At 31.8% G+C, this 1,074,529-nt stretch overlaps 12 protein-coding genes, 1 non-coding gene and 1 pseudogene across 23 annotated transcripts in view; 7 read left to right on the forward strand and 7 right to left on the reverse strand.

Moving 5' to 3' along the window:
• The first annotated feature begins 7,076 nt into the window (after positions 1-7,076).
• On the forward strand, positions 7,077-10,603 carry LOC103580571 (uncharacterized). Its single transcript, XM_008562376.3, has 3 exons — positions 7,077-7,290; positions 9,006-9,211; positions 9,287-10,603. Exons 1-3 carry the CDS (start codon positions 7,271-7,273, stop codon positions 9,448-9,450), a joined length of 390 nt encoding a protein of 129 aa, XP_008560598.1. The 5' UTR covers positions 7,077-7,270; the 3' UTR covers positions 9,451-10,603.
• A 99-nt stretch (positions 10,604-10,702) lies between these two features.
• LOC103580572 (lysosomal aspartic protease) lies at positions 10,703-16,204 on the forward strand. Of its 3 annotated transcripts, none has more exons than XM_008562379.3 (9): positions 10,703-11,100; positions 11,292-11,397; positions 11,459-11,582; positions 11,630-11,760; positions 11,836-12,035; positions 14,013-14,117; positions 14,194-14,353; positions 15,730-15,822; positions 15,902-16,204. In XM_008562379.3, exons 1-9 carry the CDS (start codon positions 11,036-11,038, stop codon positions 16,052-16,054), a joined length of 1,137 nt encoding a protein of 378 aa, XP_008560601.1. In that variant the 5' UTR covers positions 10,703-11,035; the 3' UTR covers positions 16,055-16,204. The 3 variants fall into 3 exon arrangements, with proteins under 3 accessions (XP_008560601.1, XP_008560599.1, XP_008560600.1); XM_008562377.3 differs by having other exon boundaries at positions 10,728-11,100; positions 13,995-14,117; XM_008562378.3 differs by having other exon boundaries at positions 10,783-11,100; positions 11,642-11,760; positions 13,995-14,117.
• Positions 16,205-16,353: 149 nt separating this feature from the next.
• On the forward strand, positions 16,354-24,354 carry LOC103580574 (lysosomal aspartic protease). Its single transcript, XM_014440165.2, has 9 exons — positions 16,354-16,463; positions 16,563-16,624; positions 17,475-17,731; positions 17,816-17,934; positions 18,397-18,596; positions 18,717-18,839; positions 20,342-20,489; positions 22,001-22,093; positions 23,949-24,354. Exons 2-9 carry the CDS (start codon positions 16,563-16,565, stop codon positions 24,108-24,110), a joined length of 1,164 nt encoding a protein of 387 aa, XP_014295651.1. The 5' UTR covers positions 16,354-16,463; the 3' UTR covers positions 24,111-24,354.
• A 10,481-nt stretch (positions 24,355-34,835) lies between these two features.
• LOC128668179 (p21-activated protein kinase-interacting protein 1-like) lies at positions 34,836-37,752 on the reverse strand (annotated as a pseudogene).
• A 2,005-nt stretch (positions 37,753-39,757) lies between these two features.
• Positions 39,758-43,274, forward strand: LOC103578722 (snurportin-1). Of its 3 annotated transcripts, XM_008559885.3 has the most exons (7): positions 39,758-40,383; positions 40,501-40,632; positions 40,717-40,780; positions 41,626-41,863; positions 42,450-42,638; positions 42,712-43,086; positions 43,146-43,274. In XM_008559885.3, the coding sequence occupies exons 2-7, from the start codon at positions 40,614-40,616 to the stop codon at positions 43,182-43,184; spliced, it is 924 nt and encodes a 307-aa protein (XP_008558107.1). In that variant the 5' UTR covers positions 39,758-40,383; positions 40,501-40,613; the 3' UTR covers positions 43,185-43,274. The 3 variants fall into 3 exon arrangements, with proteins under 3 accessions (XP_008558107.1, XP_008558106.1, XP_014295661.1); XM_008559884.3 differs by having other exon boundaries at positions 39,759-40,383; positions 40,501-40,780; XM_014440175.2 differs by lacking the exon at positions 40,717-40,780 and having other exon boundaries at positions 39,759-40,383.
• On the reverse strand, positions 43,235-49,721 carry LOC103578723 (uncharacterized). 2 transcript variants are annotated; one of them, XM_053740714.1, is made up of 6 exons: positions 49,681-49,721; positions 48,430-48,569; positions 48,152-48,363; positions 45,341-45,717; positions 45,091-45,262; positions 43,235-43,450 (listed from the first exon to the last, which is right to left on the reverse strand). In XM_053740714.1, the coding sequence occupies exons 2-6, from the start codon at positions 48,539-48,541 to the stop codon at positions 43,331-43,333; spliced, it is 993 nt and encodes a 330-aa protein (XP_053596689.1). In that variant the 5' UTR covers positions 48,542-48,569; positions 49,681-49,721; the 3' UTR covers positions 43,235-43,330. The 2 variants fall into 2 exon arrangements, with proteins under 2 accessions (XP_053596689.1, XP_053596688.1); XM_053740713.1 differs by lacking the exon at positions 49,681-49,721 and adding an exon at positions 48,735-48,879.
• A 1,989-nt stretch (positions 49,722-51,710) lies between these two features.
• LOC103572908 (RNA polymerase II subunit A C-terminal domain phosphatase) lies at positions 51,711-77,519 on the forward strand. Of its 2 annotated transcripts, none has more exons than XM_014440166.2 (7): positions 51,711-52,294; positions 52,418-52,721; positions 58,351-58,595; positions 58,679-59,465; positions 59,560-59,727; positions 67,889-68,144; positions 76,986-77,519. In XM_014440166.2, exons 1-7 carry the CDS (start codon positions 52,068-52,070, stop codon positions 77,273-77,275), a joined length of 2,277 nt encoding a protein of 758 aa, XP_014295652.1. In that variant the 5' UTR covers positions 51,711-52,067; the 3' UTR covers positions 77,276-77,519. The 2 variants fall into 2 exon arrangements, with proteins under 2 accessions (XP_014295652.1, XP_014295653.1); XM_014440167.2 differs by having other exon boundaries at positions 52,216-52,294; positions 52,410-52,721; positions 76,986-77,518.
• A 13-nt stretch (positions 77,520-77,532) lies between these two features.
• LOC103572905 (28S ribosomal protein S17, mitochondrial) lies at positions 77,533-82,231 on the reverse strand. The gene is made up of 4 exons (XM_008551717.3): positions 81,885-82,231; positions 81,609-81,785; positions 81,313-81,506; positions 77,533-77,748 (listed from the first exon to the last, which is right to left on the reverse strand). The coding sequence occupies exons 2-4, from the start codon at positions 81,753-81,755 to the stop codon at positions 77,580-77,582; spliced, it is 510 nt and encodes a 169-aa protein (XP_008549939.1). The 5' UTR covers positions 81,756-81,785; positions 81,885-82,231; the 3' UTR covers positions 77,533-77,579.
• Positions 82,232-82,992: 761 nt separating this feature from the next.
• On the reverse strand, positions 82,993-89,032 carry LOC128667270 (glycosyltransferase-like protein gnt13). Of its 5 annotated transcripts, none has more exons than XM_053740978.1 (11): positions 88,797-89,032; positions 88,081-88,656; positions 87,869-87,999; positions 87,590-87,795; positions 87,346-87,518; positions 86,493-86,953; positions 86,309-86,412; positions 85,263-85,333; positions 84,877-85,159; positions 84,334-84,605; positions 82,993-84,242 (listed from the first exon to the last, which is right to left on the reverse strand). In XM_053740978.1, exons 10-11 carry the CDS (start codon positions 84,364-84,366, stop codon positions 83,322-83,324), a joined length of 954 nt encoding a protein of 317 aa, XP_053596953.1. In that variant the 5' UTR covers positions 84,367-84,605; positions 84,877-85,159; positions 85,263-85,333; positions 86,309-86,412; positions 86,493-86,953; positions 87,346-87,518; positions 87,590-87,795; positions 87,869-87,999; positions 88,081-88,656; positions 88,797-89,032; the 3' UTR covers positions 82,993-83,321. The 5 variants fall into 5 exon arrangements, 4 of the variants coding, with proteins under 4 accessions (XP_053596953.1, XP_053596952.1, XP_053596955.1 ...); XM_053740977.1 differs by having other exon boundaries at positions 86,287-86,412; XM_053740980.1 differs by having other exon boundaries at positions 85,263-86,412; positions 87,342-87,518.
• A 9,636-nt stretch (positions 89,033-98,668) lies between these two features.
• Positions 98,669-99,941, forward strand: LOC103572909 (uncharacterized). Its single transcript, XM_014440155.1, has 2 exons — positions 98,669-99,826; positions 99,912-99,941. Exons 1-2 carry the CDS (start codon positions 98,669-98,671, stop codon positions 99,939-99,941), a joined length of 1,188 nt encoding a protein of 395 aa, XP_014295641.1.
• Positions 99,942-134,230: 34,289 nt separating this feature from the next.
• Positions 134,231-973,065, forward strand: LOC103569172 (hemicentin-2). The gene is made up of 9 exons (XM_053740875.1): positions 134,231-135,117; positions 459,987-460,025; positions 713,061-713,397; positions 739,000-739,250; positions 827,555-827,896; positions 920,076-920,198; positions 970,586-970,732; positions 972,609-972,878; positions 972,984-973,065. The coding sequence occupies exons 1-9, from the start codon at positions 135,024-135,026 to the stop codon at positions 973,049-973,051; spliced, it is 1,671 nt and encodes a 556-aa protein (XP_053596850.1). The 5' UTR covers positions 134,231-135,023; the 3' UTR covers positions 973,052-973,065.
• Positions 973,066-1,047,571: 74,506 nt separating this feature from the next.
• Trnak-cuu (transfer RNA lysine (anticodon CUU)) lies at positions 1,047,572-1,047,644 on the reverse strand. The gene has a single exon. It is a non-coding gene; the product is annotated as a tRNA-Lys (tRNA).
• Positions 1,047,645-1,070,429: 22,785 nt separating this feature from the next.
• On the reverse strand, positions 1,070,430-1,070,876 carry LOC128668181 (uncharacterized). Its single transcript, XM_053740499.1, has one exon. It carries the CDS (start codon positions 1,070,874-1,070,876, stop codon positions 1,070,430-1,070,432), a length of 447 nt encoding a protein of 148 aa, XP_053596474.1.
• Positions 1,070,877-1,073,758: 2,882 nt separating this feature from the next.
• LOC128668183 (putative uncharacterized protein DDB_G0282133) overlaps positions 1,073,759-1,074,529 on the reverse strand; it is a gene marked incomplete at its 5' end in the record, with an annotated part of 4,374 nt that continues 3,603 nt past the window's right edge. The window contains one exon of the mRNA XM_053740501.1: positions 1,073,759-1,074,529. This exon is cut by the window's right edge and continues 1,749 nt beyond it. Coding sequence (XP_053596476.1) covers positions 1,073,759-1,074,529 — 771 coding nt within the window.

The raw sequence follows: 1,074,529 nt of genomic DNA on the forward strand, positions 1-1,074,529 counted from the left end.
ATCGAAAGAGCTTGTTGGCCTTCAACTTTCCTGAAAATTTCAGATTATTTGATCGAATAGACTCGAAAATATTGGCGAATTACGAAAAAAAAAAAAAATTTTTTTTTTAGTTTTTTATTGATTTCTGAAAAACGACTTATACGATCGACTTCAAAATCTAATCAGCTCTAGTACTCAATAAAACGCGTCGATTGCCACCTCAAACATCGAAATCGATTGATTAGTTCAAAAGATATCGGCGTTGAAAAGTTAAAAAAATAACATTTTATGTTATTTTTTCCGGATAAATCATAATATAACGTACTAAAATGTGCCTGATATCATACCAACTCATCTTTTTTATGGTTTCTTCCGATCATATAATGTCATCGAACTTGGTTTTTAGTTTAAATCATATTATCAACAAAAAAATCGATAAAACGTAGTTTTTAATATTTTTATCGGATATTTCATATTTTATTGTTTCTTACATGAGTCAAAATTTATTTAAATCTTGATTTTGATCCCCGACATTGATTTCTGCCTCAATACACTTATTTTACTGAACAAAATCAGGAACTAAATTTTAAAAACCGCTTCATTGATGATTTTCGATTCTTAAATTTTCAAACTTCAGCATAACAGGTAACTTGTTAGAGCTTGAAAAGATCATAAAAAAACAATTGCATGTGATAGCATTTTCGAGCTCGAAGAGCTCGAAAATATATCTACACTAATGTTTTCGAGCTCTTTGAGGTCGAAAACAGTGGGAAGTTTTGGGGCTGGCCCGCAGGGTCAACCGTCAGACCGATTTTTTTTTCTGTGCACACACATACACACAGACTCTCGGACATCATTCTGAAAATACTCAGAATAGCTCCCAAGGACCTCAAAACGTCAAGATCTGATAGAAATTCGATTTTCGAAAATCGGGGTGAAAAAATACCATCCCGAATTTTTCGAAAATAATCGATTTTCTTAGCGGGAAGTCAAAAAAAAAAGGATAAGTACAATAGTTCAATTTGTCACGAGAATAAAATCAAAATCTAATAATTCTAAAATGATATAAAAGAGAAAAGTTAACAAAAATAAACAATAACGTTGACAATATTGAATAGTTTTAGGTATTTTTTGTAGAGTTTTAACACAGTACAAAAGTCGTATGACATTTTTCTAGAAAATCGATAGCTGGAATAATAATAGCCATTAATTATGATTTTTTGGGGAAAATAAAAATTTTCGAAGTTTGAAGTCTCATAACTTTTGAACCGTTGTAAATGCATCGATTTCACCAAAAGCAATTTTAAAGAGGACTACGGGCCTTATAAATCAGCTCGAAAACGATTCGATTTCTCAAAAACTGCCTGATTAAGAATTTAAAAAAAAAATGTGATATCGTTCCCACACTGAAGGTGCTTAATAATTCCTTGATGGAAGATGTTTTTAAAGTAATGAAAAAAAATTTTGTTTTAAAAAAAAATTTCTACTTTAACGTATCTGAAGTAAATGAATGCAGTCCTAAAAAATCACTTTAAAATTTTTTATTTTTAAAATAAAAAATAAGTTTTTTTTCAAGCTGAGTAAATTGATATCTTGATTTAAAAATCGCGCCATTCTCGGAACAAGTTAGTAATGTCTTAAACCTACATTTTGCCTATCTTAATCCAAGAGCAAGAAATTCTTAAGCGAAATATGTCAGAATTTTGTTTCAAAAAAAAAAAAGGCTTTATCGAAGAATAAAATTCTCAAACGAAAAATTTTTTTTCTTTATCCAAGAATTTCAATTTTTTGGTTCAAAGAATTATTTCTTGAATTAAAACAATTATAAATTTGGAAACAAAAACCACATTTTGAAGAAAAAATTTTTCTTGAATCAAGATAGTTTTTCTATCAAGGTGCTTTTTCATGCTGACGCTTGACGCTGCTTTTTAGCGTCAAATTCGGTCACGTCATGAGAATTTAACATTTGCGCCACTCAGAAAAAATGTAGCGATAAGGCTAAATTTAGTTTAGCTTTTCTTGCCCGGTTATTAAGCGTCAAAGTCACTCAAACAATCACATCGATAATCATCGATCTTTTCAAAACAACAATCTGTTACTTTATGATTTCATAAATGTAGCGAGTCCCAAAATAAGTATTGAGAAATATCGGATAGGTTTTTGTTTTACGTTACCATTTATAATATCGATTGTCATACTTTGATTCTTTGACCCCTGATAGCCAAATTGGCTGCAACCGTTGACTGCAAGGTGACGACAAGTTTCTCAGAAAGTTTTCGACAGATTGCAGCAGTAGATTATCGCCAAATATCTGGAAGACTTGGAGACAATTTGCAGTCAACAGTTACAAAAGCTGAAAGTTGTCGACAACTTATCTTCAAGTTGGTCGAAACTCATGTACACCAACTTTCTGATCAGAAATTCCGGTTATCGGGGAAAATGCTTATAATGAGTCTTGAGGTAAATATCAATTATAAGGTACAAAGATAATACGTCAACTTTGTATGTATATGAAAGACTTGACAGCGATACATCGACTTTCGATACTCGTGTATTATTTGTCACTTAAATTTGACGCTAAACGCTATAATTTATCGCTACATTTTTTCTGGGTGGCGTACATGTTAAATTCTCATCACGTAATCGTATTTGACGCTAAAAAGCAGCATCAATCGTCAGTATGAAAAAGCACCTTTAATAATTCCTTGATGGAAGATATTTTTAAAGTAATGAAAAAAAAATTTTTTTTTAATTTAATACGACATTTTTAGTTGAAAAGACGGGACAGATACAACACCATTCTAAAAATCTACTCAAATGGTACGCAGACATCTTTATTCGTCGACATGTAAATTCAACAACAACTTTATTCATCAGTATAAACTTCTAGCGACATCTATGTTGATAAAAATATGAATTCACCTCGTGCTTATTCAGAATCACCTGAATTCATAAATGAAATACTATTGTAAATTACATTAAGTAAATTTGAATAAATAAAATATAATTGATTTAACCGAAATGAAATTTTTTTAATTAATTTATTACGATAAATATTATTTAAATATGATCTAATAGATAATAAATAACTATAAGCAATGATTATAAATTTATTTTATATTGTAATTTTTAAATTGAACCAATTAAATATCCGTAATATGATAGCTATAATACAAAATTTTTCAGAACAAATAATCTGCACAGAATATAAAATAGTTTACCAATTCAAATGAGTAAAAATACGATTAATTGATTGATTAACTCTAGTCTCTAGCAATTATCAAAATTACACCAGTACATGAACAAATATGTATTCGAGTAACTTTACTTTTATAATAAATTGTATCTTAACATTCGAAAATGCTGGAGATTATTGTTAAATCAATTAATTGATCCTAACATATATATATATATATATATATATATATATATATATATATATATATATATATATATATATATATACATCAATTTCAAAGTTATCGCTATTGATTTTATTTTATTTTCATATTTTGTTCATTTTTTATTTCGTCCATACAAAATAATGGAATAAAGATGATTATGAATTCAGGTGATTCTGAATAAGCATGAGGTGAATTCATATTTTTATCAACATAGATGTCGCTAGAAGTACATACTGATGAATAAAGTTGTGTTGAATTTACATGTCGACGAATAAAGATGTCTGCGTACCATTTGAGTAGAGATGTTTAGAATGGTGTTGTATATCTGTCCCGAAGAGACAAGTGGTCTTGCTTGAAGAATTCAATAGTATCGATTGAAGATAATCTAGTTTAAAATCAAGACACGAGAGTTATCCATCAAAGATACAAAATCTTTAGAGCCAAGAAAAATCAAGACAAGAATTTCTTGAAGCAAGACAATTAGTTTTCTTCAGAAATAAATTCTTGACTCAAGAAAATATTTCTTGAGTCAATATAAAATTTCTATCAGTGCATGGTTTTTAAATGGGAAAACTTTGAAAATAGATCGCGACCTCTTAAAATTTAAATTAAGGGCTAAAATTTTCAGGAAATTTTTTTTTTGTCGTCTTCAATAAAATTTTCATATAGGCTAAGAAAAAAAAAAAGTTCGAAAAATTAAAAGCACCCTAATTCACATATAGTAATAGAATCAACGATGTCGGCGAGCTCTTATAACTTTAGATTAAATCGAGCTACTAGAAATAAAAAAAGACATACTGAGAGAAGAAATATGATCTGTGAAAGTGGTTAAGATTGAATTTAGATAGAGAATAACGAACTGTTGCTATTACAATAGACGATATAGTCACGTTTATAAAATCAACGGATGGATTATATTTAAACTACACGTGAACTGATTAAATATTTTATTTCAAAATAAAATAAAATGTCTTCTATTATTAGTTTTAATTATTGATTTAAAATATAATTTAAAAAAAAATCATTAAATTTCTCGCGTACATGGACTTTTGAAACCAACTGTGTATATATTTTATCAAAGTTTCGTTCTACTTCCTCTTTATATTTTAATTACGTACATTTAAAATAGCTGCAAGTATATATAATTCAAAGTAACTAAGCAGAACGTTGACAAATTATTTTATGACCATCTTTTCAAATAAAAAAAAATTACTGTAGATCAATGAACTATAAATTCCTAGGGAATTGATGCACATACACAATCTAGATAAATACGTATAATATGTGTGTTATCGTATGTGTTTAGAATTGAAAGCGATCTCAATGAAGTACTGGAAATAAAGAAAAATTGATAAGCAGCCAAGAAGAGTAAAAAATTTGTCGCATGCACAAAGTTATATTTAGTTAAATACTATTAGTAAAAGACGAAGACGTAGGTTGAATTAGTACCGTCGAAATAACGTCCGGCTTCATATGTGACTCTTATGATATCATGAAAACAAATTGCTCTTCATACAGATAGAAAATTTTTTTTATACAATATTATTTCAATTTTATATTTTTTAAATCAATCGATCACACAATCTATAATATATAGATATCGGTATAAAAACTATAGTTATGATTAAAATTTTAATTTACTCTCTATATTTGACCTCGATTATTTTCATCGTGACAACGGGGACAAATCGATTTTCAATAACAACGTCATAGAGCTTCTCCATTCTCATTAAAAGACAAAAAAAAAGCTTCTTAATTTTTTTTTAAATTATTTTTTTTTATTATCTATTTGAAATTTCTCAGTATTAGATTAATTTGATCTAACTCATTAGACTAAATTCATTTATTACAAATTGAACTAATGTGTACTCAATAACATTTTTTATGTGTACATAGCTGTACTCAATAACATTTTTTATCACATTTTAACGGCTTTGAAAAAAAAAAAAAAAAAATATTTATAACTTTTATTAATCTTAAATATAATTTTTCAGTACATATAAATCTAATAGTTTTTTATTTTCATACGAAAAGCTTGAAAATAAATAACCAACCATTAAAATTTTCCATTACTTTTACCTACACTGATCTAATGTTTAGTACGTGAAGTAACTTGTGGTTATCCCTAAAAACGGTACATCTGCCCGGCATATTTTCACCTGCGACGGTTTTGCCAGCAGCTGTTCCCGCTCGAGTAAAACATGCTAGTGTATTACACGATGACTGTCGGCGCGTGCTCCGTAAAATAAAAAAAAGTACTTATACGAAAAACAAAAAAAAACCTCAGCCATTCAATGAAACCATCACCTTCCATACACAACGAAAGTAGATAAAAAAATAAATCAAGTATTTTATTAGTATGTAAAGTATAAACTATCCGCAAATATTTTTTATATTTTTTTTATAATGATTCTCAAATGGTTCATTAGAGTAGTCGATCTATGACCGATTGATTACACGCATGCGCCAATATATGTAAAAAATAATATGGCAGAATTCTGATAGAATCTAAGATTATTCAGAGCACCCTTATAGAAAATTAATGAAGAAGCCCTACGTAATTTATGGATCTATGTCAAAAGTAAAAATTTTTGTGAGAATTATTTTAGTTCTGATAGTTTCGAACAAGTCTATTAATTTTTTATCTTCAATGAATTGATGATAAAGAACTTTATGAGCTAATAGTTTATTAATTTTTGTTAAATACATGTCAAATATATGTGATAGAAGACTCATGTTGCACACCTTTTATTATATCCATGCGCCAGAAACGAGGCCAAACGCAAAGGTTCTAGAACATTCTAAATGTACTACCTAGATTGCATACTTTATCTCAAAAAATATTGCATGGACAGTTTTAAGTTGATGTAATTTATATGCATTTATTATATTTTCAATATCAATAAAAAATTTTTAACTAAGACATTTTTTTTATCTTTTGAATCAAACTTTATACTTTGAAATTTAAATTTATAAATTAATAACAATGGTAAGTGTAAAAAATAAACCCATACTCTACATTATTTTTAAAAATGCTGACGTTGCTTATTCGTAAAACAAAAGTGAGATGAGAAAGGAGTAATAAATTCAAGATACGGACCTGCTCACATTACTACCGGCCTCGGCGACAATATCAAGCAGTTTCTTAGTATTTTAAGAGATACACATCTACAAATGAGTTAAAAAATTTTAAAGAAAAAGCGCGAATACAAATATGTATTTTTTTTTAGAGAGAAATATTAAACTTAGTTATTGTTCGGATAATTTTTTTTTATTTTTTAAACTAAAAATTATGATCCTAAAGTTGACCGGCAATAAAATTTTTAGAATTTTTTGATTTCAACAATTTAATTTAAAAAGTAAAAAAAAAAAAAGCTAAAAATATACACAGATAAAAAATCTAAAAAACCATAGGTGTGATTTTTTTTTATAATTTATTGTTTTTTAAATAATAAAAAAATTATTAAACGTCAACGAACTTGAGTGTCATATATAAATAATTTTTATTGTTGGCTGAGTAAGTGGCTTTGAACATTATGTGTGCGTACGATGCATATCTATATATATTTCTATACACAACAATGATGAATTTCAACGCCATCTGTAAAGGAGCGGGAAAGAAAAGCGTTTGAAGGCCGCTGCCGGCCGGCTAGGTGAATTATGAGAGGGGGAATCGAAGCGATCCGAGAGTCGACAGTGGTTGAGAACAAGTCTCTCTGCCATTTGCGCGTTGGTACGTTACGTTAGTGTTTCTCTGGTGCTTCGCTTCTCTTGTGTCTCACTCGTTTATATCTGTTAGTATATTTTATATTAAAACTAAAAAAAAATATTTAATTCCAAGGATTTCAAGTGTACCTAAGTGCTTCCTCATAAATTAATCAACAATCATGGCTGATGTCGATTCTAAGTGAGTATTAAAAAAATGTACATTTATTTTGGTTTAATAAAAAACAAATTATATATGGCAACTGTCTTGCGTAAAATCCACGCTACGATAGCAACGCCGTTCAAGCTTCAATTATAGCTCATTTATGCTTTATTAATCAATTATTAATTATTCTTTCAATTATTTAATATATTTATATTCATTGTCGTCATTTGTTTTTATTCAAAATAAAAAAGAATAAATAATTAAAAATTCGCGGGAAACGCGTTATGACGGCGCAGCGATTTTTTCTCTCAATAAATTCTAAAAATATAATAATTATTTATAAATTAAAATTTTTTTTAAGTGATATATGAAATACCGATAGTTGTGTCGATTTTTTAAAATAATTTATGACAAATGGTGATGAAAAATTAGGTAACATCGGATGACGCTATAAAAAATTATACTTCGCGAAGGAGGGCTAGGGGACGCCGGCCGTTTGAGTTATTTTTTGTCATCGTCTCACGCATCTTTCAAATTGTCTACTTGACAATATTTAAATATTTATCAAATTATCATGGCTGGAAAAGAAATTTTTTTTTTTTTTGCTACGCCATTACCTGAAATTAAAAACTAGATCGTATTTGTATTAGATGCCGGGTCTCACTAGTATTCCCTTGTATTGTGAAAGTTGATTAACTTAAAGCGCATAAGTTATATATATATATATATATATATATATATATTTCCAACACGCTCCTGCAAGTACACAGTCAACTGTAGGATTTAGGTCGTGTATAAACACATCTTTGAGTACAATCGTATACAGTATGTTTTTACATACTATACATATTTTACATTTTTGTAGAATTGATATAGTCAAGCGAAACATAAACTGGCTTTTTGATGATGACTGTACGCGCGTCACTTCCAAAAGAGAACGGCCGGAATATCGATCCACTGGCTCTGCAACTAAACTGTGGAAGCATCAAACAATTCTACGGCTGTTGTAAACTCAACTACACATGTACACACTAGTAGAGTAGCCGGCGTCTCGCTTTCATAGTCACCGGAATTGTCTTGATTTTTTTTTATTTTTATTTATTTTCCATTTTACTGTTGCTATTATAAATGGTAATACTTGTATAAAAGTATCATATGTGTAGAAAAGTACATGTCTTACCGAGTAAAAAGAAAGAAACGATGCATGAAGTTAAGGAAATTGAGGGAGCCAAGGACTTGCCGCGTTGAAATGCCATGAGTTTGTCGGTGTCAGCGGGAAAAGAAGGGATGAGGTTGTTTAACTTAGAGGGCACCACATGTTTTCTTTAAGACACGTTTTCATTTGTTTCTCTATTCGCACTCAACTGGATAAACGATACTATCTCTGTTGCACTTGTACATTAAATAGGAACTTTGTCCAAGCTTTTCTCGTAAACAAATGGAAGTTATAAAAAAATTCAAGTGCACTTCGCTAGTTTATAGAGTAAAGCATCGGGCCTGTGTCTTTATTTTGCGTTTAGAGCTTTTATTTCAGAGAAAAGCTGGGACAAAATTATCTGAAAACCGTTCTTAAAGATGAGATTTGTGTCTGGCGGGATATCAGTATCGTAAAATAAATAAAAAAAAAAAAAATAGAATAAATATAACACGTGACTAACAAAATAATCATCGACTATTAATATTCGCGGGAAATTTATGTGATTTATTGCTTTTAATTTTAAAAATTAATTATCCATTAATGAATTTTATAGAGAAAGCAAAGTTGTTGCTTCCCCAGAGAAAAAAATAGTGGAGGAAGAAAAGAAAAAGGAGGGCACCGAGGAAGAAGTAAATGAAAACTCAAGATCATCAGAGACTGAGAACGGAGGTGACAGTGATGCCAAAAAAAATGGCTCAACAGAAGACAAAGAAACCGATGAGAACGAAGTTGCGTCGACGGAAAATGGTGACTCACCAGGTAAAATTATCTTTATGAAAAAATTATTAAATTCTATGCATATAAATTAATTTTTTATGTTATTTTTAAATATAGTAACACCTGTCAAGGAAGACGTATGTAGCATAAAGAGAAAATCCACTGCTGGATCAGAAGCTGTGGATGCTACTGATGGCGTAGCTCCTGAAAAGAAAGCTAAAGTTGATGACAAACCCGTTGTTGAAGCTGAAAGCAACGGTGATGCTAAGACTGCAGCCTAATATTTTATTTATGTCATCTGTACACCGTAATTCATGGACATTATCAACATCTAAGCGTTAATTCAGATTTAAACAGAATCATCAGTGTGCAGTAGGAGAAGACAAAAAAAGGATTGCATTGTTATATTTTTTTTTTTATTCAATCAACAATATCAAAGTTAAATCACTGTAAAACATCTCATCTTTCATGGATTATCATATATTAAGTTGAATAGTATTATAGTATCCCACCTAAATATGTATTATATTACCGTTCTTCATACTCGTCCTCTCCTACATGCAAATCAATGCACATTAACCTGTTATATTGTTACGATAAGAAATAAGTACGCAAATAATGTTATAAGTACTATATTTGTAATTCGGAAATATTTTAACGCGATACTGTGAGATATTCAATTCTCGCTAAAGATATTACCGAATTTTAACAAATGTTAAATTGTATTTAGCATATTCAGAGAACTTGACGGTATCAACCACAAAAAAAATCATATTTTTCTGTTAACTAATACATTCCTGTATCACAATTTGGTAAAAAGAAAGATAAACCAAATATCGATGTAAGACTAGCATCGTTGACTTCCGGTTAACTTTTTTTTTTTTTTTCATTTAAAAATTCCAATCCGCCGTAGAATCATATCTATATTTATTCCTTCAACAAATTTTCGTGTTGACTTTTATTGTTAATGTCCAAAAATATTCTACGGTGTATTGAGTAATAAAAAATAATAATAATGAAAAATATATATCGACTTTCCTTACAAGTCACTTGTTTGACTCGTAGTTGTTTGTCGTGTTTAATGTGAAATGTGTAGGTTCAAAACTTAGACAATTTAAAAAGAAAAAAAAATTATTTAAAATTCGTTTAATTAATGATTTTTTCAGATTTACTTTTTTTTTTTTTTTTTTTTTTTTTTTTTCTTTTTTTAAATATATATATTTATTGATAATTCAGTTATACATAATGACTTTGGTACAAACAAAATTATGATTTTAATAATTATAACGTAACAGTGCAATGTGCAGCTATAACTTGATTACAGACTTAATATTATTTTTCGACTTACAACAAGAATATAAATAAATATTATAATATTACAGGAGTATAAAAATGTGTAATAAAAGTATCGTATAAATTTGATGATTAAATATACTTTTTTTTTGTGTTTATTTTTACATAAAATACTTGTATTTGTACAATTTAGTAAAAGCGTTCAAATACTAATGTATGTAATTTTATAATTAAATAAGTACATATTACAATTAATTTATTAATTATGATTAATTAAGTTAATATAAATTTAATATTAACTCAATTGTTTTATTTTCGCGCTGCATAATTATCACTTCACATAAAATGATAACAGAGTTCGTTTTTGGTTCGGTGATGTCGCTCTGTTCTGTAAATTCGTTGGCTTTTATTCGTAAATTCTCCTTGACGGGAATCCTGAATTTGTGAGCAAATTGAGTCGTTTGTGAATTTCGTTCTTATTGTCTTATTAATAATTAGTTAAGCAACAACAGACAATCAACTTATAAATAATAGTTAAAAGTTAACGAAAAAAATCAAACAATATTTATCGCTATGTATAACTTCATAAAGATTTTATTAGTTATAATATTTTTTGGCTACATAAACACGGCAATAGTGTAAGTACTATACATATAATTAATTGAATTGAAACAAAATATCTTTTTTTAAACATTTTTCATATTGAAATTTACTTGAAGTTATGATTTTTTATATACTTTAATACCTATTTTACAATTCATTTATCTTTCATGATTCATTGTCACCAGTAACATGAGTATAATTTTTTTTTTTTTATTTTTATCTTTAGAATTGATTTATTCAATGATAACACTCTTCGTCAACCTCAAGTTTCGAGTGATATTAAAACTCCAAACCGAACTTATGAAGACGTCGCTCTATATAAATTTTTAAATGTATGAACTAATTTATTTATTATTTTTTGAAGAGAATATTATTTGCTTCGTACCTTTATAGGCTGAATATTATGGAATTATTGGAATTGGAAGACCAGCTCAAAAATTTAAAGTTATTTTTGACACAACATGGTCTGATTCATGGATACCATCTCAACATTGTGGATTATTTGAAATTGCTTGCAGTAAATTATTTATTTTTCTTTAATTTTTACATGCAAAATTTTATTAGAAATATTTTCAGTGATTCACAATCGATACGACAGTTCTAAATCTTCGACGTATAAAGAAAATGGAACTGATTGTAACATTGAAAGTAAATCTGAAAATTTGAGCGGCATAGTTTCAATTGATCATTTTCATGTATGTTATATTTATTATATCAATTATTATAATACAACACATAAGAATATTAAGTTAATATATTAAATATTTCAGCTTGCTCATTTAAAAGTTGCTAATCAATCATTTGTAGAGATGACTCATATGTCAACAATTCCATTTTTGATGACAAAAGCCGATGGAATTATTGGTCTTGGTTTTTCGACTTTAAGTCATTGTACCCAAAAACCATTTTTTTATAACATGCTTACACAAAAAATTATTAAAAAACCAGTGTTTACATTCTATATGAATCGGTAGAAATACTATAATTGCATTTTTTAAAATTTCGTTTAAAAAGGTGGCCACAAACAGGGAATATCGAGAATTATCAGGGAATTTAATGTATCCGGGAAATATCAGGATATTTCAAAAAGTATCCGAAAATTTAATTGCAACAGTTGAAAAAGAAATTTTCAATAATATACTAGTCAAAAAAATTAAAATTGAAAATTTTCAAGTGATTTTCAACAGACTGTAACTCGAAGGAAAATGGTCGTGCAACAAAAACAAAAAAAGACAAATTGTAGCTTTAAGTGTTCAGCTCCCTGTTCTGATCTTTAAATTTTCTTATTAAGCACGGCCCCGGAGTAATCCTAAAAAACCATAAAAAAATTTTCCAAATTTTTACTCTTTAAAAGCGCTTTTCGAGCTTCAATAAATTTTTTCGATAATTATTATGGATTTTTTATTACTCCGGAACCGTGAAAAAAAAATTTCAAGACCAGACCAGAAAACTAGACACTTGAAACTACAATTTACCTCTTTTATTTTTGTTGTACGACCATTTTCCTTCGAGTTGCAACCTGTTGAAAATCACTTAAAAATTTGGAATTTTTTTTATATCCCTGAATTTTTTTGACTAGTGTATTTTGAATTTATTCTAATCATAAAATTTCTCATCAAAAATTTTAACTTACATATCACTAACATCGAATAATCAAATCTAGGCCATATTGATTTATTTTATTGTCTTTTTTTTTATTTTTCGCATGATTTAATCATCAAATTAAATTATTGATTATGTAAATATAATGAAAACTTTGAATATCTTAATGATACGAATAAAATTCTAAATCAGGGAAAAATGTGAAATATTTTACTGAAAGACTGGGAAATGTCAGAGAATTTTGAAATCATTTATTTGTGGCCACCCTGTTTAATATTACACGGAGAAAAAATTATAGTAACTGTTCCTAGTACGTTTATGAAATATCACTGCATACCGTTATGGTAATGATTACTTGGGATTATGGGATATAGACCCATACTTTCTGGGAAGGTTTCCATAAATATGGTAACAATTCCTATCATTATGGTAACAGTTCCCATATCGCATGTGAAAGAATCATGGTAATGATTACCATACTCATAGGAATAGTTCCCATAAGCAAATAGGAACCAATCCTATAACCACATTGTAACGGTTCCTAAAGCGTATATGGTAATGGTTACCATAATATTATGGGAATGGTTACCATAATATTATGGGAATGGTTACCATAATTTTATGGGAATGGTTACCATAATTTTATGGGAATGGTTACCATAATATTATGGTAATGGTTACCATAATATTTAGAAATTATAATATTTTTTTTTGTAATAAGCGTTTTTTTTTGTATACTTAATCTTTTTGTGAAACTATATTACAATAAAATATTATTTTTGGTCAGATAAAAATTAATTTGTAAATAATAATAATAATAAATAACTTCATAATAATTTACACTGCAAAATTCTATAGAAAAAAAAATTATTATAATTTCTAAATATTATGGTAACAATTACCATAACATTATGGTAACCATTCCCATAATATTATGGTAACTATTCCCATAATATTATAGTAACCATTACCATAATATTATGGTAACCATTCCCATAATATTATGACAACCATTACCATAATATTATGGTAACTATTCCCATAATATTATGGTAACGATTACCATAATATTAAAGTAACCATTACCATAGGTACATAGTAACGATTACCATAATTCCATAGGAACTATTCCGATACCATATGGGAATTATATCCATAATTATAGGAATGGTTACCATAATATATATGGGTGCCGTTCCTATAATCAACATTTCAAAAAAACCGGTTACCATGCAGTATGGGAACCATTCCCATAATATATTGTAACTGTTACTATAATTTTCTCTCCGTGTAGTTTTATTTAAAAGCAATTTTGCAATTTTCGTAGTGATGAAACTACTGATAGAGCAGGTAATTTAGTTCTTGGAGAAGTAGATCGAGATCATGTTGATGGAGAATTAACATGGTTACCAGTTATCGCTAAAAAATACTGGATGTTTAGAATTGACCGGTATTTCATTCATTTCATTATTATTATTATTTTATTTTCATTATAATAAATAATCTACTCAGCTGCATTATTTTAGACTGGCAGTTAATAAAACTCATTCATTTTGTACAACGTCATGTAAAGCTGTGTTTGATACCAGTGTAAATACGATATCAGGACCACAGAACGACATTATGAAAATAAATAATTTATTAGGAGCAAAAGAAATTGTGAAAGTTTGGCCTCATAGATTCATGGTAATAATTTAACAATAACTAAGGTAGGGGTACCGTTTTTGGCCACGTTAGGGCCAGTTTTGGACACCTGAAAATTGAAAATAAAATAATATGTAAAAAAACGTAATGACATAATTAATTTTTAAAATATGTAAAAAAAATACTTTTATCCCACTGTTCAAATAGTAATTTTACTTTGCACTTTTTCTTTAATTAAAATAAAGTATGAAAAGTCCAAAAATGGAGTAGTGGCTACAAATGGTACCTCTACCCAATTTAAAATGAAGTGATTTGCCAAATTTTCTTTGTATAATTGCAATGACCCTTTTTGCACTCATGAGTAAATGATGATTCAAAAAGAGCCATTTTTTAAAATAAATTAAAATTTTTGAACACCTAAAATGATTCGATAAATTTTAACTTCATGCATTGAATGATATATTTTATTTAATAAGTTACCGATATATCTGTGAAAAACAGTTTATTTGAAAATTACATTTTATTCTTTCAAATTAATTTTTATTAAAGTAAATTACTTTTATAAAGATTATTCAATAATCCCAAACGGTACAATAAAAATTGTTGACTTTTGTTGAATTTAAGTCAATAATCTTCAGGGGGCTATTAGTGACAGCCTGAAAAAAAAAAATGATTTTTGAGAATTTTTCTAAAGAAAACTACTGAATGGAATATTTTAAGGATATATTTTTGGGTATATAATCAATACAAGATAAAATTTTTGAACCAAAAAATTCAAAAATCAGCGAGTTATTCACAATCTCCCAAGGCTCAAAAAAAATCCCTCTACTGCTGCAGTGATAGCGATCTTCACGGTGCATGAAATAAAAAAAAAAAAAAACAAGAAATTTATTAAACTAGAGTGTATTTCCTGAAATATGACCCTCCGGCTAAGAAAAAGACTGAAATTTAACAAAATGGTGAAGTTTTTAAGAAAAATTTCAAATTTTGCGCGAAAATTTGATAATTTTTGGCCTGTCAAAATAACATTTTTGATTCGATCGAAAAACTGGAGATTTGCGGTACGGAGAAAGATATATAGAAATGAAGCTGAAATTCGAATCAAGTCGATCGGATGATTTGTCTTTGAGTTATAACTGCAGCAATTTTGAAAAATGTATTTTCGAGAACTGGCTGATCTTCAGATGGCTGTAACTAAAAAAAAAAAAAAACTATTCGAAATATGCACTAGAAATTTTAGTATGTTATTTTTGAATGTATACAAATCGAAATATGCAAAAAAAAAAAAAATGATTTTTTCAAAATTTCACACTAGTGGTCTCCCTTAAATTTAACAAAAAGTCAACAGTTTTTTTTTGTATCGCTTGGGATACTCAGTAGTTTATTCATTATTTTAACGTAAATGTATATTATTTAAGGTTGATTGTCGAACATTTGCAAAATTACCTCGCATTTCATTTGTTCTTGGTGGAACTGAATTTGAAATCGACTCAAAGTATTATATTCAGCACGTACGTTCATTATTTATTATTTAACACACAAAAAAAATTATACTGTACTTTTTTTTTACTTTTGTTCTTTATCTTTTAGTTGGTTTACTATGGAATGCAAATATGTTTATCACCATTTATACCAAATACTGACGACTTCGACTTTTGGTCAATCGGCGGAGCATTTTTAATGCAATTTTATACTGAATTTCATTTGAATGGAACGATTGCTTTGGGCAAAACAAAATTTTAAATTGAAAAAAAGAAAAAAAAACTTAAATTTTAGATTTTTAAATAAACAAATAATTTTTGTATACAAATAAATAATTTTTTTATAATTACTAAAAATATATTTACTCATAAAATGTCTAAATAATAATTACTTTTAGTAATTTTTATTTATATTCAATACATTGTAATGTAAATTATTTTATACAAGGATAAGAAAAGACGATAAGGCATTTGAAAAGTATGATGTGGTTGGTTATTGACTGAGTCATATGATCAGACAGTGATTCAACGAAAAGCGTAAATAAATCTTTGACCATTTTACTTCACAACAGTACTTGCGCTTCAGTCGTTATAATATCCACGACTAAACGTTCATTCTGTTCTTAAACATTTTATTACGTTCTACTGAATAATAAAAACTATCTTACATTGTAATAATTTTATATTATTTATCAAAGATTTAAATAAACAATTTATTCCGATCGCGTAAATAATTTTAAGAAATAATTTATTATATTTTTTTTTTAAAGATGTGGCGTTTTTTGCCATGGCTTGCCGTTATTTTAACGTTTACAAATGCGACATTAGTGAGGTAAGCCTATTTTTATTAATTATATTTTTTTAATTTTGTAATACTGTTAATTTAATATTAATTGCATAAAATGATCTTGGGGTTGACTGACAATTAATATTTTTCTGATTCTTTTTTTTCAACAAATCAATTACACAAAAAAATTTTAAATATGCATTTGTAGAAAATTAAAAAATCTTTAGGTGGAATTAAAAGAAATAATTTATCGTTTTAAAAAAAATCAAAAAATTATTAGAAGTCGAATAACTTCAGTATCATGAAATTTTAATTATATATTAATAACAAAATTAAACTATTTGTAAGCAGTTCAGTTTTAAACATTTTGTTATTTTAAAATAAAAATTGATAAATATTTCCTAATACTGATAATAATAATATTAAACCTGTATTATTTTTATATATATATAATTATTAATGACTGATAATTGAATAATGCGCATGAAATGAAATCTAAAACATAGTATCACACTATTATAAGTTGACCTTTGTGTTAATTAAAGGGGAACTTTCTTCACTTATCATTTATAATTTTCCATTTATTTGAATTAATCAATTAAATAAATAAGTAATAGCACTGCTACTTTATAAAAAAAAAAGTAATCATTATTTTTAAATGTTCAAAATTTATTGTAATGCTTATAAATTACTTATAAGGATATAGACGGTCTTTGTTGACATTAAATACTTATAATTAAATCAATCGATTTTTGAATAAACGAACTCTTGTTCAATTTCATTATAAAATTTTCATTATTTAAATTTAATTTTTGCTGTAGAATGTATTTATAGTGACTCTTATTATCATCACTTGTTGTTTGTTATTTGCATTAATAATTTATTTATTATATAGAATCCCGGTGCATAAAATTCCAAGTGTACGACATACTTTAAAGGAAGTTGGAACAGATGTTCATCAAATACGTATAAGATACAGCAATCAATTTTACGATGGAAGTCCAGAGCCGTTATCAAATTACATGGATGCTCAATATTATGGAGAAATAACAATCGGTCAACCACCACAGAAATTCAATGTTGTGTTCGATACTGGATCATCAAATCTGTGGATTCCATCAAAGAAGTGTCATTACACAAATATTGCTTGTTGTAAGAAAAAAATAATTAATTATTTTGTCGATAAAATATTTGGTTTACTTTTTTCGTTATTTATTAAAATGTTTATTTTTTTAGTGTTACATAACAAATATGATAGTAGAAAATCACAAACTTACAAAGTAAATGGCACCGAGTTTGCTATCAGATATGGATCAGGCAGCCTTTCTGGATTTTTATCAACGGATGTTGTTACCGTAGGAAAATTTGTTTTCTATTATATTTTATATTCCATTGTATTATTACTCTGTAAAAAATTTGCGGAGTGGATAACTTTTTATTTATTTAATCCCCTCGGAGTGAATTTTACTCCGAAGAGCAGTTTCGGAAAACATTCATTATAAAAAAAATTATTAATACATAGTGAACTTAGGTTTTTGATATTTTTACATTTATATCAAGTACGGAAATAATGACAAGCTCCCTGTCCACATATTCACGCGAAATGATTTTTAAAAATTAAAAACAGCTAATAATGAAATTCACAAATATGATTCCACTGAGTCACAAACTGTCATATAATTTACATTGATCATATCAGGAAATAACATTTCATATTGTACCGATGTATAAAATATTCCCATAAAAACTATGTCACTATAGTTATTCAACAATTTAATAGTGTATTGTTATAAGTAATCAAATATAATTTATAATAGTTGGCTGGAATGGATATAAAAGATCAAACATTTGCTGAAGCAATAAGTGAACCAGGACTCGCATTCGTTGCTGCTAAATTCGATGGTATATTAGGTATGGCTTATGACCGAATTGCTGTTGATGGTGTTAAACCTCCTTTCTACAGTATGTATGACCAAGGATTAATATCGAAAAAAATCTTTAGTTTTTATTTGAACAGGTAATAAATTGAAAAAAAAAAAAAAAAAAAAAAAAAAAAAAACACACACACACACACACATTACTTTAATCATTAGTTTAAAAAATAGGTTAAATAAATTTAATAATTTTTTCATTTTAGAGATCCACAAGCTCAAGTTGGAGGTGAAATGATTCTTGGTGGCTCTGATCCTGATCACTATGATGGTGATTTTACATATGTATCCGTTGATCGTCAAGCTTACTGGCAATTTAAAATGGACAGGTATGTTTATTACTAAATAATTATTTATTATTAAAATATAATGAGTACAAATCAAATTTAAGATCTCGGGTACTTACGCTAAATAAGCAGCAAAAACTAAATTATTAAAACAATGCAACGTTTCGTTGACTGTTTATTAAATTTCTTGGGCAAACTAAAATAAAGTATGAAACTTTTTTACAAACATTATAATAACCCGTCAATGCAAATACAATATTAAGTAATTATTATCTCAAATACGTAATTATTGTTTATATTTTACTTGTTCATTTAAAATAAAGTTGAAATAACAATTGTTTAATATTATATTTACATTGACGTATTATTTTAATGCTTGTAAAAATATTTCATATTTTATTTTAGTTTGCCTAAAAAATTTGATAAATAGTCAATTATACGTTGCATTTTTTTACAATTTTGTATTTGCTATTTATTTAGTTCTAAATTTGATTCGAATACAATGAATAAAGTCAATCAGTATATATATATATATATATATAAGAGTGGCGCAAAAAAACCGAGTATTTTTTTTTTCGAGTCTCTTATGAAAATTTGTTGATTTACGATGTTTTAAGAAGATTTTCCAAAAATCAGCTCGACAAAAAATTTTCAAGAGGTCGCTCACGAATTTTGAAAATATCAAAAATGATCGAAATTCGAACTTTTTATTTCAAATTTTTTTCTTTCTCATGGCAGCAATAGTTTATATTTGTGAAATCATGACTACGTTGAAAATTCAAGCCTAAAATTAAAATTTTTAATCTTCGCTCAAAAATTTTGAATGTTTCCGAGTGCTGTCTTTTGAACGTTTTCGAGCGACCCTTAAATATTAATAATAAAGCTTCTCGATTTTTTCACCATCAATTGGCATCACATTAAACGGAAATATAACCCGAGAAATAGAAATAATAAATTATTTACTTATTTTTTAATTTTTTAATTCAATTTGTAGGTTTTTTCGCTTATTCAAAACTTACCAAATCTATTGTTTAAAACTGTCCTGTATATTTTTGGTTATGAAAAAGTTATATTTTACTGAAATGACAATAATTGAGTCATAAAAAAATACTACAACTAGCTCAAACTATTAGTTACGGATTATCAGTTAATATTCAAAATTCTTGAACGCCGTTTAAATATTTAAATTTTGGGCTGAAATTTTTAGCATAGTCATCAATTTACAAGTATAAACTATTGCTGCCACGAGAAGGAAAAAATTTAGAAATTAGAAATTCGAATTTCAATCATTTTTGATATTTTCAAAATTCGTGAGCGACCTCTTGAAAATTTTTTATCGAGCTAATTTTTAGAGAAGCTTCTTAAAACATCGTAAACCAACAAATTTTCATGCGAGATCGAAAAAAAAAATAGTCGGTTTTTTTGCGCCACCCTCATATATATATATATATATATATATATATATATATATATATATATATATATATATATATATATATATATATATATATATCAATTAATACTGTATGTATACAAAATTATAGAATAAAAGTTGGGGATCAAGTAGTTTGTGAAAATGGTTGTGAAGCTATTGCGGACACTGGTACTTCCTTAATCGCTGGTCCAGTTAAAGAAATTGAAGCAATTAATAAAGCACTTGGTACTCTTCCACTTCCCGGTGGTGAAGCTGTTGTAAGTAGATAAATAAACTTACACTAACGCAAAAAATTAAAGGAACAGAAAAATTGTATAAATTTTTTAGTGATTTTTGTAAGGCTGGAATTTCGTAAGAAAATTATCGTATCGAAATTTTTAAAAAAGCACTTGATAGCTTGAAATCTCTAGTTTCGGTACATTTTTATCAAATTTTTTTAAAAGCTACAGCTACTGCGCAATCATGAGAAATATTGTGAGACAGAAATTTTCGAAATTCTTTTTCTTCTTTGAGAGAGTCCACGGGCCGTGGAAATTTTTTTCAGCTAAACTAATGTATAGGTCGTTTAGCAAATTTATTCGGCTTTAATTTAGCTTTTTTTTTTTTAACCTTGTAGGACAATTTGTCCCAGAGAAATCAGCCTACAAACGAAAAAGGATCCTTTTTGGTTTGATTATCGATATCTCAGCTACCAATAATCGCACGGTAAATCGAAGGGCGGCGTTAAAAACTTGAATAAACTCCCTACAAGACTCTTTCATCATTTTTCGGAGAAAAAAAACACGAATTCCCAAAAATGTCAAAAAATAAAGTTTCAATTTTTTTTTTTTTTTTTTTTTTACTCTTTCGACATTTTTAGAAATTTTTGTTTTTTTTTCTCTCTCCCTCACATTAACTGAGTAACCAACGCAAAAATGCAATAAAAATAAAAAAATTATTTTTTCATTTTGATGATCAATACATAATTAAAAGAACAAAACTTGTTCCTTTCATTGTTTAACAAAACTTTGATCGATCACCCCCAAAAAACGGTTTCATAGATCGATTTAAAAATTTACAGGGTTTTTGAGGGTACATTAAGCTAAAAAATTACCTTGCAAAATTAGTCTTTTCATAGATATTTTCAAAGTAGTGGTTGATTTACTGAAAAACTAAAAAATGTCATTTTTTGTACTTACTTCTAATCGATGTAAAAAATAAAAATAAAAAACGTTTTTTCCGAAAAATGATGAAAGAGTCTTGTAGGGAATTTAATCAAGTTTTTAACGCCGCCCTTCGATTTACCGTGCGATTATTGGTAGCTGAGATATCGATGATCAAACCAAAAAGGATCCTTTTTCGTTTGTAGGCTGATTTCTCTGGGACAAATTGTCCTACAAGGTTAAAAAAAAAAAGCTACATTAAAGCTGAATAAATTTGCTAAACGACCTATGCATTAGTTTAGCTGAAAAAAATTTCCATGGCCCGTGGACTCTCTCAAAGAAGAAAAAGAATTTCGAAAATTTCTGTCTCACAATATTTCTCATGGTTGCGCAATAGCTGTAGCTTTTAAAAAAATTTGATAAAAATGCACCGAAACTAGAGATTTCAAGCTATCAAGTGCTTTTTCAAAAATCTCAATACGATAATTTTCTCACGAAATTCCAGCCTTACAAAAATCACTAAAAAATTTGTACAATTTTCCTGTTCCTTTAATTTTTTGCGTTAGTGTATATAATAATAAATAATTCTGATCATTATTTATCAATTAATTTCTCTTTTTAAATAGATTAACTGCAGTATGATTTCATCATTACCTAAAATTGATTTTGTTTTTGGCGGTCGAGCATTTTCATTATCTGGTGATGATTACATACTCAAGGTAATATTTTTATTTTTTAATAATTGATACTACCCTAGTAGCTGCTTTAATCAAGATCTCGAAATCACGGTATATATAGGGAGCATTCCACGTCAAATTGACTACTTTTGACCCCGACCCCTTTCGATTTGGTTTAAAATTTTTTTTCCTTTTCTACCCCATTAAAATCATTTTTCAGGAAATTTTCAAATTTTTACCTAACCCAAAAAAAGTTATGAGTTTTTCAAAAATAAGACTTTTATTTTTTTAAATAGCTATAACTTCTTCAAAAATTGACCAATTGGGACGTTTTTTTTTTAAATTTTTGTCTGTGAATGTACTTTTCAGAAAAAAATACGGAAAATTTTAAGATGATAAACTCTATGAAATTTTTAGCTCTTTTGAGAAAAATCATCGTTTTCTTAAAGTTCGCAATTTTTTATTTTTTTTTTTTTTTAATTTCTCAAAAAAAACTTCAATTCTGCAATTTCTCCCGCCAATCCCAGAGTGGGTGGATTTTTCCTTCTATTTTTTTTTATCAATTGAAAAAAAAATTTTCGCCCAGTTGGGCTTATCTTACAAAACAAAACTCTGGAAATTTTTGAGAATTTATCGACGACTTCAGAGTTTGAAAAATTGAGACGAAAAAATTAATTGAAACTGGTAGTCCTCGAAAAGATTTGGATTTTTTCTAAAAAAGTGATAAAAAAAAAAAAAATAGAAGATACTTATAAATAATTTTATTGTAATTTTTTTTTAAAACTACACCTGAAAACAAAAAAAATAAAAAAAAAACTTCCATTTGGTTTATTTTTGACCACGTCACAGGCTTTTGAAATAGCGATGTGCGTTCGATTTATTTTCCGAAAGGTACATTCAAAGACCAAAATTTTGAAAAAAAAACCTCCAAATTAGTCAATTTTTGAAGAAGTTATAGCTATTTAAAAAAATAAAAGCCTTATTTTTGAAAAACTCATAACTTTTTTTGGGTTGGGTAAAAAATTTGAAAATTTCCTGAAAAATGATTTTAATGGGGTAGAAAAGGAAAAAAAATTTTCAACCAAATCGAAAGGCTCAAGATTTGCTCCAGAATTGATCAATATTGCCATGAGGGTACACTCTTTCTTTATGAGACATACGTTAATTTGAACCAAAACAATTTTGAACTCTTGCCATAACGCAACAGTTGAGTTTTTTAAGCTGCAAAAAAAAACAAAAAAAAAAATATATATTTTTTGGAAACATTTAATATAATAATTAAAATGAATAAAAATTTAAGGATTGATGTATTTATTCAATATCAAGTAACTTGCGTAGTTTTGAATGTTATTGCTTGAAAATTTAACTAAATATTCTCTAGATAATGTATTAGAAGGAAAAACATAATCTTAATACTGGCCATTTTTATGGATATTTATTCAAACAATAGAAAACGTATTTTTTTTTTTTTTACAAAAAGTTTGAATGATACTGAAGTTAGCCGACATCTAATAATTTTTGGAATTTTTTTGAAATGATAAATTATAAAAAAAAAAAAAAAAAAAAAAAAAAAAAAAAAAAAAAAACATTTAAAAAAAATGTACCTATAGCTTTTTTAATTTTCTACGTTTGCATATGTTTAGTTATTCTTTTTTTTTTTTGTAATTAATTTGCTGAAAGAAAATTCAAAAATTTATAATTGTCTGCGAACTTCAGGACCATAAAGTTTGAAAGTATTTTTATCAATTATTCATTACATTCAGCGTAATTAAGGCAAAAAAATTCACGGCCATCATTTTAAAAACTACTTATTTAAAATCAAAAATGTGCCTTGATCATCTAAACTTACAGTTGATTTAACTCTGATTACTATGGCTTATTCATTATCTTATTTTAGGTAACTTCATTTGGTAAAACTATCTGTCTCAGTGGATTCATGGGTATTGATATTCCTCCGCCAAACGGTCCACTGTGGATCCTTGGTGACGTTTTTATTGGACGTTTTTACACTGAGTTTGATATGGAGAATAATCGTGTAGGGTTTGCCATTGCTAAATAAAATATCAAAGTTTCTATATTCTGAAAATACTATAGAAAAAAAATTTTTTCAACCATGGGTGTATTTGTAAAAATCAATTCAATTCAATATACCAAATAAGATTAATTAAACTATTTATTTTCATTTACTCTCCGTTACTTTTATATTGATAAAATTTCATTTATCTATTGATTATGATCATAAAAATAGCAATTGATTTCTGTACGTTCAGTTATAAATTTTTAATAAAAATTGATCAAGTCAACATGTTTTATTCATTTGCTTTGTTAAGTGTAAAAACAAAAAAGTAGGAATAAGGTAAAGGTACCGTTTTTGGTAACTTGATGGTCAGCTTTCGACACTTGAAAAATTTTAATAAAATAATTTGTAAAAGACTCAATGGCAAATAATTAATTTTTAAAATTTATCCAAAAATTATTTTACAAGTATTCGATATAGCATCAGACCACAAATATGCTATTCAATCCTATTACATCGTAAATTATTATTAACTCTTTTACTATTAAATAGTATACTGTACAATAAATTGTCCATCGCCCATGAGAACAGAGTTGGGCCCAAGAACTAAATGAGTCCATCCGTTCAGTAGGCAGTTGACAACACCGCACGAATTACACATATTATTTTTTATTTATTATTAGTAAGGTATAAGTACTATCTCAGCGCTCCCTTTTTTTAGCAAATAGATATTTATCAAACAAAAAATCTAGCCCTTAAATAGTATACTTATACCGTATAAGTAATAAAAAACGACATCTCAAAATCAAGAACCGAAATCAGTAGGATTTGAACAGGAAACTAAAAGCTAACAAAAAGCGAGCCTGCACGCAGAGAAATTATTAGTAAAAATTATCCAAAAAATATGATACCGTGAGGACATATGGAAAACACCTAAACTTTTCCCATGCACATTTGTTTTTTCCTTATTGGCTATCGTACCACGTGCTATATACTTAGTGCTGTGTTTGCTGTTTGTTTATTTCTCTTATAATGATAGTTTTCTCCCTGCTTTCTTGTTGCTGTTCTTTTTTTTATGTTAGTTTTTTGTTTGTTGTTTTTTAGTGTTTTCTTTTAGTTTATTTTGTTTTATTTTAATATTTTTTTTTCTTTTCCCATACATGAATAAATGTTTAGGAGTATGAGTGGTTCTATGTGTGATTAGGTACGATTATTATGAGATGTGTATTTGTTATTTAATGCAGGGTGTTATATGTACAAAGGATAGTTTATATGTTGATTGTGATGTTTTTTATGAATTGATTTAGGGGATAAATCACTGTTGGTGGAGATGCGAGGACCAGTGACTGGACCGCACAATTTGAAGTATAAGAACAGTTTATATTATTAAGCCTGTTAATTAATTTTTTCCTATCTTTCTTATCAACTAAGTCACATTTCCATAGAACATGTTCTACTGTTTGAAGATGCTCCCCGCATTCGCAGTTCACATCTCCTACAATCTGCATTCCGTATAAATTTGTTTTAATCTGGGTGTGTCTACTCCTGAGTCTACCCTAGCAGATCCGAATGATAGTAAATTACCGTAGTTTACCATAAATAACCGTAAAGTACCGTAATTTACGGCACTCGGAATAATTGCCGTAATTTACAGTAATTTGCGGTAAACACGGTAAAATACCGTACTTCGCGGCAAATTTACGGTCATCGTGCGGCAATGCTGCGGTATTTTTACGGCAAAATTGCGGCATTTCACGGCAAAAGTGCCGTAATTTACGATGTTCAGAGGAATTACCATAAATACGGTATTTTACCGCAAATTGCGGTAATTTACGATAATGTAGCGCAACCTACCGTAAATTGCAGTAAGATTGCCGTAAATACGGTATTTTGCGGTAAATACGGTATTTTTTCATAAAATCCGGTAATTTCCCGTAATTCGGATCCACTAGGATATTTATTACTGTTATCTGATCTTTAAAGTCAACCCTAGCCCATGGAACCACGGTTTAAAACTAAACTTCTTAATATGTAGAAAATACTCCCTGCTCTTGGGGTATTTAGTCATATCCTCACATGCTTTATTGCTTAGCTTTGTTTTAAATGTCTTGTTACAGTGTTCTGTTTCCAAGCCTTCTATTCTGTATTGAAGACTCTTGTCATCGGGAGCTGGTTTCGCCAGTTCGTCAGCCTCCTCAATGTCCTTGATGCCCTTGTGTGCAAATGTCCATATCATTACTACATTGATCCCAATGTCTTTAGCTTCTATTACACTTTGTCTGATTTCCATCGTTCTGATGGTATCATTCTTGGGACTACCAGTTCTCTCGAGTCCCTCCAGGGTGGATTGAGAATCCGAACATATCAACGTATTTTTGCTTTCCTCTCTTATGGCCATCCTGATCGCCATTTTAATAGCCTGAATTTCAGCTGCTGATATAGGCACCCGCTTGTCCATCACTACGCTCACAGCCAGTTTTCTCTCCAGGCAGATTGCCGCTGCTGCTACTCCGTTTTTTGTTTTCGACCCATCAGCATATATGGTGGTATGTTCCGGGTATGCCCGTTCCACCAGTTGCTTCCACATCCCTTTCAGGTCCTGTTGCTTGGTAGATTCTCGTCCGATGTCTAGGTCTATTTAAGTTGTATTAAACCTGTTTTTGTAGTTGACCATTGTCATTGCTGGTTTGTGGTATTTAGTTATGCTGTCCATAACTTGTCGGGTTCCGATTCCCACAGTTTAAACAGTGAAGAACTTTATAAACTTGTAGGACTGTGGATAGTTGCGCCTCCACTTCCAACTTGCTATATACCACTTTGATGATGGTGTTACACTGTTTTGCTTTACTTTTGATTGCTTATGTATGGCTATTACAGTCCAATTTATTATTGATTATGATACCTAAAAGTTTTGTTTCCTCAGCCTCTTTAATGTAGTTTTCTTGTAGATTCATCCTGATCGCTTCTCTCTTTTTTTTTCTAGAGAATACCATGAGTATCGTTTTTTCCGGAGATATTTCTAACTCTCTCGTTTCAGCCACTTATTTATATTTTCCAATAAGTTCTCACGAATTTTCCCGATCATTTCCATGTCTTCCAGCGTGATGTACAAAACGAAATCATCTGCAAACGATAGCGGATTACACCAAAGATGTAAATATCTTTCGATCAAGACCATATATATATTAAATAATATATATCTGAGGATGCTACCTTGTGGCAGTCCTTTTCTGGTTATACCAGACTTGATCTCCCTTTCATTAAGCTCAAAACGTAATATTCTTTCCTGAAGAAGCTTTTCAATCAATGTTATAATTTTGTTCGGGATTCTCAGTCTTCTCAGCTCTGATTAGTGTAGGACTTCTTTTATATCCAGGTATAAAGCTCCCATACAGATTTTTTAGCATGGCTAAATTTGCTTCAGTTATTAAAGTAGCAACATTGTCTACACATGATCTGCTCCTTCTAAATCCGTAAAATTCATTAAGTAGAATTTTGTTGGATTCAATCCACCACGTGATCCTATCATTGATGATCCTCTCCAAGATTTTCATCAAGCAGTTAGACATGGCAATTGACCTGTATCCCTTTGATGTCTTCGGGATTAGGCACACCCTATATTCCTTCCAGCTTTTTGGAATTTCTGCCTCCTGGATTATATACATGGAAAAAAAAATATTGCGCTTATCGCTCACCAACGGAGAGCGACAGTTGTATCGTGATTAGTACTAAATTGTTTCTTGATTTTCACGATAATAAATACCGATATGCTAGATACGTAAGATCCTTATATCAGCTATTCGAGTTATTGCTACTACCACAATATATATACCGATATGAATGATACACTAGATACTTATTATAATGATTCTACGGATTGTGAATATACTTAAATGTATAGTGATCGTCAAATAACGTATCCATATTGTACCAAAACGGATCGTGATTATCGCGATCTACTTCTCAAGCGCCACCACTCATAATATCGTTAACGGAATGATTTAAAAGATAGTTATTTTAACAAAACGGATCGCTACTATACCAAAACGATCTTATGATTTCGAAATCCGCCTAGATCGCGATAATCACGATCCGATAAACCAAGACTTTCCGTATACAATGTATAATCAACCGAGGAGAGTGAATATCACGATACCGTTGAGTGGTGAGCGCAATATTTTTTTTTCCGTAATAGTTGTGAATTCTAGTGAGTAGTATTATTGCGTCATTTAGTAGTTTTCTCAAAATTTCATAGCTATTGTCATCCGTACCTGGCGATGATTTTTTCTTCTTGTTTCCCCTTTTGGCCGTTCTGACCTCTTCTGCCGTAATATACTGTTCCATCAACTCCTTATTTCTCACGTTGGTGCATTGTGATTCCAGTTGCGCATACTCATTTTATCACATATTAGATTCTCCAGTAAGTTTATTTATCACTTCCTGGATTGCTGGATCATTGGGTGTGTAAATGAGTCAATTGACGTACGAATTTCAAAGCTTCTCTTGAACCCCTTTACCACTCCTCAAATCTTTTTAATGTCCATATTTGGGTTGATGTTATCACAGAACGATCTCCACGCTATTCTCTTAGCCATGTATTTTAAATTTCTTTTCGCGTATTTTTGACTTTCTTCATCCACTGCTTTTCTAAAGCTATAATTTTGAAACTAAATCTTCAACTAGTTCTCTCATAAATATATATTAATATAAATTGATAAAATTTATTTATTCATATCATTGTTAGATACTCTACTCGTGCATTTTTTTTTTAATCAATAAAATTATCAGAACACATATTTATTAAACCATAAGAATTACCAAAATGAAGAAAATGAAAAAAAAAAAAAAAAAAAAAACTTATTTATAGTAACAAAATATACATGTGCATCTTCTTATTTTTTTTAATTTTCGAATTGTATCCGTAAGTATTAATTATTTTCTCATCAGACAAATTTTTACATTGGCATATACTTATAAAAAAAAATTTTAATAAAAAAAAAATCGTCAGGCACATGTTTGTATTCCTCAATACTACATGTGCATTTTTTTATTTTTTCATTTTTCAAATTACACTCGTAAATATTAATTATTTTTCCATCAGGAAAACTTATCTATTAGCATATAGCTTGGAACATCAATGCCTGGTCATTAGAATATCTTTTAGATTAGATCCAAAGACCAGGCATTAATGCTCCAAACTGTACATTTATGAAAATAAATTATATAAATAAAAAAATTAAATTTAAAGTTTTAAGTTGTCTGATGTCAGGTACATTCACACTCATCTGAAAACATAATATTCGAAAATCAGACCGAAAACAATATCTTTTGAATTGTTTGAAGATTTCAAATTTTCTTAGTGGGAAAAAGGATAAAACACTTTCTATCTAATACAAAAAAAATAAGAAATTTAATGAAATAAAAAACAAATATTTCATTTTTAATAAAGATTTTGTGGTACAAGTTTTTCGTTTTTATTTTTTTTTTAAATTTTTTTTTCAAAAATTACTACTATTATCAAAGTAAAGGTCCAAAAGTATGTAAGAGAATAGGCCTTTTTATTTCACTACGTTTATACGCCTATGAGCAGTGTATGTGTATGTTTTCAGTAATTTGTATGAAAAGTGTCTAAAACTTTTGAATTGCCGCCTTCAAAACATGGCAGTGCGCTTGCGCTGGCGTCGTGAAAAGGCCTAACAGGCTTAAAAGTATGGAGGGTAGAGGTACAATACTGGCTAATAATTCTTGAGCGGTAGCATAGAATCGGTAAAAAAAAATCGGTCTGACGGTTGACCCTGCGGGCCAGCCCCAAAACTTCCCACTGTTTTCGACCTCAAAGAGCTCGAAAACATTAGTGTAGATATATTTTCGAGCTCTTCGAGCTCGAAAATGCTATCACATGCAATTGTTTTTTTATGATCTTTTCAAGCTCTAACAAGTTACCTGTTATGCTGAAGTTTGAAAATTTAAGAATCGAAAATCATCAATGAAGCGGTTTTTGTAATTTAGTTCCTGATTTTGTTCAGTAAAATAAGTGTATTGAGGCAGAAATCAATGTCGGGGATCAAAATCAAGATTTAAATAAATTTTGACTCATGTAAGAAACAATAAAATATGAAATATCCGATAAAAATATTAAAAACTACGTTTTATCGATTTTTTTGTTGATAATATGATTTAAACTAAAAACCAAGTTCGATGACATTATATGATCGGAAGAAACCATAAAAAAGATGAGTTGGTATGATATCAGGCACATTTTAGTACGTTATATTATGATTTATCCGGAAAAAATAACATAAAATGTTATTTTTTTAACTTTTCAACGCCGATAACTCTCGAACGAATTATCCGATTTTGATGTTTGAGATGGCAATCGACGCGTTTTATTGAGTACTAGAGCTGATTAGATTTTGAAGTCGATCGTATAAGTCGTTTTTGAGAAATCAATAAAAAACTAAAAAAAAAATTTTTTTTTTTCGTAATTCGCCAATATTTTCGAGTCTATTCGATCAAATAATCTGAAATTTTTAGGAAAGTTGAAGGCCAACAAGCTCTTTCGATTTCCACCTCAACCATCCAAATCGATTCATTAGTTCAAAAGTTACAAAGAGTTTACATACATACACGCACGCACGCACGCACGCACGCACGCACGCACGCACGCACGCACGCACACACACACATACACACACACACACACACACACACACTCGGACATCATTCTGAAAATAGTCAGAATAGCTTCCTAGGACCTCAAAAAGTCGACATCTGATGAAAACTCGATTTTCGAAAATCGGGGTGAAAACAATAACTTCCCGAAATTTTTGAAAATCGTCGATACTCTTAGCGGGAAGTTAAAAATGTATATGACTACTTTCATACAAATGTAAAAATATAAAAATAAAAAGTTGCAAAAAAAACATTCAATAATTAAAAATATATGTATATTAATAAAAAATAAATATGTATTGTAAAATAAGTGAACAAAAAAAAATCCCTATAAAAAATGTCTCTATATTTGAAAATCACTAATAAAAATATTGTTATGTCCTGGGAGGTTACTAGGATCAGAGCTGACGCCACCTCCTGGACAGTGGGCAGTTCGTTGTCACGCGGGACCAATTTTGAATTTGAAACAGTAGATAAATTTATTGTTTACTACGATGATGATGATTATGATTGTTATTTAATGAAATAATTAAACTATGATTAAGGATAGATATAATTGATAAAATAACTTTTATCTAAAGACTGAGTTTTATTAATAAGTATGGATAAAACTTGACCAGTAATAACAGTTGTATTCGTCAAAAGTTCTCGGAGAGAAGTGAAGTTATATCAGACGACAGAGAGATCTCTGACCTCCACTCTCCAACTTCTCCCCACTACTCTTATGTTCACACTTATGCTCATACAAAATATATATATATATATATTAGTTCTTTAGCTAATAGACTTATACATTTATACTTTCTACTAATACGAATTTGAGATATAAGCTTGAGATATATATATATATATATATTAATAATAATGATAAAACAACAATAATAATAATAAAAATTATAGTTATTATTATAGAAAAATATTAAGGAAAACAATAAATAAATAAATAATTGTAAACTTATAATAAGAGGCTTGGAGTAAATGTGAAAAATCGAAATCTGATTACTCCAAAGCACAGAGCTTGTCATAACTTAAATATTTTTGATTATATGTACTCTGTACTCCAACTATACACTTAAATTAATTAATATGATTAAATAATTATAATTTAATCACTTCTTAATATAATTATATAATTAATATAATATTTAATTAAATTATTAATTAATTTAATTAAAATTATTTAAATTATGACATAAATACAGTTTGAGTGGTCTTGGAACGTTTCCTGTCACCTGATACTTAAAACCTAAACAAAACACACGCATAAAAATCATGAATAGGCCCTTGTTCTATAGTTAACAGTAAATATGGTTATAAACAAATACATACTCTATAAGCAAACAAGAAAAGGAAATATATAATAAATAAATCTTATTTATAAATGAAAACCATATCACAGGAACTTAACTATTATTGTTAATATATATATTTTTATATTAAATAAAGAGTGATTCATATAATAAATGAATTAATAGAAATATTGAAATATAGCATTAGAATAATTATAATGATGTTTCACGATAAATGATAATATCAATTGTAACGAATAACTAAATATAGAATAATTATAGAACACACCTCTGATAGTCTAGAATATTTAACTGAATGATTGTATCCAAGTATGGGAAAATAGAATATAAATAATATAAGTAATAAGAAGACGTAGAATGGATAAAGTAAAGAACGTAAATGTATAAGCTTATATCTCAAATTCGTATTAGTAGAAAGTATAAATGTATAAGTCTATTAGCTAAAGAACTAATATATATATATATATTTTGTATGAGCATAAGTGTGAACATGAGAGTAGTGGGGAGAAGTTGGAGAGTGGAGGTCAGAGATCTCTCTGTCGTCTGATATAACTTCACTTCTCTCCGAGAACTTTTGACGAATACAACTGTTATTACTGGTCAAGTTTTATCCATACTTATTAATAAAACTCAGTCTTTAGATAAAAGTTATTTTATCAATTATATCTATCCTTAATCATAGTTTAATTATTTCATTAAATAACAATCATCATCATCATCATCGTGGTAAACAATAAATTTATCTACTGTTTCAAATTCAAAATTGGTCCCGCGTGACAACGAACTGCCCACTGTCCAGGAGGTGGCGTCAGCTCTGATCCTAGTAACCTCCCAGGACATAACAATATTGGCACATTTACATCTCTACCGTACCCTGATAACACGAGTTGATCGAGAAAAAGTTGGTCATTCATTAGTTTCCGACCAACTTGACGACAAGTTATCGACCACTTCAGCTTTTGCAACTTTTGGCTACAAGTTACCGCCAACTTTCTCAGAAAGTTGGCGGCAGTATGGAGCCGCAACTGGAATGCAAGTTTATGAGGAAATTGAAAGTAAACTTACCGTCAACTTATGATCACCAACTTTTGCAAGCAACTTTTGCCACCAACTTTCTCAGAAAGTGTCCATCAACTATTGGAGGTACCAACTGTTGGCGATCAACTTGGTTCCAGTTGCGGCTGCAAGTTTCTCGTCAGTTTCTCGCCAGTTTCTCGCCAACTTGGCTATCAGGGTAAAAGTCTCTACCTCAAATGTAACTCTACCAAGAACAAGTCCACCCTAACTTTCTTACCATTTGCTGATCATACCGCATTAAAATCCTACCAATATATTACTATATGAAATAGTACCCTGATAGCCAAGTTGGCGAGAAACTGACGAGAAACTTGCAGCCGCAACTGGAACCAAGTTGATCGCCAACAGTTGGTACTTCCAATAGTTGATGGACATTTTCTGAGAAAGTTGGTGGCAAAAGTTGTAAATCCAAAAAGTTGACGATCACTTTCTGAGAAAGTTGGTGGCAAAAGTTGCTTGCAAAAGTTGGTGATCATAAGTTGACGGTAAGTTTACTTTCAATTTCCTCAGAAACTTGCATTCCAGTTGCGGCTCCATACTGCCGCCAACTTTCTGAGAAAGTTGGCGGTAACTTGTAGCCAAAAGTTGCAAAAGCTGAAGTTGTCGATAACTTGTCGTCAAGTTGGTCGGAAACTAATGAATGACCAACTTTTTCTCGATCAACTCGTGTTATCAGGGTAATTATGCCAAATTTTTTTCTTTATCATGAAATATCCCTGCAATTTAATAACTTTCCCATTTGAAAACACTGCCACAACCAGTTCTGCCATGAAAATCTGGTACATTTTCATCTCTACCATAAAAATCCCTACTCCAACTATAATTCTATTAAGATCAGTTCTACCCTAACTTTTCTACCATTAGACAATTATACCATATGAAAATCCTACCAAAATATTACTGTATCAATTATTTTTTATACAAAATTTTTTCATTACCACGAAACATCCCTTCAATTTTGTAACTTTACCATCTGAAAACTCTACCACAACCATTTCAGCCATGAAAATCTGATCCAAATCTATGTATACCTGAAATATCTATGCCATTTAACAGTTGAACCAAATAAAGTCTACCATAAATATTTCTACCCCTTATTAAATTTACCACAACACAAATTTACAAAAAAAATGCTTAACCAATTAACAAATTTGCCTAATAATATTTCTATCTCATGATAACTCTAACACTTTTTTAACTCAACCAGTTTAAAACACTACCATAATAATCCCTACCATGAGAATTAAACTTCTTTACCTCATAAATGTGTTATCATATGATAAAAAGTACAGAAAATATCAATTAACTTCCGTCGGTAAGATAGACATTGTGGTTACATAGCTATTATCTAGATTAAAATTTAAATATTATCTTTTGATAAAGCTATGTAAGAGCATTATACTTTTGGAATTGGTTGTAATAAATTTGATACAATTATTAATTTGGTGCAAAATATTAATAGTCTTTATAATTGCGAAATATTAAATTTTTTTTTTTTAATTTATTACTGCACAGTTAACAATTCTATAATTATAGATTAATATATTTTTTATTGATATATTTATGGATAATTAAAGTTACTTTTATTATTTACAATGGATGAAATATTCGTTTTATCAATTAATCATTAAGAAAAAAATGACTCGTTGAAATAATCTTAAGTTATAAATTTTTATTTAATTTTCAATGACATTAAGAGTACATTAAAATAAAAAGGAATTTGTTACACGAACGGCGCTTTGAAGTCTAAGCTTATTGAGGGGGCACATGCACCCAATCATTTTTATATGATTGGGATACTCTGTCGAATAATTTAAACTTTTCAAAAGCATAGAAATGTCCTCTAGGAAGTCCGACAAATCCTCCACACAAGTGTATACACTCTGATAATTCTACTCTATAAATTATTGATCATAAAGACCAATTGTACATAAACCTAAAATTATAAATATTTTATGATTAATAAATAATGTAGATAAACATTTTTAGAAATAAATTTGTATTGTATTAGTAATGTCGTACATTTACGGTGTAAAATTATTATGTAATAAAGTAATTATTATAATTATGTCAGTGTCGAAGCTGAGACAATATATTTCCCTTTATGGCCAAGAAACTTGACACGCGTGTCGTGACCAACAGTTGACAAAAGTTCCGACACTTGTTCTGTGTCTCAAATTTTCAGTGTACCATTTTCCAGTCCAATAACGATAACATTGTCGCTGATAAATTCAACACAAACGATTTTAGAGTCCAGTGTAATTTCAGCACAAAGACCAGCATTTTCCACCGTGTAAGCGTCCAGCTGATTGTTTGCCACCATCAAATATTTTAAACCGTCTGGACTCCACCGTAAGACGGTTATATTTTTAGCATTAAGTTTCAACATCGGTACTAAATTCGTCGCGTAAGCTTGTTGTCCTTTTACCAGGATCCATGTCTGAATTACTCCGTCAGTATTAACTGATAATGCTCATTTACCAGTGAGATGAACTGCTAATGTATTTAATTTTGAATTTTCGTGAGCTGACGTCCAATGTTTTTTCAACTGCCAATTTCCACATCTTACTAATCCTATGCTGCCATCGCTGCTACAACTAAGGAGATGAGTTGCGTCTGGTATAAATGTTACAGAATTTACTGTACCTACAAATGGAGTTTAAATAAATATTAATTGGTCAATATATGATTAATAAGTTATGAGCAACCTACAGTCACTACGTACTGCAAAATTTTGTAATATGATTTGAATTTAACTATTTATTAAAAACTCTACTCTAAAATTTATTCAGAATCTCTTGCTTATTTTTATTTCCATTGAAATTTAATAAGAAAAATCTGATCATTAATTCGCAAACTTATTAATTTCGGCGATTGTAATATCAGGAGATTCTATAAGTGGGGGGGAGCACTGAGAATGTCCTGAATTTCAGAAAAAAAAAAAAAAAATAAATAAAAAAATGCATATGTAGAAAACTTAAAAAACTAATGGTGCAATTTTTTCAAATAGATATTTTTTAATTTATCATTTTTCAAAAATCAAAGAATTATTAGATGTCAGCTAATTTCATTATGTCTGAATTTGAATGCAGCAGACATGAGACAATTTATAAATTTTAAATAATTAAATTCAAAATAATGCGCGTACTGATTTTTCATTAATTTAAATATTCATTTTTTAATTTTTATTCTACTAACATTTTATTTATTTATTCAAAAATTTAAAAAATTGCCACTTGTCAGACATTCGCACTCATAGTAATATAGATAATCAAATATATAGATATATAAATATGAATGTGAATATAGCAGACATCAGAATTTATAATTATTAATAAATAGAGTAAATAATTAATAAAATAAAATTTTTATAATATACGCATTTCAAAAATTTTGAAATTAATAAGGGCATGTTTTATGAATATTATTTTTTAAATTATTTACTCTATTTATTTTTTATGTATAATTTTAAATTCTGATGTCTGCTACATTTAAACTCAATAAATTGATTAATTACCATTGTGATGGATCAATTTTCAAGATTCCGTACGACGTTTTATATCATAAAGATTTATACAATCATCAGCAGCTCCTGATATGCCAAATAATTTTTCCTAGATAATACTGTTCTGATACTGGCAGATGATCTTTTGTAGCTAAACTTTGTTCTAGATTATATTTCTGCCAATAAAAACAATTTTTTAAATTTTATTCACTTAATATCACTGACATAAATAATTAATAAACTTAACCTATTAAGTACTATATAATTACTATTATAAAATAAAACATACCTTTTCCTTCTTGTGACTCAAATACAATAATTCTTTTTTTTTTTAATGATAATCAAAGTAAATAAAAAAAATTTTGAGTTGCCGTTGAAAAAAAAAAAAAATTCTTAATTTTAAATGAATTTAATAGAATTAAATTTTTTAAGAAGAAATTTAAATATAGTATCCCTCAATTTTCCACAACATCTAATAATCATAAACCGTCATAATCGTATTAAAATTTTCTTAATTTATTTATTTTTCTTGTAACCTATTTCTTTATTATCTTAAAAGTTAATTAATTAAAATTAATTAATTCAAGATCTAAAAGTAGGTCCGAAAGAAAAATTAATAAATAAAAAAAATTTCTATTACGTTTATGACAATTGAAAATCATTAGACTTGTTTAAAACGTGGAGATACATAGTTTTATAAATCCCTTAGTTATTTAAAGTACTGAAGTACATATTATTTCTCACAATTTTTTAAAAGTATTACGCATATGCTATAAATAGAAAAAGAAAAATTGTTTACAAATAATTAAACATACAGATTATTAATAAGTCAATTTATTTAAATTTTCATGCTATTTGCAGACTACAAGTATTAAATAAAATAAACTTTTTTTTTATTCTTACTACTAATTAGTTATTTTAAAATTCAAAAATTATATATATATATATCTGAAAATTTGAGACACAGAACAAGTGTCGGAACTTTTGTCAACTGTTGGTCACGACACGCGTGTCAAGTTTCTTGGCCATAAAGGGAAATATATTGTCTCAGCTTCGACACTGACATAATTATAATAATTACTTTATTACATAATAATTTTACACCGTAAATGTACGACATTACTAATACAATACAAATTTATTTCTAAAAATGTTTATCTACATTATTTATTAATCATAAAATATTTATAATTTTAGGTTTATGTACAATTGGTCTTTATGATCAATAATTTATAGAGTAGAATTATCAGAGTGTATACACTTGTGTGGAGGATTTGTCGGACTTCCTAGAGGACATTTCTATGCTTTTGAAAAGTTTAAATTATTCGACAGAGTATCCCAATCATATAAAAATGATTGGGTGCATGTGCCCCCTCAATAAGCTTAGACTTCAAAGCGCCGTTCGTGTAACAAATTCCTTTTTATTTTAATGTACTCTTAATGTCATTGAAAATTAAATAAAAATTTATAACTTAAGATTATTTCAACGAGTCATTTTTTTCTTAATGATTAATTGATAAAACGAATATTTCATCCATTGTAAATAATAAAAGTAACTTTAATTATCCATAAATATATCAATAAAAAATATATTAATCTATAATTATAGAATTGTTAACTGTGCAGTAATAAATTAAAAAAAAAAAATTTAATATTTCGCAATTATAAAGACTATTAATATTTTGCACCAAATTAATAATTGTATCAAATTTATTACAACCAATTCCAAAAGTATAATGCTCTTACATAGCTTTATCAAAAGATAATATTTAAATTTTAATCTAGATAATAGCTATGTAACCACAATGTCTATCTTACCGACGGAAGTTAATTGATATTTTCTGTACTTTTTATCATATGATAACACATTTATGAGGTAAAGAAGTTTAATTCTCATGGTAGGGATTATTATGGTAGTGTTTTAAACTGGTTGAGTTAAAAAAGTGTTAGAGTTATCATGAGATAGAAATATTATTAGGCAAATTTGTTAATTGGTTAAGCATTTTTTTTGTAAATTTGTGTTGTGGTAAATTTAATAAGGGGTAGAAATATTTATGGTAGACTTTATTTGGTTCAACTGTTAAATGGCATAGATATTTCAGGTATACATAGATTTGGATCAGATTTTCATGGCTGAAATGGTTGTGGTAGAGTTTTCAGATGGTAAAGTTACAAAATTGAAGGGATGTTTCGTGGTAATGAAAAAATTTTGTATAAAAAATAATTGATACAGTAATATTTTGGTAGGATTTTCATATGGTATAATTGTCTAATGGTAGAAAAGTTAGGGTAGAACTGATCTTAATAGAATTATAGTTGGAGTAGGGATTTTTATGGTAGAGATGAAAATGTACCAGATTTTCATGGCAGAACTGGTTGTGGCAGTGTTTTCAAATGGGAAAGTTATTAAATTGCAGGGATATTTCATGATAAAGAAAAAAATTTGGCATAATTACTATTTCATATAGTAATATATTGGTAGGATTTTAATGCGGTATGATCAGCAAATGGTAAGAAAGTTAGGGTGGACTTGTTCTTGGTAGAGTTACATTTGAGGTAGAGACTTTTACCCTGATAGCCAAGTTGGCGAGAAACTGGCGAGAAACTGACGAGAAACTTGCAGCCGCAACTGGAACCAAGTTGATCGCCAACAGTTGGTACCTCCAATAGTTGATGGACACTTTCTGAGAAAGTTGGTGGCAAAAGTTGCTTGCAAAAGTTGGTGATCATAAGTTGACGGTAAGTTTACTTTCAATTTCCTCATAAACTTGCATTCCAGTTGCGGCTCCATACTGCCGCCAACTTTCTGAGAAAGTTGGCGGTAACTTGTAGCCAAAAGTTGCAAAAGCTGAAGTGGTCGATAACTTGTCGTCAAGTTGGTCGGAAACTAATGAATGACCAACTTTTTCTCGATCAACTCGTGTTATCAGGGTATATTGGTAGGATTTTAATGCAGTATGATCAGCAAATGGTAAAAAAGTTAAGGTGGACTTGTTCTTGGTAGAGTTACATTTGAGGTAGAGACTTTTACGGTAGAGATGTAAATGTGCCACAATATTTTTATTAGTGATTTTCAAATATAGAGACATTTTTTATAGGGATTTTTTTTTGTTCACTTATTTTACAATACATATTTATATTTTATTAATATACATATATTTTTAATTATTGAATGTTTTTTTTGCAACTTTTTATTTTTATATTTTTACATTTGTATGAAAGTAGTCATATCCATTTTTATTTTGAGACATTTTTTTTTACCGATTCTATGCTACCGCTCAAGAATTATTAGCCAGTATTGTACCTTTACCCTCCATACTTAAAAGTATCAATATCAATTAACCCGTATATAACAAACGTTCATCTACATTCATTATTGCAATTAATCAAAAAAACATTTTAAAATGAATACTTAAAATAGTTTCATTTTATAATCATTTAAAGCTAATGAGAATTGACGGAAGTCAATATTCACAGTGTACTTACTTTGGAAAATATTGTGACCAATACAAAATTACGAATACAATCAAAATTATCAATAAAATTTGATTTTTTCATATGAATTTCTAAATCATTTAATTTAAAAGTATATCAGTATTAATTCATTTTGTCTTAAGAATTGTGGTATATATATATATATAAATATATTTATAAAAACAACCCACGCTTATTTCTTTAACTCGAAGAAGTGAATTTATCAGTAAAAAATTTATGAGCAAGATTAAAGTACAATCGATACTTTGCGCTTCAGGTGAGTTACTTTTATTATATTTTTTTTTTTCTTAAATTTGAATAATGAGTTTAGTTAAGTTATATTTCATGCACAAAAATATTTTAGTTGAATTATTTATTTATTTTTTTTTTTCAGCCGAGCATATCTAACCTCTGATACACTTAATGTGTAAACACTTGTTAACGATAATATTTATGAAATATTATTTTACTTAATAAAATAATTGTTTATTATATTTCATTATTAACATGATTCAACCAGTTGCAAGTGAGTTATTAGAGGACATTAATGAAAAAAATATCCGTTCGGTATTTTACAAAAAACCAATTAAAAAAAATAATTATAATTTAGACGTTGATTACAATGACTCGCCTCAAGAAATTAGACGACAGGATTTATTAAAACGCCAGAAAGAGTAAGATTTAAAATATAAGTTTAATCATAAAAAAAAAAAAAATCTGAAAACCGCCTGACTCTGCGGGCCAGTCCCAAAACTTCCCGTTGTTTCCGAGCTCTCTGAGCTCGGAAACATTATCTGGGAATTTTTAAGTTCTTCGAGCTCAAAAATTTGTTAGGCCGGTAAAACATACCTTCACTGAAAAATTATAATTTTTGTCCGACGATATCTTTGGAACGAATGAACCGATTTGAACGTCCTTGGTGGCAATCGAGAGGGCTCAACAAGGCTTAAAACTGATTACATTTTGAGGCGAATCGGGCAAGTGGTTTATGAGATAAATGCAAAAAACCAAAAACAAAAAAAAATTTTGTTTCGATTGCCGTCAAGTACGTTGAAATCAGTTCATTCGTTCCAAAGACATCGTCGGACAAAAAAAAGTTCACACACACACGGACACGGACACACACGGACGTTCATCCTGGAATAGTCAGAATAGCTTCCTAGGACCTCAAAACGTCGACATCTGATGAAAACTCGATTTTCAAAAATCGGACCAAAACCAATAACTCCCCTTTTTTTAAAAATTTGCAATTTTCTTAGCGGGAAGTTAAAAAAAGAAACAAGAGAAATGAATAACATAATCGATGTAAAATTAAAATATAAAGTCGAGTTAATAAGAGCTAGCACTCAAATAAATTAGTATGTATTTATGAATTAAAACCTTATAAAAATTTTTATTAATAATTGAACTCTCATTAAAAACTAATTGAACATCGTTTATTTAAAGTATTTAATTAGCTGAAAAGAAAATTTACTTTACGGAAAAAATGTGAATGAATGTTTCCCAATTATTATTTTAGAAGCAGAAACGCTATTGTAAATTCAGCTCGTGCAATACTAGAAGACGTTTTATTATCAGAAGATGAGCATAAAGAGTCAATGGTAATTGATAATAAAAGTAATTCAAAGAAACGTAAACTTTATATAAATACATTGATGTTGTCAGAATGGATGATTGATGTACCTGAAGATTTTATTGATAAATGGTTTATGTTACCTTGTCCAAAAGGACGACGTGCTTTGATTGTTGCTTGTAAAGTATGTATTATTTAAGGCTGTACATCTAAACCGCGGTTAAAAGAGGTTAATTAGCTGGCTTACTCATCAGCTTAGCTGATTTAGCCGGTTAACTCAAAATAGATTAGCTAATTAGCTAAGGGTTAAAACGGTTAATTAAATTTTTTATTAATTCGCCATTAAATGCTAGGAGACAAGTAGAGATAATAAAATTTTAAGCTGAAGAAACAAATGTAATACACCTAGATACATAAAAAAATTTTAAAATAAAATAATTAAAATTTATAAGATTGTGAAGTTCAAATTATAAATTTGTTTATAATTTTAACATTGAATAGCAAGTTAATAAAAAATTAAATTAACCGTTTCAGCCCTAAGCTAACTAGCTAAGCTAATTTGAGTTAACCAGTTAAACCTTTGGCTAATTAGCCAAGCTAATTAAGTTAACCTGTTAAATCGGCTAAGTTAACGAGCTAGCCAGCTAATTAACCTGATTAACTTTTTCAGTCAGTTAAGCCGGTTTAGATGTATAGCCCTACTATTATTACTTAATAAAAATTTTGAAAATTATAAGCTTTAAATTTTAATTGTAATTCAAAAATTACAGGGTAAAACTCAAGTATTTACAAGACGAGGTAATAAAATTATTGAATTTAATTCAGTATTACCAGGAGGAAATTATGGAGAACACAATAAGAATTGTACTATTTTAGATTGTATATGGGTTAGAAAAGAACAATCATATTATGTTCTTGATGTTTTAAGTTGGTCCAATCAAACATTTCTTGATTGTGATGTATGTTGCTATTTTTAGTAAATCATTTACTGATTAGGTATCTTATAATTATTTAACTGTTAATGTTTTTTAGGCTGAATTTCGTCATTTTTGGCTAAATTCTAAACTCGAAGAGACTGTAGGATTAAGTACACAAAGTAAATTAAATCAATATCCAATTTTATCATTACCAAATATTTTTTGTAATGGAAATTTAACAAATTTTTTACAAAATTTGTCACCTAGTCTTCCATTAGATGGAATTTTATTTTACCATCGAGAAGGATTTTATATGAATGGGCGCTCACCGCTTGTAACTTGGCTGAAACCGTTTATGATGTCTGAAGTGCTGGGTATTTCGGTTCCGTTCGAACTAGATGAAAAACCAGATGGATATATTGATTTTAGGCAGTACATTCTTTCGAAAAATTGTAGGAAAAAAAATTCAGATGACTTGAAAGAATTTCTGGTAATAAGATTATTATAATTGCTTAATAAAGAAATGTTATTAATTTTTTTTTCTTACAGGTAGATGTGATGGATGTTAATACTTGTGACGAAAATTGATGTAAATAAAAATATTTAATCTAATTTATTTAAATAATTTATAATTTTCATAACTAATATTTTATAAAATGAAAACAATCTTTACACATATTTATTCACTTGCAAAAATTGTGTCATTTAGTTTTCAAAAGTTTTTACTTTAATCTTTACGTTAACTCAGAACTTGAATTTGTTACTGAATCAAAATTCGTGTATAATATTTGAAAAGCTTTTTCATTGAAATACAATAAAATTTTATGAAGAACATCTGTTGTCTTGGCATAAATCTGCAATTATATTTAAATTAATTTATTTACAAAAGATAAACATTAGTAGTTAAATTAAGGGGACCACCAGTGAAATTTTGAAAAATCATTTTTTTTGCCTACTTCGATGTCTATACATTGAAAAATAACATACTAAAATTTCTAGTGCATATTTCGAATAATTTTTTTTTTTTTTTTTTTTTTTTTTTTTTTTTTTTTGAGTTACAGCCGGCTGAAGAGCAGCCGCTTATCGATTCTCGAAAATACATTTTTAAAAATTGCTGCAGTTATAACTCAAAAACAAATCCGGTCGATTTGATTCGAATTACAGCTTCTTTGGTAATTTTCTATATTCAGGCTTCACACATTTTTCAACACGGTGAATTGAATTTTCTGTATGTGTTTATGTCTCTAACACTAGATATCTATCTGAACTTTGTAATTAAAGTGTACAAAATTGATAGAAATAACATAAAATCATGCTAATTTTCAAAAATTAAATTAAATTTTTCTAATACATTTAAGTAATTTTATATAATACCGTAAGAAGGACGGTGGCGATAGAAAGGTCTAACGAAGAGTATAAAAAAAAAGTTTTTAAACTCTTGCAATAATGGAAAATCGGCATATTTTGTGTTATTTCAATACTTTTACGGTGTACAACAGCTCACCTAACATTTTGATGCAAGTAGTTTGGACGGTATCCGCCTCCTTTTGCTAGTATAGTATCTTGCTGAAGCCTACAATACTGTTTTACGCCGGCGCGTGCTAGTAAGAGATGTAGTCTAAGACAAGAGTGCGTTAACATAGCCTTACTGACGAGTGCGTTAACGTACTCAGGACGAAACCATACACAATATGGCAAACAGGCATATATCTTAAGTTTTGGTGTTTGACTTAAGAGTCAGTACATAGAATAATAAGAAAATTATTCCATTTAATGCAGTGCAGCACGGAACTAAAGAATATCAAAGAAAAATCCAAAATATGAGCATTTTTACATCTTAGGTATAAACTTATAGCTTTTTGACGCTTAATGAACATCTAATTAAGCAAATGTAATTTCAATTCGCCGACAAATGCTCGCAGTTGAAATTGGTCTCATAGCAATTGGTCTATTTTAGGATTTTTGCTTCTAAAAAACAGGTGGAGCCGTGATTCTAAACAATTACCGCTTCTTTTATATATGTTTCTCCGTACCGCGAACCTCCAGTTTTTCGATCGAATCAAAAATGTTATTTGGACAGGCCGAAAATCATTAGATTGTTGCGCAAAATTTGAAATTTTTTTTAAAAGCTCCGCCATTTGTTAAATTTTGTTAAATTTCAATTTTTTTTAGCTCAAGGGTCATGGTACGGTAAAAAATACCTTCTAGTTTAATAAACTTTTTGGTTTTTTTTGATTTCATGGACTGCGAAGGTCGCTACCACTGTAGCGGTGGAGGGGGAGGGGGCGGTTGAGCGTTAAGAGATTGTGAATAATTCGCTGAATTTTGAATTTCTTAGTCCCAAAGTTTTATCTTGTATTGATTATATATCCACTAATGTATCCTTAATACATTCCATGCAATAGTTATCTTTAAAAAAAATTCCTCGAAAATCATTATTTTTTCAGGCAGTCACACTAGTGGTCCCCTTAAACAAAAAAAGAAAAACACTTACTTTATTATCCATTATTTTAAAAGTTGGAAAAGTCATCCTAAATAATTTTGAAAGACCGAGTTGTAATCCAGCGCCAACCAAAGTTTGTCTTAATAATACTTCATGAAATAGTTGGACTGGTTTTAATAAAACTTCTGAATCATTATCATTATCATCTGAAGAATCGCTAATTCTACAATTAAAGGTAAAATAGATTATAGTAATAAATTAATCAATTCCAAGATTAAATAATAGTCTATATAAATCTTACGCATTCCATAAATCACTGAGAGTTGATACATCACACGTAAAGCCAATACTATCTGTAATTGAAGTATTTGGAAGTTTATATTCTAGTTTAACTTGTCCTTTTGTAGGGTTATTTTTATTATGTTGTAATATTGCAGGTAAAAGCCACTGCAAATCTTCTTCTGTTGCTAAAAGTGGAATAATTGTACAATCGAACATAATATTCAGAGTTTTATTAACTGCTCTTATCGCAGTTTTGTTGCCGCGACACAACAAAAGTGGTAGATTAGCTGATTTGTCATTCTCTGTATCATTAATAGTAGACCCCCAGGATGTTATAAGACCAGTATAAATGCAATTCGATACTTCCTCAGTTAATTTTCTTGCGAAGACTTCAATCTGAAATAGTAAAATAAAATATAATTCTTGTTTAGATTAGTACTTAAAAATTCAAAAAGTTTCTTCAGAAAAAATAGAACGTAGATCAATAGTTGTTGTTTATTTTCAACTTTTACAACGTATCGTCTGAAAAATTATCACTTTTTTAAGCTCTCGAGTTGACCCAACTCCTTATTTAAAAAAGGCCATTCAGCAGCCGAAATGGAAATAAATTTCATGATATCTATGTGTATAAATAGATATATATATAAAAAATGTATAGCCAGAATTGGAGGCGTTGGGAAAGCCACAAAAAAGTTTTTTTGAAAATCATCAAAAACGAATGCAATAGCAAAAGTGAATGCTATCGTCGTGTCAAGTGGCGTTCTATCGTATAAAATACATATGGGTCATTCCACCAAATAAAGTTATTTTTACGGGGCGACCCTTGTCGATTTAGTTAAAACTTTGTGGAGCCGTGCTATTTATTAAAAAAAAAAAATTCTCTGAAAATTTGAGACCTCAATATAAAGCTGTTTCAAAGTTATGATTTTTTGAATATTCAAAAAATTTTTTGTTGTTCTTAACTTTTTTATTAATTTTTTTGAGACAGACAAATTTTTTCAAAAAATGAGCACATCACAATTTTTTGTAAGAAAAATTCTCAGCTTTTTAATGAAAATATCCATTTTTTTTTTAAGTTACAAAATTCCCTTTAAAATTCGATTAAAGTAGAAAAAACGATTTTTATGACTGTGCGGTGCTTGATACATCAAATTTGATAGTTTTTTCTGAAGGCTGAGGCTTCTTCCACAAGATATGTAATTTTCACGGTGTGCAAATTTTTTGTTTAAACAAATAAAATAAAACGTAGACTCTCTATGATTAAGAAACTTTAATTTTCAACTTTTTTGAGAATATTAATAGATTTTTAACACCCCTGATTAAACGAAACGATTTGTGGTGATTAAAACTGTTTTAATCGTGTTAAATCATCATGAATCGTCAATTAATGATTAAAAAGGATTAAAAACGATTAAAATTTCAAATCGTCATAAATCGTTTTTAATCTTCATGCAGGACCAGAAATCATGATGACTTGAAATTTTTAATCATCATGAATCGTCTTTAATCGTAAAATAATAAATCGTCTTTTGACGATTAGAGACGATTAAATCTGAAAAACCATGACAATTATGACGATTAAAGATGATTACATTTTTAATCGTTTTTAATCGTCACGAATCGTTTTGTTTAATCAGGGACAAACATATCCCAGGCTATTAATAATAGTTGAGAAAGTGTGCAATGCTTGTGTGCCTTACACCGTATTTGACTCAGGGTCAAAAATCCAAAATAGAAACAAAGAATTTAAAAAACAAATTAAAAAAATTACAAATTTTTAAGTGATTTTCAACAGGTCGTAACTCGAAGGAAAATGGTCGTACAACAAAAATAAAAGAGGCGAATTGTAGCTTCAAGTGTCTAGTTTTCTAATCTGGTCTTGAAGTTTTTTTTTCACGGTTCCAAAGTAATCAAAAGTCCATGATAGTTATCGAAAAAAATTTATTGATGCTCGAAGACCGTTTTTAAAAAGAATAAAAATTTGGAAATTTTTTTTTTCGATGGTTTTCTTAGGATTACTCCGGGATCGTGCATAATAAAAAAATTTTAAATTAATTTCTTAATTTTTGTGAATAGTGTATTATTGAAATTTTTTTTACATTTTTTACTGTCGCAATTAAAGTCCCGGATACTTTTTGAAATTCCCTGACATTTCCCGGTTGCATTGAATTCCCTCATAATTCTCGGTTTGTGGCCACCCTGCGCTAGACAATAAACGATAATCATTAATTTCTTACATTCGATTCCCCTTATTAAAGTAAAGTAGAATATTTTTTAAAAATAAACATTAATTTAATGCAGAAATGGGACTCTTATTTCGGCCTATTAAAAACTTTATTGTGGCTTCAGAAGTTTATTTATCTTTCGATAATTTATTTAACTCGACCGCTTGAATAATAAAAATAAATTATCAATTAATTTTGATTTTCACGTGAATTTGCGGATTAAAAAATTGAAAAATGTTTCCTTAAAGTCTCAAACTGACACTGCATTTATTTTTTCCAACTTTTCAAATCCTTGCAACTAACTCTAAATTAAGATATTTTACAGTTTTATATTTATTTCTTATCGGCTTGAATTAAATAGGTGATTAAATAAAAAGAAAACAAAATACAAATTTGATTAAATTACAGATTTAAAAAGCAGGAAAAATGTTGCCGGATTTCTGTATATTTGCCTTTTGTTTAAAACCTCCGGTTCAATTTTATAGAATTAAAACTTAAATTTTACTGCTTCCTACATGATTTAGTTAGTTTTTAATCAGTCATTCAAATAATTTATGATACCATTAAAAAAATATTCATTTTAAGCAGAAAGAATAATAAAATACTTTTATTGCCGGCGAATCAGTTTCATTAGACTTTGTAATGTTATTTTCCTCAACTGTAACTTTAGCTTCATATGCAACGTCATGATGAGGTAAAATTGATGCTATTTCCTCTCTCAATCTTTTACCATATAATTTCAAAACTCGTTCATTATCCCACGTGAAATTAAATAATGTTGATACACTCCACATATACCAGGTCTTCTTGATAAGATCTATAAATAAATATTAACCGTTTATTTACTAAAACAAAAAAAACTTTTTATGTTAACAAAATTTACCTTGCAAAATATTAGAGCGTTCATCATTTTCATCAGTGTCAATTGCGGCTAAAGGTATTAAATTAAATTGTTGTCTAATTTTTTGTCTCGCCGATGAATGAGGTGTGTACATTATTTTTGATATTTCACTATAACTTTCTCTGTACATAATAACAAAATGAAATAGTAAATAAATTAATTTACTTATTCAAGACATAACACCAGCAGTCTAAGGAATTGTTTTTACAAATAATTAACACAACTACTGAAAGTTATTTTTTAATTTAATCTCTTTACTAATAAATTAAATTTAACATTATATTTACAATGTATTCATTAAAGGAAAAAAAATTCAATTTATCTATAATAAAAATAATAGTCTAAAAAAAAATTATTTGATTTGAGTAATTTTTTAAAATAAGAAACAACAACTGACAGCCAGTGCTGCCAGAACGTGCGATATTTTTACCCCCTTCTGAGGTGAAATAGCATTGAGTGTAATGGCAGGAGGGGGTAAAAATATCGCACGTTCTGGCAGCACTGCTGACAGCATTGGATATAGATACATATTTGGGTACTATCAGGAAAGCCTACTAATGAAAGTGGCTAAAGAGCAATGTGGCTAAATGTAAACCGGCTAAAAGAGAAGTTGGCAGAAGTTTAGCTGTTCTGATAAAGTGCCTTAATGACTATGAAACCAATTGTAAGTGCACCTATCGTAATATCCACTTTAGCTTGAAATTGACGGTAATTTGATGTTGAAATTACCTGAAATCTGCTGCCCGAATTAGCCGTCAATTTGACAGCAATTTTTTTTCAATTTAAAGGTAAACTTTTACGAAAAAAAAAGCCAGTAATGATCTTTCTTACCATTTCAGAAGGTAAGCAAATTTACACATAAAATTGTCTGTAATTGACGATAAAAAATACCTAACAATTTTTCAAGTCAAATTAATAATAAATTGACATCCAATTTGTCTAAAAATTAAAGACAATTTTTTTCTAGTCAACTGTTGAAATGAATTTGTATTATAATTCGGGCAGTAAATTTACGTCAAATTCAATAGCAAGTTGCATACAAATTGTCGTAAAGAATGGAACAATCCGAAGTTGACGGAATTTTACGAAAATTCATCGAAACTTTTGTAAGTTAACTTTTGCTCAAGCAAACTGTGATATTACCCTGATAGCCACCCTAACTGTAAGTTAACTACAAGCTACTGCTGCAATCTAAAAGTAACTTAAAGGAAAGTATTATCCAGCCAAGCTTACCAGAAACTTTCTCGTTAAGTTAGCCGTAAACTCTTTAGGTAAGGAAGCCGGGTTGGCTCACTGTTGACTGGTAGACTAGTGGCACTGCACACGGCCACTTCCAACATGTTCAGCGTGCTTTAGCCACTTTCATTAGCAGGCTTTCTTGATGGTATCCCATATTTACAACCGGCAACAAAAAAATGGCGCCCACAAGCGGGATTTTCAACGTACAATTTTGCCGCGGGAATTAAAAATTCAAATTTAAATAATAAATATAATTTATAATTATTACCGTACCATTTCTCAGTTTCTGACCTTTTCATCTTTTTTGTTTAATTATAAAATGGAAATTTTACGTAAGCGCAGATATACTTTAGTAATATTATATGTATAATATCATAAGAAAAGCTCTGTGAATTATTTATAATACGTGAAAATGAAAAATACATAAATAAAGAACAAAATAAACATTGAATGAAATTATTTTTACTACCCAGCGTATCCGAAATACGATAAACCGTAATTTGTTGTAATTTACGGTATTCGGAAGAATTACGGTTTTTTACGGCAGAAGTACGATATTTTTATTGAAAAATTGTGGCAAGCCTGCGGTATTTTACCGTAAAATGAAGTATTGCACTTTAAAGATAAAAAAAACATACGGCGCTTATGGTAAAAATGTAGTAAATTACCGTAATTCGGATTTCTCAGGGTATAAGATAAGATTATTTGTAGTTACAAATTTTTCAATTAATACAAGTACGTATAGTGAAACATTTATTGTGCTTAGAAATTCTTTTTAATGACAGCATATCGTTCGTCACTATAACAAAACTGTTCTGTGAAATACAATTAAATTGAATTAAATAAAAACATGTCTGTTTGCATGATTTTTTCTTAACATAAAATATTGAATGATGTAAATTTGTACCATTTAAGTATGCAAGTATATATGTTTAAAATCGATTACATTTCGGTTTGAAATTGTGTAATTAAATGAATAAAAATGAATTTCAACATTACATAAACAAATGCTACTGTAACCACATTAGACAAGCTGGGAAATTAGTAAAAAAAGAGGGTAATGAGGAAGACGAGAAAATAACTAGTGAGGAAGAGAAACTATAATAGTCAGATAACACCAAAGCAGAAATACGAGCGAGTCAGAGTGTCAGGTGTTATCAAAAAAATAAATAATAAATTTAAAAAAAATAAAATAAGTGGCAACATTAATTATCTAGTATATTACTAGATCATACATATACTTTTATATAAACTGTAAAAATTGAAAAGTTCTACATTTAGGAATAATAAAATTTAATTAATTATACGTATTTATATATATATATACCCAAATTTGTTCGAGGAAAATTAATAATTTAATCAAAATATTGTAACTATCGATTATTTTGCTTTGTTTAATTGTCTTTACTGTTATAATAACTTGCATTAAAAAATATAAAAGCGATAAACAAAAGAATCAATTAAGGGTCACTGACAGTTGAGAAAATATTTTTTATAAATAAATTGAAATGATTCATATGTTTTTAACAATCAAAAATTTAATAGAAATTTATCGTAAAATTCTAAACTACGTAATAAAACATTTGACTTTTCAAAATAAATTATATTATATTACATATTTTTATGATAATTTATCATTATTAATCTTCAAAAGCTCAGAAACTGCTGCCACTTATTTTGTATCTATTTTCATTCACATTTGCAATTATGAACTTTTAGAACTTTGTGAGTCTAAATAGTAATAATAAGTGTGCATTTTTTAAATGTAATCAATAAACTTCACTTTTTAAATTTCATGGTAAGTTGGCGCTACGCTGCGCTACGCTGCGCTACGCTGCGCTACGCTGCGCTACGCTGCGCTGCATTCTGCGCATTTTTTGTAATGTACTCATTGTATGCGATAATTGTTGAAAATCAATCTTAAGTAGTTTATTAATTTTCATTGGTCAATGAAAATAACTTTAAGTATTTTAAATCAGCTGATTGGTTGTTTTATTTAGGTCTGTTTATTTTTTGTAGCATTCTAGCGTTGGCTGAAAAAGCTGAAAAACAATTCATACATACACATATATATACATTTACATGCCGACAAGCAGTAAGAATTACAACAATCGGTTGTTAGTGTGCATTTATATATATGTATACCTATATAATTATCTGTATATAAATATCTATAAGTGTTGTACACAAACATGAGGATTCTCACAAAACTCGAGTAAATCGATGCTCGTAAATGTGTGTTTATATCATCTCCCGCGTAAAAACGCAAAACGATAATAATATAGTACATAAAAGTTATCAAGGTTATATTAGAGTAAATAATAAATAAAATTTAGAATAAATTATTTAAATTGTAAAGATAAAAATATATAAGATAAATAATGGCTAATATCGAAGTGGCATTTCCAACAAATGAACAACCTGGAAAAATAAAAAAGTGGCGCGTATCTGCAGGTTCTATGATATCTGCTGGACGTGTATTGTTTTTATACTGTACTGTTAATTCTAATGGTGATGATACGAAAAATCATGAAAAAAAATACCGTTCAACACAATTTGGTCGTATTACACAAATTTTGGCTAAAGACGGCGATACAATACAACCCGGGTAATTAATATTATACTATCTTAATAATAATAATAATGATAATTTTAATAATAATTGCTTATATTAGTTAATTATTATTTAGTTGAAGTAGTTCAGCGTCAACATAATTTATTAGTGTTACAGGCAGGTGATACTTTTAATGACAGGATGTAAACATCCTACGGTTATGAAAGACTTATGTGCTGAATGTGGAGCTGATTTACGACAAGAGGCATTAAGTAAAGATGGAAAGGAAACAATAATATCTGAAGCAAGTGTACCGATGGTTCATAGTATTCCTGAACTAAAAGTTTGTCCAGAATTAGCTGAGAAAATAGGCAAAGAAGATGAGCAAAGATTATTAAAAGATAAAAAATTAGCTCTTCTTGTTGATTTAGATCAAACTATTGTTCATACTACTAATGATACTGTTCCAGTGAAAATGAAGGTACTCTATTATAATTTTTCAATAACCCGAATTAAAAGAAATAATTTAAATCGATTCAAAACAATTAAAAAAAAATTTTTTTTAATCGTTTTAACTACTTTCGAATCGACTTAATCGACATTGTTTTTTAAGTGTGAATGAAAATGAATCGTTTTGAATCGACGTACACAAAACGATCAAAAAAGATTGAAAACAATTTAGTTTTTCAAATATTTCCAAATACTTTTGAATCGACAAAAAATAGTTGAATTTCTGGTTCGTTGAGGTGATCTAAAAAGATTCAATCCGATTTAATTTTTTAAATTGTTTTGAATACATTTTAATCGACAAATATTAAACTACTTTCCGATTCGTAGGCAGATTCAAAACAATTCATAATGATTTAATATTTCGAATAGTTTCAAATACTTTTGAATCGACATTTAATATTTTAATTTCTGATTCATACGGAGATTTAGAACAATTAAAAACGATTCAGTATTTCGAGTTGTTTTGAATACTGTCGAATCGACAAATAATATTGTGTTTCCATTTTGGATGGAGATTCGAAATGATAAGAAACGACTTATTTTTTTCGAATTGTTTTAAATAATTTTGAATCGACATAAAATAGTTGAATTTCTGATTCATAAGGAGATTTAGAACAATTAAAAACTATTTAATTTTTCTAATTGTTACGAATACTTTTAAAATTATACTTTTTAGTGATTTGCAAAATCAAAATTTTTTGTCCTTAAGTTAACATATATTTTGATACTTAGTAGGAAAATTTTTATTTGTTTCAAGAATAAAGATGTGTTAGTTTTTTGTGGTAATATTGCATTTTCTTGTTTAAAGAAATTTAAATTTCTCGGAACTAGCACTATTCGCCCCATGAAAAAAATTCATTAAAAAAATATAAAAAATATATCTTACAAATGTATAAAAAGTATATTATTAATAGCTAGCTTTTCGCCGATTTTGGTATATATTTCATATATTTTAAGTGTAATTTAAATACACTCATGCAAAAATTGAAGGGACAGGAAAATTATAGATTTTCTTAAGTGATTGTTGCAAAGCTATAACATTGTGAAAAAAACTCTTATCGAGATTTGAAAAAAAGCATTTAAAAGCCTGAAATCTCTAGTTTCAATATATTTCTATCAAAATTTATTTAAAGCTACGACTATCGCGCAAACATGAGAAATGCCGCGAGACAAAAATCTTCCTTTTTTTTTTTTTTTTTTTTTTTTTTTTTTTTTTTTTCTTAAAGAGTTTATAGGCAGTGAAATTTTTTTTTTAGCTAAACCGATCGAAATTAGAGATTTCAAGCTTTTAGATACTTTTTCAAAATCTTGATACGATTTATTTTCACAAAGTTACAGCCTTGCAATCATTACTAAAAAAAAAAATTCTAAAAATTTTTTTTTCCTTCAATTTTTTGCATGAGTGAATATTAAAAATATATCTTAGAATATAAAAAATAAATGTATGAAAATATAATTAAAATGTATCAAATATGTGTCAAAAATTATAAGAAAGTATCGATATGATGATATAAAAAAAATATATTGCCATAAAATTTCAAATACACTAACGCAAAAAATTAAAGGAACGGAAAAATTTTATAAATTTTTTAGTAATTTTTGGAAGGCTGTAACTTTGTGAAAAATAATCGTATCGAGACTTTAAAAAAAGCATTTTATAGCTTGAAATCTCTAGTTTCGGTGCATTTTTATCAAAATTTTTCAAAAGGTCTGGTTATTACGCTAACATGAGAAATACCGCGAGACAAAAAATTTCTAAATTTTTTTTTTTTTCCAAAGAGCCCACGGACCGTGGAAATATTTTGTCAACTAAACCAATGCATAGGCAATTTGGCAAATTTGTTCAGCTTCAATTTGGCTTTTTTTTTAACCTCGTAGGACAATTTGTTGCAGAGATATCAGCCTTGAAACAAAAAATGATCCTTTTGGCTTTGATCATCGATATTTTAGGTACCAATGATTGCACAGTAAATTAGAGGGCGGCGTTAAAAACTTGAATAAATTCCCTACAAGACCCGTTCATCATTTTTTGGAAAAAACAATTTTTTTTATTTTTAACATCCTTTAGAAGTAAGTACAACAAAATGACTTTTTTTTGGTTTTTTAGTAAATCAACCGCTACTCTGCAAATATCGATAAAAAAAATATTGTTTGTCTCGCGGTATTTCTCATGTTAGCGTAATAACCAGACCTTTTGAAAAATTTTCGATAAAAATGCACCAAAACTAGAGATTTCAAGCTATAAAATGCTTTTTTAAAAATCTCGATACGATTATTTTTCACAAAGTTACAGCCTTCCAAAAATTACTAAAAAATTTATGAAATTTTTCTGTTCCTTTAATTTTTTGCGTTAGTGTATATATATATTATATTATATTATGGTGATTCAAAAAATATCAAATTTTTTTGTTTCTTCTTGAAAACATGTTCAAAAGTTTCATTTAGGTATAAAAAGACGCCTGTGAGAATTAGAGCTCTTAATATTAACATTACTAGTTTCCTCGTTGCACTTTTATGTAGATGTTTTTAAAAATCTAACTTTTGTATTTGTCTTTATGATCGATTTTTCAAGGAATTTTATCATAAACTATCACAATTAGTTGAGTAGAGTTCAAAAATACCATTCGTTAAAAAATGTATATATATATATATATATATATATATATATATATATATATATATATATATATATATATATATATATATATGGAATAGAATCGACTTTTGAGGACACGATTGCGTCTCCAAATCTTATCCGATCTTGATTCAATTTCTTACACTTATTCTATGTGTGATTACCACAGTTAACTTTGAAGATGGGCTAAGTCGCGTCGATTAGTTTAGAATCGTGGCTGTTTGAAATTTTAACGATTTTTCGAAAAAACCAGTTTTCAATCACTTTCAAGTCCATATAACTTTAAAACTAAAACTCAGAGATAATTTCTGTAGAAAGTATCTTAAAGCTTGACTAATAAGCTTTAATTTATGACCTTAAACTTTATATTTAGACCATTTCTTCCAAGAATTTGATAGCCTTGAAAATTTTAATGGAATTAAAAAATGTTGAAAATATGGTTTTTATTCCACATAACTTATGCTTGTCCCATTATGATCCAGTTTCGTCAGTTGTATTTTTTGTGCACAAAAGAACCTGTAAATTTCACTGCTATTTTATATTTTAAAAGTATTTCTTTTATTATTTATGATGTATCACATGTACCTCTAATCCCAATGATTATCACTGATCTTGTCATTACGAAAGCGCACACAGTTCTAATCGGATCTTAATGAGAGTTTTTACACTTATTCTATAGGCGATTACCTTGATCAAGTTTAAAGATGGGCTGATTCGTTCAAAACCGTTTTGATATTATGGCTGTTTGAAATTTTCATGATTTTTCCTAAAAATCAGTTTTTAATCACTACTAAAGCTTATATAACTTCAAAACTAATATTCATAGACAATTTCCGTAAAGAGTATCTGAAAGCTTGTCTAATAATCTTTAATTTATGACTTTAAGCTTCATGTTTTGACCATTTCTTCCAATAATTTGATAGTCTTGAAATTTTTAATGAAATAAAAAAATGTTGAAAATATGGTTTTCATACCACCTAACTTATGCATTTCCCATAATAATACAATTTTGTCACGTGTATTTTATTGTGAACAAAATAAACTGTAAATTTCACGGCTACTTTATATTTTAAAAGTATTTCTCTTATTATTTATGATGTTTCAATCGTACCTATACGTCCTATAGTTATAATTGGTCTTGCCATTGTAACAGCGATTACAATTATGATCTCATACTAATTAAATTTTTAATACTTTATTTATGTGAAGGTTAGTTTGGTAGATTACCGATATAATGTTATGTCCAATCAACTATCTGAAGTTCTCTATCGAAAATAATCGTTGTCCTTTTTTACCCTCACTCTTAGAAAATAAATTTAATTTCATGTCATGACTATACACTAACATATATCACAAGGTATGTATGTATAAAAGTAACTTTTTATATCGATTAATTGAAAAATCTACTTTCGATTTCGGCTGCCGAATGGCCTTTTCTCAATACATTTTCAAATTTCGCGGGAATAAGCACGTATACAAGTTTTATTTAGGTGTGTTAGCGAATGCAGGTTATTGCTGGCTATTCGTAACAAAATCGTTTGTCACGTCTCTCAAGATCCGCTTTGAAAAGTTACACTAACCCTGAGAGTGTAAACTTTATTGAGTATCTACTGTATCTTTCTTACCAGGGAAAATACAAGTGGCTGGGCGCGATCTCGTGGCGAGCACCGAACTACTCCCACTGCTGTTACCTAGCAATGGTGACTTTCCCCTTCTCCATATCTTTCTTTTCTCCCAAGAACCCAGAAGAGGTTTTGGCCCAGAAGAGGTTTTAGCGCCCTCTAGGGGATGCAAAGCTAGCAAGTACCGTCCTTTCCGTGGGTTCTGGGACCTACCTAACCGGGAATGGCTACCAGGGGAATACCAATTGGATTACCGTAAGTGTGGTCTCCCATATACGATTGGGCAAGCTAACAGGTACCGCTGCGACGGACCGAGCGAATCCATGCTGACTGTCTAAAAACCAGGTGGACACGCCCACATGGTCCGTAGAATATTTTTGATCACTATGTTGGTGATAAAGTGCTTGGTGGGCCTTGTACGGAGGTAACTTGTTATCGTTCCTTTGATGCCGCAAGTGCTGATAATAGTGGAAGAAACCCTTTTTGGGGTAAAGAGTGGAGGCTGCGACTCACCACTAATCTGCAGCATCTCCACCAATACATGGAATTGGTACCATGGGGGACCCATTCCAAGCCCCACTTTGACCAGAGTTTCTCTATTTCCTGAGATGGGACAAGTGTTGGGTCCAAATGAGGTCGGACTCGTGGTGGTTGTCGGTGAGGCACCCACATGTATTGCATGTCTAATGGGTAAACTAATGTGAGCTTATGCTCATATTTCGCTTCTATTATATATGGTGGAATCATAATATACAAATAGGGTTACGCAACGCGAGTGTGCCCAGAAGGGTGTGGTATCGGCCTCCCGTCAAACGGAGGTGGACTTAACTGTCCCGTTACATTAATTTTTTTTTTCTCCCAAGAAATTTTTTCTCTTGGCTTAAGCAACTTTTTTTTTTTTGGTCGGAGTATACAAAAATACTTGCATGAAAAGTATAATACTTGTTACGAGGAATTTTATTTTCTTTAAACAAGAAAATGCAAAATTGCTGCAAAAAAATAATGCATCTTGCTTAAAAAAAATATCTTTTACTTAAAGTAATATAAACTCTTGAAACAAGTGAAAATTTTTTGATTTAAGCGTAAAAATATGTTGACATGAGAAAATAAATTTTGATTCAAGATAAAAATTTGAAGATAATTGTTTACTTGGTGCAAGTATATTTTTATTTTCCGAATCGATAAAAAATAAAAATCTTAAATCAAGTATATTTTTCTTGATTGAAGTTAACTGTTTTTTTTTGTGTAATTATGAATTAAAATTTTCCCGGGCATATAGCAGACGCCTAAGTGCGCCAGGCGGAAGATCCGAACACACCAACAATTAAAAATATATATTTCAGGATGTATTTCATTATCAACTATATGGACCTAATTCACCGTGGTATCATACAAGATTACGACCTGGTACAAATCATTTTCTTGAAGAAATGAGTAAATTGTATGAATTACATATTTGTACATTTGGGGCTAGAAATTATGCTCATACTGTTGCTGCATTATTGGATAAAGAAGGAAAATTATTTTCTCATCGAATACTTTCTAGAGATGAGTGTTTTAATCCAGCATCAAAAACTGCTAATTTAAAGTAAAAATAATTTTTCGAGCTATAATTTAAGTATTTAAAAATATAAAAACGATTTCATTTATTATTTATATTTTTTGTTACAGAGCACTTTTTCCTTGTGGAGATGATTTAGTTTGCATCATTGATGATCGAGAAGATGTATGGCAAGGTTGTGGTAATTTAGTACAAGTAAAACCTTATCATTTTTTTCGTCATACAGGAGATATTCATGCACCACCTGGTCTTGAAAAACGTGACGTAATAGATCAGTCGTCAAGTACAGAAGAAGAATCAGTAAAGATTGATACAAATAAACACAATGTTGATACTAAAGAAAATAATGTCATTGGAAATGGTATCAATGATAATTTACCTGAAGAAAATGCTCAAATTAATAAAGAAATTGATAAAGTAATCAGTAAATCAACGGGTGACAGTAAAGAATCAGATAGAACGTGTGAGATTTCAAAGTCTTTCGAACCTCCGATTGATGAAAAATTGAATGAAAAAAATACTGAAGAAAAAATTGATGAGAATATTGGTAATAAAAATGAAACAATATGTGACGACAAAATAAATGATAATAAAATTAAACCATTGGACGTACCATTGACTGACATAAAGAAGAATGAAGAAACTGACGTTGACGATAACGATCATGATGATTATTTGTTGTATTTGGAAGATATTTTACGAAGAATACATAATGAATTTTATAAACATATAGAAAATAATGATCGTAAACCGCTTAGAGAAATAATACCCCAAGTGAGAATTCGTGTACTTGAAGGTTTATGTTTAACGTTCAGTGGATTAGTTCCAACAAATCATAAATTAGAACAAAGTCGTGCTTATAAAGTTGCAATGGCATTTGGAGCTAAAGTAACACAGGTAATATTTTTTGTTACTTTCTTTCGATCTACTACATTATTTTGAAGATAAAATAAATTTACATAAACTATTTCATTGACATTTACAATTTTAGGATTTAACAGAGTCTACAACTCACTTGGTTGCTATTAAGCCTGGAACTGCAAAAGCTAATACAGCTAAAAAAAATCCTTCTATTAAAATTGTTAATCCAGATTGGTTGTGGTCGTGCGCTGAACGATGGGAGCACGTTGACGAGAGATTATTCCCTCTTACAGCTAAGGTATTTACAGATTTAATGTAAATTAATTATTACAATTATAGTTATAAATAATCAAGTAACCATCTAATGCGTAGTTCATTAGTTTTCGTTTTTTAAAATGAAAATTATTAACTCGCATGAAAATGCTATATATTGTTAAAAATATGTAAATAATTATAGGGTGAATATGTGATAAATACATGTCGGTAAAAATATCTATATTAATAAATAATAAGTATATGTTTTCACTTATGTTGAATTATGTATTTATAACAATATATTTATTTTTATATCATATTTTATTTTTTTCTATATATATTATCTCATATAATGCTCAATACATTTTTGCCATATATCGGTGGTATACAACATAATATAATAAACTTTATATATTTTTCCATATATTTTGATTCTTATTGTTAGTGATAGATTGTCTCTATATAGTTTATTATAATATTAAATATATGATTGAGTGAATATATGAATGAAGAATATATGAATATAATATTGAAATATATGGTTGAGTAGGACTTTGCACAACCTTGCATGATTCATGCATGCCAGTGCCTGATTCATGCACGATCATACATGATTCGTGTATGATCATGTCTGGTTCATGCTCGATCAAGCATGATCTTGCATGCTGATTTTTTCCCGTGTATAAATGGAAAAATTTACACGTTTAAATCGATGAATTGCGGCATACTACCATTATATTAAAAATTATATTTTTCTTGGTATATTGAAAACTATATTTTTTATATACATCTATATTATTAAGAAACTGTACGATAACATAAAAATGAAGATTACAAGCTAAAGAGTATCGTTTTTATAATGTAACACACCATAGGACGAAAAATATGCAAAATATTATTATAATTATTTTGCAACATATTGTAAAATATATATAAAAAATATAGGGGAGAGTGGGTTCAATTGAACCAGTAAGCTTAAAAAATCGAAAAAAATATATAATGAGTCGTCCTTTTGGAATTATATTTTAATACACTAAACCTTAGTCTGACCAAAATTTGGAACCAATATAATGATTTAATTTAAAAAAATTCAAGTTTTTGTGTTTTCAGGCATCTAAACTTTTTTTTCAGCTCTTGACAAATTGTTTAATAATTTTTTATTTTTTAAATGTAATCTTAAAATTTTTTTTTGTAATACCTTCATACATATATTAGTTATAAATTTCTACCTTTACTTCTAGTAAAATAGTTCTTGAATATTTTTTTTTAAACTGATTATTTCAATAAAATCATATGGGGTCAATTGAACCAGTACTCTCGGGGGTGGTTGAGCCACACGAATCACACTGTGAGCATCAGACATGCGCGCGCATCTTGACTAAATGTCAAAAAAAGTTAAACTAACCAAGAAAAAAAATCGGTCTGTCGGTTGACCCTGCGGGCCAGCCCCGAAACTTCCCGCTGTTCTCTTCGAGCTCGAAAATGCTATCACATGCAATTGTTTTTTAATGATCTTTTCAAGCTCTAACAAGTTACCTGTTATGCTGAAGTTTGAAAATTTAAGAATCGAAAATCATCAATGAAGCGGTTTTTAAAATTTAGTTCCTGATTTTGTTCAGTAAAATAAGTGCATTGAGGCAGAAATCAATGTCGGGGATCAAAATCAAGATTTAAATAAATTTTGACTCATGTAAGAAACAATAAAATATGAAATATCCGATAAAAATATTAAAAACTATGTTTTATCAATTTTTTTGTTGATAATATGATTTAAACTAAAAACCAAGTTCGATGACATTATATGATCGAAAAAAACCATAAAAAAGATGAGTTGGTATGATATGAGGCACATTTTAGTACGTTATATTCTGATTTATCCGAAACAAATAACATAAAATGTTATTATTTTAACTTTTCAACGCCGATATCTTTTGAACTAATCAATCGATTTTGATAGTTGACGTGGCAATCGGCGCGTTTTATTGAGTTCTAGAGCTGATTAAAATTTGAAATCGATCGCGTCAGTTGTTTCGAAAATATTTAGAAAAAACCGTTTTTCACCATTTCTTTCTCCCGCGATAACTCTCGAACGAATTATCCGATTTTGATGTTTGAGGTGGCAATCGATGCGTTTTATTGAGTACTAGCGCTGATTAGATTTTGAAGTCGATCGTATGAGTCGTTTTTGAGAAATCAATAAAAAACTAAAAAATAAATTTTTTTTTTTCGTAATTCGCCAATATTTTCGAGTCTATTCGATCAAATAATCTGTAATTTTCAGGAAAGTTGAAGGCCAACAAGCTCTTTTGATTGCCACCTCAACCATCCAAATCGATTCATTAGTTCAAAAGTTACAAAGAGTTTACACACACACACACACACACACACACACACACACACACACACACACACACACACACACACACACACACACACACACACACACACACACACACACACACACATACATACACACATACATACACACATACATACACACATGCATACACACATACATACACACATACATACACACATACATACATACATACATACATACACTCGGACATCATTCTGAAAATAGTCAGAATAGCTTCCTAGGACCTCAAAACGTCGACATCTGATGAAAACTCGATTTTCTTAGCGGGAAGTTAAAAATAGTTATATTGGCAGAAGTTTTAAAAGTGATTGTTATAACATATAATATTATAAAAGATGATAAATATTATTAGAAATGTTGTAATTTTAGTTTTAAGCTGTAATGAATAGTAAATTATTCATTAAAGTCATTTGTTTGTGGTTCTAATACTCTTGGTTCAATTGTCCCCGACTAGTGGTTCAATTGCCCCCGCAAAGGGGACGATTGAACCATTTGATGCAGTTGTACAATTTCGTATTTATTGAAAATTTTCATCATTTGTTAAATTATGTGCTTATGAGAAATGGTAGTCTATATAATAAATTATAATTTCGTAAAAAAAAAAGTTATCATTTTGCTTTTATTCATATAAAAAAAAAATTTCAAAGTATTTTTGGTTCAATTGACCCCACTCTCCTCTACATAATACTATATATTAATTAATATACTACTTTCATTATAATATATCAATATAACAAAAGTATACCAAGATATATATGTTAAAAATGCATAAAAAAGGTTATATAATATTTTATAATATATTTTTCATAACCGGTGGGCCTGGCTGGGCTAGCTCTTGTCCTGGTCACGGTTACTTATAATTATAATTAACTTAAATTAATTTATTTTGTGAGTTTGAAGGGATCGCCTCGTTTCCCTGAAATCGGCGCTTATAAATTATAAAAGGAAAAGAATGCCTGGTGATTTATTCAGTAAATATTTGATTTGATTTTATTTTCAAGGAATGTATTTTATAAATCAAATTTTCCCCAATTTGTTACATATAATAATTTACCAATTTTATTTTATTGAATTAATATAGATCAATTTTAGTATATAAGTTGTAACAGGGTATTTCTCAACCATGCCAAGTTTGGCCCCTTTATTAATTGATCTTAATAAGTGCGCCACTGAAAGATAATGCTCGACCTTCCAGAAGCGGAGATGTTAATTTTAAAAATCAGGGTCGTTGAAACATATAAAAGTGAGGATAATTGAGGGATTAAATTTATTACACACACTATTTTAAATAATATAATTATGAAACTTTATTTATTACTTAACAACTTTGCCTACCAGGCTTTTATTTTTACTTATAATTAATTTATAACACAATTGTCTACCGGACTTTTTATTCTTACAACTACGAGTCCTTTTATTTAAAATTTTGGCCACCGGCCTGATCCCCTGGATCTATTACTTTTAAAACAAATTAAAATACAATGGCAACTTGTCAGATCCCCTGGATCTATTTATTTAAAATAATTACTTAAAAATTTAATTACCCTAGAATTATTTTATCACACACACACACACACACACACACACACACACACACACACACACACACACACACACACACACACACACACACACACACACAATTTTATTTCTTAGATTGTCCACCGGACTTAACTCAACACACACGTATTAATTAATTAATTATTTGTCCCCAGGACTCAATTCATATACGCAACTAAATTTTATAAATTTACTGACTATACAAATTTACTCTTTTTTCCATAATAATAATTTACTTTCCGACATGACAAATTTCATTTTTACAATTTTTCAACCACCAACTTTTGGGTAAAAGAGATTTTGTTGGTGTTGAAATCACGCCACACGCTCGCGCTATCTCTCTCTACTTCACGCGTCTCATTCTGTCTCTCTCTAATTCACGTACTTGTTATCTTCGCATATTAATTTATAACTAGTAATAATTTATAACTCGAACTGACATTAATTTATCAATAATTTTAATTAATTAAATATTTTTTTAATCACTATTACCTTCACAGCATTGAGTTTCTTATTAATTTTTAAATTATCAGTCTTATAATTATACTTAATTTTAATTGTATGAATTTTACTTTAATTTTCTTTAATTAAATTCTTAATTAATAAGTTATGATTTCTGGCTTACCCGCTGAGAAATTTTATTTACTTAATTTAATAATTTATAATTAATAATTTCTGGCTTTCCTGCCGAGAACTTCCTTATTAGATTTTAACCCGGAAATGGCGTCTGCCCACGAATTAACTAATTAATAATTGTGAACCTCCTTAATTAATAATAAATTATAGTTTCCCGCCGACAATTTATTTACCTCAGGATTAATGTTTTCCAGGTCCAATGTCGTGGCTTCTCCTGAATCCCAGTGTTACTGTCGATTTCCGAATTAATCTCCGTCTCTCTTTACTCTCCAAATTTTTATTTTATTTTGTTTATTAATCTGTGGAAATTCAGTACAAATTAGTTATATATATTTGGTTGTATCGGCTTTCTGCCGGATAAAAGAAATTATTTATTACGAAGAGACTTATAGCTTCAGGAAGGTTCCACTCATAACCTCTCCCAAGCTTTTATATTTACCTGTATATTTCCACGTGCGGTCACTCGTCTGATGGCTATGCCGGCCTGTTCGACTGTGTGTCGTTTCACCTTCGTCACTCACTTATAAAATTGTAAGTTCGCGATCCTTCGGCAATTATCGTAAATTAACCACTCCTATTTGAATTCTAATTGGGTCTGGAAGACGAACCTCTTCAATTAGAACACGTGTGTTTGTCAACTCAGGGGACTAACCAACCGCGGGAAAATCAAATATTTAAATTAGAATAATTAAAATTTTACCCTGTTACAAAGTTTTAATACTTTAATTTACGCGGGAGGAGACCAAGTATAAGTTTGATTGGGGAAAACGGAATCCTACTTACGATATACCTTACTGCATGCTCCATCCTTGTAAGCATGGGTGAAAATGACCCTCAGCAGGAGTGGCAGCAACGATGTAGGCCCAATCTTCAGTGATAGAAAATTTCAGGAAACGAACAGCAATGATCTAGTAACACTCACAAATTTTATCGGCACAAATCAAATTAATTTTATCTTTATTGAATGACCACGTGTAGAAATTTGACTCGAAGTATATTTATATGACTAATTCTACGTTCTTCAAATAAATATTTTATAATAATTACTGCGGCTATTACACGGAAAGATTAGAACCCGAGTGGTTACTGTTCTGCACCCGACTCAGTACGGTTCTAAAAAATAATGAATGAAAATTGAGTGAAAAAAAAATGAATGAATATTAAGTGAAATGATTTTGTGTAATATATTAAGTGAAATGATTTTGTGTTCGTGAAATACTTAATACTTAACCTCACAAAGTCAACACAGCATACCATACATAAACGACTATTAACAACATTTGTAATATATATATACTTACCTAAATATTTATAAATCCAATCGGTATTGAACACTGAATGTAGATAAATATTAAATAATAATTAAGATAACTAAATTTACGTATTCTTTTCACACACACTTGCTAAGCATCTGAAAGAAATTTTACAATCTCAGACCATACTGACTCGCGTGCAGCACCCGAATGGTTACGGTACGGAACCGTAACTATTCGTGTGACACACATTAGTCAGTAGTGTGCTCGAAAATCTTCGGCTGAGAATTCTCAAGACATTACTTATTCGTGTGCTGCACCCGAGCCATTCATGTGCGGCACCAGACTGGTTACTGTGCTCCGATTGTGGTGCAGCACCACACTGGTTACTGTGCAGAACCTGACTGAGTCGTGTGCGCACATTACTCAGTCGGGTGCTAACTCAATTTTCATTCATTTTTTTCTAGAACCGTACTGAGTCGGGTGCAGAACAGTAACCACTCGGGTTCTAATCTTTCCGTGTAGTACCGGGCGACCGAACTCAAAGATATAAAATAAATTAAATAAAACTGATCACTGGACTCCATGACTAGATATGACTAGACTTATCGTTAGGTTGGGTCATATAAATTGTGTTGAGCTCTGGTTGTAGAGTAGGGACCTCGCCAAGCGTCATCAGTCCACTACCCTACCGGTCCACTCTGGGTGGTAGTCAGGGCCTGTCCTTGAGTCACTGCTTGCTGGCCCTTTTAAAGGAAAATTCTGAGGGCGTGGAACTACCCCACTGTCGTCTCGATTCAAGTAAAATTTGATCTTGGAGGCCCTGACATGGCCCCGAGTGATTGATGAGTGTAAATTAACATATAATTATTCAAATAGATGGCCGTAAAGTAAATTGGACTTTTCGCGATCGATTTTCAAGTCGACAATCAAAAACGCACTGTTACATTTTTGACATGTAAAGTTTTTTCATACGGGGAATTATTGATATTTGCACTTATTTGAAAGGGTTTGACGTGAATTAGAATTTTTTTTATGATACCAAGTGTCTTTTAATGATTTATAATAGGAAGAATTAGATTGACTTACAATTCATGTGATTTATACAAAGTATAAATTGTTTTTTTTTTTTCTAATCGAGTGAATTTAGCTTCATATTACTCATTAAATTTATTTATTTTCTAAATTACTAACATTAAAATTTACTTTCAAATGAAAGTAAAATGAGTTTTTCTTCACTAGACAATATTTTTTTCCAAAAACTCAAAAAATATTAATCATTTTTCATACATTTCATCATTTTCAAGATATTTAAAAAAAAAAGGAAATTTTTAAGAGAAACTATAGTCAATCCTACCACTTCAAACTATCTGAATCGAACAAATACCCCACTCCAGGGTTAAGCACACCCAATATTTTGAATCAGCGTAATTTATTTAATTGTCGTGATATAAATTAAAATTTTTTTCACCCCACAGAAAAATATTAAAAAAGACTCCTGTTATCTTATTTTTATTGAAAAAAATATTTTCTTTAATGACAATTTCGATGGATTAAAATAACCAAAATATTCGTAACGATTTTCTGTTCAAACGATGAAAATTTAACTATTTTTTAAACCTTCCGTTAAGAAAATTAAAAATCTTTTTAAAAAAGAAGAATTATTGGTTTCGCCAAAATTTAAAAAAAACGAGTTCTGAACAAACCTCGACGTTTTGAGGTCCTAGGAATCTATTCTGACTATTTGCGGATGGACGTTCGTCCGCGTGCGTATGTATAGGTAAACTTTTATTGTTTTGTTTTTGGCGGCAATCGAAAGGGCTCACCAAGACTTGAAACTGATTAGATTTCGAAGTCGATTGGTCGAGTAGTTGACAGGAAGTTTCGGGGTTGGCCCACAGGGTCAACCTTTTTTCAGCTTCTTTTTCCTGACAATCGCTTAATAATCTATTTAATAAAAAATTTAATTTCAAACTGATAATTAATAAATTTAGTATTTATACTCGAATAGTTATGTAGTGAGTGCAGGCTGTCAAACAAAAGTTCAGCATATTCAATATTGCATGTAAATTTTGTGATTGAAATTAATGAAGCTTATAAATATTTTATGAAACATATTAGTCTAATAAAGTAAAAATTTTTAATTAATTAAATTATAAGTTACTGATACAATTATACATTATTAATTTTTTAAATAATTAATAAAATTGAATTTAAAATTAAATTAGCAATTATTATTGAATAACTTTGTAAGTTGATAGTGGGAAACAGCAAATGAAATTAATTATTACTTAAATTAATTTATAGAAGCAACTATTATCGTTGAAATATTATTAAATGAAAAATAATGATAAATAAAATATTTATAATAACAGGCACGAGGATCCAGAGTACCACCTCCCCACTGTAGTAGTCCAGAACGTGTAGAAGTTAAAGAAAATGAAGTTGTTGATAGTTTCGCAAGTAGTATAAATCCTTTGATGTCGTTTACACAAGAAGAAATTGATAATATGGACAAAGAGGTTGATGAAGATATGTCAGATATTGAAATGGATAGTTCTGTATTAGAAGGAAAAGAAGAATTAGGTTCAATTGTAGGCAATGAAAGTGAAAATTCATCTGATTTAAATGGTAATTATTATTATTATCATTATCATCTATATTATTAAGAGAATGAAGAAAATTTTGTTCAGTCATATCTATATGATAGAATAAGTTAATGTTATTAAATTTGGTTTCGTTAAAAAGGTTTTGACTTGGATTTGTGCCTTTTTATGGTTTAAACTTTTTTTTATTGCCAAGTATCGAGATAAATCAATTTGTCTGTATCATTTGAATCGCATTTAAATTACGCAGGAAAAAAAGACGATCGTATTTATTTTCCTCAAATAAATTAATATTTTAATTATTCTATCACTGGATATGACTGAATATATACAACTATTATATATATTGATAATTAAAAGAAACTAAAAAAAATTTAGTCTACGTCATGTCTTCTATGATCATGGTGGCTACATTTCTGGAAAACCTGGAAATATCAGGGAAAAGTTAGGAAATTTTGTTGCAAAGCTGAAAAATTTTTTTATCTCCTGCGTTTAAAGTTCAATATTTAAGCGTCGTGTGGCGCGAGTAAAATAGGTCTTTCTCTCGATAACTCGACGAAACTATAGAACGATGCCTAAAAATCAGCTGTTTCATTTTTTAGCATGATTTTACTGTGCTGAAAGATAATTTGCTATAGGAATTATATACAAATCAGGGAGTGACCATCGTTCACTCTAGACAGAAAAAGAAGGAGAACATCGTCGCTCTGTATACTCGTATCCTACGTCTTGTTTATTTACCCGCGTACATGTAACTCAAAAATAAACTAAAATAAAAATATTGCTTTAAATGTATTGATTAATATTTCAAAAAATTGATGTTATTAAATTTCTAATTAAATGTGATTCATAAATAAATAAACAAATGTGACACTGAATGAAAAAACAAAACATGTGAATAAGTTGTTGCACAGATACATTCATATGTTCCATTGTAAAATTTTACAGTTTTTTGTAAAATAATAATTTTTTTTTTTTTTTTAAGTATTTAAATTCCTCTCAACTGAACTTTAAACACAGTCGTTATACAAAAAATTGTTCGACACGTATGATCCAAACGAGATATCCGGTATACTTCTTGTGTCAACACTCGTCTTAGGTTATGTTACATTATCACCTAGAACTCGTACCTACATCTATATATCTCGAGAAAGATGTATATACTCGTTCTCGTTGAGAATGCGTCATACCCAAGACTTGTGCCAATACAAGCATACCGCAAACCCTCGTTTTAAGCCTATGTATCGAAAATAGCTATTACTTTTTTTTTTTTAACGGAAAAAATCCGTTAAATTTTTTTTTCTATCAAAACTGTTCAAAAAGTGGCGCGGCGCGAATGCAATTGTAATATGGTTTTGAAAAAAAATTAGTAGAAATTAATTCCAATAGCGAAAAAATGAAGCAGTTATAGTTAAAAAGGCTGTTAGAAAAAAAAATCTTAGTAGAAACCAATCGTCAGGATCTTAAAGCTATTAACATGCATATTGGCAAGTTAAACAACCAAAAACATTAAAAGTATACATAAATATTGAACTAATAAGTTTCACTATATTTATTATTCGCGTACTTGATTAATATTTTATAAAACGTTCTTATTTATGAAATTTATTCTAGTGCAAATGAAAAATTTATTTATATCTTATCGTAAAGCAAGTTATATAAAAACATAGATTTAAAATTACAAATAAAAAATTATTCATTTAATTCATAAAAAAAAACCTATGATTTTTGACAATTAATAAAATGAAGTTTTATTTAACGACAATGATGGATTATTTATTGAACTGACTTGTACCATTTTATCTTGAATTAAAAAAATATTTCCAATAATTTAATATTACTCCATATGGTTAGGAAATTTTTTAATAATTTGACTGGAATACCTGAAACAGTCAGGAAATTTCAGTTTCGAAAACCTGTGGTCACCATGAATGATAAGAAAAATTTAAAAATTTAATTTGGTATCAGTGAAAATAATCAAGAGACGTGGTCGAGTCTCGCGCCAAGTATGCATCGAACAATGTGAGAGCGCGAGAATTTTGACCGTGTATCTATACCCGAACTAACTATCAATTTGTTGACATATAAGTTTATTTATTAAATTAAAAAAAAAACTGTTGAATTTCGATCTAAAATGACCTTAGATACATCATATAAATAAATCACTCGCTTTCGATTGCAACTTGAATCGAATCATTCGGTCCAGTACTTAAGAAGTTATACCTCATAACAACGTCTCATGCGCCAAATACAAGTATTTTTCATATTTTATAATTTTATTATCGACATTTGTGCTATATATATATTGTAGAAAGAGACAGAAATAGCCGTAAACGTATATTAAACCGAGAAAGAAAACGCGGCAAACAAATGAATTTTAAAAATAAAAAGCATCTTTTTTAATTATAATAGCCATAGTTATATGCATATAAAATAAAAAATCTGTCTTTTAATTTTTGTTTAGATATGGTTATTTTAATGAATATATTTATGAACGTTAATAAATTTTGAACGAATAATTTTCTCAAAATATCAATACAGCTTCTCAATAAAAAGTTAACGACATGCTATATTTTCTTGCTGTCAAGTGAACTTAATTTAATTTTCTCATAACCCTGATGGAAATTTTTCGAACTTTTGTCTGAAAAACTCAGTTCTAGAGTTCTAAAAACTTTTTCAGAGTTTTAAAGACTTTTTCAGACGAAAATCCAAAAAATTTCCACCAGGGGAGGTAAGAAAAAAACAATATACAAATCTATTTTTTTCTACTTCTTAAATTTACGTAGATCTAAACCATTTTTTTCACTGGTTCTAACAAATTTTAGTCTACGAAAATAATTTTTATGCTAATATATTTCATTTCAAGTAGATTCTGTGGTGATTTTAATAACCTAGATCTTGTTAATGCTTATTTTATGATTCTTTACAAGACTGTTAAGAATTCATTTTCAATTTGATGTATATTGAAAAATTCGATCTGAAACAATCTATTCATCCCGTGGATAGAGAAATTTTGCTCAAAGTCGCAACTTTCAGTGACCGAATTAGGATTAAAAAGTCATAATAGAGTTACCAGAGATTTATCACGCTATATGGGCGTAGAATATCGTAATATTTTTACGGTATTTTTACTTTATGAATTGGAGATTTATCTTTGACTTTGTTTAGAAAAAAAAACAAGTGAAATCAACCAAAAAACAGATTTCATCTGTAAAAAAGTGTGCTAAGTATGCATCTGTCGCGATGAAGATTATTGAAATTAAAATAATCACCAAGTACCTAAGCGGCACATAATAAAAAGTTCAAATTTTTTTTTCCTCCGATTAGGTATAATTTTTATATAAAATAAAAAAAAAACAGTTATATTTAAAAACTATACGAATAAACTTGACGAATCAGTATCAACTGAAATAAGTCATAAATTAATATTGTACTGGCTTGGCGAGTTTAACCGTATAGTTTTCAAATTTAACTGTTTTTTTGTATTATATAAAAATTATACCTAATCGGCGGAAAAAAAAATTTGAACTTTTTATTATGTGCCGCTAAAAGATCAGGTCAGCTATTTGTCGTCGATATTTCAATTCATTTAGTTTGTGTATTCTTCGCACCTCATCAACTGTGACAGTGTCATTTATATACCTGTTGCGATATAATAAGGTTCTGCAGAACTTATATTGCACTCTTTTCAGCGTATTGATCATTAAATCTTTAGATGGAGACCAGATTACTGATCCATATTTTAGTATGGGTAACACCCAACACCAGCGCAAAGAACAGGCTGGTTAGAGGGTTGGTATTTTTGAAAACCCTGCATGTTCGGGTGATTAGTCTAAGAACTTTATACGCCTGTATACTTATTTTCCCAATGTGTTGGTGGAAAGTTAATTTGTTATCCACAATGATCCCCAAATCTTTGATGTCCTCTACTTCCACAATGATCTGGCCATTTAGTTTGTAATTATTTGGTGATTGCACATGTGCACGGGAGAAAGACATGACAGTGCATTTTTTGATATTGAGATCAAGGTTGTTTTTCCGACACCAGTCGCAGAGATTGTCCAAATCGTTCTATAGGATGTAAGAATCAAGTATGCTGATTATCATCCTGAAGATTTTTAGGTCACCAGCATATAACAGATATTCTGATTGGAATCTCATTTCAATGTCGTTAACAAAGATGTTAAATAGTATGGGACCTACGTAGGATCCCTGAAGAACACCAGATGTAGCATAATATTCTTCAGATATGTGTCCATTTATCCTAACTTGCAGTCGTCTTCCAGATAAATATGATCGAATCCAGTTGAATGCGTTATCAGCCACTCTGTAATCTCTGAGTTTTTTTGGGAAGAATTTCGTGGTCCACTTTTTCGAAAGCTTTATTGAAATCGGTATATATCGCATGTACCTTAGTACCATTGTTCACGGCATTGAAGATGTAATCCATATGAGCGTATAGATTTGTTGTTGTAGACCTTCCACCCACGAATCCATGTTGTTTAGATGAAATGATGCTACTGAATGATGAAGTTATCTGGAGTGGCACTACCTTTTCAAACAGCTTTGCTAATGCTGATTGGATACACACACTGGCCTGTAGTTTGCATCTTCAGACCGAGATAGCTTCCACGCAGTTCGAAAAATGCCATGTTGCAGTGATTTATCAAATGTGTAATTGGTTCACAGAGACTAACAGCACAATTACGTAGAAATAGGTTAGGTAGGTCATCTGGCCCATCCCTGATTAAAAACTCCGATTGAAACTGATTGAAAACGTCCTATCAGATTTAATCGGAAATTTCTGATTGACATTCAATCAGTTTCAATCGGATTCAATCGGAAACTTCCGAATGATTCTGATTGAAAGTTAATCAGAAATTTCCGATTGACTTTTAATCAGTTTTTATCGGAATCATTCGGAAGTTTCCGATTGAATCCGATTGAAACTGATTAAAAGTCAATCGGAAATTTCTGATTGACTTTCAATTAGTTTCAATCGGATTTAATCAGATATTTCCGGAAGGTTTCGATTGTAAATTAATCAAAAATTATCGATTCCCGGGAAAAAATAATTTTATATATTATTAAATGGTAAAAAATTAAAAAATCAAATATATTAAAATCTACGTTGAATCTATATTAACAATTAGATTTCATGTCATGAAGTAATATAGGATATACTATATTACCACCAAAAATGGCACTTGTCACTCTGTCAAAGAACAGAGGAGTGCTCGTGTCAGAATTGCTTCCAAGTCTGGAATACAATACGTCTGAACTACGTTTCTTACCAGGGACACTTCACAAGTGGTAGGCGCTATCTAGTGGCGAGCACCGAACTACTCCCAATGCTATTACCTAGGACTGGTGAATTTCCTCTCCTCTACATATATCTTTTCTCCTCAGAAATTTTTCTCTTGGTTCAAGCAACTTTTTTTTCTATTAGTTGGAGCATACGAAAATCCTTGCGTTAAAAACCCCCCACGAAAAAAATTTATTTAAAAAATATAAGTTAAAATACAAAAAATATATTTTCGAATTTATAAGAAATCAATCAGAAAACTATTTTTTTAAGAGCTTGACATAGAAATGAAAATAACTAGAAAAAAAAAAGCGAAATTTTAAAAAACTTTATTCATAATAATTTTTGAGAAATGAAATTACCTACAAAAAAGTTTCTATGAGATTTTCTGATAAAACTGATAGTTTCGCCGGAAAAGTAAGAAGATCTAAAAATTTTCTATAAATTTGACTTTAAGCTCAAATAACTTTTGAACAGTTAGATTTATCAAAAAATGATTAGACTTTTGTTGTAGAGCATTCAATATCCTACAAAAATATCTATCGTGCATAATAATTCGTTGATTGGCTTGTAAGTTAGAAAATTCTAAAAAATAAAAAGTTTTTTTCCCGTGTTATTTAAATAGAAAATAGAAAAATTGATTGACGCAAACTGTAGTATTATTATTAAGAGCTTGGATTGGTACCGAAATTTTTATTTTTAGGTAGACTGTCAATTTTGGGATACCAAAAAAAAAAATTTTTTTTTTTAACTATCTTAATATATATATAATTTTTTATTGATGTTTCCTTTTATTTTTGTGATAGTTTTAAACTCAATCAATACAGTTTTTTAAAAAAAGTTTTTATATAATCCTGAAAAGTGCTTGTTTTAACTTTTTATAAAATTGATTAAATTGGAAGGACAGATAAAATTCTATACTCGGATATTTTAAAAATTGCTGAATTAATGATAAATGGAATTCATATCTGCCCAAATTTTAATAATTATCAATACTATCTGAATTGTTATTTTCCGATTGAATCCGATTGAAACTGATTGAAAATTGTCTGTCGAATTTAATCAGAAAATATTCGATAAATGAATTATTATTTTCTGATTGAATCTGATTAAAACTGATTGAAAATTTTCTATCAGATTTAATCGGATTCAATCGGAAAATAATCGATAGATAAATTATTATTTTCTAATTGAATCCGCTTCGTTTGAAACGAAATTTTTTTTTTCTAGCCGATACAAGAAAATTTTGTTGTTTATATTGAGAAAAAAATTCCCTGAAAATTTCAGCTCTTAAATTTAATTTAAAGTACTTTTTCTTGAGTATCAAATTTTTCCATTTAAAAAGTATATTAATTGAATAACATTTTTTTTAAATTGCTATAACTTAGCCAGATTTTAAGCTATCGTTTTGAAACCAGTTTTAATTTGCAGAGAATTTGTTGAATTTGAAAGTCTATAAAACAAATTGCTCTAACTCGATCTATGTCGATTCTATCTGCTCCGAAAGTCTATTTTTCACTTGTTTCATATAATTTTGTTAATAGTGAAAAAAAAAACGGCTCATCGTACGAAAAAGATGCATAGCACCCATCTTTTAGAAAATTTCGTCCTCTACAGAATTGTTTATTATACTTCCCTGCTAAAAAAATCCGAGAGATTCTTATAGCTGTATGTATAAGGCCCTATACTTAACCATACAGCACTTCTCATAGAACTCATTCATTCTCATAAAATCTCTATGGAAACGTATGAGAATCTATGAGATTTTCTAAACAGGGTGATATCGCTAAAGTGCACTGTTTATAAGATACAATCAGTAGAACATTCTACAGTAAAAAGGATTTATACTATATTAAGCTTACAATTTTTATACTGTCTAATGTTAAACTACTCGTATCTCATAGATAATACGCATACCCCTATTAAAAATAAACGAGGGCCGCCTCGTCTGTCATCTACCGTTAGCATTGATTCTAGCGACGCTAGCCTCAATTCAGTGCCTCGTTTCATTTTTACTAAGGACTTTAGCTATATCTAGCTCATCAGGAAGATAGTTTAAAATCAAGTAGAACATTCTACACGGAGAAATAAAAAATTGATCAATCGGGATAAAATCGAGAAATAAATTATTTTTTTCTGATTGAACCTGATTGAAACTGATAGAAAAAAATCCAATCAGTTTCAATCAGAAAATACTAAATATTTTTTTCTGATAGAATCTGATTGAAACTGATAGAAAGTCAATCAGGACGCTCGAACGCTCCCGAACATTTCTGATTGAAAATTCGTTTCTGATTGAAACTGATAGAATTCTGATTGAGTTTCAATCAGATTCAATCAGTTTCAATCAGAGTTTTTAATCAGGGCAGCTCCTTTATTGGTATTAAGGTATATCTATATTATGGTGGCGCAAAAAAACCGACTATTTTTTCTTTTTTCGAGTCTCTTATGAAAATTTGTTGGTTTACGATGTTTTAAGAAGCCTCTCCAAAAATCAGCTCGATAAAAAATTTTCAAGAGGTCGCTCACGAATTTCGAAAATACCAAAAATGATCGAAATTCGAACCTATTATTTCAAATTTTTTTCTTTTTCATGGCAGCAATAGTTTATATTTGTGAAATCATGACTACGTTGAAAATTTAAGCCCAAAATTAAAATTTTTAAACCTCGCTCAAGAACTTTGAATGTTTCCGAGTGCTGTCTTTTGAACGCTTTCGAGCGACCTTTAAATATTAGTAATAAAGCTGCTCGATTTTTTCACCATCAATTGGCATTACAGTGAACGAAAATATAACCCGAGAAATGGAAATAATAAGTTATTTACTTATTTTTTTATTTTTTAATTCAATTTGTAGGTTTTTTTCGCTTATTCAAAACTTACCAAATCTATTGTTTAAAACTGTCCTGTATATTTTTGATTATGCAAAAGTTATATTTTACTGAAATGACAATAATTAAGTCATAAAAAAATATAACAACTAATTCAAACTATCAATTACGAATTATCAATTAATATTCAAAATTCTTGAGTGATTCTTTAAATATTTAAATTTTGGGCTGAAATTTTCAGCATAGTCATCAATTTACAAGTATAAACTATTGCTGTCACGAGAAAGAACAAATTTAGAAATGAAAAACTCGAATTTCAATCATTTTTAATATTTTCAAAATTCGTAAGCGACCTCTTGAAAATTTTTTATCGAGCTAATTTTTGGAGAGGTTTCTTAAAACATCGTAAACTAACAAATTTTCATGCGAGATCGAAAAAAAAAATAGTCGGTTTTTTTGCGCCACCCTAATCTATATACTAGTCGATTCGAATTGCTATGAATTATTCCAAGTCATTTTTCTTAATCAGGGGTTAGTAACTTTATTGGTATTTAGTGGTGTTAGTAACTAGTTAGTTAGATTTTAATAAACAGTTCAATTCGAATCATATTTAATAAATTTGGTAGTAATATTTGGGAAGTCACGTAGTGACTGTAGGTTGCTCGTTATTATTTTTATAACAATAATAATTATGATTAATAATACTTGAATATATTTTTTATTATTGACAGATGGACTTTTTGAATCACCTAAAAAACGTCGAAAAATTGATGAAAATAGTTCTAGCGATTCTTCTGAGGACAAAGTAAAAGATTATGACATCAATGATGATAATGAAGATGATGACGATGACGATCCAGCTACTCGTTTTAGAAGAGGAGGACCGTTGCCAGATGATTTGGACCTTGGGGAACATGGATCGCAAGATTCAACAGAAATTGATGATCCAGTTGAAGAGGACGATGACAGAGAATGGAATGCCATGGGAGCGGCATTAGAAAGAGAGTTTTTATCAGAATGATAATGTAATGTTTTTTTTCTTTCTTTTTTTTTCGATTTAAATTTTTTCATGTACCATTTCTATAAATATTTTTCGTTTGTTAAAGTTTAATGACATATATTGTAGATTTTGAAAAACAAGAGTTAATATAATCATTAATCATCTATGTAATATTGTATTGATTAGTTAAACTAATCGATACAAGACTGAGACATTGTGTTACTAATAAGGATTTTCACCCAATGCATTCGCTAATAAATTTTTGTAATAATTGCAAATACTGTTACTATTTTTTATTTATTGGTTAATAATATTTATTATAAATTTAAACTGCATAATGTTGAGGATCATTTGGATCATCATAATACTTGATATAACTTTCTTTGTGCGAAAAGTCACGAATAGCTTCCATGCTACCTCGAGGTGGAGCTTCTTCATACTTGAAATTACTGTCTAATTTACCGTACAATTCGATTTCTTGCTGCACTTGATCTCTGTAAAAAAAAAAAAAAAATGTAATAATTTCATAATAAATAAAAATTATTTTTTTCTTAGATCTGTATGATGTTAGGGTGATCCGTTTGGAACGACTGTTTCTTTTTTTACCTACCACTTCAAAATGTTGTTGTAAACATTGAAACAAAATTCCCTGCAAGTTTCAGCCCTTAATTTTGATTTCAAGTACTTTACATTTAATTTTGAAGTTTTCCCATTCAAAATACAAAGGAGGTTTGAAATTTTTTTTTAATTCTCTAGAGTTCAGCCGCATTTCAAGTTATCGGGTCGCCATTTGTGTCATTTTGTAGGTCATTTAATACTTTTCAAAAGTCTCTTCAGTAATTTTACTTAGACATTTTTTTTTAAATAATTTGAGTTTTCAGTTGATATCGACTAAATAAAAAAATTTACAGTAAAAATGCAGATAATGATTTTTTAGGAAATTAAATTCTCTACAAAAAAGGTTCTCTTAGTTAAGGAGGTTCGACCGAAACTAGTGTCAAAATAGTGTTTGAATCTTTTTGTTTGCTAAATTCTCCTAATAATTATAAAAATTCATTATTTTAATTTATAATAACATAACAAATTCATAAATTAATATTTATTACTTCTTTCATTAAAGAAAGAAATGAAATTACTTGGTTATTTTTGACTCATATGATTTAATAAAAAGATTTGGCAACAGCGTGTTCTAATTTCTTACACATGAACATTCAAATTAAAGCGGGAAAAATTTATTGCTAATCTCGTCTCTCTTATTAATGTATTTCTATCTTTGTTTTGTCTCTCAGTTGCTTCCGCGATGTTGCCAAACCCTCAATAATATGAATCTCTTTCGATGAACGAAATTAAATAATAAAGTTTTACTTCAATTATTTAAATAATTACAGCGGTAACACTATATTGTTAAAATCTTATCATATTCTAAAAATATTCAAGCTTATGGCATGTGGTTTTTTATTTCTCAAACTTGAGAGGTTAATAATGAAAAAAATCGAATAAGTCATGTCGGGAGCTTGTCCGCCATAAGAGCCTGTGTACAAGAACTTTAAAAACGTCATTTTTAAATCTTTTTATCTAAAAAACTAGACGGTGGATCATATTCAAATTTTGAGAACACATAGATAAAGTACTTCTTTACATGTATACTAAGTTTTGAATCTTAAAGTTGTAAAATTCTTTTTACATTAGATTCGGTTGAACCTCCTTAAGTGGCTCAAGTTCTTCTTTCACGTGATATAGGGATTTTATTAATTTTCTAAATAAAATATTTTTCGAAAAAATTCGACCAAATGTCTTTTAATTTCAATTTTATAGAAGTAAATAATCTTCTTTTTATTAACTTCACCCATTAATGAAAATACGAAAGATTAAATTCGATAAGCTTCGGAAAAATTTTGGGCAAATATTTTATTTTGTAACGGGGTAAAATTTAATTTATCATCAAGGAAAATCGTGGTTTCCCACGGCTGGTCAGTTACCCGAGCCGAAACCCCAAATAAGTAACCGTTAGAGTTTTTCGACTTGTCGCCGGGTGCGCTAATTGAAGAGGCTCGGACTTCTGTCCCAAAATTAATTAAGTGGGGAGACCATTTTCCGGAAGTTTCCGAAAATGGCCGAGCTGAAAATATATAACAACAGGACAGCAGCAAAATCAGGGAGAGAGTCGGTCGAGCCGACAAGCCTAACGGACGTCCATCTGCCGTGAGTCTTATCCAGAAAACCGGAAACTAAGGAAAGACCAAGGGAAGCTAGAGAGACGCCAACAGTATCATCCGGTGAATAAGTGCAAAGTTTGATGTTAATATCGAAGTGCTGTGCGTAAATTAATTCTCGGCAGGTAAGCCAGAATTATTAAATTAACTAACATCGAGAATAAAGTCATCAGAAGTATTAACAACTTTGCGTCTTCAATAGAGTAAATTCTCGGCGGGGGAAGCCAGAATTTATTAATCATTAATTGTAAATTAAGGAGAAGAATTTCTCGGCAGGAGGCCAGAAATTATAATAGTTATTTAGTCTTTGTTATGTAATAAATTAATCGGTAAATTAATAAGATAAAACTTACAAGACTGAAAATCAAGTGCTGTGAAAATCGCGATAAAAGATTGAGATTTTAATTAATTAAAATTGAGAATAATAAGTTGATGTCCGAAAATTGTTAAAAGAAAATCTAAAGTTTAACGCGAAGAGCAAAAGACACGGAATCGAGAGAGATAGCGTCAGTTATTCGAGAAAGAAATCTAATACTTGATGGAAAATTTTACTGGTAAGATTTGGTGAATTAAAATAAATGATTATATAAAAGAGGAAATTGAATTTAACTAAATTAAGAAAATTTTAAATGTTTGTGAGAAATTATAAGAAAATTAAATTCTGTGTGTGTGTGTGTGTGTGTGTGTGTGAATTAAGTTCAGTAGACGGAAAGTAGATTAATCAACGTGTGTGTGTGTGTGATAGGAAATAATTCCAGGGGAATTTTTTTATTAATAATTTCGAATTAATTAGATCCAGGGGATCTGGCAAGTTGCCTATTTTGTTTAATATAAAGTCCAGGGGACTAAATTTTATTTAAGATCCAGGGGATCAGGCCGGTGGCCAAGTTTATTATAATAAGTCCAGGGGACTCAGTTTTATTAAGATCCAGGGGATCAGGCCGGTGGCCAAGTTATTATAGTAAGTCCAGGGGACTAAAATTTAATTAGATCCAGGGGATCAGGCCAGGGGCCAATCAAATATTTTAATTTATAAAGTCCAGGGGACTAAGTAATTATTGTAATAACGTCCGGTGGACTCCGATGTAATAAAATAATTATAAGTAAAGTGAAACCCGGTGGGGTAAAATTGGTTGTGATAAATAAATTGTCAATTATAGTAATAAAATTATTGTGTAATAAATTTAATTCCTCATCCTATCTCACTCTTATAAAATTCAACGACCCTGAAATTTTCTAAACTTAACATCTCCGGTTCTGGAAGGCCGAGTCTTATCTTCCAGTGGCGCCCTTATTAAAATCAATTAACAAAGGGGCCAAATTTGACAAGGTTGAAAATTACCCTGTTACAATTTACAAATTAATAAAATTCCTATATCACGTGAACGAAGAACTTGAGCCACTTAAATATGAGGACCTTTTTTGTAGAGAATCTAATTTCTCAAGACGTTATCTGCATTTTTACTATAAATTTCGTTATTTAATCAATATCAACTAAAAGTCCAAATTATTTAAAAAAAATGATTTTCAGAACTAATGTACAAAAACAATTAGAATCTTAGTAAAATTACTAAGGAGATTTTTGAAGAGTATTAAACTACCTAGAAAATGCCGGAATGGTGACTCGATGACTTGAAATGCGGCTGAGCTATAAAGAATTTAAAAAAAATCCAAACTTTCCTACGTATTATAAATGGGAAAACTTCAAAATCGAATGTAAATTAAAATTAAGGGCGAAAACTTGCAGGAATTTTTTTTTTCAATGTCTACAACAATATTTTGAAGTGGGAGTAAAAAAAAAATAGTCGTTCTAAACGGACCACCCTAATATATGTATTAACTTACCTGTATTTTCCAGCAACAATCTTTCTACCTGTTATCGGGTCCGTCATATCTCCTAGAGGGTAAATTACTTCAATTACTTTGTGGGTAATTAGACGTGTCATTTTCTGTGGTAAATTTTGTATTAAAACGGTATCGCCAGTTTTGCAAAGGTTGTACGGATCATAGGCGTGTACAAATTCATATTCGTTAAAATACTGCAATAAATTAAGTCAAGCATTTAATAACAAATGTAGAAAAATATAACCTACAAACTAAACTTATTTTAGTTTATGAATTTATTGAATAAAGTATCATACCATAAGAAGATTTTTGTCTAGTCCTAATCTTTTGATTCTTATTTTAACAGCATTTTCTTTTATTGATGGCATACATGTCCCGAGAATATATCTTAAGACTTTTTTTCCACCTTGTTTAGCGGCGACTGCTGCTGTGGCCGTAGCCATTTTGTTACTTGGATTGGAAACTGCTGGGAACTATAATTTTGCACAGTAATTATGATATACATAGGTATATAAAAGACCCGGGAATTATTTTGGTGATTCAATAAATTTAATTGTTATCTACAAGTTTACCTTCAATTATTGTTGTAGCCATACAATAAGTGAAGTTAAGGGTTTTATTATTTTTAATTTATATTACTCGTTGGAACAATTTACATGTTTTATTTTATCTACTAGCGTACATGTTTCGCACGCGTGTCGTTTTTCATATATTTATTTTAATGTATATTTTCGTGTCGTTTGTATATATTTTTTTGCTTTCGACCAATCACGTTATGAATAAATTGATGCCACATACGTTTCATCTCAAATTTATTATGGGAATTTACTTATATAAACACTGATAGCCACATTCTAAATATAATTGCTTAGAAAGTTCTGCAGTGAAGCATCTACGGCTAACTTAACGACAAGTTTCTGGTAAGCCTCGGCTGGATAATACTTGCGCGTGCAAATTGATGCAAATTTGCTACCATCATTTGAATGTACCCTCCGCACAAAAAAACCCCTGAGAGAGTGGAGGCTGGTCAATGTTAACTGCACCTATGTATTCAGGTTTAGATACCCACCCTGATGGCCACCCTAACCATAAGTTAACTACAAGTTACTGCCGTAATCTAGGTAACTTAAAGGAAAGTGTTGGAGAGCAAGCAGTTACCTTTAAGTTGACAGTAAATTGCCTGCAATTTTCTATTTAATTTGACTACAAGTATTAACGTCAGACAATGACGTTAAGTTGATTAAAAGTTTCACTTCAAATTGATGGCAAGTTTTTCTGGCAAGTTACATTCAAGCCACTGCCGTATTCTGAAGCCAATTGAAAGGAAAGTATTGTCTAGCCAAGCTTACCTGAAACCACGAAGGCTAGATAGAAGGAGGACGCTCGCTGTAGTATTGTCACGGCTTGAAAATTGGATACAGACATCAGAGCGCGCTACTGTTGCAAAGGTCCCCATAGATTTAAAATTCAAATAAAATCTGTAATGATCGATATTTAAAAACCAAATTTAAATCATCACAATTAAAATAAACATCGTTGACGCAAAAAATTAAAAATGATTTCTTAAATAGAATAGCAACTATTAGAAGTGATAAATTAATTGTTTTATTTGTAATTTTCCAGAATGGTCACTTTCTTGAGTTTTTAGAGGTTTTTGTGCTAAAAAAAATATGCAAATAATTTTAAATAGAAAAATATTTATTGTTATAAATATAAACAAATATTCATTATTATTTATGTAAAAATTATTAATAGGGACATCGAAACAAGCAACAATTAAGTTTAATTAAAGATAAGTACAGAGTTAGGGACAAATATTATTTTTTCGCAAATTTGCGCATACGTTCAGTCATTATTTGACGATTGTTTACATTGCGATTGAAAGAATCGGTCAAAAAATGGCCTCTCATCACAATAAAATTATTTATAATATTAATCATAAATTCTTTGCGGTGTTTTTCACATCCAAGAATTGGTAAATCATCAAGTTGTGAAACTTTTTCAAGAATTTAAAACATTGCATCCGATGTAAAATTTTTTGTTGCAACAACTATTAATACTTGAATTTCTAATTGTCTTATGAGTAAAAATAAAGCCTCACTTGGATAAATTAAATTTCCATCGCTCATTTTTTCAATTAATTTGTCACGTTCCGTTGGAAATGAAGCAGTTAACATTTCTTTACAGTCTAAACACTTCGTAAAACGAGAAACTTTTCTGGCCATGAATCCTGCAATGTATGAAACGACATGATCACTAGTATGCGTTATGTCATAACCATGATCCAAATGAACGTAATCATCATTTGAAATATTAGACCTATCTCCATTGTCAGAGGTATTATTAACTAAGGGTGTCTCCGGCGACTTATCGTTATAATTATCATTAGCATTAGCCGAACTATTATCACCATTATCATTATTATTATTATTAGTAGAAACATAACAAGCACTATTACTATCATTATTAGTATCAGCATCACAATAGTTAGATTTTTCAACATCACTTAAATTATTATTATTATCATCACAGTTATTTTCTCTATGAGTAGAGTTCACATTTCTTTTATTAAAATCACAGACATCAGTAGTTTCATTGTCATCACTTTCATCACTAGTTTCATCGACCCAATGCTCAAAAGGTAAACGTTCACCATCATTATTATTAAAAAATCTTGGGTTCTCATTTGCTATTCCTGTTTTAACAATAGAATCAATTTTATCGAGCCAAATTTTTTTATTTTGACTAGATGCAGTTAATGATTCTTTAGTGTGCATTAATGATTTTAGTAATTCCCCACCGGTGACGTTGGAACCCCTCGGTGGTGTTGCTAGAGAATAGCTGCAGAGAAGACGGAAAACTTGGCCAAAAAGTATTGGATCCGGGTGGTCGTTACATCCACAAGCTGACCGCATAATTCCGAAGAATTTCTAAAATTTAAAACGGTTAAAAATAAAACACTACAATTTTCGATATGAATATTAATAATAATTAATTCATAAATGAACTTGTATATCTTACTTCCAAAGCATCTTGATTCAATCGCGATGTCATGAGGTAATCATAATTACACTTATCATGTAAAAATTCAAGTAATTCCAAAGTAGTTCCGAGAGTTACTTTAAAGCCAGTTAAAGTACTGGTTGTGATTAAAAACTCAAAATCCTCCTCAAAATTATCGAAATCATCAGCTTTATTTGCCTTCTTCTTTTTTTTTCTGCTTTTTGTTTTGTTATCTCCTCTTTAGCTTTTTTCTCCCAATCGCGGAGATATTGATCAAAGTCAACAATAGCCTAGCAATTAAATAGATTATGACATGATAGTTTACAAATAAAAGCAATATTTTAGCGTTATTACGGAAAAATAAGAAAGTTACAAGTTTTTTATGTTAATGATATAGAAAATATTTAAATATCAAATAATGCAAATTAGAATAACAGATTCTGGCTTAAATAAGGTTTTATTGCGTCATCGCACATAGATAATAAATTAAGTATTAGACATAATGATGTAATAGGATCCAGGTTATAGATTTTTACAAATTAATTTTTTAAATTTACTCACACTTAATTAACTGCGGTATCGTTTTATTGGCTGAAGCCTTAGAATATTGATGTCAAAAGACTGAAATTATGTAATCAATATGTTATTTTAATACTCATTGAAATACCTTTCTCATTGAATAGTTAGTGTCTGGACGTAAAGCGTTTTCTGGGGTTTGAGAGTTCATAGCTGTGATTACATTATCTACTTTTTCCATAAAAGATATTGTAGGTTCACAGTCGTGCAGCTCATAACATTCATCTTTATACATTGACATAGCTACTCTTAATTGACGTGAAAATAACTGAAAACAAATACATTCAACATTGTAATTTTGAGAGAAAAGCTACAAACATTCATTATTTTATGAATAAATAATTTGAAGTATATAACAACATGAAAAACACCTGCGTAGCGAGCAAGACATTCATTTTTTGAAAGCCTTCAGGCTTTAAATGATGAGGTGATAATTTGAAACCTATTTTCAAGTTCATTTTACCATCCCTCGCGGACTTAGAATCACTGTGAAATCACAGTGAATTCACTTTCACCGTAATTTGACGGTGTATTTACGGTGATTTTATAGTGAATTCACAGTGATTTTGTGCCATTTTGTCATTGTGATTTAGTAGTGATTTCATCATGATTTCACAGTAAATTAATGCTGATTTCACAATGATTTCACAGTAAAGTAATGGTGATTTCACAGTAAATCAATAGTGTTTTCACCATGATTTTCGCAGTGAATTAATGACGATTTCACCATGATTTCGCAGTAAATTAATGGTGATTTCCCCATGATTCTACAGCAAATTAATGGTGATTTGCCTATAGTTTTATGGTGATTTTAGAATAGCAAAAAAAATGTTGTTCAAACATTCTTCAACTTTTTTATGTACTTTTTTTAAATAAACTGAATATTTGTGTCATGATGGCCATTTTTAAATTTTGTTTGTATTCTTTTTTTTTATTTCAAAGTTCTCTGAACACTTAAAAATTTTCAAGATGTATTTTGAGAAATAAGTTTAATGGAAAAAATTGCAAAAAGCTTCAAAGTTTGATATTATAGAATGACAAAAAAAATAAAAAATGGTAGTCATTGAAAATTTTTGTTTTTTTTTTATTTGAAAAAAAATGATGGTAGGTTTTAATAATTTTTTTGTATTTTTTTTCCACAGTGAATTTCCAGTAAACTTACAGTAAATTCACAGTGAATTTACTGTAAGTTCATTGGAAATTCACTGTGAATTGGCTGTGGTACCACACTAAAATCACTGCAATACCACTGTGAGGTAACTATGAATCGACTGTGATAACATAATAAGATCACTGTGAAACCACTATTGAATCACTGTGAGATAACCATAAAACTACAGTGACCGAATGGCACAAAATCACGGTGATTTCACTGTAATTTCATCATGGTCTCACAATGTTTTTACTATAATCTCACTGTGATTTCACTGTGATTTTACAGTGATTCCAGGTCCGCGAGGGATATGCCTCAAGCTTCAAAAGTGCTTCCCAATGAAGCATTTTGATAATACCATCCGGAGTCTAAAAAATAAACTGTTTATCAGTACTACGCAGCTTTCACACATACATAAATAAATGTTAATAACAAATAAAAATATTACCCAGAAAGAAGGGAGTTTAATTATTCCATTTCTGAAGTTTTTCAGCAAGTGGCAAAAATCAGAAGCAAACCATAGTCGTCTCTCAGTATCATAAGGATGCTTACAGATAAATTTTCTATCTTCTATACCAAATAACTTCCATGCACCCCGATTCCATTGGGCTGCGTCGGTCGTAACACAATCCACATGAAACCCAGCTTTTTCAATTAATACTATACATTCTATTATCAGTTTAGACAATATTTCACTAGTAACAGAACTTTTGCTGAGAAAACTTCCAACCACTTGTACCCAATCACCTTGAAATGGCTGATACATAAATACGAGAGCATGATCTGCTCTTGTATTTGAAAATTTTCCTGGCGTATAATCTCCCAAATCAACGAATCCATCTATCTTCATTGTTCTTGTGTTTAACTTGATTCCTTCACTCAACGCTACTTCGTCAATAAGAAGTGTACCTAAAGAAAAAAATATCAAAATTTTATATTTTGTCTGTTGCAATTAATGAATATTATCATAACGCATAAAAGAAGCAAGTTCATCAAGCGAATCAAGAATTTAGTATTTATTTTATTGTTAATAACTACAGATACTATTAAGTTGTTAATGTTGCAGCTGAAGCTTCATAACAATTCTGATCATAATACCCCTTTTGGAATGTGCTCCCATACGTGAAGCTTTATAACCGAGTGTATTAAAAATAGCATTAGGAAAACCGAATGCGCTATCCAATTTTTTTATGTAGGAATTTAGCGTGTCTTTACAAGGGAGGGGTAAAATTTCCCTTTCTCTGAGACGATCATATACCGCGAAACTTTTTATGCGCATTAACAGACATTCATATACCCACTCAATATCGTATCTCCTCTGTTTGGAATTTTTTACTTTAGCTGCATCGAAACATGCTCGAACAGCTTTTTGTTGGATTTCAGGTAGATCAGCGATGGCCTTTTCTAGAGTCTCAGCCTCAACAGCAGCACATTTCATTTTTTGATCATCAATCAATTTCGATAGTTCATTATTCTGCAAAATTAAGAAAATACACATAAAACAAAACTATTTAGCTGCTTCATAAATTACGTATGAGAGCTTACTATCCTTCGCTGTAAGCGTAGTCTTCCTCTTCTGGGAAATTAATTGACGTTTGAGCTTATTACATTGCAGTTTTAAATTTTGGGTACTTTTATTATCACGGTTTTGGAGTTGACGCCGAAGAGTTCGGCAAGGTTGACATCGGGTGATACCATGATAATATCGTTGATTTTCATTTGTCAACAAATTTTTACAACTTACTGAACACCTGTTGAAGAGTTGTTTTATCACTATATTCATTACTATTATTGAATAACAACAATTATATATTTAAATAGTACCTGTTGCTATCGAATCCTGTGCCATCACAAAAATTAATAGTTTCTAGTTCTTTTAATAAATCCCAAAAATCTTCTTTATTTAAAAGAGTAAATGTTACTGCCGTCGACTTATTGGTTTTTAAGTTAGTCACCTGCATAAGAAATAAAATGTTTCAAAGTAAACTTTAATCTACTACAAACAAAAGAAAATTAAAAATATTAAAATATTTTACCATAATATTTAATGCTTCATCTATCTTAACGTGAAATTTTAATGATAAAGATTTGGGATCAGCATAAAACAAAAATATTTTTTGATTATCCGTTACATCACTAGCCCAGCTCCATTTTTGGGGCAACATATTAGTTTTCAAAGCTTCCAATAATCTATCACTGTTAAAATTTGTTTCTCTTAGACTTAAATTTTCATGTTGAGTATTTTCAGACTGCTATTAAATAAAATATAAAAGAAATGTATAATTCGCTTCAGTCTAAGAAAAAAAATTTATTTTGATAACTCAAGAAACAACTTATTTCATTAAGATCCGGAGTACTATTAGAAGTTTCAACTTCGGGAGATCTAGCGGCCGGAAGTACATTATCAGAATCTATTTGCAAATAAGCAGCTTCCACGACATTTGGAATTCTATCAACTCTCGGAATGGCATTCGGCTTTAAAGTATATTTCTTTCGATTTGAAATATAAGTATCTTGATTAAATATTGGTAGCATATCTTTTTTAATTATGTCATCGTCCGAAAAACGTAACTCGCAAATGCTAAGCTCTATTTGCGCAATTTATCGACATCCTGTATGAAATTTTATATTAAAGATAATATAGCGACATTGTCCATAACAAACATATATAATTATTTCAATTAAATAGCGCTACTATAGTTCTAATAAGTCAATTAATTAAATAATACAAAATATATTATTTGTAGGTTACTTGTGGAATTTGAAATAGAGAAGTCTGTCGAAGATTGGAGTCATTATTTTTCTTTCGCTCTTTTTTTTCCCACTCAAACAATTTAAAACAGTACAACAGTTCACCATTTTTATTAAAATTTAATCCTAAAATAGCTGAAAATTACATAAAATAATCCTCCTAAATTATTCTTGACTTTATAAAGATAAACACTACTTAATGCGTGTCATGCGCAATAGTAACCAAAAGGGGACCTCCGCTATCTAGCTGCAGTCTAGTGGCCAATAGCGAACTAAAATCTTTACGGTATTTTCTGTACGCCACAACGTTGGAAACCCAATAGCGAGCGTCCTCCTTCTATCTAGCCTTCGTGCCTGAAACTTTCTCGTTAAGTTAGCCGAAAATGTTTCACGACAGAACTTGTGGAGCAAGGTCTGGCTATCAGGGTAGCGATCAGAAAGTGGGTGTACATGAGTTGCGACCAACTTGATGAAAACTTTCAGCTTGTATACCTGTTAACTACAAGTTGGCTACAAGATGCTCGGAAACTTGGCGACAGTCTACTGCCGCGATCTGTCATCAAATTTCTGAGCATCTTGTAGCCAACTTGTAGTTAACAGGTATATAAGCTGAAAGTTGTCGTCAAGTTGGGCGCAACTAATGTACACCAACTTTCTGATCAGAAACTCTACGTATCAGGGTGGCAATCAGGGAAGATATTTTGATTGCTGATAAAATAAAAAATTGACTTTCTCTTAGAAAAAAAATGCAAATACCCTGATAGCCACCCTAACTGTAAGTTAACTATACAAGCTACTATCGTATTCTAAAGGTAACTTAGAGGAAAGTGATAGAGAGCAGGCAATTACCTTTAAATTGACAGGAAATCGTTTGTAAACTTGAATTCAATTTAACTACAAGTGTTCCCTAATAGCCACTTTAGCTTGAAATTGACAGTAATTAAATGTTGAAATAACCTGAAATATACGGCCCGAAGTTGCCGTCAATTTGACAGCAAAAGTTGAAAACAATAACTTGCGGTTAACTTTTCTTCATTTTAAAGGTAAACTTTAACGAAAAAAACGTCGGTAATGTTCATTCTTACTTAGAGATGCGGAATGACCGTCATTTTTATTATTGGTCAGGGAACGGTCATAGTACCGTCTTGCGACCGTCACATAATTTCAAAAAAATTCTGTGATGCTGGAATGACCGTCACGTTTCAAACGGTCACAAATTTCGTCACTTGCATCTATAGAGACGTTTTTGACAGAATTTTTTAATAAAGCATTTTTTGAGATTTGATGCAAAATTTACGGTCAAATAAAAAATCGTCATGAATTTGGTCATTTGTATCTATATAGGCGTTTCTCTTATTAAAAGAAACGATTTAAAACCATTCGAAAAAAAAAATTTTAAATACTTTTTAATGCTTTTAAATACGTTGAATACTTTTGAATCGCTATTCTTATGGAAGTTTAAGGTAGTTTGGCACTCGCATCCCAAGTCAAAAAAATGACTTTTTATTATTTTTTTTTTTTACAAGTCATGAAAAAACTGTTTTCATTAATTATTATTATAATTGATATTAGTAATAATTAAGACAAAATCAATGTGCAATAAAATTAAATAATTATAATTACAAAATTTACATAAATTACATTGACTAGAACTAGAATAGTTCGAGGTTATACCAACTGTCATAAATTTTTTACAGTTGGTACCATAATCTCTCTAACATGTTATGTGTTATGTCCTCAACAGCCTCAGGTGCCTCCACCTGTTAATTAATTAGTAAACTTGAGATGTATAAGAAGCGCGCATTTAAATTCCATTTGAAATTATATATTAATTTCTTACAACACTTATTGCGTCTTAACAATATTGAGTCAATAATTTAAATGATAAATCGTCGTGGCACATACTCATTAAATTATATATTTTTATTATAAGAAAGTTTAAATAAATAGATAGATAAACCTTTATTTTGTATTCAGAGAAATATAAATACAGGTTGAGTGGTCTTGGAACGTTTCCTGTCATCCGATACTTAAAACCTAAACAAAACATACGCATAAAAATCATGAATAGGTTCTTGTTCTAAAGTTAACCGTCAATATGGTTATAAACAAATACATATTCTATCAACAAGTAAGAAAAGAAAATATATAATTAATAAATGTTACTTACTAATGAAAACCATGTCTCACCAGAATTTAACTATTACTGTTAATATTAAATAAAGAGTGACGCGTATAATAAATAAATTAAAGAAAATATAGAAATATAGCATTATATTAATTATAATAATGTTTCACAATAAATAGTAATGTCAATCGTACTAAATAATTAAATATAGAATAATTATGGAGGAATACACCTCTGATAGCCTAGAATATTTAACTGGAAGATTGTATCTAAGTACATATAAATAGAATAAGTAATAAGAAGTTGTAGAATGGATAAAGTGAAGAACGTATATGTGTAAGCTTATATCCCAAATTTGAATTAGTAGAAAGTATAAATGTATAAGTATAATATTTAGTAAAGAACATAGATATATAAGAATATATACATATAAGCATGAGTGTGAACATGAGAGTAGTGGGGAGAAGTTGGAGAGTGAAGGTCCGAGATCTCTCTGCCGTCTGATGTAACTTCACTTCTCTCCGAGAACTCTTTACGAATACAACTGTTATTACTGATCAAGTTTTATCCATACTTTATAATAAAATTCAGTCTTCAGATAAAAGTTATTTTATCAATTACATCTATCCTTAATCATAGTTTAATTATTTCATTAAATAACAATCATAATCATCATCATCTTAGTAAACAATAAATTTATCCACTGTTTTCAAATTCAAAATTTGGTCCCGCGTGACAACGAACTGCCCACTGTCCAGGAGGTGGCGTCAGCTCCGATCCTAGTAACCTCCCAGGACATAACATATGTGTTATGCCCTGGGAGGTCACTAGAGTCGGAGCTGACGCTACCTCCTGGACAGTGGACAGTTCGTTGTCACGCGGGACCAATTTTGAATTTAAAATAGTGAATAAATTTATTGTTGACTACGATGCTGATAATTATGATTATTATTTAAAGAAATAATGAAGTTATGATTAAGGATAGATATAATTGATAAAATAACTTTTATCTGAAGATTGAGTTTTATTATAAAGTATCGATAAAATTAGATCAGTAATAACAGTATTCTTCCCACTACTCCAATGTTCACACTCATGCTCATACAATAATCATATATATATATATATATATATTAGTTCCTTATCAAATAGCTTTATACATTTATACTTTCTACTAATACAAATTTGAGATATAAGCTTATACATTTACGTTCTTTACTTTATCCATTCTACGTCTTCATATTACTTATATTATTTATATTTTATTTTCCTGTACTTGGACACAATCTTCCAGTTAGATATTGTAGACTATTAGAGGCGTGTTCTTCTATAATTATTCTATATTTAGTTATCCGTTACAATTGACGTTATCATTTATTATACGAATCACTCTTTGTTTAATATAGAACTATATATTAACAATAATAGTTAAGTTCCTGTGATATGGATTTCATTTATAAATCACATTTATTTATTATATATTTCCTTTTCTTATTTGTTTATAGAGTATGCATTTGTTTATAACCATATTTACTGTTAACTACAGAACAAGGGCCTATTCATGATTTTTATGCGTGTGTTTTGTTTAGGTTTTAAGTATCGGGTGACAGGAAACGTTCCAAGACCACTCAAACTGTATTTATATTTCTCTGAATATAAAATAAAGATTTGCTTATCTATTCGTTCAATTTTTATAATCTAAGTATATAATTCATTAAGTATGTGCCACGACGATTTATCTAAATTATTGACCAAATGTTGATAAAACGCAATAAGTATTAATATATAAATTTCAAATGGAGTTTAAATGCGCGTCTATTTATGTATCTCAAGTTCACTAATCAATTAACAGGTGGAGGCACCTAAGGACATAACACATATGCATAACACTTACCTTTAAGTTACCTTTAAAATACGGCAGTAGCTTGTAGTTAACTTATGGTTAGGGTGGATATCAGGGTAAACTTTTACGACAAAAAAAAGTCGGTAATGTTCAATCTTAACATTTCAGAAGGTAAAAAAATTTATACATAAAATTTTCTACAATTTGACGATAAAAAAAAAACTTAACAATTTTTCAAATTTTTAGCATAAGTTAACTTACAAAAGTTTCGTTGAATTTTTCGTCAAATTTCCATTAACCTCGGACTTTCCCATTTTTTACGACAATTTGTATGCAACTTGCTGTTGAATTTGACGTAAATGTATTGCCCGAATTATAATGCAAATTCACTTAAAAAGTTGACTAGAAAAAAGTTGTCGTTTATTTTCAGGGAAATTTTATGTCAATTTGTTGTTAGTTTTATTTGAAAAATTATTAAGTTTTTTTTTTATCGTCAAATTGTTGACAATTTTGTGTATAAATTTGCTTACCTTCTGAAATAGTAAGAATAGTGATGTACAGCTGACGGTCAGGTCATTTTTTGATCGTCACGTCATGGTCACAAGACTATCAGCGAACGGTTCATAAAATAACGGACCGTCACAACTGTGGCGACATCTTACAAACGACTTTCTAACTTTAATACAAATTCAAATTTTGAAACCGCCATTTTCTTAAAAATACCACGAGATAAGAATATGAAGGGAAAAATAAATTTTTTAACCATTTGCGAAAAAAGATAGAGTCTGATCATCTAGCTGGTTGTGACTAACAAAATTCATGACCAAGCCCAAATTTGTGACCAAAAATTTAATGACGGTCACAAATTATTTAGCTAGACGTGACTGACCAAATTTGTGACAAAAAAAATTTTTTACGGTCATTGTGCATTAGAACAGGCTCGTCATTTAGGTCCGTCGGTCACAAGACCGTCAGCGGACCGTCTTGTGGCGAAAACTCAAAATGACGGTCATTCAGCATCACAGTATGACTCATGCTTTACATTAATATGATGTCACAAGTTTTTACATCATACTAAAGTCATAAAGAACGTCAGATTGACGTCCAATTTGCATAAGATGCCGTGACATTTCTATGACTTACGTCTGACGTATGACGTCGAATGAAGGTCATGTGTTTACTGGGTTCACAATGAATTTATGTTAGTTTCACCATGATTTTGTTGTAATTCTATGGTGATCTGATAGTGACAACAGAGTGAGTTTGGAACTATTCCGCAGTAAATTTATGGTGATTTGACTATAGTTTGGATAATTTTTTTGTGTTTTTTTTTAAATCTGTATTTTAGAACAAAAATCTAATATAGATAAAAACATCTAAATGAGTGCAATTTTTAAAAGTTTATACTTCTAAAATAAAAAGCTATTATATTCTGAAGAATGTCTTTTATCAGGTGTAATTAAAATATTTTTCTTAATTTATCTATAACTTGTCTTATTGAGAAGGTTAATTGTAACCTTCACTATATTTAAAAATTGGTAAGAAAAAAAAAGGTCAAAATAATTTTAAATTATCGTAAAGTAATTCATATTTCGTTATTATTATTATTATTATCATACTGGGCAGTCGCATGTTAGATGCGGTCTCCATTTAGAAGAATTAATACAAGTTAAAGTGTTTTTTAAATTGTGATATGTTAGTAATAAAGTCAGTTTAATTCTGTTTTTTGCTGAAATTAATTGTCGAATTAATTGAGCCTTTAAAAAATATATATTTCCTCTGTCACGATCGGAGAGAGTGAAGGCGACGGGCGAAGGGTTATTATTAATTAATTATTTAGTAAAACTACCCACAATATTTATTCTATTACTCAACCAAGGAGCCTAATAGGACCGTCACGTGGCTAGTGTGAGAATGTTTAATATTTGGCAAGTTTTGATTACTAAATAAGTCTATTTCGTACCGAGCGGAAGTACGATAGACAATCCCGATCGTTGACCTGCGTGGCTTTAGGGTAGGTCAGGGATTTTAAAGCGAGAGGGAAGCAGGTAGGTGAATATGGGCCCTCGAGAAGTCCCTGTTCTTTTACGTCTGTCTCTTTCTGTACCCGTTGACTTAGGAATGTTAGAGTAAGAGGTATAAATCAGAGAAAGATGATTTTTTAAAAAAAGAAAAGAATGTGTACATTCTTATAAAATTATAATGTTGTTTCACATGTGTGTACTAAAATTAACAATTATAATTAACTTACCACTCAGCTTGAGGTGGTTTACAATCTCGCTGATCACACTCTCTCACAATTCACCACTTTGAATTTATGATCGCGGAATCGTTTTTGTTTGATTCGCTGGGACCCTGCCTGTGGCTTAGGGATTTTAATCAGCGGAATTTGATGCACTTTTGGGACTCGAGCTACTGGGGTGCCAAGCGGATGCACTCCCCTATCTGTCGAGTACGAGTATGAGTATTTAATTTTATTTAGGATTTCGATCTAGGAGTCTGATTTCCTAGGCTATAGACCGTCACGAGACCGATGATCCTGGTGAGTCGAATCGACTGCGATTTTTGCAAGATTAAAATCTAGGTATTTGGCCAAGGAGCCCGATTGCCTAGGCGGTGGACCGTCACGTGGACAACGATTAAGATTTTATCTCTGATTCGCGGTACTAGTCGGAGTTGGGCCGATAGAACTAATCGGAGATTTGAAACTTATAGAACTTCGGAGCGAGTGACTCGAGATCCGACAGAGGTTAGTTCAGATTAGCGATTGACTGCTTTCGTTAGGTTTTCGGCACTTTATATACTCTAGTTTTGATGGGAAAGTCATGTGTTTTCTGATGCAATCGTTGGGTCCAGCTCATCATTTTCGACAAACAAATGACTAAGTACGCAGTTCCGGGTATAGCTTTCTAAAAATTTAGAAAAGTTCATAAATGGAAATTGGATGATATCGTTTTTGTAAACAACAAAGAATGTGTAAGTGCTCTAATACAAAACGAATGATCACGTACAGAGGTCCGAGTTTAGTCATATCATTAGAACATACGCGGCGATTTCGAAATATGGAAATTGGATGGTCGTAAAATTTTTATGACCGTTGAGTTAATTAGAGGTCCGGTGTACACGTGCAGGTGTCCCGCTGAGTCGCAGCTATACATATTTTTCGGTACTACGCCTGTACACGCATACACATTCTCTTGTGAATATATTGTAAGTAGATGTACGCAGGTAATGTGGATGCAAGATGAGTATACAGCTAGATGACGTAGTTAGGTTTGAGAAAGGGGCTCTGCCCTTTTTGATGGAAAGAGAGTGAGACAGGTATATTGTCTTATCTATCGATCTTTGTCTATTCTTACTCATCGTGCATGCACTTACATAGGTACCTGCAAAAAGTGAGAGGATCTTAATACGAAGATTTTGGGTGCGGCTAGTATACCTTTTCATAAAAGAAAATAAAAAAAAAGGAATAATGTTATTTCAGAAGTTAAATCGCAATTCGTATGTATCAATCGTTACACCTCATTGAAAATTAAATTTCTAAAACATTGAGGTTAGCTAAAATAAATTAAGGCTTATATACATCTCTACAGTTCTGTTTATACTTGTACATACTATAGTATATGTGATTTTGGTACCATTTAAAAACAATAACATGGCTAATTTAAAATACAATTGTGCTCGTTGTAATAAAAACATAACCCGTATAGTTGAAACGTGTAAAAGATGCTTAAAAGACTTTCATCCTAGTTGCACAAAAGTCACAAAATATTGAACTCAGATAATAAACTAATTTTATGCGATGGTCTTTTTGAATTATTCAATTATAATACAGCTGGTAAGAAAGAATTTAAACGTAGGAGAACATTGAGCGCAGAGTATGAGAAAGAGGAACTTGAAACAGTCCAAGTTGAAACCGATAATAGCAATGCAGACCTACTTGTCAAAAATTCTAACACCAATGATCATTTTATTGATTCCCTAGAAAATATCTCGAATAAAATTGAAGGATTAAAATCCGATAATATTGTGGAAATTAATAAAAATCTTAAAAAGTGCATTAAAGAAGAGTTCACAAATTTGAAAACTGCAGTTGAAGCCACGATTTGTGAACACATCAAAAAAATATCACTTGAATGGTGTAATGAATTTAGGGAATTAACAAAACTAATTAAGCAAGATAAGGCTCACAATCGCCAAAGTCAGCATAAAAATAATAATAATGAAACTGATCGGAGTATTATAAACTCAAACATAAAACCTGTTGAAACTGTGATTATTAAACCAAATAAAGAACAAGAAAGTAGTGTGACATTAAATCAGTTAAAACAAAGTATAGATGTTGCTAATCTGGGAGTAGGATTAAATAAAGTAAAAAATAAAGCAGGTGGTAAAATTATACTCGAAGTGGAGAAAGAAAAAGATAAAACAATTCTTCTAAATGAAATTCAAAATAAATTAGGCCAATTTTATAATGTTTCATCAGTTAATAAAAAACGTCCTAAACTAAAAATTGTAGGCTTAGAAGAGCAACTTATACAACAAAATGAAAATATTTTTATCAAGAATTTAGTTAGACAGAATGATCTAACCACTTCAAGTACATCTACAGAACGTATAAAAATTATAAAAAGATATAAAACGAAGGGAGACTATGGATCAGCTATTTTGGAAGTTGACCCTATTATACATAAACTTTTATTGGAAAAAAATTTTGTGAAGATTGGTTGGAAGACATATAAAATCTTTAATTACATTAATGTGATCCGCTGCTTCAAATGCTGGAGTTTCAATCATTTTGCTAAGCAGTGTAATAGAGATGTGGTTTGTAGAATTTGTGCTGGAAAACATCGTGAATCAGAATGTCAAAGTGGAATTAAAAAATGTATAAATTGTATAGAATGGGTCAATAAATCGAAACAGTTAAACTGGAATTCAGATCATATGGCTACGGATTCAAATTGTGGTTGCTATATCAAGATGAGAGAAAAAGAACAAATAAAAATAGTTAACAACAATAAGTAGCTATCGAAGTTGAGCTTCAAGAAGAACTCAAACTCAGCTAGTTTGAGCTTAGTAGTACTTAATATATGTGGTTTATTATATCACAAAGATGAGTTTGAAAATTGGGCATTTTCTAAAAAGCCTGACATAATGTGTCTTACTGAAACTCATGTAATAGAATCTATAGCTGACTACCCTGCTTAAAAAATCCGATAGATTCTTATAGCCAAGGTATAAGGCCCTATACTTAACTATAGCACTTCTCATAGAACTTATTCATTCTTATAAAATGTCTATGGGAATTTATAAGAAACTATTGTATTCTATAAGATTTTCTAAACAGGGTACGAAATAAAAATACAAAACTACAAATTAATCAGAACTGACACGAAAAATTTCAAGAACCGGAGGTGTCATAACGTATGTGAGAAGGGATATAAAATTCAAAACAATATTAAATAATGACAACATGATACACGGATCATGGATACATATTATTGAAGTAAATTTAGGTAGAAAAATAAATATATGTAACATATACCGTTCGCCGAATAGTAATATAAGAAAATTTTGTGACGATTTTATTACATTAATGGATGATTTTCAGAATGTAAATAATTTAATTATTGCAGGAGATTTTAATATTAATGTGAATAGTAATAATTATTATAGCTGTAAACTAGTGAATGAAATGTTACTGTTAGGATTTAATCAGAGAGTAAATTCTCCAACAAGATCAACGATAAAATCTGAGACAATAATAGATCTAGTTTTCTCAAATTTTACATTTCAAATTGAGGTTTTGGATAAACCAAAAATTTCAGATCATAATATTATCGAAATATTAATTGACAAATATAAAAAATCTTATAATATTGACACATATTCTACGAGGGATATGAGGAATTTTGACAAGGTTGCATTCCAAACAAATATAAAAAATAAATTGAATAAGTTAGCTTTTAAACATGGTGGAAATAATATCTGTGATAAAGAAAGTTTTAATGTACTAGTTGATAAGATAATTTGTGATATTACTGATAGTTTAAACATAGTCGCGCCGATTGTAACGAAAATTAGTAAATTAGAGTGGAAATCTAAGCCGTGGATCAGTAAAAATATTGTAAATAAAATTAAAATAAGAGACAACGCTTTTTTCAAAGCTAAAGTATCGAAAATTGAATCAGATATTGTTTTATACAAAAAATTGAGAAATGATGTAGTCAATGAATTAAGACTGACTAAAAAATTACACTACCAACAACATATAGATGATAATAAATCAAAACCCGATGAACTATGGAAATCATTAAAGGAATTAATAGGAGATAAGAGAAAAAACGATTCTATGTTATCAAATGAAGTAAATTTTGATGGCAACATTGTATCGGATGCAAATACCGTTGCAAATAGATTGAACAAATATTTCATAGATAATGTTAGACGGATAGTTATGGATATAAACTGTAATAAAATTATGGAAAATAATAGAAATTATAATAACTCAAACCACTTTGTTTTGTGGGAGAAATTCCAGGAGGTTACAGTTGCTCAAGTTGATATGATTATTAAAAACTTAGATATTAAAAAAGGGTCTAATATGGATATTAACGTATTTATAGTAAAGTTATTATGGGAGATAGAAAAAGATTCAATACTTTTCATGCTGAACAACTCATTAAAACATGGAATTGTACCCGACCAATGGAAAACTTCTACAATTATCCCAATTCAAAAAATACTAGGTAGTACAAAGGCAGAAGATCTTAGACCAATTAACACACTTCCCATATTTGAACAGATATTAGAACAAACTGTAAAAAATCAACTTGACAGGTTTATACAAGAAAATAATATACTAAACGAAGAGCAATCAGGCTTTAGAGAAAAGTTTTCATGTGAGACTGCCTTACAGAGTTCTTTTATAGACTGGAGAAATTATATCGATGCAGGTATGTTGGTTGGTGTTACATATATCGATCTTACAAAAGCCTTTGAAACTATCAATAGAAATCAGTTACTTGAATTATTAAAAGAACTAGGTGTAAGTGGAACGGTATTTAATTGGTTTACATCTTATTTAATAGAAAGAAAACAAAAAGTGAAATTTAAAAATCTTATATCTGATGAGTTAATTATAGAAGATGGCGTACCGCAAGGTTCAAAACTAGGCCCAGTATTGTTTATTATTAATATCAACAAAGTTGTTGAAATTTTTAAATCTATTGGAGTTCAATGTAAATTATTTACGGACATTATATTGAAGTAAAATTAAACAAAACGTTAAAAATACTAAATGAATGGTTAAGTGATAGGCAATTAAAAATAAATATAAAAAAAACTGTTTTTATGATCCTGCATGATCAGCGAATATTGAATATTAGAGGCAAATGCAAAATAAATATTAACGGTAATGAGATTAAAGAAGTGCAGACGACTAAATACTTAGGGATAGTGATCGATGACAATTTATCATTTAAGTTTAATGCTAACAGCACTACAAAAAAAGTAGCTACAAAAATCAATGTGATAGCACGATTAAAAAATACACTCAGTCATTATACGAAATGTAATATCTATAAAATTATAGTAGCACCACACTTAGATTATTGTAGTACAGTTATGATTAATTATGATAAGAAGAGTATGAGTGCCCTACAAAAATTACAAAATCGTGCAATCCGATTGATCCTAAATTTAAATTAATATACAGGAATTAGTGTCATGTTACAAACGTTATGCTGGTTACCTGTAAAGCAGAGAATGATATACAATACGTGTATATTAATTTATAAAATGATTCATGAACTTGTATCATCGTATTTATGCAATCAAATAGAAATTATAAATGAAAGACATAATTACCATACACGTCATAGCTCACTCATAAATATTAATCGAACAAAAACACACACAGCGGAAAAATCTCTAATATATAAAGGCTTCAAGTGGTACAATCAATTACCGAATATAATAAAAAATGAAAGAAAAATATCATGCTTTAAAAGATCATTGAAAAATTATGTAATGTTGAATATTGATATAAATTAACCATATATATGTACAGAAAGATGATATTATTGTAAATTATGATGAAAATTAATGTAGCATTATGCTAAAATAAATAAATTATAATTATTATTATTATTATAATTATTATTATTATTATAATAATTATTATTATTATTATAATTATTATAATTATTACTCTTATTATTATTATTATTATTATTATTATTATTATTATTATTATTATTATTATTATAATTATTATAATTATGATAATAATAATAATAATAATAATTATTATTATTATTTTCAGTTTCAAAGCTTACGAATAAAATAGTAAGAAATTCACATAGCGGCTGACTGCAGAGGCAGCCGGTCGGTTCTCGTGTGGCCCGGGCTATCACCCAAGTTAAGCAACATCGAACATGATTGCTACTTGGCTGGGTGACCGTTTAGCCACGTGTTGAGCTTGAGCGGAGGTCTCTGACCGTTAGGCGCGGGATGAGGATCTAGTGATCGGTAAAATTGGAATTTTATTGATCCCTAGAGCCTCACCCAAACCGAACTGTGCTGGCAATGGTTTTCTCTATGGCTTCCCTTGTCGCTATACTCTCACAGCAAAAAGGTGGGGGGGGGGTATCACCGTAATGATACAAGTACAGTATAAGTACAAGTTGGGCTACAGTCGCACAATGAAGGTAGTAAAAAGTAAGCAGTTGCGATATAAAAGCGAAAAGTGTAAACAGTCGTGAATGCGGCTATACACTGGAGCAATTAAAAAAAAAAAACAAAATAGTAAGAACTTGACAGAAAATCCACTGCTAATTTACTGTATATTTACTGCAAATTTGCCAAAAATTCACGGTATATTCACTGTGAATTTGCTGCTGTACCACTCTAAACTCACAGCGATACCACTGTAAGGCCCTGTTTAAAAATATTGATTGAAAAGAATTAAAAATGATGAAATTCGAATTCTTTTCAATAATTTCAATTCTTTTGTTTGTATATATAGATATACAATTTGCATGGAGTGACCACTTCTCAACTTTTTTCAATCAGTATTTTCAACCAGGGGATAACGCTCTCACTATATATAGTTATAGAGACAGCCGTTCGAAAAAAATTGACCTTGAGTTTTGAGCAGATCTTGAGCACGCCATATTCAACTATTTTCTTCCCCCAGAATTGAGTTATAATCTAGCACGAATTTTTTATGTAAGGCTTGCAAATTCAATCTGGTCACAAGTATCTGCAGCAAGACACATAGGCAGGAAAAATCTATCGAATTTGAGGCCAGGCTTGCTCAAGCCTTGAACAGGATTCTTATATGGGTCAGTAATATCACGGATATTCAGATTTTTCATTAATTATTTTAAAATTTTATATTTTTTCTAATTCATCGAATTGCAGAAATCGAGTGAGTATATAAAAGTGCAGAGAATTAGATTGAGCCGGAAAAATTGATGTGTTGCAGTGAAAGTAAGTTTTTAATATTTTTATAGTTCAATAAATATAAAAACACCTCAATTAAACCATGTGAGATTAAAACGGCTGAAAAGTTATTTAAAAACGCGTGTGGCTCGGGCAATCACCGAAGTTAAGTAGCATCGAACAGAATCACTACTTGGCTGGGTGACCGTTTAGCCACGCGTCGGGCTCGAACGAAGGTCTCTGATCGTTTAGAAATGCGAGCGGTCCCGTCATTGACATTTTTTTTGGGCATCGGACGGTCACAGGAACGTCACATGACTATTTGTTAAATGACGGACCAAGCAAGCGAAAATGCTGTTATCTAGTGAATATATCAATACTAATATTTAATGCTTAAAAACTAAATGAAAATATATTTTATGCAATGGTTTAAATAATTAAAATGAATAAAAATATTCCCGACAAGATACAAAATATTCTTTATTTAAAAAAAAGATATCGTTATTAACCTTAAATATGAAGCTATATGAAATCTTAAAAATAAAGATGTGATAATAACTATTAAATAAAGAAACTTTTATGATAATAAGAATATGATTTATGTCATTTCATATTTATTGCATCATTTAATGGTTGAAAGTTATTTTAAAAGACAATTTTAAAATGCTACATGAAAAAATTATCTTTATTCGTCTTTAAAATGATTACCTGTACAAGCTAAAACTTAAATATCTCGGTAAATTTTGGTAATACAATGATCGATTTCTTTGATAGTTTTTATTTGAGAATAAATTATAATTGAAAATTTTCGTCACAAACGCCTATATAGATGCAAATGACCAAATTCATGACGGTTCTTAATGTGACCATAAATTTTGCATCGATTCTCAAAAAATGCTTCATTTAAAAAGAAAGAGTGCGTGTATCAGTGTGTACACGCGGAAGAAGTGAAACTTCTTCGGCTTATATTTAGTAAATACTATAATAAAGTGTTATTTTAAATTAATTTTATGGTAATCTTTGAGTAACACGTTTATTATTAATATTATAATTATTATTTTGAACAGTAAATTAAAATGTTATTAAAACGAAAAAGGGATCAGTACACTGTAAAAAATTTGCAGACTAAACGTGGAGTGAATCCAGAGTGAACGTGGAATTAATGACTTTTCATTTATTCACTCCTCTTTGGGGTGAAATATACTCCGAAGCAGGCTTTCGAAAAATATTAATTATAAAAAAAAAATTACTAATACATAGTGAGCTCAGTTCTTTGAGATTTTTACATTTGTATTGAGTACGGAAATAATTACGAGCTCCCTTTCCATATATTCACGCGAAATGATCTTTATAAATTATAAGCAGCTGATAATAAAACTTGCACAAATATAATTCTACTGAGTTGCAAACTGTCGCATGATTTACATCACCATACCTCGAGATAAAATTTCATATTGCACCGAAATATCAAATATTCCCATAAAAACTATGTCATTATAGCTATTCAATAACTTAATATTTTCACTACGTATTATATGTATGAAATTATAATTTAGTGAGTTACTAAAATATTTTATGAATTAAAAACGTAATATTCTAAGTTTAATTATTAATATATGAATGAATTATTGATTTAAATAATTATTTTTCTAATTAACAGCTGTTTCTATTCAATATAAATTTATTTAAGTATTAAAACTCCGGGCCGGAGTGAAGGCGGATTGAATTAAAATCCGCGACACTCCGAAATCACTCCATTCATAAAAAAAGTCCTTATTCACTCCAAATGCGAAGTGTTTTTTTTAAGCTCCGAAACTTCGATTGACTAGCCTAATAATTGACTAGCCTAATAATTTTAAAATACAAACGTATAAATCGCTATACCACACTTTGACTATGATCAAAATCAATTTTGTAAACACGCTAATTTGACCAAGGCGTCCATATGATTTAAATACACATAAACAAACTAAATGCCTGATATATACTGTAATATATATATATATATATGCATGTATGTATGTATATATATATATATATATATATATATATATATATATTATTTGAGACTATTTATAAACTATATACTATACGAAGTCCCAGACTATATATACTCAACTATACATTTACTCATTTTGATATACTACTAGACCCACACAGGCACTCATACATACTTACACATACACACAAATTTATACCTTCACGTATATGAGTTACAAGATTCACGCTAGATAAGATTAACGTTACAAGATAAGTAGTTACAAAAATTTTTCCCTACCGCGCCTAAAGAAGTTTCACTTCAAAAATTCTGTCAAAAACGTCTATATAGATGCAAATGACGAAATTTGTGACCGTTTGAAACGTGACGGTCATTGCAGCATCACAGAATTTTTTTCAAATCATGTGACGGTCTCAAGACGGTCTTATGACCGTGTCCTGACCAAAAATAAAAATGACGGTCATTCCGCATCTCTATGACTGCCTACGGTAACTGGACGACGAGGGATAAATTGACATCTTTTTATACCTACTAGAATTGCCACAAGGCAAAGTTATAGGACGCATGCGCTAACCTGGAGTACGAGGTAGTAACCAACTCGCAGAGGGGCAGGCAGGGTTACCATAGTGGGCTATTTATCGCGAATTTGGCGATTATCTCGATTCATTCACTGCTAAATTAAAATTTAAGCTACAAGTCGCAATTTGGACGATTCTTAATGTTTCATGGTTGGGAATAACCTTAATCATTATTTTTGAATGTTATTTTTAATTTCCATTTGCCACCCTGCTTAAATAATCCGATAGATTCTTATAACTGTATGTATAAAGGGCCCTATACTTAACTATAGCACTTCTCATAGAATTCATTTATTCTTATAAAATCTCTATGGGAATTTATAAAAAATTATTGGATTCCATGAGATTTTCTAATCAGGGCAATGAATTGGATCAAACTTTATTTCAATTCATTATGTGCATATAACAAAATTGTGTTTATTATGAACACTTACATTCAAACATTTCATTTCTTTCATCTCAGTTCAGTTCCCCGATGAAAAAAGTTTTTGTCTAATTATATATAATTATATATGTTCATATATATAATCATATATGATTATATATAATCATATATGAAGTTATATATAATCATGCATGATTATATATAATTATATATGACCCTATACATAATTAGATCTGATCATACCTGGCTGTTATTAGCCCATATATAAGTCTATATATGATCAGATCTAATTATATAGAAGTCTATATATAATTAGATCTGATCAGATCTGATTATATATGAGTCTATATATAATTAGATATGTTCATACTTGGCTGGTATAACTCCATATATAACCATATAAAAGTCTATATATGATCAGATCTAATTATATATGACTATATATAATTAGACATGATAATACTTGGCTGTCAACTCCATTTACTACCATATATAAGTCTATATATGATCAGATCTAAGTATATATAAGTCTATACATAATTAGATCTGTTTAGACATGACTGATACAAATCCATATACAATTAGATCTGATCAGACATGGCTACTATAAATTCATGTATGCTCGTGCATAAGTTTATATATAATTGGATCTGATCAGACATGACTGATATAAAGTTATATGTAGTTATATATATATATATATATTACATAATATGACAATTTTTTAATATAAATGTTATTAAATTTTTATTTTGTCAACTATCAAATAAACTTAAATTCCCAATACTTAAAAAATGTTCAAAGGTTTCGGCGGCAATTTGAAAGTATTAATCGATATCGATTTATATACGAATATTTATAAGTTTATAGATAAATAGATTTGATTATATGTATCTATTGAATTCTATTGTAATTTATGTACAAAATCAAATTCATTATTAGGTGCATTATTTACGTATGATGTATCGACTTGATTATTTGAGTGAAGTAATGCCATAAACTTTTCTTTATTGTAAGTTGATAACAGACTAGAGGATCAGAGTACAATCCAGCGATCACTAAAGTTAAGCAGCATCGGCGTAGGTCATTGATTGGATGAGTGACCTCGTAGTAAAGTGGTGGTCAACGAATAGTAATTTTTTTTTTTTTAATTTAAATTTAATCGATATTTATATTGATGAAATCAATAAATCCTAATTAAATTATTTAATTAATAATTTAAAGGTATTCTAAATGAGATTCTAAAAATGACTATATTCATTTATGCATGATCATGTATAAACAGATCTGATTATATATAATTAGACCTGGCCAATTTTTGGATCCAATCATATATAGACGATTATGCATAATTATATATGATTAGACAAAAACTTTTTACATCGGGTCGTTAGGATCTTAGTTTTAAATAGTAATTTTATTTTTTATAAAAAATTATAAATTTAAGCGCGGGTGATAATTTCATCATAACTGTTGAAAGTAAATTGTTATTTCATTTTCCCTGATTAGATAATGCGATTAATGACGATTAAGTAGTAGTTTATCTATAGAGCACGATCATGTTTAAGATGCGAGGTGTGAAGATTGGTGACCGAGCCGAAGGTGTGGGTACCAATACACGAGCGTCTTAGACTCAATTGTACTAGATAAATACATTAGTTTTTGTGACAGGAATTTGAAATTTACTAAATTTAGTGCCTATAAATGGCAGGTTATAAATCGGCGTTTATTTATTTGGTAAGATTGTCTTAAGCATTTGTTGAAAATGAGAGAGAAGTCGGTACTTGTACGAATTAATATGATTAATTTTGTCACAAGATGGCTCGTTAAGTTACTTCGATATTTTTTGGTCGTTTGCTATCACACATGTAACCAAAAAATATTTTTTGATCCGTTGATGACGTCACTATTAGAACGATTAAGTATCTTTTTAGTGGATTTCATAGAACTCTATTTTTTGCATTTGTCCTCATGGTGGAATTTTCAAAGAATTTCGCCATAATCTATCATAATTCATCGAGTAGGTTCCAAAAATACTGTTGGTTCAAAAGTTTAGATATATATATATATATGTAATATAACACGCCATGTTGCGACGATAGCGGTCACAATTTTTAAAGGATCTGAATGAAACTTGGCACACTTATTCTATGAACGATTATCACGGTTAAGTTCAAAGATGAGCAAAATCGGTGAACTAGTTTAGAAATGGTGGATATTTGAAATTCCGAAAATAACGAAAAATCATCCTTTTTCGGCTTTTTTTCGTAAACAACTTTTTAACGAGTATATTTATCCTTATTATGTGAAGAAGACTTGATAGCCGATAGAAGAAGCAATATTTTCTTAACTGTTCCTCTTTTAATAAGGGTTGAAAGTCACATAATTGATTCATGTGTTATGGTGATAGTGCTATTGTTTATATCTTTGAAAGTTTTTGATGTGTGATTATAAAATTATGTATGCTTAATAAAAGTAGAATAATTATCGTAAGAAATCTACTTCCATTTCGGATACCGAATGGCCTTTTATACCAGCTGTATCTCATCTAATATTTTTAGCTACCGGTTATAGGCATAGTTTTAACCGTTTTAAATCATCACGAATCGTCAATTGATGATTAAAGAGGATTAAAAACAATTAAATTTTTAATCGTTTCCAATCATCATGAATCGTCTTTAATCATCATACGAAACCCGAAATTGTAATTTTATTTTACGATTAAAGACGATTCATGACGATTAAAAATTTTAAATTGTCATGAATTGTCTTTAATCGTAAAATAATATTACAATTTCTGGTTCCGCATGAAGATTAAAAACGATTGATGACGATTTAACATTTTAATCGTTATTAATCGTTTTTAATCATAAAATAATAACCGGTCTTTTGACGATTACACACGATTAAATGTAAAAAACTATGACGATTAGGACGATTAATGATGATTAAATTTTTAATCGTTTTTAATCGTCACAAATTGTATTTTCTAATCAGGGTTTAGCAATTAGATAAAGAAATATATATACATTTAATGTAAATTAAAACCTGCATCACGATATACTGCTTTTTGCATAAAAAAAAATTAATAATTTGCAAAACATTAATAAAAATTTTAATTAAGATTATTTTTCCATCAAATTTATCCTAAAAATATCTTACAATTTTTCACTACATGAAAAATAATTACAACCCGGGAAAAAAAGTTTTTATATGATCATATATAAACATATATCTTCATATAGAATTTATATATGATCATGTAAGAAATATATAAAAATCATATTTGATTACATAAAAGCTTATATGATCTTATAAAAATCTTATAAGAATTTATATAGTTTTACGAGGATTTTATAAAAATTGATGTAATTTTATATAAACCCGGTAAAAAGTTTTTATATAATTTAATATAAACATATATGTTTATACATGATTTATATATGGTCTGTAAGAAATATATAAAAATCATATATGATTACATGGAAGCTTACATAATCTTATAAAATTCTTATAAGGATTCATATACTCTTATAAAGATTTTATAAACATTGATGTGATTTTATATAAAATTATATACTATTTTATAACATTACAAAAAAAGTTTCATATGCTTATATATAATCATATATGATCATATAAGAGCTCATATGATCTTATAAAACTCTTGTAAGAATTTATATAATTTTATAAAAGTTAATGTGATTTTTTATAAAGTTATATATGAGTTTATAACATTACCAGATCAAATTTTATAACATATATAAAACTTTATAATCATGTAACTTTATAATCATATAACTATACATGATTATATAAAAACTCATATGATCTTATAAGAATTCGTATAATCTTATAAAATTTTATGTAACCATATATTAAGTTATATATAACATTATGAAATTACAAGAGCACGTTTTCGATGGTTATACTATGACAGGGATAATTTAAAATAAATTAATTTTATTTGTAAATTAGTAATTAAATTTGAATTTGATTCGACTGCGCTCTCGGCTCACGCATTTCCGTTGTCCCCACGCCGTCGACGATCGATAATATGGGACTCTATTAATTCATTGGTACGCTTGGCCGTGCGACGAATGGGTATCCTACGGGGCCCCGAGTCCCGCCGTTTCTAGAAATTTAAATTCGAAAAAGATCTGGATGGTACGAGCCTGACATAAGTTTGAGAGTGGGGAGCTGCCGGCTTCGCAGCGCGCCGAGAGGCACAGGAGACTCACTCACTGCCGAGAGCTGCGAATAACCAGTCGCCATAGTAGTTCGTTATTTCTCTCTCTCTACACAAAACCTATAAAACTAAATTACAATTTATGGTGAGTCGTGAGACCCCGTGAAAAATAAATTAATTGCTGTCACAAGTGAGTTTTGGCATTTTTTCAAAAAGTCATCATACGACGAAGATTCACGGCGAGTCGAAAAGATCCCGTGCTTTGGTACGTCTTCAGTAACCGGTGAGTCTAAGTTTGATCCCGGACGCCATTTTAAAATCCTCGTTGTGGTTTTCGAAAAGTTTCGTTGAGAAATTTTTACTAATTGCGCTGAGTTTGGCAACTGCGTAATTAATTAAAAATATTAACTGATTAGCAGCAGGAGGAAAGAAGCGGAAGCCGACAGCACCCGGCGTCAGTCTACAAGAGCGGCGTCCTCCTCCCACCTTATGACGTTGTCATATTCACCGGCAACTATTTCGGTAAATTTGGAAGCCATCTTGGTTAATGAATTCTTTTAGACTTTTCTTGATAAAATTTAATGAGACAACGTACATTATTAAATATATATATATAATTTTATAAGATAAAATTTATCGGTTTTCGTGGCGTGGGTTCGAGAGCGTTCGGTCGCCATTTTGTGTAAGTGTCTGGGTTTGTCATTATCAGGTAGCGTCATATTAGAAAATTTTTCAGTTGAGTCTAGCGACCACTGATTAATTAGTTAATAATTAAAAATTGTAATATTTAAATTTAATTAAATTTAGCCGGTATTCTTCTGAGATACTGAGTCCCACCGACCGTTCTCTAGAAGGTGCTGGAACTTTAGTTTTGAAAGTAACCTTGGTGCTGTGTCTCACCGACCGCATCACTGGGAACTTTGTGAAGAAAAATTCATAAGGACAAAATTTAAATAAAATAAAATCCAGGGAATAAAGACAGCCCAGAATTTCAGGCATTATTAAGATTTTATAATTGCGGACAGTGTGTATGCGAGCGTGAACTGAAATAATTTTTTTCCTCGTCAGCAAAATTGTATATTAAGAAGATGAAAATTGTTATTATAATTAAAGAAATTGTATGTTAAATTTAAAACCAAGTCAAATTTTAAAATACGTAAATATTGTCGGGAAATCAAAATTTTATATTAAACTAGAAAGTATATCCGTTGCCACAGAAATATTATAAATAAACTTTGGATATTTTATTAAAATTATATTTACTAAAATAATTATTCTCAATCGATTAATGACGCTGAGTCTTACCGACCGCTCATTAAGTGATTGATTCTGTAATAATAAGAACCTAACTCTGCAGCTGTGTGGTCCAGCCACGATAAGGAAATATCCGAACTCGTCCTTGAGATTTTCATTTTTCTCTGCTTTATTTTGCCTTGCACACGATACTAAGAGATCGTGCAACTTACTCTCAGTGGCACCCTTAGAACTTTTGAGTTCAAAAGGTGTCCAAATTGTGACCTCGTAAGCCTCGTCGTCAAGACCACGGAAGTCGAGGGGTACCCGGTTATAATACATAACCATGTATGATCGTAAGAAATCTTATATGACTTTATAAAATTCTTATAAGAATTCCGATAATTCATAAAAATTTATGTGATTTTATATAAACTTATCAATAAATTTGTATAATTACAAAAGAACTTAATAAGGTTATATAAAATCATATATGACTACATAAAAGTTTATATAGTTTGATAATTTACATATATATAAATTTCTATGGTCTTATGAGCAGGTTATCTTATAAAAAATTATAATTTTATATAAAACACAAATGTGATGAAATTTGATCATATTTGGTGCATTATTTATGTAGGATGTATCAATTTGATTATTTGATTTAAGTAATATACTATGGATTGCAAATACTTATAAGTGTAAAGCAGACTAGAGAAGCGGACGACGGACACGCGATATTCAAAGTTGAACAGCATTGAGGTAGTACATTACTTGGATGGGTGACCCCTTAGCCAAAATAACAGTCAACCAATACTATATTTTTTTTTTTTTTAAATTCGTTCATGCATGATTATATATATAATTACATATCATCAGATCCTGTCAATTTTTAGATATAATCATATACAGGTTATTATATGTGTAATAAGACAAAATCATTTTTTTCCGGGTATACATATCTTTATATGATTATATAAAACTTTATATGATATTATAAGATTCTATATGATTATATAAAATTTTATATGGTCATATAAGTTTTTATAGGACTAATTTTCCTATAAAACTTTATATGATTTTATATGAGTCACTTTTATATGATTTATATATGATCATATAAGAACTTTTTCTCCCGAGAATACTTTTTAAAACGTTATTTTCAATTTATGCGATAAATTATAGTTTACTCTTATTGGCTAATAGAGAATAAATTCTAATAAGTCAATAGAATTATTTAAAATTTGAAAATGATTGGGTGACTTGTTGAAATATTTTGCTACTTCTGATCATAGATGGGGCGACTCGGACAAAAATTTTCTGGCAACACTGGGGGCAGGACGGGAATTCAGTATTAGCCGTTATACGACTCACTTCGTTTTCGTGCATTTACACAACCATCAATTCTGCGTCAGCTATCGTCAGACTCACTTCGCTTTGATTATTTTTATTCAACCATCATTTGTACATCATAACCCGTCCGGCAAAAAGATGACATACAGAGCTCTTAAAGATAAAATTTTGCTGATCTGACATATGAATTAGTTATCCCGAAGATAACAGAAAGATATCAGAAAAGCCTCTTACGCGCCATCTGAGGATATCTTTAAGAGCTCATCGGTTAGAAGTCAGAAAGATAACATTTTTTAGAGATCTTAAAGAAATCAGTTTACGGAGATCACAATGTCAACACTTTTCGGCTTTTCATATACATGATATATCCCAATTAGAAATAGCTGAGAAACTTTGGGATGAATTTGCGCAAGGATGGGATAAAGTTGACTCGTCGAACTTTTAGCAATCGGCAGCCCATCGATGTGAATATTAATGACAATCAAGTCTGGTAGAGTATAATAATCAATAATTCTCAATTGATCAGTCAAGGCATTTTTAATCCGTAATGGAAATATTGACCAGAAAGAACTTCACGAGTTACTATCGGTGTTTCTGGTGTACCAAGTAAGGTCCGAGAATCAAGAGGTAGATTACTGATTTCTTCTTGATTCGATGTTTTTAATATTTTCAGAAGTTTATTCGCTACTTCACGTGATATATTGAAATCAGTCACCCATTGAGCTAGTTTCGATGATAAACTTGTTTCATTGATAGCTACCAAAACATTCTTTTTTAATTGATTACAGATCGATGATATACGCGAGTCAGAATTGCCACTAGTTTCACTGTCAGAACTGTAATTACTTATTTCATTTTCATTAAGTTTTTCGCCATCAATATTATTGTTTGTATTAATATTTCTTTCATTATTAACAGCATCCCATTAATCACAAGATATATTATTACTCACAAACCATGAATTATTTTCTACTGTTTCACTTTCATCACTAGATGAATTTTCAAAATTATGTAATTTATTTAAAAAACAACGTATTTGTTTATTTTTTTGACCTTTACACAAATTTTAAAAATTTTTTCTTTTCGACATTTTACTATTGTATTTATAATAACTAATTATATATAATTACTTTAGAGCAGAATCAATAAATAATGTTTATAATCATTAGTACTTATAGGTTACAATGACATTAGCTGACGAAAGTTGAGGTTATAATAGTCTCAAAAGAAAGTTATTTTTTTGATGTTCTTTGAGATATCCATAAATAGTTATCATTTTGCTAACTTTCAGATTTCTTTTAAATGACCTCAACATAAAGTTATCAAAACGATAAATTTTTCTGAGCTCTTAAAGGTAACATTTTTTGGGTAACATTATGTCATCGTTTTGACATTGATGCCAGACGGCAACCATTTAGGAGATAATAGTATTATAAATTACTGTGGAGATTAGACCAGTTCATTGAGACCTGCTGTCTAAGTTAATCATTAATATTGAAAAACCTTGATCGAGTGAAGAAGGTGGCGAACTTTGGTTACGGAGTCCAGGAAGATGCTGGTCAATTGAATTACCTGAATTACCCGTGTCAAGGATGTGGACCTGGGCTGATTTGGACGCTAAGCGAGCAAAGATGGCCGAGTCAAGAGACGTAGGTGTTTCATTATACTAAGTCTGAGTAAATTAATTGATATCTCGGTAACAAATTATTATTATTATCAAAATATTCAAAACACAATAAGTTAATTTATTACAAAAATAGTCTCAGTTGAGAACTAGTTAATTAACTAACTATTGCATAATGTTCAGTCACGAGCTTGACTAATTTGAATCAAGCTTCGTGTATTTCCACTAAGACTGGGAGTTGCCGAGCTCGCTACTGACTGAAGGTCAGAATAGTGCAGGGTCACTTGCTATTTGGGCCCGGCACATACAATTTCTAACTCAGGACCGTGCCGAGACGCTTTGAGAACCTGCTGCAAGCCGGCCAATCACGTAATTCGTTTTATATTGGCCAGCCAATGAGAGACTTCGCTATCAATTACTTCCCGTTGGCGCGCTTTTAAGCCAATGGGAAAATTCGTTATATGCTCGACGACACAACGACGCTACCATCTTCGTGATTCTACAACGTGCTTCTCTAGTAGTCACCTCGTGCTCTTGAAACCGCTTTGCTATTATTATTTCTTTTATGATATTAAACTAAACCGCTACTCTAATTTCTCTCAATATTTAGTCAGTAAATTAAGGCTGCTATTTATTGAGAATAAATAAGTTGTTATTCTCGTGTAATTAGTATCTATATTAATTTCCGTGAATTTAACTGCTCTTAGCCACGTGTCTTTCATATACGTGAATCTTATCACCAAACTTGCATTCGCTATCGCGTGTCTGTTATTATTGAGTTTGCATTCGCTATCGCTCATCTGTTTTAGTTGCATTTGCTATTAAATATAATTTCTTACAATTTTTCAGTGTAAATAGTGTAAATAAATCTCCAATTTATTTATTGATAAAACCTGTGTAACTTTTAATTGTTTAATTCCTCACGCCTAAACCAGATCCATTTTAGTTTATTCGCTCATTTTACACATAAAGTCATTACGATAAAATAATGTGGAATAGTAAATTACAAATAATGAAAGTGAATCGTCGAGTCTGTATTCCTGAGCCCGCCATTTTGGCGTCGTCGCGAGCATATAAATATTACGTAGAAGCTTTGGATAAATTCAACATCATTAACTTCACTGGCTCGTGCCGTATTTATTGTCGCGATTTTGTTATTTAATTGTAAAGTGAGATCTGTTGTCTGGGTAACTTCACTGATTAAACAAGACGATTTGTGACGATTAAAAATTAAATCATCATTAACCGTCTTCAATCGTCATAATCGTCATCGATTTTCAGATTTAATCGTCCCAAATTGTCAAAAGACGATTCATTATTTTACGATTAAAAACGATTAATGACGATTAAAATTTAAAATCGTCGTGAATCGTCTTTAATCTTCATTCGAAAAATTTAATCGTTTTTAATCATCAATTGACGATTTATGACGATTCAAAACGATTAAAACAGTTTTAATCGTCACAAATCGTTTTGTTTAATCAGGGTTGGTTAAATGAAATCTTCATTAATTTTTATATTTATATCACCTGTAAAAATCTTTTATTTAACTAATCTCCTGTATTCTTAGGACTTCTATACATATATTCCTTGTGACCAGGATCGGGTATTCCCCGCCCTGCAGAAGAACTAGTCACATAAAATAGTTGATTTATCAACTGAATCTAATCTTGGCTTCCTGGATAGGGGGTCGCACACTGGACGGAGTCTTGGTTATAAGATGTCCGTTAAAAACTTATTCATGAAAATGATAAAAAAAGTTGCATTTTTCGTTATTTTAAGAATTTCAGATGTCTATCATTTCTAAACTGATCGATCGATTTTGCTCATCTTCGAATTTAACCGAGCTAATCGTTCATAGATTAAGTGGGCCAATTTTCATTAAGATCCTTTAAAAATTGTGGCCGCTATCGTCGCAACATGGCGCGTTATATTATATATATTAGGGTGCTCCATTTGAAACGAACTTTTTTTTTTTTTTAGCGGGCACAAGAAAATTTTGTTATTAATGTTGAGAGAAAAATTCCCTGAAAATTTCAGCTCTTAAATCAAAGTTTTTCCATTTAAAAAGCATGTGAATCAAGTACCTTTTTTTTTAAAATTACTATAACTTAGCCCGGTTTTGAGCTATCGTTTCGAAACTAGTTCTTATTTGTAGAGTAATTGTTGCTTTTTAGGTGTATAGAACGGTTTTGGTCCAATTCCATCCATATCGATTGTATCAGCTCCGAAAATCAATTTTTCACTTTTTTTTCGTTTATTTTTGTTAATAATGAAGAAACGGCTCATCTTACAAAAAATATGCATAGGACCAACCTTTTAGAAAATTTTGTCCTCTACAAAATTGCTCATGACACTTATATTGCTAAAGTGCGCTGTTTACAAGATACATGCATTTTAACATTTTACAGTAAAAAAAATTGTAAGCTTACTATCGTAGTAATCTTCTTTACTGTAAAATGTTAAAAAGCATGTATCTTGTAAACAGCGCACTTTAGCAATATAAGTGTGATGAGCAATTTTGTAGAGGACAAAATTTCCTAAAAGATTGCTGCTATGCATACTTTTTGTAGGATGAGCCGTTTCTTTACTATTAACAAAAATAAACGAAAAAAAATGAAAAATTGACTTTGGGAGCTGATACAATCGATATGGATGGAATTGGACCGAACCCGTTTTATACACTTTTAACGAGCAATTATAACTCTACACGGAGAAAAAATTCCAGTAATTATTACTGCGCAGAACAGTAATCCAGTCAATCGAATAAATTTAAGTATAGTAAAATGTGCTTTTACTATACAATCTTTCGCCCAAACACGCTCATTGACTGGATTACTGTTCCGCGCAGCAATGGTTCCTGTTTTTTTCTCCGTGTACAAATAAGAAATGGTTTCAAAACGATAGCTCCAAACCAGGCTAAGTTATAGTAATATAAAAAAAAAGTTATTCGATTCACATGCTTTTTATATGGGAGAACTTTGATGTTCGAGAGTAAGTACGTAAAATTAAAATTAAGAGCTGAAATTTTCAGGAAATTTTTCTCTTAACATAAATAACAAAATTTTCTTGTGTCCGTTAAAAAAAAAATCGGTCTATCGGTTGACCCTGCGGGCCAGCCCTAAAACTTCCCGCAGTTTTCGAGCTCCTTAAGCAAACATTGTCGTGAACAAACATTGTCGTGAATACATTTTCGAGCTCAAAGAGCTTGAAAATACTGTTGTATGCTAATGTTTTAGGAAAAAACCGTTTTTTAGCATTTCTTTCTCCCACGATATCTTACGAACGAATTAACCGATTGAGATAATTGAGGCGGCAATCGACGCGTTTTATTGAGTTCTAGATCTGATCAAATTTTGAAAATGATCGATCGAGCAGTTTCTGAAAAATTTGAAAAAAACTGAAAAAAATAAATTTTTTTTTGTTTTTCTTCCATATCTTAGAGTCTATTTGATCGATCGATTTGAAATTTTCGAAAAGGTTGACGGCCAAAAAACTCTTTTGATTGCTACCTCAAACATGTTAATCAGTCAGTTCATTAAAAAGATAATAAAAGTTTACATCCCCCCACACACACACATATATACATACAGACACTCGGACATCCTTCCGAAAATAGTCATAATGGCTTCCTAGGACCTCAAAACGTCGACATCTGATGAAAACTTGATTTTTGAAAATCGGGGTGAAACCAATAACTTCCCGAATTTTTGAAAATTAATAATTTTCTTAGCAGGAAGTTAAAAATGTTCGTTTCAAATGGAGCACCCTAATATATATATATATATATATATATATATATATATATATAGAGTGGTTAAGTGTAAAAATTAATTATATTAAAATAAATTATTCAAACCAACAAATAATGTTAAATAAACGTTTTATTTAACCAACGTAATTAACACTGTAAAAAAAGAAGGTATACAAAATGAATAATGTGTGAATGCGTGTACGCAGTTCAGCGATGTATCTTGTAATTTCTTAGTGTCTTTACGAATGAGGTAGAGACAGAATATGTAAAAATTGATGTTTGGCGTCGATTGCCGAAATTGATCGATCATAATTACTGTAGCAACGCTACAGAACTCTGGTGACCCCGACTTGATTTGAGCTGATGATGTAGATGTTCGACGAGACCATTGGCTTGTGGGTGATACTGTGTAGTATGTAGATATTTTATTCCATACATTTTTAGTGACGACTGGAATAATGACGATTCGAATTGCGGACCTTGGTCCGAGGTAATGCGTTTAAGTACTCCGTGGCGAGAAATCCAGTGCAGCGATAGTGTATGTGTTACCGTCTCTGCAATTCTATTGGATAACGGGACAGCCTCAGGAAACCTCGTGAGTCGGTCGATGATCGTTAAACACTGGTTAAAACCTCTTGAAGATTTTAAAGACACTAAGTCGACGTGTATGTGCTCGAATCGTTCAGTTGGAAGTTGAAAACTGGCGATCAGCGATGACACGTGCCTTTGAACTTTATTTTTCTGGCAATCGATGCAAGATTTTGCCCATTCACGGCAATCTTTATTAATCGACGGCCAGACGTATCTTTTAGAGACCATTTTTAGCGATCCTTTTTGATTCCAGGGTGAGCGAGCGCATGTAGCGAGTCGAACACTTTTTTCCACAGCGGTCCTGGAACGTATGGACGCACTGTACCTGACGTAGTGTCACAATACAGTGCAGGTCCATTATCGAGTTGAATCGTTTTTAAATTCAAAGCAGTTGTTTGACGTAACAACTGCTGAAGTTCATCGTCGGTTTGTTGAGCGTCGGCAAGTTCTTGCGACGTTATAGCAGTGGATACTGCTTCGACACGTGACAATGTGTCAGCGACAATATTGTCGGTACCCGACACATGTCGAATATCGGTGGTAAATTTATAACCGGGCAGCATTGGTACGACGTGAGAGTGTGGCTCTCTCGCTGTCCTTGTTGTTTTTGGTCTTTCTCTCTCTCTCTCTCGTTACAGTCTGATTGCTGAGTTCGGCTGAGTTAGGTGCTAGACCACAGGGGATGATCTCGCGCAGCAGGTGACCGTAAATTGGTCCTTTGCGCATAATTAAGTAGGGGTCATCAAAGGTTGGGACCTAAGGCAATTGAAACGGAATCGACACTCAAGTCGAAGCAGTGACAACGACATCCTCGCGATTAGCCATTCGGTTCACTCGATTTCCTTATTTGTGAAAACTGTAAATTTTAAAATTAATTTTATTATCTATATAAACTGGTTTACAAAACCAAATTTTATTAAGTTATTATCTAAGTGATTTGTGAATATATCCAGCATCAAGTCATATACCACAGTCAGGATCAAGAAGAGGAGGTCTATGATGCAGCGGCGTCCAGTTCCGTCGGTACGTCGAATACAACAAACCAGATAAGATTTACAATTAAAATTCTATATATATAATTTATACACTCTCTCTCTTCAGCGGAAAACTTTTATCTTAAATAAGTATTAAATTTATCATTAAATAAAACCACCATTAAATTTCTAAACTAAACGTAAACAACCAAACTTAATCGAAATTAATTTATTAAATTAAACTGGTTGCCTTGTCGTTAGACAATTATAAAATTATAAATAAAGGGGAAATTTGTAAATATTGGGGAACTTGTTAAATAAATTATTATATATATTTATAAGGCAATTGAGTTTTTTTAAATAAATTTCTTTTATCACCAGCGTTCGTTAGAATAAGTAATTTTTCAGCAGCCGCGTGTCCGGTCGAAACGAGTCGACCCAGCTCTGAGATCCATTTTCCCGCGCTCAGAACCAACGACAGCATTACTAAACTTACAATTATTATTAATAATTAATCAATTAAGCGGGAGACTAATTAACTGTGGTTCGTGGCTACTGGACACGAAGTAGCCAGGGCCCACCGTTATAAATTGACCGATGAAATCGAGGAGACGAAATTGCCAAGGCGACGCTCTTTCGGTGCGCTGTTGGTAAGCGTGCTGAAGTGGCTTGTGATCGGTGTAGATCGTAACATGCCGGACTTCGAAAATATGCCGAAAGTATTTTACAGCCTCGTAGATGGCGTTCAACTCGCGGTCGTACGTCGACAATTTTTGAATCGACGGGGACACTTTTCGACTGAAAAATGCCAGTGGTTGCCAGTTGTTATACACTTTTTGTTGTAAAACGGCTCCAATACTGATTGCGGATGCGTCGGTGAATATTGCCCTGTCAGCATCGATTTTAGGGTGAACCAGCAGAGTAGTATCCGCGAGAGCGCGTTTAGCTGACTTAAAAGACTCTTGAAGTTCAGTTGTCCAGTTGACTGGTTGAGAGCCTTTGACTTTGGGTCCTTCCAAAATTTTGTTTAACGGTGCTAGAATTTCTGCAGCGTTCTTGATGAACTTTCTGTAGAAATTCACTGTGCCGAGAAATCGACGAAGAGCTTTTAAGAGCTCCGACGGTGGTAGGAGGCTCGAAACTGACGATAGCCTCGACTTTTTCCGGTAACGGCTTGATTCCATCTTTGGTGATGCCATGGCCGAGAAATTTACTTCCGGTAGACTGAACTGGCATTTCGGTACGTTAATTACCAGTCCGTATTCACGGAGACGCTCGGATAAAATTTTCAGAAGCTCCATGTGTTGCTTCTCGTCGTTAGATGCGATTAAAATATCGACAACATATGGAAAGATGAAGTCCAGGTCACGAGTGACCTTGTCGATGAATCTTTGAAACGTTTATATGGCGTTTTTAATCCCAAACGTCATGAATCGGAACTCGAATAATCCGAACGGTGTGATGATCGCCGTTTTCGGCACATCTTCCGGTGCAACGGGTATTTGCAAAAATGCCTTTGCAAAATCAACGACTGAAAATAGATTTTTACGGTGTAAAAATGTGGCAAACTCGTCAAGATAACGCATCGAATATTTATCGATGAGCGTTCGATCGTTAGGTGGGTGGTAATCACCGCACGGCCTCCATTCTCCAGACTTCTTCTGTGCTAGATGAAGTGGTGAAGCCCAGGCGCTGTTATAAGGTCTGCAAATACCTTCTTCGGTCATTTTGCGAAACTCGGCTTGTGCAATTTTCAGCTTATCTGGAGCCAGGCGTCTTGCTTTGCACGAAACTGGCGGTCCAGGTAACGTTCGAATGTGATGTACCGTTGAATGCTTTTTCGTTCGACGCTGAGTAGCGTCAGGTCGTGTAACATCAGAAAATTCTCTTAATAATTCCATATATGCAGAATTACCATCGATTGCTTTTATGTTTGTTTCTGCCGATGTTGTGTGAGAATTTCCGGGTGTCAGTAAACCAGTGATGCTATCACGAAGGCATTTTCGTTTTAGGTCGACTAGTAAGTCATAATGGCTAAAAAAGTTTGCACCTATAATTGGTTTAGTGACGTCAGCAATTATAAAATTCCATGAAAATTCACGGCGAAGTCTAAAGTTTAATTTTAACGACTTTAAACCATAGGTTTGAATTATCGGGCCGTTTGCGGCATACAATTGATAACTTATGGGTGTACTGATTGATTTTAGCCAGCCACGCAGAAAGACGGATAAATCGGAGCTGGAATCGACAAAAATATTCCGTTTCTGTAGTTTGGTCTCGGATAAACAGGCGGCGAGAAATCGATTGAGAATCATTGGCCGCCTCTACTGATTCTCGTTTAAGTTTCCCTGCCATTTACAGCCGGGAGCGCATGATCGGGCATTATTATCATGCTTGAAGTGATACCAGCAATAATAAAATTTTTTTAACTTTCCGAGGACGATGGTGTCGGTGTACTCTGGATCGTGTGTTTGGAAGTTGCTCCTAAGTAAGCATTTCGCTATACTTGGCAGCTAACAGTGCAAGTTGCTTACGCAAAGCAGCGATTTCCCCTGCGGCGGATGCGTACATTTTGAAATATATAATATAAAAATAATATTTCAAATAATAATAATATCACCTGCACTTGAAATTTATAACGGTAGGTCCCGGCTACTTCGTGTCCAGTAGCCACGAACCGCAGTTAGAAAATTTTCCCGGATAAATTAATTAATTAATAATAAATTATTAAATATAAATATAAATTTTAATTATTTTGTTGCTGGTTCTTAAACGGGAAAAGATCTCAGGAGTAGGTCGACTCGTTTTGACCGGACACGCGGCTGAAATTAAAACTTATTCTAGACGACGCTGGTGATGAAAGAAGTTTGATAAGAGACTCAAATTTAATTATATAAAATAAAGTTTATTTAACCAAGACCCAAATATGTACAAAGATTTCCCTTAACTTATAAATTAATTTCTTTTAGAAATAAGTAAGTGTCCAGTGACAATGAAATAAATTTATTTCATGCGCAAATATTTAATGGACACGAGAAAATAAAATCTAATAATTATTTACGCTAAGGTCGCGTTGAAGAGAGAGAATATATCATCAGGTGTAAATACATGTATATCAAATTAATTAGAAATCTTATCTGGTTTAATTATATACGATGTACTGAAGGAATAGGTATTTGATGCATCGTTGAACACCCTGGGCTCGATGGCAAACTTTTCCCCGTAGACTGATCAGGTTCCTTTGAGCTGTTGGCAGACGAACACTCCTCACAACACCGCACTTAAAAAATTTCACTTATGGTTTTACAAACCAATTTACAAAGACTAGGATATTCTCCAAAGAAATTTATCACAAGAAAACCTTTCAATCGAATTTAAAATTATAAATGTAGAGTAATTCAATTAGTTAGCTTAATGCGTGGGTAATGTCCCGATCCCTTGAACTCAAGTGTCGTCTCTCATCGAGACATCTTAGGTCCCAACCTCCGATGACCCCTACCTAATTATGCGCACATGACCGATTTACGGTCACTTGCTGCGCAAAATCATCCCTTGTGGTCTAGCGCCTAACTCAGCCGAACTCAGTAATCAGGCTGTAATGAGAGAGAGAGAGAAAGACCAAATCCAGACAGAGACAGCGAGAGAGCCGCACTCTCACGTCGTAAACCAACGCTGCCCGGTTATAAATTATTTTATTTTCTTGTCACTCTCAGTTTCAGAGTCTGACATCACCCGTCAACAATGTCTTTAATTCGGTATAGTGCTACCGAAAGATTATCGATGACGCAGGGCTCAGGAATGTGCAGCCGGTGTATCGGCTTAATCCTCGAAGGTATTTCCGGTAACGGAAAGAAAATTATACGAGGCTGCACGAAAAATTAATTAGAATTTTTTATCACAGCTTGCGAAAACTTTTATCACTATTCGATTCACACTAAAGGTCTCTCGAATCAACACTAACGCGGCATAACGTCCATAAGATGCCCAGCAATGCACCAGCGGTGATAAAAGATAAAAACTGCACAATGATAAAAAATCACTGCACTCATTAACTCAAAAATAAATTCACACAAAAATAACTGTGAATAAAAAATCACGGTCTTGCCGATTAAACGGCAACGCGACAAAATATTCGCGACAAAAACGACACGAGAACTCGCGAGATTTTATAAACTTTGTAACGCACGTGTTCGACGCTTCCCTTAAAAAGAGATCACGTCGGGGTCACCAATTTAGTTGTTTAGGGTAGAAATCAATTGTATTAAAATAAATAATCCAAACCAACTAATAATGTTAAATGAATGTTTAATTTAACCAACGTAATTAACAAGGTAAAATATATATATATATATATATATATATATATATATATATATATATATATATATATATATATATATATATATATATATATATATATTGAGATGAATCGTTTTTTCTCTTTGCGATTTTTACTAGCAGCCACCAGAATTCGCGGGTTGAACTCGGGCTTAGGCTGGCCTCTAACAAATTTTTATTTTACTTGGACAGAGCAGTGGGTTGTGGTTCTTGCAAAGCCAAGACCCACACTTATTCAAACTCGGCAACGTATATTAACCCTTAACGGCCACACCTCACCAAGGCCACATAACGGCCACACGGGGTAACTCCCTTTTTTTGAAAGTTTTTTGACCAATTTATTTGAAAGGTGGAATAAGACCTCTAATTCCACTTTTTTTGAGCCTAGGGTGACTAGTCTCCCCATGTGGCCGTTAAGGGTTAAATTTTACTAACTTACTTAACGGCTTGATACTTATAAATTAATTTCTTATTGATAATTGACTTATCAATTATGACTTAATTAATAATACTTTTATAAAATTATTTAAAAATCTTACTAGTAAAATAGGATATGAATAGGATGAATAGTGGTAGATAAAGTGAAGGATTAACAATTGCGGTGATTGTTTATTGCCAATAATAATAATAAAAATTACTTAAAATAGTACGTAGTATTATTTATGTATTTATTGATTGATTCACCTTGCGGTTATTACAAATTGTAATTTACAATCTAGCTTCAATACTTTTATTTGTTAACCTTCCGACTTGTGCTTATACTGTATTGCATTATTACGGTGATGCCCTACTACCTCCCTAGTGCCATGGAGGTGTAGTGGCGTAGAAAAACCACTGAGAAAACCTAGTCAGTACAGTTTTCAGTTTGGCTGAGGCTCTAGTGATCCATAAAATTCCCATTTTACCGATCACTAGCTCCTCATCCCGCACCTGACGGTCAGAGACCTTCGTTTGAACCCCACGCGTGGTTAAATGGTCACCCAGCCAAGCAGCAATCCTGCTCGATTCTGCTTAACTTTGGTGATCGCCCGAGCCACGTGCGAGCTGAACGGCTGCCTCAGCCGCTTTCAATAGTACGTAGTATTAATTTACAATAATATGGATCGGCTGCTCTTTGGCGGCAACGACTCCAGCGAAGTTGAGTGGGCGCGCGGCAAAATTTTAACTTACACTTAATATTATTATTCATAATAATACGCAATATTTAATATAAACTTTAGTAAATGAGAGGTTTACTCAGTTAAATCTTAACTATACTTTTAATTATAAGAAATGAAATAGCAAGTAAATCGCTTATGAATATTTAATTATACGTAGCAAGTAGTCGCCTAGAGAAAAGGAGATATCTTAAAATTATTTAGCACGTGTGCGCTGTAGGATCTAAGATCGAAGTGATTGACCGATAAATTTGGCGCAGGACTAGCCTCGGGACTCTGCCCTCACTTCACCCTTACGGACATGCGTCGACGTGATAATTAGTTATGTGACTATGGCACTATGACTTGTGTAGTTTCAGACGGCAATGAAACAGGGAAAACGGAAACCGCAAGGCTGAGGACGAAAAGAACAATTCCCATTATCTCAATATACGTATATAAACTTTTGAACCAATGGTATTTTTGGAACCTACTCGATGAATTATGATAGATTATGGCAAAATTCTTTGAAAATTCCACCATGAGGACAAATGCAAAAGATAGATTTCTATGAAATCTACTAAAAATTATATTCACATGTTACAATTACCGATTGTAAATTTAAATAATTTATAAATTGTTACAATGTATAGTTTTTTTAGCCTTTTACACTTTTGCCTTTATATCGCAACTTATTTCTTTTCCTTTTTACCTGCCTTCATTGTGCGGCTGTGAACCGACTTGTGTTTCTGCACTATACCATTACTGTGATGCCCTATACCCCAATTTTTTGCCGTAGGAGTATAGTGGCCAGGGGGAACCACAGACAAAACCTTTGCCAGTACAGTTTTTTTGGAGCAGGCAAAGTTCCAGTGATCGATAAAATTGCCATTTTACCGATCACGGGTTCTTCAGTCCGCGCCTAGCGCACAGAGGCCTTCGTTCAAGCTCAATGCGTAGCTAAGCGGTCACCCAACCAAGTAACAACCATGCTCGATGTTGCTTCACTTAAATGATTGCTCAAACCACACGCGAACCGATCGGCTGCCTCTGCCCAATTACCGATTATACATGATATCTATTTTTTTATTTTAAAAATTTATATAAAGCACACATTTGTTGGAAGCTAACATTAAACTCATAGATAAAAGAAGAATCATATTTTACAACAGAACATATACATTAAAGTGATTAAAAAAATCGATCATTGATGATTATTATTATTTTTAGCTTCCAGCTAAGAAAATTGGAAATTTTCGAAAAAAAATAGAAGTTATTGGTTTCGGTCCGAGTTTTCATCAGATGTCGACGTTATTAGGTCCTAGGAAGCTATTCTGATTATTTTTAGGATGATGTCCGATTACCTGTGTGTGCGCGTGTGTGTGCGCGTGTGTGTGCGCGTGTGCGTGCGCATATGTGTGTGTGTGTGTGCGTGTGTGTGTGCGTGTGTAAGCTCTCTATCTCTTTAATGAATTACCCGATGAAAATGGTGTTTGCGGCAATCAAACGGGCTTATTAGCTGTTAACTTTCTTGAGAATTTTAAATCATTCGATCAAATAGACTCCGAGAAAATTAAAAAATACGAAAAAAATACTTTTTTTTAAATATTTTTTAAAATTGCTCATAAACGATTTGGTGAATTGATTCCAAAATCTAATCAGCTTTTGAACTTAATAACACGCATCGAAATCTTATGAATTATTCGAAAATTTCAAATTATTTGTTTCGAAGTTCAAATCGCATAATTCATAAGTTCGAATTATCCACCAATCCATAATATATGTATATATATATACTTGTTGTTACCCGCCCGCTTCGCCGGACATTTCGTAATGTTGGATGACCCGAGAAAAAATGTTCAGACATGACCAGACCGATCATACCTGTTCATGTCTCTTCATGTATGAACCGTTAAATACGCTCAGGCCTGATCATACCTGTCCATGCCTGTTCATGTTTGAAGCGTTAAATACGCTTAGGCCTGATCATACCTGGCCATGCCTGTTCATGTCTGATCCAGCCTGATATGTGGGATTAAATTTAAAATCTTAGTTATAATTAAATATAACTAACTTAGTTATAATTATATATAGCTTATAATTATATATGTAATTTCATGCAACTATAAATCAATAATTAATAAATTAGATGTAAACTTTTGTTGTCTAAAAATCAATCATGTATAAGATTTTTATTACTTGAATCTCATACGAAACTTAGTTTTCATATCAATCTCTTAGGCCAATGGGTAGCCGGTTAAATTTCAAGCGCGAGATCCACGGTTAAAATATAGACCTGCCCGAATTTGATTTTTTATTTTTATAGAAATATTTATATATAATTATACATGACTAATTATATATAGCGATACATCATTTTTTATAATTATATAGGGTCATTTTTTATCTATAATTTTTTTACTCGAATGGGCATGAACAGACATAAACAGGCCTGATCATGTCCGGCCATTTTTCTTGTTTGATCAGACCTGAAGACTCAAATCTGCTCATGACTGATAATTTTTTCCCGGGTAGCCTGATAACAGCCGAATTATAAAAAAAAGACCACTACTGATTCGGGAGTAAATTTTCAATGGAAAATGTTTAATTGTATCGTTGTTAATGTTCTTGTATCTTAACTAACATTCAATCCAAATTTCAAGACTAAATGTCAGTTTTTTTATTAAAAACGTTAAAATTTTCATTACTTACGCCCCTTTACAGCTTTACCAGTGTCAGTTTAAAAAAACAAATTTAAACCTTTTATTTTCTGGTATCCAAGGTAATTTTCGTTTGGAATTCCTAGTTTGTAACTCTCTAGGTCAAAAAACGTGAAAATTTTAAATTCCTACGCCCCCGCAGACCCCACCAAAGTCCGGTATTTACGAAAAAATTTACACCATTTATTTTGTAGTATTCGAGGTAATGTTCATTTAAAATTTTGGTTTGTAGGTCTTTTTTCCTAAAAACGTGAAAATTTTTATTTCTCACGCCTCCGCAAGTACCTACAACAATCGATCTTATAGAAAAAAATTGAGCCATCGATTTTTTCGTATCGTTGGTAATATTCATTCCAACCCGGGGAAAAAAGTTTAGATCTGACCACATATAACGATATCTGATCAGATATGTCAAAGTAGATCTGGCCAAATCTTTAAATTGTCTCTATCTGGCGAGATCTGGCCAGATCTGATCAGATATAATTATATGTGGTCAGTTCTGAACCTTTTTTCTTGGGGATCCCTATTAAAAAAAATATCGATTTGCGAAAAATAAAAGAAAATTTCAATTCAATCCGAAGTGTAATCTGATATATTACGAACGTTACTTAGAAGAATTATAAATGATTTTAATTAATGAAAAAATCCCGGTCACTGCTGGGCTCGAACCTGCATCCTTCCGATTCAAAGTCTTTGATGCTATTCACTGCGCTGACCCACGTATGTGATCGCGTGGGTGTAAATAACGAGATATGAACAATTTTCAATAATAGTACAATGTATACATGACTATATCTGAGCAGATATAATAAGATCTGATTATGTTAAGTGTTGTATTTAGCTCAGATGTAGTTCCATCTGATCAGATCTTACCAGATATACGCAGATCTGACCAGATATAAACGATTTTCTATAAAAATAAGACGTTTACATGGCTATATCTGAGCAGATATAATGAGATCTGATTATGTCAAATGATGTATTTAGTTCAGATATAGTTATATCTGATCAGATCTTACGAGATATACGCAGATCTGACTAGATATAATCATGTCTGATATTGCATCTAGCCTAGATCTAATTATATCTGACTAGATCTGACCGGATATGAACGGAGGTTGGCCAGATGCGATGATTCCTGATCATGTCTAAATATTAGATCTGATCAGATATAAATAGATCTGCCAAGATATAATTTGACTTGATCAGATATAATTATATCTGATCAGATCTTAATCATTTTCCCCGGGTTAAATTTCAAGTCTGTAGGTCTCTTGGCCAAAAAACGTAAAAATTTATATTTCTTATGCCCCCGAACATCGCTATAACAGTGTATTTTACAAAAAAAATTGAGCCATCTACTTTCTCGTATCGTTGGTGATTTTCATTTCAAATCACCAATCTGTAGGTCTCTTGGTCAAAGGACGTAAATATTTACATTTTCTACGCCCCCGCACAGCCCCACCAGTGTCGATTTAAAAATCTGATATTAGTCAATCAAAAAAGCGTGTTGGGTAGGTAGCCAATGAGAAGAGAGAATTCGTTAAATTGCTAAAAAGAAAACTTTGAGAAGGAGTTTCATAAAATCCGTTTTTAGTGAGCGTCTACGTTAAGAAAGGAATATGTATGACAAATTTCAAGACGATGGGATCCATAGTTTCGGGGTTCTCGTCATGAGTGAGTGAGTGAGTGGTATTTCGCTCATATATATGTATAGGAGGCGTTCCACGCGAAATCGGACATCATTTAGCTTTTGCATCTCGGAATTTTTTGAAACTTTTTTATCTTTCAGTATAGTTTGAAAGAGGCCCTCATGATTTTTTTCAAATTTTTTCCTCTAACCGTTTTCGAGATATCAAATTTTGAAAAATATAGAGAATTTTTTTTCAAATGCCTACAACTTCGCGAAAAGTGCTTTAAATAAAATTTTCACAAAGACAAAATATGTTTGTTTTTAGACATCTTTTCAGTAAAAAATAAAAAAAAAATTTTTTCAACCACGCTACTATTGCAATTTTATATTTTAAGTATAAATTGTCGATTTACAAAAAACACGTACTGATTGATTTTCCGCATAATTTTTCACAGCAAACTGTCACATTTCTACATCTTTTTCAGCTATGCTCATAATGGGATAACGATGGGATCTATTTTTTTTCGATTTTTTAAATTTCACATTCCGGTATTTTTAAAGAAATAGGTGTAAAAAAAATATCATGCTCAGGATATACTATCAATAATTATCTGACTCACAATTATCATCAAAATTTTCAAATTTAATTTCCACAGAAAAATTATTATTAATTCACATCTATTTCCTTACACGTTTAATAGTTTTTCTGTGGAAATAAAATTTGAAAATTTTGATGATAATTGTGTGTCAGATAATTATTAATTGTAAATCCTGAGCATGATATTTTTTTACACATTTTTTCTTAAAAAAAAACCAGAATGTGAAATTTAAAAAATCGAAAAAACATAGATCCCATCGTTATGCCATTATGAGCATCGCTGAAAAAGTTGTAGAAATGTGACAGTTTGCTGTGAAAAATTATGAGGAAAATCGATCAGTATTTGTTTTTTGTAAATCGACAATTTATACTTAAAATTTAAAATTTCAATAGTAGCGTGGTTGAAAAAATTTTTTTTTTTATTTTTTACTGAAAAGATGTCTAAAAACAAACATATTTTGTGTCTATGAAAATTTGATTTAAACCACTTTTCGCGAAGTTGTAGGCATTTGAAAAAAAATTCTCTATATTTTTCAAAATTTGATATCTCGAAAATGGTTGGAGGAAAAAATTTGAAAAAAATCATGAGGGCCTTTTTCAACCTATACTGAAAGATAAAAAGTTTCAAAAAAAATCCGAAACTCAAAAGCTAAATGGTGTCCGATTTGGCGTGGAACGCCTCATAGATATACTCACAGAACTAATATGTTTAGAGGTTTTAATGAATAAAGATAAATTAATGATGGTAAAACGAGACCGGAAAAATAATTAAATATGCTATCTTATATAAATCGCTGAAACTAATTTTCGCGCTATTCGATAATAAATTTAAATAAAATAAATGAATATTTAATATTGTAATATTAATAAAAAATAGAAAAATATTGTGAAATACTATAATAATTAAAAACTAAACAGACATGGCCTTCTGAAGGTTCATTAAAAAAATTTGCATATTTTTCTGCAAAAAAAAAAAAAAAAGAAAATAAACTAATCCACATGATAGTTTACTGTAAATATTTTACCGTGAATTCTATATAAAGTCTTCTATAGCGAATGAAATCTATACTCTCGTACACTCGACGTGAATCTTATGAGACTCGGAAGTGTCGATGGAAGGCGATCCTGTTTCTAGGTATCTCTTGTCGTCGAACCGAAATGAAAGCGTTTCCCGCGGAAACGTAGTACTCTAGTGAATTTTCTCTGTTTGATATGTTTGCATGTATATAGATAAACATTAAAATAAAGCTTGCTATACCAAAGTAACTAAATATATAAAAAAATTAAAACTAGTATAATAAAAAAATAATTTTTTGTCTTCACTTAAAAGAATCATAAAAATTATTATTATTTTCAAAGTCAAATATTTTTAAATGTCATAATAATACGACACATCTGCATTTTAAAACTTGGTAAAATAGAGTTTGCGAATGCTCACATATAAATGTAGAGATCTAACCGCAAGGGGAATCGTTTGGAATGAACACACGAAGTTTGTATGGATAGGATTATATGTAACACATACGCATGGTACAGTAGTGGGAATGATGCGTCTGTTTCCATGACAACGGTCAGAGTAAATGTAGCAGTTGGGGTAGCATGCCTTACTATGACTACTTGCGCATCCTCTTGGTTTACAGACGGATGGAAGTTGCGTGGTCCATCAAGGGGACTTGGGAGTGTGGATCCGGCCACAAGCAAGTCAAGGGTTTCAAATCTACCTTTTTCATCGTATCATTTCAACCTACATTCTCTTGTCACCTTTCCTATTCATGTCATTTTAGCAATTATTAGTTATTACATTTCATTTTTATAACATAAATTTTTTCTACCATTCAGTTATTATAGTTTTTCATTATCACTCATAAATCATTATCAATTTATTTTAACAAATATCAATTTAGTTTATTTTCTTTTTTTTTATTCATTCAATTTTTCGATATTCTTGACAGTCGTGTATAATTATGTATAATTGAAGGTTTTTTTTCTAATTTGGTTCTGTTAAAATTGTTCATTGAATACATTTGTCATATTTATTTGTTAACGCGTGAAAACAATTTTTATTTTTTTATTTCCAATGAATTATGAGAGAGATTAAATAAATATTGTGGCCTCTGATGAAGAATACTATCGTCAATTACTATTATTATTATTATTATTATTATTATTATTATTATTATTATTATTATTATTATTGTATCAAACAACTGTACTATTTATTTAATTTCGAAATATATGTTTGCTATTTTTTTTTTTTTTTAGAATAATCAACTATTGCTGAATTATTGCAAAAAAATTGTAATATAAAACATGAAAATAATTAAAACTTTTTATGTATACTAAACAATGCCAAAAAATTTTTATGTAAACTTTAGTTTAAATTTTCAGATAAGGAATTTTTTATGATTGATTTCAATTTAAGAGGCGAAAAATAAACTTTTTAGTTAAATTTAACTGATAAGGAAATGATTAAAATATTAAGTGAAGCGTGATCTGATTCGTATTAATCTATAAGCAGGATAATTGAAACATATTATTTGTATTAATTTTTTTTTTAAATAATAATTCTGGTTTACTTTTGAAAAAAAAAAAAACCGTTATAAAATTTTCATTTGATAAGCACAATAATAAAAAATGTTAGAAAATCCAAAAGTGCACACCTCATTTTATTTTTAATCATTAATTTTTTTAACTTCCCGCTAAGAAAATTGAAAATTTTTAAAAAAAGGGAAGTTATTGTTTTTGGTCCGACTTTTGAAAACCGAGTTTTCAACAGATCTTCACATTTTAGGGTCCTAGGAAGCCATCCTGACCAGAATATATAAATATTCTGTAACTTTTGAACGGATGAATCGATTTGATCTTCAAGGTGGCATTCGACGCGGCTTATTAATTCCTACAAAATGTTAAAAATTGAGCTTGTTCGTCGGTACGGTGCGTTCGGAGATATTCCAAACATAAAAATTTTTCAAAAATGTTTTTTTTTTGATAACTTGTAATGTGCTGGATCGATTGATTCCAAAATCTAATCAGCTCTAAAACTTTATAAGTCGCGTCGAATGCCACCTCAACCATAAAAATCGGTATATTCTTCGGTCGGTACAACCGTTGTCGAAAGAATTAAAAAAATTTTTTTTTTTTAGTTTTTTTGAATTTTTCAAAAACAACTACATGAATCAATTCCAAAATCTGATCAGCTCTGGAACTCAATAAAACACGTCGATTACCACCTCAACCGTCTCAATCGCATAACTCGTTCTAGAAATATCGTCGGAGATAGAAATGGTAAAAAAAGGTTTTTCTCTAATATCTTTAAAATGACTGCACTAATCATTTCCAAAATTTAATTAGCTCTGAAAATTAATAAAACGTGTTGATTGCTACAATGAACATCGAAATCCGTCAATTAGTCTAAAAGATATCGACGACGAACAGTTGAAAAAATAACATTTTATGTCATTTTTCCCGGATAAATCATGATATAATGTACTATAATGTGTTTGAGTTTGAAAAGCTCATAAGAAAACAATGGCATCCACAAGTATTTTCGAGCTCGAGGAGCTCAAAAACAGTGGGAAGTTTTGGGGCTGGCCCGCAGGGTCAACCGATATACAGATTTTTTATTATCATTTCATATTAATTTTTTTTTTTTAGTATGAATTTTTATTTAACTTTTAAAATACTAATAAATTTTTTTATTTTTTATTTTCAGTTTAAATGTTTTTTTGAAATATCCCGCCTTTTTGTCTTAGATGTTACTGAGTTTTTTCAATCCTACTGCCACGCTAGTGCTGTTGCCAGTAGTTGATGAAGCAAAAAAATGATAACAGTCAAAATAAAAATGGCAGCTAAATTTTTCGTGAATAATAAGTTTTTACGTTTATTACTAATTACAATTAAACAAAAAGAATTCAGATAGTGATTTTTAGAAAAGTTTTTGGGATCAAAAATACAAAGATATTAAAAAAAAAATTAAGTCAATAAGTCGTATTTTTCGAAAGTTATCGTGTTTAGACGAGTCCGAACATCACAATTGACGCACTAGTGGCTTTAGACTAAATCAATTTTTTAAAATTATTTTTATTATGAATCAACTAAACATTATATTGAAAAATGTTTTTTAATAAATTTTCTTTAAGATGGTGTATACTTTTAACAAATTTGGTGTACTATAAAGAAGGTAGAGAGGATTTAAAGTCAGTAAAGGAGCCGAAAGCGAAAGAGTGACAGTAAAGCACACTCAACGCTTTTGCAATTGAGGTGTGCAATATTTAATATGTTATAGTTTGAGTGTAGAAGGAAGATAAATTTTGTTATGTCTTAATAACCATAAATGAAAGAAAGTGTTATTATACAGATCTTGTACAAATCTTGATTGATATTAGTATCAAGAGTCTCACGATGGTTTTAAGTGACTGAATTGATCGAAGAGGTCAATGATCGTATTGTAAGAAAGTATTTATCATCATACAGTATCGCTTATTATATATATATATATATATATATATATATATATGTATATATACCTATAGTACAATTTATTTATTGATAATAATAAAACTAATAGTAGTATTTCTTTTGCCATGATTTATATAATAATACGACATATGAAATAACTGACATACTAGCAATGTTTTTCGTGAACAAAGCACACTGCGCGTGACCGTGAGTTGGATATCAAAGCGAATTGTGGGTGCGCAGAACCTAGACCGGTGAGGGGTGTCGGTGTGGAGTGTGCGGAGATCGTAGAATAAGGCAAGGGTGTGTAGTGAGGTAAGGGGTAATATTGTGAGGGGTTGTATGGCGGGTAGTTGTAAAAGTAGTGGTAGTGATGATGGTGGTGGCTCGTGGTGGCCCTCGAAAGTCCGTCCGTACTGGATTCAGTTGCTAAAGCCGACTCGGCGTCGACATCGGTGTAGCTCGTGAACACGCGGTTATTTGTTTTTCACAGCTGTGCATTTTACTCTTCTCTATACTTTTTAAATACTTGTTAGTTTTTATAAAAAGGAAGATAATTAATGTGCTGTAATATTTAATAGCTACATTAAATATTTTTTTAACAGAAAGTAATAGTATTATCATGAAATATTTTTTTTTTTAGTGATACCATATGTTTGGAAAATTTAACATGTTTTCTCATGTGCCGTTTATTCTATAAATGTTTGCAGGCCTCGTGGACCATATATTCTGATAATATACATCGATAATTATTTTTTACAATTAACTGTTAATTAATTTATTGTTTTTTTACTTTTTCAATAAATATTATTAGTAATAAAATTACTCGATGCATTACATTACAATATAAATTAATTTACCATAATAAAATTGCATTATCTACCCATTGTTTGTTTGCAAAATAACTTTTTGAAATTATAAATTGATATAATTTGAGTTGCAAAATAAAATTTGGTTACTCGCAGTGAGTTAATTTATTTTCTATAAAATAAACATAAATATAATTAAATTAAAACAAAAAGTGTTATCAGTGGAACAAAATTTTTTGTTAGTTTTTTGACATCAAGATGCATACATCTTACTGATGCGGATAAGCTTAGGGAAATGTGGTGAATGATAGTAACACAGTGGGCACTAATGGTATTATCCATTTGTCATTAAACTGGAAAGCAGTAAGGAGTTTGGTCAACTTAGTGGAACGAGGAAACTACTGCAAAGCGGTGGAAGTTGGTAGTGATGCCGTGATGGGGTGCGGCTCAAGCTCGTTCTTCCTGACCACAACCCTCGTGGGCGCACTTCTCTCGATCTTCTTGCTGCTACAGACATCCGGCGCGACGCGTAAGTCTACTATCTAAACCATCTGTCACACTATTATTTATGGTTAATTTCTCTCTCAACAAGTTTGTACATTACCTGTAAGTTTAATTAACCCGTATTTCCTCACTCTCGGTCTAAGATTAGTATTTCAACAACACTAAATAAATGTAAACAGGGATGTATATAGATGTATAATTGTATGTACAAATTATCTCCCTGAGGCAATAGTAAACAGTTAATTTTTTTACTTTGTTATATTATTGTATGATCGAAAAAAAATATTTAAAAATAAGAGAATTCTTTTTGACAGTTTACGAGGAAACGCTAAAACGGTCTTTTAAAATAGTTTAGTAGTACCGCGTAGAGTCCTGGATCCTGGAAGAAAAACGATGACAGTATGTATTATAGCTGATTCTTTGCATTCGTGAAAACGCTAGGGTGTGACGGTACAGTACATCTAAAAACGCTTCGGTAAATACGTTCAAAGAACGTGCCAGCTATAATTGCTGCTGTGTGGCCAAAGAAACTGCCATGGATTCTCTTTTGTTATTATTAAAAACCCGCTTTTTTTTATTTTCTCCCTCTGCCTTTCGTCTTTTCATGCTAGACGGTATTATCGCCTCCTCGACTCCACCACTTGCTTCTTTATGTACTTGAAAAAGTATTCATTGTTATCATCATGATAATTATCTTTGCTATTGTACTTTTGAATTTTTTTTTTTCAGTTTTTTTTTCGCAAATACATACAGAATTTTACGTCTTTTTTTGCTCAAACATTTTTCTCTTTAGTTTTTTTTCTTTAATAATAATAAAAATTTTAGTTTTTTTGTATGTCTTGTTTCCACAAAGAGTAGACAGTGCTGTAAAATGAATTTTCATTCATTTTTAATACTTTCTTTTATTGTTATTATTATCATTATTTTTTTTTTATATTCACAAACGTCAGTAAATTGTCATTTTTATCTTGCAAAATTTTACTTTATCTAGACAAACAAAAAAATCGAGCGACAACAGAGCATCCTCAGCGCTTTCGCGCTTGAAGTGTACAATATTTAATTTTGTAATCATTCTGACAGTTGATTAAATTATATTATTTGTAAAATGCATTATTAGTTTAAAACCTAATGTAAATATTTTGGTTATATTTTAATATTATCGTTGTTATTATATAAGAAGTAGAATAAAATAATAAAGTTCAATTGTGTAGGTGTTTATAAATCCGAAATGCGCATGCTATTATCAAATCGCATTTAAAGTAACGTCCGCTTATCTCTTGCCCGGCAGTTTATTCTTGCTCACTGAGTTTGAATAATGTTTGTTATGGAAACGAACGATATGTCATTCACAATTCCATTGGTCGAGAATCACACGATAATTATATGGAGAAATTTATTAATTCTCTTCGAATACAATATTATTTAATTAAATTATAGCCAGCATGATTAAAGTCATATGAGTACAGATAAATAATTATAATTGAATATTGGATTCATTTTTTAAAAAAAATAATAATAATAATAAATAATTAGATGATTTAAATCGTATGTATGAGGACCAAAGAAGGAAAAACAGTTCAATGTTAGATTATGTCAGTGTATGACGTTTCGTCTATTTCTTTAGACTTTTTCAAGTACTGTAAACAATAATTATAATTAATATCAAAATAATAGTTTATTAAAGACTATGTAATGCGCTGTTATCGTCTCACTCATTAGAAAATTAACCTTACCCTATCAAAAAAATCCATATGGAAATCCAGCCTAGATTCCTATGTGGATTCCCATATTGCGTTTTCGGCTGGATTCCCATATGATTTTCTATAGGAATATTGATCTGTTCATTTATTTACATACGCCTATCAATAGAAGATAGTCATAGAAATTCAGATTCTATGGAATTCCACAGTGTCCTACGTAGTAATCCAGGTACTCACAGTTTCCCATGGGGATTTCCCTTATGGGGAACCTAATACCTATGATTTCCTACATGGATTCTTAAACAAATCCATACACTACTATATAAATTCCTATATAAATCCATACTTTTGTATACAAATTCCTACGGATTTCCATGCAATCCCACATGGATTTTTTTGACAGAGTAGTATTTAACATCACATGTTGACTTTTTCTACAGTATTCTCAACCATTATTGTTGGCATCAATACCCTAACTATTATATAATTTTTCAAATTTTTCTAATAAATAAATATAAATATATGAAAATTGTAAATTCTAACAAATATAAATAAATAAAATATTGTAATAAATAAATAAATATAATTTTTCTGCATTGCACGTTATCGGTCATTAAAATAACATAAATAGACGAAACGTCGTACACTGGTATAATATAGCATCTAACTATTTTTCCTTCTTTGGTCCTCATACCTATGATTTAAATCATCTAATAAAAAGTATTTTACCATTGAGTAATCTTGCAGCCAAACAAAATTTAATATTAAAGTATTTAAATTGATTGCTGAAATAAAAATTATAATGACATCTACATGAACGTAAAGCTTTAAAAAATGTGGTTACTATTTTTATGAGACTTACAGTCTTTAAAATTTTAGTATTCAAATAATTTGTCATAAAACTTTAAAATGCTTCGTTTTTTTAATTTTATTGCTTCGTGCTTTCCGTGCAATTGACTGTTTGAAACATCAGTTCAGTGATACACTTCAATGACTTAGATGAGTTGCGATTAATGTGAAAACTTGGGAGCAGAGACATACATAAAATGAAGTAAACTTGAGTTTATACATTGAACAATACATTAAAGATTTACCTCTTGAATATACAAGAAAAACGCTCAACTATATTGTATTTTATATTTACATTAAATCAACTGAAAAATGAGCAAACAAACAAAAAACATAAAATTTACATATATAAATTCAAGTAAATATACAAATAAATAACGAAAATTTTGATCTGTCTATATATAACGTTAGGAACAAGAGAAATTTCGTTCTCGGCGAACATTGAATAGTGGACAGTTGATGTAATGGGACTGGTTAGTTTAAGAATCGATGATCTGGACGTTTCGGACACTATCGTTACATTTATGCCTGGATGAACTCGTTCAATCGTCATGAGCAATAGTTATAGTGGTGTCTGAATTTGTGGTAGCGATACAGACTGTGGGATATGAGGATTTCAAACGTTTATTCAGTTCTGTAAATATATATACATGTATATATATGCTAGTTGATCGTGTATTCTCAGTTTTTTTTATAACGAACTACGCGAATGCCCAAACCACTTCAACTATTCTATGTCACGCACGACGAATTACCGTTTAATCGTCGAATGTTGCATGCTTGTATGCGTAATAACGTTGACCTGTATGCATTCTGTGATGTGTATGGTGACGCGGTCAAACAATTTTGCGTTCGCGTCCTCTGATATTGCATCCCGCAGACCAAATACACCTCTCAGCCATTAGTTTACCTGCATTATATAAATTACCCAACATATATTTTACTTTATAATATAAACTTATGTACATTTGATATTTTTATAATATTTAAAACAAATATGAATATTTATAGTATGATATATTGTATCATTATAATTATTATTATGTATATGAAAGAAATTTGAACTGAAAAAAAAAATTCAATCACGTGTTTTTGAAAGTTTTTCTATTTATGAAACTAATCATCAGCAGGCATTTGATCGAGCAAATGAAATTTTGAAATTATCCGCTTGAGTAAATTGAACGTTGATGAATCGTAAAATTGTGGAATGTATACCACAGAAAAAGAAATTGATGAATTCATATTGAATTTAAATGAGATATTTATAAACAAGTATTGATAAAACATAATACTTGCATATTAAATTTTATTTTATATTATTTTAAAATTAACTATCCGTATATTTTATTCTTCAAATCACACATCTGTAATTATCTCGTGAAATTGGTAATTGTAATTTAATTGATAATTGTTACAATTAAATTTAATCCCTTAATGTTATTAGTATTGTAAAACAAGTTGTTATAACGTCTTTTTAAATTCTACGAGTTTTAATTTTGATAAATTTTTTTAATAAAAAAAATCTTTTTATTCAAATAATTCATTTAAACCACTGAATCCGATTAATTTAAAAATTACTTCAAATCTATGGCTCAATTAACCCTTTCAATTGCCGTATAATTTATTCAGCTCAATTGATTCAATTAAGAAATACCGTATGAAAATAATCACTTAATTTTTAGTTCTCTCGTAATCATACCTTTTAAATGAATTAACCGATTTAGATGAACATTATGCTAATTGAAACACTTCAAAGATATAGTTAATTATTTTTGAGGTCAATTGAAGATTTATAAAATATATAACGATTATTTTTCTTTTCTAATAATTGACCAATGACTTATTTAATTCATTCAAAAAATGTAACGCATTTTAATTGCCATTAATTATTTAGACGCGGGTTAATTAAAAATTGTATAATTTTGGCGTGACTAAAAGAAATTTTATTACGCATGCAAATAGTATATATATATATATATATATATAGAAAAACGTTTATATTTTTTATTTATTTGATTTCACTTGTATCACCTATCGTGTTTTACAAGACTCTACATTCAAATTCTCCCTTGTTACATACTTTTTCTCGCCTCTCTTATTGTTTGTTTTGCCTATTTTACAAACTAAGTCTCTGTCACTTACTGATCGATCCTTACTTAAACTTTCAATTTTTTCCGAAAGTAGGTGCGCAATTTTTTTTTTTGCTACTTTGACTCTACCACTTAATTTTTTTAACTTCCCGCTAAGAAAATTGCAAATTTTCAAAAATTCAGGAAGTTATTGGTTTCGGTCCGATTTTCGAAAATCGAATTTCTAAGAGATCGACGTTTTAAGGTTCTAAGGAAACTATTCTGACTAATTTCAAGATGATGTCCGAGTGTATGTATGTATGAATGTACGTACGTACGTACGTATGTAAATATCTATAATTTTTAAATGGATGAACCGATTTTGATCGTCAAGGTGTCATTCAACGCAGCTCATCAATATCTGAAAGCTGAAAAAAATTGAGCTTGATCGGTAGGGCTCGTTCAGAGATGTTCCAAAAATAAACATTTTTCAAAAATGTTTTTTTTTTATAAATTGTAATGTGATGGATTGATTCCAAAATTAACTGGTCTCTGAAACTTCATAAGCCATGTCGAATGCCACCTCAACCATCAAAATTGGTCCATTCTTTCAAAAGAAACCGTTGTCGAAAAAATTAAAAAATTTTTTTTTTTTTAGTATTTTCGAAATTTTTCGAAAACGACTAGATAAATAAATTTCTAAATCTGATCAGCTGTAATACTCAATAAAACGCGTCGATTGCCACCTTAACCGTCTCAATCGGTCAATTCGTTCGAGAGATATCGTTTGAGAAAAAATGGTAAAAAACGTTTTTTTTTTTTTTAAACAAAGGCATACAAAAGTATTTTCGAGCTCGAAGAGCGGTCGCCCAGCTAAGTAGTAATCATGCTCGATGCTACTTAACTTTGGTGATCGCCCGAGCCACGTGCGTGCCGAACGGCTGCCTCAGCCGCTACGTTTATATTTTTTTATTAAAAATAGAAAAAAAGCAAACTCTATAGTGAATAGACCATCACACCAAAAATAGCACAGCTGTAATAGATTGCGCCAAGTACACGTTCAAATTGCAATAATATATTTACTATTCTACAAAAATATTTGAAATCACTAAATAATGCCAAGTTAAGATGTAACATTCTGCAATAAAACAGTTGATAGATTGGTTCAATAGATATAGACGTACTTAATACAAAAAAGAAATTGGTAAAAAAGACAGAAATCATTAAAATATCAAGTATTTGGAATTTTTTTTAATTAAAAAAGAATAAAAAATTTTTTAGAAAATATACAAATGAAAAAAAAATTTGTTGAACGTACTTGGTGTGCGTTAACGCAAAAAACTTGTTATGTCATAATTTATAAATGTTTTACAATCAGATGATATACTTATTTTGCTTTAATAACGCACACCAAGTACGTTCAACTTATTTTTTTTTCATTTCTATATTTTCTAAAAAATTTTTTTTTCTTTTTTAATTAAAAAAAGTTTCAAATACTTGATATTTTAATGATTTCCGTCTTTTTTACCAATTTATTTTTTGTATTAAGTACATCTATATCAATTGAACCGATCTATCAACTGTTTTATTGCAGAATGTTACATCCTAATTTGACATTATTTAGTGATTTCAAATATTTTTGTAGAATAGTAAATATATTATTGCAATTTGAACGTGTACTTGGCGCAATCTATTACAGCTGTGCTGTTTTTGGTGTGATTTCAAATTTTTTTGTAAAGGCATTATTATATATATATATATATATATATATATATATATATATATATATATATATATATATATATATATATATATATATATATATAAGGGTGTTTCAAAATAAACATTTCTTTTTTTTTTAAAGTCTTATAGTCTTAAAAGTTAGTCTTAGGTATTAGAAAAATCCTCTCAAAAGAGTAGCTTGAAAGCTCAATCCTGCTAAGAGCTCAATCAATATTAATTTTCTCATTTGAATTACGCGTAAAAAAATTTTTTTTTTGTTTTTTATAGATAAAGTATTTCAAAAATTTTTTTCGAAAATCAAAGTACGTGGTCTTGTAGCAAATTAAATTCTCTACAAAAAAGCCTTTTAGTGTTTTCTTCGTACAACTAACAGAAAGAAAGTTATGAAGCTTGAAACAATAGTGAATTGAAAAACTTAACGTAAAGATAATTTCCGGATTTCATTACGTGTACATGTTCATATGGTGAATCTATATGCTACGTATAATCAGTAAGGTGTTTTAAAAAGATTTCTGAAATCTTACTTATTTTTCGTAATAATTTTGAAAGAAAAATTTTTTTTTTAAGAAATAAAAATTTTTTTCTTTCTGTATTTTTAATTTAAAAAAAAAGTTCTGTTTTGAAAGTAAGGAAAATTTTTCCCATGTGTTCAAAAAAAAAATTGACAGACAACATTAGTTCAGAAGAAAAAACCTAAATTTCTATTAAAAAAAACTGTTTAATATAATGGAAACATGAAGTTATACTATTTAATATAGTTTAAAGCTTCATAACTTTTTTCTGCTAGTTCTCCGGAGAAAACAATCAGAAGCTTTTTTGAATTTAATTTCCTACAGAACTGTGTGCTTCGATTTTTGAAAGAAAAATTTTTTAATACTTTTATTTTTAAAAAACAAAAAACAAATTTTTTTATTTGCAATTTGAATGGGAAAATAAGTATTCGTTGAGCTCTTAGTAGAATTGAGATTTCGAGCTGCTCTCTTGGGCGGATTTTTTTTATACCTAAGACTAACTTTTGAGACTGAAAGAAAAAAAATTTTTTTTTCTGAAACACCCTAATATTTATACATACAATCGAGGACATTAATTCGAGTTGGTTTCTCGAGCAAAGTAAATTTTACTTATCTCTAAAAATAATTTCAAGTTCAATCATTTTTATGCCCAATGAAAGATAATGAAATTCTTTTATTATTTGAAACCGCCAAATTTAAGGTTATCAATAAATCTCGAAACTCAGAAACCGACTCGAATTAATGTCCCCTATTGTAGGTGTATGCGATGTCAATTTTATAATTATAAGTGGCGAACAATTTTAAGTACTTCCTCAATTTTTCGCTAGATAGCGCCTAGCTTAAATCGAAGACAGTGCTTGTTTATTCTTATAGGGTAAACGCCAATTTTTTAAGGCCAGCTTTTTAATCCGAGATTCTTAATCTGCGACTTAATTATTGCTAGTATACTTGTATATTTTCATATGAATGTATGAGCAATAATAATCTGATCACGTATTAATAAAATTTCGTATTGAGAAATTACCCTTGAGTAAATGTGATTATATGTATAGACCGAGTTACTGATATTACATTTCGGATCAGTTTTTCAAACCGAGTTTATTATTAATCCGGGTTTAAATTATTATTACTGGCATCTCTATATATTATTAATACCAGCACTTTAATTCAAACTCGGATTAAAACGAACCCAGTTTGAAAAAACTGGTCCTTAATAAAGTCTGCTTAACAAATGCTAAGAACAAATTAATTATACGTATATTCTAAAATATATATTGATGAAAATGTTTACAATTTATTGTGTATACTCATGTGCTAATACACGAAAATATACATACATACTTAAATATATATTGATGAAAATATACACAATTCATCAAAAATTAGAGATTTATAAATTTATTAAAATTATCAAAAACGGCGCAAGCAAAAATTTAGAAATTTAAAAATGATAACTCAAATATTAAGCTCAAAGATTTCTCATGGAATCGGTAGAGAATGATGAAAGATTAATAAAGAAATAGGTAAATAACAGATATAGTTTATATTTATCTGTTATTAATCAATTTAAATACGAGAGAGGTTAAACAGGCATAAGACATCGGTATAGAGACACGGTCGACTCGCGTCGCCACGTTCACACATATGTATATTGTAAACGTGCGTTTTGATTTTACGATTTGAAAATCGAGCGCAAAGTCTAACTGATTCTACGGCCATCTATTAGAATAATTTGTATATTAATTAACACTTCTTTAGTCACTTGGGGGCCATGTCAGAGGCCACCTAGATCGAATTTGAACTTAGACGACAATGGGGTAGCTCCACCCCTCCAAAGTTAAGATATAAAAGGGCCAGCAAACACTTGCTTGAGGACTTAGGCCCTGGCCATCAGCTAGAGTGGACTGAGGACGCTTAGCGAGGTCCCACTCTAGCACTAGGACTCATAACAATTTATTTGAGTCGGCCTAACGATATTTACTCTATTAGTTTGTTCTATTTAGTCATTGAGTCCAACATTCAAGTGCAGGCGATCGATTCAAGCGACACTCAAGTTCAAGGATCGACTGAACATTGATTCAAGTTCAAGCGCTGGAACCTACCGCCACGCCTAAGAGTGTTCATTGTTTAAAATTAAATTAATTCTTGTGAATAATTATTTCTATAAACTGGTTCACAAAACCAAATTTTGTGAAGTTTTTGCCTGAGTGATTTGCCAGAGTGTCCAGCACCAAGCAGCCCAGGAACCTGAAGAGAATCTCCGCTGAGGATCCGTCATGCAGCGACGCCCGATACCAGCAGTACGTCGTACTCAATAAATCCAGATAAGATTTATGATAAATCTATATTTATATTTATATCTCTCTTCAACGCGAATTTAGCGTGAATAATTATTAGATTTTATTTTCCCCGTGTCCATTGAATAATTACGTGTTAAATAAATTTACCTTATCGTTACTGGACACTTAAATTCATTTCGAAAAGAAATTAAAAATATATAAAGGGGAATTTTGTACATATTTGGGGATTTGGTTAAATAAAATTGATTATATATAATAATTGAATTAAGTCTCTAAATAAAATTACCTTCGCCACCAGTGTCTTATAAAATAAGTTTAATTTCAGCCGCGTGTCCGGTCAAAACGAGTCGACCCATCTCTGAGATCTATTTCCCGCGTTCCAGAACCAACAATATAACAATTATAATTTATATTTATGTTTAATAATTTATTATTAATTAATTATTTAATCGGGAAATTTTGTAACTGTGGTTCATGGCTACTGGACACGGAGTAGCCAGGGCCTACCGTTATAATATATGTGTGTTTGAACGTGTTCTTGGCGCGAGACACGACCGTGTCTCCGGATTTTAAGATTTATTGTATTATTTAAATAAAAAAGAAAAAAACAATAATCAAATCCAGAAAATAAATAACATAGTTAGAAATTTGTTATTAGTAACTCTTGTTACCCCTCTTCTTTTTAATTGCACACCTCAAGCGCTAAAGCGCTGAAGGTGCTTTATGATTGAACTAATTTTTTTTATATTCAAACCAATGTCACTGTATAATGTACGTTGGAATACCTAAATTCAATTAAATAATTAATAAAAGATGGATAAATAATGAAAAAAAAATTCAATACTGCACACCTCAAGCGCGGAAGAACTGAGGGTACTTTATGATCGATCTATTATTTTCGACTCATTCACTTACATTAAATTACCTCTACTCTCTTTTTATTAAACTAAAATGGGTTAAATTGTATACAAAGACAATTTATTTAAGAATAATTTCGACCCAATATTAAGTCGATTGATTACTGCATTCATTAAATATAAGTTTTTATTGTATCAGAGTCACGAGTTGTCAATTGTCGTGTATATGCTCGAGAAAAAATGGTTGGATCTGATTATATATAACTATATCTGAACGGTTCGATATAAATATACACTATTATTGGTGGGATCTAGCTGTATATGACTACATATATGATTATACATAACTATATATAATTTTGCATAGTTATATATGATCAGATCCAATTATTTTTTCTCAGATAAATTGAAATAATAAAATAAATTAAATCAAATAATTTATTTATATTACCGCAGTTATACATATGTCGTAATGATCAATTATTGGAATTTTCCTTAACAATTTAAGTTTTTTTGTCAATGAAAATAATTATATTGTCATGCACAAATATGTATGATTATATTTGATTAGATATGGTTATACTTAATCCAATATAATAGATATTACAACGCATAGCTCGATATAATATTATTGAAATTATACAGGAATTTCAGATATAATTATATATTGCTATCTAAAATCATATCTAATTACATATAGTTCGATATAATCATTTTTTATCTCGGGTGAAACTTAGTAAACACGGTAACCCTCGATAGACACAATTAATAGGCCTAATTTTTTTTATATTATTCTAGTATTATTTATCACAACAATCCTTTTCAAAATTATTATCTAAACTCTTTTAGTTTAATTGTAATTAATTCAAAACGAAAAACTGATTATTCGCGAAAAATTTAGCTGCGATTTTTATTTTTACACGGAAAAAAAAAACAGGAATAATTGCTGTTCGAACGAGTATTTATAACATTTTCAAATAGTAACGCAGCGCTTCATAAACGAAACTTTAAAAGTTACAGTTTGGCGGCACGCAGTAAGTTTTACATTTTAACTATGAAATATTACAGTTTGAAAATGTATCAAGTTTAATTTCTCACACTGTAATATTTGATGAAAATTATTAAAGTATCATTCGATAAGCTTTAAAATTTACAGTTTTTCTCAACAAGTTTTACGTAAAAATTATTAAAACTTGTTTCTTAAAATAACGATATTGCCACTATAAACTGTAAATCTTACATTTTCAATTAATAATATTGGTGCTTAGTCTTTTTAATAATCTAGTTTAAACAGTGATAGAACCCACTGCGAATTATAAAATTTTTTTATTTCTTTTTCATCTAAAGGTAATTTCTCGTTTTTTTATTTCGAGAAAATTATTCAAGCAAAAATTAATATTATATATTAAAGTCATGATGTATTACAGGATATACTATAGTACATTCCAAAAAGGTTTTTGTTACTCTGTCAGGTGACAGAAGAATACTGGAACAAAATTGTATTGAAATTTGGAATATAACAATTCTAGAATATCTTTCTTACCAGAGAAAATACAAGTGGCTGGGCGCGATCTCGTGGTGAGCACCGAACTACTCCTACTGCTGCTGCCAAGCACTCGTGACTTTCCCCTTCTCCATATCTATCTATTCTCCCAGGAAATTTTTTTTCTTGGCTTAAGCAACTTTCGTTTTCTTGGTCGGAGCAAATAAAAATACTTGCATGAAAAGTATAGTACTTGTTCCGAGAAATTTTGTTTTCTTTAAACAAGAAAATGCAATATTGCTGCAAAAAAATTATGTATCTTGCTTAAAAAAAAAATATCTCTTGCTTTAAGTAATATAAGCTCTTGAAGCAAGTGAAAATTTTTTTATTTAAGCGTAAAAATATGTTGACATGAGAAAAAAAATTTTGATTCAAGATAAATATTTGAAGATAATTGTTTACTTGGTGCAAGTATATTTTTATTTTCCGAATCGATAAAAAAAATCCTGAATCAAGAATATTTTCCTTGATTCAAGTTAACTGTTTTTTCTGTCGATAATCGCTAATATTGGAGCATGGGTCTTGGCTTAGTGAAACGTGCACTCACATATACTATTTCCAAAATATTTACTGACAATTGAATAGAGTTAGTATTTTCGTACATCCAGCTAATTGCCGTGATACGGTCCTAAATTTTAATATCTAAAATGTAAAACTTACAAATTCAAATGCAAGTGATTTCATGGAATTGAAACACAAATTTTCAATTTTCAAGCTTTAATGAATGGTTGTCAAACTGCAAAAGTTTAAAAAGTAAGTTTTTAATTTTCTGAAACTTATTAACGACATTTTAAAATGTAGTTTTACTATTTTTACATTTTAAATAGTAAAAGTTCGTGATTGATAAGGCATTGATGATACTTGACATAGAAATTTTAAAAATTACAGTGTGAGATGTAATAGTTCCATTTTCTACATTAAGGTTCATAATTGAATGCCCATACTGTAAATCTTCTCGAACCACTCAACAAATTTTCTTATTTGATACTTTAATTTTGACACAACGACTAAACTGTAATTTTTACAGTTTTAAAGAGGATTAAATGATTGTAAAAGAAACAAACTTTCTGTGAGAAAAAGGTAATAATTATTTTACATTTTGTTGTGTGCGATTTACACATTCAAACTGTGAATATTACTGCTTAATTTGCATTTAATTTTTTACAGGATAAAATTTAAAAATTATGGTATACATTTTAACTTTTGTAATTTTTAATATGACGGGCTGGTTTTTACATTTTATTCTGTAACTATTCGAGTCTTCTTTTTTCCGTGTACTATTGTTATTATTTTTTTCCTTTTTTCCCTCCATTAACTACTGGCAGCGGCACTAGCATACCCGTAAGATTGAAAGAAATAGTGACATCTAAAGACAAAAAGGTGGGATATTAAAAAGAAAAAAACTTAACTGGAAACAAGAAATAAAAAAAATCAAATTAACAATTAAAAACTTGAATAAGAATTCATAATTAAAAAAAAAAAAAAAATTAATTAATATGATAAAAATAAAATAAAAGTAATGATTAAAAATAAACGAGCAATTGAGGTGTGCACTTTTGGATTTTCCAAAATTGTTTTTTGTTTTCTATTAATCATTCTTTTTATGGTCTTATGCGGCAACTTGAACTACAAAATACTTTAACATTTTGAAATTTTTTTTCTTTTCTACACCCTCGCGGACCTGGAATCACTGTAAAATCACAGTTAAATCACAGTGAGATTATAGTAAAAACATTGTGAGTCCACGATGAAATTACAGTGAAATCACCGTGATTTTGTGCCATTCGGTCACTGTAGTTTTATGGTTATCTCACAGTGATTCGATAGTAATTTCATAGTCATCTTATTATGTTATCACAGTCGATTCATAGTTACCTCACAGTGGTATTGCAGTGAATTTCCAGTAAACTTACAGTAAATTCACAGTGAATATACAGTAAATTTACAGTGAATATATAATATAGTGAATTCACTGTGAATTTACTGTAAGTTTACTGGAAATTCACTGCGGAAAAAAAATACAAAAAAATTATTAAAACCTATCATCAATTTTTTTTTCAAATAAAAAAAAAAACAAAAATTTTCAATGACTACCATTTTTTATTTTTTTTGTCATTCTATAATATCAAACTTTGAAGCTTTTTGCAATTTTTTCCATTAAACTTATTTCTCAAAACACATCTTGAACATTTTTAAGTGTTCAGAGAACTTTGAAATAAAAAAAGAAGAATACAAAAAAAATTTTAAAATGGCCATCATGACACAAATATTCAGTTTATTCAAAAAAAGTACATAAAAAAGTTGAAGAATGTTTGAACAACTTTTTTTTTGCTATTCTAAAATCACCATAAAACTATAGGCAAATCATCATGAATTTTCTGTCGAATCATGGTGGAATCACCATTACTTTACTGTGAAATCATGGTGAAATCACCATTACTTTACTGTGAAATCATTGTGAAATCAGCATTAATTTACTGTGAAATCATGATGAAATCACCATAAATTTACTGTAAACTCACAGTAAAATCACAATGACAAAATGGCACAAAATCACTGTGAATTCACTATGAAATCACCGTAAATACACCGTCAAATAACGGTGAAAGTGAATTCACTGTGAATTCACCGTGATTTCACAGTGATTCCAAGTCCGCAAGGGCATTTAATATAAAGTATGCAAATTAGTCTTACTCTCTAAATCTGAAACAGTAAAAACCGCTGAAAAATAGTGTATATACACTGTTTCACAGTTATAAGTATACCAAGTGGTATCCTCATAACCGTGAAACAGTGAAAAGTCACTGTTTCAGATTTAGAGAATAAGCAGCAGCATATTCGATTTTAACTGAGAATAAAAAAGTTTTATTAAAAAAAAGTCGAAGAAACAAATAAATTTAACTTTTTTGACTTAAATTTAAGTAAACTAAGCCAAAAACAAGTCAAATTTGACTTTTCTTATTTAGATGGATACTAAAGTAAATTAGCCTAGCCAAAAGCAAGTTAAAATCAAACGTGTCTTTTTACTTGCTTTTGGCTAAGTTGACTTACTTGCATGACAAAACTGGCGGTCTTTGAAAAAACTTAGTAAGACAATATATATATATATATATATATATATATATATATATATATATATATATATATATATATATATATAGTGATCCAGAATTACTTTCACAGCGAGAAAATTTAGATAGAGGAAGTGATTCTAAGCATGAAGACTTTTTTTTGTAGAGCGTTCAATTCCCTACAAAAATGTATGCTGGGCTTATCCGTACATTGAGCCATTGTCGAGGTAGAACATTCTAAACTAAAAAAAAAAAATTTTTTCCTATGTTATTTAAATGGGAAATCAAATTTTTCGATGAGTGAAGCCCCTAATTGACTTAGAATTTTTTTTCAAGCGGGAATATTATATTTGCTTTATAAATTGTAAGTTTTTCAGGTAGGACTGAAAAAAACAAAATATCGCCTAAATATGAAACACCCTAATATATATATATATATATAATATATATATATATATATATATATATATATATTGTAGATATAGCGATTTATAAATCGAAACTGAGATCAATGTTTTTTTTTCTCCTGTTAACAGGTTTCTTGAGAAATGTTGCGTGTTTATTAAGTAAAACATGATTAAAGTAAAAAGTTAGAACCCTCACGGTTTTAATATAAAAATTTTTTATTGTTACATGAGTGGTTGAGGTTGATGTTGTTTGAATTAGAAGATTTTTCACATACCAATTTTTTCTGCATAATTACCAAATTTTGTATCGAAAAATTGATTAATTAACTTTTCATCATTATACGTGCTATGAACGGTTGCATAGCACTATTCAACCAATAGAAGGGTGGTAGAAAGTAAGTGAGAAACACGGGAGGAAAGTTCTTACCATTATCACGATCTACCGTTCTGTCAAACACATTCGGTTAAGAGAGCGAATAGAGTGATCTCATTTAGCTGTCCGTATATATACAGAAACTATCTATTTGCCACCGCTCGTAGTTAGATAGCTGTCTTCACTATATGGTGTTCCTCAACTATTAATTAACCTCTAAATTAGATGCAGCATATAATGTGTTAGTAAGGAAATTATTTCGTTACGGGGAAAAAAATTCCAGTTAAATTTATGATGCTAACATCGTGATTTTTCCTATTGATTATTGTAGTGGTAGACTATTTCTTTAAAATCATAATTTTTGAGAAGTAGCGTTGTAAATTTCACTCAAGAAATAATACTTCAGACAAATAACACAAAGTCTTAAGCACTTTAGTATAAATTACGATGTGAACTTCATAAAATTTGAGAATTTGATGTAATGGAAATTTCGAATAAAAGTGCAAAACAATAATAATCGCTCGAACGGGTGTTGGATTTGAACATGAAACATTTGAGTGCGAAGTGACTGACGCCTTCGACCACTCGGCCACAGAACGTCGCATAAAATCCGATAGTTTTTAAGATCTATTTAAATGATATAAACAAATAGACATAAATCACGAGAACGCCTCTGTACAGTACTGTAAAATCTATTTTATTCAAAAGTAAATAGAATGATGATTATAGGTGTTACGTCTAACATGCAGTTAAAAACAATTATTATGTACAGTGTTACGTTCTGGCTCTAATTAAATTTAAATAAAATTTTTTTTGGAAATTTTTTTTTTGAAGTCTCGAATTATTTATTCGCCACGGTGGGCGAATAAACGGTTCGACACTTCTTAGAATTATAATTAAATAATAAATTAATAAATCGTTACTTTGTTGGCGATATTATTTTATTCATCACCAACAATGTAACGGAAATCTCTTGCGATAAGAAAGTCGCCGTGGCTCGCGGATAGTCTAAACAGATGACGACGCATGAGACCCGGACCACGACGATTCTCTCATAGGAAACCTGAGATGCAACGTTAGCACTTTTGATAATGTATAATACCAAGGAGAGACAGAATCAAGGCAGTCGATCACAAGATCTAGAAGAGCTAAGAACTCTACATAACACTGCTGGTTTGATCCTGTCACTCGGACTTTAAGGCAAAAATATATATCCGTACTTTACCAAATACGCACTCCTTATTTTAAACTTTGGGCGCTGTCACCGGCAGCCTAATAATCTCATACCTCATATTGGGCGCTGCTACCGGCAGCCTAATCTTCTCATCTGTTTTGGGCGCTGATACCGGCAGCCTAAGCACTTCCCTTCCGCATCCCAAAAATTCATGCCGAGAAGCCGAAGGTCAGGCAAAAAGGCCCAGTTCCGCCGGATCGTTCGAACGATCCACGAGGATCTCGGTCGTTCAGTTCACCAACGTTCCTGCCTAGAGATCGTTGCCGAGGAAGTCCTCCTCGATCCGGTAACGTTGGTCATTCCAAACCCGGTTAATAAGTTACCAAGTTCTGGTATCGCGTCGAGTGAAGTTCGTGACCCGTCGGGTTCTGGTGGTATTATTCAGCAGCTGGAGTCACTCGCCCTTAAGGAGGAACCGGGCCCTCCAGGCTCGTCTTGTCCAGAGGAAGCATCAAGGGAGAACACAGTCTTCTGGACTGGTATCAGTGAGGGTTGGCAGTTGATTCCAGTGGACGTTCCATCCGTCCGTCCGCCTAGTGGGAGCATCCCTTTCCATGACCCTCGTTACGGGTATTATTCTGAGGCCTATTTCAAGGCGACCGGCAAGGACGAGTGCGCACCGGCGGAGGAGAAGAAACTACGTAAGAAAGGGATTATTTGGGCCGACTTATGGGGCCCATAATCTCTACCATGGTAAGTCATCAAAACATTTTCGCATAAAATAAAGAAAGGTCAACAGCTGGCGCACCTGGGGTCTATTGACACCCTAACGACGTCAACCTGGTCAATTTAAAATTATTCTGTCTAATTAATAGATAAGCCAGAATGTAACAACAGTCTCTTATTTTGAGTCAAGATACTTAAGTCCTTTACTCGGGCGACTAAGACCTCGTCGTTATGGTAACGAGTATGAAATAGTAATCAGTATGGAGAATTGTTTTAAAATAATAAACAAAACTAGAGAACTTACAGTTGATTATATGAATTTTATTCAGCTTCAGTCGTACAATTAAGTTGTTGTTGGTTGGAAAATCGTTCAGTTGTTGCAAATCGAATGATGAACAAGGTAGAGTTTCCACGTTCAATTTCTATTTGATTAGTACTTCGAGACTGACTGCGTAGGTGAATAATATTTGGATCGTTGTGATGTTCACCGAATAACTTTTAAAAGAGACGAACGAAGATGTTAAATCGCGACTGAGGCTTAGACTCGACTGAACCGGGCGGTCCGGGCTAGACTGGACTGGACAATTAGACCGAAAAACTGCGGGTTTATACAGTCCGAAATCGAGGGGAAATGTAAATCATGGACCGTGCCCTTTGGTCTTGTATAATAAAAAATGTGCTAGCTGTTCTAGCGTTCTCCTTCTGCGGTTTTATTCTGCACGTGCGATAGCCAAGGTTAAGTAAAAAAAAAAAAAAGAGAAGAAAAATAATTAACAATTAAATTATTTCTTCTAATTTTTCGAGTTGGTCTTTTATAAAATATTTTCAATACGGATGCAGGTTATCCGAAAAATTATTAATAATTAGATTATTTCTCCTAATTATTCGATATTCGAGTTGGTCTTTTATAAAATATTTTCAACACGGATGCAGGCTATCCGAAAAAGCATCCTCTTAGAAGATTGAGAATTAATGCATCTTTAGTTTGAGAAGGTTCTAGAAGCGTAAACATAGACTTGTTCTTGGTGGCACGCGTCATCCCGGCTTGGCCTCCAAGTTAACGGATGGAGGGGTGCCATCTAAGAGTTGTCGCCCAGCACCAGAGCGGCTACTGGGTGACTGCTGTTACTGGGTAATTAAAACGAGAGCTCTTGAGGGACAGCTAGAATCATCGGGCAACAAGCATGATGTCAAGGCCGAGGTCTTATAGCTCATAAATCACGCGACTGCAGTCTCGAGTGGAAATAAAGAAATTAGAGAACTAACACGAGTGTGTTTTAGCTTTACTCGTGAAATTAGGGGTCTTATTTTGCTCTTCCCTTCTCAACGTTAAAAGAGGCACACTGAATTCGAGAGTGAGTGTACTTAGTATATATGTTGAGTAATATAAGTTATTACTCTGTACCCATGTAGGCTACGTCAACTATCTTTTATGTTTTTATGTTCTCCTATTTCAGATTACTGTGAGGATGTGAGTATGAGCCCCCTTACGTGTATGAGTACGCGCTCCGGCACTATTTTTTTTATTATGCTATGTATACGCGTTACATATGAAGACATTGCCAAGAGTTTTTAATATTAGGTATACAAAAAAGTTCTACCCGTTTTTTGTCAAAAAAAAATATATTTAAAAATTTTAAATAAAATACAAATTTTAATCAAAATAACCACCATCAGCATCTACTACCCTTTGCCAATGCTCAGGCAACTGATGGATCCCACGGCGATAAAAGGCTTGATCTTTTGTCGAAATGAAATCATCTATTGTTTTTTGCATTTCGTTTTCATTTTGTAAGTGTTTGTCAGCCAAGTAATTTTGCAATGAACGGAATAGGTGAAAATCACACGGTGCAAGGTCTGGTGAATACGCCGGGTGCGGTAAAACTTCCCACTGTAAATCATTTATAGTGTGGTGGACGATTGAACTTCTATGAGGCCTGGCGTTATCATGCTGCAGTATCACTGGTCGAGGTTTTTGTCCCGCAAATCGTCTTTTACTGTTGATTTCATCTGCTAATTTTTTTAATTGACAACTGTAGCGTTCTCCAGTAACGGTTTCTCCTGGTTTGAGTAACTCATAATATAGCACGCCCCACTCATCCCACCACATACAAAGCAATATTTTTTTCCCAAAAACATTACGTTTTGGTGTTGATGTCGTTGGTTGTCCTGGGTCTACCCAATGTTTTCGACGTTTAGGATTCTCATAGTAAACCCACTTTTCGTCCCCTGTTACAAGTTTCCACAAAAAACTTTTTTTTTTTATGTCGTGAAAGCAACGACAGGCAGGTGTCAACTCGTCTCTCTCGTTGTTCTGGAGTTAATTCATGAGGTACCCATTTTCCTTCTTTTTGAATCTTACCTAAAGCATGTAATCTTTCAGAAATAGATTGTTGAGTAACGTTTAACTTTTTCGCAAGTTCTTGTTGTGTTTGTGCAGAATCTTGATTCAGTAATTCTTCCAATTTCTCGTCACTGATTGTTGAAGGTCTTCCAGAGCGTGATTTATCATTTAAATTAAAATCTCCGTTTGTGAATTTCCGAAACCATCTTCGACAAGTACTGTCATCAATAACACTGTCACCATAAGTTGCACAGATTATTCTTTGAGCTTCAGCAGCACTTTTTCCTTGATGAAATTCATATAAAAGACAATGGCGGATATGCTCATTACTTACTTCCATTTTTAACTTAATAAAAAAATATATATATCGAAGATTAATATATTAAAAGTTTGATGAATTTAAAGAGTACAAACAGCTGTGCATGTATATATACGTATTCATAGCTAACCTATAAATAGCTGTTAGATAACTCCATCTTTGAAAAACGGGTAGAACTTTTTTGTACACCTAATATATCAGTGGTATTAGCTATTGGAACTACAGTTTAGTTACGATCACGGTTTAGCTTTTGTACAAGTGATGAATGTGTTTACGGGAAATCAATTTTTTGTGAAGCGTGTTCAAGGGTTACCTCGTCAGGTAAGTGTATTCAATGAAATTCTATTTTAAATAACGCCTGGCGTAACCGATCCTTGTTTTTAGGTAATACGTATGGTAGCGGAGATTCTACAGAAGCTGACGAATGTTTCCAGCTATCAGCTCCTGGAAGTTGTAGACATGCTCGATGAAATTACAACGGTTACCGGCCTCCGATTACCCTGCGTTTTGGAGGATATTTATAATACCACCGAAAGGATGAATGCCGTTCGGCTTATTCGCCACGTCAATGCCCGAATTTCTTTTGAAGATTATAATGCCCCATATTCATACACAGGGAATGTGAAGGGCATCAGAGACATGGCTAATATATTAACTCGGTTTCTCGATTAAATAAAAGAAATACAAGTTATTTTTTTGTGTTTTAATGTGTCTGTTTAACACAATAAAATCGCTTACTTTTAGTAATAAAATCTTAACTCGGTTACGAGGGGACGCGCACAGTTCTAACCGCTCTAGTTCCCACCACCACGCTTATTTTCCGCTCCGACTTGGAGGAGAGCTTCTATAGCGAGAATACCTCTTCTTATGTTCAGAGATTTTTGTCTTACCAGGGTACGATAGGATTTCAATATATAAATTTTTTCTTGTAATTTTTGTGTAATCTACCCTGATCGTAACAATAGGAATAAATATAGTTTTTGAATTGTAATTTTTATTTTGTTTTTTTTATGACGTTAACATTGTGATTTTTGAAATAATTTTTAATCCAAAAAGTATTTGTTAAAATTACGATGTTCAATAGTTAAAAAAATGTAGCCTACATAGTAAATTTTAAAATAAGACATTTGAAAATTGATATTAATAAAAAGTATAGTCAACGATTACGATGCACTGAGAGAAAAAATACGTTTTCAGAACTAGGGAAACGTAGTAAAAGAACATCTCAGCTATTGACTGTAGTGCCCGTAACTAAAGTGTTATAGTAAATAGTACTACAAAAAAGTAGTCGATTACACTATTATGCAGTTGAATACACTACTATAATATTAGTGAACATGACTGTTCTGAGTTGGGTAATTTAAATTAAAAATTTCTAGTCAGCGCAACTATATGACATGGTAATAATTTAATATTTATATCAAGTAAGATTAACCAATTGAACATAATTTTCTTAACTACAAATTTTAAGTCAGCGTAACTACAATATTTTGTTGCGGCTTATCATTTATATTCAGTTAGATGAAGTATGTTACGCTGGGTTGTTTGAACTAAAAAGTTTATAGTATATTTTCCTAAGAAACCATAGTCATTCAGACTTTTCATACATACTATCCTCCGAGATTTTGTTTTGAGTTTAAAACGTTTTTTTTTTTGGTTAGCAGGAAAGTATTTTTTATTTTTTGATGTCAAGAAATTATTCAAGGAATTATTAATGTCATTATGTAGTTAAGCATCTACTATATGATTACCAAAACAGGCACTTGTCACTCTGTCAAATAACAGAGGAGTATCGGTGCCAGAATTGTTCTCAAGTATGGAATATAAAAACTCTAAAATATCGATCCAACCAGGAACAGCACAAGAAATTGAGTGTCATCTAGTGGCGAGCACTGAACTACTTCCGCTGCTGTCTAGCACCTATGACTTTCTCCTCTTCCACATATATATTTTCCCAACAAATATTTCTCTTAAGTCTTCTACATTAAAAATCAAAGAAAATAAAAAAAAAAAAAAAAAAAAAGACAAAATGTCGATACCACCAATCTGGCGATTTATTTATAACATTAGTTAACAAAAAAAAGTATCTGGACGATAAATAGGACTGCAAAAATCTATTTGTTTATAACATTAGTTAACAAAAAAAAAGTTCTCGGTACGATACGACAGCAATTCGATTCAGAAAAAATCCTGTCGACTGGTGGTATCAACATTTTTTCGATTTTTTCAATTTAATCCGGACTTTGAAAAAATCCATTTGTTTATAACTTTTATAGTTAACAAAAACAAAAAAAATGGTCTTTGGACGATACGATAGAAACTTACTTCGGAAAAAATGCTGGCTATATGTGGAAGCGGAGAAAGTCATCGGCGCTAGGCGTCAGCGGAAGTAGTTCAGTGCTCGCCACTAGATGACACTCAACTTCTTGTGCTGCTCCTGGTTAGATAGATATTTTAGAGTTTTTATATTCCATACTTGAGAATAATTCTGGCACCGATACTTCTCTGTTATTTGACAGAGTGTCAAGTGCCTGTTTTGGTAGTCATATAGTAGATCCTTAACTACATAATGACATTAATAATTCCTTGAATTATTTCTCGATATTAAAAAATAAAAAACGTTGTTAAATCAAAAACGTGACTGATTCTATTAACTTTTAGTGAAGCAAATAATAGAAATATTATTGTCAGTACTGCACTAGCTTGTCACAAGAACTTTATTTTTTTTTTTATAGTTATATCAACTATTCGAAATCTACTATGTAGACGTAGTTACTGATACTATTTTAATTTATTCAAATAAACTATGAATAAATTATCGTAACTACTGCGAAGGATTACGTTACAAAAACTAATTTTTCATAGTTATATCAACTACTTACGATCAATTAGATTAAAACGATTACTAATACTATTCTAATTTATTACAGCAAACTATTCAAACACTATTTTTCTTCACTGCTAAAATTCAAATTTTGATAACTTAATCATTATAATTATATCTACTAATTCATTCCCGCTGGGCTGAAATAGTTACTAACACTACTTTTATTTATTGAAGCTAACTACAAAATTATTATTGTCAGTACTGCCCAAGCTTCAGCTCAAATAACTTTTTTTTTCAAGTTACGTCAACTACTCAACATTAACTAAGCCGAAGTAGTTACTGATACTATTTTAATTGGTTGACGCAAACTATAAATCGTAGTTATTATTACTATTAAATCTTAAGTTTCGAAGACTATTTTTTTATAATCGTTATAACCAGGTAAAAATTGTTTATAAAGAATAGTTAGTGCTACTATTTTGCATAGTTTCGTGAACTACCGTGTAGCACCAGTGACTACGAAAACTAGTTCACAGAACTAATATTTAATATCTGAGTTGTCGTAATTCAGGCTACTATGCATTTTTCTCTCAGTGTGTTAATGCCGTAAATTTTAGTGGAATTTAATTTCCATGTACGATCAAAAGAATTTCTTAAAATAAAAATATACCTATTTTAAATTTAAGTGTGTAACAAGGATAGAGTTTAAGCGTGTAACTTTGAGTTGATGTAAAAATGTGCTTGTTCAGAAGTCTTTTAGATTTCCGTCACCGATGAATTTACTCAACTAACTCAATTACTAGACTTTGACACGAGCCGACTTGGGGGAAGCTTCTAATAATTTTATTTTGTAGCAAAAACGTTTAGTACAGCATATAGCCGTAAAGATGAAGAGTGAAGAAGTAGTATAGTCATTGAGAAGCAAGAGAGGATAAATAACCCCGGAGAGAACTTGGGAGTTGAGTGGGCAAGTAAAAGTAGAGAAAAAGAGACTTTAATAGCTCAGTGTGCAGGTGTTATCTTAAGCTTACAATATACGTCGTTTTGATGTATTTAACATTTGATTATATATATTTTTAGTAATTATTATTAAATTTATACTAAGAGACAAGAAAGTTATATAAATTGTGGAAGCGAATACGAATAGTAGATTGACCTTATTAAAAAAAAAACTACTTTATTATATCGAATTCTAAATTTGTATAGTTGTTGAAAGATCCCAAGTTCAGATACCGTAGTTGGAGAAATTACAATAATATATTTTTTCTTTGGAAAATACAATAATAGCTTTCAGAGATTTATTTAAATGTCTATCAAAAAAATTTTTACTATTCTATTTGACATCGAAGTTGAAAATTTTAAATAAACAGTATTTTTAAATTACTTAAAAGCTAGAAAGATTTAGAGAAAAATTAAACTAATAATTTTTGTTTTTCTATAAATATTTTTATGATTAATTATAAAAGATTTGAATACAAATTTTTAAGTTTTATATTTAATGTTTTTGATGAATAATGAAATGAGTAGCTTTCGCTGTTTTTTATTTTTTTGTACTTAGAATTATTGATAAGTATAAAATTTTAATATCGGCCGAGTGCGCATGCACTGTAAAAAATAAGGTATTGACATCAAACTCCCTAAGAGTTTGACAAATTTCTTCTTCAGTAAAACCAAATTCGTTTGAACCAACGAGAACTAGTTTGTCTCAGGAAAATCATTCTTATTGAATTAAAATCTCTACTCGATTATGAGAAATTGCATAAGCGTTTATGTTAAAGTTTTTAAGTTTGACCGTAACTAAACTAACATTTGATTGAATAGTAAAATATATTTTAATTTAAATTTGAATATACTTGATTTAAAAATAAAAACTCGTTGAAGCAAACTTTTCAATTTTTAGAAATTTAATTGAAACTCTTGAAACGTTTGGTTTGACAATTTTATATGTTTCAATGAAACAAAAGTAGTTTCTTATAATACCGAACGTGTCGTGTCAACCGACGAATTTCTTGGGGAGAGAATCCAATGAGGCTGTAGAAATAATTTCACGCACTTATATTAAAACTGAAAAATGTTCGACATGAATTCAAATGTATTTGTTACAAAATGTCTAACTATACTTGAATGAAAGTCTTTATATTTTCGAATCGATAAACAATAGCTATTTTCGATACATAGATTTAAACGAGGGTTTGCGGTATGCTTGTGTTGGTGACACAAGTCTTGGGATACGATAAGTATACCGAATTGTTCGTTTGAATCACACGTGTCGAACAATAGTTTTTACAACGACTATGTTTAAAGTTTAATTGAGAGAATTTTAAATAAATAAATAAAAAAAAAAAAAAAAATTATTACTATACTCAAAAATATAAAATTTTACAATAGAATAAATAAATATACATGGCAAGCATTCGGATTGGGATTCCCTACTTTCCTCCATGGTCTTTATACGATTTTTCACCAGACCTGCACCTGAAAGTTTAAATTTTTGCCTCTGTTTGTGAGGGGAATGGCGCATGCGCTAAGTTTTGTCATTTGTTTCCTCCTAAAAGAAAAGAACGACTTTCTTCCCTCTAAACAGAGCAGGAATGTAGACTTTTGGTGCAGGTATTGTTAAAAAGCAATTGATTGTATACATTTTTTCAATATGAAAATAAATCACTTGGAGTACAATCAAACTGATATATATATATTTAGGGTGTGCCAAAAGAAATCGATATTTTTTTTTTACTCTCACCCAATATCATTGGATATAACGAAATAAAAATTCTGTCCAAAGGACAGCTCTTAATTTCAATTTCAAGAGGTTCTCCATGGAACTTTAAGATTTGCCATTTAAATAACATGGAAAAAAAGTTTTTTAACAGTATTCTCTCCTGCAAGCAGGGAAGAAATTTTTTTTCGATAAAATGAATGCATAGATCTTTTTTAGCATTAACTTTTTGACAAAAAATTTCATTGAGTCAAATGTCAATCAACAATATCTGAGTTTCTACGGATCTTTAAAATTAAAATTTTCTAATATTTCGCGTTTTCTGCATTTTGCAGCTAAGCTATTGGAGACAGAACAGAAAGTTAAATGCTAATTTTGTAGTTCGTTCGATGCCCTATTAAAAAGTCCTTAATGAATTTTTCATATCATTAACAACAACAAAGTTACCGACTCAAAAAATTTCCTTTTTCTAATTTTTTACTTTTATCAATTGAACTATTGATGATAGAACAAAAAAATTCGTACAAATATTTTAGTGTAACAAATTTGCAACAAAGTTTCAGAGGTGAAATTTTCCGTATTATCAATAGTTGAAAGTTACAGACCCGCTAGTTCTTAATTTTATGAATTTTCAACTACCCAGGTTAAAAAATTAGATCTGTTTCAAAATAAATGATAAATTCAAATATTTTTTCATGAATTTGAATTTATAAATCGTATTTATTTTATTTAAGAAGTTAATCTGTTTTTTTAGAAAAATTATTATTAATTCACATCTATTTCCTTACACGTTTAATAATTTTTCTATGGAAATAAAATTTGAAAATTTTGATGATAATTGTGTGTCAGATAATTATTAATAATTAATCCTCAGCATGATATTTTTTATACACATTTTTCTTAAAAAAAAAACTGGAATGTGAAATTTAAAAAATAAAAAAAAAATAGATCCCATCGTTATCCCATTATGAGCATCGCTGAAAAAGTTGTAGAAAAGGTGACAGTTTGCTGTGAAAAATTATGCGGAAAATCAATCAGTACGTGTTTTTTGTAAATCGACAATTTATACTTAAAATATAAAATTGCAATAGTAGCGTGGTTGAAAAAAATTTTTTTTTTATTTTTTACTGAAAAGATGTCTAAAAACAAACATATTTTGTCTTTGTGAAAATTTTATTTAAACTACTTTTCGCGAAGTTGTAGGCATTTGAAAAAAAAATCTCTATATTTTTCAAAATTTGATATCTCGAAAATGGTTGGAGGAAAAAATTTCAAAAAAATTCGAGATGCAAAAGCTAAATGGTGTCCGATTTGGCGTGGAACGCCATATATATATATATATATATATATATATATATATATATATATTAGACTGTGTCAAAATAAGTTTTTTTTTTTTTTTCAATTAAACATATCTTAAAAGTTTCCTCAATATGAAAAAAAAATTCTCCTAAAGTTTGAGCTCAATATCTCAAACATTGAGCTGGCGGAAAGGGGGGTCTCCTTTCCCGTTTAAATAACATTGTAAAATTTTATTTTTTTATTTTTAAAATAACTACACAAAGAAATTTTTTTTTCAATTTTGTTTTCTATCTTATAGGAGATTTAATTTTCCACAAAATTATCTATGTCTATATGCTTTCTAAACTCAACAGAAACGAAGTTACAGAGGGCCGAATCGGAGGAAAAAAATAATTAATGAATTAATAACAGAAAAAAATTCATTATTTTAACTTATCAATTAATTAACTCAATATACTTCATTGCCCGAGTCAGAATTAAAACAGTAGTTTGAGCCTCCGAAGCCTCAGTTCTTTTGATTTTAGACTTGCCGCTGAATGTATATGATATTTAAGTCCTCGATGTCCTAAAAGAAGCATGTGGAGGAGTACATTACCTTTTTAATATAGTATTTTAACCCTCCATGGCCTACCATATATTTTAAAATTCTATTCAAGTCCTCAATACCCTAAACGAAGCGCATGGAGGACTTAATCACTTTTTTAAAAAGATGTTTTAACCCTCCAAGGCCTACCATACTTTTAATCTGTAACTTCGAATGAGCTCAATTTTTTAGCATGATATTAGTGTTATAATATCTACGTTCTAAATACATAAAGATATTTCCAACTGATCATGGGCGTCCGAGTAGCAGTGCGGCAGTGGTTGTGCTTTATATTCGTTAGGTCCTAGTTTCGAATCCCAGCAGCAGCAGATTATTTTTCAGCAGTTTTTTCCAATTTCCTTGGCAGTTTCCGTTATCCAATACATCATTCGTATTTATTGTTCACATAAAATAATTAAAATTGTTAATCATATACTAATAAACTAAAGATTCTATTCATTCAAGTCAAATTTCGAATCACTTAGTACTATTTTATTCGAACGCCTACTTCTATAACTTTAGCTATTATTATTAACATTTTAAATTTTATTATTTTTTAACTCACAACAAAACATTTATTACTAAGAAATTATTTTTGGAATTTTTAAATTTCAAATTTTTTTCTAATTTCTATTGTGGCGCCCTTTCCCCTTCTTACTCGATATATAAATTTAAGCTCTGAAGGTTTATTTTACCTTTTTAAAAAGATGAGTTAAACCTAAATTTGGTAAAAGCGGACAAAGTTACCACATTTAAGTTCAAATTACCTTTTTAATCCATGGATCTTCATATTCTAAAAAGATGATTTGAACCTCATGTAAGATTTGAAGGCTCAAATCACCTTTTTAACTTTGACTCATATATTCATCAAAAATTTTTGAATTCAATATTATTCCAAATTAATAACAAAACAAAATTTACAATAAAACAGAAATTAATTATAATTAAAATTACTTACTGTTTTAATTATAATTATAATTAATTTCTGTTTTATTGTAAATTTTTTTTGTTATTAATTTGAAATAATGTTAAATTCACAAACTTTTGATGTTAATTAATTGATAGGTTAAAATAATAAATTTTTTTCTGTTATTAATTCATTAATTATTTTTTTTCTCCTATTCGGCCCTTTATAACTTCGTTTCTGTTGAGTTTAGAAAAAATGAACATAGACAATTTTGTAGAAAATTAAATTTCCTATAAAATAGTCGAGAATAAAATTAAAAAAAAAAATTTCTTCGTGTAGTTATTTTAAAAATAAAAAAAAAATTTGCAATCTTATTTAAACGGGAAAGGAGACTCCCCTTTGCGCCAGCTCTATGTTTGAGATATTGAGCTCAAACTTTAGGAGAATTTTTTTTCCATATCGAAAAAACTCATAAGATACGTTCAATCGAAAAACAAAAAATTTTTTTTGACACAGCCTAATATATATATTAGGGTGTGCCAATTTGCGGTGACTTTTTTATTCCACAAAAAAACAACCTAAAAATTAGGTGCCTATTTCTAATTTTTCATTTCCCGTTTAAATAACATGGGAAAAGAATATTTTTTATTTTTTTAGCTCGGCATTTGCACCTTATAAGATATATTTATGGCATATCCTTATAGAGAATTTAACGCTCTACAAAAAATGTCTCTTATCATTTTTTGATAAATCCATCCATTCAAAAGTTATTAGAGCTGGAATTCAAATCTATAATAAATTTCCAGATCTTTTTATTTTTCCAGCAAAACTATCAGACTTATGAAAAAATGTCATGGAATCTTTTTTATAGACAATTTTTTTTCCTATAAATTATTTTCAATGAATTTTTTTTTAAATTCCGTATGGTTTTCTAGTTATTTTCATTTTAATGTTAACTTCTCAGAATATATTAGAAAACTATTATTTTTACTATAATTTTCAAGCTCTTAAAAAAATAGACTTCTGATTAATTTTAAGAGCCTGACATTGAAATCCAAATAACTTGTTAACAATGCGGAATTTCGAAAAACTTTATTTAATACAATTTGTAAGGAATAAAATTGTCTACAAAAACGTTCCCATGATATTTTTTGCTAAGACTGATACATTCGCCGGAAAAGTAAAAAAAAATCTCAAAATTTACTATAAATTTGACTTGAAGCTTAAATAACTTTTGAACAGTGGGAGTTATCAAAAAATAATAAGAGACTTTTTTTTGTAGAGTGTTCAATTTCCTACAAAAACATGAACTGGACATAAAAATCGGTCGATTGGTTTGTGAGCTAGAAAATTAAAAAAAAAAAAAATTTTTTTCCCGTGTTATTTAAATGGAAAATAGAAAAATGGATTGAGGCAAACCTTGATATCACTAGTAAGAGTCCGGATTGGTATCAAAATTTTTATTTTTAGTTATACTTTCAATTTTTGGATACCATTAAAAAAAAAAATTGTTGTTTTTTTTGAAACACCCTAATATATATATATATATATATATATATATATATATATATATATATATATATGTATTGACGAGGTTAGTCAAATATATATATATATATATATATATATATTTGACTAACCTCGTTTTTAACCCCTTCTTTTCTGGTGCTCGAAGTGATTTGCCGCAATTACGGACTTTTTATTTTCCACAGTGACCACTGGTGGCGACGGCTCTTATTCTTCTGTAGCGGTAAAAGAACAATAAAGTTCTTGATAACGAGCTTCTGGATAAATCCTCGCGGAGGTAGCGTAAAAGTAGGGGGTACAGAAAAGGTATTCTCGTGGTTTCTTATCGCCTTATCGCAAAATGAGTAAAAGAAACGTGTACTTTCATAGGTACTTAAAATTTCTTTTAATATAAAAAATTAATTAAAAGAAAAACATAGACAAATTGTGAGAAATAAATCATTTAAAATCTCTTGATTCTTATGAATATTCGAAAAGTAAAAAGTAATTTTTGCTCAACAATAATTTAATATGAACACGTAAAATATATCCAAGTCAGACGTCGTGATTGATATATTCATCACACAATTTTAGTAACGTCAAAATTCGATTCTACCATGTTCCCCGACTTGGATATATTTTACGTGTTTATCTTATATTATTATTGATCAAAAATTATTTTTTACTTTTTAAATATTCATAGCAGTTGGGATTTTTAAATGATTTCTCACCATACCTGCACTGAAAGTTTAAATTCCTGCCCTGTTGAGAGAGAAGACAGTCGTTCTTTTCTTTAAAGAGGTTCGACCGAATCTAATATAAAAAGGATTTTCTAACCTTAAGATTTGAAACTTAGTATAGATGTAAAAAAGTACTTTAGAAAAAAGGAATTTTTCTTTTTAGAAAAAAAGATTTAAAAATGACGTTTTTAAAGTTCTTATACACAGGCTCTTATGGCGGACAAGCTCCCGTCATGACTTATTCGATTTTTTTCATTATTAATCTCTCAAGTTTAAGAAATAAAAAACCACATGCCGCGAATTTTTTACAGTGTAGTAAAATTTTTTTTAATTAATTTTTTTTTAATAATAATTGAAATAAATAATTATAATTACGTCAGAAGTATTAATTGAAATCTTTCCTTGCTATTGGTGCACTTTTTCTTATTAAATAAGCGCAATATGAAGCTGGTGAAAGTGATTTAAAGTGAGCGGATCGCGATTTTTCGATTGGGTGACAATGGAGCACTACCTTTCCGCTTCACGTTCGAGGTGTGCAAAATCATGGTTTTTCGTTTTAGCACTCGATATTTGACCAATCAATTTTTTAATTGATTATTTTTTCAAGACTATTATTTTGTAAATAAAAAATTATAGCCTATAACCATTAGCACTGCAATCTGATTATTTTAAATAGTTGACCAATTTTTAAAGTAAATTAGATTATGAGACACATGGAATATATCAATAAGAGTTGCTAGAACTTTTTAGGCAAATACATATATCCCTTCCTTTTCACCACGTGCAGTTGGGAGTAAAAATAAGGATATACTTTCCAAACTTTTTTTATTTTATTCTAGATTCAATTGAACCTTTATTCAATGCATTGAAGACAATAGATTTTTGTCATCATAAAATTGAACTTGCAATGGGATAATACTATAGTATGTATAATTGATGTATCATTAATGTTGTTAGAAACAAGAAACTCTGGTTAATAAACAGAAGGGTAGCAAAATAGACTAGACTCTTAGAGTCTCGGTAAAGTTAAGGAAAGCTGATTAACTCATCGATCAATAGCGAAGTGTTTACTCCTTCGGCGTCCAATCAATTACTAGCTGATCCACAACGTACCGGCTACCCTTCCGATTTCACTGTTGTCCTCAATGATGATCCGTCGTGTGGTCAGAAGAGACTTCCTAATTCTCTACTGTCATGTGGTTAATGATTGATCTATTTTTTCACTAATTCCCTTTAAAAAAAATAAAATAAAATGAATAAAACTTAAGTAATTCAATTCAAGTTTCGAAGACACTTCAATAATAACTATTTCAATTATGATGATCGGTCTTTTTCGTAACTTCTTTATTTTGCAGAGTTTTAATCACAACTTGTATATACATTGTATATCATTTTTCTTGTGTAATACGATGTGGAAACAGAAAATTTTCTTGATTGATTATATTTCAGAGAAAATTGAAACTGCCATATCGGTTGCTTTCTGAAAATCGATCTTTTTAGATCAACTATCGCTGACTTGTTCATAGTCTTCTCACGTTTCCATTATTCTGAAAATAGCAGAAAAATTTATACTATACTAGGGATGCTCACGTGTAATAAAACTTGGAATTCAAAAAATAGAGTAAAAAATAAAAATTGAGGTTAGTTTGTTTAAAATTTTTTAGATTTTTTAAAATTGACTTACAAATTAACACTGAGGGATATTTCATCTCAAGTCTCAATCATAAGGTCCATTTTTTATTTGATTTTAAAAAAATATTTTTTATCAAAATAAGTTTTGTTTAATGGAATAGAATACTAACCCAATAAACCTAGTTTTATTAACCTAGTATAAAAGAACGTTCAGCTAGTCAATGAACATTAATATTTTTAGGGTTTCGTACACTATTACTATAGGGTTCTTGAGGGATTCTTTTGTATGCATTCATCATACCATTGTAAAATGCAAGTATACGTTGATATCTACTATACAAATTTTTATGAAACGCACTACAATTGCACACAAATTCTATATTATAGTTTTTTTCGGAACTCGAAAGAATTTAAATAGTAATCCAACATAATTTCTCAATTTCAGTTGAGATGTACTAAAATATTGTAGAGAGACGTACTAAAATATTGTAAGGGAGAAAAACTAATGCTAAATTTAAAATATTACACTCAGTGTTGTAATTTTTATGGTTTATAAAAGTTTTTATTTCAAAATTTGCATTACACGTTCGGATTTCTAATTACAGAAGTCGATCTATAGCCTGTGTTCTCGATGTTCATGATTGCGGTTTCCATTTACGACTCGTAATGGGCAAGCACGTACGGACTCGTCCGCGCATGTAAATAGTACCATAGATTTCTAGCAATTAGCCCTTGCTAGACCCCGCACATCCCCTAGAGTATATACAGATAACATAGATGATATGTACTGAAGGTTCAATGTGAATATCCGCGACAAACTCTTCGCACTATAAGAAGCTCTGTCCTAGACCAGAGGCCGTTCACTCAATGGTTTTAGATGGGACCGAATTTCGTCAGCGAGTCGACTCAGTACTAATTTGATAATATGAAACCTATGGTTTCTGGATTTTTATAGTAATTTCGTTTTGGTATAGTAGTAAGATCAGCAATGACTTAAGACACTAACAGAACTGAGCCTCTCAATTAAATTACTTGGCTAATTTTATTTGGAGTTTTTTTTCAAAACTTATTACATTAATAGGATAAATTTTCCTACACGGAAAGAAAATTATGAGAATTGTTCCTATAATTTTGTGAAATTTCATCCTATACCAGTGTAGGAATGACGACCATAAATTATGGGAACAGTTCCTATGATTATAGGAATGTTATCCATAATTATAGGAATAGTTCCTATAATTATGGGAATGATACCAATACCATTATGGGAATGGTTCCTATAATTATAGGAATCATTCCTATAAATTATAGGAACTATTCCTACAATATTATAGGAATGGTTCCCATAATAGTATAGGAATGATTCACATAATGGTATAGGGATGGTTCTTATAATGTATAGAAACCATTCCTATAATAGTATGGGGACAATTCCTATACCATTGTGGGAACCATTTCCATAATACATAGGAATACTTCCTATAATTTTCTTTCCGTGTACGTCTTCTAAGAAGATTTCAGAACTGCTAAATGTGATGAGCCAATAGTGTGCAGGTCGTACAAATTACTATTAGTATAGTTATTTTTCAAATTTTTTATGAGCGAAGTGTTATGTGGATGTTACAAGAATGATACGCAAGAAATCAAGGTTCAATACCCAGCAGCGATAGAAATAAATTCATTAAAAAAAAAAAAAAGAATAGAATGAAAAAGAAGAATAAGTAAACAATACCAACTCCTGTCGGAGAATATAACAAAGTTCATAAAATTGTAAAGAGATAAAATAAAAAATAATAAAGAACACGCGTATTACTGAGTTCTTAAATGAAAACCAATGAGAAAAACAATAAAGAGAACCAAACAAAAGATTTGAATGAGAACGCTAAAGAGGAATAAACAATGTGAATGCTGTAGCGTTATATCAAATGCAATCTCTCTCGTTCTTTTTCTCTTCCGTTCAGCTCAAGAATACCACCATACATAAGTAAAATTTACAAAAGAATTCATATAAATGTTACGATAATCAATAGCATTATTTATTTGATGAATCGTGATTTTTGTTATATACCATGTATTATATGCCAACAAGCTCGTTTGATTGCCGCCTTAAACATCCAAATCGATTCATAAGTTAAAAAGTTATAGACCATTTACACACACACACACACACACACACACACACACACACACACACACACACACACACACACACACACACACACACACACACACACACGCGCGCGCGCGCACACGCACACTCGGACATCATTCTGAAAATAGTCAGAATAGCTTCTTAGGACCTCGAAACGTCGACATCTGATGAAAACTCGATTTTCGAAAATCGGGGTGAAAACAATAACTTCCCGGAATTCTTGAAAATCATCGATTTTCTAAGCGGGAAGTTAAAAAAATAAAATACTTTTAATTAGATCCGAAATGTAATCTAATGTATTAAGAGCGTTACTTAGAGGAATTATACATGACTATGATTGATGAAAAAATCCCGGTGACTGCTCGGCTTAAACCTGCATTCTTCCGATTTAAAGTCTTTGATACTATCCACTGCACTGACCCACGTATGCGATCGCGTAAGTGTAAATAGTATATCTACCATAATACCAAAGAATAACTGATGGAGTAATAAAAAATCCGTGATGCAATGATCAACGTACTTTTATGAATATATTATTGTTCTGTACTTTATTTAATTTTTAGCCAGTAAACGAAATTAGAAATGTGGGAATATAGCAGTCTTATTGATTATGAGGGCGTATATTGTTAATTCTTAATTTTATTTAAATTGAACATAAACATGAAGTACATAAAATACTTATGCAACCTTCTCAGTCGACCACAACTTACGGACTAACTACATTTTATATTTTGTTAAGAGCCAATACCTAGCAATCGCTTCTCTCACACTTTTTTTTCTTTGGGACCCTTGGCTCTTTTCTTGCACTGCAATAAAACAACAGATGTTGAGGGTTTACTCATAAACACAAAATTGTAAAACCTTAATCCTTAAGCACCATAAATCATACTTTTACATTTATTACTCAAGTGTCCTTTAGTAAAAGTTTCTAAAATAACATAAAATAAACCAATACTTAGAATCTATGAAAAAAACACACATACGCGTATACTTAAAATATTCTACGATCCTACAGAAATTTTTACGATCAAATGGATTATCAAATTATAACCTCACCAATATCTCGTGAGTGAACAATATTTTTATGTACAGATGGCAATGTATAAGAATTCAATCTTGACTCGCCATTGCCTCTCAGCTGGCTCAAAATAATTGACTATAGATGGCGCTGTTTTCAAATAAAAAAATAGCTCACTATAAACTAATAGCTGGCCATTATCTATTATTTACAGATGGCGCTATACAAGAATGAAATCTTGACTCATTATTACATCATAGTTGGCTTGGAATAATTATTTATAGGTAGCGTTGTTTTTAAGTCAAAAGACGACTTACTACAAGCTATAGCTGGCCATTATTTATTATTTACAGATGGCACTGTATTGAAATAAAACGCTGGCCCACCATTACTTCACAGCTGGCTCCAAATAATTATTTAAAGACAGTGCAGTTTTGAATTCAAAAAAGGACTCACTGTAAACTCATTGCTGACCACTATTTATTATTTACGGATAGTGCTATATAAAAAGAATTTGCTAACTCATTATTGATTCTTTACCAGATAATATTTTTTGTTCAAAATAATCAATTTATAATCAGCTTAATAAGCATCAACTGTATGAAAACAATACATCAACCTAACCTCAAATAAGTATAGACAACGCAACATAAAAATATAATTGTAACTCATTAGCATCTCATGGTTGTCCAGTTAACATTAGTTACAGATGGAGCTGTGTAAAAAATGAAATCCACCTTACCAGTATATCATGGTTATTTCTTCGCTAATATTTACAGATGGAGCTATATAAAAATATAATTTTGACTATAGATGGGAGCGGTCCCGTAATTTACATTTTTTTTGGTCATCGGACGGTCACAGGACCGTCTATTATTTATTCAAAAAAAAGATATCGTTATTAACCTTAAATATGAAGCTATTGAAAATCTTAAAGATGAAGATGTAATAATAACAACTAAATAAAGAAACTTTTGTGATAATAATAATATGATTTTTGTCATTTCATATTTATTGCATCATTTAATGGTTGAAAGTTATTTAAGAGGGGTTTGAACTTTCTTCTCTGTCACACTCAAGCCGACGAACGGTACTATCCTTGTTGCACTTGTGCAGTAAATGGAAACTTTGTCCACGTTTTTCTCTTAACCAAATAATCATTTTTGAAAAATGGAAACGTAGGTTGCTAGATTATAGAGCAATGCATCGAGCCTCGTTCTTTTTTTTGTGTTTAGAGGTTTTGCTTAAGAGAAAAGCTTGGACAAAAATTGCTATAGACCCTACTTAAAAAGATAATTTTAAAATGGTACATGGCAAACTTATATTTATTCGACTTTAAAATGATTACCTGTACAAGCTAAAACTAAAATATCTCGGTAAATTTCGGTAATGCAGTGATCGATTTGTTTTATAGTTTTTATAGTTTTTATTTGAGAACAAATCATAAATGAAAATTTTCGTCACAAATGCTTATATAGATGCAAATGACCAAATTCATGACGGTTTTGAGTGTGACCGTTAATTTTGCATCAATTCTTCAAAAATGCTCTATTAAAAAATTCTGTCGAAAACGTCTATATAGATGCAAATGACGAAATTTGTGACCGTTTGAGACTTGACGGTCATTCCGGCATTACAGAATTTTTTTAAATTCATTTCCCTGACCGAAAATAAAAATGACGGTCATTCCGCATCTCTAAACTCACCAGTATTTAATAGATGTCTAGTAATTATTAGTTATCGATGGAGCTGCTTAAAAAATATATTTCACCTCATCAATATCTTATAGTTGTTTAGTCACTATTAGTTACAAATAGCACGACATCAAACATATATGGATCATCGAATAGAAGTCGACTCCAACCCGCTGTAGCAGCCCAGTGGATATCAAGCGAGACTTGCAGTGCTATGGATCCAGGTTTAACTCCCGTCGCCGCCTAACTGGATATTACGGTTAATTCGGTAATAGGCTCACCAAATAAAAAAAATACGAATTGTAGACTGAAAAACGGACAAGTAAAGCCAGTGTAAAATAATAAAAAACACAGTGAGGTTATGGCTGGCCAATTCTATTAGACAGTGATGAGGTATGACTCAAATCTGTTAGCCACGAGCTGGCTACCTATGAGTTCCAATTCTACTCGGGTATATTATATTATTTATATATTAAATAGTTTGTTGAACATTTCAATTTAGGGTAAGAGGGGACGGGTAAAATGGGCCCCCAAAATTTTTAACATGAAAAGTGTTCGGAGCGGGGGGAGGGGCAAAATGGGGCATTGAGGCAAAATGTGCTACTGAGGAAAAATGGTCCCCCAAAAGTTTTAAACACATAAAGTATTTGGGGGGGGGGGTGGTAAAATTGGCTTCCTAGACTTTGACAGAAACAATTAAAGAATTATGATAAGGGACAAGAGCAATACTAACTATATTTTTTTTCAAAAACAATTTATTCTATGTAAACGAAAATAATTAAAATATAAGTGACAAAGTAATGAAATTATTAGTTGTTACAATGAGTGATTAAAAACTTTGAATTAAGATATTTCAAGGTCCAAATCGTCACTATCAACTCTTTTTATACTCAATACATAGCAAAAAGTTTCAAAACATAAAATAAGTGAGAAACATACATTGAGTTTTGTTGGGGGCCCGTTTTACCCAACTTTTAAGAATATTTTAATTTTGATAGACACAGCAATTTAACACCAAAAACTCAGCAGAAGGAAAAAAAAAGTGTGTTCAGTCACGAACTTAGACAATTTGAAAAGCTTCGTGCATTTGCGCTACATCCAGGAGTTGCCGAACTCGCTACTGATCTCAAAGTCAGAATAGTGCTGGGTCACTCACTATTTGGGCGCGACACATACAATTTCTTGCTCATGACCGTATCAAGACGACATGAGAACCCGCTACCAGCCGGCCAATCAGACAAATTGGCGGCTAACTATTTCCTGTCTGCGCACTTTTAAACCAATGGGAAAATTGGTTTTATACATCAAAGCTGCCACATCACCACCAAGCGGCCACGTCGCTTTCAACAACATTTTCTCCGGCGTCCTTCGCTCAATTCAAGAGTGCAACCTCGTGCTCGAAAACCGCTCTGCTTTACTATAATTATTCTTGTTTGCACTCGCTATCGCGTATACATTTTGTTGCATTCGCTGTTTCCTATTATCTTCTCGCAGTTTTAAGTGTACATAGTGTAAATAAATATCCAATTTATTTCTTATTAAAAGTTGTGTAATTTTTTATTGTTAAAATTCCATTACACCTAAACCAGATCCCTTTTGCGCATTCGCTCACTTTACAAAGTGAAACAAGCTGAAAAACTCACATTTTAAAAATTTTTTTGAGGGGGGCCTATTTTGCCCCACTTTTTCTAATTTTTTTATTTTTAATGGACAGAACAAATTAAGGTCAAATGCTTGGCAAGGAAGTAAAAAAAAAGTAAAATAAGTAAAAAAACTGAGGATTCGAAACTTTTTTTTCTTGAGGGGGCCATTTCCCCCCTTCCCTTCCCCTATTTATTTTAAACAATTTTATGATTCTTAATTTTAATTATATATATTCTCATAAGTCATTATAATATTTTTAAAGTAATTATATATATATATATATATATATATATATATATATATATATATATATATATATATATATATATGTAGCGGCAAGGTCACTACTTATATTATTTGATATTCATAATTTCGGATAAGTCCGTCAACCATCGATCGTCATCGATCGCCGAATATTTCCCCCACGCGGATACGATATTCGGAAGCAACAGTACACACAAGTATACAGTACAGTACTCGCGTACAGTTAGAGAATTACACGGCAACTAGCTAACACGTATCTAATGCGACCAGCATTATTTTGTATCATATAGTTAATTAAATAAAACTAATTATTTATTATTTTGTTAACACTAATAATTATAGCCAGATAATTTGTTTACCGTAGTGATTAAGATCCTATAAACCACATCCCAGTCACATATATGTATATATATATATATATATATATATATATATATATATATATATTGTGACGTTATTTTTCGTACGGGGGTCAAATCAAAGTGAACGTCACAAACACCAACTGATTTTACTGTATTTACGAGCATGGTAACTCAAGGCTTAGAATTTAGTGTACAGGTATTAACAATTTTGATACAGATTTTTGATTTAAGTTATAGTTTAAGAATTAAATATGGAGTAACGTTTAGCTACAGTTATGGGTTTTGTTAAGAAAAATTATAGTAAAGATTTAGAATCAGAATTATGGAAATTGAATGTGGAATATGGTCTGAGATTTAAAGGTTGAGATAATGAAAAAGTTTGAGTTGTAGTTTACAGTTTTGGAATTTTGAGTATGTGGAGAAGTCAGTGTTATCGAGGAGCGGGACTTTAATTAGTCACCCGGTATCATCTGATAATAGAACCTAGTTCTATCCCTATGAAACTTCTTGATAGATTGCAGAGGTCTAGCTGAAATGCTAGCGCTCCAGTATATAAGGAATCTGATGGATGCAGATTGGGATCAGTTTTTGAGTTTTGGTTTGGCAGGCCTCAACAGTAATTTTGTGACCGTTGCTGTTGTGGAAGCCGTTTGGTCATTTTTTATTGTTTCGTCTGACAGGCCTCAGAGGATAGGTCATGACCACTTGTACCGCTGAGGAAGTCATAGGTCACTTAGTTTTAAGTTTTACGATCCCAGCTGAAGTCTGTTCCAGGAGAGCAACTACCAAGGATATCCATACTCAAAGTCAGGTTTAGTGAGTACGTTTGGTGAGGTATAAGCCTCCAGTTACCGACATAGTAGAGTTTTAAAATTGATTTATGGATTTAGAATATACAGGTCAGTTATTGATATTGATAAGATTTAGTTTGAGGTTTTGGATTGTGATGATTGAGAAAAGAGAAGTCGAAGGGAGACCTTCGAAGAGGACGGACGTGAGCATTCAGCTCTGGTCGCTCGAAGCGAGCAGACGTGTCCAGAAATGGCGTTACAGTTCATGGCATTGCGGAAAGCTACAGATTAAGATTATCGTTACAGAAGTATTATTTAAAACAGTGTAAGACGTTACTCGATATTTTATTCAGCAGTAATCAGGTATGAAATAATTATTATAATTATCAATAATTAATTGAGTTCGAGTCAGAGTCTTGAGATATTATGCTGTTTTGATTAAAGAAAATATTTAAGAACTGAGAGAATTATGAGAATATTGTTACAGTTAGAGTCGTGTTCCTGATTTATTGTTAATATTATTTTATACAATAATTATAAGAAATATGTTTAATTATTAAACCAATTGTCGTCTAATTGACGTCAATATTAGACCCATGAACGTTAGTTTTACTAGTTTTGTTAAAGAGAATGTTCTAGAATATCAGTTTTCATAATTTATTGTTCTAAGTTACTGAATATTAGTTGATTGTTAATTAGCTCTAGTAATTAATTAATTTATTTTTAATGTATCGATACATATCCTTTAAATGTCAATTTACCTTTTTGTTAAGATTAACTTCATTATTATTAGATTCAGTAATTTGTTAATAAGAAGAATTGTTTGTACGAAGCTACAGTATTTTGTTAATTGTTAAATGGAGATTTGAGATTATTTGTTGTTTAATAAAAATTGCAAATTCACTAATAATCTACATGAATTTGGAATGATGTAACCCGGACCACTCCCTCTCTCCATAAACCTACACACTGAGCGACACCATGGCATACCGTCACTCTATTTTTAGTTTTTCATTCTCTGTTTTTGTTTTTGCTTATAAGTTCTGAGCACTTTGTTAAGTTTTAGTTATAGTTTTTTTTTATTTAGTTGCGTGATTTTGGTAATAATTCCATAGATCAAAAATTATCCAGTTTTTATTTATGCGTGGTTTTGAGATAGTTCCACAGATCAAAAATTTATCTAATTCTTAAGATTTACTGGTTTGGTGATTCCAGTGATAAAAATTACCTGGCGCCCTGTTAGTATTGAGACTGGAGGCTAAAGATAGAGAACGAAATTTGTAGCGCAAAAGTCTTGGCGTATTAACGTATGCTTGGATAGATTTTGTGTTATAATATATATTAGGGTGCTTCGTTTCCGGCGAAAGTATTTTTTTCGTTGCTCATCAAGCAAAATATTGTGTTTTATGCTGAAACCAAAATTCCTCCCAAGTTTGAGCTCTTAATTCCAATCCTCAGTACTTTTCATTTGATTTCAAAGATTTCCCATTTAAAATACACGTAAATTAAATTACTTTTTTTTGAACTTTCTAATAGTCAGCTGCGTTTTATGATATCAACGCGGTTTTGGTCGCAAATTGTAGGGCATTTGGTGTTCTTCAAAAGTGCCTGAAGTAACTTAGCTGTACCTCCAGCTGTTTCACTTGCGTCCGTTGCAGAAGTCATATTTCCTATGAAATTGACCTTTATTGGCTTTCAGAACGTATACCAATGAATGCACACCAAAAATGTTAATAGGAATTTTATAGGAAATTTTATTCCCTTCAAAAAAAGTCTTATAAGTCAAGCCGCTAAAATCCATAGTTTCTGAGTTATAGTGATTTTAATAATTTGAACAATAAAATATCAATGGTCTTTTTTTTTGATATTATAATTTTCAAATTATTAAAATTACTATAACTCGGAAACTATGGACTTTAGCGACTTGACTCATAGGACTTTTTTTGAAGGAAATAAAATTTCCTATAAAATTTTCATTAACATTTTCATTGGTTTACGTTCTGCAAGCCAATAAAGGTCAATTTCATAGGAAAAATGACTCCCGCAATGGATGCAAGTGAAACAGCTGGAAGTACAGCTAAGTTACTATGGGCACTTTTGATGAATACCAAATACCCTACAACTTGCGACCAAAACCGCGTCGATATCTTAAAACGCAGCTGAGTATTAGAATGTTAGAAAAAAAGTAATTTTATTTACGTGTATTTTAAATGGGAAATCTTTGAAATCAAATGGAAAGTACTTAGGATTGGAATGAAGAGCTCAGACTTGGCTGGAATTTTAGTTTCAGCATAAAAAAAAATATTTTGCTTGATGAACAACGAAAAAAATACTTGCGCCGGAAACGAAGCATCCTAATATGTATATATATTGTAGCATCCATGGACTTATTTATCTTCATCAACTTAATTAACTTTATTACTTATATTAAAATAAGTCCACACTTATACTAGAAATAACAACACCACAATTAACAGCGGTAAAAGAAAGATATAGTTTATTGAATATAAGATATATGCTGTTAAGCTGTCAAATTATGACTAACTGAATCTAGTTACGCCTTTTAAAATCAAGAGAAGAAGGCATTTGTTTTCTAGCTATACCCTACGACGCATACATACATTGATGAACAGATGGATACTGCTCGGACACGATCCGGAAGGCGCATTTTTTAATGCTAGATGTTTTGAACCTACTTAATCATCCATCTTAAAGCTAAAAAATTTTCAATTCCAGATGTGGAATATTAATTGCAGATGTAATATATAAAAAAAGATATATCAGGACAAAATGAAGCTAAATATTTTATGACAGAGAGACTAATCTTGCCAAGTCTGGTCGCACCTAGTATTATGGTCGAATATTAGGGCGCCACTGGAAGATGGACTCGGCCTTCCAGAACCGGATGTTGGAGGATTTTATTTTTATTAATTTAAATTAATTTGTTACTCAGGGTCGTTCGTAATATTTTGTGAGTGAGAAGAGGAATCGTAGAGTAGGCTGAAATAATGTTGATTCAATTTTTATTTAGTTTAAGCACCTTGCTTTATTCATTACCTTTTGACAATAATTATTTCCTTATACTTATGACAAACTAATATTTTTCTATGACAAACTAATTTCCTTATGACAAACTAAATTCCTTATGACAAACTAAAATTCTTATGACAAACTAATTTCCTCGTCCCCTGGACGGATTCTTATGACAAACTAAATTTCCTCGTCCCCTGGACGGATTCTTATGACAAACTAAATTTTCCTCGTCCCCTGGACGGATTCTTATGACAAACTAAATTCCTTATGACAAACTAAAATTCTTATGACAAACTAAATTTTCCTCGTCCCCTGGACGGATTTCCACACCCACACACCCACTGAATTTATCTCGTCCCCTGGACGGTAAGCCTTAACTTTAATTTAAAAACATCCCCTGGATGTGTAATTATTTAAAATAACCTTATCATGTCCACCGGACCTAAATCACAGACACAGTTTTCTTTACTTAAAATTATTGACTCTACTTTGCTTTATTCAATTCATGACTTCACTTTCTTTTACTCAATTTCTAAACTCGACATAAAAATTTCACCAATAAAATTTCCAGTATAAAAATTTCACAACTATTTAATTCTTATTTATTTTCCCTGATTTATTTAATTCATTTATTAATTTTCACTGTCTTATTTAATTCAATTATATTTATTAATTAATTAATTTTGGTTTTATTTTAATTATTAATTAATTAATTTTCCACTGATAATTTTCCCATTAATATCTAATTCCAAAATTTATATATAATTAATTTACTCCAAATTTCTGATAATTATTTTCATTATGTATTTTAACACTCAACTTAATTCACTGACAAAATAATCCATCCTTAACTTTACTCGAGACAACTTTATCGTAATTTTCTAGCGTCTTACTTTTGATTTTATAATTTTAATTAGAATTAATTTAACATTATTTTATAAATATTTTATAACTAAATTTTACGACTAGAATTACGGTTAAAATTGACTAGAACATTCGGCCGGTGAGTTGACGTCGCAAGGCCTTAATTTACGATCTTACACGCGGACAATTATTGTCTCGAGCGGCCGACAGGCCTGAATACTTTTATTAAGTTATTGAATTTAATTGAATTTAATTATCAAATAATTTACGCGGAAAAATTTATTTTATTCCAGCCGAGAGGCCTCGAATAGAATAAATTTAGAGTTATGACAGAACAACGAGTACCCGGCAAAGATTTTACGGAAATTTCGAGGGCGTATTCAACTGGCCGACGGGCCTTGAGATACCGATCTAATTTACGTAACCAGTAGAAAGATGCTAAGTAATTAATTTATAATTAATTCGGCCCTCTATTAATCAAATTAGAGGCCTTAATCAATTATAAATTTTACCTTGTGAAATCCAGACGCGCTAAGAAATTTTCTGTTGTTGCTGTCTTGGTTCTGCTGGTGATGTCTGGGGGCCTCTCGAGTTTTCCGCCTCTCTCTCTCTCCCAAATCAAATTTTCAATTTATAACCTGAGGGTTTTCTTCCTGGTGTACTCGTCGTCTCGACAACTCTCTTTCTGCTTTCTTCTAGTTCCGCAGTCCATTATATTATTTCACTCCCGTTCACCATTCCGGAAACTTATTCCCACTACCTTAGACTAAGGAAATGACGAACGGACGGGCCTTAGTGATCTATGCGACGCCCGGTGACTAGTCGCAATACTACTCGTAACTTACGAGGTCATCGGCCGGTCATTGGCGGGAACGAAATTCAAATTCAAATTTATTTACTATTTTGTTTATTAAAATTACCCTGTCACACTCCCCCCTGCCAGACTGTCACCCGGGTTTCGAATGATCACGAAGGCCTGGGCGTCCTAAGGATAGGAAACGGCCGTGTGTTCCAAACTAATAAGATCTTAATTTTTGTGGACAATGAAATAAAATTTCATTAACATCCTTCCCCAGTCGATTTAATTATAATTTATTATTATGTTTTATTATTAGTCTTAGCAATTAATCGTTCGCTTCTGCGAGGGAGTTTTAAATCGGGAGTATAATGGGTACCGAGTATTTTACCGTTATCATTTTTCAACTCGACTACCAACGGACTGACAATTTTTGATACGATAGCCGGACCGAGATATTTATTGCCTAAAGTCGCACTATAACCTTGGCTTTTATTACTAAGTTTACGATTTGTGTAGAAGACTTTGTCACCCAAATTAACTGTAGGAATTTGTGTGTTTTTATTATGATATGTTTCTTGTCTTTCACTGCCAGTGTCCAATAATCCATTAATTTTGACTCCAAAAATCCACAGCGATACAGGAATCCTGGCCGTAATGATAGGAGGCCTCGGACCTGATCCTGGAATGAAGATTTTCTTTCTGCCAGACGATGTTTAATTGCCGAAGATAATGGTTTCTTCTGAAGTAATTCTGGAACGAATGTTTCTCTAGATGACGTCGATGGTATAGGTGTAGAGGCCTTAGACTCCAAGGATTGGCCTAAAGAGCCTAATTCTTGAGGTAACGGCCGAGACTGGACTGAATGATGGGCCTGGGATTCTGAAAGTTGGCCGAGAGGACCTAATTTCAAAGAAGACGGCCGGACCGTGTCGTGTACATCCTCCACTGGTTCAAAACCTGGATCAAATTCTTCCTCATACGGAATCTCAAGCTCTTCATCTTCTAAATTTGTAGATGATGTTAACAAATTACAACTGGAGTTCATTTCAATATCTCTTATACCTTCTGGGATACAACTTGGATCTTCAAGTATCCTTACTGATTGAATAACAACTTCCTGAATACTCGTAGACTGGTCAGCTTTGCTCCAAGAAATTATTTTATGTATGTCTATGGTGTCTGTTGACCTTTCCACTGTTGATGTTGATGTTGGAATTGAAGCTGGAGGGCTTGAAATAGAGTGGGACGGCCGGGGCGAGGCCTTACCCGACTCCAAACAGCCAAAATCATTTATTAACCCCTTATTTGCTTCTTGGATAACCTGTGCCGACGGGGAATTCGGGACAGGCTTTACTGGTTTTTTCGTTCATCTTCAGTATTAATTATATTGTCTTGACGACCCGTATCCCGATTGTCTTGTTGTACATTTTGTGGTGAACTATTATTATTACCTCGAACCAACAAACTACAATTATTTCTAAGATGACCAATTTCAAAACAGTAGTTGCAAACATCTTGTCTCGGGTTCTCACATACTTCAAACATGTGTCCATGAATCCCACAATTAAAGCATGGCCGATTAATTCTCGGTGGTGATGAAGGATATCGATTATAATTACTTGAAAAACCCGCAGGTTGGTTCATACGTGGCCGATAATAGTTCTGTTGTCTTTGATTGTAAGATGATGAATAATTATTGTTCGTTGGTCTAGTCTGAACGCCATATTTGTTGTTATAAGATGATGGACTAGACGACTCCATTACGTTACAATTTGTTAACTCATATTCATCCTCTTCATGGCTGAGATTCTCTGGTGTAGATTGTAATAAACCAAATCGTGGTTTATCCTGGAATTTCACTGTTTTTACTGTTGGAGCTGGTTGTTGAGCTTCGTCAATACATCTGGTTGCTTCGTGTAAGGCGTTAAACAGGTGCTCATAGGTAAATACTGGCCTCGCAAATACAAGTAATCTCAATTCATCAGTAAGATGGTTTCTGATGCATGCCACTTGATCATCAACAGGAGGTGGAATCTGCATGCTCTGATATTTCTGTTGTATTTTTAGTACAAATTCTGTTGGGCTTTCCCCAGGTTTCATACGGAGCTTACTGATTTCCATTATGATTTGATGGTCTGTTGTAGATGTTCCACAAGCTTTAATGAACTCAGACTTGAAGTGTTCAAAATCCGTCCAACCTTTGTAATTTGCATCGTACCATCTTGCTGCAGTGCCATGTAAAATGTAGCTCATAGCTTTCAGTAATTCATCTTGTGTCCAACCCTCTCTGCGTGCTCTGGACTCTACTGCGAACAAGAACTCGTTGACAGACATTCCTTCTTGTGGATAAAATAAATTACCCATTTTAAGACTTTGCATGATTCCTTTCCACCTTCTGTCATCTGTGTACAACCCAGATGGACTTTGTTGTAAATTTTGGATCGGAGCGGCCGACCTCGGCCTTATGTTAGAAAAGGCCTGGGGTACCGGGCCTCCACTCGGTCCCAAATTATTTTGAGGACCACTCGACTGACGTTGTTGTGTTGACCGTAGCTGTTGTAATTGATTTTGAAGAAAATTTATTCTTTCAGCCAATGGAATATCTTGACTTGGTTCGGCTCTTTCTTGATGATTATCAGGTTGAGGCCTTGATGCAGCTGGATGGTCTCTCCCCCCTGCCAAACCTTGACCCATCGGGGCAAAGGTTGAACCTCCTAGTTGGAATTCAGCTGCCTGCCAATTCACAGGGGAACTTCCTCGTAAAGAATTATCACGAGAGGTTATCCGGTCTAATAGCTCTCTCTGTGTATTCATCATATCACCCAGCATGCGTGTCAGTTGATTAATTGACCGCGAATTGTCCTCATTAATTGCACGTTGTTCCAATGACATCTGTCGAACCTGATGAGATGCTAGATCCATTCTATTAAAGATCACCCGAAATTCTTGTGGTATATCACCTCCCACAGCTTCATCCACATCCTCAAAACGATCATCGACCATGTGTGCTGGCAATGTGTTCTGTCTATCCAATGGATTTGGATTGTTCAAGTTTTGTAGTTGAGATGGATGACTTATTCTAGTACTCATAGTAGTTGTTACTGATGACGTAGTTGATGTTGTTGACGAAACGGTTGGTATTTGTGGTAAACCCGGATTGATAATTGGTAATTGTTGTTGTACACGACCACGACCATTTGACGATCTTCTTGTTTCTTCATCGATAAGTCCGTGTTGTTGTAGTAGATTATCCATTTTGTATCGTATTTTGTTGATTGAAATATATTGAATGATAAAGTTTTCTTTTGTATCGGGATTATAAAACTACTAAATATATTGTAAACTATTGTTTCTCTATTGTCGACGGATTATTTTGTTATTGTAAATTAAATTTAATTTTGTAAAGTTTAAAATTTATTTTATTTTAAGTTACTATATAAATTATGATAAGCTTCTTAATGACTCATCGATAATTTATTTTATCTATTTCCGGTTAATTTTAATCTAATAAAATAAATGAATTAAATAATTAAGTAATTATAATGTAAAATCAACTGTTGTCTGTTTGAAATATTTCTAACACTAAATTTTATTTGATATTTCGATAGTTTTATTTTAAGTTTTAATCTCTTGAATTCTTTTATTAGTGAGAATTTAGTATGAGTAATTTTATTTGATTTTAATCCTCAAGTAATATTTCAATATTTCTATCACTCTTATTTATTTTATTTTTGTCATAATAATATTTCAAAATTTCTATCTATTAATATATTTAATCCCACACTTTATTTCAATTTCAAAATTTTCCTCCTTACTAATTTATTTTATTTATTTCAAGATTTTATGTCCCACATTTTTCAAAAATTTTGTTGCAATACCTCAGCAAATCTCAACTCCTCAACACTCTCACAAAATTTTACGGGGGGTTTTTATACTTAAAAGTTGGGCGCCAAATATGACAGAGAGACTAATCTTGCCAAGTCTGGTCGCACCTAGTATTATGGTCGAATATTAGGGCGCCACTGGAAGATGGACTCGGCCTTCCAGAACCGGATGTTGGAGGATTTTATTTTTATTAATTTAAATTAATTTGTTACTCAGGGTCGTTCGTAATATTTTGTGAGTGAGAAGAGGAATCGTAGAGTAGGCTGAAATAATGTTGATTCAATTTTTATTTAGTTTAAGCACCTTGCTTTATTCATTACCTTTTGACAATAATTATTTCCTTATACTTATGACAAACTAATATTTTTCTATGACAAACTAATTTCCTTATGACAAACTAAATTCCTTATGACAAACTAAAATTCTTATGACAAACTAATTTCCTCGTCCCCTGGACGGATTCTTATGACAAACTAAATTTCCTCGTCCCCTGGACGGATTCTTATGACAAACTAAATTTTCCTCGTCCCCTGGACGGATTCTTATGACAAACTAAATTCCTTATGACAAACTAAAATTCTTATGACAAACTAAATTTTCCTCGTCCCCTGGACGGATTTCCACACCCACACACCCACTGAATTTATCTCGTCCCCTGGACGGTAAGCCTTAACTTTAATTTAAAAACATCCCCTGGATGTGTAATTATTTAAAATAACCTTATCATGTCCACCGGACCTAAATCACAGACACAGTTTTCTTTACTTAAAATTATTGACTCTACTTTGCTTTATTCAATTCATGACTTCACTTTCTTTTACTCAATTTCTAAACTCGACATAAAAATTTCACCAATAAAATTTCCAGTATAAAAATTTCACAACTATTTAATTCTTATTTATTTTCCCTGATTTATTTAATTCATTTATTAATTTTCACTGTCTTATTTAATTCAATTATATTTATTAATTAATTAATTTTGGTTTTATTTTAATTATTAATTAATTAATTTTCCACTGATAATTTTCCCATTAATATCTAATTCCAAAATTTATATATAATTAATTTACTCCAAATTTCTGATAATTATTTTCATTATGTATTTTAACACTCAACTTAATTCACTGACAAAATAATCCATCCTTAACTTTACTCGAGACAACTTTATCGTAATTTTCTAGCGTCTTACTTTTGATTTTATAATTTTAATTAGAATTAATTTAACATTATTTTATAAATATTTTATAACTAAATTTTACGACTAGAATTACGGTTAAAATTGACTAGAACATTCGGCCGGTGAGTTGACGTCGCAAGGCCTTAATTTACGATCTTACACGCGGACAATTATTGTCTCGAGCGGCCGACAGGCCTGAATACTTTTATTAAGTTATTGAATTTAATTGAATTTAATTATCAAATAATTTACGCGGAAAAATTTATTTTATTCCAGCCGAGAGGCCTCGAATAGAATAAATTTAGAGTTATGACAGAACAACGAGTACCCGGCAAAGATTTTACGGAAATTTCGAGGGCGTATTCAACTGGCCGACGGGCCTTGAGATACCGATCTAATTTACGTAACCAGTAGAAAGATGCTAAGTAATTAATTTATAATTAATTCGGCCCTCTATTAATCAAATTAGAGGCCTTAATCAATTATAAATTTTACCTTGTGAAATCCAGACGCGCTAAGAAATTTTCTGTTGTTGCTGTCTTGGTTCTGCTGGTGATGTCTGGGGGCCTCTCGAGTTTTCCGCCTCTCTCTCTCTCCCAAATCAAATTTTCAATTTATAACCTGAGGGTTTTCTTCCTGGTGTACTCGTCGTCTCGACAACTCTCTTTCTGCTTTCTTCTAGTTCCGCAGTCCATTATATTATTTCACTCCCGTTCACCATTCCGGAAACTTATTCCCACTACCTTAGACTAAGGAAATGACGAACGGACGGGCCTTAGTGATCTATGCGACGCCCGGTGACTAGTCGCAATACTACTCGTAACTTACGAGGTCATCGGCCGGTCATTGGCGGGAACGAAATTCAAATTCAAATTTATTTACTATTTTGTTTATTAAAATTACCCTGTCACAATTTTTTAATAGTTTATTTAATTTGCAGCAAATAAAACATAATGTCTTAGCCTGAAAATAAAAAAATTTTTGGTATTCTTCGAATCAATAAACCGATTTTGATGTTTAAAGTAGCATTCAACACAGTTTTTCAGCTTTTAACGTTAAAATATCAGAATCAACCAGTTTTGTGAGTTTTAAATTAATAAGAAAAAAAACACTTTTTTGAAATTTGTTCAACAACGATATCTCCTTGAACAATTTGTAACGGGGTAAAATTTAATTTATCATCAAGGAAAATCGTGGTTTCCCACGGCTGGTCAGTTACCCGAGCCGAAACCCCAAATAAGTACCCGTTAGAGTTTTTCGACTTGTCGCCGGGTGCGCTAATTAAAGAAGCTCGGACTTCTGTCCCAAAATTAATTAAGTGGGGAGGCCATTTTCCGGAAGTGTCCGAAAATGGCCGAGCTGAAAATATATAACAACAGGACAGCCGCAAAATCGAGAGAAAGTCGGTCGAGCCGACAAGCCTAACGGACGTCCATCTGCCGTGAGCCTTCTCCAGAAGACCGGAAACCAAGGAAAGACCAAGGGAAGCTAGTGAGACGCCAACAGTATCATCCGGTGAATAAGTGTTAAGTTTAATGTTAATATCGAAGGGCTGTGCATATATTAATTCTCGGCAGGTAAGCCAGAATTATTAAATTAACTTACATTGAGAGTAAAATTATTAGAAGTATTAACAACTTTGTGTCTTGAATAGAGCAAATCCTCGGCGAGGAAGCCAGAATTTATTGTAAAGAAATAAAATAATAATTAACCAGGTGTTTGGTAAAATAATTCTCGGCAGCGAGGCCAGAATTTTGAATTATTCTTATTATTTAAAATATTTATTATTATTTAACAATTAAAAACGACGGGATAAATTAATTAATTACAATTAACTAATAACAGCCCAAAATTAATAATTTTATAACTAATTTATAATTACTAATAATTAAGATTGGAAAAATTTCTCGGCGTGGAGCCAGAAATTAAATTGGTTATAAGCCAAAATTTATTATAGTTTAATTAATAATAATTAATAAGAAAATATATACATAAGAATTAGTGAGACTAAGAAAATTCAATAATCAAGTGCTGTGAAAAGTAGTGAGAAAATATTGAGAATTTAAATAAACAAAAGTTGAAGAGAATAAATTGATGTCAGTAAAATCAGTAAAATTTTGTAATGAAAAATCTAAAGTTTAACGCAAAGAAAAGACGCGAAATAGAGAGAGGTAGCGTCAGTTACTCGGGTTAGAAAATTTACGGGAAATTATTAAAAATTAATTAAATGATTATATATAAGAGAAAAATAAAAAGTAATTAAATTAAGTAACCTAAAATGTTAGTGAGAAAAGAAATAAATTAAATTCTGTGTGTGTGAGAATTAAGTCCAGTGGACAGAAACGAGATTTGATTAAATAAAACGTGTGTGTGTGTGTATGAAATGAAATAATTCCAGGGGAATTTTTAATTAAATATTTTGGGAAGTAATTAGATCCAGGGGATCTGGCAAGTTGCCTAGTTGTTTAATATAAAGTCCAGGGGACAAGATTTAATTAAGATCCAGGGGATCAGGCCGGTGGCCAAAGTTAGTATAATAAGTCCAGGGGACTAAATTTAATTAGATCCAGGGGATCAGGCCAGGGGCCAATTTTATATAAAGTCCAGGGGACTAAAGTTAATTAGATCCAGGGGATCAGGCCAGGGGCCAATTTTATAATTTAATTTATAAAGTCCAGGGGACTGAGTATTGTAATAAAGTAAATATAAGTGAAATAAAACCCGGTGGGTAAAATTGTTTTGAGATAAATAAAATTTGTAAATTATATTAACAAAATATTGTGCAATAATTTTAATTCCTCATCCTATCTTACTCTCATAAAATTCAACGACCCTGAAATTAATTTAATATAACATCTCCGGTTCTGGAAGGCCGAGTCTTATCTTCCAGTGGCGCCCTTATTAACAACTATTAATAAAGGGGCCAAACTTGGCAAGGTTGAAAATTACCCTGTTACAAATTAATCCGATTTTGATGGTACAGGTGGTATTCAATGTAGCTTATAGAACTTTAGAGCTGATTAGATTTTGAAACAGATCAATTCCGTAATTTCCAAAATATTCGAGAAAAACGAAAAAAAAAAAAACAGTTTTTTTTATTCTTTTGTCAACGATATCTCACGACCCGAGTAAAAACGTAAAATAGCCGCGACACCGCTGCAACAGCGCCGCACGGGCTCTTAATGCCCGCAACACCGCAGCAACAAATTTGTAACGAAATAATAAAATTATAATTTCCGCAACACTGCCGCAACACCGCTGCAACACGATAGCACTATATTAATATTCTCTGAAAAACTTCTCAAATTCCGCAACACCGCTGCAACAAGTTTATGATGAAATAAAATTATGATTGCCGTAACACCGCCGCACCATAGCCGCAACACTCGACAAACGAATCATATATTTTATCATTTTTTAGACAATTTTCTAAGTCAGATACCATCATGTAACTTATTTTGAAGTTCAGATTAAAAATGATCAGTGAGCTCCAGGTGAAACTATTTGGTCGAAAATAGGCCGAAACACTTTAATTTGGCCGAAATCACGCCGAAACTGTAAAACTATATTGAAAGAGGCCGAAAATCACCCGAAAAATTTTTTTTCTGCTTAAAGAGGCCGATATTTTGCCAACAAATGAATTGGCCTTTTTTTGGTCTGTTTTCGGCCAGATTATATATTGTTTTTTAATAAAATTATCGCGAGTAAAAATCTTTGGCCGAAAACAGGCCTAAAGTTGAATCAGCCTTTTTTCGGCCATAGTATTTTTTTTTAAATAAAATTATGGTACTGAAAAAAAATTGCATGCAACTCAAAATAGAACATAAAAGAATTTCAAGTTGTGGAACTTAAAAACATATTTCAAAATTTTGAAAAAAATCATGTTTCCAATTTATAAAATGTTTTAGTAACTCACGAAGTTATAATTTTATATAAGACATAGTGAAAACATTTGATTATTTAATAGTTATAGTGACATAATTTTCATGGGAATTGTTTATATTTTGGTACAATATACAATTTTCTTTCGTGGTATCATTGATGGAAGTTGTAGGACAGTTCGTGGCAGAGTGAAAACATATTGATGAGCGAAAATGAAAAATCGATTTCTTGAACTTCATACGAGCAAAATTTTTTATTATTAACAGATTATAATTTTAAACAATTATTTCTTATGAATATACGTAAAGGGAGCTCGTAATTATTCCGTAGTCAATATAAAGGTCTAAATATATAAGACCTAACTTCACTATGTATTAGTAATTTTTTTTATAATTCATATATTTTAAAACTTTCCTTCGGAATGCAATTCACTCCGGGGAGACAAAAGAAATAGAAAATCATTCACTCCACGTTCACTCCGTATTTATTCCGCATTTACGCCGAAAATTTTTTACAGTGTAAGCATAGTAGTTAATCGAATAGGAAAACCGAGTTACATATGTCCATACATGGCGATATATAGAGCCAATATACTTTTTAAACAATTTTATACATAACTATATAACCAAAATTACACATATTACAATTACTTACATACCGTATTTTATAGCACACGAAAAAAAAAAAATAAGAAATTTTTTTGTTATTAATAATAATAGATTTTCAATTATATTTTGCTGTTTTAAAAATGGTGCATACTTTCAATCTCATATACCAAAAGTAATCTTAGTAATCACTGTCGATAGCGTAGCCTAGTCGTTAATGCGTCGGTCTTTCGTTCGTTAGGTCCCGGGTTCGAATCCCACTAAAGCGTGTGCGGTTAGTTGATAATTCTAGCGTTTTTTCGCGAAATAAAAAATTTCTACTAGATTAGAAATTTAATTAATCACATATCTGATGATTCCGGCATCACCAAGATGATTGAACAAAAAAAAAAAAATACTGTAATTGAGTAAGTCTTTTTTTTTTTAATTTATTTGAATTTTCTATACATAGCTATGAATATTTAGGAAAATTTTAATATATGGCCATATATAATTCTATTTTTCCGGACAATTAAATAAGTAGTTGATAATTACAATTATTTCTATTCTATTCATTCAAATGGAATAATAATAATAATAAAAATAATCGTAATAATAAATATTTTCACCCGGAGCCGCTGTGTTGCGGTGGTGTTGCGGCGACGGTTCAGATTCAAATAAACAGCGTGCAGCTGTGTTGCGGCTATGATGACAGAAAATAAGAATTTAGCGTGCGGCGGTTATGTCCTTCAAACGGCTGTGTTACAGCGGTTTTGCGGCAGAAGATGAAAATTTAATTTTTTAAAGGTCAAATTTTATTTTTACTCGGGGAACGGATTATTAAATTAAGACGTTTTTGGCTTTTATCAAATTCTAGAGCTAATTAGATATGGGAATCAATCGAACTAACGGTTTTCAAAATATTCGAGAAGAACAAAAAACAAAAATTTTTTTTCTGTACTTCTTAAATATCTCAGAATTTATTTGATTAAATGATCTCGAATTTGCATGAAATCTAAATTCAAACAAACTCTTTTGAATGCCGCACAAACCATCTAGATCGGTTAATTTATTAAAGAGATATGAGAAATTTACACCCTCACTCACGTGAGCGCGTGCGTGTACAGAAAAACACTTAAGCATCATTCTGAAAATAGTCAGAATAGCTTCCTAGGACCTCAAATGAAAACTTGGTTTTTGGAAATCGGGGTGAAAACAATAACTTCCCAAATTTTCCGAAAATCGTCGATTTCCTTAGCGGAAATTTAAAACCAAAAAGTATTAAATATGATATTATAAAATTGCTTGTGGTTGTCTTTCTTTCTCTTGTATAGAGCTAGTAGATTTTAGAACTGCAGTTCATTGAGCGATATAACTAGAGATTTGCATAAACGAAATGTTCAATCTATTTTATCCGATTTCTGTGTAGCAAAAATTCAGTCCGAAATCCAGATTCGCAATTCTATGTCAACAATCATCATTTTTCCTGATATTCATCTCTACGTTTCAACTAAAAGGGTCAATCCTATAATTGAAGATTGATCACATTTTAAAATACTTTATACTGCATCTTTAAATAGGAATCGAAATTATTTAGTACAATCTTACATGTCAAGTATCGTGAATTAAGCAAAAAAAATCTTTGATAAGTATCTTCACAACAAGATGAATTGATGCTATCACTTGTCTACTCGACCATGTTCTTTTACTCCTAGTTATATTTTGGAAATACTTTATTTTGCGGCAGATTGTACCTATAGAAATAAATTCAACCGGTTGAGCAGATAGTTGCTGCGATAACTCACCTAACTCTTCGAAACCCACGATCTAGGATCCCAGTACGTATGGCTGCAAGCTTATTCTCGTCGGTTCAAACTCCTATATTTTCCCTTCTATACTGAAGAGAAACAGAGAAAGAGAGCGAGAGGGACATTGTGAACTCGATCTTACGAACGAACCATCGTACCGGGGCAAACGACTACGATGGCAACTCTCCTTCTTAACTTATGTCCCCTCCTACCAACTGAAGTATACGTTTTTATTTTATTTCATTTTTTTTTGTTACTATGACGTTTTTCTTCTTGTTCTCTCTTTCTTCATTGCTTTACTATTCTAAGTTTTTTTTGTATTCCATGGCCATTAGTCAATACACATTTTTCTGGTTCCTTCACTTTAACCAGTTTACGATCTTACTTTAGCTATTTCCTCACAAACTTTTTGTAAGTTATGGAAATTATATTGGTCATTCTATGATCACGGGTTGTGAGACTATAATTTTGAATTTTTAAATTTCGCATGAAATAAATCAATACACGCACTCGCAAATACAAAACAATAGTAGCATTTATTAATATTTTCACATTCATTTGAATGATGTAAAAAAAACTTTCGGTATTAAATTAAACAATTAATGTCATTAATTCATTTTTTAAGCAAATAAAAATTCACCGCAGGATTTATATTAAAAATTTTAATTATAATTTCTTGTTGAATCCGATTTGCGATAAAATTTACCGTACATTCCCAGAAATTCACTCTAATTCACAATGGATTATCGTAGTTTACGGTCGATTTTTCCATTTTACGACATATTTTAGATGAATTTATCGCATTTTGCGATAAGCATTTCCGCATTGCACAGCAGATATTTCTCGTAAACTACGGTAAATATACTGTAAAATACAATGCTTTTGTTAAAATTGACGACAAACGCACGGAGAGAAATGTACTGTAAATATTCCTATCGCGATAAAAACAGTATAGGTGATGTACCTTTAACAGTCTAGTAATAATTGCGATGTGGTATAGTAATGAAAATTCTTGTTTAATGTTGTTTCGAATGCACTGTGCAAATGTCTATACGAGCACAGTGAATATTATCGTGCTACATAGAGTATATAGGCATTTTAAAAAGTATCAGTGTCTGTTGAGATAATCTCTAAGTTTTATTTTATTGAGTAATAGTTTATAATATTCGCAATCTAGAAACTCAATAAAAATGTATGATAAATTGTTAATATCATTTATAAACAATAAATGAGAAAGTAAAATTAAACATCAAAAATAGAATTAGTATGATATAAAGGTTAAAGGATTATGTGTTCTATGGAAAAGTATTTTTTTTCTTTTTTATTAGAAGCGTTGTTAAACAGTAGTCCCCACTTTTTAAATATGACTACTGACTTTCAATTGTCGTAAGTGTATTAAAATTGTATTAATTTTTATAAAGAAATGAAAACATTAATTAAAAAAATCGGTCTATCAGTTGACCCTGCGGGCCAGCCCCAAAACTTCCCGCTCATTTCGAGCTCTTTAAGCTCGAAAATATAGTCAGGAAAACATTTTCGAGCTCTTCGAGCTTGAAAATACTTTTGTATGCCGTTGTTTTCGAAAAAAAAGTTTTTTACAATTTTTTTTTCCCACGATATTTCATTGACAAATGATTCGATTTTTATGTTTGAAGTGGCAATCGACCCGTTTTGATAAAGTCTAAAGCTGATCAGATTTTGAAATCGTTTGGTTCAGTTATTTTAAAGATATTTGCAAAAAACCGTTTTTTACAATTTCTTTTTTCCACGATGCTTCTTAGAAAAATGACCCGATTTTGATAGTTGAGATGAAAATCGACGCATTTTGATAAATTCTGAAGCTGATCAGATTTTAGAATTTTTTACTTCAGGTCTTTTAAAGATATTCGCAAAAAACTTTTTTATCGTTTCTTTCTCCCGCGATATCTCTTAGACACATGACCCGATTTTGATGGTTGAGGTGGCAATCAACGCGTTTCAATAAACTCTAAAGCCAATTAGATTTTGGAATTGCTTAGTTCAGTCGTTTTAAATATATTCACAAAAAATCGTTTTTTCCCATTTCTATTTCCCGGGATAACTCTCGAATGAATTATCCGATTGAGATGGCTAAGGCGGCAATCGACGCGTTTTATTAAGTTCTAGAGCTGTTTTGATTTTGAAGTCGATCGTATAAGTCATTTCTGAGAAATCAATAAAAAACTAAAAAAAAAATTTTTTTTTTCGTAATTCACCAATATTTTTGAGTCTACTTGATCAAATGGTCTGAAATTTTCAGAAAAGTTGATGGCCAACAAGCCCCTCCGATTGCCGTCTTAACCATCTAAATCGGTTCATTAGTTAAAAAGTTATAGGACCGTCACACATACATACACACACACATACATACATACAGACACTCGGACATCATTCTAAAAATAGTCAGAATAGTTTCCTAAGACCTCAATATGTTGACATCTGATAAAATTTTGATTTTCGCAAATCGAGATAAAAACAATAACTTCCCGAATTTTTTGAAAATCATCGATTTTCTTAGCGGGAAGTTAAAAAAAAGATATCTACAATTTCGTCAGGATGTATAGATCCGAAAAAAAAAAAAATCACTCACAGTCGTTTTGAATCACTTGTTTCACGAAATTAAATAAATCAATTTTAGCCTTCAAAATTTGACATATCGAATTATAATCTTGACATGAAAATTTTGTTGAATTTTATTTAACGAATTTTGTTAAACAGATAATGTAAGAAAAAAAACTATAAGTAATTTTTTCAAAATGAATATCCTGGCGAAATTAAAGTGACATTTTCCTTATTTAAATTATCACTCTAATTTTCTTTTTTAATTAATTAATGAAGTCTTAATATAGTAATTCAAGATTATTCAAAATTTTCAAAAAGTGGGAGTATCCTCGAAGAATTGAGTTGAGTAATTCAAATTTCCGAAAATAAATTATGACAGAGAGACTAATCTTGCCAAGTCTGGTTGCACCTAGTATTATAGTCGAATATTAGGGCGCCACTGGAAGATGGACTCGGCCTTCCAGAACCGGTTGTTGGAGGATTTTATTTTAATTAAATTAAATTAATTTATTACTCAGGGTCGTTTGTAATATTTTGTGAGTGTGAGGAGGAATCGTAGAGTAGGCTGAAATAATGTTAATTCAAATTTTATTATTTTAAGCACCTTGCTTTATTTCTTTACCTTGTGACAATAATTATTTCTTATGGCAAACTAATATACTTATGACAAACTACTGTGTCCCCTGGACATTTCTTATGACAAACTAATTTTCCTTATGACAAACTAAAATTTCCTTCTGACAAACTAATATTTTCTCGTCCCCTGGACGGTATCCACACCCACACACCCACGTTAAAATATCTCGTCCCCTGGACGGTAAACCTTATTATTGTCCCCTGGACATTAACCTTAACCTAATAACTCGTCCCCTGGACGGTAAACCTTAATGTTAATTTAAAAACCATCCCCTGGATGTACAATTATTTAAAATAAACTTAACATGTCCACCGGACCTAAATCACAGACACAGTTTTTCCTTACTCTAAAATTTACTGACTCTACTTTACTTTATTTAATTCCATGACATTACTTTCTTATACTCAATTAATAAACTTGATTTTCCAATACAAAAATTTCACTAATAAAATCTCCAGTATAAAATTTTCACAATCCTTTAATTAATTTTCACTGACTTATTTAATTCATTTTATTTTATTAATTAATTAATTCTGGCTTTAATTTAATTATTAATTAATTAATTTTCACTGATAATTTTCCTTAATTTTGCTTTCAAAATCTACATATTTAATTTCCTCAATATTTCTGATAATTATTCTTACTCAACTTAATTTACTGACAAAATAATCCGTTCTTAAATTTCACTCGACACAATTTTGCCGTAATTTTCTAGCGTCTTAAGTAAATTTATTTATAATTAATTCGGCCCTCCAATATTTAAATTAGAGGCCTTAATCAATTATAAATTTTACCTCGAGAAAACCCCAATAACCAAAGATGAGTCGTGGTTGGAATCCGGTCGTTTATTTCTCTAGTCTTTTTCTTACTGCTTAAAATTTTCCCGTACTCTCTCGTCTCTCAGCTCGTAATTGTAATCTGGAGGATATTAAAATTGCGACCGTAGTCCTCGTCGTCTGGACAACTCTCCTCTTCTTTTTGTTCCGCAGTCCATTATATCATTTCACTCCCGTTCACTACTTCGGAAACCTATTCCCACTTTCTTAGACTAAGGAAATGACGAACGGACGGGCCTTAGTGATCCATGCGACACCCGGTGACTAGTCGCATCACTACTCGTAACTTACGAGGTCGTTGGCCGGTTATTGGCGGGAACGAAATTCAAATTCAAATTAATTTAATTATTTATGTTTGTTAAAATTACCCTGTTACAAAATTTAATAATAAAAATGTAATCTGTAACATAGCGTAATATTTTTAAACTTCCATGTTTGTTACTAGTTTTACACATTATTGAAATAATAAACAACGAGCAGCCTGCAGTCACTACGTGACTGCCCAAATATCACTACTAAATTTATAAAATACGCAGAAAAAAAGGATTTCTTGCCGCAAACATTTTTACTTGCACCATGAAGTTTTATGCATGATGAATTGAACACAAAAATTTTTTTGGGGCAAGAAAATATTTTTTTGGGCAAGAAATAATTTCTTGCGCCAAGTAATTTTTTCTAGTTCTAAGTAAATGTTTGTTTTCAATTCACAATGTAAAAAATTTCTTGGGGTAACTAAAAATTTTTTTTAGGCGAGTAAAAATTTTTGTGTCAATGAATCCTTTTTTTTATGTGTACGCTCTTTTGGCTTTGAGAATTTTCCTAAAACTAAAAGGGAGTATAAAAATATGTAATTTTGGAATTAGTAACACGATACAAATGATATAGTTATATATTCGGTAACATTCAATCATATTTAGTGACAGAGTAATTAAAATTTGAACGTGTTCTTGGCGCGAGATTCTACTGTGTCTAATGATATTAATTTATTTAAAGACAATAATTACGATCGTCGTTTTTTCCTGCGTAATTTAAATGTAATCCGAATATATATATATATATATATATATATATATATATATATATATATATATATATATTATAACGACAAAATCCATCTTGATTCAAGCATACGTTAATATGCCAAGATTTCCTTTGCGCTACAAACTTCGTTCTCTATCCTTAGCCTCCAGTCTCAATACTATCAGGGCGCCAGGTAATTTTTATCACTGGAATCACCAAACCAGTAAATCTTAAGAATTAGATAAATTTTTGATCTGTGGATCTATCTCAAAACCACGCATAAATAAAACTGGATAATTTTTGATCTGTGGAATTATCACCAAAACCACGCAACTAAATAAAAAAACTAAAACTTAACAAAATTGCTCAGAACTTATAGGCAAAACAAAAACAGAGACTGGAAAACTAAAAACAGAGTTACGGTATGCCATGGTGTCGCTCAGTGTGTAGGTTTATGGAGAGAGGGAGTGGTCCGGGTTACATCATTCCAAATTCATGTAGATTATTGGTGAATTTGCAATTTTTATTAAACAACAAATAATCTAAAATCTCTATTTAATAATTAACAAAATACTGTAGCTTCGTACAAACAATTCAAAATAATGAATCTAATAACAATGAACTTAATCTTAACAAAAAGGTAAATTGACATCTAAATAAATTAATTAATTACTAAAGCTAATTAACAATCAACTAATATCCAATAACCTGGAACAATAATTTATAAAACCAATATTCTAGAACATTCTCTTTTAACAAAGCTCATAAAACTAACGTACATGGATCTAATATTGACGTCAATTAGACGACAAGTGGTTTAATAATTAAACATATTTCGTATAATTATTTTGTAAAATAATATTAACAATAAATCGTGAACATGACTCTAAACTGTACCGATATTCTCATAATTCTCTCAGTTCTTAAATATTTTCTTTAATTAAAACAGTAGCATCGTATCTCAAGACTCTGACTCGAACTCAATTAATTATTGATAATTATAATAATTATTTCATACCTGATTACTGATGAATAAAATATCGAGTAACGTCTTACACTGTTTTAAATAATACTTCTGTAACAATACTCAATCTGTAGCTTTCCGCAATGCCATGAACTGTAACGCCATTTCTGGACACGTCTGCTCGCTTCGAGCGACCAGAGCTGAATGCTCACGTCCGTACTCTTCGAAGGTCTCCCTTCGACTCTCTTTTTCTCAATAACCAAAATCCGAAACCTCAAACTAAATCTTATCAATATCAATAACTGACCTCTATATTCACAAATCCATAATCAATTCCCAAACTCTACCATATCGATAACTGGAGGCTTATACCTCACCAAACGTAGTCACTAAACCTAACTTTGAGTATGGATATCCTTGGTAGTTGCTCTCCTGGAACCGACTTCAGCTGGGATCATAAAACTTAAGACTAAGTGACCTATGACTTCCTCAGCGGTACAAGTGGTCATGGCTTGTCCTCTGAGGCCTGTCAGACAAAAACAATTAAAAATGACCAAACGGCTTCCACAACAGCAACGGTCACAATATTACTGTTGAGGCCTGCCAAACCAAAACTCAAAAACTGATCCCAATCTGCATCCATCAGATTCCTTTTATACTGGAGCGCTAGCATTTCAGCTAGACCTCTGCAATCTACCAAGAAGTCTCATAGGGATAGAACTGGGTTCTATCATCAGATGATACCGGGTGACTAACTCAAGTCCCGCTCCACGGTAACACTGACTTCTCCACATACTCAAAATTCCAAACTGTACACCAAACTCAACTTTATCTCAAACATTAATCTCAAACAATATTCCCTATTAAATTCCCATAATTCTGATTCTAAATCTTTACTATAATTTTCCTTAACAAAACCCATAACTGTAGCTAAACGTTACTCCATATTTAATTCTTAACTATAACTTAAATCAAAAATCTGTATCAAAATCGTTAATACCTGTACGCTAAATTCTAAGTCTTGAGTTACCATGCTCGTAAATACAGTAAAAATCAGTTGGTGCTTGTGACGTTCACTTTGATTTGACCCCCATACGAAAAATAACGTCACAACTCCCGTCCTCCTGGGGAAGATTTTACGGTACGGTGAATGTACGTCGTCTTGGACTGTATCCTGAAGTCTGAAGCTGATCTCTGCATGCGTTTGTTTTATTGACTCTGGAACTATACTGCTGATTCTTTCTAGCATGATCGTGGTTCGAATTCTCTCATCCTCGAAACTTCTAATACTGTTTACTCGAACCCACGACCTGAAACATATAACTGTAGCGATATCGCGTATGTCCTGAGACATACTTTTAATCAAACCTATGCAGGTTTTTGCAAATTTGCCTGTAACTTTCGGTTCCACAACCTCTCATAACTCCACTCGGCTAAAGCCACTGTAAGTACGACGCCGTAGCGAGGTACAAAAATACTTTTTTTTTCTTTGAACTGTAGCGTAAATCTTAAATCATTTAATCGTAGTCCGATAGCGCAAATGTCGTTGCCTTTTCTGTAGCTTGGAGACGGAATCTTAATATGGTCGACCACGGTTAGGTGACCGCTCGTCCTCTCGGTGTCTGGGAGCCTTCCTCAACTGCTCCCGAGGAACATTTCCTCCGTACTCCTTCTTGTACGGTCCCATCGCCTTCCACTTTTCTCCACAACTGGGACACGTACGGGCTGTATAATTTGCCCTGCCGCACATCTGGCAAAAAGTCTTTCGGGCCTCTGGGCACGCGCTGAAAGGATGCCCTTCTTTACGGCAGTTCCAGCAAAGACGTGGCTTGCCCATCCACGTGAACTGCTTCCTCTTGATCTCTTCTGCTGGAGCCGCATTCTCTCGACCTGGAGCTGAGGTCGTGCTGTGTGCCGGTTCTCGGGCACGCTGGAGCCTGTCTTGCACCGATGTTTTCCCCAGTGGTGTCTTTGGTGGGGTTGGTGCAGCTGATCGCGCCGCCTCTCTCTCCCGAATCTTCTTATTCCAATCCAGTAAGGATTGAGATGGTGGTCTTGGTGGTGACTTGGGTCGACCCTTACTGGATCCAGAGGTTTGAGCGGGTGGTACCTCCTTGATGACTGGAGCAGTACTCGGTGGTGTCGAGGTGGACGACACTACCTTCCTTCCGGTTCCTAGGGTGGCTGAAACCGCTTCCTGGACCACCTCCATAGGTGTCTGTAGCGTCATGGTCTCAAGTTCAGTCTGAGTGCTGGAACTAACTAATGTTAGCGGCTGAACCTGCACTCCCATATCACGAGTGGCATCCACGTCTCGGATGTCACTTGCAGTGGACCGCTTGAATTTCACTCCAGATAGCTCCTGGAGTGGACAACCTATATCCCTGGGGTGGCTCATACGAACGGCCACTTTCCCCAGTGCCTTGAGCAGACCGGGCTTGAAGTAGTCAAGCCACCTCAAATGCTTGACGTATGGGCGGATGGGGTCCCATAAGGTGTTCTCATCAAGCCTCATCGGCAGCTCTCCTGGTAGACCTTCATACAAGCTGTCGGTCTCCGTACCTGTATCGCTGGCATAATCCTCCTGATTAGCCTCCCACTCCTTGCTGTAGCCTGATGCCCCCTGGTTTTCTGGCATCTCTCTCTGGGAGGGATTACTCGCTTCCTCGTCTCCCAGTTGATTGTTAATCCGGCTTGCTGTAACTTGTCTAATACTTTCTGTAGCCATAACAGGTGTTCTTCGTATGTCTCCGTCACGATAATAATGTCATCGAGATATACGAACACGTATGGATACATTTCTGGACCAATTAGTTGGTCAATCATACGCTGGAATGTTGCTGGAGCGTTTGTTAGGCCAAAAGGCATTCTTTTAAACTGGAACAGTCCACGACCAGGCACTACAAAAGCAGTTTTGGTCTTGCTCGTTCGGTAAGCAGTATCTGGAAATAAGCTTGACTTAAATCGAGAGTTGTGATGTATCTGGCTCGTCTTAGTTGATCCAGTATGCTCGTCATATTAGGGATCGGGTAGGCATCTTTTACTGTAACTGCATTTAATTTTCGGTAGTCAATGCAGAACCGCCATTTCCCATTTGGCTTCTTCACCATAACTACTGGACTAGACCACTCACTGTGGGATACCTCAATGATATCCTCATCTAGCATCTTGTCGACTTCTTTCCATATAGCTTCCAGGAGTATTGGCGTGACGTTGTACGGTTTCTGTTTGACTGGTAGATTGTCTCCGACGTCAATGTCATGCTCTGCCAATTTGGTAGCTCCTAGTTTTCCTGGAGGACGAATATTTTTATCCAGGAACGTCTGTAGCGTGTCTCGCTCTGCGGGGCTTAATGACTGGATTCCACAACAGATAATTGCACACGATGAAGTTGTCTCTGCTGTGAACTGGAACTTGCTGTCAGGTTGTGTTCGAGTGTACCACTTGTTGCCAGCAAAATCAATTATCATCTCCATCTTCTTGAGAAAATCCAACCCTAGTACACATGGTTGGGATAGTGATGGCATTAAATATAATTGTGCTGTAGCTGTCTGATTTCCTATCTGTAACTCAACCGCCGTCATCTGATTAACTCGCTGTACATCTCCGTTCGCGAGTATCACTCGTCGTGTTGGTACGGTCTCAGGCGATAAACGTAGTTGAGTAACTAGAGCAATTCCCTCAGGTCCTAGAAATGATTTTGAGGCTCCTGAGTCTATCAAAGCTTTCAGTGGATATCCTGCTATCCAAACTGTGATAAAGAAAGCTGTAGGTGACTTCTTGATGTTGCTCTCAAGGGTGTTCTGTAACTGATTACTATAATACATCTCGTCGGGTAACGGTGGCTCGTTATCTTTTCCTTCGATTGACTGAGTGAAGTCAATCACATCCTGACCGAATCTTATAGTACCATAACTATCTGTAGCGGTGCCGGTCATACCTTGGCAAGTCCTGTCCGACTCTGTACAATCACCTAGTGAGTCTAGAGTCGGTGAATGACTCACTACTTCCCGTTTCCCGGATTGCAAAAAGGACAACTCACTGTTGTCACTCCGGATGCTCGACACTTGAAGCAAAAGCGTCGTCGAGGGTCAGGACAGTTCCTATGACGATGTCCTGTCTTATCGCAGTTCCAACATCGGAACTCGTTAGCTGGTGTTGCAAAAACTGGAGCTGGAATCTCAGTTTTTGACTTCTCTGAATCTGTAACAATACTGGATGCTAGGGGTTCAAGCAAATCTTTGGTAGCCCTAGTATCGTTTCCTTTAACTGGCCGTTTTGTTCTCTCTGAGAACCTCTGATGTTTATTGGCTTGACGGCCATGTCTCCTTAGCTGGAGCGCGTCGAGGTGTTCAGCGACGACCTCATCTTCTGAGTAGTCGTTCTCTTCATCTTCTACTCCATCATCTTGAGCTGCTCTCACTTGAACGATTCGATGACGACGTCGATCGCGATCGCGGGATTCTGGAGCTCTATCTCCTATAGAATCTCGTTGCTGTAGGTGTCTCGGTTGCGCTTGGTATGCAAACGAGGGACACATTGAGTTGCGAGGTAATGGTGGTGGTCGATAATTACTCGCCCGCTGTATTATACGCTCTTGGCGTATAGCACGACTCTCTAACTCGTCCATAGAATGACAGTCATGCACTGAAATGACTAACTGGAGCGACGGTAGCATGTTACGATGCGTGTATCTAATCCGTTCTACCTCTGGCCATGGCGGATCAGTACGTGAAAATAAGCCATTCATGCAGGCAATATACTGACTTATTGGCTCTTCGCGGGCCTGCGTGCGATTTGAGATCTCTTCACGTAACGACATTTGATAGTCTGGATCTGCAAATCTGGATCTCATAGCTTGCTTTACATCAGACCATCCTCTGAAGCTATGTACGCGACCTCGATACCATATCAAAGCCGCACCACGTAGAGAGAAGGGGATGGCTTTAATTAAATCCTCATCTCTTACTGTAACCATACTTAAACCTTCATCGAATCTCATGATGAAGTTCTCGACGTCCTCGTCGAGTGCGCCACTAAACTGTACATGCCACTTATGCATCATGTTCAGCAGAGTGGTTGCTCGTATGGGTGCTGGAGCTCGTGGATCGTAGTCCATGTCATTCTCACCCGGAAATTCATAATCTTCAGGTCTTGGCCGTACTGAATGTCTCCCGAATCGACCTCGTGGTGATTGGTGATAATCTGTAGCGTTTACATGCAACGTATGCTGCGTGTGTTCGGTTTGTTGACCAACGTCACGACTGTAGCGTTTATTCTTGGGTATCGTCCCGGTGAATCCTACTGGTGGATCGGTGTTATTTTCGTTGGTATCTCGTTTTTCTGTATCGTCACCACCGGCTGCATTTTCTGTGTCAAACAGCAGGTTCAACGGTGATTGAAAATGAAATCTCGAATCCTCATCATCTTCACTGGAGTTCGCCCGTTCACCAGGTCTTTTCTGTTTACCTGGATCACTAGACTTTCCTCGTCCGCCCGTCATTTTAGCAGGCACTTTTACCGTGTGTAATAAACTACCTTTTCTTATTTAGACAGAGAAATGATAGAAAAATAAGGAAGGACGAAAATACTGTAGCGTTGTCTTATGAGACAAAGAAATTTACACTGTAACTACGGGTTCAGGGTACCCGGTACTCGAGAGGTAGTAGGCTTAAGCCACCTTTTTTTTTCTCTCTCACTTTTATTACTGTAGCGTTGCTGTATACTTGGTATTTACAGCTTTTACCTTTTTTTTTTTTTTTTTTTTTTTTTTTTTTTTTTTTAGCTGGGTACAAAGAGTGTGGAGGGTAGAGAAAGTTGTAGACAGCAGATAGAAAAGTATTTTTATAATATTCAGCGAGAAATATTTTTAGGTATAATTATTTGGTCTCAAGACTTACCAAAGCTGATGAAATGTCTTTCTGTAATACTTGCTGTTTTACTATAGGCACTCTTTGATTTATTAAACTGAATCTACCGTACAATATTTTCTGTAGCGTTGACTTAATTGATTTTATTTATTAATTATTAAAAAATAATTAATAAATTAGACTGTAACTATTTAACAGTGACTGTTAAATTATTTTGATTAAATGATTTAATAATTGTAAAACAATTAGTAAATCACACTGTAGCTTTTCAACAATTAAACTAATAATTATTGAAGAATAATTATTAACCTAAACTGTAACTGTATGGAATCGGTATAATAAATGAAGAACTCAATTTATTATACTGAACAATTATTCGTAATTAATTAATATTACTATTAATTAATTAATAATTAATTTATTTAATTATCTGTAGCTGAATTGAATATTTAATAACTGTATTAAACGTAATTGACTGGAAAATGGACGCTATTTAAGCACAAAGAACTTTGATAAAATTTTGAAAACTGCAGACACGTCTGAAGCGCACGAAAAATCACCAAGGAATGATGGACCATGGATGACTCTATCGGGTGGTGTCGATATGTTCGTTGTACCCCCAATTATTCTTTTGGGTGTCTGTAATTGGTTATCAGTTTCTACCCGAGCGTCTTAGCCAATTAGGGACTCTCTAAGGCCCTAGTACCCACTACTAGTGTTACCCCACCTAAGGGTAAGTGTGGCTGGCTTGCGTTTCCCCGCCAACTTCCGAGATTTTCTGGAATTGCGAGCCTCTCGCTCTAACTGTAGCGGCACGTGTCGATGTCTTCGACTCTGCACCTCAACCCATAGGGGGTGAGAGGTTTACATGCCTCAACTTGTTGTTTACACTACAACACTGTAACTTATAGACGCAGTAACGTCTTAATCCTCTGTAACTCGAGAACTTAACAAAGACTCTTTGTAGTTCTTCGAACTGTAGACGAATATTTCCATCGGCATTCTTTAGAGGATTATTTGAGTGTATTACAATGAGAATTTTGTTTTTACACTCGATACTGAGAATTATGACAGAATCGTTCACTTATGTTTGTCTCTTCGAGACTTTACGATGTACGAAATATGATTCCTTTTATAATTTTATATCCCACGTATGTTATTTTTTCCTCGGCTAACTTAAATAATATTTTAAGCTAGAGATAAAATAAAATAAAATAAAATGAAACAAAATAAAATAATATTTTACGATCGGTATTTTTCTTCATATGGACACTAAGAATTAGACAAAGGATATAAGCTAAAAATAAACTGGAATTTATAGTTTTATTTGTACGATTAATAATAGCTAATATTCTGTAGCGGAAATTATTTTTCTTAATAATTCCTTAATTCAAAAATCAAATAATTCAAATACTTAAGTCACGAATTCTAATCGAAAATCTAAAACTAAAAACTGCAAATAAATCTACACAAAATTGGATGAATGATGCAAGGCTTTTAGGTGTTATGGGCCTTTTGTTTTATGGGGCCCCACGTTGGGCGCCAATTTTTATAACGACAAAATCCATCTTGATTCAAGCATACGTTAATATGCCAAGATTTCCTTTGCGCTACAAACTTCGTTCTCTATCCTTAGCCTCCAGTCTCAATACTATCAGGGCGCCAGGTAATTTTTATCACTGGAATCACCAAACCAGTAAATCTTAAGAATTAGATAAATTTTTGATCTGTGGATCTATCTCAAAACCACGCATAAATAAAACTGGATAATTTTTGATCTGTGGAATTATCACCAAAACCACGCAACTAAATAAAAAAACTAAAACTTAACAAAATTGCTCAGAACTTATAGGCAAAACAAAAACAGAGACTGGAAAACTAAAAACAGAGTTACGGTATGCCATGGTGTCGCTCAGTGTGTAGGTTTATGGAGAGAGGGAGTGGTCCGGGTTACATCATTCCAAATTCATGTAGATTATTGGTGAATTTGCAATTTTTATTAAACAACAAATAATCTAAAATCTCTATTTAATAATTAACAAAATACTGTAGCTTCGTACAAACAATTCAAAATAATGAATCTAATAACAATGAACTTAATCTTAACAAAAAGGTAAATTGACATCTAAATAAATTAATTAATTACTAAAGCTAATTAACAATCAACTAATATCCAATAACCTGGAACAATAATTTATAAAACCAATATTCTAGAACATTCTCTTTTAACAAAGCTCATAAAACTAACGTACATGGATCTAATATTGACGTCAATTAGACGACAAGTGGTTTAATAATTAAACATATTTCGTATAATTATTTTGTAAAATAATATTAACAATAAATCGTGAACATGACTCTAAACTGTACCGATATTCTCATAATTCTCTCAGTTCTTAAATATTTTCTTTAATTAAAACAGTAGCATCGTATCTCAAGACTCTGACTCGAACTCAATTAATTATTGATAATTATAATAATTATTTCATACCTGATTACTGATGAATAAAATATCGAGTAACGTCTTACACTGTTTTAAATAATACTTCTGTAACAATACTCAATCTGTAGCTTTCCGCAATGCCATGAACTGTAACGCCATTTCTGGACACGTCTGCTCGCTTCGAGCGACCAGAGCTGAATGCTCACGTCCGTACTCTTCGAAGGTCTCCCTTCGACTCTCTTTTTCTCAATAACCAAAATCCGAAACCTCAAACTAAATCTTATCAATATCAATAACTGACCTCTATATTCACAAATCCATAATCAATTCCCAAACTCTACCATATCGATAACTGGAGGCTTATACCTCACCAAACGTAGTCACTAAACCTAACTTTGAGTATGGATATCCTTGGTAGTTGCTCTCCTGGAACCGACTTCAGCTGGGATCATAAAACTTAAGACTAAGTGACCTATGACTTCCTCAGCGGTACAAGTGGTCATGGCTTGTCCTCTGAGGCCTGTCAGACAAAAACAATTAAAAATGACCAAACGGCTTCCACAACAGCAACGGTCACAATATTACTGTTGAGGCCTGCCAAACCAAAACTCAAAAACTGATCCCAATCTGCATCCATCAGATTCCTTTTATACTGGAGCGCTAGCATTTCAGCTAGACCTCTGCAATCTACCAAGAAGTCTCATAGGGATAGAACTGGGTTCTATCATCAGATGATACCGGGTGACTAACTCAAGTCCCGCTCCACGGTAACACTGACTTCTCCACATACTCAAAATTCCAAACTGTACACCAAACTCAACTTTATCTCAAACATTAATCTCAAACAATATTCCCTATTAAATTCCCATAATTCTGATTCTAAATCTTTACTATAATTTTCCTTAACAAAACCCATAACTGTAGCTAAACGTTACTCCATATTTAATTCTTAACTATAACTTAAATCAAAAATCTGTATCAAAATCGTTAATACCTGTACGCTAAATTCTAAGTCTTGAGTTACCATGCTCGTAAATACAGTAAAAATCAGTTGGTGCTTGTGACGTTCACTTTGATTTGACCCCCATACGAAAAATAACGTCACAATATATATATATATATATATATATATATATAAATCGCTTTATCTCAATACTTGGCTATAAAAATGAGTTTAAACTATTAAAAGGCAAAAATTCTAGTCAAGACCTTTTTAACGATCCCATATTTAATGACATTATCCAATTCTACCATGCAGATATGGTGGAAACAAAATTTTCCTTACTCTCTTAATAATATAGAAGATAGATATTAAAAAATTTTTGATAAAAATACATTTTTATATCGGTCTTAACAATATATATGTTTATAAAATAATTGGTGATTTATTAAAAAACATTACCGCAGTCGCAGGTTAAGTGATGCACCGCTATTGGCAGGGAGCGCGACGAAAACGACATCTGATGGTTACAAAAAATCATGCTCGAGAATTATAAAAGATATATAAAATCAGTGTAAAAAATAAAAATTCGTTATAAAATCATAATATAAAAATTTATCATGATATAAATAAAAAAGTGCAGTTGTATTTTTGATAGAGAAAATTAAATTAAATATATGTCGATATAGAAAGTCAGTATAAAAAATGTTAATAAATTATAAATACTATTATTTCAGAACAGAATAAGGTTAACCGATAAAATCAAAGCAAATAATGCATGATAACTACAATAATAAAAGTTTAAAAAATAGTAGAATAGTATATTGAATTTTAACAAAAGTGAAGTAAATAGTTTTATTTTAATTCATGATAATTTGCTTGTGAATCGTAACTAAGAAAGCACTAACTTATTATTTTTTTTTTAAATATATTTTAGGCAAAGATAAAACGATCAACATAGAGCAAAATAAACTTTACTTGAAAATAATCTCTTGACAACAGAAGACCCCTTCCTATACGTGACGTGAATCTCACCATACAATATAGTAAAATTTCAAATTCTTTTTTTTTCGAGGACTAAGTACGAAGTAGCAAAGTAATATTTACTAAACTTTCTTATCGCAATAGGAATATTTACGATACATTTCTTTCCGTGCACCTTATTTTACAGCGGATTGACTATCATTTTTAGTAAATCCTTATAAAATTGTAATTTATAGCAATTTAACGTTTTTTATGTTATTTTAGAGTTTAAAAATGTAATAAAATGCACGGAGAAAAATTCATGGTAATAATTGCAAAATATTATGGGAATGGTTCCCATAATGCATGGTAACTGGTTTTTTCCAAATATCGATTATAGGAACGGCACCCATTCATATTATGGTAATCATTACAAAATATGGGTATAATTCCTATATAATATCGAAATAGTTCTTATGGAATTGTGGTAATCGTTACTATGCCACTATGGTAATTGTTCCTGTAATAGTATGGTAATAATTTCTATAATATTATGTTAACCATTATTATGAAATTATGGTAATAGCTACTATACTCTTTAAACATGAATTAGTGATTTTTATCTAATTTCAAGTGCATATTCACTTTTTGTCAATGCTACAATCGTATCACGCAGAATGAGTGAATATTCACTAGGGTAAGTGTGGATATTACTGCGGGTGTGGGTATTACTGCGGATTTTTTTGTTTCAATTATAAATAAACGATAACTGAGTTTTGTTGATTTTAAAAAATTATTACCAATATTGAAATCTGGAATAAATCAACTGTACAGTAGTTTTATATGTACAATAAATTTTGAATTTGTTATTAATTAATTAAAATTGACAGGTTATAGAGGTTGAATATTATGCTTTTTTTGTGAGTTCTTGCGTAGAGCTGCACTCAAGATCGAGATTATATTGATTTTGACTCGATCTCGTCTCGACTTATCAAGCCAAGACCATAACGATACTATAGATTGCAATATCGAGACCAAGACTAATACTATCGAAAATCTTGTAATGTCTTGACAAGAACCAATACAATGTAATAAATATATAGGAAATAGTTTTATCGCTCGAAGAGCTCGGCGCGCTCGAAAACATTATTGGTGATGCACTTTTGAACTCATCAAGGTCAACAATAGTAATGCCGCACGTTCTATTGCGAAAATTCAAGTTATAAACAATAACAAAAAAGAAAAAAATCTGTCTATCGGTTGACCCTGCGGGCCAGCCCTAAAGCTTCCCGCTGTTTCGGGCTCAAGGAGCTCAAAAACATTGTTGTGAATACATTTTCGAGCTCTTCGAGCGATTGATCGATCGATTTGAAATTTTCAGAAAAGTTGACGGCCAATAAACTCTTTTGATTGCAACCTCAAACATTTTAATCGGTCTGTTCATTAAAAAGATTTTAAGAGTTTACATCCATACACACACACACACACACACACACACACACACACACACACACACACACACACACACACACACACACACACACACACACACACACACACACACACACACACACACACACACACACATACAGACACTCGGACATCCTTCTGAAAATAGTCAGAATAGCTTCCTAAGACCTCAAAACATCAATATCTGATGAAAACTCGATTTTCGAAAATTGGGGTGAAACCAATAACTTCCCGAATTTTTGAAAATTAATAATTTTCTTAGCGGGAAGTTAAAAAATAATGAAGTAAATCGTTGTTTTTTTTAATTTATATCAGCAATATTTTTGGAAATAATGAATCAATTTTGACGTTCAAGGTGACATTCGACGAAATTTTTGAATCACTAACGTTCACAGTGAAAAAGTCATCAATTAGTTTAAAAATTTAGATTAAAAAAAAAAAACACTTTTTTGAAATTCATTCGACAACGATTTCTTTTGAACGAAAGAACCGATTTCGCTCAATACACATGTACATATAACATGGAGAATAGAGACAGAGAATAGCGTCTCTATTCTCCATGACACATACATACACTCGGACACCATCTTGAAATTAGTCAGAATCACTTTCTAGAACTTGAAAACGTCAAGATCTGTCAGAAATTTGATTGTCGAAAATAGGACCAAAACCAATAACTTCCCTACTTTTTTTAAATTTTTAATTTTTTTCGAAAGTAATGTTCATTGAGATTTTCAACAGTGAGTACATGATAAGCACGTTAGCTAAGATAATATGATTATAAAATTATTGTTTACAATCATTTCACATTATTAATTTTATTACATGGAATTAAAATAATATTTTAAAAATACTATTGAAGCTTGTTTATTCTAAGAAAGAATGAAGAATTTGATAACAAATTCAAGACATTTTTTAAAATTATTCCAATTTAAAATACAAACCAATGAAAAATAATTGTGTAAAATATTTAAAATCAACTTAATAAAGATTCAGAGTAATTCAAGACCTCGACAAGATCTCGACAAGACAATATATAAGACAAGATGGTATAACGAATTGACTGATTTTCGAGATTAATACGAGGCTTACATTTTGAGTTCGAGATCGAGACGAAAAGGAAAGTGTCAAGATCGAGACAAGATCGTTCTAATCTTGTCTTGTCTCGGCTCGAATGCAACTCTATTCTTGCGGGAAAAGACATGGAACTAAAAGTTCTTCTTTTCTGAAATAAATGACTCAATCCGTTAATTTATTGCTTACAGAAGTAAGATAACCTTTTATTTATACAAAAGATTCAGTTAAAATGGAATTTTGATCAATTAATATTGCCGGAGAAAAAATCGTCATGCACGATCATGCTTGATCATGCATGATTCAGGCATGGTCCAGGCATGGCTTTGCACGATTCAGGCAAAGGCATGCATAATCGTGCAAAGTCATGTTCAATCGTGCATGATCATGCAAGGCGAGAAAAGAATAGTCATACATGATCCGGGCAACGCCATAAATGACCAAGTAAAATCATGTTCAATCATGCATGACGAGGAAGTAATAGTCGCGTAAGATTCATGCAATGTCATGCATGACCAAGCTCAATCATGAATGATCATTCATGACACTGCACGAATTATGCAACGTCATACATGACCATATAAAATCGGGTTTTATCATGTGTGATCATGAATGAGAATGTATGATACAGAGAGAATGGTTATGCACGATTGAGAGTAACTTGGCATGAGCATACATGACCCTGTATAACTTATGTGAAGTCATGCTTCGTCATTCATCACTACCCTAATCAAAAAATCTACGAGGGATTGTATAGAAATCTATATGAATCCTATAAAAAAGTATGGATTTATATAAGAATCCTTAGGAATTAATATGGAAGAGTATGGTTTTATATAAGAATTCATGTAGGAAACTACACGGAAAAAAAATTCGACGAAAAATTCCAATATTACTATCGTAATCCTGGACTATACTTTTATTATCTGTAACTTTCAAATATATGATACAAAAATTTACAGTTTCTAAAAGATTTTTTACTATTCACTATCGTAATTTCATTAAGAGTTTGTTGTATAAAATGCAATACGAAATATTACAATCTTACTATCGTAAATAGTAAAAGAATAAAAAATAAGATTTAATTATAATATTTATTCCTTTATTCTTCCTCTTAATTTACAGTGCTGCTGTGTTTTTACAATACAAGCCACAAAAATTACGATAGTTGGATTGTAAATTTTCTGAAATGGTATAGTATATGCCATCTGAAGCATTTACGTATGAAAGGCAAATGTTGTCACAATACCATGATGTGATGCTTGTGTGAGAGTATATATGTATATACAAATGACAACATCTATTTCGTTCGTATTATGCGTAGTTCAACGATATATATTTATAAATCAGTGCATCTTTACCTCCACTTTAGTGCAGAAATAGACGTTATTTTTCATGACATTCTTCGGACAATGATAAATAAAAAATTACAATAAAAATTGTGCTTTCTTCATGACAAACCTACATAAATTAAGGAATATAATAATTTGGTGGTGTAAGTATATTTATTACTATTCATTTCTTATTAAACTAAATATTCTGTGGGTATTTCGTTCGTTTTAAAATTATTTATCTGGGCATGAAGTTTATTTTTATAAACAAGTAGTATCATTGTCATAGAATGAATGAGTCTAAAAGAATGAATTTTTTTTTTTTTTTAATATATTCAATTCTCCTAATTTTGTTACAGAATATTAATTATTTGTCGACAATGAATAATTTTATCCGACTTGGCGATGAGGTAAACATTTCAATAACCTCAAATTATGGACATTTAATGTTTCTTTCTGAAGTTAGCTGACGCCTAATAATTTTTGGATTTGTTTAAAAATAATAAATTATGAAAAAAAAATCGGTCTGTCGGTTGACCCTGCGGGCCAGCCCCAACACTTCCCGCCTATTTCGAGCTCCTTGAGCTCAGAAAATTGTTGTAGATACATTTTCTCTTCGAGCTCGAAAATACTTTTGTATGTCTTTGTTTTCGAAAGAAAACGTTTTTTACGATTTTTTTTCAAACGATATCTCTCGAACGAATAAACCGATTAAGACGTTCAAGGCGACAATCAACATGTTTGATTGAGTTCTATAACTGATCAGATTTTTGAATTGATTCATCAAGTCGTTTTTGAAATACTTTCAAAATACTAAAAGAAAAAATTTGGAATTAATCGCGTCAGTCGTTTCAAAAATATTTAGAAAAAACCATTTTTCACCATTTCTTTCTCCCGCGATAACTCTCGAACGAATTATCCGATTTTGATGTTTGAGGTGGCAATCGACTCGTTTTATTGAGTACTAGAGCTGATTAGATTTTGAAGTCGATCGTATGAGTCGCTTCTGAGAAATCAATAAAAAACTAAAAAAAAAAATTTTTTTTTTTTTTCGTAATTCGCAAATATTTTCGAGTCTATTCGATCAAATGATCTGAAATTTTCAGGAAAGTTGACGGCCAACAAGCTCTTTCGATTGCCACCTCAACCATCCAAATCGATTTATTAGTTAAAAAGTTACAAAGAGTTTACACACACACACACACACACACACACACACACACACACACACACACACACACACACACACACACACACACACATACACACACTCGGACATCATTCCGAAAATAGTCAGAATAGCTTCCTAGGACCTCAAAACGTCGACATCTGATGAAAACTCGATTTTCAAAAATCGGGGTGAAAACAATAACTTCCCGAAATTTTTGAAAATCGTCGATTTTCTTAGCGGGAAGTTAAAAAATTTTCGAAAAAATTGCACCTATGGTTTTTTTTAATTTCCTACATGTGCATATTTAGATATAAAGGAATGAGTTATTCTTATTCAAAAAGAAACAAGTATAATACTTTTTGAAACTGATGTGATATTATAACTTATAAGTTAAATTAATGAATAATTAATAAATTTCATATACCAAAAAAGTATATTTTTAAAAAAATATTGAATAAATGTTTTGTTATTATTACTTCAACATGTTTTATTTTTATTTCGACATTGTATTTACCTTCTCAATTTAATTATTAAAAAAAAAAAAATACGAAATGATAAATTTTCTTTTTTTTTTATTGTAAGTTCTACTTTGTTAAGAAAATAAATTTTACTCCGTTGACTTGTAATTATACTTTTATATTTTAAAGAAATTCTACATTACCGACTCATTCATTCATTTTACGATAGTTGCATTGTAATTTTTATTAACACAACTTGTATAATTTACTCTATAGTATCTGATTTTTTCTATCTTGTAGTAGTATTAATTATAAAACAAAACTTACGATAGTCTATTGTAAAAATTATGATTTAAATTTTATAGTCCACCGTTACGATACTATATAATAAAAATTACGATAGTTAAATCGTAAAAAATCCGGGAATTTTTTTTCCGTGTATGAGTATCTGGAGTCTTATATGGGAAATCCATATAGTAAACTGTGGGTACTTAGATTTTCATTTTGACATAGTGCACATTCCCATGGGAAATTGACGTAAAATTCCACATGATATTCCATACAGATTTTATATGGCTTTGGCATGGTGTGGATTCCCATAGGAGTCCATATAAGTATATGTGCTGGATTACTGTATAAGAAATCATATGGGAATCCATCTGAAAACGCCTTGTGGAAACTTACATAGAAATCTAGGCTGGATTCCCATATGAACTTTGTGATAGCCCGGGACAAACTCAGCATGCATGATCATGCTTGATTCAAGTAAGATCAGGCATGGTCGTGCATGGCTCATACATTACATGTTTGATCATGCAAAAAAATACGATCGATATCCGATCGAGCTTCATTCGGATTTAATCAAAGTTTTTAATCAAGAATAAACAAATATTTTATGAAAAATTTTCCATAATTAAACATTCATTTTTATTTTGACGTTAGTAGTTAAAGCAATTTTTTTAACTTCCCGCTAAGAAAATCGACGATTTTCAAAAATTTCGGGAAGTTATTGTTTTCACCCCGATTTTCGAAAATCGAGTTTTCATCAGATGTCGACGTTTTGAGGTCCTAGGAAGCTATTCTGACTATTTTCAGAATGATGTCCGAGTGTGTGTATGTATGTGTGTGTATGTGTGTGTGTGTGTGTGTGTGTGTGTGTGTGTGTGTGTGTGTGTGTATGTATGTATGTATGTATGTAAACTCTTTGTAACTTTTTAACTAATAAATCGATTTGGATGGTTGAGGTGGCAATCGGAACAGCTTGTTGGCCGTCAACTTTCCTGAAAATTTCAGATCATTTGATCGAATAGACTCGAAAATATTTGCGAATTACGAAAAAGAAAAAAAATTTTTTTTTTTAGTTTTTTATTGATTTCTCAAAAACGACTTATACGATCGACTTCAAAATCTAATCAGCTCTAGTACTCAATAAAACGCGTCGATTGCCACCTCAAACATCAAAATCGGATAATTCGTTCGAAAGTTATCGCGGGAGAAAGAAATGGTGAAAAACCGTTTTTCTAAATATTTTCGAAACAAATGACGCGATCAATTTCAAATTTTAATCAGCTCTAGAACTCAATAAAACGCGCCGATTGCCACGTCAACTATCAATATCGATTGATTAGTTCAAAAGATATCGGCGTTGAAAAGTTAAAAAAATAACATTTTATGTTATTTTTTCCGGATAAATCAGAATATAACGTACTAAAATGTGCCTGATATCATACCAACTCATCTTTTTTATGGTTTCTTTCGATTATATAATGTCATCGAACTTGGTTTTTAGTTTAAATCATATTATCAACAAAAAAATCGATAAAACGTAGTTTTTAATATTTTTATCGGATATTTCATATTTTATTGTTTCTTACATGAGTCAAAATTCATTTAAATCTTGATTTTGATCCCCGACATTGAGTTCTGCCTCAATACACTTATTTTACTGAACAAAATCAGGAACTAAATTTTAAAAATTGCTTCATTGATGATTTTCGATTCTTAAATTTTCAAACTTCAGCATAACAGGTAACTTGTTAGAGCTTGAAAAGATCATAAAAAAACAATTGCATGTGATAGCATTTTCGAGCTCGAAAATATGTCTACACTAATGTTTTCGAGCTCTTTGAGGTCGAAAACAGCGGGAAGTTTTGGGGCTGGCCCGCAGGGTCAACCGACAGACCGATTTTTTTTTTATCGATGATTACAATAAATTTAATTTATAATTTCTGGTTCAATTAATAATTCAAATTAATCTTCTTTCCAAAAAATAATTAAAATAGAATTAATTATAAATTTTTTTTTTTTTCATTGATTGAAGAATTTAATTAATAAATTCCTGCGAAATTGATGATGATAGTCAATACAAATGCATTTATTTTTTTTTCGATATATAGATAAGATTAATTTAATTTATAATTTGCTTGTAATTTATAACTAGAATTCTTTCCATTTATTATTAATAAAATACCTAATAACCAAATCAAGATTAAATTCAAATAACGTTTTATTTTTTACAACCCTGAGTTTTAGGTAAAATTTGAATAATACTTTTCAGCCACACTGATAAAAATCGTGTTTTCTTCCGAAATACGCTGCGTACTTGGCCTATCCGCACTTGAGTCAACTGAATTTCAATTGATTTAAAAACATGGAAATTAAAACAAGTTCATAGGGAGATTTGAATGAAAGACATTACGGTTTTAGGCTTACTATAGAAATATTTCTGTCAAAAACGATGTATTTGATGAAATGAAATGTGAGATTACAGTAAAAGAAATGAGATGGAGCTGAAGTCGTCTATGAATGTGATAAAAACAACTATGAATTTGAAAAAATACTGTTTTGAGTTGATGGAAATTATTGATTTCTTTCAATCAATTTTGCAAATGTTGATGATGAAAAGTTTTATGCGATCATCTTAACTTACTTTATATTTTCCTCAATATATTATAGTGGTGTGTCAATCATATGATTTATTCGATAATAATACAAATGACTTTGAAATAATTGGATACTTTCTAGCTACAAGGAACTAGTACCGCTGATTAAGCTTTATTTCATTTTTATATGACTACTTATTTACTACCTGCAATGTACTTTTGTAATTGGAGAAGTTAAATATGTCATTGATAGTGTGTATCCAGAGTAAATGAATATAATAAAAAAAAAAATTTACAGAAGGTTATTATTTTTAGAATATTTAAGAGCATGAATGGAATACAAAAATCACTGTTTCTTTTATCTAAAACATCCCTCGTGAAAAACGTTTATAAAAAAAATATAGAAAATATATATTTTTGGTATAAAAAAAATATAGTAAAAATACATAAAAATTATATAAATATACCTAAATTATGTGTAAAAAATGCATTTCTAATAGCTAAATTTTGGCCGATTTTCGTATATATTTTACATATTTTAAATGTAACTCAAATATACTAAAAAAAGGATGGGAGGAGCAAAACGGGGTACTGAAGGAAATTATAAGATTTTGAGAATTCCAATACAGTTAATTTTTTTTTTTTCAATGATATCCAAAGTAAATATTAGAAACAATTTTCAGAGACCATTAAAAAAAAAATTCATTTTTGCGGGCAAAATAGGGTTCCTTCCAAAAAAAGTAAAAAGAAAAAAAAATTTCTGAATATTAAATAAATTCGATTACATTAATTTTTTTTGTAATTTTTATAAAGAAAAATTACATTTTTTTATGAGATTTTGGGGGTACCCTATTTTGCCTTCCTTTTTTTTATATCTTATAATATATAAAAAATACATGCATGAAAATATAAAGTTAAGATATTTCAAATACATAAAAAATATATAATTTTATTGTATATTTTTTTTTCTTATGTTGTTGGTTAAATTAAAAATATATTTTTCATATTTTCATAATTATGTTTGAAATATATTATTAATATAATTTTTATATATTTTCAAACATGTATTTCTTATACACCTTGAAATCTATTTTAAAAATATTTAAATAACATTTAAAATATATACAAAAACCGGCCAAAAGTTAGCTATTAAAAATTTACTTTTAATACATATTTTATATACACTTATGTACTTTTTATGTATTCTTTCAGTCAAAGTCGTAGCGTGTTTCGCCGTATTTACAGTCTTGGCGTATTTGGCTCAACTCAAACCAAGTTGACTCAAAGGTTTCTTTTTATCAGTGTTAATATACCTTGAAAGTTACAAAGCCTTTAACACTATTATGTACGAAAAGTAACATTCCAATAATTGTTTGAGTGAGATCAATTTTTCTAACATAAAAACGGTTTGAAGTTTCCAGACATTTAATTTTTTGCTTAAATATTCATAAACATAAATTAATTTGAAAGTTTGTCATCTGTAATTGGATTTATTGAAAAAAATACTAAGCGAACATAATCTAAAAGTAAACTTTAATTACCTTCACTTTACTTTTTCATTATCGAGTTTAAGAATTTATACTGAAAACTATTTTTGTAAAATCGAACTTTTTCCGGACATTTTTATTGGAGTTTTTTTTTTTTTGTAGAGTGAGTTGTATTAATGTAACTCGCATTGAAACATAAATTTTTACATGAAATAGACTTACAACATTTGTAACTTTTCAAGTATTATATACGGGCTTCACTCTTCAAACTTTTTAGTCGAGAATTTAAATTTCTTTAAAATTATCTTTTTGCAGTATTTTGTTTTCTAGTTTTATTGTAGGTCCTTTAATTATTTTTTACAACTAGTACAAAAACATTTTTGCTCTATTCTACGGATAAATTAAATATTTCACAAAGTTTATTTAAATTTATATCCAATGAAACATTGTGATATATTTTTTCCATTGTGATTACGTTTTATTGACTTGTTATCGAAAACTTATTTACATTATATTAAATATTCGCTTTTTTTTATAGTAAGGACCAACATTATTGCTGCATTTTTCATTTTTCGACATTCGATAAAAAAAAATAAAAATTATTACAATTTTCAAACAAATATTTATCACTTTTGATAAAGTATATTTTTATAAAATCGCTAAACTTTTTTTAATATGATAAAAAAAATTATTGTTTTTCGTAAGCATTTAAGACTTAGCAACTAACCTCGTAGCAGAAAAGAGTTGCCTAGTAATTATGTGTCAAGTTTCCGATGGTTATAATGAAGCAGATGAAGAAATATTGGCTCTTAACGTTAATAGAAATAAAACAGCACAATTAAATTATTTTTGTTTATAATGAATTCTTATTAATTGCAAAAAAAAATTTCATCTCATAACAAATAAAAAAAAAAGTGTTTATAATGAAACATCAGTTTCTTTCGTAATTACTTTTTCAATAAGCTACAATTACTCAATAATAAAGTGCCATCGAAATGCTGTACATAGAGTGCGATGAAACATTAGAGAATGCAGATTATCAGTTGCTTTAATATTGGTGGTATATAACCAAGCCCTGAATATGAATGAAAAATTCGTATATAGATATTAACATAATATATATTCTTAATTGATGATATAAATAAAAAATTTAATTATATAATAATTAGTTAATTATCAAACGTTAAAACACCCTCTGTTTATTTACTGAATGATGGTACCTCACATGAAATGAAATTTATTGGAACCGTTCTTATTACGTTTATGAAATATCATCATACACCATTATGGTAATAATTACTTGGAATTATGGGATATAGGACTATACTTTCTAGGGACTATACTTTCTAGGGAAAAATTCCATAACTATGGGAACGATTCCCATCATTATGGTAACATTTTCTATATCGCATGGTAATAGAACTCGTGTAATGATCATGCACACCAAAAATGTTAATAGGAATTTTATGCGTTAATCTCATGCATGATCATGCCTGAATATTTGCCAGCCATGAGCATGCGTGATTATGCTCGGTCAGGCATGATTATGCTTTCTCATGCAGGATCACGCATGCTTATGGCTGGCGAATATATGGGCATGATCGTGCTTGAGCAAGCATAATCATGTTTGACCAAGCATGATCAGTACTGATCAAGCACAATCCCTAGAATTATTAAAAAAAAAAAAAAAAATAATGATAATTCAATTTTAAATTAACTTATTCTGTTAGTATTGATGTATAGTTAATGTTTACTGCACTGATAAAAAGAAACCTTTGAGTCAACTTGGTTTGAGTTGAGCCAAATATGCCAAGACTTTAAATTTGGCGAAACACGCTACGACTTTGGCTGAAAAGCCACACGTATTTGGAGGGAATTATCTACTCAAATACATGGCGTACTTGTGAGCATATCATTTGCATTTTCGACGAATTTTACGCACTCAATTAAAAAATATATGTAATTGAGTCAACCTACTAGAGACTTTATTCCGCCAACTTTTGCATTTGTTTCTACAATACTTAAATTTGATGTAAAAAATGATGATATTCTATCTATTTTTTTTTAATTTGAGTAAATTTACATTTAGTCCGAAGAATATAATTTTCTTTCAACTCGATTGCTTTATATCTTTCTTCTATAACACCGTAAATTATACGAATTTCATATAAGGTTACTGCAATTTATTTAAGTTGTCGAGTCATTAATGATCGATCTTGCATCAAAACAATACTTTGTAGAATAGAATGGAACCAGAGTGTATCCAGAAAAAATGAATATTGAAAAAGAAAAAAAAAAAAAAAATTACCGAAATGTATTATTTTTAGATTATTCAAGAGCATTTATTGAAAACAAAATTTTTTTTTGTTTTATTACCTGAAACATACTTTATATTTCTGGATTATAAAAAAAAATTATCCAAGGAAACAAAAATAGACATTGATGTCGCAATGTAATATAGAATATACTATATTACCATCAAAAGAGGCATTTGTCACTAGGTCGGACGACAGATAGTCTAAGAGCCGGTGGGAGATCGACCTTCACCCATCGGATAACCAGATGAGACATATTTTTTATCAAATATAATTTATTAACAAACATGCCTATGATGGCTTGGCTATCAAAAAGTGTTCATGGCTATTTTTAATTAAATTAATTTTAATCAATTTTTTTTCATCACCTTAACACTTTTGATAACCGAATGAATTTCATTTCAACTGATAGTTTTTAATACACAGAATATGCCTTCGTAGGCTTGTCTATTTATTTCTGTGCATGGCTACCTGCCAAGCAGATGTAAACAGGTAAATCAATATAGGAAACTGTAGTGTTCTGATAACCAATCGAAATTGGTATCATAAGTAATATATTTTAATTACAAAACTAATTGTATAGGCTTGTCTGCAAAAAATCGTTCATTAAATATTATTGTCAGGCTATAAAATTTTAAAATTGGAGCTATTTGATAGGTGCGAGAGAGAAAGTAGAGCGGCCGAGGTCCGTGAAGTAGAACAAGACACAACATAGTAGCTGCACGCTACCTGACCGTTGAATGTGTCCGAGTGCGCATGCTCGTGTACAGTCGAAAATAATTTATTAGTGACAAAACAACACGTGCTAAATAATATTTATTAAGATGTCAAAAATTAGTAAAAAGTGTTTTTTGTGTGAAACGAAAGAGGATAAATTGACTTTAAAGAAAATTCTTTTAAAATATGTCATTTAAAATTGGCTTTCTGTAACCAGCAACCTGCAGTCACTACGTGACTACCTAAATATCAGTACGAAATTTATAAAGTACACAGAAAAAAAAGATTCCTTGCCAGAAAATTAAAATATTAATTTAAATAAAGAAAATAAATACGACCGTCTTTTTTTCCCGCGTAATTTTAATGTAATTCGAATGATATGGATAAATCGCTTTATCTCAATATTTGTCAATAAAAAAGAGTTTAAACTATAAAAAGACACAAATTCAAGTCAAGATCTTTTTAACGATATAAAATTTAATAACATTAACTAATTTTAGCATGTAAATATGGCGGGACCAAAATCTTCCTTATTCTCTTAATAATATAGATTATTCTCTATAATATATTTTAAATAATGAATATAAATTTTTTTATAATTTTAAAATTTTATAATTTAGCTGCAAAATGAAAAAAAATTTAGTTGAATTAATTTTTTTTTATTATTAATATATTTAATAATTTATTTTTCATTATTTTACAGCCGTAAGTATTTCTAATATAATTAAATTAGAGTTATAATAAATTAGAGTTTAAAATTACTGTCGACTGTGATAAATAAATGCTGTCTCTGTCACTCACATGTATGCGAGCATGCGCACTCGGATACATTCAACGGTCAGGTAGCGTGCAGCTGCTATGTTGTGTCTTGTTCTACTTCACGGACCTCGGCCGCTCTACTTTCTCTCTCGCACCTATCAAATAGCTCCAATTTTAAAATTTTATAGCCTGACAATAATATTTAATGAACGATTTTTTGCAGACAAGCCTATACAATTAGTTTTGTAATTAAAATATATTACTTATGATACCAATTTCGATTGGTTATCAGAACACTACAGTTTCCTATATTGACTTACCTGTTTACATCTGCTTGGCAGGTAGCCATGCACAGAAATAAATAGACAAGCCTACGAAGGCATATTCTGTGTATTAAAAACTATCAGTTGAAATGAAATTCATTCGGTTATCAAAAGTGTTAAGGTGATGAAAAAAAATTGATTAAAATTAATTTAATTAAAAATAGCCATGAACACTTTTTGATAGCCAAGCCATCATAGGCATGTTTGTTAATAAATTATATTTGATAAAAAATATGTCTCATCTGGTTATCCGATGGGTGAAGGTCGATCTCCCACGGTCTCCTCTACTAAGAGAAGTAGCCGTGCCGGAATTGTTTTCAAGTATAGAATATAACAACTCTGAAATATATATCTAACCAGGAACAGCACAAGAGGTTGCGTGCGATCTAGTGGTGAGCACTGAACTACTCCTTCTGCTGCTTATTCGAGTTCGGTGTCTTATGATGAATATTTATAAAAAAAAAAATATTAAAAATACATAAACAGTACATAAATATATAAAAAATATGTATTAAAAGTAAATTTTTAATAGCTAACTTTTGGCCGGTTTTTGTATATATTTTAAATGTTATTTAAATATTTTTAAAATAGATTTCAAGGTGTATAAGAAATACATGTTTGAAAATATATAAAAATTATATTAATAATATATTTCAAACATAATTATGAAAATATGAAAAATATATTTTTAATTTAACCAACAACATAAGAAAAAAAAATATACAATAAAATTATATATTTTTTATGTATTTGAAATATCTTAACTTTATATTTTCATGCATGTATTTTTTATATATTATAAGATATAAAAAAAAGGAAGGCAAAATAGGGTACCCCCAAAATCTCATAAAAAAATGTAATTTTTCTTTATAAAAATTACAAAAAAAATTAATGTAATCGAATTTATTTAATATTCAGAAATTTTTTTTTCTTTTTACTTTTTTTGGAAGGAACCCTATTTTGCCCGCAAAAATGAATTTTTTTTTTAATGGTCTCTGAAAATTGTTTCTAATATTTACTTTGGATATCATTGAAAAAAAAAAAATTAACTGTATTGGAATTCTCAAAATCTTATAATTTCCTTCAGTACCCCGTTTTGCTCCTCCCATCCTTTTTTTAGTATATTTGAGTTACATTTAAAATATGTAAAATATATACGAAAATCGGCCAAAATTTAGCTATTAGAAATGCATTTTTTACACATAATTTAGGTATATTTATATAATTTTTATGTATTTTTACTATATTTTTTTTATACCAAAAATATATATTTTCTATATTTTTTTTATAAACGTTTTTCACGAGGGATGTTTTAGATAAAAGAAACAGTGATTTTTGTATTCCATTCATGCTCTTAAATATTCTAAAAATAATAACCTTCTGTAAATTTTTTTTTTTATTATATTCATTTACTCTGGATACACACTATCAATGACATATTTAACTTCTCCAATTACAAAAGTACATTGCAGGTAGTAAATAAGTAGTCATATAAAAATGAAATAAAGCTTAATCAGCGGTACTAGTTCCTTGTAGCTAGAAAGTATCCAATTATTTCAAAGTCATTTGTATTATTATCGAATAAATCATATGATTGACACACCACTATAATATATTGAGGAAAATATAAAGTAAGTTAAGATGATCGCATAAAACTTTTCATCATCAACATTTGCAAAATTGATTGAAAGAAATCAATAATTTCCATCAACTCAAAACAGTATTTTTTCAAATTCATAGTTGTTTTTATCACATTCATAGACGACTTCAGCTCCATCTCATTTCTTTTACTGTAATCTCACATTTCATTTCATCAAATACATCGTTTTTGACAGAAATATTTCTATAGTAAGCCTAAAACCGTAATGTCTTTCATTCAAATCTCCCTATGAACTTGTTTTAATTTCCATGTTTTTAAATCAATTGAAATTCAGTTGACTCAAGTGCGGATAGGCCAAGTACGCAGCGTATTTCGGAAGAAAACACGATTTTTATCAGTGTAGTTTATGTAAACCCAGTTTCTCATGTTTAGGAATTTCAATTTTCTTTATAATAATACTTCCTGGGAAAAAATCATCAGACCTGATCATGTAGGATCATGCTTGAGCAAGCATAATAATGTTTGGCCAAGCATGATCAGGCCTGATTAAACGGGATCCCTAGAATTATTAAAAAAAAAAAAAATAACGACAATTCAATTTTAAATTAACTTATTTTGTTAGTATTGATGTCTAGTCAATCCCTGATTAAAAACTTCGATTGAATCCGATTGAATCTGATTGAAACTCAATCAGAATTCTATCAGTTTCAATCGGAAATGAATTTTCAATCAGAAATGTTGGGGAGCGTTTGAGGCCTCCGATTGAATTTCAATCAGATTCAATCGGAAAAAATGTTTTTTATTTTCGATTATTTTCCGATTGAATCTGATTAAATCTGATTGAAATATCTCAAGGGCGTTATACATACAGCTATAAGAATCTCTCGGATTTTTTTAGCAGGGAAGTATAATAAACAATTCCGTAGAGGACGAAATTTTCTAAAAGATGGGTGCTATGCATCTTTTTCGTACGATGAGCCGCTTTTTTTTCACTATTAACAAAATTATATGAAACAAGTGAAAAATAGACTTTCGGAGCAGATAGAATCGACATAGATCGAGTTAAAGCAATTTGTTTTATAGACTTTCAAATTCAACAAATTCTCTGCAAATTAAAACTGGTTTCAAAACGATAACTTAAAATCTGGCTAAGTTATAGCAATTTAGAAAAAATATTATTCAATTAACACACTTTTTAAATGGAAAAATTTGATACTCGAGAGAAAGTACTTTAAATTAAATTTAAGAGCTGAAATTTTCAGGAATTTTTTTTCTCAATATAAACAACAAAATTTTCTTGTGTCGGCTAGAAAAAAAAAATTTCGTTTCAAACGAAGCGGAGTCAATTAGAAAATAATAATTAATTTATCGATTATTTTCCGATTGAATCCGATTAAATCCGACAGAAAATTTTCAATCAGTTTTAATCAGATTCAATCAGAAAATAATAATTCATTTATCGAATCTTTTCTGATTAAATTCGACAGAAAATGTTCAATCAGATTCAATCGGAAAATAACAATTCAGATAGTATTGATAATTATTAAAATTTGGGCAGATATGAATTTTATTTATCATTAATTCAGCAATTTTAAAAATATCCGAGTATAGAATTTTATCTGTCTTTCCAATTTAATTAATTTTATAAAAAGTTAAAACAAGCTTTTTCAGGATTATATAAAAACTTTTTTTAAAAAACTGTATTGATTGAGTTTAAAACTATCAGAAAAATAATGGGAAACATCAATAAAATATATATATATATATATATATATATATATATATATGAAGTAAAAATTGATAGTCTACCTAAAAATAAAAATTTCGGTACCAATCCAAGCTCTTAATAATAATACTATGGTTTGCGTCAATCAATTTTTCTATTTTCTATTTAAATAACACGGGAAAAAAACTTTTTATTTTTTAGAATTTTCTAACTTACAATCCAATCAACGAATTATTATGCACGATAGATATTTTTGTAGGATATTGAATGCTCTACAACAAAAGTCTCATCTTTTTTTGATAAATCTAGCTGTTCAAAAGTTATTTAAGCTTAAAGTCAAATTTATAGCAAATTTTGAGATCTTTTTACTTTTCTGGCGAAACTTTCAGTTTTATCAGAAAATCTCATAGAAACTTTTTTGTAGGTAATTTCATTTCTCAAAAATTATTGTAAATAAAGTTTTTCAAAATTTCGCTTTTTTTTCTAGTTATTTTCATTTCAATGTCAAGCTCTTGAAAAAATACTTTTCTGATTTATTTTTCATAAATTCTAATATATATTTTTTGTATTTGAACTTATATTTTTTAAATAAATTTTTTTCATAAGGGTGTTTAACGCAAGGATTTTCGTATGCTCCAACTAATAGAAAAAAAAGTTGCTGGAACCAAGAGAAAAATTTTTTAGGAGAAAAGATATACGTAGAGGATAGGAAATTCACCAGTCCTAGGCAATAGCGGTGGGAGTAGTTCGGTGCTCGCCACTAGATAGCGCCTACCACTTGTGAAGTGTCCCTGGTAAGAAACGTAGTTCAAACGTATTATATTCCAGACTTGGAAGCAATCCTCTGTCCTTTGACAGAGTGACAAGTGCCATTTTTGGTTGTAATATAGTATATCCTATATTACTTCATGACATGAAATCTAATTGTTAATATAGATTCAACCTAGATTTTAATATGATTGATTTTTTAATTTTTTACCATTTAATAATATATAAAATTATTTTTTCCCGGGAATCGGTAATTTTTGATTAATTCACAATCGAAACCTTCCGGAAATATCTGAATAAATCCGATTGAAAGTCAATCGGAAACTTCCGAATGATTCCGATTAAAACTGATTAAAAGTCAATCGGAAATTTCTGATTAACTTTCAATCAGAATCATTCGGAAAGTTCCGATTGAATCCGATTGAAACTGATTGAATGTCATTCAGAAATTTCCGATTAAATCTGATAGGACGTTTTCAATCGCTTTCAATCGCAGTTTTTAATCAGGGATGTTTACTGGCTGAAAAGTACTATTGAAATTGAACCCGTAACTGGTCTCGAACAGTGCAGCCAGATTGCGGACGAAAAGTTCCCCTTCCCAAGCACCGTTTAAGCTGTGAGTGATGCTAAAATGGTGCGAAAGAAGGGGAACTTTTCGTCCGCGATCTGGCTGCACTGGTCTCGAACCCACGACCGTCGTGTTATGAAGCACGCCCACAAAAAAAAAAATTTAAAAGTTCGTGAAACAGGCGATTCAAAACAACTGTGAGTAAATTTTTTTTTTGAATTTATATGTCCTGACAAAATTGTAAATATCTTGCCTTTTTTTTTTAACTTCCCGCGAAGAAAATTGTAAATTTTGAAAAATTCGGGAAGTTAATGTTTTCACCCCGATTTTCGAAAATCGAATTTTCATCAGATATCAACGTTTTGAAGTTCTAGGAAGCTATTCTGACTATTTCCAGGATGATGTCCGATTATCTGTGTGTGTGTGTGTGTGTGTGTGTGTGTGTGTGTGTGTGTGTGTGTGTGTGTGTGTGTGTGTGTGTGTGTGTGTGTGTGTGTGTGTGTGTGTAATCTCTACAAATCTGTCAATAAATTAATTAACTTTCCTGAAAATTTCAGATTGATCGATAAGAAAGACTCTAAGATATTAAAGAAATAGAAGAAAAAAAAATTTTTTTTCCTCATTTTTTTTAAATTTTTCAGAAACGACTCAATCGATCGATTTCAAAATCTAACCAGCTCTGGAACAAAATAAAGCGCGTCGATTGCCACCTCAACCATCTCAATCAGTAAATTCTTTCGAGAGATATCGTTAGCGAGAGAAATAGGGAAAAACGATTTTTTTGAATTATCGTTGAAGTGATTTATCCGATCAATTCTTAAATCTAGGCAGCTTAAGAACGGTATAAGACGCGTTAATTGCCACATTAGAAGTCGAAATCGGTTAATCAGTATAAAAGATATGAACGTTGAAATATTTAAAAAATAACAACCTGGGAAAAAATCATCAGACCTGATCATGCTTGATCATGCGTTAATCTCATGCATTATCATGGCTGACAAAAAAGTCAAAGAAAACGAAAAGATTGAAACTTTTTTTTGTGATCGAAATTTTTTTTTTTTTCACTTTTTTTGGAAATTTTTCATTTTTTTTTCTCTTTCCCTCACATTTACAAAGTAACCAATGCAAAAATAAAGCAAAAGTGAAAGAAAAAAAATTTTTTCATTTTGATGAAAATGCGCTGAAACTAGAGATTTCAAGCTATAAACCGCTTTTTTAAAAATCCCGATACGATTATTTTTCACGAAATTACAGTCTTGCATAAATCACTATGAAACGTTTCTGTTCCTTTAATTTATGGCATTTTTTAGTACTCATCAAAAAACTCATCCTCCTGAATTTTGAGATTTTTTAAATCATTGGTTCAAAAGATATGGAATTTGAAAAAAAAAAAAAAAAAAAAAAAAAAAAAAAAAAAAACCGCTCTTTTCATAGTTTTTTGCTTATAACTTTTTGAAAAATGGTTTAAATAAAAAAAACTCAAAAAGAATAAAAAAGTTTTGTTTTTTAATGTACTTTTAGAAAAAAAATACGAATAATTTTTTGGAAAAATTTTTCCGCGTTATTTTCGAGTTTTAAAACTTTAAGGTCATTTTCTGAAAATCATGCATATTTTGATTTTCCTGAAAATTTGTGACAGCAAACTACTATCTATTTCATCACTTTTCAGGTGTTTTCGGTCGTGGGACCTCCGTGGCTACTATTTTTTTTTTATTTTTGAAAATTAAAAAAATTTTTTTTTTCTGTTTAAAAATCATTAATGGCTATTTTTGTCATTATATATTATTTTTTACATCATTTTTCAGTATTTTCTCACGATTCTACGCAATCAAAAGATTTTTCGAATAGCTCGTTAAATTTGCTTACTTTTAAAAACGTATTTTTTAGCAAACAAAATTTAGTAAGCTTACAGTTTATTTTTATAGTTTCTTTGTACTATTCTAAAAAGAATAAGCCTGATATAGAAAAGAGTTTTCTTAGACCCAGGATAAAGAATCATATGTTCCGACATGATCGTATAAGAACACTTATGATTCATTTTGACTGAGGCCAGAAATTGTTATTTTTTCGACTCAAAATTAAAAAAGTAGTATGAGCCTCCAAATCCTACACGAGAGCAAGAAGGCCCAAATCGTCTTTCTAGAATATGAAGATCCGTACATCAAAAGGGTGATTTGAACCTAAACTTGATAACTGTCCACTTTTACCAAGTTTGGGTTTAAATCATCTTTTTAAAAAGATAAAAAAAGTCCCCAGTGCCTAAGTTTGTAGAATGAAAAATACTCTCATCGGATCGCTTACAATCGGTAAAGGAAAAGAAGGGAAAAGGGAGGGGGGTATTAACTAGAAATGCCCGCCATGATCGTAAAAAATTTGTAATTTTATAATTCCACAAATAATTTTTTAGTAATAAATGTTTTATTGTATGATTGAAAAAGATGAAATCTAAATTATTAATAATAATAATTAAAGTTACGCGAGTAGTGTTCGAATAGAATAGTACTAAGTGATTCGAAAATCGACTTGAATGAATAGAATCTTTAGTTTATTAATATATGATTAACAATTTTAATTATTTTATTCGAACAACAAATAGGAATGATGGACTGGAAAAGGGAATCTGCCGAAGAATTTGAAATGTACTGCTGAAAAATGATCTGCTGATGTCGGGGTTCGAAACCAAGACCTAACGAATATGAAGCATCCCATGAAAAATGAATCACACATGGCGCGAAAAATTTTTATTTTGTGTTGAACTATGATTTTTTCCATATGCACTTAAAAAAAAATGTTTTTCCGAAATGACGTACCCTAATATACATATATATATATTTACCAAAGAATGTAAGGTGTAAAGAGGATATCAAGTAGCACGAGACAAATCTAAATTCCAATGAGGAAACATATATACCCCGATATGCCAAAACCAATCTCAGCTGTGATGCTTATAGCTTCTGTATTCCTTCCTTCATCTCTTTATTCGAATGGTCTAGTATATTTAGAAGCTTTTGATTTTTATGTATTTCAGAAAAGTACTGCGAAGATAACTATCACTTATATGGATAACTGTATTTTTACAATTGCTGAAATTTTTAAATATATATTTGCTATATTAGATAAAAAATATTTAGATATTAAATATTCCTTCTTTTATATTTCTATAAGTAATAAAATAAATGGAATTGTTCTTCATCAGCAATTTTTCCAAAAGTTTCTTTAGATATATACATCAGTAGAACATAGAAGTAAAATCACCGGAAACACTATTGTGCGTATGCGGAAGATAAAGAGGTATATGGGAATTCATTCGGTACCAAAGTCTAGTGTCAGCTATTTCTTGAAATGTTTTTGCACTATTGTGGAAGCTTTTGTTGCGGATCTTCATGTCTACCAGTATTATAGTGAGCTTATTGTATATGCGCAGTCACTATAGGATTTCTTCGAAATCTCAGTAGCGTTCATACTTGGCACGATTTATGAGAGATTTTACATTTTCAAAAGTTATCTCATTTAAAGTTGTTGTTACTTCAGTAAATATGTTAGCAATTATTTAGATTAATATTTAGCAAGTTATTTTAATACAGCATATATCAGATAATATAGTATTATATTATTCTGAGTACAATTAAAACTTTAATGAGTTGCATCGTATATTTAAGGCTCAATTAAATTATAGATTCTTCATTAAAATTCGAAGTTCGTTAAAAGCTCTTAATTAAAACCTTTAATACTATATATTTAAAATCACGAGTTCATCGTTTACAAGAAAATACACAGTTTCTTGATGATTTTTAATTAAATGAAAAATAATTGGAAGCTCTACCATCCTGAGGGTGAAAAAAAAAAAATAAGCAAATAATTTCAAAAGCACGTTGAAACAAGCAAAACGATCAATAAAATACAGAAGAAATATATTCATAGTGTGATAGACTATAAGGTGGCTTTAAATATATGGAAGAAAATTTTTTTTGAACTTGAGATGTTTCATCGTACTCCAGAAATGTTATTTTTTTCTGCATTACCTTGTGAGCAGTATTTCTAAAGTTCTTGCAAGTATGAACAGAAAAATATATAGAGATAGAGAAATGAAATACGAAGTGATTTATGTATGCAAAATGAATATTTGTGTGATTCTTTATTTATGATTACCAAAGCATAGAACAGAATTATATAGTTATTTAAGTAAAAACCTTGTGTTATATTATTTTTAACTAAGAAAATTTTATCAAAAATTCATTCAAATATTTTTAAGCGAAAATAAATGATGTTAATTGACAATTTGCGTTTGAATAATTTTTTTTTCTATGATCTGATAGCAATAAGTAATTAACTTTAATCAAAAAATCTACAATTTTTAATTTTGTAAATAATCAAAAACACTCAGAACACGAGTTTTTACAACAAATTGATATTTAAATGCAAATAATTGGAGCATTTTAGAATTTTGAAAACTATGTAAAATATAATTTTAGAGAAACAAAATGATCTACAAAAAAGTCCTAAGATATTTTTCATAAAAAATAGTTTTGTCGATGAAGTTAAATAATATCGAAATGAACTATGAACCCAACTTTTCGACCTGGAATAACTTTTAAAGGATGAGATTCATTGTGAAATGATAAGAGACCTTTGTTGTAGTGCGTTCAATTTCTGAAGATTTTCAGCCTACAAGGAAAAAAAATTCTAGTTAAATTTACGATGCTAACATCGTAATTCGTCCTATTGATTATTTTAATGGTGGACTAGACTTTTAAAATCGTAATTTTTACGATGTAACCTTGGAAATTTCATTTAAAAAATAATACTTCAGACAAATAATACAGACTTAAACTCTAATATAAATTACGATGTGAACATCGTAAAATTTGGAGAGATATCTTGAATAAAAGAATAAAATGATAATCAATCGGCAGTTGGATTTGAACCCGAGTTCTTTTAAGTGAGAAGTGTCCGACGCTTTGGACCACTCAGCCACCGAAGGGCCTACACTATAGATTGATTTTAAGATCCATATAAACGATTTGAATCAACAGTCATAAGTCACGAGAGCGCCTCTTGCGGAGGACGCAGTTACTATTTAAAAATTACTATGTAACATCATACTTTTTATAGCTTCCATCGTATTATAACAGAGGAGGCACTGTAATATTTATTTTCTTAAAAAGTAAATAGAAATATTAAATATACGAATAAATATAGTTTTTAAGTGTAATTTTCATTCCTTTTTTTTACGATGTTAAATTGTAATTTTTGAAGTGATTTTTAATCCTAAAAGTATTTGTTGAAATTACGATGTTAAATAGTAAATAACCCACATAGTAAATTTTGAAATAAGACATTTAAACAGTGATGTTAATAAAAGTCTAGTCCACGATTACGATGTTAACATCGTAAATTTTAGTAGAATTTTTTTTTTGTGTAGATCTTTTCAGTACACGGAGAGAAAATTATAGTAACAGTTACAATATATTATGGGAATGGTTACCATACTGCATGGCAACTGGTTTTTTTGAAATGTTGATTATAGGAACGGCACCCATATATATTATGGTAACCATTCCTATAATTATAGATATAATTCCCATACGGTATTGAAATAGCTCCTATGGAATTATGGTAATCGTCACTATGTACCTATAGTAATGGTTACTATAATATTATGTTAATCGTTACCATAATATTATAGGAACAGTTACCATAATATTATGGTAATGGTTACCATAATATTATGGGAATGGTTACCATAATATTATGGGAATGGTTACCATAATATTATAGGAATGGTTACCATAATAATTAGAAATTATAATAATTTTTTTTTCTATTGAATTTTGCAGTGTAAATTATTATGAAGTTATTTATTATTATTATTATTTACAAATTAATTTTTATCTGACCAACAATAATATTTTATTGTAATATAGTTTCACAAAAAGATTAAATATACAAAAAAAACGCTTATTACAAAAAAAAAATTATTATAATTTCTAAATATTATGGTAACCATACCCGGGAAAAAATAAATTTGCCTAACCATATATATTTATATATGATTATATATTAAATATATATAATTATATATGATTATATATTTAATATATATAATTATATATGATTATATATATATTTTTATATAAAATATATATAATCATATATGGACTAATGTATTATATGTATGTTTTATGTATGTCTATATATGATTAGATCTGATTAGATCTGACTTATATAGGTCTATATATGATTATATATAAGTCTATATATAATTAGATCTGATTAGACCTGAGTTATCTAGGTCCATACATGATTATATATAAATTTATATATAATTAGATCTGATTAGACCTGAGTTATCTAGGGCTACATATGATTATATATAAATCTATATATAATTAGATCTGATTAGACCTGAGTTATCTAGAGCTATATATGATTATATATAAATCTATGTATAATCAAATTTAATCAGACCAGAGTTATCTAGGTCCATACATGATTATATATAAATCTATATATGATTATATCTAATCAGATCTAATTTATATAGGACCATATATATAATTAAACGTAAAGCTATGTACATAATTATATCTAATCAAATGTAAATTATAATTTTATTAATAATTGTTGATGTTATGTTCTTTAGTGATTTTAACATAAATATAAGTATCTGAATGTTTTTATTAATTATTACAGATGAAGAGCTAAATTATATTTTATTTTATTTGGCATTATTATTATTTATAATTCAATACTAAATTAATAATACATTTTGCTTACATTTATCGAAGTAATACATTTATTATAAATTATGTGTAATATTTCCTAAATTTTACATGATATATTTATTAGTATTTTAATAAAGTATACTTTGTTAATGTCATTTTTACCACACAGTTTTCAAAGTATTTGGTTTTTTGCATACACAATTTTCGACTCTTATAAGCTGTGTCATTTTTTTTTAACATCAGAATACTTGATCAGCACTGTATCATTATTTTCTTTTATAGGAATAACGTGTTCAATAATACTTTTGATTTTTATGTGATATGTTTATAAGTACTTACAATTTGATAATATTCTAATGACAAATTCATCGTTTGGTGATAAGTTGATTTGTAATCATCATTATATAAATTTACGTGTAATTTTTTAATAAGTCTATGAATATTTTGTGTTGCTCTATTAAAATAAGATTGCCATTTTTCTTAAAAATTTGATGAATATTGAATAAAAATAAGACATAGTGGAAAAATTATTGATTCTAATTTGTATTAGATTATAAGTCAACTGTAATTATAAGACAACAATAACTTCCAAAATGTATGATTTCATCAAAATTTGACTCCAAATATTTGATTCAATTATACATGAATACATATGATTATATTTAACTGATTAAATAAGGCCAATGATTAGGTCTCATTAAATAATCATTGGCCATATATAATTATATAAACCTTATATATAATTTTATATGATTATATATGATTAGACCTGGCCAATTTTCAGGTCTAATTATATATAAGTGGTTATATATAAATATATATGATTAGGCAAATACTTTATATAATTATATATGATTAGATCTGGCCAATTTTCAGATCTAATTATATATAAGTGTTTATATATGATTATATATGATTAGGCAAATTCATCTTTTCCCGGGTACCCATAATATTATGGTAACCATTCCCATAATATTATGGTAACCATTCCCATAATAGTATGGTAACCATTCCCATAATATTATGGTAACCATTACCATAATATTATGGTAATAATACCCCTAATATTATGGTAACCATTACCATATACGCTTAGGAACTGTTACAATGTGGTTATAGGATTGGTTCCTATCTGCTTATGGGAACTATTCCTATGAGTATGGTAATCATTACCATGATTCTTTCACATGCGATATGGGAACTGTTACCATAATGATAGGAATTGTTACCATATTTATAGAAACCTTCCCAAAAAGTATGGGTCTATATCCCATAATCCCAAGTAATCATTACCATAACGGTGTGGGATGATATTTCATAAACGTACTAAGAACAGTTCCTTTACTTTTTTCTCCGTGTACATGTCGGATTTATTGAAACATTGATGAAAATTGTTACAATAGAATAGACAGAATTTCAGATACATTTCATCTGCTAGCTTTATTGATACAATCTGACATACGAGTTATTTAGATTTAATAAAAGTAGCAAAACCTTATTTCAATATTAAAATTTCTAAAATTACTCAGAATTACTTACATTGTTAAAAATTCGGGAGTGAATCTGGAGTGAATAGGGATTTTATTTCAATCTGAATTTACTCCGCCACTCGAAGTTCCGAATTGAAAAAAAAAAAAAAAAAAAAAAAAAAAAACTACCGCGTACAGGGAGAATTCTAGCCGAGCTTCGAGAAACAAAAACGCAAATTTATTCAGCTTCAATTTGGTTTTTTGTTTAACCTCGTAGGACAATTTGTCGCAGAGATATCAGCCTTCAAACAAAAAATGATCCTTTTGGCTTTGATCATCGATATTTCAGGTGCTAATGAGCGCACAGCAAATAGAAGGGCGGCGTTAAAAACTTGAATAAATTCTCCACAAGAGCCTCTTATCATTTTTTGAAAAACAAATTTTTTTTTATTTTTAATATTCATTAGAAGAAAGTACAAAAAAATGAATTTTTTTGGTTTTTTAGTAAATTAACTGCTACTCTGCAAATATCGATAAAAAAAAATAATGTTGCCAGGGACTTTTTTAGCTTATGTACCTTCAACAACCCTGCAAATTTTTAAATTGATCCATCGAGCCGTTCTTCGGGGTGGATTGATCAAAGTTTTGCAAAACAATTAAAGGAACAAAACTTGTCTCTTTAATTGTGTAATCATAAGCGAATTAAGAAAAATATTTTTTTTCGACTTTTCTTACAATTTCAAATCGTCATGAATCGTTTTTAATCTTCATACTGGACCAGAAATTGTAATATTTTTTTACGATTAAAGACGATTCATGACGATTAAAAATTTCAAACCGTCATGAATCGGTTTTTATCCTCATGTGGAATCAGAAATTGTAATATTATTTTACGATTATAAACGGTTCATGACGATTATAAATTTTTAATTCTTCGTGTATACTCATATAAATTTTCCAACGAGTGGTATTTTTGAAATCTACGCAACTAATTTTGATAGGTTATGGCAAAATTCCTTGAAAAATCCATCATGGGGACTAATACAATAGCTAGATTTTAGAAAAACCTACCTAAAATGATCCAAGTCGGTAGATTAATTTAGAAATTGGAGGTGTTTAAATTTTTTTTAATTTAGGAAAAATATTATCTTTTGCTGATTCTTCTTTAAATAATTTTGAAATTAAAACTCATAGTGCATTTTATCATTATATATACTTTAAATCTATTTCTAGTATCTACAATTTATATTATTTTGTCATTTGGACTATTTCTTTGTATAGTTTGATAGCTTTGAAATTAAAAAAAATATGATAAGAAAATCTACTTCTATTCCGGTTGCCGAATGGCCTTTTTTTATACATATAATATTATTTGTTCATTAAGTCAAATAACAATTGTATGCCCTGAACGCGAAGTAGAAAGGTAGTGCTCTATTATCATGATAAAAAGTAGTGATCTTTTCAGCTTAAATTTTTTTAACATATTAAATATACCTACATTTTAACAGAACGGTATCTTTGTAACAGTATGTTTATAATGATTATGTTAATACATGACATATTAAATATATTTTATATGCAAGAAATTATCTTATCCTTTTTATTTATGAATAAATTTAAAATCTATGTTAATATACTGCTGGTATAATAATGTATTTCAATTACAATAATGAGGTTAATATTATAATACATGGAAATTTTCATTTTTAACAATATAGAGTTGATTGTGGATGCAGTTATGAAGATAACCTATGAAATATAGATCAGAATATTAGCTGGAGGGAGTTTAAGAATGAGTGTGAGGTAAATGTAATTATTCCAGAAGGTCAATGAAATGTTTGACCACTGAAAGCTAAAATGCTGATGATAAAGAGCTCAAAATTAAGGTAAAGCTCAGCAGAGTAAGATGAAACCTAGGGTTATTCTCGTTCTTGTTAGGTAGATTTAAATAGATTGTAATTAAGATTCATGTGGTCGACTGATTCACGAGCATTATTTAAATATATGTTTAATTCATTGTATGAAAGAGAAAGTGTATTTTGTATATTCAAAAAATTATTTCATTTACTTTTAAATAAATATATTTTATAAACGATGAAACATTTCCGATTTATTAAATGTAATCTTCCAATTAAATTTCTGATCCCATAACGTCTTTTTAATGAGTGACAAAACTGTTGGAATTTCGGCAACGAGTATGTATTGGCGTCACGAACCGCTGTCCTGAAGGATTGATTTCAACAATAATTAAACACGTCAAATGAATATGAGTTTAATTAATTAAATATAATTTTATCAACAAAAACTCCTACATAATTGTGGCTTTATAACTTAAGGGAGATCACTAGTGTGAAATTTTGAAAAAACCAATTTTTTTTTTTCTGCATATTTCGATAGTCAACACCTTCAAAAACAACATACTAAACTTTCTAGTGCATATCTCAAATAGTTTTTAGGTAGATTTTTTTAAAAATCTAGGTATTGTATTTATCCTCATAGTCGATTTTTTAATGAATTCCGTCATAACCTATCATAATTGGTTGCGTAGAGTTCAAACATATCATTCGAAAAACATTTATATATGTAATATAATCAGCTTTGTCATCATGATAGTGCCTACAATTTTTATTGGATCTTAATAAAATTTTCCATACTTATTCTATGAGTATCAAGTTCGAAGTTAGGCTAAATCGGTTGATTACAACGTGAAAAATTTACATTCAAATTTACTATGGGTGCATATTATTATTATCTGTGAACTATAATGATACTTTGTAGAAATTAACAGTGGATATACACTAAAGTCGTACTGTTCTAGTGAGTATTTGTAATGACCCATAGTAAATTTAGAAATATCATCTATTATTAAATCAAAAATAAAAATTTGTTATAAAGAAACATTAAGAATTATTGGTATTATAAGAAGGACACTTCAATATATTTTACTTGCTAGTGGATAAAACCAAATATTTTTTTAACTTTTGAACATTATTAAGCCCGACAACTAATCGTATAATGTGGACAGTTAATAATAAGTAATATAATAAGAGTAAGGGTGAGAACAGTTCGATGACGTCACGTTGGGTCCTCTCGGAGGGCCCCGTTGGAATGCCTCGTCTTCGTGCGCCTCGATGTCCAACTCGCCCTTCTCTAGTGGGGGTGAACCTTGTCACGGGTTGGGGGTAGCTCCTGACGTCAGAGGCTACAGGTCTCAAGATGCCCACCGAATAAAAGGCTCGGTATTCAGGAAAGAGTAGCTTACAGTATTCTTAGTAATTTTTACATACGAACCATAGTAAAATTAAAAGTTTATTACATTGTAGTATGAGAATTTATTTTCTTTAGCAATGTCTCATAGTAAATTGAAACCCGTGAAAAATGAATCATACATGGCCATGTATGATTGCTCCATGTATGAATGGCCATGCATGAAAATTGGCCAGACATGGCCATATATGACCATGCATAGCTTGCTACAGGCATACATGACTTGATATGACTATGAAAAGAAATTTTAACTAAATTAAAAAAAAAATTTTTATTTTTTTTTCTTATATATTTTGGCGACGCAGAGATTATCAGATATGCGAATAATTAAACTCCTATTTGAAATGGAAATATTTAATTCAGAGAAACAACGTTAGGCTTATTTATGACCACACCCGCTTTAGTAGGATTCGAACCCGGGACTTTTCGTACGAGAGACCGACGCTTTAACGACTAGGCTATGCGACCGATAGTTACAACAAAGTTTAGTTGTGCTACGTAAGGTTCAAAGAATATAATCACTTTCAAAAAAGCAAACTATAATCATCAATATGCTGTTAGTGATATCAAAAAAATTTCCTATTTTTTTAACACTACAACATCCTATTTATAAGTAATTGTAATAGTTATCTCGAATTCTTATATATATACCGGTGAAAAATTAATCATTCATGACCATATATGACCATGCATGACCATACATTGAGCATATATGGCCATACATGGACATACCAACGTTTTTAATACAGTCATGAATGGCCATATATGAACCATACAAGGCCATGTATGACCATGTAGGATTGATTTTCAGTAGGATGAGTCTTCGAGGCGCCTGTGAAAAATGAATCATACATGACCATGCATGGCTGTATATGGCTCATATATGAAGCATATATGGCCATACACGGCCATACATGGAGCATAGATGGCCATATGTGGAGCATGTATGGTCATACATGGACATACCAAATTCTTTAATACAGTCATGCATGGCCATATATGAACCATTTCTCAAGGGAATACATTCTGATAGTAGAAATTCATGCAACTTAATAAATATGGAAGATTCCTTTAACAATTCTATATTTTTTTTTTGTATTGAACCTCAAATTACTATGGCAGCTAGTAAATTTTAAAAGAGACCCATAGTAAACCCATGCGCGTAACCTCGACGCGCGCTTTTCTTTGTTATTCACGAGCTATGGATATAGAGACGCGAGTGAACGTGGTATCAAATTTTGTGGACACATGTAAAAAATGGTTAAACAATAATTGTGTTCTACTTAAATACTCAAAGAATTGTTCAGTTTTTATGTAGAACGTTAATAGCAAATTATTTAAATGAAATTATGCTTCATTTATAGGAGGTTAGACTAATAGTAAATCGACAACTAGGATCCAAATATTATTTACACTTAGGACCAATTTTTCAAACCGAGTTTATTTCTATCCGGGTTCAAATTAATATTGCTAGTACATGGAGAAAAAAAACAGTAACCATTGCTACGCAGAACAGTAATCCAGTCAATGTGCGTGTTTCAGCGAAACATTAAGTATACACGGAGAAAAAAATCTGATAATATTTGATATTTCCCAAATAAAAATTACTATGTCGCCAAGACAAACTAGAAACGGTCCAATAATATCGAAATTTTCCTTTAAATAAGTAAAAACATAATCGCTTAATCCTATGAATTACTAAATTATAAATAAAATTACTATCAGTTTTAAAGTACAAAACACAAGCATTCAATAAAATTTACTATTTGATTTAGTAAAAAATCTATTTTAGAATAAAACTTTCACTGAGACTGCTATCGAATTTTTACTAATCCAGATTGTAAAAATTGTCTCCTTGATTGTAATAATAAAAAATTTTTTTTTTCCAACGATATATATATATATATATATATATATATATATATATATATATATATATAATAACTCAAAAAATTAAAGGAACAGAAAAATTTTATGAAATTTTTAGTAATTTTTGGGAGGCTGTAACTTTGTGAAAAATAATCGTATCGAGATTTTAAAAAAGCATTCTATAGCTTGAAATCTCTAGTTTCGGTGCATTTTTATCAAATTTTTTTAAAAGATCTAGTTATTACGTAAACATGAGAAATACCCCGAGATAAAAAATTTCTAAATTTTTTTTTTTTTCCAAAGAGCCCGAGGACTGTGGAAAAATTTTGTCAACTAAACCAGTGCATAGGTCATTTGGCAAATTCATTCAGCTTCAATTTGGTTTTTTGTTTAACCTCGTAGAACAATTTGTTGCAGAGATATCAGCCTTCAAACAAAAAATGATCTTTTTGGCTTTGATCATCGATATTTCAGGTACCAATGATTGCATAGTAAATTTGAGAGCAACGTTAAAAATTTGAATAAATTCTCTACAAGACCCGTTCATCATTTTTTGGAAAAAAACAATTTTTTTTATTTTTAACATCCTTTTTGAAGTAAGTACAAAGAAATAACTTTTTTTGGTTTTTTAGTAAATCAACCGCTACTCTGCAAATATCGATAAAAAAAATATTGTTGCCAGGGACTTTTTCAGCCTAATGTACCCCCAATATCCCTATAAATTTTTTAATTGATCTATCCAACCGTTTTTTGGGGGCGATCGATCAAAGTTTTGCTAAACAATTAAAGGAACAAGTTTTGTTCCTTTAATTGTGTAATCATAATCAGAATGAAAAAATAATTTTTTGTTTACTTTTCTTTCATTTTTGCATTGGTAACTCAGTAAATGTAAGGGAAAGAGAAAAAAAACTGAAAATTGCCAAAAAATGTCAAAAAAAAATCAAAGAAATCAAAAAAATTGAAACTTGTTTTTTGAAATGAAAATGAAAGAAGAGTAAACAAAAAATTTTTTTTTCATTCTGACTATGATTACACAATTAACGAAACAAAACTTGTTCCTTTTAATTTTTTAGCAAAACTTTGATCGATCACCCCCAAAAAACGGCTGGATAGATCAATTAAAAAATTTATAGGGTTATTGGGGGTACATTAAGCTAAAAAAGTCCCTGGCAACAATATTTTTTTTATCGATATTTGCAGAGTAGCGGTTGATTTACTAAGAAACCAAAAAAAATTTCTTTTTGTACTTACTTCAACAAGGATGTTAAAGATAAAAAAAATTGTTTTTTCCAAAAAATGATGAACGGGTCTTGTAGATAATTTATTCAAGTTTTTAACGCCGCCCTCAAATTTACTATGAAATCATTGGTACCTGAAATATCGGTTATCAAAGCCAAAAGGATCATTTTTTGTTTGAAGGCTGATATCTCTGCGACAAATTGTCCTACGAGGTTAAACAAAAAACCAAATTGAAGCTGAATAAATTTGCCAAATGACCTATGCAGTGGTTTAGTTGACAAAATTTTTCCACGGTCCTCGGACTCTTTGGAAAAAAAAAAAATTTTGAAATTTTTTATCTCGTGGTATTTCTCATGTTAAAGTAATAACCAGATTTTTTAAAAAATTTTGATAAAAATGCACCGAAACTAGAGATTTCAAGCTATAAAATGCTTTTTTGAAATCTCGATACGATTATTTTTCACAAAGTTACAGCCTTCCAAAAATTACTAAAAATTTTATAAAATTCTTCTGTTCCTTTGATTTTTTGCGTTAGTGTATATATATATATATATATATATATATATATATATATATATATATATATATATATATATATGGGTCATTCCACCAAATAAAGTTATTTTTACGGGGTGACCCTCGCATATTTGGTTCAAACTTTGTGGAGTTGTTCTGAGCATTGAAAAAAATATTCTCTGAAAATTTGAGCCTTCAATGTGCAGCTGTTTCGAAGTTATGATTTTTTGAATTTTAAGAAAATTTTTTTTCTTAACTTTTTCTTTGATTTTTTTGGAGAAAAAAACTTTTTTAAAAAAATGAGCACATAACAATATTCGTAGGAAAAATTCTCAGCTTTTCAACAAAAATATCCATTTTTTATTTTAAGTTACAGGAGACCTTTTAAAATTCGATTAAAGAAGAAAAAACGATTTTTATGGCTGTGCGGCGCTTAATACATCTATTTTGATATTTTTTTCTGAAAGCTGAGACTTTTTCCCACAAAATATGTAGTTTTCACGATGTGCATATTTTTTGTTTGAACAAAATTAAATAAAATATAAACTCTCTATAATTGAAAAACTTTAATTCTTAACTTTTTTGAGGATGTTGATACATTTTTAACGCAAATATATCCCTGACTATCAACGATAGGTGAAAAAGGGTGCACTGCTTGTGTTTCTTCAACCGTACTCGGCTTTAAATATCGTACGTCGTAAACATTCATTTTCTATAAAAAGTCCTCATTCTCTGATTAAAAGAAACGATTCAAAACGATTTGTAATGTTAAATGCCTATAAAAAGGATGATTCAAAAGTGTTCGAAGTATTCAAAAGCATTAAAAAGTATTTAAAATTTTTTTTCCCAGTCGTTTTGAATCGTATCTTTTAATAAGGGTTGGTTATAAAAGTGAAAACAACGCCGGTATAATTCTGAATAGCCCGGATGTATAAATCTTGCGGTGTGAGGACTGTTACTGTTATTTTTTCTCTGTGTATATCTATACATTCATAATATATAGATATACTACCCTGGTAGGAAAGGACCACTGGACAAGGCTCGGACCAGGCATTGGCCAGTCGTCATGCCAGAGTTCCGAGCCTTGGCTAAACATCGGGCCAAGGATTGGCCCAGGCCTAGGATGATAATTATGTCGCCAAGCGTTGGCAAACAGAAAAACCAGGCTTGGGCCAAGCCTTAAGAAACCAAAAATCGAGCCTTGGCCAAGGCTTGGGAAACAAAAAATTAAGCCTCGGTCAAACCTCGGGAAGCAAAAAATCTGAAGCTCGCCCAATGCTCGATCTAAAATATTACTATTTAAATTAATAAATATAATTAAAAAAGTTTGATCACATTTTTATCGGCGTTACATCGGAGTGTAATTAACTAATTTCTGAATTAATGGGAAATAACGAATAAAATTATTTGGGCGCTACCGGGGTTTGAACTGAGATCCTTCTGTTTACTAGGCCGGGACGGTATCCATTGTGCTAAATCTGATGTCCAGATAATCATGATTTTTTTGCTTGTTAATTTATTTAAATACAATTTAATTAAAAATATTAGATCGTAAAGATGAGGTGACATGTAGTTTTTTTTAATGAACTAAAAATTGTCTGTTGAGTAATGGAATATATTTATTAATTTGTAATTTTATGATTTGATATAAATGAATAAATTAAGAGTAAGATCAAGTAGCACGATTAGGAAAGGGGGGAGGGGGGCAAAAGGGGGTAGAGTAGGCAAAACGGAGTACTCCCAAAATATACAAAAAAAAAAAATTTTTTTTTTTCGTCTAATTGCTATAAATCCGATATATTTGCGCATTTTTAGCCCTACACATGACACCTGGGGCAAAATGGACCATCCGAAAATTCTGAAAAAATGATTTATATTTTTATCATCAAATTAAAAAAAATTTAACATATTAATCTATTTTTCGGCTGATTCTCTATACCTGGGGCAACTTCAGCCACTAAAAATATTCGAAAATAATATTTTATTTATAAATTGATAATATTTTTGAAATAATGCTCAATAATCTGTAATCTTAAAATAAAAAAATACGTTTTTTGGGTTCGAAATAATGGCAAATAAAAAACATAGAATTGTTTTTTTTTTATTGAATAACAATTAGTAATTAAGCTAATCGAAGAGAAACGATTTATTAAGCCAATGATGTGAAAAAATTTGAATTTAATGAAATTCGATCAACTTTCAGAAATTTTTTTTTCGTCTTTTTTAAAGGATACCCCATTTTGCCCGCCAAAAATAAAAATTTCATGTTTACGAAAGTTTTGTACATAGCAGTAACTAATCAAATGGAAATTATTGATATTAATCGTATACTCGGTAGACCGTTATGCCCTGGTCTTCTCTGTGCACATATAGATATATATATATATATATATATATATATATATATATATATATATATAGAGTTGATAATTTGAATATTAAATAAAAATTTAACCCAGGCTAAGGCATTGGCCAATAGTCAGTTACCAAGGCTCGGCTTGACAAAAATTAAACTATCGGGTGCAAGATCGGCCGATCCTTGGGTCAATGGTCAGCGGCCAAGGTTCGGCTTAATTTAATGAAACCAATTGACCAAGCCTCGGCCTAGACTTGGGCCAATGGTTAGCTGCCAAGGCTTGGCTAAACGTAATCAAACCATCGGGCCAAGCCCTGGCCGAGGCTTAGGACAATGGTCAGCTGCCGAAGCTTGGCAAGTGACAACAGGGCCAAGGCTCGGCCTATAGTCATCCTTTGCGATTCCTACCTGGGTAGCAATAATAATTAAATCCCAGATTAAAAATAAACCCGGTTTAAAAACTAGATCTTGAAAGACAAATTACAATTTCTATTGTACTAAAAGAAAAAGGTGCTACAGTTTATTTTACTATCCCGGGAAAAAATGTTCAGATATGATCATATATGATCATGTATGAATACTCAGATCTGATCAGATCCGAAAAATGGCCCTGCATGATCATACGTGATCATGCAAGATCATACATGAGCAGGTATGATCATGCAGGGCCATTTTTCGGATCTGATCCTGTATGATCATACATAATCATTAGACTGGTTCAAAAAAAGTGACTACTTTTTTTTTGCGAAGCAATTCCATTTATACCTTCGAGGAGGTGTAGATAGATGCCTGTTAAAAGGAGAGCTCTTGATATTAATATTTAGAGGTCGCTCATCGCAGATTTCTATTTCCCATTGAAATAACATTGGAAAAAGAATTTGTAATTTTTGGAAATTTATATTTCGGTCTAAAAGCAAAGTACCGAGATGAGCGATACATATTTTTATAGAAAATTAGTTGTTCTACGAAAAAGGTTTCTCATCATTCTTCGACAAAATTCACTCCTTCAAACGTTATTCAAGGTTAAAGTTTAATTTAGAATCATAAAATCATAAAATCACTTAAAATCATAAAATCATTCATCAAAATTTTATGAATGATTATCTAGGGAAAAGGAGGGCCAGTTAAAAATTCTAGATTTGCGAAGTTAATCGTTTCACGCTCTAGATTTCCTTCAAAAAATAGATGAATAAATAAAAAGATGTCGATAAAAAATTTCCAATCTTAAAAGAAATACTGTTTAAAATCCGTCAATATGTAAAAATTTATTTCTACATAAATATTTCGTTTAACATTACTTTATAACAAAATATTTTCTCTAATTAAAAGCGTATAAATTTTTATCAAAAAGTACGGATGATTATTTCAAAGTTTTTCTGTTGTGATCCGGAAAACGTCGACGATGTTCTTGCACGACTTGTAAAAGATATTGTAATTGCTCCTCGTTCTTCATTATTTTTTTAATAACCTTCAAATGGGAAATTAATAGACTTCAAATGGGGTTATTTATAATTATAACTAGAGATTTCTAAATCTAAAATTTTTAACTGGCACTACTTTTCCATAGTATAAAATTTTCATGAATGATTTTATGATTTTAAGTGATAAGTTTTAAAATTTTGTCAGAAATCAAGACAAAAAACTTAAATTTACACTAAATTAAACTTTAACCTTGAATAACTTTTGAAGGAGTGAATTTGCCGAAAAATAATTGGAAACCTTTTTTGTAGAGCAACTAATTTTCTATGAAAATATGTTTCGCTCATTTCGGCACTTTGCTTTTAGGCCGAAATATAAAATTCCAAAAATTAAAAATTTTTTTTCGAAATTTTTCGATTTAGAAATCTGCGCTGAGCGACCTCTAAATATTAATATTAAGACGCGTTTTCATTTGTTTCTCTCTTCGCACTCAACTGGATAAACGGTACTATCTTTGTTGCACTTGTACAGTAAATGGGAACTTTGTCCAAGCTTTTCTCGTAAACAAATGGAAGTTATCAAAAAATTGAAGTGCACTTTGCTAGTTCATAGAGTAAAGCATCGGGTCTGTGTCTTTATTTTACGTTTAGAGCTTTTATTGCATAGAAAAGCTTGGACAAAATTATCTGATAACCGTTCTTAAGAGCTATCCTTTTAACAGGCATCTATCTACACCTCCTCGAAGGTATAAATGGAATTGTTTCGCAAAAAAAAAAAAAATAGTCACTTTTTTTGATTTAGTCTAATAACCATGTATGATCGTATATGATCATGTATGATAGTATATAACCATGTATGATCGACAGGATTTTTTTCGAATCTTGTCAGATCTGAGTATTCATACTGTGTTTTTTGAAAACATCAAATTCACGCACCCGGGAATATAATGTTTACACATATTTGCAAGAATATTTGTATACATTATCATTAAAATGTATATTATATAACATAGGTGCGTGTACTTATGTTGTAATTGAAATTAAATAGTACCATGAATAGTCATATATATACCATAACAGAACCTTAGGTTGCATGATAAATAAAATTTATTGTAGAGAAATAAATATTAAAAATTAATAATTTAATGAAATATTCAATTTTTATTATTTAATATTTTTTATTTAATTTATTAATCATTCTAAAAATGATTAATATTTTCTAAATTTAATATTTAATTATTTATAAAAAATATTGAATTTATAGAATAATAACTATATATTATATACTTTATACAAAATATCAGATTATTATTAATTTTAAATATTTATTATTTTAATTTAATATTCGATTGTAAATTTTATCACAAATTTTGCATTAAATTATTTATTAAATATTAAATACTCAATAATAATATTTAAAATTAATGATATAATAATATTTAGTATAAATTATATTAAATAATAATATAATAATTTATATCAATTAATAATTCATACGGACAGTTAACCTTAATTATATCAGAGTACTTGGAATAGAATATAAGCACAATTTTTTCACTAATATTTACGAATAGTAAATAATATTCATCAAAATGTTAAATTTATATCACTAGAGTGATTCAGTATATTGAACTCGGGGAAAAAATCATCAGATCTGATCATGCATGATCATGTGTTAATCTCATGCATGATCTTGCATGAATATTCGCCAGCTATCAGCATGCGTGATCATGCTTGGTCATGCATGATTATACTCTCTCATATATGATCACGCATGCTCATGGCTGGAGAATATATGGACATGATCATGCTTGAGCAAGCATAATTATGTTTGACCAAGCATGATCAGGCCTGCTCAAACACAAACATTATTTAAACAAAAAATTGAAATAACGATAATTCAACTTTAAATTAACTTATTTTGCTAGTATTGTCGTATAGTTAATGTTTACTAGCTGAAAAGTAATAGTGAAATTTTACCCGTGACGGGTCTCGAACCCACGACCGTTGTGTTATGAAGCACGTCCGCTGTCCATTAGGCTGACCTGTCTCGTTCAGTTTATAAAAATTTTTAACACCTTTTGAAAACTCAGGTTTGTAAAAAATAAAATATTATTGGAATTCAATTTAGATTTGTTCGTTAGATTTTTTTTTAATAATGAATGAAAAGAATTCTGGTTATAAATTACAAGCAAATCTAACACTTAAATTAATCTTCATTATTAATTGAAAAAAGAAAAAATGTAATTGTATTGATTATTATTATCAATTTAGCAAAACTTTATCGATTTAATTCTTCAATTAATTTAAAAAAAATGTAATTAAATCTATTTTAATTATTTTTTGAAAAAAAAAATTAATTTTAATTATTAACTGAATAAATAATTATAAATTAAATTTATTTTTATCATCGATAAAAAAAAAACATAATAATTCTAACTACTAACGTCAAAATAGAAATAAGTGTTTTATCATTTAAATTTTTTCATCAAAAATATGTGATTATCCCTCATTAAAAACTTTGATTAAATCTGATTGAAGCTCGATCGGATTTTGATTGTATTTTTTTGCATGATCAGACATGAATTTGCATGAATCATGCTTGTTCATGCATAATTCATTCATGATCCATACTTGATTATGCTTGGTCTTGCCTGAATCATGCATGCTGATTTTTTCCCGAAGGGGGTAAGTCGTTGATCATTAATTAGACGATAATGAATTACGTCTATTTGAATAACTCAGTATAGACCCAAAGAGGTTACAAATTTATAGCAGAGCAGAAATTCAACGAAAACTATTTACTTCTGATATTTATAAAACTATAAAAATAAATAGATTTACAGTAAAATTTACTTTAATTAACAATACTGAAAATTATGGATCAATAAAATTTTTTGTAGAAATGAATAAAATTGTGTGTTTCGTTTTAGAGAAATTTGTTATTGAAAAAAAGAAATTCTTTTGTAATTTAGAACACCAAGTTAAAATAGATCATATAATACCTATAATTCCAAGTAAAAAATTAACTTTTTTTTTATTATAAATCAAGTGAAGATGATAAGTCACGTATTGCGTATAAGGAACTTTGTATGTGATAATTTGAAATTATTAAAAAATAACTTTTAGGTGTTTAATATTTTATTTGTAAAGAAATTTTATTTTTTTGTAATTAGTAAGTTAATATATTGGAGATAATTAACGAAATAACATGATTTTACTGTTTTAATGTTCTTGCATGACTATAATTTCGTATGAGTATAAATCCGTATAAATATACCCAACCATTCAAACTCATAAGAACTCTTGTAAGTACATGCATGATCGATTCAGTGACGTAAAAAATGATTGAGCATGACCAGTCTTGATCAAGCATGAATTGTGTACGACCATACAAAATCATACGTAATCACGTAAGCTCATATATGATCGTATAAAGCACGCGAAAAATAATTGTATATGATCAAGCTTGATCAAGTCTTATTATGCATGCTCATATAAAGCTATACACGGTTAGGTAGGCTCGAGCTCGATCATTCTAGCCGCTCGAAAATAGACATGGATGGTCATGTATAATCAAGAATGATCATGGATACCGATTCCGATCCATGCGCAGTCGTGCATGATGGTCTTGACTGAGTTAAGTATTATTATACATGACCAGGCTTGACTAAGCATGAATCGTGCATAATCAGGCTTGATCAAACGAAAATCATAAGTGGTCATGCAAGAACAAGCTTTATTATGCAGGCCCGTGCACAATCTTTGAATTTCTATTGTACATGGTCGTGCACTGTCAAGAATGACTGTGCATGTATCATGCAAGTTCATGCATGATTCATGTATGATCATGTCTGGTTCATGCTCGATCAAGCATGGTCTTGCATGCTGTTTTTTTCCCGGGAATATAATTATTCACATCTGTGTGAATTGTATAATATGCATATACAATTCGCACTTCTATTAAAGCAAAACACGTGTTGCGTATGTAGCAACTTCAACATTTATTTAGTTTTTGTGTCATCCCTGTGCGCGCGCATCGTAAAAATTCACTCTCATCATTTTTCCATAACGCGCTTAGAGAAATATAATTATATATACTTGTCATATATGATCATACATGAAGTCATATATGAGTTCATATATAATCATACATGAACAGATATGATCATGTCTGAAAATTTTTCCTCTATTCGAGGGCAGATATGACCATACATGATCATACATGGCTTCATATATGAGCTCATATATAAACATACATAAACAGGTATGATCATGCATGATCATACATGAGATCATATAAGTTCATACATGAACAGACATGATCATATCTGAGCTCATATATGATCATACATGAACAGATATGATCATATCTAAGCATTTTTTCCCGGGATGATGTATTTTAGTTTATAAATTGGCGTTCTAACTCGTTTTACTGTGGTGCATTTTATTTTCTGTAGTGTTCTATAGTTAACTTCACGCCCAACTTAATTTACTACGAGCTGTTGTGGAACTCAGTAGTGAGTAAATATAGTTTACTGGTAATACATTCCATCCCTGATTAAACAAAACGATTTTTGATGATTAAAAACGATTAAAAATTTAATCATCATTAATCGTCTTTAATCATCATAATCGTCATGGTTTTTCACATTTAATCGTCTCTAATCGTCAAAAGACGATTTATTATTTACGATTGATTAAAGACGACTCATGACGATTTGAAATTTTTAATCATCTTTAACCGTAAATTAATATATAGCATTTTCGGGTCTGGCAGGAGATTAAAAACGACTTAGAACAATTAAAAATTTAATCGTTTTTAATTATCTTTAAACATCAATTGACGATTTATGACGATTTAAAACGATCAAAACAGTTTTAATCGTCACAAATCGTTTTGTTTCATCAGGGATAGTAAAACGCAATCTGTAGGAAAAGTCAAAAGTACAGTAAAATTTTCACCGTCTAGTTCAAAAGTTATGCCCATTCAAAATTTCTACGATTTTTCGAAAAAATCAGTTTTTCACTGTTAAGTTCAAATAACTTATTTTAAAAGTCACAGACAATTTCTGTACAAAGTATCTCAAAGCTTGCTTACGCGCAAAAAAATAAATGATAAATTTTATTTAGATTTTTAATTCATTTTTATTGTTTGAACAATAAACCCGCATCAAAGATGGTACTTCATAAACGATACAATATTGAAAGCAAAAAAGTATAAGAATGATTCTCTAAAATATATTGATATGAATAAAAAAAAAAAAAAATAGTCACTTTTGGTCTTTAAATTTTATTGTTTGAAATTATAAAATACGTCATCTTGCCATATAGATATAGCCGCGCATCAGTAATACTTTAAGTTAATTCTTTCACATACATTAAAAGCTTACAAACACAAGTAAAATTCTATTGTTTCAAACTATAAAAACTGATCCGCTTGATATATACTTTATGACAATTTGAAGAAAGTAATAATTATATAATGTTGTACATAAAATCAATTGTTCGACATTGAAAATTTTATGTATTATACTGAATGTTTTTTTACTTTTTTACTATAAACTTAAATGTTCCAAACATCGAATGTTGAAACTGAAACGTTAAATTATTATAATTTCATTTTTTTATCTACCGAACAATAATTTCTATTACTTGTAACATGATTTATTTACATATAAACTTTAAATTTCAATGTTTAAATTATAAGATTAGTATAGTATGTTATTATAGTATATTCAATAAAACCACGAAATTACTGTTTGAAATGATATTGAATTGTAACCACATTCTAAGTTTTTAGTTATCAATAACTACTTTTTATAATTCATTTTTATGCGTGTAGTAGGCTTTAATTTTTGACCTCAAACTTCATGCTTTGATTATTTCTTCCTATAATTTGATAGTCTTGAAAGTTTGGATAGAATCAAAAAATTTAGAAACAATCGTTTTCATTCTCTATAACTTATGTATTCTCCATTATAATCTACTTCCGTCAGTTTTATTGTCTTGAGAGTACAATAGTTTATAAATTTTACAACGATTTAATAGTTTCAAAGTATGCCGTTCATAACTTTCAATGTTTCAAACGTACCTGTACGCCTTATAATTATAACTGGTCTTGTCATTACGATAGTGCTTACAATTCTTATTGAATCCTAATGAAATTCTCTAAATTTATTCTCTAGGCGATTATCTTGATCCAGTTCGAAGATGGGCTTAATCGGTCGAATAGTTTGGAAGTTATGCCTATTTGCAATTTTTACGATTTTTCGAAAAAATCAGTTTATTCATTCTTAAAGTTCATATAACTTTAGTACTAATATTCATAGACAATTTCGTAATAAGTATCTTAAAGCTTGTTTAATAAGCTTTAATTTTTTACCTTAAACTTTATTTTTTGACTATTTCTTCCAATAATTTGATAGCCTTGAAAGTTTGGACATCATCAAGAAAATTAGAAAATGTGGTTTTCATTCCAGATAACTTATTTATTTCCCATTATAATTTAATTCCGTCAGTTATATTTCGTTGTGAACAAAATAATCTGTAAACTTTACAAATATTTTATATTTTCAAATTCTATATATAAATATATATATGTGAACGTGGCGATGCGAGTCAACCTCGTCTTTATACTTGTGTCATATGCCTCTTTAGACTCTCTCGTATTTAACTTTATTAATAATAGATAAATATAAATTATAACTGGTCTTTACCTATTTGTTTACTAATCTTTCTTCATCCTCTACTAATTCCATAAGAAATCTTCGAGCTTAATATTTAATTTTTCATTTTTAAATATCGAAATATTTGTTTGCGCCGTTTTTGATAATTTTAATCACGCCAAAAACAGCACAGCTGTAATAGATTGCGCCAAGTACACGTTCAAATTGCAATAATATATTTACTATTCTACAAAAATATTTGAAACCTGAAGTTGCTGAAAATTTTCTAAAAATCTACCTTCCATTCTGGCTGCTAGATGGCATTTTTAATTTTTTAGAGTTACAGCCGCTTTTCTGTCCTGAATAATACATTTTTCAAAACTGCTGCAATTATAACTCGAAGACAAATCATCCCATCGATTTGATTCGAATTACAGCTTCTTTTATAATTGTTTTTACGTACCACAAACCTCCAGTTTTCCGATCGAATCAAAAATTCAATTTTAGCAGGCAAAATTTATCAAATTTTAGCGTCAAATTCGAAATTTTTAACGTCCCGCTAAGAAAATCGATGACTTTCAAAAATTTCGGGAAGTTATTGTTTTCACCCCGATTTGCGAAAATCGAAATTCCAACAGATGTCGACGTTTTGAGGTTCTAGGAAGCTATTCTGACTAAATTCAAGATGATGTCCGAGTGTATGTATGTATGGATGTACGTACGTACGTACTTATGTAAATATTCTGTAACTTTTGAACGGATGAACCGATTTTGATCGTCGAGGTGTCATTCAACGTTGTTTGTTATTTACTATAAGAACTGAAAATTAGAGCTTAATCGGTAGAGTACGTTCGGAGATATTTCAAAAATTAAATTTTTTCGAAAATGTTTTTTTTGAATAACTTTTAATTCGGTCGAAGGATTGATTCCAAAATCTAATCAGCTTTAAAACTTCATAAATCGCGTCAAGTGCCACCTCAACTATTAAAATCGGTTCATTCGTTCAAGAGAAACAAAAGAACCGATCGTTAACGAAAGAATTAAAAAAAATTTTTTTTTTTTAGTTTTTTTTTAAATTTCTCAAAAACGACTTGATAAATCAATTTTAAAATATGATCAGCTCTAGAACTCAATAAAACACGTCAATTGCCACCTTAAACGTCTCAATCGGTGAATTCGTTCAAGAGATATCATTGTAGAAAAAATGGTAAAAAAAGTTATTTTTCGAAAACAAAGGCATACGAAAGTATTTTTGAGCTCGAAGAGCTCAAAAATGTATTCTCAACAATGATTTTGAGCTCAAGGGGCTCGAAAGCAGCGGGAAGTTTTGGGGCTGGCCCGCAGGGTCAACTGACAGACCGATTTTTTTAAAAAACTCCACCATTTTGTTAAATTCCAATTTTTTTCCTAGCCCGAGGGTTACGGTATGGGAAATACCGTCGAGTTGAATAAAATTTTTGGTTTTCTTGATTTCATGCTCTGTGAAGGTCACTATCACTGCAGTGGGGGGACTGTTTTTTGGAACGTTGAGAGATTGTGAATAACTCGTTGAATTTTGAATTTTTTGATCCAAAAATTTTATCTTAGACAAACAATAAAAAATTCCATGCAGTAGTGTTCTATAAAAAAATTCCAAAAATCATCTTTTGTTCAGGTGATCTCACTAGTGGTCCCCCTTAAGGTTGCAATGAAAATTGTTCATTAATTTTTATCGAGTAGTTGAATAAAGTGAATTTTTTTTTTGTACAAAGTAATAAAAGGATTCTGTTAGAAAATAGTTCATCCCACTGAGTTTAAGTCAATTCGGCATTTATCCATAAATTTTACTATCCTCATTATTCTACGTAAAATTATTGGTTTGCCACAAAAATAACTGGGGTAAATTGGTACGTCTATACTCATCGTAAAAATAATTTGTGCACTTTTGTACTCACACCCATAAAGCTTGTGCACAAATATACGAATATTTTCCTACGAGGCAAAGTTATGTAATAGTGTTGGTTGCTGATTAACCCGCAAACTCAGAGCATACTAAGCGAGTATAGTTCACTAGGTTCATGAATACTTCGACACAACACAGCAGTGCAAGCTGAATCACAAAGAACTATCTTATTTTCACGTTAGTTACTTTATTTTTTTTTTTTATTCCGAAAGAAAAAAATTTTAAAATTTAATCTGGATAAAAATTTCTCAATTTTGAACTTGTGAATACTTTTATTGATTGTTCTACTTTACATAGTTGGCAAGGGACTTTTTTAATCTTTTTGGCAATTTATTTGGTCTAAGATTGTATTATTCATGCATATTGATGCGAAGATATTGCGATTCTCTGCAAAAGCTCCAGCACAGCTGATAACGACTAACTTGGCCTCAGAGGCTTCTTTACAAACAACAAATCTCTGTTTACATCGATATCATCTCAGCTCCGATTTTAAGGTAGTACTTCAATATGGCTTCACTAACAGCAGTTTCTATTATAAGATAAATCAGTAGCTATGTGTATATAAAATCCTAGAACACTTCATCTTTATGTTGATAATGATTTGATACTGTAAAAAAGTAATTGCTAAAAATGGAAAGAAAAGTACTCCCGACTTGATATCTCAGATATTAACTGTGTTTTTTTATGGCTACTTTGTCATGTTATGTAGATTCTAACTTCCGGGTTACTTGTTAACAAATTTTGCTTATACATTTGATTAAATGGCAAGTGCTATTCACTACCGTTGAGGATGATGCTTTCATAAATAAACTAAGGAAGAAATATAAACTACACAGTTAAGAATAAAAAAATTAAAAAAATTAAGATAACCCGGGAAAAACGAATTATATATGGCCTTATATAAATGCGACATATATGGCCATATATGGAAATTGGCGATATATAATTTTATACGGCCATATATAGCTTGATATGACCATATATAACGACCTGACTATGTATAGAAATTGACAGTATATGGGCATATATAGCTTGATATGGCCATATATGACTTGATATGAATATGTATAGAAATTTTAACTAAAATTAAAAATTTTTTTTTTTTAATTATTTCGGCAACGCAGAGATTATCAGATCTGCGAATTATTGAATTCCTAATCGGAAATTTTTAATTCAGAGAAAAAACGCTAGACTTATGAATAACCGCACCCGCCGGTAGGATTCACACCCGGGACCTTCAGTACGAGAGACCGACGCTCTGACGACTAGGCTATGCGACCGACAGTTACAACGAAGTTAATTGTGCTACGTAACATTCGAAGAAAATAATCACTTTCGAAAAAGCAAAATATAATGATATTGGTTGATTGATTATTGTTATTACAGTAAAAATTGGTTGATTGCTATTCGATGTGCACTGTAAAAAATTTGATGGACCCGGCGTAGTGTAAATGCATCGGTGTGAAAATTACACCGATCCCGTGTGAAATTTCAGAAGTGTGAATTTTTATTTTTTACACCGCCAAACGTGTAAATGTATAAATGTAAAGAAAGGGCGGGGGGGGGGCAAAATGGACCCCTTCAAATTTTTGATGCCTCGAAATGTTTGGGGGCAAATTGGGCCCACCAAAATTTTTAATATGAAAAGTGTTGGGACGGAGAGGGGGAAAATAGGTCTCCGAGACAAAATGGGCCACTGAGGCAAAATGGTCCCCCCAAATTTTTAACATGATAAGTGTTGGGGGGGAGGTGGTAAAATAGGCTGCCCAGACTTTGAAAACCTATGAATATTTCTTAACCAACGGGTTCCTAAAATTTTTTGAACAGAAATGATTAAAGAATTATGGTAAGGGGTTCTTGGAAGGGGGATTATTTGAAGAATTATATGTTTTGGCACGAAAATTCAATTTTTTTGAATTAATCGACTAGTGTTTGAACAGAAAACTTTGAATTTAGTTATTTTAAGGTCCAAATCTTCACTATTAACTCTTGTTTATAGCAAATACATAGCGAAAATTTTCAAAACATAAAACAAGCGAGAAACATACATTGAGGTTTGTTGGCGCCCGTTTTACCCAACTTTTCAGGAATTTTTAATTTTAATAGACTCAGCTAATTAACACAAAAAACTCAGCAGAAGGAAAAAAAAGCAAAACAAGCTGAAAAACTCACATTATAAAAAATTTTTAAGGAGGGCCCATTTTGCCTACATTTTTGAATTTTTTATTTTTAGTGGACAGAAAAAATTAACGTTAAAAACTTAGCAAGATAGTAAAAAAAAGTAAAACAAGTAAAACAAACTGAGGATTTGAAAATTTTGTTCTTAAGGGCCCATTTTGCCTCAGTGACCCATTTGGTCTCGGTGACCCATTTTACCCCTCCCCGTTCCAACACTTTTCATGCTAAGAATTTTGAGGGGATTTTGCCTCAATGGCCTATTTTGCCTCAGTGACCCATTTTTCCCCTCCTCGTCTCAACACTTTTCATATTAAAAATTTTGGTGGGCCCAATTTGCCCCCAAATATTTCGAGGCATCAACAATTTTAGGGGGCCCATTTTGCTCCACCCCATTCCCTTACATTTATACATTTACACGTTTGGTGGTGTAAAAAATAAAAATTCACATTGCTCAAACTTCACACGGGATTCGGTGTAATGTTCGCACCGAAATTTTTACACCGATGCATTTACACTACACCGGGTCCATGGAATTTTTTACAGTGTGTATGATATCGAGATGTATGAAATTTTTATGTTCACTTTTATGCATGACCATGGATTATTATATATACACGGAGAAAACGAGTCTCGAAAATATAGTAATAATTACAATATTTTAGTAAAATTTACTAACAGAAATGAATAAATACATTTCATTTTGTAATTATTCCAAAACGTTTAGTAAAATTTACAGTTCAGTAATTATTACAATATGCAGATTTTAAAAATTCCTATACGTAATAGATTTTTTACTATCATTATTGAATTTTTTTTAAACAGAGTTGTAAATTTTATTACATTAATTTTTAATAAATACAATACAACGGAAAGTATATTTTACAAAGCAATATAGTAAATATTACATTTCTGAGATTTGATAAATTATTGAACGGAATATAAATTTTGCTATTCATGAAATAAAATTTACTACGTGCATTATGAATTTTATTATGCGCATAAGAAATACTACTAAGTACATAGTATACAAAAATTACTAAACGTTTAGTAATTTTGTACTATGTTGAAACCATATCGTTGTAACCCGGCGTGCGCTCCACTCAGTTCTGCCCAAACGGCTTTGGAATAGTGTGTACTGTTAACCTGTCTTCAGGAAGCATAACCTATAAAATTGTATAGTGATTATTTGAGTGAAGGTGAAATATATATGCATAAGCTTGTGATTAAGAAAAGTGAAAATGGAACTGCCGGTTATAGACGCTTCTTTGGTTTATATTTAATATAAATTTGGTTTATATATAATATAAGTTATTATTATTTACTTTTTAATATTTATTATATTATTATATATAATCATAATTAATGTCTTTTCCTACAAATACACAACATATTGTACTATGACAATAACTTTTTAAATTAAATGTTTTGTTATAACAATAATAGCAAATTGAATCATTTATTTATCCTTTATAGACTCACTGAATTTTTTATGATGAATAATTTTTTAATTAGATAAATAGTTATAAATCTAGTTAACACTAAATTGTCAACTAGTGTACAGTCAACTATGCTCGAATCAATGATTTCAAATTAATTAATTATACTTTAAAAATGTAATTGTTTATAAATCTTTATAATAGTCACATATATATACTTGTTTATAAGTATGAAAAGATTCATGTATTAAGATAAAAAAATGCATTATGTATTTATTAATAATTCGTATAAATATATAATTTTTTACAATCAGTTAATTTTAATTCTTACTTTTCAAATTACGGAAGCTTATTGTAATTATTCATTGCAATTATTCCTAAGCAGGTTTTGTACTATTCCATATTTGGGATGTATATTTTACTAAACAGTATAGTAAATATTCCAATATTCGTACTTTAAAAATTACTAAACGACTTACAATTATTACTAATGAGGTTTTATACTATTTCATATTTGAGATGTATATTTTACTAAGCAGTATAGTAAATATTCCTTTATCCGTATTGTAAAAATTACTAACCACGATAAGTAAAATATACTAATGTGATTAATAATATTTCCTATATTTTCAATAGCGGTTCAACATTACAATCTAAATATAGTAATTTTTACCCATATTTTTTAGTAAAAATTACTATATTTTTTTCTCCGTGTACCTATATATAGTTATATATATTCATACATAGAAACAATCGAAAACTATATATTCCAATACATTGTTATATGTCCGAATAAAGTTATATATGGTCATATATAGAATTTGAGATGCATAACATTTTCATGTTCACGTTTATGTATACTAGGGTGCTTTGTTTCCGGTAAAAGTATTTTTTTCGTTGCTCATCAAGTAAAATATTGTTTTTTATGCTAACAAAAAAATTCCTGCCAAGTTTGAGCCCTTAATTCCAATATTAAGTACTTTCCATTTGATTTCAAAGATTTCCCATTTAAAATACACGTAAATTAAATTACTTTTTTTTTAATTTTCTAATACTCAGCTGCGTTTTATGGTATCGACGTGGTTTTGGTCGCAAATTGTAGGGCATTTGGTGTTCTTCGAAAGTGCCCAAAGTTACTTAGCTGTAATTCTAACTGTTTCGCTTGTGCCCGTTGCGGAAGTCATTTTTCTAAGAAATTGATTTTTATTGGCTTGCAGAACGTAATTCAATGAAAGTACACTAAAAATGTTAATAGGAATTTCATATGAAATTTTATTTCCTTCAAAAAAAGTCCTATGAGTCAAGTCGCTAGTTTCCGAGTGATAGTAATTTTAATAATTTAAAAAATATAATATCAATTGTAATTTTTTTTTGTGATATTTTATTTTTCAAATTATTAAAATTACTATAATTCGGAAACTATGGACTTTAGCGACTTGACTCATAGGACTTTTTTTGAAGGGAATAAAATTTCATATGAAATCCCTATTAACATTTTTAGTGTACTTTCATTGGATTACGTTCTGCACGCCAATAAACATCAATTTCATAGGGAAAATGACTTCCGCAACGGGCACAAGTGAAACAGCTGGAATTACAGTTAAGTAACTATGGGCACTTTCGAAGAACACCAAATGCTCTACAATTTGTGACCAAAGCCGCGCCGATATCATAAAACGCAGCTGAGTAATAGAAAATTAAAAAAAAAAAGTAATTTAATTTACGTGTATTTTAAATGGAAAATCTTTGAAATCAAATGGAAAATACTTAAAATTGGAATTAAGAGCTCAAACTTGGCAGGAGTTTTTTGCTTTAGCATAAAAAACAATATTTGCTTGATGAGCAACGAAAAAAATACTTTTGCCGGAAACGAAGCACCCTAATGTATACCTATATATTATTATATATACCTATATATAGTTGTATATATCCATATATAGAAACAATCTAAAATTATATATTTACATGTATCGTCATATATGATCTATATATTACCATATATAATTCATTTTTCCCGGGAATATAAATAAAGTGAAGAATTAATGTAAAAGCTTTGTTAATTTTACTTGTTTGTTAAGTACTTTTTTAAATTTTGTAATCAGTATTATTTTAAAATGTAAATGCTAAATTTAAAATGTATGCTATGCATATTATTTTATTGAGTTTTTAGCTTCCCGCTATGATAATCGACTGTTTAGCGTACAGGCACTTGCATCAAACGAGATAATGCTTGTTTGATTACGTGCAAAGACACTCAGACTAGAGATATTCTCTCTTAATGTGATTGAAATCATTGTGACTGAACGATGAATCTGTTTTGTGTTCTTTATTTCGAAATCGTGTGTGCAGCTCGAAAGCTGAAGGTTCAGTAATTATATCGGGATTACAAAAATTCATACAAGTAGTTGCCAGGTATATTTTTATGAAAGTGGGGATAACTTAGGTAGTGGGTTATTACAAATTTGGTGAGAGTACTTGGGTTAGTAGAGTCTTGAATTGTCAAGTCCTTAACAAAATCGTAGTACATTAGGAGAGTGTCTTTAACATTTAAATCTTTAGATCTCAGAATTCTAAAGAGTCGTTTGCAGTTCAAAATTAAACTCGAATAAGTTGAGAAGGTAGTTGAATTTTGTTTAAATATTGTTAATGGTAAACTATAAAAACATGTAAATGAAAGTGGACAACTAGGGGACTAGATCCTTCTTCAAAGACCCAAGTAATAAACCGTTTTAAGTAAATATTCTTTGAGCAATAAATATTTGTACTTAGGTGAAACTAAACATCTGATGAAAATGTGTTTGGGAATTTCCCACACAGAAAAAAAGGTTGACTTGGCCCAAGATAATTTTTGTCTTCATTTTTTTATTCTTGGGCTGAGTGATTGGATTTTTTTTAATCCGAGAACATTTTTTTCGACTAATATTATAAAAATATTGTATCAAGAATAATTCAATTTTAATTCAAGTTAAATAATCTTGGTTTAAGAATATTTATTTTAAGTCAAATTTATTTTGTTTCTAATCAAGTAAAAAAAACTATCAAAACAAGATACTTTTCTGTCTTGGTTGGTGCGTATAGTAAATTGTCACAATATATATCAACATCTCAAACCAAGAACTTTTTTTGCGTGGCAGAAGAACATTTACTCTCAGTTTGAGAGTAAATGTTCTAACTACATTATCGACTCAAGACAACGGAGAGGATGAGGAATTAACTCTCTCAATTAAATGGCTTATGAACAAATTGAGAAAAATAAATTGTTTGCTCATGGTAGGAATCGAATCCAGACCGATTCAGCATCACGCGAGAGCTTTACCAGTTATGCTACCCGACCATTTCCTGAATGTTCGTTCACTTTACCCATGTCGAGTTAGCACACTGTACATTGTAGAGTCTACACTACCGCCACTTTAGTATAGTACAGTTAGCTTTCCCAAGAGAATTTTCGCGTTGAACCGTGAGCGCAGTTGCTGTTGGTTCAAACGTCTACGCTTACTTGCTGCAACACAACAAATACTTAAGCCAAGATATTTCTTACCATTGAGTTGAGTACTTTTAATTCTTGACTCAAGTCACGAATCATCTCGATTCAAAATAAATTATTCTTCAAGAAAGAATATTTTACTTTTCGGACAGTTGATTATGTATCGGGGCAAAATATTTATTTTTCTCACTTTAAGAAAATATTTCTTACTTCAAGAAACATATATTATATCGGTAGAATAAAAAAAAAGATTATGCCAAGATGACTAAATTTAAGATAATTTTGTTCTTGAACCAAGAAAATTTTCGTTTTCATTCAAAATCGTTTTGCAAAAAATATTCTTGCTGCAATAAAAATTTCTTACGCCAAGATATCCTTTTTTTTGTGCAGATATTTTTCTTAACAAAAAAATGTCTAATGCTTTAATCTATGAATTTATAAATAAATTAGACTCTCTACTTCGACGATTTTCGAAAAATTCGGGAAATTACTATTTTTACCCCGATTTTTGAAAATCGAGTTTTCATCAGATGTCGACGATTTAAGATCCTAGGAAGAATTTCTGACTATTTTTTAGAAAAAAGTCATGTGTGTGTGTGTGTGTGTGTGTGTGTGTGTGTGTGTGTGTGTGTGTGTGTGTGTGTGTGTATGAGGGAAGGAGGGTGCATGTGTGTATCAACTTTTTAAGTAATTAACCTGTTTGAACGGTTTTTGCACTGAAAAAAATTTGTGGAGTGAATCCAGACACTGAGAGCACAATTTATTTGAACCAAATAAGATTTGGTTCAGGCAAATAAACCCCATAAAAATCAAATAAATTGTTCTTTCAGTGGAGTGAACACAGAGTAAATGACTTATTATTTGTTTGAGTCTCTCGGAGTGAGTTTCACTTTAAAGGGGAGTTTTGGAAAATATAAATCATAAAAAATATTGTTCATACATAATGAGGTTAGGTCTACTATAATTCGATATTTATATTGTGAATGGGAACAATAACTAGCTCTTTTTCCATATATTTACGCGAAATAATTTTGAAAAATTGTAAGCAGCTGATTATGAAAACTTTCACGTTTATGACATTAACCCTTCGTTACTCGCATCATTTTTCTATCTTTCACCACTAGCATGGTGAGCGCTACTACGCCGCCGTGTTAAACCAATCACAGTGTTGCCCAGTTGACCCGAAATTAAATGTCAATGAAAGAAAGGACTAATTTTGTTATAGTCGTCCCGGAGAAAGCTTGGGATTTTTTCCCACTATAACTTGTTCCCTCTTTATTGTAATACCCGAGTCGGAAAATTTCAGCTTTATTTCAAACTGCATAAACTGCTAGGTAACCGTTGAAAAAAATAAAAAGTGGCTATTTAAAATACATTATAAAATGAACCTGAACTCAGACTGAATGGTCGTCATATTTCACTTATCAGGCTGAAATTAAGCTTGAAAATAAAATCAATTAGTCAGATTCTTCAGCTTGAAAATAGTTTTAAATTAAGACTTTTCAGGTTGATGTTAGGTTCCCCGGGTAAATAAATAATAAATTTGTTTCCCCGCCGAAATTTGGCCGACATTAAGTTAGAGACGAGGATTTATACTATTATTATTATTATTATTATTATTATTATTATTATTATTATTATTATTATTATAATTATTATTATTATTATTATTATTATTATTATTATTATTATTATTATTATTATTATTATTATTATTATTATTATTATTATTATTATTATTATTATTATTATTATTATTATTATTATTATTATTATTATTATTATTATTATTATTATTATTATTATTATTATTATTATTATTATTATTATTATTATTATTATTATTATTATTATTATTATTATTATTATTATTATTATTATTATTATTATTATTATTATTATTATTATTATTATTATTATTATTATTATTATTATTATTATTATTATTATTATAATTATTATTATTATTATTATTATTATTATTATTATTATTATTATTATTATTATTATTATTATTATTATTATTATTATTATTATTATTATTATTATTATTATTATTATTATTATTATTATTATTATTATTATTATTATTATTATTATTATTATTATTATTATTATTATTATTATTATTATTATTATTATTATTATTATTATTATTATTATTATTATTATTATTATTATTATTATTATTATTATTATTATTATTATTATTATTATTATTATTATTATTATTATTATTATTATTATTATTATTATTATTATTATTATTATTATTATTATTATTATTATTATTATTATTATTATTATTATTATTATTATTATTATTATTATTATTATTATTATTATTATTATTATTATTATTATTATTATTATTATTAATATTATTATTATTATTATTATTATTATTATTATTATTATTATTATTATTATTATTATTATTATTATTATTATTATTATTATTATTATTAATATTATTATTATTATTATTATTATTATTATTATTATTATTATTATTATTATTATTATTATTATTATTATTATTATTATTATTATTATTATTATTATTATTATTATTATTATTATTATTATTATTATTATTATTATTATTATTATTATTATTATTATTATTATTATTATTATTATTATTATTATTATTATTATTATTATTATTATTATTATTATTATTATTATTATTATTATTATTATTATTATTATTATTATTATTATTATTATTATTATTATTATTATTATTATTATTATTATTATTATTATTATTATTATTATTATTATTATTATTATTATTATTATTATTATTATTATTATTATTATTATTATTATTATTATTATTATTATTATTATTATTATTATTATTATTATTATTATTATTATTATTATTATTATTATTATTATTATTATTATTATTATTATTATTATTATTATTATTATTATTATTATTATTATTATTATTATTATTATTATTATTATTATTATTATTATTATTATTATTATTATTATTATTATTATTATTATTATTATTATTATTATTATTATTATTATTATTATTATTATTATTATTATTATTATTATTATTATTATTATTATTATTATTATTATTATTATTATTATTATTATTATTATTATTATTATTATTATTATTATTATTATTATTATTATTATTATTATTATTATTATTATTATTATTATTATTATTATTATTATTATTATTATTATTATTATTATTATTATTATTATTATTATTATTATTATTATTATTATTATTATTATTATTATTATTATTATTATTATTATTATTTTTATTATTATTATTATTATTATTATTATTATTATTATTATTATTATTATTATTATTATTTTTATTATTATTATTATTATTATTATTATTATTATTATTATTATTATTATTATTATTATTATTATTATTATTATTATTATTATTATTATATTATTATTATTATTATTATTATTATTATTATTATTATTATTATTATTATTATTATTATTATTATTATTATTATTATTATTATTATTATTATTATTATTATTATTATTATTATTATTATTATTATTATTATTATTATTATTATTATTATTATTATTATTATTATTATTATTATTATTATTATTATTATTATTATTATTATTATTATTATTATTATTATTATTATTATTATTATTATTATTATTATTATTATTATTATTATTATTATTATTATATTATTATTATTATTATTATTATTATTATTATTATTATTATTATTATTATTATTATTATTATTATTATTATTATTATTATTATTATTATTATTATTATTATTATTATTATTATTATTATTATTATTATTATTATTATTATTATTATTATTATTATTATTATTATTATTATTATTATTATTATTATTATTATTATTATTATTATTATTATTATTATTATTATTATTATTATTATTATTATTATTATTATTATTATTATTATTATTATTATTATTATTATTATTATTATTATTATTATTATTATTATTATTATTATTATTATTATTATTATTATTATTATTATTATTATTATTATTATTATTATTATTATTATTATTATTATTATTATTATTATTATTATTATTATTATTATTATTATTATTATTATTATTATTATTATTATTATTATTATTATTATTATTATTATTATTATTATTATTATTATTATTATTATTATTATTATTATTATTATTATTATTATTATTATTATTATTATTATTATTATTATTATTATTATTATTATTATTATTATTATTATTATTATTATTATTATTATTATTATTATTATTATTATTATTATTATTATTATTATTATTATTATTATTATTATTATTATTATTATTATTATTATTTTTATTATTATTATTATTATTATTATTATTATTATTATTATTATTATTATTATTATTATTATTATTATTATTGATTATTTTTATTGATTATATAAAATAGAAATAATTGTAATTATTTAATATTTTTTTAATTGCCCGGGAAAAATCAATTATCTACAGTCACATATGAAAATCGGCAATATATGGCCGCGTATGACTGAATATGACCATATTTCATTAAATTAAAAAAAAAACAGATTGTTTCGTTTGTTTTTTTTTAATTTTTTGTCTAATCATTTTAGTGATGCAGAAATTATTAGAAATGCGGATAATTGAATTTCTAATTGCATGAGAAATTTTTAATTCAGAGAAAAAACGCTACACTTATCAACGACTGCACACGCATTGGTGGGATTCGAACTCCGGACCCTACGTACGATAGACCAACGCTTTAACGACTAGGCTACGCTACACTAAGAAAAGATTCCTGACATCAAACCAGATTCGTTTGGCTCCAGTACTCCGTGCGTTTGGAAACAGCCAAGCGCGTCAAAAATTATCTACCGCCCCCTACGTTTGACAGTATATTTTGCTCCAACTGAGAGTTTCTTGAGGGAAGGTACCGCATCGTTTGAGCTAACTCTATGGTATTTGATATTACTCAATAACTTTTTTTAGTTAAAAAAAATAGAAATTAGTTCAAGTTATTTATGCCGTTGATACAATAATGATTTTTGTTTTATATGAATAAGTTAAAAATTTCACTCAAAGTAATTTGTAAGGTGATTGAAGATGAATTTTCAGATAAGTCAAAATTCTATTAAAGCAAATGAGTTTTAGTGTTGAAAGTGATATCTGTTTAGATTCGTAGAAACTCTCTTTGCAATTGATTCAATAAAAAATCGAGTTATTTCAAATTTCTGCATTGGATTGATGCAAAAAAACAGTAATCTAAATCAAACGAATATTGCCTTTATTCATCTCACTAATAATTCATTAAAAGAAATTTTTTTTTCTTATGTATTTATTTTTTATCTTATTTTTATTATTATTATTATTTTTTTGAGTTTACTCCTTAAAAATCGATTTTCATACACGAAGCTCGGTATGGAAAAAATATGAGGTGTAAAATCTACTCAACGAATGACTTCGTTACGTTTTTGTACGCAGCTTATTCTGCACACCTTTCACTTTTCAGGCGTGAGTGTATAGAGTATCATACCGGGCAGCGTACGAATGCATTGTATGTATACAACATACTTATATATATAATTAATTATTCCTTACAAATTATTACGAACAAAGTTTTTGAAAATCCGCATTGTTCACAAGTTATTTGTATTTCAATGTCAAGCATTTAAAAAAATAGATTTATGATTAACTTTAAGAGCTTGACATTGAAATACAAATAACTTGTGAACAATGCAGAATTTCAATAAACTTTGTTCATGATAATTTGTAAAGAATAAAATTACCTACAAAAATGTACTTATGACATTTTTTGATAAGACTGATATATTCGCCGGAAAAGTAAAAAAATCTCAAAATTTACTGTAAATTTGGCTTGAAGCTTAAATAACTTTTGAACAGTGGGATTTATCAAAAAATGATAAAAGACTTTTTTTGTAGAGCGTTCAATTTCCTACAAAAATATATACTGGGCATGAAAATTCGTTAATTGGTTTGAGAGTTAGAAAATTAAAAAAAAAAAGAAATATTTTTTCCCGTGTTATTTAGATGGAAAATAGAAAAAAAGATTGAGGCAAACCTTAATATCACTATTAAGAGCCCGGATTGGTACCAAAATTTTTATTTTTAGTTATACTTTCAATTTTTGGACACCATAAGAAAAAAAAAAAATCGTTGTTTTTTTTAAACACCCTGATACTTATATAGGTATGTAGTATATACTCTACGGTGTCTTCAAATTATAATATATATATATATTTAGTATATCAGTCGTACTCTAATGATACGTACAGTGAGCATTATTATTTTGTATTCTCAAGTGTTTTTTTTAATTTTAAGCTATTATTGATTTCATATTTTTGTTAGGCATTATATGAATACTTTTCAAATTTTTTCGTGCCATTTTATAAACTTTATAATCTTTTTATAAACAAATGGATTAATTAAATATTTTTGAAATTTTTTTTTTCACTATATTGTTTGCGTAAGGAAATGATGATTTAAAAAAAAAAAAAAAAACAATTTTTCAAAAACGCATACATAATTTTTATAAATAAATGCGTGTTGTTAGATAACTATAACAGATAAACGTTAGGTTTAAAATTTATAAGAACGCTTAACTCATACTGTATAAAAACGACTCGAAGGTCAAAAACTGTGTCTGCAATAGTTGCAAAGTTACAGCAATTTGTTTGTTGACAAATTGAATCAGTGCTTGGACTTTATCGTACTCCAAAGCCAGATGTTTTTTAAAAAATTGAAAAAATTCTTTTTTGCCATATTGTTGCAGGTTGCTGTTTATGTAATTTTTTATGTTCTGGAAAAAAAATTTAAATAAAAGAAAAATTGATTATAACAACTTGTTTAACAAATAAATAAATAAATTGTTGACCAAAATAATTTTTTTTTACCGTTATATTTAAAAATGCAAATTATGATTTAAAAAAGAAACGATTCCTTCAGTATTTTTTTAAATAATCACACACCTTTTTTTTTTATTAAGTATTGGGACAATTACATTATATTGTTATATTACATCAATTATACTTTACAAATCATCCTAATATACTCACAGTTTTTAGTGAAAAATTAAATAATTTCAATATCACTATCCGGAGGATTCAAACTCAGCACCTTACGCGTGGGAGTCAGACACCTTACCACTATGCTACGGAACCAGCAGGGAAGTTTTAGTTTAGTTGTGCTTCTAGTAGTTTGTTTTCATATTGAATGGATATATACAGTCAACTGCTTATAGATTGATCCAAACGAGATAAATATGTGACTCTTTTTATGAATGAAATTTTTTATCAAATCGATAATATAACGACTTCCATTCAAATATAGTTCGATACTTTGTAACAAATACATTTATATTCTTGTCGAATATTTTTCAGTTTTAATGTGAGTGTGTGAAATTATTCCTTTAACCTCATCGGATTCTCTGTCCGAGAAACTCGTCGGTTGGCACGACACGTTCGGTATTATAGGAAACGACTTTTATTTCATTGAAATATATAGAGTTGATAAACCAAAAGTTTCCAGAGTTTCAGTTAAATTTCTCAAAATTGAAAAGATTGCTTCAAGAAATTTTTATTTTTAAACCAAGTACATCAAAACTTTAATTTAAATATATTTTACTATTCAATCAAATGTTAGTTTAATTACGGTCAAATCTAAAAACTTTAAAATAAACGCTTAAGCAATTTCGCATAATCGAGTAGAGATGTTCATACAATAAAAATGATTTTCCTTGAGACAAACTAGTTTTTTGTTGGTTCGAACGAATTTGGTTTCACTGAAGAAGAAATTCGTCAAACTCTTAGGGAGTTTAATGTCAGTACCTTATTTTTTACAGTGTACCGACAGTGACTACTGAGTTTAGTTGTACTCTACACAACCCGAGTCGAAAAGTTTCAGCATTATTTCAAACTGACTAAGCTGAACTGGACCTTAAATGAAGACGACTGCGCTGCACTGAACCTTAATAAAAAATGACTGCTCTTAATTGAGCCTTAAATTAGACTGTTCGCCTGCTACTGGAATTAACTTGAAGCTGGATTCAACCTCAACAAGCCTAAGCTTCAAACTGACGTAAAATTTTCAGGTCGTTTTAAAACTGAATAGCCTACACGGAAAATAAAAAATAGTAGTTACAACTCTCTGAGATAGTACTGAGTACTTTCTGTAAAAAAAAAAAAATTTCAGAAAGTACTGTATACTATCTAGACTGTATCTACTACTCTCTGGACAGTACTGGATACTATCCCAGACAAAAACCACCAATATCTCATATAGTACACTCTTAAATAGTGGTCAGTGGCATCTGCAAAGTAACGAGTACTCTGCCGGAAAATATAGGCACGTTTCTAAGATATTACAAGATACTGTCTGTAGACAGCACGTGTGTCGATCTGTAGATGACAGTGGTTATTGCGCAAGAAAGGACTGTATACTTTCTGAGATAGTAACCAGTACTTTCTCAAATAGTTTTCAGGAATATCCAAGACAGTAAAAGTGAATTACGACTTTGAATTTATTATTTCATTAAATTAAGCCGAATCAAAATCAATCAACATTAATTCAAGGAATGAAGTCGTAATAGCTAATAATAACCTACAAACAATTAAAAACTAATTGGGTCGAACAAATTTTTTTTAACATTTAATTTTATAAAACGGCATTAACAATAAATTAACTAAATGAATGCAGTTTTTTTTTTGTAACGCAAATCATTTATTATTGTTTTAATTTTCAAAGATTTATTCAGAAATTTTTTTGTTTTATTTTCTACAGGTAAATTTTCTTTTCCAAATAAAAAAATTTTAAACCTGACGATTTTTCAATCTAAATTACAAAATTTGTAATTAATTAAATAAACTATAAAAAAGAACATCGGATGAAGATAGAGCATATAAGTGAGAAAGGAGATTTTTGAAATGAATTTTCCAAGCGAAATTAGTATATTAAAACTTTATTAATAAATTTATTATAAAAAAAACCAAAATTATAAATATGTAAAACAATCGACATGAAATATAAAATATGAGACAGTTGGATATAAAATTAATATTTATAATAACCACAAATATGCCATTCTTTTCTATAAAACTAATGAACACAATTATAAATTCAAAATCGTAATTCACTTTTACTGTCTTGGATATTCCTGAAAACTATTTGAGAAAGTACTGGTTACTATCTCAGAAAGTATACAGTCCTGTCTTGCGCAGTAACCACCGTCATCTACATTTCGACACACGTGCTATCTGCAGATAGTATCTTGAAATATCTTAGAAACGGGCCTATACTTTCCGGCAGAGTACTCGTTACTTTGCAGATACCACTGACCACTATTTAAGAGTGTACTATATGAGATATTGGTGGTTTCTGTCTAGGATAGTATCCAGTACGGTTCAGAGAGTAGTAGATGCAGTCTAGATAGCATACAGTACTTTCTTGAATTTTTTTTTTTACAGAAAGTACTGAGTACTATCTCAGAGAGTTGCCACTACTATTTTATATTTCCGTGTACCATAGCAATAAAAAAGATACTGAATTCAAGGTAAATAACCTGTAGGTTATCTAGTTCAAAATTAGTTTAAGCTTTGAGCTCATTTTCAAGCTGAATAAACTGCTTCTTAAAAAAAATTTGGCTTGAATTGAAACTGAATAGCCTGTTAAAGTATAGAAAAAACACTCAATTCACGCTGAACAAGCTATTAGGCTGTTCAGCTTGAAACTAGCTTGCACTTGGAACTTATTCTGAACCCGAACCACTTGCTACTTAATAATTTTTTAATCATGAATTGAAGCTGAACAGCTTCATATGACTGTAAAAGTGAATGTATTCTTTCGATCTTGTGTAGGGTACAACTAAACTCAGTAGTCACTGTCAATAGCATAGCCTAGTCGTTAAAGCGTCAGTCTTTCGTACGTAGGATCCCGGGTTTGAATCCCACCAATGCGTGTGCAGTCGTTGATAAGTGTAGCGTTTATTCTCTGAATTAAAAATGTCTCATGCAATAATAATAATAATAATAATAATAATAATAATAATAATAATAATAATAATAATAATAATAATAATAATAATAATAATAATAATAATAATAATAATAATAATAATAATAATAATAATAATAATAATAATAATAATAATAATAATAATAATAATAATAATAATAATAATAATAATAATAATAATAATAATAATAATAATAATAATAATAATAATAATAATAATAATAATAATAATAATAATAATAATAATAATAATAATAATAATAATAATAATAATAATAATAATAATAATAATAATAATAATAATAATAATAATAATAATAATAATAATAATAATAATAATAATAATAATAATAATAATAATAATAATAATAATAATAATAATAATAATAATAATAATAATAATAATAATAATAATAATAATAATAATAATAATAATAATAATAATAATAATAATAATAATAATAATAATAATAATAATAATAATAATAATAATAATAATAATAATAATAATAATAATAATAATAATAATAATAATAATAATAATAATAATAATAATAATAATAATAATAATAATAATAATAATAATAATAATAATAATAATAATAATAATAATAATAATAATAATAATAATAATAATAATAATAATAATAATAATAATAATAATAATAATAATAATAATAATAATAATAATAATAATAATAATAATAATAATAATAATAATAATAATAATAATAATAATAATAATAATAATAATAATAATAATAATAATAATAATAATAATAATAATAATAATAATAATAATAATAATAATAATAATAATAATAATAATAATAATAATAATAATAATAATAATAATAATAATAATAATAATAATAATAATAATAATAATAATAATAATAATAATAATAATAATAATAATAATAATAATAATAATAATAATAATAATAATAATAATAATAATAATAATAATAATAATAATAATAATAATAATAATAATAATAATAATAATAATAATAATAATAATAATAATAATAATAATAATAATAATAATAATAATAATAATAATAATAATAATAATAATAATAATAATAATAATAATAATAATAATAATAATAATAATAATAATAATAATAATAATAATAATAATAATAATAATAATAATAATAATAATAATAATAATAATAATAATAATAATAATAATAATAATAATAATAATAATAATAATAATAATAATAATAATAATAATAATAATAATAATAATAATAATAATAATAATAATAATAATAATAATAATAATAATAATAATAATAATAATAATAATAATAATAATAATAATAATAATAATAATAATAATAATAATAATAATAATAATAATAATAATAATAATAATAATAATAATAATAATAATAATAATAATAATAATAATAATAATAATAATAATAATAATAATAATAATAATAATAATAATAATAATAATAATAATAATAATAATAATAATAATAATAATAATAATAATAATAATAATAATAATAATAATAATAATAATAATAATAATAATAATAATAATAATAATAATAATAATAATAATAATAATAATAATAATAATAATAATAATAATAATAATAATAATAATAATAATAATAATAATAATAATAATAATAATAATAATAATAATAATAATAATAATAATAATAATAATAATAATAATAATAATAATAATAATAATAATAATAATAATAATAATAATAATAATAATAATAATAATAATAATAATAATAATAATAATAATAATAATAATAATAATAATAATAATAATAATAATAATAATAATAATAATAATAATAATAATAATAATAATAATAATAATAATAATAATAATAATAATAATAATAATAATAATAATAATAATAATAATAATAATAATAATAATAATAATAATAATAATAATAATAATAATAATAATAATAATAATAATAATAATAATAATAATAATAATAATAATAATAATAATAATAATAATAATAATAATAATAATAATAATAATAATAATAATAATAATAATAATAATAATAATAATAATAATAATAATAATAATAATAATAATAATAATAATAATAATAATAATAATAATAATAATAATAATAATAATAATAATAATAATAATAATAATAATAATAATAATAATAATAATAATAATAATAATAATAATAATAATAATAATAATAATAATAATAATAATAATAATAATAATAATAATAATAATAATAATAATAATAATAATAATAATAATAATAATAATAATAATAATAATAATAATAATAATAATAATAATAATAATAATAATAATAATAATAATAGTATAAATCCTCGTCTCTAACTTAATGACGGCCAAATTTCGGCGGGGAAACAAATTTATTATTTATTTACCCGGGGAACCTAACATCAACCTGAAAAGCCTTAATTTAAAACTATTTTCAAGCTGAAGAACCTGACTAATTGATTTCATTTTCATGCTTAATTTCAGACTGATGGCCCTGAAAAGTGAAATATGATGACCATTCAGTCTGAGTTCAGGCTCATTTTATAATGTATTTTAAATAGCCACTTTTTATTTTTTTCAACTGTTGCCTGGCAGTTTATTCAGTTTCAAATAAAGCTGAAATTTTCCGACTCGGGTATACTAGATCAGATGATCTGAAATGTTCAGGAACGTTGACGGCCAACAACCTCTTTCGATCGCCGCAAGAATGATTTGAATCGGTTAATTAGTTTAAAAGGTATGAACGGTTTACACACACACACACACACACACACACACACACACACACACACACACACACACACACACACACGCGCGGGCGCGCGCGAGCGCGCGTACATCATTCTGAAAATAGTCAGAATAGCTTCCTAGGACCTCAAAACGTTGACATCTGATTAAAACTCGATTTTCGACAATCGGGGTGAAAACAATAACTTCCCGAATTTTTGAAAATTTACAATTTTCTTAGCAGGAAGTTAAAAAAATTACTAAGTATTTTGGGATGAATAAAAAATTATACTTGTTTTTTGTTCTTTCGATAATTATTTATAAAGAATGAACTTGTTTACGTACGATGCTAGCTACTTATATAGCAACAATTACGTTCGTTTATTTTTATAACTATAAATTATGTGACATCATAGCCAAATATGACTTGGCAACTTGGCGCTTTGGTCATCTACCGGTTCCTCTCTCGCACCCGGCGGTGTAGCGCCGCTTTTCAATTCCTTTGCTATTAAAGTAATTTTTCATCAACTTAAAAATTTTTTTTTTACATTTAAATTACATGAAATTTTTCTAAAAAGTTTATGACAGGGATAATTTAAAATAAATTAATTTTATTTGTAAATTAGTAATTAAATTTGAATTTGATTCGACTGCGCTCTCGGCTCACGCATTTCCGTTGGCCCCACCCCGTCGACGATCGATAATATGGGACTCTATTAATTCATTGGTACGTTTGGCCGTGCGACGAATGGGTACCCTACGGGGCCCCGAGTCCCGCCGTTTCTAAAAATTTAAATTCGAAAAAGATCTGGATGGTACGAGCCTGACATAGGATTGAGAGTGGGGAGCTGCCCACAATCACTCGCATCTAAATTTCATCAAAAATTTCAATAAAAACTTATTTTATATTTGTCTTATTTTATATATCTTTCAATCTCTTGAATCTTTTAAAAGATTCATATGGCATTATTTTTTACGTTTCTTTCTTTTCTCTTTGATTTTGCTGGCTCGAGACTTAAAATAATTTTCACTCGGCGCGCATTCATATTATCATACTATACACTCGTAAAAATGTAATATCACACCAAATCTTAATAATAATATAACACAGCCATAGTAAATAAATCAACATAGCTGTAGTAAAAGTTTTAGTATATTTAAAAGAAATTACAGTAGTAATTAATAGAGATAAATAGGAATTAAGGAATAGTTATAATCACAATATAAACATGTAGTAATTAAGTAACGTAGTTATCTAGTCATAGTTAATAAAAAAATCTGGGCGTCGGTTGACCCTGCGGGCCAGCCCCAAAACTTCCCACTGTTTTCGACCTCAAAGAGCATGAAAACATTGGTGTCAATATATTTTCGAGCTCTTCGAGCTCGAAAATGCTATCGCATGCAATTGTTTTTTTACGATCTTTTCAAGCTCTAACAAGTTACCTGTTATGCTGAAGTTTGAAAATTTAAGAATCGAAAATCATCAATGAAGCGGTTTTTAAAATTTAGTTCCTGATTATGTTCAGTAAAATATGTGTATTGAGACAGAAATCAATGTCAGGGATCAAAATCAAGATTTAATTAAGTTTTGACTCATGTAAGAAACAATAAAATATGAAATATCCGATAAAAATATTAAAAACTACGTTTTATCGATTTTTTTGTTGATAATATGATTTAAACTAAAAACCAAGTTCGATGACATTATATGATCGAAAGAAACCATAAAAAAGATGAGTTGGTATGATATCAGCACATTTTAGTACGTTATATTCTGATTTATCCGGAAAAAATAACATAAAATGTTATTTGTTTGACTTTTCAACGCCGATATCTTTTGAACTAATCAATCGATTTTGATAGTTGACGTGGCAATCGGCGCGTTTTATTGAATTCTAGAGCTGATGAAAATTTGAAATCGATCGCGTCAGTCGTTTCGAAAATATTTAGAAAAAACCGTTTTTCACCATTTCTTTCTCCCGCGATAACTCTCGAACGAATTATCCGATTTTGATGTTTGAGGTGGCAATCGACGCGTTTTATTGAGTACTAGAGTTGATTAGATTTTGAAGTCGATCGTATGAGTCGTTTTTGAGAAATCAATAAAAAACTAAAAAAAAAATTTTTTTTTTTTTTCGTAATTCGCAAATATTTTCGAGTCTATTCGATTAAATAATCTGAAATTTTCAGGAAAGTTGATGGCCAACAAGCTCTTTCGATTGCTACCTCAACCATCCAAATCGATTTATTAGTTCAAAAGTTACAAAGAGTTTACATACATACACACACACGCACACACACACACACACACACACACACACACACACACACACACACACACACACACACGGACATCATTCTGAAAATAGTCAAAATAGCTTCCTAGGACCTCAAAACGTCGACATCTGATGAAAACTCGATTTTTGAAAATTGGGGTGAAAACAATAACTTCCCGAAATTTTTGAAAATCGTCGATTTTCTTAGCGGGAAGTTAAAAATAGTTTTTAAATACAAATAGTTAGTAGAATAAGCACCATAGTTTTAGGTTTAGTCATAAGTAATAATAATAATACTAGTTATCAATCACACATAGTAATAAGTAGTAATAATCACAATAGCAATTAAGTCATAATAATAAGAAATAGGAGTAACTTAAGTACAATAGTAATAGTCATAGATATAAAAAATAATACTAGTCATAATACTAGTAGCTTATAGGAAATAGTAATAATACAAAATAATAGCAATAAATAAAGATAGGTAAATCACAAGAAACACAACTGGTCCGCACACCGATTCACCACGACAACTAATTTAATGTTTTCACTATGTATTTATATGAGATGATAATTTAGCGAGTTACTAGAACATTTTATAAATTAAAAACATGACAATTAATGTTTAGTTATTTATTCCTGAATCAATAATTCATTGAAATAATTATGTTTCTCATTAACAGTCATTTTTATTAAATTTGAATTTATTCAAGTATTAAAACTCTGGACCGGAGTGAATGCGGGTTGTAATAAAATTCGCATCACTTTGAAATTACTACTCTTGAAAAAAAAATCCCTATTCCCTTCGTATGCGGAATGTTTTTTTTTTAAGCTCAAGAACTTCGAGTGACGAGGTGAATTCAGATTAAAATAAAATTGCTATTCACTCCGGATTTACTTTCGATGTTTTACAGTGTGCAGCAATCGAAAGAGCTTTCCACCCGTTTCTTGAAAATTGTTGACCATTTACACTGAGAAAAAAAAATACTTTTGTTAAGAACATTTACTTGATACAAGAACATATATTCTTGATAATTTTAAAGAATATATAATTTTGTCTCAAGAATTCGTAGAATTGAAGGAAATAATTTTTATTTAATTCAAGCAAAGCTATTCTTTTGTTTACTCATAATATAATATCAAATTTATATAATAACAAAAATAAATTTGATGCTCTTTTCTCAAGAAATTGATAATTAATAATAATAAAATAAATATTTTGAACGGATTTCTTGTAGCTCCAAGTGTCTACTTTTTGGATTAGAACTTCAAAAGTTTTTTGCGTCAGCGGTTTTTGAGTAATCTTAGAAAAACCAGCGACAAAAAAATTTTCAAATTTTTTTACTTTTTTTTTTGGTCTACGGGCATGGGAAAATTTTTTTCGCTTAACCACTATAAGGATCGGATACCTTCATTATTCAGCTGTAATTCTATTTTTTATAGACCTTGATACGTCCACTTGTCGCCGAGATATCGGACTTCAAATGGAAAAGGATCCTTTTGTCTTTGATTATCGATATCTCAGCAACCAATGATCGCACAGAAAGTTAATGGTGGGTTTCAAAAACTTAAATAAATTCCCTTGAATGATTAGCCATTGTTTTTACGAAAAAAAAATTTTTTCATTTCGTCACATAAATTTGAAAATGCAACAAAATAAGGGCTTTGGTGGTTTTTTGGAAAATCAAGCGCTGAATCGAAAATATTGTGGAAATCAATAATGTTTATTGTGCATTTTACAGTTGAATATGCCAACAAAAACCCTACAAAGAGTCAGATTAATCCAACCAGCCGTTTTTTTGTTTCACTCGATCGAATTTTTAAAAAAAAATTAAGGGATCACGTTTTTTGCTCTGAAAAGCTCATAATATTTAACAAAAAGAAAAAAAAAAATTTTCCGAGCTTCGTCCACATTTTCATTCCAAACAGTGCTGAAATTTTCAAAAAATTAAAAATTTCCAAAAAAAACAAAAGTTTAAAAAAATAACAATTTTTTTTTGAAAGCTTTTTTTTTTGAACACCTTTAAGAAATTCAAAAGTCCACGGAATAGAGCGAAAGAAATGTGTTAAAAATGGTTGAGCGTTGCTCTCTTAAATTTCTTAAAGTTGTTCAAAAAAAAAAATTTTCAAAAAAAATTTTTTTTCTTTAAACTTTTGTTTTCTTTGAAATTTTTTTATTTTTTAAAAATTTCAGCTCTGTTTGGAATGAAAATGTGGAAGAAGCTCGGAAATTCTTTTTTTTTTCATTTTGTTAAAGATTATGAGCTTTTCAGAGCAAAAAACGTGATCCTTTAATTTTTTCAAAAATTCGCTTGAGTGTAACAAAAAAACGGCTTGTTGGATTAATCTGGCTCATTGTAGCGTTTTTGTGAGCATATTCAACTGTAAAATGAACACTTAACATTATTGATTTCCACAATATTTTCGATCCAGCGCTTGATTTTCCAAAAAACGACCAAAAGCCCTTTTTTTGTTGCATTTTTAAATTTATATGTCGAAAGGAAAAAATTTTTTTTTTCGAAAAAACAATGGCTAATCATTCAAGGGAATTTATTTAAGTTTTAAAACCCACCATTAACTTTCTGTGCGATCATTGGTTGCCGAGATGTCGATAATCAAAGACAAAAGGATCCTTTTCTATTTGAAGACCGATATCTCGGCGACCTGTGGACGTATCAAGGTCTACAAAAAATGAAATTGAAGCTGAATAATGAAGGTATCCGATCCTTTTAGTGGTTAAGCAAAAAAAAATTTTCCCACGCCCGTGGACCAAAAAAAAAAGTAAAGAAAATTTTTTTGCCGCTGGTTTTTCTAAGATTACTCAAAAACCGCTGACGCTAAAAATTTTTGAAGTTCTAATCTAAAAAGTAGACACTTGGAGCTACAATTTCCTTTTTTTTCTTCCTTGTTCGACCATTTCTCTCGAAGTTACGGCCTGTTGAAAATCACCCAAAAATTTGGAATTTTTTTTTGATCCTTTAATTTTTTCCAGTAGTGTATATTGTTGAAGAGAGAAATGTTAAAAACCGATTGTTTGTGGAAATGTAACGGGGTAAAATTTAATTTATCATCAAGGAAAATCGTGGTTTCCCACGGCTGGTCAGTTACCCGAGCCGAAACCCAAAATAAGTACCCGTTAGAGTTTTTCGACTTGTCGCCGGGTGCGCTAATTGAAGAAGCTCGGACTTCTGTCCCAAAATTAAGTGGGGAGACCATTTTCCGGAAGTTTCCGAAAATAGCCGGGCTGAAAAGATACAACAACAGGACAGCAGCGAAATTGGAGAGAGTCGGTCTAGCCGACAAGCCTAATGGACGTCCATCTGCCGTGAGCCTTATCCAGAAGACCGGAAACCAAGGAAAGACCAAGGGAAGCTAGATAGACGCCAATGGTATCATCCGGTAAACAAGTGCAAAGTTGAGTGTTAACATCGTAGTGCTGTGAGTAAATCAATTCTCGGCAGGTAAGCCAGAATTAATAAACTAATTAATATCGAGTATAAAACCATCGGAAGTATTAATAAACCAGCATCTCCGATAGAATAAATTCTCGGCGGGGGAAGCCAGAATTTATTGTAAAGAAATAAAATAATAATTAACCACGTGTTTGGTAAAATGATTCTCGGCAGGAAGCCAGAAATTAAAATCGTTATCGAGTCATTGTCACGTTATAATTTAATCGACATTAGTTAATAAGTAAAATATAATAATAGCTAGAAAGACTGCAAATTAATTCCGTAATCAAGTGCTGTGAAAAGTGATAAGAAAATTTTTAAGAATTAATTATTAAACTTGAGTAACGATTGATGTCAGTAAATTAGTAAAATTTTGTTAAGAGAAAATCTAAAGTTTAACGTGAAGAAAGAAGGACACGAAATTGAGAGAGATAGACTGAGACGCGCGAAGTAGAGAGAAATAGCGTCGGTCGCCCAAGTCAGTAGAGTCTATCACTTGATGGAAAATTAATACTGGAAAATTTTTATGAATTAAAGTAAACGGTTATACAAAAGAGAAGATTAAGGAATAACTAAAATTTAATTTTAAGGAAAGTTTTAGAAGAAAATTAAATTGTGTGTGTGAGTTAAATCCAGTGGACAGTAAATAGATTAATTAACGTGTATGTGTGTGTGTGCGATATAAAATGATTCCAGGCGAATTTTTAATCAATTATTTTGAAACAATTGGATCCAGGGGATCTGGCAAGTTGCCGATTTTGTTTTAATATTGATCCAGGGGATCAGGCCGGTGGCCATTATAAATAAAGTCCAGGGGACTAATTTTATTAAGATCCAGGGGATCAGGCCAGTAGCCATTATAAATAAGTCCAGGGGACTCAGTGTTAAATATATCCAGCGGATCAGGCAGGTTGCCAAAATTCTATATGTCCAGGGGACTCAGTGTTAAATAGATCCAGGGGATCAGGCCGGTGGCCAAGTTTATATTAATAAGTCCAGGGGACTCAGTTTTAAATAGATCCAGGGGATCAGTTCAATGGCCAATTAAATATTTTAATTCATAAAGTCCAGGGGACAAATTAATCAATGTAATAAAGTCCGGTGGACTCAGTTAGTTAAAAAAATAATTATAAGTGAAGTAAAACCCGGTGGGTAAAATTGTTTTGTGATAAATAAAATTGCTAATTACATTAATAAAAATATTGTGTAATAAATTTAATTCCTTATCCTTTCTCACTCTTGTAAAATTCAACGACTCTGAATTTTCTAAAGTTAACATCTCCGGTTCTGGAAGGCCGAGTCTTATCTTCCAGTGGCGCCCTTATTAAGATCAATTAATAAAGGGGCCAAATTTGGCAAGGTTGAAAATTACCCTGTTACAAAAATCTTTAAGAAGGCTGAACTAATCGATTTCAAAATCAAGTCAGCTTAAGAACGCAATAAAATACGTCGATAGCTGTATTGATAATCAATATTGATTTATATGTTTTCGAGATATCAATGCCGTAAAATTTCAAAAATGATAATTGATCTATTTCCTCAGATACATCAGTATAAATATACTAAATGTTCCAGAAAGGATACGAGAATCTCATCTCTACGATCTCTTCTGAGGAATTTATAACTTCTTGCAATCGGTTTGTTGGTTCAGGAAAATTCATCGATAAAACGCCTAAAAATTATTGTTTTCTGATTAATTTCAGATATTTCATATTTCGAGGTTATAATCTAATTCCAAGCTTTTTTCACTGGCTGTCTTAATTACTTACATTTAGTTTTGTTTAAATCTATGCATTTCTTTAAGAATAATCGACCACAACAATTAAAAATTCCAGGGTTTTTTTTAACTTCCCGCTAAGAAAATCGACGATTTTCAAAAATTTCGGGAAGTTATTGTTTTCACCCCGATTTTCGAAAATCGAGTTTTCATCAGATGTCGACGTTTTGAGGTCCTAGGAAGCTATTTTGACTATTTTCAGAATGATGTCCGAGTGTGTGTGCGTGTGTGTGTGTATGTATGTAAACTCTTTGTAACTTTTGAACTAATGAATCGATTTGGATGGTTGAGGTAGCAATCGAAAGAGCTTGTTGGCCATCAACTTTCCTGAAAATTTCAGATTATTTGATCGAATAGACTCGAAAATATTTGCGAATTACGAAAAAAAAAAAAAATTTTTTTTTTAGTTTTTTATTGATTTCTCAAAAACGACTCATACGATCGACTTCAAAATCTAATCAGCTCTAGTACTCAATAAAACGCGTCGATTGCCACCTTAAACATCAAAATCGGATAATTCGTTCGAGAGTTATCGCGGGAAAAAGAAATGGTGAAAAACGGTTTTTTCTAAATATTTTCGAAACGACTGACGCGATCGATTTCAAATTTTAATCAGCTCTAGAACTCAATAAAACGCGCCGATTGCCATGTCAACTATCAAAATCGATTAATTAGTTCAAAAGATATCGGCGTTGAAAAGTTAAACAAATAACATTTTATGTTATTTTTTCCGGATAAATCAGAATATAACGTACTAAAATGTGCTGATATCATACCAACTCATCTTTTTTATGGTTTCTTTCGATCATATAATGTCATCGAACTTGGTTTTTAGTTTAAATCATATTATCAACAAAAAAATCGATAAAACGTAGTTTTTAATATTTTTATCGGATATTTCATATTTTATTGTTTCTTACATGAGTCAAAATTTATTTAAATCTTGATTTTGATCCCCGACATTGATTTCTGCCTCAATACACTTATTTTACTGAACAAAATCAGGAACTAAATTTTAAAAACCGCTTCATTGATAATTTTCGATTCTTAAATTTTCAAACTTCAGCATAACAGGTAACTTGTTAGAGCTTGAAAAGATCATAAAAAAACAATTGCATGTGATAGCATGTGAAGAGCTCGAAAATATATCTACACTAATGTTTTCGAGCTCTTTGAGGTCGAAAACAGCGGGAAGTTTTGGGGCTGGCCCGCAGGGTCAACCGACAGACCGATTTTTTTTTTTAACGATTTTTTGAATTTTCGTAGTTTAAAGCAGGGCATAACTCTTTTTAACTTCCCGCTAAGAAAATTGAAAATTTTCAAAAATTCAGGAAGTTATTGGGTTCGGTCCGATTTTCGAAAATTAAATTTCTATTAGACCGTGACGTTTTGACGTTCGAGGAAGCTATTCTGACGAATTTCAAGATGATGTTCGCGTGTATGTATGTATGTATGTATGTTAGGGTGGCAATTTTCTTTTTCGACTTTTTTTTTATTTCGAAGCTTAAAGGAAAAAATGTGAGTTTGAAGTATTTGAAGACTCCTGTTAACGTTTCAACTCGATACAAAATTTTTTCGAGGTCGCTCAAGAATTGTTTAAATTTCTAAAATCATCGAAATTCAATTTTTTTTTTTAAATCGTTACTTTCTTACTAGCTCAAACAATTCTAAGTAGGTCGTAGTGAAACACACTAAAATTTGAAGTCAAAATATTAATATTTACAGGTCGCTTAATTTTTTTGAAAATAAATTTATCGAATTTTTGTATTGTTATGAGCGGCCTTTAAATATTAATATCAAGAGTTGATCTTGTTACAACACTTATTTTATAGTATAGTAGAGAAGTTTTGTCATTGAGCCTTATTGGAATCAAAAAATATAATGGAAAGAATGATTATTCTCAATGAGACATAATGGCCATAAAGTTATCAAAATCAAAGTTCCTGACTTTTCAAATATCTTTGGAATTTCCAGACATATCTAAGTTTCCCAGTAATGTGGTGACCATAATTAGAATATTTTCATACTTTTTCCGTTTTCATACACTAGCCACAGAACTTTTCCGGCAGAAAGATGACATACAGAGCTCTTAAAGATAACATTTAAAAATTTTTTTTTTTATTTTTAAATGCTAATCCACCATGTATGTAGGCAAGCACTGCCTGTCACATGGTATACAATGTTTACTCAGCTCATTTTTTCTATACCCGGTTGTTTTTGTGCGGCTGTGGCCCAACTTGTGCTTGTACTGTACTGCATCATTACGGTGATGCACTGCTACCTCCCTTGTGCAATGGAGGAGTAGTGGCGTAGGGAAACCACAGAGAACACCTAGCCAGTACAGTTTCGGTTTGAATGAAGTTCCAGTGATCGATAAAATTCTCATTTTACCGATCACTGGATCTTCATCCCACACCTAACGGTCAGGGACCTCTGTTCGAACCCGACGAGTGGCTAAACGGTCACCCAGCCAAATAGTAATCCTGCTCGATGCTATTTAACTTCAATGATCGCCCAAGCCACACGCGTGTCAAATGGCTACCTCAGCCGCTTAAAGATAACATTTTTCTGATCTGATCCGAAATAGTTATCCCGAAGATAATAGAAAGATATCAGAAAAGCCTCTTACGTGCCATCTGAGGATATCTTTAGGAGCTCATCGGTTAGACGTCAGAAAGATAACATTTTTTAGAGATTTTAAAGAAATCAGTTAACGGAGATCAAAATGTCAACACTTTTGGGTTTTTCATATCCATGATATATCCCAATTGCAAATGGCTGATTAGGATGCATTTGCGCAAGAATGGGAAAAAGTTGACTCGCCGAACTTTTAGCAATCGGCAGCCTATCGATATTAATAATAATGACAATCAAGTCCGGTAGAGTATAATAATCAATAATTCTCAATTGATCAGTCAAGGCATTTTTTAACCCGTAATGAAAACATTGACGAGGAGGAACTTCACGAGTTACTATCGGTGTTTTCGGTGTACCAAGTAAGGTCCGAGAATCAAGAGGTAGATTAGTGATTTCTTTTTGATTCGATGTTTTTAATAATTTTAGGAGTTTATTCGCTGCTTCACGTGATATATTAAAATCAGTCACCCACTGAGTTAGTTTCGATGATAAACTTGTTTCATTGATAGCTACCAAAGCATTCTTTTTTTTTTTAATCGATTACGTACGATAATGTACGTGAGTCAGAATTGCCACTAGTTTCACTGTCAGAACTGTAATTACTTATTTCATTTTCATTAAGTTTTTCGCTATCAATATTATTGTCTGTATTAATATTTCTTTCATTATCAACATCATCCGATTCATCACAAGGTATATTATTACTCACAAAGCATGAATTATTTTCTACTGTTTCACTTTCATCACTAGATGAATTTTCAAAATTATGTAATTTATTTAAAAAACAACGTATTCATTTTTTTGACCTTTACATAAATTAAAAAAAAAAATTTTTTTTCGACATTTTGCTATTGAATTTATAATAACTAATTATATGTAATTACTTAAGAGCAGAATCAATAAATAATGTTTATAATCATTGGTACTTATAGGTTACAATGACATTAGCTGACGAAAGTTGAGGTTATAATAGTCTCATAAGAAAGTTATTTTTTTGATGTTCTAGAGACATCCATAAATAGTTATCATTTTGCTAACTTCCAGATTTCTTTTAAATGACCTCAACGTAAAGTTATAAAAAAAAAAAAAACATTTTTCTGAGCTCTTAAAGATAACATTTTTTGGATAACATCGTGTCATCTTTTTGACATTGATGCCGGACGGGAAATTAAGGGATATAAAAAGTATTTGAAATTTTTAATGATTTTCAATATGCTGTAACTCGGTAAAAAATAGCCGTAGAATAAAAATCAAAACAGCAAATTGTAGCCTCAAGTTTCTAGTTTTCAGATCTAGACTTAAATTTTTCCGAAAAAATCAATTTTCTCGAAAAAAAATTTTCTTCATTTTCTCCAATAATTAATGTTTTGTCGAATTTTTTTTTCGATATTTTTTTTCCTTATCATCTTCACAATTGATTTTTTTGACATTAAAATCATTTCGAAGATAATGTTTTTGATAAAAGAAATGAAGATTGTCGCTAAAAAAACTTTTTATTATTGAAGAAATGATTGAAAACCAAAGAATCGCTCATTATGCGATTTATGGAAAAATTGATAAATGTAAAGCTTCGGAACACTAAGAAAGAAAAATCGCAGCGTTTTGTAATTTTCAGGGTTTTTCTTAGAACACTTAGAGGTTGATAAAAAAGCGACGGTATCTTTCGTTCATCCTTTATATCTAAAGTTATACCAAGATTTTAGAATATCCTTAAATATGCGAATTTTCACCTGTTTTTCAATCAACATTATCGCTTCAAAAAAAAAATTTTCCATCAAAAACCACTAATTGCGTCTCATAGATAATGTTTTGCAGTTCTCAAAACCCTACTTCCATTCTCTGTACGACCAATATGTCCCGAGTTATTGATTGTTAAAGCCAAAATGGACTTTTTTGCTTTGATCAATGATAACTCGGCGCCAAATCGTCGTAAAGACTTTTTGAGGGCAGTAAATTAAAGGGCATAAAATATCCTAAAATAGTCATAAGGTCATATTATTAATAAAAAATTTAATGAAGCCCATAGACTTTTTTGAAGACGAGCAAAAATTTGGCTCAAGGAGCTCGAAAACAGCAGGAAGTTTTGGGGCTGGCCCGCAAGGTCAACCGATAGACTGATTTTTTTTAGCTCGAATAGCTTAAAAAAAGGTACACAAGAGTATTTTCTAGCACTTAGAGTTCGAAAATGTATTCACAGCATATTTTTCAAGCTCATGGACCTCAAAAATGCTCAGAAATTTTGGGATTGGCCTGCTGGATCAATCGTTTTCCAACTTTTTTTAAGTAAACATTAAAAAAAAAAATAATCATTTGTAAAACTTTAATTCTTATAATGTATCGTATTATTACATTGGAATATATACAAAGTAAAATAGAAAAAAAGGAAGTAGATTAGAATAACGTAAACAAAATAATAATATAAATTAAAAAATTAGATATTCAGATGATTACTTTAAATTCCGTCATCTTTTTCCAACTGGTAGAGAATCATAACTTGCATTAAATAAAGATACATTTATATGCAAAATTTAAGGTTGTATGAAGAGTAGAAGGGAAAGTGTAATATATGAAGCGCAACAACGAGAAGTGTCTTGTTATACCGAGGATCGTAACGACGATAACTACGTCCGGTGTAAACAACTTTGTTCCACTTGGCTCGTTTGCGGATTCGGACGTTCACGCTGACTTCTCTCTCCGGTTGTCGGTGAGTAAGCGTTGCACGTTTTCTTGTTTTCTTAACTTGCAAAAGGCGGTTGAGTTTATACGTGCGTTGTTACATGCAGTACACGAAAATCCCTAGCTACGTGGGTAAACTTAGTGACGCGATAATAATTGTGCTCATATGATACTTAACGTTTTGGATGTTTTCAAATTGTATAAAAATTATTATATGTATGCTGTTAGGATATTCCTACAGAAATAATATTTATATTATAGTTCTAATATAGTAAATTGTATAATACTATGACAATTTCATAAATAGATCTGCAAAACTCATCGTCATATTATTTATTTACTTCGCTTGACTCAGCGCGCTGTAGAAGTTTTCCTGAGTTTGACAAAAGACGACAGGCATTTTTATGCAATCTAAAAGTTTTAATGACACTGTAGTACGGAGATAGTCAATATTCACTTCGTTCCATTACTTAACTTTTTGTCCGGTTACTATTTTTATTCTTTAACCCTTTATTCTCGTTCAATTTCAATTTTCGTGATGAAAAAATTCTCTACTTAACTAGCAAAGCCATTTTATATTTCGATGACCTAGCTCTCACCATAATCCACAAAAAAAAACAAATGTCACAAGAGACATTAAAAACTGACTATCGCTAAATAACAATTCTACTATGAGCTTGATTTTTGAACTAATTTAAAAAATGCTAAGAAATTTTTGTAGATTTCTATATTTCAACATTAGGCACGAAATGAATTAATACATTAATTACTGCAAACAGTTCGAATTACGTGTGAATTACGACGTTTGAGAAATAGATTATCGATAATAAAAAAAAAATTCTGAAGTCAATAATTATTTTATACAACTAATCTAGATAGACCAGTGTGTTTACTAATCAACAAACAACCGATAAAAAGAAGATTTATTTTATTGAGGAAATTTATTTTTATTTAAAATAGCCCAAATTTTTTAAAATTACCAGTTATCCAGAATCTTAACTAGTTTCAGTGATTACATATTTTAATACGAAATGCATAAAAAACTATTGATTAATCGTAATGAATTATGTGATAGTAAATGTGAAAGTTTTATTATCACAGCAAGTTAATTTTACGAAGCTTTACATGCAAAATATTTTTATTTTATTTTGACTCCAAATTCCAGAATATTTTCTAGGTCAAGCGCATTTAAACTTATAAGGGGCTCGAACAAGGGGATTTTATTTTCTTCCACGATGCAGCAATCCACTGAACGGTAGAAGAAATGAAAACAGTAGTTAATATACAAGTTGGCGACAAAAAAAAAAAAAAAAACAGTAAAAATATAGTGCAACAACAAGCAAATTAGTAAAATTAATCATTCACAGCAGAGTGTATACTCGTTCCTTTTATTCAAATGTTATACATAAAACAAGATGACGCAAACAATAGTCTAAAAAATGTATACTACGTCCTTTTTTTTTCATCAACTGTAGCTTACTGTCACACTTTAATTATTTCTTAATTAAATAATTGTTGCTCAAGAACATCTTCATTGTTATTTTCTTTCAATGTCATTTACTCTCATATTTCTTTTGTATCCTTTGTTATCATTACTTTTAGGTAAATTCCATACCATCGAATTTCTTCAATACTAATCACAAACTAAAAGATAACTGTATCTGTTTAGGTTCAGTCTATATTTGCTTCTCTAAAATTGTCATGTACGTTGTAATCAAGGGATTCAACTAATTGTGGAATGGAGGGGATTAATCAGATCTGAGTAGCATACCGATGAAATTAAGCCTGGCCATAATTACTTTACTATTTTTTTTCATGCTAATAAAATAGCGTTAGGTAAATATTTTTCAGTACGGCCCGTGAAAAATGAATCATATTTGGTCATGTATGTAAATTAGCCAGACATGGTCATGTATGACCATACATAGCTTAATACGGCCATATATGACTTGATATGACTATGTATAGGAATTTTAATTAAATTAAAAAAATTTTTTTTTTTTAATTATTTTGACGACGCAGAGATTATCAGATATGCGAATAATTCAATTCCTAATCAAATTGGAAATTTTTAATTTAGAGAAAATACCTTATACTTACTAATGACCGCACCCGCTTCAGTAGGATTCGAACCCAGGACCTTCCGTACGAGAGACCGACGTTTTGACGACTAGGCTATGCAACTGACAGTTACAACGAGGTTTACTTGTGCTACGTAAGATTGAAAGAGTATAATCACTTTCGAAAAAGCAAAATATGATCATTACTATGCTGTTAGTGATATCAAAAAAATTTCCGATTATTCATACACTACAATATCCTGTTTCTAAGTAATTGTAATAGTCAGCTCAAATTTTTTATATAAAAAATCTGTATCTCTATATATAGCCAAATATACTCCATGTATGGCCATTTATGCTCCATGTATGGCATTATATGCTTCATATATGAACTATATATGGCCATAAATGTCCATATATGTTTCATTTTTTACAGGTGGTTTATTAATGAGCATATATAGAGCATGCATGGTCATTTATAGTCACAAATAGGGCATATATGGCCATACATGACAATGTATGACCATATATGCCCTTACATGGAACATATAAGGCCATATATGGCCATATATGTTTAATTAATCACGGGCATACATGGATATATGTAGTCATACATGACTATGCCGATACATGGAACATATATGGCAATATATGTTTAATTACTCATGGGCATACAAGGGCATGTATGGTCATACAAAACTATGTATCACCATACATCCCAGTGAACGCACCAACATAACAGTGATATCACATCTAGAGAACATGTAACGTAACAAAGTCAACGTAAATTTTACATTCTGATTATATACATTGCAATGTAAATGGTACGTAAAATTTGTGACATAAATGTGACATTAACATTACATGCATGTTACTGACCGAGTGATATCACATTGGTGAACTTAATGTGACGTTATATTTATATCGCATACTAACATTAGCTTTACATTCTAGATATTACCTCAAAATTACGTAACAAAATCGACTTATAAGTGATATAATCTTGGTGATTCTATTTTATCGTCACATTTACATCACAATGTAATGTTTCAGATATGTTCATACTGTTACATCACTCTTACATAAAAAATAGTTATATTTTTAACTTCCCGCTAAGAAAATCGACGATTTTCAAAAATCTCGGGAAGATATTGTTTTCACCCCGATTTTCGAAAATCGAGTTTTCATCAGATGTCGACGTTTTGAGGTCCTAGGAAGCTATTTTGACTATTTTCAGAATGATGTCCGTGTGTGTGTGTGTGTGTGTGTGTGTGTGTGTGTGTGTGTGTGTGTGTGTGTGTGTGTGTGTGTGTGTGTGTATGTATGTAAACTCTTTGTAACTTTTAAACTAATGAATCGATTTGGATGGTTGAGGTGGCAATCGAAAGAGCTTGTTGGCCTTCAGCTTTTCTGAAAATTTCAGATTATTTGATCGAATAGACTCGAAAATATTGGCGAATTACGAAAAAAAAAAATTTTTTTTTTTAGTTTTTTATTGATTTCTCAAAAACGACTTATACGATCGACTTTAAAATCTAATCAGCTCTAGTACTCAATAAAACGCGTCGATTGCCACCTCAAACATCAAAATCGGATAATTCGTTCGAGAGTTATCGTGGGAGAAAGAAATGGAGAAAAACGGTTTTTTCTAAATATTTTCAAAACGACTGACTTGATCGATTTCAAATTTTAATCAGCTTTAGAATTCAATAAAACGCGCCGATTGCCACGTCAACTATCAAAATTGATTGATTAGTTCAAAAGATATCGGCGTTGAAACGTTAAAAAAACAACATTTTATGTTATTTTTTCCGGATAAATCATAATATAACGTAACAAAATGTGCCTGATATCATACCAACTCATCTTTTTTATGGTTTCTTTTGATCATATAATGTCATCCAACTTGGTTTTTAGTTTAAATCATATTATCAACAAAAAAATCGATAAAACGTAGTTTTTAATATTTTTATCGGATATTTCATATTTCATTGTTTCTTACATGAGTCAAAATTTATTTAAATCTTGATTTTGATCCCCGACATTGATTTCTGCTTCAATACACTTATTTTACTGAACATAATCAGGAACTAAATTTTAACAACCGCTTCATTGATGATTTTTGATTCTTAAATTTTCAAACTTCAGCATAACAGGTAACTTGTTAGAGCTTGAAAACATCATAAAAAATCAATTGCATGTGATAGCATTTTCGAGCTCGAAGAGCTCGAAAATATATCTACACTAATGTTTTCGAGCTCTTTGACGTCGAAAACAGCGGGAAGTTTTGGGGCTGGCCCGCAGGGTCAACCGACAGACCGATTTTTTTTAAATTAGTCAACCGTTATTTTGTGTTAAATTTGAGTTAACACAAAAAATGTGTTGTATAGATCACTCATAAATTTATTAACACAATAAACTTGTTAACCTCAGACAACACATTTAAATTTAGTTAAATTTACACTCAGCGATGTCAAATAATTGACACAAAATATTCAGCCATTGAATTTCTATACACAAGAACACAAAATTTTCAACTGTATATTAGGATGGCCCAAGAAAACTGACTATTTTTTTTTCGAGTCTCATTTGAAAATTTGTTGGCTTACGATGTTTTAAGAAGCCTCTCCAAAAATCAGCTCGATAAAAAATTTTCAAGAGGTCGCTCACGAATTTTGAAAATATCAAAAATAATTGAAATTCGGATTTTTTACTTCTAAATATTTTCTTTCTCGTGTGAGCAATAGTTTATTTTTATAAAATCATGTCAATGCTGAAAATTTCAGCCCAAAATTTAAATATTTAAACGGCGCTTAAGAATTTTGAATATTAACTGATAATAGGTAACTAATACTTTGAATTGATTTTTGTATTTTTTTATAACTTATGACGTTCACTATTATTTCACACGACCCACAGCGGAGTGTAGTTGGTGTCAAATAGCCGTTATGGCCTTCCGATGGTGAAAATACTGAAAGTAAAAATAATAACGACACAAAATTCTCGCTTGGAGATATTGCAAATCTTTCCTGGATACTCAGCTCTGCTCAGGCTGGGTTAGACAACCTAGTTGGGCGCCAGTTCGTGCACCTCCACGAACAAATCAAACTCAAATAAAATGAAAACGAAAAATGAAATGAAAATAAAAATAAATCAAATTAGCAAGAAAGAGATAGCTATTAATCAAACGAATAAAAGTTAAATAACTACCGGATTGGTGACTATGTGTTGCTCAATTATATTTTAAATAATAAAATAAAATAGTGTATAAAATTACTAGTTTATCCTCGCAATACAATATTCGCCAATTGTATATAATATTTTAATAATCCCAACTCATAAATAAATGTGCTTAATAACACCATAAATGCACATAATAATAATTGTTTACAAATAATTGTGTGCGTATGCCGCACAATCGCAAAAGAAAACCATAATAAATTGTAAATAATACGTATAAATCGCAAAAATAATAATTCCTTGTAAATAAATAATAGTCGCAAATAATAATTATTAATTACTGATGGTATATATCACAAATAATTTATATGTGTGACATTTCTAACGCAATAATAATAATGATAACTGGTAAGTAGTAACAAATGATAATCAAGAATTAATAATAATCAATTAAATATGTAACGCATATCATAATTAATACCAAGAAATAATAAATAAAAATCATAAGTAATTATCGAAATCCCATTGAATATTTATCGCATATACCTTGTCCTACTAATGAAATAATTGATGCGTATAAACAATAATAAAAAATAATCAAATATTTATCACAATCAATATTTGGTAATGATAAAATGATACTGAATAATTTCATATGCTTATGAAAAATATTAATACTCAAAAGTTACTATCTCTCTCACATTTATGAGATCAACAAATGGCCACCAACGCGGGAACAAAATTACACGCCAATGTATTAGCTCAAAAGTACTTACAGTTTGGGTAATTAATCAACTCCCTTGGTTGCACGTTAATACGGTAACTGTATTTTCCTTTATGCTTCTACCATAATACTCAAAATGCCAAATGGTGCGAAAAACAATACGAGAATACCAAATGGCGTCCAATTCATAACATTTCTTAACAACCAGAGCACACACGCTACTCTTACAGAGACTATTTCACGTCTGACCATGGCAGCTCGTGAATTTCATGCCGGCACCTTGGCCGGCGCCATTTTATAATTCTATTTCACTTCAATCAATCGAGATTTATACCTGTCGCATGTTAATTATGACCAGTGCTGACAACAAAATACATGACTTTAGCCCATTCCCGACGTTAAACAGCCAATTGTATCTTTCATACTTAATTATTAATATGATATAAAGATAAATCAATCAGTGATTTATTCACCAAACTAGTGAATTTATTTATAATAAATAAATTTACTGATGCCAACTGTTGCGTTGACGCGCATGCGTGAACCAATAAAAATAATTATAAGCACATAAATGAAATACATAATTATTTCCCCAGCACCCTAAAAATCTAATTATATGCTTATTTTAATCAGTGAACTTTCCTGATTACCACAAAATTTATACCTAAGAAAACGATTGAGTAATAGTAACGCAATAATTAAAACAAAATAATTATAATAATATATGTATGGTGAGACGTGTGAGCAGCGTGTGCTGCCATCTGTTGCTCACCGATCTGATGCGAGACTGCCGCGATATTTAAATATCATGATAAACTCAATTATTGTCATTTTACTAAAATAATTTTTGCATAACCAAACATATACAGGACCGTAACGGCAACCAAAAATATCCCGGAACCCTCCTCGACACCCATAACACTCATCTCAAGTACCTTTCCTGCAATTTTTCCACCTCCTCTCTTTTCCCATCCCCAAACCCTCCTACATACACCTTATACGCAGTCTGAGTCAACATCACCGCCCTATACTCTTTCACTACTCAGCCCTCCCCCTTCTTCACTATTGGTATCATCACTGCCTCCCTCCATCCCTCTGGCCACCCTTCTCCCTTCCACACCTTACTACACAACCCCCATAACGCAACCACTACATCCTCCCCTCTGTAGCTCCATACTTCATTCGGTATACCACCCTCCTCCATTGCTTTCCTATCCTTCAGTCCTTTTACTACTTCCCTAACCTCTTTCAACGTAATGCCCTACTCATCATCTCCGACACTCTCTTCCCCCACTACCTCTTCGACTGACCTTGTCTCCACCCCCCCTAACAAACCCCTAAAGTATCTATCCCATTCTTTCATTTCAATACTATCATTAACTCCCTCCCTTTTCTTTCTAACCTTGTTAACTACCTCCCAGACCTGTCTCTCTGTTCCTATTGCTTTTTATTTCTCCTCCCATCTCTTTCTCTCCTCCTTCTTTTTATCCTCACACAATTTTCTGTACCTTACTTTTTCCTCCTTATATCTCCCCCCATGCCCTTCCTTTTCCCTAATTAACTTCAGCTCATCCCTTAGTCTCTTTTTAGACTCTCTGCATTCGTTATCCCACCAACTATTCACACTTCTTTTACATCTCACCTTCATTGTTTCTCCTATACCCTCTCTTACCCTCTCATTTAATGCCACCCTCCCTTCTTCCACTCCTCTACCCCTAATCCAAACCACTATTGGTAGATGATCTGAATCAGCCCTCTCTACCACCTCAAACTTTTCCACTCTTCCCTTTGTCGCCTCATTCATAACTACATAATCTATAACCGACCTTCCCCTCTCACCTATGAACGTCCAATTCCTCTCCTCGTCCCCTTTCATCGACCCATTTAACATTTCCCACCCTCCTTCATCTATGAAGCTGCACAATCTCCTTCCTTCCTTATTAACTACCTTATCTTTCGACTTTCTCCCCCCACCTGTCTCTTCTCTATTCACTCCTTATACAGCACCCCTCCTCCCCCGTCCTCGCATTAAAATTTCCCCAAATTATCACTTTCCCCTCCACTCCTTCCACCCACTTAGCTAACAGCTCTAACTTCCTATCTAAATCTCCATTCATATATACTCTTACTATCCACCACAATTCCTTTCCTAACTGAACCTCTCTCTCCATCCATCCTTCCTCACATTTTCCCGCTCTACCTAATTCTATCCCCTCCTTTACCCCCATCACCATTCCTCCTTTCGCTCTACCCCTTCCTTTACTCCCCACCGCCTCCTGAGTCTCCCATTTGTATCCATTTTTATATCTGCCAGACACTCCTTTCCACCCTTTTTCATCCAGCCACGTTTCTATCATCACTATCACATCCCAATCTTTTAACCCCACCCAGAAATCCTTATCCTTATTTTTCAATCCTGCCACATTCCAGAAACCAACTTTGTAATATTCTTTTTCCCCCCTCTCCTCTCCCTTTCCAGCCCTCCTCTTCTCCCCACCTTCCTTTCCCTTCTCCTTGTTTTTCCGTGTTTCCCTCCCTCTTTACCCAAATCTCATTCACTTTGTCCCACACTTTCAATTCCTCATTCACCTACATCTTCATGTATCCTATTTTTATCCTATTTCCCTGCATTCTCTCTTTTTGCGCCTCTCACTCAATCATCCACATAGTTCTTCTCTCATCTACCGTTAGATCATCATCAATTCTTTCCCTCTCCCCTTTTAATCTGCTTTTTGCCGTCATAACCTCTTTCTTTTTCTCTATCCCCTCTAGTTCCACCCATACTATTCTTCTCCCATCTCTATCTACACTTCCAACTTTTCTCATTCTTACCCTACCTCCTGCTACCCCCAATTTTCCCCATATTTTGTCTACCTCCTTCACATGATCCTCTCCCGTTCCTACTTTAACTCCTCTAATTACAATATTTTTCTTTCTTGTCCCTCTTTCCTTTTTATCCATTTTCACTTCTAGCTCCCTAACTGTTCTTTCCTCAACCGCCTTTCCCTATCCCCCTCCGTTTTAATTATCTTCTTCTTTCGCTCCCTTACCACTGTTCCTACCTTCCTTCCTATCCCTTTCTAAACATTCTACCTTTTTCTCTAGTTCCTCTATCCTTTTTTCCATTTCCACCCTCTCCTCCTCCCACCACCTCCTTATTTCCTCTCTTTTCTTTCCAGCCTCCGATGCCAACTCTTCTACTCTCACCCCAATCTTACCGCACTCCGACTTCATTATCCCTTCTACCATTTTCAACATCTCCCCCATTTTCACTTCCTTCTTTTCTTTCTCCGGTGTCCTTACAACTATCCTACTCCTTTTAAAAACCACATCGTTTTCCAACTCTTTTGACAGTCTAACTTCCCCTCTTGTTCTCTTTCTTTTCTCTTTCCTCTAAGCACTGTCTCTACTAGCTCCCCTTCACTTTCCCTTCTACTTAGTTTTACTCTTTCTATCACTGGTCTTTTCACGATTCCCTCATCCCCCATTCCACTCACTACTCAGCTCTTCTACCTACTTCCTTCTTTGCCTACTCTCACTACACTTACCCACTTTCACCTTACTTTTCTACGTTATTTTCCTGACTTACTCCCTACCTTACCCGCCCAAGTGCCTCCACCTGTTACTTCCTACTTTACACTCTTGCCTTCCCCCTTTCCCTCACCTCCCGCCGACTTATATCCTTAACCTCACTTTCTTTTTCCCTCACTAACACACCCTAATACCTTCACTTATCCTTTTCGCACCCTTCACTATTTTATTTCCGCACACTCTAGAAAAATTCTCTCTTTTCCACCTACTATTTTCACTATTCTTTATCTCCTATCTTCGCCTAATTCCCAAAATATTTTGCCTACGGTAAAAACCCACTCACACTCACTCTGTCACCGGAAACGGAAGTCCGCTATATGATAAATTAATCAGTATTATTTAATACGATAAAATTTACAAGACTGAAAAATTAAAAGTGCAGTGAAAATAGTGATAAAGATTAAGATTGTATTCAATTAAATTTGAGTAATAAATTAATGCCACTAAATTTATAAATTATTAAAAAAAATTGAAATTGAACGCGAAAAAAATAATATCCGAATTGGAGAGAGATAGCAATAGACGCGTGACGTAGAGAGAGATAGCGTCGGTCGCTGGCGTCAGTAAATTCCATTAACTTCATTACTCAAATACTAATACTGGAAAAATTTGTAAAGTAAAGTCGTGTCGGGTCGGAAAAGAAATAATTATAATTTAAAAAGGTAAAAATTTAGAGAGTCATTAAAAGTTAAATTTTACAATCGTGGAAATTAAAATTGCGAAATAAATTTTGTGTGTGTGTGTGTGTGTGTGTGTGTGTGTGTGTGTGTGTGGGAGATGAAATAATTCCAGGAGAATTAAACTTTAATTTAAGGTCCAGGGAATCTGGCAAGCTGCCATTTTTATTTTAAAATATTTGGAAAGTCCAGGGTACTCAGTTAAAATAATTGATCCAGGGGATCAGACCGGTGACCAATTAATTGTAAAAGTCTACGGGACTCATTTAAATAAGGATCCAGGGGATCAGGCCGGTGGCCAAATTTATTGTAAGTCCAGGGGACTAATTAGTTTTCTTTTAAATAATTTATTGTAATAAAAGACCAGGGGACTAGTTCGGTTGGAATAGTATAAAGTCTGGTGGACAAACTTTGTTTTAATAAATTATAAACTAAGTAAAAACCCGGTGGGTGTAATTGTTATGGGATAAATAAAATTTGATAATTATATTAATTAAAATATTGTGTATAATTAAATTGAATTCCTCATCCTTCCTCACTGTTGTAAAATTCGACGACCCTGATTTCAAAATTACATCTCCGGTTCTGGAAGGCCGAGTCTTATTTTCCAGTGGCGCCTTTATTAAGATCAATCAATAAAGGGGCCAAACTTAGCAAGGTTGAAAAAATACCCTGTTACAAAATAACATATTACATTTAGCGGCAAGCCTAACATCAAAAGAACTGAGGCTTTGGAGGCTCAAACTACTGTTTTAATTCTGATTGGGGCAGGGTCGGTGTAATTTTATTAACTGTAAGAGAAGGAAGAGGAAAGATAATTTATAATTAATTTATTGATTTCACTTTTAACAATGTAATTTTTATTTATTCAACTCTGACAATATTTTAGACCTTTTCAAACCTTATGATCTATGAATCTTATTACCTATAAACCTTATGTGTCAACTACCTTTGACTTATTTTAAAACAATTATTAATTAACCCTTAATTGAGCTAACTACCTTTGGCCACCACACACACACACACACACTTACTTTGAGTCCCCTGAACTATTCTACACACACGTGACTTTCTTAATTTTATCTCCACGTGGTCTCCTGGACCCTCTACGTGACTTTTACAACTACTTCACGCGGTCCCCTGGACCCTCTCTGTAATTTTTACACTAACTCACTACTTTATGATTTTCATTTATTTACAACTTATTTAATTATCAAAATTTTCATAATTACGATTTTCACTTACACACGCTTTTTATCAATACAAAATTCCATTGCACCTATTTCTTTATATAAAATTAATTTCCATCTAATTATTTACCACTTTCAAATCACTTGATAAATTTAACAACAACTAATTGCTTATAAACGTTAATCTTTCCTTTATCAACAATTTTGTTAAGCCGGTTTTATGATTTATTTTATGTGACCGCTTAACAATTTATCACAACCTCGATATCCTAATACTCAAAACTTGAGCATTTATTTTCCACGTTTGACTATACGGCACATTTAACGCTTATAAGTTATTAATTGATTTCATTTGATTTATCAATGTAATTTGCTTATAATTAATTGTATCTTAATATTAATGACTAGATAATTTTGACTAGAACGCAATTGATTTTCCGGCGATGCTTTACACGACCTGCCTGGAAAATTCCAGAAGAATTTTGCGGCGAACAACCTGGCTAGAAATATCAAAACTAATTACTGTCGAGTCCGGCTTTTCAATTATTTTATTGCACGTTTATTGACACGACAATACTCCGCGGACACGACGTTAAATTATGTATTTTAGTTAACAAATATTCCGGCTCCCTGCCTGTAATATTTCACAAATACCTATAACGATTTATGTTGATTTCTTCTCCGTCGCTCGTTCTGTATTAGTTAAATGCTCCTTTGGAGTTGCAGGTAGGGTAATTGACCAACCGAGAAAAATCACGATTTTGGTCGATAATAAAACTCAATTTACCCCGTTACATACTTAAAAGTAAAAGTTTCAATAGAAGCGTAGTTAAAAAAATTTTTTTGATTTTCTTTACTGAAAAGATGTCTAAAAACAAACATTTATAGTCTCTTTGAAAATTTTATTTAAACTACTTTTCGCGAAGTTATAGGCGCTTGAAAATAAAATCTCGACATTTTTCAAATTTAGATATTTTGAAAACGGTTGGAGGAAAAAATTTCAAAAAAATCGTAAATGCCTCTTTTAACCTATACTAAAAAATAAAAAAGTTTAAAAAAATCTGAGGTTCGAAAGCTAAATGGTGTCCGATTTGGCGTGGGACGCCCCATATATATGTAATATAACACGCCACAATGCGACGATAGCGGCCACAATTTTCAATAGAATTTAATAAAACTTGGCACACTTAATTCTATGAGCGATTAGGTCGGTTAAGTTCGAAGATGAGCAAAATCGGTCAATTAGTTTAGAAATGGTAGACATTTGAAATTCTAAAAATAACGAAAAATGCGACTTTTTGGCACTTTCATGAACAACTTCTTAACGAACGTCTCTATCCTTACTATGAAAAAGAAAATTTAATAGCTGATAAAATAAGCTGTATTTGGCATTTTTTATATCTTGTTTTATAATAATTTTTCCAGTTTTAATAAGAGTTCAAAGTCTCATAATCCACTCTTGCGTTATGGTGAAAGTGTCATTAATTCATCATTATATACCTTTGAAAGTATTCAACGAATGATTATGAAATTTCGGATACTGATTCTTCAGACAATTATATTGATCAAGATCAAAAATTTCAAAGATCGGTTGAGTATTTGGGAAATGGTGGCAATTCACAGTTTTCAAATTAATGAAAAATGTTGTTTCGATGGTTTTTAGTAGATTTTATCTAAATCTAACTGTTGTATTTGTCCTCATGTCGCAACTTCACAAAAATTTTAACATTTTCTATCTATTTTAGTCAAGTTATAACTGGGTACCCCTCGACTTCCGTGTTCTTGACGACGAGGCTTACGAGGTCACAACATGGACACCTTTTGAACTCAAAAAGTTCTAAGGGCACCACTGAGAGTAAGTTGCACGATCTCTCAGTATCGTGTGCAAGGCAAAACAAAGCATAGAGAAAAAGAAATCTCAAGGACGAGTTCGAAAATTTTTTTATCTTAGCTGCAGAGTTAGGTTTCCAATTTAACAAATTCAATCACTTAATGAGCGGTCGGTGAGACTTACGGTCATTAATCAATTGAGAATAATTATTTCAGTAAATTTAATTTAATAAAATATATCCAAATTTATTTATAATAATTATGTGACAACAGATATGCTTTCTAATTCAATATTAAATGTTTTGACAGTAACAAAATTTCCATTTCCCGACAATGTTAACGTATTTTAAAATTTGAATTAGTTTTAAATTCAATATAATATCCTTAAATTATAATAACAATTATCATCTCCTTTATATAAAATAATTTTGCTGGCGAGAAAATAATTTACCATAGACTCACACATACACACACACTTGTAAATTATATATTTATTACGGCGTATAGTTCTTGGTCCATTTATTGAAAACCTGATTTCATTTTTATAAAACTAATATAAACAATTTTACTAAACAAAGTTTCCAGTAGTGCGTTCTGTGAAACTCAGCACCAAGGTCACGATACTTTAGTAAGATGCTACCAAGTTAAATTCCAGCACCTTCTAGAAAACGGTCTGTGAGACTCAGTATTTCTAAAAAATACCTGCTATTGTTTCTAAACGAATTTAATGTCATTGAAATTAATTTATTAGCATGTGGTCGTTAGACTCAACTGTACTAATTAATTCATATTACTTTACCAAAAAAAATGCACTAAGAACTTGCGCAAGATGGCGACCGAATGCTCTTGAACCCACGCCGTGAAATTCATTATTTCTTTTATAATATATCTTTTACCCTCAAAAACTTAATTATGAAATTTTCCTGATACCCAAAACTTTCTAATAAAATTTAAAATATAAACTTAAATTTCCCTTTCTTTAACAATAGAACCGGACCGTCATTTATTACCAAAATTTTCTGTTCACCCGTGGGTGACTCGCCTTCGCCATTACATGTCCACTGAACGTTCTGCTGTTGTGCTTGATTCGTCGTCGTACTGCTTAGCTTGTGACGTAGATCTTGCCTTCCTGAGTAAAATGATATCTTAGCAATTAGAAGAATGTTGAATTTATATATGCGGTTGTTACATTCAGCGTAATAATTATTTGAAAAACTGGCTTCCCCTGCAGCCACAGCTTCAAAGACGATATTATAAAGATGATTTATTCGGGGTCAAATAAAGACGCACCGAGACAACGATGTCCAATAAGTTAATATAAAGATGGGGTCTTTCGACTCACCATAAGCAGCAACGTGTTAAGACTCACTCTTATACATACTTGTGTAATGTATGGCTGATCTTAAAGGTGACTGATCACCAGTAGCTCCAGACAGTGACTGTCGCAACTTGCGACCAGTGTTGGCAGAAAAATTTTTCTAAAACCCGCCAATGAGCGGCGTTGCCCAAAAGTAGCCCAATCGCGAAGGAAAAGAAAAAGACCAGATTAAAAAATTTTTTTTTTTTAATACATAAAAAATTTAACTTTTGATGATATAATAACAAAAATATTGCAAGTAATTAATGAAAAAGATAGTTTTATTATAAATTATTGTTTATAAGTACAAAATACATCAACGTTTTTTCTTACATTGAATCAACTATAAAACAAAATATTGTATAGTTAATCATCACACTTGAATAATTTTTTTCTTGAAATCAACATTTATTAAGCTATCACATCCATTTAATTATTATTTTAATGTTTAAAACATCGCAAATAGGTTGGTAAACCCTAATTTAAGTTCGTATATTTTATAACATTTAAATAGTTTATTTCAGCCTTAGACATCTAGCATGAAATTATGCTTAATTATTTATTTTTTGTTCGTGTCACACGCTGGTATGATAGTTACGCATGCACGTCTTAGTGCGCGAAACATGAAAGATGAAATATATTTGATAGTAATAATCGACTGTCATAAATAAAGAATGAAGTAAATTAATAATTTTTCATAATATAGGTTTTTGATCCAAAAAGAAGACTTTATTAAAAAAAAAAAAAAATCATATACCTACAAATTCAAAATAGCCCGAATGACTATTAACCGCCAACAGTAAAATTTAACCGCCAACAGTAAAATTTAACCGCCAACAGTAAAATTTAACCGCCAATTGACAATTCAAATAGGCCAATTGGCGGTAAATACCCCAATCTGGCAATATTGCTTAGGACTCTGAGTAGCTACGAAGCAGCGAAGTCCCCACTCTCGGACGATGTCAGTACCGTATATTTCTTTATAAAATTTTATTGTCAATCTATAACAGGCGGGACTCGGGGCCCCTCATGGTACCCGTTTGTCGCACGGCTAAAAGATTTTAACCAATCCATAACAGTCCTAGTATTGATTTATTTAATGGCGTGGGGGCAACGGTAATGCGTGGGCCAAGAGCGCAGTCGAATAAAAATTCAAATAAAGTAATAAATTTAATTTAAAAAATCCCGGTTCCAAAGTAGGTTCCAAAATTCTATTGATGAAAAAATTTATATACGTATTTATATATATACAATATAACGCGCGGTTCTCCCACGATAGCCTCCTCAATCCTATACCTATCTTGATGAAATTTTTTAACATATTCTTTAGCTAAAGAGCTGGGTTCAGTTCGAAGATGAGCTAAATCGGCCAGAAAGTTTAGAAGTTATAGTCGTTTAAAGATTTTTTAATTTTTCAAAAAATTCAATTTTTCTTGATTTATCTTTAAATAACTTTTGACACTAAAGAGATAATCTATTTTGGTGGTTAAATCTTTATGTTCATTTGATTTTCTTTCATTTAAGCTATAATGCTTACTCTTTTGATATTTTTTTCTAATACTTTGATGAATTTCAAAATTTTCAAAAAAATAATAAAAAACATTTTTTTTACTTTCTCATTTAATAACTTTCAAGTAATACATAATAGTTGAATCTTGTTAATATTTTTATGTAGCTTATCTAATGAGCTTCATAATTCAGTACTATTTTTTCATATTCAACGAAAATTATCGATTTATTTATTAAAATTTAGCTGTCGCATTCGTTTTTCCCCTTTTTAATAAATTCATGTAACTGTTCCAATTCTGATTACTGACGTGTAACACTTTTAAGATCTCAACATTAAAGTATACATAAAGTATTTTTTCAAAATTGACAAGTATAAATATAATTGACCTTATAAGCTTTAGATGAACCTTTAAATGCCACCATATATCTTACGGATTTAAATAATTAAATAAATAATGAAAAATTTACTTCCATTTCGGCTGCCGAATGGCCTGTTTTTTCTTTAGTATCTTTTTAACAGAAACTTATATTTTTATTATGTATCCAGAATGTCGAAGCTGAGTAAAAAAGCTATTTTTTTCCTTTTTATACTTTATGTTTCAGGATAATTTTTCCTGCCGAATGACCTTTTTTAATGATTTCTAATATACTGCTGTAGCGGATCCTAATTACGGCAATTTGTGGTATTTACGGTATTCGGAAAAATTGTGGTATTTTATAGTAAATGTACGGTATTTTAGGCAAAAGTACGGAATTTTAACTGTAACTCTACAGTTAGAAAACGGTAATTTACCGTAAAATTGCGACAAGCCTGCGGTATTTCATCATAAAGTGAAGTGTTGCATCGTAAAAACTAAAAATCTAAAAATACTACGGCGCTAGCGGTAAAATACCGCAAATTACGGTAAATTGCCACCTTCATCCGTAATTCGCCGTGAAATACCGTATACGACTGTAAACTGCCATAAATTACCGTGAGTTGCGACAAATTTGTTGTAGAAATACTGTATTTTAGATAAATTACGGCAAAATGTGGTAAGTTATCGTAATTTGGATCCGCCAGAGTATAATTACCGTAACACAAGCACAAGAGGTAAATTGAACCATCAAAACATATGAGATTTGCACGCGTATTTCAACCTCAGACTAAAAAGACTTGTAGATAGTGATGTGAATCTGACCGTCAGGTCATTTTTTGACTGTCACGTCATGGTCACAAAACCGTAAGCGAACTGTTCATAAAATGACGGACCGTCACAATTGTGGTGACATCTTACAAACGCCTTTCTAACTTTGATACAAATTCAAATTTTGAAACCGCTATTTTCTTAGAAATAACACGAGATAAGAATACGAAAGGAAAAATAAATTTTTCAATCATCTGCAAAAAAAATTGCGTCTTATCATCTAGCTGGTTGTGACTGAGAGAATTCATGACCAAGCTCAAATTTGTGTCTGAAAATTTAATGACGGTCACAAATCATCTAGCTAGATGTGACTGACCAAATTTGAGACAAAAAAATTTTTGACGATCCGAAATGACGGGCTCTGACCGGAAACTTTCTGACGGTCATTTTGCATTAGAACAGGCTCGTAATTTAGGTCCATCACCTGACCCTCAGCGGACTGTCTTGTGAACAAAACTCAAAATGACGGTCACCCCGCATCACTAATTGTAGATTTAAAATATTTTCAATCAATGATTTATTTATTAAAGATAGTTATAATTATTATATAATTGTGGTAAGTAAAGAAAGTTCATAGTAGATTACATAGCGAGTGGACTAGGTGAGTTTTTATACGGGAAGCACTATGTTTTTAGCACGAGACATAAGTACCCACGCACGAGCGTCAGCGAGTGCTTCGTGTGCAGAAACGAGTACTCAGAACATTATTTTTGATTGACAATGACTTAGCTCACGTGCTATGCACTATACTTTATTTAACAAATGTCTGATATTTGCAAACTATTCCATCTGCAAAGTAAACCCTAAATCAGAAGAGGTTATCTTTTTTTCAATAAATGCTTTAATTTTTTTTAATTAATTAATAAAATTTTAATACGGTTATGATAGTTGAGTCATTGAATATATTTTAAATATGGAGGGTACTGCCTGACAATGTCTTTAGAAGGGGTCTGAACTTTTTTCTTCATCACACTCAAATCAACACACGGTACTATCCTTTTCAAACAAATAAATATTTTTCAAAAATTAGAACGTAGACTACTAGTTTATAGAGTAATGCATTGAGCCTCGTTCTTAGTTTCACGTTTAAAGGCTTAGTTTGAGAGAAAAGCTTGGAAAAAAATGACTATTGACCCTACTTAATAACAATAACTAGTGTCTGAAAATAGTGAAGAGAGGTTATAAGTATTATGACGCGCATGGGTTTCTAAAAACATACGCATATACAAATACAGCTGACGTGCACGCTGCATGTCTATACTGCAGTAATGTACCTATACACAGACATACGCTTGTAAATACACACCCAGGTAATGTAGCAAAAGTGTCGTGACGGTCGAAATCTATTACCCTTTTGGCCTATCTCTTATCTGTCAAGTGTCCGGAGTGTGACGTGCGATAAGGAACGTCGTTCCAAAAATCATTAATAAATTTTTGGTTCAATTGATCCCTATTCCTCTGCCTTAAATTTAAACAGTAATAACAAGAATATTGACAATTCTTGTAAAAATGTCCTATCGGCTCTACTATTTTATTATTACATTGGTTTCGATAAAAATTGATATTGTATTACTGTTAGCTTTTAGGAATTCATAAACATGTGAGTTGAGGAATCACCGATTTAAAAGAGAAGTGATGGGCTTGTAGATTAACAAAGCAAAGTAATGAGAACTATCACGTAACGATGAGTACGACAAGCTTGACACGGTAGCCTGGGTAAAGTTTGCCAATTTCGAACAGGAGATCCTGATATATCTTGTGTCTTTGCTCTTCTTTAACTGTGATGTTATATTCAGCTGGAGCTGAAAACTCAATGACATAAATATCACGAACGGTTTTATTGAAGAGCACAATATAAAGTTTATTGTGGTCAATTTTCCGTGTTGTTGCAAATGGCACGTTCCAATAAATACAGCAACGGTCATTCTCAACAACTTGCGGAATATCTCCTGGCAGATAAGGCAGTACTGGTGTTTTATCGATACCGTGCGTATGTCTAAGGTGGTAATAAAGTACTCGCAGAACAGAATTGTGACGCTGAATGTATTCATTTCTTGCCAACACAGGACATGCTAACAAGAGATGCATAAGCGTCTCAGGATGTTGCTTACATACCCTACATAGTGTATCGGGTAGCTGCATCTGGAGCACTTTAGCACGGTATTCGAGAGTGTTGATCTTCATGAAACTTGTCGGTTGACACGACACGTTTGATATTATCGGAAACTATTTTTGTTTCATTGAAACATGTAAAGTTGTCAAACCAAACGTCTTAAGAGTTTCAGTTAAATTTCTAAAAATTGAAAAGTTTGCTTCAACAAGTTTTTATTGTTAAATCAAGTACATCCAAACTTTAATTGAAATATATTTAACTATTCAATCATATGTTATTTTAATTACGGTCAAGTTTAAAAACTTTAACATAAACGCTTAAGCAATTTCTCGTGATCGAGTAGAGATTTTAATTCAATAAAAATGATTTTCTTGAAATAAACTAGTTTTCTTTGGTTCAAACGAATTTGGTTCCACTGAAGAGAAAATTTGTCAAACTCTTAGGGAGTTCAATGTCAGTACCTTATTTTTTACAGTGTAACGTTTTTTATTTTCGTATAGCAACTATTTAATATTATTTCTCAGAACTTATACTTCAGCAATAATAATAACAATACTGTTTTAGTTTACCCCTACAAATAAAGCATGTATCAGTGGCTACTTTAGTTTGATTATCATTCAATAGATCCTGTAACTACTTTTAATAATCAACGCAACTACTCTGACAATGTAGTCACCGTATTTCACTACGCATGAATAGTTTCTCTAACTACTAATAGGTAGATCGATTGAACTGTGATACGTTACTTTAATTAACATTAAAATGGTGATTAATAAAACCATTATCAAATAATTAGCCTAATGTATTAACGATTGTCAAAAGTTTGAAGACAAACGTGTAGTTAAAAACACTAAGATAAAGTTATTATATTACAATAGACAGGATTAAGCGATCATAATTTTTACTTATTGAAAGACAAATTTCTGTATTTTCGGACCGTTTCAAGTTTCCCACGGTGAATTACTAATTTTATTTGGAAAATAAATATTATTAGACTTTATTTCCTGTGTTGCATGTGTCATATCCAACTTAATTATTTACATTAGACTATTGTCACTTGTAAATATATTGAAAAAAATTGTCATGTACAAAATAAATTGTATGTTTTATCAACACTAAACTATTTTAAAAATATTTCCAAGACATATTGTCAATATTTTCTAAATAATTGTATAATATGTCAATGTCAAAAAGGATTTACAAATATTTCCTCGAAAGAATTGCTAAAAAATGAATTTAAAATAATTAAAAAAAATATATTACAAACATTCTAAAATTTTTTTTTTTGATTATTTTAAATATTTTTTTTTAGAATTATTACTAAGGAATTTTTAAAAAAAATTTTTTCACGAATATAGGCATACTTTAAAAATATTCCCGTTCGGAAATATTCGTAAAATATTTTTATCTAATAGGATGTAAAAATTCAATATGGAAATAAAGCATCAGAAGTACAGTCGAACTGAAATTTTTTAACTGGATCCGTAGCGTAGTGGTGTTATTGTCGGTCTCTCACGCGTTTAGTGAGTTAGGTATTAGATTCGAATCGTCCGTAGGGTAGTGGCGAAAATCTAATTCTCAGAGAGAAGAACGAGCATGTAGGTATGATATTAATATGTTAATACAGCATAAAAGAAAAATAATCCTTGTACTTCACTCGAATTGAAAATTAAAAAAAAAAAAATTAATTTTTTGAACTAATCATTATTGAAATAACTAAAGGCGCTAAAAGAATGTATTAGCTTAAACCATAAATTCTTAGTAGTGGTTACTATTTTTATATTGTAATGATTATTATATCGAATTAGGGTTGTTAACTATAGAAGTATGATTGTCATAACAATTTTCTTCTGGGCAGGCTGAATAAAAAAATGTTAAATTTACTACTAAATAGTAACCGTAACTATACTTTTCTGTTACTGTTAACTAATATTATATCAGTTAACGAAATTGCAGTGATCAGTGAACGTCTCATTGAACTATGTTTTTTATAGTTCAGAAAACCATTTTTTTCTCTCAGTGTGTAACATATTTTTTTTTAATTATTTAAAATTTATTTTTTAGCAATACTTTCGAGGAAATATTTTGTTATCCTTTTTGTCACCTTTTTGACATTGACACATTACATAATTATTAAAAAAATGTTAACAATACATCCTGGCGCTATACTTATATAATAGCTAAATCTATAAATTCTTAATAGTGGTTACTATATTTATGTTGTGGTGGTAATTATATCGAATTAGGCTTGCTAACTATAGAAATAGGGTTGTCATCACAATTTTCTTCAGGACATATTGAATAAGAAACTGTTAAATTAACTACTAAATAGTCACCTTTACAGTACATCCCTGTTACTATTAACTAATATTATATCAATTAACAAAACTGCAGTTAATAGTAGAGGTCTCATTCAACTATGTTTTTTATAGTTCAGAAAACCATTTTGTTCTCTCATTGTGGATATTCAGCGTACTCCCTCTCATTTTATTATGTTTATGGATAATTAAGAACAAGTATATTTGATGTTTCAGCGGAATCCAAACAAATTTATAATTTTTATTCCAATAATTCTTCGAACTCTAATAATATTTAAAAAATGAATATAGTACTAAGCGTAGAAAAAAATTAATATAATTTTTTAATAATTTCATTAAAATAAGTTCAACTTCCAGTCGCTGGTTTTAAGAAGAAATTATAATAGGATCTTTAATATAATACGGTTCACACGATTAGCTGCTTTATTAAAAAATCGAGGTATATATTTTTCTAGGAGAAATTAGGTTCTTTCAATATTATTTAAGATCTTGTTGAACATTAATTAGATAATTAGAGCTCTATCGCGATTGTTAAGTTGAGAATCTCTAGAATGGTTGCGTACTATATTTATAAACCAAGAGTTTCTGATAAGGTTTTAGGTGCAGATATTCAATAACAGCATCTAAACACGAGACTTGGAACCTCTAATGGTTATTTGGTGATGTAGTAGGGCTCTTGTAAATGTGAGGTACACTTTGGCATTAGCTTGAGAGAGTGCATGCAGAGCCAAAGGGTGTAACGGGAATGTTCTCATGCCAAACCACAACCTAACGACCTTAGGGGTTTAGCAGTAGAGCTGTTACTACTATAGTAGGCAATACTGGACCTTGTATGCAAGTGTTTGCGTTATACTCTACACCTCAACTGATGCAATGATAAATAACTTTTAACGAAGGTTTAAATTCCAGTTCTATGATACTCTATCAATTTATAAGTCTATTGTCCATACATTTCACTATTATACTATAACATGTATTACGTTCTCACCAATTGGTATTTTTCTCAGTAACATTGATTACTTTCTGACTTAAGTTAAGTCTTTACTTTTTTTTGTGTAAAATATTTGATAATAAAGTTTTCTGTTGTAAATCTAGTTTTGGTTTTTGGAAGCTATTTTAATTATTAAGCACCTGATTAAATAGTGATGATAATAAAAAAATTAAATTGATTAATTTGCTTATAAAAATGTAGTAATTCTTGCCTTATTAGGCTATCTTAGGAAGCCATCCTTTTTATCGTTGATCGATGTGATGAAACTTTCTACGGGTTATTCTATGCAGTGGTTGGCTCATTAGTATGAGTGTGCGACACTCGAGATTTCTTGGGCGGGCTCCCAAAGCAGTTGAGGATTTTGATTTAAGTGAGAGTGTCGTGTTAGGGAAAAGGCTAAGACGAGTGTTACCATACAGAGTAAGAGAGACAGTTCTGGGTCTTGCTTGATTGTACTTGCTGGCTCACTCTGACGAAGTAACACAAGAGCAGGGTGGTTCAGGACTGCATCCTAATTACCTCATTTGGACCGAAACTGCCCGGAAACCCGAATACCACTACTCTACTACTTTTTCCGCTTGGGATTCTTATGCGAAAAGAAGTAAAACACGAGTAAGAGAGACAGATAGAAATAGATAAATGGCATAAGGGTGGCAAGAGGGTTGGAACTGGGCTATTGCAGAGGTGAGCATTGGCGGACGAGAGAGCCAGTGGGGGCGGTAACGCGAAGAGAATAGCTTTCATAAATCTCTGTCGTAAAAATAGAGAATTTATTTGGGGGTAGTTGTACCATTCCGTTTTGCCCGACTCCACTGGTATTGAAGCGCGAAGTAACATGTAGTATCATGCTGCGTTAGTCTTGGTTACCATGTACTAGAGGCATAACGATTATAGTCATCGACGTATAGTTTCCAACGGATACCTCGTTAGTTGGCTGGTAAGGCAGTTATTGACTCATGGGTGTCACTTCCGACAATCATTTGGACGACTGACGAGACTGCGACGTTTTCTCTGTCTCTCATGCTAGCATTGCTATTTCTTCACCTCAGGGTTATGTGTTTTCTATCCGTATTCAGCAATGAAGATTGTATTCGACATTGTTGACAAGAACGATTATCTTGACTTGGATATTACGGCTTAAAGCTGTTTCATTGAGTTTCAAAGTCTTTAATTCTCATAAAACTCTTTATAAAAAATGAATTTTAAGATAGGTGAACGATCCCAATGAACGTTATTTAGAATATTAAGATTATCTACTAAAAAGTTCTTTCATTCAAAAGTCGTTAACGCCCAGTCAATTATCAGAAACGACAGAGTGACTGGACTAAAGTACCTGCGTGATATTGCAATCACTTTCCCTGTCTGCTTTTTTTCATTATTTTTTCTCATCTCTTTTTTATCTCTCTCTTATCCTTAAGCTTTCCATGGCTCGAATTTTTCTCACCGGGTTTCACTACGAACTCGGGATACCGATAGGATCAAATCTAGCTGCCGCGATGAATCGGTATTTCCCAACAAAGGGGAAAGAATATGTCTCATAAATGCGTTACATCTTGACATTTCAATAGAAAATAAAGAAAATAAGTTTGCTTTTAGTTATTCAGCTGCAAAGTTAAATATATATGTTAGGGTGTGTTATTTTAAAGCAATTTTTTTTTTCAATGCACCACTAGCTTTTATACTTGCAAGTAGATAGAATGCCTGTTGAAATTACAGTTCTTAATACTAATTTTAACAAATGGATCATCACGATTTTCTATTTTCCATTTAAATAACATAAGAAAAAAAAATTTTTAAGTTTGGAATTTTATACCTCGGTAATGGCGTATTGTGCAAATAAGGCTATGATATTTTTTTATAGAGAATTAAACGCTCTACAAATAATTATCTCAGAATTAAACGCTCTACAAAAAAAGTAAATTTCAAGATCTGTTTACTTTTCCGGCGAAACTATCAGATTTATTGCAAAACGTAATAGGATTTTTTTTGGAGACAATTTTATTGCTTACAAATTATCTTTGATAAAGTTTTTTGAAATTCCGCATTGTTTTCTAGTTATTTTCAATTAAAATCAACCTTTTGAAATCGATCAAAACACTTTTTTTTACGACGTGGATAAGTGTACATAAATAGGTGGGATTAGTGATGTAAAGCTGACGGTCAAGTCATTTTTTGACCATCACGTCATGGTCACAAGACCATCAGCGGACCGTTCATGAAATGACGGACCGTCACAATTGTGGCGACATCTTACAAATGCCTTTCTACCTATTATACAAATTCAAATTTTGAAACCGCCATTTTCTAGCAAGATGCGACTGACCAAATTCATGACCAAGCCCAAATTTGTGACCGAAAATTTAATGATGGTCATAAATTATTTAGCTAGATGTGACTGACCAAATTTGTGACAAAAAAATTTTTGACCGTCAGCGGACCGTTCTGCGCAGCACGATAGTATGCCACACGATAGGCTATTCCGAACACACGTTATTTTCTGTATCTTTATACAGTACATTTTTTTTAAGAGCTTGACATTAAAATATATATATATATATATATATATATATATATATATATATATATATATATATATATATATATATATATATATATATATATATATATATATATATATATATGTAGTGGTTCGGCTTCACTTCTCGAGATGGTATTTACAACTCGCACCTCTCGCAGTACTGCGTCTCTATGCCTGTTTCGGTATATAAAATATTCCAACATGTAGCTTCCAACACGGCATCTTAGGTGGGGTATACGATAGGCACACCTAACTGAGGAGTCTCAGCTATCGTATACTTAGACGAAACGCCTCTCACCCCACAAAAACCTTTTTCCATCTCTCTTCTACTCGTTACCACTCATAACGTTTCACTCTTTGATATTTGATGACTTAGGCAGTGATTGTTTCAATCTAATCCTAAAGTATCATCAACGAATATATACACTGTAAAAAATCCGGAGTGAATCCGGAGCGAATTCGAATTGAAATTAAATCCGAATTCACTCCGCCACTCGGAGTTCCAGAGTTTTGAAAATAATCACTCCGCATGCGCACCTTGTGTGTGCGTGTGTTTGAATGTGTGCATGTGTTCGAATGTGTGCGTATGTTCAGATGTATGCGGGTGTGTGTGCGAATTTGTAAGTGTACGTGGGTGTGCGTATGTGTTCGAATATGTGTGTGCGTGTGTGTGTGTGCGTATCAGCTGATCAGTGATATAATACGCGAGTTTATACTCCGATTTAATTTAGTGGAGTTATTTTTTACTAATATATAGTCAAAAGTCTTCTCTGGAGTAAATTTCACTCCAGAGCAATTAAATTAATAAAAAAATATTTACTCCGGGAAAACTACCCTTTGGAGTGAATTCCATTTCGAGAGAAGTGAATAATTAAAAATTCATTCACTCCGCCTTCACTTCGGATTTAATCCGCATTTACTCCGCGAATTTTTTACAGTGTATGGGTCGTCCCATGTCAAATCGACCAATAGTTGGAATCGACCCCTTTCGATTTGGACGAATTTTGGTCAGAAGTTTTCTATTACCATATAACGCAATTCTGCCCAAGGAAAAAAATTTGAAAGTTTTTCTTCAAAAGTTATGCAAAATTCAAAATTTCGCAATTTTTCCAGTTTTTCCTCTTTATTTTTTAAATATTTCGAAAACTACGATATTTACAATAATGATCCAAAGCTTGTATTGAAAGGGATACTTGAAGTTATGAAAAAAAAATTTTCCAACAAAAAAAAATTTGGAAAAATGGCTATACTTCCGAATACGGCACATCACCAATTTGTCCGAAAATTTCAGGAAAGTTGTGTATGATGATGTAAACGAAGGTTTCATATGTTTTTTTTGGCGATTCGACCGAAAAAGCCATTTTTTTTTCCAATTTTTATAAAAAAATTTTTTTTTAATATATGTTTCAATACACAATATGTATTATAACACACATGACATATGTGACAGAACAACCCAATGTATTTATATGTAATAATATCGAATAATTTAAAATTCATATCGGAAAAATTCATTATGCCATTAGTGCATTTCGCTTTTTGATCAGGCAATTTATGTGTGATTAATTTATGTTTAAACTAAAAAAATTAAACATAACCTTAAAATATATACGATAATTATTATGGCGCCTAACAAGAAAACTTCTTTTATATCCTTTCTTCTCGTTAAAATAAACTTTTGTGTTACATCGTAATTAATATTAAGTAATGAAATGAATAATTATAAATGTAATTATAAAATAAATAAAGTATTGAAATAAGCAATTATAAAATAACAAAAAAAACTAATCAATAATTTTTTCATAAAACTAGTGGTTAAACATAATCTCGAAATATTCAATTATTGAAAAGAAAATAAATAATTTTATTTTCAAAAATAATCTTGTAATATACATAAAGTGAAATTTAATTTAATAATTAGAATTATATATTTCAATTAATTATTGATTTATCATAAAATAATAGAGAGATTAAATCTTTATAAACTTTCTTCTATTTTTCAAAATGATCATGAAATATTAAACTGGATAAGAAGCGTAAATTTAATACCTACAATAAAATATTGCGACAAACATAAAAAAAATATGGCTTATATAGAAAAACGAGATATTTTCGGTCAATTTCGGTGTATAAAAAAAAATTCTTCCTATAGTATATCTGCAGCTTCTAATTTGTGGTTCGAAAACTCGAGACTTAAACCAACATCTGTTATAATAATAGCGTATTATTTTTCAAGGAATTTTAATCACGAACAAACTATCAGAGAAAGTAGTATATTTGAAAATACAACTTCTAGTGAAACTACTGCTGATCGGTTTTCTTTCTGCAGAGAAATATGTTCTATTATTTTAGACAAAATTTATGAAGAAGAGGGTTTCATTGGAGGTGACGGAATTATCGTTGAAATTGAAGAATGTAAGATCGGTCGACGTAAATACCACGAAGGTCGTTCGACAGAAGGATCCTGGATATTAGGTAAATGTATTTTTAATTTAATAGTATTTACACGGAAAATAATGATTGACAATAATTGTAGTTCAACTTCTAATTATTTATGTTATGATCAATAACTTATGTTATTTCAATCAGTAAAATTATGATTTTAATGTTTAAACTGCTATAATTAACTGTCAATCGTTGAAATATATTCCTTGACTATTTAAAATTACTACTTAAACCTTAAGAAACTACAAGACACTTGTCAATAAAAATGTATCTGTTATTAATTTTTTACGTTCTACTCAGTAAAATTTACTGAGATTCGGTCTAAGCGCGCTGTTGACGCGAATCTCAGTAATATTTACTAATATTGTTTTCCCGTGTATAAAAAAAAAGTTACTTAATTAAAATTTTTACTTTTGTTAGTTTAAAAAAATCGCTCATGACATTGTTTTTTTCATAAAAAATTTATTTTATAAATGATAATTTAAAGCAGATATGATTGAAAGAAACGGAAATAATAAATCCCAGACAGGAAAGTACGACGGGCCCAGGCTTGGCTCAGGCTTGGTTCAACTATGTTGAACTCTGGGCCAAGCTTGTAAGCCAGCCTTGTTCCAGCCTTGGTAGAAGTCTGGAATGATAACTGGGTGCCAAGCCTGGTTGCCAGCCCTGACCCATGCTTGCTTGCCAGACCTGGCCCAACCTTGGTTGTCAGACCTGACCCATGCTTGGTTGCCAGGCCTGGCTCATGCTTGGTTGCCAGACTTGGCCCATGCATCGAAAAAACACATAAATTCAATTTAAAAAAAAATTTATTATTATTAAAGTACTAGAGTTTGTGATCATTAACGTTTAAACTATTTAAGTGAAGTAAATAACGTGAAAAAAACTCGGTGAAAATTCTGCTGGGCTCTGGGCGCGAACTGCCGTCCTTCTGATTGCTGGGTTTGAACGCTGGCTACTGGACGAACCTACTAACGTTCAATTGAAATTTTTATATGTTCTACTTGTTCATTTTACTACAACCACTCGGTTTTATGAAATATAAAGAGCAATTTAATTTATATTTTCGATTAAGAAAGAAAAAAATAATTTCGTATTATTTATATTATAATTACATAATTTTTTAAAATAAAATTTATTAAATTTAATTGATTATTTATCAAGAACCCAGCTTAATTATCTTACTCTACCACCATAATTCCCAAGTTAGGGTGACTCTCGGCTTGGCCAAGGCTAGGTTATCTAGTGTTGGCCGATGTTAGGGTAACCATCCAACGGCCGAGGCTAGGTTATTCAATCTTGGCCCATGTTAGGGTGACTCTAGGGTTGGCCAAAGCTAGGGTATTCAGTCTTGGCCCAAGCCTGGGTAATCATTGGAATGGCCAATACTAATTACCCAGTTATGGCCCAGGCATGGGACAGTATAGGTTTGCCAAGACGGGCTTCCCAATAATGTCCCAGGCATGGCCCCGTCGTTCAACTCGGGGGCTTCCTGTATGGGATATCGACTCGAAATATATCCTGATAATAAACAGGATAAGGCTACTTTAATCGGTTTAATAAAAAAAACACGTAGCTAGAGGCACCGAAATTCATTCAGACTGCTGGAAAGCTTATAATGATTTAGATCAACATGGATACATTCACAAAACAGTAAATCACTCTGAAAATTTCGTCGACCTTATTTAAGGTGCAGACACTAAAAATATCGAGGCATGATGGCGTCCATTACGAAAGACATTAAGACAAGGTGGTATTAGACATGAATATATGTTTCATAATATGTGCGGATTTCTTTGGCGAAAATGGTGCAGAGTTCAAAAATTGATCCTTTTATTAAATTAATTGAAGACATTGTGTATGCATACTCATTGCCGAAAAATGAATAAATAATTATTTTATGTTATTACGATCATTTAATTCGATGACTGTTTATCTAAATTTTGTTTTATTATATTTATTTTATTAAGTTTCAATTATGGTAAATAATTATCATGTTTATTAGTTTTGTACATTAAATAACGTACTAAAAATGAATTAAAATTTATGTATTACAAATGAAATTCAATTCATGTACAAAAATGATATGCTAAATTACTTAAATTTATAATTATGTTTACTCGTAAATTGTTTTTTTCATTTACTTTATTTTAAAGTAAAGAAATTTTTTTTTTTGTTTTTTTTAAGGATATTAATCCAATTTTTGAAATCACAAACAAAATGTTAAAAAAATTAATTACAAAATAATTTTTTTTTTTGAAAATACCAAAAAAAAAAATCGTCGAATGGAAAGAATATTTTTTTTTTTTTTTGTATTTTCAAAGATATTAATTTAATGTTGGAATCACAAAAAATTAAAAAAAAAAAAAATAAATAAAATTTTAATAAAAAAAAAATTTTTTTTGAAAAAAATTTGAAAAAAAATCGCAAAAAAAACGTGTGACACCTTTCTTTACATGACCATACGCAACTTTCCTGAAATTTTCAGACAAATCGGTGGTGTGGCGTATTCGGAAGTATAGTCCATTTTTTTTTTGTATAACAACTTGTACTTATTTTAAATGATCCTGCAATTTTCAGAACTGTGTTTTTTTGCTGTTGCAAAAATAAGAATTTTGGAATTTTATTAAAAAAAATTTTTTTTTTTTAATTTTTTGTTAAGTAAAGTCAAGCAATCACGTAATTTTGTAAAGTTCAGCAGTAAAAATTTCACTTATTGATATAATAATGTGAAAACGACCATTATTGTTGGTTATATTCGTATTTATTTAATAGATATCGAATAAAAAAGAATATAACTGTCACTAATGGTCTTTTTTCACATTATTATATAAAATATAATAATTATTTTTGATAGATATCAAATAAATTAGAATATAGCCGTCAGTAGTGACCTTTTTTTATGTTTTTATGTCAATAAGTAAAATTTTTACTGCTGGAATTCACAAAATTTCTTGATTTCTTAATTTGACTTAACTGGAAATGAAAAAAAAAAAATTCATTTAATAAAGTTCAAAAATTCATATTTTTTAAAAAGCATAAAATACAATCGATACCCCGAGTCAAAAAGTTTCAGCATTACTTCAAACTAAGCTAAACTGGACCTTAAATGAAGCTGACTGCGCTGAACTGAACCTTAATTGAAACTGACTGCTTTTGATTGAGCCTTAAATTAAACTGTTCAGCCTGCTACTGGAATTAAATTGAAGCTGGATTCAACCTGAACAAGCTTAAGTTTCAAACTGACGTAAAATTTTCAGGCTGTTTTAAAACTGAACAGCCTACCATAGCATTAAAAAGACACTGAATTCTAGCTGTATAACCTATAGGTTATCAGTTCAAAACTAGCTTAAGCTTTGAGCTTATTTTCAAGCTGAATAAACTGCTTCTTGATAAAAATTTGGCTTCAATTGAAACCGAATAGTCTGCTAAAGTATAAGAAAAACACTGAATTCAAGCTGAACAAGCTATTAGGCTGTTCAGCTTGAAACTAGCTTGTACTTTGAACTTATTCTGAACCTGAACAACCTGCTTCTTAATAATTTTTTAAGCATGAATTCAAGCTGAACAGCTTGATATGACTTTAAAAGTTAATGTATTCTTTCGATCTTGTGTAGGGTACAGCTTAACTCAGTAGTCACTGTCGGTAGTGTAGCCTAGTTACGCAGCTCCAATTTGGTGGAATACTAGCGCAGCTCTGATGGAAAATTTCAAAGTGTTCGAGCGTAAATGCTTACGAGCATGCATTAGAGTTTATAGATCTGCTGAGTCCAACTTCCAGAAGCGTATCAGCAACGAGGTGTTATATGATCTCGCCGAAATCCTGAGAATTGATAATTTTATCATGAAATTGATCCGAGGTTATTTCAGCAAAATAATCACAATTGACAACGCAGCTATTAAAGAACTTACTGAGTTTTCTGAGGATGATCTCAAAAAAAGGAACGAGCCTGGTCAACCTCCACCCCAAGCATTTCTACCACTCGATCATAAAGGGCTTATCCAAGATGAATATAATGTCCCGATTATATACCACTGGAGGCGCCACAAAGCCAACGAAAAAATACTTCTCACACCTGAGAAAGCTAAGAACAACTGGTTTGATTTCACTTACTCCAGAGCTCTTCCTAAAAGAGACCATCTTGATGCTCATCGGCTAGATTAGAGGTACCGGTGGCTAACCGAAGAATCCTGACATCGCAAAGAGTTACGAAGACGATTACAGAGAAGTCAGAGATAGTGTAATTCCTACTGTAAATAATGTAAATATCTTTTAATTTTTACCTATTTATTATTATCCTAGTCTTAAGTGAGGGTAAGTCTTATTAATCTTGAAACAAGTGGTTTTATAAAGAAATATTTTCCACAACTGTTGACGTTGCATAAGTTGCAATAAAATCTGGTCTGTTACTGTAACTAAATTAACCAGTTCCAAAATCCTACGATAAACAGAATAAGCTAACCCATAACATTATTAGCATCAGCTGCTCCAATTGAGGAGTCTTAATGTTAAAATAAGTTTTTGTGACAGACGCTTGAAATCTACGACATTTAGCGCCTATAGCCGGCAGCCAAAAATATTGGATAAGATACAGCTGGTAAAAAAAATACCTAATCGTTCTAAAAGTGACGTCATCATCGGATCAAAAAATATTTTTTGTTTGCATGTGCGATAGCGAACGACCAAAAAATATCGAAATAACCTAACGAGCCATCTTGTGACAAAATTTATCATCATTTTAATTCGTTCATTTACCGCCTTCTTTCTAATTTTCAACAAATACTCAAAACAATCTTACCAAATAAATAAACGCGGATTTGTAACCTGCCATTTATAGGCACTAAATGTAGTAAATTTCAAATATTTGTCTCAAAAACTAATATATTTATCGAGTACAATCGAGTCTAAGAAGCTCGTGTGTTGATACCTTCGCCTTCAGCTGGCACACCAATCTTCACACTTGCTTCTTAAACACGATCGCACTCGATAGACGAACTACTATTTTCACTTTGTTTCTATAAACAATTAAAAACAAAAATAGATATGGCTAGTTTTTAAGTTAATATTTGCAGCCAATTGATGTAAAACACAAAATGGAATTTTTCAAAGCAAATAAAACTTCTTTAAGACAAAAAAAAAAAAAAAAAAGTAGCCTAGCCTAGTCGTTAAAGCGTCGGTCTTTCGTTCGTAGGGTCCCGGGTTCGAATCCCACTATTCCGTCTGCGGTCGTTGATAAGTGTAGCATTCTTTCTCTGGGTTAAAAATTTCTCATGCAATTAGAAATTCAATTATTCGCATTTCTAATAATCTCTGCATCACAGAAATGATTGAACAAAAAATAATAATAATAATAATAATAATAATAATAATAATAATAATAATAATAATAATAATAATAATAATAATAATAATAATAATAATAATAATAATAATAATAATAATAATAATAATAATAATAATAATAATAATAATAATAATAATAATAATAATAATAATAATAATAATAATAATAATAATAATAATAATAATAATAATAATAATAATAATAATAATAATAATAATAATAATAATAATAATAATAATAATAATAATAATAATAATAATAATAATAATAATAATAATAATAATAATAATAATAATAATAATAATAATAATAATAATAATAATAATAATAATAATAATAATAATAATAATAATAATAATAATAATAATAATAATAATAATAATAATAATAATAATAATAATAATAATAATAATAATAATAATAATAATAATAATAATAATAATAATAATAATAATAATAATAATAATAATAATAATAATAATAATAATAATAATAATAATAATAATAATAATAATAATAATAATAATAATAATAATAATAATAATAATAATAATAATAATAATAATAATAATAATAATAATAATAATAATAATAATAATAATAATAATAATAATAATAATAATAATAATAATAATAATAATAATAATAATAATAATAATAATAATAATAATAATAATAATAATAATAATAATAATAATAATAATAATAATAATAATAATAATAATAATAATAATAATAATAATAATAATAATAATAATAATAATAATAATAATAATAATAATAATAATAATAATAATAATAATAATAATAATAATAATAATAATAATAATAATAATAATAATAATAATAATAATAATAATAATAATAATAATAATAATAATAATAATAATAATAATAATAATAATAATAATAATAATAATAATAATAATAATAATAATAATAATAATAATAATAATAATAATAATAATAATAATAATAATAATAATAATAATAATAATAATAATAATAATAATAATAATAATAATAATAATAATAATAATAATAATAATAATAATAATAATAATAATAATAATAATAATAATAATAATAATAATAATAATAATAATAATAATAATAATAATAATAATAATAATAATAATAATAATAATAATAATAATAATAATAATAATAATAATAATAATAATAATAATAATAATAATAATAATAATAATAATAATAATAATAATAATAATAATAATAATAATAATAATAATAATAATAATAATAATAATAATAATAATAATAATAATAATAATAATAATAATAATAATAATAATAATAATAATAATAATAATGATAATTATCGTCTGTAACTTAATGTCAGCCAAATTTCGGCCAGGAAACAAATTTATTATTTTTCTACTCGGGGAACCTAACATCAACCTGAAATGCCTAAATTTCAAACTGTTTTCAAGCTTAATTTCAGCTTGATGAACCTGAAAAGTGGAATATGACGACTTTTCAGTCTGAGTTCAGACTCATTTTATAATGTACTTTAAATAGCCACTTTTTATTGTCTAACTGGTGCCTAGCAATTTATTCAGCTTAAAATAAAGCTGAAATTTTCCGACTTGGGTAGATATCAAATAAATAAGAATAGAACCGTCAATAATGGTCTTTTTCACATTATTATGTGTTACGTTAGAGCAACGTAAAACATTACCTGCGTGATGAGAAAAAGTTTCACACTTCAGCGCATCGTAAATTTTAAGTTAAATAAAACAAAAATATTATGCACTTTCCCAGTAATGACGTAATTATAATTTATTTGAATATTTCGCTTGTTTTTATACTTAAATTTTCTACAATGTACTTGTTTTTTATTTTTTAATAATGACAGATGTAATGGCTGAAAAAAATAGCAGTGATTCCCGAAAAGATTCGGAACTGTCCGAACTCATCCGAACCGTATTCATTTTTACGCCTTACTTTACTCTCGTGATGAGAAAAAGTCTCATGGCTTTTTAGAATAAATCTTTTAAAAGTATTGATTATGTTCGAAATAATATTTAAATTTCAAAATCATATAATGCATAAAATTTTATGAAGATAGAAAAAATTTCACTAGGTCATTTGAAATTACTTAAAAAAATACATTTAAAGTCAAGTGTGATACAAAAACTCATAGCGCGGGTGCTGAAGGGTTAATCTTACAATATTTTATTAGTGAGTTTCATCGAAAGCAAACTATTGCCTTTGTCCTTATGGTAGGATTTCGAGAAATAAAACCATAATCTATTATAATTCTTCGAATAGAATCCGAAATATCATTGGTTTGAAAGTTCAAATATATGTATAAAGTAAATGTCCCAATACCGGAACGACGAAGGGTATATGACTGATTTTTATCGTTTTAAAAATATTCAAATAAATTATAAAGCAAAATAATTTATTACATCATATAGAATAGACATTTACCAATTCAAAAATAATCAAATTAGGTCATTTTTCTTAAATTTAATATAAAAAAAAAAATTTTTTCCTATGACACCCAAAAGACCCAATATCGGAACGCTGAAATAGCCTTGTCCCAATACGGGAATTCGGTTGTCCTAATACCGGAACAGTAAATATAATAAGTTATTTTTTGCATTTATTCATGGTGAAAATATTAATAATTATTAAATAATATTAATGTAAAATGAGTATGAATGTAGCAGACATCAGAGAACTTTAAAATTATAAATAAATAAGATAAATAATTAAAAAAATAATATTTACAAAAAAAGCACTATTAATTTTAAAATTTTTTGAATTTGCATTTTTTTAAATTTTATATTATTAATTATTTACTCGATTTATTAAAAATTTTAAATTTGTCTGATGTCTGCTATATCACACCCATAACGTAAAATGTATTTAAAATTTTAAAATGATTGAATATTCAATGAAAATAAATATTTTGAACTAAAGAATAGAAACAAAATAAATCATTTGAGGTTATACTAGAAAAATAATTAAAAAAAAAAAAACTAAAAACAAAAATTTATTTTTTATGATTTAAATTAGAGTTTATCTATACTTGATCCATTTTTTATAACAATCATACATACTGCATTAAATATTAGGGCTCCAGTAATAATTAATATTGTACTTGATTTAGCCAGTCAATAAAACTCACCGTTAATGTCTATCGATAACATTAATATGATTGGCTGTTCCAGTACTGGGCACGGGTTCATTTTTGTGTACCAATAGACGAACAGTAAAATTAATATAATAATACTATTTTTTTCATATTTTTAATATAGTTTCTTGAATTTTATGTCATTCAAGATGCATATACAAAAAAAAAATCGGTCTGTCGGTTGACCCTGCGGGCCAGCCCCAAAACTTCCCGCCTATTTCAAGCTCCTTGAGCTCAGAAAATTGTTGTGGATACATTTTCTCTTCGAGCTCGAAAATACTTTTGTATGCCTTTGTTTTCGAAAGAAAACGTTTTTTACGATTTTTTCTCAAACGATATCTCTCGAACGAATAAACCGATTAAGACGTTCAAGGCGACAATCGACATGTTTTATTGAGTTCTATAACTGATCAAACTTTTGAATTGATTCATCAAGTCGTTTTTGAAATACTTTCAAAATACTAAAAAAAATCGGTCTGTCGGTTGACCCTGCGGGCCAGCCCCAAAACTTCCCGCTGTCTTCGACCTCAAAGAGCTCGAAAACATTAGTGTAGATATATTTTCGAGCTCTTCGAGCTCGAAAATGCTATCACATGCAATTGTTTTTTTATGATCTTTTCAAGCTCTAACAAGTTACCTGTTATGCTGAAGTTTGAAAATTTAAGAATCGAAAATCATCAATGAAGCGGTTTTTAAAATTTAGTTCCTGATTTTGTTCAGTAAAATAAGTGTATTGAGGCAGAAATCAATGTCGGGGATCAAAATCAAGATTTAAATAAATTTTGACTCATGTAAGAAACAATAAAATATGAAATATCCGATAAAAATATTAAAAACTACGTTTTATCGATTTTTTTGTTGATAATATGATTTAAACTAAAAACCAAGTTCGATGACATTATATGATCAAAAGAAACCATAAAAAAGATGAGTTGGTATGATATCAGGCACATTTTAGTACGTTATATTATGATTTATCCGGAAAAAATAACAAAAAATGTTATTTTTTTAACATTTCAACGCCGATATCTTTTGAACTAATCAATCGATTTCGATAGTTGACGTGGCAATCGGTGCGTTTTATTGAATTCTAGAGCTGATTAAAATTTGAAATCGATCGCGTCAGTCGTTTCGAAAATATTTAGAAAAAACCGTTTTTCACCATTTCTTTCTCCCGCGATAACTCTCGAACGAATTATCCGATTTTGATGTTTGAGGTGGCAATCGACGCGTTTTATTGAGTACTAGAGCTGATTATATTTTGAAGTTGATCGTATGAATCGTTTTTGAGAAATCAATAAAAAACTAAAAAAAAAATTGTTTTTTTTTCGTAATTCGCAAATATTTTCGACTCTATTCGATCAAATAATCTGAAATTTCCAGGAAAGTTGAAGGCCAACAAGCTCTTTCGATTGCCACCTCAACCATCCAAATCGATTCATTAGTTCAAAAGTTACAAAGAGTTTACATACACACACACACACACACACACGCGCACACACATACACACACTCGGAGATCATTCTGAAAATAGTCAGAATAGCTTCCTAGGACCTCAAAACGTCGACATCTGATGAAAACTCGATTTTCGAAAATCGGGGTGAAAACAATAACTTCCCGAAATTTTTGAAAATCGTCGATTTTCTTAGCGGGAAGTTAAAAAATTATTGAAAAGTAATTCTATGCATTTTCTATAAGCTTAAGACCATTGACTGATTTCTTAGCAAAACCATTAAGAGACATGAAAAAATCATGAATCCGAGACTATTGCTCTAATTAACATTTTTTTTTTTCATATTTTAAATATTTTCTAAAATCTATTTTATATCTTATTTTTTAACTGAAGGATTAAGGTTCCAAATAAAGAAAGTTTTATTTAGTTTTATCGCGTACGAGTTGAAATATAATATAATGATTATCAAATCGTTCCGTAATTAGGTCTTGTTCCGGTATTGGGACATTTACCTTAAGTATTTTTAAATACCTTCAAATCAAAATGATAGTTCATTACTATTAAAAATTTTTCTGAAGCTTATTCAGTTAGCTTCAATTTTTGGCATTACACTTAAAATTTTTACGATTTTTTTTGTTTTATTATCTTGAGAATTTCTAAGAATGTCAAAAATATTATTGTTTCGTAATTAACTTTTATTTGAAAGATGATAATAATCAAATAATCAAAAATCTACTTTTACTACGGTTGTCGAATGGCCTTTTTGAATTTTTCCTAACTTTTGAAGGAAAATTTTCAAATCTTTTCCTTTGGCAGAGTTGCATTATATGGTAATAGAAAACTTCCGACCAAAATTCGTTCAATCCGAAAGGGGTCGATTTCAACTATTGGTCGATTTGACATGGAATGACCTATATATATATATATATATATATATATATATATATATATATATATATATATATATATTGTAAATTATTATTTCGCTTATTACTTTATCACAAAAACTAATTTCATTCGTATGATCATAATTTCTTCTTATCTTTTTTTTTTTTTTTTAATATTAGTTTACTGTTTGAAGAAAAGTTCAGTAATAGCCGGAAGTTGAAAATGACGTTTAAAACGATCAAATTGAAACGAAAGTTAATGATCGACATGTTCCTTTTAAGATCAAGCAAAGGGTCAAAAATTGGCCAAATCATGCAGCGTTCAATTGAACGGAATTTACTAGAGTAAGTTAGTGAAGGAAGCTTTATCAATAGATTGAAAGTTTTAACGGTCATGTCAGACTATAGTCCTGTCGGATGATTGTTTAGCTTCAACATCACAGAAATCGTAAAGCTCAAAGTAGAAACCCAGCTTTTGCCAGATGTTATCGGGAGAATGATTTCTCTTTCTAAATTACAAATACTAAAATATTATCTGTGAAGTCAGCACTAACTCATTGGACCCAAAAATGTAATAATCCTTATTCATTGTTTGACTTAAACCTCTTATTTACTCTACTAAAATTGTACTTTGTGCTTGAATAATCCCTTATATCATGATCCTATATTTTTTCCTCATACACTTTTTATTCATTTGTCTTAGTATATTCAAGAATAATACTACAAATTACAGGATAAAAAACGTTTCCTACACAGAGAAAATTTTATAGTAAAAGTTATTATCGAGTTATAGTACAATTTTTAAGCTGAATTCGATGGTAGTAAATATCATTTAAATTACTAAATATGCAATCTGAATTGTAGTATTTACCAACTATATGTTAAAATCTACAACTATTTATGATAATCAGAAATTATAATTTTTATTATCTTAACTCGTTATAACTATTATCAATATCGTAATTTTTAATAACTTGATGGTAACAGTTACCATCGGCCTAAATAATAATTATTCTCTAAACTAATTAATAATTTAAGAATCGGCGTTATAGTCGGAAGCTTTTGTACGTGTAATTTTCACTTTGTAATAAATTCAACACACACATACACTTACGCACGCACACATACTTACTTACACACACGAGCGCCGATTGCACACACGCACGCACACGATCGCACATTCAGCCTTACGCACACTCGTACATATATTAGGTGTACAAAAAAGTTCTACCCGTTTTTCAAAGATGGAGTTATCTAACAGCTATTTATAGGTTAGCTATGAATACGTATATGTACATGCACAGCTGTTTGTACTCTTTAAATTCATCAAACTTTTAATATATTAATCTTCGATATATATATTTTTTTATTAAGTTAAAAATGGAAGTAAGTAATGAGCATATCTGCCATTGTCTTTTATATGAATTTCATCAAGGAAAAAGTGCTGCTGAAGCTCAAAGAATAATCTGTGCAACTTATGGTGACAGTGTTATTGATGACAGTACTTGTCGAAGATGGTTTCGGAAATTCACAAACGGAGATTTTAATTTAAATGATAAACCACGCTCTGGAAGACCTTCAACAATCAGTGACGAGAAATTGGAAGAATTACTGAATCAAGATTCTGCACAAACACAACAAGAACTTGCGAAAAAGTTAAACGTTACTCAACAAGCTATTTCTGAAAGATTACATGCTTTAGGTAAGATTCAAAAAGAAGGAAAATGGGTACCTCATGAATTAACTCCAGAACAACGAGAGAGACGAGTTGACACCTGCCTGTCGTTGCTTTCACGACATAAAAAAAAAAGTTTTTTGTGGAAACTTGTAACAGGGGACGAAAAGTGGGTTTACTATGAGAATCCTAAACGTCGAAAACATTGGGTAGACCCAGGACAACCAACGACATCAACACCAAAACGTAATGTTTTTGGGAAAAAAATATTGCTTTGTATTTGGCGGGATGAGTGGGGCGTGCTATATTATGAGTTACTCAAACCAGGAGAAACCGTTACTGGAGAACGCTACAGTTGTCAATTAAAAAAATTAGCAGATGAAATCAACAATAAAAGACGATTTGCGGGACAAAAACCTCGACCAGTGATACTGCAGCATGATAACGCCAGGCCTCATAGAAGTTCAATCGTCCACCACACTATAAATGATTTACAGTGGGAAGTTTTACCGCACCCGGCGTATTCACCAGACCTTGCACCGTGTGATTTTCACCTATTCCGTTCATTGCAAAATTACTTGGCTGACAAACACTTACAAAATGAAAACGAAATGCAAAAAACAATAGATGATTTCATTTCGACAAAAGATCAAGCCTTTTATCGCCGTGGGATCCATCAGTTGCCTGAGCGTTGGCAAAGGGTAGTAGATGCTGATGGTGGTTATTTTGATTAAAATTTGTATTTTATTTAAAATTTTTAAATATATTTTTTTTTGACAAAAAACGGGTAGAACTTTTTTGTACACCTAATACACGCACACACAATTTATCCTATTCCTTGTTTTAGAATTTTTACAACCTTGAATGTCAACAGTTACCATGTTCTATTGTAACTGTTATCATTTTTAATGGTACAACTAATTATCATTACCACTGAAAAAATTTATTACTACTACTATTTTAGATAGTTGAAATTAAAAATTTTGTATTGTAGATAGAATAATTAAATTCTCTCCGTGTAGATAAGCAGAATGATAATACGTTTATAGTCTTGTCATAATTCAGAGTCAAGCTGAAATTAAAAAATGGACAGCTTTTTGTCTTGAAAGTTTTTACAAATTATTATCTTCTATTTCCAGTGAGTCTTGGCCACTAGTATTATGTTATACAGTATTATATTTATCTGAAATCTTTAGCATTTTATTACTTTTTGTTAACATTGCAGTAAAAGTATTAAAAAAATGACTCATAATTAATATTTATTATTGATATAAAGTTGTCATGAAAAAGAAACTGTGAGATTTTATTTCACTCGGTTAAGCTAGTAAATGACCTAACAACTTTGTTACCTGACTGTTGGTACTTCGCAGCTAAGCCTTATTTTTAACGTTTACCTTAACTTCTAGACTTAGGTTGCTTTCGTTAAAGTTTATATTTTCGCGCTGCGTTTAGTCGTTATACTTGGTATTTTCTACTATTCGCTTGGCAAGTCTGCAGTTGCGTTTGTTAAACTGTATACTTTAATGTTTTGTATTTGATCTTTGTTATTTGTTTCATTTCGTTTCTGAGTGGAGAAAGTGAGTTTTTTAAAGTATTGATAAGAAACAAAAAAAAAAAACAATAAAATTGAGTAAATTTGTTTTATATACAAAGGAAGAAACAATTAAAAGTAAAAAGTATCTCGCATAAAAAAATGATGCTAATTATTCTCAATTAGCATTTTAGCAATTTTATGATTAAAATAATCAACTATTTCAACAGTGCCAACAATGTCGAGCAAATAACTATTTAGTATAATAACATTTTCAATTTAGGGTGTAAAATATTAATGAAATAGTACATTAAATAAAAATAAAGAATGATTTCATCTTTATTATAGGAACATATATTCAAAAAATACAATGTGTACACTGTGAAAAATCAGAAGTGAATTCGGAGTGAATAGGAATTTTTTTATGGGCGGAGTGATTTCGAAGTGACACGAATTTTATTTTAGTCCAAATTCGCTCCGATCCTGAGTTTAGATACTTCAATAAAATGATATTTAATAGAAGCAGCTGCTAATAGAACCATAATTATTTCGATAAATAATTCACTCAGATATTAATAATTAAAGTTGATATATTATGTTTTGAATTTATGAAATGTTTTAGTAACTTACTAAATTATAACATCATATATTTAATACATAGTCAAAATATTGAATTATTGAATCACTATAGTGACGTAGTTCTTATGGGAATATTTCATATTTCGGTACAATATGAAATGTTATCTCGTAGCATGGTTGATATAAATCATACGACAGTTTGTGACTCAATGGAATGATATTCATGAAAGTTTTATTATCAGCTGTTTATAATTTTTAAAAATCATTTCGTGTAAATATATGGACTGGGAGCTCGTCATCATTTCTGTACTCAATATAAATACCAAAATATCTAAGACCCAAACTTACTATGTATTAGTAATTTTTTTATAATTAATATTTTTCGAAGCTCCCCTTCGGAGTAAAATTCACTCCGAGGGAATTAAATAAATAAAAAGTCATCCACTCCGCGTTCATTCCGCAAATTTTTTACAGTGTAAAGTTTTCTTGAAAGATTTTTAACATTTTTATCTGACTCGTGTTAAAAAAATGTACCTTTATGTACACTTTAGTATGCATAAGATGAAATAACAGAACCATTCCGCTTGCCACGAACAGCATTATCGTCTTTATTATATTATAATTAAAATGGTGTTTGTATATTTGAGTAAAAGAGAATCTTGAAAACTCAATAATGATGTACTGAACTAAGGCCATCAATGCATGTATGGAAACAACATTAAAAAAAAAAAATAAAATCAAGTTTGAATCGAATAGTCAAGTTAAATTGCATTTTAAAACTTAGTAGATCATTGGACGTAGTTATATGAGAACGCGAGTGAATTTACAGAGTCGATATTACACACGTTGCCAGGGACATCGTGGCTCCACTGATGACGTTGGAGATGTGAAGGATGGCGATAGTAGACGCGTGGAAAGAGAATATCACCCTCGCAGAAACAGAGAAAATAGAGAACGAGGACTCTCGTGAAAGCGAAATTGGATTTATCACGTGGTCCACGTGAAGCTTGTTAGTGCGGATTTGCTATTGTGAGGTCGGAATTTCGGAGGATATTGAGAATCAAAATTGGAGAATGGGAAAAAACGCACGAGTAGAACAAAAGAATTTTTCATAAAAATTTAAATTCACATCTCCATGTCTCTTATTCTGTATCATTGAGGGAAACAATTATTTTTATGAAAAAATTACAGTCTTGATCTAAGAAATTAATTTGATGCAGAGTTGCAGTAAAATCCATTTTTGAATAAAGAAATTACTACCTCTTTTGTAGTAACTAGTTTTGAGCAGAAAAGATTTCTTACTACTAAATAGAATAGTTTAACCTATTGTGGTCACATGGGATCTAGTGAACCCCAGCCAAACTCTGGGGCTATTTTACGTTTAGAACGTCCTTTTAAAAATATTTATTGAATTATTATTACTCTAGGAAGCCCTTTCAAAGTCAGTTGTACAATATGAAATTATTATGAATATCAGTATAAAGTACACAGTAAATTTTTCTAAGAATAGTTAGTTTCTACTCTCATTAAATGTTTGTAACAAAGAATATTAAAGATTGATAAACTTTCAGCTCTTATACTGATTGGTAGAACATTTCAGAAATTTATACCCGTTACAAGAAATTAATTTTGACTAAAATTAGAATTATTGAGACATTTGTTGTTCCTCGAATCTAATATGGAACAAGTTTCTGCATGTCTTGATGGTCTCGATGGCGACAGTTGACCTGCAGTGTGATAAAATTTTGAAAATTTTTTGTAAAATAAAATGATTTTGTTTAGTCAGTTAGAATTATTAATATCGAAAGTATAAATACACGATTTAAAATATTATTTTTGACATTAATTAATGGTTATAATATATACACATAGATATAGATGACTTATAATCTTTGGTCTCAAAATATTGTCAGCCGTCTTGATAGAGGAAGATAGTAATGAGCCTGTCGATAAAATGTTTGGAAACAGAAGATCACGTTTCGATAGAGTCCGATTGAATGTCATTCTGTTTCATAATGTAATTGATAAAACAAACAAATTTTTTTAAATAAAAAAACATCTCTCTATACTATTTTTTATGAATAAACAAATCATTCTAATTTCACAAAATTGGGCAAGATGCGTAAGTTTAAATTTCAAAATAAATATACTTTTTCAAAATCCATGAAAGTTCTATTTTGTTTTTGAAAATATATTGTTTTCTGAGTAAAATGGCGTTTTTTTTACTTATTGCTAAAATTTAAATGTATACGAATTTTTGAGGTAGATTTTTCTAAGATCTAACTATTGAATTAGTCCTCATGGTCAATTTTTTAAGGAATTTTGTCATAACCTATCATATTGGTTGAGTAGGATTCAAAAATACGACTCGTTAAAAAATTTAAATGTATATATTCCCGACTAGAAATTGTTCCAATACATATCTTGGGTCCCAATTAGGAATCGCAGTGAAATTCACTCCGGAGAGGAGTTTTAAAGGTAGAATTAATAAAATATAACTCCACTAAATATAATCGAAGTAAAAACTCGCGTATTATATTACTGATTAGCTGATACGCACACACACATATTCGGGGGGACACGCACACACACATTCGCACTCACATTCGCACACACAACCGCACAAATCCAAACAAACGCACGCACACGCGCACACACACATTTGCACACATTCGCACACGCGACACACATACCCGAACGCACACATTTGTACACGTGCACACACACATGCGCACAAACTCGCACACCCACGTAGTCGCACACACACACACACACACACACACACACACACACACACACACACACACACACACACACACACACACACACACACACACTGTTCAGCAGTTTAATATTAATTAATATAAATTAATTTTAATGTTAAAACTCCAGACCGGAGTGAATTGGGAGTGAAATAAAATCCACGTCACTCTGCAATTACTTCGCTAAAAAAAACTCCCAATACACTTTGCATGCGGAGTGATTTTTTTTTAAAACTCCGGAACTCCGAGTAGTGGAGTGAATGCGTATTCAATTTCACTCCGAATTCACTCCGGATTTTTACAGTGTAAATTAATAGTAATAACAAAAATTTAATAAATAAAAAAAAATCGGTCTGTCAGTTAACGCTGCGGGTCAGCTCTAAAATTTCCCGCTATTTTCGAGCTCCCTGAGCTCGAAAACATTGTTGAAAATACATTTTCGAGCTCTTCGCACTTGAAAATATTTTTGTATACCTTTGTTTTCGAAAAATAACTTTTTTTACTTTTTTTTTTTTTTACAACGATATCTCTCGAGCGAATTCACCGATTGCAACGGTTGAAGCAGCAATCGACGCGTTTTATTGATTTCTAGACATCTGTTGGAATTTCGATGTTCGCAAATCGGGGTGAAAACAATAACTTACCGAAATTTTTGAAAATCATCGATTTTCTTAGCGGGAAGTTAAAAATCGTACTGCAATGAAAGGATTTAAATAAAAAATTTATTTAAGCAAATTTTTTTTATGTTGGGATTTTAGTGGGATTCCATTAGGTAGGCTTAAAGTTTCTGTAGGGTGTACCCAATTGAACCCCTATAATGTATGCTTTATTGTATGCCAATCGGATACCAATAGGTCTTACAATTTTTTTTCTAGTTCGTTTATTTCATTAACTAACGTGGTCGTAATAAAATAAGGGACACACATGTGTAAGACTCAAGGTGCCTCACGTACCTGTCCAGCTATGCTCAGTAATCTCAGGACGAGGATAATCCTGTACTGGACCAGTTAGTATCAAAATTAGATAGAGATCTTTTACGAATCAGGACGGCTTACAAGGCTAAATAATTAATTAATATATTTTAGTAAAACTGATAACTTTGGTATTTTTTAAAAACGAAGTCGCTTTACAAATAATTAAATGCTGAAAGATGAATAATAAAATTTGACTGAATTAAATATTGCAATGATTCGACTAATATTATAACAAAATATAAGAACTTGATTGATTTAATTTGGTACTAAACTGACTCGATAAATCATAATAAAACTTTCACAATCGAATAACCCGACATTAGATAACGACTGAACTTACTCCACCAAATCCACCGGTCCTCCATTCCAACGAACCTCCTTCTCGAATCCAATAAACCTCCGATCCTCCAAATAACGAATCCTCAGTCTAATAATTATCCCGGGTCGAAATATTTGGATTGATTTTAGTCTAAGTGCACTGCATTTGGACTAATTGGTCTGTATTTAAACTAGTTGATCTGTTTTTGGTCTTTTATAAAAATTTTAAGCTGTATTGATCTGCTGTTTTAAAAAAACAATTGCGATACAGAAGGATAAAACTAGATTAATTCTGGAACTTAGAAAAATTTTTGTTCTGAAATTGTGCAAGGACAAAACTAGATTAAATCGTGGACTTATAATAATTTCATTTATGTCTAGAAAAAATTTATAAAAAGTATTCTAAGGTCTAGAATGGATTTTTTTTTTGTTTACTATTTATTTAGTGTCTTTTGTTTAAAAATGGCGGCAGTTAATGATTATCTGACGGCTATATTTTTTAGTTGTCTTGATAGAATATTAATAATATTTAACGAAAGTAGTAAAATTGGCGTTAAAATCTCAACAAAAATTTCTTTAATTCACTGAATAAAATCGAAAAATATTCTGACATTAAAAACCGTATCGAAATATTCCTCTGTGACATTGTAATACGAAATAGCAACAGCACGTTTCAAATATCAAGAAAATTTAAATAATCCTCTATATCTAGATAATCCCGAATCACTTTCCATGAGCAGTAAGTTTAATTGAACTTTATTCATTCTTGTTATTTTTAATAAATCATGTAGTAATTAATTTTGTCCATAAATGGAAATGATAATTTTTTTCCTTAATTATTTTTTGAATTCAAATTTATTGCTTTTATATAACGCTTTTAATGAAGCAAAGAATTGAAAAAAAATTTTGACACGTAATTTTTTTTTTTTAATTAAGATTACTCAGTGTCGCACAATCTTTGAGTTCCTTAGAATAATTCATTTTTTAATGGCAAGGTTTTTCACCAATTATTCTTTAAATTAAGATTTTCTTTCATTTTGAATATAAACTTATAATAATAAATTTCTGTATTTATAAAAATATCTAACAGATGATGACAAGGAATTGAATAAGTTGGAGGTAGAAGAAGCCAGAGAAAAATAGTTGATCATTCTCAGAATGTATGTTCAAAGAGAGTCTCAGTTACTAGGGTGCACTATCAGAAGAAAAGAAGGAGGATAAAGTTAAATTTTTTTAAAGTAATATCTATATGTTAATTGAGGCTAATTTATTTATTAAATAAATATTATTTTATTTCAATGTGTAAAAAAATATCAAACTTTCATTAATTTTTTTCTTTATATTATTTATCATTATAATTATAACAAAAAAATTTTAATCTGTTTTTGATCGAATATAGATCAAAATCAGAATAAAAATAATTGACAGAAAAAGTCTGATTTTGATCTAGATTAAAACAAAAACAGACCAAAAATTATTGAAAATAAATCTGAAAATAGTCTAAATAAGGAATAGTAAGGGCAAAACTAGATTAAAATTCACGTATTAATTAAATATAAATAAAAAATAAAATTGAATAAAAATAACTTAAAATTTTTAGTTGATTAAAAACAGATCAAATTTTTCGACCCGGGTAAACTTACCAGGTTCAAATTTCCACGACAATAATTTATAAATTATAATTAAAATAAGCTTCCACTTTAGGCGGGCTTAGATGCTCTTGGTCCTTAATAGAAATAATAATGGCTAGCAGCACGTGTGTAGTAATAGATGGTAGTTGTAGTAAAAACCAAGTTGGTAGTAGTAGTAGTAGTAGTAAAGCACGTCCTTTCACGGCGGTTGCTACGAGCCAAAAGACTGACAGCTCGTCGTCTCTGGCCCTCGTACCTCTCCACTCAGATTGGCCAACCCTAAAACCAAACGTCGAGAAACTTGACCCGGCGACCTCGGCACATTGTGACTATTTTCTTTAATATTGACAGTTGTTGAAGAAGGAGTCCGAGTCTTTTGGCGCGTGTCGAAATTCAAATTCAAACGCAATTTGGAAGCATTCCACCCCGTCACAACAGATAGTAAAATAGTAGTTTATCTATCAAGTGCGATCGTGTTTAAGACGCGAGGTGTGAAGATTCGTGTACGAGCTGAAGGCGAGGGTACCAACACACGAGCGTCTTAGATTCGATTGTACTAGATAAATACATTAGTTTTTGTGACAGATATTTGAGATGTACTACAGTTGGTGCCTATAAATAGCAGGTTATAAATCCGCGTTTATTTATTTTGTAAGATTGTTTTAAGCATTTGTTGAAAATGAGAGAGAAGTTGGTAAGTGTATGAATTAATATAATGATAAATTTTGTCACAAGATGGCTCGTTGAGTTACTTCCATATTTTTTGGTCGTTTGCTATCGCACATGTAACCAAAAAATATTTTTTGATCCGATGATGACGTTACTATTAGAACGATTGGGTATCTTTTTTACCAGCTGTATCTTATTTAATATCTTTAACTGCCGGCTATAGGCGCTGAATGTCGTAGATTTCAAGCGTCTGTCGTAAAAAATTTCATAAAATTTTATAAAATCATATCATTTTCAGCATAAAATTTCATGAAATTGCATTACCCGGGAAAAAATTTATCTTTTTTACCAGCTGTATCTTATCTAATATTTTTAGCTGCCGGTGATAGGCACGAATTGTCGTACATTTCACGTGTCTGTCATAAAAAAATATAATCGTGTTAGTAAAAAATATATTACGCATTATAATTTTTAATATCTTTGTATAGTAGCAAATACTATATTGTAATAGAAAATATACTTTTTTAAATTTTTATTTATTAAAAACACTTATAGTAAGATTTACTGTACAGATCTGGGATGAAACCTAATACTTTTCGGTGTCTACTAAACTCCAAGTTTGGTAAAGATTATAAGTTTGGTGTTTTTACGCAGCAAATTACACATATTAATACGCGATTTCTACTATTTATCAACCAGTTATTAGTTAGATATTTGGGTGTACACGTGTCAAATTAACATCAAAAAATTTGACGGGTTAAGTGTCATCATTCTTACATTTCCTCACAACATCGATTTCTATTTAGTGGTGTAACGCTGAATAAGAGTACAGGATTAAAATAACCGAATGGGTATTCAAGGAGATATTGTCGCGGGGATGTTTTGTCCGGGGACGTTTTGTCTGGGGACGAAAACGCGCGGAACCTGAATACAGAATGTATTTACTAATATCTGTTAGTAAATTTTACTAAAATATTGTAATTGTTACTAAATTTTTTCCTCCGTGTATCTATTTCTAATACAATCATAGATCTCCAGTAATTCAGCGCAATGAAAGATTAAATAAAACGCCGTTTTTTTTTTTTCTGAAACTCCTGTTCTTATTTGATCGTGAAAGATACTTACCAGGAAAATTGTTTAAATATTCTTTGTTTGTAGTCATAGTTTAATGTCAACGACAAATTTGCTTAGTTCTCAAATCTACGGGTCTACCAACCTCTACCGATACGCTCATACACATTATCACGCTCGGTTAACAGGTGTTTGTTTGTGGTATTTTCGGCTCTTTGAGATGATAATTTGCGATTTCATAGCTACAATAACGTTGATTTAACATTCAATGGTTAATGAACATTCAATGAATATATGCATGAATATCATATGTAATATATAAAAATAATAGAAAACAAGTAAACCATCCCAGGAAAAAATGTTTTTATAAAATTTTATACAATTTCATAAAATTTTGTAAGATTTCATAAAATTTCAGAGCAAAATTTTATAAAAATTCATACAATTTTATAGAATTTTATAAAATCTTATAAAATTCAATAAAATTTTATATAATTGTATGAAATTTTATAAAATTGTATAAACTTTTATACAATTTCACAAAATTATATGAAATTTTATAAAGTAAGATCTTCGTGAGGGAAGTAATAATTGAATGAAATTTGATGAAATTGTACGAAGTTTTATAAAGTTATATACGATTTCATAAAATTATATAAAATTTTATACAATTTTATAGAAAAATGTAAAAAAAAAAAGAGTTCTGAATATTGAAAAAGTTTGATTTTATTAAAATGTTTTGTAAGTTTTACAATAAGAAAAATTATATTTTACACAATTATTGGATGCAAAGGAAGATAAAAAAATTTTTAATAGTTTTTATCATAATACAAAAGTCATTAACATTTTGCAACCGATACTCGATTTTAGATAAAGTTTAACGAAAAAAATTCGAAATAATGCTCAATTTTATTTACAAAAGTAATTTTGGAATGGTTAAAATACATTTAAAAAATAAATTTTTTTTTTTATAAAATTTTGGGAGTACCTCGTTTTGCCTACCTCTATATATATATATATATATATATATATATATATATATATATATATATTGTGACGTTACATTGCCGAGGAGATGGAGTAGAAGGGGAGTAAGCGTGAGTCTGGGTGTTAGAGAGTGATAGAGTTAGTACGTGTATTGAGTTGAGTGTAGGAAATAGTGAGTAGAGAGTATGGAGTACGTGTGCGGTGAAGTAAGTGTGGGGAGAGTACGAGTATGTGTACGTTATGTTGTCTGTTTTGGAGTGTTTGTGTGGTTGAGCGTGGATTCAACGAGGGATGTCTAGCTGTGTTGCGGATAGTGGCCAAAATACCGTGCCTCCCGACCAGTGATGACGACTAGGCCTAGGCTTAGCTCTCGGGGTTGACGTGGTGATCACGGAGGAGCGACTGAGATGTCACCGCCCCTGCGAGTTGGTACCCGGAGTTAGCTGGGGTACGTTTACGTTTATTTGGGAATGGCAGGCCTCGTTTGCGATGCTCGAGGAAGCCAAAGATTCGCTAACTCCGGATATCACGGGAGTGATACCGCGGGAAGACCCGCGAGTCCGCGGCTTGTATGCGGTGGGGGAAGAATGGATGGACGGGCGAGAATGTGAGAGTGACTGGGAGTAGTAGAGAGGAGACCTGAATGGAGTAGGAAACGAGAGTACAGGAGTTGAGAACTGACCATGGTGTCCGAGAGTTGGACTTTGGAGTCGCTCGAGTATAAGTCGACCCAGTAGTCGAGTTTAGGGTCTTGGAGCGAGTGTCTGTGAGTCGGAGAGCCAAAAAGATAGGCCTTGACCAAACCCTTGGCTGATGCCGTTTGGAGCTTGTGGCTCTATTTGTTGAGTTTTGGAGCCGTTTGTCGTGATTTTGCCGTCTTGAGTCACCGCATTTTTCATTTCAATTTTATTATTATCTAGAATTGTGTTAAGTTTTGTGATTCGTCGTCCACAAGATGTTCCCGATGTCATACTCAGGTATTTATTTGTCTGAGGGACCGAGAGTACTCGACCGCGAGCCGATTGGGCCCTTCGCATCGCTCTCGCGTCCTCTTTACGATATTTTATGTAGGTTTCTTTACTTTATTTTGTTTAATTTAATTTTAATTAATCGGCTTCTTCCGCGTAAAAAGAACCGCGACCCTCTCTCCACAACCTAGCATACTGAGCGCACCAGGACATGCCGCTACCACCGTTCATTTCTCTCATCTCCGAAGGATTTAGATAATAGATTTTAATTTACGTGTACGTTTAGACCGGTTGCAGATACCGGGGAAATAAAAGTCGGCTGGCGCCCGTCAGGATCTGGAGGAAATGAGAGGAGTGATCGGTGGGCGAAGTGTAACGTAGCCCGATTTGGGTATTTTGAGTTTGAGTATTTGAGGAAATTTATTGAGTATAAGTTACGTGTAAATTTTCGAACGCTTCATCGAGTTATCTAAGCATTAAGTTAAAAAAAATGCGTTACAATATATATTTATATATATATATATATATATATATATATATATATATATATATATATATATATATATATATATATAAGGGTGTTCCGTTTCCGGCGAAAGTATTTTTTTTTGTTGCTCATCAAGCAAAATATTGTTCTTCATGCTTAACAAGGATTCCTGAAAAACTTTATAAAATTTTACCAGGCCATTTTCAGTATAAAATTTTATAAAATGTCAGTACTAAAATTTTATAAAAACATTTTTTCCCGGGATATTATTTTGGTAATACTAGTACGATTTAATAATTCAATGTAAAACAAAGTGAATGCATCTACGATGTTAAAAGAAGTAGATTTGCATTAGACACCTTATGTCAGCCTGTCAGCCATGTAGTGGCTACTGAAAGCCATATAGTATTTCCTGAGTTAGAAGGAAACAAAAACCTTTAATATGTTAATCTTCTACAAGAACACCGCTGTATAGAAATTATGATATTTGCTAATACTTAATATTATACGCATATCTCATTAAAATTTTTTACTTTAACTTTTCGGTTTTCAAAATTAAAAATATCTGAAAAAAATAACGATTATTGTACGATTATTCCGAATATAACAAATTTAGTTCTCAGGAAATGTAATAAATGGAGATTTTACACTATGAAAAATTGGGAGTGAATCCAGATTTTATTTCAATCCGAATTCATTCCGTCACTCGGAGTTCCAGAGTTTTTAAGAAAAAATCACCGCATGCGGAGTGAATAGGGATTTTTTTCATGGACAAAGTGATTTCAGAGTAATGCAGATTTTATTTCAATCAGCATTAACTCAGGTCTGGAATTTTAATACTTGAATAAATTTAATAGAAACAGCTGTTACAAAATTATATCAATAAATAATTAATTGAGACATTAATAATTAAACAAAATATGTTATGTTTTTAATTTTTAAAATGTTTTATACCCGACTAGATATTTTTACACTGAGAGAGAAAACTGGTTTTCTGAACTATGAAAAACATAGTTCAATGAAGCCTCCACTATTACCCTCAGTTTAGATAACTAATATATAGTTGTAAATTGTACTATGTTTCATAGTTGTCTTAACTGTGTTATAGTTCAATAAACAATTACAATAGTGAACATAACTAAGTAAAAAATGGTATTATTATTACAAATAAATAATGAAGAAAAATCCTTAATTATATTTATATAGCTTGATATGACCATATATAACTTGACCTTAAAATTTTTTTTTTTATTATTTTGGCATCGCAGAGATTATCAAATCTGCGAATAATTGAATTTCTAATCGAATTGGCAATTTTTGATTCAGAGAAAAATTGCTAGACTTACTAATGACCGCACCCGCTTCAGTAGGATTTAATCGGGACCTTCCTATGAAAGATCGACGCTTTGACGACTAGGCTATGTGACTGCCACTTACAACGAAGTTTAGTTGTTCTACGTAAGATTGAAAGAATATAATCACTTTCGAAAAAGCAAAATATAATGATATTGGGTGATTGATTTTTGTTATTACAGTAAAAATTGGTTGATTGATATTCGATGTGTATGTGTTCAGTCACGAGCTTAACTAATGTGAAAAGCTTCGTGAATTTCCGCTACGTCCGGGAGCTGCCGAACTCGCTACTGGCTGGGAGTCAGTATACTGCCGGGTCACTCGCTATCTGGGCCCGATACAATTTCTAGCTCATGGCCGTGTCGAGAACCCACTACAAGCCGACGAATCAGATAATTCGTTTTATATTGGCCAGCCAATGAGAGACTTCGCTATAAACTACTTCCTGTTGGCGTGCTTTTAAGCCAATGGAAAAATTCGTCTTATGCAGCAAGAATGCCACGTCACCACCGAGCGGCAACGAAGGAAGAAGCCGCCATCTCATCACCTAGATCTACATCGTGGATTGCTCAGTACAAAAACAGCTATCCGTCTAAATGCTTCGTTCAACATAACTTACTCTTGTAATATAACTCCGCTAACTTTACGCTTTATTATTCTCAATAATTAGACAGTATACTGAACCTGCTATTTACTGAGAATAAATCGGTTGTCATTCGCGTTTAATTAATAACAAATTCATTTCCGCATGCTTAACCGCTATCGACCACGTGTCGAATATAATATACGTGAACTTAAATCCGTTGCATTCCCTATTAAGAATTTTTCTCACAGGTTTTCAGTGTACATATTGTTAATAAAATATCTAATTGATAATCTGTCATTTTTGTGTTAATTTTTAGTTATTAAATTAACCACACCCACACCAGAATCCTTTTGTGCATTCTCTGAATTGAACAGAATGATATTGAGATGTATGAAATTTTCATGTTCAATTTTATGTATGACCATATATTATCATATATACCTATATATAGTTACATATATTCATATACAATAACAATCGAAAACTATATATTTCCATGTATCGTCATGTATGTCCCATACATGATCTATATATGACCATATATAATTCGTTTTTCCCGGGCACTTTTTCATAAATAAAAATAGAAATTTTCTTACGATTGTTTTAAAAATCTGAAAATCATTATTTAAAGATATAACGAATATGTTTCTGTAGAGATAAGAAAAACAAGTGGTATTTATTTTGTTGTAAAAAATGCTAATAGTTAGCTACTCTTAACAGTTTTCGAATTTTCTGTCGTTGCTTAAATCGTGAAAGATAGTGACTTGGCAACGTTACACTGGGCGGGAAGTTTGAAATCTGGAATTTCACGTTGAGCTGTTTCATGAATTTCTTCTTGATTTGTTTTGCTAACGGCTTCCTCTGCCGCTTGTGAATTTAAATTAAAAATTCTCGACAAATTTATCAGCGATTTTTTATAGCATAATATGAGCATAGAATATTACATGATTATGAAAGTTTGGCGAAACAAAAACTAATTTATGAAATTATTAATTTTTTTATTTTTATAAGGCAAGATCTACGATTTCCTAACATCTGGTTTTCATTTTTTAAATTTTTGATTGCGGTACGTTCATTTATCTAATGTATCAACGGTATCTATATATTTGTAAGGTATCGTTAAGATATCTAATACACGCAGAGAAAAATATGGTAGTTTACCATGTCCAAATCGTAATTATTACAATCGCAAAATTTTTAACTGCAACTATCTAAATTTATTAACAATTACGATACGTATAGTGATTCTAATCATATGATCCCGAATCGAAATTTAAATCGTAGATTGAACGTACTAGACATTGAAAACGTAAATTCAAGTAGCTGTGAAGATGTTAATTGTCGTAAAAACGTATTTTAGACGTTGTTGACGTACAAAATCGTAAATAAGACTTGCGTAATCGTAGACAAAACCTTTTAAAACTTGCAATAAAAAAATTAAAACTATACATTGGAAACTTATTTCATTGTCAAAAAAAAACATGTGTATCAGCCAGAAGACGAGAAAAAAACATTTTTTCTTTTGGGTCTTACAGATTACTTAGTAGCTTGGAGACCAATAGTAAAAATTCTCAATAGTTATAGAAAAATAATTTGGACCTTATGAGGCAGGACTCTACTGATGGCTAATTTCTTGTGCTCCGTTGGGTCTTACTGACTACTTAGAAGCTTGTTAAGAAGTAATTAAAATTTTCAGCAGCTTTTGAAAATTATTTTAAGGCCTTGCAAGAGATAACTAGACTCTATTCTCTCTAATCTAGCTCATGAGCAATCAGTGAAGTTATTTCCTGCAAAGCCTAAAATATTTTTCAAAAGCTGCTAAAAATTCTTATTTCTTGTCTATAAGCTTCTCAGTAGTCTGAAAGACCTAACAGAGCACAAAAAATTAGCCGTCAGTAATGTTACTCCTGCAAGGCCTAAAATATTTTTCAAAAACTGCTGAAAATTTTTATTTTTCGTTTTCTAGCTGCTACATATATTTTTTTAGCATAGGAGAGCCTACCATATTCACATAATAGTTTTAAGTATATCAATACAACAGATCATAATACGTTGTGAGAGTGAATATTACAATTTTTTTCTCTCCGTGTGGTGGCAGATTCACCATATTTATCCACCTATACCCATTTACTTTTTCTAGAAGTGTTATTATTAGCCTCTTATATTAGCGAACAATGAGATCAGTCTTTTCCAAGTAGCTCTACAGGCATATAACGCATTTCCGGTTAGTAGATGTATACTCTGGCCCGTAGGACTATTTTTAACGTCAATAAACGCATACTGACTCCGTCTATTACAGAAGTAGCGAGTATTAAAGTCTTTAATGAAAGCCAGGGTTCAGAGCCTTTTACAAAATTTCAGCGTATTAGTTTCATAAGTATTAAAGAAATAATCACAAAACGATGATTTTTTTACATTTATTGCTCGTTTATCGCATATTTTTACAAAGAGTGTTTAAGTGACATTTAGTCCCCGAAATTGATCACTATGCACTGTTCTTAGTTTGAAATTTCAGTTGTACCAAAAAATATGATAAAATTATTATTTTCTAGTTATTTTCTTCTTTTAATTACTATCATATTAAAATTATTTCAAGAACGTTTTAAGGGAGCATCTACATCTTAAAGATAAACTTCACATCAAATTTAACATTTTCATTTTTGGTAGTCTAGGAGAAATTGTGATGACACGATAATAATAGAAATTTCTTTCTCGAGTATCAACCTATAAAATTAAGATTCTTCAAAAATCGTTCTTAACAAGCATCCATGCTTTAAAGGTAAACTTGACATAAAGAATAATGTTTTTAGATTTGGTAGTGTTGTAGAAATCGTTATGCTTATTTGGGAAAACTTTTTAAAAGTTCATTAGTATTTACTGCACCCTTTCCCCCTTGTGAGACGAATGATGAAACAAAAAGATTTCAGGCAAAGTTGCGGTCGACTTGCACCACACCAAGTTTGAAATCATGTTTTTTTCTGTTCTGAATACTATACTTCTCATAATTAACTGCATTTAAACTAGTTAGCAACAAATAAGGAAATTATTCTATATATTTTTTTGACAGTTTATGCCGTCATGGCTGTACTAGCGTGAGAGAGCTTTGAAACTTGAAGTTGAAATGACTGTGGGCCCAGTCAAAATAAATAATTAAAATTCAATAGCATATGTACAAATTTACCTTTCAACTAAGTTAGAATCACATATGATTACTCTAAGGTTTACAATCATCAAATGGCATTCTCTCAGGGATTGATTGAAGTCAGAAACTCACACGGCAGGGAGAAACAAGGTTTTTTCCCCTCGGGATCGTAATTTACTAGAAAAATTTTTCGTAGGTAAAGTTGGTCAATTTTTAACGAGTGATCAATTTCCAGTTAAGTTAAATAACTGCATTCAAAAGCGTTCATATATTTTCGCATAACTAATTGATTAATTGCAGTAAGGAATCCTAATTATTTTCAGAGACACAGATAACTGTGACTTTTTAATTCTAAACAAACTAATGATGAATCAAAATGAAGAGTTTTGTCTTATAAATTTCGTTAAAAAGCTCAAAAATAGTGTTCTAATTCACGATGGTATTCTTTAAACTTTCTACTGTGAGCATTGATAAATTAAAAATGAAAAGAAAATTATTGACTTAAGAACAATTATCACGATCAGAGTGTGTGATAGGTACAGATAAACGGAAATTTTTAATTTATTAATTTTGGATATCACTGCGATCATTCAACTTCTCAATCAAGAACTCCGATGGACTGTCACAAGACTAGTTAAGAATGTTTTGCACAACTTTTATAAACTCCCAATTAATTATGTCTATCCGTATCGACTGGAAGTACGTTTAGATTATCCCGTTCGTTGACCTACGTAGCTTGTTCAATTGGTTTGAGATTTTTAGAGCAAGAAAAAGATAGTAGGCCAATGAATATAAGTCCTCAAAAAAGCCTTGTTCTCTCATTTTTATTTATAGAGCTAACTACCCTTCAGAGTTCTATAACTAACTACCCTTCAGACTTATACAGCTAACTACCCCTCAGTGTTATACAACTACACGGAGAAAAAAAAACAGTAACCATTGCTGCAACGAACACTAACGCAGTCAGTACAGTATACAAAATAATAAAATTTCTTTCAAAACCGTAAGAATTGCTCTAACGACAGCAATGGTTACTCTCTCCAACTGCAGTCAGTATTGAGCACATTACGGGGATAGCAGTAGTAGTTACTCTACAAACATCAATTGTTTACCTCTTGAAAAGTAACTATCACTCTTTATACTCGTTTCTTTACGGTACAACAGAGTTATGAGTAGTTGATACTTTAACATCTTTTGAAACCTTACGGTTATAAAAAATAAAATATTACTTGAACTCGATCTTGATTTGGTTATTAAATCTTTTTTGAATAATGTATGAATATAATTGTAGTTATCAACTATGAGCAAATTTAAAAATTACATTAATCTTAATTAGTAATTTAAAAAAAAAGCAATTATATTGACTTTCATTATCAATTTGGCAAGAATTTTTATTTCAATTCTTTAGTTAATTAAAAAAAAACAATTTTTAATTAAATTTATTTAAATTATTTTTCGGAAAAAAAAGATTGGTTTTCGTTATTAATTGAACCAAAAATTATAAATTAAATATCTTTGATTATCGATTTAAAAATGATGATTTTAACTACTATCGTCAAAATAAAAATAAATGTTTAATTATTCGAAGTTATTCATAAAAAATATATGATTATCCTTAGTTAAAAACCTCAATCAAATCCGATTAAAGCTCAACCGGATTTTAATCGAATTCAATCGGAGATTTTAATCATAGATTTTGATTAAATTATTTACAATGTTTGACCGTGCATGATTCATGCATGATCATGCATGCTGATTTCTTCCCAGCCAATTAATCTAAATTAAATAAATAATAAAATAAAAAGGAAACAATAATTATAAATAATCTAACAGTTTCTATTAACGACTAACTTTCATTCATGAATATGAACGAGTATGCTTAGTCATGTATGATCAAGCCTGAATATTCATAAATATTTTTTACTATTTGCATATAACCGTGAAAGATTAAGGTTGACCATGCATAGCCTTGTACGATCATGGCTGCGCCGTGCATGATCATGGATGATAGAGCATGCTCAACCATGACCTTTCTCGAGGGATTACATCTCTGGATACAATTATTTCTAACGTAAGTCATGAGCAAACCTGATCTAGAATGAGTCATGCATGATCATGCTTGGTCACGAATGAGTTATATAGAATCAAGTATGAACCATATATGGTCATGCATAACAGAGCATGCTCAATCATGACCTTTCATGATAGATCATATCTCTGAATAGAATTATTCCAAACGTAAGTAATGAACAAGTCTGATTTAGAATGAGCCATGCATGATCATGCTTGATCACAAATGAGTCATGTCTGGCCATGAATGAGTTATGCATGATCAAGTATAAACCATGAATGGTCATGCATAATAGAGCATGCTCAAGCATGACCTTTCCTGATGGATCATATCTCTAGATACAACTATTTCAAACTTAATGCATGCGCACGCTCGATCTAGAATGAGCCATGCATGATCATGCTTGATCACGAATGAGTCATGCCTGGTCATGAATGAGTCATGCAGGATCAAGCATAAATTAAGCATGAATTATGCGCGGTCAGGCATGAATCCTGCATGATCATACATGATTATGCATGGTGATTTTTTCCTGGGCATTGCTGCCGTTAGAGTAATCCTTACGGTTTTGAAAGAAATTTTGTTATTTTGTATACTATACTGACTGCATTAGTGTTCAGCGCAGCAATGGTTACTGTTTTTTTTTCTCCGTGTAGAAGCAAAGCTAATAGGGCTACTAAGCGGATGTATTCTCCTATCTTTTGGTTATAGGTCAGAACACGGATAAAAAGGTTCCACGCGTTTAGGTCCCTAGACACAATGTCCCCGGACAAAACATCCCCGTGACAATATCTCCTTGAACTCCATTCGGTTATTTTAACACTGTTCTTCTATTTAGCTTACAACCACTAAACAGGAATTGATGTTGTAAGTAAATGTAAGAGTGATGACACCTAACCCGCCAAATTTGTTGATGTTAATCTGACACGTGTACACTCAAATATCTAACTAATAACTGGTTGATAATTAGTAGATATCGCGTATTAATATGTGTAATTTGCCGCGTAAAATCACCAAACTTATAATCTTTACCAAACTTGGAGTTTAGTAGACACCGAAAAGTATTAGGTTTCATCCCAGATGTGATGGTGGAATCGTCAGTAAGGCACTTCCATCACATCCTGTCTCATACCTAACACTGAAGTGGCTATAAAAATTATAAATGGGTTAGACCTATACGCCACCGTCCATCTTACGGTATTAAATAAAATTAATTATTAAATATTTTAATTTTTATTTAATCCATTATAAGATGGTAAATTCCCGGCTACACATAGGTAGAATAAGCGCCATCTGTGTGTACACGGCTGGCTTTTCACTGTTCAAGTGCCACATCACCCTAAAAACGCGCTTCGAAACCGTGTCTAATGGAAATCCATAGGATCAACCATCCAGGGATCAATTGTCCAGGGGATATTCTGTCCGGGGAACAAAACGCGCGGAACTGGATAAAAAATCAAAAATCGATTGAATTGAAGATCCCGGTTGCTTAAGCGATTAAAATATACTGATCGGTACTCACAGTCTTTGAATTTAGAGTTCTTACAGAGTGGTCTTATATTTTTTTTCATTAACGTCAAAACTACACTTAATTGTTCAAATCAAATAGCCAGCTCTAAAACTGGAAAGCGCTTCAGATTGTCATAAGAGCCATCTTAATTGGTTAATTTGCTGATGAGCTATCGATGTTGAAAGATCTGAAAATAAATCTCGAGTCGAAATTTTTTTTAACTTAAGCTCTGTTTCAGCCTACTATAGTTTTTAGTCTGAACGTCAGGGTAAAATGGTAAAATATTATCAAGTTTTAAACAATGTTGCAAAATTTTATGAAATTTAATAGAATTATCTCATTGTTCCTGATAAAATTTCATAAGTCTTTTTCGAATTTCATAAACTTTATAAAATTTTGTAAAACTTTGTAAAATTTCATAAAAATATATAAAATTTCATACCAATAACTTCTTGGGATCTCAATAAGAATTATGAAAACCTTATAAATTTTTATAAAATTATACATAATTTTATAAAATTTTGGATAATTGTATAAAATTTTATGAAACTTTATAAAATTTCACAGAATTTCAACAGATTTCATTAGTATAATTTCATAAAATTTGACAAATATTTGTGGAATTTTATCAAATTTTATAAAACTTCATGAAATTTTATGAATTTTTATGGAAAATTTTTTTTCCGGGATTTAGAATAAATATGTATTGTTTCGAAGTTAAAAAAAATATATTGAAACCTAATGATTTTTGAATTAAAATGTTATGGTGTTAGGCAGCAGCAGCGAGAGTAGTTTAGTGCTCGCTTCTAGATCACGCCCACTTCTTGTAGTGTCCCTGGCAAGAAACTTATTACAGAGTTATTATATTCCAAACTTGAAGCTTTAGTGGGACGAGTTCTCCGCTGTAAATTAGCAGAATGATGATTTACTAAATTTTTTGTGGTTTCTAATGATTCGTTTCGTTGTTGAATTATAAAATATTTGGTTAAAACAACCAAATAAATAACAGGCAATGGGCAATCAAATCATTTTTTTGTCATAATTAAAATTTAGTTGTCAGAAAAAAATTTTTTTCTCAGTGTAGGATTTTCTTTTCCTAAGACAATATTTCAGATTCTTGATTGTGTTTAGTCAATTCAATAACCAAATAATATGGATATATTAACAATATTTTTATTTTAAATTGACGATTGACGACAGTTAATACCACAATCTAGTATTGCCAATTTAATAGTATATTTTGTTATGATAACCATCTACCACTATAGCAATACTTTATATGGTTACGATACGTTTTTGTTAGTGTACTATATTTAGATTTATTAAAGTGGGTTGCTAAATTTTTTTATGGAATTGCTAAAAGAAAATTAAAAAATCTGGAAATCGGTTGACCCTCCGGGTCAGCCCCGAAGCTTTCTGTTATTTTCGAGTTCAAAGAGCTTGAAAACGTTGTTTTTAATATTTTTAACTTGACAATACCTTTGATTAAATTGGTGTTTTCAAACTTAGTAACAGGCACGTTTTATATTAAACTTGGAAAATTCAAGCATCGAAAATAATTAATAAATAAGCGTTCTTAAAATTTTCATTCATGATTATGTTCAATAAAATCAATTTATTCAGGTAGCAGTCATTATAAGAAATTGAAATAAAATTTAAATGAATTTTGACTTAAATCAAAGCGTTAATACTCAAAATATCCAAAAAGAATGTTAAAAACGGTGTTTTCTGAATTTTTTGTTAATAGTATTATTCAAGCTAAAGAATGAATTGCATTGAACTATTTTTATAGTGATTGAAAGAGACAAAAAAGACGAAGAGTCGGTATGACATAGAACACATTTAAAAAATATTATATTATGATTTATCTGAGAAAAATATAAATTGTTAATTTTTAAACTTGTCGACGTCCTTATCTTTTGAACTAATTAACCGATTTTGATGTTCAATATCATGATCGGCACGTTTTATTGACTTTTAGAGTTGATAAAATTTTGGAAATGATTGGTTTAGTTGTATCACTGATATTCGTGAAAGGCCACTTTTATCATTTCTTTTTCTGACGATATTTCTCAAGCGCATTGAGATTGATGACAATCGACGCAATTTATCGAGCTCTAGAACTAAAATAGATTTTTAAGTGAATAGTTCGAGTTGTTTCTGAGAAATTAAAAAAAAACTAAAAAGAAAAAATTTTTTATTTTATAATTCTCAAATATCATTGAATCTACTCAATTAAAGGATTTGAAGTTTTTAGAAAAGTTGACGACTAGCAAATTCTTTTGATTGCCGCAAGAACCATTCAAATCAGTTAATTACTTCAAAAGTTATAAAAAGTTTACACACACACACACGCACATACACACGGACATTATTCTAAAAATGGTCAGCATCGCTTCTTAGGATTTCAAAACACACCTGATGAAAATTCGATCTTTGAAAGTCGGGGAGTAAACAATAACTTCTCTAATTTATGAAAATTTTCAATTTCAATAGTGGGAAGCTAAAACTTTTGAAATATTGACAACTTGAAAAATATTATTTATTTTACAATCTATAATTTTGTTTATATTGATGAGTTTGTAAATTTGAATACCGCGTACAAGTTAAGTCAAATAAAATCTATAATACGACTAGTCGTCCGGACGTGAAAATTCCCGATGCTCGGACGTCATCCCCCAATTTGAACTAAGTAGTAGTCTGAAGACGCCTGAAGTTGGGTGGGGAGCGAGTAATTAAATACTGGGACCGGAACGAGAATCGACATTAGTGACCGGAATGACCGGACCGAACGGACCTAGTCGAGTCGAGAGGAAAAAGTTCAAAAGCCGAGGAGACGCCATTATAGACACCGACATTTAGACGCTGCGAATTTATATCAGGTAAAATTATTTAATTGAGAGCTCGTGTTTTATTGTGGAACCAAGCGATAATTCGCTAAAATCTTTTATCAGATACCAGGCAGGTAGCCGGTATCCCTTATGAATATTACTGATTACGTCTGATTAAGCAGGTTGAAGGAGAGAACGGTTAGTGGAGAGTTTAGAGATAGAAGAGAGGAGAGATAAGGGACAATTACTGGAACGAGACGGAAAATTTACAATTATCAGACCAGACCAGGACGAGACCAAGACGAACACAACGACGAGAAAGGAACCAGAGAGTTAAATGTTGTAAAGGTATTTATTTAAAATTTTTCCAGGCAGGAAGCCGGAAAATTTCAACTAATACATAGCCATACATCTGGTAGCGTCGCGTCTAATTACTCGTAAATTAAGTAAACTGGTAAATCAAAATTTATAAATTAAATCCGGACTTAACTTATATAAAATAATTAATTAATTAACTCCAGGCAGGTAGCCGGAACCATTGCGTTAGTAAAATATATCCAGGCAGGTAGCCGGAATTATTCTAGAAGTTTCCAGGCGAATCGTGGAACTCACGCACCGGAAACTGTCAAATCTAGTCACGAATTGCTAGTCGATAATATTAATCAATTATAAGTCATTTAAATGATAAAACAAATAAAATAATTATAAATAAAATTAACAGTAAATTGCCTCGATAAAAGTTATAAAAAGGTCAAGGTCACTGATATAATTTAATTAAATAAAATTACGGAAAAATAATTAGTTAAATAAAATAATTAATTAAAGAAATCAAGTAAATGAAATAAGAATAATTATTGTGATAATAAAAGTACCTGGAAGAAGCACGTGATAAGTATATAAATTGAATCGGGTGAACTTTGAGTTTGAATAATTTGGTAACGTGTTGATGAAAATTACTGAGTCATAAGTTTCTAAATTTTGGAGTAAAAATAATTGGTGATAAAAGTGATAAAAGAATAATAATAAATTAAGGAAAATTAAAAGTAAATAATAAATTATTTAATAATTATTTAAACTTCCAAATTAATTAATTTATTTTGTGGGAAAATTATTTTAACTCAGTGTGTGTGAAAAGAATAAAGTCCAGGGAACTGAGTGAGTGTGTGAGTGAATTAAATCAAAACTTTAACGGAAAATTGTAGTAATTAAGTATCGCGAAGGTTAATCGATTTTTAACAATTGTGTGTGTGAGTGTGTGGAAAATGCCAAAGGTAGTTGGCTAATTTTATTAAAGATATTATTGCGGGTAATAAATAAATTAGTAGTTAATGAAAATATCGCGGGTCAATAAATAAAAGGTTAATTAACGTCTAAGGTCTATAAGTTAATAAGGTTTTATAAAGTTATAAGGTATAAAGTTATAAGGTTTATAAAGGTATAAGGTCTATAAAGGTATATAAGGTGTATAAAAGTCACAAGGTTACAAAGTTCATAAAGGTCATAAAGGTCAAGGTTAAGTAAATAAATGAAAGGTTTAATTTGTTAATTGAAATTATTAAATTATTTAAGGACGACCAGAGTAACAGCATAGCCTTGTTAGAAGTTTATCAAAGCAGTGCAAGACCACTTATTGATGCAATGAATTCCAGCGAAATTAACTAAATAGTTTATTCACTGTTTAAAATTTAGTCATCAATTATTTTTTACGATAGAGAAATTAATTAATTACTTGATTACGGCTGATAATTTTGTAGTTGTTCACTCAATTTTCTTTTTACATTTTTTAATTAAATATTATTAAATACACAAAGATCACGTTCAAATATTTGTCAGCATTTGAAGCATACAGTAAATCGACTTTTCCATCCTTTTAGTTACTTCTAACTTTAATTTAATTAGAGTTTTAAAAGTGTGAGTCATTTTAAAGGTATTCTAAAAGTTAAATCGAAATTAAAATTCCGTCGTTTCCATTTCTTTGATTATTTAAAAATTTTAGTTGAAATCTAGTATTAGTTATTGTGAATTGAAATGTCAGAAATATAATTCGTAGTCGACCAATAACTATCTTGGTCATTAAATTATTTCTAAAATGTATCTTGTTTGAATTTTTCATTCAGTTATACATCCTCTGTGTCTAGTTTAGTTAACGCAAATATTTGTATTAGCCTTTACAGAAACTTTATTTTCTTTAATATAATTCAAATTAAGGAACGAAACTTGCAGCTATGTGTATAAGTGTAAGCATTGTAACAGGGTAAATTGAGTTTTATTATTAACCAAAATCGTGATTTTCCACGGTTGGTCAATTACTCTACCTGCAACCTCAAAGGAGCATTTAATTAAGTTTTTTGACTTGTCGCCAGGCACGCTAACTGAAAATTCTAGTACGCGAGGTCCAATCATAATTAGGCAGAGAAGGAGTTTTCCGATCATGGCCGAAAATTATCGAGTGAAATTAATAAAAGTGCAAGACAGAAGCGGAGACCAGCAGAGTCGGCAGGACTGGGTAACCACCCAGATGGACACACGCGGAGAGCCAATAGGACTGGGCAACCATCGAGACGAGATTTGCCACCGGAACGATCCAATTAGACGGACCTAGTGTAGAAGCCAACAACATAGACGCCATTATCATACGCTGTTAATTACTTCAGGTAAATTTAATTAATTGTGACTTGGTTAATTATTGTGGAACCAAGCGATGAAAGAAAGTCAAGAAGGCAGGTAGCCGGTACCTTTTATTATTAAGAACTAATTGCATCTGAATAGCAGGTTGAAAGAGAGTTCGAGTGTTTTGGTGAAAACGAGAATTAGATCCGAGAGAGTTAGCCCGAGGAGGAAAATTTGAGACCACCCGGTTAACCCAGGCATACATGGTCGAGAATCTAATACACGGACTAGAAAAAAGAAGATACGGACGAAGACAACTAATACAGAACGAGCGACGGAAAAGAAATCAACGTGAATCGTAATAGGTATTCTGTCAAATATTCCAGGCAGGGAGCCGGAATATTTGTTAATTAATATACATAATTGAACGTCGTGTTCGCGAAGTATTGTCGTGTCAATTAACGTGTAATAAATTGATCGAAAACCTAGGCTCAACAATAATTAGCTTTGATATTTCCAGGCAGATTGTTAAGTCACTCGCCGGAAAATTCCTCGGGAGTTTTCCAGGCAGGTCGTGGAAAGCATTGTCGGAAAATCAATTGCAATCTAGTCAAAATTATCTAGTTATTAATATTAAAATAAAATTAATTATAAGTAAATTAAATTAATAAATGAAATAAAATCAATTAATAATTTATAAACGTTAAAAGTGTCGTAAAGTAAAACGTGAGATATGGCGTTCGAGTTTTGAGTATTGTGATATCGAGGTTGTGATAAATTGTTAAGTGGTCACATAAAATAACTCATAAAACCGACTTAACAAAATTGTTGATAAGGAAAGTCTAACGCTTATAAGAAATTAGTTGTTGTTGAATTTATTAAGTGATTTTAAAATAGTAAATAATTAGATGGAAATTAATTTAATATGAAGAAATTGGTATATTGAAATTTTATATCGGTAAAAGCGTGTGTGAGTGAAAATCGTAATTATGGAAATGGTGGTGATTAAATAAGTTGTAAATAAATGTCATAAAGTAGTGAGCAGTGTTAAAATCACGTAGAGGGTCCAGGGGACCGCGTGAAATAAGTAAAGTCGCGTAGAGCGTCCAGGGGACCGCACGGAATTAAAATTAAGGTTTTAGCCTCGTAGAGAGTCTGGTTGACCGCGTGGAGTTAAGTGGACTTGATAACTTAAAGTGTGTGTGTAAAATAGTCCAGGAAACTCAGAGTGAGTGTGTGTGTGTGGAATAGCCAAAGAAAGTTGGCGTTAGGTAATAAGGTTTATAAGATAATAAGGTTCATAATGGTTTATGAGGGTTTAATAAAGTTATAAGGTGTATAAGGTTTATAAAGTTTATAAGATAAAAGGTCATAAGAATATAAAATAAAATATTGTCAAGGTTAAATAAATAAATAAAGGTTAAATTGTTAAAAGTGAAATCAATAAATTAATTATAAATTAACCTTCTCTTACAAATTAATTTTACAACGACCCTGATGATCTAAGATCCAGTTCTGGGAGGCCGTTATTACTTCCAGTGGCGCCCTTAAATAAGGACGACCAGAGTAGCAGCATAGCCCTGTTATAGGATACAAAATCTTGACATACTTCTCGACTAAAGGTCAAACATGATAGTTTTGCATCTGCTGTAGTAATGGTCAATCAGTTTGAGTGCAATAAACTAGGTGAATTCTCTGCAGAAGGTTATACGCGTTTAATTTGCCGTATAGCGGAGAAGTTTGGAAAACCAGGCGTCACTAATCTACCGCAGTGAAAGCTGTGGCAGGATTCTGGAGTACTCAAGTGCTACAATACTTCAGACATGACTTAGAGAATCTCTCAGAAGTATAAAGGTAATCGATTAGTGTATGTACGGATAACTTTATTAATTTAATGAAAGCTAGATATTTTTTTTTAGTATCTTATTTATGAGCAAGGGTTCAATAAGTTTAAAATTTTGGAGTGATTGGTTAAATACAATACGTTTTCTCATCAAATATTTGTAATGAAAATGGAATGATCTAATTTAAATGCATGTTGAAATTCAATTATTCTTCGAGATCAGACTTTTTTTAATTTTTTTAATATTGAATTTATCATATATGAAAAATCCGAATTAAGTGAAATCCAAATATTATTCAGAATTTTTATTCTAATATTTTCTGAACAATACGACTGATAAGAAAATGCAATGTAAAAAATTTCTGTTGTGAAAATGACCATCGAGGACTTTACACGGTTAGCTCGGTGTGAATTGACGGTGTAGAATTTTCTTAGTGTGAAATATCAAGCAGTGTACTTCTAACATGGTATGGATGTTTTTTTCACGCTGTTCGGTGTTATTACCTCAAATATTGTCTGATACTATATTCTGCCGTCAAACGGTATCAAATAACATATAGATCGACGTAGATTACTTTAAAATAAAAATTAAATACCTTGTGTCGAAGTAATCAAGAGTTTTAATTAAAGAACTTATACATTTACACCATCGGTGGTGTGAAAGTTTTAATTCACATGGTCAAAAGTTTTTTACAGTGTACTGATCATTATAGCCAAATGACTTGAAACAATATCCCAAACTAAGAGAAAAGTGCATGGTTGTGGTAACTAGAAAGGGATAAGTATGAAAAAATAGTAGTCTCAACTAATATTTCTTTTTTTTTTTTACAATATCATAGTGTCCAGACCTATTTGAAAGTAATAGTATCAATTAAGCATTACTTACATTTTTTGTTTTGTTATGGTAACTACTTAATACTATTGTCACGATATTTAGATATCGCGGCAGTCTCGCATCAGGTCGGTGAGCAACAGAGGGCAGCGCACGCTGCTCACACGTCTCATCCGACATTGCTATTATAATTATTGTTTGTTTACATGTAAGATTTTATTTAATTATTGCGTTAATTATACTTTATTGGTTTCTTAGGTATAAATTGTATTTGAACCAGGAGAGTTCACTGATGAATTTGAGCATATATTTGGATTTTTGTAGCGCTGGGAAAATAGTTGCGCATTTCATTTATATGCTTATGATGATTTTGAATTGGTTGGCGCATGCGTGTCACCGCAACAGTTGGCATCCGTAAATTTATTTATTATAAATAAATTTATTAGTTTTGTGAATAAATCATTGGTTGATTTATCGGTAAATCATATTAACAATTAATTATGACATATACAATTGGTCGTTTAGCGTCGGGAACTTGATAAATTACACGGCCAAACTTATGTATAACGTTGGTGGTACTGTACAATATAACATGCGACAGTTGTATATCTCCATTGGTCAAAGTGAGATATACGACAAAATGGCGTCGGCGAAGGTGCCGGCATGAGATTCACGTGCTGCCGTGGTCAGACGTGGAAAAGTCTCTGTAAGAGTAGCGTGCGTGCTCTGTTACATTAAAATAATTATAAATTTGTCGCCATTTGGTATTTGAGTAGATAATATAAACCCATTGGCATTATTTGAGCATTTTGATAAATCGCGTAAAGGAAAATACATTTACCGTATTAGCGTGCAACCAAGGGAGTTGAATAATACGTAAACGGTAAGTACTTTTTTGGCTAATACATTGGTGTGTAATTTTGGTTCCCGAGTTGGTGATCATTTGTCTATAGCATAAGCGTAAGAGAGATGGTAAATTCTGAGTATTAATAATTTGGCATAGGCATATGATGGAATGCGTGAATATTATAATCAGTAAATACGAATACAATCAGTGAAAATATTCAGTACTATTTTACCAGATATTGAGTGTGATAAATATTTGGTTATTTTTCGTTATCATTTATTATCAATGTAAATTATTACTGGTATAATTATTATTTTCTGCGTTAATATTTTTTATTGGTCACATATGAGTGATACAAGAGTTTTCTAGATATTATTTTACGTAATTATTACAAATTCTAAGTATTATTATTATATTATTATTCTGCGATTATTATTGTGTGAAGATTGTATAGCATTCACCAGTGATCTAATTGTACGAAATATTCACTTAAAATATTTGAAGATTATCTTAAAATTATAGTAGTAGTTTTTGAATATGACGGGCGAGTGATGGTGTTATGTACATGCGATAATAGGTCTTGTGGATAATAGATTTATTGTTTATTCAGTATCATCGTTTTTTTTATTTGTACACGCATACCGTGTTATTGTTGTAAGTGAACTAGTATTATTTTATCTTTGATATTGTTTATTTGTTTATGCGATACCATTAATTAATTTTTAATTTAAAATATATTTGAAACAAATGGTCATCAACCCGGTAGTTATTTAAATTTATTTACTTAAAGTACTGCTATCTATTTCTTGCTTTCCTTTTCCTGAAATCTGAAACTGTTACCCTGTCATTTATTTTTATTTTCATTTTCGTTTTTCTCCGTTATTTTATTTTGAGTTAATTTTGTTCGTCAGGCACACGAACTGGCGCCCAACTAGGTTGTCTAACCCAGCCTGAGCAGAGCTGCGGGTCCAGGGAGATTCAGGATATCTCCAGGTGGGACATTTTGTTTTTTTATTATTTTATTTTCAGTTTTTCAATCAACGGAGAGCCATAACGGCTATTGAGCGAGAACCACACTCCGCCGTGGGACGCGTAAAATAGAGGAGAACGTTATACTATTTCTCAGAACTTATACTTCAGCAATAATAATAACAATCCTTTTTTAGTTCACTTCTACAAATAAAGAATGTACCAGTGACTATTTTACTTTATTCATCATTCAATAGTTTCTCCAACTTCTAATAGGTAGATCGATTGAAGTGTGATACATTACTTTAATTAATATGAAAATGATGATTTATAAAACCAGTATTAAATTATTCATCTAATGTATGAACGATTATCGAATGTTTAAGGATGAACGTGTAGTTAAGAACACTAAGATAAAATAATTATATTGCAATATACAGGATTAAGCAATCATAATTTCTACTTATTTAAAGAAAAATTTCTGTATTTTTGGACTGTTTCAAGTTTGCCTCGGTGAAATAGTAATTTTATTTGAAAAATAACAAATATTATTAGATTTGATTCTCCGTGTTGCATGTGTCATATCCAACTTAATTATTTACATTAGACTATTGTCACTTATAAATATATTAAGAAAAATTATCATGTACAAAATAAATTGAACATTTTATCAACACCAAACTATTTTAAAAATATTTTCAGAATATATTGTCAATATTTTTTAAATAATTATATGACATGTCAATGTCAAAAAAGGATTTACAAATATTTCCTCGAAAGTATTGCTAACCCTCGCGGTTTCGAATCACCCTGGAAACACCCTGGAATCACGGTGGATCCACGGCGGTTAAACGGTGGGTTTTTTTATCATGTTATCACCATGATTCCACGGTGGTTACACGGTGTACCCACTGTGGTTCCACGTACACCACGGAATCACCGTGGATACGCGGTGGAATCTCGGTGAATATACCGTGGAATCATGGTGAGTACACCGTGTAACCATCGTGGAAACACCGTGTATATACGGTGATAAAATGGCACAAACCCACCCTGTAACCACCCTGGATCCACCATGATTCCACCGAGTTTTCACTCCCAAGGTGTTTCCAGGCTGTTTCCGGGCTGATTCAAAACCGTCAGGGAAAAAATAAATTTTAAATAATTTAAAAAAATGTATTACAAACATTCTACACAGAAAAAACAGTTAACTTGGTTCAAGAAAATTATTGTCTCCCGAATTTTGTCTTGATTCAATAAAAATAAAATACTTGATTCAAAACTTTTTTTTTGGTTCAAGACAGTAAATTCTCTTGCTCCAAAAAAAGTTATTTTTGAAGCGAAATTGAAAATTTCTTGGTTTAAGAAAAGAAATTCTTGGCTAAAGAAAATAAGTCATCTCTGGCCAAAAAATCAACTTTTTGATCGAAAAAAAGTTTAACTTCGGCCAAGAAACTTTTTCTCTCCCCAAGAAAAAAAATTTCTCACTCCAAAAAATCAAAGTTTTGAACGAAAAAAAGTGTACTTGAACCAAGATATTTTTCCTTGCCCCAAGGAAAAAAAATTTCCTGCTCCAAAAAATAAACGTCTTTTGATTAAAAAAAAAGAAACCCTTGAGCCAAGGAAAAATCTCTTGGCGCAAGAAAAAAATTCTCTTGCTCCGAAAAATAAATTACTTAAGAGAAAATAAAAGTTGCTTGGGCCAAGAAAAAAAAATTTCTTGCTCTTAAAGTTTGCTTCTTTAATACAGACTTAAATTTTTCTCAATCAAAAATTTTATTCTCTTTACAAAAGATTGACGTGTTAATTCTTTTTGTTTTTTTTTTTTTTTTATCTGAAACGTAATTTTTTGTATTTTTATTTCGCAAAAAATCTTTCAAGTAAACTTTAATATTAAATATTTAAGTCATGATGTATTATAGGATATACTATAGTACAATTCAAAGAGGTACTTGTAGCTCGGTCAAATGACAAAGTGCTCAAATAAAATCGTACTGAAATTTGGAATTTAACAATTGTAGAATATCTTTCGTACCAGGGACACACTACAAATGGTAAGCGAAATCTAGTGGCGAGCACCGAACTACTCCCGCTGCTACTGCCTAGCACCGGTGATTTTCCCCCTCTCCACATCGATCTTTTCTCTCAAGAAATTTTTTCTCTTGGCTTAAGCAACTTTTGTTGTCTTGGTCAGAGAATACAAAAATACTTGCGTGAAAAGAATAAGTACTTGTTCCGACAAATTTTATTTTCTTTAACCAAAAAAATGCAATATTGCTACAAAAAAATAATGTATCTTGCTCCAAAAAATATCTCTTACTTTAAGAAATATAAACTCTTGAAACAAGTGAAAATTTTTTGATTTAAGCGTAAAAATATGTTGACGTGAGAAAAAAATTTTGATTCAAGATAAGAATTTGAAGATAATTGTTTACTTGGGGCAAGTAAATTTTTATTTTCCGAATCGATCAAAAAAAATTTCTTGAATCAAGAATATTTTCCTTGATTCAAGTTAACTGTTTTTTCTGTGTAAATTTAAAAAATTTTTTTTTAATTGTTCTAAACATTTTTGAACTTCTCGCTAAGAAAATTGAAAATTTTCAGAAATTTGGGAAGTTATTGGTTTCAGTCCGATTTTTGAAAATCGAATTTCTAACAGATCTAGACGTTTTGAGGTTCTAGGAATCTATTCTGACTAATATCAGGATGATGTGCGAGTGAATGTACGTATGTATGTATGTATGTATGTATGTATGTATGTATGTATGTATGTATGTATGTATGTATGTATGTTGGTCATTCCATGTCAAATCGACCAATGGTTGGAATTGATCCCTTTCGATTTGGACAAATTTTGATCAAAAGTTTTCTATTACCATATAACGCAATTCTGCCAAAGAAAGAAAATTTAGAAATTTTTCTTCAAAGGTTATGCAAAATTTGAAATCTCGCGATTTTTCCAGTTTTTCAACTTTATTTTTTAAATATCTCAAATACTGTGATAGTTACAATAATGATCCAAAGCTTGTTTTGGAAGGCATACTTGAGGCTATGAGAAAAAAAATATTCCAAAAAATAATTTCGAAAAATGATAAATTTGTCAAATTTTGAATTCTTGAAATTCGTCAAAAATGACGATCGACATAAAATTTTTGGCTCAATTTTTTTTTATCTAACACATTGTACTTATTTTAAAAGATTCTGAAATTTTCAGAACTGTGTTTTTAGTTTTTGCAAAAATATGAATTTTTGAATTTTATAAAAAAAATTTTTTTTTTTTTTTTTTTTTCATTTTTTTGTTAAGTGAAATAAAGCAATCACGTAATTTAGTAAATTTCAGCGGTAAAAATTTCATTTATTGTTATAATGTGAAAAAGACCACCATTGACGGTTATATTCTTATTTATTTAATAGATATCAAATAAATTCAAATATAACCGTCAGTAATGGTCTTTTTTCATATTATTATATCAATAAGTGAAATTTTTAATGCTGAAGTTCACAATTTAGATTGATTTCTTAAGTTGACATAACTAAAAATAAAAAAAAAAGACGTGTGGCACTCGGGGACTGCCACGGTAAAACTATTGCATAACATTTTTTATTAACTTATGCAATTATAATTATTTATTTATTTTTTATTTATGCATTATTTTTTTTTCTTTGATATTAATTTAAGTTACAATTTTTGAGCGTGGTGACCGATAAAAAAACAAGTTTTTTTCATATATTGAATGAATGAGAAGTTGATATCATTTAAAATATGTTTATTATCTTACAATACATGTAGGTTATTCAGGAATTTTAATCACTGAAGCTATAGGTTTATGGTAACTGAAATAAGAAATATAAGTTTGAGACTTTGTCACGGTATTTAAATATCGCGGCAGTCTTGCATCAGGTCGGTGAGCAACAGAGGGCAGCACACGCTGCTCACACGTCTCATCCGATATATTGTTATTATAATTATTTTTTTTACTTAATATACTTAATTGATTTCCTAAGTATAAATTGTGTTGTAATCAAAGAAATTTACTTATTAATTTGAGCATATAATTAGATTTTTTTAATGCTAGGAGAAGTAATTGCACATTTTATTTATGTCCTTATGATTATTTTGATTGGTTGACGCATGCGCGCCAACGCAGCAGTTGGCATTAGTAAATTTATTTATTATAAATAAATCTACTAATTTTGTGAATAAACCACTTGCTGATTTATCATTAAATCGTAGTAATGAGTAATTATGAACGGGACAATTGGTCATTTAGCGTCGGGAACTAGATAAATTACACGGCCATGTTATGTATTATGTTGGTGGTACTGTATAGAAATAACATGCGGCAGTTGTATATCTCCATTGGTTGAAGTGAGATATACGACAAAATGGCGTCGGCCTAGGTGTCGGCATGAGATTCACGTGCTGCCATAGTCAGACGTGGGATAGTCTCTGTAAGAGTAGCGTGTGTGTTTCCGTTGCATTAATAATTGTACATTTGACACCATTTGGTATTTTGAGAGAATAATATAAATCCAATGGCATTATTTGAGTATTTTGGTAAAAAAAAGTAGAATGGAAAATACATTTACCGTATTAACGTGCAACCAAGAGAGTTGATTAATTGAGTAAACTGTAAGTACTTTTTGGCTAATACATTGACGTGTAATTTGGTTCCCGAATTGGTGATCATTTGTAGTCTCATATGAGTAAAAGTGAGATAGTACAGTCTGAGTATTAATATTTTTCATAACCATATGATGGAATGTGTGATTATATTGTGCCCACATTGATAAAAAGAAACCTTTGAGTCAACTTGGTTTGAGTTGAGCCAAATACTCCACGACTTTAAATACGGCGAAACATGCTACGACTTTGGCTGAAAAGCCACACGTATTTGGCGGGAATTCTCTACAACATACTAGAGACTTTATTCCGTCTACTTTTGCTTTTGTTTTGGTTCGGCACCCACATGCAAAGGATCTCTGATCCTAAAGGGTTATAACATCCGCCAATATTGAGCTTGCTCAATGTTTCGATTTAATAATATTATGGTGGAAGATAGGGGATTTGCGCAGCGCGAGTATGCCCAAAAGGGCGGGGAATCGGCCTCCCGTCAAACGGAGGTGGACCTAACTGTCCCGTTACATTAATTAATTAATTTTGCTTTTGTTTCTACAATACTTAAATTTGATGAAAAAAATGATGATATTCTATCTATTTTTTTTTAATTTGAGTAAATTTACATTTAGTCCAAAGAATATAATTTTTTTTCAACTCGATTGCTTTATATCTTTCTTCTAAAACACCGTAAATTGTACGAATTTCATATAACGTTACTGCAATTTATTTAAGTTGTCGAGTCATTAATAATCGATCTTGCATCAAAATAATACTTTGTAGAATAGAATGGAACCAGAGTGTATCCAGAAAAAATGAATATTGAAAAAAAAAAAAATTACCGAAATTTATTATTTTTAGATTATTCAAGAGCATTTATTGAAAACAAATTTTTTTTTGTTTTATTACCTGAAACATACTTTATATTTCTGGATTATAAAAAAAAATTATTCAAGGAAACAAAAATAGACATGGTTGTCGCAATGGAATATAGAATTTACTATATTACCATCAAAAGAGGCATTTGTCACTAGGTCCGACGACAGAGAAGTAGCCGTGCCAGAATTGTTTTCAAGTATAGAATATAATAACTCTTAAATATATATCTAACCAGGAACAGTACAAGAGGTTGCGTGCGATCTAGTGGTGAACACTGAACTACTCCTACCGCTGCTTATTCGAGTTCAGTGTCTTATGATGAACATTTATAAAAAAAAAAATATATTAAAAATACATAAAAAGTACATAAATATATATAAAATATGTATCAAAAGTAAATTTTTAATAGCTAACTTTTGGCCGATTTTTGTATATATTTTAAATGCTATTTAAATATTTTTAAAATAGATGAGATTATCATTATTATTTTTATTTTGGAAATATCACGTGCGAGTGATTCAATACGTTACAAGTATTACATTATCATTTTGTGATTATTATTATTTACCATTATTTATATTGTTTTTTGAATATCACGGGTGAGTGATATCATTATTTACATGCGATACCTATTTTGTGTTTAAGAGATTTATTGTCTATTCGTTATTATTATCTTTTTCATTTGTATACGCATACCAGTAATATTTTGTGTAAGTGATTTATGATTATTTTATATTTGATATTGTTTATTTGATTATGCGATACAATTGAATGTTCAATTTATAATTTAAAATATATATTTGAAACAAATGGTCATTAACCCGGTAGTTAGTTAGATTTATTTATTTAAATTACTGCTATCTATTTCTTGCTTTTCTTTTCCTAAAATCTGAAACTGCTACCCTGTCATTTATTTTCATTTTTATTTTCTCCGTTGTATTTTATTTTGAATTTGTTCGTGGGGCACACGAACTGGCGCCCAACTAGGATTTCTAACCCAGCCTGAGCAGAGCTGCGTGTCCAGGGAGATTCGGGATATCTCCAGGTGGGACTTTTGGTTTGTTATTATTTCTATTTTCAGTTTTTCACCAACGGAGAGCCATAACGGCTATTGAGCCCCATGTTACGTCTAACATGCAATCAAGACAAATATCATGTACAGTCTCTTGTTTCGAGTCAAGACACTTAGGTCCTTTACTCGGGCGACGGAGACCTCGTCGTTACGGTAATGAGTATGAGGAATAAGATCAATATGGAGAATAATTCTAGAGAAATAACAGTTAAAACGACTGGATAACTTACAATTGTTATTTATAAAATTTTTTCAGCTTCCGTTGTACAAATCGATGGTTGTTGTTGGTTGGAAGATCGTTGATTTTTTTTAAATTGTATAGTATACTGGGCAAGGACCCCGTATTCAACGTCTGCTCAGTCAGTACCCCTGGGTGGATGTGGTTTGGCAGTATACTGAGAGTTGAGAACCGTGCGGAATAATTTCTTTAACGCGACGCGTGGTACAACAAATATTACGACGGAGGTTTTAGCTTAGCTGAGATTAGAAGACTGGACAATTAGACCGAAAAACTGCGGGTTTATATAGTCCGAAATCGAGGGGGACCGAGCCGTGCCCCTGGATCTTGTACACTAGAAAAGAGGTGCGTGCTGTGCCAGCGTTTAGTTTTATGGGTTTTCTAGTGAATTATAAATGCGCTCCTCCTCCTGCGGTTTTATTCTGCACGTGCGGTACCCGAGGTCAAGACAAAAGAGAAGAAAAATAATTAGATCATTTCTTTAGTTATTTGATATTCGAGTTGAGGGTTTCTTTTTCATAAAATATTCTAAATTCGGATGCTGGTTATCCGAACAAACTTAGCGTCTCCTTAGAAGAGTGAGAATTAATGCATGTTTAGTTTAGGAAGATTTTGGAAGCGTAAACATGAACTTGTTCTTGGTGGCATGCGTCATCCCGGCTTGGCCTCCAAGTTAACGAATGGAGGGGTGCCATCTAAGAGTTATCGACCAGCACCAGAGCAGCTACTGGGTGGTTCCTGTTACTGGGTAATTAAAACGAGAGCATTTGGGGGACAGCTAGAATCATCGGTTGACAAGCATGATGTCAGGGCCGAAGTCTTATGACTCATAAATCACGTGACTGCGGTCTTGAGTAGAAATAAAGGAATTAGAGAACTAACGCGAGTGTGTTTTAGTTTTAATCGTGAAATTAGGGGTCCTCTCTTGCTCTTCCCTTCTCAGCATTAAAAAGTGGCAAACTGAATTCGAGAGTGAGTGTACCTAGTATGTGTGTTTAGTAATATAAGTTATTACTCTGTACACATGCAGGCTACGTCAGCTATGTTTTCTGTTTTTATGTTCTCCTATTTCAGATGACCGTGAGGATGTGTGTTTGAGCCCCCTTACGTGTATGTGTACGCGCTCCGGCACTATTTCCTTCATTATGCTATGTATACGCATTACATATGAAATCTTGCTAAGAGTTTTAAAATATCAGTGGCATTAGCTATTGGAACTACAGTTAGTTACGATCGCGGTTTAGTTTTTGTACAAGTGATGAATGTGTTTACGGGAGATCAATTTTTTGTGAGATATGTTCAAGGGTTACCTCATCAGGTAAGTTTATTTAATGAAATTCTCTTTTAAATAACACCCGGCGTAATCGATCCTGGTTTTAAGGTAATTCGTATGGTGGCGGAGATTTTAAACAAGCTGACGAGCGTTTCCAGCTATCGGCTCCTGGAAGTGGTAGACATGCTTGACGAAATTGCGACTGTTACCGGCCTCCGATTACCCTGTGTTTTGGAGGATCTTTACAATACTACGGAAGGGATGAATGCCGTCTGGCTAATTCGCCACGTCAATGCCCGAATTTCCTTCGAGGATTATAATGCCCCATATTCATACACGGGGGATGTAGAGGGTATCCGAGAAATGGCTAGTGTATTAACTCGGTTTCTTGATTAAATAAAGAAATACAAGTTATTTTTTGTGTTTTAATGTGTTTGAATATTTTATTACCCTAGTAATAATAAAATCGCTATGTTACTTTAATAATAAAATTTTAACTCGGTTACGAAAGGGACACGCACAGTTCTCACAGCTCTAGTTCCCACCACCACGCGTATTCTCCGCTCTAACTTGGAAGAGAGCTTCTATAGCGAGAATACCTCTTCTTATGTTTAGAGATTTTTGTCTTACCAGGATACGGTAGGATTTCAATATATAAATTTTTTCTTTTAATTTTTGTGTTCTCTACCATACAAAAATTTTCTTGGGTCAAGTAAAAATTTTTTTAGATCATGAACAAATTTTTTGCCCCAAGAAATCCTTTTTTTCTGTGTAAACATATTTTTAACTTTAATATTGAAAGAAAGTATTAGTTAGAATATAGCTTTACGATTGTAGCATTTTTTTAGAGTTTACTCCTTAAAAATCGATTTTCATATAAGGATCCCGATATGGAAAAAATACGAGGTGTAAAATCTACTCAATAAATGACCTCGTTACGTTTTTGTGCGCAGCTTATTCTGCACACCTTTTACTTTTCAGGCGTAAGTGTATAGGGTATTATACAGAGCAGCCTACGAATCCATTATGTATACAACATACTTATATATATTAGGGTGTTTAAAAAAAAAACAACAAATTTTTTTTATGGTATCCAAAATTTAAAGTATGTATGGATGAAAATATGTATAGATCTCTAACTAATACTTTATTGTTGAATATTTAATTAATCCATTTGTTTATAAAACGATTATAAAGTTTATAAAATGGCATGAAAAAATTTGGAAAGTAATTATATAATGCCTAACAAGAATATGAAATCAGTAATAGCTTATAATTCAAAAAAAATTAATTTAACATACATTATTTAAATTTTTAATTTTTTTGTTAGTTCAAAAATTAATAATTAATGAAATAAAAATATTTTCTAAACTTTCATACCGTCATCTTGTTGACTATGCTTATAAAAAGGGCTCAAAAAAAAAAATTTATAGATTAATTATTTAAACTTTTATACCGGCTTCATGACAGCACAAACCCGTAAAAAAAATGTTGATTAACAATTGAATAATTTTTTGAAAAATGGTGATACAACTTTCATTACCGCGGAATCATATTCTTTGAAGTGTCTAGATGACACAGAATGTTTTCAATGTTTTTAATTAATATTTAATTGCATAAAAAAAAAGAGCCATCCGGCCTTACACGCACTGAAAAGGTAGATTTCTTATATATGTAAATACAATAAAGCTACACTAGTGTAATTAATACTTATTTTGTAAGCTTAAACATGAACTTTAAAGAAATGGGTTATACCTTATTATTTATAAATTATTAGAAGACTAAGCTGCAAAAATAAGCTTTTGCTATTTTTTGTGAAATTTTCGATATCATCAAGTTGTTAGAAAAGATGTTTCAAAAAATCAAGTATTTCAGTGAAAATTAAAGCTAATCGTTTAAATTTTGAGATACTTTTTACAGAATTGAGTTATCATTTTCGGTTCAAAAGTTATTTTAGGATAAAGCCAGAAAATTCATTTCTATAAAAATCAGAAAAAATTTCAAACACCCACAACTTCCAAACTAATCGACTGATTGGGCTCATCTTCGAACTTGATTAAGGTAATCGTCCAATAAATAAGTGTATAAAATTTTATTAAGATCCGTTAAGAATTGCGGGCGCTATCGTGATGACAAGGCGCGTTATATTGTATATATATATATATATATATATATATATATATATATATATATATATATATATATATATATATATGTTTGTTTAGTATATACTTTGGGGACACTTTTTCCTTATATCATATGATTTGGGGACAGTTGTATACTTTGGGGACTGTCCCCAAACGAAACATGTGTCTAAGAGATAGTTTGGGGACATGACCCCAAAGTATGCTTTGAATTCATCGCATATTTTGAGGTCAATCGAAAAATTGTCGTCGAACAAAATTTATGTCATTTTTGGGCGTCGTACCATTTAGCGGCCTAGAAGGCTACTCAACCGTTTCTCAGAATATTGTTGTAATGTATACTTTAGGAACATTTTTTCCTTATATCGTATGTTTTGGGGACATTTGTATACGTCATTTTTGGACGTCATGCGATTCAGTGGCAAAGAAGGCCATTTAACCGTATTTCAAAATTTTGCTTGTCTATTTCCATAAAGGCGTGCAAGTTTATTAAAGTGTTAACAATAAGTTACTCTTTAATACACTGAAAAATAGATTTATTTGAGTCGACTGAGATTTATTTGAGCTAAAGATGTTGTATATTTAGATATGGTCAAATAAATATTTAATTGTAAGAAGGATATAATATATTTGAGTAGTTAAATTGCATGAAATAAGTCATTTTGCTTTGAGTTAATTGCATATTTTGCATATGACCTTAATCTGACATATGTAAGATATAGAAATGTCAGTGCATTTTATGTAAATTTGAAGTCAATCTGACTTTCTGTATAACTTTACTATGATTCAAACACATGTAATATCACATTGATACAAGCATGATTTTTGTATGACGTCACAGTTATCACATAAATGACGGTAGCTTGACATAAGATCTGCATCACATTGTTACGTAGTAATAACGTCATTATTGTACCTCATGAGAATTTTCCTAAGATTCTAAAAAATTATTATCCAGTTCCTAGAGCAGTGCTTGTAAAAAATTTTATTCAATATTGAGTATTTACATAATTTTATTAAACTTCATAAAATTTCATATAATTATCATCGAGTCCGACAAATATTGTTGTTATAAACTTTCAAACAAGTTCATGGAGTTTTTTAAAATTTTGTGAAAATCCACCTAAAAAACTTTTAAACGTCACCTTTCCTAGCCTTTGACTCTGATTACATAAATTGAGCACTACTATAAGCTCAAACTTTCGTGATGCGGATCAGTGAGCAGCGTTCAGGAATACCACCTAATAAGAGCCGTGTTTTCTACCGAGAATTTTTTTATTATTTAACGTTATCAAATCTTGTTTCTAAGTTTGTAATGCATTAGCGTGCTTTTAATCAAGTAAAAAACTCAATTTTTCATTGTTTTTTTTTTTTTTTCAAAAAAATTTTTTTTGAATTGATAATTTTGACATCATCCATGTTTCATATTGACGTCCTAAATGTCACATCGACATCACATTTACCCCATGGTTACATCATTAATCTTACGTCATACCTTACGTAAAAGTAAGAAATAATGCGTCACACCTGACTCATTCGTGACTTATTTATATCTTACGTAAACGATTACATAGCTTAACGTATATATTAACGATATGAATTATTCCTGAGTATTCATAATGTATTTTTTAGTGATATTTATACACAGAAAAAATGGTTAACTTGATTCAAGAAAATTATAGTCTTCCGAATTTTCTATCTTGATTCAATAAAAATGAAACACTTGATTTAAAAACTTTCTTTTGGTTTAAGATAGTCAATTCTATTGTTCCAAAAAAAAATTGATTGTTGAAGCGAAATTTAAATTTCCTTGGTTTAAGAAAAAAAATCCTTGGCTAAAGAAAATCAGTCATCTCACACCAACAAACCAACGTTTTGAATAAAAAAAATCGGTCTGTCGGTTGACCCTGCGGGCCAGCCCCGAAACTTCCCGCTGTTTTCGACCTCAAAGAGCTCGAAATCATTAGTGTAGATACATTTTCGAGCTCTTCGAGCTCGAAAATGCTATCACATGCACTTGTTTTTTTACGATCTTTTCAAGCTCTAACAAGTTACCTGTTATGCTGAAGTTTGAAAATTTAAGAATCGAAAATCATCAATGAAGCGGTTTTTAAAATTTAGTTCCTGATTTTGTTCAGTAAAATAAGTGTATTGAGGAAGAAATCAATTTCGGGGATCAAAATCAAGATTTAAATAAATTTTGACTCATGTAAGAAACAATAAAATACAAAATATCCGATAAAAATATTAAAAACTACGTTTTATCGATTTTTTTGTTAATAATATGATTTAAACTAAAAACCAAATTCGATGACATTATATGATCGAAAGAAACCATAAAAAAGATGAGTTGGTATGATATCAGGCACATTTTAGTACGTCATATTCTGATTTATCCGGAAAAAATAACATATAATGTTATTTTTTTAACTTTTCAACGCCGATATCTTTTGAACTAATCAATCGATTTTGATAGTTGACGTTGCAATCGGCGCGTTTTATTGAGTTCTAGAGCTGATTAAAATTTGAAATCGATTGCGTCAGTCGTTTCGAAAATATTTAGAAAAAACCGTTTTTCACCATTTCTTTCTCCCGCGATAACTCTCGAACGAATTATCCGATTTTGATGTTTGAGGTGGCAATCGACGCGTTTTATTGAGTACTAGAGCTGATTAGATTTTGAAGTCGATCGTATAAGTCGTTTTTGAGAAATCAATAAAAAACTAAAAAAAAAAATTTTTTTTTTTTCGTAATTCGCAAATATTTTCGAGTCTATTCGATCAAATAATCTAAAATTTTCAGGAAAGTTGAAGGCCAACAAGCTCTTTTGATTGCCACCTCAACCATCCAAATCGGTGCATTAGTTCAAAAGTTACAGAGAGTTTACACACACACACACACACACACACACACACACACACACACACACACACACACACACACACACACACACACACACACACACACACACACACACACACACACACACACACATACATACACACACTCGGACATCATTCTAAAAATAGTCAGAATAGCTTCCTAGGACCTCAAAACGTCGACATCTGATGAAAACTCGATTTTCGAAAATCGGGGTGAAAACAATAACTTCCCGAAATTTTTGAAAATCGATTTTCTTAGAGGGAAGTTAAAAAGTTTACTTCACTGATTTACTTTTTCTTCTGAATACATGTTCGAGCTCTTCGAAATCAAAAATACTTTGGAATGCCTTTGTTTTAGAAAAAAAAAACGTTTTTTACCATTTTTTAACCAACGATATCTCTCGAACGAATCAATTGATTGAAACGGATAAGGTGACAATCGACGCGCTTTATTGAAATCTACAGCTGATCAAGTTTTGAAATTTATTGAACTAGTCATTTTTGAAAAATTTCGAAAATACTAAGAAAAAAAATTTTTTTTTTCAATTATTTCGACAACGGTTTCTCTTGAACGAATGAACCGATTTTAATGTTTGAGGTAACATTCGATACGGCTTATGAAGTTTCAGAGCCCAGTGGGTTTTGGAATCAATCCATCGAGCACATTACAAGTTATCCAAAAAAAACATTTTTGAAAAAATCTTATTTTTAGAATATCTCTGAACGAGCCACACCGATTTTCAATTTTTGCAGCTTTTAAATATTGACAAGCCACGTTAAATGACACCTTGACGATCTAAATCGGTTTATCCGTTTAAAAGTCACAGATATTTACATACATACATACATACATACATACATACATACATACATACATACATACATACATACATACATACATACATACATACATACATACATACATACATACATACATACATACATACTGTGACGTTATTTTTCGTATGGGGGTCAAATCAAAGTGAACGTCACAAGCACCAACTGATTTTTACTGTATTTACGAGCGTGGTAGCTCAAGACTTAGAATTTAGCGTACAGGTATTAACGATTTTGATACAGATCTTTGATTTAAGCTATAGTTTAAGAATTAAATATGGAGTAACGTTTAGCTACAGTTATGGGTTTTGTTAAGAAAAATTATAGTAAAGATTTAGAATCAGAATTATGGGAATTTAGTATGGAATATTGTTTGAGATTAATGTTTGAGATAATGTTGAGTTTTGGTTTACAGTTTGGAATTTTGAGTATGTGGAAAAGTCAGTGTTACCGCTGAGCGGGACTTGAATTAGTCACCCGGTATCATTTGATGATAGAACCTAGTTCTATCCCTATGAGACTTCTTGGTAGATTGCAGAGGTCTAGCTGAAATGCTAGCGCTCCAGTATAAAAGGAATCTGATGGATGCAGATTGGGATCAATTTTTGAGTTTTGGTTTGGCAGGCCTCAACAGTAATATTGTGACCGTTGCTGTTGTGGAAGCCGTTTGGTCATTTTTAATTGTTTTGTCTGACAGGCCTCAGAGGACAAGTCATGACCACTTGTACCGCTGAGGAAGTCATAGGTCACTTAGTTTTAAGTTTACGATCCCAGCTGAAGTCTGTTCCAGGAGAGCAACTACCAAGGATATCCATACTCAAAGTTAGGTTTAGTGACTACGTTGGTGAGGTATAAGCCTCCAGTTATCGATATGATAGAGTTTGAGAATTGATTTATGGATTGAGAATATAGAGGTCAATTATAGATAATGATAAGATTTAGTTTTGGATTTTGATGATTGAGGAAAGAAGAGTCGAACGGAGACCTTCGAAGAGTACGGACGTGAGCATTCAGCTCTGGTCGCTCGAAGTGAGCAGACGTGTCCAGAAATGGCGTTACAGTTCATGGCATTGCGGAAAGCTACAGATTGAGTATTGTTATAGAAGTATTATTTAAAACAGTGTAAGACGTTACTCGATATTTTATTCATCAGTAATCGGGTATGAAATAATTATTATAATTATCAATAATTAATTGAGTTCGAGTCAGAGTCTTGAGATACGATGCTACTGTTTTAATTAAAGAAAATATTTAAGAACTGAGAGAATTATGAGAATATTGGTACAGTTTAGAGTCATGTTCACGATTTATTGTTGATATCATTTTACAAATAATTATAAGGAATATGTTTAATTATTAAAGCAATTGTCGTCTAATTGATGTCAATATTAGACCCATGTACGCTAGTTTTATGAGTTTTATTGAAGAGAATGTTCTAGAATATCGGTTTTTATAATTTATTGTTCTAGGTTACTGAATATTAGTTAATTGTTGATTAGCTCTAGTAATTAATTAATTTGTTTTAATGTATGGATACATATCCTTCAGATGTCAATTTACCTTTTTGTTAAGATTAGTTTCATTATTATTAGATTCAGTATTTTGTTATAAAGAAGACTTATTTGTACGAAGCTACAGTGTTTTGTTAATTGTTAAATGGAGATCTTAGATTATTTGTTGTTTAAAATAAAAATGGCAAATTCACTGATGGTCTACATGAATTTGGAATGATGTAACCCGGACCACTCCCTCTCTCCATAAACCTACACACTGAGCGACATCATGGCATACCGTAACTTTGTTTTCAGTTTTCCAGTCTCTGTTTTTGTTTTTGCTTATAAGTTCTGAGCATCTTGTTAAGTTTTAGTTTTATTTAGTAGCGTGGTTTTGGTGCTAATTCCACAGATCAAAAATTATCCGGTTTTTATTTACGCGTGGTTTTGAGATAGTTCCACAGATAAAAAATTTATCTAATTCTTAAGATTTACTGGTTTGGTGATTCCAGTGATAAAAAATTACCTGGCGCCCTGATAGTATTGAGACTGGAGGCTAAGGATAGAGAACGAGGTTTGTAGCGCAAAAATCTTGGCATATTAACGTATGCTTGGAATAGATCAAAAACTTTTGTGTTATAATACATACATACATACATACATACATACATACATACATACATACATACATACATACATACATACATACATACATACATACATACATACATACATACATACATACATACATACATACATACATACATACATACATACATACATACATACATACATACATACATACATACATACATACATACATACATACATACATACATACATACATACATACATACATACATACATACATACATACATACATACATACATACATACATACATACATACATACATACATACATACATACATACATACATACATACATACATACATACATACATACATACATACATACATACATACATACATACATACATACATACATACATACATACATACATACATACATACATACATACATACATACATACATACATACATACATACATACATACATACATACATACATACATACATACATACATACATACATACATACATACATACATACATACATACATACATACATACATACATACATACATACATACATACATACATACATACATACATACATACATACATACATACATACATACATACATACATACATACATACATACATACATACATACATACATACATACATACATACATACATACATACATACATACATACATACATACATACATACATACATACATACATACATACATACATACATACATACATACATACATACATACATACATACATACATACATACATACATACATACATACATACATACATACATACATACATACATACATACATACATACATACATACATACATACATACATACATACATACATACATACATACATACATACATACATACATACATACATACATACATACATACATACATACATACATACATACATACATACATACATACATACATACATACATACATACATACATACATACATACATACATACATACATACATACATACATACATACATACATACATACATACATACATACATACATACATACATACATACATACATACATACATACATACATACATACATACATACATACATACATACATACATACATACATACATACATACATACATACATACATACATACATACATACATACATACATACATACATACATACATACATACATACATACATACATACATACATACATACATACATACATACATACATACATACATACATACATACATACATACATACATACATACATACATACATACATACATACATACATACATACATACATACATACATACATACATACATACATACATACATACATACATACATACATACATACATACATACATACATACATACATACATACATACATACATACATACATACATACATACATACATACATACATACATACATACATACATACATACATACATACATACATACATACATACATACATACATACATACATACATACATACATACATACATACATACATACATACATACATACATACATACATACATACATACATACATACATACATACATACATACATACATACATACATACATACATACATACATACATACATACATACATACATACATACATACATACATACATACATACATACATACATACATACATACATACATACATACATACATACATACATACATACATACATACATACATACATACATACATACATACATACATACATACATACATACATACATACATACATACATACATACATACATACATACATACATACATACATACATACATACATACATACATACATACATACATACATACATACATACATACATACATACATACATACATACATACATACATACATACATACATACATACATACATACATACATACATACATACATACATACATACATACATACATACATACATACATACATACATACATACATACATACATACATACATACATACATACATACATACATACATACATACATACATACATACATACATACATACATACATACATACATACATACATACATACATACATACATACATACATACATACATACATACATACATACATACATACATACATACATACATACATACATACATACATACATACATACATACATACATACATACATACATACATACATACATACATACATACATACATACATACATACATACATACATACATACATACATACATACATACATACATACATACATACATACATACATACATACATACATACATACATACATACATACATACATACATACATACATACATACATACATACATACATACATACATACATACATACATACATACATACATACATACATACATACATACATACATACATACATACATACATACATACATACATACATACATACATACATACATACATACATACATACATACATACATACATACATACATACATACATACATACATACATACATACATACATACATACATACATACATACATACATACATACATACATACATACATACATACATACATACATACATACATACATACATACATACATACATACATACATACATACATACATACATACATACATACATACATACATACATACATACATACATACATACATACATACATACATACATACATACATACATACATACATACATACATACATACATACATACATACATACATACATACATACATACATACATACATACATACATACATACATACATACATACATACATACATACATACATACATACATACATACATACATACATACATACATACATACATACATACATACATACATACATACATACATACATACATACATACATACATACATACATACATACATACATACATACATACATACATACATACATACATACATACATACATACATACATACATACATACATACATACATACATACATACATACATACATACATACATACATACATACATACATACATACATACATACATACATACATACATACATACATACATACATACATACATACATACATACATACATACATACATACATACATACATACATACATACATACATACATACATACATACATACATACATACATACATACATACATACATACATACATACATACATACATACATACATACATACATACATACATACATACATACATACATACATACATACATACATACATACATACATACATACATACATACATACATACATACATACATACATACATACATACATACATACATACATACATACATACATACATACATACATACATACATACATACATACATACATACATACATACATACATACATACATACATACATACATACATACATACATACATACATACATACATACATACATACATACATACATACATACATACATACATACATACATACATACATACATACATACATACATACATACATACATACATACATACATACATACATACATACATACATACATACATACATACATACATACATACATACATACATACATACATACATACATACATACATACATACATACATACATACATACATACATACATACATACATACATACATACATACATACATACATACATACATACATACATACATACATACATACATACATACATACATACATACATACATACATACATACATACATACATACATACATACATACATACATACATACATACATACATACATACATACATACATACATACATACATACATACATACATACATACATACATACATACATACATACATACATACATACATACATACATACATACATACATACATACATACATACATACATACATACATACATACATACATACATACATACATACATACATACATACATACATACATACATACATACATACATACATACATACATACATACATACATACATACATACATACATACATACATACATACATACATACAGTTACTCGGATATCTTTCTGAAAATAGTCAGAATAGCTTCCTAGGACCTCAAAACGTAGACATATGATATAAAAAGTTAAAAATAATGTATCTTGCTTGAAAAAAAATATCTCCTACTTTAAGTAATCTAAAATTTTGAAAAAAGTGAAATTTTTTTAATCTAAGCGTAAAAATAGGTTGACATGAGAAAAAAATTTTTGATTGAAAATGATAATTTGGAGATAATTGTTACTTGGTGCAAGTTAATTTTTTGGTCGATAATATTATTTAAACTGGGAAATGAGTTAGATCCTATTACACAGCGATAAAAAGAGACCATAATAAAAACGTAAAATAGGTATGATTTTGAATACATTTTAGTACCCTAACGGACCTAAATCACGGTATCATACCGAAAAATACTGATTTATCTAAATTATAGTGTATTTACCGTAGTTTACAGTGAGTTTACCGTACTTTACAGTGGGATTGCCGTAATATACGATGGTTTCACCGGAACGTTCGGTAATCCGCTGTAGATTACGGTAATTCGGTAATCCTCCCGAATTTTCACGGTAAATTTTCGGTAAACTCACCATTATTTACTGTAAATCCTCTATGATTTACGATAAACCACCGTGATTTATGGTAAACTTACCTTGATTTATAGTAAACCCACCGTGAATCACCCGTTTACCGTAAATGACGGTAAATCCGTCCGAATTTGACGGTATTTTACTGTATTCTACGGTAGATTCACGGCACAAATACCGTAAATTTGCGGTAAATCCGGTCTGCTAGGGTACCATTATATTATAATTTACTTGAAAAAATTACTTAAAATCTTGTTGCTTTAACTTTTCGACGCTGATATGTTTGAGCTAGTTAATCAATTTTGACATTTAATATGGCAATTGACGTGTTTTATTGAATTCTAAAGTTGATTAGAATATATAATTCGTCTATTCGATAATTACCGAAATATTCTCGAAAAAAGAAAAAAAAAAATCTAGGCGTCGGTCGGCCCTGTGGGCCAGCCCCATAACTTCCTGCCGTTTTCAAGCTCAAGTTGCTTGAAAACATTAGTGTGAATGTATTTTCAATCTCTTCGAGCTCAAAAATGGTGTTACATGCTATTGCTTTTTTATAAGCTTTCCAAACTCTAACAATTGATGTTTTATTCTAAAGTTTAAAAAATTAAAAATCTAAAATCATCAATAAAGAAGTAGTTTTTAAATTGTTATTCCCGATTATGTTCAATAAAATAAATGTATTCTCCCGATTATGTTCAATAAAATAAATGTATTCGGGCAGAAATCAATGTCAGTGATCAAAATCAAGATTTAAATGAGTTTTGGTTTAGGTCAGAGCAATAATATATGAAATATCCGAGAAAAATATTCAAAACTGTGTTTTTTTAATTTTTTTATTATAATTAACATTGATCATCATTTTTTTAGTTTTTAAACCAGGTTTAACATGGTAAATTTATGGTTACTCGCAACCAGAAAATTGATTTTTTATCGATAAATTAATGTACCAAATACAATTTCACTAAACAAAAATGAGAGCTTATACTCAGCTTAAAAAATTAAATTCAAAGACTTATCAAAGAGTTTCCCTGAAAACAAGTAAGACTCTGAAATGTGACAAAAATTATGTATTTTGAATGAATTAACCGACTGCGAAAATTATTTGGTAATTCACGTGTGTTATGAAGTTCTAGAGCTGATTAAGTTTGGGAATTGATTTACCAAGTTGTTTCTAAAAAAATGCAAAAAATCCAAAAAAAAAAAAAATTTGTTATAAATATTTTTTGATTTTATCAGCTTCTATCTGATAGAATTATTTGAAATTCTCAATAAAAGTTGCCAACTGATATGCTCTTTCGATTGCTACAAAAACCATCTAAATTGGTTTATACATCAAATAGTTATGAAAAGCTTATCACCTCCGTACACACTGGAGAGTCCGTTATTATCTACGTTAGATCTACTTGGCAATGACATAAATTATTTATCTATGCAATAATATTTATCTCATTAGACTAAATGGAAATTAATCATTACTTAGGCATGGTAGAACGGCCTTGAAGTACTTTTTTATTTTTTAACTTTCCGCTGAGAAAATCGAAAATATTCAAAAATTCGAAAGTTATTGGTTTTGATCCGATTTTCGAAATCCGAGTTTTCATCAGATGCTGACGTTTTGAGGTTCGAGGAAGCTATTCTGACCATCTTTAGAATGATGTGTGTGTGTGTGTGTGTGATTTCACTATTACTTTTTAACAAATGAACCAATAGAAACGGTTCTTGCAACAATCGAAAAAGCGTGTTGGCCGTCAACTTTTCTGAAAATTTTCAAATCAATCGATCAATTAGACTAAGATACAGAAGAAATGCAAAAAAAATTATTGTTTTTGAGTTTTTTAGAAATTTCTCAGAAATGACTTGATCGGTTAATTTTAAAATCTAATCAGCTCTAGAATTAAAGAAAACCCGTCGCCTGTTAAAGAACCATTTCAATCACTTAATTTTTTTGAGAGATATTGTTGGAGAATGAATTGCTAAAAAAAAATTCGAAATTTCATTTAAGAAATAATATTTCAGAAAAATAACACAAAGTCTCAAGCTCTCTAGTATGAATTCCGATGTGAAAATCGTAAAATTTGAAGTAATAGAAATTTAAAATGGAAGTCTAAAACAACAATCGCTCCGCTGTTGGATTCGAAGAGGAGACCTTTTGAATGTGAATTAACCGGTGCTTTGGACTACTAAGCCACAGTAGGGCCTACAAGTTAAGTTAGTTTTTGAGATCGTAATAAACGACATCGTAAAAAAACAGTTATAAGTCACAACAGCGCCTCATACGATGGACACAGTTATTATTTAAAAATTACTATGCAACATCGTGATTTTTATAACTTAAATCGTATAATTTTTGACTCGAAAATACTATTGAAATGGCAATGATAAATGGGAAAAGAGTAACTTGCATAGTAAATTTTAAAATGCGACAATTGAAAATTGATGCTAATGTAAGTATAGTTCACGATTACGATGTAAACATCGTAAATTTTAGCGGAATTTTCTCTCCGTGTGCGTGAAGTATGGAATGTGTTCGAGAAATATTTTGGGTTACTAATAGGTGACATCATAAATCCTTGATGGTTTTTAAGGTATTTTGAAATATAAAACCCATTCGATGAAAAAATAAAAAGTAGTCAACAACTCAAAATCGTACTAACTTTGCAAGACCCCAAAGTATGCTTTTAATTTAACGTATAATTTGAGAACTGTCCCCAAAGTATACAATAAAGTTAACCCATACTTTAGGGTCTCTAGAGTGATATATATCATCAACTCAAAATCGTATAAACTTTGCAAGACCCCAAAGCATGCTCTTAATTGAAAGTATAATTTGAGGACTTGTCCCCAAAGCATACAATAAATTCAACGCATACTTTGGGGTCTATTTTTGAAAATATTGCTCTGTAAACAAAAATTTTTTTTGTAGGGTGCTTAGAATGTTGAATAGCGTAAGAAAAAGAAAAAAAAAATTGTGTCTCACAACATGCGTTAGACAAACATATATATATATTAGGTGTAGAAAAAAGTTCTACCCGTTTTTTGTCAAAAAAAAATATATTTAAAAATTTTAAATAAAATACAAATTTTAATCAAAATAACCACCATCAGCATCTAATACCCTTTGCCAACGCTCAGGCAACTGATGGATCCCACGGCGATAAAAGGCTTGATCTTTTGTCGAAATGAAATCATCTATTGTTTTTTGCATTTCGTTTTCATTTTGTAAGTGTTTGTCAGCCAAGTAATTTTGCAATGAACGGAATAGGTGAAAATCACACGGTGCAAGGTCTGGTGAATACGCCGGGCGCGGTAAAACTTCCCACTGTAAATCATTTATAGTGTGGTGGACGATTGAACTTCTATGAGGCCTGGCGTTATCATGCTGCAGTATCACTGGTCGAGGTTTTTGTCCCCCAAATTGTCTTTTATTGTTGATTTCATCTGCTAATTTTTTTAATTGACAACTGTAGCGTTCTCCAGTAACGGTTTCTCCTGGTTTGAGTAACTCATAATATAGCACGCCCCACTCATCCCACCAAATACAAAGCAATATTTTTTTCCCAAAAACATTACGTTTTGGTGTTGATGTCGTTGGTTGTCCTGGGTCTACCCAATGTTTTCGACGTTTAGGATTCTCATAGTAAACCCACTTTTCGTCCCCTGTTACAAGTTTCCACAAAAAACTTTTTTTTTTATGTCGTGAAAGCAACGACAGGCAGGTGTCAACTCGTCTCTCTCGTTGTTCTGGAGTTAATTCATGAGGTACCCATTTTCCTTCTTTTTGAATCTTACCTAAAGCATGTAATCTTTCAGAAATAGCTTGTTGAGTAACGTTTAACTTTTTCGCAAGTTCTTGTTGTGTTTGTGCAGAATCTTGATTCAGTAATTCTTCCAATTTCTCGTCACTGATTGTTGAAGGTCTTCCAGAGCGTGGTTTATCATTTAAATTAAAATCTCCGTTTGTGAATTTCCGAAACCATCTTCGACAAGTACTGTCATCAATAACACTGTCACCATAAGTTGCACAGATTATTCTTTGAGCTTCAGCAGCACTTTTTCCTTGATGAAATTCATATAAAAGACAATGGCGGATATGCTCATTACTTACTTCCATTTTTAACTTAATAAAAAAATATATGTATCGAAGATTAATATATTAAAAGTTTGATGAATTTAAAGAGTACAAACAGCTGTGCATGTACATATACGTATTCATAGCTAACCTATAAATAGCTGTTAGATAACTCCATCTTTGAAAAACGGGTAGAACTTTTTTGTACACCTAATATATATATATTAGACCGGTTCAAAAAAATCGACTATTTTTTTTTTTACAAACCCGCAGTGAAATATCTTCCTAGTCATAAAAAAAAAGCCTGTGGAAACGAGAGCTCTTAACATCAATTTTGAGAGGTCGCTCATCGCAAGTTTCTATTTTACGTTTCAATAACATGGAAAAAAAATTTTTTAACTTTGGAACTTTACAGCTTATTTTGAAATTAACATGTCGGGGTGTGAGACACATGTTTTTGGAGGAAATTGAACGCTCTAAATATTTTGTTTCTTATGTTTTTTCTCTAAGTCTACTCCTTTAAAAGTTATTCGAGTTTAAAGTTCAACATGTAATCAATTAAACCTTTTTTTCTTAAATTGTGGTATAATAATAAAACTCATCTTCGAAAAAAATTATTTTACAATTTTTAAATGGTATAGATAATAGCTTTAAGCTTGACACGGATATTTTCAGTTTATAAAATTTACGATTTTCACTTCAGCTGTCAAAACTATGAACAATGAAATGCTACTAAGAACAATTAAATATCAATAACCCAGCAAAAATTTAAAAAGTGAAATATCTTTAAATTGTTATACATCAAAATTGTAAATATAACAAACAGCTAGGAACCAGAACAATAATTGAGCAACAGTACCAAAAAAGTAAGTTAATAATGCGGCACGTCTCTATTTCACCAGTCAAAAAGTGCACTACATTTCCAACAAATAACAGTTAGTCGTTTTTCCGAAAAATTATGTACATACAATTCAAATTTTTTTCAAACTTCAAAGAGAGAATTAATTTCAGATTTTTTAAATTGAAAAGTCATTTATTCCTCATATTAGAACAATAAAGATCTAGTTTGTCAACGACGTTAAACTTGATAATTTAATATTTTAAGACAAATTTTTTTTTCAATAATAATTATAAAATATTTAAGAAAAATTAAGAAAAAAAGGTGAAATTAATTACATGTTGAACTTTAAACTCGAATAACTTTTAAAAGATTAGACTTAGAGAAAAAACACAAGAAACAATTAATTTAGAGCGTTCAATTTTCTTCAAAAATATGTATCTCTCACCCCGACATGTTAATTCCAAAATGAGCTGTAAAATTCCAAAGTAAAAAAATTTTTTTTTCCATGTTATTCAAACGTAAAATAGAAATTTACGATGAGCGACCTTTCAAAATCGATATTAAGAGCTTCCGTTTTCACAAGCTTCTTTTTTCATAATAGGAAGATATTTCACTGCGGGTTTTGAAAAAAAAAAAAAAAAATAATCGATTTTTTTGAACCGGTCTAATATATATTTATATATGTATGTATATATATATATATATATATATATATATATATATATATATTGTGACGTTATTTTTCGTATGGGGGTCAAATCAAAGTGAACGTCACAAGCACCAACTGATTTTTACTGTATTTACGAGCATGGTAACTCAAGACTTAGAATTTAGCGTACAGGTATTAACGATTTTGATACAGATTTTTGATTTAAGTTATAGTTAAGAATTAAATATGGAGTAACGTTTAGCTACAGTTATGGGTTTTGTTAAGGAAAATTATAGTAAAGATTTAGAATCAGAATTATGGGAATTTAATAGGGAATATTGGTTGAGATTAATGTTTGAGATAAAGTTGAGTTTGGTGTACAGTTTGGAATTTTGAGTATGTGGAGAAGTCAGTGTTACTGTGGAGCGGGACTTGAATTAGTCACCCGGTATCATCTGATGATAGAACCCAGTTCTATCCCTATGAGACTTCTTGGTAGATTGCAGAGGTCTAGCTGAAACGCTAGCGCTCCAGTATGTAAGGAATCTGATGGATGCAGATTGGGATCAGTTTTTGAGTTTTGGTTTGGCAGGCCTCAACAGTAATATTGTGACCGTTGCTGTTGTGGAAGCCGTTTGGTCATTTTTAATTGCTTTTGTCTGACAGGCCTCAGAGGACAAGTCATGACCACTTGTACCGCTGAGGAAGTCATAGGTCACTTAGTCTTAAGTTTTATGATCCCAGCTGAAGTCGGTTCCAGGAGAGCAACTACCAAGGATATCCATACTCAAAGTTAGGTTTAGTGACTACGTTTGGTGAGGTATAAGCCTCCAGTTATCGATATGGTAGAGTTTGGGAATTGATTATGGATTTGTGAATATAGAGGTCAGTTATTGATATTGATAAGATTTAGTTTGAGGTTTCGGATTTTGGTTATTGAGAAAAAGAGAGTCGAAGGGAGACCTTCGAAGAGTACGGACGTGAGCATTCAGCTCTGGTCGCTCGAAGCGAGCAGACGTGTCCAGAAATGGCGTTACAGTTCATGGCATTGCGGAAAGCTACAGATTGAGTATTGTTACAGAAGTATTATTTAAAACAGTGTAAGACGTTACTCGATATTTTATTCATCAGTAATCAGGTATGAAATAATTATTATAATTATCAATAATTAATTGAGTTCGAGTCAGAGTCTTGAGATACGATGCTACTGTTTTAATGAAAGAAAATATTTAAGAACTGAGAGAATTATGAGAATATCGGTACCGTTTAGAGTCATGTTCACGATTTATTGTTAATATTATTTTACAAAATAATTATACGAAATATGTTTAATTATTAAACCACTTGTCGTCTAATTGACGTCAATACTAGATCCATGTACGTTAGTTTTATGAGCTTTGTTAAAAGAGAATGTTCTAGAATATTGGTTTTATAAATTATTGTTCCAGGTTATTGGATATTAGTTGATTGTTAATTAGCTTTAGTAATTAATTAATTTATTTAGATGCCAATTTACCCTTTTGTTAAGATTAATTTCATTGTTATTAGATTCATTATTTTGAATTGTTTGTACGAAGCTACAGTATTTTGTTAATTATTAAATAGAGATTTTAGATTATTTGTTGTTTAATAAAAATTGCAAATTCACCAATAATCTACATGAATTTGGAATGATGTAACCCGGACCACTCCCTCTCTCCATAAACCTACACACTGAGCGACACCATGGCATACCGTAACTCTGTTTTTAGTTTTCCAGTCTCTGGTTTTGTTTTGCTTATAAGTTCTGAGCAATTTTGTTAAGTTTTAGTTTTTTATTTAGTTGCGTGGTTTTGGTGATAATTCCACAGATCAAAAATTATCCAGTTTTATTTATGCGTGGTTTTGAGATAGTTCCACAGATCAAAAATTTATCTAATTCTTAAGATTTACTGGTTTGGTGATTCCAGTGATAAAAATTACCTGGCGCCCTGATAGTATTGAGACTGGAGGCTAAAGATAGAGAACGAAGTTTGTAGCGCAAAGGAAATCTTGGCATATTAACGTATGCTTGAATCAAGATGGATTTTGTCGTTATAAAAATTGGCGCCCAACGTGGGGCTCGACAAAACAAAAGGCCCACAACACCCAAAAGCCTTGCATCATTCATCCATTTTTGTGTAGATTTATTTGCAGTTTTTAGTTTTAGATTTTTTGATTAGAATTCGTGACTTAAGTATTTGAATTATTTGATTGTTGAATTAAGGAATTATTAAGAAAAATAATTTCCGCTACAGATTATTAGTCGTTATTAATCGTACAAATAAAACTATAAATTCCAGTTTATTTTTAGCTTATATCCTTTGTCTAATTCTTAGTGTCTATATGAAGAAAAATACCGATCATAAAATATTATTTTGTTTCATTTTATTTTATTTTATTTTATCTCTAGCTTAAAATATTATTTAAGTTAGTCGAGTAAAAATAACATACATGGGGTATAAGATTATAAAAGGAATCATATTTCGTACATCGTAAAGTCTCGAAGAGACAAACATAAGTGAACGATTCTGTCATAATTCTCAGTATCGAGTGTAAAAACAAAATTCTCATTGTAATACACTCAAATAATCCGCTAAAGAATGCCGATGAAAATATTCGTCTACAGTTCGAAGAACTACAAAGAGTCTTTGTTAAGTACTCGAGTTACAGAGGATTAAGACGTTACTGCGTCTATAAGTTACAGTGTTGTAGTGTAAACAACAAGTTGAGGCATGTAAACCTCTCACCCCCTATGGGTTGAGGTGCAGAGTCGAAGACATCGACACGTGCCGCTACAGTTAGAGCGAGATGCTCGCAATTCCAGAAAATCTCGGAAGTTGGCGGGGAAACGCAAGCCAGCCACACTTACCCTTAGGTGGGGTAACACTAGTAGTGGGTACTAGGGCCTTAGAGAGTCCCTAATTGGCTAAGACGCTCGGGTAGAAACTGATAACCAATTACAGACACCCAAAAGAATAATTGGGGGTACAACGAACATATCGACACCACCCGATAGAGTCATCCATGGTCCATCATTCCTTGGTGATTTTTTGTGCGCTTCAGACGTGTCTGCAGTTTTTCAAAATTTTATCAAAGTTCTTTGTGCTTAATAGCGTCCATTTTCCAGTCAGCTACATTTAATACAGTCATTAAATATTCAAATCAGCTACAGATAAATAATTAAATAAATTAATTGTTAATTGATTAATAGTAATATTAATTAATTGCGAATAATTGTTCAGTATAATAAATTGCGTTCTTCATTTATTATACCGATTCTATACAGTTACAGTTTAAGTTAATAATTATTCTTTAATAATTATTGGTTTAATTGTTGAAAAGCTACAGTGTGATTTACTAATTGTTTTACAATTATTAAATCATTTAATCAAAATAATTTAACAGTTCTGTTAAATAGTTACAGTCTAATTTATTAATTATTTTTAATAATTAATAAACAAAATCAATTAAGTCAACGCTACAGAAAATATTGTACGGTAGATTCAGTTTAATAAATCAAAGAGTGCCTATAGTAAAACAGCAAGTATTACAGAAAGACATTTCATCAGCTTTGGTAAGTCTTGAGACCAAATAATTATACCTAAAAATATTTCTCGCTGAATATTATAAAAATACTTTTCTATCTGCTGTCTACAACTTTCTCTACCCTTCACACTCTTTGTACCCAGCTACAGAAAAAAAAAGGTAAAAGTTGTAAATACCAAGTATACAGTAACGCTACAGTAATAAAAGTGAGAGAGGAAAAAAAAAAGGTGGCCTAAGCCTACTACCTCTCGAGTACCGGGTACCCTGAACCCGTAGTTACAGTGTAAATTTCTTTGTCTCATAAGACAACGCTACAGTATTTTCGTCCTTCCTTATTTTTCTATCATTTCTCTGTCTAAATAAGAAAAGGTAGTTTATTACACACGGTAAAAGTGCCTGCTAAAATGACGGGCGGACGAGGAAAGTCTAGTGATCCAGGTAAACAGAAAAGACCTGGTGAACGGGCGAACTCCAGTGAAGATGATGAAGATTCGAGATTTCATTTTCAATCACCACTGAACCTGCTGTTTGACACAGAAAATGCAGCCGGTGGTGATGATACAGAAAAACGAGATACCAACGAAAGTGACAACGATCCACCAGCAGGATTCACTGGGACGATACCCAAGAATCAACGCTACAGTCGTGACTTTGGTCAACAAACCGAACACACGCAGCATACGTTGCATGTAAATGCAACAGATTATCGCCAATCACCACGAGGTCGATTCGGGAGACATTCAGTACGGCCAAGACCTGAAGATTATGAATTTCCGGGTGAGAATGACATGGACTACGATCCACGAGCTCCAGCACCCATACGAGCAACCACTCTGCTGAACATGATGCATAAGTGGCATGTACAGTTTAGTGGCGCACTCGACGAGGACGTCGAGAACTTCATCATGAGACTCGATGAAGGTTTAAGTATGGTTACAGTGAGAGATGAGGATTTAATTAAAGCCATCCCCTTCTCTCTACGTGGTGCGGCTTTGATATGGTATCGAGGTCGCGTACATAGCTTCAGAGGATGGTCTGATGTAAAGCAAGCTATGAGATCCAGATTTGCAGATCCAGACTATCAAATGTCGTTACGTGAAGAGATCTCGAATCGCACGCAGGCCCGCGAAGAGCCAATAAGTCAGTATATTGCCTGCATGAATGGCTTATTTTCACGTACTGATCCGCCATGGCCAGAGGTAGAACGGATTAGATACACGCATCGTAACATGCTACCGTCGCTCCAGTTAGTCATTTCAGTGCATGACTGTCATTCTATGGACGAGTTAGAGAGTCGTGCTATACGCCAAGAGCGTATAATACAGCGGGCGAGTAATTATCGACCACCACCATTACCTCGCAACTCAATGTGTCCCTCGTTTGCATACCAAGCGCAACCGAGACACCTACAGCAACGAGATTCTATAGGAGATAGAGCTCCAGAGTCCCGCGATCGCGATCGACGTCGTCATCGAATCGTTCAAGTGAGAGCAGCTCAAGATGATGGAGTAGAAGATGAAGAGAACGACTACTCAGAAGATGAGGTCGTCGCTGAACACCTCGACGCGCTCCAGCTAAGGAGACATGGCCGTCAAGCCAATAAACATCAGAGGTTCTCAGAGAGAACAAAACGGCCAGTTAAAGGAAACGATACTAGGGCTACCAAAGATTTGCTTGAACCCCTAGCATCCAGTATTGTTACAGATTCAGAGAAGTCAAAAACTGAGATTCCAGCTCCAGTTTTTGCAACACCAGCTAACGAGTTCCGATGTTGGAACTGCGATAAGACAGGACACCGTCATAGGAACTGTCCTGACCCTCGACGACGCTTTTGCTTCAAGTGTCGAGCATCCGGAGTGACGACAGCGAGTTGTCCTTTTTGCAATCCGGGAAACGGGAAGTAGTGAGTCATTCACCGACTCTAGACTCACTAGGTGATTGTACAGAGTCGGACATGACTTGCCAAGGTATGACCGGCACCGCTACAGATAGTTATGGTACTATAAGATTCGGTCAGGATGTGATTGACTTCACTCAGTCAATCGAAGGAAAAGATAACGAGCCACCGTTACCCGACGAGATGTATTATAGTAATCAGTTACAGAACACCCTTGAGAGCAACATCAAGAAGTCACCTACAGCTTTCTTTATCACAGTTTGGATAGCAGGATATCCACTGAAAGCTTTGATAGACTCAGGAGCCTCAAAATCATTTCTAGGACCTGAGGGAATTGCTCTAGTTACTCAACTACGTTTATCGCCTGAGACCGTACCAACACGACGAGTGATACTCGCGAACGGAGATGTACAGCGAGTTAATCAGATGACAGCGGTTGAGTTACAGATAGGAAATCAGACAGCTACAGCACAATTATATTTAATGCCATCACTATCCCAACCATGTGTACTAGGGTTGGATTTTCTCAAGAAGATGGAGATGATAATTGATTTTGCTGGCAACAAGTGGTACACTCGAACACAACCTGACAGCAAGTTCCAGTTCACAGCAGAGACAACTTCATCGTGTGCAATTATCTGTTGTGGAATCCAGTCATTAAGCCCCGCAGAGCGAGACACGCTACAGACGTTCCTGGATAAAAATATTCGTCCTCCAGGAAAAGTAGGAGCTACCAAATTGGCAGAGCATGACATTGACGTCGGAGACAATCTACCAGTCAAACAGAAACCGTACAACGTCACGCCAATACTCCTGGAAGCTATATGGAAAGAAGTCGACAAGATGCTAGATGAGGATATCATTGAGGTATCCCACAGTGAGTGGTCTAGTCCAGTAGTTATGGTGAAGAAGCCAAATGGGAAATGGCGGTTCTGCATTGACTACCGAAAATTAAATGCAGTTACAGTAAAAGATGCCTACCCGATCCCTAATATGACGAGCATACTGGATCAACTAAGACGAGCCAGATACATCACAACTCTCGATTTAAGTCAAGCTTATTTCCAGATACCGCTTACCGAACGAGCAAGACCAAAAACTGCTTTTGTAGTGCCTGGTCGTGGACTGTTCCAGTTTAAAAGAATGCCTTTTGGCCTAACAAACGCTCCAGCAACATTCCAGCGTATAATTGACCAACTAATTGGTCCAGAAATGTATCCATACGTGTTCGTATATCTCGATGACATTATTATCGTGACGGAGACATACGAAGAACACCTGTTATGGCTACAGAAAGTATTAGACAAGTTACAGCAAGCCGGATTAACAATCAACCGGGAGAAGAGCGAATTTTGTTGCTCAGAGGTTCGCTACTTAGGATTCATTGTGAATTCAGAAGGACTACAGATCGATCCAGAGAAGACTTCAGCTGTACGAGAATTCCCAGCACCTCGTAACATCAAACAGCTGAGAAGATTCTTGCGAATGGCGTCGTGGTATCGACGATTCATTCCTGAGTTTGCAACTATCGCGTCATCTCTCACAAAGTTGCTGAAGAAAAATCAACTTTGGGAGTGGGATACAGAGCAGGACATGGCTATGATAACTCTGAAGGAGTATCTCACCTCTGCTCCAGTACTAGCATGTCCAGATTTCAAGCTGCCGTTTACGCTACAGACTGATGCGAGTTCAGTAGGACTCGGCGCTGCCTTGACACAAGTCATCGATGGTCAAGAACGCGTCATTGCGTATGCAAGCCGATCACTAACTGACGCCGAGCGTAAGTACACCGTTACAGAGCAAGAATGTCTTGCGGTCATCTGGTCAATTCGTAAGTTCAGGTGTTACTTAGAGGGATATGAGTTTACAGTAGTTACAGATCACAGCAGTCTACGTTGGTTACATAATCTGAAAAACCCAACAGGTAGACTTGCCAGATGGGCATTAGAGTTAATGGAGTATCGGTTTACGATTATTCATCGTAAAGGCGCACTACATCACGTTCCAGACGCGTTATCGAGAATTCCAGAAGATCAGGAAGAAGCTCTAGCTGTCATCGCAGATGACATGGACCGTTGGTACAATAGGAGAATAAGAGACGTACAACGGAGACCCGGTAAATTTCCAGGTTGGCGAGTAGATAGAGAAAATTTATACTATCATAAGCCATCAAATTTGGTGGAAGCCGAATTAGAAGACCGCAACGCATGGAAATTAGTCGTGAGACGGGCGTTCCATCAGCGAGTCATCACCGAGTGTCACGCTACACCCGAGGCCGGACACCTAGGAGTTGACAAGACTTACAGACGACTTGCAGTGAATTATTATTGGCCAAATATGTTCCAGGATGTGGTGAAATTTGTTCGATGCTGTGAAACTTGTCAGCGTACCAAAGTGGAACAAGCACCACCTGCAGGCTTCATGGGTAAAAAGAAAGTGGAGGAGCCATGGTCAATGATCGCTACAGACATTATGGGTCCATTACCAAAGAGTATGAAAGGACATGCCTATCTATTGGTAATACAAGACTTGTATACTAAGTGGATTGAGTTACGACCACTTAGGCGAGCTACAGGTACAGCGATAAGTGAAGCTCTAGAAGAATTAGTCATTTGGAGATGGGGTAAACCTCAAGTTCTTCTGACAGATAACGGTACAGAGTTTGTAAATAGAGACATCAGATCTCTAGCAGAGCGAGTGGGATTTCGGCATATGACAACACCACCATATCACCCACAAGCAGATCCAGTTGAACGAGTTAATCGAGTGCTCAAGACGATGATAACAGCATTCATCGACGAAAATCATCGGGAGTGGGACAAATATTTACCACAATTCCGCTTTGCCCACAATACAGCGCACCACAGTTCCATTCAAACGAGTCCAGCTTTCCTGAACACAGGAAGAGAATTCTCAGCTACAGGTTCACTTCGACAGGAGGTGGAAGGGGAACCAGAATTAATACATGGTCCGATCCAGGAGTGGCAAGCAAGGATGCGACAGCTAAACAACCTGCGGAAAAGCATCGTCCACGCGTTAGATACAGCATTCCAGAAACAAGCTCATTATTACAATCAACGACACCGAGATCGTGAATATCAAGAAGGAGACCTAGTGTGGAAAAGACATTTCTCATTGTCCAGTGGGTCTAAACACGTGTCAGCCAAGCTGAGTGATAAGTTCAGTGGTCCATTCACGGTATCAAGGAAAATATCACGCACGATATATGAGCTGAGTGATTTAGCAGGCCGAGTAATCGGAAGATTTTCTATTCAACACTTAAAACCTTGTATACCTGCTATCTGACTTTCTTTCTGTCTCTTTCTTGCTACAGTTATGATACGTTAAAGGCTACAGAACTTAATAAGTTGTTTGTTTCAGATTTTTGAGTACAGTTACAGTATGTCAGGACAAGACAAAAGGAATTTGCAGGAGGAGATGGATGGCCTCGAAGAGGTCTTGCTCATCGACTTGTCCGCCGACGACGACGAAGTATCGACGGCTACGACAATGCCGGAGATGCCTTTGGGAGACGAGGAAGCGAGTAATCCCTCCCAGAGAGAGATGCCAGAAAACCAGGGGGCATCAGGCTACAGCAAGGAGTGGGAGGCTAATCAGGAGGATTATGCCAGCGATACAGGTACGGAGACCGACAGCTTGTATGAAGGTCTACCAGGAGAGCTGCCGATGAGGCTTGATGAGAACACCTTATGGGACCCCATCCGCCCATACGTCAAGCATTTGAGGTGGCTTGACTACTTCAAGCCCGGTCTGCTCAAGGCACTGGGGAAAGTGGCCGTTCGTATGAGCCACCCCAGGGATATAGGTTGTCCACTCCAGGAGCTATCTGGAGTGAAATTCAAGCGGTCCACTGCAAGTGACATCCGAGACGTGGATGCCACTCGTGATATGGGAGTGCAGGTTCAGCCGCTAACATTAGTTAGTTCCAGCACTCAGACTGAACTTGAGACCATGACGCTACAGACACCTATGGAGGTGGTACAGGAAGCGGTTTCAGCCACCTTAGGAACCGGAAAGAAGGTAGTGTCGTCCACCTCGACACCACCAAGCACTGCTCCAGTCATCAAGGAGGTACCACCCGCTCAAACCTCTGGATCCAGTAAGGGTCGACCCAAGTCACCACCAAGACCACCATCTCAATCCTTACTGGATTGGAATAAGAAGATTCGGGAGAGAGAGGCGGCGCGATCAGCTGCACCAACCCCACCAAAGACACCACTGGGGAAAACATCGGTGCAAGACAGGCTCCAGCGTGCCCGAGAACCGGCACACAGCACGACCTCAGCTCCAGGTCGAGAGAATGCGGCTCCAGCAGAAGAGATCAAGAGGAAGCAGTTCACGTGAATGGGCAAGCCACGTCTTTGTTGGAACTGCCGTAAAGAAGGGCATCCTTTCAGCGCGTGCCCAGAGGCCCGAAAGACCTTTTGCCAGATGTGCGGCAGGGCAAATTATACAGCCCGTACGTGTCCCAGTTGTGGAGAAAAGTGGAAGGCGATGGGACCGTACAAGAAGGAGTACGGAGGAAATGTTCCTCGGGAGCAGTTGAGGAAGGCTCCCAGACACCGAGAGGACGAGCGGTCACCTAACCGTGGTCGACCATATTAAGATTCCGTCTCCAAGCTACAGAAAAGGCAACGACATTGGCGCTATCGGACTACGATTGAATGATTTAAGATTTACGCTACAGTTAAAAGGAAAAGTATTTTTGTACCTCGCTACGGCGTCGTACTTACAGTGGCTTTAGCCGAGTGGAGTTATGAGAGGTTGTGGAACCGAAAGTTACAGGCAAATTTGCAAAAACCTGCATAGGTTTGATTAAAAGTATGTCTCAGGACATACGCGATATCGCTACAGTTATATGTTTCAGGTCGTGGGCTCGAGTAAACAGTATTAGAAGTTTCGAGGATGAGAGAATTCGAACCACGATCATGCTAGAAAGAATCAGCAGTATAGTTCCAGAGTCAATAAAACAAACGCATGCAGAGATCAGCTTCAGACTTCAGGATACAGTCCAAGACGACGTACATTCACCGTACCGTAAAATCTTCCCCAGGAGGACGGGAGTTGTGACGTTATTTTTCGTATGGGGGTCAAATCAAAGTGAACGTCACAAGCACCAACTGATTTTTACTGTATTTACGAGCATGGTAACTCAAGACTTAGAATTTAGCGTACAGGTATTAACGATTTTGATACAGATTTTTGATTTAAGTTATAGTTAAGAATTAAATATGGAGTAACGTTTAGCTACAGTTATGGGTTTTGTTAAGGAAAATTATAGTAAAGATTTAGAATCAGAATTATGGGAATTTAATAGGGAATATTGGTTGAGATTAATGTTTGAGATAAAGTTGAGTTTGGTGTACAGTTTGGAATTTTGAGTATGTGGAGAAGTCAGTGTTACTGTGGAGCGGGACTTGAATTAGTCACCCGGTATCATCTGATGATAGAACCCAGTTCTATCCCTATGAGACTTCTTGGTAGATTGCAGAGGTCTAGCTGAAACGCTAGCGCTCCAGTATGTAAGGAATCTGATGGATGCAGATTGGGATCAGTTTTTGAGTTTTGGTTTGGCAGGCCTCAACAGTAATATTGTGACCGTTGCTGTTGTGGAAGCCGTTTGGTCATTTTTAATTGCTTTTGTCTGACAGGCCTCAGAGGACAAGTCATGACCACTTGTACCGCTGAGGAAGTCATAGGTCACTTAGTCTTAAGTTTTATGATCCCAGCTGAAGTCGGTTCCAGGAGAGCAACTACCAAGGATATCCATACTCAAAGTTAGGTTTAGTGACTACGTTTGGTGAGGTATAAGCCTCCAGTTATCGATATGGTAGAGTTTGGGAATTGATTATGGATTTGTGAATATAGAGGTCAGTTATTGATATTGATAAGATTTAGTTTGAGGTTTCGGATTTTGGTTATTGAGAAAAAGAGAGTCGAAGGGAGACCTTCGAAGAGTACGGACGTGAGCATTCAGCTCTGGTCGCTCGAAGCGAGCAGACGTGTCCAGAAATGGCGTTACAGTTCATGGCATTGCGGAAAGCTACAGATTGAGTATTGTTACAGAAGTATTATTTAAAACAGTGTAAGACGTTACTCGATATTTTATTCATCAGTAATCAGGTATGAAATAATTATTATAATTATCAATAATTAATTGAGTTCGAGTCAGAGTCTTGAGATACGATGCTACTGTTTTAATGAAAGAAAATATTTAAGAACTGAGAGAATTATGAGAATATCGGTACCGTTTAGAGTCATGTTCACGATTTATTGTTAATATTATTTTACAAAATAATTATACGAAATATGTTTAATTATTAAACCACTTGTCGTCTAATTGACGTCAATACTAGATCCATGTACGTTAGTTTTATGAGCTTTGTTAAAAGAGAATGTTCTAGAATATTGGTTTTATAAATTATTGTTCCAGGTTATTGGATATTAGTTGATTGTTAATTAGCTTTAGTAATTAATTAATTTATTTAGATGCCAATTTACCCTTTTGTTAAGATTAATTTCATTGTTATTAGATTCATTATTTTGAATTGTTTGTACGAAGCTACAGTATTTTGTTAATTATTAAATAGAGATTTTAGATTATTTGTTGTTTAATAAAAATTGCAAATTCACCAATAATCTACATGAATTTGGAATGATGTAACCCGGACCACTCCCTCTCTCCATAAACCTACACACTGAGCGACACCATGGCATACCGTAACTCTGTTTTTAGTTTTCCAGTCTCTGGTTTTGTTTTGCCTATAAGTTCTGAGCAATTTTGTTAAGTTTTAGTTTTTTATTTAGTTGCGTGGTTTTGGTGATAATTCCACAGATCAAAAATTATCCAGTTTTATTTATGCGTGGTTTTGAGATAGTTCCACAGATCAAAAATTTATCTAATTCTTAAGATTTACTGGTTTGGTGATTCCAGTGATAAAAATTACCTGGCGCCCTGATAGTATTGAGACTGGAGGCTAAAGATAGAGAACGAAGTTTGTAGCGCAAAGGAAATCTTGGCATATTAACGTATGCTTGAATCAAGATGGATTTTGTCGTTATAATATACATACACATACATACATACATATATAAACTTTTGAGTGTATAGTATTTTTTGACTTTACTAGGTAAAATAAGATCTATGGTGGCAAAGCTCTTTGATAATTCGATCATGAGACCCATTGCAATAGGCCGATTTCTAAAGAAATCTACCTAATTATTCAAAAACTACGCTCAGTAGTGGCGGCGAGCGCATGCCGAAACTGCCGCGCCAAAGCCGATTTTCAATGCTAAATTAAAATTATAAATATTGGAGCTACATTTCGGGGAGTTGAGAACTTTCATACTTAAATTTTCTGCTCTTTCAGAAACTTTTTTAATATTTGAGCTATCACTTATACTTTTCGAGATTTTGTCACAAAGCTGGACGGCTAATTTTTCTAACGGTTTTTTGTTAATAACAATTGTAATTTTATTTTCCCAGAAAAAATCCAAAAAACGTCTTTTTTTAGACGCCGTTCCGGATCCTTTAAGCCATCAACCATATTTTTAGGAGACCTGTAACTATTTTTCGCAGGAAATCAACTTTTCGACTAGACTAAAATAGAATAAAAATACATTATTTAGGTATCTTCATTGATTCGTTTATTTACTATTTGATATGGTATTAATCTTTTTCTTAGGCTAGTAAGCCTTTCTTGTGCCTATTTAGACAGTCAATCTGAAGGAGTAAACTCCAATCGTGCGTCGGAGCTGAGACACACACATTTTTCCTTAAAAATCTTTCCGATTGCAGTGAATCCAACCTAAATTTATCTTAAATAACTACCCGACTAGAAACTCCAATTAGGCTTTCCGAAAGACCAATTCGGACCGAATGAGGCTTTCCGAAATATGGCAAGCTTGATTCGGACCTTATCCGGCCTCACAATAAAAACCAAAATACGGCAAGCCGAATTCGAACCTTATGATATTTGCATGAGGAAAACTAAAGCTCGAAATGCCAAAAACATTCCAAACTTGGTTGTTCTTGGAAAAAGGTGTGGTATGGCGTTAGTTAGGAATACTTTTGGAATTCCGGACTAATATTCAATAGTAATGACCAAATACTTGCCGAATTTCGGTATGCCAAATAAGGTAGTTATTAGTAAAGTGAATGGAAAAGCTAACTTTGGCGTATCTTCGGAAATTAATACGGCTACCTTATGGTGCTTACCAAAGGCTTGCCGAAGTTTGGTATGCCAAATTAGGTAGTAAGTAGGAATGTGAATGGCAAATTCAACTTTGGCGTATCTTCGAAAATTGATACGGCTGCCTGATGGTGGTTACCAAAGGCTTGCTGAAGTCTGGTATGCCAAACCAGCGCCCGACTAGAATTCCAGTGCGGCATGCCAAAATACCAATTCGGGACGAATGAAGCTTTCCGAAATACAATAAGCCTAATTTGAAACTTGACCCGACCTTATGAAGAAAACCGAAACTCGATATACCAAAACTTTTCCAAATTTGTTTGTCATTAGAAGTTTTCGGCAGGGCGTAAATGTTCAGTAAATCTTTGGAATTCCTGAATAAAATCGAATTGGGATGACTGAAGGTTTGCTAAAGTTAGGTATGCCAAATTTGGCTTTGGAATTCCTAACTGGTACCGAATAATATTTTAATACCATAACTAAACTTCTGAGCCACAATCGGTAGAGTAGCGTAGCCCTCGCGGACTTGGAATCACTGTGAAATCACAGTGAAATCACAGTGAATTCACTTTCACCGTAATTTGACGGTGTATTTACGGTGATTTCATAGTGAATTCACAGTGATTTCACTGTGATTTTACTGCGAGTTTACAGTAAATTTATGGTGATTTCATCATGATTTCACAGTAAATCAATGCTGATTTCACAATAATTTTACAGTTAAGTCATGGTGATTTCACCATGAATTAACAGTAAAGTAATAGTGATTTCACAGTAAATCAATAGTGTTTTTACCATGATTTCGCAGTGAATTAATGGTGATTTCCCCATGATTCTACAGTAAATTAATGGTGATTTCAACATGATTTCACAGTAAATTAATGGTGATTTCACTATAATTCCACAGAAAATTTATGATGATTTGCCTATAGTTTTATGGTGATTTTAGAATAGCAAAATAAACATTCCTCAGCTCTTTTATGTACTTTTTTTAAATAAACTGAATACTTGTGTCATGATGGCCATTTTTAATTTTTGTGTGTATTCTTTTTTTCTTATTTCAAAGTTCTCTGAACACTCAAAAATTTTCAGGATGTGTTTTGAGAAATGTTTAATGGTAAAAATTGCAAAAAGCTTCAAAGTTTGATATTATAGAATGACAAAAAAAAATAAAAAATAGTAGTCATTGAAAATTTTTGTTTTTTTTTTTTTTTATTTGAAAAAAAAATGATGGTAGGTTTTAATAATTTTTTTGTATTTTTTTTCCACAGTGAATTTCCAGTAAACTTACAGTAAAGTCGCAGTGGATTTACTATAAGTTCATAGGAAATTCTCTGTGAATTCACTATATATTCACTATAAATTTACTGTATATTCACTGTGAATTCACTATAAGTTTACTGAAAATTCACTGTGGATTCACTGTGAATTGGCTGTGGTACCACACTAAAATCACTGCAATACCACTGTCAGGTAACTATGAATCGACTGTGATAACATAATAAGATCACTGTGAAACCACTATCGAATCACTGTGAGATAACCATAAAACTACAGTGACCGAATGGCACAAAATCACGGTGATTTCACTGTAATTTCATCATGGTCTCACAATGTTTTTACTATAATCTCACTGTGATTTCACTGTGATTTTACAGTGATTCCAGGTCCGCGAGCGAGTAGTTAAAGCGTCGGTCTTTCGTGCGTAAGATCCCGTGTTCGAATCCAACCACAGGACGTTAATGAGTTTCGCTTCTTTCCTTGAATTAAAAATTTCTACTTCGATTAGAAATTAAAGTATCATTAACTTAGAACATCTGATGATAAGCTGCTCTGCAAAAATAATTTTAAACAAAAAAAAAAAAAATTTTTTTTTTAATTTAGTAAAACAAAATTATATTATTACAGTCATACATGACCACATATTGCCAATTTCTGTGTAGAATCATTTTTCACAGATAGATTACGGTTTTTCGGGGTGACTTCGGTTTCTGAATTTGCGCTGAATTCGGCTTTCTCAATTATGCAGAGATCCGGAAGTGCGTTATTTTCGTGATGCGAGCCTTATGCGGTTGCCTCATTTGGCGCAAACTCGGAATTCGGCATGCCTAATCCGGAACTAATAAAAAACGAACTGAAATTTCTAGTCTGAAATTTCTAGCTCTAAAGCTATAACGAATCCCCACATTTGCTCCAAAAATTATTTAAATCAAACAATTTCTTTAAAAAATATGAGTAAATATACACGTAAATGACTTTAAATATAGCAATGCTTTTGAAAGGTTTATAATTTTGAAATTTGTTAAGAATTCAAGCTTTGGGAATTAGATTGTAACTAACGAATATCTGTTTTTTTTTTTAACTTCTTTATTATCAATTCAGGTAGTTACAAATAATAATATTTAAAATAATCATATAAGATAACAAAACTTGTGGTATTGTCAGAATGTCATCATTAGATGCATCTTCTCTAGTTCTTCTATTTATTCTCGATTGCCGTCGTAAGTGGGTTCAAAATAATAACGACTGAATGATAAGTTTGGTGAGAGTTGCTGAAGCTGAATTGTCGTCAGGATGTCATTTGAACTACAGTGAACCTAGACTTTGCTGTACCAGATTGTTTGTTAGGTTGGTTATAACTGTACAAAGACATAGAAGAAACTTACCGAAGTAAGACTCAAACTAGGAGGAAATGAATCTCTGGCTTGCTACAAGGTAGTATCTTGTTGATGGAAAGAAATAAAATGATGAAAATGAAAGCTCGGAAACCACCGAATTGTATATTTGCTGCTTTGTATGGCTCTTCGTTTTAATTGACTTGTTCGTTCGGCAAGAGCTTTATCCGAGAAACAAACAAAACTCTGTCTCACTTCTTTTTTTTTTTACGCACATTAATGTCTTCTCTAGTTACTAGTACCTCGAATAAAATTTCCATTTTTTTTTTAATCTCTGAGAACATTGATAGACACAAGGAATTTTTAATAAAACTTTTATTCTTGAATTTAAAAGTTATATCTTCTCTAGTAAAAATAAACGAGGGCCACCTCGTTTGTCATCTACCGTTAGCAATGATTCCTAGCGACGTTAGCTAGTCGCTAGCCAGTTCCTCGTTTCATTTTTACAAGGATTACTGAAGATCATGGTATAACTAGGTATTGTTGAAAAAATTAATTAAATCGATAAACTATGATTCATCGATTCAAATTTTAGTTGCCGGTCCTTCAGTATCATAAACTTATGAAGACAAACATTTGTAAGAAATATGTTTCATAATTATAAGGTCTATATTTTTAGCTGAAATTGAGTATACTATTCGGAAATTATTTTTTTAAGAAAAAAAAAAAATGTTATTAGCTGTCAATATAGTAAAGCATTTACAACTTCAATGAATAATTTATAATGGTTTTGTTGTGATTTCTGTATTTTTATGTGGTATTTTCCGAAAAAAATGATTTTATATATCTAAATATAATTGGATAGGACCACATATACTTCTATGAAATAATATCACATCATGTCTAGTTATATATAATTATATCTAATTATATATAATCAGATATGACACTTGAAGTGAAAAAAAATCATTATGAATAATTATATATAATCTGATATGATTATATACTGCGGTACATAATTGTATCTAAAGTTCCTGTATGACTTCAACAATTATATCGATATATACGAAGTAATATATAATGACATCGGATTAAGTATAACCATATCTAATCATATATATCTATACACGACAATATAATTATTTTCATTTTTTAATTTTCATCGACAAAAGAAGTAAATGCCTTCTGTGATGGTAGATGGAGTGGCTCTCCCGTATGTTAAGTCAACTAAACGTCTCGGGTTGGTTATTGCAAATAATCTATCTTAGAATTTTCATCAAATATACGTAAATTATTTCTTCCAGCTATTATTCTACCACTTGTTGTTTATTGTATTGTATTTTCAACTGACTCGTCAAGCGATAAAGATATTAAACTCTAACGGGCAGTAAAAAACAGCATTAGATTCAATTACAATCTTAAATAAAAAATGCCACCTGGCAGCCAGAATCCCGACTAGAAATTTTCCCAATGCACACATTGGGCCCCAATTGGAAATTGTTGTGGTATGCCCGATAGGTCAACCCCATTCGGAATCCGGTTGGAAACTTGTTGGGATATTCAAATGCAAAAATTATTATTATTTTAATAACTTCTATGATTCATATTTTTTTTCCTTTTTTACCTTATTACACGGAGAGAAAATTATGGTAACAGTTACAATATATTATGGGAATGGTTCCCATACTGCATGGTAACCGGTTTTTTCAAATGTTGATTATAGGAAACGCACCCATATATATTATGGTAATCATTCCTATAATTATGGGTATAATTCCCATATGGTATCGGAATAGTTCCTATGAAATCATGGTAATCGTTACCATGTAACTATGATAATGGTTACCATAATATTATGGTAATGGTTACCATAATATTATGGTAATAATTCCCATACATTATAGTAATCATTACCATAATATTATGGTAACCATTACCATAATGTTTAGAAATTATAATATATTTTTTTTTTGTAATAAGCGTTTTTTTGTACACTTAAAATTTTGTAATATACAAAAAAAAACGCTTCTTACAAAAAAAAAAAAAAATTATTATAATTTTTAAATATTATGGGAATTATTACCATGATATTATGGTAACCATTCCCATACTATTATGGTAACTATTACCATAATATTATGGTAATCGTTACCATAATTTTATGGTAACGGTTACCATAATATCATGGTAATAATTTCCATACATCATGGGAATGATTACAATAATATTATGGTAACCATTACCATAATATGATAGTTATGTTTACAATTATATTATAGGAATAGTTACCATAATATATAGGGCTTATTCCCATATACACTTAGGAACCATTACAATGTGGTTATAGGATCGGTTACTATTTGCTTGTGGGAACTATTCCTATTAGTATGGTAATCATTACCATGATTCTTTCACATGCGATATGGAAACTGTTACCATAATGATAGGAATTGTTCCCATACTTATGGAAACTTTTCCCAGAAAGTATGGGTCTATCCCATAATCCCAAGTAATCATTACCATAACGGTATGGGATGATATTTCATAAACGTACTAGGAACAGTTACCATAATTTTCTCTCCATGTAAAATCATTTTTCAGGAAATTTTCAAATTTTTTTACCCATCCCAAAAACAGTTATGAGTTTTTCAAAAATAAAGTTTTTATTTTCTCAAATAACTATAACTTCTTCAAAAATTGACTAATTGAGACATTTTTTTTTCTTCTAAAATTTTTGTCTTCGAATGTACTTTTCAGAAAAAAACACAAAACATTTTAATTTAATAAACTCTATGAAATTTTCAGTTTTTTTGAAAAAAAAACCCGTTATTTTCTTAAAGTTCGCCTTTTATTATTATTTTTTTTTTCTCAAAAAAAAAGAAAAAAAAGAAAAAACTTCAATTAATTCTGCAATTTTTTCCGCTGATTCCAGAGTGGGCAGACTTTTCCTTCCCCTCGCGGACCTGGAATTACTGTAAAATCACAGTGAAATCACAGTGAGATTGTAGTAAAAACATTGTGAGACCATGATGAAATTACAGTGAAATCACCGTGATTTTGTGCCATTCAGTCACTGTAGTTTTATGGTTATCTCACAGTGATTCGATAGTGGTTTCACAGTGATCTTATTATGTTATCACAGTCGATTCATAGTTACCTCACAGTGGTATTGCAGTGATTTTAGTGTGGTACCACAGCCAATTCACAGTGAATTTCCAGTAAATTTACAGTAAATTCACAGTGAATATACAGTAAATTCACTGCGGAAAAAAAATACAAAAAAATTATTAAAACCTACCATCAATTTTTTTTTCAAATAAAAAAAAAAAACTAAAATTTTCAATGACTACCATTTTTTATTTTTTTTGTCATTCTATAATATCAAACTTTGAAGCTTTTTGCAATTTTTTCCATTAAACATATTTCTTAAAACACATCTTGAAAATTTTTAAGTATTCAGAGAACTTTGAAATAAAAAAAAAAAGAATACAAACAAAAATTAAAAATGGCCATTATGACACAAATATTCAGTTTATTTAAAAAAAGTACATAAAAGAGTTGAGGAATGTTTATTTTGCTATTCTAAAATCACCATAAAACTATAGGCAAATCATCATAAATTTTCTGTGGAATTATAGTGAAATCACCATTAATTTACTGTGAAATCATGTTGAAATCACCATTAATTTACTGTAGAATCATGGGGAAATCACCATTAATTTACTGCGAAATCATGTTGAAATCGTCATTAATTCTCTGCGAAATCATGGTAAAAACACTATTGATTTACTGTGAAATCACCATTACTTTACTGTGAAATCATGGTGAAATCACTATTACTTAACTGTAAAATCATTGTGAAATCACCATTAATTTACTGTAGAATCATGGGGAAATCACCATTAATTTACTGCGAAATTATGTTGAAATCGTCATTAATTCACTGCGAAATCATGGTAAAAACACTATTGATTTACTGTGAAATCACCATTACTTTACTGTTAATTCATGGTGAAATCACCATGACTTAACTGTAAAATCATTGTGAAATCAGCATTGATTTACTGTGAAATCATGATGAAATCACCATAAATTTACTGTAAACTCGCAGTAAAATCACAGTGAAATCACTTCTAAATCACAATGACAAAATGGCACAAAATCACTGTGAATTCACTATGAAATCCCCGTAAATACACCGTCAAATTATGGTGAAAGTGAATTCACTGTGATTTCACAGTGATTCCAAGTCCGCGAGGGTCTATTTTTTTTTCATCAATTGAAAAAATAATTTTTGCGCAGTTGAACTTATTTTATAAAACATCACTATGGAGTGGTAATCCTCGAAAAAATTTGGATCTTTTTTTAAAAAATGAAAAAAAAAATATTGAAGATACCTATAAATAATTTTATTGTAATTTTTTCACAAGCTACACTTGAAAGCAAAGAAAATGGAAAAAAAAAAAAATTGCCATTTGGTTTATTTTTGACTAAAAGTCACAGGCTTTTGAAATAGCGATGTACGTTAGATTTACTTTTCGAAAGCCTGTGACCGCAAAAATTTTTTTTTCAATCTATAAAAAAAAAATAGAAGGAAAAGTCCGCCTACTCTGGGATTGACGGAAAAAATTGCAGATTTAATTAAAGTTTTTTTTTGAGAAAATAAAAAATGACAAACTTTAAGAAAATAACAGTTTTTCTCAAAAAAGTCGAATATTGCATGGAGTTTATTATTTTAAAATTATTTTGTGGTTTTTTCCGAAAAGTACATTCAAAGACAAAAATTTTAGAATAAAAAAAACATCTCGATTAGTCAATTTTTGAAATAAAAATTCATTACATTATAATGAATCCATCTTATAGTGTAATTCTCTTAATTATAATATAATTTTATTGATTTTATTAATATTTTGATTATTTACAAACGTGATCTACTGAATATATGTACATTTAGATAAGAAAGAAAACCGAAAGAACTATTGTATTAATGCGTAAATATGAGATCCTGGGTCTGATCTCATAAGCAATATATTTGATTTGAAAAATTAATTTTATACAATATTACTATTTCTTGTGATAAAATTTAGCAGCTTAAATAATTTATCTTAATCATTACTTATCGCAAAGTTAAAATTAAATTCTACGATTCATAATGTTCGACAAATTAAAAGAAAATACAATTTAACAAAATTCTCTATATATATAAAACTTCGCGTTTAGCCAACTTATAATTAACGGCATATAGAATTACATTGATGATCTTTTCAATTTCATAGGCCATCCTAAGCGTGGATTGCAACATACTTGATTGACCTTTCGAGCAGACTATTGGTGATAACTCGACATTATGCCACTGACTTTTATTACATAGATTTAAAATACAGTTTATCAACTGACTAGATTTTTATTAAATAAACTAACTAGACTTTTTTAATAATTAAACGGACTTTCCCAGATAGGAAAGTACGACGGGCCCAGGCTTGGCTCAGGCTTGGTTCAACTATGTTGAAGTCTGGACCAAGCTTGTAAGCCAGCCTTGTTCCAGCCTTGGTAGAAGTCTGGAATGATAACTGGGTGCCAAGCCTGGTTGCCAGCCCTGACCCATGCTTGCTTGCCAGACCTGGCCCATGCTTGGTTGCCAGGCTTGGCCCATGCATCGAAAAAACACATAAATTCAATTAAAAAAAAAAAATTATTATTATTAAAGTACTAGAGTTTGTGATCAATAACGTTTAAACTATTTAAGTGAAGTAAATAACGTGAAAAAAACTCGGTGAAAATTCTGCTGGGCTCTGGGCGCGAACTGCCGTCCTTCTGATTGCTGGGTTTGAACGCTGGCTACTGGACGAACCTACTAACGTTCGATTGAAACTTTTATATGTTCTACTTGTTCATTTTACTACAACCACTCGGTTTTATGAAATATAAAGAGCAATTTAATTTATATTTTCGATTAAGAAAGAAAAAAATAATTTCGTATTATTTATATTATAATTACATAATTTTTTAAAATAAAATTTATTAAATTTAATTGATTATTTATCAAGAACCCAGCTTAATTATCTTACTCTACCACCATAATTCCCAAGTTAGGGTGACTCTCGGCTTGGCCAAGGCTAGGTTATCTAGTGTTGGCCGATGTTAGGGTAACCATCCAACGGCCGAGGCTAGGTTATTCAATCTTGGCCCATGTTAGGGTGACTCTAGGGTTGGCCAAAGCTAGGGTATTCAGTCTTGGCCCAAGCCTGGGTAATCATTGGAATGGCCAATACTAATTAACCAGTTATGGGACAGTATAGGTTTGCCAAGACGGGCTTCCCAATAATGTCCCAGGCATGGCCCCGTCGTTCAACTCGGGGGCTTCCTGTATGGGTAGAAGTTATTCATAGCTGGGCCTAGCTAGGGTCTACCGTGGAAACCCAGAGCTCGGTGAACTAGTTCTGGTTCAAGCTTGGGCCAATATTGAAGAGCTAGAGCAGGGTTACCCATGACTGGGTCTCGTTTGGGGCCAACAGCGGAAAGCCAGCGTTAGGTTGCCCACGACTGGGCCTTAGCTAGGGCCGACACTAGGAAGCCAGAGCTGGGCTTACTAGTTCTGGTTTAATCTCGGGCCAAGGATGGAAAGCCAGCGCTAGGTTGCCCACGACTGGACCTAAGCTAGGGCCGACATTGGGAAGCCAGAGCTAGGTTGCCCAGTCCTGGGCCTTAGCTAGGGCCGACACTGGGGAGCCAGAGCTGGGTTACCCAGTCCTGGTCCGTGCTTAGCCCCGTTGTCAGAGCTTGTAAGTTCCTACATGGGTTACTTTACAACAATGTGACTAGACTTGACTAGTACAAAAGATAGAACAGCAATTTGTGCTTAGTGAACTGGAGAGTGTAGAGTAAGGACCTCACTAGGCGTCCTCAGTCCTTCTGTACACCTCCCAGCTAAGTGTGTAGGGATATGTAAGTAAGAACTAAAAGTGAAGTAATTGACAATTGCTCGCCCTTATATACCCGAAAATCTAGGAGAGGTGCGAATGCCGATAGAGATAGTCGTTCTAACGATATTCAAACGTAAGCTTCGAAGTGTATAAAATTTTGACTTTTCAGTTATTAAACTGATACAAATTAATTTATTATTATCTTAAAAATTATTTTGATATGTAAGACTGGTTCTGATGCGCTAATATTTTCTAGCTAACAGGAAAATAACTCGCGTCTTAAATTTATTTCCTCTTCATTTCATTTACTGTAAGAAAATTACGACCCGAGTTAAATGATTTTAATATTTGAAAGTTTCGAGAAATTATCAATTCATTAGTGAAAGAATATAACGTATGTCAAACTAAAAATGGAAAACAATTTCAATTTTTACTACAAGCAGTAAAAGAGCATCGACAAAAATATTCACCCCTATGGAAATAAAATATATTTCATGATGTATGTGAAATATATGTGGCATGTAAATAAAATATAATTAGAATATATGTGAAATATACGCACTTATATTTCACATATATTTTACATATAATATAAATTTCAATTCACATTCAAACAAAAATTCAATACATATAAAATATATTCCAAATACATAACTTTTGGCCGTTTTTCGTATACAAAAAATATATTTTTTATATAGTCCAAATGCATATCACATATATTTTTTTTTTTACAGCAAATATATATGATGGAATGTAATCAACATATTTAGGCAGATCTTTGGTGTGTGTGGAAGTAGGGGAGGGTTAGAGCAGATAAATAATTACTAAAAAATCTAACTGGTTCAGGCTGGAGTACCAAGGGCACTATCTGTCAGGTTGTGAGATGATGAAAGGGCTCAAATTTTTTTGTGAGGGTGGGGGGGGGGAGCAGAAAAATAATGATTAAAAAATCCAACTGGTCCAGACTGGAGTACCGAGGGATCTAGCTGGCAGATTGCTCGATGATGGAAGTGCTCAGATTTTTACGGGCGAGGGGGGGGGGGGGCAAAAACAAATTAGAAAAATATCTGAGCGCCTCCGCATAGAACAATCTGACAGGTAGATCCCTTGGAACTCCGGCCTGAACTAGTTAGATTTTTTAGTCATTATTTTTCCGTTCTCCCCCCCCCCCACAAAATGATATGAGCCCTTCCACCATCAAATAATCTGAGAGCTAGTGTCCTTGGTACTCCGGTCAGAACCAGTTGGCTTTTTTAATCATTATTTTTCTGCCCCAACCCTCCCCTACTCCCACTCACACACACCAAAGATCTGCCTAAATAACGAAAATCTATTTAAAATATATTCCACACATATGTTGATTAGATTTCATCATATATATTTGCTGTACAAAAAATATATATGTGATATACATTTTGACTATATAAGAAATATACTTTTTATATATGAAAAACGGCCAAAAGTTATGTATTTGAAATATATTTATTTTATATGTAAAATATATCTTAAATATATGTGTGTACATTTCACATATATTCTAATTATATTTTATTTATATTCCACACATATTTTACATACATCATGAAATAGATTTTTTATATATATTACTTTTATGGGGGGCAGACTGTAATAAAAGAATACTTTAATCGTTGTAGTTACATTGCTTAACTTTGTTTAAACAGGATAATATCCATTGACTTCCAAAATTTTCATAGAGTAATAAATTGATAATGCCGTGAAACTTTTAAATATTTAATTCATTTAACTCGGGTTATGATTTTCTCAAAGTAAATAAAATAAAGAAGAAAAAAATTTGATACATGAGTAATTTTTCTTTTAGCTTTATGAAAATGTTAGCGCATCAGAACCAGATTTACATATAAAAATATTTCTAAGACAGTCATAAATTAATTCGTAATAGTTTAACAACTGAATGATCACAATTTTATACATTTCGAAGTTTACGTTTGAATATCTTTAGAAGGGCTATCTTTAGAAATCGCATTTCTTTGGAACTTTTTTGTAGAGCGTTGAATTCTCTGCAAGAATATGCTATGGACTTATCTATATGAGGTGCGAAGGCCGAGCTAGAAAAATTAAAAAAAAAAAAATTTTTTTCCATGTTATTTATATAGTAAATGGAAAATCAGAAAGAGGCACCTTTAAATATTAATATTAAGAGCTCCGCTTTGCACACGTTAAAAAATGCTGAAGTTGAATTTACCACACCGAACTAGTAAAAATTGAACTACACTTGGTGGTCACCGCATTGACAATTGTAGTAACATAGGTCACAGTCTGCATGATATTTCTCTACTATAGGAGTTCTGCTTACTACTGTAATGTAGTCAAACTTTGTAGGCTCCACAAGTACTTAATGTGATATAAAATACTTATTTTCTGGTTTTTGGAACCACACAATTTTATATGAATTGATACCTGTAACTATTTTTGGAGTATACAATACCAGATTACTTGTACAATCTACTCGAATGTGTGGTAAAATGATCGAAAGAAGAAAAAAACAGCTCCACCTACAACTATTTTACTCCATTTTGTAGGAAAACCTTGACTGGTGTCAGTGTATTTGATATTATAAATAATAATATAAATTAATATACATAATTAAGAATGAGTGTGTTATGTCGGATCATTCTCATCTCATATATATATATATATATATATATATATATATATATATATATCCAATGATAAAATTTAAAGTTTAAACATTAAAGAAAAAAAATGTTTAGTTTAAAATGTTCTAAGAAAAAGCAAAAATAAATTAGAGAAAATCTATTTCTAGTATTTCGTTATGAGAAAACTGATCGTGGGAGCTGTGCAGGGGTCCTCTAAAGGGGACAGCTGCATAACTCCCGCGATAAGGCCGAACATCACTTTTGAGAGTATTTCTACGAAATCTCATAAAAGTGGTAATAAAATAGAAAATTTATGTTTCCGCTGCATGGGAATGCTCCGACCCAAAGGCGAAACTTTCCAGATCACTTTTGGAAGTAATGGAAGTATTTTATTTAAATAAAATTTTAAATTAAAACAAAAAGAATCAGAACATAAAATAAGAAATAAACAGTACTTGGAAAATGAACTGAACAGAGAAATAAATGGTTAAATAATTGAACAAATAAATAGATAAATAAATAACTAAATAACTAAACGAATGAATAGATAATCAAGTAAATAATTGAAAAAATAAATAAATGAATAAGGAACTGATTAAATAAATAGATAAATGAATAAATGATTAATAAAATAATTAAATAGATAAATGAATGAATAAGTAGATTAATAAAGAATTAAATAAATAAATAAGTAAATAAATAGTCAAATACATAGTAAGTTAAGTCAAAGATAATTTAGAGGAAGGGCAAAAGAGCACGCCTAGGACTAATGCGGAGGGGATGGTGCGATCCTCGAAGCATTGAGCCTTAAAACAAATGGGAGGTAAGTCAAGGCCAAGATGATTTTTTATTGGACCTGATTTTCCCCCGAACAAAATAGCTAAGAAACGCCTTTTCATTTTCTGTGAAACTCCGAATTTTCAACTAGGGTAGTCAGTCGTAAAATTGGGTCCAAAGTGGACGGTTGGATAATAAGCATAATAGTAGAAAATTAGAGTCGGCTGGTAGCCGCTTTACATTAGAAAATTAAAGCTGCAAAAGTTCACCAAAAGGAAAGTTCACAGAAAAGGGAAAGGACCATACTACTATTTAACTGCTCTACACATAACATAAGCTGTAACCGAGTAAGTCAGAAATTTATCTTGCTTATAATTTCTCTTTCAATATAAACCTATAAAATCGAAGAATTAGTATTATAACTCTCATTCAAAATTTCACCGATCCACGGTCTATTAGTCGCAAACTAGGACCGAATATTTAAATACATCCGATTTTGAAGTGGGTAGAGACTTTCGCTCATAATTTGCCATCCTTAACACCGTTGACAAGTCAGAGCTCAAAACCTGCTTCTGCTGTACATCCGACATAACAAGTGATACATTTGTTATAAATAAACACAATTTTTAAAACCATTGCTCATTGAATATTTGCTATTTATGAGAATTATAACTTTTAAGCGATGTTTTTTATATTTTCTATTAATAAGAATTAATAGTTAATTATCCTAAGCTTATGCTTATACAAGAATTCATAGATTATAAATATATTTTTAAAATTATCCTTATCAGGTAATGATAAAAAGTTAGCTTTTAAAATTTGTGCCCTTATTATTTTAAGTTATTCATTAATAAATTCATTTTTATATCATTTCAATTTGATAAACTGTAAGTCCGAAGAATGTAAGATAAATTTTCATATTTTGATAACTTTTTCAATATCATAAAAACTAATGATCGTTATCTAACAGATATTTAATTAATACATTAGAAAAAAAATTTATACAACTATGTTGTGGAGTAAAAAGAACCACAGTGGTTATTTAATGCAAGTTCTTATTACTACTAACTGTAGTAAATGGTACTATAGGTTTTGTACTACAGTATACTAGTAACTGTTACTAAACTTGTAGTTATCATATATATTACTAGTCAGTGTAGTAGATGGAACTCCATTTGTAGTAAATTGAACTACACATTTTTTTACGTGATGATTATATTTGGGTATTTTTTTCCGAAATAAAATTTATTTAGACCCTACAGTCTTAACATGAAAATATTTGTGTTTAAAAGATTGTATTTCCGAGATCAAAGAGTTTGACATTGTAACGGGGTAAATTCGAATTTACCGCGTTCAACTAAGTCCAAAATAAAATCCCTTATGTGTACTGTCGGTCATGTGACATTACCACCTAGGGTATTCCGGGTAGGTAGCGACTAGTCGTCCGGAAGTGGAAATTTCAATTGCTCGACCGTCAACCCCACTTAGACTTAAGTAGGAGAGAAAAGACAACCAAAGTCAAGAAGGGAGCGAGCAATTATAAACTGGGACCGAAACGAGAATCGGGCATTAGTGACCGGAGCGACCAGACCGAACGGACCTAGTCGAGTCGAGAAAGTTCAACAGCTGAGGAGACGCTACGATAAGACTCCATTATAACCGCCGATATTTAGACGCTGCGAGTTTATATTAGGTAAAATTATTTAATTGAGAGCTTGTCTCTTACTGTGGAACCGAGCGATAAATTATTCGAATCTTTTATCAGATTACCAGGCGGTTAGCCGGCATCTATTATGAATATTACTGATTGCGTCTGATTAAGCAGGTTGAATGAGAGAACGGGTAGAGGAGAGTTTAGAGATAAAAGAGAGAGACAAGGGATAAATACTGAAACGAGACGGAAAATTTACAATTACCAGACCAGACCAGGACGAGACCAAGACAAACACAACGACGAGAAAGGAACCAGAGAGTTAATTTGTTGTAAAGGTATTTATTTAAAATTTTTCCAGACAGGAAGCCGGAAAATTTTAATTCATACATCGTCGTACGTCTGGTAGCGTCGCGTCTTAGAGTTCGAAAATTTATTACTCGTAATTCGAATAAGTAAATTCATAAAGCGAAAATTAATAATTTAAACCCGGAATTAAACTATATAAAATAATTAATTAATAAACTCCAGGCAGGTAGCCGGAACCATTGCGTTAGTAAAATATATCCAGGCAGGTAGCCGGAATTATTCTAGAAGTTTCCAGGCGAATGGTGGAACTCACGCACCGGAAACTGTCAAATCTAGTCACGAATTGCTAGTCGATAATATTAATCAATTATAAGTCATTTAAATGATAAAACAAATAAAATAATTATAAATAAAATTAACAGTAAATTGCCTCGATAAAAGTTATAAAAAGGTCATGGTCACTGATATAATTTAATTAAGTAAAACTACGGAAAAATAATTAGTTAAATAAAATAATTAATTAAAGAAATCAAGTAAATGAAATAAGAATAATTATTGTGATAATAAAAGTATCTGGAAGAAGCACGTGATAAGTATATAAATTGAATCGGGTGAACTTTGAGTTTGAATAATTTGGTAACGTGTTGATGAAAATTACTGAGTCATAAGTTTCTAAATTTTGGAGTAAAAATAATTGGTGATAAAAGTGATAAAAGAATAATAATAAATTAAGGAATATTAAAAGTAAATAAATTATTTATATTATATTATAAATTAATTAATAATTATTTAAACTTCCAAATTAATTAATTTATTTTGTGGGAAAATTATTTTAACGCAGTGTGTGTGAAAAGAATAAAGTCCAGGGGACTGAGTGAGTGTGTGAATGAATTAAATCAAAATTTTAGTGGAAAATTTAGTAATTAAGTATCGCGAAGGTTAAGCGATTTTTTAAATTATTGTGCGTGTGAGTCTGTGGAAATGCCAAAGGTAGTTGGCCAATTTTAATAAAGAAATTATTGCGGGTCAATTAGTTAAATTAGATTAAGTGAAATATTGCAGGTTAATAAAAATAAGGTTTTAATAAAGGTATAAGGTTTAAGATTTACAAGGTATAATGTTATAAGGTTTATATAAGGTATAATGTTATAAGGTTTAAAAAAAGGCATAAGGTTATAAGGTTTATAGAAGGTATAATGTATAAGGTTTATAAACGGTTATAAGTGAATAAGTTTTATAAAGGTCAAAAAGGTTAAATAGGTTATTGAATAAATAAAAAGGTTTAAATTGTTAATCGGAGAAATAAATCATTTATAAATTATCCTTCCCCATCCTTCTCTTACAATAAAAGAAATTACACCGACCCTGAAGATCTAAGATCCGGTTCTGGGAGACCGTTATCACTTCCAGTAGCGCCCTTAAAAAGGTAATTTAAGGACGACCAGAGTAACAGCATAGCCCTATTATAACATTGTATACGCTCATCAGGTAATGCTTATAATGTTCATTAAAATTAGAACAGCCGGAAATTTTGGGACTAACTTGTCGGATGTACCCATTATTTTTATCTGATTTTGATTTTTTAAATCTTATAATTTTAACATGGAACATATTAATTATCAGGGTTCGCTTGACGTGTTCAGAAAAGTTTGTAATAATAAACTCATTTTAATTTTAAAACGGTTTCAAAGCGTTATGTATTAATTTGAGAAATGTGAATCGATTATAACGAATGCTTTTTCTTTCAAATTATTTGTCTCTTCGAAAGTAGTTTACATAAACTTTTTTTCTTTTTTTTTGAAGAAGTTACAAAGTTTTAATGATGTATTTAAATTATATGAGCTTGAATGTACCGGATAGTTTTAGGGTTGGTCGGTCGTTTTTGCGTTTTTTTTTTTATACTTTGTATAAATATTTAGTATTATATTTCTCTTAAGTCGATTACAGTTGATTCAATCATTAAAAAAACTATGTGCAATATTAACCGACATCATTGTTTCTGAAAATTTATTCCGGTGCTTCTGAAGATAACCTGTCGATAGTAAATGAAAAATTAATACCAATATCATGTTACAAGTTTTTAAAATTGACAGCAACAAGAATTTTAACGCTGCTACAACTCTATTAAAATGTGGTATGATGAGGTAATTTCTTTAGTATTCGATGGGCTATCAACGCTTTTTTATGTTTTTGCCCATTCTGCATTTTATATACGAACTCACACACAAAAAAAAAAAAAAAAAACGTGTGGCACTCGGGGACTACCGCGGTAAAGCTATTGCATAGCATTTTTTTTCAACTTATGCAATTATAATTATTTATTTCTTTTTTACTTATGCAGTGTTTTTTTTTCTTTGATATTAATTCAAGTTACACTTTTTGAGCGTGGTGACCGATAAGAAAACAAATTTTTTTCTTTTATTGAATAAATGAGAAGTTAATATCGTTTAAAATATTTTAATTATCTTACAATACATGTAGGTTATTTAGGAATTTTTATCAATTGAAACTATAGGTTTATGGTAACTGAAATAAGAAACATAAGTTTGAGACTTGATATCCACTAAATATCTGGAAAATACCGAGTCAATGGTGATCCCATATTTTGTTGTGGATTATTGTGGATCATTATTCATTTTTAAATTTAATTTTTCCGACGAAAAGTTGTCAACCACTCTGATTTTTTATCAGCGAAGTTGATCTATTGATATTTCAATTATCGGTGTTTTTTTTTCTAAAGTATCGATGTTTTCTATCGATATTTTTTGGAGACGATATATCGATACTCGATGATAGAAAACTAAAACTATCGATGTTACGATATCGATGTTTTTTTTCAATATCACCCATCCCTAGCGTGTGGTATTATAAAGATATGTATCTTTACACCTATATCGCGTTTCAAAAGATAAAAGGGCGGATTGCTACAGGTTAGTAGGAAATTATGCTAAAAGGGCGTATGAAAAAATTTTTTTCACCATTAGCTTTGAAATTTTTCAAAACGCCAAGATCTGCAAAAAAAATCGGTCTGTCGGTTGACCCTGCGGGTCAGCCCCAAAACTTCCCGCTGTTTTCGACCTCAAAGAGCTCGAAAACATTAGTGTAGATATATTTTCGAGCTCTTCGAGCTCGAAAATGCTATCACATGCAATTGTTTTTTTATGATCTTTTCAAGCTCTAACAAGTTACCTGTTATGCTGAAGTTTGAAAATTTAAGAATCGAAAATCATCAATGAAGCGGTTTTTAAAATTAAGTTCCTGATTTTGTTCAGTAAAATAAGTGTATTGAGGCAGAAATCAATGTCGGGGATCAAAATCAAGATTTAAATAAATTTTGACTCATGTAAGAAACAATAAAATATGAAATATCCGATAAAAATATTAAAAACTACGTTTTATCGATTTTTTTGTTGATAATATGATTTAAACTAAAAACCAAGTTCGATGACATTATATGATCGAAAGAAACCATAAAAAAGATGAGTTGGTATGATATCAGCACATTTTAGTACGTTATATTCTGATTTATCCGGAAAAAATAACATAAAATGTTATTTTTTTAACTTTTCAACGCCGATATATTTGAACTAATCAATCGATTTTGATAGTTGACGTGGCAATCGGCGCGTTTTATTGAGTTCTAGAGCTGATTAAAATTTGAAATCGATCGCGTCAGTCGTTTCGAAAATATTTAGAAAAAACCGTTTTTCACCATTTCTTTCTCCCACGATAACTCTCGAACGAATTATCCGATTTTGATGTTTGAGGTGGCAATCGACGCGTTTTATTGAGTACTAGAGCTGATTAGATTTTGAAGTTGATCGTATGAATCGTTTTTGAGAAATCAATAAAAAACTAAAAAAAAAATTTTTTTTTTTTCGTAATTCGCAAATATTTTCGAGTCTATTCGATCAAATAATCTGAAATTTCCAGGAAAGTTGAAGGCCAACAAGCTCTTTCGATTGCCACCTCAACCATCCAGATCGATTCATTAGTTCAAAAGTTACAATGAGTTTACATACATACACACACACACACACACACACACACACACACACACACACACACACACACACACACACACACACACACACACACGCGCGCACACACACACACACATACATACACACACTCGGACATCATTCTAAAAATAGTCAGAATAGCTTCCTAGGACCTCAAAACGTCGACATCTGATGAAAACTCGATTTTCGAAAATCGGGGTGAAAACAATAACTTCCCGAAATTTTTGAAAATCGATTTTCTTAGCGGGAAGTTAAAAATTCAAGTTTTAATACAAAATACTGACAAATAGTTTTACAAGACAAGTTAGATGAAAAAAATAGTCTCCTACACTTTTTTTTTTCAAAATGTATTAAAAATAAAATTAGAAAAAAAAAAAAAAAAAATGAAAACATCAAATTTTTAATTAAATAAAAAATTTTTATAACGATTATAAAAGCAAAAATTTACTGACTTTTTCTTCAATTAGTGTTTCGGATTATGGATCCGTCATAAATCAGAATAATATGGAAAAAAAAAAAAAAAAAATCCAGTACTTAATAATAAAGAAATAATTATTTTTCCACACAGAAAAATAGTATATTGTGTACCTGGGGAGGAAAGTAGGACATTTCCTCCTGTGTTGCACATACTATTTTTTCTCGTACCAGGCTGAAAGTTCATAAAACTTACTAAAAAGAAGACAATTTAATATAAGCAATAACATTTAGTGCGTAAAGTCTCGGTAGAGGGCGGAGCCTCCTCAATTGTATATATATGTACATAAAATAGTATACTATTTTTCTTTATGCCCGGTCGAAAGTACGTCAACAAATCAAACTTGTATAGATTATATAACTATGTTCTAGCATGCATTGATGCCTGCCCCGGCATTTGCGGCACGAGCGAAGTGAGTGTTGTTGGCCCGGGGGGCAAGCATCAAATACATCTACGAAACAAGTTACTCTTACACATTCAATTAGTTCATAAAAAAAAAAATTACATTTTCGCGGGCAAAATTGGGCACCTTCTAAATAAAGTGAGAAAAGAAAATTTTTAGACATTAAATAAGTTTGATTCAATTGGTTTGTTTTGTAAGTAATTTATATAAAAAACAATTATATTTTACACGATGCAAAGGAAAAAAATAAAAATTTTTACTAGTTTTTATCATAAATCAAAAGTCATTAATATTTTTCGACTGACATTTGATTTTTGAAAAAATTTAACACCAAAAAATTCAAAATAATGCTCAATCATATTCATCGAAGTGATTTTAGAATATTTAAAAAACATTCAAAAAATAAAATTTTTGGGGATACTCCAGACAGGAAAGTACGACGGGCCCAGACTTGGCTCAGGCTTGGTTCAACTATGTTGAACTCTGGGCCAAGCTTGTAAGCCAGCCTTGTTCCAGCCTTGGTAGAAGTCTGGAATGATAACAGGGTACCAAGCCTGGTTGCCAGCCCTGACCCATGCTTGCTTGCCAGACCCGGCCCAACCTTGATTGTCAGACCTGACCCATGCTTGGTTGCCAGACTTGGCCCATGCATCGAAAAAACAAATAAATTAAATAAAAAAAAAAATTTATTATTATTAAAGTACTAGAGTTTGTGATCATTAACGTTTAAACTATTTAAGTGAAGTAAATAACGTGAAAAAAACTCGGTGAAAATTCTGCTGGGCTCTGGGCGCGAACTGCCATCCTTCTGATTGCTGGGTTTGAACGCTGGCTACTGGATGAACCTACTAACGTTCAATTGAAACTTTCATATGTTCTACTTGTTCATTTTACTACAACTACTCGGTTTTATGAAATATAAAGAGCAATTTAATTAATATTTTCGATTATTTAAAAAAAAAGTAATTTCGTATTATTTATATTATAATTACATAATTTTTTAAAATAAAATTTATTAAATTTAATTGATTATTTATCAAGAACCCAGCTTAATTATCTTACTCTGCCACCATAATTAAAAATAACATTTATTATAAAAATTCATGAGTTATTTTTTAATTAAATTAATTTTTATGAGTAAAATTATAAAATTACACTTGTTGATTACAAATAATAACGAACTAAAAAATATATTAATTATTAGTTGTAAATAATTTTAATCAGAATGTTTAAATATTTATTCATTAAAACTTATTTTAATTCAAAACTAAATAATTATTAATTTAAAAACCATAACAATAAGTTGATTGAATAATTAATAAAAAACTTGGATTAGCCAATTCTGGCCAAAGGATGGGTAACTATAGGTTTACCCGAACTTGGATAATCCTACCTTGGCCTAAGTCTGGGTTGCCATTGAATGATCAAGGCAGAGGAACCTAGTCTTCGCTTAAACTCGGGTAATCATTGGGTCGGTCAAGGCTAGGTTACCCAGTCCTGGGTCAAGCCTGGGTCACCACTGAATGGCCAAAATAGGGGAACCCAGTCCTGGCCCAGACTCGGATAATGATTGGAATGGCTAGAATCGAGTAACCTTTCTTTTCCCAAACATGGGCCAATATAGACGTGCCAAAGCTAGGTTCCCCAGTGCTGAGCCAAGGAGGGCCCTTTTGTTCAACTCAAGCAGCTGCTGTATGGGTTATTCAGTCTAAGCCCGTGTTAGGTTTACCACTCAACGGCCAAGGCTAAGTCATTCAGTCTTGGTCCATGCTAGGAATACCATTCAACGGTCATGGTTAGGTTACGAAACTTGGCCCAAGTTAGGGTGACTCTAGGCTTGGCCGAGGTTAGGTTATTCAGTCTTGGCCCATGTTAGAGTTACCATCCAACGTTCGAGGCTAGGTTATTCAATCTTGGTCCATGTTAGGGTTACCATCCAACGGCCGAGGTTAGGTTACACGAATTTGGCCCAAGTTAGGGTGATTCTAGGCTTGGCCGAGGCTAGGTTATCCAGTCTTGGCCCATGTTAGGGTAATCATTGGAATGGCCAAGACTAATTAACCAGTTATGACCCAGGCATGGGACAGTATAGGTTTGCCAAGATGGGCTTCCCAATAATGTCCCAGGCATGGTCCCGTCATTTAACTCTGGGGCTTCCTGTATGGGACCCCGTTTTGTCCACTCTATCCCGTTTGCCTCCTCCCCTTTCTCTATATATTTATCTCAATATTTATTTTAATATTTTTTTTTTATATTCTTTGTAGATATATTTGTTTACTTCCTTGTTCATATTAATTATACAGTCGAGTCGCGTTATAAGTCCTATTAGTGTCTCTCTCATATTAACGCGAGTCTGGTTAAAAGAAAAAGATACAAGCCGGACTTATAACGCGACTCGACTATATATATATATATATATGTATATATATATATATATATATATATATATATATATATATATATATATATATATATATATATATATATATAGTTTTGTACCCACTTTCATAGCTAGGTAGATGTGATCTGAACCGTTATCAAGAAATTATTTTATTTGAGACCATAATAATACTTTTTATTTTTTAGGTTGATAACTTTTTGATTGATTTTTTATGATAGCTTTAATAAATCGATAAAATATATTGATATCGGTTCCATGTTTGAGGTTAACTAAAGTTTTTAGCATTCACCATTTGCTCCAAAGCGGAGAACTTTAGGATGAACTTATTTTTTTTTTTTATTATTTATCGATTAATTTTAGTTTATTGGTTTTTAATCACAATAATAAGTAGTCATTATAGGTATTGTACGGGTTCCGTCACTTGGTTCGTTATATAAAATTTAATGTGAGTATATACATATAAAGGCGAGCATGAGAGTTGACGTAGATATAATTGCGCATGCACACTTCTGTTTCCTTAGGGAACGAAATGCCACTTTCTTCCCGCTTCAACGGGAGACAAGTTGAACTTTCGGCGTGGGTATGAGAATAAAGAACTTCTTGGCACAAGAAATATTTGGTATTATGAATTGAAGACAAAAATTTTTCTTGGCTCAAGAATTTTTTTTCTCGCCTGAGAAATTTTTTTCTTGTTTCAAGAAAATTTTTTTTCATCCCAAGAAAATTTTCGATTTCACTTGATAATACAAAAAATTTCTTGGGTGAAGTAAAAATTTTGTTAGATCAAGAAAAAATTTTTTACCCCAAGAAATCCTTTTTTTCTGTGTAGACATATTTTTAACTTTAATATTGAAAGAAAGTATTAGTTAGTATATAACTTTACGACTGCAGCATTTTTTTTTTTCATTTTTAGAGTTCGGTTACGATTTTTAATGAATTTTTCAGAAAAAAAATTTATACGCCCTTTTAGCTTTTGGTCACAAAATTTTCAAATTCCTAAAGCTGAAAGTGCATATAATTAAAGACATACGCCTTTTTAGCTTTGGGAAAACAATGTTGGATTTTCAAGCGTAGAAAATGTTTACTAATCAATTGGCGATAAAAAAAATTGATGCGCCCTTTTAGCTTTGCAAAGCTAAAAGGGCGCATACAGTGGTATGCGCCTTCTTACCTTTTGGCACGCGATATAGTTTCTCACAAACAGCTGCTTACGTATTCGTCCAATTTCGGAGAAGCTCGTCCTCGATCCGTGCGAGCTTCGTACAGTCGTACCATATTCGCTATGAGTGTGACTGCAGCGCCAGACAAAATATGAACTACGGGAGGCTGTCAGAGTATGTTTTTATACGTATGTCAATAGCAAGAAACATAAAAATAAATAAATATTATAAATAATAGTAAAAAAAAAAAAGTTGTAAAAAATATATGACAGTTTTATAGTAATTGCAGTTTTGTTTTTTAGCTAAACGAATCAACAATAAGTAAGTATAATGATAAAAAATAAAAAAGAATGCAGTAAGCATTTAGGTTAAGTTGTTTGAAATTCATATCAAAGTCAAAATATGATATTGAGGAAAAAATCAAAATGAAAAATAAATAATTAAATGATAACAAAATAAATACTTTCACGTGTGCTTGCTTACAATTTCAGTAATCATAGCCTCCCGTAACTCCGAAAGTAACCACTGCAAACGCTTCAGTCAATTTGATTTCCCCTACCATGGCTTCACTCCGTGCGAATACATACACGTTAAGCGAACGCTTGGCCGAGCTACATGGTAGGCAGAATGGAAGGTGTTAGGTTTTATTTTCGTTATGGAATTTCTTGATTCGGTCGCCGCGCTCAAAGCCCGCGATAAAAGCTATGCAATAGCTTAAAAAAAATTAATTGATCCCTGTTGGCCCGATACAAAATATATAGATCCTATTATTTTATAGTATAGCAATGAAATTTGTTCTCGTACTTTACGAAAATAACCATGCCACGTCAATTGATGAAGATTAGACAATAATAATTTAGAATATTGTAACTATCATGAGCTTCAATTCTATATCTTATCAGTAGTAAAACATGAAGTGTAAGATTATGATAGTCTGATAACTAGTATACACAAGATCTAGAACGCCAAAGGCTCATCGCAATAAACTATTTAATATCTTTGTTGTATAAACAGAAGCAAGAGGCTCGTCGCAAGAGCCCATACGCGATTTAATATTAAACATGGCACTCTATACTGGCGTTGATTACACACTATTGTATCTTGCACCTTCGGTAATCTATACACCGTTACGATGCTCTCACTCATTTGTGATGTATATACTCTGTATATCGTGCCAACCCAACTAGCCACGGAAGTCAATAGCAAACCAATCCATGAGGGAACTACACCCCGGGTTTCGGTCGATCTGCCTCGATACGCTTGAGATTCCTATCTTCATCGTATCAGTAAATGGAGGGATTCTATGTACTTGAGTACATGATATACAATGGCATCTATCTTAGAAATCTTAGAAATTATTGTTTACTATCGATGATAATTAAAACATTAATTATTTTACTTATAACAATATTCATCATGAAATTAAATTGCTTAATAATAGATAATATTTTTCGATGAGTCAACATTGCGAAGTTGAGGTTTGAGGTTTTTCAGTAAGTGGACGCTTCGGTTATTGACGAGCTCTAACATCTTCCATAGCCCCCGGGAAAGTTAGCATAGTTGAGCAAATTAATATCAAAACTTAACTTACCGGACAAAGGAACATATCGATGTCGTAGCCTAAGGGAGTTGTTGCTCAGCATGAAAGCTGTTGACACTTAATCAGCTAAACACACATACACTATAAAAAATTTTGGATTCAGTGTAAATGACACAGGGTTAAAATTTTGTTATGGAAATTACACCAAATATCATGTTGAATTTAGGCGCTATAAATTAACAATTTTCTCACCGTCAAGCATGTCAATGTGTAATTTATGATAATTTTGGGTTAACCCAGAGAGGAAAGTACGATGGAACCAGGCATGGCCCAGGCTTTGCCCAAGTATGTAGAACCTTTACCCAAGTATGTGGAAGCTTTGCCCAAGCTTGTAAGCCAGCCTTGGCCGAGCCTTGGTTGGACTCTGGAATGATAACACGGGGCCCGACTTGGTTGCTAGACCTGGCCCATGCTTCGTTGCCAGTGCTGGTCCAGACTTTGTTGCCAGACCTTGCCCATGCATCGAGGGAACGGATAAATTTAATTAAAAAAAAATTTTATTATTATTAACCTTGTAGAATTAATGGTCATTAACGTTCAAACTATCTAAAGGAGGTAAATGATGTGAAAAAAACTCGGTGAAAATTCTGCTGGGTTCCGGGCGTGAACTGCCGTCCTTCTGATTGCTGGGTCTGAACGATAGCTACTGGACGAACCTACTAATGTTGAATTGATACATTAATATGATCTACTTATTAAACCATAGGTATAACCAAACTTAGGTTATCCTACCTCGGCCCAAGACTGGCTTGCCATTGGATGGCCAAGGCTAGGTTACCCAATCTTGGGCCAAGCATGGGCCAAGTAGGGCTCCGTCGTTCAACTCTGGCAGCTCCTGCATGGGAAGAAAAATAATCATAAAAATTTTGGGATGCTCAAAATACTATTTAAAATCTAAATAAAATTAATATACTAATTGATTAAGTAGTTAAAAATGTACAATAACATTTATTGCTCATTAAATGGAATTACAACAAGTAACACGGTGTGGTGTAAAAAAAGTCGCTTTCACTATGTTAAAATTACACGGATGGATAATTTACCCCGAAGAGTTCTTTACACTATTATTCCGTATTACACGGCCGTGTAAAGTTCTCGGAGGCCATTTTTACACCAAAATTTTTTACAGTGCATTTACATATATGTATGATTGTCATTGTACTATATTTGTTCAAGCGCTAATTAATAAAGTTATGTTTTCTTTTATATTTATTTTTTAATGTATTTTGTAAATTTACTTTAATTTAAACATACGATTTTTGTGTTAGATTTAAATTCTTAAATTTATTGCCCATCGTTAAATAATCCCTTGGGACTTTTACACTTAAATATTTTAGTTATATTTCTAAATGTTTAATTTTATTCTTAAGAATTTTTGTTTTCTAACACGTTGCTAGCAGATGTTCAAGGCAGTAAAATCTTTCACGAGCCTTAGGTTTATTTTATATACTCATTTTTTTTTTGTACATATTTGGTTGTGAGTTACAAAGCATTTCATCTTAAGCCTCTAGTAGACTCTTTTTTTTATAAATTGTATGTTAGTTATTTGAAAATATTGTACTCGTATTTTTAAGCTCACCCACTTAATTTTATTGCCTATTATTCTCTAAAACCCTACCATACTTGGCGACCCTTGAGTCCGGCATTCGCTATTTCCAAATTTCCTACGTCTAGTGACGTCATTCCCTTTCTCTTTCGTCCTGCTTATGCTACACCCACGCTCAGGCCCATTCTCCGTAATGCCCCTTATCCCTTCTCTTCCTTCCGCATTACCAATCACTTCCGAACTTTTCCTTACTACTGCTAAAATGTACACCCTTTTTCCCACTCTTTTCTCTTATGAAATTTGTACCTAGATTTTTAAGTTAGTAATTCTTAAGTGAGTTATACATCGAATTTTGTACGAGACAGCTCGGTCTCCATGCATTAAATAAAATCAACTCAAGTTTTACTGCAAAACTTTGTACTTTTCTTGTCATTATATTATTGCAATTTTTGACGATATTCTCACGGCAAAACAGTCGTGCGACAAAACAATATTACTTTCTCACTAAATATTTTCAACAAAATGATTCGTTACTGTTGGCAATCAAAGAAAATTCAGAAGAACGCCTCGTTCGTATTTATTGTCAAAATGAAAAAAAAATGGGAAAAAACAGTAATGAATTTGAGCTATTTCTAATATTGCAGTAAATGCAGAATGGACAATTTTCGTATGTATTTTAAATGGGAAAGGGGGCCCCCATTTGTGATAGCTTAATTTTAAAGATATCTGAAATTTAGTGAGAATTTTTTTAGTAATATAAAGTAACTTTTGAGCTCATAAGAAGTAAAAAAAAAACCAATTTTTTTTCTTTATTGGGATCCAAAAATTGAAAGTATAAATAAAAATGAAAATTTTTGTACCAATCCGGGCTCTTAATAATGATATTGAGGTTTGCCTCAATCCATTTTTCTATTTTCCGTTTAAATAACACGGGAAAAAAAAATATTTTTTTTTATTAAATTTTCTAGCTCACAAACCAATCAACGGATTGTTATGCACTATTAATGTTTTCGTAGGAAATTGAACGCTCTACAAAAAAAGTCTCCTATTATTTTTTGATAAATCCCACTGTTCAAAAGTTATTTAAGCTTCAAGTCAAAATCATAGTAAATTTTGAGATTTTTTTACTTTTATGGTGAAAGTATCAGTCTTATCAAAAAATGTGATGGGAACTTTTTTGTTGACAATTTTATTCCTTACAAATTGTATCAAATAAAGTTTTTCGAAATTCCACATTGTTAACAAGTTATTTGCATTTCAATGTCAAGCTCTCAAGAAAATAGATTTCTGATTGATTTTAAGAGCTTGACATTGAAATGAAAATTATTAATATAATTTTTATATATTTTCAAACATGTATTTCTTTTACACCTTAAAACCTATTTTTAAAATATTTAAATAACATTTAAAATATATACAAAAATCGGCCAAAAGTTAGCTATTAAAAATTTACTTTTGATACATATTTTATATATATTTATGTACTTTTTATGTATTTTCAATATATTTTTTTTTTTATAAATGTTCATCATAAGACACCGAACTCGAATAAGCAACGGTAGGAGTAGTTCAGTGCTCAACACTAGATCGCACGCAACCTCTTGTGCTGTTCCTAGTTAGATATATATTTCAGAGTTGTTATATTCTATACTTGAAAACAATTCTGGCACGGCTACTCCTCTGTCGTCCGACCTAGTGCCAAATGCCTTTTTTGATGGTAATATAGTATATTCTATATTACATTGTGACAACAATGTTTATTTTTGTTTCCTTGGATAATTTTTTTTTTATAATCCAGAAATATAAAGTATGTTTCAGGTAATAAAACAAAAAAAATTTGTTTTCAATAAATGCTCTTGAATAATCTAAAAATAATAAATTTCGGTATTTTTTTTTTTTTTTTCAATATTCATTTTTTCTGGATACACTCTGGTTCCATTCTATTCTACAAAGTATTATTTTGATGCAAGATCGATCATTAATGACTCGACAACTTGAATAAATTGCAGTAACGTTATATAAAATTCGTACAATTTACGGTGTTTTAGAAGAAAGATATAAAGCAATCTAGTTGAAAAAAACTATATTCTTACGACTAAATGTAAATTTACTCAAATTAAAAAAAAATCGATAAAATATCATCATTTTTTACATCAAATTTAAGTATTGCAGAAACAAAAGCAAAAGTAGGCGGAATAATGTCTCTCGTATGTTGACTTAATTACATATATTTTTTAGTTAAGTGCGTAAAAGTCGTCGCAAATGCAAATGATATGTTCACAAGTACGCCATGTATTTGAGTAGATAATTTCCTCCAAATACGTTTGGCTTTTCAACCAAAGTCGTAGCATGTTTCGCCGTATTTAAAGTCGTTGCGTATTTGGCTCGACTCAAACCAAGTTGACTCAAAGGTTTCTTTTTATCAGAGTACTACTTCATCGGCTGTTAAAAAATTATTCACTAGTAGAGTAAAATATAGTCTAGTGACGTTAATATTTCAACAAAAGTTATTAAAAATTGAAATAAAAAATACCAATCTTATGAAATGGCCCAAGATTGCTCGGAATTACAGAGTAATTTTCATCAGAAAATTCTCTCCGCGTAGAAACAGAAATTTCACATTTCTAAAGATTATTTTGAGGGTATGATCTTCATTAAAAAGCTTATAGCGCGAAACGAAGTATCATCACCATCCATGGAACAGTATTCACCAGTACGACATTGACGTACGACCCGACGACTTTTGACTAAAGATACTCCCTTCTCAAGCTGGCGGCATCAAGAGATGAATACATGTATAGACATTAAACTGTCGGTACAAACCCGTCGGCTGATTAGCATTTGAAATTGAAGCGTTGCGGTCGGTGACGTTGCCTAACTGACGAGGCAGGGAAAGAGATAGATTGATGAAAGGAGTAGAGGGAGAGAGAGTGAGATACTGAAACCAAGAACAGGATGCAAAGACTAATTTAAAGTAAAGTGGGCTTGCTGCTGCTTCTCACATATCTAACCCTTTTGTTGTCCATTTGATTCTGGACATCAAGCAATACTGAGCTCCATCGTCCAATATGTTAGATATTTGCATTAATCGGCCCACATTGCTCTTCTAATTCAGGTTGCTATATCACCAACCTCACATTCATGTTTTCCCTTTCGATTTCACCCAACATTCTAGGGAACCGATACGTTGCTACGTGCAAGCCAATTACTGAGCACCATGTCCTGTAGCTAAACAGACTTTAGTCCACTTTAACCCATACGAAATACGTTATTTTCAACCAGTTATAAACTTGTTAAAAATTTTTCGAAAATACTATAACAGGGGTACTGTTACCTTGGTCACCCTTATTTAAGGGCACCACTGGGTATATTAAACGGTCTTCCAGAACCGGTTCTTAATATTTAGGTTCGGTGTAAATATTTATTGTAATAGAAGGAAGAGGAAAAATAATTTTATAAATAAATTAGATTTATTTAATACAACAATTTTTCCTTTTATTTATTTTATAAACCTTTTGAACTTATACCTTTTACTTATAAACATTATAATTTTAATAACCTTATGCCTTACAAACTTTATACCTTATAAACCTTATAACCTAATACCTTATAAACCTTATGTCAACTACCTTTGACGACCATAGTTAATTAATTAAACCTTAACTAGCCAACTACCATTGGCATTTCACACACACACTCACTCAACTTTAATGTGCCAACTACTTTTAGACTTTATTTTAAGATCATGATTTTATTTGAAATCGTTTTACCTGACGAGACTTAATTAATTATTACAATATTTTCCACTCAAATCTGATCTACTTGATTTACACACGTACACTCAGTCGAGTCCCCTAGACTTTTCTTGTCACACACACTGAGTTTAAAATGGCCGTTCCCACCACGCTTTACAATAAATTAATCATGATTGCAATTAATTGCAATTAAAATTTTGTAAAATAATTGTTATTAATTAATTAATTTTAAATTTATTCCTCCTCAATTACAATTTAATTGATTTTAATTTTGACAACGATTCGTAATCACAATAATTAATAAATCGAGTTTTTATCCGTAAATATGATCATCACCATACCCGATTCTCACTCAACCCAAAGTTCCGCCATCTTCATCTCTACTTATTTTACTTCTTTCTTTTAATATTTAATTCTACTTATTGTTCATTGATTTACGGTGAATTATTAATTAATTTTGTTTAATAATTTAATTATTTAGCAATTAATTTGCATCAGACAATTTAAAGATTGTTAAATTAACTGTTCATTAACTTATTCTTTAGTTTATCGTATTAATGTATTTTATTTTAGCTGTTATGAATTTAATTAATTTATTTATTTAGTTTAATTAATTTATCTATTTATTTTAATTAATTAATATTTTATTTTACTACGGACTAGAACACGAAATTTCTGGCTTGTGTTGTACACAATAGGTCTAGAAATTTCTACGACGCAATAATTCTGGCAATAGCCTGGAATTATGAACGACGCCTGGGATCCGGCTAACCGGCCCAGATCCAGTTAAACAACGTCTGGCTTAATTTTGATTTAACTAATTAATTAACTAATACCTAGGCGCGGAATAAGACTAAGTACTTATAATTAAATTAAAATTCTGGCTTAGGCGTAGAAAATTAATTTAATTGAATACCTGAACTCTACTTCTGATGCACTTCTTTCCTTTCGTCCCCGTCTTGTCTGGTCAGGTTCCTTTGTCCATCGTTCCCGTTCTTTCTTCAGTCTTCTCCACTATCTCGTACTTCCTCCTTTACTCGCGTACTTTCTCCTGCACCTGCTTTTCTAAAATGATTAGTTAAGTGTTTTAAGGGTACCGGGTAATGGTCTGGTATCCATAATAAATATATAATATAATCGCTTGGCTCCACAATTAGAAGCCAAGTCTGAATTGATTAATTATCTGGTTATTAGAGCGTCCGAGTCGTAGGCCGATCTATCTGGTTTTGTCTCGGTCCCGGTTCAACCTGGACTTATAAAAATGCACCCAATTGTTCGGATTCGGCAACTTCCGAAAATTTAGGTCATTCCTACTTACGACTAAGTGGAACGGACGGACGAGCTCCTACGATTTCCGCTCCTGACGACAAGTTGCGCTCTATCCCGGATAACCCTGGGGTGGTCATAGTTTTTATCGACGGCTCCCATAGAAGAGGATAATAAAATTTTATTTACGTGTATTTTAAATGGGAAGTCTTTGAAATCAAATGGAATCGTATATTACACATCTAGGGAAGTAAAGTAAGAAATGTCTCAGATCACATGTAATTGTTGGCCAAGGCGAAGCCGAGGTCAACAAACATGTGATCTGAGGCTTTCTTATTTACTTCCCGTGGTGTGTATACTATTTTTCGCGTCGATGGAGGCGGAAAGCGTCAACTTTCGTCCCGTTGTGCAAAACGAAGTTACCGCTTTCCACCTCCGTCGACGCTGGGATTATATCACTGGAATATATATATATATATATATATATATATATAACACACCAACATAACAGTGATATCACATCTAGAGAACATGTAACGTAACAAAGTCAACTTAAATCTTACATTCTGATTATATATATAGTAATGGAAATGGTACGTCAAATTTGTGACATAAATGTGATATTAAGAATAAATGCATTTTACTGACCGAGTGATATCACATTGGTGACCTTAATGTGACGTTATATTTACATCGCATACTAACATTAGCTTTACATTCTAGATATTACCTCAAAATTACGTAATAAAATCGACTTATACGTGACATAATCTTGGTGATCCTATTTTATCGTCACATTTACATCAGAATGTAATGTTTCGGATATGTTCATACTGGTACATCACTCTTACATAAAAAATAGTTATATTTATTTTAAATCAAAAAATTTCATCACATTTATGTAAAAAATTTTACTTTAAAATGATGTACGTATTTCGACGGCATTGTGATAGAAAGGATTATGCATAAAAAGTATGTATTTGTAATAATTAATATTTTTGCATTTTATTTATGTAAAAAATAATATTTAACATTGAAACGCGCTGAGGTTTATGTCGAATCGATGGAGCAAACGTCTTTATTAATTTATATGAATTCACATCTGTATTTTCGTTTGCTAATAAATATATTTATTTTATTATTGGACATTTTCTTTAGTTTTTTAATTTTTATTGTTATTATTCTTATTGATTAAATAAAATACAAATAAATAACAATAAAAATAATTTTTAAATAATTATTTACAAGCAGGCGGAAAGAATTAATGAACTGCCTGACGTGAGTACATGCAGTTGCTGCACAATAAATATTTGGGAGTTCAGGAATCCACCGCTAAGATATTCGTAAGTGCGCAAATTGTTCCTCTAAGGATACATGCGATCCACCTTTTATCCTCCAATCGAATGCACATTCGAGGTAACCAGTTCAACGGATACATTTTTGTCGTATCGGCCCATGTGGAACGATACTTAAATAAAAACAACATATTTCAGTATTGATACAAAATGAACAAAAATAAGAACTTGGAGATTTTTAAATATTGATTAAAAAGAAATATACTTTTGTATAAAAGTACGTATGAATGTAAACATTCTGTAACTTGTGAACGGGATAACTGATTTTGATCGTCGAGGTGTCATTCGACGCTGCTTGTTATTTACTATAAGCACTAAAAATTTGAGCTTAATCAGTAGAGTATGTTCGGAAATATTTCAAAAATAAAATTTTTTAAAAAATGTTTTTTTTGAATTACTTTTAATTTGCTCGATAAAATTGAAGCAAATAGTTTTATTTTAGTTCATGATAATTTGCTTGTGAATCGTAACTAAGAAAGTACTAACTTATTATTTTTTTTTTTAATTAATTTTTAGGCAAAGATAAAAATCATTATCGAAACCGGATTTGAATTATTAAATTATAAAATATTGTTTCAATCTCAAACGATGAGTAAAGGCAAACATTAACGACACAATAACTATTATGAACCATTTTTAAGCTCAATTTTCACGTGTTTATTTTCAACGAAAGCATGATTAAACGAAATTGTGCCCACAGCGAGCGTTGTGATCGATTCAGTTGTCCCCACCATATACTAGGCTCCCTGCCAATAGTTATATAACAGACATATTGCTACGTCACGTTAATGCAATGAACAGCTGTGCTTACGTTATTGAGTTATGAAACATTTGACGTAGAAATTTATAGTGCAATTGTCAACTTTAAAATTTAATCTAGTTTGTGAATGCGTTTTTTATTTTTGCATACTTTTCATAGTTCAACTTGATGCATAGAACAAGGTTAAAATAGATCCTGGTAAGCATGAAAAAGCAAGGCTCCATTTTTAAACTGCTTTCTGAAATACTTTTTTATCGATTTTGTTTAGATTTTTTTGTTTAATCACTTATGGTAGTCAAGTTGGTAAAAATAGAAAGTTGTGAAATTCCAATTTTTCAATGGATTACAAGGGTACAAAAGGTTTGGAAAATTGAAAAATATATATTATAGCGTCACCTTCAGCCGTTTTTAGTTAGTTTATTGTTAGAACTTATTTTACTTCTGATTGGCTAAAAACTGTTATGAGCTTAGATGAAGTCAGATGATTAAAAAATTTTTTTTTAATCATTTATAAATTTTTCGTGAAAAGCTTTGAATATAACCTGTAGAATTAATCACATTGTTTATGTCAAAAATGTTAAATGTTGAAAAATTTACAAGTGTAACCTCAATCGTTTATTATAATCATTATTATTTTATATTTGAATCATAGGTTTTATTTCGTAATCTTAATCTTTCTTTTTTTCATTAATAATTTTTATCCAACTTTTGAATTATTAATATTATTTTTCATTTTTAGTTCGATTTTTTTGTTTTCAGTTTAATTTTTTCAGTTTTTTTTCCAGATGAATTTTGATTGTTTGAATTTTTTCTTAAAGTTCTGCCTATTCTTGTTAGATGTCGCTTTTTCTTTCTTGATCCCACTGTCACACATTCATATGAACCAAAAACGAATATTGTCAAAATAAAGTCCTAAAGAGCGGTCATCAAACTTGAGAACACTCATGTGTTGCAACTATAAATCTAACTGACTTAAAACTTGATCGAGAAATATATATTTTCTAATTTTCCTATTGTATCGCCGTAGTTACGGCTTTTACACTTTTTGCCTTTATATCGCAACTGCTTACTTTTCCTGTCTTCATTGTGCGGCTGTGGCCCGACTTGTGCTTATACTGTACTGTACCATTACGGTCATACCCTATCCCCCACCTTGGCTGTCGGAGTATAGGGGCAAGGAAAACCACAGAGAAAATCATTGCCAGTACAGTTCGGTTTGGGAGAGGCTCTAGTGATTGATAAAATTCCCATTTTACCGATCACTAGATCCTCATCCCACGCCTAATGGTCAGAGACCTCCGATCGAGCTCAACGCGTGGTTAAACGGTCACCCAACTGAGCAGCGATCATGCTCGATGCTGATTAACTTGGGTGATCGCTTGAGCCACACAAGAACCGCTTGGCTGCCTCTACCCCCATTTGATCGATATATTTCTTAGATTATATTTTTATCGACTACAATAACATAATGCGAAAATAAATTCCTGAAGGAGTAAGAAAAAAGATCAAACTTAAAAACGCTTATCTTCTGTAACTATACGTCTAACCGACTTACAATTTGGTGAGGATGTTTCTTGGATTACATTTATACCTACAAAGAATAAATATTATAAAAATAAATTCCTGAAAAAACAAGAGGATGTATGAAAAATAGTATAAAAAATCGAAAAATCGAGTACGAGTGGACGTTAACCGGAGGAATTGTTAAATTCCTTATTGCGCGTGGTATCCAACTACATCCACCACGAGTCCAACCTTTTTTGGGCCAAACACTGCTCCCATCTCAGGAAATAAAGAGGCTCTGGTCAAAGTGGGCTTGGAAAGGTCCCCCTGGTATCAGACTCCCAGTGTTGGTCAACATGCTTTCGTAGGATTAGTGGCGGGGCGCAAGTTCTTCCCATACCCTATGTAAAGGGTTTCCTCTACTTGTTTCTTTCGGGTTCCCAACAAGCAATTATCCGCTTGTTCATCCCCTGATAGATTTTCTACTTTCGCGAGCTGAGACGGACTTTAATTATTCAAGCCAAATCACATTTAAGACCAACTCGGGGAGTTGATTTGATGAAAAAAAAATTAATGTAACGAGACGGATAAGTCCACCTCCGTTTGACGGGACCTCCTTCCTCTCGGTGTTGGAACTGGTTGCTGAGCTTGTGATGGAGACAATCTTTGCTGAAACCATTAAAAATTTTAAAGGACTTTAGAGATGCGATAAAAACCCGCCCGATTTGTGGCCACTCCGCGACCCACCCTTCTATGCTCTGGAGCACCTTACGCTGAGGCTCGAACTCGGTACATTTTAGCAGTAAGTGCTGAACGGTATTCCACCCTTTGTTGCATTGGGGGCATTTGCGATCTTTTGCGAGTCCGTACTTGAAGAGTCTATCCTTAAAACATCCGTGATCGGTTAAAATTTGGGTAAGCCAGAAATTAGGGCTGATGTGCTTGCTTGCTAGACATTCAGTAACGTCGGGAAAGAAGGTGAATGTCATTCGTCCTGTGTCCGCTGTGGACCACGATTCTTGCTATCTGCGAATGGTTTCTTTCCTTAGGGAGACAAGGCCTTCTTCGTCATTTGATTGCACGGTCGCGGTTCCAAGGGTTGCCTATTCACCAGTGCGAAGATTGTAACGGGCGGAACGTTCGTCGATCACAAGCTGAATGGGCACTGCCCCGCAACTACACAAAGTCCCTCATACGATGCCGTCTTGTATGAAGAGGTCATCGTAATCAGAGCTCGCCGTTGCAGGGCCCTAAGAACCTTCCAATCCTCAACCCCACATAGGTAACTCCAACCTGCTGCCACATAAGTGACAACAGGCAGGAAGTAACCCCTGTAGATAGTGGGCATAGCCGAAAAGCGCAGTCCCCATTCAGTCTGTGCGAGACAGCGTAGACGACCGAAAGTTTTATCTAATTTCACGCGTCTTCTCTTTATGTGTGTTCTTGGTTTGAGGTCCTGGTCAAAGTGTACCCCTAAGTATCTAACGCTCTTTTTGAATGCTATTTTTGTTTGACCTATTACGATTTTCAGTGGATTTGAATCATACTTGGGCTATTTCTGTCTCTTCGCTTCATAGGGATACGGACATTTGTCCTTGCGTGGACCGTGTCGGGTGTACTCACTCTTGAGGAATATTACCTCGGTCTTGGACTCCGACAATATAAGTTTCGCAGAACGACACTAGTCCAGTATCGAGTCTACCATCCCTCGCTCTTTTCTTTCAATGTCGGCACGTGAGGTGCCTTCTATGATGACGAGGAGGTCGTCAGCATAGGCTACAAATTTACTCCCGTGTTCTGTTGACTCTAATTCTTTAAATAAATCATCGAACATAATGTTCCAAAATAAAGGCCCTAAAACTGGCCCCTGCGGACATCCCCCTGTTGGCTTTTTGTTCTCTTTCCTAAATCCCCATGACAGTGAGACTGTCCTATCTTCAAAGTAACTCTGAACCACCCTGTAAACATTTTTGGGGCACTCCTGTTTCTTCAAACCCTCAAGTACTCGTGGCCACCACACGTTATCAAAGGCGCCGGTAGTTTCTCACGGAACTTCTCCCAATCGGCCAACGCAAGGTTAAATCGCTTGAGGTCAGCCCCATCTAGACCCTCCCGGTCTCTTGGAATTCCGAGGCTGATATCAATCGCATAGTGGTCGGTACTTTACACCCACTCGCGTTTGATGGACCAGTTTTGTACGTACCGTGCAAATTTTGGGGAAGCTAGGGTAACGTCTATGTATGATTTTCCTGCAGTTGATGAGTAAGATGGGCCCTCTTTTTTTATGTTTAAAATCTCCAATCCATGATCGTCTATAAAATCCTCCAATTTCTCTCCCTTCTAACAGACCTAGCACTCGCGTCCATCCCATATAAAACCCTTTTTCCCCTAAATGCCTGAGCTACGTTTTCTAGTTGCGTGATATAAATTTCTATTTCTTCACGACGCTGGAAGTATGACGATACCACGTAGAGAGAAGTACCTGGACCTACAATTTGAGCGCATACGCAATGTGCAGTGCTTAGTTGAAAGACGCGAATCATTTTGTATTTTGAATTCGTTAAACAAATGGTCGCAAATGACCTTTCCCCAGTTGTAGCAGCAATTTGTAGATTGCTGCCAAAACCAGGTATTCTAAAGCATTCGTCACTCACTGCTGCGTACAACTCTTGCAGAAGAAGAGCATCAATACGTTTCTCCTCTCACAAGGCACCTGTCTTCAGTGTTCCCGCCTTATCGTTTCGCAAGTTTACCTGCAAGACTCGAAGACTATTAGTGTTAAAACCTCTTTCTCCTTCTCTTTCTGTTGTTGTCGGATTTGAGGGGGGGGGGAAGAATTTAGTTTCGCGTACCGAGCCCTTCTGCTGCTTCTTTTTCTGTTGCGAGCCCGCCGTGGGCAAAGTTACTCGACCTCGGGCACGTACGTCGGCTTATGCCCCGCAAACAATGTGTAACGTCTACTAATGAATCTTCTTTAAGTGTTTCCTTTTTCGCGTTTCCAAGTTTGCTTAGTCGCGTGATTCTACCCGGGCGCGTACGCGTTTCCCGACTCTCGTGCCGACGATTAACGGGGGTACTAGGGGTCATAGCGATAAAATTAGTAGCAACAACATGGCTTGCCACTCTGGCACTCCTTCGAACGAGCGTGGTGCTGGTCGTCGTTGATGATGATAATGATGCTGTCGCGGTCTCTTCAGGCATGTAATTGCCATGACCCTCTTACCCCTTGAGGACCGATTCCGCACAATCCGAATGCCGGTCCACAGCGTTATACAAGTACAAATTATTACACGTCTACCTCGGATCGGAGCGGCCTTTCAGCCTCCGAAGCGAACGTGCGCCGTTTCTCCTAAGTCACTTCCACCAGAATTATTTGCGTGGGAGTAATAAAGTAGAATGCCTTACCTAACCCTCGTTCCTCCACAAGATGTGGTACTATACGAGGTTTTTAGGCCCCTTTACATTCAATTGAATACTAACTCAGCTCTGTGTAACTTCCTTCAGTCCAGAGAATTGTAGTATTCTTTTGGAGTCTTATGCTCTGCTATCACAAGTGTAGCCACTCTGGCTTGCGTAACTCTTTGGTTCACAAGATCGGATTACACTTTAACTTTTGATAACCAATCAAAGTTTTTTGTTTGAGGAGCATTTAAAGTTTGAAATCACCAATTTTTGAATGAACAAAGTTCATTTATTAATTAATAAATTAATTAATTTATTATTATCTATATGCACGCACGCGCCCACACACACACACCTCAGTGTATTACTTCTCTATCCCCATGGTCTTATTGGGGAGAGTTATTTGCCCTTCGTTAAGAGTTTTAAACCCTTATTATTGTTTCAAGATTTAGCATGAACTCACAATCTCAAGAACCTCGGCTTGTACTCGACCTTTGAAACCTATATCAGCAAGTTTCCTGTCCAGCGTTCATCCCTTGTGTTTTGTACCGCGATTAGTTTACCGCAGTAATGACAATAATTTGATAATGGTTGATGCGATGATTGATAGTAAATACAAAAAAATAAATGCGAGTTTGGTCCGAGCAATGAAAACCAAAAAAAAAGTACAATAATCTTAGGCTACTTTATTTAACTGAGCTTGCTGCTCTTTACAAGTCTGGTGAGTTACTGATCCAAAATAATTATATTTAAAAATAATTGAAGTTTTTTGGAGGCGGAGTTATTTCAGTGGCGAAAAGTGACCAAGGAAAAATGCGAGGAAATTATTGGCAGTTACGGGCAAGAAGGTGGAAAGAGGGATAATGTGTCTTGCCATTGGTAATTGGCTAGGTTTGTAGGTGGGCATTTAACTGGGACCGACGGAGTTTAGGTAGGGAGATCAGAGTTGAGCAATGCGGATACTTGAGGACAAGGAAGTTATGATTTATGAGGGGCTTAAGGGATTAGAGCCATAATATTTTGACCGTAAAGAGAACTTTTTGGAAAGGAAATGGGATTGCAATTATACAAGAAAAAATTAGCTGTACAACAGCCATTTTTATGGAGCAGATGCTTTTAACAATACTTTTAAAATTGTAATATTGGGATGTTTAGGTCTGGGAAACAGAACTAAGTGCTTGGAAATTTCCAAGTGTACTCTAGTAATATAAAAAATCGGCTTAAAATGTATTTACAATCGGTTCCTTAAGATAAGAAATTTCAGTGACAAAAAATGGAAATGTTGTAAAATATGACTTAATAAGATTAAAAATATTTCCCAGAGTAATAAATTATCATTTTTTCTTAAACATAATAAATTTTCTTTGCAGGAGTAAAATTAAAAATATGTAAATGAATCAATATAAAAATAATGTTTTAAAATAAATTATATGAGTAAGGTTGCGACGAAACACTTTGCGAGTATTAATAGCGTGACTATTGAGTCATCTCCTCCTAAGTAGTGAGAACCGAAGCCCTGCCTCGAGGTTAACACCTTCAACTAGGATTTGATGTCTGAGTTTCTCAGACTTTTCTATGCGAGCACAGTTCTCAGCCCATTTGGCCCTACGGTCCACAGGCTTTCGAGATATTCTAGGATATGAAATTATTTGTTCAGCTTTTTTCTTTTGTTGACGAATCCCATTCGTCTGTTCAAGAAATATTGATCGATAACAATAGGCCGTCTACTCAGAGTAAACGTCTTGGCGTCCTTGTTTATTTCTTTCCCTCTGGCTTTCTTAGTAAATTTACTTTACACCGAAATGTGCGCATACGCGCACGCATACACTTATATATATATTTGTTTAGGTATTTTATACCTTTGTATCCTGAACCCTTTTGGATACTTAAGTGGGCTCTGAGAGACTGCCACTCTTTGTCTTCTTTCTCAAACAATAAAATCCCTTAGGGACGGCAGTGACATCTTTGGTTTCCTTTGCGGTACTTATGACGGCACCGCGAAAAGGTCAATGTATACTTGCCCGACCCATTTTAGGCCACTTTTGAGCCAATCCACCATTGATTTGATGAAAAAGCAGCTTCTTCCTTCGTTGCCGTTCAGTGGTGACGTGGCAGAGTAGCTGCAGTAACGAATTTTCCCATTGGCTAAAAAGCGCGTGAACAGGAAGTAGTTAATAGCCGATTTCCCTGATTGGCTGCCGAGCACGCTGGTATAAGAGGAATTCTCTGATTGACCGGCTAGTAGCGGGTTTTCATACCGTTTTGGCACGATCATGCGCAAGAAATTGTATGTGTCGGGCCCAGATAGCGAGTGACCCGGCACTATTCTGACCTTCAAGTCAGTAGCGAGTTCGGTAGCTCCCGGATGTAGCAAAAGTACACGAAGCTTTTCAAAATGATTAAGCTCGTGACTGAACACCCACTGATAGCGGGGCAATAATTTCGTCTTTTGGAAAATTAAAAAAAAAACCAAAAATGAGAACATAAAATCTTTTAAACTAAACAAAAACTTTTCTAATTTTATATCTCAGTTTTTTATAACATGATTCATTGTTAAACCTTAAAAATTTTTTAGATGTAATCCCGCATTCGGTCTTGTTAGTCCACTTCCAATAATTTAAAAAAAGTCGTTCTTTATAACATTTATGAATGCGGTAATGAATTGAAAAATTTTATAGACTTTATTTTATAAATCATTTTGCAGTTTTTATGAATAGTCTTACGTCATTTGGTCGTATCGAAATTATTTCACAAAATATTATGATTCACACACCCGCACAACTTGATATTAACTCAGGAATTGACATTCGATAAAATTTTTTGGAACTCAATTGTATAAAATTATATAAAATTTTGTCGACCGAATAATCCAATATGTATGATTATATATGAAATAACGTAATTATATGTATTTATATGTAAATATATGATTATATATGGGGCGTCCAACGCCGAATCGGACGGTTTTTAAAATGATAATTTTTAATTTCCATCATATTTTGAGATTTTTTAGTCCTCATCAATAAACTCATCCTCCCAAATTTGGAGATTTTTTTTAACATTGGTTCAAGAGCTATAGAATTTTCAAAAAAACCGCTCTTTTTTTGGTTTTTCGCTTATAACTTTTTGAAAAATGGTTTAAATAGAAAAACTCAGAGAATAAAAAAGTTTCGTTATTCCGTTTACTTTAAAAAAAAAAAATACGAATAATTCTTTGAAAAATTTTTCCGCGGTATTTTCGAGTTTTAAAACTTTAAAGTTGTTTTCTGAAAATCATGCACATTTTGATTTTCCTGAAAATTTGTGTCAACAAATTACTATCTATTCTACAACTTTTCAGATGGTTCAAGTCGTGGGATCTCCACGGCTACTATTTTTTTTTTCGATTATTGAAAATTAAAAAAATTTTTTTTTTTCGCAATGAATTATTGTTCGTACCGATTTTTGACGCCGTGCACTTGTTTTTCTTACATAATAAAAATTGACTTCGATATTTTTTTATTCTTTGTAGCGATTTAAAAGCAGTAAGCAAAAGTTAATGCTATTTATGAGCATTTATAATAAATGTTTTGATTTATTAAGAAGTACCTATTGCGAAGCAAAAGAAACATTAGATTTGCTATACAATTCACCTAAGACCATTACCGGAGCTTAAAAATATCATATAATTATTCAAAAAAGCGACGAAACTGTATTACAAACGTTTTTAATTATTTCCGTGTTCTTTTAAAAATTTTACATTAACGATTGTTTTATGAACTAAAATACTCCTTAGTTAATATAGCTCCGTCGCTTTGTCGAATAATTATATGATATTTTAGAGCTCCTGTAATGGTCTTAGCTGAATTGTATAGCAAATTTAATGTTTCTTTTGCTTCGCAATAGGTACTTCTTAATAAATCAAAACATTTATTATAACTGCTCATAAATAGCATTAACTTTTGCTTACTGCTTTTAAATCGCTACAAAGAATAAAAAAATATCGAAGTCAATTTTTATTATGTAAGAAAAACAAGTGCACGGCGTCAAAAATCGGTACGAACAATAATTCATTGCGAAAAAAAAAAATTTTTTTAATTTTCAATAATCGAAAAAAAAAATAGTAGCCGTGGAGATCCCACGACTTGAACCATCTGAAAAGTTGTAGAATAGATAGTAATTTGTTGACACAAATTTTCAGGAAAATCAAAATGTGCATGATTTTCAGAAAACAACTTTAAAGTTTTAAAACTCGAAAATACCGCGGAAAAATTTTTCAAAGAATTATTCGTATTTTTTTTTTTTAAAGTAAACGGAATAACGAAACTTTTTTATTCTCTGAGTTTTTCTATTTAAACCATTTTTCAAAAAGTTATAAGCGAAAAACCAAAAAAAGAGCGGTTTTTTTGAAAATTCTATAGCTCTTGAACCAATGTTAAAAAAAATCTCCAAATTTGGGAGGATGAGTTTATTGATGAATACTAAAAAATATAAAAAAATGACGGAAATTAAAAATTAAAATTCTTAAAACCGTCCGATTTGGCGTGGAATGCCCCATATATATCCGTGAAAAATTAATCATACATGACCATGCATGCCATATATGGCCATACATGGACATACTAACTTTTTTAACACAGTCATGCATGCCCATATATGAACCATACAAGGCCATGTATGGCCATACATGGTTTTGTATGACTGTATATGGCCATGCATGACTGTATTAAAAAAGTTTATATGCCTACGTATGACCATATCTGAGCTATATATGGTCATATATGACTGTATTAAAAAAGTTTGTATACCCATGTATGGCCATACATGCTTCATATATGAGCCATATACGGTCATGCATGACCATGTATAATTCATTTTTCACGGGAACATTTTTAATACCTTCATGCATGACCATACATGAACCATACAAGGCCATGTTTGGCCATGCATGAGTGTATTAAAAAGTTTATATGCCCATCTATGGCCATACATGCTCCATGTATGGCCATATATGCTCCATATATGCTTCATACATGAGCCATATACGGCCATGTATGATTTATCTTTCACGGGTTTAGTAAAATAATAACTTATTTAATTTTAAATATTTTTCAGAAAGTTTGGCAACGCCGCAAATTTTATCACGGTTGCGCATGCGTCAACTGCTTTATTCGTGTTGGTGATGTGTACGTATGCATTATGTTTACAACTAATGCTATTCAGACCGAGTGTTAGTTCATTGCTAAATTTTCGAATAATAAAAAGAAAATGAGTAATAGAAAAAAAAGTTATTTTTGACTACGTGAATATTTATGTTTTGTTTTATAGTAAATAGTAAAAATTTCATAATACTTTCCTTTACCTATATGACTTTTCCGCTAACCTATTTCATTGAAACTTTAAATTTCCCGCGTGATCCACCATTTACGACGTTGCCCCCGGGTCAAAAAATTTCATCTGATTTTAGTCTAACTGGATTGTATTTGGATTACTTGGTCTGTTATTGAACTTCTATCAAAATTTTAATCTGTTTTTAATTTATCCGGACTGGAAAGTTTGATCTGATTTTAGTCTAATTGGACTATTTGATCTGTTTTTGATCTTTTACAATAAGTTTAAGCTGTTTTCGGCCTGTTGTTTAAAAAAAATAGTGAGTTACGGGCAGACCAAACTAGATTAATTCTTGAACTTTAAAAAATTTTAGTTCTGAAAATTTGCAAGGACAAAAGTAGATTAAATTATGGACTTAGAAAATTTTTATTTATGGGCAATATTTATAAAAAAAATAGTAAGTTACAGAAATGATTATATTTTGTTTACTATTTATTTAGTATTTTTTGTTTAAAAATGTCGGCCGTTAATGAAAGTTTGACAGGTTAATTTTTAGTTGTCTTGATTGAATATTTATAGCATTGAATGAAAGTGATAAAATAACTCTTAAAATGTAAAAAAAATTTTTCTTATTTGCCGGATAAAATCGAAAATATTTTGGCATTAGATAACATCAAAATTCTTGTGACATCTTATTGCGGAAGCGCACAAGCGTTTCAAATATTAAGGAAATTAAAATAAATTTATAAATTTAGATTATTATTATTATTTATATTTTTAAAAAGTCCTGTTTTAGATTTAAAAGCAATTAAAAACATACTAAAAATTATAATAAGTAAAGTCTGTTTTTGTCCTCAAAAACAATTGAACACAGACCAATAATTATAATAAAAAAATCTGTTTTTAGTCTAAACCCGACTTAAAACAGACTAAATATCATACCAAAATAAGTCTGATATAGGCCTGGATAAGGAATAGTACGGGCAAAAACAGATTAAATTTATATATAAAATGAATACAATTTATAAACTTGAATTAAAGAAAAAATATTTGTATTTATCATTTATTTTAAAACAGATCTAATTTTTTGACTCGGGAAACTGAATTAATTCTATAACTAAGTACCCTCAACTAGATTTTTTTTTTTTTACACAATGAGTTTTTCAATACTTTCTCATTATTTTTTCATCATAAAATTTATTGAAACAAGAGTACGGCTGTCCAATTTCAAAACATAGTGAGAGACAAATTTTTCAAAATCGATTTTTTAGTATTTTTAATTCCAGTAGAATCTTCTGGACATGATTCAATGCATTTAAAACAAAAAATGTATTTTTGTCAGTTACTGTATTTTGAAATTGGGCAGCCGAGTAGGTGTGAGATCTGGTATATCATTACAATGTTAAATGACCTACATTTTATTTCGTTTAATAAGTAAACTACAAACCCTAGGTCTCTGAAATTTTAACACAGCACGTATTAAATATATTTTTATCGATCCTAAAAATTTTAAATTGATCTTATTATTTCGACTTTACTCCCATACCTCCTTAAAACGTGTAGATCTGATAAAAATTCGATTTTTGAAAATCGGACCGAAAGCATTAAGTTCCTGAATTTTTGCAAATTCTTAATTTTCTTAGAGGGAAGTCAAAATTAAAAGAAAAATCGAAATTATGAAATTTGACGTAATTTCATAAAAAAACTCAATATTAATTAACTATTGCTCTATAACCACGGACATCATTTTTAAGTGTTTTATCTTAACAAAATCACCTAAAAATTCTCTTTCCAATGATACAAAATTTGTACTATTATAAGTTAGTGTATACATCACATAAGAATAATTTCAGTGGACTAAATGTTTTTATAACATTTTAAGAAATTTTGTAGCAAAATCAAATAAAATTGTATGCATACAGTTGTCATATGACAATTTTTATAATATTATAAACTTTATGAAATTTTAAAAAATTGTATGAAATTTTCTACAACTTCACAAAATATTACCTAACACTAGATGCAAGAATGACATCAAATTCTCTAAAGTTGTATGAAATGCTATAAAATTTTATACAATTTCATTTAATTAATACTTCCTTTCTAAGATCTTACATTATAAAATTGTGTAAAGTTGTGGTAGATTGTATGAAATTTTATATAATTTTGTGAAATCGTATAAAACTTTATAAAATTTTATAATATTTTATACAATTTTATAACATTTTATATAATTTTATAAAATTACATTCAGTTATTACGTTTCTTACTCAGATCGTACTTTATAAAATGCCATGGAATTTTACAAGATTTTATGAAATTCTAGAAAATCTTATAAAATCATTTTTTCTCGAGTGAACCACCCTAATATATATTTAGCGATGGACTTTTTGGATTCGATTGAAACAATCACTGCCTAAGTTGCCAAATACCAAAGAGTGAATCGTTGTGAGCGAAAATGAGAAGAGGAGAGATGGAAAAAGGAATTTGTGCGGTGAGAGTCATTTTGTCTAGCTGAGACTCCTTAGTTAGGTGTGTCTATCATATACCCTACCTAAGACGCCGTGTGGGGAGGTACATGTTAGAAAATTTCATACATAGAAACAGGCATAGAGACGAGGTACTGCAAGAAATGCGAGTTGTATATGGTCAACTCGCGGAGTGAAGCTGAACCGCCACTTATGTATAAGTTTAAGAACTATATACGCACAAATAAAATTGTTATTTGATGAACACAGAGAAAAAAAAAATAGCTATTTTTCCAATTTTGACATATGAAATTGTACTATGATGAGATAGGAATTAACTTATGTACACGAAATGAAATTTCTATTTATCATCACATACTGATATTTCTTTTGCTCACATAAATAGGATAAAGAGAAGTATTATAAAAGTTGGATAAAGAGAAGAAAAAATATCGGAACACATAGTGAGTTTAATAATGTTTGAAGATTAACAGTAAGTATGTACAACGCTGATAAAAACTGAAAAGTGAGGGTTGAAGAAACTTGTTTTTTGTTTTGGTGTTTTTTCGTGAAGATAAAAAAAGACGGATGCTAAAGTCGTCAATATCATGGAATATCGAGTTCCGCGGATTCGTTTAATGGGAGTCTCATGTTCAATGCAAGGGTGAATGAAGAAGAAAATGAACAGTCCGACGGAAGATGCAATAGATAAAGTAGCAGATAGTGTTTCGAAGTTATTTCATTAGCGTTCGAAGCGTTTAGCAAAGGTGTTAACGTTGTGTCTGTGTGTTTGGTAAAAAGGCTTATATAAGGTTAAAAAGATAGAAGTCGTGAGAAAAGGATGATTCGAGGACTATATATATATATATATATATATATATATATATATATATATATATATATATATTAGACTGGGCCAAAAAAATCGACTATTTTTATTTTTTTTTCGATACTGTGAAAATATTATTCCTGATGACCAAAAAAATTATTGTGCGTTTGAGCCCTTAACACTGATATTAAGAGGTGTATCGTTACGACTATTTGTTTTTTGACAGAAATTTCATTTTTTACCCAAAACTCGTGAATCATCTATCTAAAAAATTTAAGCAACGTATCAAGTTATTTAAGTCGTTTTGACTCAAATTCAGCCTTGAATAACTTTTGAAGGAGTGAATTTAGCAAAACATGTTAAGAGACCTTTTTTGTAAAGCATTAAATTTTCTTCAATGTATATATCTTAACTAAAAAAAATTTTAATATTTCTAGTAGTTACAAAAATCCAAAATAGAAATAAAGAATTTAAAAAAAAATCAATATTTAAGGCACGGTTACAAGGAAATGGCTCGTTTTACGTCAATTTACTAAGACAGATTTTTTGTAGGGAATTCAATTTTCTTTAAGAATACACGTTGCTTAAATTTTTTAGATAGATGATTCACAAGTTTTGGGTAAAAAATGAAATTTCTGTCAAAAAACAAATAGTCGTAACGATACACTTCTTAATATCAGTATTAAGGGCTCAAACGCACAATAATTTTTTTTGGTCATCAGGAATAATATTATATATATATATAAAGCTTTTAAAGGTGCTTCTTTAGTTTGCAATTATACATGACACGGGAATAATTAATTACCAAATAAAATGAAAAGTTTGCATTGCAGGGAAATTCTCTTTCTTCTTCTTTTTTATCGATTTTCTTTTTATCAAGTATAAGGTGAAAACTTTATAAATTGTTTTTGGAAAATCGATCGATAATAAAGTGGGAAGATTGGTAAGATCGACATCTTGCCCAAGCAGTCGTTTTCTCACTCATTCCACAAGACTTGCCACTTATTTCGCAGTTGCCCTTCAAACTTTTCGCGTTATGCTCAAGAACTTCGGACATTTCCGTCGCAGCTTCGATGCTTATTCGTGGCACGTCGTCGTCTTGCGCTTTGAAAACGTCATGAACATTGAGTATCCTAGTCTGGAAGGCTTCCAATATTCTAGGTAATGATAATAATACACGCGGAAACTTTCTTGTATATACTTTCTGTAATACAATTTATTTTTGTTTTACAACTAATGGACATCCAATCGATATGATTTATTCGAAGATAAATAAAAAATTATTCGGTATCGTTAAGTAAACAATATAGCAGTAAAATAAAATATTTAATTTAAAAAACACACAGTAAAAGTTAATTAATTATTTGAGATAATTAGTGAAATAATGGATCGTGTTATACTATTAAAACAATAGTTTGTATTAATAAATACCACACGTATTACAAAGAAAATAGTTCATAATTAATTTGGTGATTGTAATTTATTGTTTTTCAATCATTTAATAGAAAACTCTATTTACCAGACGCCCACGAAAAGAAATTTATGGTAACCTTTCTTACACTCCCGAGTCGAAATTAAAATAATATTTTGAGCCTCAAAATCCTCACTTTCTTTGTTGTTGTACTTACCGCTGAATGTAAAACAATATTTCGACCCTCAATGTCTTGAAAATAGGTTATAGAGTCATAAATTAGTGTTTTAGAACAGTATTTTGAGCCTCCAGAGCCTACCGTTGCTCACAAAACAATTTTTTTTTGGCTCTATAGCCTTCCGTGAGAATAAGTAGCTCAATTTTACAGTTTTACTTGATAGAACATAGACATATCACAGTCGAAAAAATTTTTAAGTCCATTCTTAGACTTTGAAAAATTTTGAAAGAGTTGAATATTTCTTAAGTCTAAAAGTGGACTTGAAAAATTTTTCCAACCGTGACAAATTATAATTTTCTAAGTTTTATCGAGTAAAATTATAAAATAGATCCACTTAATTTCTAGAAAATTTTTTAAAGCGGTGTAAGTTGAGAAATTGTAAGTTTTTAAATAGAGTTTAAATTTAGACATCTAATGTTACAAAAATTGATTAATGAATCATTAAATATTACATGTGAGTAGCAATAAGCATGTGATTTTTATTAACGTTAGCATATTAAATTGATTCAATATCAAAAGTTCTAATTTTCAATAATTTGGTATAGAGCAAAAATACAGCTTGCACAATAGAAAATTTTGCGTCATTTTATCAAAAAATTTTGTGTTGAAAATTTTTGTGTCAAATATTTGACACTTTTATGTGTCAATTTAACACTTTTGTATATTAATTCTTTTAAAATTATACAAAACGTGTTCAATCATTAACACAAAAAAGGACTTTATGATTCTTTTTAAAATTCATTTCAACAAATGAGAAATAAACATTAGGTAAAAAATATGAGTACATTATAAATGATTTTTAATAAAAAATACGTAATTGAATAAATATTTGAACCATTAAATTTTATAGAATTTTTTATTTATTATTATCTCCAATAATTAAAACTTTAGTTAGAATTCTCAGAAATTTGAATAAAATTTAATGAAAATAATAAACAAAAAATTACTCTAGTGAATATATGATTTGAGTAACTTTCTGCTCTAATTCCTGACAATTCCAATAAATTATTAAAAAAAATGATTTTTTTATTTTTAATTTTTTTCCGCTCCCGGCAGCCATTTTGATTTCAATTCCTTCCCCTTTTCCTTCCTTCCCCTTACCTATTTCGTATCAACCAATAAAAAACTTTCTGACGGTACAAATTTAGGCTCTAGAGGCTAATTTTATGGTTTTAGAACAACAATTTCAACCTAAACATAGTAAAAGCGAACAAAAGTACCAAGTTTAGGCCGAAATTATGGTTCTCATGTATAGGTCATCATAGTCTAAAACAATAATATTAGCCTCCTTGCCTTCCAGTAGGACTTAGAAGCTCAAATTATTTTTTAAATTTCGACTCGGGCTGTTAAAAATTTTTGTAAAACTACAATAGTTTTACGAAGCAATGGTATGGTAAAAATTCAAGCCAATGTATGTCAATACAAAATTATAACACAATTTGGGTAATTTCGTATGATGGATTAGGAAAACTACTAATATGAGTTATGATTGTTCCATCTTTGTGTATAAATCTCACACGAGTTGTAATTTTACAAAACAGTACATTGATTTTGAATAGCAAGCGATAAAAGTTTACAAAGAATTTTAGTGATTCAATTTTTAATAATTCTTAGTAAAATTATAAATAAATATTGTAATTTATATTGCACTGAAATCGTTCAAATTTTACAAACCTTAATTATTTTTTTACAAATTCTATTGTAGAATTACAGAGTGTATTGTAATTTCGCTATGAATTTTTATTTATTGCGACAAGCTGTAGATTTACAAAATAGTACGTTGATTTTAAATAGAAATCGTTCAAAATTTACCGAAAATGCTTCTAATTTAATTTGCTACAATCCTTAGTAAAATTGAAGAAAAGTATTGTAATTAATATTACAATGAAGTCATTGAAATTCTACAAACCTCAACTTTTTTCTTACAAATCATACGGTAGAATTACAGAGCGTATTGTAATTTTACCATATATATTTTTTTATTATACCCGATTTGTAATTTTACAAAACAATACGTTGATTTTAAATGACAATCGTTTAAAGGTTACAAAAGATGTTTGTAATTCTATTTACTACAATTTTTAGTAAAATTAAAAAAATGTATTGTAATTAATATTACAATGAAGTCATTGAAATTTCACAAACTATAATTTTTTTTTCACGAAGTTTATTGTAGAATTTTAAAATGTATTGTAATTTTCCGGGAAAAAATTATCAGACCTGACCATGCCTGTTCATCTATGATCAGGCCTGATCTTACCTGTCCATGCCTGTTCATATCTGAAGCGTTAAACACGCTCAGGCCTGATCATACCTGTCCATGCCTGTCCATTTTTAATCAAGCCTGATTTATGAGATTGAATTTAAAATCTTGGTTATAATTGAATATAACTAACTTAATTATTATATATAGCTAACGTAGTTATAATTATATATAACACATAAAATTTCATATAACTATTAATCAATAATTAATAAATTAGAAATAAAATTTTGTTGACCAAGAACCTGTCACGTGTAAGATTTTTATTACTTGAAGTTCATACGAAACCAACTTTTCAACTCAATGTTTTAGGCCAACGGGTAGCGGGTTAAACTTCCGAGCTCAAGGTCTACGGTTCAAATCCTGCACACGCCCGATTTTTTTTTAATTCTTATAGAAATAATTATATATAATTGTATATAGTTATACATAATTATATATAATTATACAGTGTGATGGAATCGGTGTGTGGACCAGTTTTCGTTTTATTGTGATCTACTTAATACTATGTGTTCGTTTACTTATTTCTACTGTTCGTAATTTCTTATAAACTAGCGTGTCTTATTCTAATTCTCTTATAACTAGTTACTTATATTACTAGGATTTTTCTTATTACTATTGATTTTCTTATGACTATTATAACTAGTATTGTTTCTTATATCTATGACTATACTAAACCTAACTATAACTATTGTACCTAAATTACTCTATTTCTTATTATTATGACTTAGTTGCTAATGCGATTATTACTACTTTTTATTATGTGTTATTTATAACTAGTATTATTATTATTACTTAAAACTATGTTGATTTATTATTTTACTATAGCTGTGTTTATTATTAATAAGATTTTGTGTGATATTATGTTTATACGAGTGTATAGTATGAGTATGTAAGTACGCGCCGAGTCAAAATTATTAAGTCCCGAGCCAGCAAAATCAAAGGGAAAGGAAAAAAATGTGAAAAATAATTCCATATGAATCTTTTAAAAGATTCAACAGATTGAAAGGAATATAAAATAAGACAAAAATATGAGAAATAATGCGTGAGAGTTAAAATTGACTATTCTTTCATTCTCTTTCCATTCGCTCGCGAGTGTGTAAGCCGCACGGCTAATTTCTCCGTATTAAATGTTTACTCAAACTCTTAAAACACATTCTTTTTCTTTCCAAATCACTTTTATATTTCATTTAAATTATTATTTTCAATTCTCGTTGATATTATGGCACAAAACTTAGAAGAAATTCAGTCTCTTGAATATTATTTTGTCGTTTTCTGTTTCCCGTTGATTTATTCGCCCAGGGACTTAAAATAATTTCTCGATCGCCACGCTTAAGCAAGCGACGCTAGAGGGCGATGAAATTTATCCCTTTTCGTATGTGTGGCGGATGGGTCAGGTAATAAAAGCGCTCGTAAAGGCCGTATTGGCAACTTAGTCTCCCGAGGCGTTATTTGGAGGAAGACCATTCCCTGGACAACATCTGGAACTTCGTCTACCCCGAGTCCGACCGGACCAAGGTAAGCGAAATTAGATTCTCGGGGAGATTTGGGTGTCCCCACTCTGAGGCCTCCTGCCAAGGGGTGGTAGGTGAAACAAGCCGATTAGGTGGGGGTTAGACGGAGACCATCCGGTTACCCTCGGGGAAGGGGAATTCGTGCAGGGCCGACGGGGAAGTCGACCAGACACCCCTGAAGCACCCGAGAGAGGGTAGAACCGCGTCACTAGTCTGCGTAACTTTTGTGTGTGTTTTGGAAGGCGTGAATTGACCGCGGAACCGTGATAAACCGTGATTTAAATAATTAAAAACCGTACTTAATTATTGTAGAGGTAGTAGAACAAGGGCTCGAAGCCCATGTAAAAGAGTTGATTTGAATAAAGTTTAAAATTGTTATATTTAATATTGTCTGTCTTTGAAGACCCCTTTTGTTTTCCACCCTGGACTCCGGCGAGCAGTACCCGAGCCAAAAGGGGTAGTTTGTGTTTCTAATTTTGCTTATTAAAAGTTGCTACGATATTTCAGTGAACCAATTTTATTCGCATTGATTTAAAGTAATATTTATTTATTAATACTGGCTAATTATTAAATTCATTATATTCAGATTCTTATCCACTTACTGATTCATCTTTTCTGGTTCTGTGTGGTTCATTTTCGACTTATCAATTAATTAATAACTTTTAATTGGCGATTGAAATTAACCCCAATTTTACCCGTTACAATAAGGCCATCTTTTATCTATAATTTCTTTACCCGGATGGGTATGAACAGACATGAACATACACCATCAGATCTGAACATGCCTGGTCAGGCATGGTCATTTTTCATGTCTGATCATTTTTTCCCGGGTTCGCCATCAATTTTTATGTATTATACATAAAACTTAATTTCACAAAGCAGTGCGTTGATTTTAAATGAAAAACGATAAAAGCTTACAAAATATGTTAATCAAGTTGCTATAATTCTTAGCAAAATAATAAAAAAATATTTTAAATGAAATTGCACAGAAATCACTGAAATTTTACAAACATAAATTTTTTTTTTAACAAATTTAATTGTAGAATTACAGAGTGTATTGTAATTTGACCCTAAAATTTTTAATTATTATACAGGAGTCGTAATTTTACAAAACAGTATGTTGACTTTAGAAAAAACGCGTTCAAAGCGTTAAAACTGATGTATGCACTGATAGAAAATTTATATGGATTCAAGAAATATTTTCTTTAGCCAATAATTTATTTTTGTAGAAAGCTAATTATCTTGCTTCAAGAAATTTTAATCTTGATTTAAATTTTTTTGGCTCCAAAGATTTTATATTTTCGATGTCCTGAGTTATTGACTGTCAGAGTCAAAATGGACTTTTTCGCTTTGATCAATAATGAATCAGCGCAAAATCGTCGTAGGGACTTTTTAAGGGCGGCAAATTAAATTAAACACAAGAGATTCAAGGATAGATTATCAAAAGCAATTTGTTAAAGCTTATAGACCTTTTTTAAGACGAGCAAAAATTTGGAAATTTTTTTTTGCGGTGGTTTTTTTTTTAATACTCCGGAATCGTGCATGATAAAAATTTTTCAAGACCAGATCTGAGACCTAGATAATTGAAGCACAATTCGCTTTTTTTATGTTCACTGTACGATCATTTTCCTCTAAGTTTTTTTTTCTCCTTCTTGGCTATCGTCCCTATTGGGCCACGTGCCACTTTCCTCCAAGTTACCGCACGTTGAAAATCACTTAAAAATTTGGAATTTTTTGTATATCCTTTAAGGACGTTCCCACCAAAATCACGTTTTTTACAATCATCCTGAAATTTTGAATACACATACTTTTGAGTATCCTTTATCCGTTTAATTTTGCAAAATAGCCCTTGCGGTACTAAATTTGTAATTATTGACTATTTAAATTTGAATATATAACATATGAACCCTACTCCGATCAGTGTTGTAGCACACGTTTTCATGAATAAAAATAGAAATTTTCTTACGATTGTTTTAAAAAACTGAAAATCATCAATTGAAGATATAACAAATATGTTTCTCTAAAGATAAAAAAAAACAAGCGGTATTTATTTTGTTGTAAAAAATCCTAAAAGTTAGCTACTCTTAACAGTTTTCGAATTTTCTGCCGTTACTTGAATCGGGAGAGGTAGCGACTTGGCAACATTACACTGGGCAGGAAGTTTGAAATCTAAAATTTTACGTTGAGCTGTTTTATGAATTTTTCTTTTTGATTTTTTTGGTTATTTTAGCACCATTTCTTTTTTTTTATTAAATATTTATTTACAATCAGCAACACAAAAGTAACTTCTAAACGTTTCTCAAAGCATTTAAATTCTACGACACGCGTCTCCACATAAGAATAAACAGAGAAAAGAAAAGCACGTTGCCAGATCTGAGAATCAACGCAATGAGAATATTTTTGGACTTCTGCACATGTGAGAGCAAATGAAAAAGTGCACTGTACCTCAATTAGTTTTCATAATATTAATAGTACTAAACATAGGGAGAATCGTCTTTAAAGTTAAGCACGACTGCTCAGTGGGAACGTCCTTAATTGTTATAACTAATGTATGATACTCAAGTTTTTTCAAATATATCATATATTTATCAGTAATAATTTTTTTCTCTACAAGTAGTTCCACTGAATCGTATTTAAATGTTTTTCTTTTGGCATATTACATATCGAAATAAAAAATCTTAGAAAATGTTAAAAAAACATTCCTAAAAAGTTAAAAAAATCTTATGTAGTGTACAATTAAATTCAGCAGTCACTGTCCGGTGTTTGAATCTTACTGATGCGTGTGCGGTTATTGATAAGTTTAGCGTTTTTTCTCTGAATTTAAAATTTCTAATTTGATTAGAAATTCAATATCGCATATCTAATATTCCCAGCATCGCCAAATTGATTGGACAAGAAATTTAAAAAAAATCTGTTTTTATTTTTCAATGTTTGTAAAATTACAATACTATATTGTAAAATTACTTCAAAGAAAGCCATAATATGTGTTGTAGAACTCAAGTGAGATATTGTAGCTTTTCAAAACCGACTGATCGAAAATTGTTTGTAAAATTACTAAACTGTTTTATAATATCACTAATCTAACAAAGCTTAATCCCGGGGAAAAAAGTTTAGATCTGATCACATATAATTATATTTCATTAGATCTGGCAAAATCTTTGAATTGTCACTATCTGATGAGATCTAGCCAGATCTGATCAGATATAATTATATGTGGTCGGATCCAAACCTTTTTCCCCGGGGATCCCTGTTAAAAAAAATATTACATTGCGAAAAAAAAGAAGATAATTTCAATTCGATCCGAAATGTGATCTAATAAATTAAAAATGTTATGTAGATGAATTATAAATGATTATAATTAATGAAAAAATCCGTGACTGCTGGGCTTGAACCTGCATCCTTCCGATTCAAAGCCTTTGATGCTATTCCCTGCGCTGACCCACGTATGCGATCGCGTGAGTGTAAAGAACTAGATATGAACAATTTCCAATAGAAAATATAATGTATCCATGATTATATCTGAGCAGACATAATAAGATCTAATTATGTTGTGTTGTATTTAGTTCAAATGTAGTTATTTCTGATTAGATCCCACGAGATACACGCAGATCTGACCAGATATAAACAATTTTCTATTAGGATAAGACGTACACATGATTATATCTGAGTAGATATAATAAGATCTGATTATTTAAAATGTATTCAATTTAGATGTAGTTATAAACGGTAGTTGGCCAGATATAATGAGATCTAATCATGTCTGAATATTAGATCTGATTAGATATAAATATGGTAATTTTACAAAAAATGCGTTGAAAGTCAATTGCCAATGCAGTTTTGTAATTTAATAGAACAGGCGTTGTAATTTCACGAAATATTTTTTACTGTTTTCGTTTTGGAAAATTACAAAACAAAAGTATTAATGTTACTAAACATATAATAAAATCAGGCTTGTTAATTTCATATGACGAATATTGTAATTTTCAAAAATAACTCAATCGGAAATTGTTTGTTAAATCAAAATGTGAAGCTGTTTTAATACGAAACTTTCAAGAGATCATACATGTTGTGAAATTGCAATGCTGTTTATTAATTTCTATCGTAATTTTACAAAAAATTTTCCACTGTATTTGCCTTGGAATATTGTAAAGTAGTTATAGTAATATTACAAAACGTTTTTCGAAAGTTAGTCTATTATTTGACATTGTAAGTTTTGTAATTTTACAAAACATATGAAACTGGGGAAAAAAACTTAGATCTGACCACATATAATTATATCTGATCAGATCTGGCCGAACTTCGTCAGATAGAGACAATGTCAAGATCTGGCCGGATCTCGTCATATAGAGACAATGTCAAAATTTGATCAGATCTGCTTTGCCAGATCTGATCAAATATAATTATATGTGTTCAGATCTAAACCTTTTTTTACCGGAATAATACTAAAATTTCTGGTTCTGCATGCAGATTAAAAAGGATTCATGACGATTAGAAATTTTAAATCGTTATGATGAGTCGTCTTTAATCGTACAATAATATTATAATTTCTTGTCCAGTATAGGACTGCACTTGAGCTAAGACAAGGCAAGATTGGAACGATCTTGTCTCGATCTTGACACTTTCCATCTTGTCTGATCTCGAACTCAAAATTTAAGTCGCGTATTGATCTCGAAAATCAGTCAATTCATTATATCGTCTTGTCTTGTCTTGTCAAGATCTTGTCTTGGTCTTGAATTACTCTGAATTTTTCTTAAATTGATTTGAAATATTTTACACAATTATATTTCATAGGTTTGTATTTTATAACTGGGATAATTTTAAAAAATGTCTTGAATTTGTTATTAAATTTTTTCTGAATACAGATTATTTTTTTAAATATTTTCTAACTATCTTTTTTATAAGTTGTAACATGTTAAATATATTTTATAAGTAATAAATAAAATAACTAATATTTTTATAATAAATATTTTTCTCCATCCACATAACAATCTTTCTCAATTTTTTAGCAAGTCTGCTCTCAAGATCGATAGGTGCTAGTGTCTTCTTCTACATATGTGTCTTGCTGCAGATGTTTGTGACCCTGACCAGATTTAAACCAAGCCTTACAAAAGAAATTCGTGCCAGGTTATAATTTGATTCTGGAGAAAGGCTATAGTTGAAAATAGTTGTGCATAGCTTCTGAAGATCTGTTCAAGGCTCAAAATTGACCTGGGGCTTTGAACAGATCTTGAACAAGCCATGCACAAGTACCTACTGCAAGTTACTGGTGCAAGAAATGCGTCAGACACTGATTTATTGCGCGTGTTCAAGATACCGATAATATTCTTGTGTTGTCACGAGCAAGACATACAGAAATCTTCACATAGGTTTTTTGATACATGATCTTGCGTAAGACACATACATAGACAAAAACACTAGCAGCCGGGGGTCTTACTCAGATACTTAATTACTCCAGAATCTTGCTCAAGTACATGTTAATAGAGGTGCACCTCTAGTATATTGTAAGATCAAAATCCTGATTTATTTAATGCGAAAAATTCAGGAATCAAAACTAAAATAGCCATTTAATACTTCGTAATAAAATATGTAAATTGAAATAAATATTACACTACTGGAAAAAATTAAAGGATAAAGAAAAAATTCAAAATTTTTGGGCGATATTCAACAGGCCGTAACTTCGAAAGAAATGATCGTACGGGGGGAAAATGATTAAGATCTGACCCGATATAATTATATCGAATCAGATCAAATTATGTCTTGGCAGATCTATTTATATCTGATCAGATCTAATATTTAGACATGATCAGATCTCATTTTATCTGGCCAACCACCGTTTATATCCGGTCAGATCTAATCAGATATAATTAGAATTGGGCTAGATACAATGTCAGAGATGATTATATCTAGCCAGATCTCCGTATATCTCGTAAGATCTGATCAGATATAACTAAATAAAACATTTGACACAATCAGATCTCATTATATCTGCTCAAATATAATTACGTCTTCGTCTTATTTTCATAGAAAATTGTTTATATCTGGTCAGATCTGCGTATATCTCGCAAGATCTGATCAGATATAACTTCATCTAAACTAAATACAACACTTAAGATAATTAGATTTTATTATGTCTGCTTAGATATAATCATGTATACATTATATTTTTTATTGGAAATTGTTCATGTCTAGTTATTTACACTCACGCGATCACATACGTGGGTCAGCGCAGTGGATAGCATCAAAGACTTTGAATCGGAAGGATGCAGGTTCGAGCCCAGCAGTAACCGGGATTTTTTCATTAATTATGATCATTTATAAATTCTCTAAAGTAACGTTCCTAATATATCAGATGACATTTCGGATTGATTTAACATTATCTTTTTTCTTTTCGCAATTTAATATTTTTTTTTAATAGGGATCCCTGGGGAAAAAGTTCAGATCTGACCACATATAATTATATCTGATCAGATCTAGCCAGATCTCGCCAGATAGAGACAATTTAATGATCTGGCCAGATCTACTTTGTCAGATCTGATCAGATATAATTATATGTGGTCAGATCTAAACCTTTTTCCCCGGGAAGAAATGAAAAATAAGAAAATTGTAGCTCCAAGTGTCTAGTTTTTGAATTAGAACTTAAAAATTTTATAGCGTCAGCGGTTTTTGAGTAATCTTAGAAAAACCAGCGATAAAAAAATTTTCAAATCTAAAAAATTTTTTTTTTTCGTCTACGGGCGTGAAAAAAACTTTATTGCTTAACCACTATGAGGATCGGATACCTCCATTATTCAGCTTTAATTTCGTTCTTTATGGACCTTGATACGTCGACTTCTTCCCGAGATATTGGTCTTCAAATAGAAAAGGATCTTTTTGTCTTTGATTATCGATATTTCTGAAACCAATGATCACGCAGAAAATTAATGGTGGGTTTCAAAAACTTGAGTAAACTTCCTTCAACGATTAGCCATTGCTTATTCGAAAAAAAAATTTTTTCCGATTGTCACATGAATTTAAAAATGAAACAAAAAAATGGGCTTTTGATGGTTTTTTGGAAAATCGAGCGCTGAACCGAAAATATTGTGGAAATCGATAATGTCAAGTGTGCATTTTACAGTTCAATATGTCTACAAAAACCCTACAAAGAGCCAGATCAATCCAACCAGTCGTTTTTTTGTTTCACTCGATCGAATTTTTAAAAAAATTAAAGGATCACGGTTTTTGCTCTGAAAAGCTGATAATTTTCAAAAAATTAAAAAAAAAAAAAATTGAAAAAAATTTTTTTTTTTTTTTTGAATTTAATGAACGAGAGATCAGCAAAATCACGAAATGCAGCGGCGGAAACGTGTTAGGAATGATGGACCTGATTAAAAAAAAGTATCTGACAGGATTTAAAAAAAAATGTTCGATCGTAAAGCACACTCTGATGCTTTGCATCATGAGTCCTGCAATTTGTATCCTCTTGAATGCTATCAAATCCTGAAAGTATAGTTCAGAAGGATTCAGTATGATTTAAATATTTTAATTCTGCTAAATACTATATAATTCTAAAAACATGATTTAACAGGATTTGATTTAAACTGTTAAATAGTGTCAAATCCTTTTATATTCTAAAAAGATAATAAAATAAAAACATTATTTCGGGATTTAAAAGTGTTCAATAGAATCCGAAATTTTAAATATTGATTAAATCCTTTTATATTCTAAAAAGATAATGAAATAAAAACATTATTTCGGGATTTAAAAGTATTCAATAGAATCCGAAATTTTAAATATTGATTAAATTTTTTTATATCCTAAAAAGATAATAAAATAAAAACATTATTTCAGAATTAAAAAGTATTCGGTAGAATCAGAAATTTGAAATACTGGTTAAATCTTTTTATAACCTAAAAATGTGATAAAATGAAAACACTATTTCAGTATTAGAAAGTATTCAGAAGAATTAGAAATTTTAAATGCTACTTTAATTCTGTCATATTCTACTACTTCTTTCGAACATTTTAGTATTAAAAAGTATTTAATATGATTAACTGCGAATTTTGATACTGGATTTACAGTATTTAGCAGGATTTGAAAGTATTAACATTTTTATCCTTTTTAATCCTGTCAAATTCACAGAAAAAAAGGTTGACTTGGCCCAAGATAATTTTCGCCTTCATTTTTTTATTCTTGGGCTGAGGAATTGGGTTTTTTTAATCCGAGAACATTTTCTTTGACTAATATTATAAAAATATTGCACCAATAATAATTAAATTTTAATTCAAGTTCAATAATCTTGGTTTAAGAATATTTATTTCAAGTCAAATATATTTTGTTTCTAACTAAGTAAAAAAAACTATCAAAACAAGATACTTTTCTGTCTTGGTTGGTGAGTATAGTTAATTGTCACAATATATATCAACATCTCAAACCAAGAACTTTTTTTGCGTGACAGAAGAACATTTACTCTCAGTTTGAGAAAACTACATTATCGACTCAACGGTCTATTGTAATGAGAAAATTTTAATTTTGATTTAAATAAATTATATTCTTAGCTTAATAAAATAACTTTTTTTGAATCATGCAAATATTTACTTAACGGAAAACATGAAATTCTCCCATTAACGATTTTTTTTCTTGACTTAAAAAAATTCTAGTCTCGATTCAAGAAAATAAATGACTCTGCTTAAAAAAATATATCGACCTACATTTTTCAGTGAATCTAATCTACTAGAAATATTAAATATTGTCAAGCAGGAAAGTAGTGTATGCGTATATTTAGAACACCGCAATACAGCAGTAGAGAGGATAAGGAATAAACTCTCTCGATTAAATGGCTTATAAACGAATTGAGAAAAATAAATTGTTTGCTCATGGTAGGAATCGAACCTAGACCGATTCGGCATCACGCGAGAGCTTTACCAGCTATGCTACCCGAACATTTCCTGAACATTCGTTCACTTTACCCATATCTAGTTAGCACACTGTACAATGTAGAGTCTAAACTACCGCCACTTTAGTATAGTACAGTTATATTGGTTGAATAAAAAAAAAATCTTATGCCAAGATGACTAAATTTAAGAAAATTTTGCTCTTGAACCAAGAAAATTTTCGTTTTCATTCAAAATTGCAAAAAATATTTTTGCGGCAAGAAAAAATTTCTTACGCCAAGATATCCTTTTTTTCTGTGTAGCTTTTTTTAATCGGGGAAAGATTAAAAATGATTCATGATGATTAGAAATTTTAATCATCGCTAACCGTTTTTAATCGTAAAGTTATAAGTAGTCTTTTGACGATTAGAGACGAATAAATGTGAAAAACCGTGAAGATTATGAGTATTAAAGACTATTAATGATGATTACATTTTTTTACGTTTTCAATCGTCACAAATCGTGTTTTCTAATCAGGGTGCGTTCTTAATTTAATAATTATTAAATAAACTTTTCTTTTGTCTGAGAGATACTTTTGATTTCATTTTCATTCAAATAGGATATTCTAAGAAGAAAATTCTAATTTGGCTTGATCGAGGTATGCTTGCGTATTATACAAAAGTAATTGAAAACAGATTTTTAGGTATTTTTTATTTTTAGGTAAAATTTATTATCTAGCTTCATTTTCAAATCTTTCGACAAAATCTACACTAGTTGATGATTTTTTAATCTTTTCTTAAAGTGAAATTTACTCGATAATTTTTTCATTTTATGAAATGAAAGAAATAGAACATTACGAGCAAATCTTGTTTTTCCAAAGTGATCCACGGGAGCAAAACCACCTGCGGAAGATTTATACAGAGCTTGAAGGCATACCAGAGGCTATTCATAATTTTCAACCAATTCATGAATTTCTGGGTCCTTACATAAAATAAAAAAAAAAGAGTCATTTGAAACTAGAATCGAATTTTTTTTTTAATATTTGATTTTAATGTATATGTTATTGTTCCCTATAAATACAGAGAAAAACATGGAAAATGTTCATCCAAAGCAAACGAAAAAGAGAAAAATTATTAAATCTTAGAATTTATTTGTCAAAATAAATGGTGATTTACACAATATCAAATTCAAAAGAATTATGGAATATCTAGAACTATAAGAAAAAAATTATATTATTACAAGGTTGTATAGGAACCTTTGAAGTTTGTTTTGCCTTTGGGGCTTAATTTTCTTTTTTTTGACGATTTTTGGTTCCAATTAAGATTATTCAACTGAAAATGTCAATATATTTTATTATGAGTCAAGTATTTCTCATAAAATGCAATAGTAAATAAATTGTGTTTTTTAATGTTTCAGGTTTACGACAGCATGGCTCTACCGATTTACCGAAAGGAGGTAAGATGATACTTAACTTAAAATATAATTAAATATTCATGTATTATCTTCATCATATCTTCATCAAGTATACCAACATCATTTACTGAGAAATTAAGTAGCATTGGTATATAATGTTAAAATATTTGCATCCATTAGTAGCTGTGTCAAATGAAAAATAGATGAAACATCAAAACATAAAATATAAACATATGGAAAGAGCAGAAAATGATTAAAGCAGATAGGCAATACGAAAAAAATAGTCAGTGAAAAAATAATTAGTGCACGGAGGTAATTTTGACTTTGTATTCAGTATTCAAATACTAATGAATAAACGCAAGCGCAAGTACGCATGAAAATACGTATTTAGTAACATATGTATTAGTTTTCTTTGCTTTTAGAATTTTCTGTTACATAATTCATCTAGAGCATAGCTAGAGAAAATAAATTCAGTATTACGTATTACTGGCCAACTTCAAAGGACTCGAGAAATCTACACTGATAGAAGGATTTGTTTGGGAGTAATAAATTGATTTATTAAATTTTTCTCAACTGACTTTTTTGGATTTAACAAATATTTAGTAATTATTAACAATATTTATTATAATGAAATAAGTAACTTCTTTATTATTAAGAAATATTTTTAATGCTAACAAAGTCTTATTAACATAAAAGAAATATTTGTTAGCACCAAACAAGGCTTGTTAATATTTAATAAATATTTCTTAGACGAATTTGTCGGTAGAGGGCTACACACGAGCCTGTAGTGGTGTAAACGTATTAAAAGAGCTATATGTGTGTGTCGTTGCGACGTCATATTGTTTACTCCGTTCTAGCTTGCATTGTTGGTTAAACGTAACCTACAACTGAAGCTCTCATATACTTAAATAATATTTATATCAGAAGTATTTTGTAAATTGTCATCCATATTATAAATATGAAAATATGGAAGCCTTGTTAATTTTATTCAGTTCAATTTTAATCAAATATAAAACCATTAAAAACACATGTACTATCAAACGGATTTTATGTTATTTCTCAGCGTAGTTTAATATAAGAAATTTTAATTTGTATATTATAGTTATAGTGTTAATTACTATGAAATTGTATTTTGAAATTAAAAGAACAGAAAATTTTATACGATGGTTGTTTTAGTTATTTTTGTTTATAAATATAAATATTAATGAATGTGTGAAATTTATTTTCGTGATAATATTTGAATAGCGCTTTATACTTAAACGAATATTTTTTGTTACAATTTTAAAATTCAGGTCTTGTTATTATTATATGTAAGTGTGTAAATCAAGTGATAAAGACAAAAATTACGGGTTCCTAATTTATTTATTCAGTCTACGACGTTTCGTTGGTATGATTCCAACATTATAAGGTATCTATTGGAACGATATACAGTATTATTTAAGATTATCAATAAAACATAAATAACAATTGAAAATTACAATGAAAACAATATATATAATACCTTGAACAATGAGTCAACACAAAGTCATTGAAGTTTCCATTGTTGAATATCTCATTTTTTATTTATTAACTTTTTAACTTCCCGCAATGAAAATTGTAAATTTTCAAAAAAAGGGAAGTTATTGGTTTCGGTCCGACTTCCGAAAATCGAGTTTCTATCAGATCTCAACGTTTTGAAGTCCTAGGAAGCTATTCTGACCATTTCCAGATGGACGTTCGACCGTGTGTGTGTGTGCGTGTATGTGTGTGTGTGTGTGTGTGTGTGTAAACTTTTCATGTCCAACGATATCTTTGGAACGAATCAATCGATTTAAACGTTCTTGGTGACAATCGCAAGAGCTCACCAAGACTTGTAATTGATCAGATTTCGGAATTGATCGGTCATGTAGTTTAGAAGTTATACGAAAAATGAAAACAAATTTTTTTGTTTTTTTGCGCATAACTCATAAACCACTTGCCCGATTCACCTCAAAATGTATTCAGTTTAAAGCCTTGGAGAGCTTTTTCGATTGCTACCAAGAACGCTTGAATCGGTTCATTCGTTTCAAAGATATCATCAGACAAAAATTATGTTTTTCAGTGAAATGTGTGTATTGTCGGTCTAACAGTTTTTTGAGCTCGGAGAGCCAGTTTCTGACCCTCAGAATTCTTCAGGTCACAGTTTCTAACCCTTACAGTGGCCTAGCTTCAGACCCTCGAATTGAATAAACCATAATTAAGTTCTGAAGTACTCACTAAGTTTAAATAAACTGAAACAATTATTTAGATAAATAAATTAAATATTTATTATAACAAAAACATAGTTTTTTAATAGTCCCGGGAAAGAATCGTCATGCACGATCATGCATGAACTATGCATGATTCAGGCATGATCATGCAAAGTCACCTTCAATCATGCATGATCATGTATGACGAGGCAAGAATAGTCATGCATGATGTATGCAATATCATGCATTACCAAACATAATCATAAATGATCAGTCATGACACTGCACGAATTATGCAACGTCATACATGACCATATAAAATCAGGTTTTATCATGTATGATCATGAATGAGAATTTGTGATATGGAGAGAATGGTTATGCACAATTGATAATAGCTTGGCATGAGCATACATGACCGTGTATAACTCATGTGAAGTTACGCTTCGTCATGCATCACTAAACTATTAAAAAATGAGGAATTGTATAGAAACCCATAGGAATCCATATAACAAAGTATGGATGTATGTAAGAATCCTCAGCAATTAATATAGAAGAGTATGGTTTTATATAACAATTAATGTAGGAAACTATGGGTATCCGGATTTCCATTTGGGAAATCCACATAGCAAACTATGGGTACTTAGACTCCCATTTTGACATGGTGCAACTTTCCATAGAAAATCGAGGTGGAAATCCACGAATTTCCATACGGTTTCCATATGGCTTTTGGCATAGTGTGGATTCCAATAGGAGGCCATGGGAGAGTATATATCGGGATCTATATTGGATTACTATATAGGAAACCATTTAGGAATCCACATGGAAATCTACTTGAAAACGCCATGTGGAAACTCACATAGAAATCTAGACTGGATTCCCATATGGATTTTTTGATAGCCCGAGAAAAAATCAGTATGTGTGATCATGCTTGATTCAAGCAAGACTAAGCATGGTCATCTCTGAATCATGCACGATCAAGCATGATTCATGCAGTCATGTCGGATCATGCAAAAAACTACAACCGAATTCCAATCGAGCTTGAATCAGATTTAATCGAAGTTTTTAATCAGAAATAATCAAATATTTTTGATGAAAAAATTTCAATGATCGAACATTTATTTTTATTTTGACGTTAGTAGTTAAAGTTATTGTGCTTTTTTTTTATCGACGATTAAAATAGATTTAATTACAAATTTTTTTTTTATTGATTGAAGAATTGAATAATTGGAGAATTGATAAATTCTTGCGAAATTGATAATGATAGTCAATGCAATTGTATATTCATTTATTTTTTTCAAAGAATGATAAGATTAATTTAATTATTAAATTTGCTTGTAATTTATAACTAGAATTCTTCTCGTTCATTATTAAAAGAAATATGTAATAACCAAATCAAGATTGAATTTAAATAATATTTTATTTTTTACAACCGGAGTTGTTAAAAGATGTTAAGAATCATCGTAAACTGAACAAGTCGGGTCAGCCTAGTGAACAGCGGACGTGCTTTATAATTCGACGGTCGTGGGTTTGAGACCCGTCACGGGTAAAATTTCAATAACACTTTTCAGTCAGTAAACATGAACTGTTGCGTAATTATCAAATGTTCGCGCCAGAATACTTGATATCTCCGCGCTCTACTCTACCAGAGTTGCTGCTATCGACGCGCCTTCTGATGCTCAGAACTCAAACTCGATAGCCAGCTATACGGCTACTGCCACTATTCTACAACACATGTTATAAAACACCACGTGTTATTTAACAACAACGCAATCCTATTATTAATCAAGCTACATCTCGCTAATTACTCGATGTCATAATTAAAATCAACATAATTCATACTTGCTGAATTATCAGGTATTTCTTGTCATTCATATTTTATCAACTCTTTCTTTTGTTTCCTTTATATTAACTCTGTGATCACTTTGTGTTCATCACGTGCTAAGCTCACTTGCCAGTATATCTACATATATATAGTGGTTAAGAGTAAAAATTGATTATATTAAAATAAATTATTCAAACCAACGAATAATGTTAAATAAATATTTTATTGAACCAACGTAATTAACACAGTAAAAAGAAAGTATACAAAATGAAAAATGCTTGAGTGCGTGTACGCAGTTCAGCGGTGTATCTTGTAATTTGTCTCTACGAATGAGGTAGAGACGGACTATGGAATAATCGATGTTTGGCGTAAATTGCCGAAATTGATCGATCGTAATTATTGTAGCAACGCTGTATATATATATATATATATATATATATATACAATCGCTATCATATGACTTTGCAGTCATAAATAATTATTATTAAAATCACAGTTACATTCTAATTATCTTTTACTTATTACTCATCACTCGACTATTTTATTTTATACTCGGTACTAACTTGTGTGGTTGATTTCATCATTTAATCCACCCAGATATGTCTATAATCTCAAAAATCAACAGCAAATTTTATTTGTGACTACAAATCATTCAGTTTACGACCAGACTCGGCTCTAACTTCGTGCTCGGTTCAAATTTACATGCAACATGCCACATAATGAAATTATTGTAATTTATAATTATAAATTAATTGTTATGTTGAAGTTTTAATTGTTAATAATATACTTTGTCTCTGCGTTCAATATATGTCTATTAATTCACGTGTATGGTAATGTGTAAATTTTATAATAAAACTCTACTGAAATCAATTTTATGTAAAATGTGCTCTGTAAAATAAACTCATGCTCAATTATTCTACAAGATCTCTATTACAATAAAATTATACATATAAATGTGCTCTGTTAAATAACCTCGTGCTCAATTATGTATTCGATACTATTATCTGTGATATAATTTTATTAAACATGGACGATACATTAAATAAGTGATTTATTATTTCTTCCACCATCCCGATCCAGCACAAATAAATATTTAGTGTAACTAAGTTTAAATTAATATTTTACATGAACTATTCATCAACACTAATGAAATAAGTTAATTTAAAATTGAATTATCATTATTTTTTTTTTAATAATTCTAGGGATTGTGCTTGATCAGGACTGATCATGCCTAGTCAAACATAATTATGCTTGTTCAAGCATGATCATGCCTAAATATTATAAAAAAAGCATAATCATGCCTGACCATGCAATCTCATGGCTGACAAATATTCAGGCATGGTCATGCATGAGATTAACGCATGATTAAGTATGATTAGATCTAATGATTTTTTTCCAGGATTAAAATTCAAATTTTAAATTTAAAATATAAATAATTTAAGTCACTCTGAACAGTGTCTGTTCCAATTGTTTTTCATCGTAGCTCGTTGTCTTTTTTTTAAACTCCTGAATAAAAAAAGGCTATTCGTCAGCCGAAATGGAAGTACATTTCTCATTATTTGATAATTTTAGCTTTATAAATAAAAGTTAGTTTCAAAATAAATTTCGTTTTAATATTCTTAAAAATAATCAAGGCAATAAAACAAAAAATCGTCAAAATTTGAAATTTAATACCAAAAATTGGAGCTAACTGAATGAGCTTCAGAAGAATTTTTAATGACAATGCACTTTCGGTTTCAGTTCAAAAGTTATTTAACGATATAGAATAAGTTATTTTATTATAAATAATAATTCATTTATTCAATACATATACTTAATGTTAAACTTTCTAATAAATATAAATAATAATAAAATCCTGACAATTAAAATTTAACGAATAAATAACTCTCCGCATGCAGAAAAATTCGAAATCGAAAGTAAAAAATTAAATTAAAATAAAAAAACTTTATTAAAAGACGATAAAAATTTAACTAGGAAAATTACCCACGTGTTTGACAAACTGAAATTTTATGATTTATCAAAATCTTTATTCCACGGAATTTACGTCGACTAGCCCCAGATGCTTTGCCATGATGTTAATTCTCCTAAACTCGTGACTAGACTTCCAAATCTCCACGACGAATAAAACTTCAAATAAATTTTGAGGCGTCTGCCTGACACGAAAACTCACAGAATAAATTTTAAATAAAAGAAGCAAACAGAACAAGTCAGAATTGAGGAGATTCGATACCGTTTATCTTTCTAGGGGATCTCGTAGAATTTCTATTGTATTTTTGCAAGATTACAACTCCTACACACCAAAATTTCATTGATAGAATTTGTTGTAAATTGCCTTAGTTTTGAGAATGAACACAATATATTTTTAATATTATTGCATTGAATCATAAAAAAATTTTTTTTTTAATAAAATAAATTTTTTTTAATAAAATATGTGATTAAAAAATAAACGTGGAAGTACGGCAACAGCGCGCTAGTGTTTAGTGATTTTTTTGTGTAGTATTGTTGGTCATAAGGTTTATTACTAGCTGGAGCTCAAGTCCAATACGAGTACTATGTGGTAGTGTGTATAAGTGTGTAAACAGTGAAGAATGTCAGCTAATTTTCGTTATTAATAATTATGAAAGACTGTATTATAAAAAAACGGAAATTTTGGAAAAATAAATTAGTCTCAGAGGCTATTTATAATAAACTTTTAAAACAAAAATAATGTCCCTCAAGTCATAAAAACCAAGAAAATCATGCAAATGTTTTTAGATCATTGCCAAAAAGTCACTTCTCCAAAGTAAATTATTTATTTACTTTTTTTTTTATTCCTAGATTTTGAATTTTTATAATATTAAAAATTTTATCACTTGCTTACGTTAAAGAAAATTATTAAAATTTGTTATATCACTAATAAAAAATCTACCAATTAAAAATTTTTGGCTTACAATTATTAATTAATTTTTATATTTTCTAAAAATTTATAATAATAGATATTACCATTATTTTAATTATGAATTTACAAATCTGTTGTCAGATATTCTAAACTTTCATTGAAAACAAGTTTTTGGTTTATAAGTGTTTATTAGTTTTTCAAATTTCCTGCGATTGTATCATTTTACGCTTTTGCCGTCGTTTCTGTTCTTCACAACACATGTGACGTCATTAACTAAAATTCGCCTCTTATTTTATTAATAACTTAATAATAAACCCATGATTAAAGTTAAAAAAAATATTAATGTGTTTAGAAATGTTTAATTATTTGATACTGAATAATTTGTTGCGATGGTATTATTGTAGCAAAAACTATAGCACTTTGAAAAATGATTCCCATTTACGCCCGTGTATAAGAACGAATTTTGAAAATTTATTTCTCAAAAACGGTGTAGTGAATCGATTTGAAATTTTAACAGTGATCATTTTTTTTTTGTAACTCTTTTGGTGAAAAGAATTTCAGAATTTTGGTTTTATTTCGAAAAACGATATCGAACCTCCTTAAGCGGCTGCAGCACGCTCGGTTCGGCTAGCAGGTTACGATTAATTTTTAAAAATGAATCTGACAACGAGGTGTGCTGGGCTTCTACCCCCACCGTTGAGCAAAGTAATTAAAATTTGGTCGTCGCAAGGGCTGGTGCGTAAAATAATGAGGCACAAAATTTAATTTGACTGACCTGGCAGTCGAATATCAAGTAACCCCGTCACAAGTGCGACTTAATGAATTACCTGATGTTCGGGTAGTCGGCAGTCCTACGTCAAGCTGGTCACCCAGCTCTCCCGGCTCTGACTCTTCTCCACTGCTGTCTTGCGTTTTCATCAATTTCGCTCGATTTTTTTCGGCTACGTTTGGAAAATTTATCCCTTCTTAATTAAGATTGGGACTCGCATGCAAGCCTTTTCAATTAGCGCGCCCGGCGACAAGCTGAAAAACTCATTTATGGTAGTTGTATTGAAATAGTCACGTTCAAAAGTCTAGCTTACTGGATTAAAAAAATAACATAATTAAAGCTGGTTATTGAACAACGCTCATTGAAAACTTTTGTAGAAGTATACACAGAAAAAAAAGTTATCTTGAGTCAAGAAAATATTTTTGAAGACAAACGTTTTCGGGAACCAAGTCAAAATTTTCTTGAGCCAAGAGAATTTGTCTTGGTTAAAAACGATTCATGTGGTTGGAGAAGATTTCTACCTTATCTGAGAAAGTTTAGGTCTTCAAAAAAATTTTCTTGAATCAAGAATATTTACCTTCAGTAGAGAATTTTTTTTGTTCTGTGTAGTCATATTGCTCTCACATACATTCAAGTAGTATCGATACGTTTATATACACATACATCCATAATATTCGAGAAGTGATCGTGGCAACAATGTTCACTGTTCTTGCGCACCTTTCTTGCGTTTCGTGATTTTCATTATTATAGTCGTAAGACATAACCAAAGTAACCATCAAAATAAACAGAGTTGTTAATTGTCAAATTAATGGAAATGTCAAAACGTTTATGTTATCAAAATCGATTTATAAAAACAAGTTATTAACTTTTTATGAAAGTTCTGAACCATTCGAATTTCCATGATAAAAATTATCGAAAAAGTTTTAAAAATATCGAACTTTTTCAGAACTTCTTTCATGAAAATCATCCAAAAAATTTCGAACCATTCTGTGATGAAAATTATCGAGAAAATTTTTAAAATATCGAATTTTTCCACAACTGCTACAATTTATCGAAAAAGTTTTGGAAACATTGAACCTTCTTAGAAATCTTTAACTTAATTTGTAGAGAACTATTTTTTCCTCGGGGGTCTATTTTCTTCCACCCAAAAATTTTTTTTTCTAAAAATTTTGGGGGAAAAATTTTGTCCCAGATACTCCTGCTCAGAAAAACAAATTTTTTTATGCTAAAATTTTAGGGACTACCACTTCGCCTCTAATTTTTTGAAGCATCTAAAAATCTGGAGGACCAATTTGCCCTGGTGGTCCAGTTTACCCCTCCCCCCCCACACACACACACACACACATATTCCAGGTCACAAATTTTGGAGAATACCATTTCGTCTTTAATTTTTTAAGTTATCTAAAAATTTGCGAGGGGGGGGGGTTTGCCGCGATGACTTTTAGCCCCCCTTCCACCCTCCACCCTCCTCCCACTTTTCATGTCACAAATTTTGGAGACACTTTTTTGTCCCTCGGGGACAATTTCGCCCTAGTGCCCACCCCCCCCCCCCCTTTCCCAACTTTTTTAATGTTAAAAATTTAAGCGGACCATTTCAACCCGATGGGCCATTTAGGCCCCCCAACCCTCCTCCCACTTCTCATATCACAAATTTTGGAGACACTTTTTTGTCGCTCGGGGACAATTTCGCTCTATTGCCATCCCCCTCTCCGGGACGGATTGTCGTCTTTTTTAATGCCAAAAATTTGGGGGTACCATTTTGACCCCGGGGGTCTATTTTACCTTAGTGGGCCATACCCCCCCTCCCTCCCCACTTTTCATCCTAAAAATTCTGGGAACCGTTTGAGATGTTTGAGGCGGCACTCAACGCGTTTTATTGAATGCTAGAGCTGATTAGATTTTGGAATCGATCGATGGAGCCATTACTGATAAATTTGAAAAAAAATTTAAAAACAAACTTTTATTTTTTTTGTATTTCTTCTATATCTTAGAGTCTATTTGATCGATCGACTTGAAATTCTTAGAAAAGTTGACGGTCAACAGACTCTTTCGATTGCCACCTCAACCATCTCAATCGGTCACTCGTTAGAAAGATATGAAGAGTTTACATCCACACACACACACACACACACTTGGATATCCTGCGGAAAATAGTCAGAATAGCTTCCAAGGACCTCAAAACATCGACATTTGATGAAAATTCGATTTCCGAAAATCGGGCTGATACCAATAACTTCTCGAATTTTTGAAAATTTACAATTTTCTTAGCGGGAAGTTAAAAAATTATATAAAAAATATATTTTTTATATAAACTTTTTATATTTCTTTTTCTATGTTGTTGATTAACTTAAAAATTGATCTTTTATATAATTTTTTTATATTTTAGCAATTAGATTTTTTGTTGATTTAAAATATATGACTAATAAATTTTCTTAACTTCCCGCTAAAAAAATCGATGATTTTCAAAAATTTCGGGAAGTTATTGTTTTCACCCTGATTTGCAAAAATCGAAATTCCAACAGATGTTGACGTTTTGAGGTTCTAGGAAGCTATTCTGACTAAATTCAATATAATGCCTGAGTGTCTGTATGTATATATGTAAATATTCTGTAACTTTTGAACGGATGAACCGATGTTAATCGTCGAGGTGTCATTCGACGCGGCTTATTATTTACTATAATCACTGAAAATTTAAACTTAATCGGTAGAGTACGTTCGGAGATATTTCAAAAACAGTAGAGCACTACCTCTCCGCTTCGAGGTGTGCAATAAAATTTTTTCAAAAATGTTTTTTTCGAATAAATTTTAATTCGCTCGATGGATTGATTCCAAAATTTAATCAGCTCTAATATTTTGTAAGCTGCGTCGAATACCACCTCAATCATTAAAATCGGTTCATTCGTTCAAACGAAACCGTTAACGAAAGAATTAAAAAAAATTTTGTTTTTTAGTTTTTTTGAAATTTCTCCAAAACATCTTGATAAATCAATTTTAAAATTTAATCAGCGCTGGAACTCAATAAAACGCGTCGATTGCCACCTCAACCGCCTCAATCGGTGAATTCGTTCGAGAGATATCGTTGTAGAAAAAATGGTAAAAAACGTTATTTTTCGAAAACAAAGGCATACAAAAGTATTTTCGAGCTCGAAAATGTATTCTCAATAATGATTATGAGCTTAAAGAGCTCGAAAGCAGCGGGAAGTTTTGGGGCTGGCTCGCAGGGTCAACTGACAAATCGATTTTTTATATTACCATACCTATATTGTTTTTACTGGATCTTATAACACACGAAAAAAAAGTAAGAAATGTTTTTGTTATTACTAATAATAGATTTTCAATCATATTTTGCTGTTTTAAAAGTAATGTATTTTTTCAATCTCATATCCTAATCGTTAATGCGTCGGTCTTTTGTTCCTTAGGTCCCGGGTTGAAATTCCACTAAAGCGTGTACGGTTAGTTGATAATTCTAGCGTTCTTTCTCGAACTAACAAATTTCTACTCGATTAGAAATCAAATTAATCACGTATCCGATGATCCCGTATAACTAAAACTCGACTAGAAATTTCTAGGTGGGAACCAATTGGGTTGCCCAATGGGGACCCTACATTGGGATGTAACGCAGAAACGTACTTGGGTCCCAATTGGGCAATCCCTATAGGTTCCTAATTGGGTAAAACCTACGTATCCTCATACGTACGATCCCTATTAAAAAAATATTAAATTTCAAAAAAAAAAAATAAATTAATCTTAATTAGATTCGAAACGTAATCTATTGCATTAGAAACGTTATTTAAGGGCATTATACATGATTTTAATTGATGAAAAAATCCCGATGACTGTTGGGCTCGAACCTGCATCTTTCAGATCCACAGTCTTTGACGCTATCCACTGCGCTGACCCACGTATGCGATCGCGTGAGTGTAAATAGTATATTTATCATAATATTAAAGAATACCTTGAAGAAATTAAAAATCCGTGATGCAATAATTGACGTACTCTTTGTATAAATATATTATTATTTTGTACTTTGTTTAATTTTTAGCCAGTCAACAAAATATTAATTAAAAATAATTAAAAATTTTACGGTCAAATGGATTACCAAATTAAAACTTCAGGGTACTTCAAATAAATCGAGGAAAAATTGATTTAATCAAAATTGTAGTCAATGAAAATTATACTCGAAAAAATAGAAAAGATATGAAGCAGGGACACAAAATAGAACATTCGGTTCAGAAGAAGTGAACAAATTTGATTTAAAAATTAAAGAAATTAATAAAATGAAATTGTTTATTAACAATTTGGGTAAATAAAAAAGTAATTTTAGCATACCCGAGTCGAAATCTCAAGTGTTATTCCAACGTCTCGAGCGTTTCAAGTGTGAAACCCTTGTTTTAAAAGCATTACAAACATGAACTGGTTGAGGCTGGAATACCAATGGCACTAGCTGTCAGATTGTAAGATGATAAACAGGCTCAGATCTTTCTGTTAGTCGGCGGGGGGGGGGGGGGGGGGGGGGGCAATGATGATTAAAAATTCCAACTGGTTCAGGCTGGAGTACCAAGGAAACTATATGTCAGGATCTAAGATGATGAAAGGTCTCAGATTTTTTTGTGAGGGTGGAGAAGGGGGGGCGGATTATGATTAAGAATTCTAACTGGTTCAGGCTGGAGAACTAAGGGCACTAGCTGTCAGCTTGTAAGATGATGGAAGGGTTTAGATTTTTTTGTGAAGAAAAGCGGAGGGGGGGGCAGAAAAATAATGATTTATAATTCCACCTGGTTCAGGCCGGAGTACGAACGGCACTAGCCGCCAGGTGGTTTAATGGTAGAAGGGCTCAGATCATTTTGTTGGGGAGGGGGGAAGTGGCGAAAAAATACTGAGTAAAAAATTCAACTAGTCCAGGCTGGAGTATCAAGGGATCTAGCTGTCGAATTGTTCTATGACGGAAGCACTCAGCTATTTTTCTGTCCCCCCCCCCCACCCAAAAAAATCTAAGCCCTTCTACCATTGAACAATCTGAGAGCTAGTGTCCTTCGTACTCCGGCCTGAACCAGTTGGAATTTTTAATCATTATTTTTCTGCCCCCCCCCCCCCACCTTCCCTTATAAAAAAATCTAAGCCCTTTCATTATCTTACAACCTGACCGCTAGTGCCCTTAGTACTACAGCCTGAACCAGTAGGAATTATTAATCATTATTTTTCTGCCCCCTGCTACCCTCACAAAAAAATCTGAGCCTCTTCATCATCTTTCAATCTGACAGCTAGAGCCATTGGTATCCAACCTGAAACAGTCTATCTTTGTAATGCTTTCAAAACATGAATTTTACATTTGCAACGTTCGAGACGTTAGAGTTATGTTTGTGACGCTCAAGACGTTGGAATTACACTTGAGACGCTTGAGACGTTAGAAGAACACTTCAGATTTCGACTCGGGTAAATATTGTGTACGAGCGTAAAAAACAAATTTGTTTTATTATTAAATTTTCGAAAAAAAAACTTTTAGTAACAAATTTTGAGCACTTCAAATTGTATATGAATCATAAAAGTTATTAAAAGAATTATAATTTTTGCATTGGACTACCCCAACAAGTTCTCGATTGGATCTCTATGTGGCAAAACCAATAATAGTTAGTTATTTTTGCATTGGGCTATCCCAATGGGTTCCCAATTAGGCCTCACTTAGAAAAAACTGATGTTGGGTATGTAATTTTTGCGTTGGGATATCCCAACAAGTTCCCAACTTGGTCCCGATGTGGCAAAACCAATAAAAGTTATTTATTTTTGCATTGGGCTATCCCAACGAGTTCTCAATCGGGTTCCCACTGGGATAGACCTACTGGGCATGTCACAACGATTCCCAATTGGGACCCAATATATGTATTGGGACAATTTCTAGTCAGGAAATCAAGTGATTTTTTTTTTAATTTAGTTGAAATTTTTATACATAGCTATGTATATATTGGAAATTTTAATATATGGCTGTATATAATACATTTTCCCGGACAATTAAATAACTATTTAATGAATACAATTGTTCCTATTCTATGCAATCGAATAGAATAACAATAATAATGATAATAATAGTTTAAATCCTTGTCTTTGACATTAGCCATTTTTAAGCTTCATTGTCGGCCATTTTTAGGCGTAATGAGTTTCGGCCGAATTTCGGCCTGGTGAGTTTCGACCTCGTGTTCACTTGACCTTTTTTCGGCAAAATTTCGGGCAAGAAAAAAAAGTGATTTTTTTTTTCTGTTTGAAATAGTTTCTCCAGGGTGAACTTAAAAAAAAAAATCTGGAAACCAGCGTCAGACCTTCCCGCGGTTTTCAAGCGCATGAAACTCGAAAATATTATTGTCAATACACGTTTGAACTTTTTTAGTTTCGAATTATTCTCTGAGAGTTCGAAAAAAATTAATAAGGATCGTTTTTTCAAAATTGGCTCATGATTATACATGATAAGTCTAATTTGTTTTGACAGGAATTTATAGGAATGATTAAAATAGAGAGCGACCCGTACTTCAAATTTAGCCAGAGAGTTAGAATATGAAACATAGGAAAGAAATATCAGAATCAGTGACTTTTTACGATTTTTGATGATTATATTCTTAAAATTAACAAACTGATTGCAATAATTTATGTAGTGATTATCAAATACTATGAAAAAAAGGCCAGTATGAGTATTGGAACATATGATTAATTAAATCATGTGTTATCCGGAATAAATGTTTATTTTTCTAATTTTTCATTGCTGATATCTTTCGAACTAATCAACCGATTTTAAAGTTTGAGGCAGTATTCAAAGTAGTTTTTCAGTTTTTGATGCTAAAAAATATTTTAAATCACTTGGTTTACCGATCCGGGTGAAAATATTTCAAACTGAAACAAATTAATTTTTATTCTCGGCCGAAACTCGTTAGGCCTAAACATGGCCGACAATAAAGCTTAAAAATGGCTGATGTTAGAGACGATAATTTATTTTATTGTTATTATTATTATTATTCTAATTGATTGCATAGAATAGAAATAATTGTATTCATTAATTAGTTATTTAATTTTCCGGGAAAAATGCATTATATATGGCAATTTATTAAAATTTCCAATATATACATAGCTATGCATAGAAATTTCAACTTAATTAAAAAAAAAGACTCATTCGATTTCTGTATTTTTTTTTTGTTTTTTGTTTAATCTTTTTGATTACGTGGTAATCATCGCATATGTGATTAATTGAATTTCTAATCTAGTCGAAATTGTTTATTTCGAGAAAAAACGCTGAATTTATTAAGTCACCGCACACACTTTAGTGAGATTCGAACCTGGGACCTAACGAACAAAAGACCGACGCATTAATGACTAGGATATGAAATTGAAAGAATACATCACTTTTAAAACAGCAAAATATGATTGAAAATCTATTCTTAGTGATAACAAAAACATTTCTTATTTTTTTTTCGTGTGCTATAAAATCCGGTATGTATGTAATTGTGACACGTGTAATTTTGGTTGTATAGTTATGTATAAAATTGTTTAAAAGTATATGGGCTCTCGTAACTGTAACTTGTTTTTCCTATATGATTAAGTACTATGGTTACACTGTAAAAAATTTGTAGAGTAAACGCGGATTAAATACGGAGTTAATGTAGAGAATGATTTTCTATTTCTTTAATCCCCCTGAGTGAATTTCATTCCGAAGGTGAGTTTTAGAAAATATCAATTATAAACAAATTACTAATACACAGTGAAGTTAGGTCTTTTATATTTAGACATTTATATTGACTACGGAATAATTACACTGTAAAAAATCCGGAGGGAATTCGCAGTGAAATTAAATCCAAATTCACCCCGGATTCACTCCGCCACTCGGAATTCCGGAGTTTAAAAAAAAAATCACTCCGCATGCGGAGTGGATTGGAAGTTTTTTTTTAGTGGAGTGCTTGCGGAGTGACGCGGATTTGATTTCACTCCCAATTCACTCCGGTCCGGAGTTTTAACAGTAAAATGAATTTTTATAAATTAATATTTAACTGTTAAATAGTGTGTGTACGAGTATATGCATATGCCAGTTTGTGTGTGTGTGTGCGTGGGTCTATGTGCACGTGTGTACGGGTGTGTGTGCAAATGTGTACATACGCCGCATACGTACATGTGTGTGCCAATGTGCGCGTGTGCAAATATTTGTGAATGTGTGCGTGTGTGCGAATTCGTGTGTGCAAATTTGTGTGTGCGCGTGTGCGAATGTGTCCTCGAATATGTGTGTAGGTGTGTGTGTGCGTATCAGCTGATTAGTTATGTAATACGCGAGTTTTTCCTTCAATTATATTTAGTGTAGTTATATTTTATTAATTATATTTTTAAAACTCCTTTTCGGAGTGAACTTTACTCCGGTGGAATTAAATGAATAAAACATTATCTACTACGCAAAAACTGCCATTCGGAGTGAATTTCATTTACTCCGCATTCACGCCGGATTTAATCTGCATTCACTCCGCGAATTTTTTACAGTGTACGAGCTCTCTTTACCTATATTCGTAAGAAATTACTGTTTAAAATTATAATCTGTTAATCATGAAAAATTTTGCTCGCATAAAGTCAACGAAATCGATTCTTCATTTCTGCTCATTAATATATTTTCACTCAGCCACGAATTGTTATTTAACTTACATCAATGATATCATGAAAGGAAATTTTATATTGTACCAAAATGTAAACTATTCCCATAAAAATTATGTCACTTTAACTATTAAATAATTAAATGTTTTCACCATGTCTTGTATAAAACTATAACTTAGTGAGTTACTGAAACATTTTATAAATTGAAAACATAATTTTTCACAAAATTTTGAAATATATTTTTAAGTTCCACAACTTGAAAATTTTTTCTGTTCTATTTTGAGTTGCATGAAAAATTTTTTAAGTACTATGTTACATACTGGATAATTTCCAATATTAATTGAAATATTTTTGAATATTTAATTTTATATTAATGTCCAGGTTTGGCCTCATTAAAGTGTCTATAGATCCCTGGTGGGTCGTGGTCGCCGATTATTTTATAAATTATTATTTTATTTAATTTTCGCGATTTAAAGTGTAGTATCGCGCGACCCGGTCTCCAAATTGTTTATTAGAATGTGGGATTTGGATAATCCTGAAAGGCTGATGGCAGCGCCCAGAACTGGATAAATTATTAGGCAGCCGGTATCAGCACCGAATATTTAATTGATGATTTTTGGATTATTGGGCTGCCGGTAGCAGCGCCCAATATAACCATGGAGTCATAGGGTATTGAGCTGCCTGATGGCAGCCCAAAATAAGGAGTTAATTGATTTAAAATTAATTGTGGTTTATTAATTACTTATGGAGAGCTCCATGAGCTCTCTCATAAGACTGACTATTTAGACGTTATTAAAATATAATAAAGCCAACAGAGTTGACAAAATGTTGACGCTGCATCTCAGGTTCCCTGTGAGAGAACCGTCGTAGTCCGGGTCTCATGCATCGTCATCTGTTTTGACTACCCGCGAGCCACGGGGACTCTCTTATCATAACCGATTTGCGTTTCATTGTATAAAATTATTTAATTAAAAATAATTAATTTAATTTAATCAATAAAATTATAACAGGGCTATGCTGTTAGTCTGGTCGTTCCTAATTTACCTTCCTAAGAGCGCCACTGGAAGTGATAACGGCCTCCCAGAACCGGATCTTAAATCGTCAGGGTCGGTGTAATTTATTTAATTGTAAGAGAAGGATAAGGAAGAATAACTTATAAATGATTTATTTCTCCGATTAACAATTTAAACCTTTTTATTTATTCAATGACCTATTTAACCTTTTTGACCTTATAAATCTTATTCACTTATAACCTTTTATAAGCCTTATGGGTCATTCCATGTCAAATCGACCAATAGTTGGAATCGACCCCTTTCGATTTGGACGAATTTTGGTCAGAAGTTTTCTCTCATCATATAACGAAGTTCTGCCAAGGGAAAAAAAATAAAAAAATTGTTTTCAAAAGTTATGCAATTTTGAAAATTTCACTAATTTTCCTGTTTCTTAAACTTATTCTGCAAAGATCTCGAAAACTATTATAATTACTCTAATGATCTGAGCTAGGTTTTAAAGAGGATACTTAAAGGTACTAAAAAAAAATTTTTTTTGGAAAAAATTTTTCAAAAATTCGCTTTTTGGAAAAATTTTGAAATTTCCAAAATTGCAAAAGTCAATGACCGCCATCAAATTTTTCGCTCAAATTTTTTTCTAAAGTACCTCTAATTGATTTCAAAAGATCCTGAAATTTTTGAGTGGGGTTTTTTTTTTGTTCAAAACATATAAATTTTTTAATTTTAGGAAGAAAAAATTTTTCTTTCTTTGGCATTGACTGAATAAAACAATGATAAATTCACTTGTAATTTTTAATTTTAAGGCTCAAAAATTCATTTTAAGGCAAAAGAGTCAATAAAAAACTTATTAATGTGATATTTTTGTTTTTCAGCTACATTTTGATTTTAAATTGGATATAATTGTGTTAGAATGATCGTTTTTTCTTAGCCCCTTGCTGTGGTGTCGATTTCGCACTTCTTTTTCTCAATCTGAAAATAAATAGTATTATTAGAAAGCTTTTTTTCAATGGAAATTTTATATGAATCGAATATACATAACAAAATATGGCTGAATTTACCGAGTTTGAATGCGGGGCTCCTCGACAAACTCATAGACATCTACGTTTTTCAATACAAAATTTTCTCCTTTTGTAGATGATGACAAGCGCTTCACTTTCAGAACTTCATTTGAAGTAGGGACTGCGGCATGACATCCACGTATTCCCTTAACTGGTAAAGCGTTTTTGAACCTGTTACTCAGTTTTTTTTCTGTTCTACGAATTTGCTCATCTGAGACATAAGAACTATTTATTCCCTGAATATTGTCCTTTGTCCATTCATATAATTGCTCAGGTGTCTTGATTTGTTTATCAGGAGGATGTTGAAGATTAGCTCGGCTAATTAATCGTTTGATTAATCCACCCAAACCGTCACTTGGGCCTTTCCCATGGGAAGTGGCGAAATATTGCCATTCGGCTTTTATTTGGAAATCTTCTTCATGATACACCAAATTGACTAAATTATAACGATTCTTGTATTGAGATACAGCGCCATCAGAGAAATAAATTATTTTACAAATATCGGGAATTTTATTTTTGAGAAACGATATCAGTACTTCTTGGAAAGTGTAAACTGCAGTTGTATTGTGAGTTAAGTTATCAGAAATTATTACTAAATTGAGAGGTAAAATTTCACTTTTATTCTCTTCAGTCGTTCTATAATAACACGCAAAAGGATGGATTGTTGCCTGCTCATTATTCCAATACACTCCTTGAACACTATTTTGAAGCAAAAATGAATAATTTTCTGAAAAATCAGCAACAACAAATACTTGCCCGATTTCAAGGTTTCCTTTGATAGTTTGAAAATACTCAGTCTGTTTTTTAGCTACTAAGTCATGATAAAGTAGTTTCGGAATATATTCTACAAAAATATCAACAAAATCATCAGCTGGTTTGATAATTGTTTCTAAAGAACATCGATCCACTTGAGTCCACTGATTGTATGTAATCTCGTCTACAAAGTTATCCATGAATAACTGTTCTAAGATAGTTTTCAATTTTTCCGAGCCGGGACAGTCATTGCATTCTCCGAAATAACACTCATTTGTAGGTGATTGACAAATAAACATGTCCATACAATCCCGATGCGATAAGAATAGCTGATTTTTATCATTGAATTCGAGTTTACCAAGCTTTGCTCCATGAAACAAGAGTTTGAAATTTTCATGAATTTGACAAACACATACCACGTGAGTACCGGATGCACCGGCAAGAACACATTCAGGTGGTCTCAAACTCGCAAATTTTGAAAAACCTACTCTTTCAAATGGATATTTTTCTTTAAATAGATGAAAAATTTCGTTTAACTTGCCTAATATTAAACGTTTCTGTTGTTAAACACTTTGACCATTTTCATGTACGGATTTGTACTCTTTTTTACCTGGTAATTCTCTGTTGACATCTTGATTTCTATAAAATTCTTAAATTTTTTCCTGCGTTGTTTTTAACAATGAATGACCTTGATTTCGCTCAGGAATAAACAAGATACCATCTTCTTTCACTCGTTGTTTGACTTTCTTGACCATGTACGTTGTTGCTCCAAAAATATTTACAATTTTTTCCGTTGACCAACTTAATGGCAAAACGGATAAAATTTGTAACTTTTCATTTAACTTGCTGGTATTTTCGAATTTTTTCTTTAACTGGACTATTATTTCTTTTCCGGTCGATTCTGGGTTATTATCAGAAATTAAAATGTCACTTTCAATCGTATTGAAAGGATTGTCCATAATTTGTTCAAAGCATTTTTGCATTTCAGATTTCGTATTATAATATTTGTGCTGGGCGTAGGTTTTTAATCGATCCAAATCTTTTTTATTAATCGGAGATAGTTTAAATACTTTAGCAACAATATTGAGACGATCGAGGTATATTTCATTTGGGGTAAAAGTTTCACTTGTTGAAGTGCAGATTTCAAAAGTTGAAGCTGAAAGGTTAGATAATATTAATTTTTCAGATAAATTAGAAGATATTTTGTCTTGTATCAGTAGCGAGATTTGAGAAGATGCCGGTGTTTCATCTTGATCAGTTATTATTGGCTCAGATGGATTGCAAGCTAAATCTACCGTGGGATTTTCATCTTCACTGACATTAGGGCTCTCAGTATGATATGTTGTTTCTGATTCAATTACTTCCTGATCTATTAACTCAGAGCGGATTTTTTTTCGTACATGAAATGCATAATTTACGTCCAGGTGCAATAGAAGAAACTACAGTTTTAAATCGATTATACCATTCAAACGTGATAATTCTCAATGATTTACGTAAATTAGAATCATGAATATTGTAAGGATTAGCACACACTTTTTGGTTAAAAATGTAATCTCTACGAAATTGTTCGTCATGCTTACGACAAATAAAATTAACCACTGTACCACTTCGTGCATTTAAGGTTATGCGATCTTCGTCTGAAAAATCATTACAATCAATCAATTGTCCCTCACAGCATTCGTTACTTGTAAATATTCCGATCGAAAATTTATTGTTTTCCATGATTGATATTATAAATCTAAAATAAAGAAGTTTTAATAAATAAAGAATTTTAATCACAAAAATACACAGTAAACTATTTCTTTCTTTATACAATATAAACAACGAAGTTCGTGAATCCTAGAAATATAGCCACTATGTAGATAATAGAGACCTCTTGAAAATTTTATAGTAATTATATAGTGGAAAAATATTGGTAGCAAACATGTGGATGGCAGAGTGTGTCACGTCTTAACTGATATAAATGGACATTGACTACCAAATAAATTTAAACGACAATTTTACTATCTTTTGATTGACTCTTTTGCCTTAAAAGAAATTTTTGAGCCTTAAAACTAAAAATTACAAGTGAATTTATCATTGTTTTATTCAGTCAATGCCAAAGAAAGAAAAATTTTTTCTTCCTAAAATTTAAAAATTTATATGTTTTGAACAAAAAAAAATCCCCACTCAAAAATTTCAGGATCATTTGAAATCAATTAGAGGTACTCTAGAAAAAAATTTGAGTGAAAAATTTGATGGCGGTAATCGACTTTTGCAATTATGGAAATTTTAAAATTTTCCCAAAAAGCGAATTTTTAAAAAATTTTTTCAAAAAAATTTTTTTTTGGTTCCTTTACGTATCCTCTTTAAAACCTAGCTCAGATCATTAGAGTAATTATAATAGTTTTCGAGATCTTTGCAGAATAAGTTTAAGAAACAGGAAAATTAGTGAAATTTTCAAAATTGCATAACTTTTGAAAACAATTTTTTTATTTTTTTTCCCTTGGCAGAACTTCGTTATATGATGAGAGAAAACCTCTGACCAAAATTCGTCCAAATCGAAAGGGGTCGATTCCAACTATTGGTTGATTTGACATGGAATGACCCTTATACATTATACCTTTTATAAACCTTATAACCTTATGCCTTTTTTTTAACCTTATAACATTATACCTGATATAACCTTATGATCTTATACCTTATAATAATCTTATAACCTTTTCTAAACCTTATAACTTTTTATAACCTTATAAACCTTAAAACCTTAATTAACCTTTTACTTATTGACCCGCGATATTTTCATTAACTACTAATTTATTTCTTTCCCGCAATAATATCCTTAATAAAATTAGCCAACTACCTTTGGCATTCCCACACACTCACACATACAATTGTTAAAAATCACTTAGCCTTCGTGATAATTACTACAATTTTCAATTAACTCCTTATTTATTTTCTCTCACACACTCACTCAATAATTTTTAAAAATCGCTTAACCTTCGCGATACTTAACTACTAAATTTACCATTAAAATTCTTATTTGTTTTACTCACACACTCACTCTGTCCCCTGGACTTATTTTACACACACTGAATTTAAAATAATTTTCCCGCAATAAATAAATTAATTAATTTAGAAAATTATATAATTATTAATTAATTTATGAATTGATTTTCCTTTTATCACTTTATTGCTTATTCCTTTTTATTAATTTTTTTTTTTTCACTAATAACTTTTAACTTTAATAATACAACGATCGCAACGTTACCAATTTATTTAACTCAAGTTCCGCCATTTTTTATCAGCTTTTATCTCATGCTTCTTTTTAGGTACTTGGTTCTCACAATATTTATTCTTATTTTTATTAATACTTTTTCCTTCATAATTTCCTCTAATTAATTAATTATCAATTCATTAATTCACTTAAATTTTCCTTATTTAATTTTTTCGTGACTTTGACCGCGGACCTTCCTATAATTTTTCCAGAGACCATTATTTATTAATTTTATTTAATTTTAATTATTTTATTAATTTTACTTCTAATTAATTAATTTTCGACTAGCGGCTATGATTAGATTCGACAGTTTTCCGGTGCGTGAGTTCCACGATTCACCTGGAAACTTCTAGAATAATTCCGGCTACCTGCCTGGAAATATTTTACTAACGCAATGGCTCCGGCTACCTGCCTGGAGTTAATTAATTTTTTTATATAGTTTAATTCCGGGTTTAAATTATTAACTTTCGCTTTATGAATTTAATTATTCGAATTACGAGTAATAAATTTTCGAACGCTAAGACGCGACGCTACCAGACGTACGACGATGTATTAATTAAAATTTTCCGGTTTCTTGCCTGGAAAAATTTTAAATAAATACCTTTACAACAAATTAACTCTCTGGTTTCTTTCTCGTCGTTGTGTTTGTCTTGATCTCGTCCTGGTCTGGTCTGGTAATTGTAAATTTTCCGTCTCGTTCCAGTATTTGTCCCTTGCCTCTCTCTTTTATCTCTAAACTCTCCTCTACCCGTTCTCTCCTTCAACCTGTTTAATTAGATGCAATCAGTAATATTCAGAAAAGATACCGGCTGACTGCCTGGTATCTGATAAAAGATTTGAATAATTTATCGCTCGGTTCCACAGTAAAACACAAGCTCTCAATTAAATAATTTTACCTAATATAAACTCGCAGCGTCTAAATATCGGCGGTTATAATGGAGTCATCGTAGCGTCTCCTCAGCTGTTGAACTTTTCCTCTCGCGTCAACTAGGTCCATTCGGTCTGGTCGTTCCGGTCACTAATGCCCGATTCTCGTTTCGGTCCCAGTTTATAATTGCTCGCTCCCTTCTTGACTTTGGTTGTCTTTTCTCTCCTACTTAAGTCTAAGTGGGGTTGACGGTCGAGCAATCGAAATTTCCACTTCCGGACGACTAGTCGCTACCTACCCGGAATACCCTGGGTGGTAATGTCACATGACCGACAGTACACATAATTGATTTTATTTGGAACTTATTTGAACGCGGTAAATTCGGATTTACCCCGTTACAAAATATTACGGGAACGTAACAACCATCATTTTATTTAATAAAAAATACTATGGCCGAAAACAGGCTGATTCAACTGTTGGCCAAGTTTCGGCCTGTTTTCGGCCAAAGATTTTTACTCGCGATATTTTATTGGAAAAAAAAAAATATTCTGGCTGAAAACAGTCCGATTAATTTGTTGGCCACATATCGGCCTTTTTCAATAAAATTTTATAGTTTCAGCGTGATTTTGGCCAAATTAAGCTGTTTCGGCCTATTTTCAGCCAAATATTTATACCTAGGAATTTTGAATTTATTAGAAAAAAATAAATATGTCTATGAAATTTTTTCGACAACGATATCTCTTGAAGAAATTATCTAATTAAGATGGGCATTGCGGCTACCGACGCTTTGTATAGAGATCTAGGATCTTATTAGATTCTGGTATTGATCGATTCATTAGGTTTTAAGAAATTTGCAAAAAAGAAATAAAAAAAAAATTTTTTCTTTGTATTTTTTATATCAGAGTCTTTTTGATCGAATGATCTGAAATTTTCAGGACTTTTGATGGATGACAAACTCTTTCGATTGCCATAAGAATCATTCAAATCGGTTGATTAGTTAAAAAGTTATACAGCGTTCACTCACACATACACACGCACACACACTCGGACAACATTCTGAAAATAGTCAGAATAGCTTTTTAGGTCTTTGGAGGTTTGGGACGTACAGTCCCTTCACTGTGTTTCATCTCACAATACATATATATAGATATACCATAATACGAGACTTGAGAAGGATTAATTTAGCTCGAGACTGTACCTTCAAACAATCTAACAAGCTTTTACTAGTGATTTAATAACATTTAGCTTACCGAAATAATCTTTTATGCATTAAATAACTAAATTATTATAAAATAACTAATAATTTCTTTTAAATTTAAATAACATAATGTTATTTAATTTTAAATATTTTTTAAAAAGTTTAGGCAACGCAGCATATTTTACCGCGGTTGCGCATGCGTCGACTGCTCCATTCGTGTTGATGATGTGTACGTGTGTGTTTTGTTTACAAGTAACGCTATTCAGACAGTATTAGCTCATTGTTAAATTTTTGAATAATAAAAAGTAAATGAGTAAAGGAAAAAAATGTTATTTTTAACTTCGTAAATATTTATGTTATGTTTTATGATAAATAATAAAAATTTTATAATACTTTCCTTTACCTGTTTGACTTTTCCGCTGATCTATTTCATTAAAACGTTAAATTTCCAGCGTGACCTACCTTTTATAATGTTGCCGCCAACATAACTCACATTTGCTGTGGCTGACTATTTTTTTTAAATTTAGATTTTAAACTGAATTAATTTTATAACTAAGGACCCTTAACTTCATTTTATTTTTTCAATAATTTTTTTTTTTTACACAATGAGTTTTTCCAAGCTTTCTTATTAATTTTTCATTGTATAATTTATTAAAACAAACGTAGATGTGAAATCCGGTTCATCATGACAATGTTATATGACCTACATTTAATCTCATTTTATAAAGAAACTATGAACCCTAGGTCTCTGAAATTTTAACATAACACGCATTAAATATATTTTTAACGATTCTAAAAATTTTAAATTGATCTTATTGTTTCGACTTAACTCCTATGCCTTCTTAAAACGTCGATATCTCATAAAAACTGAATTTTTGAAAATCGGCGTGAATCTTTGATTCTCCTAGCGGGAAGTTGAAAAAAGCATTCACTATCTCGTTGTTGAGATATAGCAACGCATAGTTTAAAAATATATATAAAAAATATACACATCGGTAAATTGAACAGAAATTATCTGACAACCCTGTACGTGAGAGTGGATAGTACTATTATAGATACTAAGTACAGTATCCAGCGACTGGTAGAGCATATGCGGCGTTGTCAGATTATAATTTAAGAAAATGTTTAACAGTATTTGTGTATGTGTCTTTCCTTGCAGGAAAAAAAATATTGACCACGGGGCTGGTCTTAGCACAATACGGGGCTACCCAGGCTTGGCCTCCAAAGGTTGGCCCGACATCTGACCAACGCTTAAGTGACAAGCCTTGGTTAGCCAGTCTTGGGACAAGGTTCAGCCAATACTCAACTGGCAAGCCTTTGTTTACCAGTCTAAATAACAAATGGTACCTAAAAACCGCTGGCTTCTATGCATACCAGCCTAGTGGATAAGACACTTGCCTAGCAGCCATAAAGGACCAGGTTCGAGACCTAGCAAATGCAAAAAAAAATTCATTTGATCGATCTACCCGATTTCTCTATTGCACAAATTTATTTTAGTATGTAACTATCACGCACATGTCTGCTAATATTTTTTATTTATTGATTTATTTTTAATAAGCGTAGGTGATTATTTAGTTACAGTCTTGGCATAATACTGTCACTCAAGCTTGGCTTGGTGTTATCATTTCGACGCTTAGACAGACTTGGACCAAGCGTAGATTTCAAGCTTTCCCCAGAGTTAATAAATCTTTCGCCAAGCCTCGGCCAAGCTTGGGCCTATCGTTTTTTCCTATAAGGGTATACAAGTAGTGTATAGGTAAAGTTCTCACGGTTACAGTATCGAACAAAAGCAATGTCTTGTTTTAACAACCACCTAACCTACTCCTACCGCGCACATAGCTCATAAATTTTTGACACTATTGTAGCAGGTCAACTACCTTAAAAGATAATAATTGTTTTTTTTTCTTTATCCTGATTTATTCGTAACTATGAATAAAATTAAAATGATAATTTTGAAAAGTAAATGTATTATTATACTCTTGGTTGGTTATGTTTTGAAAACATCTCTTCTATTTCTATGCGTTCTAATTCGAATCTATTCATGTATACATTGTGACGTTACATTGCCGGAGAAATAGAGTTGAATGTGAAGTGAGTAGGAGTTTGAGTAGCAGCGAGAGATAGAGTCAGTGGGTGTGTCGAGTTAGTTGTTGAGGATAAAGAGTTGAGAGTATGGAGTATGTATGTGCGGTGAGCTAAGCGTGTTGAGAGTATAGATGTACGTGTATGGTGCGGTGCGTTTTGTAGCGTGGATTTAACGGGGGATGTTTAGCTGTGTCATGGATAGTGGCCAAAAGAACCTGCCTCCCGACCAGTGATGACAACTAGGCCTAGGCTTAGCCATCGAGGTTGACATGGTGATCGCGGAGAAGCTACTGATATGTCGCTGCCACTTCAAAATGGTACCCGGAGTTAGCAGAGGTACGTTTACGTTTATTTGAGGATGACAGGCCTCGTTTGCGATGCTTGAGGAAGCCCAGGTTTGCTAACTTCGGATATCACGGGAAGCGACATTGTGGAAAGGCCCGTGAGTTCACGGCTTGTATGTTTGTGAAAGTAAGAATAGATGGAGAATCGAGAATGTGAGAGTGAAAGAGAAGGAGTAGATTATGCGAGTGAATATAGTGGGAGACTGGAGAAGGCTAGTTGAGAGAAGACCATGATGTAAGAGAGTTGAGATTCGGAGTCGCTCAAGTACGAGTAGACCCAGTAGTCGAGTTTGGAGTTTTGGAGCGAGTGGGAGTGAGTCGGAGAGCCACCAAGGTAGGCCTCGACCACACCCTTGACTGATGTCGTTTTTGGAGCCTGTGACTCCGGGTGTTGTGCTCTGGGAGCCGTTTGTCGTGATATTTGTCGTCCTGAATTACCGCGTTATATATTTTATTTTATAATTTATCTAGAAGTGTGTTAAGTTTTGTGATTCGTCGTCATTGAGAGGTTCCCGATGTCTTATTCAGGTATTTATTTGTTTGATGGACCAAGAGTACTCAAGCGCGGGCTTTTTGGGCCCTCCACGTCACTCTCACGGCATCATTACGGTATTTTACATGGTTTTCTTTTCTTTATTTTATTTTAATATTAATGTAATTAATCGGCTTCTTCCGCATTATAAGAACCGCGACCCTCTCTCGACAACCTAAGATACTGAGCGCACCGGGACATGCCACTACCACCGTTCATTCCTCTCATCTCCAAAGAATTTAGATGTTAGGTTTTGATTTACGTGAATGTTTAGACCGCTTACCGATACCAGGAAAATAAAAGTCGGCTGGCGCCCATCAGGATCCGCAGGAAATGAGAAAAGTGACCGGTGGGCGAAGTGTAACGTAGCCTGATTTTGTTTAATTTGAGTATTGAGTGATTGAATAGTCTTATTGAGTGAAAATTCGGATGTAATTTTGTTGAGTCTAATTGAGTAAATGAAATATTTATGTTACAACATTCATATCATTTCGTTATTAAATTAAGCTTCTCAGCGAGCACTTTGCTACGCCATGTAGTACTATTTATATTTTTATCGAATCAATTGTTTTAGACCTTTTCAAAACTATTGCTACCGAAATTTCATATGATTTATATATTTTTTTGTTTTTTCTTAGCAACATAGCGTTTGTATAGCTTACTGACAGCTTTGAATATGTTGTTATGAATGATGGATTGTAGATTGCAACTGACTGCTAGGGGTTTTCTTGAAGAGAATATAAAAAAAGCAAGTTTGGTGTATAAAAAATAAAACGTATAATAGAAGTATAACTAAACAATAACCACATGAGTAATGTTACTGTATCTTTATCATCTCTCTCTCTCTCTCTCTCTCTCTCTCTCTCTCCTTCGTATCTTGCTGAACTTATATCTGTATACACATCTGCTCGTGCACTGCTTAATCAAAGTGCTGCAATTACTTTGACGATTGCAAATCACCGGACGAGCTCATACAAAGCGGCCTCTGCGGTAACATCATCTTATCTCTGGAACAGCCTGCCTGATGACGTTAAACTTGCACCTGATTTCGCCACTTTTAAATCAAATTTGTTTACTTGGCTCTTTAATTCAGACGACGATGACTTGGTGACTTGAGTTACTGATTAGCCAGTGTTTACTTAATCACACAGGCTTATCTTACTAATATATTACTTTTAGAAATTACAACATACTTCATTATTCATACGGATTGATTCATTTATCCGTAATATTGTAGTACAATTCTTAAAACACACTATAATGTAAAAAATGGTCTTCTTATTTTTAATACTGCAAAGCTACTGCTTTGCTTTTAATGTAAATTTTGTTTAACCAATTGAACAGTAAACAACCAATCTAATCTAATCTAATCTCTCTTTGTAAGTACGATTGCACGCTTATATTTTTGCTCTGTATACTTTTGAGCGTTTTACTGCTTTGTTTGCCCTCGGGCGTTTTTCGTTGCAGATTACTGCATGCCCATCTATGCAGGCCTTCGGATAATTTATAAATTTCCTGAGTTAAGGCCTGTATTAATTTGAAATTAATTAATTTTCACCTGCGTCTCAACATTTGGAGGTTAGTAGCTATCCTTGTTCTTGATACGCTTTCTCTCTCGCATGCTGCACGCAGCCACACTGAGTAGCCATATCGTGCGCCGATGCAACAACTAAACTGCTTGCTGAGGCAGCCTGAGGTATTTGAATTTTGACAGTCAACGTGTTACTGCGCCGTCAGTGGCATACAACGCTAGCGACATAACAGTCTACGTAGTCGATCTTGGCATTGCGGTGGTCGGTAATTGAGTAAACTAAACCAGCAATGGACGAGTTACCAACACCTCTCTCTCCAACAGGAGATGATGCATCATCAAAATCATCTTCCTCTTTAAAACGCACTCGAACAACTGAGGATATGGATTCAGATCCGCCTCGTAAAAGAGGACCAGGCCGGAAGCCTTCTTGATCCATGTTTCTCTGAAATTGTTCAAGGTATCACCTCAAGGTCGACAAATTGTGTCAAGGAAATTGGACAACTTATTGGATCCAACTGCTATTAGCTCTTTAACTAAGAAAGATTGGTCAATGGTCACTGCAACGGATTGCACCGTAAATCAAGCAGTAGATCACTTCAACAGCATCATTACGCAGCATCTTGATGACGTAGCGCCGGCTTGTGTCATCACAGTAAACACAGTAAGGCATATCCCATGGATCTCAAATGATCTTCGTGACTCGGAACACCACGTACGCATTTTATACCGTCACTACCAACGAAACAGGAAAGCTCATGGGCTACTGGCCTCCCGCGCAGCCAGGAATTCTCATCGTGCTCGGCGTCATGCTGCAAGAAATGACTACTACTGCTCCACGCTCTCAGGTCTTAGTGGTTCGGCAATATGGAAAAAGCTTCGCAACCTTGACTTGATCAAACGTCCTGTACCTAAAACTCTAGCTGTCAGTTCTAATGAATTAGATCTGGCATTTGCGTCTGTCTCCAAATCGACAGATAACCATATCGACCCTGCATCAAGTCTTGCTAACAAACTTGGAAATCAGCCTGAATTCATAATTACTGAAACAACCCAAGAAAAAAATTTAGATCTATTCAGATCAAATTAGATCTGATGTTTCAGATCTGCATTTTGGCCAGATCTGTTAAGATCAAATTAAATCTACTCTGATCAGAATAGATCTGCTTGGATCTGAACCGATCAAGGTAAATAAAAAACACACATAGATCTGCTCAGATAAAATTTGATTTAATTCGCTAGATCTCAATAGATCTGTTTTCTATCTCTATCCTGACAAAAATTGATATGTCTGATTAAAAATATATTAAATATATCACAATAATATAAAATATGTAGGATTGAAGTCATTAAAATTAAAAGTAAATGTTTCATATTCCATATGAGATCAGCTTTATCTTCTCCTTTCAATGATACAATTGAAATTTAACTTGATAAATATTCATAATGAAGATCACTCTTCTCCAAATAATACAAATTAACATATAATTAAGAAGATACTAATTTAAATAAAACAAGATATCCAATAGTTATTGATCTCGACGGTCATTTAAAATGAGTATAAGTAATGAAATATTGTCATAAATTAAACTGATTTTTTGTTAAATAAAAATGATTATAATCAATACGAAACATTTTGCATAAATATAAAGGATCACTTTTTTATAAACAATAATGAAATTAATCTCATTTTAAGATACATAAAGAATTTTCCCTTAAAGTATTTTATACTTCTTTACCCAAGAAAGTCATGTAACGATGTATCTGAAGTACCTATATGAATATCAGATAATATCGATAGTAGATTATCATCCTGTTTATATTTTCTATAGCAAAAGAATTATAAGCTGAATAAACAAGAAATAGATATTTACGTCATAAGGCCGTGAAGTGGCGGTTTTCTGACAGCGACGATATTTTGATATGAGCTTAAGGTTTGTGACGGGAAAGTTCGAAACGGGCGTAATTTTAACGTCCAAGGCGTAGCCGAAGACGGAAATTTACGCTCGTTTTCGAACATTCGCGTCACTAACATTAAAGCGAATATCGAAAAAATGTCGTTGTCAAAATCGCCACTCAACGACCGAATGACATACAATATTTTTTGTTATTATCGCTCTATAAGTTTAACTTTTGAGGGATAGGAGGCAAATAATGACATTTTTTTTTTTCAATCAATCACTTGTAGGTGAATATAGATATTTCTTAAACAAATAATTGACTTATTTGTATTACTTGCTTTAAAAATATACGCCGATAATTTACTTGTATCGTGTATTTATGGTTAATAAAATGGCGTGGTTATTATTTTAATAATATTAGGTCCGCATCTTAATAAACTGCCAGTAGAGAAATAATTAGCGCCACTCAATAGTAACTAAGTTTAAATTTTACTCAAATTCATTGGTCGGTACACTAGAATGCGACTTTTTTTTACGATCTCTCTCGATTTCGTCTGGGTGTACACGAAAAGTTCGTAAAAAAAGGAGGGGGTAAAACTTCAAGGCCTAGGCCGTGAAAAAAAGACAGTATAGTAGATTCTCTAAAAAAAAGTCCCTTTACGGACGCCATCCAGTGCTCAAAAGTTGAACCTTTGGAGCGAGTATAACAAAAGTGTATTTATTTTAATTACGATAGACTTTTTACAATTTTCAACATTTAGGTAAATGTGTCAATATTCAGCTAGTTAATTTTATAATTATAATATAATGTGTCAAAATATTTCTTTATAATTTGTACAGATCTAATCTGATCAGAGCAAATATGAATTTTTTTTCCCGACAAAAAGTTATATCAGCTCAAATCTGATTTGATCCGTACAGGTCCAATTAGATCTATTTATATTTACTTCATAAATTGATCGTTTAATCAGTGTTGATCTATTTTGATCTGACTAGATCTAGGTTGATCTAAGTTGATCTAGGTTGATCTGACTTGATTAGATTTGATCAAGGTAGATCTGGACTATTTTTCCCCAATGAAAAATGTCATATCTAATCAGATCTAGTTTGATCTGAACAGATCAAATCAGATCTACTCCAATCTGGGTTCAGTATAAATTATGATAAAATTTGATCTGAGCTGATCTTATTTGGTCTAATTTGATCAGAACAGATCTAAATTTTTTTTTCCCGGGAACTACCGAGGCAGTTAGGCGCGCTTTGTCGTCCTTTAGTTCCAATGCCACCGGTGCAGATGGTGTCTCCAGGAAAGTTATCATGCATACTCTGCCTGCTATTACTACGTCCATCACTGAACTGTTTAACAAATCCATCGACTGCGGTATTTTCCCTGAGGCTTGGAAGCGAGCAATCATTGTGCCTACTAATAAAGTGCTTACACCAGCTAGTGCTTCGGACTATCGCCCAATATCTCTGCTTCCGGTACTCGGAAAAGTTCTTGAAAGGATCGTCTTTGAGCAAATTAACAAATACATTCAAGATTATAACATCTTGCATCCATTCCAGTGTGGCTTCAAGACAGGCCATAGTTCACAAACAGCGCTGCTTAAGCTAATGAATGACGTCAGATTCAACTCTGATAAACGAATGGTCACGTTGGTCATATAGTTTGACTTCACGAAAGCGTTTGATACGGTGAATCATAGTCTGCTTGTGCGAAAACGAGTCATAATAGGCTTCTCTGAGCATGCTCCGCGTTGGATTGCGTCGTTTTTAGCGGGCAGGTCACAGGCGGTCAGGGATCCTGATGAAAAGTTATCCGACTGGTGTTTTACTGAGAGTGGGGTGCCACACGGTTCAATCTTGGGTCCACTTCTATTTTCTCTGTTCATCAATGACATTGGAATCTGCATCAGGTAGTGTAAGCGTCTTCTCTATGCTGATGATCTCCAGATCTATGCAACCTGCTATCCTCACGAACTCGTCGACCGTAGTGAGCTTGCCAATCAGGATATAGCACGTATTAGTATGTGGACTACAGTAAACTCGCTAAAATTCAACATTATCAAAACTAAAGCTATCATTTTTGGCTTGAAGTCTTTTGTTAATACGATTGACACGTCTAAGCTTAAGCTTTGCTGTGATGGATTGGATATTCCTATCGTAGACTCTGTACGCAACCTTGGGGTATTTATTGACTCAAAGTTAACTTTCAAGGAACATGTGGACCAGATAACTTCGAAAGTCAACTCAGCGTTCTACCAGCTTTACAACATAAAAGATTTTACCAATGTCAACTTGAAGAAAACTCTCGTTAATGCTCTCATTTTACCACATATCAACTACTGTTCTGCAGCATTGAATGGCATTGGTACAGTTCTTGACACAGCTTTACAGCAACTGGTAAACAGAGGTGGGCGTTATATCTTGGGGTTGCCTTGGGACTCACCAATTTCTCAAGCTCGAACTGAGCTAGACTAGCAAACAACTTCAAGAGCTAGAGGGCGTGTAAAATTATCAAATTAATTATTTTCATCGTCAAAAATTGGTAATGACGTTAGTGGGCTCTTAGTGTAATTCTCTGCCACGGCGAGCTATTAGCACTGTCATCTCAGTCTCGTTTAGTAAAAGCCTAGTAACTTTTCAGGTAACGAGGTTGGCCGTGCTGTGATATCGGCGGCTTGACTATGGTGCCATCGACTGGGTCGCCTCTGCAAGATTGTGTGAAACTGATTTCATTATCGATTATGGATCGAAGGTGGAGATGAAGGCTTTAGGATTCCTGCATTATTGACGGCTCCCTTTGATTCCGACTCATCTCTTTTGTCAGGTTCCAAAAGACCGCTTGATCTTGGTGATAAATTTACTGATCCTCCACTTAAGAAACGAGTAGTACACAAACCGACGCTGGATACTGTGCTCGTTGGGATTGATCGTATAACTACCACGCTTAGTAGTCATAGTGACTACATATAAACAATCTTTAGTTAGTGTTACAAATCGTCTCAACGCCCTGGACCTGAAAGTTGCTGACTCGGTTAGCTCATTAGCTGGAAATAATGCTAGTGAGCTTGCTTCACTGACTGCTGCAACTAATGCTAACACCACAAATATATTAAAGGCCTTGAAAACAAGCCCTGGTGCCAATGAGATTGTCATTACGGGTTTTCCGGATATTGATTGCTTCTCTGATTATCGCAGATGGGGGCACGCTGTTTTTGCAGTTTTGGGGTCAGATATACCTGATAATAACATTCTGGATACCAGAATACTTAAGAAAAATAATGCTACAGCCAGTGATATTGTTCCTACATCTGCTCCCAACAGTGGTAATGTTCGTCTAACTCGAAGACGTCTCACAATAGCAGTGAAGCTTGCTTCCCCAGCTATTGCGATCAAGATAATAAATTCAAAGAAGAAATTTGGCGCTCTCAGGTGGTCTATGATTAAACCTAACTTTGCTTCACTTTTCAACGGAGGTATGGACAATCTTAAAGATGATTTTAATAACTATGTCAATGAATTACTTTCTAGCAAAACCTTCAAGTTGCTTGGTGAAGCTAAAAAGCTACTGAAACCGCTTGGGTATAAATACATTTGGACCAAACATGACTCTATGATGGTCAAAAAGGAGGATGGTGTGCTAATCTAAATCATCTCTAGTCAAGCCGATCTGCTACGCTTTAAACAACAACTCAACACCACAGCATAGGTACAAGCATCATCTTCAAGTCACTGCTGCAAGATTACATCCCACAAAGTAAATTGCGACAATGGTACAACTACTCTTAGAGCTTGCTGTCTTAATGCAAACTCTTTGAGAGTGCATATGGATGTTTTGTTGCAATTTCTGGATTCAAACTTACTACAACATCTCATCGTCATTACTGAAACTTGGCTGGCTGATACAATACCTGATACAGTCGTCAAAATACCAAATTACAACATCATTCGTAATGATCGGATCACTCATGGAGGCGGAGTCGCTATATACTTTCATGATTCTTTAAACTTATCTGTCATCCATAAACCTCTAATCATTTGGACGGATCAACCTGGTGTTCCAGAACACATTTTATGTAAACTACTTGTAAAGAAAGCAGCTCTAGTTCTGGTTGCGGACGTCTATCGCCCACCTCATGCCCCGTTCACAGCAAATACTGATCTGGCTTCTACACTTGCTGCAGCCATGGATGGTTTTAGTCACAAAATCATTCAAGAAAACTTCAATGCTGATCAGCTTCAACAGAGTTTTGACGCTCAATACCTCAAATCTTTCATCAGTAACAGCTCACTCAAGTTGGTTAATCATAGGGTTACTCATGTTACGATGCAACCTGAAACTTGGCTCGGCCTGTGCATTGTTGATAGTGAAGATCATATAGCAAACTGGGGCAAATCGGACAGGCCTCTTGGAGCAGGGCATTACCTGATATATATTGAAATGCAACCAGCTGGACAAATCACAACAAGCAAGAGAATCGTCACTCGACATCTAAACAACTTATCGTCGCCGGCAGCTACATCAGCACTTTCATGCCAGGACTTCATGCAGATACTATCGTCTGAACATACGGTTGATCAGTCAGCGGACTCATTTACCAGTAGATTCCTTTCACACGTTGACAATTTTTCTCCTTGTCACCAAGTCATCATTGATTTTTCAAGAATGACACTCTGGATAACGCCAGAGCTATATGTGTCTGAACGCAAGGTTCGAAAAATATACAAACGTTTCCAACGAAATAGATCTCATCGAAATTTGCTGCGTTATCGGTATGAACGGGATCTGCACAGAGCGAAGCTTCGCGATGCCAGGATTTGCTACTTTAGAAATAAGCTGAATGGTCTGTCTGCAGCTGCCATGTGGAAGGAACTTGGTAAGCTTGGACTTCTTAAGGATAACAGCCCTAAACCTCTGGCTGTTGATTCTGTTGAGCTTTGCAAAGCATTTGTCAACGTCTCCAGGCGTGGGGTTTCAGATGAATTGCAACTTACTCTACCTGCTGTCAAGATTGATGAGCAACTAGAGTTTGTCATTGGTGAGGTTACTTCTGACACAGTAAAACGAGCAATCATGTCCATCAAATCTGACGCAGTCGGTGCTGACGGTATTTTGAAGAAGATGGTAGCAGAATCTCTTCCTGCAATACTTGGACCCATTATTGAACTGCTAAACAGATCAATAAGGGACTTTGCGTTCCCCGACAACAGGAAAAAAGCTATTATCGTTCCTATAAGTAAAATTCAAACACCTTCCAAAGTTGCTGATTATCGGCCTATCGCTCATTTACCTTTCCTTGGCAAAGTACTTGAAAGGATAGTCTTTCAACAAGTTGCAAAGTACCTCACCGACTATGATTTGCTCGACCCGTTTCAGTGTGGTTTCAAGAAGGAACACAGCACTCAAACTGCTCTATTAAGACTTGTCAACGATGTCCGCTTCAACATGGACAAACGCATGGTCACCTTTTCATTGTTATTTGACTTCTCAAAAGCGTTTGACACAGTCGATCCACTGCTACTTATTCAGAAGCTTTTCATGATTTGTTTTTCTGAGCCAGCTGCTACATGGGTTTCCTCCTACCTAACTGGGCGTTTTCAGGCAGTCAAAGATCCTGATGGGAATCTAACTGACTGGATGTACACTGACATAGGAGTCCCTTAAGGCTCTATACTAGGGCCTTTACTCTTTTCATTATTTGTAAATGACATAAGAATGTGCATTCGGTTCTGTAGGCGCTTGCTGTATGCAGATGACCTGCGAATATATATCTTGCCTGCTACCCACATGAGCTCGAACACTGTGTGCAGAAGTTGAATTCTGACTTAGCTAGCATTAAAAACTAGGCAGTCCAAAATCGGCTACAACTTAACCTAGGAAAGACAAAGGCTATCTTGTTGGGCACAAGGTCCTTTATCAACGATATTGATACCTCCCATATTAGCTTGAGCTGTGATGGTATTGATATCCCTATTGTCTCCAGCGTCCGTAATCTTGGTGTCATCATCGACTCCAAGTTGACCTTCGAGGATCATGTCAAGCATGTAACCAATAAAGTGAATACATCCCTGTATAAGCTATACAACTTGCGTTGTACTACTGATATGAATATGCGCAAAACATTAGTAAATGCACTTATACAGCCACACATCAACTACTGCTCAGCAGTAATATGCGGCCTGGGCTCTGTACTTGACGGTAAGCTTCAACGTCTTGCCAATAAAGTTATTCGCTTCGTTCTGGGCCTGTCCTGGTATGCCCACATAACGCAGGACAGAAAAGACCTAGACTGGCTTACTGTCCGCAAAGCTAGAGCTTGGAAGGTTGCAAATACCGGACGAGCTCATACAAAGCGGCCTCTGCGGTAACATCATCTTATCTCTGGAACAGCTTGCCTGATGACGTTAAACTTACACCTGGTTTCGCCACTTTTAAGTCAAATTTGTTTACTTGGCTCTTTAATTCAGACGACGATGTTTTGGTGACTTGAGTTATTGATTAGCCAGTGTTTTCTTAAACACAGAGGCAAATCTTACTAATTTATTACTATTAGAAATTACAACACATTTTATTATTTATATGGATTAATTCATTTATCCGTAATATTGTAGTACAATTCTTACAATACGCTTTAATGTAAAAAATGGTCTCCTAATTATTAATACTGCAAAGCTACTGCTTTGCTTTTAATGTAAATGTTGTTTAACCAAATGAGCAATAAACAACCAATCTAATCTAATCTCTCTCTCTCTCTCTCTCTCTCTCTCTCTCTCTCTCTCTCTCTCTCCCTGAAGAGGGCGTTGCCTATATGTATTGCTGTTGTTGATCGGCCTCCACATGCACCATTTGGTGACCTTGCCACTACTCTCGGAACTGTCTTTAATGGGTATAGTCAGAAACTAATTCTTGGGGACTTGAATGCTGATCAACTCAGTACAGGACCAGATGCTGACTGTATGGCGTCTTTAATGGCTGCAAACTCTCTCAAGTTAATTATTCATGGTGCAACTCATATCACTGGATATTCTGAAACATGGCTGGATCTCATCATTACCGATACTATGGACTACATGAGCTCCTGGGGTAAAACAGATCTTTCTATTGGTGGCGGGCATCTCCTGATACATGCCACCTTGAAACTCAACTACATAGCTCCCACCGCATCAACTATTCAGAACAGAAAGCTCGATAGACTTGTCGATTCCAATGCACTGATACTACTGTAAAACTTGGACTGGTCCTCGATTGTGTCTGCGGAGATGGACATCAACCGAGTAGTTGTGTGTTTCACAGAGAGCTTCCTAACTCATGTCAATAATATTGCTCCTTCAAAAAGTGTCACTGTCAACAGGAATCAAACCTGCTCCAACTGACTGGTTATACCCAACCGTCGCATTCAGGCCTACAAATATTCGTTTGCTGTTGCTGCCCCATATATTTGGAATGACATACCCGATGCACTGTGGTCAATGCGTAGTGCTTCTGCGTTTAAGTGTGAATTAGATTCCTGGCTGCTGGAAACTGATGAGTCATGGGCGACGAAATTCTTCTCTACGTTACCACACTCACATCATACAATGCTATACAATGTATGATTGCTATTAAAATTTTTTCTATGTTCAGAATTTTCTTTATACTTTTATGTAAATAGTTTGCTTATTATTAATGTCTACTTTATATATTTTGTATTTTGTTCAATCACCCTGGACAGTAATTTTACTATCAAATATAACCTTATCTCTCTTGCTATATAGCTGGTGGTTACAACGTTTCGAAAACAATTATTTGGAATTTTTTTTTATTTTCGTAAAAATAGCACTTAGCACACCTTGAACGCAAACGCGCTGAGACTCTTTATTGGTGCTCAATTTTTTTCGGATAGCTCACTTCTATGCTATCATCTCTAGATTTTTTTAAGTATATTTAAGCAGGTTGAAACTAATATCATCATTAAGAAAAGTTAGTAAGAAATAATTAAAACTCAACACAAAGTTGATTTTGTAATATGTTATTTTCAAAATACATAATTTCTTTAATAAAAGCCCTGATCTCAATCAATCAACTGATTTCTTGTGATTACGATAATTCCCAAATAGAACGACTCATGGACCTTATTTTTTAACTTTCCGCTAAGAAAATTGCAAATTTTTAAAACTTCGGAAAGTTATTAGTTTCGGTGCGATATTCGAAAATCGAATTTCTAAGAGATCTTGACGTTTTGAGTTTGTAGGAAGCTATCCTGTTTAATTTTACGATGATGTCCGAGTGTATGTACGTACATACATACATATGTAAATATCTATAAGTTTTGAATGGATGAATCGATTTTAATCGTCAAGATGTCATTCGACGCGGCTTGTCAATATCTAAAAGCTGAAGAAAGCTCTTCAAGCTCGAAAATACTATTCGATGCCTTTGTTGTCGAAAATAAACGATTTTTACCATTTTTCTCAAACGATATCTCTCGAAGAAATGAACAGATTGAGACGGTTAAGGTGGCAATCGACGCGTTTTATTAAATTCTACAGCTGATCAGACTTCTTAATTGATTTATTTAGTCGTTTTTGAGAAATTTCGAAAATATTAAAAAAAAAATTTTTTTTTAATTCTATCGACAACGGTTTCTCTTTTGATGGTTGAGGTGGCATTCGACGCGGCTTATGAATCCTTAGAGCCCAGTTGATTTTGGAATCAATCTATTGAGCACATTACAACTTATTCAAAAAAAATATTTTTGAAAAAAGTTTATTTTTGGAATATCTCTGAACGAGCCCTACCGATCAAGATCAATTTATTTGAGCTCTTAGATATTGACAAGCTGCGTCGAATGATACCTTGACAATCAAAATCGGTTCATCCGTTCAAAAGTTATAGATATTTACATACATATATATACTTGGACATCATCTTGATATTAGTCAGAATAGCTTCCTAGAACCTCAAAATGTCAAGATCTCTTAGAAATTCGATTTTCGAAAATCGGACCGAAACCAATAACTTCCCGAATTTTCAAAAATTCGCCATTTTCTTAGCGGGAAGTTAAAAATTGGAAAAAGATTGTAATGAATACAATCGTGAGATCAAATCTAATTTTTCTTTCAGCGATAGAAGTTTATAATAGACAGCGTTTTTAGAGTTACTTGAACAGTAATATTAAAGAATCGCGTGTTGGGTTAATCGATATCGTCATGACAATGTCAAAATTTGAAAATTTATTTACTGCTCATCTTAGAGAACATATATTTTTAAATATAGACTAAAATCAACGTGTGTCAATGGTTGACAATATTTTCCGACGTGGATAATATTCAAATCTATTTGTGGAAGGAAGTACTGACGGAAAAACCTAGTATATCTACGTCACTACGAGCACTTGAAAAGAGAAGACAAGGGATTCTACTCTCTAATAATATCTCGTTGAATCGATATTAAGCTAGCGTCTAAACTCAAAGTTTAAATCAGCACTTATAACAACTAATTTTCGACTGTCTGTTGAAAAATCTTTTTTATTAATTCTAACAAACAGATTTTAAATGTTAAGCTTATAGTATAATGAATTTTTTCAAACTACAAAGTTAAACAGCAAGGAATGTCGGAAATAATTATTCAATTATTAGTTAAAGTATGTATTGCGTTACAATATTCCAATATTAATTATTTCTTCTATAGAAGTGGGTAAATGAGTTTTCAACGATTGTATTAATATAAACACATCAGTAGTTTTCAGACTATAGTCACGTAACTGACGTATGCATCAAAATAACTATTACATCTCTAATTCCACTGAATTCCTATTGTAACGAATGTGAAAACTTGATCTACAAAGTTGTATACGTGACCAAACCATTCATACAACTTTAAGCCTCTATCCTATCTGTTTGTGAGGTAAAAGTTTTATAATTTTCATTATATTTTTAAACGAAAATACTTGGGGCATCATGCAACTACGAGAATATGAGTACTTAATGCCGATTATAGTTCAGAACATCGTTGGATACTAATGATATAATCCAGAAAAATTTCAAATAAAGTTATTTGGAGATCGCTCCAGTAATTAGTGGAAAGTTATGCGGAGGTTGTTGTGTTCAACATAGTTGCCAAAATATATGCATATTATATTTATGTACTTTTAAACTTCCTGCTAAGAAATGTTAAAATGTTCGAAAAAAAGTGAATTTATTGGTTTTGGTCCGATCATAGGATTAGAGTCAATTGATGATTCAAGGTAATAAATTATTATTCAATCAATAAATTAACTATTAAGTAGTAGTTTTAGTTGTTTTTGAAATTGCAATTACGAACACGCAACGGTTATAGAATCAATTGATTCTTAATTGCAAATAAGTCTCCGATAAAAAATTGTATTTTTAAATTTCTTAGACTTGTAATAATGCTCTCTGTGATTCAAAAGAGAAAAAATGAAGATATAATATACATAAATTAGATGAAGTAATTTTTTTTTTTACTACAAAAACACACTCTGGGAAAAAAAATTTATATATAATTATATAAAATTTTATATAAATGCTTAGATAAAATTAGATGAGTTTTGGTTTGATCTAATTTTATATAGTTAAATATAATTATATATATCTTTATAAAGTAATATATACAATAATTGTCATGAAAAAAAAAAAAAAAAAAAAAAAAAAAAAATCCCGCCGGCTCATGGACTCGCACCCGAATCCTTCTGGTTCGAAGTCTCAGTTGTTATCCACAGTGTTGTATCTTACACTTGACTTCAGGAGTTAATTGTATTTATTTGAATTCAAATGTACTTAAGAAAATTAAAGATATCAATAAAAGATTGATTTGGTTATTAGCATTGTAGTCAATTATATTATTGTTTATAGAGTAAAGAAACAATTAGCCGTATACCCACTAATAGCGGGATATTAATGAGTTCTTAAGGTAAACTAAAAAAAATCAGAAGTTGAAATTTTTTAAACTTAACTAAAATTTTTTAAATTTTATATCTCAGTTTTTTTAACTTAATTCATAGTTAAAACTTCAAAATTTTTTTGTCCTATTGTTTTTGGTTTTGTTAATGTATTCCTAAGAAATTTGAAAAAAGTTTGTATACTTTCTAACATTTATGAATGCGGTAAATTAAAACAATTTTATATACTTTATAAAATGTTATAAATCATTGTTAAATCAGTTCTTCCGAATAATCTTACATTATTTGATCATATCTAAATTATTTAAAAAAATGTTATGATTCTACCCGCACATCTTAATATTATTCACTCAGAAATTCCCATTAGATAGAATTTCTTACACCTCAATTATATAAAATTTGATATAATTATATTAAACTATAGAAAAAATTTTCGACCGATTGTATAAATATGTATGATTATAGATAAAATAATATAATTATATATAAATATATATAGTTATATAAGACTATATATGAATTTATATGATTATATGTATTTATATATAATTATATATGATTATATCTAATTATATATAATTTTTTTTCTCGGGAAGTAGTTATCCCATTATTTTTTGTTATTCTATTATCTCATTTTCTTATAAAACATATCGATTCCTAATTTTCTTAGAAAGAGCCTGAAAGAATTGTGACCGAATTGAAAAGAGATATTTTCAACACAAAACTATAACTGAACTTTTTATTTTTTGTGATTATAAAAATGTTTCGTAAATTTAATTGAAAATTTATTTTTCATACTTGAGACTGCATGCTTGATTATGGCTTCCCGAGTCAAATTAAAACGTAGTTTGAGCCTCAGAAGCCTCAGTTCTTTTGAAGTTGGACTTTTCATTGAATGTAATATGTTATTTAAGTCCTCAATGTCTTAGAAGGAGTGCATAAAGGAGTAACTCACCTTTTTAAAAAGGCGTTTAACCCTCCAAGGCCTACCATACATTTAACTTGTAACTTCGAATAAGCTCAATTCTTTACAATGAGAGAAATAAATCGTTTTCTGAACTATAAAATACATATTTCAATGAAGCCTCCACTATTAACTGCAGTTTCTTTAACTGATATGATATTAGTTTACAGTAACCGAAAAGTATAGTTAAGGTGACTATTTAGTAGTAAATTTAACAGTTTCTTATTCAGCATGTCCAGAAAAAAATTGTTATGATAACTATAATTCTATAGTTAGCAAGCCTAATTCGATATAATTATTATCACAATATAAATATAGTGACCTCTATTAAAAATTTATAGTTTTGGCTACTATATTAGTTAAGCGTCTTTAATTATTTCAAAAATGATAAATTCAACAAAATTATTATTTTATTTTTATTTTTAATTAAAGTGAAGTACAAATGTAATTACGTTTATACTGCATTAACATATTAATATCATACCAACATGCTCGCTCTTCTCGACTGTGCTTCTAATGCTTTATTCCGATATTGAATTTTCAGATTCTATTAGTTTTAAAATATTTTACTTTCACGATTGGAGATCGTGATGGGCGTAGGTACGAGATTCGTACAAAATGTAGTGAATGAAAGGGTACTTACATTGATCAAGGTCCAGCCCAGCTACCGTTAACCAAATGCTCAATTTATTCTATTTTATATAGAAATCGCGCCTACACGATTTTGTTGAAGACAATATTGATAAAAACCCCAAGGGATTTCCAATTTATAATGTGACTGATCTAATTTTACAATCAAACGTCGAGAGGTAAACGTAAGATTGTGTACTCCCTACTGTGGACTATCTGTCTGAGCAGCTAAACAGGTAGAAACATAAGGGATAAAGGAAGGTGGATTGCCGAAAAGCCTCGTGAAGCTAGTATCTCATTATTAAAGTAAAATTGTCTGAGTAATAATGCTTTTCGAATGTTTTATGTTAACGAGTATTTATTTATTGACTACTAAATATTCAAAATACAAAAGGGTTACAAAAGGCAATATTTAAAATAGTAAATATGAAAGTAATTGTTGCATGCATATGGTTTACAAATATTTCAAAGCACATGAGAGTAAAAATACCAAATAACGGTTACAATGTTTAAAACTTACCCTAAACAGGCTTAGGTGAGGTGTCAGGACTGTCAGCAGTAACACAGGAGACTTAATTCACAACGCGTTCTCGCGGTTAATTAATATGATTCTAATTTATCGATTTATTTATTTATTTAGTATGCTTTGTTGCATCAATTTAAATGTTTATTCGTTTCTAAATCTTGATATATTAAAATGAAATAAAGTCTTCGTACTTCTCGCGGTAAAATAATTCCAATGTATTAAAATTCTTTGCGTCTTCGTGGTAAAATAAAATATAAATTTGTTTATAAAATCTTCGCGTATTTTCACGGTAAAATAGTTTTAAAATATTTAAATTCTTCGCTTTTCGCGGTAAAATATTGTTCAAAATCTTTGCATTTATCGCGGTAAAATATTCTTTGATTCTTCACGGTTCTCGTGGTATAATTCGATATAAAAATAAAAATGAAATTAAGTGGATTAAAATAAGATGAAGATAATCACCGCTGCCGGTGCTCTCGATTAATATTAATTCACGACTTACAACGATCAAGGTCCGGTTCGTATGCCCAGCTACCGTTGACCGAATGGTGAATTCAATATTACGTCATTTATTCTCCTGAGACTAGTAGAAAATGATATACCAATTATTCGAGTGCTTACGACGATCAAGGTCCGGTTCGTACGCCCAGCTACCGTTAACCGAATACTCAATCAAGATATCAATCCTCTAGCCACGAACACCGTCAAGTGTCCGGAGTTCCGTTAGGTTCAGAGTTTGATTCCCAAAAAAACTGATGAGCTAAAGTCTATAGTCTTTTTATATGGTCTTCACATATGAAAAGTGGTGGTAACTTGTTTCCCATACAAGAAGACTCGGGCTCGCCCGAAAGTTCTAGGTCCATGCACACATGTGATCACTGGGAAATAGATTTTGACTATTAAATAGGCTGATGACCTAGCACCACTCTAACGCCGAGCATGCTCGTGCAGGAAGTAATAAATTTGGAAGTTTCCATTAGCTTTCTCTAATTTCCAAGAATCACATGCAGGTGCACATGAGTTGGGTGGTCTATAGTTTTAAAATGAAAAATCAAAGAAAAGATTACAGCGGTAATGCTCAGATTCTTAAATGGGAACAGATACATAAATTTTAAAAATACGTTAAGTAAAAATGATGAAATTTAAAGAAAAGAGAAATCTATAAAGCACGTGGTCCATTAGTACAATTCGACTTAATTATAAAGCGTTGACAATGCTTAGGTAGGTATATTTGTCCGGTACGACTGCTGGCGTCAGTAAATCGGCATTATACATAAAAAGGTTTACGTACAAGAAGTCTTAGTGTGTACGTATTTCGGAAGAGAAAAAAAAATAAAATTTTTGAATGTAGCAGCCGTGACATTACAAATATTACCGAACGAGAATATTTTTGAAGTATGTTAATATTCGTGAAAAAAAATTATACACTGAGAGAAAAGTGCATGGTTGTAGTAACTAGAAAGGGACGAGAATGGAAAAATAGTAATCTTAACGAATATTTACAGCTTCTTGTACTATTTCACAGTGCCCGAACCTATTTGAAAGTAGTAGTGTCAACTAAGCATTGCTAACATTTTTTGTTTTGTTTAATTAAAATAAAAATAGTGATAAACAAAAGCATTATTAAATAATTCACCTGATGTATTAACAATTGTCCTTAGTGTTGACACTAAGATAAAATTATTATATTGCAATATACAGGATTAAGCAATCATAATTTTTACTTAGTTTATAACGTATACTTTGCTGAAATTTCGCGACGGAGACGCGGAACTGCCTAATATAGCGTATGCGGTCCCCCACGCATGATTCTAAATGATAATAAATAATAATAAAAAATATTAAATGATGATAAATATCGGGATCAAATTAAAATAAAATAATAGATTTAAATAATTGTCAAAATATAAATAATAATTAAACGTTGTCGTGCCTGGACCAGCTCCTCAGACTGGGTTAGTGCATGCAGGCGCCAGACCGTTTATTCAAAAACGGACAAAATTATTCAGGAGGAAAACTTACGAGGAAAAGATCCGAGCAAGTGACTCACGACGAAGCGGATAAACACTCAAAAGAAATAAAATAAATAATGAAAACAAAAATTAGTAAATATATGATAAATAATTACATACAGGCAATAAATAAGATCAGGAAAAATGAAATTAAGCGGTAGGAAAAGATCCAGAAAAATAAATACTAAATTTTCCCCGACAGCTGTTGGTTTCCACGTTTTTTTTTAATCTCTATAAACAATAGTAGCAATAATAATTTTTCACAATATTTAGTTTCGCTAAATCAATAACAATAATACCTGGTTATTTTGCCAAGAATAATATCGCAATATCACAATAAATTATATAAACTGAGTTGACCAAAACAAATAAATATAATTTAACTTAATTAAAGAAAATCTTAATTTAATATTAAGTAATTGGAATAGTTATTCAATTTTTAAATTTCCCAAAATTAGGATAATAAATAATAACAATCTTTTTATCTTTTATTTTATCTCTCAGCACTTGTGAGAGAGAGAAAGATACGGAATTTATCCTCACTCACACTCAAAATAGTGAATTCCTCTGTATTAAATTAATTTAAAATTTTAAAATAAAAATCTCAATGATAATTTTTGACAGCTGGGGTATACAAATAAATCAAAAGTGAAAGAAAATAACGTTACTTAATTATTTTAAATAATATTAAGTATAAATGATAATGCTCAATAGTCATATAAATACTTTGAGTGAAAAACAGAAAAATAAGTTTAACTTTGGGGGAATTTTCACCCAAGTGATGATGTCAGTACTTGAGGAATTTACTCAAGTACTGTATGCGCTCTATAGATATATATACTATAGGTATATATATGTATACCGGCAACGTTTCACTACGTTGTACTTAACTTATATATACATGAATATATATATATATATATATATATATAGAAATATCAGAATATTTTAACAAGAATAAACGAAATATCTAACAATAATTAACGACAATTATTTATAGTATAAATCATGTATCATTCAGTAATCAATTATGAACAAATTAATTTTCCTCGCAGCGGCGACCAACAACTACCGGGAGAGGTTATCACGTGAAAAATATGTGCCGTGAAAGAAATTCAAAGTACTTACTCAAAATTAATAATCTCCGGGAACCAAAATAATATGGATTGAAACAAATCTATATCAGTTAATTCACCCGGTGAACTTCAATGACTATTCTCTTATTTTTCCCAAAATAAATAATAAATGCACGGTTGTACGAATAAAACAGCGTCCACACACAATGCTAGCCCGTATCTTTCTAATTTAATTTTTCCGACCTCCACCTGTTGGTCGTCGCCCATCTGGCGCCACCGTCGCCCTTAATTACTATTATAATTATTTTTACTAGCCCAGGGCCTAGTTTTAAATTGAAAATATTAGGTGTACAAAAAAGTTCTACCCGTTTTTCAAAGATGGAGTTATCTAACAGCTATTTATAGGTTAGCTATGAATACGTATATGTACATGCACAGCTGTTTGTACTCTTTAAATTCATCAAACTTTTAATATATTAATCTTCGATATATATGTTTTTTTATTAAGTTAAAAATGGAAGTAAGTAATGAGCATATCCGCCATTGTCTTTTATATGAATTTCATCAAGGAAAAAGTGCTGCTGAAGCTCAAAGAATAATCTGTGCAACTTATGGTGACAGTGTTATTGATGACAGTACTTGTCGAAGATGGTTTCGGAAATTCACAAACGGAGATTTTAATTTAAATGATAAACCACGCTCTGGAAGACCTTCAACAATCAGTGACGAGAAATTGGAAGAATTACTGAATCAAGATTCTGCACAAACACAACAAGAACTTGCGAAAAAGTTAAACGTTACTCAACAAGCTATTTCTGAAAGATTACATGCTTTAGGTAAGATTCAAAAAGAAGGAAAATGGGTACCTCATGAATTAACTCCAGAACAACGAGAGACACGAGTTGACACCTGCCTGTCGTTGCTTTCACGACATAAAAAAAAAAGTTTTTTGTGGAAACTTGTAACAGGGGACAAAAAGTGGGTTTACTATGAGAATCCTAAACGTCGAAAACATTGGGTAGACCCAGGACAACCAACGACATCAACACCAAAACGTAATGTTTTTGGGAAAAAAATATTGCTTTGTATTTGGTGGGATGAGTGGGGCGTGCTATATTATGAGTTACTCAAACCAGGAGAAACCGTTACTGGAGAACGCGACAGTTGTCAATTAAAAAAATTAGCAGATGAAATCAACAGTAAAAGACGATTTGCGGGACAAAAACCTCGACCAGTGATACTGCAGCATGATAACGCCAGGTCTTATAGAAGTTCAATCGTCCACCACACTATAAATGATTTACAGTGGGAAGTTTTACCGCACCCGGCGTATTCACCAGACCTTGCACCGTGTGATTTTCACCTATTCCGTTCATTGCAAAATTACTTGGCTGACAAACACTTACAAAATGAAAACGAAATGCAAAAAACAATTGATGATTTCATTTCGACAAAAGATCAAGCCTTTTATCGCCGTGGGATCCATCAGTTGCCTGAGCGTTGGCAAAGGGTAGTAGATGCTGATGGTGGTTATTTTGATTAAAATTTGTATTTTATTTAAAATTTTCAAATATATTTTTTTTTGACAAAAAACGGGTAGAACGTTTTTGTACACCTAATATAAAATACAAAGACAATCCTTCAATACCTGAATGATACATGAATAATTATGTAATGTATGAATTATCTATTTATAATTTATGCCTATTTTTATTTGATCAAATAACTGAAATAATAATTATTTAAAATTTATAAAATTGACGTCGGGAATATCGCCAAGGTATTGATTTACCGTTACCCGGCGGTCAATATTTTCCAACCAAACTGACATCCTTAGTCGGACGACAAGTTTAAATAAAATAATATATTAGACAATTGTTGGGGCATAATGTTACGCTGGATTATGCATCCCAACTGTTCCAAAATCATAAACAAAAACTTAAAATTAACAAGATCAATGGTTTGTATTTTTAAATTATAAAATAAATTTAATTCACACACGTGCTCTCTCATACTCAGCGCGCATGCGCTAGCACCGTGCACGGACCGCTGTCTCCATCGGCGAAATGGCGGAATGCCCGCGCAACGACTCGAATTCACAAATATAATCTAAATATTTAACTTAAAACTAAGCAAAATTAAATAATTCGAATCGTTACGTGACAAGTTAAAGTAAAATTTCTGTATTTTTGGACTGTTTTAATTTTGCCTTGATGAAATAGTAATTTTATTTAAAAACCCGGGGGAGAATATTTCAAACTGAAAAAAAAAATATTTTTTTTTCTCGGCTGAAATTTGGCCGAAAAAAGGCCTAGGTAGTAAACACGAGGCCGAAACTTGCTAGGCCGAAAAAAGGTCGGCAATGTAATCTAAAAATAGCTGACGTCAGAGACAAGGATTTCAATTATTATTATTACTATTTTATTTGATTGTATAGAATAGAAATAATTGTATTCATCAAATAGTTATTTAATTGTCTGAGAAAATGCATTATATACGGGCGTATATTGAAATTTCCAAAATATGCACAGCCATGTATCTAAATTTTAACTAGATTTTTTAAAAAAGACTAACTCGATACCTGTATTTTTTTTTTTTCAATTATTTTGGTTATGCGGGAATCATCAGATATATAATTAATTCAATTTCTACTTTAGTAGAAATTTTTTATTTCGAGAAAAAACCCTGTAATTATCAACTAACCGTACACGCTTTAGTGAAATTTGAACCCGGGACTTAACGAACGAAAGACCAACGCATTAACGACGACACGGAAAAAAATAATAGTTGCAACTCTCTGAGATAGTACTGAGTACTTTCTGTTAAAAAAAAAATTTCAGAAAGTACTGGATGCTATCTAGACAGTATCCACTACTCTCTGGACAGTAGTGGTTACTATCTCAGACAGAAACCATGAATATCACCTATAGTACACTCTTACTCTCTTAATCAGAGAATATTCACTGATGTAAATAGTCCTGAGTATATCATTGCAAATCAGTAAAATGTTACTGATTCAATTAGTAAAAATCGATTCACTATTCTAATCAATAAAATTGTTAATGAATAAAATAGTGATCGTAACAGATGTAATTATTCATAACTACTGATTCAGTTTTTACTGCGGAGATAAGTCAGTATTTATTAATAAATACACCCCGGGAAAAAATGATCAGACCTGATCAGACATGAACAGGCATGAGTCTCCAGGCCTGATCAAGCATGTTCAGGTCTGATCAGGTATGTTCATGTCTGTTCATGTCCACCCGGTAAAAAAATTATATATAAAAAATGGCCCTATATAATTATATATAATTATGTATAACTATATTATATTATATATAATTATTGATATAAAAATAAAAAAAAAAATAATAAATTCGGGCGTATGCAGGATTTGAACCGTGGACCTTGCGCTTGAAAGTTTAACTTGCTACCCACTGACCTAAAAGATTCAGTTGAAAAGTAAGTTGCATATGAACTTCAACTAATAAAAATCTTATATGTGATAGATTCTTGGTCAACAAAATTTTATATCTATGAGCAGACATGAACAGCCGTGAACATACATGACCAGGCATGGAAGGTATGATCAGGCCTGAGCGTATTTAACGTTTCAGGACATGAACAGACATGAACAGGCATGGTCATGCCTGAGTGTATTTAACGCTTCAAACATGAACAGGCCTGATCATACATGAACAGGCATGATCAGACCTGATCATGTCTAATTTCAGGCCTGATCATACATGAACAGGCATGGTCAGTCTGATTATTTTTTCCCGGGACATTAAAAAATATAAAAATTAATATCATGATCATTTATTAAGCCGTTGATGATAATAGAACTAACATATACAAGTTTTTTGATCAAATACGTTCTCCATTCTGTAACCAAGTAGTAGTTCTTCAGACTCTTCATATTCACTGCATTCTTTTGATACATCGATTTCTTGATTTAAATTCTATGATCTATCAAATGGGTTTTGAAAGTCAAATTTATTTAATAAATCTTCCATTTCAATATTATCAAGTAATTGTCTGTTAAATTATAGTTGTTTGCTATTAAAATGATTAAAAAGATTTATCTGAAAACAATAATGAAATTCATTTATAAACATAAAATAATTAATAACATAATTTTAGGTTATGCATTACCTAAGATATAAATCAACTGCATACACACAAACATTTTAGAATTATTCTACTCATATTCAATTGAGACAAATATATAAGTTTCATTATATTATATAAATTATAAGTTAACTTTTATTTGTTAAAATATTTTAAACTCACCGTAATAATAGTGTAATATAAATAATCATCTTTGATTGTAACTTGCAAACAACCTGTGTCTAACAAACAAGCTCCAAAGTATAGATGGCACTCTTTACTGCCGTGAAGCTAAATTCACTGATTTGTCAGTAAATTGATTCAAAACTACTGATCTTTCAGTAAATTTTGTAACTACTGGAAAAATCAGTAACATTTTTACTGATTCAGTTTAAGAGAGTAGATAGTAGTCAGTGGCATCTGTAAAATAACGAGTACTCTATCGGAAAGTGCAGGCACGTTTCTAAGATATTATACAAGATACTATCTGCAGATAGCACGTGTGTCGATCTGTAGTTGACAGTGGTTACTGCGCAAGACAGGAATGTATATTTTCTGAGATAGTAATCAGTACTGTCTCAAATAGTTTTCAGGAATATCCAAGACAGTAAAAGTGAATTACGATTTTTAATTTTATCATTTCATCAAATTAAGCCGAATCGAAAGCAATTAACATTAATTCAATGAATGAAGTCACAATAGCTAAAAAAACCTATAAACAATTGAAAACTAATTGTGTCGAACAAATTTTTTTTAACATTAAATTTTATAAAAAGGTATTAATAATAAATTAACTAAATTGAGTAACGCAAATTATTTTTTATCGTTTTAATTTTCAAAGATTGATTCAGTTATTTTTTTTTAACTTCCCACTAAGAAAATTATTAATTTTCAAAAATTCGGGAAGTTATTGGTTTCATCCCGACTTTCGAAAATCGAGTTTTCATCAAACGTCGACGTATTGAGGTCCAAGGAAGCTATTCTGACTATTTTTAGAAGGATGACCGAGCGTCTGTGTGTGTGTGTGTGTATGGATGTAAACTCTTAATATCTTTTTAATGAACTGACCGATTAAAATGTTTAAGGTGGCAATTAAAAGAGTTTGTTGGCCATCAACTTTTCTGAAAATTTCAAATCGATCGATCAAATAAACTCTAAGATATGGAAGAAAAAACAAATTTTTTTTCAGTTTTTTTCAAATTTTTCAGAAATGGCTCGATTGATCAGCTCTAGAACTCAATAAAACGGGTCGATTGCCACCTTAACCATCTCAATCGGTTAATTTGTTCGTATGAAGCGGGAAGTTTCAGGGCTGGCCCGCGAGGTCAACCGATAGACGAATTTTTTTTTTATTTTCGACAGGTAAATTTTTTTTTCAAAAAAGAAAAATGATAAACCTCAAAATTTTTCAATCTAAATTACAAAACTCTTAATTAATAAAAAAACTATAAACAAGAACATCGGATAAAAATAGAACATATAAGTGTGAAGGGAGATTTTTAAAATAAATTTTCCAAGTAAAATTATTATATTAAAACTTTATTTTTAAGTTTACTGTAAAAAAACCAAAATTATAACTATGTAAAACAATCGACATGAAAGTATAAAAAATAAGACAGTTGGATATAAAATTAATATTTATAATAAACTTAAATATGCCGACCTTTTCTATAAAATTATAATGATCACAATTATAATTATTAATTTTACATCACGCTCCCTGCCAATAGTTCAAGAAACTATAAATATTAGTTAAGATTTTTATTTTTTATACTTATCTCTTTCTAGTTACCACACCCATACACTTTGCTCTCGGTGTAACATGATATTATTGTTACAATAATAACTGCGTTCTAAGTAGATAAAGATATTTCAGACTGAACGTGACCGTTTGAGTAGCAGTGCCGCAGCGATCATACTTTATAATCGTTAGCTCTTGTCAGGAACTCCTTGTTAAAAAAAGAAGTTATTTGCCATCAGGTCAGCCCGACGAGTTCCTTAACAGGACCTCGTCAGAATATTCTAATTAAAAGAATCCGGGCGTCGGTTGGCCCTGCGGGTCTGCCCCAAAACTTCCCACTGCTTTCGAGCTCAAGGAGCTCGAAAATATTAATGTGACTATATTTTCAAGCTCTTCGAGCTCGAAAATCTTGTTGCACGCGATTTTTTTCATGAGCTTTTCAAACTCTAACAAGTTACGCTTTATGCTAAAGTTTAAAAGTTTAAGAATCAAAAATCATTAAGGAACAAGCGGTTTTTAAATTTTAATTTCTGATTATGTTCAATAAACTAAATGTATTGAGGCAGAAATCAATACCAGTGATCGAAATCAAGATTTAAATGACTTTTGGCTTAGGTCAGAGCAATAATGTATAAAATATCTGAGAAAATTATTAAAAACTGTGTTTTTTCGATTTTTTCGTTGATAATATGGTGTCACGATCGGAGAGAGTAAAGGCGACGGGCGAAGGGTTTTTAATAATTAATTATTTAGCACAAAATTACCTGAAAATAATTATTCTATAACTCAATTAAGAAGCCTAGTAGGACCGTCACGTGTCTACTGTGAGAATGTTAATTACTCGGTAATATTCTTGAATACTAAATAAGTCTATTTCGTACCGAGCGGAAGTACGATAGACTATCCCGATTGTTGACCTGCGTGGCTTTAGGCTAGGTCCGGGATATTAAAGCAAAAGGAAAACAGGTAGGTAAATATGGGCCCTCGAAAAGTCCGTGTCCACGCCTGTCTCTTTCTGTACCCGTTAACTAATGAATGTTAGATTAAGAAGTATAAAATAAGAGAAAGATGTTTCTTTAAAAAAAAGCGAAGAATTGTATATTCTTGTAATATTGTTTTACAATAGTGTATTATAGTTTTTAACAATATATATATAGACTTACCACTCAGCTTGGGGTGGTTTACAATTTTCGCTGATCACACTCTCTCACAGTTCACCAATTTGAATTTGTGATCGCAAACTGTTCAATTACAGTCTTTATTTTTAATTACACTGTGACACGGCACTGTGGCTTCGTGATTTTATTTCAGCGGAATCAAGTATGCTATTCAGACTCGGAGCTACTGGGGTGCCAAGCGGATACACTCCCCTATCTATCGAGTATGAACGCGAATATTCGGTTTTTAAGTTAAGATGTCGGTCTAGGAGTCCGGATTCCTAGGCTGTGGACCGTTACGAAACCGATGATCCTGGTTTGGGGTGAGTCGAATCAACCGAGATTTTAGCGAATTTAAAATTTAATTATTCGACCAAGGAGCCCGATCGCCTAGGCGATGGACCGTCACGTGGCCAACGATGAAAATTTTAGACTCTGATTCGCGATACCAATCGGCTTAGCCGTTTAGAACTAATCTTATTTTGAACTAGTAGAGTTTTCAGACCGAAACCGGCAATTGACCCGAGATCCGACAGAGATTAGTTCTGATTAGCGATTGATTGACTTCATTAGATTTTCGGCAGTTTATATACCCTAGAGTTGGCTGGGGGAATTGTATGGTTCCTATCGATTTCCTGGTTTGTCTCATTGATGTGATGATCTAATAGGGCATCAAAAACGAATGAGTAATCCACGGTGTAGCAATTGTTTCCGGGTTTAGGGAATCAAAATACGTCTCAAATTGGTCAAAAACAAGATGCTGCATAAGTGTTTCGGATTCGGAGGTCATTCTGCGTGAAAAATAAATGAGTAATCTATTTTGTAAGCTTAGAGTTAGCAGCAGGGGGTAGAAAAACATGATGCGTAAGTGTTCCTGGTTTGGGAGTCATCTTGTATGAAAAACGAATGAGTAATCTACGCTGTAGGTCTAATATTGGTGAAAGGGAGTCGAAATTTGTCCCGTAAGAGAAATAGTCAAAAATATAATGCGCACATATTCCGAATTCGGAGGTCATTCTATGTAACAAACAAGTAAGTAAACATATTGAGCAATCCGTGTTACTTGTAAGTATTTCAGAGATTTCGAAATCCAAATATAACTCGAAATATTGAATTTGGGTTATAAGTAAGATAAATCATTTAGCTCGTAAAAGTTTGTTTACCGCTATTGGGTACTATGCTCACACACACACACTCTCTTGTAAGTATATTATCACAAGAAGTACGCAGGTAGGTGTGGATGCAAGATGAGTATACTCTTAGGAATCATAGTTGGTTTGAGAAAAGATGGCAGAGAGAGAGAGAGAGAGAGACAGGTATATACAATATTGTCCCATCTGTCGATCTCTGCCTGTTCATGGTCATCGTGCATGCACTTACATAGATACCTGAAAAAGGTAAATTTATCACCGCAAGGTTGGGCGTAGTCGAGTACTTCTTATTTACGAAAATAAAAAATGAAAATATAATAAAAAATGTTAATTTGATTGACTAAATCGCAATTGATATATATCGATTGTTACAATGGTTTAAACTAAAGAACAAGTTTGATGGCAGTATATAATGATCAAAAGAGACCGTAGAGAGGGAAAGTTTGTAAGATTTTAGACACATTTTAGTACAGTACATTTTGATTTATCTGGAAAAAATAACATAGAATGTTATTTTTTTTACTTTTTAACGCCGATATCTTTTGAACTAATTAACCGATTTTGACGTTTGAGGTGGCAATAGGCGCGTTTTATTGAATTCTAGAGCTGATGAGAATTTGAAAGCGATCGACTCGGCCGTCATGAAGATATTCGAAAAAACCGTTTTTTATCATTTCTCTCTTCAACGGTATCTCTTGAACAAATTAACGGATTGAGATGGTTAAAGCGGCATTCGACGTGTTTTATTGAGTTCTAGAGCTGATTAGATTTTAGCATAGATCGTTCAATTCGTTTCTGAGAAATCAATAAAAAACTAAAAAAATTTTTTTTTTTCGTAATTTGCCAATATTTTCGAGTCTACTCGATTAAATGATCTAAAATTTTCAGAAAAGTTGATGGTCAACAAGCTCTTTTGATTGTCGCCTTAAACATCCAAATCGATCCATTAGTTAAAAAGTTTTAGACCATTCACACACACACACACACACACACACACACACACACACACACACACACACACACACACACACACACACACACTCGGACATCATTCTGAAAATAGTCGAAATAGCTTCCTAGGACCTTAAAACAACAACATCTGATGAAAACTCGATTTTCGAAAATCGGGGTGAAAACAATAACTTCCCGAAATTTTAAAAAATCATCGATTTTCTAAGCGGGAAGTTAAAAAAAGTTATTTGCCATCAGGTCGACCTGACAAGTTCTTTGTCAGGACCTCATTAGGATATCCTCATTCAAAAGAAAGTGATCCAATCTTGTTAAATATTTTATTTGCTGGCCAAAAATTGAACAAAGTACAAATGAATATTATATAAAAATCACGTCAATTATTGCAGCACGGATTTTTCACTTCTTCATCAGTTATTCTTTGACATCATAATGAATATAATATTTACACTTACAAGATCACATATGTATATCAACGCAGTGGATAGCATCAAGGACTTTGAATCGGAAGGACGCAGGTTCAAGCCCAGCAGTCATCGGGATTTTTTCATCAATAAAAAACATGTTTACTTCCACTAATTAATGTTCTTAATACAATAGATAACGTTCCCGATCGAATTGAAATTCTCTTTTTTTTTCGCAATTTAATATTTTTTGAAAATTATTACTAATAAGGCAATCTTAATAAGGATTTGATGAGGATATCCTGGTAAGGACCTGATAAAGCAATTCTGATAAGGACCTCACGGGTCTTGAGCATTACATTCATATGAGTTCCTCGTCAGGATATCCTGATCGGGACCTTATTGGAAATAAGGTTAACCTGATAAGGGCTCGTCAGGTCCTTATGAAAAATTCTAGTCGAGTAATACTTTAGATTGTATCATTTTTTATCTAACAGTAAAACATTTATTACTAAAAAATAATTTGTGAAATTTTTAAATGTCAAATTTTTTTTTGATTATGGTGGCTGTTACGTTCTGGCTCTAATTAAATTTAAATAAAAATTTTCTAAAATTTAATTCAATACCGTAACCGAATAATTCCACGTGGATTTTACCAACCGTACATACCGGGTCTTTATTTATGCCCAATAGTGCCAATTTATGTTCTTCGTCAATTCCTTGCGGTTTATTTAACGCACCAATTTTTATAATATTTACCTCCGAACCCGAATCAAGCATGATCGTTAAATAGTTTTTTATATCATCGCTTTTGACCAAAATTGCTGGTACCTCGGTTTTCCTCAGATTACTTACGACTGTCACGACGTTGACTGATGCGCGACCTCGAAAGGATTTTTCGGCGGAATTTGAACTTGTTTCGGACTCCCGTGAGACCCGTCGTCGCTCTTCCCCGGAAGTTTGGAGTTTCCCTACGTCCCATAACGCGTTTGTACAAGCGTTGCAAACTTAAAACAGTTTGCCAATCTGTGATTCAGTTTCCCACAACATGGGCACTCTTCCCGATTTTTCTCGGGTTTTCTTTCGTTACCGCGAGGTTTGTTTATGTTACTGTCATTCTGGTTTCTCCGGTCGACGTTATTGTATTTATTATTAAATTTATTATTACTGTTGTTACTCAATCCCTTTTTCTGCATGCAATCTCTTTCGAAATGACCGCGTTTATCACAATAGTTACAGCGGAGATCTTTATTTTTTCTACCTGGTGCTCTGGCCTAGGTGGCTTAGACTGGTCAGGTTGATTACTGTATATTGGCTACAGTGACCGCGACCGGTGTTTGGAAGCGCTTAGCGTTGTCTTCCTGATTTTTAAACGCGGCAATCGACGACGCGTATGTTTGTTCCAACGTATAGTGTGGTTTCAATAAACATTGAACTTGCAGTAGAGGTGGAATACCATTAAGGAAACCGAAATCGCATTTTATTCAATTTTTAATTTTTCCGCTTCGAGAAACGTACCCCTTTCGGTTGTTTCCGCATGAAGGATATCGCGATAAATCGTACGAGCGCGGCTTACCTAAGAAACCATACTTTCTTTGGGTCGCATGATGATATTTTCTAGCTCGGTCTTAGATTGGTTTGCGGAACGGTGACGATCGAAGACGGTATGCAAGAGGTTCTCGAGCTCTTTCATATTACTATACTCTATGTTTTCGACAGTGATCTGAGCGTCACCTTTAAATTTTTGCCGAACAAGTGTCAAAAACATAAATTCGGCACTCGGTGCTAGCATGGAACAAGCTCGACTACACAATCTTATAAAGTCTGAAACTGCGGCACTAGTACCGTCAAAGATAGGCACGTAGGACAACGCGTCCTTGATTGTGATGTTTGCGTTGCACGTGAGTTCATTCGGCCCGCTGTTTCTTAATTACGACACTTCCTCCTTGAGTTCTTGGATAACGCTCGGTGCTTTAGTCACGACCGCCGTTTTCATTTGCTTGAGCTCCGAAGCCCAACTTTGTAATAACTTTGAGTCGTTTCGCAACTCTTTTTCTTGAGCAGCAACCGCGTTTTCTCGCTCAACCAGGTCACGTTCTCGCTTATTCAGTTTTTTCCGGATCTCTGTCAACTCACGCTCCCGATTGGCTAATGCAATCTCGCGTTTATTCAGACGCTCCGTTTGCATAATTTCAGCCTGCTCCAGAAGCTGACTAGATTCTGCTTCACGTTCTTTTAACTCTCGTAACCGACGTTCACATTCGGCCTTTAGCTCATCGGGTCCACCCCGATTTGTTAACTCACGTAATTTCAACTCGTTCGTGTTCTCCCGAAGAAATTTCTAGTTTTCGCAATTTCGCTTTAATATTGCGTAGTTTCATCTCTTTTTCGATATTTGCTTGGTCCCGCTTCGAAAGGTCACTTAATTGGTCGTTAAGCAGCCGTTCCCGTGCCTCAAGATCTACTTTTCGATCATCGTGCATTTTACACTGTTCGTTAAGTTTTTCTGACAGTTCGAGGAGTTCCTCCTCTGTCATAGGTTCTCTTGCTTTGTCCATTTCGCAAAATAATTATTTGTTTAATTAAAAAAAAATTTTTTTAACTTAGTAGCGTCTTATAACAAATTCCGTAATGTAAAGCACTAACAATCACGAAAATATTAACGGGCGTTTTCCCATTGTACGAATTTTATTCATAACTAATATTACCATCCGACGGAGAATTAAATTACTTTATTAACACACCGATAAGTCATTTATTAATCAATTTAAATAAAGTAAAATAAAATTCCACGGAAAATATTTTTAATCAGTCTTGTTTGTAAAAATTTGACGCGACTATTTAAAATAATAATTTTACGAAGAAAAATATGACACTTTTTAATACGAAAAAAACAAACACTCACGTTCACTTATTAAAATTTCCGTAGCGATACTTTGTATAAATTAAAATAAAATATCAGAAAAAAAAAGAAACTCAATAGCATCCTGGTCACAGCACCAATTTTACATTCTGGCTTATCTATTTATCAGACAGAATATTTTTTAATTGACCAGGTTGACGTCGTTAGGGTGTCGATAGACCCCAGGTGCGTCAGCTGTTGACCTTCCTTTATTTTATGCTAGAAGTTTTAGTCTCTTACCATGGTGGAGACTATGGGCCCATAAGTCGGTCCCAAATAATCCCTTTCTTGAGTAACTTCTTCTCCTCCGCCGGTACGTATGCGTCTCTGCTGGTGGCCTTGAAATAGGCCTCAGAATAATACCCGTAACGAGGGCCGTGGAATGGGATGCTTCCGCTAGGTGGATGGACGGATGGAACGTCCACTGGAATCAACTGCCAACCCTCGCTGATGCCGGTCTAGAAGACCGGGTTCTCCCTTGATGCTTCCTCTGAACAAGACGAGCCTGGAAGGCCCGGTTCCTCCTTAAGAGCGAGTGACTCCATCTGTTGGATAATACCACCAGAGCTCGACGGGTCACGATTTTCACTTGACGCGATACCAGAACTTGGTAACTCGTTAACCGGTTTTAGAATGACCAACGTCACTGGATCGAGGAGGACTTCCTCGGCAACGATCTCTAGGCGGGGGCGTTGGTGAACTGAACGACCGAGATCCTCGTGGATCGTTCGAATGATCCAGCGGAATTGGGCCTTTTTCCCTGACCTTTGGCTTCGCGGAATGAATTTTTGGATGCGGAAAGAAAGTGCTTAGGCTGCCGGTAGCAGCGCCCAATATGAGATATGAGATTATTAGGCTGCCGGTAACAGCGCCTAAAGGTTAGAATAAGGAGTGCGTATTTAATAAAATACGGATATATTTTGACTTAAAGTCCGAGTGACAGGATCAAGCCAGCGGGTTTGTGTAGAGTTCTTATCTCTACTAGATCTTCTGATCGACTGACTTGATTCTGTCGCTCTTTGGTATTATACATTATCAAAAGTGTTAACGTTGCATCTCAGGTTTCCTATGAGAGAATCGTCGTGGCCCGGGTCTCATGCGTCGTCATCTGTTTAGACTATACGCGAGCCACGGCGATTCTCTTTTCGCAAGAGATTTCCGTTACATTGTTGGTGATGAATAAATAATATCTCTAAAAAGTAACGATTTATTAATTTATTATTTATTTATGATTCTAAGAAGTGTCGAACCGTTTATTCGCCCACCGTGGCAAATAAGTAATTCGAGACTTAAAAAAAGAATTTTTCTAAAATTTTTATTTAAATTTAATTAGAGCCAGAACGTAACACCTCCTGACTTAAGTAAGTCGCGGCGCTTCAATAAAATCGGTGCAACTTCCATCATAAATAAAGTGGATCGATATAAATTTAAATTAATTATATGACTGACTCTATGTAAACTAAAAGTTAAAATCAATTTTGAATATTGTAAGAAAAAGTTCTTGGCTGTAGAATTTTAATTTAAACCTGAGACACAACGTTTTATAATGTTACTTAAACCTAATAATATGAAACTAAACGTTAGTATCCTTGTACTTTAATTTCCTCTCGACTCGGTCATTTGGTATTATAGAAATTATTAATTCTAAATATAAATTCGTATAGGTATACGTCCGCTTTGCGATAGTTTATAAGTTACGCAAGAAGTAACTGCTCAAGTCGAAATTCATAATGATGATGAGGTAGCTACCTCCCGACTTAAGTCAGTTAGCAACTTCAATATTTTTCTGTATTCATAATAAACAAAGTAATGAAACATAAATTCATGTTTGTAAACATCCTTTTAGTTATCTGATACTACTATACTGCGTAATTTTTGACAAATATAAATTTTCCTGATAATAACAGGTATTAAAGTCTGTAAAGATTAATTTATTGTCTTCAAGACAATTTCCTTAAATTTCTAAAATGTTTTATATAAAATTGACACAATCTGGCTTTCGCGTTCACTCGCGGTTTTCCGTGTGGTTTCTCAAACGAGTGAACATTTCACTATTTGTGCACTGATGTAGTTTAGACCTCAGTGGTTGATCTTCCAGTTGCCAATTTAGCTCTGCATATGATATTTTTTCCGGTAGCAGAGACTCATGAGTTTCAGGTTCCTCATCAATGATTGATATACTCGACCTTGGACGAGGTATTGGAGCTTTGCTTCTTTGGCTCTCTACATCCAAATTGTACCTTCAGTGGTGATGGCGATGCAATATGAGATTTGCTTATGTATCCCATATTGCTGTTACTAGGACTAAGCTGCAGCCGCATATGCCATACAGTGCGTATGCATGGAATACCGTGTCAACGACGAACTTTAGTAGACGCAGTAGTAACATAATCAATAGTATGCCAGCGGCAACGGATCCGAAGTCAATTAAACTTTGCCAAATTCTCTGTCCTGCGGTGAGTGCTAATTTTTCTAGCGCTTCTTCGTTGAATAGTCCCAGCGCGTTGATGCTTTCTGCAGATGTGTCCCTTCCAACTGCTCCCATAGCTATGGAATTGAGCAGTGCTGGTCTCTCAGCCGGAAACATTATCCGGTTACGTAATTTCTCCAAATCTTTTGAAGAGTAGATTCCCGCTGTTGCCAGATGCTGTGGGCTTTCATAGTTCCAAGTTGGGACCGTCAGTGGTTGAAGTTATTATGGTGTTGGTGCCCGAATACTTTGAGGTGTCAAATGGTACCACGCTCCATCAATGAAGTACTTTGTAGGTAAGATAGCATTGCACTCGATGATAATCCCTCTTCTTGGAACTACCCTTGACTTTATAGCTATGAAATAACTTTGGTTAATGTACGTCACCGGAAGTTCTTGGTAGCAGTGTTGGTCATGTTGTACGCGCACGGGCAGAGGTAGGCACTTTGTAATGTGCACTAGTTCACCCGCAACGGTGGTGTAACACCCTGGGCTTTTCATAAGTGCATAGCCGAATTCGTTTGGAGCCAATGATGACAAGGCCAATGCATTCATCAACACTGAACGCTCTAGTTCACAATGTCTAACGAGGACGTCGTGGTAGAGGTTCTGTATCTGCTGCCTTATAAATTTCTCGACGTATATAAACCTGCTGTTTACATACGCGAAAATATCCATATCTTCACTTTTAATCGCTTCTACGTGTATGGTGTAATCCAAGCTTTTAAGGATCATTATGAAAAGCTTCGGGTGCTCCGTTTAGATGTCCCTCGTCCCCGATGATTCTCGTAGTCGATCCTTGGTAAAGTGACGCGTATTTCATTAAACATGAATCTTTTCGAGTCTCGCTCCAGAATGCGGTCATACCTTCACTGGTAATGCAAGAAAGTTTTTGCGCGTCACATCACGTTCCTGATCTTAAAATTACTTGATTGGTTGTAGTGTTCAGCATTGTTTCGTAATCGGAGAGAGATATTTCGAATAATCCGTCAGCCTCTACCTTTTCCCACGTACCCCACGAATCACTAAACACACCTCCCGCACATGTACCGTCTATATGATGATCGCCGGCTAATATAGCCAGTCGAAAGTTTGTATTGTTCATTTTTAAGTCGATCATATGGACTCGATCGTTAAGCCAGATTGCACTCGTTTCATGCATTTTTTTACATCTAGTATAGTCCATATCTAAATAATATTCTTTACGTCCGTTTAACATAGAGGATGTATGGGAGTGCATTTTGAAACCTTGTACCAGTCTATTAATTAAAATTTTGCATTCGATCACGTGAACGTGAATTATTTCAGCTGGTTGCAATAGGCTTATGGAGACCTTTTCAGTTTCCGCTTTCCTTGCGGGGAAATTGCACTCCCCTACATCCAACAGTGATAGCGTAGTCATATTCATTGACGAACTACTGCAGTCATATACAACCGGGCCCAAGGAAAAGGAAAGGAGTCCCAGCAGTATCTCCAATCCGGTCATCTGAGAATTATATACGAAATATTCTTAGCTAGTTGAGGTGAACTATTTTCACCGCCCCATCTATATCTACTTCGACCGTCTCGTTTCGACCAATCGCGATTACGTCATGAGGACCGGTATATTGTGGGTCTCCTTTACTTTTCCTTGGTTCCTGTAGTACAAATACTCTAGTTCCTGGTTTAAACTGGTGTGGATTTATTTTTCTATCGTAATAAAATTTTGACCTAACTTTAGCCTGATGTAAGTTCTCACTGGCAGTCACTTCAGCCTGTCTTATACGTCTAAATAACCTGCATATGTCTCATTAGGCTCTTCAATAGTTTGTATGCGAGAAGGAAGACGAGGTAACTACCCGAAAACTAGTTGATATGGAGTGAATCCTGTACTCTCATGTTCACTTACATTATATGAAAATGAGGCTATGTCCAGGCATTCATCCCAGTCTTCATTCTCGCCTATATAATTTTTCAGGTATTCATGTAATACATGGTGAAATCTTTCCACCGACCCATTACTCTGAGGTCTATATGCAGATGTATGATATTATTTAATTTTAGACTTTTTAGCAATATTTTTAAGTAGACTCGAAAGGAAGTTTGTTCCTTGATCAGTTAGTAATGGCCTTAGGAGGCCCGAAGTAGCGCAACCAACGATTTACTACAGCTTGTGCTACATCTACAGGTGTTGCTTGCTCTAAAGCGATTGCCACCGAGAACTTAGTCAGGAGATTCTATATAGTTAATATGTACTTATTTCCAGATGCAGAAGTATGCGTTAGGTACATAATGTCTAAACCGATTTTGTCAAACCCAGCATCAGGGGTATTCGTGAGGACCATTGGCTGCTCTGTCTTAACTCTAATTAGCTTTTTCAGTTGACGATCCAAGCATTTTTGAATGTAATTGATAACATCTTGTTTAATTTTAGGCCAGAAAAAATTTTGTCGAATTCTTTTATACGTTTTAGTCATTTCTTTATGACCTCCCACGGCTGAGCCATGGTATTCCTCCAAAATTTCTAATTTTTCATCCTCATTTAAGATACGCACGAGGTTAGGACAAATAGTTATTTTAACCTTGGTGTCCGTAAATGTATCAATTACTTCCTCTTGGATTGTCAGCCAATTTATATCATCTATTTAACTAGTTTTTGCCATACTAAATGACTCTAGACCTAGTTCCATTACTATATTATATACAGAAACCAATGTCTCTCGGATATCCTCGACTGATACGAGGTCAGTATCTCTGTATTTAGGCGCTGCTACTATACAGCGTTTATTTCCCCTGTAGGGGATAATTACTATCACAGTAAGACATCAGCAAGTTCTTTGCTTCCTTCGTCACGAGGTTTCCCTTTTACATTAGTAAATATTAGTATGTTATCTGATTGCATTGACAACCGATCACGCGTTTCGCGAACGTTCGGAGCTATTTCTCGGGTCATGGATGTAGTATGCCTTCGACTGGCTCGTGGAAGAACTTGATCTACGTTTTTGCGACCTTGGACGTTCTCGTCTTCCGATTCCGACGTTTCTCCATCGGTTTGGAGATGCTCCTCTCCGATATCGTCTTCGTTACCGTTAGCTTCATCGTCCGCATCCACGTCTTCTATCATCGGTTCGTCGTCCGAATCGGGAATAATCTGGTGACGACTCCGGTCTTCGTTATCCAAAACCACTACCTCGTCCTCGTCGCTAGAATCGTTCGCAGCTTGATGATCATTTGCGGGCGATTGATTTGTTTCTGGTATAAGTGGGCTGAAGGCCACTCACGGGGTCTAAATACAAATCGGACGGGAGAAGTCACATGCTCCGGCTCGGTGTCATTATTTCCTGGGTCGCTAAAAGCACGAGCTTTGCGTCTGAGATTGTATTGCTTCCCTGTCCATTTACCCCCGGGGGTAGAGTCATCTTCGCTTGTTTCATCTGGAGTCGTTGCCGTTTTGTCTGGATCGTACTTCCGTATCAGGCCGACCCGTGCTTCAGGAATAAACTCCTCTGGTTCGTCAACCGGATTTCGAGAGAGAGAATCCACGTTTGAATTTACGCGACCCGGCTTGTAAACTACCTTATACATGTAGTCTCCCATGCTCAATCGCCACCTCACTATTCGAGAGTTTGGTGATGATACCGAATTAACCCATGTGAGGGGTCTGTGGTCCGTAACTAACGTGAATTGACTTCCGCAGACGTACGGCCGGAATTTATTCGCCGCGTAGACTATCGCAAGCATTTCTTTTTCAATGGTTGAATAGTTACGTTCGGCTGAATTTAATAAGCGAGGCGCGTAAGACACAGGTTTATTTTTATTTATTTCCCCTTGGCTTAAACACGCCTCGATTCCGTAGTCACAAGCATCAGTTGTAATGATAAACTTTCGCGAGAAATCCGGGAATTATAAAATTGGTGACTCTACCAGTTTCTTTTTCAGCGTCTCAAACGCTTCCGACTGACTCTGACCCCAAACGAATACTGCATCTTTTTGCAGTAGAGAGGTTAGGGGCTTGCTTATTTTCGCGCAGTTGTCAATGAATCTCCTATAATACCCGGTTAAACCCAAAAATTCCCGAACCTTTTCAACATTTTTCGGTATCGCGAATTTTTCGACCGCGTCGGTTTTCTTAGAGTCCGGTTTAACACCGTTTCCCGATATTATATGTCCTAAATAATTAATTTCTTTTAAGAATAGATTACACTTATCGGGTTGCAGTTGCAAACCCACCTTACGTAGACAAATAAACAACTCTTTGATTTTTGCGACGTGGTTCTCAAATGTTTTAGAGTAGACGACTATGTCATCCATATACACAAAGACGCCCCTGCCAAGCAGTTCTACCAATACTTTGTTCATTAATCTTTGAAATGTCGGCGGGGCATTTTTCAACCCAAACAGTTTTCTAACAAATTCATAATGTTGGTTTGGCGTAGAATAGGCTGTCTTATGTATATTTGGTCGATTATTTCGACAATATTTGGCGTAGGGTAAACGGCTGTGACAGTTTTTTCGTTCGAATGACGAAAGTCAATTACCACACGCCATTTCTTATTACCGAAAGAATCTTCCTTTTTAGGAACGATCCGAATCGGGAAACAATAACCTGATTCTGAGGGTCTAATAATACCCTTTTCTTCTAATTCTCTGACCTGCCTCGAGATCTCCTCCTTATGTATGGGAGGAAAGCGATACAGTAAAATCTCCGTAATGTTAACACGCCTGTCCAGGACCATTCCGTAATGTTAACAATTTCTGTCGTCCCCACCATACCAATATTCGTATCTTATGTGCACAAGTCTGTGCGGTAAAAATGCGTAATGTACGAAAAAAGTACATTTTTAGGTTAGGGTTTCATCGTATAGGTGTAGGTCAGAGGATTTGAATTTCCCGCCACTAAGGTTTTTTTTTATTGGTCGAACAAAAAAACATAATGGGAGACGGAATTGTTAACATTAGGGAGAGATTCTTGTTGAATTTACAGATAATGTAACATTACGGAGAATCACATTAGGGACATTCTATTGTATTGTTTCTTAAATACTGGATGGTCATCCGTGGTTATTATACGGTGTAAGATCTCATTTGTAGATTCGAGATTCTCTCCAGATAAATAAAATAAATCTTGATTCTCAAAAATCTAATTGTTGATTTCCATGCGCTGCCGATCCGATAAATCTTCGGTAACGTGCACGGAGTTGGTCACTTCTTGTGCCCACTCCGGTGTTTTATCATTTTCAGAGATCGTGAATACCCTTGATTCTACGACCCCTGAACCTTTTAATTCCTCTCCGACTTCTGACCCAATGTCTTTGAACAATCGTGAGTCACTAATAGCCCTGATAGGCTCAACAAAATTATCTGCATCAATAGCAGTTGATTGAGGCTCGCATGAAAAATCGTTAATTAAACTTACTGATTTTAATCTAGTGGAAATATCGCTTTCATCCCGCCATAAAGAAGATTGTAAATCGACCACAGGCCTAGGAATAGACATTTCAGTATCAGAATTATTGTAAGCCCGTAAGAGTGTACTACCGTTATTATTAGTTTCAAAATAAAACAGTATATCCGTTTAAATAATTGTATGAATCGTTACAAGTGTTTTCAAGATTCACGTTAAACGTTTAGGTGTTTTATCTAACGTTTTGTCTGTTTACAAATAAAAACACGTCAGCCCGTTTTATTGTTTTCCATGAAACAAATTTGAAGGATAACTAAAGATTCATTACAGCACATTCTTAATTTGATAAAGAATTTAAATGTAAATAAAATTCAAAAAATTTCATTTCCAAGAGCATATTTGAAAATAAAATACGCTGCTTTCAACTCGATTATTTACTTTAGATTATATTGCCATCTATATAAGAAAACACGGATTTGCAGTGTAGTAACCCCCTTTTCCTTTCTTTTCCTTTACAATTTGTACGCGATCCGATGAGAGTCTGTCTCACTACACAAATTTAGACTCTGGAGGCTTATTTTATCTTTTTAAAAAGATTATTTGAACCTAAGCTTGGTAAAAGTTACTGTTTAGGTTCAAATCACCTTTTTGATGTACGGATCTGCATATTCTAAAAAGATGATTTGAGCCTTCTTACCCTCGTGTAGGATTTGGAGGCTCGAACCACTTTTTTATTTTGACTCGGGTTGGTTTTTCTATAGAACCAAGCGTCGGCTAGGCTTGGTTATCAAGACTCAGTTCTATAATTTGGTTGCACAACAAGCTTTAGCCATGCTATCGAGGCTTAGCAGATTAAAGAAGGATCAATGCTGGCCCAATTGTCAACATTGGCGGTTCCTACCTGAAAAGTGCACCGTTGATAATCAATTGATCACTTTTAAGAGAAACTCTTTTACATCATTCAATGCATTTATTGTCACTAAGAATGTTTTTTTAGTCACATGCAGTCTCTATAAATAGTCATAAGCAAGATTTTCTCCCCTAAAATAGAGAAGTTTGATGATAAGGTATGGACATCGTATAAACCCTTGGATAAAGCCTGAGAGAAAAACGGTCATGTTTTTTGTTATCTCTTTACATCAACGATAAATTTTGACACTTTTTCATTTTTAAGAGTATTGCAGTCAAGTGTAAAGAGTAATGACGAAAAATGAAAAAAAAATCATTTTTGTATTTGAGTTATCAAACACACTTAATTGGTTGATCAATATTATTGAATTATACGCTATTGCAACTCATTGATTTAACTGTGTAAGAATTCATAGCGAAATTAAAGTGATAATAATATTGGTATATATTTACCCTGATTAAACAACTGAACTCGATCGAATTAAACAGAATTAAATTTTTAATTCTGTTTAATTTAGATAAATTCTGTTAATTCGGTACCTAACTTGAAAATGAATTCTGTCTAATTTGGCTGGAAAACCAGAATTTGTCCGAAAAAAAACGAATTTAAATAATTCTATTCGGTTTAATTCTAATAAATTCGAAAATAATTCACCAATTTCTGGTTTTGAATCCGAATTAAACTAAATTAAAACGAATTTGAAATTTTTGAATCGGTTTTATTCCGTTTAGTTCAAATTCAAATTTGAAATCCAGTTGAATTCTGTTTTTCAGAATTCGACAAAAAATAACAGAATTAAAATTTTGAATTCGGTTGAATTCAGTTGTTTAATCAGGGTAGTTATCGAAGAAGAAAATGTCATAAATGTTTTTTTTTCATCTTCTGAATTTCATTTAGTATTCAATATTGGTGGTTATTTTATATTTAAAATGTGCTTAAAGTATAAGCTTATGAAGATTGCACTACACGTAACAAGGGTAGCAACGTGTATAAAATCATTAGAATCTTTCCAATTTCTTATCGCAAATATTTAGTATAGCTTGAACACTCGTGTTCCCTCACCCTCCTGTTCTCTCTTGATCGTTCTCACCAGCAGGCGTTACATTATCCCTCTAACGTCGAAGCGAATACTAGTTTAGCGTGGACAAAATATTGATTTGGCTTTTCTTTCGTTATGCGGATATGAAAAAAAAATAAAAAAGATGAAACTACATTGTGTCAAGTTGTTATTGTGATGCACCGTTGGAAACAAATTTGATGTACGGTTTGGCCCATTTGTCGCCTTTCAATGAGATTCAGAATTGAAATTCGATTTTGCTGGAATGAAAATCAAACGTAATTAGTGAAATGGGATATAAATGAAAAAAAAATTAATAATAACAACAGAACCTAAATTTTCTAGGAAATAGCTTGTGATGTCTGCACTATATAATATATATATTAGGGTGTGTCAAAAAAATTGACGAAGATTTTTTTTGAATGGCCGTGAAATTTTGTCAGGATGTCTAAACAAAGTTCCTATGAAAATATGAGCTCTCAATATTGATATTCAGAGGTCGCGAATCATAATTTTCTATTTTCCATTTAAATAACATGGGAAAAAAAATCTAAGCTTGGGATTTTATACCTCCGCAATGGCTCATTGTACAGATGAGCACAGGATTTATGTTTGCAGGAAATTAAACGCTTTACAAAAAAGTCTCTTATCTAACTATCAGATTCATCACAAAATGTCAGAAAGTCTTTTTTGTAGAAAATTTGATTTCCGACAAATTATCTCGAATAAAGTTTTCTCAAATTTCGCATAAATCCCTAGTTATTTACATTTTAATGTAAAGCTCTTAAAATCGATCAGAATACTATTTTATTCAAGAGCTTGATATTGAAATGGAAATAACTAGAAAGTTATGAGGAATTAGAAAAAAGTTTATTCAAAATAATTTGTAGGGAATGAAATACTCTACGAAAAATATCTCACGGCATTTTGTGATAAGTTTGATAGTATCACCGAAAAAAAAAAAGGTCTCGATATTCCCTATAAATTTGACTTCAAGCTTCAATAACTCTTCAACAGACGAATTTATCAAAAAATTTTAAGAAACTTTTCTTGTAGAGCGTTTAATTCCCGACAAAAATATATCCTGAGCTCATCTGTACAATGAGCCATTGCCGAGATATAAAATTCCAAGCTTAAAATTTTTTTTTTATGTTATTTAAATGGATAATAGAAAATTATGATTCGCGACCTCTAAATATCAATATTAAGAGCTCATATTTTCACGGAAACTTTACTTTGACATCTTCTGACAGAATTCGACGGCCATTCAAAAACAAAACATTAGTCGATTTTTTCGATACACCTTTATATATATTTTTATAAGGGTGCTTCGTTTCCAGCGAAAGTATTTTTTTCGTTGTTCATCAAGCAAAATATTTTTTTTTTTTTTTTGCTAAAACAAAAATTTCTGCCAAGTTTTAGCTCTTAATTCCAATCCTAAGTATTTTCCATTTGATTTCAAAGATTTCCCATTTAAAATACACGTAAATTAAATTACTTTTTTTTTAACTTTCTAATACTCAGCTGCATTTTATGATATCGACGCGATTTCGATCGCAAACTGTAGGGCGTTTGGTGTTGTTCAAAAGTGCCCATAGTTACTAAGCTGTAACTTCATCAAAAAAATGTCCAGGAATATGAAACTGTCTCCTAGTACACTTCGTCTTTTTTTATCTTAACGCAAATGTCTTTGTTTGACCATCGGAAGCTTTTCAATTACTACCTCTCTCATTACAAAGATAATTGTTTCATACTTTTCATAATTACATGTAAATGTGTAAAAAGTATTTTCATATTTTACTCCGATACACGGAAAAATTGAAACCCGACTGGTTTCTGTGCAGCACACGACTGAGTCGTATGTGAAAGAAAATAAGGGCAAGCACATGACTGGTTCGGATGCAACACCGTAACTACTCGTGTGCTACACTCGAACGGTTGCTAGTTATAACTTTCTATATGCGTTTAAAGAAAACGTCAACAAGTTTCAAAAGCACAAAACCTCAATATTTTTAAATATTTAAAATATACTGTCTGGAAATGGCATTTAAATATTAAGGTAAGTAAGTAAAAAATTTGTAAATATATTCCATCATCGTTTACACTTGAATGTGTCAATATATTTTAAATATTTTAAAATATTGAGGTTTTGTGCTCTTGAAATTTGTTGACGTTTTCTTTAACCGCACTTAGAAAGTTATAAACAGCAACCGTTCGAGTGTAGCACATGAGTAGTTACGGTGTTGCATCCGAATCAATCGTGACTAGCACCGTACTAGTCTGGTGTGCCACCCGAACGGCAACAACGGCAGCACCATAATCAGTCGTGTGCAGAACGATACTGATTCATGTGCACACACGAATCAGTATTGTTTTGCACACGACTGATTACGGTGCTAGACTCGACTGGTTTGGGTGCGCACCAGAACCATTCATGTGCTTGTCCTTATTTTTTCTTGCACACGACTCACTCATGTGCTGCACAGAAACCAGTCGGGTTTAAATTTTTCCGTATACATGATATATTTCTACAGCCGTAATTTCATAGAAAAGTACTGAAATCTCGGATAAAACAGCGAAATCTCAGATTTTGATATGATTAATTAGATTTATCTCGGAAACTACTAGCTCTACGGTAATGGCTTGAATAACCTGTTTTGTAGACAATTATGACAGGGATAATTTAAAATAAATTAATTTTATTTGTAAATTAGTAATTAAATTAGAATTTGATTCGACTGCGCTCTCGGCCCACGCATTTCCGTTGTCCCCACGCCGTCGACGATCGATAAAATGGGACTCTATTAATTCATTGGTACGCTTGGCCGTGCGACGAATGGGTATCCTACGGGGCCCCGAGTCACGACTTTTCTAGAAATTAAAATTTGGAAAAGGTCTGGGTGGTACGAGCCTGACATAAGATTGAGAGTGGGGAGCTGCCGGCTTCGCGGCGCGCCGAGAGGCACAAGAGAGACACTCACTGCCGAGAACGGCGAATAATCAGTCGCTACAGTAGTCCGTTATTTTTTTATCTCTAATAAAAAAAAAAAAAAAATTTAATAAAACTAAATTTCAGAATTTATGGAGAGTCGTGGAATTGAGGAATTTTTAAGTACCGCGTGAGTTGTATAGCTATATATACTACTAATATATATATATATAAGTGCGTACCGGCAACGCTTTACGCCGTTGCGTACGCTTTATCAATATATATATATATATATATATATATATATATATATATATATATTTAATTACCAAATATTTTCACCAACATACGAAATAATATTTAATGATAATTAATAATAATTCTCTCGTGTATCATTCAGTAAATAAGTAATAACTGCAGGTGAATAATTTTCTCCGCGGCGACCAACAACTACCGGGGGAGGCTAGCACGTGAAAGTATATTATCCAGCGAAATAGATACAAAGTACTTACTCAAAATCAGCAATAATCAGCCAAAATAATAATCAATATTGTAATGCTAGAATAACAATATTTCGTACTCAAATTAATTCACCCAGTGAACTTTACTTATTTTAACCAAAGAAAAAAAATAGAAACTTCATTGCAACCAAAAAAAAATCACGTCCGTACACAACGCTTGTCCGTATCTTTCTAACTTAATTGTCTCAACCTCCACCTGTTGGTCGTCGCACACATGACACTACTGTCCCCTTAATTTTTATTATAATTACATTTGTCAGCCCTGGGCCTTACTTAAATTAAATAAATATAAAATATAAAACATAAATACGCAGACAACTGAATGATACATAATTAATTAATTAAATATATGAACTATTCATTTATATCTCTTGTCTCGTATAATAAATTAAATAATAATAGGCCGAATAATAAACATCACTTGACGTCCTCAGTTGGATGACAAGTTTAAACAAATGATAATATGTTGACAATTGTTGGGGCATAAAATAACGCTGGATTATGCATCCCAACTAATTCAAAATTATAAATAAATACTTAAAATAAACAGAAATCACGCGTTCGTGTTTTAAATCATAAATTATAAAAATAAATTAAATTAAATCACACATGTGCTCTTTCATACCCTTCGCGCATGCGCGAGCACCGTGTACGGACTGCCGTCTCATCGGCGAAATGGCGGAATGCCCACGTAACGATTCAAATTTAAATTTATAATTAAAATAATTAACTTAAAACTAAATAAAATCAAATAATTTTTATCGTTACGTGACACCTCCCCACCAGGCCGTGTTTTGCCCCGAAAAATGCGGGCGAGACTCTGCATTCCATTTCGCCGGCACAATCACCTGAAAACCTTAAATCCAATACTTATACCTGGATCTTTTGTACCGGGTATAAAAATAAAATAATCAAAATCAAAAGAAAATCAATGTTAACCAAAAGAAATAACTCAACAAATTGCTGACCAACCTGTCACTTACCAACTTGCTCGGACCATGGGTCGAAAGGAAGGGTAAGAGGGTCAAACTTTGCTACAAATAAAGCACTCAGTAATTAGTGGGTCGCGCCGTCTTTATTTCCTGCACAAAGACTCTTTGGGAGGTGACTGCTGCACCGGGCATCTTACAACAAGTAGAACAAATCAATAAGTATAAATATAAATAAATAAATAAAGTAACATCATGAGGTGTTGCTTAAAGGCCTTAGGCTGCCTCCAGGTTAGCTCCCTTAGGGTTACTCGGACCCATCTGCTCCAGAGAGTATACTCGGCGTAGACGGTCATCATCGGTGAGCCACCCCAGCCAGGGTAACTCGCTTAGCTGGTCTCCGGTATCCCCATGACCATGAGGGCATCTCGATGCCTCCATCACCCGCGCGCAGACCATGCAGCGACCGCGGACCGCCAGGTGCAGTCTACCGTGAGGCCCCCCACATCTACCGGTGTAAAATTGTAAGCATTCTTCACAAAATAGCCTGTCCTCCCTGGGCATATTGGTGCAGAGCCGAGCGGGATGCCCATTCTGCCCACATCTAGCACACCCGGGTGGTACATTGGCTCGGCGTGGTGGTTGCCGCTGGAATGCCCTGATTTTCACCTGCAGCAATAGTTTCAGGTGCGCTTTCCAGGTTGCTGATCCCCTGGGTATCATGGCAATCCCTTGTTGCTGGTGATACGTCTCCATATACCGCATCATCTGGTCCTTGCTTAGAGCCATTCCTATTTAATTATTTAAATCATTGTCAATTCCCCTGGGGTAATTACGGTACAGAATAATCGAGCGACAGTAGTAGTCGTAGATAGCAGTAGAGTAGTAGTCAGCGACAGGATAGACAGTAATAGTGATAGATAGGCATAGATGAGCATAGCAGTCAAGTAGTAATGATAGATAGAGCATTTAGCCATGCGACCGTGTCAACTTGCCTCTGGCGGACATTTTCAGCTCGCTTAACTAATTTTAAAAATTTTACATGGCTACGACCAATATATTTGCCCTCGGGGGTCTCCATTTCCACGATAACTGGAGTTACCACCTTCGAGATGACATATGGGCCCGCATAGCGCGGTGCTAATTTACCCACAACCTGCTCATTCTTTTTCGACAAGACGTGAGTAGGTTTATAGACTTGATCACCTACTTCAAACAAAATATGACGTCTTTTATTGTTATAATAGGCCGCGTATCGTTCAGAGGATCGTTGAATACGTTGGTTAACAATATCACGTAGTTCTACCATACGATCCATGCGTTGAATCCAACTACTGCGGTCAACATTATCATCAACGACCATACTATTGTCGTTTGCAGCTCGACAGTTGCGAATAGGACATGGATCACGGCCCAAGTTCAAATACGCGGGACTCACACCGAGTGACTCATGTACCGCAGTATTGTATGCAAACTGGAATTCGTGGATATTTACATCCCAGTCGCGATGATCATCACCCAAGTAACTCATAATCATCGTTTTTAAATTACGGTTGACCCTTTCAACCGGGTTAGCTTGGGCATGATACGGTGGTGTGGTAGTATGCTGAATACCACACTCTTGAATGAGATTAGCAACGTCTCGATTTAAATATTCACGGCCATTATCGGTCCGAAATACGCGTGGAACGCCCCAACGGTTAATTACGAACTGTCGAAAACTTTTAGCAATAGTTTTCCCGTTTGCAGCTCGAACTGGAACGCACTCGATCCACCGCGTGTATAAGTCTTCGAGCACGAGTAAATACGAATAACCCGCACGAGAACGCGTAAACGACATCGTATCAGCTGCTACGACTTCCCAAGGCTCACTGGGTATCCTTGGGGTCATAAAACCAATTGGTTTGCGCTGAATTGGCTTTGACTCGAGACATCGTTCACAACTGTTGACATATCGCTGTATATCTCGAAACATTCCGGGCCAATAATATCTCAATATCGCCCGGGCGTATGTCTTCTGGACACCCAGGTGACCAGATTGTGGATGATCATGAACCTCCTGGAGTAAACGCTCTCGTTGGTCAGCTGGTACGACTAACTTCCAGTCGTTATCCTCTTCACCGAGGATTTGTCGCATGGAGTCGGGCCGTCGTCGATACAATCTACCATTTTCATAATGATAGTCTGGTAGAGCCTCCGGATCAGATATCAACAAGCGACATTTTTCTTCATACCACTCATCGTTTCCAGCCTCGCCTAATGCGTTGAACTGACTCTCCGTGGGTTCCAGATCTTCGTAAATACGCGAGAGGGCATCCGGGGCTTCGTTTTCCGACCCTTTTCGATACTCGATTTTCATATCGTACTCAGAGAGCTGCATGGCCCATCGGGCTAACTTCCCCGTCGGATCTCGAGCGTTCATAAGCCATCGGAGACTAGCATGATCAGTCACGACTGTAAATTTAAAACCTTCGAGGTAATGCCTGAATTTACGTACGGCCCAAACTACTGCCAGACATTCCTTTTCAGTCGTACTGTAATTTGCTTCAGCACTATTCAATGCCTTACTCGCACACGCAATCAGATACTCACGATCGCCGTTACGTTGAACTAGGACTGCACCGAGTCCACACTGGCTCGCATCCGTATATAACGTGAACGGTAGCGTGTAATCAGGTGTTGACAAGACTGGAGCTTCCGCGAGTGCTTTCTTAAGAGACTGGAAAGACTCTTCTTCAGCCTCAGTCCATCGCCAGGGTACATCTTTCCGCGTCAAACGATATAGTGGACCAGCTACGCACGCGACGATTTTCAAATGGCGATGATACCAGTTTATCATCCCATTGAAACGACGTATCTGTTTGACGTTTTTCGGCCGCGGGTAATTCAAAATCGGCTCCGTTTTCTCAGGGTCTGGCCTGAGTCCTTCTTTATCAAGTAAGAAGCCCAAAAATCGTACCTGTTGCTGGCAAAATTTACTTTTGTCGAAGTTCAAAGTAAACCCAGCGTCTCGTAACCGACTCAACACGACTTCTAACATCTCCAGATGTTTCTTGAAAGTCGGGGTTACGATGATTATATCATCCAGGTACGCGAATACAAACGGAGATAAATCAGGTGTAATTATTTTATCCATTACACGCTGAAAACTCGCCGGGGCGTTACATAATCCCATAGGCATACGTTTGTATTGGAAAAGACCGCGACCGGGAACCCAAAAAGCAGTATACTTGCGACTATTTGGACTCATTAAAATCTGCCAAAACGCTGAGTTCATATCGAGTGTCGTAATATAATGTGCGTCACGACATTTCTCGAGAATCTCGATCATATCCGGCGGTCGATACGTGTCTTTTTCAGTCACGGTATTCACGTCACGGAAATCAACGCACATGCGATATGATCCATCAGGCTTTTTAACCATGATAGGCTGACTGGACCATTCCGATGCTGGCGCAGGCTCGACAATGTCATCTTCGAGCATTTTGTCGAGTGCCTCATGTAACGCTTGTAAAACGACTGGTGATCGACGATAAACCCGCTGTTTAATCGGTCGCTCGTCTTTGAGCCTAATCTCATGCTCGACTAACGAGGTCAAACCCAAACCTGGTGGCATTAACTTACGCTGGTCCAAGAACTCATCCAACTGTTTGGTTTCATCTCCAGTGAGTTCATGTACAGCTGCAACATCTTCTGGTTTCGAATGAATTTCCAGCTCGAACGCCAACTCGTGCCAGGTACCACCGCGTATACACCAAGATCGATTTCTCAGGTCTAACTCCATATTGACATGATTCATGAAGTTCGTACCGATTAAATTCAGACTTCCCAACCGAGGAATATAATGAACCGGGAATATGACCTCTTCAACACCATCGAGGGTCATTTTCACGTTGACCACGCCTCCACTCACGTCAGTCGTTCTGTTTGTCATGCCAAAACGTGTCGGTCGACTTTCGAACATGCATGGAAAACCATCGGCCATTAATTCTCTCGCGAAGTCTCCAAAAGCAGTTGTTTTGGCCCCAGTATCGATTATCGCGACTCGCTGACGATTACCCGCGTGGATAACAACCTGAGGTCGGGGTTTACCATGACGTAACCGCCAAAAATCGTCATTTTCATCACCAGGTTGATTTATAAGAGACACTGAGACAGCTGTTTGATCTTCTACCGCGGTTAATTCATCAAGTGTGGCATCTTCTTCACACTTGGCCTCGCACGGTGGATCAGAAACAGCATGAATATCAGCCTGGACAACAATACGACGTAGACTCATCGAATCCTGCTCCCTGGTGACTGTTTCTGGAGGGATTGATGAACGTCCAGCACCGCCACCCTCTACTGGCGGGCTGCTTCGCCGTTTTTTGGCAGTTGGAAGGCGTTGGGGCGACTGTCGACATGACAGACACACGTAACAGCTGTCTTTCCAACTTTTCCGCATCTCATGCAGACGTCCCGGCGTGGTTCTTGGCAAAAATAGCCCAAATGTTCCAATGAGCCACAGTTATAACAGAATCTTGGTCGTACGACCCTGTTTTGTCCCATCTGACCCGGATTACGGACAAACGACTGATTACTGGCATTATTGTATCCAGGAGGCGATCGATTGCCACCCTGTGGAGTCATTGGACCTCTCGGGGGTTTATTTACAGGTGGGTTAGACACCCTCGGAGGTTGTTTCTGCTGTAACGGCGGATTTTTCGGGGTCGCGCCACGATTCTGCGCGTTTTGGTTTCGTTGCTGATTCGCTGGCGCAGTTTGTGGGTTCCCACGTTGGTTCGGGGTCTTCATGGTTTCCCCTGAGACCTGTTTTGTCGCCTGGTCAGGTCCACCAGGTGTTATCGGTGCCATGTTCCGCTCAGCAGCCCTCTGTTGGCGAGATCGACGCGATCTTCGCTTCTTCCTCGTCCCTGGGCTGGACTGGGAACCACTGGTCGAGTCAGAATGCTCGACAGCCGTATCAACTGCGTGTATGCCCGCTCGGTGATCCCTGGGAGGTCGAATACCGGCAGAATACGAACATTCCTTAATATTCGCTTCTTCCCTCGGTGGTGGTTGGCGATGATTGCGTGCGGCCTTCCATCTTTCCTCAACCTGTGTGGCTTTCAATAACAATGACTGATACGTGTCAAAGTCACCGAGTGGACAGTGGTCCCAATACGCGGGTAACAGTCCCTTTGTTGCCCGTCTGACTTGTGTGCGCTCAAATGGTGGGTGTCTCAGGCGAGAATATAGATTCTGCAGACATATCAAATAATCACGGGCATTCTCCTTCAGGCCCTGATTACGTGCGCGAATATCAGCACGAATTTCGCGCTGACGACCACCACTCTTGAACCAAGTCAGAAATTCCGACCTGAACGACTCCCAATTTGACCATCGGTGGCAATTTGCGCTAAACCAGACTTCAGCTTTGCCTTTGAAGACCTCCGGTAATACGGCGAGGCGATCAGCTCGACGAATTCCGGCGCTGCGCATTAATACGACCAGGCGTCTCAGGAATTCATCGCTAGTCATGGAACCATCGCCAGAAAACGATAGTTTCCAGTTCCTGGCAATGGCACCATGGTCACGGGCGAACACGCGGGGTGAATGGCGTTTTTCACTGCCTGAACTCCGATGTGAGTGATACTCAGATGACGATGACGTATAACTATCATCTGAATCCGACTCGCCAGACGAACTGTGACGATGTTGGTCAGAATCACGCCCTCTGTGGGAATCCTTGGGAGTCTGGAACTGGACCCTGGACGGTGTGGGGTTAGAAGGACCTCCAGGCACCGTGTTTTGCCGAGAACTCGCGCGAGTCGTAGCCGTGGGAATTACGCTGATTTCCGGAAGGGTTGCAGGTACAGTGGGGCCACCATGTGGGGAAGATGTGCGAATCGGATTATTTCCGGACAGTCTCTCGATTCTCTCGAATAACCTCTGTTGCCCACGCTCCATCTTCTCCTCCAACATACGCAACGCTTGGACAAACGTCGCCCCTGTGACGTATGCACCCATGCCATCAGGAATCTCAGGCATCTCTGGGCCCACTGGAATCAGCTCATCGCTCCACAAGTTCCAGGGTGCCTCAAAGTCCCCGTCCTCGCGTCTTAGCAATCGTCGAAAACGGTCCTGGATTACCTCACTGGTACCCGATGGATTGACTTGCTGCGAAAGCAAGTATCGACGGATCTCTGCGTCGGTCAGATTATTCGCCCGCGCGTCTACGTCACGCGATATTTCATCCTTGGTTGGGTCCCAGGGTATGTTTGGAACCCCTAAAGCCCGTTTGTGGTAACGATTTAATCGATCCCGGCGTTTATTACGACCACCCGTGGTGGATAACCCCAAACCGAACAAGATCATCCTGATTTCGTCATCAGGTCGTGTCAGCATCCAAGTGAGCTCGGTTTCTGGCACTGGGGTAGAGGTGTCATGTGATCCGACATCCCTAGCCGTCCGTGACGCTCGTCCGCGCCCCCGGCCCCTATGCCCAGGGTCAGTCGCATGGGCAAGGTGGGAGTCTTCACCCACGATCTCTACCTCCCGGCCAGAACGATTCACTGGACCGCGCACGATCGTTGGGATCATGTGTTGTTGGGGAGGCCCGCGGCTATGCTCGAAAAACTCGCGGAGACCCTTATCTTCGGTCTCGCTGATGGGTGTACCCCGATGTACAATATTGCTCGCGGGTTCAACCGCGCGCGCGTTCCCGTTTTTCTCAACCGCGTTATCATCATCACCATTCATTCATTTTTATTATTTGTAAATATGTAAATGTATAAATTAAATGTAACAAATATATGTAAAATTAAATGTATATAAAAAAATCTTCAGAATTATCTTTATCCGCCAATTAAACTTTATTTTTGTTTTGCTCCTCCGTGGAACCTCGTAGATTTTATTTTTAATCAAATAATTTATCAATTTAAAAATTTTTTTTTTTTTTACCCCCTGGCCCCACGTTGGGCGCCATATAACGTATACCGTAATCAATTTCCGCGACGGAGACGCGGATTAACCGGTAAACCGTATGCGGTCACCCACGTGTGAAAATAAAAATAATAAATAATAATAAATAAATGATTTTAAATGTTTCCTCCAAATTAAAATAAATAATAAGTTATAAACAATAATGAAATTATAAATAATGAACTCTTGGAGTGCCTGAACCAGCTCCTCAGGCTGGGTTAGTGCACGCAGGCGCCAGACCGTTTATCCCAAAACGGACAAAATTTAATTCAAGGGGAAAATCTGCAAGGAAAATCCGAGCAAGTGACACACGACAAAGCGGACAAACAATTGAGGAAAATAAAATAAAATGAATAATAATAAGAAAAAGAAAAGATAGTAAATATATAATAAATAATTATATTACAAATAATAAATAAACCAGAAGAATGAAATTAAGTAGCAGGAAAAGATCCAGGGAAAATAAATATTAAATTTTCCCCGACAGCTGTTGGTTTCCGTATTTTAATTTTAAACAATAAGCAATATAATTAATAATGTTTTACAATCAATAGTTTTTGTTAAATTAACCACAATAATGACACTCTGTGGTTATAAAAAAAGAATAACATTATACAAATTCAACCCAGAATAAATATAATTTAATTTAATTAACACTGCCAATTTTATTATTAAATGAAAGAAACCAATTATTCTACTTAAATTTTTCCAGACAATAAAAAAATAATAATAATAATCTTACTTTATTTTATCTCTCAACACGCTTGAGAGAGAGAAAGACACGGAATTTTTCCTCACTCACACTCAAAAGGATAAATTTCTCGGTACTACCAAATTATAAATATATAACATATAAAGTTAAATAATAATTTGTGCATAAAATCTCGTTAATAATTTTTACCGCTGGGGTACATATAATCAAAATAAAATAATTATAATGCTATGCAATTATCTTAAATAATAATTAACGTGAATAATAATTGACAATATTATACAGATATTCTAAATAAAAATAGAAAAATAATAATTATATTAACTCGGGAATTTTTCATCCGAGTGCTGACATCAGTGCTTGAGGAATTTTTAAGTACCGCGTGAGTTGTATAGCTATATATACTACTAATATATATATATATAAGTGCGTACCGGCAACGCTTTACGCCGTTGCGTACGCTTTATCAATATATATATATATATATATATATATATATATATATATATATATATTTAATTACCAAATATTTTCACCAACATACGAAATAATATTTAATGATAATTAATAATAATTCTCTCGTGTATCATTCAGTAAATAAGTAATAACTGCAGGTGAATAATTTTCTCCGCGGCGACCAACAACTACCGGGGGAGGCTAGCACGTGAAAGTATATTATCCAGCGAAATAGATACAAAGTACTTACTCAAAATCAGCAATAATCAGCCAAAATAATAATCAATATTGTAATGCTAGAATAACAATATTTCGTACTCAAATTAATTCACCCAGTGAACTTTACTTATTTTAACCAAAGAAAAAAAATAGAAACTTTATTGCAACCAAAAAAAAATCACGTCCGTACACAACGCTTGTCCGTATCTTTCTAACTTAATTGTCTCAACCTCCACCTGTTGGTCGTCGCACACATGACACTACTGTCCCCTTAATTTTTATTATAATTACATTTGTCAGCCCTGGGCCTTACTTAAATTAAATAAATATAAAATATAAAACATAAATACGCAGACAACTGAATGATACATAATTAATTAATTAATTAAATATATGAACTATTCATTTATATCTCTTGTCTCGTATAATAAATTAAATAATAATAGGCCGAATAATAAACATCACTTGACGTCCTCAGTTGGATGACAAGTTTAAACAAATGATAATATGTTGACAATTGTTGGGGCATAAAATAACGCTGGATTATGCATCCCAACTAATTCAAAATTATAAATAAATACTTAAAATAAACAGAAATCACGCGTTCGTGTTTTAAATCATAAATTATAAAAATAAATTAAATTAAATCACACATGTGCTCTTTCATACCCTTCGCGCATGCGCGAGCACCGTGTACGGACTGCCGTCTCATCGGCGAAATGGCGGAATGCCCACGTAACGATTCAAATTTAAATTTATAATTAAAATAATTAACTTAAAACTAAATAAAATCAAATAATTTTTATCGTTACGTGACATCAGTTAAAAATACTTTGATTCTATCTGGTAAATATTGAGCTTGATAATTATCGGCGATATCAAACAACTGTTTCAATAGAGACTCAAAATTTTTTACTTCTTCTTTTTGTTTGACTGATTTATTTTTCAATTTTCGATTTTTTTTCAAATTTAAATATGTTTTATGAGAATCTTCAAGTTTCTTGATATTATGCTGCCGTTGACGAGTGGGAATTAAAAATTTACTCCAAATAGTATTTAATTGACTGATAACTTCGTTTGAACTTCGACGTATAGTCGTTTTAATGCACCGATGATTATACATAAATAAATTTATCACTTCACGATAAGTAGGCAATTTTTTTATCATTTAATACACTTATTTCAAAACCTATCAAATAATTATAAGCCTTGTTCCCAATTTTATTTCTCATCTTGTTACACAATTAATAAAAAACTTTATGAAATGTGAAAAATTTGGGTACAACAAGAAATACTGTATATACTACGATGAATAATGCAAACTGATCATACAAGCTCGAACGTACGCATTAGCAAGTCTGACACGGTTAAAGTTAGGAAATAAGTAAAGCTCTATAATGGTCAATCAAAGGTATTTGGGTAGTAAGGTGGGGATGCAGCTAATGAAAGCGCTTTACATTATAACGTGGAATATTTTTGCAATTATTTTCAAGGTCATTTACCATCTCAGCACATCCTGTATCAAAAAATACTAAAGTAGATCGGAAAAATTCTTGGAATCTCATACGAGCTAAAATATTGATGTCATAAATTTTTAAAACACACTATATACATATTTTTCTTATTAGTTTTGTTTTTATATTTAATGTTATAGCGTTAATTCTTCAGTGACTTTTTTTTGACATCACCCATTAATCATAAATGAGTAAGGTATGCAAACATAGTTATTATACATTAAAAAATCAAATTTTCGAAACGATAAGCTTGACAATATGAAGATATTTTTTGTTTTAATACATTAGATTCTTCATATCTCCTAAACTGTTAATAATACGAGTTTGACTTAAAGGACCTTTTTTATAGAGGATCAAATTTCCTATGAAAAAGACATTTAAATTTTTGCTGTAAATCTAACTGTTTACTGGGGAACCGAAGAAAACCATGAAAAATCAATAAAAACTGATTTAAGGATTTTTTATCGGGAAAATCAGTTAAGTCACACAAATGCTACTATATGAACTTTTAAGGAGCAAGAAATCTTCTATAATTACTGCCTATGGACAATAGACTAACACAAAATGTAAGCAAGTTATAGATAATTAAATACAAAAATCTTAGATTTACATGTTAAATCAATGGGAAAATTTCAAATATAAATAGCGAGTTCTTAAAATTAAAATTAAGGGCTGAAATTTTGTGAGAATTTTTTTTTCGGTGTGTACAATGATATTTTGACACGGGACTTAAATAAAAAAAAATAGTCATCTCAAACGAAGCACCCTATATATATATATATATATATATATATATATATATATATATATATATATGTATATATATATATATATATATATATATATATATATATATATATATATATGTATATATATATATATATATATATATATATATATATATGTATAGGCAATGAGATTAAAACCGGACAGGAGAGAAAGGCAAACGAACAGATTGTAGAGGAAATGGATTTAGATTGGTGCGTCTCATTTACCCAAGACGATCGATGTCAAGGGATTAAGAACAGATTAAACGTGCTTTTGGCTGGTCCATTTCAGTAAAAGCACCTCTAGTAACTAGGATAAGTTTCAATGCTTGGATATCTAGCAAGAGATTGTAAAAACGCGTTTCAATTGAGTCTCTGTTGCGTCACGAGGCTTCCTGTATAATCTATAGTTCAAGAAGTACTCGTATCACCAGCGAATAGAAGTAGAAGAAGAAGAAGAATGAGATAAAAAAAAATTTGAGGTGTACGAAGTGAATCTACAATAATCTCAAGGAGAGAAAAGTGAACATAGAAAAGGAAGAAGCTTTGTTACCGGCGGAATTGATCCCTCTTGTTCCTCTTCTACTTTTGACGATCGATAATGCATTATGGAATAGCATGCCAATAGCTACGAAGTGATGGTTGAAAAAAAAATAAAAGCAAACTGTAAAGTTTTTCTATTGTTTGCTACCAGAAGTATTTGCAAATATGCCTCGTTGATAGAAGAAAAATTAAAGATAAAGAAAAAAATAGAATGAATAAATCAAAACATACGTATTTTCTACAAGCATCACTGTTGTGACTCAATGTTAAACTGCGTTGTATTGAAAATCATTCATGTATAAATTTTCCTCAAAACAAAGCATTCTTCGCGCCAAGTCAAGCGCGCACATTCACATGTTCTTGAACTTTTTACTCCAATAGGAAATGCGCGTGCGTGACTATTCAATTTTTTAAGACTTCTTTTGTAGCACAATTATTTGTATACGCCATGACCGAAAAATTCTATTAGTAAGATATGTACAAGCGACAAGAGTAGTTTCCATCAAGTGAAAAATACTGCAATGTATTTTAGTATGCAAACCTCATCTTATACAAGTTTCGATATACTGATATTGTTCAACGTCGTCATTTTTCCGGTTTTCCGGTTCACTCTTCTCTTCTCTTTTTCTTCATAGATATCGTCATTGCGGAAAATTCTAGCGTATTCAGAATCCAAGCGTTTGGTATGCCGCAGTCTTTCTTGCTATCTGCCACTGAGTCATGACCTCTAAGTGGATTTAAGTAAGCCGGTTTCCATACTGCTTTGCACCCAACTGCTGTACTTACTCTACGACGCTATTAATTTAAGAAATATTCATCTTAAGTTCCTTGAACGAGTTAGCCAGCCACGAGTCGTTGCCTTAGTCGTCTAACTTGCAACTCTTGAAATCTCGTATGAAGTTGGACTTTAATCCTGACGTATGCCTTGAGAACGTTTTTCTTTCGTGCAGTTTTTCAGTTCTCTGTAGAAAAAAAATGGAAAGAAAATAAAATAGGATAAAAAGAGAGTAAAAAGCGTTAGCAAAAGAGAATATCGGATAACACAAAAGACAAAACTTTTCGAGTCGCTTTCGACTTGGCCAGAGTAGAAAGGAAAGCGGAGATAGAAAAGAACAAAATGCCTAAAGGCGAAGAAAAAGGAAATATGACCACACATATGAATTGGAGTTATGACAGTGGTAGAAGGTGACACATCCGAATATAAAAGAAGGAAGAGTACCAGCAAAGGTCGCTGCTCGCTGCATACATCTTTTACGAAGCAATCACAGCAGACCCTTATCTGCAGTTTGTTCAGCTCTCGTTTTCAGTCTCTATTCCTTTGGACTTGTCTTCTTGTTTAAGGTCTCATTAAAGAAATAACTTCCAACCAAAGCTTGTCATTTATTAATAGATATTATTCTGCGCGGCAAAATATATAAATCAAAAAGATCTCTGGAAATTTATTTATTTTCTAAATTTATGTTTAATATATATGGGTCATTTCATATTAATTTAACGACATTGCGACGGTGACCCTCTTCGTTTTTTTTTATTTTTTAATATGTTTCCATACATGTAGAAAGGAGTCTTCAGCTAAATTTTTAGTTTCTTATCTCCACTTATTCCGGAGTTATCATTTTTGTTTCAAAAGGATATTACTTTGACTATAGTTATGATAATCTCACGTCATGGGGGGTCATTATTATTTATTTTCAAAACTCTTTCGGAAAAAAAATTTGAAATCAGAAACAAAAAATGTTTTAATGCTTTTTCGGCCATTTTTAGTCAAAAAATTAGTTTTTCGTTTAATAGGAAACTTTTAATTTTTCTCTAAGAAATTCACAAAATTGTATGTTGAAAAACAAAATTTTTAAGCCATAACCTAAAATGGGCTTCAAATAACTTCTAGTAAAATACATTAGAAAACAATTTTTTTTTAGTGATTATGATTAATTTTTTTTTTATGACCATAATTTCTTCAGTTAGTCTCAAAATACATTACATTACTTTTTTCCAAGTATTCTCAGTGTAAAATATAATATTTCACACGGAAATGTATTAAAGTACTTTTTCGCAATTTATTGTATTTGTTTAAATTAAAATTAAAATATATATACCGTTAAATCGTAGTATTTAGATTTATTACTCTCAAATCTACGACGATGTTATGGGTACTTATTAGACTGTTTCAAATTAGGGGACTATTTTTTTTTTTTTTGATGAACATTGAAAAATCGAAAAGGTATCTAAAAATATAGTGACAGTTAAAATTTGAGCTCTTAATATTGATTTTTAGAGTGGCTATTGATAATTTTCAGTTTCTCATTCAGTAACATGGTAAAAAATACATAACTTCTGAAATAATCAAGATACAAAAAATCTCTACTTAAACATTTTATAGCAAATTCACTGATCTACAAAAAAAGACTGGCATAATTTTTGCATAAATTCAACCATTCACAAGATATCTGACGTCAAAGTTTGACAAAATTCGAAGAACTTGTTTTTGCTCATTCTGAATTTTATACCATGTCAAGTAATGAGAATTCAGAAATTCTCAATACAGTTTTTTGTAGGAAATTGAATGCTCTACAAAAAAAGTCTTCTATCATTTTTTGATAAATCTATCTGTTCAAAAGTTATTAGAGCTAAAAGTCAAGTAAGAGTAAATTTTAAGATTTTTTTAATTTTCCGCCGAAACTATCGGACTAATCATAAAATGTCATGAATCTTTTTTATAGACAATTTTATTTCCTACAAATTATCTCTGATAAATTTTTTTTAAATTCTGCATTCTATTCTAGTTATTTCCATTTTAATGCTAAGCTTCTAAAAAAATAGTGTTCTGATCGATTTAAAAGCTTGGCATTAAAACTAATTCTCATTAGTTGACATGGTATGAAATTCAGAACGAGCAAAAACAAGTTCTTTGAATTTTATCAAACTTTGACATCAGATATCGTGTGAATGGTTAAATTTATTCAAAAATCATAAAAGACTTGTTTTGTAGATCTGTGAATTTGCTACAAAATGTATAAAAAAAAAATTAATGTAACGGGACCGATAGGTCCACCTCCGTTTGACGGGAGGCCGATACCACGCCCTTCTGGGCATACTCGCGCTGCGTAACCCTATTTGTATATTATGACACCACCATACATTATAAAAGCGAAATATGAGCATATGCTCACATTAGCTTACCCATTAGACATGCAGTGCATGTGGGTGCCTTACGCACAGCCACCACGATTCCGACCTCACATGGACCCAAACACTCCTCCCATCTCAGGAAATAAAGAGACTCTGGTCGAAGTGGGGCTTGGAATGGGTCCCCCATGGTACCAGACTTCAGCTCAACTGCTTGCGTAGGGTAAGTGGTGGGACACAAGTTCTTCCCAACCCATATGGGTTACCTCCACTTATAGTCACTAAGGATTTAAGACAAGCCAATATATACATTCGCCATCATATGTCACATAGTGTTCACTTATCTCCGAGCTTTTTGGGATAACCATTAGTGTTTTAAGTCATAAAAATGGCGGCAATAGTCCCGCTCGGGGCTACAACATGTATAAGTAAAGATTTTTTGTATCTTGATTATTTCAGAAGTTATGTATTTTTTACTATGTTACTGAATGAAAAACCAAAAATTATCAATAGCCACCTCTAAAAATCAATATTAAGAGCTCAAATTTTAACTGTCACTATATTTTAAGATACCTTTTCGATTTTTCAATGTTCATCAAAAAAAAAAAAAAAAATAGTCCCCTAATTTGAAACAGTCGAGTGTTCACAACAATTTTTCTAAGCTGAATGAGCTTGAAAACAGCGGGAAGTTTTGGGGCTGGCCCGAAGGGTAAACTGATAAACTGATTTTTTTTTAATTAGAAGCATTTTTAAACAGTTGCCCCCACTTTTTAATATTATAGTTAATGCATAACTATCGACTTCCAATTGTAATAAGTGTATTAAAATTGTATTTATTTTCACAAAGAAATTTGAAAATTAATGAGAAAAAAAGGCAAGGTACTTACAATTTCGTCAGAAAATATAGATTCAAAAAAACAATACTCACAATTGTTTTAAATCACCTGTTTCACGAAATTCAATAAATCAATTTTAGTCTTCACAATTTGACATTTCGAATTATAATCTTGACATGAAAATTTTGCTGAAATTTATTTAACAAATTTCGTTTAACAGATAATGTAAAAAAACTATAAGTAGTTTTTTCAAAATATATATGTTCTATAGATCCCGGAGAAATTATGATTACGTTTTCCTATTTTAAATTATTACTCTAATTTTTTTTTAATTAATTAATGAAATTTTAATATAGTAATTCACAATCATTCAAAATTTTCAAAAAGTGGGGGTGTCATCGAAGAATAGACTTGAGTAATTCAAATTTCCGAAAACAAATTTAATAATAAAAAATTTATCATAAAAATAAATTTTTAGATCAGTTTTGACAACATATATGTTTATATGATAATTCCCGGAGAAATAAAATTATATATAATAAGATATAATCATATAAAATTATATATAATTTTATGTAATTATGTATAAATATATAAAATTACATATATAATTATATAAATTTATATACAGTTTTGTATAACGATTTATATTTATATATAATTATATAACTCTTTCTAATTTCATTATATATAAATATATATAATCATATATTTATGTTTGTATTTTTATATAAATATACATCATTATGTTATCTTATATATAATCATACATATTTATACATTCGGTCGAAAAAATTTTATGGAATTAGATAAAATTTTCTATAATTTTATATAATTACATAAAATTATATGTAATTTTATATAATTATATAAAATTTTATACAATGAAGTTCTAAAAAATTTTATCGAATGGTAATTTCTGAGTTAATATCAAGCTGTGCGGGTGTGTAAATCATAATACTTTGTGAAATAATTTAGATACGACCAAACAACGTAAGATTATTTGTAAAAACTGCATAATGGTTTATAAAATAAAGTCTATAAAATTTTTTTTATTACCCCATTCATAAATGTAATGAAGAAAAACTTTTTTTAAATTCTTGGAAATGGACTAATAAAACCCAAAGCGAGATGACAGCTAAAATATTTCGAAGTTTCAACAATGAATTAAGTTATAAAAAACTGATATATAAAATTAAAAAAGTCTTAGTTAAGTTTAAAAGATTTTAACTTCTTATTTTTTTTTAAATTGCCAAAAGAAGGAATTATTGCACCACTATTAGTGGGTATACCGCTATTGGTCTCTTTACCTTATAAATAATGACATAATTGAATACAATACAAATAATAGAATCAATCATTTATTAATGTCTTTAATTTTCTAAAGTTCATTTGTATCTAAACAAATATATACAATAAATTTTTCTTTCAAAGTGTGTGATTTAGCACAGTGGTCAACACATCAGACTCCGAATCAGAAGGTCTTGGGTTCGAGTCCATAACTCGGCAAGGTTTGTTTTTATTATTTTTTTTTTTTGTTTATGGCAGTTATTGGTTATATAAATCAGTTATTGTATATAAATCATTATGTAAAATTATACATAATCATTTATAATTGTATAACATTATATATAATTATATATGGCCAAAACTCATACATAATTTTATATAATGATTTATATATAATTTTATATAATTATATATAATTTTTTTTCCCGGATTGGTAATTCATTAAAAAACATTACCGCAGTCACTGGCTAAGTGATGCACCGCTGTAGCTAAAGCTAATGACAGTTTAGAAGTTTTACCTCAGCATGTATGAACACTTTAAGCATGTAATATGTATGAAATAGTCGTATGTGGCGCGTGAAACAGTCTACTGGCAATCGAAGCACTGAATGCAAGAATTAAAACGCAATTTCCTACACAAAGAGGACAGTTTACGCTATATCCTCTTTTTTCTCTTTCCCTTTTTTAACTTCCCGCTAAGAAAATCGACGATTTTCAAAAATTTCGGGAAGTTATTGTTTTCACCCCGATTTTCAAAAATCGAGTTTTCATCAAATCTCGACTTTTTGAGGACGTTTTGAGGCAGAAAAGCTATTCTGACTATTTTCAGAATGATGTCCGAGTGTGTGTGTGTGTGTGTGTATGTATGTAAACTCTTTGTAACTTTTGAACTAATGAATCGATTTGGATGGTTGAGGTGGCAATCGAAAGAGCTTGTTTGCCATCAACTCTCCTGAAAATTTCAGATTATTTGATCGAATAGACTCGAAAATATTTGCGAATTACGAAAAAAAAAAAAATTTTTTTTAGTTTTTTATTGATTTCTCAAAAACGACTTATACGATCGACTCCAAAATCTAATCAGCTCTAGTACTCAATAAAACGCGTCGATTGCCACCTCAAACATCAAAATCAGATAATTCGTTCGAGAGTTATCGCGGGAGAAAGAAATGGTGAAAAACGGTTTTTTCTAAATATTTTCGAAACGACTGACGCGATCGATTTCAAATTTTAATCAGCTCTAGAATTCAATAAAACGCGCCGATTGCCACGTTAACTATCAAAATCGATTGATTAGTTCAAAAGATATTGGCGTTGAAAAGTTAAAAAAATAACATTTTATGTTATTTTTTCCGGATAAATCATAATATAACGTACTAAAATGTGCCTGATATCATACCAACTCATCTTTTTCATGGTTTCTTTTGATCATATAATGCCATCGAACTTGGTTTTTAGTTTAAATTATATTATCAATAAAAAAATCGTTAAAACGTAGTTTTTAATATTTTTATCAGATATTTCATATTTTATTGTTTCTTACATGAGTCAAAACTTATTTAAATCTTGATTTTGATCCCTGACATTGATTTCTGCCTCAATACACTTATTTTACTGAACATAATCAGGAACTAAATTTTAAAAACCGCTTCATTGATGATTTTCGATTCTTAAATTTTCAAACTTCAGCATAACAGGTAACTTGTTAGAGCTTGAAAAGATCGTAGAAAAACAATTGCATGTGATAGCATTTTCGAGCTCGAAGAGCTCGAAAATATATCTACACTAATGTTTTCGAGCTCTTTGAGGTAGTAAAAATTAATAAAAATATCATATTTCCATTGTTTTTTTGCGCAACGCAATTAAAAATTTGACTAACAATCATACAGAAAGTACTCTTATTACATTTTTTTATATACCTATTTTCCCAGATGTTTCTTTTAATACATGCATATTATTCTCTGCTGTTTATACTCGCTAGATTCATATCGTGTTTTTAAAGTATGTAAACTTTCGGTATAACCAAACATTAATATAATAACATTTATGAAGCAAAACGTTTAATTTGAATGAAAAAATCTGCAGCCTTGGTAGTAGAAGAAAATAAAATAAAATAGCCGTGATTTTATTTTTTTCATTTTTTCCTATGTGCAATGCGAGGTAAAAAAAAAAAAAAAGTTTAATTAGTGAATCGGAAGTGAGTTTTTCCGGGCATGATGATTACAGACTTTTTAGATTTAAAAACTTTTTTACAGAAAGTATGCAGCAACAGACAATAACTTTATACGATTAGAGAGTACGACAATCAAGGCGTCTGGAGTAAAATGCAAGAGGAAACCAATTATACAGCGTGTGGGTGGCTGTCCGCCAACGTAGTTGTTTCCTAATTGTCGCATCGTTCGAATGCTAACCTTTTGCGCAGAAACATCCTAATAACGGAACTCAACCATTTACGACCCAGACGTTTGAACTCAATTCTTACTATATAACAATATATATAGTCGGTAAATTTTATCCGCCTTCAGAAGACCTTGCTCGGAAATAACTTGATTGATAAATATACGATGATTTGCTTTTAATTTGAGGTTAACTCAATTATTATCAAGACATTTTTTTCAATTAAAAAGGATTTTAGAATGACTAAAACGAAGTTCCTTTCTCTGAGATTTAATCATGACATTTTTGTGCAAAGAGCCAACGAAGAACTTGTTTCATCCTAAGACCAATTCCTTAATCTAATAATTGGTCGAGCGTGAAGGAGGAATAACCATAGCAACGAGTTGGAGTAGAAGGCATCAACTTTCAGCTCAATAAAATTCCAATATACTTAGTTTTTTGGTTAATAGCGGAAAAGTATGAACCTTACTTTTTTTTTCTTTTGAAAAATAAAGAAATAGTCTTCAGATATATAAGGGAATACATTAGAAGATATTTTCTCAGCAAAAGCCTTGTATGCTTATAATAACTTCTTATGCAGTAAGACAACTTGCAGATGAAAAGTGTAAGACAACATTCTAGTGTAAACCAGATGGTACAAAATCGCTGTTGATATATGTATATATATTAGGGTGGGTCAAAAAAATCAAAATTTTTTTTTTTTTACAAATGCGATCGAATAATGGGTTGCTAGACACCTTAAAAAAATTCTTATCAAATATGAGCTCTTAATTTTAATAGGAAGATCCTCCGCACCGCAGTTTTCTATTTTTTTCTCAGTCCAATAAAAAAAAATTCATACCTCGTCATTAATTGATTGTACAAAAAAATGTCGAGAAGAATTTGTAGGAAATTGAATGCTCTACAAAAAAGGTATCTTACATTTTTCCATAAACCTCACCATTCCAATGATATTGACGATTAAAGTTTAATCATTTTAAGATAAATTTCATTATTGTTTATGAATTTTATAACTCGACAATAACTGACTATTATAAAATGCGCAATACAAATTTTTGTAGGAAATTAACTGCTCTATAAAAATAGTACCTTATGTTTTGACGATTAAATTAACCGTTCAAAAGATATTCATCATCAAACTTTCATGTGTACTGATTTTAAGAGTTTTTAATAAGATAATCAAAAAAATTTCTGTGTAATTCATAAGTTTTGAGAACATTTATACCAATTTTAGTTTTTATCAGCTGAGAAACTTCAAAGTATTTATCAAGTTTTCTTTTATGTGTAAGTATCTTAGTCTACATTTAAAACAATAAATTGTGCATTATTTATCGCTTAGCTAATTATTTGTTGATAAAAAAAGCAAAGTTTTCATTATAAATATATTATGATATATTTCAGTTTTGGAGAAAAAAATGTCCAATTAATTATAAAAAAGTTTTTGATTTCAATTTTAAACTGAGTTATTAATTTTCAACAATTTTTTATTATAAGTACACTGTGAAAAATTTCTATTAAATTTTACTATGGGTTCATTGTAACCCCGGACCATAAGGAAACTGGTACAAAATTTACAAGTGTCCCATAGTAAACGTATGCGCATAGATCCCAATCGTGTCATCTGCGCATACCATTTACTATGGGACACTTGTAAATTTTGTACCAGTTTTCTTATGGTCCGGTGTTACAATGCACCCATAGTAAAATTTGTTGGAAATTTTTCACAGTGTAGGGTAATTGTTTCGATACTCTTCAACAACTTGCAAGAAGATATGAAATACAAAACAAAAATTCTCTATAGAAGAAATTTTTTCTAGGACAATATCTAGCTATAGTCGAAAAATTTTTAAAGCCGCTTTGAAGATAATATCGAAAAAAAAAACAACATAATCGTGATTTCTAATAATTAAAAATAAAATGTTTAGAATTATTGAAGAAAAATTTTCAAAAATTTCGAACATAAAAGTTTAGTAATACTTATATTAATGACAAAAAATGAAATTCATGAATTGAATTGAAATATTCCTGTATCTCATTAAAAACTCTTAAAAATAGTACACATTAAAGTTTGATGATAAATATCTTTTTGAACGCATAATTTAATCGTCGAAACATAAGACACCATTCTTATAGAGCAGTTAATTTCCTACAAAAATTTGTATTGCACATTTTATAATAGCCAGTTATTGTAGAGTTATAAAATTCATAAACAATAATGAAATTTGTCTTAAAATGATTAAACTTTAATCGTCAATATCATTGGAATAGTGAGGTTTACGGAAAAAATATAAGATACCTTTTTTGTAGAGCATTCAATTTCCTACAAAATTCTTTTCGACATTTTTTTGTACAATCAATTAATGATGAGGTATGAATTTTTTTCAATTAGACTGAGAAGAAAATAGAAAACTGCGATGTAGAGGATCTTCCTATTAAAATTAAAAGCTCATATTTGGTAAGAATTTTTTTAAGGTGTCTAGCAACCCACTTTTCGATCGCATTTGTAAAAAAAAAAAATTGTTGATTTTTTTAACCCACCTTAATATATATACATATATGTTGACTTGAAATTTACATTGGCTATTTGATATGAGAATGAAGCTTTGTCAGTTTTTACGATAACGACAATGAGATACGAGCCTGAAATTTTATACAAAAAATGACGAAGCTATTAAAGTTTCTACACAAAGATGTGAATAATGATTGTAGGTTTAATAATAAAACGTCAAATTCAGAAATTTACCGAGTTACAATACTTGAAAATGCCAGTTTATAGCCGGAAGGCTTTTTTACTGTTCCCTCTTTATACAGATGTTAAACAATCGTGATAAGCTTATAATTTAAATTAAGTAGATAGTAATCAATACATGGTACCCAGTAGCGTTGCTCGAATTTATAATAGTCAAGATCTCCATATATATTGTGTTACTATAGACATACACACTTATTGAAAAGAAATACCAACGTTTATCATGATTAACAATTATTTTTACCATTAGGGTAACCCATACAGGAAGCCCCCGAGTTGAACGACGGGGCCATGCCTGGGACATTATTGGGAAGCCCGTCTTGGCAAACCTATACTGTCCCATGCCTGGGCCATAACTGGGTAATTAGTATTGGCCATTCCAATGATTACCCAGGCTTGGGCCAAGACTGAATACCCTAGCTTTGGCCAACCCTAGAGTTACCCTAACATGGGCCAAGATTGAATAACCTAGCCTCGGCCGTTGGATGGTTACCCTAACATGGGCCAACACTAGATAACCTAGCCTTGGCCAAGCCGAGAGTCACCCTAACTTGGGCCAAGTTGGTGTAATCCAACCTCGGCCGTTGGATCGTAAGCCTAACTTGGGCCAAGTTGGTGTCATCCAACCTCGGCCGTTGGATCGTAAGCCTAACATGGGCCAAGTTTACGTAACCTAGCCTTGGCCGTTGGATGGTAACCCTAACATGGGCCAACACTAGATAATCTAGCCTTGGCCAAGCCGAGAGTCACCCTAACTTGGGCCAAGTTTGCGTAACCTAACCATGGCCGTTGAATGGTAACCCTAACATGGACCAAGACTGAATGACCTAGCCTTGGCCGTTGAGTGGTAAACCTAACACGGGCTTAGATTGAATAAACCATTTTTTATGAAAAGTCGTTTTATAATATTTTCTTACATCCAGGTAATTTGTGTTGATTAGATATGCCAGGAAAAAAAAAAATTTATGCAATTAAATAAAAAATAAAATTATATGTAACTTATTATCCATATCGGCCGAGAAAAAAAAAACTCACGTTTGTTCAGTACTCGAAGTACGGGCCTCGTGAGGGCCAGCCCACTGCATACTGAAAATTTTATTATAAAAAAAATTTATTATTATTATTAATTATTATTATCATTATTATTATTTTACTAATAATTACAATTTTCTAATGATAAACATAATTTTTAGTATAATAACTATTAAAATTACATTATATCATGAAAGTCCTTTACTCCACCGTCCATCTTACGGTTTTTAATAAAATTTATTATTATTATTAATTATTATTATCATTATTATTATTTTACTAATAATTACAATTTTCTAATGATAAACATAATTTTTAGTATAAATTATTATAAAAAAAATTATTATTATTATTATTATTATTATTATTATTATTATTATTACATGAGTTAATCCTCGGCAGTTAAACATGGGCCAGAATTGGAATTTAAGCTTGGGCCAGTCGTGGCAGTAATGCGTGGACCAATAGTGACAACCAAACATGGCTCAGTTTTGATTACCTAGCCTGGGCCAAGATGGGCTTACAAGCTTGGGACAGTCTTGGTTAGCAAGCATGGCTCAGATCTGGCCACCACGCATGGGCCAGCCTTGGCAATGATGTCTGGGCCAATGGTAACAACCAAGCCTGGCACCCTGTTATCATCCCAGACTTTTACCAAAGCTGGGCCAAAGCGGGTTTACAAGCATGGGCCGGAGATCGACAGCATTGCGCGAAGCGTGGCTCATATCTGGCCCCGTCGTATTTTCCTGTATGGGAACTGTTAAAACCATTTTGTGCTATACACTATAAAAAAGTCTGAGTCCGCGGTGTGCTGTGAATGATTTGGTATAAAAATTTTCAATACCGCCAGTGTGAAAATTACGAGACGCACAGTGTTAAACTTGTGACCATATGAATTAGAACGATCACTCCACCAGCAGTGTGATAATGTTTAATACTTCCCTAGTAAAAATAAACGAAGGCCGCCTCGTTGGTCATCTACCGTTAGCATTGATTCTAGCGACGCTAGCGAGGTGATTGCCAGTGCCTCGTTTCACTTTTACTAGGGTTATGTTAATAGTATCCCTGTTTCAAAATATTGATTAAAAAGAATTAAAAATGATGAAATTCGAATTCTTTTCAATAATTTCAATCCTTTTGTTTGAATATATAGATATACAGTTTGCATGTCCGGGAAAAAAAAGTTCATATCTGGTTATATATAATTAGATATGACCATATAAGATCATACATAAATTATATATGATCATATATGTCTATATATGAGTCATACATGTTCATGCATAAAGGCAAAGGAATTTATTCTGACTTATACACAAATCTTATAAGATTATATATGGTCATGTATGATCATATATGATACAACATAAAATATTTTTACTCGATAGTCAGTCCATATAAAATCATATATAAATCATATATGATCATGTATGTTCATATATGATTCATGCATGTTCATATACGACCATCCATAAAGACAAAGAAATTTCTTCTAACTTATACCCAAATCATATAAGATCATATATGGTCATGTATGATCATATATGATACAGCATAAAGTATTTTTTACTCGATGTTCAGTCCATATGAGAACATAAATCATTATATACAGACATATATGGACATATACCATTACGCAAAAAATTAAAGGAACAGAAAAATTTTATAAATTTACAACGTTCACTACTATTTCACACGACCCACGACGGAGTGTGGTAGGTGTCAAATAGCCATTATGGCCCTCCGATGGTGAAAATACTGAAAACAAAATAATTACAACACAAGATTGCTTTGGGTGATGCTCCAAATCTCTACTGGACACACAGCTCTTATCAGGCTAGGTTAGAAATCCTAGTTGAGCGCGAGTTCATGCACCTCTACGAACAAATTAAACTCAAATAAAATGAAAATGAAAATAAAATAAATAAAATGATCAGGGAGCAGTTTAAGCCAGGAAAAGAATTAGCAAGAAAGAGATAGCTATTAATTAAACAAATAAAAGTTAAATAATTACCGGGTTGGTGACCATGTGTTTCTCAATTATATTTTAAATAACAAAATTAAATAGTGTATGAAATTACTAGTTTATCCTCGCAACACAATATTCGCCAATTGTGTATAATATTTTAATAATCACAACTCATAAATAAATGTGCTTAATAACACCATAAATGCACATAATAATAATTGTTTAAAAATTGTTATGTGCGTATGTCGCACAATCAAAAAGAAAACAATAATAAATTGTAAATAATACGTATAAATCGCAAAATAATAATTCCTTGTAAATAATACTTATAAATAAATAATCATCGCAAATAATGATTATTAATTACTGATGGCATAAATCATAAATAATTTATATGCGTGACATTTCTAACGCAATAATAATAATTACTTATAAATAGTAACAAATGATAATCAAGAATTAATAATAATCACTTAAATATGTAACGCATATCATAACCAATACAAAGAAATAATACATAAAAATCATAAGTAATTATCGAAATCCCATCGAATATTTATCGCATATGCGTTGTTGTAAAGTGAGCGAATGCGCAAAAAGGATCTGGTTTAGGTGTGATGGAATCTTAAAAACTAAAAAATTACACAAATTATAATGAGAAATAAATTAGATATTTATTGACACTATGTACACTTAAAACTGTGAGAAAATAATATGAAACAGCGAATGCAACAAAATGTATACGCGATAGCGAATGCAACCAAGAATAATTATAGTAAAGCAGACCAGTTTAAGAGCACGAGGTTGTACTCTTGAATTCAGGAGCGAAAAAGACCCGGAGAAAATGTTGTTGAGAGCGACGTGGCCACTTGGTGGTGACGTGGCACCCTCGATGCATAAAACGAATTTTCCCATTGACTTAAAAGTGTGCCAACAGGAAATAGTTAGCCGCCAATTTTCCTGATTGGTCGACTGTTAGCGGGGCTCTCATGCCAACTTAACCCGGTCATGAGCTAGAAACTGTATGTACCGAGTCCAAATAGCCAGTGACCCGGCACTATTCTGACCTTGAGGTCAGTAGCAAGTTCGGTAACTCCCGGCTGTAGCGGAAATGCATGAAGCTTTTCAAATGTCTAAGCTCGTAACTGAACACTTGTACTAATAATGAAATAATAATTAATGCGTATAAATAATACTTAAAAATAACCAAATATTTACCACAATTAATATTTGGTAATGATAAAATAATACTGAATAATTTTCCTTACTGCATTAGTATTTACTGGGCACAATAATCACGCATTCCATCATATGCTTATGAAAAATATTAATACCCAAGAGTTACTATCTCTCTTACACTTATGAGATCGACAAATGGCCACCAACGCGGGAACAAATTACATGCCAATGTATTAACTCAAAGGTACTTACAGTTTACGTAATTAATCAACTTTCCTGGTTGAAAATTTATTACGGTAAATGTATTTCCTTTATTACTTCTTCGAAATACTCAAATAAAGCCAATGGATTTATATTATTTACTCAAAATACCAAATAGCGTCAAATTTATAATTATCTTAATGCAACAGGAGCACACGCTACGTTTACAGAGACTATCCCATGTCTGACCATGGCAGCATGTGAATCTCATGCCGGCCCCTAGGCCGGCGCCATTTTGTCATATATCTCACTTCAACCAATGGAGATATATAACTGTCGCATGTTATTTTTTACAGTAGCACCAACAAAATACATGACTTGGCCCGTGTAATTTAGCCCGTTCCCGACGTTAAACAGCCAATTGTATCTTTCGTAGTTAATTGTTACTATGATGTAAAGATAAATCAATCAATGATTTATTCACAAAACTAGTATATTTATTTATAATAAATAAATTCACTAATGCCAACTGTTACGTTGATGCGCATGCGTCAACCAATCAAAATAATCATAAGCATATAAATGAAATACATAATTATTTTTCCCAGCACTACAAAAATCCAATTATATACTTAAATTGACGAGTGAAGTTTCCTGATTCAAATACAATTCACACCTAAGAAAAATATTATATAATATTAATGCAGTAATCAAAAACAAAATCTTACATGTAAACAAAATAATAACAATATATCGGATGATACTTGTGAGCAGCGTGTGCTGCTCTCTGTTGCTCACCGACCTGATTTTTAGAACCCGGGAAAAATTCTCATGTCTGACCATATATGATCATATATTAGCATTCATATAAGGCCTATATGAATAGATATGGTCATATATGATCATATGTGATATACATATAGGTTTGACAAAAATTGTTTAAACTAAAAAAATAATGTTTTAATTTTATTGTTCATCAACATTCATTGAAATTCATCTATTTAGAGTTATTGTTCACTCATTATTAATTTTTCTATCGACGAAAAAGTATTCGGTATTCTTCTGGGACACGAACCTGGATCCTTCTGCGTAACAGTTGAAGCTTCTACCACTCTGCCAAACCATGGACTTAAAAGTTGGGACTATTCAATAGGTTTACATATTGATCTTAGAAATCTCAGCAATAATTATGTTTATATTGATATTTTACATTGCATTTGAAAAGTTTGTTTTCTAATGCAGAATCAGAAGTTTTTTTCATCTTTAACAAATTAAAAAAATAAAATTTAAACTTAAGTTCAACTTAAGTAGAACTTAAAAGTTAAACTTAAAAGTTAAACTTAAAATTTAAACTGAGGTTTTATCATATATGTTCATACCTGACCATATCTGATTTTATATGCGTTGAACATCATGTAAATAATTTTCATGTCTCTCTATACCTGACTATATCTGATTTCCTAAAATTTGTACAACTAGTAAGAAATTTTATGTATTATTATATATGTTCATTCCTGACCATATCTGATCTTACACGAGTCGAACGTTTTTTGAAAATTTTTATGGTCCTTCATATATGATCATGCATGACCATGTATAATCTTATATGAATTGTATCCCGCATAGAAAAATATATATGTGAAAATTATATTCAACATATATGTCACATATATAACAAATATGTGCGCAAAAAAAAATATGTTAAATAAATTTTCAGATATATGTATACATAGATGAAAGCATAAATGCTTACATGGAATTTAAAATATATAATACATATATTATAAATAGATGCTATATAAATGGATATATATACACTAGTCCCAAAAAAAAGGATCGAAAAAAAGTTCGAAATTTTTGGGTGATTTTCAACATGCTGTAACTCAACGAAAAATGGTCGTAGAGAAAAAAAAAAAAAGAAAATTCTAGCCTCAAGTTTCTAGTTTTCAGATCTGGCCCTCAAATTTTTTTTTACCGCCCGCATTAGCGTTTCCCAAAGCGTACCACGTGGAGATTGCACACACATACCGACAGTAAAAAAAAATCGAGGAATTTTTTTTGACAATGATAAATCATTGTGAATACAACGAAAAAAAAAATTTTGAAAAGAAAAAAATTAAAAAAAAAAAAAACTTTTTTTCAAAATTTTTTTTTTTTTCAATTTTTTTCGATAATCAATCTTTTTGATCAAAGAAATCAAGATTACTGATGAAAAAAACATTTTGAAATCGTAAAAATGACCAAAAACCGAGAAACTACCACTTATGGAGATTTTTGGCAAAATCGATAAATTTAAAGCTTCGGGACACTAAGAAAGAAAAATCGCAGCGCTTTGAAATTTTCAGGGTTTTTTCAGGACACTTTGAGGTTGAAAAAAAAAACAACGATATCCTTTGTTCATTTGTTATATCCAAAGTTATAGCAAGATTTCCGAATGTCCTTAAATACGCGAATTTCAACCTGTTTTTTAATAAACATTATTGCTTCAAAAAAAATTTTTTTATCAAAAGTGAGTAATTTTGTCTTATAGACAATATTTTCCAGTTTTCAAAACCCTACTTCCATTCTCTGTACGACCAATACGTCCGGAGTTATTGATTATCAAAGCCAAAATGGACTTTTTTGCTTTGATCAATAATAACTCGGAGTCAACTCATCGTAGAGACTTTTTGAGGCTGCCAAATCGAAGGGCATAAAATTTTCTAAAAGAGTTATAGGTTTACATTATCCAAAAAAATTTATTGAAGCCCATAGACTTGTTGAAAGACGAGCAAAAATTTTGAAAATTTTTTTTTCGTCGGTTTGCCTAAGATTACTCCGGAACCGTGCAAGCTCGGGCAAACCAAATTATCTTTCTTTTATGATTTATAAGCCTGACACTGAGAAATCCTTTTCTGATTGAAATTCCCAAACCGTTTCCTGTGCCAATTTTCATAAACAAGAAAAAAATTCCGATTCTTGTCGACTAAAAAATTATTTTTGAAAATATTTATTTTATATGGGCCAAAATATATGCGTGCATATGTGCATTTCTATATGTAGAAATATATGTATTTCTATTTGTAGACATTTATGTAGACATATACGTAGACATATATGTCTGCATATATGCCGACATATATGTCTACATATATGCCGACATATATGTACGTATCTATCTCTGCTTTTATATTCTTGCATATATGTATGCATATATGTCTTTTATATTCTTATATAAATGTCTAAATATATCCATGCATATACGTAGGTATGTATTTTACAATTATCAAACTATATATTTTTTTGTATAACTTAAAATATATTTTTGCCCAAAAAAAAATTTGTCGGAATATATATTTTATATAAGTAACATATATTTTTATATATGTGACCTATATAATACATATATGTTTGCATATGTTTTTCGCATATATATATTTCCATGCGGGTATATCGGTTAAAAACTTTTAATGTATCTTTATATATGTTCATACATTAACGCAAAACATTAAAGGAACAAAAAAATTTTATAAATTATTTAGTGATTTTTTGAAAGCTGTAACTTTGTGAAAATAATCGTATCGAGATTTTAAAAAAAGCATCTTATGGCTAGAAATCGCTAGTTTCGGTGCATTTTTATTAAAAATCATATATCAACATATACGAATCATATTTGAATGTGTATGACTCATATATGAACATATATGAATCATATTTGAGTGTTCATATATGACCATATATACTTACGCAAAAAATGAAAGGAACGGAAAAACTTTATAAATTTTTTTGTGATTCTTGGAAAGCTGTAACTTTGTGAAAAATAATCGTATCGAGATTTTAAAAAATGCATTTTAAAGCTTGATATCTCTAGTTTCGGTGCATTTTTATCAAAATTTTTTAAGATCTCAGGCTATTGCACAACCATAAAAAATACCGCGAAACTAAAAATTAAAAAATGCAAGGAAATGACAAAAGAAAAAAAAATTTTCAGAAAATAAATTTCGAACACAATAAAAAATGTTTCAATTTTTTTTTTAATTTTTTGGAAATTTTTTTTTTTTTTAATTTCCTTGCATTTCCTGAGCAAACAACGCAAAAATTTGAAAAAGTCGAAATAAAATTATTTTTTCATTTTGATTATGATCACACAATTAAAAGAACAAAACTTGTTCCTTTAATTGTTTAGCAGAAATTTGATCGATCATTCCCAAAAAGTGGTTCGATAGTACAATTAGAAAATTGACAGGGTTATTAGAGGTACATTAAGCTCACAAAGTCCTTGAAAACATTAGTCTTTTCATCATTATTTACAGAGTAGTGGTTAATGTCCTTTTTTTGAAAGTCCTTTTTTTGTACTTACTTCTAAGGGATGTTAAAAATCAAAAGAATTATTTTTTAGAAAAGTGATGAAAGGGTCTTGTAGGGAATTTATACAAGTTTTTAACGCTGCCCTTAACTTACTGTGAGATCATTGGTACCTGAAATATCGATGATTAAAGCCAATAGGATCATTTTTTGTTTGAAGGCTGATATCTCTGCGAAAAATCGTCCTACGAAGTTAAAAAGAAGCTAAATTGAAGCTGAATAAATTTGCTAAACGATTTATGCATTAGTTTAATTGAAAAAATTTTCACGGTCCGTGGGCTCTTCGGAAAAAAAAAAATTTTAGAAATTTCTTGTCTCGCGATATTTCTCATGTTTGCGCAATAGCCGGAGCTCTAAAAAAATTTTTAATAAAAATGCACCGAAACGCGATTTCAAGCCATAAGATGCTTTTTTTTCAAATCTCGATACGATTATTTTTCACAAAGTTACAGCGTTTATTGTAGACCGTTAAATTTCTGACAAAGCTGTATGCTGGACTTATTCGTACATTAAACCATTGCCGAGGTAAAACATTCTAGACTAAAAAAAAATTTTTTTCCCATGTTATTCAAATGGGAAATCAAATTTTTCGATAAGTGAAGCCCCTAATTGACTTAAAATTTTTTTTCAAGCGGGAATATTTTTTTTGTTCTATAAATTGTTAGTTTTTCAGGTAGGACAGAAAAAAACGAAGTATCGCCTAAATTTGAAACACCCTAATGAAGGACCATAAAAATTTTCAAATAATGTTCGACTCGTGTAAGATCAGATATGGTCAGGAATGAACATATATGATAATACATAAAATTTCTTACAAGTTGTTTATCTTTTATGATATCAGAAATGGTCAGGTAAGGTAAAAGTCCCTATTATGAGACATATTTCCAGGTAGGTTGAACATTTTTACTGTTTGAAAATAAATTTGAGAGAAAAATACAATTTGAATAGTATTATACGACTGTTCTATGATTATTAGACTAGTATTTAATATTTAAACTCAATTTTAACTAAAAAATAAATTAATATAAACAATTTTTGCAAGCAACCTTTATGACCCCTTTTATATGATAGTTTAAAGGCGTATGGCCCTGTTGTCTCATGATAGAAGTCCCTATTTATCAGACAGCTGAAAAGTAAACAAAACTATTTTTAAATTATCTTTTAGAAATATATGAGATCATTTTTTATATAAAATCAGTAATTCAAATGTTTTTAAAACAGCAAATTAAAATTTTTCACAGAGTAAACGATTTATTAACACAAGATATAAGGTAATTTATTTTTCTTCTTTCATTCTTTTCTGAAGTTCCTTTACTTCGTCCATTAACTTATTTTTTTAACTTCCTGCTAAAAAATTGCGAATTTTCAAAAATTCGGGCAGTGATTGGTTTCGGTCCGATTTACGCAAATCGAATTTCTAAGAGATCTTGACGTTTTGAGGTCCTAAGAAGCTATTCTGACTTATTTCAAGATGATGTCCAAGTAAACGCACGTATGTAAATGTCTGTAACTTTTGAACGGATGAACCGATTTTTATCAAGGTGACATTTGACGCGGCTTGCCAATATCTAAAGGCTATGAGAAATTAAGCTTGATCGGTAGGGCTCGTTCAGAGATATTCCAAAAATAAACTTTTTTCAAAAATGTTTTTTTTTTAATAATTTGGAATGTGCTTGATGGATCGATTCCATAATTAACTGGGCTCTAAAGTTTCATAAGCTGCGTCGAATGCCACTTCAAACATCCAAATTGGTTAATTCTTTCAAGAGAAACCGTTGTCGAAAGAATTAAAAAAAAAATTTTTTTAGTATTTTAAAAATTTCTCAAAAACGACTTAATGAATCAATTTCAAAATCTGATCAGTTGTAGAACTTAATAAAACGCGTCGATTGCCGCCTTGAACGTCTCAATCGGTTTATTCGTCCGAGAAACATCGTTCGAGAAAAGATTGTTTTTTTCGATAACAAAGGCATACGAAAGTATTTACAAGCTCGAAGAGCTCGAAAATTTATTTACAACATCTTTTCGAGCTCCAAGAGTTAAAATTTCTTTCAATGGTGTTTTAGGCGAATTATATAAAATTAAAGATTATAAAATTTTTATATAGTAACTTTTTAATTATAAAAAATTTTTAAATAATTTTTTGTTATCTTATAATCTAAAACATAACACAAATTAATATTTATATAAATGTTGAAAATATTATATAAATAAACAATTCCATTTAAATGAAACAAATCAAAATTTAGTTTGGAGCGTCAGCATGATGTCATAATTGTATAGGTTAGGTTTATAATTTTACTCTAATAAGTGTGATATACTTATTTAAAAATAATAATTTAAAGTTATGTGCATCAATAACGTTTTAAATTATATGTTCACACTGTTTTTTTATGAATTTTTAGTTAATACTAATAATTATTGCTATAAACATTTACTGTCTCATGGAATTGGGACTACGTGTAGAAACTTATATCAGTGTTACACGATACACCTGAAAAGGTGGTTCATAATACCGTACATGCAAGCGAATAACCGCAGGTCTTATAAGACACTGGAAAATAAAATACTTTCGTCATAAATAACATAAAAATGCTCATACGGACTAAATTTACGATTGATTAGCTTTTAATTGATATATAATTTACGTATAAAAATTGCAAAACCAAAGTTTATTGACCAGAATGAAAAATTAGATAGTTGTCATTGTTTCACTCTTGTTAGATGTCAATTTGAGAGCCAATTATGAACCTAGCAATTAAGAATTTTTTTAAGCAATATCTAATAAATAGATAAATAATAAAATTAATGAATCGCCTTAGGAACTTAGTGAAATATGTATTTACTTTAATTTTTATATTCAAGTTTACCTGGTCTTTTTTTTATTTATCGTATATTTCAGTTGTGTATCATAAATGGGGACATTGTCTCATAATAGGGACGTTTGCCTTACTAGATTACTGTATTGACTATCTTTAATTTTAAATAAAAGTATTGTCAATTTAACCATATTCTTTGGTTGTGTTCCTCATACTTGGTATTACTGTTTTAACGGTTTCTGTAAATTGCTATTATAACAATCCGAATTGTTAATATAGTAATCCAAATGGCTAATATAGCAATCCGGATCGTAAATCTATCAAAACGTATTGTTAATATAGCAATACGTATTGCCGTAGCAACCATCTATATAGATAGTTAATTTAACAAAACATTATATGGGTACAATAGCAATCTAGCTTTTATGCAAATGAAGTATTGCTATGTTAACAATCTACGATTTTCCAAACTTTAGATGGTTACTATAACCTAACGGTATTGCTATTACAGCAATATTTTTTTTTCAGTGTATATAAGTACATATATTAGAGTGCTTCGTTTGAAACGGCTAGTTTTTTTCTGGTCTACGGAAAAAACAATATGGAAGTGGCAACTCACTGAATAGTCTTGAGTACTATCCCGGATAGTAGTGGATGCGGCCTAGATAGCATACAGTACTGTCTGAACTTTTTTTTTTTTATACACTGAACAAAAAATATTACTGTAATAGCAATACCGTTAGGTTATAGTAACCATCTAAAGTTTGGAAAATCGTAAATTATTAATATAGTAATACTTTATCTGACAAAGGCTAGATTGCTATTTTACCCATACAATGTTTTGTTAAATCTATTAATTGTATAAATGGTTGCTACGGTAATACGTATTGCTATCTAACAATACATTTTGATATATTTACAATCCGGATTGCTATAATAGCAATTTATAGAAATCGTTAAAACAGCAATACCAAGTATGGGGAATATAACCAAAGAGCACGGTTAAATTGACAACACTGTTGCAATACTTCAGATGGTTACGATAATCACATTTTTTTTTTTTTTTTTTTTTTCAGTGCAGAAAGTGCTAAGTACTATCCCAGAGAGGTACCATTACTATATTGTTTTTTAACTTTCCGCTAAGAAAATAGACGAGCTTAAAAAAATTCGGGAAATTATTGGTTTCCCCTCGACATTCAAAAATCAGGTTTTTTCATATGTCAACATTTGAAGGTGCTAGGATGCTATTCTGACATTTTCAAACCGATGTGTGTGTGTGTGTGTGTGTGTGTGTGTGTGTATGGATGTAAACCTCTCATATCTTTTTAATGAATGAACTGATTTAGATGGTTCTTGCGGCATTCGAAAGATTCCTTCTGAACTTAGTTTTTTGGAAAATTTTAGATCATTTAGTCGAATAGACTCTGAGATATTTAAGAAATAGGAAAAAAAAAATTTTTTTTTTTTTTGATATTTTGAAAACTGTTAGATCGATCAATTCCATAATCTAATCAGCTCAAGAACTCGATAAAAGCTTTCGATTATCGCCAATAACGTCTCAATCGGATAATCCGTTCGAGTGATATCGTCGACGAAAGAATGAAAAAAAATCGTTTTTTTTCGTTTTTCGTGAATATTTCGGAAACTATTGAATCCATCAATTCCAAAATCTAATCAGCTCTTGAACTCGATAAAAGCATTTGATTACTGCCAAGAACGTCGCAATCACATAATCTGTTCAAGAGATATCGTTGACGGAATAATAAATGTAAAGTCTGTATCTGCTTTTTTCATTGAATAACATCATAATTACTGAACAACATAACTCAAAACTAATATGTTCTTCTTTATGTAAGTCATTGGACGTAACTGCTTAAAAATCATCATGTTCGCTCGTACCACGATATACTTACACGATATAGATGCAACGTATCACGTAAACTTATTTTTGAGCTAATTATTGAACATAACTGTGAATAAATATGTAAAAAACGCTTATTCATCAATTATTTTGGATTCTAAATTTTTCAACTCTAATATAAAACGTAACCCTTTTAAGCTTGAAAAGCTCATAAAAAAGGGAAACAAAGGTATTTTTGATCTCGAAAATGTATTTATACTAATTTTTTCGAGCTCTTAGAGCTCGAAAGCAGCGGAAAGTTCCGGGACTGGCCCGCAGGGCCAACCGATGCCCAGATATTTCTCTGTCTATTGACGGATTAATGTTCTAAACATGTAAAAAAAATTTCCCACTAAAGATGAGCTCTTAATTTTAATTTTAAGTACTCGCTAAATGAATTTGAAATTTTTCCATTTATTTAACATGTACATTTTAATTTTTTTTTCAATTATCTAGAGCTTCGCGGCATTACATGATATGTAGTCGCTATTAGGCGGAAATTACAGAGGAATACCCGATAAAAAATGTTAAGATCCAAGCATATATGGTTGGATCCAAATTTTGGCGCGATCCAGGTGGATCAAGTCAGATCTGACAATATCCAAAGAGATCTCACTATATACTTCGTTTTGAACGAAGAAAAGTTTACTTGGACCAAAAAACCTTCTCTTGCCCCAAGAAAAAAAAATTTTCTTGTTCCAAAAAATGAACGTCTTAAATGGAAAAAAGCCTCTTGAGTTAAAAAAAAACCTCTTGGCCTCAGAAAAAAATTCTCTTGTTCCAAAAAACAAATGGTTTAACTGAAAATAAAAATTACTTAAGCCAAGAAAAAAAATTTCTTGTTCCCAAAGTTTGCTTCTTTAGGGGGGATGGAGGGGGGTGGCAAACGTTAAAGCGTGAAAATTTTTTTGAGGCGTACAGATTGAGCGAATTTATTGAAACCTTTCCAACATTATTAAGTGTGGATTCAACAACATTAAGTAATTTTTTCATGCGAAAATCTCTACAAACAAATCGGTGATGGAGCTTTTCCAAGAACGTCTTTTGAAATAGACAATTTGCGGTGACCACTGTATCTGAGCTGGAAATTATCCGAAGTAAAAACCATTGAAATTTAGTCAAAGCATCATTAAATTCTCCCCCCAGCGTTATATGATTATTTTTTTTTTAATTTGTTGTGGTCATTTAAAGTAAAAACTGCTATTTTTTACGAAAATTTGCGCCATTTTGTAAGTGGAAAACCCTCTTGATGTAAAAAAAAATTCTAAAACTTAACGTTGGGGGAAGGTATTTTATGCGTAGAAAGTTTGTATCAAGTTTGAAATGAATCGGTAATGTAGTTTTTAAATAGCAGTGCTCACGGACTTTGAAAAAGTATTGTTTCGAGAAAAATGCGTTTGAAGTTTTATAAGAAAAAAGTAAAAAAAAAAAAAATTGTTTTTAACTTAGTTAAGGAGGGGTCGAAGAATCTTCCTGAGGTAAGAAGGCCCCCCTGAAAATTTTTTTTTTTAACTTGAGGGAGGGTAACGCAAGGGTTGCTCTGATTGACTTGAAATTTTAGGAGAATATTCTTGAAATATTTAACCAATGGAAAACAAAAAAAAAAAATCCGATTTTTCAAAAATGCTAACCTTTACCCCCCCCCCCCCCCCCCCGCCCTTCTCTTAATAAAAACGAAAAATTTCCTCAGACCGCAATGTATGCTCTCTTCAAAAGGTTGACGTGTCGAATCGACACTGTCGATTGTTATTTATTTTTTTTTTTTTTATCAGAAAAATATTTTTTTGTTTATTTATTTCGAGAAAAATTATTCATGTAGACATTAATACTAAATATTAATGTCATGATGTACTGTAAAATATACTATAAGACATTTAAAAATGGTCCTTGTCACTCTGTCAAATGACCGAGGAGTACTCGAATAAAATCGTGTTCGAATTTAGAATATAACAATTCTAAAATATTTTTCTTACCAGGGACACTACAAGTGGTTGGGCGCGACCTCGTGGCAAGCACCGAACTACTTCCGCTGCTGCTGCCTAGCACCAGTGACTGTCCCCTTCTCCATATCTATATTTTCTCCTAAGAAATTTTTTCTCTTGGTTTAAGCAACTTTTGTTTTCTTGGTAGGAGCATACAAAAATACTCTAAGAAAAAAATAGTACTTGTTTCAAAAAATTTTGTTTTCTTTAACCCTTTAGAATCAGAGAATCTTGGAGCGTTTACGTGTGAGACTAGTGGGGAGAGCGCGAATCGTAGAGTCCCGTGAGCATGTATGAGTGATATGTGAGAGTAGTAGTGTGCCTGTGAATACCCTTCCACTCATTTGAATCTCGCGCTGCGTTTATCGACAGTACCGTAATTAGCATTGTTGACCTGAGGAAATAGTCTCTTCAAAAGTAAGGTAAGAAAAATTTTTTAAATTTCATAAAAACCACCATAAAATCAATTAAAGTTTTTATGGAGAGAATTAACTATTAAATTATTAAAAATATTGCTAAAAATATTATTTAAAATATTATTAAAATATTACTAATTATATTATTAAAATTGGCATTGAAATTTGAACATTACTTAGTATTTATTTTTTTAATAAATATTATGCTGATAATTAAAATACTAATACTATATTTATAATGAAACCAAATGTTATTCATACTTTGAATTTAAATCCTGTAATCTTTATTATTTAATTAGTTAAAAGTAAAAAAATATTATTTTCTACTTCCTGCCGAGGTGAAATTTTTTCTCTTAGAATACTGCCCTGTCACATTTGCTTCGCGCTCTTTCTACTTCTATGGGACTCTGCCACACTGAAGAGTGGGGTTTCAAGATCAGACTCTAAAGGGTTAAATAAAAAAATGCAATATTGCTTAAAAAAAAATAATGCATCTTGCTAAAAAAAATATCTCTTACTTTAAGACGTGTAAACTTTTCAAAAAAGTGAAAAATTTTTGATTTAAGCGTAAAAATATGTTGACGTAAGAAAAAAATTTTGATTCGAGATAAAAATTTGAAAACAATTGTTTACTTGGTGCAAGTAAATTTTGATTTCCGCATCGATAAAAAAAAATTTTCTTGAATCAAGAATATTTTTCTTAATTCGGGTTAACTGTTTTTCTATATACTCCCGTCCGGCATCAATGTCAAAAAGAAGATATAATGTTATTCAAAAAATGTTACCTTTAAGAGCTCAGAAAAATGTTATCATTTTCATAACTTTATGTTGAGGTCATTTAAAAGAAATCTGAAAGTTAGCAAAATAATAAATATTTATGGATGTCTCTACAACGTCAAAAAATAACTTTCTTATGAGACTACTATAACTTCAACTTTCGTCAGCTAATATCATTGTAACCTATAAGTACCAATGATTATAAACATTATTTATTGATTCTGCTCTAAAGTAATTACATATAATTAGTTATTATAAATACAATAGCAAAATGTCAAAAAGAAAAAATTTTCAAAATTTATGTAAAGGCCAAAAAAATAAACGAGTACGTTGTTTTTTAAATAAATTACATAATTTCGAAAATTCATCTAGTGATGAAAGTGAAACATTAGAAAATAATTCATGGTTTGTGAGTAATAATATATCTTGTGATAAATTGGATGATGTTGATAATGAAAGAAATATTAATCAGACAATAATATTGATGGCGAAAAACTTAATGAAAATAAAATAAGTAATTACAGTTCTGACAGTGAAACTATCTGGCAATTCTGACTCACGTATATTATCGATCTCTAATCAATTAAAAAAGAATGCTTTGGTAGCTATCAATTAAACATGTTTATCATTGAAACTAGATCAGTGGGTAACTGATTTCAATATATCACGTGAAGCAGCGAATAAACTCCTAAAAATATTAAAAACCGAATCAAGAAGAAATCAGTAATCTACCTCTCGATCCTCGGACCTTACTTGGTATACCGGAAACACCGATGAGCTCCTAAAGATATTCTTAGATGGCGCGTAAGAGGCTTTTCTGATATCTTTCTGTTATCTTCGGGATAACTATTTTGGATGTCAGATCAGAAAAATGTTATCTTTAAGAGCTCTGTATGTCATCTTTCTGCCGGACAGGGCTGTTTCACTCTGTAATTTCTGAACCGTTTGTACAAATAATATCTTAGATAAGCACTTTACGAATGTTAATATAGTCCACTAGTAGATGTAACAGTGTTTACGTGGATGAAAATCGAACTACCTTAACGTTCTTATGAGGAACTTGTAATGCAGTACTATATTTTACCGAGGCCAAATATCTAGCATCCTGTTTTTTTCAACACCACCAATTAATTAATAAACCAATAATTTTTCCGGCCCTCGCAACCTTGAGCTCATCGTGAAAATACCGTGGAAACACTGTTTGTGGAAACACCGTGCAACCTATGCAGTTTCCACGCTCTTTCCACGGTTGATTTGTTCCATTTTTCCATGATATTTCCACGGTAGTTTTTCGCTGGGTCCACGGTGTTTCCACACCAAATCTACGGTAAAAACACAATGAATAATCAACGTGATTTCACGCTGAATCCACGTTCGTTACACTTTGAACCCATAGCTAATTAACAATGGTATCATTGTGCTTGTTATGTCCGCCGCTTAAATTTAAATTAATTATCCGGGATTTCTCCCTTTGGTAGCAATAGAAAAATTTAGACAAGCGATTTGGAGGTTGCGGACAACATTAAAGAATACGAGGAAGAGGTATCTTCCGATAATTTATTATTTATGGTGGATCTTTCGAAAAGTAAGAACCCAAAACGTCTCTGAAGGGACTGGTGATCTTGTGTTGAACCCGTTATCTTATGAAAGAATAGAATGTAAATCTTTCACCTACCTTTCGATGTTTCTTTCTTTCTAGTCACGACAGGTTAGATCCCTCCAGAACGTTGCACCTCACTCAGCTTCCTCCTGTAGGATTTGGTTGGATGGGCGCGGCTGGGGTAGTAGGATGTAAACTTATGTGCTACTCTCGAATGAAACTCAGAAGGCTGAACTTATGATTTTTGACTTTTTATTACTGATTTAGTTGCAATTCACTTGTACACTGAACTCTTTTCACAATTTTTAAACAATTGATATTTTTAGAATATTTATTATTAACGGGTATTTATATAAGATTTTTATTTTATGTTTAATGCGTCCTTTTTACACACCCGAAAAGTTATTTTATGCGCAAAATAACTCAGCCCGAGATGGAATCGCAAATTCACGTGATTTGCGTCACTATTTCAATCGGACCGAAAGTTTCCATCAATCTTTGAGGATTTTTAATAGATGAAAGAGTCGATCATTGCTTTTTCAACGCCTAAGCGGATTCCTGCAATAATTGACTGCAAAAAGGTCTTAAGTTTAGGATGCCTTATTGATTATTCAACGCCGAAGCGGATTCCTGCAATAAGGTTTAAATAGAATATATTAAAGATCCTCTTATTGACCTTTAAACGCCTGGGGCGGAATCCTGCAATAAGAGTGCACGAAAGTTCGACGTTGGAATATTCGCGGACCGTAAGTTATATGAACCGACTAGCCATGAGCTATGGGTGCTCAGGATTTTTATAAACTTTGATTTGGCGATTAAATAAATTTTCTTGTTTTGAGAAGAAATAAACATATAACAACAAATTTTATTTTAAAAGAAACAAAAATAATTTATTTTTTTGCTAAAACTAAGAATTTCATTCAATATTAAAAGATTTTAGTAAATACATTCATTTTAGAGTTACGTTACAATTATTTACTATTAACGACTGTAGATAAATAAATTACACTCAATAAATTTATAATATTTTACCAATTTTGTAACGAATGAAAAAAAAATATAAATTAAAAACAAAAAGTACATAAATGAATTTTATTTTAAAAGAAAGGGAAATAATTTATTTTTGCAAAAAAATTAATTATTTCTCTTTCTTGTAAAATTAAATTTATTATTATATATATTTTCTTGTCAGAATTTGTTAAAATTGTCTTAAATTACTCATTAAAAATAATGAAAATTGTTTTTAATTATTTATTAAAAATAAATATGTCTTATGAAAATATTCAATGACTTTATTACTTAAATTAGTAATTATTTTATTAACTTATGAAAAATAATACTTACATAAAATAAACTTTAAGTACTTAAAACATTTTATGCTACTACACAATTTTTAAAATTAACTTCAAATTTTCAAAAGACTTTTAAAGTTTTGACACAATTCTTATCACTGATAAATTTTTCACACCATAATCTAGGAAAAATTCATAAATAATATTTTTATATTTATATATACAATTCACAATTTATAATTAATATACATGGAATTTTCTTTCATAAACTGGCTTTTCTGTCGATTTCAAAAATAACCACGTGTTTCGTAATAAGTATGATAGTTTATAGTGATAAGTATGACAGTTTCGCCGGACAAGTAAAAAGATTTTGGAATTTACTACAACTTGACTTTAAGCTCCAATAACTTTTGAACAGATGGATTTATCAAAAAATGATAAGAAAATTTTTGCAGAACGTTTAATTTTCTACGAAATAATATCTCATAGTTCTAAATGAAAATTATGAAAATCTAACTTATTATACACGTTACTCACACGTAAATAATGAAAAAAAAATATCTAGTGATAAATCTAATAAAATATGTTTTAGTTATAGAATGTAATTATATGAATAACGATTACTGATATTAGTATATTGACTACTTCTTAAGTTATTTAATGACTTACATTTAATCTAAATATTGTCATCTTTAGCATTATCAATACAATTAACATTGTTACAAAGGCTGTTTTGTAATGTTTTTATGTTTTGAAAAAATAAATTATTCTTTGAATGAAAGCGTATTTGTAATTGAATAATGATATTAGTGTGGATATCGTAAAAATATTGGAGTTTAACTACACAGCGGTGTATGGCTGCCTGAATTTCATTGAATGTTTCTACGGTGAATTTACCGCATAATAATTGCGAATCCGTTGAATTATCATTGACAAACTTCTATTAAACCGTGGTACATTTAGTGTATTTTCAGCATTACTACACTATGTGTTCGTCGTGGAATGACTGTGGGAATACCGTGGAAATACATCAGAAATATTGGGGAAACGTAGTCAAATTGCTATGGAACTATTGTGGTTTCATCGTGGATAAATGGAACAAATCTACGGTGTTCCCACCAAGCATTTACGGTGAGTCTGTAGCGTTTCCACGGTGAGCTCAAGGTTGCGAGGGGGAGGGGGAAATAATATATAATTAGATATTATCATATATAATTATATATATATATATATATATATATATATATATATATATATATATATATATATATATATATATATGTTCAGTCACGAGCTTAATCATTTTGAAAAGCTTTGTCTAGTTTCATCAGTACTTGTGAGGCCAGGTCTTATAAACAACGTTTAATATCTTAGTGAACTTTCAAAAAAGGTACTTTTGAGGCCATTCTTTTCCCCCTCCACCCGTTAAGATTATATCAGACAGTGGCTCTATAACTACCATAGAATCTGAATGAAACAGACTTTTTTCTTACACCTAGCGGTATTTATAGGTCCACGTGACATTTATAATTTTATCGTACTTTAAACTTATAAATGTAACGTGGACCTATAAGTACCGCTAGGTGTAAGAAAAAAGTCTGTTTCATTCAGATTCTATGGTAGTTATAGAGCCACGGTCTAATATAATCTTAACGGGTGGAGGGGGAAAAGAATGGCCTCAAAAGTACCTTTTTTGAAAGTTCACTAAGATATTAAACGTTGTTTATAAGACCTGGCCCCACAAGTACTGATTTACCAATGAATTATTTTTATCGGTATACTGACATGCTCGTTTGATTTTTGCCATAATTATTTTCATTAATCAATTAGATTTAATTGCTGATGAAAAATTGGAGAGAGTGCCATTATGTAAATATTTATAACTTTTATAATCTACGGTTCAGACTTGGTGTAAGTTCATTTAATCACACCTGTAAATTATGAATACTGATTTCTTTCTTAATTACATTGTTTTATCCAGAATAATTTTAAATGATTTTTTGAAACCGAACGTTTAGTCAATTGATTTTGACAGTCAAAATTATTTTATTCGAGCTTCCAAAAAAATTTTTTTGGAACTAGTTTATAATTATGACCGATTTCAAAGAGAATGGAAATTAATAATCAAATTTTTTTAATCCAATTGCTGGGAAATAGCAGGAAATTATGAGACTTCAATAACTTAATAATAATATTTTCAAAATTATAGGTCTAAACGTAAAAACGATATTTCAATGTCTACATAACAGTCGATTAGCGATAAATTCATCATCAAAATTGAAAAGTTTATTTGCTTCGACAGTTGATTATTCGGTGCTTCAAACCAATGCATATGAGGGTGCTCCATTTGAAAGGAAAATTTTTTTTTTTACTGGACAAAAGTAAATTTCGTTATTTATGTTGAGAGAAAAATTCCCTGAAAATTTCAGCTCTTAATTTTAATTTAAAGTACTTCCTCTCGAGCATCAAAGTATTCCCGTTTAAAAAGCATGGAAATCGAATAACTTTTCTTTTAGATTACTATAACTTAGCTCGGTTTTGAGCTATCATTTTGTAACCAGTTTTTATTTGTAGAGTGATTGCTGCTTTTTAAAAGTGTATAAAACGGTTTTGGTCTAACTCGATCCATGTCGATTGCATCAGCTCCGAAAGTCAATTTTTCACTTTTTTCAGTTATTTTTGTTAATAGTGAAGAAACGGCTCATCTGAGCACCTTGAGCTTGAAAACATTGTAGTGAATACATTTCTCTTCGAGTCTCTTCAAGCTCGAAAAGACTTTTGCATGCCTCTGTTTTCGAAAAATAACGTTTTTTATCATTTTTTCTCCAACGATATCTCTCGAACGAATAAACCGATTGAGACGTTCAAGGCGGCAATCGACGCGTTTTATTGTTCTACAACTGACCAGATTTTTAAATTGATTCATTCAGTCGTTTTTGAGAAATTTTCAAAATACTAAATAAATCTTTTTTTTTAATTCTTTCGACAACGGTTTCTCTTGAAAGAATTAACCAATTCGGATGTTTTAGGTGGCATTCGACGCGGCATATGAAGCTTCAGAGCCCAGTTCATTTTGCAATCAATCCATAGAGAACATAAAAAATTATCCAAAAAAAACATTTTTGAAAAAAGTTTATTTTTGGAATTTCTCTGAACGAGTCCTACCGATCAAGTTTACTTTTTTTTAGCTTCAAGGTATTCGCAAGCCGCGTCGAATAGCACTTTCATGATCAAAATTGGTTCATCCGTTCGAAAGTTATAGATATTTACATCTGTACGTTTGGCTTAAAAGCGCGCCAACAGGTAGCAGTTGATAGCGACCTCTCTCATTGGCTGACCAATATAAAACGAATTGTGTGATTGGCCAGCTTGTAGCGGGTTCTCAAGGCGTCTTAACACGGTCCTGAGTTAGAAATTGTATGTGCCGGGCCCAAATAGCGAGTGACCCGGCACTATTCTGACCTTCAGTCAGTAGCGAGCCCGGCAACTCCCGAACCGAGCGGAAATGCACGAAGCTTGATTCAAACTAATCAAGCTCGTGACTGAACAATAATATCATTGCATCTAAAAGACCACTCAAAGAAAATTGCAACGAAAAAATTTTTTTTTATTTTCCGTTGAGTTAATTTTATCGTTACTATTTTTGCTTAAATTTGTATTTCTGCAGATGGTAATGTTCAGTCACGAGCTTAGACATTTGAAAAGCTTCATGCATTTCCGCAACAGCCGGGAGTTACCGAACTTGCTACTGACTTCAAGGTCAGAATAGTGCCGGGTCACTGGCTATTTGGGCCCGGTACATACAATTTCTAGCTCATGGCCGGGTTAAGTTGATATGAGAGCCCCGCTACCAGTCGACCAATCAGGAAAATTGGCGGCTAACTATTTCCTGTTGGCACACTTTTAAGCCAATGGGAAAATTCGCTTTATGCATCGAGGGTGCCACGTCACCACCAAGTGGCCACGTCGCTCTCAACAACATTTTCTCCGGGTCTTTTTCGCTCCTGAATTCAAGAGTACAACCTCGTACTCTTAAACTGGTCTGCTTTACTATAATTATTCTTGGTTGCATTCGCTATCGCGTATACATTTTGTTGCATTCGCTATTTCATATTATTTTCTCACAGTTTTAAGTGTACATAGTGTCAATAAATATCTAATTTATTGATTATAATAACTTTTGTAATTTTTTAGTTCTTAAGATTACATCACACCTAAACCAGATCCTTTTTGCGCATTCGCTCACTTTACAGGTAATTATTTACCACCAATGTTTGAATTGCCACATCAAAGGATGAAAAGTGGCATTATGAATGGAACACTACCTGGTAGTTGGGCCGTATGTCATCCATCCGGTTGGATGCAAACAGATATTTTTCTGGAATGTTTTAAATGGTTTGTTAATCAAGTTAAACCAACAAGAGATTGTCCAGTCCTTCCCATTCTCGATGGTCATACTACTCATACTAAAAATTTAAAAGTAATAGATTACCCCAGAAAAAACCACATCATCATTTTTTGCCTTCCTCATTCAACCCACCGACTTCAACCACTGGATTTGAAAATTTACTTTAGTCTTTGTTAAAATTACGATGTTAAATAGTAAATTTTAGTGGAATTTTCTTTCCGTGTTGTAACAGGGTAATTTTTAACCTTGCCAAATTTGGCCCCTTTATTAATTGATCTTAATAAGGGCGCCACTGGAAGATAAGACTCGGCCTTCCAGAACCGGAGATGTTAAATTTAGGAAATTCATGGTCGTTGAATTTTACAAGAGTGAGAAAGGATGAGGAATTAAATTTATTACACAATATTTTTATTAATATAATTAACAATTTTATTTATCACAAAACAATTTTACCCACCGGGTTTTACTTCACTTATAATTATTTGATAAACTAACGGAGCCCACCGGACTTTATTACATTGATTAATTCGTCCCCTGGACTTAATGAATTAAAATATTTAGTTGGCCACCGGCCTGATCCCCTGGATCTATTTAACACTGAGTCCCCTGAACTTATTTATAATGGCCACCGGCCTGATCCCCTGGATCTTAATAAAATTAGTCCCCTGGACTTTGTTTATGATGGCCACCGGCCTGATCCCTTGGATCAATATTAAAACAAAATCGGCAACTTGCCAGATCCTTTGGATCTAATTATTTCAAAATAATTGATTAAAAATTTCCCTGGAATCATTTTATATCGCACACACACACACGTTAATTAATCTATGTACTGTCCACTGGACTTAGCTCACACACATACACAATTCAATTTTCTTCTAAAACTTTCCTTAAAATTAAATTTTAGTTATTCCTTAATCTTCTCTTTTGTATAACCGTTTACTTTAATTCATAAAAATTTTCCAGTATTAATTTTCCATCAAGTGATAGACTTTACTGACTCGAGCGACTGACGCTATCTCTCTCTACATCGCGCGTCTCAGTCTATCTCTCTCTATTTCGTATCTTTCTTTCTTCGCATTCAATTTTAGATTTTCTCTTAACAAAATTTTACTAATTTACTGACAACAATTTATTCTACTCAAAATTAATTTATTAAAATCTCGATCTTTATCCCGATTTTCACAGCACTTGATTTTCAGTCTTGTAAATTTTATCTTACTAAATTACCGGTTAATTTATTATATAACAATGACTAAATCACTATTATAATTTCTGGCCTCCTGCCGAGAAATTTCACTCCTTAATTTACAATTAATGATTAATAAATTCTGACCTCGCTGCCAAGAATTATTTGACCAAACACGTGGTTAATTATTATTTTATTTCTTTACAATCAATTCTGGCTTCCCCCGCCGAGAATTTACTCTATTGAAGACGCAAAGTTATTAATACTTCTCATAACTTTATTCTCGATGTTAATTAATTTAATAATTCTGGCTTCACAGCACTTCGATATTAACACTAAACTTTGCACTTATTCACCGGATGATACCCTTGGCGTCTATCTAGCTTCCCTTGGTCTTTCCTTGGTTTTCGGTCTTCTGGATAAGGCTCACGGCAGATGGACGTCCGTTAAGCTTGTCGGCTCGACTGACTCTCTCCCTGATTTTGCTGCTGTCCTGTGGTTATATATTTTCAGCTTGGCCATTTTCGGAAACTTCCGGAAAATGGCCTCTCCACTTAATTAATTTTGGTACTGAAGTTCGAGCTTCTTTAATTAGCGCACCCGGCGACAAGTCAAAAAACTCTAACGGCTACTTATTTGGGATTTCGGCTCGGGTAACTGACCAGCCGTGAGAAACCACGATTTTCCTTGATGATAAATTAAATTTTACCCCGTTACAGTGTACAGCACTGAAATCAGAAAATGGCTTCCAGAAAATCGTGGGCGAGTTGTCACAACTAGAGAAGTTCCAAGTCTCTGTTGTGAAGCATTGAAGCAAGCAGGTAAAGCCGAAACAATAACCAATGGTTTTAAAAAAACCGGAATCTGGCCAATGAATCGTAATGTTGTAATGGGTCCACTTGTTCAATTAATTAAGTTGTGGCCTTAATTAAACAAGGGTACACACATATGTGAAACCTAAGGTGTTTTACAACCTTTGCTCAGTTAGTCAGCCTCAGGACAGGATTTTCCCCGTACTGGGCCACGCAGTATAAAACTTAGAAGAGATATTATTATTACTTATACTTATAAGGAAAATGTTTAGGAAAAATTATTAATAGGTAAATTGATGTGAATTAAATTTAAGCTGATATTTATTCAAGACGAAGTCGCATTACAATTGAATCAATGAGAATGAACAATAAAGTTAAGATGGCTGATATGTATGTACTAGATGCTGTAGTAAAAGTAGTAGTAATGTTATAGTAGCGGTCTGGGAAAAGTACGTCCGTCGCTGATGCGTGCCAGTAACCAAGAGACCGATTGCACGTCGGCACTGAGCCTCATACCCTCACTCTCACACGTCTACCAACTTCTAAAACCAAGAAACTTTGTCGACACTCGACGGGAGCGACCCCAATTATAAATAGGAGTTTACTTGATCAGCCGTTGTTGTAGGAGGAGGCGGCTTTAGCTTTTGGCGCGAGTCGATTTTAAATTCAAACTAAATTACAAGATTTTACTCCGACGGTGGTGATAAGAAAATTTGTTCAAAGAGACTCAATTATATATTATTAATTTTATTTAACCAAATCTCAAATATTATTTACATAATAGTTTCCCCTTTTATTAATTTTATTTTATACTTTATTAATTAAGATTTAGCGTTCACCATTAAATTTATTTATTATAAGAATGCACAAAGAATTATTGGACGTGGGGAATAAGATTTATAAATAATTAAAATTATGCTACGTTGAAGACAGAGAAAAGGTTTGTGAAACTTATCTGGTTGTACGTGGGCTTACTGGTGATATCGGTCTCCGATTGGTTGCGGGCTTCTTGGACTCGACGTCGATCCTCTTCGGGCAGACGTTGCACATCAAACCACCACACTGACTTAATAATCAAATTTGGTTTTTCTTTAACCAGGCAAAGGAGTCGCAAAATCTCCTGATTTAATTAATTCGAGCAAAACAAATGTCACTTATAATAAAATCAATAATTCAGTTTAATATATAAGAAAAGTTTAGATAGATAAAATAATTCTGGTAACAGACAAACCGAGATAGAACTGAGTGTTGGACTAAATGACTAGATATAACAAACTAATAGACTAGATATCGTTAGGCCGACTCAAATAAATTGTTGAGTCCTGGTGCTAGAGTAGGGATCTTGCTAAGCGTCCTCAGTCCACTCTAGGTGACGGCCAGGGTCTAAGTCCTCGAGCAAGTGTTTGCTGGCCCTTTTATATGTTACTTTTTGGAGGGGTGGAACTACCCCACTGTCGTCTAAATTCGATTAGAATTTGATCTAGGTGGCCTCTGACATAACTCCGAATGACTGAGGAGAGATAATTAACATACAAATTATTCTAATAGATGACCGTAGAATCAGTTAGATTTTGCGCTCGATTTTCAAGGTTTAAAATCAGAAACGCACGTTTACAGCATTGAAAGAAGTTCAGTTTACGCCAAGTATATTGCCACTGAAAAAAAACATTTGTTTTTTGCGTGGATTTATAATTGATATTTTACTTTTTAGTTGCTACGAGATTCATACAATGGAGAAACCATTCATCAACTAAATTTGCGATCGCGTCAAACAAGCTATAAACCGTATCTGCTGAAGGTGAAGAAATGGCTCCCTCTAAAAAGCGATCTTGCGGTAAAACTGCCGTACTGACGAGTCTGGAGTACCGGAATGAATTATTGCAAGGAGCAAAGAAATTATCAAAGCAGTCTGTCGGTAAAAGTAAAGGTCGACCACGAAAAACAATAAATAAAGACAACAACGATGTCTCCTGTTTATATTGGGAACTGACACGGAGGCGTGTCTGAAAAAACATGTCGGACGATCGTTTACACTTTTAATTCGTAGCCTATGTGATAGTAGGGTAAATAAATAAGATGTTAATAAATTTCATAGATATATTATCTTGGACGGGTAAAAACTCAAAACAAAAAAAATAAACATGATCCCGAACTAGTTTTGTTTGTGGGCTATTTTATTAAATGTGGAATAAACCGGAAAAAAAGTAATGAATGTGGGATCGTAGTTACCGCGTTTTGTGTACAAACGTCTCATGTGAAAGAAAACCCTATGAAATTAATGCACAAATTTAAACAATTGCAGAGTAATAAAAACATTATTATAATTAATATTTATTTACTTGGAAAAACAGAAATAATATTTTCAGTTTTCAAGTTTCAGGGTTAATTTAACAAACGTATCTGGCAATATATAATCGGTTTTTTAAAAATATAACGAACAAACTTCCATTTGAGGAGTAACTTTCTTTGTTATGAATAACTTCTGCCACGTTCTTAATTTATCAACTTCTTCCAAATCATCAAAAAAATTTTCTAATAACCCTGAACGATCACCAACCTCCGGAAATTAATAGAAAACTGCGTTTAAATTTTTATTTGCTTTACTCCGATTATTTCTTACTGCATCCCAGTAAACACATTGTCACGGCTGATACGTTCAACTCGTATCCTTACAAGTCGTAAAAATATAAAAGAATTTTTTTTATAATGTTATTCTTTTTCTCTTGGGAAGAAAAAGTACATGAAAAAACTATTTTTCTTAAGAACAATGACGACATAGTCAGAAACAGTAAGACACAGGCGGCAACTCAAAACGATGCGTTTCGAATAGACCTTCAGTTTCTTTTATATATATTAATAGAGTGACCATCAGTAGTGTAGATCGCATAACGGTCCACCCTATACGTGAGAACTCAAAAACCTCATGCACTTAGACCTTTTTTTTTATGACGCCGACTTAGTGAAGCCAAAAAGTCGTACCGGACAAAAATACCTACTTGAGCGTTGTCAACGCTTTACAATTAAGTCGCATTGTACTAATGGACCACGCGTATTTGATATTTTCTCTTTCTGGAAATTTCATCATTTTTACTTAACGTACTTTTAAAATTTATGTATCCGTTCCCATTTAACTAATCAAAGCATAGAAGCGGTAGTTTTCTTTGATTTTTCATCTTAAAATTATAGACCACCCAACTCATGCGCACCTGCATGTGATTCTTGGAAATTAGAGAAAGCTAATGGAAACCTCCAAATTTATGGTTTCCTACACGGGCATGCTCAGCGACAGAGTGGCGCCAGCCTACTTAATAGTCAAAATCTGTTTCCCAGGGATCACACGTGTGCATGGGCCTAGAATTTTCGGGCGAGTCCGCGTCCTCTCATATGGGAAACTGGTTACCACCACTTTTCATATGTGAGGATCATATAAAAAGGCCATGGACTTTAGCTCATCAGTTCTTTTGGGAATTAAACTCTGAACCTTACTGAACTCTGGACACTTGACGGTGTTCGTGGCTAGAGGATTGATATCTCGATTGAGCATTCGGTTAAAGGTAGCTGGGCATACGAACCGGACCTTGATCGTCGTAAGCACTCAAATGATCGGTATATCATTTGCTACTAGTCGCAGGAGAATAATTGACGTGATATTAACTTCACCATTCGGTCAACGGTAGCTGGGCATACGAACCGGACCTTGATCGTTGTAAGTCGTGAACTAATATCAATCGAAAGCATCGGTAGCGTTGATTATCTTCATCTTATTTTAACCCATTTAATTTCATTCATTTTTATTATTTTTTTATATTGAAATATACCACGAGAAACGTGAAAAAAATCAAAGATCATTTTACCGCGATAAATGCGAAGATTTTGAATAATATTATGCCACGGAAAAGCGAAGAATTTGAATAATATTTTGAAATATTTTTACCACGAAAATGTGCGAAGATTTTATAAATTTATGTTTTATATTACCGCGAAGACGTGAAGAATTTGAATACATTGAAATTATTTTACCAAGAGAAGCGCGAAGACCTTCATTTTGATTTAACCTACAGAGATTTAGAAACGCATAAACATTGAAATTTATACAGCAAAATATACTAAATAAATAAATAATTCGACAAATTAGAGTCACATTAATTAACTGCGAGAACGCGTTGTGAATAAGTGTCCTGTGTAACTGCTGACAGTCCTGACACCTCACCAAAACCTGTTTAGGGTAAGTTTTTAAACATTGTAACCATTGTTTGGTATTTTTTTATTTTTATATACTCTGACATATTTGTAAACCATATGCATGAAACATTTACTTTTATATTAACTATTTATTGCCATTTGTAACCCTTTTTGTTACGTCCAGCTAAAAATTTAGCCGACGACCAGATTTTACTTTTTCTATTTATAGAATTATGAATGCTTTTAAAAGATTTTGACTTGGTTGCTTTGACATTTGTTGAAATGCTAGAGCAAACAACTAAATGTAATTTTAATGACCTTTCAGGTAATTGTAAAGGCCCAGAGGCCATCTGGAAACACTTTAAAAAAAAAAAATATATATTTAAAAATATTTATCAACAAAAGCGTACGTGGCGTAGGTAAAAGGTAAATAAATTTTAGTTACAATAAGCAATCTTTACACAATCTAAATCCCTTACTTTCACTTTAAGTGCACTTTTGTTGAAATATTTTATCATAGAATAAATAGACAAAATTAGATACGGACACAAAATCCTATGACGTAGAGGTCATTAAGGAAATAAAAATTAAATATTAACAGAAAATGTTAACTAATGAAAATGTTTAAATGTTAAATTTTGCAACAAATTATTTAAAATATTGATTAATTATCAGGTTACAAAATATAATCAAATCATTAACACTAACAAATAAATTTAAATTTGATAGCAAATAAATTTCAAGTAAATTTTGACTTGAAACTTGATAATAACTAAATTTAAATTTTATAATAAACCAAAATTATAATAATAAATAAATTTAAATTATTATAATAAATGTATTTAAGCTTATTGTAAGTAAGTTCTAAAATAAATAATAATTAAATCTAAATCTTACAAAATATAATCAAATCGTTAATACTAACAAATAAATTTAAATCTGATAGTAAATAAATTTTGACTTGAAACTTAATAATAACTAAATTTAAATTATTATAATAAATGTATTTATGTTTACTGTAAGTAAGTTCTAACATAAATAATAACTAAATCTAAATCAAATAATAAATAAACTAAAAATTATAATAATAAATAAACTTAAAGTATTATAATAAATATATTCAAGTTATTTTAGTAAATATAATATTGTACATGTGGCTGTATGTGCGGGTGCGTACGCACATAGGCCCACATCGGGGAGTGTTTTCCAGGGTAAAAACCATGAGGAAAGGGAAGGCCCTTAAAGAGCTGCGCTCCGATTGGATGTAGTCTTCCCCCAGAACAATACATTAGATAAACCAATTAGAAAAGTATAAAAGGTGTCACAAAAGAGAAAACGCTCTCTTCAATTTTGGTCCCGGATCAAACAGTTTAGTTTTTGTGTCCACACACACTTCAGTTTTCACACTAGTTCCGTACTAGTTTAGTTTTTGTGTCCACACACACTTCAGTTTTCACACTAGTTCCGTACTAGTTTAGTTTTATTTGTGTCCACACACATACTTCAGTTTTACGCTAGTTCCGTACTAGTTTATAATATACAAGTATTTTTACATTTACATTGTTAAACATCTTGCAAGCATTTTTTTATCAATATCGGTGATTTACCAAGTATAAATTTTAACGGTCAAAATAAAATAAAAACAAGAAACGAAAGTAATACCTAGAGTCAGTGTAAAATACTACTATACAAACATCCAGCTGCTGCGACTACAGGTACTGTAAAGTTAAATTATCATATAAACCAAATAAATATCCAAATTCAATAGTAACTCGTGACACAATCCATTAGAGATATTTCTACATTTGAAATTACTGTTTCGAATTAATTATAAAAAAAAAATCTTATAATAGTTTCTGTAAAACTCAAATTATACGAGTAGGTACAAGCAACAACCTACCTGATATCTCCGTATAATTTCGAGTTAATGTTAAGTTGACTAGCCAATTATTGTATGCATAATCGAAATTGTTTGATTGTAGAATATATATAGTAATTTAAATTATAAACACAACGTTTTTATTTTATAACACCTCCCAGATAATCCCACTCAGGGTATTCCCAGTCTAGTGGTCGAAAGACTAGGGCCGAAATAAATAAATAATAATAACCTCTGTCCATACCACAATACAAGGTGAACTTGGACGTAACCCTTTTGTATTTTGAGAATATTGAGTCATTAATAAATAATTACTCGTTAACATAAAACGCTTGGAAAACATTATTTATCAGACAATTTTACTTTAACAATGATATACTAGCTTTACGAGGCTTTTCGGCAACCCACCTTCCTTTATCCCTTATTTTTCTACCTGTCTAGCCGCTCAGACCGATAGTTCACAGTAGGGGGTACACAATCTTACGTTTACCGCTTGACGTTTGATTGCGAAATTAGATCAGTCACATACTAAATTGGAAATCGTTTTGGGTTTTATCAATATTGTCTTCAACAATATTGTGTGGGCGCGAATTAAATATAAAAAGGAATGAACTGAGCATTTGGTCACGTGAGCCCAGGTCATAGGATCGGTCCTTGATCAATGTAAGTACCCTTTTATTCGCTACATTTTATACGAATATCGTACCTACGCCCATCACGATCTGCAATCGTGGCAATTTTGGTGTCAGAAGTGGGATCTCGCTTATCATTTTATTGTTACATTCAAAATTGTCTTATATTTCGGAAAAATTAAACACTTAGGAAAATTTTAACTTTCATACAAGATAATTATCTTTTGGAAAAGATTTATATAATTATAATTTCGAAATTTTATAAAAACCCGATTTGTCTTATTTTTATAAAGATAAAAACATTATTGAAAAAAAAAAGAAAAAGATATACATACATATATATCTATAATTAATTTAATTCAGTTCATTTCCCTTTTGATAAATACTTTAATAAATTCTTAAATATGGCGGAGGAAGCTCTCCGTAACCTCACCACACACCAGAATATAACTGATGCTATATTAACTACTATGGGAGAGACAATGATGCTACAGCAAGCATTGTTACATATTCCCCAGTTTGACGGTAAAAATATGCCGTTAAAAACATTTTTAGAAGATGTCCAAAACGGTGCGGACGTTATACCTGCGGACCTTCTAACTCCCTTCATTAAAGGAGTAATTTCAAAACTCAAAGATTTAGCTCAAGATGCCGTTGCCGGGAAAGAGTTTGAAAACTTAGATCAATTAAAAGCCGCTTTGAAAGAATATTTTTCTAGCAAAAAAAGTTATTCCCAATATTGCGCGGATATTCAAGCTGTTAAATTACGCCGGGGCGAATCAGTCCTTAGTTATTACAATAGAATCAAAGTTCTTGTTACTAACGCTTTAACAATTTTAAAAGATAATTTTAATATTGATGCTGAAGTCACTGGTATGGAAAAATTATTAAACGGGTTAGCTCTAGAAGCATTTAAACGCGGGCTACCGGACGATCTAATCTATGGGGTTTCCGTCCAGAACCCTCAAAATTTAGAAGATGCGTATAAGATCGCGTTACGCATAGAAGAAGATTTAAAAGGCAGCATTGCCCGAAACTCCAACTACCTGAGGTTCGCTAAAGCCGAAGAAAATGAGACAAACATAATCCCTCGTACACCTCGCATTGTTAGTTTTCAAGACGAAGAAAGAAGAGGTACTATACCGTTTGAAATAAATAGAGACGGCGTATCGCGTCCCATTAACAGTGATAAAAATAAATTCAATCCTAATCGAGAATTTTCTAGACCTCGTGAAAGACAAAATTCACTCGACAGAAATAATTACGACAACAGAAACAATTATGACAGTAATAATTATGATAAAAATAACTATGACAGATCTAACTACGATAGAAATAATAATGACAGATCTAACTACGATAGAAACAATTACGACAGAAACCGATCTCCGGGGAGATATTATCCACAATATCTTCCACCACCGATGCCATATGCACCACCTTATCAATATCCCCCATATATGAGTTATTACCACCCTGATATGTACTTTAAGAATAACTCGTACTCAAATGCACAGAGAGACAGGTCAATGTCCCCTGTCCCTTCTACTAGCCGTAACGAGCCTTTAAACTACCAGGGCAATCGCCGGACAGACGCACCGACGAGCGAAGCCCTATCATCGCATCAATCTTCAGGGGTCAAATTCATGACCGCAACAGAAGCGTATACTAGGCAGGAGGAAATGGACGAGGCCCAGTAGTTGTTTTACGCGCACCAGAATTAAAAAACGGCCAAGCACGCTTTTTGGTCGATACGGGCGCCGATATTAATGTTGTAAAATTATCTGTCTTGAAACCACGCAGCATCATAGCTGCTCATGAATCATTAACTGTAACTGGTATAACTTTTGATAAAGTAGACACTGTGGGCTCTATTGAGCTTACCTTCTTTGGGAAATTATCAAAATTTCAAGTACTTCGAGATCCATTACCCATTCCAACTGACGGAATCCTGGGAGTAGACTTTTTCGAAGACGAAAGAGTACAAATTTCAAACTAATAATGAACACATATACATAGGTGAGAATCTAGTTACTAATTATAACGGAACTTGCTATGTATATGTAATAAACGCTTATGAAGACGAGATGAAAGTTACTATACCGCCACAAGAAATATTTCCATATGAAAGTGAAGAAAATTCAGAAGATTTCTTCAGCTCAGATCCTGAGAGCGACGTGCCCGTGGACACAAGAGATAGAGTAGAAAGAATCATCGAGAGTTTACGAATAAATCATTTAAACGGAGAAGAAAGAGATCAAATTGTAAAACTAGTAAAAGATTATCCCAATCTCTTTCAATTACCTGGAGACCCACTTTCAACCACATCCATTATTACTCACACTATTCACACCACAGATGACGTACCTGTATCTGTACGACAGTATCGGTACCCTCCAGTACACAAGGAAGAGATGATCAGGCAGGTAGAAAAACTGTGTAATGATGGAGTTGTCAGTGAGTCAAACTCATTGTATAGTTCTCCTCTTTGGATTGTACCGAAGAAGCCGGACTCCAAAGGGAACAAACGATGGAGACTTGTTATAGATTATCGAGCATTGAATGCCAAAACCATTAGTGATGCTTACCCTCTACCTAATATAACAGAAATTCTGGATACATTAGGTGGAGCGAAATACTTTACAGTAATCGACTTAACGAACGGGTTTCATTAAATCAAAATGGACCTAAAGGATTGTGAAAAAAACAGCTTTCTCAACTCCTCGAGGGCATTATCACTTCAACAGCATGCCTTTCAGACTTAAAAATGCACCAGCCACATTTCAACGTGCCATGGATAGAACACTGGTAGGGTTAATTGGGCCAGTGGCAATCGTCTACGTGGACGACATTATTATATACGCAGTCACGTTAGAAGAACATGATGTAAAAGTACGCAGAGTTTTTAATAGACTGACTAACGCAAATTTTAAATTACAACCCGATAAATGTGAGTTTTTGAGTACGGAAGTTGCATACCTCGGACACATTATAAGCGACGATGGCGTCCGACCAGATCCGAAGAAAACCGAAGCAGTAGAAAAATTTCCTGTACCTCAAAACCCAACAAACATTCGCCAATTTCTTGGTCTTGCCGGATACTATAGACGCTTCATCGAAGACTTTTCAGGTAGAGCCAAACCCCTCTCTGAGTTATTAAAAAAGGATGTCCCATTCAATTGGACAGAAGAACAACAACATAGCTTCGATGTTTTAAAAAACGCCCTGTGCACCTCACCCGTCTTACAATACCCTCATTTTAATGAACCATTTATTTTAACAACAGACGCCTCCGATTACGCTATCGGTGGTGTACTGAGCCAAGGGAAAATCGGAGAAGATAGACCCATAGCATACTTATCCAAATTACTAAAGAAAGCCGAACTAAACTACACTACTACAGAAAAAGAATGTCTTGCTGTTATCACGGGAATTCTGCATTTTAGACCGTATTTATATGGTCGACAGTTTACACTAGTTTGCGATCATGAACCTCTTAAATGGATTGACTCTGTAAAACCACCTGTTCAACGTTTATTAAGGTGAAGAGCAAGACTTCGAGAATATGAATATACCTTTCATTACAAGCCAGGTAGACTCAATGGGAACGCCGATGCGCTATCTCGAAACCCCATCTTACCTGAGGTAAAAGCATGTCCTTTACTACTACCTACATCTTCACAGGCCAGAAAAGCAATTACCGAAAATCAAGGCAGGTAAGCCACATCAGCTGCAGCATACGAGAGAGCAACTAAAACGAGAAAACCTCCTCCTCCTCCATCCTCAATTACCGAAGCTGTAAAAGCACGCCATTTAAAAAAAAAACTGAGGTAAATCAACCAGTCCTTAAACCACCGATTCCTAAACCTTCGATATCACGACCTCTTCCATCCGCTACTGAAAAACGTAAGCTGGGACGACCACCTAAACTTAAAGAATTCAGATCCGGAACCACCTCCTTTACCTCCTAAAAATCGTACAAATGCATTACGATTTGCATTTGACGTGGAGAACGCTTCATCTGCAGACGAGTCACCGACGCCTGTAACTCAAAATAAACCAACTAAAAATAAGAGAATTATTGAAGTATCTCCCGGACCCTCATCAGATAATGACCAATACTGGTGGGATAATCCAAGTGCGGGTACCGATGAAGAATCACAACAAATCGACGAGCCAAGAAACGATACATCTAAACGCCGAAAATCATCTATGATAACTTTTCAACACCCCGTCGGAAGGTCAACACCTAATACAGATCTCGACTCAAACTCAAGTACAGACGAACAACACACGCATACAACTGGACAAAGAAATCTACAAATGCCGAGAATACCTGAAGAGCAGGTAAACGACCTAAACGACTCAGACGATTCCGATGATGCACTAGAACAGATAAACTTGAGACGAAATAACAAACCACTTACTTCTGGTTTGACTAACGAACTATTTTATCCTGACATACATTTAAGAGAACCGAATAAAATTAAAATTCACACAACTTGATACTGATCAAATTGACACACAAGCAATAAAAATTTAAAAGCCTAAACTTTATCAAATTTTAGTCACGCCTAAAGGATCTCATAAAATACTCAGTGCTGTAATTAAAAATAAACATTTCGAATCATTTTCAATTTCAGATCTTAAAGAAGTCTTAAAAACTGCTAAATCTATAATAGAAAGATACGATTTAAAAACTCTCAGAATTCCTAAAACCGGAGATATGTTAGATAATCTAAGCCACTCCACTATAAGTGAATTACTTGAGGAAAGTTTAGGTAAATGTGATTGTGTTATTACTCTGTGTAGAGGTAACGTAGTTATACCTGACGAAGAAATTCGGCCCGACATTATTTCAGAATACCATGAAAGCCTCAACGGGGGTCATAAAGGTATTACCGAGACATACAGATGCATAAGAGAAAGGTTCTACTGGCCTAATCTTAAAGACGACGTAACTGACTTTGTTAAAACATGTACTAGTTGTCAAGAACAAAAATTGACTCGTATCAAATCTCGCGAGCCGATGATCATAACCGATACACCCGCGGAATCTTTCGATAAGATTTCCATTGACACTGTAAGTCCTCTACCTATGACTCCTAGCGGAAATCAGCATATATTAACTATTCAAGATAACCTCACGAAATTTTGTGCAGCTGTACCAATTCTAGATATTAAAGCCGATACTATAGCTGACGCTCTAACTCAGGGATTTATATTACAATTCGGAGCCCCTCGTATAATTCTAAGCGACCAAGGTCGATCTTTTGTAGGGAAGGTTTTCCATCACAGCAAAAACCTTTAAAATTAAGCACGTTACTACCTCGGGATACCACCCGCAGACCGATGGGTCACTAGAACGAAGCCATATCGTATTGACTGAGTTTATCAAGCATTATGTTGACGAGTACCAAGATTGGGACAAACTTGTACCTTTTGCTATGTTTTCCTATAATACTTTTGTGCATGAATCTACTAACTTCACTCCTTTTGAATTAATCTATGGGAAAAAGGCCCGGATACCAAGCTCTTTTTCCGCTGAGAAAACTGAAACTTATGGTGGATATTTGCATGACTTAATCACACGCATGAGTGATATGAAAAACTTCGCTACGGAATCTCTTATCAAATCGAAAAATCGATCAGAGAAATACTACGATTCTCACTTGAACCCTTGTACATTTAAAACTGGTGATAGAGTCTATGCTATTAAAGAACCTAGGAAAGGGAAATTCGACTCTTATTATTAGGGACCATTTTTAATAATAGAAGTGTTAGATAATAACACTGCTATTATCGAAGATAAAAATGGAAAACGTTCGCTTAAGCATGTTGACAAACTAAAAATTTGCAGGACACGTGATTATGACAGCGACACTGATACTGACTAATTAATCAACTTGTTTACTAAAATTGTTTAAGACTGTTTCAGTAGCGTAAACTCTTTATACAGGTAATGATGGAACCCAAAACTCTATTCATTTGGGTCAGTCTCACTATATCTGCGACCCTTGGGTTTGTAGCTTACGACTGTGGAACACCTTTTACCAACATCACGACACTATCTCTCTTAGACATAAAAGACTGCCGACTACCTCCACCCAAACCTGAAATTCAAGAAACCAGAGTTGAACTATTACAAACTACTGAGTTTTCATCTATTAAAGTCATCCAATGCAAACTCGAAGTTCGAAGAACTGTCCGATATTGCGGGGACCTCAACTTCATGCTTGGAGTATCAAACGGTGACGTAGAATACATTCATGAGATCACTCACGAACAATGCAAAATGATCCATGATTCAGGAATTTTTCATTTTCATGGCACACACTCAGAACTAAAAAGTAATTCATCCGTCATACAGCCAGTTACGTTTCAAGGTTCATATTCCACAAATGGAGTTTGCCAAAGAGGATGGTATTCAGATGCATGGGGATCATGGAGCAAGGTTACTGTCTCTGGTTACATCAAGTTTACAATTCAAGATTATCAAACTTCAGTTAGCCTCGACAAAAATCAAATTATCTTGCGATCTGGAGTAAAATGTAAATACCAGTCAGGTAAATGCATGGATATTGACGGAGGGAATACCTTTTGGAATTTACTACCTGAGGATTACTGTAACTCACACAGCTTTGGTATACTGTACGAAGGAATAGCAAGTAAGGCTAAAGGCCATACCCAAGGATCCGAAGAATTGTATACTGTAAACACCGACGGAGTGACCTTCGCGCTAATAACGAAACGGTTTTTCTCAACCTGTGGCGCTAAACTCATTAAAATAATACATCCAAAATTATACATACTCGACTTCGAGATGAGTGAATTCTTTACGCGAAGCCGAAGAATAGAGCCACATAACATGGACCTCTTTACCTATGTCAACGCCAAGTTCGTCTACTTTGAGCAACATCTCAAGTCATAATTAATAGTGCTCTATAATAATATCATTGAACAAGAATGCGAAATAGAAAAGAAAGTACTTCAAAACGCCTTAACAATAGCCTCAATTGCTCCAGACGAGTTCGCATATCAATTCATGAAAGGACCAGGATACATCGCTCATATTGCAGGAGAAGTCATAAGAATCGCTAAATGTATCGCCGTAGAAGTTAAAAGAAGAGACACTGACGCATGTTATCAAGAACTTCCTGTTTCTCGAGACAACGACTCATATTTCATGTTACCTCGAACGCACATAATAGTTCAAACAGGTACTCAGATAGACTGTAATTCACTACTCGCACCGATGTACAGACTCGAAGACCAATGGTATGAATTAAATCCAAAACTATCCATAGTTGTACAGCCAGAAACATTGGCCGCTCAAACAAATCATACCTGGGTATATACCACTGCAAAAGGGCTAGCCACAGGAGGTATCTATTCAGATAGTGATCTTAAAAATCTTAAAAATCATATGATGTTCCCTGTAGAACGGTCAGCTGTTTTAAATACAATAGCACGTGACGCGACAGGCCAATACATTGCAGACAAAACAATAAAAATTAATCAAATACTTGACGAAGAAATTATCATGAACACACTAACTAAAGCATGGGGTGAGGTTTATAGTTTCTTCAACACTGTTGGGACTTTCAGTGTGACAATGTTTGGTGTCTATATTACTTTCAAAACTATAAAATTCACTATCGATACGCTAGTACACGGTTACGCTATACACTCTGTCTATGGTTGGAGTATATGGATAATCGGAGCCTTTTGGGACTCAATTACCAGCCTATTATTACATTTACGCCCGAAGATACCTGAAGAAACGTAATCTGAGAGAGATACAGAAACTCAAAACCTAACACGACCCACCGAGCATAATGAAGTCATTTATGACGTACCCAACAACTATCAGAATATTAATGCCAATACATCTAATTAAATTTAAAAAAAAAAAAAAAAATCGACACCCCTTTTCTTTCAATTAAATAATTTTGTTTAGGGGAGAAGGGAGAAGAAAAGAGACGACCAAACAAGCAACATGGACGAAAACGGACTAATGACATGGGTCATTGCACTCACCATAGCCTTTCTACCTGGATCAGCTGCTACAAAACACAACATTAAGACCTTAAATCTTAATACAGGACTGTACTACGAGTTACTAAAGGAAATTCGATGGATAGAAACTGACTGGAAACTCACAACCATAATAAATATGGACGAATTCACAGAGACCAAACCTTCTATCGAAGAGCTAGGCATTGACCAGCTCTGGACCCGCTGTAAAAAGGTCATCGATCCCGAAGATTGCAACTCTCACATAAAAATTGAAGATTATAAGCAACTTAGCTTCGACATCGACTCTACTCACATAGAAGTACTCGAAGCCGCTGGAATGTTGAACAGTCAAATAGGTGATATACAACCACCCCTACCTGCTGCTGAAGAGGCTTTAATAAAATATCATATTAAAAAAATAAAAACCTTCAATTTTCAAAAGTCTAAAGATCCCGAAGGAATTCTGAATGAGACTCTTATCTAAGAGAATCATGTTCAACTAATAAACACGAGATATTACAACAACCTACAGAACACCAAGGCAGGTATACTCAGCTCTTTAGGTCTAGCAGCGCGGCTAAAACAAATAGAGCCTCTCGAAGACCCAGTACATAAAATTGTTACGAATAGCGAATACATAGAGGTGTTAAATTTTTGGACTGTATTTACTCACTCAGTTTTCACAGACTACCTAGACAACTTGAAAGCCATAAAAAGGGGACTACAGGCCACACAAGCCGGATACCCATTTACAAACATGTTCGAACCAAGAAGAATTCATACAGCCACGAAGGAAATGTTGAAACATCGCAATACCTTAACCCTTCCTACACAATCAGAAAGAGCTAACATAAAAGAACTTTTTACGATTTCCAAAACCAAAATACACTCTAGGAAACAGACTTATAATCAACTTAGAAATTCCAATCCTCGGATCCAAACCCTATTATGCATTCAAACTACACCCATATCCAGTACGACAGACTTTTGGTAACAATACAGACGGATCAGCCTACATACAACCACGAACGGACTATTTGATAATCTCCGAAGATAAGAACTGGTACAACCTCATTACTAGTACAGACCTAGAATCCTGTTATAACTTGAAGAAGTTATACATCTGCACATCGAGGTATCCACTCTACGAAGCGAGTATTGAACTACCCTGTGAGATGTCACTCTTCCTAAAGACAACATACCAACCCTTCTACAATTGGGAGAATAAGTAGAACTTATAATCCCTATTGGAAGACACTGACCACATCATCTGGATGGCTTTACTCATTACCTACTGAGGAGCCTCTCCAAATTTCCTGTAAAGGACAACCGACGATTCATTCTAGACTTTCCGGAACCGGGATAATTAATTCATCTCCGGGATGCGCAGTAAGAACAAATTACATTAAAATCACCGGGCATTATGGTGTTGAAACGCCTCAAATATTCGACAGTTTTCCTAAAGTAAAATTAAACATTGAAAATCTTATACCTGAGATTCAAACCTTTCTACCACTGCAAAAGAGTCTCAACGACCCAGGTAACAACGCTTACATTTCTGCTAACATAGGACAATTATCCTATGACTATACACTCTCCAGTATAACGAGAGAGATACAAAATACCCAAAATTTGTCAACAACACGAGTTGACCATTCCTATATCTTATATGGACTGGTTGCCGCCTTAGCCGTCACAACTACTTACCTTTTCATCGCGATGTGTTTGTATGTCAAGAAGAGACTGTATACGAAATACACACCTATAGAATGAGAAGAACTACAAACAATCATACCTGAGACAACTTACTCGATGCCAATCACCTTTAAGCATTACAACCAACCTGACAAAGTGATTTACGACACCCCTAGATCACAGAGAAAAAAAAGACATAACGAAACTCCTATGCAAGGGAAAGAACGGGTTATGACACCAACCCTCCACAGACCGACTACGCGCCAACCATTACCTACGAAATTATAACCAACAAAAAGGGGGAAAAAGGAAGAGACACATAGAACCCAAGAGAGAGTATGTGACGCGATAAATAAAACCCTATTTAACCCTACCTAATGACTTACGAAACGCGTGATATAAACGCGATTCAACGAAATACAAATAAAAAAAAAGGGGGGAAATAATAATAATAATAATAATAATAATAATAATAATAATAATAATAATAATAATAATAAAAAAAAATATATATATATATATATTTTTTTTAATAAATAAATAATTAAAGAAATAAGTAAAACAAATTATGCATATAAAATAATAATAATAATAATAATAATAATAATAATAATAATAATAATAATAATAATAATAATAATGATAATAATAATAATAAAGAAAAATATATATATATATATATATATATATATATATATATATATATATTGTGACCGAGGATTAGCTCGACTGGAATCCGTCAGTTGAACTATTCCCGCACAATCTCGTTGACGTACCTGATTCGGCTGCTGCAGTTGTTGGGCGCCAGGTGATGTCTCAATCACCGAATTCGATACTCGGACGCAGGCGGCTCAGGGTGGCGGATCGGGAATAGGGTAGGCACTTACAATGATCGTCAAATAACTTACAGTCAACTAGACAATTCTATAGTATATTTAACATCCAGTAATTAATATAACAAATCGATGACAATTAAAGTTCTATAGTATTGCTCGACTGACTTGACATTCTAGTCAATTCTTATGGTAATCTAGCCGGGTTCGGCAAGTGACTCGATATAATGTAAACAACTACAAATTTTTACTATCACAACGTACTGACTTATGCTATTTATTCTAATGACTCGAAATTATTAGTGTAACAACACGTAAACTCCGGGTATCCCGCGATTCGCAACTTAGCGGCCAAGTGATGTCAATTCCCTTGACTTAACACCCGTCGGTAACTCGGATTACTACGTTAATTAACGTCCAAATGTTTACTTAACTACTAGGCTGATAACGGTTATACTACTCAGAATACAAAGAATCGGAACGGCAAACAACGAGACTCGCAATGCGCGGTAAACAACTATCCACTAAGGTAATTCACAAGTAATCATATCAAATTTCAAAAAAACAACAGAACAATTGTACCAGCGGGATAAGTCGAGTTGTGAACGCCTGACCCACTATAAGATTTAAATCTGTGGAGTTACACCACTCCTCGGCTTCAACTCGAGTTATCCCTCGAAACAAGTTTAGTAGACTCGCTCACCGGTCGATGATCTTGAAGTCCTGAATACTCTCGGCTCTACGTGGTCAATGAGGTTAATTGGCTCGCCGGTGACGACGTCAGAATACCTCCGCAAGATTCGGAACCTCCTCCCAACAATTACCTCGGACTGCAGTCCTGGTGTGATGACCAGGATTAATCGTCGCAACCCGAATTTACTTTCCGAAGTCGGAATCTTTATCACGAGTTAATTACAGCAATTTTTATACGCTTTATCTTACAATTGTTCACAAGCAATTTATATTCCCGTAAAGCACGTGTCAGTTAATTCGAGGTACGATCCAGAATGGCGTCGTCTGTTTTTCTTCTCCGATTCCCGCCTTTAGTTCCGGGCTTCCTCACTTGGCGGCGCGTTGATACGGCCTCAACCCGACAGTCGTTTCCAGTGTACCGGTCAGTTTCCACTTCCACTGAGACGGTCGGTCACGTCGAAGTCACTCCGGTTTTCCGGGTAATTACTCGCTACATGCTACTATCGGCTGTGAAATCCGTTGCTCTAGCTGTTCGTGTCAATTAACTACGCTGTTCGAAGATGTTGTTCGTTCGGCAGGCGAAATCACGATCCGCTGTCAAATTCGGACATTTCCGCTAGCGGTAATTTCCAGAGGTCGTCCCTCGGCTGGGGCCAGCTGCTAACTTCTCGGGCCGTGAGATGACGGTCCGCGACTCAGCCATTTCCTCTTGGGCTCTGGTGACCAGCAAACGAGTACCTATCTTACAGCTAATAAGACCAACTTAACTACCTTATACTATTATAACTAGGACTAATTTTGCGAGGCTCGGATCTTTCTCGTACCCCGCTGCCAACTGAACGAATTAATACTTTTAATTTACGCGGGAGAATTATTCAAACGTCGGGATCGGCCAAGTAAATGTACTGCAACTGTCAAAATAACTTAACCTTACGTAAAAAAAAACAAAATATAGCTGTACGAATAAACAATAACTTGCGACTTAACAAGGAAAGTGACCACGTGTCGGCGTCGAATTATGTAGTGCAATTTGAAATGTCACAACACCCCTCCCCAGACGTCGACACGGGGAACCAGTCTCCATTTGTCTCGATCACTGGTACTTTGGACAAACACACCCTTCGCCTTCCAGATGCTGTAAACCAATACCACTAATTTTACCCATCACCACATAACAGTAATACCAACAATAAACACGTAACACCAACAATACCAAAATAATTAATTTTATTAATATTTTTTTTTTTTTTTTTTTTTTTTCGGTCTGTACTACATACTAGTTGAGATCGGCCTTACATACTATCACCCACCAGGGTTTACACGCCGTTATCGGCTATCATAACATTAACAAAGTAAAAAAAAATAATAAGGTAAGAAAATACAAAATAAAAAAAATAAATGCCATGTGTATGGCTGTCGAAGTGACACCTCGGGGTTCAGTCACTCTGGGTTACTTGAGCCCGTACAGCTTCGGGTTGCAGTAAGGGCACTCTTCTGTTCTGACCCCCTGTTGGTTACAACTGCCACAACGGGTTCCCCGCCGAAACGGACAGACTCGCGCCGAATGGTCCAAGCTGCAGTTCGGACACAGCGCGTACCGAGTACGGGGAAAACTCGGGTTCTCCTTAAGTTGCCGAGCTAACTTCTCCGCATTCTGCCGGGATAGCTTCGGTGGCACGTCGGGCAGGACCATTGGCGGAGGATGGCTGATTATCAGCTCGACTGCCTCCAATACTTGGTCCCGATAATGTTTTCGGTACAGTCCACACTCTGGACAAGGGTATGGCGCCGGAATCGGTCTTGGCCAGCCTCGTGTGGGCATGGCCGCAGCGCGCAATTTAGCCAGCGCACGGTCCCGTGCCGATGGCCTTGGCGGTGGTGGTGGTCGGATGGCAATGACTCCCATGCGCCGGTACCGGTCTTCATACTCCTCGGCGATGGCGGCATTAACCGCGGAAGGGTCCTGGAGTTGCATCCGTTGCAACACTGCCCTGAGATCGACAGGCTCCATCATTAATCTGTAAATAAACCCATAACCAACGTTCATGCAATTAATACACACAACAGTCACCATCACACGTGCAACTCGAGCCTCGCTATTCATCTAATCCGTCATCGCTATCCGGTCTGCGAACTAATTTTAGTTCTTTAACGTGTTGTCGACCTGCGGGTCGGCCTCGAGCATCGGTTAGCTCGTATACGACGGGTGAAACCACGTTTGATACCGTATACACTTCGGTCGAGAATTTACGTGCTAATTTTGATGAGAACCGTTCCGCACCGCGGGATAAAACGTGTTGTCGGACACGTACCTGATCACCTACGGCAAATCGGACATCCCGGTGATGTCGGTTATAATATCGGGCCTGTCGTTCGAAGCAACGACCTAAATTATCCGCAATCAAGTCGTGTAGTTGCGAGAGTCGGTTAATTCGGTTTAACCATGCGTCGGTATCCGGACACGGAATGTCCGGAGCGCCTTCTAGCATACGTCGATAATACTTCGGGGCCTTCGGTTGCCATCCATAGTTCAGCATAGCCGGTGATACGTGCAATGAACTATGAACCGCGGTATTGTACGCATGGCGAAACTCGTGGACATGCTCGTCCCATAAACGGTGATTTAATTCAACGAACGCTATAATCATAGTCTTTAAGACCCGATTAACCCGTTCTACGGGGTTTGCCTGAGCATGGTACGGTGGAATTCGGGAATGGCGAACGCCATACGCTGCAGCGACTTCTTCCATTAATTTATTCGTAAATTCCGTACCGTTGTCGGTCAGCAATACTTCCGGACACCGGAATCGGTGAACGATTAATTTATCGAACTCACGAATGATATTCGGCCCGTCAGCCTTCTTCAGAGGTACCAATTCGATCCATTTCGTGAACAAGTCCTGAAATACGAGCATGTATTTATGATTGGATTTACTAAGTGGAAATTCCATGCAGTCCGCTGCAACTACCGTCCACGGTGTCGTTACTACTCGTCGTCTCATTAATCCTGCGGGTTGTTGTTGCGATACTTTCGATGTCTGACATACTTCACAATCACTGACGAATTTCCGAACGTCCTCGTTCAGGCCTGGCCAATAGTAGTCCACCGCTACTCGATCCACGGTTTTCTCTATGCCCAGGTAACCTGCACGAGGCGGACAGTGATTTTCTTCGATTATGCCCTCGCGTGCGAGTTTCGGTGGTACCAACTTCCACGCATCCAAGTCTTCCATGACTTGGCCGATGAGTGTATTCGGTTGATATTTGTACAATCGGTCGTCCTCCACTCGCCAGTATTTCTATCGGTCGGGTGATTCAAGCACTTCTCGCTTACGTCGGGTATACCAGTCGTCAATTAACTCCGCTGCCGGAATGTCGTCGTCTAACGCCAATGGAGCATCAACCGCTGCGATCGCGGTTATGACCTCGTCGGTTTCTTCATCCTCGTACATACGGGACAACGCATCGGGTACAACATTCAGTGAACCCTTTCGATATTCAATCGGGAACTGATACTCGGCCAGTCGCATTGCCCAGCGACTTAAACGGGGCGTTTTGCTTTTCAAATCACGGAGCCATCTGAGACTGCTGTGGTCCGTTATCACCTTGAACTGATACCCTTCCAAGTACCGTTGGAAATGTTCACATGCCCACAAGACGGCAAGACATTCACGTTCGGTGGCTGAATAGTTTCGTTCAGCTCGGTTCATTACGCGACTCGCATAGGCGACGACTCGTTCTTCGTCTTCGTGCTGTTGGGTCAATACTGCACCCAATCCCGTTGCACTGGCATCGGTCTGCAACACGAACGTTTTCGAATAATCCGGACATGATAAAACCGGAGCCGTTGCTAATGCAACCTTCAATGATTCGAACGCGGACTCTTGTTCCGGACCCCAGTTCCATCGTACTTTCTTGCTCGTGAGGCGTGTTAATGGTTCAGCGATCGTTGCGAAGTTCGGAATAAATCGGCGGTACCACGAAGCCATACCAATGAAACGACGTAGTTTCTTCGTGTTAACCGGTCGCGGAAATTCCACCATCGGTTTTATTCGATCCGGGTCAACCAACAGACCCTTTTCATTCACCCGGTAACCCAAGTAACAGACTTCGTTGGTACAGAATTCGCATTTATCGACGTTAATCTTCAGATTGGCCTTCTTCAAAGCGTCGAAGACTTCATTAAGAACTTCGAGATGTTCTTGGAACGTTTCGGTAACAATAATCAGGTCGTCAAGATAACCGAATACCCGTAGGCTACGTCTCTGGCCTAACATGGTGTCAATGAGCCGTTGAAAGTGTGGTGGCGCACCGGCCAGTCCAAATGGCATGCCGACATATTGGAACATCCCTCTTCCTGGTACACAAAACGCGGTATATTCCCGACTATCGGGATCCAGTTTTACCTGGTGGTATGCGTGTTTTAAATCGATCTTTGAGATGAATTTGGCACCACTCAATTGGTCCAAAATCCAGGTCATTAACGGTAGGGGGTATGCACATGGTTTCGAGATTTCGTTCAAGCGTCGGAAATCCAAACACATGCGATACTCGCCGGTCGGTTTCCGGACCATAATGATGGGATTGCACCATCCACTGGTTGACGGTTCAATTATACCAGCCGCGAGTAGTTCGTCGACTTGTCGGCACATTTCCTGTTCGATGATCGGTGAAGTCGGATAATTCCGTTGTCGGATTGGCTCATGGCCTTGTACGTCGATTTTATGGGTCATGAGCGTTGTGAAAGTCGTTTCACCGGTGTATCGGATATCCGGTAATCGTCGGGTCAAGAGTTCGTCAAGGGCAGCTTTCTGGTCGGGAGATATTTCCATTATAGCGGCGATTTCGGAGTTCGGAAGCCACCTCTTGGCTTGCCAGTCGAATATATCGGACCCTCGGGTTGACCACCATTTACCGGTCGCTCCCTCGAATCCAATACCGAATGTCTTAATGGCATCCATGCCCAAAATCATGTCGTATGATAAAGTTGGCACTACCCGTATTTCCAGTGGCATTACTTCGTTGTTGATGCCCACTGGTAACGTCAGAACCGAACTCACGGTCATGAGTGACCCATTGGCCACTGCAGCGGTTCCTATCGGCGTTAGGCGCACTCGGGTGCCCAATTTACGTACCCATTCGTGCTCGTATATCTCTCGAATACACGTTATGGTCGCACCGGTGTCTAATAAGGCGTTCATCGTAACGTTTCCAATCGTAACCGGTATGTACAGTCGTTTGTCGGTGTCTTTAGTCTGCACGGGGCAGACTTCTTCAGCCACTTCACGTAGCGTTCGTTGTTTATCGTCCGGCGTGGCGCTTCGTTTGGACCGTTTGATTCGTTGACTCGGGTTCAGGGTTGTCGCTAGCCGTGTTACCGGTGGTATAGCGTCGGATACTTGATCACTTACATGTGGTTTGATGTCGATGGCGAATATGTCGGGTAGCGGAACGATTTCGTGTTGTACTTCTCGTACAACCGACCTCAAGGTCCGTTCCTCGCCGGTGATCAGCGTTGGACCTATTGTGGCTGACCCCCCTGGGCGTTTCCCGACTGAGCTTGCTGCCGATGGGCACAACTCAGGCAACTGGGTGTAACTGCATCCTCGGTTCCGCAACTGCGACAGTAATTATCCCGTAACGGGATCGGACACGTAGCTTGTCCGTGACCTTCCCGTTTACAATTGAAACATTTACCTCGCCGTTCCATGGCAATGGTAAACGGCCGGGGTATATTAAATCGACGCAATACCGGTGGCTGATTTCCCGATCTCGGTAGGTCGCGCGCATATCTCGTCAGTCGATCTTGGTTCGGACGGTCGTGATCCCGGTTTCGGGGTGGCGATGTCGATGCACGGCTGTTCGGGTTGTTCGGTGGGGACCCATTGCGTGGGCTCTGCTGCGTAAGCGCGGCGACATAGGACTTGGAGGCCTTTTTCTGGGTCGTATTGTCGTATCGTTCCGGATGATACGCAAACTCGGGTACCACACTTTCATTCGGTGGCACAGGTACTCTCGGTTGACGTCGGTTTCGGGGACTGTCAAACTCGCCCACTAATTCATACAAGTGATCAAATGACAGAAAATCACTTCGCCGGATCACGGCGTGATAATCAGATCTTAGCCCGTTGAAGGCGAAGTCCAACTGGAATTTAAGGGGCATCGGATCGGATACGCGAGCCCACATGGCTAATACAGCGTCCAGATAGTCCAATCCAGACTCCAACGGACCCTGGGTGCGATTAACGGCTTCCCCCAATATTCTGCATTCCACAGCAGGTTCACCAAATCGTTTTCGGAGCTCGTAGCAGAACTGGTCATAGTTGCCAATCCTGTATTTCTTGTGTGACCACCACGTTTTGGCCACACCGGAAAACAGTATCGGTACACACGCGAGCACATCGGCATCACTCAAGCCACAGGTGTCTCGGCATTCTTCCAGCCGACTTAGAAATGTTTCCACCCGGTCTGATGCCAGCCCAGAGAACTTAATGTTCCATTTAGCCACTCGTTCATACATCCCAGGTTGGTAATGTACCTCTCCCACACGTAAGGTCGTCGTCTGCTGGTGGTGGTGATGTTCCGGGCGATTAATCGGAGATACGAACGGATGATACTCCGGTAGTGGTCGAGGTTGGAACGCCACGTGTGTCGAATTTGCCGCTGGTGGCCCGTTTCCTTGTGGCATCGGACGTGGCGGGCTCACTATCGGTTGGTTCAGGGGGCCGGTAGGTAACCCCGTGGCCATCACAGGTCCCCTAGTAACCGTACGAGGCGGTACGCGGTCAGTATGAGCTGTATTGATCATTAATAACCCAGAAGGGGTATTTGTGACGGTCGTAATAGGTGTGGTGGTTACCTGTATAGTCGTTACCACCGCTGTTCGATCCAGCCCCCGAACACTGCGCTCATATGCAGCCAATACCTCGCGGTCGGGCAATGGCTGGTCTGCCGGGGTCCAGGGCGTGTCAGGATGTCGTTTCATCCGGAGTGCGCGGTACAGTCGGTCACGGCGGACTTCGTCGGTGCCCAGTGCACATGCGTTCAATGTCAGCAGGAACTCGCGGACCTGCATCGACGACAAGTCGTTGATCCAGTCGTATCCGGACTCGGATAACGCCGAACTTGGCGAGAGACCTTCCTGCTCCCGCAAGGCAGCCGCCGCTGCGTCCTCCTGACGTCGAAGGTCTTCGATTTGTCTGGCCATCTCGCGCTGAGCCACCTCTAACCGAATTCGCTCGGCTGACAGGCTAGCATGTTCAGCAATCATAACCTCAACTGCCGTTTGGGTCGTCTCGTTGAACCCCACTCTTCCCTGGTTACCGGGAGGAGTTGGTAGGTGCGGACCGTGGTGAATTACCACGTGAGGGGTGAGAGGTAGAGTTGGCGTCATCCTCGGCCCCTCTGTCGTTGTCGTTGGGGTGACGTGCCCCTCGTGCGGCTCGCCGTTGTCACTCATGTTCTCAATTTGTGCGAATATTCACGCAAGTACTACAAATTTCGGTTCCGCGGTCAAATTATAGTCGAATCGGAATTTAGCGTCAACCGGCTGTCAAGTTGGGGGTCTCCGGTAGTCGATGTCCTACTTAGTAATCCGCACGAAATCTGAAATAAGTAAATTCGCGGTCGGGTATGAACGTCAGGTATTTTGACGTTAAAATGCGGTCAATTTCGGTTTAGTGGATCCGTGCCTTATTACCCTTTCGAGCCCCACGTTGGGCGCCAAATATGTGACCGAGGATTAGCTCGACTGGAATCCGTCAGTTGAACTATTCCCGCACAATCTCGTTGACGTACCTGATTCGGCTGCTGCAGTTGTTGGGCGCCAGGTGATGTCTCAATCACCGAATTCGATACTCGGACGCAGGCGGCTCAGGGTGGCGGATCGGGAATAGGGTAGGCACTTACAATGATCGTCAAATAACTTACAGTCAACTAGACAATTCTATAGTATATTTAACATCCAGTAATTAATATAACAAATCGATGACAATTAAAGTTCTATAGTATTGCTCGACTGACTTGACATTCTAGTCAATTCTTATGGTAATCTAGCCGGGTTCGCCTTCTAGCTGAATCTAGCTGAAGTTCGCCTTCCTGCCGGTACCGCTCCACGAAAGACATCACCAGCTGGACCACCCTTGCCGGGGCTTCTGCCAAAATCTCCTGTAAATCCATCCCGTCCATGAGACAGAATTGCTGAAACAAGAAAAAGGATTTTTGGTTAAAACTAAGTATTTTTTTTTTATTAAACGAATGTATTCCAAGTAAAACTTACCAGGAGGAAGGAGATGTCGGTCCTCTGACCTCTATCCCGCCAGGGCAAAACGTGGTAGGCCCACTCAGTCTCTTCTGGAGCCAGGGGATGCAGCAGCACCAGCACCGGGTCCAGGAAGGGCAACGCCGTAAACGGGTCGTCGCTCACCCACTCCAGCCGGATGAACTCCAGGCGCAGCAACTCGAGACCCTGGAGTTCAGTTGCAGCACGACGATACTCATCCGTCGCCCGCTGCTCCTCAACCCTTAGGTCCATCACCGCCTGGCACCATGTCACCCCTGGTGGTGTAATTTGAGGGGGGCGCTGATCCTCCATAATCCTCGCTGAGATGCCACGATCCTCAGGATTCTCAGGAGACCGTGGGGAATCCAGGCCGAAGTCACGGGGAATACGACGGTCAGCCCAATCGACACAGAACCCATACTTTTCACTACATATTGAAGCTGTTCTGCACGAAGCTGTCTCATCTCCACTGCTGGAAACGCCATCGTATTCCACCGCATCCACCTAGTCCACAGTTGACCCCTGGAATACGGATCTGAAACCCGAGTCGTCGGATGACTCGGAGACGCCGAAGATGTCCTCATCGTCCTCCGACCCGGAAGACAGATCACCGTCGTCCGCAGCAACTGCCATCTCCTCACCACCATCGACGTTCACACCCTCACCACCATCAACATCCTCTTCTTCACTCGCATCACCTTCATTCACCACATCCTCTTCTTCACTCGACTCTTCCTCTTCACTTGCATCCTCTTCTGCACTCGACTCTTCACTTCCGTCAGTGTCTTCATCCCCGTCATTATTCTCTTCCTCTTCTTCACTTTCCACACCGTCCCCACGACCCTCGTTGACCTCCATCAGGTCAGGAGGAGTCGTGGCACCTTCACTTCGATCTAACTGGGGAGGCAGGGTCTCCTCGACCACTGTCTCAGCGTCCGACCAGCCCCGCTCACCATCATCAGGTCGAACCCTCTCCTCTTCATCATCGGACACTAGGTCCACTACCACTGGTACATCACCATCACCAAGAGCAAAGCGTTTCATTTCTGAGCGAATTGGAGAACTGTTCACCACAAAGATTTAGAGATAACTGTGCGACCAGAAGATCTTCGACAATCCACCTAGACTTCATCTACCACCCCCAAGCGAGAAAAATAAAAAAAAACGGGTAAAAACCCCACCAATAGAAAATTGTCAACGAATCCGAAGACGACGATGGAAATCCTAAGAAGGACAAGTTTTTTTATATAGTTTAAAAATTTTTCTCTTTTAACCGTAAAATATTAATTTTAACCCTGACGCATCGAGCAACACGGCTCTACCCAAAGACGGTAGCCCTTGCCGAATTGCTTGAACTCGTCAGGTATAAAAATCACTTACTTACTTAGTTAGTACATACAAATATATGAATAAGTATATATATATATATATATATATATATATATATATATATATATGTGTATATATATATATACTTAACTATTGATAACTACAAATGATAAAACTAACACTATTTTAAGCTTGAACTAACGGAAAGTATCAGTTCAAGTAAGCTAATAAAATATTATTAAATTGTAAAGCTTTATTTCCTTTGATATTACACAAATTCAATCTAGTCTTACAATGGTTCCTTTCTCCAACCACCTACCCGTGGCCAAACGACACCCATCAACCAACGTCAAGGGATCACCTGACGCAATTAGTGATGAAAGTGGTAATCCCGGATCACGTGGAAACAATAGATCCAACTCTAGACCGGAATACTGACGGAAATCATTTTCTAATTGGTCCAATCGTCTCTCTCTCACCCTTGAATACAATGGTGAAAGGTCGAAGGATGTTGCGGGGGCCGCCGGGGATAATAAATATCTCGCCTCATCTTTGTTTAACTGCAAGAACCACTAGAAAAAAAAAAAAATACATATTTTTCTTTAAAAGGTACGAAAAGAATCTAAGAGCAACAAGTAACCATAACTTTAACTGTCCAGCTTACCTCGAGGAAGGTTAACGGTTTACCGTTAACTATCGGCTTGACATCCAAAGCAGCAAAAACAACCCACTCCACATCCTCGTAAGAAATCAGAGAGAAAAAGTGGAAGATTGGATCTTCCCCTGTCACCCACACGTCAAAATTTTCAATGACAGCAACATCGACTGGAGTGAAGCTCATCTTGAGGAATCGTTCAGATAAACTCAAAAAAAAAACTGATGCTAATGGATTTGGATTTAGAAAGTTCTTTATTCTCATTCGGATCAGTTACAAGATTCATGTTCATAATATTTGTTCCTTACTGCTACCAAATAGTTATATTGTCTTAGTTTTTATTTTTACATTGTTCCTATATAATCATCGTTATTAAGTGGAAAAATTGGTGAAAAAGAACCACTTACACTTTTAAATCTTACGAACTAACTTACAGCTAAATAATTAAATAAATAAAGTATTTACATAAATTTACAAGTATTTACAGTTTTGTTGTTTGTTAACAAATCAGAAGATGATGCGGGAGTTTGTGTTTAATATTAAATGGGGTGTTATCTTTATTATAAATACCAACATTATCTAATATTTCAATTTGTTTAACTCTAGTAGTGTAAAATGCATAAGTACGATTATATATATCTGTATAAATTTCATTTATGTTCAGTCTTTTTTTGATCTCAATATTGGTTTCTGTAGGGTGTGCGTTACTTATCATACGTAAAATTTTATTCTCAGTTGTTTTAACTTTATTAATATTGAATGCAGAAGCGCCACCCCAGATAGGTGCAGTATACAATAATACTGGCTTGATCATGCTTTTATATAATATCAGTTTATTTTTGGTACTTAATTTACTTTTAGATTTGATTAGCGGATAGAGTATTTGTTTAATACTGTTTGCTTTGTGGCATGCCTTGTTAATATGTGCTTTGTATGTTAATTTATTATCTAAGATGACACCTAAGTATTTAGCATTAGTTTTAGGTTTAATGATTGTATTATTTATTTTTAGTGTAAGATTATTTTCATTTTTCCTGAGTTTGTTACGTTTACTAAAGATAACTAGCTCCGTTTTGGCTTCGTTGATTTTTATTTTCCATTTACTGTAGTACTGTGTGAGTGTGTTTAGTGTTTTTTGTAGGCGATCAAGAGCCAGTCTTTTGTTGGCTGAGGCATTGTAGAGCGCAGTATCGTCGGCAAACAACGCTAAGTTTGTATCTTTGTCTTTCGGGATATCATTAATAAAATATAGAAATAGAACTGGCCCCAGTATAGAGCCCTGCGGTACTCCAGCAACTGTCTTTTGTTTATCGGAAAGTGTATTGTTTACTTGGACTTGTATATGTCTATTTTGTAGATAATGTTGTATGATTTTGATTATGTACAGTGGTAAGTCTAATCTACAGAGTTTATAGATAAGTCCTTGATGCCAAACGGTATCAAAGGCCTTTTCTATGTCCAATAATACTAGTGCAGTTGATAGGGCGATAATTTTGCGGAAAAAGTTTGCTTTTCCCTGGTTTTTGGAACGCAAGAACAGTTGCTGTTTTCCAGGCCGAGGGGAAGTAAGATAGTTTTAAGCAGCTATTGTAAATGTGTGTTAATTGGACTAAAGCTTTGGTTGGTAAGTTTTTTAGTATGATATTTTGAATTTTGTCAGGACCTGGAGCCTTTTTTGATTTGGTTTTTTTAATAATAAGTTTTATTACTTGGGGTGATGCTAATTTTATACTATCTGTATCTAAAGGAGTATGCAAGATATAATTGTAATCGTTGTTTGCTTCCGATTCTGTCTCTTCGTCACCTTCGTGTTCAGTGAGATGGTGGACCGTCTCAAAGTGCTCTGCGAGAACGTTGGCCTTTTCTTCGTCAGTAAAGGCCAGGCCGTTGGGACCGTGAAGTATTGGTGTGTTATTAGTTGTTTTGTTCGTGAAAGACTTAGCAGTCTGCCAGATGGTATTATCAGAAACTTTTAGTTTTTGTAGTTTCTCGTCCCACTGCTTATTCTTATATTCTACTATTAGTTTTTTAATTGTGATTGAGAGTTGTTCTTTTTTTGCTTTTAGTATTTTTAAGCCAGTTCTTTGATATTGTCGTCTAAGTCTGTTTCTGTCCTTAATTAATTGTAGTATGTCATCTGGTAGCGGTTTGATTTTATTAGTTATATTGGTTTTAGGAATGGTAGTTTCTATTGCGTCGTTTATGGAATTTGTCAAATTTTTGATACATATGTGTATTTTGGTTTCTGTGTTAAGATTGGAATTAATAAGTATTGAGTCATTAATTAATTTTCTAAATTGGGTCCAGTCGGCTTTTTTGTAATTTAGTAATGTTTTTGTCTCGTGTCTCGTTTTGTTTGTAGGGTTTATGGTTAGTATCAATGGTAGATGATCAGAATCTAATTCGTTAATAGCTTCTATTTGGTTGGTGTTGGGTATATTTTGGAGTATGGCCAGATCCACTATACTCGGCCTCCCACCGTTGGTGGGGTACAGAGTAAAGCGATCTGGTGCAAGGATTTCATATTGATATTTATCTGCCAGATTTGATATTATGTTACCGTTAGTGTTTTTAATGTCGCAATTCCAATCAGTGTGTTTCGCATTGAGATCTCCTAATATTAGTACTCGTGAGCCTGTCATTAGTTGTTTAATTTCGTTAGGGTCGATTTTATTTGTATTTTTCGCTATTTTAGGACGGGCATAAACTGAGTAGATTTCTGTATTGTCAGCTAGTTTAATTCCGAGTGCTTCTATTGTGTCAAAATCTTTATTTTTTAGTTCACAAAATTTAATAGAATTGTTAATGATAATTAATAGCCCTCCACCATTGATACTGTCTGGTCTGTCTTGTCTTATGAAAGTATATCCTGGCAGTTTGCTAAGTCTATTGTTGCTGTTGAGTTTTGTTCCGTTAATGAGCATGATATCTATTTTATTTTGTCTAATAAACTCGAAAAGTTCCGAGCATTTTTGAGAAAGTCCGTTTGCGTTCCAGTGTCCTATTATTATGCTATGTTTATGGTTATTCGCCATTATTAACATTATTATTTTCGTCTTCATAGGCTAACATAAATTCTAATATTGCAGAAGTTTGCGCGGTTTTATCATGTTTACAATTTCTAAGTTTTTCATTAAGAGATTTAATTAATTTTACTAAGAATCTAATATTGCAAATAGAATTTAATTCTTTGAGTTCGGTCAATAAATTGTTAAACATCAGTGGTTCATTTTCGTTGATCTTACCCTGTGGTGGCTGTTTTGCTGCATGGCTGTAGCTGATAAAACTGTCCTGTGTTCTGTGGCTTGTTATTGGCGTTGAAGTCAGTCCTGGATAATTTTTGGCATCATTGGTCGGAGCTGTTGTACGCGGCTTCTGTGGTTTGGTGCTCATTTGTCTTCTCTTTTCTTGAGCTGCCAGGTAGCTTTGATAAACTGAGCAGCCGGTGTAGCTAGCTGGGTGATTTTGCTTGCAATTAGTGCATTGCGGAGCTTCTTCTCTCTTTTTCTTGCAGTCTCCGGTTTTGTGAGGTTCTGCGCATTTAACGCATCGAGGTTTATTATGACAGTGACTAGATCCATGTCCAAATTGTTGGCAGTTGTAACACTGTTTGACAATTTTAGGATTTCGATATCTTTCGATTCTGACAACTACGTTGCATATGTATTTAAGGGAGTATATGCTTTTAAGATCTGTCTCTGAACCCATGGATACAAAATAAAAAGGAAATTTATTAGTTGATTCTTTCCTTTGTCTCATTTCTGTTATCTTTTTTGGTTTGAATCCTAGCTCCTCGAGTTCCATTTTAATATGGTATTCTCGCATTGTTGGTAGTCCTTTTATTACGAATTTGTAGTCTTTTTCATCGTTCAAAGGATATGAGTGAAATTCTTGATTGTCTTTTTGAAGTAGCTTCATGACTTTGTTATGGTCTTCCTTGCATTGTGGGTAGAGAATCATTTTGTCTTCCGAGAATTTGTATTTAGTGTTTGAGGTGGCTGCTTTCACTTGATTAATCATGTCAATGATTTGGTCGTGATTTTTCTTTTTGATGTCAACGATGATCGGCACAGACCTGTATTTAGGTTGTTCTTTCGCTATCTTCACTTGAGTTGCTTATAGTCTCCATCTCATCACTTTTGATATTGTCTTCATTGATTTTAGCTCTTTTTACCGCTTCATTCTTTTCTTGGTCGTCCTTCAGTGGAAGCTTATTTTTCTTTCGCTTCTTGATTTTCATTTTAGTTTTCAAGCTAGCCATTTGGCTACTTTGACTTGTCTCTTGAAGAAGTCGCTTTGTAATTTTTAACTGTATTTTACTTTTCACTTTTTAGGAATATCAGACACGTTCACTTCGATGCGTTCACGAGTTTCGGGCGAATTCAAATTCTGATGCTAATGGTATCACTGGTCGCCTTTTTATATACAGAATGCCAAGATGGCGACTCAAAAAGACGAAACACCCCCACACCGAATGATCACCAATCAATATCAAGAACCATACTTTGGAAAGTACCACCTCATCGGATTGGCCTTTCCAGTCTCGTTCCTTAGCCTATACAACTTTCAATCACTTGAGAGATCATTTACCATAGACCATAGAAAACCTTTTTCCTATCTTTGATCTTTACTACTAACGACCTGCAAGGACACTCCTTGAACTGATCTTAATTTTAAGGATATATTTAAACTAACGTATAAATTGTAAGTCCTCAGGGACGATGACTAGTTTTAGCTGGGGAGGTGTCACGGCTGATACGTTCAACTCGTATCCTTACAAGTCGTAAAAATATAAAAGAATTTTTTTTATAATGTTATTCTTTTTCTCTTCGGAAGAAAAAGTACATGAAAAAACTATTTTTCTTAAGAACAATGACGACATAGTCAGAAACAGTAAGACACAGGCGGCAACTCAAAACGATGCGTTTCGAATAGACCTTCAGTTTCTTTTATATATATTAATAGAGTGACCATCAGTAGTGTAGATCGCATAACGGTCCACCCTATACGTGAGAACTCAAAAACCTCATGCACTTAGACCTTTTTTTTTATGACGCCGACTTAGTGAAGCCAAAAAGTCGTACCGGGCAAAAATACCTACTTGAGCGTTGTCAACGCTTTACAATTAAGTCGCATTGTACTAATGGACCACGCGTATTTGATATTTTCTCTTTCTGGAAATTTCATCATTTTTACTTAACGTACTTTTAAAATTTATGTATCCGTTCCCATTTAACTAATCAAAGCATAGAAGCGGTAGTTTTCTTTGATTTTTCATCTTAAAATTATAGACCACCCAACTCATGCGCACCTGCATGTGATTCTTGGAAATTAGAGAAAGCTAATGGAAACCTCCAAATTTATGGTTTCCTACACGGGCATGCTCAGCGACAGAGTGGCGCCAGCCTACTTAATAGTCAAAATCTGTTTCCCAGGGATCACACGTGTGCATGGGCCTAGAATTTTCGGGCGAGTCCGCGTCCTCTCATATGGGAAACTGGTTACCACCACTTTTCATATGTGAGGATCATATAAAAAAGCCATGGACTTTAGCTCATCAGTTCTTTTGGGAATCAAACTCTGAACCTTACTGAACTCCGGACACTTGACGGTGTTCGTGGCTAGAGGATTGATATCTCGATTGAGCATTCGGTTAACGGTAGCTGGGCATACGAACCGGACCTTGATCGTCGTAAGCACTCAAATGATCGGTATATCATTTGCTACTAGTCGCAAGAGAATAATTGACGTGATATTAACTTCACCATTCGGTCAACGGTAGCTGGGCATACGAACCGGACCTTGATCGTTGTAAGTCGTGAACTAATATCAATCGAAAGCATCGGTAGCGTTGATTATCTTCATCTTATTTTAACCCATTTAATTTCATTCATTTTATTATTTTTTTATATTGAAATATACCACGAGAAACGTGAAAAAAATCAAAGATCATTTTACCGCGATAAATGCGAAGATTTTGAATAATATTATGCCACGGAAAAGCGAAGAATTTGAATAATATTTTGAAATATTTTTACCACGAAAATGCGCGAAGATTTTATAAATTTATGTTTTATATTACCGCGAAGACGTGAAGAATTTGAATACATTGAAATTATTTTACCGCGAGAAGCGCGAAGACCTTCATTTTGATTTAACCTACAGAGATTTAAAAACGCATAAACATTGAAATTTATACAGCAAAATATACTAAATAAATAAATAATTCGACAAATTAGAGTCACATTAATTAACTGCGAGAACGCGTTGTGAATAAGTGTTCTGTGTAACTGCTGACAGTCCTGACACCTCACCAAAACCTGTTTAGGGTAAGTTTTTAAACATTGTAACCATTGTTTGGTATTTTTTTATTTTTATATACTCTGACATATTTGTAAACCATATGCATGAAACATTTACTTTTATATTTACTATTTATTGCCATTTGTAACCCTTTTGTATTTTGAGAATATTGAGTCATTAATAAATAATTACACGTTAACATAAAACGCTTGGAAAACATTATTTATCAGACAATTTTACTTTAACAATGAGATACTAGCTTCACGAGGTTTTTCGGCAACCCACCTTCCTTTATCCCTTATTTTACTACCTGTCTAGCCGCTCAGACCGATAGTTCACAGTAGGGGGTACACAATCTTACGTTTACCGCTCGACGTTTGATTGCGAAATTAGATCAGTCACATACTAAATTGGAAATCGTTTTGGGTTTTATCAATATTGTCTCCAACAATATTGTGTGGGCGCGAATTAAATATAAAATAGAATAAACTGAGCATTTGGTCACGTGAGCCCAGGTCATAGGATCGGTCCTTGATCAATGTAAGTACCCTTTTATTCGCTACATTTTATACGAATATCGTACCTACGCCCATCACGGTCTGCAATCGTGGCAACATTAACGTAAATTTGACGTGAGAGAGACGTTACGCTATGTCATCATTTACGTAAGAAATGAGTTAGGTTTGAGTTATTATTTCGCATGTTTTTACGTAATATTATAATGTAAAACCAATGACGTAAATGTGATGTCTGTATGACATTCTATGACGTCAATATGACATATGGGGGATGTCAAAATTATCAATCCGGAAAAAATATTTTTGAAAAAAAAAAAAAAAAAGAAAAAAAAAATTAAGTACCGAATTTTTTATTTGATCATTACCGCGCAAACGGATCACAAATTCAGAAACAAGATTTGATAACATTAAATGATGAAAAAATCTTGGGCGTTTGCTGGGCTTGAACACGGCTCCTCTTGGCTGGTAGTCCTGAATATTGGACACTGGTCCACATTACGAGAGTTCAGATCTCGAGCTTAATTGATGTATTTAGAGTGAAATGCTCGAGAAGACAGAGTTTATAAGTTTTCGTGACGGATTATTACAAAATTAAAAAAAACTCCATGAACTGATATAAAATTTTATAAAAAACATTTGTCGGCCTCGATGATAATTATGTAAAGTTTTATTTTTTCAAATTTTTTGATTTTTTGTTGTGATGTGAAATTTAAAAAATCTTATATAAAATTTTGCGAAACATTAAATAATTCCACAAAATCGTGTAAGATTTAATCGATTGAAAAATCGCGATACTAAACTTTATAATCTTAATATCGAAAGCGTTTAAACTGTCGTTACATTCTCTTTGGCATCTTAAATGATATTTTCGGTATATCATTAAAAAAAATAAAGTTAATTTTTTATGCTCACGCTTATGTTTTGATCTAATACGACTGAATAATCTATTATCGAGTTTATGGATTACTTTGTCCCCAGAAATGTTCGACGTTTAGATGTCATTTTTACAGATTTACACATTTTTGAAAATTCATTCTATGATTGCTTCATTTCAATAAATAGATGATAAAAAACTATGACTCGGAAATTGTATCAGCATTGCATAAAATACTGACTTGCCACTAATGTACAGATATGATCTAGGACTGACATCCATATTACCTATAACTCTGACTTTGTTCATTACCTAGGTTAAGATCGTTAATTTTTTATTTGTTAATTACTGTTTATTACTAAACAAAATAAAAGATTTAAGTTACTTTTAATTTTCAATAAAATATTTTTAAAAAAGCAATAAAATATTATTTTTGAATATTTTTAGTGGCCGAATTTACCCCAGCTATAGAAAATCAGCTGAACAATGAATGAATATACTAAATTTGCTTTAATTTGACGATAAAAATTTGAAAGAATCCTTTTTTTTTTAATTTTCGGCAGGTTTATTTTGCCCCAGGTGTCATGCGTAGGCCTAAAAATGCACAAATATATTGCATTTATAGTAATTAGAGGAAAAAAAATTTTTTTATCAAATTTTGTGGGTACCTCGTTTTGCCTACTCTACCCCCTTCATAAAATTTTATAAATCATTAGAAAATCAGTTATTCTGAATAATCTTACATTATTTGATCATATCTAAATTATTTCAAAAAATATTATGACTCAAACACCCGCACAGCTTAGTATTCACTCAGAAATCGCCATTAGATACAATTTCTTAGAACTCAATTATATAAAATTTCATATAATTATATAAAGTTATAAAAAAAATTTTCGACTAAACCTATAAATATGTATGATCATATATAAAATAATATAATTTCATATATATATATATATATATATATATATATATATCTATATGATTATATATATTTTTATATCATTGGATTAGAAAGATCTATATAATTATATATAAATATATATAGTTATATAAGACTATATATGAATTTATATAATTATATATTTTGATATACAATTAAATATGAAAATTTTTAAATAATTAGATATGATCATATATAATTATATAAAATTATATAGAATTTTATATAACTATATAGAATTTTTTTTTCCTGGGTTGAAGGATGTAACTTCTGTACAGCACAAAATTAGTTATGGTATCGAACATTATTCAGTCATAAGAAGCACATGAGTAGTTATGGTGTTGTACAAGAATATTTTGAGTGCAGCACAGAAGTAGTTTTTGTACTTGATACTAACCACTGCTGTGACGTACCAGAGTCACTCGTGTGCAGGATATTACTCGTTCATGTGTGCATATGAATCAGTATCCTCCACAACATAAGTTGTTACTCTCAACACATGAACTAGTTGTGTGCTCAACCATATTTATTCCAGAACATGGCTCAGTCATAAAAGTTTTTGAGCCAAAATAAATAAAATTAATAGGTGCTTTTTTCGTGAATAAGGATATGATTCTTTTTCCTATGCTTTGGTCATTAAAAGTCAGTATAAAGTAGGGTGGTCCGTCTGAAACGACCATTTCTTTTTCACTCCCACTTATGAATACAGTTGTAAACATTGAAAGAAAAATTTCCTGCAATTTTCAGCCCTTAATTTTGACTAAGTATTTTACATTCAATTTTTATATCACGTGAACGAAAAACTTGACTTCTTTGTAGAGAACCAAATTTCCTAAAAAATCGTTGCCTGCATTTTTACTATAAATTTCGTTATTTAGTCAATATCAAGTGAATACCCAAATTACCATTAAAAAAATGATTTTCAAAACCAATACAATAAAAATAATAAGAGTCTCAGTAAAATTACTCCGGATACTTATGAAGAGTATCAAATTGCCTAAAAAATGCGGCAAATGGCGACCTGATAACTGAAAATACGGCTAAGCTATTGAAAATTGAAAAAAAAAATTCTAACTTTTGTATGTATTTTAAATGGGAAAACTTCAAAATCATATATAAAGTACTTAAACTAAAAATTAAAGGATGAAACTTGCAGGGTTTTTTTTTAATGCTTACAATATAACAGAAATACTGCTACGTTGGTCGTCCTTTTTTTAAGGGCGCCACTGGAAGTACTAAACGGTCTTACAGAACCGGATCTTAATATTCAGGGTCGTTGTAAATTTATTTGTAAGAGAAGGAAGAGAACGGATAATTTATAATTATTTAAAACTTTATTTAAAATAACAATTTTAACCTTTTATTTATTTTTATAAACCTTTTAAAACTTATACCTTTTGACTTATAAACCTTATAACCTTAATAAACCTTATGACTTGTACAATTTTTGTGAACTACCTTTTACCATCACACACACACACACTCACGCGACTGAGTCGCCTGGACTATCAATACACGCACACGACTTCCTCAACCTATTCCACGCAGTCAACACGACCCTCTACGTGGCTAAAACCTAAAACTATTTCCTGCGCGGTCCCCTGGACCCTCTACGTGAATAAATTTTACAATTTGAATAATCACCAATTTTCGTAATTACACTTTTCCACTCACGCATTCTTTTAACAATATAAAATTCCATTATTTTATTTAATCAATATTAAAATACTTCAATTTAATATACCATTTTAAAATCAGTAATCAATTAATATAAGTAATTATTTACAACCGCTGACGTTTTCCTTTTATCGCGATCAATTAATAAATTTAGTTAAGCTGATTTTACGCACTAACGTTTCATCATCACAATACTCAAAACTTGACTATCAATTTCCATATATGACGATACATGTGAATATTTAATTTTCGATTGTTTCTATATATATATATTAGACCAGTTCAAAAAAATCGACTATTTTTTTTTTTTTTTCAAAACCCGCAGTGAAATATCTTCCTAGTTATGAAAAAAAAGCCTGTGAAAACGGGAGCTCTTAATATCAATTTTGAAAGGTCGATCATCGTAAATTTCGATTTTACGTTTAAATAACATGGAAAAAAAATTTTTTTAACTTTGGAATTTTACAACTCATTTTGGAATTAACATGTCGGGGTGAGAGATACATATTTTTAAAGAAAATTGAACGCTCTCAATGAATTGTCTCTTATGTTTTTTCTCTAAGTCTACTCCTTTAAAAGTTATTCGAGTTTGAAGATCAACATGTAATCAATTTAACCTTTTTTTTCTGAAATTGTGGTATAATAATAAAACTCATCTTCGAAAAAAATTATTTAACAATTTTCAAATGGTATGAATAATAGCTTTAAGTTTAACACGATTATTTTCAGTTTATAAAATTTACAATTTTCACTTCTGTTATCGAAACTATGAACAATGAAATGCTACTAACAACAATTAGACATCAATAACCCAACAATGATATTTTGATGAAACGACAACATATTATACATCAAAATCATAAAGATAACAAACAGCTAGTGTTGTAATAACAATTAAATAAATACATGCCAGGACTGGTTGGTGGTTGGGATGTTGGAAAAATACGCGTATTAAAAAATATAACAATATTTTTATTTGTCACAGCACATAATATCACTGGGTTACAAAATTGAATCGTTGATTTCATTCATTAATGCTATTAATTGTCTGAGCTCATGAACACGTAAATAATTGAATGCAAATTATAGAATTGAGCTCGAGTAATTGATTTAAATAATTGAAGTAATTGATTTGAATTTAGTTAAACACTGATTTGATTGTAAAAATGTCACTTAATTTAATTGATTTGAAGGAAATTATAATAAATTGCACTGAATTAAATTGATATTATGAACACGTGGTAGCATGATTGCAGAGGCTACCGAGCAAGAATTTACTTTTAGTTTTACTCAAATATTGAGCATATTGATAATTAATTATTTATTATATAGAGTCTTTTATTTTTATGAGCACTTGGGTTAATTAATTAATAAATAATAATGCACCTGTAGTGGTTTCCGTTGAATTAACCTCTTCAGAAACGTGGTCATTGATCACTTGAATTCCGTGAGTTTTAAAGAATTAATTACTTGAGTTCTTTTTACTGAATTATATAAATAATTATATAATTATGGAGCTCGATGATTGGTTAAAATAATTAACCGTTTATTTTTAATTATTTACTCGAGATAAGCGCAAAATGATACGATTATATATAACATGTGCTATCACTTGGATGTATATATGCGAAAGATAATGGCGGCCGTCTTCTCGACACGAGGCAGGAAAGAGTAGATGCGCATGTGCCGCACTGTGCATGTCAAAGTTTAAATTAATGGTCTAGGCTCAAGTAGGTGCTGCCTCTATCTGCCGGAAGTGAAACTATATTTGAATTTAAATATAGTTTCAACCCGGAGAAAATGATTAAGATCTGACCAAATATAACTATATCTGATCAGATCAAATTATATCTTGGCAGATCTATTTATATCTGATCAGATCTAATATTTAGATATGATCAGATCTCATTGTATCTGGCCAACCACCGTTTATATCCGGTCAGATATAATCAGATATAATTAGATCTAGGCTAGGTACAATGTCAGACATGATTATATCTAGTCAGATCTCTGTATATCTCGTAAGATTTGATCAGATATAACTATATCTGAACTAAATACAACATTTGACATAATCAGATCTCATTATATCTGCTCAAATATAACCATGTATTCATCTTAATTTTATAGAAAATTGTTTATATCTGTTCAGGTCTGCGTGCATCTTGTGAGATCTGATCAAATATAACTCCATCTAAACTAAATACAACATTTGACACAATCAGATCTTATTATATCTGCTCAGATATAATCATGTATACATTGTATTATTATTCAAAATTGTTCACATCTAGTGATTTACACTCACACGATCACATACGTGGGTCAACGCAGTGGATAGCATCTGAGACTTTGAATCGGAAGGATGCAGGTTCGAGCCCAGCAGTGACGGGGATTTTTTCATTAATTAAAATTATGTATAATTCCTCTAAGTAACGTTCCGAATATACCAGATTACATTTCGGATTGAATTGAAATTATATTTTTTTTTCTCACAATCTAATATTTTTTTTAATAAGGATCCCCGGGAAAAAAGGTTCAGATCTGACCATATATAATTGTATATGATCAGATCTAGCCAAATAGAGGCAATTTAAAGATCTGGCCAGATCTACTATGTCAGATCTGATCAGATATAATTATATGTATTTATATCTAAACCTTTTTCCCCGGGAATTACGCAACAGCTAGGAACCAGAACAGTAATTGAGCAACAATACAAACCACAGTTGTTCGTTTTTCCGAAAAATTATGTAAATACGATTCAAATTTTTTTTAAACTTCAAAGAAAGAATTCATTTCAGATTTTTTAAATTGAAAAGTCATTTATTCCTTATAGTATAACAATAAAGATCTACTTTGTCAACGACGTTAAACTTGATCATTTGATATTTTAAGACAAATTTTTTTTTTCAATAATCATTATCAAATCCCGATAAAAAATGTTTAGATTCAAGCATATATGATTGGATCCAAACAGTCAGATAAGCTTGGCTTCAAATTTTGGCGCGATCCAAGCGGATCCAAACAGATTGTTAAATATCAAGAGAGATCCAAACAGATTTCAAAATATCCAAAGAGATCCAAACAAATCTCACTATATCCACGAGTATATAAGTGTATCCAAGCAGATCTGCGTAAATGTCAATATTTAAAGAAATCTACATAGATTTAAGCATATATATCTAAAGAAGTTTCATTACATTCTAATGAATGCATGTATAAATATATTATACTTTAATTACATTAAAATATATTATACTTTCGACCATTCTAAGAACAATATCTACTCACATCTTGGATCTTATTGCTATTACCTCTTAATGCTTTTGATGAACCTATGTATAACATATATCAAAACTCAATTGATATTTAAGTCAAAAATAATAGATAAATACTTCAGAAACATTGATCAAACTGACTTATTTTATTTATTTATTACAATATCAAGTGTATGATTTAAATAACGTATGTATCAAAATCAGTAAGAAAAATAAAAATTTTTAATTTTCGTATGTAACTCAGATATTCGTGTATAATTAGACGATAAAAAGTGTGTATTTAATGTCTCATTCGCAGTAGAACCCCGATAGTTCGACGATTCAGGAGCCTTACCTGTATTTAAATATTATTGGATCTGACCAAATATGACTACATATGGACACACATTTTCGGATATAGTCATAAATTCTTGGATATACGTATATCTGCTTGGATATGAATTATTTTTGCATCTATATACCCACGTACATACAGTTGGGTCTAAGCAGATGTAATTCTATGTACTTATATATACTTGGATATAAATCTTTATATCTGCTTATATATAGCTGGATCTGAGCAGATATAACTCTATGGGTGATTCCGTTCTAACTATGATATTCAATGTCCTGTATTGTTTGTTCTTACAGGTCATAAATTAATAATCAATTAATGAAATGTTTGTGTTAATTGGATAGTGATAAACATATTTTAACATTACTTTTCAATTATATAACTTGCCACTCAGAGAATACTTACAATATATCACTTGAATGTCAGTACCGTGTCATGTCCATTTCTAGAATTTACCTACAAATTGGTAATTTCTTTTGTCGCAAGATATGATTTAAACTAATCACCTCATAAATTCTAATGTTTATGATCCAACTGAAAAAAATTGGCACACTTTCTGTTCAATGTATTAAGTTAATATTGAATTCCGGTTCAATAACTTTTGTCTTTAAATTTTAATGAATTTTTGAATTTGAATTTATGTGGCTCGAACGCCATGTTCCTTGAGATTTATGAAACGTCTAGTGAACTATCTTGAAAGTACGTCATCTGAGTAATATTTACAAATACATATTTACAAGTTGATGAAAAAGTGCCAGGAGTTCGTGTCATGTTAGAACTTAATTTTAAAAAGAGACGTCATAAATTGTCTTGTCGATACCGTGGTATTGATAAACTTCATTAACTATTAATTTTTTTTTTGAACCAAATATCATATTCTTGTACTTAATACTAGTCTAAACTTTACAGTCAATGGATATTATTAAATACATGACCGAATAATTACAGTTGTTATTTAAAATGAAACTGTCAGTACCGTGTCTGTCAGTACCATGTAAAATAATAATAAAAATAGCATATAGTTATAATAATTAGTTGTAAAATTATTTTAATCATTAATTAAAATTTTTTTTTTAATACAGATGTCACTATTACTTCGTGCTAGAAAGCTACCTGATACAAGTGACAATTAATTTCTTCAATGTTTATTAATTTAATTAATTAATATATTTTTTAGTAAATTGTATAAATTAAATTGTAGTTGCTATAAATTATAAAGTTAATCGTTATTAATCATCATTAATGTGTTAAATAGTTATTAAAAAAAGAGTTTAAAAGTGTTACAACAGAATTTATAAATGTATTTAATAATTTTGTCAAATAATTTCTACCTAATTTATTTTATATCAGTACCATGGAACGCGAAATTTGAAATTTGTTTCTCGTTCTTGACACTCTCAAGTTGTAGTAAAATCCTTTCAGATTTTTATTTTTACAGTAAAATAGATAAATAAGTTGCATAAAAAAATTGAAAAAGATTAACTTCAAAATCTTAAAAGTTTTAATAAAAAAATCACAGTTAGAACGGAATCACCCATATATACTTTTATATGCTTGGATGTAAGCATATCCGCGTGGATATTAATTTTTATATCTGCTTATGTATAGTTGGATCTCAGCAGATATACTTATATATGCTTGGATATACGTATATCTACTTGGATATCAATCTCAATACATCTCTATATCTGCTTATATATGATTAGATCTGAGCAGATATAATTATATATGCTTATATCTAGCAAGATTAAATATTTGGATGTACTTGGGCATAAACAGATTCTGACATATCTGGTTGGATCCAAACGTTTTTTATTTGGATATTTAGAAAAAATTAAGAAAAAAAGGTTAAATTGATTACATGTTGAACTTTAAACTCGAATAACTTTTAAAGGAGTAAACTTAGAGAAAAAACATAAGAGACAATTTATTGATAGCGTTCAATTTCCTTTAAAAATATGTATCTCTCACCCCGACATGTTAATTCCAAAATGAGTTGTAAAATTCCAAAGTTAAAAAAAATTTTTTTCCATGTCATTTAAACATAAAATCGAAATTTACGATGATCGACCTTTCAAAATTGATATTAAGAGCTCCCGTTTTCACAGGCTTCTCTTTTCATGACTAGGAAGATATTTCACTGCGGGTTTTGAAAAAAAAAATAGTCGATTTTTTTGAACTGGTCTAATATATAACTATATATAGGTATATGTAATAATATATGGTCATACATAAAAGTGAACATGAAAATTTCATACATCTCAAATTCTATATATGACCATATGTAACTTTGTTTGGACACATATAACAATGCATGTGAATATATAGTCATTGATTGTTCCTATATATGAATATATATAATTATATAGAGGTATATATAATTATATATAGGTATATATAATAATATATGGGCATAGGGGAACGTAGGGTCACCCCGGTCACCTAAGAAACAAACCTTCAAAATTTTTCGAATTATCCTTATTAGATTATAAAACGGACATTATCTTATTCTATAGAATCTAGATAACCAAAGATACATACATAAAAATGAAAGTATAAATATATAGAAATATTTAATGAATTGAAAAATCGTAAGTTTGACTGGTCATTTGACTTTTTTTTTTTGGTCTTTTACTGGTGTTGTCGGTCAAATTACTGAGAGCCTTCCGTTTTTTTGTGTTTTTTTTTTATTTTTCTATTAATTCACTTGATTTTGGATACTTGTATTTAACGTTATTAGACAATTTAATTTTTCTTCTGCCTCTGGTAGGTTTCTCTTGTTATTTTTTTTTATTTTCCATTTTATTTTTTTTATCTTCCAAGTGTTGTTTCATAGGAGAATCGGTAAAAATAATAAATTTCTGTTTTCGTCGGTTACATTTTTTGGGGACTGGTAGTATTTGGGCGCTATTCCTGTCTTGTTCACAAGTTGAAATATCTTCATTTAATTATTCTGTATGAGATTCTGTGGGCTGGTTGTTTGTACTTATAATTAAGTCAAGAGATGGTAAATTTTCATCATTTCATTCTGAGGAACTTTGGACCAATTCAACTGCAGTAGCAAAATCAAGAATATCGCCTTGAATTGTGTGGGAACAAGAAGGTTCGTTTAGAAATTTACTACTTTCTTCAGATGACAATAGTTAAATAGGTATATCATCTAAATCTAAAATATTAATAGTTTCTTCGCTACTAGCTTCCAAATTTTGAACTGCACTATCGTTAAGAAATAAAGGTGACGTTAACAAATCTGTTGGTAAATTATTAGCTTCTTTTAATGTTTTTGCAATTTGGAATTCATCTTTTCAAAATTTATTCCTATTGAAAGGATAAATCCCTGTTGACTCAAACCCACTTACACCCTTTTCAATATTGGCTACTGAATTAAAGACTTTACTTACAATTTCAGCTAAATCGGAATGTTTAATTTGGCTCAGTGCTTTTTGCTTCATGAATGAATTACACTCGTTGCGGTAAGCTTTTTTGAAAGGCTTAAAAAAACTCACATGAAGTGGTTGAAGGCGGTGGGATGAGTGGGGTGGAAGCATAACAACATTAATACCATGCTCGCGACAAAAATTGAACGCTTCTATTGAAATATGACTTGTGTCATTATCTAAAATCAGTAGAGTAGGTTCTTCTTTGGAAGATTTGACGTGATTTTGATAATGTTGCAGCCATACGTAGAACAATTCACTGTTAGATCAACCGTTAGGAGAGCAATGGTAAATAGAATCGTTTGGACTATTTTTAGATAACTCTGGAGCCATTCGTTTACGAGGATAAATAAACATCGGTCGTACATAATTACCTGAAGCACTCATAGCGCAAATAATAGTGATATTTTTACCTCGTTCTCCACTAGTTATTGCACCAATACGTTTTTGGCCTGTTTCAGCAACTACTTTTTCAGGTTGTTGAACATTGAATATCTCTGATTCATCCATGTTCCATATATTTTTAGCCGGTATTTGTTTTTCTGTTTGGACCACTTCAATATTATAACAGAATCGATTAACATCGTCTTCATTAAAAGCTAGAACGCGGTTCATACTAGTTGCCTCGGGTTTACAAATGGAAATTTTATTACTTTTAATGAATCTGCAAAACCAATCTTTGCCTGCACATTTCGTCTCTTTATTAGACTTGTAAGTAACATTATTATTTTCAACATATTCGTATGCAATACGTCGAACTTCTAATGGTGTAAGACCGTAATGTAACTTCACCATCTCTTTTAATTTTTCTGCCATAGCCTTCTCTTGCTCAGCTGTAAAAGTTGTTTTACCTCCAATGTCTAGTCCCGATTGTAAATCTTTCTTGTAACGGTCTTGTAAAGTGCTAAACAGTATGATGTACAATTCAGACGCTTTTTGAATTGGCATGCGATTTTTATAGCATCCATAGCAGTAGCCAAAGTTTCAGTTGTCCAATTTCCCCTTTCCGTTTTCCGTACTCGCTTACGAGGCATCTACAACTTATTTATTTGTTCATTAATATTGTAACAAAGATGTTATGATGTTGTAGAAGAAAATGCTCCTGATGAACAAAAAAATTTTTATCTTAAATTTTAAAAAAGCTTAACTTAATTAATTAATTGTTTATTGAATAAGATATTGGTTAAAATTTTTTATTAAATAAACACACGAATTGCCAGTCGAAAAAACAAGTGAATTAGTTGACCGTTATGACCTCATAACTTTGATCGGTACGACCCCGACTAATTTTTGAAAAAATAAACTGAATTTAAAAAAAAAGGATTGAAAATTATACTTTTATAAAAATTAAAATGGATTAAGAAATATCTGTAGATTATATACATATTAATTATAAATTTTTTTCTCCTTGTAAAATATATAAAAAACCTTATGACAATGCCCTTGATTTTTAGATCAAAAGTCGATCAATTTTTTATTTATTAATTATTATTAATAAGTAATTAATTTTAAACGTTAGGGCTCATTGATTACCTCTAATTCAATGAGAGTATGAAATAAAATTAATTTCAAAACCTATAATATGATAGACTTTTAAAAATTTAGGTGACCGGGGCGACCCGCTGATTGGGACGACTCCACGCTCCCCTACATAGAAATGAACATGAAAATTTTATACATCTCAAGTTCTATATATGACCAATTGTAACTATGTATAGACATATATAATAATATATGATCATACATGAAAGTGAATATGAAAATCTCATGCATCTCAAATTCTACATATGACCATATATAAATATATATATATATATATATAGGTATATATAATAATATATGGTCGTACATAAAGGTTACTATGAAAATTTCATACATCCCGGGAAAAACGAATTATATACGGTCATATATAGATCATATATGGGACATATATGACGATACATGAGAATATATAGTTCTCGATTTTTATAGTGTATGAATATATATAACTATATATAGGTATATATAATAATATATGGTCATACATAGAAGTGAACATGGAAATTTTACACATCTCGAATTCTATATATGACCATATGTAACTTTATTCGGACATGTATAACAATACATGGGAATATAAAGTTTTCGATTGGTATTGTATATAAATATATATAACTATATATTCGCTATGAGTGTGACTGCAGCGCCAGACAAAATATGAACTACGGGAGGCTGTCAGAGTATGTTTTTATACGTATGTCAATAGCAAGAAACATAAAAATAAATAAATATTATAAATAATAGTAAAAAAAAAAGTTGTAAAAAATATGTGACAGTTTTATAGTAATTGCAGTTTTGTTTTTTTAGCTAAACGGACCATCAATAAGTAAGTATAATGATAAAAAATAAAAAAGATTGCAGTAAGCATTTAGGTTAAGTTGTTTGAAATTCATATCAAAGTCAAAATATGATACTAAGGAAAAAATCAAAATGAAAAATAAATAATTAAATGATAACAAAATAAATACTTTCACGTGTGCTTGCTTACAATTTCAGTAATCATAGCCTCCCGTAACTCCAAAAGTAACCACTGCAAACGTTTCAGTCAATTTGATCTCCCCTACCATGGCTTCACTTAGAGCGAATAGGTATATATAATAATATATGGTCATACATAGAAGTGAACATGAAAATTTCATACATCTCGATATCATACACATCGCATATCAATCAACCAATTTTTACTGTAATAACAATAATCAATCAACCAATATCATTATATTTTGCTTTTTCGAAAGTGATTATATTCTTTCAATCTTACGTAGCACAACTAAACTTCGTTGTAACTGTCGGTCGCATAGCTTAGTCGTTAAAGCGTCGGTCTCTCGTACGGAAGGTCCCGGGTTCGAATTCTACTGAAGCGGGTGTGGTCATTAATAAGTCTAGCGTTTTTTCTCTGAATTAAAAATTTTGAATTCGATTAGAAATTCAATTATTTGCAGATCTGATAATCTCTGCGTTGCCAAAATAATTAAAAAAAAAAAATTTCTTTTAATTTTAGTTAAAATTTCTATACATAGTCATATCAAGTCATATATGGCCATATCAAGCTATATACAGTCATATTAAACTATGTATGCCCATATATTGATAATTTCTTTATATAGTCAGGTCAAGTTATATATGTTCATATCAAGCTATATATGGCCATATAAAATTATGTATCGTTATATATCGACAATTTCTATATATGACCATATGTGTCGCATTTACATATGGCCATATATAATTCGTTTTTCCCGGGTATATGTATAAATTAATTGATTTTATTTCTGTTAATTATATTTAATTAATTGATGATTAAAATTACTCTAATATTAATGATTAGATTAAGAATAATTTTTCGGCGTGTGGTCTCTTGAATGGCCTGGAAAATTCTATGACGCAGTAAATCCGGCCATGTTGCCTGGATTCTTCGAGAAGCTTCAAGAACACTAGATTGTTTAGCGTCTGGCTGACGGACTTATTTCCACGTTGAATAATTAATAATTAATAATTAATTTGCCTAGTTTGGCCTAGACGCAACGATCAATTTACGGACACCACGTACGATTTTGTATGACTCTGAATTTATTAATTCTGGCCCAGGCCTAGAATTAATTTAATAGATATCTGACGATTTTATTTACAGCTACGACTTGTATCCTGTCCTCGTCTTAGTTCTGTCCGGTTAGTGTATTTCTGGGCTGTCGATACTGGTCCGGGACGTAAGTAAAAAAATTTTATGATCGGTTACTCTCGGACTGCTCGTGTACCTTCGGTAGTCTGCGGTATTCGGAGTTATTCGGTTGAATTCGTTGAAGTTTTATAACGTTCTCCTCTATTTTACACGTCCCACGGCGGAGTGTGGTTAGTGCTCAATAGCCGTTATGGCTCTCTGTTGGTAAAAAATAAACTGAAAATAAAATAATAACAACCAAAAGTCCCACCTGGAGATATCCCGAATCTCTCTGGACCCGTAACTCTGCTCAGGCTGGGTTAGAAAATCCTAATTGGGCGCCAGTTCGTGTGCCTCTCGAACAAATTCAAAAAAAAATACAGCGGAGAAAATGCAAACGAAAATATCAATAAATGACAGGGTAGCAGTTTCAGATTTTAGGAAAAGGAAAGCAAGAAAAAATAGCAGTACTTTAAATAAATAAATCTTAATAACTACCGGGTTGATGACCATTTGTTTCAAATATATTTTAAATTATAAATTAATTAATGGTATCGCATAACCAAATAAACAATATCAAAGATAAAATAATAATAGTTCCTCCAAAAATAACACGGTATGCGTCTACAAATTAAGAAAATGATAATACTGAATAAACAATAAATATATTATCCACAAAATCGTTGATCGCATTTAAATAATACTATCACTCGCCCGTGATATTCAAAAATTGATACTATAATCTTAAGATAATCTTTAAATATTTGAAGTAAATATTTCGTCCAATTAGACCACTGGTGAATGCTATACACTATTTACAAAATAATAATCGCAAAATAATAATATAATAATAATACTTGAAATTACTAATAATTACGTAAAATAATATCTAGAAACTCTTGTATCACTCACACGTGATAATAAAAAATAATAACGCAGAAAGTAATAATTATACCAGTAATAATTCACGTTAATACTAAGTGATAATGAAAAATAACCAAATATTTGTTACAATCAATATTTGGTAATGATAAAATAATACTGAATATTTTTTTACTGATTGTATTAGTATTTACTGGGCACAATAGTCACGCATTCCATCATATGCTTATGACAAATTATTAATACTCAGACTTCACTATCTCTCTTACTCTTATGCTATATACAAAAGATCACCAACTCGGGAACCAAATTACACGCCAATGTATTAGCCGAAATGGTACTTACAGTTTACGTATTATTCAACTCCCTTGGTTGCACGTTCATACGGTTAATGTATTTTCCTTAATGCGGTTTACCAAAATACTCAAATAATGTCAATGGGTTTATATTATCTACTCAAATACCAAATGGCGACAAGTTTATAATTATTTTAATGTAACAGAGCACACACGCTACTCTTACAGAGACTTTCCCACGTCTGACCATGGCAGCACGTGAATCTCATGCCGGCACCTAGGCCGACGCCATTTTGTCGTATATCTCACTTTGACCAATGGAGATATACAACTGTCGCATGTTATGTTGTACAGTACCACCAACGTTATACATAACTTTGGCCGTGTAATTTATCCAGTTCCCGACGCTAACTGACCAGTTGCCTCGTTCATAATTACTTATTAATATGATTTAAAGATAAATCAATCAATGATTTATTCGACAAACTAGTAGATTTATTTACAATAAATAAATTTACTGATGCCAACTATTGCGTTGACACGCATGCGCCAACCAATCAAAATAATCAGAAGCACATTATTGCAATGCGCAACTATTTCTCCCAGCGCTATAAAAATCCAAATATATGCTCAAATTTATCAGTGAAATCTCCTGATTCAAATACAATTTATACCTAACAAATCAATTAAGTATTATTAACGCCATAATTAACACAAAATCTTATAAATAAACAAAATAATCATATTAACAAACTATCGGATGAGACGTGTGAGCAGCGTGTGCTGCCCTCTGTCGCTCACCGACCTGATGCGAGACTGCCGCGATATTTAAATATCGTGACAGTTTAAATATGACAGTTACAAGTGCAATTCTAAATATAAAGAAATTTCTATAAACAGTGTGTGAATAATAACGATTGCCATTAATAATTTATAAATTATAATTATATGTTTAGCTAATGCTGGTATTTTTTGTGTAAGTAAAATATTTAATAATGTAATTAATTTTAATTCTAATTATTACTTATTGTAATGCTTACATTTTGATAACCTCAAAATATATTTATCTGTCGGATGAAACTTTTTACTTTAATAAACTACTATTATGAGAATAATTTACTGAATAATTAGACTGTAGTTGTTACATTCAATATTTTTTTTTTTTACAAAAACTATTCTTAATATTTTTAATTTGTTTTAGTTAATTTTTATTATGATACAAACTACTCTGGGTAAATAATTTATTTATTTGATATTCTATTATTTATTTACAGATCAAAAATATATTATGAATTCTCTATTGCATGATCTACAACTTTTCGATTTATCAGACAATGAAGATGAAAATTTCTATGAAGAATTTTTAAATATTCTTCAAGTTGAAGAAGAGTCTGATGCAGACACTGAAATTAGTGATGACAATAGTGATACTGAGCAATCAGGGTTAGGAAATTCTGATGAAAATGACGAATGTGATATTAATAATAATAATAATAATAATAATAAAAACAAAAATAATGACTGCTTAATTGGTAAAGATAAAAAAACTAAGTGGAATCTACAACCTCCTACCTAAAAAGTGAAGACATCAAAACACAACATTGTTATACATTTACCAGGCGTAAAAGGTCGTGTTAAAGATTTACATACTATTACTGACATTTGGAAATTGTTTTTCCCGTTATCAACTATTCAAGAAATAGTAACGTACACAAATATATATTTAGAATAAACTAAACTATCGTACAAGCAACCTACTGACGTTCATGCTACTAATGTTAATGAAATATACGCGTTAATTGGATTATTATTTTTAATTGGCCTAAAAAAAGCATCACATTCAAATCTTAAAGAGCTGTGGTGCTTAGATGGAACAGCACCGGATATTTTTAGAGCAGTGATGTCTTTAAAAAGATTTTATTTGTTGTTGACAGCGTTGAGATTTGTTAATATCAACGATCGTGAAGAACGGAAGAAGTTTGACAATTTAGCTGTAATCAGAAAATTTTCTGATGAATTTATTAGTCGATGTCAGAAATTATATACACCCAGTGAATATCTAACGATTGATGAAATGTTGGAGAGTTTTCGAAGTCGATATAAATTTCGACAATACATTGCCAACAAACCTGCTAAGTATGGAATCAAAATATATGCTTTAGTTGACGCTAGAATATTTTATACACTGAATATGGAAATTTATGCTGGCAAACAACCAGAAGGCCCGTTTCGAAAATCTAACAGTGCTTTTGATGTTGTTAAAAGAATAAGTAAACCAGTTCTTAACTCTGGTCGTAATATTACCATGGATAACTACTTCACTTCAATTCCTTTAGCTCAAGACTTATTACAGAACCATAAAACTACAATAGTCGGCACAATTCGTAAAATAAAAGAGAGCTTCCTTCAGACTTTTTGATAACGAAAAACAGATCAGAATCAAGCAGTAAATTCACATTTTCTAATAACTGTACATTGGTATCTTACATACCTAAAAAAAATAAAAACGTCCTCACAATATCTACAATGCATCATTCCAATAAAATAGACCCGGAGACTGGATCAAAAATGAAACCGGAAATTATTACATTTTATAATTCTACCAAAGGAGGTATAGATACAGTTGATGAGCTAAAGGGTAATTATTCAACAGCACGTGAAACAAATCGTTGGTCAATGGTTATATTCTATGCCTTTTTAAATATATCCGGTGTTAATGCACAAATAATTTATAAAAATAATAATCAAAACAAAGATAAATCAACCAAAAATCTTACACGTCGTGAATTCTTGAAAAATCTTGCATTTGATTTAATCCAACCACACCTTATTGAACGCGCTAAAGAACCTAGATTAACATTAAAACTTCGTCAAATTATCTTGAAAATTACTAAGCTGTCAGTTAATTCTGAACAGGATATTTTTATTGATGAAAGAAATACAGGATTTTGTTCATTTTGTCCACGTCGGAAAAACCGTAAAACTAAAAAAGTATGTACTCATTGTTCGTCAGCAATTTGCACTGAGCATACTGTGTATTATTGTTCCCAGTGTGATGCCAAATTTACTAAGAATGATAATGACTGTTAATTTAGTAAAAAAAAAAAAAAGGTTACCATAATTAATAATTATACGACGTTCTACAGATTCTCTGAAATGAATATATTGATCTGTGATTAATGATACCTAATTATTAATAATGGCTGTGATTAGCAAAGACTTATAAATTATAAGTTAATTATAATTATAATTGAAAAATATTAATTAAAAATATTTAACTGCTATAACTAATTAGTTCTATAACATTTATGTTTGATAGTTATTACTATATGAGATTTAGCGATAACAATTTGAACTGTGATTGATAGTCACTAGAATTTAATTATTAAATAATCCAAAATTGTTTTATTTATTATATTTATTTATTCTATAATTTATATTTCGACATTGGTTCGTAAAAGATAATGGTTATTAAAATTTAACTATGGAAACTATTAAATGTTTTTATTATTTAATTTCATAATAAACGTACTCTAATTTCCTCACTGGAACGTTGTAATTTATTTAATTTTTTACTTTAATTATTATTATTATTATTTTTACTATTTTTACTATTATTACTTATTAATTTAATAATACATAGAGTGTTTAATTTTCGAGATAATTCAGTCTTACCTAAAATTTAAAAAAATGTATATTTGGCGCCTGCGCGCATGCACCTTTAGCGTGAGCAAAACTCTCATCACAGGCGTAAAGAATATCAAAAAACTGACGGGAGTGCTGACGGGTTAAATAGTTACCTGATGTTCGGGTAGTCGACAGTCCTATGTCTAGTTGATTGCTCGGTTCTAACGGCTCTCAGTGCGTCTAGGTGATAATCCGGTCCTGCCGGCTCTGCCTCTTTTCTGCTGCCGTCTTCCGTTTTTTATAATTTCACTCGGTTATCTTCGGTCGTTATCGGAAGACTACCCCTCTACTTAATTGTGATTGGGCCTAGCTTGCAAGTATTTTCAATTAGCGCGCCCGGCAACAGTCGAAAAATTCATTCAATTGCGCGTTTGTGTTTACGGGTAGGGTAAATGAACATCAGTGAATTATCACGATTTTGGTGGATAAAATAACTCATTTTACCCTGTTACAACAACAACATTTTGAAGTGGGAGTGAAAAAAAAAATAGTCGTTCCAAACGGACCACCCTAATATATATATATATTTGACTGATTAAAAAAAAATTGACTACTGGTTTTTTCTCAAAACCACCTATTAGATAGCTTCAGGAAGGTGAAATAAGATACCTGTTAAGAGATGAGCTTTTAATGTTAATATTTAGAGGTCACTCATCACAATTTTAAAAATTGGGTGGAACCAATAACTTCCCCGAAAGGACTCACCGAGAATTTAAATTGATTAGACTTTGGAGTGGATCGATCGCGTAGCTTACAAGATATACGAAAAATAAAAATAAAAAAAATTTTGTTAGTTATTTTTTGTTGCATATCTCATAAATTGCTGCACCGATTTATTTTTAAGCTTAATCAAATCTAAGTCACGACAACATTTTTCGATTGCTAGAAAGCACGTGCAAATCCGTTGATTTGTTCCAAAGATATCGTTGGACAAAATTAACTTTTAATCAGCGAAATATATATCTTTGGTTTATCCGCTTTTTGAATTCGAAGAGCTAAATTTGAAAGAAGAATAACAATAATAATAACAACTTTTGTAAATTAATTATTACTAGAAATCAGTTTCTTACATTCAAATTATCCGGTATTATTAGAATTTCAATAATTATCTAATTTCAAAGAAAATTTGCCATATAGTTCCAATAATTGTTTCGGAATTACAGAAATTCAATGAACTCTATTAAATTTAAGATCATACGTAGGTTCAATAGTTTTTAGTTCGAAAAAAGAGACAAAAAATACTGATATTTGAATTATATCTTTTAAAAATTCTATGTTGAGCTATTCTTTTCAAATTTTTAATTTGGATATAAGTTATCTGAAAGGGTTCGTATCCCCTTGGGAGGGTAAGAAATCATATAATTTTGCGTAAGAAGGTTCCGGAAACGGTCACCTTGATTGTTTAAATATAGTCTTGCCCTGAGGACACTCGTCATCTCGGTTTAACCTCACAGTTGGCGAATGGAATAATGACATCATGAGGGGTACTGCTTAGCGCCGGAGGTTGTAGGGGCGTAGCTCGGGAGTTAGAGCGTCTAAACTCATAAATCACGCGACTACAGTCTCAAATTAAAACAAAGAATAAGAAATTAAAGAACTCATACTGATGTGTTTAAGTGTTTATTATCATAATAATATTATCCGTATCGTTATTTTCAGTAAATAATAATAAAACCTGAATATGAAAGAACATACACAGATCTCACCGCTCTAGCTCCCTTCGCTGCGCGTATTGTTCCCTCCGTCCTGGAGTGGGGCTGCTGTGGTGACAATACCACTATTTATGTAGCGTAATTGTTTCTTATATCGGAGTACGATGAAATTTGATATTTGGATTTCTGTGTTCTCCGCTCTAGTCATAACATAATTACTCTGTATACATCAATACACATATACACATACGTGTGCATACTGTGTTAGCTATTGCATTTTAAGTTCTTTTGCTATATAATGAGTTATATATTAGCTGACCATGAAAAATATATATGTAACTTTTTATGTACATATATACAAATATTCCTTATTTAGTTTTTATATTGGTATACAAATTTCCGTATAAATATGTATGGTGACATGCTTAAATATCCGCGGACAAAATATCCGCGACAAAATATCCGCAAAAAAATATCCGCAGACAAAATACCCACACGACAAAATAACCACACGACAAAATATCCATAAAAAAATTTAATTGATTAAATATTTTTCAATGAAAATTCGATAGATCAAATATATGTCGATAAAATGATTTATCCTTAATTAAAAACCACAAGTTTCTAACATATGTTTCGTGTAATCTATGCATTCCACGATTGCAAGATTTGGTAATTATCATATAAAATTTATTGTTTTTATTACGAATGTTATTTATCACATATAATTTAATCTCATAATGCCACTGAAATTCATTGTGTCACAAAAAGGAGAAAAACAGTTATTGCTCAATGATTATCTATATACACGCAAAAGTGTAAATAAAAATAACATAACCTGGCGCTGTATATGTTACTCCGATAAAGTGTCATGTAATGTTAAAGTTTATACGGATTCTGAACATTGTGACGGTTAGCTTATTAAAATTATCATATATATATATATATATATATATATATATATATATATATATATATATATATATATATATATATATATATATTAGGGTGTGTCATTTCAGAGCAACATTTTTTTTTAAGTGTATGGGAAAAAAATCATAGTTAAACACAAAAAAAAAATTTTCGTTATAGCAGGGCTATGCTGTTACTCTGGTCGTCCTTAAATTACCTTTTTAAGGGCGCCACTGGAAGTGATAACGGCCTCCCGGAACCAGATCTTAGATCGTCAGGGTCAGTGTAATTTATTTAATTGTAAGAGAAGGATGACGAAGGATAACTTATAGATGATTTATTTCTCCGATTAACAATTTAAACCTTTTTATTTACTCATTAACCTATTTGACCTTTTTGACCTTTATAAACCTTATTCACTTATAACCTTTTATAAACCTTTTAACCTTTCATAAACCTTTTAACATTATACCTTATAAACCTTAAAACCTTAATTAACCTTTTATTTATTGACCCGCGATATTTCCATTAACTACTAATTTATTTATTTCCCGCAATAATATCTTTAATAAAATCAGCCAACTACCTTTGGCGTTTCCACACACTCACACACACAATTGTTAAAAATCGCTTAACCTTCGCGATACTTAATTACTAAATTTTTCCACTAAATCCTTATCTATTTTCTCTCACACACTCAGTCCCCTGGACTTTATTCTTTCCACACACACTGAGTTAAAATAATTTTCCCACAAAATAAATTAATTAATTTGGAAGTTTAAATAATTATTAATTAATTTATTGTTTACTTTTAACTTTCCTTAATTTATTATTATTCTTTTATCACTTTTATCACCAATAACTTGTAACTTCACTACCACACGACTTTTTCTCAGTCATTTCCTCGCGATGTTACCAAATTTATTCGAACTCAAGTTCCACCATTATTTTTTTCCTCTTTTGTCACATGTTTTGTTTTAGGTACTGGCTCATCGCAATAATTATTCTTTTTTCTATTAATACTTTTCCTTTAATTATTTCCTCTATTTAATTAATCATAATTTCATTAATTAACTTAATTAATTCTTATTTAATTTTTTTCGTGACTTTGAAAGCGGACGTTTTTATAATTTTTCCGAGACAATTTCTTATTAATTTTATTATTTTTACTTATAATTAATTTATTTCCCGACTAGCGACTATGACTAGATTCGACGGTTTCCGGTGCGTGAGTAACCCGACCCACTTGGAAGCTTCTAGAATAATTCCGGCTACCTGCCTGGAAATATTTGACTATATAATCGCTCCGGCTACCTGCCTGAATTTAATTAATTTCTCAATTTTATATAATTATGTTCCGGTCTGATTTATTAAATTTTATTTACAAAATTAATTATTTAGTTTGCGAGTAATAATTTTCGAACGCTAAGACGCGACGCGACCAGACGTATGCTATGTATTTAATAAAATTTTCCGGCTTACCGCCTGGAATAAATTTTATAAATATCTTTACAACACTTCCTAATATTAATTCTGTCATGGAGTTGTCCCTCGTCTCGTCCTGGTAACTGTCCTCGTAAAATTTTTGGTCTTGTTGTTGTCTCGTCTCTCTCTTTCTTACTCTCCTCTCTCTCTCTCTCCTCCAACCTGCTAATTAGACGCAATCAGTAGTATTTATAAGAAATACCGGCTACCTGCCTGGTATTCGTTAATAAAGATTGAAAATATCATCGCTTGGTTCCACAATAAACTCAAGCTATTAATTAAATAATTACTTGTTATAATTAAATTAACGGCGTCTATTATCGCGTCACTTCGCTGTTCTCTCCCACGTCTCAACGATTCGGATGTTCTGATGGTTAATGCCCGATTCTCGTTCCGGTCCCAGTTTATAATTGCTCGCGCACTCTTGACTTACCCGGAATACCCTGAGTGGTAATGTCTCATGACCGACAGTACACATAATAGATTTTATTTTGAACTCAATTGAACGCGGTAAATACGAATTTACCCCGTTACATCGTGCAAGAAAAAAAATTCAATGTCGATTATAGACTTAGCTCATTGAAAAAATCGATTTCCCGTTTAAATAACACGGGGGAATTTTATTTTCAACTTTGAGTATTTTTAACTCGTTAACTAATCAAAGATCGAATAGACTAACATATGTTTTTGTAGGAAATTGTACGCGCTACAAAAAAAGTCTCTTATCATTTTTTGATAAATCTTTCTGTTCAAAAGTTATTGGAGTTCGAACTTAAGCTCTAGTAAATTTCGAGATCTTTTTACTTTTCCGGTGAAACTATCAGACTTACCACAAAATGTCGTAAAATCTTTTTTATTGAAAATTTTATTCTCTACAAACTCTAATAAATAAAATTTTTTTAAATTCCGTATTGTTTTTTAGTTATTTTCATTTCAATGTTGAGCTCTTTAAATCGATCAGAACACGACTTTTTTCAGAGCTTGAAATTAAAATTAAAATAACTTTAAAACAATGCGGTATTTGAAAAACATTACTTAAAATAATTTGTAGGCAATAAAGTTTCCAATAAAAAAGATTCCATGACATTTTGTGATAAGTCTGATAGTTTCACCGGAAAAGTAAAAAGATCTCGAAATTTACTAGAGCTTAACTTCGAACTCTAATAACTTTTGAACAGATGGATTTATCAAAAAATGATAAGAGACTTTTTTTGTAGCGCGTACAATTTCCTACAAAAACATATGTTAGTCGATTCAATCTATCGATTAGTTAATGAGTTAAAAATACTCAAAGTTGAAAATAAAATTTTCTCGTGTTATTTAAACGAGCTAGGTCTGTAATCGACATTGAATTTTTTTTCTTGCGCGAAACTTTTTTCTGTGTTGAACTATGATTTTTTTTCCCATGCACTTAAAAAAAAATATGTTGCTCTGAAATGACACACCCTAATATATATATATATATATATATTATTATATATATATATATATATTATATATATAATATATAATATATATATATATTGTTCTTATAAATACTACTGATTGCGTCTAATTAGCAGGTTGGAGGAGAGAGAGAGAGAGGAGAGTAAGAAAGAGAGAGACGAGACAACAACAAGACCAAAAATTTTACGAGGACAGTTACCAGGACGAGACGAGGGACAACTCCATGACAGAATTAATATTAGGAAGTGTTGTAAAGATATTTATAAAATTTATTCCAGGCGGTAAGCCGGAAAATTTTATTAAATACATAGCATACGTCTGGTCGCGTCGCGTCTTAGCGTTCGAAAATTATTACTCGCAAACTAAATAATTAATTTTGTAAATAAAATTTAATAAATCAGACCGGAACATAATTATATAAAATTGAGAAATTAATTAAATTCAGGCAGGTAGCCGGAGCGATTATATAGTCAAATATTTCCAGGCAGGTAGCCGGAATTATTCTAGAAGCTTCCAAGTGGGTCGGGTTACTCACGCACCGGAAACCGTCGAATCTAGTCATAGTCGCTAGTCGGGAAATAAATTAATTATAAGTAAAAATAATAAAATTAATAAGAAATTGTCTCGGAAAAATTATAAAAACGTCCGCTTTCAAAGTCACGAAAAAAATTAAATAAGAATTAATTAAGTTAATTAATGAAATTATGATTAATTAAATAGAGGAAATAATTAAAGGAAAAGTATTAATAGAAAAAAGAATAATTATTGCGATGAGCCAGTACCTAAAACAAAACATGTGACAAAAGAGGAAAAAAATAATGGTGGAACTTGAGTTCGAATAAATTTGGTAACATCGCGAGGAAATGACTGAGAAAAAGTCGTGTGGTAGTGAAGTTACAAGTTATTGGTGATAAAAGTGATAAAAGAATAATAATAAATTAAGGAAAGTTAAAAGTAAACAATAAATTAATTAATAATTATTTAAACTTCCAAATTAATTAATTTATTTTGTGGGAAAATTATTTTAACTCAGTGTGTGTGGAAAGAATAAAGTCCAGGGGACTGAGTGTGTGAGAGAAAATAGATAAGGATTTAGTGGAAAAATTTAGTAATTAAGTATCGCGAAGGTTAAGCGATTTTTAACAATTGTGTGTGTGAGTGTGTGGAAACGCCAAAGGTAGTTGGCTGATTTTATTAAAGATATTATTGCGGGAAATAAATAAATTAGTAGTTAATGGAAATATCGCGGGTCAATAAATAAAAGGTTAATTAAGGTTTTAAGGTTTATAAGGTATAATGTTAAAAGGTTTATGAAAGGTTAAAAGGTTTATAAAAGGTTATAAGTGAATAAGGTTTATAAAGGTCAAAAAGGTCAAATAGGTTAATGAGTAAATAAAAAGGTTTAAATTGTTAATCGGAGAAATAAATCATCTATAAGTTATCCTTCGTCATCCTTCTCTTACAATTAAATAAATTACACTGACCCTGACGATCTAAGATCTGGTTCCGGGAGGCCGTTATCACTTCCAGTGGCGCCCTTAAAAAGGTAATTTAAGGACGACCAGAGTAACAGCATAGCCCTGCTATAACGAAAATTTTTTTTTTGTGTTTAACTATGATTTTTTTCCCATACACTTAAAAAAAAATGTTGCTCTGAAATGACACACCCTAATATATATATATATATATATATATATATATATATATATATATATATATGATAATTTTAATAAGCTAACCGTCACAATGTTCAGAATCCGTATAAACTTTAACATTACATGACACTTTATCGGAGTAACATATACAGCGCCAGGTTATGTTATTTTTATTTACACTTTTGCGTGTATATAGATAATCATTGAGCAATAACTGTTTTTCTCCTTTTTGTGACACAATGAATTTCAGTGGCATTATGAGATTAAATTATATGTGATAAATAACATTCGTAATAAAAACAATAAATTTTATATGATAATTACCAAATCTTGCAATCGTGGAATGCATAGATTACACGAAACATATGTTAGAAACTTGTGGTTTTTAATTAAGGATAAATCATTTTATCGACATATATTTGATCTATCGAATTTTCATTGAAAAATATTTAATCAATTAAATTTTTTTATGGATATTTTGTCGTGTGGTTATTTTGTCGTGTGGGTATTTTGTCTGCGGATATTTTTTTGCGGATATTTTGTCGCGGATATTTTGTCCGCGGATATTTAAGCATGTCACCATACATATTTATACGGAAATTTGTATACCAATATAAAAACTAAATAAGGAATATTTGTATATATGTACATAAAAAGTTACATATATATTTTTCATGGTCAGCTAATATATAACTCATTATATAGCAAAAGAACTTAAAATGCAATAGCTAACACAGTATGCACACGTATGTGTATATGTGTATTGATGTATACAGAGTAATTATGTTATGACTAGAGCGGAGAACACAGAAATCCAAATATCAAATTTCATCGTACTCCGATATAAGAAACAATTACGCTACATAAATAGTGGTATTGTCACCACAGCAGCCCCACTCCAGGACGGAGGGAACAATACGCGCAGCGAAGGGAGCTAGAGCGGTGAGATCTGTGTATGTTCTTTCATATTCAGGTTTTATTATTATTTACTGAAAATAACGATACGGATAATATTATTATGATAATAAACACTTAAACACATCAGTATGAGTTCTTTAATTTCTTATTCTTTGTTTTAATTTGAGACTGTAGTCGCGTGATTTATGAGTTTAGACGCTCTAACTCCCGAGCTACGCCCCTACAACCTCCGGCGCTAAGCAGTACCCCTCATGATGTCATTATTCCATTCGCCAACTGTGAGGTTAAACCGAGATGACGAGTGTCCTCAGGGCAAGACTATATTTAAACAATCAAGGTGACCGTTTCCGGAACCTTCTTACGCAAAATTATATGATTTCTTACCCTCCCAAGGGGATACGAACCCTTTCAGATAACTTATATCCAAATTAAAAATTTGAAAAGAATAGCTCAACATAGAATTTTTAAAAGATATAATTCAAATATCAGTATTTTTTGTCTCTTTTTTCGAACTAAAAACTATTGAACCTACGTATGATCTTAAATTTAATAGAGTTCATTGAATTTCTGTAATTCCGAAACAATTATTGGAACTATATGGCAAATTTTCTTTGAAATTAGATAATTATTGAAATTCTAATAATACCGGATAATTTGAATGTAAGAAACTGATTTCTAGTAATAATTAATTTACAAAAGTTGTTATTATTATTGTTATTCTTCTTTCAAATTTAGCTCTTCGAATTCAAAAAGCGGATAAACCAAAGATATATATTTCGCTGATTAAAAGTTAATTTTGTCCAACGATATCTTTGGAACAAATCAACGGATTTGCACGTGCTTTCTAGCAATCGAAAAATGTTGTCGTGACTTAGATTTGATTAAGCTTAAAAATAAATCGGTGCAGCAATTTATGAGATATGCAACAAAAAATAACTAACAAAATTTTTTTTATTTTTATTTTTCGTATATCTTGTAAGCTACGCGATCGATCCACTCCAAAGTCTAATCAATTTAAATTCTCGGTGAGTCCTTTCGGGGAAGTTATTGGTTCCACCCAATTTTTAAAATTGTGATGAGTGACCTCTAAATATTAACATTAAAAGCTCATCTCTTAACAGGTATCTTATTTCACCTTCCTGAAGCTATCTAATAGGTGGTTTTGAGAAAAAACCAGTAGTCAATTTTTTTTTAATCAGTCAAATATATATATATATTAGGGTGGTCCGTTTGGAACGACTATTTTTTTTTTCACTCCCACTTCAAAATGTTGTTGTTGTAACAGGGTAAAATGAGTTATTTTATCCACCAAAATCGTGATAATTCACTGATGTTCATTTACCCTACCCGTAAACACAAACGCGCAATTGAATGAATTTTTCGACTGTTGCCGGGCGCGCTAATTGAAAATACTTGCAAGCTAGGCCCAATCACAATTAAGTAGAGGGGTAGTCTTCCGATAACGACCGAAGATAACCGAGTGAAATTATAAAAAACGGAAGACGGCAGCAGAAAAGAGGCAGAGCCGGCAGGACCGGATTATCACCTAGACGCACTGAGAGCCGTTAGAACCGAGCAATCAACTAGACATAGGACTGTCGACTACCCGAACATCAGGTAACTATTTAACCCGTCAGCACTCCCGTCAGTTTTTTGATATTCTTTACGCCTGTGATGAGAGTTTTGCTCACGCTAAAGGTGCATGCGCGCAGGCGCCAAATATACATTTTTTTAAATTTTAGGTAAGACTGAATTATCTCGAAAATTAAACACTCTATGTATTATTAAATTAATAAGTAATAATAGTAAAAATAGTAAAAATAATAATAATAATAATTAAAGTAAAAAATTAAATAAATTACAACGTTCCAGTGAGGAAATTAGAGTACGTTTATTATGAAATTAAATAATAAAAACATTTAATAGTTTCCATAGTTAAATTTTAATAACCATTATCTTTTACGAACCAATGTCGAAATATAAATTATAGAATAAATAAATATATATATATATATATACAGTCCACGTCACTTGGATAGCCTCACCTATTTTTTTTCAATAACTGATTCTTTACTCGCTGATATATAAAATTATCTGTATGTTTTATATTACTTAATTAAGACAAAACAAAATATGTTGTAAGTGTTCGAAAAACAAAGCGAGAATATCATGAGGGGGACATGCCACTGGTCGGCAGTTCGTCACATGGATAACCTCAGTCAAATTTATTGCGCAAAGGAATTAATTTGTTTCATTTTCGTATTATTATGTTTCAATATTATAGCGAGGTGAATAAATTAAAATCGATTTAAAACACCAAAATTGGTGACTATATAAAATAGGGCGCAATAAAATGTTAAGTATTGAAGAAATTAATAAAATTAATTTTTTACTTAATCAAAATTTTTTCCCATCTTGAAATCGCTAGAAGAGTGAATTGAAGTGCTAAAGTCATTAATAATTTCGTGTAAAACAATGAAAACTACTGAAAAAATTATAAAGGTCGAAAGAAATTCGCAACAACGCCAAGGGAACGTCGAATGATAATTTGCGCGGCATTTAATTCCATTAAGACTGTGAGGCAAATAGCGGGAGAAGTTGGAACAGCAGCATCTATTTCAACTGTGACAAGAGTGATAAGACGGGCAAAGCATCTAAAGAGAAAGAAATTGAAGAAAAAATCGGCTTTGAATCAAAAACACATATTAGCACGACTTTTATTTGCAAAATACAGTCCGCGGCACTTGGATATCCTCACCTATTTTTTTCAATATCTGATTCTTAATCAAAATTTTTTCTTCCTCCCGCAGATCATAAAAGTAATAGTTACATACATCAGGCCCATCTAAATTAAATTTTATCTCATCTGAAAAAATTACTTGTAGCCATTTATCTATCCAACCCATGTGTTATTTTGCAAATAAAAGTCGTGCTAATATGTGTTTTTGATTCAAAGCCGATTTTTTCTTCAATTTCTTTCTCTTTAGATGCTTTGCCCGTCTAATCACTCTTGTCACAGTTGAAATAGATGCTGCTGTTCCAACTTCTCCCGCTATTTGCCTCACAGTCTTAATGGAATTAAATGCCGCGCAAATTATCATTCGACGTTCCCTTGGCGCTGTTGCGAATTTCTTTCGACCTTTATAATTTTTTCAGTAGTTTTCATTGTTTTACACGAAATTATTAATGACTTTAGCACTTCAATTCACTCTTCTAGCGATTTCAAGATGGGAAAAAATTTTGATTAAGTAAAAAATTAATTTAATTAATTTCTTCAATACTTAACATTTTATTGCGCCCTATTTTATATAGTCACCAATTTTGGTGTTTTAAATCGATTTTAATTTATTCACCTCGCTATAATATTGAAACATAATAATACGAAAATGAAACAAATTAATTCCTTTGCGCAATAAATTTGACTGAGGTTATCCATGTGACGAACTGCCGACCAGTAGCATGTCCCCCTCATGATATTCTCGCTTTGTTTTTCGAACACTAACAACATATTTTGTTTTGTCTTAATTAAGTAATATAAAACATACAGATAATTTTATATATCAGCGAGTAAAGAATCAGTTATTGAAAAAAAATAGGTGAGGCTATCCAAGTGACGTGGACTGTATATATATTGTTCAGTCACGAGCTTGATTAATTTAAATCAAGCTTCGTGCATTTCCGCTCGGTTCGGGAGAAGCCGAGCTCGCTACTGACTGAAGGTCAGAATAGTGCCAGGTCACTCGCTATTTGGGCCCGGCACATACAATTTCTAACTCAGGATCGTGTCAAGACGTCCTGAGAACCCGCTACAAGCTGACCAATCACAAAATTCGTTTTATATTGGTCAGCCTATGAGAGAGCTCGCTATCAACTGCTACCTTTTGGCGCGCTTTTAAGCCAATAGGAAAATTCGTTATATGCAGCAAGGCTGGCACGTCGACACCAAGCTTCTCGACGACTCAACGACGCTACCATTTTTATTCATTCTACAACTATCTGTCTAACCGCTTCGCTCAGAGATTCTACAACGAGTCTTTGCTACTTGCAACCTCGTGCTTGAACCGCTTCGCTTATTATTTCTTGTGTGATACTAAACTAAAACCGCTACGCTGAATTATCCTCAATATTTAGACAGTATATCAAGGCTGCTATTTATTGAGAATAAATAAACTTTTCTGTCGCCAATAATTAATTGTTAATTAATTATTGTTGAGTTAACCGCTACTGACCACGTGTCAATTTATACGTGAATAAACTATCTGAGTTGCATTCGCTATCGCGTGTTAATTATAGTCGCATTCGCTTCAATATAAGTTCTCATAATTTTAAGTGTAAATAAGTGTAAATAAATCTATAATTTATTTATTGATAAAATCTGTGTAATTTTTAATTGTTTAATTCACCTCGCCTAAACCAGATCCAATTAGTTTATTCGCTCATTTCACATTTTGGTCCTTCGAGCCGGATCTGGCGAAAATTAAACAATCAAAAATTATTTAAAAAAAAAAAAAATTGTGAGAAAAAGTGCAGTGCCAGTTTGCATCGTGAAAATCGCTAAGTGCCGTGGGCATTGCTGAGCACTGCTAGAGTGCTGCCCGGGGTGATCTATTTTACACACCGGTGTAAAAAGGACACTTAATCAAAAAAAAGATCGAAAACTTAGCGTCGGGTTCACGTCATCGCGTCCATTTTGTGTGCCACGTCAAATCAAGATGGCCGCCGAAGCTCAAGTCGCTCTTCAAATGAACCGCATCGACACGATGCGCAATATGTCTGCTCGCTTAACTGACGCTGTACTAGCTAACCAAGGTGCCGCCGCTATTGATGCTGAACTCGCTATCCTCAATGATTTGTGGAATCGCTTCAACACAACTCATGAGAGATTATTCGACGATGTACCTGAGATCGTTGAAAATGAATACCACACAGGTAATGCATACGGTACAGCTAATCTCATATACACAGAGCTCAGAGTGAGACTCAGCGCCGCTAGACCTGCTCCAGAACCTGCTCATGAAACCCAGCCCGCTAATCATGATCAGACCGCTTACTTTGGAGGCGCGCATAAATCCAACTTGCCGCAAATTAAACTACCAACCTTCCAGGGTTCTTATGACGAGTGGGACTCGTTCAAGGACCTGTTTACTTCGCTCATTATTAATGAAGATTCGCTAACCGGGTCACAAAAAATGCATTACCTGAAGACGCAGGTAAAAGGTGAGGCCACTGCACTACTCGCTAATCTACAGATCACTGATGACGCTTTCCAACCCGCTTGGGAATTACTGAATACTCGCTACACAAATCCACGTCGATTGCTTGACATGCACATCGATGATTTGTTGGATCGTCAACCGGTGACTTCACACTCCGCTGCTGATCTGGATGCGCTGCTACTCGCTAATAAAAAATCGCTGGACGCCATCGCTGCTTTGGGAATACCAATTGGTGAGTTGGACCCATTTTTAATTAGCTTGACTGTTCGCTGTTTGCCATCAGACTTGAGAGTGGAATGGATGGCTTCGCTTGGGTTATCGAATGATTTTCCCACCTACCAACAATTACACGACATGCTAAAAGCAAAGGTGCGTGCGTGGGAAAATTCAGAGATTGGCGCAACCATAACCTCTACACAACCTAAGAGTGCTAGTGAAAGACCACCATCACCTAAGAATTACGCTAAGTCAGCCGCTACAACCAAGCAAGTGAAGTTTGGGAACAGTCGACCCGCTACCTCATCAACGCCATCTACATCTACTGGTTCCGCTAGCTACGTTGCTTTCACTCCCAGGGATCGTACGAGTGAACCGGGCATGTGCCCAATCTGCAAGGAGAAGCACTTTGTTCTCTTTTGCCCCAGTTACCAGAAGGCGTCGCCACTGAACCGAAGAACTATTGTTCAGCATTACCGCTTATGCTTCAACTGTTTGGGACGCCACCGCTACGCTGATTGCAGAACTAAACAAAAGTGCCGCCATTGTGATCAGCCACATCACACGTCAACGCACCTTGACGATGGTGCTGCCGCTAAACCAGCACAGGACGCTCCTGTAGCTGACCCAGGTAACAAATAGTTCCAATTTTGGTAACTTTTGGTTTGAATTCGCTAACTTAGCCTGCTTTCAGCTCATTCGCTCAATGTTTTACTCGCTACCGCTATTGTTGAGTTGAATTCGCTAACAGGAAGTACATGTACAGCCTGTGTACTTATTGATCAAGGATCGGAGTTATCCTTCGTGACGCATTCGCTAATCAAGAAGCTGGATATTCAACTCAGTAAAGCAGCTGTACCATTACGTGGAATTGGTAATGTGTCAGCTGGGCATTCGCTTGGGTCATGCAAGATGACGCTGCATTCGCTACACAACAACGCTTCTATTACCATCCAAGCTCATGTGCTTGCTCTATTGACTGTAAACTTACCGTCATTTACGCTAACTAAAAAGAAGAAATGGCCGCATATAACTGGGCTACAACTCGCTGATCCAGACTTCTTGACATCACGACCTATTGACATCATTCTGGGTGCAGCACCAGCTGCACATATAATCAACGCTAAAATACGAAAAGGAAGTGACAATGACCCGATCGCTCAGTCAACATCGCTTGGCTGGATCATATATGGATCTGTGGACACCGCTACATCAAAATTGACCGCTTATGGTCATCATGTCGCTGTTGATGATCAACTACAAGACTTGTTAAGCAAGTTTTGGTACCAAGAAGAGCCACAGACAGAATTCGCTACACGCTATACTGAAGAAGAAGAAGAGTGTGAACAACACTTTGTCAATACACACTACAGACAGTCTGATGGTCGATATGTCGTTCGCTTGCCGCTTAAATCTTCGCCAAGTCAACTGGGTGATTCGCTCAGAGCTGCACAATACGCCTTACTACGTCTTCGCAAACGATTGGAAGCTGATCCAGTCTACAAGAAGTTGTACTTCGACTTCCTGAACGAGTATGAAGACTTGGGAAACATGAAACGTCTGAAATTAAAGGAATTACCACCGAACAGCTACCTGTTGCCTCATCATGGGGTTCTGAAAGAGCAGAGCACTACCACCAAGCTCAGGGTGGTATTCAATGGGTTCCGGAAAACTACATCTGGCGTATCTGTCAACGAGATACTTCATGTGGGCCCAAAGATCCAAGTTGACATCAGTGATGTACTTATTCGCATCCGCTGCCATCGCTATTTCTTCGCTACTGACGTTACAAAAATGTTTCGTCAAATTGCAGTTGACAAGGAAGATCATCATCTACAGTGCATACTCTGGTTTGACGAAGATGACATCCCAATAGTATTTGCACTCGCTACTGTTACTTATGGAACAACATCGGCTCCATATCTCGCTGGAAGAGCACTCTTACAACTCGCTGAAGACGAAGGGAATAAATTTCCGAAGGCTGTCGAACCGCCAACTAACACACGCTATGTTGATGACATCTATGGAGGTGCAGATGAACTCGCTGAGGCAATCCAAGTTGCTCTCGACACAAAAAATATGTGTGCCACAGGATGTTTTCCGCTTGCCAAGTGGGCAAGTAATTCAACTGAATTACTCTCTCAAGTCGCTCCAAGTGAAACCCAAGAAGATTCACCAAGAGAGCTTGGGGATACTACAGTAAAAGTGCTCGGGCTAACCTGGAATTCAACACAGGATAAATTCCAGTTCGGCTATTCGCTTCCAGAAGCATCACCAACAACTAAACGCACAATTTTATCTGAAATTGCTCGCTTGTTTGACCCACTGGGTTTCTTGGCACCGATCATCGTGAGAGCCAAGATGTTCATGCAGAAGCTCTGGCTGCAGAACTTTGACTGGGATGCTACGCTATCACCGTCGCTTCTTCAAGAATGGAATTTGTTTCGAGATGAACTACATCAGATCTCGAAGATTCAGATACCTCGCTGGAATCATGTAAAAAATGGTGTATCAATCGAATTACATGGATTCTCTGACGCTTCACAACTCGCTATGGTTGCTGTAGTCTATCTAAAAGTTACTGACGCTACTGGAAGTTCCAATATTTCGCTAGTGTCTGCCAAAACAAAAGTTGCGCCACTGAAGCCTATAACTATACCAAGAATGGAGCTCAATGCCGCTGTCTTACTCGCTCAACTGGTACTCTACGTCAAGAAGGTTTTGAAACTTGAAAACGTTCCAGTTTTCATGTGGACAGACTCCGCTGTATCCTTAACGTGGATACGAAACAACCCAGCTAGATGGAAAGTCTACATTCGCAACAGAGTTACCAAGATTCAAGAATCGCTACCAAGTGTCAACTGGGATTTTGTTCCTGGGAAACTTAACCCAGCTGACTGTGCTTCAAGAGGTCTAACAGCAGCCAAACTAGAACAGCATTCGCTATGGTGGACGGGACCAAAGTGGCTCAGTCAATCAAAAGATAACTGGCCATCTTTTGCTATCCCTACGCAGACGGTATCACATCTTGAAGAACGTCCAGGTCTGGTTTTTACCATCTTCAAGGCAGATTCACACCCGCTATACACGCTACTAGAAAAATTCTCTAAGTTGTCACCATTACTTCGCACGCTTGGAATCTGTCTTCGTGCCATCGCTAAATTTAAAAAAGTGCCACAGTCCTCACTGGACACACCACTCTCTACAGTTGACCTGGAATTCGCTAAGACTTTGCTGATCAAGTATACTCAAAGTCAGTACTATTCGCAGGAGCTGAAGCTATTGAAAGATGGTTATTCTCTACAGCGAAATCATCATCTCGCTAAATTGATTCCCTACGTCGTGTCACGGCTGCTACATTCAAAAATTTTTAATTTTTTTTTTCTCTCTCTTCCAAGATAAGTACACACTAAAACCTCCTGTACGTAAACCTTTTTATGTATAACGCCAACTTACTGACGCCAGAAGTCGTACCGGACAAATATACCTACCTGAGCGTTGTCAACGCTTTACAATTAAGTCGTATTGTACTAATGGACCACGCGTATTATATATTTCTCTTTCTGGAAATTTCATCATTTTTACTTAACGTACTTTTAAAATTTATGTATCCGTTCCCATTTAACTAATCTAAGCATAGAAGCGGTAGTCTTCTTTGATTTTTCATCTTAAACCTATAGACCACCCAACTCATGCGCACCTGCATGTGATTCTTGGAAATTAGAGAAAGCTAATGGAAACTCCAAATTTATGGTTTCCTACACGAGCATGCTCAGCGACAGAGTGGCGCCAGGTCATCAGCCTACTTTAATAGTCAAAATCTGTTTCCCAGGGATCACACGTGTGCATGGGCCTAGAACTTTCGGGCGAGTCCGAGTCCTCTCGTATGGGAAACTGGTTACCACCACTTTTCATATGCGAGGATCATATAAAAAGACCATGGACTTTAGCTCATCAGTTCTTTTGGGAATCAAACTCTGAACCTTACCGAACTCCGGACACTTGACGGTGTTCGTGGCTAGAGGATTGATATCCCGATTGAGCATTCGGTCACGTGAGCCCAGATCATTGGATCGGTCCTTGATCGTCGTAAGCACTCGTATAATCGGTATATTATTTTCTACTAGCTTCAGAAGCATAATCAACGCGATATTAGCGTATAGCATCCGATCACGTGAGCCCAGATCGTACGATTGGTCCTTGATCGTTGTAAGTCGTGAACTAATATCAACCGTTTAGCACCGGTACATCATTGATTATCTTCATCTTATTATAATCCATTTAATTTCATTCATTTTATTATTTTTATATTGAAATATACCACGAGAAACGTGGAGAATCAAAGAATATTTTACCGCGATAAATGCGAAGATTTTAAAGAATATTTTACCGCGAAAAGGTGAAGAATTTGAATAATATTTAGAAATATTTTTTTTTCCGCGAAAAAATACGCGAAGATTTTATAAATTTATATTACCGCGAAGACGCGAAGAATTTGAATACATTGAAATTATTTTACCGCGAAAAGCGCGAAGACCTTCATTTTAATTTAACCTACAGAGATTTAAAAACGCATAACCATTGAAGCTTGTCACGTAACGATTAAAATTATTTGATTTTATTTAGTTTTAAGTTAATTATTTTAATTATAAATTTAAATTTGAATCGTTACGCGGGCATTCCGCCATTTCGCCGATGAGACGGCAGTCCGTACACGGTGCTCGCGCATGCGCGAAGGGTATGAGAGAGCACATGTGTGATTTAATTTATTTTTATTTTTATAATTTATGATTTAAGCACAAATGCGTGACTTTTGTTTGTTTTAATTATGTATTTATAATTTTGAATTAATTGGGATGCATAATCCAGCATTATATTATGCCCCAAAAATTGACAACACATTACTTTGTTTAAACTTGTCATCCCACTGATGACGTGAATTGATGTTTATTATTTGGGTTACTATTATTTAATTTATTATACGAAACAAAAGATATAGATGAATAGTTCATATATTTAATTAATTAATTATGTATCATTCAGTTGCCTGCGTATTTATGTTTTATATTTTATATTTATTTAATTTAAGTAAGGCCCAGGGCTGACAAATGTAATTATAATAAAAATTAAGGGGACAGTAGTGTCATGTGTGCGACGACCAACAGGTGGAGGTTGAGACAATTAAGTTAGAAAGATACGGACAAGCATTGTGGACGGACGTGCTTATTTGGTTGATAAAAAAAGTTGTGTTTTTATTGCTAAAAATAAATAATTTCACTGGGTGAATTAATTGATATTAGTATTTCATTAATAAAATATTTATTATTATTTTGCTGACTCTTGCTGATTTTGAGTAAGTACTTTGTATTTCTGTTCGCTGGAATATTTTTCACGTGCTAGCCTCCCCCGGTAGTTGTTGGTCGCCGCGGAGAAAATTATTTATTTGGATTTATTATTTAATTACTGAATGATACACGAGAGAATTATTATTAATTATCATTAAGTATTGTTTTCGTATGTTGGTGAAAGTATTTGGTAATTGAATATATATATATATATATATTGATAAAGCGCACGCAACGGCGTAAAGCGTTGCCGGTACACGCTTATATATATATATATTAGTAGTACATACAGCTATACAACTCACGCGGTACTTAAAAATTCCTCAAGCACTGATGTCAGCACTCGGATGAAAAATTCCCGAGTTATTATAATTATTATTTTTCTATTTTATTTAGAATATTTGTATAAGATTATCAATTATTATTCACGTTAATTATTATTTAAGATAATTGCATAGCATTATAATAATTTTATTTTGATTATATGTACCCCAGCGGTAAAAATTATTAACGAGATTTTATGCAAAAATTATTATTTAACTTTATATATTATATATTTATACTTTGGTAGTACCGAGAAATTTATCCTTTTGAGTGTGAGTGAGGAAAAATTCCGTGTCTTTCTCTCTCTCAAGCGTGTTGAGAGATAAAATAAAGTAAGATTATTATTATTATTTTTATTGTCGTCTGGAAAATTTGAGTGAAAATAATTGGTTTCTTTTTATTTAATATTAAAATTACTAGTGTTAATTAAATTAAATTATATTTATTCTGGGTTGAATTTGTATAATGTTATTATTTTTTTTATAACCACCAAGTGTCATTATTGGGGTTAATTTAACAAAACTATTGATTGTAAAACATTATCAATTATATTGCTTATTGTTTAAAATTAAATTACGGAAACCAACAGCTGTCGGGGAAAATTTAATATTTATTTTCCCTGGATCTTTTCCTGCTACTTAATTTCATTCTTCTGGTTTATTTATTATTTGTAATATAACTATTTATTATATATTGACTATTTTTCTTTTTCTTATTATTATTCATTTTATTTTATTTTCCTCAATTGTTTGTCCGCTTTGTCGTGTGTCACTTGCTCGGATTTCCCTTGCAGATTTTCCCCCTGAATTAAATTTTGTCCGTTTTGGGATAAACGGTCTGGCGCCTGCGTGCACTAACCCAGCCTGAGGAGCTGGTTCAGGCACTCCAAGAGTTCATTATTTATAATTTCATTATTGTTTATAACTTATTATTTATTTTAATTTGGAGGAAACATTTAAAATCATTTATTTATTATTATTATTATTTTTATTTTCACACGTGGGTGACCGCATACGGTTTACCGGTTAATCCGCGTCTCCGTCGCGGAAATTACTTACGGTATACGTTATAAGCTTATACAACAAGGTAGACTAAATAAATAAATAATTCGATAAATTTAAAATCACATTAATTGACCGCGAGAACGCGTCGTGAATAAGTGTCCTGTGTAACTGCTGGCAGTCTTGACACCTCACCAAAACCTGTTTAGGGTAAGTTTTTGAATATTGTAACCATTGTTTGGTATTTTTATTTTTATATACTCTGAAATAATTGTAACCCATATGCATGAAACATTTGCTTTTATATTTACTATTCTTAATATTGCCATTTGTAACCCCTTTTATATTTTGAGAATATTGAGTCATTTAATAAATAAATACTCGTTAACAAAACATTTGAAAACATTATTTAACAGACAATTTTACTTTAACAATGAGATACTAGCTTCACGAGGTTTTTCGGCAACCCACCTTCCTTTATCCCTTATTTTACTACCTGTCTAGCCGCTCAGACCGATAGTTCACAGTAGGGGGTACACAATCTTACGTTTACCGCTCGACGTTTGATTGTGAAATTAGATCAGTCACATAATAAATTGGAAATCGTTTTGGGTTTTATCAATATTGTCTTCAACAATATTGTGTGGGCGCGAATTAAATATAAAATAGAATAAACTGAGCATTTGGTCACGTGAGCCCAGGTCATAGGATCGGTCCTTGATCAATGTAAGTACCTTTTTATTCACTATACTTTATACGAATATCGTACCTACGCCCATCACGATCTCCAATCGTGACAGTCGACTACAACGGAGTACTCAGAGTTGGCGGTCGCTTGAAGAATTCGCTGCTGGATGATGAACAGAAAAATCCAGCCATTTTACCAAGGTCATCACGCTTAAGTACGCTATTGATAGATCATTCGCATCAAAGAACATTCCATGGGGGAACTCAATTGACTCTCGCTGATCTACGGAGATCTGTCTGGATAGAAGGTGGTCGAGTTCCAGTCAGATCACATATTCTTCGCTGCGTCGTGTGCACGAGACATAGAGGTGTTCGTGCACAACAATTAATGGGACAATTGCCATCCGCTCGTGTAAGACCATCTAAAGCATTCTTACACACTGGAATAGACTACGCTGGGCCAGTAACACTGAAGACTTTCCAAGGTCGAGGTGCCAAAACCTATAAAGGATGGATCGCTGTGTTTGTATGTCTCGCTACGTCCGCTATACACATTGAAATTGTCACCGACTACTCTACTGACGCTTTCGTCGCAGCATTTAGAAGATTCACTAGTCGAAGAGGAGCCTGCAGTATCCTATACTAGGACTGTGGTACAAATTTTGTAGGAGCAGACGCCACGCTAAAGAAAGAATTCGCAGCAGGATCGAGGCAACTAAAGGAACTTCAGTATTTACTTGCTACAGATGGCACAGACTGGAAGTTCAACCCACCAAGCGCTCCTCACTTTGGTGGCAAGTGGGAAGCAGCCGTAAAGTCAATCAAGTTTCATCTCATACGAACTATTGGTGAATCGCTATTGACTTACGACCAACTCGCTACAGTCCTAACACAGATTGAGGCTGTGTTAAATTCAAGACCGATCGCTCCTCTATCTGAAGATCCTGCAGATTTAACCGCTCTAACTCCTGGACATTTTCTCATCGGGGAACCGCTTATCGCTGTACCTGGGCCCTCGCTACTGGAAAATAGTTCAGCTGCGTTGTCACGCTGGCAACAATTACAACAAATGTTCCAGAGATTTTGGAGTAGATGGTCATCAGAGTACCTGCAACGTCATCAATCTATTTCGAAATGGCATAATCCGCAAAACAACATCAAAGTAGGTTCATTAGTCTTGTTGACTGATGAAAGATTCCCACCATCGAAATGGCCGCTTGCTCGAGTACTCGCATTACATCCAGGCAGAGATGGCCTGACTCGAGTAGTCACGCTGAAGACCGCTACCACGGAACTTGTGCGACCAATCGCTAAGCTGTGTGTACTACCAGTGCACTCTCCAGAAGACAATCCAGTCGACACAGTCGCCAGCGCTGGGGAGAATGTTCAGTCACGAGCTTGATTAATTTAAATCAAGCTTCGTGCATTTCCGCTCGGTTCGGGAGAAGCCGAGCTCGCTACTGACTGAAGGTCAGAATAGTGCCAGGTCACTCGCTATTTGGGCCCGGCACATACAATTTCTAACTCAGGATCGTGTCAAGACGTCCTGAGAACCCGCTACAAGCTGACCAATCACAAAATTCGTTTTATATTGGTCAGCCTATGAGAGAGCTCGCTATCAACTGCTACCTTTTGGCGCGCTTTTAAGCCAATAGGAAAATTCGTTATATGCAGCAAGGCTGGCACGTCGACACCAAGCTTCTCGACGACTCAACGACGCTACCATTTTTATTCATTCTACAACTATCTGTCTAACCGCTTCGCTCAGAGATTCTACAACGAGTCTTTGCTACTTGCAACCTCGTGCTTGAACCGCTTCGCTTATTATTTCTTGTGTGATACTAAACTAAAACCGCTACGCTGAATTATCCTCAATATTTAGACAGTATATCAAGGCTGCTATTTATTGAGAATAAATAAACTTTTCTGTCGCCAATAATTAATTGTTAATTAATTATTGTTGAGTTAACCGCTACTGACCACGTGTCAATTTATACGTGAATAAACTATCTGAGTTGCATTCGCTATCGCGTGTTAATTATAGTCGCATTCGCTTCAATATAAGTTCTCATAATTTTAAGTGTAAATAAGTGTAAATAAATCTATAATTTATTTATTGATAAAATCTGTGTAATTTTTAATTGTTTAATTCACCTCGCCTAAACCAGATCCAATTAGTTTATTCGCTCATTTCACACACACATATATATATATATATATATATATATATATATATATATATATATATATATATATATATTATTTATGTGATCCGTATAATTGCATTTGGTTACTTTATAATTTTTATTCTATAATATTTATTCTAATTTATATAATCACTTATCTAGGTAACGTTATTGGTGAAATACCCACCACAATCATGGAGCTGATAACGGCAATATTGAAGCAAGAAAAGTTAAAAAAAAAAATACGTAAATACGGACGTAACAACGATGATCCTCCTGGATTAATTATAGGAGATGTATTAGCTAATGTATCGTCTCCAGTAGTAGCTCGTTTACCTAAACTAGTATCGTTGGCACGAAATGTGCAGCGTGTACGTAAAGATAAAGAAATTGTATTTGTTGAACCAAAAAAACGTGAAGAATTCATGATACCAGATGAATATTGTAAAACTGGAAAAGGTGAAAATCTATTATTCTATGAAAGTGGTGATAACAAATCACGTTATCTAATTCTAACTACAAATTCAAATTCATAATGTTTATCTGAGTGTCAGCAATGGGCAGGTGATGGTACTTTTACATCTGTACCTCCGATTTTCGAGCAATTATATACATAGCACGATTATAAAGATGGAAAAATGATACCATTAATATACATGTTATTACCGGACAAAAACGAGCAAACTTATATTAATGCTTTGACGTTGCCGAAAAATTATATGCCTACTTTAAACCCCAGATGCATTGTGATAGATTTTGAGAAAGTCTTTATAAACACGTCCAAATTAGTTTTTCCTCAGTCCGAAGTGAGAGGTTGTCTATTTCATTATAATCAAGCTGTTTAATGAAAATTACAGTTCTTAGGGATGCCGGGTTCGTATAATTCAGACGCACGTTTTGCTTTGAATATAAGAATGTTATTTGCTCTAGCATTCGTACCTCTTAATGATAATGGTAATGCATTCAGTAAACTTGTTGAGGGTCTGTAAACGTGCGTTTTGGATTTACGATTTGAAAATCGAGCGCAAAGTCTAACTGATTCTACGGCCATCTATTAGAATTTGTATATTAATTAACACTTCCTTAGTCACTTGGGGGTCATGTCAGAGGCCACCTAGATCGAATCCGAACTTAGACGACAGTGGGGTAGTTCCACCCCTCCAAAATTAAGATATAAAAGGGCCAGCAAATACTTGCTCGAGGACTTAGGCCCTGGCCATCAGCTAGAGTGGACTGAGGACGCTTAGCGAGGTCCCACTCTAGCACCAGGACTCATAACAATTTATTTGAGTCGGCCTAACGATATCGACTCTATTAGTTTGTTCTATCTAGTCATTGAGTCCAACACTCAGTTCTATCTCGGCTAGTCTGTTACCAGAATAATTTTATTTATCGAAACTTTTCTTATACATTAAAGTAAACTATTGATTTTATTATAAGTGACATTTGTTTTACTCGAATCAATTAAATAAGATGATTTTGCGACTCCTTCGTCTGGTTAAAGAAAAACCAAATTTGATTATTAAGTGAGTGTGGTGGTTTGGTGTGCAACGTCTGCCCGAAGAGGATCGACATCGAATCCAAGGAGCCCGTGAAGATTTACCGAAGAAGATCGACATTCGAGTTCAAGCGATCGACTCAAGTTCAAGCGATCGACTTAACAGAGACTTGAGTTCAAGTGCTCGACTAATAAGTCACGCCTAAGCCAATCCATTTTTCTATTTGAAAAGCTTTAAAATTTAAATTCGTCTTAGTGAATATTTTCTGTTATAAAGAGGTTTACAAAATCAAAATTTTGTGAAGTGATACGAGTGATCAGCCCGGTGTCTAGCCAGTAAGCAGCCCAGAACCTGAACGATAGATCCACGGTGAAGGTCCACGATGAAGCGGAGTCCGATACCACCAGTACGTCGAACATAATTAACCCAGATAAGATTTGTAATAAATTTATGTTTATATTTATATCTCTCTATCCAACGCGATCTAGCGTAAATAACTATTAGATTTTATTTTCTCGTGTCCATTAAATAACTGCACATTGAACAAATTATTTCTTTGTCACTGGACACTCATTCATTTCGAAAAGAAATTAAATTTATATAAAGGGGAATTTTGTACATATTTGGGATTTGGTTAAATAAAATTTGATATATATAATTGAAGTGAGTTTCTAAACAAAATTACTTTCATCACCAGTGTCTTATAGAATAAGTTTGATTCTCAGCCGCGTGTCCGGTCAAAACGAGTCGACCTACTCCTGAGATCTTTTCCCGTCGTTAAGAACCAGCAACAAAATAATTATAATTTATATTTATATTAATAATTTATTATCAATTAATTAATTCATTCGGGAAAATTCTTTAACTGTGGTTCGTGGCTTCTGGACACGAAGTAGCCAGGGCCCACCGTTATAAGTCAATTTTTCGTTGAAAATGAAGTTGAGCTTCGCCGTTTACTCGATTATTTCGAACGTACTTGGGTCGGAGTTTTATCACGAAGTGGTAAGAAACGATTAAAGCCTCAATATGAAATAAGCCTATGGAATTATGACAATGCAGTAATTAATGATGAATTACGTACTACCAATGCTATTGAAGGATGGCATAATTCCTTCAATAACAAAGTACGTGTTATTCATGCAAGTATACGCCGATTTTTGAAAGTCATCGTAAATGAGCAAAGTATTACTGAAAGTTTGATCACATAAGCTAATACTGGGCTTGGAATCGCATCAAAGCGTAGAAGACAGTACTCTAATATTAATGCTCGATTGATAAACATTGTGTCTTTATATGGCCCTAATAAGCAAGTTCAAAAATTAATAATTTATTTTGTTGTTTATAATTTAAATTTTCGATTTCATGTGATTTAATATTAATAAAAACCATATAATAGTTGATGATCAAAGATTGGAGATTAAAAAAGGCTGTTAGTTAAATATTATCTGAAAAATAAAAACCATAAGACATTATTATAATCATATGTATTGTCACATCAAGTATTTGATAAATTAAATGATAAATTTTAAAAAAAAAAAGATTTTAATAACTTTTTTAACTTTCCGCTAAGAAAATTATTAATTTTGAAAAATTCGGGAAGTTATTGTTTTCACCCTGATTTTCGAAAATCGAGTTTTCATCAGATGTTGACGTTTTGAGGTCCAAGAAAGCTATTCTGACTATTTTCAGAAGGATGTCCGAGTGTGTGTGTGTGTGTGTGTGTGTGTGTGTGTGTGTGTGTGTGTTTCGATGTAAACTTCTAATATCTTTTTAATGAACAGACTGATTAACATGTTCGAGGTGACAATCAAAAGAGTTTGTTGGCCGTCAACTTTTCTGGAAATTTCAAATCGATCGATCAAATAGACTCTAAGATATGGAAGAAAAAAAAAAAATTTTTTTTTTTTTCAGTTTTTTTCAAATTTTTCAGAAATGGCTTGATCGATCAATTCCAAAATCTAATCAGCACAAGAATTTAATAAAACGCATCGATTGCCGACTCAACCATCTTAATAGGTTTATTTCGTTCGAGAGAAATCGATCGAGAAAGAAATGGTGAAAAACGGGTTTCTTCGATTATCTTTAAAGCGACTCATCCGATCAATCCCAAAATTTGATCAGCTCTAGAACTCAATAAAACGCGTCGATTGCGGCTTCAATTATCTCAATCGGTTAATTCGTTCGTAAGATATCGAAGGAGAAAGAAATGCTAAAAAACGGTTTTTTCCGAAAACAATGGCATACAACAGTGTTTTCAAGCCCGAAGAGCTCAAAAATGTATTCATAACAATGTTTTCGAGCTCATGGAGCTTGAAAACTGCGGGAAGTTTTGGGGCTAGCCCACAGGGTCAACCGATAGACCGATTTTTTTTACTGTTATTTTAACCATGAAAAGTTTGATGTGATGAATTCATCCATTTGTGATGTCAATTTTTGAAATATTCTGTCCGTAGATATTTTATTACACATACACATACAGTCAGACCTAATCAGATATAATTAGATCTGGGCTAGATACAATGTCAGACATGATTATATCTAGTCAGATCTGCGGATATCTCGTAAGATCTGATCAGATATAACTATATCTGAACTTAATACAACATTTAACACAATCATATCTCATTATATCTGTTCAGATATAATCATGTATACATTGGACTTTTATTGAAAATTGTTCATATCTAGTTATTTACACTCACGCGATCACTTACATGGATCAGCGCAGTAGATAGTATCAAAGACTTTGAATCAGAAGGACGCAGGTTCGAGCCCAGCAGTCAACGGGATTTTTTCATTAATTATAATCATTTATAATTCCTCTAAGTGACGTTCCGAATATATCAGATTACATTTTGGATTGAATTGAAATAAACTAATTTTTTTTCGTAATTTAATATTTTTTTTTAATAGGGATTCCGGGAAAAGGGTTTAGATCTGACCTCATATAATTATATCTGATCAAATTTGGCCAGATCTCGGCAGGTAGAGACAATTAAAAGACCTGGCCCGATCTGCTTTGTCAGATCTGATCAGATATAATTATATCCGGTCAGATCTAAACCTTTTTCCCTGGGTAATTCTTCCAGTAAGATAATTTTAACAAAAATCCATTTAAAACCATACAGAATGATTAACGAGTTTTGTGCTGAGTTGGAGAGTTTGCTGAAGATAGGATCGAACGTGAATTGAATGTGGACACGATTTTCGTTTCTCTTAGTTTTGGTATATAGTTATATAAAGTTGTAAATTTCAGTACCAGTATTTGAGTGTATAGGTTTGATCATTTGACAAGTAAATTTCAATCAAATTTTATAACTACATGGATATGCATTTAAATGATCAATTATCATAGTATTCATAAAAAATTTATCAATCTTTAATATTGATTTATTGAAATGGATAAAGTTTATGTCAGACACTGTAATTTAGTCTAGAAGAATTATTATTAAATTTTTATCTATCGTATACTGCAATATCTGAAATTGATATTTGCGAATTCTTAACTTCAATTCTATATATTTTATAATTAGTTGCAGTTCATTCAAGAAATGTCAACAAAAATACAATGACAATCATGTATTTCAACCATCAGTTTGCCGTGCAGAGGTAGTCTACGTTTGCATTAACAATACAAAGGTTGCATTGGATGCTTTCAGTGGACTCTAATGGTACAATGGGTGTGGGTGGTATCCCGGATGCTGCGTAATTCGTTTAGTACTACTGCTTGAAGATTCATCGCCCGTGAGATATTCACAGCCTCTAGTACAAGTAGAGATGCGCGTTTACTGTGGCCTGATTGTGAGATCGGAATGAAAATTTTTCTATCTTAGTGTGTATACCTGTGTATTTGCATATATACATGTGTGTTGATACTGCCACATCTACATCGTAAAATAATAATTGAATCACTCTGCAACCACTGGAACACTATTGATCGCTCCTCGGGAATATTCCAATGTCAAGTAACTGTCACCATAGCTTTTGGATTTGTAATTGATACTCGACTTTATATTATTTAAGAATTCATTTTTTTTTCGTTCTTTAATTGTTCTTATAGTTCTTAATAATAAGTTAATTAAATATTTATAGAATCCAATGATTCACATTAAGATAGTCCTAACGGTTTAAGAATTGACGTTCAGAATTCAATGAAACTTGGCATGTTAGTAAATTATAATAAGCTAATGAACCAGTTAAATTTTTTAAGGTCTACAGAGAACAAAAAAAGATATTAATATTAGAAATGTTTGCCTTTACCATTGGTCCTTATAGGAAGTCATAGAGTTTATTTTATTTCACAAAAAGTGACGTTCAGATTTCAATGAAAGTGGTATCAACGGAAAGAAAAAAATGTTTAAAACATTTACGTTAATCAGAATGTGGGGATACCAGAGTGTTGTACACATTTTTTAGCACAAAACATACGAAATATTTTTAGGTAGATTTTTTAGAAATCTAGCTATTGTGTTTGTCCTCATGGTCGATTTTTCAAGGAAGTTTGTCATAACCTATCATAATTGGTTGAGTAGGGTTAAAAAAATACCATTCATAAAGAAATTTATATATTTATGTGTATATATATATATATAACGCAGTTTTGAGGACACGATTGCGCCTAGAATTCCTATCGGCTTCTAATGAAATTTCCCAAACTCATTCTATGGGTAATTATCACAGTTAAGTTCGAAGATGGGCTAAATCGGTCGATTAGTTTGAAGTTATTGTTGTTTGAAATTTCTACGATTTTTCTAATAAAATCAGTTTTTATCCACTCTCACGTTCATATAACATTGAAACTAATACTCATAGACAATTTCCGTAAAAAAGTATCTGAAAGCTTTTTTAATAAACTTTAATTTATGATCTTAAACTATAAAACTAAAACTAATAGACAATTTTCATGAAAAGTATCTCAAAGCTTGTTTAATAGGTTTTAATTTTTTCATTCTTCATAACTTATGCATTTTCCATTATATTCCAATGTCGTAAGTTGTATTTTATTGTGAACAAAATAATCTGTAAATTTCACAGCTGTTTTATATTTTAAAAGTATTTCTGTTATAACTTTTGATGTTTCAAACGTATCTGTATGCCTTATAATTATAACTGGACTTGTCATCACGATAGCGCCTGCAATTCGTATTGGATTCTAATGAAATTATCTGCGCTTATTTTATAGGCGATTATCTTGATCAAGCTCGAAGATGGGCTGAATTGGTAAATTAGTTTAGAAATTATGGCTGTTTGTAATTTTCGGAATTTTTCGAAAAAATAAGTTTTTATTCACTGTTGAAGTTCGTATAACTATAAAACTAAAACTGATAAACATTTTCCATAAAAATTATCTCAAATCATGTTCAATGAGCTATCACGTAACGATTCAAACGTGAATCACTACGCGCGCTTTTCCATCTCGCCGTGAATTGAATAACTCCTCCTCTAGCTAAAATAAAGCACATTTATTTGTTACAATTTATTATTATTTAAATATTTATATTATTTCGATAAATTATTTAATTATGATTCAATTATGGATTATTGATATTAATGTTTATTATATTTATGTTTTGATAATTATTTTAAATATTATGTACTTAATCAATATTTTCATTTCAGTCAGTAGCACACGTGTGTGTAGAGCATACATAGAAATATCGACCGAAGGGAGAGTAACTCGATATAGTGGGGATAGAAATCAATATTTTTCTCCAGCCACGTGGTGCACTGAATTAATTATTATTTTATTGTTTAAAGGGTTAATAATTATTATTTTTATGTTTATTGATATAAAATATTATTTAATTTATGATTATGATATTACTCAGGTGGAGTGACAAATTTAAATATTTTATTTTAATTGATAATTTCGGGTTTGAGGTCTTTAGAGGGGATAATACGTCAGTGATACCCATCCCTCTGAAAACCGACGTGAAATATAGTGAGAGAGGACCGGGATTTTGTAAAGGTAGGACGTGTTGTTGTCCGTGATTCTAAGTAAGATTTGTTCTGGCCCAGTTGCCGTATAAAAATGATGAAATAGTTAAAGTTCATTTAATTTGGACAATTAGTATTTTATTATATTAAATCAAAAGTATAGTTTGTATATTGATTATTATTGAAATCTCCAGAAGTAAATTATTGTCAACGCCGGTAAATCATTTGCATTATCATTTGTTGCATCGGCTATCGCTGGATCCTCAGTAGAGTTGATGGCGGTATTTGATTGATAAATAATTGAAACTGAGTTATTATTGTAATAATAAGTTTAATATATTCGGCGTACGTCCCAGGGCTTGGTGCAGATGTCCGTAGACGCGTTGAATAAATTCCATCGGAGAGTAGACAAGGATAGCGTATGTAGCTCCTTGTCTTACAATAGGATTCAAAATATTATTTCTCTGAGTAAAATTTATTTCATAATTAAATGGTATGCAACCCAGTATTCCCAAATATATATTGAGTACCCGCGTCTTTCTTTCCCCAGAGTAAATAAATTAAAATGATTTAAAAGATCGGTATTATTTTATTTGTTTACACTTTACATGAATTATATTGAATAAAAGTTTGTAATGTGTAATTTGGGTTCCCCAGTGGATAATTAAATAATATAATTTAAATTGCCCGGGAAAAAAATTATATATAATTGGATATAATCATATATAATTAAATTAAATTCTATATAATTTTATATAATTTTGTTTAATTATATATGATTGTATGTAATTTTTTAAAAATTCTTATGTTTAATTGTATATGAAAATATATAAATATATATAATTATATTATTTTATATATAATCATACATGTTTATACATTCAGTCGAAAATTTTTTATATAATTTTATCTAACTACATAAAATTTTATATGATTGAGTTCTAAGAAATTCTATCCAATGGGAATTTCTGAGTGAATATTAAGCTGTGCGGGTGGAATCATAATATTTTTTGAAATAATTTAGATATGATCGAGTAATGTAAGATCATTCGGAACAACTGATTTTACAATGATTTATAAAATTTTATAAAGTCTATAAAATTTTTTGAGTTACCGCATTTATAAATGTTAGAAAGTATACAAACATTTTTCAAATTTCTTAGAAATACATTAACAAGACCAAAAGCAGGATGACAGCAAAAAATTGCGAAGTTTTAACAATGAATTAAGCTATAAAAAACTGAGATAGAAAAATTAAGAAAATTTTAGTTATAACTTATAAGTTTAAAAAATTTTAACTTCTGATTTTTTTTTAATTTACCAAAAGAAGTCATTATCGCCCCGATATTAGTGGGTATACTGCTAATGGTCTCTTCACTCTATGAACAATAATATAGTTTACTACAATGCTAGTAACAGAATCAATAATTTATTGATGTCTTTAATTTTCTTAAGTTCATTTGAATTTAAATAAATACAATTAACTCCTCTTGCCAAGTGTGTAATACAGCACTGTAAATAATAGCTCAGGCTTCGGACCAGAAGGATCCAGGTTTGAATCCCTGAGTCGACAGAATTTTTTTTTTTATTTTTTTTTTTCATGACAATTATTATATATATTACTTTATGAAGCTATATATAATTATATACAACTTTATAAATTTAGATCAAACCAAAACTCATGTCTAATTTTATCTAACCATTTATATTGTTACGTCCAGCTAAATTCTGAACTATTTGATTGCTAAATTTTAGTCTCATTCTTTTTCTCTAATTAAAATTATGCGGTGACCAGATTTTATTTTTCTTTATTCCAATATTCGTAGAGCGATAAGACATGACGTAGTTTAAAAAAAAAATGCTTTTTACTTGTTTGCTTTGACATTTTTTTTGAAATGCTAGAGCAAACACCTTAATGTAATTTTAATGACCCCCGAGTGATTGTGAAGGCCCAGGGGCCATCTGGAAACTTCCTTAAGTAATAATCGAAATTATTTATTGACAAAAGCGTGCTCCGAGTAGGTAAAAAATAAATAAATTAAAAAAAAAATAATCTTTACACAATCTTAATCCCTTACTTTCACTCTAAGTGCACTTTTGTCGAAACATTTCGGTATCAAAAAAACAAATAGACGAAAATAGATTTTGATGACGAAATGGTCATTAAGCAAAAAAAAAAAAAAAAAAAAAAAATAAAATATTTAAATAAAAGAAATCTAAACGAAGGAATTTTATTTAAAAGAACAAATTTAAAATAAAATAATTTTGTTTAAATAATATTTAAATGAACAAATTTCGAAGAAAATAATTTTAATGAGGAAAATTTAAGTAAAAGAATAATGTTATCTGAATTAATAATTTCCGCATCAATAAAAAATTTATAAATGTAATTCCATACACATCAATTCGAATAAATAAACCAACAATATTTATATGAGTAAATTTATAAGAATGAGTATAGGAATTGGCGGGACGCCATTCAATAACAAATTTCCTATAAATCGAATAGATTAAAATTAAAAGAATAGAGATAAAATTAAGAGTATATAAATAAGGAACTTCATAAAAATTAAATAAACAAAAATTATAAGAATAAATATAAAATTTTATATAAATAACTAGATTCATAAAAAGAAATAAAAATTGTAAGAATAGATAATAAACTTTATATAAATAAATTAATAACATTTAAACAAGAAAAAAAAGCAAGCGAATAAATATAAATTTTCCATAAATAAATAAGTAAATCAATAAACTTAAATAAATAAAAATATTATATAAACAAATAGAAATAAATTTATCATAAGGAAAATTTATCAAATAAGGTATAAATTTCTATTATAATAAATAAATTAAAAAATTGTTAAACATAGAATATTGTACATGTGGGTGTATGTGTGTATGCGCACACACATAGGCCTGCATCAGGGTGTGCCTTTACCACTTCCCTAGCGGAAAATCCTAGGGAAAGGAAAAGGCCCGGGGAACTGTGTTCCGATTGGACACAGTTTTCCCCAAACGATCCACCAAATAGAACCCAATAGGAAAATATAAAAAGTGTTGACACCCATCAATCACTCTCAGTTTTCCAGTAGCTTTTGTTCCGAGTCAATTACGACAGGGGAAGTTTCACAAGTGTCCACACACTTAAACTTCAGATTTTATTACAAGTGTCCACACACTTCAGCTTTAAAAAAATTTTTATATACAAGTGTTCTCACAATTCTACATATTAGATTTTACATTAATTCAACTTCAGAAAGTAGTGTTGTTAGTGTTTGTTTTACTAATTCAAAATCATAACAAGTTGTAACGTGGATAATAATTTAGAAGTGGTGAAAAAGAAAACATTCAACATTCCAGTTGCTGCAAAACAAGGTACTGTAGTTTTAAGTTTATAAAATTCTCAAATCGCGATAGATATTATAACAAACATTTTTATGTTCACATTGTCGGTTCTTGTAGTAATTAAGACTCAATCTTACAACGATAAATATAGTAAAAATCAAGTTATACGGGTAAAGAGTAGGCAGGTAGCCACCTTATATCTCCGTATAATTTCGAATTTGTGGTAGTTAGTGTCGGCAGGCAGCCACCTAATACCATTCATAGCGTAATTTTAAAGTCTATTGTATTCATCGTATCAAACTCTAAATTGTAAACTGTAGAAATATTATCGGTTTTAAAGTATATATTATTAATTGTAACCTAAGTTTTATCAATCTTCAACCTAGACAAATATCCTCATATATCCCTAGTCTATATAAGCCACTGGCTTGGACTAGAATAAATTTAAAATTCAAGTCCAATAATCTAGACGTAACAATATAAAATTTTATATAATTATATATGCATTTTTTTCCTCGGGTGACTTTTATCATGATCGTTTGGCTAAATTGAGCATATTGTTATTTAATAAATTTTTATAATAAAGAATTGATAATAGTAAATTATATTTTGTATTGTAATGATTTGTTGCTCTTATAAATATATTTGAATTAAATAATATAGTACAAGGAATCCAGTGGTAGCCAATATTTGTTTATTTATTTCCTGGATATATTTTAGTAATATTTCTTTCTGATTATTTTATTTGTTATATTTATTTGGTTGTCTTTCCGCTTGGTACATACATTCTCGCTCAAAATTTTGTCCCGTGATCTCTCCCCTGAATATTTATTATTTTTGCCCGTTTCGTAAAATCGAGCTGGCGCCCTCGTGCACTAACCCAGCATGAGAAGCTGGTCCAGGCAAAATTTTATTTTGTTTATAATTATTTATTATTTTGAATCATATTTATTAATGTTATTTATAATTTTTATTACACGTGGGTGACCACATACAAATTCCGGGTTTTATTCGCGTCTCCGTCGCGAAAATAAAAACGGTTTACGTTATAGAGCATTAATTTTTTACTTTAAACTTTATATTTTGACCGTTTCTTCCAATAATTTAATAGCCTTGAAAGTTTTGATAGAATCAACAAATTTTGAAACTATGGTTTTAATTTCTCATAACTTACTCAGTTCCCATTATCATCCAATTTTGTCAGTTGTATTTTATTGTGAACAAGATAATTTATAAATTTTACACCTACTTTATGTTTTACAAGTATTTCTTTGATTACTTATGATGTTTCAAACGTACTTGTACGCCCTGTGATTATAACTCGTCTTGTTATACATTTTATTATGTATATATATTTTTATTTCTCAGCATATGAGTATTCACAAACATTAAGCAGATTTCAAGTGTAATATCAATAACTCGGTCTTTAGATAATCACACTTACTCAAAGCTAGTTTGTCAATTCGAGATTTTAGTAGTACGTAATGAAATTGGCATTGCTCAAACATGTATATAAATATATAAGTATACTAACAATATTTAAATCGCGGATTCAGAATTTCAGATTGGAAAACTGGCCTTAAAAAATTGGTTCAATCCTAGTAAAAATGAACAAGGGTCGCTTTGGTTTTAAACTAAAAGTGAGCTAGCGAAAAATTAGGGTAATGCTGAAAATTTTCGAAAATGTACAGCCAATAGCTTGTACAACAGATGTTTGCACTGTAGATTTTTGCGTATAATCTCATATTTTGAGTGAAACAGAGTTACTATAATCATACTTCTATCTCTTTTGCTTTTACGAGAGGTTGAAAAATACACGGAAAAAAGAAAGCAGGAATAATTGCTGTTTAAACAAGCATTAATTACATTTTCAAATAGTAACGCAGCACTTCATAAACGAAACTTTAAAAATTACAGTTTGGTGCCGCGCAGTAAGTGTTACATTTTAACTATGAAATATTACAGTTTGAACATGTATCGAGTTTACTTTTTCACACTGTAATATTTGATGAAAATTATCAAAGTATTATTCGATAAGCTTTAAAATTTACAGTTTTTCTCAGAAAGTTTTACGTAAAAATTATTAAAACTTGTTTCTTAAAATAAGGACATTGTCACTATAAACTGTAAATTTTACATTTTCAATTAGTAATATTTGTGTTTATTCTTTTCAATAATTTAGTTTAAATAGTGATAGAGACTACTGCGAAATGTAAAATTTTATTTTTTCTTTTTCATCTAAACGTAATTTTTCGTTTTTTTATTTCGAGAAAATTATTCAAGCACACATTTATATTATATATTAAAGTCATGATGTATTACAGGATATACTGTAGAACATTCCAAAAAGGTACTTGTTACACTGTCAGGTGACAAAAGAATACTTGAACAAAATTGTGTTTAAATTTGAAATATAACAATTCTAGAATATCTTTCTTACCAGGGAAAATACAAGTGGCTGGGCGTGATCTCGTGGTGAGCACTGAACTACTCCTGCTGCTGCTGCTGCCAAGCACTCGTGACTTTCCCCTTTTCCATATCTGTCTTTTCTCCCAAGAAATTTTTTTTCTTAGCATATAAAAATACTTGCATGAAAAGTATAGTACTTGTTCCGAGAAATTTTGTTTTCTTTAAACAAGAAAATGTTTTTTTTTTTTTGCCAATTTTTCCAATTTAATATAATGGAAACCTAAAACATGCAAACCTTCTCAATAAGACAATTTATAGATAAATTGAGAAAAATATAGATAGCCCGAACTGGGAATCGAATCCAGACTATGTCGGTATCGCGGCGAGTGCTCTACCAGTTGAGCTATCTGGCACTATACTATATTTCGTTCAATTTGATCTATAACTTATTGAGCCACACCGTCCATCGTACGGTATTACACCAATTTAATATAGTGGAAACCTAAAACATGCAAACCTTCTCAATAAGATAATTTTCTTGTTTTCTTTAAACAAGAAAAACATGCAAAATATTTACTGACAATTGAATAGAATTAGTATTTTCGTATATCCAGCTAATTGCCGTGATACGGTCCTAAATTTCAATATCTAAAATGTAAAACTTACAAATTCAAATGCAAGTGACTTTATGGGATTGAAACACAAGATTTCCATTTTCAAGCTTTAATGAATGGTTGTCAAACTGCAAAAGTATAAAAAGTAAATTTTTAATTTTCTGAAACTTATTAACGAAATTTAAAAATATAGTTTTACTATTTTTACATTTTAAATAGCAAAAGTTCGTGATTGCTAAGGCATTGATGATACTTGACATAGAAACTTTAAAAATTACAGTGTGAGATGTAGGAGAGGGTGGGGTAGAGTGGGCCCCTTAAGAAAAATAATTATAATATCGTTAATTTTATCATCGCGTTTACTTATTTTTAGACCCTTGATACTTATTTTCACTTCATTATGCTGTGTCGATTAAAATTAAAAAATCGAAAATCAGGGGCAGAGTGGGCCCCCCTCAAAAATTAGGTACAAAATTTATTTTTTTTTATTTTTCGTCAAGTTATGACCTCTGTAATGTTTTTATCATATTCTAGGCAAATATGTGATATGTGGGGTAAAATGGACCACTCGAAAAAAAAATTGTAATGAAAAAATTTTTCATTTTCCGTTTTCAATTTTTTTTCGAGAGGTCCATTTTGCCCCACATATTACATTATGACAGGGATAATTTAAAATAAATTAATTTTATTTGTAAATTAGTAATTAAAATTTGAATTTGATTCGACTGCGCTCTCGGCCCACGCATTTCCGTTGTCCCCACACCGTTGACGATCGATACAATGGGACTCTATTAATTCATTGGTACGCTTGGCCGTGCGACGAATGGGTATCCTACGGGGCCCCGAGTCCCGCCGTTTCTAGAAATTTAAATTCGGAAAAGATCTGGATGGTACGAGCCTGACATAGGATTGAGAGTGGGGAGCTGCCGGCTTCGCGGCGCGCCGAGAGGCACAGGAGACTCACTCACTGCCGAGAGCTGCGAATAACCAGTCGCCATAGTAGTTCGCTATTTCTCTCTCCACACAAAACCTATAAAACTAAATTACAATTTATGGTGAGTCGTGAGACCCCGTGAAAAATAAATTAATTGCTGTCACACGTGAATTTTGGCATTTTTTTTCAAAAAGTCATCATATAACGAAGATTCACGGCGAATCGAAAAGACCCCGTGCTTTGGTACGTCTCCAGTAACCGGTGAGTCTAAGTCTAACCCCGGACGCCATTTCAAAATCCACGTTGTGGTTTTCGAAAAGTTTTGTTGAGAAATTTTTACTAATTGCGCTGAGTTTGGCAACCGCGTAATTAATTAAAAATATTAACTGATTAGCAGCAGGAGAAAAGAAGCGGAAGCCGACAGCACCCGACGTCAGTCTACAAGAGCGGCGTCCTCCTCCCACCTTATGGCGTCGTCATATTCACCGGCAACTTCTTTGGTAAATTTGGAAGCCACATTGGTTAATTAATTCTTTTAGACTTATCTTGATAAAATTTAATGAGGCAAAGTAAATTTTTAAATATATATATATATACATATATATATATATATATATATATATATATATATATATATATATATATATATATATATATATATATATATTGTGACCGGTTAGTAGCTCGACTGGAATCCGTCCGTCGAACTATTCCCGCACAATCTCGTTGGCTTACCTGGTGCGGCTGCTGCAGTTGTTGGGCGCCAGGTGATGTATCAATCACCGAAGTCGATACTCGGAAGAAGTCGGCTCAGGGTGGCGGGTCGGGAATAGGATAGGCACTTACAATTAACGTCAAATAAATCACAGTCAACTAGGCAAAGTCAGTAGTATATTGAACAGCCAGTAAATAACGAACAAATTTAATGACAATTAAATTTTGCAATCTTACTCGACTAACTCGACATACTAGTCAATCCTTATTTTACTCTAGCCGTGTTCGGCAATTGACTCGATATAATATAAACAAACTATAAATTATAATACCACAACTTACTAAGGTATAATATTCATGGTCATGACTCGAAATAATTATCGTACCAACAAGTAAACTCCGGGTATGCCGCGATTCGCAACTTAGCGGCCAAGTGATGTCAATTCCCTTGACTTAACACCCGTCGGTAACTCGGCTGACGACGTGAATTAACGTCTAAATGTTCACTTAGCTACTAGGCTAATAACGGTTATAAGGCTAAGCATACAAATAATAGCCGGGATTCGGAAAACACAAGAATAGGAACGGCAATACCGAGACTCGCAATACGCGGTAACACCTATCAAATAAAGTAATTACCAAGTACTAATATCAAATTCCAAATTACAACAGACACAATTGTACCAGCGGGATAAGTCGAGTTGTGAACGCCTTACCCACTATAAGCTATTAAATCAGTGTAATTACACCACTCTTCGGCTTCAACTCGAGTTATCCCTCGAAACAAATTTGGTAGATTCGCTCACCGGTCGATGATCTCGAAGTCCTGAATCCTCGCGGCTCCACGTGGTCACTAGGGTTAATTGGCTGGCCGGCAACGACGTCAGAATAATTCCGCCAAAAACCGGAAAACTCCACCCGACAATTAAACTCGTCCTGCAGTCCTGGTGTGGCGACCAGGATTAATCGTCAACAACCCGAATTTAATTTCCGAAGTCGAAGTATTTATCTCAAAAATTAATCACAAGCAAATTTATTTACTCTTTATCAAAAAAATTAATCACAAGCAATTTTATTAACTTTTTATCAAAAAAAATTAATCACAAGCAATTTAGTACTCGAAGCACGTGTCAGTTAACTCGAGGTACGATCCAGAATGGCGTCGTCTGTTTTTCTTTTTAGGTTCCCGCCTTTAGTTCCGGGCTTCCTCACTTGGCGGCACGTCGATAGGGCCTCAACCAGGCAGTCATCTCCATTGTGACGGTCAGTTTCAACTTCCACTGAGACGGTCGGTCACTTCAATGTCACTCCGGTTTTTCGGGTAATTACTCGATACATGCTACTATCTGCTGTGAATTCATTTGCTCTAGCTGTTCGTGTGTCTTAACTAGGCTGATCGAAGATGTTAGTCGTCCAGCAGGCGAAATCACGATCCGCGGTCAACTTCGGACATTTCCGCTAGCGGTAATTTCCAGAGGTCGTCATTCGGCTGAGACTAGCTGCTAACTCCTTGGGCCGTGCGATGACGGTCCGCGACTCAACCATTTCCTCTTCGGCTCTGGTGACCCGCAAACGAGTACCTATCTTACAGCTAATAAGACCAACTTAAACTACCTTAATTTCTAATTACTTGATACTATTATAACTAGGACTAATTTTGCGAGTCTCGGATCTTTCTCGTACCACGCTGCCAACTGAACGAATTAATTACTTAAAGCGACGCGGGAAAGTCATTCAAAAGTCGGGATCGGCCAAGTCAAAATACGATAGCTGTCACAATAAATATAACCTTACATTATTAAAACAATAATGTAGGAATAATAATAAAAATTACAGATTAACAAGTAAAGTGACCACGTGTCGGCGTCGAATTCTGTAGTGCAATTTTTAAATGTCACAATATATATATATATATTTATATATATATATATATATATATATATATATATATATATATATATATATAATTTTATAAGATAAAATTTATCGGTTTTCGCGGCGTAGGTTCGAGAGCGTTCGGTCGCCATTTTTGTGTAAGTGTCTGGGTTCGTCATTATCAGGTAGCGTCACGTTAGAAAATTTTTCAGTTGAGTTTAGCGACCACTGATCAATTGGTTAATAATTAAAAACCGTAATATTTAAATTTAATTAGATTTAGCCGGTATTATTCTGGAGATACTGAGTCCCACCGACCGTTCTCTAGAAGGTGCTGGAACTTAAGTTTTGAAAGTAACCTTGGTGCTGAGTCTCACCGACCGCATCACTGGGAACTTTGTGAAGAAAATTCATTAGGATAAAATTTAAGTAAAATGAAATCCAGGAAATAAGGACAGCCCAGAACCTCAGACGTTATTAAGACTTTATAATTGCGGACAGTATGTATGCAAGCGTGAATTGGAATAATATTTTTCCCTTGCCAGCAAAATTGTTGTATATTAAGGGGATAATAATTGTTATTATAATTAAAGAAATTTTACATTAAATTTAAAACTAAGTCAAATTTAAAAATACGTAAATATTGTCGGGAAATCAAAATTTTATATTAAACTAGAAAATATATCCGTTGCCACAGAAATATTATAAATAAACTTTGGATATTTTATTAAAATTATATTTATTAAAATAATTATTCTCAATCGATTAATGACCCTGAGTCTTACCGACCGCTCATTAAGTGATTGATTCTGTAATAATAAGAACCTAACTCTGCAGCTGTGTGGTCCAGCCACGATAAGGAAATTTTCGAACTCGTCCTTGAGATTTTCATTTCTCTCTGCTTTGTTATGCCTTGCACACGATACTGAGAGATTGTGCAACTTACTCTCAGTGGCGCCCTTAGAACTTTTGAGTTCAAAAGGTGTCTAAATTGTGACCTCGTAAGCCTCGTCGTCAAGACTACGGAAGTCGAGGGGTACCCGGTTATAACATATTGACCTAAAATACAATAAAAACATTATAGAGGTCATAACTTGACGAAAAATGGAGAAAAAAATAATTTTTTCGTTATAATTTTGTTTTTCCTAGTGGTCCATTTTACCCCACATATTACATATTGGCCTTAAATATGATAAAAACATTATAGAAATCATGACTTGACCGAAAATAAAAAAAATTTTTTTTTTTTTTTTTATAATTTTTTAGAAAGAGGGGCGTCGTGTCCCAGAAAAAATTTTTTTTTTCGATTTTTGCAAAATTTTTACTGATAATTTTGAAATAGACGGCAAATAAACGAGTATGATGGTTAAAAGCCACAAAAATAAAAAACCGGCTTAAGGGGGCCGTCGAGTCCCAGGCTCCCCTATCTTTAACTTTATTGATAAATTATATTTAATGAACAATTTTGGTGGTCTATTTTATCCCTCATTATATAAGAAATGTCAATAAGCTTATTATCCGTCTGAATTTATTGACGTATAGAAAATTTTGAGGGACCCACTCTGCCCCACCCGCCCCTAATAGTTCCATTTTCTACATTAAGGTTCATAATTGAATGCCCATACTGTAAATCTTCTCGAACCACTCAACAAATTTTCTTATTTGATACTTTAATTTGCACACAACGATTAAACTGTCATTTTTACAGTTTTAAAGAGGATTTAATGATTTTAAAAGAAACAAACTTTCTGTGAGCAAAAGGAAATAATTATTTTACATTTTGATGTGTACGATTTACATTTTCCAACTGCAAATATGACTGCTTAATTTGTAACTAATTTTTCACAAGATAAAATTAAAAAATTACAGTATACATTCTAATTTTTGTAATTTTTAATATGACGGGCTGGTTTCTACATTTGATTCTGTAACTATTCCAATTTTCTTTTTTCCGTTTAGGTTTACCAAAAGCATTAAGCGGTAATAGCAATAAGATCGAAGATGTGAGTAGATATTGTTTTTAGAATGGTCTAAAGTATAATATATTTATACATGCATTCATTAAAATGTAGTAAGACTTCTTTAGATATATGTGCCTAAATCTATGTAGATTTCTTTAAAAATCGACATTTCCGCAGATCTACTTGGATACACTTATATATTCGTGGATATACTGGATATAGTGAGATCTGCTTGGATCTCTTTAAAAGTTTTGAGATCTGTTTGGATCTCTTTTGATATTTTAAGATCTGTTTGGATACACTTAGATATAGTGAGATCTCTTCGGATATTCTAAACGGATCCCAGAAAAAATAGCCCTGGAAAAAATAGACCCGAAATATAGACTTGGAAAAAATAGATTCGGAAAAAATAGATCCGGAATAAATAGGCTCTAAGAAAATAAATCAGCAAAAATAGACCAAAAAAAACGGATGCAAACATCTAATGTTTTTTTATTAGGCAACTAATTTTATTCTAATTTGTATAAAGCTTTGCCCCTGGACCCTACCGAGACTTTGCCCCTGGTTCCCTTAAAGGCGTCCTTTTTTCACGAAAGAAATTAACAAGTGAATTGATGGCTACGTAACATTTGACCCGAAGACAAATTACCCGCTACAAAATACTCGCAAGCCAAAATATCTATAATTAATATACTATCGGAAAATACGCTATCAACAATTATTGTTATTAAATCCAAATTTTGCGTGTATAATTAAAAAAATGTACCCACACATAAAAAAGTGTGAAAAGTAGCGTTTTTTTTTTTATGAATTTTGTGTGTGTGCAATTAAATCAATGTACACATACAGAAAGCGGTGTGAAACATAGCACCCTTTTTTCACGAATTTTCTGTGCGTGCAATTAAGATAATATACCCACACATAAAAAAATGTCAAAAGTGACACTAGCGGGTATTTTGTCGCGAGTGATTTGTCTTCGGGTCAAAGGTCGTGTCACCGAGTTCCGAATTGATAGATATTAAAAGGCATGATACCATCAAATTGTAAGGCCAAGTATGCAGTTCCTCATGAAATCAGTAGTCAGCTAATAAGTTGATTTGTCTGGTCTATTTTTCAGTCTATTTTTTCCGTGTCTATTTTTTCCAGATCTATTATTTCCGAGTCTATTTTTTTCAAGTCTATTTTTTCCGGTCTATTTTGTCCGGAGCTATTTTTTCTGGGGCTATTTTTTCCGATTAGCGATCTAAGCATATCTGTGTTTGGATCCAATCTTATATGTTTAGATCTAAACATTTTTTATTGGGAAGTGATAATGTTTATTAAAAAACAGGTTAAAATTCGCGTATTTAAGGACATTCGGAAATCTTGCTACAACTTGAGATATAACCGATGAACAAAGGATATCGTCGTTTTTTTTACAACCTCAAAGTGTCCTAAAAAAAAACCTTGAAAATTTCAAAGCGCTACGATCTTTCTTTCTTAGAGTCCCGAAGCTTTAAATTTATCGATTTTGCCAAAAATTACCATAATTGGTAGTTTCTCGGTTTTTGTTAATTTTTTCGATGTCAAAATGTTTTTTTTTTTTACCAATAATCTCGATTTCTTTGATCAAAAAGATTGATTGTCGAAAAAAATAGAAAAAAAAAATTTGATAAATTTTTTTTTGTTGTATCCGCAATGATTTATCATTGACAAAAAAAATTCCTCAATTTTTTTTTACCGCCGGCATTAGCGTTACCCAAAGCGTACCACGTGGAGGATGCTCGGTCAGATTTACGCTTCTTACACACATGCCGGCGGTAAAAAAAAATTGAGGAATTTTTTTTGACAATGATAAATCATTGTGGATACAACGAAAAAAAAAATTTTGAAAAAAAATATTTTTTTTCAAAATTTTTTTTTCAATTTTTTTCGATAATCAATCTTTTTGATCAAAGATTTTGAAATCGAACAAATGAACAAAAACCGAGAAACTACCAATTAGAGTGATTTTTGGTAAAATCGATAAATTTGAAGCTTCGGGACACTAAGAAAGAAAAATCCCAGCGCTTTGAAATTTTCAGGGTTTTTTCAGTATACTTTGAGGTTGAAAAAAAAGAACAATATCCTTTGTTCATCCGTTATGTCCAAAGTTATAGCAAGATTTCCAAATATTCTTAAATACGCGAATTTCGACCTGTTCTTTAATAAACATTATCGCTTCAAAAAAAATTTTTTTATCAAAAGCAACTAATTTTGTCTTATAGAGAATGTTTTCCAGTTGTCAAAACCCTACTTCCATTCTCTCTACGACCAATACGTCTGGAGTTATTGATTATCAAAGCCAAAATGGACTTTTTTGCTTAGATCAATGATAACTCGGCGCCAAATCGTCGTAGAGACATTTTGAGGCCGAATTTCAATTTTTAAATAACTCGTCATTATACTACGTTCTGATTTCAATTGCTCGATTGAAAAATACAATTCATTTTCACTTTCAACGAAAAACTTCCTCCAAAAAAATATCTCCCATACTAAGAAATAAAAACACTCTAAGTTACGATAAAAATATCAAAATAATTATTTACTTGGTGCAAGGTAACTTTGATTTTCCGGATTTTTCTGGATTCGAGTTAAATTTTTCTTCTATGAAGTTATAATTCACAAATACAACCAATAGTTGTAAAATGTATTTGTCATCAATACTAAAAAGTGGAATTATTTTATAATACAAAAATTAGGGTGTGCTGACAAACACTTCTACAACTTTAAGTTCAGAAAATGAATGTTTTTTAAACTTGATTTTTTATTGACATTTAAAGCCTTGTAACTTTTTTCTCATTCATTTGACGTATATATGATATTGGATACTTTTTGTAGGAAATTAAATTTCCTACAAGAACGTGCTTATAAAAATAAGAAAGAAAATTTTTTTTCAAAGAATAAAAATGGAAAATAACAAAACATAATTTAACACCGAAAAAAACTAAATTTTTGTCTTATTTTGAAGCCCTGTAACTTTTTCCCAGTTTGTTTGACGTATATAATGCATTCGTTCTATTTTGTGGAGAATTTAATTTCCTATGAAATTATACCAGGCAGAATTTAAAAAAAAATTTTTTTTCATGGTCTTAATAATGGAAAACAATGCAAAATTTTCGCGTGTATTTCAAATGGGATAGGGGACCCCGATTTGTGATAACTCAATTTAAAAGATATCTTGCTAAAATTTGGTGAAGATTTTTTTTATAATATAAACTAACTTTTGGGTTGATAAAAGTTTAAAAAAAAATTATTTTTTTTTTTGGACACCCTAATATATATGTATATAGGAGAGGTAAGTCACCGGTGCTATAAGCAGCAGCGAAAGTAGTTCAGTGCTCGCCACGAGATCGCTTCCACCATTTGTAGTGTCCCTGGTAAGAAACTTATTTTAGAACTGTTAAATTCTAAACTTGAGACTATTCTGGCTCGGGTACTCCTCCGTTATTTTACAGAGTGTTAAGTATCTTTTTTAATAGTAATATAGTACATCCTACATTACATAATGACATAAATTTTTATTATCAATGTTTCCACAAATAATTTTTCTTAGAAATTAAACTTAGACTTCAAAAAAAAATTATTTAAATAAAAAGTATAGAGTCTCTACTATACAATAATTCACAATTTATTTTACACATTGCATAGGAATTTAATTATATATAGTTCTATATAATTATATAGGGCCATTTTTCATATATAATTATACATAATTATATGTAATTTTTTTTACCCCGGTAACCCAATGACACAATTCAACATCATCCTTGATAATTAATTTTAATTGAGAAAATAGATGAGAATAACCTATAGCAACCAAAAATAAAAAAATTAAATTATTACCACACTTTCAATTTTCTTTCTGAATTGACAACAATTAAAATCAATATAAAATAAGAAAACAAAAATAAAATTATTAATAAACAAGTGAATTGTATAAAAAATTTATTTACTCACCAAAAATAATCATTCAAATATTAAAATTCACAATATTGAACGACTTTGCACTGTACTAGACGTCGCCACGTGGAATAATAACTTCACATGAGATGCCCGTGAAACATAAGACTCTTATTACTATAACCTCTAATATTCAGGCATGAGTCTTGGCTAGATGCAACGTGCACTCTCATATACTATTTCGAAATATTTACTGAATTTTTATTTTATTTTTACATTCTAAATAGTAAAAGTTCGTAATTGTTAAGGCATTGATGATACTTGATATAGAAATTTTAAAAATTACAGTGTGAAATGTAATAGTTCCATTTTCTACATTAAAATTCGTAATTGAATGCCTGCACTGTAAATCTTCTCGAACCACTCAAGAAATTTTCTTATTTAATACTTTAATTTGTTCATAACGGCTAAACTGTAATTATTACTGTTTTAAAGAGGAATAAATAATTTCTAAAGAAAAGAACTTTCTTTGATCAAAAGATAATAATTATTTTGCAATTTGTTGTGTTCGATTTACATTTTCAAACTGCAAATATTACTGCTTAACTTGCAACTCATTTTTTACAGGATAAAATTCAAAAATTACAGTATACATTTTAACTTTTGTAATTTTTAATATGACGGGCTTGTTTTTTCATTTTATTCTGTAACTATCCCAGTTTTCTTTTTTCCGTGTATAAATACTACGGAAGTCAAATTACACAATGTACACACTTGACACTTGTGGTATCGATAGTACCCGGCTAGCATTTTTTCCTGATTGCCTGAAGTACCGTGCGGACCTTCCCTGATTAAACAAAACGATTTGTGACGATTAAAACTGTTTTAATCGTTTTAAATCATTAAGAATCGTCAAATGATGATTCAAGAGGATTAAAAACGATTAAATTTTTAATCGTTTTTAATCTTCATGCAGGACCAGAAATTTCTATATATTGTTTTACAATTAAAGATGATTCATGATGATTAAAAATTTCAAATCGTTATGAATCGTCTTTATTCCTCAGGCGAAACCAGAAAATGCGATATTATTTTACGATCAAAGACGATTCATGACGATTTGATATTTTTAATCGTCATAAATCGTCTCTAATCGTAAAGTAATATTACAATTTACAGTCCCGCATGCAGATTAAAGATCATTCATGACGAATAAAAATTTTGAATCGTCATGAATCGTCATGAATCGTCTTCAATCGTAAAATAATATTGCAATTTCTGGTTCCGCATGAAGATTAAAGACGATTTATGATGATTTGAAATTTTGAGCGTCATTAATCGTTTTTGATTGTAAAATAATAAATCGTCTTTAATCGTAAAAATGATTAAATTTTTAGTCGTTTTAAATCGTCACAAATCGTTTTGTTTAATCAGGGTTGTCATGTTAATATAAGGTTTGCCTTATTAGGGCAAATCTGACGAGTTCCTTATCAGGACTTCATCAGGATATCTTTATTTTAAGAAAAGCTATTTACCATCAGGTCAACCTGAAGAATTCCTTATCGGGACCTCGTCAGGATATCCTTACTCAACAAAAAGTTGTCCAATCCCTTTAAATATTTTATAATACAATAGATAACATTCCCGATCGAATGAAAATTCTTTTATTTTTTTTTCGCAATTTAATATTTTTTTTTAAATAATTACGAATAAGGCAACCCTGATAAGAATTTGGTGAGGATATCTTGGTAAGGACCTGATAAGGTAATCCTGATGAGGATTGGATGAGGATATCCTGGTAAGGACCTCATGAGTCAAGCGTTACATCCACATTAGTTCCTCGTCAGGATACCCTGATTTGGTCCTTATTTGAAATAAGGTTAACCTAATAAGGGCCTCGTCAGGTCCTTAGGAAAAATTCTAGTCGGGTACTACCTTAAGAAGTAAGAAATATTAGAATCATACATTCCAAAAAAATATTAAGTCGAACATTAATTGTTTCTCTTTATTTTATGAAATCATTGACAAAAGACAAATATAAAAAAAAAAAAACAGGATTATACTAAACTGTCCATTACATAATTAATTTGGTTATATTCGATAGATTTCATTTTTTGATGAGACTATACCATGAAACGTTTTTTTTTTGCTACAATTTATTTGCAAATAGATTCAATATATTACAAATAGTTCCTACTCTTAGCTTAGATTTTTTTACAGTAAGTAAAAAATAATTACAACTAAGAAAGAAAATTGAAATTTTTCAAAATAGACCTTTCAATATTATTTTTACATTTTTCTAGATGTTTTTTTTTTTTTTTTTTTTTTTTTTTTTACCAAATATTTCAATATCATGTAACATCTAGAGTTGACAGGACGAAATTAATTAAAAGAAACAAAAAAATATTTTTTGTAAAAATTTTTCATCTTTAACTTTCTAAAACAATATCAATGTTAATTCTAGAAATTTCCATGAAATTATTTACTGAAAAAATAAAAAAATATGCCAATAGATTCTATTAAAAGTATACAACAAAATAAAAAACAATAGAAAAAATGAAACCAACATATGTTTGACCAATCGAAGAAAAAGTCTGTTGCATTGGATCACTCTTTGCCGAGTGCACTCGAATCGGGAATCAGAGTCGGAAACCGGGTACAAACTTTCGAAAAACGGAAACGATTCGTGACGGAAGCGATGAGTGATCGTCTGACAACAATGGGAGTCAATCAGCAAAGCCTATTCACTGATGAATCGGTTCGATTGTTCGGTCGCTCGGATCGAGATGTCTCATTCTATAAATTCTCTCTGTCCCTTTAACGCGTCCATCTACCTTGCCGAGCGGTTCAGCCGTTGAATCCAATGACTTTTATATTATCCAACATTTCGCACGTTTCTATCCTCGGCAACCGTTGCAACAATGTTACGATGCTACCGTAATAGGGTTCCGATTAAGATGCAAATTTTAACGCGGTTCTACCCAACAATTTAACTCGGTAATCAGGCTAATATTAAATAAAGCCACAGCTCTATTTAAACCGTCCACAGACGTGTCAGAATCAACGATTCAACCGTCTAATTCTCATTTAAGAAATTGTTATTAAATTTTTCCTTGTCTTCGCTCTTTATTCATTATATCTTATTTATAATATATCTTTACGTAGTTTTCTCTCTTTTATCAGTATTTTTTTTCCATTTTTCTCTATCGTACCACGTAATTATATTACATTTTCCGTCTATACGCCTTATTCATTCGCTAAATAGTTGAACTCGACGGTTTGTGAACGAGTTCAAAGTCGCAATTTATTTCGCTTCGTATAAGCACTTCTGAGATGACTCTTCGAATGAAAAAAAAAAATTACCATCCCTGATTAAACAAAACGATTTATGACCATTAAAACTGTTTTAATCATTTTAAATCGTCGTAGATCGTCAATTGATGATTAAAAACGATCAAATTTTTCGAATGAAGATTAAAGACGATTCATGACGATTTGAAATTTTAATAGTCATTAATCGTTTTTGATCGTAAAATAATAAATCGTCTTTTGATGATTTGGGACGATTAAATCTGAAAATCAATGACGATTATGACGATTAAAGACGATTGATGATGATTTAATTTTTAATCGTTTTTAATCGTCACAAATCGTTTTGTTTAATCAGCGAGATTTTTCTTGCTCCTTAACAAATAACAAAACCCGTCAAAATGATACTTTAAACTGTTTCATTAATATGACTTATTAATAATTTGATTTTCAATTTCTTTTGTATCATTTTTTTTTAGATTCTCGTATATCATAAATCCATTTACTTTTTATTTAATAACAGCAGTTATATTTAAATACTGAAAAAAACTCATCAATTTAACATCTTTCAGCTACATACAGCAATATGTCACTCACATCGGTATTTAATGGAAACTAAAAGCTTTTGGAACTTTGGCCGATGGCTCTTTTACCTCTATGTCATGTCTACTTACAGCTAATGCAAGGCTAATTGACTTTAACTTTAATTCAACACCTTGCCCCTTCCTCCTTCTCGCTGTACTTTACGTTTTGCCTTTGCTTAACCAAGTCTCGTCGAGATTTAAGTTTATTGTTTAGTGTCGTTATTGATCCACTGCTTCTTATTAAACTACTTTGTCTTAATGAACTCTACAAAAGTTGATTTGTATACTTTGATAATAGTTTCTGAGATATTTATCAGGATTCAAAAGTTCTAATTTTACTCAAAATATCATTAGTAAGAAGTTACCTATTAAAACTGTCTGCTTATCATAATTAAGTTAATTACCCGGGAAAAAAAATTATATAAAATTATATATAAATCACTATACAAAATTATGTATGAGTTTTGGTCATATATAATTATGTATAATTTGATATAATGATTTATATATAACCAATAACTGCCATGAAAAAAAAAAATAAATAAATAAAAACTAACCTTGCCGAGTTATAGGCTCGAACCCAAGACCTTCTGATTCGGAGTCTGATGTGTTGACCACTGTGCTGAATCACACTCTTAGAAAGATAAGTTCATTGTATATATTTGTTTGGATACAAATCAACTTTAGAAAATTAAAGACATTAATAAATGATTGATTCTATTATTTGTACACTGAGAAAAAAAAATACTTTTGTTAAGAACATTTACTTGATACAAAAACATATATTTTTGATAATTTTCAAGAATATATAATTTTGTCTCAAGAATTCGTAGAATCGAAGGAAATAATTTTTATTCAATTCAAGTGAAGCTATTCTTTTGTTTACTTATAATACAATATCAAATTCATATAATAACAAAAATAAATTTGATGCTCTTTTCTTAAAAAATTAATAATTAATAATAATAAAATAAATATTTTGAACGGATTTCTTGAACCAAGAAATTCTTGTTTCGAAAATAGTACTTTTTTTTCTCAGTGTATTGTATTCAATTATGTTATTGTTTATAGGGTAAAGAGACCAATAGCGATATACCCACTAATAGCGGGGCAATAATTTCTTCTTTTGGCAAATTAAAAAACAATGAGAAGTTAAAATCTTCTAAACTTAACTAAGACTTTTCTAATTTTATATCTCAGTTTTCTATGACTTAATTCATTGTTGAAACTTCAAACTTTTTTAGCTGTCATCCCGCTTTTCGACTGAATGTATAAATATGTATGATTATATATAAGATAACATAATTATATATATTTATATTAAAAAATATATATATATATATGTATATAAATATATGATTATATATATTTATAGATAATGAAGTTAAAAAGAGTTATATAATTTTATATGATTATATCTTATTATATATAATTTTTTTTTCCCGGGTAACATATTTAAGCATCAACATAACATAAATTTACATTAATTTATAGTAATTAATTAAAACAAGATAAAATATGTAGACTTTCTAATTGTGTCAGCTAAAGCTACAGCAGCAATCAAGAAGAATAGTTTATTTTCTAAAAGTCTAAAAATAGTAAATGACAAGAAGAAAAAAAGATATTAAGAGGATATATTACAACTGGGAAAACGCGTCGCGTATCGAAAAACGCTAAATATCGCTTGCAATATCCGTAGTCCAGTACGATTCGTGTGTCATTCATTTCATTGGACGGTCAGAGTATAAGGGTACCTCTCTTTCTCTCTTGGGATAGGATGGAGGTTACACTATCGTCTAGTTGAATCGCGTAAGCGTGCCTGAAAACGGCTACAACTTTGTAACCATCTAGTGTGTCGCAAATGTAAAACTCGGATAAATCATATGAATTAATTGCATTTTGAATAAATACGATATTAAATCTGCCATGACTTGAATTATAATCATGATTATATAATATTTATTGCCAATAAATAATATACCTACAATAAGTGAAAATTCATAATTATTGTTAAATAAAATATATTATATTGTAAATTTTAATCGAATTGAAATCTCATTAAAGTAATTTATTCAATTTGAATAGATCAAATTCGGAGCATTTCCCACGAGGTCACGTATCAACCGATCTTCCTGACAGACTTAGAACTGGAAGCTATAGATAAAACTCGTTGACATGGAAGGAGGTCGATAATGAAACTTCTAAGGTCTATCCAATGAGTCCCAGTTTATCGTGATGCACTTCAAATGTCTTGGTCTTCTTCTAATGAGACGGCTATACTGGAGCTTGTTTAACGCAGAAGCCTGTCAAAGTTCTCTATTAAAGTAAAAGCCAAAACTAATACAAGTTCTTGTGAACAGGATAACTCTTGTACCAAACTTGAGAGAATGACAACGAGACTGGCAGATGTGTCGAGCTTATTGAGTATTTGTTTCCTGGTCACGTTATTCGTCTAGATAAAATGATCTATATTCCAGAGAGAATTAGATAATTTTAGTTCCACAATGTATTATATTTTTCATATAATTTATATGCAAATAAATAGAAGTTCGGAAAATCCAAAAGTGCATGCCTCATATCGGTTATTCAAAAATACAAAATAATTTATTATTGATGTATGCTATTGAAGAAATTAGAATTAAATAAGTCAATAAAAAAAAATAAATGCCATTGGTTATATTATTACTTTTTTTTAATATTACTTTTAGGTACTTGAATTTCAGGGTTCAATCTTTCGCGGTATTGGCGTCCGATGAGAAACATACAACGTATGCGTGTACATATTTATCAGCCTGGCTAACAGCGTTCCAACGCAACCAAAGGCTGAACATTGTATAACCATAGATATATACCTATATTGACCAGTATTTTTCAATATTCTTTATTAATTATAACTAAACGACACTAAATTAAACCGTCATTTCAAATAGCAAATAATACAGAATAATTCTGAAGCTAATAAAAAAGGAATGGTCCTGATATATTAACTCTTTCAGGCGTAATCGTGGCACATCCACACGTACAGATATCTGGACGTCCACGAACAATTTTTTAAAATCAGATTTGTTTTTAATATTAAACAAAATACATGTGTTTTAAACACATCAAATATGATAATAAGAGCAATTCTCGTAGTAGTGAACTTGTATTACCGTACAAATACAAAATAGATTCAACAGAGGCAATTGAAGTCTGCGAAATCGCTTGACTTTGACATGTTAAAAGTAATGCACTACCTCGAACACTTCGCGTTATGAGGAGTGCAATAATAACATAAGACAATCAAATCGGTTGCTCATAATTATTATAAGTGCCCTCGCGATCCTGATTCACCGTGATGTAGGGCGAATTACGGTGAATCACGCTTATAGGGTGAAATTACGGTGATTCGTTGTGAGTGATAATGAGAAGAGATGAAAAAGGTATTTGTGGGGTGAGACGCGTTTCGTCTAAGTATACGATAGCTGAGACTCCTCAGTTAGGTGTGTCTATCGTATACCCCACCTAAGATGCCGTGTTGGAAGTTTCATGTTAGAAATGTTATATATTGAAACAGGCATAGGAACGAGGTATTGCGAGAGGTGCGAGTTGTGAATGCCATCTCGCGGAGTGAAGCCGAACCACCATATATAAATATATATATATTAGGGTGTTTCAGAAAAAAAATTTTTTTTTCTTATGGTCTCAAAAGTTAGACTTAGGTATAAAAAAATCCTCCCAAGAGAGCAGCTCGAAATCTCAATTCTACTAAGAGCTCAACGAATACTTATTTTCCCATTCAAATTGCATGTAAAAAATTTTTTTTTTTGTTTTTTAAAAATAAAAGTATTAAAAAATTTTGTTTTCGAAAATCGAAGCACACAATCTTGTAGGAAATTAAATTCTCTACAAAAAAAAGCTCCTGATTGTTTTCTCCGGAGAACTAACAGAAAAAAAGTTATGAAGCTTTAAACTATATTAAATATTAGAACTTCATATTTCCATTATATTAAACAGTTTTTTTAATAGGAATTTAGGTTTTTTCTTCTGAACTAATGTTATCTGTCAATTTTATTTTGAACACATGGGAAAAATTTTCCTTACTTTCAGAACAGAACTTTTTTTTTAATCAAAAATACAGAAAGAAAAAAATTGTTAATTCTTAAAAAAAATATTTTTCTTTCAAAATTAATATGGAAAATAAGTAAGATTTCAGAAATCTTTTTAAAACACCTTACTGATTATACATTGCATATAGATTCACCATATAAACTTATACACGTAATAAAATCCGGAAATTATCTTTACGTTAAGTTTTTTAATTCACTATTGTTTCAAGCTTCATAACTTTTGTTCTATTAGTTGTACGAAGAAAACACTGAAGGGCTTTTTTGTAGAGAATTTAATTTGCTACAAGACCACGTACTTTGATTTTCGAAAAAAAAATTTTTAAATACTTTTATATATAAAAAACAAAAAAAAATTTTTTACACGTAATTCAAATGAAAAAATTAATATTGAGCTCTTAGCAGGATTGAGCTTTCAAGCTACTCTTTTTGGAGGATTTTTCTAATACCTAAGACTAACTTTTAAGACCATAAGACTTTAAAAAAAAAAAAAAGAAATGTTTATTTTGAAACACCCTAATATATATATACAATATAACGCGCCTTGTCATCACGATAGCGCCCGCAATTCTTAACGGATCTTAATGAAATTTTATACACTTATTTATTGGACGATTATTTTGATCAAGTTCGAAGATGAGCCTAATCGGTCGATTAGCTTGGAAGTTGTGGGTGTTTGAAATTTTTTTTGATTTTCATAAAAATGAATTTGCTGGCTTTATCCTAAAATAACTTTTGAACCGAAAATGATAACTCAATTCTTTAAAAAGTATCTTAAAATTTGAACGATTAGCTTTAATTTTCACTGTAATACTTGATTTTTTGAAGCATCTTTTATAACAATTTGATGATATCGAAAATTTCACAAAAAATAAAAAAAACTTAGTTTTGCAGCTTAGTCTTCTAATAACTTCTAATTGATAAGGCATAACTCATTTCCTTGAAATTCATATTTAAGTTTACAAAATAAGTATTAATTACACTATTGTAGCTTTATTGTATTTACATAAGAAATCTACCTTTCCATTCCGGGTAAGGCCGGATGGCTCTTTTTTTTTTCGATACGATCATTTTTCACGAAAATACACCCTTTCAAGAATCACTGAAAAATTTATAAAAATTTCTCGTTCCTTTAATTTTTCGGATAAGTGTATTAACTATCTTCATTTCTTAATAAAAGTATTGTCAATTAGACGGCAGAGGCAGCCGGTCGGTTCTCGTGAGGCTTGGGCGATCACCCAAGTTAAGCAGCATCAAGCATGATTGCTACTTGGCTGGGTGACCGTTTAGCCATGCGTTGAGCTCGAACGGAGATCTCCGACCGTTAGGCGCGGGATGAAGATCTAGTGGTCGGTAAAATGGAAATTTTATCGATCACTAGAGCCTCACCCAAACCCAACTATACTGGCAATGGTTTTCTCTGTGGTTTCCGTTGCCCCTATACTCCCACAGCCAAGGTGGGGGGAGGGTATCACCGTTAGGGTACAGTACAGTATAAGCACAAGTCGGGCCACAGCCATACAATGAAAGCAAAAAAAAGGAAGCAGTTGCAATATTAAGGCAAAAAGCGTACTATGGCCATACATGCGGCGATACACTGGAACAATTACAAAAAAAAAGCATTGTCAATTTAACCATATTATAACGGTGGGCCCTGGCTACTTCATGTCCAGTAGCCACAAACCACAGTTAAAGAATTTTCCCGGATAAATTAATTAATTAATAATAAATTATTAATATATATATAAATTATAATTATTTCGTTGCTGGTTCTTAAACGGGAAAAGATCTCAGGAGTAGGTCGACTCGTTTTGACCGGACACGTGGCTGAGAATCAAAACTTATTCTATAAGACACTGGTGATGAAAAGTAATTTTGTTTAGAAACTCACTTCAATTATATATAACAAATTTTATTTAACCAAATCCCAAATATGTACGAAATTCCCCTTTATATAAATTTCATTTCTTTTCGAAATAAATGAGTGTCCAGTGACAATGAAATAAATTTATTCAACGCATAAATGTGCATGGACACGAGAAAATAAAATCTGATAGTTATTTACGCTAGATTGCGTTGGAGAGAGAGATATAAATATGAATATAAATTTATTATAAATCTTATCTGGGTTCATTTGAACGTTTGTCGTTCAGGTTCTGGGCTGCTTACTGGCTGGACACACTGGGCAGATCACTCGTATTACTTTACGACAAATGGTTTTGTAAACCAGTTTCTAATATATAAAGATATTCACGAGAAACAGATTTAAATTTTCAAAGCTTTTTCAAAAAAGAACAATGAACACTGACTTAGGCGTGACTGTATAGTCGAGCAATTGAACTTGAGTGTCGTCTCTGATCGAGACGTCTTAGGTCCCAACCTCCGATGACCCCTACCTAATTATGCGCACATGACCGATTTACGGTCACCCACTGCGCGAAGTCATCCCTTGTGGTCTAGCGCCTAACTCAGCCGAACTCAGCAATCAGGCTGTAATGAGAGAGAGAGAGAAAGACCAAATCCAGACAGAGACAGCGAGAGAGCCGCACTCTCACGTTGTATACCAACGCTGCCCGGTTATAATATTTTGTGGTTATATTCCCCATATTGCATGACTTAAGCGCGAAGCGCGCAGGTATGCTCTACTCCGTAATTAAAAACTCCAATTGAATCCGATTGAATATGATTGAAACTCAATCAGAATTCTATCAGTTTCAATCGGAAAAGAATTTTCAATCAGAAATGTTCGGGAGCGTTTGAGGCCTCCGATTGAATTTCAATCAGATTCAATCGGAAAAAAATATTTTTTATTTTCTGTTCGAATCTGATTAAATCCGATTGAAATATCTCAATCAGTTTCAATCAGATTCAATCGGAAAATAATAATTCTTTAAAAATAACTGTCCGATTGACACCGATTAAAATTGATTGAGAAAAATTCAATCAGTTTCAATCAGAAAATAATAATTTTAATTTTCGATTATTTTCCGATTGAATCTGATTAAATCCGATTGAAATCTCTCAATCAGTTTCAATCAGATTCAATCGGAGAATAATAATTTTTTTAAAATTATTTTCCGATTGAAACCGACCAAAACTGGTTGAAAAAAATTCAATCGGAAAATAATAATTTTTTAAAAATTATTTTCCGATTGAAATCGATTAAAACTGGTTGAAAAAAATTCAATCAGATTCAATCGGAAAATAATAAGTTATTTCTCGATTTTATCCCGATTGATCAATTTTTTATTTCTCCGTATAGAATGTTCTAATTGATTTTAAACTATCTTCCTGATGAGCTAGATATATAGCTCAAGTCCTTAGTAAAAATGAAACGAAGCACTGGCTAGCGTCTCGCTAGCGTCGCTAGAATCAATGCTAACGGTAGATGACAGACGAGGCGGCCCTCGTTTATTTTTAATAGGGGTTTGCGTATTATCTATGAGATACGAGTAGTTTAACATTAGAAAGTATAAAAATTGTAAGCTTAATATAGTATAAATCCTTTCTACTGCAGAATGTTCTACTGATTGCATCTTATAAACAGTGCACTTTAGCAATATCACCCTGTTTAGAAAATCTCATAGAATCTCATACATTCCCATAGAGATTTTATGAAAATGAATGAGTTCTATGAGAAGTGCTATATGGTTAAGTATAGGGCCTTATACATACAGCTATAAGAATCTCGCGGATTTTTGGAAGGGAAGTATAATAAACAATTCCGTAGAGGACGAAATTTTCTAAAAGATGGGTGCTATGCATCTTTTTCGTACGATGAGCTGTTTTTTTTTTCACTATTAACAAAATTATATGAAACAAGTGAAAAATAGACTTTCGGAGCAGATAGAATCGACATAGATCGAGTTAGAGCAATTTGTTTTATAGACTTTCAAATTCAACAAATTCTCTGCAAATTAAAACTGGTTTCAGAACGATAGCTTAAAATCTGGCTAAGTTATAGCAATTAAAAAAAAATGTTATTCAATTAACATACTTTTTAAATGGGAAAATTTGATACTCGAGAGAAAGGACTTTAAATTAAATTTAAGAGCTGAAATTTTCAGGGAATTTTTTTCTCAATATAAACAACAAAATTTTCTTGTGTCGGCTAGAAAAAAAAAATTTCGTTTTAAACGAAGCGGATTCAATTAGAAAATAATAATTCATTTATCGATTATTTTCCGATTGAATCCGATTAAATCCGACAGAAAATTTTTAATCAGTTTCAATCAGAAAATAACAATTCATTTATCGAATATTTTCTGATTAAATTCGACAGACAATTTTCATTCAGTTTCAATCGGATTCAATCGGAAAATAACAATTCAGATAGTATTGATAATTATTAAAATTTGGGCAGATATGAATTTTATTTATCATTAATTCAGCAATTTTTAAAATATCCATGTATAGAATTTTATCTGTCTTTTCAATTTAATCAATTTTATAAAAAGTTAAAACAAGCATTTCTCAGGATTATATAAAAACTTTTTTTAAAAAACTGTATTGATTGAGTTTAAAACTATCACGAAAATAAAAGGAAACATCAATAAAAAATTATATATATGGGTGATTCCACCAAATAAAGTTATTTTTACGGGGTGACCCTCGACGATTTGATTCAAACTTTGTGGAGTCTTTCCATGTATTTAAAAAAAAAATTCTCTGAAAATTTGAGCCTTTCATATGCAGCAGTTTCAAAGTTATAATTTTTTGAATTTTTAAAAAATTTTTATTTTCAACTTTCTCATTACTTTTTTTGAAGGAAACAATTAAAAAAAAAAAATTATCACATAATAGTTTTTCGTAGGTAAAATTCTCAGCTTTCCAACGAAAATATCCATTTTTTTTTTAAAGCTGAGACCTTTTCCGACAAAATATGTAATTTTCACGATGTGCATATTTTTTATTTGAACAAAATCAATAATCATTTAAATACAAGTCATTGATTTTATCGTTTTATCAAACTATATTGGTTCATTGTGTGGCAAGAGATGAAACAAAACGATATCAGACAGGAGTGAAGTAGGCTGCCCAAGCCGTAGGCAAAAGCTGACAATAACTGCAATCTGAAGTCGTGTTTCATCTCGTGTTACACACTTTTTTTTCGTGATTACCTGCATTAAAAATTAGTTTCAGTGGCAGCAGCCAGTTAGAATTAAGTTAATTAAAGATCGATGGTGTGTTCAACCATAAGTCTATGCGTAGCTTATCATTTGCAATTTATGATTAAATAAAAACCATAAATGCTCTTTATTATTTACACAAATTTTTATAAAACTTGTTGACAATGTTAGAACTGTCACTGAGGGAGATAACATCAATAGCCTGAAATCATTTTTGAACTAAACCCAAGAATCAAAGTTCAAATTACTAATTCCTAAACTTGAAGCTTTGATGCTGGTATCATGAAAAATAGTTTTATAATTTTTGTTGTCAGAGCTTTACTGCAGACACATATCAGAAAACATATCCTCACACCGCAAGATTTATGCATCCAGGCTATTCAAAATTTTACTGGCGTTGATTTCACTTTTACAACCAACTCTTATTGAAAGAAACGATTTAAAACGATTGGAAAAAAAATTTTTAATAATTTTAATGCTTTTGAATACTTTGAATACTTTTTAATCACCCTTTTTATGAGCATTTAACATTACAAATCATTTCGAATCGTTTCTTTTAATCAAGGAATAATGACTTTTTATAGAAAATAAATGTTTTAGTCGTACGATACTTAGAGTCAAATACGGTGAAAGAAACACAAGCAGTACACCTTTTCTTACCTATTATTAATAGCCAAGGATATATTTGTATTAAAAATGTATCAAGATCCTCAAAAAACCTAAGAATTAAAGTTTTTTAATCATTGGGAGTTTATATTTTATTTAATTGTGTTCAAATAAAAAATATGCACATCGTGAAAATTACATATTTTGTCGGAAAAGGTCTCAGCTTTCAGAAAAAAATATCAAATTAGATGTATCAAGCGCCGCACAGTCATAAAAATCGTTTTTCCTATTTTAAACGAAATTTAAAGGGTCTTCTGTAACTTAAAATAAAAAATGGATATTTTCGTTGGAAAGCTGAGAATTTTACCTACGAAAAACTATTATGTGATAATTTTTTTTTTTTAAATTGTTTCCTTCAAAAAAAGTAATGAAAAAGTTGAAAATAAAAATTTTTAAAAAATTCAAAAAATTATAACTTTGAAACTGCTGCATATTAAAGGCTCAAATTTTCAGAGAATTTTTTTTAAATACATGGAAAGACTCCACAAAGTTTGAATCAAATCGTCGAGGGTCGCCCCGTAAAAATAACTTTATTTGGTGGAAGCACCCATATATTAAGTTGGTTAAAAAAAAAAATTTTTTTTTTTTTGGTATCTAAAAATTCGAAGTCTACCTAAAAATAAAAATTTCAGTACCAATCCAAGCTCTTAATAATAATACTACGGTTTGCGTCAATCAATTTTTTTATTTTCTATTTAAATAACACGGGAAAAAAACTTTTTATTTTTTAGAATTTTCTAACTTACAAGCCAATCAACAAATTATTATGCACAATAGATATTTTTGTAGGATATTGAATGCTCTACAACAAAAGTCTCATCTTTTTTTGATAAATCTAACTGTTCAAAAGTTATTTGAGCTTAAAGTCAAATTATTCGAGAAAGTCACGAAACTGTATTACAAACGTTTTTAATTATTTCCGTGTTCTTTCGAAAATTTTATATTAACGATTGTTTCATACTTTGCGCTTTTTCGCATAATCATGTAGAATTTTTGAGCTCCTGTAATGGTCTGAGCTGTATTGTATAGAAAATCTAATTTTTCTTTTGCTTCGAAATGGTTGCTTCTTAATAAATAAAAACGTTCATCATAACTGCTCATAAATAGCATCAACTTTTACTTAATGCTTTTAAATCCCTACTTAGAACAAAAAAGTATTGAAATCAATTCATAATAAACAAGAAAAACAAGTATACGGTGTCAAAAATCGATACTGATAATCATTTGTAGCGAAAAAAAAATTATTTCAATTTTCAAAAATCGAAAAAAAATAGTAATTATGGAAGGCTCACTACCGGACCGGGCTTAAAAGTTGCAGAATAGATAGAAGTTTAAGATAGAAAATTTTCAAGAAAATCGAAGGATAGATCTTTTTTTAAAAACACAGTTGAAATCTTAAAATTCAAAAATCTCGGTTAAAAACATTTCGTAAATTTGTTTTGTATTTTTTGCTGTAAAGGCCATCTAAAACGAAAATTTTGAAAAAAATTGAGTTTCGACCATTATTACGAAAGTTATGATCAAAAAACCATAAAAAGAGCGGTTTTTTCTAAAATTTAATATTTTTTGAACCATTGATCAAAAAAATCCTAATATTTACCAGGAAGCCTCTTTTGAGGGGTACTAAAAAAAACCAAAAAATTAAGAAAATCAGAAAAATTAATTTTTGAAACCGTCCGATTGGGCGTGGAATGCCCCACATTGATAATATATGGATAACGACACGCCCTGTATTATTCAAAACATTAATATAAAAACACCAATCAATTCAATGAAAAAATTTATTATGAGGTGAGACAATTTTGCTAACTGTTCCTAGTAAGTTAATGAAATATCATCCCATACCGTTATAGCAATAGTTATAATTGAAATTATGCGATATATACTCATAATTTTTGTGAAAAGTGTATATTATGGGGTTGATTCCTTTCATTACGGTAACAGTTCCTAGGTCGTATATATGTACTTTAGGGTGGTCCAAAAAAACTGACAATTTTTTTTTCGTGTCTCTAATGAAAATTTTTTGGCTTACGATGTTTCAAGAAGCCTCTACAAAAATCTGCTCGATGAAAAATTTTCAAGAGGTCGCTCACGAATTTTAGAAATATCAAAAATGATTGAAATTCGGATTTTGTACTTCTAAATTTTTTCTTTCCCGTGGCAGCAATAGTTCATATTTGTAAAATCATGTCTGTGCTGAAAATTTCAGCCCAAAATTTAAATATTTAAAGAATTTTTAGAATTATTTATTATTATTTTTTAGAATTATTTATTTTAGAATTTGGAATATTAACTGATAATATGTGACTAATACTTTGAATTAGTCTTTATATTCTTTTATAATTCAATTATTGTCATTTCACTAGAATATAACTTTTGCATAACCAAAAATATACAGGACAGTCTTAAACAATAAAATTTGGTAAGTTTTGAATAAGCAAAAAAAACCTAAAAATTGAATTAAAAAATAAAAAAGTATGTAAATAACTTATTATTTCTATTTCTCGGGTTATATTTACATTCATTGTGATGCAAGTTGATGGTAAAAAAATCGAGAAGCTTTATTATTAGTATTTAAGGGTCGCTCGAAAACTTTCAAAAGACAGCATTCGGAAACATTCAGAATTCTTGAGTGAGGTTGAAATATTTAAATTTTGGGCTTAAATTTTTAGCGTAGCCATGATTCCACAAATATAAAATATTGCTCACGAGAAAGAAAAAACTTTGAAATACAAATTGACATTTCGATCATTTTTGATATTTTCAAAATTCGTGAGCGACCCCTTGAAAATTTTTTATCGAGCTGATTTTTGGAGAGGCTTTTTAAAACATCGTAGACCAACAAATTTTCAAAAGAGACTCGAAAAAAAAAATAGTCGTTTTTTTGGCCACCCTAATGTACTTATATATACCTATATCGTATGTATACCTATATATGCCTATAGGTATTGAATTATGACAATCATTAGCATAATACATCCAGTAGAATTTACTATAGTAGTATGGGAGCGATTTTCATAGTATAATGGAAATGATTCGTTACCGTAAATATCTGTTCTTATACGTAATTAATTCATTATAATTTTACATTTTTCATTAAAATAAATTCGTTAAGCTGTTATCGGCGTATTATTTAATTGAATCATTTGTTCCTGACTGATTGAATCGGTCTTCAGTTAATTGTAATAACTTACTGATTATATCTGAAACAGAATTGAGGTAATTACTCATTCCATCTTTTAAGAGCTTGCTACAGTCTTTCATTCAAGTGGTCTTGCACTTGAAAAGTTAGTGGCCTCTTTCTCATCAACAAACTTTAGATGGCGAAACTAACTCATAAGAAATAATTCTGATAATAGAGAATTTATGAAGTTAGTTAATTTATTCATGAGAATAACAGATTATAGTTTTTATTTAATAATCCTCATCAAATTTATATTAAGTTTTGCTAGTTTAAATTGGTTAACAGTATGATTGACATCGATTTCGATGACACAATAAAAATAAAACATGCGGAAATTAAAATATCTATATTAAATTACATGCACAACAATTCCAATTCTAGGTGAGGATTTAGCTGTCGAAAATGTCAGGAGAATAGTATTTGACTGATGTTAACATAAACCAAGTCATTTGATTGAGAAACTTTTATAGAAATATCATAGTATATAATATCAACCAAGCTGCATTACGAAGACATATAAGCGTCAGCAAGTTTTGATAAGCTCAGTAACTAAAGATCTTGTATGCTATCAATCCGTATTGATGTTTTATACATGCTCATTAGCAATTATTTATTAAAAAATTCAACAAGAAAACTATTTCTAATAGAATATATGAATTTGAGTTGCTATTCGACAGAATGTATAAAAAAATAACAAACGGTATCAGAAAAAATCGCATAAAAGAAACAAATTAATACAATCGTTTTCCTATAAAACCAACGAATTCCTCAAATTAATTGGACAACCGTTTTCAATGGCATCACCATCGACGATAATTGTATAGTGACGAACGATGAGTGCTGTAACTATTCAAAATACGAAGCACGTATACTCAAGCTTGCGTACTCGTTGTTGGGTCTTCGTTAATAACAGTCGCTCGAACAAGCCAGGTCATGGTTAGAGAGCGGAAAGAAAAAAGGAAGAAAGTTATACCCCGACTAGAAGAAAAAACAATTGTTGGTAGCTTGTTGATTTTTTTCTACACTTCTTCACAATAGCCAACATACTAACGGCATAAAATTATCAAAACTAACAAAAGTCTTCGTTGGTTGTTTTTAATCTAACGGTTTTTTATTTTATTGTATTTTATTTTTTTCCCTTTCGTCTTATTTCAAAATATATTTCTTCTATTTTATTAAACGACTGAGTAAAATATTCACTATGTTAAGAATTCAACTTCAACCTAACTTTAATTTACGAAGAAGTTTTAAGTGAAAAAAAAATATTTTCATTACAAGAATTGTAGATACTGTAGCTTTTGCTTGACCTAGTATACTAAGCCCATATATTATTATTCCAAATTACTATAAAAGATAGCTACGCTGATCGTTACTTAAAAGTTTATTATAGAACTGTTCTTAACAATCCCCTAAACTTTATAAAAAAAAATTATTTTTAGTAACAATAAAAATTTTCAGAGAGGCGTAAGACTTTTTGAATCGAAAAGTGTGTTGGCACGATATCTCACAGTCTTGGCGTAATATCAAAAAACTTAGAACAACCAGAATACTGCTAAAACTCAGCAGCGTATTTTCAGTGATCGCTCAATAAAACCTATCCTTCTATGCCCTCTGAAGCCTACAGATGATTTGCGATTTTCAAGTTGATATATTGCGGATGATGTGGCCTAAGGCCAACAGTAAGAACCTACAGTATCTATCTATCGGCAGTCAAGCTAAAATGTACACTAGTGATATCGTTTTCGACTGAAAACCACGTTGGCTGGATTTCCGTTTCACGTTTTCTTTCTTTTTTTTTTATATTCTTTTTTGCTGGCATCTTTTTTAACACCCTCTATTTTTACATTTACTACTATAATTACTGCAACACAGCAATAGGAATAACAAAGCAATACAGTATGCTCTATGAAAATATATTATAACGTTCTCTTCTATTTCACGTGTCCCACGGCGGAGTGTGGTTGGCACTCAATAGCCGTTATGGCTCTCCGTTGGTTAAAAAACTGAAAATAAAACTAATAACGAAACAAAATGTCTTACCTGGAGATATCCTGAATCTCCTTGGACCCGCAGCTCTGCTCAGGCTGGGTTAGACAACCTAGTTAGGCGCCAGTTCGTGTGCCCCACGAACAAAATTAACTCAAAATAAAACAACGGAGAAAAATGAAAATGAAAATAAAAATAAATGACAGGGTGACAGTTTCAGATTTCAGGAAAAGGAAAGCAAGAAAAAGATAGCAGTACTTTAAATAAATAAATTTAAATAACTACCGGGTTGATGACCATTTGCTTCAAATATATTTTAAATTAAAAATTAATTAATCAAATATATCGCATACTCACATAAACAATATCAAAAAATAATAGTAGTTCACTTACAACAAAAATAAAGATAGTATGCGTATACCAAAATTATAATCAAAATCATAATGCTGATTAAACAATAAGCATATCAAACGCAAAAATAACTTATCGAACGTACAAAATATAATCACTCGTCTGTGATTAGCATAGGAACATATAAATATTAGTAAGTAATAATCTCACTCGCACATGAACATAAACAAACTAAATATAATGCACGGAAAAACAATCTCAGAATAATACTTCAATAATGGTAAATTATTATATCACTTGCAAATGAATAGTAAATATTAAATAAAGTAATCTCATATAGGAATTTAAAGTATTTCCAGTAAGAATTCCCAGTAATTTCCAATGGTGAATTTTACGGTATTCACAAAATAATATTATCCTATATTCAAATAATAAAGATAAATAGCACTCTTGGATAAAACAATTATGAATGATATTTGTACCTTATCACTCTCACGTGATAATTAAAATAATAAAATAATAATACGCACCAGAAAATAATAAATATAGCAGTAATAATTTACATTAATAATAAATGATAATGAAAGAAATAACCAAATAATTATCACAATCAATATTTGGTAACATAGTACTGAATATTTTTACTGATTGTATTCGTATTTACTGAGTATAATATTCACGCATTCCATCATATGCTTATGACAAATTATTAATACTCAGAATTCACTATCTCTCTTACGCTTATGCTATATACAAAAGATCACCAACTCGGGAACCAAATTACACGCCAATGTATTAGCCAAAAAAGTACTTACAGTTTACGTATTATTCAACTCCCTTGGTTGCACGCTAATACGGTAAATGTATTTTTCTTTATGCGATTTATCAAAATGCTCAAATAATGCCAATGGGTTTATATTATCTACTCAAATACCAAATGGCGACAAGTTTATAATTATTTTAATGTAACAGAGCACACACGCTACTCTTACAGAGACTTTCCCACGTCTGACCATGGCAGCACGTGAATCTCATGCCGGCACCTAGGCCGACGCCATTTTGTCGTATATCTCACTTTGACCAATGGAGATATACATATATTTATAATAAATATATATATATTTATAATAAATAAATTTACGGATGCCAACTGTTGCGCTGACGCGCATGCGCCAACCAATTCAAAATAATCATAAGCACATTAATGAAATGCGCAACTATTTTCCCAGCGCTACAAAAATCCAAATATATACGCAAATTAATCAGTGAAATCTCCTGATTCAAATACAATTTATACCTAAGAAACCAATAAAGTATAATTAACGCAATAATTGAATAAAATCTTACATGTAAACAAACAATAATTATAATAATAATGTCGGATGAGACGTGTGAGCAGCGTGTGCTGCCCTCTGTTGCTCACCGACCTGATGTGAGACTGCCGCGATATCTAAATATCGTGACAATATTCTGTAAAACAAAGAATGTAAACGTATCGTTATTACTGGATGATATAGATCCCAATAGATTCCAACAGGCAGTAGTGTGATATTTTTTGTTAGTATTATCTGTACAGCTTGTAAGTAATTGGAGCATAAATATTTTTTATAACTTCTGCGTTTAAAGTTCAATATTCGAGCGTCGTGTGGCGCGAGTAAAATAAGTATTTCTTTTAATAACTCGACGAAACTATAGAACAATGCCGAAAAATCAGCTGTTTCCCTTTTCAGCATGATTTTACTGTGCTAAAAAGTAATTTACTATAGGAGTTATATACAAATCAGGGAGTAACCGTCGTTCACTCTAGACAGAAAGAGAAAAAATCGTCGCTCTGTATACTCGTATGGTATGTCTTGTTTATTTACCCGCGCACATAGAACTCAAAAATAAACTAAAATTAAAATATTGCTTTAATTGTATTGACTAATATTTTAAAACATTTATGTTGCTAAATTTTTAATTGAATGTGATTCATAAATAAATAAAAAAATGTGACACTGAACAGAAAAACAAAACATGTGAATAAGGTGTTGCACAAATACATTCATTTGTTCCATCGTAAAATTTTACAGTTTTTAGTAAAATAATAATTAATTTTTTTTTTTTTAATTATTTAAATTTCTCTCAATTGAACTTTAAACACAGTCGTTATAAAAAACTATTGTTCGACACGTATAATTCAAACGAGAAATCCGGTATACTTGTTGTGTCAACATTTACCGCGCTCGTGCGAGAGAGACCTATGAACTCTTTCTCGTTGAGAATGCGTCATAACCCAAGACTTGTGTCGCCAATCAAGCATACCGCAAACTCCCGTTTTAATCCTATGTTTCGAAAATAGCTATTGTGATTATTTACGAAATATTTGAATTTAAAAATAATGTAGAGTCTTTAACACAAATATTGGCTGTTTAATTATCTACAAATATTGTTGTATTGATATATCACTATTATGACAAGAAATTTTTTATTGCGGTAATAATACATTTTATACAACACAAGCTGGGTTATCCTGTTTTATCTGTAAGCTGAACCCCAAGTGGCCATTTGTCGACCAGTATACTGTAATTAATGAAAACACAATGCAGATTTCTATGCTTTTCACCAGTGTTACATAATGATTATCAACCCTGTTTAGAAAATCTCATAGTATCCAATAGATTCTCATAAATTCCCATAAAGATTTTATAAGAATGAATGAGTTGTATGAGAAGTGCTATAGTAAAGTACAGGATCTTATACATACAGCTATAAGAATCTATCGGATTATTTAATCAGGGAAATGACATTTTACTAAAGCCGTGATCGAATAATCTTCTTACGCAGAGCAGAAAAGTTTTGACGCAAAGTACACAGTTGAAAAATTTCTGTCAAATTTAACACAAATCACATGTTCCGAACGGTCCACTCAATTTTTTGTGTTCATTTTGTAACGGGGTGAATTGGGTTTTATTATCAACCAAAATCGTGATTTTTCACGGTTGGTTAACTACCCTACCTGCAACCCCAAATGAGTATTCAATCATTGCGCTACTTGAAAATACTAGCACACGAGGCCCAATCATAATTAGGTAGAGGAGGAGTTTTCCGATCATGGCCGAAGATCATCGAGCGAAATTAATAAAACTGCAAGACAGAAGCGGAGACAAGGCAGAGAACCAAGTGATATTTTCATCTATCTGAGAATCAAATATCAGGAAGGTAGCCGGTATTCATCAACTATTACTGATTGCGTCTGAATAGCAGGTTGAAGGAGAGCTCGAGTAATTTGGGAAAGACGAGAACTTGATACGAGAACGAGTAAATTTGGAGGAGGTTACACGAGATACACGCGGACTAGAGAGAACAAGACACGGACTAGGACAATTCATAGAGGAGAAACGACGGAGAAAGAAATTAACGTAAATTGTAATAGGTATTTGTAAAATATTCCAGGCAGGAAAGTTGGAATATTTGTTAATTAAAATACATAATTTAACGTCGCGTCCACGGAGTATTGTCGTGTCAACATATGTGTAACAAAATAATTGAAAAATCGGGCTCAACTATAATTGGCTCTGATATTTCCAGGCAGGTTGTCTAAGTCATTCGCCGGAAAATTCTTCTGAAATTTTCCTGGCAGGTCGTGTAAAGCATTGCCGGAAAATCAATGGTGATCTAGTCAAATTTATCTAGTCATTAATGTTAGGATAAAATTAATTATAAGTAAATTAAATAAAATCAATTAATAATTTATAAACGTTAAATGTGTCGTAAAGTAAAACGTGAGAATAAATGTTCAAGTTTTGAGTATTGGGATAGAGTTTTTGATAGATTGTTAAGCGGTCAAATAAAATAAACCATAAAACCGGCTTAGAAAAATCGTTGATAAAGGAAAGGTTAACGTTTATAAGAAATTAGTTGTTGTTAAATTATTAGTGATTTTGAATGCGGAAATTAATCAAATAGAAATAAATAGGTGCAGTGAAATTTTGTAATGTAAGAAGTGTGTGAGAGAGTAAAAAGTATAATTATGGAATTTGATAATAATTGAATGAGTGTAGTCACGTAGAGGGTCCAGTGTACTGCATGGAATAGTGCTAAGGTTTTATCACGTAGAGGGTCAAGGTGACCACGTGAGTAAGATATAAAAGTCGCGTAAAGGGTCCAGGGGGCCGCGCGGGTAATAAAAATAAGGTTTTAGCTACGTAGAGGGTTTCGTTGACCGCGTGGAGTGTGTGTGTGAAACAGCGCAGGAGACTCAGAGTGAGTGTGTGTGTGATATAGCCAAACGTAGTTGGTTTGAACTCCACAGATGAATTTTTACATCACAACAACTCTACGGAACATTATTTTCTCATCGTTCCATCTCTACATGAGAACATTTCTCATAGTAAAAATCTCCACAGCGATCATTTTTACATAGCGCTAAGTTCAAACAGTAGAATTTTTGTTTTGACATTTTATTAATAAAGTAGGTTAGTTATATAAAAGATGAAAAGAATGAATGAAAGTGAAATTGAATTATTTAAATACTACAAAAGTGATGATTCACCCCAACACAAACTTAGAGAATCCAGCGGTTGCTGCTTTTAAACTGGTGGACTTGTGTTAACTTTTCGTATCAATTTTGATAATTTTTTTCTGTAGTTGAACTCGATTTCCACTTTGGCTTATGTACAGCAAGAGGTGCTGTATCTTCACTCATTTTAAATCATTTTTTAACAGCACCACGGTTGTCTTATTTGACAAATAACATTTTATTAAAAATAAAAATATAAAGACAATACAAAATATTAATTAAATAATACCCGGGAAAAAAAAATATGTATAGAATTATATAAAATTATATATAAATCACTATATAAAATTATGTATGAGTTTTGACCATATATAATTATGTATAATTTTATAGAATTATAGATAATTACATATAATTATGTATAATTTTACATAATGATTTATATATAACCAATAACTGCCATGAAAAAAAAAAATTAAAACGAACCTTGCCGAGTTATGGGCTCGAACCCAAGACCTTCTGATTCGGAGTCTGATGTGTTGACCACTGTGCTGAATCATACACTTGGAAAGTTAAGTTTATTGTATATATTTGTTTGGATACAAATGAACTTTAGAAAATTAAAGACATTAATAAATGATTGATTCTATTATTTGTATTGTATTCAATTATGTTATTGTTTATGAGGTTAAGAGACCAATAGCGGTATACCCACTTATAGCGGGGCAATAATTCCTTCTTTTGGTAAATTAAAAAACAATGAGTAGTTAAAATCTTTTAAACTTAACCAAGACTTTTCTAATTTTATATCTCAGTTTTCTATAACTTAATGCATTGTTGAAACTTCAAAATTTTTTAGCTGTCATCCCGCTTTGGGTTTTGTTAGTCTATTTCCAAAAATTTAAAAACAGTTTTTCTTTATAACATTTATGAATGAGGTAATCAATTAAAAAATTTTAGAGACTTTATTTTATAAACCATTATACAGTTTTTACAAATAATCTTACGTTGTTTGGTCGTATCTAAATTATTACACAAAATATTATGATTCACACACCCACACAGCTTGATATTCACTCAGAAATTGCCATGCGATAAAATTTTTTAGAACTCCATTGTATAAAATTTTATATAATTATATAAAATTTTATCTAATTATATAAAATTTTATCTAATTATATAAAATTTTTTCGACCGAATGTATAAATATGTATGATTATATATAAGATAACATAATTATGTATATTTATATAAAAATATATATAAATATATGATTATATATATATTTTTTTATAATGAAATTAGAAAGAGTTATATAATTATATATAAATATATATCATTATATAAAACTGTGTATAAATTTATATAATTATATATGTTTATGTATAAAAAGTTTGAAATAATTAGATATGCCATATACAATTATATATAACTATACAAAATTATACATTATTTTACTTAATTATATATAATTTTATATGATTATATCTTATTATATATAATTTTTTTTTCCCGGGTAATTAATACAGAACGTTTACATAAGACCACCAGTTTAAAAGCAGCAACCGCTAGATTTTCTAAATTTGTGTTGGGGTGAATCATCACTTTTGTAACATTTAAATAATTTGATTTCACTTTCATTCATTCTTTTCATCTTTTATATAATTAACCTACTTCATTAATAAAATGTCAAAACAAAAATTCTACTGTTTGAACTTAGTGCTATGTAAAAATGATCGCTGTAGAGATTTTTAATATGAGAGATGTTTTTATGTAGAGATGGAACGATGTGAAAATAATCGTCTGTAGAGTTGTTGCGATGTAAAAATTAATCTGTATTGTCGGTTCGTATAGGGAAAAACTGTGTGATATTTTATAATGCAGAAAAATTCTGTGTAGGGATGTACCACACCCTAAATTTATTAGTAGTAAATAATATCAAAATATTAAAAGATCCTTATATATGAAGAAAAAAAGTATTAACTAGGTTGGAATATTAAATTTTAGACTTTGGGCGATTTTAAAGACGTAGATATTTGTTTTTTAATATCACATAAATTATCACATAATTGAAATTTTTCAAGAAAGATTCGATTTTTTACAAGTTTTAAGATTTATTCCAGTGTAATTAATTGAAAAAATCTGTAAATCTTGCGGCAATCAACGCGCTCGAAAACTTAATTATCAATATTTTTAACTTGTCAGTGATTAAAATAAGGATTTCAATGACTATCGACTAAGGTTAGAGCGTTAATGTATGAAATATCCGAGTAAAATTAGAAAAAAGGTGTTTTTTCAATTTTTTGTTGGTAATATTATTTTTAAACCAAAGAACGGTTTACATTACACTATATGTTGATAAAAAAACCATGAAGATGAAAAGTTAGTATGATTATGAATACATATTATCGTGTATTAAATTATGATTTATCCGGGTAAAATGACATCAATTGTTATATTTTAAACTTTTCGTGGCAATTGACGCGTTTTATTGAGTTATAGAGTTGATAAAATTAAAAAAATGATTGATTCGGTCCCCGTGAAAAATGCATTATACATGGCCATTTATGGAAATTGGCCAGACATTGCCATATATGGCTATACATAGCTTCATACGGCCATATATGACTTGATATGACTATGTATAGAAATTTTAACTAAATTAAAAAAAATTTTTTTATTTTTATTTTTTTTTTATTATTTTGGCGACGCAGGGATTATCATATATGCAAATAATTGAATTCCTAATTGAAATAGAAATTTTTAATTCAGAGAAAAAACGCTAGACTTATTAATGACAGCACCCGCTTTAGTAGGATTCAAACCCGGGACCTTCCGTACGAGAGACCGACGCTTTGATGACTAGGCTATGCGACCGATAGTTACAGCGAAGTTTAGTCGTGCTACATAAGGTTCGAAGAATATAATCACTTTCAAAAAAGCAAAATATAATCATCAATATGCTGTTAGTGATATCAAAAAAATTTCCTATTTTTTTTACACTGCAACATCCTGTTTGTAAGTAATTGTAATAGTCAGCTCAAATTCTTATATATATACTCGTGAAAAATGAATCATACATGGGCATGCATGGCCATACATGGAGCATATATGGCCATACATGGACATACCAACTTTTTTAATACAGTCATGCATGGCCATGTATGAACCATACAAGGCCATGTATGGCCATACATGGTTTTGTATGACTGTATGAGGCCATACATGACTATATTAAAAAAGTTTATATATCCACGTATGACCATATACGAGCCATATACGGCCATGTGTGGCCATGGATGATTCATTTTTCACAGGATGAGCGTTCGAGACGTGCATCCCCGTGAAAAATGAATCATGCATGGCCATGCATGGGCGTATGTGGCTCATATATGAAGTATATATGGCCATGTATGTTTCATTTTTCACGGAAATGTTCTACACTTACCAGGAACAACACAAAAAAAAACTTACAATTTTCGTGTACAATATTAGTAAGTTTTGCTTATGATAAGAATATTGTCATCATAATCTCTTCGTTATAGTCAATTCAGAAATTTGCTGTTCCTGAATAAAGTGATCTAGAAAAAAAGCACAAGGTATTATTATTTATTAGATTTTTTCTATTGGCTATTTTTCTGTAAAGTAGTTCAAGCTATGTAGTTAAATATAACCGTTAAGTATGAATATTTATTAAACAAAATTATGACGTAAGTTTTTAATATAATGGGTTAAAAATAAGTTTGGTTTAAAAATTTTGATACACTCAAAAATGCATTCTCATATTTGGTGTATGGTTTTAACATCAGATGCAATTTGTTTTGATCGAATATTATTAATAAAAGTGGAGAAATCGTTAGGGAAATGTTTAATGTGAAAATGTTACACTGAGAAATAGAATTAATCATAAAATTTTGATGTTAGCAGGTATAATCGTATTCCTGGCTGTTAGATGTATACGGTCAACCAAAGGTATATATTTATTTGTGAACACTCGGGTGTATTTGTTTAAGCAAGTAAACGACAGGCTTCAATGAGGCTCTGTAAACTTTATGTCGTACATAGCCCTTTGCACACTGTATACTGTAGTACTGTATATATCGACTTTGAGAGTAGTCTCACTAGAGATTAATGGTGAAGACTGATTCTAACATTACGGCGATTCCTAACTAAAGTTATTTGAGTTCTCAAGCTTGTTTTATCTTTGTCAGAGATTCCTGTTGCAGTTGCATCACAGGAATACCAGTTTCAGTGGCATTCTCAATTGAATACACTCGTTCGTATAATACACGGATTTCGCATTATAAAAAATATTTACATTAAACGACATTTATGCAGAAAAAGGCTACCCGGCAGCCAAAATGAAAGATAGATTTTTCAATGAATCGATATAAATGGTTAGTTTTATACACACATATCTGGTGACATATGTCAGGATATAGTCATAAGAAATTAGGCTCGTTTTCTAAAAGTAAGGGTAAACAAGGACAACAATTATTTTCGATAGAGATCTTCAGATAGTTGATTTGACAAAACATTACATAGGTCATGTAAACAAAGTATAGAAAATTTAATTACTAGGAGATCATAATTGTAATCGCTATTACGATGGCAAGACCAGTTAAAATTATAGAACGTACAAGTACGATTAAAACATCATAAATAATAAAAGAAATACTTTTAAAATATAAAATAGCTGTGAAATTTACAGGTTATTTTGTTCACAATGAAATACAAGTGACAATATTGTATTATAATGGGAAATGCTCAAGTTATATGGGATGAAAACCATATTTTCATCATTTTTTGATTCCATTAAAATTTTCAAGGCTATCAAATTATTGGAAAAAATGGTCAAAACATAAAGCTTAAGGTAATAAATTAAAGAGTATTAGACAAGCTTTGAAATAATTTTTACAGAAATTTTCGATGAATATTAGTTTTAAAGTTATATAAACTTTTATAGTGATTAAAAACTGACTTTTACGAAAAACCGAAAAAATTTTAAACATCCATAACTTCAAAACTATTCGAACGATTCAGCCCATCTTCGAACTTGATCAAGATGATCGCCTATAGAATAAATGTAGAGAATTTCATTAAGATCCGATAAGAACTATGGGTGCTATCGTAATGACAAGAACAGTAATAATCATAGGGCGTAGAAGTACATTTAAAACATCATAAGTAATAAAAGTAATACTTTTAAAATGTAAAATAGCTGTGAAATTTACAGGTTATTTTATTCACAATCAAATACAGCTGACGAAATTGGATTATAATGAGAAATAAATAGGTTATGAGGAATATATACCCTACTTTCAAAATTTTTTGAAACATAAAGTTCATAAAGTACAGCTTATTAGACAAGCTTTCAGATAATTTTCACAGAAATCGTCTATGAGCATTAGTTTTAAAATTATGTGAACTTGAAAGCGGATAAAAACTGAATTTTTCGGAAAATTGTGGAAATTTCAAACAGACATAACTTCTAAACTAATCAACCGATTTAGCCCATCTTCGAACTTAAACGTAATAATTACACATAGAATAAACGCAGAGAATTTTATTAGAATCCGATAAAAATTATAGGCGCAATCGTGTCCTCAAAAGTCAGTTCTATCCCATATATATGTATGTATATAAATTTTTTAACGAATGGTATTTTTGAACTCTACTCAATGAATTATGATAGGTTCTGACAGAATTCCTTGAAAAATCAACCACATGAGGGCAAATACAATACCTAGATTTTAAAAAAATTTACCTAAAAAACATTAAATAGATAGTTGCATACATAAGCAAAAATCAATGTTAAAAAAAGATGATTTTGCAGGCCAACCCTCAAACACATTGTAAGAAATATATTTTTCAGCTCTTTGCTCGAAAATATTTTCAACTCATGCATATAAAGATGAATAATCGAGCATTGGGTAGCAAAAGTGAAGTAGCACTTTGTCGTAGTAGTTGGCTGAACTAAAGAATTTACTTTTGAGATTTACATTCTGAACGAGAACTAATATGTTAATTAATCACAAAATATAGTCTACTCGAAGACTGAAAAAAAATCTGAAAAACGATTGACCCTACAAGTTAGCTCCAAAAATTTGAAAACATTCTCTTTAGTACATTGATTTCTTCTAACTCTGAAAAATATATCTTCCTTTCATCAGCGAAAGTTCAAAAAATCGAAAATATTTTTAAAAATTAGCAGCTTTCAATTTTTTGTTGACGAAATTACCGAAACTAACAAACTGATTACAATGAATTTCACCGCGACAAAAAATGACCATAAAAACAAAGATTAAGTATAGTTTTCAAAACATTCGGTAAATAACATTGTCCAGAAAAAATAAGGTAAATTATTAATTCCAAAATTTTTTGTCATTGATACCTCCTAAACAAATTAACCGATTTTGATGTTGAATGCAGCATTCGATGCAATTTTTCAACTTTGAACACTAATATAATGTTTTTATCGATCATAGGAATTTCGATTATATTGAAAAAAAAAAAAAACATTATTTTGATATTTTTTCGTCAATATATCTCGTTGCCATAGGTTTGCCATAGGAGCTATTCAAATCGGTTCATTCATTAAAAAATCATAAAAAGCTCTCACACACAGACACACATACATACACGCGAGCTCACACGTATTGACACTTGAACATCACTCTGAAAACGGTCGGAATAGGTTACAAGGACCTCAAAAGACTGACATCCAATGAAAACTCGATTTTTGAAAATCGGGATGAAAACAATAACCCCGAATTTTTCTAAAGTCGTTAATTTTCATAGCGGGAAGTCAAAAAAAGACAAAAATTATTGATGCCTTTTAAGCAAGTTAAATCGGTTGATTTTATAAAGTTTTTTTTTCCATTTATAATGGTTCGTCACTACTTGCAACTTAAACCTGAACGAAAAGTTACAAATGTAAATTAATGAAATACAATTTTTTTATTGTGATCAATATATTACTAATGGACTTGTTTCTACTTAAATGATTCATGAAATTTTGGATAATATGTAAGTACTATAGTAAGAGGATTTGCTAAAGCGAATAAAAATTAAGCTTTTACGACAACATTTTATTTTTCAAGGAATACAAACATTATAGTGATTTTTTCGCAACTTGTATTGATGCGATAAAAGCAAGACCGCTTTAAAATATTTTCTTTAAACACTATAATTAATATATAGATATGTCTAGATACATTAACTATAGTTGGCTCTATTTGCGGCTCATTGAAGACCTAATTAGTTTTCTGTCGAGACTTACTCAAGTGATCAAGATAGGCAGTTTTAGGTATACGAAGCAACGAAGCGATGCCGTCCTTACTAGACTAGGCTACAACATAAAGTGGAAAAGGCAAGGCAGCAGACTATCTACAGTTTACCAGATACTTTATCGAATTCCAGTAGCACGATAATCAGATCAGGCCTCGGCTCAGGGAATATATTTATCAGCATTCACTAAGAGAACCCACGGGACTGGTGAGGAGATGATCCGAATTCATGAGAACTTCACCAAAGTGTCTGCTTAACTTTATTCGTCCCTTGAAACTTTACTGATTCGATTAACCCAATCATCATGTTCACAGATCACATTACACGTCAATTTATTTTATTGAGTTGAAAATAAAATTTTTATTAGTAATTTATCATCTTATTAAAATCTAATTTTGTCAAAGTTATTTTCGTTAATAATGTCTACGTTATTTTTAACATTTTTTATTACATTAAAATGAAATAATAAATTTAATATCACAATTTATTTTATGTAAATATCTCTGGCTTGTATAATGTTACAGGTGGATCTATAAATGAGGCAGTATTTGCTCTTCGAGATAGGCAAGAAGGAGGTCGACGAGGCAGAAGAACTACGACTAGTACAACTAGCATAACCACCATAACCACATCTGCAACATCCATTCCTATTCCTGACAACGTAGCACAGCCGGCGGCATTACTAGCTCCCGATGATCAGACGTGGTTTGTCGCTTCAACGTCAACGTCGTCCAACTTTCCTATTGTGGTAAAAAATACATCGAGACTACCCCCATTGGAAATTGTCATAAAACCTCAGGCGAAAGTTGTCTTACCTTGTGAATTAGGTGGGAACTACTCGAGACTGTTGCCATTTACCAGGTAGGTTTTTTGACTTTGCTGCGTTTAAAGAGAATCAAAGCAAGAAGGAATACTGATTTTATTAATTCATGAAAAATTAAAAAAAAATGGAGATTTATCGAACAAATTTTAATTTTTGATATCAAAAATATTAGGATAGTAAAAAAATTTTGCGACAAAACGACACTTTCTTTACGTAAACATAACATTTTATTAAAATAAGATTAATTTACAATATAGTTTCCTAAGTAACTTTAAATGCTCCACGGAAAAATGAAAACAGGAATAACTGCAATACACACTGTAAACACGAGTTCTTCTAATTCAAGATTATAAAAGTTGCAATCCATACTGTAATCTTTCTATTTTATGCAGTAATAAAGATATTGCAATTTATAAGCAGCAAGTTTTAGCGGTAGAATGCAGTAACTTTTACAATTTCGTTCGCGAAACGATGCGTATTTCATAAATTGTAATAAATGCTCAGATGTAATATCGATTTTTTTTTTCTAAGCAACCTTCTGAACGTCTTTCAGATATTCAATTGAAAAAGTCTTCAAGGGTATTTTGAAGATCTGTTTGCTTATCAATTTCTTTATTACGTTAATAGTTTTTCAAAGCCTAGACAAATGATAATGTTACGAAGCCAAGTCCAGTGAGTATGGTGAATGTGGTAGTATTTTCCATTCTAAATTTGACATAGTTTTTTCATTATCTTTGTTAAGTAAGGTAGAGTGTTATCGTGAGGAAGAAAAATTTCGCGGCTTATGACGTTTTTGCTTGATAATTTTAGACAACTTTTGTAATTGTATAGTGTATTTGTGATTGCTAATTGGCATTTTTTGTGGTGTTAGGCGAAAAAAGATCACTAACAAAAAAGTAAAACTTTTTTTCCTCACGAGATAATCATTGGCTCATTCATGGGAACTTAATGTAAAACACTCAGCTACTATTTACAGTTACAGTATACTTGAGAAAATCCTTTTATATAAACGAAACAACAACAAGTATTATAAGAAATCATGTAGAGATTATGGCCGATTTGATATAAAATTATACACTGAGAGAAAAATGCATGGTTGTGGTAACTAGAAAGGGATGAGCATAAAAAAATAGTAATCTTAACTAATATTTCTAGTCTTTTGTACTATATCATAATATCCAGACCTACTTAAAAGTAGTAGTGTCAACTAAGCATTAGTAACATTTTTTGTTTTGTTATAGTAACTACTTAATATTATTTCTCAGAACTTACACTTCAGCAGTAATAATAACTATACTTTATAGTTCACCCCTAAAAATAAAGAATGCACCAGTGACTATTTTAGTTTTTTTTATCATCCAATAGTTCCTGTAACGACTTTGAATAGTCGACGCGACTACTCTGACAATGTAGTCACCTTATTTCACTATGCATAAATAATTTCTCCAACTACTAATAGGTAGATCGATTGAACTGTGATACGTTACTTTAATTAACATCAAAATGGTGATTAATAAAATTATTATTAAATTATTCACCGAATGTACTAACGATTATCGAAAGTTTGAGAACAAATGTGTAGTTAAGAACACTAAGATAAAATTATTATATTGCAATGTACAATATTAAGTGATCATAATTTTTATTTATTTAAGAAAATTTCTGTATTTTTTGATCGTTTCAAGTTTGCCTCGGTGAAATAATAATTTTATTTGGAAAATAACAAATATAAGTAGATTTTATTCTCCGGGTTGTATATGTCGTATCCAACTTAATTATTTACATTACACTATTCCCTGGTTAAAAATATCGATTGGAAAGAATTGAGAAGCGGTCACTCCATGCAAACTGTATATCTATATACGCAAACGAAAGAATTGAAATTATTGAAAGAAATTCGAATTTCATCATTTTTAATTCTTTTCAATCAATGTTTTTAAACAGGGTTGTCACTTGTAAAAGTTATTAGAAAAAATTATCATGTACAAAATAAATTGTATATTTTTCAACGCCAAACTATTTTAAAAATATTTCCAGCATATATTGTCAATCTTTCTTAAGTAATTATATAATATGTCAATGTCAAAAAAGATTTACAAACAGTTCCTCGAAAGTATTGCTAGCAATAAATTTTAAATAATTAAAAAAAATATATTACAAACATTCTAAATTTTTTTTTAATCCTTTAAAAGATTTTTTTTAGAAATATTTCTAAGAAATATTAAAACAAAATTTTTTACGAATATTGACATACTTTAAAAATATTTCCGTTCGGAAAGATTTGTAAAATATTTTAAAACTAATAAAATCTAAAAATTTCCCGGGAGAAAAAATTTATATATAATTATATAAAATTTCATATAAATGCTTAGATAAAATGAGACATGAGTTTTGGTTTGATCTAATTTTATATAATTTTATAAAGATATATACACAATAATTGTCATGAAAAAAAAAAAAAAAAAAAAAAAAAAAAAAAACTCGCTGGCTTGCGGACTCGAACCCGAGCCCGAGCCCTCCTGGTCCGAAGTCTGAGCTGTTATCCACAGTGTGATATCACTTACGTGCCAATATTAGTTGATTAACTGTATTTATTTGAATTCAAATGAACTTAAGAAAATTAAAGACATCGATAAATGATTAATTTTGCTATTAACATTGTAGTAAATTATATTATTTTTCATAGAGTAAAGAGACCATTAGCGGTATACCCACTAACAGCGGGGAGATAGTTACTTCTTTTGGTAAATTAAACAAAATCAGAAGTTAAAATTTCTTTAACTAAACTAAACTTTTTTTAATTGTTTATAACAGTTTTTTATAACTTGATTTTTTGTTGGAACTTCAAAATTTTTTCGGCGTCATCCTACTTTTGGTCTTGTTAATGTATTTCTAAGAAATTAAAAAAAAAGTTCGTATACTTTATAACATTTATGAATGTGGTAAATTAAAAAATTTTATCAATCATCGTAAAATCCGTTATTCCGAATAATCTTGTATTATTCGATCATATCTAAATCATTTCATAAAATGTTATGATTCCACCCGCACAGCTTAATATTCACTCAGAAATTCCCTTTAGATATAATTACTTAGAACTGAATTATATAAAATTTTATATAATTATATAAAAAATTTTCGACTGAATGTATAAATATGTTTGATTATATATAAAACAATATAGTTATATATATTTATATAAAATTATATATATAAATATATGTTCATATATATTTTTATATATTTAAATTAGAAAGATTTATATAATTATGTATAAATATATATAGTTATATAAGACTATATATGAATTTATGTAATTATATGGATTTATATATAATTATATATTTTTATATAAATTAAACTTGAAATTTTCTAAAAAATAAGATATAATCATATATGATAATATCTAATCATATATCATTTTTTTTCCCGGGTCAGTATGAAAATCAAGCATTAAAAGCACAGTCAAACTAAAATTTTTCAACTGGTTCCGTAGCGTAGTGGTATTATTGTCGGTCTCTCGCGCGTTTAGTGAGTTAGGTGTTAGGTTAGAATCCTCCGTAGGGTAGTGGCGAAAATCCAATTCTCAGAAAGAAGAGCAAGTACGTAGGTATGATATTAATATGTTAATGCAGTATAAACGTAATTACCCTTGTACTTTACTTGAATTGAGAATTAAATAAAAAAAAAATTAATTTTTCTGAATTTATCATTGTTGAAATAATTGAAGGTGCTAAACTTATAAAGTATATAGTATCTCGGGAAAAAATTTTTTCATTAAATTTCATGAAGTTTTACAAACTTTGATGAAATTTCCCAAAATTTTGTCAATTTTTATAAAATTATACTAATAAAATTTGTTGAAATTCTGTGAAATTTTATTAAGTTCCATAAAATTTCATACGATTATATAAAATGTTATAGAATTATATATAATTTTATAAAAATTTACGAAGTTTTCATAATTGTTATTGAGATCCCAAGGAGTTCCTAGTATGAAATTTACATATTTTTATGAAATTTTACAAAATTTTATGAAAGTTTATAACATTCGAAAAAGACTTATGGAATTTTATCAGAAACAATTAGATAATTCTATGAAATTTCATAAAATTTCGTTACATTTCATAAAATTTTGTAATATTTTGTGAAATTTCATAAAATTTAGTGAAATTTCGTGAAAGGCCGAAACTTTGTGTTACATTCTGGCTAATCTACTTATTAGACAGGATTTTTCTTATTGACCAGGTTGACGTCGTTAGGATGTCGATAGACCCCAGGTGCGTCAGCTGTTAACCTTCATTTATTTTATGTAAGGAAAAGTTTCAATGACTTACCATGGTGGAGATTATGGGCCCCATAAGTCGGCCGAAATAATCCCTTTCTTACGTAGTTTCTTCTCCTCCGCCGGTGCGTACGCGTCCTTGCGGGTGGCCTTGGAATAGGCCTCAGAATAATATCCGTAACGAGGGTCGTGGAACGGGATGGTTCCACTGGGTGGATGGACGGATGGAACGTCCACAGAAACCAACTGCTAACTGTCACTGATGACGGTCCAGAAGACCGGGTTTTCCTTTAGTGCCTCATCTGAGTTTGAACAGGCTGGGCTCTAGAGATTCGACTCCTTCGTGAGGACAAGTGATTGTAACTGGTCGATCAGATCCCCAGAACCTGATGGCTCAACTACACACGAGCTCGGAAGCTCAACAACATTGTAACAGGGTAATTTTCAACCTTGCCAAGTTTGGCCCCTTTATTAATTGATTTTAATAAGGGCGCCACTGGAAGATAAGACTCGGCCTTCCAGAACCGGAGATGTTAAGTTTAGAAAATTTCAGGGTCGTTGAATTTTATAAGAGTGAGATAGGATGAGGGATTAAAGTTATTACACAATACTTTTATTTATATAATTAACAATTTTATTTATCTCAAAACAAATTTTACCCCACCGGGTTTCACTTTACTTATAATTATTTTATTACATCGGAGTCCACCGGACTTTATTACATTAATTACTTAGTCCCCTGGACTTTATAAAATTAAAATATTTAATTGGCCCCTGGCCTGATCCCCTGGATCTAATTAAATTTTAGTCCCCTGGACTTATTATAACAACTTGGCCACCGGCCTGATCCCCTGGATCTTAAATAAAATTTTAGTCCCCTGGACTTTATTTATAATGGCAACCGGCCTGATCCCCTGGATCAATATTAAAACAAAATCGGCAACTTGCCAGATCCCCTGGATCTACTTATTTCAAACTAATTGATTAAAAATTCCCCTGGAATCATTTTATATCACACACACACACACACGGTTAATTAATCTATTTTCTTAAAATTTTCTCACTAACATTTTAGATTTACTTAATTTAGTTAATTTTAATTTCCTCTTTTATATAATCATTTATTTTAATTCACCAAAATTTTCCAGTAAAATATCCCATCAAGTAATAGAATTCTTTCTCAAGTAACTGACGCTATCCTGCTCTACTTCGCGCTTCTTAGTCTATCTCTCTCGATTTCGTGTCTTTCTTTCTTCACGTTAAACTTTAGATTTTTTTCTTAACAAAAATTTTTACTAATTTTACTGCCATCAATATTTTACTCAAAGTTAAATAGTTAAATATTAAATTTCTTATCACTTTTCACAACACTTAGTTACGGAAATAATTTTCTCAGTCTTATTGATTATTATTATTTTACCTTATTAATTAATACTGATTAAATTATCATATAACAATAACTTAATGACTATTGTAATTTCTGGCTTCCTGCCGAGAAATTTTTCCTCAATTTATAATTAATAATAATTAAATTTCTGGCCTCCTTGCCGAGAATTTTATCCGACGGACCGCGTTGTTAATTAATAAAAGAATTCTGGCTTCTGCCGAGAATCTTATTTATAAGGAACGACCCGGAAATGGCGACTGCTCACGAATAATAATTACTTAGTAATCATAAAAATTAATTATTAATAAATTGTGGCTAACCGCCGACAATTTATTTACCTCTTTCTTTTCTAATCTCGTGGCGTCCTTAACTTCCCCAACCAGTCCTCCGGCCGATTTCCTTCGCCTGTTCTCACTTTTCCAACTCGTTCTTTTCCCAAAAATTCTCCAACCAATTAATCTGCGAACAATTCAGTACAATTAAATATCTTTCAATAATTGTATCGGCTTCCTGCCGGATACAAGGATTACAATTTATTAATTTGATAATAGCTTCTGGAAGGTTCCACTGTAACCTCTCCAAAGCTTATATATTTACCTTTGTATTTCACGTGCAGTTCCTGCTCGTCTGGTTGCCGGTCCGTCCGACTCTGTGTAAAATCACCTCCTGCACTCACTAATATCTAAGTCCGAGACCCCTCGGTTATTTTCGTAAATTTTCCCACTCTTATTAGTTCCTACTTAGGGAGGGAGGCTGAGTCTCCAAAATTGGCGTTTTCCGGGGACCAGTCGATAAACTAGATTACGGGGTTAATCGATTTTTGATAACTAACCAACCGCGGGGAATTCAAGAACAATTTAAATTTAAATTATTTGAATAAGTTTAATTTTACCCCGTTACAACATATGAGCTCGACGGCTCGACAGCACCGGATTTTGATACCTCGATTGAATCGTTGGTGATCACTCGTGGTATTACTAGTGTCACCGGCTCGATAAGGACTTCCTCAGATCTTATTCTCGGTCGACCTTGTGTTAGGTCCGCGATAACGCTTTGAAGTATGCGACCAAGCTGTACAGCACGTCCTGATCGCCTGTTTCGTCGGCCTCGAGGCATAAAGGTTGTTATGATAGGTGGTGAAGGAGCCCGAACTGCTGATTAACGCTCTGAGCAAAGGAAGGGTGAAACAGCTAGTAAGCGCTCGCTCCTTTAAGGTTCTTCGACAAAAGATTTGTATATAGGTTAAATTTAAGGTTTTATTTCTTTAAACCGATGGAGACAGGCGAATCAGTCAGTTAATAGTACAAAGTTTCGTGCTCTTTGAGATCTCGCGATTAACTGTATAACAGGACTATGCTGTTACTCTGGTCGACCTTAATTTACCTTTTTACGGGCGCCACTGGAAGGATTAAACGGTCTTCCAGAACCGGTTCTTAATACTCAGGGTCGGTGTAAATTTTAATTGTAAGAGAAGGAAGAGGAAGGATAATTTTATAAATAACTTAGATTGATTTATTATCACAATATTCACTTCTATTTAATTTTATAACCTTGTAAATTAACCCTTATAATTTTTCCTTAATCATTATAATCTTTATACCTTATGACCTTATAGCTTTATACCTTAAAACTTTATACCTTATAACTATTAGACCTTATAACTTTTATACCTTTTGACCTTATAACCTTTAGACCTTATAACTTTTGACCATATAAAATTCTACCAATTACCTTTGGCGACTTAAAACTAATTAGCCACTACCTTGGCATCGCACACACACTCACTCGATTAAAATCATTGCCAACTACCTTTGGACTTACAAATTAAAATTATCGGTTACCTCCCGAATTATTTATTAATTATACTATTAATTTTAAAATCATTTTCTACACACACACGCGCACTCGAGTCCCCTGGATTTTATTCACACACACTGATTTTAAAATGGCCGTTCCCGCCACGCACTTAATAAATTAATTAATTACTTTTTGAAAAAGAATTATTATTATTAATTAATTAATTTTAATTTAACTCCTTTCCGGCGACTAACATTAATTCTTTAATATAATACTGATCCGACTTCACGAGACACAATATTTTAAGTTTTAGTCAGTAAAATCTCATCTCCGTTTTCTTTACTCGACACTCGCCTCACTCGAGTTCTTATTTTACAATTTTAATTTTTCTCAGAGTATATTTTTATTTTGTTCTCGAAATTTTTAACTAATTTTAATTATAAATTATTAATTTTGTTAATTTAATTATTTAATTTATTACTTAATTTATCACAACGCGGACTAGAACATGAAAATTTCTGGCTTGTGTCATTCACAATCGGCCTAGAAATTTCTACGACGTATATAATTCCGGCAACGGCCTGGAATTATGAGGCGACGCCCTGGACCCGGCAATTGGGCCTGGATCCGGTTAAACAACCGTCTGGCTTAATTTTTATTAATAGACTATATAACTAATTATTAAATACGGGCCTAGACGCGGATTGCCCCGACGAACGACTACGTATTTATTAAATTAAATTAATATTCTGGCTTCGACCTAAAATAATTAATTTAATTGATACCTGATTTTTTTTCTCGGTGTGTTTTCCTCCTTGTTTCACCGTTTCCTCAGGTTCTTTGGTTGTCGTCACGTTCGTCGCGTCCGGTTCTCCTTGTCTCGTTTTATGCTCTCTCTTCTCGTACCCTCTAGTTTTACTCGTATCTCTCGTTCACCTGCTTTTCTAAATAATTAATACAATGTTATCAAAGGTACCGGCTAATGGCCTGGTATCCACAATAGTTAATAGAAATATCGCTTGGTTCCACAAAAGAATCCAAGTCTATAATGTATTAATTACCTGTCTTGGCTGAGCGTCTTAACCTTCGGGCGTCTCGTCCGGTTGTGTGTCTCGGCCTGGGTTCTCTCTTCACTTATCATTGTGCACCCACTCGACCAAATTAGGCAACTTCCGGAAACTTCGACACCCCTACTTATCACTAAGTGGGACTGACAGACAAGCCCCTACGATTTCCGCTCGGGACGACAGTCGCACTCTACCCCGGATAACCCTGGGGCAGCAATAGATTATATCGACCGTGCGCATGATAGAAAATCATAGCAACTGAGCTCGGAAAATTCAAAATTCCCTGTTACAACTGACTGGTTCTGCTGCTCTTCGACTAAAAACATTCATCGAAGTGTTAACGTTGCATCTCAGGTTTCCTATGAGAGAATCGTCGTAGCCTGGGTCTCATGCGTCGTCATCTGTTTAAACTATCCGCGAGCCACGGCGATTCTCTTTTCGCAAGAAATTTCCATTATATTGTTGGTGCTGAAAAAAAAAAATAATCGCCAACAAAGTAACGATTTTGCACACCTCAGCACGAAAGTGCTGAGGGTGCTTTATGATTGCTCTAAATTTTTTGACGCATTCACTCACATTAAATTATCTCTAGACTTTTTCGATTACACTAAAAAGAGTCAAATTTTATACCAACACAAAGACAATTTATTAAAGAATAATTTCGAACTAATATTAAGTCGATTAATTATTCTATTAATTAAATATAAATTATTTTAATCCCAGTGACACGAGTTGTCAATTGTCGTGTATGAAACTTAGTAAACCAAATGACTCTCGAAAAAAACAGTTAATCGGTCTAATTTTTTTTTTACTATCTTTGTATTTTTGATCACAAGAACCCTATTGAAAATTATTGTCTAAATCCTTTTAGTTTAATTGTAATTAATTAAAAACGTAAAACTGATTATTTATGAAAAGTTTAAGGGCCATTTTTGTTTTTTACTATTGTTATTATTACAAAAGTAAATTTTTTTTTCTCCCCATCAACTACTGACAGCAGCACTACCGTTAAACAGATCATAGTTTTTGTCAATAGAAAATACGGGATATTTAGAAAAAATTTAAATAAAAAAAAAAATTTAACTGGAATTAAGAAATAAAAAAATCAAACTAATTATTTAAAAGTTGAATAAAAATTCATAATAAAAAAAAAAAAATAAAAATAATGATTAAAATAAAGTGAGCGATTGAGGTGTGCAATTTTGGATTTTCCAACATTTTATTAATTTATTATTTATTTATGATTCTAAGAAGTTTCGAACGGTTTATTCGCCCACTGTGGCGAATAAATAATTCGAGACTTAAAATAAAAAAATTTCTAAAATTTTTAATTAAATTTAATCAGAGCCAGAATGTAACACTTTGTTATTGTAAAAATTCATGAAGTTTTATAAAATTGCATAAAAATTTATAAAATTTTACATAATTGCTATGAAGATTGCAGGCCCGGGAAAACATTTTTTCATAAAATTTTATGAAGTTTCATAAAATTTGATAAAATTTCACAAAATTTTAATAAATTTTATGAATTTTATACTGATGAAATTTGGTGAAATTCTGTGAAATTTCATAAAATTTTAAGCAATTATATATAATTTTATAAAATTCTATATAATTTTATAAAAATTTATAAAGTTTTTATAATTGTTATTAAGATCTCAAGAAGTTATTGGTATGCAATTTTAGATATTTCTGTAAAATTTTACAAAGTTTTACAAAATTTTATAAAAGTTCATAAAACTTGAAAAAAACTTATGATATTTCATCAGAAACCATGAGGTAATTCTATGAAATTTCAAAAAATTTTGTAAAACTTTATAAAATTAAATAAAATTTCATTAAAATTCATAAAATTTTACATAATTGTTTTGAACATTCCAAGAATTTAGTGGTATAATATTTTAGATATTTTTAAAAAATTTTATGAAGTCTTATGAAATATTATAAAATTCTATAAAACTTAGTGTAATTTTACATAATTAAAGTTTTAGCCTTGCATGAAATGTTACGAAATTTCATGAAATTATATAAAATTTTATGAAAATTATCTCTTAGGTTCTAATTAATTTTTAATAATATTTTTACAGTTTCATAGCTGTGAACTAGTTCAATAAAACTACATAATTTCATGTAATTTCAAGAAATTTTAGAAATTGAAAAAAAAATTTTTACAATACTCCGTCAGATCTTGGTAGTAAATATGTAAAATTTTTATGATATTTTATATAATTTTATGAAAACGTCGATTTTCGAGAAATAATCGATTTAATACGCCCTTATGGCTCCCGGTACCAACACCGGTAGCCATTAACACGTATAGAAAAAATTCGATTTTTGGAAACAAATTTTTTGTCTCTGCCCGGGGAAAAAGGTTTAGATCTAACCACATATAATTGTATCTGATCAGATCTGACGAAGTAGATCTGACCAGATCTTTAAATTGTCTCTATCTGGCGAGATCTGGCCAGATCTGATCATATACAATTATATATGGTCAGATCTGAACCTTTTTCCCTGGGGGTCCCTATTAAAAAAAAATATTAAGTTGCGAAAAAAAAAAACGATAATTTCAATTCAATCCGAAATGTATTCTGATATATTCGGAACGTTACTTAGAGGAATTATAAATAATTTTAATTAATGAAAAAATCCCCGTCACTGTTGGGCTCGAACCAGCATCCTTCCGATTCAAAGTCTTTGATGCTATCCACTGCATTGACCCACGTATATGATTGCGTGAGTGTTAATCACTAGATATGAACAATTTTCAATAATAATACAATGTATACATGATTATATCTGAGCAGATATAATAAGATCTGATTGTGTCAAATGTTGTATTTAGTTTAGATGAAGTTATATTTGATCAGATCTGACAAGATACACGCAGAACTGACCAGATATAAACAATTTTCTATAAAATTAAGACGAATATATAATTCTATCTGAGCAAATATAATACGATCTGATTGTGTCAAATGTTGTATTCAGACATAGTTATATCTGATCAGATCTTCCGAGATATACGCAGATCGGACCAGATATAAACACTTTTCTATAAAAATAAGATGTATATATGGTTATATTTGAGCAGATATAATAAGATCTGATTATGTCAAATGTTGTATTTAGTTCACATATAGTTATATCTGATCAAATCTTACGAGATATACAGAGATCTGACCATATCTAAACATTAGATCTGATCAGATATAAATAGATCTACCAAGATATAATTTGATCTGATCAGATATAGTTATATCCGGTCAGATCTTAATCATTTTCCTCGGGTGCTATACTTATAAAATATAATTACGTCAATTCCTGAAAAAAAAAAAAAATTTTATACGCCCATATGGCATCTGTAACGCGATATGTTATATACCTCATTATGAAATTATCAGTTCCTCCAAAATTACATAAAATCTTATAAAATTATATCAAATTTCGTATGAAAGTTTAAAACTCCATATATCGACAAATATACTATCTATTCATTCGCGATCACGTACGTGGGTTGGCGCAGTGGATAGCAGCAAGGACTTCGAATCGAAAGGACATAGGTTCGAGCTCAGCAGTCGCCAGGATTTTTTCGTCAATAAAAAATATAATTAGTTTGCTCAGTAATGCCGTCATTCATTAGATCAGTGTGTAAGATCTAATTGCAATTTTTTTTCAATATCTAATATTTTTTTTTAATAATAAATGGTGATTGTAAAATTTCATGAAATTTTGTAATATTTTATAAATTTTCATAAAATTTTATCAGGCCATTTTCAGCATAAAATTTGTCACGATATTTAAATATCGCGGCAGTCTCGCATCAGGTCGGTGAGCAACAGAGGGCAGCACACGCTGCTTACACGTCTCATCCGCCATTGTTATGATAATTATTGTTTGATTACATGTAAGATATTATTTAATTATTGCGTTAATGATACTTTATTGATTTCTTAGGTATAAATTGTATTTGAATCAGAAGATTTCACTGATTAATTTGAGCATATGTTTGGATTTTTATAGCGCTGGGAGAAATAGTTGCGCATTTCAATTATGTGCTTATGATTATTTTGATTGGTTGGCGCATGCGGGTCATCGCAATAGTTGGCATCAGTAAATTTATTTATTATAAATAAATTTACTAGTTTTATGAATAAATCATTGTGTTACGTCCAGATTATTGGACTTAATTTAATATTTATTCTAGTCCAAGCCAATGGCTTATAGACTGGGAATCTGTGAGGATATTTGTCTGGTTGATCAATAATAAATCTTAAGTTACAATTAAATATTTCTATATTGAGACCCAAAAAAAAATAGTTTTACAATTTAAAAGTTTTACAAATTAAAATTTTAATACTACGGATATGATAATTTGAGATTATTCTATAAAAATATTAGGTGGCTACCAGCCGACACTATATCGTATTTTTCGAATTTTATTATATAAATCATACGATTGATTTCAATAACTCAAAGACTCGTTAAATTAATTTGTTTCGTAATAAAAAAATTTACTTAAGAATAATAAAAAAAAATTTTACCTGGAGTTACAGCAACTGAATAGATTTCTAGTTAATTACACTGATTCGAATTTGCTATTTATAGTATATAATTTCATTTTATTGTTAACACTACTTTCTTGAACAGTTACTAATTAAATTGAAATTAATAAAAAAAAAAAAAAAATTACTCTTGAAATATTGAATAAATTTAAATGTGAAGACACTTGTAAAATAACTCGATAACGTAGTTGTGAAGACACTTATAAAATTGATTGGATGAACTAACGTGTGAGGACACGTGTATAAAACAAAAACTAGTGCTGAGCTAGTGTGTAAGCTAAGTGTGTGGACACTTAAGTTTTTCTGTTCTTACTCAACCGGAACTAAACTAAACTGAGCCGAACTGCTTCGATTTTCAGTTCAACGACACTTTTTATAATTTTTTATCTGGTCTATTCGATGTATTGTTTTGGGGGAAGACTGTGTCCAATCGGAAGCACAGTTCCTATGGGTCCTTTCCCTTTCCCTAGGATTTTCCGCTAGGGAAGTGGTAAAAGACACACACCGATGTGGGCCCATGTGCGTACGCACCCACACATACACCCACATGCACAATACATTATTTTAATATTTTAAATTTGCTTATAATAATAATTTTTTTTAATTAATAAAATCTTTCATTAATAATAGTTTAAATTTATTTATTATAATATTTTTTTTATTAATAAAAAATTTTATTAATAATAGTTTATATTTATTCATTATTTAAATTTTACTTATTACAATAGTTTAAATTTATTTATTATAATACTTTAATTAATAAAATTTTCATTAATAATAGTTTAAATTCATTTATTATAATAATTTTTTTATTAATGAAATCTTCTATTAATTATTTATCATAATGATAATTTAAATTTGTTCATTGTAATTATAATAGTAATTCAAAGTTTATTTATTATTGTTAATAGTAATATTTATTTAGTTTAAATTCATTTATTATTATAAGTTTCATTTTTTTTTTTTTTGATTTTTAATATTTCTTTACTTATTCGAAATTATTTATTGAATTTTTAGTTATTTTTTTATTTGAATGCTTCTTTGTCTATTAAAAAAAAAAAATTATTGCTTTTAGAAATTATTTATGGAATTTTATTTCCTTAATGACTCTTTCGTCATAAAAATCTATTTTTGTCTATTTGCTTATTGATACCGAGATGTCTCGACAAAAGTGCACTCCAAGTGAAAGTAAGGAATTAAGATTGTGTATAGATTATTCATTTATTTATAACTAAAATTTATTTACGGCTTACTTATTCCACGTACACTTTTGTTGATAATTATTTCGGTTTTTCTATGGGAAGTGTTTCCAGATGGCCTCTGGGCCTTTACAATTACCTGAAGGGTCATTAAAATTACATTTAGTTGTTTGCTCTAGCATTTCAACAAATGTCAAAGCAAACAAGTCTAAATCTTTTAAAAGCATTGTAGATCTTATCGCTCAGAATTTTATAAATAGAAAAAGTAAAATCTGGTCGTCGACTAAATTTTAATTTAGGAAATAAACGTTAATAAAATATTAGGTTCAACATTTAGCTGGGCGTAACAATTGGTTGATTTTTCGGTAAACCATATTAAGAATTAATTATGAAAGATACAATTGGTGGTTTAGCGTCGGGAACTTGATAAATTACACGGCCGAAGTTATGTAGTACGTTGGTGGTACTGTAAAGAAATAACATGCGACAGTTGTATATCTCCATTAGTCGAAGTGAGATATACGACAAAATGGCGTCGGCCTAGGTGCCGGCATGAGATTCACGTGCTGCCATGGTCAGACGTGGGAAAGTCTCTGTAAGAGTAGCGTGTGTGCTCTGTTACATTAAAATAATTATAAACTTGTCGCCATTTGGTATTTTGAGTAGATAATATAAACCCATTGGCATTATTTGAGTATTTTGATAAACCGCATAAAGGAAAATACATTTACAGACAGGAAAGTACGACGGGCCCAGGCTTGGCTCAGGCTTGGTTCAACTATGTTGAACTCTGGGCCAAGCTTGTAAGCCAGCCTTATTCCAGCCTTGGTAGAAGTCTGGAATGATAACTGGGTGCCAAGCCTGGTTGCCAGCCCTGACCCATGCTTGCTTGCCAGACCTGGTCCAACCTTGGTTGTCAGACCTAACCCATGCTTGGTTGCCAGGCCTGGCCCATGCTTGGTTGCCAGACTTGGCCCATGCATCGAAAAAACACATAAATTCAATTAAAAAAAAATTTATTATTATTAAAGTACTAGAGTTTGGGATCATTAACGTTTAAACTATTTAAGTGAAGTAAATAACGTGAAAAAAACTCGGTGAAAATTCTGCTGGGCTCTGGGCGCGAATTGCCGTCCTTCTGATTGCTGGGTTTGAACGCTGGCTACTGGACGAACCTACTAACGTTCAATTGAAACTTTTATATGTTCTACTTGTTCATTTTACTACAACCACTCGGTTTTATGAAATATAAAGAGCAATTTAATTTATATTTTCGATTAAGAAAGAAAAAAATAATTTCGTATTATTTATATTATAATTACATAATTTTTTAAAATAAAATTTATTAAATTTAATTGATTATTTATCAAGAACCCAGCTTAATTATCTTACTCTACCACCATAATTCCCAAGTTAGGGTGACTCTCGGCTTAGCCAAGGCTAGGTTATCTAGTGTTGGCCGATGTTAGGGTAACCATCCAACGGCCGAGGCTAGGTTATTCAATCTTGGCCCATGTTAGGGTGACTCTAGGGTTGGCCAAAGCTAGGGTATTCAGTCTTGGCCCAAGCCTGGGTAATCATTGGAATGGCCAATACTAATTAACCAGTTATGGCCCAGGCATGGGACAGTATAGGTTTGCCAAGACGGGCTTCCCAATAATGTCCCAGGCATGGCCCCGTCGTTCAACTCGGGGGCTTCCTGTATGGGTAGAAGTTATTCATAGCTGGGTCCTAGCTAGGGTCTACCGTGGAAACCCAGAGCTCGGTGAACTAGTTCTGGTTCAAGCTTGGGCCAATATTGAAGAGCTAGAGCAGGGTTACCCATGACTGGGTCTCGTTTGGGGCCAACAGCGGAAAGCCAGCGCTAGGTTGCCCACGACTGGGCCTTAGCTAGGGCCAACACTAGGAAGCCAGATCTGGGCTTACTAGTTCTGGTTTAATCTCGGGCCAAGGATGGAAAGCCAGCGCTAGGTTGCCCACGACTGGACCTAAGCTAGGGCCGACATTGGGAAGCCAGAGCTAGGTTGCCCACGACTGGGCCTTAGCTAGGGCCAACACTAGGAAGCCAGATCTGGGCTTACTAGTTCTGGTTTAATCTCGGGCCAAGGATGGAAAGCCAGCGCTAGGTTGCCCACGACTGGACCTAAGCTAGGGCCGACATTGGGAAGCCAGAGCTAGGTTGCCCACGACTGGGCCTTAGCTAGGGCCGACACTGGGGAGCCAGAGCTGGGTTACCCAGTCCTGGTCCGTGCTTAGCCCCGTTGTCAGAGCTTGTAAGTTCCTACATGGGCACGGGAGTTGAATAATACGTAAACTGTAAGTACTTTTTTGGCTAACACATTGGCGTGTAATTTGGTTCCCGCGTTGGTAATCATTCGTCTATAGCATAAGAGTAAGAGAGATAGTGAATTCTGAGTATTAACAATTTGTCATAAGCATATGATGGAATGCGTGACTATTGTGCCCAGTAGATGCTAATACAATCAGTAAAAGTATTCAGTATTATATTATCATCACCAAATATTGATCGTAATAAATATTTGGTTATTTTTCATTATCACTTAGTATTAACGTAAATTATTGCTGCTATAATTATTACTTTCTACGTCATTATTTTTACTATCACGTGTGAGTGATACAAGAGTTTCTAGATATTACTGTACGTAATTATTACTAATTCTAAGTATTATTAAATATTATATTATTATTTTTGTTCTGAATTATCACGTGCGAGTGATACCAAAAATTTATGAGTATTCTTTTATAATTATTATGGATTTTCTGAATAATTGTTGATATAATTATTAATTTATTTTGAGATTGTTGTAAATACTGCGTAATATACACCAGTGGAAACATTCTATCGAGAACTATTTTACTGGAAATATTTAAGAATTATTTCGAGATTCTTTTAATTTATGTTTGAAATATCACATGCGAGTGGAAAGATAATTTACAAATATTAACTTATTATTTGCGAGTATTATTACTTAATTATTCTTTTTCTCTATCACGTGCGAGAAAGACATGCGGTGAATTATCTCTGCATTTGATATTGATTTGTTTTTATATACGGCATTATTGTTTTCCTTTATAATTTGTATATGCATACCGTATTACTTTGTAAGTGATTTATTATTATCTGTTTGATATTGTTTATTTGGGTATGCGATACCATTGTTTAATTAATTGATTATTTAAAATATAAGTTGAAATAAATGGTCAACAACCCGGTATTACTTTAAATTTTATTTATTTACACTACTGCTATCTTTTTCTTGCTTTCCTTTTCCTAAAATCTGAAACTGTTACCCTGTCATTTATTTTTATTTTCATTTTCATTTTTCTTCGGTGGGTTTTACTTTGTTTGAATTTTGTTCGTGAGGCACACGAACTGGCCCCCAACTAGGATTGTCTAACCCAGCCTGAGCAGAGCTGTGTGTCCAGGAAGATTTGGGATATCTTTAGGTGGGACTTCGGTTGTTATCATTTTATTTTTTTCAGTTATTTTCACCAACGGAGAGCCATATCGGCTATTGATCGCCAACCACACTCTGCCGTGGAACGCGTAAAATAGAGAAGAACGTTATAAATTTAATGAAAAAATTTTTTCCCGGGATGTAGTATATAGTATATAGTAAAACTGTAAATTGTAAAAAGTGGTTACTCTAGTTATATTGTGATGATAATTATATCGAATTAGGCTTGCTAACTATAGAAGTATGGCTGTCATAACAATTTTTTTCTGGACACGATGAATAACCCGGGGAAAAATGTTTAGGTCTGACCACATATAATTATATCTGATCAGATCTATCAAAGTAGATCTGGCCAGATCTTTGAATTGTCTCTATCTGGCGAGATCTGGCTAGATCTGATCAGATATAATTATATGTGGTCAAATCTGAGACTTTTTCTCCGGGGATCCCTATAAAAAAAAATATTAAATTGCGAAAAAAAAAAGATAATTTTAATTCAATCCGTAATGTAATCTCATATATATTATGAACGTTACTTAGAGGAATTGGAAATGATTATAATTAATGAAAAAATCCCGGTCACTGCTGGGCTCGATTCAAAGTCTTTGATGCTATCCACTGCGCTGACCCATGTATGTAATTGCGTGAGTGTAAATAACTAGATATAAACAATTTTCAATAACAATACGATGTATACATGATTATATCTGAGCAGATATAATAATATCTGCCGAGCCTTCAAAGTGCCAGAGACTGGGGTCTGTTCGCGAAAGGTTCAGTGGTTCGATCCCGTGAGTCGGCTAAAATTTTTCTGATAATTATTCATATAAAAATTTGAAAAACTATATATTGTACCGACTAAATGAGTTATTCATAATACAAAGAAGGATGTGATAAATTAGATGCACGACGATAAGACAACAAAAAATAGAAAAAGGGAGACAGAGAAGGTGAAATCAGTAACTCGAATGTAATCTTATACTACAAGAGCAACGGTAAAAGCCAGAAGTAAATAATTCAAAATAAACAAATATAAAGTAGAACGAAGAAAAAAATATATATTTTTTTATTATTCCAAATAATAAAAATGAGGGTTTAGAATACAAATTATAAGTTTGGTTGCACAAGATAAAATAACGATCGACTATGAAATTATTCATATCGACTCGAAGATTTTGATTGTTTGAAACTGTAAAATTTATGGTCTGAGTTTTAATTTTTACCATAGTAAGTATCAAAAATATCATCCTGCAAAAAAAACTATATACACTCGTGCTATAAATCAAAGAAACAGAAAAATTTCAGAAATTTTTTAGTGATTTTTGCTAGACTGTAATTTCGTGAAAAATGATTTTATCAGGATTTCAAAAAAAGCATTTTATATCTTGAAATATTTAGTTTCGAAGCATTTTCATGAAAATTTTTTTCAGAGCTTCAGCTATTACACAAACATGAGAAATACCGCAAGACAATAATTTCCTAAATTTTTTCTTTTCTTTGAGAGAGTCTACGGGCTGTGAAAAATTTATTTCAACTAAACCAATGTTTAGGTCGGTTAGCAAATTTAATCAGCTTTAATTTGAAGTTTCCTTTTGAGATTTGTACGACAACTTGTCATTGAGATACGCCTTCAAACGAAAAATGATCCTTTTGGGTTTGATCATCGATATTTCAGGTACCCATAATCGCACAGTAAATTTGAGAACAGCATTAAAAATTTTAATAAATTCCCTACAAGACCCTTCCATCAATTTAAAAAAAAATGTTTTTCCTTTATTTCTAACATCCATTAGAAGTAAGTACAAAAAAATCGGTCTATCAGTTGACCCTGCGGGCCAGCCCCGAAACTTTTCGCTGTTTTCGAGCTCCTTGAGCTCGAAAAATTGTTGTAGATACATTTTTGAAGTCTTCGAGCTCGAAAATACTCTTGTCAGCCTTTGTTTTCGAAAAAAAAATGTTTTTTACCATTTTTTCTCAAACGATATCTCTCGAACGGACAAACCGATTAAGACTGTTAAGGTGGTAATCGACGCATTTTATGAGTTTTTCAGCTGATCCGATTTTGAAATTGATTTATCTAGTCGTTTTGGAGAAATTTCAAAAATACAAAAAAAAATCTGTCTATCGGTTGACCCCGCGGGCCAGCCCTGAAACTTCCCCTGTTTACGAGCTCTTCGAGCTCGAAAATACTATTGTATGACATTGTTTTCGGAAAAAAACATTTTTTAGCATTTCTTTTCCTACGATATCTTACGAACGAATAAACCGATTGAGATGGTTGAGGCACACACACACACACACACACACACACGCGCGCGCGCGCGCGCGCGTGCACAGACACACGCGTGCACAGACACTCGGACATCCTTCTGAAAATAGTCAGAATAGCTTCCTAGGACCTCAATACGTCGACGTTTGATGAAAACTCGATTTTCGAAAATCGGGGTGCAACCACTAATTTTCCGAATTTTGGAAAAATAATAATTTTCTTAGCGGAAAGTTAAAAATTTTTTTTTTTTTTAATTCTTTCGACATCGGTTTTCTTGAACAAATAAACCGATTTCGATAGTTGAGGTGGCATTCGACGCGGCTTATGAAGTTTCAGAGCCCAATTGATTTCGGAATCAATTCATCCAGTACATTACAAGTTATCCAAAAAAAACATTTTTGAAAAAAGTTTACTTTTGGAATATCTCTAAACGAGCCCTACCAATCAAGCTCAGATTTTTCCAGCTTTTAGATATTGACAAGCTGCGTCGAATGACACCTTGACGATCAAAATCAGCTCATCCGTTCATAAGTTATAGATATTTACGTACGTACGTAAGTACACACATGCATACATGCATACACTCGGACATCTTGAAATTAGTCAGAATAGCTTCCTAGAATCTCAAAATGTCAAGATCTCTTGGAAATTCGATTTTCGAAAATCGGACCGAAATCAATAACTTCCCGAATTTTTGAAAATTGACAATTTTTTTAGTGAAAAGTTAACAATACTGTTATTTTGTTTATTAGTAAATTAACCACTACTTTGCAAATATCGATGAAAAGACTGATGTTGCCAGGTACTTGTTTAGCTGAATATACCTCCAATGACCCTGTAAATTTTTAAATTGATCCATTGAACCGTTGTTCGGGGTCGATTGATCAAAATTTTGCTAAACAATTAATGGAACAAGTTTTGTTCCTTTAATTGTGTAATCATAATGAAAATGAAAAAACAAGTTTTGTTCGACTTTTTTTACATTTTTGCGTTGTCTACTCAGCAAATGCTAGGGAAAGTCAAAAAAATTTTTTTTTTTAAATTAAAAAAACAAAAATATCGACCACAAAAAAAAACAAGTTTTAATTTTTTGTTCTTTTGATTTTTTTAAAATTTTTTTCGTTTATTGTCTTTTCTTTGCGTTTGCTGAGTAACCAACGCAAACATATAAAAAAAGTCTAAAAAAAATTATTTTTTCTTTTCGATTATGATTACACAATTAAAGGAACAAAACTTGTTCCTTGAATTGTTTAGCAAAACTTTGATCAATCAACCCCGAAAATCGGTTCAATAGATCAATTTAAAAATTTACAGGGTTATTGGAGGTTTATTGAGTTAATGAAGTACTTGATAACATTAGTCTTTTCATCAATATTTACCAAGTAGTGGTTGATTTACTAAAAAACCAAAAAAAAAGTCATTTTTTTGTACTTTCTTCTAATGGATGTTAAAGATAAAGAAAACATTTTTTATTTTCAAAATTGATGGAAGGCTCTTGTAGGGAATTTATTAAAGTTTTTAACGCTGCCCTCAAATTTACTGTGCGATCATTGGTACCTATAATATCGATGATCAAACCCAAAAGGATCATTTTTCGTTTAAAGGCTGATATCTCAGTGACAAAGTGTCGTACGAATCTGAAAAAAAAAATTCAAATTATAGCTGATTAAATTTGCTAAACGACCTAGACATTGGTTTAGCTGAAATAAATTTTTCACAGCCCGTAGACTCTCTCAAAGAAAAGAAAAAATTTAGGAAATTATTGTCTTGCGGTATTTCTCATGTTTGTGTAATAGCTGAAGCTCTGAAAAAAATTTTCATAAAAATGCTTCGAAACTAAATATTTCAAGATATAAAATGCTTTTTTTGAAATCCTGATAAAATCATTTTTCACGATATTACAGTCTTGCAAAAATTACTAAAAAATTTCTAAAATTTTACAGTTCCTTTAATTTATGGCATGAGTCTACAATTCAAGATAATTATTTTTACTATTGGAAATTTTAAAAACTATATGTTTATCCTGTACTCATCACCTTTGACTATAAATATATTTTAACAGATCACTTATATATTCTAACCTTGTACCTTATAAATACAACGGACACTTGAAGAGAGCGAGTCAAAATATTTGTTGCGAACATATACAGAGGGTATTAAAAAATTAATGACTGTTCCCATATGGGAAAAATATATATCCGGATATATTCGAGCCAATCTGCATATAGGAGACATATATAAAAATATATTTGTTAACCTTATTCTATTCTAAAATAACCCGGATCGAAAAATTTCATCTGATTTTAGTCTAACTGGACTGTATTTGGACTACTTGGTCTGTTATTGAACTTCTATCAAAATTTTAATCTGTTTTTGATCTATCCGGACTGGAAAGTTTGATTTGATTTTAGTCTAATTGGACTATTTGATCTGTTTTTGATCTTTTACAATAACTTTAAGCTGTTTTGAGCCTGTTATTTTAAAAAACTATTGAGTTACGGGCAGACCAAACTAGATTAATTCTTGAACTTCAAAAAATTTGAGTTCTGAAAATTTACAAGGACAAAAGTAGATTAAATTATGGACTCAGAAAATTTTTATTTATGGGCAATATTGGCCGTGTTCACTGGCACTTCTTTTTAGCGCAGTCGCCCTTAATTTTAATCTGTGCATGCTCAAAAAAAAAAGATGGCTATTATTTATTTATTTATGTATTTATTTACTCACAATGTGTCATATCTGACTTCAAAATCAACCTACAGTATTATTAGCTTAAAAATATTAATAAAAATGTATTTGCTGAATCGCATTCCGTGAAGAGTATCGGTACAGAAAATTCTGGTATGCAATTAACCCGATTGTATTTTTTCTTATGTTCATATTAAAATTCAAATAAGATATTATTCACTAGATTTGGGATCTAAATAAATTCTCTTTGTTATGATGATGATTATCATAATGATTTATAAATTCTCTTTACGAAATGCAATTCAGCAAACATGTTTTTATTAATATTTTGAAACTAATATTATTATAGGTTAATTTTGAAGTCAGATATGACACATTATGAGTAAACAGACAAATGAGTGGATGTCTATCACACAGATCCCAATAAGGCAAATGTATTGATGATCTAGATCTCGAATGTGCAGATTCCCGATAATACAGATTTACTTTCTTACTTACTTACTGACCTTAAATCTTCAAAAAGAAAATGTTGGGTTCAAGAATTTCTAAAAATTCCTATAGAAAATCTATAGGAAATCAGGGCTTGTTACTGTCTAAGAAAATCCATAGAAAATCAAGTCTTGTCACCTTTATAAAAGAAACGATTTAAAACAATGAGAAAAAAAAATGTTTTAATATTTTTTAATGCTTTCGAGAACTTTGAATACTTTTGAATCACCCTTCTGACAGGCACTTAACATTGCAAATCGTTTCGAATCGTTTCTTTCAATCAGGGCAGTGTGTGAGAAAATCCATAGAAAATTTATAGATCATCGTGATAATCATCATCATAACAAAGAGAATTCATTTGGATCCCGAGTCTAGTGAATGATATCCTACTTGGGTTTCAATAGGAACTCAAGAAAAAATACAATCGGGTAAACTGCATATCAAATTTTTTCTGTACAAATACTCTTTACGAAATGCGATTCAGCAGATATATTTTTATTAATATTTTTAAGCTAATAATACTATAGGTTGATTTTGAAGTCAGATATGACACATTTTGAGTAAATAAATAAATAAATGAATAATAGCCATCTTTTTTTTGACCATGTGCAGATTAAAATTAAACGCGCCTGCGCCAAAAAAAAGTGCCAGCGAATACGGCCATTTATAAAAAACATATTAAGTTACAGAATTGATTATATTTTGTTTACTATTTATTTAGTATTTTTTGTTTAAAATTGTCGGCCGTTAATGAAAGTTTGACAGCTTAATTTTTAGTTGTCTTGACTGAATATTTATAGCATTGAATAAAAGTGATAAAATATTCTTAAAATGTCAAAAAAATTTTTCTTATTTGTCGGATAAAATCGAAAATATTTTGGCATTAGATAACATCAAAATTCTTGTGACATCTTATTACGGAAGCCCATAAGCGTTTCAAATATTAAGAAATTTAAAATAAATTTATAAATCTAGATTATTATTATTATTATTTATATTTTTAAAAAGTCCTGTTTTAGATCTAAAAGCAATCAAAAACATACTAAAAATTATAGTAAATAAAGTCTGTTTTTGTCCTCAAAAACAATTGAATACAGACCAATAATGATAATAAAAAAATCTGTTTTTAATCTAAACCCGATTTAAAACGGACTAAATATCGTACCAAAATAAGTCTGATATAGGCCTGGATAAGGAATAGTACGGGCAAAAACAGATTAAATTCCTATATAAAAAAAATACGATTTATAAACTTGAATTAAAAAAAAAATATTTGAATTTATCATTTATTTTAAAACAGATCTAATTTTTTGACCCGGGAATTGTATTTGATATTAATCAGAATGTTTTATACTTACTCTCTTTATCGAAATATATTCAATTTAATTTTCTTTCAAAAATACAACTGCACTTTTTTATTTATATCATATATAAATTTTTAGATTTTGATTCTATAACGAATTTTTATTTTTTACACTGATTTTATCTATCTATTAAAGTTATCGAGCATGATTTTTTGTAATCATCAGATGTCGTTTTCGTCGCGCTTCCTGCCAATAAGCACAAGTCGGGCCACAGTCGCACAATGAAGGTAGAAAAAAGTAGGCAGTTTCGATTATATCGATAAAGGCAGAAAGTGTAAAAAGTCGCGAATACGGCTATACACTGGAATAATTAAAAAAAAATAATAATTAGTATTAATATTAGAAAAATTATATAAGAAAATTTGAATTTTTATGAAAAAACGAAACTAAGGAAATTTCTAAAATGAATCCAAAGAGATTGTTAAGATAAATAGTTTTGTAAAATTTTTATCTCATCGGACTATGGAATTCTGAAGTAATTCGAAGTAAAGTAAAAGATTTATTTATGAAACAAAGCAAAATTGAATTGATCACATTGTCTTAAATTTCTACAAGACTTAAGTTTTGATAAACTAGTTTGATTACAATAAGTCCGATTTCAATCGATCAATTTGTTTAAAAGATTTTGACTATTTACACACATAGGATACACAAACGCCATATTGACAGCACTCAAATTAAGTCGGAAACTAATTTTGCAGGTTGGAAGGAGACATTTTTATCCTTAGAGAAGAAATTGATTCATTTCAACTCGCTAATCTACATTAGTCTGACATTGACTTATTTCGACTAGCTAAACTTGCAATTCCAATGCGGGTAGTATGAAAAATATGTTTGAGTTTTCAAAGCTTGAAAACAAGTTGAACAATATTTTAAAGCTCGAAAAGCTCATAACAGCGGGATTTCGTAATTGACCCACAGGACTAGACAATCAATCCATTTTTTCAAAAATTTATAATTAAACTGTATGTCAAGATTGCGTCTTGCTTTGGTTTCTAATATTTATTTTTTCTTTCTTTAATTTTAACATCAATATTTTTTATGATAATAGCAGAGTGTCTTCTAGAAATTACCGAATGCGACCAGCAAAATGGTTGCACAATGATTTACCAGTGGACATGATTACAATAGACACTAGAACAGAGATGAGCGGAACAGGTCATAGGTACATTGGGGATTCCTCAACAGCTGCACTTCACATTGACAGCGCGAGACTAGAGGATGATGGTATATGGAAATGCACTATTGAGAATGACCATGAAGAGCTACTCTCTGGAAGAACGGTCAAGCTCGTCATCCTTGGTAAGTTGGAAAACGGATTTTTTTGCAGCTCAATGATTAATTGATTCGATTGGCACGACTATCGTGTGCACTTTTTATACGCCTGTATGAGTATGATTTTATCGCGCTGTCGGGGTAACTCGAGAGAGACAGTGATAAATGGTGAAGGACCAATAACGTTGTCTGGCCATCAGCACAAGTGATTTCATTCTGGATAAAATGGATTTTTTTTTATTTAAAAGTGTGTCATTTATAGTAGCCTCTAGCTACTGTGCAATTACTTTCTATTGTTTTGTATTTGTGTTCTTTTTTTCTTTCATTTTTCATTGTTATTGTCATGTCAAATCAAATGTCTGAATGAAATGCACAATCATCTGGAGGCTACAAACAACCGCAGTTAAAATTAAGATCGGAAATGTGTACGCTAGGTAGTCTGAACCTTGTGAAACGTTTCTATGCTCCAGTAATGTCATCCTATGCATATTAATTCAAGGCACCATTCCACGATATTTGAATATGCATCATGTAAATTTTTTTCTTTCTTTGGTTATCCATTGTTTAAAACAATTTTTTTTTTTATTTACAAAAGATAAAAATTAAAAAAAAATTTTAGTGTCTGTGAAAAAATATATTAGATATGAATTATATACGTACATATTGAACTTGGTTCGGAGGTATATATATACCTCCTAAATAATATAAATTTATATGTGTAGGGGAATGTGGTGCGAACAAGAAAATATTGAATATAGATTGTCGTAGTTTTTAATAATTTATTCTTTTGCAGTTTGATTCTTATTAAGAAGAGACTTAAGTCTCTGTAAATTTACATTATGATGTTTTCCTGATCGTGATCAAAGCATTAATTTATTGAATGTAAAGAACCGTAAAACAATAATTTTCATTAAACGCATGCCTGATTGTTGCGCCTTATGAAATCTGCATAAAGCAAATCTTCAATAACCATTTACCGATCGGTAGTTAATAATTTGTCAAAAAGCAAATGGTTTCCTGTGTTCCTCAAAAGCATTTGATTATAGGGGTCAACAAATGCATTTAAATCCATAATCACATTTCTCTAAAGTCATTATCAACTGTTCTCAAAAGCAAACTCTACTATTATCACAAGAGCAATAACCTCAACAATAAATGTATTTGAGAATAATACATTCAATCTAACAACTTTCATGTTGATGTCTATGTATAAACACACGGATAGAAAATTCTAGCAAAATTTACGATGTTAACATCGTAATCGTGGACTAGATTTTTATTAACATCACTTTTTAAATGTCTTATTTTTAAATTTACTATGTGGGTTATATTTTTTATTATTTAACATCGTAATTTTAACAAAGACTTTTAGGATTAAAAATTACAATTTAACAACGTAAAAAAAAAAAAGAAATAAGAATTACACTTTAAAAACTATATTTATTCGTATATTTAATATTTCTATTTACTGTTTATTAAAATAAATATTACAGTTTTGCCTCTGTTATAATACGATGGGAGCTATAAAAAGTACGATGTTACATCGTAAAAATAGTAACTATGCCCTCCGCAAGAGGCGCTCTCGTGACTTATGACTATTCAAATCGTCTATATGGATCTTAAAAACAATGTAAAGTAACGGCCCTTCGGTGGCCAAGTGGTCCAGGCGTCAGACACTTCGCACTCGAGAGGACTCGAGTTTGAATCCAACTGCCGAACGATTATTTTTTATTTTTTTGTTTGAGATTTCTCTTAAAATTAAAATAACTAACCGTTAAATATTGCTGCACAAATTTGATGAGTATTCTGTAATTTTATAATTTCGAGTTTACTGTTAAAGCCTTAGAGAGACGTCAGAACCAGTTATTTTCATTTCATTTATCTATCTTTGATTATTAGTATCTACGACGAGTTGAAAGAAGACAGAAACGCATCGAGTCAATGAATTAAAATCTTATTGAAATTAATTATTATTATTGTTCTTATTAATTACAATGAACTATTCTGCATTGATCATGTGGAGATTCAATAGACAGCTTTATATTGTCTGACTAATTTAACCGTAAATTTTTTAAGTAAAAATTGTTATGTTCCGTGTTTTTTAATGAAAACAAAAAAGTTTCTACTTTTTTCAATTTTGTGGTTCTTTCTAATTGAATTTATACAGCAGGTGTTACAAAAAGCCAATGTATACTATAGATTAAGTAGGGGGTGAATCTGACAATCGAGACCTCACATTATTCGCATTAAGGCTTATGTTACGGTTGTAGCATAATTCGGTATCTAGTCAACGTGTACCATAGTATACTATTCTCGAGCTGAAACCTGATTGGCTTCTAAGAATGTATGTTTTATGTTAGTTTAAGAAAAAAGACGTATTTTCAGTAAATGCTTTTGATTAGCTATTTAACGGGACAAAATCCGGAGAAATTTCATTTGAATCGCATTTTATTTTAAAACTTCTTAACTTCTCGCTAAGAGAATCAAAGATTTTCGAAAAATTCGGGAAGTTATTGTTTTCACCCGGATTTCCGAAAATCGAGTTTCCATCAGATGTTGTTGTTTCGAGGTCCTAAGAAGCTATTCTGACTATTTTCAGAATGATTTCCGAGTGTTTGTATGTATGGGTGTGTATGTTTGTGTGTCTGTATACATGTATGTAAACTCTTTATAACTTTTTAATTAATTATTCGATTTAAATGGTTTTTGTAGCAATTGAAAGAGCTTGCTAGTCATCAACTTTCCTGTAAATTTTACATCAATCGGTCAAATAGGCTTAGTATATATAAAATAAACAAAAAAATTTTTTTTTGTTTTTTCAAAATTTCTAATGAACGGCTTGATCGATCAACTCCAAAATCTAATCAGCTCTAAAACTTGATAAAACGCGTCGAATGCTGCAAGAGCAGTCTCAATCAGTTTATTCGTTCGAGAGATGTCGGAAAAAGAAGTGGTAAAAAACAGTTTTTTAAGTACTTCTAGAACTCAATAAAACGCACTGATTGCCACCTCAAATATCAAAATCGGTTTATTAGTTCAAGAGATATCGTCAGAGAAAATTCGTGAAAAACGGTTTTTCGCGAATATCTTTAAAATAACGGAATCAATCATTTATTAATTTTGTCAGCTTTAGAAGTCAATAAAACGCGCCCATTAAGTTATTAAACATCAAAATCGGTTGATTAGTTCAAAAGATATCAACGACAGAAAATTTTAAAAATAACATTTTATATAATTTTTCCCAGATGAATCATAATATAATGCACTATAATGTGTTCAAAATCATACTATCTCTTCGTTTTCATGGTCTTTTTCGATCACCACATAGTGTAATGCAATCCGTTCTTTGGTTTAAATAATATTACCAACAAAAAATTGAAAAAACACCTTTTTCAACATTTTTCTCGAATCCTATATATACACTGGTCACAAAAATTAAGGAATATAAAAAAAATTCTAAATTTTGACTGATGTTCAACATACTGTAACTTGGTAAATCCAACCGAGCAACCTCCACGTGGTACAATTTAGGTAATGCTAATTTTGAAAAAAAAAATTTTTTTTTTCAATTGCTTTCGATAATCAATGTTTTTTATCAAAGAAATTGGGATTATCGGTGAAAAAAAACATTTTTAAATTAAAAAAACGAACAAAAACCTAGAAACTACCCATTATTGTGATTTTTGGCGAAAACGATAAATTTAAAGCTTTAGAATACTAAGAAAGAAAAATCGCAGCGCTTTGAAATTTTCAGTTTTTTCAGGACACCAAGGTTGAAAAAAAACCGACGGTATCCTTTGTTTATCTGTTATATCCAAAGTTATACCAAGATTTTCGAATATTCTTAAATATGCGAATTTTTACCTGTTTTTTAATCAACATTATCGCTTCAAAAAAATTTTTTTCATCAAAAGCCACTATTTGTGACTCAAAGAGAATATTTTGCAGTTTCAAAAACTCTACTTCTATTCTCTGTACGACCAATATGTACCAAGTTATTGATTGTCAAAGCCAAAATGGACTTTTTTATTTTGATCAATGATAACTCCGCGTCAAATCATCATAGAGACTTTTGTAGGGCGGCAAATTAAAGGGGAACGAAATTTTCTAAAATAGTCATAAAGTCAAATTATAAAAAAAAAGTTATTAAAGCCCATAGACTTTTTCGAACACGAGCAAAAATTTGGGAATTTTTTTTTGCGTCAGTTTTCTTAGGATTACTCCGGAGCCATGCATGATAAAAAAATTTAAAGTCCAGATCTGCAAACTACAAACTAGAGGCTACAATTTGCTTCTCTTATTTTTACTCTACGACCATTTTTCGACAAGTTACAGAATGTTGAAAATAACTCAAAAATATGGAATATTTTTTGTATCCCTTAATTTTTGTGACCAGTGTATGAAAGCTGTGATCTTAGTCAAAAGTCATTGAAATCCTTATTTGAATTACTGATATTGATTTCTGCCTATTTAAATTGATTTTCAGAACATAATCGCGAGTAAAAGTGTTACGAACGCTTGTTTATTAAGCATTTTCGACGTCTCGAATTTTGTTAAGTTCAATATAAAACGTACCGTTTTCAAATCTGAAAACACTAATGTAATTAAAGGTATTGTCAGGTATAAACGTTGGAAGTTAAGGTTTTGAGCCATTTGAGTTCGAAAACAGCGGGAAGTTTTGGGGCTGACCCGCAGGGTCAACCGATTTACAGATTTTTTTTTATTTTAATTAAAAAGAAAGAGATTTTTGAACATTGATTTTATATGTTTCAGTTATGATATTGATATTTTTAATCAAAAGCATTGTTATGACAAATTGACACCTTTGCAAACTAGTTAAGTAAATAAGAAATTATTTGTGTCAAGTAGTGGAAAAAAAATCAACGAAGCCATCTGTTAGACTTTTACTAAAAAGCTCTTTTTTTAAGGTGAAGTTCTTTCGATTTTCGACTCGCTACTATTTTTAGATCGAGTGGTCTAAAAAAACTAGTTTTTTTTTTTAACCCCTAAATATATTTAGTGTGTGATCGCACTAGTGAGAAATAAGTTTTGGCATGTATGAAAAATAACAAGAAGCTTAAAATCTAACTTTTCACTTTGGCACGTATACAACTAGAAGTATATAATGACGCTTTTGTTAGAATACTCCTCTGTCTTTCCATATTCACAGATTCATTAGTATTTAAATGTTACTTCCACGATCACATGCAGAGAATTTTATAGGAAAAATTACCCAAAAATTTTAGGTGACGATGAGTGCAGCTCCATCTTGCGAATTATACTATTTGTTTCAGTAATTTATAATAAAATTTTATCAAAATATTCTCTGTAAGATAACTATTTTTACTGGACCACATAGTTATATTTTTGGCTTAGTAAAAAGTCTACTACTTTATTGGTTACTTACACTAAAAAATCTTAAAATCACCTGATCCTGCGGGCTAGCCCTAAAACTTCCCACTCTGTTCAAGCTCATGAGCTCCAAAATACTATTCTTAATATATTATTAATGATAATACGTTGTTATTACATTATTGGTTTCGCGGGTTAATTGGAAGCCTCAGGCCTATCGGCCGTTACAGCCACGTGTAGTGTCTCGTGCAAAGTTCTAAAAAATTCGATCGCGTCTCACTTTCAGTCCCGCCATTTTGTCCCCGTCTCTGTATTATTGTATTCAAGGCATTTTGGCCGGAATAGAATCGTTTCCCGCGTAGAAGATCGCGTAGTAAAATCAATTAAATTCAGTATTAAATTATTAATTTATTTCAGGCCCATCGGCCGTGATAAATTAATTTCCTTATCGCGACATAGATTAATTCAGGCTGGACTTTGTTTCCTTGGCCACATTATCCAATCTATTACTTAAATAATTTACTCAATTCCGTCCGTAAATTTAGGCCCGTGTGATGCCGATTCACTGGCCGAATTTTCTAGTCAATTTATAACCTTGTATTCTAGTCACATGTGGAAATTACATTCAGGCCCAGAATTAATTAGTAATTGGCCGAATTTATTTCACATTCTAATCGTAAAATTTATGATAAATTAATTATAATTTAAGTAAATATATTTCTAAATAAATTAAACTTAAACGTGACGCCGAGAACCATGATCGGAAAATTTATTAATAGAATTGGATAAGTGTCATGCTGGTTATGATTGTAACGGAACGGATTATTTTGTCGTAGAAAACATAATTGAGAATTAATTAAGGGAAAAATTATGAGTGGGAAAATGAATTAATTAATACTTAAAATCAACCAAATTTAATTAATGAATAAATAAATGCAAAAAATTTTATATTAAGAATTTAGAGTTTTGGAAAATTAGAGTGAAAAGAAATTTGGTGATATTGAAAGTACAAGACAAAGTAAAAATTGAAATAGATTTAAGGTTAATGTTAGGTAAATGGAACTGTGTCTGTGATTTAGATCCGGTGGAAAAACTAAGTTAGGTATAAGATGATGTCCAGAGGGCATTAGTATTAAGATATCGCGGGTTAACGTCTAGAGGACGGTTTTTTAACAAAGCGTGTGGGAGTGTCCAGGAGATGATTATAATTAAGGAATTCAGTTGTGTTATGAGGAAATTTAGTTGTGTCATGAGAATTAGTTTGTCATAAGAATATTGGTTTGTCAAAAGATATTAGTTATTATAAGAAATAAAAGGAAAAGCAAGGTGCAATAATAAATAAAGTTAACATTAATTTTATTATATAAATTATTTCAGCCTATTTCATTATTCATCGCCTCTCTCACAATAACTTTACAATAAAAATTAGAACATCCGGTTCTGAAAGGCCGAGTCCATGTTCCAGTGGCGCCCTTATATTCAACTGTAATTCTAAGTTGTGACTAGACTTGACAAGGATAACACCTTTGTTATAGATTGTATAAAATTTATAAAATTTGATAAAATCGTATAGAACAATAAAATTTTATAAATTTTTATAAAATTTCATACAATTATATAAAATTTCATACAATTATATAAAATTTGATATAATTATATAAAATTTCATTTGATTATTACTTCCCTTACTAAGATCTTACGATATAAATTTTTATAAAATTCCATAAAATTTTGTGAAATTCAATAAAATTGTATAAATTTCTTAAAAATTTTACTGCGAAATTTTATAAAATCTTACACCGTTTTATAAAATTTTATATTATTGTTAAAAATTTTATAAAAACGTTTTTTCCCGGGAAGGGACCTTTCTTTGTAGAAAATTTAATTTCCTACAAGATTGCTGAATTCAAAAATCGACAAAAAAATTTTTTGACATAGTTATTCACAAAAAAAAAAAAACAAATTTTTATAACTCCGGCGTTTGAAGTTCAATATTCGAGCGTCGTGTGGCCTGGGGAAAATGTGTATTTCTCTCGATAACTCGACGAAACTATAGAATGAAGCCAAAAATCAACTATTTCACTTTTCAGCATGATTTTAATGTGCTGAAAAGTAATTTACTATCGGAACTATATGGGGCATTCCATGCCAAATCGTCCTACCAATGGATTTTGCATCTTCAATTTGGCTGAAATTGGATCACTATTTTGTACTCTTAGAAAAAGGTTTTTATGAATTTTTTCAAATTTTTTCATCTAGTCAATCGGGAGATATGAATATTTTAAGATTTCGGTGATTTTTTTTTAAATGGCCATAACTTAGTGAAAAATTGTCCGATTTGGGTCTTTTTTTTTTACAATTCGTGTTTCTTGTTGAATTTTCTAGAAAATTCATGCAAAAAAGTATTCATTATGAATTTCATTGTTTTTTTATTATTTTAAAATTAAAACAGCGATTTTAAGATTGTTTGTATCCTTCGATTTTTTTTTTTATTTTCAAAAATATTACTCCCCAGAACATGAATTTTGAGCCTAGTCTCCTAATGGGATAATGATGGTTTATAATTGTTTTTTAACTTCCCGTTAATAAAATTGAAAATCTTCACAAATTCGGGAAGTTATTGGTTTCGGTCCGATTTCCGAAAACCGAATTTCTATCAGATCTTGACGTTTTGAGGTTCTAGGAAGCTATTCTGACAAATTTCACGATTATGTTCAAGTGTGTATAAATGTGTATGTACGGCCGTATGTAAATATCTGTAACTTTTGAACAGATGGACCGATTCTGATAGTTAAGGTGTCATTCGACGCGGCTTATAAAGTTCTAGAGCTGATTAGATTTTGGAATCAATCCATCGAGCAAATTAAAAATTATCAAAAAAAAACATTTTTTGGAAAAATTTTATTTTTAAAATATCTCCGAACGGACCATATTGACTAAGCTCAGTTTTTAACAGCTTATAAATATTAACAAGACGCGTCAAATGACCTCTTAACGATCGAAATCGGTTCATCTGTTCAAAAGTTACAGATATTTACATACGGACGTATAAACACATCTACATGCACTGGGACATAATCGTAGATTAGTCAGAATAGCTTCCTAGAACCTCAAAACGTTTCTATCCGATAGAAAGTCGGTTTTCGGAATTCGAACCGAAACCAATAACTTCCCGAATTTTGAAAATTTTTAATTTTATTAGCAGGAAGTTAAGAAACAATTATAACCCATCATTATCCCATTACGAGACTAGACTCAAAATTCGTGTTTCGTGGAGTAATATTTTCAAAAATTTTTTTTAAAAAATCGAAGGATACAATCTTAAAATCGGTGTTTTAAGTTCAAAATAATGAAAAAACAATCAAATTCATAATAAATACTTTTTCGCACGAATTTTCTATAAAATTCAATAAGAAACACGAATTTAAAAAAAAAGACCGAAATCGGGCAATTTTTCACTAAGTTATGGCCATTTAAAAAAAAAATCCCCGAAATCTTAAAATATTCATATCTTCCGATTGGCTAGATGAAAAAATTTGAAAAAATTCATAAAAACCTTTTTTTAGGGCTACAAGAAAGTGACCCAATTTCAGCCAAATCGGAGATGCATAATTCATCGGTAGGATGAATTGGCATGGAATGCCCCATATATACAAATCAGAGAGTGATTGTCGTTCACTCTAGACAGAAAGAGAAAGAAAAAATCGTCGCTCTGTATACTCGTATGGTACGTCTTGTTTACTTACCTGCGCATATGTAACTCAACAATAAACTACGCGATGAAAAATAATTCTATATAATTGTATAAAATTGGATAGAAAAAATGGCCCGATCCAACTGTATACAATCGTATATAATTGTATATATTTTGTATAAAAGTTTTATATAATTCATATATAATTTATATATGATTCTATATAACTGAATGCAAACTATGTACATTTGTATACAATTATATACAATTCTATATAATTGTATACAAATATATACATTTGTATATAATTTTATTATTCTTTTTTGCATTTTTATATAGAATTATATACGATTATATAAAAATTTTACATAATTATGTATCACCTCTATCTACAGTATCTGATTATATACAAATGTATATATTTGTATACAATTATATAGAATTATATACAAATTATATACGAACCATATACAAATTATATACAAAATATATACAATTACATACGATTCTATATGATTGTATACAATTAGATATAATTATGTACGATTGTATACAATTGCATCGGGCCATTTTTTCTATCCAATTTTATACAAGTGTATAAAATCTTTTTTCACCGGGTAAAATAAAAATATTGTTTTAATTGTACTGATCAATATTTAAAAAATTTATGTTACTGAATTTCTAATTGAATGTGATTCATAAATAAATAAAAAAATGTGACACTGAATTGACAAACAAAATATGTGAATAAGTTGTTGCACAAATACATCCATATGTTGCATTGTAAAATTTTTCAGTTTTAAGTGAAATAATATTTAATTTTTTTTTTTTTTAATTATTTAAATTTCTCTCATCTGAACTTCAAACACAGTCGTTATAAATACTATTGTTCGACACGTATGATCCAAACGAGAAATCCGGTATACTTGTTGTGTCAATACTCGGTTTGGGTTATGACGTATTCTCACCAAGAACTTATACGAATATCTAACTCGCACGAGCGCAGCGAGACAATATAAGAAATGAGTGTTTAAATATATATTAAACCACTCGTTTGACCAATCAGAAAGGATTACATTTTAATACAAAATTTCATGTGGCTGACATTAGCCAATTAGCGGCGTATTCTTCGGTATGAGTTACATAAAATCTACTTTCTGCTGGTATTTACTATAATTTGGAGTTACGAAAAGTATATCACTAATCGAAAATAGTGTGATACTTTTCACCGTATACACTGAGAAACATTTATTGCGAAGCCAAGTAAATCATTTCCTTTATAGACAATTTATTGAGTCTAGAAAATATTGATTGATAGATTAAATGCATACTTGCTTAGTTCCAGTAAGTTAATTCAAGTGTGTAAATTTATTCGAGCAAGAATAATAATTTACTTGATTAAAGAAAAAATGTTATTGTCACTAAAACAATAATATATTTACTTGAATCAAGTAATATTTACTCACAAATGTGAATTATTTTTCTCAGTAATAGGGAATTTTTCGTGATTTATTTTAATAGAGTATCAATATTGTAAAATTAGCAACACTCGTCATTATATTAAATATATGAAAAGTAACTTCTGTTTTGACAATAATTGCCGCTAAATAGAATAAAGAAGCATGAATAATTTGTTTCGAGCAACTACAAACTTCTTTCTACCTCAATAATATTGTTTTCTTAAAGAATACACTGAGTTATTTTACTTACCAAGAAAAATTAAGAAATTATTATAAAGAAAACAAAGCTTCTCAAAGAAAAAATAATTTCAATGAAAGAAAAAAAAAACAGTTAAGAAACAAGAAGCTATCTACGTGATGTTGTGGAACGATTGAATGCTCAAATAAAAAGTAACGCTGTGGGGTCCGGAAACTTCAATGCTTCTTGATGAACAGTTAAATAATACAGAAAGAAACTTATCAAAATTTTGATAGGAAAACCCAATCAAGGCATACTCTACTTTATGCTATTATAATAATTGTTAAAACATGCAAGAAATATTTTTCACAATATTTAAACATTTGATTTTTAATTTTTTAAAAATGTTGATTTTTTAATAAATAAACTTTGATTGAGATAAATGATTAAAGATTATACTGGCATTGTTCTTTCTACATTGAAAATAATATGGAGTATGATCACCAATAAGGTAATAATGTCCATGGGTATAATTTAGAACATCATTTCAAGGGTGCTAACGCAATCACCTTTCCGTGCCAGTGAGGCAACCTTACACCCTAGTAACATGAATTAGTGCCTCTGAGTTAGATTCTACCCCTAATATGAACAGCAATTATTGTCGCACGTTGATCACTAGCCACCAACAATCCATTGATTAGCGAGATTTCCTCCCCTAATTAATTGAAGTGTGTCACGCTTGGCTGATTCTAGCTCGTATCGTACATCAACAAGCAATCGCATCTACGATACAGAATCGAGATAGAGGCAATAAATTTTCGATTTAGTGAGTAAATGTAAAGTTGAGAAAATAACGTTGATATTATGATCCATCGAGATATTGGTAATATATTTTTTTTCCATGTACCAATAAAAATCATGTAATTTTGGATATTGTAACTAAAGATTCTATTTACTGAGATAAATGAAAGAGTATTCGAGATATTGTGGAATCATAGTAAAAGCATGCATACACAGGTCTGCTTATTCTAATCGCCTCTCAAAGGCAATATTCAATATAGAGAGGTCAGTCAATGATTCTGAGCTATCGTTCCTCGGATGCCTGTCATTTAAGCTGAGACCTCTTCTGGATTTACGAAACTATCACTCAAGTATACTCGATGACCGAGACAAGGGTCGCTGATATGCTTGTTATTGGCTACCACTCGATAATTTCGACACTTCATTCATTTAGTCTCCATAATATGTCAGTTGCTTTAGATATTATTATAGATCAAACAATAATATTCGTGGAAATAATTATTAACATTATTGATTATTTCATTTTAATCATATGAAAATTTTCATTAAATATGAAAACAACAATGTATTTAATAATCTTTTCTTGAATGTTTTAAAAACGAAATTTCTATTAAATTTTAGAAAAAAGCCATTTTTGAAAAAATGCTATCTGGCAATCAGAATAGCAATTAGATTTCTCTAAAGACGTTCTAAAAATTTTGAATTTTCATAAAAGCAGTAAAATTATCAGTTATTAGAACCATATTTAGTAATTTCCTTGATTTTGTTCAAATTTTCAAGGCTATCGATTAGAAAATGTAGTCAAAACGTTAAGTTTAATGACAAAAATTAAAGCTTATGAAACAAGCTTTAAGAGACTTTTTACAGAAATGGTTGAAAGGCTTAAAAAACTTGAAACGACACCCAAAATATTGTTTTCGAGCTCAGAGAGTGTGACGAGCACGGGAAAAATATATAAAATAAATATAGGTATATAAATATATTGAATATTAAATGTAGAAATAAATTAAAAAAAAAAAAATAAAAATAAAAATAAGTATACGGTAAGTGCGAGAGAGAGAGCAAGCGAGTGACAAGCGCGACCGAGCGTCCGACGGGAAGAGCGAGTACCGAGCGGAGGGGATAAACGCAGAGTGGGAAATATGTTTGCGGTGGCGCCCGCTAGAGCGCGCATGACTTAAAAATATTTTCCTAGGGGGATAGTTGACTCAGAAGTCTTATAAGCCGATTGAAGTGACGGATTGAGCAGACGAGTTCAGTACGAGCGGTGCGCACGAGATGGACTATTCTCAGCAGAGGACGTTATCGAGGTAACTCTTCTGTATATTATTTTGCGCCGAAACGGTTAAATTGTATTTATTGTAATGAGTATAACTCGTTAAATAAATATAATTGAAATTTGATCAGGGATAGTCGGGTAATAATTCAGAGGTTCTCTGAATTAATATTGCCGAGATAGATTGATTTTTGGCACACACCACCAGGCAGATTACACGTGGAATAGGTTTTACCTGTTTCGTGTACTCTAGGGGAAGGCGCGACGGGTTCCTGAGGCGTAGCTTTTGGGCCGGTGTCTTTCTATTTTGCAGAAGGGTTCCTTCCTACTGATAGAGGGTCCGGGGTACTAGCTAGATAGAACGTGGGGTAAAAGAAGTCGAGTCTCCACGGTCGCGACGTGAATCCCGGTTAGGAGTAATATTAAGAATTCGCGGCTTGTCACACTTAAACAATAAGAATATTGTAACGATGTATCTTGGTTTATATTATATTTTTTTCTTATAATTTATATGGTTATTATTTTTACATATTATTAAATAAAAACGTATTTCAAGTCCAACAAACAAATTTTAGTAATTATCTGAATTACGAGATCCCCATCCTGACCCTGGGTTTCCGACGAGCTGAAGAGTAGGGGAAACGATAGCTAATAAACATCGTGAGGACTTTAAAACCTTCCGTAACGTTACAAGAGTAGCAGAAGGTTTTGAAAGTGACCTGCGTGCCGGGGAAAAAATGATCAGACCTGATCAGACATGAATCTTCAGGCCTGATCGGACTTGAACATGCTTGACCAGGCCTGGCCAGGCATGTTCAGGTCTGATCATGTATGTTCATGTCTGTTCAGGCCCATCCGGGTAAAAAATTATAGGTAAAAAAAGGCCCTATATAATTATATATAATTATGTATAACTATATACAATTACATACAATTATTTCTATGAAAATAAAAAAACTTAATGTAATAAAAATCTTATACGTTCTAGCTTCTTGGTCAACAAAATTTGAGATCTTATACATGATCGATTTTTAGTCCACGAAATTTCATATCTAATTTATTAATTATTGATTAATAGTTATAAAAAATTCTGTATAAGTTATATATAATTTTAACTACGTTGGCTATATATAATTATAATTAAGTTAGTTATATTTAATTATAACAAAGATTTTAAATTTAATCCATATATCAGGCTTGATCAGACATGGACAGGTATGATCAGACCTGAGCGTATTTAACACTTCAGACATGAACAGGCATGAACAGACATGAACAGGCACAGACAGGCATGAACAGGCATGATCAGGCCTGAGCGTATTTAACGCTTCAGACATGAACAGACATGGGCAGGTATGATCAGGCCTGATCATGTCTAATTTCAGGCCTGGTCATACATGAACAGGCATGGTCAGGTCTGATCATTTTTTCCCGGGTGGTCAACTTTTTACTCGAGAAAAAATTTTAGCACTAAAATTTTATAAAATTTCATAAACTTTTATACTGAAAATGGCCTGGTAAAATTTTATAAAGTTATATAAAAATTTATAAAATTTTGTAAAAATTTTTAAGACTTTATAAAATCATTTTTTTCCGGGATAGGTCACGCATCCAATTAATGTTCCACCTCAATGCTGCTCAACTTTCGTTATTGACGAATTGTAGTCTGCTCCGCTCATCTATTGGACACTTGTAGATATGAAAAATTCGTGAATGTATTTAAGATCACATATGAATTTCTATCAGCCATATTTCATGGCAGTCTTTTATAATTGTATAATATAACTTTATAATAAGTCGCACATTATTGCAAATATGACTTATTTCTCAAACACGATCAGGTCAAATTATATGTAACTTCATTTTCAATTATATATATAAAAAAAAACAATTTGAATAATTTAACTATCGATTGTTTGATGGACATAAAATTTTAAATTGATTAAATTTATTTATTTTTAATGATTCATATTTTTGAATTAATCGCGAAACCTTAGAACTTTTCCTTGAGTAATGAGGAGTGAATTTAGATTGATAGTTGACAAATTTTTGCCCGCAAAAATGAAAATTTTTTTTTTTATAACAATTGAAATTTTTTTCCATTTACTTTGAATATCATTAGGAAAAAAAAGATTTAGCGTACGTGAGTCCTCAAAAACTTTGTATTTCCTTGAATACCCAGCTTTGCCCCTCCCGACCATATATATGTATGGGTTATTCTCAGTTAAGACGTAAATTGCTTATTGATAAAACGCGGCACGATAAAAAATTTGAGAATTTAAATAAATTTTATAATGTTTCGATCAAAACAATCATTCTAAACGTGTCTGCAAGGCGGCCAGTCAATTTATTAATTGTATCTTGTTTTATAAGATACCAGGGGAGATACTCAATCCAGGGGAGAGACTTGATAAACAGAGTAGGATACTTTGAGAACAGGGAAAGGATTTTAATGTTATTTTATAAAAGAAAACAACGCTTAATTTAAGTATTAACTTTATTTAGTCATTTTATAATTTTAATATCAATCCTTAATTATTAGTTAATAATAATTATTCTTTAAATTTTCAAACAGCCTTCATTATATACTAGTAATACAGTTTAACTTCAAAATATAAATCATTACTTGAATTATAATCTTAGCAATAACATGAATTATTTTTGTACTAAAATCTTTAATTATCAATTCTTAATTATTAGTTAATAATAATTAGTCTTCAAATTTTCTATAAAAAAAAAAACATAATAATCGAGTTTTTTCAATGAAATATATTGTGAATATATTTATACGTTAAATTAAATAACAATATGTAACCTTTAAACAATAAAAAAACAGTAAAAAAATTCTAGTTTGAAGTTTTCATATCTCCCCTGGATATCGTGTCTTTCTCCTGGCCTTTACAAGACAGGGGAGATATAAACAGGGGATATACTTTTTAATACTAAAAACAGAAGAAATGACAAATGTATTTATTGTACGCGATTAACTAAGAAAACTTAGAATCTATACACAACAAGAAGTAAATATACAGATGAATTAAAATTGTTAGATAAATATTTTTAAAATAAAACTTAGCAGGAGAGAGACCCCATTCACTCGTTCTCAACTGTATCCACAAAGTGTCAGTAATGAAATAAATAACTAAATGACGGCGCACCTAGTTCGAGTGGCGCTGACTACAAAGTATAAATTCAAAGACGTTCGTTCAGGGTCTTCAATTCTCGTGAGTCGGTAAACAAATGCCGATTGTACAGAAAAATAATCATGCCAGGGGATGAGACGCAAAATGTGGGGGACAAACTTAAACGTAATTTTTTTTTTAGAAAAAAAAATATCATGCAATTTTTCTCGCTTGACTACGGGACAAGCCAGGGGAGAGATGTTTTCCGACTTTGAGGTAAAATTGTGACTAAATTAAATAAAATTAATAAATGAATTTGAGTGACCACTTACATGAGCACGAGCTGTCAGAGATAATTACATTTTTTTTAATTAATCTTTTTGAAAAAGATGATTTTTCACCGTGGACGTCGAATTTATGTCTTAACTGAGAATGACCCAAATATACATATATATATATATATATATATATGTATATTAGGGTGGGCCAAAAAAGTGACTATTTTTTTTTTCTTTAGTTGCAGTGAAAATATTGTTTGAGATGACAATAAAAAATTCTGTTAAATTTTAAACTCTCAATATTAATATTACGAGGTGCCTATTTGCAATTTTCTACTTCCCATTCAAATATCATAACAAAAAAATTTTTATGTTTAAAATTTTATTAGCAAAGATTGATACTTAATGTTTATACACAACACAAAGATTTATTTAGTATTAAAGTTTAAGCCTAAATAGTTTATTGGCAATTTCACAATATTTTTAATTTCTACTTTAAAAATATGATTTGAAAATGAAAAGATTATTTTACTTTATGAAGTACACATCACGTTTTCTGAAAAAACGTCGAATTTTTTTTTGTAATCATTGATTTAATGTTTAAAACTTAAAATTTCTTAAATCTTGAATTACGCTGATTAAAGATACTCATTGAAAAGTCTTGATAAGGATGAGAATCGATTACTTTTGAAAACTTCCTATACCACAAGGTTTTCATCTAGACATAAAATTAATACTTTTCAAATATATTGAATCTTAAAATAATATATGAATTTCTAAACTTCTAAAAAATTGGAAAAAATTTGAATCAATTGATATTTTTAATCTTTCTGAATCCTTGTCGATATCAAAATAATTCCACAGTTCGGGTCATGTTTGGGATTGAAAAGAATTCAGATGAATTGACAGTTTTTAATCTTTCTAATTCTTTCTCTATATCAAAATAGTTACATATTTCATGTTAAGAGTTGGATTAAAAAAGATTTAAATGAATTGACAGTTTTTAATCTCTCTGAATTTCCCTCAATACCAAAATAGTTCCATACTTTCAAATATGACTTGAATTGAAGTAAATTGAAATGAATTCACATTTTCCAATCTTTCTGAATCTTTCTCAATACCAAAATAGTTAAATAATTTGATCGAGTGTAGGATTGAAAAGAATTGAAGTAAATTGATAATCTTTAATTTTTCTGAATTCTTCTCAATACTAAAATAGTTTCTTATTCGAAGGTATTGAAATGATGAAAGAGTGAATTCCTTTCAATACTTTTAAACTTCATTATAAGAATTAAAAAGTATTCAAATGATCGAAATTTCAATTCCATTTAATATTTTTCAAAATCTCCGTATAGATTTCAAATAATTAAAATAATTTTGAATTCTTTTCAATGAGTATTTTTAATCAGGGTATAGTTAAAATAAAATTAGAATATAACTTTAATTGTCTTTCGACTATACTATCACAATTACTACAGCAATTTCATATTTATTAAACAAAAATATTAATTAAAATAAATTTCACTTTCGTATGTTGAAAGTAGGCTTTAAAAATTTAATTTGTATTACAAATAATAATTTTCATTTAAAAATTTATGAAGACAATACCCGGGAAAAAATAATTTTCCCTAATCATATATAATTATGTATGATTATATATAATCATATCTACCTCCATATATAATTATGCATGACGTTACATATAATTTGATCTGATCATGTCTGACCAATACATTATGTCTCGAATTATGTATAAAGCTATATATATATAGGCCTATATATAGTTAGATCTGATTAGATCTGAATTATATCTGCCTATGTATGATGATATATATAGGCTTATGTATATATGATATATATATATATATATATATATATATATTGTGACCGGTTAGTAGCTCGACTGGAATCCGTCAGTCGAACTATTCCCGCACAATCTCGTTGGCTTACCTGGTTCGGCTGCAGCAGTTGTTGGGCGCCAGGTGATGTATCAATCACCGAAGTCGATACTCGGAAGAAGTCGGCTCAGGGTGGCGGATCGGGAATCGGATAGGCACTTACAATTAAAGTCAAATAAATAACAGTCAACTAGGCAAAGTCAGTAATATATTGAACAGCCAGTAAATGACGAACCAATCGATGACAATTCAATTTTTATTAATCTTACTCTAACAACTAGGTCGATTAGACAGTCCGGATACTTCACTAGCCGAGTTCGGCAATTGACTTGATACAATATAAGTACGCAGTAAGTATTATAATACCACAACGGATTAAATTATAATACGAATTATAATGACTCGAGGTACTTATCGTAACAACAAATAAACTCCGGGTATTTCTTAATTTACAACTTAGTGGCAAAGTGATGTCAAGTCACTCGCCCTTAACACCCGTCGGTAACTCTGTTGCCAATCATAGGATTCAATTATCATCCAACCGTTTACTTAACTAACTATACTAACAATGATTATAACGCATATATAATACGAATGCTATCCGGGATTCGAAAGAAAGAAAAAAAAAACAAAGAGACGTCGATAACGAGACTCCTTACATTATGAAACAATAATGTAGGAATAATAATAAAAATTACGGATTAACAAGTAAAGTGACCACGTGTCGGCGTCGAATTCTGTAGTGCAATTTTAAAATGTCACAATATATATAATAATTATATATGAGTTAATAAATGACTTGATCTGACCAGATCTAACTGATATAAACCCATATATAATCAGATATAGGTCTATAATTCATGTAAATGCGTGCATAAGTTTATATATGATTGGGTCTGATTAGGTTCCACCATGATATCTCTCCAGACGAAATCTCCCCGCGACAAAATAACCCCATGACGAAAACTCTCTACGACAAAATCTTCCTACGACAAAGTCTCCCCACGAAAAAATCTCTCCAGAACAAAATCTGCTGAACACGATCTCTATAAACAAAATCTTATAATAATCTATGTAATTATAATGATTTCTACACTTACGCCACATATATGTATTTTATCCTGGAAAGATTTTGTCATAGGGAGATTTTGTTGTGGGGAGATTTTGTCATGAGGATATTATGTCGTGGGGAGATTTTGTCGAGGAAGATAAAGTCGTGTTACTATCTAATCAGACATGACTGATATAAACTTTTATGTAATTATATATATCTATGTATGATTAGATCTGGTCAGACTCTAGTGATATGGAACCTATAAACATTTAATTATGCATATAGGTCCAATATATATGGGGCGTTCCACGCCAAATCGGACATCATTTAGCTTCTGCATCTCGGATATTTTTGTAACTTTTTTATCTTTTAGTATAGGTGGAGAGAGGCCTTTATGATTTTTTTCAAATTTTGTCCTCCAACCGTTTTCGAAATATCGAATTGTAAAAAATGTCGAGATTTTTTTTTCTAACACCAGTAACTTCCGAAAAGTGATTTGAATAAAATTTTCAAAGAGACAAAAAATGTTCATCTTTAGACATCTTGTAACGGGGTAAAATTAAACTTATTCAAATAATTTAAATTTAAATTATTCTGGAATTCCCCGCGGTTGGTTAGTTATCGAAAATCGATTAACCCCGAAATCTAGTTTATCGACTGGTCCCCGGAAAACGCCAATTTTGGAGACTCAGTCTCCCTCCCTACTTAGGAACAGAAGAGTGGGAAAATTTACGAAAATGGCCGAAGGGTCTCGGGCTTAGATATTAGTGAGTGCACGAGGTGAATACAGACAGAGTCGGACGGACCGGCAAGAAGAAGACCAAGCGAAACTACACGTGAAAGAAAAAGGTAATTATACATGCTCTGGAGAGGTTATAGTGGAACCTTCCTGAAGCAATAATTATAATAATTTAACTGAATTTCTTGTATCCGTAGGAGGCCGATACAATTTAAAGTAAAGAACTAATTTGTACTGAATTTTTCACAGATCTAGCTGTACACAAAAAAAAAAAAAAAAAAAAAAAAAAGGAGAGTTGGAGATTGGAAGGACAAGGAAGAAAGAGAAGGAAGGAAAGACCGTCACGGGGAATAAGAAAGGTAAATAAATTGTCGGCAGTAGCCACAATTTATTAACAATTAATTTTAATAATTATTAAGAATTTATTACTCGTGGGCAGTCGCCATTTCTAAGTCGTTCCGATAGAATAAAATTCTCGGCAGAAGCCAGAATTCCTTTTGTAATTAATTGCGCGGTCCGTCGGACAAAATTCTCGGCAGAGGCCAGAATTTTGAATTATAAAGACTAAAGAAATTTCTCGGCGTGGAGCCAGAAATTAGAATAGTTAAGTCAATTAATTTTAATATAATTTAATCGGTAATAAATAATAAGCAAAATTTATATATATAGTTCCATTAGAATTAATAAGATTCAGATAACGAAGTGCTGTGAAAAGTGATCAGGAAATATTGGAAAATTAATCAATTAAAAATTAAGTAGAACAAGTTGATGTCAGTAAAATTAGTAAAAATTTGAAAATTGTAAAAAGAAAATCTAAAGTTTAACGCGAAGAAAAGACACGAAATAGAGAGAGACAGACTGAGACGCGCGAATTAGAGAGAGATAGCGTCAGTCACTCGAGTCAGAAATTATATAATGGACAGATAAATTTCTACTGGAAAATATTATAAATTAATTAAATGATTATATAAAAGGGAAAATAGAAAGTGATTAAATTAAGAAAAATTAAAATGTTAGTGAGAAAAGTTAATTAAATTATATTCGGTGTGTGTGTGAATTAAGTCCAGTGGACAAGAGAAAGATAAGCTCAACGTGTGTGTGTGAAATGAAATAATTCCAGGGGAATTTTTAATTAAATATTTTGGGAAATAATTAGATCCAGGGGATCTGGCAAGTTGCCAAATTTTTATTTAAGATCCAGGGGATCAGGCCTGGGGCCAAGTTATAGTAATAAGTCCAGGGGACTAAATTTTGAATAGATCCAGGGGATCAGGCCAGGGGCCAATTTATTATTTTAAATTTATAAGGTCCAGGGGACCAAATATTTAATCTAATAAAGTCCGGTGAACTCAGGTGTAATAAATTAATTATAAGTGAAGTAAAACCCGGTGGGTATAGTTGTAGTGATAAATAAAATTGTTAATTATATTAATATTAGTAGTATTATAATAATTATATTAATATTAATAGTATTGTGTGATAAATTTAATTCCTCATCCTATCTTACTCTCATAAAATTCAACGACCCTGAAATTAATTTAATATAACATCTCCGGTTCTGGAAGGCCGAGTCTTATCTTCCAGTGGCGCCCTTATTAACAACTATTAATAAAGGGGCTAAACTTGGCAAGGTTGAAAATTACCCTGTTACAATCTTTTCAGTAAAGAATATCAAAAAAAATTTTTGAACCACGCTTCTATTGAAATTTAAACTTTTAAGTATAAATTGTAGATTTACAAAAAACACGTACTGATCGATTTTCCTCAAAAATTTTTTATAGCAAGCTGTCACCTATTCTACAACTTTTCTAGCTATGTTCATGACGGGACAACGACGGGATCTATTTTTTTCGATTTTTTAAATGTCATATTCCAGTTTTTTTTTCGAAAAATGTCTAAAAAAATATAATGCTCAGGATTTACTATTCATATTATCTGACACACAACTATCATCAAAATTTTCAAATTTTATTTCCTCAGAAAAATTATTATTAAATAATTAATAAACAATAATTTTAAGTCATTTCAAATAATTTTAATTAATTATAGCAATAATTAATTAATTAATAATAATTTTTCTAAGGCAATAAAATTTGAAAATTTTGATGATAGTTGTGTGTCAGATAATTATTAATAGTAAATTCTGAGCAAACAAGGGCCTATAAGGTAGTGTAACGAGTAAAAAAAAAGTAAAGATAATTCCATTTCTAGCTTACGGGGTCCACTTTGCTCCAGCAAAATTTCATACATCTCGAATTCTATATTTGACCATATGTAAATTTATTCGGACATATATAACGATACATGGGAATTTATAGTTTTCGATCGTTGTTGTATATAAATATATATAACTATATATAGGTATATATAATAATACATGGTCATACATAAAAGTGAACATGAAAATTTCAGACATCTCGATATCATACACATCGAATATCAATGAACCAATTTTTACTGTAATAACAATAATCAATCAACCAATATCATTATATTTTGCTTTTTCGAAAGTAATTATATTCTTTCAATCTTACGTAGCACAATTAAACTTCATTGTAACTGTCGGTCGCACAGCCTAGTCATCAAAGCGTTGGTCTTTCGTACGGAAAGTCCCGGGTTCGAATCCTACTGAAGCGGGTGCGGTCATTAATAAGTCTAGCGTTTTTTCTCTGAATTAAAAATTTCCAATTCGATTAGGAATTCAATTATTCGCAGATCTGATAATTTCTGCGTTGCCAAAATAATTAAACAAAAAAAAATTTAATTTTAGTTAAAATTTCTATGCATAGTCAGATCAAGTCATATATGGCCATGTCAAGCTATACATAGTCATATCAAACTATATATGCCCATATATTGTCAATTTCTATGCATAGTCAGGTCAAGTTATATATGGTCATATCAAGCTATATATGGCCGTATAAAATTATATATCGTTATATATCGCCAATTTCTATATATGGCCATATATGTCGCATTTATATATGGCCACATATAATTCGCATATTTTCCCAGGCAACCACTAACGTTTCAGGGGGTAAGAGCAAAAAAAATAAAAGGTTTTTTTTGAATTACACAAATGTATATTTATTACATAATATGACAATTTTGTAATATCAATGTTATTAAATTCTTATTCCGTCGACTATCAATCAAACTCTTATCTCCAATACTTAAAAATGTTCAAAGTTTTCAGCAGCAATTAAAAAGTATAAATCGATATCAATTTATGTACGAATATTTATGAGTTGATAGATAAATAGATTTGATTATATGTATCTAATGAATTCTATTGTAATTTATGTACGAAACCAAATTCATCATTAGGTCCATTATTTACGTAGGATGTATCGAATTGACTATATGAATTAAGTAATGTTATAAACGTTTCTTAATTATAAGTGTATAACAGACTAAAAGGTTCGGACTACAATCCAGCGATAACCAAAGTTAAGCAGCATCAATGTGGGACATTAATTGGACGGGTCACCTCGCAGTAAAATAGTAGTCAATGGATAATACTTTTTTTTTTTTTTTATTTAAATCTGACCGACATTTTTTATTGATGAAGACAATAAATCCTAATTAAATTACTTAATTAATAATTTACAGATATTCTGAATGAGATTCTAAAAATGACTATATCGTTGATGCATGATTATATATAATTAGATCTGGCCAATTTTTGGATCTGATCGTATATAAGTGATTATATATAATTATATATAATTAGGCAAAATAATTTTTTCCCAGGTATCTTTATTTCTTAGACTATTTAATAGTTGACTATACAAACTGTGGATTAATTAAATTGGAGTACTCTAATAATTAATTAGGACTTTATTGTTTCTACAGAAGTTATTGTTTATCTAACGAAATAAATTCAGAGTCCTAATTCAATTAAAGGGTGAAGAATGTTAAAGATTTGCAATCAATAATTACAAAAAAATTCGATAGTTTACCAGAAAAGTGACGTTATAACCGTTGGGCATTGCCTGGGCTAGCTCTTATCCTGGCCACGGTTACTTATAATTAACTTAATTAATTTATTTTGTAAGCGGGGGGGGGGGGCTCACCTTGTTCCCCTGAAATTAGCGCTTATTAAATATGAAAGGAAAGGAAGCCTGGTGATTTATTCAGTATAGATTTGATTTTATATTATTTTCGAGGAAAGTTATTTTAATTAATCAAATTTTCCCCAATTTGTTACATCTAAGAATTTCCCAATTTTATTTTATTGAATTAATATAGATCAAATTTAGTAATTTATAACATGCTTATGCTGTTACTCTGGTCGTCCTTATTTAAGGGCGCCACTGGAAGTAATAACGGCCTCCCAGAGCCGGATCTTAGATCATCAGGGTCAGTGTAATTTATTTAGTTGTAAGAGAAAGAAGAGAAAGGATAATTCATAAATAATAATAATAATAATTTTAATTAACAATGTTAGCCTTTTATTTAATAAACCTTTTTAACCGTATGACCTTTATAAACCCTATAAACTTTTATAAACCTTATAACTTTATTGTCCTTATAACTTTTAATTCGATATACCTTATAACTTACAACCATATAACTTTTATAAACTTTAGAAACCTTTTATAAACCTTTTTTAAACCTTACATTTATTATACCCGCAATATTTCACTTGAACCTAATTCAATTATCACCCGCAATATATTATTTATTAAAATCGGCCAACTAACTTTGCCATTTTACACACAGTCACACACACAATTAATTTTCCAACTACCTTTGGACTTTTATTTCCTGACTCCTAATTTTAAAATCGCTCGAATTTCGCGAGACAACTATTTTTCTTTAAAATCCTGATTATTTCACTCATACACTCACTCAGTCCTCTGGTCTTTATTCAACACACACTGAATTTAAAATAATTTTTTCCGCCAATAAATAAATTAATTAATTTGAAAAATTAAATAATTATTAATTAATTTATTATTTGACCTTGATTCTCTTAATTATTCCTTTTCTTTATCACTTTCATAAATTATTTTTCTCAATACCCGAGACTTCGTACTCCGTTATTTCATTAACACTTTTACCCAAAATACTGAAACTCAAAGCTCAGCCATTACAATTTCTACAATTTTCTCCGTGATTACTTTTCAGATACTTTTATCACCATAATTATCCTTATTTCATTTACTTAATTTCCTTAATTATTTATTTTATTTAATTAATTATATTCAGTCATGAGCTTGACTAATTTGAATCATACTTCGTGCATTTCCGCAAAATCCGGAAGTTGCCGAGCTCGCTACTGACTGAAGGTCAGAATAGTGCCGGGTCACTTGCTATTTGGGCCCTGTACATACAAATTCTAACTCAGGACCGTGTTAAAACGCCTTGAGAACCCGCTACAAGCCGGCCAATCAGATAATTCGTTTTATATTGGCCAGCCAATGAGAGACTTCGCTATCAACTGCTTCCTGTTTGCGCGCTTTTAAGCCAATGGAAAAATTCGTTATATGCAGCAAGGCTGCCACGTCGACACCAAGCTTCTCGACGACTCAACGACGCTACCATCTTTAAGATTCTACAACGTGCTTTGCTACTTGCAACCTTGTGCTCTTGAAACCGCTTTGCTATTATTAATTCTTTTGTGATATTAAACGAAACCGCTACGCTAATTTCTCTCAATACTTAATCAGTAGATTAAGGCTGCTATTTATTGAGAATAAATAAATTATTATCCTCGTGTAATTAGTATCTATATTAATTTCCGTGAATTTAACCGCTCTCAGCCACGTGTCTTTTATATACGTGAATCTTATCACCAAAGTTGCATTCGCTATCGCGGGTCTGTTTTTGTCGCATTCGCTCTTAATCATAAGTTCTTACAATTTAAGGTGTAAATAAGTGTAAATAAATCTCTAATTTATTTAATGATAAAACCTGTGTAATTTTTAATTGTTTAATTTCTCACGCCTAAACCAGATCCATTTTAGTTTATTCGCTCATTTTACAAATTATTGTTTCATTAATTAACTTAATTTTACTTATTTTATTTATTATCAGTAACCTTGACCGTGGATTTTTATAATTATTTTCAAGACAAATTATTATTAATTTTATTTGGAATTTTACTTAATTCAATTATAATTAATTAATATTACTGACTAGCAGTTATGACTACCATAACTGGATTAAAGAATATTTCCGGTGCGTGGGTTACACGATCTACCTGGAAACTTCTAGAATATTTTCGGCGACCTGCCTGGGAATATTTTACGTCGCAAAAGCTCCGGCTACCTGCCTGGAGTTAATTAATTAATTATTTTATATAATTTAATTCCGGTATTAATTTCTTAATTTTAATTTACGAGTTTGTTTTAATTTTAGACAATGAATTTACGACTAATTTGACGTGACGATACCGGACGTATAACTACGTATTAAATTAAATTTTCCGGCTTCCTGCCTGGAATAATTTTAAATAAGTACCTTTACAATAATTAACTTTCCGCAGATCGGTCTTCGTCGTAGTTGTCCTTATTGTCGTTTTGTCCTGGTGGTTATATCTCGTATACGTGAATGATTGTCTTGACTAGATGCTGAGTAATAAAATTTTAAATATAAAAAAATTTTTTTGCTATATTATTTAAATGGGAAATAAAAAAGGCACCTCTTAATATTGATATTAAGAGCTAAAATTTTAACAATTTTTTTTTCATCATCTCAAACAATATTTTCACTGTAACAAAAGAAAAAAAAAATAGTCATTTTTTTTGGCCCACCCTAATATGTATATTAGGGTGCGTCATTTCGGAGCAACATTTTTGAAGCTAAGCTTGTTTACGTGCGTTTGGAAAGGGGACCTAACAAAGAAAAAGTGAAACATCAGAAAAAAGTGCAACGGAAATGAGTGAGAAAGAATGAGCGAGAGAGAAGGCACTGCTACAGGGCCCGCAGGCAGCGCGTAGCGGGTAAAAATTCTATACCCGGGAAAAAAATCATCAGACCTGATCATGCATGATCATACGTTAATCTCATGCATGATCATGCCTGAATATTTGCCAGCCATGAGCATGCGTGACCATGCTCGGTCAGGCATGATTATGCTTTCCCATGCATAATCACGCATGCTCATGGCTGGCAAATATTCAGGCATGATCATGCTTGAGCAAGCATAAGTCAAGCATGATCAGTCCTGATCGAGCATAATCCCTAGAATTATTAAAAAGAGAAAATAAAAATAATGATAATTCAATTTTAAATTAACTTATTTTGTTAGTATTTGTGTATAGTTAATGTTTACTGGCTGAAAAGTGTTATTCAAATTTACCCGTAACAGGTCTCGAACCCACGACCGTCGTGTTATGAAGCACGTCCGCTGTCCACTAGGCTGACCTCTCTCGTTCAGTTTACGACGATTCTTAATATCTTTAGAAAACTCAGGGCTGTAAAAAATAAAATATTATTTAAATTAAATCTTGATTTGGTTATTAGGTATGTTTTTAATAATAAATGAAAAGAATTCTAGTTATAAATAACAAGCAAATTAATAATAAAATTAATTATTAATTGAAAAAAAATATATATGCAATCGTATTGACTATCATTATCAATTTCGCAGGAATTTATTAATTCAATCCTTCAATCAATGAAAAAAAAAAATTTGTAGTTAATTCTATTTTAATTATTTTTTGAAAAGAAGATTAATTTTAATTATTAATTGAATCAGAAATTATAAATTAAATTTATTTTAAACATCGATAAAAAAAATAATATCTTTGACTACTAACGTAAGATTATAATCTTTAAAAAAATTTTTTTTTGAATTGATAACAATACTACTGTTAATTTGTTTATAATTAGGATGATGACTATTTTAGTCCAGTAAAAAAATAATTATCTTCGTTATAATTCAAAAATAAAATTTTGAATTATTTATCTCTTGGATTCAAATTAAGTAGGGGTGTGCGAATCTTGTTCGAACCGAATCGAGTCGAATAATTAGATTCGATTCGATATTCGAGTCGTATATCTTATTTATAAATAAGAATATTTTTATTTTATTTTATTTGGTCATAGGACTTATGTCCTTTGGTGGTCATAACACATAATAATAAACAGAGTGTACAAGTAAAAATGATTTTAAACTTTAAATTTTAATTATAAATTTCGGTCTTTCATTTTAACAAATTGCTCAAGAAAGTAAATATAGGTATTGTTAAATATAATCTTATTCAATGGCCGCTTGTTCCATACCAATCAAGTAGTTGTAGCATAATTTTTGAAAGTCATCTAGAGAAGTAGCCGTTGAAACCGTTGATGGCAGTGAGTTCCAGAAGCGAGTTCCCAAAATTAGAAAAGATTGATGATACATTGTAGTACGCGGAATTGGTGCAATCAGGGTACGGTTCTATTGTTTTCTCTGTGTCTCGCTATATTATGGTTCAATCTTATAAACTCTTTAAGTAACTGATTTTTATTTAACAGTAACTTATCATAATATAGACATCCCAAAAAGTATACTCTCCTATTGAGCGGAGACAACCAACCGAGGCCCAAACGTAAACCATTGATATGAGCCCCTCGTGGCCTCCACAGGACGAATCTTGCACAATTATTGAGCGATACTAACATTTTTTTCTCTGATCCAAGATTTAATTTGGTCAATAGCGCTGCACAGTAGTCGTAAATCGGTAATATCAAGCTTACTACTAATTGGCGTTTCATACGACTGTTTAAGCTGTTCGCAGATCGGCGAAGTCGATAAAGTCCCTTAGATGCTTGATTACATATCTTAGTTGTTTGCTCCTTCCATGATAATGTCGGATCCATGAAAAAACCAAGATATTTAACAGAGTTTACATATTCAATTCCGTCGCCATTGATAATAAGCCTGGGAGTGCCATTTAGATCAATCTTTTTTATATTTCGAGCACTGCCAAATATCATAGACTTTGTTTTGATCACATTAATTTTGAGTTTATTTCGATCACACCAGGTTGCAATCGCAGCTAAATCTTCATTTAATTTTCCAATAGCGTTATTTATCTCACTTAATCTTATATAACCGTCAATGATGGTCTTTTTCACATTATTATGACAATAAGTGAAATTTTTACTGCTGAAATTTACTCAATTACGGGATTGCTTAACTTTACTTAACAAAAAGATCAAAAAAAAAAAAATTTTTTTTCGTATAAAATTATAACAGCGCTCTGCTGCTACTCTCGTCGTCCTTTTGTCAAGGGCGCCACTGGAAGTAATAACGGCCTCCCAGAGCCGGATCTTAGATCGTCAGGGTCGGTGTAAATTGGTTAATTGTAAGAGAAGGATGAGGAAGGATAATTTATAAATAATTATAATAATTTCAATTAACAATTTTAACTTTTTTATTCAATAAACCTTTTGAACCTTATGACTTTCATAAACCTTATAACTCTTAAAAACCTTATAACTTTATTGACCTTATAAACCTTTACAACCTTATAACTTTATTGAATTTATGACTTTTATAAAACTTAGAACCTTATAAACCTTTTATACTTTTTATAAACCTTTATCACTTATAAGCCTTATATTTATTAACCCGCAATATTTCTCTTAAACCTAATTTATTTATGACCCGCAATATTTTCCTTATTAAAGTTGGCCCACTACCTTTGGCATTTTACACACACTCACACACACAATTATTTTAAAATCGCTTAACCTTCGCGAGATTTAATTACTACAATTTTCCATTAATATTCTGATTTAATTCACTCACACACCCACTCAGTCCCCTGGACTTATTTTCCACACACTCTGATTTTAAAATAAATTTTCCCGCAATTTTAAATAAATTAATTAAATTGAGAAATTAAATAATAATTAATTTATTTATTATTTAACCTTAATTTTCCTTTATTATTGTTACTCACTCTTCACTCTCATTACTAATTATTTTTACTCCAAAATCCAAGGCTTCAAAACACGTTTACCCAAATACTCAAAGTTCCGCCGTTACAACTTACACATTTCCCACGTGCTCTTTTCAGGTACATTTATTATCACAATAATTATCCTTATTTCATTTACTTAATTTCCTTAATTATTTTGTTTTATTAATTAACTTAATTTTACTTAATTTATTACTATCGGTAACTTCGACCACAGACCTTCATAACTTTTACCGAGACAATTTACTATTAATTTTATTTGTCATTATTTTATTTGTTTTATTATTTAATTTAATTATAATTAATTAATATTATTGACTAGCAATTATGACTAGATTCGACGGCAGTTTCCGGTGCGTGGCTTACACGATTCACCTGGAAACTTCTAGAATGTTTCCGGCTACCTGCCTGGAAATATTTTACTATCTAAAAGATCCGGCTACCTGCCTGGAATTAATTAATTAATTATTTCTATATAGTTTAATTCCAGTTTAATCTATTTATTTTAAATTTACGAGTTTATTTATTTTACGTATAATATATTTACGACGCGACGACACCCGACGTATAACTACGTATTAAATAAAATTTTCCGGCTTCCTGCCTGGAATAATTTTATAAATACATTTACAACAATCCACTTTGCGCGGATCTGTCCTCGTCGTAGTTGGCCTTGTTTGTCCTGGTATTCTCTCGTCTCGTCCTCGTGAAATTCAGTCTCGTATCTGTCCTTGTCTCGATCCTTCTCGTTCTATTCTCCTCTCTCTTTCTCTCTCAACTCTCCAACCAATTTAATATAGTAGAAACCTAAAACATGCAAACCTTCTCAATAAGACAATTTATAGATAAATTGAGAAAAATATAGATAGCCCGAACTGGGAATCGAACCCAGACCATGTCGGTATCGCGCCGAGTGCTCTACCAGTTGACCTATCCGGCACTATACTATATTCCGTTCAATTTGATCTATAACTTATTGAGCCACACCGTCCATCGTACGGTATTACACCAATTTAATATAGTGGAAACCTAAAACATGCAAACCTTCTTAATAAGACAATTTATAGATAAATTGAGAAAAATATAGATAGCCCAAACTGGGAATCGAACCCAGACCATGTCGGTATCGCGCCGAGTGCTCTACCAGTTGAGCTATCCGGCACTATACTATATTCCGTTCAATTTGATCTATAACTTATTAAGCCACACCGTCCATCGTACGGTATTACACCAATTTAATATAGCGGAAACCTAAAACATGCAAACCTTCTCAATAAGACAATTTATAGATAAATTGAGGAAAATATAGATAGAAAAATATAATGTTTTCGACCTCAAAGAGCTCGAAAACATTAGTGTAGATATATTTTCGAGCTCTTCGAGCTCGAAAATGCTATCACATGCAATTGTTTTTTTATGATCTTTTCAAGCTCTAACAAGTTACCTGTTATGCTGAAGTTTGAAAATTTAAGAATCGAAAATCATCAATGAAGCGGTTTTTAAAATTTAGTTCCTGATTTTGTTCAGTAAAATAAGTGTATTGAGACAGAAATCAATGTCGGGGATCAAAATCAAGATTTAAATAAATTTTGACTCATGTCAGAAACAATAAAATATGAAATATCCGATAAAAATATTAAAAACTACGTTTTATCGATTTTTTGTTGATAATATGATTTAAACTAAAAACCAAGTTTAATGACATTATATGATCGAAAGAAACCATAAAAAAGATGAGTTGGTATGATATCAGGCACATTTTAGTACGTTATATTCTGATTTATCCGGAAAAAATAACATAAAATGTTATTTTTTTAACTTTTCAACGCCGATATCTTTTGAACTAATCAATCGATTTTGATAGTTGACGTGGCAATCGGCGCGTTTTATTGAGTTCTAGAGCTGATTAAAATTTCAAATCGATCGCGTCAGTCGTTTCGAAAATATTTAGAAAAAACCGTTTTTCACCATTTCTTTCTCCCGCAATAACTCTCGAACGAATTATCCGATTTTGATGTTTGAGGTGGCAATCGACGCGTTTTATTGAGTTCTAGAGCTGATTAGATTTTGAAGTCGATCGTATAAGTCGTTTTTGAGAAATCACTAAAAATTTTTTTTTTTTCGTAATTCGCCAATATTTTCGAGTCTATTCGATCAAATAATCTGAAATTTACAGGAAAGTTGAAGGCCAACGAGCTCTTTCGATTGCCACCTTAACCATCCAAATCGATTCATTAGTTCAACAGTTACTAAGAGTTTACATACATACACACACACACACACACACACACACACACACACACACACACACACACACACACACACACACACACACACACACACACACACACACACACACACACACACACACACACACATACATACACACACTCGGATATCATTCTGAAAATAGTCAGAATAGCTTCCTAGGACCTCAAAACGTCGACATCTGATGAAAACTCGATTTTCGAAAATCGGGGTGAAAACAATAACTTCCCGAAATTTTTGAAAATCGTCGATTTTCTTAGCGGGAAGTTAAAAATTTAAATAATTTATCGCTTGATTCCACAGTAATAAAACCAAGTCTCAATTGAATACTTACCTGATATTAATTCGGCGTCTAATAATGTCGGTGTCTAGTTAATGGCATCTCGTCTCTAGAATACCTCCGCTTGGTCTGGTTGTTCCGATGATAAGTGTCGTTTCACGTTCCGGTCCCCGTTTATAATTGCTCACTCCCACTTGACTTCGGGCGTCTTCGGACTTCTACTTAATTCTAAGTGGAGACTGACGCTCGAGCATTGGGAATTTTCACTTCCGAACGACTAGTCGCAACCTACCCGGAATACCCTGGGTGGTGAGATCACGTGATCGACCTTGCGCATACTAGATATTATTTTGACTTCAATTGTACGCGGTAAATTCAAATTTATCCCGTTACAAAATTCAAAAATTCATATTTTTACAAAAATAAAAAACACAGTTCTGAAAATTTCAGAACCTTTAACATGAGTAAAAGGTGTTATACCAAAAAATTGAGCCAAAAATTCAATGTCAATCATCATTTTTGACGATTTTCAAGAATTCAAAATTTGACAAATTTATCATTTTTTAAAATTTTTTTTTAGAGTATTTTTTTTTTTTCATAGCCTCAAGTATCTTTTTCAAAAAAAGCTTTGGATCATTATTTTTATAGTTTTTTATAGAGCATTAAATTCTCTAAATAAAAGTATGTCACGAAAAAATTGTCTGACGAATATTTTTATTACGTAATTAGTCCTGAATGTGCTTTATATGGAAATTTATCTTTAATTGGATTCAAAGGCTAAATCATTGACTCTATGAACAAAAGTCAATCGACAATTTTTTAGGGTTCATTGAGCTTTACAAAGTATTGTATAGGACTTAATTCTGTTATCAATAGCTAAACAGTTATGAGCGATTTAATATAAATTTCAAGTATAATATAACAAATATAATATAATTACGTAATAAAACTATTCATTAGATAATTTTTTCGTGACAGATTTTTTTTTAGAGAATTTTATGCTCTACGAGAATAAATTATGATCTAAGTTGAAAAAATAATTCTTCACAGTTTGCGGTACAGAAAAGTGTAAAAAAATGATTTTTGTATGTTATTTAAATCGAAAAATAGTAGTTAAGGGCTCAAATTTTGACCAAATTTTTTTTTCTATGTATTTTAACAGATTTCGAGTCAGCACCTTGAAAAAAAAAATATTGCTCTGAAACGAAGCACCCTAGTAGTTTTACTATTTTTACATTTTAAATAGTAAAAGTTCGTGATTGCTAAGGCATTGATAATACTTGACATAGAAATTCTAAATATTACAGTGTGCGATGTAATAGTTCCATTTCCTACATTCAGGTTCATAATTGAATGTCCATACTGTAAATCTTCTCGAACCACTCAACAAATTTTCTTATTTGATTCTTTAATTTTCACACAACGGCTAAACTGTAATTTTTACAGTTTTCAAGACGATTAAATGATTTTTAAAGAAATAAACTTTCTGTGAGCAAAAGGTAATAATTATTTTACATTTTGTTGTGTACGATTTACATTTTCAAACTGTAAATATTACTGCTTAGTTTGCAACTAATTTTTTACAGGATAAAATTTAAAAATTACAGTATACATTCTAACTTTTGTAATTTTTAATATGACGGGCTGGTTTTTACATTTTATTCTGTAACTATTCCAGTTTTCTTTTTTCCGTGTAATTAACGACATACGTCCTTTCAGCTTAGGGAAAACAATGTTTGATTATCAAGCGTAGAAAATGTTTCTTAATCAAGTAGCGATGAAAAAAAAATTTATGCGCCCTTTTACCTTTGCAAAGCTAAAAGGGCGTATACATTGGTATGCGCCCTTTTACATTTTGGGACGCGATATCTTATGACATAAAATTTTTTTTTCCCGAGTATATATATATGTATACGATATAGCGCGCCGTTCTCCAACAATAACGTCCACAGTTCTACACTGATTTTAATGAAACTAAGTACTCTCTTAAACTGAATCAGTAAAAATGTTACTTATTTTTCCAGTAGTTACAAACTTTACTGAAAGATCAGTAGCTTTAAATCAATTTACTGACTAATCAATTTACTGACTAAAAATTACCACTACTTCATTTCATTTTATGGCTAATGTATTGAAATAAAGATTAATGATACATATCGATAATTAAATGCAATATTTTCGATTCTATTCAAAATCTTCCTTAGGCCTTATTACCAACCGGTACCTTACTTGATGATATTAAAATCAAAGACTTATTAAATAAATTTAAGTTAATTAGATTTTTTTTTTTTTATGTATATTAATTTAATTTAATTTGTCTTTTTAGTGCTTGAAGAAGTCGGGAAACCGACGAAACGTTGTACAAAAATTAAATACAAACATTAAATTATAACGTTCCCTTCTATTTTACGCGTCCCACGTCGGAGTGTGGTCGGCGCTCAATAGCCGTTATGGCTCTCCGTTGGTTGAAAAACTGAAAAATAAAATAAACCAAAAAAACAAATGTCCCACCTGGAGATATCCTGAATCTCCCTGGACTAGCTGCTCTGCTCAGGCTGGGTTAGACAACCTAGTTGGGCGCCAGTTCGTGTGCCCCACGAACAAATTAACTCACAAATAACACAACGGAGAAAAATGAAAATGAAAATAAAATGAATAACAGGATAGCGATTTCCGATTTTAGGAATTAGGAAAGCAAGAAAAGATAGCAGTAATGAAATAATAATATTAAATACCACCGGGTTGATGACCATTTGCATTTAATTATCAATTTAATTAATAAATCATCAGTCAAATATATATCGCATACTCACATAACTAATATCGAAAATAATAGTAAATCACTTACAAGAAAATTAATAATGGTAGTATGCGCATATAAAATCATAATTCAAATAATAATAATATTGCATAAACAATAAATGTATTGTAAAACATATAGCTATTAATAATTAATAGTCTCACTCACACGTGAACATAAACAAATGTAAATTAGGAAATATTAAATAAAATAATCTCATATAAGAATTTGAAGTATTTCCAGTACAAATTCCCAATAATTTCCAATGGTGAATTTTACGGTATTCACGAAATAATATTATCCTATACTCAAATAATACAGATAAAGAGCACTCTTGGATACAATAATTATGAGTGATACGTATACCTATGTATCACTCTCACGTGATAAGTAAAATAATAAACTAATAATACGCACCAAAACTTAATGATAAAAATAATAACTCAAATTAATAATAAATGATAATGAAAAATAACCAAACATTTATCACACTCAGTATTTGGTAAAATAGTGCTGAATATTTTCGAGGATTATATTCGTATTTACTGAGTATAATATTTACGCATTCCATCATATGCTTATGACAAATTATTAATACTCAGAATTCGCTATCTCTCTTACGCTTATGCTATATACAAATGATCACCAACTCGGGAACCAAATTACACGCCAATGTATTAGCCAAAAAGTACTTACAGTTTACGTATTATTCAACTCCCTTGGTTGCACGCTAATACGGTAAATGTATTTTCCTTTATGCGATTTAACAGATGCTCAACTAATGCCAATGGGTGTATATTATCTACACAAAATACCAAATGGCGACAAATTTATAATAATTTTAATGTAACAGAGCACACACGCTACTCTTACAGAGACTATCCCACGTCTGACCACGTGAATCTCACGCCGGCACCTAGGCCGACGCCATTTTGTCATATATCTCACTTCACCCAATAGAGATATATAACTGTCGCATTATATTTCTTTACAGTACCACCAACATAATACATAACTTTGGCCGTGTAATTTACCCAGTTACCGACGCTAAATGATCAGTTGCCCTTTTATAATTAATTATTAATATGATTTTAAGATAAATCAATCAATGATTTATAACTAAATTAGGAGATTTATTCATAATAAATAAATTTACTGATGCTAATTGCTGCGTTGACGCGCTAGCGCCAACCAATTCAAAATAATCATGAGCACATAAATGAAATGCGCAACTATTTCTCCCAGCGCTACAAAAATCCAAATATATACTCTAATTAATCAGTGAAATCTCCTGATTCAAATACACTTTATACCTAAGAAATCAATAACGTATTATTAACACAATAATTAAATAAAATCTTACATGTAAACAAACAATAATTATAATACAATGTCGGATGAGACGTGTGAGCAGCGTGTGCTGCCCTCTGTTGCTCACCGACCTGGTGCGAGACTGCCGCGATATTAAAATATCGTGACAAAATAATAACAAGAAAATATTTATCCAATAAAATTGTGATTTGTTATTTAATAAATTTAACTTTCAAAACCCATTTGATGGATTGAAGAATTTAAATAAAAAAATCGATGTATTAAAAGAATACAGCAAATATGTAGAGGGTGAAATTTTTTTTCAGCTATTCCATAGCTTTTATCGCAGGCTTTGAGCGTGGCGAGCGAATCAAGAAATTTCGTAACGAAAATAAAACCTAACACCTCCCACTCTGCCTACCATGTAGCTCGGCCAAGTGTTCGCTTAACGTGTATGTATATGGTACGACTGTACGAAGCTCGCACGGATCGAGGACGAGCTGCTCCGAAATCGGACAAATACGTAAGCAGCTGTTTGTGAGAAAGTATATCGCGTGCCAAAATGAAAAAGGGCGAATACCAATGTATACGCCCTTTTAGCTTTGCAAAGCTAAAAGGGCGCATCAATTTTTTTTTCATCGCCAATTGAGTAGTAAACATTTTCTACGCTTGAAAATCAAACATTGTTTTCTCAAAGCTAAAAGGGCGTATGTCTTTAATTATACGTACTTTCAGCTTTAGGAATTTGAAAATTTTGTGACCAAAAGCTAAAAGGGCGTATAAATTTTTTTTGTGAAAAATTCATTAAAAAGCTTAGCCGAACTCTAAAAATGAAAAAAAAAAAAATGCTGCAGTCATAAAGTTATATTCTAACTAATACTTTCTTTCAATATTAAAGTTAAAAACATGTCTACACAGAAAAAAAAGGATTTCTTGGGGTAAAAAATTTTTTCTTGATCTAAAAAAATTTTTACTTCACCCAAGAAACTTTTTGTATTATAAAGTGAAATCGAAAATTTTCTTAAAACAAGAAAAAAATTCCTCAGGCGAGAAAAAAAATTCTTGAGCTAAGAAAAATTTTCATCTCCAATTCATAATACAAAATATTTCTTGTGCCAAGAAGTTCTTTAGTCTCATACCGACGTCGAAATTTCAACTTGTCTCCCGTTGAAGCGGGAAGAAAGTGGCATTTCGTTCCCTAGGGAAACAGAAGTGCGCATGCGCAATTATATCTACATCAACTCTCACGCTCGCCTTTATATGTATATACTCACATTAAATTTTATCCAACGAACCAAGTGACGGAACTCGTACAATACCTATAATGACTACTTATCATTGTGATTAAAAACCAATAAACTAAAAACTTTATTTAACCTCAAACTTGGAACCGATATCAATATATTTCATCGATTTATTAAAACTATCATAAAAAATAAATTATAACGTTCTCCTCTATTTTACGCGTCCCACGGCGGAGTGTGGTTGGCGCTCAATAGCCGTTATGGCTCTCCGTTGGTTGAAAGACGAAAAATAAAAATAATAACAAAACAAAATGTCCCACCTGGAGATATCCTGAATCTCCCTGGACCCGCAGCTCTGCTCAGGCTGGGTTAGACAATCCTAGTTGGGCGGCAGTTCGTGTGCCCACGATCAAAATTTAGACCAAAATTAGACGACGGAGAAAATGAAATGAAAATAAAAATAAATACAGGATAGCGATTTTCAGATTTAGGAATAGGATAGCAAGAAAAAGATAGCAGTAATTAAAATAATAAAATTAAATAATACCGGGTTGCTGACCATTTGCATTTAATTATCATTTAAATAATAAATTAATTAATCAAGTGTATCGCATACTCACATAAACAATACCAACAAAAAATAAAAGTAGTTCACTTACAAAAAATAATAATGGTATGCGTATACAAAATTATAATCAAAATAATAATACTGAATAAACAATAAGCATATCAGCCGCAAAATAGTTCATCACATATACAGAATAAAATCACTCGCCTGTGATTTTCATGAGAACATATAAATACTAGTAAATAATAATTTCACTCGCACGTGAAATAAAACAAAAAAATAAATATAATGAACTGATATCAATCTCAAAATAATACTTCAATAATTATAAATTATTATATTACTCGCATGTGATCATAGAAATATTAAATAAAATAATCTCACATAGTAATTTAAAGTATTTCCAATAAAAATTCCAAGTAATTTCCAATGGTGAATTTTTGCGGCATTCAAACAATAATATTATCAGATACCCAAATAATAAATATGGGATCGTAGTCTTGGGTCAAAAATAATTATAAATAATATTTAGATCCTTGTATCACTCTCACGTGATAAATAAAATAATAAAATAATAATACGCACAAGAAAATAATTATAATACTAATAACTCAAATTAATAATAAATGATAATTTAGCAAATATATTTGCATATTATATATATTGAGAACTCAGTCGCATATATTTTGTCACAACAAAATTAATATTCACCATGTGACATAAAATATAAATAATATCAAAATATTCCCCAGAAGTAATATCCGGTAATAATAAACAATAATACATATTCTCGATCAAATATTAACCATCCACTGGGCTCAATAACCACTCATTTACTCATATGCTTGTGAATTTTATTACTCAAGAATTGCTGTCTCCGTTACGCTCACGGACTTTGCAAATGGCCACCAACGCGGGAAAGCAAAATTACACGCCAATAAATTAGTCAAAGGTACTTACATTCGTCGTCGACGTATAGAACCTTTACGGGCTCCATCGGTGCAACCTCCTCAGTAAAACAATAAATTCGTATTACTCAATACGCTACCAATTAAGATGGCAAAATACTATGTGTATTCATACACGTAAAATCAAATGGCGTCACACAAAAGAATGCCTTTAATTATTAACTATCTGCGACAGCAACTAGCACACACACTGCTCTGACAACAGATTATCCACGTCTGACCATGGCAGCACGTGAATTTCATGCCGGCACCTCGGCCGGCGCCATCTTTATATTTCTCTCTTACTTTGACCAATGGAGTTTTATACCCGTCTCATGTTAATATTTAGCTAGTACCCCCACCAACATATGGGATGTTAAATGTGTAATTTCACCTGCTTCCCGCACTAGATGTCCATTTGCTTCACACATTATTAATTAGAAATATTATGAATGCCAAATCAATCAATGATTTATGCGTAACAACCGGTAATTTATTTATAAATTAATAAACTTAACGATGCCAACTGGTGCGCCGACGCGCATGCGCCGACCAACTATAATAATTACAAGCATATGAATAAATGCATGATTATTTTCCCAGCATCAACTATATTCATGTAGTAATCAGTGAATCTTCCTGACTATCCCACAACTTATGCATAACAAATCGGATTAATAAAAATAAAGCAATACTTGAAATAAAATTATACATGTAACAAAACTAATTATAATACAATGTCGGATCAGACGTGTGAGCAGCGTGTGCTGCCATCTGTTGCCCACCGACATGATGTGAGACTGCCGCGATGTTTAAATATCGTGACAAAATCAAAAAGTTATAAACCTAAAAAATAAGAAGTATTATCATGGTCTCAAATAAAACAATTTCTTGATAACGGTTCAGATCATATCTACCTAGCTATGAAAGTAGGTATAAAACTATACATATATATACACAGTCGAGTCGCGTTATAAGTCCGGCTTGTATATTTTTCTTTTAACCAGACTCGCGTTAATATGAGAGAGACACTCATAGGACTTATAACGCGACTTGACTATATAATTATTATAAACAAGGAAGTAAACAAATATATCTACAAGGAATATAAAAAAAAATATTAAAACAAATATTGAGATATATATAGGGGAAGGGGAGGAGGCAAACGGGGTTGGGTGGACAAAACGGGGTACCCCCAAAAATTTTATTTTTTGAATGTTTTTTAAATATTCTAAAATCACTTTGATGAATATGATTGAGCATTATTTTGAATTTTTTGCTGTTAAATTTTTTCAAAAATCAAATGTCAGTCGAAAAATATTAATGACTTTTGATTATAACAGGGATTTAATTAAATAAAATTATTTTATTGTAAATTTTATTTTTAAATTTGAATTTTTGCGTTCGACTGCGCTCTCGGCCCTCGCATCATCGTTGTCCCCCGCCGCTGATAATCGATCCTCGGATTTCACTAATCGGCTGACACGTTGGGCCATGCGACGAACGGGTACTCTGCGAGGGCCCCGAGTCCCGCCGTTTTTAGTGCAATAAAATTTCAAGAAAATCTTGGTGGCACGAGCCTGGAATGGATTGAGAGGGGGAACTGCCGGCTTCGCAGCACACGGAGCTAGACTGCAGCGGGATTCTCTGCTTGGAGCTACGCTAGAACAGTCGCTTCTAAAAAGTTAATTAATTAATAAAGTCTTGGTCAGTCGAGAGACCCCAAATTTAGAAATACTAATTATTGTTAAAAAGTGAGACGAACGTTTTCACCGACCACATCACAAGAAGATCAACGGTGAGTCGAGAAGACCCCGTGTGTTCTAGATATTCATAAATAAACGGTGAGTCTAAGCTTGACCCCGGACGCCATTCTACAATCCACAGTGGCCATAGCTGTTGAAAATTTTATCTCGAGAAAAATCATAAAAATTACGCTGAGTTTGGCAACCGCGTAATTAACCTTATCATTTTAATTAATAGAACCAGAGGGGAAGCGGCTATCTACAGCATCCAACGGCAAAAGGTTTGGCGGCGTACCTCCTCCCACATCATGGCGTCGTCAACTACATCATTGGTAAATTCGGTAATTTTATCAAGGCCATACTAAAAGATTATTTGATTTTTCACGCAAAAGTTAATATCTGTTTATATTGAAATTTGAAAAATTTTATGTCTAAGTAAAATGAAATTACAAATTATCGGTTTATCGCGGAGTGGGTTCGAGAGTGGGCATGGGTTCGGACACCATTTTATACTTGGTTCAGGTTTCGTAGTATTAATGGATTTATATAGTTGAGTCTAACCGACCAGTTATAAAGTTATTAATAAAATCTATATTTATTTATAATTAAAAACTTAGGTAGATGTATTAGCTGGCATTTCGTGGAGATTCTGAGTCTACAGACTGTCTCTCTACCGGGTGTCAAGTCCGGCCTAGCGACATCTCGCTAGGTACAGTGACCTTGGTGCTGAGTCTCACAGACCGCACAAAGGGAAACTTGGCTTAGTGAAAATTAGTATTATTATGTTTTAGTAAAATAAGATCAGGTATGAAATGATTGAACCAAGAACTAATCGGCGTAATAAAGCAATAATTAATAAGTGTGTGTGAGTATGTATAGTTGAGAAATTTCCTCGCCAGGAAAATTGTTATATATGAAGGAGATAAAATTTGTTGTTATGACAGAAGGAGCTTCACATTGAATTACAACTAAGATAAATTTTAACATACGTGTATATTGTCGGGTAAACTTAATGAAAATTTATTATTGTTAAGAAAATTTGATATTAAATTAGAAAGCATATTTGTTTGCCACATGTTTGTTATGAATAAATTTTGATATATATTTGAATTAATTAAAGTAATTATTCTAAATCGATTAATGACGCTGAGTCTTACCGACCGCTCATTAAGGGATTAAAATTATTCTTATAAGAACCCTAACTCTGCAGCTGTGTGGTCCGGCCACGGTAAGGAAATTTTGAACTCATCCTTGAAGCTTCTCAAGTCTCTCCGTTGTTGCTGCCTTGCATACCATTTCTGAGGGATTGTGCAGCCCTTCACCCTCAGTGGCGCCCTTGAAAGTAAGGTGCCTCGTGACTTCGTAAGCCTCGTCTTCGAGACCACAGAAGCCAAGGGGTACCAGGTTATATGATTTATGATAAAAACTAGTAAAAATTTTTATTTTTTTCCTTTGCATCGTATAAAATATAATTGTTTTTTATATAAATTACTTACAAAACAGACCAATTGAATTAAACTTATTTAATGTCTACAAATTTTCTTTTCTCACTTTTTTTAGGGGGTGCCCAATTTTGCCCACGAAAATGTAATTTTTTTTTTATGAACTAATTGAATGTGTATTAGTAACTTGTTTTGTAGATGTATTTGATGCCTGCCCCCCGGGCCAACAGCACTCACTTCGCTCGTGCCGTAAATGCCGAGGCAGGCATCAATACATGCCAGAACATAGTTATATAATCTATACAAGTTTGATTTGTCGACGTACTTTCGACCGGGCATAAAGAAAAATAGTATACTATGTTATGTACATATATATACAATTGAGGAGGCTCCGCCCCCTACCGAGACTTTACGCACTAAATGCTAATGCTTATATTAAACTGTCTTCTTTTTAGTCAGTTTTATGAAATTTCGGCCTGGTATGAGAAAAAATAGTATGTGCAACACGGGAGGAAAGAAGGACATCTCTTCCCGCAGGTTTGCCACCCTCACCTACGGCTCGGGTGGCAATTTTACATGCGGGAGGAAATGTCTTACTTTCCTCCCTAGGTGCACAATATACTATTTTTCTGTGTAGAAAAATAATTATTTCTTTATCATTAAGTACCTTGGATTTTTTTTTTTCATATTATTCTGATTTATGACGGATCCATAATCCAAAACACTAATTGCAGAAAAAGTCAGTAAATTTTTGCTTTTTATTAGGTGTACAAAAAAGTTCTACCCGTTTATTGTCAAAAAAAAATATATTTAAAAATTTTAAATAAAATACAAATTTTAATCAAAATAACCACCATCAGCATCTACTACCCTTTGCCAATGCTCAGGCAACTGATGGATCCCACGGCGATAAAAGGCTTGATCTTTTGTCGAAATAAAATCATCTATTGTTTTTTGCATTTCGTTTTCATTTTGTAAGTGTTTGTCAGCCAAGTAATTTTGCAATGAACGGAATAGGTGAAAATCACACGGTGCAAGGTCTGGTGAATACGCCGGGTGCGGTAAAACTTCCCACTGTAAATCATTTATAGTGTGGTGGACGATTGAACTTCTATGAGGCCTGGCGTTATCATGCTGCAGTATCACTGGTCGAGGTTTTTGTCCCGCAAATCGTCTTTTACTGTTGATTTCATCTGCTAATTTTTTTAATTGACAACTGTAGCGTTCTCCAGTAACGGTTTCTCCTGGTTTGAGTAACTCATAATATAGCACGCCCCACTCATCCCACCAAATACAAAGCAATATTTTTTTCCCAAAAACATTACGTTTTGGTGTTGATGTCGTTGGTTGTCCTGGGTCTACCCAATGTTTTCGACGTTTAGGATTCTCATAGTAAACCCACTTTTCGTCCCCTGTTACAAGTTTCCACAAAAAACTTTTTTTTTTATGTCGTGAAAGCAACGACAGGCAGGTGTCAACTCGTCTCTCTCGTTGTTCTGGAGTTAATTCATGAGGTACCCATTTTCCTTCTTTTTGAATCTTACCTAAAGCATGTAATCTTTCAGAAATAGCTTGTTGAGTAACGTTTAACTTTTTCACAAGTTCTTGTTGTGTTTGTGCAGAATCTTGATTCAGTAATTCTTCCAATTTCTCGTCACTGATTGTTGAAGGTCTTCCAGAGCGTGGTTTATCATTTAAATTAAAATCTCCGTTTGTGAATTTCCGAAACCATCTTCGACAAGTACTGTCATCAATAACACTGTCACCATAAGTTGCACAGATTATTCTTTGAGCTTCAGCAGCACTTTTTCCTTGATGAAATTCATATAAAAGACAATGGCAGATATGCTCATTACTTACTTCCATTTTTAACTTAATAAAAAAATATATATATCGAAGATTAATATATTAAAAGTTTGATGAATTTAAAGAGTACAAACAGCTGTGCATGTACATATACGTATTCATAGCTAACCTATAAATAGCTGTCAGATATCTCCATCTTTGAAAAACGGGTAGAACTTTTTTGTACACCTAATATAATCGTTATGAAAATTTTGTATTTAATTAAAAATTTGATGTTTTCGTTTTTTTTTTTTTTACAATTTGATTTTTAATAAATTTTGAAAAAAAAGTGTAGGAAACTATTTTTTTCATCTAACTTGTCTTGTGAAACTATTTGTCAGTATTTTGTATTAAAACTTGAATTTTTTTTTATGCGCCCTTTTAGCTTTAGGCACTACTTTTCAAAAGCTGAAAGGGCGTATGTCTTAAGGCACGCCCTTTTAGCTCAAAGATGCCAAAAGTTTTTTTTTTGCAGATCTTGGCGTTTTGAAAAATTTGATTATCTTTAACTTTAATTTTCGTTATTTAACTTACCATTCCGATAATTTTTTTAATTTTCTAATTTCAATTCTTAAATTTTTGGAATTAAACTTTAAATTTTTTGACAATTTTTTTTTGCTCAACAATGTTGAGAAATTCTGAGCATGTCAAAAAAAATTTATTTCGTTATTAATGTTTATTTGAAAAGTTGAAATAATTAAATAATGAGGAATCTACTTCCATTTCGGCTGCCAAATGGCCTTTTTTTCATTTAGTAATAATGAAGAAACGGCTCATCTTGCGAAAAAGATGCGTACGAAATACCTGCATTTTAACATTTTACAATAAAAAAGATTAGTACTATAGTGAGTTTACAATTTTTAACTTCCCTCTAAGAAAATTCCAAATTTTCTAAAATTCGGGAAGTTATTGGTTTCACCTCGATTTATGAAAATCGAAATTCCAACAGATTTCGACGTTTTGAGGTTCTAGGAAGCTATTCTGACTAAATTCAAGATTTTGTCCGAGTGTATGTATGTACGTACGTATGTAAATATTCTGTAACTTTTGAACGGATAAACCGATTTTGATCTTCAAGGTGTCATTCGACGCGGCTTGTTATTGACGATAAACACTAAAAATTTGAGCTTAATCGGTAGGATACGTTCAGAGATATTTCAAAAATGTTTTTTTTGAATAACTTTTAATTCACTCGATGGATTGATTCCAAAATCTAATCAGCTCTGAAACTTTGTAAGCCGCGTCGAATGGCACTTCAACAATCAAAATCGGTTCATTCGTTCAAGGGAAACCGTTAATGAAAGAATTAAAAAAAAAATATTTTTTTTAGTATTTTGGAAATTTCTCAAAAACGACTCGATAAATCAATTTCATAATCTGATCAGTTGTAGAACTTAATAAAACGCGTCGATTGCCATCTTAAACGTCTCAATTGGTTTATTCGTTCGAGAGATATCGTTGTAGAAAAAATGGTGAAAAACGTTATTTTTCGAAAACAAAGGCATACAAAAGTATTTTCGAGCTCGAAGAGCTCGAAAATGTATCCACAACAATTCTTCGAGGTCTAGAGGCTCGAAATAGGCGGGAAGTTTTGGGGCTGGCCTACAGGGTCAACCAACAGACCGATTTTTTTTACTGTAAAATGTTAAAATGCATGTAACTCATGAACAGTGCACTTTAGCAATATAAGTGTAACGAACAATTTTCAAGTAGATTTTTTTAAAAATGTAGGTATTGTATTTGTTTTCATGGTCGATTTTTCAAGGAATTTTGTCATAACCTATTATAATTAGTTGAATTGAGTTCGAAAATACCATTCGTTGAAAAATTTATATATATATATATATATATATATATATATATATATATATATATATATATATATATATATATACTAGGGTGATTCGTTTTAAACGAACATTTTTTTTTTCGCTCCCACAGCAAAATATCATTGTACACATAAAAAAAAAAAAAAATCCCCGAAAGTTTCAGCCCTTAATCTTACGTCTAAGTACTTTTATTTTGATTTTGAAGATTTCCCATTTAAAATACATAGGAATATTAGGTTTTTTTTTTAATTCCCTATAACTTGGCGGCATTTTACGGCACTATAATGCCCATAGGGATGATTTGTAGATAATTAGCTGCACTTTAAATGTGCTCACGACAATTTTATTATAACTCGTATATTTCAGTTTTTATGCGAGATAGAAGTCATATTTTTAAAAAAATACTATATTTTTTGCACGTAAAGGCTAAACGGTTAGAGTTACGAAAAAAAAGTAAACGAAAATTTTGTAGGAAATTAAATTCTCTACAAAAAGGTCCCATTCATGAAATCCATGAAATCCATAGGTTAAAAGATATAAAACATTTAAGAATTTTTTTTATTAAATGTTGAGAGAATAATAAGTTTTATGTGGTTTAAACTAAAAAATTATGCATTTTTTATTATTTTCTCATGTTTATATACAGCAAGATAATATTTTGCGTGATTGTTTTGTTGTGCACTTTTCTCCTTTATTTTTGGCAATGAAAAATCTGTACTATATAAAAGCTAGTGCAGAGATTGGCGAGTCAAATCCTTTTTCGTCTAAGAAGATATGAAATTCTAAATCGAAATCTTGCAGAAAGGAGGCACTGTAAGCGCACCGCTGTTTGACCTTGAACTTTTTTATAATTATTCACAATAGAGGCGCTTTTGATTAATCGCTATGCACTTGAGCTTTCAATAAATTAAATTTCTTCTTGAAGGTCCCTACTATATTGACTATATCTTCAATTATATTATTCAGTTTGTGAGGTTACTTTTTGCTGTTAATTGCTGTGCGTGCAGATAAATATTCTCTCTAGATAAATAATTAAAAAATCAACAACATTATTTGTTTACGTAATATATTAAAATAATTCATTCATACAGTTAAAAAAATACTTAAATTATGACGGAAAAAATTAGTATTAATAAAGTATATAATTATTCAATTGGATTCGAGTCGACAAAACTAAATGAAAATAAATTACCGACTTATCGTGATATTATAAATGTTTTTATGTACAAGCATCGTTATTTGAATTTTACAATTCGACAAAGCTCAACTGAAGTAATTAATGATATGCACGGTGTATGGAACAAATTTTGTATTCTGATCGGTCGTATACAATATCACATAAAAAAATTTTATAACTTATATAAAGAATTAAAAGTTAATCGTAGCAAAAAAAAAATCACCGACTCAACAAAAAATAATCTAAAGTTTCAATGAAAAATTGGATCAATTATTCGATATTGCTAAACACAACGAAACTGAAATTTTGCCAGATCATTTGCGTAAATATCTAACAGAATGTCGTGAAAACAATAGGAGGCATAAATATGCACCAATTGAAAATAATTTACCGGAAGATTCATCCATAGAGTTGAGTCAAAAATTATCACAGACTTCGATATCAGATATTGCCAGTAGTCAATTGTCAAAATGTAGTGATTTTAAGCGTGCTCATTCTGACTATGAGGACGAGAGTCCTCCAGCTAATACTAAAAAGATAAACATCATGACACCGGACCTTGTTTCCACATTAGATCGTACACAAACCAGCAATAGGCAAGCAATGTACATAATCGCTTCGGTACTTGGCAGTCTTGGATTAGATATCGATGATTTTAATCTAAGCTATTCAACCATTTTTAATGCTCGTAATAAATTCAGAATAGATATTGTGGAGACATTAAAAAATGATCATGATATCGCTAAGTGTCTTGTCGTCCATTGGGATGGAAAATCACTTCCCACTATTTTAAGCAAAAAAAAAAGTGGAACGACTTCCGATTGTAGTCTCCGGAGTTGGTATTGAACAACTACTTGGTGTTCCAAAACTTGACAATGCAACAGGATGTAATCAATCTGAAGTTATTTTTGAGGTGTTGAACGAGTGGAATATTGTTGATAGAGTAAAAGCAATATGTTTCGACACTCCCAGCGTTAACACTGGTAAATTATTTAATTATATGAACAGGAAAAAAGAAGGCTCGAAAATTTATCAGTTGGCAACATATTTTTTACTTTGAATTCATATTTATATACTAATAATTTTGAAACAAGGCCATAATTTAATAAAAGATAGAATTTTCTTTTTATCAAAATTTGAAACATATAAGAAAACAAACTTCATGATTTGCTACCGTTAATTTAATAAATATTACTTATTTGATTGATGTATGTCATAAATTAATTAGATTTCACACTTTAATTATTAATTAATATCTAAAATCAAAGATTTTTATTTACTTTTTAAGATAATTCATAGTAGTAATTTTAAATTCACAAAAATGAATAAACTAATTTGCATAGAATATATGAAAATACTAATTAGTGATGATAAATTCCGCTTCTAACTATTTCGTATTAATCTTCGAGATTTATTAATTATTGACGAAAAATATCATTTTTTGCTTTTTTCTATAAATTGTTTATATTCTTTTTTTTTTCGGTATAGAATTACATGATAGTAAATTTGTAAATTAATGTTGTTTCGTAAAAATATGATGCCACTTCGAAACATTTTTTTAAATTTTTATATTAATCTTAATGTAGGTTTTCAGAACGGAACATGCACTTTATTAGCCCAAAAATTACAAAGAGATTTATTGTATCTCGCATGACGTCACCACATTTTTGAAATAATTTTACGCAATGTAGTAGAAGTTGCTTGGCCAATTACAACAGGCCCAAATGTGCCTATTTTTAAGAGATTTCAAGATTTTTGGGAAAATATTGATCCATCTCAATATGATATTGGAATTGATGACTTAGCAATAAAAGACATTCTTAGTGAAACAAAAGAAGATAAACTTCGTTTTATAGAAACTCAACTTACGGTATTAGTTATAAAAATTAAAATATTAGTTAGATAATGCAACATATAGAATACTAGTTTAAATAAAAATTATTTGATTTATTTTAAATGATTTCCGATCATCATGTCCTATGATTATTATCCTCAACATAAAAATCCAGGACAAAAATATCCCGAACGAAAAAATCTGAGACAAATATAGATATTTTCAGGATTTATCCTGGTTGATCAGGGTTTTTTATTCAGGATATTTCTGTACGGATGAATGTGCTAAGATTTTATTATCTAGTATTTTCTTGTCTCGGATATTGTGGCCGGTTACCATTTTAAATATTTTAATAATAGTCAGTTTACAGTTATTAATAATTAATTTCATAAGTTTATGGTAATTAAATGATAAATACTATAAAAGAATAAATATCAATTGGTATTTCGTATTATTTACAATTTTTTTCATTAGGATCATTTACCAAGAGATGATTATCGTGAGTTTTTGATGCTCATTTATATTTTTTTGGGAGGTGTTCCCAAAAGTGGCGTAAAATTTAGAGTTCCTGGCGCAATGCACCACGCGAGGTGGTTATTCAAAGCATTGTATTGTTTGAAAATTTATTTGTTTAGAAAACAATTTTCAATGAAAAAATCAGATGTTGACGCTCTCCGAGAAATATGTGTTTTTTTATTTTATTTTACCTTGAAAGCTGGTTTACTGCTATGGATGCGACAAAAGCTCCGAATGGTGATTTGAAATTATTTCAGAATTTATTGATTTACAAGAACACGCATTCGAAAATTGCTGAAGCTGCTCCAGCACAATTATCCCGTCATCTTTGGTACCTGAACAAACAACTTGCTTGTTTAGCACTGTTTGATCCAGCCGTATCACATGAACAAAAAGTAAAAATGGTAAATTCGATTAAAAATAAAGAAACACGTGCTGTTAAGGAAAAACGTCTCATTCTAAACAAAAATAAATTTGATTCATTGGCTATGAAAGAGATAAGTGATTTTGTTAGTCAGAAATCTCTTTACATTTTTAAACAGTTTGAGTTGTCCACTGGTTTTCTTGAAATCGATCCTGACTTATGGGAATCTAATGACGATTATAAAAAATACCTAGAAACATTTAAGCAGCTAAAAGTTGTGAATGATACAGTGGAACGAGGGGTGACATTGATCGAAAAATACAATCAATGTCTCACACAAGACGAAGAACAAAGGCAACTAATTTTACAAGTAGTCCAAGACCACCGCAAAAAATATCCATTATGTAAAAAAGAAAATTATATGTCACAGAGCTCTTAACTAATTAATGTATAAGCATATTTTATTCTACAGTCAGAAATATACAGTAAACAAATGAGAAAATAATAAAAAAATGTATAATTTTTTAGTTTAAACCACATAATATTTATTATTCTCTCAACATTTAATAAAAAAAATTCTTAAATGTTTTATATCTTTTAACCTATGGATTTTATGGATTTCATGAATGGGACCTTTTTGTAGAGAATTTAATTTCCTACAAAATTTTCGTTTACTTTTTTTTCGTAACTCTAACCGTTTAGCCTTTACATGCAAAAAATATAGTATTTTTTTAAAAATATGACTTCTATTGTTACGTCCCGATGTTAATTGGGATAATGGGGAAAAGAGATTTTATATTTTAGAAATCTACTGATTCCTAGGAATGATCCCTGATCTCAAAAAAAAAATAAGTTAAAAAAATTTTATTTCTACTTACGTTGGTGGGAAAAGGGGACCGATTTTAAAAAGGGTACCTTTTCCTTTTGAAAATTACTCCAAGACTATTAGTTCTATGTGGTCGTCAGGAACCCCCCGTGTACGGCTCCAGCAGAGAAGGTCCGGACAGGAATTTATCGGCATAAAAATGGAACCTTGGATCCGCGTCGCCGATGTAAATGAGAAGTATGGGCCTCTCGACCTCAGTGATCGGGATCAGTTTGTACTTGAGTTTCTTAACCCTAAAGTTTTTTGGAAGGACAGTGACTTTCCTTACGAAGGGCAAATTAGGTCTGATTAGTGGTTGGTGATAACGTTCACCAGAACACAATTTGTCATACTCCGTACAGGAGTCACAATCACGATATTTAGGTTTTGAATCAGAGCCCCTAGGCCGGCGTACCTTCGGCGCTATTGACTCTGTTCGAAAACATTTTTATAACGATATTTGTCCCGAAAGACGCTCTCAGAAATAATAATAGTAATTAGAAGAGAAAGATAAAGTAATCAATTTGCTCCTGACTTAGCAATGCAGAATTCACTTACTGACTCACAATTAGATGTTTTACTTGACTTGAGTGATTGGGATTCTTCTTATTTATTTATTGTCTTACTAGCATTAAATTGATAGAACGGAAATAATGAATTGATAGAAAAATTTTTAATACACTCAGTGAATCAATGAATGGATCATTGACCAACCCAGGTCGATCTCTCAGTTGCTATCACTTATCATTGTGTATTTTTTTTGGAAAGTTTGAGATAGCTATTTTCCTTGATAGTAGGGGAGTATGGATGGCAAAAAAAGGTTTGGATGTTAGGTACGGGTTCATTGAGTTGAGTGGATTTACTTAAAATAATAAAACAAATTTTCGTGGAAGTAAATTGAATTTAAATTATACAAAAAGGCTAAGTAGAAAATCTTAGTTCTATCAAGATTCTAATTTACTGAGTCAGGCAGTGAATAGCTGATTTCCAGCAGGATTTGAAAACAATAATTTTCCTACCATAGACTGAATGACAAGTCTACCAAAAAGGGGTAAAATCCACCTTTTATGAAATCTTATAAAACATGTCAATGGTCATGGAAAAAGTCATTGTTCAACCTTGCAAACAGACTACGATTGAAACATCAAAATGAGTTTAAAAATTTATATAATGGATAAGAATTAAATTATAAATATATTCCTGTCTTTATTTAAATCGAAACCTTTGAAGAAAATTCAAAAGAAAAAAAAAACAAATTTTGTTTAATGTATCTTGGATTGATTCGAATAAATAATAAAAAGATTTTATTTATTAATAGGTTGAAAAAAATAAAATTGAATAGAATCAAGAAAACAATTTTTAGAATTGTAGTAAAACAAAATTTTCTATCGTGAATTTTTCTTGTAAAATGAATTGAATTATAAAGAAAACAAAATATTAATTCATTGAAATATTAGATGATCGAAAATAATAACACTCCTTCATATAAAACAAAGCTATATATGGAAGGTTGATTATGTATGACAAATAAATTCTTTTAATGTAAAGAATATTCGTTAATTTCTGTTTTGATGATTCTAAGTTAAATGTGTATCATGATTTCTCTCTCCATCTAATAACCTTCGATTCTGTCCGTCGGATAACTCAACTAAGTTGAGTTAATTAACGAAACCTCAAATTTTATTAGATTCTCTTATTTAAAATTAATACTAGTTCTATTTGTTTGTATTAGTAGTTATTGTTTGTGTGAAAGGTTTGTTAAAAAAAGTTGACATGCAATGTCTGTTTACCAAATTTATTTGTAAAATTATTTAGTGTTATTAGGAAAACAATTGTTCACAAATTGTTCACAAATTCTGTATTAGATAAAGGGAAAGAGAGCATACTTTCGTAAACCAAATAAAATCGTTACCTGTTATTGTGAGGAAAAAAGAAAACTGAAAAAGAAATTCTAAATTTTAAATTTCACGCACTTGTTTTAATTTCACCAAATTTTATAAATCTTCCACGACTAATATTTTAATTTATTTGTTTTAATTGCCCATATAACACAAGTAAAGAAAAATCACTGCACTTTCTTTTAATGTTTTAACGAAGGGGAAACAATGAATTTTATTTAACTGAATTTTAGATGTATCCTTGAGATGATCCGTGAGTAAAATTTTAATGCGTTAAGAATCCGTGAAGGGAAATGAAATCCTTGGAATTCGTAGATGAGATGAAAATCCTCGAAATAAAATTGAAATCCTGGATGAGAGTGCAAAATCCTCGTATTGAAATCAGTGACTAAGGATGAAAATTCCTCGTATAAAATCGAAATCTATGACTGAGAATGAAAAATTCTCGTAAAAAAATTGGAATTCGTAAATGAGAATGAAAATTCTCGTATAAAGATTGGAATTCGTAAATGAGAATGAAAATTCTCGTATAAAAATGAAATCACACTAAACTGTACTTGTCAAAACTCAAAACGGGGTCACACCCGGCAGTAACGAAGCGTAAAAACGAACTGATTAATTAGCGGCTGCAGTGACTTTTATTTACATTGTAACATTAGATGGACCCCCATGGTAGGGGCTATGAGAAAAGACGCAGAAACACTCTCCCATAGTTATTGTTTTAATCATCAAAAATTTATCGATGATCCAGCTCTTCCGGCGTTATCGGAGATAAAATACCGGGAATCTTTATTTATTTAAATAAATACGATATGCTTTATAAGCAATCATATTTATTTAAACAAATCTGAGATGCTGTCGTGATCTGATAAATTTATTAACGAATAAATTATTAAAAATTATAGATACTTTTTAAATATTACAAAGCCAAAATATGATAGATACTAGATAATAATCAAATTTACTATTTTGGTAATTTTGCTTTTAAATTTGAGGGTTTTACAGCCCTTCTGGACTGTCTTTTCTCGATTTTTAGTATCAGGATAGCAGCAAGAGTAAGTTGGTCGCTAACTCTGGCTGCGGGCGTTTCTTTTCTTTATTCTTGGGCCTTGCTCTTATTGTTTTACTCCGCCCGGTACTCAGGTTACCGCATGGTATTCCTAACGCCCACTCATGTTTTGCTTCACCTACTCGTATGCTCTCTTTCGTACAAAGATGGTGTATTACAAATTAATTAAATTATGTTTATGCATGCTGCATCTAAATGTTTTATGTATGTATGTCATACATGCAATATTTATGTATTAAGTATATATATAAAATAAAATATTTTTATAAATTTAATTGTATATAGAGAAGAATGTTTGTATGTTTTCATACATGCAAAGTTTAGTGTATGTTATACATGCACATATTATTTCTTAAATTTAGTATCTGTGTTTAAATTAATTTATTGTAAATAATTATTTTTGGAATCTAATATTTAAATCACATTTATACCTACACATATACTTCCATATGCGATATACACAACATTGTAATATGTACGTATGCGCACATGAATCATTTGTATATGTGCAGCTACAAATATTTGCCTTATTCTTACTGCATTTTCTCAATAATAAAAGTTATATATAAATTATATAATTATATATATATATATATATATATATATATATATATATATATATATATATATATATATATATATATGTCGGAGATAAAAGTATAGCTGGGTTTTTCCAGAGACTTTGGAAAGTCCCAACTACATTTTAGTTTATATTTTATTTAAGCAACAATATTTAGCAATAATATTTTACAACTTAATCGGATTGGGAAATTTTTTAAGCTTGTTGTAAAATATTTTTATGGCGGTAGGCTTAGACTTGGAGTGGCATCTGTTCACCAAACGTAGCCACGGTCAGAGGATAGTAAAATAGTACAATATTGAACGGAGGAGTTCGTTTTGGGTCTTTCAGGTAAAGACAGTAGTTTTTGGAGTTCAGAGGGCAATTAGAGTGACACTGCTGTTTGAGCTTGAGTCGAGAGCGTCTCGTATCCTGCTGACCGTGTATTCGTTCTCAAGTCTAATTTTACTGTCACGTATATTTTGTTTACTCTACGATTGAATTGTATATTAAATTAGTGAATACTGCTGTACCGCGTGTATTATAATCCATATAATTATTTGAGTGTAGTTATTGTAATATTTAGCCTATAGTAAATATTTACTATTGTGTAACTTCGATCTTAGTTTAAATCATACTGTAATACTTGAATTATTTGTAATACTTTAATCAATTGTGAAATCTCCTCGAGAGTAATTTTGTGTGTGACGATAGTTACTTTGTTATTTATCTGATATCTTGTTGACTAAATAAAAATGTCTACGAACAAAGGTGTTACTAATGATGGTACTAAGAGTACCTCTCAACTACCTGCTGCCCATCCGACATCAGAAGTGGGATCCAATCCGTCTGGCCCGTCACAAGATCAGTGGAATATTTTATTCGAATTTATGAAAGGTTGTATGCAAAAATCACAACCTTCGAATAAAAATTTTTCTTTGCCGCGGTTTAATCCTGAGAGTGCGGGATCAGATGCAGTTGCATGGTGCTCCGCAGCTGATTTATGTTTAGTTAAAAACCCTTTACAGGGTAGTGAATTAATTTCCGCGCTCAGTAAAGCTTTGGAAGGCTCGGCAGCGCAGTGGCTGCCTCAAGTGGCAATTCCTGGTATCAGGTGGCAGCAATTAAAGGAACTTTTCGTGTCTCGTTTTGGTGGTCAAGAAACAGCGGCAGCGGCAGTTTTAAAAATCAACAATGAACTGCCAATGAAAGATGAAAGTGTTGGTGCGTTTGGTATTCGACTACGATCATCGTTGAAGGCTCGTTGGCGATCTTTAACGACCGATGGAATTATCAACGCAGTAGTGCTAGCAAGACTGTCTCACATCGATAATCGAGTTGAACGTGTAGCACTGACAAGTGACATTAAAAGTGAATCTGAATTCTTGAATCAAATGAGAGGATTCTCATACGTGCGAAAAAGACCAGCATCATCTCAGGAAAATTCCACAATATCAGAATCAAAAAGATTCAAATTTTCTTCAGTGATTAAATGTCACAATTGTGGCAAGATGGGCCACAAGCGGACGGAATGCCGATCGAAGCCCGTGAATCAACGAACAGAGACGACGAGTGGTCTTCGAGCCACTACCGGATCTAACTCTTCTGCTCGAGCTGTAACCTGCTTCAAGTGTGGGGAAAATGGACACATCGCACCGAACTGTACATCGACGAGGAACAACAATTCAGGAAACAAGAGTAACAACAGCGTTGAGCGGCGAGTCGATTTGTGTACCGTTGCAGCCCCAACTGGTAATTTATGTCATCTCAGTGAGTCGTTTCCATATTGTTTTGATTCGGGAGCCGAATGCTCATTAATAAAAGAGTCAATTTCTTTGAAATTTTCGGGTAAAAGAATGTATGAGCTAGTTATGTTAAAAGGAATTGGTAATGTTGGTGTTAGTTGCACAACACAAATTTTATGTATTGTTAGTATTGATGGATTTACATTAGAGATACTTTTTCACGTTGTCCCGGACGATCATTTAAAAAGCAACATTATGATTGGCCGTGAAATCTTAAGTTTAGGTTTTAATGTAAATATTTCTCATGACAGCTTTAGTATTTCGAAAACTAAAGTTATTAATTTGTGTCATAAATCTGAAGCTATTAATATAAATGAAGTTGATACTGATTTAACTGAAGATGACAAGTTAAAACTAATTACAATATTGAGGGAATTCGAAAACTCTTTTATTACGGGATTTCCGCGTACCCGTGTTAATACTGGTGAACTTCAGATTCGTTTGACTGATCCTAATATTACAGTACAGAGAAGACCTTACCGACTTAGTGTAGAAGAAAGACAGATAGTGAGAGAAAGAATAGATGAGTTACTACAAGCTAATGTTATTCGTCCTAGTAATTCTCCGTTTGCTAGCCCGATATTACTAGTTAAGAAAAAGGATAATACGGACCGCTTATGCGTTGACTATCGCGAATTAAATAAATATACCGTGTCTGATAAATTTCCTTTGCCACTAATACTTGATCAAATACCAAGACTTAGGAAAGCTAAGTATTACATCAGTCTTGATATGGCTAGCGGTTTTCACCAAATTCCCATTCACTCGGAATCTATCGAACGTACGGCGTTTGTCACACCCGATGGGCAATTCGAATTTTTAACAATGCCTTTTGGGTTGAAAAATGCTCCATCTGTTTTTCAGAGAGCAATATTGAAAGCTCTAGGTGAGCTCGCGTATTCTTACGTCGTAGTTTATTTAGATGATGTATTAATAATTGCCGATACAATAGAGGAAGCATTTGAAAGGCTTCAAATAGTCTTGAATATTCTTATAAAAGCGGGATTTTCATTTAATTTTGCTAAGTGCTCTTTTCTTAAAACTTCTGTTTCATATCTTGGATATGAAATAAAGGACGGAGACGTTCGTCCAAACCCTCGTAAAATTAACGCACTGACTCTGCTACCTGCTCCTCGGACTGTGACACAACTACGACAATTCATTGGACTTGCTTCTTATTTTCGACGATTTGTCCCCAAATTCTCACAGACAATGAAACCTTTATATGCACTTACTTCAGGTAAGAAAAATATTGATTGGACAGAACTACACGAAAATGTTCGTCAGAAAATAATTCATATTTTAACTAATGAGCCGGTTTTAATGATATTTGACCCTGATTATCCTATAGAGTTACATACTGATGCTAGCTCGGAAGGTTACGGTGCTATTTTAATGCATAAAGTAGATGGCAAAAATAAAGCGGTAGAGTATTTTAGTAAAAGAACAAGTCCTGCCGAATCGAGGTACCATTCCTATGAATTAGAGACAATGGCCGTTGTCAAATCGATAAAACACTTTCGTCACTATTTACATGGACGCAAATTCACTGTCGTGACCGACTGTAACTCGTTGAAATCCTCACAAAATAAAATTGATCTTAACGATAGAGTACACAGGTGGTGGGCTTATTTACAGGCATTTGAGTTTGATATAGTTTACGGAGAAGGAAGTCGCATGGCCCATGTAGATTTCTTTTCTCGAAATCCAGTACCTGAGTCTCCAGATCGGATTGATAAGGTTGAACAAAAGCGTGTTGATCTCGCTGAGATATCTGATGATTGGCTCCTCGCTGAACAACGACGTGACCCGGAAATTTCGGAAATAGTCACTAAGTTGGAAAGCGACGGGCTATCTGAGGGTCTCGCAAAAACCTATGAGGTTCAATCTGGTACTCTGTATCGTAAAATACAAAGGAAAGGGGAAACAATTTGCTTACCAATTGTACCGAGAGCGTTTCGTTGGTCTGTAATTAACCATATCCATGAGTCCATTATGTACTTGGGTTGGGATAAAACGCTTAACAAAGTTTATGAGTACTACTGGTTCGACAACATGTCTAAATATGTACGTAAATTTGTCGAGAATTGTATTATTTGTAGACTTTCTAAGTCTAACTCAGGTAAAATTCAAGCCGAGTTACATCCCATACCTAAGACTCGCATACCATGGCACACTCTTCATATGGATATTACAGGTAAACTAAGTGGTAAAAATAATACAAAAGAATACATTATTGTTCTCATTGATGGTTTTACTAAATTCGTCTATCTACATCATACACGTAAAATTAATTGTAATAATGTCATCAGGGCCTTAAAATCTGCAATATTTATATTCGGTGTACCTTCTCGAGTAATAGCCGATCAGGGCAGATGCTTTACCGGAAAAGAATTTGGAGATTTCTGTAAATCTCAAGATATAAATTTGCATCTGATTGCTACAGGATCTAGTAGGGCAAACGGTCAGGTAGAGCGTGTTATGAGCACAATTAAAAATATGTTTACCGCTGTTGAGACTAATAATCGTTCATGGCAAGAAGCCATCGGTGAGGTTCAGTTAGCATTAAACTCAACTATTAATCGTGTCACCAAAGCAAGTGCTTTAGAATTATTGATCGGTAAAAAGGCAAGACCATTTGGATTATTAGTGAATGACAACGAAAAAGAAGTCGATATCTCTAATGTAAGACAGTGTGCAATTAACAACATTGAGGAAAATGCTAAATATGAAAAATTAAGATTTGATAAAAATAAAGCTAAAGTAAATACGTTTAAAGTAGGAGATTATGTTTTAATTAAAAATGAGGAGCGTAATCAGACGAAACTTGATCCAAAATTTAGAGGTCCATTCGTAAGAACAGAAATACTTGATAGTGATCGTTATAATTTAAAGTCATTAAGTAATAAAAGAAGCTATAAATATAGTCATGATAAGTTAAGAAAAATGCCTGAGAGTCATATTCCCAGCGAACTGGATGTATGTATTGACGATAGTAACGATAGTTCTATTGATTATGAATGTAGTGACGATGCACAGAGTTCTAAAATAGGGACTCTGGAATTAGTAACCACCAGTGACGCTGAGCACTGAGGGCTACAGGTCGTGGACCTGGTTTGTTAAAAGATCTTATGATATCACGCACATGCATCAGACTGTAGTCGTAACTGCAAATTGATTTAGTCGGTTTGATCAGGGCGCGATGGGCAGCTGATGATGTGGCGGAAACAGTTGTGGCAACTGTATATGTTTTTACACTGTATGTGGCATACAGGCAGAGCCTGGAATAGTGGGCGTTAGCTGGTGGGAATTGTAAGATTGTATGAATATTTGGCAAGTGGGAATTATGACTGAGGGATTTTGCATAGTATACGTGAACTTAGTTTGTGGTTTCAACTATTATTGATTATTATTGTTCTAATTCTATTATTGATTAGCGATAAAATTTCTGTTATGTGGCTGGACCTGTAAATGAATCATATTCGCAGATAAATCTAAAATTGTAATATCTTATCACAACATGGAACTTATACTCCGTTTAACATGGCATGTTTTCAGAGACACCCGAGGACGTGTGATTGTCAGAATGGCCGTGTCGGAGATAAAAGTACAGCTGGGTTTTTCCAGAGACTTTGGAAAGTCCCAACTACATTTTAGTTTATATTTTATTTAAGCAACAATATTTAGCAATAATATTTTACAACTTAATCGGATTGGGAAATTTTTTAAGCTTGTTGTAAAATATTTTTATGGCGGTAGGCTTAGACTTGGAGTTGCATCTGTTCACCAAACGTAGCCACGGTCAGAGGATAGTAAAATAGTACAATATTGAACGGAGGAGTTCGTTTTGGGTCTTTCAGGTAAAGACAGTAGTTTTTGGAGTTCAGAGGGCAATTAGAGTGACACTGCTGTTTGAGCTTGAGTCGAGAGCGTCTCGTATCCTGCTGACCGTGTATTCGTTCTCAAGTCTAATTTTACTGTCACGTATATTTTGTTTACTCTACGATTGAATTGTATATTAAATTAGTGAATACTGCTGTACCGCGTGTATTATAATCCATATAATTATTTGAGTGTAGTTATTGTAATATTTAGCCTATAGTAAATATTTACTATTGTGTAACTTCGATCTTAGTTTAAATCATACTGTAATACTTGAATTATTTGTAATACTTTAATCAATTGTGAAATCTCCTCGAGAGTAATTTTGTGTGTGACGATAGTTACTTTGTTATTTATCTGATATCTTGTTGACTAAATAAAAATGTCTACGAACAAAGGTGTTACTAATGATGGTACTAAGAGTACCTCTCAACTACCTGCTGCCCATCCGACATATATGTATCTCTTATGTACGAATATATATATATATACATATATATATATATATATATATGTGTGTACACTCTTCGAATCATATACATATACATAGCAATCAAGTTAAATTTACATTTTCCTTTAAAGTATAAATTTTATGAAGGTTTCATACGGGAACGGTCCATATGAGTTGTTCATGCTGGGCATTTCCCAGAATAATAATGATATTTTTGGATAGGTGCGTTATGGTAAAGTGATGAAGGGTGACGAGGACGTAACACTATCTCGCATAAAAACTGAAATATACGAGTTATAATAAAATTGTCGTGAGCACATTTAAAGTGCAGCTAATTATCTACAAATCACCCCTATGGGCATTATAGTGCCGTGAAATGCCGCCAAGTTATAGGGAATTAAAAAAAAAACCTAATATTCCTATGTATTTTAAATGGGAAACCTTCAAAATCAAAATAAAAGTACTTAGACGTAAGGTAAAGGGCTGAAACTTTCAGGGAATTTTTTTTTTTATGTGTACAATGATATTTCGCTGTGAGAGCGAAAAATAAAAAAATATTCGTTCAAAACGAATTACCCTAATATATATATATATATTGTAACATGATGAAAATCCGACTCGTGGTTTAAAATTATTTGAATATAATAAATAGTTACCCGATGAGCAAATTCTAGTGACATCTAGGATCAAAAATTTCGAATTCGACCGAGCAATTTATCCAACGCGTGGATTGGAACGAGAGATCTGGTATAGTCCCCGTACTGAACGGCCGCGTTTTTGTATTTGAACAATTCGACTCTGACTAAAAGAACAATTCCGGCTTACGTGAAGAACAATTTCGATTTACGACTGTTTAGAACAATCCTGAGTTTTGATCAACGACTAGTTAAATTAATTAATAGTGAATTAATTCCGAGTGAACAATACCTGTCTTTCGTGAACAAGCCAAAGCATCGGCGCGAAACTGAACAAAGTGTACAATTGAAATGGTTAATGAACAAGTGAGGTGCGTTTGCGTAATAAAAAAAATTAATTAAATAATTACGCGTAATAATTGTATGGTAGTGCAATTAGACTTGTTACCGAAATAAGAAATTATTTTATATTTTATTTTATTTCATCGAGCAATTCTGAGAATTATGGATTATCTGTGTCTCATTCGTACGGCAGTAGAGTCTTGCCATGTACAATACTCTGACGTCACTCGTCAAGCATTCCGTTAAAATGCACGTTGTCTGTGTGTGTGAAAAATAAAATAAGTTTATTTTATTTCGTCAACTGACTCTTTTTTTTAAGTACGAACTGATTTAGTGTTTCGATCAACTACGACTGTTACGAACAATTTTTATGTTTATATCGAGTCAAGCCTACAACGGCAAATTCATACCATTTTTGTAACCGATAATTTTTATTTGTATGTGGGAGTATTTTTCCAATCTCAAAAAAATTTCCATTTTTTCCCAAAAACAATTCTAAGTGTTAGCAAAGGCTAACACTCTCGAGACTCAAAGGGCATGAGGCAGATTTTCCTCAGCCTTCGTAAAATTCACACTACCAGCTTGCGACACTGGCCCCGTTTCCTCTTTTATTTTATCGGATTATAATCTCGGAGTACTGTTTTGACATTTATACTTATACCTGAATTTGATAGATTGCATCACGTTATTGATTACTATACTCTACGGGCTTTATTACTTATTGTGGAAATCAATTAACATTAGTCGAGTATTGTAAAGAGTGTAGTCATAAACTTAAATACATCACTAATCCGACGAATTAGACTACTACAGAGTCAAAAGTGGGATACACTATCGTGCTCACATATGGGTAGTGCGGTGAAGAGTAATTTTAATAAATTTACAATTACGAGTTGTGACCGAAGATCAAGGTGGGACCGTGATCAGGAGAGTGATCGTCACCGGAAAGATCGTCACAGATCTCGATCACCAAACCGCCTCTGCGAATCACTACCTCGAGAGAGAGATGTTTCCAAAACTCGATTGAATCCACCTGTACCAAACAATTGACAATCCGACAACGAGGCCAGCAGTAGCAGAAGTAGTGAGTTCCTGATGATTGAGAAACTCACAGAGGTCCTTTTAGGTTTTGCACAAGCAACACGTACACCAAGACCTAGTGGTAGCTGTTTTACCAATAATAAGACGATTCCGGAGTTCGATCCCTGGGAAACCAACCTACCTGCTACTGAGTGGATTGCCAAGGTCAGTGTACACACTAGGCTTTATGGATGGGACGAGCGGACAACTCTTTACATGGCGACGTGCAGGCTTAAAGTAATGCAAAACTTTGGTATGTAGAATTGAATGATTCGCAGTTAACGTGGGGGGCATTCTCTTCATTAATTGCCGAGCAGTTTCCGGGTGAGTCGAATTGAAGTACATTATTTAAAGAAGCCGCGAACTCCAAATGCACCGCTGGTCATGATCTTGTTTCATACTCTTTCCTTAAAATAGGGAAATTAATGAAATCAAAACTCGAAATGCCAGAGAACAAATTAGTTTTATGTGTGGTTGGGGGATTTAAGACGATGCGATCCGCACTACTTTAATGACTCATAAATTCCAAACTATTGCGGAGTGGAATGAATGTTTCACGAATCACGAAACTGCTCACTAATTAAATGTTAAAAGCAGACACGCGAAAAAGTCACATGCGTGTGATTCCAGTTAAGTCAAAACCTGGGAAGAAAAATCGAGGAATGCTTGTTACTGTTGTGGTAAACCCGGTCACCAACGTCACAATTGTCCAGAAGTAGATAATACTACTAAGTCAAGTAATTCGAAATCCACCAATGAAACATTGGATGAGGATCCGTGTGGTAATTATGAAAAACCGAACCATCCGGAGAAAGACTGCTACACCAAGCGACGGAACGAAGCCAAGAAGAAGAAGAAATCTGCATGACTAGATGTATGCTCAGTCAAAATTAGTAAACCGTTAATAACATGCGTCGTGACTGAACAAGGAAAGGAGTGTATGGTTGATTAAGGCAGTGATTGTTCATTCATACGAGATCGTGAAGCTCGCTCTTTGGGACTAAAACTAAGACCGACCCAGGAAACACTGTCCGCGTTTAATCAAGCCGTGCTAACCCCAATCGCAAGAGCAAAATTGAAGCTCAACGACATTACTTTTAGATTAAAAGCGTACGTGGTCCCAGACGATCAGCTATCAAGGGATATTCTTATTGGCCGCGACATCCTCAAGAAATCCCGAGTCAAAGCTATCGTAGATGCCGCCGGTAAACCGATCATGAGAGATCCCGTTAAGGTACATATGGTTGAGTCCGGTAAGTGAAAGATAGAAGGAGCTGATGTTTGCTGCCCATGAGTAGATGAAGGCACTTGAAATAAACTCGTAGATCTCCTGAACGAATTCCGGGACTGCATCGCTCTAATTATGAGAGCAATCGGCAAAGCCAGCGGAACAACCATGAAGATCCGACTGATAACCGACGTACCCGTTCATCCGCACCACGACGGTTATCTTACGACGAGCGCAATAAAATTAAAAACTTAGTCAAGGAATTATTGGACGATGAAATTATTCGGGAAAGCCATTCGCCTTACGCAAGTCCAATAGTAGTTCGCCACAAGCCGGGAGGAGATATCCACATGTGTATCGATTTTCGAGAAGTAATGGACAATGACTTTATCAAAGTGACTGCATTTGTAACTTTAGACGGTCATTATGAGTTTCTACGTATGCCGTTTGGCTTAAAGAATGCTCCCGCTGTTTTCCATAGAGCCATAAACACTGCTCTTGGAGAATTGAGATCTACAATAGTTCTTGTGTATGTCAACGACATTCTAGTTATAGGCTCAAGCATAGAAGAGGCTAAAAAAATCTAAGATTGGTTTTGAAAGCACTTTATAACAGGGCTATGCTGCTACTTTGGTCGTCCTTTTATCAAGGGTGTCACTGGAAGTAATAACGGCCTCCCAGAGCCGGATCTTAGATCATCAGGGTCGTTGTAAAATAAATTTGTAAGAGAAGGATGAGGAAGGATGATTTATAATTAATTTATTTACTTCACTTTTAACAATTTTAACTTTATTTATTTAACCTTATAAACCTTTTATCAATAAACCTTATGACCTTATAAACCTTATTAAACCTTATAAACTTTTTTTATCTTACAAACCTTATTACCTAACGCCAACTACCCTTGACTAAATCACACACACACTTACTCTGAGTTCCATGGACTATTTTACACACACACTTAGTTTAAATTCAACTCCACGCGGTCGACTAGACCCTCTCCGTGGCTAAGACCTTAATTTTAATACCCGAGCGGTCCCTGGACCCTCTACGTGACTTTACAATTAATTCACGCGGTCCCCTGGACCCTCTACGTGATTTTAGAGTACTCACTAATTTATGACAATTATTTGCAACGATTTAATTTCCACTATTTCCATGATTACGATTTTCACTGACTCACACTTACACAAATATAAAATTCCATTAACCTATTTCTTAATTAAAATTACCTTCCACATAATTATTTATCATTTTAAAATCACTAATAAATTTAACAACAATTGACATTATTTCTGGTCGTGGAAAATAGTTTTCTCGATGTTTTGAAATTTGTTGACATTGTAACTGAATGTGAGAATTGCCTGGAATGAAGTATTGCGGTGAAGTAGGTACTACAATTATCTACAATACTTCATACCGGTTAATTAATTAAATGTACTGTCTGGTTGAGAGTAATGCGGCGAACCTGGCTGCAAAATCTCTGACCGGCTATTGGGTATTGAACTGGTTTAATTAACCCCTTTATTACTCCATAGATATCCCGCGCCGACGGGGAGTTCGGTCAAGGTATTAATCGTTTTCAAGTTGTTTCCAGGGCTATCTTCATCCTCTTGATGACTTCGAATTATTTTATTTGGCAACGAATTTTCCAGTAGATTGTTATCCTCACGCACCAGCTGACTACAATCATGTCTTAAGTGACCAACTTTGAAACATATGTTGCAAACGTTCCTTCTTGGGTTAATGCAAGCTCTAAATAGATTCCCATATATACCGCAATTAAAACAAGGCTTGGTGAATCTCGGAAAAGCAAGCGAAGCTTTACCAAGCCTTGACTTGGACCTAGGAACTTGTTTAATTTGCTGATAATATTGCTGTGATTTTATTTGATCTTGACTGGAATTAAACTGATGTCGATAATTGTTGGTTCTGCGTGTCTGCACGCCGTATTTGTTTTTAAAAATTTCAGGTGACTCAGGTTCCATAAGATTACGACTGGAGAGTTTTATCTCGTCTTCCTCGAAGAGGACGTAATCAGGTGATAAACGGATCATGTTGAACTGTGGTTTTCCTTGAAGTTCTGACCCGATAGTAGGTTGTCGAGCTTCTTCTAGACAGCGAGTTGCCTCGTGTTGAGCGTTTAGTAAATCCTCGTAAGTAGAAACAGGTCTGGCGAAGACCAAAGTCCTTAAATCGTCTGTTAGATGATTACGGATACACTTGACTTGCTCTGCAACTGGTGGAAGCCTCTGCATAGCCCGGTATTTTTGCTGGATTTTTAGGACGAATTCAGTCACATTATCTTCAGGTTTCATTTTCATGGTGCTGATCTCTATTATTATTTGATGGTCAGTTGCAGAGCTTCCAAATACTTTTTTGAACTCTGATATAAATTGCGTATAATTCACCCAGCGAAAATAGTTGACGTCGAACCAACGTGCTGCAGCTCCCTGGAGTATATAATTCATAGCTTTAAGAAGTTCTTGTTCAGTCCACTCTTATCTATTAGGTCTGGCTTCGACTGCATATAGGAAGTCGTTTACAGTCATATTTCTTTGCGGAAAATGCAAGTTTCCCATTTTCAAGCTGCTCAGGATGTTTTTCTACTTTCTTTCATTAGCATATGATCCATTATTCCTGCCTAGATTCTGTTGAGAAGCTGGAGTAGGGGCGGGTGCCTCCGGCGAATCGTAAAAGCAACCGACTGCCTGGAGGTAATTCGCTGCTCTTCCTCTTTGATGTTCGTTGTTGTAATTTTGATTAGACAACGGAATCTGGCGCTGTGGACTCATTTCTTGTTGTTGAGATAGTTGCAGTTGATGTATTTGATCTTGAAGATAGCTGATACGATCTGCAATCGATATCTGACTAGATGGATTAGGCCTATCATCATGATAATTACCAGGTTGACATTGTGGCAGGAGATGTTGATGTTGAAAATCCAAGCTCTGAGGTCCATGAGCCGCTGGGCACTCCCCCCTCGCCAAACCTTGTCCCACCGGGGCGAAGATTAAACTAATTGACTGAAAATCAGCTGCTCTCCAATTTACTAGTGATTTTGAACGCCAAGAATTTTCAAGTGCGTTTATCCTGTTGTAAATTTCTCTATTGCAAAGTAAAACTTCTCTGAGCAATCTCTGAGCAAAAGCCGCTGTGAAAAAGGGCATACAACCACGTGTTGCCAGATGGTGGGTATATTTACAAGACTACAATTTTGGCATTGTGTATCGACCCGGCGCTCAAAGAGCGCATGTTGATTACTGAAGTCGGTATCCCATCCAATTTTTAGCTATTGATGTCACTCCCAGCGAGTGGATCGAAGTTGCGCAACTGCAAGACGCCAACATTGTGATAATCATGAAGATTCTAGAGTCGGGAGATAATCAAACAAGTACGAAACATTATTTCGAAATTTATGACCTTAGGAATGAAGTAGTTTTCCGAAGAACTGAGAATGGAAATAGATGGTTAGTACCACGAGCTTCTTGTTTCTACGTTGTGAAAATGTGTCATGACGATCAGGGACACCTCGGAATTGATAAAAATTTTGAGAAACTGCGCGAGCATTATTGGTTCAAAGGCATGAAGGGATTTGTTTAAAAATACGTTACTGCATGCTTACAATGTCTGTATTATAAGTCTATCTCTGGCCGCAAGCCTGGCATGTTGCATCCCATAGAGAAAGTTGCCCTTCCCTTCTACACAATACACATAGATCATCTGGGCCTGTTCGTTAAAAGTAAATGAGGCAATACTCAGATAGTAACTATAGTTGATGAGTTTACTAAATTTTATATTCTTGAGCCAGTGAAGGACGTTAAAGCTAAGTGGGTCATTCGAGCACTGACCCAATTGATTTCACTTTTTGGAGTTCCTACTAGGATTATCAGTGACAGGGGCACCAGTTTTATGTCACAACTGTTTGCTGCTTTCTGTAGAGAATATAACATCAAGCATGTCCTCAATGCAGTTGCAACACTAAGGGTGAACGAACAGTGCGAGCGTATGAATCGCACGCTGCTAAATTCATTCACAACTTCCAGTGCAGGGGCAGACGAAGACCAATGGGATAAATTTGTAAAAACAGTCCAGAGCGGTACTAACAGTGCCACAAATCAGACTACGCAAAAAAACTCCAGCGCAACTTTTACTTGGTTACAGGTCCCGCAGCATGGCATATTCTGTTCTTATAGATTCAATTCAAAGCTCGTTAGACGCTCTGGATCTCAGAGAGATGCGGGAGCAGGCAAAAGCAGCTACGGGAGTTAAACAGGAAAAGCAGAAGGCCAGGTTTGACGCCAAGTGGTCCAAACCACCACAGTATACTGTCGGAGACATTGTTGTTGTTGCTACCAATCCAGTTGCGACTGGACAGAGCAACAAATTAGTCGCCAAGTCTAAGGGTCCATTCAAGGTTACTGCAGTGCTGCCCAACGACCGGTATGAGGTCCAAGACCTACGGGAGCTGCGAAAATCCAGGGGACAAAAGACTGTCGTAGCGGTTGACAGGATGAAAAGATGGATATCCTTCAACGCACTGGAATAAATTAAGGTGAGATTATGATTTTAATCAATGTTTGTAGGTCTCAGAAACGTGCCTTTGGGTCATATAATGGGCCAAGAAGGGTGACCGGAGCAACAGTGAGTGCTCTGGCGTTGAGGATCCACGGCGGGTCTCCAGGATGCTCAACGGTGAGCTGACCCGCAGGGACAAGCAACGAGATGCGTCGTCCGAGTTCAGTCACCGTGCTGGTCTTTCTGAGAACTCTGAGCCAATGGGTCAATGAGACAAGGCAGTGGATGCTCGATCTCACCTACTGCCAAGTCAAGAACTTCTAGAGCCCATCAGCTTGTCACTGATGGGAGGAATCATGGAAGTTCTCGGCCAGTCAGGCATGACTAATTTCACCGAGTTTGGGATCTTTGAGAGCCCGTCAGTTTGTCACTATGGAGGTTCCAGGCCAGCCAGGCGTGGACTGTTTTACAGAGTCAGTTGTTCTCTTAGTTCCTGGCCACTGGTCACGGAAGGTTCGGAGGACGCTGACCTGAGGTTGGACCAGTTGGCCGTTAGTTAGAGAATGTCATGCTGGGCTTCAATCAATAGCCTTCAGGGACGGACACTCTAACACGAGGCCCAGAAAACTCAGTATGTGTATACCTAACTGAGGTCTTCTGAACAGGCATCCGTGAACCAGACCGTTTGTTAAAACGGAGGGTTTCAAGGGGTAAGGCCCTGGAATGGTTGAGAATCCCATTTTGCCCTGTCCCCAGGCGCCACCCGGTCACTATCGCAGGTTGATTCATACTCTTGGGACGAACTAATCACTCCGACTAGAGGAGTGTGGATTCCGCGGCGATAGTCACCTTCTTGTAGTTTTATTAGCCTGATCGGGTCATTAATGAGAATTTGTTTGTATAAATTGTGGGAGTATTTGTCCAATCTCAAAAAAATTTTCGTCAACCACCGTACTCTTCGGGTCGTAAAATACCTTACCCGGCATTCAAGGGGCTCGTGACATCACGGAATCCCAAGAACAACTCTAAGTGTTAGCAAAGGCTAACACCCTCGAGAGTCAAGGGGCATGAGGCTGATTTTCCTCAGCCTTCGTGAGACTCATACCACCCGCTTGCAACACTGGCCCCGTTTCCTCTTTTATTTTATCGTATCATTATAATCGCGAAGTACTGTTTTGACATTTATACTTATACCTGAATTTAATAGATTGTATCACATTATTGATAACTTCACTCTACGGGCTTTATTATTTATTGTGGAAATCAATTAACATTAGTCAAGTATTGTAAAGAGTGTAATCATAAACTTAAATAAATTACTAATCCCACGAATTAGACTTCTACATGTGATACCGATCAATTATTTCTTTTGTTCAATATTTTAATTCTGATCAATCATTTATCGTAATCTTAAGTGCCTGACCTTTCTCCGATCCGCCACCCTGAGCCGATTTATTATTAATAATTGTTTATTTAGTAATTATTGAATCACCTGGCGCCCAAAATTTAAATTTTTGAACAAGGTTACCAAATGGTACGTGTACTCGAACTTCACTCCGGTAGATCCCTGGTGGTGAAATCCCCTTACACACTATCTATATACATATATTAGGGTGGCCCAAAAAAACTGACTACTTTTTTTTTCGAGTCTCTTATGAAAATTTGTTGGTTTACGATGTTTTAAAAAGCTTCTCCAAAAATCAGCTCAATAAAAAATTTTCAAAAGGTCGCTTATGAACTTTGAAAATATCAAAAATGATCGAAATTTGAAATTTTTACTTATAAATTTTTTCTTTCTCGTGGCAGCAATGGTTTATATTTGTGAAATCATGACCACGCTGAAAATTTAAGCCCATAATTTAGATTTAAACCTCGCTCAAGAATTTTGAATGTTTCCGAGTGCTGTCTGTGGAACGTTTTCGAGCGACCCTTGAATATTGATAATAAAGCTTCTCGATTTTTTCACCATCAATTTGCATCATAATAAATGAAAATATAACCCGAGAAATAGAAATAATAAGTTGTTTACATACTTCTCTATTGTTTAATTCAATTTGTAGGTTTTTTGGCTTATTCAAAACATACCAAGTTTTATTGTTTAAAACTGTCCTGTATATTTTTGGTTGTGCAAAAGTTATATTTTAGTGAAATGACAATAATTGGGTTATAAAAAAATACAAAAACTAATTCAAAGTATTAGTTACGTATTATCAGTTAATATTCAAAATTCTTGAGCACCGTTTAAATATTTAAATTTTGGGCTGAAATTTTCAGCATAGACATGATTTTACAAATATAAACTATTGCCGCCACGCGAAAGAAAAAATTTAGAAGTAAAAAATCTGAATTTCAATCATTTTTAATATATTCAAAATTCGTGAGCGACCTCTTGAAAAATTTTTATCGGGCTGATTTTTGGAGAGGCTGCTTAAAACATCGCAAGCCAACAAATTTTCATAAGAGACTCGAAAAAAAAATTGTCGGTTTTTTTGGGACACCCTAATATATATATATATATATATATATATATACATATATATTATAACACAAAATCGATGCTTACGTTAATACGCTAAATTTTGCGCTACAACTTCGTTCTCTGCCCTTAGCCTCCAGTCTCAATACGAATAGGGCGCCAGGTAATTCTTATCATTGGAATCACCAAACCAGTAAATCTTAAGAATTAAAACTGGATAATTTTTGATCTGTGGAATTATCACCAAAACCACGCAAACTAAATAAAAAACTATAACTAAAACTCAACAAAATGCTCAGAACTTATAAGCAAAAACAAAACAGAGACTGGAAAACTAACAACAGAGTTACGGTATGCCATGGTGTTACTCAGTGTGTAGGACTATGGAGAGAGGGAGTGGCCCGGGTTACATCATTACAAATTCATGTAGATTATAAGTAAATTTGCAATTTTTATTAAACAACAAATAATCTCAACAATCTCTATTTAACAATAAATAAAATACTGAAGCATCGTACAAATAATTTTACTTTATAACAAAATACTGAATCTGATAATAATAAAATTAATCTTAACAGAAATTGACATCTAAATGATACGTATCGATACATTAAAAATAAATTAATTAATTACAAGAGCTAAATAACCATCAACTAATATTCAGTAAACTAGAACAATAAATTATAAAATCAATATCCTAGAAGACTTTCTTTAACAAAACTAGTAAAACTAAAGTACATGAATCTCATATTGACGTCAATTGAACGATAATTCGTTCAATAACCAACATATTTCTTATAATTATTTTATAAAGATAATATTAATAATAAATCGAAAACATGACTCTAAACTATAACAATATTCTCATAATTCTCTCAGATCTTAAATCTTTTCTTTAATTAAAACAGTACTATGATATCTCAAGACTCTGACTCGAACTCAATTAAAATATCAAGTAACGTCTTACACTTTTTTAAATAATACTTCTGTAACAACAATCTTAATTTCTAGCTTTACGTAATGCCATGATACTGTAGCGCCATTACTGGACACGTCTGCTCGCTTCGAGCAACCATAGCTGAATGCTCGTCCGTACTCTTTGAAGGTCTCCCTTTGACTTCTCTTTTCTCAATCATCAAAATCCAAAACCTCAAACTAAATCTTATCATTCTCTATGGTGACACGCGTTAATATTCCCGGACAAAATATCCCCGACAAAACATCCACGACAAAATATCCCCCAGCATAATATCCCCGCGACACAATATCTTCAGACAAAATATCTCAGGATAAAATATCTTTATGACAAAATGTATGTTGACAAAATATCCCTATCGTTGAATAATTAATGAAGAAATGTGTGAAAAAAGGGCGCAATTTTATGGCAAGTGGGTGCATTCAGATATTTTTGTATTTACACACACACAAAATGCCTGAAAAAAAGGGCAAATACTATTACACGCATTTGCGTTAACATATTTTGTGATTACACACACCCAAAACCTGTAAAAAAAAAATCTGGGCATCGGTTGGCCCTGCGGGCCAGCCCCGTAACTTCCCGCTGTGTTTGAGCTCTAAGGTCTCGAAAACATTAGTATAAATACTCTTCGAGCTCGAAAATTCCATTGTTTCCCTTTTTTTATTAGCGTTTCAAGCTCAAAAGGGTTGCGTATAATATTAAAATTAAAAAATTTGGAATCCAAAACAATTAATAAATAAGCGTTTTTCACATATTTATTCACAATTATGTTCAATAATTAGCTCAAAAAAAAGTTTACGTGATTCGTTGTATCTATATCGTGTAAGTATATCGTGGTACGAGCGAACATGATGATTTTTAAGGAGTCACTTCTAATGACTTACATAAAGAAAAACATATTAGTTTTGAGTTATGTTGTTCAGTAATTATCATGTTATTCAATGAAAAAATCAGATACAGATTTGACATTTATTATTCCGTCAACGATATCTTTCGAACGGATTAAGTGATTGGGACGTTCTTGGCAGCAAGGTAAGCAAATTTATAAATAAAATTGTCTACAATTTGACGGTAAAATAATACTTAACAATTTTTCAAGTAAAATTAACAAGAATTTGATATACTTATTTCTTTCTTATTATCTTGCATTGCTTTTATTAAAAATTTTGGAGTCAACGTAAATATTCATAAATATTTTGTGAAAATATATTTTGTCATGAAGATATTTTATCCTGAGATATTTTGTCTGGAGATATTTTGTCGCGGGGATATTGTGTCGGGGGATATTTTGTCGTGGATATTTTGTCGTGGATATTTTGTCGTGGATATTTTGTTGAGGATATTTTGTCCGGGGATATTAATGCAGGTAACCATTATCTATAACTGACTTCTATATTCTAAATCCATAAATCAATTCCTAAACTCTACTATATCGGTAACTGGAGGCATATACCTCACCAAACGTACTCACTAAACCTGATTCTTAGTATGGATATCCTTGGTATTTGCTCTCCTGGAACAAACTTCAGCTGGGATCGTAAAACTTAAAAACTAAGTGACCTATGACTGCCTCACCGGTACAAGTGGTCATGACTTGTCCTCTGAGGCTTGTCAGATTAAAATAATTAAAGATGACCAAACGGCTTCCACAGCAGCAACGGACACAAAATTACTGTTGAGGCCTGCCAAACCGAAACTCAAAACTGATCCCATACCGCATCCATCAGATTTCTTATATACTGCAGCACTAGTATTTCAGCTAGACCTCTGCAATCTACTAAGAAGTCTCATAGGGATAGAACTAGGTTCTATCATCAGATGATACCGGTCGACTAATTCAAGTCCCGCTCCACGGTAACACTGACTTCTCCACGTACTCAAAATTCCAAAACTGTAAACTAAAACTCAACTTTTTCATTATCTCAAACTTTAAACTCAAACCTTATTCCATATTAAATTTCCATAATTCTGATTCTAATTCTTTACTTTAATTTTCTCTTAACAAAACCCATAACTGTAGCTAAACGTTACTCCATATTTAATTCTTAAACTATAACTCATATTAAAAATCTGTATCAAAATCGTTAATACCTGTAAGCTAAATTCTAAGTCTTGAGTTACCATGCTCGTAAAATACAATAAAATCAGTAGATGCTTGTGAAGTTCACTTTGATTTGACCCCTATACGAAAAATAACGTCAAAATATATATATATATATATATATATATATATATATATATATATATATATATATATATATATATATATATATATATATATATATATATATATATATATATATATGGGGCATACCACGCCAAATTGACCACTTTTGACCCCGACCACTTTAGATTTAGCTGAAAATTGTCCTCTTTCTCTACCCGATCAAAAACGTTTCTCATAATTTTTTCAAATTTTTTCACCCAACCAAAAAAAAAGATATGAATTTTCGAAAAAAATGGGTTTTTTTTTTTAAATAACTGTAACTTTTTTAAAATTTAACTGATTGGGACGTTTTTTCTTTTTTTTTTTTTTTTTCAAAATTTTTGTTTTCAAATTTACTTTCTGGAAAAAAATTCAAAAAAATTATTGCAACCTATCTTCATTGTTTTTATGTAGATATATGGAAAAAATCAAAAATTTTTCGTTGTTTACGATTTTTTATTTTTGATTTTTTTTTTTTATATAAAACTTTGACATTTTCTGCAAATCCTCAAATTTTTTCAGAGTGGTGTTTTTTCGATTTATATTTTTTCTTTCCAATTGAAAAAGAAAAATTCTTTTAACCGTAAAACAATAAGTGTACAAGGAATTCTTTTGAATTGCCAGCATGTGTCCAAAATTGGACCAAACGCAAACTTTTTTTTGTCTTCGTTTTTGAATGTAGTTTTCAGAAACAAATACAAAAAAATTATTTAAAAGGTTCTTCTACTTTTTAACATGATTTTTCGAACAAAATTCAAATTATTTTGATGATTACCATTTATATTTATTGTTTTAATTTTTTTTTTTTCCAAATTTAAAAGTTCTCTGAGCACTTTCCAAAATTTTAAGCATGATGTTATGAGAAATAAGGCTACTTATAAAAATTTTTTTTTTTTTCAATTGGAAAGAAAAAATATGAATCGAAAAAACACCACTCTGAAAAAATTTGAGGATTTGCAGAAAATGTCAAAGTTTTATATAAAAAAAAAAATTCAAAAATCAAAAATAGTAAACAGGGGAAAAATTTTTGATTTTTCCCAAATATCTACAGAAAAACAATGAAGATAAGTTGCAATAATTTTTTTGAATTTTTTTTCAGAAAATAAATTTGAAAAAAAAAAAACGTCCCAATCAGTTGAATTTTGAAAAAGTTATAGTTATTCAAAATAAAAAAAGCAATTTTTTTCGAAAATTCATACCTTTTTTTTTGGTTGGGTGAAAAAATTTGAAAAAATTATGAGAAACGTTTTTGAGCGGGTAGTGAAAGAGAAAAAATTTTCAGCTAAATCTAAAGGGGTCGGAGTCAAAAGTGGTCGATTTGGCGTGGAATGCCCCATATATATATATATATATATATATATATATATATATATATATATATATATATATATATACATATATATATATATATAAGCTTGTGAACCAAATGTCTTTCCTGACTCAGCTTGTCGAGCTGAGTTAGAGGTAGCAACATTTTTCAAAAATTCCATCATGAAGACAAATACAATTGTAGCCGAGTATTTTTCAACCTTGCTCAGTTTGGCCCCTTTATTAATTGATCTTAATAAGGCTGCCACTGGAAAAAAAGTTTCGGCCTTCCAGAACCGGAGATGTTAATTTTAAAAATCAGGGTCGTTGAATTTTACAAGAGTGAGGAAGGATGAGAAATTAAATTTAATTAACACAATTTTGAACTAATATAATTATCAAAATTTATTTATCACATAACAATTATATCCACCGGGCTTTTATAATTAATTGATGAGTCTCCTGGACTTTTACAATTAATTGGCGACCGGCCTGATCCCCTGGATCTTAAAGAAAATGAGTACCCTGGACTTTATTAATAACAAATATAACAAATATATTAATAACATCAGAAGTAATAGAAACAATACTTTTAAAATATGAAATAGCTGTGAAATGTACAGATTATTTTGTTCACAATAAAATATAACTGACGAAGTTGGATTATAATGGGAAATTCATAAGTTATGTGAAATGAAAACCATATTTTCAACATTTTTAGATTCCACTATAATTTTTAAAGCTATCAAATTATTAAAAGAAATGGTCCAAACATAAAATTTAAGTTCATGAATTAAAGATTATTAGACAAACTTTCATCATTAGTGACAATTATATTCTCATTTATCTGATATCTATTGAATAGATAAGAATATAACCGTCAATATTGGTCGTTTTCACATTATTATGGCAATAAGTGAAATTTTTACTGCTGAAATTTACAAAATTACGTGATTGGTTAACTTTACATAACAAAAAATGAAAAAAAAAAAAAATTTCTTTAATAAAATTCAAAAATTCATATTTTTGCAAAAACAAAAAACACAGTTCTAAAAATTTCAGGATCTTCAAAATAAGTACAAGGTAATGTACAGACAAAAATTGAATGTCGATCGACATTTTTGATGAACTTCAAGAATTCCAAATTCGAAAAATTTGCCATTTTTCGAAATTATTTTTTGGAATATTTTTTTTTTTTTCATAGACTCAAGTATCCCTTTCAAAACTAGCTTTGAATCGTTATTGTAACCATCATAGTTTTTGAGATATTTGAAGAATAATGTTGAAACACTAGAAAAATAGCGAAAATTTGTATTTTGCATTTCTGAAGAAAAATTTTCAAATTTTTTTCCTTTGCCAGAATTGCGTTATATAGTAATAACAAAACGTCTGACCAAAATTCGTCCAAATCGAAAGGGGTCGTTGTCAACTATCGATCGATTTGACATGGAATGACCCATATATATATATATATATATATATTTATAAATGTTGAAATTTACTCGACTTATCGATACTTTTTATTGTTTTAAATATTACTGCAGCATCTGGGTGTAATTTTGTTATATATATGGAAGTATAAGGTTAAAATATATGAGTGATCTGTTAAAATATACTTATGCTCGAAGAAGACGAGTGCACGGTAAACACATAGTTTTTAGGTAGATTTTTCTAAAAATCTAGGTATTGTATTTGTCCTCAAGGTCGGTTTTTCAAGGAATATTGTCATAACTTATCAGTATTGATTAAGTAGAGTTTAAAAATACGTTTCATTGAAAAATTTATGTATGTATATGTGTAGAAATTTTTCAATGAAACGTATTTTTAAACTCTACTTAATCAATTATGATAGGTTATAACAATATTCCTTGAAAAACCGACCTTGAGGACAAATACAACACCTAGATTTTTAGAAAAATCTACCTAAAAACTATGTGTTTACCCTGCACTTGTCTTCTTCGAGCATAAGTATATTTTAACAGACCACTCATATATTTTAACCTTATACTTCATAATATACAACAAAATTACACCCAGATGCTGCAGTAATATTTATAACAATAAAAAGTATTGATTATTCGAGTAAATTTCAACATTTTTTTTTTCGTGTATGCAAATGGGACAAATTAATTTTGTTGAATGAGTTGATCGAATTAAAGTTAAATAAATGGTTTATTCAATTGGTTTTGATTCGATAAGGATATTGATTTTGGTTTCAACTCAATTTTTGAATAGTTATGAACGTAATTGTTTGAAAAGAATTATTTAGGTTTAAAAGTAATTTTCCTGATTTTTTACTAGGTATTTATTTATTCATTTCATAATTTTCTGCCAACGATATTTTTTTCAAAATCAGACAATTATAAAAAAAATCTGGGCGTCGGTTAGCTCTGCGGGCCAGCCCCAAAACTTCCCACTGTTTTCGAGCTCAAGGAGCTCGAAAATGCTATTTACATGCGGTTGTTTTTTTATGATCTTTTCAAGCTCTAACAAGTTACGTTTTATGCTGAAGTTTGAAAATTTTAGAATCGAAAATCATTAATAAAGAAGCGGTTTTTAAAATTTAATTTCCGATTATGTTCAATAAAATTAGTGTATTGAGGCAGAAACCAATACCAGGAATTCAAATTAAGATTTAAATAAGCTTTGACTTATGTCAGAAACAATAAAATATGAAATATCCGAGAAACATATTAAAAATCGCGTTTTTTCAATTTTCTATTGATAGTAGGATTTAAACTAAAAAAAGAATTAGATGACATTATATGATGATCGAAAAAACCATAAAGAGGAAGAGTTGCTATGATTTTATACATAGACATATTTTAGTACATTATATTATGATTTATCCGGAAAAAATAACATAATATGTTATTTTTTTTTAATTTTTCAATGCCGATATCTTTTGAACTAATTCACCAATTTTGACGTTTTAATTAGCAACCGGCTTGTTTTATTGAATTCTAGAGCTGATTAAAATTTGAAATCGATCGGTTTAGCTGTTTCGTAGATATTTGGAAAAACTCGTTTTTTATCATTTCTTTCTTTCGCAATAACTCTCGAACGAATTATCCGATTGAGAAGGCTAAGACGGCAATCGACGCGTTTTATTGAGTTCTAGAGCTGATTAAATTTTTAAGTCGATCATATAAGTCGCATTTGAGAAATCAATAAAAAACTAAAAATAAAAAATTTTTTTTTTTCGTAATTCTCTAATATTTTTGAGTCTGCTTGATCAAATGATCTACAATTTTAGAAAAGTTGATGGCCAAAAAGCTCTTTTGATTGCCGCCTTAACCATCCAAATAGGTTTATTAGTTAAAAAGCTATAAAGAGTTTACATACATACATACATACACACACACACATACAGACACTCGGACATCATTCTGAAAATAGTCAGAATAGCTTCCTCGAACCTCAAAACTTCGACATCTGATGAAATTTCGATTTTCGCAAATCGGGGTGAAAACAATAACTTTTCCCGAATTTTTCGAAAATTGTCGATTTTCTGACCGGGAAGTTAAAAACTTTCAAAATCATTTACATTTAAAATGAGTAGCCAGACAGCATTCAAGTCGGAATGATTGCTTTACGATGTCTTTTTGAAGGCGTCCGCAAGAAGTCTTATAATGACTTCTTCAAGGTGTCATTTTTAAGAACTCTTAATTAAGAGTTCTTGAAGACTCCATACATAAGACGTCAGTTTTGTGACGTTGAAATGGATTCATTTTTAAACTTCTTTATGAAGTCAAAATAAGGAGCTTCTTAAAGACGTCATGGTAAATTCATACTGAAGTTTTATTTGTGAAGTCAGAAAAAAGAATTCTTTGAGAACTCTTTTTAAAGACGTCTTACTGAGCTCGCTAGGTGGCTTATTCGAGATCTTGAGAACGTCTTAACGACTTCTTTAACATGTTGATGAGACGTACAAATCATAAATAGGAACTCATTCAGAACTCATCAACACGTCATTTTGCTATCTGCGTTAGAAGTCTCCGATTATCTTCGAAACTGAACATGCATAATTCAGAGTTAGTGCTATTATCATTTCCGCCATTTGTTTCTGTTAGCAATACATAAAATTATAAATCTAGCAGATCTTTTCAGAACTTTACTAAAATATTTTTCCAATTGTTTAACCAATTTATTTCTAAACTATCGCAAAATACACGGAAAGAAATTTTGCACGGATACCACTATGCTGTGTGGTCGATTCGACCATATTGTATGGTAGCAAGAATTTTTTCATTCGTTTAAAAATTATATGTTTTCACAATCGTCGTGGCGTATGAGTCTATGTCAGTATGGGCGTCAGGCCCATACTGCTTGCTGGTATCCACAATGCTTCTGGCAGATAACCCTGTTCAATATTGTCAAATTACGTATGCTTATATTGCAGCAGTACCAAAGTTTACTGAAGTCAAAATATAGATTATGTTCGGTTATAGTCTAAATATATTATCCATAAATATTATAATATTGAACCCAATATTTACAAGTGAGTAAAATCGCGTCAAGTGGACCCCCCATTTTCCACTTGATCACGAAAATTAAGTCTGTGTATATTTGTCTTATGTAGTCACTATGAAAAATTAAACCCTCAAACGATTTTTCAAAATTCTCATTTTAACAACAATTTGATTTACAATGAAAATTTTGAGTACTTTTAATTAAAAATAGATTCCAAAACAACGTTTAAAACTAAATTAATGAAATTTTCAGGATTTATTCTCAAATATCTATATTTCATAAAAATATTAATAGCTTAATAGTATATTGTACAACTAGTGCGGTAAGTTGTCGATTGCCCACGAGAGCGAAGTTGAGCGCACGAACGAAGTGATTGCGCTCATTCGCTCGTGCAGGTAATCGACAACACCGCACGAACTGAACACAGTTTTTTTTATCATGAATGCGATATGAGTACTATTTTAGTGCTCGCTAAGTAATAGAATTTTCAGGATTTATGGTCAAATGTCTATATTTTACAGAAATACTAATAGCTTAAAATTCTTTACTTATTATCCTATTGCTAATTAATTTTAAGTAAACAAATGAAAATTTCATTGACTTCTCAGTCACCAAATGCAGTTTCTTTTCATGGTTTACATGCGATATCTATTAAAGTTTAAGATTCCGAAAGAAAAATTCACTGCTCGCGATTAGTTTAAACAATATGAATTTATTAATCACCGCGCGCCGGTCACTGAGCGCTCTCAATGCAGTGCGCGCCTGAGCGTCTCAGGCTCTATTGCAGCTTTGGTCAGTCATAATTCAAAGTAACATCTAAAAATATTATTACTAAACAAATTTTATTTTTTTTAAACAACATCATGAACAATACAATAAAATAATTTTTTATTATTAAACTGAAATGGGGAAAACTGACAAATAATTAAGTTTAATTATTAGTTAGTTTTCCCTGATTATCGTTCAATAAATAATTAGTGTATCAATAATTACTTAGTAATAATTTATAAAATATTATTAATTAATAATTAAGTTTAATTATAAGTTAGTTTTCCTTGTTTCAGTTTAATAATGAAAAATAATTTTTTATCATTCATGCAATATATGTGTTATCTTAGTGCACGCTCTTTTGTTCGCCAAATAGCTGTTTGCCTATTCAACTGCTTCTACGTCATTTGTGGGCGTTAAACGATTATCTGCGTGCGACAAATAAATTTGAGTGCGACAAGTAAACTTGTCGCACGCAAATTTACTTCTAGTCGTATGCAGATAATCGTTTAACCCACGAAAATGTCGCAGCAACAGTTGAACCAGCAAAGCTACTTGGGGAACAAAACAACGAGCACTAAAATAGTACTCATATCGCATTCATGATAAAAAAAACTGTGTTCAGTTCGTGCGGTGTTGTCGATTACCTGCACGAGCGAATGAGCGCAATCACTTCGTTCGTGCGCTCAACTTCGCTCCCGTAGGCAATCGACAACTTACCGCACTAGTTGTACAATATACTATTAAGCTATTAATATTTTTATGAAATATAGATATTTGAGAATAAATCCTGAAAATTTCATTAATTTAGTTTTAATGGTTGTTTTGGAATCTATTTTTTAATTAAATGTACTCAAAATTTTCATTGTAAAAAAAATTGTTGTTAAAATGAAAATTTTGAAAAATCGTTTGAGAGTTCAATTTTTCATTGTGACTACATAAGAAGAAAATACATGGACTTAATTTTCATGATCGAGTGGAAAATGGGGGGTCCACTTGACGTGATATTACTCAAGTAGAGAAATATATAACATAATATTAATGATAAATCTATGTTATTATTAATATTAATCATTTTCAGCATAAATTATATGGTTCTTTTTATTCCCGATTGAAATCAATTCGTACCAATTAAAAATTCTTAATTGGATTCAGTAGAAAATAAATAGTATATTACACATCTAGGGAAGTAAAGTAAGAAATGTCTCAGATCACATGTAATTGTGGGCCGAGGCGAAGCCGAGGTCAACAAACATGTGATCTGAGGCTATCTTATTTACTTCCCGTGGTGTGTATACTATTTTTCGCGTCGACGGAGGCGGAAAGCGGTAACTTCGTTTCGAACAGCCGGACGAAAGTTGACGCTTTCCGTCCGGAGGCGAGAAAATATGGTAAAAATGTTCTGAAATATATTGATTGCTTTAAATAACAAAAATATATCTTTTAAAAAAATTAATTTTTAAATTATGAGAAATTATTTTTTGTAAAATTTAAAAGATGAATAAGAAAATAAACTAGTTATTTCTTTCTTGAATTTATTTATTTATAATTTCTTTTTAAATTTGATAAATGTTTATTATTGATATTAATAAAGATTACATAAAAAAATTAGCAACTACATTTACACAGTATTGATGGTAATCCGATAGTGTATTGTCTACTCCACAAAGATGTATTGTACTCAGCCTAGTGGCATTACCATTTCTTTAATGTAGTATTGGACTCAAGCCTTGTAATGGTGGACCCGTTTGTGCGGACCAAGTTTTGTTTTGTTTTTACTCTTATTACTAGTTGCTTATACTACTATGATTTTCTTATTACTATTTGACTAATTACTATTGTGATTTTCTTATGACTATTATTAATTGTTTATTTTTACTTATTACTATGATTTATAACTAGTATTACTATTATTATTATTACTTATGACTAAACCTAAACTATGGTGTTTATCCTACTTACTACTCGTACTTAAAAAAAACTATATCTCTTATTAACTATGACTAGATAACTACGTTACTTAATTACTACTTGTTTATTGTAATCTACTTAAATATTGGTATTATAACTATGACTTAATTACTATTATTAACTATTTACTGTGGTTTCTTTTAATATACTAAAACTATCACTATAACTATGTTGATTTATTTACTATGGTTGTGTTATATTATTACTAAGATTTTGTGTGATATTACATTGGTACGAGTGTATAGAATGATGTGCGCCGAGTGAAATTATTCTAAGTCCCGAGCCAGTAAAATTGAAGGTGAAAAAAAAATGATTCCATATGAATCTCTTAAAAGATTTAAGAGATTGAAAGAAATACAAAATAAGACAAAATATGAAAGAATAATGTGAGAGAGTTTAATTTAACTTAGTATTTTAATCGCGTATTCTTTCATTCTCTCTCCGTTCGCTCGCGAGTGCGTAAGCCGTACGGCTAACTTCTCCGTATTAGATGTTTGCTCAAACTCTTAAACACATTCTTTTCCTTTTCAAACCATTTTTATATGCCGTTAAATTATATTTTTTCATTTCTCACTGATATTAAAACACAAAACTTAGAAGAAATTCAATCTCTTGAATAATATTTCATCGTTTTTCTGCTTCCTTTGATTTTTGTCGGTTGGACTTAGAATAATTTCTCTATCGCCACGCTTCAGAAAGCAACAATAGAGGGCGATGAAATTTATCCTTTTCCGTATGTGTAACGGATGGCTCAGATAATAAAAGCGCTCGGTAAAGCCCGTATCGGGCAATTTAGTCTCCCGAGACGTTTTCTGGAGGAAGACCATTCCCTGGACGACATCTGGAACTTCGACTACCCCGAGTCCGACCGGACCAAGGTAAGCGAAATTTGATTCTCGGGGAGATTTAAGGGTCCCCACTCTGATGCCTTCTGCCAAGGGGTGGTAGGTGAAACTAGCCGATTAGGTGGGGGTTAGACAGAGACCATCCCCTTACCCTCAGGGAAGGGAAACTCGTGCAGGGCCGTCGGGGAAGTCGACCAGACACCCCTGAAGCATCCGGGAGGGGGTAGAACCGCGTTCCTAGTCAGCGTAATTTTGTGTGTGTGTGTATGGGAATTGACCGCGTAACCGTGATTTAAATAAAAAAAAAAACCGTGATTAATTATTGTAGAGGTAGTAGAACAAGGGCTCGAAACCTATATAAAGGTCTTTTCTGGTTCTGGATGGTTCATTTTCAACTTATCAAGTAATTAATAACTCTTAATTAAAAATTGAAATTAACCCCAATTCTACCCGTTACAGCCTATACTGATCTAGCCTATTCCGCTATACAGACATGTAAACTTCGCAAAGATTTTTGTACTATACAGTATAGTAGATAACACCATACTTATGGTACTTGATGCAATACTATGATAAGAGTATGGCGATAAGCACCTTACATTTCTTTCTGTCTATGAAAATATATTTTGGCATAATAAAAAAGTAATTTTGATTCCTTAACGCTTTGGGTGTTAAAGTCTTCAGAAATATTCACGTAAGAGCCATGGTAGTGATGTAGTCTGCAGCCAGTGGCGAGCAGAGTAGGGAATTTTTTTAAAGCCAAAGCGTTAATAAATAATTTTAAGTAAGTAATTTAAAAGAAATCAATAAAAATAGTTTTTTTTTCAAAGAGTTCCTAAAAAATTTTATAGCTGTGTGCAGACTTATTGAAACTTACTACTCGTTGGATTTGTTCATTATGAAAAGCAACCGAAAATTTTAAAATTGATTTCTGTGATTAAGTAGGGTTTTGCGTAAAATTTTATAAGTGTACGATGACTCAAAAAGTAAAGTAAAAGTTCCTGGAAAATCAAATTTTCAATCACTTGAAAATGTCCGCTTTTGAAACTCGATAAATGAGGAATCATACAAAAAAAAATCTGGGTGTCGGTTGGCCCTGCGGGCCAGCCCCGAAACTTCCCGCTATTTTCGAGCTCAAGGACCTTGAAAACATCACTGTGAATTTATTTTCGAGCTCGAAAATGCAATAGCAATGTAATAACATGCAGTTGTTTTTTTATAATCTTTTCAAGCTCTAACAAGTTATGTTTGATGCTAAAGTTTGTAAATTTAAGAATCGAAAATCATTAATGAAAAACTTTTAAAAATTTAATTCCTGATTATGTTTAATAAAATGAGTGTATTGAGGCAGAAATCAATGTCAGTATTTAAAATCATGATTTAAATAAGTTTTGACTCATGTCAGAGCAATATTATATAAAATATCCGAGAGAAATATTAAAAACTGTAATTTTTCAATTTTTTTGTTGATAATATGATTTAAACCAAAGAACAAGGTAAATGACATCTTATGATGATCGACAGAAACCATAAAGAGGAAGAGTTGGTATGATTCCGGACATATTTTATACATTGTATGATGATTTATCCGGAAAAAATAACATAAAATGTTTTTTTCTTTTCACTTTTCAACGCTGATATCTTTTGAACTAATTAACCGATTTTGACGTTTGAGGTAGCAATTGATGTGTTTCATTGAATTCTGTAGCTGATTAAAATTAGAAATTGATCGGTTCAGCCATTTCAAAGACATTGGGAATTGAACCTCAAAGACCGTTTTTTATCTTTTTTTTTCCCCACGATACTTCATTGACAAATAATTTGATTTCTATGGTTGAAGTGGCAATCGAACCGTTTTGATAAAGTTTAAGGCTCATCAGATTTTAAAATCGTTTGGTTCAATTATTTTAAAGATATTTGCAAAAAACCGTTTTTAACCATTTCTTTTTTCCAGGATACTTCTTAGAAAAATGACCCGATTTTGATGTTTGGGGTGAAAATCGACGCGTTTTAATAAATTCTAAAGCTGATCAGATTTTGGAATTGTTTAGTTCAGTTGTTTCAAATATATTCGCAAAAATAAAGTTTTTTACCGTTTCTATTTCCCGCGATAACTCTCGAACGAATTATCCGATTGAGATGGCTAAGACGAAAATCGATGCGTGTTGTTAAGTTCTAGAACTGATTATATTTTAAAGTCGATCGTATAAGTCATTTCTGAGGAATCAATAAAAAACTAAAAAAAAAAAAATTTTTTTTTCGTAATTCACCAATATTTTCGAGACTACTCGATGAAATGATCTGAAATTTTCAGAAAAGTTGATGGCCAATAAGCTCTTTCGATTGCCGCTTTAACCATCCAAATCGGTTCATTAGGTAAAAAGTTATAGACCGGACACACACACACACACACACACGCGCGCGCGCGCACGCATACACCCACACACACATATATACAGACACTCAGTCATCATTCTAAAAATAGTCAGAATAGCTTCTTAATATCTCAAAACGTCGACATCTGATGAAATTTCGATTTTTGCAAATCGGGGTAAAAACAATAACTTTTCGAAATTTTTGAAAATCATCGATTTTCTGAGCGAGAAGTTAAAAATAATTGTGCATCGTATAAAATAATTAGGGATAAATAGTTAAATTAGTGGAAATTAGTGAATAATCCCTATTTGCTAGTAAATTCCGCTAATTCTTTTTTAAAGAATATAATGAGTGATTTTCATTTTTTTTAATTTTTATATCTTTGAGAACAACAAAATAACTTTTGAAATAAAATATTTTCCTACGCCTAAGTTAAAACAAATGTTTCATCAAAATATATGATCAATGGATGGAGTTTAGTGGAACTAATTTGTTGATTTGTAAAATGGAAATAGCCTATAAATGAAAAAAAAAAAATTAATTATTAATAATAAATTGAACTAGATAAGTAATTTTTACGAACCAAATACTGCGTCTTTCGATAAAAGTCGATTGAACGCGCTCATGCGTGACAACGACCAGAGGATGCAAGATATCAATAGAAGCCGAAAGTCTCGTATTTTTTTTTTTATTGGTAAGCAAGTCTAAATTATTATTGGGAATCCCATCATCTATTGTGACAGTCTAGGAAAATCCAATAGCCATATTAAATTTTTTTTCACGGTAACTTAAATAAATTAATTTTAATTTTTTATTAATATTTATAAATTGAAATAGTAATACCATGTTTATTTCATTTTGCGACAGCTTTTTAATGCAAAAATGAATACTTTTTTAAAGCTTCTAGAAATTTCATAGACCGTTGACATTTATTTATTTTCTTTTCCTTTAAATTGTCGTTTTATTCTTCACTGAAGTTGGAGAAAAATATAATTCACAGCTTGTGAAATACAGTCCTGGAGGAAATGAAAGAAGTCATCACGCTCGAGTTGAAACCGATAAAAGGCTTTACTCTTCGTGATTCTTCAGTTGACCGGAGTATTTTTCATTCAAGGAAAACAGCTGCTTCTAATTGCTAAATCAATATGCATACAGTGATACGTTGGTGGTATCCAAGTAATATGCACATGCGATAATATATAATTTCTGCTTATTTTCTTTTCTTCACTTTACATAAACTTTATTTCCAACGGTTAGTTGGTGTTGTTCATATTTCTGTATCATAAAACCAAAAAAGAAAAGAGAGTATTAAATTAAAATATAAGAAAAAAATTTTTAAGTGAAGACGTTTCATTTTTACTATCCAGTGCACAATTTTTCGCAAGTAGAGAAACTCCATGTTGAACCTTACTCTTGAATATTTAACATTTGCCCACCAGAGTAACAGGAATACCAAGGAAGGATAGCGCGGTTGCACATAATGCAACATATACATATTTGTGGGTCTAGCGTGTTGCTTTTCTCATCGTGAGACTTTTGCATATGTGAATTTTACCTAGTACTCTTTTCTTTTTTTTTTCTCACAACATACCAATTTCCCTAACAATAAGAACCCTATTTTTCACGAGGCAAAAATATAATACTACCAACGTAGTAGTAATAAAGAATACAAACATTAGGTGGATAATAACTTGATAATCAAATTTTTAAAGATTATATAAAAAAGGTTGACAAATTAATAAACCTTCAAGAAATATACTGGGTAAAAATCACCTGGATATTATTTTCAAATGTGCGTCATTTTTAACACATATTTTGAAAAAAAGTTTTTTATCTATTGAAAAAAAAATTAATTCAATTTAATCAATTCGATCACGAGATGTAAGCTTTGAAAGTATTGTGTGAAATATCCATGTGAATTATCCATTTGAGAATCTTTGGTAATTTCATTAAGTACGTCTCTTAAAGATTAAAAATTATCATTTATTGGAAAATATTTTCCTTGTGAAAGAAATAAAAATTTATCTTATAGTTTTAATGAAATATTGGTTAAATTTTTTAAAGTATACACAGTTTTAAAATGACAGGGAATCATTTAGTGAACGAAGGAAGGCACTCTAGTCTCATGATACGATGCAGCATGTGTGCCAAATGTATTTCTAAGAGGTAGCTAAAGCCTTATTTTTAGCATCAGTATTAACACCTGCTGTATGCTCGTGCAGACTCATCCTTAGTTCATAACTTTTTTTTCGTAGCGACATTATGTTTTGCCGCAAGCTTTTACATGTTTTTGTTTTATATTTTTGGACTTGTTTCTAACATTTATTTTTTTATGATATCTATACATATATTTTCTAAACAAGTAACTAAACCGTTTTATATTATTGACTTTTTTTCATGAAGAAACATATACATATATCAATTAATGTACGTAAAGACAAACGGATGTGTATAAGTAAAGATAGTTAGATTTATTATCAATCTTAACCTATAGTATTTTGCTATGTCAGCGTCCACAATTTATTGATAATATTAAATGATCCAATTGACTCTCTGAATGATACACTTCGTTCGTTACTAGTGAAAATGCCTGTGGGACAGTTTTATGGCGGAGAAATGCCACAAATTCTCAACGGTTTACGACCACTCGTGTTTCAGAAGCGCCTCGAGGGACTTATCTGCTGATAGATGGCCGCCGCTTGGACCCGGGAAATCAGTTCGTACCAGTCAAGGAAGGCTCGGAACTCACTTTGGAATGTGCTGCTGAAGGAGGCAATCCACCTTCGGTACTGTCTTGGGGAATGACACTGTCACAAACCACATCGGAAGGTCCTGAGCAACCGCCAGACAACCTGACAGTAGTACCGTCCACTCGTGCTGGTCACAGTGGAGCACATCTCAAAGTTCAACGTGGACATCACAATGCCACCATCATCTGTACTGCTCGACACGTCACACTCAATGTACCCATGAATGCTAGTATTCTACTTGATGTTCAATGTGAGTATTTTACACACACACATATATATATATATATATATATATATATATATATATATATATATATATATATATATATATATATATATATATATATATATATATACTAACGCAAAAAATTAAAGGAACAGAAAAATTTTATAAATTTTTTAGTAATTTTTGGAAGGCTGTAACCTTGTGAAAAATAATCGTATGGAGATTTTAAAAAAAGCATTTTATAGCTTGAAACCTTTTTCGGTGCATTTTTATCAAAATTTTTTAAAAGGTCTGGTTATTACGCTAACATGAGAAATACCGCGAGACCAAAAATTTCTAAATTTTTTTTTTTTTCCAAAGAGCCCACGGATCGTGGAAAAATTTTGTCAACCAAACCAATGCATAAGTCGTTTGGCAAATTTATTCAGCATCAATTTGGCTTTTTTTAAACCTCGCAGGAAAATTTGCCGCAGAGATATCAGCCTCCAAACAAAAAATGATCCTTTTGGGTTTGATCATCGATATTTCAGGTACCAATAGTTGCTTTGTAAATTTGAGGGCGGCGTTAAAAACTTGAAAAAATACTCAACGCGACCCGTTCATCATTTTTCTAAAAAAAAAATTTTTTTATTTTTAACATCCTTTAGAAGTAAGTACAAAAAAATGACTTTTTTTGAGTTTTTAGTAAATCAACCGCTACTCTGCAAATATCGATAAAAAATTTGTTGCCAGGAACTTTTTTAGCTTAATGTACCCCCAATAACTCTATAAATTTTTAAATTGATCTATCGAGCCGTTTTTTGGGGGTAAACGATCAAAGTTTTGTTAAACAATTAAAGGAACAAGTTTTGTTCCTTTAATTGTGTAATCATAATCAAAATAAAAAAGTAATTTTTTTTTACTTTTCTTTCATTTTTGCATTGGTAACTCAGTAAATGTGAGAGAAAGAGAGAAAGAAAAAATTGCGAAAAAATGTCATACATGTTTTAGGTTTCCACTATATATTAAATTGGTGTAATACCGTACGATGGACGGTGTGGCTCAATAAGTTATAGATCAAATTGAACGGAATATAGTATAGTGCCGGATAGCTCAATTGGTAGAGCACTCGGCGCGATACCGACATGGTCTGGGTTCGATTCCCAGTTCGGGCTATCTATATTTTTCTCAATTTATCTATAAATTGTCTTATTGAGAAGGTTTGCATGTTTTAGGTTTCCACTATATTAAATTGGCACTATACTATATTCCGCTCAATTTGATCTATAACTTATTGAGCCACACCGTCCATCGTACGGTATTACACCAATTTAGTATATAGTGGAAACCTAAAACATGTATGACATTTTTTCGCAATTTTTCGTTTTTTTCTCTCTTTCTCTCACATTTACTGAGTTACCAATGCAAAAATGAAAGAAAAGTAAAAAAAAATTACTTTTTCATTTTGATTATGATTACACAATTAAAGGAACAAAACTTGTTCCTTTAATTTTAATTAATCTGAAATGCTCCAAAATGAATTTGGTTGATTTAAATTACTTAAGATTAATTCTCATTAGTCAAGAATGTTCTAGATTGTTCTGAAAATGTCGAGACACATCTAGAATGCTCCAAACCGCATTTAGTTGATTTAAATCACTCAAAATTCATTCTAAATAGTCTAAAATGTTCTAGATTGTTGCGAGTATTTGGATAATCGTTCGGAAAGCTCTAAATTATGATTAGTTGATTCAAATATAAAAAAAATGATTCTAATTGATCTAGAATGTTTTGCAAGGTTCCGAAAATTACATTCTAGAAAATTCGAATATATAGGTATGTATTTACATTAATGTAAATGTATATACATTAAATTAAATTACATTAAAGTACATTAAATTAAATTACTCTAAAATGATTTCATTATCGTTCGATGCTTTCGATTGTTTTAAAAGTTAGGAAAATGTTGTAAAAATTGAACTGTATATCTTAAAGTCGTAAGTTATACGAAAATAATCGGAATAACCCGATCGAAAAAAAGTTTAGAACGATCGGAATTAATTTGAAGGGATGTTCGACGTTCAAATATTTTAGAACTTATCAAATAATTTTCGCAATTTCAGAGCAAAAAATTTAACATATAAATAAAAACACCACCAAAAAAAAACCCAGCGAAGCGGGCATTCATAGCTAGTATATATATAAAAAAAAATTTTCATCAAAACTATTATCTGCATAACAATAAATTTCTCAACATTAAAATTACTATCAGACATTTAAAATAAAATTTTTGTATTTTGAAACAAAAATTTAATTTGGTGATGATGATTATAAATATTATCAGTATTCTCAGTACTTTTCAAAGTATTAAGGTAAATGCCTCATCTATATCGACTCACTTTTCATTGAAGTGAGATTAAATCACTCAATATAAATTGATAAATAAACTGAAAAATCATATTGTTATTAACTTCCCGCTAAGAAAATCGACGATTTTCAAAAATTTCGGGAAGTTATTGTTTTCACCCCGATTTTCGAAAATCGAGTTTTCATCAGATGTCGACGTTTTGAGGTCCTAGGAAGCTATTCTGACTATTTTCAGAATGATGTCCGAGTGTGTGTATGTGTGTGTGTGTGTGTGTGTGTGTGTGTGTGTGTGTGTGTGTGTGTGTGTGTGTGTGTGTGTGTGTGTGTGTGTGTGTGTGTGTGTGTGTGTATGTAAACTCTTTGTAACTTTTGAACTAATGAATCGATTTGGATAATTGAGGTGGCAATCGAAAGAGCTTTTTGGCCTTCAACTTTCCTGAAAATTTCAGATTATTTAATCAAATAGACTCGAAAATATTGGCGAAGTACGAAAAAAAAAAAAATTTTTTTTTTAATTTTTTATTGATTTCTCAAAAACGACTTATACGATCGACTTAAAAATCTAATCAGCTCTAGAATTTAATAAAACGCGTCGATTGCCACCTTAGACGTCTCAATCGGTTAATTTGTTCGAGAGATATCGCGGGAGAAAGAAATGGTGAAAAACGGTTTTTTCTAAATATTTTCGAAACGACTGACGCGATCGATTTCAAATTTTAATCAGCTCTAGAACTCAATAAAACGCGCCGATTGCCACGTCAACTATGAAAATCGATTGATTAGTTCAAAAGATATCGGCGTTGAAATGTTAAAAAAATAACATTTTATGTTATTTTTTCCGGATAAATCATAATATAACGTACTAAAATGTGCCTGATATCATACCAACTCATCTTTTTTATGGTTTCTTTTGATCATATAATGTCATCGAACTTGGTTTTTAGTTTAAATCATATTATCAACAAAAAAATCGTTAAAACGTAATTTTTGATATTTTTATCAGATATTTCATATTTTATTGTTTCTTACATGAGTCAAAATTTATTTAAATCTTGATTTTGATCCCCGACATTGATTTCTGCCTCAATACACTTATTTTACTGAACAAAATCAGGAACTAAATTTTAAAAACCGCTTCATTGATGATTTTCTATTCTTAAATTTTCAAACTTCAGCATAACAGGTAACTTGTTAGAGCTTGAAAAAATCATAAAAAAACAATTGCATGTGATAGCATTTTCGAGCTCGAAGAGCTCAAAAATATATCTACACTAATGTTTTCGAGCTCTTTGAGGTCGAAAACAGCGGGAAGTTTTGGGGCTGGCCCGCAGGGTCAACCGACAGACCGATTTTTTTTTTCTAGTTTTAAGTATCAAAATTAAATTTTAGTTTGAAAAATAATATTGATAATTAATTAATATTAATTTTGTAAATAAGGTCCTTGAGTGTATTCATAGTCGCTCACTTAAAGTTGTCATGTACTATTACTCGATCAACACATGGCTTTATTCCTGCTCAAAGTCAATATCAATTAAACTATGATGAGTTTATTGATTTGGAAAATAATTTATGAATTATGAAACTTTATTTTTCCATTATATAAAACTTCATGAATTTTAAAAATATATATAATAAGATATAGTTATAACAATTCTTAAAAAATTTGACGAAACCTAAACTCAATCTAACGAATGAACGTTAAAGCGAAAAATGCCCGGCAGAGCGTGATTTTGTAAACAGTCACTTAATTTGAATTTATAATCTTTTATAAAATAATTTGATATATTATATTTTTCCAGTTGAAATTTTTTTTTTCATAAAAATTATAAAAAACACATTAAACAGTTAAAGTAAGCGACTAATGGTACTGAGCATATATAGGGACTTTTACTTTAATAAGACAATCAAATAAAATTATTTCATGTTAAAAAAAGGACAGATTCATGTATATTATGGTCTTTTGTTTTATTTGAAAAAAAAAGAACAATCGATAATCGATAAAATTTATTAAAACAAAATTTAAAAAAGTATAGTTTTTATCATAAAAATCATAATAATACATAGTTAAAAAAACTTCTTTAAAATACGCAGAATTTTGTGGTGTAAATTTCATGTCAAAATATTCAGTCGTTGAAATCAAACGGGAAGTATTTAAGATTGGAATTAAGAGCTCAAACTTGGCAGGAATTTTTGTTTCAGCATAAAAAACAATATTTTGCTTGATGAACAACAAAAAAAATACGTTTGCCGGAAACGAAGCACCCTAATATATATATATATATATATATATATATATATATATATATATATATATATATATATTTATATATATATATACATATATATCTTTGTTGCGATCATTTCTTCCAATGATTTGGTAGCCTTGAACATTTCATTGGAATCAAAAAATGTTGAAAGTTTGGTTTTAATTCAACATATGTATTTTCCATTATAATTCAATTTCGTCAGTTGTATTTTATTCAGAACAAAATAACCTGTAAATCTCTCAGGTCTTCTATATTTCAAAAGTATTTCTTTCATTACTTTTGATGTTTCAAACGTACCTGTACGGTCTATTATTATAACTCGTCTTGTTATGCATATTATGATGTGTGTATATTTACGTTTTTCAGCATATCAGTAATCAGTAGACAGAAACATTTAGCAGACTTCAAATGTAATGCTAATAACTCGGTCTATAGATATAACAACGCTTACTCAAAGCTAGTTTGTCAATCCGAAATTTTAGCAATACGGAATTAAATTAGTATTACTCGTACATGTATATATAAATGTATAAGTTTACTAACAATTTTAAATTGCGGATGACGAATCTTGGAATGAAAAACTGACCTTCACAAATCTTCTTCAGCCTTAGTAAAAATGGAAAAAGGCCGCCTTTGTTTTCAACTAATTGCGAGCTACCAAAAAGTTTAGGAGCTGCTGAAAATTTTCAATAAATCTACCTTTCATTCTGGCTGCCAGATGGCATTTTATGTTGACTTGAATCAGCTGAGAATATTATTCTCAAATAGACAAGAATTATTTTTGGCTATAAGTAATTTTTTTGTTAAATTTTTTCATCTGATTATATAACGGTGTAGGGTAAAAGCACCAGTACCCAGCTCCTAACCAGTAGCCAGCTGGTCATATATTTGAACATTGGCCCAAAATATATATCTATATATATATATATATATATATATATATATATATATATATATATATATATATATATATATATATATAGATATATATATATATAGGTGTAATTTAACACGGAGTGGCTGGCTACTGGTTCAGGGCTGGGTACTGGTGCTCTTACCCTACCTCTCTTTTTAACCACTTTCACTTGATATCATTGAAATTATTTTAAAGTTTGAAAAACATTTTTATTTTTTAGATGTAATCGAATGAAAATTTTTCATCAACTTGTAAAAAAAAAATAAATTTGCACGACCGTAGCATTTGAACATAAGATTTATTTTTCATTGATGCCCGCATCATTTACAAAAAGAATAAATCGTCTGGAAAATTCATCTCGTTAAGAGTTTCTATTGACACATAAAACTCAAAGTGTGAACTTATTGAAAAAATAAGTCATGCTGTGTACAAAGTAACTTTAAATATAACAAATGACAATTAAGAATTCAAAAGAAAAAAAGGAAATAAAAATTTGTGTTCAATTAATTATACTGTCGAATATTGATTTACTTCTTTTAGTAATCGTGAAGGGAATGTAAAAGTATGGTAGTAAGAATTGACTTGTAGGAGAAGGTGATCCTGTTGCAGAAGATGACGAAGAAAGCACGACGCTATAGTCGGGAGCGTTGAAAAGGCGGTACTGTGAAATAAGAAGAAGCGGTTCGAGTGATATATTCTCCTCAAGTTCTAGCAACCCTTAACCTCTGTCTCGTACTTCCCTTGTACTATTTCTTTCCTCTCTCTAACAGTCACGTCCTCGTTTGCTCACTTGCCGTTTTTGTTTACACAAGAGTTAATCCTCGTACTAGCAAGTTTTTCCTGAAAACTGTCTGAAACTCCAGCAGTTTCGTCTAAAACTCTACACCAATACCCTACCTTCATCGCTAACAGGACTAGTAAGGAAGGAAGAGAATGGGAGAAATGTATGTGGATCGAATAAGTGAGAAAACAAGAGACTAAGAGAGAGGCCGAAGAATCGAGAAAGAAATACTAGGTAGAAAGAATCTTGCCACTTGAGAATAAGTAGAAAAAGAGCTGAAAAGAAAATAAACTACATCACATAATGCAGGTCCGTGGTAAACAAACTTGACCAGAGAATCATTAAAAATTTGAGTCTAGCTCAATTAAACGTATATTTCAATTTCCATTAGTTGAGATTATAACTTAACCCTCGCGGTTTTGGAAATACTGAAATAATACCGGAATAATTCGGTATCATACACTGAGAAAATTAAATGATTGGAGTTATCATCTAGTGATGGTAAAATTTTTACTATCAATCTGATAGTAGTGAATATCATCTAGATGATTGTGTAAATCATCTAGATTGTAATGGTTACCATCTGGATGATAATTATTACGATCATGGATGTTAACTCGAGTTAATTAGGATTATTATCCTAAATAGTTATATTTATAATTTCTGATAGTAACTGGTACCATCAGAAATTATAATAGTTACCATCTAAGATAATTAGAATGACAATTAATTCGATTATAATGAAACCATCATTTTACAAGGGTAAAAAAATACTAAATGTTAATAGGGGAGCCTGGGGCACGAAGGCCCCCTTCAAAAATTAGGTGAAAAAGTTTTTTTTTCATTTTCCGTCAAGTTATGACCTCTATAATGTTTTTATCATATTTTTAGACCAATATGTGATATGTGGGGTAAAATAGATCTCTCGAAAATAAAATTTTTTTTTTCGTTTTCCGTCAAGTTCTGACCTCTATAATGTTTCTATTATATTTCAGGTCGATATGTGATATGTGGGGCAAAATGAACCTCTCGAAAAACAAAATTGTAACGAAAAAATGATATTTTTTTATTTCCCGCCTAGTTAGTTTTTTCGTTACATTTTTTTTTTTTGAGTGACCCATTTTACCTCAAATATCTTATATTGGCCTAAAATATGATAAAAACATCATAGAGGTCATAACTTGATGGAAAATAAAAAAAAAATATTTTTATTATTTTTTAGGGAGGGACCCTTCGTGCCCCAGAAAAAAAAAATTTGTTTCGATTTTTTGTAAAATTTCGACTGATTCTTCCGAAATAGGCGGAAAATCAACGAATTTGATGGTTAAAAGCCGCAAAAAGAAAAAAACTGGCTGAAGGGGGCCTTTGTGCCCCAGCTATCCTAATGACTGAATTTTATTGATTGCTTATTACTTGGATGATTCTTATTTCGATGAGTATTGTCAATCATTCAAAGTTATTGACAGAAGCTCTTTCACTTGGAAATTTTTATTTTACGCTGATCTAGACGTCTGTACAGTAACTTATTTCAACATTTTAAACAATAAAATGTACATTACTAAATTATGGATTTAAATAGAAAATATTTGTTTACAATTTAAAAGTAAAATCAAAATAAGGGTAGTACGCCAATGAAGTGTTACTAATATCAATAATTTTAATACTTGTGTTTTAACTCTTAAAAAATTATCATTTTTTTGTAAAAATTCTATAAATAAAACTTGAGTATGTTTGTCATCATATTTGTATTCGAAAATTTATGATTTTACAAATCTAGGCAGCCCATTTTACCCCCCCCCCCCTCCTAAACACTTTTCATGTCCAAAATTGGGGGGAGGGGGCATTAGCCGGTGGCCCATTTTGCCTTAGTGTCTCATTTTGCCTTAGTGTCCCATTTTGCCCCTCCCATCCACCTCAACCACTTTTCACGTTAAAAATACTGGGCAGCCCATTTTGCCCCCAAATATTTTGAGGCATCCAAAATTTCAGGGGGCCCATTTTGCCCTCCCTTCCCCTACTTGGAATTTATTGAATTTTCGATCAATTTTTTCATAATATTAATTACCATTCCTGATAGTAACTGTTATCATCCTGATTGTATCTGGTATCATCCAATGATTGTTAGTCTTATTAACAAAAATTATAACACTAACTATCTTTGCATTTAAAATCGTTCTTATCATCCTAGATGATTGGCGCTAAAAATTTAGGATAATAAACACAATCATTTAATTTTCTCAGTGTATTGCATAAATACGGTATTACTTAACTTATTTTGGTTAGTTTTTTTTTTTGTTCGAATTATTACCAAAAATTTACGGAATAAATTCAGAATATTTACGGTAATAAAACAAAAAATACGGTACTTTCATAGCATTGAAACCGTAATCATACAGCATATTTATAGTTTATTATCGGCATTTTTGCAGTATCAAACCGTTCTACCTGGAAAAAAAAATTTAGATATAATTATATAAAATTTTAGTTAGTTATATATCATTTTATATAATTATATGTAACTTTGTAAAGCTATATACGGGGCATTCCATGCCAAATCAGACGGTCTTTAAAATTTTAAAATTTAATTTCCGTCATTTTTTGATATTTTTTAGTACTTATCAAAAAACTCATCCTCCTAAATTTTGAAAATTTTTTTATCATTGGTTGAAAAGATATGGAATTTTCAAAAAAACCGCTCTTTTCATGGTTTTTTGCTTATAATTTTTTGAAAAATGGTTTAAATAAAAAAAAGAATAAAAGAGTCCCGTTTTTCCAGGTACTTTTAGAAAAAAAAATACGAAAATAACGTAGAAAAATTTTTCCAAAAAATTATTCGTATTCTTTTTCTAAAAGTACATGGAAAAACGAAACTTTTTTATTCTTTGAGTTTTTTCATTTAATCCATTTTCAAAAAGTTATAAGAAAAAAACAGTGAAAAGAGCGGTTTTTTGAAAATTCCATATCTTTTGAACCAATGATAAAAAAAAACTTAAAATTGGGAAGGATGAGTTTTTTAATGAGTACTAAAAAAATATCAAAAAATGACGGAAATTGAAAATTAAAATTTTTAAAACCGACCGATTTGGCATAAAATATCCCATATACAATAACTGTTATTAAAAATAATAAAAAAAAAAAAACCCACTCTCTCGTGAGATTGATCCCAAGTCCTTATTATTTGAAGTCTGTTCTGTTAACCACTGTGCCAAATCACTTATTTGAAAGGTGATGTTAATTACATTAATTTAGATTCAAATCAAATTAAGAAAATTGAAGACATCAATTTTCTCAGATAATTATTTTCACTGAAGTTCTTTTGGTTGAATTAGAAACATTTTCGATAATTTAAATGCTGAAGCGAACAAAAAATAAAACTAAATGTTTTACAATTTTCCATTGTTTCAGCATAAATCGGGCAAAATTATAGGATATCTATGGTATTATTATCAAAAAAATCGGTCTATCAGTTGACCCTGCAGGCATGCCCTAAAACTTTCCGCTGCTTTCGAGCTCCTTGAGCTCAAAATCGTTGTTGAGAATACATTTTCGAGCTCCTCGAGCTCCCGGAATTTTTGAAAATCATCGATTGTCTTAGTGTTGTAATAATAATTAATTAAGAAAATACCAGGACTGGTTGGTGGTTAGGATAATTGAAAATACGCATATTAAAAAAATATAACAATATTTTATTAGTCACAGCACATAATCACTGGGTTAAATTGTCTGATCTCATGAATACGTAATTAAATGAAGGCAAATTGTAAAATTGATCTCGAGTAAATAATTAAAATATTTAAGTTGAATTGAAAGTGAACACTGAGTAGATCGCAAAAAATGTAATGAGGATAAATAACATGAATGCAGAGGTTACTGAGCGAAGTTAATTATTGAACACTTGAATTACGATAAATAGTTGAGTTCATTGAGTATTGATTAGTTATGATCACTTAGTTTACTTTATTTAATGAGTTTAATTAAATTACACTACATTGAATTTAATTTCTGAACACGTGGTAGCATGATTGCAGAGGCTACCGAGCGAGGATTCAATTTTATTTTATTTAAAATATTGAGCATGTTGATAATTAATTTATTATAAATTAAGTCTTTTATATTTACGAACACTTGATATAATTATTTAGTGGAGAAATAAGCACCTGTAATGATTTCCGTCGAAGTAACCTCTTGGAAAAACGTGATCGTTGATCACTTGAATCCTTGAATTTGGTTTATTTTATTTTTGAGCTCTGGTGCCCACACTTACAAAAATAATTATATTTTTATAGAGCTTGAGGAGTGCGTAATTGACTTTTATCAATATTTTTAATTAATAACTCGAGATGAGCACAAAATAATACGATTTAGAAAAACACGTGTTTTCACTTGAATATGTATTTGCAATAGATAATGGCGTCAGTCTTCTCGACAAGAAACAGGAAAAAACGATGCGCATGCGCCGCACTCCGCAAGTCAAGTTTGAATTCAATGGCCACGAGGCCCCAGTAAGTGCTGCCTCTATCTGCCGGAAGTGCAACTATATTTGAATTTAAATATAGTGCGATTACGCAACATTCCGCCCGCCATCAGTAACAGAGTTGATGATTGATGAGTTCTTGAGTGCGTGATCTTTCGTTGAGTATGCCAGTGAACCAGGTGAGTTAGTTGTCGTCATCTTCTTGAGGTTCAGGTTCCACTGGTAGGAGTGCGAGCTTTGTGATTGGACGAGTGAGTGTAGAGTTCACTGTTTTCTGTGTAGCAACCCTGGTCAATCCGTCCTTGCCAGGGTGGAGTGCAATGATACGAGCGAGAGGCCACTTAGTTGGTGGAAACCTTTCGTCGGTGAGTAATACAAGTGATCCAACTTGAATTTGATGAGTTGGACGTTGCCACTTGGTAATTGCCAGTTGTCTTTGCAGGTAACTTGTTGACCAATGATTCCAGAACTGTTGAACACGTTGTTGAATAAATTGCCATCTTGACAATCGAGAACTGGTTGTATCGATGAGTGCTGGTTCAGGAATCATGTTGAGTGCTCGTCCAATTAGAAAATGTCCAGGAGTGAGTGCGTCAATGTCATCTGGATCTTCAGTAATCGGCTCCAATGTTCTTGAGTTCAGGATAGCTCCAATCTGCGTAAGAAGAGTCGTAAATTCTTTAAACGTGAATGAATATTCTCCCACTGTTCGAGTTAGGTGGTGTTTGAGTGATTTGACGGCAGCTTCCCACTTTCCACCCATGTGTGGAGCTGCTGGTGGATTAAAATGCCAAGTAATACTGTTCACAGTGATGTGATCCAGTATTTTTCTTGACTCTTGAGTTCCTTGAGTGAACAGACGGTTGAGATCCTTTTCAGCGCCTTTGAACGTAGTTCCGCAATCGCTGTAGAGTGCTGTGCAGATGCCTCGTCGGCTGATAAATCTGCGAAGTGCTGCTATGGAGCCACTAGAGCTGTAGTCGCTGACTACCTCTAGATGTACTGCTGACGTAGACAGGCAGACAAAAAAACAAATCCAGCCCTTGTATGTTTTTGCTCCTCTGTGTCTCCAATTTTTGAGTGTTATTGGACCAGCGTAGTCAACTCCAGTGTGTGTGAATGCAGATGATGGAGTGACTCTTGATACTGGTAGCTGACCCATGAGTTGTTGAGCTCTATCAGCACGATGTCGTGCGCATTTTATACACTTGAGTATAACTGAACGTACTGGTTGTCTACCACCAATGATCCAGTACTTTTGTCTGATGAATGCAAGAGTGAGTTGAGTACCACCATGCATGGTACGCTGATGAGCATCAGAGATGATGAGTTTAGTGAGTGCCGCATTCCGTGGTAGAATAGCAGGATGCTTGATTTGGAGCGTTCTCCAATCGTCCACCTACTCGAATGATGCCATCGGTGTCTATGAATGCAACCAACCGAGCAAATGGATGACCATTAGGCCATGGTGCGTGTTTGTAGTGCATGTTGATCTCAGTTGAGAAATGAATGCGTTGAGTTTCTTTGATACAGAAGTTGAGTGCGGAAATTACTTCGTCAGAAGTAATTGGAGTTTTGAGTGATGAGTTCGGTGATTTCTTGATCATGTCACGGAGTCTAAAGCAGATTGCAGTAGCTCGTAACATGCGGAGTAGTGGTATAGGCCGTTCCATAATAGGCCACCTTGATTTCACTGATGAATTCGATGAGAATAAGGCCAATCCAGGCCGTTCTTCTGCTTGAGCTCCTGTCTCATCTATTGATGGGCATTTAGGCCAGGACGATGAACTCTTGAGCAACCATGGTGGGCCAGTCCACCACAGTTGATGGTCACAGAGTTGAGTAGGTGTCAACCCTCGTGTTGCGCAGTCTGCTGGGTTCTGTGTGCCCGGAATGAAATTCCAGTGGCCATCTGGAAGTAGATCTTGAATATGTGACACCCTATTCCGAACAAACTCCTTCCAGCGAGACGGATGAGATTTAATCCACGTGAGAGTGATTGTTGAGTCCGTCCACAAATATGTTGGCGTTTGAGTGAGATTTAGAGTGCTCTGGCAGTGTTTTATGAGCTTAGCCAACATGTGAGCTGTGGTGAGTTCTAACCTTGGTATCGTTAGTCGTTTTAACGGAGCTACCTTGGTTTTAGAGCAGAGCAGCGTAACTCTGACTCCATGATCAGGTGTGTGGACTTTGATGAACACGGCAGCTGCCATTGCCAATTGTGAGGCGTCCGAGAATCCATGGATCTCGGTGGTTGAGCACGTAGATGAGTGGATCCATCTTGGAATTTTGATTTCAGATATGAGCTTGAGTTTATTTTTTAAGTTTCTCCACTTACGCCGGTGATTGGCTGCCAATAGAGTGTCCCAGCTGAGCTTCTCGAGCCAAAGCTCCTGCATGAATACCTTGGCTCGAATGATGAGTGGTGCGAGAAATCCAAGAGGATCAAAGATTTGAGCAATCTCTGATGAAATGATCCTTTTTGTACATTTTTGAGTTGAGCATGTTGGTGAGTACGTGAAGTAAAACTGATCTGAGTGTGAGGACCAGTACATGCCCAGAATCTTGGTGCTGGAGTCTGGATTCTCGAATTTGTGATTATTGATCGCTTCCACATGATTGAGTTGTTGTAATTCTGGATGATTGCTTGCCCATTTTGCAAGAGGGAATCCGCCCGCCTTGCAGAGTGCTTCAAGTTGGTCAGCAACTTGCTGTAATGAGTTCAAGTCATCAGCACCACCAAAGATATCATCAACATATCTTCCGTGGGTGAGTGGAATGATCGCTAGAGGAAATCGATGTCCTTCGTCTTCAACCAGTTGAAGTAGAGCACGAACAGCCAAATATGGAGCTGGTCTGGTCCCGTAGGTGACCGTGGTGAGTTTGTATGGTGTGATTTGGCCTTGTTCGTTGAACCAGAGCATTTGTTGTAGGTTTTGATCCCGTTCGTCGACCAAAATCTGTCTAAACATCTTCGTGATATCTGTTATGAAGATGTGCTTATGAGTGCGAACTCCTATGAGTACGTCAAAGATGTCTAGTTGCAGTTTTGGACCGGTGTGAAGCACATCGTTGAATGAAAGACCTGAGCTGGTGGGTTTGGAACCATTGAAGACTACTCGCAGCTTAGTTGTGATGCTGCTCTCTCGTAAAACACCTTGATGAGGAAGATAGTAGGCAGGTTCACTTGTTGTTGATTGAATTGATTCCACCATGTGGTTGAGTTCTTTGTATTCCTTCAGAAAATCAAGATAGAGTGCCTTCAAACGGTCGTCATGGTCTAGACGACGTTTGAGATGTATAAGACAGCGGTATGCTGCTGAGTACGAATTTCCCAGTTGTTGAGGTGACGATTTGACCGGAAGTCGGACCTTGTATCGTCCTGAACTGTCTCGTCGATGAGTTTGTTGAAAATGCGCTTCACACGCCTCTTCCTCTGGGTTGAGTTCCTTGATTTTACTGACTGGAATTTCTTCTTGAGTCCAAAAGCGTAATAGCAGGTCTTGAAGTGGTTAAGTAGACTGCTCGACAGCAGTATGATAAGTTATAGATGGTCTATGGGTGTGTTGAGTGACTGGACCGAGTAATATCCACCCGAAGATGGTATCTTGAGCGACTGGCAGGCCTTCAAACCTTTTGATGAGTGTATCTTTAATGATAAGACCATAATGATCGGCACCAATGATGATATCAATTGGTCCTGGTCTCATGAACGCTGGATCTGCCAATTGTAGTTGTTTGTATTGGTCCCAGTTGAGTATGTTGAGTGCAACAGATGGTAGTTGAGTAGTAAGACCACCTAATATATGAGCACTGATGATGACTGAGTCGTTTGAATGCCTAGATGAAAGCTTGAGTGTGACTTGACCTTTCGTTCTACCAGCATTGGCTACACCAATACCAATGATCTGTATAGACGAATGAGTGCGTTTAAGTCTGATTGAATTCACCAAGGAATCTGAAACAAACGATAATTCAGACCCTGGATCCAGTAAGATGCGTACTGGATGAGTACTTAACTTGGTGATCAAGTCCACTAGGCAAGTTGCGAGTAAGATTGCTGGGCGATAAGTGCGAGTAAGATGAGTGCCAGACGTGTTGAGTGCAGTTGAGTTCAATTGAGCGTCGCTCGAGTCGTCATGTGAAAGCAGACGATTTTATTGAGTGCGTTTAGCGGTTGAGCTGGTTGTTTTTTGAGTGCTGTTGAGTCCGGGGTGTATCATTGTGTGATGTTTCTGATGACACACTTTGCACTTGAATGGTGAGTTGCAAGCATCAGGCATATGATGCCCAAAACAATTCTCACACAGTCGTTTTTCTACAACGACTTGAGTGCGTTGAGCATTAGTGAGTCCCAAGAATTAAGTGCATCGCACAATAAAGTGATCTCCCTTACACAAATCACACGAATATTGTGCAGAAGGGAATACCTTCTTGGGAGGCTTCGCGAGTGCAGCAGATGATTGCGTGGCTGGAGGTTGAGTGCCAGATGATGAGTTGGGACCAGCTGTAGCAGCGTATGAAGCTGTTTTCCCAGATGAGCACGATTTTGAAGCAGAAGCCTGTTCCACTCGTTCTTGAGCACGAGCACGACTAACTAAAAAGTTATTGAGTGACTGGAGTGTTGGGTATTCGGTGGAGGCACCCATTTTGTTCTCCCAGAGCTCCCTGTTGTGGGAATCCAGTTTAGATATGATCAACTGCGTAAGCAGTGGATTCATATCAGAGTTCAACTGTACCCCGAGTGCCTTGAGTGCGTTGATTACTTCTGAAACAGTGTTCAGACGATAATTGAGTTTCTCAGATGAGCGTGAGGTGAGCGTATGCATGTTGAGGAGCTTGTCCAGTTGAGCACCGATGAGTAGGCGAGGATTGTTATACCTCTCCTTGAGCTAATTCCAAGCAGGTACAAATTGGTCGTCGCACATTTGTACACTGGCGAGGCTGAGTGCGGCCTGTCCTTGAAGACAGCTCTTCAAATACTGAAGACGCTGAACTGGAGCGAGTTCTTGTGCATTTATCACCATGGACGTGAATGAATCCCTGAATTTCGGCCAGTTCTCGTAACGCCCATCGAACTTGGGAATTGCGAGTGCTGGCAGATGAGTTTGAGTCCGAGTTGCGTGCACGACAGCTGGAGCAGTAGCTGGAACTGGTATTGAGTTGATGAGTGCGATGAGTTTGCCTTTAGCAGTGATATATGAGCGGTACACCAATTCATATACGCCGTCCTTGACGTATGAGCTCTCAAGGTAGTCCTTGCTGCAGGTGAGTACGAGTGAATCGTGAGTAAGGTTGAATTGGTGCCATTCACCCTCGAGTAACTCAAGCCTCGACTTGAGTTGAGCTAAACCGTCGTCTACGGTAAGTGTGACAGCCAGAGCTTCCTAGTCGGAGAAAGCTCTGAGCCGTGAGTGCTGACTGATCACCTTCATCTCGAGTGCCGGAGAAATCGTCGATTTCTTTGGAGTGCGTTTAGTTTTGAGTTTCGTGCGCGTCTCTCCATCGCCGTTGTTCCCAGTGTCAGTAACACTTGAGTCCGTGAGTGCGTGGTTGTCGTCGACAATGATCGCTGGAATGATAGATGGGTCCGTGGAGGTTCCATCTAGACCCGTTGAGTGCTGAGTGTCTGTGGGAGGCTCCTTCTTCTCCTCACTATCTCCCATGGGGAGCTCCGTAACCTGTAATGGGTTTATATGAATGCAGCTGCCCACCGATGGTGCTTTCGACACAACCAACCAACTATCCGGCTCGAAGGACCATAAAATGTTGTAATAATAATTAATTAAGAAAATGCCAGGACTGGTTGGTGGTTAGGATAATTGAAAATACGCATATTAAAAAAATATAACAATATTTTATTAGTCACAGCACATAATCACTGGGTTAAATTGTCTGATCTCATGAATACGTAATTAAATGAAGGCAAATTGTAAAATTGATCTCGAGTAAATAATTAAAATATTTAAGTTGAATTGAAAGTGAACACTGAGTAGTGTTACATTCTGGCTTATCTATTAATTAGACAGAATAATTTTAAATTGACCAGGTTGACGTCGTTAGGGTGTCAATAGACCCCAGATGCGTCAGCTGTTGACCTTCCTTTATTTTATGCGAAAATATTTTGATGACTTACCATGGTGGAGATTATGGGCCCCATAAGTCGGCCCAAATAATCCCTTTCTTACCTAGTTTCTTCTCTTCCGCCGGTGCGTACTCGTCCTTGCCGGTGGCCTTGAAATAGGCCTCAGAATAATATCCGTAACGAGGGTCGTGGAAAGGGATGCTCCCACTAGGCGGACGGACGGATAGAACGTCCACTGGAATCAACTGCCAACCCTCATTGATACCAGTCCAGAAGACTGTGTTCTCCCTTGATGCTTCCTCTGGACAAGACGAGCCTGGAGGGCCCGGTTCCTCCTTAAGGGCGAGTGACTCCAGCTGCTGAATAATACCACCAGAACCCGACGGGTCACGAACTTCACTCGACACGATACCAGAACTTGGTAACTTATTAACCGGGTTTGGAATGACCAACGTTACCGGATCGAGGAGGACTTCCTCGGCAACGATCTCTAGGCGGGAACGTTGGTGAACTGAACGACCGAGATCCTCGTGGATCGTTCGAATGATCCGGCGGAACTGGTCCTTTTTGCCTGACCTTCGGCTTCTCGGCATGAATTTTTGGGATGCGAAAGGGAAGTGCTTAGGCTGCCGGTATCAGCACCCAAAACAGATGAGAGTATTAGGCTGCCGGTAGCAGCGCCCAATATGGGGTATGAGATTATTAGGCTGCCGGTGACAGCGCCCAAAGTTTAAAATAAGGAGTGCGTATTTGGTAAAGTACGGATATATATTTTTGCCTTAAAGTCCGAGTGACAGGATCAAGCCAGCAGTTTTATGTAGAGTTCTTAGCTCTTCTAGATCTTGTGATCGACTGCCTTGATTCTGTCCCTCCTTGGTATTATACATTATCAAAAGTGTTAACGTTGCATCTCAGGTTACCTATGAGAGAATCGTCGTGGCCCGGGTCTCATGCGTCGTCATCTGTTTAGACTATCCGCGAGCCACGGCGACTCTCTTATCGCAAGAGATTTCCGTTACATTGTTGGTGATGAATAAAATAATATCGCCAACAAAGTAACGATTTATTAATTTATTATTTAATTATAATTCTAAGAAGTGTCGAACCGTTTATTCGCCCACCGTGGCGAATAAATAATTCGAGACTTCAAAAAAAAAATTTCCAAAAAAAAATGTATTTAAATTTAATTAGAGCCAGAACGTAACAGTAGATCGCAAAAAATGTAATGAGGATAAGTAACATGAATGCAGAGGTTACCGAGCGAAGTTAATTATTGAACACTTGAATTACGATAAATAGTTGAGTTCATTGAGTATTGATTAGTTATGATCACTTAGTTTACTTTATTTAATGAGTTTAATTAAATTACACTGCATTGAATTTAATTTCTGAACACGTGGTAGCATGATTGCAGAGGCTACCGAGCGAGGATTCAATTTTATTTTATTTAAAATATTGAGCATGTTGATAATTAATTTATTATAAATTAAGTCTTTTATATTTACGAACACTTGATATAATTATTTAGTGGAGAAATAAGCACCTGTAATGATTTCCGTCGAAGTAACCTCTTGGAAAAACGTGATCGTTGATCGCTTGAATCCTTGAATTTGGTTTATTTTATTTTTGAGCTCTGGTGCCCACACTTACAAAAATAATTATATTTTTATAGAGCTTGAGGAGTGCGTAATTGACTTTTATCAATATTTTTAATTAATAACTCGAGATGAGCACAAAATAATACGATTTAGAAAAACACGTGTTTTCACTTGAATATGTATTTGCAATAGATAATGGCGTCAGTCTTCTCGACAAGAAACAGGAAAAAACGATGCGCATGCGCCGCACTGCGCAAGTCAAGTTTGAATTCAATGGCCACGAGGCCCCAGTAAGTGCTGCCTCTATCTGCCGGAAGTGCAACTATATTTGAATTTAAATATAGTGCGATTACGCAACACTTAGCGAGAAGTTAAAAATACGTTTTATTGTGATAGAATTACTGTATTATTACGGTTTTCATATAGCATTTTACGGTAAAAATTCAGCAGTTTTAGAGTAATTCTACTGTAGTATTCTGGTAACTTTACAGCTCAAGTAAAGTAAGTATACTGCATAACTATAGTAAAAAAGCTGGCCAATCTAACCATGATAATACCAAATTATATCGGTAAATTTACGGCATGCGCATAAATGCCGAATATTTACGGCATTTTTACGGCATTCTCAAAACTACGAGGGAAGCTACTACACCATTTGGCAACTGAATTCGAAACTATTATTGAATGAAGCAACATATATATATATATATATATATATATATATATATATATATATATATATATATATATATATATATATATATATATATATATATATATATGTATATATATAGACTTGAAACGTATCCAATATTTTTAAAGTTTACAGATTACTTTGTTCACAACGAAGTACAACTGACGAAATTGGATTATAATGGGAAATAAATAAGTTATGAGGAATAAAAACCATAATTTCAAAATCTTCTGATTCCATTAAAACTTTCAAGACTATCAAATCATTGGAAGAAATTGTTCAAACATTAAGTTTATTGTCAAAAATTAAAGATAACTGAATGATCTTTAAGATACTTTTTACTGAAATTGTCTATCAGTTTTACTTATAATACCCGGGAAAGAAAGTTCATATCTGTCTATACATAATTAGATATGACCATATAAGATCATACTTGAATCATATATTTTCAAATATGATTCGTATATGTTCATATATGAGTCATACATGTTCATATACGACCATATATAAAGGCCAAGAAATTTCTTCTTACTTATACCCAAATCATATAAGATCATATATGGTCATGTATGATCATATATAATACAACATAAAGTATTTTCACTCGATGTTCAGTCTACATAAGATAAAAATGATCATATACAGACATATATGAACACATATACTTACGCAAAAAATTGAAGGAACAGAAGAATTTTATAAATTTTTTGTGATTCTTGGAAGGCTGTAACTTTCTGAAAAATAATCGTATCGAGATTGTAAAAAAAGCATTTTTTAGCTTGATATATCTAATTTCGGTGCGTTTATATCAAAATTTTTTAAGAGCTCAGGCTAGTGCACAAACATCAATAATACCGCGAGATTAAGAATTATTAAGTGCAAGGAAATGACGAAAGAAAAAAAATTTTCAGAAAATAAATTTCGAACACAATAAAAAAAGTTCCAATTTTTTTTGAAATTTTTTTTTTTCTTTGAATTTCCTTGCATTTGCCGATTAACTAACGCAAAAATTTGAAAAAGTCGAAAAAAAATTATTTTTTCATTTTGATTATGATTACACAATTGAAAGAACAAAACTTGTTCCTTTAATTCTTTAGCAAAACTTTGATCGATCATTCCCAAAAAATGGTTCGATAGTACAATTTGAAAACTGACAGGGTTATTGGGGGTACATTATGCTAAAAAAGTCCCTGGCTACATGAGTCTTTTCAGTAATATTCACAGAGTAGTGGTTGATGTCCTTTTTTTTGAAAGTCTTTTTTTTGTACTTACTTCTGAAGGATGTTAAAAATTAAAAAATTTTTTTTTTTTAGAAAAATAATGAAAGGGTCTTGTATGGAATTTATTCAAGTTTTTAACGCCGCCCTTAAATTTACTGTGCGATCATTGGTACCTAAAATATTGATGATTAAAGCCAAAAGCATCATTTTTCGTTTAAAGGCTGATATCTCTGCGAAAAATCGCCCTACGAGGTTAAAAAAAAAGCCAAATTGAAGTTGAATAAATTTGCTAAACGACCTATGCATTGTTTCTTTAATTTTTTGCGTTAGTGTATGAACATGTATGAAGATATATTAAAAGTTCTTAACCGATATACAGGCCATATAAGATCATATATGATCATGTATGGACATATATAAACAGATATGAAAAAATATAAAAACATTTTAACCGATATACAATCCATATAAGATTATATATGATCATACATGAAAGACCATAAAAATTTTCAAATGTTCAACTCGCGTAAGATCAGATATGGTCAGGAATGAACATATATGATAATACATAAAATTTCTTACAAGTTGTTTAACTTTTATGAAATCAGATCTAGTCAGGTATAAAGAGACACGAAAATTCTTTACACGATATTTAACGCATATAAAATCAGATATGGTCAGCTATGAACATATATGATAAAACTTAAGTTTAAATTTCATTTTTTTAATTTGTTGAAGATAAAAGAAACTTCTGAATCCGCATTAGAAAACAAACTTCTCAAATACCATATAAAATATCAATATAAACGTAATGATTGATGAGATTTTTAAGATCAATATATAAACCTATTGAATAGTCTCAACTATTACGTCCTTGGTTTGGCAGAGTGGTAAAAGCTTCAACTGATACGCAGAAGCATCCAGGTTGGAATCCCAGAAAAATACCGAATACTTTTTCGTCGATAGAAAAATCAATAATGAGTGAACAATAACTATAAATAAATAAATTTCAATAAATGTTAATGAACTATAAAATTAAAACATTACTTTTTTGGTTTAAACAATTTTTGTCAAACCTATATGTATATCATATATGATAATATCTAATCGTATATGATCATACCTAATCAAATATGATCATATCTAATCATATATGATCATCCATGGCCAATTTTAATATATGATCGTATATGAATGCTCATAGATGATCATATATGGTCAATAGGGTGTCCGTTATTTACTGAATTAGATTTTTTTACTTGGCCATGATATAAATAATTTATTTGTGATCCAAAAGTGATAAAAAAAATAAAAAAAGTTCATTCTAATGCCGTTTAGCCCTGCCTAAGTAATGATACATTCTCATTTTAGTACAATGAGAAAAATTTTATTACTTGCTCAAAAATAAGTGCACAGAAATGACTAATACATAGGCGTGTTGGAAATTTTCTGCTCTTCAAAAATGGTCTCTTATGTTTTTTTCGTGAGTCTAACTGTTTGAGAGATATTTAAGGTCAAAGTTTGATTTGTTTATAAAAATTTGCATTTTTATTTTAAATTTTATAACTCTCTAAAACCTAGACATAAAATTAAGCGCTATAAACTTCCTTATAGCAAATTTATCGCTCTTCAAAAAAGATTTCTTACACATTTTCTGTATATCCAACCATTTAAGTGATATCGAAGCTCAAAATTGATAGATTTAAAAAAATAGTGTTTTTTGATTTAAATTCTATAAGTTTTCAACAAACGAATATTTACATAGGATTTTTAACAAGTTTTTGTTGGAAATTTACCGCTCTATAAAAAATGTATCTTCGATTTTTTTTACAAACTCATCCGTTTAAGAGATATTGAAGCTCGAAATAAAAGAAATTTTTTATATCATCGGAGCAAAATTTTGAGTTGGCTTGTGAAATTTTTCTGTTAACAATAAGCTTAAATATCTCTTAAATGTTTAAGTCAAAATGGTAGTCAAAAATAAAAATACTCGCGTTTTAGCATTATCCGGTGTAACCGTGCGTTTAGATTTTACGACTTCAAAATCGAGCGCGTAAATCTAACTGTTTCTACGGCCATCTAGCAGAATAATTTGTATATTAATTAACACTCCTTAGTTACTTGGGGCCATGTCAAACGCCACCTAGATCAAATTCTATTCGAACTTAGACGACAATGGAGTAGTTCCACCCCTCCAAAATTAACATATAAAAGGGTCAGCAAACACTTTCTCGGAGACTTAGGCCCTGGCCATCACCTAGAGTGGACTGAGGACGCTTAGCGAGGCTCCTTCTAGCACCAGGACTCATTACAATTTATTTGAGTTGGCCTAACGATAAGTTTGTTATCTGGTCATTTAGCCCAGTAATCAGTTCTATCTCGGGTAGTCTGTTACCAGAATAATTTAATCTATCAAAACTTTTCTTATATATTAAACTAAATTATTAATTTTATCATAAGTGATATTTGCTTCATTCGAATTAATTAAATAAAGAGATTTTGTGACTCTTTCGTCTGGTTAAAGAAAACCAAATTTGATTATTAAGTGAGTTGTGGTTTGTTGTACAACGTCTGCTCGTCCGGATTTCACTGAAGAGGGTTGTCATCGAGTCCAAGGAGCCCGGAAGATTTACGGAAGGAAAATCCAGCACCGAGTTCAGGGCACTCCAAAATGAATCATCAACCGATACCTTTAGTAAGCCGACCACAAATTTGATGTCCTAAATACGCTCACATATCTTTATAAACGATAATTTGCTCTCTTCAACATAGCTCGAAATTTCATTACCGATTAATTTAATCCCAAATACGTCCAATAAATATTTGCGCGTTCAAATAATAAATTAATTTACTGCTGGACGCTCATTTTCCAACTAATAAATTATACAATAAAATTAATAAAAGGGGAAACTATCGTTGTTGTAATAATAATTAAATAAATACATGCCAGGACTGGTTGGTGGTTGTGATGTCGGAAAAATAAGCATATTGAAAAATTTAACAATATTTTCATTTGTCACAGCACATAATATCAGTGGGTTACAAAATTAAATCGTTGATTTCATTTATTAATACTGTTAATTGTCTGAGCTCATGAATACGTAAATAATTGAATGCAAATTATAAAAGTGAGCTCGAGTAATTGATTTAAATAATTGAAGTAATTGATTTGAATTTAGTTGAACACTGATTTAATTGTAAAAATGTCATGATAAAAAGTAGCATGAAATCAGAGATTACCGAGCGAAGTTAATAATTGAACACTTAATGATTATTTAACACTAGCACAAGATGCATAAATATTTGAGTTCATTGAGTTATAATATTATTATCACTGAATTGAATTTATTTTATGAATACGTGGTAGCATGATTGCAGAGGCTAACGAGCGAGAATTTACTTTTAGTTGAATTAAAATATTGAGCATAATGATAATTAATTAATCATAATATTGAGCCATTTATTTTTAATTGAGCACTGGTGATAATTAATTATTTAATAAAAAAGCACCTGTGATGTTTCCCTTGTGAATAACCTCTTGAGAAACGTGGTCGTCAATCACTTGAATTGTTGAGTTTGTAAATAATTAATTACTGAGCTCTACGACTAGCAATTATAAAAATAATTATATTTTTATAAAGCTTGATAATCACTGAAGATGTTTAATCAATTACTTTTAATTATTTAATTGAGATGAGTGCAAAATAATTAGATTAGCTAAAACACGCGTTTTTACTTGAATGTATGTTTGCGAAAGATAATGGCGGCCGTCTTCTCGACACGAGGCAGGAAAGAGTAGTTGCGCATGCGCCGAGCTGCTCGAAGAGCTCGAAAATGCATCCACAACAATGTTTTCGAATTTGAGGAGCTCGAAAACAGTGGGAAGTTCTAGAGCTGGCCCGCAGGGTCAACCGATAGACATATTTTTTGATATGAGATATGTTATAACGTTCTCTACTATTTCATACGACCCACGGCGGAGCGTGGTTAGTGTCAAATAACCGTTATGGCCCTCCCATGGTGGAAACTCTGAAATACAATAATAGCAAAAACAAAATTGCCTTTGGAGATGCTCCAAAACTCCACTGGACACACAGCTAGTCTCAGGCTGGCTTAGATAACCGAATCGGGTGCCAGTTCGTGCACCTCCACGAGCAATAAAACTCGAACAAAATGAAAATAAAATAAATGAAATGATCACGGAGCAGTTTCAGATTTAGGAAAAGGATAGCAAGAAAAAAATAGCAATTAATTAAACAAATACGAGTTAGATTCATGCCGGGTTGGCGACCAAGTGTCTCTCAATTATATTTTTAAAACAGAAACTAAATGTTGTATAAAAATACTAATTTACACTCACAAAACAATATTCACCAATTGTTTATAATATTTAATGATCATAAATCATAAATAAGCGTACTTAACATCACCATAAATGCGAATAATAATAATTGTTTACAAATAATTGTATGCGTAATGCCGCACAAGCGCAAGAAAACAATAACAAATTGCTCATAATACATATAATTCGCAAAATAATAATTCCTTGTAAATACTACTTGTAAATAAATAATCATGGCAAATTATAATTATTAATTACTGATGAAATAAATCATATATAATTTATATGCGTAACATTTCCAACGCAATAATAATACTGGTAACTTATAAATAATAGCAAATAATATTAGGTGTACAAAAAAGTTTTACCCGTTTTTCAAAGATGGAGTTATCTAACAGCTATTTATAGGTTAGCTATGAATACGTATATGTACATGCACAGCTGTTTGTACTCTTTAAATTCATCAAACTTTTAATATATTAATCTTCGATATATATATTTTTTTATTAAGTTAAAAATGGAAGTAAGTAATGAGCATATCTGCCATTGTCTTTTATATGAATTTCATCAAGGAAAAAGTGCTGCTGAAGCTCAAAGAATAATCTGTGCAACTTATGGTGACAGTGTTATTGATGACAGTACTTGTCGAAGATGGTTTCGGAAATTCACAAAAGGAGATTTTAATTTAAATGATAAACCACGCTCTGGAAGACCTTCAACAATCAGTGACGAGAAATTGGAAGAATTACTGAATCAAGATTCTGCACAAACACAACAAGAACTTGCGAAAAAGTTAAACGTTACTCAACAAGCTATTTCTGAAAGATTACATGCTTTAGGTAAGATTCAAAAAGAAGGAAAATGGGTACCTCATGAATTAACTCCAGAACAACGAGAGAGACGAGTTGACACCTGCCTGTCGTTGCTTTCACGACATAAAAAAAAAAGTTTTTTGTGGAAACTTGTAACAGGGGATGAAAAGTGGGTTTACTATGAGAATCCTAAACGTCGAAAACATTGGGTAGACCCAGGACAACCAACGACATCAACACCAAAACGTAATGTTTTTGGGAAAAAAATATTGCTTTGTATTTGGTGGGATGAGTGGGGCGTGCTATATTATGAGTTACTCAAACCAGGAGAAACCGTTACTGGAGAACGCTACAGTTGTCAATTAAAAAAATTAGCAGATGAAATCAACAGTAAAAGACGATTTGCGGGACAAAAACCTCGACCAGTGATACTGCAGCATGATAACGCCAGGCCTCATAGAAGTTCAATCGTCCACCACACTATAAATGATTTACAGTGGGAAGTTTTACCGCACCCGGCGTATTCACCAGACCTTGCACCGTGTGATTTTCACCTATTCCGTTCATTGCAAAATTACTTGGCTGACAAACACTTACAAAATGAAAACGAAATGCAAAAAACAATAGATGATTTTATTTCGACAAAAGATCAAGCCTTTTATCGCCGTGGGATCCATCAGTTGCCTGAGCATTGGCAAAGGGTAGTAGATGCTGATGGTGGTTATTTTGATTAAAATTTGTATTTTATTTAAAATTTTTAAATATATTTTTTTTTGACAAAAAACGGGTAGAACTTTTTTGTACATCTAATAATCAAGAATTAATAATAATCAATTAAATATGTATCGCTTATCATAACCAATACTAAGAAATAATACATAAAATCATAAGTAATTATGAAAACCCAGTCAACTAGTTGTTGCACATACCTCGGTGTAAAATTGTGATAACAATTAATGCGTCAAAATAATAATGAAGCATAAACAAATATTGATCATAATTAATACTGCGTAATAAAATAATACTGAATAATTTCTCTTATTGCTTCCCTATCCACTGGGATCAATAATTATGTATTTCTTGTATGTTGATGAAAAATATTAATACTTAAATTTCGCTATCTCTCTCACACTTATGAGACCGACAAATGGCCACCAACGTGGGAACAAATTACACACCAATGTATTAGCTCAAAAGTACTTACAGTTTAGGTAATTAATCAACTCCCCTGCTTGAAAATTTAATACGGTAAATGTAATTCCTTTATTACTTCTCCAAAAAAATACTCAAATAATGCCAATGGATTTATACTATTTCAAAATCTATCTTCGAAAAATATGTTCGAAAAAAAACGTTTTTTATATTTTTTTCACCAACGATATCTCTGAAACGAATTATGTGATTGAAACGGCTGAGATGTCAATCGATGCGTTTTATTGAGTTCTAAAGCTATTCAGATTTTGGCATTGATTAATCTAGTCGTTTTTGAGAAATTCCAAAAAAACTAAAAAAAAATTTTGTTTCAATTCTTTCAAGTCTGTAAGTCGCCTGGTCAAGAAACGTGGAAATTTTCATTGTTTACGCCTCGGCAAAGCCCCACCAGAAACGATTTGAAAAAAAAAAATTACGCCATCGATTTTCTCAGTTCATCAGTAATTTTCATTTTGCTATGATAACAGTTGCTATAGCAACGGTTGTTACGTCATCTGATAGTAGCCAATCAGTGAAGCACGTCTGGTAGATAGTCAATGAGAAGAGAGTATTCAGTAATTGCTCAAATGTCCATTTTCAATAGAAGTGTCATTAAATCCGTTCTTAGTGAGCGTCTATCTTGAGAAAGGATTATGTATGCCAAATTTAAAATCAATGGGATCTATAGTTTCGGAGATCTCGTGATGAGTGAGTGAGTCAGTAGTATTTCGCTTATCGTTATGTAGATAATTATATTATATTTAATTATACATAATAACATATATATGATTATATATGGTTAGATCTGGCCCATTCTCAGGTCTAATTATATATAATTATATATGATTAGGCAAAATCATTTATCCCGGGTAATTGCAAAAGTATTTTGACTATATGGTTCGCTTCGCGTACAACACACTTATATAACCTTACTGCACACGGCCAGCTGTTGTAATTCCAAATCCGAGCTGAGGTGTCCAGACTTTCTTCCCTACCACTCGAACCAATCTTATATCTTCATAACGACGACCTTTCCTATTAATTTGATAAAATATTTACCATAGACTAAGTTAATAAGTGCTTTACCACCGACCAAGACTTGTCCAACTCTCGTATCGAAGATGAGAATGATACGGCGGATGTAATATTTGGTAAATTGGACCACAATAGCACCACCATTGCACACACTACACCTGGTAGTCGCTAAATCATGAAAAAAAACGCTTTTTTTAAATTGTTGTTAGGCTTTTTTAATTGTTTTTAAGCGTATGAATTGAGCTAATTTATTAACCGGGAAAAAAATGTTATATTAATATATATAATTATATCTAAATGGCTATATATAATTTTATATTTTTATATAGTTTTGGCACGATATAATCATATCTAATTATATATATAAATATGTAATTAGATATTACTTTATTCAGTCATATATACAATAACTGCCATGAAAAAAAAACTAAAGACATCAATAAATGATTGATTCTATTCTTTGTATTGTATTCAATTATTTTACCGTTTAAAGAGACCAATAGCGGTATACCCACTAATAGCGGGGCAAGAATTCCTTCTTTTGGCAAATTAAAAAAATATGAGAAGTTAAAATCTTTTAATCTTAACTAAAACTTTTTTAATTTTATATCTCAGCTTTTTATAACATAATTCATTGAAACTTCAACATTTTTTAGCTGCTATCCCGCTTCGGGTCTTGTTAGTCTATTTTCAAAAATTTAGAAAACAAGTTTTTCTTTATAACATTCATGAATGCGGTAATAAATTAAAGAATTTTATGAACTTTGTTTTATAAATCATTTTGCAGTTTTTATAAATAGTCTTACGTTGTTTGGTCGTATCTGAATTATCTCTCAAAATATTACGATTCACACACCCGCACAGCTTGATATTCACTCAGAAATTGCTGTTCGATAAAATTTTTTCGACCTAATGTATAAATATGTATGATTATATATAAAATCACATAATTATGTATATTTATATAAATATATATATATATATATATATACATACAATTTTTATTTTTAATTATATATAAATTTATGCATATTCTTATACATATATATACAATAATTTAAATCTTTCTAATTTCATTATATATATATATATATATATATATATATATATAATGAAATTAGGAAGATTTATATAATTGTATACATATGTATAAGACTATACATAAATTTATATATAATTAAAAATAAAAATTTATAATAATTGGATATAATCATATATAATTATATATAATTTTATATAATTATATATGATTTAATCATATTATATATCTAATTTTTTTTTTTCGGGTAAAACCTTTTGAACATTATTAAGTATATAGTCGACAACATTAGGTAATTTTTTGATGTAAAAGTATACAAGTTATGAGTTAGAAGTGCTATTGTAAAAACATTAGTTAAGCTTAGAGTGTATTTGTTGCCTATACAATTTACTATTGTAACTGATTGTCAGGCGTTTGTGATGACGTTGAGAAAAAAAGATTTATGTTTGCGTGTGGCCCGATGGGCATCGTTGTTGGGTGATTTTAAGTATCAGGTGCATCGTCAGCCAGGTAAAAGTGTGCAGCACGTTGATGCTTTAAGCCGAAATCCATTGCCGAGTATTATGTATGTAATTGAGAGTGAAGATGGGCTGATTGCACGTTTAAGAAGCACAAAAAACAAGGACAATGAAGACCATTAGCTTATAGAGGCCGTAATGTACAGCCAGGCCAGTGAGTATGTCACTAGAAATAATATTTTGTACAAAATCTGTAAAGACGATTTGTTAATTGTAGTACCTAAGTAGAGATGCGAGCGGTCCCATCATTGGAATTTTTTTTGGTAATCGGACGGTCACAGGACCGACACATGACCATTTGTTAAATGACGGACCAAGCAAGCGAAAATGCTGCAATTTAGTGAATATATTAATGCTAATATTTAATGCTTAAAAACTAAATGAAAATATATTTCATGCAATGGTTTGAATAATTTAAATAAATACAAATATTCTGTACAAGATACAAAATATTATTTATTTAAAAAAAAGATATCGTTATTAACCTTAAATATGAAGCTATATGAAATCTTAAAAATAAAGATGTAATGATAACTATTAAATAAAGAACTTTTGTGACAATAATAATAATATGATTTATGTCATTTCATATTGATTGCATCATTTAATGGTTAAAGGTTATTTTAAAAGACAATTGTAAAATGGTACATGAAAAAAATTATTCTTATTCGTCTTTAAAATGATTACCTGTACATGCTAAAACTTAAATATCTCGGTGAATTTCGGTAATACAATGATCGATTTCTTTAATAGTTTTTATTTGAGAATAAATTATAATTGAAAATTTTCGTCACAAACGCCTATATAGATGCAAATGACCAAATTCATAACGGTTCTTAATGTGACTATAAATTTTGCATTGATTCTCAAAAAATGCTTTATCATAAAATTCTGTCAAAAACGTTTATATAGATGCAAATGAAAAAATTTGTGACCGTTTGAAACGTGACGGTCATTCCAGCATCACAGAATTTTTTTAAAATTATGTGACGGCCTCAAGACGGTCTTATGACTGTGTCCTGATCAAAAATAAAAATGACCGTCATTCCGCATCTCTATACCTAAGGCCATGCAGAGTCAGGTAGTCAGGCAGGCATACGAACGTAACCATTTTGGGGTCTCGAAAACCGAAACGATTGTCAAGCAAGACTTCTGGTTTAAGGGGCTACGAAAAAAGGTCGAACACGTGATAGCAAATTGTTTGGACTGCATTTTAGCTGAGAGAAAGTTGGGTAAACAAAAAGGACATTTAAATCCATTAGATAACCCGGGAAAAAAAATTTAGATCTATTCAGATCAAATTAGATCTGATGTTTCAGATCTGAACAGATCTGCATTTTGGCCAAATCTGTTTAGATCAAATTAGATCTACTCTGAACAGAATAGATCTACTTGGATCTGAACAGATCAAGGTAAATAAAAAGCACTTTTAGATCTGCTCAGATCAAATTAGATTTAATTTGCTAGATCTAAAAAATCTGCTGTTTTTATCTCTATAGATCTGTTTTTTTTTATCTCTATCCTAATAAAAATTGATATGTCTGATTAAAAATTTATTAAATATATCACAATAATATAAAATATATAGGATTGAAGCCATTAAAATTAAAAGTGAACGTTTCATATCCCATATGAGATCAGCTTTTCCTTCTCCTTTAAATGATACAATTAAAATTTAACTTAATAAAGATTCGTAATGAAAATTACTTTTCTCCAAATAATACAAATTAACATATGATTAAGAAGATACTAATTTAAATAAAACTAAATATCCATTAGTTATTGATCTTGACGGTAATATAAAATGAGTATAAGTAATGAAATATTGTCATAAATTAGACTGATTTTTCGTTAAATAAAAATGATTATAATCAATACGAAACATTTTGCATAAATACAAAGGATCACTTTTTTATAAACAATAATGAAAGCAATCTCATTTTAAGATACTTAAAAAATTTTTCCTTAAAGTATATTATACTTATTTACCCAAGAAAGTAATGTAACCATGTATATGAAGTACCTATATGAAGATCAGATAATATCGATAGTAGATTATTATCATGTTTATATTTTCTATAATAAAAGAATTATTAGCTGAATAACCAAGAAAATGTATTTATTTTAATTACGATAGACTTTTTACAATTATCCACATTTAGGTAAATGTGTCAAAGTTCAGCTAGTTAATCTTATAATTATAATATAATGTAAAGAAATATTTCTTTATAATCTGTACAGATCTAATCTGATCAGAGCAGATCTGAACTTTTTTCCCGAGAAAAAGTTATATCAGCTCAGATCTGGCTTGCTCCGCACAGGTCCAATTAGATCTATTTATATTTACTTCATAAATTGGTCGTTTAATCAATGTTGATCTATTTTGATCTGACTAGATCTAGGTTGATCTAATTCGATCTAGGTTGATCTGAATTGATTAGATTTGATCCGAGTAGATCTGGACTATTTTTCCCCAAAGAAAAATGTCATTTTTGATCAGATCTAGTTTGATCTGAACAGATCAAATCAGATCTACTCTGATCTGGGTTCAGTATAAATTATGATTAAATTTGATCTGAGCTGATCTATTTTTATCTAATTTGATCTGAACAGATCTAAATTTTTTTTCCCGGGAAAGGAGACACGTGGTTGGACACATACCTTATTGACCATGTGGGCCCAATGACGGTTACAAAGAAAAAATACGCGCACATTTTTGAAGTGGTGGATGGATTTACAAAGTTTACGTTGCTTTATCCTACTCGATCTACTCATGCAGCAGAGGTATTAGACAGATTGACGAAACAAGCCGCCGTGTTTGGGAATCCAAAACGAATCATCTCTGACCGAGGACCAGCGTTTACGTCTAATGCGTTCAAGGACTATTGCACCGAGGAGAGTATTCGGCATTCCCTTATCACAACGAGAGTTCCCAAAACCGGTGTGTGTGTGTGTGTTACGTGAGGAGGCAGCAATGGCGATCACCGGAGCACAAGAAAAAAAATCGGTCTGTCGGTTGACCCTGCGGGCCAGCCCCAAAACTTCCCGCTGTTTTCGACCTCAAAGAGCTCGAAAACATTAGTGTAGATATATTTTCGAGCTCTTCGAGCTCGAAAATGCTATCACATGCAATTGTTTTTTTATGATCTTTTCAAGCTCTAACAAGTTACCTGTTATGCTGAAGTTTGAAAATTTAAGAATCGAAAATCATCAATAAAGCGGTTTTTAAAATTTAGTTCCTGATTTTGTTCAGTAAAATAAGTGTATTGAGGCAGAAATCAATGTCGCGGATCAAAATCAAGATTTAAATAAGTTTTGACTCATGTAAGAAACAATAAAATATGAAATATCCGATAAAAATATTAAAAACTACGTTTTATCGATTTTTTGTTGATAATATGATTTAAACTAAAAACCAAGTTCGATGACATTATATGATCAAAAGAAACCATAAAAAAGATGAGTTGGTATGATATCAGGCACATTTTAGTACGTTATATTATGATTTATCCGGAAAAAATAACATAAAATGTTATTTTTTTAACTTTTCAACGTTGATATTTTTTGAACTAATCAATCGATTTTGATAGTTGACGTGGCAATCGGTGCGTTTTATTGAATTCTAGAGCTGATTAAACTTTGAAATCGATCGCGTCAGTCGTTTCGAAAATATTTAGAAAAAACCGTTTTTCACCATTTCTTTCTCTCGCGATAACTCTCAAACGAATTATCCGATTTTGATGTTTGAGGTGGCAATCGACGCGTTCTAGTGAGTACTGGAGCTGATTAGATTTTGAAGTCGATCGTATTAGTCGTTTTTAGGAAATCAATAAAAAACTAAAAAAAAAAATTTTTTTTTTTTTCGTAATTCGCCAATATTTTCGAGTCTATTTGATTAAATAATCTGAAATTTTCAGAAAAGTTGATGATCAACAAGCTCTTTCGATTGCCACCTCAATTATCCAAATCGATTCATTAGTTCAAAAGTTACAAAGAGTTTACATACATACATACACACACACACACACACACACACACACACACACACACACACACACACATACACACACTCGGACATCATTCTGAAAATAGTCAGAATAGCTTCCTAGGACCTCAAAACGTCGACATCTGATGAAAACTCGATTTTCGAAAATCGGGGTGAAAACAATAACTTCCCGAAATTTTTGAAAATCGTCGATTTTCTTAGCGGGAAGTTAAAAACAGAAGAAACTCCAACAAAGGAAGAAAGGATGCTAGGCAGTATGAGAGCGGCTACTTGGTGGCCATAAGAAGGACACAGTTCGGAGCGGGTATAAAGCTGAAAGGAAAATGTTCGGGTCCGTATCACGTAGCGCAAGCGTTGCGGAATGACCGCTATATGGTTAAAAATGTTGGGGAGCATGAGGGCCGAAACCAAACATCAACGACTGCTGATTTTATGAAGTTTTGGGTTGCCACCGACGAGGACGAAGATTCAAGCAGCAGCTAGGTAGAAAAAGACATCTGAGGGCAGATGTCCGTGCAGGGATGGCCGAGTGTAATATCGAAAATAAAAAATGCGTACGCGCAAAGCGAATGCCATCAGTTAGTATCAAGTCTACTTGTAAGATGCTATGTCTGGAGTGTAGGAGTGCAAGTAAGGAAGAAAGAGAGCGAGAGAAACAGAGCAAGAGTAGATGCGAAGTAGTTAGGTATGATGCTTGAGGGAGGCAAGCGTAAGTATGAGGAGTGGGAAAAGGGATGAGTGTCGAGGGTCAGTTGACCTAAGTGTGAAAAATTAGTACTGTACGAGCATTTGACAAAGACGTGCCATTTGTTTTGTAATACATTGTTTTAATAAACTTACAATAACTTTAAACCAGACCAACTACTCATCACCTCTAGAAATAAGAACCTTATCCTATTTAGTCCTGTAGGATATTACATATAGATCATATATGGTCATATATAAATCATTCATGGGACATATATGACGATACATGGGAATAAATAGTTTTCGATTGTTATTGTATATGAAATATATAACTATATATAATATAACGACAAAACCTATGCATACGTTTATACGCTAGATTTTGCGCTACAACTTCGTTCTCTATCTTTAGCCTCCAGTCTCAATACGAATAGGGCGCCAGGTAATTTTTATCACTGGAATCACCGAACCAGTAAATCTTAAGAATTAGATAAATTTTTGATCTGTGGAACTACCTCAAAACCACGCATAAATAAAACTGGATAATTTTTGATCTGTGGAATTATCACCAAAACCACGCATCAATAAAAAACTGTAACTTAAATGCTCAGAACTTATAAGCAAAGACAAAAACTGAGACTGGAAAACTAAAAACAGAGTTATGGTATGCCATGGTGTCGCTCAGTGTGTAGGTTTATGAACAGAGGGAGTAGTCCGGGTTACATCATTCCAAATTCATATAGATTATTAGTGAATTTGCAATTTTTATTTAACAACAATAATCTCAAAATCTCTATTTAACAATAACAAAATACTGTAGCATCGTACAAATAGCTTCACTTTATAACAAAATACTGATTCCAATAATAATAAAATTAATCTAAGCAGAAAAATGAATTGACATCTAAATGATGCGTAGCAATACGTCAGAAATAAATTGATCAATCACTAGAGCAAAACAATAATCTGATAATATTCGGCAAGCTATAACAATTTATTATAAAAATCAATATCCAAGAACATTTTCTTCAACAAAACTAGTAAAACAAACGTATATGGGCGTCATATTGACGTAAATTAGACGACAATTGGTTTAATAATCAAACATATTTCTTATAATTATTTTATAAAATAATATTAACAATAAATTGTGAACATGACTCTAATTGTAACAATATTCTCATAATTCTCTCAGTTCTTTAATTAAAACAGTAGCGTAATATCTCAAGACTCTGACTTGAACTCAATTAATTATTAATAATTATGTTAATTATTTCATACCTGATCACTGCTGAATAAAATATCAAGTAACATCTTACACTGTTTTAAATAATACTTCTGTAACAATAATCTTAATCTGTAGCTTTCCGCAATGCCATGATACTGTAGCGCCATTACTGGACACGTCTGCTCGCTTCGAGCAACCAGAGCCGAATACTCATTCATACTCTTCAAAGGTCTCCCTTCGACTTCATTTTTCTCAATAATCAATATCCAAAACCTCCAACTAAATCTTATATTTATCTATAACTGACCTGTATATTCTAAATCCATAAATCAATTCCCAAACTCTACTATATCGGTAACTGGAGGCATATACCTCACCAAACGTACTCATTTAACCTGATTCTTAGCATGGATATCCTTGGTAGTTGCTCTCCTGGAACAGACTTCAGCTGGGATCGTAAAACTTAAAAACTAAGTGACCTATGACTTCCTCACCGGTACAAGTGGTCATGGCTTGTCATCTGAGGCCTGTCAGACTAAAATAATTAAAAATGACCAAACGGCTTCCACAACAGCAACGGTCACAAAATTACTGTTGAGGCCTGCCAAACCAAAACTCAAAACTGATCCCATACCGCATCCATCAGATTCCTTATATACTGCAGCGCTAGCATTTCAGCTAGACCTCTGCAATCTACCAAGAAGTCTCATTGGGATAGAACTAGGTTCTATCATCAGATGATACCAGGTGACTAATTCAAGTCCCGCTCCACGGTAACACTGACTTCTTCACATACTCAAAACTCTAAAACTGTAAACCAAAACTCAAACTTTATCATTTTCCAAACTTTAATCTCAAACAATGTTCCATACTCAATTTCCATATTTCTGATCTTAATTCTTAATTTTTCTTATCAAAACCCATAACTATAGCTAAACGTTACTCCATATTAAATTCTTAAACTATAACTTAAATCAAAAATCTGTATCAAAATCGCTAATACCTGTAAGCTAAACTCTAAGTCTTCAGTTACCATGCTCGTAAATACAATAAAATTAGTTAGTGCTTCCCGCATGTAAAAGCTATATATTGTTAAAAGTATATAATAAAATAGATGGTGAATATGTGATAAATATATAGCGGCAAAAATATCTATATTGATAGATATATGTTTTTTACGTATACTGGATTATATATTTATAATAATATATTTACTCATATATAATATTGTGTATTTTTCTATATATATTATCTCATATAATGCTCAATATATTCTTGCTATATATGGATAGTATATATATATATATAATTTATCAGTTTAATATAATAAACTTGATATATATTTCCATATATTTTGACCCATATAATTAGTGGTATATGATCTCTATATAATTGATTATATATGAAAGAATTTATATGTTTAAATATATGGTTAGCAGTATATTGGAATTATATTTTTCCAATATATTAAAACTTATATTTTTCGCAATATATTGAAAGTTTCATTTTTTCAATATACTTTTTCAATTCCTACACAATTCCACAAGAAAAAAGTCAAGTTTATTATTTTTTTTTCTTTTCATTGATCTTGCATTTACTGAATAATTAACGCTATAGCCTAAGAAAAGTAAAAAAAGTGCCATATATTTTACAACAAACTGGAAACCATATATTTTGCAATGTACTGAAAAACATATATAAAAAATACAAAAAATACTATATATTAATTAATATACTACTTTCAATATAATATATCAATATAAAAAAAGATATATTAAAATATATATGTAAAACATACATAAAAAAGTCATATATTGATGAATATATTGGTAATATATTCTAGCAATATATTTTTATGCAATATATTATCATATATTAATACGGCAAAAATATTAATATTATTTTATATATTGTTCAATATATCACATTATAATATTCATATATTTTATCATATATGTTTTCACACATAAAGTTTTTTCATTCTGGTCGTGAAATTCACTTTGATTTGACCCCCGTATGAAAAATAACGTCACAAAAGATATATATATTAATATATGGTCATACATAAAAGTGAACATAAATATTTCATATATCTCAAATTCTATATATGACCATATGTAACTTTATTTGGACATATATAACAATACATGGAAACACATAGTTTTCGATTGTTTCTATGTATGAATATATATAACTATACATAGGTAGAAGAGGGAGGGGCAAAGTGGACCCCCCTAAAATTTGAAAGGCTTCAAAAATTTGAGGGCAAAGTGGACCCACTTAAAAATTGGAAAGCTTCAAAAATTCGGGGGCAAAGCGGGCACTCTGAAATTTTCAATGAACAAGGCTTATAATGAATAACCTTTACTTTTTGACGACTATTCATTTATTACTTATTAGCTTATTTATGTCTTACAAAATTACTTAATAGTGGAGGGTGGGGCAGAGCGGCCTCCCGAAGACAATCGTTACTTTTTATGGCTTTCAATCATCAGACCACTTTAATTTTTCCCTATTTCGAACAAATTTATGGAAATTTTGCCGATTTTCTGAAAAACAAATTTTTTTTGAGGAGAAGAAATGCCCCCCTCCAAAAAATGATAATTTTTTTTTTTTGTTTTTAATTGTTTTTATTATTAAGAATGTATTTCTTTCTCTTGAAGAATATTTTTGGTTTTATAAAACTCAAAAAAAAATTTTCAAAGTGTAATAAATCATTCCTCCTCAATGAACTTGATTACTAATTGTTATTTAATAAAAAAAAAACAATTCTATACTTGTTATTTGCCATTATTTTGAATCCAAAAAATGTGTTTTTGATTTTGTAGATTACAGATCATTTTGCATTATTTAAAAAAGTTTATCAATTAAAAAATGAATTATTATTTTCAAATATTTTTAGTGGCCAAATTTGCGCCAGCTATAAAAAATCAGCCGCAAAATAGACAAGTATATTACATTTTTTATAAGTTGACCATAAAAACTTGAAAGAATTATTTTTTCAGAATTTTCAGCTGGTCCATTTTGACCGAGGTTTCGTCCGTAGGACTAAAAATGCAGAAATATATCGGATTTATAGTAATTATACGAAAAAAAAAAAATAATAATTTTTTTTTGATCAAAATTTTAGGGGGGCCGCTCTGCCCCAGGGGGTCCAATTTTCACACTGGCAGCATTGAATCCATGATTCAACGAATTTAGAGTATAATTTGTCATAGAAAATGCAAGCAGTATCGTCAACAGCATTATAATAAACTTAAAAAAAGTAAAGCAAATGAAGAACAATTTTACGACAAAATTTTTTGAGGGGTCCCACTTTGCACCATATTTTAAAATTCGTAATTTATTATGAATACAGCTTATTCATAACATATTTGAATTGAAGAATTTCAAAAAAAGTAAAACGAGTAATAAATTTATCTTACACAATTTTTTTAGATGGAGACCCACTTTGCCTCTAATTTTTTATTTTTCAATTTTAATGGACACAGCTTATTAATGTTAAATAACAAACAAGTGCCTATGAAGTAGTGTAACGAGTAAAAAAAAAGTAAAGATAATCCCATTTCTAGCTTACGGGGCCCACTTTGCCCCAGCCTCCCCTATATATAATAATACATGGTCATACATAAAAGTGAATATGAAAATTTCAGACATCTCGATATCATACACATCGAATATCAATGAACCAATTTTTACTGTAATAACAATAATCAATCAACCAATATCATTATATTTTGCTTTTTCGAAAGTGATTATATTCTTTCAATCTTACGTAGCACAACTAAACTTCGTTGTAACTGTCGGTCGCATAGCCTAGTCATCAAAGCGTCGGTCTTTTGTACGGAAGGTCCCAGGTTCGAATCCTACTAAAGCGGGTGCGGTCATTAATAATTCTAGCGTTTTTTCTCTAAATTAAAAACTTCCAATTCGATTAGGAATTCAATTATTCGCAGATCTGATAATATCTGCGTTGCTAAAATAATTTTAAAAAAATAAAAAAAAAAATTTAATTTTAGTTAAAATATCTATGCATAGTCATATTAAGTCATATAGCCATATCAAACTATGTATGCCCATATATTGTCTATTTCTATACATAGCCATATATAATTAGTTTTTCCCGGGAATGCCTAACATAAGGATATGGCCGTCATTTTGACGATCTATTTCAAAGAAACTCTGTATAGCTGAATTAACTATCCACGGAAAAAAAATTACCGGATTTTTCATGATTTAACTATCGTAATTTTTATTATATAGTATTGTAACGCTGGACTATAAAATTTAAATCATAATTTTTACAATATACTATCGTAAATTTTGTTTTATAATTAATACTGATACAAGAAAGAAAAAATCAGATACTATGGAGTAAATTATACAAGTTGTGTTAATATAAATTACAATACAACTATCGTAAAATAAATGAGTCGGTAATGTAGAATTTTTTTAAGATACAAAAGTATAATTAGAAGTCAACCGAGTAATATTTATTTTCTTAAAAAAGTAGAACTTATAATAAAAGAAAAAGTAAATTTATCATTTTGTATTTTTTTTTTTTTAATAATTACATTGAGAAGGTGAATACAATGTCGAAATAAAAATAAAATATGTTAAAGTAATAATAATAAAACATTTATTTAATACTTTTTTAAATATATTTTTTTGGTATATAAAATTTATTAATTATTCATTAATTTAACTTATAAGTTATAATATCACATCAGGTTCAAAAAGTATTATGCTTGTTTCTTTTTGAATAAAAATAACTCATTCTTTTATATCCAAAATATATACCTGTAGGAAATTGAAAAAATCATAGGTGCAATTTTTTCGAAAATTTTTTTTTTTCATAATTTAGCATTTTTAAAAAAATCCAAAAATTATTAGGCGTCGGTTAACTTCATAAAAAAACATTAAATGTCCATAATTTGAGGTTATTGAAATGTTTACTTCATCGCCAAGTCAGATAAAATTATTCATTGTCGACAAATGAATAATGCTCTGTAACAAAATCGGGAGAATTCAATTTATTAAAAAACAAAAATTCATTTATTTAGAATCATTCATCCTATGACAATCATATTACTTATTTCTAAAAATAAACTTTATGTCCAGATAAATAATTTTAAAACGAACGATATACCTACAGAATATTTAGTTTAATAAAAATTGAATAGTAATAATTATACTTACACCACCAAATTATTATATTCCTTAATTTATGTAAGTTTGTAATGAAGAAAGCACAGTTTTTTTTCTAATTTTTTATTTATCATTGTCCGAAAAATGTCATGAAAAATAACCTCTATTTCTGCACTACAGTGTAGATAAAGATGCACTGATTCATAAATATGTATAGTTGAACCACAAATAATACGAACAAAATAGATGTCATGATTTGTATATACATATATACTCTCACACAAGCATCACATCATGGTATTGTGACAACATTTGTCTTTCATACGTAAATGCTTCAGATGACATATACTATACCATTTCAGAAAATTTACAATTCAACTATCGTAATTTTTGTAGCTTGTATTTTAAAAACATAGAGGCAGCACTGTAAATTAAGAGGAAGAATAAAAGAATAAATATTATAATTAAATCATATTTTTTATTCTTTTACTATTTACGATAGTAAGATTGTAATATTTCTTATTGAATTTTATACAACAAACTCTTAATGAAATTACGATAGTGAATAGTAAAAAATCTTTTTAAAACTGTAAATTTTCGAATCATTTATTTGAAAGTTACAGATAATAAAAGTATTCTCCAGGATTACGATAGTAATATTGTAATTTTTCGTCGAATTTTTTTTCCGTGTACGGCGTATCATTAAATAAGATGAATATACAGTGTATAGCCAGAATAGCGATACGTATACTTACTCTTATGATAGTTTTTTCTCCGTGCGATTCAAATGTCACCCAAACACATGCAAGTTGATCTAAAATGATCGTGAGCGATTCGTTGGACCTTGAAACGTCGACATCTAGTAAAAACGTAAAAGTTGTTAGATCGTAAAAGAAGCTTACACTTTTCTCTCTTTCACATTGTAAATGAAAGTCATCGAAAATCCCATGTATGCAATCTTTTGCTAATTCTATTATATAGATAAGAGATGTGATGATGAAGGACTGTTGGTATGGTATCAATGTCCTATAGGAAGCTCATGAAGAAAGGATGATCCTGGTTAGTTCAAGGTAAGTGTATATTCGCGTATGTTGGATAGAGGAGTCTTCTATAATTGCGTTTTCGCTGAGCCAGCAAAAAAGATGAAGTAAAGCCACATCCATGCTGCGAATAATGTCAATATCTCTTTTGCTTGATTTTCTTATTTTATCTGAAAAGGACAGAAAAATTGGACTTTTAACTTCTCGTTCATTTTCGCAATCAATTATATCAGGCAATGATGAATATTTCTGAGACGGAACATTTTTCTCGCTAATGATTCAATTCACCTTTGCAAATGAATATGAAGATAGTGCTTAAAGCTAACTTGGATATTTCACATTATTCTTTTCAACTAGTCTACGTTTTCCTAAGAAACTATTTCTTTCTTGACACTCAGTTACTTCATTCATGCTAGACATGAAGGAAATAAAAATTGGAGCACTTCGAATACAATTCTTAGTGGTTAAAAAGTATTAAAAAAAAAAAAAGTTAGTAAGAGAATTTCAGATTCTACCATCGTTATCTTTTAGTTTTACTCAACAACTTTCATACACTCTCTTGCGAATCTTGATTCCCTCCTGTAGTGTTAAAACACCACGTTTTCAAGCTCATCAATGTCACTAGCATGGACTGTTTTATCATAGTTAAACAGGTTCTTCAGATCCCAACAGTCTACTGGAGTAGCTTATAAGGTATAGCTTAAAATCGTTTTCACACAGCAAATATTTCACCATTCACGTCGAGTCCAGACTTACACTCAATCATTCATATTCAAATTTTAACGAGACAGCTTTTTGTTTCTCTATAAGATGGTATTCTTTTACATACAGATACATATTCTTTTATCCAACCTTTAGCTAAAATTATAACTTCAGTAAACTAGTAATTTTCACCAGCACATATACGATAATCCTTAATAAACGAATTTTATCGCCTATCTAATGCTTAACGGTTTATGTTTATCCTATATTCAAGAAATAATTAATTTAATAATAATTTAGTGTTTGAAAATAATTGTTGATATATATTTTTTTATTTTTATCAACGATAAGAAATGATTAATATCTTTATATTGATGCCAAAGTAAAAAAATGAAAAAAATCATAGAGTGCCTGAGTCTAGGGAGTTTGTTGATTGTATTAAGGCATCAAGCTTGGTGTAGAAACCGTACGTGCGATTTTCTCAAGAACTCGCGCGGGACTTGTAATTGATTTACAAGCTTTGCTTCCAAGCACGATAAAAGTCGACGTGAGAACAAGGATACAGAACGAAAGACCTGTAGAAAATGAAGAAAATTTTTTACCTTCATGTTGTTCAATTTCAGTTAAAAGGTTTTGTCTCGATAGTTTAAAGGGTTTTTAAGTTAAAAAAATAATTTTATAAAAACAATATTCCAACAAAAGAATTAATAATAAAAAATGAAATATGATTTAATATTTTTAGAACTAAAAGTTATGCTTGATCATAGTAATTTAGAATTATTGTAAGGGATATATCGTTAATGTCTAACTACCGTCTTACATCAAGAAAATACTTGAATACCTGAGACTTTGAGATCGTAGAGCGAGGATGAAAAATGTCATTTTTTCAAATTTTTTTAAAATTACTCTCGAAAATTTTTCTAGCATATTTATATGAAGGAAAAGGTTCTCATTTTTTTAGATGAATAAGATGAAAAGCAACATAATATAAGCCATAAGTTATTAATGCGTTTATATATTTCTACTTAAGGGGGTAATCTGGTCTAGAAATTTGAAAAAATCGATTTTCCTTTTTTTGTATATTTTTAAAGTTTAGACTCTCAAAAATATGCCCTTAAACGGATTTTGAAAAATTCGAATTATTTTCGGAGATACATAGGATTTTGTGACGCGGCATCTAAGCCGGCCGAGTGCAGCAAATCACACATTGAACGGTAAATGTTGCCGGACGACTTGAAGACTCGTTCTTTTCAAGAAGAAGGCCCAATATATAGACCTGTGATCGCCAATTAATCCCAAGTGAGTATTAAATATAATCTGAGTTATTTTACTGAAATTGTTTCTCAAACTTCAAACGCGTTTTTCTCAAAACTACTTTTCTTGAAGTGGTTGACATGATATCTCAAGTTTTACCTTACCGATTCCTTTAAAATTTGGTGGAAATCTTTTTTATATATCTCTCTATCTCACCAACCTTGGATTTTGAAAAATTTTAATTTCAAGTATTTTTAAAAAATTCGACAAGGTCAAAAAAACGGGGTAAATTTTTTTTTTTTTTAAGTAGACGCCATTTTGTGAAAAAATTTTTTTTTTGCTTGGCCAAGGTCCATGCGATAGCGACATCTTTACTAATGAAAAATTTTCTAAATTTGTTTGTTTTAGATCACTACAAAGGTTGGAATCATGTCAACCAGGGAGCACCGTTTTTTTGTAGTCCGCACTTCACCGGCCTGTAATTCAAGGATTTTTTTATCTTATGTTTTTTTATATTCTTTAAATATCAATAAAAATCACATAAAAAAATGGATAGTAAAAAGGTTCTTCATTTTTTTTATCCTACCTTGACGAATACCTTAAATTTAGGCTTCTAGACCAGAATACCCCCTTAAATAAAATGTCAATTTATTTAGTATATGGATTTACAGCATGACATGATTGGGAAAATGGTTTGTGATTTTTACAGGACGTCATTGTACCATTCAATGAAAAAATATCTCCACTTTAAGAAACATATTTAAAAAAAAAAAAATGTTCAATGTTTTCAAGATGCCGAATCATTTAACTTTTCCCCGTATGAAAAAACAATATATGGTTAAAATATATAAAATCATATATGTTTGCAACAAAAAAATATATGATATATTATATTGTATATTATAAAAAATCATGTAATGATTTTCGCCGATTTAATATAAAATTATATACAGTAGTAAATATATGTATTCCATACATGGAACTTATATGTTTTTATATTAAGCCATATACCCTGTCACGATTGCAGATCGTGATGGGCGTAGGTATGATATTCGTATAAAATATAGTGAATAAAAGGGTACTTACATTGATCCAGGACCGATCCTATGACCTGGGCTCACGTGACCAAATGCTCAGTTCATTCCTTTTTATATTTAATTCGCGCCCACACAATATTGTTGAAGACAATATTGATAAAACCCAAAACGATTCCCAATTTATTATGTGACTGATCTAATTTCACAATCAAACGTCGAGCAGTAAACGTAAGATTGTATACCCCCTACTGTGAACTATCGGTCTGAGCGGCTAGACTGGTAGAAAAATAAGGGATAAAGAAAGGTGGGTTGCCAAAAAGCCTCGTGAAGCTAGTATCTCATTGTTTAAGTAAAATTGTCTGATAAATAATGTTTTTCAAATGTTTTATGTTAACGAGTATTTATTTATTAAGGACTCAATATTCTCAAAATACAAAAGGGTTACAAATGGCAATATTTAGAATAGTAAATATAAAAGTAAATGCATATGGTTTACAAATATTTCAGAGTTTATTAAAATAAAAATACCAAACGATGTTTACAATGTTTAAAAACTTACCCTAAACAGGTTTTGGTGAGCTGTCAGGACTGTCAGCAGTAACACAGGACACTTATTCACAACGCGTTCTCGCGGTTAATTAATGTGATTTTAATTTATCGAATTATTTATTTATTTATTTAGTATACTTTCTTGCATCAATTTCAATGTTTATGCGTTTTTAAACCTCCGTAGGTTAAAGTAAAATGAAGGTCTTCGCGCTTCTCGCGGTAATATAATTTCAATGTATTCAAATTCTTCGCGTCTTCGCGGTAATATAAAATATAAATTTATAAAATCTTCGCGTATTTTCGCGGTAAAAGTATTTCAAAATATTATTTAAATTCTTCGCTTTTTCGCGGCAAAATATTATTCAAAATCTTCGCATTTATCGCGGTAAAATATTCCTTGATTTTTCACGTTTCTCGTGGTATATGTCAATATAAAAATAATAAAAAAAAATGAAATTAAATGGATTAAGATAAGATGAAGATAATCAATGCTGTACCAGTACTAAACTTCTGAAGCTAGTAGAAAATAATATACTGATTATACGAGTGCATACGACGATCAAGGACCGATCCAATGATCTGGGCTCACGTGACCGAATGCTCAATCGGGATATCAATTCTCTAGCTACGAACACCGTTAAGTGTCTGGAGTTCGGTAAGGTTCAGAGTTCGATTCCCAAAAAAACTGATGAGCTAAAGTCCATGGTCTTTTTATATGATCCTCACATATGAAAAGTGGTGGTAACCAGTTTCCCATACAAGAGGACTCGGACTCGCCCGAAAGTTCTAGGCCCATGCACACGTGTGATCCCTGGGAAACAGATTTTGACTATTAAGTAGGCTGATGACCTGGCGCCACTCTGTCGCCGAGCATGCTCGTGTAGGAAACCATAAATTTGGAGGTTTCAATTAGCTTTCTCTCATTTCCAAGAATCACATGCAGGTGCGCATGAGTTGGGTGGTCTATAGTTTCAAGATGAAAAATCAAAAAAAAGATTGCCGTTTTATGCTTAGATTATTAAATGGGAACGGATACATAAATTTTAAAAGTACGTTAAGTAAAAATGATGAAATTTCCAGAAAGAGAAATATATAATACGCGTGGTCCATTAGTACAATACGACTTAATTGTAAAGCATTGACAACGCTCAGGTAGGTATATTTGTCCGGTACGACTTCTGGCGTCAGTAAGTCGGCGTTGTACATAAAAAGGTTTACGTACAGGAGGTTTTAGTGTGTACTTATTTTGGAAGAGAGGAAAAACAAAAATTAAAAATTTTTGAATGTAGCAGCCGTGACAACCCGATGAAAAAAGATTTTGTCTAATGATATATGATCATGCATAACTGTCTATATATGATCAGATCCAAAAATTGGCCAGGTCTGATCATATATAACTTGATCTGTTTATAAATGAACAGATATGTTCATATATAATCATGTATAATCACCCATATATAATCAGATCCAAAACTTATATATAATTACATAGAACTATATATAATTCAATTCCTATACAATGTATTAAATAAATTGCAAATTTTTGTTCATATAGCAGAAACTACATACTTTTTATTACAATATTTTTAACTTCCCGCTAAGAAAATTGCAAATTTTCAAAAATTCGGGAAGTTATTGGTTTCACCCCGATTTGTGAAAATCGAAATTCTATCAGATGTCGACGTTTTGAGGTTCTAGGGAGTTATTCTGACTAAATTCGAGATGATGTCCGAGTGTATATATGTATGTTTGCACGTTCGTACGTATGTAAATATTCTGTAACTTTTAATCGGATGAACCGATTTTGATTTTCGAGGTGTCATTCAATGCGGCTTATTATTTACTATAAACACTGAAAATTTGAGCTTAATCGGTAACGTACGTTCGGAGATATTTCAAAAATAAAATTTTTTCAAAAATGTTTTTTTTTAATAACTTTTAATTCGCTCGATGGATTGATTCGAAAACAATGTTATTTTTTGAAAACAAAGGCATACAAAAGTATTTTTGAGCTCGAAGAGCTCGAAAATGTATCCACAACAATTTTTCGAGCTCAAGGAGCTCAAAATGGGCGGGAAGTTTTGGGGCTGGCCCACAGGGTCAACCGACAGACCGATTTTTTTTTTGTAAGTCCAAGTTTAATTTCTAACAAAAATTACTCATGGAAGCATTGATAATAAATATTTTTATCATTATGTAATATAGAATATACTATATTACCACCAAAACAGGAACTAATCACTCTGTCAAATAACAGAGGCGTACTCGTGCCAAAATTGCTTCCAACATTTGAATATAAAAGTTCTAAAATAAATTTCTTACCAGGGACACTACAACTGGTGGGCGCGATCTCGTGGCGAGCATCGAACTACTTTCGCTGCTGCTTATAGCACCGGTGACTTCTCTCTCCTACATATATACATATATAACTTTACTCCCAAGTTATTTTTCTCTTATTTTTTTTTTTTTAACTTCCCGCTAAGAAAATCGACGATTTTCAAAAATTTCGGGAAGTTATTGTTTTCACCTCGATTTTCGAAAATCGAGTTTTCATCAGATGTCGACGTTTTGAGGTCCTAGGAAGCTATTCTGACTATTTTCAGAATGATGTCCGAGTGTGTGTGTGTGTGTGTGTGTGTGTGTGTGTGTGTGTGTGTGTGTGTGTGTGTGTATGTAAACTCTTTGTAACTTTTGAACTAATGAATCGATTTGGATAGTTGAGGTGGTAATCGAAAGAGCTTGTTGGCCATCAACTTTTCTGAAAATTTCAGATTATTTGATCAAATAGACTCGAAAATATTTGCGAATTACGAAAAAAAAAAAAATTTTTTTTTTTAGTTTTTTATTGATTTCCTAAAAACGACTCATACGATCGACTTCAAAATCTAATCAGCTCTAGAACTCAATAAAACACGTCGATTGCCACCTCAAACATCAAAATCGGATAATTCGTTCGAGAGTTATCACGGGAGAAAGAAATGGTGAAAAACGGTTTTTTCTAAATATTTTCGAAACGACTGACGTGATCGATTTCAAAGTTTAATCAGCTCTAGAATTCAATAAAACGCACCGATTGTCATGTCAACTATCAAAATCGATTGATTAGTTCAAAAGATATCAACGTTGAAAAGTTAAAAAAATAACATTTTATGTTATTTTTTCCGGATAAATCATAATATAACGTACTAAAATGTGCCTGATATCATACCAACTCATCTTTTTTATGGTTTCTTTTGATCATATAATGTCATCGAACGTGGTTTTTAGTTTAAATCATATTATCAACAAAAAAATCGATAAAACGTAGTTTTTAATATTTTTATCGGATATTTCATATTTTATTGTTTCTTACATGAGTCAAAACTTATTTAAATCTTGATTTTGATCCCTGACATTGATTTCTGCCTCAATATACTTATTTTACTGAACATAATCAGGAACTAAATTTTAAAAACCGCTTCATTGATGATTTTCGATTCTTAAATTTTCAAACTTCAGCATAACAGGTAACTTGTTAGAGCTTGAAAAGATCGTAAAAAAACAATTGCATGTGATAGCATTTTCGAGCTCGAAGAGCTCGAAAACATATCTACACTAATGTTTTCGAGCTCTTTGAGGTCGAAAACAGCGGGAAGTTTTGGGGCTGGCCCGCAGGGTCAACCGACGTCCAGATTTTTTTTTTTGGTCGGAGCATACAAAAACTTTGGCCTTTAAAATAGCACTTATTCTGAGAAAATTTGTTGTCTTCAAACAAAGAAATATAATATTGCTTTAAAAAACTTAAAAAATCTTTCTTAAAAAAAATATATTTAGAAAAAAAAACTTAAAACAAGTAAAAATTTTGTTGTTTAAGCATAAAAATATGTTGACTTGTGGATAAAAAAATTTTGATTCAAGATATTTACAATATTGTAAAACAACATTTATAAATTTTGAAAACTTTTTGTTGGGAACTGATCAACGGTTTGGTAAAATCACAATACGTATACGATTACTACATAAAAATAGTAAAACACCAACTCTACTTGATAGGTTTCCTAACACATTTTGGTAGATGGCTCGAATTGTATTGTTTATTGTATTGACAACACACTGATTTGTAATTTTACTCATATTTTGTTTTGTAAAATATTTGTAATTTTACAAAAATTTTTAACAGTGTCTATATTATCAAATCTGATTATATCTAGACTAATATATGATTATATATGGAGTTATGACATCCAGGTATGATCATATCTAATTATATATAGACATATATAATCAGATCTGATCATCTATAGACTTGTATATGATTATGTATGGAGTTTAAACAGCCAGGAATGATCATATCTAATTATATATAAAATTATATAGAATCAGATCTGATCATACACTAACGCAAAAAATTAAAGGAACAGAAAAATTTTATCAATTTTTTAGTAATTTTTGGAAGGCTGTAACTTTGTGAAAAATAATCGAGTCGAGATTTTAAAAGAAGCATTTTATAACTTTAAATCTCTAGTTTTGGTGCATTTTTATCAAAATTTTTAACAAGGTCTGGTTATTACGCTAACATGAAAAATACTGCGAGACAAAAAATTTCTAAATTTTTTTTTTTTTCCAAAGAGCCCACGTACCGTGGAAGAATTTTTTCAACTCAACCAATGCATAGGTCATTTGGTAAATTTATTCAGCTTTAATTTGGCTTTTTTCTTAACCTCGTAAGACAGTTTGTCGCAGAGATATCAGCCTTCATACAAAAAATGATCCTTTTGGCATTGACCATCGATATTTCAGGTACCAATGATTGTACAGTAAATTTAAGGGCGGCGTTAAAAACTTAAATAAATTCTCTACAAGACTCGTTCATCATTTTTTGAAAAAAAATTTTTTTTTTATTTACAACATCCTTTAGACTTTTAAATGATTTTTTTTAGTTTTTTAGTAAATCAAACGTTACTCTGCAAATATCGATAAAAAAAATATTGTTGCCAGGGACTTTTTTAGCTTAATGTACCCCCAATAATCCTATAAATTTTTTAATTGATCTATAGAGCCGTTTTTTGGGGGTGATCGATCAAAGTTTTGCTAAACAATTGAAGGAACTAGTTTTGTTCCTTTAATTGTGTAATCATAATCAAAATGAAAAAATAATTTTTTTTTACTTTTCTTTCATTTTTGCATTGATAACTCAGGAAATGTGAGGGAAAAAGAAAAAAAATGAAAAATTACCAAAGAAAGTTTAAAAAATAAATTTCCGATCCCAAAAAACAAGTTTCAATTTTTTTGATTTCTTTGATTTTTTTTTAACATTTTTTGGAAATTTTTTGTTTCTTTTCTCTTGTGTCAACTACACTTACACTTATGAAAACAGCGGATATCCGACGGTTTTTAAGCACTTTATAAAACTAGAAGGCTTTTGCACGCTAATGCGCGGCCCCTATTTTTTACTTCTTGTAATGTCTTGATAACTACATTCCACGCTCCCCTTAGAATAAAAGTCGTTATTAAAAATGTTCATCATGGATGCCTATTGTCCGTATTAGCTGCTGTTGCGTAATTATCAAGTGTTCCCGCCAAAACACTTGATAACTCTGCACTTTACTTCATCCGAGGAGCTGCTACTGACACTCCCTCTGATACTCGTAATACCAACTTGCTAGCCAGCTGTGCGGCAACATCCCTATATATGTCGTAGTCTTTTCGCAAAATCCGTCATTTCATGAAATATCTAGGCACTTCCAGAAGCATCGGCGATTAGTGAAAAATATTTAAATTGCATTATCAGCCCAGGTAGTTCATGAAATGACCGCTTGGCGCCGGCATCTCGTGTTTAAAGCCAAGATACATACAGTAGAACTCCAATTATCCGAATTAATGGGGACCGGGACCCATTCGGATAATCAAATATTCGGATAATCGGATTTTTTAAAAAAAAATTGCCATTGGAGAGAATGAAAGCTACGTTTTGATATTGCACTATTTTTTTATTGAATTAAATGAGAGAAACATGAAATTTTCACATGTTTTAAATATAAATAAAATGTACTTATGTACAAGTTTAGAAATAAAAATCATTGTTTTTTAAACATATCTGTCAATGTAAGCTGTTTTGCGGTCTTCAACCGTTTTCGGGCAGCCAGGTCACGCATTCGCTTGACGGTGAGCAGTTGCAAGTGGTCACACTCGGGCTGACGCTCCATCCACTTCAAAGCAGTCTCGAGGCCGGCAAATGCTTCACTAGCTGATGGTCCAGCGTCTACTTCAACATCAGCAGAAAGTTCTTCTTCCACTTCCACTTCAACATCTTCTCTCACACTTACAACAATTTCATCGTCATTGAGAATTTGAAAACCAGGGTCAGACGTGTCACAAGCCATCCACTCTCCTACATCTTCAGCACTTACTTCTGTACAACCAGGAATTTTTACAATCATTTTTCTTATTTCCTCTAGTGACAACGCATCTTCATCATCATCATCCTCTCCATATTCTTGTTTCTCATTTTCTTCAGATTTTTTTTTTTTGTTCTTCTCAGACGGTAGGCCTTTCAGTTTATTCCACGCACGTCTTAGCGTCACTGCCGTAACCAAACTCCAAGCTTCCGCTACCATCTAACAGCAGTCCTTTAAATTTATTTTGCTATGATTTGCCAAAACCAATTCTTCATCTTCAGCACCTTCGATCAGCAGTTTTCTCAGCAGTTGCCTTCTGTAATGGCGCTTCATTGTTTCAATAACAGACTGGTCCATGGGTTGCAGCAAACTTGTAACATTGGGAGGCAAAAACGTCGTTTTAAACTGCCCATTCTCTCTTTCCAACAGTTCTGCTGTAGGATGAGTGGGTGCGTTATCAACAATTAAAGCACCTTACTGCCTTCTTTTCCCACCGATTTTTGGTGCTTTTTCACTTCAAGAATAAACACTTCATCATACCATTCGGTAAACAAAGCTGCAGTCATCTAGGCCTTGGGTTGACTTTTGTAGAAGAGTGGAAGTTTTTTTACGTTTTTAAATGCTCTTGGATTTCTTGATTTTCCTATCAAAAGAAGTGGCAGTTTATGATTTCCAGTGGAGTTGGCACAGTTAAGCACTGTAACACGTTCTTTACTGACCTTATGTCCAGGGGCACTAGATTCCCTTTTAGAAGCCAAAGTGGTTTTTGGTAATGCTTTCCAAACAAGGCCAGTTTCATCGGCATTATAAACAAACTCCGGATCATAGGATTCTGATGCAGTTTTAAATTTTTCAATAAAATTTTCAGCAGCTGCAGAGTCTGCTGAAAGCTTCTCACCAGCCAAATCTAACTCGTGTACACCATGCCTGAATTTAAAATTCCTTAGCCAGCCGTTACTAGCCTTAAAAGATGAATAACCAAGCTTTTCTGCTAAGATTTTGGCTTTTTCACAAAGGATTGGACCTGAAATCGGATTTCCCATAGAACGTTGCTGCAAAACCATTTGAACACGGCATCTTCCAAATTTTTGTTGGTTGCTGTCTTCATTGTTTTCCTGGAGGAACTTCCATCTTCATTTTCAAGCACCGAAACAAAGTTTAAAAGTGTTGACTTACTGTTTTTAATATCAGAAATTGTTGCTTGTCCAACACCATAAATCTCAGACAACTTCTTACCCGTTACACCTTTATCGAGTTGCTCTATAATTTTCAGTTTGTCCGCTAACGATAGCACAACACGTTTTCTTTTCAAAGCCATGGTATAAAAACAATACAGTATTGTACACGCACAAACAAAAGTAAGCCGTAGCGAAAGAGTAGCGTCCTCGAGCAAGGTCAATGGCACACTGGCTAATCAAAACAAACAATGACAGGTGCGCCGTGACTGCAATGCGCCGGAACTTGTCTTAACTTGCCGTTGTGCCTACACTGACTTCGCGGGGGGAAGTCAGTGTAGGCACAACGGCAAGTTAAGACAAGTCAAGTCAAGACTTGACGCGCAAACACTGGCTTCGCGGGGGGAAGAATAATAGCGCACTTAGACTTTTTTTGGACAATTTTTTGTGACTCGGATAATCGGCGATTCGGATAGTCGGAGTTCGGATAATTGGGGAGTTCTACTGTAATCAGATGCATAGTACAGTTGGACTTTTCATGAAAAACCTATTATACATCTTGGCACGTTGAATAAAAAAGAAAAAAATAATATTTGTAAAAAATGAAAGGAGTAAAAAAAAATAAAGATTTATTTATAGAAAAATACAAGAAATATTATCAAAAACAACCTAAAAAACGGCCGTATACTTCAGGTTACTTGAAAGAGGTAAATATTAAATCAATTATATTTTGAGGTTAAGACTTTTCTTTTTCCAATTTGTTTTTTATTAACTTTTGCGAATTTATTTCTAGATTGCAGGTGAAATCGTTACAGCTATGAACAAAAAATCAATTACTAAAACACGGCGAGAATATTATTTACTCGGAAAATATAACATCGTTACCGTCGATCATAATGTTTACATTGTAAAGAAATCATATCAGAGAGATAATCTTGTTTATTTAACGACTTAAGAGGATATATTTGATAAATTAGTTGAAATTCACATTAATTGTGGACATGGGTCTCGAGACAAAATGATGAGTATAATTAAACAAAGTTGTTCTATTCCACGACCTTGTGTTGAAATGTTTTTAAGGTGTTGCCCAGTGTGCCAAGTGAAAAAAAGCAAAACTGTCGCAAAAGTTGTTGTGAAACCTATAGTGACAAAAAAGTTTATGACAAGAGGAAAAGTAGACTTGGTGGATTTCCAGTCGATTCCTGACGGACATTACAAATGGTTATCGAATTATCAAGACCATGCAACTAAATATGTATGTTTACGACCCTTGAAAGCTAAGCAAGCCGTAGATGTGGCAAATGAACTTCTAAAAATATTTTTACAATTCGGTGCTCCAGCAATATTGCAAAGTGACAATGGGCGCGAATTTGTAAATAAGGTTATTGATTATGTAAAGGGAGCGAATAAACTAAAATGGATCTGGTTTAGGCGTGAGGAATTAAACAATTAAAAATTACACAGTTTTTATCAATAAATAAATGAGCGATTTATTAACTAATTTACAGCTTAAATTGTAAGATATTATGATTAATAGCGAATGCGACAAAACAGACACGCGATAGCGAATGCAACTTTAGTGATAAGATTCACGTATATAATTGACACGTGGTCAGGGCGATTATCTAAGCGGCAATTATTTATAATATAATTATAAATCACGATTAATTAATTTACTCTCAGTAAATAGCAGCCTTAGTATACTGACTAAATAAAGAGAGAAATTAGTGTAGCGGGTTGATTTAATATCACACAAGAATTAATAAGCGAAGCGGTTTCAAGAGCACGAGGTAACACGTAGCAAAGCACGTTGTAGAATCCCAAAGATGGTAGCGTCGTTGAGTCGTCGAGAAGCTTCGTGTCGACGTGGCAGCCTTGCTGCATATAACGAATTTTCCCATTGGCTTAAAAGCGCGCCAATAGATAGCAGTTGATAGCGAACTCTCTTATTGGCTGATCAATATAAAACGAATTATGTGATTGGCCAGCTTGTAGCGGGTTCTCAGGACGTCTTGACACGGTCCTGAATTAGAAATTGTATGTACCGGGCCCAAATAGCGAGTGACCCGGCACTATTCTGACCTTCAGTCAGTAGAGAGTTCGGCAACCCCCGGACTTAGTGAAAATGCACGAAGCTTGATTCAAATTAGTCAAGCTCCTGACTGAACAGATTAATTGAAAGTCAATTGGTCACAACTGCACATCGTTCACGGCAGACCTCGACATCCGCAAAGTCAGGGTAGTGTAGAGAGAGCTAATTAAGATGTCGAAAATATGCTTCGTGTGTGGATGATTGACAATAAATTAACTTCTTGGTCTATTGGATGTCATTTCATTCAGTGGCAAAAAAATAATTCGCTGCATCGAGTTATCGGGAGAAGCTCGTTCAAGGCAGTTTTCGGCACTGATCCTAAATTAGGCCTCGTTTCAACAATTCTTTCTCAACATTTGTTGCTATCAGTGACTACAGAGGAAGAACTGGACGACTTAACACTTGAAGTAAATTCTAATGGCTTGATGACGCCAGTCGATTTGCAACAGGAGTCCAACGAAGCAGAATCAATTAATGCTGATAAATTAAATGATGTTAATAGTAATGTAAGTGCAGATGAGCTACGGAATTTAGCTGAAGTTATGGGGATGGAAACACCGCAAATTTGCATTACTTGTCAAAAAAATTTATGTGATGATGACCAAAGTTATCGTTGCCAAACATGTTCTTTACCGATTCATTTGTCATGTACACGAGACAATGGATTATGTGATTTGTGCACTACAGCAGAAACTATTTCCTCTAACCAACTTCAATCGTACCGTGGAATGAAAGTTCAAGCGGAAAAGATGCTAACTGTGACAAAAAATTATTACCAGATATTTTTGTTGGTGACTGCATGTTAGTCAACGTGGATAAAGTGGATAGGAGTCCAGGAGATCCACAAAATATTATCGCAGTAATAACTGATTTTAAAAACGGCGTGTATCAAGTTGGTACTGTCGCAGGGTTGATAAAATTTTGGTTCAGCAAAAGTGATCTCAAGAAAGCGTCATCTACTTTTATCAAAATTGTTCAAGTGAACCAAAGTACATTTATTTCGCTTAGAAAAGCAGTTGCTGCACTGTCGCTATCCAACAGAGAAAGTTTCGTAAAGTGTTCATGTCAACCGTCTCAAACTCAGTATAAAACTAATCGATGTTTGTGCTTTAAATCAAAACAACTATGTAACTCGATATGTCATAAAAGTGGACCATATGTAAATAAGTAAGAAATGGATATGATTACTAGACGAAATAAAATAATTCTTTATATTTATTTATATTTCATCTGCTATATACAATATATTTTAATAATTTGGATAAAAAAGAATCATTCCTAGGTTTTACGGTTTTTCTTCTGTTTTTCTTTTATTTGCAGAAAATCCCAACTGTACTATGTGTCTCATCAAGTTTAGTTAATCTTTATTTGCTTTTACTCCTTCAATTTTTTTAAATTATTATTTTTTTTTCTTCATTCAACGCGCCAAAATGTATAATAGGTTTTTCATGAAAAGCCCAACAGTACTATGCGTCTGATTATGTATCTTGGCTTTAAACATAAGATGCCGGCGCCAAGCGGTCATTTCACGAACTATCTGGGCTGATAATGCAAATTAAATATTTTTCACTAAACGCCGACGCTTCTGGAAGTGCTTCGGTATTTCATAAAATGACGGATTTTGCGAAAATACTCCGACATATACATTGTAAGCATAACTCTTAGCAAGCTGAAGCAATGGTTATAACTTATACTCGGTTGAATTATTTACTTAATACCCATACTCTTGATTTAACTCGAACTCTAGTGATGCCTAGCTGGGATGACGTAATCGCCTAATCCACCAAGGTATGCACTTAATTTTTCAAATACTCAAGGAAAATCACTTGTGCCTGCTATATAGTTAGTAAAACTTATGACTCGATACTTGTCACTCCGCTCTAAGATTTTTATCGCGCTATGTTTGTGACGCTAGTTTTGATAGTCTTAACATTCGCTCATGTTTGAATTACCGTGGTTCATGCTGATGTAACTGTGTACAGTCATAGTGTAATACCCAGTGCTCGCCAATAGAACTCACAACTTAGGTATTCGACATACTTAATGTTGTAAAATATTCGTTATTAACAACTTCGACTCGAATTTAATACTCTGTATCTGTGATAAATCTTTTATAATATAATGACAATACACCAACGAAGTGCGTTTTCAATCTTTCAACATCCTGTCCTGGCATTCAATAAATTAATTATTCTGTTAAGTTCTCCTTGTTATAAGGTATTATTTCACAGGTGCTAGCATGGCCAACTATCACCATAGCAACCGTTGCTATGACAGCTATAAGTAGTGACATAACACCAACTTTATAAGGATAGATATTCATGTGTTCTTGGCGGAAATAGAAAAATAACTAATAAAATTTACTACATCTTAAAAATACTTTTGTTAATTACTTATTTGTTGCCTGTTGACTATCTCGCATAACAAAGTATTCTATCAATTACACCGGCACACAAAAAAAATTAAGTAGAATGTGCATTTGACCGGACCTACCTACGGGTACGTATTTTGGTCCGCTGAATCCGAATTCGAGGTCAGTTTAATCCCTACACCCTCGAAATTTCGAGAAAACTTCGAAGAACCGTAAAAATGATGTGAATCGGTAGTTTTAATGATAAAAAAATTTTCTGGAGCCACAAAAGATAGAAGTTGTCAAGGAAATTAATACGGTTGAAGAAATGGATGTAGAAGAAGACATACGCTAGTTGAGAAAAGTTCGGAAGAAGAATATTCAGAAGATGAAGAGTACTTACCTGGTGGAAAAACAAAAGACCCTGAAACGTTTAGCCGAAAAGAACTTAATGATCTGATTGGAGACTTAGCTTTACCGAAAGATGGAGCTGAATTACTTGCGTCAAGGTTGAAAGAAAAACATTTGTTGGCTAAAGGTGTATCAGTGACATTCTATTGAAATAGGGAAAAAAAATTCCGGAAATTTTTTATGAATGACGATCAAAATTAGGTGGTGTACTGTTCAGATGTTCAAGCTTTAGTTGATGAATTGAAACCGAACACGTATAAGGACGATGAGTGGAGACTTTTTATCGATTCATCGAAACGAAGTCTTAGAGCTGTTTTGCTTCATATTGGGAATGAATTTGCGCCGATTCCAATAGCTCATTCGACAAAACTGAAAGAAACTTATGAAAATTTACAGATTGTATTGGGAACAATAAAATATTCAGAGCATAACTGGAAAATTTGTGGAGATCTCAAAATTGCAACACTTCTTTTAGGTCAGCAATCGGGATTCACCAAATATCCTTGCTATTTATGTTTGTTTAATAGCAGAGACCGGAAAAATCACTATGTCAAAAAAGAATGGCCATCAAGATCTGCATTGAATCCAGGTTCTCATAACGTTATACGACCACCCTTAATTCAGCCTTCCAAATATTTGCTGCCACCACTATATATCAAGTTGGGACTCATAAAACAGTACGTGAAAGCTCTGAATAAAGATGGTGATTGTTTTGCGTACTTGAGAGGAAAGTTCTGAGGGGCAGGTATTCGTTCCTTGGTTAGTTGCAGAAATTAGTTGAAGAACATAGAGTGATTAAATATACTTATCAGTTAATATGGAGCAAAAAATTAAGTGACAAATTCTATTAATAACAACATACTGATCGAATCCATTTAATTCAATGCGCCACTTATAAAATATTTGCGATATATTATATGGAACTCAAGTTTAACTATCTTTAATCAGTGTCTTTGAGACCACAAATCTGATAAAATAATTTAACATTAACCATAAGCAATTGAATTAAAAGAGAACGTATGCCCAAAATGGTGTCTGATAAGTACTTAAAACGTGGCTGACTCGAACTGTTTTTTTTTTAATTATAATTCCCAATGTATATATATTAGGGTGATTCAAAAAAATCGAACATTTTTTTTTTAACTTCCGACATTAAAAACTTGGTTCTCAGGCACCTCTAGAAAATGCTCACCAAATTCGAGCTCTTAATATTAATAAGAAGATCCTCCTCATCACAATTTTCCATTTATTCGTTAGTCCCTTATATAAAAGACCATATCTCATTGTTCATTAATGGTGTAACCACGTCATCATACAAGTTTTTATAGGAAATTAAAAGCTCTACAAAAAAGGATCAGTGTGTTTAAGCAATAACTTTCATCATTTAAAAGATATTTGAGGTCAAAGTTTGAAAGATTGTTAAAAAAAAAATTTTTTTTAATAATCTTCAACATCATTGAAAAATGATTATTGATAAATAAGCGTGACATATTTTTGTAGGAAATTCAATGCTCTACAAGAAAGGTTTGATACATTTATTTGATTTTTCTAACTGTTTAGGAGATATTCGTTGCCGAATGCCAATGCGTTCGAATTTCAAAAGTTTTTTAGTAACTTTTTTAGATTCATCAACTTAATTGATGAATTTTATAAATATTCATAAGAATTTCAGCTCATGTCAATAGAATAAACATTTTCAACTCTTTTTTAAACTTTTTCATAGGTATAGGTAATCTTTACTTTTGAAAGAAGAGAATAATACGTCAGTTTATTATCTAGAGATAAATTAAGATTCATTTTTGAGAAATAAACGTTCTTATTTTAGAAGAGTCATCATTTATATCAATATAAAAGAAAAAAAATTCGAATTAACTATGCATAATCGATTTATTTTAGATTAGTGCTTACAGAAATATTAATGATATCAAAAAATATATCAGTTCGTCTTATTAAATAAATTGGCTTTTATTGCAATTGGGATATTTTGCCAGATTTCCCAGAAAAATATACTTAATTATTAATTTTGTGGGAAAAACTTACAGTTACATTTTTAATAAATCAGTTAAAAAATATGGATAAGAAATTAATTAGAAAATATTATATTCTTGACATAAACATTAAATCTAAAGAAAATAATTTTATTCTATTTATGTAAGCTGATATTTTTATGAATGTTTATAAAATACATTAATTAAGTCGATGAATCTAAAAAAGTTATAAAAAAACATTCGAAATTCAAACTCTCTAAACATGAATAAATGAAATAAGTGAATATTTACTAATTCTGAGTGCCAAATTGAACCACTTTTTGATATTAGTGGTTCGATTTACACTTGGAAATAGTGGATTTCCACTAATTCATGTTTAGAGAGAACGTATTGGGATTAGGCAACGGATATCTTCTAAACGGTTAGAGAAATCAAATAAACATATCAGACCTTTCTTGTAAAGCGTTAAATTTCGCACATAACATATCACGCTCATTTATCGAAAATCATTTTTCAATGATGTAGAAAACTATTTAAAAAAAATTTTTTTTCAACAAATTCGTCGAAATTTGATCTCAAATATCTTTTAAATGGTGAAAGCGATCGCTTAAACACACTGATCCTTTTTTGAAGAGCATTCAATTTCCTATGAAAAAATGCATGTAATTTGATTAAACCATCATCGAATAATGACATATGATCTTTTATATAATGGACCAACGAAAAAATGGAAAATTGTGATGAGGAGGATCGTCCTATTTATATTAAGAGCTCAAATTTGGTAAGCATTTTCTAGAGGTGCCTGAGATCCAACTTTTAAAAGTCGGAAGTTAAAAAAAAAATATTCAATTTTTTTTAAGTACCTAATATATATATATATATATATATATATATATATATATATATATATATATATATATATATATATATATATATATATATATATATATATATATATATATATATATTAGGGTAATATATATATGGGTCATTCTCAGTTAAGACGTAAACCACTTATTGATAAAACGCAGCACGATAAAAAATTTGGAAATTTAATTAAATTTTATAATGTTTTGATCAAAACAATCATTCTAAACGTTTCTGCAAGGCGGTCAGTCAATTTATTAATTTTATCTTGTCTCATAAGAAACCAGGGGGGATACTCAATCCAGGGGAGAGACTTGATAAACAGAGTGTCATGTTCTGTAAAAAAAAAATAATAATCGAGTTTTTTCAATGAACTATATTGTGAATATATATTCATACGTTAAATTAAATAACAATATGCAACCTTTAACCAATAAAAAAACAGTAAAAACAATCTGGACGTCGGTTGACCCTGCGGGCCAGTCCCAAAACTTCCCGCTGTTTTCGACCTCAAAGAGCTCGAAAACATTAGTGTAGATATATTTTCGAGCTCTTCGAGCTCGAAAATGCTATCACATGCAATTGTTTTTTTATGATCTTTTCAAGCTCTAACAAGCTACCTGTTATGCTGAAGTTTGAAATTTAAGAATCAAAAACCATCAATGAAGCGGTTTTTAAAATTTAGTTCCTGATTATGTTCAGTAAAATAAGTATATTGAGGCAGAAATCAATGTCAGGGATCAAAATCAAGATTTAAATAAGTTTTGACTCATGTAAGAAACAATAAAATATGAAATATCCGATAAAAATATTAAAAACTACGTTTTATCGATTTTTTTGTTGATAATATGATTTAAACTAAAAACCACGTTCGATGACATTATATGATCAAAAGAAACCATAAAAAAGATGAGTTGGTATGATATCAGGCACATTTTAGTACGTTATATTATGATTTATCCGGAAAAAATAACATAAAATGTTATTTTTTTAACTTTTCAACGTTCAATCGATTTTGATAGTTGACATGACAATCGGTGCGTTTTATTGAATTCTAGAGCTGATTAAACTTTGAAATCGATCGCGTCAGTCGTTTCGAAAATATTTAGAAAAAACCGTTTTTCACCATTTCTTTCTCCCGTGATAACTCTCGAACGAATTATCCGATTTTGATGTTTGAGGTGGCAATCGACGCGTTTTATTTAGTACTAGAGCTGATTAGATTTTGAAGTCGATCGTATGAGTCGTTTTTGAGAAATCAATAAAAAACTAAAAAAAAATTTTTTTTTTTTTCGTAATTCGCAAATATTTTTGAGTCTATTCGATCAAATAATCTGAAATTTACAGGAAAGTTAATGGCCAACAAGCTCTTTCGATTGCCACCTCAACCATCCAAATCGATTCATTAGTTCAAAAGTTACAAAGAGTTTACATACACACACACACACACACACACACACACACACACACACACACACACACATACACACACTCGGACATCATTCTGAAAATAGTCAGAATAGCTTCCTAGGACCTCAAAACGTCGACATCTGATGAAAACTCGATTTTCGAAAATCGGGGTGAAAACAATAACTTCCCGAAATTTTTGAAAATCGTCGATTTTCTTAGCGGGAAGTTAAAAATTCTAGTTTGAAGTTTTCATATCTCTCTTGGATATCGTGTCTTTCCCCTGGTATATACAAGACAGGGTAGATACACACAGGGGAGATACTTTTTAGTTACAAAAACAGAAGTAATGACAAATGTATTTATTGTACGCAATCAACCAAAAAAACTTAGAATCTATACACAACAAGAAGTAAATTTACAGATAAATTAAAATTTTTAGATAAATATTTTTAAAATAATACTTACCAGGGGAGAGACTCCATTCACTGAATCTCAACTGTATCCACAGAGTGTCAGTAATGAAATAAATAACAAAATGACTGCGCACCTCATGATAAAATAGACACTTCAAAATTTTCAATTTCAAAAATTACTCAACATAATGCACACTTATTATTTAGGTGTATTTCCATGTTTCTATGAGAATATAAATATTTTTTTTTTTTTTTATTGTAATTCAAACATTTTTTTTTTAAATCTATTAATTAAACTATTTTGATTGAGTACTACAAACCTACTCTTACAAAAATGACATGGACTAGAATTTCACATTTTAATAGTAATTTACATGTCTCTTGACGTATCAGCCAAAGTATCTAAAGCTAGTTTAGAACCCCAACCTTAAGTAGAAATTTAAAGCTCCTCATTCGTTCCGCTCAACTTCACCTTTAAGTCGTATGTCCCTTCAACATTGCTCAGCTCTAACCCTGATGTGTAGATACTCGCTATACCAAGACCTCTTTATACATCCTCTCATTTTCTTTTTCTTTCGTCTGGCTCTCGATTTAAGTGTAGCTCTCACGTACAGAGTTTGGTTTAGAGCGTGAGACCACTTCAGATACTTCTTCAGCACTTCGACTGTTAATCTTTAAAAAAAAAATACACATATACAGTTGTTGCGTCTTTTATGTTAATGAAGTCAATAAGTATTAGCCCAATAAACAAAGAAAACAAACCATAAGATTGCAAAAACAAAACGAAAGAATTTTTAAAGTCTTTAGATCGCACGTCAATCGATACGAAATGGGTTAGCTTAGAGCTCTAGATAAAAATTGTGAGGCGCATATCCTATCCAGGTAAAAAATTTCAAAGTAAAAAAATAATAATATTTTTTTTTGGCCGATAAAAGGCCCAAATAATAGTCCCAAGGCCGAAACTCGCTAGACCTAGAAATGTCTGAACAGTGAGGCCTAAAAATAGTTGAATTTTGGCCAACAATGAAACTTAAAAATGGCTGGCGTTAGAGACGAGGACTTATACTGTTATTACAATCATTCTATTTGATCACATAAAATAGAAATAATTGTTATTATTTAAAATTCATTCATGCCGAGAAATTTTTAGTAAAAATTACTTAATAAGTTTGATACTGTGAGGACATGTGGTAAATATCTAAATTTTTCCCATGCACATTGCAAAATATATAACTCGATAGCATGAAAATGAAGTGTCATTTCTGCTAAGATCACGTCAAGTGGACCCCCCATTTTCTACTTGATCATGAAAATTAAGTCTATGTATATTTTTCTTACGTAGTCACATTGAAAATTAAACCCTCAAACGATTTTCCAAATTTTCATTTTAACAACAATTTTTTTTACAATAAAAATTTTGAGTTGTAGTAGTAGTAGTTCGATAAATTGAGGAGTATTTAGTGAAGTTGTTTTTTAATTAACTTATCTCACGTTCGCACCGATCATCTAAACTAATGGCATATTTAACTTCTTGCTCTAGATGATTGCTCGGAACAGATGCCATTAAAGATGAAAAAATCTGATTGTCAATTTAAAATTTATTTTATTCCGAAATTTATTGACCAATTAGATTATTTTTCCTTAAGTTTACATATAATAACTTAAAATTCAAAAATATTCTATGTTTAACTAAACAATTTATGATTTTCATAAGCATATCAATCGCCTTATTATTCAAGCGAGAACTGCTGAAATCATATAGATATAAGGAGTTCAGAAAATATCGCCCATTTTTGAAATTTTTGGAATAGCTTTAAGTAGCCTAGAGCAACTGAACACGCATTAAAAGAATTTTTAGCTTAAACAACATTCGAGTCTAAGAAGCATTTACATTTTAAATTAATATTTTAAATTTTTCGGTCTAATAAATATATTCAATTAAATAATTTTAATCAAAACTGTCAAAATATTAATATTTTTATATACTCATATGTCGTCCCAGAATGAAAGTCGATATTTGCTCATATTTTGTACGTATAACTCGAGATCTCACCAAAAGATGACTAGTGTTCACTGACATGATCCCATAAGACGCGTCACCCTTCACTGATTTGCATCTCAAATTTATACAGGACGTAACTCGTTAACAGTGCCCGGAGGTGTGTACCATATAGAAACGCAAACATCAAGCGTATTCTGAACACGCTGTCAGTTGCAATCAATCCACTGATCTAGAATAGGAGCAAACGTTCTGTATTGAAAGACAAATATGTTTTACTAGTCCATATTCCTAACTTGATATTCTATTTAAGTTTAGTGAAAATGTGTTAAAATATCCATAAAATAAATTTTCTTCGATTTTTTTTTCTATTCTCTCTTGATTTTTAACTTCCCGCTAAGAAAATTGAAAATTTTCAAAAATTCAGGAAGTTATTGGTTTCGGTCCAATTTTAGAAAATCGAATTTCGATCAGATCTTGTCGTTTTGAGGTTCTAGAAAGCTATTCTGACTGATTTCATGATAATGTCCGAGTGTATACATGTGTGTGTGTGCACATACGTACGTATGTAAACATTTGTAATTTTTGAACAGATTAATCGATTTTGATCGTCAAGGTGGCATTCGACGAGGATTATTAATATCTAAAAACTATGAAAAATTGAGCTTGATCAGGACGGCTCGTTCATAAATATTCCAAAAATAAAATTTTTTCAAAAATGTTTTTTTTTGATAACTTGTAATGTGATCGATGGATTGATTCCAAAATCTAATCAGCTCTAAGCCTTTCTAAGCTGCGTCGAATGTCACCTTACCTATCGAAATCGATTTATTCATTCATAAGAAACTGTTGTCGAAAGAATTAAAAAAAATTTGTTTTTTAGTATTTTTTAAATTTTTAAAAAACGACTAGATAAATCAATTCCAAAATCACATAAGCTTTAGAACTCAATAAAACGCTTCGATTGTCATTTCAACCGTCTCAATTCGTCAATTCGCTTAGGAGATATCGTTGGAGAAAGAAATAATAACAAACGTTTTGTATCGAAAACATCGGCATACAAAAGTATTTTCGAGCTTAAAGAGCTCGAAAATGTTTTCACAACAATTTTTTCGAGCTAAAGGAGCTGGAAAACAGCGGCAAGTTTTGGAGCTGGCCTGCAGGGTCAACCGATAGAGCGATTGTTTTTTTTGTTTTTAAGAAGATTTTTCATTTTACGCTACAAAAATTTTCAATTTTTAGATAAAACAATAGCTTACAATCACAATCCGAATTTCTAAAATTAAACCTACGCTGGAAATGTTAACACTAATTATTTGCAAAGGACAGATAAAGGAGTTTTTTCTCACATCTTGATGGAAGGTTAAATGTTTAAATAAAATAATAAATGTTTAAATAAATTAGTGCGCATGTTCCAATTTTTATGCTCGTGCGTCAAGTTTTCCTGAAGAGACTGCGTAACTTAGCAACGATTTGTTTATAGTATAAATCAATTTTATTGATAAATACATTGAAAATATATCAAGTAAAATTAAGATAACGTCCTTAAAACATAATTATTATCATGAAGCATTTAGTTTAAAAAATATAGAATGAGCTCATACGAGTCTAGTAGTCGTGATTTGGGAGAACAAGAAATAATAAGAAATTTAGATGTAAAAGGACAACTAATCACCGATAATTTACTTCCTGAGAAATCGAAAGATTGATATGAATTACGTTATCAAGAGTTCACGTCCTTGAGAGAAAAAAATAAATCCGATTTATTTACTGAAAACGTTTTTCTAGTTTATTTTAACGAGCTTGCACAAACATATTTACTCTCAACTTTGTAGAGTATATAATCAATGTTAAGAACGACCGTAGATCGCCGGCATGGTGTCGATTTACATAAGTATTACAACTTGAAGGTATTTATGAAAAATCGTGCAAAAGTCTACAAACAAAAAAAAGCACAAGTATTGACCTTAACTTAAATGAAAAAATGTCTGAAGGATTCCGATGACTCAATTTCCTTGACAATGAAAGTAAGTCAAATGAAAAACAAAATATTTACAACTTAAATTTAATAATTTTAATTTATCTAACTATTGACATTCTGATATATAATAAGAAGCTGTTAGAGAGCTCAACCATCGAGATTGAGCTTCACATTCAGCCTTCTCGACTGTGAGGCTGATTACTAGAATCTGGAATTTCTTCGAGTTCCTAGAATTTAGTGAGAGAGTCTTGGTGGTGGATGTTAACGTTCAAATCTGATGAGAGTTGTGTCATGTATCATCGAGTAATGAGTCTGTTGGCAGACCTTGCAGCGTATTGATGTGCCGCACTTCTTGTGGCCATGTTCCCCAGAGAAATTTTCACATAGCCGTCTCTGAATCACTAGAGCACAGCGTTCATCTGGAGTTAGCTCTTGAAACTTCGGGCTTCCGATTTTGAAGAGCTTGCCTTCGCAGCACGCACAGTGATCGTAGCTGAACAAAAATGAGTGTTTAGGAGTTAATGGCTGCGATGAATAAGATGATGCGCTTAATTGAGGATGCTAAGACTAAGACTGAACTCAGGATGAAGTCTCCTGAGATTGTAATAGATGAAGTTGAGGGTTGCTAGCGCTGGCAGCTTGTGAGAAGTGCATGTTGGTGGAGGTGGCCTTTGTCTTAGCATCCTTGATGGAGTCGGTCTTGGAATTCTTTGGGGAGACCCCACACTCGATAGCTTCACAAGCACGTGAGCTCTCGATGAGAAATTTCCCGATGTGGTCGTCAGTAGGAGAATCGGTGAAAGTGCCCAACTCTACTTCCCACGCTTCACGAAGTGTGAAGTCGAATTTCTGAACGATGAGATGAACTAAGATCTTGTCCAATTTATCTATGGGTGACCCTAGTGCCTTGAGAGTGTTGGCCGCCTCTTTGCCTGTGCTGAGGAAAATAATGCGCTGCTTCGATGAATGATTGTCAGCGTGTCAAACACTAAACATCTTGTGAAGCTGCTCTAAGATGAGAAGACGCTTGATTTTGTAGCATTGTACAACTGCGTCTCACAATAAAGCGAATAAATCAGCAGTGATCTTAAAAATTGCCATAAGGTGCGTCGTGTTACTTTCAAGGCATACCTTGAGGTGATACATCTTTTCCACGGCGGTGACAGTAGCGTTTTCACCAATGAGAGCCACGAAGAGATCATGTAAATGCATCCAGTCCTTGAGAATCCCTGAAAATTTGAGCACAGCGATGGTTTGAACAGAGACTCGATTATGAGACGGTGCGACCATACTCAAGCAAGCGCGTCACCTTAAGAAGACTGTGTTACCTCTAATTCGCTGATGCGATGTAGAAGGGCATGTTGAGTCCGTTCGAACGTCCTTGAACGTCTTTTCACAGGAGCGGTCGGTGAAATATGTGTGATTTTTTTATTCCATTAAAATTTTCAAAGCTATAAAATTATTGGAAGAAGTGGTCAAAACATAGAGTTTAAGGTCATAAATTAAATCTTATTAGATAAGCTTTTAGATACTTTTTATGGAAATTTTCTATGAGTATTAGTTTCGAAATTATATGAACTTGAAAGCGGTTAAAAACCGATTTTTTCGAAAAATCGTGGAAATTTCAAACAGCCATAACTTCTAAACTAATCTAACGCTTTATCCCATCTTCCAACATAATCGTAATAATCACTTATAGAATAAGTGTCAAAAATTTCATTAAGATCTGATAAGAATTGTAGACACAATCGTGATGACAAAACTGCGTTATATACCATATATATATATATATATATATATACATGGTATATATGTAGCGTTGCTACAATAACTACGATCGATCAATTTCGGCAATTTACGCCGAACATCGATTTTTACATATTCCGTCTCTACCTCATTCGTAGAGAAATGACAATTACAAGATACACCGCTGAACTGCGTACACGTATTCCAGCAATATTCATTTTGTATACTTTCTCTCATTGTGTTAATTACGTTGGTGAAATAAAACATTTATTTAACATTATTAGTTGGTTTAAATAATTTATTTATTATATTTAATTCTTACCCTTAACCACTAAACTGGTGACCCCGACGTGATCTCATTTTAAGGGAAGCGTCGAAAATGTGCGTTACATAGTTTATAAAATCTCTCGAGTTCTCGTGTAGTTTTATCGCGAATATTTTGTCGCGTTGCCGATTAACCGGCGAGACCGTGATTTTTTATTCACAGTTATTTTTGTGTGAATTTATTTTTAAATTAATTAGTGCAGTGATTTTTTTTTATCATTGTGCAGTTTTTATCTTTTATCACCGCTGGTGCATTGCTGGGCATCTTATGGACGTTATGCCGCATCAGTGTTAATTCGAAAGACCATTAGTGCAAATCGAGTTGTGATAAAAGTTTTCGTGAGCTGTGATAAAAAATTGTTATTAATTTTTCATGCAGTGTCGCGTAAAAATTTTTTTCCGTTACCGGAAATACTATAAAGGATTAGGCCGATCCACCGGCTGCACATTCCTGAGACGTGCGTCATCGATAATCTTTCGATAGCACAGTACCGAATTACTAATATTGTTGACGGGTGATGTCAGGCTCTGAAACCGAAAGCGACAAGACGATAAAATCAGAGTCATCAGACAAAAACACATTCAAATCTCAATTATCGGGATCGTCGTCGTTTGAGTCAGTAAAATTAAATATGGCTGTGAACATCAAAGCTCCCCAGTTCAGCACGGAGAATCCGAAACTGTGGTTTGCGCAGGTTGAAGCGCAGTTTTCAACGCATCAGGTAACAACAGAGCGCGCCAAATTCGACCTGGTGATTCCATTGCTCGACACTCGTGTCGCCGCAGAAGTAGAGCGGTTAATTCTCGAGCCTCCTGCGACAACCCGGTACAACGACCTCAAGACGGCTCTGATAAAATGCTTCACGAGATCCGAAGAAGCACGAATTACTCAGCTCCTCGACAGAAAGAGACTTGGCGACCGGACTCCTTCACAACATTTACGTCATCTGCGTACACTAGTCCCTGGCATTGATGACGCTATTATTAAAGCACGTTGGTTTTCGCATGTGCCGAATAAGATTCAAGTATGTCTTGAAGCTATCAGCGATTCAACGCTTGACAAACTCGCCGAGTCTGCTGATTGTATGGTTGAGCATATATCGCTCAAACCTCAAGTTGCCGCCGCCACTGCAAAATCATCATCATCATCAACCGCTGAACACGGCGAGATTGCTGCACTGCGCAGAGAAATTGCGCAGCTCACGAATTAAGTCAAAACCTTGAAAGTTAAACGTGACAGATCAAGAAGTCCATCACGGTCACGTGTACCGAAGAAGTTTGACTTCTGCTGGTACTATTACAAGCATGGTAAAAATGCCCGATCATGCGCTCCCGGCTGCAAATGGCAGGGAAACTCAAACGAGAATCAGTAGAGGCGGCTAATGATTTTCAATCGGTTTCTCGCCGCCTGTTTATCCGAGACCGAACTACAGGAACGGAATATCTTGTCGATTCCGGCTCCGATTTGTCCGTCTTTCCACGTGGCTGGCTGAAATCACTCAGTACACCCATAGGTTACCAATTGTGTGCCGCAAACGGCTCAATAATTCAAACCTATGATTTAAAATCGCTTACATTGAACCTTGGACTTCGCCGTGATTTTCCATGGAATTTTATCATTGCCGACGTCACTAAACCGATTATAGATGCAGACTTCTTAAGTCATTATGACTTACTAGTCGACCTAAAACGAAAATGCATTCGTGATGGCATCACTAGTTTATTGACACCCGGAAATTCTCACACGACATCGGCAGAAACAAATATCAAAGCAATCGATTGTAATTCTGTGTATATGGAATTATTGAGAGAATTTACCGATATTACACGACCTGATGCTACTCAGCGTCAAACTAAAAAACATTCAACAGTGCATCACATTCGAACGTCATCTGGACCGCCAGTTTCGTGCAAAGCAAGACGCCTCGCTTCACATAAGTTGAAAATTGCACAAGCTGAATTCCGAAAAATGATTGAGGAAGGTATTTGCAGACCATCCAACAGCGCCTGGGCTTCACTACTCCATCTAGCACAGAAGAAGTCTGGAGAATGGAGGCCGTGTGGTGATTACCGCCCGCTTAACGATCGAACGCTGATTGACAAATACTCATTGCGTTACCTTGACGACTTTGCCGCATTTTTACATGGTAAAAACATATTTTCAGTCGTCGATTTTGCAAAGGCATTTTTGCAAACACCTGTCGCACCGGAAGACATGCTGAAAACGGCGATCATCACACCGTTCGGATTATTCGAGTTCCGATTTATGACGTTTGGGCTTAAAAACGCGGCTCAAACGTTTCAACGATTTATTGACGAGGTCAGATAAGAAAAGATGGAATTAAGAGTAATAGAACACAGTTTCATATGACATGACGTTTTTTTGATAATATATTTACCATTATATATTATATATTTCTTCGGCAATAATTTCATAAAAAAAGTACTAAAATCTCGAATAAGACAGCGATTTTAAAAATTTTGCGATATATAATTGGATTTATCTCGAAAACTACTGGTTCTACGATATTGGCGCACATAACTTTTTTTGTAGGAAATCAAAGTCCCTACAAAAAAAATTCTATACAATTTTGTTGTAAAGTTAGTAGTTTGCGAGTAAAATAAAAAAAAACATGAAATTCGAGAAAAAAATGGCTTTAAGATTTTTTACCGATTAGACCGGTTACAAAACACAAATTAACTAGTAGCACTTTCAAAGAGGAAAGATTCCTCTGTAATTTTCGCCTCATAGCGATTAAATATCGTGAAATGCCGCGAAGTTATAGATAATTGAAAAAAAAAATTTAATTGAGATGTTAATTAAATAGGAAAATTTGAAATTCATTTAGCGAGTACTTAAAATTAAGGGCTCAAATTTGATGGAACATTTTTTTTTTATGTCTAGAATAATATTTCGTCAATGAAGCGAAAAAAAAAATATTCGTTTCAAATGAGCCACCCTAATATATACCATATATACCATAGCCAATTTAATGTAGTGGAAACCTAAAACATGCAAACCTTCTCAATAAGACAATTTATAGATAAATTGAGAAAAATATAGATAGCCCGAACTGGAAATCGAACCCAGACCATGTCGGTATGGCGCCGAGTGCTCTACTAGTTGATCTATCCGGCACTATACTATATTCCGTTCAATTTGATCTATAACTTATTGAGCCACACCGTCCATCGTACGGTATTACACCAATTTAATATAGTGGAAACCTAATCCTAATACACATACAAATATAAATTTTTTAACGACTGGTAATTTTAAACCCTAGTCTACTAAATATGATAGGTTGTGATGAAATTCCTTGAAAAATCGACCACGAGGACAAATACAATAGCTAAATTTTAGAAAAATCTACCTCAAAAGTGGACAATTGGACACATGCAGCCATTGATACCGTGTTCGTTTATGAACAACGAGCATTGAACAAGAAGATCAAATCACAATGAGGACCCCCTGAAGAGCTCAGCAACAGTGAACGAAGAGGTTCTAAGAAGCTGTAATGGACTGACAGCCTAAATCGTCGCAGTGATTTGAACCCGAAACGTGGAGTCACTGGAGTCCAACAATCCGATATCAATTGCCCACAAATGGGTCATGGGCATCATGACTCTGAAACCATCCCGGATCAGTCATTGCTGATCATGTGGTGCCGAAAACGGCCCAAATCCGATGTGTAGGACTTGAAACCGACACTAGTCGCGGACAGGTAGTGACCAGGTGATGCAGCAGCCTTCAATCAAGCGATTTATGTCGAATGATGGACCATGCCGATCAGACGACTTGTAACAAGTCCTAAAGAAGTTAGCATTGCTATTTCCAGCCCAATTGGAAATTCTTTTGTCAAACCTTTCATGTCAGTATTCAACATGAATTTTAAGTCGAGAAAAAAAGCTTACTCAGTGAGAATTTCTTCACGCGAAAGAAAAAATTGTATTTTATATTAAATTTTATTTCTGCTCGTCAAACATATTTCAAACCTGTCTTGACGTAACACTTCAAAGGGTGAGGAAACGCTCTTGTAAAAATGGTAAGCATTTGAAAGTAACTGATAACCAGTTAGTATCGTTGTATTAATCAATCTCAATATGTATACGAATTGCTCTTTAGTTATGCTATAAAAATAAATATCATATTTCATTTAAAAATATTATTTAGTTTTTGATTGAAACTATTATTTTTTTATTTTACATTAACATGTAATAATTTCCACATAAAATAATCATGTGGATGGAGAAAAATTCACGGTAATGTTACAATATATTGTGGGAAAAGTTTCCATATCGTACATGGTAATCGATTTTGATTGAAATATCGATAATAGAAATGACACCCATACAAATTATGGTAACCATTCTTATTTTCATGGATTCTATTCGTAAACGATATCGGAATAGTTTCTATAAAATTATGGTAACAATTCCTATAATATTATAAAAATCGTACCGATACTAATATGGTAACGTTTTTCATAGCAATATAGCAACGATTACAATAATATTATGGGAATATTTTACATATATTATAAGAGGGGTTACAATGATTTATCGGGTTTATTAGTTGAGATTTCATAAATGTATTAGGAACAGTTATCATAGTTTTAACTTCGTGTAAATTATTGACTGTCGTTAAATTAATTTATGGTGTTTTAAATTAAAATTAAGCACAAATTTTTACAACTTGCTTAAATTTGTATTATCATATTTTTAACCAGTAAAACATCATTTCAATCTTTGATTATTTTATCTCTTTCATAGTTAATGATGAATCGGTTTAATAAATTGCGTGCGTCATAATAAATTTTTTTATTTTTTTTCATAAATGCTTCATATCATGCAACCATCATTGCTGATTTTTAACATTTAATGTTATTTCTGATACAGATATATAAAATCGTGTAATGGCTAGAAAAGTTGATGTCTACGTGAGCTAAAAAATAAGTAACTTGTTATTTTAACCAACTCATTTGCTACCACAAGTAATTTAATTTTGTTCCAATAACATAAATATTTGTTATCCCGTCTTGTATTGTGATGACGAAACTCTTTTTTTCAGTGTTCAAGAACGATTTAGATCGATAGAAGTAACTTTATTTTGCATTTTCTTTGGTTTCTTCAAAATTTACTGGACTTGATAGTTTTTAAATTCAATCAAATTTGTGTTTAGTTCCAATGAGCCCATTCTGATGTCCGAAATCATACTTCAATCGATTGATTAATTTAGAAATTGTTATAAAAGATATATTTCGCCATTAATTATGTTTCTTCCCATTATAATTTTTTCATTGTCTCCTGGAGCTTAGAGGCAGCAGAAAATTGTAGTACTGTCCTACGGATTAAGTTATTACCTGATTTTCAAATCTACATTATTAAATGAATTTTGTAGCGTTGGCTTAATTTTTTTTACTTACCAATTACATTCATTTTGTTAGCAGTTTAAACTTGTTAGCGCTACCCATTTAAATTTTACTGCTTTTTTTTTATTTATTTATTTTTTTTTTCTAATTTATATAACTTACGGTTACGAACGTCGTGTAGAATTTTCTGCTTACTGTTTTTTGTTCACTACCCCTTTCTTCATCTCTGCTCTCGCATGCAGATAAAGAATAGGATGCGAACGAAGCTTCATTAAAGCGACGCGACAACGATTTTCTTTCCGCTTGGGCTCACGCGCGTGTTGTATAGTACATAGTAGAAACAAAAAATATGAGAAAATTAAATAAGAGAAAGAACAAAAACGTCACTTGGTTGTCCGCAATTATATTCAAGCTTCGCATAGAGTTATGACTATTTCTTATTTTATGTGATACTAACGATTTTTTTTATTATGTTTGTTTTTCTTTAATTTTTTATTTATTCTTATAAATTTTAGATGCCACATTACTATTGAAAATTTGTCTCGATTTAGCATTTTTTTTTCGCTGTCAGTAAGTCTGAATGTGCCTCTTTTTTATTACTGATATAACTTATAATTTCTTTAAAAGTGTCCGACGATATTTTCGAAACAAGTTACCCGATTTGCACGTACTTTACGGCAACCGAAAGAGTTTGTTAAGACTTAGATTTGATAAGACTTAAAAAAAAATTGGTTAAACGATTTACGAGTGATGCAACAAAAACTTAAAAAAAAAAAGTTCTTTTATTATTATTTTTCGTATAGCTTGTAGACTACTCAATCGATCAACTCAAAAATTTAACCACTACTAAGTCTTGGTCAGCCCTTTCGATTACTGCCAAGAACGTTCGAATCGGTTGATTCGTTGCAAAGATATCGTCGGACAAATAACGTTTACACACGCACGCGCGGGCGGGCGTCTATCCTGAAACAGTCAAAATAGCTTCGTAGTACCTTATTTTTGAAATTCAAACTAAAATCGATAACTTTCCTTTTGTTAAAAATTGCCAATTTTCTTAGCGAGATGTAAAAAAAATTTATTGCAAGTTATTGAAGAAATTTTGTATAAAAAATAGAAACTAACGAATATTCAATTGCATGGTAGAAATGTGTCATTACAGCAAAATAGTTGAGATTAAACCTCTCTTTTTGAATAGTTTCACCATTTCTGAAAACATGAACGAAAAAACCATCATGTAAACTTTAATCATTCCTGATAAAGACTTTTGAGTACTTTGACTTGACTTTCAAGACAATTTGCAAGGTTTACGAGCAAGGATATTGGCAAGGATGCCACAGACTTATATAAAAAATTCTAATGTATACCCGGGAAAAAATTTTTTAATGAAATTTCAAAAAATATGTCAAATTTCATGAAATTATATTAATGAAATTTGTTGAAATTCTGTAAAATTTTATTAAGTTTCATAAAATTTTATACGTTTATATAAAATTTTATAGAATTATATATAATTTCATAAAATTTTATAAAAATTTATGAAGTTTTCATAATTGTTATTGAGATCTCAAGGAATTATTGGTATGAAATTTTATATATTTTTATAAAATTTTCCAAAGTCTTACAAAATTTTATAAGAGTTTATAAAATTTGAAAAAGACTTATGAAATTTTATCGGAAACAATGAGATAATTTTATGAATTTCATAAAATTTCACAACATTTCATAAAATTTCGTAATATTTTGTGAAATTCCATGAAATTTTGTAAAATTTCGTGAAATGTCGAAACTTTCTTTTTGTAATATTTCATAAAGATCAGCATAATTTCATAAATTTTTGTAAAACTTGTAACGGGTTTTTCACCACCAGGGATCTACCGGAGTGAAGTCCGAATACACTTACTAATTGGCAACCTTGCTCAAATTAAAAGTTGGGCGCCAGGTGATGTTATAATCACCAAATAAACAATCCTCAAAAATGTCGGCCCAAGGTGGCGGATCGGGGAAAGGTCAGGCACTTAAGATTATGATAAATGATTGATCAGAATTAAAAAAAAGCAGTCGTATATTAAATAACGAAAATAATTGATCGGTTCACAAAAATAATCGGTTACAAAATATAAAGTTAATTTGCCGTGATCGGCATGACTCGATATAAAAAAAAAGAGTGCGTGTATCAGTGTGTACACCCCGAAGAAGTGAAACTTCTCCGGTTCATATTTATTAAATACTATAATAAAGTTTTATTTTAAATCAATTTTATGGTGATCTTTAGGAAACATATTTATTATTAATATTATGATTATTATTTTGAACAGTATGTTAAAATGTTATTAAAACGGAAAAGGTATCAGTACACTGTAAAAAATTTGCAGACTGAACGCGGAGTGAATCCAGAGTGACATGGAATTAATGACTCTTTATTTATTCACTCTTCTTTGGGGTGAATTATACTCCGAAGGAGGCTTCCGGAAAATGTTAATTATAATAAAAAATTACCAATACATAGTGATTTCAGGTGTTTGAGATTTTGACATTTGTATTGGGTACGGAAATAATTACGAGTTCCCTTTCCATATATTCACGCGAAATGATTTTTAAAAATTATAAGCAGCTGATAATAAAACTTGCACAAATATAATTCCACTGAGTCACAAACTGTCGTATGATTTACATGACCATACCATGAGACAAAATTTCATATTGCACCAAAATATCAAATAGTCCCATAAAAACTATGTCATTATAGCTATTCAATAATTTAATATTTTCACTATGTATTATATGTACGAAATTATAATTTAGTCAGTTACTTAAATATTTTATGAATTAAAAACTTTATATTTTAAGTTTAATTATTAATATCTGAATAAATTATTTATTCAAATAATTATGTTGATAATAAACAGCTGTTTCTATTGAATATAAATTTATCTAAGCATTAAAACTCCGGGCTGAAGTGAATGCGGATTAAAATAAAATTCGCGACACTCCGAAATCGATCCATTCATAAAAAAGACCTTATTGACTCTGAATTCGAAGTGTTTTTTTTAAACTCCGGAACTTTGAGTGACGATGTGAATTCGGATTTAAATCAAATCTGTATCCAATCTGGATTTACTCCCGGTTTTTTGTAGGGTATAAAAAAAAATTTCATTTTCAATAAATAATAAATCCAAAATATTTTATTGTCTATATTTACAAAACTATTATTATTGCTCTATTTCAGATATACTTTTGGGTGTTTTGATATGTACATTTGTTATCGAAGGATAACGATAACGAATAAGAAAAATATAAGTTTTGCCCTGAATATCATATAAAAATTTCGAAAACACTCCTTCGATCGTTGTATTTGATTTCGGTGTTGATATCATCCTGTTATTTCTTAAAGATAGACTCCAATTATCTTTTAAAAATTAAATCAATTTTAATGAGTTGTGACTTTATTTATTAAAAATTTGCTCCTCTTTAAGGGGAAATGTCACTGGTCTTCTCTCTCACTTTCAAGTAATAAATGGGAGTATCTTTGTTGCACTTGTATACACTGATAAAAAGAAACCTTCGAGTCAACTTGGTTTGAGTTGAGCCAAATACGCCACGACTTTAAATACGGCGAAACACGCTACGACTTTGGCTGAAAAGCCACGCGTATTTGGAGGGAATTATTTACTCAAATACATGGCGTACTTGTGAACATATCATTTGCATTTGCGACGACTTTTACGCGCTCAATTGAAAAATATATGTAATTGAGTCAACATACTAGAGACTTTATTCCACCTACTTTTGCTTTCGTTTCTAGAATACTTAAATTTAATATAAAAAATGATGATATTCTATCTACTTTTTTTTAATTTGAGTAAACTTACATTTAGACGTGAGAATATAATTTTTTGTTAACTCGGTTGCTTTATATCTTTCTTCTAAAATACCGTAAATTATACGAAATTCATAAAACGTTACTGCAATTCATTCAAGTTGTCGAGTCATTAATGATCGACCTTGCATCAAAATAACACTTTGTAAAATAGAATGGAATCAGAGTGTATTCAGAGTAAATAAATACTGAAAAAAAATTTTTTTTTAATTTACCGGAATTTATTATTTTTAGATTATTCAAGAGTATTTATTGAAAACAAAAATTATTTTTTTTATTACCTGAAACGTACTTTATATACCTGGATTATGAAAAAAAATTATCCATGGGAACAAAAATAGACATTGTTGTCACTATGTAATATAGAATATACTATATTACCATCGAAAGAGAAAAATACATAAAAAATACATAAATATATATGAAATATGTATCAAAAATATTTTTAATTTAACCAACATAAGGAAAAAAATATAATAGAATTATATATTTTTTATGTATTTGAAATATATTTTCTTTATATTTTCATGTATGTATGTTTTATATATTCTAAGATACAGAGAAAGAGGAAGCAAAATAGAGTACCCCCAAAATCTCATAAAAAAATAAAAATTATATTTTTTTAAACCTTCGAAATTCACTTTTGTAAATGTAATTGACCATTGTTTTGAATTTTTTTTGTTAAACTTTTTCGAAAATCGAAAGTGTCAGTCAAAAAATGTTAATGACTTTTGTTTTATGATAAAAACCATTGAAAAATTTTTAATTTTCCCTTGCATCTAATAATTATGTGAAATGTAATTTTTCTTTATGTAAATTAATTACAAGAAAATTTAATGTGATCGAATTTATTTAATATCCAGGAATTTTTTTTTCTTTCAACTTTTTTTAGAAGGTACCCTATTTTGCCCGCAAAAATAAAAATTTTTTTTTTAATGGCCTCTGAAAATTTTTTCTAATATTTACTTTAGATATCATTGAAAAAAAAATTTACAGTATTCGAATTCTCAATAACTTAGTATTTCCTTAAGTACCCCGTTTTGCTCCTTCCGCCCTTTTTTTAATATATTTGAGTTACATTTAAAATATGTAAAATATATACGAAAATCGGCCAAAATTTAGCGATTAGAAATGTATTTTTTACACATATCTTATATTTATTTATATAATTTTTATGTATTTCTACTATATTTATTTTATACTAAAAATATATATTTTAATATATTTTTTTTATAAACGTTTTTCACGAGGGATGCTTTAGATAAAAGAAAAAGTGATTTTTGTATTCCATTCATGCTCTTGAATATTCTAAAAATAATAAATTCCTGTAAAATTTTTTTTTCAGTATGTTTTCATTTACTCTGGATATACACAATCAATGACATATTAAACTTCTTCAATTACAAAAGTACATTGCAGGTAGTAAATTAGTAGTCATATAAAAATGAAATAAAATTTAGTCAGTGGTACAAGTTCCTTGTGGCCAGAAAGTATCCAATTATTTCAAAGTCATTTGTATTATTATTGAGTAAATCATATGATTGACTCACCACTATAATATATTGATGAAAATAAAAAGTAAGTTAAGATAATTGCATAAAACTTTTCATCATCAACATTTGCAAAATTAATTGAAAGAAATCAATAATTTCCATCAACTTAAAAGAGTATTTTTTTCAAGTTCATAGTTGTTTTTATCACATACATAGATGACTTCAGCTCCATCTCTTATTTTTTACTGTAATCTCACATTCGGTTTCATCAAATACATCGTTTTTGACAGAAATATTTCTATAGTAAGCCTAAAACCATAAAGTCTTTTATTCAAATCTCCCTATGAACTTGTTTCAATTTACATGTTTTTAAATAAATTGAAATTCAGTTGACTCAAGTTCGGACGGTCCAAGTACGCAGCGTATTTCGGAAGAAAACACGATTTCTATCAGTGTATCGTTAACGAGAACTTTAAAACAATTTTTGGAGACGAATTAGGATTTTTGAAATTACGAAATTTTTAGCCCTCTATTAAGGTTTCTAAAAACGCTAAGAACTTTCTATTTTGGGTTTCCAGTGTTTGTCCGTGAATTAAATTGAACGGACAATATGTTGACATTACCGGTTAAGGCACTTTTTTTAAAAATTTCAAAAATGTTAATAGATTTTGAGTTATTAACGAAAAACTGAGTGCCATTATTCTTATCCTTGATTTGTTAATAACAATTAAAATTTTTTATGGGCTAATACATCCTTGAGAATATTTTTTTGAGACGTAATTCCAAATCGAATGAGCTATTGCTCATATTTTTGAGAGCTTTATCAAAAATTTTCGCGTTTTTGAACTTATCGACTAGCCTAATAATTTTAAAATACAAACTCACAAATTGCTATACCACACTTTGACTATGATCAAAATCGATTTTGTATATTCGTATGAGCCATACTCATCAACTTCGTCCGATAATGGTTCTATAATTCACGTACGCTCGAAATAAGTTAGTAAAACATTCAGTTGCTCAGCACTATCAACATTGAATTGTGACTTAATGATACACTCATATGCATATATAACATCATCTGGTAGCACAAACGCTAGCGCATATAACATCCGCATTATCAGCACTATCACTATAAAAATTTTTCAACCCAGTTCCCTTTATTTCACGCCAAATACATTGCGTAAAATGAAAGAAACAACCACTAATATCGACACCATTGAAAGACTCTTCAGCAGCGTTGACAAATGCTCTTTCAAAATCAACCGTAACATGTTTGGACTTCATTTCAGGCGCTAAAATTTTAATCTCCGACAACATCCGTTTATAGAGCTTGACCGATTTTCCAGTAGTCAAAACAAACACCAACGGCCGGGTTTCATCTTTTATCTGCCATTGATGATCACCACTAACTTCACGATAATATCGGTATATAAACTTTTCATGGACTAAATTGTATCCATTACGTTGATTTTTTATCAAAGTTAGAGGAATGTTAACGAATACATCAATTTGATTTCACACAACGATTATGAAAAACAACAATAATTATGTCTATCGCACATGAATATTCGGCAAAGACTAAAGAGTATACAGCATGTTAGTCATCATAGTATACTTAGTCTCGGCCCACAACGATAAATAATCAATAACGCTATGAACATCTTTTGTAATCACTTAATCTTCTTATATTACAAATTATCGAAATTGTACAGTGATAAAAATTTCATAAATGCACACACAATGTAAACAATAGTCAAAAATAAATATAAATACTACAGATTATACTACCAATAACGGTAATTAATCAATGACGCCATTGGTATAAAAAAATTCCAAACAATAGAATATTTCTTTTCATTATACCGGCATAATAAAATTATAAAAAAATATATTTTTAATGTGGGGGGCTTCGCCCCTGGAACCCAGCTACCCCTTTTTACATCTGCGAAATAAATTCTCGAGACAATAATGTCTCAACAATAACATCTCAGACATAAATGCTAATTCTAGAGATCATACTAGCTGCGATAATAATTGTTTAGAGTTATGACTGATTTTTATAATATTGTATTCCAACATTTTTTATAATTTTTATTTTTGTTCCAAATGTTTTTTAAGATAACCATCGGCGTTGGGAGCATAGCCAATTTTAATATCATTGTTTGATAATGTTTGAGTTTTATGATTGAAGACCTTCTTTTTTTCTATATTGTAAAACTTTAAAATGTGAGTTTCTTTGAATTTGAGTTTAGATTATCTACAACTTAATCCTAAACTCCGCTTAAAAATTGTTCCCTAAGTAAAATTTAAACTTATTTTCCCAGACGACATCGTCAAGCTGAACTAAATTACTTCATTGCCTTTTTCCTGTAAATGTATTCCGTCCCAAGCCTACGTGGATATCATATGGTGTCTCCAGTTTTCTCTAAATAATTTCTAGCCTTTCTAATATCTCGCTATTTCCTCTTGCCTATCATTTCTCGCAGTGCCCCCTCCTACTTCAAGGGTTGTTACTCCTACAATTGTTGATTACCAATCACAATGTCACTTTTCCCACCTTTTCTAAACAGTACGATTTTACATACAGTTCAAGGGTCCTGAGGTACAAGGGTCTCCGTATACAAGACAAAAATAATAAGTTAGTTATCATCAAGATCCCAAACCGTTTAGTTGAGACTTGCCTATTTCTCATCCGTACCAAAATTCAAAGCAAATGCCTTTTTTTGATCAATTTATAGAAGCATTTTGTTCACTAATAAATCACATTAGTTATTATATTGAAATTCAAAATAAATAAACATTAATAAAATATTAATTTAACTTATTAAATTATTACAAGTGCATGAACATTAACATCTCACCCGCGATTGTGATAGAAAACAATAATAATTGAGATATTTTTATACAGAGACTTCTTTGTTCGAGAGCTATTATTAACAAAGATAAGATTGGTGAGATATTATTTCAGAGATATTATTGCTAGAGATATTATCAGGGGTCACCATTTAAAACCACGAGTCGAGGTCGAATTTTTCATCATGTTACAAACTGCATAAAGTTTCATAAAATTACATAAAAATTTATAAAATTTTACATAATTGCTATGAAGATTCCAAGCCCGGGAAAAATTTTTTCATGAAATTTTATGAAGTTTTATAAAATTTGATAATATTTCACAAAATTTTAACAAATTTTATGAAATTATACTAATGAAATTTGGTGAAATTCTGTGAAATTTTATAAAATTTCGTAGAATTTTATGCAATTATATATAATTGCATAAGATTCTAAATAGTTACATGAAAATTAATAAAGTTTTTATAATTGTTATTCAGGTCCCAAATTATTAGCATGAAATTTAATATATTTTTGTGAAATTTTACAGAATTTTACAAAATTTTAGAAAAGTTTATAAAATTTGAAAAAAACTTATGAAATTTTATCAGAAACCATGAAATAATTTTATGGAATTTCATAAAATTTTGTAAAACATCATAAAGTTAAATAAAATTTCATTAAAATTTATAAAATTTTACATTTTTGTTATGAAGGTTTCGAGGATTTTGTGGTATAAAATTTTAGATATTTTTATAAAATTTCATGAAATTGTATCAATTCTTGTGAAATATTATAAAATTCTATAAAACAGCGTAATTTTACATAAATGAAGTTTTGGCTTTACACGAAATGTTACGAAATTTCATTCAATTATATAAAATTTCATGAAAATTATCTCTTGGTTTCTAATTAATTTTTGATATTTTTACAATTTCATAGCTAATTACTAGTTTAATAAAACTACATAATTTCATGTCATTTCAAGCAATTTTAGAAATTAAAAAAAAAAAGTTTTACAACACTCCTTTGGATGTTGGTAGTAAATATGTAGAACTTTTATGATATTTTATATAATTTTAAGAAAACGTCGATTTCCGAAAAATAATCTTTTTTATACGCCCTCATGGCTCCCGGTACCCACGCCGGGAGCCATAAAAGCGTATGAAAAAAAATTGATTTTTGAAAACAAATATTTTTGACTCTGCTATAGATATAAAATATAATTAGGTCAATTTCTGAGAAAAAAAAATGTTATACGCCCATATGGCATCTGTAACGCGAGATGTTATATACCTCATTATGAAATTATGAGTTCCTCCAAAATTATATAAAATTTCATAAAATCTCATAAAATTATATTAAATTTTGTATGAAAGTTTAAAACTCCATATCTCGATAAATATAGTGTCTATTCATTTGCGATCACGTACGTGGCTTGGCGCAGTGGATAGCAGCAAGAACTTCAAATCAAAAGGACGTAGGTTCGAGCCCAGCAGTCGACAGGATTTTTTTGTCAATAAAAAATATAATTAGCCTGTCTCAGTAATGCTTTCATCTATTAGATCAATGCGTAAGATCTAATCGCAATTTTTTTTCAAAATCTAATATTTTTTTCGAAATATTAATGGTGATTTTAAAATTTCATGAAATTTTGTAAAATTTTATAAATTTACATAAAATTTTGTTAGGCCATTTTTTTTTTTTATTCATTAAATTTTCATGCCAAGGCACAGGCCAAATGGCAAGGTGAAATCATACAGATGATCTTACAGTAATATTCAAATTTGAAGTGATCAAACAACAATAATGTAATCAATTTAAATCAGTCATATAGACAACAATACAATAAACAATGAGAGATGTAAAGATCAATTATACACCGTTACAAATTTTGTGAATTAAAATCTAGATTTAGTACAACTTGTTCTTAAAGATCTCAATGCTCCCTGATTCAATCAGATCTAAGAGTAACTCTTTCCAAAGACAAATAACTGATACAACAAATGATTGCTCATATAGCATTGTAGAAAAGTACGGCATTTTAAAATTAACATTGTTTTTTTTAATAGCTGGTCTCTCGGATCGTCTTGAATCATTATCATCATTGAATAACTTACGTAGATTACGAGGTTTTCCAGATTTTTGTAATTTGTAGAAGTAACAAGCCATATAATATACTCTTCTTGATTTTACCAATAGCCACCCAAGAGTGCGACGATATGGAGTGATGTGTTCATATTTTTTAAGATTTTAAATTAATCTAATGCTGTTATTTACTGCTCGTTGGAGTTTGATGTCGTTTTTACTTGAAGGATCAGCTAAAACTACAATGCAATAGTCAATAAGTGGAAGAATAGTAGCTGAGACCAATAATTTCCGAATATTTGACGAGAAAATATTTTTCCTAAGTTTCAAGCTGTGCAAAGAAGCATTTATTTTTCTAAGTGTTAGCGATGTATGACTATTTCAAGAATTTGCCAAAGAGTTTGCTAGCTCAACGTGATCACAATTCTTGCTATTACGATAAGAGATTTGTTTAGTAACCACTTTAGGGAAATCAATCTTGTAGTCGCAGAAAAGATAGTCATGGCCGTCGATGAAAGGAGTTTTTGATTTAAAAAACGCACCAACCTTGGATTCAGCATCCACAATAATGACATCAAGCTATGAGTCAGTGTTGAGCTCATGGTAAGTAGCCCTTATATAGTATACAATAAAGTGAGGATTTTGAAATGAATAGTTTGAGATGATTTGAGGCGCTATCTGATTTTAATAAATCACAGTTTAAGTCACCAACAATAATTGAGTTTTTGAAATTAGGTGCAAATTTTGAATAAATATTGAAAAAGTCAAAAAGTAAATTTTCCTTTGGCCTTCTATAGATGCAATAAAGTAAGAGATGGACGCCAGTAGTTAAAGTGACGTCAGCTATAATATACTCGGGTTGGTTCAATTCGGTTGGTGCAGAAACATGTAGGGCTTTAACTTCAAACGACTTGTGGACAATACAAGCCAATTCCCCACCACGTACATAGCAGTCTTTATCATCACGTAATAAACCCCGATCTCTTCTGATAACAGTGTAGTCTTCGAGTGAAAAGATATTATTGCCAACAGTAGGTCTTAACCAAGTTTCAGCAAGAAATATGACATGTAGTTTGACCTCTGCTACTAAATCTTTAATTTGGGCAATATGATTCAGATAACTGTGTATAATTAGACTGAGAATTCTTAATGACGTAAGTTTAGTAGAAGTTTGATCATTTAATTGTTGTTGTAAATTGTTTAGATCACATACAGAGTTTATGATAATTTTATTAGTTCGATCATCATTTTTAACATAGATTACCCCTTTACGAACCCATACATATTTATAATTAAGTGCTTTAGCGTTATCTTTTGTCTGGATAAGTAATTTGTGAACATCAGAGTGTAAAAATTCATTTACATAAATTCTGCCATCCATGTTTAAGTTTGGAACCATACTGAAGGTGTTTTTGATGAGGAGATCTCTCACCCTGCGCTTGACGTCAATAATATGATCTCTGATTTCCGAGGTTTTCAAGCTAATAATACAAGAGGTCATTTTAGGCTTATCAATATTTTTCTTTTCAATCAGTGCTTTACTTTTTTTAAATAAGCGCACATTCAAAATGTCATTTTTTAGAGACGCTAAGTTTAGAGCATCAAATACTTTGTGAGACATCTCAAGTGGAGCTAAAGTCTCAGCAACCTGCTCAGGGATCCCGGAGATCAAAAGATCGGCAGTGGAGAGATTCGGTACTGAGGCTGAAGAATTTACCAATTTATTTAGTTTAGATTCAACTCTCGCAATGGAATTCGCATTTTCAGCGCATTTCTGAGAGTTTCCCTCGACTTCAACACTTAGAAAATCAAGTGTCTCTGAGAAACTCTATTAAATTCATTGAAACGATCGCTGAGAATTGCAACCTCTTCACTAGATCTCTTTACATCATCGGACAAGCGCTAAAAAACCTCGTTGTGACACTTTAAATTATCCAAAATATCTCTGATATTATTATTGTTTTTAATAGAGAGGTCAAGCAACAAATTAAGTTTGTCGTCAATGTTTAACTTGGCCCAGTCCGGTGTTGATGATTTGCCTGAGTCACTCATTTCAGCCGTTGGAGATGTCAGTATAACTGGAGAGAAAATACGACGGTATCTGAAGTTGCTGACACAGGTGGCATACACGGTGAAGAAACTGAAGACTTATAACTTGACCTTGATAAATTTATTCTTGAAGGTTGAGAGTTCAATGACTTTCTTCCTTCTATAGTTAGTAACAAATGTTTAAAAAACAAAACACAACACTTATCACGTGGTTTGATTTTAATGAATTCTTTCAGACAGCTTAGATGAAATGCTGAATTGCAAGTTGTATAGATTTTAGAAGTCTTTACCACTTTCTTGCATCTTACACAGGACATAACCAGATAGTCATGTATATGAATTTGAAATTAAACGAGTTTGAAGGGAGATATGCACTAGTGACACTCGAGGTAGTGACGCAAAGTTTGAAAAACGCTCCGTAGGCAATGTAGGCGCAGAGCAATGGTGTAACACGCCTCAACTTCAAACAATGGTCATTCGACTGCGCAAGTAATTGCACACAGCTTAAAAAATGAATTCAAGTAACTAACCTCCAATGTACAAAACCAAAATCACTTTTAATTATTTTAGCTCTTCTAGCATCCAGACAAATAACGTTTATGTCTTAAAATGAATATTGCATTCAGGCGCATGCAAAGAGCTAGAACAGAAAAACGCCCGAAGGCAAAAAAAGCAGAATACTTGCACAATAAACAGACAGAAAAGATATGCGTAGTTTTTCTGCATAAAATTTTATAAAACTTTATGAATTTTTATAAAATTTTATGAAATTTCATAAAATTTCATGAATTTTGATGAAATTTCGTGAGGCCATTTTCAGCATAAAATTTTATAAAAAAATTTGTTTAGTTTATCTGTGAGTAATTTATTTTATAACAATTAGTACAGCTGTGATGAATTTATCTGGTGCTGGTGAAGGTAGAATTGCAGGAATAGAACTAGAAGTTGACGCTGGATTGCAACTGGAGTCAGTTCACGCAACGTTTCTTGCTGACGGGCATGCACGTTGCCAAATCTGCTTCGAAGTCTGCTTGGCTCGCTCACTCGTACTTGTATGCTCGTACTCGGATGCTCGAACTCGCGTGCTCGTACTCTCGAAAATCTGCAAATCACGTTAGGTGCCAGTGAGATTGTCAAACATTGGGCGTACGGAGAGACTGCGATAAGAGTCATTGATCTGAGAGTGAATGAACAGTTCTCAGGGATCCACGACTGCGATGGGAGTTGTGACCCTGAAAGCGAGTGATAGTCCTCAGGTATCCACGACTGCGTTGGGAGTCGTGATCCTGAGACTGATTGATAGTTCTCAGGCATCCATGCCTGCGATGGGAGTCATGGGTCTGAGACAGAGTATTCTGAGAGAGGGAAGATACGTGCATAATCTTCCTGATCTCTCATGAGGATAGCAAGAGAGCGGAAACGTGAAAATAAGACCAGCAGTATGGGAACTGCTGGCTGAGCAATAGATGTAGCTTTGAGTCTACCCGGAGAAGGCATAGTTAATGTGATTGACGTACCAACTTGCTAATTGTAATGAAAAATAGCCAACCCTTCGGCTGTAAATTGCACTGTATGCGCTCCCACTGTCGAGTTCGTAGCTGCGTGCTGTCACGTATCGGGAGTGATGATAGCTGATGACAGCTGATAACTGCTACCAGTCGATGAAAAGAAATATCTGGATTTGCTGGAGTAAACTGCAACCAGGAATGCGCCAATTGCACCGATCGCTACTTGTGAGTGAAGCACTTAGCACTGAGTTAATGATAACGCAACACATAAATTGAATGAGACAACTTATGAGAAATATGAATGCTGTGAGATAGAAAACCAAGATCTGTTTACTGCGATGGATCGGAAGGAACTGGTTTCGTTGATCTGGGTCTCAGGACTCGGTGGTTGAAGAATTATAAAAAAAAATACTCGACTGTACCCGAGTATTTTTCCGTTGGAAAAATCCAGAATATTCTAGTCCAAAACAACGAAATTATTGTTGAATATTCTTTGCGACTGAAAGCAAAGTTAAAAAAAAAACTTAAACTAGGAGAGAGTTGAGATATTCCAGATGTGGACGTCCCGTTTAAGCACTACGTTGTACCCATGGTTTATGGCCCCAGCGAGTGCTGCAAAGTCGTAAGAAAAGGGTTCTCGGGTTGCCTGACTCGAAGGATGAGTTGTCAAAATTAAAAAGTTTAGGTAGAATTTTTACAAATTCTAAGAATACTTGAAGTATAATATTTTAGCATTTTATTTAAAAATTTAAATGACAAAATGATGTATTTTTATGTTGAATTATTCCAACAAAATTTTTTCCCGGGTAGCTAATGTTAGCAATCAAAATACGGCTGTAATGAAAGAATTAAAAATAATTCTTTTAAAATTATTTAATATTGTCGAATATTTGTAGTTATATTTATTGTTTGTCAAATATTTATTGGATTTATGAATAACTATATCATCCTATATTCAATCACAATTATATTTGATTACATTACTTACTATATCACTGAGAGAACAGTGAATGGTTGTGGTAACTATAAAGGCATGAGTGTGAAAAAATAGTAATCTTAACTATTACTTATAGTGTTTTATACTATACCATAGTACCCGAACCTATTTAAAAATAATAGTATCAACTAAACATTACAATCATTTCTTATTTAATTATGGTAACTATTTGATATTATTTCTCAGAACTTGTGATTCAGCAATAATAATAACAATACGATTTTAGTTCACTTCTACAAATAAAGAATGAACCAGTGACTATTTTAGTTTGTTTATCATCCAATAGTTCCTGTAACTACTTTTAATAGTCAACGCAACTACACTAACAAAGTAGTCACCGTATTTCACTAGGCATAAATAGTTTCTCCAACTACTAATAGGTAGATTGATTGAACTGTGATACGTTACTTTAATTAACATAATTACTGAACGACATTACTCAAAACTACTATGTTCTTTCTGTAGGTCATTGGAAGTGACTGCTTAAATATCGTCATGTTCGCTCGTATCACGATATATTTACACGATATAGATACAACGTATTACGTAAATACTTATTTTTGAGCAAATTATTCAACATAATTGTGAATAAATATATAAAAAACGCTGATTCAGTAATTATTTTGCATTTTGAATTTTTAAACTCTAACATAAAACGTAGCCCTTTTGAGCTTTAAAAACTCATTGAAAAAAGGGAAACTAAGGTATTTTCGAGCTTGAAGAGCTCGAAAATGTATTTATACTAATGTTTTCGAGCTCTTGGAGCTCTGTCATCGACGATATCTCTCGAACGGATTATCTAATTGAGACGGTTAACGTAACAATCGGCGCGTTTTATTAAGTTCAAGAGCTGATAAAATTTTTTTAATGATTGGTTCAGTCGCTTAGACGATATTTGCAAAAAACTGTTTTCTACGATTTCTTTCGTCGACGATATCTTTCGAACGGATTATCCGATTGAGACGTTCTTGGCGGCAATCGAAAGCTTTCATCGAGTTCTAGAACTGATAAGATTTTGGAATTGATCGATCATCATACTCAGCGCCATGTCAGATATTACTCAGTACTATCTTACATATGACACTCTTACATGTTACCCAGTTCTATGTACATAGCAGCCAGTCGTATGTCAGATAGCAAAGGTTACTGTTAAACATATTACCCACTGCTATCTGCAGGTAGCGCCTGCGTCTCTGTTTACATATTACTGGTTACTCTGCATCGTAGTAGTGGCTTTTATGTAAGATAGTAATGAGTACTATCTGAGATATTTTTTCCCGTAACGACTTGAACAATTCTTTTTAGGAATGGCACTAGTATTTATTATTGAGAGCGAACAAATAAAATTATTATCCTAACTAAATTAATTATGAATTACTCAACAACGTTTACGTATTCAAATATATAATTATATCATATGAAAATAAATTTTTTTCATTTATTATAATAAATTTATTATAATAATTACTATTCCTATTAAAATAATAATGATTAATTGTAATTTAATAATAATAATAATTACGAGCAACCTGCAGTCACTACGTGGCTGCCTAAATATCACTACTAAATTTATGAAATGCGCAGGAAAAAAGGATTTCTTGTCGCAAAGAATTTAAATTCGCACCAAGAAATTTTATGCATTATGAATTAAATACAAAAATTGTCTTGGAGTGAGAAAAGATTTGTTTGGTCAAGAAATAATTCCTTGCACCAAGTAATTTTTTCTAGTTCTAAATAAATTTTTGTTTTTAATTCACAATGCAAAAAATTTTTTGTAGTAAGCTAAATTTTTTTTTAGGCGAGTAAAGATTTTTTGTGTTAATGAATCCTTTTTTCTCTATGCACACTTTTTTGGCTTTGAGAAGCTTCCTAAAACAAAAAGGGAGTATAAAAATTTGTCATTTTGGAATAAGTAACGTGATGTAAATGATATAGCTATATATTCAGTGATATACAGTCATATTTAGTGACAGTATAGTTAAAATATTAATTTATTTGAAGAAAATCGTATTTTTTCTTGCGTAATTTAAATGTAATTCGAATGATATAGATAAATCTATGTATCTCAATACTTGGCAATTAAGAAGAGTTTAAACTATGAAAAGGCACAAATTCAAGTCAAGACCTATCTAATGATATTAATTTCAATAATATTAACTAGTTCTATCATATAGATATGGCGGGAACAAAATTTTCCTTATTCTTTTAATAATATAAAAATAGATCATTATTTTTTATTATTATTATCATAATAAATTTATTACCATAAATGAAAAAAATTAGTTATATCATTATTGTTATTATTATTATTAAATTTATTATAATAATAAAAATAAAAATAAAAATAATAATAATAATAATAATAAACCAGTACTTGTGGTCAAGTAGATAACACTCTTGTCTTCGAACGCAAGTACTGGCCAGGCTCAGGTTCGAATCCCACAGCGAGCAAATGAATTATTTTACACAAGTTGATATAATGTATTGATCTGTGGGATGCGCTCCATACAGCCGCCAAACTGCCACCTGTCTGCAATCTTCACCACTAAAAAACACTCCGTGATTGCAAAACAAGTATGGAACAAGAAATAGGAATCGATAGCTAATAATTAGACATATGGAATAGAAAAAAAAAAAAGATGGCCAAGATATATAGTCCGAAAAAGTTTAGAGCAGTTCGTTAGAAATATATTTACCCTAGAAAATAGGGACTTAAAAATTGCTTGTAACGTAACCTAAAGACTATGTAATGTAAATATGTAAAGAATAAAACTGTAGAAAACGGAAGTTATACAGTTAAAATTGCACAATTAAAATTAAAATTTTTTCTTAATAATAATAATAATAATAATAATAATAATAATAATAATAATAATAATAATAATAATAATAATAATAATAATAATAATATAATAATAATAATAATAATAATAATAATAATAACAATAATAATATGATTGAACATTATATTAATATGCTTAAAAGTAAATTCTATGGTTCAGTCAATAACCATGATAAAATACTACTTTATTCACGACATACAACGCTCGATAATTGAACTCTATCGACGCGTGAGTAAAAAAAAAAGTTTTGTTATCTGCTCTCTAAACTACTAGTTTCTCTTCCGCATATTTACTTTTTTGTTTTAATTATGTGAAAATATTTTGACTAGTGACAAAAATAGTCATATCCAAATACTGCAATAAATGAAAGGAAAATAATAATAAATAGAAAATTTACGACATCTGCAGTGTATACATCTATGAAGATGGCTTGATGACTTCTATTGTGTTGCATTGTTCGCTTTATTTGATATTTACCTCATCATAACTCGTTCTAATTGTCAGCAGGCCGAGATAGTGCTTTCATTACCCGCGGTATTGTCTTAACTATCGTATTATAACAACCAACCAAATTACTCGGCGTCATTCTTTTTAGTGACTTTAACTATCGAATTTCAAGCTTCACTATTTAGGACCAACTTAATCATAAAAATGTTACCAACATCCTATTATTGGAAAAAAATTTCTGTTAAACGAAAACGATCAATGAAATATATTTTGAATTATCAACTCTTATGTTTTCAGTTTTATTAGTCGGAGTAATAAATTTTACGGCAATATCAGAAAATATATATATATATTTATTCATATAAATTGAATAAATTAATGAGAATCTATAGATATGTAATTCCAAAATAATATTTTTTTAAATTTATGTGAGAGATAAAAGTGATTCCATTAAATATTGTCAGTTCGGTAAACCAGTAACGATATACTTTTTTTTTTTTTATCATAGCTTTCGTAGCCATAAATCGAAATTTTAAAAAGAATAATATCATCGTCCATATACAAATAATAGTTTTATATGTATGTCCAGATACTCCGTCATTTGCCATAACACGTTTACCTGGATTTGGAAATCCCATATTCGAGGGGATGGCTGTTAGTTTAAAATGCGATGTAGACAGCAATCCATCCAGTTTACCAATTTGGCAGTGTGGTAAGTAATACTTTTCATGCACAGAAAAAAAAATTTTCCCAGTTGTGTTTCAATGTATTCATAAATGAAGCTGTCGCACTCGCTTTCAAGCTTTCACAGCTCGATGAACTAAATAAATAGATTAAAAGCTGTCTTTTGAATCCCTCGTAATCCGCTGTTATTATAAAAACAATATACCACGCATACAAAAAAAGTTTACAAATAAAACAATAAAACATTATAATATATTTCATTATCCGTTCAAATAATACAAAAAAAAGATTTTTTATAATGTAAATACAAAAAAAAATTGAAAAACGCAAAAGTGCATAGCTTAAGCATTCATGTTATATTATGAAATACTCAAGTGAATTAAAAGGTTATTGCAAATACAACAATTTTCCATTGAAAACCTTTACATTATTTTGATTTTCAACATATTTTTTTCTATCAACTGTTAATTGAAAAAAAAAAATCTGATTACCGCCTGACCCTGCAATCCAGCCTCGAAACTTTCCGTTATTTTGAAGCTCAGGGAGCTCGATTACTGTCAAAATATTTTTGAGCTCGTCAAGCTCGAAAATAGTAACGTTGCACATTTGGTTGCGAAAATTCAAGTAATAAAGAATAACAAAATAAATAATGAAGTGAATTTTGTTATTTTTTTATTTAGCATCAGCAATACCATTCGAAATAACGAACTAATTTTGGTGTTTAAAGTAACATTTGACGCAGTTTCTTAACCACTAACGTTCAAATAAAAACTTTAATCAATTAGCTCAATACTTTGAATTTTATTAGAAAAAAAATAGTTTTTCGCAATTCTTTCTAAAACGGTTTCTCTTGAACGAATAAAACGATTTTGATGGTTGAGCCCTGTTTAAAGAATCTCATAGAATACAATAAATTCTCATACATTCCTATAAAGATTTTATAAAAATGAATGAGTTTAATGAGAAGTGCTATAGTTGATTTATAGGGTCTCATACATACAGCTATAAGAATCTATCGGTTTTTCTAAGTAGAGAGATAGCATTTGACGCAGCTTATAAATTTTCAGAGCTGATTAGATTTTAGAAGCAATCCATCGAGTCTATTACAAGTTATCTGAAAAAAACATTTCGAAAAAATTTTATTGCATGCCTTATGCGCGAGGCGCGCAGGTATGCTCTACTCTCGCCTAAAAATCGTGATTTCGATTAAAACGTGATTTTCATAAATTAAACGAAAAAAATTATATACAAAAAGCATGTCGAGATAAATAATAATAACTACAGAACACGCTAAATAAATTTTCTTATCGATTCAATAAGATTTCTCAGGAAAAACTCGTTTTTCTGTCGAATTAAACGAATAAAAGCGTGATATCTATAGGAGCACTGGGCTTGATAACACCATAACTTTGTCAAAAATTAACTTCACGATTTGATTTTTTTTTATTCCTTAGGAAATTTGCTAAGACCCATGTGAAAATTGTGTGTCAAAATAATTCCGTTTCAATACAATTAATTTTTTCCGACTGTCAGTTCAGTGAATTTTCTGCGATTTCGGCAGCCCTACATATGATTTTTCATAAAATAAGATTGAAATAACTATGGACTAGCAAAAACTATACATACATGATGGTATAATTACTAACTGTTCTATCATCTGTTAAGATTTTTTTTTTGGCTCGACCTACAGAGGAGATAATACCACTCACGGGAAAATTCCAACAAAAAAACGAATAATAAAGAATGAAATCGTAACCGTAAAGCCTCAAACGAAATAACAGTCAAATTCCGTTATCGATTTAATTTTATCATATAAAATAAAAGATAAAAGTTCGTTCGCTATTAACATTAAATTAATAGAATTAATAATAAATGACTGCACGTTTTTTATAATCATTTAATTGAACAAAATAATTGCATGTCTTGAGCGTGAACGCTATCATTTACGCATTTTTATTGTTTTATTGCGCTTAAGACACGCTCGTTTAATTTTCCAAACTTTTTCTGGAATATCTCCGAATGCACTTTACAGATTATGCTTAATTTCTTATAAACTGTTGGAATTGATAAGCCGGTTCAAACGCCACCACAAAAACCCCGAATCGCTGCATCTGTTCAAAAGTTACAGAATATTTATATACATCCGTACACCACATACATACACTCGTATAAAAATTTTATATAATTATGCATCACCTCCATCCAATTGTATATAAATAATATATAACTGTATACAGTTATATAAAATCTTTTTTCATCGGGTCGGGAATTTTTAATTTTCTTAGCGGGATATTAAAATTGTTGGAAAATCTACACGGAAGAAAAGGAACTGTAATAAATAAAGCTTGATGTGTAATAATTATAATATTTTTAGCAATCAATATTCATTCAAACAGTGAAATCATGGTTTCAATATTTAATAGATAATAATTTTAAATCAAATGCTAAAATATACATTTTATTTAGATAAAATTATTATTAAAAAATATAAAAAAGGCCATTCGGTAGCCGAAATGGAAGGTAGATTTTTCAATTCATCGATATATGTTTGTGTATAGTCATGACATGAAATTAAACTCGTTTTCTAAAAGTGAGGGTAAAAAAGGACAACGATTATGTTCGATAGAGAACTTCAGATAGTTGATTTGACATAACATTATATGGGTGATTTACCAAACTAACCTTCACATAAATGAAGTATTGAGAATTTAATTAGTATTAGATCACAATTGTAATCACTGTTACAATGGCAAGACCAGTTATAATTGTAGGACGTACAGGTACGCTGGAAGCATCATAAATAATAAGAGAAATAATTTTAAAATATGAAATAGCTGTGAAATTTACAGGTTATTTTGTTCACAATAAAATACACGTGATAAAATTGTATTATAATGGGAAATTCATAAGTTAGGTGATGAAAACAATATTTCTAACGTTTTTTTATTTCATTAAAAATTTCAAGGCTATCAAATTATTGGAAGAAATGGTCAAAACATGAAGCTTAAGGTCATAAATTATGGATTATTAGACAAGCTTTCAGATACTTTTTAAGGAAATTGTCTATGAATATTAGTTTTGAAGTCATATAAGCTATAGTAGTGATTAAAAACTGATTTTTACGAAAAATCATGAATATTTCAAACAGCCATAGTTTCAAAACTATTTGAACGATTCAGCCCATCTTTGAACTTGATTGAGGTAATCGCCTATGGAATAAGTATAAAAAATTTCATTAATATCCGATAAGAACTATAGGCGCTATCATAATGACAAGACCAGTGATAATAATTGGGATGAGAGGTACATTTGATATATTATAAATAATGAAAGAAATACTTTTAAAATATAAAATAGTTGTGAAATTTACAGGTTATTTTGTGCACAGTAAAATACAACTGATGAAACTGGATTATGATGGGACAAGCATGAGTAATGTGGAATGAATACCATATTTTCAACATTTTTTGATTCTATTAAAATTTTCAAGGCTATCAAATTATTGGAAGAAATGATCTAAATATAGAGTTTAAGGTCACATACTTTTTACAGAAATTATCTATGAGTTTTAAGTTTTAAAGTTATATGGACTTTAAAAGTGATTAAAAACTGATTTTTTCGAAAAATCGCAAAAGTTTCAAACAGCCATAACTTCTAAACTAATTAACCGATTCTGCCCCCTTTCGAACTTAACCGTGGTAATTACACATAGAATAAGTTTAGAAAGTTCCATTAAGATCGGATAAGAATTGTAAGCGCAATCGTGTCCTCAGAAGTCGGTTCTATTGCATAAATATATATATATATACATACATAAATTTTTTAACGAATGGTATTTTTGAACTCTACTCAACTAATTATAATAGTTTATGACGAAATTCTTTGTAAAATCGACCATGAGGACAAATACAATAATTAGATTTTTAAAAAAATCTACCTAAAAAGACCAAGTAAATGCTGAAAAAATTAAACTTTAAAGATTAACAGCCAAAACTTAGATATCTGATGTTTGTAAAATCAAAAATCCGGGCGTCGGTTGGCCTTGCGGGCCAGCCCCAAAACTTCCCGCTGTTTTTGAGCTCAAGGAGCTCGAAAATATTAATGTGACTATATTTTCGAGCTCTTCGAGCTCGAAAATCATATTGCATGCGATTGTTTTTTTAATGAGCTTTTCAAACTCTAACAAGTTACGCTTCCTGCTAAAGTTTCAAAGTTCAAGAATCGAAAATCAGTAATGAACAAGCGGTATTTAAATTTTAATTTCCGATTATGTTCAATAAACTAAATCTATTGAGACAGAAATCAATGTCCGTGATTAAAATTAAGATTTAAATGAGTTTTTGCTTTGGTCAGAGCAATAATACATAAAGTATCCGAGAAAATGATTAAAAACTGTGTTTTTTCGATTTTTTCGTTGATAATATGGTTTAAACTAAAGAACAAGTTTGATGGCATTATATGATGATCAAAAGAGACCATAAATAGGAAAAGATTGCAAGATTTTGGACACATTTTAGTACAATATATTTTGATTTATCTGGAAAAAACAATATAGAATGTTATTTTTTTAACTTTTCAACGCTGATATCTTTTGAACTAATTAACCGATTTTGACGTTTGCGGTGGCAATAGGCGCGTTTTATTAAATTCTAAAGCTGATTAGGATTTGAAAGTGATCGATTCAGCCGTCTTTAAGATATTTAAAAAAAAACCGCTTTTTACCATTTTTTTCTTCAACGATATTTCTTGAACAAATTAACCGATTGAGATGGTTAAGGCGGCATTTGACGCGTTTTATTAAATTCTAAAGCTGATTAGATTTTGGCGTCGATCGTTCAATTCGTATCTGAGAAATCAATAAAAACCTAAAAAAAAAAATTTTTTTTTTCGTAATTCGCCAATATTTTCGAGTCTACTTGATCAAATGATCTCAAATTTTTAGGAAAGTTGATGGCCAACAAGTTCTTTCGATTGCCGCCTTTAACATCCAAATCGATTCATTAGTTAAAAAGTTATAGACCATTCGCGCACACACGCGCACACACACACACACACAGACGCTCGGACATCATTCTCAAAATAGTCAGAATAGCTTCCTAGGACCTCAAAACGTCAACATGTAATGAAAACTCGATTTTCGAAAATCGGGGTGAAAACAATAACTTCCCGAAATTTTTGAAAATAATCGATTTTCTAAGCGGGAAGTTAAAAATTAAAGTCTCAAATAATAAAATATAAAGGATGTATAGAAAATAATAAATTTAGATAGAACATTATTTTGTAAACTTCTTTAGATAAGAAACTTTACAGACCAGTCATTTTACTCCTAGGCTACTTAAAACTCAATGGTATGTAGAATTAAATTTTTTTTTTAATTTTTCAAAATTGGAAGAAATAAAAAAATAAAAAATTCTCAAAAATCGGTGCATTGGAAATTATGTTATTAACATAAAATTAAGAAAAAATAAATACCGCATATCTTGAAATAATTTTTAAACCGATTAAATGCTATAAAATGCAATATATATGAATTGCTGGTATTGAAAAACAAATATCACAGATAATATAGAAAGAAAAACATTTACCTTAAATGTCTTTATTTATGTTAGTTTAATTTAATTTAGCTTATTAACATTTATGCCAAGGCTAATGCCGAATGGCAAAAAAAAAATTATGCAAAGAAATTTACATTATTGTGCAATATAAGCTACTTATACTTAAGGCAATTTACATAGAAATATTATAAAGATAGATTAACTTTACATGATATAAAGTATAGATGAATCCAAAAATTTAAATCAATAAAGAATTAATAACAAAAATTTAAAAATTTAAGAGTCGTTGAGAATAAGGGTAAATTCGCTAAGAATCTAAAGACTAACAATAAAATTAAGAAAATTGACTAAAAGTTCAGGATTTAAACATCGAGATTAAATAAATAATCAAACATGTTATTTTTAAAAACTTCTAAGCTAGACGAATTAATAATATCCTCTGGTAATTCTTCCCAAAGTCGTATCACTGTAACGACGAAGGAAGATTCATATCGAGTTGTACTGAAATTCGGCAATTTAAAGAGAATACTATTTTTCTTGACTACTGGTCTCTCAGAGCGTCTCACAGAAGGGTCTTCTTGGAATAATTCACGTAAATAGCAAGGTTTACCAATTTCTAATAGTCTGTAAAAATAGCAAGAGGTATAATAAATTCGACGACTCTTTATTGACAGCCATCCCAATTCACGTCTGTAAGGCGAAACATGTTCATCTCGTTTTAGACTGCAGATGAAACGAATTGCTGAGTTTAGAGAACGTTGGAGTTTACAATTATTATCATAAGTTGAATTTAATAATACAATGGTACAATAATCAATTAATGGTAAAATAGTTGCCAATGCAAGTAATTTTTTAATTGATGAGGTATAAATATTTCTACGTAATTTCAAGCTATATAACGCCGAGTTGATTTTACTTTTCGTTTTTGAGATGTGTAAATTCCAAGATAAATTACACATTAAGTGAAGTCCAAGACACTTGGTTGATTAAACATAAGGGAGTGCTACACCATCAATTTCAACCTTAGGAATACCTTCTCGAAGAAGAGCTTTTACCTTGTTATTTGAGCCTAATAACATAGCTTTAGTTTCAAGAATATTTACTTTTAACCTATTATCTCTAGCCCAATTGACTACTGCTTGAGCATCTAAGTTCAACTGCCTAGTAGCTTCATAAATTTAATAACTATAACAATGTAAATAGATATATTTGTCATCAGCAAATAAACCATGGCTACTATAAGCAAGTCGTTTTGCCGCAGAGTTCATAATAAGTAAAAAAATATGGGTCCAAGAACAGAACCTTGAGGAACTCCAGAAGTTGTATCTTCAAACCCAACTGGCTTGGCTTACCATCTACATCAAGTACAGATTGAGTTCTTTTTGATGAGTAAGACAAAAACCATTTAACAGTCTCAAGGGAAAAGCCTAACTCAATCAAAGTTTTCATGTCGATTTTGTGATCAACATAATCGAAAGCTTTGGTCAGAACAAATAAAACCATTAGCGTTTACTGATTACTATCCATTGCTCTAGCAATATCATCAGTAAGTTTTAATAGAGCAGATTGCGTACTATGATGTTTTCTGAACCCTGATTGGTATTTATCTAAAAGATTATTATCCTCAAGGTATGTAACTACTTGATTTGCAATTATTCTCTCAAAAACCTTACTTAGATGAGAAGTATTTGCAATAGGTCAAGTATCAGAGAGAGAACGCGGTTGGGAAATTTTATTCAATGGTAAGATGTAAACTGCTTTCCAATCTTGAGGGAAAATACCTGTATTAAGAGATCTGTTAAAAAGCTCTGTGAGAAAGATGGCAAACTGGGGAATGTAATTTTTTAGCCACTGAATATTCAATTCATCTGGACTTTTACTCTTCGATTTACTAAAAGTGAGATGAAGAGCTTTTGTTACATCAACGATGTCAATCACAGTCCATACAAAGGAACCATTTACAAGACTACTACATGACTATTTAATGTCATCAAAAGTTGCTTCATTACATGCTGGATGTTGTCTATTTGCAAAGTGCATGTTTAATTCTCTCGGTTCAATGAAATTTAATGGCAAGGAAGTTGAACCTTTAACTAACCCCAAGTGCTTAAGTTTACTCCACACGTTAGAACCTGAAGGAATATTACTTAGTGCATCACATAAGTAATTTTCATGGGCCCTACTTAGTTCAATTTTTAATAACTTTCTCTTAATTTTAAAAAGGTTTAATAGGTATTTATCATTATTTCTTTTAGCACGTTTATATAGAATATCACGTTCTTTGCACTTTGCTTTAAGTTCTTTCGTTACTCAAGGGTTAGGAGCATGAGTTACTTTGCGTGAGCGAACAGGTGTAAATTTATCAAGAATTGAAATAATAGTAACATGAAATAAGCTAGCTAAATAATTGGAATCAGCATTGTCTAAGAGTTCTCTGTCAATTTAAAGAGATTGCATAAGGATATTACGTAAATCATCATGATTAGTTTAAGAAAAGTCCCTATAGGTTACAGCTTTCGCAGAAGGCTTCGAGATATTAAAAGCATAATCACATAAAAGATAATCATGTCCATTTATAAAGGGTTGATTGGATTTCCGCAAACTAGCCATTTTAGATTGATTATCAAGAATAATAACATCTAACCACGAATTTTTGTTATAAGAATGAAGGGTAGCACCAAACGGAACACAATATAACGATAATTCCGAAATAAATGACTGGAAATGATTAGGTGTTTTAGAGGGCTCCAATAGATCAAAATTCAGATCACCTGTAATTATCAGATTATTGTAATTTACCATCAATTTTGAGATAACATTAAAAAATTCATCAAGGTTATTACCTTGTGGTCTACGATAGATTACCAATAGCAGTAAGTGGTTACTAGACGATATGACATCAAGAATTAAATATTCAGGCTGTTTAATATTATCTGTAATGGGTATATAGATGGCTTTGGCTGTTAGTGACTTATGAACCAGGCATGCAACACCACCACCTTTAATGAAGCAACCATTTTCTGGATTAATTAAATCTCGATCTCTTCTAAAGACTGTAAAGTTTTCTAAGTTAAGTAAAGAGTTATTCTGTAACGGTTTAAGCCATGTTTCAGTAATAGCAATAATGTGTGGTTTTGTAAAAGCAACTAGATCTAGAAATTGGGCAACATGACCATTAAAACTATTAATATTCAAGCTTAAGAGCCTTACATACGTGTATTGAGGATTCAAATAATTAGTTAATTCTAAGTGACGTTAATCAAGTTTAGTAAGATCTGCTTCACAACAGATCATAATTTTTGTAGTGTTATCATCTTTTTTAACAAATATTGAACTATTCTGCACAAAAACATATTTAAAACGTAAAGTTTTAGCCTTAGACTTAGTAATGAGTAGCGATTTATGCATTTCAACATTTAAAAATTCATTTACATATAAAATACCCTTAGAAGAAACATTTACAGCTTCAGGGAAGACAGTTTTTACTAGTAATATTTTAAGTTTTCTCTTACATTCAATAATATAATCTCGTATTTGAGGAGATTTAAGTTTAACTATGAATGAGTGCAAAATAGGTTTTACATTTTCATTATCACTATTTAAGAAGTTTTTAGTTCTCTTTTCTATTATCCTAGACGATAGTATGTCAGCCTTGAGTTCAAGTACTTTAGAGTATTAAATACACTAGAAGTGATCTCCATTGAAGATAAACCTTAGGCTACTGAATCCGGAATGCCAAAAATGACCAATTCGGATGTAACTTGAGAATTCGGTCGGACGCCTGTAGCATCAATTAATGTAGCAACACTTGAAAATAAGGCATATTGATCAGCTAAACTTTTGGAATTTTTTAGAGTGTCTTCTTTGATATTTTTCAAGCTCATTTATGCAGCAGAACTTGTCGAGACCCAAAATCATCAATTTTGGAAGACAATGACTTAAAATCAGTCGTAAGCATTGGTAATAAAGCAACTAATTTCATAACTAATGTGCGTTTGTCATCAGTAGATAATGATGACCAATCAGAGGGTAGATGATTTGATGCCATTGTACTGAAGAGCAAATTTACAGTTGAATGGATTGTTTTAGTTGTACCTGGTAAAGAGCTAGTAGGTGTTTGAACTATTGTATGATTAGCTTGACTTGAAGACGCAAACAAATTCCCTGAATATTGCGATTCACAAAGAAAGACAGAATCACTGCTAGGTGATAATGGTAAGCTAGGCGTGACCGGAGAGGAAACAATTGAACTCGATCCACTTCCAATAATAGCGAGTGAGTCAGTAGATTTAGCTGATTTAAAACTAGATGTTGATGAGTTGTTGGATGTGACCGATCTTAAAGATTGAAGACGATTTCTAATTTAGGGTTGACTAGCCTTTTGCTTAGCTTTATTGTCCACTGAGTTAACTAAATACGCAAACTTAACTCTTTAGCAATTATCTACCGGTCTAGATTTAATATAATCAGTGACACAGTTTTTGTAGAAAGACTTGTTACAAATGTCACAGGTATAAGGTGTTCGAAGTACAGCCTTGCATCTAAAGCAAGTGTCATTTAACAATGACATAGCAACTTACACCGAGTTGATTCTGTTTACAAACAACAGCTTAGACAGAATTGTTTTCACACAAATATAAGAAATCCATATATAAGGATCCTACACATAGACACATAGTGTAACCAAATAATACATAGTATATCACTATAGATAGAACCAATCCACACGAACACTTCGATACAAAGGTAACAAGACACATAACCACACTACCATAGATCATGAAAAATGCGCAAAACAGCTGCGTGAAAGTTTGTGTGACATAACCACAATGCTTAATAATTAATTTTCAAATGTTTAACACTCAAAATCACTTAATAAAGGCTAATGAAAATTAGGAAATTTATATATCAATTTTAAGCTTACAGATTGGCGTATAAGACCAAACCAGTCCGATTATTTATTGTCATTAATAAACAGTGAAGTTTTAAGTTTTTATGCACAATAATAAAACAGGTGTATACAGGTTGGCTTGATTTTTGCTATATTGTTATATAAATGTTTTTTTATAAAATTTAATAAAACTAAGACGAGACATTTACCGGCACAGTCTATAACGTTAAAGTGGCGCTACTTTCACCGGGGAGGCGTGGCTTAAATTCAAATCGCTGAAAACTCCGAGACTAAATTCATCAAAAAAACATCTGGGCGTCAGTTGGTCCTGCGAGCCAGCCCCAAAACTTCCCGCTGTTTTCAAGCTCAAGAAGCTCGAAAATATTAGTTCGGATGTATATTCGAGCTCTTCGAGCTCGAAAATGCTATAAGATGCGGTTGTTTTTTTATGATCTTTTCAAGCTCTAACAAGTAACGTTTTCTGCTGAAGTTTGAAAATTTACGAATCGAAAATCATTAATAAAGAAGCGGTTTTTAGAATTTAATTTCCGATTATGTTCAATAAAAACAGTGTTTTGAATTTAATTAAAACATAAAAATATTAAAAATCGCGTTTTTTCAATTTTTTTGTTGATAATATGATTCAAACTAAAAAACGAGTTAGATGACATTATATGATGATCGAAAAAAACCATAATGAGGAAGAGTTGGTATGGTTTTATACAGAGACATATTTTGGTACATTATATCACGGGAAAAAATTTTTTCATAAAAATTTATAAAATTTCATGAAGTTTCATAAAATTTGATGAAATTTCACTAAAATTTGTCAAATATTATGAAATTATACTAATAAAATTTGTTGAAATTCTGTGAAATTTTATAAAGCTTCATAAAATTTTATACGATTATATAAAATTATATATATTTTTATAAAATCTTATAAAAATTTATGATGTTTTCATAATTGTTATCGAGATCCCAAGAAGTTATTGATATTTAATTTTATATATTTTTATAAAATTTTACAAAGTTTTACAAAATTTTATAAAAGTTGATAAAATTTGAAAAAGACTTATGAAATTTTATCAAAAACAATGAGATAGTTCTATAAAATTTTACAAAATTTTGCAACATAATATAAAACCTTGTAAAATTTTGTGAAATTTCATAAAATTTTGTGAAATTTCAAGAAAGGCCAAAACTTTGTTTTTGTAAAATTTCATAGAGTTCAGCATAATTTCATAAATTTTTGTAAAACTTCATAAAGTTATAACAGGGCTATGCTGCTACTCTGGTCATTCTTTTATCAAGGGTGCCACGGGAAGTAATAACGGCCTCCCAGAGCCGGATCTTAGATCATCAGGGTCGGTGTAAAATTTAATTTGTAAAAGAAGGATGAGGAAGGATAATTTATAATTAATTTATTGTTCACTTAACAATTTTACCTTTATTCATTTAACCTTATAAACCTTCTATCGAATAAACCTTATGATCTTATAAATATTAAAAATCTTATAAACCCGTATAAACTTTATAAACCATATTACCTAACGTCAACCACCTTTAACTAATCAATTTAACTTAACTAAGCCGATTACCTTTGGCTACATCACACACACACTCACACTGAGCCCCCTGGACTATTTTACATACACACGACTTTCTTAGACTATATCTCCACGCGGTCAACACGACCCTCTACGCGACAAAACCTTATTTAATCAACTCGCGCGGTCCCCTGGACCCTCTACGTAATTTTAACACTAATCACTACTTTATGACAATTATTTAAAACATATTTAATTACCACAATTTTGATAATTACGATTTTTACTGACTCACACTTTTACCAATATAAAATTCCATTAAACCTATTTCTTAATTAAAATTACATTCCACATAATTATTTATCATTTCAAAATCACTTATAATTTTTCAACAACTCATTTCTTATAAACGTTAGTCTTTCCTTATCAACAATTTTTGTTAAGCCGGTTTTATGAGTTATTTTATGTGACCGCTTAACAATTTATCACGACCTCGATATCACAATGCTCAAAAACTCGAACATTAATTCTCCACGTTTTACTTCACGACACAATTAACGTTTATAATTTTATTAATTGATTTTATATGATTCATTAATTTAATTTACTTATAATTAATTTTACCCTAATATTAATCACTAGATAACTTTGACTAGAACGCAATTGATTTTCCGGCGAAAGCCTTACATGACCTGCCTAGAAGATTCCAGAAGAATTTTCTAGCGAACAACCTGGCTGGAAATATCAAAGCTAATAATTGTTGAGTCCGGCTTTACAATTATTTTATTACACGTTAAATTGACACGACAGTACTTCGCAAACACGACGTTAAATTATGTGTTTTAATTATCAAATATACTCGCTCCGTGCCTGGAATATTCTACAGAATACCTTTTACGATTTACGTTAATTTCTTTTCCGTCGCTCGTTCTGTATCAGTTGTCTTCGTCCGTGTCTTGTTCTCTTTTGTCCGTGTATTAGGTTCTGGACCGTGTATGCCTGGGTAACCGGGTTGTCTCAAATTTTCCTCCTCGTGCTAACTCTCTCGGATCAAATTCTCGTCTTCGCCAAATACTCGAACTCTCCTTTAACCTGCTATTCAGACGCAATCAGTTCTTAATAATAAAAGGTACCGGCTACCTGCCTGTTATCTTGTAACAATTGAATTTTCTTTTATCGGTTGGTTCTACAATATGAAAACCAAGTCCCAATTATATAATTAACAACGTCTGAGAATGGTCCATGTTGTTGGCTTCGACTTTCGGTTGGATCACTCCGGTCACCAGTCTCGTTTTGATGGTTGTCCAGTCCTATTGGCTTGGTCTCTAATTATGATTGGGCCTCGAATGCTAGCATTTTTTCTTAGTGCGCCCGGCGACAAGTCGGAAAACTTAATTAAATGCTCCTTTGGGTTTGCAGGTAGGGTAATGGACCAACCGTGAAAAATCACGATTTTGGTTGATGATAAAACTCAATTTACCCCGTTACAAAGTTTTACAAAATAACATAACAATTTATAAAATTTTACATTATTGCTATGAAGATTCCAAGCCCGGAAAAAAACTTTTTTATGAAATTTTATGAAGTTTTATAAAATTTCATAAAATTTCACAAAACTTAAACAAAGACCCTGGGACGATATGAATACCGAATCGGCCCCAGAAAGGAATCGGGCTCATATTTTCAGTAAATATTCGTACCCATGAAATACTTCGATACAGCAAGTTTCAGATTTTTATCTACTACCACGTCTGAAAATTATTATTTTCTACGTCTTGTTAATCGAATGATCTACTAACCGGATATGTTTTGAGGCATGATGGTAGCGTTTTGGAAAAAAAATAAGAGCCATATTTGTCCGTAAGAACCTAAAAACAAACGAGATTTTATTCTTAATTTTGATTTTTAAGCGTGGTACGTGTCACGATTGGAAATCGTGATGGGCGTAGGTACGATATTCGAAAAAAAATGTAGTGACTAAAAGGGTACTTTCATTGATCAAGGACCGATCCTCTGACCTGGGCTCACGTGACCAAATGCTCAGTTTATTCTATTCTATATGTTAATCGCGCCCACACAATATTGTTGAAGACAATATTGATAAAACCCAAAGCGATTTCCAATTTATGATGTGACTGATCTAATTTTACAATCAAAAGTCGTACGGTAAACGCAAAATTGTATACCCCCTACTGCGAACTATCGGTCTGAGCGGCTAGACAGGTAGAAAAATGGAGGATAAAGGAAGGTAGGCTGCCGAAAAGCCTCGTGAAGCTAGTATCTCATCATTAAAGTAAAATTGTCTGAGAAATAATTTTTTTTAATGTTTTATGTTAATGAGTATTTATTTATTGAGGACTCAATATGCTCAAATTACAAAAGGGTTACAAATGACAATATTTAAAACAGTAAATATGGAAGTAAATGTTGCATACATATGGTTTACAAATATTTCAAAGTACATAAGAGTAGAAATACCAGATAATGGTTATAATGTTTAAAACTTACCCTAAACAGGTTTAGGTGAGGTGTCAAGACTGTCAGCAGTAACACGGGACACTTAATTCACAACGCGTTCTCGTGGTTAATTAATATGATTCTAATTTATTGATTTATTTATTTATGTAATATGCTTTGTTGCATCAATTCAAATATTTATTCGTTTCAAAATCTTCGTAGATTAAAATAAAATAAAGTCTTCACGCTTCTCGCGGTAAAATAATTCTAACGTATTCAAATTCTTCGCGTCTTCGCGATAAAATAAAATATAAATTTGGTTAAAAAATTTTCGCGTATTTTCACGGTAAAAATAGTTTCAAAATATTATTCAAATTCTTCGCATTTTCGCGGTAAAATATTATTCAAAATCTTCGCATTTATTACGGTAAAATTTTCTTTGATTCTTCATGTTTCTTGTGGTATAATTCAATATTAAAATGAAAATGAAATTAAATGGATTAAAATAAGATGAAGATAATCAATACTGTACCGGTGCTAAACGGTTGATATTAGTTCACGACTTACAACGATCTAGGACCAATCGTACGGTCTGGGCTCACGTGATTGGATGCTATACGCATACGGATGCTATCAATCCTCTAGCCACGAACACCGTCAAGTAAAAGGGCAACACGACATTTGCCCGGCACGACAAAACACCCTCAGACAAAAGGTCCCACGACAAAATCTCCCAACCATAGGTATTACCACATTCTTGTTCAAAGTTAAAACTTAAAAAACAAGAATTGATGTTGTAAATAATGTAAGATGATGACACATAAACTGTTTCAAGTTTTTTAACTTGCTCGTGTACCCTTTATTCTTTATCTAACAACTGGCCAGTTACTAGATGTCGCGTGTTAGAATATGTAATTCGTCGCGTCAATTCACCAACTTATAATCTTTACCAAACTTAAAGTTTAATAGACACCAAGCAGTATTAGGTTTTATCCCAGATGTGTTGGTGAAATCATCAATGAGGCACCTCCAACACATCCTGCCCCAAACCCAATACTGAAGTAAACAAAAAATTATAAAATGGGTTGGGCCTATAACGCCACCGTCCATCGTACGGTTTTAAATAAAATTAATTGTTAAATATTTTCAATTTTTATTTCAACTATTATAAGATGGTAAGTTACCGACTACACGCAGGTAATAAACGCCATCTGTGTGCACACGGCAAACTTTTTTCTTTGTTAATGTGCCACATCATCACACAAACCGTTCCAATAGAGTCCTACGGATCAATTGTCCAGGGGGTAGTCTGTCCGCGGATATTCTGTTTGCGGGTATTCTGTCCGCTGGTGAAATATTACGTAGCCTATAAAAGTAATTGTTCTTTATTCAATAACGTCAATATTACTATCTAATTATAAACTATGAAAAAATATATTAACTGTATTAATCTGTTAACAATAAAAATCTTATGAACTCATGACTAGTCCTCGTCGCTATTTTCATCAATCACCGTAGTGACATTGTCTTTATTGAATAAAGTATTGAGTATTGCTGCTGGTCTCTTTTTAGTTAATTCTAACGATTTTAAAAAACTCCAATTAGAATAAACTCTTAATGAATTCAAGTCTTCAGCATAGAAGCGCTTTGTTATCGGATGATCGCTGCAACATCGATTTCCATCCGGAATAAAAATTCTTTTTTTAATAAAGCATTGCATACGGGCATCTTGAGGAACAACCACCATATTCCGGTTTGAAACAGAACATACACATCAATATCTATGAATTGCAACTTTTCTTTTAATTTGAACTTCAATACATTCTTCTGTATCAACATCACATACAAACTCTAAATTAAATGATGGATCATTAGTACTTGACCGAGACAAAGTCATCGTTGATAGGTTTGATTCAGTTCTTTCTAATAATTCATTTGAATCTGAAGGTAATTGATCCTCCAATGCTATCTCCTGATCCTCATCAAGTCTCGGTTTCTTGTATTTTTTGGAATGATAATTAAAACATAAAATATCACCAACTACCATTGGATGATTAAAAGTCGTTGAAAAATCTTCAACATCTTCATCAGATTGTATATGTTTCAGAGTTCCTTTCGTTTTTTTTATGAACTTTGAACAAATGCAACACTTTGAATTATTTGCTCTAGGTGTCGAAATATTTTCTATTAAATAAAAATATAACCAGATAAAATGGCCTATTGAATGCAAATAAAGGCACGACCAGTTTTTGATTAGAATGTCAACAATACGTAATTTTGAAGTTATCGGCAGAAATAGTGGATTTTCCTTAAAACAAAAAACAGTGTTATCAGTTTCGAATTACAGTGCCATCTCATGGTTTCTAAATGAATTAAAAGTTGAGCGGGAAAGTATAAATTATATGAAAACTAGTTGAATTATGTAAACAATAGTATTTGATACAGATTTAATTATTATAGTTAGAAATAAAGATTATTATAATAATAAATATAGTTCATTATATGCAAACAATTACTTTTATATGAGCGTTCTGAATTTATTTCGCTATTCTTACCAGTATAATATCCACAAAATCTTTGTATTTTATCATTTTAGAAGTTAATCATGAAAAAAAATCGATTATTGCGCAAAAAATCTATTTTTATTTTTTTTCGATATGTGGTACCCTTGAAAAAATTTTCCAAGCTCATAATTTCGTCGGAAATTGAATGGGGAATTCAAAAAAAATAACCTCATATTTTTACGATTATCGTAACATGCTTAAAAATCAAAATTAAGAATAAAATCTCGTTTTTTTTTAAGTTCTTACGGACAAATATGGCTCTTTCTTTTCCAAAACACTACCATCATGCCCCAAAACATATCCGGTAACTAGATCATTCGATTAACAAGACGCAGAGAATAACAATTTTTACTAATTTTCAGTATTTTTCGATTTATTCAGACGTGTTAGTAGATAAAACTCTGAAACTTGCTGTATCGAAGTATTTCATGGGTGCGGATATTTCCTGAAGTTATGAGCTCGATTCCTTTCTGGGGCCGATTCGGTATTCATATCGTCCCAGGGCCTTTACGAATTGAGATACAATTAAATACACTTAAGTGGATAATTATAAAAAAAAATAAAGGAACAAATTATTTTATACATTTTTTTGTAATTTTGGGAAGACAGTGTTTCGTAAAAATGGTCGCATCGAAAAAATAAAAAAAGCAATGTGAAGCTTGAATCTCTAATTTAAAGATCTTTTGAGCCACGATTATTGCGTAATCATAAAAAAAAAGCTCGAAACAAAAACTTTCTAAATTATTTGGTTATGTTTTTTAAATCTACGGGGCCGGGAAAACTTATTTCAAAAAAACGAATTCATGGTTCATTTAGGAAATTTATTCAGCTATAATTATTTTTCCTTTCTCTCTCTACAACAATTCGCTGCTCAGATATCAGCCTTCAAATTAAAAAAGATCCTTTTGTCTTTGATTATCGATATCTCAGTAACCAATGGTCGCAAAGTAATTTCGAGGGCAGCTTCAGAAACGAATAAATTTCCCTCAAGCTACATTTTAGATTTTTTTTTTACTCTTCATCCTTAATCTCGATTTGAAAAACGTACAAAAAATTGACCTTTTATGGTTTTTTAGTCAATCAACCGCTACTTTACAAATATTGATGAATAGCTTATTATTGCCAGGTGATTTCACAGCTTAATGTACCCCCAAAAGTTCTGTAAGTTTTCAAATCGATCCATTGAACGGTTTGTCCAGATCGATTGCTCAAAGTTTCGGAAAAATTCTTTCAAATGTTCAAAAAATCATAACTGTGAAATGCCTACCTATTAAGGACTTAAATTTTCAGAGAATTTTTTTTTTGAATACATAGAACACCTCCACAAAGGTTGAACCGAATCAGTGAGAGTCATCCCGTAAGATTACTTTATTTAGTGGAATGACCCATATATATATACATAATTTATTTTAAGTAAATAACTATGCCGATTCGCACTCAGAAATGATCAGTACACAGGGAAAAAATTCTCGTGGCGATCTCGAAACAATGTCGTTACTACCACGATACTCGCTTGACGAAACATTGTTTCCTTACATCGGATCTTGACAGTCAGGATCTGCTGATCGTTAGGTAGTATTGCTACAGTCGCGATATCGTATCATCACAACAACGATTTGTTGAATCACTCGGTGGACGATAATGTGAAAACAAAATTGAAATAATGTTTATGAGTTGATTCTCGAAATGAATCAAATTAATTTGAGGTCATACTTAATTCACCTACAAGATCCTCCCGAGCACCTTGCCTACTGTGATTTGGCTTGAAAAATTAGGGTTGCATAGCTCGGGGATAGTAGAAAATCTATCAGGGGATGAACAAGCGGATATTTACTTGTTGAGAACCCGAAAGAAATAAGTAGAGGAAACTCTTTACATAGAGTACGGGAAGAACTTGCATCCCACCATTAATCCTACGCAAGCATGCCGACCAAAGCTGGGAGTTTGGTACCACGGGGGGCCTTTCCAAGCCCACTGTGACCAGATTCTCTCTATTTCCTGAGATGGGAGCAGTGTTTGGCCCAAAAGAGGTTGGACTCGTGGTGGCTGTTGGTGAGGCACCCACATGCTATGTATGGCGAAAGGGTAAGCTAATAGGAGATTATGCTCATATTTCGCTTTTATAATATACGGTGGAGTCAGAACATACAAATATAGTTTACGAAGCGCGAGTATGCCCAAAAGGGTATGGTATCGGCCCCCGTCTAACAGAGGTGGACTTAACCTTCCCGTTATATTAATTTTTTTTCACCTAAAAGATTTAATGAAATATATATACTAATAAGGTAACAATTTATGCTTGTTTATACGATTTGACTGGTGAAATAATTTTTTGCTTTTCCGCGATTGTATTCATCGAAATTAAATTAAGTTTATTAATTGGTCATGTAAACATAACAAACAAACGACATTCAAGAATCCGATAAAAATAATAGACACACGACTACTATAATTAATATTTTCTCAAATAATTAATGTGTTGAAACTTTCACTTAATAATCATGAAACATGAGATACCAAAAAAAAGGTTAGGGTTCATTTAAGGTGCTGTATATGTGGATCGTTACTATCACGATCCGTTTAGTTGCTTACATGAAAAATTAAGTCATAGTACCAGAACGTTTTGTTATATCGACAATACGATGGATTGTTGACTATGAAGTATAAAATTGGTAGTTCTAGATTACAACGACTTCCGTTAAAATTTCTTTATTTATCATATTTTTTCATCTTACCTATTTCATTTTATTGAAGATAGAAATCTTTCTAAAAATTTTAAAGGACTCTCATAAAACTCGTGACTTTTTTATACTTCTTATTAAACTTACAGTGCGTTGCAATTATCTCAATTTTCAGACCCTCTACTTCTTATGCAAGTATCAAAAAATATCAAGCACAAAAGCTTCGTTGGCTAGCTTTTTTGTATGAGAAAAATTGCTATAAATAATAATTTTCAAGTTTCCTTTCCTTTTTATTCACAATCATAAATTACAATGTTGAACAAAATAATGTACTTAAAGTTTTATTGAAAAAAGAAAAAAAAAAATTTATTAAACTTTTTAAATACCTCGTTCTATAACTTTATGCGAAAAAACTATTCTGAGTAAAAAATGCAAATTAAAAATCACAGAATGCAACGGATTCATTTGCATTCAGATATATCGTGCTGTTTAAAAATTTAATTGGTGAATGATAAACAATTTTAACCATGGTTATAAAATCATTGGTGAATTATATGAATGCTTGTAGGACATTTATTCAAATTTTTCAAACTGCCTTTTAAATTACTGTGCGACGATTAGTTGCTGAGATATCGATAATCAAAGACAAAAGGATCCTTTTTCATTTGAAGGCTAATATCTCAGCAGCAAATTGTCGTACAGAGGAACAAAAAAATGCATATTGTAGCTGAATAAATTTCGTAAACGAGCTATGAATTGGTTTTTTCGAAAAAAATTTTCCCGGCCCCGTATACCTAAAAAATAAAACTACAATTAATGAAATGTAGCCGTCAGTCCTTATATTTATGCGCTACTAAAGTTTGTAAAGAGCTCCCTTCAAGCTTAGAATTTCTATTGCGGGAAACGAGAAATTGGTTTTCCCATAGCCCGCTCCGAAAAATTGACCTTCAAAGAAATGTGTGTAAAACTGAATAGAAATAATTCACGCAATAACTAAATTAATTGAAAAATATCTAGTCATTTGCAGATATAAGTTTAAAAATATCGTAGCTGTGATTAATGCCATCATAGTATATTGTGTGAGAAGGGATGAAACAAGACGATTTCAGACTGCGATGATTATCTGCATCGTAATTTCAAGATTCAGTGTCAGCAGTCAGTAAGAAACAAGTTTATCTTAAGCCGATGATGCAGAGATCTGTTAGAGAAAGAGAAATTTTCAGTTTACAGTCACTTATCAAACATTAAATACGATAAAAATATTATTTTCACTCATTTCTGAATAATTTCATTTGGTTAATTAAAACTGTCACTTACCAAATTAAATGAGTATACTGAAGTGACAAGCAAACAAATGTGAGTAATAAGGCTGCAGCTGAACATTAAATATAACCAACACCGGGCAGAAACAATTATGTTCTTTCTCAAGGAAAGAAACACGCATGTTTCTTTCCAATGTAGGAAGGTATTTGTGAATTGCGAATTCGCTAGTAGTTGTTTGCAGCACAGTTAAAATTGAATATTTGCCGCAATAAACAATTTACATTTATTTAAATAATGATAATTTTGCGATCAAAGTAAAAAATCAAATAAATTACTATAAGTTTAACATCAACTTTTAATAACTTTTAAACCAGTAAATTTATCAAAAAAGTTTGAAAAATCCAAAATTGCATACCTCGGACGTTCATGTTACAATAAAATATATAAATTATTAATTTCCATTTTTAATTACAAAATTTTTTAACAAACATCTAGAAAAAAATTTGTCGCTTTTTTCTTTTAATTTAGTTAATTCTATGACATCTGTCAATAGAAAAAAAATTATCTGATGGTAAAGTAAAACCTAATGATATCAGCAAAGTTCGATGCAAAAAAAAAACTTTCCCGATAAAATAAAAAAATGGCTTTAGTGTGAGTGTTGTTTACATGGTGCCAGTTTTAACACAAATGATTTATTATAAAAAAAAAAAGAGAAGAATTACAGTAGTGATTTTCGAAAATGACCTACTTTGCATAATTCTGAAGACATTGAAAAAAAAAAAAAAGTCATTTTGTCAAGCCGTTTACGAAATATCCGTGCCACAGACTTTTTTTTGGACTACAGACTAACTGACGTCCACGAGACATATTTTTTATAGAACTTTTCTTTTATTATAATACGTATCGGACAACTTAATGAAAGTATCGGTCTTATTAATTAGGGTTTCCTTTTTAGATTCATGTGCTTTTTATTACGTGTAAGTGTGATATGAAAATAATGTATACAGTTTAATGCGAAAAAATCGTTTGACCTTGATAAGTCCGTTATGAAGCACAACCTCTCCGCTTCGCGTTCGAGGAGTGCAAAGTCATGAGAGACCTTTTTTCTAGCGTTTAATTTCCTACCAAAATATGTATCTCTCATCTTTGTATATTAAATTGCTTAGGAAAAAAATAATTAAATGTCAAACGCGCCAAAACTCCATGTTATTCAAATGGGAAATGTATTGTCTTGGTAGCACCGTTTAATATGAATATTAAGGGCTTATATGGGCCTGATAATTTTTTTAGGTCATAAACGAAAAATTTAGAGGGCGCTGCTAAAAAAATCAAGTTAATAAATAACGGAAATCCTGATATATATATATATATATATATATATATATATATATATATAGATATATATATATATATATAGATATATATATATTAGTGTGCTTCGTTTCCGGCAAGAGTATTTTTTTCGTTGCTCATCAGTCAAAATATTGTTTTTTATGTTAAAACAAAAATTCCTGCCAAGTTTGAGCTTTTAATTCAAATCCTAAGTATTTTCCATTTGATTTCCAAGATTTCGCACTTAAAATACACGTAAATTAAATTACTTTTTTTTTAACTTTCTAAAAGTCAGCTGCGTTTTATGATATCGACGCGGTTTTGGTCGCAAATTGTAGGGCGTTTGTTGTTCTTCAAAAGTGCCCGTAGTAACTAAGCTGTAATTCCAGCTGTTTCACTTGTGTGCGCTGCGGAAGTCATTTTTCGGATGAAATTGACCTTTGTTAGCTTGCAGAACGTGAGCCGATGAAAGTGCATTGAAAATGTAAAATCGAATTTTGTAGGAAATTTTATTCCTTTCAACAATAGTCCTTGAAGTCAAGTCACTAAAGTCCATAGTTTCCGAGTTACAGTGATTTCAATAATTTAAAAAATAAAATATCGATTGTCATTTTTTTTTTAATGTTAGATTATTCAAATTATCAAAATCACTGTAACTCGGAAACTATGGACTTCGGCGACTTGACTCAAAGGACTTTTTTTGAAGAGAATTGAATTTCCTATAAAATTTCCGTGAACTTTTTTGGTGGGCATTCATTGGTTTACGTTCTGCAAGGCAATAAATGTCAATTTCATAGGACAAATGACTTCCGCAACGGACACAAGTGAAACAGCTAGAATTACAGCTAAGTTACTATGGACACTTTTGAAGAACAAAAAATGCCCTACAATTTGCGACCACAACCGCGTCGATATCATGAAACGCAGCAGAGTATTAGAAAGTTGAAAAAAAAGTAATTTTATTTACGTGTATTTTAAATGGAAAATCTTTGAAATCAAATGGAAAGTACTTAGGATTGGAATTAAGAGCTCAAACTTGGCAGGAATTTTTGTTTTAGCATGAAAAATAATATTTTGCCTAATGAGCGACGAAAAAAATACTTTCGTCGGAAACGAAGCACCCGAATATATGGGTCATTCTCAGTTAAGACGTAAATTCGACGTCCACGGTGAAAAGTCATCTTTTTTAAAAAAATTTATTAAAAAAAATGTAATTATCTTTCAAAACTCGTGCGCATGTAAGTGGTCACTCAAATTCATTTCTTAATTTTATTTAACATAGTCACAATTTCATCTCAAAGTCAGAAAACATCTCTCTCCTGGCTTGTCCCCGGGCTGATTTTGTTTATGTATTTGTTATTTAAAGTGCTTAGAAGTCAAATCGATTATTTAAATTATATATTTCAACAAAATAAATTAAATAAATTCTCGTAATCAAGCGAGTAAAATTGCATGATTTTTTTTTTTCTTAAAAAAAATTACGTTTGTCATGTTATTGCTAAGATTATAAGTTAAATTATAATTTATATTTTGAAGTTAAACTGTGTTACTAGTATATAATGAAGGCTGTTTGAAAATTTAAAGACTAATTATTATTAATTAATAATTAAGAATTGATATTAAAATTATAAAATAACTGAATAAAGTTAATACTTAAATGAAAAGTTGTTTTCTTTCATAAAATAACATTAAAACTCTTTCCCTGTTCTCAAAGTATCCTACTCTGTTTATCAAGTCTCTCCCCTGGATTGAATATCTCCCTTGGTTTCTTATAAAACAAGATGAAATTAATAAATTGACTGACCACCTTGCAGAAACGTTTATAATGATTGTTTTGATCGAAACATTATAAAATTTAATTAAATTTCCAAATTTTTTATAGTGCCGCGTTTTATCAATAAGCGATTTACGTCTTAACTGAGAATAACCCATATATATATATTATAACACAAAATCTATGCATACGTTAATACGCTAAATTTTGCGCTACAACTTTGTTCTCCATCTTTAGCCTCCAGTCTCAATACTAACAGGGCGCCAGGTAATTTTTATCACTGGAATCACCAAACCAGTAAATCTTAATAATTAGATAAATATTTGATCTGTGGAACTATCTCAAAACCACGCATTCATAAAACTGGATAATTTTTGATCTGTGTAATTATCATAAAAAACCACGCATAAATAAAAAACTAAAACTAAAATGCTCAGAACTTATAAGCAAAAACAAAAACAGAGACTGGAAAACTAAAAATAGAGTTACGGTATGCCATGGTGTCGCTTAGTGTGTAGGTTTATGGAGAGAAGGAGTGGTCCGGGTTACATCATTTCAAATCCATGTAGATTATTAGCGAATTTGCAATTTTTTATTTAACAACAACAAACTCAAATCTCTATTCAACAATTAGCAAAATACTGTAGCATCGTAGAAATAATTCTTCTTCATAACAAAATACTGAATCTGATAATAATATAATTAATCTTAACAAAAAAGTAAATTGACATCTAAATGATGCGTAGCAATTAATTAATCACTAGAGCTAAACAATAATCTAATAATATTCGGTAACTAAGACAATAAATTATAAAATCAAGATTCTAGAACATTTTCTTTAACAAAACTAGTAAAACTAACATACATGGGTCTCATATTGACGTTAATTAGACAACAATTGGTTTACTAAGTAAATATATTTCTTATAATTATTTCATAAAATAATATTAACAATAAATTGTGAACATGACTCTAACTGTAACAATATTCTCATAACTCTCTCAGTTCTTAATTATTTTCTTTAATTAAAACAGTAGCGTAATATCTCAAGACTCTGACTTGAACTCAATTAATTATTAATAATTATAATAATTATTTCATACCTGATCACTGCTGAATAAAATATCAAGTAACATCTTACACTGTTTTAAATAATACTTCTGTAACAATAATCTTAATCTGTAGCTTTCCGCAATGCCATGATACTGTAGCGCCATTACTGGACACGTCTGCTCGCTTCGAGCAACCAGAGCCGAATGAATACTCATTCATACTCTTCAAAGTTCTCCCTTCGACTTCCTTTTTCCCAATAATCAAAATCCAAAACCTCCAACTAAATCTTATATTTATCTATAACTGACCTCTATATTCTAAATCCATAAATCAATTCCCAAACTCTACTATATCGGTAACTGGAGGCATATACCTCACCAAACGTACTCACGAAACCTGATTTTGAGTATGGATATCCTTGGTAGTTGCTCTCCTGGAACAGACTTCAGCTGGGATCGTAAAACTTAAAACTAAGTGAACTATGACTTCCTCAGCGGTACAGGTGGTCATAGCTTGTCCTCTGAGGCCTGTCAGACTAAAATATTAAAAATGATCAAACGGCTTCCACAACAGCAACGGTCACAAAATTACTGTTGAGGCCTGCCAAACCAAAACTTAAACTGATCCCAATCTGCATCCATTATTCCATTATTGCATTATTGCATCCAAGATTCCTTATATACTCGAGCGCTAGCATTTCAGCTAGACCTCTGCAATCTACCGAGAAGTCTCATAGGGATAGAACTAGGTTCTATCATCAGATGATACCGGGTGACCAAGTCCCGCTCCACGACAACACTAACTTCTCCACATACTCAAAATTCCAAAACTGTATGGAATATTGTTTTTATAGATGCGCGACTAAGTCAGTTAGTCATATATTGACATCTTAACAGCAAACATCTGTATATCAATAAACTATATATCTCTTTGCTTTCTGTTACTGCTGTTAATTATGGTGTTATTATTTCTAATATAAGTGTGTTATCATTGTAGTGTATAAGTGATATTAATTTAAGATACCAGTCACTACAATTTGGTGTCAGAAGTGGGATAAGTGCGCGTAACTTTCGTGTGCCGTGTAAACTTACAAATATTAAATTAAAATTAAAATATCTGTCAAAATATCGTGATGCAACGGGAAAGGCAAAGATTGAAAAGAAAACAATCGTGATTCGTTTGATGTTACTAAAGTCGCAAATAATAATAAATTAAAAAATAAATTCAGTGATCAATTGAACGAGTTTGGTGAAAAAATTTTTATTAATTTGTGCTTAAGTGCGTGTGTTAATTCAAATAAATTTAGTGATGAATTAAATAAGTTTTATGATTATTAAAGTGCGCGTAGTAATATAAATAAATTCGATGATGAATAACATAAGTTCTATGGATATGTGTTATAGTGTTAAATTTCGCGTAATAAAATGAATAAATTCGGTGATGAATTAAATAAGTTTTGTGGATATGTTTTATAATATAGATTTCAAGTGCGTGTAATGATTTAAATGAATTCAGTGATTAATTAAATAGGTTTTGTGAAAATATTTTTCTTAATCGGTGTCAAAGTGCGTATTTGAATTTACTTGTGTCATATACTATATAAAAAAAAAAAATTTGTAATTAATAAATTAGTGTTGTGAAAATATTTTTATTAATTTATGTCAAAGTGCGGGTATGAGTAATTACGGGTGTAATAAAAATATAAAATAATAGTGATCGAAACATCAAATGCCGGATAATCTTATTATTTAAAAAAAAAAAAAAACAGTGAAACCGGAAGAATATTTTTTTAGCATCATTTGAGGAGTTGGAGTTAAACTTATCGACAATTTGAAATTCAGAAAGGATTACTTGGTGATGTATCATTATTTAATAATAATAATAGTTAAGTAAAATCAAAAATAAAAAAAACGTCATTTTATTAAACACAAATTAACTAGGGATATCATGATATCCAGCCGCTCTTTTGTTTTGTAACTGATTAACGTGATTAATAAACCGGGTATATTTAATGATATTGTGTCGAAGAACGATAGATAAAAAAAAAAAAAATAATTTTTGTATAGATAGTCAATTTCAAAATATTTTTTTACTGTCCTGTCGGGGCTGTGTAATACCTCAAGTATTTTATTGAGTCAATGAATATAAATTTAGACGCATAAATAAGGAATTTTGTAAAACTGATGAGATGATTATCATGATTTAAATTTAAAAAAAAGAAAAAAAGAAAAGTCAATATTAACAAAAATACTTTAAAATTTTGTTCACTTCAATGCGACTGGGAAGGTCTTTATGAAATTGAAAATAAATTAAATAACGTAGTTTACAGAATTAGGAAAATACCAAATGGAAAATATAAAATCGTGCATGTAAATCGTCTTGCACCATATTGTGATCAATAAGAAAAATAAAAGAGAAGTCCGACTGGGGCCCTGAACGATCTCAGTATAGACGTTGTAAAGGCTTCCCGGGATTCTGTAGTCAATTAGTAAGACTAGGATATCTCTTTCAAACTGATAGAATTGAAAGATTTGTCTGGACGACTTGCTTAAGACTGGTATAGTCCTTAGGAGAAGTCTGGCAGTGGACCCTGAATAGCCACACTGTAGACGTTGTTGATGAGTTCCCGAGATTCTGAAAGAAGTCTGGCAGAGGGCTCTGAACGATCTCAGTGGTAACGTTGTTCGAGAGATTCCCGGGATTCTATAAGGACTGGAAATGTTCTGGGTTTGAGTATATTAGCTGAAGGGAAGTTTGGCCGTGGGCCCTGAACGATTAATCGTTGAAAGGGGTTCCCGAGATTCCTCGGTCATTGATGAGAGACTGGATATTTCTTTTGATCTAAATGAGCTCAACAAGGATTAAAAGTTTGATTCTGAGGACTTATCAATGGCTAAGAGCAACCTGACTGGAGCTTTGGGATCCATCCGGAGTTGACATAGTGGACATCTTCCTTAAGTAGTGCACGATTTCTGGAAGATAGGTAGATGCCCTGGAGAGTTTCCGAGGAGCTTTTAGGAAGAAAAATGAAATTCGTTGCAACGTGTGTTATTCAGAATCATTGGTATGTTAGCTCGAGATGACATATCGGAGAGTGATCTGAATGAATCGAACGGCAGAACATGAGCATTTAAGATCGAAATTATTAAATTGATCACGATAATGAAAGTTTATGAATTAATAACTGACAAATAATAAGATGTAACGATGAAATATGTTTAAGTATAAAATCTAATAAAATGTTGGAGATACTCGTTTTGTTTTCTTTATTATGTGCAGATAATATTTCCAATTTCATTGTGGAGGGAGAGAAGGAGTCCATTCCTAGTCCTTCAAGGAGGAGAGGAAGGATTTTCTGTTTTCATCCCGTACCTGTTCCCATTCCCATTGAAAATCCATTATTCAAGAGGAGGATTACATTTTTAATTTTATTATTTTAATTCGTTGATTAGGAAAATAGAATCACGCGTATCGATTAACTTCTTAGCAGAATATTTTATTTTTTTATCAATTCTTAGCTCAATTAAATTATAGACTTTTTTTATTTTTTTGATTATCTTTGCGTTAGCCTACAGGGTTGTTTTTTCTGCTATGGTGTTTTTTTCCCTGTAGGGTGATAGATAGGGTGTGCTCGGACCATAGCGGAATTGAACCAAAATTGCAAATGATTTAAATTCCAATTAGGTTCGATTCGCCCAACACAACTTTTATCGGGACGATAATTTATTGAGAAGGGGGTAGTGTAACGAATGTGAAACTGATGTTTTAAAATATTTGAATAGCTAGAAAACAAATGTCTTCTTCTCTTGTTTTTGTAGATGCGCGACTAAGTCAGTTAGTCATATATTGACATCTTAACAGCAAACATCTGTATATCAATAAACTATATATCTCTTTGCTTTCTGTTATTGCTGTTAATTATGGTGTTATTATTTCTAATATAAGTGTGTTATCATTGTAGTGTATAAGTGATATTAATTTAAGATACCAGTCACTACAATATATATATATATATATATATATGTATATATATATATATATATACATATATATATATATATATGGGGCATTCCACGCCAAATCGGACGGTTTTAAGAATTTTAATTTTAATTTTCCGTTATTTTTTGATATCTTTTTGTACTCATCGAAAAATTCATCTTTCTAAATTTTGAAATTTTTTTGATCAATGGTTCAAAGTGGTTCAAAAGATATGAAATTTTTTTAAAAAACCGCTCTTTCCATGGTTTTTTGCTTATAACTTTTTGAAAAATATTTTAAATAAAAAAACTCAGAGTATAAAAAAGTTTCGTTATCCTATGTACTTTTAGAAAAAAAATACAAATAATTTTTTGAAACAATTTTTCTGCGTTATTTTTGAGTTTGAAAACTTTAAATTCGTTTTCTGAGAATCATGCATATTTTGATTTTCCTGAAAATTTATGTCAACAAACTAATATCTATTTCACAACTTTTCAGGTGGTTCCGGTCGTGGGACCTCCGTGGCTAATATTTTTTTTCGATTATTGAAAATTGAAAAAATTTTTTTTTTAGTATAAATTATTGTCCGTACCGATCTTTGACACGGTGCTCTTGTTTTTCTTACATATGACAAATCGCTTTCGAAATTTTTTTATTATTAGTAGGGATTCAAAAGCAGTAAGCAAAATTTAATGCTATTTATGAGCAGTTATAATGAACGTTTTGATTTATTGAGAAGCAACTATTTCGAAGCAAAAATACATTAGATTTGCTATACAATTCAGTCAAGACCATTACAGGAGCTCTAAAATATCATATAATTATTCGATAAAGCGACGGTGCTATATTACTTATTGCGTCTGACTACCAGGTGAAGGAGAGAATGAGGGTGTTAGAGTGAGAGAGAGGAAGGAAACAGTGAACGAGATAAAGACAATAATTTACGAATACGAGATATAACCACCAGAACAAAACGACAACGAGGACAACTACGACGAGGACCGATCTGCGAAAAGTTAATTGTTGTAATAGTATATTACATACTTAGGCCAGTAAAATAAGAAAAGTCCAAGAGCACATGTAATTGTTGGCCGAGGCGAAGCCGAGGCTGACAAACATGTGGTCTGAGGCTTTCTTTTTTACTGCCAAGGTGCGTATACTATTTTTCTGCTCGACGAAGCCGGAAAGTTGCAAGTTCGTTCAGGGCAGCGCCCTGAAAGTTGCCACTTTCCGACTGGAGGGCAGAAAAGGTATTAACTAAAATTTTTCCAGGCAGTAAGCGGAAAAATTTTATTAAAATACATAGTCATACGTCTGGTAGCGTCACGTCTATTCGTTCGAAATATAAATTACTCGTAAATTAAAAAATTCATGAATTAAAACCGGAATTATATATAAAATAATTAGTTAATTAACTCCAGGCAGGTAGTCAGAGCAATTGCGTTAGTAAAATATTCCCAGGCAGGTAGCCGGAAATATTCTAGAAGTTTGCAGGTGAATCGTGTAACCCACGCACCGGAAACTGTCGAATCTAGTCACGAATTGCTAGTCAGTAAAATTAATTAATTATAATTAAATTAAATAATGAAATGAATAAAATAATTCTAAATAAAATTAATAGTAAATTGTCTCGGTAAAAGTATAAAAAGTTCCGCGGTAAATGTCACCGATAATAAATTAATTAGGTACAATTAAGTAAATTAATGAAACAATAATTAATTAAATAAAATAAATAATTAAAGAAAATGAATTAATGAAATAAGGATAATTATTGTGATATAAAAAGTACCTGAAATAGGAGACGAAAGAAACGTGTAAATTATAACGAGTAAACTTTGAGTTTGAGTATTTGGATAAACGTGTCTCGAAATAACGGAATATGAAGTCTTGGATTTTGGAGTAAAAATAATTAGTAATGAAAGTGATAAAAGGAATAATAATAATAATCAAGGAAAATTAAGGTTAATTAACAAATTAAGGTTAATTAATGAATTAATCAATAATTATATAAATTTTCAAATTAATTTATTTAAAATTTGTGGGAAAATTTATTTTAAAATCAGTGTGTGTGAAAAAATAAGTCCAGGGGACTGAGTAAGTGTGTGAATGAAATAAATCAGAATTTTAATAGAAAATTGTAGTAATTAAGTCTCGCGAAGGTTAAGCGATTTTAACATAATTGTGTGTGTGAGTGTGTGGAAAATGCCAAAGGTAGTTGGCTAATTTTAATAATGAAATATCGTGGGTCATATATAAATTAGGTTTAAGTGAAATATCGCGGGTTAATGATAAATATAAGGTTTATAAGGCTACAAGTTATAAGGTTTATAATTGGAAAAGGCTATAAGGTTTATAAAAGGTATTTAAGATGTATAAAAGTTAGAAGGTTTTAATAAAGTTATAAGGTATGAGGTTATAAAGGTTATAAGGCTTATAAAGGTCATAAAGGTTAAAAGGTTATTGAATAAATAAAAAGTTATAATTGTTAAAGTAATATTTAAATTATTTATAAATTATCCTTCCTCATTCTTCCTTTACAATTAAATAAATTACATTGACCCTGATGATCTAAGATCCGCTCTCGGGAGGCCGTTATCACTTCTAGTGGTGCCTTTTGATAAAAGGACGACCATAGTAACAGCATAACCCTGTTATACAATATTTTTATTACGGGTTAAAAAATGCCTTGACTAATCAATTAAGAATTTTTGATTATTATACTCTACTGGACTTGATTATCATTCATATTAATATCGATGGGCTGCCGATTGCTATAAGTTCGACGAGTCAACTTTATCCCATTCTTGCGCAAATTCATCCCAAAGTTTTTCAGCCATTTGTAATTGGGATATATCATGGATATGAAAAACCCAAATTGTTGTCATTATGATTTCCGTAAACTGATTTCTTTAAGATCTCTAAAAAATGTTATCTTTCTGACGTCTAACCGATGAGCTCTTAAAGATATCCTCAGATGGTGAGTAAGAGGTTTTTCTGATATTTTTCTGTTATCTTCGGGATAACTATTTCGGATGTCAGATCAGAAAAATGTTATCTTTGAGCGCTCTGTATGTCATTTTTCTGCCGGACGGGTTGTTTAATTGTTCATATTCATTTAGTATTTAGCAAAGCGGCTTCACTGCAATAAATGCTAAAGTTTATAATTAACTTCAGTCCATTTAATTAATTAATTTTCCTCAATATTTACCTTATAAGTATAAGTTTAATATAAGATCTCTCTCTAAATTTTTATACTGCGTGGTCCGGTTCGGGGTTATCCTCGTCCTGAGATTACTGAGTATAAACAGACAAGGTTCGTAAAACACCTTTAAGTTTTACACATGTGTTGGCCCTTATTTTATTACGACCACATTCAATTAATAAAATAAGTGGGACCTATTATACATTGGCGCCCAATGTGAATTTTTGCTTGACAAAACCAAAATTTTGGGAAAGAGATATTTATTCTGCTTTAATCTTCGGGAAAATAAAGTCTTTTTATACATAAATTTATTGAGTCAATTTTTTTTTTATATTATAAAGTAGCGTCGGTTTGTAGGCGAGTAGAGGGAGTTGGTTTGGAAGACGGAAGGTCCAAGTCCGCAATAAGTAATAATAAGATTTATAATACTATAATAATATTTTTAACGCTCTTTCCGAAAAAAAATTCAAAATCAGAAAAAAAAAATTTCGTAAAGCTTTTTCGGCCATTTTTAGTCAAAAAATTAGTTTTTCGTTCAATGGGACACTTAATTTTTCTTCAAAAAAATCCCCAAAATTCTATGTTGAAAAATCAAAAAGAAAACAATTTTTTTTTACGTTATTTTGATTTATTTTTCTTCTAAGATCACAGAATATTTTCAGCTAGTCTCACAATACGTAACATTACTTTTTTCTAAGTATTCTCAGGGGGAAATATATATTTTTACATGAATATGTATGTTAAATATTTCTTTTGCAATTTATTTTACTTTTTAAATTAACATTTAAATATATCAACCGTTACATCGTATTATTCAGATTAATTACGATCAAATCGGATACGATATTATCGGTAGTACTTATCTGATATTAGCTGGGTGGACAAGCCATGATCACGCACGTATTAAAAGAACACGCTGCGCATGGACTTATCCATGTGTGTATCAAGGTCTCTGAGCTTTTCTCGGGCCCATTTAAAGACACTGAAAGAGTAGAGAAGTACCGGGACAGCAAGCATATTTGTTGCGGTGACTTTGTTTTTTCCGGAAAGTTCTAATGACCATAACAGCAAAGGGCTCAGAGAATCTTCCAGAAAGACTTCTCTTTTGTACTGTACAACATCAGTCACAAGTTTGTCATTGTCACAAGAAATGTGGAACCGTGTGCGCCAAAGTTGCACCGTACGCTGAATGCATGCCACTGTATCTCGATTGACCCTAAGGCATTTAAGCAGAAGAAGACTAAGCACATGAGGTGTTGACTCAAATGCCTTACGATAGTCAATCCAGGCTATTGACAGGTTACGCTGACACTAGATTGCGCCTTGAATGACACACCAATCTACTTACAGATTCTCTTTGCAACCTGACAGGCCTCTTTTACTGCCACGTTGTTCGTATGTCTGCTGCCATACAGGATCTCTCTCCCGCAGAATGCGATTATTCAAGATTTTTATAAAACTCTTATAAACCGAGTTCAAACAGATAATAGGTGTGTAGTTTTTCGGGTCAGACAGGTTCGATTCCCAGTTCGGGCTATCTATATTTTTCTCAATTTATCTAGAAATTGTCTTATTGAGAAGGTTTGCATGTTTTAGGTTTCCACTATATTAAATTGGTGTAATACCGTACGATGGACGGTGTGGCTCAATAAGTTATAGATCAAATTGAACGGAATATAGTATAGTGCCGGATAGCTCAACTGATAGAGCACTCGGCGCGATACCGACATGGTCTGGGTTCGATTCCCACTTCGGGCTATCTATATTTTTCTCAATTTATCTAGAAATTGTCTTATTGAGAAGGTTTGCATGTTTTAGGTTTCCACTATATTAAATTGGCACTATATTAAATAAATAAAATATATAGTTATTATTATTGAAATCTAATCTTTAGATGCTATAGAATATGACTCCACAATTTCTTAATCGAATTAGAAGTCATATAATATAATAGACATCATGGAAGATTGCCAAATCGAAACTAGATAGGCAATTTCCCATGATAGGTGAACCTTCAAACTCCACCATCCATCTTACGGTTTTAAAACCGTAATTCGGGTCATCTTTCTTAGGGATGAGAACGGTTCACCCTTCTATAAGCCAGCGTAGAATAGGTTCGTCAGCTCTGATAAATGCTGTAAAAATCCGGGCTAGATGACTATGTGTGGACGTAAATTTCTACCACCAAAATAAATTAATGCCATCTGCACACGGAGCATCCCAGTTCTTACCATTATTCAGAGCTGAACGGACCTCTTCCACACTGACTTCAGGGCTCTCTTCATCAGCATTGTCGTTTCGATATTGTCGACAAAATGCTTCGAAGTCGTTTAGAGCTAGACTGTCACTATTCATGTTCGGTTAATCACCATACAACTCGGACCAGAAAGCTTCTCCCGGAAAAAAATGATCGGACCTAATCAGACATGAAAAATGACCATGCGTGACCAGGCCTGGCCAGACATGTTCAGGTCTGATCATTTTTTCCCGGGCTACTCGCTCGATGGATGGGGGATTGCCAGAAACAAGTGTCTTAGGTGTCAGAAAGCGTGAAGGACTCAACCGAAACAAAGAGTTATCAGTCAGCCGCTTCAGCTTTTTCTCTAGTGACTTTTTAGCAGTCACTAGAGCCCGCAGCCTATTAAGGGAATCTTCTTTGATGTTAAGAAGATTCTTCTTATTCATTGTGTAATGCTGATATCGTAGTCCAGCTGCAATACGGCGGACTTTAGATGTAAACGCTTTAGGTGCATTTACAAACTCAATCACACACAGAATGCAGGAGACACGTTTCCGGGGATCATCAATCTTCAGTGTTAGCTGCCTCATGCGCCCTCTCATCTTAGCCTCAGGAGAATAGGTATTTCTCCTTGCTGGAGGTAAGAGTGAGGAAGCAGCATTATAGACAGCTTGATTGATGGTGATCAAAGTAGAATCCTCCTAGATCCGAGTAGATAGTTCATGGTTTTCCGTGTCAAGTAGATGTTTTGGTAATGTAACTTCTTTGTGACACATACTTGTCATCTTTCAAATTCATTGTTGGCGTCTTCAGAAGAACGGCGTCTCTCTTGATGTAGTTGTGCTGGAAATGACAGACGTTGGGATAACCGTCTGTTTGTCAATATTGATCTTTGTGTTTGCCGGAGATGAGTGGCATAATCACGTAGATGTTGTTGTGAAAAATGGATAGGGTTAGGATGCATATCACTCCAGAGAGCATGCATCCTAGCTATGTAGCCTCTCCCCTCCGGTTCACTTCTATGGTAGCACATCAAGAGTTCGGCTCATAATTCCTTCGTCCACCTAATTAGAGCCCGTTGTTTTTGAGGTCGTCATCATTCGGAATCTCGTTACTTCGCCCAGCTAGTGGATAGCCCTCATCCAAGAAGGGTCGGTTGTGGGGTGCACTTCCGCGTTCAGTATCGTCTTGTACTCAGTGTGACTTCACGTTGGGGAGTTAACCCTTCGTAAAGTCTGTAGTGCGATTAAGAGGTCAGCAGGTGGAAGACTGACCTACATTGCCCACAATGTGTCACGGGGTGAACAAAATCCCCGCTGGCCGCACAACATGCACCGTGGGCATCCAGGCTAGATAACCATGGGTAGAAGTTAGTTTCTTCCTTCAAAATAAGTTAATGCCATCCGGGCCCAGAGCAGTTCAGTTCTAACAATTATTCCAAGCTAAATGAACTCCTTCCACGCTGACTTTGGGGCTCTCTTTTGATCAGCATTGTCGTTGTGGTGTTTTCGACAAAATGCTTCAAAGTTGTTTAGAGCTAGAGTGTCACGATTCACGTTCGGTTGATCACCAAACAACTCGAACCAGAAAGCTTCTACTCGCTCGATGGATGGGGGATCGCCAGAGACAGATATTTTAGGTGTTAGAAAGCGTGAAAAATTTATTTGACGGGTCTATTTTTTTCGCGTTTATTTTTTCCGGGTCTATTTTTTCCGGAGCTGTTTTTTTCGGGGCTATTTTGCCAATTACCAATTCGACTATTTTTTATTTTTCAAGGACACACACGCAACGTATCAGTAAGATAAGAGAAGAATCCTGTTAAAATTTGAGCCCTTAATATTAAGGACGTTCCTACCGAAATCTTCTTACAATCTTCCTGAAATTTTGAATTCACATACTTTTAAGTATCCTTTATGCGTAGAAATTTTTCAAAACAGCCCTTGCGGTACTAAACTTGTAATTATTGAATATTTAAATTTGCATATTTAACATGTGAACCCTACCTCGATCAGTGTTGTAGCACACGTTTTCACAAATAAAAATAAAAATTTTCTTACGATTGTTTTAAAAAAATGAAAATCATTAATTGAAGATATCACCAATATGTTTCTGTAAAAGTAAAAAAAAACAAGCGGTTTTATTCTGTTGTAAAAAATGCTATTTAGCTACTCTTAACAGTTTTCGAATTTTCTGTCATTGCTTGAATCGTGAAAGATAACGACTTGGCAACGTTAGACTGGACGGGAAGTTTGAAATCTGGAATTTCACGTTGAGCTGTTTCATGAATTTCTTCTTAATTTTTTTTCTTTTAGTCTCAGACATACTTGTTAAGGCTTTGGTAATTTTAGCACCAATTTTTTTTTTTTTTGATAAATATTCATTTACAATCACCAATAAAAAAGTAACCTTTAAGAATTTTTCAAAAAATTTCAATTCTATGACACTCGTCTCCACATAAGAACAAGCAGAGAAAAATAATCATGTTGCCAGATTGGAGAATCGACGCAATGAGAATATTTTTGGACTTCTGCGCATGTGGGAGCAAGCGAAAAAGTGCACTGTACCTCAACTAGTTTTCATTTTATTAATATAACTTAACATAGGAAGAATCGTCTTTAAAATTGAGCATGACTGCTTGGTGGGAACGTCCTTAAGTATTTCCTGATTGCGATTTTCTATTTCCCATTTAAGCAACATGGGAAAAAAAAATTTTTAACTTCGTAATATTATACCTCGGTAATTGCTTATTGTACAAATAAACCCAGGATACAATTTTGAAGGGAATTTAATGCCTTACAGAAAATTATAACAGAGGAGTTTTCCTTGTCAAGTCTAGTCGCACCTTAGTATTATAGTCGAATATAAGGGCGCCACTGGAAGATGAACTCGGCCTTCCAGAACTGGATGTTATTAAATTTATTGTAATTGAATTAATCAATCAGGGTCGGTTGTAATATTTTGTGAGAGAGGAGAGGAATGATGAAATAGGCTGGAATAAATCATAGATACAATTATTTTATATTTTAATTAATTAGCACCTTGCTTTTCCTTTATTTTCCCCTTTTGACAATTAACTTTTCATATGACAAACTAATTTTTTTTATGGCAAACTAATTTTTTAAGCGTCTCCCGGACGTTACCACACTCACACACACGTTTAAAGACCGTTCACCGGTCGTTAAAACTTAATATTTTGTTCCCTGAACATTAACCTTGATACCTATTAATATCGTCTCCTGGACGTTAACTAAATTTCACCTTAAAAGTATCCTCTGGATCTACCCTTAATCTAACTTAATTTGTCCTCTGGACCTAGATCACAGCCACAGTTTCTTTACTTTACATTAAATTGACTCTACTTTAAAAATTTGCTTCGTTTTATACTATCAATATAATAAATATCTTTTTTCGCTCAAAATTCTATGCCTCTAAATTTTCAATGTAAAATTCCCACATTAATTTATTCTCATTACAATTTTACTAATTACTTTAACTCACTTGATTACATTTGTTAATTGATTAATTTTATTTTATTTACATTATTTATTAATTAACTTTTGACTGATAAATTTCCACTAATTAATTTCTTTTGTAATCATTATATATTAACTCGCTTTACGACAAAATAATCCGTTTTTCTTAATTTACTCAATAACAATTTATCACAATTTTCTAGTGTCTTTTTACAACTCTAATTTATTTTATTTGGAATTTTATTTAACTAATTTAAAATTATTTATTATTAATTTTACGACTACAATGTGTTCATGAATTGACTAGAAATTTGGCCAGTGAGTTGGCGTCACCAGGGCCTGCATTTACGGACGGAAAATTGAGTAAATTATTTAATTAATGATTGACTCGGCCGACGGAATAAATTGAATCAATCTTTTGACGCAAACGTACAATTAATTTATAACGGCTGACAAGCCTGGGATAAATTGATAAATTAATAATGAAATTAATGAATTTATTTTCCGGATTATATACGCGGAAAATTTATTTCTTTTGGCCAAAAAGCCTTGAATAAAATTTTACAGAGTAACGGACAAGATGGTGGATAAGAGTGACACGACAACTTTCGATAACCTGAGGCTCGACATGTGATTAAAACGGCTGACGAGCCTGAGACTACCTGTTATGTACGCTTAACCAACAGAAAGATATTAAGTAATTTATTATAATTAATTCGGCCAATTAATAAAATTAATCGAGGGGCTTAATTAATTATAAATTACTTCTAATTATTTTCCAGCAACCAAACGATGAGTTGTAGCTGATGTTCTGCTTCGTTTCTGTGGCTCGTGCTTAGCTCTCCCAATTTTCGTTGGTTCGGCGTTGTTAGATTTTTTCACCCTTGAATGGTTGCCTCTTCGCGCCAATGATTATAATTGTATTGTTAATCTGTCAATGAACAGTACGCATTAGAATATGTATATAATATAACTTAATTAAACGAATGGCTTCTGAGAGCCTGGTAATAAAATTTTAATTAATAATTAAGAGATCATCTCGTTCCACGTGAAGTGGGCGTGGACTTAAATAATTACCTTTTGTTAATGTGCGTCCGGACACTTCAGTCGTCCGACTAACTCTCGTGATTTTCACGTTCCACCGTCTTAGATATACCGTATTCCACTTTCGTTCACTCCCCGGAAACTTATTTCTACTTTTCTTAACTTAGGGAAGTGACGAATGTTCAGGTCTAAGTGATCCATGCGACACCCGGTGACTAGTCGTGTCACTAACCCACAATTTACGAGTTCGTTGACCGGTTATCGACAGTAAACAAATTCCAAAGTCGAATATTTAAATTTTCAAGACTTACTAATTCACCCTGTTACAAAATGTTTCTTCCACTTTTTTGATAAATCCATATGTTCAAAAATTATTTGAGCTTCAAGTCGAATTTATAGTGAATTTCGAGATCTTTTTACTTTTCCAGCAAAACTATTAGACTTATTACAAAATGTAATAGACATTTTTTTGTAGACAATTTCATTTCCTACAACTTATCTTCAAAGAAGTTTTTTATAGTTCTACATCGCTTTCTAGTTATTACTATTTTAACGTAAATCTCTTAAAAAAAATAGTGTTTGGATCGATTTTAAGATATTAACATTACAATAAAAATAACTATAAAACAATGCGGAATTTTGAAAAACTTTATCTAAGATAACTTGAAGGAAATAAAATTATCTACAAAAAAGGTCTTAGGACATTTTGTAATTATTCTGATAATTTCACTGTAAAAGTAAAAAGATTTCGAAATTTACTATAAATTTGACTTGAAGCTCAAATAACTTTTAAACAGATGGATTTATCCAAAAATCGAAAGAAACAGAAAGAGATAGAAAATTCTAAACTTGAAATTTTTTTTTTCCATGTTATTTGAATGAGGAATAGAAAATCGCAATCAGGGAGTACTTAATGTTAATATCAAGGGCTCAAATTTTAACTGGTATATTCTTTTATTCTACTGAAACTTTTGAGTGTATGCCCTTGATAAAAAAAGTAGTCGGTTTTTTGTATCGGTTTAATGCCTACACTGTGAAAAATTTGCGGAGTAAACGCGGAATGAATACGCTATGTGCGTGGCCCCAACTAGAAATTTTCATAAGGACCTGACGAGATCCTTATCAGGTTAACCTTATTTCCAATAAGGTCCAGATCTGGGTATTCTGAGGAGGAACTGACGTGTATGTAACGCTAAAGACCTATGTCACCAGAGGTCCTTGCCAGGATATCCTCATCGAATCCTCATCAGGATTACAAAGTCCTTGATGCTGTCCACTGCACTGACATACATATATGATCTTGTAAGTGTCAATATTACATTCATTATGATGTCAAAGAATAACTGATGAAGAAGTAAAAAATCCGTGCTGCAATGATTGACGTGATTTTTATATAACATTCATTTGTCCTTTTTTTAATTTTTAGCCTGAAAATAAAATATTCGAAAGGATTGAATAATTTTTTCAACTTCCCGCTACGAAAATCGATGATTTTCGAAAAATTCTGGAAGTTATTGTTTTCACCTCGATTTGCGAAAATCGAAATTTCATCAGATGTCGATGTTTTGAGGTCCTAGAAAGCTATTCCCACTATTTACTGAATGATGTGTCAGCATCTGTGTGTATGTGTGTATGTATGTATTGAGACAATGTGAATTGTCTTCGTCGTCCTCAGCCTTGCGGTTCCCGTTTTTCTCTGTCTCGTTGCCGTCTGAGTTTTGTACGTCATAGTGCCATGGTCACATGACTCATTTTTCACGTTGACGCATGTCCGAAAAGTTGAAGTGGGGACAGAGTTCAGAGGCGAGTCCTAGGCCCTCAATTATCGGTCAATCACTTCGATCCTGGATCAACTAGCGCTTAGACGTGTTCTTTTTATTGTCAAATTGCGCTAATTATTTTGTACTAATTAAATTGCGATATTTTCTATTAATATTGTGGCAATTTTACTTGCAATATTATTTTATTATTTCTTATTAATTATTATAAATCAAGTTTAATAAATCATTACTGTACGTTATCGGCGATCCACTCGCATCATAAAATATTATAAAATTAAATAATAAATTCTGTGTAATAACTGCGCCATTCCACGTGGAGGAATATTGTATATTCGGCGTATACCAGGACACTCCTGATATTGTTATTTGTGGAAGCGTTTATTGTAAGTAACTGAACTTTATTATAATTGGCAATTAACTTGTATTTTCTGATTAATTATTTTTACTCTATCGATCACTATTCATCTTATTTATTATCCTCTGTTACTGGTAAGAATTATTAAATAGTTTATAAAAGAGCATTATTAATTAAGTAAGAAATGATAAGTCTATCAACAATAAGAAATTTATTGATAAGTAATAAGCCGTGACGTAGTTTAATGAGTTTCAATAGACGTTGCCGAGTTTGAATAAGTGCGGGTCTTTGCTTTGCAAGAACCTCAGCCCATTGCTCTGTCCAGATAAATAAAAATTTTGTTAGAGGCCAGCCTAAGCCAGGGTTCAACCCGCGAATTCTGGTGGCTGCTGGTTAAAAATGGCAAAGAAAAAAAGCGATTTGTCTCAGTATGTACACTCTTTATAACTTTTTAACTAATGAACCAATTTGGATGATTAAGGAGGCAATAAGAAGATCTTATTGGACATCACCTTTTCTGAAAATTTTAGATCATTTGATCTAGTAGATTCGCGAATATTGGCAAATTACGAAAAAAGAATTTTTTTTTATCGATTTCTTAGAAACGACTTATACGATCAATTTCAAAATCTAATAAGCTCTAAAACTCAATAAAATGCGTCGATTTCCCCCTCAACCAGCTTAATCAGTTAATTTGTTCAAGAGATATCGTTGGGGAAAAAAATGATAAAAAACAGTTTTTCGCGAATATCTTTGAAACAACTAAACTAAACAATTCCAAAACTGATCAGCTATAAATTTTATTAAAACGGGTCAATTGCTACTTCAAACATGAAAATCAGATCATTTCTCTAAGAAATATCATGGGAGTAAGAAATGATAAAAAACGTTTTTTTTTTTTTACAAATATCTATGAAACGACTGAGCCCATTGATACTACACTATTTAGCTCTCAAACTCAATGAAAACAAATCGATTACCAAATAAAATGTAGAAATGGTATATTTTGGTATCTTTAAAACAAAACGCTATTGATTAATTGCTAAACAGCAGCTTGAGTTAACTCCTCGTCACTCACTCAATGAGCGCGACACCACCTTTTTTGTATTTTAATTTTTTTCCCATAATTATGACTATAAATAAATTTGAAAAAATTAGCATACCTCAATGAAACATTTTACAAAATTTTAATGGAATTTAAACGTAAAAAAAAAAATTTTAAATAGCATGAAAAAATAATTTAATGACGATGAAGTTGAAAAGCGATGCTACGCCTCCTAGTACGAACGAGTAACCGATAAATGATCAAATAACCATGTTGCCAAGTCATACTTGCTTTTATTCTCACGTAGTATAATTTTAATAGTTGTAAAAATAAGCATTTGTGGAAAATTCACAGGTTTGACCTACAAATGAAAAATTTTTTATTAGATGATTGGATACCTTAATAACAAAATATCTCAATGATTTACAACACGGTTTTTGTATATTAATTTTTATTTTTTAATTTCGCGATCATTCACCTTACCTTTTTGTAAACGAAGACTTTCTTAACTTCCCGCTAAGAAAATAAAAAATTTTCAAAAATTCGGGAAGTTATTATTTTCACCCCGATTTTCGAAAATCGAGTTTTCATCAGATGTCAACATTTTGAGGTCCTAGGAAACTATTCTGATTATTTTGAGAATGATGTCTGAGTGGCTGTATGTATGCGCGCGCGCGTGCGCGCATGTGTGTGTGTGTGTGTGTGTGTGTGTGTGTGTGTGTGTGTGTGTGTGTGTGTGAACCATTCATAACTTTTAAACTCTTTAACCGATTTAAATCGGTCTTGCGAAAATTTCGGATCTCTTGATCTAGTAGTTCCAATGATGATTGAAAATTACGAAAAAAAAATTTTTTTTTGTAGTTTCTTTTTTAACTTTTCAGAAACAACTCGAAGGATCAAGATCTTATCAGCTCTAGAACTTAGTAAGACGCGCCGATCGCCACATTGGATATCAAAATCGACTTACGCGTTCGAGAGATAGTGTCGGAGAAAGAAAAATTAAAAATCAGTCGTTCACGAATATCTTTGAACGACTAAATACAACGTTTTCAAAATTTAATCAACTCTGAAATCCGATTAAACGCGTCGATTGCCACGTCGAACATCAAAATCGCTTCATTAGTTTACGAGATATCGTCAGAGGAAATACGCTGAAAAACGGTGTTTTATGAATATCTTTGAAACGACAAAGTCGAATATTTTTTAAATCTAACCAAATCTAGAACTAGATAAGATGCGTCGATTGCTGCCTCAAACGTCGAAATCGGTTAATTAGTTCAAAAGATATCAGCGTTGAAAAATTGAAAAAAATGACATTTTATAATATTTTTTCTGGATAAATCATAATATAATATCCTATAATTTGTCGGAAATGATATCAACTCTTACTTTTTATGGTCTGTTTTGATCATCATATAATTTCGCTTAACTTGTTCTTTAGTTTAAACCATATTATCAACATAAAAATTGTAAAAACACAGTTTTTAATTTTTTTTTTGGATATTCTATATATTATTGCTTTGACCTGAGTCAAAACTCATTTAAATTTTGATTTTAATCAATGGCTTTGATTTCTTCCTCAATACATTTATTCTATTGAACATAACCGAGAATACAAATTTAAAAACCTCTTCGTTGTCGATGATTTTCGATTTTTAAATTTTCAAACTTTAGCATAAAACGTAACTTGATAGAGTTTGCAAAGCTTATAAAAAACAATTAAATGCAACAGTATTTTCGAGCTCGAAGAGCTCGAAAATATATTCACACTAATGTTTTCGAGCTCTTTGAGCTCGAAGACAGCGGGGGGTTTTATGGCTGGCTTGCACGGCCAACCGACGCCTAGATTTTTTTGAATAAAGATATCCTGATGAGGTCCTGAGAAAGAACTCGTCAGGTTGACCCGATGGCAAATAACTTGTTTTTGAATGAGGATATTCTGACAAGGTCCTAATAAGGAACTCTTCAGGTTTGCCCTAATAAGGTAAACCTAATATTAACCTGACAAGGTCCTTATGGTACATCAGGCAAATCAGGAAAAAATTCTGGTCGGGGAGTGAATGATTTTCTATTTCTTTAATCCCCTGAAGTATATTTCATTCTGAAAAAAAGTTTTAGATCATTTAGTCACATAGACTCTAAGATATTTAAGAAATACGGAAAAAAAAAAAATTTTTTTACCTTCCCGCTGAGAAAATCGACGATTTTAAAAAAATTCGGGAAGTTCTTGGTTTCACTCCGATTTTCAAAAATCGGGTCTCATCATATATCGACATTTGAAGGTGCTAGAGTGCTAGTCTGACATTTTCAAAGATATGTCTGCATGTATGTATGTATGTGTGTATGTGTGTGTGTACGGATGTAAAAATTTCATATCTTTTAAATGAATGAACCGATTTCGATAGTTCTTGCGGCATTCGAAAAATTCCGTCTAAACTTAGATTTCCAGAAAATCTTAGATCACTTAGTCGAATAGACTCTGAGATATTTAAGAAATACGAAAAAAAAAAATTTCAGAAACTATCGAATCGACCAATTCCAAATTCTAATCAGCTCTAGAACTTGTTAAAAGTATTCGATTGCTGCCGAGATCGTCCCAATTAGATAATCCATTCGAGAGATATCGTTGACGGAATGATGAATATTAAATCTGTATCGGCTTTTTTCATTGAATAACATCTTAATTACTGAACAACATTACTCAAAATTAATATGTTCTTCTTTATGTAAGTCATTGGAAGTGACTGCTTAAAAACCATCATGTTCGCTCGTACCGCAATATACTTACACGATATCACGTAGACTTATTTTTGAGCTAATTATTGAACATAATTGTCAATAAATTTGTACAAAACGCTTATATATTAATTATTTTGGATTCTAACTTTTTCAATTTTAATACAAAAGGTTGAAAATCCATTTATACCAATGTTTTCGAGCTCTTAGAGCTTGAAAACAGCGGGAAGTTCCGAGGCTGGTCCGCAGGCCCAACCGATGCCCAGATTTTCTTTTCGTTTTTTTTGGATATTTTGGAAACTGTCAGATAGATCGATTCCAAAATCTTATTAGCTCTAGAACTCGATGGAAGCTTTCGATTGCCGCCAAGAACGTCTCAATCAGATAATCCGTTCTGAAGAAATAGTAGAAAACGGTTTTTTGCAAATATCGTCGAAACGACTGAACCAATTACTCACAAAATTTTATCAGCTCGAGAACTTAATAAAAAGCTCCGATGGCTACCTCAACCGTCTCAACCGGATAATCCGTTCAAAAGATATCATCGACGAAAGAATGAAAAAACATCGTTTTTTTTTGTTTTTCGTGAATATTCTAGAAACTATCGAATCGATCAATTTCAAAATCTACTAAGCTCTAAAACTCGATAAGACCATTTGATTGCTGCCAAAAACGTCCCAATCAGATAATCCGTTCGAGAGATATTATCGATGAAATAATAAATGTAAAATCTATATCTGCTTTTTTCATTGAATAACATCATAATTACTAAACAATATTACTCAAAACTAATATGTTCTTCATTATGTACACCATTGTAAGTGACTGCTTAAAAACCATCATGTTCGCTCGTATCACAATACACTTACACGATGTAGATACAACGTATCACGTAAATATTTATTTTTGAACTAATTATTGAACATTCTTGTACATAAATATAGAAAAAACGCTTATTCATTAATTATTTTGGACTCTAAATTTTTAAACTTTAGCATAAAACGTTACCCATTAGAGCTATAAAAGCTCATGAAAAAAAGAAACAAATGTATTTTCAAGCTCGAAAATGTATTTATAGTAATATTTTCGAGCTCTTATAGCTCGAGAACAGCAGGAAGTGATGGGGCCAACCGTTGTCGAGATTTTGCATATTGAGGTTAGATGTTTCATATTCAGACATTTATATTGACTACGTAATAATTACGAGCTTTCTTTACATATATATGGGGCATTCCACGCCAAATCGACCACTTTTTACCTGGACCCCTTTCGATTTGGCCGAAAATTTTTTTTCCTTTTGAACCTCATTAAAATCATTTTTCAGGAAATTTTCAAATTTTTTTACCCAAACCCAAAAAAAGTTATGAGTTTTCCAAAAATAAGGCTTTTATTTTTTCAAATAGCTATTACTTCTTCAAAAATTGACTAATTGAGTCGTTTTTTTTCCAACTTTTGTCCTTGAATGTACTCTTTAAAAAAAAACACAAGAAAATTTTAAGATGATAAACTCTAACAAATTTTCGGCTTTTTTGAGAAAAACTGTTACTTTTCTAAAGTTCGATATTTTTTAATTTTCTGTTTATTTTCTCAAAAAAAACTTCAATTAATCCTGCAATTTTTCCCGCTATTCAAAGAGTGGGCAGACTTTTTCTTCTATTTTTTTTTATCAATTGAAAAAAAAAATTTTTGTTAAGGTGGGCTTATTTTAAAAAACATCACTCTGGAAATTTCTGAGGATATATATTCGACTTCAGCGTTCGAAAAATTGAACAATTGCCATTTGGTTTGTTTTATCATTTTTTTTTTTTTTATTCAGGTGTTGGTTTCGGAAAAATTAACATAAAATTATTTCTAGATATCTTCAATTTTTTTTGACTTTTTTAAAAAAAATCGTAATTTTTCCGAGGATTACTACTTTCAATTAATTCTTTTGTAGTACTTTTTCAAACTCTGAAGTCGAATATAAATCCTCAAAAATTTCTAGAGTGATGTTTTGTAAAATAAGCCCAACTAGGCAAAATTTTTTTTCAATTGATAAAAAAAAAATAGACGGAAAAGTCCTCCCACTTAGGGATTGGCGGAAAAAATTGCAGAATTACTTGAAGATTTTTTTAAGAAAATACAAAAAAAAAAAAAAAAAAAAAATGACGAACTTTAAGAAAATAATGGTTTTTCTCAAAAAAGCTGAAAATTTCATAGAGTTTATAATCTCAAAATTTTTTTGTCTTTTTTTTTAAAGAGTAAATTCAAAGAACAAAATTTTGAAAAAAAAAAAAAAAAAAAAAAAAAAAAGCACCCAATTAGTCAATTTTTAAAGAAGTAAAAGCTATTTGAAAAAGTAAAAGCCTTATTTTTGGAAAACTCATAACTTTTTTTGGGGTTGGGTAAAAAAATTTGAAAATTTCCTGAAAAATGATTTTAATGAGGTTCAAAAGGAAAAAAAATTTTCGGCCAAATCGAAAGGGGTCCAGGTAAAAAGTGGTCGATTTGGCGTGGAATGCCCTATATTTATAAGAAGTAATTGTTTAAACTCATAATCTGGTAATAATGAATAATTTTATTCGTATGAAGTTAAAAAAATCGATTTTTCATTTTCACTCATTACAATATTTTCACTCGGCCACGAACTGTCATATGACTTACATCAATCATACCACGAAATACAATTTTATATTGTACTCCTGTATTTCCATTAAAATTATGTCGCTATAACTATTATATAATTCAATGATTTCACTATGTCTTACATGAAATTATAACTTAGTGAGTTACTAAAACATTTTATGAATTGAAAATATAATTTTTCATGTTTAATTATTAGTACCTGAATCAATTATTTATTGAAATAATTATGTTTATCATGAACAGTTAGTTTTTTTAATTATAAATATATTAAAGTATTTATTTGAGTAAGCCTTCGGACCGGAGTGAATGCGGATTTAAATATGATCCGCGTCACTTCGAAATACGCTAAAAAAAACATTCCTCCTTCTCTACGGATGCGGAGTAACTTGTTCATAACTCAGAAATTCAAGTGACAGAGTAAATGCAGATTTTTTCACATTGTATAAAATTGATCAAAATTTTCCATTCACTATATTGGTGAAAAGATGACATTGTATTTGGCTGAGATAAATAAAAGAAAGAAATGAATATGAATAATAATATATTTCTGGTCACATAAATCTTATAATCGGATATATAAGTTTTCAATTATATTAATTCACTAGTCGTGTTGATCACTTAAATCACTGATTTAATATTTTTTATTCTCAAAATTTTGAAATAGATTTTTAAGTTCCACAACTTGGAAATTTTTTATGTTCTGTTTTGAGTTACATGAAATTTTTTTTAAGTACCATAATTTGATTTTTAAAAAGACAATATGGTCGAAACCGGCCGAAAACAGACCGATTCAACTGACGGCAAAATATCGACCAAATTTCAGCCTATTTAAGATACAAGGGATTCATATCCACACACACATACACACACACACATGCACATTCACACATGCGCTCACGCGCGCACACAGGCATCTTTCAGAAAATTTTAGAATAGCTTCCTAGGACGTCAAAACGTCGACTTCTGATGAAAACTTGATTTTTGAAAATCGGGGTAAAAACAATAACATTCCCGAATTCTTGAAAATTTGCAATTTTCTTAGCTGGAAGTTAAAAAACAAGTGACTCTTAAATTGTTGCTTATGATTATTGTGAATGGAATGCAAAGATTTGCAAAGAAATACAGAAAAAAATATAATTAGAAAATTAATTAGAATGAAGAGTAAAAGGAGTTTTGAGTTAGATCATGACGTCGAGGAGAATTCAGAAAACCGTAATTATTTTAACGTCTGAGGAAAAAATTATTAGTCCTGATCAGACATGAATGGGCATGAGTCTTCAGGTCTAATCAGACATGAAAAATGACTGGGCATAATCAGACCTGATCAGGTCTGTTCATATCGAATCAGGTATGTATTGTTGACACATGTTGTTGACGATATTTCCTAAGTTAACAAACCGATTACAATCGATTATGCATTGACTACGAGAGACTGTTAAAGACAAAACTCTAGAGCAATTTTTGAAACATTTGTTCAATGTGTGCTATACACGAAAAATAAGGTGAAATTTTATTTTCGAAATTCTTTTGTCAACGATTTCACCCGAATGAATTAACCGATTAAGATAGCCCTTGTAGCTTTTGACGCGTTATGTAAAATTCTAGAGCCGATTTTCGAATCAATGTATTAAGTCATTTCTAGAATATTAAAAGAACCGTTCTTTACTATTTCTTTCTCGAACTATATGTTTATTCTCTGAACTTCTATATTAGTTGATTTCGAGAACAAAACGACTTATGGTTGTTACATCAAGCGAAGCTTGATTGTAATTATGACGAAAGCCTTGTTCAAAGAGATAAAACCTACCCAAAAATTAAACATTATATTTGCGGTATGACAAATCGTATTATACCCACTCTACTATGAAAGTAATATAGAGACTTAAAATATAGAATGATTGTTAGATACACGATTATTGTTTGCTTAGGCTAAAAATATACAGTGAAAACTGGCCAAGAGTAGCGTAACTACATTAGTTAATCTCTTTGAACAAGACTTTCGTCATAATTACGATCGAAATTTGAATCGAATACCATTTTTCGATTTAAATATTTTTCTCACACCCCTGGATTAAATAATAAAAAAAATTCTTCTGTTTAAATTTATATTAATTAAAAATATAACGAATTCTTTAAACTGTTCGAAAGAAATCCAATAAAATTCTATAAATCAAAATAATTATTAGCGATAAATTCACTGTGAAAACATATTCATCTAACTTGAAAAATATTTGCCAACTATTTTATTTGATATCTATTCAATATTCAGATCACTGATGATCCGCAATTGATTGTTTTTTTTTTTTTTTTTTTTTTTTTTTTCAATCAAAAGTGATCCTTTTTGTTTTCAAACCCAAGAAAAACTTTCTTACTTTGGCCAAATCACGAAACTATTTTGTATCACCCATAACAAAATAACTCCGTCTTCAGAAGACTGACCCTTACTGCTGTTAATACAATGAATTGAACATTGTAAATCTCATTTTTTTATTTTTTGTTCATCTTTCGATTGATCTGTGACGCTTAGATACGCTTTAATTTACATTTTTACTGTTAATAAAATGATTTTTCCTATTATTTATAATTCTTGTTATAAATGTATGGGGATTTCGTGAAATTTGAATACACAATTCAATAATACATCAAAGTACTTAATTTAAAAAATCTTGTATTTGATGTATCACATTATAAATATTTTTTTATTCTAATATTAATATAAAAATAAAGGTTTTATAAGCCAACCAAAACTTAAAGTACAAAGAGAGACAGCTTGGGGCATTCTGAAAAATGATATTGATAATATAACTTGTGTCGCAGACAATGAAGCACCACCAGTGGAACAATCTGACGATGGTTGGTTAAACTACACTAAGATCAGCAGGAACGACAGTGGTTGGTACAAGTGTTACACCAGACATACTCTTGGCGTTTTTTCAAGCATTGGATACTTTCTTGTTGTTCGAGGTAAGTTTATAACAACCATAACTTTTTTAATACTGAAAAAAATTATCATGAGTATAAGATCAAAAAAAAAAAACTATAAGTAAATAAGTATGTACTATTTAAGTAAACATGAGATGGATTTCTTATATTTCCGAAAATCTAATGACAAACGAATTTTTTGGATCAGAAACTTCATATTTTCAATAATGAGGAACCACAGTGATTTGTCACGAAAGGAAACCGCTAGGTCGTCCGAACATTATTCATGTCTCGTAGCGAAAATTTGCAAATTTCCTCTGCACTAATGACAGCAACCAGAAACCATCTGGCTTTAGGCGCAGACGCCAAGTATCATCCTGTCTCTTAATCATTTCTCCTCCTCTCTCGGTTTCACTCTGCCCTTTCTCTTTATACTCTACCCTCACTCGACGCCTTATCCAAACGTAGTATCCCCTATGTCAACGCTTGCCACGATGATCCGGGTATACACCAGCTTCTGATCGCCTAATCTCTCCGCAATTTGAGCGGCTCGAGAGCCCATAAACCAAAGATCGCTCCCTCTATCTTACTCTTCACTGTCGTAATCATCGATTACATGGTTCAGCATCGCGTTCAAATACCCACCGGATTACTTATCCCAATTTAACATGCTCTAGGATCCGGGATTGGAAATCTCTGTGAAGCTTACAGTCACTAAGTTGATTTATAGGTCATTGAATGTCTGTCATCGTTCCATTAGCTTAAATTATAATGCACTCGATAATAACTGCTATTTTGTTAGTGCCCTTGATGCTACAAACGTCAAGTAATTGAAGAAAATCCTTGGCGTGTTGCTCTTTTATATGTCTCGGAGCTCTTTGTAGTGCAATAGGAGTACAGTAGGGTTCACTCGGCATTTCAAAGACTTTTCAAGACACTCTTTCTGCCAGTCGTTTATTTTTGTTATCTTCTTTCTTGAGTCTTGAAGCTAACGCTCTTCCATCCTCTTTTACCACGGCCATCCGGTCGACACGCTCGCGTAAACCCCTTTCTCATCCTCTTTCACCATACTTTAGTTTCTTTTTATTTGAATCCTCCCTCCTCCTTTCTTGTTCATGCTGTTTTTTTCTTTTTTCTTTTTTTATCGATTTTTGTCCAAATAACAATCTCACCAGAACATTATTGTAGTGGTTGTAAGTACTTATGAACAAAGCGCATTTACTTGAAGATCAAACGATTAGACGTAATTCAGTTGAGGAAAAGTATGAAGTAGATTGTAGGAGAGAGAAAAGATTTAGTTGAAGGACAACGATGAAAGCAATGTTAATATATCCAGGATCGAAAGATTCTAGACTATACGCCAAAGTTTATCCTTAGTACGTGCTCAGTCGACTCGATATACTGCCGGATTTTCTGGACTTACTCGAGACATATAGATGACAAAGATGAGCCGTAGATGATTCACTATATTTCCTATCTTTGCCTCAATGTACATACATATCACGTAGAAACGACGCCAACGATCGCAGTGTACCTAGCCAAGATTTGGCACGTGCTCGAGTTAACTGAAGAAACATAATACATTTAATGACTATGCTTTAAGATCATCAGACATTAATTTCTTGGCTGAGACTCTGTTTACAAGAATTTTCAAGTTATGAAAGCCTAGATCTTTAGACCTGATGGCTTATACACTCTTGGGCACACGTTGATACTTACCGAGATAATCATATTTTTTTGTAAAATTGATTACAGTTAATCTCGTAAGTCATATTAATACAAGGACCTAATCTTAAAAAATATATTATAAGTCATGAATTGAAACATTTAAATTGCTTTAGAATTATTTATTCATTTCTTTTTTTTATAAATTTACTGTAAACTTTTTTTGTTTAATTTAAATAATTCATTGTTACAGCAAATCCAGATATAGAAATGGAAGCAGAAGCATTAAATGGAGAGGCGACAGACTCAAGAAAGATGGAGGTGCAAATTGGTGGCGCAGTTACACTTGAATGCGACGGTGGTTGTTGGGGTCATGGATCGGCAATGGATCCAGCTGGATCAGGACCATTGGCTCTTAATCGAGTAGTTTATCAAGATGCTGGAGAGTATCGTTGTGTTGCACCAGACAAAAAATTACAGGACACTTGGAGAGCCCAATTACCTTATCACATTAAAGTTACAGGTACGTTTAATTTTACTGGGTGTAATGAAAAAAAAAAATTATCAAGGCATTACTAAAGGCATTTACTTGAATTTATATAGAAGCGTTAAAATGAGTCATTTTCAGAAACGTGTGATGCATACTATTCCAATCTTGTCTGCTTTGCCTTCGTGCGTTTGACGTCAAGACCATGAGTAAGGCAAAGTAGCAAGGGTAAACCAAAGCGTATTTACCTAATAAATGCGAGTAAGGTCGGAGCTCGTATATCTGACTGATGATGGTTATAGAGATGTTTCGAATGAAAAACATCAGTAGGATGGTGTCTTTTTTATTTGATGAGAATCTTTAGAGGCTACGGGTAGATAGGATGTCTGTAGTCTAGTACTAAGATGAAAGATGTCAACACACAAATGTGTAATGCCATTTATTTCTATACAATTTTTGTGGAATTGGAGTCAGTACACAGAAAAAAAGGAAATCTTGAACCAAGAAATAAAATGTCTTCGAAATTTTTTTCTTAAACCAAACGAAATTTCTTACTTTATTGAAGTAAGAAATCATTTGGATCAAGAAATTTTTTCCTTTACGGAAGACATAATTTTCTTAGTCTGAAACATAAATTCCTTAAACCAAGAAAAAACTTTCTTGATCCAAAAAAAATTTTTTTGGTTCGAGAACATTTTTTTTCAATTCAACAAATTTCTTTCTTGGCTGACGATTGTTTTTGAGTCAAGAAAAAATGTCTTATGCTGAAACGAAAAAGTCTTTGAACCATAAAAAATCATTTTTTACACCAAGAACCAACTTTCTTGAGCCAAGGAAGTTTGTTCTTAACTAGAGAAATTTTTTTCTTGTCTAAAAACTGTTACCTTATCGAGTCAAGAAACAATGTCTTGGGCTAAAACAAGCAAGTTTTTGTGCTAAGAAAAATAATTTTTTAAACCAAGAGCAAACTTTCTTAGGCCAAGAAATTTTTTTTTGTCGTAAACAAAAAAAAAATTTTCAACCAAGAAATTAATTTCTTAAAATTGAGCAAATAAATTTATCGAGCTAAAAAAAATTTCTTTTTTGTCATTTTTTTGTTGAAACAATTTTTTTTTTGTTTAAATATTACAAACAATGCTGTGAAGCAAATAAATACTTTATCAAAAGCATTTATAAGGGATAGGCAAGTTTCGCAATAAGTTGAACATATAAAACAAATTAAGAAAAACAATTATCATTTAACGAAGGAATGAAACCCAGATCGATTCAGCATCACGCGAGAGCTCTACCAACTAGCCATGCTAGCCTCTGCTAGGCTACATTTATTTTGCCTACATATAGTGAGCCACACTGGCCTTATGGTCAGTCACATTTTTAAATCTTAAACACAGAATTTATATTAAAAATATTATCGCCAATAGTTTAGAAAAATGTTAGTTTCGACATTTCACCAAAATACTGAACAGATCATATGAATCGTTCATAAATGAATTTTGACATAAAAATAAAAAAGTTTTTAATAAAAACCAACTTAGTTGTAAAAAAAAAAAAATTGAGAAATTGTTCAATATTGTTTGACTACATTAATTAATTAATTTATTATAATAATGTAACTTAGTTATTTACCTTTTAATTTATTTAAAATAAAAATGTGGACTAAAAATCCAATTGTTGCGCTAGTGTGAGAAAGAGAGAGTAAGGAGTATTCATTCCTTAGGGTGCGAAGGAGGGAGTACCTATGAGTGAATCCAAGACAAAACTTTCTTGGCTTGAGACTCTAGTAATCATGGTTTGAGATTTTTCGTGTGATTGGTCAGAAAAAGTACACCATACTTAAACCAAGAGTTTAAATTTTTTGAACCAACTCCCTTTATTTTTAGTTCGAGTTCGTGCCGTTTATTTTTTCAAAACATCATAGTTTTCAATTAAGTGTATATTTTTCTTGAACTAAATATTTTTATTTCTTGGTTAAAGTAAGTAACATACTCCGGTTAAGAAAAATGTTTATTATACTAAGAAATGCAAGTTTCTAAAACAAGTAATTCTATTATTGGACCAAATATGGAATATATATTGAGTTAAGAATTTTTTTCTGAATTCAAGATTTTAAATTCAAGAAATTATTTCACTTTGTTCGAGAGATTTTCGGTTTTCATTTCACCTATTGAAAACTTTCTTAGTTGAAGAAAAATTTTCTTGAGTCAAGATTTTTTTTTCTGTGTGTATAATAAAAACTCGGATAAATTGTCGTCTTGAATAAGAAGTGTTTAGATAATTTCAGTTAAATATCACCGGACGAGGGAAATATAAATTTCTAAAGATCCGCAATGCTTTTTATTTATTTTCTTTTTTTTCAGTTATATATACATAAAGCTCACTTCCAGTGATAAATTTCATGCTCAGTACATTGTCGAAGGCTTCGAGAGCCTTGGGGCAAAAGTAGCCCAGTGTTGTAGAAAAGTGATTGCATTGGAGGCTCTTTGCAACGGTAGTTCCATCGGTTCGAATAAGAATTGGCAAGGGAGGCGAAAAATTAAATGAGCTAGGAGTGTGTCGTATTGGAAAATAGACGGGGGTCCTCTGAGATTCGTTTGACAATCTTTTCCCCACTCTTTCACACTCATTCGTTTCTAACGACCTAAAATACTTAAACAAGGCCAAGGGAGCGAGAAACTATGCATTATCCAAAGATTTATCATCAAGCTTGCCAAGTTTAAAGATTTTAATGTTACTACTTTCTCTTTCTACTCGTTTTCCGCTGGTTATTTATTCTCTCTTTCTTTGCCTTTCTCATGTTTTATTTTCCCTCTTTACTTTTCATTCGAAAAGTCACGCGAGAAATATTCACTCGAGTGTTCTCAATCGTTCGGTTAAATCCGAGACGGAAAAAACAATAGTAGCATAGCATATGACTACTCATATAAAAAACCTTTTTGAGGTTAAAGTGATCCCTGAAAATTCTTGAATTTGCGACGACCGATTATCTCGCCTGCTAAATACAATTCCATTTTGAGTGGATTTGTTTACCGCTTATTCACGTCACAAAAGTAGTAGGAATAAAGGAATAAAATTAGAATGGATTTCTTTATTATTAAAATCCTTACGCAAAATGTTTTGCATTTTCTCATTGCAACCTGTCAATGATATTTTGATTTATCTCTTAAATTGAATAATATTTTCATAAGTTTATAAATAATATAACATACATTGTTATAAAATGCCATCGAATAATTGATAAAAAAAAAAATTCTGAATGAAATAAAGATAGAAATATACACTCTAAGCTATCCTATTTCATTTCATTGCCAAGAGTTATGTCAGAGAGAAAAATAAATCCTCGGTCGTGTTCTCTAGCGGTCTTTTTTCTCGATGTATTTTCATAGTTTAATATATTTTTCTAGATTGTTCTTTACCCTTATTATAAGATTTGTAATAACTTACTTGACCTCGTGAAGTTTTCTGAAATGTCAACTACAACTTTCTAAACGTCACTGTGACAGTAATACCAAGTAAAGTCCAAAAAAGATGAGACTTTATGCTAGTCGATTGAAATATTCGAGTTCGTTTGGTTCATGGAACACTTAAAAAGGCATTTTTTGGTACTTCATAGTGAACTAAAATTCCAGCCAATAGCAAACAAGAGATCAAGTTATTTTTCAACCCATGATAAAAAGCTTTACCATCAATTTTTATTGTGAGTGTTAAGTAAATAAAAACGATTGCCAAAATTTTTGATAATACAAAAAAAAAAACTCTATGATAATAATGACACACATAAATTACATGGCTTGTGCGTCACTTGTTCACTCTGAACTATAAGCGAAGAAGGAAATACGTGGAATATTGGAAAACTTTTTGATAATCCTCAGTGCTTCCCTATTGCAGGGGATTATTAAAAATAATAGATTTCGACGTCAACGCTATTTCACACTGTTATTCAGTTAAATTTATTGGAAATTTATTTCTACAGTAAACTATCAAGTCAAAATAGTAATATATAGGTAAGAAAACTCGGTATTAAAATGAGCATAGTCTTAACAACAATGCAGAGTTGATAGGATATGTGACAGGAAGATAGAACAAGGCGCTGTCACACTAAAGCGGGATTAGTTGCGTGAGTCATCCTCTAAAATTGACGAAATTTGAAGTTTGAAATCGTATTTTCGTGTTCGTATTCGTATTCGTGTTTTAAACTATGCCACACACGAAATTTTTAATGATCGCTTGCTTTGAAAACAAGTTTAAATATCAGCAGTTATTTAGAAACAAGTTGTAACAGGGTAAATTGATAAACCTGTAGAATTAAATAATTTGAATTTGAATTTTGTTTTCCGCCGATAACCGGTTAACGACCTCGTAAGTTGCGAATTAGTAATGCAACTAGTCCCCGGGTATCGCATGGATCACTAAGCCCTGTCCGTTCGTCATTTCCTTAAGTTAAGAAAAACGGGAATAAGTTTCCGGGGATGTGAACCGAAGGGACACATGATATAAGGGACTGCGGAACGTGGAATCAGGGAGAGTTCTCCAGACGGCGATAGCGACAGGACGCATTTCATTGTTGTCAGGTAAATATATACGTCTGCGTCCGCTTCACGTGGAACGAGGTGATTTATTAATTGAATAATTATCTAACTGGTGATCGGGCCTTTAGGCCGATAGCTACATTAATTAATAATTAAATAAAATACTAATGCGTACTGTTCATTGACAGACATTCAATCAAATTATTAAATCAATTGGGAGTGAGACGAGAGAGTAGAGACAAATTGCGAGAAATAAATCAGCTGATACGGAACGAAGAGCAGCCACCACGACGATTATTGATAATAGCCGCATACCAGCTCAATTCGTCAATCAGTTGCTGCTGTAAAATCTGGAAGTAAATTTATAATTAATTAAGGCCTCCAATATAATTATTAGAAGGCCGAATTAATTATAAAATCTTACTTAATATCTTTCTGTTGGTTTCGTAAAACTGGATTGGTAGTTCAAGGCCCGTCGGTCGGTTCAACCACGCGTCTCGTATTCTCAAACGTTCCGTCAAATCTCTTGCCGCATATCCACCATTTTATCTGCACTCTAAAATTATTCTATTCGAGGCTTTTCGGCCACTATAGACAAATTTTCTGCGTTGTAAAATCTAAAATTCAGGCCTCGTGACGCCAACTCACTGGCCGAATATTCTAGTCAATTTCAAACGTAATTCTAGTCCTAAATTTAGTCGAGGACTTAAAATTGTTGTCGAGAAAATTTAGAAACGGATTATTTTGTCAGTCGTAAATTGAGTATAAGAAATCTGAGTATGAGTATTGAAGTACGTGTCAATGAAAATTATCAGTAAAGATTGAGTAAAATGAATATATGAATTTTGGAAGCACATGTGAATGAGATTTATCAGTGGAAAATTTAATAAATTAATAATTCAATAAATTAACAAAAATTAATTAATTAATATCCAATAAGTGAATTAATTAAGTTCAGTGAAATATTATTAATTACTGTGGAAATTTTAATACTGAAACTTTTATGCTAGAAAATTAGAGTTCTAGTAATTGACTAAAAGAAAGTGATATCATGGAATAAAATTGCATAAAGTAGAGTCATGTAATTCTAAGTAAAATTAACTGTGTCTGTGATAAGTCTGGTGGACATATTGGTTTTAAATAAATATACATCCAGGGGAAGGTTTTATAATTAATTGTTGGTTAACGTCCAGGGGACGATTTATTAAATTTGGTTAAGGTTAATGTCCAGGGGACAGAATTATTAAGGCTTAACGTCCAGGGGACAATATATTAGTGTGGGTGTGTGGGTATGAAACGTCCGGGAGATGATATAAAAATTTCGTTTGTCATAAGAAAACGTCCGGGAGACGATCTAAAAATTAGTTTGTCATAAGTAACGTTCAGGGAATGAATTAGTTTGTGATAAGTAACGTTCAGGGAACGCATTAGTTTGTTATAAGTAACGTTCAGGAAACGCATTAGTTTGTCATAAGAATATTAGTTGTGTAAGAAAAATAATAACTGTCACAAAGGTAAAATAAAATTAAAGCAAGGTGCTTGATAAATAAAAATTGAATTAAAATTTTGTCGATACATTATTTCAGCCTACTTCATTATCCCGCTCCTCTCTCACAAAATATTACAAACGACCCTAAGGAATTAATTTAATTAATTTATTTAAAATAAAATTTTACAACATCCGGTTCTGGAAGGCCGAGTCTATCTTCCAGTGGTGCCCTAATATTCGACTATAATACTAGTTGCGACCAGACTTTGCAAGGTTAATCCCTCTGTCATAAAGTTACTTTGAGGCTAATGTAGTAAATTATTGAAGTGTGCGTAAATTGTGATTTGAAGTAAATAAAAAAACTTTTTTAGATTTTTTACTTTATCATTTAAATTAATTTTTATTGAGTTCAATAGAATGGTCAAAACTGTGGCTTATGAAAATAATATAGGTAAACTGAAGAACTGTCACACAAATGCCCAAAAAGAATCAGGCTGAAATAAACATTGAGTGTGACGAGTGTGACTAACAGTGAATAGAAACATGCTTTAAGACATTTTCAAGGCATGCATCCGCTTATACTCGTCTGCGACATTGGTTTAAAATGAGCTTATTTTAACTGGCTGAATAAATACTGAAACATCAAATTTCCATGCGGGTATTCTGACAAACTTCCCTATACTTATTAGTATTAGTCTGAAGTATTACAATGACATTAACCTGGTATCGATGCAGTATAAGGGCGATAAGATCCTGTTGATACGGAGTAAATTCATTCCATTTAAAGATTACATCAAGCCTGACATTCTTGAAGGTTCGCTGACAAGTTTCAAGCAAATTAAACTAACATAACGTTTATAATTTGTATAGAGCAATACTGTTCATGATAATGATCATCACCCCTAGTAGCAAGATTAGCAATGCTAGCGCAAGATTTGTTCACAATATTATCAATGTTATGGTATACAATATTGATTGTAATGTCGTACAAGAGACTTAAAACATATTTCTTGCGCTAGAATTAAATAATTATTGCTCGAGATTTTTACTCCAAAAACTTGCATCTGATTGTTTCAGAGTATAGCAAGATAGGAAATTTCATTAATATCGGATAAGAATTGTAGTAGTAATTAAGTCCTCAATGTCAGTTCTATTACATATAAATATGTATCCATACTCTCTAAAAATAAATCAGTGAAATTCACTCCAAATTAGTGAATATTAACTGGGAACCAGCTATAAGTATACTACTGGTTGAATTAGTAGTGTACTTATAGCTGTAGAAATAGTGACTATCTACTGATTCGCCAGAATTTCACTAATTTATTTTTAGAGAGTATATAAATTTTTCAACGAATGGTATTTTCGAACTCTACTTAACCAATTCTGATAGATAATGACAAAATTCCTCAAAAAATCTACCATGATGACAAATACAATTCCTAGATTTTCAACAAAATCTACCTAAGGAAAAAAAAATCACAACATTAATGTACTTGTAGAAACTAGATTGCCTACCCGGGAAAAAATGATCAGACCTGACCATACTTGTTCATGTTTGAACAGGCCTGAAATTAGACATGATCCGGCCTGATTATACCTGCCCATGCCTGTTCATGTCTGAAGGGTTGAATACACTCAGGCCTGATCATACCTGTCTATGCATGTTCATGTCTGAAGCGTTAAATACGGTCAGGCCTGATCATACTTGTCCATGCTTTTTCATGTCTGTCCGTGCCTGTTCATGTCTGTCCATGCTTGTTGATGTCTGAAGCGTTGAATACGCCCAGGCCTGATCATACCTGCCCATGTCTGATCAAGCCTGATATATGGGATTAAATTTAAAATCTTAGTTATAATTAAATATAACTACATTAGTTATAATAACATATAGCTAACGTAGTTATAATTATATATAACTGATATAGAATTTCATATAACTATTACTCGATAATTAATAAATCAGATATAAAATTTTTTTGACCACGAATCTATCACGTATAAGATTTTTATTGCTTGAAGTTCATACGAAACTAACTTTTCAAGTCAATCTCTTAGGTCAACGGGAAGCGGGTTAAACATCCGAGCGTAAGGTCCACGGTTCAAATCCTGCACAAGCCCGAATTTTTATTTTTTTTTTTATAGAAATAATTATATATAATTGTATCATATAGTTATCTATAATTCTATATAATTATCTATTGCCATTTTTTATCTATAATTTTTTTACCCGGGTAGGCCTGAACAGACATGAACATACATGATCAGACCTAAACATGTCTGGCCAGTCCTGGTCAGGCCTGGTCATCTTTCATGTCTGATCAGGTCTGATGATTTTTTCCTGGGTAGGGAAAATCATTATTTTGCCATCTTAGATTTCCATGTAAGTGTATTCTGAATTGAAAATAACTGTTTTTTGGGCTGAAAAATTCACAAATAACAACGTTATCGAGCTCTCTGAGCTTAGAAGAGTGTAAAGTTCAGAGGTTGCCCAGCGGAATCAACTATGTTTCAGTTCTTTTTCTAAGTATAAGAAAAATCAGTAAAAAATAAGGACCATTTGAAGAATTTCGAAATTCTAACAATTTCTCTGAGGAATTAATATCGAAAAAAGAAAAGGGCATATATAAGAAACCTTATATGTAGTACAATAGAAGTACTATAGGAGTACCATATGGAGTTACCATAGTACAGGCGAAAATTAAAAGCCATTACGTTGCTACCACTGAAAAAAATTGTTTCATCAACTTAGAAAAAATCTTGTGGTTTTTTTTTTATGAATATTTTATTTGCTCACTAAAAACGTCCTGTAACTTTCTAACAAGGACTCAGAACAGAAAAATACATGAATTCTTTTTTGTAGGAAATTGTGTTTCCTATAAAAGCTATGCCTATGCTACAGCTGCAAAGAATTATTTCATCGACTTGAAAAAAATACTTCAGATTTTTTTTATGAATATTTTATTCGCTCACTAAAAAAGTCCTGTAACTTTTTGACAAGGACTCAGAGCAGAGAAACAGACCAAGCGTTTTGTTAGTAATTTTTTTTTTATAGTTTAAGCCATGCCGGTGCTCCTTTAACATGCAATGGTATTATATCCTTGTCGAAAATAGACTGAATTTTGCTGAAATTTTCATGTCACTTGACATTAATTTACAATTTTATAAATTCATCAATTTTCTTTTTCTAACACAGTCTTTTTTAAAATTTATGTTGTAGCTCTCTAAATCTCATCTAATTTTCTACATTTTTTTTCATCGAAATTGTTATGGTGCTTTTAGCGTTTTCCTCAAAATTTTTTAACTCCGAGGTTACCGCTGGATCTACAAAGAAATTCGAACGCAAGGTTATATACTTTGACAGTTCGATCATATTGAATTCAGCTGCGACAGATGATATCCACTTGTAGAATTAAATATAAAAAAAAAAGAACAGCCAATCAGAGTTTCGTAAATTTTGCGCATCTTTGAGCAGAACAAACTTATCGGCCCTACTAATAACTTTCATTTTTTGCAACATATCATCCTTTGCGAAATGGTTAGGACATAACATCGAAGACCGAAAATTTACATTTATAGTCTTTTCTCAAAGAGCCCGAGGTTTTCCAACATTGGAAAAAGTGAAAGTTGCTTTTCCTCTACAAAAAGGAACAAAACACTTACCCATATTTTGTATAATTTTTAATTTTTCTGATATCGAATATATATGATAATTATGCGACACTTGTAGCTACTCCAAAACACATATGTAACGGACAAATATACTGTATATTTATTATAGTCCGACATTTATGTTATTTATAAAAAACATCATATAATTGATTGTAAATTTGAAAATTCCTTGGGTTTTTTTTTCTAAATCACTCTAGAACAAATTTTTTGTCTTTTTAAATTTGACATTTAAAAAGGTGCGCTCTGCCCAATTCGCGGTTATGCTGCTCTAAAGCGGAGGAGTTTGGCAAAACGGAATCCCATTTCAGCTGTTCCACTGATGTCCGCTGAGAAATTCATTCTTCGTATCAAATTGACCTTTATTGGCTTGCAGAACGTAAACCAATGGATGCACACCAAAAATATGAACTGGACTTTTATAGGAAATTTTATTCCCTTCAAAAAAGGCCCATGAGTCAAGTCAGTAAAGTCCATAGTTTCCGAGTTATAAGAGTTTTGATAATTTAAAAAATCTAATTTAAAAAAATAATCAACAATTGCTATTCTATTTTTTAAATTATTAAAATTGGTTTCCGTTCTACAAGCAAATAAAGGTCAATTTGATACGAAAAATGACTTCCTCAGCGGACATCAGTGAAGCAGCTGGAATTGCAGCTAAGATACTAAAGGCACTTTTGAAGAACACCAAAAGCCCTACAGTTTGCGACCAAAACCGAGTCGATATCATAAAACGCAGCTGAGTATTAGAAACTTAAAAAAAAAAGTAATTTAATTTACCTGTATTTTAAATGGGAAATCTTGGAAGTCAAATGGAAAGTACTTAGGATTGGAATTATGAGCACAAATTCGGCAGGAATTTTGTTTTAGCATAAAAACAATATTTTGCTTGATAAGCAAAGAAAATACTTTCGCCGGAAACGAAGCACCCTAATATATATATACATATATATATTTCAACACCAAAACACATATTTACTGTTTCTTTCTACTCTTCCGAAGTTCTTGTCTCTTAGAATTTTATGTAGAATAACATATTTCAGCGGCAGCGAAATAGGGGGTGACCACTTGGCATATCTTGCATGTAAAATTAAATGTAGAAAGGTAGGTAAAATATAAAAAAATTATATTATTCTTATGTCCTCGACGCTAAAAATGTGTGGAAAAATAATTCTCGATAAATTAAAACCAAAGCTATTAAAAATATTGATGCTTTCTTAGTGGTCAATGTAGGAGGACTTAGAGGTTGTTCACCCCCCAAACTTAATTTTTCGTAGAACCCCAAAAAAACGTATCCTCTACTTTTTTTTCCTCTTTCGACCGCCGTTTGTTTTCTTAAAATCCAATGAATAGTTTTTTTTTTGTAAAATTTTTGTGAATTTCAACCCTTATAACTTTTGTTCTATTGATTTCTTTAAGGTAGATTTTTCTAAAATCTAACTATTGTATTCGTCCATATGGTCGATTTTTCAAGGAATTTTGTCACAACCTATTATCATTAGTCAAGTAGGGTTCAAAAATACCATTCGTTAAAAAATTTATGTATGTATGTATATCATAATATAATATAATATTATATACATATAATTTGTATATAATATGTAATTTATGTATATATATATATATATATATATATATATATATATATATATATGTGGTGGTTCAGCTCCACTCCGCGAGATGGCATTCACAACTCGCACCTCTCGCAATACCTCGTCCCTATGCCTGTCTCAATATATAACATTTCCAACATGTAACTTCCCACACGGCGTCTTAGGTGGGGTATACGATAGGCACACCTAACTGAGGAGTCTCAGCAATCGTATACTTAGGCGAAACGCCTCTCACCCTACAAATACATTTTTCCATCTCTTCTTTTCTCATTATCACTCACAACATTTCACTCTTTGGTAGTTGGCGACTCTGGCAGAGATTATTGCAATCTAAACCTAAAGTATCGTCGCCAAATATATATATATATATATATATATATATATATATATATATATATATATATATATATATATATATATATATATATATACTAGCTGTTATCCGCCTGCTTTGCTGGGCATTTTGTAATGTTACACACAGAGAATTTTTGAGTAAAAATTACCCATCAAGATTGTATTATAAGGACACCTAGTCAGTAACTAAATTTTTACTATGGTGTTACAAGAAATTGCACATCATTCACATGCTATCGAGTAGAATATTTTACAATGTGCATGGTTGAAATTCGAATACTGACCACATGTCCTCACAGTATCAAACTTTTTTGGTAATTTTTACTGAAAATTTCTCTGCGTGTAGATGACTCTATATTTTGTTTTATTATTATTACCGTTAGAATATCAGTAAATATTCTTATTCTTTGGCTTTTTTCTATGTAAAAAAAAAAAGTTCCAAGTATTCAAATCACAGGGTAGAGTCAATTGTTAATGCTCCGGCTAGCCCCATAACAGTCAGCCCTAACTTTGGGCATGTTCGGCCGAAGTAAGTCCTGAGTAAACTTAGTAAGATTTTTGTATAGTAAAAGCATATTTGTTATACAAAATCTCACTAAGCCCTTAGTAAATTTGCTCAGGACTTAGTTCGGCCGAATATGCCCTTTATCATGAGGTAGAACTAGAAGAGACTTCTCCTCTCCTACGCATGCGCGCTACACCACTTGCCTCACTTCTCCGCGGCAAAAAAGCACACATCACTGAACACGTAATGCTTATGAAAATCGTTGCTTCTTAAACTTATAACTTTATATTAAATATAGATTTCGTAATAAGTTTTTTTTTTTTTAGATAAGGACCAAGTGTCTAAGAAATAAAACTTAGAAAACGGAATTGATATCTATCCAGTAGTTTTTCTGTGATGCGCGAGCAACTGCTGACCTCTATCACTTTATATCCCAAATATATATATATATATATATATATATATATATATATATTTGGGATATAACACAGTTTTGAGGACACGATTGCAGCTACAATTCTTATCAGATCTTGATGACATTTTTCACACTTATTTTATGGGCGATTATCACGGTTAAGTTCGAAGATAGTGTAAATCGGTCAATTAGTTTAGAAGTTATGGCTGTTTGAAATGTTCACGATTTTTCGAAAAAATCAGTTTTTATCCACTTTCAAGTTCATATAATTTTTAAAGTAATCCTCATAGACAATTTCTGTAAAAATTATCTGAAAGCTTGTATAATAAACTTCAATTTGTGACCTTAAACTTTATGTTTCGACCCTTTCTTCTAATATTTGGATAGCCTTGAAAATTTTAATGGAAGCGAAAAATGATGACAATATGGTTTTCATTCCACATAACTTATGGATGTCCAGTTTCGTCAGTTATATTTTGTTGTGCATAAAATAACCTGTAAATTTCACAGCTACTTTATATTTTTAAAGTATTCCTTATATTACTTATGATGTATTAAATGTACCTCTACTCCCTATAATTATCACTGGTCTTGTCATTATGATAGCACCTACAGTTCTTATCGGATCTGAATGAAATTTTTTACACTTCTTCTATCGGTGATTAACTTGATCAAGTTTGGAAATTAGCTGAATCGTTTGAATAGTTTTGAAATTATGGCTGTTTGAAATTTTCATGACTTTTCGTAAAAATCAGTTTTTAAATACTGCCAAAGCTTATATAACATCAAAACTAATATTCATAAACAATTTCCGTAAAAAGTATCTGAAAGCTTGTCTAATGATCTTTAATTCATGACCTTTAGCTTTATGTTTTGACCATTCCTTCTAATAATTTGATAGCCTTGAAATTTTTATTGAAATCAAAAAATTCTGCAAATATGGTTTTCATTCCACATAACTTTAAGCGTTTCCCATCATAATCCAATCATAAGTTTTATAGTATTGTAAACAAAATAACCTATAAATTTCACAGCTATTTTTTATTTTAAAAGTATTTTTTTTTTATTACTAATGATGTATCAAATGTACCTGTACGCTCTATGATTGACATTTTAACTGTTTTATGATACTTTTAAAGCATTAAAAATTTTTGGCATTATAGAAACACGAATTTTTTATGGTATTAAGTTTTAACAACTTATGAATTACACATTCAAATCTATTTCCGTTGAATTTTTCTTTTCACTAATAACATGATTTTTTGATTTGTTTGCACTGAAAGATATTATTTTGTTAATAGTAATACCGTTAGGTGATAGTAACCATCTAAAAATTAAATAAACATTGTAGACTATTAATATAGCAATACTTTATTTGCGTAAAGTTTGTATTGGTATATTATCTATACAATGTTTTGTCAAATTAACTATCTGAAGTTCGCCGAGAAAGTAAGTCGTTGTCCTTTCTTACCCTCACTCTTAGAAAACGAGCCTAATTTTATACTATGACTACACACTAACATGTATCACAAGATATTCATGTACGAAATTAGCTTATTTGATCGATTAAGTAAGAAATCTACCTTCCATTTCGGCTGCCTAATGGCCTTTTTTATAATAACACCAATGGCATTTTACATTATTTTTCACCCCGAAAATAATGCCGTTGGTTCCATTTAATTATTCAAACTGTAAGTATGCGGAATTTGCAAAACACCCCTTTGGAGTCTAAGCTTTGAGGGATGGTTTCACCCTCTAGATATGTTTTTCAGCAGGTAAAAAAAATACGTATCCTTTAGATTTCAACGGAGAATAACATATCTTAGTTTCATCAAAATTGGAGAGGGACACTTGGGATACCTTCCTTGTTAGAAAATACTAACCTAGGTCGTAAGAACATTTCTCAAGAGAGAAATGAGCGCATGGTAAATGCTTACTAAAGCACGTCGACAAACTAAAAATTTGTAGTATGCAAACCCCAGAGACTGATTCCGACTCAGACTAGTTTCACTACAACAATTATTATGTTTTAGTTCTTGCATAAAATTTGTATATAACAGGTCAAGTTAAGGACGCCACCTGGGATAAGCAATCATGGAACGTTTAATCACAATCATTACTGCATGCCTAACCATTTCGCCTACACTCGAATTTGTAGCATACAATTGTAGCAGGCCCTCTATTAACATGACACCCTTATTTTTACTAGATATTAAGGATTGTAGCCTACAAATAGACGCACCGAAAATCGAAAAAACATCCATTCAATGAATTCAAACCGTAAAATATTCTTCTATCCAGGTAATACAGTGTAAGATTGTAATACATAGGAAAATCTATCGCTGCGCATTATTTCAGCATTACTTCGGTTCAACTAATAATGACGTAGAATACGTGCAGGAAATTACTCGTTATCGATACAGGGACATCCACGAGGAAGTATCATACGAATTCTATGGCTCATTCTGGAATCAAGCAAAAGTCGAAACAGTATCTTCGGATGGATATTGCAAGGGTGGATCGTACAGTGACGCATATGGTAACTGGAAGAAGGTTGTTGTTTCAGGCTACATTAGTATCACAATCCAAGATTACTTCGACTCTGCCATCATTGACCAAAACAGTATCATATTAAGATCAGGAGTACACCGTGATTATCAGGCTGGAAAATGTATGGACGTTGACGGTGGACATCCCTTTTGGGTATGTCCACCCAAAAGTTTTTCCCAAAAGTTTGTCCTACTTTACGAAGGTATGACCAGAAAAATGACAGATAGCACAAACAAGATGCTTGGCCAAGAAGTATACACTGACAACGAAAGGTTTTTCCTTTATATTCACAGCCAAAGGTAGCATGATGAATTGCGGCTTAGAATTAATCAAGACTGAACATCCACGTCTTTAGACACTTGACTCCTAGAACAATAGATACGTTCCAACGAATAATATAATTAGCACAAAGCAAATGTATCTTTTCGCATACGTCAAATCAAAATTTATCTACCTCGAACAATACATACAGAGACAACTGACGATGCTTTACCACGATATTATCAGACAAGAATGCGAAATAGAAAGGAAAGTTCTAGAAAGTGCACTTATCTTAGCAACCCTAGCGCCAGATGAATTTGCGTACCAGTTCATGAAAAAACCTAGTTTCATGGTACACATTTCAAGAGAAGTAATTAGATTCGAAAAATGTATTGCGGTTGATGTAAAACGACGAGGAACTGAAGAATATTATCAAGAACTTCCAGTTCATCGAGGAAACGACTCTTACTTTATGCTTCCACGTACGCACATTCTAGTAAGAACAGATACTCAAGTCAATCGCAATCCATTAATAGCCCCAATGTATAGATTAGCAGAACAATGGTATGAACTGAACCTCAGTCTATTAGTAGTATCTCAACCCGAACAACTTTCTGCACAAACAAATTATTCTTCGAAATACGTACCAGCACAAGGACTAGCAACAGGAGGAATTTATTCTAACAACGATATAGAACGGCTTTAGGATTATATGATGTTTCCAATGGAAAGGGCTTCCATTCTTAACACCATCGCCCACGGAGCAACTGGACAACATTTCGTTGATAATAAAATAAACATCAATCATCTAGACGAAAATGCCATCAGGCAATCACTTGCCAAAGCGTAGGGAAAAGTTTACAATTTCTTCAACACAATAGGAAAATTTAGCGTCACGCTCTTTGGCGCATATCTCACCTTTCGAGCAATTAAATTCGTCATCGATACCCTGAATTACGGTTATGCTCTCTGTTCAATTTATGGTTGTAGTATATGGATACTAGGAGCATTATTATTAACACTTACTAATCTTCTGCTCCATCTATATCCAAAAAGAGATAACCCAGAGTCTGAAGCTGAGATGGAAACCCTTGGTGGAGAAAGGCAACGTGAAATAATCCATAATTAATTCAACAATGGAGTCTAAAAATAAAACCATTAACAATCAATATAGCTACCGGAAGATTTAGAATTTCGGGGATAAAGTCGAAAGACATAATAAACCTCGCATCTACTAAAACTTTATTACTAACTGAGAACCAGACAGAAACGAAAATTTGACAAAATTTTTGTAAAAGTACACCTCAACACAGCGGGAACAAGTTAGACGATTATTGTTCTCATCAACTATTTCATTTACGACGCTATATCGAGTGCAGTTAGAGTAAATCAATGTAATCCAACAGCCGGACTTTACTATGAACCTCTAAACGAAGTCAGATTTTCACCGAACGAATGGAAATTGGTAACCAGGGTCGATATTGGAACCATTAAATTCCGACGACCATCTATACGTTCACTGGAAATCGAAGAATTCAATAAGATTTGCCATAAAGCATTAGATAAAGCACATTGTCTACTCTACATAAGATTAGACGATTATTGTCGGATGGATCGAGAAATAGACAACCAACTTCAATTAATCCACCAGTTGCTAGAGCCAGAATCAGCATCCTTCGATTTATTTTTACCATTTTCCTCCAATAATGAAAACCTCCTCAAAACCTACCTGTATGAGTTTCAAGAACTAAAGGCTATGACTTGGATAACCGTACACAATTTGGACAATGACACAATAATAGTTAACTCAAATTCACATATAATACAAAACTAACTCAATAAACAGATAAGCTCTCAGTTTAGATATCGAGATCCAATAAGGGGCATCACTGATCTTATATTACAAAGCAACATGACATATGAGGAATATCTTAAGCACCTTAATTCATGGGGCAACACCATCCAAAACAGCTTTAAGAATTATCTACCTTATATACAAATTACAACAAAAGCAATAACTTTTGCACTACTCGGGCAACTATCACCTCACTTCCTTTGAACTAAGACTTTAAAGAATGCAGTCACGATCAACACCCTCAACAATCAGCAATATCTCATCCCTCTACGGACCAAGGAAATATATTCAGGAGAAATGTACAAGAGCTCAAGACTCACGCATGAGTCTTACCATAATGAACTCTTTATTATATTACACATACTACTCTACCAAGTATTAGAAATAATAAAGGAATACTCTGCTACCGCCCGTGCAATTTACACAAAGAGAAGTATTAAAGCTACCTACTTACAAGAAATATTGAATCAATAGGTAATAATTTTGGAAGATAAAGGAAGTGCCATAAACTCAACGACTTCAAACCGTTGGTAAAGTGCCATATTCACAGACTCCTAAATAACAAGTTCCGCTGTTGACTGACCAACACTACTCTCCTTCGTCATTGGATTGTCAGTAAACGACCAACACCGTTCCCATTCTGAATAATAACACCATAGCAGAAGGTCTCCACCTAACCAACGCTATGATAAAAGTAAAAGCATGCTTAAATATTACATTCACATACATAGTATCACTCATTGTAATTAACGATTACTGGAACATTTGCAAAAGCTAAATGTTCACTTCGGAAGTTTAGAAGAAGTCAAGGATATAAAGATCATTAAAACCCTGTCAAGCTCGAACATGACCGACACGACTTCCTTCAATGTAGGTCCGCCTTCCAGCTACTGACCTACCAATCGCACAATAAACTTTACGTTGGGTTAACTCCCCAACGTAAAGTCTAACTGAGTTCAAGACGATACTGAACCAGGAAGTGCTCCCCACAACCGACCCTTCTCGGATGAGCGCTATCCACTAGCTGGGCAAAGTAACGAGATTCCGAATGATGACGACCTTGAAAACAACGGACTCTAATTAAGTGGACGAAGGAATTACGAGCCGAACTCTTGATGTGCTACCATAAAAGTGAACCGGAGTGGAGAGGCTACATGGCTAGGATGCATGCTCTCTGGAGTGATATGCATCCTAACCATATCCATTTTTCACAACAACACCTACGTGATTATGCCACTCATCTCCGGCAAACACAAAGATCAATATTGATAAACAGACGTTTATCCCAACGTCTGTCATTTACAGCACAACTACAACAAGAGAGACGCCGTTCTTCTGAAGACGCCAACAATGAATTTGAAAGACGACAAGTATGTGTCACAAAGAAGATACATGACCCAAAACATCTACTTGACACGGAAAACCACGAAATGTCTGCTCGGATTCAGGAAGACTCTACTTTGCTCACCATCAATAAAGCTGTCTATAATGCTGCTTCCTCACTCTTACCTACAGCAAGGAGAAATACCTATTCTCCTGAGGCTAAGATGAGAGGGCACATGAGGCAGCTAACACTGAAGATTGATGATCCCCGGAAACGTGTCTCCTGCATTCTGTGTGTGATTGAGTATGTAAATGCCCCTAAAGCGTTTACATCTAAAGTCCGCCGTATTGCAGCTGGACTACGATATCAGCATTACACAATGAATAAGAAGAATCTTCTTAACATCAAAGAAGATTCCCTTAATAGGCTGCGGGCTCTAGTGACTGCTAAAAAGTCACTAGAGAAAAAGCTGAAGCGGCTTATCGATAACTCTTTGTTTCGGTTAAGTCCTTCACGCTTTCTGACACCTAAGACACCTATTTCTGGGGATCCCCCATCCATCAAGCGAGTAAAAGCTTTCTGGTCCAAGTTGTATGGTGATCAACCGAACGTAAATCGTGACACTCCAGCTCTCAACGACTTCGAAGCCCGGATTTTTACAGCGCTTATCAGAGGTGACGAACCAATTCCATGTTGGCTTGTAGAAGGGCGAGCCGTGCTCATCACTTAGAACGGTGACTTGTCTGACCCGAAAAACTACAGACCTATCACCTGTTTGAATGCGGTTTATAAGATTTTCACCAAAATTTTGAATAACCGCATTTTGCAGGAGATAGACCCTGTATGGCAGCAGATATGAGAACAACGTGGCAGTAAAAGAGGCATATCAGGTTGCAAAGAGAGTCTGTAAGTAGATCTTTGTGTCATTCAAAACGCGTTCTACTACCAGCGCAAACTATCAATGGCATGGATTGGCTACTGCAAGGCATTTGACTCAACATCTCATGAGCTTATTCTCTTTTTGCTCAAATGCCTTGGGGTCAATCGCAATGCAGTGGGATGCATTCAGCGTACGATGCAACTTTGGCGAACATGGTTCCACATTTCATGTGGCAACGACAAACGTGTAACCGAAGTTGTACAATATCTGTTGCGCTACGCTGCACCCGTGGATACTCAGTGGGCCCACTAACGGATCAGAAGTATTCGATTACCCACTTACTCTACATGGATAATCTGAAGGTATATGCCCATGATGAGGAACACCTTCAGACAGCCTTGAATATAGTAGGGGAGTATACACGGGATGTCAGCATGGCTTGCGGGTTGGACAAGTGTGGAGTCATTAATCTGGTGAAGATTAAGTGCTTTGATGTTCGTGAAGATATAGAGTTAGTAGATGGGAGCGTCATTGACCATCTTGACGCCGGAGAGTCGTACGAATGTCTAGGGATTGACGGGAGTCCTATGCAGGACGTCTCGAAAATCAAAACGACTCTCTACAGTGAGTATGTGCGGAGATTCCGGAAAATCTGGTCATCAGAACTTTCCGGGAAAAACAAGGTCTCTGCAACAAACATGCTTGCTGTCCCGGTACTCATCTACATTTCGGTGTCATTAAATGGGCCCGAAAAGAGCTAAAAGACCTCGATATCAAGACACGCAAAGTCATCAATATAAATCAGAGCATGCACCCTAAGTCTTCAGTCACCAGATTATAACTTTCCCAAAACATCGGAGGGAGAGGTCTACAGAGCTTAGAGTGTCTATACGATCGTTTGGTTTTGGGTATAACATATGAAGTTGTCACTTTCACTGCAGATGATGGCAACTTCCTTATGCAAATTGTTCATCATGAGAATGCGCATAAGGGAGCGTTCTTATATAAGGCAGCAACGTACGCGGCAAAATCCCTTGGTCTCGGAAGAGTAAACCCTCTTATTGACCTCCCTAACGAGGAATTCGAGAGGGTCAGTAGTAACGCTGAGCAACAAAAACTGCTCAGTACACACATGGACAAGTCTATACACAGCGTGTTCTTTGAATACGTGCGTGAACATGGCTTGTCCCAGCAGCTAACGTTTTCCGTCCTCAAGTCAGCTGGCCTAATATCCGAGACTGAAGGGTATATTTTTGCCTAACAAGATGGTGTAATCAACACTCTCGAATACCGTGATTAAGTGCTCCAGATGCAGCTACTCGACATACTGTGTAGGGTGTGTAAGCAACATCCTGAGACGCTTATGCATTTTTTGTCAGCATGTCTTGTGCTGGCAAAAAGTGCATACGTTCAGCGTCACAATGCTGCTCGGCGAGTACTTTATTACCATCTAAGACATACGCACGGTATCGATAAAACACCAGTGCTGCCTTATCTGCCAGGAGATACCCCGCAAGTTGTTGAGTATGACCGTTGCCGTATCTATTGGAACGTGCCATTTGCAACAACGCGAAAAATCGACCATAATAAACATGATTTTGTGCTCTTCGATAAAACTGCTCGTGACATTTATTTCATTGAGTTTTCAGCACCTGCTGAATATAACATCACGGTTAAAGAAGAGCACAAACTCGAGATATATCAGGATCTCCTATTTGAAATTGGCGAACTTTACCCAGGCTACCGTGTCACGCTTGTCGTACTCATTGTTGGCGTCCTAGGAGGGATGAAACAGACTTTTGTGTCTGCATTGGCTAGAATCCCAACTTGTTCTCCGCAAGTTGAGTTTTTGGCATCGCGGATGCAAAAGGCTGTCATTCTCGAATCCCTCCGCCTACTTAGGAAACGAAACTTAGCCTGCTGCGCAAGCTAATCATCTTGTTGATGAAGCATCGCAGCAGTAACGATTTGGCGCTCAAATGAGGCCCTCGGTAGAGTCGGATTACCGGGGGTAACCCCCTGAGCATTTAACTAAAAAATAATAATAATAATAATAATAATAATAATAATAATAATAATTTTAATTATAATAATAATAATAACAATAATAGTGGTTACGATGATGAAAATAACAATAACCAATATTTTTAGAAAATGAAGAATTCACTTATTCACAATTATAAAAGTTTAAATAAAATAATCTGTAATTGTGACATTTGTTCCTCTAAACTCATATATTTAACTTGAAAATACGACAGAATATACTCTGTTTCCGCAAACATCCTACTTTGGAAAAAAAAATTAAACAATTTTAATAATAATTATCTTGTTCATTTTTCACAAAATATTCTTTAAAATATAAATTAAGAAAAGTCACGAACAATAATTCACGGAAGAATACTAAATTATAAACTTACAAGCAATATGATGATTCTATAGGTTATGTTGGATGATTTTAATTAATTCAATTATTATAAGGCTATTATATGTGACATAAAAATTGAATAATTTAGACAAATCATATATATTTACTTGACACAGTAGTGAAAATCTATTTTCTTCTCGAATTCACAGTCACTTATTGAATAATTCCAAACTATTCGATTGACGAACAAATTTTTGTTGCACTTCTGGACAAGGCATGCGAGAAGAGTTAACACAAAAAATGTGTTGTATAGATTACTCATAAATTTATTACGCACCAATTTAATGTAGTGGAAACCGAAAACATGCAAATCTTCTCAGTAAGACAATTTATAGATAAATTGAGAAAAATATAGATAGCCCGAACTGGGAATCGAACCCAGACCATGTCGGTATCGCGCCGAGTGCTCTACCAGTTGAGCTATCCGGCACTATACTATATTCCGTTCAATTTGATCTATAAATTATTGAGCCACACCGTCCTTCGTACGCACAAAAAACTTGTTAACCTCGGACACCACATTCAACTTTAGGTAAATTTACGCTCGATGGTGTCAAATAATTGACACAAAATATTCAACCATTGAATTTTTATGCACAATAACATAAAATTTTCAACTGTGTAGTTTAAGGCATTTAGATGGAAAACTGTATAATATATTAGTTTTTCAATAAATTTTTTAATAAAAACAATCGTATAGTATATAATTTATACTTAATTACCCGCGTCGGACATTGCGGATTAAGTCAAATTAAATAGTTATAATCATTAGATAAAAAAATATAAAATGGCTTGATTTTTTTTTTTTCAAAAATTTAGATTTAATGTATTTCACGTGCGAAGCAGTAAAGCTATTCCTTATATTTACTGAATAATTTTGGCCAATACATTTGTTTTTAATTAATTATTTGCTGATAATGTATTGGAGAACGTTATTTCAAATCAATAATTTCGTTCTGTTTATAAGTATTTGTTAAAGAAGGATACCCTGGTTGAAAATACTGATTGAAAAGAATTAAAAATGATTGAATTCGAATTCTTTCCAACAATTTTAATCTTTTATTTGTATATATAGATATAGAGTTAACTCATTAAAATATCTAATTTCTCATTAGAATAAAACAGTAAATTTGTTTTTCTCTTTCAACATCAATTTTCAGAATCTTAAACATTTTTAAGAGTGAGATGACACAAACGGACTTGTAAAGCATAAGTATAAACGGCTCTTCAAAAAAGTATAAGTGTAATAACTGAGTCAGATCACGTCAACTGGACCCGCCATTTTCCACTTGATCATAAGAATTAAGTCTATAAATTTTTTTCTTAAGTAGTCATTATGAAAAAGTAATCCCCCAAACGATTTTTCAAAACTTTCATTTTAACAACCATATTTTTAACAATGAAAATTTTGAGTACTTTTAATTAAAAAATAGACTTCAAAACAACCATTAAAGATATATTAATGAATTGTTCAGGATTTATTATTTAGGTTTCACTATGTTTAAAAATTGGTGTATTAGCGTACGATGGACGGTGTGGCTCAATAAGTTATAGATCAAATTGAACGGAATATAGTATAGTGCTGGATAGCTCAACTGGTAGAGCACTCGGCGCGATACCGACATGGTCTGGGTTCGATTCCCAGTTCGGGCTATCTATTTTTTTCTTAATTTATCTATAAATTGTCTTACTGAGAAGGCTTGCATGTTTATGATCCCACTATATTTAAAAATTGGTCCACTATATTAAAAAATGATAAAATAATTAAGCTTAATTATTAGTTAGTTTTTCCTGTTTCAGTTTAATAATAAAAAATTATTCTATCGTATGATTTGTGATATTGTTCAAAAGAATCAAATTTGTTTAATAATATTTTTAATTGTTACTTTTGATTATGACTGATTAGTGAGGTGAAGCTGACCGTCAGGTCATTTTTTGACCGTCACGTCATGGTCACAACATTGTCAGCGGACCGTTCATAAAATGACGAACCGTCAAAATTTCGGTGACATCTTACAAAAGCCATCATAACTTTTACACAAATTCAAATTTCGAAACTTCCGTTTTCTTAAAAATACCACGAGATAAGAACATATAAGGAAAAATAAATTTTTCATTCACTTACAAAAAAAAATTGTGTCCAATTATCTAGCTGGTTGTTTGTGACTGACAAAATTCTTTATTAAACGTTAATTTGTGACCAAGCCGAATTTTGTGATTAAAAATTGAATGACGGTCACAAATCATCTAGCTAGATGTGATTGACCAAATTTGTGACAAAAAATTTTTTGACGGTCCAAAATGACGGTCTCTGACTGAAAAATTTGTGATGGTTATTTCGCATTAGAACAGGCTCGTCATTTACGTCCGTTGGTCACAAGACGGTCCGCTGACGGTCTTGTGACCAAAACTCAAAATGTCAGTCATTCCGCATCACTATGACTGACTGAAGCTACAATATAGCCTGAGACGCTCGACCGCACACGGTATTGAGAGCGCCCGGCACCCAACGCGCGGTGATAAATAAATTCATATTGTTTAAACTAATCGCGAGCAGTTAAAGTTTCTTTAGGGATTTTTAACTTTAATAAACAACGCATGTAACCGATGAATAAGAACTTCATTTTTTTACCGAGAAGTCAATGAAATTTTCATTGGTTTACTTATAAGTTGATCAACAATACGATAATAACTAAATAATTGTAAGCTACTAGTATTTTAATAAAATATAGATATTTAACAATAAATTCTGAAAATTTCATTAATTCATCTTCAACGGTTGTTTTGAAATCCATTCTTTCATTAAAAATACTCAAAATTTTTATTGTTAAAGAAATTGTTGGTAAAATGAAAAGTTTGAAAAATCGTTTGGAGGATTACTTTTTCATAGTGACTACCCGAGTCAAAACATTAAACGTAAATTGAACGTTTTTAACGTTATCAACGTAAATTGGACGTTTTGAACTTAAATTCAACATTTTGGACGATGACCGGCCTATGAGGAAGGAACTAGATCGGGAAAAGAACGCACCAAGCTTTATTGCAAAGTTCTCTAGACTGATGTGCAAAAAGATACATAGTATTGAATATAGATTATTTAATTATCTATAGATAAAATAATTTTTGATCGGGCAAACTCATGGCAGTGACAGTCTTCAATTTAATGTTCTTCGTTTAGGTGACAGTACCATAGATTGTGTCCTCGAGGAAGACCTTGAGAATAATAGGTATCTTTTTGCGAATTAGTCTGGAGCACTTTGCGATAAAGCTTGGTGCGTTCTTTTCCCGATCTCTTTTCTTCTTCATAGGCCGGTCATCGTCCAAAATGATTAATTTCTGTTCATTACGTAAAAAAACGTTCAATTTACGTTCAAAACGTTGAAAACGTTTAATATTTTGACTCGGGTACTTAAGAAAAAAATCGGTCTATCAGTTGACCCTGCGGACAGGCCTCAAAACTTTCCGCTGTTATCGAGATCGTTGAGCTCAAAAAAATCGTTGTGGCTACATTTTCGAGCTCTTCGAGCTGATTACATTTTGGAATCAATCCATCGAGCAAATTAAAAGTTATCAAAAAAAACATTTTTGAAAAAATTTTATTTTTGAAATATCTCTGAACGTACCCTGCCGATTAAGCTCAAATTTTCACAGCTTATGGTATTTAACTAGCCACGTTGAATGCCACCTTAAAGTTCAAAATCGGTTCATCCGTTCAAAAGTTATAAAATATTTACAGACGTACGTACGTACACGAATACATACACTCAGACCTCATCTTGAAATTAGTCAGAATAGCTTTCTAGAGCCTCAAAACGTCAAGATTTGATAGAAATTCGATTTTCAAAAATCGGACCGAAACCAATAACTTCCCGAATTTTTTAAAAGTTACAATTTTCTTAGCGGGAAGTTAAAAATTCATAAACTTTATTTTTATGATCAAGTGGAAAATTGGGGAGTCCAGTTGACGTGATCTGAGTCATCTTTGTACCTACAATAGCTTATGAGGTGTAGAGGATCAAAGTCAATTTTCAATCAAACTTACATATTATCATATAAAATTTTAAAATAATTCATATGTCGGAAAAAAGTTTAAGGCCCGATCTTGTGAAACACTGAAAAAAACGTATGGTTATCATAGCTATCTGTAGTATCACTCGTATTTGGTAGTTATTATAACGAAATGTATCGTTAAATTGGCAATAATAGATTGCTGCATTAACAATCTTGATATTCAAATGAAAGTACTCTTAATTTAATTATACTATTTGGTTATACTTCCTGTATTTAGTATTTCTATCGATTCATATAAATTGCTATTATACACAGAAAGAACCAGATGGTACCGGCTACCATCGCGGATTATACTCAGCTAATACATCTGACTTAAAAAACGATTTCAGATAGTACCTAGTATAATCTAGATTTTACTGAGCTTTATCTGCATTAGACTCAGTTTTAACTCAGATGTAACTAAGTTCTCAATTTTGTTAAAAAAAAGAATTCAAAACTGCAATTGTACAATTTTTTAGAGATAATGGATCATTTTTTCTTTGTAACCATATACATATGTTTGTTCAGCATAAAAAACGAAAATTTCATAAAAAAAAATTTTAAAAACTTAAAAAATACAGAAGCTATTACCAAAAATAAGTAGTATTTAATAATCGCAATACTCTTAAACCATTGAAGCTTTTAACTTGAAATACATTTTAACGAATTCAGTTAACATTTTTATTGTATCTGAGTCATTCCACGCCAAATCGACCACTTTTGACTCCAACCTCTTTCGATTTAGCTGAAAATTTTTCTACTTCTCTCGCTCCATTAAAATCATTTTTCAGGAAATTTTCAAATTTTTTTACCCAACACAATATAAGTTACATGAGTTTATCAAAAATAAGGCCTTTATTACTTCTAATTGCTATAACTTCTTCAAAAATTGATGAATTAGAACATTTTTTTTTTTTTTTTTTTTTTTTTTTTCAAAATTTTTGTCTTTGAATGTTCTTTTCACTAAAAAACGTTAAGATATTAAACTCTATGAAATTTTCGGCTTTTCTTGAGAAAAACCGTTATTTTCTTAAAGTTTGCCATTTTTTAATTTTTTTTTCATTTTCTGAAAAAAACTTCAATTAATTCTGGGATTTTTCTCACCAATCCCAGAGTGGGCGGACTATTTCTTCTATTTTTATTATTAATTGCAAAACAAGCTTTTGCCGAGTTGGACTTATTTCACAAAACATCACTTTAAAATGTTTCGAGGATTTATAGACGACATCAAAGTTTGAAAAATTGAGACGAAAAAATTAATTGAAAGTGGTAATCTTCGAAAAAAAATTGGATTTTTTTCAAAAAATTAAAAAAAAATAGAAGATACCTATAAATAAATTTAATGTCATTTTTTTCACAAACTACAGCTGAAAACGAAAAAAATGAAAAAAAAAAATTGCCATTTGGTTCATTTTTGACCAAGTCACAGGTTTTCGAAAAATAAATCTGACGCACATCGCTATTTCAAAACTTGATCAAAAATAAACCAATGACGATTTGTTTTAGGTAGATTTTTTTAAAAACCTAACTATTTTATTAGTCCTCATGGTCAATTTTTCAAGGAATTTCGTCATAAACTATGATAATTAGTTGAGTAGAGTTCAAAAATACCGTTAGTTAAAGAATTTATATATATATGTATATATATTAGGGTGCTTCGTTTCCGACGAAAGTGTTTTTTCGCTGCTCATCAAGCAAAATATTGTTTTTTATGCTACAACGAAAATTCCTGCCAAGTTTGAGCTCTTAATTCCAATCCTAAGTACTTTCCACTTGATATGAGAGAATTCCCATTTAAAATACATGTAAATTCAATTACTTTTTTTTTAATGTTCTAATACTCAGCTGCGTTTTATGATATCGACGCGGTTTTGGTTGCAAATTGTAGGGCATTTGGTGTTCTTCAAAAGTGACCATAGTAACTTAGCTGTTATTTCAGCTGTTTCACTTGTGTCCGTTACGGAAGTCATTTTCCCTATGAAATTGACTTTTATTGGCTTGCAGAACGTAAACCAATGAATGCACACCAAAAATGTAAATGAAAATTTCATAGGAAATTTTATTCCCTTTAAAAAAAGTTCTTTGAGTCAAGTCGCTAACGTCCATAGTTTCCGAGTTATAGAAGTTTTAATAATTTAAAAAGTATAATATTAAAAAAAAAAAAAATACAATTGCTATTTTATTCATTACCTTTTCAACAGACGGATTTATCAAAAAGTGATAAGAGACTTTTCTTGTAGAGCGTTTAATTCCCTACAATAATATATCCTGAGCTCATCTGTAGAACGAGCAGTTGCCGAGGTATACAATTCCAAGCTTAAAATTTTCTCTTCCCATGTTCTTTAAATGGAAAATAGAAAATTATGATTCGCGACCTCTAAATATCAATATTAAGAGCTCATATTTTCACTGGAACTTTATTTTGACATCCTCTGACAGAATTCCACGGCCATTCGAAAAAAAAACAGTCGATTTTTTTGATTCACCCTAACATATATATATATATATATATATATATATATATATATATATATATATATATACATATATATATATATGTATATATATATATATATGTATATATATATATATATATATATGTATATATATATAATAACTGGTAGAGCACTCGGCGCGATACCGACATGGTCTGGGTTCGATTCCCAGTTCGGACTATCTATATTTTTCTCAATTTATCTATAAATTGTCTTATTGAGGTTTGCATGTTTTAGGTTTCCAATATATTAAATTGGTGTAATACCGTACGATGGATAGTGTGGCTCAATAAGTTATAGATCAAATTGAACGGAATATAGTATAGTGCTGGATAGCTCAACTGGTAGAGCACTCGGCGTGATGCCGACATGGTCTGGGTTCAATTCCCAGTTCGGGCTATCTATATTTTTCTCAATTCATCTATAAATTGTCTTATTGAGAAGGTTTGCATGTTTTAGGTTTCCAATTGTCACGATATTTTAATATCGCGGCAGTCTCGCATCAGGTCGGTGAGCAACAGAGGGCAGCACACGCTGCTCACACGTCTCATCCGACACTGTATTATAATTATTGTTTGTTTACATGTAAGATTTTATTCAATTATTGTATTAATAATACTTCATTAATTTATTAGGTATAAATTGTATGGAAGCAGGAGATTTCACTGACTAATTGAAGCATATATTTGGATTTTGTAGCGCTGGGGGAAAATAGTTTTCATTTCATTTACGTGCTTATGATTATTTTGAATTGGTTGGCGCATGCGCGTCAACGCAACAGTTGGCATCCGTAGGTTTATTTATTATAAACAAATCTACTAGTTTTATGAATAAATCATTGGTTGATTTATCGGTAAATAATATTAAGAAATAATTATGGAAAATACAATTGGTCATTTAGCGTCGGGAACTTGATAAATTACACGGCCACAGTTATGTAGTACGTTGGTGGTACTGTAAAGGGAAATAACATGCGACAGTTGTATATCTCGATTGGTCAAAGCGAGATATACGACAAAATGGCGTCGGCCTAGGTGCCGGCGTGAGATTCACGTGCTGTTATGGTGAGACGTGGGATAGTCTCTGTAAGAGTAGCGTGTGTGCTCTGTTACATTAAACTAATTATAAATTTGTCGCCATTTGGTATTTTGTGTAGATAATATAAACCCATTGGCATTAGTTTAGCATTTGGATAACTCACATAAAGGAAAATACATTTACCGTATTAGCGTGCAACCAAGGGAGTTGGATAATACGTAACTGTAAGTACTTTTTGGCTAATACATTGGCGTGTAATTTTGGTTCCCGAGTTGGTGATCATTTGTATATAGCCTAAGCGTGAGAGAGAGATAGTAAATTCTGAGTATTAGTAACTGGTCATAAGCATATGATGGAATGCGTGAATGTTATACTCAGTAAATACGAGTACAGTCAGTGAAATTATTCAATAATTGAGTATTATTTATGAATTATTATTGATTTGGTTTATTAATTATTATTCAACGGAATACTGCTTACGAATTATTATTATTTAGCGTATTAATTATTTCTAAATTGAATTATTAATTATTTTGCGTATTAATTATTATTAATGTGAGTTATTAATTATTGTTAATTTGAATCATCATTATATTTATTTTTTGAGTTGATTCATCAAATAATTATTTTATTATTTGCGTTCAAAACAAAATTATTTTGAAATACCGTAAATTCACTATTGGAATTTACTGGTAAGTTGTATTGGAAAATACTTCAAATTCTTATCTAAGATTATTATCTATTGTTTTCCTAATTTACATTTGGTTATGTTCACGTGTGTGTGAGACTATTAATTGTTAATAGCTATATGTTTTACAATACATTTATTGTTTATGCAATAGTATTATTATTTGAATTATGTTTATATGCGCATACTTGTTCTATTATTTTCTTTTGTAAGTGAGTTATTAATATTTTTTTGAACATTATTTATGTGAGTATGCGCTATACATTGACTGATTATTTTAATTAATTGATGGATAATTAGAGCAAATGGTCGTCAACCCGGTATTTATTTAATTCTATTATTTTAATTACTGCTATCTTTCTTGCTATCCTTTTTCCTAAATCTGAAATCGCTATCCTGTTATTCATTTTATTTTCATTTTCATTTTCTCCGTTGTGTTATTTTCGAGTTAATTTTGTTCGTGGGGCACACGAACTGGCGCCCAACTAGGTTTTCTAACCCAGCCTGAGCAGAGCAGCCAGTCCAGGGAGATTCGGGATATCTCCAGGTGGGACATTTGGTTCTGGGTTCATTTTATTTTCAGTTTTCGACCAACGGAGAGCCATAACGGCTATCGAGCGCCAACCACACTCCGCCGTGGGACGCGTGAAATAGAAGAGAACGTTATACAATATATTAAATTAGTTATATATTAAATATATATCCAATATATTATATATATATATATATATATATATATACATATGGGGTATTTCACGCCAAATCGACCACTTTTGACCCCGACCACCTTCGAGTTGGCTGAAAATTTTTTTTCCTTTTCTACCTCATTCAAATCATTTTTCCGGAAATTTTTGAATTTTTTTATCCAACCCAAAAAAAGTTATGAGTTTTTCGAAAATAAGGCTTCAACTTTTTTAAATAGCTATAACTTCTTCAAAAATTGACTAATTGGGACGTTTTTTTTCAAAATTTTGGTCTTTGAATGTACTTTTTAGAAAAAAAACACAAGAAAATTTTAAGATGATAAACTCCATGAATTTTTTGGCTTTTTTGAGAAAAACCGCTATTTTCTTAAAGTTCGCCATTATCAATTTTTTTTTTTTAATCCTTTAAAAAAAACTTTAATTAATTCTGCAATTTCCCGCCAATCTCAGGGTGGGTGGACTTTTCCTTCTATTTTTTTTGTCAATTGAAAAAACAATTTTTGCCGAGTTGGGCTTATTTTACAAAACATCACTATGCAAATTTTTGAGAATTTCTCGACAACTTCAGAATTGAAAAATTGAGATGAATAACTTAATTGAAACTTGTAATCCTCGAAAGAATTTGGATTTTTTTTTTTAATTAGAAAAAAAAATAGAAGATACCTATAAATAATTTTATTGTAATTTTGTTTGAAAACTACACCTGAAAACAAAGAAAATGAAAGAAAAAATTGCCCTTTGGTTTATTTTTGACCAATTCACAGGCTTTTGAAATAGTGATGTGCGTTAGATTTATTTTTCGAAAGCCGTGATTTGGTCAAAAATAATCCAAAGAGCAATTTTTTTCTTCTTTTTCTTTGTTTTCAGGTGTAGTTTTAAAAAAAAATTAGAATAAAATTATTTTTAAGTATCTTCTATTTTTTTTTTCTCACTTTTTAAAAAAAAATCCAAATTCTTTCGATAATTGCCAGTTTCAATTAATTTTTTCTTCTCAATTTTTCAAACTTTGAAGTCGTCGAGAAATCCTCAATAATTTCCAGAGTGATGTTTTGTAAAATAAGCCCAACTGGGCCAAAATTTTTTTTTCAATTGATAAGAAAAAATAGAAGGAAAAGTCCACCCATTCAGGGATTGGTGGGTAAAATTTCAGAATTAATTGATATTTTTTTCAGAAAATGAAAGATGACGAACTTTAAGAAAATTACCGTTTTTCTCAAAAAGGCTAAAAATTTCATAGAGTTTATCATCTTAAAATTTTCTTGTATTTGTTTTCTGGAAAGTACATTCAAAGACAAAATTTTGAAAATAAAATCTCAATTTTGATCAGATATAAATAGATCTGCCAAGATATAATTTAATCTGATCAGATATGATTATATCTGGTCAAATCTTGATCATTTTCCCCGGGTAAGTGGGTAATCGAATACTTCCAATCAGTTGGTGGGCCCACTGAGTATCCACGGATACGGCGTAGCGCAACAGATATTGGCAGGAGTGAGATGCAAAACAGCACAGGGCCCAGGAAATCTTCCTGAAAAACTCCTTTTTGTACTGCACAACTTCGGACACACGTTTGTCATTGCCACATAAGATGTGAAACTGTGTTTGTCAAAGCTGCATCATACGTTGAATGCATGCCACTGTATCACGATTGACCCTGAGACATTTGAGCAAAAAGAGAATAATAATAATAAGCTTATGGGGTGTTGAGTCAAATGCCTTACGCTAGTCAATCCAGGCCATTGACAAGTTGCGCTGATAGATGATCGCGTCTTCAATGAGACAACGATAAAGTAACAGACTCTCTCTGCAAGTTGAAAGGCCTCTTTTACTGCCACGCTGTTTGTATATCTGCTGCCACACAGGATATATTACCTCCAGATTGCGATTGTTCAAGTTTTTAGTAAAAATTTTAGATAGCTCATTCAGACAGGTAATAGGTCTGTAGTTTTTTGGATCGGACATTGTCATTTCGGTGTTCTCGACAAAATACATCGAAGTCGTTCACAGCTGGAGTCTCACGATTCACGTTCGAATGATCACCGTACAAGTCGGACCAGAAAGCCTCGACACGCTCGATGGATGGGGGATCGTCAGAAACAGATGTCTTAGGTGTCAAGAAGCGTGAAGGACTCAACCGAAACAAAGAGTTATCGGTAAGCCGCTTCAGCTTTTTCTCTAGCGACTTTTTAGCAGTCACTAGAACCCGCAGCTTGTTAAGGAAATCTTCTTTAATATTTAGGAGATTCTTCTTATTCAGTGTGTGATGTTGGTATCTCAATCGAGCTGAAATACGGCAGACTTTACGTGTAAACGCTTTACGAGCATTTACAAAGTCAATCACACATTGAATGCAGGAGACATCTTTCCGGAGATCATTAATCTTCAGTGAAAGCTGCCTAATGCGTCCTCTCATCTTAGCCTCAAGAGAAGAGGTATTTTTCGTTGCTGGAGGTAAGAGTGAAGAAGCAGCATCGTAGACAGCTTGATTGATGGTGAGTAGAGTAAAATCTTCCTGAATCCGGACAGATATTTCATGGTTTGCCGTGTCAAGTAGATGTTTTGGGTAGTGTATCTTCTTCGAGGTACATGCTTGCCGTGTTTCAAATTCATTGTTGGCGTCTTTGGAAAAATGGCGTCACTCCTGATGCAGCTGTGCTGGAATGACAAACGGTGAGATAACCGTCTGTTTGTCCACAGTGATCTTCATGTTCGCCGGAGATGAGAGACATAATCACGGAGATGTTGAGAAAAATGGCTATGGTTAGGATGCTTATCGCTCCAAAGTGCATGCATCCTGGCCATGTAGCCTCTCCGCTCCAGTTCACTGTTATGGTTATACATCAGGAGGTCTGCTCGTAATTCCTCTGTCCACCTAAATGCAGTCCGTTATCATTATTATAATCATTATCATTATTCTATTTGATAGCATAGAATAGAATTAATTGTATACATCAAATAGTTATTTCATTGTCTGGGGAAATGCATTATATACGGCCATATATTAAAATTTTTAACATATACATAGCTATGTATCAAAATTTTAACTAAATTAAAAAAAAAACTTACTCGATGTCTGTATTTTTGTTATTTTTTTGTTTTGTTTTTGGTCAATGATTTCGGTGATGCGGGAACTATCAGATATGTGATTAAATTAATTTCTAATCTAGTAGAAACTCTTTACTTCGAGAAAAAACGCCATAATGATCAACTAACCGCACACGCTTTAGTGGGATTCAAACCCGGAACCTAATGAACGAAAGTCCGACGCATTAACGACTAGGCTACGCTACCAACAGTGACAACTAAGTTTACTTGTGCTGTATGAAATTGAAAGAATACATCACTTTAAAAACAGCAAAATAACATTGAAAACCTATTATTAGTAATAACAAAAAAATTTCTCATTTTTTTTTGGGTGCTGTAAAATCCGGTATGTAAGTAATTGTGATATGTGTAGTTCTGGTTATATAGTTATGTATAAAATTGTTTAAAACGTATATATGCTCTATGTATGGCCATGTATGGTCATATGTAACTTGTTTTTCCTATATGATTAACTACTATGCTTACACTGTAAAAAATTTGTGGAATAAACGTGGAATGAATACGGAGTGAACGTGGAGTAAATGATTTTCTGTTTCTTCAATCTCCCGGAGTGAATTCCATTCCAAAGGGGAGTATTAGAACATATTAATTATAAAAAAAAATTACTAATACATAGTGAGGTTAGGTCTTTTATCCCCCATGAAAAAAATTTATAAAAAAAATATATGTTGAAACATAAAAAAATATATGTATGGTAATATAAAATACACTCAGAAAAGTAAATAATAGAAGTTTCTATCTAATTATGGTAAAAATTTCTACCATCAATCAGATAGTAGTAAATATTATCTACATGATTGTATCAATCATCTAGACTGTAATATTCACCATATTTATGATAATTGTTACAACCCTGTATGTTAACTCGAGTTAATTATTATAATTATTCTAAAAAATTATATTTATAATTCAGATGGTAACAGTTACCATCAAAAATTATAAGTGTTACCATCCTGATAGTAACTGTTATCATCCTGATGGTAACTGTTACTATCCTGATAGTAACTGTTACGAAATTTCTTGCAGAAGTTATCATCCAATAATTATTAATTCTATTAAAAAAAACTATCACTAACTATTTTTGCGTTGAAAAACGTTCCAATCATTCTACATCATTGGAATTAAAAGGTTAGCATAATAAACGCAATTACTTAATTTGCTGAGCGTAAATATATTAGTCATATATTTTAAATCTATATAAAATATAATTGCAAATATAAAAAGATTATATAAATAATATATTTTTAAGTTAATCAACAATGAAAAAGAAATATAAAAAACTTATATAGAGAACATATTTATTATATAAACTTTTGAGATTTCTTTTTCTATGTTGTTGATGAATTTCAAAATATATTTTTTATATATTCTAAGATATATATTTTTAATATACATAAAATATATACGAAAATAAGGCCAAAGTAAGCTATTCAAAATATTTTTTTATACATATTTTGTATATATTTTTATATTTTTTTATACATTTTTAACATATTTTTAACTTCCCGCTAAGAAAATCGACGATTTTCAAAAATTTTGGGAAGTTATTGTTTTCACCCCGATTTTCAAAAATCGAGTTTTCATCAGATGTCGACATTTTGAGGTCCTAGGAAGCTATTCTGACTATTTTCAGAATGATGTCCGAGTGTGTGTGTGTGTGTGTGTGTGTGTGTGTGTGTGTGTGTGTGTGTGTGTGTATGTATGTAAACTCTTTGTAACTTTTGAACTAATGAATCGATTTTGATGGTTGAGGTGGCAATCGAAAGAGCTTGTTGGCCATCAACTTTTCTGAAAATTTCAGATTATTTGATCGAATAGACTCGAAAATATTTGCGAATTACGAAAAAAGAAATTTTTTTCTTAGTTTTTTATTGATTTCTCAAAAACGACTTATACGATCGACTTCAAAATCTAATCAGCTCTAGTACTCAATGAAACGCGTCGATTGCCACCGCAAACATCAAAATCGGATTATTCGTTCGAGAGTTATCGCGGGTGAAAGAAATGGTGAAAAACGGTTTTTTCTAAATATTTTCGAAACGACTGACGCGATCGATTTCAAAGTTGAATCAGCTCTAGAATTCAATAAAACGCACCGATTGCCACGTCAACTATCAAAATCGATTGATTAGTTCAAAAAATATCAACGTTGAAAAGTTAAAAAAATAACATTTTATGTTATTTTTTTCGGATAAATCATAATATAACGTACTAAAATGTGCCTGATATCATACCAACTCATCTTTTTTATGGTTTCTTTTGATCATATAATGTCATCGAACTTGGTTTTTAGTTTAAATCATATTATCAACAAAAAAATCGATAAAACGTAGTTTTTAATATTTTTATCGGATATTTCATATTTTATTGTTTCTTACATGAGTCAAAACTTTTTTAAATCTTGATTATGATCCCTGACATTGATTTCTGCCCCAATACACTTATTTTACTGAACACAATCAGGAACTAAATTTTAAAAACCGCTTCATTGATGATTTTCGATTCTTAAATTTTCAAACTTCAGCATAACAGGTAACTTTTTAGAGCTTGAAAAGATCGTAAAAAAACAATTGCATGTGATAGCATTTCCGAGCCCGGAGAGCTCGAAAATATATCTACACTAATGTTTTCGAGCTCTTTGAGGTCGAAAACAGCGGAAAGTTTTGGGGCTGGCCCGCAGGGTCAACCGACGCCCAGATTTTTTTGTATATGAAAAATATATTTTTTTCATATTTTAACATATATTTTTTTCATAAATTTTTTTCATGGGGGATATTTAAGCATTTATATTGACTACGGAATAATTACGAGCTCCCGTTACATATATTCACAAGAAATAACCGTTTAAAATTATAATCTGTTAATAATGAAAAATTTTGCTCGTATAAAGTTAAAGAAATCGATTTTTCATTTTTGCTCATTAATATAATTTCACTCAACTACGAACTGTCATATAACTTGCATCAATGATACCACGAAAGAAAATTTAATATTGTACCAAAATATGAACTATTTCAATCAAAATTATGTCCCTCTAACTATTAAATAATTGAATGTTTTTACTATGTCTTGTATAAAATTATAACTTAGTGAGTTATTAAAACATTTTATAAATTGAAAACATAATTTTTCTCAAAATTTTGAAATACGTTTTTAAGTTCAACAATTTGAAAATTTTTTGTTCTATTGTGAGTTGCATGAAATTTTTTTTAAGTACCATAATTTTATTTAATAAAAAATACTATAGCCGAAAACCGGCCGATTCAACTGTCGGACAAATTTCGGCCTGTTTTCAGCCAGAGACTATTACTTACGATAATTTTATTGAAAAAAAAAATATATTCCGGCCGAAAACAGGCCGATTCATTTGGCGGCCAAATATCAGCTGAATTTCAGCCTCTGTAGGAAGAATAAAAGATTTTTGGCCTTTTTTCGGCAAAATTTTGGCTTCTTTCAATAAAACATTGTAGTTTCGGCGTGATTTTGGCCAAATTAAGCTGTTTCGGCCTTTTGTTGGCCTATTTTTTGCCAAATGTTTTCAGTTGGGCTCTCAGCTAGATAGTAGTGAATCGAATTTCTCGAAAAGTTGTATACGTATATTCGATAAAAGACTATTTGAATGCAGCACAAGTATTCTGTGTTATGAAGAAAATATCTTGATCTTTTTTTTTACGATGAAGTTGATGCACTTATATTATTTTTATGGTTCTTCGTCTCAACACTATTTGCAAAACCATCAGCTTGTAACGGGTAAAACTGGGATTACTTTCAATGGCCAATTAAAAGTTATTAATTAATTGATAATTCAAAAATGAACCACACAGAACCAGAAAGATGAACCAGTAAATTGATAAGAATCTGAATTTAATAATTAGCCAGTATTAATCAATAAATATTACTTCAAATCAATGCAAAATAAAATTGGTTCACTGAAATATCGTAGTAACCTTTAATAAGCAAGTTAGAATACCAACTACCCCTTTTGGCTCGGGTACTGCTCGCCGGAGTCCAGGGTGGAAAACAAAAGGGGTCTTCAAAGAGACAGGCAGTATTAAATATGACAATTTAAATTTTTATTCAAATCAGAGCTTTTACATGGACTTCAAGCCCTTGTTCTACTACCTCTACAATAAATTATTACGGATTTAAATTATTTAAATCACGGTTACGCGGTCAACTCACACACCCAAAAGTTACGCGGCCCTCAAAATTGCGACAGTTCTTTTAGGTCAGCAATCGGGATTCACCAAATATCCTTGCTATTTATGTTTGTTTAATAGCAGAGACCGGAAAAATCACTATGTCAAAAAAGAATGGCCATCAAGATCTGCATTGAATCCAGGTTCCCATAACGTTATACGACCAAGATTAATTCAGCCTTCCAAATATATGCTGCTACTACTACATATCAAGTTGGGACTCATAAAACAGTACGTGAAAGCTCTGAATAAAAATGGTGATTGTTTTGCGTACTTGAGAGGAAAGTTCCCTGCAATAAGTGATGCGAAATTGAAAGAGGGAATTTTTGATGGACCCCAAATACGATCTTTATTTCAGGATGCAAATTTTGAAGGAACAATGGACGACACAGAAAAAGCAGCTTAAGTAAGCTTCAAAAATGTTTCACAAAACTTTATGGGAAATAACAGAAGTGAGGATTACAGCACTTTAGTTGACGCATTGCTGGAAAACTACAAAAATTTGGGTTGTTTAATGAATCTCAAATTACACTTTTTTGAATTCTCATCTTGACCACTTCCCTGACAATTGTGGAGATTATAGTGAAGAACAGGGAGAACGTTTTCAACAAGACATCAGTGAAATGGAGAGTAGATACCACAGAAATTGGAGTGTTAACATGATGGCAGATTTTTGTTGGATGTTAAAAAGAGAAGTACCCGAAGAAAATCGTAAACGAAAGAGGAATCCACTACGAAGATCATCTGAGGATAAAAGAGTGCGATACAAACGAAGGAAAGTTTAGGATTCGTGAAAATCATTTCTTTCTATCTTTTTATGTCTTGTGTTTTTCACAGATTTCAAGTTATTTGATATATCTACGTTATAAAGTATTTATTTTAGGCATTAACTCATGTTCAATCAATTTTTTTTCTGTTATGAATGGTAATTTTTACAATTTTTTCGAATTTTTCCAGCTTTAGAGGGTGAATAGACTAAAAAAATTAAAATGCGAATTAAAGACATCAAAAGATATAAAATTTTATCTGAATTGGACCAGAAGAAGTTTTTTTTATCATGAAAACTATATTTTTTCGGAATTTTCGAGAGTTTTCTCGAAATTTCGAGGGTGTAGAGGTCAAACTGGCCTTGAATTCGGATTCAGCGGACCAAAATACGTACCTGTAGATAGGTCCGGTCAAATGCACATTTTACTTAATTTTTTTTTTGTGTGCCGGTGTAATATAATAATAATACGTAAAATTAGTAAGAGTTACGTACCATAATATTTAAACAACTCTTGTATCACTCACACGTGATAATAAAATAATAACGCAGAAAGTAATAATTATAGCAGTAATAAGTTACGTTAATATTAAGTGATAATGAAAAATAACCAAATATTTATTACAATCAATATTTGGTGAAGATAAAATGATACTGAATATTTTTACTGATTGTATTAGCATCTACTGGGCACAATAGTCACGCATTCCATCATAGGCTTATGACAAATTATGAATACTCAGAATTCACTATCTCTCTTACTCTTATGCTATAGACAAATGATCACCAACTCGGGAACCAAATTACACGCTAATGTATTAGCCAAAAAAGTACTTACAGTTTACGTATTATTTAACTCCCTTGGTTGCACGCTAATACGGTAAATATATTTTCCTTTATGCGGTTTACCAGAATTCTCAAATAATGCCAATGGTTTTATATTATCTACTCAAAATACCAAATGGCGACAAAATTATAATTATCTTAATGTAACAGAGCACACACGCTACTCTTACAGAGACTTTCCCACGTCTGACCATGGCAGCACGTGAATCTCATGCCAGCACCTAGGCCGACGCCATTTTGTCGTATATCTCACTTTGACCAACGGAGATATACAACTGTCGCATGTTATTTCTTTATAGTACCACCAACGTACTACATAACTTCGGCCGTGCAATTTATCAAGTTCCCGACGCTAAACGACCAGTTGCCTCGTTCATAATTACTTATGAATATGATTTAAAGATAAATAAATCAATGATTCATTCTCCAAACTAGTAGATTTATTTATGATAAATACATTTACTGATGCCAACTATTGCGTTGATGCGCATGCGCCAACCAATCAAAATAATCATAAACACATAATTGAAATGCGCAACTATTTCTCCCAGCGCTATAAAAATCCAAATATATGCTCAAATTAATCAGTGAAATCTCCTGATTCAAATGCAATTTATACCTAACAAATCAATAAAGTATTCTTAACGCCATAATTAAAACAAAATCTTATAAATAAATGAAATAATCATATTAACAAACTATCGGATGAGACGTGTGAGCAGCGTGTGCTGCCCTCTGTTGCTCACCGATCTGATGCGAGACTGCCGCGATATTTAAATATCGTGACACAATGAATGCGCACCAAAAATGTAAATGGGAGTGTAAAAAAAGCGCTATGAGTCAAGTCGCTAAAGTCCATAGTTTCCGAGCTATCAGAGTTTTAAAAATTTAAAAAATATAATATTAAAAAAAAATGAAATTACTATTTTATTTTATTGTATAAAATTTTATGAAATTGCATAAAACTTTATAAAACTTCGTACAATGTCATCAAATTTCATTCAATTATTCCTTCCCTCACTAAGATCTTACTTTACAAAATTTCATATATTTTTGTGAAATTGTATAAAAGTTTATACAATTTTATATAATTTCATACAATTATATGAAATTTTATCTAATTATTACGTCCCTTTTAAGATCCTAATATATAAAATTGTATAAAATTTGATAAAATCTTATAATATTTTATACAATTTTATAAAATGTTATACAATTTTATAAAATTACATTTATTTATTACGTTCTTTACTCAGATCTGACTTTATAAAATTTTATTGAATTTTATAAAATTTCATAATATTTTATAAAAGTCTATAAAATTGTATGAACTTTTATAAAATTTTGCTCTGAAATTTTATAAAATTTTATGAAATTGTATAAAATTTTATAAAAACATTTTTTCCCGGGTAGAAATTAATCTTAGTATATTACTAGTTCTCGTCATAATAAGAGTAAGGAGTTTTTACATACACTAAGTACGATTTAACATAATAACCATTATTATGTTACACATTATATCGAAAAAACGACTAGTTATCGTGTTAACATTCATCGTTCGCTTACCAGATAATATTGATTCCTTTCAGCATTATACTGCCTCAATTTACTGTATACATCTATGGATGAGCTACTATCTACGCTAACTCAAAAAAATTAAAGGAACGGGAAAATTTTTTTAATTTTTTAGTGATTTTTGCAAGGCTGTAACTTCGCGAAAAATAATCATATCGAGATTTAAAAAAAGTAATTTTATAGCTTGAAATCTCTAGTTTCTGTGCACTTTCATCTATTTTTTTAAAGCTACGGCTATTGCGCAAATATGAGAAATATTGCGAGACAAAAATTTTCGAATCTTTTTTTTTCTTTGAGAGAGTCCACAGGCCGTGGAAAATTTTTTCAGCTAAACCAATACATAGGTCGTTTAGCAAATTTATTAGGTGTACAAAAAAGTTCTACCCGTTTTTCAAAGATGGAGTTATCTAACGGCTATTTATAGGTTAGCTATGAATACGTATATGTACATGCACAGCTGTTTGTACTCTTTAAATTCATCAAACTTTTAATATATTAATCTTCGATATATATATTTTTTTATTAAGTTAAAAATGGAAGTAAGTAATGAGCATATCCGCCATTGTCTTTTATATGAATTTCATCAAGGAAAAAGTGCTGCTGAAGCTCAAAGAATAATCTGTGCAACTTATGGTGACAGTGTTATTGATGACAGTACTTGTCGAAGATGGTTTCGGAAATTCACAAACGGAGATTTTAATTTAAATGATAAACCACGCTCTGGAAGACCTTCAACAATCAGTTACGAGAAATTGGAAGAATTACTGAATCAAGATTCTGCACAAACACAACAAGAACTTGCGAAAAAGTTAAACGTTACTCAACAAGCTATTTCTGAAAGATTACATGCTTTAGGTAAGATTCAAAAAGAAGGAAAATGGGTACCTCATGAATTAACTCCAGAACAACGAGAGAGACGAGTTGACACCTGCCTGTCGTTGCTTTCACGACATAAAAAAAAAAGTTTTTTGTGGAAACTTGTAACAGGGGACGAAAAGTGGGTTTACTATGAGAATCCTAAACGTCGAAAACATTGGGTAGACCCAGGACAACCAACGACATCAACACCAAAACGTAATGTTTTTGGAAAAAATTATTGCTTTGTATTTGGTGGGATGAGTGGGGCGTGCTATATTATGAGTTACTCAAACCAGGAGAAACCGTTACTGGAGAACGCTACAGTTGTCAATTAAAAAAATTAGCAGATGAAATCAACAGTAAAAGACGATTTGCGGGACAAAAACCTCGACCAGTGATACTGCAGCATGATAACGCCAGGCCTCATAGAAGTTCAATCGTCCACCACACTATAAATGATTTACAGTGGGAAGTTTTACCGCACCCGGCGTATTCACCAGACCTTGCACCGTGTGATTTTCACCTATTCCGTTCATTGCAAAATTACTTGGCTGACAAACACTTACAAAATGAAAACGAAATGCAAAAAACAATAGATGATTTCATTTCGACAAAAGATCAAGCCTTTTATCGCCGTGGGATCCATCAGTTGCCTGAGCGTTGGCAAAGGGTAGTAGATGCTGATGGTGGTTATTTTGATTAAAATTTGTATTTTATTTAAAATTTTTAAATATATTTTTTTTTGACAAAAAACGGGTAGAACTTTTTTGTACACCTAATATTCAGCTTTAATTTGTTTTTTGTTTGTTAACCTTGTAAGACAATTTGTCGCAGAGAAATCAGCCTACAAATAAAAAAGGATCCTTTTTTGGTTCAATCATCGATATCTCAGCTACCAATAATCGCACGGTAAATTGGAGGCCGGCGTTAAAAACTTGAATAAATCCCGTACAAAACCCTTTCATCATTTTTTGGAAAAAAATTTTTTCATTTTTAACATCCATCAGAAGTAAGTACTGAAAAATGACTTTTTTTAGTTTCGCAGTAAATCAATTTTATATATACGATATAATGCGCCGTTCTCCAACAATAGCGTCCACAATTCTACCACGATCTTAATGAAACTTAGTATACTTATTCTATAAGCGATTACCTTGGATGAGTTCGCAAATGAGCCAATTCGGCCAATAAGCTTAGAGTGAAGATTAGGAGTGAAGGTTAATCGAAATTTTGCAACATTTTCACAAAAAATTTGTTTACTGGTTTAACTGGATGTAACTTTTAAATGGAAAGAGATAGCTTATGTTCGTTTATTCTATCTGAAAGCTCGTTCGATTTCCTTCAATTTTCATTGTACAGCTCATTGATTCAACCATTTTTTCTAATAGATAAATGGTTTTGAAAATTCATAAAATATTGTAAAAACTAATTTTATGCATGTTGTCACTTTGATTATAGCCACAATTTCAAACTGATCACCTCAAATCTTGGTATACGTAACTTGTGGATGACTATCTTGATCGAGTTTGAAAATGAGCTCAATCGGTCGATTAGCTTAGATGTTATAGTATTTCAAAATTTTCATAATGTGCAAAATTCATATTTTTACTTCTTTCTTCAACTCGACTAGAATTTTGTCCTGATTTGCCTGAAGTACCATAAAGACCTTGTCAGGTTAATAAAAGGTTTGCCTTATACACTGAGAAAAAAAAATACTTTTATTGAGAATATTTACTTGATATAAGAACATATATTCTTGATAATTTTCAAGAATATATAATTTTGTCTCAAGAATTCGTAAAATTGAAGGAAATAATTTTTATTTAATTAAAGTAAAGCTATTCTTTTGTTTACTCATAATATAATATCAAATTCATATATTAACAAAAATAAATTTGATGCTCTTTTCTCGAGGAATTGATAATTAATAATAATAAAATAAATATTTTGAACGGATTTCTTGAACCAAGAAATTATTGTTTGGAAAATCGTACTTTTTTTCTCAGTGTAGGGTAAACCTGACGAGTTCCTTATCAGAACCTCATCAGGATATTCTTACTAAAAAAAAAGTTATTTGCCATCGGGTTGACCTGACGAGTTCCTTATCAAGACCTCGCCAGGAAATCTTTAATAAAAAAAAAGTTATTTGCCATCAGGTCAACTCCACGAGTTCCATATCAGGACCACCCCGAGTCGAAATCTGAAGTGTTTTCCCAAATTCTGTAGCGTCTCAAGTGTTATTCTAACGTCTTGAGGGTCTCAAGTATTATTCCAACGTCTCGAGCGTTACAAACGTAACTCCAACGTCTCGGACGTTGCAAATGTAAAATCCATTTTTTAAAACCATTACAAAAATAAACTGGTTCAGGCTGAAGTACCAAGGGCACTAGCTGTCAGGTTGTTCGATGGTGGAAGGGCTCAGATCTGGGGGGGGGGGGGGGGAAATACTGAGGGATCTAGCTGTCAGATTGTTCTATGACGAAAGCGCTTAGATATCTTTCTGCTCTGCCCCCCCCCACCCGACCCTTCCAAAAAATCTGAGCCTTTTCATCATCTTACAACCTGACAGATAGTTTTCTTGGTACTCTAGCATAAACCAGTTGAATTTTTTAGTCATTATTTTTCTGCCCCCCCCCCCCCCCCCCCACAAAAAATTCTGAGCCCTTTCATCATCTTACAACCTGACAGCTAGTGCCATCGGTACTCCAGCCTGAACCAGTTCATTTTTGTAATGCTTTTAAAACATGGATTTTATATTTGCAACGTCCGAGACATTGGAGTTACGTTTGTAATGCTCAAGACATTGAAATTACACTTGAGACCCTCAAGACGTTAGAATAACACTTAAGACGCTACAGAAGTTGGAAAAATATTTTAAATTTCGACTCGGGTCGTCAGGAAATCCTTATTCAGAAAAAGTTATCCAATCCCTGTAAACATTTTATTTACAGTCTAAAAATTAAACAAAGTACAAATGAATATTTTATAAAACTCACGTCAATCATTGCAGCACAGATTTTTTACTTCGTCATCAGTTATTCTTTGACATCATAGTGTATATAATATTTACACTTACAAGACCACATGTGTATGTCAGCCCAGTGGATAGCATGAAGGACTTTGAATCGGAAGGACGCAGGTTCGAGCCCAGCAGTCATCGGGAATTTTTTATCAATGAAAAACATGTTTATTTCCTTTAATTAATGCTCTTCATACAATAGATAACATTCACGTTCGAATTAAAATTCTCTAATTTTTTTTCGCAGTTTAATATTTTTTAAAAAATAGTTACTAATAAGGCAACCCTGATAAGGATTTGATGAGGATATTCTGGTAAGGATTCGATAAGGTAAACCTGATGAGGATTCGATGAGGTTGTCCTGGTACGGACCTGATAAGGCAATCCTGATAACGACCTCATGAGTATTAAGCGTTACATCCACATCAGTTTCTCGTCAGGATACCCTGATCTGGACCTTATATGAAATAAGGTTAACCTGATAAGGGCCTCGTCAGGTCGTTATGAAAAATTCTAGTCGGGACCATCGCTAGAATATTTGAAATTTCTTAATTTGGTTTAGAGAGATCGTATTTTTAGAAATGGATTTCCCTATACAGTTTTAATGTAAGTGTATCATTAAAAATTGTTTCAGGTTATTTATAGTCTAAATGACCCCAGAATCATTGATTTAGACTGATAAATCTTAATTATTATTTAAAAATATCGGGTGTCTTCCATTTCTATTTCTATGTTTCATCTTATCCGGTCAGAACAGATATCTTTTTAGGCGGTAAATCAAACATCAAAGAGATTGAAACCTTTTACGATTAAATCAATTTTTGAATTTCATTCTGGATTAATATAAGTGTTATTCGATTTTATTTAAAATAAAATCACTAATAATTAAAACGGAATATTTATTTTTTTTTTCCTTATCAAAATAAGCCGAGTTTAACCTCTTGGTTATTTAGTTGGTTGCCATAATGTTATCAGGCTTCCGCGTGAATAGTGGTTGTCGATATTACTCCAGGCCGGATGAACGCGTCGCTAGTGTGCCGATGTCGATGTGGAACAGTAACTAACATTTGAGGTCGAAACTGAAAACCTACTAGCAAATGTACCGGCTCACGCATTTTATCCAATATTTTATGATCGAAAATCTCGACCAAATCTTGATTTTTTTTTTTTTTTTCAATTTTTTATAATAAAAAAATAGATATTTTTAAAAGCCATTTATGAAGAAAAATATATCTGTTTGTATTAGGGTGGCTCATTTGAAACGACTATTTTTTTTTTTCGCTCCATGAACGAAATATTATTTTAGACGTAAAAAAAAATTTCCACCAAATTTGAGCTCTTAATTTTAATTATAAGTACTTGCTAAATGAATTTGAAATTTTCCCATTTAATAAACGCGTAACTTTTTTTTTTTTTTTTTTTTTCAATTATCTATAACTTCACGGCATTTCATGATACTTAGTCATCATTAGGCGAAAATTCTAGAGGAATCTTTCCTTTTTAAAAGTGTTTGTAGCTAATTTACATTTTGTAACCGGTCTTACCGGTAAAAAATCTTAAACCCAATTTTCTCTCGAATTTTATGATTTTTTTTTTATTTTACTCTCAAACCACTAACTTTACAACAAAATTTTACAGATTTTTTTTTATAGGGAAATTGATTTCCTACCAAAAAAGTTATTTACGCCAATATCAAAGAACCAGTAGTTTTCGAAATAAGTCCAATTAAGTATCTCAAAATTTTAAAAATCGCTGGTTTATCCGAGATTTTAGTACTTTTTTTATAAAATTATGGCCGAAGAAATATATAATATATAATGGCAAATATATTATCAAAAAAATGTCATGTCATACGAAACTGTCTCCTATTACACTTACCTCCATCTTTTCTTAACTTAACCCAAATGTCTTTGTTTGACTATCAGAAGCTTTTTAAATTAGGGGAAGGACGGGGGGGGGGGGGGGGGGGGGGCAAACGGACCCCTAAGCATTTGGGGACCCATTTTGCCCCCAAATCATTCGAGGCACTCAAAATTTTAAGGGGCCCATTTTGCCCCCCCCTACTACCACTCTCAGTACGAAAATAGATGTTTCATACTTTTTATAATTACATATGAATGTGTAATATGTATTTTTATATTTTATTCTTATATATGATATATTTTTTCAGCAATGATTTCATAAAACAGTATTTTCAGATATTTAATTGGACTTATCCCGAAAACTACTGGTTCTACAATATTGGTGTAAACAACATTTTTTGTAGGAAATCAAATTCCCTATAGTAAAAGGTCTGTACAATTTTGTTGTAAGGTTAGTGGTTTGCGAATAATATAAAAAAAAATCATGAAATTCTAGAAAAAATTGGCTTTAAGATTTTTTAACCGGTGGGGTCGGTTACAAAATGTAAATTAGCTACAAGCACTTTTGAAAAGGAAAGATTTCTCTAGAATTTCCGTCTGATAGTGACTAAATATCATGAAATGCTGCGAAGTTATAGATAATTAAAAACACAAAATCAAAATTTATGTGTTCATTAAATGGGAAAATTTCAAATTTATTTAGCGACTACTTAAAATTAAAATTAAGGGCTCAAATTTGGTGGAAATTTTTTTTTTTTTATGTCTACAATAATATTTCGTCAATGGAGCGAAACAAAAAAAATAGTCGTTTCAAATGAGCCACCCTAATCTGTGTAGATTAACTAGTATTTTATTTTATCTTCTTATAGCTATGATAGATTGATATCACTGTGTTCGAATAACGATGATTACATGGAAGCCGCTTTGTGATCTCATGTCTACACGAGAGCTTTTTTTCAAAAGAATTTGAATTATTTATAAGATCGTAGTGAGTGATAAAATAACACAACTTCAATTTGATGTTATGAATCCAATAAACATTAGAAATATTTATTGTTATTATAGGTAACTTGATAACCGGCTAATTAGTTGCATTAAATTTCTAGGGTTAAGTTATTGTGCAGGAACTAGCTGCTAGAAGGACTCTAACGATTACTGGCCGGGAATTTAGGTGAGTGGCATCGTTAGGAGTTCCATTTGCAAATACAGAGGCAGCATTTAAATGCTCGACTAATGAATGCATATAGCGCATATGCCAAGTATAACAAGGTCCTTGAACCAACTAGGTAAATCGATCAATTGTAATCCTAGGAAAGCAGTTTAAGGTCTGCAACATAAAATTTCTAGGCATTTTCATGATTCATTTAATGTAAACTTAATGTTTGTATACGTTCTAAAAAATTCGTATGTCTTCAGTGGAACTCCGTTTCACTTCATTTTACCTTTACATTCATTATTCATGCCCTTCAAGTTTTTCCATCTTCGTTGTCGGAATTCTTGCTTGACTTTTAATTGATTGCTTCAAACGATTGTAGCATAAATAGAGAGTTACCGAAAGGGCTTAATATATTTTATTCTTACTTTTTTTATTTTATTTTCTTACGCAAGTTTTTCTTCATTCAATTTTTTTCTCGTTTCAATAAGAGTATAACGACTTTATTTCTCTTGCCAAGATATCGATAATATTGCATTTTCTAAAGAAAGGGTAAGGAAAAACTTAAGACAAAATGTTTCCAAACGTTTATGACAGTTTTCAGTTTTTTTTTTCGTTGAACTAAAAGCACGAATCTCAAGAGACCACTTGTAAGTCTCCATTCTTGGTGAAAGAAACGAAACTTGAGTTGCTTGCTAATATTTTTAAGATAATATAAATATATATCAAGGGGGTTCAAAAAATAAAAAAAATTTTTTTCTTCTCATCAGAAAGATTAATTCTTCAACCTCAAATTACTTTTGAACAAATAGATTCATCAAAAAATAATAAGAAAAGTTTTTTGTAGAGCATTTAATCCCCCACAAAATCATGTATGCCAATTATTCCTATGATACATCGTTAACTACTTATGAAAATCAGAATACGCAAAAAAAAAATTTTTTCTGTTATTCTTGTGGAAAATAGAAAAGTGTAATGCGGAACCTCTTAATGTTAATATTTAGAGCTCTAATTTTTACAGGCGTCTTTTTATATCTAAATGAAACTTTTGAACCTGTTTCCAGGAAAAAAAAATTTTTTTTTTTTATTTTTTTAACCATTCTAATACATATATTAGGGTGTCCAAAAACAATAAATGGGTCATTCTCAGTTAAGACATAAATTCGACGTCCATGGTGAAAAATCATCTTTTTTAAAAAAAAATGTAATTATCTCTTAAAACTCGTGCTCATGTAAGTAGTTACTCAAGTTAATTTCTTAATTTTATTTAACTTAGTCACAATTTTATCTCAAAGTCAGAAAACATCTCTCCTCTGGCTTGTCCCCGGGCTGATTCTGTTTATGTATCAGTAATTTAAAGTACTTAGGAATCAAATAGATTATTTAAATTATATATTTCAACAAAATAAATTAAATAAATTCTCGTAATCAAGCGAGTAAAATTGCATGATATTTTTTTTATCTCAAAAAAAATTACGTTTAAGTTTGTCCCCCACATTTTGCGTCTCGTCCCCTGGCATGTTTATTTTCCTGTAAAATCGGCATTTGTTTACTGACTCGCGGGAATTGAAGACCTTGAACGAACGTCGTTGAATTTATACTTTGTAGTCAGCGCCACTCGAACTAAGTGCGCAGTCATTTTGTTATTAATTTCATTACTGATACTTTGTGGATACAGTTGAGAACGAATGAATGGAGTCTCTCCCCTGGTAAGTTTTAATTTAAAATATTTATCTAAAAATTTTACTTCATCTGTATATTTACTTCTTGTTGTGTATAGATTCTAAGTTTTCTTGGTTAATCGCGTACAATAAATACATATGTCATTACTTCTGTTTTTGGTACTAAAAAGTATCTCCCCTGTGTGTATCTCTCCTGTCTTGTAAAGGCCAGGGGAAAGACACGATATCCCGGGGAGATATGAAAACTTCACGGAAAAAAGAAAACAGGAATAATTACAGTATAAAATGTAAAAACCAGCGCTTCGATCTCAAAACTATAAAAATTAAATTGCACACTCGAATTTTTACATTTTACACAGTAAAAAATTTTTTTGCAGTTGAAGCAGTATATTTTACATTTTGAAAATGTAAATCAAATACAATAAAGTGTAAATATATTTTTGTTCTTTGATAAATGAAATTTTCTTGCTTTGAAAATTATGTATTCGTCTTTAAAAGTGTAAAAATTACTATTCGCCAAAAATGTAATAATTAAAATGTCAAATAATATTATTTACTAACTTATAGAGTGAACCTTAAAGTGTGAGCTATCAATTCTAGATTATAATGGATAAAAAGGAATTATTACATTTCACACTGTAATTTTTGAAGTATGTACATTAAGTCCAATTGATGATTTAGCAATCATGAAGTTTTACAATTGAAAATGTAAAATAGGTATTGCTCAATTTGTTTTTTCATAAATTATGATTTTATAAAATTATAACATTATTTTAAATATTTGTTGGTTCAGCAAAACAAAAGTCTGTGACTTTTGCTAATCATTTGTTTGAATACTTTAATCGTTTTGACCATTTTGAAATGAACAATCGTGTACGGCATACGTCATCATGCAAATTATGAATATTATGACGCTGGAATCTTACCGCAAGCTCTACTTCAAGTATGTTTTATCTTGGTTTAAATTTTTTTCACTGAAGTCTTTCACATGTCTCTAATAAAAATGTTGCATACATTAAGTATCGGATGTTTGACATTATTTGATATTGAATAAAAAATAGTATATTTATAAACTGTATTAGTAAATTAAAAAAATAAATATCACTGCGGTTAAAGCTGTAAGATTCACATGCGACAATAGTATTTGTTGCTATTTGAGTGAGATTACTTGAAGAAAAAAAAATAAATATCACTGGATGAAACTATAAATTTCAATAGGTATCAAGTAATACTTCAAGGAAATAGACGAAAAATCACAGTGTGAGATAGTAACTTGAATACATTGTGAGACTGCAATATTTCAAATTTAAAATGTAAAACTTGCTGCGCAGCGCCAAACTGTAATTTTTACAGTTTCGTTTGTAAAGCGCTGCGTTGCTATTTGGAAATGTAATAAATACTCAACAGAAAGTCAATTATTTCTGTTTTCTTTTTTCCGTGTTCAAACTAGAATTTTTTTTACTGTTTTTTATTGTTTAAAGGTTGCATATTGTTATTTAATTCAATGTATAAATATATTCACCATATAGTTCATTAAAAAAACTCGATTATTATGTTTTTTGTACCGAAAATTTTAAGACTAATTATTGTTAACTAATAATTACGGATTGATATTAAAATTATAAAATGACTAAATAAAGTCAATACTTAAATCAAGAGTTGTTTTCTTTCATAAAATAACATCAAAATCCTTTCCCTGTTCTCAAAGTATCCTACTCTGTTTATCAAGTCTCTCCCCTGGATTCAGTGTCTCCCCTGGATTCTTATAAAACAAGATAAAATTAATAAATTGACTGACCGCCTTGCAGACACGTTAAGAATGATTGTTTTGATCGAAACATTATAAAATTTAATTAAATTTTCAAATTTTTTATTGTGCCGCGTTTTATCAATAAGCGATTTTTTACGTCTTAACTGAGAATGACCTGTATAGAAAAAATTCGATTTTTGGAAACAAATTTCTTTGTCTCTGCTATACTTATAAAATATAATTACGTCAATTCCTGAAAAAAAGAAAATTTCATACCCCCATATGGCCTCTGTAATGCGATATGTTATATACTTCATTATGAAATTATCAGTTCCTCCAAAATTATATAAAATTTTATAAAATTATATCAAATTTCGTATGGAAGTTTAAAACTCCATATCTCGAAAAATATATTATCTATTCATTCGCGATCACGTACGTGGCTTGTCGCAGTGGATAGCAGCAAGAACTTCAAATCGAAAGGACGTAGGTTCGAGCCCAGCATTCGCCAGGATTTTTTCGTCAATAAAAAATATAATTAGTTTGTCTCAGTAATGCCGTAATTCATTAGATCAATGTGTAAGATCTAATTGCAATTTTTCTTTAAAAATCTAATATTTTTTTCGAAAAATTAATGGTGATTGTAGAATTTCATGAAATTTCGTATAATTTTATGAATTTTCATAAAATTTTATCAGGCCATTTTCAGCATAGAATTAATTAATTATTAGTCAAATTTGTAACAGGGTAAATTTATGAACGTAAATGATTAAATAATTTTAATTTGAATTTTGTTTCCCGCCAATAACCGGCCAACGACCTAGTAAGTTGCGAGTTAGTGATGCGACTAGTCGCCGGGTGTCGTAGGATCACTAAGGCAAGTCCGTTCGTCATTTCCTTAGGTTAAGAAAAGTGGAAATAGGTTTCCGGGGAAGTGAACTGAAAGTGAAACAATATAAGGGACTGCGGAACGTGAAATCGAGAGATTTGTCTAGACGACGACAGTGGTAGGACGCAAAAGATAACCAAGGTAAATATATAAGTCTAAGTCCGCTTCACGTGGAACGAGGCGATTTATTAATTAATATTTAACTGTCTAATTAATTATCAGGCCTTTGGGCCGACAATTACAATAATTAATAATTAAATAAAATACTAATGCGTACTGTACATTGACAGATATTCAAGCATACTAAGTTCACTGGGAGCAAACGAGACGAGGAAAATTTTCGAGTGACAACCAGCCGGCACGGAACGAAGCAGACCACCAGATACGTCCCTCATTCAGTTGCTGCCGTATAATTAATAAAGGTAAAAATTATAATTAATTAAGGCCTCTAAATTAATTATTAGATGGCCGAATTAATTATAATTGATTTACTTAACATCTTTCCGCTGGTTCCGAAAAATTAGACTAGTAGCTCAAAGCCCGTCGGCCAGTTCAACCACGCGTCTCGACATTTCCGTCAAGTCTTTTGCCGTGTATTCGCCATCTTGTTGTAACTCTAAATTTATTCTATTCGAGGCCTCTTGGCTGGAATAAAATAAATTTCCGTATGAATCGTTCAATAAATAAATTAAACTTTAAATTCAATATTATTAATAAAAGTATCCCAAGCCTGTCAGCCGCTCTAGACAAATTTTTCCGTATTGTAAAATCTTAATTTCAGGCCTCGTGACGCCAACTCGCTGGCCGAATGTTCTAGTCAATTTTAAACGTAATTCTAGTCGTAAAGTTAGTCATAAAATATTTTTAAAATAATTCTAATTAAAATTATAAAATCGGAAAATCAGAATTTAAGATGCTAGAAAATTTACGGTAAAATTGTGTCGAGTAAAAATTAAGAACGGATTATTTTGTCAGTAAATTGAGTTGAGTATTAAAGTACGTGGTAAGGATATTTATCAGAAAAATTGAGAAAATTAAATATATGAATTTTGGAAGCAAATGTTAATGAGACTTATCAGTGAAAATTAATTAAATAATAACTCAATAAATTTACAAAAATTAGTAAATTAATGAAAATAAGTGAATTGAATAAGATTAGTAAAATTTTAATTACTGTGAAAAATTATTATATTATATTGAAAAATCAAGTTCTAGTAATTGAGTAAAAGAAAGTGATGTCATGAAATAAAATAGAGTTCAAAGTAGAGTCAGTAGTTTTAAGTAAAGTTAACTGTGTCTGTGATAAGTCCGGTGGACATCTTTGTTTTAAATAATTATACATCCAGGGAATGACTTTTAAATTAATATTAAGGTTTACCGTCCAGGGGACGAGTTATTAAATTTGGTTAAGGTCAATGTCTAGGAGACAATATTAAGGTTTACCGTCCAGGGGACGAGATATTTTAACGTGGGTGTGTAGGTGTGGAAAAACGTCCAGGGAACGCAAATTTAGTTTGTCATGAGTAACCGTCCGGGAGACGAGATAATTATTAGTTTGTCATAAGTACATTAGTTTGTCATAAGAAATAAATATTGTCATAAGGTTAACAAAATAATGCAAGGTGCTTAATTTAATTTGGATTAACATTATTTCAGCCTATTCTACGATTCCTCTCCTCTCTCACAAAATATTACAAACGACCCTGAGTAATAAATTAATCTAATGTAATTAAAATAAATTTCTACAACATCCGGTTCTGAAAGGCCGAGTCCATCTTCCAGTGGCGCCCTATTATTCGACTATAATACTAGGTGCGACCAGACTTGGCAAGAATAATCTCTCTGTCATAAATTGATTAATTATTAGTCAGTTTTCCCTGTTTTAGTTTAATAATACAAAATTATTTTATTGCATTGCTCACGATATTGTTTAAAAAAAATGAAATTTGTTTAGTAATAATATTTTTAAATGTTACTTCGAATTATGACTGACCGAAGCTGCAGTAGAGCCTGAGACGCTCAGCCGCGCACTGTATTGAGAGCGCTCAGCCACCGACACATGGTGATTAATAAATTCATATTGTTTAAACTAATCGTGAGCAGTGAAATTTTCTTTCGGGATCTTAAACTTTAATAAATAACGCGTGTAACCCATGAAAAAAAACTTAATTTGTTGATTGAGAAGTCAATGAAATTTTCATTTTTTTATTTAAAAGTTAATTAACAATAGCATACCAAACAAAGAATTTTAAGCTATTAATATTATTGTAAAATAAAGATATTTGACAGAAAATCCTGACAATTTCATTAATTTATCTTTAACGGTTGTTTTGGAATCTATTTTTTAATTAAAAGTACTCAAAATTTTCATTGTAAAAAAAAATTTTTGTTAAAATGAAAATTTTGAAAAATCGTTTGAGGATTTAATTTTTCATAGTGACTACATAAGAAAAAAATACATAGACTTAATTTTCATGATCAAGTGGAAAATAGGAAGCCCACTTGACGTGATCTTACTCATAATTAAAATATTAACTCAACATAAATTAATTCTTAAAATGTTATTATAGGAATTCTATGAATTGTACTTCCTTAAAATAAAAATAATAATAGAAATAACAATAACAGTTGTAACGATAATGAAAATTACGATAACCAATATTTTTAGAAAATACAGTATTCATTTGTTCAAAATTATAAAATTTCAAATAAAATAAGCTGTTATTACGACATTTGTTCCTTTAAACTCATATATTTAACTTGGAAATACGACAGAGTATACTATGTTTCCGCAAACATCCTATTATTGAAAAAAATTAAACAATTTTAATAACAATTATTTTATTCATTTTTCACAAAACATTCTTTGAAATATAAATAAAAAAAGTCGCGAACAATAATTCACAGACGAATACTAAATAATAAAATTTTAAGCAATATGATGATTCTATAGATTATGTTGGATGATTATAATTAATTCAATTATTATAAGGCTATTATGTGATATAAAAATTGAATAATTTAAATAAATCAATAAATATTTAAAAAAATTTTTTTTTGCCTAATACAATAGGGAAAATCTTTTTTATTCTAGAATTCACGGTCACGCATTAAATAACTCCAAACTATTCGATTAACAAGCATGTTTTTGTTTCACTTCTGGTCACAGCACGCGAGAAGAGTGAGCGTCCTCTGACAAACAACACAAAATTTGTGTTGACTTTACTCCTTCAGTATGTTATGAAATTTGATTAACACAATGTTTGTGTTAGTATCTACACAAATTAAATGTTGTCTATAATATATAACATTTTTTTTGTGTTAAGCTAACAACAATAATCCGTAATGAATCCTCGCCTCACATCGTTTAAATTCTCAGAATTTAGTCAACCGTTATTTTGTGTTAAATTTGAGTTATCACAAAAAATATGTTAACCTCAGACAACACATTTAACTTTAGTTAAATTTACCCTCGATAGTGTCATATAATTGACACAAAATATTCAACCATTGAATTTTTATACACAAGAACACAAAATTTTCGACTGTGTAGTTACAATTAGCATTTTCGATCGTAATCGTTACCGCTATCGATCGTTACTGATATCATTTTCACTAGTGAAACTAATTATTATTATCACTGAAAAATTTTACTACTATTTTAAATAGTTGACATTAAAAATTTAGTATTGTAGATAATATAATTAAATTCTCTCCGTGTACTTAAAGGCAAAAGTATGGTAATTTTACCGTAAATTTGCATAAATAGAACGGAAATGTACCGTAAAATTGCAGCAAGCCTGTGGTATTTTACCGCAAAGTGAAGTTTGGTAATGCAAAAACTGTAAAAATAAAAAATATACGATACGTACGTTCGATAATTTATAGCGAAGTGGTGATTTTTATGTTGTATGTTTGAATAAGCTAATTTGAAACTCAATATTAGATATGAAATATCAACAGTCAACTTTCACCACATTTGTCCTGTTGAAAATCATAAATTCATATTTATTCCAATCGAGGTTTTGCATTTATATTTACTTGGTGCATCCTTTTCTTCTCTCACTCTATGACATTTATATTTTATTTTTCTAAAAGCATTTATATTTAATCGTTTATGACCACTGTTAGCAATGGCATCGATGTGAAATAAATTGTAGTCCGACAAAGTACTGCGTTGACATATTTGCAGATATCCATTTTTTCTCTTTTATGTTTTTAATTATTGTAAAACTTTGAATTTGTATTGTAGTGTGTTCATTATTTCCCACAGGATAAAACAAATATACACATACGATGTTCGAAACGTAAATCAAATGTGAAATAGAACATTCGAATTTTAGCTAAATGAAGTAGAATCAGGGTAGAACTATATATACCGTTTTTGAACATTTTAAGAATTTCAATAAGGCAATTTACATAGTAAGCAAAGGTAGATATTCTTATTATGACGAGATATACTTAAGCTACAGTTATTGATCAGAATATAATAAAATCAAACGAAAATATATAGCTTCTCCTTTTTTTTTTTAAATTTTCAATTTTCATACTGAAAAATAAGTCAAGTAGATACATATAAACAAAATAATTTTTGATACTATGAAACGTTTTCAGTTTGAAAAGACGATAAATGTACGGAATCAATTTACTTTAGAAATGTTGAGCTCGCAGAAAAAAATTTTTTTTTTGATACGATAGAATTTCCAACAGAATTCATAACAGATACTCAACATTTACTTCTTTAACACGACGAATTTTTTTTTAACGATGAATTTATCTGAGTTTCATGAAGCAATAAATATTGGGAAAAATAATAAATAAATAAAACAAAACTTTTATTGAATCGAAAAATAGGTTAATAGCTATTTTTCAAATTTACTATATTTAATTTCTAAAACTGAATTAGTATGAAAATTAATAAATATTCACTATTTACTAGTGAACTTCGCTACTTCACTATTCGATAGTATATGTTGAAAAAAAAATGATTTTTTATTGATTATTTAGCTGATGTGTAAAATACGTTTTCTAACTAAATATTGTTCTAGAAATAAGATCTGATGCACATATCGATAATTTCAATTATCACGAATTTTTAAATAAAACTAATTTTCAATCAAAGATCAACAATTCAATGAACTGATTACACAACTAGAAACTTTGAGGTGCACGCACTTGAGAAGCAAGCAAGTTAGATGACATTAAATGATAATCGAAAGAGACTATGAAAAGAAAAAGTTGGTATGATTTCTGATATATTTTAGTACATTATATTATGATTTATCCGGAAAAAATATCATAAAATGTTGGTTTTTCAACTTTTCAACGATGATATCTTTTGAAATTATTAACAGATTTCGATGTTCAAGGTAAAAATCGGAGAATTTTATCGAGATTTCGAGCTGATGAGATTTTGAAAATGTTTGATTCAGTCGTTTCAAAAATATTCGTGAAAAGCCGTTTTTCACTATTGTTTTTTCCGACGATATTTCTTGAATGAATGAACCACTTAAGATATTCGACAAGGCAATCGACGCGTTATATCAGATTTTAGAGCTGATTCAATTTTGAAAACGTTTCATTTAGTCGATTCAAAGATATTCGTGAACAACTGATTTTTAACATTTCTTTCTCCGACGATGTCTTTCGAACGATTAAGCCAATTTGGATGTTCGAGGTGGCGATCAGCGCGTCTTATTGAGTTTTAGAGATGCTTAGATTTTGAAGTTGATAATTTGGGTTGTTTCTAAGAAATTAAAAAAAAAACTAAAAAAAAAATTTTTTTTCTAAATTAAATTCTAAATTATCATCGGGTCTACTCGATCAAATGATCTGAAATGTTCAGAAAAGTTGACGGCCAACAAACTTTTTCGATTGCCACAAGAACAACTTAAATCGGTTAAACAGTATAAAAGTTATGTAAGGTTTTTACACAAACACACACACACACATACACATACACACATAGATACTCGGACATCATTCTGAAACTAGTCTGAATAGCTTCCTAGGACCTCAAAACGTCGACATCTGATGAAATTTCGATTTTCGCAAATCAAGGTGAAAATATTCACTTTCCTACTTTTTCGAAAATCATCAATTTTCCTAGCAGGAAGTTAAAAAAAACCGTATTTAATATTTTTTTCAGATATTTTATCTACTAATGCTCAAATCTGAGTCAAAAATTAATGCAATCTTTCAGGGTGAAAATATTTCAAACTGGAAAAAATAATTTTTTTTCTCGACCGAAAATTGGCCGAAAAAAGGCCCACGTAGTGAACGCGAGGTTGAAACTGACTAGGCCGAACAAAGACCGACAATGGAGCTTAAAAATGGCTGACGTCAGAGACGAGGATTTGAAGTATTATTGTTATTATTAATATTAATTATTATTATTATTATAATTATTATTATTATTATAATTATTATTAAAAAAAAAGCGGCTGAGGCAGCCGTTCGGCACGCGCGTGGCTCGGGCAATCACCGAAGTTAAGTAGCATCGAGCATGATCACTACTTGGCTGGGTGACCGTTTAGCCACACGTCGAGTTCGAACGAAGGTCTCTGATCGCTAGGCGCGGGATGAAGATCCTGTGATCGGTAAAATGGGAATTTTATCGATCACTGGAGCTTCACCCAAACCGAACTGTACTGGCTAGGTTTTCTCTGTGGTTTCCCTAGCCACTGCACCTCCATTTCACAAGGGAGGTTGCAGGGTATCACCGTAATGATGCAGTACAGTATAAGCACAAGTCGGGCCACAGCCACACAACGAAAGGCAGAGGAGGAGAAGTAAAGCAGTTTGCGATATAAAGGCAAAAAGTGTAAAAGGCCGTAATTGCGGCTATACACTAGAAAACAATTTAAAAAAAAAAATATTATAACAATAATAATAATAATAATAATAATAATAAGAATAATAATAATAATAATAATAATAATAATAATAATAATAATAATAATAAGAATAATAATAATAATAACAATAACAATAATAATAATAATAATAATAATAAGAATAATCATAATAATAATAAGAATAATAATAATAATAAGAATAATAATAATAATAATAATAATAATAATAATAAGAATAATAATAATAAGAATAATAATAATAATAAGAATAATAATAATAATAATAATAATAATAATAATAATAATAATAATAATAATAATAATAATAATAATAATAATTATTATTATTATTATTATTATAATAATAATAATAATAATAATAATTATTATTATTATTATTATTATTATTATTATTATTATTATTATTATTATTATTATTATTATTATTATTATTATTATTATTATTATTATTATTATTATTTCTTTTTTTTTAGTTAAATGCTCAGGGGGTTATCCCCGGTAGTCCGACTCTACCGAGGGCCTCACCTGAGCGCCAAATCATTACTGCTGCGATGCTTCATCAACAAGATGATCAGCATGCGCAGCAGGCCAAGTTTCGTTGCCTTAGGAGACGGAGGGATCCGAGAATAACAGCCTTTTGCATCCGCGATGCCAAAAACTCAACTTGCGGAGAACAAGTTGGGATTTTAGCCAATGCAGACACAAAAGTCTGTTTCATCCCTCCTAGGACGCCAACAATAAGTACGACAAGCTTGACACGGTAGCCTGGGTGAAGTTTGCCAATTTCAAACAGGAGATCCTGATATATTTCGTGTTTGTGCTCTTCTTTAACCGTGATGTTATACTCAGCAGGTGTTGAGAACTCGATAACATAAATGTCACGAGCGGTTTTATCAAAGAGCACAATATCAGGTTTATTGTGATCGATTTTCCGCGTTGTTGCGAATGGCACGTTCCAATAAATACGGCAACGGTCATTCTCAACAACTTGCGGAATATCTCCTGGCAGATAAGGCAGCACTGGTGTTTTATCGATACCGTGAGTATGTCTTAGGTGGTAGTAAAGTACTCGCAGAGCAGCATTGTGACGCTGGACATATGCATTTCTTGCCAGCACAGGACATGCTGACAACAGATGCATAAGCGTCTCAGGATGTTGCTTACACACCCTACACAAAGTGTCGGGTAGCTGCATCTGGAGCACTTTAGCACGGTATTCAAGAGTATTGATAACACCATCTTGGCAGGCAAAAATATATCCTTCGGTCTCAGACATCAGGCCAGCTGACCTGAGGAAGGAAAACGTCAGCTGCTCGGACAAGCCATGTTCACGCACGTGTTTAAAGAACACGTTATTATTATTATTATTATTATTATTATTATTATTATTATTATTATTATTATTATTATTATTATTATTATTATTATTATTATTATTATTATTATTATTATTATTATTATTATTATTATTATTATTATTATTATTATTATTATTATTATTATTATTATTATTATTATTATTATTATTATTATTATTATTATTATTATTATTATTATTATTATTATTATTATTATTATTATTATTATTATTATTATTATTATTATTATTATTATTATTATTATTATTATTATTATTATTATTATTATTATTATTATTATTATTATTATTATTATTATTATTATTATTATTATTATTATTATTATTATTATTATTATTATTATTATTATTATTATTATTATTATTATTATTATTATTATTATTATTATTATTATTATTATTATTATTATTATTATTATTATTATTATTATTATTATTATTATTATTATTATTATTATTATTATTATTATTATTATTATTATTATTATTATTATTATTATTATTATTATTATTATTATTATTATTATTATTATTATTATTATTATTATTATTATTATTATTATTATTATTATTATTATTATTATTATTATTATTATTATTATTATTATTATTATTATTATTATTATTATTATTATTATTATTATTATTATTATTATTATTATTATTATTATTATTATTATTATTATTATTATTATTATTATTATTATTATTATTATTATTATTATTATTATTATTATTATTATTATTATTATTATTATTATTATTATTATTATTATTATTATTATTATTATTATTATTATTATTATTATTATTATTATTATTATTATTATTATTATTATTATTATTATTATTATTATTATTATTATTATTATTATTATTATTATTATTATTATTATTATTATTATTATTATTATTATTATTATTATTATTATTATTATTATTATTATTATTATTATTATTATTATTATTATTATTATTATTATTATTATTATTATTATTATTATTATTATTATTATTATTATTATTATTATTATTATTATTATTATTATTATTATTATTATTATTATTATTATTATTATTATTATTATTATTATTATTATTATTATTATTATTATTATTATTATTATTATTATTATTATTATTATTATTATTATTATTATTATTATTATTATTATTATTATTATTATTATTATTATTATTATTATTATTATTATTATTATTATTATTATTATTATTATTATTATTATTATTATTATTATTATTATTATTATTATTATTATTATTATTATTATTATTATTATTATTACCAAAATTCGATAACCGTATGAAAGTATCTATGGAAGATCGGCTTTTTATTTTTTTTAAAAATGAGAACTGGCTTAACATTTACGGCTTAAGTGCTTCATTCAAATTGCATCGAACTATAGTATCCAACATTTTTACCGAAACACTAGTGTATTTAACTGGCGCGTGTAAGAATTTTGTATCATGGCCAACTAAAGAAACAATCCGTGTAATGATGCCCGAGGTTTTTAAGGATTCATATAAAAATTATCGAGTAATTATTGATTGTACTGAATTCTACGTAGAACAGCCATCAAAAATTAAACATAGAGTTCAGTTTTATTCCCGATACAAAAAAGGATTCCGATTAAAAATTTTAGTAGGTTGTACTCCATCTGGACCCTCGCGGTTTTGAAAATACCGAAATAATACCGGAATTGTACGGTATAAATATCGCATAAATATGGTATTACTCGAGTTATTTTGGCCAGTTTTTTTGTCGTATTATTGCCAAAAATTTACGAAATAAATTCAGAATATTTACGGTAATAAATCAGAAAAAAACGGTATTTTCACAGCATTAAAACCGTAATTATACAGCATATTTATAGTATATTTTCGGCATTTCTGCAGCATCTAACCGTTCTACCTAGAAAAAAATTGATATATAATCGTATAAAATTTTATGTAGTTATATCTAATTTTATATAATTATATAACCTTATAAAATTATATGCAATAACTGTCATGAAAAAAAAAAAAAAAAAAAAAAAAAAAAAAAAAAAAAACCGTCTACTCGTGGACTCGATCCCGAGACCTAATTATTCAAATTCTGATCTGGTATCCATTATGCCAAATCACTTACTTGAAAGATGTTACTAATTGTATTCACATGGATACAAACGAACTTTAAAAAATTGAAAACATCAATTTTCACAGATAGTTATTCTCACTTACATTTTTTTGTTTGAGTAAGAATTGTGTGAACCAATAAAATAAAATAAAAAATATTACATTTTGCACATTTTCGATGATTTTAAATGCAGAAGCGAACAAAAAATAAAATCATATTTTTTACAATTTTCTTTTTCATCAGCGTAAATCTGACTAAATTGCAGGATACTGACAGTATTATTATCACAAAAACAACGATTTCATTCTTGTAACATTATCATATAATAGTTTTTATACAGCATTTTATTGGTAAAAGTTCGGCATTTTACAGTTTTTTTACAGCATCTTTTCGGTAAAAGCTCGGCATTTTTATAGTAATGTTACTGTAGTAATCTGGTTACTCTACAGCATAAGTGCAGTAAGTATATGGCATAACTCCAGGAAAAAAACTGGCCAATATAACCATATTAACACCAAATTATTACGGTAAATTTACGGTATGTCCATAAATGCCGAAAATTTAAGGCATTTTTACGGCATTCGCAAAACTGCGAGGGAGAGTACTCAGTAAAATAAAATTAATGTCCAGGGGATGATTTAAAACTGTTCAATAAGGTTCAACATAGTGTGTTAGTATTAAAATTATAAAATAGTTTTTAATACTTGCAATGTAAAATGTTCATAAGAAGGGTGATTCAAAAGTATTCAAAGTATTCAAAAGCATTGAAAATTATTTAAACTTTTATTTTTCTAATCGTTTTAAATCGTTTTTTAACTTCCCGCTAAGGAAATCGACGATTTTCAAAAATTTCGGGAAGTTATTGTTTTCACCCCGATTTTCGAATATCGAATTTTCATCAGATGTCGACGTTTTGAGGTCCTAGGAAGCTATTCTGACTCTTTTCAAAATGATGTCCGAGTGTGTGTGTGTGTGTGTGTGTGTGTGTGTGTGTGTGTGTGTGTGTGTGTGTGTGTGTGTGTGTGTGTGTGTGTGTGTGTGTGTGTGTGTGTGTGTGTGTGTGTGTGTGTAAACTCTTTGTAACTTTTGAACTAATGAATCGATTTGGACGGTTGAGGTGGCAATCGAAAGAGCTTGTTGGCCATCAACTTTCCTGAAAATTTCAGATTATTTGATCGAATAGACTTGAAAATATTTGCGAATTACGAAAAAAAAAAAATTTTTTTTTAGTTTTTTATTGATTTCTCAAAAACGACTTATACGATCGACTTCAAAATCTAATCAACTCTAGAACTCAATAAAACGCGTCGATTGCCACCTCAAACATTAAAATCGGATAATTCGTTCGAGAGTTATCGCGGGAGAAAGAAATGGTCAAAAACGGTTTTTTTCTAAATATTTTCGAAACGACTGACGCGATCGATTTTTAATTTTAATCAGCTCTAGAATTCAATAAAACGCGCCGATTGCCACGTCAACTATCAAAATCTATTGATTAGTTCAAAAGATATCGGCGTTGAAAAGCTAAAAAAATAACATTTTATGTTATTTTTTCCGGATAAATCATAATATAACGTACTAAAATTTGCCTGATATCATACCAACTCATCTTTTTTAGGGTTTCTTCTGATCATATAATGTCATCGAACTTGGCTTTTAGTTTAAATCATATTATCAACAAAAAAATCGATAAAACGTAGTTTTTAATATTTTTATCGGATATTCCATATTTTATTGTTTCTTACATGAGTCAAAACTTATTTAAATCTTGGTTTTGATCCCTGACATTGATTTCTGCCTCAATACACTTATTTTACTGAACATAATCAGGAACTAAATTTTAAAAACCGCTTCATTGATGATTTTCGATTCTTAAATTTTCAAACTTTAGCATAACAGGTAACTTGTTAGAGATCGTAGTTGAAAAGATCGTAAAAAAACAATTGCATGTGATAGCATTTTCGAGCTCGAAAATATGTCTATACTAATGTTTTCGAGCTCTTTGAAGTCGAAAACAGCGGGAAGTTTTGGGGCTGACCCGCAGGGTCAACCGACGCCCAGATTTTTTTAATTAGGACACGTAAGTATTCAATGATGACTTAATTATTGCTCTTTCGATTATATATGTATATATATATATATAATTATATGGTTATTTATTTTTAACTACTATCATTTTTTTATAGAAACTTTTATTTTGTCGCCTCATTTGGGGCTAGTTGAGCAAGGGGCGCTGAATGCATTAAATGCGTGCCGAACGTTGGTCTAACCTATGTTTATATCAATTGTGATAGTGACAAAAATGATTAATAACGTGGGATCGTTAATCATCTAGCAATATTTTTGGTCTTATAATTAGTCTACTCTAATTTAATACTTATTTACTTAATAATTATTTTTATATATATCATTTCAAATATAAAAAGTGTAATAATAATCCAAACATTGGAAAGTTTAAATTTTGTTTAGTTTTATTTCGAATATCAGTTATAATAATAATATGTAGTATGTAACAACCATAATAAATAAATATTTGCTTGTTGATTATAATTTTATGTTGTATTCATATCATTCTATACAGTCATTTCAGCCATTTTAGCCATTGCACAACTAGCCCCATACCCATGCTCAACTAGCTCCACTAGCGGGGCACGTTGAGCAATTCGGAGCGCTCACGCAATTCCGGAAATAACTTGTAAATTTACACTCGGATCATTTTTGTGTCACTTGACCTTTTGAAGAAGACTAAATTAAGAACCTAACAGCACATGATTTGATTAAATCCGATGCATCGTCTTAAAGTTGTAGAAGGTCAAACCAAAAAATGATCAACTAGCCCTGCCGTACCCTACCTGAATATCAATTTTTTTTTTTTTTTTTTTTTTTTTACTAATAAATAAACATTTCTTTGAGATCTGTCGAATATCAGAGTATTTTGATCCAAAGAAACGTTAGTTGCCGAGTCGAAATATTGAACTTACACTTAACTTAAGTAGACTTATAGAACTTACATTGAACTTACATAACTTAATGAACTTACCTGAAACTTAAATGACTTATTGGGTTTGATTATAACTTGAATATACTTAAATAAAAATATTGACTTAATTACAACTTACCTGGGATAAAATTAACCTGAAGTGAACTTAAATGTACTCCCGAGTCGAAATTTGAATCGTAAGTTAGACGTAATGGACGTTGAAATCGTCATCTAAATGTTCAATGTCAAAAGAGATGGCCAAAATCAATTCCCTTTGGCTTTCCCGTAGGGGATTTAAACAGGTTAAACTATAAAAATACTCCTGTCTTTGTATTATCAGGATTACAAACTTAAACCTTAGCAAAAATATTTCTAACAATATATTCAAAAAGTTCGCAGGAAAGTGGACAATAGGATGTAAATCACAATACTAATTATTAAATATTTGTGACATTTCGGTCATATATTTAACCTTCATCAGGCATCTCAATTTTAATTCCAAACACATGTTAAAAAATCTGGGCGTCGGTTGACCCTGTGGGCCAGCCCCAAAACTTCCCGCTGTTTTCGACCTCAAAGAGCTCGAAAACATTAGTGTAGATATATTTTCGAGCTCGAAAATGCTATCACATGCAATTGTTTTTTTACGATCTTTTCAAGCTCTAACAAGTTACCTGTTATGCTGAAGTTTGAAAATTTAAGAATCGAAAATCATCAATGAAGCGGTTTTTAAAATTTAGTTCCTGATTATGTTCAGTATAATAAGTGTATTGAGACAGAAATCAATGTCAGGGATCAAAACCAAGATTTAAATAAGTTTTGACTCATGTAAGAAACAATAAAATATGAAATATCCGATAAAAATATTAAAAACTACGTTTTATCGATTTTTTTGTTGATAATATGATTTAAACTAAAAACCAAGTTCGATGACATTATATGATCAAAAGAAACCATAAAAAAGATGAGTTGGTATGATATTAGGCACATTTTAGTACGTTATATTATGATTTATCCGGAAAAAATAACATAAAATGTTATTTTTTTAGCTTTTCAACGCCGATATCTTTTGAACTAATCAATAGATTTTGATAGTTGATGCTCGAGGTGGCAATCGACGCGTTCTATTGAGTACTAGAGCTGATTAGATTTTGAAGTCGATCGTATAAGTCGTTTTTGAGAAATCAATAAAAAACTAAAAAAAAAATTTTTTTTTTTTCATAATTCGCAAATATTTTCGAGTCTATTTGATCAAATGATCTGAAATTTTTAGGAACGTTGATAGCCAACAAGCTTTTCCGATTGCCACCTCAACCATCCAAATCGATTCATTAGTTCAAAAGTTACAAAGAGTTTACATACACACACATACATACATACATACATACACACACTCGGACATCATTCTGAAAATAGTCAGAATAGCTTCCTAGGACCTCAAAACGTCGACATCTGATGAAAACTCGATTTTCGAAAATCGGGGTGAAAACAATAACTTCCCGAAATTTTTGAAAATCGTCGATTTTCTTAGCGGGAAGTTAAAAAGGTTATGATAACCAATACGATCTTTATTTGTAAAACATATTTACCTCAACACGGAGTACATAATAAACATCATAAATAATACACATTAGATCTTCTTAATATTTAAATTATATTGCAAATTAATACATTTGGTAAAATAATTATTTTGAAATATAAAAGTAACAAATGAAACATGTGACTTAGAATAATACTCATTGCACACTGACTATGACCAAACGTTCACTCAGTCAATAACGTCCAATACAGATGTCGCTACTTATAGATATAAATTCAACTACATTTTAATATAGGTGTCGCTACAAACAAAATACAAACTTAAAATACATTAAAATTGCGTCAAATAAAACAATTAAATAATATATTACTTAATTATAGATTTATAGTCATTCAAGATAGCATTATATAAAATACTCAAGTTATTTGTATCAGTTCTTTTGTTCACGGTGTCATTTACTTTTATAAATATCATCTCACTTATATTTCTTTTGAACCAATTAACTTCTTTGTCTAAAATTACTACTTTTTCAAAACTAAAATTATGGTGATAGTCAAAGTGATGCGATGCTAGAGCTGTTTTATTTTCTTTCAAACAGTGAAGATCTTTACAATCATTTTTATGTTGTTTAATCCTAGATTCTAAAAATTTTTTGGTTTGTCCTATATAGCAGAAATTAGATGAACACGGAATTTAATAAACTATGCAAGATTGTTGTTCTTTTTTTAACGGATCTTTTAACTTCGTATAAACGCTGCTAATTTTAAGCAGGTTATAAAATGCCAGTCGAACATTTGTACCCATGAAACATCTGTTAATGTCATGTGACAATCCCATTATGTAAGGAAAACGACAATATTTAATGGTGTTCTTGACGTTAATAGGATAGTTTAAACGATTATCAACTTCTCGTTTGAACTTCTCTATAATTGTATCGATAAAAGCCTTATAATAACCATTTTTTAAGAGCAATAACCGAATGATGTCATAATTCTTCTCACGATGTTCTTCATTACTTAACCTTACCATCCTATCCAGAAGTCCCGTAATCATTCCAATCTTCTGTGATCGAGGATGGTTTGAGTCATAATTCAACAGTCTACCAGAACTTATCGGTTTGATGAACCAATTAGTAATATGGCACCCATCTCTTCTTTCTTTCAAAATATCAAGGAAGGATGTACGATTATCTTTCTCTATTTCTAAAGTAAACTGTATATCATCATCAAAACTGTTGAACAAACCCAAAACATTATCAACCTCAATTTTAGGTACTGCTTCTATCGTATCATCAACATACAATTTAATGAATGGAATCTCAAATGGTAACGAATTTAGAATCTGACCTATCACATAATTCATGACCACTTTAGCAATAGCGGGACTAGCTGGATTGTCCATGCTACTATCCTCTATTTGTGCAAAAACTGACCTTTAAAAATAAACTTTAAATTTTAGACAAAGAAGTTAATTGGCTCAAAAGAAATATAAGTGAAATGATATTTATAAATGTAAATGACATCGTGAACAAAAGGACTGATACAAATAACTTGAGTATTTTATAGAATGATATCTTAAACGACTATAAATCGGAATTCGGAGGTGGCGCTCGAGCTGAAAAGTCGTAATTTCTTATTGTTCAGTGCTACTCAATTATTTTAAATCGGTAATCAAGTCAACTAAATCTGTATTGTCAACTAAGCTTAAAGTCATTCAGATTTCTAAAAAATAAAAAAATTATCAAAAGATTTAAATTTATCTGCAAGTAAATCACTTTAAAGTGTGTGCGGTAGTTAGAGTGTCTTTTGTGGTTACAATTTACACGTGCGCATATAGTACACATTCTTTCAAATGTAAACCCACGCCTAAAATTAAATCTGTGTCGTTAAATAAAATTATACCCAGTTGGACAGTTAAATAATTAATTGAGTCTTTCCTAACTTGCTATTGAAGAGATGTTTATCAAAAAAATGGTGGTTCTTGTCGTTAAGATTTCTCAGAACCATGTTTAACAAAAGCTCTACGGAATTTGTGTTGAGCGCTAATTCAAGTACCGAAGTAGACGATTTTACTGTACATAGCGAAGGCGCAAGACACCGAAGCTGGACAAAAGAGGACGTCTTTCCAAACCCCAGCAACTTCAACTGGACGCCAATCATCTCCAACGTAATCAACCTCTTATAAATAAGTTTCTCTCAACCCCCAAAAATCCACTTAAGAGACTTCATTCAGAAGTTTTACAGCAAACTATTGTTTTTCCCCTCCATTCGCAAAAAAAGAGAATCCAAAGCAACATTATGGGAGAATCATCTGAAATAAATGTCCCAGGTCAAATGACCTGGCTCATCAATCTTCTACACAGCATGAGAGAAGAAAATAAAGTCTCCTATACCACCATAAAAACTCAGTATGAGGATATAGTGAAAAAGCAAGATGAGATCATCAAAAGCTTTAAAGAGGATGTCGTAGAAATCCGTGAATCCATACAAGATCTCACCATAGAAGAAGCGTCTCTTGCCCACAGACTAACCAAAGTAGAAGAAGCGATTACGACTGCGAATCTCTTCAATACTTCTCTTCTAAAAGAAGAGATAAAAGAACTCACGAATAAGAGTAATACTTCCTCACAAATTCTAAACCAGGACCTGAAAAAACTAGAAACTTGTGAAAAAAATTTGATTAAGAACAACATTATTATTAAGGGACTTCCAGTGCCAGAAAATTCTAGTAATCCAAATGCAGAAGTTAAAGCGTTATTCAATAACATTCTGGAAACAAACACTGAACCTCTTGAGTGTTTCTGGTTGAAGAAATCTCAACCATCCTTAATACGGGTTAAACTTGATTCTTTTGAGACTAAACTCCAAATAATGAAAGCTAAAAACAAGCTGAAAGGAAAGGAAGCAATGCAAAACGTCTATATGAACTCGGAGCTATCTCTAAAGGAAAATCTAATTGAAAAGCACAACCGTAAATTTGCGTATGAGATGAAAAAAGAAAGTAAATCAGTACAAATCAAACATCAAAAAGTTATAATAGGAAACACTGAATACTCCTGGAATATCGAGAGGAACCAAATACTCCCACTCATCGCACGTACACAAAACAGATCCAAGCACGATACATCTGGTAATCCGGCATCCCTCACTACAAACACTAATAATTTGCAGAAAGACCACAATAAGACAACTAACTATCCATACTAGAAAAATTGGTACACTTTTCAACCACTAAAAAAGTAATCATACCTCGGGACCTTTCAAACTCCAAGATATGTTTTTTTAATGTTAACGGCTTCAATAATTTTTATGAACTTATTAAAGAACATTCCTCTGGCATATATTTACTCTACGAGACCTGGATATCAAACTCGATTATACCCCCAATGTGATTCCTTGCTGGATATTCATGTTTTTGGACTCCAGCAAGTAAAACCTGTACCAAAGGTTGAACCAGTGGTGGCCTTGCAGCGATTATACATGAAAAATTTGCTCCAAAACTGATTAAATTTACTTCCCACTGGAACTTAATCTACCTACAGCTAAGAAATGATATCTCCATAATAATTGTTTTTTTTTATTTTCCACCTAATCTAATCGATTCTAATACTTTTAAGGGCCAGCTCACCATACTGAAACAAGATATAGAAGATATACAAGGAAAATGGGATGATGTTCCTATTATCCTAGGAGGAGATGCCAATGCGAGAGTGGGTATTTTAGACGACAGTGATCGCGACATTCTTTGTAGCACAAATGCAGCCTTAGATCTCTTTGTCAATGAAAGGGGCTGGATTATAACTGATTTCATGGGACAAATGGGATATACTCTTTTAAATGGTCGCACCATCAGCGATTCTCCAGCGCTTAAGACCTTTTGTAACCACAACGGTTCCAGCACGATTGATTTAATTTGGGCGAGTCCAGAGGCTATTCCCATTATTAAAGATCTACAAGTTTTATCAGAAGTGGCTGGTTCAGACCACCTCCCACTGCAACTTGAGCTAAATGTGTCTAGCTCAACTTCATCGAAGACATCATACAGACATCCTAAGATCGAGAAATACAAATGGAATCATGACCCTTTAATCCCCATCAGGAAAGCTGGAGGGAATTGATTTTGTCCATCGTTTTTAACATTGAATATCTAGATGACGATTTCAACGTCCAATACGTTTGACTGATGATTAAAATTTCGACTTGGGAGTACATTTAAGTTCATTTTGAGTTAATTTTATTCCGGGTAAGTCTTAATTACGTCCATATCATTATTTAAGTCGATTCAAGTTATAATCAAGCCCAATGAGTTATTTAAGTTTGATGTCAGTTCATTAAGTTATGTAAGTTCTATAAGTTAACGTAAGCTCAATGTAAGTTCAATATTTTGACTCGGGTTGGTATCAATAAATCTTTATTTCAGTAGATGTATATATATATGTACATATACATATTAGACTGTGTCAAAATAAGTTTTTCTTTTTTTTCAATTGGACGTATCTTGAAAGTTTCTTCAGTATGAGAAAAAAATTCTTCTAAAGTTTGAGCTCAATATCTCAAAATTTTAACTGGCGCAAGGAGGGGTCTCCTTTCCCATTTAAATAACTTTGTCAATTTTTTTTTTTTATTTTTAAAATAACTACTCAAATAATTTTTTTTTTAATTTTGCTCTCTACTATCGTGTAGAAAATTTGATTTTCTACAAAATTGTTTGTTTCCATTTTTTTTCTAAACTCAACAGAAACAAAGTTACGGAGGGCTGATTAGGAGGAAAAAATAATTGATGAATTAATAACAGAAAAAAATTTATTATTTTAACATATCAATTAATTAACTCAATTCACGTCATTATTCATAAAAAATTTTCGAATTAACAACAAAACAAAATTTACTATACAACAGAAATTAATTATAATTAAAATTAATTTCTGTTTTAATTTTAATTATAATTCATTTCTGTTTTATTTTAAATTTTGTTTTGTTTTTAATTCGAAACAATGTTGAATTCGAAAATTTTTTATGAATAATGAAGTGAATGAGTTAATTAATTGATAAGTTAAAATAATAAATCTTTTCTATTATTAATTAATTAATTAAATCTTATTGCATGCGATTGTTTTTTATGAGCCCTTCAAACTCTATCAAGTTACGCTTTATGCTAAAGTTTAAAAGTTTAAGAATCGGAAAAACATTAATGGACAAGCGGTTTTTGAACTTTAATTTCCGATTAAGTTCAATAAACTAAACATATTGAGGCAGAAATCAATTTCAGTGATCGAAATCAAGATTTAAATGAGGTTTGGCTTAGGTCAGAGCAATAATATATAAAATATCCGAGAAAATGATTAAAAACTGTGTTTTTTCAATTTATTTCGTTGATAATATGGTTTAAACTAAACAACAAGTTTGATGGCATTATATGATGATCAAAAGAGACCATGAAGAGGAAAAGTTTGTAAGATTTTAGACACATTTTAGTACAGTACATTTTGATTTATCTGAAAAAAATAACATAAAATATTATGTTTTTAACATTTCAGTGCTGATATCATTTGAACTGTTTAACCAATTTTGACGTTCGAGGTGGCAATAGGCGCGTTTTATTGAATTCTAGAGCTGATTAGAATTTGAAAGCGATCGATTCTACCGTCTTGAAGATATTCGAAAAAAACCGTTTTTTACCAATTCTTTCTCTAACGATATCTCTCGAACAAATTAACCGATTGAAATAATTAAGGCAGCATTCGACGCGTTTTATTAAGCTCTACAGCTGATTAGATTTTGGCGCCGATCGTTCAATTTGTTTCTGAGAAATCAATAAAAACTTAGAAAAAAACATTTTTTTTTTCGAAATTCGCCAATATTTTCGAGTCTGCTTGATCAAATGATCTGAAAGTTTCAGAAAAGTTGATGGCCAACAAGCTCTTCCGATTACCGCCTTAAACATCCAAATCGGTTCATTAGTTAAAAAGTTATAGACCATTAACACACACACACACACACACACACACACACACACACACATAGACAATCGGACATCATTCTGAAAATAGTTAGAATAGCTTCCTAGGACCTCAAAACGTCGACATCTGATGAAAACTCGAACTTCGAAAATCGGGGTGAAAACAATAACTTTCCGAAATTTTTGAAAATCATCGATTTTCTAAGCGGGAAGTTAAAAAAAATTTCTTCGTGTAGTTATTTTAAAAATAAAAAGAAATAAATTTACAATGTTATTTAAATGGGAAAGGAGACCCCCCCCCTTGCGCTAGCTAAATTTTTGAGATATAGAGCTCAAACTTTAGGAGAATTTTTTTTTTAATATCGAAGAAACTTTTAAGATACGTCCAATCGAGAAAAAAAACTTACTTTGACACAGTCTAATATATATATATATATATATATATATATATATATATATATATATATATATATATATATATATTGTGACGTTATTTATCGTATGGGGGTCAAATCAAAGTGAACGTCACAAGCACCAACTGATTTTTACTGTATTTACGAGCATGGTAACTCAAGACTTAGAATTTAGCGTACAGGTATTAACGATTTTGATACAGATTTTTGATTTAAGTTATAGTTAAGAATTAAATATGGAGTAACGTTTAGCTACAGTTATGGGTTTTGTTAAGAAAAATTATAGTAAAGATTTAGAATCAGAATTATGGGAATTTAATATGGAATATTGTTTGAGATTAATGTTTGAGATAAAGCTTGAGTTTAGTTTACAGTTTTGGAATTTTTAATATGTGGAGAAGTCAGTGTTACTGTGGAGCGGGACTTGAATTAGTCACCCGGTATCATCTGATGATAGAACCCAGTTCTATCCCTATGAGACTTCTTGGTAGATTGCAGAGGTCTAGCTGAAATGCTAGCGCTCCAGTATAAAAGGAATCTGATGGATGCAGATTGGGATCAGTTTTTGAGTTTTGGTTTGGCAGGCCTCAACAGTAATATTGTGACCGTTGCTGTTGTGGAAGCCGTTTGGTCATTTTTAATTGTTTTTGTCTGACAGGCCTCAGAGGACAAGCCATGACCACTTGTACCGCTGAGGAAGTCATAGGTCACTTAGTTTTAAGTTCACGATCCCAGCTGAAGTCTGTTCCAGGAGACCAACTACCAAGGATATCCATACTCAAAATCAGGTTTAGTGAGTACGCTTGGTGAGGTATAAGCCTCCAGTTATCGATATAGTAGAGTTTGGGAATTGATTTATGGATTTTGAATATAGAGGTCAGTTATTGATATTGATGGCGCCCAACGTGGGGCTCGAACCCACGACCCTGAGATTAAGAGTCTCATGCTCTACCGAATGAGCTAGCCAGGCCAATTTTTATAACGACAAAATCCATCTTGATTCAAGCATACGTTAATATGCCAAGATTTCCTTTGCGCTACAAACTTCGTTCTCTATCTTTAGCCTCCAGTCTCAATACTATCAGGGCGCCAGGTAATTTTTATCACTGGAATCACCAAACCAGTAAATCTTAAGAATTAGATAAATTTTTGATCTGTGGAACTATCTCAAAACCACGCATAAGTAAAACTGGATAATTTTTGATCTGTGGAATTATCACCAAAACCACGCAACTAAATAAAAAAACTAAAACTTAACAAAATTGCTCAGAACTTATAGGCAAAACAAAAACAGAGACTGGAAAACTAAAAACAGAGTTACGGTATGCCATGGTGTCGCTCAGTGTGTAGGTTTATGGAGAGAGGGAGTGGTCCGGGTTACATCATTCCAAATTCATGTAGATTATTGGTGAATTTGCAATTTTTATTAAACAACAAATAATCTAAAATCTCTATTTAATAATTAACAAAATACTGTAGCTTCGTACAAACAATTCAAAATAATGAATCTAATAACAATGAACTTAATCTTAACAAAAAGGTAAATTGACATCTAAATAAATTAATTAATTACTAAAGCTAATTAACAATCAACTAATATCCAATAACCTGGAACAATAATTTATAAAACCAATATTCTAGAACATTCTCTTTTAACAAAGCTCATAAAACTAACGTACATGGATCTAATATTGACGTCAATTAGACGACAAGTGGTTTAATAATTAAACATATTTCGTATAATTATTTTGTAAAATAATATTAACAATAAATCGTGAACATGACTCTAAACTGTACCGATATTCTCATAATTCTCTCAGTTCTTAAATATTTTCTTTAATTAAAACAGTAGCATCGTATCTCAAGACTCTGACTCGAACTCAATTAATTATTGATAATTATAATAATTATTTCATACCTGATTACTGATGAATAAAATATCGAGTAACGTCTTACACTGTTTTAAATAATACTTCTATAACAATACTCAATCTGTAGACTTCCGCAATGCCATGAACTGTAACGCCATTTCTGGATACGTCTGCTCGCTTCGAGCGACCAGAGCTGAATGCTCACGTCCGTACTCTTCGAAGGTCTCCCTTCGACTCTCTTTTTCTCAATAACCAAAATCCGAAACCTCAAACTAAATCTTATCAATATCAATAACTGACCTCTATATTCACAAATCCATAATCAATTCCCAAACTCTACCATATCGATAACTGGAGGATTATACCTCACCAAACGTAGTCACTAAACCTAACTTTGAGTATGGATATCCTTGGTAGTTGCTCTCCTGGAACAGACTTCAGCTGGGATCGTGAACTTAAAACTAAGTGACCTATGACTTCCTCAGCGGTACAAGTGGTCATGGCTTGTCCTCTGAGGCCTGTCAGACAAAAACAATTAAAAATGACCAAACGGCTTCCACAACAGCAACGGTCACAATATTACTGTTGAGGCCTGCCAAACCAAAACTCAAAAACTGATCCCAATCTGCATCCATCAGATTCCTTTTATACTGGAGCGCTAGCATTTCAGCTAGACCTCTGCAATCTACCAAGAAGTCTCATAGGGATAGAACTAGGTTCTATCATCAGATGATACCGGGTGACTAATTCAAGTCCCGCTCCACGGTAACACTGACTTCTCCACATACTCAAAATTCCAAACTGTAAACCAAAACTCAACTTTATCTCAAACATTAATCTCAAACAATATTCCATACTAAATTCCCATAATTCTGATTCTAAATCTTTACTATAATTTTTCTTAACAAAACCCATAACTGTAGCTAAACGTTACTCCATATTTAATTCTCAAACTATAACTTAAATCAAAGATCTGTATCAAAATCGTTAATACCTGTACGCTAAATTCTATGTCTTGAGCTACGACGCTCGTAAATACAGTAAAAATCAGTTGGTGCTTGTGACGTTCACTTTGATTTGACCCCCATACGAAAAATAACGTCACAATATATATATATATATATATATATATATATATATATATATATATATATATATATATATATATATTATAACGACAAAAATTAAATTATTAATTCCGCGCTACAAACTTCGTTCTTTATCCTTAGCCTCCAGTCTCAATACTATCAGGGCGCCAGGTAATTTTTATCACTGGAATCACCAAACCAGTAAATCTTAAGAATTAGATAAAATTTTTGATCTGTGGAACTATCTCAAAACCACGCATAAATAAAAACCGGATAATTTTTGATCTGTGAAATTATTACCAAAACCACGCAACTAAATAAAAACTAAAGCTTAACAAAATGCTCAGAACTTATAAGCAAAACAAAAACAGAGACTGGAAAACTAAAAACAGAGTTACGGTATGCCATGGTGTCGCTCAGTGTGTAGGTTTATGGAGAGAGGGAGTGGTCCGGGTTACATCATTCCAAATTCATGTAGATTATCAGTGAATTTGCAATTTTTATTAAACAACAAATAATCTAAAACCTCCATTTAACAATTAACAAAATACTGTACCTTCGTACAAACAATTCTTCTTTATAACAAAATACTGAATCTAATAATAATGAAATTAATCCTGACAAACAGGTAAATTGGCATCTAAAGGATATTTTTCGATACATTAAAAATAAATTAATTAATTACTAGAGCTAATCCACAATTAACTAATATTCAGTAACCTAGAACAATAAATTATAAAAAACGATATTCTAGAACACTCTCTTCCACAAAACTAGTAAAACTAACGTACATGTATCTAGTATTGACGTCAATTAGACGGCAATTGGTTTAATAATTAAACATATTTCGTATAATTATTTTATAAAATAATATTAACAATAAATCGTGAACATGACTGTAAACTGTAACAATATCCCCATAATTCTCTCAGTTCTTAAATATTTTCTTTAATTAAAACAGTAGCATCATATCTCAAGACTCTGACTCGAACTCAATTAATTATTGATAATTATAATAATTATTTCATACCTGATTACGGATGAATGAAATATCGAGTAACGTCTTACACTGTTTAAAATAATACTTCTGTAACAATACTCTTAATCTGTAGCTTTCCGCAATGCCATGAACTGTAACGCCATTTCTGGACACGTCTGCTCGCTTCGAGCGACCAGAGCTGAATGCTCACGTCCGTACTCTTCGAAGGTCTCCCTTCGACTCTCCTTTTTTTCAATCCAAAAATCCGAAACTAAATCTTATCATTATTTATAACTGACCTCTATATTCTAAATCCATAAATCTATTCCCAAACTCTACCATATCGATAACTGGAGGCTTATACCTCACCAAACGTACTCACTAAACCTGACTTTGAGTATGGATATCCTTGGTAGTTGCTCTCCTGGAACCGACTTCAGCTGGGATCATAAAACTTAAAACTAAGTGACCTATGACTTCCTCAGCGGTACAAGTGGTCATGACTTGTCCTCTGAGGCCTATCAGACAAAAGCAATTAAAAATGACCAAACGGCTTCCACAACAGCAACGGTCACAATATTACTGTTGAGGCCTGCCAAACCAAAACTCAAAACTGATCCCAATCTGCATCCATCAGATTCCTTTTATACTGGAGCGCTAGCATTTCAGCTAGACCTCTGCAATCTACCAAGAAGTCTCATAGAGATAGAACTAGGTTCTATCATCAGATGATACCGGGTGACTAATTCAAGTCCCGCTCCACGTAACACTGACTTCTCCACATACTCAAAATTCCAAAACTGTAAACTAAAACTCAAACTTTATCATTATCTCAAACTTTAAATCTCAAACAGTATTCCATACTAAATTCCCATCATTCTGATTCTAAGTCTTTGCTATAATTTTTCTTAACAAAACCCATAACTGTAGCTAAACGTTACTCCATATTTAATTCTTAAACTATAACTTAAATCAAAAATCTGTATCAAAATCGTTAATACCTGTACGCTAAATTCTAAGTCTTGAGTTACCATGCTCGTAAATACAGTAAAAATCAGTTGGTGTTTGTGACGTTCACTTTGATTTGACCCCCATACGAAAAATAACGTCACAATATATATATATATATATATATATATATATATATATATATATATATATATATATATATTGTACCGGGTTTTTCACCACCGGGGATCTACCGGAGTGAAGTCCGAGTACACCTACTATTTGGCAACCTTGCTCAAAATTTTAAAGTTGGGCATCAGGCGATTTTATAATCACCAAATAAACAGTTATCAAAAATGTCGGCTCAGGGAGGCGGATCGGGGAAAGGTCAGGCACTTAAGATTACGATAAATGATTGATCAGAATTAACACAAAAATTAGTCGTATATAACATAAACAAAATAATTGGTCGGTTTCACACAAATTATCGGTTACAAAAAAATCAAAATGCCGTTGTCGGCTTGACTCGATATAAACAATTTATAAATAAAAAAATCGTAATTGATCGAAACAAAGTCAGTTCATTGCTCGGAAAAAAAATAATAGTTGGCTGACGAAATTAGAATACACTTATTTTTATTCACAAACACACATACGACGTAGTTCTTAACGAAAATACTCGACCGGTGTAATTCCAGCTGTTTTACTGATGTCCGCTAAGGAAGTCATTTTTCGTATCAAATTGACCTTTATTGGCTTGCAGAACGTAAACCAATGAATGCACACCAAAAATGTAAATGGGAATTTTATAGGAAATTTTATTCCCTTCAAAAAAAGCCCTATGAGTCAAGTCACTAAAGTCCATAGTTTCCGAGTTATAGGAGTTTTAATAATTTAAAAAATATAATAAAAAAAAAAAAAAAAAAAAAATGTTTGTAAATCCAAAATTGCACACCTCAATCGCTCATTTTATTTTTCATCATTACTTTTATTTGTTTTTTTATTATGAATTTTCATTCAAATTTTTATTTATTAATTTGATTTTTTTATTTCTTAATTCCAGTTTAATTTTTTTTTTTATTCAAATTTTTTCTAAATATCCCGCATTTTTGTTGTAGATGTCGCTCTTTTTTTTCAAACTTTCTGTTTTACGCTAGTGCTGCTGCCAGTAGTTGATAGGGAGAAAAAAAGAAAAAAAAAATTTACTTTTGTAATAATAACAATAGTAAAAATAAAAATGGCCGCTAAACTATTCGTAAATAATCAGTTTTACGTTTTCAATTAATTATAATTAAACTAAAAGGATTTAGAAAATAATTTTCAATAGGGTTCTTGTGATCAAAAATACAAAGATAATAAAAAAAAAGTTAGACCGATCAACTGTTTCTATCGAGAGTTATTTGGTTTACTAAGTTTCATACACGACAATTGACAACTCGTGTCACTGGGATTAAAATAATTTATATTTAATTAATGGAATAATTAATCGACTTAATATTGGTTCAAAATTATTCTTTAATAAATTGTCTTTGTGTTGGTATAAAATTTAACCCATTTCAGTGTAATCGAAAAAGTCTAAAGATAATTTGATGTGAGTGAATGAGTCCAAAAATTTAGAGCGATCATAAAGCACTCTCAGCGCTTTCGCGCTTGAGGTGTGCAAAAAATGACAATTGCTATTTTATTTTTTAAATTATTAAAACTAGCGACTTGACTCATAGGGCTTTTTTTTTTGAAGGAAATAAATTTTCCTATAAAATTCCCATTTACATTTTTGGTGTGCATTCATTGGTTTACGTTCTGCAAGCCAATAAAGGTCAATTTGATACGATGTGACAGGGTAATTTTAATGAACATAAATAAATAAATAAATTTGAATTTGAATTTCGTTCCCGCCATAACCGGCCGATGACCTCGTAAGTTACGAGTAGTGTTGCGACTAGTCACCGGGTGTCGCATAGATCACTAAGGCCCGTCCGTTCGTCATTTCCTTTAGTTTAAGAAAGTGGGAATAGGTTTCCGGAGAAGTGGACGGGAGTGAAAAGATATAATGGACTGCGGAACAAAAAGAAGTTAAGAGTTGTCCAGACGACGAGAACCAACGGACGCAAACTTAGCATCATCAAGGTAAATATATACGTCCGTTCACGCTTCACGTGGAACGAGGCGATAATTAATCTATATTTAACTGTTTAATTAATTATTAGGCCTTTAGGCCGATAATTATAATAATCGATAACTTAACAAAATATTAATGCGTACTGTTCCTTGACAGATTACCAATTGAAATTCCTGGGTGACGAGAGAGAGAGAGTGCAGACCAGCGGAGAGAAACTTAGAGGAGGCGACGAGACCACTTGATACCTTCTCATCGTGACTGTTGGAGTTTCCTCGAGGTAAAAATTATAATTAATTAAGGCCTCTAACTTAAATAATTGAGGGCCGAATTAATTATAATTAATTTACTTAATATCTTTCTGCTGGTTTCGCGATATTAGATTGATAATTTAAGGCCCGTCAGCTAGTGTAATCACGCGTCTCGGAGTCCCGAAATTTACGTAAAATCTTTGCCGTGTACTCGTCGTTCTGTTGTAACTCGAAATTTATTTCATTCGAGGCCTCTCGGCTGGAATAAAATAAATTTTTCCGTATAAATTATTCAATAAATAAATTCAATAATTTTAATAAAAGTATTCAGGCCTGTCGGCCGCTCTAGACAAAAGTTTTCCCGCGTTGTAAAATCGTAAATTAAGGCCGTGCGACGTCAATTTACCGGCCGAATGTTCGAGTCAATTTTAACGTAATTCTAGTCGTAAAATTAGTCATAAAATAATTATAAAATAATGTTAAAATAATTCTAATTAAAATTATAAAATCAAAAATAAGACGCTAGAAAAATTACGATAAAATTGTGTCGAGTAAAACTTAAGAATGGATTATTTTCTCAGTAAATTAAGTTGAGTAAGAATAATTATCAGAAAATTTCGAGTAAATTAAATATATAGATATTGGAAGCAAATGTTAAGGGAAATTTGTCAGTGAAAATTAATTAATTAATAATTAAATTAAAACCAAAATTAATTAATTAATAAATATAATTGAATTAAATAAGACAGTGAAAATTAATAAATGAATTAAATGAATCAGTGAGAATTAAGTAGTTGTGAAATGTTTATACTGGAAATTTTATTAGTGCAATTTTATATAAAATATCAAGTTTAATAATTGAGTAAAAGAAAGTGATGTCATTGAGTACGAATTAAATAAAATAAAAGTAGAGTTCAAAGTCGAGTCAGTAATTTTTAGTAAAGAAAACTGTGTCTGTGATTTAGGTCCGGTGGACATGTTAAGTTATTTTAATTAATTATACATCCAGGGGATGATTTTTAAATTAATATTAAGGTTAATGTCCAAGGGACAATATTAAGGTTTACCGTCCAGGGGACGAGGTATAAATTAAGTGGGTGTGTGGGTGTGGAAAACCGTCCAGGGGACGAGAGAAATTTAGTTTGTCATAAGTTACCGTCCAGGGGACGAGAAAATATTAGTTTGTCATAAGGAAATATTAGTTTGTCATAAGGAAATTATTAGTTTGTCATAAGTATCTTAGGTTGTCATAAGAATTAATTATTGTCCTAAGATTAATAAATTAAAGCAAGGTGCTTAAATTAATTAAAAATTTGGAGTAACATTATTTCAGCCTACTCTACGATTCCTCTTCTCACTCACAAAATATTACAAACGACCCTGAGTAATAAATTAATTTAATTTAATAAAAATAAAATCATACAACACCCGGTTCTGGAAGGCCGAGTCCATCTTCCAGTGGCGCCCTATTATTCGACTATAATACTAGGTGCGACCAGACTTGGCAAGATTAGTTTCTCTGTCATAACGAAAATGACTTCCTCAGCAGACATCAGTAAAACAGCTGGAATTACAGCTAAGTTACTATGGACACTTTTGAAGAACAACAAATGCCCTACAATTTGCGACCACAACCGCGTCGATATTATGAAATGCAGCAGAGTATTTGAAAGTTAAAAAAAACGTCATTTAATTTACGTGTATTTCAAATAGGAAATCTTTGAAATCAAATTGAAAGTACTTAGGATTGGAATTAAGAGCTCAAACTTGGCAGGAATTTTCTTTTTAGTATAAAAAACAATATTTTGCTTGATGAGCAACAAAAAAAATACTTTCGCCGGAAACGAAGCACCCTAATGTATATATATATATATATATATAAATGCCAAAGTGTAAAATGTTTTGAGGGTCAACTCAAAACATTAAAAATATTATTTGACGTGTGAAGTAGGATATAAATAAAAGAGAAAAGCGATTCATGTGCCCTTTGTTACGGTTTGTCGGTACTATTGTATTACTTCCGTTGTTTATAAGAACAAACAAGAGAAGAAGAATAAAAAAAGTCAAAAGTTTACGGAAAGTTTATGAGCTCAAGTTCAACTCCTGGAGAATTGGAAGATTTAAAAAAGCGTATTTATTTGTAAAAAAGAAATGTTTGACAAATATCAGTAATTTTTTGGAGGTAGTGTAGTAATAAATAAAATAAAATAATGCAAAGAGTTTAACAAATCGAAAGCATATGGAAGTGACAGTCTAAGTAATACTCTATAGTTGTTTTTTTTTAATTATTAGAAGATTTTAATATATAGTTTATCTTTCATGTCTTGAGAGAATTCTCGATTTTATGGAGTGAAATTCGAGCATTTTTGCGCTCATTGCAGCACACCAAGCGCGAAACGACGCCCGGGTATGACACGTGCACTCATCTTTCTCAATTGTATCAATAAATCGATAGATTTACCACTAGTCAACAAGAGCAGTAGTAACAGCATAGTATAAAGTCTCGTTCGTTCGTTACGCAACATAACAGTATAGTTGTTGCGTAAGCCCCGAATCAAATCACACTGTTTGATCAGATCAATGGAGGCTAAATTGTAGACTGCTCTCAATGCCATAACTTAGTCATTTTCTGCTTTTACATGGTACGCTCGTTTGGTTAATTAAACTGATAGTCCAGCAGCTCTTTGAAGTTTTTACGTTATTAATAAAATATTTTTTTTTACGTTCTCCCTTTTAATTATCCTTTGTTTCTTGTTTTATTTATTTCTTCTATTTTAACATTATGTTTTCGAAATTGAATTTTTTTTTCATAATTATTTTTACGAATAATCATATTAACAAAGAAAAATAACACATAAAAAAAAGACGACTATAGCTAGCATAACAATAAATCTCAAGAAAAATTTTTTTTTTTTACTTTTTACAGTGGAGTTATTAAAAATAAATTAGTTTCGTTTCATTTCTGTAATTCTTTTTGTCTCACTTTTTTCATTTTTATGTTATATACATAATAGACATATATGAATGATGGTAGAGCAGAAAATTAAATTTAGCTGAAGCATGGCAATAATCAGCACGATTATATTGAACTGGATTAAAAATAATTAAAATTGATAATCAGTCATAAATTTGCAATTTAATTACATAAAACATGTCATGAATCTTGATTCGCTATATTGATTTGTTCATAGAAATGTCCGGATATGTTGGATGAGTCGACTGTACTTGGGTAGATTAAACAGCCGCGATTAGTAATCGTATACGTGATTGTAAAATGTATCACGAATGCGATAACGATTTGACGAGGATAAAATTGTTGTGTACAATCATATACACACACTTATATGAATATATATATGAATATATGTATATAGATATTGCCGGCTAAAGTGAACGACGAAATGAACAAACATAAATGTACAGGTGTAACATTCGATGTTTTCCCAATGGATGCATAGTTTTCCGGGTGAATCGGTCGTCGCGCTATGTGCAAAATTAACTGACTATCCGGAACCAATAGTTTTTAAGCGAATAATAATGTACTAGTATACATTGCTCATTCATTTCTCTAACACTATAAAGTTAAGCTTGGGAAATCCATTTTAACCCCTTGTGAGTGTCAAGATCAAATAACAAATGAGAGTAACAATCTTCCATTGACTACGTATATTCACTTGACTATTTTTTAACCCCCTTTTTATTTAATTTTTTTTTTTTTCGTTAAAAAAAAAAATTCTGAGTTTTTGAAGTTAGGTTTTCAACTTTAATGATACGTAAACTTAAAAATAGAAATAAAAATGTCAAGCTGATCTCTCTGGAAAATTACTATACACATGTGAATTCAAATTTAATCGGGAAATACTAAAATACAATACAAACTATAGACTTATAGTATATAGACGTACAAGAATTGCAATACCATATGAATTATTTTTGACGCATTAATTTTTCAAGTCTGTCTTCTTATCGTGTTGGCGTAAGCATGAATTATGGACACATTAGTGTAGCACCAAAGAACTGTGGAAAAGTATAAAGGGGTGTGAGGGTTGTGTAAGAATTGATTTATGACCATAGTGGTATGGTATGCATATCTAATATCTTGCTGGTGATATTTCGAGGGCTGCACTAGAAAGGAGGCGGCCCTTAAAGAATACGTTTCATCTGCATAGCAGATCTTTCGTTAGAATACCCGAATAGTGCTTGAATGATCGTAAAGCCACTATTAGACCATGGAGATAGATAGCAAGCAATGATGCCCATAAAGTTCTCGTGCATCAAAGTAAACCCGAGAAGATATTTTAATCAACGAATTTTTCATCTTTACTGATAGCTGCTACTTTATATTAATTTATGATAATAAAAAAAAAGTATTAAATTAAGCGCTATGATAATTTATATAATAAAAAGTTTTTTTTCATTCCTTTATTTTATATCGTATGTATAAAAATGAGAGAATGTATAAAATCATTACTCGTTAGTTTGCAATTTATTTTGTATTATGAGAAAAATTAATCGATTATCGATTGCTGTTTACATTGTGTTAGTTCAGAAAAATAAATCGAACTGGACATGGTCTCACAAGGAAAATTGATAGGGTATACACGTGACAAAAATGACAAGAAACGTAATCCCACTGGACGAACGTATTGAAGGTTTGGGAATGAAGAAATCAACTGAGAACTATTGGCTTTCTGAGATTTCTTCTCTCTTTTTTTTTTTCCATTTCTGTACGTATCACGGGACGAAAAATAGAAGTAGCTTGTGATGGCTAAAATTCTCAATGCTGTATCCAATGATATGTGACACCATGTCACGCAGTTCAAAAACCTTCTCTACCTTGATTTTTTAATTAGATTTTATGTTCATTGCCCAAACAATGTCACTCGTTGTAACGGCTAATTTCCGGCCCAGATATACTCGCCAGTGTCCAGGGTTTTTCAAACGGAAATTTAAAACAAAAAAACTTTTGTAAAAATGAACGAATATTTATTCAGTTACTAGTTAATTAGCAACCACATGTATTTGTTTCGATACACCAAGTATTTAATTGACGATTATGTATTTAGATAGGAATAACCTCTTTATTGCCTAGTTACAAATTTTAATCTACTAATTACGCGGCGTGTTATTTAAATCTATCCCAATAATAATAATAATAATAATACGCGATCGATTACACCGGTTACTGGTTCCCCCAGGTTGCCACGAGGGTAACTAGTCGTCACCCCTAGGCCCTAGCTCGATCCCCCTTCCCAAGGAGTGAGCAGATAGACTCCCACTCACTCCCACCTACTCGACTATTGTCACCTGCTACCCTTTGGCAGAAGGCCTCAGAGTAGGGGAGTCCACTTTCTCGTGGGTTACCAGCTATCACTTACCTGGGTCTCAGTCGGACGACAGATAACTGCAGCTTCCTAGGATTTACTCGGCTAGAAGTCTCCCGTCGAGTAGATCACCCCGAGAACGAATTCCCTTCACGGGCTTTCCCGAGCGGTCTTATTACCTGGCCCGTCCGCCACAAGTATGAAAAGTTTTCGTGTGATCGCCCTCTAGTGTCGCTGGCGTAAGTGTGGTGAGAGCAAAATTATTCTGTCCAAACCGACAAAAATCAAAGGGAAACAGAAAACGACAAAATAATATTCAAAAGACTGAAATTCTTCTAAGTTCTGAGCGATAAAGTTAACGAGAATTGAACGAAAATAATTTTAAATAAAATATAAAAGTGATTCGAACGAAAAAGAATGTATTTAAGAGTTTAAGCAAACACCGAATACGGTGAAATTAGCCGTGCGGCTTACACACTCGCGACGGTAAGTCGAGCGAATGGAAAGAGAATGAGAGAATAAGCGATTAAAACGCTAAGTCAATTTAAATTCTGACATATCATTTCTTATGTTTTATCTTATTTTATATTTCTTTCAATCTCTTGAATCTCTTAAAAGATTCATATGGAATCATTTTTCACGTTTCTTTCTTTTCCCTTTGATTTTGCTGTCTCGGGACTTAGAATAATTTTCACTCGGCGCGCATTCATATTATCATACTATACACTCGTAAAAATGTAATATCATACAAAATTTTAGTAATAATATAACACAGCCATAGTTAAATAATAAATCAACATAGTTATGGTAATAGTTTTCGTATATTAAACAGAAATCGCAGTAGTTGTTGATAGAGATAAATAGTAATTAAGTAATAGTTATAAGTGAATCACGATAGCATGTAGTAACATAATTAATCTAGTATAGTTTTTAAGTACAATATTAATTAGATAAGCACCATAATTTTCAGTTTTAGTCATAAGTAAACAAAACGTAATCATAAACAATTAGTCATAGAAATAATAATATATCAGAAATAGTAATAAGTAGTAATAATCACTCTAGTAATTAAATCATAGTAATAAGAAATGAATTTAAGTAATAGTCCTAGTCATAGATAGATATAAGAAATAGAAAAAACAATCACGCTAGTTATAATAGTAGTAAAAGAACGCTGGTCCGATGCCACCTTTATCACATCGTATGGATTTTTTTTACTCCTTGTTTTTTAAAGTGAAAACTTTCATACAAAAAGAAATTATTGATTTCAATCAGATTATCACGTCTCAGTTTTTTGCAGCATGGTTATTTTTTGGGGTGATCTTAAAGGATTATTAAATACGTTTCTTTGAGATGACACTAATAAACGAACAGGGATAGGTAGTTAATATCTATCGATTATGACTACAAAAATTTGTAACAACTTGAATCTGATAAAATTATGAAACTACTATAAAGATGTTAATCATATGGTTTGGTCTATTTGTTTGAAAGATATTACAAATACCCAAGAAAAATGTTTTTATAAAATTATATAAAATTTTATAGAAATTCATACAATTTTATAGAATTTTGTAAAATTTAACAGAATTTTATAAAATCTTATAAAATTCGATAAAATTGAATAGCATTTTATTAAGTGAGATCTGAGTAAGGAACGTAATAGATAAACGTAATTTTATAAGATTGTATAAGATATAATTAAGTTTTATGAAGTTTTTCACAATTTTATAAAATTTTATGCAATTTTGTAAGGCTGTACAGTGAAATTTCATAGAATTTTATATAATTTTATAGAATTTCATATAATTTTATAGAATTTCATATAATTTTATAGAGTTTCAAGGGTCATTCTTAGTTAAAACGTAAATCGCTTATTGATAAAACATTATTTATAATGTTTCGATCAAAATAATCATTCTAAACGTGTCTACAAGGCGACTTGATAAACAGAGTAGGATACTTGGAGAACAGGGAAAGGATTTTAATGTTATTTTATGAAAGAAAACAACTTTTCATGTAATTATTAACTTTATTCAGTCATTTTATAATTTTAATTTCCATCGTTAATTATTAGTTAATAATAATTAGTCTTTAAATTTTCTGTGAAAAAAACATAATAATCGAGTTTTTTCAATGAACTATATTGTGAATATATTTATACGTTAAATTAAATAACAATATGCAACCTTTAATCGATAAAAAAACCGTAAAAAAAATTCTAGTTTGAAGTTTTCATACCTTCCCTGAATATCGTGTCTTTCCCCTGGCCTTTATGAAACAGGGGAGATACTTTTTAGTACCAAAAACAGAAGTAATGACAAATGTATTTATTGTACGCGATTAACCAAGAAAACTTAGAATCTATACACAACAAGAAGTAAATATACAGATGAATTAAAATTTTTAGATAAATATTTTTTAAATAAAACTTACCAGGGGAGGGACTCCATTCACTCGTTCTCAACTGTATCCACAAAGTGTCAGTAATGAAATAAATAACTAAATGATTGCGCACTTAGTTCGAGTGGCGCTGACTACAAAGTATAAATTCAACGAAGTTCGTTCAAGGTCTTCAGTTCCCGCAAGTCGGTAAACAATTGCCGATTTTACAGGAAAATGAACATCCCTGATTAAAAACTCCGATTGAAACTGATTGAAAACGTCCTATCAGATTTAATCGGAAATTTCTGATTGACATTCAATCAGTTTCAATCAGTTTCAATCGGATTCAATCGGAAACTTCCGAATGATTCCGATTAACTTTTAATCAGTTTTAATCGGAATCATTCGGAAGTTTCCGATTGAATCCGATTGAAACTGATTAAAAGTCAATCGAAAAATCAAATATATTAAAATCTACGTTGAATCTATATTAACAATTAGATTTCGTGCCATGTAGTAATATAGGATATGCTATATTACCACCAAAAATGGCACTTGTCACTCTGTCAAAGAACAGAGGAGTGCTCGTGTCAGAATTGCTTTCAAGTCTGGAATATAATACGTCTGAACTACGTTTCTTACCAGGGACACTTCACAAGTGGTAGGAGCTATCTAGTGGCGAGCACCAAACTACTCCCACCGCTATTGCCTAGGACTGGTGAATTTCCTCTCCTCTACATATATCTTTTCTTCTAAGACATTTTTCTCTTGGTTCATGCAATTTTTTTTTCTATTAGTTGGAGCATACGAAAATCCTTGCGATAAACACCCCATAGAAAAAAATTTATTTAAAAAATATAAGTTAAAATACAAAAAATATATTTTAGAATTTATAAAAAATCAATCAGAAAACTATTTTTTTAAGAGCTTGACATTGAAATGAAAATAACTAGAAAATAAAGCGAAATTTTGAAAAACTTTATTCATATTAATTTTTGAGAAATGAAATTACCTACAAAAAAGTTTCTATGAGATTTTATCTGATAAAACTGATAGTTTCGCCGGAAAAGTAAAAAGATCTCAAAATTTTCTATAAATTTGACTTTAAGCTCAAATAACTTTTGAATAGTTAGATTTATCAAAAAATGATGAGACTTTTGTTGTAGAGCATTCAATATCCTACAAAAATATCCATCGTGCATAATAATTCGTTGATTGGCTTGTAAGTCAGAAAATTCTAAAAAATAAAAAGTTTTTTTCCCGTGTTATTTAAATAGAAAATAGAAAAATTGATTGACGCAAACCGTAGTATTATTATTAAGAGCTTGTATTGGTACCGAAATTTTTATTTTTAGGTATACTTTTAATTTTTGGATACAAAAAAAAAAAATTTTTTTTTTTAACCAACTTAATATATATATAACTTTTTATTGATGTTTCCTTTTATTTTCGTGATAGTTTTAACTTCAATCAATACAGTTTTTTAAAAACAGTTTTTATATAATCCTGAAAAATGCTTGTTTTAACTTTTTATATAATTGATTGAATTGGAAAGACAGATAAAATTCTACACTCGGATATTTCAAAAATTGCTGAATTAATGATATATGAAATTCATATCTGCCCAAATTTTAATAATTATCAATACTATCTGAATTGTTATTTTCCGATTGAATCCGATTGAAACTGATTGAAAATTGTCTGTCGAATTTAATCAGAAAATATTCGATAAATGAATTATTATTTTCTAATTGAATTCGCTTCGTTTGAAACGAAATTTTTTTTTTTCTAGCCGACACAAGAAAATTTTGTTGTTTATGTTGAGAAAAAAATTCCCTGAAAATTTTAGCTCTTAAATTTAATTTAAAGTACTTTTTCTCGAGTATCAAATTTTTCCATTTATAAAGTATGTTAATTGAATAACATTTTTTTTTAATTGCTATAACTTAGCCAGATTTTAAGCTAACGTTATGAAACCAATTTTAATTTGCAGAGAATTTGTTGAATTTGAAAATCTATAAAACAAATTGCTATAACTTGATCTATGTCGATTCTATCTGCCCCGAAAGTCTATTTTTCACTTGTTTCATATAATTTTGTTAATAGTGAAAAAAAAAACGGCTCATCGTACGAAAAAGATGCATAGCACTCATCTTTTAGAAAATTTCGTTCTTTACGGAGGAATTGTTTATTATACTTCCCTGCTAAAAAAATCCGAGAGATTCTTATAGCTGTATGTATAAGGCCCTACACTTAACCATATAGTACTTCTCATAGAACTCATTCATTCTCATTAAATCTCTATGGGAATGTATGAGAATCTATGAGATTTTCTAAACAGGGTAATATGCTAAAGTGCACTGTTTATAAGATACAATCAGTAAAACATTCTGCAGTAAAAAGGATTTGTACTATATTAAGCTTACAATTTTTATACTGTCTAATGTTAAACTACTCGTATCTCATAGATAATACGCACACCCCTATTAAAAATAAACGAGGGCCGCCTCGTTTATCATCTACCGTTAGCATTGATTCTAGCGACGCTAGTGAGACGCTAGCCAGTGCCTCGTTTCATTTTTACTAAGGACTTTAGCCATATATCTAGCTCATCAGGAAGATAGTTTAAAATCAATTAGAACATTATACACGGAGAAATAAAAAATTGATCAATCGGGATAAAATCAGGAAATAAATTATCATTTTCCGATTGAATCTGATTGAATTTTTTCCAATCAGTTTTAATCGGTTTCAATCGAAAAATAATTTTAAAAAAATTATTATTTTCCGATTGAATATGATTGAAACTGATTGAGATATTTCAATCGGATTTAATCAGATTCAATCGGAAAATAATCGAAAATTAAAATTATTACTTTCTGATTGAATATGATTGAAGTATTTCAATCAAATTCAATCAGAAAATAAAAAATTTTTTTTTCCGATGGAATCTAATTGAAATTCAATCGGAGGCCTCAAACGCTCCCGTACATTTCTGATTGAAAATTCGTTTCCGATTGAAACTGATAGAATTCTGATTGAGTTTTAATCAGATTCAATCGGATTCAATGGGAGTTTCTAATCAGGGATGCCAGGGGATGAGACGCTAAATGTGGGGGACAAAGTTAAACGTAATTTGTTTTAAGATAAAAAAAATATCATGCAATTTTAATTGCGTGATTACGAGAATTTATTTAATTTATTTTGTTGAAATATATAATTTAAATAATCTATTTGATTCCTAAGCACTTTAAATTACTAATACATAAACAGAATCAGCCCGGGGACAAGCCAGGGGAGAGGAGTTTTCTGACTTTGAGATAAAATTGTGACTAAATGAAATAAAATTAAGAAATTAATTTGAGTGACCACTTACATGAGCACGAGTTTTAAGAGATAATTTCATTTTTTTTAATAAATTTTTTTAAAAAAGATGATTTTTCACCGTGGACGTCGAATTTACGTCTTAACTGAGAATGACCCCCATGGAATTTTATTAAATTTCATAAAATTTTATATAGTAAGATCTTAGTAAGGGACGTAATAATTAAATGAAATTTTATATAATTGTATGAAATTTTGTAAAATTTTATAAACTTTCATACGATTTCATAAAATTATAGAAAACTTCTCAAGTAAAAGTTCAAAGGTTTCGCAATTAATTCAGAAATATGAACCATCAAAAATAAATAAATTTCATCAATTTTTAATTTTATGTTCATTAAACAATCGATAGTTAAATTATTCAAATCCTTTTTTTTATATATAATTATAAATGAAGTTATATATAATTTAACTTGATCGTATTTGAGAAATTAGTTATATTTGCAATAATGTGGAAATTATTATAAAGTTAAATTATATTATTATAAATAACTGCTATGAAATATGGCTGATAAGAATTGATGTGTAATCTTAAATACATTTTTTAATTTTTCATATCTGCAAGTGACCAATAGACGAGTGGAACAGACTACAATTCATCAATCACAGAAGTTGAGCAGCATCGACGTGTCACACTAATTAGATGGGTGACTCATCTCGGAAAAAAATGATTTTTTAAAATTTTATAAAATTTTACAAAATTTTACGAATTTTTATAAAATGTTTTCTAGGTAGAGAATTCAAGTATAGGTGTTTTTTCAATTTTCTTCAAATAAAAGTACACGATTGATTGGTTTAAAATCCTATCAAATCTTGGTCTTCAAATCTATGAATTACCACAAAACTGAGTCTTATAGGTTACTATTTCTGTGAGATAGTGCCAATAAAAAAATAGAGAAAATCATTATTTTTAACTTAATTTTAATATTTTTTGTATGACCTATATCAAAACTTGTATAGATTCAATATCTTTTTAGCTAGTCGGAGTAAGCCAATTTCAGATCAAGCGATGTAATGGGTTGAAAGTTGTTTTGTTTCATCCCTCGCCACAAATATACTATTCCTCTTGACATAACAAAGAAGATATTCTCCAGCTTGATCAGCTTAAAAATACAACTCTTACGAATGATGCTTTTGAGATTGAAGTCCTTCAAATAAAATCATGAATTTAATATTATCAACATGAGAGAGTTTCTGTATATCTAAGTAAAATATGTTGAACATACAGGCTTGAAAAAGTCATCTCAAAAGTAGATAATATTTATCGTTAATAGTTCATAGTTAAACATCTAAAAAATAATTTTAAATTAAATTTTGAGTACACGTATTCTTTCTACTAATTCTACACATTTCTAGCGGCATAATGGTTCGTTAGTGAACTGACCAACATCCCGAGTCGAAAAATAATTCCGGATTTTGGCCTCAACAGTGGATTTTGAACTCATTTAGGTCTCATTCGGCAGTTTTTGTTGGATAAGTCTCAACTTAGCCTCAACAGCTTAACTAATTGATTAAGTCTCATTTTGCCTTCAACGTGAATATCATTATATGAGGATAATATCCGTTAAAAATGGGGATTTAGAAATAATTTTAGCTTCATTTATTATTGAAGGCATAATGAATTTGAAATGGGACTTAGAAAAATTATATTTCATTTTTAGATGAGAATAAACTGTTAGAATTTCAACTTAGTAAACTTTTGCTATTCTCCGAAAAGGTTGGCCACATGTGCAAGAACATGATATTTATATTTTATTTTTTAAATAGAGTTTTAAACGTAAAATTATAAACCTTAAAGAAAATTCTGGAAGTAAATTCCTTGATATAAATATAATAGAAAATCAGTCGTCTCTGAACTCTTAGCACGTTCACATCGTATATTTCTATAACTATACATTCAAGAAATAAATGATTTAATTATTGTTATTATGAATTTTTAATTCAAAAATATTTCATATGACTAGTAAATGTTAGCATTTTCTCATTCTCGTCAATTTTCTTAATCATCGATTCAACATTCCATTCGTCAAATTTAGTGTACTGTCGTGCTAAGCACAGAAGTGGGAACTTACTATGGAATTCTTACATAAGCTACCAATTTTGTACGTAGGGTGCCAGCGTAGTCAGCAAAGATTCAACGCATTGATTTACAATAAATTATTAACAGATTATAGCGTGTAGTTAATGATAAACATAATAAGAAAAATTAATTCAGCTTTACTTTGGTGTAGTGATGAAACGTGGGTAGATAAGTAAAATTGTATAACCCTCTATGTCGTATACTCTGTGGTCTGTGTTTCTCGTTTGGTTTCGCTAGAAGCTAACTTTATTGGCTGGAGGATTTTACTGTCGACTGGCGTCACACGCTTCGCAACATGGTGCTCATTCCATTGTATGCTGTGGCTTTACTCTTAGTTAAGTCAGTAGAATACGTATTAACTTTTATTTCTGTTATACGTTATAAGTTATTTTGTTAAAGAATTAATTTACTTTTACGTGTACAGTTCTAGTGTTCAATTTAACGCAAATGATCGAGAATGCAGTGTTAATATCTACATCAGTTTTGATAAAAGATAACACTTATTTCGGTATAAATGTAGGGGTTGTAGTAAGACTGGAATGAACACGAATCAATGCAAGATTTCTTTCTTCTATAACAATTTTATACTTTATATTTTGAGTAACCACTCCAATTCTTATCCTTGATTAGTTTCTTCAATAATTAATACACTAGTTGATTAATTACTCATATAATCAATAATTAACAATATGTCTATACAATACATGTAATTACTCAAAAAAAATTTAATGAACGTTTTTGATTTAGAATTGTAATAGACTTGAACAAATATCTCGTGCACAGAATTCAGCAACACTTGTCAAAATATAGTACTATATAAAGCAGTAAGTGTGACGCTAAATATTTGTACAAGACGCTTGAGCAAGAATTGTTTTAGAATCAAAACTGAGTATAAGTTTATTTCCCTTCTTCTTTTTTTTCACTGAGCAGTAAAAAGTATAGGATGTGTCACGATCGAGGAGATTATATTAGATTAGATTGGTTGTTTATTGTTCAATTGTTTAAACAAAATTTATATTAAAAGCAAAGCAGTAGCTTTGCAGTATTAGTAATTAGAAGAACATTTTTTACATCATAGCATGTTTTAAGGATTGTACTACAATATTACGAATAAATGAATTAATACGTATGAATAATAAAATATTTTGTAATTTCTAAAAGCAATATATTAGTAAGATTAGCCTGTGTGATTAAGGAAACACTGGTTACTCAGTAACTCAAGTCACCAAGTCATCGTCGTCTGATTTAAAGAGCCAAGTAAACAAATTTGATTTGAAACTTATGGCAGAGAGACTAATCTTGCCAAGTCTGGTCGCACCTAGTATTATAGTCGAATATTAGGGCGCCACTGGAAGATGGACTCGGCCTTCCAGAACCGGATGTTAGAGGATTTTATTTTAATTAATTTAAATTAATTTGTTACTCAGGGTCGTTCGTAATATTTTGTGAGTGAGAAGAGGAATCGTAGAGTAGGCTGAAATAATGTTAATTCAATTTTTATTTAATTTAAGCACCTTGCTTTATTTCATTACCTGTGAAAATATTTATTTCCTTATGACAAACTAATTTACTTATGACAAACTAAATTCCTTATGACAAACTAAATTCCTTATGACAAACTAATTTCCTTATGACAAACTAAATTCCTCGTCCCCTGGACGGTTACTTATGGCAAACTAAATTTCCTCGTCCTCTGGACGGTTTCTTATGACAAACTAAATTTTCCTCGTCCCCTGGACGGATTCTTATGACAAACTAAATTCTCCTCGTCCCCTGGACGGATTTCCACACCCATACACCCACGTTAAAATATACCTCAATTTAAAAACATCCCCTGGATGTATAATTATTTAAAATAAACTTAACATGTCCACCGGACCTAAATCACAGACACAGTTTTCTTTTACACTAATTGAATCTACTTGACTTTTCAATACAAAAATTTCACTAATAAAAGCTTCAATATAAATTTCACAACTATTTAATTCTCATTTCTTTCCACTGATTTAATTAATTCATTTATTAATTTCCACTGTCTTATTTAATTCAATTATATGTATTAATTAATTAATTTAGGTTTTATTTTAATTATTAATTAATTAAATTTTCACTGACAAATTTCCCTTTAATATCTAATTCCAAAATTTATGTATTTAATTTTTTCAATTTACTAGTAATTATTTTCATTATGTATTTTAACACTCAACTTAATTTACTGACAAATAATCCATCCTTAACTTTACTCGAGACAATTTTATCGTAATTTTCTAGCGTCTTACTTTTGACTTTATAATTTTAATTAGAATTATTTTAACATTATTTTATAAATATTTTATAACTAATTTTACGACTAGAATTACGTCTTAAATTGACTAGAACATTCGGCCGGTGAATTGGCGTCGCAAGGCCTTAATTTACGATTTTACCCGCGGACAATTATTGTCTAGAGCGGCCGACAGGCCTGAATACTTTTATTAAATTTGTTGAATTTAATTGAATTTAACTATTGAATAATTTACACGGAAAAATTTATTTTATTCCATCCGAGAGGCCTCGAATAGAATAAATTTCGAGTTATAACAGAACGACGAGTACACGGCAAAGATTTTACAGAAATTTCGAGACGCGTGGTTGAACTAGCCGACGGGCCTTGTGCTACCAACCTGATTCACGTAACCAGCAGAAAGATATTATGTAAATTAATTATAACTAATTCGTCTCTCTAATAATTAAATCAGAGGCCTTAATTAATTACAATTTTTACCTCGAGAAAACTCCAAAAGATGAGTTGTGGTTGTATCCGGTCGTCTACTTCTTGAGCCTTTTCTCACGGCTTACAAATCTCCCCGTACTCTCTCTCGTCTCTCAGCTCGTAAGTTTATTTTATCAAAATCTGTCAAGGAACAGTACGCATTAATATTTTGTTAAATTATTAACTATTGTCATTATCAGCCTAAAGGCCTAATAATTAATTAACAAGTTCAATATTGATTACTAAATCGCCTCGTTCCACGTGAAGCGTGAACGGACTTATATATTTACCTGATGTTTAATTTTCGTCCGGTGTTCTCGCCGTCTGGATAACTCTCTCCTTCTTTCTCGTTCCGCAGTCCATTATATCATTTCACTCCCGTTCACTATTCCGGAAACCTATTTCCACTATCTTAGACTAAGGAAATGACGAACGGACGGGCCTTAGCGATACATGCGACACCCGGTGACTAGTCGCAATACTACTCGTAACTTACGAGGTCATCGGCCGGTCATTGGCGGAAACGAAATTCAAATTCAAATTTATTTATTATTTTATATTCATTAAGTTTACCCTGTTACAAACTGGCGAAATCAGGTACAAGTTTAACGTCATCAGGCAGGCTGTTCCAGAGATAAGGTGCTGTTACCGCAAAGGCCGCTTTGTATGAGCTCGTTCGGTGATTTGGAACCGTCAAAGTAATTGCAGCACTTTGATTGCGCAGTACACGAGCAGATGTGTATACAGATATAAGTTCAGCAAGGTACGAAGGAGTATGTTCATGGATCGCCGCCCAGATGATGTTCAGCACACTCCGAGCTCTAGCTTTGCGGACAGTAAGCCAGTTTAGGTCTTTTCTGGCCTGCGTTATTTGGGCGTCCCAGGGCAGGCCCAGCACAAAGCGAATACCTTTATTGGCAAGACGTTGAAGCTTACCATCAAGTACAGAGCTCAGGCCATATATTACCGCTGAGCAGTAGTTGATGTGCGGCTGTATAAGTGCGTTTACTAATGTTTTGCGCATATCTATATCAGTAATGTGACGCAGGTTGTATAGCTTATACAGGGATGTATTCACTTTATTGGTTACATGCTTGACATGATCCTCGAAGGTCAACTTGGAGTCGATGATGACACCAAGATTACGGATGCTGGAGACAATAGGAATATCAATACCATCACAGCCCAAGCTAATCAGTGAGGTATCTATATCGTTAATAAAGGACCTTGTGCCCATCAAGATAACTTTTGTCTTTCCTAGGTTAAGTTGTAATCGATTTTTGACCCCAGTTTTTAATGCTTGCTATGTCAGAATTCAACTTCTGCACACAGTGCTTGAGCTCATGTGGGTAACAGGCAAGATATATTTACAGGTCATCTGCGTACAGCAGGCGCCTATAGAACCGAATGCACGTTCCAATGTCATTTACAAATAGTGAAAAGAGTAAAGGCCCTAGTATAGAGCCTTGAGGGCCACCTATGTCAGTGTACATCCAGTCAGTTAGATTCCCATCAGGATCTTTGACGTCAGATGATGGACATGATTGCTCGTTTTACTGTGTCAGAAGTAACCTCACCAATAACAAACTCTGGTTGCTCACCAATCTTGACAGCAGATGGAGTAAGTTGCAATTCATCTGAAACCCCACGCCTGGAGACGTTGACAAATGCTTTGCAAAGCTCAACAGAATCGACATTTCTATAGTGGCAAATCCTGGCATCACGAAGCTTCGCTATGTGCAGATCCCGTTCATACCGATAAAGCAGCAAATCTCGATGAGATCTGTTTCGTTGGAAGCGTTTGTATATTTTTCGAACCTTGCGTTCAGACATATGTAGCTCTGGCGTTATCCAAGGTGTCATTCTTGAAAAATCAATGGTGACTTGGCGACGAGGAGAAAAATTTTCAACGTGTGAAAGGAATCTACTGGTAGATGAGTACGCTGACCAATCCACCCTATGTTCAGACGATAGTATCTGCATGAAGTCCTGGCATGAAAGTGCTGACGTAGCTGCCGGCGACGATAAGTCGTTTAGATGTCGAGTGACAATTTTCTTGCTTGTTGTGATTTGTCCAGCCAGCTGCATTTCAATATATACCAGGTAATGCCCTGCTCCAAGAAGCCTGTCCGATTTGCCCCAATTTATTATATGATCTTCACTATCAGCAATACACAGGTCAAGCCACGTTTCAGATTGCTTCGTAACATGAGTAACCCCATGGTCAACCAACTTGAGTGAGCTGTTACTGATGAATGATTTGACGTATTGAGCGTCAAAACTCTGTTGAAGCTGATCAGCATTAAAGTCTCCTAGAATAATTTTGTGACTAAAACCATCCATGGCTCCAGCAAGCGTAGAAGCCAAATCAGAATTTGCTGTGAACGGAGCGTAAGGTGGGTGATAGACGGCCGCAACCAGAACTGGAGCTGCTTTCTTTACAAGTAGTTTGCATAAGATGTACTCTGGAACACCAGGTTGACCAGTCCAAATGATCCGAGGTTTATGGATGACAGATAAGTTTAAAGAGTCATGAAAGTATATAGCAACTCCACCTCTATGAGTGTTCCGATCATTACAAATGATGTTGTAATTTGGTATTTTGACGAGTGTATCAGGTATTGTATCAGTCAGCCAAGTTTCAGTAATGACGATGAGATGTTGTAGTAAGTTTGGATTCAGAAATTGCAATAAAACATACATATACGCACTCAAAGAGTTTGCATTAAGACAGCAAGCTCTAAGAGTACTTGTACCATTGTCGCAATTTACTTGGTGAGATGCAATCTTGCAGCAGTGACTTGAAGATGTCACTTCTACCTATGCTGTGGTGTTGGGTTGTTGTTTGAAGCGTAGCAGATCGGCTTGACTAGAGATGATTTAGATTAACGTACCATCCTCCTTTTTGACCATCACGGAGTCATGTTTGATCTAAATGTATTTATACCCAAGCGGTTTCAGTAGTTTTTTAGCTTCATCAAGCAACTTGAAGGTTTTGCTAGAAAGTAATTGATTGACATAGATATAAAAGTAATCATTAAAATTGTCCATACCTTCGTTGAAAAGTGAAGCAAAGTTAGGTTTGATCATAGACTACCTGAGAGCGTCAAATTTCTTCTTTGAATTTATTATCTTGATCGCAATAGCTGGAGCAGCAAGCTTCACTGCTATGGCGAGACGTCTTCGAGTTTGAAAAAGATAACCACTGTTGGGAGCAGGTGTAGAAACAATATCACTGGCTGTAACATTATTTTTCTTAAGTATTCTGGAGAGAGAGAGAGAAAGTGACAGTCATAAGGTTTTTGTGTCTATATATAAATATGCATGTGAGGTCTTATGGTGATACTGGAGGGAGAAACCAAAAGGGTTATGTGCCCACGGGGTCTTATATCAGTACTAGAGGGTTGACCTTATTTCCTCCTAGGGATACGCCACGAGGAGGAATTTTCGGTTCAACCTTATGTACTGTTTCTGCGGGTATTCCGAGATGATCTAGACTTACGATGATCAAGGACGTCGAATCTTTTGAAATCTTATATACTCACGGAATCGAATGCGTTTGTTACCTTGGGAAACAGTTAGTTTCGTTGACTTAGGAGACGGAGAGATCCGACAATTACAGCCTTTTGCATCCGCGATGCCAAAAACTCAACTTGCGGAGAACAAGTTGGGATTCTAGGCACTGCAGACACAAAAGTTTGTTTCATCCCTCCTAAGACGCCAACAATGAGTACGACAAGTTTGACACGATAGCCTGGGTAAAGTTTGCCGATTTCAAACAGGAGATCCTGATATATTTCGTGTTTGTGCTCCTCTTTAACCGTAATGTTATACTTAGCGAGTGCTGAGAACTCGATGACATAAACGTTACGAGTGGTTTTATCGAAAAGCACAATATCAGCTTTATTATGGTCGACTATTATTATTATTATTATTATTATTATTATTATTATTATTATTATTATTATTATTATTATTATTATTATTATTATTATTATTATTATTATTATTATTATTATTATTATTATTATTATTATTATTATTATTATTATTATTATTATTATTATTATTATTATTATTATTATTATTATTATTATTATTATTATTATTATTATTATTATTATTATTATTATTATTATTATTATTATTATTATTATTATTATTATTATTATTATTATTATTATTATTATTATTATTATTATTATTATTATTATTATTATTATTATTATTATTATTATTATTATTATTATTATTATTATTATTATTATTATTATTATTATTATTATTATTATTATTATTATTATTATTATTATTATTATTATTATTATTATTATTATTATTATTATTATTATTATTATTATTATTATTATTATTATTATTATTATTATTATTATTATTATTATTATTATTATTATTATTATTATTATTATTATTATTATTATTATTATTATTATTATTATTATTATTATTATTATTATTATTATTATTATTATTATTATTATTATTATTATTATTATTATTATTATTATTATTATTATTATTATTATTATTATTATTATTATTATTATTATTATTATTATTATTATTATTATTATTATTATTATTATTATTATTATTATTATTATTATTATTATTATTATTATTATTATTATTATTATTATTATTATTATTATTATT

This window comes from Microplitis demolitor, chromosome 7, assembly GCF_026212275.2.
Source record: "Microplitis demolitor isolate Queensland-Clemson2020A chromosome 7, iyMicDemo2.1a, whole genome shotgun sequence".
NCBI classification, from domain to species: Eukaryota; Metazoa; Arthropoda; class Insecta; order Hymenoptera; family Braconidae; genus Microplitis; species Microplitis demolitor.

What these genes read in the sequence shown, in the direction of transcription:
- LOC103572905 (XM_008551717.3), bottom strand. Translation starts at nt 81,755, where the DNA reads ATGGCTACGGCCACAGCAGCAGTCGCCGCTAAACAAGGTGGAAAAAAA. An exon ending in TAGACAAAAATCTTCTTATG is followed by an intron (nt 81,507 to 81,608) that starts GTATGATACTTT and finishes AATTTATTGCAG; the next exon opens with TATTTTAACGAATATGAATT. An exon ending in ATTGTTGCTGGAAAATACAG is followed by an intron (nt 77,749 to 81,312) that starts GTAAGTTAATAC and finishes TTTTTTTTACAG; the next exon opens with AGATCAAGTGCAGCAAGAAA.
- LOC103578722 (XM_008559884.3), top strand. Translation starts at nt 40,614, where the DNA reads ATGATTCAACCAGTTGCAAGTGAGTTATTAGAGGACATTAATGAAAAA. An exon ending in CTTTGATTGTTGCTTGTAAA is followed by an intron (nt 41,864 to 42,449) that starts GTATGTATTATT and finishes CAAAAATTACAG; the next exon opens with GGTAAAACTCAAGTATTTAC. An exon ending in ATGACTTGAAAGAATTTCTG is followed by an intron (nt 43,087 to 43,145) that starts GTAATAAGATTA and finishes TTTTTCTTACAG; the next exon opens with GTAGATGTGATGGATGTTAA.
- LOC103580572 (XM_008562377.3), top strand. Translation starts at nt 11,036, where the DNA reads ATGTATAACTTCATAAAGATTTTATTAGTTATAATATTTTTTGGCTAC. An exon ending in TACATAAACACGGCAATAGT is followed by an intron (nt 11,101 to 11,291) that starts GTAAGTACTATA and finishes TTTTATCTTTAG; the next exon opens with AATTGATTTATTCAATGATA. An exon ending in TTTCAATTGATCATTTTCAT is followed by an intron (nt 11,761 to 11,835) that starts GTATGTTATATT and finishes TAAATATTTCAG; the next exon opens with CTTGCTCATTTAAAAGTTGC.
- LOC103578723 (XM_053740713.1), bottom strand. An exon ending in ACGCTCTAATATTTTGCAAG is followed by an intron (nt 48,364 to 48,429) that starts GTAAATTTTGTT and finishes ATTTATTTATAG; the next exon opens with ATCTTATCAAGAAGACCTGG. An exon ending in CTCAGTGATTTATGGAATGC is followed by an intron (nt 45,263 to 45,340) that starts GTAAGATTTATA and finishes CTTTAATTGTAG; the next exon opens with AATTAGCGATTCTTCAGATG.
- LOC103572908 (XM_014440166.2), top strand. Translation starts at nt 52,068, where the DNA reads ATGGCTAATATCGAAGTGGCATTTCCAACAAATGAACAACCTGGAAAA. An exon ending in GGCGATACAATACAACCCGG is followed by an intron (nt 52,295 to 52,417) that starts GTAATTAATATT and finishes TTAGTGTTACAG; the next exon opens with GCAGGTGATACTTTTAATGA. An exon ending in TATTCCCTCTTACAGCTAAG is followed by an intron (nt 59,728 to 67,888) that starts GTATTTACAGAT and finishes TTATAATAACAG; the next exon opens with GCACGAGGATCCAGAGTACC.
- LOC103580571 (XM_008562376.3), top strand. Translation starts at nt 7,271, where the DNA reads ATGGCTGATGTCGATTCTAA. An exon ending in ATGGCTGATGTCGATTCTAA is followed by an intron (nt 7,291 to 9,005) that starts GTGAGTATTAAA and finishes TGAATTTTATAG; the next exon opens with AGAAAGCAAAGTTGTTGCTT. An exon ending in GGAAAATGGTGACTCACCAG is followed by an intron (nt 9,212 to 9,286) that starts GTAAAATTATCT and finishes TTTTAAATATAG; the next exon opens with TAACACCTGTCAAGGAAGAC.
- LOC103580574 (XM_014440165.2), top strand. Translation starts at nt 16,563, where the DNA reads ATGTGGCGTTTTTTGCCATGGCTTGCCGTTATTTTAACGTTTACAAAT. An exon ending in TTCCCGGTGGTGAAGCTGTT is followed by an intron (nt 20,490 to 22,000) that starts GTAAGTAGATAA and finishes CTTTTTAAATAG; the next exon opens with ATTAACTGCAGTATGATTTC. An exon ending in GTGATGATTACATACTCAAG is followed by an intron (nt 22,094 to 23,948) that starts GTAATATTTTTA and finishes ATCTTATTTTAG; the next exon opens with GTAACTTCATTTGGTAAAAC.
- LOC128667270 (XM_053740979.1), bottom strand. Translation starts at nt 84,366, where the DNA reads ATGACATCGCGATTGAATCAAGATGCTTTGGAA. An exon ending in TGAATCAAGATGCTTTGGAA is followed by an intron (nt 84,243 to 84,333) that starts GTAAGATATACA and finishes TTTAAATTTTAG; the next exon opens with AAATTCTTCGGAATTATGCG.
- LOC103569172 (XM_053740875.1), top strand. Translation starts at nt 135,024, where the DNA reads ATGGGGTGCGGCTCAAGCTCGTTCTTCCTGACCACAACCCTCGTGGGC. An exon ending in AGACTGTTGCCATTTACCAG is followed by an intron (nt 713,398 to 738,999) that starts GTAGGTTTTTTG and finishes TTATGATAATAG; the next exon opens with CAGAGTGTCTTCTAGAAATT. An exon ending in GGTCAAGCTCGTCATCCTTG is followed by an intron (nt 739,251 to 827,554) that starts GTAAGTTGGAAA and finishes CTCGTGTTTCAG; the next exon opens with AAGCGCCTCGAGGGACTTAT.
- LOC103572909 (XM_014440155.1), top strand. Translation starts at nt 98,669, where the DNA reads ATGAGGAATTTTGACAAGGTTGCATTCCAAACAAATATAAAAAATAAA. An exon ending in AACTAGGTGTAAGTGGAACG is followed by an intron (nt 99,827 to 99,911) that starts GTATTTAATTGG and finishes AGTTAATTATAG; the next exon opens with AAGATGGCGTACCGCAAGGT.
- LOC128668181 (XM_053740499.1), bottom strand. Translation starts at nt 1,070,876, where the DNA reads ATGCGCAAAACATTAGTAAACGCACTTATACAGCCGCACATCAACTAC.